The sequence below is a fragment of the Saccopteryx leptura genome, chromosome 3 (genome assembly GCF_036850995.1).
Source record: "Saccopteryx leptura isolate mSacLep1 chromosome 3, mSacLep1_pri_phased_curated, whole genome shotgun sequence".
In the NCBI taxonomy this organism is placed as follows: domain Eukaryota; kingdom Metazoa; phylum Chordata; class Mammalia; order Chiroptera; family Emballonuridae; genus Saccopteryx; species Saccopteryx leptura.
In genome coordinates this window covers 193,646,523-194,799,955 of record NC_089505.1, presented here as the reverse complement: position 1 = coordinate 194,799,955, position 1,153,433 = coordinate 193,646,523, and the positions used below count along the sequence as shown (strand labels likewise).

Genomic DNA, 1,153,433 nt, shown 5'->3' with positions numbered 1-1,153,433 from the left:
TTAGAGACCTGTGAACTAAAAAGAAAACTTATACACCATCTTAGTTCATTTTAGCTACTAAAACAAAATATTATAGACTGGGTGGCTTATAAATAACAGAAATTTATTTCTCACAGTTCTGGAGCTTAAGGTGCTAAGCATGGTCAGGTGAGGGCCCACTTATGGATTCAGACTTCTGATTGCTTCTTGCCATAGCAAAAGGGCCAAGGGGTCTGTCTGGTGTCTTTCTTATAAGGACACTGATCCCATTCATGAGAGTTCTGCCCTCCTCATAAGCCAATTACCATCCAAAGTCTCCACTTCCTAATACTATCACCTTGGGCATTAAGTTTTCAATATATTAATTTTGAGAGAAGGATACTAAACATAACAATGGTAAGATAGATCAGAATGATGACAATAAATACTGTCATTAAAAAGGAGGGAAAGAATGCACTTATCAGCCATTGGTTCATAGCAATTCTGAAATCCAGCTGCCTTAATATTGTCGTGTTGCTTTTGTCCTAAGGTGGGGAATACATCTTGATTAAGACCTAGAGCATTGTTCTCTTTAGCTCTGGGTGTTCTTGTTTTACCTTCAGGCATCTCTCATTTTTATAGAAAATGGCCCATGTTTGCATTTCAGCCTTCTTCTTTGTATAGGTAATTGGAGGCCTAGAGATTTCTTTCCTTTTTGAGCTAATTCTATTCTTTTTAGTCCAAGACAGCATAACTTCCTTAAGTAAACATATAGGTTTCTTGTAAGTCTGCATGGAATTTATTCCATGCTCCAAAAGCCATGAGGTCTTGAGAGGCCAAAACAGACTGCTCTCTACTTTAGGCTTATCAGGCTATTGTGAGATGCCACCCTTAATATTCTTAGAAGTGCTTTTGTCTACCTAGCAGAGTCTATTAAGTACTGCCTTAATCTTTCTGAAGTCTTAATAAACAAGTTCACTGCTACACTTTGCTTTAATCTTTATCTTAAGGTCATTTCTTACTCTGTAAATTTTGCTGGCTACAGGGACTGAGAAACAATTTTATTTTATGACCCAATAAGTGCTGGAAACTCTATATTTCCTTTTAATTCAACTTGCAAACTAAACAGTTCCTTCTAGTTCATTTCTCTTTTCATATATTTTATCATATGCTGCTAAAGGAAGCCAACTGTTACTTAACATTCCATGTGAACATCTTAGCCAAAGCTACAAGTTTATTTAGATACATACATTTCTTTTCCTTTTTCAAGTTACTGCAGGCAAAAATTTTGCCAGTGTTTCATGATAAAAAAACAATGATTACCTCTTAACAGCTTCCAATAAAAAATTTTTCTCTGTCTGCCTAGCCTTCACTAATAAATTGTTTGTCACATGTTCAAGCTTAATCAGTAGTTCCCTGGCCAGGTTTTTAGACTCCACTCACTGCCCAGTTCCAAAGCCAATGACAAACATTTTGGGTTTTCATGATGGCAACAATCCACTTCTAGGATGCAGTTTTTGTTTAAGTTATAGGTTGCTGTATAACTAAACATCCCAAAATTTAGTGACTTAAAACAACAATGATATACAATATTATTATTTTATTGTTGCTTTTATGGTTCTCCAGATTTGACAAAGGTTCTCGTACTCATCTCACCTGGGCTTACTTATTAGACTATTCAAGTGTGTTGGCTAGAAACTGGGCTTTACTCGAATTGAAACAGTGGGGGACTATCTCTCCATCTGGCAGGGATACCAGGACCTGTGATTTTTTGGGAGCCATTAGTATAACAATCCACCTCAATCTTTAAAGGACCAGAATAAATGATATCAGCTTTTTCAATAGTAACAGGGCAAGCCAAATAGTGATAGAATGATCTCTTCCATGTGTTTACAAAAACAAACAAGCAATACAAAACAAGATAACACAAACCAACAAATAATTTAGAATTTTATACCAAATGAAAGTATCTATCAAGAATGAAGACAGAGACCTGAAGATGGCAGCAGAGTAGGCAGAGACACAGACTTCCAGCTCACATCACCAAACTGGATTATAAACTAATTTATCAACAATCAGCGTGAAAAACCAAATCTGGACTACAAGAACAGCTCTCAAAAACCAAGGAGCAAAGAAGAAGCCACAACAAACCTTCTAGAGAGCACCTGAATCTCCCATGCTTATAGGAACAGAGGGGTGGGGTGAGGCTGAGAGCCCAGATGGGATCTCACTCCAAGAAAAAGAGCAGTAAATACTGCTCACAGCCACTTGCCTGGCGACCAGAAAAAGAGGGGTGTTGAAAGGGCCAGCTTGTCTTTCAAAAAGAAAGGGGAGAGAGAGAGACAGACGATGAGGGGCAGAGAAATGCAGGAGATGACCTGAAAAGCGACTCATTCAGTGCTGGAGGTGGCCATAGCTGGGGGAGGGGCTGATCCTTCCACAAAAGAGAATACAAACTGCTTCCAGGTCACAGATCTCCAGACAACTTTCCAGCTCCAACCAGCACAACAATACACAGTTGAAAACAAGAAGTGGGGATGAGGGGCAGTAACTCAGGTCTACATGGAGAACTGAGATACACCTCCCCCAACTGAAGCTGAGAAAGCAACCCGCCCCCAGAGAGATTAACTGGCAGAGCTCAGGAATGTACTCATGGCATTCCTGGATACAGTTTCAAATGAGCCCCCTGCTGAGATCAGCAAACAAGACAGTCACCTGTTAAGAAAACAAACAAATCAAGACTTCAAAGCGGCCCAAATCTGAAAGTGGATTACAAATAATAGCTGAAGCCAACCCAAGAAGACCTAGAAATAACAGAATTGAAAACTGGAGGCAGACAACACCCAGCCTAGACTCAACCAGCTCTACAAACAAAACATCCAAATACATAGATATGAGAAGACAGAGAAGTGAAATCCAAATGAAACCACAAGAGAAACCTTCAGGAAATGAACTGAGTGATATGGAAATAACCAAACTTCTGGACGTGGAGTTCAAAAATAATGATTGTAAGGATGCTTAGGGATCTTAGAACAACAATGGATGGTGATTACAAACACCTAAATAAAGAAATAACAAGTATAAAAAAAAGGATATTGAAATATTAAAAAAGAATCAGTCAGAGATGACAAATACAATATCAGAAATGAAGACCACAATGGAAGGAATTAAAAACAGGATAGATAGAGCTGAGGATCAAATCAGTGAGTTGGAGGATAACTGGAATGAAGGCATAAAAGCAGAGAAGAAAAAAAAAGAGAGACTCAAAAAGTCTGAGGAAACTCTTAGAGAGCTCTGTGACAACATGAAGAGAAATAACATCTGCATTATAGGGGTTCCTGATGAAGAAGAGAAAGAACAAGGGATAGAGACTTTGTTCAATCATATCATAGCTGAAAACTTCCCTAAATTAATGCAAGAGAAACTCTCACAAGTACAAGAAGCACAGAGGACTCCATTAAAGAGAAACCCAAAGAAACCTACACCAAGACACATCATAATTAAAATACTAAAACTAAGTGATAAAGAGAAAATACTAAAAGCTGCGAGAGAAAAAAAGGCTATCACCTACAAGGGAGCCCCCATAAGGATGACATCAGACTTCTCAACAGAAACACCTGAGGCTAGAAGAGAATGGCAAGAAATATTCAAAGTAATGCAGAACAAGAACCTACAACCAAGACTACTTTATCCAGAAAGGCTATCGTTTAAAATTGAAGGAGAAATAAAAAGCTTCCCAGACAAAAAACAACTCAAGGAATTCATTACAACCAAAGCAATGCTGCAGGAAATGTTAAGGGGCATGGTGTAAACAGATCAAAGTTGGAAAAGAATATAGGAAAAGAGGAATATACCTTTAAAAAAGAAAATGGCAATAAACAACTACATATCAATAATAACCTTAAATGTAAATGGATTAAATGATCCAATCAAAAGACATAGGGTAGCTGCATGGATTAGAAAACAGGACCTGTACATATGCTGTCTACAAGAGACATACCTTAAAACAAAAGATACATATAGACTGAAAAAAGAATGGAAAAAAACATTTCATGCAAATGGAAATGAAAAAAAAAAAAAGCTGGGGTAGCAATACTTATATCAGACAAAATGGACTTTAAAACAAAGAATATAGTAAGAGATAAAGAAGGCCACTACATAATGATAAAGGGAACAATCCAACAGGAAGTTATAACTATTATAAATATCTATGCACTTAACAGAGGAGCACTTAAATATATAAAGCAGACTTTGATGGATATAAAGGGCAAGATCAACAGCAATACAATCATAGTAGAGGATTTTAATACCCCACTAACATCACTAGATAGATCCTCAAGATGGAAAATTAACAAAGAAACAGCAGAGTTACAGGACACACTAGATCAACTCGATTTAATAAACATCTTCAGAACCTTTCACCCTCAAGCAGCAGAGTATACATTCTTTTCAAGTGCTCATGGTACATTCTCTAGAATAGACCACATGTTAGGGCACAAGAGTGGTCTCAAAAAATTTAAGAAAATTGAAATCATATCAAGCATTTTCTCTGATCACAATGGCATGAAACTAGAAATCAACCACAACAGAAAAGCTCAAAAATTCTCAAATACATGGAAACTAAATAGCAGGTTATTAAATAATGAATGGATTAAGAATGAGATCAAAGAAGAAATAAAAAAATTCCTAGAATGAATGATAATGAGCATACAACAACTCAAAATTTATGGAACACAGCGAAAGCAGTACTGAGAGGGAAGTTCATAGCACTACAGGCACACTTTAAGAAAAAGGCCCTGGCCGGTTGGCTCAGTGGTAGAGCGTCGGCCTGGTGTGTGGAAGTCCTGGGTTCAATTCCCGGTCAGGGCACACAGGAGAAGTGCCCATCTGCTTCTCCACCCCTCCCCCTCTCCTTCCTCTCTGTCTCTCTCTTCCCCTCCCACAGCCGAGGCTCCATTGGAACAAAGATGGCCCAGGCGCTGGGGATGGCTCCATGGCCTCTGTCTCAGGTGCTAGAGTGGTTCTGGTCACAGCAGAGTGACGCCCCGGATGGGCAGAGCATCGCCCCCTGGTGGGCATGCCAGGTGGATCCTGGTTGTGCACATGCAGGAGTCTGTCTGACTGCCACCCCGTTTCCAGCTTCAGAAAAATACAAAAAATAAAAAATAAAAAGGAAAGAAACTAGATAAGGCTCAAATAAACAACTTAACCCTGCATCTAAAAGAACTAGAAAAAGAACAGCAAGTAAAGACCAAATATAGTAGAAGGAAGGAAATAATTAAGATCGGAGCAGAAATAGACATAGAGGCTAAAGAAACAATACAGAGGATCAATGAAACTAGGAGCTGGTTCTTTGAAAATGTAAACAAGATCGATGAACCTTTAACTAGACTCACCAAGGAAAAAAGAGAGAAAACTCAAATAAATAAAATTAGAAATGAGAGTGGAGAAATAGCAACTGACACAACAGAAATACAAAATATTGTAAGAAAATACTATGAAGAACTATATGCCAAAAAACTAGACAACCTAGATGAAATGGACAAATTCCTTGAAACATACAATCTTCCAAAAATCAATCTGGAAGAATCAGAAAACCTAAACAGACTGATTATACCAAATGAGATCAAAACAGCTATCAAAAAACTCCCAACAAAGAAAAGTCCTGGGCCAGATGGCTTCACAAGTGAATTGTGCAAATATTCAAAGAAGAACTAACTCCTATCCTTCTCAAGCTATTTCAAAAAGTTCAAGAGGAAGGAAGACTTCCAAGCTGTTTTTATGAGGCGAGCATAATTCTGATTCCAAAACTAGGCAAAGACAACACAAAGAAAGAAAACTATAGGCCAATATCCCTGATGAATATAGATGTTAAAAATCTCAAAAAAAAAATCTCAACAAAATATTAGCAAACTGGATCCAACAATATATGGAAAAACTCGTACACCATGATCAAGTGGGATTTATTCTGGGGAGACAAGACTGGTAGAATATTCGCAAATCAATCAATGTGATTCATCACATAAACAAAAGGAAGGAGAAAACCACATGATAATTTCAATAGATGCAGAAAAAGCATTTGATAAAACCCAACAACCATTCATAATCAAAACTCTCAACAAAGTGGGAATACAGGGAACATACCTAAACATGATAAAAGCCATCTATGACAAACCCACAGCCAACATCATACTAAATGGGCAAAAATTAAAAGCAATCCCCTTAAGATCAGGAACAAAGCAGGGGTGCCCCCTTTCACCACTCTTATTCAACATAGTCCTGGAAGTCGTAGCCACAGCAATCAGACAAGAAGAAGAAATAAAAGGCATTCAAGTTGGAAAAGAAGAAGTAAAGCTATCATTATTTGCAGATGATATGATATTGTATATAGAAAACCCTAAAGTCTCAGTCAAAAACTACTGGACCTGATAAATGAATTCAGAAAAATGGTAGAATATAAAATTAATACTCAGAAATCAGAGGCATTTTTATACACCAACAATGAACAGTCAGAAAGAGAAATTAAGGAAACAATCCCCTTCACTATTACAACCAAAAAGATAAAGTACCTAGGAGTACATTTAACCAAGGAGACTAAAGACTTGTACTCAAAAAATTATAAAACATTGATAAAAGAAATCAAGGAAGATACAAACAAGTGGAAGCATATACCGGGCTCATGGCTAGGAAGCATAAACATCATTAAAATGTCTATATTACCCAAAGCAATCTATAAATTCAATGCAATACCAATTAAAATACCAATGACATACTTTAAAGATATAGATCACATATTCCAAAAATTTATATGGAACCAAAAGAGAACACGAATAGCCTCAGCAATCTTAAAAAAGAAGAATAAAGTGGGAGGTATCACACTTCCTGATATCAAGTTATACTACAAGGCCATTGTACTCAAAACAGCCTGGTACTGGCATAAGAACAGGCATATATCAATAGATCAATGGAACAGAACAGAGAACCCAGAAATAAACCCACAGCTCTATGGACAACTGATATTTGACAAAGGAGGTAAGGAAATACAATGGAGTAAAGACAGCCTCTTTAACAAATGGTGTTGGGAAAATTGGACAGCTACCTGCAAAAAAATGAAACTAGACCACCAACTTACACCATTCACAAAAATGAACTCAAAATGAATAAAAGACTTAAATGTAAGCCGTGAAACCATAAGCATCTTAGAAGAAAACATAGGCAGTAAGCTCTCCGACATCTCTCTCAGCGATATAGTTGCTGATTTATCTCCATGGGGAAGTGAAATAAAAGACAGGATAAACAAATGGGACTATATCAAACTAAAAAGCTTTTGCTCAGCCAAAGACAAGAAGAATAGAATAAAAAGACAAACTACACAATGGAAGAACATATTTGACAGTACGTCTGATAAGGGGTTAATAACCAAAATTTATAAAGAACCTGTAAATCTCAACACCAGAAAGACAAACAATCCAATCAAAAAATGGGAAAAAGAAATGAATAGACACTTCTTCAAAGAAGAGATACAGATGGTCAATAGGCATATGAAAAAATGCTCAACATCACTAATCATTAGAGAAATGCAAATTAAAATCACAATGAGATATCACCTCACACCGGTCAGAATGGCGCTCATCAACAAAACAACACAGAATAAGTGCTGGTGAGGATGTGGAGAAAAGGGAACCCTCCTGTACTGCTGGTGGGAATGCAGCCTGGTGCAGCCTCTGTGGAAAACAGTATGGAGATTCCTCAAAAAATTGAAAATCAAACTGCCTTTTGACCCAGCTATCCCACTTTTAGGAATATACCCCAAGAACACCATAGAACTTTTCCAGAAGGAAAAATGCATCCCCAAGTTTATGGCAGCATTGTTCACAATAAGAAATATCTGGAAGCAGCCCAAATGTTCATCAGAGGATGAGTGGATTAAAAAGCTTTGGTACATACATACTATGGAATACTACTCAGCCATAAGAAATGATGACATCGGATCATTTACAATAACATGGATGGACCTTGATAATATTATACGGAGTGAAATAAGTAAACCAGAGAAAACTAATAGCTATATGACCTCATACATAGATGGGACATAAAATGAGACTCAGAGACATAGACAAGAATGTGATGGTAATGAGGGTGGGGAGGGGGTGAGGAAGGAGAGAGAGGGAGTGGGGGGAGGGGGGGCACAAAGAAAACCAGATAGAAGGTGACGGAAGACAATTTGACTTTGGGTGAGGGGTATGCAGCATAATTAAATGTCAAAATAATCTGGAGATGCTTTCTCAGAACATATGTACCCTGATTTATCAATGTCACTGCATTAAAATTAATAAAAATAAGATAAAAAAAGAATGAGCACAAAATAAATGTATATTTAGAAGAGTAAAACTAAGACTGTTTGTCATAAACAGATGCTCATTAAAGAAAATTTTATATCAATAGAATGAACTTCAGAGAGAAGGAAAGTCATTCCTGATGGGAAGTTTTACATGCAAGAAGGACAAGAGCACATGAAACAATAAAACATTATTTTATGGGGTTAAAAAATAAGATAGATTTAATATGTGCTAATGAGACAGGAAAGTTAGAAGTGGGATAAATGGTATAAAAACGTGTTATAAATTTATCAGTTCACAGATTATCTAGAAGGAGGATAAGCATACTGATTAACTTTATTTAGGTTTTTTTAAGCAGGTATGTAAGGATTTTTCAAAACAGAAATATGGAATGGGTAGAAAAATATAAAGCACAAAATGATATGACTGATATACCACAATGTATCACTAGTGCATTAAGTATAAATGAAGTCAATACTGTACTTAAATTAAAATATAATACATTTTTGGTAGTATAACTTAATCTCAAAATACAGAAATCATATATTGACAAAAGTGTAAGAAAAAAAGAGACACATCCACAATCATAACAGGTTTTAACAGACACCTCTCAGTAATTGATAAATTTAGCACATAAGAATTTGATAAGCTCTATAAGATTTTAATAGCATTATTAACAAACTTGACCTAATGAATACATATAGAAAACTACGGCCATCAACTGCAGGACACACAATTTTTCTTAGCACATATAAAACATAGCATAAAAACAAATACAAGGTCATAAGGCATGTCCTAATAAATTTCCAAGAACTGAAATTTTACAGAGTTTGGTTCCAGTTGCAATGAATTGAGCTATAAATCAATGATTGAAATAATTAGAAAGGCTCATATATTTAGAAGTTAAAAAAATACACCTCAACATAACACGGGTCAGTGAAGGAACCTTAATAGAAATTAAATAATATTTTGAATTAACTTACTATAAAACTAGTACATGTTTTATCTGCTTGTAGAATGCAGCTAATGCACTTTATTTAAAAATTTTCTTAAATTGTGTCTTGGCCAGATGGCTCAGTGGATGAAGAGCTCTCCTGGCACACTGAGGTTGCAGGTTCAATTCCCATCGAGGCACATACAAGGAGCAACCAATGAGTACACAACTAAATGAAACAGTGAGTTGATGCTTCTCTCTATCTCCCCTTCTTCCTTCTCTTCTTTCTCTTCCCCTCTCTCTCTCTTTCTCTATCTGTCTCTCAAGTCAATGGAAAAAATATAGAAAAATATTTTAAATCTTAAATATATATTAAATTAGAAGAGTGGCTGAAAATTAATAAGTTAAGCATCTATTTCATGAAACAATCAGCAAAATAACTGCCCTTTAAAAAAGTAAAGAAAGAAAATAAAGTACAGAAATAAGTAAATAGACACTAAATGAAGAGAATCAATATTGGCAAAATATGGTTCTTTGAAAAAATAATGACAAATGTCCAGTGAAACCAAGAAGGCACCAATAACAGAAATGAAAATGAGTTTCTACTACTGATGCTGTAGTGATTTTATAAATAAGAGGATACTATGAGAAAGTTTGTGCTAAAAAATTTGAAAAAAAATTGAAACTACAGATCTTAAGCTGATGACCTCATGTCTTACTTCACTGAGAAACTAAAAATAATCAGAAGAGCATTTCCACAGACTTCCTCTATGCAACGTATTCCCCTATGAGCCCCTTATCTACACCCACATTTCCTGTCTGTATACACACAGTCCCTCCATGTGCATACTAGATCTCATTCTTCTCTACTTAAGGACATTGCGTTATCAGTTCTGCCTTCTATTTGTTATGTATTCAATTTTTTTACTCTATGTCAGATTATTTCCATCAGCATAAAAACATTTGTTTATTTCTCCATCCTAGAGGGAAAAAAATACCCTTTACCCATCCCTCTGCTTCTATTCACAACAAAAGGCTCACCATTTCTTCTCTCATTCTCTTTTCATTAACTTATGTTTTCTCCCCTACCACTCCACCAAACCTAGCATTTATCGAGGTCATCAAATAACCTTGCTAAATCTAATGGCCAACCTCTGCCTTTATCTATAGCATTTGACAGGGTAAAAGAGCGTTTTCCTTCTTAAAATACCTTTTTCTTTGGCACCCAACACAACACATTACCCTGTTCTTCACCTCCTACCTTACTCTCTATTCATTCCCTGTCTCTGTTGTAGATTTTTTTCCTTCTCTCTAAATTCTTAATGTTGAGGTTCACCAGAGTAAACACTTGATGACCCTTTTTATCTTTATGTACACTTGCTTCCTTGGTAATATTATCTAGACCAGTGGTAGTCAACTTGGTCCCTACCGCCCACTAGTGGGCATTCTAGCTTTCATGGTGGGCGGTAGCAGAGCAACCAAAGTATAAATAAAAAGATAGATTTAACTATAGTAAGTTGTTTTATAAAGATTTATTCTGCCAAACTTAGCAAAAATCCAACATAAAGTACTTGGTAAGTAATTATTATTATATGCTTTAACTTGCTGTAACTCTGCTTTATAAATTTTATAAAGTAAAGTTACTTCCCTACTTTATAAATCACCATTACTGTAGAACCGGTGGGCGGTTAGAAAATTTTACTACTAACAGAGATACAAAAGTGGGCGGTAGGTAGAAAAAGGTTGACTACCCCTGATCTAGACTATTTACTTTCAATACCATCTATCTGCTTATGCTCACAAATTTATATTTTTAGCCTGGACATTTCTCCCAATTTCAAGATCAATTATCTAGTTGACAATATCATTTGGCTATCTAATAGAAACATCAAACTCAGTATGTAATGAAATGAGCATGAGTTTTTATCCGCCAAAAATACATTAACCATTTTTCCAGCCACATATGTGAAAAATATTTGGAGCCATATTTAATTTATCTCCCTTTCTCATAACTCACATCTAATCAATCAGAAAATCCTGTAGTCTGAACTTTCCAAGTATATCCAGAATCTAACCATGGCTTACCACTCCCACTGCTATTATCCTTCCCTGAACCACCTCCACCTCACATCTGAGTTATTGTAATAGTTTCACAACTGGTCTCCCTGTCTTCATGCTTGCTGTTTCTTTTCATTCTTGCTATCTTATTCTCAATACAGCTGCCAGTTTTATTGAACATTAAAAGAGAACTAAATCAACAGAGTTATACTGTGTTCGTGGATTAGAAAATTTAGTGTTGAACATGCCAATTCTCTCTAAATTGAACTTTAGTTTTTTCAGTCCTAATAAAGATATAATCAGATTATTTATTGAAATTGAATTACTATTTCTAAAGTGTATGAAAATGCAAATGATAAAAAGAATCAAAACATACTTGAAGAAAAATTTAAGAGGTGAATTTATCTTCCCATATACTACAAAGCTTTAGTACTGATGCAGTAATGTTAAACAGATGATGGAATAGAGTAAGACTCTAGAAACAGAGAGATACTCTTATATGGAAAGTTATTGACCAAGGTGATTTTGTATATCAGTGGCAGAAAATAGACTTTTCAAATGGTACTGCTGGAACAAATAAAAGAGAAAAAAGTAAAAGTGGACCCTTACCTCAAATCATACACAAATATCAATTCCAGGTAGATAAGATACTTAAATGTAAAAGGCAAAATTATAAAGCTTATAGAAGATAAGAAGACTTCAATGACCCCCAAATAGTGAATAATTTCTTAATCATGAAATAAAAAGGTGATAAATTTAACTTTAATAAAATAATTCTGTTAATCAAAAGATATCATAAAGAGAGCAGAAAGGTAAATCACAGAATAAAAAAAAAATTATTGCAACATGTATTAGTGCCAAAAAATGTTAACTGTCTTTACAATATTAAAAATCTCTAAAAATCAGTAAGGGAAGAACTGAGAACACTGAAAAAAATAGAGAAAAATTACACATAAGCAGGCACTTCACAAAAAGGAAAATAACCAATAGACATATGAGAAGGTACCCAACCTAACTAGTGATCAAGGAAATGTACTTAAAAGTCACAAATAGAATCAACATTATAAACATGTTCCCTGGGAAATTTTTTACTCATTTTCAAATTTCAGAAATATCTTGTAGTCTATGAATAAATATAAAATCAATGCTGTATATATGTTTTTTTCCTTTTTTATGTTATTTACTTCAGAAGTAAAATTATTGCATCAAAGATACATAAATCAAATAAGAACTAAATAATATGAAGAGATATTCTATGCTGATGGATAGTAAGACTCAATACTGTCAAGATATCTGTCATTCCCAACTTGATCTATAGATTCAATGCAACCTCAAAGTTCCAGCAGGTTATTTTGTGAATATCAACAAACTGATTCTAAAATTTATATGAAGATTCAAAAAACTTCACAGAAATAAAAGAGAAAAACAAAGTTGGAAGACCAACATTATCTGACTTCAAGACTTTCTATACAGAAACAAAGAGATATGCTCACGTGGAAATTTACATACAGCTCCAATAATAATATAGCGAAGTACTGGAGAAAGAATAGACAAATAAACCAATGGGACATAACAGAGAACCAAAAAATAACCCCCCATAAATATAACAAACTTGTCCTTGACAAAGAAGCAAAGATAATACAATGGAGCAAAAATAGTCTTTTCAGCAAATGTAGCTGCAACAACTGAATATTTACATACAAAGAAAAAAATTAAATCCAGACATAAGCCTTACATCCCTCACAAAAATTAACTCAAAACTAATTATAGGTCTAAAAGTAAAACACAAACCTGTAAAACTTTTAGAAGGAGAAAAATCTAGATGACCTTGAGCTTGGCAGTAACATTTTAGATATTATGCCAAAGGCATGATCCATGAAAGAAAGAACTGATAAGCTTCATGTCATTAAATTTGTGATCTGCAAGTGACACTGTCAAGAGAATAAAAAGACAAGCCACAGACTGGGAGAAATATTTGCAAAAGACATATTTGAAAAAGAACTCGTCCAAAATATTCAAAAGAATATTTAAAACTCAATAATTAAACTAAAAACTTGATGAAACAATGAGCCAAAGATCTTAACAGACACCTCAGCAAAAAAGATATACAGCTGGAAAATAAGCACATGAAAAGATGCTTCATATCATATGTCATCTAGAAAATGCAAATTTAAAAAAATGGGATACAACTAGATACCTATTAGAATGACCTAAATCCAGAACACTGACAACACCTAATACTGGCAAGGATATAGAGCAATAGAAAATTTCATTCATTGTTGGTAGGAAAGCAAAATGGTAGTCACTTTGGAAGACAGTTTGACATTTTCTTTCCAAACCAAACATACTCTTACCATACAATCCAGCAATTACATTCCTTGGTATTTCCCCAAAGGAATTGAAAAATTATGTTCACACAAAAGCCTGCACACAGATGTTCATAGCAGCTTTATTCATGATTGCCAAAACTTGAAAACAATTAAGATGTCCTTCAGTAAGTGAATGGATAAATAAAGTGTGGTACATTTAGCCAATGGAACATTTTTCATGGCTAAAAACAATAAATAAATAAGCTATCAAGCCATGAAAAGATATGGGAGAAATTTGAATGCAAAATACCGAGTGAAAGAAGCCATCTGAAAAAGACTACAACACTGTATAGTTCCAACTCTGACATTCTGAAAAAGGCAAAACTATGCAGCCAGTGAAAAATCAGTGGATGCCATGGGTTAGTGGGCAGAGAGGTTTTCCTAGACAGAACACAGAGGATTTTTAGGGCAGTGAAGCTAGTCTATTGATACTATAATGGTGGATAGATGTCATTATACATTTATCCAAATCTATAGAAGGTGCAACACTGAGGATGAACTCCTAATATAAACTACAGTATGGGCTTTGGGTGGTAATGATATGTCAATATAGGTTAATTGATTGCAATAAATGTGGTGAGGCACATTGATAATGGGGGAGGTTAATGTATAAATGGGAACAGGGGCACATGAAAACTCTATCTTCTGCTCAGTGTTACTGTGAAACTCAAAGTGTTCTAAAAAACAAAACTTATTTTTTTTAAAGTTTTTTAAGAGATGAGTTTTTTAGGGGGGGTAAATCTTGATTCATTTCCCCATGTATGAGGTAAAGATAACTATACCGTAACCCATACCTGATGTTTGAATGTTAGAAAGTGGTGCTGGGATTACTGAGCATGGAGTGAGTGATAGAGGAACCTGGAGTTAGGGAGACTGATGGAAGTAAACAACAAGACAAAATTCAGCTGAATCTGAGAATATGTGGTTGTCTTGGGAAGCACAGTGTTCTTGCTCTGGTTGCCCTTTACCTCTGCTCCGGCTTGGTCATCTTGTATTTCTCAGATCTATATTCTGAAAGATGGCCCCACAAAGGAGACTTTAAACACAATAATTTGTACATCCCTAGTGAGATATATCCTAAGACAAACAACAGGGGAAAGAATTCTTAACATTTGTGACAGTATTTATTATTGGAGAGTGGTGGCATTTTTTTCCCTAAGACTATTGAGGATGTATTGTGGGATAAAGCAAATGAATAATGGTGTGATACTGAGATTCTATAATTTCTGATGTCATTGAAAACCAGTTTTATGGGTGAGGGGAAAGAACATATTTAAGATAGAAAAAGTAAAATAAACCTTCTACTGCTGAATTTGAATTGAACGAATCAATATGCTTTCATGATGTATTTTATCTTAAAACTTATTTATTTTATTTATAAAAATTGTCTAGTTCCATTTACAGAAATAGCTAAGAAGTAATAATTAACTTCACAGGAATGACTATCCCCAGCAACAGACTGTGATCTTGCAATACCACTTCCCACTAAAAGAAAGAGCTCCTTGGAGAAATGACTGATTCTAGGTCTGAGTCAGGTAATGTACAGGAAGGAATTGAAATATTTTAAGATTAGAAATCAAAGAAAAAAGAGGATGCCACAAATGATTTACTAAAGGCATGTCAAAAGGACATAAAAACCAAACTGAAGACACTCTCTCTTCCTAAAAATTGAACAACTTAATGTTATTAAAAATAATAACTATAATGGATTAAAGACAAATAAAATATATTAAAATTTACATTCATGTCACACAAACAAACATACAAACAAAAAAGAAAAGGCAATCAGGTTCATTTCTAGTTGGTCATCTTTGGAGAACACTGCTGAACTAATACATTCATTTGACACTAATAAACAGTAGGACATACTCAAGCATTTATCCTCATGTTTCTATATTAACTGTACTACTCTACAGTAGATGAGGGGAAGTTTCTCTTTGTAGAATTATTCCAGCTAATGAATGAACAAGTATTAATAAAGTACCATCATTTTGTATCCCTTAATGAATTAATGAATCTACATATTAATCATCAGTGGCTGCCAACATCACCCAAAGAAATATAATATGATATTATATTCCTCCTCATGCAAGAATACAGCACTACTTATGAAGCAGTCTTTTAGAAAATTCATAATGACTCTGATCAGGCCTCTAGATTGAACTAGCCATTCACAGAAAATTACACAAACAAGAGTAGCATGTTATCAGAATGTTGTTGTTGTTATTAGGTAATCTGTCCTTTAGTTTTTGTGTTTGGATTGTCATGGTGTTATCCAAATAGAAAAACTATGAGACAGATTACCTAATAACAGCAACAAAAACTTTAAGGAAATAAAATTATGAAAGAGAAATCTGTAGATTATAAGCAATTTAAGCAACATAGTAACCACTGCCATTGATGGGCCTTTTTGGACCATGATTCAGTTAAACAATTTGTAAAAAATAAAAACATACACAGTAAGAAGTTCTAGAGAACTCTTCCTCATAGATGTGCATGGCGGGTGGGCCGACTCTGGTGGCCCAGGCTGAAGCTTCCTGATCTGGTGATGCATTCCTCCACGGTTTGGTGAGATTGATACATACCATATTTTTCGCTCCATAAGACGCATCTGACCATAAGGCACACCTAGGGTTTTTTTTGTTTCTTGTTTTTTATTAATTTTAATGGGTGACATCAACAAATCAGGGTACATATATGTTCAATGAAAACATGTCCAGGTTATCTTGTCAATCAATTATGTTGCATACCCATCCCCCAAAGTCAGATTGTCCTCCATCACCTTCTATCTAGTCTTCTTTGGCCCCTTCCCCTCTCCCTCCCTCTCCTCCCCCCCAACCCCCCATAACCACCACACTCTCGTCCATGTCTCTTAGTCTTCTTTTTATGTCCCACCTATGTAGGGAGTAATGCAGTTCTTGTTTTTTTCTGATTTACTTATTTCACTCTGTATAATGTTATCAAGATCCCACCATTTTGTTGTAAATGACCCGATGTCATCATTTCTTATGGCTGAGTAGTATTCCATAGTGTATATGTGCCATATTTTCTTTATCCAGTCATCTATTGAAGGGCTATATGGTTGTTTCCATGTCCTGGCCACTGTGAATAATGCTGCAATGAACATGGGGCTGCATTTGTCTTTACGTATCAATATTTCTGAGTTTTGGGGATATATTCCCAGTAGAGGGATTGCTGGGTCATAAGGTAGTTCTATTTGCAGTTTTTTGAGGAACCACTATACTTTCTTCCATAATGGTTGTACTACTTTACATTACCACCAACAGTGTATGAGGATTACTTTTTCTCCACAGCCTCTCCAACATTTGCTATTACCTGTCTTGTTAATAATAGCTAATCTAATAGATATGAGGTGGTATCTCATTGCAGTTTTTGATTTGCATTTCTGTAATAACTAAAGAAGATGAGCATCTTTTCATATATCTGTTGGCCATTTGTATTTCTTCCTGGGAGAAGTGTCTGTTCATGTCCTCTTCCCATTTTTTTATTGGATTGTTTGTTTGTTTGTTGTTGAGTTTTATGAGTTCTTTGTATATTTTGGATATTAGGCCCTTATCTGAGCTTCTGTTTGAAAAGATCATTTCCCATTTAGTTGGCTGTCTGTTTATTTTGTTATCAGTTTCTCTTGCTGAGCAAAAACTTCTTAGTCTGATGTAGTCCCATTCATTAATTTTTGCCTTCACTTCTCTTGCCATTGGAGTCAAATTCATAAAATGCTCTTTAAAACCCAGGTCCATGAGTTTAGTACCTATGTCTTTTTCTATGTACTTTATTGTTTCAGGTCCTATGTTTAGATCTTTGATCCATTTTGAGTTAATTTTAGTACAGGGGGACAAACTGTAGTCCAGTTTCATTCTTTTGCATGTGGCTTTCCAGTTTTCCCAGCACCATTTATTGAAGAGGCTTTCTTTTCTCCATTGTGTGTTGTTGGCCCCTTTATCAAAAATTATTTGACTATATATATGTGGTTTTATTTCTGGGTTTTCTATTCTGTTCCATTGGTCTGAGTGTCTATTTTTCTGCCAATACCATGCTGCTTTGATTGTCGTGGCCCTATAATAGAGTTTGAAGTCAGGTATTGTAATGCCCCCAGCTTCATTCTTTTTCTTTAGGATTGCTTTGGCTATTCCGGGTTTCTTATACTTCCATATAAATCTGATGATTTTTTGTTCCATTTCTTTAAAAAATGTCATTGGAATTTTGATGGGAATTGCATTAAATTTGTATATTTCTTTGGGTAATATGGCCATCTTGATTATATTTATTCTTCCTAACCAAGAGCAAGGAATATTCTTCCATCTCATTATATCTTTTTCGATTTCCCTTAACAATGGTTTATAGTTTTCATTATATAAGTCCTTTACATTCTTTGTTATGTTTATTCCTAAGTATTTTATTTTTTTGTTGCAATCGTGAAGGGGATTATTCTTTTGAGTTCGTTCTCAAATGTTTCATTGTTGGCATATAGAAAGGCTATTGACTTCTGTATGTTAATTTTGTATCCTGTGACCTTACTGTATTGGCTTATTGTTTCTAGTAGTCTTTTTGTGGATTCTTTGGGGTTTCCGATGTATAGGATCATATCATCTGCAAAAAGTGATACCTTTACTTCTTCTTTTCCGATATGGATGCCTTTTATTTCTTTGTCTTGTCTGATTGCTCTGGCTAGAACCTCTAGTACCACATTAAATAAGAGTGGAAAGAGTGTACAACCCTGTCTTGTTCCTGATTTAAAGGGGAAAGCCTTCAGTTTTGTGCCATTTAATATGATGTTAGCTGATGGTTTATCATATATGGCCTTTATCATGTTGAGATATTTTCCTTCTATACCCATTTTGTTGAGAGTCTTAAACATAAAATTGTGTTGTATTTTATCGAAAGCCTTTTCTGCGTCTATTGATAAGATCATGTGGTTTTTGTTCTTTGTTTTGTTGATATAGTGTATTACGTTAACCGTTTTACATATGTTGAACCATCCTTGAGATTCTGGGATGAATCCCACTTGATCATGATGTATTATTTTTTTAATATGTTGTTGTATTCGATTTGCTAGTATTTTGTTTAGTATTTTAGCATCTGTATTCATTAGAGATATTGGTCTGTAGTTTTCTTTTTTTGTGCCATTTTCGCCTGGATTTGGTATGAGGGTTATGTTGGCCTCATAAAATGTGTTTGGTAGTGTTGCTTCTTCTTCAATTTTTTGGAGACTTAGAGTAGAATAGGAACCAAGTCTTCTTTGAATGTTTGATAGAATTCACTAGCATAACTGTCTGGGCCTGGACTTTTATTTTTAGGGAGGTTTTTAATGTTTTTTTCTATTTCTTCTCTACTAATAGGTCTGTTTAGGCTTTCTGCTTCTTCTTGACTCAGTCTAGGAAGGTTGTATTGTTCTAAGAATTTATCCATTTCTTCTAGGTTGTTGAATTTAGTGGCATAAAGTTTTTCATAGTATTCTACAATAATTTTTTTGTAAATCTACGGTGTCCGTGGTGATTTCTCCTCTTTCATTTTGGATTTTGTTTATATGAGTTCTCTCTCTCTTTTCCTTGGTGAGTCTTGCCAAGGGTTTGTCAATTTTGTTGATCTTTTCAAAGAACCAGCTCCTTGTTCTATTAATTTTTTCTATAGTTTTTCTGTTCTCTATTTCATTTATTTCTGCTCTGATTTTTATTATCTCCTTTCTTCGGCTGGTTTTGGGTTGTCTTTGTTCTTCTTTTTCTAGTTCCTTAAGTTGTGAAGTTAAATGGTTCACTTGGGCTCTCTCTTGTTTGTTCATATAGGCCTGAAGTGATATGAACTTCCTTCTATTACTGCTTTTGCTGAATCCCATAGATTCTGATATGTCGTATTTTCATTTTCATTAGTCTGTATATATCTTTTGATCTCTGCACTTATTTCTTCTTTGACCCATTCATTTTTTAAAAGTATGTTGTTTAGTTCCCACATTTTTGGGGATTTTTTTCCTCTTTTTTGCAGTTGAATTCTAGTTTCAAGGCTTTATGATCAGAAAATATGCTTTGATTTTTCTGAATTTGCTGATGTTGTTTTTGTAGCCCAACATATGGTCAATTCTTGAGAATGATCCATGTACACTGGAGAAAAATGTATACTCTGTCACTTTGGGATGAAATGTCCTATAGAAGTCTAGCATATCCATTTTCTCTAGTGTTTTGTTTAAGGCCACTATGTCTTTGTTGATTCTCTGTTTGTATGACCGATCCAGAGCCATCAGCGGTGTATTGAGGTCTCCAAGTATTATTGTATTTTTGTCAGTTTTTGTTTTAAGGTCAATAAGTAGCTGTCTTATATATTTTGGTGCTCCTTGGTTTGGTGCATATATATTAAGAATTGTTATGTCTTCTTGATTCAGTGTCCCCTTAGCCATTATGAAATGGCCATTTTTGTCTCTGAGTACTTTTGCTGTCTTGTAGTCAGCATTATCAGATATGAGTATTGCTACGCCTGCTTTTTTTTGGATGTTATTTGCTTTTAGTATTTTTTTCCAGCCTTTCACTTTGAATTTGTTTTTATCCTTGTTACTTACATGAGTTTCTTGTAGGCAGCATACAGTTGGATTTTCTTTTTTAATCCATTCTGCTGTTCTGTGCCTTTTTATTGGTGAGTTTAATCCGTTTACATTTAGTGTAATTATTGACACTTGTGAGTTCCCTATTGCCATTTTATAGATGGCTTTCTGTTAGTTTTGTGTCTTGTTTGATCTTTCTCTTTCGTTTTTCTATGTTTTGTTTTTATTTGGTTGTATTCCATACATCTTTCCTCTGTTGCTATCTTTTTTAAATCATGTGCTTCTGTGGTGGTTTTTCAATGGTGGTTACCTTTAAGTAATGAAAAGGGTTCCTAACCTGTTCATTGTAGTGCACTATTTTGTGAGTATTTTGCACTCTATTGTCCTTTGCTACTGTTAATCTCCATCCTCTCCCCCCCCCCCTTTCTTTTTGTTGTTGTCACATTTTAAATTTGGTTTTATTGTGTTCTTCTTGGAGCTTTTACTTGTGGCTTTGTTTTTTTTTTTGTTCTTTTTATCTGATTGGAGAACCCCCTTTAGTAATTCCTGGAGTGGGGGTTTTCTGATGATAAATTCCCTCATTTTTTCTGTATCTGTGAATGTTTTTATTTCTCCTTCATATTTGAAGGATAGCTTTGATGGGTATAGTATTCGTGGCTGAAAGTTCCTCTATTTCAGGACTTTAAATATTGGGGTCCACTGTCTTCCAGCTTGTAGAGTTTCTGTTGAGAAATCGGATGATAATCTAATGGGCCTTCCTTTATATGTTGTATTCTTCTTTTCCCTGGCTGCCTTGAGAATTTTTTCTTTGCCGTTGGTTTGTGCCAGTTTCATTATGAAAACTTGGAGTTCTGTTTGCTTCTTGAATTTGAGGCTTTAGTTCTTTCCACAGGCTTGGGAAGTTCTCATCTATTATTTGTTTGAGTGTGTTCTCCATTCCATTTTCTCTCTCTTCTCCCTCTGATATACCTATTATTCTTATTTTATTCTTTTTGATGGAGTCAGATATTTCCTGTAGGGCTATATCATTTTTTTATATTTTTTAGTCTCTTTCTTCTTTTCTCTGTTGTGCCTCAAGTTGCTTGTCTTCTATTTCACTAATCCTCTCTTCTATCTGGCCTGTTCTATTAGCTAAGCTTGTTACCTCGTTTTTCATCTCGTGTATTGAGTTTTTCATCTCTGTTTGATTTGTTTTTATAGTTTCAATTTCCTTGGAAATATATTCTTTGTGTTCATTGAGTTGTTTTCTGAGCTCCCTAAATTTCCTTTCTGTGTTTTCTTGTATATCTCTGAGTATTTTTAGGATTTTTATTTTAAGTTCTCTGTTGTTTAACTCCAAGGTTTCCAATATATTAAATTTTTTCTCCATAGATTTTTTTCCTCATCTATCAGTGTTACCTCTCTTTCTTTTGTATCCATAATATTTGATTTACTCTTCCTTAGTGGCATCTGAGGGTGGTTTTGTTGATAGTATTAATGAGATTTAATAAAGGATAAAAAGTTAAAAAAGTAAAAATAAAAAATTGAAGATTTTTTTAAAAAAAATAATTAAATAAAGAAAAATAAAATAAAATAAAAAATTTTTTTAAAAAAGGAAATTATTCCCCCCCACCTTTTTTCCTCTCCTCTCCTCTCCCCTCTTTCTTGAGAAAATCTTGTGGTGAACTGTGAGTTATATTGTACTAAATAGAATAAACAATACCTGTATTGGAGGGCCTGAATTGGGGAGAAGTAATAAAGGGGCAAAAAACCCCAAAACAAAACAAAAAAAACCCAAACAAAAAAAAAAAACTACAGAAAAAAAAGGGGTTATGGACCCACAAAAAGCAAATAAGGAAAAAATTTGGGTCAAGAATAAAATGATTTGCTTTTAGATGTTGGTTGACTAAGAGTTATGATGAGAGGAATAAGAAGAAATCAGGAAAATGGTGGGACAAATTAAAAAATTACTATTGTATTTAGTGGAACAAGAACTAGATAAAATGGTGAGCCAGGGATGGGAGCACTGCTTGTAGTTAAAAAGGTAAAGTAAAAACTCCCCAAAATGCCACAAACATAATTTTGAGTCCCAGATAAGATAATTTGTTCATTATTGAGGTTTGAATGAGAGGAGACGTAAAGGAGAAAGAAAGAAACTAATATAGAGGGAGAAAAGAAAGAGAGAGAGAAAAAAAAGAGGGAACCACTAAAAGAAGAAAAAAGAAAAAAGAGGAGAGAGAGAGAGTTAAGGGTTTTGGAGTGCAACCCTCATAGAGAGAAAGAAAGAGGAAAGAAAAGATAATGGGAGATGTAACACTTATGGGTAGTGTAGTTCAAGGAGAGGAGAGAGTAAGACTGGCAGAGAGTTAAATGACCAAATTGGAGGAGGAAAAAAAGAAAAAAAAATCAAGAATGAAGATAAGAGAAATAAACGAACAAATATAATAAAATGGGATAGGTTATAAAGTCTGCAGATTATTCTTGATTTTGAGAGGTTATCTTCTTGCTATTTCTATTCTTTCCCTCTTCCTGGTCGGTGATTCTGTACCCTGGGTTCTGCCCCTTTGGCACGCTCAGGTAGAGGTTTGCAGTTGATAAGTCTCTATGGTGATGTCATGTATTGTGCTTCAGTCTCGTTGGCAGTTGAGGCTCATTAGCATTTATAGGCTCCGACAGTGAGAGGGTCCGTGTTCCTGGAGCCTCTCTCCTAGTCTTTCCTTCCTCAATTAGTAGCCTGATAATCCAGATATGGGGTTGCTGCTGCCTCTGCCTGGATAGTAAGAGGCTCAAAGAGCTGGCCACTCCCCAATCTATTCCCACTCAGCACAGGGTTCTGGGTAAGGCTCAGTCAGTCAGAGCTGCTAGCATAATCACGCGGGGCTTTTGCCCACTCAAAGACCTCTGGCTCTGCCACTCTGTCCAGTAACACGGGCGGGCACCCACTCCCGGGGTTCTTGGAGGAAACTCTCACTCACTGTCTGCGCGCGCAGACCAGAATATCAGGCCAGAAGTCTCACCCTCTGAGTGAAACCCTCTCCCTCACGGAAAAGTTCCAGCGTTGGAATTGGCTCTCGCTCCCTCCCGGTGCATGGCTCTCTCAGGGCCCTGGGGCGGCTTGAGATTCTGCTTTTGGCCCACACAAAGGCCCCTGGCTCTGCCCCTCTGTGGGATAACACGGGCGAGCACTGCCGAGCACTCGGAGGAATCTCTCGCTCACTATCTGTGCACAGACCAGGATATTAGGCCAGCCGCTTCACCCTCTGAATGAAACCCCTCCCGCACGGAGAAGTTGCAGTGTTGGAATTGGCTCTCACTCCCTCCCTGTGCTCGCCTCCCTCAGGGCGCTGGGGCGGCCCGGAGATTTTGCTTTTGGCCCACACAAAGGCCTCTGACTCTGCCTCTCTGTGGGATAACACGAGCGCCCACTGCTGAGGCACTCAGAGGAATCTCTTGCCCACTATCTGCATGCACCGACCAGGAGATTGGGGAAAATGGCTGCCCCACTTGTCTTTCTTTGTCTGGATTTGACGCGAGTGTTAGCTTGTGTTGCCCGGGTTGCCACAGGAACAGTTTTTCCTCGGCTTGGATCTCCGTGCTACAGCCTGGTTTGGCCGTTTGTGCCGCGGCCTGGATCTATTCACCCCCTTTACCTGCCTCAGTTTCTATATTCTCAGTTCCCAGTGAAAGCCGCCCTGTTAAGGTTAGTGAGGAAAGCAGAGCATTTCTTACTCCCTATTTCCTTCAGGGTTTGATTATATATTTAGCCAATTTTTCGCTCGACCATACCTTCAGATGTATTGCGAAACATCTGGAGGCTCCAAGGATAGGTTTTTCTGTTTCTGGTTGAAGATCTTGTTGAGTTTTGGGGGAGATTTATTGGTATCGCTTCCTACCCCGCCATTACACTGACGTCCGAGAACCCATTCATTTTTTAAAAGTATGTTGTTTAGTTTCCACATTTTTGTGGGGTTTTTTCCCTTCTGTTTTGCAGTTGAATTCAGGTTTCAAGGCTTTATGATCAGAAAATATGCTTGGTACAATTTCAATTTTTCTGAATTTGCTGATGTCATTTTTGTGGCCAAACATATGGTCAATTCTTTTTTTTTTTTTTTTTAAATGAATTTTTATTAATGGTAATGGGATGACATTAATAAATCAGGGTACATATATTCAAAGAAAACATGTCTAGGTTATTTTGTCATTAGATTATGTTGCATACCCCTCGCCCAAAGTCAGATTGTCCTTCGCCATGCTCTATCTAGTTCTCTGTGCCCCTCCCCCTCCCCCTAACTCTCCCCCTGTCCTCCCTCCCCCCACCCCTGGTAACCACCACACTCTTGTCCATGTCTCTTAGTCTCATTTTTATGTTCCACCAATGTATGGAATCATGTAGTTCTTGTTTTTTTCTGATTTACTTATTTCACTCCTTATAATGTTATCAAGATCCCACCATTTTGCTGTAAATGATCTGATGTCATCATTTCTTATGGCTGAGTAGTATTCCATAGTGTATATGTGCCACATCTTCTTTATCCAGTCTTCTATTGAAGGGCTTCTTGGTTGTTTCCATGTCTTGGCCACTGTGAACAGTGCTGCAATGAACATGGGGCTACATGTGTCTTCACGTATCAATGTTTCTGAGGTTTTGGGGTATATACCCAGTAGAGGGATTGCTGGGTCATAAGGTAGTTCTATTTATAGTTTTTTGAGAAACCACCATACTTTCCTCCATAATGGTTGTACTACTTTACAGTCCCACCAACAGTGAATGAGGGTTCCTTTTTCTCCACAGCCCCTCCAACATTTGCTATTACCCGTCTTGTTGATCATAGCTAATCTAACAGGGGTGAGGTGGTATCTCATTGTAGTTTTGATTTGCATTTCCCTAATAACTAATGAAGCTGAGCATCTTTTCATATATCTGTTGGCCATTTGTATCTCTTCCTGGGAGAAGTGTCTATTCATGTCCTCTTCCCATTTTTTTATTGGATTGTTTGTTTGTTTGTTGTTGAGTTTTATGAGTTCTTTGTAAATTTTGGATATTAGGCCCTTATCTGAGCTGTTGTTTGAAAATATCATTTCCCATTTAGTTGGCTGTCTGTTTATTTTTATATCAGTTTCTCTTGCTGAGCAAAAAATTTTATTCTGATGTAGTCCCATTCATTTATCTTTGCCTTCACTTCTCTTGCCATTGGAGTCAAGTTCATAAAATGTTCTTTAAAACCCAGGTCCATGAGTTGAGTACCTATGTCTTCTTCTATGTACTTTATTGTTTCAGGTCTTATATTTAGGTCTTTGATCCATTTTGAATTAATTTTAGTACAGGGGGACAGGCTGTAGTCGAGTTTCATTCTTTTGCATGTGGCTTTCCAGTTTTCCCAACACCATTTGTTGAAGAGGCTTTCTTTTCTCCATTGTGTGTTGTTGGCCCCTTTATCAAAGATTATTTGACCATATATATGTGGTTTTATTTCTGGGTTTTCTATTCTGTTCCATTGGTCTGAGTGTCTATTTTTCTGCCAATACCATGCTGTTTTGATTATCGTGGCCCTATAATATAGTTTAAAGTCAGGTATTGTAATGCCCCAGCTTCATTCTTTTTCCTTAGGATTGTTTTGGCTATTTGGGGTTTTTTATAGTTCCATATAAATCTGATGATTTTTTGTTCCATTTCTTTAAAAAATCTCATAGGGATTTTGATGGGAATTGCATTAAATTTGTATATTGCTTTGGGTAATATGGCCATTTTGATTATATTTATTCTTCCTATCCAAGAACAAGGAATATTTTTCCATCTCATTGTATCTTTTTCGATTTCCCTTAACAATGCTTTGTAATTTTCATTATATAGGTCCTTTACATTCTTTGTTATGTTTATTCCTAGGTATTTTATTTTTTTTGTTGCAATCGTGAAGGGGATTATTTTTTTGAGTTTGTTTTCTAATATTTCATTGTTGGCATAGAGAAAGGCTATGGACTTCTGTATGTTAATTTTGTATCCTGCGACCTTACTGTATTGGTTTATTGTTTCTAATAATCTTTTTGTGGAGTCCTTCGGGTTTTCGATGTATAGGATCATATCATCAGCAAAAAGTGATACCTTTACTTCTTCTTTTCCGATATGGATGCCTTTTATTTCTTTGTCTTGTCTGATTGCTCTGGCCAGAACTTCTAGCACCACGTTAAATAAGAGTGGAGAGAGTGGACAACCCTGTCTTGTTCCTGATTTAAGGTAGAAAGTCCTCAGTTTTATGCCGTTTAAAATGATGTTGGCTGATGGTTTATCATATATGGCCTTTATCATGTTGAGATATTTTCCTTCTATACCCATTTTGTTGAGAGTCTTAAACATAAAATTGTGTTGTATTTTATCAAAAGCCTTTTCTGCATCTATTGATAAGATCATGTGGTTTTTGTTCTTTGTTTTGTTGATATGGTGTATTACGTTAACCGTTTTGCGTATGTTGAACCATCCTTGAGATTCTGGGATGAATTCCACTTGATCATGATGTATTATTTTTTTAATATGTTGTTGTATTCGGTTTGCCAGTATTTTGTTTAGTATTTTAGCATCTGTATTCATTAGAGATATTGGTCTGTAGTTTTCCTTCTTTGTGCCATCCTTGCCAGGTTTTGGTATGAGGGTTATGTTGGCCTCATAAAATGTGTTTGGAAGTATTGCTTCTTCTTCAATTTTTTGGAAGACTTTGAGTAGAATAGGAACCAAGTCTTCTTTGAATGTTTGATAGAATTCACTAGTATAACCGTCTGGGCCTGGGCTTTTATTTTGGGGGAGGTTTTTAATAGTTTTTTCTATTTCCTCCCTGCTGATTGGTCTGTTTAGGCTTTCTGCTTCTTCATGACTCAGTCTAGGAAGGTTGTATTGTTCTAGGAATTTATCCATTTCTTCTAGATTGTTGTATTTGGTGGCATATAATTTTTCATAGTATTCTACAATAATTCTTTGTATATCTATGATGTCTGTGGTGATCTCTCCTCTTTCATTTTGGATTTTATTTATTTGAGTCCTGTGCCTTTTTTCCTTGATGAGTCTTGCCAAGGGTTTGTCAATTTTGTTGATCTTTTCAAAGAACCAGCTCCTTGTTTTATTGATTTTTTCTATAGTTTTTCTGTTCTCTATTTCATTTATTTCTGCTCTGATTTTTATTATCTCCTTTCTTCGGCTGGTTTTGGGTTGTCTTTGTTCTTCTTTTTCTAGTTCCTTAAGTTGTGAAGTTAAGTGGTTTACTTCGGCTCTCTCTTGTTTGTTCATATAGGCCTGAAGTGATATGAACTTTCCTCTTATTACTGCTTTTGCTGCATCCCAGAGATTCTGATATGTCGTATTTTCATTTTCATTTGTCTGTATCTATCTTTTGATCTCTGCGCTTATTTCTTCTTTGACCCATTCATTTTTTAGAAGTATGTTGTTTAGTTTCCACATTTTTGTGGGTTTTTCCCCCTCTTTTTTGCAGTTGAATTCTAGTTTCAAGGCTTTATGATCAGAAAATATGCTTGGTACAATTTCAATTTTTCTAAATTTGCTGATATTGTCTTTGTGGCCCAACATATGGTCAATTCTTGAGAATGTTCCATGTACACTAGAGAAAAATGTATACTCTGTCACTTTGGGATGAAGTGTCCTGTAGATGTCTATCATATCCAGGTGTTCTAGTATTTCATTTAAGGCCACTATCTCTTTATTGATTCTCTGTTTGGATGACCGATCTAGAGCCGTCAGCGGAGTATTGAGGTCTCCAAGTATGATTGTATTTTTGTTAGTCTTTGTTTTAAGGTCAATAAGTAGCTGTCTTATATATTTTGGTGCTCCTTGGTTTGGTGCATATATATTAAGGATTGTTATGTCTTCTTGATTCAGTGTCCCCTTAGCCATTATGAAATGACCATTTTTGTCTCTGAGTACTTTTTCTGTCTTGTAGTCAGCATTATCAGATATGAGTATTGCTACACCTGCTTTTTTTTGGGTGTTGTTTGCTTGGAGTATTGTTTTCCAGCCTTTCACTTTGAATTTGTTTTTATCCTTGTTGCTTAGATGTGTTTCTTGTAGGCAGCATATAGTTGGATTTTCTTTTTTAATCCATTCTGCCACTCTGTGTCTTTTTATTGGTAAGTTTAATCCATTTACATTTAGTGTAATTATTGACACTTGTGGGTTCCCTACTGCCATTTTATAAATTGCTTTCTGTTAGTTTTGTATCTAGTTTGATTCTTCTCTTTTGTTTTTCTATCATTTGTTTTTGTTTGTTTGTGTTCCATACTTCTTTCCTTTGTTGCTACCTTTTTTAAGTCAAGTGTTTTTGTGGTGGTTTTTTCTAGGGTGGTTACCATTAAGTAATGAAAAGGGTACTTACCATATTCATTGTAGTACCCTATCTTATAAGTATTTCTGCACTTCATCGTCCTTTGCTACTGTTAATCTCCATCCTCTCCCCCCTTTTTTTCCTTTGTTGTCACAGTTTAAGTTTGGTTTTATTGTGTTCTTGGTGGAGCTGTTACTTGTGGTGTTGTTTTCTTTTGTTCTTTGAATCTGGTTGGAAAACCCCCTTTAGTATTTCCTGGAGTGGGGGCTTTCTGTTGATAAATTCTCTCATCTTTTCTGAATTTGTGAATGTTTTTATATCTCCTTCATACTTGAAGGATAGCTTTGATGGGTATAGTATTCGTGGCTGAAAGTTCCTCTCTTTCAGGGCTTTAAATATTGGAGTCCACTCTCTTCTAGCTTGTAGAGTTTTTGCTGAGAAATCTGATGATAATCTAATAGGCCTTCCTTTATATGTTGTACTCTTCTTTTCCCTGGCTGCCTTGAGAATTTTTTCTTTGTCATTGGTTTGTGTCATCTTTATTATGATGTGCCTTGGAGTGGGTTTGTTGGGGTTAAGAAAACTCGGTGTTCTGTTTGCTTCTTGAATTTGAGGCTTTAGTTCTTTCCACAGGCTTGGGAAGTTCTCGTCTATTATTTGTTTGAGTATATTCTCCATTCCATTTTCTTTCTCTTCTCCCTCTGATATACCTATTATTCTTATGTTATTCTTTCTGATGGAGTCAGACAATTCCTGTAGGGCTTTCTCGTTTTTTATTATTTTTGAGTCTGTTTCTTCTTCTCTCTGTTGTCCCTCAAGTTGTTTGTCTTCTATTTCACTAATCCTATCTTCAGTCTGGGCTGTTCTGCTAGCTAAGCTTGTTACCTCGTTTTTCAGCTCGTGAATTGAGTTTTTCATTTCTGTTTGATTTGTTTTTATAGTTTCAATTTCCTTGGTAATATATTCTTTGTGTTCATTGAGTTGTTTTCTGATCTCCCTATTTTGCCTTTCTGTGTTTTCTTGTATATCTCTGAGTATTTTTAAGATTTCTATTTTAAATTCTCTGTCATTTAGCTCCAAGGCTTCCAATATGTTATGTCTTTTCTCCATAGATTTTTCCACATCTATTTGTGTTACCTCTCTTTCTTTTGTATCCATAATATTCTATTTCCTCTTTCTTATTGGCATCTGAGGGTGGTCTTGTTGATAGCACTAATTAGAATTAATAAAGAGTAAAAAGTAAAAAAAAAAAAAAGGTAAAACACCCCACAAAAAAAAACAGTAATAATTTATTATTTCCCCCTTTTTTTCTTTCTTCTCTTTCCCTCCTCTCCCCTCCTCAGGGAAATATCATGCCTATAATGGAGGGCCTGATTTGGGGTGAAGAGTTCAAGGGGCAAAAAAAGGGGAGTAGGGACCTACTAAATGCAAAAAAAAAAAAAAAGTAAGAAAATCTTAGACAAGCATAAGATGATTTGCTTGTGAGTGATGGTCAACTAAGAGATATAATGAGAGGGATAAGAGGGAACCAGAAAAAAGGACAAAAAAAAGAATAATAAAGAAGAAAAAAATAAAAATGATAAGTAAAAATCTGTTGTATTAAGTGGAGCGAAGACTAAATACAATGGAGACCTTGTGTTGGGAGGACCCAAAATGCCACAAAAATAAAGAAACAAGAAAAAAACAAAAACAAAAGCGAAAAAGAAAAATAAAGCCAAAAAAAGCCTTGAGTCCCAAATTAACTAATTTGTTCGTGATTGAGGATTAAATGGGATGAAAGTAAAATGAGAAAAGAAAAAACGAATAGAAAGGAAAAAATAAGAAAAAGAGAAAAACGAAGGAAGAAATAAAAAAGGAAGAGAAAAAAACAAGATAAAGCAAAACAAAATAAAACAAAAGAGGAGAGAGTGAGAGTTAAGTGTTTTGGAGTATAACCTTAAAGGAGGGTGAGGATGAAGAAGAGAAATAAAATGTAACACTTATGGGTAGTGTAGTTCAAGAAAAGGGAAGCATAAGATGGGCAGAGAATAGAAGGACCGAGGTGGAGGAAATAAAGGCAATAAGATAGAAGAAACAAACAACAACAACAACAAAAAAATTAGTGGAACAAGTTGTAAAGTCTGTGGATTTTTCTTGATTTTGAGATGTTAACTTCTTCCTTTTTCTTTTCTCTCCCTCTTCCTGGTCGGTGACTCTACCCCAGGCTCTGCCCCTGTGTCACACTTAGGTAGGGATTTGCAGTTGATGGGATTCTATGGCAATGTCATATAATTGGCTTTAGTCTTGCTGGTAGTCAAGGCTTGTTGGCGTTTGCAGGGTCCAACGATGAGAGAGTTTGCTTTCCTGGATTCTCTCTCCTAGTCCCCCCTTCCTGAATTAGCAGCCTGGTGATCCAGCTATAAGGCTGCCACTGCTTCTGCCTGGGGAGTAAGAGGCTCAAAGAGCTGGGAAATCCCCACTCTATCCCCACTCAGTGCAAGGCTTTGGGAAAGGCTCTGGCAGTCAGGGCCTCCAGTGTAATCAGGCGGGGTGGGAGTCAATTGTTGTCAAGGTGACTGTTCAGCGCCTAGCATTCAGTTGGACCTCTCAACCCAGGCTTTCCACACTTTGTAGCCTGTTTCGGCTGGGAAGAAGAGGCACTAGTCTCTGCTTGCGACTAGTGTAGTATAGATCTTATTATCTGCCAAGTCCTTCTTGTTAGCGTTTATCCCTGAATATGGAGGCTCTATCAATCAGAAGTTGCCCCCGCCCCTTTAGCGAGAGGCACTAAAAAATATCACGCCTCTTGTCTTGGGTCACTGAACTGAGAGAGATCTTATCAATTAGAACCGAGGGTGTGCAGATTTCACGGGTTAAGCTAATTTCAGTGATTGGGTCGCAGCTGTGCTCCCGAAGGTATTTCAGGCTGCCTGCGCTCGCCCCTCCCCCAATGCTTGATTGTTAGCTTGAATGGCTGGGTGAGGTGCCCCGCCCGCGGAGAGAATCTCCCAAGTAGGGAATATCGCCCTGGGGCCTCTCCCGCTCCCCCCGCTGCTGGCAGCTGGGGCGCACCGGGCGCAGGATGATGGGGCACCCTGGGTGTGCGGGCCAGCAGGGCGCTCTGGGCGCGTGGAATGCCCAGGGTACACGCGCGAATGGGTGCTCCGGGCACCGGTGGCTGGCGACTCTCACTCGCAGTGCGCGGGCCGCTGGGAACGTTAGCGGTGCTCGCTCTGCAACCGGACCGGGCGCGCCAGCGGCTGCTCGCCGCTCCAGAGTGTGGGCGGTGCTTGCTCTACAATCGAACCGGGCGCGCGCCTGCGGCTGCTGCTCGCGGCGGCTGCTCGCAGCGGCTGCTCGTGGCTGCTGCTTGCCGCTCCCGAGTGTGGGCTGACTCACCACAGGCGCACTTCCTCGCGGCTTGAATGAACGTCCCTGCGGTAGCTTCCTCCACACCCTCGTCTCTCAGATTCAAATGATAACAGTCCTTTCGCTTTCAGTTTGTGTGGAACTCCAGAATGCTCCGAGGATAAATTTTCCTGTTTCTAGTTGATAAATTTGTTGTGATTTTGGGGAGATCTGTCGGTCGCGCTGCTCTCGGCGCCATTTCCGTATGGTCAATTCTTGAGAATGATCCATGTACACTGGAGAAAAATGTATACTCTGTCACTTTGGGATGAAATATCCTGTAGATGTCTATCATGTCCAGGTGCTGTAGTGTTTTGTTTAAGGCCAATATATCTTTATTGATTCTCTGTTTGGATGAATGATCTAGAGCTGTTAGCAATGTATTGAGGTCTTCAGGTATGATTGTATTTTTGTCAATTTTTGTTTTAAGGTCAATAAGTAGTTGTCTTATATATTTTGATGTTCCTTGGTCTGGTGCATATATATTAAGGATTGTTATGTCTTCTTGATTCAGTGTCCCCTTAATCATTATGAAATTACCATTTTTGTCTCTCAGTACTTTTGCTGTCTTGTAGTCAGCATTATTAGATATGAGTATTGCTATGCCTGCTTTTTTTTTGGATGTTATTTGCTTGGAGTATTGTTTTCCAGCCTTTCACTTGAATTTATTTTTATCCTTGTTGCTTAGATGTGTTTCTTGTAGGCAGTATATACTTGGATTTTCTTTTTTAATCCATTCTGCTACTCTATGTCTTTATATTGGTGAGTTTAATCCATTTACATTTAGTGTAATTATTGACACTTGTGGGTTCCTGATTGCCATTTTATAAATTGTTTTCTGTTAGTTTTGTATCCTGTTTGATTCTTCTCTTTTGTTTTTCTATCCTTTGTTTTTGTTTGGTTGTATTCCATACTTCTTTCCTCTGTTGCTATCTTTTTTAAGTCATGTGCTTCTGTGATGGTTTTTTCAAGGGTGCTTACCATTAAGTAATGAAAAGCGTTCCTACCCTGTTCATTGTAGTGCACTATTTTGTGAGTACTTCTGCACTCCATCATCCTTTGCTACTGTTATTGTCTGTCCTCTCCCCACCTTTTTTTGTTGTTGTTGTCACAGTTTAAATTTGGTTTTATTGTGTTCTTGGTGGAGCTTTTACTTGTCGTTTTGTTCTTTGTATCTGGTTGGAAAAGCCTCTTTAGTAATTCCTGGAGTGGGGCTTTTCTGATGATAAATTCCCTCATCTTTTCTGTATCTGTAAATGTTTTTATTTATTTCTCCTTTGTATTTTCTTTTCTTTTTTTTTGTATTTTTCTGAAGTTGGAAACAGGGAGGCAGTCAGACTCCTGCATGCGCCCGACTGGGATCCATCCGGCATGCCCACCAGGGGGCGATGCTCTGCCTATCTGAGGCATCGCTCTGCTGCAACCAGAGCCATTCTAATGCATGAGGCAGAGGCCACAGAGCCATCCTCAGCACCTTTGGTCAACTTTGCTCTAATGGAGCCTTGACTGTGGAAGGGGAAGACAGAGGCAGAGAGGAAGGAGAGGGTGAGGGGTGGAGATGCAGATGGGCACTTCTCCTGTGTGCCCTGGCCAGGAATCGAACCCAGGACTCCTGCACGCCAGGCTGACGCTCTACCACTGAGCCAACTGGCCAGGGCCTCTCCTTTGTATTTTAAGGATAGCTTTGATGGGTATAGTATTCGTGGCTGAAAGTTCCTCTCTTTCAGGACTTTAAATATTGGGGTCCACTCTCTTTTAGCTTGTAGAGTTTCTGTTGAGAAATGCGATGATAATCTAATAGGCCTTCCTTTATATGTTGTATTCTTCTTTTCCCTGGCTGCCTTGAGAATTTTTTCTTTGTTGTTGGTCTGTGCCAATTTCATTATGATGTGCCTTGGAGTAGGTTTGGTGGGGTTAAGAAAACTTGGTGTTCTGTTTGCTTCTTGAATTTGAGGCTTTAGTTCTTTCCACAGGTTTGGGAAGTTCTCATCTATTATTTGTTTGAATATGTTCTCCATTCCATTTTCTCTCTCTTCTCTCTCTGATATACCTATTATTCTTATGTTAGTCTTTTTGATGGAGTCAGACAATTCCTGTCGGGCTTTCTTATTTTTTTAAAGTTTTGAGTCTCTTCTTCTTTCTGTTGTGCCTCAAGTTGCTTGTCTTCTATTTCACTAATCCTACCTTCTTTCTGGCCTGTTCTATTAGCTAAGCTTGTTACCTCATTTTTCAGTTCGTGAATTGAGTTTTTCATCTTTGTTTGATATGTTTTTATAGTTTCAATTTCCTTGGTTAATATATTCTTTGTGTTTGTTGGGTTGTTTTCTGAGCTCCCTAAATTGCCTTTCTGTGTTTTCTTGTATATCTCTGAGTATTTTTAGGATTTCTAATTTAAAATCTCTGTCATTTAGCTCCAAGGTTTTCAATATATTAAATTTTTTCTCCATAGATTTTTCCTCATCTATCTGTGCTACCTCTCTGTCTTTTGTATCCATGATATTCAATTTCCTTTTTTTTAATGGCATCTGAGGGTGGTTTTGTTGATAGTACTAATGAGAATTAATAAAGAATAAAAAGTAAAAAAATTTATTATTTCCCTTTTCTTCTTTTTTTTTTTTTTTGCTCTCCTCTCCTCTTCCCTCCTTCTTGAGAAAAAATTGTGATGAACTGTGAATTATATTGTGCTAAATAGAACAAAAACTACCTATAATGGAGGGCCTCAGTTGGGGAGAAGTGATAAAGGAACAAAAAAAAGGGAGTATGGACCCACAAAATGCAAAAAAGGAAAAAATTTGGGTCAAGAAGAAAATGATTTGCTTTTAAGTGATGGTTGACTAAGAGATATAATGAGAGGGATAAGAGGGAAACAGGAAAAAGGGGAAAAATTAAAAAATTACTATTCTATTTAGTGGAGCAAAAACTAGATAAAGTGGAGAGCCAGGGTTGGGAGCACTGCTAATGAGTTAAGAAAGCAAAGTAAAAAACACCCAAAGTGCCACAAAGAAAAATTTCAGTCCCAAATAAAATAATTTGTTCGTGATTGAGGATTGAATGAGAGGAAAAGTAAAGGAGAAAAGAAGAAACTAATATAGAGGGAGAAAAAAAGAAAGTGGAAAAAACATAAAGAAGAAAAAAGAACAAAGAGAGAGAGAGAGAGAGAGAGAGAGAGAGTTAGGGTTTTGGAGTGCAACCCTCATAGAGAGAAAGGAAGAAGAAAGGAAAGAAAATGGGAGATGTAACACTTATGGGTAATGTAGTTCAAGAAGAGGAGAGAGTAAGACCGGCTGAGAATTAAACAACCAAAGTGGAAGAAGAAAATAATCAAGACAAGAAGATGAAAGGAACAAATGAACAAAATAAAATGGAAAAGGTTATAAAGTCTGTGGATTTTTCTTGATTTTGAGATGTTATCTTCTTGCTTTTTCTTTTCTCTCCCTCTTCCTGGTCAGTGACACTGTACCCCGGGTTCTGCCCCATGGCATGCTTAGGTAGAGGTTTGCAGTTGATAAATCTCTATGGTGATGTCGTATATTGGGCTTGCCTCGTTGGCAGTCGAGGTTTATTAGCATTTGCAGGCTCCGACAATGAGAGAGTCCATTTTCCCGGAGCCTGTGTCCTAGTCTTTCCTTCCTGGATTAGAAGCCTGATGATCCAGATATAGGGTTGCTGCTGCCTCTGCCGGGAGAGTAAGAGGCTCAAAGAGCTGGGAAATCCCCACTCTATCCCCACTCAGCGCAGGGCTCTGGGTAAGACTCTATCAGTTAGAGCCGCTAGCATATCAGGCAGAGCTGGGAGCCAATTGTTTTCAAGGTGCCTTTCTATGTGCCTTTAGGTGTGTTGAGAATGCCTCAGCTCTCTGTGGGACCACTTTCCCCAGGCTTTTGGCACTTTGTAACCTGTTTTGGCTGGGTAAAAGATGCCCTAGTTGCTGTTTGCAAAGCAGGAGGACTTACAAGCTGCCAAATCCCTCTTTTAAACATATAGCCCTGAGTATGAAAGCTCTGCCAATCAGAAGTTGCCCCCACCCCTATGTGCATAGCATAGCAAGAGGCACTAAAAAATATCACGCCTCTTGTCTTAGGTCACTGAACTGAGAGAGATCTTGTCAGTTAGGATCACATAGGTCAGTTGGGAGGTGAGCAGACTGTGGGTTTAGCTAATCCTTCCCAGACCTGTTAGCTTGTATGGCTGGGTGAGGCGCCCCACCCGCCCAGAGAAGTTCGAGCGTAGGGAATTTTGCTTTCGCGCACTCCCCGCGCGCCACTCTTCAGGGCGCAGGGACAGCACCAAGACTCTGATTACAGCCCATGCAAAGGCCTCTGACTCTACCCCTCTGTCCGGGAACACGGGAGCCCACTCCTGAGGTGTTAGGAGGAACCTCTAGCACAGTATCCACGCTCGCCGGCCTGGTTATCGGGGCAGCCGCCACTCGTCCGGGGTGAGGCGCCCCGCCCGTCCAGAGAAGTTCAAGCGTAGGGAAGTTCACTTTCGCGCACTCCCTGTGCGCTGTTCTTCAGGGTGCAGGGGTGACCCCAAGACTCTGATTACATCCCATGCAAAGGCCTCTGACTCTGCCCCTCTGTCTGGGAACATGGGCACCCACTCCCGGGGCGCTAGGAGGAACCTCTCTCTATCTGCTCTCGCGGACCAGGATATCGGGGCTAATGACTACTGCACTTGCCTTTCTTTGTCTGGGTTTGGTGCGAGTGTTAGCTTGTGTTGACTGGGTTACCACAAGCACAGTTTTTCCTCGGCTTGGATGTCCATGCCAAAGCCTGGCTCGGACGTTTGTGCCGCAGTCTAGCTCTATTCACCGACCCTTTGCCCGCCTTAGTTCCTATACTCTCAGTTCCAAGTGAAAGCAGCCCTTGTTTAGGTTAGTGAGGAAGGCAGAGTATTCCTTTCTCTGTCCTATTTCCTTCGGGGTTGATTATATAGTCAATTTTTTGCTTGATTATACCTTTGTGTTCAGTGTGGAACTTCTAGACACTCCAAGGATAGATTTTCTTTGTCTCTAGTTGAAGAACTTGTTGAAATTTTGGGGAGATTTATCAGTATCACTCCTTACGGCGCCATTTCTCTGACATCACTCCCACACCTAGGGTTTTAAGGAGGAAAATAAGAAAAAAATATTCTGACCCAAATAGTGTGTTAAAATATTTAATAAAATACCATATTTTTCATTCCATAATACACACAGGCATTTTCCCCTCCACTTTTGGGGGGGGGGGAGTGCAACTTATGGAGCGAAAAATATGGTACTCATACTTCTCTTTTTCTTAGTCTGTTGCTTTAACTAGCTATTACTCTAGAATCCAGTCTGGGGATGTTGTGTAGTTCTGCTACTATAGAGCCCAGGCTGATGTTTCTTCATCTGGTAATTTTGTGTAGCATATTGATTGTTGTGTTGAGTTTTTTCTTTCTTTATTCTTCTTTAGGTTACATAAGTTCAAAATTCTTTTGATTTTGCCTTGATTATTTTTAATTGTTATTAATCATAATAAATTTCCCCCCAAAATAAAAAAATGCACACATTAATGCACTTATGAAACAGCTGGAAATATAAAAACTAGATACTAAATAGCTGATGATATTGAGGAATTATTGTTAATTTTGAAGTATGTGATAATTATGGTTATTTTTAAGAATTCTTATCTCTTAGAGATTATATACTAAAAATTTTATGGGTAGAATTTAAAAATAAAGAAATCATCCTGTCCCTGGCCAGTGGCTCAATGAATTGAGCATCATCCGGCATGCCAAGGTCATCAGTTTGATCCCCCGTCAGGGCACATACAAGAAACAACCAATGAATGCACAGCTAAATTGGACAACTAAGTGGAAAAATGAGTTGATGCTTATCTCCCCCCACAAATCAGTGAAAAAATTTTAAAAAGAAAGAAAAAAGAAAGAAAACCATCCTAAATATAATAGAGAATTCACAGGTATGAGATATATGTCATTTTGTTTCAGGAAAGTCTCATTTCCTTCTGACCTGCCCCAGAAGCCAGAGTTTATTCTGTTGACTCATGGATGAACAAGCAGAGCCTACTGGGAGGTGAGACTTGAGCTCCAGGCTGGAAGCAAGCTGGATGGGAAAATGGTTTCATGTTGTTTTAGTCTTCTCTCATCCTTAGGTTCTGACTTTATGCCCCCTGTTTAGTCTTCTTGGGTTGCCATAACAAAATACCATGGTCTGGGTGGCTTAAACAACAGAAATTAATTTTTTTACAATTATAGCGTCTGGAAATCTCTACCAACCAAGATCAAAGTACTGACTGATTCAACTTGCAGACAGCTACCTTCTTGATACGACCTCACATGGTTAGGTGGGGGTAGAGAGAAAGAAAGAGAGACAAGAAAGAGAGAGCCTGTTTTTTTATAAAGCCTCTATTCTGTTAAATTAGGGCTCCCACCTTTATGACTTTGTTTAATCTTAATTGCTTTGTAAAAGCCCTATCTCCAAATATGGTTGTCTTGGGGATTAGGACTTTAATGTAGGAGATGTGGGAGACACAATTCAGCCTACCAAGCCTCTGCAGGACTCTCCTCCTCAGTGCTGGATCCCAGCCAGATCCCTGTATTGGTAGCCAAGTACCTGAGAGGATCCAGCTACAGGAATATTTGCTGGGCTTCACAACAACCCATATGGCTTTGCGCTGTCTGCCAGAGCTTGGCTGAATTAATTAGATCAAATCAAAGAAGAGAGCCTAAAGGATATTGCTTTTTGCTAGTTCTTTTCTTCACAAGACCAAATACTGAATATAATTAATCAGTTCTGTGACAGAAACAAGAGGAGGTTTTGTTTTGTTTTGTATTTATTTAGTTTAGTTTAATTTTATGAAAGCTTTTTCTGCAAGGGTGATGCCCAAACACTTAAGTTGCCTGCTTTTAAAAATAAGATTAATTAACAGGAAACAGACCTAAGGAAACAACAGATCCTACCAAGAATACTTCAGTATTAGGAGAAGTTGAAAGTCAGGGAGTAGCAAGGAAGACAAAAGAAATAGAGAAAAGGAACAATAAGAAAATAGAAGGGCAAGTCTGGAGGAAGGAAGAGGCAAAGATGAGGAGAGCTGGAGAGCTCCGAAGAGGAAGAGCAGACATGGCATTTTGGAAGAAAACCAGCAATAGAGTATGAAAGCGGATGGCTCCGGAGTCCGAGTGGCTGCTATTTCTTAAAATAAACAGCACTTGTTTCTCTCTGAGGTTACTTTGTGCTGAGAGCATAAATGATTATATCATAATCATTTCTAATTATAAGGTTATTTAAGTATTATTCACAGTCTTCTTTAACCTTAAATCATAAGGTAGTCTATTTTAAATGGAAAAGTCTCAGGTGAATGAAATTAAAGTTGGCATTTTAGTACAATGTCAACACGACTGTAAAATGAAATCAATTCAAGAATCAGAATGTCCTCATCCCACAGTGTGTGCTTGTTAATTGGTAGGGGATAGAGCATTGGATGTCCCTCAGAATAGCCATTTTCCTGCTTCCTTGCTAATGGCACAATGCTTTGACTAAGTGCCCAGCCCAGGAATAAGTGGCCATAGGCTCTGCCCGTTGTGGCAGTCTCACCTCCTCCTCTGTAGTGACTGAACTAGGGGTGAGCAGTGAGGTATAAAAGAAAAAGGAAATCTGCTTGTGGATTAATGGGAAGGATTTTCTACCTGGTAAAGGAGAAAGATCCTTCCTTCTCTCGATGAGCTGCTACAGCCGGACTGAATGGGAGTAGCAGGCAATGATCACCAGTGATTCCTCGTGTTGAACCATACCAGTGTTAAAAAAAAATTCAACTGAGTAAATCTAAGATCTCAATGGCTTAATAAGCTGTTCATGAATCAGGCAGCATCTTTTTCAGCAACTAGAAGGGGCTTCAAAAGGTTGTACAACAATGAAGGGTGGGGGAAGGGAGCTATTGACAAAGGAGAAGAGAATATTATTTTAGACTAGAATCTCTTGACAGATTTTCTTTGGAGGAAGAAAACAAAGTTGCTTTTTTTTTTTATCATGTAGGTTGCTTCTTCTTTCTATGGGGATGGAGAGAACCCACAGATTACCTTCCTGGTGCATAACCAGAAATTCTAGACTGTTTGATTAAAATTATGTTTCTAGGAGAGATTGAAACTGAAATTAGATCAGGTATTAAATCTAGGTTTGGTATTGTGGGCTTTTAGCAGAATGATACCATTTTGGGCCTGTGGTTTCCTCTTTAATAAAACAAACTATGAAACTCTCTACCTTATGACTTCTTATAATGGGTGACAAGTAAATATTTTATTGCTCAAATGCCTCTAGTGATATTCTGTCACTTACAACTAAGCACACTTAACAGAATATTAGGTACAAAGCTAAAGAATATTAGTAGAATTTGGTTTACCTATGAGGTATAAATATCAACATAACAATGGTTCAAAGGAGATAGAAATTTATTTCTCTTTGACATAAACATCTGGAAGCAAACAGTTCACCTGGTACAGTTTCCTACAGCATCAGAAACTTAGGATCATACTAGCTTAATAATGAGCAATCTATTACTTCATTTTCAGTCAGCTATAGTCTTTATTGGTTGCTTCAGAGCCACCAAGTCTGTTTTCAAATCAGCAAGAAGGAATAAAGGGTGAAAAAGTAGCACAGACATATGGCTTATATCCAAGTCCCCAAGAAATTAAGGTTTTCAGGTAATAACCCTGAATAACTGATCTATGTACATGAGTCTGTGTAATGCATTGAAGGAGATTGTCCTAATTCAGAGGCATCCACAGTATGATTGTTTTGGAAGTTGTTCACCAGAGGCAGTACCTGGCTGGCAGAGGTGGTGCCAGCACCTCTGGTAGTCAGTCATGGCAGGAGGTGCAGTCCCCTCACTTCTCATGCAAGCAAGAGCACCTGTGAGAGTGTATAAATAAACACAGTGAAACACCCTAATGTGGATATGGGAGAGGGAAGCAGGAGGCCCTGGGAAAAGGGAACTGTAGTACCAAAGAAATTTTTGTTGTTATTGTTAGCCAGCTGTTTGATATGATTTCAAGTTCACTTTTGCTATGACAAATATGAAGTTATTTTTAAGAGTAAAGTGGCTTTGTTATAAGGGAGATGTAATCTGTGTCAAGATGTCATCATTTTGCTGTCACAGGAAGCACTCAGTAGCTCATCAACAGGGACCCTGCTGGGGGCTTATTGAATAAAACACAGGAGAAGGAACTATGGCGAGAAGACAGTTAGACTATAAATACTGAAAATTTGTGAGGACTATCCAAGAGTGTTCTGTCTGGGCAAGGGTACACTTTGCTGGTCTAAATAGCTCTTTGAAAACATTTGGGGCATTTGCTCTTGCCATGGCAACTATTTTACCTGGAGTGGTGAAAACTGCTCAGTGACCCTTTAAAGAGATCAACTTGCCTGTCAACACCAGTGCTGTCCTTCCCTAGCAACGTGCACTAACAACAGGGAACTTTCACTTTTGTGCTAACAGCTAGACATCAGTTCTTGGTTGGCTAAACAATCTTCCCAGAGTAACAGCTCACAGAAAGGTATTGTTTGGGGGATTCTAAGATGGTGACAAAGTAGGTGGAAGTTATACTCACCTCCTTCTGGGATAAAATCAGAATTACAACTAAATTATAGAACAATCAACCTGAATAACCAACTGAACAGAAGTCTTACAACTAAGGACATACAAAAAAGCTGTGTAAAGACTGGTGGAAAAGGTGGAAATGTAAAAATGGCTGGCTCCACACCCACATGTAGCAATTGAGAATCTAGATGAATATCTCAGCAACAAAGCTCCTCCCCCAAGGAGCAAAGGGTATCAACCCCATGCCAGCTCCCTAACCTGGAGCACCAGAGCTGGGAAGGAGAGCCCACATAACAATTGGCCATGAAAATCAGTGGCAATTCCATCTGCCAGGGGAAAATGGGAGTTTGCTAGAGACCTAGGTGTACTCTTAAAAGGCCAGTGCACAAAATCTTGTTTGTGGGCACTCACCTGGGGCTCAGAGAAGGGATGGCAGGTCACAGAAAAATGGAGTTCTACTGGGAGAGATTGTGTTGTATGGCTTCAGAGAAATGCTAGAGGGATAGCTGCCATTGTCCTGTGCTGAATCCCTCTCCTATACCACCCATAGATGCCATCTTTCCTGGGTCAAGCACTCTTTTCCATAAGCCATCAGCCTGGGGAGATACATTAGATCCACCTTTCTAACTCATTGTGGTCCTACCCTGTTGAGCTCAAATCCTGCCAAGGATTCAGCTAGATACATTCATCCTATGCCCACTTCAGTCTTTCTAGAAAAGCACTTGAAGAGGTCTGGGAAAATGCAGAGAATGTTAGAGACTCACAGGGAGTGACTGAGTTGTGTGGTTCTGGAGTGAGGGCCATTTATCTACATTCCCCAACTGGCATCACCATTCTTATGCAGAGCCCTTCCTCCACACAGCCAAATCTTAATCTATTTTAGCCTGATGAGTTCTACTTGTTTCACTCTAATGACTTCCTGAGACCCTACCTTACCACAGAGGTCCTCAGAATGCAGGTGGGTATTGGTTGGCCTTGTTGTAACCTGAAATTTGTGCTGTATGGCTATAGACCCAGCACTGGCACTAAGCTTAAATATGTAATAAAATGATGACACCATTCACACCTTCTTGGTGATTTAGAACCTGCTTCATACAATTCAAGTACTGCTTGAGGCTCTTTCAGGAGCTAAACCTAACAGGCAACTGGCAGGCAGATCTAGATTTCAGGGTGCCTTCTGCCTTTTGTTGACCTGCCCTAGGCTCAGTATTAGTGGAAGCTGGCTTCCGTATGCAGTTTGGCCCTTCTTACATGCAGCCAGGCCTAGCAAAGGCAGCAACCCACCATAGATTGCTTTGTAGCTCTTAACAGGTAGCTCAGGGCCAATCACAGGCAGTGTATGACATTGATTTACATATGATTCTCTACCAAGAGGCCCTGGAACCAACACACCCAGTGACTAGCTTCAGCCTACATCAGAGCACAACCAATTAGTGCTACAAACAACACACCCAAGAGAGATCTTGGAAAACACCAGACCCTGCTGAGGCAAATTCTGCTTTGTGGGATCAACATCCACACAGCTCTCATACACTGTGATCAGGGCCAATCTTCACAGTCAGCTAACTCGAGGAACAACCCTACCACAAACAATCCAACAGCAATAAAGACTCAACTACAACAGGAGGGATCACATATCTCACAAAAAAACATCCCTGGAGCATCTGGGTCAAGTGATCAAAAACTGTGCCCCTGAGACCCATAGGACACCTACTACTATATACTATATAAGACTACCCAACCAAGACTGGTCTACCTAATACACAGAAAGAAATATGGAGAGGCAACCAAAATGAAAAAAGGAAGAAGCATTCCCCAAATGAAAGAACATGAGAAATCTCCAGAAAAAGACCTAAATAAAATAGAGGCAAGCTACCTAACAAATACAGAATCCAAAATAATGGTAATAAGAGTGCTTAAAAAACTTAGTGAGAACTTCAACATCATAAAAAATACATCAAAACCATGGAAAAGAACCAGTCAGAAATTGAGAATACAATATCTAAAATAAAGCATCCACTAAAAGGAATCAACAGCAGATTAGATGAAGCAGAAACTCAAATCAGTGATTTAGAAGACAAGGTAGCAGAAAGCCCCAATCAAAGCAGTAAAATGGAATAAGAATTTTAAAAATGAGGATAGTTTATTAGATCTCTGAGACAACACCAAGCATAACAATATCCACATTGTAGGACTAATAAAATAAAAAGAGAGAAAGCAAGGAATTTAAAACTTATTTGAAGAAATAATGACTGAAAACTTTCTTAACTTAGTGAAGGAAAAAAACACACAAGTCCAAGAAGCATAAAGAGTTCCAAACAATATGAACCCAGAGAGATCCACATCAATGAATATCATAATTAAAACAGCAAAGGTTAAAGACAAAGATAGAATCTTAAAAGCTGCAAGAAAAAAAAAGTTATTTATCTACAACAGTGGTAGTCAACCTGGCCCCTACTGCCCACTAGTGGGCATTCCAGCTTTCATGGTGGGCGGTAGCAGAGCAACCAAAGTATAAATTAAAAGATAGATTTAACTATAGTAAGTTGTTTTATAAAGATTTATTCTGCCAAACTGAGCAAAAATCCAACATAAAGTACTTGGTAAGTAATTATTATTATTATTATTTCCATCAGCATAAAAACATTTGTTTATTTCTCCATCCTAGAGGGAAAAAAATACCCTTTACCCATCCCTCTGCTTCTATTCACAACAAAAGGCTCACCATTTCTTCTCTCATTCTCTTCTCATTAACTTATGTTTTCTCCCCTACCACTCCACCAAACCTAGCATTTATCGAGGTCATCAAATAACCTTGCTAAATCTAATGGCCAACCTCTGCCTTTATCTATAGCATTTGACAGGGTAAAAGAGCATTTTCCTTCTTAAAATACCTTTTTCTTTGGCACCCAACACAACACATTACCCTGTTCTTCACCTCCTACCTTACTCTCTATTCATTCCCTGTCTCTGTTGTAGATTTTTTTCCTTCTCTCTAAATTCTTAATGTTGAGGTTCACCAGAGTAAACACTTGATGACCCTTTTTATCTTTATGTACACTTGCTTCCTTGGTAATATTATCTAGACCAGTGGTAGTCAACTTGGTCCCTACCGCCCACTAGTGGGCATTCTAGCTTTCATGGTGGGCGGTAGCGGAGCAACCAAAGTATAAATAAAAAGATAGATTTAACTATAGTAAGTTGTTTTATAAAGATTTATTCTGCCAAACTTAGCAAAAATCCAACATAAAGTACTTGGTAAGTAATTATTATTATATGCTTTAACTTGTTATAACTCTGCTTTATAAATTTTATAAAGTAAAGTTACTTCCCTACTTTATAAATCACCATTACTGTAGAACCGGTGGGCGGTTAGAAAATTTTATTACTAACAGAGATACAAAAGTGAGCGGTAGGTAGAAAAAGGTTGACTACCCCTGATCTACAACAAAGCTCTCATAAGATCGTTGGCTGATTTCTCAATGGAAACATTTCAGGCTAGAAGGGATTGGCACAAAATAGTCAAAGTGATGAAAAGCAAAGACCTACAATTAAGACTAGTGTAACCAGTAAAGCTATCATTTGAAAATTAAAGGAGAAATAAAATTATTCCCCACTCCCCACACACAAAGCTAAGGAGTTTATCACCACCAAACCAGTATTAAGAAAAATGTTAAAGAAACTATTTTAAGACAAAAAAAGAAAAAACAGAGGATAAATAAGTATCATAAAGTGGCATTAAATACATATTTATCTCTTTAAATCTAAGTGGATTAAATGTTCCAATCAAAAGTCACAGGGTAGCTAAATGAATAAGAAAATGAGCCCCATATACATGCTGTCTATAAGAGACCCACTTGAGATCGAAAGACACACAGACTGAAAGTAAAGGGGTGGAAATAAAATTTTACCTAAATAGAAATGTTAAAAGCTGGGGTAACAACACTTACATTTGACAAAATAGACTTTAAAACAAAGCCTAATGAGAGATAAAGAAAGACATTAAAAGGATCAATTCAACAAGAAGATATAAACCTAGTAAATATTTGTGCACCCAATATAAGAGGACCTAAATATATAAAGCACAGATTGATGGACATAAAGGGAGAAAGCAACAGTAATACAGTCATAGTAGGGCACTTTAACACCCCATTGACATTAATGAATAGATATTTCAGGCAAAAAGTCAATAAGGAAATAGTGCCCTTAAATGACATAATAAACCAAATAAATTTAATTGATATTTCCAGAGTATTTATCCCAACACAGAAGAATATACATTCTTTTCAAGTGCGCATAAAACAATTTCCAGTATAGACCACAAAACAAGTCTCAGTAAATTTAAGAAAATTAAAATCATATTAAGCATCTTCTTTGACCACAATGGTATGAAACTAGAAATCAATTAAAAGAAAAAAACTATAAAACACACAAATGCATGTAAGCTAAATAATATGCCACTAAACAATGAATGAGTTAACAATGAAATCAAAGAAAAAAAGAAGATACCTTGAGACAAATGAAAATAAAAACACAACAAGCCAAAATCTCTGTGACACAGCAAAAGCAGTCTTAAGAGGGAAATTCATATTCATAGAAGCTTACCTCAAGAAATAAGAAAAATGTTAAACAAAGAATATTACCTTAATCTGACCAGTGGTGGCATAGCGGATAAAATGTAGACCTGGGACGTTGAGGTCCCAGGTTTGAAACCCTAAGACTGCTGTTTTTCGTGTGGGTCATGGGGTCTCAGACTTGAGCATGGCATCACTGGCTTGAGCCCAAGGTTGCTGGTTTGAACCCAAGGTCACTGGCTTGAGCAAGGGGTCACTGGCTTGGCTGGAGTCCCCAGTCAAGACATGTATGAGAAGCAATCAATGAACAACTAAAGCAACACAACTACAAGTTGGTGCTTCTCATTATCTCTTTCCCTTCATGTCTATCTGCCTGTCTCCCTCTATCTCTCATTTAAAAAAAAATAATATTACCTTATACCTACAGGAGCTAGAAAAAATAACAACAACAAATAAAGCCCAAAGTGAATAGAAGAAAGAAAATAATAAGCAGACATGAACAAAATAAAGTAAAAAAAACAATATAAAATATCAATACAATAAACAGCCTGTTCTTTGAAAAGATAAACAAGACTGATAAATCTTTAATCAGATTCATTGAGAAAAAAAAAAGAGTGTTGTCAAATAAATAAAATAAAAAGTGAAAGAAAAGTAATAAATGACACCACAGAAATAGAAAAAATATATTAAAGTATTACAAATAACTACATGAGAACAAGTTGAAAAATCTGGAAGAAGTGGGTAAATTTCTAGAAACACACACTCTTCCAAAACTCAATCAAGAAGAAAAACAAAATCTGAACAGACCAATTACAACTAATGTAATCAAAGCAATAATAATAAAAAAACCTTTCAGCAAACAAAAGTCATGGACTGGGTCCTGGCCAGTTGGCTCAGTGGTAGAGCGTAGGCCTGGCGTGCAGAAGTCCCAGGTTCGATTCCGGCCGGGGCACACAGGAGAGGCTCCCATCTGCTTCTCCACCCCTCCCCCTCTCCTTCCTCTCTGTCTCTCTCTTCCCCTCCCGCAGCCGAGGCTCCATTGGAGCAAAGATGGCCCGGGTGCTGGGGATGGCTCCTTGGCCTCTGCCCCAGGCGCTGGAGTGGCTCTGGTCGCAATGGAGCGACGCCCCGGAGGGGCAGAGCATTGCCCCCTGGTGGGCAGAGCGTCGCCCCCTGGTGGGCGTGCCGGGTGGATCCCGGTTGGGCACATACAGGAGTCTGTCTGACTGTCTCTCCCCGTTTCCAGCTTCAGAAAAATACAAAATAAGTCATGGACTGGATTGCTTCACAAGTTAATTTTACCAAACTTTCAGAGAAGAATTAAAAACTATGCTTCTCAAACTATTCCAAAAAATTGAAAAACAAGATAAAAATTTTAAAAAATTTTAAAAAAATTGAAGAAAAAGGATGACTCCCATGCTGATTTTAGCATTGTCCAAGTTCCAAAGTGAGATAGAGGCACTACATAAAAAGAAAAGTATACACCAATAACTTTGATGAACATAGATGCAGAAATCATCAACAAAATATTAGCAAATTGAATTCAACAATACATTAAAACGATCATACACCATGATCAAATTAGATTTATTCCAGGGATGCAACATTGGTACAATATCCACAAGCCAAGTAATATGATATACCACATTAACAAAATAAAGAATAAAAATTATATGATCACATCGGTAGATTCAGAAACAGCCTTAGACAAAATCCAGCACTCATTCATGACAAAACTCTCATCAAGGTGGAAATAGAACATACCTTAATGTCATAAAGGCCATATATGACAAACCTTAGCTAACATCATACTCAATAGGAAAAACCTAAAAGTGTTTCCCTAGATCAGAGACAAGACAAGATGTCCACTTTCACTACTCTTATTCAATGTAGTACTGGAAGTCTTAGACACAGCAACCATATAAGAAGAAACAAAAGGCATCCAAATTGCAAAAGAGGAAGTAAAACTGTCATTATTTGCAGATGACATGATAATATGTATAGATAACTCTAAATATTCCACCAAAAAATACTAGAACTGATCAATGAATTCAGTAAATTATTAGGATACAAAATAAATATTCAGATATTGTTACATTTTTATACACTAATAATGAATTATCAGAAAGGGAAACTAAGACAACAATTTCATTTACAATTACCTCAAAAAAAAATCCAAGAAGGAAAAAGACCTGTATTTGATAAATATAAGACACTGAAGAAAGAAATTGAAGAAGATACAATAAATGAAAGCATATACCATGTCCATGGAGAGGAAGAATTAATATCATTAAAATGGCCATACTACCCTAAGCAATCTATAGATTCAATGCAATTCCTATCAAGTTACCAATGGCATATTTCACAGAACTAGAACAATTTATCCAAAAACTTATGTGAAACAACAAAAGACCCTGAATAGTGTCATCAACTTGAGCAAGAACAAAGTTGGATGTATCACACTACCTGATATTAAACTATATTATAGCTGTTGTAATCAAAACAGCATAAAAACAGATATATAAATCAATGGAATGGTATAGTGAGATCAGAAATAAACCCATGCCTATGTAAGCACAATAAATTAAAATCAATTAAAAAAAAGGAAATAAACCCAGGCATATATGGTCAATTAATATTTGACAAAAAAGGTAAGAACATATAATGTGGTAAAGATAGTCTATTCAATAAACGGTCCTTGGAAAATCGGCCAGATATGTGCAAGAAAGGAAGGAAGGAAGGAAGGAAGGAAGGAAGGAAGGAAGGAAGGAAGGAAGGAAGGAAGGAAGGAAGGAAGGAAGGAAGGAAGGAAGGAAGGAAGTTAAGAAGGAAGGAAGAGAAAGAAAAACTAGACCACTCCTTACACCATATACAAGAATAGACCACCTTTTACACTATATACAAGAATAAACTTAAAATGGATTAAAGCCTTAAATGTAAGACTTGAAACCATAAAACTTAGAAGAAAACATAGTAACATCTCTGACATTTTTCTTAGCAATGTTTTTTACTGCCATATCTCCTCTGGCAAGGATAAATAAACACATGAGACTACATCAAATTAAAAAGTTTTTGTACAGCAAAGGAAACCATCCACAAAATGAAAAGACAACCCACTGAATAGATATACATCAGATAAGGGGTTAATATCGAAAATTTATAGAGAACTCATACAACTTATCACCAAAAAACAAACAATCCAATTAAAAAATGGGCAGAGGACCTGAATAGACACTTCTCCAAAGAGGGCATACAGATGGCCAATAGACATATGAAAAGATACTCAACATCATTAATCATCAGAGAAATGTAAAATTAAATCACAATAAGATATCACCTCACACCTGCCGGAATGGCTGTCAATGAACCAACAAACAAAAATTTTGATGAGGATGTGGAAAACTGTTGGTGAGAATGCAAATTAGTGCAGCCATAATGTAAAGCAGTATAAAGACTCAAAAAAGATTAAAAGTGAAACTGCCCTATGATCCAGCAATTCCACTTCTTGTTATGTATATCTGAAGAAACTCAAAACACTAATTCACAAGAATATATGTACTCCTGCCTGGCCTGTGGTGGTACAGTGGATAAAGCGCCAATCTGGAGCACTGAAGTCGCTGGTTTGAAACCATGGGCTTGCCTGGTCAGGGCACATGTCACAAGTAACCAGTGAACAACTAGAGTGAAGCAAGTACTTCTCATGCCCTACCTCTCCTCTTTCTATAAAATCAGTAAGTAAAATCTTAAAAAAAAGAAAAAGAATATATGCATCCCTGTATTCTTTGCTACATTATTTACAATAGCTAAGATATGGAAGCAACTCAAATGCCCATCAATAGATAAGTAGATAATAAAGTTGTGGTACATATATAAAATAAAATATTAATAAAATAGAATAAAATATTAATAAAAAAGAATGAAAACTTACCATAGGTAGACCTTGAGGGTATTATGCTAAGTGAAATAAGTCAGACAGAGAGAGACAAATACCATATGGTTTCACTTAAATGTGGAATCTAAAGGACAAAATAAATGAATAAAATTGAAACAGAATCATAAGAGAACAAATTGGTGGTTGCCAGAAGGGACTGGTCTTGGAGGACTAACTGAAAGAGGTGACGGTATTAAGAAGTACACATTGTTACAAAACAGTCATGGAGTTGTAAAGTACTGCATAGGGAATATATCGTCAACAATGTTGAAATAACTGTGTGTGTTGCCAGGTGGGTACCTGAAACATTGGGGAACACTTTGTAAAGTATATGTTTGTCAAACCACTATGCTGTACACCTGAAACTAATACAAAATAATACTGAATGTAAACTAATTAAAATAAAATAAGAAGAAAGGTACCTTTCAAATTAAATTTACACTGTGTTCCCTTTATCCCTCCTTGCCTGGAACAATAGTGTAATTATTCTGTCATTGGTTTGGAGTGTGTTATTTCTTTATTAGCTTATTAAGAGACCAGCAGCCTGTATTCTATTGTCTTGTGAAATTATTATACTTCCTGCAGTGAACCTGTGTTAAATGAAATACTGGCAAAACAAACTCAGTCTCTGAGCACCATTTGCCACCCCAAACAAACACAGGCCTCATTTTCCCTCCAAGCCAGTGTGAACTGGGAAGTGTAAGCTACACAGTTGCACATCTGGGTTATACATGGAAAAGACCGAGCATTGCCAACAAGGGCATGGACCACACTTATACCATGTTGGGTATAAGCAGTGGTGACTGTAGATGCCAACGTTCACCGCCCTTCCAAGAGTAACCCTTATCCTTAAGTGAGTCCTGACAAGGACGTGTCAGAGGCTGAGGTGGCTTCTGCGGTCAGTGGAGAGAGCTAAGGGACCAGAGACCCAGAACCAAGTTCTCTGGAGAATTACAGTTTAATTCCACAGAGAACAAATGAGGCAGAGCAGATAAAAACAGATCTGGGTTTGAAGCTGGTCCCTTGACTTCCTATTTCTTGGCCAAGTTACTCACTTTGCACAACTTCAGACTTCTCCTCTTGTCTGTGGCAAGATGAAGCTTTCTTTTGTCCTCCCTGTTCTTGATCATCCTCAACTGGGTGCTGAATGGGTGGGAGTAAAGAAGGAAGAAAACCAAGGCTTTGTGTGGGTACCTGCACAGTCCTGGAGTTTTATTGTGAACAGGGTCATGTTGGCAAAAAGAGGGTTTCTTTTATAGATGTCCTACAATGAGGGTGCTCCTCTTTGGAACCACTGAAGGTCTTACATTTCCTTCCCAGGATAAACAGGACTGACATTCAGAACACTGAGGATCCCCAGCCCCCACCCCAGAAGGAACCACCCTGTGGGGCAGTATAGTGTGGGAGAGGCCAAAGGGATCCTGAGCGAAGGAGACCAGAGGTAGACAAGAAGGAGAAGGACCACCCAGATGCCTCTGAACCAGTGAGCTGAAAGGTTCTCAAATGGAAAAGAAAATATTTTACACCATCTTCTTGCCATCATTTTCCTGTTTGTTTTTTATTTTATTTTTCGAATGAACTGGTCCTGTACATGCATTGTGACTTTAACTGCATATTTCAGAGGGAATTAAATGCTCCAATCTATCCAAAGAACTGAGCACCATGCCTGGTGCATAGTAAGCACTCAACAGAAGTCAGTGCCTGTGTTAGAATAGAAGACACCTTGGCTCTTCTCTTAGTCCCACCACTAGGAAGCTGTAAGGTGACATCAGCACTGATTTGGGTTTGATCAGTAAAATGAAGACTTTGAAGGAGATCTCTAAGGTCTGTTTTAGCTCTCATGTCTTTATGGGATTGGGGTGCAGGGCTAAGAAGGTGGTGGTAGAATACATAAAGCCAAGATTAAGGAAGCATTTTTTATATTATCTTGGCTGATAGGAATCAATTAGGCAGGGAGAGGAAGGACTTAGTTGCTGCTCTAAGGTCCCTCTAAAAGCACCCAAATTCTGAACCTGGAGAACCCCAGGCATGAGCTTTTCTTCTTCAGTAAAAAACTGTGTCTAATCCTCAAATATTACCTGCCAATATAAGAAATTCTACCAATTAAAGATTGTTTTTAAGTATCATCTCTAAAAATGGAAATATTCTGGGCAAATTGTGATATTGTCTATTGTGATGAGAACTGACTCAATCAAATTGATTTTCTTTGATTTTTCACCTGACACAAGCCACATTTAGGAAACTTGGTCTCTGATATTGGGGTGGGAAAGTAGAGGGCAGAGGTGAGGTGTGGTAGGGGAGACGAGGAGAAAGGAGGTCTGCGTGAGTACTTTGGAACTTCGTATGGGGTATTTTTCCGAAGTTAGAAGCGGGGAGGCAGTCAGACAGACTCCAACATGCGCCCAACCGGGATCCACCCGGCATGCCCACCAGGGAGCGAAGCTCTGCCCATCTGGTTACTGCAATCAGAGCCATTCTAGCGCCTGAGGCAAAGGCCATAGAGTGGTCTTCAGTGCCTGGACCAACTTCGCTCCAATGGAGCCTCGGCAGCAGGAGGGGAAGAGAGAGATAGAGAGAAAGGAGGGGGGGGGAGTGGAGAAGCAGATGGTCACTTCTCCTGTGTGCCCTGGCCAGGAATCGAACTGGGACTTCCACACGCCGGGCTGACGCTCTACCACTGAGCCAACCGGACAGGGCTCATTTATAATATTAAAATGATATCACACAGGGTTGTTTTGAATATAAAGGAGGTTCTCCATGTAAAGTGAGTGCTTGGTGCATGATTAGTTGGCAAGATTCTTATTTGGTCCCAAATGTACTCTGACCTTATTTTCATTTCTGGGTCATCCAAGTCTTTCTTTTGGGTGCCTCACACAGGAGGGTAGATGGGTGTTTAGGAAGAGACACACCACAACCATGCCAGCCTTACTTCTAGTGGCATCATGTACCCACAGCTTCCCTTCCTCTCTGTTGTTCTTATATGCACATCTGGTCATTTCAGGGTGGCTGAACTCACATGGGGAAAGCACTCATCTGATAGGGAGGGGCAACTTGCCCTGATACCCCATTGGCTGAGAGCCGGTCTTGAGAAGCATATTGTTCTCTTTTAAAACTGATGACTTGGTAGGTGCTCCTGTTCTTTCTCTCACTTCCCACATTTGCTGTGTATTCATCCAGTGTACCTCATGTTCTCTGGAGAACATTGCTTACCAGGAGGAAGCAGTATTCATGTAAAAGCACCAGTACAGATTGAGGGGCACTGCCCTGCAAAGTGAGGGGACTGGCCAATCCTACCCATGGCTGGCTTGGTCCCTCAAGGGTGACAGGAAAGAGGATCAACTGGCAATTAGAAATAGCTCCACATAAATACTCAGCAACAATATCCTCATCCAAGAAATTGCTGTGAATGTCAAGTGCATCATATTTTCTGAGACAGGATCAGAGACCAGCCAAACTCTAGGCATGCCAAGAGAAGGATGAAATATTACTGTCGTCTTCCCTGCCCATTAATATCCAGTTTTCCTGAGGCAACACTTCTCCTAGTGCAAGAAGAAAGCAGACATATCTTTGGCTTTCTCTGGCTCTTACTGTCAAGATCAGTTTTATAAGAGAAGAGCCCAAACTTATTTCAATGGTCTATCTATATCAATATAGATGCCAGAAAGAATCCATTAGGTGGGACCTGGGTTAGAGGAGAATGAACACTGGATACGACATGGTGTTTGGTCCTCCTGGATGGTAAAGAATCTTGCCCTTTCCAGGGTAGCTGAAGGAATGGCAGTGACCAGCTGCCTCTGGAAATTCTGATCTAGCTTCCTGAGAATTTGCACAACTGCTATGGGCAGCCACTCTACCCTGAGTGACACTTCTGAGCCTGGCCTGTTATTTTCTAAACAGTATTTTATCCTAACCGTGGACTCAACCACTGGGCTCATGGCCAAGGACAATCCTGTTTCTGCTGGGAAGAGTCAGGAATGCTTTCCATTTAATCCTGTCTCAGATAACATTCAGATGATTTAGCTATAAAAATAAATCCAATTATTTGAGGTCTAATGTGTGTTTGGGTCTTTATATATAGATGATGAAAGCTGTATTTCATTACTGACTTCAATAGAAAAAGCAGGCACTAAATGTAAGACAAAGCCTGTGAAGCCATTTCAAAGTCTATAATTGCCTTGATAATTGGGGGGAAATGCAGCAGAATTCAATAAAATAAAAAGGTAGATCTTTAAAATTCTAAAAACAATATTTGAATTGATTATTGTAAACACTGTTTAAGTGGGCCTAACTTTATTTCTCAATTAGCAGAAGGTAAGACAACCATTACTGATTACTTCAGATCTAAACCGTGAATGAATAGCCATTTCTGCCACAGAATGAAACTTGTTTCTCAAGGGGACATTCACTGTGGCAAATCCAGCAGCTTATGAATTTGTCCAGAGCACCTCCTATTGAAAAGATAAGTACTGTTTACAGAAACCTGAGGGAGGGATATATATGAATTTAAATTTTTTGTTAGATGAAATAAAGTAAAAACTCTTTTTTGTCTCTAGTTTTCAAATGATTTTTCTAATATGTATTCTAACACATATTTTGCCCTAGTTAATATAGCATATTGACCATGGCCAACCATTTTCCAGGCAAATCAGACTCTGATAGTGCTTGTTGAATGATCAGTACCTTTTGGAGAGAATCAGGATTATAGGTTAGTAGTGACAAAGTTTAGAGATCGTCGCCGACTATCTCAGCCTTTGTTACATGTGTTCTTAACTCTTAACAAGTCTCTTTGTTTTTATAAAATTTTTCTCTTAAGGGCATAAACTATATATAAATGATGGGTGTGGAAAAGTTCCATTAATTTGATACCACTGGTCGATCAAGTTTTAGGTAATTGTTAATAAAGTGGCATGTGTGCATGTACGTGTACACACATAACATTAGAGTGTACTTTGCTACTGAAACTGGCCTAGCTGGGAGCTCCCTGTGGGCGCAAGCCACTGCAAGCCTATGTCTGTCCCGTAGGTGCCTGGCATGGTGCTCCTATGACTGTGGACGTAAAGCTGAGTTCTCAACCTTGGCTGAACTTTAGAGTCCTCAGGGGGGCTTTAACTGGTGTGTAGAATGTACTTGGTGCTGGAATTTTTTAAGTTCCATGGATGATTCTAATATGCAGCCAATGTTGGGAATGAACCATGGATTTTAGGAATAAATCCTCCAAGTGCAGAAATAGCAGTATCACTTCTTGTAGGAGGCAGAAGGCAGCAGGAAGAAGGTAACACAGAGGCCCCTGAGGATTTGCCTGGAACCACATGGCAATGTAGGTGTTTCTATCAAGATTTGCCTAGTGTAAGAGTAGAGCATTGTGGGAATTTTTCTGGCCTGCCATCACAGGTAGTTGAGATGAGTGAAGGAAAGAGTTTGAGAGCATTAGAAAGTTCCAGGAATAAACCTCACCTCTGCCATTGCTTTACAAACTATCACATACCCAATTCACAAAAAGGGAGGTAAACGAATAAAGAACATATGAAAAATGTTTAATTTCAGTAATAATCATATGAGTAAGAATGAACATTTCCTTCCTCTTAATAACAATAAGAATTATTTTAATGATACTCAGTGTTAACAGGGAGAAAGTGAGACTGGTCTTGACTAAAGTTATTTTGAATCTCAGTTGGGCAACATGGATCTAGGACAATAAACATGTTCTCACCCTTTGACCCCATAACTTCTTTTCTGAGAATCTGCTTTAAGGAAATAATTCACAATTTTGGAAAATGTACACTGACAAAGATGCTCATCATGGTTATATCCAACAGAGCAGAAACAGACAAAGCACTAATAACACAAGAAAGGTTCAAAAAGATATATAAGCTATGGACCATGTGGAATATTGTGCAGCCATTATAAAAATGGATAGAAGTGAAAAGGCTGCACCCAAAAATGTTTATGCTCTAATGCTAAATAAAATATGCTATAATGGTGTTTTTAAACTATATTTTCTTTTCTTTTTAAGATTTTATTTATTCATTTTAGAAAGGAGGAGAGAGAGAGAGAGAGAGAGAGAAAGAGAGAGAGAGAGAAAAGGGGAAGAGCAAGAAGCATCAACCCCATATGTGCCTTGACAGTCAAGCCCAGGGTTTCAAACCGGTGACCTCAGCATTTGAGGTCGATGCTTTATCCACTGCGCCACCACAGGTCAGGCAATAAACTATATTTTCAATTGGGTTTTTAAAAAAGGCACCTGAACAGCTTCAGTTCCAAAATATTCCTCTCCTGAGGAACTGTCAGTCTGACAAACCAGACGTGTATTCTCTCTATGTATTGGCCTATGATGGCTTTTCTTTTTAGCTTTTTGATTGTCTGTCTTTTGAAATAGCTCTTGGTCATTTTCATCAGAGGGTGTTATGACTACAGGCATACTTTTAGGTTTTAACAACCTATCTTGCTTCTCCTTACAAGAACCCGAGATCAATGAAAGAGGAGGCAATTAAATCCAGTGAAAATCTCCTCTTTGTATTGCACAGAGGAGAAATAAGAAACCCTTTCCATTCATCTTTCCTGTGATCTGTTTCTGGGGTCCCTCCCCCCTCAAATGGAAATTTCTGGAGGATTGAAAATGAAAGACTCTTGGCTGACTACCTTACAAAATAATATGGGGCTTGTTTCATTACAGGCAGGTCAGAATATCCAGTTTGAGTAATGATAAAAATAACCAAATAGGAAACTGCATGCTTGGAAGGAGAATTGCTAAAAAAATGAATAAGAATTATCTTGCAAATCCATCTGTGAGAATTCCAGAACTTATATGGATATTGGAGCTTTAGAGTTGACTTGAAACAATTTTGTATGAGAAAGCAAAGCTGTTGCTTAACACAGAGGCCACAGTTCATTTTCTGCTAATGAACCCAGCCAGAGCTCTTAGATTGTACAGAAAATGTGCCACAGCCAAACTACAACCAATTAATTAACACTCTCTGAAGTCAATGAAGATTGAGTTGTGGTAGAGTACTCATAAGCTATTATTAACTTATTATAAAAAGTTATTAACCCATTATATAAAAAATTATTTAGTCCAAGTTATTTCTTTTTTTTTTTTTTTTTTTTTTTTTTTTTTTTTTTTTTTTTACAGAGGCAGGGATAGACAGACAGGAACGGAGAGAGATGAGAAGCATCAATCATCAGTTTCTCGTTGTGCGTTGCGACTTCTTAGTTGTTCATTGATTGCTTTCTCACATGTGCCTTGACCGCGGGCCTTCAGCAGACCGAGTAACCCCCTGCTGGAGCCAGCGACCTTGGGTCTAAGCTGGTGAGCTCTTTGCTCAAGCCAGATGAGCCCGCGCTCAAGCTGGCGACCTCGGGGTCTCGAACCTGGGTTCTTCTGCATCCCAGTCCAACGCTCTATCCACTGCGCCACCACCTGGTCAGGCATCCAAGTTATTTCTTATATTGTGGTCTGAAAGATATAATTAAAGTTAGGCAGGATCTGATAGGATTTCTTTTATTTATTTTTTAAGGAAAAAAAAGGAGTTTTGTTGTCTTTCCTAACTGAAATTTCCAAAGATTGATTGTTTCTGGTATAACTTGACCAGAGGATGATGCTGCTAAATTCATCTTTCTCCGTCTTTTGGTTTTTCTCTCCTCTTTGCTGAATCAGGGTTCTTTTCCATTAGAGAGGATGGAAAGCATTCTAATCAAATGAGCAGAAACCTTCAGAGCCAGATGATAAAAGGTGGCAGTTTGGACCTTGAGATTATTTATTTATTATTACTTAATTAATAATTGTGGTAAGAACTACAACATAAAATTTACCATCCTAAGTGTACTGTAGTGTAAATATATTAACATTGTTGTACAACAGATCTCTAGAACTCTTTCATTTTGCAAAACTGAAGCTCTACACCCATAAACAACTCCCCCCCACCCCCACCCAAGCCCCTGGCAGCAACCATCCTGCTTTCAGATTCTGAGTCTGACTGTTCTAGGGACCTCATATAAGTGGAACCACACAGTGTTCATGTTTCTGTGACTGACTTGTTCCACTCAGCATAATGTCCTCCAGGCTCATCCATGTTGCAGCGTGTGTCAGGATCTCCTTCTCTTTTAACACTAAGTCTCTACATTTTTAATATTTTGTTACTAAGCACACAAATATGTTCAGTGATTCCAACTCATAATAAGAAAAAAATAACAAAAATAATAATGATTTTCTTTTTCTTCAGCTAAACCCTCACACTTCTGTTTTTTTCTTTTTTACCCAATTATCGTAATAAAGCCTACCTACCCTCGCTCAGTCCCTTACTCTTTGGGATCTGGTTTCTACCTCACCACAACTTTAAAACTATTTCCTTAAACAGTATTAGAATATTCTTGAATAAAAATTAAATATATAGCCTGACCAGGCGGTGGCACAGTGAATAGGACATTGGACTGGGATGTGGAGGACCCAGGTTCAAGACCCCGAGGTCACCAGCTTGAGCATGGGCTCATCTGGTTTGAGCAAAACTCACCAGCTTGGACCCAAGGTCACTGGCTCGAGCAAGGGGTTACTCGGTCTGCTGAAGGCCCGCGGTCAAGGCACATATGAGAAAGCAATTGATGAACAACTAAGGTGTCGCAACGAAAAACTGATGATTGATGCTTTTCATATCTCTCCGTTTCTGTCTGTCTGTCCCTATCTATCCCTCTCTCTGACTCTATCTCTGTAAAAAAAAAATTAAATATATATATATATTTTAAATGAAGTCTAATTTGGAAGACTTTTCTACAGTTTTCCCCCTGGATTCTAAGCCATACCCTTGGTTTACTTCTCTGCCAATCAACAGGCACTAAAGCAGTGGTTCTCAAACTTTTTGAAGTCTGGGCGCATTTAAAATCCTACAAATAATTGTAGGCACACTATATACACATTTCTGAGAAATATGTTATAATAATTAAGTCAAGTATTAAAGAAAAAAATATAAAGTCTGAGCATGCATTTATGGTAATTAAACAAAATAAATACAACAAAATTAAATTTATTCTGACATTAAAAACATTTTTATGTTACAATTTTTGAGTTATGCTTTTTAGAATTTATAAAAAAAGAGGGATTAAAAATAAAAAATGACAAAAAAGTTATCTTTTTATATATATAGATACATTCTTAGTAAGATTTAGTAAATTCGGCAGGTCCCGGTGTGAATGTGTTAAGTTTTTTCATTCTTGTGTTTATGAGAAACAGGAGCCTGATGTGTCCTAGTGATTTCTTCAATGTTTGGGAATATAATAGAAAGGCAAACTCTCATTTCCTCATCAATACATTGAAGAATTCCTCTCTTTTTACTCTTAATTGTGTTGAGTGCAGAAAACTCCCACCATACATATCATCTTAACTTTACACCAAGCAAAGGATAGAAGAAACTTGCCTCCAGTCTTTCTGAGGAACATGAGGGGTAGTGTAAACAATCCAGCACCACAGCTTAATAGCCTTTTGCAACTTAATGAGGCAAGTGAGGTGGGGGGTTGGGCAGACTGTCAGCTTACAGCCAATTCCCCACACCTCTGTCCCCAAAAAATCTAAACTCCAAAAGCCCTGTTGTTTTTTTGGTCCCAACAGGCACATATTTCTCTGGAATACCATAGGGTGCCTCTGGAAATCTTCTAGGGTGCACCAGTGTGCCCTGGCACACACTTTGAGAACCACTGCACTAAAGAGAAGACTCCAGATTCCTTGACTCACTCATCTTCCCTCAGTAGTGCCTCTGGGGAGCAGAGAGCATTCAGGAGTAACATCCAACAGTACCGCTCCAGAGTCACGTGTTCTTTTCCTTGTTGCCTCTTTTTCAAAGTATATGACATGAATTTGTTCCTTTTTTCTATTTTAATTATGCCTCGTAACTTCTTACTGCTTCCTTTTGGCTTTTATGTTTGTTTTCAATTTCTTGTTAGTCTCTCTAATCACTGGGGAGAGATTCTAATAGTTGGATTTGTTTGGCCATCTGTGCCTGAAGTCCCACAGTATTGTCCTCATTACTAAACATAATGATCTTTTCTCAGTACTCACCCCCTCCACCTTTTAAGCATTTTAACACAGTTGACTCTGCCCTAATTGGCCCAAGGGTCTTTCTTTTCCTGACCACTTCTCACTAAAATGAAGGTAATGGACTACCTTGCAGTTCTTAGTGCTGGTTGTATATTCAAATCACCTATCAACATTTTAGAAGTACTTCACTCTCCGGAATTCATTATTATTATTATTATTATTATTACTAATTATTATTTACTTGAGGTTGAGCCTGAGCATCAGTATTAAAAACAAACACTTCCCCTATAGCAGATTTAATGAATGACCGGAATTGAGAACTGAAGGCCTCTGGACAGTGGCAGCCCCTCCCAGCTCAGGTGTGGTAAGGCTGTCTTCCAATTAAAGAAGTCAGATAGGACTTACCAGAAATCCCTCAAAAATGCCAGTCATTGAAGAACCTCAGCAAGAGAGAAGATTCCATGAACAAAACCCACATAATACAATGAAGGCATAAGAACAGGATCCTGATTCTGTTTTGTTGGTAAGGAATGGGGCACCAATGTTATCGTTTTTTTAAAACCATCCAGATAATTGTGGTACTCCAAATATTCTTTGCTTGTCTACTGCCAAACATGAGGTGCTAGCAAGTTCTCCCCAATGCAGCCTGTCCTGCCCAGACCCTTGCCCCTGGATTTTTCTCTTTCTTTTTCTCCTTGGGGTTGAGCTATTTGGAACAATCTACAAAGCTTCAAGCTGCCTTTACCTGCTTCACTTTCCATGCTGTTACTAGAACAGAGATTCTCACACTTGAGGTGCCTCAGAACCCACTGGCCGCCTTGGTGGAACACGGAACCCAAGCCCCACAGCCAGTATTTCTGATTCTGAAATCTGGTTGTGGCTATAATTTGAATTTCCAGGTTTCCAGATGGAGCTGCTGTTGCTAGTCTGGAGCCATCTTCAAGAAGCCCTGTCACTGGGGAGAGATTCTAATAGTTGGATTTGTTTGGCCATCTGTGCCTGAAGTTCCACAGCATTTTCCTCATTACTAAACATAATGACTAAATATAATGATGGAGTAATCATCCTCAGACAGATGGTGCACTGGTCCATTGGCTGACACCCTTTCATGCTGAGAGGACGAAGCCCGCTGCTGAGCAGGGTACCCAGCACTTCCGCTTTTCTAGCGACGCCCCCTCCACTTTGTGTCTCTGGCTCAGATGCACCAAACATTTCCCTGTTCCATCATCGCACCATGCTCTTCACACTTTCAGTCTCTGCATTCACACTCCTCACCCTGTCTTTTCCTCCTCCTTCTATATTGGGGTGGACGCCCACTCATCAGTTCAGATTCTGCTCAAGTGTCACTTTCTCAATGAAACCATCACAGAGTCCTTCAGAAACGGGTCCTTTCTCCTTTTCCTCTATGCTCTAATTTGGGCTGCTTTGCACTGCATTTCGATGATCTGTTTGCATATCTCTCTAATGCCTGATGAGCCACTATAAATAAAGCTAAATTTTATTCTCTGTGTCCCTGAGACCTAGCATGGTGTCCAGTACAAAATATATGTTAAATTAACTCATGGTGCATGAAACACTAGATCAGGGGTCCCCAAACTACAGCCCGCGGGCCACATGTGGCCCCCTGAGGCCATTTATCCGCCCCCGCCGCACTTCTGGAAGGGTACCTCTTTCATTGGTGGTCAGTGAGAGGAGCATAGTTCCCACTGAAATATTGGTCAGTTTGTTGATTTAAATTTACTTGTTCTTTATTTTAAATATTGTATTTGTTCCCGTTTTGTTTTTTTACTTTAAAATAAGATATGTGCAGTGTGCATAGGAATTTGTTCATAGTTTTTTTTATAGTCTGGCCCTCCAATGGTCTGAGGGACAGTGAACTGGCCCCCTGTGTAAAAAGTTTGGGGATCCCTGCACTAGATAATCCAGGGCAAACTATATAGGCAAAATATTCTTAAAACATAAAATTCCTTAAGGTGAAGAGACAGAGTCACTCTTTAGATAGGGATTGGTCATATCCGTTAGCTGGACCTGAAAACTCTTTTTCTTAAACTATAGAAAATATGCAAAGTTCCAAAAAGAATTTCTTTAGAGCACCATATTCTCTACACGGGAATTAATACCTCATTCCCCATTTCTTATTCTACCCTCGCAAAAAAGCTTCAGTATTTTAGATCTGACTGGCACAAAAGAGATTTTGAGTGTGGTCTCACTTTTCTGAGCAAATAAACTGTAAATCTTTTATCTGAAAAAAAGCCAGAAAAATGACTTAATAATACCTTTCACATTTGCGATTTAGGACACACTGTAATTTGGAAGATGAAGACCTAAAGTCCTCTTTTTTTTTTTTTAATTGAAAATAATGCCAGTATCTTAGGGCTTACAGACACTTAAGTGGCCACAGGAGAAATTTAGTGTTGTTCAAAAACTAAATTACAATAATTCAATCTCAGGTTTCTAAAATATTGGCTAGGCTTGAAAACCTAAATTTTATAGATGATTCTATGAGTGAGGATGTTTTTCTGTCACTGACTGAATAGTATTTTTATAAAGTATGCCACTGTGTTCAGCCTTGTAGAATGTATGCCATTAGGAGTTGTACATTGAGTATACTACTGTAGTTGGATCGAGGAAAAGGGAATTATTGGTAGAGCACAAAAGCATGTGAGTTGCTTTGTTCTGAGTATTCATCTTTCCTTTTAATAATACCTTGGCCAAGGACTTGTAGATCTGCCTATGCTTGTAGTTCAGAAGGGCAAAGTACTGTACATCATGAGTGTTTGGCGGTATTTATATGCCAAGAAATGTTCTGGGATTCAACCACTAATTCAATGCAAAGTAATTATCCATTTATTCACCATTCAACAGTTGTATTGAGGGCCAAATCTGTGCTGGGCATTCTTTTTTTTTTTTTTTATAATAATTTTTTTTTTTTAATGGGGTGACATCAATAAATCAGGATACATATATTCAAAGATAACAAGTCCAGGTTATCTTGTCGTTCAATTATGTTGCATACCCACCACCCAAAGTCAGATTGTCCTCTGTCACCTTCTATCTTGTTTTCTTTGTGCCCCTCCCCACCCCCTTTCCCTCTCCCATTCCCCCCTCCCCCCCGTAACCACCACACTCTTATCAATGTCTCTTAGTTTCACTATTATGTCCCACCTACGTATGGAATAATACAGTTCCTGGTTTTTTCTGATTTACTTATTTCGCTTCGTATCATGTTATTAAGATCCCACCATTTTGCTGTAAATGTTCTGATGTCATCATTTCTTATGGCTGAGTAGTATTCCATAGTGTATATGTGCCACATCTTCTTTATCCAGTCATCTATTGATGGGCTTTTTGGTTGTTTCCATGTCCTGGCCACTGTGAACAATGCTGCAATAAACATGGGGCTGCATGTGTCTTTCCGTATCAATGTTTCTGAGTTTTTGGGATATATACCCAGTAGAGGGATTGCTGGGTCATAAGGTAGTTCTATTTTCAGTTTTTTGAGGAACCACCATACTTTCTTCCATAATGGTTGTACTACTTTACATTCCCACCAACAGTGTATGAGGGTTCCTTTTTCACCACAGCCTCTCCAACGTTTGCTATTACCTGTCTTGCTAATAATAGCTAATCGAACAGGTGTGAGGTGGTATCTCATTGCCGTTTTGATTTGCATTTCTTTAATAGCTAAAGAAGATGAGCATCTTTTCATATATCTGTTGGCCATTTGTATTTCTTCCTGGAAGAAGTGTCTATTCATATCCTCCTCCCATTTTTTTATTGGATTGTTTGTTTGTTTGTTGTTGAGTTTTATGAGTTCTTTGTATATTTTGGATATTAGGCCCTTATCTGAGCTGTTGTTTGAAAATATCATTTCCCATTTAGTTGGCTTTCTGTTTATTTTGTTATCAGTTTCTCTTGCTGAGCAAAAACTTCTTAGTCTGATGTAGTCCCATTCATTAATTTTTGCCTTCACTTCTCTTGCCTGTGGAGTCAAATTCATAAAATGCTCTTTAAAACCCAGGTCCATGAGTTCAGTACCTATGTCTTCTTCTATGTACTTAATTGTTTCAGGTCTTATGTTTAGATCTTTGATCCATTTTGAGTTAATTTTTGTACAGGGGGAGAGACTGTAGTCCAGTTTCATTCTTTTGCATGTGGCTTTCCAGTTTTCCCAGCACCATTTATTGAAGAGGCTTTCTTTTCTCCATTGTGTGTTGTTGGCCCCTTTATCAAAAATTATTTGACTATATATATGTGGTTTTATTTCTGGGTTTTCTATTCTGTTCCATTGGTCTGAGTGTCTATTTTTCTGCCAATACCATGCTGCTTTGATTGTCGTGGCCCTATAATAGAGTTTGAAGTCAGGTATTGTAATGCCCCCAGCTTCATTCTTTTTCTTTAGGATAGCTTTGGCTATTCGGGGTTTTTTATAGTTCCATATAAATCTGATGATTTTTTGCTCTATTTCTTTAAAAAATGTCATTGGAAGTTTGATGGGAATTGCATTAAATTTGTATATTGCTTTGGGTAATATAGCCATCTTGATTATATTTATTCTTCCTAGCCAAGAACAAGGTATATTCTTCCATCTCATTATATCTTTTTCGATTTCCCTTAACAATGGTTTATAGTTTTCATTATATAAGTCCTTTACATTCTTTGTTATGTTTATTCCTAAGTATTTTATTTTTTTTGTTGCCATCGTGAAGGGGATTATTCTTTTGAGTTCCTTCTCAGTTGTTTCATTGTTGGCATATAGAAAGGCTATTGACTTCTGTATGTTAATTTTGTATCCTGCGACCTTACTGTATTGGCTTATTGTTTCTAGTAGTCTTTTTGTGGATTCTTTGGGGTTTTCGATGTATAGGATCATATCATCTGCAAAAAGTGATACCTTTACTTCTTCTTTTCCGATATGGATGCCTTTTATTTCTTTGTCTTGTCTGATTGCTCTGGCTAGAACTTCTAGTACCACATTAAATAAGAGTGGAGAGAGTGGACAACCCTGTCTTGTTCCTGATTTAAGGGGGAAAGCCTTCAGTTTAGTGCCATTTAATATGATGTTAGCTGATGGTTTATTATATATGGCCTTTATCATGTTGAGATATTTTCCTTCTATACCCATTTTGTTGAGAGTCTTAAACATAAAATTGTGTTGTATTTTATCGAAAGCCTTTTCTGCGTCTATTGATAAGATCATGTGGTTTTTGTTCTTTGTTTTGTTGATATGGTGTATTACGTTAACCGTTTTACATATGTTGAACCATCCTTGAGATTCTGGATGAATCCCACTTGATCATGATGTATTATTTTTTTAATATGTTGTTGTATTCGATTTGCTAGTATTTTGTTTAGTATTTTAGCATCTGTATTCATTAGAGATATTGGTCTGTAGTTTTCTTTTTTTGTGCCATCCTTGCCTGGTTTTGGTATGAGGGTTATGTTGGCCTCATAAAATGTGTTTGGAAGTATTGCTTCTTCTTCAATTTTTTGGAAGATTTTGAGTAGAATAGGAACCAAGTCTTCTTTGAATGTTTGATAAAATTCGCTTGTATAGCCGTCAGGGCCTGGACTTTTATTTTTGGGGAGGTTTTTAATGTTTTTTTCTATTTCTTCTTTACTGATAGGTCTGTTTAGGCTTTCTGCTTCTTCTTGACTCAGTCTAGGAAGGTTGTATTGTTCTAGGAATTTATCCATTTCTTCTAGGTTGTTGAATTTAGTGGCATAAAGTTTTTCATAGTATTCTACAATAATTCTTTGTATATCTACGGTGTCCATGGTGATTTCTCCTCTTTCATTTTGGATTTTGTTTATATGAGTTCTTTCTCTTTTTTCCTTGGTAAGTCTTGCCAAGGGTTTGTCAATTTTGTTGATCTTTTCAAAGAACCAGCTCCTTGTTCTATTAATTTTTTCTATAGTTTTTCTGTTCTCTAATTCATTTATTTCTGCTCTGATTTTTATTATCTCCTTTCTTCGGCTGGTTTTGGGTTGTTTTTGTTCTTCTTTTTCTAGTTCCTAAGGTGGGAAGTTAAGTGGTTCACTTGGGCTCTCTCTTGTTTGTTCATATATGCCTGAAGTGATATGAACTTCCCTCTTATCACTGCTTTTGCTGCATCCCATAGATTCTGATATGTCGTATTGTCATTTTCATTAGTCTGTATATATCTTTTGATCTCTGCACTTATTTCTTCTTTGACCCATTCATTTTTTAAAAGTATGTTGTTTAGTTTCCACATTTTTGTGGGATTTTTTTCCTCCTTTTTGCAGTTGAATTCTAGTTTCAAGGCTTTATGATCAGAAAATATGCTTGGTACAACTTTGATTTTTCTGAATTTGCTGATGTTGTTTTTGTGGCCCAACATATGGTCAATTCTTGAGAATGATCCATGTACACTGGAGAAAAATGTATACTCAGTCACTTTGGGATGAAATGTCCTGTAGATGTCTATCATATCCAAGTGCTCTAGTGTTTTGTTTAAGGCCACTATGTCTTTGTTGATTCTCTGTTTGGATGACCGATCTAGAGCCGTCAGCGGTGTATTGAGGTCTCCAAGTATGATTGTGTTTTTGTCAGTTTTTGTTTTAAGATCAATAAGTAGCTGTCTTATATATTTTGGTGCTCCTTAGTTTGGTGCATATATATTAAGAATTGTTATGTCTTCTTGATTCAGTGTCCCCTTAGCCATTATGAAATGGCCATTTTTGTCTCTGAGTACTTTTCCTGTCTTGTAGTCAGCATTATCCGATATGAGTATTGCTACACCTGCTTTTTTTTGGATGTTATTTGCTTGGAGTATTGTTTTCCAGCCTTTCACTTTGAATTTGTTTTTATCCTTGTTACTTAGATGAGTTTCCTGTAGGCAGCATACAGTTGGATTTTCTTTTTTAATCCATTCTGCTACTCTGTGCCTTTTTATTGGTGAGTTTAATCCATTTACATTTAGTGTAATTATTGATACTTGTGAGTTCCCTGTTGCCATTTTATATCTTCTTTTCTGTTAGTTTTGTGTCTTGTTTGATCCTTCTCTTTTGTTTTTCTATCTTTTGTTTTTATTTGGTTGTATTCCATACATCTTTCCTCTGTTGCTATCTTTTTTATCTCATGTGCTTCTGTGGTGGTTTTTTCAATGGTGGTTACCTTTGAGTAATGAAAAGGGTCCCTACCCTGTTCATTGTAGTGAACTATTTTGTGAGTACTTTTGCACTCCATCGTCCTTTGCTACTGTTAATCTCCATCTTCTCCCCCTCTTTCTTTTCGTTGTTGTCACAGTTTAAAATTGGTTTTATTGGGTTCTTCTTGGAGCTTTTACTTGTGGCTCTATTTTTTTTTTTTTGTTCTTTGTATCTGATTGGAGAACCCCCTTTAGTAATTCCTGGAGTGGGGTTTTCTGATGATAAATTCCCTCATCTTTTCTGTATCTGTGAATGTTTTTATTTCTCCTTCATATTTGAAGGATAGCTTTGATGGGTATAGTATTCGTGGCTGAAAGTTCCTCTCTTTCAGGACTTTAAATATTGGGGTCCACTCTCTTCTAGCTTGTAGAGTTTCTGCTGAGAAATCTGATGATAATCTAATGGGCCTTCCTTTATATGTTGTATTCTTCTTTTCCCTGGCTGCCTTGAGATTTTTTTCTTTGCTGTTGGTTTGTGTCAATTTCATTATGATATGCCTTGGAGTAGGTTTGTTGGGGTTAAGAAAACTCGGAGTTCTGTTTGCTTCTTGAACTTGAGGCTTTAGTTCTTTCCACAGGCTTGGGAAGTTCTCATCTATTATTTGTTTGAGTATGTTCTCCATTCCATTTTCTCTCTCTTCTCCCTCTGTTATACCTATTATTCTTATGTTATTCTTTTTGATTGAGTCAGATAATTCTTGTAGGGCTATCTCATTTTTTTTAATTTTTGAGTCTCTTTCTTCTTCTCTCTGCTGTGCCTCAAGTTGCTTGTCTTCTATTTCTCTAATCCTCTCTTCTATCTGACCTGTTCTATTAGCTAAGCTTGTTACTTTGTTTTTCAGCTCGTGAATTGAGTTTTTCATCTCTGTTTGATTTGTTTTTATAGTTTCAATTTCCTTGGACATATATTCTTTGTGTTCATTGAGTTGTTTTCTGAGCTCCCTAAATTGTCTTTCTGTGTTTTCTTGTATATCTCGGAGGATTTTTAGGATTTCTATCTTGAATTCTCTGTCATTTAGCTCCAAGATTTCCAATATATTAAATTTTTTCTCCATAGATTTTTTCCTCATCTAGCTGTGTTACCTTTCTTTCTTTTGTATCCATGATATTCGATTTTCTCTTCCTTAATGGCATCTGAGGGTGGTTTTGTTGATAGTATTAATGAGATTTAATAAAGAATAAAAAGTTAAAAAAAATAATAAAAAAATTAAAAATTGAAAATAGTTGTTTTTTTTTAAAAAAAATTAATAATGAAATAAAGAAAAATAAAATAAAATAAAAATTTTTTAAAAAAGGAAATTATTCCCCCCCCCCTCCTTTTTTCCTCTCCTCTCCTCTCCCCTCTTTCTTGAGAAAATCTTGTGGTGACCTGTGAATTATAACAAACAATGCCTGTGATGGAGGGCCTGAATTGGGGAAAAGTAATAAAGGGGCAAAAGAAAAAAAAAAAAAAAGAAAAGAAAAGAAAAGAAAAAAAAAAAAAGAAAAACGAGAAAAAGAAAAAAGAAAAAGAAAAAGAAAAAAAAAAGAGTGTATGGACCCACAAAAAGCAAATAAGGAAAATATTTGGGTCAAGAATAAAATGATTTGCTTTTAGGTGTTGGTTGTCTAAGAGTTATGATGAGAGGAATAAGAGGAAAATGGAAAAATGGGGAGACAAATTAAAAAATTACTATTATATTTAGTGGAACAAGAACTAGATAAAATGGAGAGCCAGGGATGGGAGCACTGCTAGTGAGTTAAAAAGGTGAAGTAAAACCCCCCTAAAATGCCACAAACATAAGTTTGAGTCCCAGATAAGATAATTTGTTTGTTATTGAGGTTTGAATGAGAGGAGATGTAAAGGAGAAAGGAAGAAACTAATATAGAGGGAGAAAAGAAAGAGAGAGAGAGAAAAAAAAGAGGGAACCACTAATAGAAGAAAAAAGAAAGGAGAGAGAGAGAGAGAGAGTTAAGGGTTTTGGAGTGCAACCCTCATAGAGAGAAAGGAAGAGAAGAGAAAAGATAATGGGAGATGTAACACTTATGGGTAGTGTAGTTCAAGGAGAGGAGAGAGTAAGACCGGCAGAGAGTTAATCGGCCAAATTGGAGGAGGAAAAAAAGTATCAAGAATGAAGATAAGAGAAACAAACGAACAAATATAATAAAATGGGATAGGTTATAAAGTCAATTATTCTTGATTTTGAGAGGTTATCTTCTTGCTTTTTCTTTTCTCTCCCTCTTCCTGGTCGGTGACTCTGTACCCCGAGTTCTGCCCCTTTGGCACGCTCAGGTAGAGGTTTGCAGTTGATAAGTCTCTATGGCAATGTCATGTATTGTGCTTTAGTCTCGTTGGCAGTCGAGGCTATTAGCATTTATAGGCTCCGACAGTGAGAGAGTCCGTGTTCCTGGAGCCTTTCTCCTAGTCTTTCCTTCCTCAATTAGTAGCCTGATAATCCTGTGCTGGGCATTCTTGTTGGCCTTGGGAATATAGCAGTGAACAAAAGCAGACACAATTCTCTGCCCATGTGGATCTGCTACTTGGGGAGAAATAGGCAATAAATCAAATATGTTTGTGTGTATGTGTGTAAATCACTATGGAGAGGAATAAAACTAGAATCAGGTTGAAGAAGTATGGGAATGATGAGACTATACCTAAATCAGGTGGTCAGAGAAGAGCTCATTGGCCTGGAGGAGGTGGAAGAGTGAGGTGAGGCTGTGTGGGGGAAGGGCGTCCCAGGCAGAGGAAACAAAGCACAAGGGCTTTGCGGTGGGAACACATCTGACGAATCTGAGGCACAGGGTGGAACAGGTATGCCTGGGGCAGAGTAGGTGAGGGCATATTTCAGGAGATTAGGTCCTAGACAAGGAGGTGCGGGAGGGCGACTAGTCCTATAGGCCTGGTAGGCCATTGTAATTATTTGGCTTTTACTTGGTGTGAGGTGAGAAATTTTTGTCATGTTAATTAGAAAAGTAACAAGATGTTATTTATTTATTTATTTATTTCCTTCTTTTCCAAGTGAAAGGAGGGGAGACAGAGAGACAAACTCTCACATGTGCCCCTACTGCGACCCACCCGCCACCCCCATCACTCACCCCACCCCAACCCCCACTCTCCTATCCCTGTCTGGGGTGGAGGCTCTGCCCATCCCCCTTCATGCTAGCAATAGAACTATTTTTAGCACTTGAGGCGAGGCTCCATGGAGCCATCCTCAGTGCCCAGTGACAATGTGCTGGAATCTAGCCAGAGATGTGGAAGGCAAAGGGGTGGGGGGGGGGGCGACAGGGGTGGAGAAGCAGATGGTCACTTCTCCTGTGTGCCGTGACCGGGAATCAAACCTGGACATCCACACACAAGTAGCTAACGCTCTACTACTGAGCCAACCAGCCAGGGCCTTTTTTTTTTTTTTACGTTTTAACAAGGTTAATCTATTTGGTTGCTGTCTTCCAAGCTGCCTGAAAAGAGAGGGGGCAGAAGCAGGGATATGAATTAGAAGACTCTGACAATAATCCAGGTGAGAGATGGTTGTGACTTGGACAAAAATCTTAGTGTGCAAGTGGTGAGAAGTGGCTGGACTCTGTATGTATTGTGGAAAAGATCTGACAGCATCTGCTAAAGGACTGGGTAAATATAATGTGAAAGAGAGACATCAAGGATGACATCAGGTTTGGGACCTGCCCCATGGGAGGTGGAGGTGCCCTTCACTGAATGGGAGAGGTGTTGAGAGAGGAGGGTGCTCTGTGTGGACGGGTTCTCCTGAGATGCGGATGAGACATCCCAGGGGAGCCTAGAGCTGGGGAAGATGTCTGTGTTGTTGGATATATAGATTTGGTAGTTATCCGCAAATGGATGGCATTTGAAACAATCAGACTGGATAATGAGAATCTAAATAGAAAAGAGAAGAAAGAAGAAAAACATTCTGGGCTCTGTTGTGGGGAGAGATCAGGGTTATAAGGAAGTCAAGGAACAGAGAAGTAAGGATGTGGGATATTGAGATCACCAAGAATTAAGACAAGAAGAGTGTCAAAGAGTGCAATACTGACCCAGGAGCTAAAAAATTTAATGGATAAACCATCCAAAGCTTTGCTTATGCAATTAAGTAGACAAAATTTTTTCTACCATTGCGCCGCATATTAACTTCTATTAGCTATCCTTTAGCGCCACCTGCTGGACACAAACCAAATCAAATGACTAGAAGGATGAAATCTCCAAGGCAAGTAAGTCCTTGTGATTTTCATAAATTTCATGAAGGGTGGAAAAAAATAGAAAAATGTTTAGTGTTCCGTGATTAATTAGATAATTGCTTTAGAATGTCACCAGAGGTAATAAGTTTTACACATCTTGGCTTCTGAAATATCTAGGAAAGAAATAGAAGAAAAAAGGAAGATGTATAAAACAGAGGCAGAGTTTGGAGAAGACTAAAAATAGTCACACAAAGGGAAAAGAGAAAAGAAAGCAGGACTGAGACAATAATTGTCTATTCTATATCACTAGGGAACAAAATTGTTGTATCCACAAAAACACTTGTTCTTACCTAATTCGAGTGTACTGACCTCAAATCTGACATTAGTTTTTCTCTGTAAGCTACCGTTTTTTTTTTGCAATTCAAGATTTTAGGTTTACATCTTATTGTAAAATTTTCAACATTTAGTTTAACATAATGAAGTAGAATGTCTTCTTGGGCATTGTCTTTGTGAAAATATAATAATTTATATAATGCAGTAAATACACTAATACACTAAAAGATATGATTGCATCAGAATTTGTCTACCATTTCGAAACAGAACATATTAAAACACTTATTTTAATCATAAAATTTGCACAAAACTTATTTCAATTCTATTCAGGCAAAAATTTGTGCTTGTAGCTCTTGCGTTTGTGTACTTGTTGAGGACAGTCTCATTTGATGCTCCAGCAGTAGTCTGCTCATCACTAACAGCTCCAAGATTTTCGGGAAATTTATCAAGGTGACTGTTCAAGAAGTGAATCTTAACACTCATGGAAAGCCAACAGCATCTTTTGAACCAGAGTTCATAGTTTTCTGCTTTTTTGTTGCCAAGGAAGTTCTTTGTAACTGCCACAAAAGACTGCCATGTTGCTTTCTCCTCCTATTCATCTTCCTGGCAAATTCTTCATCACGTATGAGGGTTTGAATTTAAGGTCCATCGAATACACCTGCTTTTATCTTCTCGAAAGACAAGGCATGAAAAGCAGAAATAATATGTTGAAAGCATTCACTTTCTCTATTCAAAGCCTGAACAAACTGCTTCACTAAGCCAAGTTTGATGTGAAGTGGGGGAAAAATGATCCTGTCTTGATTAACTACAGGTTCATTCACAATATTTTGCATCCCTACTTCCAGAGCTTCATGTTTCGGCCACTCCTTCTGTGTCCAGTGTTTCTCCCGAGCTCGGCTGTCCCACAAATACAGAAAGCAAGGATACTTCATGAAACCTCTCTGTTGTCCTAGCAGGAAATTTTCCATTTTAAAATCCACACCAATGATCCAGTTTTGCTCCTCATACTTCAGAAAGTCGAGGACAATTTTTATGTCATTCTTACTAAGTCATTCAATTTGGGTTGGCTAAACTGCTGAGGGGTTAATGACTGCTTGGCATCAGAAGACCCTTCAGATTCTACAACCATTGCCTCATGCATCTTATCAAAATACACTTGATCACCATGTTCACTTTCTCTGTCCTTAGAAGAAATAAAACCATTGAAAACTGGAACCGGGAGTGTCTCAGAGTGTGGGATAGGTCGTATTGCTGAAGGAATATTAGGATATGGGATTATATGCCGTTTTTTCTTGCTGATGCCCTTTGTATGGATCAGACAGAAATAACAGTCACTGCTGTGGTCCTTAGGTTCACACCAAACCATGGGAATACTAAAACACATTCCTTTGCGTTTTCCTTTTGTCCAGTCACAAAACATTTCCTCACAATTATGACACACAATATAAGGAGACCAATTCTTGTCTTGATTGCCAGGGAAACTTGAAAATAGGCAATATATGCACGTGTCACAAATGATGAAATATTGCACCTTTGACGTTGAAGTGTGTAAAGGCTACATATATAACAGAAGGTGTCAGGACTATTCTTACATTTACGTCTACTCGAAGAAGCCATGCTTCAATCTTTTTATTTTTTTATTTTTTTATTTTTAGAGAGGAGAGAGAGGGAGAGAGAGGGGGGGAGAGAGAGAGAGAGAGAGAGAGAGAGAGAAGGAGGGAGGAGCTGGAAGCATCAACTCCCATATGTGCCTTGACCAGGCAAGCCCAGGGTTTCGAACCAGCGACCTCAGCATTTCCAGGTCGACACTTTATCCACTGCGCCACCACAGGTCAGGCCATGATTCAATCTTAAAACAAAATAAGAGGGTGTTTTTATCAGATAATAACTTTTTACATTTAAAACAACTATAATCATGTAAAAGTGATGTTTGTAAAACATTAATTGCCTTGTGGTTATGTTCAATCCAAGAGTCATTGCCCGTTAACGCCAATTTAAAAACCAATGCATGCCATGAACTGTAACAAAAGGAAATTAAAATTGCATAAAAACTAGAGCATGTAACAAAAAACGAATTTCATATTTGGAATCAGTGATGCAGAAATATCTAGAAACAGTTCTAAAACCTCATGCAACAGAAAATGGAAAAAAAAAATTGTTCCCCCCCTGAATTTGTCTTTTGGAGACTATACTATCTATTTTGTTACTTTGTCAAGTTTCCCCTCCCCCAGTGAGTTAAAGTTTTCTGTAATCAGGCATCCCATCTTAAACCCTGCTGTGGCATGCCCACCTTCCCTGTATCTAGCAGAAGGCCAGGCAAAAATAGATGTTTAATGTTTACCACAGGCTGGAGAATGAGCAAGAAGCAATAAAAAGTAAAGATAGTTATACAACAATGTGAGTATATTTAAAATAACTGAACTGTACAATTAAAAGCCAGTTCACTGTCCCTCAGACCTTTGAAGGGCCAGACTATAAAAAAAAAACTATGAACAAATCCCTATGCACACTGCACATATCTTATTTTAAAGTAAAAAAACAAAACGGGAACAAATACAATATTTAAAATAAAGAAGAAGTAAATTAGGAACTATGGGCCTGCTTTTGGCTAATGAGATGGTCAATGTGCTCCTCTCACTGATCACCAATGAAAGAGGTGCCCCTTCCAGAAGTGCGACAGGGGCCAGATAAATGGCCTCAGGGGGCCGTATGCGGCCCGTGGGCCGTAGTTTGAGACCCCTGTTCTAAAGCATAAGAACAAATCATCTCAACCAGCCTGTCATCCCATCCCGCCTTGCTTCCTCCCACCTTCATGTCATCGACTTTACATTCCCACTTTAATTTCAGAAGCATGAGAGAAACTACAGACCTGTTATTCTCCAGAGCGTTTCAGATCTTACTTCTCAGCATATGTTGTCAGTTTGGCTCAAATCAACTACTACAAAAATTCTCTACAGGCTTGGACATTTCTTACATCAATATTATATACGTCAATGTATTTCTTTATTGCTTAAATTGGTGTGAGTCGGGCTTTTTACTATTTTTAGGTGAAAGCATTCTAATTGATAAAATGACTCTGTTGGGGATTTAGTCCTGCAAATAAAAGAGTTGTTTATATTGGCAAAGATGCTGATACAGGTCATTCCATCAATAGGGCAGAGAAGAGAAACAGCGGGACTGAAAAAAAAAGAAACATTTGGGAAAATTCAAAATATATTTGCAAATAAGAAATTTTTCACTTATTAAGCAATGAATAGAAAAATACTTATAAGTGCTCTGAGAGGATACAGAAGCATTTGGAAATGTAGCCATCTGTTGCCATGTCTTTCTCTTTATTCCCAACTCCAATACATGGACCTCTTGAGCCAAACAAGGGCTGGGTCTACAGGAAGCTGGAGGAAAGCAAGGTCTCCAGCGGGACTCCAGCAGCGAGAACCAGCGTAAGGTTTTCTTTCCCAGGGGAAGGATGATTGCCTGGAGACCAGTTTCAGGGACCTCAGAATTGACAATGGTGAATCTAGGAATATAAAAGCTTTCAGAGATAAATGGAGCCCTTAGCAAAAATCACCATTCACCAGATAAAATGTGCCTGGTTACTGGGCTCCAAGACCTTAAGGCAGCGGTTCTCAAACTTTGTGAAGTCGGGTGCATTTAAAATCCTACAAATAATTGTAGGTGCACTAGATACACATTTCTGAGAAATGTGTTATAATAATTAAGTCAAATATTAAAGAAAAAATATAAAGTCCAAGCGTGCTTTTTTAATTAAATGAAATAAATACGACAAAATTAAATTTATTCTGACATTAAAAACATTTTTATGTTACATTTTTTGAGTTACACTTTTTAGATTTTGTAAAAAAGAGGGATTAAAAATAAAGAAACAACAAAAAAAGTTATCTTTTTATATATAGAGATACATTCTTAGTAAGATTTAGAAAATTCGGCAGGTCCCAGCACGAATGTGTTAAGTTTTTTCATTCTTGTGTTTATGAGAAACATGAGCTTGATGTGTCCTAATGATTTCTTCAATGTTTGAGCATATATTTGAAAGGAAAACTCTCATTTCCTTGTCAATACATTGAAGAATTCCTTTCTTTTCACTCTTAATTGTGTTGAGTGCAGAAAACACCCACCACACATATCATCTTAACTTTACATTAAACAAAGGATAGAAGAAACTTGCCACCAGTCTTTCCAGGGAACATGGGGGGCAGTGTAAACAATCCAGCACCACAGCTTAACAGCCTTTTGCAACATAATCAGGCAAGTGAGGTGGGGGGTTGGGCAGACTGTCAGCTTACAGCCAATTCTCCACACCTCTGTCCCCCAAAAATCTAAACACCAAAAACCCTGATGGTTTTTGGTCCCCAACAGGCACATATTTCTCTGGAATACCATAGGGCTCACCAGTGCGCCCTGGTGCACACTTTGAGAACCACTGCCTTAAGAAGTGGTTTGGCCCAGCCCTCCCTGCCTCTGGGATTTGTGAGGTTCTTGGAGACCAGGGTCAGGGAGCCTCTCCCCACACACTGAAGGAAGCGTGAGGCTGAAACCCCTTGTAGTAGAACTGATTTGCTTCTTTCTTCCTGTGACTGCTGCCTTTTAGGGCATTTAAACAATCTTACCTCTGTGTTCCAGATGTGCAGCAGCAACAACAGTAACAAGAACTCCCACCTAAAGAAGGCCATCAGTTAAAGACAGAATGACAAGTTGTAGCAAGTGGGAGATATGTCCAAGGAAATGAAGCGGCTGGAAGAGACAGACAATATTTTGGTGGGGGAAAAAATAAGATTGAATAAAGAGAGTCATTGGCAATGCAGAAAAGAATTCATGAAGCTAAAAGACAGAATTTACCATGTAGGCAGTTCCAAAGATAAATAGAGGGAATTTTTACTGTTAAGACCCACATTACTAGGCTTGGGAAAACAAATCCAAGAAATATCTGAATGACCAAGAGAAAAAAAAGTATATCAGAAAAGAAGATAAGAGATTTGGAGAATAGGCCTAAACACTTAATTCTATAATGAAGTTCTAAAAAGAGACAATATTACACACACACACACACACACAGAAAATTCCTATGAGTTAAAGTGATAATGGTGGCCTGCAGATTGAAAGGGTATACTGATTTTCAGACTGCGTGAATAAGAAAAGATACACGTTTCAGAAAATCCCAATAAAATTCCTGAATTCGAAAAGGAAAGAGAAGCACCCTGGCTGGTGTTGCAGTGGACGGAGTGTTGTCCTAAGATGCTCCTCAATCATATGAAATAGCAAGCTTTCATCAGGGTAAGGTACATAAAATTGCCAATAATTGGACCATATTTAACCTACAATTTTTATATTACAGAGACTGGAATGTAATAGTTTAGTCAAGCTAATACTCAAGACCTTCTGCCACAGACAGCACTTTCTTCCTTTGCTGTTCTGTATGTTAATGCGAGAGATGTTAGTCTTTCTAACAGTTGATCGGCAGGCCAGCAGTGGCTTAGCTTGAGCTGAGGACCACCGTCCAGATGGATTTGTCTACCTCAGCTGCTGCAGCTGGTGAGCACTTGTTTGTCTTCCTGTTGTGAATTTCTAGCATTTGAGCTATACAGATTTCAACAAGTTTAGAACAAGTAGTTCCTCCTTAGAGAATTAAACAAAGGGTTCTAAGTCATCAAGCAGTCACTCATTGTCACAATACTTCTGTGAAAATAACAATTTCCTGCATTGTCAAATTCTCACAATGGTAGACACAAGATAAAAAATGATATTTTCTGTTTTATGAAACTTATGAGATGAAATTTAGGACTAATTTATTAAACTAGAATTTGTATATCGATTGTAGAATTATTTATAATAACTTATATTGATAAATAGAAAATAATCAAAACTTCCAACAATAAGGGTTGGTTAAATAAATAATAGCATCTTTCAACTTTTTTAGAATTGCAAATCCTCTTAGTGGTTTTAAAGTATTTTCAGCAATTTTGAAATGCATGTGGAAAGCTCTGACTAAAATAAAAACTATTTTGAAATATTTGATCAATATAGTAAAGAATTTGTTATAAAATTTCTTTAATTACAATAGATGCAATCAAGTTTGGGAGATTATTAGTTAATTAAAAATAGTTAAGCAGAGGCCCTGGTCAGGTTGTTCAGTGGATAAAGCATTGTGCCTGCACACCAGGGTTGTGGCTTCAACCTCTGGACAGGGCACATTAGGAGAAGCAATCAGTGAGTGCACAGCTAAGTGGAACAACTAAATAGAACAGTGAGTTGATTCTTCTCTCCCTCTTCCTTCTTCACTTCCTCTCTCTTTCAATCAATGGAAAATAAAGTCAAATAGATAGGGAATTTTAAACAATGCATCTGTACACTAAATATTTTATTTTAACTTAAAACATTTACATATTCTTTCATTTGGAAATACTTTGATGTAATACCAAGGCATGATCAAAATTCTTACCTAAACTGTGTCCACGATGCATTATCAGCTGTTGAAGTTTTAGTTTTCTTAAATTGGAGGGTGAAATTTGTAGATTTTATGTGTAGAAACTTTAGAACTTTAAAAAATAATCTTGTTTATTCCTTTACAGATCATTTAAAAATAATTCAAAATTAAATACAATAGCTAGTGTAAATGGCATTAATGGTTTTTGGAATAAACATAACTGACTTCTAGTAAATATTCAACTGGATCCCTGGGGGCAGAGGAACTTGGGCCTGGGGGAAGATGGCTCTCTAAAAATTGGCAGCTTAATTGGGCATGCCTGCAGAATAAGGGCAGAGCATGAGACAGAACTAAGCATGCCTCAGAACCACCTGGAAGGGTTGGTAAAACCCAGGTCGGTGAGCCCCTCAACCTCATACAGAGGGTCTGGCGTGAAGCTTGAGAACATGCATTGATTACGAGTTCCCACCTGATGCTGATGTTGCTTGTGGATGGCCACATTCTGAAAACCAGCAGCATAGACCAATCCCACAAATTAGTAAATAAAGTTTGGTTACATGATAACCCTCTCTGCACAGTCTCTCTCCCATTTAGCAAATAAGCAATGCTGTTTATTTTAAGTTAAGCAGGAAAAGCATAAATTTTCATATGCATTTTAAGTGGTATATTGTGTTTGGCTTAAGGATGGAATTGTATTACATAGAGAGGAAATTTATGTATTAATTACTAGGAATTAAATTGCTGCTTCCACAACCCTGCTGTTTTAGAATGACGGCATTTTGTGCTTAAAATAGCTGATCACTTTATTGTTTTGCTTATAATTTCTTGTTTCTTTTTTTTTAATTTTTTTTATTTATTTAGTCATTTTAGAGAGGAGAGGGAGAGACAGAGACACAGAGAGAGAAGAGACAGAGAGAGAGAAGGGGAGGAGGAGCTGGAAGCAACAACTCCCATATGTGCCTTGACCAGGCAAGCCCAGGGTTTTGAACCGGTGACCTCAGCATTTCCAGGTCGATGCTTTATCCACTGCGCCACCACAGGTCAGGCTCTTGTTTCTTTTTTAAATAATGTTTTTAAATGACAAAAGTAAAGGTTTCAGACCCTCAACTGCAAACTCTTTTCTGTCAATTACACTTGCCAAATTTAGTTAGCCTTTATTTATTTCTGATCAGTAAGAAACTCCTTGAACATAAGATATAACTATCACTGTTAATTTCTTTTTATCACATGGGCTTTTGAAGCACACTTGAGATGTCACTGTAATGAGATCTCAGGTTTGATGAAATGAATTCTACTTCCTGAGCAGGAGGGGTGTCTGGAGGTGGATTTGCAAAACAGTTGCCTCTGACTATCAGTGTTCATTTGCACTAGCAGTCTATCAGGGTTTTAAAAACAGAAATGGAAACTGTTTTTACTGTCTCTAATTGTAGGAACTCCCTCAAAACACAACAGAGAAACTAAACAATGCTACATCACTATACTGAGCAAGTTAACTTATGTACATGGGAAGATACACTGTTGAATAAAAACGCTAGCTATAAAACAGCACATGCGGTATGAGTCTGTTTTTTGTGAGGAAAAAGTGTTGAAGTACACATAGCAAAATGTTCCCAGCAGATATCTTGGGTGGAAGGGGAAAATGTTGGATTCCTAGTGTTTTTTTGCTTATATTTTTCAATACTCCAATTAATTATGTACTTACAAAAAGGCAGCTATCATTTTTTTAAAAAAATACAATTGACACAGAAAGACCGTAACTGTTATCTCTCACAATAAATGCCCTTAGTGACCTGCCTGAGACATAAACTCCACCACCCTAATATAAGGCAGGGCACATGCTGGTTATGTGGGTGCTAACGTGATCTATCCACTGACACCCTAGCATTATACATCTTTAGATTGTGGCCTTTGTTGTGTAATTACTCCTTCAAATACTAGCTGTTTACTGATAACAGAATAATGAACACAGAAGTAAGCACAGTCATAAATTACTGCTAGTCACTATAGCAACACTTTATGATAAATTCTATTTTCGTCTCTGATTGCAAAATTACTTTAGCTAAAGTAAGAATTTTACAATGTGTATTATTTTTAGTATATGTGAAATATTTTCAATATATATTTTAAATATTATTGTGAATTATTGATAAGGTTGTCCCTTACCTTCTCCCCATGCCCCCCCCCAAAAAAAAAAACTGGAGGATTTTCTAGGTATCAAATTATCTTCTATTCTACACAGCAAGAAAATCTTTCATGAGGAAATTACAAGCATTTTTCAGTTGCCCTCAATTAAAATGATTATACAGACATTTACCAGACTTGCTTTCCTGACTCACAACTTCCTAAAGGTTGTGGTTTGATTTCGGTTGAAAATCACCAAAACAACCTTGGTGGTTTTCAAAACTTTACGTTTTAAGAATGAGAAAACTCATTATGTTATTTTAACACAAAATTAACATGATCCTAGAGCAGCGGTTCTCACCCTGTGGGTCGCAACCCACAGGTTGAGAACCGCTGTCCTAGAGGCTCTGTTTAAAAAAATCTCAATCTTTTCCATTACAATTAATATAAACCATCCTTTAAAAAAAAAGAAAGATGATCGTGAAAAGCAGTAACATTTATATTTGAAGGCTTTGTTTTTATTGTTGTTTTTTAATGTTGCAAGATTGTGTGATAGTCCATTGGAGGCAGAGTAGGTTCACACAAGTTTCATCCTCAGCTGATGCCAGCACTCTGTGAAGGTGGCTTAGAGTCTCTGAGCCTTGGTTTCTCTGTCCCTGGCCTTCAGATGGTTTTGCAGTATTATAGTTAGAGCTTTATAACAGTTTCCAGAATCCATGTGTTCTACATTTTCATTGTCTCACCTCCCATCCTGTTAAAGTGGATGGTCTCACTACGAAAATATAGTTGTCATTTAGGGTGTGCTACTCCTTAACATGTTTAATTCTATATGTGTACAAGGTTGTCAATAATGTTTACATCTATATTTAACTCAACAAACATGTCATCCAAGCCATGATAAATAAATAGGCAAGAGTATAAGATTTCAAGAGAAAATATTATTTGGATATTTATCAAATTTGGTGACTTAATTTAAAACAATTATTATAAATTTGAATTTAATGTATTTTGGTCACTTAAAATTGATTATTTTCAGTGATCTGAATAATAACCAAATCTTTTCCTGAGTATCCTAGTGCAATCATTTTAGCTACTCTAATATTTTATGAGATTGGCACTTACTGCTACAAGATAATCTTTATAGAAAAACCCTGGGACAGATGAAAAACATCATGTTGCTCACATAAAATTTTATATAAATAATATTTTATAAATATTATGGCATATTTTAGTTTGCACAGCACTTTTAAACATATTATTTGATTTGGTACATCTCCATGAAGGTGGCTATCTCCCAAATTAACATATAAGGTAATGGAGACACAGAGAGCTTATAGGTCTTTCCAGGTCACACGGCTAAAAGTAAACTCTGGGCTCTCAATTCTGTTCCATTGGCCTATGTGTCTGTTTTTCTGCCAGTAGCATTCTGCAATGGGACTAGAGCAAACTAAAAAGCTTCTGCCTAGCAAAAGCAACTGCCAACAAAACAAAAAGGCAACCAACTGAACGGGAGATGATATTTGCAAAGAATAGTTCTGATAAAGGGTTAATATCCAAAATATATAAAGCATTCATACAGCTCAACTCCAAACAAACAACCCAAGTAAAAAATGGGGAGAGGACCTGAACAGACACTTCTGCCAAGACATACAAATGGCCAACAGATATATGCAATGTGTTACCTCACAACCATGCTGTTTTCACAACAGTGCTATAGCACAATTTAGCTGTTTTGTGCTGAATAAAATTTCCTTCTTTGTCCAACCAGTGGTGGTGCAATGGATAGAATGTCGACCTGGGATGCTGAGGTCCGAGGTTGGAAACCCCCGAGGTCACTGGCCTGAACACAAGCTCACCAACTTGAGTGCAGGGTTGCTGGATTGAGCGTGAGATCATTGACATGATTTGTGGTCGCTGGCTTGAAGCCCAAGGTCACTTGGCTTGAGCAAGGGGTCACTGGCTTGGCTGGAGCACTGCTGCACCCCCCCCCCCAACAAGACCTGTATGAGAAGCAATCAATGAACAACTAAAACAAAAAAAAAGTGCCACAACTATGAGTTGATGCTTCTCATCTCTTTCCCTTTCGGTCTGTCAGTCGGTCTCCCTCTTTTGCTAAGAAAAAAAAAAGTTTCTTCTTCACTGCACCGCAGATTGGGGATTCCTGCTGGCATTGGATTGGCACCAATGATCATCAGTTGACACAATCCATGCAATTTGTCTTAAAGGACCCTCAGAGTGTGGACATAGCCAAGGGGCAGGAGAGAAAAAAAAAGAGTTCTGTTTGGCACAAACACAGTAATGTAATCTGGGAGGTACTTATAAATTAAAGACGTCTTTACAGAGTTTGAAGTCACAATGAAGGAGAATGCTAACTTGTAATATCAAAGATAGTCAAATCTTTTTTTTTTTAGCTAGCATAGCCATTATATATTTAATTCACTCAACTAACCTCCAGTCCATCTGGTCAGGCAGTCAAAGAAAAAGATGAGAAATGCTAAGAATGTCACCACTGGGGGAAATGGATGCTTTTTCACAGAATTCACATAAAGTGGCATATTAGAATATGTCCTCCTCTTGGTTGTAGGACATATCTGATTCCACGACAACAATACCTTCATAGCTGTAGTTTCCACCATTTGTGGTTGTGTCACTTTTGCTCTTCTTCCTTTTCAACGGCTTTCCTCCCTGAAGGATGGCTCAAACATGGCAGAAGTCACAGGGTTAAGTCCTTTGGCAAATGGAACCTCAGGCTCACCCAGTTCTGCTGAATCTGAGTTACTGGTTGGAGGCAAAAGTTGGTCACTTCGTAGCCTTTTTCTTATTTCTTCTTCTTCCATCTGAAAAGCAGTATTGAAGAATAAAAAAGAGTCCAAATCATGTTTTCCAAGTTTTCATTAATATTGCTTGAAGTTAATGTTTATGGCTTCTTGATTTCATTATTCAGTCACTTAATAAACCTAAATTGAGGAATTATTGTTGAAGAAGACAGACTTACTCCCTACCCTCGTGAGATGAGGCTCCTTATCTGGTCGGAAAGGCCCAGGAGAGAGGTGGTAATGCAAGCTGTCAGAGGGCCATAGGGACCCCTTGTGCAGGTGCTGTAGCACCTGTCTGACATCTGCTCTGCCACCTTCTCAGCCCCCATCCTCCACTCCTGCCACATTCCTACATCCCGGGCCCAACTAAATTTTCCTCAAATGAAGAAAATTTCGTACTTGACTTAGTTCTGAGAACTGGATATTGCCTCCTTAGGCTATATATACTGCTCACAAAAATTAGGGGATATTTCAAAATGCACTTTCAAGATCAGGGAATGTGTAGATAATCCAGTACTTTCAGCCTTTTGTATAGTGCATTTTCACCAATGGAATAAAAGTTGGTTTGCATCTCATTTGCATAATCAAACAACTTTCTTTGACTTGTCGTTTGCTTTCCTGATGTTCTTGTTTAATTAAAAAATTAAAATGCTTCTTTTTTTATCACTCCATATCATTTTGAAATATCCCTTAATTTTTATGAGCAGTAGATAAAACTAATTCAACCAATTTTAAGATGTTGTCTTATTTCTTCACTGCACACATTTTAAAATAAATAAACATACAGCATAAGAGGCATATAGATCATGAAAATAACTAATACAGATTTATCCAATTTGTCTAGAAGCTGCTGATAGGAACAGTGCGTCTCAATGGGCAGCCCCCGCCCCACCTCCACTTGGGTACCTTTCTGCGCTCGGACACTGCCTGTATCTTCTCCTCTATGTCCTTCATGGTGAAATCTTTTACTTCCTTTTTGAGCTGAAGTTTTTTCAGTCTGGCTGGTGGCTTTCTCAGGGGCTTCTCGGTCATATTCACCTGGTGGAAGACACTTTTTAAAATAGAGAAGCAAATATATTTATTGGCAAAGAAAGGCAGGAGGTAAAATAAACACAGTTTAAAATGTGAATCCTAAAAAATCCAAACTTTACAGTGTGAGATTTAAAACACAAAATGAAAACTGGTAACAGAACTGAGTCCTAAAGATCTAATTCCTGGTAACAACAGAATTAATTCTGAAAGAAATAAAATTTATTAGATGTTTAGAGGAGGAACAACAGGCTATTACCAAAAAACATTAAAGGATGCAAAGATATGCAGGCAAATACCCAAGAGAAGGAAAAACACTCAAGTACAAACACTCAAGAACAAACACACGATAGAAAAAGGTGGCATATTAGTGATTAATTTGTGATTCAAGGTAAAATGTTAAATTTGATGATGTTATGATATACCACAAGTTACAAATGACTTTCATTTGGGATCAAGATTAGTTTACAGTTTTTCTGGTCTTGTGCAGGGGAGAATTAACAATTACCTAGCAGCAACTCCATGCTGGGCTTTACTGTGAGTACTTTACAAATGTTTATATTGACAGCAGAAAAAAAAACGTTCTATTTCATATGATTGACAAATCTTGAAACAGTTCAAAACAGTAACAATGACTGATTATAATTTCTAGTTGCAAAAAAAAAAATTGTTGTAAGGGGTTTATAAAGTTTTCCCATATTTTTTCTTTTAAAAGTTAGGTCTTTAAAATAATATGTATTCATTCTGATAAATTAAAATGATACATAAATAATCTAATACTCTGTTTGGCTACCAGGCCCCCAATCATGATCCACTTTAAAGTTCATCTGTAATGTTTAATCAAACATAAACAGGATTATACCACAGACACTGCTCTGCAATTTGCATTCTTCACTTAATTTAATATGGACATCTTTCAAGCTCACTGTACATGGATTTATAATGGCTGGGGAAGGTCCTAATGAGCTCCAAAGTTTCATTATAAAATAGACTGAATACTGTTCTAGATAATTTCTCTAAAGACATTTAAAGACAAAAGAAAAATTTATGTCCATTGTAATATCTAAAAGACGATCTCGTCAGATGGCAATATTGTAAGTACCAAGAAAATAAATCAAAGAGAGACAATTTAGCATAGCAGAAAAAGGCACCAGACCTGCACTCAGAAAGATGTGGGTTTGAATCCTGACACAACCACAGTGTGGCTTTGCATTAAATTCTGTATCACTTGCCTTCCTCATTTGTAAAATAAGTTTAATAATATTTTTTCAGAAGAGTTTTTAAAAAGTTATATTTATTGATTTGTTTTAGAGAGGAAGGAAGGGAGAGAGAGATCAATCTGTTGTTCCACTTATTCATGCATTCACTGGTTGTTCTTGTATGTATCCTGACCGGGAATTGAACCCTCAACCTTGACATATCAAGATGAAGCTCTAACCAACTGAACTACCCTGCCAAGACCCAGGGGATTTATTTTTAAGGGGAGATAAATAGATTGTAGCTACTCAGCAAATGGTTATTACTTCTCATTTGGTGAGAGCATTGATTTTTTTCAATGAAAACACAAATAATCACAACAAAGATACAGGATTTGTCACAAAAGGGAGGAATGGGAGTTGGACTCACAGGGGCCAACAGGCAGGGGTCTAGGCTTTAACCTCTGACCTACTCCTAATACTCATGGTGTGACCTGAGACAAAGCACCTTTTGCACTTGGTTCTCTTAAACGCAGAAATAGTGAGGGGACTGATGATGACTGAGCTTCCTTCTAGCCTTATGCTCTGTGGTTCAATTGGAAAGCTTTTTAAAGAAAAAATATTTTTGAAGTTTTGGCTCAGGTACAGCCTTGAGGTAGTTTTCAGTGGTGAGTTGTTCACTACAGAAAACTGTGGGACAATTGGCTGGTAGACTTCCTACTGGCAGAGCCATCTGCTGAAAAAGGGACATATTTGCTATGGAGGCTCAACGAGAGATACTGTGAAGTCAGTATGAAAACAGCTTTTTAGGGCCGTTCACTCACATAGGGCAAAAAGAAAATAAAGTGGTAATCCCAGATCCTTTAAAGTAGGGTTCAGTTAGGTTTTACATAGGATCTGAACCTTGACTAAAATAATTATTATAGATGGTAGTTCTGAGAGAATTTGGGGTGTCTCGTTTGGGGCACTTTTCCTGTGGTGTAATCTCAAAATGCTGTCTATAAAATTTTGTACTTCCTCCCCGTTTTGGAAGTTAATCTTACCTGTGCTGCCCACATCCTTTTCTGAGTTTGACATTTTAAGTAAAAGTATTGTAAGACCTGAGGAATGATATGTGTTCTTTCCCGCTGGATTTTATGAGGTCAGGATTTATCAACTATTGGCACTTAAAAATGAGAATAAGGATGACATTATACCTAGACAGGTACTACCCATAAAAAACACTTAAAAAAATCAACTTTAAAACCTATAGAAGTCACTAGTTCCATTGTTTTAAGAACACCAGTGGAAGCCTGCCATGCCCTAAGATTCTGTGATAAGATTTGGGTCCCCCACCCCCGCCAACCTAACTGTATTTATTACTTCTTGCATCTACTGTGGTTCTTCAGAGCCTCCTTATAACTACTGACCTACTGATGAACCTACCTTGGCTGTGGCCCCTTGCTGGGGGCTTGTGCCTAGAATAGGCCAAAACATCTTCAAAGAGATCTGTCATCCTGCTCTGTCACTATGAGACCTTTTGGGGAAGTCAGTCTGAGAGTTCATTGTATTGGTCTTTACTCAGTAACCTCCTCCTCCTTAACAAACTCCCCATGAGCTTCAACAAATAATGTGAGAGATGCTAATGCAATGTGAACAAACTCCCTAACTGCACTAAGAGGTCACCAAGTACAGAAGTTGCTGGAGAAGGGAATACATTTTGATCAGAGCCAGGAAGAGTCAGTAGAGAATTCAGGGTCTTATGTAGGGAAACTCAGGATGCCCTGAGAGACAGGGAGAGATAAGTTCGGGATAAAAGACACCTGCAGTGGTTAATAACCACGTGGAAAAAATGAGAGCCAGGCACAGCTCTTTAAAGAGATCCGTCCTAATCCATACACATATTTACATGTGTGCATAAAGCCAATTCACATTTATAATACAGCCACTTAAGTCCCATTAGAATGTTTTAAAATACACTGATTCATTTAATCTGATATTTAGCTTCTTAATGCTATATTTCTTACATATCATTATATTCTCTCTGCGAACATGACATCTGTTAATATGAATGTGCCTGAAAGCAGGGACCCAGAGAGCTGTATGGAATTGCTGTAGTACTAGCCAACAAGCAAATGATAAAAGTTAAGAAAAAACAATGAAAGGGGGCCCTATGGTGGCCCAGATACTGCCTTGGACTTTCAGGGATAGACTGGCTCACAGAGGATCCCAATTCAGAAGAGGAATGAAGGACTCTTACTTTTCAGCATCCTTTATTATATGTCACTTTAAAGGGCAACTGAATTAAAGACAATGGCGTGGCTAGGAAAGGGGCGGAGCTCTGTCTAAAATGCCCTTGTATTTAAGTATACTTTGGTCTATATAAGGAGTTTTCTTAAAGCATTCTCATATCAATTCCTTTTTTTACCCATAATATATATATAAAAGGTTTTTTTTAAGCAATGAAGAAATAGTGTTTATATATGTAATTGGATTTATCACATTTTAGTAACATTGTATTAATGAAGACATTAACATCCTTTTAAATAATTTTTTATTTATTGAAATTTTTAGAGAGAGAGAAACATCGATTTGTTGTTCCACTTACTGATGCATTATTTGGCTGACTCTTGTATGTGCCCTCACCAGGAATTGAACCTGCAACCTTAGCGAATCAGACAATGCTCCAACCAACTGAGACACTTGGCCAAGGCAACATCCCTTTTGACCATCCTCTTTTTGTTTCCCTTTACTCTGTTTTTTTTTTAGATAATTAAAAGTATTAACTGTCTAATAAATTTCTTATGGTTCCCCTTTAGTCCTTCAATTTTAATTCTCATCTTTCCACAGTGGCCACTTTTCTTAAAATATGCAAGACACCTGGTGTCTGACACACTTATGTTCTCAAATACACCTGAATTGAAAAAGATTTTACATGTGACAATGAGCATTTATAGCTTTCCTTCATTTCGATGCGCTTCCTGGCTATAATCATAGTATTATATCTGACAATGTTGTATTTTCAGAAATACTTTAGAATTGTCTTTCACAACAAATGGGAGATTTCAATTTCAAAAGCTTTAACCCTTATGATGAATTTGAAGCAGTGGTGGGATTCAGCTGGTTTGCACCAGTTCGGCAGAACTGAAACCTAGTTTTTTGTTGAGTTCGGTGAACCGGTTGTTAAAATGGCACTTGTAATCAGGGTTCTTTCTAAGGTGAGCGCCTGGGCAGCCACCCAATGTAGAAATCACAAATTTATATTCTTTACTTTTTTTAATGCTCATTTGCACAACACTGTATTCTAAGCACTCATAGTAACATTCTGTTCATAGGTAAAAAAAAAAATTGCAAGTAAGGACACCAATCAAGAAGAAATATCGAACTATCTTAAATAACAGTTTTATTGTTTTTTGTCATGTATTATTTAATATTTTTTCATTCATATTTTTAAACTTTTTCTTATAACAATTTAGTTTGTGTATCTCTTTTATTGCTCTTGTTTAAGTATTAAATGCATAAAATAATAGACTACCTTTCAGTATATCGTTTTTTATACTTAAAATGGTCATTAGGGTAGAGAACCAGTTGTTAAATTTTTTGAATCCCACCCTTGATTTGAAGGCTTTGTGTACATGCTTGTTGATATTCAGGGCAGTGGCTGTCAGTCTGGGCTGCCCATGGAAATCATCGGGGAGCTTTCAAATGTACTACTATGGGGGCCCAGCCCCAGCCACTGGTCCCAGGTAGAGCATGGGCACTGAGTGTTTTGAAAGCTTCCTAGGTGATTCAAATGTGCAGCCAGGTTAAGGACCACTGCATTGGCAACAAAGGCACTGCTGTGTATTACTGCCAGCCTGTTGCAAATCTAGCTTATGTCAAGGCATCTTGGCCCTACACCAGAGCAAAAACAAAATAAAACAAAAAACCCTCATAAAACACAAAAGAGCTGTGTTATTCCTGCCTACCTCTGCAGCCCTGTCACATTTAAATCTTTTTGAGAACACTCCAGCTATGCTCCTGACAACTACTTCATCTCTGTAGAATATGAAAACAGCGTTCATCTTTGGCTTACTTAATGATGTTATTGAAAGTCTAACTCATAGTTTTCATTTATTTAAAAAGAGACATCTCTTTCATGATGTAGCTTATATTAATTAACCTTGTTAGTGCCCTTGCAAGGTCTGAGTCTGAACTCATTCATCTCTGGCATTTGAATCACTGGAAAATGTTTTATCGCTATTCCCCCTGGCATTAGCATCAAGGTTCCACAGCATTTCCCTTAATAAGGCATTGCTTAGCTACTCAATATTTCCAAAATCTATCTTCTTCCAGATTGTTCTCTTGTTTTTTTCTTTTGACACACTTTTTCTTTTTCTGATCACCCCTCACCCAGAGACTCACCCCTAGAAAAAAATCTCTCCCTTATTAAAGATACATTGTTTTTTAGTACTTTTAACAAAGTACTCCAAAATGCCTTGTATCATCCCACTGTTCAAAATGTCATTGTCTTTTCCATTATATGATCCATTTTTACCTTCCCTTTCCCCCCACTCCTCATATTACTGGCAGCCTGGTAATATCATTCATAAAGTTTAGCACTCTTCCCTCCCTCAAATACTTTCTGCAGGACTTTATTTTTCTTCTTCCAAAGAAAATGCCACTTTAGAATTTATTCATGAGTTCTCAGCATTTCCAACACAGAAGAAGAAATTACCTTTATTCAAACTCCAAGTAACTTGGTGTAGGTGACAAATTTGGTTTAAATAATGCAACTGTTTACTCCCAGCTGACTTTTTCCCCTACAACACAAGAGCCATTAATAGAATTTCTAGTCTCTACTTCCACCATTTTTGTCTCTTATTTCCTTTCCTGTCCATTTTCCCCTCGGGCTTCGTGTGTGTGTGTGTGTGTGTGTGTGTGTGTGTGTGTGTGTGTGTGTGTGTGTGTTGTGTGTGACAGAGATAGAGAGAGAGACAAAGAGAGGGACAAATAGAGACAGACAGGAAGGAGTGAGATGAGAAGTATCAATTCTTTATTGTGGCTCCTTAGTCTCCTTAGTTGTTCACTGATTGTTTTCTCATATGTGCTTTGACAGGGGGCTACAGTAGAGCGAGTGACCCCTGGCTCAAGCCAGCGACCATGGGCTTCAAGCCAGCGACCTTTGGGCTCAAACCAGCGACCATGGGGTCATGTCTATGATTCCACACTCAAGCCAGCGATCCTGTGCTCAAGCTGGTGAGCCCATGCTCAAGCCGAATGAGCCCGCACTCAAGCTGGCAACCTCATGGTTTTGACCCTGGGTCCTCTGCATCCCAGTCCAATGCTCTATCCACTGCATCACCACCTGGTCAGGCTTCTTCTTGTTGTTGTTGTTGTTTTTTTAATTTTTTCTTTTTTCTGCCTATGCTTTAGGACTACTAGTGCTGCCTTGGTACACTGGCTTAAAAAAATAAACAAGAAAACAAAAAAAAAATAACAAAACTTACCATCTTCTTCACAAGTTTACACAGAACTTATTAACAAATTAAGACCTCAAGATTTTGACCACATTAAGTTAAAATCAGAGTAAAAAATATTACTCACACGAAGGAAAAGCAGTAATGGATTAGTCAGGATGAATCAACAAAGAAAAGTAAGAGTAAAGTAATTTCTACAGCTATATTTATTTCCTCATATTTGACCTTAGAGGGTGTATTTAAATGTGTGATATTTAGGCCTGTTTTCTTATTGCATAAGTCAGAGTTCAGTTTTATATTCACGGTTCCTAGTACATAGGCAACACTTAATAAAAACTGCTGAAAAATTAGGCATGTTATTTAATGGGGTTTATTTGCATATCAAATTGAGTAAAACCAAAGATATGTTTTATTGGATTCATTAATCATTAATGACTAGGGCAACTGTGAATCCATAGAGAAGGATGGTGTGCAGAGAGGTAAAGACATTAATGGGAGACAAAACTGCCTTAAATAAATACAGTCTGTATTGTGACTCCAAGATGAATATACTGGAAATAACTCATGATCAATCATTTTAAACTGTAAATTAATGCTAATTACAAAATTACTTGCCATGACATTGTACGATTCTCCATTTCTAGATACTTTGCTGTGGCTCTGTATTATTCCTTGAACAATTAATTCCTCTAGGATGTCTGATGACTTTTGTCGCTCTCGAATTTCTAGAGGCTGGGGTTTATAGATTAATCCATTGGCTGCCAAGTCTTCCAAGATAAAAGAAAAAAGAAAGCGAAATTTAAGCTTGGAGATACTGTCAATCACATGTTGGATGGGTGCCGTATAAATCATGCTCCTTCATTAAATCTTATACTCCACAGTCTTACCTCAATATCTGTTTCTTTTATAAATGTTTGAATCCTTTGAAGTTCAAATTCTTAATGTTCTAACAGAGGATACACATCAACATGATATACTGTTTACTGAGCAGACCCCATATTAACATAACAAAAAGTCTTTCATATGCTGATGTGTACTACTTTTTTGTTGTAACAACACTTGTACACTTGGGTACAACTACATGGGCACTCCACACTAATTATGAAGCTAAAACCACAGCTCAGACTGAGATATTCTTTTGGTGATCTTCTGAGTTGCAGTTGGTTTCTATGCTTTGTATACAAAGGACAAACAGAGTGGTGTTGCCAAGAGACTTCTAGTTCTACAACCTTGCACTTGCAATTGCACCATCTGCTAAATCTACATAAGTAAAAATATGCCTTTTTGAAGAGTCTTTGAACCAAACTGAAACTGAAGTCAAGTGGTATCAGCTAATTTTTATTAGTGATTCTAAAAACGGCACTGAAACAGTCTATAGGAAGCCTTTATAAACTGCACTGAGACCCCCCCCCCATAAATCACTCAACTATATAAAAAAACAAGCAAGAATCCTTTTTTTTATACAACTCCACATTGTAAAATAAAAATGCAAAGGGAAGTCTTCAGAAATGAGCTATCTTCTATTCTGTAATCATCAGGAAGTCTGGATAGTAACCAGTCTACTCCAGCTAGTGGATGGAGTCTTTCCATGAAAATTTCTAACCTGGCACTACATTAATTACTTTATATATTTTATAACATTTAAAGCAAGCATTAACTCTGTAAGATAGGCATTATAATCCCTTTTAAATAAATAAACAAACTGATGGGAGATAGGCTAATTAACTTTCTCCAGGTGACAAGGGTAATAAGTTAACTAGGATTTAAACCTAAGTCTGTTTGACTTCAACAGCCATGTTCTTCACCACTTCACTGTGCTCTTCCCAAACATGCCAGGCACATGGCTCCCATGGGTCACGGTTCACTTCTCCATCAGGATGTTTTAAAAAGAATGTCATCGTGGACACCTGTCACTAACACAATAAAATGATTTTGACCATTTCGATCCACTCTTTCTGATTCCATTAAAGCATCTGGTTTGACATTTATAATAGCTAACCTACACAGAAATCCTTGGACTATGTCAACAATTTTGACTAATTTTCATAATTCCTTGGGACATTGAAGAATATTGGAGAAATTTTTGAAAATAACATTGTACTTCTTTCTGATTATAAAAGTAATACATCATAAACTTGGGAATATAGAAAAAAATAAAAAAATAATAAAAATGTCCATTCTCTTACCATTCAGAGATTACCATTGTTAGTATATAAAATTAAATTTTATTTTTAGAAATGTGCCATCACACTGAACATATAGGTTTGTTTCTTATTCAATGAAACATATACATTAACATATTCTCCTGCCATTAGAAATTCTTCATAAGCGTAAGAATAAAAAGTGAATCAGACAAGAAAATGTGGGTAAATTTGTCTTTAACCTTAGTGTAGGAAAAAGCTTTCTAAGTGACTCAAAATCCAGATTTAATAGAAGACTGATAAATTTTACTATATTAAACATATTTTGCAATCCCCCCAAAAAAACATACAATAAAAGTCCAATTTAGATATCACATACCTCCTGATTTGATGTACTAAGCAGAATACAATAGAATTTTTGGTATTCTTGCTAAAAAAGCATAACCTGGACCTAATCATGAGGAAATTTAAGACAAACCCAAACTGAGAACATTCTACAAAATAAATGGTCTATCTCTCCAAATACATCAAGGTTATAAAAGACAAAGAAAAGAAGAGGTATAGTTCCAAGATTAAAGGAGACTAATACCACTGATAACTATATTAAAGACATGATCCTGAATTAGCTCTTGAACCAGAAATGTGTTTTTAATGGACATCCGTGACAAAACCTGAATACGATTTGTACATGAGATTATAGCAATGCATCAATGGTCACTTCCTGATTCAGAGCCTTGTGCTGGGATTGTGTACAGAATGTCCTTGTTTATAGCAAATATGTGCTGGTATATTTAGGAATTAAGTATCATTATGTCTGTAACTTGTATATGAGAGGGGGAGAGAGGACTATGCAAATGAATATGGGGTTCAGTGTTCACATTTGGGGAAATGGATGAAAGAATATAGGCATTCTTTGCTTTTTGCAACTTTTCTTCCATCTGAAGTTATTCAAAATAGGAAGCTTTTTTTTCTCACAAGGAAATACTTGGGAAATGTTAATGTGAAGCTTGAAATGTTTAACAAATATACTATGTAGATGTGAAGAGCAGAGATGCAGACAGCAGACGGAGGGGAAATTTAGTGGAGAAAAAAATATAAAGTTCGAGGCATTCGCTCTTATTCCTTCTGTGGTAAAAGTTGTCTTGAAAACTAATTTTCAGAGCATTTGGGAAGCACCTGCTTTGGTAGCTCACTGCCTCCCCAAGTTGGTCTGTGAGAGCACTGCCTTGTTCACCTGCGGTCTTCCCTTCCTGCTATCAACAGTGCAGGCTGGCAGGGCTGAGTGTCCCAGGGCACACCGATCCCTGTCCACCCAGCAATCTCTAGTCTGTTTACCCTACAGCAGTGGTCCCCAACCCCCAGGCCGCAGACCAGTACCGGTCCGTGGGCCATTTGGTACCGGTACACAGAGAAAGAATAAATAACTTACATTATTTCCATTTTATTTATATTTAAGTCTGAATGATATTTTTAAAAAATGACCAGATTCCCTCTGTTACATCCATCTAAGACTCACTCTTGACGCTTGTCTCGGTTACATGATACATTTATCCGTCCCACCCTAAAGGCTGGTCTGTGAAAATATTTTCTGACATTAAACCGGTCCGTGGCCCAAAAAAGGTTGGGGACCACTGCCCTACAGATATTGAGCATTCATACTGCAGTGTAGGAGGGATTTCCACCAACAGAATTTTCAGAGAGAAAATAAAATCTATGTGCTGGTCCAACACACACAGAGAAGAGGGTGCTGCCATTGTGCTGCATCCTGTCTCGTACCTCATTCTCAGAGGTTCCATCTGCACCAATCAGAAGCACAAGTTGAGGATGAATAAGAAATTTATGACTACCTCAGTGTGCATATAAGTCCAAGAAAAAGAATCTCATTTTTATAACCTGTTTTCTATTTCTAACTTGTACTGAGGGGAAAATCTATAGTGATGAAGAATGAAATGAAAGCTTTTGCCCCAAATAAAAGAGAGTACTTTTCCTTGCACTCTGTTAAGTTCAATTTGTTTCAAAGGCTGATAAAATATAAATAAGAGCTCTTACAGTAACATCAGGAGGTAGCTGAAGTAAAGCAAAAACACAATATAAGAAAAATATTTGGAAATAGTTTCAAAGGGCACACTAGGTCATAATTCTGTTTTCGAAAGGTTCTTTCATTGTATGGTTGTTGATACTTTGGATGAGGAGAGACAAGAGAAACAGTTTGATGCAGGTTTTATTTATTTTTTCAAACGTAGAATTTTCCCTTGGAAAAATGCTAACATAAGGGAAGTTTAAAGGAATCTAACCAAATCCATGCAACTTCTATTCCTGAGGCCTATTACTAACCACCAACAAGGTTCTTAAAGGAGAAAAATATGATGGTTTAATTATTTCATGACCAGAAGATTAATAGTTAGCATTATTTACTCACATAATGAAAGCTTAAATTCTAATATCTCAGAGATAGGGACCTCGACATTTGGAGCACTCCCTGGCCCACAAAGCTGTGATAAAGGGGCCACCAAACACATATTATGAAATATGTTTAGAGAAATAGTATTTTATGGAGATTAACATGAATAGGGGTTTTTACCTAAATTTGTTCTTTTGTTTCTTCCATTAGGAGGCAGAGAACTTTCTGGAATAGTTCCAGGTAAGCTTTCCAGCTGGACCTGTTCTTCCAGGCCTTTGGGGCTATCTACAGTGTCCTTGTGTGGTGCAGCCTCAATTGGGGGTCTGCAGTTCTCCCCAAAATGAGTCACATATACTTCAGCCTGTGAAAACGGAAATGTTTTGTGAGTCAAGATTTCTTATACAATGGTTCCTTGGAAAATGAAAACAATGCCACAAGATTTGCTCAGTGAATGTTTAGCTTACTAGCATCTAGGCTCAGTATTCCCTGTGACCTGCAGACGCTCCCTTACAGGGCAGGAGGGACTTTGCAGGTGTGATTAAATTAAAGATCTTGAGATGGCGAGATTGTCCTGGATTGTCCAGGTGGACCTAAAATGTAATCACAAGGGTCCTAATAAGAGGAAGGCAGAGGGAGACTTGACCACAGAGGACAATGGAAGCAGAGAGCACATTATAAGATGCTACAGTCCTGGCAATGAAGGTGGGAAGGGTCACTAGCCAAGGAATGTGAGGAACGCAGCCCTAGAAGCTGCAAAAGGCAAGAACAAGTTCACTTTACAGTGTCTCTGAAAGAAACCAGGCCTGCTAACTAACCTCTTGACTTTAGCCCACTGGAACTGATTTTGTACTTCTGACCTCCTATACCGTGAGAATAAAATTATGTTGCTTTAATCCACTAAATTTATGTTAATTTGTTATAATGGCAATGGAAAGTAATATGCAGTTGAACCTTAAACAGCACAGGTTTGAACTAATGACCCACTTATACACAGAATTTTTTTCAATACAGTCAGCTCTCTCTATATATGCGGGTTTCGCAATGATGAATTCAACCAACCATGGATGAAAAACAGTATTTTCAATTCACAGTTGGAAATGCGCAGATTCAGAGGGCTGGGTCTATGCATTATTCTGCACCATTTTATATGAGACTAGAGTATATTCAGATTTTAGTGTCTGCGGGGCAGAGGAGGGTGGTTGTCCTGGAACTAATCCCTCATAGATACCAAGGGACGACTGTAATCAAGTTTTGGGAAAGTTAAAAATTATACACAGATTTTTTTACTGTGGGAGGTACTGGCTCCCTAACCCCCGTGTTATTCAAAAGTAAACTGTGATATCTACTATGAATCTATCAAATATAAGCATTTATACTCAGCGTTCTGAAAGATACAAAAATTAACAAGTTCATAAACATCGAATTGAAAAGTAAAGATAATGCCATGTAAAAAAATATTTTAAAAACAGAACTAGCTTCATTGTTTTTGCTGATTAAAAAAATAAGAGTTGTAAAAGTAATTAATCATGTTTAATGTTGGGGAATAGTTATTTCTCTTATTGCATTGTAACACATTATGTAACTATATCACAATTTATTGAATCAAATCCTACTGAAGGACATCGAGGTTGTTTCTAAGTTATCATTATAATCAACAGTTTTGGCATAATATCTGTGCATATGCATCAGCTTTAATTCACCCAGTCATCCCAAGAGGATAAATTCCTAGATGTAGACATGCCAGATCAAAGGATATGCACATTTTATATCAATACCTGTTTCCAGAGGGCCCTCCATAAATCCTGCACCAATTTACAGTCTCACCTTCTCCTTTTTAGGATGTCTATTTCCTCCTACCACACACAGTTTCACTGCTTGTAAATAGGTCAAAGCACAGTGTGAAAGGGGCTATATGTGATTTAGTAAACCACTGACTCCAAAATGCTGGCCGGTGCTAAATGTTTAACAGTTATACAGAGAAAGAAGGAAAAAAAATGCTTAATTAATTCAATTTAAAGGACTGGCACTTCTTTTTAGAAGAAGTTTATTTAAATACTAAATATGTTCAGGAAAACTTTTCTGGTATCTCCTCCAACATCTTTTTCCCAGTGCTGGTTTCTCTTTCACTGCTTGGTTTGCAATTTTCCCACTTCTCATTCAATAGAAGCTTCTAGATGTTATCAGCCAACTCCTCTTCTCTAAGAGGCATACCAGAGGAAGTCTTTTCAGTATCCTCAGAAGAGATAAGAACCTAAGAATGTTCTACAGCAGGGGTCTCAAACTCGCGGCCCCCAAACAATTTTGTGCGGCCCGCAGACTAATCCACGAAGTTCAAAATATTTTGGATAAAATTAAGTAAGCCTAGGGGCCTACTTGTATTTTTCATTTCTCTAGCATCCTAGCTAGATATTAGCTTAGTTAACAGCAGTTGTGATGCGAACTACAGTTTCTAGTCGTTTTGTGACACTGAGTAAACTGCATGTACGATTGTGCTTGTTGTACTGATTTTTTTTTGTTTTCAACTGCAGTGAGAAGTGTTGCGTAACAGTTGCCTTTTGTAGACCTAGTGCGGCCGCCGAATGGCTGTGATCTTGCTCTGCGGCCCACATGCTGAGTTGAGTTTGAGACCCCTGTTCTACAGAATACTGTCTTCTGGCTCTTCTTTCTGTCTGTGATTTTACTTTTTATGACCCTGGGAAGTGGGGTGCTTTTTTCCTTCAGTAGTTCACCTTCCAATTCCTGCCCTTTGTAGCACAGCCCTGTTACACTGATACAAGTTTGTATCTTTCTGGGTGTAGCAAAAGGTGTCTAAAAGGAGAAGGTTTGAATTGGGTCTTAATAAGTGAATTTCTAGTGAGCAAAGAGGAAAGGTCATTCTAGACACAAGAAAAAGCACACACAAGGAGTATGAAACAATAGTGTTGTTAGTCAAATAAGTTTGTAAATATGTTGTATATGTTTGCTCGCTTATAGTTTGCATTGGGTGTGGGGGACAGGCTGTAAGCAGGCAGGGTTGTTATAGCCTAAGGCGGTGTTTCCCAACGTGGGGCCCACGCCCCACAGGGGGGCAATTCGATAGTTAAGGGGGGCAATTTGAAAATGGACTTGACACAACTTTAACTCTTTAGCCCCGGGCCATTTAAATGCAATGCTAGATATCGGTGCCAAATTTAACAAAAAATGTAATTCTTAAATAATTGTGGTAAATAATTATTAAGTATAATTTAGTTTGATGAGACCAAAATATCAACTGGGTGATTGGCGTCGTCAAGTAAACTTCGTCCTGGGTTCACCGAGGAGCGTGCTGTCTGCCGTGGGGAACCCGGATGTTTTAAAACCTCGCTAAACAACGCAGTTATTCTCACCTAATTGGCCCATCGCAACTTCTGTAGTGTTTCACATCATTCAGTTGGTGTTAATTTGAAATAAGTGTCAGTCAAAACTATTGTAAAAGCTCGTTGATTTAATAAATATACATATATATATATTGTATAGATACATTTGGTAAGTATTTGATTTTATTTTTATCAATATTAAACTCTTTATTAAGTACTTCTTGCATCGGGTCTAGAAAGCAATAATATTTTATAAATATTATTGGGGCTATAATAGTGCATGCATGACAATTTTAATTTTAGAAGCATAACTTTCCAGAAAATTTTGTCAAGTGGAAAAAATATAGATACCTTTTGATTTGCGGTGGTAGTGTAGTAAATGTGTTATATACATTTAAATAAATATGAATTTTTAGTATATGTTTACTCTATGTCACATTGAATATATTTTAACACATTTTAATATTAGTTTTTAATTGATCTTATTTTTACTTCTTATAGCCCATAGTAAAATGAGTGGTGCAAGCAAGAAAAAAACTCGTCAATATTCGGAGGAATATTTAAAATTTGGGTTCATACCCGCTGTTCACGATGAGCAGATTCCTTTTTGTCTTTTATGCCAGAAATGCTTGACCAACGAATCAATGAAACGAGGTCATCTTGAGGCGCATTTGAAGGTGAAACATAGTGCTCATATTAATTCAGATTTGAGTTACTTTAAAACTTTAAAGAAAAATTTTGAAAAAAGAACAACATTAAAGTCTCTATTTACTGCTCATACTTCAACTAATAATCATGTTCTTGAGGCTAGTTATCAAATTTCTTTATTCATCACTAAAACTGGAGAAAATCACACTATAGGAGAGAATTTAATAAAACCGTCAATATCAGCATTTCTTAAAACGGTTCTTGAAAAAGATGACAAAGATGTAAAAGCTATGCCACTCAGTGACAATACTGTTAGCAGAAGAATAGACGAAATGAGTGAGGATATTGAAAAACAATTTATTGAAAAACTGAAAACAAGAAAATTCTCCTTGCAAATGGATGAATCAACTTTGAGAGACAGTGAGCCAATATTGATAACTTACGTAAGATATATTGATAAAGGACATTTTGCTGAAGAAATGTTGTTCTGTAAAAGATTAGAAAGCACCACTACCTCCAAAGATATATATAATAAGCTAAAAAACTACTTAGATGTCAATGATATACCAATGAAAAATATAACATCTTGTGCTGCAGATGGTGCTCCCAATATGATGGGCAAGAAAAATGGCTGCTTAAAATTGATGAAAGATGCGAATCCAGAAATGATTCTTGTGCATTGTGTTATTCATAGGGAAAACTTGGTAGCTAAAAACATCTCACCTGTTCTGAATGAAGTATTACATACAGTAATAAAGTGTGTTAATGCTATTAAAGCTAGTGCCAAATGTGAGCGTCTTTTCAAGCTATTTTGTGAAGAACAAAATGAAGACCATGTGAGACTTTTACTTCATACTGAAGTAAGATGGCTATCTAAAGGAAACTGTTTGAAAAGATTTATGGAACTGTTTGATACTCTTAGTGATTTTTTAAGCGACAAACCCGAAATGAAGTATCTGTTAACAATAGATGGTAAAGCATTTGTGAGTTATTTAGCCGATATCTTTGAAAAACTAAATATATTAAATAAGCAACTTCAAGGAACAAATAAAACTCTTGTCGATGCAAAAGCAAAGATATTTGGTTTCATTACCAATATTGAGTTATGTCAGAAACATATTAACAACAAAAACTTTAAACAGTTTCATTGGCTCCAAAAATGTGAAGTAACTGATACCGCTTTACTTGTTATTGTCAATCATTTGAATATTCTATCGGCTGATTTAAAAGAAAGATTTTCTGATTTAAAACAAATTGATTTCCCAACATGGATGATGCAGCCAATGTTAGTGGATTTGTCTGATATATCAAATATGCAGTATCAAGAAGAACTCGCAGAATTGCAAAATGATGAATCAGTTAAAGCTTTATTTAATATCAAAGGAGCGATGGCATGGCTTTGTGAGGAAACAGAAATCAAATACCCAAATTCAACCAAATGTGCAAGAAAACTATTGCTACCGTTTCCATCTTCATTTTTAGCTGAATGTGGATTTAGTGCTGTAAATGATTTACTGGTAAAAAAAAGAAATCGGCTGGATATAACACAACGTGGAGACTTGAGACTAAAGCTAATCAAATTGGAACCTAATATAAAATCTCTGTGCAGCAAGCATCAAGCGCAAGGATCACACTAAATTAAAATAATAAATTAATATAGAAAAATCTGTATTAAAATTATTTGGAATTTAAATTTTTGTTTTTCATTATATGTTTTGAAATTTTACTTACTGTGTTTTGTTAACAATTTCATAGTGATTTCTTCCTAGAACCTATCATTTATGTTTATTAAGTGACCAAATCAATTTTTTAATGTTAAAAATTATGTATGTTACATAGGGGGGGACATAAAAATTTTAGAAAGGTTAAGGTGGGGCATGGCACAAAAAAGGTTGGGAAACATTGGCCTAAGGGCTTAGTTTTAAAACTAAACCTTTATCATCCTAAGTGACTTTGTATCAAAGACTTCCTTGTTTGTATATTGGATTAAAGGTTTTAATTTCTACACTATAAAATGGGGCAGAGGAGCCCATGCTGGGGGAGAGCAGAGAAAGGCCATGTGGAGGAGAGTAAAAACAGCCAAGATGGTGGAGTGCTGAAGGAGAAGCCAGTTTGTGCAGAGAGGAGGAGATGGGAAATAGAGGTGAATAAGGCTGGTGAGCTAGAAACCTTTGATTCTAGGAAACCTGAATAAGTCAGTGGCTTTGGGAGCCCTGAATAGAAAGGAAAGTGTTTTCCCACTGTGTGTATTTCTTGCCCACTGGGTGCAAACTAGGATTAAAGCTGTTGGTCAAATAAATTTGTAAATAATGATATATATGTTTGCTCACTTATAGTTTGCATTGGATGTGGGGGGACAGGCTGTAAGCAGGCAGGATTCTTATAGCTTAAGGCTTAGTTTTAAAACTAAGCCTTTCCCACCTTTTTTGATGTGGGGTGGTGCACTCTCATGAGGAATCTTGTTATGCCTCAGATAAGTGACTTTGTATCAGAGACTTCCTTGTTTGTATATTGGATTAAAGGTTTTGATTTCTATACTATAAAGTGGGGCAGACCGGGAGCTTGCTCTCTCTCGGTTCCTGAGATTAGCATTAGAGGAGAGAGCAGAGAAAGGAGAGCAGAGAAAGACCACGTGGAGGAGAGGAGAAGCAGCCAAGATGGTGGAGTGCTGAGGGAGAAGCCAGTTTGTGCAGAGTTTGTGTAGAGAGAAGGAGATGGGAAATAGAGGTGAATAAGGCTAGTGAGCTAGAAATCTTTGATTCTGGGAAACCCAGATAAGTCAGTAGCTTTGTGAGCAAAGCTCACAAATGAATGAGTGGGTTTTGGAGCGCAGTGTGTGTTTTTACTTGGCTGCCGAGTGCAAGCTAGGATTAAAGGTAATGGCCCACCAGTTCTTGGTTCCGTTGTTTCATTACCATCTGTCTGAATCAAATGTGAACCTGCATGGGCCAGGCAGCTGTGATAGTGGCCATGGCTACTGGCCTTACAAGTGTGTGTCCATGAACTTGAATTATTCCATTGTAATAGAAGTGGTAGATGCTGAGGTGGGGGGAGGGAAGTCTATTGTGACAAGTGAAAGAGTTTGGTTTAATTGTGAATGCAACAGTTATCCTTTGTAGGAGTGTCATATATGGAAGTAAAATATCTGATCAATTGTGTTTTTTAGAAAGATCACTCTTGAGCTAGTTCAGTGGCAAGAACTGAAGGAAGGAGGGAACAAAACAAGGCAGCCAATTAAAATGATTATTGCCCAGGTGAAGTTTGATTAAACACTGGCTAGGACAGCATCAGTAAAAATGGTTAAATAGGTGGGCCCAGAAATATTAAAAAAGTAGACAACAGACCTCAAAGAGCTGCAGTTTGAAGGAGGGAGGTCCCTTTTGGCTCTAAATTAGGACTCCAGGAACTAAACAGAAAACATTCCTTTATGAAATAAGAAAATAGAATAAAAAGTAGGACACTGTATGAACTCTTGATATTTTTACAATAAAGGACATTTGACCACTTTCTAGGAGTGTTCCAACATTTGAAGCCCTTCAGAGGCTAGTAGAAATCACAATAGCTTACAATGGCCCCAGAGTGCTCATGTTCTGAGTTCAAACAGAGAGCCTCTCCTGTTCAAGGTGGCCTCACATAGTTCCTGCCACTGTGTTTACATAACACGATTACTCAGCTAAACCAACATCAGTTTGTTGTGTTGAGAATTAATTAATTCTGTGGCTCCAGACTACATGGGAAGGTAGGAAAAATCAACCAACTGAACAAACAAAATAAGCAAACAAAAACTCAATGGATCTGAAATATGAATCTGCACCAGGAGAAAGCCCTACAGCCACTGGGCTTTTCTCTTTCTCTCTCCATCTGTCCTTCCACAGTTACTGCCACATAGACCTATGGAGTGAGTCCACCCAGGAAAAGTCTTTACAAATAATGTATTATATTATTATATAATAATAATTCTAATATCAGACAGGGTCTCATTTGTTTTGTTTTGTTGTTGTTGTTACACATCCCAGAGGGAAAGGAGAACTTACTTGATGCTTATCTTTCAGGGATCACAGTTCCTATTGAAGTTAAAGACCATATTGGGCATTCTTTCCCCTCTTCCCAGATAAACTATCAAAAACCAGTATCTGTAGTGATCCTAAGACAGATATTTTCACCAGTCCACTCTGTTGTGCAAATCTATCTTTTATCGAACCTAGTGAAGTACTAAGCAACACACAGGGATTGATTTTGCCATTTCACATTTCCCAGTGGAGATCCTGAAAAATTTAACTGATTTAATAACAACAATAAACAAAATGCCCATGTTGCCCAAATTAGAGCTGAGAGCCACTCTGTATATTTTCTGTGTTTTTATGAGAGAAAGAAAAAGAAGACAGAGAGAAAGAGAGAGAGAAGCATCAGCTCATTGTTCCACTTAGTCATGCATCAACTGATTGCTTCTCATACATGCCCTGAGCAGTGCTCGAATCTGCAACCCTTGGCTCTCTAGGGCATTGCTCTATCCACTGTGCCATTAGCCGGGGCTAAATAGTGCCTTTTCATAAACATATTTTGTTAACTACAAATTGAAATAGATGTAAATACAACAACCCTGAATGGGCTTCCAATTGTTTCATCAAAGTGCCTAATCCAGGCCTTAGGAAAGAGCTTCACCCTTGTCTGAGTATTTCGATACAATCTGCCTTCAAACTCTGTTAGTGGCCAGAACTTAAATTATAGCAGATGAAACACAATCTTTCAGCATAATATAACATATACCAGCCTCCAGTTTCCAGAGCAGAAATTTAAGATATTTTCTCTTTCTTGAAAATAAGAATGTCTTTCAAATATCTTATCTATGTGCAACACACTCTGGAAATTTTAACCCAATTTTATAATCAAGATTTGGGAATAGACATAGTTCAAAGACCAGAGATATTTACAAATTAATTAGATCTGTGCCTCTCGGGGCATTTGTCAAACACTTTTCTTGTTCTATGACAGTCTTGGGGGAGGGACCAGGGAGGTGGATGCAAGGTTTCACTTTTTTCCTTGAGATGAAGTTGTAGTAGAAGCACAGACTCAGAGTGTTTCTGCATTTTGTATCAATTTTATTTTATAGTTTATTGTCTTGGTAATAAAATTTGATCAATTTTAGACAAAATTGAAAAGATGGGAATTCCAAGCTAACAGCTTCCATCAACATTCCAAAAAAAGTACTGACTTTAACTGTAGATAGGATTTTATTTTGCTTTGTTTGGTCTGCAAGAATTACATGTGTTCTAAAACTTTTGGGAAACAAATTTTCCAAACGATTTGAAGGTAGTCATTCGTCAAGGCTCCCTGGAGCTTAAACTTTCTTAAATCAAATAATTGGCAGAAAAAAAAATAATTGGCAGATACATTTTATAAATATAACTATCCACAAGCATATAAGAAGAGTTTGTTCTTTACAATTTATTCTTTTCTAGTTTACTTCTAATAAATTACATACAAATAGCAAACTCTCCAAAGAAAAATGTCAGAAATATGCTCTTCTAAAAATTTGACTTTAAGAAACATTTAGACCCTTTGACAATAAACAAGAATTTTCTCATCAACTATTAGGGGAAAACCATGAGAGGTCCTTGCAAACCATCTATTCCAATATAGTCTCGTAAGAAACTTTGAGCTAATCATATAGAAGGAAATTTCCCCAATGAAGAAAAGTTTCACATTGTTTTTTCTAATGCATTATTTTATCGCAGCAACTTCTAGCCATTTTAAGGGTACGTGACGAGAAGTCTATAGGCAAGTCTCAAAAAGTTTGACTCAGAATATTTTAAAGTTGTGCCACCAAGAAACACAAATATTTCATGCAAGCAAACATGCTTGTCTAATTTTAAGGACACTGCTGAGCTCTCAGACCTATATGGATGCAAAGAGGTAGTGGAAGCAGTGCTGTTGTCCTAGCTAGTGCTAAATTAATAATCATATCTTTCCCAGATCTGATTTCCAAAGCCAAGTGCTTGGGGTGGGGAAAGAGAAGTATATGTGTGAGTTGACTCTGAGCTTATTTTCAGACTATTTTATTATTGGATTTCCTCCTTGCAGGCTGTCTTTAGTCCAGTTATGCTACTAGGAGACAGGCAGACACTAAGGAATGGGAGGAACTGGGAAGGACATGCAGTCACTCAAGAAATATTCATTAGTGACTGCTTTGCACCAGGCACTGTGATAAGCACTGGGATACAAAGAAAAAACACAATTTCTGGACTCCAGCAGGTTATAGCTCAGGATGAGAGGCAAACATGGAAACAAATAAATACAACAAAATGTTTTGAAATGTGATAAGAGAAGGTGTAAGGTCAACTCTGCCAGCATGGTGGCAGGGAAAATGGAGAAGAATGTTCTCCAGTTGACTTGAAATACAGGTACATATTGTCATGTGGCCCATGCAAAACGAGAAGAAACAGTTTGAAAAGAGAGAAAACAGTGAGTATGAAGGCCTGCAGACAGAATGCCTTTGGGGAGTGATAAGTCACAAGCTATGATTGGAATACGAGTGTGGAGATTTTGACAAGAGTCAGCTTAAGGATGGCAAGAAAGGCATGCTAACAATTTTGGATGTGATCTTACATAAATAACTGTAGTAATAATAATAATTATTATTATAATTATAATGATAATAACTAACATTAAGCACTTTTTCTGTGCCAGGCATACATATAAGCACTTTAGATGAATCGAATTCATTTAATCTTCCCAACAAATCTATAAAATCATTTTTATTAATTATTCTCATTTTACAGATAAAGAAACTGAGACACAGTTAGGTTAAATACTTGACCAAAGCCAAACAACAAGTAGTGAATCCAGAAATCCAACCTAGGCAGTCACAATCTTGAACACTGGTTTGTGTGCTTACCTAATGGGCTGGTAACTTTTTTCAGCACAGGACGGCATGATCCAATTTTATTTTAGAACAAACACTCTATAGATCATGTGGAAGACCGAAGATGGAGGGCAGGTGAGTAGTGGAGGAAGAATCTAGAGAGATCCATTTGGATATCGTTCAAAAATCCAAGTAAGAGACGATGACAATCTCACCCAAAAAATTCACAAAGAAACTTGGAAACCCTATAGGCCTTGAGGAGGCTCAGCCCAGAGGGACTGGGATATCTGATAATCAGAGAGCTTGCCTTTTAGCGTGACATCTGCTCTGTACAAAAAAATTATTTTCAATTAAAAACCATGTAACATAATAAATGGCAATGGCCAAAAAAGAAACATAAATATTGAAAACCTACTGAAATTTTACATGTAATCATGCCAGTAAAATAAAAATAAATTTAAATAGATTTTTGTATATAAAAAAAGGGAAAACACAATGGGTTAATACTTTACATTGCATTAGTATATTTTTTGGAAAAGGATAAAAAATATTCCCTTTTGTGAGAATATAGTCCAAAGTAATACTGAGTAATAATAATGATGACCAAATTATTCCCAAGAAGCCCATGAATCTAAGAGGGAGAAGATGCTTTGAGCAAACATCTCTTTGGGCCCAGTACAGAAGGGTAAGAAGAGTTCATCAGGCAAACCTGGAATGGGACCAGGGAAGAGTTTTCCAGGAAGAAGGAATGGCTTGGGAGAAGACACACAGGGATGCGAGGCCTGGGAGAAAGGAGCTCTGCCAGTTGCAGGGTTGATGGCCAGGACAATCCGAGAGCGAGAAGGACTGGAGAGCAAAGGATGACATTAGAGAGATTGGTGGGACCAAATGTCAAGAGTATAAAACATTCCAGAAAATTTCTTTCTAGAAAGATAGGTGGCCTTGTGGGAGGTAGAATGGTTAGAGCAGTGACCGGAGAGGAAGACCCAGGCACAGGTAATAGAGCCCTAAATGCAATCAGTGTGTTGGGTGGAGATCGGATCTTTCCCCAGGGCAAGTCCCAGCCTTTACTAGACCTGGTTTGTTTCTTTGACACTAAGAGCCCCTAAAACGTGCCTCACACAGACAAGGTGCTGTCACTGGCACTGAATAGTGTCTTGAACATTTCCTGTGGATGGAAAGTGTGTGCTCTTTGGCCTTTAGGAAAGGCGACAGCACCAGCTTAAACCAGACTGTCTGAGCTTATTTATTAATGGTGTTCTCTTTCATACTTAGAAGTATCCTGCCTTTTTTTTTTTTTTTTTTTTTGTCTTTTTCTGAAGCTGGAAACGGGGAGAGACAGTCAGACAGACTCTCACATGCGCCCGACCGGGATCCACCCGGCACGCCCACCAGGGGCGACGCTCTACCCACCAGGGGGCGATGCTCTGCCCCTCCGGGGTGTCGCTCTGCCGCGACCAGAGCCACTCTAGCGCCTGGGGCAGATGCTAAGGAGCCATCCCCAGCGCCCAGCGCCCCGGCCATCTTTGCTCCAATGGAGCCTCGGCTGCGGGAGGGGAAGAGAGGGGAAGAGAGAGACAGAGAGGAAGGAGGGGGGGGCGGGTGGAGAAGCAAATGGGCACTTCTCCTATGTGCCCTGGCCGGGAATCGAACCCGGGTCCCCCGCACGCCAGGCCGACGCTCTACCGCTGAGCCAACCGGCCAAGGGCGAAGTATCCTGCTTTTGATGATAAGTTATATGGTAGCATTATCTTTGGGTAAACCCTCCGGAAGGGGCCCTGGTGGGTTCCTATTCTGTTTGTGGAATTTTGATGGTGTGAAGATGGGAAGAAATCATGAACCTCATTTCTGCCTAGACCAACCCATCCTTCCACTCCCCACCCTGGAAAAAAATCTCCCCTCATGTCTCCAGAAGAATTAAGGGGGATGCACCCTTGAGGGAGAGTGGAAGAGTACTGGAATGACGATTTTAAATATTAGCATCTATCTCCAGTTCTGCCCCCCCCCCCCCCCAACAAGCTGTGCAGGCTTGGGCAAGTTATCCACTGCTCTGGGCCTCAGGGCCCTGAAGAGGCAAGAGAGAGTTTTTCCAGCTCTAAGTAATTCCCCTAAGGCCCCCTTTTTGAAACCAGTAATATATGGCAGCTCCCAGGCTTTCCCACCTGCCTCTGAGAATCACCTCCAACTCTAGCTCTGTTCAGAACGCACGCACCACTCATCCTGTTACTCCTGCCTCTGCCTCTGCCTCTGCCTCTGCCTCTGCCTCTGACCTGGGATGTGGTCACCTTCGCTAGCTCCTGAAAAAAGACTCTTAAAACTAGTCCCATAGAACCAAGAATCCCGGTTAAGACAGCCGTTAAACATCAGCGGAAAGAAGTTGGTCCCAATCCGCCCACCACACTGAACCCCAAGAGACCCTGCTCCGGCGCAGTCCAGCCTGCCGCAAGCATGGCTAGGCTTTATGCCTGTTCTCTCTGCTTTACCTTAAATCCCTCTTCCCAGCCCTTCCTAGGCGCGGGGACAAGTCTCTGTTCTTCTGTAGACTGGGAAGGTCCACAGCCCATGCTGCGCACCGCGCGCTCCGCGGGCCGGGAGGGCTTAGCTATGCGCCCCGCGCTCCCCGCCGCGTCCCTGCGCCCCGGGGCCTCGCGCTCCGGAGGCCACCTCCAGCACTTAAAGGATCGGCAGGAAGCTCTCGACGCCTGGGCAGTTGCCAGGAACTGTGCCACAATAAACCGAAACACCCGAACCGGGGAACTGGGAAGCGATGGCACTTTTGAGAAGATCGGAGGCGGCTAAACCACAACTGGGATGCAAATTACAACCCTTTCAAAAGATAAGTGAAGGCAGTGCCCGCTGCTGGCCGAGTTAGTGTTTGAAGTACCGTAGTCGCAAGCGTCCTGCGTGGACTTCTTTTTTGCCTTTCTAAGGCACCGTGTCACACCCGCCCCCTGCCTCTGGTACCTGGGCCACGCACTCGAGTTGTTGGTTTGGGGGCTTCAGTCTTTGAGGGGGATGTGCCGGCGACTATGAGAAAGGCGATGTAGAAGTCCAAGCGGTGGAAACAGCTCTTGGGGACGGTGAGCACGCAGTGAAGGCGGCTTGGACCGCACCAGACAGCCATACCACAGGGGAAACATAGGCGAAGGTGGGTATACAAACAAAGATCCAGATTTTTAGGATCATAAAACAGCCCGGCAGCCGAGAAATGGGTCGTGCAGGTCATTTTTATGGAAGATGTATCTTATGAAAGGGCATGGATATGCCTATTTCTCTGAGAGAATTAAATTAAAAGTGTGTAATCCATCAAAAAGGGCAAACCAGGCAGACGGCTTAAATGAGCTAAAAGTTTTTCTTTCTTGGATTTTTTCTTTTTATACTATTTTCAATTAATTCTTATTTTTGAAAATTAAAACAAAAAGAAGCTAAAAGATTTTACAGCTCATGGAACAAGCTCGTATTTCTACAGGCTGCAAACTTGGACGGGGGTGAGGGAAGAGGACTAGTTAATGAGGGATCTAGGGGGAGGAACCAGGTGGCCTGACTCAGTCCTTCCAGGTGTCCACACAAAAAAATACGAGTAAGGATTTTTTTGAAATGTAAAATTGTTGGCTCCTTCCAAGGAAATTAGTGGTCAGCTTTGTTATAAGAAGCTGATTATTTACTTTACAGCATTTAAACTCATTTTACTCTCTTTACTGCTTGGATGATGTTGTCTGTCAGTTGTTTTTTTACTAAAATTGAAAAGAGGAAAGATGAAACTCAAGTCAAAGCATTATAAATAATTATTGAACCACAAGCATTAAAAATGTGTGAACGCAGAGTTGAAACAAGGCTAAGTGGTGTTTGGAGAACCATCTCTGAAAAAACTAATTCATGGTATATAATAAGTCACATGAAATGTTCCCACTAGAAACTGAAAATTTTTCAACTAGAATAATTCAACACAGAGGACACATGTAAAGTGTTCTTGAGAACATTTAACGAAAGTTTGTAGGGTGAACTATCTGAGTGAAATACTGCAGACAACCGTGTGTCCCCCTCCCCCTACACACACACCTTTAAGGATAGCTGTGAACGGAGGTTCGCCGAAACATCTATGTGACTAAGTGGGTCACATAGTCACATAGATTGTACAGATATGTTTGAAGCATCCTATGACTACAGCCTGAAGTTGAGAAAATTTTTTCTTCCAGGGATGGTCTAAAGCTTGCCCATACTCTCATGAAAACTGATCGTCATGAATATTGGACCTGGTCATTAAACACAACCACTATTAAAATTTAGATTATATAAATTTACAATGAAATTAGTTCTATTAAAAAAAGGTAACAAATATAACTCATAAGTTTCTAAGTATTTTGTTACAGTTTACTATTATCATGTTTTTTTTAGTTTATTTACATCTGTTGTATCTATAAAGTAGAACTGTCATGTAATGTGTTTATCCTCCTAGGTTCATCACATTGACAGTTTGAAATCATCCAGAATGGCAATATGTGCACTGTGACAATCAATAAATGCTAAAAATCAGGGCTTTTCTACTAGTCCCTATCCCTAAGCTAGTTATTAAACATCTACCTGCTCACACCTTCTTTTCCTTTATATTCCAGAATGCCAAGGAGTGACTCTGCTTCTGTTCACCTGCTCCTCTGCAGACCTCTCTCTGCATTGAAGTGGCCTCAGTCACCCCAACCCTCAACGCAGGATGAGTGTGTGTCATTTCCACATCTCAGTCCATGCTGGAGCTGGGACACTATACCAAGTCTCTGTGCTCTGGGTCCTTAACTGGCATGCTCTGATCCTGAATAACCTGTTTTCACTTTGAAGACTCTAGAGATGAAAGTTCTTGAATTCTCCTCAAAGCAGGTCCATCACTGGCTCATTTTAAAGTTTGTCTACTATCCTCAATTTTTCTGGGCAATTCCAAATAATCTTGGGAAGGTTCATTCTCTGCTTCCCTCCAGTGTATTTATTTAAGCCTGAAGTTTGTCTTAAACATTTTTTCTTTTGGAGTGATGAGAATATTATAAAGAAAAGTACCTCTCAAACTTTAATGTGCACACCAGGGGAATCACAAATATAAGAAGCTCCCAGTGATATCATCGGGGTTGGTACAGAATCACACTTGGAGCAGGAAAAGTATAGAACACGTGTGAACATTAAATTATTACTTCAAAAGGCAGAAAGTTAAAATGAAATATGGGAAGAAGAAAGAATTGAGGAAGAAAATGATTAGAGAGAATTAAAGTCTATTAGTCAATGAAGTATAGAAGGAAAGAGACACTGACTTCATTTTATCGAGGTGTTCTCAGTCGAGGGAGCACCATGATGCCTCAGATTACCTCTAGAAGTGTAATAAACCTGAGTGTCGCATCAGTTTCCTGTCCCTCTACCCTGGTGGAGAAGGGATCTTTGTGAGTTAGTGAGTCAGAGTAAAGAAGAAAAGAAAACCCTTTCTTGCCATCACCCAAGCTCTGGAGTCACCTTCCCCCTCCTCAGTCTGTTCTGAGAGTTCCCCCTCCCAGGGTGGCTGATGAACCTGAGAGCAGAGTGGCCTCCCAGCAGGCATTAGCATATCCAGGCAGGGGCGATACCACAGGACTCAAGAGTTTCAAACTGCACATTGAAACCTTTCCAGCTTCACTTCAGACCCTAAGCTTTTTTTAGGAAATGGGGAGTCACACAAAGAAATCAGTTCTGAACTTAACACCAAATTCAATGAGTTTATTAGCATTCTTCCTATGAATAGAAATAGTATATGCTGACCTGTAGTCACAAACATATTCAACTAATTGTTACAGCAGCAGCTGACATTTTTGATGCTTGCTAATGTTCAGGCAAATGAAAGTAGCTGATGGCTATTCATTTTAACAGGCAATTATTGGCTTAAGCAGGGATTGGAAAACTATGCTGCCTGTCCCCCTGCCAAACTCAGCCCACTGCCTGTCTTTGTGACACATGACCTAAGAATAGATTTTATACTTTTTAAATTGTTGGAAAAAAATAAAAGGAAAAACCTTATTTAGTGATTCATGAAAATGACAGGAAATTTAAATTTCAGCCGCCATAAATAAAGTTTTATTTGAACACAGACACCGGTTTACACATTATCTACGGCTGCCTTTGTGCTACAAGAGCAGAGCTGAGTTGCTGTGACAGAGGCCATATGGCCCGCAGAGACAAAAATATTTATTATCTAGCCTTTTACAAAAAATGTTTGCTGATCTCAGATTTAAAATGGTAAAGTAAATCCCACAAGGGCAGTAAATAATCATGAGGAATCCTAATGGGCTGAAAGAGCTTGTAAGGCTTCCAGAAGGGTGAGAAAACCCCCTGGGCCTAGCTGCCACACAGGGGAATTTATCTCGTTAACTAACTGAAGTCCAGGCCTGGAAAACATTTTAAGTGGCTTAGTTCAGTTGCTAAAACCCTCCGGCACTCTGCTGGGAGCACCCTGTCAACAGGAGTGCTGCAGAGAGGGAAACAAACCGTCCCTGAGTTGCTCTGCAGTTCCGCGTCTGCGTCCGGACTCGCTGTGCAGGTAGCCCTGCAGTTTTGGGGGGAAAATAAAAGAGAATGCCAGATTGTAAGAATCAGGGTGGCATTTTTAGAGTCATCTGGAATTCAAAGACCTTATTTTAAAACCCTATATTGTTCTGGTTCTTTGTCCCTTTGTCAGACACTTCAACTCAAACCTTGTGTTTCCGGAAAGCATCCTCTGCTCCCCACACACCTCACAAAGGGGCTCAGAGGTGCGGTGTCCCTGAAGTTTCTATTGCATAACCCACCAGGCAGGCTGCCACAGTACTAGCACCACGCACACTGAGGAAACCCACGCATCTATCTTTACGCAGTTGTATTATAAATCTTTCAAAAAAGGAACATTGTGCCAGGGCACACAGGAGAAGCGCCCATTTGCTTCTCCACCCCTCCGCCACGCTTTCCTCTCTGTCTCTCTCTTCCCCTCCCGCAGCCAAGGCTCCATTGGAGCAAGGATGGCCCGGGAGCTGGGGATGGCTCGGGAGCTGGGGATGGCTCCTTGGCCTCTGCCCCAGGCGCTAGAGTGGCTCTGGTCGCAGCATGGCGACGCCCAGGATGGGCAGAGCAACGCCCCCTGGTGGGCAGAGCGTCGCCCCTGGTGGGCGTGCCGGGTGGATCCCGGTCGGGCGCATGCGGGAGTCTGTCTGACTGTCTCTCCCTGTTTCCAGCTTCAGAAAAATGAAAAGAAAAAAAAAAAAAAAAAAAAAAAAAAAAAAAAAAAAAGGAACATTGTATTGGAATATTGTCATGAAAAACACACATACAACGATACATTTGCATAACCGAGAGTTTTGCAATTCACGCGTGGACGCTTGCCATAACACCAGCAAGGAATTAATGGAGTTGCCTCAAAATGTGGAGTGCCGGCACATTTTAGGTATCCCTTTAAGGGACTTGCTATGACAGCTTCTTGCAGAGAACAACCAGAAATAAATAAATGAGCCTACAAACGGGAACAATTGTTTGCCAAACCTTGGCGTCAAGCCAACAATCGAGATGTTTGCTCAATCAACACAAACTGGGTAACTACGGGGAGAAAACACTGACCCTGGGTAATAGCTCAGAGACTGGCAACTTAACAGCAAATTTAGCCATAATAATCTCATAGAATTATAAGACTTTCATTTACATTTACATCTACCCTTAAGAACTTGTTCTGAGCCATGTTTAGATATTACATGGGTCTAATTCTGTGCTAAGAGCTTAATGGGAATGTATAAAAGGGGAAACAATACTTGCTGAATGGCAGTTGTAAAGGCAAGCTTGCTTTTAGAAAGCTGTAACAACTCTTAAGGTTGCACATGGCAATTTGCACACACTGATATTCTCACAATTAAAGAAAAGTAATATTTAAGCGATTTTCACTGCTTCCAATTTTGGCAGTACACGGGCACAAAGATCTGAGACTTTTCAAATTAGCGGTCTGATTTTTCCATGCTGGCCTTGAACATATTGTTTGACGCTCCAGGGGAGTTTGGCTGCTTGCAGAGCTGGAAGAGGAGGGGAAGAACAAAGCTCTCTAAGAACAAAGCTCTTTAAGAGACTTGAATTTTTTCTCTACTGGAATGTGGTGGAAAGAAGGCTGGGCCAGCTGGCTCGATTCTGACTCCAGCCCTGCTCTGAGCCAGGGAACAAGCCTCCAGGAAGTAATTTACCTCAGGAGGCCAGCACTTCTCTCTTCTAATGAAGAGGCTGAACTGAGAGATGCTGAGTATGTAGTAGGCTCTGGAGCACTGATTCTTAAAGTGAGGTGCTATAGCATGTTTCAGAATAATCTCTGCTCCTTGTCATAAATGCAGGTTCCCAGCAATGTGAACAAACTTATTGGATCACAGTCTCTGAGACTGGTGTCCCAGCATCTGTGTTTTCAAGAACTGTCTCAAGTTATTCATATGCACAGGAATGCTTGCCACATTCCAGAGAGCAGAGAGACCTGGGCTTCAGAGGGAGACTGACCTCAGCTCACCTTTGACTTTGGGATATTACCTCACCTTCTTAAGTCTGTTTTCTTATCCTTAAAATAGGACATAGCTACACTTGAAACTAATACAAAATAATGTTGACTGTAAAAATTAAATATACTTTTGATTAAAAAATAAAACAATATAAATAAGACATAGCAATAGTACCTACTTATTTATAGTACCAAGGGTTATTGGGAGAGTTAAATTTCTGGCCCTGGCCGGTTGGCTCAGTGGTAGAGCGTCGGCCTGGTGTGCAGGAGTCCCGGGTTCGATTCCCGGCCAGGGCACACAGGAGAAGCGCCCATCTGCTTCTCCACCCCTCCCCCTCTCCTTCCTCTCTGTCTCTCTCTCCCCCTCCCGCAGCCAAGGCTCCATTGGAGCAAGGATGGCCCGGCCGCTGGGGATGGCTCCTTGGCCTCTGCCCCAGGCGCTGGAGTGGCTCTGGTCGTGACAGAGCAACGCCCTGGAGGGGCAGAGCATCGCCCCCTGGTGGGCAGAGCGTTGCCCCCTGGTGGGCGTGCCGGGTGGATCCCGGTCGGGCGCATGCAGGAGTCTGTCTGACTGTTTCTCCCCGTTTGCAGCTTCAGAAAAATACAAAAAAAAAAAAAAAAAGAAAGTAAATTTCTTTTAAAAAGGTATAGACAGTGCTTCACTCACTGTAATTATATAAGACATGGCTGCTAAGATGATTTTGACATCTAGAGGCAACCTACTTTTTATTGTAGGTAAAATTCTAAAAATCTTACTTATGGTTCACACCTATGTCAAATTAATAACACTGCAAGGGAAGAAAACAAATTTTGTTGAATAATCTGGCTTTTGAACAAGATTTAGGGTTGAAAAAGTTTTGTGGGTTTTTTTAACCATGAGCTTGATTACATCTCATTTTTATACCCACATCGGTTACCTTCCCTCCAGGATGATCTATCAGACCCCAAATCTCTAGGAAAATTTTTAAAAAAACGTCCAAGTCTCAAGTGTTGTGTCCCACCAACCAGACTTGAGCATCACCCTTTCACAGGGGATGCTGTTCTTCCTTCTCGAGATTCCCCTTCTGTCAACGGATGAGGTCCAGGGCCCCACAGGTCCCGGCTTCGCCCTTCATCCCTTTCTCTTTCATTTACAGCAGCGCCAGTGAGCTAGCTGCCTGTTGTCTTTCAGAAAAAGCTTCAGCGAGGGCCTGTCAGGATTGCTTGGAGGGAAATTATAGCTCTCCTCTCCTAGAGAGTCTCTGAGTCTTGCCGGGAGAATAAGCACAGTGAGGCTGCTACTTATGTCTCTGTGTGAAGACTGTGAAATTCAGCTGTAAGTACTGTTGTTGGGGGTTGGAAATGAGGGAGGTAGGGGAGGAGAGAGAGGGAGAGAGATTGAGATTGTTCACAAAGGGGAAGGGTTGGGAAACTTGCCCAAATAGATCAGGGGTGTCTGCTCTGGACCCGTCTCCACTGGAAAAGAGGAACTGGGTTCTCCCCTTTCTCTGTGTATCCACCCACCAAGGGCACTGGTGTCATTACTTGCAGAAATGGCCCAATTCTCTTTAATTTCCCAAACATGGACACCTGACATTTAGCGCCTACTAAATGTCAGGTGTTCGAATAGACCCAGAATTGGCCCCCTAATGCTGCTTCAGACTCATTGTGCAGCTGTGTTTTGGTGGGTGGGAACTCTCATAGTGATAGCCACTAAAAGAGTAAAGGAGTCAGGCAGACATTGTGGATTTAAAATGAGAAAATGTCTCTCATTCTTCAAAAAAGAAATAAGCCTGTGTCAGAGATGCCAGCTCAGGAGGAGAATTTATTGCTACAAAATACCAATTCAGTTTTGTAAATGGTCCTGATAGGTGTTGCTGGTTAGTGTTTTTTTGTTTGTTTTGTCTGTGATTCAGCTAGTATTAAGGAACTCTGGGGCAGAAAAAGCCCGTGTTATTCCACTTTTTGTGGCATGTACATCAGCTTGAGTGGGATGGTTTGAAGGACCTGTGGTCAAAGCCCTGTCCTTCCACGGGCTCTTCTTACTAATTCTTCCTTGGGGGAGTGCCTCAGGCTAACTGTCTCATTTTTCTCTTCAATCCTTCTTCATCACTTCCCAGATTGCTACTCAGGTATCCCAGGTGACCCTATGCCTACAGACGCCTTTAGAATCTCCAGTTACTTGCTGTATTAAATTTTACTTTATGGCCAGACATCATGTGTTACTTCCATCTAACCAAGTCAACTGTCTTATGATCCCCACACATTTATTCTGCCTGCCATTTGTTCCACAAACTTAGTTATTAACTCAGCAAATATTTATTCTGTTCCTACTGTGCAGAGGCACTGTCCCAGGTGCTGGGGGTACAGGAGAGACCGAAACAAAGCCCCTGATTTCATGAAGGTTATGGAAGAGTAACAGAACAGACATCTACCATGGGAGGAGGTGAAGATGCTATGCAGAAACATAAAACTTGGAAAGGAAAATAAAGTGATTAGAGAGGTGATGCCATTTAATATTGGGGAGTCAGGAGAGGTAGGGAGGAAATGACCCTAATGGATGTAAGTGGGGGTGTGTTCAAAACAGAGGGAACAGTAAGCAAAAATGTACTGTGCAGAAGCATGCTTGAGAAATGCACAGGAGGGTCTAGAGGCCAGTGTGACTACACAGGAGTTAGGAGAATACAGTGATGATGTCAGAGAAGTAGCTAATGTCAGTATCATTGCTCTGGGGACTAGGTGGGACCCTAAGAGAAGTAGTAGCATCTAGTTCTTGTTCTTGATGCGGTCATGTTTTCTTACACTCATCATAGGAGTTGCCTGAGGATCAGATAAAACATAATGTATCAAGCTATGGACCTAGGGTGTGGTTGCCCTAATGCTCTTAAGTCCACCTTGCCCACATAGGTCCTGCTAGTTCCTACTTACATAGTAGAGTTTCTCTAGATGCAGCAGAGAATAATACTGTATTTCAAAACAAAATTCCTCCATTTCCCCCCTAAATATCTTTTACTTTACAAACAGGTGCTATTAGTAGCAATGGGGAATGTGGCTCTTGCTCAGGCCATGATGTGCTCCAGCATGCATGGTGGAAGGATCATTCTTCTCCCAACAGGTTTTATAGCTGACAGCACCACCAACCCCTTTCTGCACAGTATTTGAACACTTAAAAGGAATAATTGAAGAACTGTCCATAGTGGGCTGGCCTAAAACTTTCCTGCTGAGTTTATTCTTTTTCTTTTTAATTGAATTAATTGAGATAACATTGGTTAATAAACCATATAGGTTTCAAGTGTACAGTTCTATAACACATCATCTGCTGAGTTTATTCTTATTTCCCTCTAGAGTTAATCCCAACTGACTATTAATTATACTATTTACCAGCTCAGTACTAAAAGAGAAACAGTGATAGATATTTGCAATAATATTAGCAGTGATATTCACCTAGCAAGGAGAGTATAACTTTCAAAGGACATTACACACTATAGTAAAATTGTGCTTTCAAATGTTCAGAGAAGATGTGATATCACTTAGAACTGCTGAAGGGAAATATTCAGCTTGTTATCCTCTTCTACATTTAGTTTGGGAAATATTCAGCTTGTTATCCTCTTCTACATTTAGTTTGGGTTGAATTAAATTTAGCAACAATTTTAAAACTCTTTTATTTCCCATTCGTTAGAAAAAAAATAAAGTATGCTTCAAAGTTGCCACAAGAGTAATATCACCTGTCCTCTTTCCTTAACGTGTTATATAAAAAGAAACAGAGAGTGTAACAGAAAACAATGTGAATTGTATGATTATCATGTATTTAAACAATTTTTAAGAAATCCAAAAGAATGATGCCTCTAACCTTCTTCCCTTTCCCCTGATGTTACATGGTTTGGATAGACTTCTGCTTCTAGTCAAGATGAAAAAATACAACCAGATTTACCCTCCCACTGAAAACAATTAAAAACAAAATATATGAAACCATGGTTGTCAGGACACTGGACATAAAACAATGAAAGGTAGTGATCTCTAAGAAGTGGAAAGCAAATATAACGAGCCTGATTTCCTCCATCCAATTGCCTTGAGCAAGTTTCCAGATGATACTACAGGGATGGAGAATCTCAGAAGAGCCCAGGAGAAGATGCTGAGAATCTAGGAAGGAAAAAGGTGACTATACTTTGCAGTGCAAAGTATCTGAAGGAGACAGAGAAAAGACTGGAGATCTCTGAGGGCCCTTTTTGTATTCAGCAGAGGACTGATCAGCACAGGCATATGAGAAAGCTACCCAGGCTGGGAAAGGAACTACCCAAAAGGATTAAAGGGAATGGTACTTAGAACTTTCACAGTGTCTGTTCTCACCAACCAGTGTAGAAAACCTCAAGAGGCACAGGTTAGAGTAGTCAGAAGGTACTAAATACTTGTCATCAGCATTGGGAAAATATTATCACTTCTCTAAGCAGTGCTGTGGTCTTACTAACAGTTCATAAAAACAACATCTGAAACTGTGTCCAAGTAATGGAACTGCATTCCAAAACAAAGTTCAGGAATATATTATTTATGGTAACAAAACTCTCCAGAACCCATCAAGGTAAAATTGATAATGTCAGACATTTAATAAAAAACGTACCAGGCATGCAAAAAAAAAAAAAAAAAAAAAAAGACACAAAACAGGAAAATTAGAAGGAAAATAAGTAGATAAAAACTGACCCTGGCCCTGGCTGGTTGGCTCAGTGGTAGAGTGTCGGCCTGGCGTGCGGAAGTCCCAGGTTCGATTCCCGGCCAGGGCACACAGGAGAGGCGCCATCTGCTTCTCCACCCCTCCCCCTCTCCTTCCTCTCTGTCTCTCTCTTCCCCTCCCGCAGCCGAGGCTCCATTGGAGCAAAAGATGGCCCGGGTGCTGGGGATGGCTCCTTGGCCTCTGCCCCAGGCACTAGAGTGGCTCTGGTCGCGACAGAGCAACACCCCGGATGGGCAGAGCATTGCCCTCTGGTGGGCGTGCTGGGTGGATCCCGGTCAGGCGCATGCAGGAGTCTGTCTGACTGCCTCCCCATTTCCAGCTTCAGAAAAATACAAAAAAAAAAAAAAAAAAAAAAACTGACCGCAAATTAACATGGATGTTAGAATTACCAGACAAAGGCATTAAAACTTATTACTGTATTTTATGTATTCAAAGAGCTAGAGGAAAGATTGAGCATGTTAAGTAGACCCATGAAAGATATGAGAAAGACCCAAACTGAACTTTTAGGGATATGATGTCTGAGATTTAAAAATATATACTGAATGATATTATGAGATTGATGATGGTCTTAGTTCAGTCAGACTGCTATAACAGAGTACCATAGACTGGTTGGCTTATACAATACATAGTAAATTTATATCTCACAGTTCTGGAGGTCCAAGATCAGGGGGACAGCATAATTGGAAACTGGTAGGACCCCCTCTTTTAGGTTGCAGATTTCTTGCTGTATTCTGACATCATGAAAAGAAGATGAGAGAGTTCTCTGGAGTTCCTTTTATAAGGAGGGCACAAATTCCATTTATGAAAGCTCCATGCTCATAACCTTAACACCTCCCAAGTTTCCACCTCCTAATACCATCCATTAAGGGAGTAGGATTTCAACATATGGATTTGAGGGGAACACAAGACACCCAGTTCACTGCAATAACCAATTAGACATTACAGAAGAAAAAAACTAGTGAACTGGAAGACAGAGCAATAAAAATGATCCCAAATGAAACATGACATGAAAAAAGACTAAAACCAAAATGAAGGGTGTTATCAGTGAATTGAAAGACAACTTTCCATAGCCTAAATACTTGTAATTGGAGTTCCCATAAAAGAGAACAGAAAAAGGTTGGGGAGAAGAAAGGAAAAATATCTGAAAAAATAATGACTGAAAAAATTCCAAATTTGATCTATAAACCCACAGATCTAAGATGCTCAAGGAACCAATGGCACAAGAAACAAAGAAAACTACACCAAAGTATGTGATAAGCAATTGCTCAAAGTCAGTGATAAAAAGAATACTTAAAAGCAGACAGAGAAAGAATACTTGTTATGTGTAAAGAAACTTTAAAGTACTGAGCATCTGAAAATACTGAATCCCTGGCCAGTTTGCTCAGTGGTAGAGCATCACCCTGGTGTGTGGAAGTCTTAGGTTTGATTCCCAGTCAGGGTACACAGGAGAAGTGACCATCTGCTTCTTCACCCTTCCTCCTCCCTTTCTTTCTCTTTCTCTTCCCTTCCTGCAGCCATGGCTCCAATGGTTTATGCATGTTGGCCAGGGCACTGAGGATGGTTCCATGGCCTCACCTCAGGTGCTAAAATAGCTCAGTTGCTGAGCAACAAAGTGAGCCCCAGATGGGCAGAACATGCCCTGTAGAGCAGTGGTCCCAACCCCGGGCTGCAGACCGGTAGCGGTCCATGGGCCATTTGGTACCAGTCTGCAGAGAAAGAATAAATAACTTATATTATTTCCATTTTATTTATATTTAAGTCTGAATGATGTTTTATTTTTTAAAAATGACCAGATTCCCTCTGTTACATACGTCTAAGACTCACTCTTGATGCTTGTCTCAGTCATTTGATACATTTATCCGTCCCACCCTAAAGGCCGGTCCGTGAAAATATTTTCTGACATTAAACCGGTCCGTGGCCCAAAATAGTTGGGGACCACTGCTGTAGAGGGCTTGCCGGGTGTGGATCCTGCTTGGGGCACTAGAGGGAGTCTGTCTGCCTCCCCTCCTTCCACTTAATAAAAAGAGAGAGAGAAATAAAATACTGAAAGAAAAGTATGGCAACCTATAATTTTATATTCTGTGAAAATACCTTTTAAAAACAAAGGCAAAATTCAGATATACAAAATTCGACCCATATCAATCTATAGATTCAGTGTAATTTCTATATATATATATTTTTAAAAAGCAATGGTAAATTTCATAGAGCTAGAACAAATAATCCAGAAATTTATATAGAACCACAAGACTCCAAATAGCCACAGCAATCTTGAGAAAAAAACCCCAACAAAGTTGGAGGTATCATGTTATCTGATATCAAACTATATTATAAAGCTACATTTGATCTTAGCCAAAAGGCCAAGCAGTGGTATATTACAAGGCTACAGTAATCAAAACATTATGATAGCTGGCACACACACACACACACACACACACACACAACATATAAATCTATGGAACAGAATAGAGAGCACAGAAATAAATCCATGCTTATACAGTCAATTAATATTTGACAGAGGAGGCAAGAACATACAGTGGGGTAAATACAGCTTATTTATTCCATAAGTGGTGTTGGAAAGATTGAACAAATACATGCAAAAAAATAAAAATAAAACTAGACCACCTTCTATATCATATATAAGAATAAACTAAAAACAGATTAAAACTTACTTGTAAATCCCCAAACCATAAAACTCCTAGAAAAAAATAAAGGCAGTAAAATCTAACATTTCTCTTACCATAATTTTTTCTGTTATATCTCTCAGACAGGGAAACAAGAGAAAAAATAAACAAATGAGACTACATCAAACTAAAAAGTTTGTGCACAGCAAAGAAAACCATCAATGAAATAAAAGGATAACCCACTGAATGAGAAAACATATTCATCAATGATGCATCTAATAAGGGATTAATATCCAAAATTTAGAAATAACTTAAACAACTCAACACCAAAAACAAAGCAAAACAAAACAAACAAACAAACAAACAAACAAAAACCTGTAGTGGCACAGTGGATAAAGTGTCAACCTGGAACGCTGAGGTCGCTGGTTCAAAACCCTGGGCTTGCCCGGTCAAGGCACATCTGGGAAGCAATTATTACAACTTGATGCTTCCTGCTTCTACCCCTCTCCCCTCTAAAAAAAAGAAAAGAAAAGAAACAACCAAACAATCCAATTAAAAAATGGACAATGGACCTGAATAGATACTTCTTTAAAAAGGACATACAGATAAAATAGCAAGAGGCAAGATGGTGCTGGAGTAGGCGGACGTACCAGCATCTACCTCCCAGAACCAAAGTGGATTACAAACTAATTTTATGAACTATCATCTGGAAAAACCAACTCTGGACTAAACTAAGAGGACTCTTCAACCAAGGAACACTGAAGAAGCCACACCGAGACTGGTAGGAAAAGCGGAAATGCGGAGACGGCTGCCCAGCTCCTCGGAATGAACGGCAGCAGGGAGAGACTCGCGTAGCGGGAAGTGAGTTTAGCAGAGAGGAAAGGGTCCTGAGCCCCAGGAACAAAGCCCCAGCCTGCAGCCCCAGAGCCCAGAAGAGGCGTAAGGACAATATTTAGCTGGAAACAAGTCAGGATACTGTTTGTGAGAGAGTCTGATTTCTCAGACCCAGGATCCCTCTTAAAGGGACTGCACAGAACATCTCTCTCAAAAACAATCACCTGGGGCTCCTGGGGGTGGGGGGAGAGAGGAGAGGACCACAGTAACAGGAAGAGAGTGTAATCTAGGAGGCATAGGGAGAAACATTTTGGGAGATAGCCACCCTAATCCCTGGGACGAGTCACTCCCCAAAGCTGAAGTGAATGTTTCCCCCAGAAACAGCAATACCAGCAAAGGGAAGCAGGAGAGCAGCCAAACAAGCTCTCCCGCGGCATTCAGAGCAGAGTCGCATAGAAGGAGGGAGCTTTCTGGTCTACAGTAGTGAGTCTTAGGGTCCGAGCTGCAATGCCCCCACCCACGCGGCTGAGGGCGCACCGGAGAGCAGGCAGCAACGGGAGACAAAAGCACAGTTCTGCTGGCAGGGGCGGAAGCCGGCTGGCCACCACTGGGCTCAGGTGTGAGCTCAATCTTGCCCAGCTGGGGAGAAGGGAGCATGCAAAAGCGGTCAAGCTCAGCTGCCGGCAGCCTGTAATTCAGCCTCCGGGAGAAGGGTGGAACCCCGGAAAGGGTGGAGACAAGCCACGGAGCAAGGGCAGAGGAGCACAGCCCTGCCCCACCCGTGCAACCCAGGCTTGCGGTCTGACTTGGTAACCGGCTCCTCCCGGGGGTGGAGCCAAAAGCCCAGAAGAGGCAGAGTTCCGCTATGGAGCTGAGCTTGAGCACACAGCCCTGCCCGGCAGTAGAGCCAAGGCTAGCAGCTGTTCCTTGAGTGGGATCCTCCTGCAACGGCAAGGCGAAAGCTTGGAAACAGGCAGAGACCCGCAGCTGAGCAAAGGTGCTTGCCAGTGCCCTCAGGACCGAGCATAACGTCACACATGGGGGTGGGGCAAAGGCCAAGGCCACCAACCCTTGTGCACCCGAGCACGTGATCACAGCCACTCCCGTGAAGAGAAAATGCGGAGGCAGAGAAATACAACACAAATAAACCAAGAGAAATCCCCAGAAAAGGACCTAAGTGAATCAGATATAACCAAATTACCAGATGCAGAGTTTAAAATAACGATTGTTAGGATGCTCAAAGATATTAGAACAACCATAGATGGCCATTACGAAAACCTAAATAAAGAGATAACAAATATAAAAAAGGACATTGAAATAATAAAAAAGAATCAGTCAGAAATGACAAATACAATATCTGAAATAAAGAATACAATGGAAGGAATTAAAAGCAGGATGGATGAAGCAGAGAATCGAATCAGTGAGTTAGAGGACACAATAAATAAAGGCACAGAAGCAGAGCAGAAAAAAGAAAAGAGACTCAAAAAGTCTGAGGAAACTCTAAGAGAGCTCTGTGACAACGTGAAGAGAAATAACATCCGCATCATAGGGGTTCCTGAAGAAGAAGAGAAAGAACAAGGGATAGAGACTTTGTTCAAACATATTATACCGGAAAACTTCCCCCAATTAAGGCAGGAAAACATTTCACATGTTCAGGAAGCACAGAGAACTCCATTAAGGAGAAACCCAAAGAAACCAACACCAAGACACATCATAATTAAAATACCAAAGCTAAATGATAAAGAGAAAATATTAAAAGCTGCTAGAGAAAAAAAGACTATCACCCACAAAGGAGCCCCCATAAGGATGACTTCTGACTTCTCAACAGAAACACTTGAGGCCAGAAGGGAATGGCAAGAAATATTCAAAATAATACAGAAGAAGAACCTACAACCAAGACTACTTTATCCAGCAAGGTTATCATTTAAAATTGAAGGAGAAATAAAAAGCTTCCCAGACAAAAAAAAAATTCAAGGATTTCACTGCAACCAAACCAAGGCTGCAAGAAATGCTAAGGGACCTGTTGTAAACAGATCAAAGGAAAAAAAGAATGTAGCAAGAGAGAAATACAGTTTTAAAGAAAAAAATGGCAATAAACAATTACATATCAGTAATAACCTTAAATGTTAATGGAGTAAATGGTCTGATCAAGAGACATAGGGTAGCTGCGTGGATAAGAAAACAGACCCATACATATGCTGTCTACAAGAGACACATCTTAAATCAAAAGATGCACACAGACTGAAGATAAAAGGATGGAAAAAATATTTCACGCAAATGGAAATGAAAAAAAAAGCTGGGGTAGCAATACTTATATCAGACAAAATGGACTTTAAAACAAAGACCATAGTTAGAGATAAAGAAGGTCACTACATAATGATAAAGGGAGCAATCCAAAAGGAAGATATAACCATTATAAATATCTACGCACCTAATATAGGAGCACCTAAATATATACAGCAGACTTTGATGGACTTAAAGGGCGAAATCAACAGCAATACTATAATAGTAGGGGATTTCAATACCCCATTAACATCATTAGATAGATCCTCAAGAAAGAAAATTAACAAAGAAACAGCAGACTTAAAGGACACACTAAATCAACTCAATTTAATAGATATCTTCAGAACCTTTCACCCTAAAACAGCAGAATATACATTCTTTTCAAGCGCTCATGGTACATGCTCTAGAATAGACCACATGTTAGGGCACAAAAGCGGGCTCAACAAATTTAAGAAGATTGAAATCATATTGAGCACTTTCTCTGATCACAATGGCATTAAACTATAAATCAACCACAATAGAAAAATTGAAAAACATTCAAACACTTGGAAACTAAATAGCACGTTATTAAACAATGAATGGGTTAACTTTGAGATCAAAGAAGAAATTAAAAAGTTCCTAGAAACAAATGATAATGAGCATACATCAACTCAAAATTTATGGGACACAGCAAAAGCAGTCCTGAGAGGGAAGTTTATAGCATTACAGGCATACCTCAAGAAGCTAGAAAAAGCTCAAATAAACAACTTAACCCTGCATCTAAAAGAACTGGAAAAAGAACAGCAAGTAAAGCCCAGAGCTAGTAGAAGGAAGGAAATAATAAAGATCAGAGCAGAAATAAATGACATAGAGGCTAAAGAAACAATACAGAGGATCAATGAAACCAGAAGCTGGTTCTTTGAAAAGGTAAACAAGATTGATGAACCTTTAACGAGACTCAGCAAGAAAAAAAGAGAGAGGACTCAAATAAATAAAATTAGAAACGAGTGGAGAAATAACAACTGACACAACAGAAATACAAAATATTGTAAGAAAATACTATGAAGAACTGTACGCCAAAAAACTAGACAACCTAGATGAAATGGACAAATTCCTTGAATCATATAATCTTCCAAAAATCAATCTGGAAGAATCAGAAAACCTAAACAGACCAATTACAACAAATGAGATCCAAACAGCTATCAAAAAACTCCCAAAAAAGAAAAGTCCTGGGCCTGATGGCTTCACAAGTGAATTATACCAAATATTCAAAGAAGAACTAACTCCTATCCTTCTCAAGCTATTTCAAAAAATTGAAGAGGAAGGAAGACTTCCAAACTCCTTTTATGAGGCGAGCATAATTCTGATTCCAAAACCAGGCAAAGACAACACACAAAAAGAAAATTATAGGCCAATATCCCTGATGAACTTAGATGCAAAAATCCTCAACAAAATATTAGCAAACCGGATCTAGCAACATATGGAAAAAATCATACACCATGATCAAGTAGGATTTATTCTTGGGAGGCAAGGCTGGTACAATATTCGCAAATCAATCAATGTGATTCATCACATAAACAAAAGAAAGGAGAAAAACCACATGATAATTTCAATAAATGCAGAAAAAGCATTTGATAAAGTCCAGCACCCATTCATGATCAAAACTCTCAGCAAAGTGGGAATACAGGGAACATACCTCAACATGATAAAGGCCATCTATGACAAACCCACAGCCAACATCATACTCAATGGGCAAAAAGTAAAAGCAATCCCCTTAAGATCAGGAACAAGGCAGGGGTGCCCCCTTTCACCACTCTTATTCAACATAGTCCTGGAAGTCCTAGCCACAGCAATCAGACAAGAAAAAGAAATAAAAGGCATCCAAATTGGAAAAGAAGAAGTAAAACTATCATTATTTGCAGATGACATGATATTGTATATAGAAAACCCTAAAGTCTCAGTCAAAAAACTACTAGACCTGATAAATGAATTTGGCAAGGTGGCAGGATATAAAATCAATACTCAGAAATCAGAGGCATTTTTATACACTAATAATGAACTGTCAGAAAGAGAAATCAAGGAATCAATCCCCTTTACCATTGCAACCAAAAAAATAAAGTACCTAGGAATAAATCTAACCAAGGAGATTAAAGACTTGTACTCGGAAAATTATAAAACATTGATAAAAGAAATCAGGAAAGATACGAATAAGTGGAGGCATATATCGTGCTCATGGTTAGGAAGAATAAACATCATTAAAATGTCTATATTACCCAAAGCAATTTATAAATTCAATGCAATACCAATTAAAATACCAATGACTTATTTCAAACACATAGAACACATATTCCAAAAATTTATATGGAACCAAAAATAACACGAATAGCCTCAGCAATCTTGAAAAGGAAGAAAAAAGCGGGAGGTATCACACTTCCAGATATCAAGTTATATTATAAGGCCATTGTACTCAAAACAGCATGGTACTGGCATAAGAACAGGCACATAGATCAATGGAACAGAACAGAGAACCCAGAAATAAACCCACAGCTCTATGGACAACTGATATTTGACAAAGGAGGTAAGACAATACAATGGAGTAAAGACAGCCTCTTCAACAAATGGTGTTGGGAAAACTGGACAGCTACATGCAAAAAAATGAAACTAGACCACCAACTTACACCACTCACAAAAATAAACTCAAAATGGATAAATGACTTGAATGTAAGCCGTGAAACCATGAGCATCTTAGAAGAAAACATAGGCAGTAAGCTCTCTGACATCTCTCGCAGCAATATATTTGCTGATTTGTCTCCACAGGCAAGTGAAATAAAAGACAGGATAAACAAATGGGACTTTATCAAACTAAAAAGCTTCTGCACAGCTAAAGACAATAAGAACAGAATAAAAAGACAAACTACACAATGGGAGAATATATTTGACATAGCATCTGATAAGGGGTTAATAACCAAAATTTATAAAGAACTTGTAAAACTTAATACCAGGAAGACAAACAATCCAATCCAAAAATGGGCAAAAGAAATGAATAGACACTTCTCCAAAGAGGACACACAGATGGCCAACAGGCATATGAAAAAATGTTCAACATCACTAATGATTAGAGAAATGCAAATTAAAACCACAATGAGATATCACCTCACACCAGTCAGAATGGCGCTCATCAATAAAACAACACAGAATAAGTGCTGGCAAGGATGTGGAGAAAAGGGAACCCTCCTGCACTGCTGGTGGGAATGCAGACTGGTGCAGCCACTGTGGAAAACAGTATGGAGATGCCTCAAGAAATTAAAAATTGAACTGCCTTTTGACACAGCTATACCACTGTTAGGAATATACCCCAAGAACACCATAGCACTGTTTCAAAAGAAGAAATGCACCCCCATGTTTATGGCAGCATTGTTCACAATAGCAAAGATTTGGAAACAGCCCAAGTGTCCATCAGAAGACGAGTGGATTAAAAAGCTTTGGTATATATATACTATGGAATACTACTCAGCCATAAGAAATGATGACATAGGATCTTTTACAACAATATGGATAGGCCTTGATAACATTATACTGAGTGAAAGAAGTAAATCAGAAAAAACTAAGAACTATATGATTCCATACATAGGTAGGACATAAAGATGAGACTCAGAGACATGTACAAGAGTGTTGGGGTTACAGGGTGGGGGGGATGAGAGGGAGGGGGTTGGGGGAGGGGAGTGGCACAAAGATCATGGCTTTTCAGCATTTGCCATATTCCCCCCTTAATCTATAGACAGACAGCAAATATTTACGTATGGTGTTCCCACTATAAAGCCTGCTGTCTTAGGGACAAATGCTGATAAACTATTTCAGCAGTTCCTCTTTCTTCAAAGACTTATATGTCAACATAGAGCTCCATGTTTCATAGGACATACTCAAGCTCACTCCATGCTCCCTGGAGCTTTAGCACAAGGGAATGCCCCCCCTTTTTTTTCTGTAGTATTTTTTCTTTTATTTATTTATTTATTGTATTTTTCTGAGGATGGAGATGGGGAGGCAGTCAGACAGACTCCTGCATGCGCCTGACTGGGATCCACCTGGCATGCCTACCAGGGGGGAATGCTCTGCCCACCTGGGGTGTTGCTCTGTTACAACCAGAGCCATTCTAGCGACTGGGGCGGAGGCCATGGGGCCATCCTTAGTGCCCGGGGTGGCTTTGCTCCGGTGGAGCCTTGGCTGCGGGCGGGAGGAGAGAGACAAAGAGGAAGGAGAGGGGGAGGGGTGGAGAGGTAGATGGGCGCTCCTCCTGTATGCTCTGGCCAGGAATCGAACCCAGGAATCCTGCACACCAGGCCAATGACTCCAATGGGTCTACCATATCATGCTTTTTACTTAAAAAAAAAATTACATTTCTTTTGAATGCTTATGAACAGGAGACACCAAATCTTTTTCACCTGCAAACTACTACCTTCTTTATTAGATCTAGCTAATAACACTGCTTTGTCTTTTTTCCAAATAGCTCCAGATATATGGAAAAGATTTATATAGGTGGATGGGGATCCTCAAACCCCTCAGCGAGATCTTCTGAGAATGGCTTTTAAGATACCTAGAGGAGAAAAAGCCCAATAGAGATCAGGGGAACTACCAGCTTTTAGGATACACCCTTAAAGGCTCCAACGCCCCAAAGGGGTCTCCTAGGATGCCATCTGGGTCCTGCTTCAATAGTGGAAAGGAAGGTCATTGAGCTAAAGCCTGCCAGGCTTACACGCCTCTGCTGTGAGGAAAAAGGGACACTGGAAGGTGGGCTTCCCCCTCGCTCCTCTAAGGGAGGGTTCAGTCTCTTCCAGCCCTGCTCCAGCCACCTATGACCTAACCTTGCCCAGAAAGCTGGGGTTTGCCACTGAAGGCCGAAGGTACCCAGGGCCGTCGTCCCCATCTACGACACTATGGACGAGCCTAGGGTATTTCTTCCAAGAAGCAGGTAAACTGATCTCATTTGCATAAGGGCCACTTAACTATGTTCTGCCTGAATAGTCAGGTTTTTTATTCTTCCCTCAAAGATCTCTGTTGTGGGTGTTGATAGTCCTATTTTCTGCTGCTTTGCTTAATATATAGTGTTTCCTTTATCCCTCCTACCTCAATGCCCCACTCATATTTCAGGCTGGGACCTACTCCTAATTTAGAGCTCTCTTTCCTCCTTTTGCCAACTTGTATTATGAATTTACCTTTGCCACCCAGCTTAGTGTATCCCAAGGTTCTCTTTACCATGCCACAGTCACAGAGCTCCAGGGAAAAGCAACCTGGTCTCAACTCTCCAGGCAGAGGAGAACAGAAGCTCCATATCCATGCATGCTGCAAATGGCTTTTTCCAGTCTACCTGAATCATTACCAGCTAGAAGCAGCAGTCATTGGGACTTGGACATGAGCTGCAAAGTATAGAATGGTGACAACAATTCCAGTGCCATGCGGACTTTTCCTGTGGGGAACTTTCCTGGACTCCTGCTCCCTGTGACAGCTCCTAACAGACTGAACTGTGGTTGGGTTGCATTTTTCAGGGATTTGGCATGGTGATGGGGCCAACTTGGACTTGGTGAACATGTTAAGGACACTACTCTTTTATGGATTCTTGCTGTATTGGCCAAGAGTTTGCTTAAAGGCTTTTAATCACTGTAAAAAAAATAGAGGACTGGATGAAGAAGATGGGGCACATATACACCATGGTATACTATTCAGCTAGGAGAAATGATGACATTGGCTCACTTACAGCGGAATGGTGGAGTCTTGGTAGCATTGTGCGGGGTGAAATAAGTGAATCAGAAAAAAACAGGAACTGCAGGATTCCATACATTGGTGGGACATAAAAGCGAGACTAAGAGGCAAGGACAGGAGTGTGGTGGTTACGGGGGGTGGCGGGAGGGAAGGAGGGAGAGGGGGAGGGGGAGGGGTACAGAGAGAACTGGATGGAGGGTGGCGGAGGACGAGCTCTCTTCGGGTGATGGGTATGCAACAGATCTAAATGACAAGATAACCTGGAAATGTTTTCTTTGAATGTATGTACCCTGATTTATTGATGTCACCCCATTAAAATAAAAATTTATTTATAAAAAAAAGGACAAACAGATGGTTAATAGACATATGAAAAAATACTCAATGTCACTAATCATCCGAGAAATACAAAAATACAAATTAAAACCACAATGAAATATCACCTCACACCTGTTATAATGTCTATCATCAATAAATCCACAAACAGTGAGTATGGTGAAGATGTGGAGAAAAGAGAACCCTTCTGCACTATTGGTAGAAATGCAGACTGGTGCAGTCACTGTGGAAAACAATATGTAGATTCCTCAAAAATTAAGAACCTTATGACACAGTGATCCCACTCCTAGATATATAGGTATATCCAAGGAAATCCAAAACACTACTTGAAAAGAATATATGCACCCCTGTGTTCATTGAAGCATTACTTAACTATAGCAACTCAAGTGCTAATTAATAGATGATTGGATTAAGAAGATGTGGTATATATATATACAGTGGATGGACCTAGAGCGTATTATGCTAAGTGAAATAAATCATTCAGATAAAAACAGACACTATATGATTTTATTTATATGTGGAATCTAAAGAACAAAAGAAACAAATAAACAACATAGAAACAGGCTCAGATACAGAGAAAAGACGATGGTTGCTGGTAGGGGATGGTTTGGAAGACTGGGTGAAAAAAATGAAGGAATTAAGAAGTACAAATTGGTAGTTACAAAAAGTCCTGGGGGTGTAAAGTACAGCATAAGGAATAGGTCGATAATATTGTAATAATTGTATGGTGTTAGGTGGGTACTGGAGATATGGTGAGAAACACTTGGTAAACCACTATGCTATAGATCTGAAACTAATATAAAATTATATTTAGTGTAAAGTGAAATGGAAAATTTATAGAAGGTTGAAAGAATTCACCACCAGCAGACACATATATAGAAATGTTAAAGGTAGTCCTGTAGGCAGAAGGAAAATGATACCAGATGGAAATACAGATCTACATAAAGAAATAAAGAGCATTGGAAATGGTAATTACATGCATAAATAAGCAAATAAGAATTTTCTTATTCTTTAAAACTCTAAGGGATGATTATTAAGCACAAATAATAACAATGCAGTATGTGATTTATGACATATATGGAGGTGTGATGTGTGGCAGCAACAACAGCACAAATGGATATATACTGGAAGTATAATGAAAAAGCCAATAACATCATCTCTGGATAAAACTCCAAATATTTGGAAACCAAGCAACATTCTTTTAAATAAACTATAGTCAAAGAAGTGATCACATAACTGAAAGAGTCTTGACTTCTGGTTTCTTTTTCCAGTTCTATGGGAAATTAAGATACCACTGAATATCATGGTAATATTTTGAGGGAGTAATTAATAATAGTAATTGGGGAGTATATTTGTTTTCTATAGCTGTGTAACAAATCTCCACAAATTTAGTGGCTTACAACACACATTATCTCACAGCTTCCTTGGGTGAGGAGTCCAGGTACAGCTTAGCTGGGTCTTTTGTTCAGGATTTCACAGAGTTAGCCCAGGTCTCATCTGGGATACAAAATCCTCTTCCAAGCTCATGTGGTTATTGGCAGAATTCATTGCCTTTTCGCTGTGAAACTCCTTGTGGCTTGCTTCTTCAAGGTTAGCAGAAGAGATTGCTGTTGCTTTTATCTTTGACCTCTAGATCCTTTTTTAAAGGACTCACCTGATTTGGTCCAGCCCACCAGGATAATACCACTTCTGATTAACTCAAAATCAACTAGTGTGAAACCTACATTATACCTGCAAACGCCTTGACCTTTGCCGTATTTATAACATAATCATGACTGTGACTGGGAAACCTCATCATAACCACAGGGTCTACTCAAATTTAAGAAGAAGGGACTACACTGGGGGCATACACCAGGGTCCTGGGATTTAGGGGCTTATCTTAGAATTCCATCTGCCCAGGTAGATAGAAAAAAATGAACATAAGTAAAGGATATTATTTGTCAATTATTTATATTCATAATCTCTTCTAGGTGACTAAATATTATTCCTAGATGCAAACAATTAGCTTTTATTGGCTTAATGTTATTTTCTTTCTCAAGACCATTTATAAAATTTTGAATAGCCTTAATAACAATTATGGCAATGCTAACAGCTACTGTTCCTTGAATGCTCAGTATGTGTCTGGCATTTTGCACAGTATTTTACAGATAATATTACATTTGATTTCCCATATACCCATCTTGAAGATGAAGAGAAGATCTTGCATCTTAGAAATCATAAGTAACTGGCCTAAAGTAACACAGCTAGTAAAAAAAAAGCCAGGATTTAGACTCAGAGCTGTTTGATTCTAAATCCAGGGATATAGAGGAAAAAATGGGAATGCAGGTAGCAGGGAAATGTTTCCACTGCTAGTTGTACTTTGTGAAAGCTAGTTTAGTCATTTTTTATTGACTAGATTTCCACTAAGGATAAATGCAACCAGCTTTTGGGAAACACTCTCTCAGTTGGAAAGAACATACAGAAAAGACTAATATATGTGCATATATAACATATATACATATTTATTTATTTATTTCATTTCTGCTAAAGCATTTTCTATCAATTAGAAACATTGTTCCCCACACCATCATTCTCCTACTTCAGCTCAAATGCTAGAACAAGGTATTACAATTGTGAGTAGTTGATTTGTGTCTCATTGGTAATTTTCTCATTTGGAGAGTTAAAATGCACTTGGAAACATGAAAACCTGTTTTCAGGTGACACTCTCTTAAAATTAAATTATGTTATGCAATTATTATACATAACTTTACATGTCTGATTGTTGGCAATGTTTCTATTATTGTATACATTTGAAAAGTTTTTGCTGCCTGAATGTCTTAAGTCGCATGGAAAAGTTAGCTCCTATCACACTGGCTATTGGCACAAATATTCTCTAAAATGGGAGTCCCCAAACAGTTGTTCTTTGAGACCAAATGTTTTCATCACTCTGGTGATTGCTTCCCTGGACAGTGCCTAAGAGGAGACAAATAAGTCTTCTGGGGTAAGGGAAGCAAAAGGAATAAAATGGTAACCCTTAAGGAAATGATGCAGGTGGGACCAACACAGAGGTTTTCATCAAGAAAACGCTCTCATGCCTTTGTCTCTAGTTTCACTTGGAGATAAGTGAATAAATACCACTATCTCCAGGGAAAATCTGTGGACTCCCTGCTTAAACAGCATCTTTAAATGTACAAGGCTAAGAAATCATCATCACCACCAGGGGGCAATAATACCACAGTGATGCTGGAATAGTAATAAACTGGCCTCCTTTATTGCCTCAGAATCATCTACAAGAATAATCTTAGGTGAACAAATTTTGTGCTACACATGGTCTATGTTACAATTAAGTAGTAATGCACTAATTACATTTCTGCTTTAAAGTAACAGTAATAATCAGCCTCTGCAGCCCCTACAGTTGGAAGGGCTTTGCAGGGAGAGCTTTTATTCCCCTCTGCTACCTTCCCCCTTAGAAGAAAATCAACTTAAAGAGATTCTGATAGGAATTATGGAGTGGGGATGGGCATGGACAGAAGCAGGGAACCACTCAGATAAGGAAAATAAGGTCAGAGACCTGAAGAGTGAATTTCCCCAAAATCCTTCTCCTAGACACATGATTGCAGCCCAGAGATCTTGAGTCCTGTCTACTAGGAATTCCACAAGACTATATGGACTTCTCAATAAGAAAAGGGGCATCACCTACAAATTGTGCCCTCAGTATTTAACATGAGCTTATTGAGTTTCTAATATGTAAAGGGCACTCTGCCAGTCTTGGGGTGTTCTAGGGGGAATAATAGTAATAACAATAATAGTTATAAAGGCATGATCCCTGCCCCCAGGAAGTTGAGGTACAGATAGTGAGTAATGGTCAATCAAACATGTAATCACAAACTGCCTTAGGTGATATAAAGGAAAGTCTAATTTAGTGTGAGATCATATATTGGGGCCAGGGTGAATTCAGAAACTGACCCTTAACCAGAGTCTTAAAGGAAGAGGCAAGCAAAAAATTTGGAGAAGAGTATTCCAGGCTGACCCTCAGGCATACTGGGTTATAGAAAGAGAGATCAGTGCCATTTAATGCAAAGTACCTTCTAAGTAATGTCAAGGGTTTGGCATTTCATCCTAAGTGCAAGAATAGTAGTAAAGGGTTTTGTCCAGGGGATTGACATCAATGATGTTTTTATGAGGTCAGTCTGTCTTGTATTTGTAGAAAAATATTGAAAGGGAACAAGAGTTAAAGCAGAAAGAATTATTGGGAGGCTGTTATAGTCATTAGGTAATAAATGATGAATGCTTAGTAGTAAAAATGGAGAGAAGTAAATAGATTCCAGATATATTTTGAGTGAGACTAGGTAAGACCTGCTGTTGTCTTGGATGTTAAGGTTAAGGGAAAAGCAGGGATCAAAGATGGCTTTCCAGATATTGGGCATATGACAGGGTGGGTGGATGACATTTACTGAAATGGGGAAGGCAAGAATATCAAGCATTCAGTTTTAGACATGATAATTTGAAATGTCAGGGAGACATCTAAATGGGGATGTATGGTTGGAGCTCAGGGAAGGTGTAGGCTAGAGAGATTCAATTTTAGGGATCATCAGCATAAAACCCTGAGTAGATGAGATTGCCTATGAAAATAGTGTAGAAAAAGAAGAGGGCCAAGAACTGACCCCAGGCGGATGCCAAGGTTTTGAAGTCAAACAGGAAATGGATACATGCAAAGGTGGAAGAAGGAGCCACTTGGAAATCTAGAAGATATGTTTAAGAAAAACTATCATGGAAGTGATATCATGGAAGCCAGGAAAAGATCTTCCAAGAAGGAGGGAGTAATTTATTGTATCAAGTGTTGCTGAATGGTTAAGCAAAATACAGCCTGAAAAGGAGAATTGGATTAAACAATAGAAAACCCATTGGTACCTTCCCTAGCGCACATTCAGTTAAGTGATGGAAAAGGAAGCCAGATTAGAAAGCTTCAAGAGGAAATGGTTACACAATACTCAAAAATAAATCATACATGACTTAAATGAGAAAGGAGAAACTACAACTTTTAGAAGAAAGTGTGGAAGAATATTTTCATGATTCTAGAATAAGAAGCAACTTATTCTAAACAATACACAAAAAAGGATAAATTGTAAAAGCTAAGGCTGATAAATTTGACTATATGAATATTAATTTAAGAGTAAGAACTTCTGTTTCATCAAGGTAAAAGAAGTTGAATACTCATAATCCTCCTGGTCCACATTTTAAAAGTAGAGAAGAATTTTACCCCTGTGCCCAGAGATTATGTATATGTATATATTTTTACAGCAACATTGTTTATAATAAGAAAAACTGGAAAAAGTTCAGATGACCAATATTAAATGAATAGATATATAAATGTGGTATATTTATTGAAAGAATGTTATACAACATAACATATAATGAAAATGATTGAGTGATAAGGGTACCTCTCACACACATAACACAGAGCACAAAATTTGATGTGCACAAGATTATGTATTGTGTTCAGTTATGTCAAGTTCAAGAATATTATTTAGAAACATGGCTATGACTACCCAAAGAAAAAGCTTAAAAAATTGAAAGTATTTGCTTTTTGTCAGCAGACTTGGTCACAGAGAGTAGGGGAAAGCTACATTTTCCATATATTTTGTAGTAATATTTGAATTTAAAACTACATATATGTCTTATTTTAATACAAATGTAAAAATTAATTTTAAAAGTGAAGGAGAGGCAGGGAAATGGAGACTATATGAAGGACAGTGCCGAACAACTTTTGTTCTGACTAGAAATGTGGAGAGGATGGTTAGCTGAAACAGGAGATGGGGTAAGGGGGGTTTGTTTTAACTTTTTTTTATGGGAAACATATTTGGTATCAATGGGAAGAATCAGGAAGGGGAGGTCAAGGGTGCAGAAGATTAGGGAGGTAAGCTAGAGTAAGGTCCCTGAGAAGGCAAGAGGAAGTAAGGACCATGGACGGCACCTTTGACTTGAGGACACTGTGTGTGACAAGGAGGAAGGAGAGGATGGATACAGATGCAGGAAGGGGGTGGGCAGTGTAGAAGGAATATGAGAAAGTTCTTACCTGATGGTCTTACCTTTCTCTTTTTGGGTGAGAAAGATCATTGTTTAGAAGGGTGGTCAGGGAGGGTGAGTCAGAACTTTGAGAATGAGGACATTATGAATTTGTCATTGTAGAGTTGGGCCAGTTTGGGTATCCACTTGAGGCTGGGGACCATGAGCTTATAGTGATATCAATTCTCTCACTTGTATATTCACTTTGGCCAGAACTTCTAAAACCAGGGTATATGTACACCCTCATTCCTGCCTTGAGATATATAGTAGTGCCCAAGTGGCTCCTCAAGGTGACAGGATAAGCATGGCACTGCTTCTGGAAGGTAAATTTTGCATGACAATAATAGTAATAATTTTTCTTTTATAGTGAGTGGAGGGGAGACAGAGACAGACTCCGCATGCACCCAACTGGGATCCACCCGGCAAGCCCACTAGGAGGCAATGCTCTGCCCATCTGGAGCCTTTGCTCCATTGCAACCAGAGCCATTTTAGCACCAGAGGCGGAAGCCATGGACCATTCTCAGCACCCCAACTCACTCTAATTGAGCCTTGGCTGCAGCGGGGGAACAGAAGAGAGAGAGAAGCGAGAAGGGGAGGGGTGGAGAAGCAGATGGGTTCTTCTCCTGTGTGCCCTGACCGGGAATGAAACCCCAGACATCCACATGCCTAGCCTATGCTCTACCATGGAGCCACTCAGCCAGGGGCAATAATTAATTTTTAAAATTTTCTTAAAAACTAAGAACTCATTAAATTTGAACACAAGTCCAAATATATTTTTACAGTAAATCAGAATATTTTAATTTATATATTGTTAAAGATTTTATCTATTGATTTTAGAGAGAAGAGAGAGGGAGAGAGTGGAGGTAGAGCTGTAGGAGCCATCCACTCATAATAATTGCTTTTCACATGTCCTTGACCAGGCAAGCCCCGGGTTTGGAATTGGCAACTTCAGCATTCTAGGTTGATGCTTTATCCACTGCTTCACCACAGGTCAGAATAAATCAGAATATTTTAAATGAGATGTTCTGCTTATAGGAGGTATTTTCAGGCTCTCCCTCAAATTCCTGGGCAGGTGACTTATTTGCTCCCTTTGCAGATAGCAGTACCTATGTGAAAAACTTTGACACGATTTCGTGGGTGTGGGAGTCACACAGAAATAAGCAGAGACTGGGAACCATATTTTTGGACTCCAAACTGTGTGCTTTTTCTACCTTCCCACATAACACCTAAATATTCTTCTTCAAGACTGTTCATTTCAGTGATAGAATATTCTGTTAAACTGTATTCTAAATGATGCTTACAATAATCATGCATTTCTGTAATTTAACAGACAATTGTAAATGTAGCTCCAGAATTCTGGCTATAAATAGAATTTTATTAAAACCCATGGCAATGTCTGCCTGCCATTTGGCTGGTGGACTACTGGACTATTTTGGAGCCTTTCTTTTGGTAAAATTCAGAGCTGTGCAAATTGGGCTCAAAATTGTACTAATTCTGGACTCTGTTTAGGAAAATACACTTGCCTCTCTGCCACCTTAGCTGCTTGACAGATGAGTAAAAGGAGTCACAGAGGTGTTGCTTGCCTGAGAGCCTAAAACTCTTCAGTAGAAGCTGCTAGTTTCCTATTCTGTCAGAGAAAATGGCGCTACTATTTTTGGTTCCGTGTTCTTTTCCATTTCTAGTTATCATGATCAGAGAGGCAAATTCTTTGTTTCTAAGATACTCTGTGATCTCTTTTAGGAACTCACAAGCTATGTATTGTCACAGAAACACTCCTGTAGTGTGGTCCTTGGCGTGCAGATGGCAGGTAGAAAGAGTATGAAATAAAGCCTATGTAACAAAATAAATATAAAATATTACCACAAACTTTGTGACAGGAATTACAATGAAGTCTACGAACTTAACCCTTTTTAAAATAACTTGTCAAAACCCATTATATCCTTAGTGCTGTGCCCTTTGAAAACAGCACTAAATCTCACCTGTAATGAGTAACATTCATTGAAGAAGTGTTTAAAGGGGTGAAAATTATTTTAAGCATTTAGGAAAACTAAAAATTATATCTACATGCTAAAAAGGGTAATGTAATAATGGGGTTTAATAATATAGTAGTAATCAGATTAGGGAGAATTTTGCCATTGACAGGAAATAGGAGACCAGGAGCCAGTGCCATTGTCACCCCAGGAAGGAGCATGGCTTCATGGGTACAGTAGATGTGCATGTATTCCTTACAATGACTGAGAAGATAGAAAAAAGAAGCAAACTGGGAGACTTGTAGATTCAGCCAGAATCTACAGCATGCTTTTCAATTGGGAGGGTATTGTGCAATATAGAACATATGGGTAAAGGGCTTCTAGTCTCCTCCTTTCCCCACCATCTACCGCTGACCTGTTGCCAACTATCTCTAAGTGGGAATTAAAGAACCTGATAGTAATGAGTAAGCTCTTATGAAAACCATCTTAGACCATTATGGGGGACTGTGGCAGGTAGTCCTAGAGGTGCCCTGCCCCCACATTTTCACCTTCTAGTGTACATGGCTTTGTGTAGTTTCTTTTTGAATGTGGGCTGAGCTAGTAACCCACTCTAATCAATGAAATATGGCAAGATGATGGGTGTCACTTCTGTGATTAAACTACTTAAGATTGTAATTTCCAAGTTGCTAGCAGACTCTGTCCTCTGCTGCTTTTGATGAAGCAAACTACTATGTTGGAAGGTCCACATGCAAACATCAGCAAGACATTGCTGGCCAATGGTCAGCAAGAAACTGAGACCCTCAGACCGACAGCCTGCAAGGAACTGAATTCTTCCAATAGCCTCATGAGCTTGGAAGTGGATCCTCCCCAGTCAAGCCTTGAAATCAACCCTATAGCAAGCCAACACTCTGTAGCCCTGGAAGAAACCCTGAAGCAGAGAACCTAATTAAACCATGCGCAGACTTGTGCTCCCCAGAAACTGAGATAATAAATGTGCTATTTCAGCTGGGGAGCTGCATCTTATGTGTGCATGAGTTCATCACGCTCTCTCTGACTTCCCTACTTCTTCCCAGCTGTCCCTTCTGCCAGGAATGTCACTCATTCCTCGTCTTCTTCCATCTGGCAGACCCCAGTTCTTACAATAGTCGGCCATGACAGTCTGTCCCTGAAACTTTCTTGAATAGTCAGCCTTTTCTCCTCTGTGCCTTTTTGGCACCTTCTATCCTCCTTTGTCACGCTTGCTGCATTGTCATGGACCACGTAATGTTCTGACTGCTCACTAGACTGTGGGATCCTGGAGTGCAGGGCTGTGCCTCTCCATCCATTTCCCCATCGTCTACCCGAATGTCTATCGCAAAGTGTTTATGGTATTAATATCTGCCAATGGATAAACAGCATCTAAAAGAAAAACACCAGACCGTGTCTTTATGAACATGTCAAGGATCCCCAACTCACCCTGGTCAAACTCCATTATCAGAAAAAGTTAAATAAGCACAAGATTTCCCAGTGTGTGTTGCTGGCCCACCAATTTTGAAAGCACACTCATTGCAGACCATTGCACAAACATTTGGACCTAGACAGAAGATCTGAGATGCTGAGACAATTTGTTGCCAGGAAATTTTGTTTCAGTGAAACAGAAAGAGCCCAGGACACCTAAGATACTGCCCTGGATTTCAACCCTTTCCAGACCATCAGCCCACTTTACATCCATTCCTGTTGTCTCACTTCCACATCCTGCCTCCCGCCATCATCATTGGCTTCTCTGGTGCCCAACACCCTCCAGCCATGACCTCCACACTAGACTATATTTGGGGCGTCTAGATGGTACAGGTGGCCTCTTACCTTCCCTAGTATGCTGCAGTCTGTGAACACCACCTGCACGATATCTCTTGCAGCACTTCTGTCTAGGAAGCCTCTTCTCTGGCTCTTTCTTTGCTTGGCAATACCAGCCAGCAGCAAAGCCTCACAGTGGTGTGCTGGGAGGATATATTGCTGTAAAGGTTGGAGGTTGGGTCTGTGGTTCGAGTTAGACTGTCTTGATTCAAATCTACTGCTCCCATTCACCAGCTGTGACACTGTGAGCCAGCTATGTCTCTCTCTGTGCTTCACTTTCCTTATCAGTAAAACGGGTGATAATAATAACACTTGCCACATAGAGTTGTTGCAAGAAGATGAACTGTTTTGTTGTGTGTCTAAAGCTCTTGAAGTAGGCCCTGGTCCTATATAACCACTTGCTCTTGTTGAAAATTTTAAAAGTTTGCCAAATAACAAAAATATGTGGAATGGGGATCCACATAAGTTTGGCCAGCAAAATGCTAGAAAAACACCATAAAGAAACATTTAATATTACACTGTTGGGCATGTCTAGGTTATATTAAAGATGCAATAGTCTAGATTTTGATGCCTCTCTCCCATTTCTTGCCATTTCTATTTGGTTAGTAGGATGATGCCCTTCCTTCAGATATCTCTGCATCCTGGCATCCTTATCCCAAGGATCTTACTAATTACAAGCTATGACAGGACAAGTGTTACTTCCATTTTTTTCAAATGTGAAAACTAAAGCATTAAAATATATAATATGAACTGATGGATACACTTTGGCCTACACTAATCTAAATCCCTGTAGGTGCAGGCTTTCCTGTCAAATTCTCATTAGTGGTAGTCCACATTAATTTATCTTTTATCTCAAACCTATAACATACTTATTGCTCAATTAGATACTTTTTTTTATTATTGTTCTCTCTCTCATGAATATTAGTTGTTTCAGCAAGGATACTGAAACTTACTAAGGCTGGGGACTGTATCTTACAAATTTATTTTCTTTCTTTATATAAAACACCTGATGTTGAGATCTGAGAAATACGTTATTAGGGTCATGAAAGGTAATGGTAGAAGAAAACGCAGCAGTCTGTGCCAGTCTCCAGGATAAGTGGGGTGCCTGTGTGTCATTAGGAGGGGGCTTTCCCTAGGATATGCTATCAACTAAATATACACAGCTTCAACATCTCTGGGCCCTGGTAAATTTTTGTGTGGAAGTCAATAGTGATCTCACCAAGAAACACACACTTTGATTAATCCTGGTCCTAATAATTATTGTTACTCTGTGGCCAATAGAAATCTGCTTTTTCCACCCAAGATTTCTTGGTATTCCATGCTACAAAATGTTTTATTGCTCTAATTGAGCACGGGTCAATAAGAGTTACAATCAATCTTTTTTAGAAGTTTGATCAATGAACATTCAAAGTAGTTGAAATGAAATATGCTTTTAAACAATGAGCATATTTTCTAACTTCTGATTGGTCCAGCAGCATATAGTTTTACCTACTGATGCCCACCTATGATTTATTTATTTATTTATTTATTTATTTATTTATTTATTTATTTATTTATTTATTTTTTCATTTTTCTGAAGCTGGAAACAGGGAGAGACAGTCAGACAGACTCCCGCATGCGCCCGACCGGGATCCACCCGGCACGCCCACCAGGGGCGACGCTCTGCCCACCAGGGGGCGATGATCTGCCCATCCTGGGCATCGCCATGTTGCGACCAGAGCCACTCTAGCGCCTGAGGCAGAGGCCACAGAGCCATCCCCAGCGCCCGGGCCATCTTTGCTCCAATGGAGCCTTGGCTGCGGGAGGGGAAGAGAGAGACAGAGAGGAAAGCGTGGCGGAGGGGTGGAGAAGCAAATGCGCACTTCTCCTGTGTGCCCTGGCCGGGAATCGAACCCGGGTCTTCCGCACGCTAGGCCGACGCTCTACTGCTGAGCCAACCGGCCAGGGCCCACCCATGATTTAGAAACATCTTTCCTCTTATGGAATGTAGTCTGTTTATTTGGCTAATTACAGAGATTAGTGGTAGACCCTCCTTGCCCTTACTTCTTCTAATAGCTTCTGCTTGTTTTGCAATGTGAGGTTAGACTTCGAAATTTTTTTTTCTCATATAGGTCACAATGAACTTAAGCCCATAATATATTAATATTCAACTGTACTTTTTCATAACTCATTTTTCCCTGTTGACCCTCACTTCAACTTTCCCTTCTCATACAAATGCCACATTTTTAGAACAGTTGATCTCTATAGATAATAACCTCTAATCTTTACATTGCCCTGAGGTCATGAAGTGTTGGAAGTAAGAATGAAACTTCAGGTGTCTAACATTGGTTTAAGATTATGGTTCCACTCTCCTTTGGTCAGGTGACTCATCTCCTATGTTTTACTTGACTCATTCGTGAAAAGGTAATTATATTTCTTTTGTATGGTCAGTGTGAGGACTAAAAGAGTCAAAACATTCAAACCTTAGTACAGAGCCTGGGACATTGCAAGTGTTCATTATGATTTTCCACCTTCCTCTTGTCATTGGCAGCTCTATCCTCTGCATGCTCCCTCAACAAGCTCGCCTAATAGCACCTCACCAAGTTAGCATACTGCTAGAACAAGTATAATGCTAATCAAAGACCCAGGGATTGATTGTCAGTGATGTTTGTGTCATAAATGACATTAGTCTATGTTGTGTCAAAGGGAGCAATTACAATTGCCTCAATATGTCCTATGCCAGCTCCTCAGGATGCTCTGAACTTGACTGTTAACCCTGCTAGTAAACTCATGACCCTGACCGGATATCAACTTCCCTTTGAAACCAATCTCTGGTTCCTGCAATCTTAAGCATCTTTAGACTTCCTCTTCACAAATGCTAGAACTCTGGAAGGCTTCCTAGGATTGCTAAATCATCAGCACCCTGCCCCTACCTTTTTCTGAAAACCTGGGCTCATTGCTGCAGCAGGGAGTCTACTATTTGTCCTCTCCAACTCTGTTCCTCCAGGGAGCCTATCAGGCTTGATCAGAGGAGACAGAGTTCCTGAGTATTGTTTAGGAACCCATTGTCTTAATTTTCAAATATTTAATGAATGAATGGTAACCACTTCAAAGTTTCTAACAATCAACTGAAATTCAAAAATGGGGTTAGTGATATTACTGTATTGGCACGGGAAGAGATAACCTATTACCCTCTCTAGTAAACCTAAAGTAGAAGCCCGCAAAATCCCTCTCACAGGCATTATCCTGCTGGCTCCAAAATTGGACAATCTCTCCCTCTATAGTTATGTACTACTTCTCTGTGCTCTTTTTTTTTTCTGGATTTTTAAAAAACATTATTTGTTCTAGTATTTTACTCTTTCTGATGCAATTGTAAATGAAATTATTTTCTTTTCAAATTGTTCATTGTTATTGTATAGAAATACCATTAATATTGATTGATCTTGTATAATGATTCCTGGGGAATTCATTATTAGTTTGGTTTAATTTTTATTGTTTATTTTAGATTTTATTTATTGATTTTTGGAGATGGGAGAGATAGAGAAGGAGAAAGAGAGAAAGAAAAAGAGGAGGGAGAAGCAGGAAGCATCCTCTCATAGTAGTTGCTTCCTGTATGTTCCTTGACCAGGCAAGCCCAAAGATTCAAACCAGCAACCTCAGCATTCCAGGTTGACACTTTATCTGCTGTGTCACCACAGGTCAGGATAGTTTGGTTTAATCTTATCACTTTATCTTAGACTTGATTTTGAAATTCATAAAATTTTTTTCTAAGATCTTATGAGGGCTTGATCAATCCATTTGTACATACATCAATCCATATGTATGTGTGTGTGTGCAGAATTTATATGCAACACAGTGCATTAATTGTAAGTATATAGCCTTATGGATTTTTACATATATATAAACCAACATAACCACTACCCAGATCAGGATATGAAACATGTCCATCACCTCAGTGAGTTTCCTAATGAATGCTCCTTTCCTGTTAACAGTCTACCTTCCACCAAATAAACAGTTCTTCTGCATTTCATTTTAAATTAATTTTTCCTGTTTTGAATTCCATATAAAATGGGCATATTCAGTTTGACTCTTTGGAATCCATTTTTATTAACTCAACATAATATTTCTGAGTATTATACGTATTGCATGCACCAGTTGTTTATCCCCTTTTTTGCAGAATAATACTCTATGTTATGAATATGCCACATCTGGTCTTTTTTAGTTTGGGGTTATATGATTATAAAAACTATGAACATTCATGTAGAAGACTTTTAAGAGATACATACTATATAGATATATACAATATATATAATATTGTATATATCTATACATATTGCTAAGTCACGTTCATTTTATTAACGGTGCTTCTTGATTTCAAAATATATTCTAATTTCCCTTTTGATTTCTTCTTTGGCTCATGGGTTATTTAATTGTGTAATTTTTTTTCCAAACATTTTGGAATTTGCAAGATATCTTTCTGTTATTGACTTTTAATTTAACTTCATTGCTATAGAATACTTTGGTTAATTTGAAACCCTTCAAATGTATTATGAATTTGGACCCAGAATATGGTCTATCTTGGTAAATATTCCATGTACACTTTAAAAGAATATATATTATGCTGTTATTGAATAAAGTGTTCTAAAATATTAGTTAGGCCAAGATGGTTGATAATGCTGTTCAAGTCTTTTCTGTCCTTACTGACTTTCAGTTTCTTTGTTGTACCGATGATTGAGAGGGTGGATAAAATCTCTGGCTGTAATTGTGGATTGTCTGTTCTCCTTAAAGTTCTATCAGTTTCTGCTTCATGCATTTTCAAATTCTGTTGTTATGTGCATAAATGTTTAGGATTTTTACATATTATTTATTAATTTATCTCTTTATCATTATGAAAATACTCTCTCTATCCCTAGTAATATTCTTTACTCTGAATTCTATTTTACTCTTTTGTAATATTAAGATAGCCATTTCAGCTTTATTTTTATTAGTGGTCTTAATTTTTTATTCAGACTGAGTATTTCTGCTTTGTAAATGGATTATATAGACCATTTATATTTAATATTAGTATTGCTATGGCTTGAATGTTTGTGTTCCCCCAAAGTTCATATGTTGAAATACTAATGCCCAATGTGATGGTATTATGAGGTGAAGACTTTGGAAGATTACAGCTCATGAATGAAGTTAATGCCTTATAAAAGAGGCCCACAAAGCCTCTCTTGCCCCCTTCCACTATGTGAGGACACAGCAAAAAAGTGCTGTCTGTGAACCAGAAAAAAGGCTTTCACCAGAACTTGACCATGCTAGTACCTTAATATTAGAATTCCAGCCTCCAGAATTGTGAGAAATAAATTTGTTGTTTTCAAGCCACCCAGTTAGTGACATTTTGTTAAAGCAGCCCAAATGGACTAAGACAGATTATTGATAAAGATGAATCTTGATCTATCATATTTCTATGTTTTCTTTTTGTCCTATCTGTTCTTATTCCTTTTTTCTTTTTCTTTTTTTTTTTAATGAGAGGAGGGAAGGCAGAGACAGACTCCCACATGCATCCCAACCGGGATTCACCCCACAAACCTACCAAGAAGTGATGCTCTGCCTATCTGGGGCCCTTACTCCATTGCAACCAGAGCCATTTTAGTTCCAGAAGCAGAGGCCATTAAGCCATACTCAACTTGTTCTGATTGAGCCATGGCTGTGGGAGGGGAAAAGAAGAGAGAGAGAGAGAGAGAGGGGAAAGCAAGAAGGGGAGGGATGGGGAAGTAGATGGGTGCTTCTCCTGTGCCCCCTGACCTGAACTCAAACCCAGGACTTCCACACACTGGGCCAATGCTCTACCACTGAGCCAATTGGCCAAAGCCCCTCAGTTCTTATTCTTAATTTTCTACTTTCTTTTAGATTTACTGAATGTTTTTTATTTTACTTTATCTCTTTTGTTAAGAGCTATAATTTTGTGTGTGTGTTTGTGTTTAAGTGGTTACTTTAAAGTTTATATTTTGTATTTTTAAATTACTATGGTCTATATTCAAACAATGTTATACCACTTCATGTATAGCAAACAAAGGTTAGAGCAGTTATTTCAATTTCCTTTCTCTTGGCCTTTGCACCATTACTGTCATACATTTTACATAACACTATCATGTTTTCACTGGATAATTATGTTTTTCAGACTTTGCTGGTGTTCTGCATCCCTCTGTGTAGATTCCTGTTTACATCTGGCACCACGTCCCCTCTTCTCGAGGCATTTCCTTTAGTATTTCTTGTAGTATAGTTGTGCTGGTGATGAATTCATTTGACTTCCCATTCTTACACCTTAGGATCAGAGGATGTGGAGAGTCTAAAATCCAATAAAGGAATGTCTTCATCATGGAAGAGAGTAATATTTCCATTAAATTGAATGCTTGAAACAGCTCCCTGATCATTTGAGGGTCCACATGACACTGGTGTAAAAATGAAAGTGATTCTATATAAATCACTGCTTTATATAGAATCATCAGTTTTAATTCCTAAAGGAAAACTGGGTTGCTGCCACACAATGTGGGCAAGAAACACTATGTCTAGAATGCAGGAGCTTTTCCAGAGTGCCCCGTAGACTACTCCATTGTGTAGTAGTCCTGCTCAGTGAAAAACTGGAGCAACCCAGTAAAGCTAGGACCACCAAGGACTCAACTTACAGGAATAAAGGCTTGAGTCATCTCACCATGTAAAGAACTCTAACTGGCTGGTATGCTGCTAGAGGGTTAAGGATATGTAAAATAAGTGGAGGAAGGAAGCTATGAATATCAACTTGGGCCTTGTGACTAGCTACTGAAACCAGGATTGTAGCAGCTATACTTAATGTTAATTACTTTCTAATTTTCTCCTGCTGCCTTACCTGAGGATCACTGATTATAGCCAATTATATATATGTAGCACTTGGATAGAATTGCTGATGGAATTTTGTGCATCTGTTGTCATTTTAAGACTCTTTTTTCTCATTTCTTCCTCCATCAAGTGTGATCTGGAAATCCCCATCTGTATATTTCTCCCAGATTTGACACCCCTTTATTAACAGCCATGTTTAGATTATGATTTATTTGCAGACAAATACTGTATCTTTTTCATTCTTATTATGTTGCTCTCAGCACCATACAATGCACAGATTAGTATATCAACATTTTAGATCAGTGGAACTATTTCCATTGTCCTTGCATTAACTTTCTCTCCTTTTTAGGCATTTACTTATCCTCTGCAAAACAAAGACTACAGAAGAAATAACTTTTACATATTATTATGCAAATGTAAATGTTTCTATGCACCCTACTCCAAAATGTACCTAGGTACTAGATAAAACATGAATACTCAAAATTTCTGAAGAGAATATCTTTTGTTGTGAATGTAATCCCTAAGAGTTTCCAAATATTTTTTATTAAGTCATTTCTATTTATTAATTGAAATCTATATCTCTCAAAAAAAAACTATCTGGAAGAGGTAGCAGAGCTGTGTCACCTTCTACCTATCTCACAGTACATCTTCACCTTCTTCTTTAATCAAGTTATCAACTCTCAAGCTCATTTTTTGTAACTTCTAACCTGGGTTTCAAATACGTTATTGATATTTACCAGCAAGTATGAAGTCAGAAAGAACACACTGGAGGCCTCAGGGAAGAAGGAAAAGAGGGAGGCACATATGTAGATTTTCCCTATCAGTCATAATTATTCTGCCTACTCCTACCAATATTTAAACTTTCTCAGTCTCTACAGTTTATTTTGTTTCATCATCTTCTCAAAAAACTGATATTTGATAGTGGGAACTCTGAGCATGGTTACATTTAACAAAACCTGGGTGTTACATGGCCAAAGGTAGAGCTATGCCCATCCCTCTTGAGGTTGCTTCAAGAAATAAATTAGTTAATACATGTAAAGATCTTTGAACCATTGCCTGACTGAACCCATGTTCAATAAATGTTCGCTTCTATCATTGTTATCATTATTGTTACTATTGTATTCATTGACTCTGCATCCTAAAGTAACAGATCAATATTAGGAAATGAGGAGTTGGACTGGGCCCTGAGGTGAAACTATTATTTCAGTATACATGTGATATTTTATCAGCCATTAGAATCACTTATAAATTCTATTTTTGAAGGACAAATTCAGTCTGTGCCCATAATATTAAGAATTATCTTGTCTACATGGTAGCTAGTGTTCTAGTGTTCTCTCTCTCTCTCTCTCTCTCTCTCTCTCTCACACACACACACACACACACACACACACACACAAATACTATAAATATTTATAAAGCTAATTTGCACAGAGCAGTCTTCTTTGGAGTTTCAAAAAACCCTTTCTATTTATAATTGCTGGTAAATTCTAACTACTAATTATTTCTTAACCACATTATTTATAAAAAACATGAGACTGAATTTCCCTTTAAATTACCTTCAGAAATAATTTTTCATTAGAAATTTTCTTTTTTATTTTGTTTTTGACCTAGAAGAAGAAATACATTGAAAAAATGATTTAAATGTAAGAAAAATTTTAAAGTTTGCAAAGGGATCCATGGTAAAAATTCCTTTCCTTTATGCATCAGAAATACAGGTTTGGTCTAAAAGAAGGCAATGTCTCAGTATTAATCAGACAAAGTCTCAGCTCAGTTTGGATATGAAAGATTAAGGTCACCATTGGGAAAACAGGAACTAATGTTCTAATTCACTGCAAAAACTGACTTTAAGTGGGATGCTATGATTTAATGAGACTTAAGGATAACCTTCATAGAGATGGGATAAGTGTTTTCTATAAATATATAAAAACATTGGCTAGGCAAAAGATTGTACTGTGCCATAGAGCAGTGGTGGCCTGCCCAATATTCATCCTCTCTTTTTCTCTTAATATCAGAATACAACTTTCTTTGAAATGGCATACCCTGCTAAAAATATACATTCCTCAGCCTCCCTCATAGTGAGAGATAGCCATGTGAAGCAGTTGGGGCCAATGACTTGTAAGTAGGAGTTCTAGGTGTATTCCAGGAAAGCTCTTAAAAAATGTGAAAGATTCAAATTGCAGATACTTGTTCCCTTATTTTGGCTGAGAACACAAACACTAGGCAGGAGATGAGTCAGCATCCTGTAACCATGACACAACAAGCATGAGGCTAGAAGTCATGTTTTAAGGATGATTGAGAGGAAAGATATTATTGTGGAGCTCCCTTCAAGCCCTGGACTTCTGCTTCTGAGAAAGTTGATATATTAGAGCATAAAATGATATAAGGTTAAGCCACTATAAATTTGACTTCTTTTCTTTTAAGCATAGGCAGAATATATTACTGTCTATATGAAATGATTTGAGGATGTATGAACAAATAATTTTGGATAAAACAAAATATTCATTTTTATTTCTTTGAAGATATCTGAAATAGCCCAATAAATAATTATTTTTCTTTTCTTTTCTTTTTTTTTTTTTTTACTTACAAAGTTTTGGAAATAACTGCATTAGTTAGAATATGTATTAACTATTATTCTTGTTATCTGTGTTCTTGATGCTTTGACATCAAAAACTACAATAAAGGTTTCTGCCTGTGGTCCTGTCCCTAGCGTCACCTGCCCACTCCCCTTGCCTCAGTGCTTCCCTGTATTGTGTGCTGGGCCTACTTCTTCCAGGGGATTGTGACTATAGTAAAAACTTCTTCCTTCATGGCAATAGTTTCAATGCTTTTGTGTCTTAATTTACCAGATTAAAACAAATCCTAGGTACCATTAAAATTGAATACCAACTCCGATGCCTGAAACATTAAGAAAATGTGTGACATAGCAAGAAGCCCTTGGGTAGAGTTGACCTAGAGTTTGGTTAGCTCAGTGGTAAAATTATGCCATTAAGGCCCAGACTCTTCCTGCCTTTGTGCTCTGATTTCCTCAGAGGGTCAACCTGGTCTTTGGTTTGCCTCTTTATGACCAAACAGTAGTTGCTTCTGTTCAAAATATTGATATCCAGATAATATTATAAAATGAATCAGAAGAGTGTCTGTTTCTTCATATTTAAGTAAATATTTCCCCAGAAGCCCCTTCCCCACTAGCAGATTTCTCCCCATGTCTCATTTAGCTAGAACTTTGTGAAATGCACACCTTAAACCAATCATTGACAGGATGGAATGGAGCTGCCATGATGGTCTGCAGCTAGTAAAAATCAACTGCTAAGTCACAAAAAAGAAGATAGATACCCCCCAAAACTAACAGTCTGCTGATAAGGGAGAAGATTCAATGGGCAAACAGCTGTGTCTGCAACAATATGCTTTCATAGCAATTTATCCTTTAATCTTAAAAAGATTCTCATTTGCATAAGAAGGAGTTCAAGAGCATAAAGTACAGAATAAGGAGTTACTATTTCTGAGTTAATATATTAAAGTACATTTTCTGAAACAATACCTTTTATTTTTAAATTTTGCTTGTATATGGATTGACTGATGTAGAGTTCCTTCTGGTGAGTGTTCATGGCTGCTAAACAGTCCTTAGCATATTCTGTTTAGGGCAGGCATGACCAACATCTGGCCTGCATAATGAGTTTATGCGGCCTGCGATTAAATTTTTAATATTCTCTTCTACTTTAAAATCTCAGCTACTCAGAAGCAGAAGCATCTTCGATTATTGGAAATCGAGATATTTAAGAAGATAGTGATATGTGGAAAAAAATTCCGCGTGTGACTAATCTAAGTCCAATAATTGGTCGAATGGGCTTTATTTTTTAAAAAATTCCATTATAAAGATTTACAACTTCTGTACTCATCTGTACTTGATATGAACTGTTTGACGTTTAGCGGCGATGTGAAACCCACATTCTTTAAGGCGGAGTTTGCCAGTGCGCACCCAAGGTCAAACAATTTGTTATTTTTGTGGTCAAGGGTGCTGAAACAAGTGGCATTGTAGCATAGACAATAACTGCAGTTGATAACTGAAAACGTGTCCAGGCAGTTTGTAAAACGAAATAATTGTTTTATTGGCTATATAACCTCTTCAAGCTTATTCTATTAATTAAATATTGTTTTGATTGCGATACAGTTTGGATATTTATACGGTATATAATTATAATTTTATTAAAATATATTTTTATTAAAATAATATTGTATATTAAAATGTTTTTCACTCACTTACATTTATTCATAAACAAATTACATAATAAAATTTTGCTTTCTTAAATGGATCATTTTTGTATTTAACATTTTTTAATTTTAATATTTCATCCAGCCCGTGAAAAAAGTTCTTTCTAATCTGGCCCAGGGGCAAAAACTGTTGGCCATGCCTGGTTTAGGGGCTTATCTGTTTTCCTCTCTGCCCTCTCTTATTTCAGTTTGATCTGCTAAAATTTACTAAAACACTTCTCTCTTCTTTTCCTATAGTTCCACTTTCCAAGGGAATTTCATGGCTGTCCTACCACATCTCTATTATATTGAGACAAGCATGATGAAGGTTTTGATTTACTTCAGAAACTGAGTTTTGAGCTTGTTGCCATGGTTTGATGAAACTTTGGGGTCATCTTCATGGGGATGGATGAATACACACTATGGAAATATAAAATACTGGTTAGCCAAAAAGATGGACTGTGGCAGGCAACTCTTATTGCTGTTGTTTAGGACCTCTTCTTAGTCTATTCTCCACCAAATATTCCAAGTGTTGGTCTCCTCAATCTTAACCCTACTACATCTGTTATTGAGTAGCAATTACAATAGAAGTGTTCGCCAATGTCTATGACCTAGTTATTTTCTCTAAGAGGCTTGAAATATTTGATTATCCAAATGAAATTCAGGGAAGTGCAGAGAGTTGCAATTACTTCAGTCTTATCCTCAACTAGAGACTTAAATTAGCTATGGTGTGAGAAAGTTACCTAGCTTCTTTCAGCCGTCTTGAAAGCAGACAGACTTCATGATGCCAAGTGTGTGTTATCATAATGTCAGATGGGAGGCAGACTCAGCATGGTAAGGGAGAAGCTGGAGCCAGGCTGACCTGGATTTGAAAGCTGTTCTTGCCAAAGCATTATGAGCAAGGTCTACAACTTCTTTCACCCCCATTTCCTCCTCCATTATTCAGATTACTGTGAAGGGCAGATGTATATAAAGCCCCTGCCTACTACAATGTCTGATACAGAATATGTATTTAATCAATGAAAGCTGCTACTCTTATCACAAAAGTCCATGCAACATAAGTTACCACTTCTCGGTCTTGATTGGGTAAATAAATGTTCCTTATTTCTAAGCTTCCTTATGCATCCCTAGGGTGAATCTGCTCAAGGGACAAAATGCCTCCATCAATACTTTTCCATTTTCAGATGGTTTATCAGGCTGTATCATTTTTCTTTGCATTCCTTGTGAACATGAAAAATTCCTAGCCACTTAAATGAAAACAGTAGCATCCATAAATTCATATATCATGACTTAAAGTATTAGATCTGACAGTTAAGTTAATGAGGCTCTGATTATATCTTAATGGTGTACAAAGAAAATATCAAAATGCTTGCTTTATCCCCAACCTCAGGCCATCAGAGTGGGCATGGGAAGGGTTTTTATGAATAATACATGGAAGTGGCCTGACCTATGGTGGCACAGTGGGTAAAAGTGTCAACCTAGAATGCTGAGGTCGCCAGTTCAAAACCTCGGGCTTGCCTAGTCAAAGCACATATGGGAGTTGATGCTTCCTATTTCTTTCCCTTTTCTCTCTCTGTTTCTCTCTCTCTAAAATGAATAAATAAAATCTAAAAAAAAGCACTTAAAAATAATACATGGAGGTGTGGGCTCATCTGGTTTGAGCAAGGCTCACCAGCTTGAGCCTAAGGTCGCTGGCTTGAGCAAGGGGTCACTCGGTCTGCTGTAGCCCCACGGTCAAGGCACACATGAGAAAGCAATCAATGAACAACTAAGGTGCCGCAATTAAAAATTGATGTTTCTCATCTCTCTCCCTTCCTGTCTTCTGTCCCTATCTGTCCCTCTCTCTTTCTATCTGTATCTGTCACACACACACACACACACACACACACACATACACACAAATAACAATAATACATGGGATATCATATCAGACAAACAGCAGTAAGCAGCTGCTTAAAATTCTTTTCAAAACAGCAAATATAAAGAAATCAACTAATGAAAATCATAACCAAGGAGACTTACTCCATGGGAATATGACCTCTGGTGGGAAATTTCTATACACCAGTTTAATAAACTATTTTTAAGTTAGTTCCTATGGCATAGAAGTGATTTTTGTATTCTTCTATATCTATATCACCTGTGCTGAGCATGGACCTCCTAAAAGAAGAAGATATTTTATCATTCTTCATAACATCTAGATGAAGCACTAATGAACATTCTAATAATTGGGACCTGGATAATTTTAGTTTGATTTCATTGTTTTTTTACACTTAAATGTGGTAAGATCACAATATGAGAGAGCATGTCATCTGAAAGATTATAGCCGCACAAATACTATGTGAAATTAGACCTTGGAAAACCCACTGCACAAGAACAAATGACCAGATCATACTCTCCTTCACATGCAGAGAATGAGGCTGCAATTTGGATTTTGGAGTGTTTTCTTTCTCATTTTAAAGCTGCTTAATATGTGTAAAAAAATTGTCAGGATTTTTGTGTATTTATAAGGATGCTTTATACTTACTGCAAATATGTGTTGTAAAGAGGTATAACTCTCTGCTAGAATCTCATGAAATCAAAGTGACTGAAATAACTCAGAAATATATGTAAAATGAAAGGGTTTATACATGAGTAAATAATGGTATATATTGAATGTTATATAAATATATATATATTTTTATAAATGTATTTTAAGAACTCTGTTTTAGTGTTATGGGTTTTTTTTGTCAAAAAAAAGCTCTTTAACGTCCATATTTAGAGGCTGTTTAAACATCATGTATCTGAATTAGAGGGTTACTTGTAGTGAAATGGGACCTTAATATGTGCTTTATTGTTGAAAAATGCCTTGTGGCATGTTAATTTCTTTCAGTAACTGCTATTTACTTGGAGCAAAGACTGTGGAAGAGCTGTGATAATGATTCTGAAAACAAGCAACGGAGGAGCAAAATAGAGCAATACAGCAGTTGCTCAGGTAACAGAGCATTGACCCCACACAGCACGGGTAACGGGCCATCCCCAGATGCCTTGCCCGCCCTCAACAGGAGAGTGTCAAACTGCTCCAGATCTCAGAGCTTGGGCCCAGCTACTCCAGGTCTCAGAGAGAGGAGGACATTTCTCTCACTCTAATTTAAGGCCTGCTTCTGAGTCCTCATTTCTTGCCTCATCTTTAACTCTTTGTAGTCTGATTCCTGTAGGAGAAAAGTCACTCCACCCAGAGTAAAAAATGGCACCAACTATAACTGGGTGGGAAGGAGTGCTATGGAGATCTAGGACTTGTGTCTTCTCCCCCTTTCTCCAAGCTTCCAGGTTTCCAAGGAGTCACAGAGGCATGCTGAGCCACAGGGATGCCAAGCAGATGAAGCTGGGCAGCTGAAACCCCTGTCTGGGTCCTGAGATCCAACTCTAGGATCCACTAAATGGTAACAGAGAGGTGTGACTGTCTTATCTTCCCCTTCACAACTGGCTCAGGAGCTGGGTCTACAGGAGGCACGTGGGACATCATTGGATAATAACCGAGAAGCTAGAGGGAGAGAAATAGAAAAAAATGGGGCCACGGAAATGGGCATCTACTTTGATTGACTCTCTTTCTCTCTCTCTCTCTGTTTACATATATACAGCTGGTCCTCAAATAACATCTTTTCATTATAATGTCGATGAGATGCAATAGACACTTAACTCTTTTTTTATATCAATTAGCCTATGGTAAATTGATTTCATCATACATCACTTCATTTAAAGTCACACAGAACCTATCAACAATATTATGTGAGGAATATTGCATGCATATAGGTTAATTTAGATTATGTATATACATATTGAATATTGTAGTCAGTTGAATATATATTTGAATATGTGTGTTGAATATATACAACTGAATATATATATTTGGATTAGTCTGAGTCCTCCAGAGAAACAATATAGATAGATAGATAGATAGATAGATAGATAGATAGATAGATAGATAGATAAGATATAAAAGGAGAATTTTTTGAGAGTTAGCTCATGTGCTTATGGAGGACCAAAAGTCTCACAGTCTGACATCTGCAAGCTGGAGAACCAGGAAAGCTGGTTCTGTAATTCAGCCCCAGTCTAAAGGCCTGAGAATCAGGGGGCCAATCAGTGAGTCCTGGTGTGACTGAACACCACAAAACTAAGAGTACTGATGTCCAAGGGCAGGAGAAGATGAATGTCTCAGCTCAGCTGAAATAACAAATTCTCCCTTCCCCCACCTTTGTTCTGTCAGGCCCTCAGCTGATTGGATCATGTCCTCTTGCACTGGTGAGGTGATCTTAGTCTACTGATTGCACTGCACATTTCTTCCCCAAGCACCGTTACAGACACGTGCTTTACCAGCTACTTGGGCATCCCTGTGATCTAGTCAAGTTTACACTAAAAATTAACCATTCCTTGTGATACCACTCCTGTGGTTATGTTACATTTTCTAAAATTCTGTTTCTAGCAGATTTGCTCTCGTCTCTCTTGTTCTATCTGTCTGTCTGTCTGTCTCTCTTCCTCTCTCACTTTGAAAAAGCAAGCTCCCATGAATCTGACAGTTGCAAAGAGATCATTTCTGCCAACATCCTAAGGTTGGCTTGGAAGCAGGTTTCCCGGTCAAGCCTCCACATGAGAGCTCAGCTCTAGTCAACAGCTTGCAGCCTTGCAGCAGACCAGCTCAGCTGTCCCTGGACTCCTCACCCAGAGAAACTTCAAAAAATTTTAAGCTTTTTAGTCAGGTGATTTGTTACATAGCATAGAAAACTAGCACAGTAAATATTTTTACAGAATATCTTTTTCTGTCCTTCAATTTCAACTTTTCTGGATCCTTATGTTTTGAATGTGTTTTTTATAAACAGCATATAAATAAATAATTAAATTAACCATCACAGTGTTCAACTGAATACATACGTATTTATGTATGCATGTGTATACATAGCTATAATACATACATGTATGTATGTATTCAATAGTTCTCTTTATTCCATCCATCAGTATCTCTTTTTAGATTTTCAACACTATTTTCTTCCTTCCTTTCATTTGTCTTTGAATCTCTCCTTTAAATAGAGCCATACTATACAACTTAATAATTTTTATTTGTTTTCCTGTTAATAATTTTTAATATGCAAAGTGGCTGAGCCTTACATTTGATATTAATCTGCTTTTTTACTTTTGTAGCCTCTAAGAAATTTTTTCCCATGGTTACTGACTTTCTACACAAAAATGTTTCCACCCTTGTTCTGAGAAAACACTGGAGCCGAATGCCAAGCAATACTGCCTGACTATGTAATGCTGGGTAGCAACTTTTGCAACCCAGCCAACCTGGCAGGAAAAGCATTCAAGAAGGTTCTCTGTGTTAGAGCAAAGCAGCAGGATAGGACTAAAGGCAAAAAAGCAACACAGGCAAAAGCTTGCTGGCATCTGTGAGATTGATTCCTACAGGTTTACTATAGTTTGATTTGATTGGGGACATGATGCTACAAAGTTAGTCACCACCAGAACTAACCAGTACAGAGGCTGGCAACAGGGAGCTGAAGGCAAGATGCTCAGAATGAATGTATGACTTTTCTCCAAGACAGGCTGGAAAAACATGCCCTGTCAGGATACTGCAGTTCTGATGCATGCCTAAAACTATGTAAAAGCTACTAAGTAGAGCAGAGAATTCTGTCATCAGAGTTAAAAAGTTTCGGACCCCAGCTGTGTATCTTGGCAAGATCATGGAGGAGATTTGACGTTGGGTCAGTCTAGTGAGAGATATGATGGAGCCAACACAATGTTCAGCACATCACATAGATTTAATCGATGCCAATTTCCAACTATATCTAAATAAGACCAGTCTTATGTGGAGCAATGAGGTAATGCATTTTACCCATAAAGACACTATTTTGTTTCAGATTTCTGGGGATTAATGCTAATTTACATGGGATTTCTGGCTTCAAAGCTCAAATATCACAGCACATCTGAACAGAGTCTTATTGACCACCTTGTTGCATGAATGGGGGACATTACCTCCTGACAGCCTGTGGTGGATATCACCACTTCACCTAACATCTTCTCCATCAAACAGTATATTCAGATTCTTAGCAATCTGAAGCTGATAATATTCCTTTATCTCTCCTGGGTGTGGGGGGAAGACATTCTGAATCTTAATATTTAAATTAGAGCTAATATTAATTGAGTGCAAATATATGTAAGGCAATGTGTTCAGTACCTTCCATCACAATTTCATTAACCCTCCTAAATCTTGAAATTGAAGATAACCTTTTTGAAATAAAATATTTGAAACTATATATTGAAAGGTCATAGTGTGTGTACCTGAGAATATCAACCTGGAATAACTTACACCAAGACTGATTCTAATAAAATTACTGAACCTTAAAGAAAAAATTAATTGGGAATTTAGCCAAAAAAACATGCAATTTATATAAGAAAACAATTGGATTATCACCAGATTTTCAAAAAACAGCAGATAAAAATTAATAATATAATATAATGAATTAAAAGAAAAATGTGGCCCAAAGACTTCATATTAAGAAAAACTGACTTTCAAGCTTAACTGGAACAAAGTAATTAACATACAAAAGCACAGGGAATATTGTTCATATGAGCTCCTCCTGAGGAATCTACTAAAGAATAATCTGCAGCAAACCTAAATAACTGGAGAGACATTGACATAAAAAAGAGTTGGTGAACATGAAGCATATTGTTACTTTTAGAACTAAGACTAAATTAGGCTCAGAAGGAAGCGAGTACTGTATATAATGGGTATATACTCTGACAGTGTAGATATTGAACAACTATTAAAATGAGGAGAGTGTGGGACGATTTTTAAAAGTGTTTTCAATAATAAAATGGATGGTGATAAAATTAGCTGGCCTTTCTGAGACTGTTGTATATGTTATGTGTCTGAAACAAATAATTATAGCACATATTTAATTTTATCATCCCCAGAATTCTTAGTGTGGAAGAGAGAAGATACAACTGAAAACAGAAAAATTTAAGTAAAAACTTGGTAGTCTTGAATTCAATTAAAAAGTATCATTGTGAACTTGTTAGGTATTTTATCTCAAATATATTTTTTCTGGCTTTATTTACTAAAAATGCCTTTAAAACAGTGATGAACCTGGTGACAATGGCATCTAGATGATGGTATTGAAACACCCCTTGATTTCTCACTGAAGGATATCAAGGCTTCTTGGAGAAATGGTGGATTCTAGGTTTTGAACAGAAAGTGCACAAAATGCTCCTGTAATATCTTGTCATATCAGAGAGTAAGTAAGTTATCAAAGACTACTAGAGTCACTTTAAAAGAATTCAGTAGCAAACTTGTAGACACTGTCAAAGATGGAACAATTTGAGCTTTTTTTTTGTTTGTTTTTTTGTTTTTTTCATTTTTCTGAAGCTGGAAACAGGGAGAGACAGTCAGACAGACTCCCGCATGCGCCCGACCGGGATCCACCCGGCACGCCCACCAGGGGCGACGCTCTGCCCCCCAGGGGTCGATGCTCTGCCCATCCTGGGCGTCGCCATGTTGCGACCAGAGCCACTCTAGCGCCTGAGGCAGAGGCCACAGAGCCATCCCCAGCGCTCAGGCCATCTTTGCTCCAATGGAGCCTTGGCTGCGGGAGGGGAAGAGAGAGACAGAGAGGAAAGCGCGGCGGAGGGGTGGAGAAGCAAATGGGTGCTTCTCCTGTGTGCCCTGGCCGGGAATCGAACCCGGGTCCTCCGCACGCTAGGCCGACACTCTACCGCTGAGCCAACCGGCCAGGGCCAATTTGAGCTTTAATAAAGATAATAATTGCAAAGGAAAGAAGCCTTTATCCTGACTTGCCAATAAGAACTATACCACTGAGTAATCAAATAATAGATGGAGGGGTGTATCTCTTTATAAAATTATTCCAATGAATAAATTAAAAAGTTACAGAAGTTAACTTTGTCATCTTGCAACTACCAATGAATTAAGGGATCTAAAGTTTTAATATAATGGTTATAAAGATTATAGAAAATAGACAACACAACATTATTTGCTTTCCATTAAAAGAGCACACTATCACCAATAGTCTTGCAAAAGTAATCAGTCCTAAAACCACAAAATCTAGAGTGTGAGAAATATACTATAGCTCAAATAGGTCCTGTTCTTTAAAAAATGAACATAAGAAAAGAAAAAGAGGTGGGGGAACAGTAGATTAAAAGAGACCTAATATACATATCAAATTTTATTTAAATGGGAAAGACTAGATTTCCTGTTCCAGTTGATGGAGTAAGTGCAATCTACTCTGTCTCTTCTACAAATTTCAACTAAAAACCTTCAACAGAATGTAGAAAGAACAGGGCCCTGTAAATAAATAATAGCAGGTGCATTAGAGAGAGGCAATAAAAAATGTGAGGAATAGCAAATATGGCATCAACTTTCTTTTTTTTCCTCCTCCTACTTCTCTGGGATTAGTCCCAGAGTAGTCTGAATTTTGACATTGTGCAACAAATGGGGGCAGAAAAAGCTCTAGGAGAAACCCCATCCTTCTAAGAGAGGAGGAGGATGGAAGAGGGGGCACTTCAGGATGGAGAGAGCTGGGGAAATTCCTGATTTCTTTCTCTACTGGCCATTGCACGAGGCAAGACCTAGCCTTGAAGATGGATTATTGCTGCCAACGCTGCTGCAGACATGCACAGGCACCTAAAACCCCAATGGAAAACATCCTTTCTCTGAGGAAAGAAATGGGCTAAAAGGGTCCTTGTTCCCTGAAAATAGAGGGAGAATCCTGACATTGTTATATCTTTCTCTTACTGCTTCACTCTGGTTGTGGACCCAGTCATGGGAAGTATGTAACAGAATGGGGAAGACAAAATCCAGGAAAGCTGGGAAAAGGATCCCTGGGATCTGGAAAGCATGGAAGAAATCATAAAGGTAGAGAGCTTGAGAGAAGAATCCCACAGAGTTCTACATGGCGCCCCAAGCTGAGCAGGCATGCGGCCAATCTGAAGCAGAAAATAGAAGAGGAGAAAGCACTTTCCCAATTCACTGTCAGACACAAACATTGCTGTAATCTTAAAATGGGACAATAATGAAAGTCAAACAAAAGAAAACTATAACTATCCTGCCTGAAAATAGATGCCAGAATTCTCAACAAAATATTAGCAATATTATCAATCAAATCCAACAATATAAAAAAAGAATCATGTATCACATCTACATGAATTTTATCTCAGAATGCAAATCTGGGTTAATATTTGAAAATTAATATAATCCACTATATTAACAAAACAAAGAACAAAATAAACAAACAAAAAACACATGATTGTCTCAACAGAAGTAGAAAAAACATTTGACAAAGTCTTAATTTTCATTATAAAACAAAACCTTTAGCAAACTCTTCATTAACCTGATCAAGGACATGAACAACCTATAGCTAACATCAGACTCGGTGGTGAAATATAGACAGACTATATGCTTCTGTCTTGGGGTCAGGAGGAAGACAAATGTATCCAGTTATACCACTTGCATTCCACCTCACAATGGAAAACTTGTTTTCTACAATTAAGCAAGGAAACTAGATAAAAGACATATATATTGGAGAAGAAAAAATAAAACTGTCTTCTTTCAAAGATTACATGATTATCCATTAGAAAATACCAAGGAATTTACAAAACAAACTTCTCCAACTAAAAGGATGAATTTAGCAAGTTTGCAAGATACCAGGTCACCATACAAAAGTTCATTTTATTTCTACATACTACCAATAAACAATTGAAAGCTGTAATTTTATAAAACAGTACCATTTATAATAGCTCCCAATATAAAATATTTATGTGTAAATATGACAAAAGATATGTAGAACTTATATTCTAATATGTGAAAAAGTATAAAATATCATCTAAAGAAGTTGAAGAAGGCCCACATAAATGTTAATATTATTTTTTATTTATTAAATTTAATGCAGTGACATTGATAAATCAGGGTACATATGTTGAGAGAAAATATCTCTAGATTATTTTGACATTTGATTGTGCTGTATACCCCTCCCCCAAAGTTAAATTGTCTTCTGTCACCTTCTATCTGGTTTTCTTTGTGCCCCTCCCCTCCCCTAACCCCTCTCTCCTTCTTCACCCCCTCCCTCCTCCCCCAACCTCCCGCCCCTGTTGCCATCACATTCTTGTTCATGTCTCTGAGTCTCATTTTTATGTCCCTTCTATGTATGGATTCATCTTAGTTTTTTTTTTTTTTTCTGATTTACTTATTTCACTCCGTATAATGTTGTCAAGGTCCATCCATGTTATTGTAAATGATCTGATGTCATCATTTCTTATGGCTGAGTAGTATTCCATAGTATATATGTACCAAAGCTTTTTAATCCACTCGTCCTCTGACGAACACTTGGGCTGTTTCCAGATCTTCGCTATTGTGAACAATGCTGCCACAAACATGCGGGTGCATTTCTCCTTTTGGAGCCGTTCTATGGTGTCCTTGGGGTATATTCCTAAAAGTGGGATAGCTGGGTCAAAAGGCAGTTCGATTTTCAGATTTTTGAGGAATCTCCATACTGTTTTCCACAGTGGCTGCACCAGTCTGCATTCCCACCAGCAGTGCAGGAGGGTTCCCTTTTCTCCACATCCTCGCCAGCACTTATTCTGTGTTGTTTTGTTGATAAGCGCCATTCTGACTGGTGTGAGGTGATATCTCATTGTGGTTTTAATTTGCATTTCTCTAATGATTAGTGATGTTGAGCATTTTTTCATATGCCTATTGGCCATCTGTATGTCCTCTTTGGAGAAGTGTCTATTCATCTCTTTTGCCCATTTTTGGATTGGGTTGTTTGTCTTCCTGGTGTTGAGTTTTACAAGTTCTTTATAAATTTTGGTTATTAACCCCTTATCAGACGTATTGTCAAATATGTTCTCCCATTGTGTAGTTTGTCTTTTTATTCTGTTCTTGTTGTCTTTAGCTGTGCAAAAGCTTTTTAGTTTGATATAGTCCCATTTGTTTATCCTGTCTTTTATTTCACTTCCCCGTGGAGATAAATCAGCAAATATATTGCTCCGAGAGATGTCAGAGAGCTTACTGCCTATGTTTTCTTCTAAGATGCTTATGGTTTCACGGCCTAGATTTAAGTCTTTTATCCATTTTGAGTTTATTTTTGTGAGTGGTGTAAGCTGGTGATCTAGTTTCATTTTTTTGCAGGTAGCTGTCCAATTTTCCCAACACCATTTGTTAAAGAGGCTGTCTTTACTCCATTGTATTTCCTTACCTCCTTTGTCAAATATCAGTTGTCCATAGAACTGTGGGTTTATTTCTGGGTTCTCAGTTCTGTTCCATTGATCTATATGCCTGTTCTTATGCCAGTACCAGGCTGTTTTGAGTACAACGGCCTTGTAGTATAACTTGATATCAGGAAGTGTGATACCTCCCACTTTATTCTTCTTTTTTAAGATTGCTGAGGCTATTCGTGTCCTCTTTTGGTTCCATATAAATTTTTGGAATATGTGTTCTATATTTTTGAAGTATGTCATTGGTATTTTAATTGGTATTACGTTGAATTTATAGATTGCTTTGGGTAATATAGACATTTTAATGATGTTTATTCTTCCTAAACATGAGCACGGTATATGCTTCCACTTGTTTGTATCTTCCTTGATTTCTTTTATCAATGCTTTGTAATTTTCCGAGTACAAGTCTTTAGTCTCCTTGGTTAAGTTTACTCCTAGGTACTTTATTTTTTTGGTTGTAATTGTGAAGGGGATTGTTTCCTTAATTTCTCTTTCTGACTGTTCATTGTTGGTATATAAAATGCTTCTGATTTCTGAGTATTGATTTTATATCCTGCCACTTTGCTGAATTTATTTATCAGGTCCAGTAGTTTTTTGACTGAGACTTTAGGGTTTTCTATATACAATATCATATCATCTGCAAATAATGATAGTTTTACTTCTTCTTTTTCAACTTGAATGCCTTTTATTTCTTCTTCTTGTCTGATTGCTGTGGCTACGACTTCCAGGACTATGTTGAATAAGAGTGGTGAAAGGGGGCACCCCTGCCTTGTTCCTGATCTTAAGGGTATTGCTTTTAATTTTTTCCCATTGAGTATGATGTTGGCTATGGGTTTCTCATAGATGGCTTTTATCATGTTGAGGTATGTTCCCTGTATTCCCACTTTGCTGAGAGTTTTGATCATGAATGGGTGCTGGATTTTATCAAATGCTTTTTCTGCATCTATTGAAATTATCATATGGTTTTTCTCCTTCTTTTTGTTTATGTGATGAATCACATTGATTGATTTACGAATATTGTACCAGCCTTGCCTCCCCAGAATAAATCCCACTTGATCATGGTGTATGATTTTTTCCATATATTGTTGAATCTGGTTTGCTAATATTTTGTTGAGGATTTTAGCATCTATATTCATCAGAGATATTGGCCTATAATTTTCTTTCTTTGTGTTGTCTTTGCCTGGTTTTGGAATCAGAATTATGCTCGCCTCATAAAAGGAGCTTGGAAGTCTTCCTTCCTCTTGAATTTTTTGAAATAGTTTGAGAAGGATAGGAGTGAGTTCTTCTTTGAATATTTGGTAGAATTCCGTTGTGAAGCCATCGGGCCCTGGACTTTTCTTTGTTGGGAGTTTTTTGATAACTGTTTCGATCTCATTTGGTGTAATTGGTCTGTTTAGGTTTTCTGATTCTTCCAGATTGATTTTTGGAAGATTGTATGATTCAAGGAATTTTTCCATTCCATCTAGGTTGTCTAGTTTTTTGGCATACAGTTCTTCATAGTATTTTCTTATAATATTTTGTATTTCTGTTGTGTCAGTTGTTATTTCTCCTTTCTCATTTCTAATTTTATTTATTTGAGTCCTCTCTCTCTTTTTCTTGGTGAGTCTACTTAAAGGTTCATCAATCTTGTTTACCTTTTCAAAGAACCAGCTCCTAGTTTCATTGATCCTCTGTATTGTTTCTTTAGCCTCTATGTCATTTATTTCTGCTCTGATCTTTATTATTTCCTTCCTTCTACTACATTTGGGCTTTACTTGCTGTTCTTTTTCTAATTCTTTTAGATGCAGGGTTAAGTTGTTTATTTGAGCTTTTTCTAGCTTCTGAAAGTGTGCCTGTAGTGCTATGAACTTCCCTCTCAGCACTGCTTTCGCTGTGTCCCATAAATTTTGAGTTGTTGTATGCTCATTGTCATTCGTTTCTAGGAATTTTTTAATTTCTTCTTTGATCTCATTCTTAATCCATTCATTATTTAACACCCTGCTATTTAGTTTCCATGTGTTTGAGAATTTTTTAGCTTTTCTGCTGTGATTCATTTCTAGTTTCATGCCGTTGTGATCGGAGAAAGTGCTTGATATGATTTCAGTTTTCTTAAATTTGTTGAGAGCACTTTTGTGCCCTAACATGTGGTCTATCCTAGAGAATGTACCATGAGCACTTGAAAAGAATGTATATTCTGTTGCTTTAGGGTGAAAGGATCTGAAGATATCTATTAAATCGAGTTGATCTAGTGTTTCCAATAAGTCTGCTATTTCTTTGTTAATTTTCTTTCTTGAGGATCTATCTAGTGATGTTAGTGGCGTATTGAAATCCCCTACTATTATAGTATTGCTGTTGATCTCGCCCTTTAAATCCATCAAAGTCTGTTTTATATATTTGGGTGCTCCTGTATTAGGTGCATAGATATTTATAATAGTTATATCTTCCTGTTGGATTACTCCCTTTATCATTATGTAGTGGCCTTCTTTATCTCTTACTATATCTTTTGTTTTAAAGTCCAATTTGTCTGATATAAGTATTGCTACCCCAGCTTTTTTTTCATTTCCGTTTGCATGAAATGTTTTTTTCCATCCTTTTACCTTCAATCTATGTGTGTCTTTTGTTCTAAGGTGTGTCTCTTGTAGACAACATATGTATGGGTCCTGTTTTCTTATCCACGCAGCTACCCTATGTCTTTTGATTGGATCATTTAATCCATTTACATTTAAGGTTATTATTGATATGTAGTTGTTTATTGCCATTTTCTTCTTTAAAGGTGTATTCCTTTTTTTGCTATATTCTTTTCCAACTTTGATCTGTTTACAACAGGCCCCTTAACATTTCTTGCAGCGTTGGTTTGGTTGTAATGAATTCCTTGAGTTGTTTTTTGTCTGGGAAGCTTTTTATTTCTCCTTCGATTTTAAACGATAGCCTTGCTGGATAAAGTAGTCTTGGTTGTAGGTTCTTGTTCTGCATTACTTTGAATATTTCTTGCCATTCCCTTCTGGCCTCAAGTGTTTCTGTTGAGAAGTCGGATGTCATCCTTATGGGGGCTCCTTTGTAGGTGATAACTTTTTTTTCTCTTGCAGCTTTTAATATTTTCTCTTTATCGCTTAGCTTTGGTATTTTAATTATGATGTGTCTTGGTGTAGGTTTCTTTGGGTTTCTCTTTAATGGAGTTCTCTGTGCTTCTTGGACTTGTGAGAGTTTCTCTTGCATTAATTTAGGGAAGTTTTCAGTTATGATATGATTGAACAAAGTCTCTATCCCTTGTTCTTTTTCTTCTTCTTCAGGAACCCCTATGATGAGGATGTTATTTCTCTTCATGTTGTCACAGAGCTCTCTAAGTGTTTCCTCTGACTTTTTGAGTCTGTTTTCTCTTTTCTTCTCTGCTTTCATGCCTTCATTCCAGTTGTCCTCCAACTCGCTGATTCGATCCTCAGCTGTATCCATCCTGTTTTTAATTCCTTCCACTGTGGTCTTCATTTCTGATATTGTATTTGTCATCTCTGACTGATTCTTTTTTAATATTTCAATATCCTTTTTTATACTTGCTATTTCTTTATTTAGGTTTTCAAACTGCCCCTCCATTGTTGTTCTAAGATCCCTAAGCATCCTTACAATCATTATTTTGAACTCCACATCTGGAAGTTTGATTTTTTCCATATCACTCAGCTCATCTCTCAAAGGTGTCTCTTGTGGTTTCATTTGGGTTGCACTCCTTTGTCTTCTCATAATGGTGTTTTATTTGTAGAGTTGGTTGAGTCTAGGCTTGGTGTTGTCTGCCTCCAGTTTTCACTTGTGTTATTTCTAGGTCTTCTTGGGTTGGTATCAGCTATTATTTGTAATCCACTTTCGGATTTGGGCAGCTTTGAAGTCTTGATTTGTTTGTTTTCTTAACAGGTGATAGTCTTGTTAACTGATCTCAGCAGGGGCTTCCTTGAAACTGTAACCCGGAATGCTGTGGGTGTAACCTGAGACGCTGAAGGTCTCTTCCACCAACTAATCTCACTGGGGGCAGGGTTTTTTCTCAGCTTCAGTAGGGGGAGGTGTATCTCAGATCTCCATGGAGACCTGAGTTACTGCCCCTCCTCCCCACTTCTTGTTTTCAGCTGTGTCTTGTTGCGCTGATTGGAGCTGGATAGATGTCCGGAGATCTCTGATCCGGAAGCACTTCAGCTCTGTTTTGTGAAAGGTTCAGTCCCTCCCCCAGCTATGGCCGCCTCCAGCACGAAAGAGTCAGCTTTTTTATTTCGTTTCTTGCATACCTTAGCCCCTCACAGTCTGTCCCTCTCCTTGTCCTTTCCACTTGGGAGATAAGCTGGTCTTTTCAACCCACCTTGCTCCCTGGTCACCAGGTAAGTGGCTGTGAGCAGTAGTTTCTGCTCTTTTTCCTCTGTAAAATCCTCTCTGGGCTCTCAGCCTCACCCCCCCCCCTTCCGTTCCTGTAAGCAGAGGAGATTCAGGCACTCCTTACCAGGATTATTGTGGCTTCCTCTTTGCTCCTTGGTTTTTGAGAGCTGTTCTTGCAGTTCAGTGTTGGTTTTTCATGCTGATTTTTCCTGAATTGATTTGTATTCCAGTTTGGTGTTGAGAGCTGGGCGTCTGTGCATCCGCCTACTCCGCTGCAATCTTCAAATGCGTTTCAGGCCCACATAAATGGACATGACTTGTTAACATACTGGAAGGATCAATATGGTTAATATTGAATATATGGGAAACATACCACAGTTCAAATGGCTCAGTAGTGTACAGTGTGAAAAGCTCGCCTTTGTGAAGGTAGGGAAGTCATTGTTCTGTTTTACGCTTGCAATGCAACCCTGGGACAGGGTCAGGGCATGAGATGGATGGACCAGAAGGGAAGCTGTAAACAAACGTCATATTTAACAGCAGTTAGCATATAATAAGAACTATTTTAAATACTTAGTAATAAAAAATAGATGGACTGATTTTTAAAATTTGCATGGAGCATAGAAGAAAAGACAAAAGCCAAAATAATTTTGTAAAAGAACCGCCAGAGAGCTCTCATTACCAGATTTTATGATTTACAGTTATCAAGGTAGTGTGATTTTTGCATAAGGCTATCCACATAGTTCAATGAAATATAAAATGTAATACAGAAATAGCCCCACACAATATATTTTTGACAAAAGTAATTCAACAGAGAAAAGATAATCATTTCAACAAATTGTTCTAGAACACTTGTACATCTAAATACCTCACACATTATACAAAATTTAACTTCGACTTTATATTAAAGTATACTTTTTAAAAAATTTTATTGATTTTAGAGAGAGAGAGAGAACAGGGTAGGTAGGTGGGAAGTATCAACTCATTGTTGCTTCTCAGATGTGTCTTGACCAGGTAAGCCCAGGGTTTTGAACTGGCAGTATCATTCCAGGTTGATTCTTTACCCACTGTGCCACCACTGGTCGGGTTAAAATATAAATTTTTTAAATTAGAAAACTTTTAGAAATAAACAGGAGAGTCTGACCTGTGGTGGTGCAGTGGGTAAAGCATTAAACCTGGAATGCTGAGATTACTGGTTTAGGACCTTGGGCTCACCCAGTCAAGGCACATCCGAGAAACAACTACTACAAGTTGATGCTTCCTACCCACCCCCATTTTTTTTCTCTCTCTCCCCCCTCCATTTCTAAAAATCAATAAATGAAATCTTTAAAAATAAAAAAGAAATAAACAAGAGAAAAATCGCTATGATCTTAATTTAGGTGAGTTCTTTGATATTGCAGCAAAAATATAATTCATAAAAAATGATAAAATAGACATCATCAAAATTTAAAAATTAAAAGTTTGCTCTCTGAAGGACAAGAGTAAGGAGCATGATAAAGCAGGCCATGGACCTCACCAGTTGGCTCAGTGGTAGAGAGTAGGTTCAGCGTGTGGAAGTCTCGGGTTCAATTCCCAGTCAGGGCACACAGGAGAAGCGTCCATCTGCTTCTCCATCCCTCCCTCTCTCGCGCTTCTTTCTCTTTCTCTCTTTTCCCCTACCACAGCCATGGCTTGATTGGAGCGAGTTGGCACCGGGCGCTGAGGATGGCTCCATGGCCTCCACCTAGGTGCTAAGAAGAGCTCGGTTGCTGAGCAACAGCCCACATGGACAGAACAGCAACACCTAGTGGGTTTCCCAGGTGTATCCTGGTTGCAGCATATACAGGAGTCTGTCTCTGCCACCCCTCCTCTCACTGAATTAAAAAAGAAGAAAGAAAGAAAGAAAGAAAGAAAGAAAGAAAGAAAGAAAGAAAGAAAGAAAGAAAGAAAAAAAGGAAGAAGGAAAAGAAAAAGCAGGCCACAGACTCAGATAAAATATTTGCAACTTTCATAGCATCAAAAGACTTGTATCCAGAACATGTAAAGAACTCTCAAAACTCAACAAATAACCTAATTTAAAAATAGGTTCTGACTAGACATGTCTCTGAGTAAGATATAACGATGCCAAATAAGTACATGAAAAAATGTTCAACACCATTACTCATTAAGGAAATACCAATTAAAACCACCAGTAAAATATTACTGCATGTCTATGAGAATGGCTAAAGCAAAAAATAAAAATATAAAACTTGCAATTATAAGTGTTGACAAAGAAACATACATTGCTAGTGGAAATGCAAAATGGTGCTGTCATTCTAGGACAGAGTTCGACAGTTTCTTATAAAGTAAAACATACCTTCACAATCTGATCCAACAATCCCACTCCTAAGCATTTAACCTAAGTAAGTGCAAACGTATGTTCACGCAAAAGCCTGCACATGAATGTTTATGAAAACATTCTTCATAATCACTCAAACCAGGAAAAGAACTGAATGTTTTTATATGGGTAAATGTATTAACAAAACTGTGGCAATCTATATGCTGAAATATTACTCAGCCATAGAAAGATACCAACTACATGATTTAATCTCAAGTGTATTATACTGAGTAAAAGAAGCCATTCTCAGGGTTACATGCTATATTATTCCATTTATATTACATTTCGGAAAAGGTAAAAGTATTGGGATGGAGAAGAGATTAGTACAGGGGTCGGGAACCTATGGCTCGCGAGCCAGATGTGGCTCTTTTGATGGCTGCATCTGGCTCGCTAACAAATTTTTAATAAAAATAATAATGTTAAAAATATAAAAAACATTCTCATGTATTACAATCCATTCATTTCCTACCACTCATGTTCATGGTTGCAGGTGGCTGGAGCCAATCACAGCTGTCCTCCGGGACAACACAAATTTTTATTGGATAATGCGTAATGTACACAGGTTGTTGTATGGCTCTCATGAAATTACATTTTAAAATATGTGGTGTTCATGGCTCTCTCAGCCAAAAAATTTCCCAACCCTTGGATTAGTGATTGACAAAGGTTAAAGGTGGGAAAAGGTTCCACTACAAAGGGGTAGCATGAGGGAATTTGGGAGGCAATGGAACTATTCTGAAACCTGACAGTTGTGGTGTTTACATAAACTTATGGATGCGTTGAAATTCAAAGAACTGTATACCCCAAATGTTAATTTTATAGTATATAAATTTTTTAAAAAATGGGCAAGACTATATTTGGATTATAGTAGTTCCCCTTATCCATAAGGGCTTGTTCAAAGACCCTAGTTGTTGCTGGAAATCACAGGTAGTACAGAACCCTATATGTACTACACTTTTTCTTATATACACATACCTATGATAAATTTTAATGTATAAATCAGGCACAGTAGGAAATTAACAACAATAACTACTAATAAAATAAGATAATTACAACAAAATATTGTAATAAAAGTTATGTAAATGTGGCATTATTAAGTAAAATAGGGATCCCTTGAACACAAGTACTGCAGTATCTCAACAGTTGATCTGATAACAGAGATGGCTACTAAGTGACTAACAGGTGGGTAGTGTCCACAGTGTGGGGGCTCTGGACAAAAGAATGATTCACGTCCTGGGAAGGAGGGAGCAGGATGGCACACGATTTATAAGGACCTCACTGGTGCACAGTGTAAAACATATGAATTATTTATCTCCGAAAATTTTTCTTTAATATTTTTGGAACACAGTTGACTGCAGGTAACTGAAACCACTGAAAGTGAAATTGAGGATAAGAAGGGACTACTGTATAAAGAACCTCAAGATTGTGATTATTATAAAATTTAAGATTGTGGTTCCTTTTGAGGCAATGGGCATTAGTGCTTGGAATAGAAGACATGGAGGAGGTGTTAGGGTGACTGGCCGAGTTTGGTTTCTTTACCTCATAGTTATTCATTAGGGCTGTATATTTGTGTAGTTTTCTGTATCTATATTTTATGTAATAATAAAATGGTATGTAGATATTGAGTCAATAGAATTTCAGTAAAAGTTCAATATGGCTTTATGTGGAACTTGTCAAGAGAGAAGTTATGAAGTACTAGAAATGTTCTGTCTCTTAGTATGAATGACAAGTGTTTGAGCATTTGTATTATTAGTATATTTTAAACTCTACACATATTACTAACATGATTTACACTCTGAACATATGTTTTATACACTTTTTTTTATGTTGTTCTGTTTCACAGTGACAGAAAACCTTTCAATTGAACATTACCCAGAACATTTTCAAATATGCTAAACAATTATATGTTATTTATTAAACTTATGTTTTCCTAAACACCTATTTCATGCCTAATGTGTGAAAGACCTTTTGAAGTACACAAATAGCATGAAATATTTGATATTTTACATTGAGAATGGATTCATGTATTATTCATGTAAAAAGATATGTTGAGTTAAAAGCAAAAAAAACTACAAAGCTTGCTTCCTGCTTCAAAGAATTAGAATTTTATTCAAGATACTAGAAGAGAAATGATAGGGCCTTGGAGGACATTAGCCTGATCTTCTGGACCTCCTACTAGAGCAGTGACTGTGTAAATACGCATGTATTGTGCCAAAGATGTACACTTTGGGAGAGGAATTGATGCATATTAGTTGTATTCCAAACTGCACAGATATTTACCCCAGTCACACTTACATGAAAGTTTACTAGATTTTTAATTCCATTTGTTCCAGAAGAATATATAAACACTGCACAACATATTTTAAATTAGAAATTCAACAGAAACATAAACCAACAGAAACAGAAAATGTTTTACAGGTACCCTTTCAGGGTTGCATTTATTCTAAATGGCAAAACACACCTACTTATATATTTAGCCTAAAGAAGCTGAAGGAAGTAAGACTCCAATCCTCCAATTTCTCTATTTTATTAAAGTATATTACATTCTATCATAGTTTATCTGCATTGCAACTTTGACCCATAAGCTTGATATCTTAACATTCTTCTCCCTCTTTGGCCTCTTTTTAGAAATGGAACAGCCTAAGATTATAATCTTACTGTTGATTTAGAAGACCCAGTGGTTTTTCAGGCACTCTTTTGAGGAGCCTAAAATGACTCCTAGTGGGATGTCTGCATCCACTGCCAAGCCTCACAGTTGAAGCTGAGCAGAGTTAGCAGATCATTTAACCTTTTTTTTTAATTTAGAAATTAAACTTAATGAGGTGACATTGGTCCATATGATTTAATGTCCAAACTGGTACACCTTTGAAAAGGGATGTCACGGATAATTACTTGAGGATAACATATGTAAACTGGAGCTGTCCTGGACAGACACAGACATACATCACTCTGAGCATAATCAAACTGTAATGTACAGAGGAGAACGGCCAGGAGGGCACTGGAAACTGAAATAGTGATGGGTGAGGACTGGATACAGGCACCATGGGTGTTTGGCCAAGTAATAAGATGGAGGCAAACATGCTATGACCACATGGTAGGGCTTCATGCACTGAATAAGTAATTGAATTGGACAACTTCTATGAACCAGTTCAGATTCTTATCACTAATGAAAAGACACAGTACCATCAAAGTTGTATGTGTTGCACGTGAGAGACTCTCTGTTCTGTGGTGTGAAAATGTGTATTTGGTGGGGCCGTGTGGCAGAAGAGGCTTTTGTCAGAACTCCTCCTTTTGGCTCACTTTCTGGATCCTGCTCTATTTTTAAAGTGATGTTGATTTGTTATAGAGTTGGTCTATGGGTCACCTGTGTTGAGTAGGCATAAAATTTGCTATTGTTTCTAAAGGGTTCAATCAAATCAGTTTATGAATTACGCCCATGGGTCATGAGCACATGTGTGGAGATGCTGGTTAGATAAGATCTTTGCTTGAGTGCGCAGAGACAGAATCAGAGAGGAACAGAGGATTTTAGAAGACACTGAAAGAACAAATGAGTAACACACAGTGCAGAGAAGCAGATAGTTCGAGAAGCTAGCTTACCTAAGTATATAGCAACTCTGTCCTCACATCTTTCTCAGCATACCTTTCTCCATCAGTCTCTAATGCACACACACCTCATAGTCTTTCATTCATTACCAATACATATTTCTCGAGTCCCTACTCTGTGCCATGCTAGATGCTGGGGATAGAGTGATGAACAAGACAGGCAGGCTCTATGCCTTCATTGCCATGGGGACAACAATTAACAAACACAAATTGTTAAGATGATGTCAGAGAGTGAGGTGGGCCATACAGGCTTAAACAACATGTATTGTTTACTCTGTGTAAAATGTTGATTTCTGCTCTCCATGTGTTGACTTAATCCCTCAGCACTTTCAGGCTGTCTGTGATTTCTTATCATCCTCATTTTATAGGTGAAGAAACTGAGACACAAAAAGATTAAGTAACTTTCCCGGATTACCCTATTGGTAAGTGGTAAAACTGAAATTTAAAAACAGACCATCTAATTCTAAGCCCACATTCTTAACCATTTTGTCACAAACTGAAATTTAAAAACAGACCATCTAATTCTAAGCCCACATTCTTAACCATTTTGTCACATGGCTTCCTGCACTGTTGGAAGAACCAGAGTTTAAGTGTATGGACACAAAGTGCCAGGGAGTCTAAGGCCTGGGACCAAGGGGCCTGTGTCAGGTGGTCAATAGAGTGGTCAAGGAAGAACCCTCTGATGATGGTGCATTTCAGTTGAAAACTAAACAATGAGAAGTAGTCAGTCATGTATAATCTGAGGATAGAATTTCCCAGGCCAAGAAATCAGGACAAAGATTCTAAGGCAGAAATAAGCTTAAATTGTTTGAGAGAACAGTGGCATAGCCATGATCTTCATGAAAAAATGAATCCAAATTTAAAGCAGGAAAATCTGGCTTATTATTTGATTATCACTTCCTTCATCTATAAAAAGGAAATGACAGAGCCATCCACTTGTTATAGTATAAAAGGAGATGATGGTAGCCATTATTATAATTATTGCTATTAATAATGTCCACAGTTTATGTAGCCTGGCTAGCTTGCCTTTTTCCATAACAACACGTCCGTGTTACTAGTTAACACTAAATTGATCAGGTACTCTATATTTAGTACAATGCACATGTAACTTGAACTCACCACATCTATCTTGTAAAGTACCTATTTACATTTTGCAGATGAAAAAACTGAGGCTTTTAGAGGGTAAGTAATAGTACCCAAGCCAAATATACACTGTATGTAGTAAGACTGGTTCTAACCCAGTTTTGACTTACTTCAAAGTACAAGGTGTTTCTTCTCCTTTGTAAATTGTAATTTCCTCAATAGCAGGCAGGGAGAACTGTCTTTTCTGTATTACAGTGTCACCTACAGATGCAGTCACTTTGTAATAAGTCCTCTTTAGATGGAGCTTATGAAGAAGATGATGATAATGTTGGGATAATGGTGAAGAGGTAGAATAAAGTGAATTGGAGAAAGGGATGGCTTCAGCCATGCCCCAGTCCTCAGGTGTCTAAATGCTTCCAACAAAAGCACTCTCTTTCACTGCTCTGAAGCTGAGCATGCCTGGCCAGAGAGAATCAAAAATAAAGCTGATTGCAAACTTAGTTCAGAACAGAGAAAATAAAGACATCATTTACTGACTGATCTGGACTAAGAAAAGATGTATTTACTTGCAGTTTATTATGTTGAATGTGACAGGCATACATTTGTGCTTTTTATTGAAAGATGACTTACTACATACAGGAATTGGTGCAATTTGTAATGCAGATGATGTTTTTAAACAAGAAAGGGTGCAAATACACTGATGACTGTCACGTGACTTGCTCTGCACTTCTCAGAAAGGGGTTTGAGCGTGGGCAGAACGACAAATATACCCTAGATGCACAAATGTAATTTCCTAAGAAGATGATTCTGGATAGCTTCCAATTCAGCCAGGCAGATTTAAACAGAAGAAATCCATGTCTAAGAAAAGCTAAGTATCTTAAAATAGCAGGAACTGGAGTAGGATCGTTGAACCATTCCCATTAACTGCTGAGATGACTCCAGACACAGAAGGAAGAGCCTCAATGAAAATCAGGACTGGGATGAAAGAGTGTGTGTAGCATCTTTCTTTACAAAAGTTAAAGACCTAAGGATGACCTTTTGCTTCTGATGATAGGAGAAAAGACCAAGGGATCCCCATTCTATAGTGAAATGCAATAGAATTAGCGCCTGGCCCGTCCCTGGCTCATTTTCTGAGTAATGAGTTTTGTGACCTCATCAGCTTCCAGGCACTGGGCCAGATCTTGTCTTGTGATACATTTGGGCAATTCCTCGAGGTTGCAGACTTGCGTTTTCCACTTGAAAAGTATTTGTGAATTTACCCCTGGGCAGGATTCGGCCTAGTTTTTCTGATAATCCACCACCATCTTTATTTCCCTCAACGCATAACTGCACAATCTAAGTTTCTTTTCAATGGAGGCAAATCCTATCAATTGCTTTTCTCCATCTGCCTGTTTTGGCTTTACAACTGACTTCACCCAGGACCTAGCCATTAACAAAGAGTGTCCATTCAAACTAATAACGGCCATTAAAGCTGCTCGTAATATTTGAGAGAATGTATGACTAAAGGTGCAACCCTTGCAGACGTTTGAAAATAAGTAGAAACATTTTTATTTGGAGACTTATTTGCCTTGGGGGAAGGCGAAGCAGAGCATGACATCATTTCAAATCACGTTTCACAGCTTTTTCATCATTTAAAACTGGAGCTTTTCTGGCTGTTGTTTAAGAGAGACGTGGCTGCGCAACAGGGCCTGACAAAATGGTTTCTTCTCTCAAGATCTGGAAGTTTCACCGTGAATTTTGGTATGGAGATTTTTTACTCCTATCTCTGCTACTTGTTAATTTTTCCTCCTCAAACTGTCAAACCCTGGAAGCCCAGCCTCCTGTGTGAGAGCAAACGCTACGCCCCAACCACACTTCAAAGAAGAGCTCAGCTTGCCAGTTCTTGTCAGAATTTACCACAGACAGTGATTCTACCGAAGGCCCAGGTGCAGCTGGGGGCTGGAACAAGTTGGGTCGACACTGCAAATCCCAGCTCCCAACAAATATGTGCATCAAAGGCCCGCGGCAGGGTGCTGGCCCCTTGTTTTTCTCGGTGGTGCGGTGGGGTGGTGTGGCCTCTGGTTTGTTCTTGAGGCAGCTGATCACGATTTCCTTGCCTTGCCTTCCACAGGCCTGCTTTTCTTTTCTGGAGCCTGTGTTTGTGCCAATGGAAATCACTGGGTGAGTGAAGGCGAGGGCACTCAGAGGTTTCGTTGTTCTTCAAAGACACCAAGCTACCTGAGCGTGGACTCAGTCTAGCCTCAGAAGCTATGTTGATGCAGAGGTAGTTTGATCAAAGGTATTTGGTCTTATTTCATTTGGTTTCAACTTCCTGCCAGGACGTGAAGTAGGAAAAAGTAGCACTAACCATTTTCCGCTTTCCCTCTCCCTTTCCCCAACTCACCTACTTCTACCATTCTGTAACCTTACTACATCCCTCAGATCCTTCTAGGATAAACTTTGGGGGCTAACTGGGTGGAGACAGTAGTGAGGAGAATGAGGTGGGGAAGAGAAGGTACCCTCTTGACCTCCTATAGAAATAAAGATGTGAAATTAAGACAAGTTACATTCTCCTCCTGCACAAATATCAGAACTTTGTGTTAGTTAGCTATAGCTGTGTAACAAAGTACTACAGAGGAGGTGGCTTAAAGTGCAGAACTGTATTGTTTCACAGTTTGGAAGCCTGGAAGTCCATGAGATGTCAGTAGAGTTTGTTTCTTCTGAGGGCTATGTGGGAGAATCTGTCCCATACTTCTCTCGTGGTTTCTGGTTGCTTGCTGCCAATCTTTGGTATTCTTTGGCTCATAGAAGCATCACACACCAATCTTTGATTTCATTTTCATATGGTATTGTTCTCCCTTGTGCAAAAGTCCATGTCCAAATTTTTCCTTTTTATAAGGACAGAAGTTGTATTGAATTGGGGCCTACCCTAATGACCTCATTTTAACTTGCTTACCTCTGTAAAGACCTTTCCAAATAAGGTCACATACTGAAGTACTGGGGGTTAGGACTTCCACATACATTTTGGGGGGCCACAAAAAACCTCATAACAGAACCTCTGTTTATTTTCTCTTAAAATTCTAGTATCTGTGTACATGCAAATTTTAGCACATTGGTCATGCTCTTCTCATTTGCTGCCATTGCTGGTATTCCTGGAGTGAGACTATGGATGCTTTTTGCATTCTTTGAATCCAGTGTTATACAGAACAGTGGTTTTCAACTGCTGCCAGAAATTTCATGCTGGTCCATGAAAGAGTTAACCACCCAGATGTTGTGCTGGCAGATTGGCACCAGTCTACAGACCAAGATTGAAAACCATGGTTATGAAAGAGTAAGAAGTTTTCCTTGCCCCTGACTTTGACTTTTTCCACACTTCCCTGACTATTTACTTGGCACTCATGTTGGAGGCCAGAACCCATGAGGGAAGGAGAGGATTTTTTAGCAAATTCTTGCTGAAGGGCCCACAGTGGCTCCTACTCAGACGGAAGCACATCATACCACAGCCTCCTTCCCTCCCTGGATCTGTCACACACACCTGTGTGACAATCAGCTAATCAGTGTCTGTCCTAGGATCAGAAGTCACTTCCTATGTCTTGGATTTGCAGGTGGCACTCTTACCTGTAACCTGCTACACTCTGGATCTGACCAGCCTGTCTTCAGGTGGAGCTAAGCTCTAGTCAAGTTCTCACATCTATCTGAGTCATCTGACCTTTACACATCTGTTTTCCTCAGGAATTTAATTACTTGCCTGCTGTGGTTTAGGTCCTACTTGGCATATGGGTTCTGAGCTCTGTCCCCACCTGTATTCAACACTCAATGATCCTTCCATAGTAATTCTAAATCTCAGAGAGCCAATAAGGAGTAGATGTGGAAAGGAATGTTTGTCTTGCTTTCCTCACAGGATCATCAGCTGGAACAAAGCTTCCTGTGAGCTATGAGATGTTTTAAAATGTCAGGTGCTAACTACAATTAGAGCTGATGAATTCACATGCCGTATAAGCAGAATGCTAAATATTCTTTTTTTTATGCTTTTAATTTGTGTTTACATAGATTCAAGTGTCCCACTGAATATATCTTGCCCCCCTGCATGCCCCCTCCCCCCAATGCCTTCCCCCCTTCCCTCCAGGACTTGCTGTCCTGTTCTCTATAATGCTGTGTTATGTATATATAATTTCATTAATCTCTTTCCTTCTCTGATCCCATCTTCTCTTCTACTTTCCCTCTGACCGCTTTCCCTCTGGTCCCTTTGATCCCGCCTCTGCCTCTGTTCCATTGCTCAGTTCACATTGTTCATTGGATTCCTCAAATGAGTGAGGTCATATGGTATTTTTCTTTCTCTGTCTGGCTTATTTCACTTAACATAATAGTTTCCAGGTCCATCCATGTTGTCGCAAAAGGTAAGATTCCCTTCTTCCTCATGGCCACGTATTATTCCATTGTGTATATGTACTCCAGCTTTCTTAGCCACTCGTCCACTGAAGGACACTTAGGCTGTTTCCAGATCTTTACTATTGTGAACAATGCTGCCATAAACATGGGGGTGCATTTCTTCTTTTAAATCAGTCAGTTGGTATTCATAGGATATATTACTAAAAGAAGAATAACTGGGTCAAAGGGCAGTTCAATTTTTAATTTTTTTTTTTTTAATTTTTCTGAAGCTAGAAACGGGGAGAGACAGTCAGACAGACTCCCGCATGCGCCCGACTGGGATCCACCCGGCACGCCCACCAGGGGGCGACGCTCTGCCCACCAGGGGGCGATGCTCTGCCCCTCCGGGGCATCGCTCTGCCGTGACCAGAGCCTCTCTAGCGCCTGGGGCAGAGGCCAAGAAGCCATCCCCAGCGCCCAGGCCATCTTTGCTCCAATGGAGCCTCGGCTGCGGGAGGGGAAGAGAGAGACAGAGAGGAAGGAGAGGGGGAGGGGTGGAGAAGCAGATGGGCGCTTCTCCTGTGTGCCTTGGCTGGGAATCGAACCTGGGACTCTTGCACGCCAGGCCGACGCTCTACCACTGAGCCAACCGGCCAGGGCCCGATTTTTAATTTTTTAAGGAATCTCCATACTGTTTTCCACAGTGGCTGCACTGGTCTGCATTGCCACCAGCAGTGCAGGAGGGTTCCCTTTTCTCCACACAATCTCCAGCACTTATTATGTGTTGTTTTGTTAATAAGCACCTTTCTGACAAGTGTAAGGTAGTATCTCATTGTGGTTTTAGTTTGCATTTCTCTAATGATTGGTGATGTTGAACATTTTTTCATATGCCTATTGGCCATCTGTATGTCCTCTTTGGAGAAGTGTCTATTTATTTCTTTTGCCCATTTTTTGATTGAATTGTTTATCTTCCTTTTGCTGAGTTTTACAAGTTCTTTATAAATTTTGATTATTAACACCTTCTCAGATGTATTGGCAAATATATTCTCCCATTGTGTGGGTCATCTTTTTTTGTTGTTGTTAATGGTGTCTTTTGCTGTGCAGAAGCTTTTTAGTTTGATATAGTCCCATTTGTTCATTCTGTCCTTTATTTCACTTGCCTGTGGAGATAAATCAGTAAAAATATTGCTACAAGAGATGTTGGAGAGTTTACTGCCTATGTTTTCTTCAAAGATGTTTATGGTTTCATGACCTACATTTAAGTCTTTTATCCATTTTGAGTAAATGGTGTAAGTTGGTGATCCAGTTTCATTTTTTGCAAATACCTGTCCAATTTTCCCAACACTATTTATTGAAGAGACTGTCTTTACTCCATTGTATACTCTTATCTCCTTTGTCAAATATCAATTGTCCATATAGGTGTGGGTTTATTTCTCAATTCTCTGTTCTGTTCCATTAATCCATATGCCTGTTCTTATGCCAGCACCAAGCTGTTTTGAGTACAATGGCCTTGTAGTATAACTTGATATCAGGAAGTGTGATACCACCCACTTTCTTCTTTTTCAGGATTTCTGAGGCTATTCATGTTCTTTTCGGCTTCCATATAAATTCTTGGAATATTTGTTCTATATCTTTGAACTATGTCATTGATATTTTAATAGGAACTGCATTGAATTTATAGATTGCTTTGGGCAATATAGACATTTTAAGGATGTTTAGTCTTCCTATCCATGAACATGGTATACGCTCCACTTGTTTGTATCTTCCTTGATTTCCTTCAACAATGTTTTGTAATTTTCCAAGTACAAGTCTTTAACCTCTTTGGTTAAATTTACTCCTAGGTACTTTATTTTCTTTGTTGCAATAGTGAAGGGGATTGTTTTCTTAATTTCTCTTTCAGACAGTTCATTGTTAGTATATAAAAATGCCACTGACTTCTGAACATTGATTTTATATCCTGCCAGATGCAGAGTTTAAAATAATGATTGCTGAATTCATTTATCAGGTCCAGTACTTTTTTGACTGAGACTTTAGGGTTTTCTATGTACAGTATCATATCATCAGCAAATAATGACAGTTTTACTTCTCCTTTCCCAATTTGTATGCCTTTTATTTCTTCTTCTTGTCTGATTACTGTGGCTAGGACTTCCAGAACTATGTTGAATAAGAGTGGTGAAAGGGGGCACCCCTGCCTTGTTCTTGATTTTAAGGAGATTCTGTTTAATTTTTGCCCATTGATTATGATGTTTGCTTTGGGTTTGTATAGATGGCCTTTATCATGTTGAGCTATGATCCCTGAATCCCCATTTTTTTCTTTATCTCTTAATTTTTGTATTTTAGTTATGATGTGTCTTGGTGTTGGCCTTTTTGGGTTCATCCTTAATGGAACTCTCTGTGCTTCTTGAACTTGTGTGACTTTTTCCTTCATCAATTTAGGCAAGCTTTCAGCTATGATTTCTTCAATGAAATTCTCTATCCCTTGTTCTTCCTCTTCATCTTCAGGAACCCTGAAGATGCAGATGTTATTTCTCTTTATGTTGTCACAGAGCTCTCTTAGAGTTTCCTCAGACTTTTTGAGTCTCTTTTCTTTTTGCTGCTCTGCTTCCATGCCTTCATTTATCTTGTCCTCTAAATTGCTGATTCGATCCTCAGCTTCATCCATCCTTCTTTTAAGGCATCTATGGCCATACCACCCTGAACGCGCCCGATCTCATCTCATCCTGCTTTTAATTCCTCCCATTGCGGTCTTCATTTCTGATATTTTATTTGTCATTTCTGATTGATTCTTTTTTATTATTTCAATGTTCTTTTTTATACTTGCTATCTCTTTATTTAAGTATTCATATGTCCATCTATTGTTGTTTTAAGATCTTTGAGCATCTTAACAATCATTATTTTAAACTCTGCATCTGGTTATTTGGTTATTTCCATCTCATTCAAATCTTTTTCTGGGGATTTCTTTTGATTCATTTGGGTTGCATTTCTCTGCCTTCCCATTTTGTCTGTGTATAAGAAGTGTGTGGCCACAGGAGCTCAATAGGTGTGGCCTCTGTGTTCCCTAGGTGTGATCTGTCTGCAGGTCCACCATTCCTTCTGCTACTGCCTCAGGTGTTCGGGCACAGGTATTGCCGGCACCAGCTCCCTGCAGTGGTCATTGCTGTTTCTGCCTCGCTTCCACGGGCAGGACTGTATCATTGTGCCTGGGCTGCAAGCCTTGGCTGGCCCCTGGCCTTTGCCCCATCCCCGCAGGTGGGACTGCACTCACTCGCTGGGGCTGCAAGCCTTTGACCCATGGGCAGGCTGCACTCCTCTCGCTTGCCTGGCCTGCAGCCACAGATCCGACTAGTTTTGTGTGGCTCTTCTACCTCTGCTGCCGCACTCAATCTCTACCCCCGCCAGGCAGGACTGCACTTGCACCAGGCCTCAGTCACAACTGGCCCTGGTTTCCACCCCTGCTGACAGGAATGTGCTCACACTGGGCCACAGCTGTGGCCAACTCCTGGCTTCCACCCCCACCAACAGGACTGTGCTCCCACGTCTGTGGCCTGCCCTCCAGCGAGCACTCAGCAATGTGGGGTAGCGATGCAGCTCAGACATCATCACTCAATACTGTATCCCTGATGGTTCCCTGCTTCTAAGCAGTTCTTTTCTCTGACTACCACAGAAGAGCTTCTGTTTGGCTGGTAACCTGCTTCCCTTTGCTGGTATTGCTGGTTCCAGGAAAAATATTCTCTTTAGATTTAAGGAGTGACTTAGCCCAGGGGTTTGGGTAGCTGTCCCTCAAAGTGTTTCTCCCTGTGCCTCCTAGATTACACTCTCTTCCTGCTACTCTGGTCATATCAACAATCCCCATCCCCCAGAAACCTGGGTGAGTGGTTGTGAAAGAGGTTTTTTGTACAGACCCTTTAAGACGAATTCTGGGTCTGAGAAATTTGTCTCTTTCTAGCAAATAGTATCCTGGCTTGTTTTGCAGCTAAATACTGTCCTACACCTCTTCTAGACTCTGGGACTGCAGGCTGGGGCTTCATTCCTGGGACCCAGGGCCCTCCCCTTTCCGCTAAACTCACTTCCCACCACACGAGTCCCTCTGGGCTACTGCTTGCTCCTGGGAGCTAGGCAGCCTTCTCCACATTTCTACTTTTCCTACCAGTCTCAGTTTGGCTTCTTCAGTGATCCTTGATTAAAGAGTCCTCCTAATTTAGTCCAAAGTTGGTTTTTCCAGATAATTGTTCTTAAATTAAGTTGTAATCTACTTTGCTTCTGGGAGGTGAAAGTTGGTATGTCCACCTTCTCCATCGTCATCTTGCTGCCCCCTGTTAGATAGTCTTTCTTTCTTTTTTTCTTTTTTGAGAGAGGGATTGGTTCAGGAAGGGGAGAAAGGAAGGGAGAGAGATGAGAAGCATCAACTTGTAGTTAAATCACTTTGGTTGTTCATTGATTGCTTCTCATATGTGCCTTGATGGGAAGGAGTGTGGTGGAGGTTCCAGCCAAGCCAGTGACTCCTTGCTCTAGCCAGCAACATTGGGTTTAAGCCAGTGACCTTGGGATCATATTGATGATCCTGCAAACAAGCTGACGACCCTGTGCTCAAGCTGGTGAGCCTGTGCTCGAGGTGGATGAATCCACTCTCAAGCCACTGACCTTGGGGTTTTGAACCTGAGACCTCAGCATTCCAGGTCTATGCTCTATCCCATGGGTTGGGAAACTATGGCTCATGAGCCAGATGTGGCTCTTTTGATGGCTGCATCTGGCTCGCAGACAAATCTTTAATAAAAATAATAGTAATGTTAAAAATATAAAACATTCTCATGTATCTCAATCCATTAATTTCCTACCACTCATGTTCATGGTTGCAGGTGGCTGAAGCCAATCACAGCTGTCCTCTGGGACAACACCAAATTTTTATTGGATAATGCGTAACGTACATGGGTCATTGTATGGCTCTCATGGAATTACATTTTAAAATATGTGGTATTCATGGCTTTCTCAGCCAAAAAAGTTTCCTGTCCCCTGCTCTATCCAATACACCACTACCCATCGGGCAAGAATGTTATATATTCTTGCCAACGTGTAGGTTTCACAGTAATGCATTAAACTATTAGTCTTTCCCATTTTTCAAATGAAGAGACAAAGATGAGTTTAAGTGAAAGCACAAAATCAGTGAGGGAAATCCTGGATGCAAAGATAGAATTTCTGATTCTGAATCCAGTGTTCTAGCCAATATTCCAGTAATGATGGCCACAAAAATGTGCTGCACAGATTTCCTGATGCAGGAACATAATTGCCTGATAATTACAATGGCTCTATGTTCATGCCCAGTTCACACTTCCTTTGAGCTGCTCCAGGCAATGACCTGGCTCAGCAGAGTCCTGATGCAACCAGCCAAGTCTGAGATTCTCCCTAGCTAACCTTTCTTCCTCTCCCTTCTCTTTCATAGGGGTCAACCCTTCATCATGTTCTAAAGACTGTCCCACCTCAGCTGGCTCTTCTCTCACAAATATTCAGCCCAATAAGTCTTTTGCATGTCTCATGCTGTCTTGTTTATTTCTCAGAGGACCTGAGTGAACACACTGGGCTTCCCAACTCTACTTATGAAATTATAAACTCTAGTCTTTTTTTTTTTTTACAGAGACAGAGAGAGAGAGAGAGAGAGAGAGAGAGAGAGAGACCAATAGGGACATACAGACAGGAAGGGAGAGAGATGAGAAGCATCAATTCTTCATTGCAGCACCTTAGTTGTTCTAGTATTGCTTTCTCATATATGCCTTGACCAGGGGGGCTACAGCAGAGTGAGTAACCCCTTGTTCAAGCCAGCAACCTTGGGCTCAAGCCAGCGACCTTGGGTTTTAAGCCAGCAATGTTTGGGCTCAAGCCAGCGACCTTGGGTTTCAAGCCAGCAATGTTTGGGCTCAAGCCAGCGACCATGGGGTCATGTCTATGATCCCATGCTCAAGCCAGCAACCCTGCGCTCAAGCTGGTGAGCCCATGCTCAAACTGGATTTGCCTATGCTCAAGCCGGCAACCTTGGAATTTTGAACCTGGATCCTCCATGTCCCAGTCTGACTGACACTCTATCCACTGTACCACTGCCTGATCAGGCATGAGCTCTAATCTTAATTCATTATTTCTGGGTATTTTTTATGTACTCATCATTTTCAAGGCTTGAATGAAGAGAGAGGAGGAGGAATACAAATGGCACAAAAGGAAAAAGATGAGGAAAAGGGAGGCAGACAATTACATGCTATGGTTCTTGCCTTCAAGATAGGACTATTGCACATGAAACATTAGGAAGATATAGGTCATCTATATCATTAAGTTCCAGCTGTGTGAGGAAGACCATGCATATTGTGGGAATCAAGGAGATAAAAAGAGACTGAAATTTCAAGAAAGATAAGTTGTCAAGAAAAGGGAAGAATGCTAGAAATTGGATTTTGAAGGATAAGTAGGATCTCTATAAGTAGCAAATAGATGGGTGGCTTCCAGGTGAGGAAAACATCACAGATGGAATAAGCATAAAATGGGAAATAATGAGACAAGCTACATACATTTGGGTATTATTTGGATTAATACACTTTTCTGTCCCTCAGTTTTCTCATTTGTAAAATAGAAGATAATAATATAATCTACTTCACAGAGTTTTTATGTGGGTTAAAGATGTACTATTTATTTATAAAGCATGTAGAACAGTTCTTGGATGATTAATTACAACTTAATTATTTGTTAAATAAGTTGGTGGTGATAAGTCTATATTTGGGGAAGTGGAGGGAAGGAGTTTGAAGTGGAGAGTGAAAAACAGCCAGAAAACAATGCAAGGAAATGCCTCATAGTAGGAAATGAGAGTTACTTGTTCAGCAGGAGAAATAGCATGATGAGAGATTATTTTAGGGAAGATTTTTTTTTTTTTTGAGCAGTGATATAAGTCAGAAATTGGAAATGGAGAACCTGGGACAGAAAAGACCATACCTCCACAAATATGTATTTTGTTGTGAGATATATGTACAAGCACATGGGAAATGAAGACGAGAATTACACAGAACCCAAACTTTAAACCATGAGTGATTGAATGGTGTTGGTGCAATTAATAAAGACAGACAAAGTATCAAATGAAGTTTTTTTTAATCTGATAAATAATTTACTGTGATTTGCCATTCATTTATCTCAAGCTACCTTTTAGGTAAAAATATACCCTGATGATTGACTTCTTCAGCTTTTCCCACATTGTGTCAGCAACAAAATCTAGTATTTTTCTCCTCTGCTTTCAGGTATTTTGAGAGGATTGAATATCCAAGTGCAAAGTCAGCAGCTGCTGGGGGGTGTGTGGCTGAGGCCACCTCTGTCACCCTGCCCCACCCAGTCACTGGTGAGGAGGCAGTGAGGCTGGCCAGGTCAGCCTGCCTTAGGGCTGCACAGTGAGGAGGGGTTAGAAGGGTAAGGAAGACTACTGACAAGATTGGATGAGGGAAAGAGATCTGAAGCACAACTATTTGTCAAGCAATTAAAGATGTAGATATGGAGACAAAGGAAGGTTTCAGGACCCAGATTTTAGGGTTATTGGCATTAGCTGTTGAATTAACAAAGAGGTGGAAACCCCATGACTCAGCCAAATAAGTGCACTACCATGTGGCCGAGGTAGGTCCTCAGAGCTGATTCTATTTCATAGACTCAGAAAGGCAGAACAGCCCAATGGATAAGTTAGTAGTCCATATGACAGCTTTGTTAACATATTAAGGTAACTGGCAGGTATGGAAACAATTAATATACTGCTCACAAAAATTAGGGAATATTTCAAAATGAATATGAAGTGATAAAAAAAAGCATTTGATTTTTTTTTATTAAACAAGAATGTCAGAAAAGCAAAGTACAAGTCTAAGAAAATTGTTTGATTATGAAAATGAGATGCAAAACCAATTTTTATTTCATTAAGAAAATGCACTATATAAAAGGCTGCAAGTACTGGAGTATCTGCACGTTCCCTGATCCTCTAATTTTTGTGAGCATTTAGCCTTAAAGGCTCTCCATCTTTATACCCTAAAACGAAGGAAGTTACAATCTTAATTCACTCATATTCAGCCACACCACTATCTGGATTACTTTATTATGTTAGCTCACAGTCATTTGGGGAGAGCAAAAATATTTCAAATGTCATAACTAACCTGGCTTCCTGCCCTATATCCTTCAGTTTTCAAATCAGGTGTTTTCAAACTTCTTTTAACTGTGATGTTAAGAAACATTTTACATTACAACACAAGACACATATACCAGTACCTAAAACTGAAACTCTTACAATATGGTATGCACTTTATTATCTTCTTTTCTCTTTTATTCCATTCCAGTCGATTTTATTTATTTTAAAGATTGTTCTTTATCACCCACTAAACTAATTTTATGACTACTTATGGGTCATAACCTGCAGTTTAAAAAACAGTGGCCCAGCCTATATGACCATCAGCTGCAAGCTGAGCCCTAGTATGCCAGGAGAAACAGTCTCAGATGAGTGGTTCAGGGTCAGGGCAAACTTGCTGCTCAGCTGACTTTTCACCTCAAGTCCTAACTCTAGTAATTAGGCTCTTGCTGTGTTTCTTACACTCCAATTTCATTATTGGAACACTGTTTTGGGACCCAGCATATTCTTTTTGTACTTTATTCCTTTTATATCATAGTTCTTTTTTTTGTTTTATTTTTTGTTTTTTTTTAGAGACAAAGGCAGGGTAAGGAGCAGGAAGCAACTCATAGTTGCTTCTTGCATGTGCCTTGACTGGGCAATTGCAGGGCCTCCTACCAGTGACTTCAGTGGCTCAGCATTTGTCCACTGCGCCACCACAGGACAGGCCTATATCATAGTCTTGTTTCTAAACTCCCAGCTATACACTTCTGTCTCCACGGCATGCTGTCAAATTTCTCCAAGTCTGATTGCAACTGTCTAGCACCTACCACAGTATTCTGAGGAGAGTAGGTCTTCATTGGCTGTAAAATAAATGTGCATAGGATAATGGCCTGATGCTTACCACTGAATCGAGGCAGTGCTAACTTTCTCTCTTTGGACTTCCTGTTAAGCCCATGTTAGTGTCAGGGGTCTCAGTTCTCTTTATAACCCATCTTGAGTTAAATCTCAGCTCTGCTACTGAGAGAAACAGAAGGAGAGGAGACTGAAGCCCATCAGAATGGGAGCTTTAAATGAGAGAACTTGAGCAACAGGTGTAGAACAGAGCACAGAACATCTGAGATAGAAAGTCAGGGCAGTATTGGAACTAGAGGCCACTGTCAAAGACAGATTGGTGGGAGAAATAGAGGCAATGTAATGAGTCCTACAGACCTGGCACTGCATCCTGACTCTCACGTGTAGCCCTAGCCCTCACTTCCTGAATCTGTAAATTTGGAATTATATTACCACCTAATAAACAGGGTTGTAGAAATAAGGGAAATAGCATTGAAGGCAGTTAGCAATTATTATTTGCAATTTTGCGTGCAGCTAAGTTTGGTAACAGTTTGAGTGCAGAGTTCTTAGACTGTGGCTATGGCCAGCCAGGCAGATTCTGGTGCCCACTTTCCTCTTCTTTTTACTGTTCCTTTCTATTTCCAACTCTCACTCCCCTAAAAAAACTGCATTAATTATTTCTGCTAAGATAGCTGTGGTAACCACCTGGAGAACTTCCTTACCCTGTGGATGCTGGCATCTTAAGAGAAGACTAAGATTAAAGGCCTTAGTAATGTAATTGGACAAACTGCTACTAACTGAATTTCAGACATTATGATGAAAGTGGAGAGTATTATTTCTGCTAGAAGGGTCTCATTAGTCCTTTCAAAACATTGTAATTGGAATAGAATTCAGGTTTAGAAGTTAGCACCACATCTCATGGTCTCTATTTATATACTTAACCTTGACCCTAGTGATACATAAAGCAGAATAGTTTTTTGGCTTTGCTCAAAGATCAAGATTCTTCATAATCTTAGAGATAACCAAGTTAAGTCAGTAGCTACTCCACGATGCAACACTGATAAATCATTGTATTATTTCATTTAACTAATTATAAAATTTACTTACTTCTCAAGAACTCTATTTCTCATGTATAAAATGTTTTCTCACAATGTTTTTTTTTTTTCTTTCTTAAGCTGGAAACGGGGAGAGACAGTCAGACAGACTCCCTCATGCGCCCGACCGGGATCCACCCGGCACGCCCACCAGGGGCGAAGCTCTGCCCACCAGGGGGCGATGCTCTGCCCCTCCGGGGCATCTCTCTGCCGCGACCAGAGCCACTCTAGCGCCTGGGGCAGAGGCCGAGGAGCCATCCCCAGCGCCCGGGCCATCTTTGCTCCAATGGAGCCTTGGCTGCAGGAGGGGAAGAGAGAGACAGAGAGGAAGGAGGGGGTGGGGGGTGGAGAAGCAAATGGGCTCTTCTCCTATGTGCCCTGGCCGGGAATCGAACCCGGGTCCCCCACACGCCAGGCTGACGCTCTACCGCTGAGCCAACCGGCCAGGGCCCACAATGTTATTTTTTCAAGTGAAGTACAATATTATAGGTGGAAAATCAGAGTAAGTTGTGTGTAATTTAAAAATGGGTTAGGTACTCATATCACACTCGTCTGTTTACACCTCTCTCAAGATGGTATATATGTGTGTATGATGTTTGTGAGTGTGTGTGTGTGTGTGTGTGTGTGTGTATCTGGATATGTTTATAATATTCAGACAGATGCTGATAAATATTCATAAGACAATTCATACATAAATGAATAATTCCAGTTTCTTAGCATCACCCAATCTGTTTATAGAATTCTTTCTGTCTTAGTTGAGCATCATATCATAAACTTTGCCTCAAACACCTTCTCTTAGCTAGCATTCTGAATATGCCTAATGCAACTAAGAAAGTTTATGGAACTGAATTGGTTTCCTATTGTTGTGTAATTATTGACCAAAAACTTAGTGGATTACAATTCTGGAGGTCAGAAGTCTTAAAATCATAACATCTGCAGGGCTGTGTTCCTTCTGGAAGTTGTAGGGGAGAATCCATTTTCTTAATTTTTTTCAGCATTTACCTGCTGCCTGCATTACTTGGTCCATGGCTTCTTCTTCTAGCTTGAAAACCAGCAATAGAGCATCTTCAAATCTCTCTTTATTTTCATCATTTTCTCTCTTCTAATTTCGACTCTCCTGTCTCTCTCTTATAAAGACTCCTGTGATTGTATTGAACTCACTTGGGGAATCCAAGGTCATCTCTTTGTTTTAAAATTCTGAACTTAATAAGGTAACAGATTTCAAGGATTAGGACATGGATATCTTTGGAGAGCCATTATTTACTCTACCACAAGTGCAAAAGAAAAAGTATAATATACTAATTTTCTGTATGTCAAACTGTTCTTTACAAATAGAAGGAGTGGTGTTTGCTCATGATGACAGTCATGCATGTTCTAACTCTCTAGGTGTTATGCTTCAATGACTTTCCCATTTGAAATACCAATATCTATGGGACCCCAAAGAATGAACACAAGAGACTGTAAACAGGCCTCTAAGGTTAGAATGTCTTAACTGAACAGAAAAAATTTAAATTACTTTAAAATTATTAATAGTTCCTCTCCTAAAGTGATAAGCCTCACATACTTAGGCTAAAAAAGCATTACTACCTTGATATTTAAAAATATCAATCAATATTTAAAGAAACCACTAAATCAATTAATTTAAAATCACTCATTTTTTTTTTTTATTTAACCAACCAAAGCCTATGAAGTTCCTACAACATATCAAGTACTACTTTGGACACTGGAGCCTTATGTTGACAAAGATTGACATGGTCTTTGTCTTCATAAGCTTATGGTCTAACAAAGGATAGGAAAAGTGAGATATTTATTGCAATAACTTATAGTAAGTGTGTAATAGTACTGTTTTTCACTTGTCCATTTATACCCAAATCTTAGGGCTGGGACCATCTCTTCCATACCACCATCTCATCTCTAAGTGTGAGGGCCCCATAACCCTCCTTTGGGAAAAGAATTTATGAGTATAATAAGCTCTTAATAAAGGGATGGGAGCAGCGACTACCCATATATTTTAGACGGGAAGCAACAAACAATTGAAATAGTAGAATCAAAGCTGTCAAGGACAAAATGAACGGCTGACATGACTTGCCCATTAGACCAGTGTGTGTGTGCTGATGGTTGGTAGGCTTTAGTTCAGTTTCAGCACACATTCCGGATACTGTTCACCGTGGCTAGCATTTTCCTGATGCTGACCCTGCTTCTCCATATTTATTTTCCCTGTAGGGTCAGACTTCTCATTTCTAGTCTCCATCTCCTCTAAGGCCATGCCCAGTCTCTACCCCTCACACTCCTGCCCTTCAACCCAAAGGACTCTCTATTTAGATGTAGTGGTGAGGAAGCAATGCTCCATTTTTCTTTTATTCTATTTCTATTTTTACAATCTAAACTCTGTTCTCTAATTCCCACAGGACTTCTATTCAGATATTCAAAAGCCTGTTTAGAGGTTTTTTAAAAAAAGAAATACCGAACACTCATTGCTTCCTGCTTTTTAAATTCCTGCTTTAACAATCTTACTTCTCCAGGCAAAGTAGATGCCTCTGACAAAAGGAAAAGTCATGCAAGCACAAGGATGCTGGGAAAAGAAAAGCACAAGGATTGAGATTTCATATTATCATACAATTAGTGTTATGACAAGGGGAAATGTAGGAGGCTGCAAGCCAATCACCAGTCAGTTCATGCAGGAATGTTAAGACAGTTGGACATCAGTGTGAGAGCGGTGCAGAGCCATCAAAAGGTCTTATGCAAGGGGATGTCATAAGAATTTGGTTTTAGAATACTAGTTGGGCAGTGGTATGAAGAAAAGATTAGAGGGACAACAGTTAGGACATGAGTGCAGAATCAGTGAGTATAGTGGATGGCTAGGATAATATAGTGGGGTTTTGTGAGATATTTAGAAGATCCAACTGGCAAAATTTAGTGACTGATTGAATGTAGGCTGTCGAGAGGAGTCAAAGATGACACCCAGGATTCAGATGTAAACAACTGAATTTCCCACTTTCTTAAGATAGGGAACACGGAGGGCAAGGTAAAGATGGGGAGCCCTATAATGAATCTAGTTTGAAGCATGTTGAGTTCTAACACTCAAGTGGTGAAATTAAATAAACAGTTGGATATACAATCTGGAGCTCAAGAACAAAGTATGGGCTGAAGATAGAGATTTGGACTTTATCAGGGTAAAGAAGATAATTCCAAGGGAATGTCTCAGGATATCTGGGAAAAACTTTTTGAAAACTAGGAAACAAAAGGTGACTAAGTCAGGATGTTGAAGAATATTGAAATTCCAGGGTTACAGAAGGTAACAAGAGCCTGCTAAGCAAACTGAAAAGCAATTGAGAGCATAGAACCAGGAGAGTAGCATGTCACAGACACTAAGAAAAAACATTTTAAAAATTGAGTGTGGTAAACAGCAACAAAAGCTGTGGGGAGGTCAGGAAGGTAAGAAGAGAAGAGGGTGTAGTGGCTTTAGACACAGACCACTGAGAGTTTCAGAAGCCTAAGGGGTCAGAAGCCAAATCTCAGTGATTCTAAAACTGAAGAGGAGTTAAGAGAATGGGTTAACTATGGACAATTATTTTCATAAGTGTAACTGGACAGGAGGTGAGAGGGCATGGTGTGCTGGAGGAGGGGTGTGGTTTAAAATGGGAGGAACAAATAATTTGATTTGAATTAATGTTTTTAGTTTTTAAAATTCTCAGATTATATTTTCCCTTTATTAAATATCCATAGTAATTTGATTAGTGGTAAATTATATGGATAAGTTAAATCAAAGTTCTCTTTTGCCTACAATAGTCAGAAAATACAGTGAAAGTAACTATTCAAGTTTAAATCTCTTCCATTGCTCCTCTCAAAACAATATCATCCTCCCCCTTTCTTTAAAAACAAGACAAAATCTCTCCTGTGAGGTTGATGCTAAGCAGCTGTGCCATGCTCTGGTCTTCTTTGTCTCTGCTGTCCATCTCTGTGTCACACAGCCCATGGTCTTTTATCTTTTTCTCTCAAGCTCTAGCAGTTGATACTCCATAAAACACCAGGTTGCCCTGCTGCTCTCATTCTTAGTCACAGTCTTGTGACTTGTCATCAGATTGGATTATGGTTTTTATTTCCTAAATTGTCTCTTAAAGAACTAGTTCTAGTTTTAGAAGCAGAGAAGTTGGTGTTTGGTTATTTTTATATCTTTATGTTCAATGCTTGGTTTCCTTGCAGAAATCCTTTTAAAGGACTGGTCCAAATTGCATAGACTTATTAGGCAAAACTGGTGATAAAATTTGTAAATCCCTTATGGGTCTAGATGAAACTGCCTTTCACCATAATCTGGGGCAACTGGAAGTGGTAATCCCTTGAATTCTGTCGGCATTCACTTTCAGGATATTTATCTTCTTTTACTTATGTGTCATGTGACTATCTGATATATGGTCCAAGAAAGGACAGAGCCTCCATCATTATCTTAAATATTAGTAAAGCATACTGTCTTTCTCAAAATGTTTAGATAAATAAGAATACAAATAGGAGTTTTCATTTGCATGATGGTAGAGTAGCTTATATTGAACTGATAACAACTAAAAACTGAACAAAACAAAAAAGCAACTTTTTCAAGTCAGTAAAAAGCAACCCAAATGGGCAGAAACAAGAGAGCATTTGGTTCTTAAAAGAAGGGAACCACCCTGAGTAAAATCTACATTTATATATCTTTTGCCCCAAAGGCAATACCCATTCTTCCTGGTGCAAAATAGCTAGAGCACGAATCAGAAAGTGTTTCTTCTCTCTTTTTTGAAAGTGTCTGTGTAGTATTTGTACATCTTCCTTCAATATTGATATAATTCAATAGTGAAACAATTTGGGCCTAGATGTGTCTGCATGCAGTTTTTAAAAAGAATTCAACTTCTTTAATAGATATGAAGTATTTTAAATTTCCCATTTCCTTTGGTTTTAATATTAATAATTTGTATTTATCAAAGAATTTGTCCACTTTATCTATATTGTTAAATATTAGTATTTATAATACTTTCTTATTAGCTTTTTAATGTCTATAAGATTTGCAGTGACATTCCCTCTTTTATTCCTGACATTTGTAATTTGGAGCTCTAGCCACAGCAATAAGATAAGTAGAATAAATAAAACACATTTAGATGAGAGGGATAAGAAGGAGGAAGTGTATAAAAGCATGAAGAAACTTGACTGCAATGAATATAAAGGATATATTTATTATATTCAATATTGATTGTGGCAGTGGTTTTTGGGTCCATGTATATATTAAATCATGTCAAATTGTACATACTAAATATTTTCAATTTCTTGTATATGATTATTATGCCTTAAAGCTGTAATAAAAAAGCATACAGAATAGAAATGAAGTAAAATGGTCTTCACTTGAAGATAACATGATGGTTTATATAAAAAATGTTAAATATTCTCCAAAACAACAACTAAAGCAGGTAAATTTATCAAGGTTATAATATGCATAAATCTGTTGCATTTTTTATAAACTACAAGTAAAGAAAAGGAAATGAAAAAAATGTAAATCCTTTTAAAACAAAATTTAAAAACCATAAAATATTAAAGAATGTATTGTACTTAATGAAAGACAAACAAGAACCTCATGCTGAGAAGTATAATACATTCCTGAGAGAAATTAAAGAATATCCAAAGTAAATGGGAGGATATACCATGTTCATGGATAAAAAGATTTAATGTTCTTAATATGTCAGTTTTCCTACATTTGTCTGTATGTTCAAGCACTTTTTATCAAAATCCTAACAGGCATCTTATATAAACTAAAGAGCTCATTTTAAAATTTATTTGGAAATGGCATAGGACCTAGAATAGTAAATGCAAAGTCTGAAAGAAGGAAAGAATGGAAGGAAGGGAGAAAGAAAGGAAGGAAGAACCAAGTTGAAAGGCCTGTAATACATAATTTAAAGACTCACTATGAATTTCAGTAATCACAACAGTGTGTTATTGGTGTTAGGATATACAAATAAATCAGTAGAATACAACAGAGTCTAGTCATAAACCCACATAAGTATGGTCAATTGGTTATTAACAAATGGATCAAGAAAATTCAATAAGAAAAGTAAAGGTTTTATTAACAAAATAGTCCTGGAACAATTAAACAAATGTATGGAGAAAAATCAACTTTGATCTTCCCTTATTCCTCATAAAAATTAATTCAATATAGATTATAGACCTATACTTAAAAACTAAAATTATAAAGATTTTATAAGAAAGCATAGAGGAGTATCTTTACGACCTTGGATAGGAAAATATTTTTTCAAATGGATATAAAAACACTAAATTAACAACAACAAAAACAAACTGGACTTCATAAAAAAAAGTAAAAGTCCTTGTTAAGAAAATATTTCTAATACATAGATCTGACAAATATAAGTATGCAGAAAACACAAATCAAAAGCAAGGTTCTGTGAAAGCCTTCTAAATTTAGATAGAAGTAGATACTTTAGACAGTCGCATGACACCCTGGAGCCAGCCCAGTACATGGGGGAGAGATAGGTTTCTTAGCAAGAGTAACTTTTCTTCCTTTCTTTCTTTTTATTTATTTATTTGTTTTTGAGAGAGGCAGGAAGAGAGAGAGAGAGAGAGAGAGAGAGAGAGAGAGAGAGAGAGACAGGAACATTGAGCCATTCCTGTCTGTGCCCTGACCAGGGAATTAAACTGACAACCTCTGTGCTCTGGGACAATGCTCTAACCAACCTAGCTATCCAGTCAGGGCTTAATTTTTTAATTTTAGAGAGGGGGGGAGTGGGTAGGGGGAAGGGAAACATTTGTTCTTCCACTTAGTCATGCATTTTTTGGTTGCTTCCCATGTGTGCCCTGATGGAAGGTCAAACCCACAACCTTGTTGTTTTGGGATGATACTATTAACTAACTGAGCTTACTGGCCTGGACAGACATCTCAGAAAGTGATTCCATCACTTTCCCAGTTCTATTAATTCACCAAACTATGATTATTAAAATCCTATCAGAAAACTTTGTAAGCCAACTTGTAACACTATATTTTCATGCAAAATCCAGTTTCAGTAAATCCTCTGAATTTTGTAACTACAGAAAACCCTGGGGGATTTGGAAGAAGCTGCTTCAAAAGGTTTCTGAAAGTCGTGTGTGGATGGAAAATCAGGGCTGTGTTATTTTAATTTAACAAGGATTAAATATAGAAAGTTATCAGAGAATCTAAGAATCCCAGAAAGAAACATTTATACAGTTTATTTTCTCACGGAGTTGAGTGTTTGCATTTCTGCCTTTAAGTCCACAGTTTTCTGAGGAACAAAGCAGAATGCATTATGGTGAACTATGAGGATTACTTTGGTGCAATAAATGAACATTTTATCCAACCAAGCTTTGTGCATTGAGAAGCGTTTAAATTCTGAGGTCTCAATCAAGTATTGGAAAACTTATCTCTCAGATTACAACCAAGAGAATATAATTTTTTTCCTGATTGTTAAAGCAATATTGGCATACTGCAGAGATTTTGTAAGGTCTTAAAAAGTCAAAAGGAAAGTATTACTTATCATTGCACATTCAGTTTTCTTTACTCACATGATTACAGTTTAAGTCATGTCATAGCTTGCTCTTTTTCTCTCAATAGTATTTTATTATAAGCATTTCTCTATATTTAAGATTCTTTGAAAACTATTCTTCTTTAAGGATTTCCCAAAAGGTGGATATTCAAATCGTTTTCAGTTTTTATTTTTTTATGCAATGGTGAATAATGCTGTATTGATCATCTTTGTGAATTAATTTTTTATCTATTTCAGAGTATATGCTTAGAATTCTACCCAGAGGTATATATTACTATGTGAATGGGTATGAAAAATTTTAAAGATCTTCACATCCTATCAGACTGCTTTGCAAAACTGTTGTATCCCTTTATGAGTACTCTAAGACTGCCTTTTTTCTACCATATTTTTAACAGCACTGGGTATTCTCGGTTTAGAATATATGCAATTTTGTAGGTGTAAACACTCTCTTTGTATCTACTTTTTATAAATGAGTAACTTTAGTTATTTTTCATTTATTTTAGTGGTCTATTTCCCAACTTGGGATATGTTTATTTCAAGTTTTAAAAAGTGTTTTCCTACAGTGTCATCGTCTACTCTATCTTCCCTTCTTCTTATTATTAACTCTCCACTTTCCTCTTCCAATTAAATTTGGTTATGATTCTATTCAGGGAACTGTCTCCATATTGCTCTGACCAAAGACAGCTGAGAGGAGCACACCAATGAGGCCCCCTTAAGCTGTAGCCAGGCATGCCAAAAGGATCTAATAATTTTGAACACCCTCTGACTTCTATAAGATAAAATTTATCGATATCTAGTCTGCTCTACTCTTTGAAGACAAGGACTATTCACCTCAAATATCTTCATTTCAGAACAGAATTTTTTTTTAAGAATGTATTGAGAAAGTGGGAAAATGACGACGGAGTTGGCGGACATTACAACTCTACCTCCCAGAACCAAAGTGGATTATAACTTAACTTAGAAACAATCATCTTGAAAAACCACCTTTAAACTAAATTAAGAAGAATATACAACCAAGAATCACTGAAGGAACCACACTGAGCTGGTAGGAAGGGCAGAGACGTGGAAAGGGCTGCCCCACTCCCAGGAGCAAGAGGTGGCCCAGAGGGTATCTCAAAGCGGGGTGGGTTGCCCAGAGAGTTGTGGGTCCTCAACTCCAGGACTGGAACCCCAGCCTAGAGACCCAGAGACTAGAGGAGGCATATGGACAGTATTTAGCTGAAAGAAGTGCCAGTTTACTGTTTGTGAGAGGGAGATAGAACTCTCAGACTCAGGCTCCATCTTAAAAGGACCACATAAAAAACCTTGTTCACAGCCAGTTGCCCGGGACTTCAGGAGCGGGGAGTGCTAAGAGGACTGGAGTACCAAGAGGAGAGTGTGGTCTCAGGGGCACAGGGAGAGACTGTGGGGGACAGTCACCCTAACCACTGTACCAAGTCACTCCCCAAATCTAAAGTGACCATTTTTCCTGGGAGAACCAAGCCAGCAAAGGGAAGAAATTACCAGTCAGTACATAGATAATCTTAGAAACAGAGAGCACATCAGGGACACAGGTTTTGAGTGCTGAGGTCTGGGCTATACAACCCCCCCAACCTGCTGAATTCCCTCCAAAGGGCGAGAAATCCTGGCTGTGGCAGCTACTGTAGCACTTGGCTCACATGGCAGAGGGGGGCAGAGCCCAGCGAGGCAACCCACGCAGCAGTGGCAGGGGGCGGAGCCTGGCCCCCCTCACCCCCACAGTGGGTGGCGACTGGTGAAACCCAGAGGTGGAGCCAGGAGAAGCAGCCCGCGCACTCATGGGGGGCAAAGCCTGTTGAGGTGAAGAGTCCCTTATGCCTAAGGAACAGCTAAACTTGTGGCCCGTGAGCCCATGCACCCAGCAGTGCCAGTGCCTGAGTGCCCCAGGAGACAGAGGCAGTGGGGAGCCGGCAAAAATAACCATACCTCAGGAATAGAGAGGCCACACTCACTGGCCAAGAGTAGATAAAAGCCAGCCTAGGAGTACAGCTGATAGTTACAATGGCATCAGGGCCCAGCAGAGGCAGCCACAAATTCTGGATCAACTGTAGCTCCAAGAAGGTTGCTAAGGGCCAGTTAAAAGCAGTGACCCTCCACTGGTCTGTGCCAGGTTCTGGCCAGGGAGGTCCAGAGCTGGTATATCTAGCAGCCAGATCCAGAGAGCATCAGCTCAGGACCTAACAACCCTAGTTAGAGAGGTATCTTAAGGAAAGGCTCCTCACACCTGACCCAGCTAAGGCATAGAAAACATTGTCACAACCAGCAAAAAGAGCAGTACCAGCAGACAAATAGCCCACAGCAGATTTAAAACAACAGCTGAAGCCAACCCAAGAAGATCTAGAAACAACACAACTGAAAGCTAGAGGCAGACAACACCAACCCTATACTCAGCTAGCTACACAAACAACACATCCAAAGGAACAGTCTAAACAGAGACAAAATAAGAAGACAGAGAAATGCAATTCAAGTGAATCAACAAGAGAAATCCTCAGAAAAAGAACAGAATGATGGAAATAACTAAGATACTGGATACAGAGTTTAGAATAATGATTGTTAGGATGCTCAAGGATCTTAGAGCAACAATAGATAGACATAATGAACACCTAAACAAAGAGATAGCAGGCATCAAAAAGGACATTGAAATCATAAAAAAGAATCAGACAGAAATGACAAACACATTATCAGAAATGAAGACTACACCAGAAGGAATTAAAAGCAGGCTGGATGAAGCAGAGGATTGAATCAGCAATTTAGAGGACAAGATAAGCAAAAGCACAGAAACAGAACAGCAAAAAGAAAAGAGGATCAAAAAGTCTTAGGAAACCCTAAGAGAGCTTTGAGACAACATAAAGAAAAACAACATCCGCATAATAAAGGTTCCTGAAGGAGAAGAGAAAGAACAAGGGATAGAAAACATGATTGAAGAAATCATAGCTGAAAACATTCCTAAACTGATGAAGGAAAAAGTCACACAATTGAAGAAGTAAAGAGAATCCCATTAAAGAGGAACCCAAAGAGACCTACACCAAGACACATCATAATAAAAGTGCCAAAGTTAAGAGACAAAGAAAGAATACTAAAAGCTGCAAGAGAAAAGCAGTCAATCACCTACAAAGGAGCCCCCATAAAGGTGACATCCGACTTCTCAACAGAAACACTAGAGGTCAGAAGGAAATGGCAAAAAATATTCAAAATAATGCAGAACAAGAGCCTACAACCAAGACTTCTTTAACCTGCAAGGCTATCATTTAGAATTGAAGAAGAAATAAAAAGCCTTCCAGAAAAAAAAAACTCAAGGAATTCATTTCAACCAAACCAATGCTACAAGAAATGTTAAGGGGCCTGTTGTAAACAGAACAAAGGAGAAAAATCTAAAAAAAGGAGAATGTAGAATTAAAGAAAATGGCAATAAACAACTACATATTAATAACAACCTTAAATGTAATTGGATTAAATGCTCCAATCAAAAGACATAGAGTTGCTGCACAAATAAGAAAACAGGACTCGTACATATGCTGTCTACAAGAGACCCACCTCAAAAAAAAAAGTGACAGACAGAACAAAAGTAAAGAGATGAAAAAAAGTATTCCATGCAAATGAAAATGAAATAAAAGCTTGGGTAGCAATACTTATATCTGACAAAATAGACTTTAAAACAAGAACCTGACCAAGGATAAAGAAGGAATAAAGAAGGTCACTACATACTGATAAAGGGAGCGATCCAACAGGAAGATATAATCATTATAAATATCTATACACCTAATATAGGAGCACCTAAATATATAAAGCAGATTTTGATGGACATAAAGGGAGAGATCAACAGCAATACGATAGTAGTAGGGGATTTCAATTCCCCACTAACATCAATGGATAGATCCTCAAGAAAAAAAATTAACAAAGAAACATCAGCTTTAAAGGACACACTAGATCAACTGGATTTAATTAATATCTCCAGAACCTTTCACCCAAAAAGAGTATACATTCTTTTCAAGTGCTCATGGTACATTCTCTAGGATAGTCCAATGTTAGGGCACAAAACGTGTCTCAAAAAATTTAAGAAGATTGAGATCATATCAAGCATCTTCTCTGATCACAATGGCATGAAACTAAAAATCAACTACAATAGAAAAACTAAAAAACACTCAATCTCTTGGAAACTAAACAGCATGTAATTAAAGAAGGAATGGGTTAACAATGACATCAAGAAAGAAATACAAAATTTCCTTGAAGCAAATGAAAACAAACATACAAGAACTCAAAATTTATGGGACACAGCAAAAGCAGTCCTGAGGGGGAAGTTCATAGCACTATAGGCATTCCTTAAGAAGGTAGAAAAAGCTCAATTCAAAAACTTAACCCTTCATCTAAAAGAACGAGAAAAAGAACAGCAAGTAAAGCCCAGAGGAAGTAGAAGGAAGAAAATAATAAACATCAGAGCAGAAATAAATGACAAGAGGCTAAGAAAACAATACAGAGGATCAATGAAACCAAGAGCTGGTTCTTTGAAAAGGTAAAGAAAATTGATGAACCTTTAACCAGACTCACCAAGAAAAAAGGAGGACTCAAATAAATAAAATTATAAATGAAGGTGGAGATGTAACAACTGACACAGCAGAAATACAAAACATTGTAAGAAAATATTATGAAGAACTGTATGCCAAAAAATTAGACAACCTACGTGAAATGGAAAAATTCCTTGAAACTTCAAATCTTTCAAAAATCAATCTGGAAAAATCAGAAAACCTAAACTGACCAATTACAACAAATGAGATCAAAACAGTTATCAAAAACTCCCAACAAACAAAAGTCCTGGGCCAGATGGTTTTACAGGCGAATTCCACCAAATATTCAAAGAAAAACTAACTCCTGTCCTTCTCAAGCTATTTCAAAAAATTCAAGAGAAAGGAAGACTTCCAAGCTACTTTTATGACGCTAGCATAATTCAGATTCCAAAACTATGCAAATATAATACAAAGAAAGAAAACTATAGGCCAATATCCCTGATGAACTTAGACGCTAATATTCTCACCAAAATATTAGCAAACTGGATCAGCAATACATGAGAAAAATCATACATCATGATCAAATGAGATTTATTCTGGGGAAACAAGGCTAGTACAATATTTGCAAATCAATCAATGTGCTTCATCATATAAACAAAAGGAAGGAGAAAAATCACATGATAATATCAATAGATGCAGAAAAAACATTTGATAAAATCCAATACCCACTTATGGTCAAAACTCTCAGCAAAGTGGGAATACAGGGAACATACCACAACATAATAAAGGCCATCTATGACAAACCTACAGCCAACATCATACTCAATGGGAAAGAATTAAAAGCAATTCCCTTAAGATCAGGAACAAGGCAGGGGTGCCCCCTTTCACCACTCTTATTCAACATAGTCCTGGAAGTCCTAGCCACAGCAATCAGACAAGAAAAAGAAATAAAGGGCATCCAAATTGGAAAAGAAGTAAAATTATCATTATTTACTGATGATATGATATTGTATATAGAAAACCCTAAAGTCACAGTAAAAAAACTACTAGACCTGATTAAATGAATTCAGCAATGTGGCAGGATATAAAATTACTATTCAAAAATCAGAGGTATTTTTATACACCAACAATGAGCTGTCTGAAAGAGAAATTAAGAAAAGAATCCTCTTCATTATTGCAACAAAAACAATAATGTACCTAGGAGTAAATTTAACAAAGGAGGTTAAACATTGTAAGAAAATATTATGAAGAACTGTATGCCAAAAAATTACTCAGAAAATTATAAAACATTGATAAAAAAAAAATCAAGGAAGATACAAATAAGTGGGAGCATATACTGTGTTCATGGATAGGAAGAGGAAACATAATTAAAATGTCTATATTACCCAAAGCAATTTATAAATTTAATGCAATTCCTATTAAAATATCAATGACATACTTCAAAGACATAGAAAAAATATTCTAAAAATTCATATGTAACCAAGAAAGAACACAAATAGCCTCTGCAATCTTGAAAAAGAAGAATAAAGTGGGTGGTATCACATTTCCTGATATCAAGTTATACTACAAGGCCATTGTACTCAAAATATCTTGGTACTGGCATATGAAAAGGCATAGAGATCAATGGGACAGAACAGAGAACCCAGAAATAAACCCACACTTTTATGGACAACTGATATTTGACAAAGGAGGTAAGAGCATACATTGGAGTAAAGACAGTCTCTTTAACAAATGGTGTTGGGAAAATTGGACAGCTACTCACAAAAAAATGAAACTAAAACACCAACTTACACCATTCATAAAAATAAACTCAAACTGGATAAAAGATTTAAATGTAAGTCATGAAACCATAAACATCTTAGAAGAAAACATAGGCAATAAGCTCTCTGACATCACTCGCAGCAATATATTTGCTGATTTATCTCCACAGGTAAGAGAAATAAAGGACAGGATAAACAAATGGGACTATATCAAATTAAAAAGCTTTTGCACAGCTAAAGACAATATGAACAAAGAAAAAAGAAAACCACACAATGGGAGAATATATTCGACAATACATCTGATAAAAGGTTAATAACCAAAATTTATAAAAACTTGTATAACTCAGCACCAGGAAGATAAACAATCCAATCAAAAAATGGGCAAAAGATGGCTCTGGCCAGTTGGCTCAGTGGTAGAGCATCGGCCCAGCATGTAGAAGTCCCAGGTTCGATTCCCAGCCAGGGCACCAGGAGAAGCACCCATCTGCTTCTCCACTCTTTACCTTCTCCTTTTTCTCTATCTCTCATTTTCCCTCCTGCAGTTAAGGCTTCATTGGAACAAAGTTGTCCTGGGTGCTGAGGATGGCTCCATGTCCTCCCCCTCAGGCACTAGAATGGCTCTGGTTGCAGTGGAGCAACTCCCCAGAGGGGCCAGGCATTGCCCCCTGGTGGGCATGGTGGGTGGACCATGGTCAGGCTCATGCAGGAGTCTGTCTGACTGCCTCCCCTCTTCTCACTTCAGAAAAAAAAAATGGGCAAAAAAATGAATAGACACTTCTCCAAAGAGGACATATGGATGGCCAATAGGCAGATGAAAAAACATTCAACATCACCAATCATTAGAGAAATGCAAATTAAAACCACAATGAGATACCACCTCACACCAGTCAGAATGGCACTCATTAACAAAACAACACAGAATAAGTGCTGGCAAGGGTGTGGAGAAAAGGGAACCCTCTTGCACTGCTGGTGGGAATGCAGACTGGTGCAGCCACTGTGAAAACAGTATGGAGATTCCTCAAAAAATTAAAAATTGAACTGCCTCTTGACCCACTTTTAGGAATATATCCTAAGAATACTAAATCACTGATTCAGTAGAAGAAATGCACCCTCATGTTCATGGCAGCATTGTTTACAATAGCCAAGATCTGGAAACAGCCCAAGTGTCCATCAGTGGACAAGTGGATTAAAAAGCAGTGGTACATATATACAATGGAATACTATGGGGCCATGAGGAAGAAGGAAATCTTACCTTTTGCGACAGAATGGATGGACCTGGAAACTATTATGTTAAGTGAAATAAGACAGGCAGAGAAAAAAAAATATCATATGACCTCACTCATATGAGGAATCCAATGAACAATGTAAACTGAGGAACAGAATAGAGGAAGAGACAGAATCAAAGGGACCAAAGGGAAAGTGGACAGAGGGAAAGGGGATAAGAGGATGGAATCAGAAAAGGAAAAGGGATTCGTAAAATTATATACACATAACACAGCGTTATAAAGAGCAGGAAAGCAAATCCTGGAGGGAAGGGGGAAGGGCATTGGGGAGAGGGAGGTAAGGGGAATAACGGGGATGTTGAGGGGAACACAGGGCTGGGGGGAATATATTCAGTGGGGCAGTTGAATCTATGTAAACACAATAAATTAAAATTAATTAAAAATTAATATTAGGTATACAACAGGCGGGCTATAAAAACTGAGACTCATGGACATAGATAACAGTGAAGTGGTTACCAGAGGGAGGGTGATGTGGGGAAGAGGGAGGGGAGGGGGGTGTGGGAAGGGTATAAGGAGGGACAAATATAGGTGGTGGAAAACGATTTGACTTGGGCTAATGGTTATACAATATAATCAACAGTTCAAATGCTATAGAAATGTTTACCTGAAACCTGTGTATTATTATTTTTTTAATAAATTTTTATTAATTTTAATGGGGTGACATCAATAAATCAGGGTACATATATTCAAAGAAAACATGTCCAGGTTATCTTGTCATTCAATTCTGTTGCATACCCATCACCCAAAGTCAGATTGTCCTCCGTCACCTTCTATCTAGTTTTCTTTGTGCCCCTCCCCCTCCCCCTCTACCTCTTGCTCCTTCCCTCCTTCCCTCCCCCTGCCCCCTGTAACCATCACACTCTTGTCCATGTCTCTTAGTCTTGTTTTTATGTCCCACCAATGTATGGAATCCTGCAGTTCTTGTTTTTTTCTGATTTACATATTTCACTCCATATAATGTTATCAAGATCCCACCATTTTGTTGTAAGTGATCCAATGTCATCATTTCTTATGGCTGAATAGTATACCATGGTGTATATGTGCCACATCTTCTTTATCCAGTCTTCTATTTTTTTTTTACAGTGATTAAAGCCTTTAAGCAAACTCTTGGCCAATACAGCAAGAATCCATAAAAGAGTAGTGTCCTTAACATGTACACCAAGTCCAAGTTGGCCCCAACACCTTGCCAAATCCCTGAGAAATGCAACCCAACCCCAGTTCAGTCTGTTAGGAGCTGTCACAAAAAGCAGGAGTCCAGGAAAAGTCCACATCCAGGAAAAGTCAGCATGGCATTGGAATTGTTGTCACAATTCTATACTTTGCAGCTCATGTCCAAGTCCCAGTGACCACTGCTACTAGCTGGTAATTATTCAGGTAGACTGGAAAAGCCATCTGCAGCATGTGTGGAGATAGAGCTTCTGTTCTTCTCTGCCTGGAGAGATTAGACCAGCTTGCTTTTCCCTGGAGCTCTGTGACTGTGGCTTGGTAAAGAGAACCTTGGGATACACTAAGCTGGGTGGCAAAGGTAGATTCATAATAGAAGTTGGCAAAAGGAGGGAAAGAGAGCTATAAATTAGGAGTAGGTCCCAGCCTGAAATATGAGTGGGGCATTGAGGTAGGAGGAATAAAAGAAACACTATATATTAAACAAAGCAGCAGAAAATAGGACTATCAACACCCACAACAGAGATCTTTGAGGGAAGAATAAAAAACCTGACTATTCAGGCAAGACATAGTTAAGTGGCCCTTGTGCAAATGAAATCAGTTTACCTGCTTCTTGGAATAAATACCCTAGGCTCATCCACAGTGTCATAGATGGGGCCAATGGCCCTGGGGACCTTCAGCCTTCAGTGGCAACTCCCAGCATTCTGGGCAAGGTTAGGTCATGGGTGGCTGGAGCAGGGCTGGAAGAGACTGAACCCTCCCTTAGAGGAGCGAGGGAGAAGCCTACCTTCCAGTGTCCCTGTTTCCTCACAGCAGAGGCATGTAAGTCTGGCAGGCTTTAGCTCAATGACAGTCACTTCCACTATTGAAGCAGGACCCAGATGGCATCCTAGGAGACCCCTTTGGGGCGTTGGAGCCTTTAAGGGCGTATCCTAAAAGCTGGTAGTTCTCCTGATCTCTATTGGGCTTTTTCTGCCTCTTGGTATCTTAAAAGGCATGCTCAGAAGATCTCGCTGAGGGGTTTGAGGATCCCTATCTGCCTATATAAATCTTTTCCATATATCTGGAGCTATTTGGAAAAAGACAAAACAGTGTTATTAGCTGGATCAAATAAAGAAGGTAGAAGTTTGCAGGAGAAAAAGATTTGGTGTCTCCTGTTCATCAGCATTCAAAAGAAATTAAATTTTTTTTTAAGTAAAAAGCATGATATGGTAGACCCGTAGGAGTTCCAGGATATGACTCTCCCCTTTTAAATTTTTTTAAATTGACCTTAAAATATTTGTGGGTACACTTTAATAATACCTTGACTTTAAAGATTGTAAGAAATACACATAATTCCAAAGGTTTGACAAAATACAGTAAAAGCTTTTGCTCCATATGCAGGAGCATTGTCAGTTTAACCAGTTTGGGAAATCCAATAATAGAACAATGCATACAGACTATGAGCTATAACATGCTTAGCAGCCTCTCCTATTCTGACAGAGGTTACTATAAATCCAGAATACGTATCCACTGTAACGTGAACATAGGACTGTTTGCTAAATGAAGGTATATGGGTAACATCAATTTGCCAAAGTTGTCCTGGTAGGGCTCCTTGAGGGTTAACTCCAAATGAAGGGGCAGATTGTAGTATAGGACCCCTTGGACAGGATTTCCAAATCTGCCATGCTGCTTCCCAAAAAAGTTGAAACTGTTTACACAGGCTGCAGCGTTCTGGTGATGAATAGTATGAGACTGAATTGCTCGATCTGTCATGGTTGCTCCAAATAATTCTCTTTTGGGTCTTGATCAACAAGGGCATCCCTAGGCTCTGGCTGGTTGGCTCAGTGGTAGAGTGTTGGCCTGGCATGCAGGAGTCCCGGGTTTGATTCCCGGCCAGGGTGCACAGGAGAAGTGCCCATCTGCTTCTCCACCCCTCCCCCTCTCCTTCCTCTCTGTCTCTCTCTTCCCCTCCCGCAGCCAAGGCTCCATTCGATCAAAGTTGGCCCAGGTGCTGAGGAAGGCTCTGTGGCCTCTGCCTCAGGCACTAGAATGGCTTTGTTGCAACAGAGCAACACCCCAGATGGGCAGAGCATCCCCCCCTGATAGGCGTGCCAGTTGGGCGCATGCGGGAGTCTGTCTGACTGCCTACTCATTTCCAACTTCAGAAAAATACAAAAAAAAAAAAAAAAAAAAAGGGCATTCCCTTGTGCTGAAGCTCCAGGGAGCATGGAGTGAGCTCGAGTATGTCCTATAAAACATGGAGCTCTATGTTGACATACAAGTATTTGAAGAAGGAGAAACTGCTGAAATAGTTCATTAGCATTTGTCCCTAAGACAGCAGTCTTTATAGTGGAAACACCATAAGTAAATATTCGCTGTCTGTGTATAGATTAAAGGGGGAATATGGCACATGCTTAAAAGCCATGATCATGGCATATAATTCTAGACTTTGAGCTGATTTTAAGTGACTGTTTCAGTATAAAGTTGTCCATTGATTTGCAAGAGCGATTTGCCATTTAGTGGAAGTTTCCCAGAGCCATTGTTGTTGATCCTTTGAAAAAAGAAACAACAATAATTTTGAGGCCTAAACCCTATAAGCTGTAAGTGTCGCCTATGCCCCTTGATAATCCAGGAGGCAACAAGATCAAAATATGGAAGTGGGCTATTAGATGGTTCAATGTGCCCAAGCTGTAGCTGCTCTTGTACCAACTGAGCAGCTGCCCTAAGTTTCTTCTGAGAAAGGGGCCATTGGTCTACCCATACAGGATTATCTGATTTCCAAGTAATTGGGTCTGCACAATACATTATTGAGGTAGCAGGAGCTACCAAGGCCCCTATGCTAAATTTTGATATCCTAATCCACACCTTCTGGTATTGGATGCCACTTCTATGGGGGTGAGAATTCCTTGCTGTTCTTTTCCTAGTCCCTTGGTGGGCAAAAATCCCTGATCAAGCATCTGAGTACTGACTAAACCATTAGGACTGACAAGCAATGCTCCCATATTTTTCAAAACATCTCTACCCCACAAATTAACTGGCCATCCAGGGAGCACATAAGGTTTAATAATCCAGAATGACCTTCCTAATTTTCTCAATGTAGAAAACTAGAACTTTGTTGAGGAGATTTACTCTGCCTGATACCTTGTAATTCTGTGGCTGCTGCATGAGTGGGCCAGGAAGGAGGCCAATGTAGCTTAGCAATAACAGATACATCAGCTCCAGTATCTAAAAGTCCTTTAAATTTATGCTCATGTATTGTTAGTTCCATTTCAGGGCGTTCCTGACCTATTTTTTTTTTAAATCCAATTGGCAAAATCAGAGGAGCCAAATCACCAAATTGCTTGGGACCCCTTTTGCAGGATGTGGCCTGAGAAGCAGAATTACCATCCTTATACTATTCTTCTAACTGCCTGAATTAGCCGTGAGACACATTCTTTTTTTTTTTTTTTTTTTTTTTTGACTAATTTTAATGGGGTGACATTGATAAAATTGTCTTCCGTCACCTTCTAACTGGTTTTCTTTGTGCCCCTCCCCTCCCCCAACCCCCTCCCTCACCTCCCCCCTCACCCTGTTACCCCAACACTGTTGTTCATGTCTCTGAGTCTCATTTTTATGTCCCACCTATGTATGGAATCATATAGTTCTTAGTTTTTCTGATTTACTTATTTTTCTCAGTATAATGTTATCAAGGTCCATCCATGTTGTTGTAAAAGATACGATGTCATCATTTCTTATGGCTGAGTAGTATGCCATAGTATATATATACCAAAGCTTTTTAATCCACTCGTCCACTTGGGCTGTTTCCAGATCTTTGCTATTGTGAACAATGCTGCCATAAACATGGGGGTGCATTTCTTCTTTTCAAACAGTGCTATGGTGTTCTTGGGGTATATTCCTAACAGTGGTATAGCAGGGTCAAAAGGCAGTTCGATTTTCAGTTTTTTGAGGAATCTCCATACTGTTTTCCACAGTGGCTGCACCAGTTTGCATTCCCACCAGCAGTGCAGGAGGGTTCCCTTTTCTCCACATCCTTGCCAGCACTTATTCTGTGTTGTTTTATTGATGAGCGCCATTCTGACTGGTTTGAGGTGATATCTCATTGTGGTTTTAATTTGCATTTCTCTAATAATTAGTGATGTTGAGCATTTTTTAATATGCCTATTGGCCATCTCTATGTCCTCTTTGGAGAAGTGTCTATTCATTTCTTTTGCCCATTTTTGGATTGGATTGTTTGTCTTCCTGGTATTAAGTTTTACATGTTCTTTATAAATTTTGGTTATTAACCCCTTATCAGATGCATTGTCAAATATATTCTTCCATTGTGTAGTTTGTCTTTTTATTCTGTTCTTATTGTCTTTAGCTGTGCAGAAGCTTTTTAGTTTGATAAAGTCCCATTTGTTTATTGTGTCTTTTATTCCACTTGCCTGTGGAGACAAATCGGCAAATATATTGCTGTGAGAGATGTCAGAGAACTTACTGCCTATGTTTTCTTCTAAGAGGCTTATGGTTTTAAGGCTTACATTTAAGTCTTTTATCCATTTTGAGTTTATATTTGTGAATGGTATAAGTTGGTGGTCTAGTTTCATTTTTTTGTGGGTAGCTGTCCAATTTTCCCAACACCATTTGTTGAAGAGGCTGTCTTTACTCCAATGTATGCTCTTACCTCCTTTGTCAAATATCAGTTGTCCATAAAAGTGTGGGTTTATTTCTGGGTTCTCAGTTCTGTTCCATTGATCTATATGCCTGTTCTTATGGCAGTACCAGGCTGTTTTGAGTACAATGGCCTTATAATATAACTTGATATCCGAAAGTGTGATACTTCCTGCTTTATTCTTCCTTTTCAAGATTGCTGAGGCTATTTGTGTTCTATTTTGGTTCTATATAAATTTTTGGAATATGTGTTCTATATTTTTTAAGTAAGTCATTGGTATTTTAATCAGTATTGCATTAAATTTATAAATTGCTTTGGGTAATATAGACATTTTAATGATGTTTATTCTTCCTAACCATGAGCACGGTATATGCCTCCACTTGTTTGTATCTTCCCTGATTTCGTTAATCCATGTTTTATAATTTTCCGAGTACAAGTCTTTAATCTCCCTGGTTAAATTTACTCCCAGGTACTTTATTTTTTTGGTTGCAATGGTAAAGGGGATTGCTTCCTTAATTTCTCTTTCTGACAGTTCATTGTTAGTGTATAAAAATGCCTCTGATTTCTGAGTATTAATTTTATATTCTGCCATCTTGCTGAATTCATTTATCAGGTCTAGTAGTTTTTTGACTGTGACTTTAGGGTTTTCTATATACAATGTCATATCATCTTCAAATAATGATAGCTTTACTTCTTCTTTTCTAATTTGGATGCCTTTTTTTTTCTTGTCTGATTGCTGTGGCTAGGACTTCCAGGACTATGTTGAATAAGAGTGGTGAAAGGGGGCACCCCTGCCTTGTTCCTGATCTTAAGGGGATTGCTTTTAATTTTTGCCCATTGAGTATGATGTTGGCTGTGGGTTTGTCATAGATGGCCTTTATCATGTTGAGGTATGTTCCCTGTATTCCCACTTTGTTGAGAGTTTTGATCATGAATGGTTGCTGAATTTTATCAAATGCTTTTTCTGCATCTATTGAAATTATCATGTGGTTTTTCTCCTTATTTTTGTTTATGTGATGAATCACATTGATTGATTTGCAAATATTGTACCAGCCTTGCCTCCCCAGAATAAATCCCACTTGATCATGGTGTATGATTTTTTTCATATATTGCTGGATCTGGTTTGCTAATATTTTGTTGAGAATTTTTGCATCTGAATTCATCAGGGATATTGGCCTATAATTTTCTTTCTTTGTGTTGTCTTTGCCTGGTTTTGGAATCAGAATTATGCTCGCCTCATAAAAGGAGTTTGGAAGTCTTCCTTCCTCTTGAATTTTTGAAATAGCTTGAGAAGGATAGGAGTAAATTCTTCTTTGAATATTTGGTAGAATTCACTTGTGAAGCCATCAGGCCCAGGACTTTTCTTTTTGGGAAGTTTTTTGAAAACTGTTTCAATCTCATTTGTTGTAATTGGTCAGTTTAGGTTTTCTGATTCTTCCAGATTGATTTTTGGAAGATTATATGTTTCAAGGAATTTGTCCATTTCATCTAGGTTGTCTAGTTTTTTGGCATACAGTTCTTCATAGTATTTTCCTACAATTTTCTGTATTTCTGTTGTGTCAGTTGTTATTCACTCTCATTTCTAATTTTATTTATTTGAGTCCTCTCTCTTTTTTTCTTGGTGAGTCTTGTTAAAGGTTCACCGATCTTGTTTACCTTTTCAAAGAACCAGCTCCTGGTTTCATTGATCCTCTGTATTGTTTCTTTAGCCTAGCAGTTCTCAACCTGTGGGTTGTTACCCTGGCGGGGTCACGTAAAGCCATCGGAAAATACATAATGCATATCAGGTATTTACATTCCAAATCATAACTGTAGCAAAATTACAGTTACGAAGTAGCCACCAAAATTATTTTTTGGTTTGGGATCACCACAACATGAGGAACTGTATTGCGGGGTCACGGCATTAGAAAGGTTGAGAACCACTGCTTTAGCCTCTATGTCATTTATTTCTGCTCTGATCTTTATTATTTCCTTCCTTCTACTAGCTCTGGGCTTTACTTGCTGTTCTTTTTCTAGTTCTTTTAGATGTAGGGTCATGTTGTTTATTTGAGCTTTTTCTAGCTTCTTGAGATATGCCTGTAATGCTATAAACTTCCCTCTCAGGACTGCTTTTGCTGTGTTCCATAAATTTTGAGTTGATATATGCTCATTATTGTTTGTTTCTAGGAACTTTTTAATTTCTTCTTTGATCTCATTGTTTACCCATTCATTATTTAATAACATGCTATTTAGTTTCCAAGTATTTGAGTATTTTTCAGTTTTTCTGTTGTGGTTGATTTCTAGTTTAATGCTATTGTGATCAGAGAAAGTGCTCAATATGATTTCAGTCTTCTTAAATTTGTTGAGACCACTTTTGGGCCCTAACATGTGGTGTATTCTAGAGAATGTACCATAAGCACTTGAAAAGAATGTATATTCTGCTGTTTTAGGGTGAAACGTTCTGAAGATATTTATTAAATCGAGTTGATCTAGTATGTCCTTTAAGTCTGCTGTTTCTTTGTTAATTTTCTTTCTTGAGAATCTATCTAATGATGTTAATGGGGTATTGAAATCCCCTACTATTATAGTATTGCTGTTGATGTCGCCCTTTAAATCCATCAAAATCTGCTGTATATATTTAGGTGCTCCTATATTAGTTGCGTAGATATTTATAACGGTTATATCTTCCAGTTGGATTGCTCCCTTTATCATTATGTAGTGACCTTCTTTATCTCTAATTATAGTTTTTGTTTTAAAGTCCATTTTGTCTGATATAAATATTGCTACCCAGCTTTTTTTTCATTTCCATTTGCATGAAATATTTTTTTTTCCATTCTTTTATCTTCAGTCTATGTGCATCTTTTGATTTAAGGTGTGTCTCTTGTAGACAGCATATGTATGGGTCTGTTTTCTTATCCATGCAGCTACCCTATGTCTTTTTATTGGATCATTTAATCCATTTACATTTAAGGTTATTATTGATATGTAATTGTTTATTGCCATTTTATTCTTTAAAACTGTGTTCCTCTTTTGCTATATTCTTTTTCTCCTTTGATTTGTTTACAACAGGTCCCTTAGCACTTTTTGCAGCCTTGGTTTGGTTTTAGTGAATTCCTTGAGGTTTTTTTTTTTTGTCTGGAAAGCTTTTTATTTCTCCTTCAATTTTAAATGATAACCTTGCTGGATAAAGTAGTCTTGGTTGTAGGCTCTTGTTCTGCATTACTTTGAATATTTCTTGCCATTCCCTTCTGGCCTCAAGTGTTTCTGTTGAGAAGTCAGAAGTCATCCTTATAGGGACTCCTTTGTAGGTGATAGTCTTTTTTTCTTTAGCAGCTTTTAATATTTTCTCTTTATCACTTAGCTTTGGTATTTTAATTATGATGTGTCTTGGTGTTGATTTCTTTGGGTTTCTCCTTAATGGAGTTCTCTGTGCTTCCTGAACATGTGAGACATTTTCCTGCCTTAATTGAGATAAGTTTTCAGCTATGATATGCTTGAACAAAGTCTCTATCCCTTGTTCTTTCTCTTCTTCTTCAGGAACCCCTATGATGCAGATGTTATTTCTCTTCATGTTGTCACAGAGCTCTCTTAGAGTTTCCTCATACTTTGTGAGTCTCTTTTCTTTTTTCTGCTTTGCTTCTGTGCCTTTATTTATCGTGTCCTCTAACTCACTGATTCGATTCTCCGCTTCATCCATCCTGCTTTTAATTCCTTACATTGTGTTCTTTATTTCAGATATTGTATTTCTCATTTCTGACTGATTCTTTTTTTATTATTTCAATGTCCTATTTTATATTTGCTATCTCTTTATTTAGGTGTTTGTAATGACCATCTAATATCTTTGAGCATCTTAACAATCATTATTTTAAACTCTGCATCTGGTAATTTGGTTATATCTGATTCATTTAGGCCCTTTTCTGGGGATTTCTCTTGGTTCATTTTTGTTGCATTTCTCTGCCTTCACATTTTCTCAGTCTCAGTGTGGCTTCTTCAGTGTTCCTTGTTTGAAGAGTCCTCTTAGTTTAGTGCAAAGTTGATTTTTCCAGATGATAGTTCTTAAAATTATTTTGTAATCCACTTTGGTTCTGGGAGGTGGATGTTGGTACGTCTGCCTATTCCAGCGCCATCTTCAGAAACCAACCTGTGTATTATTATTGATCAATATCACCATATTAAAGTTAATTTTCTAAATAAAATTTAAATATTAAAAAAAGTATGTATTGAAACAAAACAAAAAAAAGATTCTACTCAGAATGTACACTAGATACTGATGTGGCTGCTGGATAGGATTGTGGAGCAGGGATGGATACAAGATGTTGCTTTTACACATAGGTGGGAAATAAAAATGAGACTCATGGACATAGATAAATGTGAAGTGGTTTCCAGGGTAAGGGGGTTGGGGGAGTAGTGGAGGAGGGGAATAAAAAGAGACAAATATATGGTGACAGAAAATGATTTGACTGTGGGTGATGGGCACACAACACAATCAACTGTTCAAATGTTATGGAGATGTTTACCTAGAACCTATATACTCTTATTAATCAATGTCACCCTATTAAGTTTAATTTTCTAAATAAAATTTAAAATAAACAGAGGTTGCTTTTAGTTCTATGCATCAGAAACTTGGAGAAGGCAGATTTGACACATTCTTACAACAATTATCTAAAATTGTCAGAACAGCCTTAATCTGAATCTTAATGGCATATGCCCTGGGCCCCTGTTCCAAATCCCTTCCTGAGAAGGTATCACAGTCCTGATTATTCCCGAGGCATGATTAGGATATGGGACATCCATATTCCCAGAGACAGGCTTCTTCTCTATACATGTCTTTTGCCGAACTGCTAGACCATTCTTAACCATCCGAATTTGGAGAATACAAAAACATCAATTTCTTTTTCCTTAGAAAAATTCTTATTATCTAAACTCTTTAGAGTACTAGAAGAATAGCCCAAGAATGTAGTCACACTGACTCATGTGACTAATTAGTCATAGCCATTTGACAATACGATTTTTTTTGTTTGTTTTAATGAAAGGGATGCACTGGGGAAAGGAACATGGGAAAAATAGATGGATAAAGTGAGACACAGAGACAGGTTCACAGGGAGAAACAGAAAAAGAGAGTGGAAAGTCACAGAAAAAGGCAGAGTCCAATACAAAGAGGAACAGATTGTGTCTAGGTGTCTCAGTGAGAGAGAGAGACTAACTGGTGTGTAATGGGATTTAACTTTAAGTGTGCAGTGCTGCTGTCCCAAAACACACCTTTGCCTGCAAGGCTCCTCCAGGTTCATTTTAGCACTTGGAAAGGCTGGCCTGATTTGCATTGTCTCTCAGAGGCTTTCTGCAGTCTCTACCAGGAGTTTGTCCGGTTGTAGATGATTGGCTCCAGGCAGAGGACTGCTTCTGGGTGACAGAAGTCAGCTAAATGAAGCATCCAACTATTGGGCTGATGATTTCATTAGATTAGAGTTTTTCAATTGCTGGTTCATGGAAAGGCGCTGGTAAGACAGAAATTTTGTGTTGGTTTGCAAAAAAGTTAAGACTCTATAATCTTCATAAAATATCAGGGTGGTTAACTCTTTTGCAGAACAGCACAAAATTTCTGGCTGACTGGCCCTGGTCCTCCTCTGACTGGTAGTTGAAAAACATTGCATTAAATAATTCTAGAATAAGTTAGTAACCAGCAAAATAAAACTCACAATGATGGAGCGAAATAGATAAGATATAATAGAAAGATGTTTACATTTATTAGATAACTAAAAAGCCTTAGGAACCCGAGGAAGCATGTATAATTACTATTCAGAAAATAGGACCTTTCAGATAATGAGAGAAGCCAGAAGGTTTGAAAGTTGTTCTTTGGCAAAAAGTCTCCCCGAGAAGAAATCCTACTTGCCAGTCTTTTCAGCTTTCAAGATGAGAGGCACATGCTATATAAAAGGACCCTAAAGAAAAATAATGACTTCAAATATCATCACTGAGCTCATAGGTTGCTGTTTCTGGAAGAGCAAGTAGACAGAATACTTTGTGAAGTGCTTATGGTCCATTCTTTAGGGAAACACCTGGAAAATGTGGCAGCAGTTTTGGAACAGAGAGAGAAAGCAAGCACTTCTGGGATCTTTTCATCAGTTATTCACAGTTGGAGCTATTTGTGTTCCTTTGATACACGGTTAAGAGTTGAAGATCCCTAAGTAGAGCAGAAGGAAGAGAGGTAAGCTTGGGAATTGCCCTAAATCCTTCCAACCTCCTAATTATCCCCATAGGAATAGACTATACAAGGTAACAATAAAACCTTTGCTTGTTGATGTTTAATGAAGTTAAACAAGCTTGGCTGAAGGTTGGCATGGTCCTGGCTTCTGAAAAGGAGCTCTTGCAGAACTAAATATGTGATTGTTTCCTTGTCATTACAGGTTTAATCTAAACAAACCTTGAGATTTTCTCCCTTTACTCTGTGCTGTCCATGCCTTATTCAGCAGGTGGAGCTCTATATGCAGGAAATGACATGTCTAAGCTAGGAGATTTTTCTCTCTTGACTCAAAAAATATCAGAATTTTTGGAGATTGCTGAACCATGGAGTATGAAGATAGAATTGCTTTAGTGGTGTATTCTTAAAAGAAAGTGTGTCTCAAAGTGATGCTTATGATAGTATGCAACCACAGAAAGAGTTCATGGTAAGCATTTTTTCTTTGACGACAACTGATATTATTTGTAATTATTCCAAGTCAATTAAGTTTTGTGTGAGGATTGGATTTATTAATGTGATTGGCACACTTGGCAGTGGTAATTATTACAGTTTGCAAGTGAGTATTGGGAAATTCACTTTAACTTAGAACTAGATGATTACCTTTCTCTATTTGTTCATTAGGGCCTTGAAGCTCCAGCTCTATTAAAATCTCAGGACTTGCAGACAGAAAGAAAAACACCAAATAATTTCACTTATATGTGGAATCTAAAGGACAAAATAACAAAGAAACAAAATAGAAACAGACTGATAGATACAGAGAACTGACAGCTGTCAGAGGGGCAGGGTTGTGGGGCTGGGTAAAATGGTGAAATACAAATTGGTAGTTACAGAATAGCCACAAATTTGTAAATTACAGGATAGGGAATATAGTCAACAATATTATAAGGACCTGGCCGACTGGCTCAGTGGCAGAGCGTCGGCCCTACGTGTGGAAGTCCAGGGTTCGATTCCTGGCCAGGGCACACAGGAGATGCACCCATTTGCTTCTCCACCCTTCCCTATCTCCTTCCTCTCTATCTCTCTCTTCCCCTCCTGCAGCCCAGGCATTGAGATGGCTCCATGGCCTCCACCTCAGGTGCTAGAATGGCTCTGACTGCAGTGGAACAACAACCCAGATGGGCAGAGCATCGCCCCCTGGTGGGCATGCCGGGTGGATCCCGGTTGGGCACATGAGGGAGTCTGTCTGACTGCCTCCCCACTTCTGACTTTGGAAAAATACAAAAGAAATAATGTCAATAGCAAATGTGTTAAGGAGAAATTAGACATCCATATTATCTTCTCTTCTTTTAGCTGATAATTGTATAAGAAATACTAAGACTCACAAGACTTCAGTGCCTTGACATTATTCTAGTCCTTTCCTAGAGTTTAACTTAAATTTATATTAATTGCTGAATGACTAGGTGAATGGATGGATGGATGGATGGATGGATGGATGGATGGATGGATGGATGGAAGCATGGAGGCATGGAGGCATGGAGGCATGAATGGATAAAGGGAGTTGGGTAGATGATTTGAATTTTGGATAATCCATGCTGAAATTTGTCCACAGTACTGATTACTATTGAAGCTTCAGAGAAGCACACATGATTATTTTTATGGAGCCTAATAAGAAAAGTTAGCCAAAATAAATGTTTCCATCCATAACTTATAATATGCTACAGCATATTTTGTCTCTAAAGTTTGCAGGCTTTAAAATCATCAGATATAACAAACAGTACAGTAGCACTTTTATTTTCTTCAGCACAAAAGAAACAAGAAAGGAAATTTTATAACTGGTATGAATTGTTTTTTATGAATTAGAGACTTGCTTACAGAATATTTGCCAAGAGTTGTGTAAGATTGGAATGAATATATGTGGTGTTCATTCAGCCCAACAAATATTAATTGAGAACGTATTATGTGCTAAGAAATAAACTAGCACCGGGGAGGAGATCAATAGTGAATGCATCCATTTCTACCTCTGAGGACTACATAGTTCCATAGAGAAGGTGACATATAAACAGTTTTTATTGGTACATTATGATTTGATTACCGCTAGTGACATAAAAATAGGATTAAATTATGATGTTTTTGAAATTAGGGATTATCTTTTTCATCTTTATTTCTTAGTGTCTCTGGAAGACTGTAGGGTTTTAATAATATTATTTTAAAAATTTTAAAGCTACCTTTATTTCTTAGGGCATCTGGAAGACTGTAAGGATTTTAAAATATTATTGAATGAGTGAATAAAACCTAAAGGTTGAATAAAAATTTCTTGAAGGAGATAATGTCTAGAATATCAATAACTATAAGGATGCTAATGATGATAGCTAATATTCACTGGAAATTTATTATATGTACTCTTTTAAATACTCATTCATGATATCTTCACAAAAAAACCTCTGAGATAAATGCTATGGATGATTCCTATTGAAGATGATACCAAGACACACATTTAAAATTTGCAGAAGATCACCCAGCTAATTAAGTGTTAGAACCACAATCCAAACCCAGCATGCCATAAAAATATGGAGGGGCCTTCTAGGCACAGGAAACAGGAAGAGCAAAGATCAATGTTTGCAGAGATTTACTAAGGAGCTTGAATTTTATGCTGTAGGAGATCAGGAATCACTGAATTATTTAATCAAAGAAGTGGCCTGGTTAGATTTGTGTTTTAGCTAGGTCTTTCTCTTTTCCAGGTGAAAGTTAGTTGTAAGCCTTGGGGATAAGATCAAAGGGGTACTGAAGGACCAAGAAGAGTTCACCATGTGAAAGATGTGAGGGAGGCAAAGGGATTTAGGCACTGGGCAGAGCATGTGTAAAGGCTGCATATGACAGAAAACGGCATTTGCAGGTAACCTGAAGTAGGGCCATCAGCTATAGCCTAAATTTCAAGGGCAATAAAAGACAAGGGTAATGTGAGATGGTGTTGAAAAGGTAAATGGGGATCAGCTGGAGGGGCTTAAACTTCTCTTTAAAAAATGCCAAGCCATGGAAGAGTCTTTAAGCATGGGATAAGATGGTGAAGTGTGTGTTTCAAAAGGATCTCTCTGTAAGATAAAAAACAGATTGGAAATCTCTGCAAGATTGAGCAGGGAAGTGTTTTTGGAGGCTGTCACAAAAATCTAAGCAAGACATGAGGGAAAACTTAAATAGGGGCAAAGGGGTTTGAGAGATATTTAGGAGATAGAATTGATAGGATTTGATTATTGATTGATCATCAAGGAAGGAAGTGGTGAGAGAAAGTAAGAAGGTCCTGGCTTGTCCAGAGCAGTCTTAGGTGTGCCAGAGTAATTACTGTTAGCACCTTTGCTCATTCTGAAGAGTGCAACAGTTTGTATGCTCAATTTCATGGTTACTCTAGTTAGAAATAAAAGATGACTCAGAGGGCATTTTTTTTGTTTGTTTGTTTTTTGGGTTGTTTTTTGTTTTTGTTTTGTTTTTTGGCTTGAGCCATATAAAAGATGCCATTCACTGAGACAGGAAAGGAAGAAGAAAGAGAAGGTAGCAGGGTGAGGTGATGAGGATAAATTCTGTACATACTGAGGTTAAGTGATGGTGGTTAAGGAACCATGGGAGTCTTGAAGATCACATGACATGTTAAGGCTAGAGATATAGTTTTAAGACACTTTTGCATAAAATAGTGGAACTGGATCTAAGAATTTTTTAGAGCTGCTGTCACAAATGGGGCAATGCTTTGAGACATTTTGTCTTTAGGAACCAATGGTGATGAAAATTTGGAGAAAATCAATTAATCAGATAATTTCTATGTGCCTGCAATTGAGTGAATGGATGTTTCTAGTACATTGCTGGTTATTGGGAGGCTTCTAAGAAAGGTTATCACGTGACTGGTGTAACTGGAATGCTACTGGATCCCCAAGGCATAGAGTCATTCTCTTTATAGAATAGGAGAGTTGGTTCCTGTCTAGTGTTGCATCCACCAGGTACGAGAACAAACGTCAAAGACTTTCAGGAGCTTAGATCGTACTTTATTGGCCAAGTTTAACCTGTGCAGGGGCGAACTCCCAAGATGTCTGGAGACACCGCACTCACAAGGAGCTGCAAACAAGAGTTGTGCCTGGTGCTTACAACTAGGTCCTTATATATCCTAAGTGAGCAAGCATTACACAGAAGCAGATGTGGCAGTTAGCTATTTGCTAGGGAGGTTGCACGTAGCATAGCAACAGGGGCAGGGTTTAGCTTAGTGGCGAATTTCAAACATAAACTTCTGATAAGGATTTCTGACCAATAGAATGCAGGATGTTTGTCCTCCTTTGTGCTGATCTTCTTAGTTCTCAGCCTCACAGGGGCCCTATCAGCACCTCCCTGTTCCTGCTCCTTCAATAGTTACACTCTGGCAGCCACAGCACACCTCCCCAAATCTAACATCTAGTAAGTCAGATACAACTAGCTGTGCAGCTGTTGTCTAATTAGTAACACATAAGAAACAATAAAAATGATTAATTTATTTCTGAAATGGTACATTTACATATGTAAGTTGCCAGTACAAACTAAGAGGTCTTTTAGAATTTGAGGGCAAGGAGAGAACACTGTGGGCTAGAATGGTGGCAACCATTGGTTACCGTGGCATTACATTTTCCTGTGAAGTTTTGTGAACGGAGTAGAAGGAACTCAATGAGCCATTATTTTAAAAGTTTATAGTAGTCTTCATATTGCCATATACTGTCTGGTCTCATCCTCATATGTATTAGTATTATTATCATTTCTCCAACTAACTGTAGTTGGGAAGACCTCATGGAAAACTTCTAGGAGGTGCTGGGCCTTAGCATTTAGGAATTGGCATCCCAAGCTTGGCACATACAACACATAATGAGCATAAAGAGTGGGATGAAAATGATTCTGACATATCTGAGAAACATTAAGGAAACCAGAAAGTACTTGAAGGTCCATGTTGAGCGATAATAGGAGACAGAGTTTATAGAGACACTGTTTGCTTTGTTGAAGTGCTCCTTTGCCATACTTAGCAAGCACCTGCTTATCTTTAAGACCCAAATCAAATGTTACCATCTTGATGATGGTTTCTGTGGTTCCTCATTAGCATTGATCATATTGCTTCAAACTTATTTACAAGTCTGATTCCTCTGTTAGACTATGGAGTTATTTGAGGACACAAACTATGTCTTGTTTTTTTGTCATTGTTTTGTTTGTTTATTTTTTACTACCTCCCCAGGTTCTTATTACAGTTATCAGACTATAGAAGAAACTTGATTAACATTAGCAGATAAAAGATTTAAATGACAGATACGGTGCTTTCTCTTTCTGCCCCTGCTCAACATTGCCTTTAAGATTGCACTCTCTTCCTCTCCTTACCTCTAAATCCTGTGCCTTCTTTTAGGTACAGCTCACAGCCCATAGCCTCGTGCAGCCTTCCCTGGCCTGTACCCTACTCCCTTGTGAGCAAGCTGTGGTTCCATGGAACTCAAAGATTCATACTCTCTTAGATTTGAATTCTCTTATTTTATAGATGAGAAAATGGAAACCTGTGGGACTGGCTTCACTCCAAAGTTGGGCAACATGTATTCTATAGAATGACTGCACAGCTCAATGAAGCTCCTTCTATTGTCCAGGTAAAGATGAACACAGCTGAATAATCCAAATGAGACAACATGGACACCTCCTCTGTGAGATGGACACCTCTTTTTCCCTGGGCTGCAGTTGTTCTCAACGTAAGAATGCATCAAAAGCCTTCCAGATTAGTCCTGCGGCAGCCTTTGCTTTCTGTGTCCGACTTTGTGATTATAGTGGCCGAATCTCTGCTAAGGGAGACATACAAACATCTTCTTTCTAGATCTTGCTGACCTTTTTGCCTAGACTTCTCAGCACAGCCAAATGTTAATAACACCACTTTTTCATTAACAAGTTCTTAGCAGAGCACTATATCAGGTAAACCCAAATAAAAGTGCCAGGACAAATAGTTCAAATACTCCAGGTCTCTGAGTAGCTGTTTGACCTGTAGTTAAACTAAAAGGAATGATCATTGCTCTTCTCCCCTTGGAGAGGTTTTGCCAATTTCAAAGTGGGCCACTAACTCCCTAAACAGAAGAGAAAGCATACTATATTTAAAGTTAGTGCCTGCTTGTTTCTGTTTTAGCCATTTTGGAAAACTGCTTGAAAAATAAAATCTTTTGGCCTTAACTCATTTAAATCTCAGATGCATTACTATGCCAAGATAATTCCAATTTAGCATCACCTTACATTATTTAAAGCTGTGACTGAGGAAGAATCTATGGGGACCATTGAACATAACTGGCTTGAAATTTTGCACGTTATATATTGTTTATTTTGTTTGTTTGTTTGTTTTTCCTGCTTATTTAGTTGCAAAGAAGGAGGTTGGATATAAAAATACATAGTAAATGGGGGTGAGAAGCAAAGGTAATTCATTGGTTTATCCATTCAACAAATATATTTTTGAGCAATTTGTGCCAGATGCTAGAAATAAAAAGATAAATAAGATCCAGTCTCTGCTCTTGAGAGGCTCATGGGGGTTAAAATATTTATAAGTAAAATGAGAAGTCCTGGAAATTTAAAGCACTAAGTGCTGTATGTGGGGGCACTGAGAACGGAGTGCCTACACTTCATTTGAGCTGGAGCTTTAAAAACAAGTGAAGTTTGCCTGGGGAGAAGACTGTTCTAGACAGAGGGTAGAGCTTGTGAGAAGAAAAAGAGGCATGAAAAGACAGGGAATGTTCTAGAAGCAAGAAGTTGTTGTAGCAAATGGAATGCTAGAGAGAAGTGAGAGACATAAACTGAGACAAATTCAAAAGGGTCTGATACACCATAGTAACTCAAGATTGATTATGTAAGCACACAGTTATCAGTGATATTTAACAGGCAAGAAAGTCATCACTGTCTGGAAAGAAAATATCAGTATAGTTCCTATTAGACAGATCATGGTCTAACAGGATCATGGTCCCTGTTTTAAAAGAAGAACACTGACTGTAACATGAAAGATGCTTTGCATGTGGAGAGCATAGGCAAGTTCAGATGATTATTATAAATATCAGATGAGAGATGATGGAAGGCTGAACTCATGCAGTTGGTGGTGGAAAGGAGAGAAGGGGTTGTTTTGAGAGATATTTTGATGATAAAATGAACAAGACTCGGTCTGATTAAACTTAGTGGTGAGAGTGAAGGAGTAAAGAATGACTGATTTCCAACCTAAATGACTGAACTACCCGTGCCAGCAGTGGGTTACAAGAGGAGCCAGTTTGGAGAGGGGTAGGCACAGGAAGGCTGAGTGAGGGGAGGATGAGGAGTTTGGTTTTGAACATGTTGATCTTGATTCATTTACAGAGCATTTTGGTCAATGGTTCACTAAATGTGACTCCCAGCCTACCCTAGACCTGAAGAATCAGAACATCTAGTGAATAAGTGAGAAGCGAGAAGGCAGACAGACAGACTCCCACATGCACCTGACTAAGATCCACCCAGCATGCCCACCAGGGTGCGATGCTCTGCCCATCTGGGGCATTGCTCCACTGCTGTCAGAGCCATTCTAGTGCCTGAGGCAGAGGTCATGGGGCCATCCTCAGCGCCCCGGCCAACTTTGCTCCAATAGAGCCTTGGCTGTGGGAGGGGAAGAGAGAGATAGAGAGAAAGGAGAGGGGGAAGGGTGGAGAAGCAGATGGGCACTTCTCCTGTGTGGCTTGACCGGGAATCAAACCAGGGACTTCTACACACCAGGACGACGCTCTACCACTGACCAATGGGCCAGGGCCACAAGTGAGTCTTAAATTAGCTCCTTGGGTGCTTCTGGTAAGACCCTCCCACCTCATGCTGATTGAAAACCACTTATGTAGGTGACTTCTGACTGCTCTTAGAATAAAACCTACTTGCTTTACCATTGCCTAGAAAGCCCTGTGTTTCCTGGCCCCTACCCAGCTTTTTAATCTCATTTTGGCCCCTCCTTACTCATTACACCTGAGTCCCATTGACCTTGTTTCTGTTCCTGAAACTCCCCAAAGTTCTTCCTTGTCTTAGAACCTTTTCATGTGCTGTTGCCACTGACCTTCCAGCTCTTCCCATTTCCAGCTCTTTTGTGTTGCATCTACCTGATCTAAAGTAAATACCCTCCTTGGATCACTACACATAACCCTTTTTGTTGTCATCACAGAACTTTTATTGTCAAAAATTAGACTGCTTATAATTTGGGGTGGGTTTTGGAGGGAGGGGCTGTGCTTGTTCCCCACTCTGATGTCTTTCCATGTATGCTTCATGTACCTATATAGGTATAGCTTCAGTGCTTAGAGTAGTCATTGGGACATAGTATGTACTCAATAAATACTTGCTGAAGGATCTAGCATAGGAGTAAGTAGGAAGGAAGAAAGGAAAGAAAGAAGGAGAAAAGGAAAGGAAAGAAAAGGAAAGGAAAGGAAAAGAAAGGAAAGGAAAGGAAAGGAAAGGAAAGGAAAGGAAAGGAAAGGAAAGGAAAGGAAAGGAAAGGAAAGGAAAGGAAAGGAAAGGAAAGGGGGAAGGATGGAAAGGGCACTACAGGAGCCCAGGGCATTGGATCTGGCTCAGAACACAGGAATAGGAAAGTCTTCTGAAAGAGGTGAGTTTGAGCTGAGTCTTAAAAAATAAAGAGGTACTACCTAGGCTGAGAGAATGACTATTTGAGCTGGAGTGGTCAGAGATGAGACCAAGAGATATCCAAGGGCCAGAGGCTGGACCCTTCTATAGAAGACCACAGGTCATCCCTGAGTGGCTGAACTGCGAGGACACAGACCTTTCTTCTGGCAGATCTGCTTACTGGCACTTGCTTCAGTGATCTTCACAGAACTGACCTGACATGCCTATGGGTTACCTCTTTATTTCTCAGTGTAATTTCTTCTGCTAAATTTATAAACCACAACCATGCAATTAGAAAAGGTAATTTGAAAAACAAAGTTTTATAAAAAAAGGACTTCAAAAATTCTCTTTTAAATTTTTTTTTTTCATTTTTAAGAATGAATGAATAAATAAATTTATTTTTGACCAACACCCCTAGTAAGCTTTGTGTCTGCTAAGAGAGCTGGGCTCTGAATTTGCAGTATTGCTTGATTGAGTTACTGCTGTGTTCTTTTGTATGAGATACTGGCAAGAAGAATACTGAGTGAATGCTGTTTCCCTGGGCCCCTGCAGAAAATTAAATGTACGTCTCCTCAGGGCACTCAAGAGAGCCAAATTCTAAATAAAATACAGCTGCATCTTCATGAGGACTGTTTTGCACACTGTATTCAAAGGACTTATTTCTGCTAGTTTTCTTGAACTGGTTTTTATTTTTATTTTTTTTAATTTTTTATTTATTTATTCATTTTTAGAGAGGACAGAGAGAGGGAGAGAGAGAGAGACAGAGAGAGAGAGAAAGGGGGAGGAGCTGGAAGCATCAACTCCCATATGTACCTTGACCAGGCAAGCCCAGGGTTTCGAACCGGCGACCTCAGCATTTCCAGGTCGACGTTTTATCCACTGCGCCACCACAGGTCAGGCATGAACTGGTTTTTAGAACTTATGTGTAAAGCTTTCCCTACTCACTTCCCTTTTCTTCATATCATCCCCCCTTTTCCTTTTCCTTTAACTCCACATCAGAAATAAAATCCTCACAAATTTATGACCACTTTGTTATAGCCATGAGGATTAAACAGGCACAAATTTGAAATAACATGAGTGAGCATTGTTCTTCCTCAGTGCCTCCCAAAACTGCATGCATATATGACCATGGCGGCTGTTTCTACAGTCACGTGATGTCAGTACTATCGCTATTTTTCTTTGCATAGACTTACCTTTTATTTCACTCATATTAAGCATTATAAAATCATGAGCAAGATGCTATGTTTACTATTATAATTAAGAATATCTGCCTGACCTGTGGTGGCGCAGTGGATAAAGCGTCGACCTGGAAATGCTGAGGTCGCCGGTTCGAAACCCTGGGCTTGCCTGGTCAAGGCACATATGGGAGTTGATGCTTCCAGCTCCTCCCCCCTATCTCTCTCTCCTCTCTCTCTCTCTCTCTCTCTCTCTCTCTCTCTCTCTCCCCCCCTCTCTCTCCTCTCTAAAATGAATAAAAAAAAAAAAAGAATATCTGTTCTCAATAAAACTGGGGGGGGGGGAGGGATCTGTCCTTTACCAATTAAATTCATCTCATGAAGATGCCAGAATTTGAAACACACTGGCCCGAGGCTAAGACCTGAGCAATTCACCTCTGCAGTGACCAACCTCACTGCTCCCGGGGACTCCACCCCTGCCACAGGATTGGACGTGGTTTCTCCAGGTATGTTTGCTCTTCTTTAATTGGGATGCAGTATTACTGAATTCTAAAGAGGCTTTTGCAGGTCGATCAATTAGTAAATATTCACCACCATGCTTTGCAAATCAAGAGAGTCAAAGGCATGCTAAATATGATGATTTTGAAAACACTTTATAAGCAGCAGTTTCCCTTTATGTCTAAAAGAAGAAAAGTTCCCTTTCAGGCCTATAAACTCTGCCCCTCCCACAACTCCCTACCCTCTCCCCTTCTCCTGCTGAATGTTTTATGGTCCCCACAGTTTTGTAGCTTTTGTCCATCATCTTTCCAGTTTTTCCTTTGGGGTTCAATGGTGTTGACCATACCAGTGCATTTGTCATCTTGCCTTCGCTCTGAAGGTGTTGCTGCCTGTTATGTGACCTTTATATATACCCATTTATTTAGTTTCATAAGGCATTGGTGTGTTTTGTACCAATGAGTCTTTGGATAATTAAAGCTTCTCCTCTGTAAGTTCCAAAATATTTTTAAAAATCTGAACCATTTTGATAGAAATCTTTCCAAATATATTACTCACTTGATTGCCTTTTTATATAAATGTAATATAATTTCACCCAGGGAGACAGCAATGTTTGTATAGTAGAAGGAACCTCTCAAATCAGCTGGTATTTTGTTTATACTTGTGGTTTTCATTTTGACCCAAGTGACTCCATCAAATGCTAATTAGCTTGATTTATTTTTGTCCTGACCTCCAGGTCCTGTCTTCAAGGAGCCCTAATTTTACTGAAGAAGTAGATATGTAAATATGTTAAAAAGATAATTAGTGATATACATTGTTAGAGTCTAAGAGTACAAAGGGTCAAGGACAAGTCATTGCCTTGTTTGGTCAGAGAGGATGACTAGGAGAAAAAAGATGTCTGAACTGAATCTGGAAAGATGAGTAGAAGTTCATCTTGAGGACCAGCAAGTCAGTGGATTTCAGGAAAGGGAACAGTGTAACCAAAGATATGAAAGCCTGAAAGAATGATATGTCTGCTTTGTTTGCCAAGCCAATTTTTAATTTTTCTTTAATTGCAATGAGGAACCCTGAAGATTCGAAAAAAATAGAGTGGCATGATGATAAGATCTAGGTTTCAGAAATATCACTTTGGATATCTAAGTATACATAATAGAGAAGTGAACAAATTAAATGAAATCTTTGCTTTTGTGGAGGTAGAACTGGGGATGAAATGAAAGGTAAGCCAGTTAGGAGATAAACTGAACTGTCCAAGAGATATGTTTTGAGAGATTTTTGCATGTAGAACTGATAGGAATTGATCAGATGGTAGAAAATGACTCTAGAAAAATTCCTGAGATTCAGGCTCAGGTTGTGAATTGGTGGTGGTGGGCATTAACTGAGACAGACCAGTCACTCTTTGAGAAAAGAGACTCTCTCATCAATCTTTGGAAACATTCCCTGGTATTGTTGACTTAATCTCACACCTATTCTGATCCAGATAATCATCTTCTTTTCCATGCTACCTCTATACCTTGCATATACTTCTAGTTTTACTTCTGTTGTTAAACCATAATATATGTTGGACTCTCTTTCCTACTGTACTCCGAGCTTTCTTTTGCTCAGGACCAAGCACCTAGATACTTGGTACTTCAGGAAACCTGAGTTGAATTATCGGTAGTGAGTGGAAGCTAAAGAGGATTTGATTGGGGAGCTGGAAGGTGAGAGGCACAATTAGAACAGGGTGATTAGGTTAGCTTTGAACATGTTGAATTGGGAGAGCCTGTGGGATATGAATGTAAGGAGAAAGACCAGAGCTTGGGATTCATCATCATCAGAATGTATTAAGATATGTGTATCGGCGATATTCCTTAAGCAGATATTCCCAAGCATTCTCTTCTCAGAATAAAAAAAAAAAGGACACAACATTTGAAAGGGTGGTGGCAGGGGGTTAGCTATTGGATGACTCTGGAGTAACTCCAAAACAAAAGAAAAACAAGGGAAGTGGGAAAAGTTGAGTTTCTAGAGAAATAGGAGAAAAACAAGAAAATAATATAATTAAGTCACAGAAGAATAGAATTTCAAGGAGGTAACTGCCAAATACCACAAAGATAACAACTAATATAAAACTAGAAAGTGTATAATTCAGCAGCTGCCTTGTCCAGGATACTTTCAATGTAATGGTGGAGCCAAAATCCAAGCTTGCAGAGTATGGTAAAAAATGATCTGGTTGAATGTAGTGTGTTCTTCCAAAAAGCTTCAAGAAAAGAGTAGGAGAACTATCACTGAAGCCGAGGAGAGGTTTCCTAAATTGAGAAAGGTTGAGTATATTTTGTACCAAAGAGAACAAGAAAAGGCTGGGGTCATGAAAAAGGAGGTAGCTGATGGAGCAAGGTTTCTGAGAAAATTAGAAGATACAGAGAACAAGTGGAAGAGTTGTCTTTGAACATAATAGAGACACCTGTTCTTCCAAGTCAGGAAGAAGAGACATATGTATAATGAATATTTGTAGGAAAGGGGGCAGGAGGTTGAGGGAAAGCATAATGGATGGCCTGAACTTTCTCTGTGTAGGGAAATGCAAGAATGTACAAAAGACAAGAAAGAAGAAAACAGAAGAAAAAGGTTGGGACCTCATGGAAACTCCTAGGTTGGGACCACACATTGAGGAATGGAAGACGGAAATGGCCACGGGTATAGAGACAATACCCAAGAAGCAATTGCCCCACACTAATTCTCAGCCCCAGCTTGACTTTCATGGTGTGTTCCAAGTGCCTGAATCTTCTACTGTACTGATTCTAACAAATCCTCTGGTCTTTCCTTGCAACCTGTTGGGTGGAGCAATTTATCTTTCCCTTGTGCGTTGGGGTGGGAAGAAATAGTTTCCAGCAGAATATAGATAAAAACATAGCACCTCAGAAACAAAAGATGCTTTCTTTTCTACCCCTGCCCACTGTTCCTTTTGCAGTATCTGGCCAATGAGAATTTTAGTGTTACTTTCATGCACATCAAAATTGTCCAGAGACTCAATTTAAAAAATTTCCTCTGACTTTCCTTCCACCCTACTTGTGTATGTGGGCTACATGGTTATTTACTCCTTTTTTTCCGAATATCTGCCTGTGATTACCCATGTTCTACTTTCCTAGGACTGTCATAACAAACTACCACAATTTAGATGACTTAAAACAATAGAAATTTATTCTCTCATATTCTGGAGACTAGAAGCCCAAAATCAAGGTGTCAACAGGGACACACTCCCTCTGAAGGTACTAGGTAAGAATCCTTCTTGCCTCATCAGCTTTTGATGGTTGCCAGCAATCCTTGGCATCCTCGGCTTGTAGCTGCATCATTTCAATCTCTGATCCATCTTCACATGGTCATTGTGTGTGTATGTGTATGTGTGTGTGTGTGTGTGTGTGTGTGTGTGTGTTTATCCTATAAGGACATCAGTCATTTGATTTAGGACCCACTCAATTCAGTATGACTCATCTTAACTATCAAATCTCAACAGCCTTAAATTTTCAGATAAAGTCACATTTAAAGGTTTTAGATAGACATTCAGTTCAGGGGAACTCTATTCAACAGCCCTCTTCTAATTTCCCATTGTTAATGTACTATGTATGAGCTAAAACATTAGTGGAGCCAAACATAGCCTTTTCTTCCCCAGCCTTCCTCAGAATCTAAGAGTCAGCCTGTTGTCTTCAGTCTTCAAGCTGATTCTGTTTTCAGGGATTCATACTTCCCAGATTTCTTAGTGATAAAATGTTTTTATCTCCATTATAAAAGGCAGATGTGGCACAGTCTAGCTGTGTCTGCTCTCCTCCAAGGATAGCTCACACAAAAATGGTGGAGCAGACTAGGAATTCCTGACCTGCAGCCAGCTCCCAGTGGGATCTCTAGATGAGGGTCATAAGAGCTTGCCAATAAGTAGTAACAACAGGGTCTAGAAAATTTTTCCAGAGTCTTTGTACCATACAAAAGATACCCACTCAGCTGAGACCCCCAAACTCTCTTAAAATTAAATGTTAACACTCATGTGATTTTGGATTGCAGAGTATAGGTGCCTGCTGTTAAATGTATTTGACTTCCACAGGTCAGAGGATGCATTTTATTATTTTTTTCCTTTTTGCCATGATGAGTTGGAGTCATTCACTGGTAAGTCAGCCATGAGGTATGACTTTTGCCCCTTCTTGATTTCCATCTTTAATTTGTAGACTTCCACTTGACTTATTGATTAGGGAGTTAAGGCTTGAAAGCTGTAGGTCTCTCATGCCCTCCTCACCCTTGTGCAAAGCCACACAGACAGATGCCTGCCTTCTTCCCACTGAGGTCAGAGGAGTGTTGCTAAGGGAACAATGGGGCAGAGATGCTCACTTGTGCCTTCTTCAGTGACTGTGTTCCCTATGACAAGACCCTGGTCTACGCATCCAGTGCTGACATCTTCATGTGCTTCAGAAGCTGTTCCCTTACCTCTAGTTCTTGTGCTGAAGAAAGCATTCAGAGTCGCCATTGTTAACATCCTTAACATTTTCCCTGAGGTGGGCTCCCCGCCCTGCTCCAGACACACTGTCTCCCACCTTCAGTCAAGAACATATGGGAGTAAACATGATATGAATCAAGAGACAAGAAGTGGATGCCAGACAGGAAAGTACAAACAGAAGTATTTATAGGATGACAGAAACGGAACTGGGAGAAAATATATAGAGGAGTAAACAAGAGGTGTTTGTCCAACAAAAGAATTACTTTTTACTCATTACATTTATTAAATGCTTTTTAGCTAATCCTTAATTTCTTATACATCCACAAATCCTTATCATACAGTGTTTCTACTTCTCTCACTGATGAGTCTCACTTTTAATCCACCTTGGCTTTTTCTTTACTCTTTGGAATATTTATGACTGGTTAGCTTGTAGTGATTTTGGTCATGCATTAATTTATCTTCGAAAACTTTCTGTTTCCTTCGTGGCTTTCTCCTCAACAGCTTTATCCTGTTTCATTTCCCTTAATACTTTCCCTTTCTTCCAAAATTAGCTCTACTAAAATTTAATGTCTTTAGTTTCCCCTTCTGCTGTGGCTTCAATTCTCCCTGGTATAAACACAACTATTATTAGCCAATCCTTTTGCTCGTGGGCAAGTCTGTTGCTAACCCTTCCCACCGCCTCATTATGTCCTTGGTCCTAAACGCAGACAAACCCAGCTGATTGTGCTCCACCTGGTGCTGACGGTCAGCACGGGGAGCTGGCCTGTGTGAGGGACACATCGACTGTGTACTTCTGCTCTGCACTCAGTGTCCCAGTTTGTCACGGAGCACAGTGTGCCTGGCTCCCCCCGCCCCGCTCTGAAACTCCCAGCTCTGCCTAAACTGCTATGACAGTACATCCTACAGTTGAAATGCAAATTCCCTTTGCTCTGTTAAAAGGGAGTGTGCTGAAGAAATCCAGACTGATTTTTCAAATGTGCTGCCATTTTCTGACACCGCGGAAACATGCATGTGAAAGGTGCAGGCTCTCTCTTTCAGTTCACCACCTGGCAAGATGTTCCGTCTGGGCTTGCTCTCTGCTGTGTTTAGGGTGTTTTATTTAGCATTAAACTTAAAAGCCTAACTTGATGGACATGACTGAAAGAGTGAGGCAAAAAAAATATTGCTGTTTATGCTTGCAGCCTTCTGAAAGAGTGGAAAAATATTCGCCTCTCCAGAACACTCGCTCCACTGCAGTTGCCAGGTTATCTAACAGCCAGTCACTATCCAATTTGACAGCCTGGTATTTATTTTTTTTTAAATTATGCATTGTAGTGTCTGTTTCTGTCTCTGACAGGTTCTTTATAATAATAACGATAATGCTTTGCCTTTACACGGTGCCTTTTAATTCAAGAATCTCCCAGTACTTTGGATTCTCGACGCCTCTGTGGAACTTCAAAGATGAGGAGACAAGGACAGAGATTAAGTTAGAATAAGAGCAGAGCAGGCCGCCTCAACCAATAGGAAGGTCTTTAAATTCCAGTTTAGCAACCCATTTTGTCTTCTCTCTTCCCATCCCCACACTGAGCAACCCCTCTCTGCTTTCTTGTTAGTGGTTAAGATGCTTCTCAAACTCTTTTCTCTCTACCTTTCCCATCCCCTTTGTCCCCACCACTCACAGGCTTTCCAAGATCATGCTGGGGACAAAGGACAATCTTCACTCACAAGGCACCAGGATATCAAAAGTCTTATTTTTCTCTCTTGCTATTTCTTTTCCATTTACAGTTACACTCAGTATTATTCTGTTTTAGTTTCTGGTGTACAGCAGAGTGGTTAGACAATTATATACTTTACAAAGTGGTACCCCCTCCCGATATTTCCAGCACCCATCTGGCTCCATACATAGTTATTATAATATTATTGACTTTCTTCCCTGTGCTGTACTTTACAGCCTGCTATTTCTTAACCTCATTGGAATATATATAGTCTGGGAAGAAAGTCAACTACTTCTCCATTGACTCTTCTTATCTAACAGCTCAGTTCCTTAGCCCTATTTAATACCTAACATTTCATTGCTTGTTTATAAATAAATAAAAAATATTTTGATTCAGTTCCTCCCCAGAGATGTTCATTTTGGGCCAGGTGCTCTGCTGTAGGGCTGGGGCTGTGGTATAAGGTGGGATAATGAGGTGTTGCCCGCCCATGAGGAGCTCATAGTCTAACTGAAGGATAGATGGATATAAGTACACATGGTTCTAGGAAGAACACAGACCTGGTTAAGAGACATACAAGGCTCAGCTGCTATTGAAAGAGGGGAGGACCACATAACTAGGGGACTCAGAAAAAGTTTCACTAAAGAGACCAGATTTGGAAGTGGGTTTTAATGGGCAAGAAAGATGTTAAAAGATTGGGATTGGGGAAAGAACAATGTAAAGATATAAATTGAAGAGAAAGCAGTCCATTTTGGCTCAAGTGCAGAGTGTAAGTAAGGGTATTGGAAGGAAAAAAATGACTAAACCATTGGCTGGAATTTTATACCACAGATCTTGATTGTGGGTGAAAATCTTTATATCAGTCTATGGTGAAGAACAGCCTCTGAACAGGGCAGGGCTAAGGACAGAGCTATCATTAGGAAAATCAATCTGGCAATGCTGTGTAGAAGAAACAAGGGTATAGAGACATAAATGGAGTGAGAAATAATTTTATACATGAATCAACTGAGGCCCAAAAGAAACATTGCATCCTTGAGCTCAGTAGGCCCAATAACTTATTTTCAAGGCCCTTACTACTTGTTGTTTTTGCAATCAGAACAGAAGCATCCCTTACAAACTGTGAAAACTCAGCAGTAACATCCTTGACTTAGAGCAACGCATTTGTATTGCTGTGGGACAGATATAAATAAGTGTCAAAGAGCTGTTGTAAGGACATTTTCCATATTACTAAAGTCATATTAATGTCCTTTCCCTTGTATAAACTTACCTCCCTGTGTTTTAAATCTATTCTTAGGAAAACCTTTCTTACAAGATATTAAAGCTTGCATTTTTAAAAGTTCAAACAGAACAGATAAAGAGTGAGGTTGATCTAACATGTACACCAGGACAATGGATCCAAACATTTGTCTTTATACTTAGAGAGAAAAGAACTTGGGGTTGCAAATGTGTATTCATTGTCCTATTTGGGTGATCCTGTTCTTTAGGATGCCACTCAACATTGTTGGTGTGCTGCCTGTCAGAGGAGTAGGGCTCTGCCCACTGCTCAGATTTGCAAAGGCAAGCCCCAGATACACTACCTCTTTACAACTTCAGGTTTCAAGCAAGGGTGCTGGAAGATGGGAGGTTTCCTGATAAGGAACCCAGACCTTGAAGATGCATTTCCCTTTGGGGTGCTCAGTCATTTACTAAAATTTCTATTCCTGATTATTATTGTTGAGTTAATCTTATAAGCTGAATAGCTAACAAATGTTCCCATTGATGTTTGAATGCCATTTGGATTACGGTAACTGAAGCATGTAGCTTTGTTCATTTTCAATTTGTAGGAAATCTATGTGTCTTCTCTGAGGTTCAGTGATTGTAACCTCCATGTATGTGTGCACAGCATGTGTGTGTGTATGTACTGGAGTTTCATATTTGCTTTCACAGCCCTTTGCCAACCAAAACCAAACTTCTTACCAAATCAACAGCTGTAGAGTAACTAGCCAGAAGTGACTGTTTCCTAGGTTAGCTCATTCTACTGAATGGAACCTTCTTCCGCATTTGTTAAAAGCTCTTTTTTAATTGGCTTTATATCAAAAGCCCCCAGATATGTAAAGCATCTGTAACTAAGCCTTCTTGGAAAACTAAATGCCATACTACACCTCATTTATTCCAACCACCATGTAGTCACTATGACTTTGTAACTGGAGTGTGAGCCAAAGAAAAAAATGTAGCCAAATTTATGTTATTAATCCAAATTCATCTCAAAATTTGATTTTTAAAAAATAATATATTTTTCCATGTCTGATGGACACAGGTGGCTGAAAGCAGTCATCATGTTGGTCAAGGTTAACTGAGAAATCTTGCTATACTTTAATAGCCACTTTAGGTATCACTAATGATTTGGCCTATTGATATCCATTCAAGATTTGTTTGTTACCATTTTACAGTTGCTCTAACTAGAAATAAAGTCCACTGGTCTCATATTAGTGGGAAAATTTATAGATATTTATTATTTGCTCATTTAATCAGAACAATGAGAATTTAGATCATAATACAGTAGTATGATTCACTACTTCAAAAAACAAAATTATTAAGAGTATGTCAGAAGTTAAACCTGCCTTTTGTGTATGTGTATAAAAGAATTTTATTGAGACCTGTAGTGGTACAGTGGAAAAACCATCAACTTAGAATGCTGAGGTTGCTGGTTCAAATCCCTGGGCTTGCCTGGTCAGGGCACATATGAGAAGCAACTACTATGAGTTGATACTTCCTGCTCCTCTCTCACTTTCTTTCTCTCTCTCTCTAAAATCAATAAATAAAATATTTAAAAAAATTATTGCATATATACATACATATACATAGACACACATACATATAAATACATTGCCTACAAAATTTAAGGAATATTTTATAGCTTCACATTCATTTTGAAATGTCCCCTAATTTTATTAATTTATTTATTTTTAGAGAGGAGAGAGAGAGACAGAGAGGGAGAGAGAGGAGAGAGAGACAGAGAGAGAGAAGGGGGGAGGAGCTGGAAGCATCAACTCCCATATGTGCCTTGACCAGGCAAGCCCAGGGTTTCGAACCAGCAAACTCAGCATTTCCAGGTCGACACTTTATTCACTGGGCCACCACAGGTCAGGCAGAAATGTCCCCTAATTTTTGTGAGCAGTATATATATGTGTAAATGGGCTTATAAAAATGTATATTAGAAAACAAGTTAATTTGTTTGAATTTATTATTTAAATTCTGAATGTTCTTTGAAAAAATTAAAACAAGTTATATAAATTATATTCAGAAATTTATATTCATGTATCTTAAAGCCAAATGTGCTTTTTAAATTAAACCACTTCTTTACTCTTTCTTTATTGAGAGATAATTGACACAAAGTAGTATATTAGTTTCAGTTTGTCTTTTTTTAACTTTTCTAAATAAATTAGTAGTCACTTTGCTTTCATGATAGTTTGAGTTTGCTCCAGAATACTTGATTACAATGTTTTTTTTCCCAAAATATCTATAATGAACACTTTTGTAAATGTTCATAAAAATCTTGACAACTATTGTACAACCAGTTGTTTGTTTTTATTAAATTTATTGAGGTGACATTGGTTAATAGGATCATATATTAACCAAATGTGTATTTCTGTGTATTCTATTGTGTGCCCAGTTGTTTGTTTTTAAATGCTGATTTTATATTCTTGAATGTAGATACAAATGTAAGAAAGATGCTGAGGATTTATGCCTCCCATTCCACAATGAACAATTGAACCTAGAATGTACAGCAAAAGAACCCTCATATTAAAGTTACTGAAAGTAAAATGTTCATCTATTTGCAAGCAAGTTTGTTCTTTCCCTCTCTTTAAGTGAGAATATTTTTTCCTAAATACTATAATCCCTGTAGAGATCATATTGTTCAACCTTTCTAGTTTCAACATTTAAAATTTATTTATAGTTAGTGTCATAATATGTTGAATATTACCTATACATATTAAGGTAAGTTGAGCATTACTATGCTAGTTTTATATCAACAAAATTCTTTTGACCTTACCCTCAAATCTTCCATTTGATCATGTAAAATGTATTGAAAGTCATGTTCTTATGGGTTTAAGGTGGAAACCACCTGACTCATATGCTCCTATTTTACCTTTCTCTTCCATCGCTGTACTTTTTTCATCCACCCAAGAATCTCCATGAGTCTCACATCTTCATGGTCAGCTCAGCTCTCGTCCCTAAACTCCAGATTCATAACTCCAGCTATTTACTGGGAATCTCTCTCTTTTTCTCTCTCTCTTTCTTTATGCATGCATGTGCGAGAGAGAGCCAGTCAGGGACAGGGTCAGACAGACAGGAAGGGAGAGATAAGATGCATCAACTCATAGTTGCAGCACCTTAGTTGTTCATTGATTGCTTTCTCATATGTGCCTTGAACGGTGGGCTCCAGCCAAGCCAGTGACCCCTTGCTCAGCCAGCAACCTTGAGCTCAAGTCAGCAACCATGGGGTCAATGTCTACAATCCCACACTCAAGCCAGCAACCTTGGCATTTTGAACATGGATTCTCAGTGTCCTAGGCCAATTCTCTATCCACTGTGCCACCGCCTGGTCAGGTGTGGGAATCTCTTCTTGATGGTCCCATGGCTTCCTTAAGCACAGCTGAACTTCCATCTTACTATGTAGGAACACCAGCTAGAAACCTGGAGGGGGTCATCCTAGACCAAATTTAACCGATCTTTATATTATACTTTTTCTCTTTCCAAAATATATCTCTGGTTTGCCTCTTTTTCTCCATTCTCATATCCACTCCCCGTGACAAAGGCTAGGTCATCTCACATATGAATTCTTGGCAAAACCACCTGTCATCCATACACAGGAATGGGCTTCTGCTGACTGGGACCTGCTGTGTCCCTCTGCCTTGGACTCTTGCCCCTTTATCTTAGAATATATGTCTAAATACCTTAATAGAACATGCAACCATTGAATACTTAATGGTTGAACTGAGATTTGAAGTACAAAAAGGAGTTAATCAGGCAAGAGGGGAGGAAGATAATCAAAGCAAAGTAAGCATCACATGCAAAGTTCTTGTGGTGGATGCAACACAGATGATAGTATAGACTGGGAGAAGGCCAGTGGGGCTGGAGCAGAGATCAGAGGTCGGAGAGATAGAGAGTCTGATGAAGGTGGGACAGGCAAGAGAAACTCGTGCAAAGTTCCATTGACCTTGTTAAGAAACTTTGTCTTTAAAGCAATGGTGAGCTTCTGAATACTTTGGAGGGAGGGGTATGGAAAAAAAAATCTGAGTTTACAAAAATCACTCTGATGATAAATTGGAATAAAATCTGAATTGAGTGGCAGGGCTTTACCACCATGCTGAGGAGGATACATGTTCAGGGGATGGCAGCTAAGACTTAGATCCTCTTTGGGAGCTCTAGATATTCTCAGGTGTGGTTTCCTGGAAGAAGGCTGGGATTGCAATGAGGAGGCCACAGAGGGTGGAGACCTAAACTCCAGAGGCAATGGCCAGACCAAGAGTTATAAGCACTGGTGCCAGCTTGGTGCCCAAAAAGATAAGTGGGTCAGACAACACCACTGCAAATTCCAGAAAGACCCAAATTCCAGAGAATGGCCCCATGAACCAAGCAAGGGGAGAAATCCTAAAAGACTAGATAATTACCCCAAGGAGATGTCTTTAACTTAGAAAATATAACTAGTTCACTGTTGTGCTCCATCAGAATAAATGCAGGCTAAAGAGCAAAATAAAATGAATATAAACAGTAAAATATGTAAATCTAAAATCAATACAAAACCAATTGAGTCACCATGTGAAATAGCTCATTTCAGGTGCCTTCAAAATTGGCTAATCTTATACAATTTGATTTCTTTATAAATGCCAATTTCCATCACTTTTGAGAGCTTCACATTTGGAAACAACTGCTGATCTTGATAATGACTACTCCCTGTGGCTCTGAAGGAAGTGAGCTTTGTAAAATGTCATTTTTGATTCAGTTTGAATACAGGAGAATTGCAATTAGAATATTAAAATAAATATATAACATGTAAGCATATTAATTGATGATGGGAACTGTAACTCTGGATATCTTGGAAATTTGCCCTTGCCTGAACAATGTCTTCTCTCCCTTTTAGGCAAGCTCAAAAAGAGATTGTGAGCATGCATCAGAATTGGACTGGTATGTTTAATGGCAGGGAGTCTGATAGTTAGATACATCTCTCATTAAGACAGGAGCATAGCTCTCATAAACCTGGATACATATTTTCCTCCTAATGGTGCTTGGGTAGGCTTTGCCAAAGTTTAACTCTATGGCTTATTTTTTCTCTTTGGGCCATAAATTTTTCACTTTCTGCCCTTGATTTCTGATATATCTCTTCACCCAGATGAAGATCTACTGGTTAGGATTTGCTATTTCTTTATATTAAGAGCTTCTTACCAAGTTTAAAATAAGTGCAAATCCTGATACCTTTTTAGTATAAGAACCAAACTCAAGTACCCTTCAGACTTTATTATAGCAAGTCTTGTTATTTGGAAATTAACCAGTTGGAAATTCATTGCATAGCAGTGTCTGATGAATGAACATTTATCCTATCATAAATGTGTCCTTCTCCAAAAGTGACTAATTCCAATTTTTATGCCTTGGCTGCTGAGTCTGCAGTACTTGCTCTTGTAATCACACACTCTGCAGGGTAAATATAGAGGCAAAGTCAAGAAAGTGGAGAATCAAGGCAACTGTCAGCAGTCCTTCCCCTCTCCCTTTTTGTTCCTCTTATTTACATTTCCCTTCCTGCCCACAAAATCCAGCTTCTACCCCTCCCCACCTCATTATATAGTGTGTCCGTAAAGTCATGGTGCACTTTTGACCAGTCACAGGAAAGCAACAAAAGACGATAGAAATGTGAAATCTGCACCAAATAAAAAGAAAACTCTCTCAGTTTCATACCTATTCAGTGCAGTTTGATGTGGGCTCACGCACAGAATTTTTTAGGGCTCCTTAGGTAGCTATCCCATATAGCCTCTACAGACTCAGCACTGACTCATGGTCTACCAGAACAGGGTTTCTCCACCAAACTGTCAGTTTCCTTCAACTGCTTATCCCACTGAGTAATGTTATTCCTATGTGATGGTGCTTCGTTATAAACAAGCCAGTATTCATGTTGCACTTTGGTCACAGATTTGAATTTAGTGAGCCACAGAACACACTGAACATTCCTCTGTACCATCCACATCTCTACTGGCATGGCCATGGGCTGCTCTGCTGTATACATGGTGTTACGTCATCATCTGTGCATGCGCACATGCTGCCACATCATCCTACAGAAAGTGGGAGGGTTTTCCTTTTATTTGGTGCAGATTTCACATTTCTATTGTCTTTTGTTGCTTTCCTGTGACCAGTCAAAAGTGCACCATGACTTTATAGACACACTGTATATACATAAAGTATATACACAAAGTCTCACTCAGGGAGAAAAGCAAGATGGGGATGAGATGAGCCCACAGACTGGGCAGGTAAGATAACTTTGACATGCTTTTGTTCAGAAGTCACCCATGCTTTGCCAGTGCCAGCACTTCTCATATTCATCATTCCAAACCTTCTCCTTGCTCCCTGTCTGCTTCCTTTGCTAGCCTCTTAACCTCACTGTAGCTTCCACTCTCACCTCAGTCACTCTTACCTTTCTTCTCCATGTGAAGATGAAGACACGCATGTGTGTGTGTGTGTGCATGTGTGTGTGTGTGTGTGTGTGTGTGTGTGTGACAGAGAGAGAGATAATTAAATTGGATTAAAATAGACTCAAATGGAACTACTGAGAGGCGGCAAGATGGTGATGGAGTAGGCAGACATACCAACTTCCACCTCTCAGAACCAAAGTGGATTACAACTTAATTTTAAGAACCACCATCTGGAAAAACCAACTTTGGACTAAACTAAGAGGACTCTTCAACCAAGGAACACCAAAGAAGCCACACAGAGACTGGTAGAAAAAGCGGAAACACAGAGAGGGCTCCCCAGATCCCCAGAGTGAACAGCAGCCCAAAGAGACTCACGTGACAGGAAGTGACTTTAGCAGAGAGGGGAGGGCCCTGGGTCCCAGGAACAAAGCCCCAGCCTGCAGCCCCAGAGCCTAGAAGAGGCATATGGACAGTATTTAGCTGCCAAACAAGCCAGAATACTGTTTATGAGAAAGAGAGATTTCCCAACCCTGGACTCTTCTTAAAGGGATGATGCAGAAAACCTCTTTCACAACCATTCACCAAGGGCTCCAGGGCATGGAGAAGAGGAGAGGAAGAGAGGACCAGAGTAGCAGGAAGAGAGTATAATCTAGGAGGCACAGGGAGAAACACTTTGAGGGACAGCCACCCTAACCCCTGGGCTGAGTCACTCCACAAATCTGAAGTGAATATTTCCCCTGGAATAAGCAATACCAACAAAGGGAAGCAGGACACCAGCCAAACAAGCTCTTCCGTGGCACTCAGAGCAGAGTCGCTTAGAAGGAGGGAGCCTTAAGGAATACAGTATTGAGTGCTAGGGTCTGAGGTGCAGTGCCCCCAATCACACTGCTGAGGGCTAACCAGAGGGGAGGCAGCAGCAAGACATGGAATGTGGTATTGTTGGTGGGGGAAGAAGGCAGGCCGGCCACAACTGAGTCCTGGCATGAGCTCAGTCTCTCCCGGCAGGGGCAGAAGGGGTGCACAAAAGCAGTATGGCTGGCTGTGGGCCTTCCTTCCCTCCCACCCACAGGAGAAAGTCAAAAGCCTGGGAACAGCAGAGATCCATGACTGAGCACCGGCATGCAGACCTGCCCAGCCTGCAGCACCAGGTCTTGCAGCCCAATGCATGAGCGCAACTCTGCCAGTGGGAGTGGGGCAATAGCATGGGGACAGGTTGAGACCCACGGCTGAGTGCAGGCATGCAGCCCTGCCCGGCCTGCAGAACCCGGGGCTTGCCACCGGACTCATAAGTGAAGTTCCACCCATGAAAGTGGGGTGAAAGCCTGGAATACACGGAGACCCGCGGCTGAGCAAAGGTGCTCATCCCTGCCCATGGTGCTAAGGCTTGCAGCCCTGGGTGTGGTGCGCAGCCCCACCCACAAGGGTGGGGCAAAGGCCGAGGTTTATAGACCCAGGCACATGAACACAGCCCCTCCTGTGGAGGAGAGGTGGAAACCACAGCGACAGCCATGGCTGGCTGGTGCTGACAATCCCATACCCAAATGCCTGAGGCAGCAGCAGAGGGGGTGGTGGGCCTGCAGACAGACCACACCTAGGGAACATAGAGGCCACACCCATTGGACTAGAGTGGCCACACCCTTCTTATACACAGACAAAATGAGAAGGCAGAGAAATGCAACCCAATTGAATCAAGAGAAATCCCCAGAAAAGGACTTGAAAGAGTCAGATATAAACAAATTACCAGAGGCAGAGTTTAAAATAATAATTGTTAGGATGCTAAAAAATCTTAGGACAGGAGGATGACATCAGAGTAATGGCAGGGTAGGAAGCGATACCGATAAATCTCCCCCAAACCTCAACAAGATCTTCAACCAGAAACAGAAAAACCTATCCTTGGAGCCTCCAGATGTTTCGCAATACACCCAAAGGTATGATCGAGTGAAAAATTGGCTAAATATATAAACAAACCCCGAAGGAATTAGGGAGTAAGAAATGCTCCACCTTCCTCACTAACCTAAACAGGGCGGTTTTCACTGGAAACTGAGAATATAGAAACTAAGGCAAGCAAAGGGGGTGAATAGATACAGGCCACGGCACAAACGGCCAAACCAGGCTGTGGCACGGAGATCCAAGCCAAGGAAAAACTGTTCCTGTGACAACCCGGGCAATACAGCTAACACTCGTGCCAAACCCAGACAAAGAAAGACAAGCGGGGCAGCCATTTTACCTGATCCCCTGGTCAGCGCATAGTGGGCGAGAGATTCCTTCCAAAGCCCTGGGAGGGTGTGCCCGTGTTACTCCACAGAGAGGCAGAGTCAGAGGCCTTTGTGTGGGCTGAAAGCCTCCGGGCCGCCCCAGCACCCTGGGAGAGCCGCACACGGGGAGGGAGCGAGAGCTAATTCCAACACTGGAACTTTTCAGTGCGGGCGGGAGGTTTCACTCAGAGGGTAAGACTCCGGCCTCACATCCTGGTCTGCGTGCACGGAGAGTGGGCAGGAGACTCCTCCCAGCACCTCGGGAGTGGGAGCCCGTGTTGTCCCACGGAGGGGCAGAGTCGGGGGCCTTTGTGTGGGCTGAGGGCGGAGTCTCAAGCCACCCCAGCGCCTTGAAAAAGCCGCACACGGGGATGGAGCGAGAGCCAATTCCAACACTGGAACTTTTCAGTGCGGGCGGGGGGTTTCACTCAGAGGGCGAGACTTCCGATCTAACATCCTGGTCTGCGCGCGCAGATAGTGAACGAGAGTTTCCTCCAAGCACCCCGGGAGTGGGTGCCCGCCCGTGTTACTGGACAGAGTGGCAGAGCCAGAGGTCTTTGAGTAGGTGGAAGCCCCGGCTGATTATGCTAGCAGCTCTGACTGACTGAGCCTTACCCAGAGCCCTGTGCTGAGTGGGAATAGAGTGGGGAGTTGCCAGCTCTTTGAGCCTCTTACTATCCAGGCAGAGGCAGCAGCAACCCCATAGCTGGATTCTCAGGCTACTAATTGAGGAAGGAAAGACTAGGAGAGAGGCTCCAGGAACACGGACTCTCTCACTGTCGGAGCCTATAAATGCTAATGAGCCTCGACTGCCAACGAGACTGAAGCACAATACATGACATCGCCATAGAGACTTATCAACTGCAAACCTCTACCTGAGCATGCCAAAGGGGCAGAAGCCAGGGTACAGAGTCACCGACCAGGAAGAGGGAGAGAAAAGAAAAAGCAAGAAGATAACCTCTCAAAATCAGAATAATCCGCAGACTTCATAACCTATTCCATTTTATTATATTTGTTCGTTTGTTTCTCTTATCTTCATCCTTGATTTTTTTTTCTTTTTTTTTTTTCCTCCACCAATTTGATCGTTTAACTCTCTACCGGTCTTACTCTCTCCTCTCCTTGAACTACACTACCCATAAGTGTTACATCTCCCATTATCTTTTCTTTCCTCTTCCTTTCTCTCTATGAGGGTTGCACTCCAAAACCCTTAACTCTCTTTCTCTCTCTCTCTCCTCTTTTTTCTTTTTTCTTCTTTTAGTGGTTCCCTCTTTTTTCTCTCTCTCTCTTTCTTTTCTCCCTCTATATTAGTTTCTTTCTTTCTCCTTTATGTCTCCTCTCATTCAAACCTCATGGCATTTTGGGGGGTTTTTACTTCACCTTTTTAACTCAGTAGCAGTGCTCCCATCCCTGACTCTCCATTTTATCAAGCTCCTGTTCCACTAAATACAATAGTAATTTTTTAACTTGTCCCCCCATTTTCCTGTTTCCCTCTTACTCCTCTCATCATAACTCTTAGTCAACAAACACCTAAATGCAAATCATTTTATTCTTGATCAAAACTTTTTCATTATTTGCTTTTTGTGGGTCTATACCCCCCCTTTTTTTATTTATTTTTTTATTTTTTTTTCTTGCCCCTTTATTACTTTTCACCAATTCAGGCCCTCCATTACAGGCATTGTTTGTTCTATTAAATACAATATAATTCACAGTTCACCAAAAGATTTTCTCAATAAAGAGGGGAGAGGAGAGGAGAGTAAAAAAGGAGGGGAGTAATAATTTCTTTTTTTTTTAATTTTTATTTTATTTTATTTTTCTTTATTTCATTATTAATTTTTTTTAAAAAAAAACCACAACTTTTTTCGATTTTTAATTTTTTTAATTTTTTATTTTTTATTAAATCTCATTAATACTATCAACAAAACCACCCTCAGATGCCATTAAGGAAGAGAAAATCAAATATCATGGATACAAAAGAAAGAGAGGTAACACAGATAGATGAGGAAAAATCTATGGAGAAAAAATTTAATATATTGGAAACCTTGGAGTAAAATGACAGAAAATTCAAGGTAGAAATCCTAAAAATACTCAGAGATATACAAGAAAACACAGAAAGGCAATTTAGGGAGCTCAGAAAACAACTCAATAAACACAAAGAATATATGTCCAAGGAAATTGAAACTATAAAAACAAATCAAACAGAGATGAAAAACTCAATTCACGAGCTGAAAAACGAGGTAACAAGCTTAGCTAATAGAACAGGCCAGATAGAAGAGAGGATTAGTGAAATAGAAGACAAGCAACTTGAGGCACAACAGAGAGAGGAAGAAAGAGACTCAAAAATTTAAAAAAATGAGATAGCCCTACAAGAATTATATGACTCCATCAGAAAGAATAACATAAGAATAATAGGTATATCAGAGGGAGAAGAGAGAAAATGGAATGGAGAACATACTCAAACAAATAATAGATGAGAACTTCCCAAGCCTGTGGAAAGAACTAAAGCCTCAAATTCATGAAGCAAACAGAACTCCGAGTTTTCTTAACCCCAACAAACCTACTCCAAGGCACATCATAATGAAATTGGCACAAACCAATGGCAAAGAAAAAATTCTCAAGGCAGCCAGGGAAAAGAAGAATACAACATATAAAGAAAGGCCCATTAGATTATCATCAGATTTCTCAGCAGAAACTCTACAAGCTAGAAGAGAGTGGACCCCAATATTTAAAGTCCTGAAAGAGAGGAACTTTCAGCCACGAATACTATACCCATCAAAGCTATCCTTCAAATATGAAGGAGAAATAAAAACATTCACAGATACAGAAAAGATGAGGGAATTTATCATCAGAAAACCCGCACTCCAGGAATTACTAAAGGGGGTTCTCCAATCAGATACAAAGAAAAACAAAAAAAACAAAGCCACAAGTAAAAGCTCCAAGAAGAACACAATAAAACCAAATTTAAACTGTGACAACAACAAAAAGAAAGGGGGGGGGAGAGGATGGAGATTAACAGTGGCAAAGGACGATGGAGTGCAAAAGTACTCACAAAATAGTGCGCTACAATAAACAGGGTAGGAACCCTTTTCATTACTTAAAGGTAACCACCATTGAAAAAACCACCACAGAAGCACATGAGATAAAAAAGATAGCAACAGTGGAAAGATGTATGGAATACAACCAAATAAAAACAAAAGATAGAAAAACGAAAGAGAAGGATCAAACAAGACACAAAACTAACAGAAAGCAAGATATAAAATGGCAATAGGGAACTCACAAGTGTCAATAATTACACTAAATGTAAATGGATTAAACTCACCAATAAAAAGACACAGAGTAGCAGAATGGATTAAAAAAGAAAATCCAACTGTATGCTGCCTCCAGGAAACTCATCTAAGTAACAAGGATAAAAACAAATTTAAGGTGAAAGGCTGGAAAACAATGCTCCAAGCAAATAACATCCAAAAAAAGCAGGCGTAGCAATACTCATATCTGATAATGCTGACTACAAGACAACAAAAGTACTCAGAGACAAAAATGGCCATTTCATAATGGCTAAGGGGACACTGAATCAAGAAGACTAACAATTCTTAATATATATGCACCAAACCAAGGAGCACCAAAATATATAGGACAGCTACTTATTGACATTAAAACAAAAACTGACAAAAATACAATCATACTTGGAAACCTCAATACACCGCTGATGGCTCTAGATCGGTCATCCAAACAGAGAATCAACAAAGACATAGTGGCCTTAAACAAAACACTAGAGCACCTGGATATGATAGACATCTACAGGACATTTCATCCCAAAGTGACTGAGTATACATTTTTCTCCAGTGTACATGGATCATTCTCAAGAATTGACCATATGTTGGGCCACAAAAACAACATCAGCAAATTCAGAAAAATCGAAGTTGTACCAAGCATATTTTCTGATCATAAAGCCTTGAAACTAGAATTCAACTGCAAAAAGGAGGAAAAAAAATCCCACAAAAATGTGGAAACTAAACAACATACTTTTAAAAAATGAATGGGTCAAAGAAGAAATAAGTGCAGAGATCAAAAGATATATACAGACAAATGAAAATGAAAATACGACATATCAGAATCTATGGGATGCAGCAAAAGCAGTGATAAGAGGGAAGTTCATATCACTTCAGGCATATATGAACAAACAAGAGAGAGCCCAGGTGAACCACTTAACTTTACACCTTAAGGAACTAGAAAAAGAAGAACAAAGACAACCCAAAACCAGCCGAAGAAAGAAGATAATGAAAATCAGAGCAGAAATAAATGAAATAGAGAACAGTAAAACTATAGAAAAAATTAATAGAACAAAGAGCTGGTTCTTTGAAAAGATCAATAAAATTGACAAACCCTTGGCAAGACTTACCAAGGAAAAAAGAGAAAGAACTCATATAAACAAAATCCAAAATGAAAGGAGAAATCACCACGGACACCGTAAATATACAAAGAATTATTGTAGAATACTATGAAAAACTTTATGCCACTAAATTCAACAATCTAGAAGAAATGGATAAATTCCTAGAACAATACAACCTTCCTAGACTGAGTCAAGAAGAAGCAGAAAGCCTAAACAGACCTATTAGTAGAGAAGAAATAGAAAAAACCATTAAAAACCTCCCCAAAAATAAAAGTCCAGGCCCTGACGGCTATACCAGAGAATTTTATCAAACATTCAAAGAAGACTTGGTTCCTATTCTACTGAAAGTCTTCCAAAGAATTGAAGAAGAAGCAATACTTCCAAACACATTTTATGAGGCCAACATAACCCTCATATCAAAACCAGGCAAGGATGGCACAAAGAAAGAAAACTACAGACCAATATCTCTAATGAATACAGATGCTAAAATACTAAACAAAATACTAGCAAATCGAATACAACAACATATTAAAAAAATAATACATCATGATCAAGTGGGATTCATCCCAGAATCTCAAGGATGGTTCAACATACGCAAAACGGTTAACGTAATACACCATATCAACAAAACAAAGAACAAAAACCACATGATCTTATCAATAGACGCAGAAAAGGCTTTCGATAAAATACAACACAATTTTATGTTTAAGACTCTCAACAAAATGGGTATAGAAGGAAAATATCTCAACATGATAAAGGCCATATATGATAAACCATCAGGTAACATCATATTAAATGGCACAAAACTGAAGGCTTTCCCCCTTAAATCAGGAACAAGACAGGGTTGTCCACTCTCTCCACTCTTATTTAATGTGGTACTAGAGGTTCTAGCTAGAGCAATCAGACAAGACAAAGAAATAAAAGACATCCATATCGGAAAAGAAGAAGTAAAGGTATCACTTTTTGCAGATAATATGATCCTATACATCGAAAACCCCAAAGAATCCACAAAAAGACTACTAGAAACAATAAGCCAATACAGTAAGGTCGCAGGATAGAAAATTAACATACAGAAGTCCATTGCCTTTCTATATGCCAACAATGAAACACCTGAGAATGAACTCAAAAGAATAATCCCCTTCACAATTGCAACAAAAAAAAATAAAATACTTAGGAATAAACATAACAAAGAATGTAAAGGACTTATATAATGAAAACTATAAACCATTGTTAAGAGAAATCGAGAAAGATATAATGAGATGGAAGAATATTCCTTGTTCTTGGTTAGGAAGAATAAATATAATCAAGATGGCTATATTACCCAAAGCAATATACAAATTTAATGCAATTCCCATCAAAATTCCAATGACATTTTTTAAAGAAATAGAGCAAAAAATCATCAGATTTATATGGAACTATAAAAAACCCCAAATAGCCAAAGCAATCCTACAGAAAAAGAATGAAGCTGGGGCATTACAATACCTGACTTCAAACTCTATTATAGGGCCACGACAATCAAAACAGCATGGTATTGGCAGAAAAATAGACACTCAGACCAATGGAACAGAATTGAAAATCCAGAAATAAAACCACATATCTATAGTCAAATAATTTTTGATAAAGGGGCCATGAACATACAATGGAGAAAAGAAAGCCTCTTCAATAAATGGTGCTGGGAAAACTGGAAAGCCACATGCAAAAGAATGAATCTAGACTACAGTTTGTCCCCCTGTACTAAAATTAACTCAAAATGGATCAAAGATCTAAACATAAGACCTGAAACAATTAAGTGCATAGAAGAAGACATAGGTACTAAACTCACGGACCTGGGTTTTAAAGAGCATTTTATGAATTTGACTCCACAAGCAAGAGAAGTGAAGGCAAAAATTAATGAATGGGACTACATCAGACTAAGAAGTTTTTGCTCAGCAAGAGAAACTGATAACAAAATAAACAGAAAGCTAACTAAATGGGAAATGATATTTTCAAACAACAGCTCAGATAAGGGCCTAATATCCAAAATATACAAAGAACTCATAAAACTCAACCACAAACAAACAAACAATCCAATAAAAAAATGGGAAGAGAACATGAACAGACACTTCTCCCAGGAGGAAGTACAAATGGCCAACAGATATATGAAAAGATGCTCATCTTCGTTAGTTATTAGAGAAATGCAAATCAAAACTGCAATGAGATACCACCTCACACCTGTTAGATTAGCTATTCTTAACAAGAGAGGTAATAGCAAATGTTGGAGAGGCTGTGGAGAAAAGGAACCCTCATCCACTGTTGGTGGGAATGTAAAGTAGTGCAACCATTATGGAAGAAAGTATGGTGGTTCCTCCAAAAACTGAAAATAGAATTACCTTATGACCCAGCAATCCCTCTACTGGGTATATACCCCAAAATCTCAGAAACATTGATACGTAAAGACACATGCAGCCCCATGTTCATTGCAGCATTGTTCACAGTGGCCAGGACATGGAAACAACCAAAAAGCCCGTCAATAGACGACTGGACAAAGAAGATGTGGCACATATACACTATGGAATACTACTCAGCCATAAGAAATGATGACATCGGACCATTTACAGCAAAATGGTGGGATCTTGATAACATTATACGAAGTGAAATAAGTAAATTAGAGAAAACCAGGAACTGCATTATTCCATACGTAGGTGGGACATAAAAGTGAAACTAAGAGACATTGATAAGAGTGTGGTGGTTACGGGGGGAGTGGGTAAAGGGAGAGGGAAAGGGGGAGGGGGAGGGGCACAAAGAAAACTAGATAGAAGGTGACAGAGGACAATCTGAATTTGGGTGATGGGTATGCAACATAATTGAAAGACAAGATAACCTGGACTTGCTGATCCTTTAATATATGTAACCTGATTTATTGATGTCGCCCCATTAAGAAAATAAAATAATAAAAAAAAAGGCTAAAAAAAAAATCTTAGGACAACAAAACCTTATCATAATAAACAACTACATAAAGAGATAGCAAGTATAATAAAGGACATTGAAATAATAAAAAAGTATCTGTCAGAAATGACAAATACAATATCAGAAATGAAGACCACAATGGAAGAATTAAAAGCAGGATAGATGAAGCTGAGGATCAAATCAGCAAGTTCAAGGACAAGATAAATAAAGACATGGAAGCAGAGCAGCAAAAAAAAAAAAAAAAGACTTAAAAAGTCTGAGGAAACTCTAAGAGAGCTTGATGACAACATGAAGAGAAATAACATCTGCATCATAGGGGTTCCTGAAGAAGAAGAGAAAGAACAAGGGACAGAGACTTTGTTCAATCAAATCATAGCTGAAAACTTCCCTAAATTGATGCAGGAAAAAGTCACACAAGTTGAAGAAGCACAGAGAGTTCCATGAAAGAGAAACCCAAAGAAATCTACACCAGAACATATCAAAATTAAAATACTAAAGCTAAGTTATAAAGAGAAAATGTTAAAAACTGCTAGAGAAAAAATACTATCACCTACAAAGGAGCCCCCATAAGGATAACATCCAACTTCTCAACAGAAACACTTAAAGCCAGAGGGAATGGCAAGAAATATTCAAAATAATGCAGAACAAGAGCCTACAACCAAGACTACTTTATCCAGCAAGCCTATCATTTAAAATAGATGGAGATATAAAAAGCTTCCCAGACAAAAAACAACAACTCAAGGAATTCATTACAACCAAACCAATGCTACAAGAAATGTTAAGGGGCCTGTTATAAACAGATCAAAGGGGGAAAGAATATAGCAAAAGAGAAATACAACTTTAAAGAATAAAATGACAATAAACAACTACATATCAATAATAACCTTAAATGTAAATGGATTAAATGATCCAATCAAAAGACATAGGGTAGCTGCATGGATAAGAAAAAAGAACCCATACATATGCTGTTTATAAGAGACACACCTCAAAACAAAAGATGCACATAGACTGAAGGTAAAAGGATGAAAAAAATATTTTATGAAAATGGAATGAAAAAAAAGCTGAGGTAGCAATATTTATATCAGACAAAATGGACTTTAATACAAAGGCTGCAGTAAGAGATAAAGAAAGTCACTACATAATGATAAAGGAAGCAATCCAATAGGAAGATATAACCATTATAAATATCTATGCACCTAACATAGGAACGCCTAAATATATAAACCAGACATTGATGGATATAAAGGGTGAGGTCAACAGCAATACTATAATAGTAGGGGATTTCAATACCCCACCAACATCACTAGATAGATGCTCAAGAAAAAAAAATAACAAAGAAACAACAGACTTAAAAGATACACTAGATCAACTCAATTTAGTAGATATCTTCAGAACTTTTCACCCTAAAGCAGCAGAATATATATTCTTTTCAAGTGCTCATGGTACATTCTCTAGGATAGACCACATGTTACGGCACAAAAGCCGTCTCAACAAATTTAAAAAGATTGAAATCATATCAAGTATTTTCTCTAATCAAAATGGCATAAAACTAGAAATCAACACAACAGAAAAACTCAAAAATACTCAAACACTTGGAAACTAAATAGCATGTTATTAAATAACAAATGGGTTAACAATGAGATCAAAGAAGAAATAAAAAAATTCCTAGGAACAAGTGATAATGAGCATGCAACAATTCAAAATTTATGGGACACAGCAAAAGCAGTACTAAGACAGAAGTTCATATCATTACAGGCATACCTTAAAAAGTTAGAAAAAGCTAAAATAAACAACTTAACCCTGCATCTAAAAGAACTAGAAAAAGAACAGCAAGTAAAGCCCAGAGGTAGTAGAAGGAAGGAAATAATAAAGATTAGAGCAGAAATGAATGACATAGAGGCTAAAGAAACAATACAGAGGATAATGAAACAAGGAGTTGTTTCTTTGAAAAGGTAAACAAGATTGATGAACCTTTAACCAGACTCACCAAGAAAAAAGAGAGAGGACTCAAATAAATAAAATTAGAAGTGAGAGTGGAGAAATAACAACTGACACAACAGAAATACAAAGGATTGTAAGAAAATACTATGAAGAACTGGATGCCAAAAAATTAGGCGACCTAGATGAAATAAACAAATTCCTTGAAACATATATTTTAAAAATAAATTGGGAAGAATCAGAAAACCTAAACAGACTGATTACACAAATGAGATCGAAACAGTTACCAAAAAACTCCCAGGAAACAAAAGCCTGGGTCCCGATGGCTTCACAAGTGAATTCTACCAAATATTCAAAGAACTAAGTCCTATCCTTCTCTAGCTATTTCAAAAATTCAAGAGGAAAGAAGACTTCCAACTCCTTTAATGAGGCAAGCATAATTCTTACTCCAAAACCAGGCAAAGACAACACAGAAAAAGAAAACTATAGGCCAATATCCCTGAAGAATCTAGATGCTAAAATCCTCAACAAAATATTAGCAAACCGGATCCAGCAATATATGAAAAAAATTATACACCATGATCAAGTGGGATTTATTCTGAGAAGGCAAAACTGGTACAATATTCGCAAATCAATCAATGTGATTCATCACATAAACAAAAGGAAAGAGAAAAACCACAAGATAATTTCAATAGATGCAGAAAAAGCATTTGATAAAATTCATGATCAAAACTCTCAGCAAAGTGGGAATATAGGGAACATACCTCAACATGATAAAGGCCATCTATGACAAACCCACAGCCAACATCATACTCAATGGGCAAAAATTAAAAGCAATCCTTAAGATCAGGAACAAGGCAGGGGTGCCCCCTTTCACCACTCTTATTCAACATAGTCCTGGAAGTCCTAGCCACAGCAGTCAGACAAGAAGAAGAAATAAAAGGCATCCAAATTGGAAAAGAACAAGTAATACTATCATTATTTTCAGATGATATGACATTGTATATTTAAAACCCTAGTCTCAGTCAAAAATACTAGACCTGATAAATGAATTCAGCAAGGTGGTCCGATATAAAATTAATACTCAGAAATCATTGGCATTTTTATACACCAACAATAAAGTGTCAGAAAGAGAAATTAAGGAAACAATCCCCTTCATTATTGCAACCAAAAGAAAAATAAAGTACTTAGGAATAAATTTAACCAAAGAGGTTAAATACTTGTACTTGGAAAATTATAAAATATTAATTAAAAAAATCAAAGAAGATACAAAGAAGTGGAGGCATATACCGTGCTCATGGTTAGGAAGAATAAACATCATTAAATATCTATATTACCCAAAGCAATTTATAAATTCAATGCTATACCAATTAAAATACCAATGACATACTTCAAAGATATAGAACACATGTTCCAAAAATTTTTGTGGAACCAAAAATGAACACAAATAACCTCAGCAATCTTGAAAAGGAAGAATAAACTGGGAGGTATCAAACTTCCCAATATCAAGTTATACTACAAGGCCATTGTACTCAAAACAGCTTGGTACTGGCATAAGAACAGGTATACAGATCAATGGACCAGAACAGAGAACCCAGAAATAAACCCACACTTTTATGGACAGCTGATATTTGACAAAGGAGGTAAGAGCATACAATGGAGTAGAGAGTCTCTTTAACAAATGGTGCTTGTTAAATTAGACAGCTACCTGCAAAAAAATGAAACTAGACCACCAACTTACACCATTCATAAAAATAAACTCAAAATGGATAAAAGACTTAAATGTAAGTTGTGAAACCATGAGCATTTTAGAAGAAAACATAGGCAGTAAGCTCTCTGACATCACTCGCAGCAATATATTTGGTGATTTATCTCCAGGGGCAAGTGAAATAAAAGACAGGATAAACAAATGGGACTATATCTGCCTGACCAGGTGGTGGCGCAGTGGATAGTGCATTGGACTGGGATGCAGAGGGCCCGGGTTTGAGACCCCAAGGTCGCCAGCTTGAGTACAAACTCATCTGACTTGAGCAAAAAGCTCACCTGCTTGAACCCAAGGTCGCTGGCTTAAGCAAGGGGTTATTTGAACTGTGGAAGGCCCATGGTCAAGCACATATGAGAAAGCAATCAATGAACAACTAAGGTGTCGCAACAAAAAACTGATGATTGATGCTTCTCATCTCTCTCTGTTCCTGTCTGTCTGTCCCTGCATATCCCTCTCTCTGACTCTCTCTCTGTCCCTGTAAAAAACAAACAAAACAAACAAACAAACAAAAAACAAATGGAATATATCAAACTAAAAAGTTTTTGCACAGCTAAGGACAATAAGAACAGAATAAAAAGACAAACTACACAATGAGAGAACATATTCGACAATACATCTGATAAGGGGTTAATAACCAAAATTTATAAAGAACTTGTAAAACTCAACACCAGGAAGATAAGCAATCCAATCAAAAATGGGCAAAAGAAATGAATAGACACTTCTCCAAAGAGGACATACGGATGGCCAATAGGCATATGAAAAAATGCTCAACATCACTAATCATTAGAGAAATGCAAATTAAAACCACAATGAGATATCACCTCACACCAGTCAGAATGGCACTCATCAACAAAACAACACAGAATAAGTGCTGGTGAGGATGTGGAGGAAAGGGGACCCTCCTGCACTGCTGGTGGGAATGCAGACCATTGCAGCCACTGTGGAAAACAGTATGGAGATTCCTCAAAAAATTAAAAATCGAACTGCCTCTTGACCCAGCTATCTCACTTTTAGGAATATACCCCAAGAACACCATAGCACTGTTTCAAAAGGAGAAATGTAACCCCATGTTTATGGCAGCATTGTTCACAATAGTGAAGATCTGGAAACAGCCCAAGTGTCTGTCAGTGGACGAGTGGATTAAAAAGCAGTGGTACATGTATACAATGGAATACTATGGGGCCATGAAAAAGAAGGAAATCTTTACTTTTGCAACAACATGGATGCACATGGAAACTATTCTGTTAAGTGAAATAAGCCAGGCAGAAAAAGAAAATATCATGACCTCACTCATTTGAGGAAGCCAATGAACAATGTGAACTGAGGAACGGAATTGAGACAGAGGAGGGATCAAAGGGACCGAAGGGAAAGAGAACAGAGGGAAAGGGGATGATAGGATGGGATAAACCTGAAGGGAAGTGGGGAGGGTGCTCTGGGGAGGGGGGCAAGGGAGATGTTGAGGGGAATACAGGGGAGGGGGGTGCATTCAGGGCAACACTAGAATCTATGTAAACACAATAAATTAAAGTCAATAAAAATACTTAATTAGGAAAATAAATAGATAAGTAAATAAAATGGACTGGAATGAATGAAAGCTAGGGAGAAAGCCAGCTTCCCACTATTGCAGAAACAGCTTCCTAGAAAGGAGACAGAACTAATGAGAGTCTCAGGTAGAATCCCACGTCCCTACTATTTGACCAGCATTTTCTTGTCTCTACTGGACTTTCCACTCTACATGACTTCTCCCCTTAAAAAAAGTAGGGAGGCATGAGATGGCCTCATTGTGTGCCTACACACGCTGCTTCTTCTTACTCCAGGATCTAGAGAGACGAGCCCGGCTCTGGGCCCAAGACGTGCCTGCTAAAGTACACCATTGTATCTCCTAAGCCCCAAGCCCTTCCTTTTGCTTGTTTGTTGAAATAGCAGGTGGCATCCTGACCTAGCCCCCACCCCACCCCTGCAAAATGGAGACAAATAATAAAGATAAGATTCAGCAGGGACCCTTTGAGTGAATTACACTGGTTTCAGATCACTTTAATGCCACATCATTTCCATTGGAACAAGTAATTAGGTGAACACATTAAACAAAGAGAGCCAGTCGTGATGACCTTGACACTTGATAAAGATGGTCAATCTTGATAAAGCTGCTTTGACATTTGTTTTTTGCTGTACTTCTAGTTATACTGAAAGCCTTCATGTATTCTTTGTGGCCATGGATTTGGCTTGTTACACCTCCCTTCCAGGACGTTTTACAGGTGCATTATGGCAGTGCCTCAGTTCTCAGATATAAATGGCAACTAAAAACAGAAATGAGGGAAAAAGTTTCTGCTTTAGAATAATGACAGGTTGGCAGGTTGACTGGTGGGGTAACAGGAACAAGAAGAATGATCTGCTTCAGTGATACTCGTTCCACTGTCGTGTTCACATCAGCAGTACAGGCATGTCTGAGATGGAGTTTCCATTAACATGCCCATCCTAGTTCTTTGTGTTTCCACTGTTCTTCAATATTGGTCAGTTCTTTTAAAAAGTGTCCTCAGGCTCAAATTTTCCCTGCTTGACATCAATCTAAAGGTAAATTGCCTGAAAAGTTTGAGGCAAATTGTAATTGTGTTTCTGACTGCTTCACCAAGTGTACAAATCTACTTCCAGTCAATTTTCATTTTAGAGTCTTCTCTATAGCCTGCTTGAAGTCACTGACAATAATTTAATAACAGACTTTTACCTGCTGCATTGAACAAAGATAAGCTACTTTTAATTTTGCTAATTTAAAAAAAGAGACAGTAAACAATCATGGCATTATTATAACAAGTTAAATCGTGTAAATAAAGTATAAGTATTAGCAAAACATATTATTTGGAACTATATTTATATTACAATAGATAGATAATAGTCATAGAAAGGCAAAAAGAGTCATGTTCATTTAATCATATGTAGACAGATCCATTCGCCTCTTCATCAGTGATCAATCTAATTTTAAGTTTGACAAAGAAGATTTTGCTACTGGGCCTTTATATATTCTTTTTTTTTTCTGCCCCTTTAGATTAACTGACTTGTACTTTTCTTTGGAGGAACATAGACTCTACCTTTAGACTAGGAACTGCCCAATCTTCTTGGTCAGAAAATGTTCCAAACCACATTACTTGGGCTACAACTAAGGATGATGTCTTTAACCTGGCAGGCTTGTTATCTGAAAGATGTCTTTTAAGGTCATCCCAACATCAAATCCATTTTGTCTCAGGGTGGCAGAATCTCAGAGGTCTGGAACGCCAGTGTGTGAAAACAAACAGGGTGATAACAAGGCGAATCAGCACATGGGAGCTAGCCAACCAGCAGAGCACTGGAACTTTTGTCACAGTGTCGCTGAGGCTCACCAATCGCCAGAAATGCGTCTTTGAATGATTCCAGACCATGGCACTCTCCTCAGCTGCACTAACCACACACAGGGTCACCTTGCCAGGATGGAAATGTTATCCTATTGCTGTTTCTTCTTTATTTTCTTTTCCTATTGAATAGAAAGGTACTTTTGACTAGATTGTAGGCAGAGAGCCCTTTTTCTTTTTTTAAAGTCAACATGTTAACTAAAATTTATAACAAAGAAACAAACAAGCTCCTTAGCTTTCATCACTTGCCCCATTCTAGTCTATGCATTTCTTTTATCCTTCATTTTCTTGGATATAGAAAGAAAAGGAATGAAAGAAGACTGGATTTTTTTAAAAAGATGTGTCTGTTTCCATCTAATTGATTTATGTTATTATACCAAACATTAGAAATGTGTTAAGAGGAAATATTTGTTTACACCTTAAGCTGCATGAGAAGCAATATTGCTTCAGTCTTGTTAAATCAATTACTCTCTGGGCTTTCAGGAGTTGGCAAGCAACTCTGCATGCCCTGCAAAACAGCTGAAGTTGCAGAATTATTATTTAAAACCTATATGATTCATACCCTCCAAAAAATAACTATAATCCCTTCTGAAATCCAGATTGGACTATTTCAATAGCAAACACATTCACTTATTATTTCTTGCACTTCCTTTCGTGTTAGGGACTCCTTTGGCCATTCAGTCAGACCTAGCTTTCATAATGAAATTTGTCCCTCAGATAAAGGAAAATAATAAACAGACTTGGTACCTTAGGCTAACGTGATTTTCAGAGTTTTGGAGGGCAGCAGATTGTTGTTTTGTTTTTTTTCAACCTGATAAGTTTCCAAGGCAAAATGATTTATCTCTGTCCAGTCCTTCTTGGATATTCACTGGGCAGAAAGTAGATTAAGGAAGAAGTGGAGAATGGGCTGAAATATAAAGGGGAGGAACTCCAAGGGCAACACTGAGACGGTGATGGCCTAACGCAATTACTATGTATCCTCTAAAGAGAGCAAAAATCAAATTAAATTGGAGAAAAAGAAGGTGAAAAGAGAAGGAAATTGCAATATTTTGGTCTATGGGAGATTGTATTGTAGGGTTAATAGAATTTAGATGGCAACATCATTTTTAAAACTAGATTGGCTTGTGCCTGTGATTCCTGAATGTACTGTTCTTAGGCAAGGTTTGCGTGTGTCTTTCTCTAACATGACACAAGAAAAAAAAATGTTCACAAATAATAATTGCCTAGTGCCAGCAGTCACATAACTCCCTTTCAAAAGAGAGCAGAGAAAAGAGCTGTTGCCAAGTCAAGCTTGGAGGTTGTGAGGCCCCAGAGCTCTCCTTTGTCTGAAGTCCCACCCACAGCCTGTCATTTCTCTCCAAGGCCTCAGTTTGGCACCTGGGAAAGCTCCATTCTTGAGCCTGACTAGGAAGAGCTGCCCAGTTGGGATTTGCCTCTTCCCACACACATTCTCCATTCACCATGATCCTGTAGTTGGAGGATGCTCATCGTTCTCTGGAGGAAGTGCCCTGAAGTGTTACCAACGGTTCTTATTCTTCAGAGACAAGACACACATAGACATGTAATCAACCCCATAACAATCCAAGATGAATGTGAATAAATGTTGAATTAGTGCAAACTGGTTGTTCTCAACTTTGGTATCACATCACAGTAGACTGTCATGATCAGAATAGTGAAGTTAGGGCTATCAATACAACACAGCACCTGCCCTCATGACCTGCCTTATAATAATAACAGGTGACATCTACATAGGGCTGAGAGGGCACCTGGTGTGGGGTGAAGCTTTCACAAGTCTCCCAGCAATTCTGAGTGGTCAAATAAAGAGAAGGAAGAGTACCCACCTCTTAGATGATCTATCTGAGGCACTTCATGTCTGGTGCAAATACGAGCTGTCATTGGCATTATTTTCCCCAGTGGAGAGATGAGGAAAACAAAGTTGAGTGGTTGTAAGACCTGAATTCTCCCATTGATCTTACTCTAAGGCCATTCTCTCCTCTTTTATGCCTCAATGCTCTGTGGGAGTGGGCTAGTGTGCAGTGCCCAAGGGTCTCTATCAGCAGTGTCAAAGCAGACCCACATTCAGTGACGCAGGGGGGGACTACAGGAGTAAGTCTCAAGAGACAGCTTGGGGAGGAAAAGAAGTGTGGGAACATAGTTAGGTTTGAGTAGGCAGAAAGGAATGAGGTTTCGATGGTGGACAGGGACTGGGAGGGGGTGGAAGAGACAGCCCAACTGGGACTGATGGTTAAATGAAAAGTAGGACATTAAGGAAACTAAGCTCATTTCCTAGTCTCCAGTCTCACTCTGCATCCTGCCCAGCATGTGCTACAAATCCTTCTCCGCAGACACCCAATTCCCATTGAAGTCTTCTTCTCATCCTTCCACATGGCAGCTGTATGTGTAGTCAGTCACAGGACTCGAATTCATTGTGGGACCTTGACCTGGTACAGTCCTCTAGAGCAGGGGTCCCCAAACTTTTTACACAGGGGGCCAGTTCACTGTCCCTCAGACCCTTGGAGGGCCAGACTATAAAAAAAAACTATGAACAAATCCCTATGCACACTGCACATATCTTATTTTAAAGTAAAAAAAAAAAACAAAATGGGAAAAAATACAATATTTAAAATAAATAACAAGCAAATTTAAATCAACAAAGTGACCAGTATTTCAATGGGAAAATGGGCCTGCTTTTGGCTAATGAGATGGTCAATGTGCTCCTCTCACTGACCACCAATGAAAGAGGTGCCCCTTCCAGAAGTGCGGCGGGGGCCGGATAAATGGCCTCAGGGGGCCGCATGAGGTCCTTGGGCCGTAGTTTGGGGACCCCTGCTCTAGAGCAATGTCCTCTCCAGGAGAAACATTTTCAGGAGCAAGGAACTCACTACTCCTCAAGGGAAACAAGCTCATTGATGGACAGTTTGCATTTATAGAAAGCAGTTCCTTATCCAATCTCTAGGATAAGGGGCTTTGAGCCCCTCAGATATTTATAGATGGCTTCTATTCTGTGCTGAGTCTCTTATCCAAGCCAAATAACTCCACTTGCCTCCTTTCAAAACCTGTCCCCGTAACTTTGCTTTGATGCAACTACCTCTAGTTTGTAACTTCCTAGAAAGAGCATAGATTTGGGAGCCAGAAGTGAGTTTACATTAGCAGCAGCTCTTTGCATACATGGAGCAGTTAAAAAATGGCATTTAGAGGAAATGGAAGGTATATCACCCACACATGCATGAAAGTGAAACTAAAGTCAAAGGAAGCGTTACCTGTTACATGAGGAATTCCAGAAGTCTTAGTGAAAAGTAACTTCAAAAGTGTATTTGTGTCCCTTGTCGGGTACCTCAATTGATTAGAGCGTTATCTCCATACTTCAAGGTTGCAGGTTCAATCCCCGGTCAGGGCACATACAAGAATTAACCAATGATAGTATAAATAAGTGGAATAACAAATCGATGTTTCTCTCTCACTCTCCCTCTGCTTTTCCTCTGTCTCTAAAAAATCAATCAATAAGTTTTTAAAAATTTAAAAGCATACTTGTTATAATCTTATAAAATGTACCATTTGAAAGTTAAATATCTATTTATTTATTATAATTCATAAACTTTTAGTAATACTCATCTACTGTAATATTTGTTTCAGGCAATACTGGACTACCTCAGAGGAGATGAATGCTGACAAGGGTCAGGAGACAGATGGTTCCCCCTGCTCACTTGCACACCATAGGAATTCTCCACCAGCAGTTTGTGGCTGAATTAGAAGTAGGTGGTTATATTAGGAGCCAGGAAGCCAAGCTGCAGATAACCAAACTATGGGCAAGTTCTTCCTTTGCTAGCTCCAGTACTGCCTGCTTTCATCCTCAAAGTTACCCCATGCCCCATGATGGCTGCTGCAGTGCCTGCTATTTTAGCTATGCTCCATTAGAGCAGTGGGAAAAAGCAGAACAGCAAAAATGAGAACTCTTCTCCTTTCTTTTAAGAAAGCTCCCAGAATTTCTTCCTACACAGCAAGTTTTTACTTCTATCTCATCGACCCAAACCAAGCTGCAGCTAGAATCTGTCAACAACACAATCAGCTTAAAGAGTGATAGATTCCATGATCAAGAATGGACATTGAAAGACAACTAGAGTTTCTCTTCTCTTCAACCAGTGTTGTGTGAGCATGCCTGCTCTCCACATCATCACCATCTCTGAGTATTACCCTTTTTTCACCTTTGCCAGTCGGCGTGCTCTAAATCGTATCATGTTGCTTTTATTTACATTGCTCTAATAACTGAAAACAATGACCACATATGAATGTTTATTAACTACTGTACTTCTGTTCTTCTCTGAGAAGTTGCTATTTATGTCCACAGTTTATTTTTAATTCTTTTAAATTTTTTTCTTATTGACTATTGAGTCCTTTATTTATTAGAAATATAACCTATATGTCTTACAAACATTTTCATTAGTTTTTCATATGTTGTTAAAATTTCACTTATTTTTTTAAAATATTTTATGCCCCTCACACTCATTAGGATCATTAATGTAAAAAAGAAAAGAAAAAACAAAATAACAACTGCTGTTGAGGATGTAGAGAATTTGTAGTACTTATGCACTGCTGGTGGAAATGTAAAATGATACAGTGCTATGGAAAACAGTATGCTGGTTCCTCAAAAAATTTAAAGGAGAATTACCATATGATTCAGCAATTCCACTTCTTGATATATACCCAAAAGAATTAAAAGCAGGGTCTTAAAAAGATATTTTTGCAATCCTGCTTATAACAGCATTATTCACAATAGTATGGGACGAACCCATGTCCATCAGCAGATCAATGGGTAAACAAAATGTAGCATATACTTATAATGGAATATTATTCAGCCTTGAAAAGGAAGGAAATTCTAACATTTGTTACAACATGAGTGAAATTTGACAACATTATGCTAAATGAAATAAGCTACTCACAAAAGATCAAATACTGTATGATTCTACTTATATGAGGTACTTGGAGTAGAGACAGAAGGTAGAATGGTGGTTGCCAGGGCTGGGAAGAGAAGACAATGGGGAGTTTTGTGTCATGGGTACAGAGTTTTCATTTTGTAAGATGAAAAGGCTCATGGAGATTGATTGTAGAGAAATGTAATGTACTTAACTCTATTGAACTGCACACTTAAAAATAGTTAAAATGTTCAATTACCATGTATCTTTTACCACAATTTTAAAGTATTTTATGTCAACTTTATTATCCTATTCCTTTATAGCAGCGGTTCTCAACCTGTGGGTCGCGTCCCCGGCGGGCTCGCCTAAAGCCATCGGAAAATACGTAATGCATATCAGGTATTTACATTCCGAATCATAACTGTAGCAAAATTACAGTTATGAAGTAGCCACCAAAATTATTTTTTGGTTTGGGGTCACCGCAACATGAGTAACTGTATTGCGGGGTCACGGCATTAGAAAGGTTGAGAACCACTGCTTTATAGTTTTTGTCCTGAGTATCATGCTTAGAAAGTCTTTTCTTACCTTGAAATGATAAAAACATACATTTATATTTTCTCCTTCTGTATCTGAGTGTAGGATACTCAGGTGCAGTTGATTCAGTTAATTATATTCCACATTTCATAAGACATTATCAGTGGTTGATCCTTCCTGAGCTCCTCTCTTATTTATTTATTCCATTTAATCCCCATTTTCTACTCCAGTCACCCCACACACACAACCATTATTATGTGTTAAAGATGTATCTTTTCATTTGAATGTTTTGCTCAATACTTATTGCATAATGTTCACACAGTTTAATTGACACAAATTATATAGATATACAATTCTGTTCCGTACTTGCTTCACTTAATACTACAATTTTGAGGTCTATCCTTGATGTTCTGTGTCATTTGGTCCATTCTTTCTAATTTCTGCTCCATCCTCCTTGCTCCACCAATCCACTCTTCCAGCAATGCACACTTGGCTTGCTCCAGCTTTCCGTCACAAACAACAATGCATCCACTGTGCGAGATGGATTTCACTGCATCAAAATGAAGGACTCTTCAACAAAGACTGACATAGATAAAGTTAACAGATGACAAAGAGGAAAAGAATATTTGTGGTGCCTAAACTAACAAGGGATTAGTGTGTATAGGAACCTTCTCAAATCAAGAAAACAAATACAGAAAACCAACAGAAATTGGGCAAAAAATATAAACAGGCATTATATGAAAATGGGAACCCAGAAAACTAAGTATTTGAAGAGGGCTTCAGATTTATTAACAATCCAAGAAAAGCACTTTTAAAACAAATGTATACCTTATGAGAATAGCAGAAACCAGAGTGGATTTGCAGACATGGAACCCCTTTGTGCCAGCAGGAGAGAGTAAACTGTGGTCAAACCAAGTGCACACACACTCCTGACCCTGAAATTCCACTCTTCTACCAGCACTTTTATAGTTCGAGTTTTGTTTATTTTTAGCACATAAATATTTAATCCATCTGGGACTTATTTTGTTGCAGAGTATAAGTATTGAGCAATATTTATTTCCCCCAAATATTTGGCCAGTGGACATAACACTTTTGAATGATATCACTTTTCACCCCACTGTCACTATATCATTGACTAGCTTCTTATAGAGTCCTGGGTCTGTTTCGCAGTGTTAGGTTTCTAAAGAGTGTATTTCAGCGCTGCCAAGCAGTGACCCATTTGGAGAATGTTTAATCCCTCCTGTGTTTTGTGCTTTGATGTCAAGAGTCATGAACTAACTACAGATCCAAAGGGAAAAACATCACTAAAACTAAAGTCTGTGTTTCCTTGTACTTATAAATTCCTGTTGTATGGAGCTTTGGTTTCTGGCTGATGTTCTTAAATGAGCCCTTTCTCACATTCCTCCCTCCTTCCTGGTCTCTGACCTTCTGGTAGCATCTTTTCTATTTCTTTGACAAGAAGTTAAATTTTTATTTTTTCTCTCTCTCTGAGTGTCTAATTAACCCTGTTTCAAAAAGAAAGTTTAAAGTCTTCAATGAAGTTTTGAAATCAGAAAACCTCTCTGGAGAATGGCAATTTAGCAATTTGGAGATTTTACTCAGCCCCAAATAATAATTAAAAACAAAAAAGTCCTTTACAATTGAAGTGATTCTTTGTTTCACAATGGTGAGCCTGGTGGCACTCGTGAGTTTTAGCATGAGGCTCTCTGTGCACAGGCTCAGTGTATTTACCAGAAACAAGATGTCTGGCCACCAAGAGTTAAAAGCCTGAGGAGCAGACCAGAACCTGAAAACCATCTTCACATCAGGGAGATAAAGTCTAATTTCAAGGCTGTCAGAAAGTGTGTTCTTCTTGAGAGTGTCAGTCACTTTAGTTTCAAAAGTCACAGACAGCACTTAAAGGCTGTCAATCATTGCTTATAAAAGAAGACAAAAAACTTGTAACACATGAATTGCCAACATTTTTAAATAGAATTTTTAGGTGTAAAAAAATTATTATTTCCCAGATTTGGCCAGTTCTTTTTTATGAGAATATTTGGAATAGCATTATTGGTCAGGTTAAAAAAAAAGATTAAATAGCTCTACTAAAGCATAAAGGAAAATATCTAGTCTGACTTCCCTGAACTGTAATGCTCTGCAGACAACTTAAAGACTGACAATGTGCTAGACTAGGAAGCCGTCCTGCTAGAACAAGTGCCCAGCCAAGCTGTGCTAATGCAGCAGCCATAAGATACATGGGACTACTGAAATTTAAGTAAAATTCAATAAAACTTCAGTTTTAGTCACACTAGCCACATCCCAAGTGCTCAATAACTCCATATGGCTAAGTAGCTACTATATTGAACAGCACAGATATAGAATATTTTCATTATCACAATAAGTTCTATTGGGTACCACTGATTATATGCTTGCTATTCAAAGGATAGCAGTAGGCCAGCAACATAGACATCATCTAGAAGCAAGGTGCTTCATGGGCATGTGGTCTGTGGAATGGCCTAGGGCCCTCAGCTTAGAAGGGCCCTAAACTTGATTTAATGCTTTGTTGTCACCATCTTGAAACTGTTAATAGTTTTGAACAAGGGGTCCCATATTTTCATTTGCACCGAGCCCCACAAATTATTTAGCCAATCTTGCTTGGGAGCTTGTTACAAGTGCAAAACCTCCAATCCTACCCCACACCTACTAAATCAGAACCTGATTTTTTTTTTTCAGAACCTGATTTTTAACAAGATCCCCAGGTGAATTTTAAGAACATTAAACTTTGAGAAACAGGTTCTAGAAGAGTAGTCCTCAAACTTTTCAGAATATGGAACCCTTTCTTTAAATTAATTAAAATAAAATTTGCACAGAGCCAAATATATAAAATAGGTTAAAATAATTATACCCATCAGGACAATTTAAAAAGTCATTGTTAAGCTATAAATAAGATCTAGTTATTGTTGGATCCCTAGGACTCTATGGAAGAGCTTGAACACCTCTGCTCTAGAACCCCCTGGTTGGAGACAGATTGCAATATTGAAGCAACCCCAGTTCTATACCTAAGGAGAACTGGCAAACCTTAGGGAAGCCAAGTTTCTTGCAATAAGGAGACAGATTAGAACCATTGTAACTATAGTATTATGCAATCTCTGTAGGTAATATTGGCCAACCCATATTAGCACATATTAGAGAGCACCGCCCACTTTGTGCTAGGCCGTGCATTACATCAGTGATTTTCAACCTTTGTTTCTCACGCACTCATAAACTAATTACTAAAGAAAAAGGGGCCCTGACCTCTTCTTCTTTAGTAACTAATTTATTTGTGCCATGAGATGAAAATGGTTGTATTTAGTCAGGGGCACTGACCTTAGTAATTAGTGTGTGTTTGTGCCATGAAATAAAAAGGTTGAAAATCACTGCATTACATCACCTCACTTACACTTCACAGCACTATAAAGGAGGCACTAGCATTACCACATCTTACACATGAGTGAGGCTTAAATTAACTAAGTCACACACCTGAGCAGAGGTATGTTTTGAACCCAGGTTCAGAACTGGGATTAGAATGGTATGAGGGAAGCACTCTCCTGGGGTGCAAAATTTGAGGGAGTGGTGAAACTCAGTAATCAAGATAAATAATATTTGAATTCTACTTTTTTTTTAGATTATTAGGTGTTCCTTAATGCCCTTCTTTTTTTTTAATAAATAAATTTTTATTTTAATGGGGTGACATCAATAAATCAGGGTAGAATTCTACTTTTTTAAAAGGGAAAATTATTGCAAAAATATCCATGATGAACAAACCATCCTCATTTTAAATAATAAGGCAGACTATTGCTGGATTGTTTTATGACCCTGTGTTATTGTGCAATAGGAACAGTCATGGCCATTTAGGCCATGTTCCCAGCATGAGGCATTGCACAGCCCACCAAGGTGACGAAGGCTGACAATAGTTCATAAGCAGTCTGCTCAACTCAGACTTCATATATAGACATGATTTCTGATTTTAAAGATTTTATTAACTTTTCCCACTTCATCCAACCTAAGGGAGGATATTTTGATAAGTGGACATAGGGGCTACATTTTCCTATTGCCTCAGGCTCAAATGGGGATTGCCACTGCCCAGGTCTGTCAGATTTCAGATCCTGGGTTGAAAACCTACCTCTGCCTATACCATTGGTCTCAGTCCTGACTACAAATTAGAATCAAACATCCTCATGCTAGGATCAACCCCCAGAGTCCCTTTTCATTTGTCTGGGTGTTTCAGAATGAGGTCTGGCATTGGGTCTGTTGGAAAACTTTCCAGTTCATTCTAATGTATGGCGAAGGTTGACAATTACTTCACTACACTGCATTGCCTCCAGTGAAAGATGACAGGAGCCCAGTACACAAAATGACATTCTCTTTGAGCTTTCTGTGAGGTGAGGTCAGCTGGAAAACATATCCTCTTTCATATTGGAATAAAAGTCATAGAATTTTAGATCTAGATGTTGCCTTAGAAATCATAGATCGTTGCACTAAAAGGACCTCTAATTAGATTGCCAATTATACTGATGAAAATCAGGCTCAGAAAGGTAATAAAGGGCAGAGAGACAGGAGCAAAGGAATCCCAGAAATCAGCCCAAGCTCTTTTCAACGCACCCATCAGAGAAAAGAAAAACAATGCTTCTCTCTCTCACCAAAGAGAAATTAAAGCAGCCAACCCCCAAAGTCAATAGGTATCCCCCAACCCATAAGAATTATAGTAAAATTTGTATATTTAATTCAGCATCTTAAAATATTTTTCAGAATAAACTTGAATAATTTGAACATCAATTCATAAAGTGATAATGTTCAGGCCAAATGTTTTATCTGATCCATACACAATGCAATATACAGATCTTGTATTTTAGACCTGTATAATTTTATTGACCAATGTCATCCCTAATAAATTCAATTAAAAAAAAAAAAGTTGACTCAACTTCCAGGCAAGGTGGCAGCATAGTTTAATGTAGCATTCGCCTCTTCCCACAACCACATCAAAGTTACAACTAATCTACAAGACAACCATCATTCAGAATTGCCTAGAATCTGGCTGACTGGAAGTCCTACAACTAGGAAATTAATGAAGAAGCCACACTGAGATTGATAGGAAGGACAGGGAGGCAGAATGGGCTGGTCCCACGCCCACATATGGCAGATAAAAATAGGGAGAGAGATCTTTGTTGCAGAGGTCCCACCTGAAGAGCAAGGGGTCCCAGCCCCACTCCAGTCCCTCTAGCTAAGGGTTCTAGTGCCAGGAAAAGAACTCCTCATAACTTCTGGCTATAAAAACCAGCAGGGATTGAGGCTAAGGGAGACAGAGGGCTGCTGGAATCCTAGGCAGTTCCTTTTAAAGGGCCCACACATGAACTTATTCAGACATTCCCTCTGAGCTCCAGAGCTATGGCAGCAGCTTGAAAGGCACCAGAAATATACAGGGAGGAACTTAATTGTCTAGCATCAGTGCAAGAGCTGGGGAGAAGAAGTGGGAAGCAGCTTTCTCCTATGCAGAAGTGCAAAGAGAGGCCATTGTTCCTTTGATGAGCCCTCCCACCACAGAGCCAACAGGCAAGCGCCATACCTGGGACTCTATCAACCTATCTCACACTATTTGCCCTACCCTCCCTGGTGTTTCTCTGAGGCCCTGCCCCACCCAACTTTCAGGCCACCCAAGCTCTTTCTAGTGGCTTGGAATGGCCTGTTGTGGCTCATGCTTCAGATTTTCCTAAAATCTTTCAAACAAGAAGCATTTGGCCTCTGCACACCCCTACCACTTGCTAAGTGGTCCCAGCAGCAGCCAGCCCTGGTTCATAGCATGGCCTTGCCTGGGCCCTTTCAAGCCCAGCTCTAGTAGCAGTCATCTGCAGATTGCTTTGTAGCTCATGCTGGGTGGCCCCAGACAGAATACAAGCAATGGCTGACCTTGGCCTGAACCTTCCAGGAAGTCCCAGAATCAACACACAGTGGACAGCTTCAGACCACATTGAAGTACCACCACTCAACCACCTCCATAGGTAACACACTGAAAAGATGGACTCAGCAGGCACCAGAGCCCTGCTGAAGTAAGTCCTGCTCTATAGAGTGGTCCCCTTCACAGATGATCTTCCATGATGATCTGAGGTCAGTGGTTAATGGTTGCTGCCAGTCCTTGAAGCTGATAGGTCTTGGAATAAATCCCTCCTGTTGTCATGCCGATAGCAATCAAGGCCCAACTACATAAAGAGAGTGTACACAGCTCAGAGGAGTGAACCTTGAGTGCCCAGTTTGGGTGGATGAGGAGGCTGTGCTACTGAACCTTACAGGACACCTACTACCTTAAGCCACTCTACCAAGCCTGGGAGATCTAGCAGCTCTACCTAATTCACAGAAACAAACACAAGGAGGCTGTCAAAATGAGGAGACAAAAAAAGCATGTCCCAAATGAAAGAACAGAACAAATCTCCAGGAAGAAAAAAAGACTAAACAAAATGAAGACAAGGAATTTACTAAATGCAGAGTTCAAAACACTATTTATAAGGATGCTCAATGAACTTAGTGAAAACTTTAACAGCATAAAAAATGCCTAGTCAGAAATGAAGGATACACTAACTGAAATGAAGAATAATTTATAGCAAATCAACAGTAGAGTAGATGAAGCCAAGAATCAAATCAGTGATTTGGAATATAAGGAAGCAAAAAATACCCAATCAGAACAGCAAAAAGGAAAAAAAGAATCCAAAAAAAATTGAGAATAGTGTAAGGACCCTCTGGGACAACTTCCAGCAAACCAACACTCACATCATGGGGTGACAGAAGGAGAAAGAACAAAAAATTAAAAACTTACTTGAAAAAATAATGACAAAAAACTTTCTTAATTTTGTGCAGGAGATAGACATACAAGTCCAGGAAGCTCAGAGAGTCCCAAACAAGATGATCCCAAAAAGGCCCACACCAATACACATCATATTTAAACTGCCAATATTTAAAGACAAAGAGAGAATCTTAGAAGTAGTGAGAAAAAAGTTGTCTGTTACCTATAATGGTGTGCCCATAAGACTGTCAACTGATTTCTCAACAGAAACTTTGCAGGCCAGAAGGGAGTGACAAGAAATATTCAACATGATAAAAAGCGAGAACCATTTAGTTGGCTGTCTGTTTATTTTGTTATCAGTTTCTCTTGCTGAGCAAAAACTTCTTAGTCTGATGTAATCCCATTCATTAATTTTTGCCTTCACTTCTCTTGCCATTGGAGTCAAATTCATAAAATGCTCTTTAAAACCCAGGTCCATGAGTTTAGTACCTATGTCTTCTTCTATGCACTTAATTGTTTCAGGTCTTATGTTTAGATCTTTGATCCATTTTGAGTTAATTTTAGTACAGGGGGACAGACTGTAGTCCAGTTTCATTCTTTTGCATGTGGCTTTCCAGTTTTCCCAGCACCATTTATTGAAGAGGCTTTCTTTTCTTCATTGTGTGTTCTTGGCCCCTTTATCAAAAATTATTTGACTATATATATGTGGTTTTATTTCTGGGTTCAGAAAAAAACAGGAACTGCTTTATTCCATACGTAGGTGGGACATAAAAGTGAAACTAAGAGACATTGATAAGAGTGTGGTGGTTACGGGGGGAGGGGGGAGAGGGAGAGGGAAAGGGGGAGGGGGAGGGGCACAAAGAAAACTAGATAGAAGGTGACAGAGGACAATCTGACTTTGGGTGATGGGTATGCAACATAAGTGAATGACAAGATAACCTGGAGTTGTTATCTTTGAATATATGTATCCTGATTTATTGATGTTGCCCCATTAAAAATAAAATTATTAAAACCTAAAAAAAACAAAACAAAACAAAACAAAAAAAAAACAAGAACCTATAAACAAGATTATTCTACCCAGCAAAGCTTTCATTTAGAATCGAAAGACAGATAAAGATTTCACTGGAGAAGAAAAAGCTAAAGGAGTGCATCACCACCAAACCAGTATTATATGAAATATAATTCTATAAGAAGGATAAGGGGGAAAAAAATTAAACATCAACAATAAAATGGCAATAAATATATATCTATCAACAACTGAATCTAAAAAATAAAAGAAGTGAACAAGCAGAACAGAATCATACTCATAAATACAGAGAACATTTTGACAGTTGCCAGAGGGGAGGGGAGTTTGGGGAGATGAGTGAAGGGATTAAGTAGAAATTGGTTGTTACAGAATACTCACAGGAATGTAAAGTCCAACATAAGGAAAAGTCAGTTATGTTCTAGTAACTATGTATGGTGTCAGATTGGTGTGAGATTTATCAGGATGGTCACTTAGCTATGTAATCTCCAATCACTAGAGTTTTTCCTGAAATTAATGTATATCAACTTTAATTGAAAAAATATATATAATTTTTAAAAAGGAGAAAATGCACCAAGAAGCATAAAATATAGAAAACATAAACGGGGTCACAGAAATCAGAGATCAGAGCATTTGAGTTGACATCCTCTGACAAGTATGTCATGTTACCAATTAACAAGATAAGTTGAGGATAAAGTTCAAGTCCTTTTACAAGTCCTTTTATAAGAGATGAAGAGTCTCACCAATAAATGTGGGCAACCAACAACAACAAAAAGTTGATCCAACATTTAAACATTGAGAGAGTTCACATAAAATTTTACATAATGTGCTTCTCTTGGAAGCCTGAAATATTTGGCAAGTAGACCTGCATTCCTGACTGGAATGATTGGCTGGAGCTGCATCACTGTGGCCCATTGAAAGCAGATCCAAGCCCTCCCCTTTTTGTCACAGCCCTCACTACTTCCAGTTGCATTCATGACTCTAGGCTAGCTAAATGTCACTGCAAAATTTAAAACTAAAGTTGACATCTCTAAAATGCCAGAATCCTCCACCCAGTCTGTTTCATGGATGTACATTAACTACTTGGTCCCAGTAGCATTTGAATCTGCAACTACTGATTATGTTTTCACAGGCCCATAATTTACTATACATTGGGGCAGGAAGAGCAAATTCTTCTGTTCACCTCTGACTAAAGTAGCTGCCCAGGCTGGGAGGTGAGGTGGTTTTCTTCAGTGGAGACTGGAGGAGGGTCCTATACAAAGAGCCCACAAGAGCTGGATATACTATTCTTTTTTTTTTTTTTTTTTTTCTCTGAAGCTGGAAATGGGGAGAGACAGTCAGACAGACTCCCGCATGCGCCCGACCGGGATCCACCCAGCACGCCCACCAGCGGCGATGCTCTGCCCACCATGGGGCAATGCTCTGCCCCTCCCGGGCGTCGCTCTGCCACGACCAGAGCCACTCTAGCGCCTGGGGCAGAGGCCAAGGAGCCATCCCCAGCGCCCAGGCCATCTTTGCTCCAATGGAGCCTCGGCTGCGGGAGGGGAAGAGAGAGACAGAGAGGAAGGGGGGGTGGAGAAGCAGATGGGCGCTTCTCCTATGTGCCCTGGCCGGGAATCGAACCCAGGTCCCCCGCACGCCAGGCTGACACTCTACCGCTGAGCCAACCGGCCAGGGCCGGATATACTATTCTTAAGTTTCTGAGCACAAGCTTTGTTTTCAGTCATCCCAACACACCTCAGATCATCAGATTTTGTCATTAGAAATCTAGTCTGACAAGGAGGTGGTGCAGTGGATAGAGCATTGGCCTAGGACACAGAGGACTTTTATTTGAAACTCCGAGGTTGCCAGATTAAGTGTAGGCTCATCGGGCTTGAGCACAGGCTCACCAGTTTGAGCACCGGGTCGCTGACTTGAGTGTAGGATCATAGACATGATTCCATGTTCACTGGCTTGAAGCCCAAGATCGCTGGCTTGAGCAAGGGGTCACTTGCTCTGCTGTAGCCCCCCAAGCAAAGCACATATGAAAAAGTGATCAATGAAAAACAAAAGTGATCAATGAAAAACTAAGGTGCTGCAACAAAGAATTGATGCTTTTCATCTCTCTCCCTTCTTGTCTGTCTGTCCCTGTCCCTCTCTCTCTCCCTCTCTTGCAAAAAAAAAAAAAAAAAATCTCTAAATCTCCGTTTTATGTCATCTAGATTCTTCTTCCCGCCTACTTAATTCATGCTATTCTCCCACCTCAAAACGCCCTCTCTCTTACTCTAAAGTCTATCTGTCCTTCTAAGTTCAGTCTTCTGAATGACTTCGACTTTATGGTTCTCTCCCATCAAGTCAACAGAGAAAGTATATGCTCTTTTGATTCCTCCAGAACGAAGGATAAGCTCCTCAGTTTACCTACTTGTAATTTTTAAATCTTTCTGACACCTAGGACGGTGCTGGACAAACAGGATCTTCTCAACAGAGCCTGTGCTTGGACTCACGTCACCTCTGCCTATCAGAGCAGGCGATGCAGCTCCCACTTTTAGCCACTAGAGGTCGCTCGTTCACACACATCTTGCCCTGCCCAGATTCCCCGCTGCAACCAGATTACTAGAGCCTCTGGAAGTAGGGCAGGGTCATTTATTTCCTCTCCAACACAACCTCAGGCCATCAGAGCCTCTGATGTCAGGGTCCCTACTGTGCAAACAGCAAAATGAAAACACTGCATAGAAGAAAGTTCACTGCATCTGCTCTGAACATTTACTTCTCACCTGAAATCTCTGCTTCACTAGCAACACCCCAGCTCGGGCTCTGAATATTTTTCCATACTCAGTATTCCAGCAGGAGGAAAAAGAAATCTGTGACTACTGCGCGCGTGGTGTGTGTGTGTGTGTGTGTGTGTGTGTGTGTGTGTGTGTGTGTGTGTGTGTGTGTACAGATAACTACATCAGGCCCGTGGCCCAGGATTGTGTCAGGGAAGGTTTCCATCCACTTTCCCTGGGAAGTTTCTGACCAGAGCTTTGATGCTCCAACTCTGCTCTGCTTTGGCTACTGTTGTTTGTCACAAATAACAAGACTGACCTTTAAAACAGGTTCTATCATATTGCCGCAGCCCTACAGCAGAGACTGTGGTCAGGTTTTATTGGAGAGATTTGGTGAGCCCAAAGTAACAATGTGAAGGAAGCACTGAGGGTCTGGAAATGGGACAGATGCCGTAGAGGGTATGAAAGCACAGGGTAAGATCAATCATGTATGCCCAAATGCTCAGCAGGGTGTCATAGACAATGATGCTGACATTGGTCGAGTCACAGTGACAGAGAGGGCTTGGGAAGAGAATGTGTTTGCCACGGAGATTCATATGGATTTCTAGACACTGGGAAGAAAGTAAGCTTAGAGGTCAGCTTGGATTAGTGAAGACCTGGACTCACAAGCCATAAGCACAAGCTTTCTAGGCTGAGCTAACATGTTTCAAGGTCATCTCGTTGGCAAACTTCTAAGAAGCATTCAGATCTATTGGCAAACTTTATAGGAAAGACCAATTTATGTGTCTATTTTATCCATTACCAACATCACCATCAAAAGATACACTTATTAATAGAGACAGCATAGCTTCTCTGAAGGCAGCCTCCCTGAGTGGGAATCACAGTTCTGACATTTACTAGCTATAACTTAAACTCTCTAGCTAGGGTTAAGTACCTATCAGTGGGTTACTATGATAATTAAATATGTTAATATATGTAAAGTGCTTAGAACAATGCATAGCACGTAGTAAGCATATATGTAAATATGTTATTTATTATTTTCTTAATTATCTATTTTATTCAAAGCACACAATAAACTCCCTCTTTTCTAGGCTTAACTGTATCTGGAATACAGAATGCCAAAAAACTTTTTGTGGAATAGTGCCAATTTCATACCTAAACAGTGACAATATCACTTTCAATCCAACAAGTCTCACCTTTCCAACATAGCCAAGTTTATAATTATCTTAAAGGATTTTTTTTTATTCTCCTTTCCTTTCAATGACAGGTCTTAAAAAATGGATAAGAGCAACACCAAAAATTGTTTTTTTGGAAAAAACAACAAAATTGACAAATGTTTAGCTAAATTGACTAAGAAAAAAACAGGGAAGACCCAAATAATAAAAATAAAATATAAAAACAGTGTCATGGCTACTGATTTTACAATAATAAAAAATATTCTAAGAGAGTACTGTGACCAATCATATGCCAAGAAATTGAATAACTTGATGAAAGAGACAAGTTCCTAGAAAGAGAAAACCTATTAAGACTCAGTCATGAAGAAATAGAAAATCTGAACAGGCATATAACTAGTAAGATTTGATCAGTAATCAAAAATCTCCCAATAGGCTCTGGCCAGTTGGCTCAGCGGTAGAGTGTCGGCCTGGCATGCAGGGACCCGGGTTCGATTCCCGGCCCCGGCACATAGGAGAAGCGCCCATCTGCTTCTCCACCCCCACTCCTTCCTCTCTGTCTCTCTCTTCCCCTCCCGCATCCGAGGCTCCATTGGAGCAAAGATGGCCTGGGCGCTGGGGATGGCTCCTTGGCCTCTGCCCCAGGTGCTAGAGTGGCTCTGGTCTTGGCAGAGCGATGCCCGCAAGGGGCAGAGCATCGCCCCCTGGTGGGCAGAGCGTCGCCCCTGGTGGGCGTGCTGGGTGGATCCCGGTCGGGCGCATGTGGGAGTCTGTCTGACTGTCTCTCCCCGTTTCCAGCTTCAGAAAAATACAAAAATACAAAAAAAAAAAAAAAATCTCCCAATAAAGAAAAACTTAGGGCCAAATGGCTTCATTGGTAAATTCTATTAAATTTCTGAAGAAGAATTACACCAATCTTTCTCAAACTCTTCCAAAACTTAAAGAGAAGAGAACATTCTCAAACTAATTTTAGGAGGCCAGCATTGTCCTACTACTTACTAAAGCCAAAGATACTATAAGAAAAGAAAACTACAGACCAATATCCTTAATAAATATTGATGAAAAATTTTTTAACAAAATAGTATGACATAGAACTCAATAGTAGACTTAATATTGTGAAAATGTAATATTACCCAAAGTGGTTTACAAGTTTAAGGCAGAGCCTTATAAAATCCCAATGAGGGCCCTGGCCAGTTGGCTCAGTGGTAGAGCGCTGGCCCTGCATGTGGATGTCCCCGGTTCAGTTCCTGGTCAAGGCACACAGAAGAGGTAACCATCTGCTTCTCTGTCCCTCTAACTCCCCTTTCTCTCTCTCTCTCTCTCTCTCTCTCTCTCTTTCTCTCCCTCACTTCTCTTCCCCTCCAGCAGCCATGGCTTGGTTGGTTTGAGTACATCGGCCCAGGGAGCTGAGGTCAGCTTTGTGGAGCCTCCGTTTAACGTGCATGTGAGCATGTCCCAGATGGCAGTCAATAGGTGGATCCTGGTCCGGACACATGCTAGAGCATGTCTTTCTATCTTCCCTCCTCTCAATAATCAAAACACTATTTACTGGCATAAAGACAGACATATAGAGCATCAATGAAATAGCCCAGAAAAAACTCTCACCTCTATGTTCAAATGCTTTTTAACAAGATGGCAGGCCCGTTTAATAGGGAAAGGGCAGTCTTTTCAACAAATGGTGGTGGGAAAACTAGATATTCACATGCTAAAAAAACGAAGTTGGACCCTTATCTTATACCATATACCAAAATTAGTTCAAAATAGGTCAAAGAACTAAGCATAAGAGCTAAAACTTTTAAGGTCAAAGCTTTACAACATAGGATTTAGCATTGATTTCTTAGATGTGACACCAAAGGTCCAGACAACAAAAGATAACAAAAATAGAGGAATTGGATGACATCAAAATTTAAAACTGTGCATCTAAGGATACAATCCACAGAATTCAGAAAAGATTTCAAATCACATATATGATAAGGGTCTAATATCTAGAGTATATAAGGAATTTCTATAACTCAACAACAACAAACCTTATTTAAAAGTGGGCAACGAATTTGAATAGACATTTATTCAAAGAAGATACAGTAGTCAATAAGCACATGAGAAGATGCTCGACACCACTAATCATTAGGAAAATGTAAATCAAAACCACAATGATAACTCACCTCACGCCCAGTTAGGATGGCTACTGTGAAGAATAATAACAAGTGTTGGTGACAATGTGGAGAAAATGGGACCTTTGTGCACTGCAGATGGGAATGTAGAAATGATGCTGCCACTATGGAAAACAGTATGGCAGTTCCTCAAACAATTAAAAGGAAAATTACAGTATAATTCAGCAATTACATTTCTGGGTACATATACCCAAAAAAATTAAAAGCAGCTCTCAAAAGAATATTTGCACAGCCGTGTTCATAGTAACATTATTTACAATAGACAAAAGGAAGGAATTCAAGTATTCATAGATAAGTGGATAAACAAAATGTTGTATAAACATACATGGATTATTCATGCTTCAAAAAGAAGGAAATGCTGACATATGCTTCAATATGAACCTTAAGAACATTGTACAAAGTTAAATAAACCAGTCACAAAAGGACAAATACTGTATGACTATATGAGATTCCTAAAAAAGTCAAGTTTATAGAGAAAGAAAGTAGAATGGTGGTCGCCAGGGGTTGGAGGGAAGGAGGAACACAGAGTTGTCATTTAATGGGTAGAGTTTTCATTTTGCAAAATGAAGAGAATTCTGGAGATGGATGGTGGTGATGATTGCACAAGAATGTCAATGTGACTTACTGTCACTAACTGAGCACTTAAAAATGGCTAATATGGTAGGTTTTATGTTATATATATTTTACCACAATTTTAAAAACATGGAAAAGAACATATTTAACTATTCATTTATTCAACTATTTCCTGAAGGACTGCAATGTGCCAAGCACTGTTTCAGGTGCTGGGATGCAACAGTGAGAAAAAGAGATAGTCCTGCCCTAATGAGAATTATATGCTAGCAGGAACACAGGCAATAAAAAAGAAAACAGCGAAGTAGACAAGATAATTTAGATACTAATGAGTGCTAAGGGAGGTGAACAGGTGATATGATAGTGAATGACTTAAAAGGTGGGGTTGCCTGACCTGTGGTGGTGCAGTGGATAGAGCATCATCCTGGAACACTGAGGTTGCCAGTTCAAAACCCTGGGCTTGCCTGGTCAAGGCACATATGACAAGCAATCAATAACAACTAAAGTGAAGCAACAGAGTTGATACTTCTCGTTCCCCATCCCCTTCTCTCTCTCTCCTCTCTCTGTAAAATTAATAAAGAAAATCTTTTAAAAGGTGGGGTTTACTTAAGATGGAATGATCAAAGAAAATATGTGAAAGCTGACATGTGAGCTAAGATCTGAAAGATGAAAAGAAGGGACATGCAAAGAGCCAGAGTACAAGTGCAAAGGCCCTGAGATAGAAAAGAGCTTAGAAAATTCAGAAAGAGAACCTGTGGCTGGAGCATAAAGAATAAGGGGAGACTGGGATATGATGAGTGTGGAGAGACAGGCAATGGCTACATCATGTAAGTCTTTGTTCACTGCTTTAAGGGGTTTAGATTTTATTCTACACGATCCAATTTATGTTTTAAAATGTGGGAGAAAGTAAAAGCAGTGAAATCAGTGAGAGGTGATGGTGGCTTAAAGTAAAGTGGAAGCAGCAGAGATGGAGTGAAGTGGGTGGATTTTAGATTTTTTAAGTTAAAACACAGGATTGCTGATAGCCTGACAGTGGAGGTTTAGGGAAAGAAAGAACTTAATCATTATTTCTAGGATTTTTGACATGTGTGAATGGTGGTGGCATTTACTAAGAAGCAAAAGACAGTGAAAGAAGCAGACTGAGCTAGGAGAGGAGTTCAATTTTGTACATGTTACATTTAATGTGAACATTAGCAGTCCAAATGGAAATGTCAAATAGGCATTTGTATATACAAGTTTGGAGTTCAGTGGAGAGGTCAGGCCTAGAAACATGAACCTGGGAGTCATCAGCGAATACTTACCTAGAGCCAAAAGCCTGGTTGCTATTCTTGGGAGAGAGCATGTTCTGGATGTTTTACATGGCCATTTGCCTGGAATAAGAGTATGATGGAGCCCATTAGTAAGAAAGTCTCACAGCAGTTTCCCATTGGAGTAATTCCTCTCTCCCGGATCAGATGTGCACATCCAGATTCACTGAAGAGGAGGGAGAACTGGAGGGGGCAAGAGGGTCTCTCCACTTCTATTTCCAAGTTTTTCTTCATGAAGCAAGTTTTTAGTGAAGGCCAAACACACATCAATGGAATCGTTTTCCTGGTTCCCACTTGAAACAGCACTGGATGGAAATTATGGGAAGTAGACATAAAATGTAAATGTGATTTCTCTGTGTTAGAAACTTAACCACAGTGGTCCCCCTTGTCCACAGCGGCTATTCCAAGACCCCAGTGGAAGACTGAAACTTCAAGTAGTACTAAATCCTATATATACTATGTTTTTTTCCTATATATACATACCTACGATAAAGTTTAATTTCTAAATTAGACAATTTTGTGGATAAAAGATTCATTCTTAGCATAGATCTTAGTAGCTTCAGCATATGATTTTTTTTTCTTATTAAGTTGAGAACTTTCATCTTTTCACTTAAAGGAAGCAGTTTACGTTCTCTCTTTGGCATATTTAATTGCCAGCATCACTACTCTTGTGCTTTAATGTCATGCGTAAGGAAATTAAGGGTCACTTGAACACAGGTATTGTGATATGCCACAGTTGATCTCTGCTCACCAAGATGGCTGCTAAGTGACTAACCAGTGAGAAGAGCATCAGTGGGGAGATGCTGAACAGAGGGATGAGTCACATTCTAGGTGGAACAGAGTGGGATGGTGTGAGATTTCATCATGCTACTCAGAACAGCATGCAATTGAAAATTTATAAATTATTTCTGGAATTTTCCATTTAATGTTTTTGGACCACTGAGGGTAACTGAAACATCAGAAAGCAAAACAGTAGATAATGGTGGACTACTGTACTCAGAAAAAAAGAAAATTAATGAAAGAGTTAAGTAATCATAGGTAAAGCGTTGTATGGGTTCAGTGCAGGAAAGAGAAAACATTTTATTCAAAAAGAGAGCGAGTGCAATGAAGTGAACTAGGTACATAAAAAAATTGTGGAAGAATTCAAGAGTTTATTCTCAACAGGCTCTCCCGACTGACTCCTGTTACATTACAGAACTGACCACCAGGGGATTAGCAGTTCTGAAGGTACCACCAGATCTGTTGAGTTCAGGAACTCACCTTGACAATTGTCATCCAAGAATCAGGAAGCTGGAATCAGGCAGCTGCCAGCATTGTGCCATTATGGAAACTGCCTCTCAACATTCATGAAACAGTGGGATCAAGACACAGATCAACCATATTCGCCCCACCCCCGCCCCCTACACACACACAACACTCAACACTCAGGAGAATGGACATGGACTATTTTTTTTTCTGAACATATTATTTATTTTTTTTAAGTTTTAATTTATTATGTTTACATAGATTCTAGTGTTCCTCTGAATGCATCCTCCTCTCCCCGTGTTCCCCACAACATCCGCCTTTCCCTCCTCGCAACAACCTCCCCCTTTCCCTCCAGGATTAGCTTTCCTGCTCTCTATAACATTGTTATGTATATATCATTTCACCAAGCTCTTTCCCTTCTCTGACCCCATCCTATCATCCCCTTTCCCTCTGTCCACTTTCCCTCTGGTCCCTTTGATCCCACCTCAGTCTCTATTCCGTTCCTCAGTTCACATTGTTCATTGGATTCCTCAAATGAGTGAGGTCATATGATATTTTTCTTTCTCTGCCTGGTTTATTTCACTTAACATAATAGTTTCCAGGTCCATCCATTTGTTGCAAAAGGTAAGATCTTCATTTCCATGGCCCCATAGTATTCCATTGTGTATATGTACCACTGCTTTTTAATCCACTCGTCCACTGATGGGTATTTGGGCTGTTTTCAAATCTTGGCTATTGTAAAAAAACACTGCCATAAACATGGGGGTGCATTTCTTCTTTTGAATCAGTGATGTGGTGTTCTTAGGATATATTCCTAAAAGTGAGATGGTTGGGTCAAAAGGCAGTTCCATCCATTTATTTATTTATTTATTTATTTATTTATTTATTTATTTATTTATTTATTTTACAGAGAGAGAGAGAGAAAGAGAGAGGGATAGATAGGGACAGAAAAACAGGAACAAAGAGAGATGAGAAGCATCAATCATTAGTTTTTTGTTGTGACACTTTAGTTGTTCATTAATTGCTTTCTCATACGTGCCTTAACCATGGGGCTACAGCAGACTGAGTAACCCCTTGTTCAAGCCAGTGACCTTGAGTCTAAGCTGGTGAGCTTTTGCTCAAACCAGATGAGCCCGCGCTCAAGTTGGTGACCTCGGGGTTTCGAACCTGGATCCTCCACATCCCAGTCCAACGCTCTATCCATTGCACAACCACTTGGTCAGGCCATTTTTAATTTTTTGAGGAATCTCCAAACTGTTTTTCCACAGTGGCTGCACCAGTCTGCATTCTCAACAGCATTGCAGGAGGGTTCCCTTTTCTCCACATCCTCACCAGCACTTACTCTGTGTTGGTTTGTTGATGAGCGCCATTCTGACTGGTGTGAGGTGATATCTCATTGTGACATTAATTTGCATTTCTCTAATGATTAGTGATGTTGAGCATTTTATCATCTGTCTATTGGCCATCTGTATGTCCTCTTTGGAGAAGTGTCTATTCATTTCTTTTGCCCATTTTTTGATTGGATTGCTTATCTTCCTGTTGCTGAGTTTTACAAGTTCTTTATAAATTTTGGTTATTAACCCCATATCAGACGTATTGTTGAATATATTCTCCCACTGTGTGGTTTGTCTTTTTATTCTGTTCATATTGTCTTTAGTTGTGCAAAAGCTTTTTAGTTTGATATAGTCCCATTTGTTTATCCTGTCTTTTATTTCACTTGCCCGTGGAGATAAATCAGCAAATATATTGCTGCAAGAGATGTCAGAGACCTTATTGCCTATGTTTTCTTCTAGGATGCTTATGGTTTCACGACTTACACTTAAGTCTTTTATCCATTTTGAGTTTATGTTTGTGAATGGTGTAAGTTGGTGGTCTAGTTTCATTTTTTTTGCAGGTAGCTGTCCAATTTAACAAGCACCATTTGTTAAAGAGACTGTCTCTACTCCATTGTATGCTCTTACCTCCTTTGTCAAATATCAATTGTCCATAAAGGTGTGGGTTTATTTCTGGGTTCTCTGTTCTGTTCCATTGATTTCTATGCCTGTTCTTATGCCAGTACCAAGCTGTTTTGAGTACAATGGCCTTGTAGTATAACTTGATATCCGGAAGTATGATACTACCCACTTTATTCTTCCTTTTCAAGACTGCTGAGGCTATTTGTATTCTTTTTGGGTTACATATGGATTTTTGGAATATGTGTTCTATATCTTTGAAGTATGTCATTAGTATTTTAATAGGAATTGCATTGAATTTATAAATTGCTTTGGGTAATAAAGACATAATGATGTTTATTCTGCCTAACCATGAACACGGTATATGCTTCCACTTGTTTGTATCTTCCTTGATTTCTTTTATCAATGTTTTATAATTTTCTGAGTACAAGTCTTTTATGTCCTTGGTTAAATTTACTCCTAGATACTTTATTTTTTTGTTGTTGTTTCAATAGTGAAGGCAATTATTTTCTTAATTTCTCTTTCAGACAGATCATTGTTGGTGTATAAAAATGCCTCTGATTTCTGAGTATTAATTTTTTTATCCTGCCACCTTGCTGAATTCATTCATCAGGTCCATTAGTTTTTTTACTGCGACTTTAGTGTTTTGTATGTACAGTATCATATCATCAGCAAATAATGACAGTTTTACTTCTTCTTTTCCAATTTGGATGCCTTTTATTTCTTCTTCTTGTCTGATTGCTGTAGCTAGGACTTCCAGGACTATGTTGAATAAGAGTGGTGAAAGGGGGCACCCCTACCTTGTTCCTGATCTTAAGGGGATTGCTTTTAATTTTTGTCCATTAAGTATGATATTGGCGACATGTACTATTGCTGCTGAAACTTTTTGCATCTCCACAACTTTTTTTGCTATTTAAAGATAGCCAAGGTCAAGGAAAATGATCTCTACCTCACTGTAGCCTTACAAATCCAGCACAAGTTCACCAACATGTCAGAACCTGTTACCAGTCCTGAATCCTAGCTTCAGCAGAGCCAGAGAAATGTCATTTTCAGCTCTCTCACCTCTGAGGTTCAGCGAAGGACCTTAGGAGTGTTTCTTAACTGAGGGTGATTTTGCCGGAGACATTGTTGGTTGTTTAAAGTGTGGTGGTGAGTTTTACTGGCATCCAGTGAGTAAAGGCCAGGGATATTAAACATCCTACAATACACAAGACAGCTCCTAAGACAAAGAATGATCTGGCTTAAAATGGTAATAATGTGGAGGCCGAGAAACTGTGCTCTAGAGAGGGAAAGAGATTGACTACCAAAGCATTGTGTCCAACTACAGTGGAGCGCCCAGATTCATTATTACAAATTAGTCTCAAAGTGCTTTTTATGTTTTGCTTTTGAAATATTTTTAAGGAAGTCGATGAGAACCTGTAGTAGTTAAAGAATTTTTTATGAATCATGTGGGGCTGGAATTGCATTCTAGAGATAAATACGGAGTGTGCGTGTGGAGGCTGTAGGGAAGATGATGGGCCAAGGAGGGGAGAGTAGCATGAGGCTTGAAGTCAGGGATGAAAAGTCCTGTTTCTGAGGTAAAAGGAAGGTCAGCCTGACCACACCCGGAAACTGACGTAATGAAGTTTCAAAATAGGGGTTTAAACTAGTGGCATCAGATTGTGAAGAGTTTTGAACATCTGCCTAAAAAGTTTGAAACGTAGAGTGGTGGAACGGAAAGAATTAGAAACCAGGCAAAAGTAGTTGTGGGTCTGACTTCTCCATGTCCTACAGTTAGATTCATTTCTTAACTTTTCCCAGGTGCAGTCTTCTCTGCTAGAGATACTAGTACAGACTTCTGTGGTTTACAGAAGCACAGTATGTGCTTTTTGCCCCTTTGATAATAAGGACCTGTTGGGTCTTGTGTGCTCCCCAACTCAGGAAGATATCAGACATTTCTGCAGCCTACATGCCAATCTCTCAGTGCAACCACAGCTTCTCAGTCAAAAGTCAGGCAAAATAGTAAATGGAAGTTACATGGTATAATTTTTATGTTTGGCAACCACTTTTATTAATTTATTAAACACCACTCAAAATCATTTGTAAATATACGTAGCATCATACAAGTATTACACTCTATTTGAGACTAGAATATAGCAAGTATTATGCTATTTCTAGACAACATACGTACAAACTGAAGTAGTGACAAGATCATAGCATTCCAAATAACAGCTTCCAACACCTGTATCAATTTAGTAACTTATATTGTTTGTGCAGACATTTCTTGACTCTAGTCTGTTTGACAAGCTAATTTTTTTTAAATTGTGATAAAATAGACATAACAAAAATTCACAATTTTAATTGTTTTAAAGGGTAAAATTCAGTGATATTTAGCACATTCACAGTGCTGTGCAACCATCATCACTGTCAAGTTCCAGAACATTCTTATCACTCATCCCCCCCAAACCCATACTCATTAAAGCATCACTCCTCATGTTCCCTTATTCTATAGCTCCTGGCAACCACTAATCTGCTTTTTTTCTCTATGAATTTTCCCATTCTCTATATTTTATATAAATTGAATTATATACGTGTGGCCCTTTGTGTTTGGCTTTTTCACTTAGCATAATGTTTTCAATATTCATCCATGTGGTGGCATGTATCAGAACTCCATTCTTTTTATGGCTAAAAGAATTCCAATGTATACATACATCACACTTTGTTTATTCATTCATCAGCTGATGGACGTTTGGGTTGTTCCCACTTTTGGGCTATTGTGAATAGTACTGCTATGAATATTGACGTACAAGTTTTTGTTTAAGCAGCTGTTCTATGTTTAACTTATTGATGAGACACCAAATTTTTTTCACACACCAGCTGTACCATTTTATGTAACCATCTGTAATATATCAGGGGTTCTAAACCTTCCACATTCTTGCCAACAGTTGTTTTTTGTTGTTGTTGTTATCACCATCTTAGTGGGTGTGAAGTAGTATCTTTTGTGGCTTTATTTGAATTTCCATAGACTAACATATTGAACCTCTTCCCATGTGATTGTTGGCCTTAGTATACTATCTTTTCAGGAAAAATGTCTATTCAAGTTCCTTGCACATTATTTGAGTGTCCTGTTTGCATTTTAAGTGACCTGTACATATTCTAGATGTTAGACCCTGTGAGATATATGATTTGATAGAATTTTCTCCCATCCTGTAGGTTGTCTTCTCACTCTATCATTGGTATTTATTTATGCACTTAAGCTTTTCATTTTAACAAAGTCCAATATATCTATTTGTTGTTTCTGTTTGTACTTTTGGTGCCATAGCTAAGAAACCATTGCCAAATCCAAGGTCATAAAATTTTACACCTATATTATCTTCTAAGAGATTTATAGTTGTAGCTCTTATATTTAGGTCTTTAATCCATTTCAAGTCACATTCTCTTTTGAGCCATTGGCCTTCTGTGCAACTCTAGTTCACATGTTACCCTATCAACCTCCTCATCCCAGCCTCTTCAATCAAATGTTGCCAATTCACCATGTCCCTACAATAATATGGGTAGGCCTTTTTTCTCTGAAAAATGCTCCATTCTCCAGAGATACCTTTCTAAAAGTCTCCCCACCAAAATATTCTTCTAGCAAGGCCCCTTCAAATATCCAGCCCATTGCTATTGGCAGTAAGTATTGAACAAACTGATGGATAATTAGACCAGCTGAATAATGAAAGATTTTTCCCTGTTCAAGAAATACTACATTTTACTAGGAGACATTGTTAAAAATAGACTTTATTTTTTAGAGTTTTATATTCACAGAAAAATTGAAAGGAAGATACAGAGATTTCCCATATAGTTGCTGTCCCCCTCCACATATGTAGCCTCCTCCATTATCAATATCCCTCACCAGAGGGGTGTGTTTGTTACAATTGATGAACCTACATTAAAACATAACAATCATTCAAAGTCCATAGTATACTTTAGGGTTTACTCTCCACATTGTAGATTTTATGGTTTTGGACAAATGCATAATGTCATGTATCCACCATTAAAGTATAATACAGAGTAGTTTCACTAAATATCCTCCATGCTTGACCTATTCATTCATCCCCCACTCTGACCTCTGAAAACCTCTGATTTTTTTTTTTTACTGTTTTCATACTTTTGTTTTTTTCTAGAACGTCATATTGTTGATATCATATAGAATGTAGCCTGCTGGTGGACTTTTGAAATCAGTTTGATTTCAAAACAAAACAATTGCCATAGTTCAAACAATGAGTCCACAAATCTTTGAGGAGAGAATCTGGGATCTGTCTTCTCATGTTCTATGGGGCAGTCAATAACTATTTATGGAATGTATGAATAAATTATGAGTAATGATATGTTAATGTCAGCAGTAATAAATAGGCAATACCTTTGGGAAAGGGGGCCCTTTCTGAAGCATTAATTTATAATGAATATCTAATGGGAAATTAATCCAAAGTGAGAAAGAATCTAGAACCAGGGTTGAGAACATGAGTGTCCCTTTTCTTTTTAAATATTATATTAATTGATTTGAGAAAGAAAGAGAGACTAGTGAGGGAGGAGGATGAGGAGCAGGAAGCATCAGCTTGTAGTTGCTTCTCATATGTGCCTTGACTGGGCAAGCCTGGGGTTTTGAACCAGCGTCCTCAGCATTCCAGTCAAATGCTTTATCCACTGTGCCACCAATAGCCAGATAAGGGTGACTCTTTTCTAACAAAGGGTTGAACCATCCACCATTCTAAGACATGGTGACACTTTTAAAGACAGGGGACACAAGCAGTAACTACAGCTGAAATTAAGTAATAATTGTGTGATATAAAATTTCTACATAATTTTTTGTGATATTTCTTCATTCTTACAGTATTAGGGAGGATTAGAACAAGGGAATAAAGAACCATCCATACCTTTATAGGAAAATGAATACGTTTTTCAAATTACTTCAAAAATTTTTATACCATATTATAAGATACACACACTGTTCTTTCCCCTCAAAGAATTACCTGATTTTTCAAACATTCCTTCATAAAGTTGTTTTGCCAAATGTATGCTCAGTATTTGGGTAACTTTATGCTTTATCTTAGACTTGTTTATTATCGAAATCTTGAAAGACTTGAACATGTCTTTGGTTAGTCAAACACATTTTTCTTTGGTAATGTAAACACAACAAATTAGAAAAGGTCGTTAAGGTTGAAATTATGAGAAATCAACTATTTAATGTTCAACAGTCAAACAGAAGAGCAATTAATTTGCCAGGAATTTTTTACACGAGATACCTAACTTCCCAATACCTTCATTCATAACTAAAAACACCCGGAAAACAAAAACAAGAAAAACTACTATTTCTAATGTCAATTAGCTTGGCTAACAAGCTAATTATTGGAGTGAGTGTGTGTGTGTGTGTGTGTGTGTGTGTGTGTGTGTGTGTGTGTGAAGGGAGGTTTGTGTAAAATAGCCAACCATTCCTCCTCCCCAGAAAATTATAAAAAATCAATTATAATATTGAAACAACAAAGAAAGGATATTATTTTGCTTATACCTGAACAAATTTTTCTTAATCTCCTTTAGTTGACTTCTCTGTCTGTGTTTGTTTATTTATTTTGAAGAGTGTAAGTGAAGGAGGATAGTGCCTGTGTCATCTTAGTTTATTCCATTTCTTAGGTCCCACCAAAAGTTCATATGGACAGATACTCTCTGGAAGGTTAGACTGAGCAGGGAGTGAAACCGGGAAGGAGCAGAAGCAGGGGCGGGAGTTGCAGAGAATGGTAACTGGGTGGTGTGTTTGGTCATCATCTGTGCTCAGGCTTTCTCCCCTCTCTGTGCACTCTCGCTCCTTGTAGTTCCTTGCTCTTTCTCTTTTAGCCTCTTTTGCTTGTGCATAATCTCTTGAAGTATGTTAATATTTCTTTTGTATTTGTTAAAGTTGTATTATTTTTCTGAAAAAATTAAAGTAAACCCAAATCACCAATTAGCAAGAATATATGCACCCCTATGTTCATTGCAGCATCATTTACAATAACCAAGCTATAGAAGCAGACCAGGTGCCCATCAGTAAGTGAGTGGATAAAAATGCTGTGATACATTTACACAATTGAATACTACTCAGCAGTAAAAATGAAGGTGATCTTACCTTTTGTGACAGCATGGATAGATCTGGAGATCATTTTGCTAAGTGAAATAAGCCAGTAAGAGAAACACAACTACCATATGATCTCACTTATATGTGGAATCTAATGAACAAAATAAACTAACAAACAAAATAGAAACAGACTCATAAATACAGAAAACAGACTGACAGCTGTCAGAGTGGAGGGGATTTGAAGAACTGGGTAAAATAGTTGAAGGAATTAAGCCCCCCCCCCACAAACAAAAAATCTCATAGACACAGACAACAGTGTGGTGATTTCCAGAGGGAAAAAAAAGAGGAGGGAGGTAGAAGTGAGTAGAGGGAGGGTAGATGGTGTGGAAGGAGACTTGATTTTGGTTGGTGAACACATAACACAACATATAGATGATGTATCACAGAATTGTATACTCGAAACCTATATAATTTTATTAACCATGTCACCCCAATAAAGTCAATCAATTTTTTTTAAATAAAGTGAATCAAATGTCTTCTATTATTTTCCACTCTGGTCTTTCTCCCCATATCCTCCCCATATCCTCCATTAATTGGTTGGTTGTTAATAGTCTCTTATTTATTTGTAGTTTTACACACCAGGTTAGTGATTCTTAACAGAAAAAAAATTTCTTCATGCTGCACAAGAAACACTGGTAAGGAAAGTTAAAATATCAGAGAAATGTTACATCAGAATACTTCTCTTTGGGGACTGTCAGCCACATTTGATCTTAACCTGCAGCTCACCTTGTTGGGGAGAAATAAAATTTGAGTATTCAGCAGTGGCTGAAGGATTAGGCTCTGGAGCAGGAGCCATGTTCCCCCTACTGAGCTCCTGACCAAGAGACCCCTGAAGTAGGGGGTGCCACTAACATTGTATTCTCAACATAAGCAGCCTTAATAAACTAAGTGTGCAACCTGTAGAAGGGTTGGTTGGGTGAGGCCAGTCTGAGCCCACCCTACAGTTTTTCTACTGAAGACTGTGGGAATACCCAGACAGCTGCAAAAGGAGGTGGAGCAGCTAAAAAGTGGAGACAAATTTTACAGAGCTTGAGGCTTTTACAGAGTTACTGTCATCTTTAAGCAGGAGGAAGCTGACCCTTATACACAGATTGGCCCAACCACACTGCCCAGGCACAGAAAATGCAGACATAGAGAAAAGAGTAGTAGCTTCAGACAGGTAGTCCACAGCAGGTTACAAACAATAGATGGTGAAAACTCAAGAAGATCTAGAACTATCACAACTGGTAGTGTGTGGCAGACAGCACCAACCCTAAACTCAGGTAGCTACATAAGCAGCATGTACAAAGGTGGAGTCTAGCAGGCACCAGACACTGTGAAGAATAAATACGCCCAACAGGATGGACATTGCACAGTGTGTAATACACACGGTCAAGATTGATCCTTAGAGCCAGCTAGCCCGAAGGGACAACCATACCCATGAAAGGACCAACTACAAAAGGAGGGAAAATGTACCCTCAAGAAGCATTCCTAGAACAAGAAAAATAGGTGGCCCAGAAGTCAGTACCACTGAGCCTATCTTCCTCATAGAGACACCACAAAAATTTCAAAGTCAGACAGCACTACCTAATACACAGACAAACTGGGAAGAGAGAGAAATGCAACCCAAATGAAGCAACAAGAGAAATTCCCAGAAAAATAGTTGAAGAAATGAAAGTAACCAAGCTACTAGATGCAGAGTTTAAAAATAATGATTTATAGGATACTCAAGGAACTTAGAGCAACAATTGATGGATATAATGAGCACCTGAATCAAGAGATAGCAAGCATCAAAAAGGACACTGAAATCATAAAAAGAACCAGTGAGAAATGACAAATACAATATCAGAAATGAAGACTGCACTAGAAGGAATCAACAGCAGGCTGGATGAAGCAGAGGACCAAATTAGAAATTTAGAAGACAAGATAAACATAAGGACAGAAGTAGAGCAGCAAAATAAAAAGAGATGCAGAAAGACTGAGGAAACTCTAAGAGACCACTATGATGACATAAAAAGAAATAACATCCACATTATTGGGGTCCCTGAAAGAGAAGAAAACGAACAAAGGATAGAGAATTTGTTTAAAGAAATTATAGCTAAAAATTTTCTTAAATTGATGACAGAAAAAGTCACACAACTTCAAAAAGCACAGTGTCTCATTAAAGAGGAATTCAAGGAGGCTTACACCAAGACACATTATAATGAAAGTGCCAAAGTTAAGAGACAAAAAAAGAATACTAAAAGCTGCAATAGAAAAGCAGTTAATTACCTACAGAGGAGCCCCCATAAGTATAACAATCAACTTCTCAACAGAAACACTTGAGGCCAGAAGGGATTCGCAAGAAATATTTAAAGAAATGCAAAGCAAGAACCTACAACCAACACTTCTTTATCCAGCAAGGTTAACGTTTAAAATTAAAGGAGAAATAAAAAGCTTCTCAGACAAAAAGAAGCAAAACTCAAGAAATTCATTACAAACAAAACAGTACTGTAAGAAATATTGAGAGCTCTACTGAAAAAGACCAAAGAAGAAAGATGACGTCAGAGTACTGGCGCGGTAGGAAGCAATACCAATAAATCTCCCCCAAAACTCAACAAGATCTTCAACCAGAAACAGAAAAACCTATCCTTGGAGCCTCCAGATGTTTCGCAATACACCTGAAGGTATGGTCGAGTGAAAAATTGGCTAAATATATAATCAAACCCGGAAGGAAATAGGGAGTAAGAAATGCTCTGCCTTCCTCACTAACCTAAACAGGGCGGCTTTTACTGGGAACTGAGAATATAGAAACTGAGGCGGGCAAAGGGGGTGAGTAAATCCAGGCCGCGGCACAAATGGCTGAACCAGGCTGTGGAACAGAGATCCAAGCCGAGGAAAAACTGTTCCTGTGGCAACCCGGGCAACACAAGCTAACACTCACACCAAACCCAGACAAAGAAAGACAAGCGGGGCATCCATTTTCCCTGATCCCCTGGTTGGCGCATGCAGATAGTGGGTGAGAGACTCCTTCCAAAGCCCCGAGAGTGTGCGTCCATGTTGTCCAACAGAGGGGCAGAGTCAGGGGCCTTTGTGTGGGCCAAAAAGTGGAATCTCGAGCCGCCCCAGCACCTTGAAAAAGCCACGCACGGGACGGAGAGAGAGCCAATTCAAACGCTGGAACTTTTCCGTGTGGGTGGGGGTTTCACTCAGAGTGTGAGACTACTGGCCTGGTATGCTGATCTGCGCACGCAGATAGTGAGTGACAGATTCCTCCAAGTGCCTCGCAGTGCGCGCCCGTGTTATCCCACAGAGTGGCAGAGCCAGAGGTCTTTGAGTGGGCAGAAGCCCCGCCTGACTATGCTAGCAGCTCTGACTGACTGAGCCTTACCCAGAGCCCTGTGCTGAGTGGGAATAGAGTGGGGAGTTGCCAGCTCTTTGAGCCTCTTACTATCCAGGCAGAGGCAGCAGAAACCCCATAGCTGGATTATCAGGCTACTAATTGAGGAAGGAAAGACTAGGAGAAAGGCTCCAGGAACACGGACTCTCTCACTGGCGGAGCCTATAAATGCTAATGAGCCTCGACTACCAACGAGACTGAAGCACAATACACGACATCACCATAGAGACTTATCAACTGCAAACCTCTACCTGAGCATGCCAAAAGGGCAGAACCCGAGGTACAGAGTCACTGACCAGGAAGAGGGAGAGAAAAGAAAAAGCAAGAAGATAACCTCTCAAAATCAAGAATAATATGCAGATTTTATAGCCTATCCCATTTTATTATATTGTTCGTTCGTTTCTCTTATCTTCATTCTTGATATTTTTTATTCCTCCTCCAATTTGGTCATTTAACTCTCTGCCGGTCTTACTCTCTCCTCTCCTTGAACTACACTACCCATATGTGTTACATCTCCCATTATCTTTTCTTTCCTTTTCCTTTCTCTCTATGAGGGTTGTACTCCAAAACCCTTAACTCTCTCTCTCTCTCTCCTTTTTCTTTTTTCTTCTTTTAGTGGTTCCCTCTTTTTTTCTCTCTCTCTCTCTTTCTTTTCTCCCTCTATATTAGTTTCTTGCTTTCTCCTTTACGTCTCCTCTCATTCAAATCTCAATAACAAACAATATCTTATCTGGGACTCAAACTTATGTTTGTGGCATTTTAGGGGGTTTTTACTTCACCTTTATAACACACTAGCAGTGCTCCCATCCCTGGCTCTCCATTTTATCTAGTTCTTGTTCCACTAAATACAATAGTAATTTTTTACTTTGTCCCCCCATTTTCTTGTTTTCCTCTTATTCCTCTCATCATAACTCTTAGTCAACTAGCACCTAAAAGCAAATCATTTTATTCTTGACCCAATTTTTTTTCTTACTTGCTTTTTGTGGGTCCATACGCCCTTTTCTTTTCTTTTCTTTTCTTTTGCCCCTTTATTACTTCTCCCCAATTCAGGCCCTCCATTACAGGCATTGTTTGTTCTATTTAGTACAATATAATTCACAGTTCATCACAAGATTTTCTCAAGAAAGAGAGGAGAGAAGAGGAGAGAAAAAAAGGTGGGAGGGGAATAATGCCCTTTTTTTATTTTTCTTTTATTTTTCTTTATTTCATTATTAATTTTTTTAAAAAAAACAACTCTTTTTGATTTTTTATTTTTTTAACTTTTTATTCTTTATTAATCTCATTAATACTATCAACAAAATCACCCTCAGATGCCATTAAGGAAGAGAAAATCGAATATCATGGATACAAAAGAAAGAGAGGTAACACAGATAGATGAGAAAAAAATCTATGGAGAAAAAATTTAATATATTGGAAACCTTGGAGCTAAATGACAGAGAATTTAAGATAGAAATCCTAAAAATCCTCCGAGATATAAAAGAAAACACAGAAAGGCAATTTAGGGAGCTCAGAAAACAACTCAACGAACACAAAGAATATATTTCCAAGGAAATTGAAACTATAAAAACAAATCAAACAGAGATGAAAAACTCAATTCACGAGCTGAAAAATGAGGTAACAAGCTTAGCTAATAAAACAGGCCAGATAGAAGAGAGGATTAGTGAAATAGAAGACAAGCAACTTGAGGCACAACAGAGAGAAGAAGAAAGAGACTCAAAAATTAAAAAAAAATGAGATAGCCCTACAAGAATTATCTGACTCTATCAAGAAAAATAACATAGGAATAATAAGTATATCAGAGGAAGAAGAGAGAGAAAATGGAATGGAGAACATACTCAAAAAAATAATGGATGAGAACTTCCCAAGCCTGTGGAAAGAACTAAAGCCTCAAATTCAAGAAGCAAATAGAACTCCGAGTTTCCATAATAAACTGGCACAAACCAACGGCAAAGAAAAAATTTTCAAGGCAGCCAAGGAAAAAAAGAATACAACATATAAAGGAAGGCCCATTAGATTATCATCAGATTTTTCAGCAGAAACTCTACAAGCTAGAAGAGAGTGGACCCCAATATTTAAAGTCCTGAAAGAGAGGAACTTCCAGACACAAATACTATACCCATCAAAGCTATCCTTCAAATATGAAGGAGAAATAAAAAACATTCACAGATATAGAAAAGATGAGGAAATTTATCATCAAAAAACCCCCACTCCAGTAATTACTAAAGGGGATTCTCCAATCAGATACAAAGAACAAAAAAAAAAAAAAACCACAAGTAAAAGCTCCAAGAAGAACACAATAAAACCAAATTTAAACTGTGACAACAACAAAAAGAAAGGGGGGGGGAGAGGATGGAGATTAACAGTGGCAAAGGACGATGGAGTGCAAAAGTATTCACAAAATAGTGCGCTACAATGAACAGGGTAGGAACCCTTTTCATTACTTAAAGGTAACCACCATTGAAAAAACAACCACAGAAGCACATGAGATAAAGAAGATAGCAACAGAGGAAAGATGTATGGAATACAACCAAATAAAAATAAAAGATAGAAAAACGAAAGAGAAGGATCAAACAAGACACAAAACTAACAGAAAGCAATATATAAAATGGCAATAGGGAACTCACAGGTGTCAATAATTAAAATAAATGTAAACAGATTAAACTCACCACTAAAAAGGCACAGAGTAGCAGAATGGATTAAAAAAGAAAATCCAACTGTATTGCCTACAGGAAACTCATCTAAGTAACAAGGATAAAAACAAATTCAAAGTGAAAGGCTGGAAAACAATACTCCAAGTAAATAACATCCAAAAAAAAGTAGGTGTAGCAATATTCATATCTGATAATGCTGACTACAAGACAGCAAAAGTACTCAGAGACAAAAATGGCCATTTCATAATGGCCAAGGGGACACTGAATCAAGAAGACATAACAATTCTTAATATATATGCACCAAACCAAGGAGCACCAAAATATATAAGACAGCTACTTATTGACCTTAAAACAAAAACTGACAAAAATACAATCATACTTGGAGACCTCAATACACCGCTGACGGCTCTAGATCAGTCATCCAAACAGAGAATCAACAAAGACATAGTGGCCTTAAACAAAACACTAGAGCATCTGGATATGCTAGACATCTACAGGACATTTCATCCCAAAGTGACTGAGTATACTTTTTTCTCCAGTGTACATGGATCATTCTCAAGAACTGACCATATGTTGGGCCACAAAAACAACATCAGCAAATTCAGAAAAATCGAAGTTGTACCAAGCATATTTTCTGATCATAAAGCCTTGAAACTAGAATTCAACTGCAAAAAGGAGGAAAAAAATCCCACAAAAATGTGGAAACTAAACAGCATACTTTTAAAAAATGAATGGGTCAAAGAAGAAATAAGTGCAGAGATCAAAAGATATATACAGACTAATGAAAATGAAAATACAACATATCAGAATCTATGGGATGCAGCAAAAGCAGTGATAAGAAGGAAGTTCATATCACTTCAGGCATATATGAACAAACAAGAGAGAGCCCAAGTGAACCACTTAACTTCACACCTTAAGGAACTAGAAAAAGAAGAACAAAGACAACCCAAAACCAGTCGAAGAAAGGAGATAATAAAAATCAGAGCAGAAATAAATGAAATAGAGAACAGTAAAACTATAGAAAAAATTAATAAAACAAGGAGCTGGTTCTTTGAAAAGATCAACAAAATTGACAAACCCTTGGCAATACTTACCAAGGAAAAAAGAGAAAGAACTCATATAAACAAAATCCAAAATGAAAGAGGAGAAATCACCACAGACACCATTTATATACATAGAATTATTGTAGAATACTATGAAAAACTTTATGCCACTAAATTCAACAACCTAGAAGAAATGGATAAATTCCTAGAACAATACAACCTTCCTAGACTGTGTCAAGAAGAAGCACAAAGCCTAAGCAGGCCTATTAGTAGAGAAGAAATAGAAAAAACCATTAAAAACCTCCCCAAAAATAAAAGTCCAGGCCCTGATGGCTATACCAGCAAATTTTATCAAACATTCAAAGAAGACTTGGTTCCTATTCTACTGAAAGTCTTCCAAAGAATTGAAGAAGAAGCAATACTTCCAAACACATTTTATGAGGCCAACATAACCCTCATACCAAAACCAGGCAAGGACTGCACAAAAAAAGAAAACTATAGATCAATATCTCTAATGAATACAGATGCTAAAATACTAAACAAAATACTAGCAAATCGAATACAACAACATATTAAAAAGATAATACATCATGATCAAGTAGGATTCATCCCAGAATCTCAAGGATGGTTCAACATACGTAAAACGGTTAACGTAATACACCATATCAACAAAACAAAGAACAAAAACCACATGATCTTATCAATAGACGCAGAAAAGGCTTTTGATAAAATACAACACAATTTATGTTTAAGACTCTCAACAAAATGGGTATTCAAGGAAAATATCTCAACATGATAAAGGCCATATATGATAAACCATCAGCTAACATCATATTAAATGGCACTAAACTGAAGGCTTTCCCCTTAAATCAGGAATAAGACAGGGTTGTCCACTCTTTCTACTCTTATTTAATGTGGTACTAGAGGTTCTAGCCAGAGCAATCAGACAAGACAAAGAAATAAAAGGCATCCATATCGGAAAAGAAGAAGTCAAGGTATCACTTTTTGCAGATGATATGATTCTATACATCGAAAATTCCAAAGAATCCACAAAAAGACTACTAGAAACAATAAGCCAATACAGTAAGGTCTCAGGATACAAAATTAACATACAGAAGTCAATAGCCTTTCTATATACCAACAATGAAACATTTGAGAACGAACTCAAAAGAACAATCCCCTTCACGATTGCAACAAAAAAAATAAAATACTTAGGAATAAACATAAAAAAGAATGTAAAGGACTTATATAATGAAAACTATAAACCATTGTTAAGGGAAATCGAAAAAGATATAATGAGATGCAAGAATATACCTTGTTCTTGGTTAGGAAGAATAAATATAATCAAGATGGCCAAATTACCCAAAGAAATATACAAATTTAATGCAATTCCCATCAAAATTCCAATGACATTTTTTAAAGAAATGGAGCAAAAAATCATCAGATTTATATGTAAGTATAAAAAACCCCGAATAGCCAAAGCAATCCTAAAGAAAACAAATGATGCTGGGGGCATTACAATACCTGACTTCAAACTATATTATAGGGCCACGACAATCAAAACAGCATGGTATTGGCAGAAAAATAGACACTCAGACCAATGGAACAGAATAGAAAACCCAGAAATAAAACCACATATATATAGTCAAATAATTTTTGATAAAGGGGCCAACAACACACAATGGAGAAAAGAAAGCCTCTTCAATAAATGGTGCTGGGAAAACTGGAAAGCCACATGCAAAAGAATGAAACTGGACTACAGTCTGTCCCCTTGTACTAAAATTAACTCAAAATGGATCAAAGATCTAAACATAAGACCTGAAACAATTAAGTGCATAGAAGAAGACATAGGTACTAAACTCATGGACCTGGGTTTTAAAGGGCATTTTATGAATTTGACTCCAATGGCAAGAGAAGTGAAGGCAAAAATTAATGAATGGGACTACATCAGACTAAGAAGTTTTTGCTCAGCAAGAGAAACTGATAACAAAATAAACAGAAAGCCAACTAAATGGGAAATGATATTTTCAAACAACAGCTCAGATAAGGGCCTAATATCCAAAATATACAAAGAACTCATAAAACTCAACAACAAACAAACAAACAATCCAATAAAAAAATGGGAAGAGGACATGAACAGACACTTCTCCCAGGAAGAAATACAAATGGCCAACAGATATATGAAAAGTTGCTCATCTTTGTTAGTTATTAGAGAAATGCAAATCAAAACTACAATGAGATACCACCTCACACCTGTTAGATTAGCTATTATTAATAAGACAGGTAATAACAAATGTTGGAGAGGCTGTGGAGAAAAAGGAACCCTCATCCACTGTTGGTGGGAATGTCAACTAGTACAACCATTATGGAAGAAAGTATGGTGGTTCCTCAAAAAACTGAAAATAGAATTACCTTATGACCCGGCAATCCCTCTACTGGGTATATACCCCAAAAACTCAGAAACATTGATTCATAAAGACACATGCAGCCCCATGTTCACTGCAGCATTGTTCACAGTGGCCAGGACATGGAAACAACCAAAAAGCCCGTCAATAGATAACTGGATAAAGAAGATGTGGCACATATACACTATGGAATACTACTCAGCCATAAGAAATGATGACATCGGATCATTTACAGCAAAATGGTGGGATCTTGATAACATTATACGAAGTGAAATAAGTAAATCAGAAAAAACCAGGTACTGCATTATTCCATACGTAGGTGGGACATAAAAGCAAAACTAAGAGACATTAATAAGAGTGTGGTGGTTATGGGGGGAGGGGGGAGAGGGAGAGGGAAAGGGGGAGGGGGAGGGGCACAAAGAAAACTAGATAGAAGGTGACAGAGGACAATCTGACTTTGGGTGATGGGTATGCAACATAAGTGAACGACAAGATAACCTGGAGTTGTTATCTTTGAATATATGTATCCTGATTTATTGATGTCGCCCCATTAAAAATAAAATTATTTTAAAAATAAATATATAAAAAGAGCAAAGAAAAAAAAAGAAATCAAGAAAAATAAAATTATACATTTAAAGAATACAATGGCAATAAATAAGTACATATCTATAATAACCTTAAATATAAATGGACTAAATGTTCTAATCGAAAGACATAGGATAGCTGCATGGATAAAAAGACAGGACCCATACATATGCTGTCTAAAAGAGACCCACCTCGGAACAAAAGATACACATAGACTGAAAGTGAAGAGATGGATAAAAGTATTCCATGCAAATGGAAATGAAAAAAAAAAGCTGGAGTAGCAATACTTATATCTGACAAAATAAACTTTAAAATAAAGGCTATAGTAAGAAATTAATAAGGTCACTACATAATGATAAAGGGAGCAATCCAACAAGAGGATATAACCATTGTAAATATTTATGTGCCTAACATAGGAGTATCTAAATATATAAAAAAGATTTTGATGAACATAAAGGGTGAGATCAACAGCAATACTATAATAGCAGGAAATTTTAGTACCCAGCTAACATCAATGGATAGACCCTCCAGACAAAAAATTAACAAAGAAACGGTGGCCTTAAATGACAAAAAAGTTCAAACAGATTTAATTGATATCTTCAGAATCTTTCATCCCAAAGCAGCAGAATATACATTCTTTTCAAGTGCTTATGGTACATTCTATAGGACAGACCACATGTTAGGACACAAAACAAGTCTCAATAAATTTAAGAAGATTGAAATCATATCAAGTATCTTCTCTGATCACAATGGCATGAAACAAGAAATCAAACACAGTAGAAAAACTGAAAAGCATTCAAACACTTGGAGGCTAAATAGCATGTTATTAAATAATGAGTGGGTTAACAATGAGATCAAGGAAGAAATCAAAAATTTCCTTGAAACAAATGAAAATGAACATAGAACAACTCAAAATTTATGGGACACAGCAAAAGCAGTCCTGAGAGGGAAGTTCACAGTATTACAGCTGTAAGAAGCAAGAAAAAGCTCAAATAAACAACTTAATCCAGCACCTAAAAGAACAGCAAGTAAAGCCCTGAGAAAGTAGAAGGAAGGAAATAATAAAGATCAGAGAAGTAATAAATGACATAGAGGCTAAAAAAAAAATACAAAAATCAATGAAACCAAGAGCTGGTTCTGTGAAAAGGAAAACAAGACTGATGAACGTTTAACCAGACTCATCAAGAAAAGAAGAGAGAGGACTCAAATAAATAAAATTAGAAATGAAGGTGGAGAAGTAACAACTGACACTACAGAAATACAAAGGATTGTAAGAAAATATTATGAAGAATTTATATGCCAAAAACTTGGACAACCTAGGTGAAGTGGATAAATTCCTAGAAACATACAATCTTCCAAAATTCAAACTGAAAGAATCAGAAAACCTAAGCAGACTGATTACAACAAATGAAATTGAAACAGTTATCAAGATAATCCCAGCAAACAAAAGTCCTGGACTGGATGGCTTCACAGGAGAATTTCACTAAGCATTCAAAGAAGCACTAGCACTTATTCTGTCAAGCTATTTCAAAATATCCAAAAGGAGGGAAGACTTTCAAACTCCTTTTCTAAGGGAAGCATTATCCTCATGCCAACACCAGGTAAAGACACAACAAAGGAAGAAAACTATAGGCCAATATCCCTGATGAACATAGGTGCTAATATTCTCAACAAAATATTAGCAAACTGGATCCAGCAATATATTAAAAAACCATGATCCCACCATGATCAAGTGGGATTTATTCTGAGGAAGTAAGCCTGGTACAATATTCACAAATCAATCAATGTGCTTCATCATATAAACAAAAGGAAGGAGAAAAATCACATGATTATATCAATAAATGCAGGAAGAACATTTGATAAAATCTAGTACTCATTTATGATCAAAACTCTCAGCAAAGTGGGAATTAGGAACATACCGCAACATAATAAGGGCCATCTATGACAAACCCACAGCCAACATTATACTCAATGAGCAAAAATTAAAAGCAATTCCCTTAAGATCAGGAACAAGGTAGAGGTGTCCCCTTTCACCACTCTTATTCAATATAGTTCTGGAAGTCCTAGCCACAGCAATCAGACAAGAAGAAGAAATAAAAAGCATCCAAATTGGAAAAGAAGAAGTAAAACTATCATTATTTGTCAATGACATGATACTGTACATAGAAAACCCTAAAGTCTCAGTCTGAAAACTACTAGACCTGATAAATGAATTCAGCAAGGTGGCAGGATATAAAATTAATATTGGGAAATCAGTGGCATTTTTATACACCAACAATAAACTGTCTGAAAGAGAAATTAAGGAAACAATCCCCTTCACTATTGAAACAAAATAAATAAAGTATTTAGGAGTAAATTTAACCAAGGAGGTAAAAGACTTGTACTCAGAAAATTATAAGACATTGTAAAAAGAAATCAAGGAAGATACAAACAAGTAAAAGCATATACTGTGTTCATGGATAGGAAGAATAAACATCATTAAAATGTCTATAGTACTCAAAGCAATTTATAAATTCAATGCAATTTTATTAAAATACCAATAGCATACTTTAAAGATATAGAACAAATGTTCCAAAAATTTATATGGAACCAAAAAAGAACACGAATGTCCTCAGCAATCTTGAAGAATAAAGTATCACACTTCCTGATATCAAGTTATACTACAAGGCCATTGTACTCAAAAAAGGTTGGTAGTAAAATAGGAATCAGCATACTGATCAATGGAACAAAACAGAGAACCCAGAAATGAACACACCCCTTTATGTCAATTGATATTTGACAAAGGAGGTAAGAGCATACAATGGAGTAAAGACAGTCTGTTTAATAAATAGTGTTGGGATAATTGGACAGGTACATAAAAAAATGAAACTAGACCACCAACTTACCCCATTCACAAAAATAAACTTAAAATGGATAAAGACTTAAGTATAAGTCTCCAAACCATAAACATCTTAGAAGAAATGTGGGAGACTGCAAGCTGACAAATTTTCTCACAGTTTAAGGCTTAAACCAAAGGGCTAAGCTCTTCCTCACAATCTCTGATTGTTTGATTAAGTTGGTAAAGGCAATTCACATGCTCTTCCCTGCACCTCCATGTTAACTGTGATGCTAATGGTTTCTACTTGTCCCATCCCTCATGTTCCTCAAAGAGACTAGAGGCAGTTTTCTTTTTACCTTTTGTTTTATGAAGTTAAAATGTTATGCATGGTGGGGGTGTTTCTGCACTTGGGAGAATTCTTGGTTTGCCTTGGAAATGTGACTTTGTATCAGAGGTCTCTTTGTTTTGCAAATTGTTTTGCTCTCTGCACTATAAATAAAGCATTTTAGGGGTGCAGCCTTGCTCTTTCAGACCATTGGTCTTGGCAATGAGTCCTTCCAATTCTATCCTTTTTCTTTCTGTGTTTATTTTCTAATCCTCCACTGTTCCGACTCGAGACGTGCAAAATTACGAGTCGCACTGGCTTGCAACAAGAAAACATAGGCAGTAAACTCTCCTCTTATAGCAATATTTTTGCCGATTAATCTCCACAGGCAAGTGAAATAAAGGACAAGATAAACAAAAGGGACTATATCAAACTGAAAAGTTTTAGCACAGCAAAAAACACCATTAACGAAATAAAAAGACAATTTATACAATGGGAGAACATATTTGCCAATATGTCTGATAAGGGGTTGATAACCAAAATTTACAATGAACTTCTAAAACTCAATACCAGAAAGGTAAACAATCCAATTTAAAAATGGGCGAAAGAACTGAATAGACACTTCTCCAAAGAGGACATACAGATGGCCAATAGGCATATGTTATTAATCATCAGAGAAATGCAAATTAAAATCACAATGAGATATCACCTCATACCTGTCAGAATGGCACTCATTAACAAATCAACACACAATAAGTGCTGGCTGGGGTGTGGAGAAAAAGGAACCCTCCTGCACTGCTGGTGGGGATGAAGACTTGGCAGCCACTGTGGAAAACCGTATGGCATTTCCTCAAAAATTAAAAGTGGAACTGCCTTTTGACCCAGCTATCCCACTTTTAGGAATATATTCTAAGAATAGCAAATCACTGCTTTAAAAAAAGGTATGCATTCTCATGTTTATTGAAGCATTGTTTACAATAGCCAAGATCTGGAAACAGCCCAAGTGTCCGTCTGTGGATGAGTAGATTAAAAAGCAGTGGCACATATACACAATGGAATACTACACAGCCACGAAAAAAAAGAAAATCTTACCTTTTGCGATGGCATGGATGGACCCAGAGATTATTATGCTAAGTGAAATAAGCCAGGCAGAGAAAGACAAATATATGATCTCACTTACATGTGGAATCTAATGAACAAAGTGAACTGAGGAACAGAATAGAGGCAGAGGCGGGGCCACAGGAGGCAGAGGGACAGCTGTCAGAGGGGCATGAGGGGATGGGATCAGAGAATATGAAGGAATTAGTGAAATTGTATATATATATATAACACATAGATACAGATAACAGGACAGAAATCCCAGAGGGAAGAGGGGAAGAAAGTTACGTAGAGGGGACAAAAAAGGTATAATGGGGGACACAGGGGTGGGGGGTGAGGATGTTATATTGAGTGGGACACTTGAATCCATGTTAACACAATAAATTAAAATTAATGAAGAAATTTTTAAAAGAGCTAAAATAAAACAAAAAGGAGAGAAAAAAAGAATACTTCTCTTTGCTATTTAATTTATTGTTTATTCCCTGCCTTATGCCAGAAATTATTAAAGCTCTCTCAGAAAAAGCATAAATAATTTGGAAAGATAAAATTAATTAAAGGCAGAATAGAAATTGAGTAAAAAGAAAACTAAAGATGGAAAATTAAAAGGCACCAGGAACAAGTCATGTTTTAAACTTGCTGAGGTTGGCTCCTCTTCTCTGGAGAAAAGATTGCCGAGATTTCTCTGTTCTTCTATTTAGTTGTTGTATCATTGAAGGGAATGAAGCACAGTCATCTCTGCTGGGACAAGGCTACTCAAACAAAAAAGAAAGAATGAGAAACATGAAGGAATGATGTTAAAGGCCAAAATCTGAAGATGATGAAAGTCTGTAAACTCCTGATGTCTACATAGAATTTGCATGAAACAATATCTTCTGGGAGATAGTTCAGCACATGCTTTCATTTCTTCATCTATTTTATTCATTTACCTGAATCAGGATGTCTTAGCCTTAGCACTATTGACTTTTTGGGCCAGATTATTCTTTCTGCTAGAGGAATGTTTTATAGAATGTTTAACAGCATCCTTTGGCCTGTACCCACTAAATGCCAGTGGCAGGGATATGGTTGTGATCAGTTACGAGCATCTGTCTTTTCTTTTCTAGTCACAATTACTCCTAGTTCACTATATTATGCTGGTAGAAAATGAAAATCAAAAGCCCAACTTGACACAATTGTATTTTTTCCTAAAACAATCTAGTACTCATATAAACCCGTGTCTTAAAAGCCATCTGCCCTTTGTGTACACATAGTAAGCACACTTCAGAACCAAGGATGGCCCATCTTAATTCACAAACACCCATTTTCAAGAAAACTTTTGGCTCACTACAACTATGTCCTGGTTCTCTTCTATGACCCCCCATTCAGGTATTGCCATCTGTGTATGCTAGTTTCTGCACAAGAGGGAAATTTACTAGGCAATAGCACCAGCAATTCTTTGTTCTCATATACCATGACTTTGGACAAATGTGGTTGGTAATGTGAGACTCTTGTCTGCCAGGATTGAGAGTTACCAGGGACAGCTGACAAGGAAGCAAACGATGTTATTAGAAGGTTAAGATATAGACATTACAAAGTAAAGAACTTGTCATTGTTCTATGAAGATGTGACAGAAGTTAGATTTGTTTTGAATGTCAAATTTGGGTTTGGGAAAATATTGACCTTCACCATCAGAGAATCAGCAGAGTCATTTCCCCTCTACATTAAGTGGTTCTTCCTTGGACCCCCAACTTTATTACCACCACTCAGCCTTCCTCCACCTGCACATACCAACCAAGAAAACATTATGGCTTGTGAATATTTCAACAGTGTGGTTTTAAAAGGTGCATTAAATTTATTCTATACATTGTGTTTCTGAAGTGAGTAATGTTATGTGATGGACTAAAGATCTCCAAAGAGCTGTCCCTATATTAATAAGTAGCTATACCCAGCCACACATTGCTATGGTTCAGTCTGGATAAATGGAAAAGAAAGAAAAGAGAAAGACAATTCTAATATGTATAATTTCACAATGCTTGTGGGTATACAATATTTTTTGTTGTTCCATTGTCTGTACAGATATAGAGATGGTCTGGTTTGCCGAGTCTAGAACACACAACATATAATTGTCCATGTGAGAAGCAATCCGTGTGTAGATCTAAAGCACACAATTCTAAAGATTGGCCCTAAGCTTTGTTGATGGTGACTGCAAATGTCAATCGAATTGGAAATTGCAATCTTTTAAATTGAAATGGCATATCCGCTGGAATCATAGGAATGCAATGAATGAGGACATCTTCACCTTTGAAAGGTCCTGTCAAGATTGTTACTTCTACGACGTTGCTCATTAATTTTTTACAGCACACAGACCCAAGCACTTCCTGTTTTACCATGAAATCCATCAGCAATTTCAGCTTCTGTCTGAGAACACATGCTGTGATGTCATGCCTATCCACCGGCGATTGGCCAGGAAGTAAGAGCTGTTGTATATCGTCCCAAGCTGGACTGCATGTGAATGTAATGAATAGGGCTGGATGCCCATTGTGACAAACATACGCAATTGCATCTTGAGCATACTCATGCATATGACGTGGACTGCCTGTATATGAAGATGGTAAAATCGTTAGTCTTCCAACATTACTTGTATTACCATCACTTACAACTGCATCTTGCAAATGAACATATTCTTCAGAGCGAAGCTTGGTCTGATTCAAATGGATGACTATCAAACGTTCTGTTTTGATTTTTGCATACATATCTACAATGTATTGGTGAAACAATTGATGGCATTTCAAAATGTGATTGTCTTCATTCTCTTGAATCATTAATCGGTATGAATAATAGTTCATTCCACTGCATTTCATATTTGTTTCTTTGCCACTGACTGGATTTATCATCTTAATGTTGAAGTGACATCCATCGGCACCATCCCCAAAAATGATTGGATATTGCAGGGCATCGTAGCATCAATGAATTTCTGCAAGTTTTGTCAATTGATTGTTTCTCCAATGAAGAACAATATCTCTAGGTTGAAATTGATCTCCGACTATAACAATTGCCACTTTGTCTATAGTTGGAGCATTGAATCTTCACACATGTTCTCCAGCAGCCATTTTGTCAGCATGAATGACAATCTTGTATCAGATGGCATCATGTCAATTGCTGTTTTGAACAAACGCACGAAATTGTTTTTTTCGTGAAGAAGCTCTTGCGGTTGGGAAATGATGGACCTTTTCATGCCAGTAGAAATTCCACAGCGTGCATTCAATTCATCATTGCCATTACTGATAAAATACATTTGTAGGAATTTATGTTGACCATCTGGAAATGGAAGCAGGGAGCAGCTTTATGATAAATTTGTCCTTTCACTTTGAAAGTTGTCATGAATTGAGCTGTTATGATTTCTGCACTGAACAATGTCATTTGGAAGCATGAGTTCCATTTCCTGATGTTAGATAGGAAATGCTTTGATTCAGCGGTATATCCGGCAAGCAAAGTTTTTAATGGCTCTGGCAGTTCTCCAAGTTGAGGCAGTTTAATTTTTCTGGTGGCGCAACACATTCCTTTCATTTCTCCATTAAATTTCAGAGCCTTGCAATAAGGACACACTTCAGTCATAGTGCCGATGAGAACATGCCAGCTCAAACTATAATCATCAGCTGGGTTGTACCGGAATGCAAGGCGATTGTAATCACATGATTGCTGAGTATTGAGTCATGTTTGACACTGATCTTCTGCTTCTCGTTGATGTCTTTCAGCCACTCTCAGCCTGTTGAATTCATTCTGTTGAGAACAAAACAGATCTGAAGCTGCAGAACATGATCGTGGTGCTCGCAACTGTGCATCCTCAAGTCTGGCTGCATGTAAATGGATCGTGATTCAGAAACATTGAAATGGAACCATAAAATATTTAGTATAGCGTGTGTTGCTTTTAAGTCCAACAGATAGTGCTGTGTTTTTTTTTTTAAAAAGCATGTTTTTACCTGTCACAAGTGTGACATCTATATCTATATAATAGTATGTATATAAAAAAGAGCACATATTCGAATATAACATTGTATCAAAATTTCAAAGCAATTGGTAAAAAACTTTTGGAGATTTAAGATTTTGAACAAATATTTACATTTTTATTTATATAGATTGGCAGATAACCTGTGAGAGTAAGCTGTAACTCCTGACTCTCAAACAGGGAATCATATCACAATGATAGACTGTCTCTTGGGAGAGTACCAAGACTACTTCTGCTTAGAAGGAAAAGATAATTTTTTGTTTTAAGAATTATAATAAAGGAAGAACTAGAAAGAAAATTCAACATACATTTTGAGAAGCAAATAAATTGAAATATCACTTGATTTAGAAAACATGGAAGATGCATTGTGTTCATTTAAAATTTATTAATTAATAAAACTCTATAAGTTAATTACAAATATTATATCATACTATACACTATACATATCCATGAAGAAAATGTCTAACAATTATTTTCTTCATGCTCTTAACACAATTCTAAATTTGTGTGCATCCTGTCCCAGCACTTTAAAAAAAATCATTTTTTCTGAGCTCAAAGTGGCAAAAGGGGAAATTATAGGTCTGGGATTTCCTTGTCCTTGATCACCATCCAGTGCAAAAGACTTGTACATATGGAACTAAGAAGTCACTGAAGATTTTAGAAAAGCAATGTTCTCCACTTGTGATGCTTCCCACGTGTTATTATAACTTGGGCTTCCTAGAAAAAGCTACATCTTCTTAATTGTCACCCATGAACATTTTAGATGACTTGGACAGACTTCTTTTTCAAAAAGGCAAAACTATATCTGAACCATTTTAATCACTACAGAAGGCCCCAACACATACTTCCAGGTCTGGTTGATATAACCTTAAAACACTAGAAAGAAACTGAGTCACTTAATCTGAGTTTGAAATTTCTCACCTATAAAATGTGAGTGGTACTAGTAGCTAATAGGTAGTAAGTATTTGCTGTATTTCAGGCACTATGTTGTGTATTTTATATTCATTATCCCATTTAATCTTTCTAACAGTGTAGGTTTTATTATTATCCCCACTTCCCAAATGTAATACTGAGGCTTGGAGGTTCATCAGATTGCTGGACATCACACAAGTAATGAGTGTCCTAGTAGAAATTCAAGACCAGTACAACTTATTTCAGAATATGAACTCTTAAGCATATTTTATAAAGTTAATAACCCTTAAAATATCCAGCAGAGTGTCTGGCAGAGATAGTGATAAAATATAGCTATATTTTAAAATATAGTATAAATATTTTAAAATATAGTAAATTTTAAAATAAAATCTGCCCTTAAGGATCTTTGTTTATGAGGGAGTTACTCAACTTTGGTGTATATCTAAATCACAAGAACTACGTGAAAAACAAACAAATAAACAAAAGCTACCTTCTGCTTATATCCCTACCCATATAAATTAAGTCAGAATCTTTAGGGCAGAGATCTAGGTATCTATGTTATTTTGTAGTTTTAAAGCTCTTGGAGTTCTGATTCCCAGTAAGTTGGAGAAACACATTCCACCCTACCTCTCCCACTGAGTGGGGTCAGGAAACTTGAACTGATGGCATTGAGCAGCTATTTGGGGGCTCTGAGAAGTAGAAAGAAATAAGCAAAAAGGCAGGTAGACTGAGGAAGAACACAAGAATTCTCAGTCTTACTAAACCATCAATGAGTTTACTCTTTATTTTTTTATTTTTTTGGTGTGGACTCAAGGCATTCCTGAAATCCACAAGTGACCATTGGCACTGACAGAAAGATCTTCAAGAGAAGCTCTAGTTCTAGAACAGGGAGAAAGGGAGGGAGGGATGCTAATATATAGAAAGAGTGGTAAAATCCCTGTTTTTATAATTTTTTCAATTTTCTTGTTCCCAGGCCCCAGTGGCCGATAGGCATCTAAACATCTTTCTCTCATATGAGAAGAGCTGTGGTCTCAAATGGGTGAGGGGAACCTGTTACTAATTTTTCTCTCTCTCTCCTCTCACTTCTTGGACCTGAACTTGAATACATTGTAGGAAGCATGTGGCAGGGTGAACAAATAAAGCCCCAGTTTTCTAACTTCTATCACAGAAATAGCATAAAGAAAAAAGCTTGAGGAAGTGATCTCATAAAAGTGTGTATGGACTTCTGGTCCCCTTACTGTACAAGTATAGATTTGATCCTAACCAGCATCTGATAGGCTTTCAGAGCTGAATTTTGGGGTAGATACTGCCAAGTCCCAGAATAGCTATTGAATAGTGCAAATTGTGGAACTGGTCTAAAAGCAACACAAGGTTTTGAACATGGAATAGACATGGAAACTACAGAAGCTGTTTAGAACTGTAGTCTGAATTCAATCAGTTGGATTAGATGGTGAAATACACACTTCAAAATTCTCCATAGATTTAAATAAGACCCAGAGTCACATAACACAATTCAAAATGTCCAGCATAAAACCCAAAATAACTCAGTATATGAAGAACCAATAAAATCTCAACTTGCGTGGAAAAAAGCAATCAACAAATGTTAATACTGAGATGATATAGATTCTGGAATTATTTGACAAACACTTTAATCAGCTATCCCATCATGCTTCAAGATGTAAGAGTAAATCCTTTTGAAATGGCTGGAACAATAAAATAATGGATTTCCCATCAAAGAAACAAACTACAAGGAAGAACCAAATAAAAACTTTAGACCTAAAAATAGAATTACCAAAATAATTGAGCTCATTAGATGAGCTCAGTAACTGAATGGAAATGAGAGTCAGTAAATTGAAGATACATATGTCAACAGAAATTATCCAATTTGAACAAATGAGTGAAAGAAAATGCAAAAAACATAGTTTTAGGGACTTATGTGACAATCCCAAAACAGCTAATATTTATGTTATTGGAGTCTCACAAGGAGAGGAGAAAATGGAATGCCAAAAAAACTACATATGAGAGACAGCTGATGAAAATCTCCTAAATTTTATGTAAGACATAATCCTACAGATTTCAAGAAGCACAAGAAATCAAAACAGGTAAGGAAGAAATTCACAGAGAAGTTTATGCATGATGGCTAGAAAATAAAGACAAAGTAGTAAAAGCAGCCAAAGCAAAAAAGGCACATTATTATCGGGAACAATATTTTAACCCTTAGAGTAGTGAATTTTTTGTTAACCCTTTGAATGAGGATGTACATGAACATTTGTACTACTCAAAGGGTTAATTGTCTGTGGATCTCTCATAAGAAACCATGAAAGCAGAAGACAGTGGCATAACATTTTTAAATGGCTGTAAATTTCTCACCAAAAATTATGGAGGCCAGAGGAAGTGGCATGATATATTTTAAGTGTCAAAAGACATGGACTATCAATCCAGAATTTTATATTTAGCAAAAATAATCTTGAGGAATGAAGGAACACCAAAGGTTTTCTCAGAAGAAGAAAAACTAAGATAATTCTTAACCAGCAGACCAACCCAAAAGCAAACTTCTATAAGGAAGTTCAGACAAAAGAGAAATGATATCAGAAAGAAATTCATAATATTAAGAATGAAGAGGCCCTGGCCGGTTGGCTCAGTGGTAGAGCGTCGGCCTGGCATGCAAAAGTCCTGGTTCGATTCCTGGCCAGGGCACACAGGAGAAGCGCCCATTTGCTTCTCCATCCTCACCCCCTCCTTCCTCTCTGTCTCTCTCTTCCCCTCCCGCAGCCGAGGCTCCATTGGAGCAAAGATGGCCCGGGCGCTGGGGATGGCTCCTTGGCCTCTGCCCCAGGTGCTAGAGTGGCTCTGGTCGCGGCAGAGCGATGCCCCGGAGGGGCAGAGCATCACCCCCTGGTGGGCAGAGTGTCGCCCCTGGTGGGCGTGCCGGGTGGATCCCGGTCGGGCGCATGCGGGAGTCTGTCTGACTGTCTCTCCCCATTTCTAGCTTCAGAAAAATACAAAAAAAAAAAAAAATTAAAAAAAATACAATAAATAAATAAAACATTTAAAATATGTAGGATGATTGAAAACAAAATTTATGTGTCTGATTGGGTTTTCATAATATATAAGACAACTACAGCATTAATGGGAGAAGGCAAAGGAATCTATATAGCGGTAAGGTAGGTTTCTGCATTCCACTTGAAGTGGTAAAACATTGACCCTAAGTAGACTGTAAAAAGTTAACTGCGTTTTTGTAATCTCCAGAGAAATCACTAAAAAAAAGCTATACAAAGAGGTGTAGCCAGATACACAGTAGAAAAATTAAAATTGAATACTAAAAAACACTTTAAAAGGCAGGGATAGGGGAGCAGAGGGATAAAACAGAAAGTAAATAATGAAATGTGCACCTAAATTTAAATAAAGTAATAGTTATCTTAAATGTAAATAGTCGACTGTGGCCCATTTACTCAGTGGACAGAGTGTTTGCCCAGCATGAAGATGTCCCAGGTTTAACCCCGGTCAGGGCACACATGAGAAGTGACCATTTGCTTCTCTCTTCCTTCCTCTCCCCCTTCTCTCTGTTTTCCCCTCTCACAGCCAGTGGCTCAATTGGTTTGAGCATCAGCCTCAGGTGCTGAGGATAGCTCGATTGATGCAAGCATCAGCCCCAGAACAGGGTTGCTGGCTGGATCCAGGTGGGGTGTATGCGAGAATCTGTCTTTCTATTTCCCTTCCTTTCACTTAAAAAATAAAAAAAAATAAAATTTAAATGTAAATAGTCTAAGCACACCAATTAAAAGACAGAGTTTGTTAGATTTTTAAAAATTCCATGACCCAGCTATATGCTGTCTACAAGAAAGTCACTGTGAATATAATAAAAAAGGTAGGTTAAAAATAAGGGGATAATAAAAGATAAATTATGCAAATCCTAATCAAAAGAAAGCAGAGTAGCTACATTAATAATCAGGCAAATAGACTTTAGAGAAAAGAAAATTGTTAGGGATAAAAGAAGACAGTACATACATCATTACACCTATGTGATAGAAGGACACATTTATAAAGAAGACACAACAACCCTAAATCTGTGTGCACCTTACAACAGACTTCAAAATACCTTAAGAAAAAAAACTGGCAGAATTGGAATGAAAAATAGACAGACACATCCACAGTCATAAAGGGAGACTTCAACATACTCCCTCAGTAATTGACAGAATGAGTGAACCAAAAAATATCAACCAGGAGAACTTGAAACAAAGGCAACAAAGTAACATATAAAGGAGGAATGGAAGAAGAAAGGAGTTTGGCATAGTACAGGCAAATACCGCAAGTCATTGCATATACCGAGATTATAAACATGATAATCCATAAAGTGCTTTCACAACAGAAACTTTTATACAAACCAAAGGAAACCCTCTGAAAGCATTTCATTTGTTTTCCTAAACTATGATTGACCTTTGGCAAGTCATTCTTCCCTTCTGAGCCTCCTCTTCTTCATGGGCAAAGCGAGTAGGAGGGGCTGCCAACACTTACCCTGCCTCCCTTACACAGGACCAAACTCATCCAAGACTTCCAGCCCTGTGATTTTCCCTGTGCTTTTATTTCCAGTGATGTTGCTTTTTTTTTCTAGGTTGGTGTCTTCAAAGCATTCTGATGGAGCCAAAATTTCTTTATTGTTTAATTTGCAAAGAAAGTATTAAAGATAAGACAGGGTGGGGTCCTAACTCACTGTCACTCAACCAAAAGGCTTTGGTCTAGAAATCTCCCTCAGACACAATAATTTTGAAACAAAGGTAGAAACCAATGTGGAAAAAGCAAAAGTAGAACAAATTCCAACCAAACATATTGCTTTATTTTCTGCTGAAATCTTTGTCCCCCTGTCGCATAGACACAACTTAGGCAATATTTAACCAAATATTACTTCTGTGTAATGAGAAGTATGGTTATATTGCATTTGGAAAGTTATATGTTACAAACAAACCCTGACAAACTGTTCCAAGTTTGATTATGAGAAGAAACAGAATAAATTAAAAGGTAAACCACATTCTTCCTCAGCTTCCTGATGGGTTTTATCCAAACAGCTTGAACAATTGTAAAATATTATGCAGGTAATTTTTCAGCATTCTGCTATTATTATTTGAATCTTAGTAAAGTTATTGAACATTTACATGTTCTTTTAGACACTTTGGAAGACACAGAGATGTAAAAGATATGGTTCTTATTTTCTAGTTATTGTGAGAGCTTCTTACTGGACTGTAAATTTCAGGAAGGCAGGAAGTGTGGATGTTTTGCTTGTTACTGTGTAACCAACTCCTGGCACAATGCTACAAATAGGGAGCACTCCATACTAGTTCTCAGATGATACAAGAAATGAATTACAGAGTTAATCTTATTTAGCCCTGTGTTGCAGCTGTGTTAGATTGGCTTGCTGGTACTGGCTGTAAGTACTTTGCTTGACTGGCGCGTGGGTGCGTAGCAGCACCACATGTGTATAGCCTATTTAAGGCTATGGGTGCTTTCGCTTGCGAGTGATGAGAGATGGGGAATTGCGAATGTGCAAATTGCCTGCCTGCCACTGTGAGGAGCTATTCTTGCTGTTTGCATGCTGGAGAAGAGGTTTTCCCCTGCCTGTGTGCTTGTCCTCTGTTGTGAGACTTTATTACATGGAATGGTCTCTTTCTGGCTCCTCAGTTTCTCTACCATCTGCCCGAATCCAATGTGGACCTGCCTGGCCTTGGTCACCAGCATTATAAGCCCTTTACTGAGAGCATGCATTTACATATACACACATAAAATGTAACATATATACACACACACATATATAATTTGTTTGTTTGTTTGTTATGTGTATGTAACCAACAACAGATTTTCTAGTTTGTGTTTACCTACACAGAATTGGTAGAATTTTTTCATCTTACACTGTTTTTCTGAGAGTCCAAAGCAATGCTTCTAAGACCAATCACCTAGAGATCTTGTCAAAGCGCAGGTTCTGATTCAGTAAGTCTGGGACAGGGCTCGGGAGTTGCATTGATTCCAAACTTCCATTGATTGTGGTCCACAGACCACACTGTTAATAACAAGACAAAGCATGCAGTGCCAAATATAAATGGTGTTCAGGTCCAGGTGGAGGCAGTTGCAATGATTGCAGGGTAATAAACAGAATTTTACACTGGGAAATTAATACAGAGATATTTTGGAGTAGTGAACCCTTAAACATGAAGGGGATAATGATGTCTTTTCTAAGACCCTATAGTCAATTTGGTATTTTTTGCCACTGGGACTAGGCCTGATTTTAAACCTGTTCTTTTCACAAGTTGATCTGTATGTTGGTTAAAAAAGAAGTTTAAGAGCAGCCACTGGGATAATGTTGGGTAAATGAGTTTGTAAAATTTGTGTTTTTGAGTTTGTTCACTTTTGTTACAAAATGGTGGCGGGCAGCCACGTATGTGCTTGCCCTCAGAGCAGGGCAGTTGGTTGCAAATTGCAGATTGCATTCCTGCTTGGGAGGGGCCGTTGTTTTGCTAATGTTTGCTGGGGGGAGGGATTTTGATTGCCCCCAACCTGTTTCACAAAGAATAAAAGAGAAGAGGCAGAAAGAAGCCATGTTTTCAGAGAGAGAGAAGAAAAGAAGGTATGCAGATGGGGAAACAGAGCTGAGGGGCTTTGCGAGCTCTGCTGAAACTGGTGGGGCCTTTGATTCTAGGAGAATCCAAAGAAGATTCTCCTGGTTGTGGAACTGGAGAATGTGTCAGGGCTTTGAGAGTCTTGAATGAAAGGGAAGTGTTTCCCCTGCCTGTTTGCTTGTCGGCTGGTGTAAGACTTTAATAAAGAAATGGCCCACCATTTTGTGACTCCACTGTTTCTTTAACATCTAACCAAATTCAATGAGAACCTGCATGGCCATGACGGCAGTGGCCACTGGCCCTATGATAGCATGGAGGGAAGGAAGGGTATCCCACGTGAGACAAGAGCTGTGTTCTAGGCTAGTAGCCTAGGTAATGAGTAAGTCTTGGGTCTTGTTTAGTGTGGCTGAGTTACCTTCTTTTCTTGAACCACTGCCCCAGTGGCCTATGTCTAGTAGAGATGAAGCACAGTGCTCAGAGACACTGCCCTGGCCCCGCTCCCCAGCACTACTGTTTGCAGCCTGAATCAGGATACTGGCCTCCCCTCAGCAGCCTGGCTGGCAGCTGCAAGTATTTGGAGAAGGCTATTCCAAATCCATGCTGCTAGGTCCTGAGACGGAATTTTTAGGGCGAGGCTGTCCTAACCCTGACTTGAAAAATATCTGATTGCACATTCTGACTTGACAGCCCTGGAGAATGTCACTTCCTAAAGAACACCTGAGAAACACTTTTCACCTGGTTTTATCTTCTGCACAGAGACCCGTGTTGATAAGACCAAATGTGTATATGGGAGAGAGGGCGTCATTGAAAACACAAATGAGATCCACGATTCTAAGTTGCCTGGAAGTCACCAGTATTTTTCAGAAAGCATTCCTTTTGAGATTGCTTTCAGAAGAAAATTCTCCCACAACTAAGGGCGCCTACAAAATCTTAACCACGTTTGCAACATGTCCATTGTCATCAGATGATGAGCATTGTGTGTTGGCCCCCTGGGGGAGAGAAAGTTTGGGCAGGAAACACCAGGAACAGTTTCTGCTTTGAACTCAAGGAAGCCACTGGTCTGACATCATTGCTAAATATTGGAAGGTCTTAGGAGTCTCTAAATCCCCGGAGTCCTGTTAGAAGTGAGAGCTTTCCCTTCATCATGAGCTTTTTCCTAAGTAAGTGAAAATCTTATAATAAATTAGCATCACCATATTTATGCCATCCTCTTCTGAGAAACTGATAGCTTTTGGGGAGACCTTCTCTCTGCAAACTCCCCCCTTCTTCTCACACTCCACTACCTTCAACTCTTCAATTGAAAGAGGAAAAGCAAAGGTAGCAAGCAGGACAAGGACAGATCTTCATGGTACAAAAGAAAGGACTTAGAGAGGAAATACACACGTGTCTGAGTTTTGGCAGTAACCAGCTCTGTGACCTTTAGCAAGTTGCCTAACCTCTTTTATGTTTCAATTTCTGGTTATGAAATAAAACTGGACTAGATGATTTTAAAAGAAATTTTTTTAGCTTTAAATATCCAGGAGTCTACAAATTAATTTTTTTCTAGAGCTCATAAATTCATCCATGGGATTCTGACTTATGAGACAAAAACTCATTAATGAGAATAGTGTTCTATTTAGTTTGACATTGAAACTCACTTTAAAACATCAAGATTACCTGGGTAATTGAAACACATATTAAATCCCCACCAAAGTCAAGAGGAGATCATCTTTCGGCACATTATTAATTTTGAACTAATCAACTTGGCAGTTGGTGATTGATAGTCCATTTCCATGTCATTTTTTATCCTAAAGCATTCTTCTCCTTCCTTTGTCCTCAGCTTCATTGGAGACCACTGTAACTGACACTCTCGGTGAATCCTAGTTAGTACCTACCCTTCTGATGCCTGCCCCAGCTGGGGGACTCACATAGAAACGTAACACCCCATCCTTGAACAGCAAAACATTGATTCTCACAGGAAGTAGATCTGGCTTTGTTTTAATAAAAACAGTCTTAGAACTCACACACGCACACACAAACCACACATGGAAAAAATGTGTCATTTGTACCATCGACTAGAGGAAAATGTTGATACTGTACCATGGTTAATAGCAATTGAATCAAGATTAAATTTCTAAATGACTTTCCTCTGTAGTGGAAGACCACACTATTCAGTACCCAGAAGAGAAAGACGGAAGGAAACTGATTGGAAGTGACATGGCATTTTGGTTCACAAAGAATCAGAGTGCTGGGAGTCAGATTTCAGGAAATAGAAGGGAGGAATCTGAACTGCATGAAAGCAATTACAAGAGACAAAATGGACAATTACATCAGAAGTAACTCCAGCCTGCCATGAGGCTCAGTCGCTCTTCATTAATAATAATAATGCTGGCAGAAAATGAAATAGATGAGTGAGAGGCCTTGAGTGAACATTGCTTCAGTATACACTCTGCCAAACAAGTTCGCATGTGGCATGTTGTAACTTTACTACTCAGAATCATAAAAGGGCTGGGCATGATTCCCAGAACATTGCTAACTTCTTCTTTCATTTGTGGTCCACATATTATAATTGTATGATTTTTTTTTTCCAAAGCCATTTTCAATGCTAGAAAAGAAGAGAATATGCAATGCACATGTTATCCAGGTTTAGACCTAGTTCTTTCCCAACAAGCCCTGCCCCGACATTAGGCTCCCATAGAATAGTGACGGTTGAAAGGGTATAATAAGGATGAGCTGCTCCAGACAGAGATAAAATGGTGTTAGCACAGCAGCGGGATTCAAGCCCCTTAAACTTCCTGGGGTTTTGATAGGCAAAGGGCTTCTTCACAGTAGTCTCCATCTCTCTTGGCAGGTGATCTTGGTAGAGTGTAAGATACCAGCCAACTCAACTTCATTTCTCTTCGCCTTCAAAGGCCTGGTTATTAGCGTCTGTCCTCACCTCCCATCTTCCAGCTCAGAGAAAGAAGCATCCTCCCTGTCCTCCCACAGCCACCGCTGATATCCTGACGCCCCCCCTCCTGGACTCTGCGTTCTGACCCATGCATGCACTGTGTTCGTTCCTAAGCAGAATTATGGTTCCCCTTCTTTGCTCCCTCCTCTCCACACTCTCTGACCCACAAGGACCCCTATACGCAGCTCATCAGTTCATAAAAATGGGTTACTATTTGTGTTTGTAGCCTGTACCTCGGATCCTCCTGCCAACTCTGTTTGAGGTGGTTCAGAGGTCTATTCTGTGGGGAAGGGGGTAAAAATTTTGAGAAATTCGTTCCCTCACATGTCAGTTTCTCCAGATCCCCTCTCCCCAAGTCTGCCTGCGTGCACGTCATTGTCAGAGTCCTTTTGGCAGAGTTTTGTCTTCAAGGCAGGTCGTCCTTGTTTTACCTTTCCCCCGGGTCTTTGCTCGAGGGTAGCCTTCAAACCAATCTCTCGTTTAAAAACCATCCTTCTCTGCACCCTGACTCCCTACCAATGTTACATCTTGTTCTCTCTTTCTTCTTTTCTATCCAGAATCCTTGAAAATGTACTCTTCCAGGTAAATAAACTCCATTTCTGGCATAGCAGGGCAAGCCCCCCACAGCCTAACTCTTTCACTGATTGCAACTAAAAATTTTGGACAAAATACAAAAAGCAACTACCTGAGGACTCTGAAAATTAAGCCAAATAAGGCAAATTGGAGAGGAGAGTTGGAACTTAAAGAAGTGCAAAAGAATGAATTTCCCAAGCATTTTTTCCCTTTTCGTTCAGCTTTGCCCTGAGGGCAGCCCCAAGCACAGAGCTGGGAAGGGGTCAGAATTTATAGACTGCTAAAACTGAGACAATATTCCTAACTTTCCAGAGTAAGAGCTGGAAAAAGGGGTCTTTGTAGGCTGGAGAGTGTGGAGAGGAGAGACCTATCAAAGGGCAACAATGATTCTGTTTATGGACCCACACAAGTGTGCACATGGGCAGACCCAAACCAACACAGCAAGGGCTTTGAGAGCTGAACTGATATTTAAACCGCAGCTCAACTTTAATTAATCCTTGGATGGCACATGCATGGGACACACTCAAAGCAGCACTCTCAAGGTTTTATAAGCTAAACTGAGATTAGAACTGTCACCCACAGTAGGCAAAACAGAACTTTTCATCTGAACTTAGCTAGCTTGACTGCCTGGTGAATCAAACAAACCAAAAACACCCAACACTTTCTAGAGAATTATAACAAGGATCTAGATGGTATAATATTCATGGTGGCCAGGATATAAACCAAAATTGCTCAAACATACATAGAACTAGGAAAAGGTGACCAATTCTCAAAGGAAAAGATAAGTAACATATGACAACCTTGAGATGACCCAGATGTTGACATTTTTAGGCAGAGATTTTTAAGTCTATGAGATAAAGGTAAAAGTACTTGCAACAAATGGAAAAAAAAAAAAGTTCTCAGCAGAGAAATAGAAAACTACTATAGGAAGGAGCTAATCAGAAAGTATAGAATTGAAAAATACAAAATTGGCTTGCCCTTCCTTGCTGAGGGTCTAGGCTAAATATGATAGCCACTCCCACCTTACCTCTCAGTCATTCTAGTTCAAGTTTATAATCTCATCACTTAAAGTACCAGCAAGTTCAGAAGGAGTCAGGGATAAAAGGGGAAAGTGGATTTGGAAAGAAAAGCTGCATCTGGTCTCAATTCTATCAAACACTGAGTTGAGGACTCTGCAAAGCCTTTGTCTCCCCCGGTGCCTCAGTGTCCCTACTTGTGAAAGGATGATAAAGATGCCAGTAACTCTGAAAACAGAAGTGGAATGAACACAACTGGCCACCAAATAAAACAGATTTCTGAGGCAAACAGAAACAAAAAGTTGGAGAAGAATGAGGCGTCTTCAGAATAAAACCAACAAATCAACAAACAAAAAATAACTAAAAAGATAATCTCTTCAGAAACTGATATTTATTCCCTTAGAAATACCTAAAGTAAGGGGGCCAAGGTAATACTGCCAATGCTTAATTCCAAAATAGATTAAAAGATTTTTTTAAGAGGCAGTTCTGGTGAGCAAAAGAGGCCTGAAATAACCTGTCCCTGGTGTTCAGAAGTCACAAGGTCATCATTCATCTTTATAAAAAGAGACTCTGAACAAAGACAAACACAGTAAAGGGTTTACTTTTACATAACACCAGACAGGTAAAAGAAATTGCTGTAATTCTGCAGGCCTTGAGCATGACAGAGAAATTTAAAGCTTTAAGAAAAGAAATATCCTATGAAATACTATCCTTCTGTTTTCAATAAATGCTTAGAGACATCATGAAAGTTCTTTTGATATGGACAGAAAATTCTGTTAACCATTTCTTTTAAATTCCATATATATATATATATATATATATATATATATATATATATATATATATATTTAAAATCCTATAGTCTCTATCTGGACTTAAGATCAGTCAGGGTCAAACAACCAACAACTGCAGAAGTTTACATTTAATGTTACCACACTGGACCTTAACATTTCTTAACTTCAACATAGAACAATGCATTACTCTCATAATAGTGAGTGTTACATCCCAGGAGACAGGCCACAGCAGACACAAAGTAAATTTTATAAGTTTTATTGCAAATCTGCGCAGGGACTGCAGGCAACCCACGCCTCCAAAGAGACTGGAGCACTGCAGCCACGAGCTTCTAAAATGGCTCCTTTTTATAGGGTGGCTATCTAGGATGAGCAAGCAAGCAACGTTTACAAGGGCGGGAGAGGTCGCGCGCAGCATAGCAACGGCGGGGGGTGGGGTGGGGGGGGTATAGCTCAGTGGAGAATTTCAAACATAAACTTCTGATAAGGGTCTCTAACTCATAGACTGTTTTTCTAAGACTTAGACAGTACACTTCCTTGAACCTAACATTCCCCCATCTCTTTTGGGCATAAATCAAACCCTTGATTCTTCATTAGTGGGGAGAATGGTATTTATAGGCGAAACCTACAAGGTTACAATGTTTTCAGCATATTTGTACAATATTTTTGCAAAAGTACACAAACACACAATGTTTTAGATAATAAACTACTTTTCTGCAATATCTGCAGGGCTGATACATAAGGACATGTCCTGTCTTTTATTTTTCTTCTCTGTACTAACTTTTTACAACTTGCACAAACCTTTTGCAACTTACATAAATTTTTAATTTTTATGAACTTTTTTTACTATTTATATATAATTAGCTTTCACAATAACTTACTTTTTTCTTTTAAAAATATTTTTATATTTTATATTTTTTACTATTAAAATCATACAGTTCCTTTCCAATTTATTAGAATTTTTAATTCCTAAAAACCTTAACCTTCAGCAAGGACTAAGTTAGTAATAAGTAATCCTTTTTTAAAGATTGCTTTTTGGAGGTGTCCTTTTCCTAAGTAGCCTATTGGACACATAACCAATATTTATAGGTTATTCTATAGTGGTAGTTATGAGCACATATATAATTTTCATTTACCTTATAGCTTCTCTCTCAGCCAAGGGACCTACACCCCTTTCTGTATGACTTATAGCAGTACATGCATCAAATCTCTTAAGATGACTTACTTGGCTTTCCTTTACCTTAGTTTCCCTCCCTCCCCAAAGTCTAATTAAAAGGAGGTCCTTAGTGAGTTCCTCTAGGCATTAGCCATGTGTGGACCAGTTAACTTCTGGTTTGTGGCTGAAGCAGGGCATGCTGTCCTTCTCAGGGTCAGCTTACAAGGGTTGGCGGGGTCAGTCTTCGCTGTCCACAAAGGTGTCTCTGCTGGGACTGCAAGCTTCAGCCGGCTGTGGTGGACCCAGGCGGGTGTGCCTTCTACCTTGGCAGCAGTGGGAGTTGTCAGGATCATGGTGTCTGGACCCGTCTACGTGGGAGTCAGTCCTTGGGTGGTGTATTGCTAGAAGTGCCTCTTGGACAGTCTTTGAACAGTTTGCTGAGTAACCTATAAAACCTGTAAGTACTTAGGGAAAGGGTGTTACATTTCTACACTTTGAAGTTAGAGTTTAAGTCCTAGTGACTACTGCTTCTAGCTGGAATTAGCAGCAGGTCCCAGCCTATAATAGGCATGGGGCATTGAGATAAGAGAAATAAAGGATACACTAAACATAAAGCAATAAAACCAGACTGTCAATACCCACAGTAGAGATCTTTGAGGGATAAATAAAACTTAAATATTCAAGCAAGGCATAGTAGATGGCCCTTGTGTTTACAAGAAATGAGATTAGCTTATCTGCTACTTGGAAGAAATACCTTAGGCTCCTGAATGATGTCCTTAGGCCTTCAGTGGCAATTCCCAGCACGCTGGGCAAGGTCAGGTCACAGGTAGCTGGAGCAGGGCTAGAAGAGACTGAACCCTCCCTCCATGGAGCAAGGGGGCAGCTTACCTTCTCATGTCCCTCTTTCCACAGCACAGGTGTGTCAACCGGTGGGGCCGGGAAACCTGGCAGGCTTCAGTTCAATGACCTTTCTTTCCACTCTGGAGAAGGGCCTTGATGAAAGCTATGAAGCCCCTTAGGGTGCTGGAGCCAAAAGTTGGTATTTCCTGACTTCTTTTGGGTCTTTTTTTGCCTTTTCTGTTATTTCCTTGGTCATTATAGACCTTAAAAGCCATGCTCAGAAGATCTCACTGAGGGGCTTGACTAAGAGAACAAAATTGGGAATCTCTAGAGTTCTCCTTTCTACCTATTATGTTAAGAATTCTTCTATTAAGCCAATCAATAGTAATATTTATTACTCTGGGTTTTGTGACCTAACATTGAGCAATTAACAATTACTGAATTATTATATATTCCCTAATATTTAAACTAAAATTTTAACATCACAGGCTATGAAATAGCAAATGAAAAGGAGAATTAACAAAAGACTGTTGAAATAACAGATACATTTCTAACATAGAAAATGTTTTTTTGTTGTTGTTTTTTTTTTAACAACAACAGATCCTTGGTACAAAAAGGAAGTCTTTGTACTTGACAGACTATACAATTCTATTATGGTTAAAGCAGTGGGTTTAGAAGGGGCCGTATTCCCTAAATCTTCTCCTTGGGTCTAGCTCCAGATAGGAGGCGGGGATTCCCCGGAGCCAAAGCAGAGGAGGGCAGGGGGCTGTAGCAAGGTGATGATAACCTCTAGCTTACTGCACTGTTATCTTTTGCCTGACTAAGCAGTGGCTCAGCCCTTGAGCCAGTGCCCAAGGGGGAAGGGCAAGTGCCTGAAACTGAGGGGAGCCTGCCACTTCTCCTGCAGCCAGCTGCAGCCTGGCTGCCTTTTCTTTCTCTACCTCTGCTGCTATACTGGCTGCATACTGACCGTGCCACCTGCCTGCAGGTGGGTGCTGGCGATAGTACGCTAAACTCTCTATGTTTTCTATGGGTCTAGCAATCCTTGGTTTGGCCAGTCTGCTCTTAAGTTGGCCATTCTAGTTCACAAAGAGTCCGCAACGTGGCGGAATCAACAGGGGTCCCGTAGTCTCGTGCCCTGTGAGAGAAATTAGAAAAGTTATCAAGCAAGCACTGAAGAGGCGTTAGGACAGCAGATTGCCCCTGACACATGGCTCTTGACTCTCAAGGGAATCCTGTGAGGAAGCAATGGGTGAAGCAGACAAACAAACCAAATATGCACACAAAACAAACAAAACTTCTAAACCAAAACCAAAGGGAGAAGGCAGCGTCCTGCGTTCCCCGACTGACCAGGTGGGGAGAAATCAGGTGGCGTCCCACCTGCTCCACTACACCCTTTTCTAACCAGAGCTCTGTTTCCAAATATTCAAAGAGGAAGCTTCCTTACCAAACAGTCTCGAGACTCCAAATGTTTCGAATTAGCCAAATTCAGTTTCCAAATGGCAACTGCCGGAGGCTGGCCAGCTACCAACGTCTGCTGCAGCCCACTCCGTGAGGAGGGGTCTTACATGGCCTATCTCGCTGGGGCCTCCATTTGTTACATCCCAGGAGACAGGCCACAGCAGACACAAAGTAAATTTTATAAGTTTTATTGCAAATCTGCGCAGGGACTGCAGGCAACCCATGCCTCCAAAGAGACTGGAGCACTGCAGCCACGAGCTTCTAAAATGGCTCCTTTTTATAGGGTGGCTATCTAGGATGACCAAGCAAGCAACGTTTACAAGGGCGGGAGAGGTCGCGCACAGCATAGCAACGGGGGGTGGGGTATAGCTCAGTGGAGAATTTCAAACATAAACTTCTGATAAGGGTCTCTGACTCATAGACTGTTTTTCTAAGACTTAGACAGTACACTTCCTTGAACCTAACAGTGAGCATGATTCCCAATTCCACAATGCTCTCCATCTGGTACTCAAATACAACTGCCTTTGCAGTGTTCTTTTAAATCTGCCTGTGCACACACACAGGCACACTGTCTTATGAAATGAGGCCTGGAAGCAAGAATTAATGTGTTTCTCCAGGGAAACCTTGATGTGGATGGCCCCCTCAGTGCAGAGGCAAACTACTGGAAACTGCAGTCATAGACCAACCTGGAACAAGCATAAAATTTCTTCAAAATCCCCTGTGTATCTAAAAAAATAAAATAAAAAGACCACAACACTTTTGATTCAGTCTTCTGGCTATTTGGAGACAAAGTGTTTTCTTTTATTCTCTTTTTCAAAATGTTTATCTCTTTATAGCCAGTAATGCTCTGCACTTTGCAAAAGTGTAATACTCAGAAATCTTATAATTTTTTATTAACGTGTATATTTTTTTTTCTAGGGCAGGAATGTCATTTAAATGTTCTCTAAGAAGAAACCAAAGGAAAGGAATATTCCTCTGAGTTTTCAATTGGAGCTTGTAGTGAATGTGAAAATCAGCTCTCACTTAGATCTGGATGGCTATTTGTGTGTAGAAAATAGTTCTAATTATTCTGCCTATGCAACCAAGATTTTCTGGGACAATCCCAATTTTATTCTTTTCAGTAAATGTGAATTTTTATTACACGTGTAGGAAATTGTCCAAAACATACACTCACAAAGATGATTAAAGTCCATTGTGGAAAGCTGTTCACAGCAGCATTGTGAATAACAGTAAACAGCTGGAGGCCAGAGGAAGGCCTTTCAGAAGGGCAATTGTTTAAGAAATTTGAACACATTCATCTACTCTAACACCAAGAAGAATCAGGTAGCTCTTTGTGCTGGCATGGGAAAACCTCCAAGATATATAGTTTGCTGAAAAATATAAGGTCACAGAACAGTTGTTTCATATACTTCCATTTGTGTCGCACTTAGAAATTCTACCATATATGTTTGTAAAGGGTTAGAAAATTTCTAGCAGGATTAATTAAACCAAAAAAAAAATTGCCTCTGGGGTTGGGATGGAGGGTTAAGAAAAAAGGGAGATTTTTAGGTGCCACTCATGTTTCTAAGTCCCAGTATTTCTAGGTCACCTTCTATGAATTCAACTCTGATTCTACCAATCCTCATTGCTTCCACCATGATCGAGACCTGGTATTGTCATAACTCATACTGTCTGGCCACAAGATACAAGCTTTTATGAGATGGTTAGAAAAGAAAAGAAGGTAAGTGTAACAGAATTTAGCTGTGAGGTTGGCTGTTGAGGGCTGCAACCAACAGACCAATGTGCAGTGTCTATGTGGATAAAGTATTCTACTCACCAACAATATTGAGAAGGTTCTCTTCAGGGGTGGGTAGAGGAGTTGCAAGCTACAGTAGGCAATGATGCAGGAAGTCAAGTACTTAGGAGCATTGTCTTTCCAAGTTGTCCAACTTTTTCCTTAAACTTGGTTTGTGTTGGACATGGCTTATTCTCCAATATCTATTTCCTCTTCCTTATAGAAGAATTCAAATTTTGTTGGGGCAACAAAATACCTGGTCAACAATTACCCAGTCAACCCTATTCCCTTCCTCAGGCTCTTTTAATATAAAGGTGGCCATGATACTCAGTATTGACCAATAGGTTGCAAGCAAAAGTCTTTGGGGTGACACTTTCTGAAAATTATTCTTTTCTTAATAAAATAGAAAAAGACAGACTCAGGTGACATATGCCTTTAGCCCATCATCTTTTTTTTTCCATATTGCTTCTTTTTTTAACAAATTTTTTAAAGATTTTATTTATTTATTTTAGAGAGAATAGAGAATGAGAGAAGAGAGAGAGAAGGGGGGAGCAGGAAGCATCAACTCCCATATGTGCCTTGACCAGGCAAGCCCAGGGTTTTGAACCGGCAACCTCAGCATTTCAGGTCAATGCTTTATCCACTGCACCACCACAGGTCAGATCTATTTCCAGGAAATAGATCTGAGATCTGAAGGGTAGAAAAGCCATTTTGTAACTACAAAGATGAAAATCAAACAATGAGAATGGTCGTTCTTGATGACATGGGGCAGTTTCAGGGGACCTAGACTCCTGCATGCTCTTGAGATGCAGTTATACAAGATAAAGAGCCCTTCATTTGGCTAAACTGCTGTTACCAGCTTTCTATGGCCAAAGGTAATCCTAACCAATTCTGTACTCTCCAACAAATGCTTGGGATAAGGAAGCAAAGGGCTGCCAAGGTTCTAAATGGGTCAGGGAAGCTCTGGACAAGTGGGCTGGGGTCCTGCAGAGTGGGAGAATCTGACAAATGGACCAGGAAAGTCCAGGAGAACCCAGGCAATAACCTGGGAAAACATAGGAGGCTGTATATTGGCATGCACTGAAGTGCCCAGATGCACCTGAAATCATTGGTCTGTTTGTAGAGCAGGATCCTGCAGGAAACAAAAGTCGGGGTGGCTTCTGGCTGTGTTATAAAATAAGTTCCACACCCTTTCCAGAATCAGCTGGTTTTCGGTCCTTAGCCTCTGGGATTTATCCTGTTTCCCAGGTGCTCAGCCAGGCTATCGCCATGAAATCTGTGCATTATTGCCTTCATTTCTCTGCCAGGACTCTAACCCAGCTTCAGGTCTAGATTGCATCCAGTTGCCTGTGAGTGTCAGTGGCTATCAGGGCCTGAGCTGGGAACAGAGGGGAGGGGGAAGAGCTGCACTCCCATCACCGTGCTCCTAAGATGGCCCTCCAATGTCCTGTTTAATTCTATTACTTTTTTAATTAAAAAAAAAAAAAAAAGATCTCCACAGTCAAGGAAAGGTGAGTAAACAGGGTAAATAAATAAACAAACAAATAAGCATTGACTGGAAGAGTTTCTTTCTTTTTTTAAACTCACTTGGAAGAATACATTATCTGTTAGTAAGTAGTGTGATTATCTTTAGCATGGAACTGGTATATTTTAGGCAATACCACTGAAATGGTATAAACAACATTTCCTGTGTCAATGCAGAGATCCAAATCTGTTTTAGAATGGTCCTAATCTCCATCTATTATAATTTCCACCAATAACTTGTCTTTTTATACATGCTGGCATCTGTGTGAAAGACAGCATCCCACATTGACCAAGTCTCCCTCCATCTGGTGACAGGCGGGGGAACAGGAACGTAGACTGTCACTTTATGCAGATGGATTTCTATTAATACAAACAAGTGACCCTAAAAGAGAAATTGGCTAGCTCTAGCATAACTTTAAGAAGATTGTTCTGAATTTCCTGAAAGCAGGTTATTTCTAAATATGTGGTGTTGCCTTTTAAACACAGATTGGGCATTTTGTCCTTAAAGCTGATTTTCCAGTGGGCTTGCTGTGCTAAGCCTGTTTGCTTGGGGAGGGCTTGGAAGGGAGTGATGGCAATGAGAGAGAGAGGTCACTGGTGGGAAGAGCCCCACATTCCCATGATCACTGTTCAGAATACATCAGTCAGAAATCCTGGAGAGGGCAGGAGGGCACGGGGCAAGGAGAAGGGAAAGTATGCCCTTGTGGCTATTTGTATGTATATGTGTGTATGTGTGGAAAAGGTACATGTGTACTCCAATATGTTTATAGCAATTAGCTCTGTATTAATATGTAATATGGTCTCAGGTTGAATTATATTATTTTTTTTACAAGTAGCACCTTTATTTAAAAATGATGATGAACTTATTAGCATTTTTTGTTTTTGTTTTGCTTTGTTTTTTTAGTAGTCAAATTTACTTATCTTTTCCTGGCTTCTAAGAACATATGCTTATTAAATGATAAGTAAATGAAATAATAAACAAACACCTATAGCACTTGTTATTTGTACCATGTTGTAAAATTCACACACACCTTTTGTAATGTGTGGTAATATTACCTCCAAATCTATTATACATTGAAAGCAAGACTTGTGATTTACAATTCTGTGACCCCTACAGTACACAGTACACTGATACTAAGTTCTTGGGTTTTACTCAAGTACATCCATGCCTCAAGGCAGGCTCCCCTGTCTCTAAAGCCCTGAGAGTAGAGGCCTGCCCAGCACCAGCTCAGAACCCCTCTCTCTGCAATACGGGGTTGGGAGGGCGGTCCCTGAGTAAGAGGGGGCAGCTGAGCCCTGTCCTTAGCCCCCATCTGGGTCTTAGGCTGGAGGAATCTCAAAAACTGGACTCAATGCCCAGGACTGGGCATGTGGCAGGACTGTGACCCCACAGGGTAGACACATGGTGGTCCTTCTTGGACACCTCCTTCTCAAATCCATACAGGCTCTCAGCTGAGGGCTGGGAGTGAGGAAGGGCACCAAATTTCTACCTTCAGGTTGGGGTGACACTGTGGCCAAAGCAACCCATAGTGGGTCCCTGCCTGGGTCTGTTCCGCCTGCCTGCCGGCTCCAGGACAGGCTGCAGACCAAGTTCTCCTCTTTCCTGGGCCTTGGTGCTTCCCTGATGGCCTCCCTCCTGCTCTGGTTGGCTCCAGTCACTTCCCTTCTCATCTCCACAGGTGCTGCCATTCTGGTCTGAACCGTAGGGATGTGCACCTGGAGCCCCAGCATCTGCCAGCATCCTCCCTGCTCCTGCTCGCCAGACTTGCCCAAGTGACCTGTCAATGACAGCACTGTAGCGGGACCCTCCCCCAGCCTGTTGCCTAGTTGTTACATTTTGTTCATATGATTAAGTTACCATTCAATAAGCATCTGCCATATGCTGTACTCTGCTTGAAGCTCATGCATTTTACCTCCTTTTTTAGTCACCAACAAAGTTTTGAGAGTGATACTATATCCCCATGTGCAAATCATGAAGCTGAGAGAGTCAGGGAGATTAAGTCAGTTGTCTAAGATCTCACCACCTTGAAGGAGTGGGGTCAGGACTCCAATCCAGTCTCTCTGTACCTGAAATTTCTGAGGCTCCTCGGGCATTGAGCTCAGCCTGCCCAATGGAATTTCCTGCCAGGACCTGCTGTGAACCTGCCCCCAGGAGCCGGGAGTTCAGTCTAGCCTTTTCCAGCCCACCACTGAGCCATCCATGGTCACCCCAAGGTAGGAGACTTTCTTCACCTCTGTCGCTACAGGTTTTACAAATGTTTCATTTTTTTATTGAATTTATTGGGGTGACATTGGCTAATAAAGTTAAATAGGTTTCAGGTGTACCATTTTATAGTACAATACATCATCTCTATATTATATTGTGTGTTCACCACCCCAAGTCAAGTCTCCTTCTATCACCATTTATACCCTATACTCTCTTCCATCTCCCCCTCTCCCATTTCTCTCCGATCATTAACTTATTTTTTTAATAGCAACTTTATTAAGATAGAATTTACATACTAAAAAAATCACCCTTTTATTTTTTATTTTTTTTATTTTTTATTTTTGTATTTTTCTGAAGCTGGAAACGGGGAGAGACAGTCAGACAGACTCCCGCATGTGCCCGACTGGGATCCACCCGGCACGTCCACCAGGGGTGACGCTCTGCCCACCAGGGGGCGATGCTCTGCCCCTCGGGGGGGGGGGGTCACTCTGCCGCAACCAGAGCCACTCTAGCGCCTGGGGCAGAGGCCAAGGAGCCATCCCCAGCGCCCGGGCCATCTTTGCTCCAATGGAGCCTCGGCTGTGGGAGGGGAAGAGAGAGACAGAGAGGAAGGAGGGGGGGTGGAGAAGCAAATGGGCGCTTCTCCTATGTGCCCTGGCCAGGAATCGAACCCGGGTCCCCCGCACGCCAGGCCGACGCTCTACCGCTGAGCCAACCGGCCAGGGCCAAAATCACCCTTTTAAAGAATAAAATTCAGCCTGACCAGGTGGTGGCGCAGTGGATAGAGCGTCGGACTGGGATGCGGAACGACCCAGGTTCGAGACCCCGAGGTCGCCAGCTTGAGCGCAGGCTCATCTGGCTTGAGCAAAGAGCTCACCAGCTTGGACCCAAGGTCGCTGGCTCCAGCAGGGGGTTACTCGGTCTGCTGAAGGCCCACGGTCAAGGCACATGTGAGAAAGCAATCAATGAACAACTAAGAAGTCGCAACTCACAATGAGAAACTGATGATTGATGCTTCTCATCTCTCTTCGTTCCTGTCTGTCTGTCCCTGTCTATCTCTGCCTCTGTAAAAAAAAAAAAAAAAAGAATAAAATTCAATGGTTTTTAGTATGTTCACAGAGTTGTATACCATCAATGATACCTAATAAGAGGGCATTTTCATTGTCCCCACAAGTAACTCTGTACCCATTAAGGGTCACTCCCCAAGGTCCCACACACACAGTCCCTGGCAACCACTAATCTACTTGCTATCTCCATGGATTTGCCTGTTCTGGAAATCACCTATTAATGGAATGATACAATAGATGGCCTTTCCTTCCCGACTGGCTTCTTTCATCTAGTGTAATGTTTTCAAGGTCCTTCTATACTGTAGCATGTTCTAGTTATACTGTAGCACAGGGGTCCCCAAACTACGGCCCGCGGGCCGCATGCGGCCCCCTGAGGCCATTTATCCGTCCCCCACCGCACTTCTAGAAGGGACACCTCTTTCATTGGTGGTCAGTGAGAGGAGCATAGTTCCCATTGAAATACTGGTCAGTTTGTTGATTTAAGTTTACTCATTCTTTATTTTAAATATTGTATTTGTTCCCATTTTGTTTTGTTTTTTACTTTAAAATAAGATATGTACAATGTTCACAGGGATTTGTTCATATTTTTTTTATAGTCTGGCCCTCCAACAGTCTGAGGGACAGTGAACTGGCCCCCTGTGTAAAAAGTTTGGGGACCCCTGCTGTAGCATGTTCCAGTACTTCGATCCTTTTTATTGCCGTGCCACAGTAAAATCCACTACCTGGACATATATTTTGTTTATTCATTTACTAGTTTATAGACATTTCTGCTCTTTCTGTTTTTTGGCTATTATAAATAATTTGGCTATGAACAGTTGTGTACAAGTGTTATGTGGACATATGTTTTCAGTTTTCTTGGGTAACCCAGGAGTAAAATTGCTGTAATAACTTTATGGTTAATAGTTTAAGGAACTGTTTCTCAAGGTGGCTATACCATTTTATAATCCCACCAGCAATGTATTAGGCTTCCAATTCCTCCATATTCTCACCAACACCATTCCTGTCATTTTGATTTTAGTCATCCTAGGGAATGTGAAATGGTGCTTCACTGTGGTTTTGATTTACATTTCCCAGATAACTAAGAATGTTGAGCATATTTTTATATGTTTAATTTAGCGATTTGTATATCTTCTTAGGATAAACATTTATTCAAATCTGTTACCTATTTTTCAGTTGGGTTATTTGTCTTTCTTTTTATTGAGTTGTAGAAATCCTTTATATACAGCTCACAAAAATTAGGGGATCAAAGAACGTGCAGATACTCCAGTACTTTTAGCCTTTTGTATAGTGCATTTCCACCAATGAAATAAAAGTTGGTTTTGCATCTCATTTGCATAATTGAACAACTTTCTTTGACTTGTCATTTGCTTTTCTGATGTTCTTGTTTAATAAAAAAAAAGAATCAGCCTGACCAGGTGGTGGTGCAGTGGATAGAGCATCAGACTGAGATGCAGAGGACTCAGGTTCGAGACCCTGAGGTTGCCAGTTTGAGCACGGGCTCATCTGGTTTGAGCAAAAGCTCACCAGCTTGGACCCAAGGTCGCTGGCTTGAGCACGGGGTTACTCGGTCTGCTGAAGGCCCGCAGTCAAGGCACATATGAGAAAGCAATCAACGAACAACTAAGGTCTCGCAGCAAAAACTGATGATTGATGCTTCTCATCTCTCTCCATTCCTGTCTGTCTGTCCCTGTCTATCCCTCTCTGTGATTCTCTCTCTGTCCCTGTAAAAAAAAAAAAAATCAAATGCTTCTTTTTTTATCAGTTTATATTTATTTTGAAATATCCCCTAAGTTTTGTGAGCAGTATATATGATATATATTCTCTAATTTCAAATATTTTCTCCCATTCTTGGAGTTACCTTTTATTTTCTTGATACTGCCCTGTGAAACAAAGAAATTTTAAATTTTGATTAAGTTCACTTATATTTTCTTTTATTGTGATTTGGGTGTCATATCTAAGAATCCATTGTGTGGCCCTGGTGGGTTTGCTCAGTGGATAGACCATCAGCTTGGCCTATGAACATCCCAGGTTCAATTCCCAGTCAGGGTACATATGAGCAGCAATCATCTGCTTCTCTTCCTCTCACTCTTCCCCTTCTCTCCCTCTTCCCCTCCAAAAGCCAGTAGCTCAACTGGTTCCAGCATTGGCCCTGGGCACTGAGGATAATTCGGTTGGTCTGAGCATTCACCCCAGATGGGGGTTGCCGGGTGAATTCTGGTCAGTGTGCATGTGGGAGTCCATTTCCTCTACTCTCACCTAAAAAAAAAAAAAATCCATTGCATTGCTAATCTAATGTTACAAAGATTTATGTTTATGTTTCCTTCAAGACGCTTTAGTTTACATTCTTATATTTAAGTCTATGATCCATTTTTAATTACTTCTTATATATTGTTTGAGTAATGGATCCATTTTCACTTTTTTCATGTAGATATCCAGTTGTCCAAGTACCATTTGTTGAAAAGACCGTATTTTTCCCATTGAATCATCTTGGCAACCACATTGAAAATTAGTTGATCATTAATGGAAGCATTTAATTCTGTACTCTCAATTTTATTCCATTCACCTCTATGTACAGGCTTATATCAGTACTCCACTATCTTGATTATTGTAGCTTTGTGGTAAATATTGAAATACGGAAGTACAACTCTTTTAACTTTATTCTTTTTTCTCAATATTGTTTAGCTATTCTGAGTTCCTTGAATTTCCACATGAATTTTAGGATTCAATTACAGTTTCTGCCCAATAAAAAGTAAATAGGATTCTGATACATATTCTGATTTTTTGATGAGGGGGATCATTGCCACTTTTATAATACTAAGCCTTCTGAACCATGAACATGTGATGCTTTTTCATTTAGTTAGGTTTCCTTTAATTTCTTTCAATAATATTTTGTAGTTTTCAGTCCGTATGTCTTCTACTTCTTTTGTTAAATTTATTCTTAAGTATTTTATTGTTTTTGGTGCTATTGTAAATGAATTCAGACTGAGCTTTACTTTCTTCTTTTTACAAATTTTAAATTACAATGATGACATAATACCCTTATAATCAGAAAGAATATTAAAAAATAACAATTTTAACTTCATGAAGATTTGGGATTTCTTCTAGACATGAATTTTCCAAGGATTTTTTAAAATATATGAATTTGTTGTATAGTTTCACTTAATTTATGTAGCCTCTAATGGAGCTTGAGAAGTTGACTTCATTCTTAACCTCATGTTTAACACATTGTAAAGATGCAAAGTACAAGTTTATTACTTGTGACATAACAGTTGTGTCATATCATTTAATAAAAATGAAAGATATTTTGTTTGTTCTCTTGCTTATAACTCTATAAAGCAATTTAAAACAAAGCACTTCATGGTCCTATGGAGTAGAGAGGGGAAGGGGATGGGGATGAGGATCTCAGTGAGGAGGGGAAAAAAATGATAACTGTTTGCTTGGTCTGAAGTTTGAATGCCACTGGCCTGACAAGAGAATTAGCTGAATCAGCAGGCCATGCCCTGACCTCATGCTAGGTTTTAACTTTCCTTTCCCTTGTAGTTTTATTACAATCTAGTTTTTAATCAGAACCATCAGCTGAATCACCAAGCCCCCTGAAGATCTCCACTGGTAACCTTGGCCAAAGACTTCAGTTTATGGCTTAACCCATTTTTTAACAGTATTATTTGTTTGTTTGGTTTGCTTTTGGCTTTAAATCAAATGAAACTTGCTCACATTAGTGGAAGGGTCCATTTGTTATTAGCTCTTAGCTGTTTTAGTGAATATAGGACTTACTTGGCTGTTGTAGCAGCTCCAAAGAGTCAAATCATTCAGAATAGATCCAGAATATCTCCCTGATTATAGAGCTAGTCTCCCGGGGAAGCCTAATACCTCCACATCTAAAACCATGATCCTGAAAAGAAAAATTATAGGCCAAAAATGTTCTATAAGGAGAATAAAAGCCCAGCTGCAATGGTTGCTCAGGTGAGCTCTTGGAAAAATATAGAAGCTTTTGCTTCTATAATTTAGAAACTATCAGCCCACACCTGAAGAAAGTGCACTAACACTTAGAATGCTATGTTTATGTAGCATTGTTTTGGAAACAAACTTGAAGTCCTCAAACCTCAGAGAAACAATAGAAAACAATTCACAGTTCCATTAGGATCCTTTTAACAACTGCTTTTAAAACAAAAGCCTGGGTTAATTGAATCCCTTCTCCCATAACCTAGACTAAAAAGTCTTGTGTACTAATATCTCTACCCCTTCTTTGATCATAAAAAAGAAATAAGAAACTAACTAGAAATGCAGTCAGCCCCCACAGTGTCTTTAAGACAGAGGTAGACAAGGCCTGCTGACATACCCCTCTTTACAAAAGATCCATACATTTCTTTCATAACTAGATCCTGACCAGAATTTTGCAGCCTTTCAAGGGCTGAGACTCTTTGCACACCCAAAGCATGCCTAAGTTCACCCTCAAGAAAGGAAATTGAGTCAAGGAGGCCAGGTGAGAAAGGTCAAGGTCTTCTACATGTCTTCCTGAGGATGAACAAAAGGCCATCACATTGTTTGAAAGCAACCCAAGTAAAAGGCTCAAGGCTTGAACCAAAGTCCTCCTCATAGGTAGAATTTTGTGTGATAACATTTTCATCAGTACCAACTCTCGGGCAAATTGTTCTACTCATTTCTCCCCAGGAAGCTTAACCTTAATCCTCAGCCAATCCCTTTCTCAGCAGTCACAGAACAATATCCTGTTTGTATCAGCATGACTTCTTTGCAAGACCTCCCTCTGCAGATGAACTGATAGGCCCAAAGCCTTCCATTGACTGCTATGCTTGGCCCTGACAAGTTAGGTTTAGCCAACCACAGGTTAGCAGCTATAGAGACATTTAAGGTCAAATCCTCAAAGAAAAATTGCCTTTTTTTCCCCATTGAAACTTAGAGTGTCTAAGAAGTGTCTTCTGGTTACAATTCACCTTTTCCTTAAAATGAGGCAAAGTGGGAGAACAAAGACAAGTATTCTGACTTTATAACATTTCTTTTAGAGTTTATTATCACCCATTTGCAGAATGCCCCATGTTTCAGAAAATTCTTCCTTATCTGAATCTTCATTTCCTCCTTGGATTCTTTCCAAGCTTCAAGGCAAAGGAATTCTAGTAGAAGCAAGGGCTCTGGTTGCATTGATTTTTGCTATCATTAGAGGGTCAGCTTGTGAAATATCAGGTGAATGTAATTTATTTCATTCAGATACCAAGAATATACTCCTTCTAATTCTAGTCCAGCTTCCTGATGGGATCAGACTGGTCTATTTTCATATATCAGTCATATCTACTTGAAAGACATTAGTTGTCCCCTCTAACCTACCCTGACCACAGTATCAGGTATTATTTACTAATTAAAAATGTTAATTGAATGAATAAAAGATGAATAAATGAATCCATGGAACAAAACACTGAAAAATCCTTATAGTATAATGCTAAGTAAAAATTAATAATTTGAAATTATAGCTATAATATTGCTGTAAATATGTAAAAATAGAATATACATATTGACAGATTTAAAAGATAACTCAGGCAAATGAAAACATTGATTTTGTTCTGTAATCAAATCAAAGGAATTTTTTTAACTAACACCCTTATTGCAATAAAACAATACTCTAAAAATTATGAATCTGAACATACACAAAAGGTATATAGGATAATACAATAATAAAGCTAAGTCCCTGGCCGGCTGGCTCAGCGGTAGAGCGTCGGCCTGGCGTGCAGGAGTCCTGGGTTTGATTCCCGGCCAGGGCACACAGGAGAAGCGCCCATCTGCTTCTCCACCCCTCCCCCTCTCCTTCCTCTCTGTCTCTCTCTTCCCCTCCCGCAGCCGAGGCTCCATTGGAGCAAAGATGGCCCGGGCGCTGGGGATGGCTCTGTGGCCTCTGCCTCAGGCACTAGAATGGCTCTGGATGCAACAGAGCGACACCCCAGATGGGCAGAACATCGCCCCCTGGTGGGCATGCCTGGTGGATCCCAGTCAGGCACATGCGGGAGTCTGTCTGACTGCCTCCCCGTTTCCAACTTTAGAAAAATACAAACACACACACACACACACACACACACACACACACACACACACAAAACCAAAAGCTAATATTATCACAAAAGATTATTGAAAGATTTAAAGCACACTCTCAAGATACCTACCTCAATTGACCTAACCAAAAATTATAGATAAGCTGAAACCCATCTTGACTGCCTTTTTTGGATAAAGGAAACTGTCCTATCTTTCATTTAATAAAGACTTTTAATTAGGAAAAGGAAAAACCTGGCACAGTAAAAAGAAAATTATCATTTTTGCCTGACCTGCAGTGATGCAGCGAATAAAGCATTGACCTGGAAAGCTGAGATTGCCTGTTTGAAACCCTGGGCTTGCCCAATCAAGACACATATGAGAGTTGATGCTTTCTGCTCCTCCCCCCCTTTCTCTCTCTCTCTCTCTCTCTCTCTCTCTCTCTGTGTGTGTGTCCCCTCTCTCTAAAATGAATAAATAAAATCTAAAATAAATAAATGAAATAAAATTTTTAAAAAATTTTTTAAAAAAAGAAAATCATCATTTTATGAAACTGGGTTATACAGACCTCAGAAGTAAGTAATGAGTTTAACTGTCAGGGCCAACAATAATTGGAAATATGAAGAGGAGCTGCCTCTGGTGCAACTTCTGCAAAAAGGGTGCCAGGAGCCTCAGGCTTTCTTTTTTATTTTTATTTTTATTTTTTTAATGAGACAGAGAGAGGGAGGGCGGAAGGAAGAGTGATGAGAAGCACCAACTCATAGTTGCATTAGTTTAGTTGTTCATTGACTGGTTCTCACATGTACCTTGATGGGGGTGGGGGGAGGCTACAGCAGAGCAGGTGACATCGTGCTCAAACCAGCAACCTTGGGCTTCAAGACAATGACTCTGGGCTCAAGCCAGCGACCCCACACTCAAGCTGACAAGCCTGTGCTCAAGGCAGGTGAGCCCATGTTCAAGCTGGCAACCTTGGGATTTTGAACCTAGGTCCTCAGCATCCCAGGTTGATACTCTATTCACTGCGCCATCACTGGTCAGGCAACTTCAGACTTTCTTGACTTCACGAATTCTTTTCTTTGACTTTAAATCTCCCACAATCTCCTAATATTTTGTAGATCTTAGTTTTGACTGGAAAATATATATCCATTTTAAGCATTTGCTCCATTATCTAAAGCTGAGAAGGCTCCCAGAAGTATAATCAGAATTACTTTAATCTTATCTTAGTTTGATAGGTCCCAATTTTGGTGACCTTGACAGTTTTGATGAGCAGTCTCACAATTGTCTTAGTCTTGCTCTTTATTATTTGCTTTTATTAGAATTCTATTGAAATAATTGTAGGTTTGCATAAAGTTGCAAAAAGTGACATAAAGAGATTCTTTGTACACTTTTCCCAGTTCCCCTCAATGGTAACAGTTTACAAAACTATATTATAATACCGCAACCAGGATATTCATATAATCAAATGAATTTATCCAGATTCTGTGTGTATTAAGTACTATATCATTTTATGAAGGGCCTCCAGCTTTTGCCAAATTATTTGACCTAATTTTCACTGTAGATGTAGTTCACTTAGGATATTTTCAAAGCACAACTCATCCCATATTTAACCTGGAATGGTCTGTATCTGCCCCAAATTAGTGACTCACTGGTTTACTAGTCATCCCTTTAATGGTCTACTTCAGCTTTCTCTTTAACATTACAAAAGACAAATTTTCTTGCTCTTAGATGAATATGAGTCATCTCTGGGTTAATCTATTTCATTTGGGTATAGATTCCAGATTTTTATTGTTTATTTGTTCATTCAAAAAAATATTTACTGGTTGGTGACCGAGTCCTTAAAGTAGTATCCAAGGAGCTTGATGTGCAATGGGAAAAACAAACATGACCTCTGCTCTCAGAAGACTTACAGTCTACTAGACATTAAAGACTGTACCAACACTAAACTGTGGAATCAAGTAGGTAAGGATTAGCTGAAAAGGTGGTCATGTATTTTAAAAGTTCCTTTTTCCTCACTTGCTTTAATGAATGACTGACCTTCATCTAGCCTTCCTAGGAATCCATATACCTGAAGAAATAGGAATCTATCTTAAAAATGGAATTCAAAGAGAAATACTGTAGTAATATTTAGCTTCTGATATTAAAAGGGATTATGCAACAACGTATCAACCAAGCAATCCAAGATTTTTTGTAATCATTATCTTGTGCCTGTGTGGCATTGGCCATCCTTGAAAGATCAAGTTCATAGAGTTTTTCTAAGTGGAGAGAAGATACCCCTGCCATTCTTTTCAACCAGGCCAGAAGCTTAGTGATAGGATAGTACTACAGGTTGAGACTTGTGGAAGAAACAGAAAGAAACTAACAAAGAGAGGTGAATTTATACCACACATCTGAATTATTGTGAGTTAAATTTGCTGTCAAGCTCCTGCACATTAAACAAAAACTATAATAACTCTAGATATTAGATAGTACCCAAAGTTCAAATAGATGAAACCTTTAGCCTCACATTGACTTACTCAGACTCTTGGAATATATTTTGCAGCTATTTCTTTTTTTTAATTTTTATTAATTTTAATGCGGTGACATTGATAAATCAGGGTACATATGTTCAGAGAAAACATCTCCAGATTATTTTGACATTTGATTATGTTGCATACCCCTCACCCAAAGTCAAGTTGTCTTCCATCATCTTCTATCTGGTTTTCTTTGTGCTCCTCCCCTCCCCCCACCCCCTCTCTCTCCTTCCTCACCCCCTCCCACTGCCCCCATTACCATCACATTCTTGTCCATGTCTCTGAGTCTCATTTTTATGACCCATCTATGTATGGATTCATATAGTTCTTAGTTTTTTCTGATTTACTTATTTCACTTCGTATAATGTTATCAAGGTCCACCCATGTTATTGTAAATGATCTGATGTCATCATTTCTTATGGCTGAGTAGATTTCCATAGTATATATGTACCAAAGCTTTTTAATCCACTTGTCCACTGATAGACACTTGGGCTGTTTCCAGATCTTTGCTATTGTGATCAATGTTGCAGCTATTTCTTTAGGGTCCACACTTTTAAAATTCATTCTTTTACCCAGACTATGCTTAGGTTATTTTATGGTTTAAATTGCCAAATTATTCCATCCTGCTTTCTCCCAGTCCAAAACTCTCATTCATTTTTTGAGCAAAGGTTTTCAACTAAATTCTTGTTCAAGTGCTTGAAATGACTCAAAGCTCTTTTTTTTAAGTAAAATCTGGCTTTGCACAGATACCCTTTTATCAACTGTTATGCACAAATAGGGTAGCTCCCCATCTGGACTAGCATACAAGTCAGGATACTAAATTTGCACAACAGAATGTCAGCTTTGCCACCTGCACACCTGTTAGTAAAGCATATGACTTCCTCTTTTATCAACAACACAAAACATAGGCTCTTCAGGCACTCCTCAGACATTTCAGCCCTGCCTCTAACCCAGCCCTTGGAAAAAGCTTGCTTGAAACATCTGATATTTTAAGGAAAGGCTATAAGACATGCTAAGTACACATTTCTTTAGGTACCTAAGTTAAAACATTTCCCTCTTAAATGTAAATATTTCAAAAACAATATGAATGGACCCTCTCAATAAGCATCTCACAGCTCTTGCATTAAGATGTATTATAATGGAGGTAAATAGGCATTTGCGTGTAGGTATGTATTTGGCATAATCTGTCATTCTATATCTGATGAGCATATCTGAAAGCAAAGATGGGAGTGAAGAAGCTGAAGGATCCTATGTCTCTCATGAATTGGGGAGCCATCATACAACCCTCAGTTGTATAAGTTCAACCCTATCTCTGAACTTACTTTTCATGAGAAATAAACTTCTAAGTTATTCAAACCACTCTTATTTTGAGATTTTCCTGTTATATGCAGTGAGAGTTCTGACAAATAGCAATCCTAATAATCATTGTTTTATTCATTGCTTCATCAAAGACTGTCACCCAAAATATGTTAAGCGCAATGCTAACTATAGGTAAATAAATATGTAGATAAAATGCAGCCCATAAACTGAAGAAATAAGAAATCAATAAAAGTATAATGCAAGTCCCTGGCAGCTTGGCTCAGTGGTAGAGCGTTGGCCCTGCATGTGGATGTCTCAGGTTTGATTCCCAGTCAGGGCACACAGGAGAAGTGCCTATCTGCTTCTCCACCCCTCCCCCTCTTGCTTCTCTCTCTCTCTCTCTCTTTCTCTCTCACTCTCTTCCCCTCCTGGAGTTATGGCTTGATTTGAGTGAGTTGGCACCAGGCACTAAGGATGGCCCCATAGCCTCTGCCTCAGGCGCTAAGAAGAGCTTGGTTGCTGAGCAATGCCCCAGATGGGTAGAGCTTCACCCCCAGTGGGCTTGCTGGGTGGATCTCAGTTGGGGCACATGCAGAAGTCTGTCTCTGCCTCTCCTCCTCTCACTGAATAATATATATATATATCACTGGGGAACAAAATTTTTGTTACATCCACAAAAACACTTGTTCTTACTTAATTCGAGTGTGCTGATATCAAATCTGACATTAAGTTTTCTCTGTAAGCTACTGTTTTTTTTGCAATTCAAGATTTTAGGTTTTCATCTTATTGTAAAATTTTCAACATTTAGTTTAACAAAATGAAGTAGAATGTCTTCTTGGGCATCATCTTTGTGAAAATATAATAATTTATATAATGCATAAATACACTAATACACTAAAAGATATGATTGCATCAGAATTTGTCTACAATTTCAAAATAGAACATATTAAAACACTTATTTTAATCATAAAATTTACACAAAACTTATTTCAATTCTATTCAGGCAAAAATTTGTGCTTGTAACTCTTGTGTTTGTGTACTTGTTGAGGACAGTCTCGTTTGATGCTCCAGCAGTAGTCTGCTCATCACTAACAACTCCAAGATTTTGGGGAAACTTATCAAGGTGATTGTTCAGGAAGTGAATCTTAACGCTCATGTTACATCCAATGTCATGGAAAGTCAACAGCATCCTTTGAACCATAAGTTCATAGTTTTCTACTTTTTTGTTGCCAAGGAAGTTCTTTGTAACTGCCACAAAAGACTGCCGTGCTGCTTTCACCTCCCTATTCATCTTCCTGCAGATTCTTTGTCACGTATGAGGGTTCAAATTTAAGGTCCATCGAATACACCTGCTTTTATCTTCTTGAAAGACAAGGCAGGGAAAGCAAAACTAATATGTTGAAAGCATTCATTTTCTCTACTTAAAGCCTGAAAAAACTGCTTCATTAAGTCAACTTTGATGTGAAGTGGGGGTGGGAATGATCCTGTCTCGATTAACTACAGGTTCATTCACAATATTTTGCATCCCTACTTCCAGAGCTTCATGTTTCGGCCACTCCTTCCGTGTCCAGTGTTTCTCCCGAGCTCGGCTGTCCCACAAACACAGAAAACAAGAATACTTCATGAAACCTCTCTATTGTCCTAGCAAGAAATTTACCATTTTAAGATCCACACAAATGATCCAGTTATGCTCCTCATACTTCAGAAAGTCGAGGACAATTTTTATGTCATTATAATCTTCTCACAGATGAGTTGAATAACCAATTGGAACCACTGAAAATAGGCAAATACATGCACATTCACAAATGATAAAATATTGTGCCCTTGATGTTGAAGTGTGTAACAGTCACATATATAACAGAAGGTGTCAGGACTATTCTTGCATTTATGCCTACTCGAAGAATCCATGATTCAATCTTAAAACAAAATAAGAGGGTGTTTTTTATCAGATAATAATTTTTTACATTTAAAAACAACTACAATTATGTAAAAGTGATGTTTGTAAAACATTAATTGCCTTTTGGTTATGTTCAATCCAAGAGTTGTTGCCCTTTAACTCTAATTTAAAAACCAATGTATGCCATTAACTGTAACAAAAAGAAATTAAAATAGCATAAAAAGTAGAGCATGCCCCAAAAAACAGATTTCATATTTGGAATCAGCAATGCAGAAATATATAGAAACAGTTCTAAAACCTCATGCAACAGAAAATGAAAAGAATTGTTCCGCAGTGTAATGCAAGCCACATATGTAATTTCAAATTTTCTAGCAGCACATTTAACAAAAAGTAGCAAGTAACATAGATATTAATTGTTAATTTACTTAACTCTATATATACTGCTCACAAAAATTAGGAGATATTCCAAAATGAATATGAAGCAATAAAGTATCCCCTAATTTTTGTGAGCAGTGTATTATAATTACTATCATTAACATTAACTCAATATAAAAATATAGTATTGATATTGATGACCCCTGTTAGATATAGGTTTTACAAAAATGAAAGAACCATTCTATAGGTTATCTTTTCATTTTGTTGGTGGTTTCTGTTGTAGAAGTTTTTTAATTTGCTGTAGTGCCACTTGTCTATTTTTGCTTTTGTTGCTTTTACTTGGTATCATAGCTAAGGAATCCTTGCCAAGACCAATGTCAAAAGACTTCCCCCTATGTTTTTTTCTTCTAAGAGTTTTACAGATTATACTTTTATGTTTTAAGTCTTTAATCCATTTTGTATTGATTTTTGGGTATGGAGTAAGATAAGCATCCAAATTTATTCTTTGTTGTTTTTGTTGTTTTTTTTTTTAGAGAGAGAGAGAGAGAGACAGACAAGAAGGGAGAGAGATGAGAAGCAACAACTCATAGTTGTAGCACCTTTGTTTCTCGTTGATTACTTCTCATACACGCCTTAACCAGGGGGTTCCAGCCAAACCAGTGATGCTTTGCTCAAGCCAGTGACCTTGGGCTTCAAGCCAGCTATCATTGGGCTGAAGCCACTGACAATGGGATCATGTTGACGATCCCATACTCAAACTGGCAACCCCGTCCTCAAGTTGATGAGCCTGCACTCAAGCTGTGACCTCAGGGTTTCAAATCTGGGACCTCAACCTGCCAGGTCAATAGCTCTATCCACTGTGCCACCACTGGTCAGGCCCAATTTCATCCTTTTGCATGGGGATATCCAGTTTTTCCAACAACATTTGTTGAGAAGACCATCCTTTCCCCATTGTGTATTTTGGCTCCCTTGTCAAAGATCAGTTATGCTTAAATTTACTTCTAAGCTCTCTATTCTGTTCCATTGGTATATGTGTCTGTCTTAAAACCAATTTTTAAATTTTTAATTTTTATTTACCATACCATATTTTAATTACTGTAGGCTTTGTAATATATATTTTGAAATAAAGGAGTGTGATGCCTCCAGTTTTGTTCTTTTTCAAAATTTATTTGACTATTTTGGGTCTTTTGTGGTTTTATCCACTATTTAGAAATTTTGATGGGGATTGTACTGAATCTATAGATTGTTTTGGATAGTATGATAATTTTAACAATATTATATCTTTCAATTGATAAATATAGAATACCTTTCCATTTATTTGTGTCTTTTTAAATTATTTTCACCCTCATCCACTGTTGAGGGGTGGTGTAAAATGATGTAGCTGCTATGAAAAACAGTATAGAGGTTCTTCAAAAAATAAAAAAATAGAACTAACAAATGATCTAACAATCTCATTTCTGGGTATATAGCCAAAAGAACTGAAGTCAGAATCTCAAAGAGCCATCTGTATTTTCATGTTTATTGTAGCATTATTCACAATAGTCAAAATATGAACATAACCCAAATGTATGTCGATAGATGAATGGGTAAAGAAAAGGTGGTATATACATACAATGGAATATTATTGAGCCTTTAAAAAGAAGAAAATCTTGCCTAAAACTTGGAAGATATTATGCTAAATAAAATAAACCAGTAGCCCTGGCCATTTGGCTCAGTGGTAGAGCACTGTCCCGGTGTGTGGATGTCCCGCGTTTAATCCCCAGTCAGGGCACACAGGAAAAGTGCCCATCTGCTTCTCCACCCCTCACCCTCATGCTTCTCTCTCTCTCTCTCTCTCTCTCTATCTCTCTCTCTCTCTCTCTCTCACACACACACACACACACACTAACACACACACACACACACACACACACACACACACACACACACACCCTTTCTTCTCCTCCCCTCCTGCAGCCATGGCTTGATTAGAGCGAGTTGGCCCAGGTGCTGAGGATGGCTCCATGGCCTCTGCCTCAGGTGCTAAAAAATGGCCTCAGTTGCAACAGAGCAATGGCCCCAAATGGGCAGAACATCTCCCCCTTGTGGGCTTGCCAGGTGGATCCCGGTCAGGGTGCATGCAGGAGTTTGTTTCTACCACCCCTCCTCTCACTAAAAATTAAAAAAAAAGAAAAAAAATTGGCCAGTGAGAAGAAAATACTGCATGATTACGTTTATATGAGAAACCTAAAATAGTCAAACTTACAGAAGCAAAGAGTAGAATGTTGTTTGCTAGGGGCTAGGGAAAGGGGGAAAATGGGTTGTTGCTCAACAAGTATAAAGTTTCAGTTATGCAAGATGGATACCTTCTGGAGATCTGCTATAGTTCATAGTACTGTATTTTCCACTGGAAAATATGTTAAAATGCTAAATCTCATGTTAAGTATTCCTACAAAAATTTTTTTATGAAAAAAAAAGTATTGGGATATTTTACATCTTTATTTTATTTTATTTTATTTTGTACTAGGTCTTCAAAATCCAGCGTGTATTTGATATTTACAGCATATCCCAGTTTGGACTAGTACACTTCAAGTGCTCAAGAGTACATATGGCTAGTGCCTCTAATATTAAACAGTGCCTCTAATATAATATTATCCCCACACACAATCCAACATGTAAATAGTAACAATACATTGTGGTGTTTCTGTAAAGACATTTGACAGGTGGTTTGGGTAGCAAAAGAGTCAACATCTAACTCTGCCTGGAAGTAAAGAGGAAAGGGTGATAAAGAAAGGAAAATTGATCAGGACTGTAAATAAAGATTAGATTTTTGACAGCTAATGGAAAGAAGAATATAGGCAAGAGTAGTGCAGGCTGTTTTGAGAATTATCCTTTTTTTTTAAAGAAAAACAGAACATGAATACAAAAAATGGGTAAGACATGACTGTAGAGCATCATGACTAATTAGCAAGTGAACTGTAACCAAACTTTCAACAGGTCAAGAAATAGAACATGGTCACACAGCAGAAACCCACCACTCTTCCTGGTGATACTCCATCTCTCACCCCAGAAGTAGAAATTATCCTCATTTAAAAGTAGTTACTTCTTTGGTTTTCTTTATAATTTTACAATTTACATACACATCTCTAAATAACATAATTCACTTCTGCTTGTTTATGAACTTTTATAAATAGAATGATACTATATGATTTTTCTGCATTTTTCCTCATTCTAACACTGTTTTTGAGATCTGTATGTATTCCTTTGTATAGTCTATTTGTTCTTTTCCATTTATGTTCAATATCTTTTTATTGACTGTTTTTAGAGAGACAGAGAGAGAAAGGGGGAGACAGAGAGAAGCATTCATTTGTTGTCCCATTTAGTTGTGCATTCATTTGTTGCTCCCTGTATGTGCCCTGACCAGAGATCGAACCCGCCAAGTTGGTGTTTCCGGACAACACTCTATAATCAACTGAGCTAACTGGCCAGGGCCTTTGTGCAGTATTTTATTGTATAAATACACTGTAGTTTATTCATTTTGCTTTTTGATAGACATTTTTGTTGCTTCCAGTTTAAAACAATATAAACTGTGGAGTTATAAATGGTATTGTAAGTATAATATATACTAAGGCACAAATTTCACAAATTGTTTCAGGGTATTAAACCTAGACGTGAAATTGCTTGGCCATGGAGAACATCTTCAATTTTACCAGGTATTCCCAAACTGCTTTCTAAAGAGATTGTACCAAAGTGGATTATTAAATATGTCAAACAATTTTCCACCAATAATTGACAAGAATTACTGATGCTCTCTATATTCACTAGTACTTGCTCTTGTCAGACTTTTTAATTTTTGCCAGTCTGGTGATGCATAGAAGAATTGTATTGTGCATTGAATTTGCATTTCTCTTTTTCTAATGAGGCTGAGCATATTTTCATATTTTTGGCAATTTTTGTTCCTCTTTTGTGAAGTACTTTATCGAGTATCTTGACTATTTTTCTGATGGCATTTATATATTTTTCTTATTGATTAGAGGAATTCTTTCTATATTATAGAAACAAGTAATTTATCCATCATTGCAAACATCTCCTATTCTGTGACTTTTCTATGTCCTTACGGTATCTTTTTTTAAAAAGACAGAAATTCTTCATTTTAATATGGTTACTTTTATCAATATTTTCCTTTATTAATTATTCCTTTTGTGTCTTGTTTAAAATATATTTTCTATCCTGTGCTCAAAAAATATTTTATACTGTAATCTTTTATATTGTACTCTTAAAATCTAAGAGCAAAATTTTTGCTTTTTACTCTTAGATCTATAACTCTGGTGTTGATTTTTGTATAAGGTATGAAACATAGGTCCAATTCTGTATGATTAGCATTATATCAGGAACATATTTAAAGACCTTCCTTCTTCACCACTCTGCTGTATCATCCCTACCATAAAACAAGTACTCTTATGTGTGTCTGTTTATGGGATTTCTAGTTTGTTCCACTAGCCTTGCACCAATACTACACTGTTCAATTAACACAAATTCTTAAGTTTTAATATTTAGTGATCAAGGACCCACATATTTATCTTATCCAAGAGAGTTTTGTCATTGGTCTTTGTTGTTTGCATGGTTTTTTTTTTCTTATCTTGTCAAGTTTCACCCATAAAAAATAGTGTGGATAAAGGGAAAAGGTGGTCTTAAAATTCTTATTGGCATTATATTGCCTTCTAGATCAATGCTAGGAAAATTAACATTTTAACAATATACAGGTTTTCTATTGATGTACATTGTAAATGTTTTAATTTATTTGTCTTAAAGTATATCGATAATGTTTTGAAACTTTATTCACAGAAGTGTTTCATGAAGTATACTTAAAATTTTTAAATTTAGTTCTTGATTTTAGAGAGAGGGAAAAAGGAGAGAGAGAAAGAAGAGAGAGAGAAAGAGAGAGAACACATTGATTTGTTGTTCCACTTATTTATGCATTCATTGGTTGATGCTTGTATGTGCCCTGACCAGGGATCAAACCCATATACTTGGTATGGGGGGACAATACTCGAACCAACTGAACTAACTGGCCAGAACCTTATGAAGTATATTTTTAAGTAACAGATTTTTCTGATGAAGACATTGGTGGTATCTTTTCTATAATTTTTTTGTTCCTTATTCAGAGAAATACTGTTGAAGCTTGACGTTATATCCTCCACTCTTTTGTAAGTACTTATGAATTCCAATAATTTATTATAGATTCTGTTGAATATTCTACATGCAAAATTAATTATGTCATCTATTAAGAACAATACTTTGCTTCTCCCTTTCTTAACCTTATAGCAATTTTCCCTTACCCACTGGTTAGGATGTAACATTGAATAGTGTTGGTAATAGCAATCTTCCTTGTCTCATCCTCAATCTTATAAAGAAAGCTTTCAATCTGATACTATTAAGTATAATTTTTTTTCTATTTATATTTGTGATTTTTAATGTATAAATAAATATATATTTAAAATTATTACCCCTTCCTAATCAACTAAAGCTCTTTATTTCTTGTGATAATTTCTACAGTAAAGTCTACTCTAACATCATAAAACTAATGTTTCCATAACACATCTTCCATAATTTTGTATATAATATTACTTATATTTGGATTATATACTCAGATTTTGGGTTTTATCCTGTGTGACTATTTTAATGTTTTAATTGAAGCATTTAGTTCACTTACATTTAGTGTAATTACTCATATACATTGGGTTTACATTTAAATTTATCACTTATATGTGTAATCTAAAGGACAAATAGCCTGGCCTGTGGTGGCACAGTGGATAAAGTGTCGACCTGGAACGCTGAGGTCGCCAGTTCGAAACCTGCACTTGTCTGGTCAAGGCACATATGGGAGTTGATGCTTCCTGCTCCTCCCCCCTTTCTCTCTCTCTCTCTCTCTCTCTGTCTCTTTCTCTCTCTCTGTCTCTCTCTCTCTCTCTCTGTCTCTCCCTCTTTCTCTCCTCTCTAAAATGAATAAATAAATAAAAATTAATTAATTAATTTTAAAAAAATAAATAAATAAAGGACAAATAACAAAGAAACAAAACAGAAACAGACTGATAGATACAGAGAACTGACAGCTACCAGAGGGGTGGATTGTGGGGCTGGGTAAAATGGTGAAATGGTTAAGGAGTACAAATTGGTAGTTACAGAATAGCCACAAAGTTGTAAATTACAGCATAGAGAATATAGTAGATAATATAAGGACCTGGCCAGCTAGCTCAGTGGCAGAGCGTCGGCCCCACATGTGGAAGTCCAGGGTTTGATTCCTGGTCAGGGCACACAGGAAAAATTGCCCATCTGCTTCTCCACCCCTCCCCCTCTCCTTTCTCTCTGTCTCTCTCTACCCCTCCTACAGCCAAGGCTGTAGGAGCAAGGATGGCCCGGGTGCTGAGGATGGCTCCATGGACTCTGCCTCAGGTGCTAGAATGGCTCAGGTTGCAATGAAGCAAAGCCTCAGATGGGCAGAACATCGCCCCCTAGTGGGCTTGCTGGGTGATTCCCAGTTGCACGCATATGGGAGTCTGTCTCTCTGCCTCCCAGTTTCTCACTTCAGAAAAATAAAAAAATAAAAATAAATTTAAAAAGATGATAAGATGGGGTGATAAAAAATATTTTAAAAGATTAATGGACTGATTTAGTTTCCAAAGTTTTTGTGAAAGGTGTTTTTTCTGTAATGATTTATTCCTTACATACTTCCAAGACTTTAATGTCAGGAAAAATCTGTCTTCCTATCCTAATTTGTTTCTTTTCCTCAGGTTAAAATATATATATAATTTTCACTTTGTGTTAGTAGGTAGAAATACAATTTAATACTCAAGTATAGCACTTCATTTCTGTGTCTTACTTAGCTATTTTGTATTTCAAAATAGTTCTTTTTAGTTTAAACTTTCTCAGCAACTTTTGAAAATAAATAAGAAAAAATAATAAATAACAAATACATTTTAAAGTAAATTGATTAATAGAATTGAGATACTAGTTTTAAATATTTCTGTTGTTAAAAGTTGTAATTTATCAGTTGTTCAAACAGTATATATATGTATATATATATACATAATATAATATGAATATAATTGTATAAATTTAGGGGAATCATGATGTAATTTTAATTTAATTTTTATTTTATTTTCACCTCCACTATTCCTCACTTTTGAGTTCTGCTCACCTAAGGAGATAATTGCTTTCAACTCTTTTGTTTCTTTTTATATGCACCACTATACTTTAAAATAATAGGCTTATATTACTACAGTGTGTCCGTAAAGTCATGGTGCACTTTTGACCAGTCACAGGAAAGCAACAAAAGACAATAGAAATGTGAAATCTGCACCAAATAAAAGGAAAACCCTCCCAGTTTCTGTAGGATGATGTGGCAGCATGTGCGCATGCACAGATGATGATGTAACACCATGTATACAGCGGAGCAGCCCACAGCCATGCCAGTCGAGATGTGGACGGTGCAGAGGAAAGTTCAGTGTGTTCTGTGGCTTGCTAAATTCGAATCCGTGACCAAAGTGCAACATGAATATCGGCGTGTTTATAACAAAGTGCCACCAAATAGGAATAACATTACTCGGTGGGATAAGCAGTTGAAGGAAACCGACAGTTTGGTGGAGAAACCCCGTTCTGGTAGGCCATCAGTCAGTGACGAGTCTGTAAAGGCTATGCAGAGGTCTCAAACTCGCGGCCCGCGGGCCACATGCGGCCTGCCAAACAATTTTTTGTGGCCCGCAGACTAATCCACGAACTACAGTTTCTGGTCGTTTTGTGACACTGAAAAGTGTTGCGTAACAGTTGCCTTTTGTAGACCTAGTGCGGCCCGCCGAACGGCTGTGGTCTCTGCACGGGATAGCTACCTAAGGAGCCCTAAAAAATCTGTGTGTGAGCCCACATCGAACTGCACTGAATAGGTATGAAACTGGGAGAGTTTTCCTTTTATTTGGTGCAGATTTCTATCATCTTTTGTTGCTTTCCTGTGACCGGTCAAAAGTGCACCATGACTTTACGGACGCACTGTATTTTATGATTTTATATTTAACTAGTAATTTTTGTCTTTCTTTTATAGAGATGAAAATTTAGCTCTTTTACTCTCTTTTATACACATATACACACACATACTTTATCTTTCTTCTTGTTCCCAATAATACGTATTATGATTATGTTAAAATTATTTAAACTGAAGTACAATATGTGACAAGTATATTTACTTTCTTACACAAATTTTTGTTTTCTCTGGAGTTTATAATTGCCTTAGTCATTTTATATACTTTTCTATATACCATGACTTTCTCCCTTGAGTACTCCTATACAGATGAAAATAAATCATCTTAGCATGAGCAAATCATAAGAACTTTGTAACCATTCTATTTTTTTCCTTATTAATATTTCTCCTAGAACTCTCTGACTTCTTGATCTAATCTGAACTCTGGGTTCCTGGGCCTCATTGGTAGCTTTCGTCCAGGACCTTTCCTTCATCACAAAGACTGGGCAGCCACTTTGGTTCTGCCTTGATCGCCTGTTGCCTGGATCTACTGTCTTCCTCTTTGTTCGTTTACTGTCTTGTTAGGGTATAACACCTTTTCTCACTTCATGAGAAAGGATGTGGGAAGTAGATTTCTGAAAACTTGTATGCCCTCCAATTTTTTTCTTTCTTTTGATCCTTGATTTATAATAATAGCTTTGTTTTGTAGAATTCTATTTATTTATTTTTATTTATTCATTTTTAGAGAGGGAGAGACAGAGAGAGAGAGAGAGGAGAGACAGAGAGAGAGAAGGGGGGAGGAGCTGGAAGCATCAACTCCCATATGTGCCTTGACCAGGCAAGCCCAGGGTTTCGAACCGGCGACCTCAGCATTTCCAGGTCAATGCTTTATCCACTGCACCACCATGGGTCAGGCTGTTTTGTAGAATTCTAGGTTGGACTAATTTTTCCTCAGAATTTTCAAAGTACCATTTTATTGTTTTATAGCTACCTACTTTTCTGTTCAAAAACCCAGCTTTATATGATTACTGATCATTGGTCTTTTATCTTCCTTCTCTCTCTAGCAACCTTTAACCTTGTTCCTTATTCCAGGTTCTAAAATGTCACAATTATATATGAGTTGATGGGAGTTGTTTTTTCTTAATTCATTTTAGTGCTTTAAATATATAAATACCGTGGCCTGACCTGTGGTGGTGCAGTGGGTAAAAGCATCGACCTGGAATGCTGAGGTTGCCAGTTTGAAACCCCAGGCTTGCCTGGTCAAGGCACATATGGGAGTTGATGCTTCCTGCTCCTCCCTCTGTTCTTTCTATCTTTTTCCTCTCTCTGTCTCTTTCTCTCTCTGTGTCTCCTCTCTCTAAAAAAATGAATAAATAAAAATGTAAAAAAAAGTGTAAATATCTGTTTTTCTATTTTTGAAAGTATTCCTGTATAATTTATTTGATAATACTCTCTTTTTATTTTCTATTTATTTTTTATAGAACTTTTGTTAATCTATTTAGATTCCCTAATTTTCTTTTCTATTTTCCACATTAATGTCTTTTTATTGTACTTTGTGAGAGATTTTCTCAAATTTACTTTCCAAGTCTTCTTTTGAATATTTTATTTTCATTATTACATATTATCATTTTCAAAACACATATTGATTAAATTCCCAAAACATTTGGGGAGTATCTATTATATGTAAGTTACTGTATCTGGGGCTGGTTATGGGAAAGGGGAAAACAAATATAAAAATATTACTCAATTCAAATAGTTTATAATCTATAAACATATACACAAGTATCTATAACATAGAGCTATATTAATTTGAGTCAATAACTATGAGAGTAGAGAAGGAAGAAATGTCATCAATATTATTCTCATTTATAAACAATAAGTGCAAGTAGTGAGAATATTAACAAGTTAATTAAAAAATATTGCTAATGACCATATTAATAAATCTGATGAATTTTTCATTCAGATTGACACTACCCAAGGTAAAACTTTAATTAACATTAGTTCAGTAATTTTAAAACATGTCTCAGAGTCCATGATAGATATAATAAGCATAAAGTTAAAATCTGGAGAAAATATGTTTCATTCTGCTACATAATATTTTGAGATCAAATAATAGAGCTCTTTAAAAAGTATATGTAAGATATTCAACTACTTGCATACCCTACATGAGGGGATCACTGAATTGGATTTTGTCCTCGTTTAAGAGTCCTCTAACCAAGGTTACACATGGAATTATTTACAAATCTTAAATCCAGTAATAAAGTAGATAGTGGGAGGGGGGAGCAAGGAGAAATATTTCAGAATTTTGACTCAAAGTGTTTAAGCGGCACATAATAGAGAAACATGAAAGACTTGCTCTTTGACACAAACAGTAGGGGACTCTGATCCAGTTTCCCAGCATTTTGGAAAGAAGACAGAGCTCTGGAAAAGGAATTTGAAAACAGGGCAGTATTGCTCTGAGAGACCTTGTTCAAGTAGATGGTGGCTTTTCCCCTCCCTCGCCCTGCCCCAGTTTGTTGAGCTATAATTGACATATCACATTGTGTAAATTTAAGGTCTACAATATGTTGATTTAATATATTTATATATTATAAAATGATTACCACCATAAAGTTAGCTAACACCTCCATCATAGTACATAATTACCATTTCATCTTTTAAAAACATTTAAGATTTACTCTCTAAGCAAATTTCAAGTACATAATACAGTATTATTAACTATCATTATACTGTACATTAGATCCCCAGAATTTATTCATCTTATAACTGAAAGTTTATACTCTCCCTATTTCTCCCATAAGCCAGCCTCTGATAACCATCATTCTACTCTCTGGTTCTATGAGTTCAGCTTTATTAGATTCCACATATAAGTGATATCTTGCAGTATTCGCCTTTGTCTGACTTATTTCAATTGGCATAATGCCATTAAAGTCCACTCATGTTTCCACAAATGACATGGATTCCTTCATTCGCTGACTAATATTCCACTTATATATGTATCACAACTTCCTTATCCATTCATCCATTGATGTACACTTAGGTTGTTTCTAGATCTTATCTATTGTGAACAATGCTGCAAAGACATGCAGGTATCTCTTCAATATCCTGTTTTCATTTCCTTTAGACATATACCCAGAAGTGGGATTTCTGGATCATATTATACAGTAGTGCCCCCTTATTCATGTTTTGCTTTCCATGGTTTCAGTTACCTGCAGTAACCAGTTACCAAAGTCTGAAAACATTAAATGAAAATAAGTAAGTCATAAGTTTTCAATCATGTGCCATTTTGAATAGCATTACAAATCTTGCATTACTCCACTCCATCCCTTCTAAAAGGTAAATCATCCCTCTGTGAAGTGTCCATACTGTACACATGACCTACACTTTAGTCACTGAGATGTCGTCCTGGTTATCAGGTTTGTTATCAGTGACAGAGGCCACACTCACAAAACTTTATTATAGTGTATTGTTATAATAGTTCTGCTTTATTATTAGTTACCATTAAATTTTATTATTCACATATATGTATAGGAAAAAGCATTATATACACACACACATATGGTTTATTATTCTCCATGATTTAGGCTTATATTGAGGGTTTCGGAACATATCTCCAGTGAATAAAGGGAAACTACTATAGCTGTAGTTTCAACTTTTTTGAGGGACATCCATACTATTTTCCATGGTAGCTATACCAATCTACATTCCGACCAGCGGTGCACAGGGTTACCTTTTATTCACATCTTTTCTAGCACTTAATATCTCTTGTCTTTTTTATAATAGCCATTCTAACAGGTGTGAGGTGATATCTCATTGTGGTTTTGATTTGCATTTCCCTGATGAATAGTGACATTGAGCCCTTTTTCATTAATGTGTTGGTCATTTGTATATCTTTGCAAAATGTCTACTCAGGTCTTTTGCCCATTTTTTAATTGGATTATTATTGTTATTATGATTTTAAAATTAAGTTGCATGAGTTTATATATATGTGTGTGTGTATATATATGTATTGGATATTATACTGATATATATTAATATATATTAGATATTAAACTCTTATCAAATATATAATTTGAAAACATTTTCTCCCATTACATACATGGCTTTTTCTTTTTGTTGATTGTTTCTTTTTTGTTGTGTGGAAGTGTTTTTAGTTTGATGTGGTCCCATTAATTAATTTTCACTTTTGATTTTTTGTGCTTTTGATGTCATATCCAAAACACTGCCAAGGGCAGTGTCAAGGAACTTCTTTCCTATGTTTTCTTCTAGGAGTGTTACAGTTTTAATTCTTATGTTTAAGTCTTTCTAAAGTGTGTGTGTTTTTTCTCACTTCACCAAAAAATTCTATGAAACCAGCTGGGTGTCTTGCAATTCAACTCAATTCAATTCTGACACTATCTAGTTGGAGGTATTTGATATTTCAGGTAGATAGTGTCAGATCTCACAGGTTAAGGCAGTGGTTCTCAAAGAGTGTGCCAGGGCACACTGGTGTCCCCTAGATTTCCAGGTGCGCCCTATGGCATTCCAGAGAAATATGTACCTGTTGGGGACCAAAAAACCAACAGGAAGAGTTTAGATTTGGGGGGAACAGAGGTGTGGGGAATTGGCTGTAAGCTGACAGTCTGCCCAACCCCCCACCTCACTTGCCTGATTAGGTTGCAAAAGGCTGTAATCTGTGGTGCTAGATTATTTACACTACCCCCATGTTCCCTGGAAAGACTGGAGGCAAGTTTCTTCTATCCTTTGTTTAGTGTAAAGTTAAGATGATATATATGGTGGGGGTTTTCTGCACTTGGTAAAATTCTTGGGTTGCCTTGGAAACATGATCAGAGATATCATTGATTTGCTAATGGTCTCACTTTGCCCTATAAATAAAGCAAGATGCAGGTTTTGGGTGAGCTTTGTTCTTGCCAGCAGCAATTACAGGGCCCTCCTGACCTGTATTTTCTTAACTCTGCATATTTTCTTAATTCTATACTGTTCCCACTATGGACCTGAAATTACTAGCTGCGCTGGTTTGCAGCATGTGCCCAGATATAAAAATAAATATAGTTACTCTATTATACCATTTCATTATGGAAATACCACTCTTTTTGTTAACACATCATTATTATATTTATTATTAACACATCATTATATTATTTTTAGATAAATATACCCAAATAAAATGGATAGATTTCTCAAAAAGAAGCGTGATATTGAAGAATCCAATTCTGGAAGTGAGCAAAAGTTAAGTGTAAATAAAATAGGACTTGAAGGCTGATGGGCAAAATTTAATTTATAGCATTTTCCATCACTTAACACTGAACAATTGGACTAGATTGGATTAGAAACCCATTCATGGAAGCTTCAAGTGATTTGGGTTTAACATTAACAGAAGAAGAAGAACTGGTAGCTATATCCACTGATTGTGGATTGATGATTAAACATAAGGAACATTTTACTACAATTTTCAACATCCTATTTATGTGAGTTAGGATTTTCTACCCTCAACACAATTAAGAGTAAAAAGAGAGGAATTCTTCAATGTATTGATGAGAAAATGAGAGTTTGCCTTTCAAATATATACCCAAACATTGAAGAAATCACTAGGATACATCAGGATCATTTTTCTCATAAACACAAGAACGAAAAAACTTAACACACTCATGCCAGGACCTGCCAAATTACCAAATCTTACTAATTATGTATCTATATATATAAAAAGATAACTTTTTGTCGGGTTTTTTTTTTATTTTTTAACCCCTCTTTTTTATGAATTCTAAAAAGCAAAACTCAAAAAATGTAACATAAAAATGTTTTTTAATGTCAGAATAAATTTAATTTTGTCGTATTTGTTTAATTATCATAAAAGCACACTTGGACTTTATATTCTTTATTTAATATTAGATTTAATTATTATAACATATTTCTCAGAAATTTGTATATCGTGTGCCTATCATTATTTGTAGGATTTTAAATGCTCTCCAACTTCAAAAAGTTTGAGAACCACTGGGTTAAGGACTCAATTCTCCAAGACTCTACCCCCTAGCCCCACCCAACCCCACTCCACCCCACCCCACCCCCTTTAGATGTCAATTGCAAGTCCAGGTTGTCATTTGTGCTTCTGACCAAGTGGCTATATATCAGAGCTCCCAACGATTCCCCAATAGCTAATTTGATAGAGCAGTTTACAGAAGCCAGAGAAACATTTTACTTACTAGATTATTGGCTTATTATATAAAGATATACCTCAGAAACAGCCAGATGAAAGAGATGTATATGCAAAGTATGAGAAAGGGCTGAAGCTTCTAGGCCTTCTCCAGGCACACCCCTCTCCCAGCACTTCTCAGAGGTTCACCAACTTGGAAACTCCTTTTGAGCTTTTATGTAGGCTTGGTTACAGAGGTGTGATTGATTACATCATTGACTGATCCAGATTAAACTCAATCTACAACTCCTTCCCCCTTCCCTAAAGTCTGGGGTGGGACTAAAGGTTTCAACCCTCTAACCATAACCAGGCCCATCCTCAGGTTACTAAAAGTAACCTAGGGGCTTTTCTAAAGTGACCTAATTAACGTAACAAAAGATACCTTTGTAGTTCTTATCATCTAGGAAATTACAAGGGTTTTATGAGCTCTGTGGACAAAGACCAAATATATATATTTCTCATTGTAAATCACAATATCACAGTCTTTAGCCCATCTCAGGTTAATTTTTGTGAGTGGTGCAAGATAGAGGCCTAATTTCATTCTTCTCCATGTAATTATCCAGTTTTCCCAACACCATTTATTAAAAAGACTATCATTTCCTTATTGAGTATTCTTGGCTCCTAAACAATAGCTTTTCATGCCCCAGGGTCTAGAAGGGAAAGCCAGCTGAAATTGGTGGATAGGGAAATTGTTTTGTCTACAGCTATAAAAGATGCTCTCCCCCAAGGGAGGTGCTGGCATTTGATGTTACTAAAGAAAGCCTAACAGTCTGTGACTACAATTTTTACTTGGACTTTTCAATTTCAAAGACCCCTCATCACCAGGCCCAAGGTTAGGGAGTAGCTGAAAGTAAGCGGTGTAACATATTCCTTTATTCAGCTTGTCTGATCATGATCTATAGCACTGTGTCTGTGTTACACAAACACAAGTTCTTTTAAGGAACATATCTGCAGTTGGGCTGTGGACAGCAAGTGAAGGCTGTTTCTGTGTGCCTATAATCAATACTTAGTAGCAACCCATTTCATTGGCTTAACTGATTCAGACTTCCATAAGGTTGACCCAATCACCTGTGGGGCAATTAGCTGATTACATCCTATTTAAAAAAAAACAAAAACAAAAAAACAACTGAGTGGTTCATGTGTTTAATACATTTCTTCTTAAAAATATTACATGGGAGACTTTTCTTGTTTTCTTGATTTCATTTCATCAGTTCCTATTGGGTTCAAAAAAAGAAGTTGAAATAGTACCTTAGCAAATATTTATGGAACACCTACCACATTCAAGGCACTGTTGGGAAATAAGACTCTAAGGCAATCCTTTTCCTACAATAGCACAACCTCAAAGAGAAGAGAAGATATGTACACACAAATACATTCTCAGAATTACAGAACTCTAACTAATAAATGTATCCGTATGTAATCAGTATGCCACAAATATATATGGGGTACAAAATAAGTTCCTTTTTTGTTTAGTGCTACATGTTGTTTAAGGTTGAGACTAAATGACTCTAAGTCCTCTTTGGCCGTGAATGGCAATCATTTTTCCAGGATTTTCCTTACCAAGTACTTCCAAAACTTGTGTGTGGTTGCTGTTCTGGGCAGTCTCCACTTGCCTCTCCCCCAAATTATTCTCTTTTGTCTGCCTACTCTGAACCCCAGGAGCTGAGCTTTCCCCATACCACTGACTACATCACTCATGCATCATAGTCCACTGATTTTTGGTTGGGTCAGGGCAATGGGAGGTCCTGGCATGAGATGGGGGAGTAGAGAAAGAGAGAATAGAGTGTTTATTCACCTCTCTGCCTCCCTGTCTGGGAGCTGTTCTGACAGCAGCTGCATCTCTTGACCACAGATCCTTTCTCACTACTCTAGCTCACACAAGACTCCAACACTATTCATCCTTAGCCCCTATGATACGATGGTTGGTTTTGTGTTTCAACTTGATGTGGCCAACGGGTGCCCAAACATTTGGTAAAACATTATTTCTGAGGGTGTCTGTGAGGATGTTTATGGATAAGATTAACATTTAAATCAACAGACTGAGTAAAGTAGATTTCCCACCCCAGTGTGGGTGAGCCTTATCTAATCTGTTGAAGGCCTGAATCAAATAAAAGCCTGAATAAGAAAGAATTCTCTCTACCTGACTGTCTCCAACCTGGGACATCAAGTCTCCTCCTGTTTTTGGATTCAGACTAGAACCAGAACTTACACTATAGGCTGTCTTGTTTCTTGGGCCTCTCGGCTGATGCAACTCAGACCCATCAGCTCTCCTGGGTCTCCAGCTTGCCAATTGTGTATCTCGAGACTTCTTGGTCTCCATTGTTGCATGAGCCAATTCCTTATTTTACAAATATACACATGTACATACTCACAAACATATCCTGTTTATTCTTTTTCTCTGGAAAAGATTGACTAACACTCTCCTTCAGGCCTGGATATGTAACAGCTTCCCAGAGTTGTCAGCCTCAGTGCCTTCACAGTGCCTGTTGGTTCCCTCAGTCCTGCCCACCCCTTGGTAATCCCTTCAATAAACTTTCTCAAAATCCCATTGGAGTGTGCCACCCATTTCCTGAGTGGTTTGTATCAGTCTTCTCATTATTATACCGGCAGGGAGGACTGGAATTCAGATCCCCTAATCTCAGAGGTACGTCAACCTCCACTTCCAAAACTGCCAGCCTCCAGACACTCCCACCCAGTAATCCAAGTTCGCTAAAAGTCTCCTTCACTCACATAAAGGCTTGGTGTCACCACGAAAATGAAGATTTTGGAGAGCTCATGTAATACAATGGAGTTCTCCAGTATGGGAGTGCTGGAGAAGCAACTGATGTGTAAAGATTTTTCTTGATTTAAATACAGAATAATAACAGGTTACTCATACCCAGAACTGCCTAAACTATCTGAATCTTTTATGAAAATAAGACAGTAAGGTGAAAGATAGTAAGATGTACCTGAAATAATCCTTTTTTACTGTGTCCTATACACATTATGGATCAAACAGGCTTTGGTTCATTGGTTTTATATTCCAGCCATTGTTACAAACATTATTTACGAAAGAAAACATGTTCTTTGTTCCAAACAAATGACTTTTATATTTTTCTTATGAGATTTTTCTTTTTTCGTTTATTAATTTTTAATTTATTGTGTTTACATGGATTCAAGTGTCCCACTGCATATAACTCCCTCAGCCCCCCACCCCTGTGTCCCTTTTTATCCCCCTTTATCCCCATCCCCTTACTGCCTCCCCTCTTTCCTCCAGGATTTGCTGTCTTGTTATCTGTATCTCTGTGTTATGTACATATAGTTTCACTAATCCCTTCATCTACTCTGATTCCATCCCCTCATCCCCCTTCCCTCTGACTGCTGTCCCTCTGGTCCCTGTGACCCTGTCTCTGCTGCTATTCTGTTTTGCAGTTCACTTTATTATATTCCACATATATGTTAGATCATATAATGTTTTTCTTTTTCTGCCTGGCTTATTTCATTTAGCTTAATAATCTCCAGGTCCATCCATGCTGTCACAAAAGGTAAGATTTTCTTCTTTTTCATGGCCACGTAGTATTCCATTGTGTATATGTACCACTGCTTTTTAATTCACTCATCCACTGATGAACACTTTGGCTGTTTCCAGATCTTGGCTATGGTAAACAATGCTGCAATAAACATGGGGGTGCATATCTTCTTTTGAATCAATGATTTGGTATTCTTAGAATATATTCCTTAAAGTGGGGTAGCTAGGTCAAAAGGCAGTTTCATTTTTAATTTTTTGAGGAAACCTCATACAGTTCTCCACAGTGGCTGCACAAGTCTGCATTCCCACCAGCGGTGCAGGTGGGTTCCCTTTTCTCCACACCCTCACCAGCACTTATTGTGTGTTGTTTTGTTAATGAACACCAACCATTCTGACAGATGTGAGTTGATATCTCATTGTGGTTTTAATTTGCATTTCTCTAATGATTAGTGATATTGAACATTTTTTCATATGCCCGTTGGCCATTTGTATGTCCTCTTTGGAGAAGTGTCTATTCTGCTCTTTTGTCCATTTAATTGGATTGATGACCTTCCTGGTGTTGAGTTTTAGAAGTTCTTTATAAATTTTGGTTATTAACCCCTTATCAGACATATTGTCGAATATGTTCTCCCATTGTGTGGGTTCTCTTTTTATTTTGTTCATGGTGTTGGTTGCTGTGCAAAAGCTTTTCAGTTTGATACAGTCCCATTTGTTCATCCTGTTCTTTATTTCACTCGCCCATGGAGATAAATCAGCAAATATATTGCTACGAAAAATATCGGAGAGTATATTGCCTATGTTTTCTTCCAAGATGTTTATACTTTCATGACTTACATGTAAGTCTTTTATCCATTTTGAGTTTATTTTTGTGAATGTTGTAAATTGGTGGTCTACTTTAATTATTTTGCATGTACCTGTCCAATTTTTCCAACACCATTTATTAAAGAGACTGTCTTTACTCCATTGTATGCTCTTACCTCCTTTGTCAAATATCAATTGTTCATAAAGCTATGGGTTTATTTCTGGGTTCTCTGTTCTGTTCCATTGATCTGTATGCCTGTTCTTATTCCAGTACCAAGCTGTTTTGAGTACAATGGTCTTGTAGTATAACTTGATATTAGGAAGTGTGATACCTTGCACTTTATTCTTCATTTCAAGATAGCCGAGGCTATTTGTGTTCTTTATTGGTTCCATATAAATTTTTGGAATATTTGTTCTATATCTTTGAAATATGCTATTGGTATTTTAATAGGAATTGCATTGAATTTATAGATTGTTTTGGGTAATATAGATATTTTAATGATGTTTATTCTTCTATCATGAACACGGTATATACTTCCACTTGTTTGTATCTTTCTTGATTTCTATTATCAATGTCTTATAATTTTCTGAGTACAAGTCTTTAATCTCCTTGGTTAAATTTACTCCTAGATACTTTATTTTTTGTTGTTGCAATAGTGAAGGGGATTGTTTTCTTAATTTCTCTTTCAGACAGCTTATTGTTGGTGTATAAAAATGACACTGACTTCAGAATATTGTTTTTATATTCAGCCACCTTGCCAAATTCATTGATCAGGTCTAGTAGTTTTCAGACTGAGACTTTAGGGTTCTCTATATACAGTATCATATCATCAGCAAATAATGATAGTTTTACTTCTTCTTTTCCAATGTGAATGCTTTTATTTCTTTTTCTTGTCTGATTGCTGTGACTAAGACTTCCAGAACTATGTTGAAAAAGAGTGGTGAAATGGGGCACCCTTGCCTTGTTCCTGATCTTAACGGGATTGTTTTAAAGTTTTGCCCATTGAGTATGATGTTGGCCATGAGTTTGTCATAGATGACCTATATCATGTTTAGGAATGTTCCCTGTATTCCCACTTTGCAGAGAGTTTTGATCATTAATTGATATTATTATGGGAATTTTATCCTTCCTTTTTTTCATGTGATGAATCACATTGATTGATTTGCAAATATTATACCAGCCTTGCCTCCCCAAAATAAATCCCACTTGATCATGATGTATGATTTCTTTCATGTATTGCTGATTCAGTTTGCTAATATTTTGTTGAGAATTTTAGCATCTATGTTTATCAGGGATATTGGCCTATACTTTTCTTTCTTTGTAGTGTCTTTACCTGGTTTCAGAATGAGGATTTTGCTTGCTTCATAAAAGGAGCTTGGAAGTCTTCCCTCCTCTTGAATTTTTTGAAATAGCTTGAGAAGGATAGGTGTTAGTTCTTCTTTGAATATTTAGTAAAATTTGGCCATGAAGCCATCCATTCCCGGACTTTTGTTTGCTGGGAGTTTTTGATAACTGTTTCAATTTCACTTGTAATCAGTCTGCTTAGGTTTTCTGATTCTTCTAGATTGATTTTTGGAAGATTATGTTTCTAGGAATTTAACCATTTCGCGTAGGACCTAGGTTGTTCAATTATTTGACATACAAATCTTCATAGTATTTTCTTACAATCCTTTGTATATCCGTGGTGTCAGTTGTTACTTCTCCACTTTCATGTCTAATTTTATTTATTTGAGTCCTCTCTCTTTTTTCTTGATGAGTCTGGTTAAAGGTTCATCAATTTTGATTACCTTTTAAAAAAACAGCTCTTGGTTTCATTGATCTTCTGTATTCTTTTTTAGCCTCTATGTCACTTATTTCTGCTCTGATCTTTATTATATCCTTCCTTCTATTTCTTCTGGGCTTTATTTGTTGTTCTTTTTCTAGTTCTTTTAAATGCTGGGTTAAGTTGTTTATTTGAGCTTGCTTTTTTTTTTTTTTTTTTTTTTTTTTTTGCTTCTTAAGATATGCCTGTAATGCTATGAACTTCCCTCTCAGGACTGCTTTTGCTGTGTCCCATAAATTTTGAGTTGTTGTATGTTATTTTTATTTGTTTCAAGAAAATTTTTTATTTCTTCCTTGATCTCATTGTTAACCCATTGATTATTTAATAAGCTATTTAGTCTCCAATTGTTGAATGTTTTTCGGTTTTTCTATTGTGGTTGATTTCTAGTTTCATGCCATTGTGATCAGAGAAGATGCTTGATATGATTTCAATCTTCTTAAATTTATTAAGATTTGTTTTGTGTCCTCACATGTGGTCTATCCTAAAGAATGTACCATGAGCACTTGAGAAGAATGTATATTCTGCTTCTTTGGGGTGAAAGGTTCTGAAGACATCTATTAAATCCACTTGAGCTTGGTGTCATTTAAGGCCACTGTTTCTTTGTTAATTTTTTGTCTGGAGGATCTATCCATTGATGTTAGTGGAGTATTACAATGCCCTACTATTATAGTACTGCTGTTGATCTCACCCGTTATGTCCATCAATATCTTCTTTATATATTTAGGTGCTCCTATATTAGGCACATAGATATTTACAGTGATTATATCCTCCTGTTGGATTGCTCCCTTTATCACTATGTAGTGACCTTCTTTATCCCTTACTATAGCCTTTGTTTTAAAGTTTATTTTGTCAGATATAAGTATTGCTACCCCAGCTTTATTTCATTTCCATTTGTGTGGAATACTTTTTTCCATCCCTTCACTTTTAGTCTATGTGTATCTTTTGTTCTGAGGTGGGTCTCTTGTAGACAGCATATGTACGGATCCTGTTTTTTATCCATGCAGCTACTCTATGTCTTTTGATCAGAGCATTTAATCCATTTACATTTAAGGTTATTTATTATTGATATGTAGTTGTTCATTGCCATTTTATTCTTTAGATCTACAATCTTTTTTTTCTCAATTTTTTTTCTTTGCTCTTTTTACAACAGGCCCCTTAACATTTCTTGCAGTACTGGTTTGGTTATAATAAATTTCTTGAGTTTTTTATTTGTCTGGAAAGATTTTTATTCTCCTTTTATTTTAAAAGATAGCCTTGCTGGATAAAGAAGTCTTGGTTGTAGGTTCTTGCTTTGCATCACTTTGAATATTTCTTGCCAATCCCTTCTGGCCTCAAGTGTTTCTGTTTAGAAGTCGGATGCCATACTTATGGGGGTTCCTCTGTAGTTAATTAACTGCTTTTCTCTTGCAGCTTTTAGTATTCTTTCTTTGTCTCTTAACTTTGACACTTTCATTATGATGTGTCTTGGTGTAGTCTTCTTTGGGTTCCTCTTTAATGGAATTCTCTGTGCTTTTTGAACTTGTGTAGCTTTTTTATTCATCAATTTAGGGAAATTTTCAGCTATGATTTCTTCAAACAGGTTCTTTATTCCTTGTTCATTCTCTTCATCTTTAGTTCCCCTATGGTGCGGATGTCGTTTCTCATCATGTTGTCACAGAGCTCTCTTAGAGTTTCCTCAGACTTTTTGGGTCTCTTTTCTTTTTGCTGCTCTGCTTCCATGCTTTCATTTATCTTGTCCTTTAAATCTCTGGTTTTATTATCTGCTTCATCCAGCCTGCTTTTAATTCCTTCTAGTACAGTCTTCATTTCTGATATTGTATTTGTCATTCCTGACTGGTTCTTTTTTATGAGTTCAATGCCCTTTTTGATGCTTGCTATCTCTTGATTTAGGTGCTCATTATGTCCATCCATTGTTGCTCTAAGATCCTTGAGCATCCTAAAAATCATTGTTTTAAACTCTGCATCTGGTATTTTGGTTACTTCCATCTCATTCAGTTTTTTTTCTGGGGATTTCTCTTGTTGATTCATTTGGGTCGCATTTCTCTGTCTTCCCATTTTGTCTATGTATTAGGTAGCACTGTCTGACTTTGAAATTTTTGTGTGGTCTTTGTGAAGATGGGTGGGGTGGTACTGTCCTCTGGGCTACTTGTTTTTCTTGTTCTAGGAGTGCTTTTTGAGGGTACTATTTCCCTCCTGCTGTATGTGAGTACTAGATGCAGCTGGTCTTTTCATGGGTATGTTTATTCCTTTGGGCTGGCTGGCTCTAATAGTCAACCTTGATTACACTGTGCAATGTCTTCCCTGTTGGGCGTGTTTATTTTCCACAGTGTCTGGTGCCTGCTAGACTCCACCTTTGGGTGTGCTGCTTGTGTAGGTAGTTGAGTCTAGTGTTGGTACTGTCTGCCACCCACTACCAGTAGTTTTCACTCTAGTTCTTCTTGGGTTGGTGTCAGCTGTTGCTTGTAACCTGCTGTGGGCTACCAGTCTCCAGCTACTGCACTTTTTGCTTTTTGTGTCTGCGTTTTCTGTGTCCAGGTACTGTGGGAGGGGCCACCCTTTGTATAAGGATCAGCTTTCTCCTGCTTAGAGATGACAACAACTCCATAAAGCCCCAAGCTCTGTAAGATTTCTCAGCACTTTTCAGCAGCTCCTCCTCCTCTTGCAGCTGCCTGGTCTTCCCACAGAGTCTTCTGTAGTAAGACTGTAATGTGAGCTCAGATTGGCTTCACCTAACGAACATTTCTATAGTTTGCATGCTTGGTGGGTTAGGACAGCTGAGGTTGTGAATACAATGTTTGTAGGACCCCTACTTCAGGAGTCTCTTGGTCGAGAGCTCAGTAGAGGTAATGTGGCCTTTACTCCAGAGCTTGATTCCTCAACCACTGCTGGATAATCAAATTTTATTTCTCTCCAACAAGGTGAGCTGCAGGTTCAGACTGAGTGTGGCTGACAGTCCCTTAAGGAGAAGTTCTTTCAGCTGTTGAGAGTCCAGTCTCAGGGAAGAAGACTGAGACAGTCCTCTTTTGGGGTTGCCTGTGCCCCTCCCGAAGGTGGCTAAGCCCCTTGACCAGATCCAACAATAGACTCACAGGAACCCACAGTTTAAAACTCCATGTTCCAAGACTCTCTTCCTTCTTCTTGTGGAATGTAGCCTAGCAGGACAGAATATCCAGTGCCCAGGCTGGCTGACTGTGAAGCTCCACCCTATCCAATGCCCATGAGCTGCTGTGCTGGTGCTGATCAGAGAAAGTGGAACTTGCCTCAGCTGGGCCTTGTATGAGGAGCTTTTCCTTAGGATACCACTCTAGTAAGGGTTGTTAGGTCCTGAACCAATGGTTTTCACAGCTGGCCCCTGCATGTGCCAACCCTGGGCCTCCCAAGCAGAAACCCAGAGCAGACCAGTGAGAGACACTGCCTGTGACTGGCCCTCAGCAACCTTCTTGGAGCTACAAGCAATCCAGAGTTTGTGGCTGCCTCTGCTGGGCCCAGGTGTACATGGAAATACCACACTGCACTCCTAGTGGCTTTTACTCACTCTGGTCCTGGGGAAAGTCCAATCAAACTGCCAAGTTTTCCTGAGTCTCACCTCCTGCAGTCTGTCTGCTGGCTGTTTTTTGGGCTCAGCTGCTGAAAAAAACCTCTGCTAGAGCCTGCAGCAATTTAGTGATTAGGAAGAGTGGTGGGTGTGGCTCCACCCCTTGGCCCCAGGTGTCAGTCTGTCTAGACTTTTTTTATAGACCTCAGTAGGGTACAGCCCCAGGAGTCTGGTGGGTGTGGCCTCTGAGACCCAGAGGTGTGGTCTTCCCCCTCTCTGGACAGTTTCAGCTGAGTCTCTAGTGAGTTGGAAGCACCAGTCATAGAATCGGGAGTGTTGGGAGGGAGCTCCGGTCTCAGCACCAGAAAACTGATTCACTGATATACCACCTGCTTCCTGGCCTCAGAATGACCTGTCACCATCCCTGGGTTAGGAGAGACTCCTGAGGGCGGAGCAGCTGCTTTTCCCCAGGCTGATGCCACAAAAGGGTTGCCCCGCCCAAGAAAGATGGTGACTGCAGTACTGGAGAATGACTCAGCACAGGGGTTCTGGTGGCTGTCCCCCACAGTGTCTCTCCCTGGGCCTCCAAATTTACACTCACCTCCTGCAACTCCAGTCCTCTCAGCTCTCCCCCACCAGAGCCACAGGTAAGCAGCTGTGAACAAGGTTTTTTGTGCGGGCCCTTTAAAACAGAATCTGTCAGAGAGGTGTGTCTCTTACAGACAGAAACTCGGCTCTTTTCACAGCTAATTGCTGTCTGGGTGCTTCTTCTAGGCTCTGGGGCTCTAGGCTGGGGCTCCAGGCCTGGCGCTGAGGACCCACACCTCTCAGGGAAACCCACCCCAACGTGAGAGTTCCTCCGGGCTGTCACTCACTTTTGGGAGCGGGGCAGCCCTTTCCATGTTTCCGCCCTTCCTACCCATCTCGGTGTGGCTGCTTTGGTGATCGTTGGTTATAGATTCCTCTTCATTTAGTCCAAAGTTGGTTTTTCAAGATAATTGTTCTTAAATTAAGTTGTAATGCAATTTGGTCCTGGGAGGTAGCAGTTGGAATGTCCACCTACTCTGTCGCCATCTTTCTTCCCCCATTCACTGCTTTCCACTAATTGGCAGCCAGGTGCCCTCACAAGGGATGCAGGAAGAACTGGTTCTGGTAGGAGCGTCAGTTGAATTCTGTTGTCAGGAAAGTTCCACCTCACGTTGCCCTCATCTTGGCCTTGTTGAGATTTCTCTTATATCATAATTATTTGTGTGTATATTCAGAGTAGTATACTTGTTCTCACAGCAAGACCTTTATCTTACTTCTCATTTTATCTGCAGAGCTATAACCATGCCAGTGCTTAAGGCACTATATACATTTATTATAAATAAAAAGAATGACTAAATGACTATGAATCTTGAAAGATAACTCATTTATAATTGAGAACTACTGAAGGTACTGGTGCCCCTGGAGTGGCACAGAATAATGCCATTGGACTCCTGTCTCCTTACACTGAAGAGTTCTATTTCTCCCCTCCTTTCAGTCTCTTTCCCACCAACTGCCTGTTGCCCTCTTTGGAAATTGATTAGCAGGCTATGAAATTACCCAAAGAATCTGTAGTAAACTGTCCTTTCCCTTGATCTGGCTTGTAAGGTGCCTTTTACCAACATGAGTAAAAGTTTTTAGTTTTCAAATCCTCACCTAATGAGCACATGAATCACAATATATCCCCTTTATTCTTCAAACTTGCATATTTGCACAGGAGAATTAGCAGATCCTGCACAGAGAAATCTATTTTTCCCCTATATATTTACATAGAAAATTGATGACTCAGTGATAAACCTAAGAATTCTAGGCCCCAAGCAAATTAAATGGTTCTTATCCCTTGCAATGCAGTATTACTCTTTCTTTTTTTAACTCTATTTATTTTTTGAAGAAAAAAAATGGAGACAACTTCTTTCCTGACTTTTGTGTGTTTTTCCCAGGCAAAAGTGTCAGAATAATTAACCCCCTGCAGGCTGAACATATACACAATCACCTGCCATTCCTTGGGCTTATAAATTCAGCAGAAGTACATGTTTGCTAATTATTAGGTGGAGATGGAAATAATTCTTACAATTCTCTGGTATCCCTTGTTGAATTAAATTTTTTTTCAAGTATTAGTAGACATGAATAAATTTAAAATGTCAGTGGCTTAACAGAATAGGAGTTAATTTCTACTCATTTAACAGTTCAATGACGGTTTCTGGTGAGCAGGCAGATTTCCTCCAGTGGTGATTCAGGGACCCACGCTCTTTCTACATCATGGCTCCTCCACCTAGTATTTAGCTGTTGGTTTCTGCCTGAGCCCCGAGAAACCAACAGCCAATTGGAAAAGAGCACGAAGAGTGTCCCATGAGGGGTTCTAGTTGACCCAGCCTGCTCATACTTCATTGCAGAGAGCTCTGCAATGCTGCACCCAAATCCAGAGAAGCTCAGGCTCAGCAGTGACTTCCCAGTGACAACTCTTCACTGGGAAAGAAGAACACAATTTTTTCTGTGAGCAGTGAATTGACTTTGTCACAGGAAGTATGGGCACAGAAGACATAATCCCAAACAGCATTCCTGTAGAATGAGGAAGGAGGAAGGAGTTGAATCTGAAACTAGGAGTATGAGATATCTTCAGCACCCTGTCCTTTCAATCTGCATGTCCTGCTGTTGGCATTGTTGTCTCTCAGGTAAGTGGGAAGTCCAGATGTTCCTCCTCCCCAAACAGAGAAGGCCTATAAGGGAAATACCAGTCATTTCCTCTCTGCACCCACATTTCCTTAGAGAACTATCCACACCTTCCTACTAATAATGTCTCAGATGTGAGTAGCAATGGATCCCATATATTGTTTCTTCCATTCTTGGTCACAGGTGAACAGAACAAAGTTAGTCACCAATCCAGGCTAAGCCAATCAGACATTCTTTCCCAGGAATTAAGAATTAGGAGACTTATTTTGTCTATGATAAACTCCCAAGTGAGATAAAGCTGGGGCTGGCCATCTGTGTTGCAGAGACTCAGAAAGTTGACTCAGGGGTGAGGGCATAAAGAAGTAGACTCAGAGACAGTAGCATTGAGCCCTGAAATTCCAGCTCCTGATTCTGTCTCTTAGACTCAGCAGTTTCATATCTCGTCAAAAGCTATCCTTTTGTGTTGGAGCTAGCTTGGGTGAGTTTAGTTCCTCATAAGTCAGTTAGTTCCTAAAATTCATTTCTACTTGGTGGCAGAAGGCTATTTTTCTGAGGATGATAATGAAATGTAACTGTGAAGTAAAGCCCACCCATGGAATTTATTACTAAATCCAGAATTAGGGCCCATTCTATACCCAAGACTCCAAAAATTTCAGGGACAGCTGAAAAAGCTGAAACTCAGAGAAAAGCACAGTGCCAGTTGCAAGTGAATGCCAAGCTCTGAGAGCTTTCTTTGAACAGTGTGGAAACCCAGGTAAAGTGAAGTCATAGATTCCCTGAAAAGTGTTCTTCAAGGCCAGAGACTAAAGAGTCTAGTACAGGGGTCCCCAAACTTTTTACACAGGGGGCCAGTTCACTGTCCCTCAGACCATTGGAGGGCCGGACTATAAAAAAACCTATGAACAAATCCCTATGCACACTGCACATATCTTATTTTAAAGTAAAAAAACAAAACAGGAACAAATATAACATTTAAAATAAAGAACAAGTAAATTTAAATCAACAAACTGACTAGTATTTCAATGGGAACTATGCTCCTCTCACTGACCACCAATGAAAGAGGTGCCCCTTCTGGAAGTGCGGTGGGGGCCGGATAAATGGCCTCAGGGGGCCGCATGTGGCCCGCGGGCCATAGTTTGGGGACCCCTGGTCTAGAATATTCTTCATGACTACGTAGTCCAGGGGTCCCCAAACTACGGCCCGCGGGCCACATGCGGCCCCCTGAGGCCATTTATCCGGCCCCCGCCGCACTTCCGGAAGGGGCACCTCTTTCACTGGTAGTCAGTGAGACCACCTGGAGTACTGTATGTGGCGGTACTGCAAAGTGCAGCGTCGCTCATGTACAGTACTACTTCCGGTGACGCAGGACACATGAGTCAGGGCTCCTGAAGCGCGTCATATCACCTTACGGCTGGCAGTGACAAATATGGAACCGGACATTGACTATCTCATTACCCAAAAGCAGGCCCATAGTTCCCATTGAAATACTGGTCAGTTTGTTGATTTAAATTTACTTGTTCTTTATTTTAAATATTGTATTTGTTCCCGTTTTGTTTTTTTACTTTAAAATAAGATATATGCAGTGTGCATAGGGACTTGTTCATAGATTTTTTTATAGTCCAGCCCTCCAACAATCTGAGGGACAGTGAACTGGCCCCCTGTGTAAAAAGTTTGGGGACCCCTGATGAAGTCATTGCCAGTGTGGTAGGCAGAAAATGGCCCCCAAAGATGTCCACATCTCAGTCCTTTAACCTATAAAGCTTACTTTATATGGAAAAAGGCACTTTGCAGATGTAATTAAATTAAAGATTTCGAGATGAAGAGATTATAGATTATCTGGGTAGGCCTAATATATAATTACAAGAATTTTTATAAGAGGAAGGCAGAACGATCAAGAAAAAGAGAAATGGGACTTAGAATGCATTTCAGAGATGAAAGAGAATCGATTTGTGTTGTTTTAAGAAACTAAATCTATGATGATTTGTTACAGCAGCAATATAATAAAGTTAGTAAATGGTAAATAGCAGCTTTCTAACAACTCTTTGAATATCGTGTTAGAATGAGCTCAGCATGGATATGAAAAAATAGACCCTATTTCCCCTGGAATTTTTGCATCGGTTGGCAAACTCATTAGTCAACAGAGCCAAATATCAACAGTACAATGATTGAAATTTCTTTTAAGAGACAAATTTTTTTAACTTAAACTATATAGGTAGGTACGTTCCTTATTGAGGTAGCACCCGCATGTGGTATTTTGTGGAAGAGCCACACTCAAGGGGCCAAAGAGCATGTGGCTCACGAGCTGCGGTTTGCCAACCACAGAAGAAGAAGAAGCTACCTTACCAATGGTTCATTCCAAAACAGGTTGGGGTGGGGGTGGGGGGGTGGGGGTGGGTGGCAGGATTTGTGTAGGAGGATAGAGAGTAGGTCTCCTGCAATCCCTAAAACAGGAAGTTAAAAGAGAAGTAGGTCTTATACAGATTGTTCCTTTTTTAGAGACAAGAGGGTTAAAAGGCAAACATGACCTGTTAACCAAGTGTATCAACTATCTAGAATAAGCAAAGCTCTCTCCTTGAGCTATTTAACCAGTTTTGGAGAGCATATATGGATTACTAGTCTTGCTTTTATTTTCTTCTTTTTCTAATGAAAAAAATCCACTTCTTGACACCTTGTTAGTAGCAGCCCATGCTTGAAGATGGCAGAGTATTGCTATCTATTATTTTTTTTTCTTTTCTTTTTTTTTTTAAATAAATTTTTATTAATGGTAATGGGATGACATTAATAAATCAGGGTACATATATTCAAAGAAAACATGTCTAGGTTATTTTGTCATTAAATTATTTTGCATACCCCTCGCCCAAAGTAAGATTGTCCTTCGCCACCCTCTATCTAGTTCTCTGTGCCCCTCCCCCTCCCCCTAACTCTCCCCCTGTCCTCCCTCCCCCCACCCCTGGTAACCACCACACTCTTGTCCATGTCTCTTAGTCTCATTTTTATGTTCCACCAATGTATGGAATCATGTAGTTCTTGTTTTTTTCTGATTTACTTATTTCACTCCTTATAATGTTATCAAGATCCCACCATTTTGCTGTAAATGATCTGATGTCATCATTTCTTATGGCTGAGTAGTATTCCATAGTGTATATGTGCCACATCTTCTTTATCCAGTCTTCTATTGAAGGGCTTTTTGGTTGTTTCCATGTCTTGGCCACTGTGAACAGTGCTGCAATGAACATGGGGCTACATGTGTCTTCACGTATCAATGTCTCTGAGGTTTTGGGGTATATACCCAGTAGAGGGATTGCTGGGTCATAAGGTAGTTCTATTTGTAGTTTTTTGAGAAACCACCATACTTTCCTCCATAATGGTTGTACTACTTTACAGTCCCACCAACAGTGAATGAGGGTTCCTTTTTCTCCACAGCCCCGCCAACATTTGCTATTACCCGTCTTGTTGATAATGGCTAATCTAACAGGGGTGAGGTGGTATCTCATTGTAGTTTTGATTTGCATTTCCCTAATAACTAATGAAGCTGAGCATCTTTTCATATATCTGTTGGCCATTTGTATCTCTTCCTGGGAGAAGTGTCTATTCATGTCCTCTTCCCATTTTTTTATTGGATTGTTTGTTTGTTTGTTGTTGAGTTTTATGAGTTCTTTGTAAATTTTGGATATTAGGCCCTTATCTGAGCTGTTGTTTGAAAATATCATTTCCCATTTAGTTGGCTGTCTGTTTATTTTTATATCAGTTCTCTTGCTGAGCAAAAACTTTTTATTCTGATGTAGTCCCATTCATTTATCTTTGCCTTCACTTCTCTTGCCATTGGAGTCAAGTTCATAAAATGTTCTTTAAAACCCAGGTCCATGAGTTGAGTACCTATGTCTTCTTCTATGTACTTTATTGTTTCAGGTCTTATATTTAGGTCTTTGATCCATTTTGAATTAATTTTAGTACACGGGGACAGGCTGTAGTCGAGTTTCATTCTTTTGCATGTGGCTTTCCAGTTTTCCCAACACCATTTGTTGAAGAGGCTTTCTTTTCTCCATTGTGTGTTGTTGGCCCCTTTATCAAAGATTATTTGACCATATATATGTGGTTTTATTTCTGGGCTTTCTATTCTGTTCCATTGGTCTGAGTGTCTATTTTTCTGCCAATACCATGCTGTTTTGATTATCGTGGCCCTATAATATAGTTTAAAGTCAGGTATTGTAATGCCCCCAGCTTCATTCTTTTTCCTTAGGATTGTTTTGGCTATTCGGGGTTTTTTATAGTTCCATATAAATCTGATGATTTTTTGTTCCATTTCTTTAAAAAATGTCATAGGGATTTTGATGGGAATTGCATTAAATTTGTATATTGCTTTGGGTAATATGGCCATTTTGATTATATTTATTCTTCCTATCCAAGAACAAGGAATATTTTTCCATCTCATTGTATCTTTTTCGATTTCCCTTAACAATGCTTTGTAATTTTCATTATATAGGTCCTTTACATTCTTTGTTATGTTTATTCCTAGGTATTTTATTTTTTTTTGTTGCAATCGTGAAGGGGATTATTTTTTTGAGTTTGTTTTCTAATATTTCATTGTTGGCATAGAGAAAGGCTATGGACTTCTGTATGTTAATTTTGTATCCTGCGACCTTACTGTATTGGTTTATTGTTTCTAATAATCTTTTTGTGGAGTCCTTCGGGTTTTCGATGTATAGGATCATATCATCAGCAAAAAGTGATACCTTTACTTCTTCTTTTCTGATATGGATGCCTTTAATTTCTTTGTCTTGTCTGATTGCTCTGGCCAGAACTTCTAGCACCACGTTAAATAAGAGTGGAGAGAGTGGACAACCCTGTCTTGTTCCTGATTTAAGGTAGAAAGTCCTCAGTTTTATGCCGTTTAAAATGATGTTGGCTGATGGTTTATCATATATGGCCTTTATCATGTTGAGATATTTTCCTTCTATACCCATTTTGTTGAGAGTCTTAAACATAAAATTGTGTTGTATTTTATCAAAAGCCTTTTCTGCATCTATTGATAAGATCATGTGGTTTTTGTTCTTTGTTTTGTTGATATGGTGTATTACGTTAACCGTTTTGCGTATGTTGAACCATCCTTGAGATTCTGGGATGAATCCCACTTGATCATGATGTATCATTTTTTTTATATGTTGTTGTATTCGGTTTGCCAGTATTTTGTTTAGAATTTTAGCATCTGTATTCATTAGAGATATTGGTCTGTAGTTTTCTTTCTTTGTGCCATCCTTGCCAGGTTTTGGTATGAGGGTTATGTTGGCCTCATAAAATGTGTTTGGAAGTATTGCTTCTTCTTCAATTTTTTGGAAGACTTTGAGTAGAATAGGAACCAAGTCTTCTTTGAATGTTTGATAGAATTCACTAGTATAACCGTCTGGGCCTGGACTTTCATTTTTGAGGAGGTTTTTAATAGTTTTTTCTATTTCCTCCCTGCTGATTGGTCTGTTTAGGCTTTCTGCTTCTTCATGACTCAGTCTAGGAAGGTTGTATTGTTCTAGGAATTTATCCATTTCTTCTAGATTGTTGTATTTGGTGGCATATAATTTTTCATAGTATTCTACAATAATTCTTTGTATATCTATGATGTCTGTGGTGATCTCTCCTCTTTCATTTTGGATTTTATTTATTTGAGTCCTGTGCCTTTTTTCCTTGGTGAGTCTTGCCAAGGGTTTGTCAATTTTGTTGATCTTTTCAAAGAACCAGCTCCTTGTTTTATTGATTTTTTCTATAGTTTTTCTGTTCCCTATTTCATTTATTTCTGCTCTGATTTTTATTATCTCCTTTCTTCGGCTGGTTTTGGGTTGTCTTTGTTCTTCTTTTTCTAGTTCCTTAAGGTGTGAAGTTAAGTGGTTTACTTGGGCTCTCTCTTGTTTGTTCATATAGGCCTGAAGTGATATGAACTTTCCTCTTATTACTGCTTTTGCTGCATCCCAGAGATTCTGATATGTCGTATTTTCATTTTCATTTGTCTGTATCTATCTTTTGATCTCTGCGCTTATTTCTTCTTTGACCCATTCATTTTTTAGAAGTATGTTGTTTAGTTTCCACATTTTTGTGGGTTTTTCCCCCTCTTTTTTGCAGTTGAATTCTAGTTTCAAGGCTTTATGATCAGAAAATATGCTTGGTACAATTTCAATTTTTCTAAATTTGCTGATATTGTCTTTGTGGCCCAACATATGGTCAATTCTTGAGAATGTTCCATGTACACTAGAGAAAAATGTATACTCTGTCGCTTTGGGATGAAGTGTCCTGTAGATGTTTATCATATCCAGGTGTTCTAGTATTTCGTTTAAGGCCACTATCTCTTTATTGATTCTCTGTTTGGATGACCGATCTAGAGCCGTCAGCGGAGTATTGAGGTCTCCAAGTATGATTGTATTTTTGTTAGTTTTTGTTTTAAGGTCAATAAGTAGCTGTCTTATATATTTTGGTGCTCCTTGGTTTGGTGCATATATATTAAGGATTGTTATGTCTTCTTGATTCAGTGTCCCCTTAATCATTATGAAATGACCATTTTTGTCTCTGAGTACTTTTTCTGTCTTGTAGTCAGCATTATCAGATATGAGTATTGCTACACCTGCTTTTTTTGGGGTGTTGTTTGCTTGGAGTATTGTTTTCCAGCCTTTCACTTTGAATTTGTTTTTATCCTTGTTGCTTAGATGTGTTTCTTGTAGGCAGCATATAGTTGGATTTTCTTTTTTAATCCATTCTGCTACTCTGTGTCTTTTTATTGGTAAGTTTAATCCATTTACATTTAGTGTAATTATTGACTCTTGTGGGTTCCCTACTGCCATTTTATAAATTGCTTTCTGTTAGTTTTGTATCTAGTTTGATTCTTCTCTTTTGTTTTTCTATCATTTGTTTTTGTTTGTTTGTGTTCCATACTTCTTTCCTCTGTTGCTACCTTTTTTAAGTCAAGTGTTTTTGTGGTGGTTTTTTCTAGGGTGGTTACCATTAAGTAATGAAAAGGGTACCTACCATATTCATTGTAGTACCCTATCTTATAAGTATTTCTGCACTTCATCGTCCTTTGCTACTATTAATCTCCATCCTCTCCCCCCTTTTTTTCCTTTGTTGTCACAGTTTAAGTTTGGTTTTATTGTGTTCTTGGTGGAGCTGTTACTTGTGGTGTTGTTTTCTTTTGTTCTTTGAATCTGGTTGGAAAACCCCCTTTAGTATTTCCTGGAGTGGGGGCTTTCTGTTGATAAATTCTCTCATCTTTTCTGTATTTGTGAATGTTTTTATATCTCCTTCATACTTGAAGGATAGCTTTGATGGGTATAGTATTCTTGGCTGAAAGTTCCTCTCTTTCAGGGCTTTAAATATTGGGGTCCACTCTCTTCTAGCTTGTAGAGTTTCTGCTGAGAAATCTGATGATAATCTAATAGGCCTTCCTTTATATGTTGTACTCTTCTTTTCCCTGGCTGCCTTGAGAATTTTTTCTTTGTCATTGGTTTGTGTCCTCTTTATTATGATGTGCCTAGGAGTGGGTTTGTTGGGGTTAAGAAAACTCGGTGTTCTGTTTGCTTCTTGAATTTGAGGCTTTAGTTCTTTCCACAGGCTTGGGAAGTTCTCGTCTATTATTTGTTTGAGTATATTCTCCATTCCATTTTCTTTCTCTTCTCCCTCTGATATACCTATTATTCTTATGTTATTCTTTCTGATGGCGTCAGACAATTCCTGTAGGGCTTTCTTGTTTTTTATTATTTTTGAGTCTCTTTCTTCTTCTCTCTGTTGTGCCTCCAGTTGTTTGTCTTCTATTCCACTAATCCTATCTTCAATCTGGGCTGTTCTGCTAGCTAAGCTTGTTACCTCGTTTTTCAGCTCGTGAATTGAGTTTTTCATTTCTGTTTGATTTGTTTTATAGTTTCAATTTCCTTGGTAATATATTCTTTGTGTTCATTGAGTTGTTTTCTGATCTCCCTATATTGCCTTTCTGTGTTTTCTTGTATATCTCTGAGTATTTTTAAGATTTCTATTTTAAATTCTCTGTCATTTAGCTCCAAGGCTTCCAATATGTTAAGTCTTTTCTCCATAGATTTTTTCACATCTATTTGTGTTACCTCTCTTTCTTTTGTATCCATAATATTCGATTTCCTCTTTCTTATTGGCATCTGAGGGTGGTCTTGTTGATAGCACTAATTAGAATTAATAAAGAGTAAAAAGTAAAAAAAAAAAAAAAAAGGTAAAACACCCCACAAAAAAAAAAAAACAGTAATAATTTATTATTTCTCCCTTTTTTTCTTTCTTCTCTTTCCCTCCTCTCCCCTCCTCAGGGAAATATCGTGCCTATAATGGAGGGCCTGATTTGGGGTGAAGAGTTCAAGGGGCAAAAAAAGGGGAGTAGGGACCTACTAAATGCAAAAAAAAAAAAAAAAAGGAAGAAAATCTTAGACAAGCATAAGATGATTTGCTTGTGAGTGATGGTCAACTAAGAGATATAATGAGAGGGATAAGAGGGAACCAGAAAAAAGGACAAAAAAAGGAATCATAAAGAAGAAAAAAATAAAAATAATAAGTAAAAATCTGTTGTATTAAGTGGAGCGAAGACTAAATATAATGGAGACCTTGGGTTGGGAGGACCCAAAATGCCACAAAAATAAACAAACAAGAAAAAAACAAAAACAAAAGCGAAAAAGAAAAATAATGCCAAAAAAAGCCTTGAGTCCCAAATTAACTAATTTGTTCGTGATTGAGGATTAAATGGGAGGAAAGTAAAACGAGAAAAGAAAAAACAAATGGAAAGGAAAAAATAAGAAAAAGAGAAAAAACGAAGGAAGAAATAAAAAAGGAAGAGAAAAAAACAAGATAAAGCAAAACAAAAAAAAACAAAAGAGGAGAGAGTGAGAGTTAAGTGTTTTGGAGTATAACCTTAAAGGAGGGTGAGGATGAAGAAGAGAAATAAAATGTAACACTTATGGGTAGTGTAGTTCAAGAAAAGGGAAGCATAAGATGGGCAGAGAATAGAAGGACCGAGGTGGAGGAAATAAAGGCAATAAGATAGAAGAAACAAACAACAACAAAAAAAAAATTAGTGGAACAAGTTTGTAAAGTCTGTGGATTTTTCTTGATTTTGAGATGTTAACTTCTTCCTTTTTCTTTTCTCTCCCTCTTCCTGGTCGGTGACTCTGTACCCCAGGCTCTGCCTCTGTTTCACACTTAGGTAGGGATTTGCAGTTGATGGGATTCTATGGCAATGTCATATAATTGGCTTTAGTCTTGCTGGTAGTCAAGGCTTGTTGGCGTTTGCAGGGTCCAACGATGAGAGAGTTTGCTTTCCTGGAGTCTCTCTCCTAGTCCCCCCTTCCTGAATTAGCAGCCTGGTGATCCAGCTATAAGGCTGCAACTGCTTCTGCCTGGGGAGTAAGAGGCTCAAAGAGCTGGGAAATCCCCACTCTATCCCCACTCAGTGCAAGGCTTTGGGAAAGGCTCTAGCAGTCAGGGCCTCCAGTGTAATCAGGCGGGGGTGGGAGTCAATTGTTGTCAAGGTGACTGTTCAGCGCCTAGCATTCAGTTGGACCTCTCAACCCAGGCTTTCCACACTTTGTAGCCTGTTTTGGCTGGGAAGAAGAGGCACTAGTCTCTGCTTGCGACTAGTGTAGTATAGATCTTATTATCTGCCAAGTCCTTCTTGTTAGCGTTTATCCCTGAATATGGAGGCTCTATCAATCAGAAGTTTCCCCCGCCCCTTTAGCGAGAGGCACTAAAAAATATCATGCCTCTTGTCTTGGGTCGCTGAACTGAGAGAGATCTTATCAATTAGAACCGAGGGTGTGCAGATTTCACGGGTTAAGCTAATTTCAGTGATTGGGTCACAGCTGTGCTCCCGAAGGTATTTCAGGCTGCCTGTGTGCGCCCCTCCCCCAACGCTTGATTGTTAGCTTGAATGGCTGGGTGAGGTGCCCTGCCCACGGAGAGAATCTCCCAAGTAGGGGAGACCGCCTTGGCGCCCCGCCGCTGGTGGCTGGGACACACCAGCCGCAGGATAATGGGGCACCCTGGGTGTGTGGGCCAGCAGGGCGCTCTGGGCGCGTGGAATGCCCAGGGTACACGCGCGAATGGGGTGCTCCGGGCACCGGTGGCTGGCGACTCACTCGCAGTGCGCGGGCCACTGGGAACGTTAGCGGTGCTCGCTCTGCAACCGGACCGGGCGTGCGCCAGGGGCTGCTCGCCACTCCGGAGTGTGGGCGGTACTCGCTTTGCAACCAAACCGGGCGCGCGCCTGCGGCTGCTCGCGGCAGCTGCTCGCAACTGCTCGCGGCTGCTGCTCGCGGCTCCCGAGTGTGGGCTGACTCACCACAGGCGCACTCCCTCGCGGCTTGAATGAACGTCCCTGCGGTCGCTTCCTCCACACCCTCGTCTCTCAGATTCAAGTGATAACAGTCCTTTCGCTTTCAGTTTGTGTGGAACTCCGGAATGCTCCGAGGATAAATTTTCCTGTTTCTAGTTGATAAATTTGTTGTGATTTTGGGGAGATCTGTCGGACGCGCTGCTCACGGCGCCATTTCCGTCGACCTAGCTATCTATTATAATTCTGGTTTACCTACTGAAATATTTTCAGTCTCTGACCATCCCAGCTTTGTAAATTGGGTGGTGATGATCTTACCCACATTACAAATTTGAAAAAAAAAAGGAAAGGATAAAAGAAAGAAATAAAGAGAGAGAGAGAGAGAAAGAAAGGAAGGAAGGAAGGAAGGAAGGAAGGAAGGAAGGAAGGAAGGAAGGAAGGAAGGAAGGAAGGAAGGAAGGAAGGAAGGAAGGAAGGAAGGAAGGAAGGAAGGAAGGAAGGAAGGAAGGAAGGAAGGAAGGAAGGAAGGAAGGAAGGAAGGAAGGAAGACCCCAGCCCTATAACTCAGTTGGTTAGTGTCAACCCAATATGCCCAAGTTGCAGGTTCATTCCCAGGTCAGGGCACATTCAAGAATCAACCAACGAATGCATAAATAAGTGGAACAAAAAATTAATCTCTCTGTCTCTCTCTTTCCCCTTTTTTCTCTCTAAAAATAAAACCAATAAATAAATTTTAAAAAACTAAAAATACCATATTTCCCCATGTATAAGATGCAAAATTTGGGGACTAAAAACTGGGTGCATCTTATACAATAGTTGTAAATTTTTTATTTGCATTTCCCACTTTTTTGTGCTTGTTTTTGCACTCGTTGAAAACAGTGATTCATCATCAGACACAAATGAGGACAAGCTAATGCAGCGGTTCTCAACCTGTGGGTCACGACCCCTGCGGGGTCGCCTAAAGCCATTGGAAAATACATAATGCATATCAGGTATTTACATTCCGAATCATAACTGTAGCAAAATTACAGTTATGAAGTAGCCACCAAAATTATTTTTTGGTTTGGGGTCACCACAACATGAGGAACTGTATTGCGGGGTCACAGCATTAAAAAGGTTGAGAACCACTGAGCTAATGGATGGGAGTTTTGACAGTGATGAATAGTTGTATGAATTGTATGATGAATAAAACGAGTTCAAAAACTTTATGTAATATATTTTTTTAAAAATTTCTAGCCCCCAAATTAAGGTGTGTCTTATACATGGGAGCATCTTATACATGGGGAAATACAGTATATTCAGTTCAAATATAGCTCCTTTTTAAGATAACTCTCTATATATTAAACAATAACTATTGGTTTTTCATTTCCCAACAAAATTCCCCTCATCTTCTTGAAGCCTGCCTTCAGACCATAGGGCATGGTATGTGGTTTACCAAACTTGGCTAATTAGTCTTGCTAAGACTCACATGCTGACACTGGATTGCTAAAAGTGACAAAACCTTGGGTTGTCTTCCCACCATGTTGGTTCAGACTGTTCTTAGAATGACACCAAACAGATACCACTGTAAATAAGAGGAAAACAAAATGGGACAATATTGAGATATGGCATTGAGCCCCAAGTGTTAATCCTTATATCCCTGTTCTATAGATGTCTCTTCAATCTTGTCAGCTACCTCAAATTTCCATTTAGCTGTGTGGGCCAATTCATTCCCTTTCAGCCCCAGGTAGTTTGTACTGTGTTTCTGATTCTTTTGACAACCAAATAAGCACTTCTGGTTATATTTCAAAATATGTCTATATAAAGGTTAAATCCTATTCCAGTGAATTCCAGAGAACCTATTCTGTAGTCAGAGAATATATTTTGTATGATCCCAATCGTTTTAAAATTTATTAAGATGTCTGTGTTGGTTCAGGATATTATGTGTCTCAAATGTTCCATGAGCCCTTGAAAAGAATGTTGATTCTGCTGGTGTCATAACATGGCATGTTCTATAAATGTCAGGAAGTTCAAGATGGTTAATAATGTTGCTCGTCTTCTAAACTCTTGCAGATTTTCTGCCTACTTGTTCCAGCAACTGTTGAGAGAGAGGTCTTGGAATCACTAACTATAATTGTGGATTTGCCTATTTCTCTGCAATTTTATCAGTCTCATTTTGTGTGTTTTGCTTTATTAAGAAGTCTGTACACATTTAGCGTTCTACGTCTTTCTAGATGAAATGATCTCTTTGTCATGAAATAATTCTTTTTGTCCCTCATACAATTCTTTGATCTAAAGTCTACTGTGTTGGATGTTAATATACCCACAAACACACCTTTCTTTAACTAGTATTTTGCATGGTCTGTCTATCCCACACTTTCTCTTTTGATCTAAATGTATTTTTATTTTTACAATGAATTTCTTATAGATAGTGTATCTTAGGTCTTCTTTTGTGATTCTGTCTTACAATCTCTGCATTTTAATTGGAGTGGGTAGAATATTTAAATTTAGTGTAATTTTTATTTTATTGGGCTTAAATCTACTACTTTATTTATTTTTTTTACAGAGACAGAGAGTCAGAGAGAGGGATAGATAAGGACAGACAGGAATAGAGAGAGATGAGAAGCACCTTAGTTGTTCATTGATTGCTTTCTCATATGTGCCTTGACTGCGGGCCTTCAGCAGACCGAGTAAACCTCTGCTCGAGCCAACGACCTTGGGTCCAAGCTGGTGAGCTTTGCTCAAACCAGATGAGCCCTTGCTCAAGCTGAGAACCTCAGGGTCTCGAACCTGGGTCTTCCATGTCCCCGTCCCATGTTCTTTCCACTGCGCCACCACCTGGTCAGGATCTACTACTTTTAAAATTTTCTATTTGTCTCATATGTTCTTATTTACCTTTTTCCTTCTCCTACCTTCTTTTGGATTAACTAAGTATTTTGCAGGACTTTATTTTTACTATTGCTGTTCTCCTTTGTTTTAGTTTTTACTGCTTGCTCCTATGTGAGAGAATGCAAGCTGGCAAAGCCCTTGCAGTTTATGGCTTACGCTAAAGGCTAAAAACTCTTCCCCACAACTCCATATTGGCTATGAAGCTGAGTATTTATACTCGTTCCATCCCCCCACCTCACTTGCTTGATTAAATTGCTAGAGGCAATTTACATGCCCTTCCACTCACCCTTTGTTTGTTCTGATGTTGGTTGATTTCACTTATGCTTGGTGCAGGGATTCCTGTTTACTCCTTACATGGATTCCTGGCCTTAAGAGAATTCCTGTTTATGCCTCAGATGTGTGACTTTGTATAAGAGACTTCTTTATTTGCATATGGCTCTACACTGTGTAATAAAGCAAACCTGGGGCTTTGCTTTGCTCTTGCAAGCCATTGGTTGTGCAAAGATACCTCCTGATCCCATCCTTTTTCTCTCTGCGTTTATTTATTTATTTATTTATTTATTTATTTGGAATTTTTCTGAAGTGAGAAGCGGGGAGGCAGACAGTCTCCCACATGTACCTGACCGGGATCTTCCTGGCATGCCCACTAGGGGGCGATGCTCTGCCCATCTGGGCTGTTGCTCCGATGTGATTGGAGACATTCTAACATCTGAGGCAGAGGCTATGGAGCCATCCTCAGCACCTGAGCCAACTTTGTTCCAATGGAGCCTTGGCTGCGGGAGGGGAAGAAAGAGAAAGAGAGAAAGGAGAGGGGGAGGGGTAGAGAAGCAGATGGGCGCTTCTCCTATGATTCCTCCTTTGATTCCTGGCTGGGAATCAAACCCGGACTTCCACACACTGAGCCAATGCTCCACCACTGAACTAAACAGCCAGGGCCTGAGTTTATTTATTCATTCCGCATTGTTCTCACTCAGGACCTGGACAATTACTAGTCAAGCTGGTCTGCGGCACTCCTAGGTATCTTTAACTTATTGCAGTCTATATTCAAATAATTTCATGGCACTTCATGTATACTATAAGAGTCTCACAATAGTATACTTCTATTTCTACCCTCCAGTTCTTTATACTACTGTTGTCATACCTTTGACTTCTATATAAGCATGTGCAATAAAATGACATTTTGGTTAACAATGGACTGCAAATATGTCAATGGTTTCCTATGGTTATAATGGATTATTAGAAAAATGTTTGTTTGTGATGTTGAAAATGTTTGTATCTGACTAAGATGTTGAATTGACTACTAACTCTGAGTGGTTTAAATATGCAAGAAGACTTCACATGCTGATCACCTGCCCTGCACCTGCCCATAGATGAGGCTGGGACTTGATGAGGGAGCAGGGAGAGAGGGCTGGGAAGGAGGGGGTGGGGAGCCTTCCCTGCCCCCACTCATGCCAGCCCACACCCACCCCTGTACACACATGCTCGCATGCACACATATGCACACAATTACTTTCTTACCCTCAGTTTCTCTTTATCTCTTTTTCCTCCTAGTCACATATCCTTTTCTTTCTCTCTCTCTCTCTCTCTCTCTCTCTCCCTTTCTCCCTCTCTCCCTCTCCCATTCTCTGTTCCCATCTCTCTCTTTTTTTGCTTGTTTTTTTTTGTTTTTTTTTACAGGGACAGAGAGAGAGTCAGAGAGAGGGATAGATAGGGACAGACAGACAGGAATGGAGAGATGAGAAGCATGGATCATTAGTTTTTCGGTGCGACAACTTAGTTGTTCATTGATTGCTTTCTCATATGTGCCTTGACCGTGGGCCTTCAGCATACCGAGTAGCCCCTTGCTCAAGCCAGCGATCTTGGGTCCAAGCTGGTGATCTTTTTTGCTCAAGCCAGATGAACCCGTGCTCAAGCCGGCGACCTCGGGGTCTCAAACCTGGGTCCTCTGCATCCTAGTCCGATGCTCTGTCCACTGCGCCACTGCCTGGTCAGGCCCCATCTCTCTTTTATTATTTCTTCTCTCCAGCTTTATCTCTCTGAGTCTCTATCTATCTCTGCTCTCGGTTTCTCTCCCCTTCTCTTCCTTCCCTCTCTCCCTCCCTCCTTCCCTCCTCCAGACAACAGTACCTCCTTCTTTGTTCCCCCAACACATACACACACACACACACACACACACACATTTATACTATATTTCCTTTGTGTCTTTTTTATGGTTAGATATGTTTAGCTATACAAATGCTTATCATTGTGTTACAGTTGCCTACAGTATTCAGTACAATGACATGCTGTACAGGTCTGTAGCTTAGGAGCAATAGGTTGTGTACATAGCTTGAGTGTGCAGTAGGCTGTACCATCTACATTTGTATGGTACATTCTAAGAAGTTCACACAACAGTGAAATAGCCTAATGATGCATCTCTCAGAAGTATCCCATGCTTAAGTGACACCTGACTGTATCTATTATCAACCCCTAAATACTCTTTTTATTAAATTAGCTTTGAAAACCAATTACCTCTTAAAGATACTTTAAAGTAATAAGACATCATTCTTTATAATTACCCACATATTTTTCACTTCTCATACTCTTCATTCTTTATTTTTGTGTAAGATCCAAATCTACATCTAATGTTATTTTCCTTCTACTTAAAGAACATTCTTTAAAATCCTTGCAGTGCAGTTCTGCTGACAACAGAAGTCCCTCAGCATTTATTTATCTTAAAAGTCTTTATTTTGCCTTCATATCTGAAAGATGTTTTTCTGAGTATAGAATTCCAGGTTGACAGGTTTTTTAAAGTTCTTTAAAGATGTTGCTCCACTGTTCTCTACCTCACATTGCAGGAAGTCTGTCATCCTTATTTTGTTCTTCTGCACATAATGTAGCTTTCTTTTCTCCTTTCTAGCTGCTTTTAGGGTTTCTATCACTGGTGTTAAGCAATTTTTCTTACAATGTTCCTTAATATAGTTTTCTTCATGCTTGGGTTCATTAGGCTTCTTGGACCCTGTACATTTATACTTTTCATCAAGTTTGAAAACAAGTTAGTCAACATTTCTTCAAATTTTCTCTTATTTCTCTTTTCTTTTCTCTCTTCTGGGACTCCAATTATATGTATGTCAAATTTTCTGATATTTACCACAGGTCACTTATTTTCTGTTCGTTTATTTTTAGCTTAAAAAATCTCTCTTATTTTAGGAGTTTCTATCTGTTGTTAATCCTATTCATGATATTTTTTATTTCAAGCATAGTGTTTTTCATTTCTAGAACTTTCATTTAGTTCTTTTTTAATCTTTTCTTTCTCTCCTCACCATCGCTATATTTATTGACTATATTTATCAGATTTTTTAGCTGCTTTGATATCCTTGTCTGCTTATTCCATCAGCTCTGTTATTCGTGGGTTGGTTTCTGTTGATTAATTTTTTTTTTGTAGTGAGTCATATTTTCCTGCTACTTTGCATGCCTGTTAATATTTTTTATTGGCTGCTGGACATCGTGAACTTTACATTATTGGGTACTGGATTCTGTTGTATTCATTTACCATGGGACTTTGTGCAGTTAAATAACTTTAAATCAGTTTGATCTTTTTAAGGCTTACTTTCTCAGTACAAAACCAGAGAAGCCTTTAGTCTAGAGCAGTGGTAGTCAACCTGGTCCCTACCACCCACAAGTGGGAGTTCCAGCTTTCATGGTGAGCAGTAGCAGAGCAACCAAAGTATAAATAAAAAGATAGATTTAACTATAGTTAGTTGTTTTATAAAGATTTATTTGGCCAAACTTAGTGAAAATCTAACATAAAGTACTTGGTAAGTAATTATTATTATATGCTTTAACTTGCTGTAACTCTGCTTTATAAATTTCATAAAGTAAAGTTACTTCCCTACTTTATAAATCACCATTACTGTGGAACTGGTGGGCGGTTAGAAAATTTTACTCCTAACAGAGATACAAAAGTGGGCGATAGGTATAAAAAGGTTGACTACCCCTGCTCTAGAGCTAACCACTCCGTTGATAGCAGAGCACTTTCTGAGTTTTTTTCCAATGACCATTTATTATGACGTTTCTCCCTTCTGACTCAGAAATTTGGTCTATTTTCAGTCTTATATGAGCTTGGGATTTTCAGCATTCTTTCTAATTATTCTTTTCCAAACGTTTTTTTTGACATAAATTGAGGGGACCACCCTGCACATCTCTGGATCTCTCTCTCCCTCTCTCCCTCTCTCTCATTCTCTGTATATCTCTCTTTTTCCTTTTCCTCAGGTATCAGTGCCACACATTGCAGCTACCTTGCTCTCCCTGATTCTAACTCTGGCTTTCTTAACTCCAGACTTCAGGGTTGCTTTGGTTTTCCTGTTCTGTATGATGGCCTAGAAACTGCCTGTAGGTAAAATAAATTTAGTAATCATAGAACTTGTTAGTTTGGGTTTTTTTGTTTTGGGGGGGGGTTTTTGCCCTCCTCACAGATTACAGATTACAACTCTGCACTTCCTGTTGTCCAATGTCTGAAAACAGTTGTTTTATATAATCAATCTGGTTTTCTAGTTGTCACAGCAAAAGGGAATATTTTGTTAATCTTTCTTAAACAGAAATGAAGTTTTATTACTATGTTTTGGCTATGCTGTTTACTTAATTTTGTTATTGTGGTGATAGTTTTTCTTTGGCATGAAATATCTCACTATATTCAGAGGTGCAATGAAATTGGTCTGTAGTTCCTCTGATCTTACATGTGTTCAGGAGCGGGGGAAGATGGGAAGGATCAGGGACTACATTTCTGCCCAATTTGGATGAATGTCTTTATGTTTAACCCTTTTGTTGTCTTATATGCATTCCTTGAGGGCAGTATTCTTTTGGGGTTTTTGGGGTTTTTTTTACAAGCTTTGTCTTTCTATGAGCTTTTGCCCTGTATATATTGGCATAATTGTTATCCTTGCCATACTTATGTTGTTAATATTAAGTTTTCTAGTTTTAGGGCTCCTTGTTATGGTTACCTTAAAAACTTTTTCTATGATTATGAAATTTTTATTGGTTGTGATTTGTAAAGCATACATCATACCCTTAAACCTGCTACTTTTCCAAGGGTTCATGGGGTGTTGAGTTTTTATTTATAAGTAAAGAATTCTGTTGTTAAATAAGTTTGGGAAATTTAAGGTAAAATAAAGTTAAAAATTTTTCCTTACTGTAGTTCTGAAAACTTTTAATGTGCCCTAATATTTTAGATATGTTAACATTCAAAAGTAGAATACAGGATATGCCACCTTTATTTTCCATTTTTCTCCGAACTGCTTAAAGTCTCAGAGACTATCCTCTGTGGGCTTCTACCAGGTTCCCTCATCCTTAGTCTCTCAGTTGGGTTCAGCCAACAAAAGGCTCTGGCAGGAGGTGGGAGGCTGTGAGGAGAGTCCAAAGTGTTTACTCGCCTGGCTCCCTCCTTGCAGGGCTATGGATTGGCTGTGTTGTGCTCTTCTTGCTGGGCAGCCAATTCTACAGTTACTGCCACAGCTGCAGCTCTACGTTTCAGTAACATTCCTTTCCCTTACCTCTTCAAGACTAAGAATTTGTAACAGTTACCTGCTGCTCCCCTGCCAGGGCATTCCACCATCTCTTATTGGTCCACATAACCCTATAGGAGGGTTGTGATAAATCGCTTTGTCATTCAACTCTCTTCAATTATACCATTGGAATAAGTTATCTGTTTCCTGTCAGTGCCTTGATTCACATAATGTCCACTGTGTATGATATTGAAATTAACTCACACTATTGCATTCCCTTTCTTCCTTTCAACCACAATTTTTGTTAGTTAACATGAAATTTAGATGTGATGTCATAGTATTAAATTGTTATTATCATTTGTTTTATGTGGAACATTCTATCTGTATGAAATATCAATCACATTTGCATTCCATTTCTTCAGCCATACTCATTATTATTTAGGATAACTTCTGTTTAAGTGGTTTTGAGGCTCTCTTTTGGTGCCTTTATGCCAGCATATCTGTATTCTTAAATATTTTGCTTTGGTAAATCACTCACTTACCTAGAGTAGTTGTCAAAAAGAATATATGATCTATATATTTCAAAAGTCATTGCATAGCTTAAAATATCTTTCTGTTTCCTTCTCAGAACAATGATTTGGCTTGGTATACAATTCACAAATTTTCATCCCTTCAAATTTTCTAGACGTTGTTTCCAATATTTACTATATTTTAAGATTATGAAGTAGTATGGAGCCAACCTCTTTATTTGAGGCCCAGTATGACCAGCCTCCTTTCCATTGCTGCCAGCCAGAATTTTTGGAAAGAGTGCCTGTATTTCAGAAAAAACCCTCTTCTTTCCCCTTCTCTCTCTCTGTCTCTCTCTTTCACACACACACGCGCACACACACACACACACACACACACACACACACACACACACACACACCCTGTATCCAACCTTCTAACTATTCCCATTCTTGTGATAGTTGATTTTGTGCATCAACATGACTGGGTCACAAGGTGCCAACATAATTGGCCACACATTATTCTTGGCATTTCTGGGAGGGTGTTGCTGGATGAGAATAACATTTGAGTCAGGAGACTGAGTGAAGCAGACTGCTTTCCCTAATAGGGTGGACCTCATCCAGTCAGGTGGGAGCCTTTATAGGGCACAATGGGTCAGAGCGAACACCTACCAACTCACTGCCTTCAGCTAAGATATCAGTGTATACTGTTTCCATACATGAACTGAAGTATTAGCTCTTCTTGGGTCTTAAGCTTGATAGCCAATGGACCAGAAATTACATCATTGGCTTCCCTGGGTCTCCAGCTTGCTGACTGAAGATTTTGGGACTTCTCAGCTGCCACAATTACATGAGGCAATTTCTTATAATAAATCTATAGCTGATAGATAAATAGATGATAGATAGAGAAAGAAAGAAAGAAAGAAAGAAAGAAAGAAAGAAAGAAAGAAAGAAAGAAAGAAAGAAAGAAAGAAAGAAAGAAAGAAAAGGATTCTTGGAACTCTGACTAATAAAACCCTCTTAAGAGATTTTACAATTTTTATATTGAGTGGGAGAGGCTCTCACAGAAAATTCATATTTTTAGAGGAATCTCCAAAGACCAGAATAAGGACCCTAGGACATAGCATGAAGCAAACAAACAAACAAAAAAGACAATGGCACTTCCCTGCAGACTTGTGCAGCCACTGTGGAAAACAGTATAGAGTTTCCTCAAAAAATTAAAAATAGAAATGCCTTTTGACCCAGCCATCCCACTCTTAGGAATATATCCTAAGAATGCCAAATCACTGATTCAAAAGAAGATACACATTCCCATGTTTATTGCATCATTGTTTACAATAGCCAAGAACTGGAAACAGCCCAAGTGTCCATCAGTGGATGAGTGGTTTAAAAAGCAGTGGTACATATACACAATGGAATACTACACAGCTGTGAAAAAGAAGCAAATCTTACCCTTTGGGACAGCATGGATGGACCCAGAGATTATTATGTTAAGAGAAATAAGCCAGGCAGAGAAAGATAAATATCATATGATCTCACTTATATGTGGAATCTAATGAACAAAGTGAATCAAGGAATGGAATAGAGGCAGAGGTGGGGTCACAGGGAGCAGAGGGACAGCTGTCAGAGGAAAGGGGATGAGGGGATGGGATTAAAGAAGGTGAAGGGATTAGTGAAATTATATATACATAACACAGAGATACAGATAACAGGAGAGCAAATCCCAGAGGGAAGGGGGGAAGGAGTTAGGGGGAAAAGGGGGTGGGAGTGATGGAGTTATATTGAGTGGGACACTTGAATCCATGTTAACACAATAAATTAAAATTAATAATTTTTTTAAATAAAAAAACAATGGCACTTTTCTTTTTCCTCAAAAAATTAAAAATGGAAATGCCTTTTGACCCAGCCATCCCACTCTTAGGAATATATCCTAAGAATGCCAGCTGAGTGTTGCAGCTGAGTGTAGGCTGTCAGGATATTTTCTTGCATGTGTGCAGCATGTGAATGTCTTGGAAGGCTATGAGCCCACAAACTCATATTTTAACAACAACACCCCTCCCCCACCATTTAGCTTGTGACATGCAGCAGTCAGCTTGAGACAGCACCCAGAGTTCCACGGCTCTCCCTTCCCAATGAGGCTGCCACATGTCACCTAGCATTGCAGTTCTCTCTCCCACATTTTGTATAAGTTTCTATTCTGTCGTGTTCTCTCACACATGGTGTTTGGAGACTCTTCTGCAAAATAGAATATTTTTTAGTTCAGATGAGTAGCATGATTTTACGTTGTGCTCAGACTGTTGGGTAAATGAAGGCAATTACTCATATATCTGTCAGAGGAAGAGAAAGTCACAAGGATGAGTAGAACCTGTTTTCAGATCTGGAGACAACCACTTTGTCCCCTCCCCCTGAGAATTCAGCAATCCACATCATGGCCTGAGAGCTGATATTTGAATTCAGATCACTAATTTGAAGAAACCTTGGGCTTGCCTTGTCAAGGCACATGTGAGAAGTAATTACGAGTTGATGCTTCCTGCCCCCCCCTTTCTTTCTCTCCTCTCTCTAATATCAATAAATAAAATCTTTTTTTTAAAGGGGGAATCTACTGCATGGGTTTCTGCATTAGCTTCTAAATGTCCCCCCCCCCTTTTAATATAGTCTACATACCACAAGCTATTTCCTAATTGAACTTCTGAATGTACCATTTAGTATTTAACTTAAAGACCCTGTTTTATTATTGACTGGCTATCCCATCTAGTACCATCACCTCTTGTCTGAGCCTTACCTTCTTGAAAAGTAAACATGGGATAGTAATGTTGTATCTTCCCTGAAGGATTGTTAGGCTCACTCACTGAAAGACTGTACATGAAGGGCTTTATAAATTATAAAGTCTTAACAGGTACTCATTATTTCTCAAACTCTTCCTATGGCTTCTCATTACCTATATTCAAACTCTACCCTGACATTTAAATGACTCTAAGACCAAAATCCATCCCAATACCTTTTTGTTGTTGTTACTTTAATTATTTCCAGATATGAACCTTCTTTTCCAGCTAAACGTATACCTGAGTTCTCATTGGTTATGCCTACCGTGGAATAATAGAGTCCAGAGAGATTCAGTACATTAAGGATGCATGGCAGAAATACTAATGAGTTGGTAAAACTTAGATTTAAATAGACATTTTAGATATAGACTTTTTTTTTTTACCCAACTCAGAACAGTTGAGAGCACTAATTCAGCATCTTTATTTTGATAAAAATAACCAGGGTTTGATTTCTGGTTTTGATATTTTCCAAGTGTGTGACCATAGGATGCCCACTTTAACTTTGTAAGATTTCCTTTAACTGATTGCTGATAAGGCAATATATGTTGAAAGAAAAAGAAGGAAGGGAGGGAGGGAGGGAGGGAGGGAGAGAGGGAGGGAGGGAGGGAGGAAAAAAGGAAGGAAGGAGAGAGAGAGAAAGAAAGAGAAAGAGAGAGAAAGAAAGAAAGAAAGAAAGAAAGAAAGAAAGAAAGAAAGAAAGAAGGAAGGAAGGAAGGAAGGAAGGAAGGAAGGAAGGAAGGAAGGAAGGAAGGAAGGAAGGAAGGAAAGGAAAAAGAGGGAGGAAGAAAATTTTAAGATGTTAAAGGATTATTCGAATGTTGGTTTCCCAATAATGGGTAATTTTTGAGAACTAGTGAATTCAAAGTGCTTGACAGACATCTGCAAAGCAGTTCTTTTGATTAAGAAATCCTTGAGTAATCCTTATGGTAGGTAATTCCATTATTCTCTCAACAGATCCATTCTCAGCTTTCATAAGTAGTGCCATTCTAAGGGCAGAGGGCAAACAGTTAAAAAATCTCAGCTACTAATTCCCCCTAAATTAGAGAAATATTATCTATGCAAGCAGTCACCTTGCCTCAGATCACTCGTGAGCAATTCAAACCTCTATCCATCTACAACCAGCTTTTGATCATTCAGGAACAGTTCCCTCAGTTTGGGGCTCTGTTTTTCTTCCTCTTCCTGCCCACTGCTTCTTTTTCCATTATCCACAACCTATGTATTACCACACCCCCTCCACCCTCGTAAGAGAACCAGGAAAGAAATAATTGATTAACTCAAATGAGTCAAGATAAGTACTTTTAACAACTTCAGCTGGTGAGAGAGCAGGTGAAATGAATGTGGTCTGCGAGCACTCTGTGAACTTCATTCATCCATGACCATGATCATCCTTTCCCCTTTAATGTAACCACAAAAAAATTAGAAGTGGAGCCCATCTCATATAAATTCAGCTTCTTTGGCAAAGAACCACAAAGTGTAGGGTTGGTGTTTTGTTGTTTTCCCCCATTTTACATGTCATTAAATGCTATTCATCTAGTTAGAACCTTTTGAACTTTCAGGACCTCAGGCCAGGGAAGAGGAGCCACCCACAGTTGTTCCACCCTCATAACAGAAGCAAGCAGGAAATGAGGGAAAGGATAAATTACCTTCAACCAATCCTAATAGTGACAGGGTATTCTTTACCTAAATTTCATTCAGTGAACTTACTTCCAAGATATTCAATATACATTTGCTCCCCTGAAAACAAGCTGCCTAAACATCTGTGGGGAGACAAAGGAAACATGGGGAACGAACCAGAGTTGAATATTTCAGCAGAAACGTGGGAAGAAGTGCCCTGCAACTTGCAAACAGCCTTCTGTACAGCATGCCATAAATTAACACAATATAAATTTATACATATTTACACCACATAGTCTCTAACTATGTAAATCCTCAATACTCAGACTTGTTGGATAGGTGTAAGAGAACAGTCCATATGTTTATTCATGTTCTGTGAAGCTCTAGGGAACTCAGTGATTTTACACACGCAAACACACACACACACAGACTATAAGTAAAGGTGATTCTAAATGTTTAAATCAAATTATTATCTAAGAACAAACCTCTATTTTACAAAATGTATCTTTCAGAGATACAGCCAAAGAGAATTTAAATTCTATTTAGTAGGCACTTACCCAGTTGCCTTATGTATCCTAAAACTTCAGTAAGTAGTTACTGGTATATACATAATAGTTTAGTTGTGTGGAGTAAATTTTTACTGGTGGAAAAGACAATTTATAATAAATGACTTTTCTCTAGGTTCTCCTCTTGTATAAAAGAAAGGAGGATTAAAATACAAGATTTCATAACTTCTTTTAGGAAGCTTCTTAGCTGATGAGAGATACTGTGATATTGGGAGAGTGTGGGACTGGATCACTGAAATCAGTCAGTACTAGCAGAGTTTGGGTTCTGACTCTGTTGTTCACTGATGTGTTCTCAGAGAGCCATATCCTTGGGAAGATGCAATGACATAGAGTCAATGTGAAAGTCCTTGGCAACTGCAATATTTTTGCATGTATTGTCAAGTCATTGTTAAGGGTTCTTTCATTATCTGCTGCTAAGCAAACAAAATGCATTCAGTTTCTTTTACATCTTTCTTGAAAGAAATCTATTTGAATCACTGTTGACACCATTTGTTTCAGAAGAATGCCATCCACAGTGGTCAGAGAAGCATAGCACAGTGCCAATTGCCAACGTGCTTTGGCATGTGTACGTGTGTGTGGGCAGGGATTGTCGATGTGTCTGGGACATGTTCCAATACCCAGTGAGCATTTATTAAATATGGAATAACAGTAAGTATATTAGGGGGAAATAGCTGTCTGATATAAACAAGACAGCAATTTCCCCATGTCACTACTTAAAGGTGTGGCAGATTTAAAGTGGGTAAAGGCTTTATGTCCTGGCAGGCACCAAAGAATCACAATAAAATAGAATTACATCCCTCATAGCCAAAATAACAAATATTACACAATGAAGAGTAGGAGCTTCCTCTCTGCTATATTTTACGCTGACAGTAAAAGTATTATCCTCTTTAGATAATACCTTGTCTCTATTTCAGAATGACTTGTTCTTCCCACCTTGTGTATGAAATTATGTTAGTAATACATCATTTGAAGTCTAGACAGGAGAAACCCTTTCTTCTGCTACCTTCCCACATCCTCACAGGCATGGAAAAGGGCTACATATTACAGAGATGCCTTTAGACTTTGTGTATGTAATAGCTAACACATCAACCGAGATCACACAGAATAATTGAGTGATGATATGTCCATATTGATGCCCTTGTCCACATCACCACCATCACCACTGCCACCATGCCTAGCAGAGCAGTGAGGGGCACAGCAGAATCACCTTGCCAGAAGCTCAGTGAAGTCATTGATAACAAGGGCCTCTTTCTGAGGCTTTGGCATGTGTAAGAAACAAGAATGGCACCTGAAGGACACACAGAAGTACCATCTTAGAGCAAGACCCACCAACCTCATCCCTAGGAGTGGAGGAAGGACCACTTATGAGGAAACAAAGATATTAGAAAAGTTCTCTTTCTTACTCTTTTTCTTTTTCTTCACCCATAGCCTGCTGGGAGTTAAGATGTGAAGTTGGGAATGCCCAATCAAGAGCAACATTTTTAATTTTTAGATCATAGATTGCTTTGCCAATCAATAAAACCTATGGATTTCTTTTCCAGAAAAATGCATGTAACATAAAATTGTGCATATAATTTTAGGAAGGCCAATTGCCACTTCTAACCCAATATAAGAGCTTCACTCTGAGGAATCAAGGGAAAGAGAGCAGAAAACAACTTACAAGGTTTATTCTTTCTGTAGAGCTAAAATGGGAAAGAAATGTGTATTAATTTCCTATTGCTGCTGTAAGAAATTATCACAAACTTGGTGCATATAACAATGCAAATTATCTTATACATTTGCAGACCAGAAGCCTGCAGGGGCTCTGCAGGGCTGTCCTCCTTCTGGAGGCCCGGGAAGAATCCATTTCCTTGACTATTTCAGCTTTTAAAGCCGCTGAAGTTCTTTGAGTGACAGCCCCACTTCATTCCTACCTCTGCTTTCATCATTATGTCTCTTCTGACTCTGACCACTTCTACTCCCTCTTGTAAGGATTTAGGATCACAGTGGACCTACTGGATAATATAATCTCCTTACCTCAAGGTCCTTCACTGATTAATATCTGCGGAGTTCCTTTAATTGTGTGAGGAAACATATCCACAGGACCCAGCATTTAAGAGGTGGACATCTTTGGAGGCTGTTATTTAGCCTACCCCAGGGTGTTCAAAGTGTTTTTACTTTACACAGGACCATTTGATCAGATAGGGGTTCAAGGCAGAAGAGGTAGGCAGAAATTGAAACCGGGCATTTAATTGTCATGACCTCCAAGCTTCTACCCTCAGGAAAATTACTGGACAGTGGCCAAATCTGGACAATAGGAAGAAATTACTGTATTGCAGTGATTCAGAAAGCATGATTCTCTTTTAAGCCATAACTCCAGGAAAAGTCACTTGGGCTTACTATATCTTGAATAGAACTTTGCAAACTAGATTATTGATACCATACTTCCCCATGTATAAGATGCACCCTTTTAAAAAAATTTGGGGTCTACATGCTGGGTACATCTTATACAGTAGTTGTAGGGTTTTTTTACTTGCATTTCCCGCTTTTTCATGCTTGTTTCTCACTTGTTACTGGTATATTATGGTAGGTTACATTTTGCCATGTTCTGCCCAGAAATGGCTCAGAAAAGATTTTCATACAGTGCTGAATTTAAGTTAAAAGTGATCCAGTTTGCAAAAGTGAATGGAAATCATGCTGCTGAACATAAGTTTGGTCCTCCTCCAACTGAGAAGTCAACCTGAGACTGGTTACGGGAAGAGGAAACCCTACTGAAAATGCCATAGTGGAAGAAGGCCATGAGAGGCAAGTCAGCAAAATGGCCTGATTTAGAGAGGGAATTGAAGATAGGGATTGAAGAGCAAAGGGCAGTTGGAATTCCTGTGTCCACAAAGATGGTTCAGCATGAGGCAAGAAGAATTGCTGATGAAAAAGAAGTTGCTGATTTCAAAGGAGGACACAATTGGTGCTTCAGGTTCATGAAACGAGATGGACTAAGCATGCGTCCATACACCAGACTTGCCCAAAAGATGCCTGAAAACTATGAGCAGAAGGTTCTTAAATTTCATCGTTTTGTCATTCAATGTCAGAAGACACATACATCAGTTTGAGTTGGAACAGATTGCAAATATGGATGAAGTCCCCCTTCAATTTGATGTCCCAAGTAACAGAACCGTTGATAAGAAGGGGGTGAAAACTGTAACTGTGAAAACAAGTGGACATGAAAAGAGCCATTACACAGTTGTTCTAGCTTGTTGTGCTGACAGAACCAAGCTGCCTTCTATGCTGTTTTTCAAACACAAAACAATGCCGAAAGAAGACATTCCTTGATGGATGATTGTCCACATTGATGGCAAGGGTTGGATGGATCAGGATGGGATGAAGATCTGGTTTGAGAAAGTTTGGAGGAGACCAGGTGGGCTGTTATGTAAACCTGCCCTAGTGGTGCTTGATCAGTTCAGGACACACATAACAAAAAGCACAAAGAAGATTGTTGCAGAGCAAAAAACAAAACTTGCCTTCATACCTGGAGGCTTCACATCCCAGCTTCAACCACTTGATGTCAGCATTAACCAACCCTTCAAAGCTGCCATGAGAGATGAATGCAACCAATGGGTGAAGTCTTCTGGGGACAATCTGACACCAGCAGGAAGAGTGAAGAAAGTAACTATAGGAGAAGTTTGTAGCTGGATGAAAAGATCCTGGGATAATATCAAGATTGAGATGTTTGTCAAGTCATTTAAGAAGTGTGGCATTTCAAATGTCATAGATGGAACTGAGGACAAGACAATATATGAAGACAATGATTCATCATCAGACACAAATGAGGACAAGTTAATGGGAGTTTTGACAGTGATGAGGAGTTATATGAGTTTTATGATGAATAAAACTTGAATTCAATAACTTTATGTAATACTTTTTTTTTTTTTCAAATTTCGGGCCCCGATACATCTTATATATGGGGGAATACGGTAATTTTAAGTGCTAACAGTGAAATTGGAAACACCAGTGTTCATGCTGTCTGTCACCATTTTAGCCAAATAAGTAGAGACTGGGATTGAATCTTTTATGAGCACTTTATTCAGATGGCTGGCAATCTGAGGAGATGGGGGTTATGTTTCCAGAGCTGTCTTAATCCTCTATTCCCAGCCAATCTTTTTATAAGGGGAAGGAAAGGGTAGGTAAGGATTTTGGAATTTCAAGGGACAGTTAATCAGATCATAGTCAAAGTTAATTGGATCATAGGGGTCTTCTGTCCTTGGAGCATAAAGGTTTTGCTTGCAGTCTCCTGGGGCACAAAGGTAGCTCACTCACATATCTCCTGGGGTACAAAAGTGGACTCCTTGCAGATCTCGTTAAGTCAAGCAGGCTTGCTCAGGCATCCCAGATTCTGGAACAAAACCTCTGAGTCCCTGCTATCAACAACACAAAAAGAAAAGAGAATATTGAGAAGATATTTAAGGTAACTGAGAATGTGTGTTTAGTCAAAATAATTTACGTTACTCTCAATTATCTAAATCTTTGTCATTTTTCTTTAAGTTTCTAAAGTGCCTAATTTTTTCAACTATCCCCTTTATTTTGTCTAGATAGAGAAAGTAATACACAAGCTAGGATCTGAACATATAGAAAAAGAATTGTACATGAGCTATAATATGTTAGGACTTTACAATTACCTGGAGAAACTTGCAGATTTCAGATAATACTGAGTGCTATTCTTAGCAAAATTCACACTTGGTATACTCAATTTCAATATAAATTCAATATTTGAGGAAAAGGAAATTAAATCAGCATTTGGGTAGTTGTTTTCTTTTCTTATTTACACCAGACTGGTGTGTCTGGATCCTGTGATCAAGATAGAATGTCATTATCCTGGTTTTTGTCTGTGACCTGTCAGAGCGGACGATGGGGTTTGAGCTGAAAGGCAGCACATATGCTTCTGAAATGCTTAATTGCAGCAACACAGAAACATTAAATAAGCTTCACGTTGAAAATGTTGTCAGTTCTCTTCCTAAGCCTTTTAGTGCTAAAACTGGGCAAAAAAAATAGATGTTTGAACAAAGGCTTATTTCTCTAATGTTCTTAGAAGCCAGTTCCCAGTTCTTGGCTTAGCTGTGCTGTCGACTGCACTGAGGCTGGTGAGCAGATAAATGCCATACAATCTCCCACAGTGCAAATCAATTGTCGGCTTTGCATCTTTCCAGAGCATTACTCTAGAATATTGTTGATCTGGTTCTTGTGTTTTAAATGGAAAACCCTCCAGGGAAGTTTTGTGTACTCTAAACAAGATCTCTGTAGGATCAGATAATAGGACCTGTGTGAATAGGAGAGAGAGAGAGAGAGGGAGAGGGAGAGTCATGCTAATGCAGATTAGAAATTATTCAGCATAGACTTTCATTTAGAGAGGCACATAGTATAAAGATGCTACTTTCCTCAGCTGTCATTTTATTGTGATTTCTCAAAAGCTTTGGGGAAGATTTATTCTAAAAACAAAACCATTTAACTCTCAAGAAGTCAGGTTGAGAAACAAAATTTAATATGTGTTTCCCCAGAATATTTGTCTACACCATTTATATTTTTATACTGCACACACTTTGAAGTTTACACTTAAAATAAACAACAGTGGATATGATTATCACTGCTTTGACTAATCAAGGAGTAATTGACTTCTAAAGGGATCTTTAAAAAAAAGAAAAAGAAAATGTTTAGATAAACTAATTTTATGATTCAAAGGAGACAATGCATATAGTGTTGATGCTACTTTTAATTACTTTTAAAAATATTTCTATTGCCTAACCAGGCTGTGGCGCAGTGGATAGAGCATCGGACTGGGATGTGGATTGTGGAGGACCCAGGTTCGAGACCCTGAGGTTACCAGCTTGAGCATGGGCTCATCTGGTTTGAGCAAGGCTCACCAGGTTGAGCCCAAGGTCGCTGGCTCAAGCAAGGGGTCACTCAGTCTGCTGTAGCCCCCTGGTCAAGGCACATATGAGAAATCAATCAATGAACAACTAAGGAGCCGCAACGAAGAATTGATGTTTCTCATCTCCCTTCCTGTCTGTCTGTCCCTATCTGTCCCTTTCTCTGACTCTCTCTCTCTCTTTCTCTGTCTCTGCCACAAAAAATATATATTTCTATTGATTTAGAGAGAGAAAGGAAGAGGGGAAAGAAGAGAGAGGGAGAGAGAGAGAAATATCAATGCATTGTTCCACTTAGTTCCATTTAGTTGTGTACTCATTGATTATTGATTACTTCTCATATGTGTCCTGACTATGGTTTGATTCCACAACCTCAGTGAGCTGGGACAATGTTTCATTCACTGAGCCATCCAGCCAGGGTCAAGAATGCTACTTTCAGTACTATGATAACGAAAATAGGCTGTATCATGAAATACCATACATGCCAAGAACATTAATCTTGATATATCCAAATATGAAATATGTTAAAAATGTTAGTTCTTGGCATGTTTCTTCTTGTATTGATCAGCATTTTCCAGAAAAGTAGAACCAATAGGAGATAGATGATAGATAGCTAGATAGATAGATAGGCAGGTAAATAGATAGATAGATAGATAGATAGATAGATAGATAGATAATAAGAAATTAGCTAATGTAATTATTGAGGCTGACAAGTCCCAATATCTGAAGTCTACAAGCTGGAGACCCAGGAAAGCAAACAATGTACAGTAGTACCTTGAGATACGAGCAGACAAACATAAAAATTTTTTTTAAGATACGAGCTGTGACTTGGTCCATATTTTTGTTTGAGATCCGAGCGAAATTCTGAGATACGAGTCGTGATTTGGGAAGCTGCTGCTAGTTCGTGCATATGCACATGGGTCCAGTATTGGCAGCACAACACCAGCTTCTCGTTCTTTCTCACATGTTACCCACGGAATCAAGTCAAATCTCGTGCACTGTACTCATTCTTGCATCACTTTTGCATTTTTTACTAACTTTTTTGTGTGCTATCATGGGGCCGAAGAAAGTGAGTGTGAAGGACAGTGGTGAGAAGAAGAAGAGAATGATGTCGATAGAAGTAAAGCAAGAAATAATAGCAGCCCTGGCCGGTTGGCTCAGCGGTAGAGCGTCGGCCTAGCGTGCGGAGGACCCGGGTTCGATTCCCGGCCAGGGCACATAGGAGAAGCGCCCATTTGCTTCTCCACCCCTCCGCCGCGCTTTCCTCTCTGTCTCTCTCTTCCCCTCCCGCAGCCAAGGCTCCATTGGAGCAAAGATGGCCCGGGCGCTGGGCATGGCTCTGTGGCCTCTGCCTCAGGCGCTAGAGTGGCTCTGGTCGCAATATGGCGACGCCCAGGATGGGCAGAGCATCGCCCCCTGGGGGGCAGAGCACCGCCCCTGGTGGGCGTGCCGGGTGGATCCCGGTTGGGCGCATGCGGGAGTCTGTCTGACTGTCTCTCCCTGTTTCCAGCTTCAGAAAAATGGAAAAAAAAAAAAAAAAAAAAAAAAAAAAAAAAGAAATAATAGAAAAACATGAGCATGGTTTATGAGTGATTGAACTGGCAAGGCTGTACGACCACAATACATCTACAGTTTGTACCATCCTTAAACAAAAGGATGCCATCAAAAGCTCAAATCCAGTGAAAGGAACTACAATTCTGTCCAAATTAAGGACAAATATCTATGAAGAGATGGAGAAGCTTCTGCTGGTGTGGGTGAAATAGAAAGAGCTTGCAGGAGATACAGTGATGGAGACTGTAATATGTGAAAAGGCACGTATTATTTACAGCAACTTGAAGAAGAAAGAACCATCAACCTCAAAAGAGGCAGCGGAAGATACATTTAAGGCAAGTCATGGCTGGCTTGAAAATTTCAAGAAGAGATCTGGCATCTACTTGGTGGTGAGGCATGGTGAAGATGCGAGTGCTGATGTTAAGGCAGCTGAGGAGTACATTGCACGTTTTGCTGTGCTTATTGCAAAGGAAAGCTACATCCCCCAACAAGCATTCAACTATGATGAAACAGGATTATTTTGGGAAAAAATGCCCTGGAGGATTTTCGTCACTGCAGAGGAGAAGAAGCTGCCAGGCCATAAACCCATGAAGGATGGTCTGACCCTTGCATCATGTGCAAATGCTAGTGGTGACTGTAAAGTAAAGCCACTGCTAGTGTATCATTCCAAAAATACTCGAGCCTTTAAGATTCACAAGATTCTTAAAGAAAAACTGCAGGTTATGTGGCATGCCAATGCTAGGGCATGGGTTATATGGCAGTTTTTTATTGAATGGGTAAATCTCGTCTTTGGTCTTGCAATGAAGAAATATCTTCAAGAAAATAAACTCCCGATGAAAGCATTACTAATCCTTGAAAATGCTCCAGCCCACCCACCTGGTCTTGAAGATGACATTCTCAATGAGTGCAAATTCGTGAAAGTCTTCTACCTCCCACCCACACAACTTTAATCTTGCAACCTATGAATCAGCCGGTCATTTCCAACTTTAAAAAGCTTTACACAAAGCACTTGTTCCGCTGCTGCTTTGAGGTGACTGAGAATACAATTCTAACCCTTCGAGAGTTTTGGAAAAATCACTACAACATCGTGATATGTTTACGCATTATTGACTTGGCATGGCAAAATGTTACCAGAAGAACCTTGAACTCGGCATGGAAAAAGTTATGGCCTGATGTTGTTGCAGACAGAGACTTCGAAGGATTCGAACCAGAGACCAAGAGGAAGAGGAGCGGTCCTTGCGGACTTCTACTCCTCCCGGATTTTGGCACCAAAATGTAAGGTATTTTTTCCCCGCCAAGAAGGAAAGAAGAGGGCTCGGAGCCACCAAGTGTGGAATAATAAACGGCTTTATTGAGTACAGAGCGCATCCCGCCCAGCAATGTTCCCTGGCCCCGAAGACAGAAAGATGGAGGCCAAGGAAGTTGCACGGATTAAACTGCGTGGGAGATATTTAAAGGGGTTCCTTTAGGGAAGTGGAGCTACTATGACATGGTGAAATCTCACTGGCTGGCAGACGGTTGCTCTTTTCCAAACGGTTCCTGTGAAGCCTCCTTTGGTGCGCTTGGTTGTGGGCAGTCCTAGCCAAAGTTCGTGGGTCTGAGTTTCCCAAGTGACCATCCCCCATTATCCACCGACCTTACAATCATACTGTTAACACAGAATAATTTTTGACCAAGTGTCTGGGTGCCCTGACACCCAGGCAATATGACATACAAAATTAACCATCGTGTGATAATTATCACACATCCACCTACCATTTGTTTGTCTATTCATTTTCTCACTCTACATTATAAGAGGTGGTATGTGACAAATTTTGTTCTAGACTTAAGGACACAGAAACAAACAAGGGAGGTTCTGCTTCTGTCATGACAGCACAAGAGCTCCATGGACCTGCTCCCCAGAAAAACTGGTCAAAATTATTTTAAAATAACAAAACAAAACAAAAACCACCATTTAAAGTTTCTGATAATGGTTCTAAGAATGTACAGCATATCAAGAATCATTTATTCCAAAAAATTTCTAAATTCAGTAAGAACAGTGAGAATATGAGATACATAAACCAATAGTAATTACTCCTTTCTTCCTCACAGCTCTGTGAGATGTAAACTACACCCTAGATAGGTACAACCAAAACCACAAGGAGTCCTCCTCTCCAAGATCCCAATCAGATAGTGATGCCAGCTTTTTCATCCTGTTCCCAGTTACTTGTTGCTGAGGTGAGTAGAGTCAACGGGTAAGACCTTCCTTCTTTCACACAGCTTGCAATTGTGAACAAGGTTGTACTGTGTACCTTTGGTAGATTACATTTTTACCAACTCGCATAGTCATGTTTTTATGCCAAAAGAGGCACACTAAAAAAACTCGAGGCTACAGGCTCCTGCCTTCTCCATTGAACATTTAACTCCAAAAATGAGAAAGATGTCACTCAGAGAAAAACACAGCATTGTCCCCAGAGGTTTTGACCAGAAGGAGAAACAGTCCATAGATCAGAGAGTTCTAAATCTCTTTCTAAAGAAACTGACTTTATTTGCAACAGAGTGCAGAGAAGTTTAAGCCTAAAGACTCTCCCAAAAACAATGTATTTGTGGTGAAATATAATCGGGGGAAGATTGGCAGTTTTATCAGAAATATAAGGTAAACTCCAGGCAAGCTAGTTTGCTAGAGATATCCAGGGGGAAATATTGGAAAATTAATGAAGTTTAACAGCTGGCTATGGAAAGAGATAGCTAAAGAAAGACTGGCCATCCTGCCAAAACCACTGTCATTTCAGGGTGACTGTGGGCTTATCCAAGAATGCACCTTGTTAAAAACAACATCAGAATTTTAACACTGGGGGGAGGAGAAAAGAACCAACTTCACTAAAATAGTCTAGCAGTCACTAAATAAATATATAAGAAGTAACAAGCTGGGAGATGAGAAGGGCAATATCCAGAGTTACTACAATATATTGTCTAAAATATTCAGTTTCTAAAAAATATTAGATATGTAAAGAAATAGGAAAGTATAAACTATGCACTAGAAAAATAAGCAGGCAACAGAAACTGTTTATGAGAGCAACAAGATGCTAGATTCAACAAGGACTTCAGAATAACCATTATAAATATGTTCAAAGAACTAAAGGAAACCATAATTAAACAAGTAAAAGAAGGTATAATGACAATGTAACATCAAATAAGGAATATTACAAAGAGGTAGAAATATCAAGAAAGGACCAAACAGAAATCATGAAAGTTGAAAAGTACAATAACTGAAGTAAAAATTTACTAGAGGGACTCAAGAATAAATTTCAATTGGCAAGAGAAATACTTGGAAAACTTTAAGATAAATCAATAGAGAATATACAAATAAAGAAACAGAGAGGAAAAATAAAGAAAAATGAACAGAGCCTCTAAAAAAATATTGGACATCACTAAATGCACCAACATACATGCAACTGGAGTACTAGAGAGAGAGAGAAAGAAAATAAAAAGGAGAAGAAAAACTCCAAAGAAATAATGGCCAAAAACTTCCAAATTTATTGAAAAACATTACTCTGTACATCAAAAAGCTCAATGAACTCCAGGTAGTCTGAATGTGAAGAGATTAACAGGTACATTATAGTAAAAATGCTGAAAACCAAAGACAAAAAAAACTCTTGAGAGCAGCAAGAGAAAAATGACTTTCTATTTACAACAGAAACTTAGTAAGATTAATAACACATTTTTCTTCAGAAACAACAGAGGGTAGAGATAGTGAGATAATATATTCAAACTGCTCAAAAAAACAAATTGTCAACCAAGAATCCAATATCCAGCAAAGTGTTCTTTCAAAAATAATGTGGGAAATAAAGATATTTCTAGATAATCAAAAACTTGAGATAAATTTTTGCTAGAATACAAAACACTAGAAGAAATTTAGTATTTATTTAATATTAAATTAAAAATTCTAAAGCAAATTCTTTATGCTGAAAGCATGCAACCCTAGATGATAATCTGAATCACACAAAAACATCAGTAAAGGTAATTATGTAATTATAAAATAATATAAATGTAATTGTCTTCTCCTTTCTTATCTTTACTGATTTACTAATTTAAAAAGCAACTGTTTAGTTTATATATAATATGTATATAATTTATTGTTGTATGATTGGCCCCAAAACATATAGAAAATTAATATCTTGGCAAATAGAAGCATAGAGATGGGTAGAAACAAATTCCTGAAAAGATGGAAAGTATCAAATCTGACTCAAGAAGAAATAATCAGAATAGACCTATAAAAAGTAAAAATATTTGAATTAGTAATTTAAAATACTACTAACAAAGAAGAGCCCAGGCTTAGATGGCTTCCCTGCTGAATTCTACACACATTTAAAGAAGAGTTAACACCAATTCTTTCTGAACACTAAAAGAGGAGGAAACACTTTCCAATTTATTCTGTGAGGACAGAATTATCCTTACACAAAAACCAGACAAAGATATAAGAACACTAGAAGTGAAAATGTCTTATGTCTATGGACTCAGAAATTTTCAACCAAATGCCAGCAAATAGAATGCAGTAAAATCCAGTAAAAATATAAAAAGCAAAGATGGCAACAGAGTAGGCAGACATTTGAACTGCCTCCTCCCAGGACCAAATTGAATTACAACTTATTTTAAGAACAATCATCTTAAAAAAACTAACTTTGGACTAAACAAAGAGAAGTGTATAACCAAGGATCATAGAAGAAGCCACATCGAGACTGGTAGGAAGGGCAGAGTTGTGGAAAGGGCTACCCTGCTCCCAGGAGGAGCAGCACTGGAGGGTCCAGAGGGACTCTCACTGTGGGGAGGGTTGCCTGAGAGGTGTGGGTCCTCAGCCTCAAGCCCGGAGCCCAACCTAGAGCCCCAAAGCCTAGAAGAGATATGCGCACAGCATTTGGAGGCAAAAAGAGCCGGGTTTCTGTCTGCAAGAAAGAGACAGAGCTCTTGGAGACACAAGCTCCATCTTAAAGGGCCCACACAGTAAATCTTGTTCACAGCGACTTCTCCAGGGCTCCCCTGGAAGGTGGGCTAAGAGTACTAGAAATGCATGGGAAGAGTGTAAAGTTGGAGGCCCAGGGAGAGAACTGTGGGGGACAGCCACCAGAACCACTGTGTTGAGTCATTCTCCTATACTGCAGTCACCATAGTTCTTGGGTGGAGCAGTCTTGTCTGAGTGGCAACAGCCTAGGGAAAAGCAACTGCTCTGACCTCGGGAGTCTCTCCCGCCCACTCCATGGCGACTTGGCCATTCTGAGAAGTCAGCCAGGAAACAGGGGTCATATCAGTGGCTCAGTTTTCTGGCATTGAGGCCAGAGCTTTCCCACACACACTCCTGAGTCTAAAACTAGTGCTCCTGCCCCACAGGAGACTCAGCAGAAACTGTCCAGTCTGCAGGCAGACCACAACTCTGGGTCTCAGAGGCCACAATCCACCAGACTCCTGGGGCCACACCCTACTGAGGTCTGTAAAAGAAGTCTGAACAGACTGATAACTGGATCCAAGGGGCAGAGCCACACCTACCATCCTTCTTAATCCCTGAATTGCCACAGGCTCTAGACACTACCAGAGGTTTTTTTTCAGTGGCTGAGCCCAACAAGCAGCCAGCAGACAGAAGATGCAGGAAGCAGGGCTCGGGGAATCTTGGCCTTTTAAGCGGACTTTCCCCCCAGGCCCAATATGGGTAAAAGCCAACCTAGGTGCACAGCAGGTATTTCCTTGTATACCTGGGCCTAGCAGAGGCAGCCACAAACTGTGGATTGCTTGTAGCTCAAAGAAGGTTGCTGTGGGCCAGTCACGGGCAGTGTCTCCCACTGGTCTGTGTCAAGACCCTGCTACGGAGGCCCAGGTCTGGCACATCCAGTGGCTAGCTGTGAAGAATGTCAGTTCAGGACCTAACAACCTTTGCTAGAGTGGTATCCTAAGAAAGGGTTCCTTGCACCTGGCCTAGCTGAGGCAAGTTTTGCTCTCTCTGATCAGCACTGGCACAGTGGTTCACATACATTGGATAGGGTGGAGCTTAAAAATCATGCAGCCTGGGTGCTGGAAATCCTGCCCTGCTGGGCTACATACCACAGGAGGAAGGGTGAGAGGCATGGAGCATAGATATTTCCCTTGTGGGTCTCTGTGAACCTACTGTTGGATCTGGTCAAGGGGCTTAGCTATCCTCTAAAGAGGCACAGTCAGCCCCAGGACAAGAGTTTCTCAGTCTTCTTCCCTAAGACCAGAGACTCACCATCTGAAAGAACTTCTGCAGAGGGGACTGTTGGCCCCACTTGATCTGAACTTGTTGCTCATCCTGTTAGGGAAAATAAAATTTGAATATCCAACAGTGGCTAAGGGATTAGACTCTGGAGTAATGGCCACATTGCCCGTACTGAGCTCTTGACCAAGAGACCCCTGAAGCAGGGGGTCCTACTAATGTTGCATTCCCAAACTCAACTACCCTAACCCACCAATATTGCAACCAGTAAAGGGGGTTCATGGGGTGAGGCCAGTTTGAGCCCACACTACCAGTCTTTCTACAGAACACTCTCTGGGAAGACAAGTCAGCTGCAAGAGGAGGTGGAGCAGCTAAAAATTGGAGACAAATCTCACAAAGCTTGGGGCTTTTATGAAGCTGCTGTCATCTCTAAGCAGGTGGAAGCTGATTCTTATACACAAGTTGGCTCTTGCTACACTAAACAGGCACAGAAAAGAAAACACCAACACAAACAGCAAAAAGAACATTAGCTGCAGACAGGTAGCCCACAGTAGGTTACAAAAAACAGCTAATGCCAACCCAAGACAATCTAGAACCAACACAACTGGTAGTGGGTGGCAGACAGCATCAACCCTAGATGCAACTAGCTACGCAAGCAGCATGTGCAAAGGAGAAGTCTAGCAGACACCAGACACTGTGGAGAATAAATATTCCCAGCAGGAAAGACATTGCACAGTGTTTAATACACATGATCAAAATTGAACCTTCGAGCAAGCCACCCTGATGGGAAAACAGTACCTTAGAAAAAACCAACTATACTCAATACTCACATAAAACAGGAGGGAAAATTGTACCCTCAAGAAGCATTCCTAGAACAAGAAAACAAGAAGCCTGAAGGTCAGTACCACCAAGCCCAACTTCTTCATAAAGACACCACAAAAATTTCAAAGTCAGACAGCACTACCTAATACACAGACAAAATGGGAAGACAGAGAAATGCAACCCAAATGAATCAACAAGAGAAATCCCCAGAAAAATAATTTAATGAGATGGAAGTAACCAAATTACCAGATGCAGAGTTTAAAGTAATGAGTTTCAGGATGCTCAAGAATCTTAGAGGAACAATGAATGGACATAAAGAGCACCTAAATCAAGAGATAGCAAGCATCGAAAAGGGCATTGAAATCATAAAAAAGAACCAGTCAGAAGTGACAAATACAATATCAGAAATGAATACTGCACTAGAAGGAATCAACAGCAAGCTGGATGAAGCAGAGGATTGAATCAGTGATTTAGAAAACATGATAAACATAAGCACAGAAGTAGGACAGCAAAATGAAAAGAGGTGCAAAAGGACTGAGGAAACTTTAAGAGAGCTCTGTGACAACATGAAGAGAAACAACATCTGCATCATAGGGTTTCCTGAAGAAAAAGAGAACGAGAAAAGGATAGAGTACCTGTTTATAAAGAAATCATAGCTGAAAATTTCCCTAAATTGGTGAAGGAAAAAGTCACACAAGTTCAAGAAGCATGGAGAGTCCAATTGAAGAGGAATTCAAAGAGGCCTACACAAAGACACATCATAATTAAAATGCCAAAGTTAAGAGACAAAGAAAGAATACTAAAAGCTGCAAGAGAAAAGCAGTTAATTACCTACAGAAGAGCCCCCATAAGGATGACATTCTACTTCTCAACAGAAACACTTGAGGCCAGAAGGGATTGGCAAGAAATATTCAAAGTGATGCAAAGCAAGAACCTACAACCAATACTTCTTTATTTAGCGAGGCAATCATTTATATTTGAAGGAGAATAAAAATATTCCCAGACAAAAAAAAAGAAAACTCAAGGAATTTATTACAACCAAACCAGTACAGCAAGAAATGTTAAGGGGCCTACCATAAAAAGAGCAAAGGAAAAAAAGAAATAGAGAAATAGAGCATTGTAGATTTAAAGAATAAAATGGCAATAAATAAGTACTTATCAATAATAACCTTAAATGTAAATGGATTAAATGCTCCAAACAAAAGACATAGGGCAGCTGCATGGATAAGAAAACAAGACCCATACATATGCTGTCTACAAGAGACCCACCTCAGAAAAAAAAGATAGATACACATAGACTGAAAACAAAGGGATAGAAAATGTATTTCATGCAAATGGAAGTGAAAAAAAAAGCTGGGTAGCAATACTTATATCTGAAAAAATATATTTTAAACAAAAGCAATAGTAAGGGATAAAGAAGGTCACTACATAATGATAAAGGGAGCAATCCAACAGGAGAATATAATCACTGTATATATTTATGCACCTAATATAGGAGCACCTAAATATCTAAAGCAGATTTTGATGGACACAAAGGGTGAGATCAACAGCAATACTATAATAGTAGGGGATTTCAATACCCCACTAACATCACTGGATAGATCCTCAAGGAAAAAAAATTAACAAAGAAACAGCAGCCTTAAAGGACACACTAGATCAACTGGATTTAATAGATATCTTCAGAACCTTTCACCCTAAAGCAGCAGAATATACATTCTTTTTAAGTGCTCATGATACATTCTCTAGGATAGACCACATGTTAGGACACAAAACATGTCTCAATAAATTTAAGAAGATTGAAGTCATATCGAGCACCTTCTCTGATCATAACAGTATGAAACTAGAGATCAACTACAGTAGAAAAACGGAAAAACATTCAAACACTTGGAGGCTGGATAGCATGTTATTAAATAACAAATGGGTTAACAATGAGATCAAGAAAGAAATAAAAAATTTCCTTGAAACAAATGAAAATAACATAAAACAACTCAAAATTTATGGGATACAGAAAAAGCAGTCCTGAGAGGGATGTTCATAGCATTGCAGGCATACCTTAATAAGCAAGAAAAAGTTCAAATAAACAACTAAACCCTGCATCTAAAAAAACTAGAAAAAGAACAACAAATAAAACCCAGAGGAAGTAGAAGGGAAGAAATAATAAAAATTAGAGCAGAAATAAATGACATAGAGGCTAAAAAAAAAAATAAAAAAGATCAATGAAACCAAGTTCTTTGAAAGGTAAACAAGATTGATGAACTTTAACCACTCATTAAGAAAAAAAGAGAGATGACTCAAATAAATAAAATTAGAAATGAAAGTGGAGAAGTTACAACTGACACTGCAGAAATACAAAGGATTGTAAGAAAATACTATGAAGATTTATATGCCAAAAATTTTTATGCCAAAAAACCTAGGCGAAATGGAGAAATTTCTAGAAACATACAATTTTCCAAAACTCAATCTGGAAGAATCAGAAAAACTAACAGACCAATCACAACAAATGAAATTGAAACAGTTATCAAAAAAAAACTCCCAGCAAACAAAAGTCCTGGACCAGATGGCTTCACAGGTGAATTTTATGAAATATTCAAAGAATAACTAAACCTATTTTTCTCAAGCTGTTTAAAAAAATTCAAGAGGAGGAAAAGTATTTTATGAGGCAAGCATAATCCTCATTCCAAAACCAGGTAAAGACACTACAAAGAAAGAAAACTATAGGCCAATATCCCTGATGAACATAGATGCTAAAATTTTCAACAACATATTAGCACACCTGATCCAGCAATACGTGAAAAAAAATCACACATCATGATCAAGTGAGATTATTTCTAGGAGTCAAGGCTGGTGCAACATTTGCAAATCAATCAATGTAATTCATCACATAAACAAAAGGAATGATAAAAATCACATCATTATAGCAATAGATGCAGAAAAAGCATTTGATAAAATCCAGCACCCATTTATTATCAAAATTCTCAGCAAAGTGGGGATACAAGAAACATTCCTCAACATGATAAAGGCCGTCTCTGACAAACCCACAGCCAACATCATACTCAATTGGCAAAAATTAAAAGCAATCCCTTTAAGATCAGGAACAAGGCAGAGATATCCCCTTTCACCACTCTTATTCAACATAGTTCTGGAAGTTCTAGCCACAGCAATCAAACAAGAAAAAAAAATAAAAGAAATCTAAATTGGAAAATTATTATTTGCTGATGACATGATACTGTACATAGAAAACCCTAAAGTTGCAGTAAAAAAAACACTACTAGACATGATAAATGAATTTGGCAAGGTAGCAGAATATAAAATTAATATTCAGAAATCAATGGCATCTTTATACACTGACAGTAAAGTGTCTGAAAGAGAAATTAAGAAAACAACCCCCTTTGTTATTGCAAATAAATAAATAAAGTACCTAGGAGTAAATATAACCAAGGAGGTGAAAAACTTGTACTCAGAAAATTATAAAACATTGAAAAAAGAAATCAAGGAATATATAAATATGTGGAAGCATTTTTTGTGTTCATGGATAGGAAGAATAAACATCATTAAAATGTCTTTATTACTCAAAGCAATCTATAAATTTGATGCAATTCCTATTAAAATACCAATGGTATACTTTGAAGATATAGAACAAATATTCCAAAAATGTATATGGAACCAAAAAAGTACATGAATAGCCTCAGCAATTTTGAAAATGAAGAATAAAGTGGGTGGTATCACACTTCCTGATATCACGTTATACTACAAGGCTATTGTAATAATAAAAGCTCAGTACTTGCATAAGAATGGGCATTCAGATCAATGAAACAGAACAGAAAACCCAGAAATAAATTCACGCTTTTATGGTCAATTGATATTTGACAAAGGAGGTAAGAGTAAAAACAGTCTCTTTAATAAATGGTGTTGGGAAAATTGGACAGGTACATGCAAAAAAATGAAACTAGGCCACCAACTTACACTATTCACAGAAATAAACTCAAAATGGATAAGACTTAAATGTAAGTTGTGAAACCATAAACATCTTAAAAGAAAACATAGGCAGTAAACTTTCTGATATCTCTCATAGCAATATTTTTCCCAATTTATCTCCACGGGGAAGTGAAATAAAAGATAAGATAAACAAATGGTACTGTATCAAACTGAAAAGCTTTAGCATATGTTCTCCCCCACTGTAAGGGAGAACATATTAGCCAATATGTCTGATAAGGGGTTAATATCCAAAATTTATTTAAAAAAAAACTCCTAAAACTTAACACCAGGAAGGTAAACAATCTAATTAAAACATGGGCAAAAGAACTGAATTGACACTTCTCCAAAAAGGACATACAGATGGTCAATAGACATATGAAAAAATGTTCAACATCACTAATCACCAGAGAAAAGCAAATTAAAACTACAATGAGATATGACCTCATTACCTGTCAAAATGGCACTCATTAACAAATCAACACAGAATAAGTGCTGGAGAGGGTGCGGAGAAAAGGGAACCCTCCTGCACTGCTGGTGGGAATGCAGACTTGTGCAACCACTGTGGAAAACAGTATGGCATTTCCTCAAAAATTAAAAATGGAATTGCCTTTCAACCCAGCTATCCCACTGTTAGGAATATCCTAAGAATACCAAATCACTGATTCAAAACCAGGTTTATTGCAAAATTATTTACAATAGCCAAGATCTGGAAACAGCCCAAGTGTCTGTCAGTGGACGAGTGGATTAAAAAGATATGGTACATATACACAATGGAATACTATGTGGCCATGGAAAAGAAGGAAATCTTACCTTTTGCAATGGCATGAACAGTCCCAGATATTATTATGCTAAGTGAAATAAGCCAGGCAGAGAAAGACAAATATTATTTAATCTCACTTATATGTGAAATCTAATGAACAAAATAAACTGAGGAATGGAATAGAAGCAGAGACGGTGTCACAGGGAGCAGAGGGACAGCTGTCAGATGGAAGAGGTTGAGGGGATGGGATCAGAGAAGGTGAAGGGATTAGTGATATTATATATTCATAACACAAAGATACAGATAACAGGACAGAAAATCCCAGAGGGAAAGGAGGGAGGAAGTTAGGGGTAGGGGGGCAAAAGTGGTGTATTTGGGGACACATGGGTAGGCATGAGGGTGTTATATTGAGTGGAACACTTGAATCCATGTTAACACAATAAATTAAAAGTAATAAAAATTTAAATGTTATATATATATATATATATATATATATATATATATATATATATATATATATATACATATATATGTAAAGCGTTACACACCATGACCAAGTGGAATTTATCCCTGGAATGCAACATTAGCTAAACATAAAAGAATCAGTAATGCAATGCACCATGTTACTAGAATAAAAAACCAAAACCGCATGATCATCTCAACAGATGTAGGAAAATTCAATACATTTTCATGATAAGAACACTCAACAGGAATTCTGGTTTCTGATCCATCACATAAGGAACTTTGATGTCATCACTGTCCTCAAAACAAATAAAAAGTTGAACAAACTGAAGAATCCACAACTCTTTATAGTTCTGTCAGATAACTAAAATCACAGGGAAAAATCAATGCCCCTATGATTAGAGAGACATACAGGTAGATACAGATATTCAAAACTTACCAAAGCAGAAACTTTGTAGGATATAAGATTAATATACAATAATCAATTTTATTTTTATATACTTGCAGTGAACAATCCAAAACTGAAATTAAGAGTACAATGTAATTTATAATAGCATAAAAATAAACTACTTAGTAAAAATTTTAACAAAAGAAGTGCTAAACTTAAACTTTGAAAATTATAAAACATTGTTGATAGAAATTGAAGATAAGAATAAATGGAAAAACTACACCATGTTCATGGTTAGAAAATTGTAATATTGTTAAGATGATGGCAGTGCTACCCAAATTGACCTATAATATTCAATGCAATCTTTATCAGAATCTCAGCTGGTTTCTATGTAGGATTTGACAAGTTGATTCTAAAATTCATATAGAATTTCAAGTGACTCAGAATAGCCAAGGTAATATTGATAAAGAACAAAGTTAGAGGACTTACACTTCATGATTGCAAAATTTATTTCAAAGCAACAGTTTGAAGATTGAAATATTGCCATAATGACAGACATATGGATTAATGAAATAGAATTGAGAGTACAGAATTAAACTAGCATGCATGCAGTCAAGTGATTTCCAACTAGAGTGCCAAGATAATTTAAAAAGGAAAGAATAGCTTTTGAGAAATTGGTGCTGTGGCAATGAGATATCAACATGTAAAAGAATAAAGCCAGACCCTTACTTCACATCATACACATCTGTGAATTCAAGGTGAGTCAAAAACTAACTGTAAGGGCTGAAATTACAAAAGTCTTAGAAGAAAACATAGTGGTAAATCTTCATGACCTTGGATATAACATTGGTTTCTTAGATATGACACCTCCACCACCAACAACAATAGATATTGTAATTCCTAAAAATTCAGAATTTTGTGCTTCATAGGCTACTGTCCAAAAAAGGAAAGGAAAAAGACAACCCACAGAATGGGAAAAATTACTTGCAAATCATCTCTCATAAGAGACTTGTATGGAGAAATTTTTTTAATTGAATTTTTAGTGAAACAGGAAGGGAAAGAGAGAGAAACATCAATTTGTTGTTCCACTTATTCACGACATCATTGGTTGATTTCTGTGTGTGCCCTCATGGGGGATGGAACCTGCAACCTCGGCATGTTGGGATAATGCTCTAATGAACTGAGCTACCCAGCCAGGGCCCGTGGAGAAATTTTTAAGAACTCTTACAATTCAATAATAAAAAGACAAATGACTCAATTAAAAATGAGCAAAGTAGCCCTGGCTGGTTGGCTCAGTGGTGGAGCATCAGCCTGACTTGTGGAATACCCAGGTTTGATTCCTGGTCAGGGCACACAGAAGCATCCATCTGCTTCTCCACCCTTCCCCCTCTCCTTCTTCTCTCTCTCTTCCCCTCCCACAACCAAGGCTCCACTGGAGCAAAGTTGGCCCAGACACTGAGGACAGCTCCTTGGCCTCCGTCTCAGGTGCTAGAATGTCTCTGGCTGCAACTGAGCAACACCCCAGATGGGCCAAGTATCGCCCCCTGGTGGGCATGCCGGGTGGATCCTGGTCAGGCGTATACGGGAGTCTGTCTGACTGACTCCCCACTTCTAATTTTGTAAAAATACAAAACTAAATAAATAAATAAAATAAAAATGAGCAAAGTGTCTTGAATAGACATTTTTCAAAAGATGACCAACAAGCTCATGAAAAACTGCTCAACATGATTAGTCATCAAAAAAGTACAAATCATTTTACACTTACTAAGATGGCTAGAATCTAAGAGTAAGAGTAACATGTAGTAGGAAGAATGTGAAGAAATCAGAACTCTCATACTCTGCTGATGGTCTAGACCAGTGGTTCTCAAACTTTTTGAAATCGGGGCACATTTAAAATCCTACAAATAATTGTAGGCACACTATATACAAATTTCTGAGAAATATGTTATAATAATTAAGTCAAATATTAGAGAAAAAATGTAAAGTCCAAGCATGCTTTTTTTAATTAAATAAAATAAATATGACACAATTAAATTTATTCTGATATTAAAAAACATTTTTATGTTACATTTTTTGAGTTATGCTTTTTAGAATTCGTAAAAAAGGGTTAAAAAATAAAATGACGAAAAAGTTATCTTTTTATATACAGTATTCAGCAGGTCCTGGCACGAATGTGTTAAGTTTTTTCATTCTTGTGTTTATGAGAAACATGAGCCTGATGTGTCCTAGTGATTTCTTCAATGTTTGGGCATATATTTGAAAGGCAAACTCTCATTTCCTCGTCAATACATTGAAGAATTCCTCTTCTTTTACTCTTAATTGTGTTGAGTGCAGAAAACCCCCCCCATACATATTATCTTAACTTGACACCAAACAAAGGATAGAAGAAACTTGCCTCCAGTTTTTCTGGGGAACATGGGGGGTAGTGTCAACAATCCAGCACCACAACTTAACAACCTTTTGCAACCTAATCAGGCAAGTGAGGTGGGGGGTTGGGCAGACTGTCAGCTTACAGCCAATTCCCCACACCTCTGTCCCCCAAAAATCTAAAGCCCTGTTGGTTTTTTGGTCCCCAACAGGCACACATTTCTCTGGAATACCATAGGGTGCACCTGGAAATCTTCTAGGGTGCACCAGAGCACCCTGGCTCACACTTTGAGAACCACTGGTCTAGACTCTGGAAAACAGTCTTGCAGTTTCTCAAATGGTCAAGGATAGTTACTGTATGTCTTAGCAATTCTACTCCCAAGACAATTAAAAAATATGGCCCTGGCTGGTTGGCTTAGTGGATAGAGCGTCAGCCCAGCATGTGGCCATGCCATGTTCAGTCCCCAGTCAGGGCACACATGAGAAGTGATCATCTGCTTCTCTTCCTCATCAGTCTCAGGTGCTAAAGATTGCTCAGTTGATTTGAGCATCAGCCCTAGATGGGGGTTGCTGGGTGTATCCTTGTCAGGGTGCATGCTGGAGTCTGTCTATCTCCCCTCTTTCATTTAAAAAAAGAAAAGAAAAGAAAAAGCATTGAAAAATATGTCAACACAAAATGTATGAATTTATACAGCAGCATTATACATAATAGTGAAAAAGTAAAAACAACCTAAATGTCTATTAATTGATGAATGGATAAATGAAATACTGTATATCCATACAAAGGAGTACTATTCAGCAATAAAAAGTAATAAAATATGGATATATGATATAACATGGTTGAACCTTGAAAACATTATACACTAAGTGAAAGAAGCCATTCATAATATTATTTACAAGAAATGTCCACAGGAGGCAAATCCATTGAGACAGAAAAGAGACCAGTGTTCTTATGGCTGGAGGATTAGGATGGAAAAATAGGGGGGATAATGGCTGAAGGGTAGGGAGTTTCTTCTTGAGCTGAACAAAGTGGTCTAAAATTGATGATGGTAATGGGTGCACATGTCCTTGAATACTAAAAAGTATTAAATTATACTTGGATACTTGCTACGTTAGATATTAATACAAGATGCTCTGGGAGCTGATGAGAAAGTTGGTGAAAGCTTTATAGACGTGAGATGACCTGGATCCTAAAATATTTGTAGAAATTGGTTGTTAAAGAGAGAGGAGAATAGACCATGTAAAAGGCCAAAAGGAAAAGGGTATTAACATTAAGGGGAACAACATGAGATGATTTGGGGGAAAATAATAATAATGGAAGTATGGATTTCTGAGCAAGACAATGTGGGGACTGGAGAGTCTGAGAAAGTTTGGAATAAAAGCATGATGTGGCATATGGACATCGCACCATAGGTGAGTAGCAGACTGGGACAGCACAAACACTGTTAAACTCATTCTTATGCAACATCCAAGTGTGTTTTAAACAAAAACATATGCCATTATAGACAAAATATCAAATTGACCAGGTCTTGGGCATAGCATAGATCCTTGTATAATTGGCTGCAGTAAGGATTAAGAGGTATTGCTCTTAGAAATCCCATATATATATAGTACACCTTAAATTCATGAATAAGCCACCCCCTTCCATTACTCCCTTCCAGAAATCTTCTTCCCACTTGTCCCATCTTGCTTATCTCACCTGGTAGCCCTAAATCAGAAAGGTAGAAATTAATTGGGGGGGGGACTAAAAGAGGTATAGCATAATATATATTAAGCTGGTACAAAGAATATTTTCCATGTTTACTGAAACATGCAAAACTTGCCCCATAAGTCAAAAGGAAAACTTGGCCAGACAACAAACAATTCTCAAACAAGAACAATGGCAAAGGCACCAGAGAGAAGTGCAGTGACTGTGGATGCAGCTGCAGAAGTGACGACATAATTATGCTGCTGCCGTGGCTCTGCACGGGCTTTACATTTTAAAAATTCTTTAGATGTGTTTCCAAAAAAACACCATAAAACAATATTTTAAAATAAGTTTTGAAACACATGAAGGCTTTCACATACTGGGATTTATTAGAATGATTAAAGCTAACTGCAACAACAGACAAATCTATATTTCAGAAACTGAATACAATAAAGACTTATTTCTTGCTTGTGTAAAATCAGATATAATTTCCTCTTGAAGCAACGTCATCTAGAGTAGGCATCCTCTAATGAAAGAGAGGGATAAAAGAAACATAGAGCCTTAGCTCAGAAGTTTCACCTATTCTGTCCTCTGTCTATTGGTCAGAACTAGTCATGTGGCCCTAAGAGACTCAAAAGGAGGCTGGTATTAGAGAGATCACATGGATTGTTTAGTGAGCACTAACTGTCCCTGTTACATGTGTGTAATAAAGGACATGAGGCTAAAGCCTGGGAGAACTCTGCCTAGATTGACAGTAGGTCAGTAACATTGTGGGAGTGTGGCACGCACAAGATGGGTGAATTGGGGTGATAGAAGAGAGGAAGCAAGAAAAGCCAAGACACCTAGCTGATAATTTTAGCTCTAAATGTTCATCTTAGAAATTATCCCAGCCACTTAATTTTTCTCTTTAAGCCTACTAGAGAGTGGGCTGGGTAAAATCAAGCAATAAAACTATGAAAAAAACAGAGAAATTTTGTTTGTAAAAAGCCTGGTAGAGAAGATAGAAACTCCTAATGTAATGAAGGTGGAATTCACTTACCCAGATTCCTCCTTCCTTTTATTTTTACAAATACTTGAATGAATAAATAAATAAATGTACTATATTTAAATATATGCAAATTCTTTCTGTCCCACAATTCTCTGTGGGACAGAAAGGCCATCTATGTAGATTCATAGTATAGAAGTGTTGGATGACCACTATGACATTTCATAACTGATACAAGATGACTCTTTTGAGGAAACCAGACTGTCCCATCCTCCTACAGAACTTCTCCAGGTCATCTCACCACTGAGGTCTCCTCCTTTCCCCTTCAAAAAGTACAAAGCAATACATCAAACCAGCAACAACAGCAGCATTGGAAAGCCAGCTGTGAGAGAGGAAAAGAGAAAGTGCAATCTGTCCATTCTGCTTCCTTTAGAGCACAGGTTGCCTCTAATAATTTGGCCATTACAAAAATTGTCCTCAGGCCATTGTCTTTACCCATCCAGTGGCTAATGCTTTAGTAAATAGCCAACATCTTGTTTTCTGTAGCTTCAGTAAGACCCAAGTGAACCTAGGGGTTTATCTTCCTAATCATAAACCTATAACATGTGTGGTAATATAATTTTACTTGAGCTTAACTGAAAGTTTAGAATCCTTTGAGTTCTTTAAAACATTCTAGTAATATGAATGGAGTCATCAGCTAGAATTCAGACCAGTTCTCTTTATACCCAATGGATTATATGAGAGACTGACAAGAGTGACAAGTGATTATGTGGCCCACTGGGCCCTTTTTACAACTGGGACACATACATTCTAAATCCTAATGTGAAGGAAATAACTCCCTATTTCTGGCCCTGCAATTACCAATTTCCTCCATAAGTCTGTGTCTCTCAAGAAAAAGGATGTGTGTTACACAATTTTGCATCTCTAGTATCCATCTCTGTTAGAAGCACAGAGCAGATTATACTTCTGATCCTGGTTTGTCAGATTCAAAGTAAATTTTGTTAAATGAATGCATGAATGGTGTCACAGGTCAAAAGTCCATGAGTAGTCCCTGTACGTCAGAAGATTAAAATTTTGTCAATGAAACAAAACTACCACACAAATCATAAAACAATAATATAGGAGAGTATAAATAACTGTGCATGTCATAGCTAATTAAATATTAAAATGCAAAAGGAAATTCATCAGAGGAGGTGATTATGGGCGGGAATGACAGGAAAGTTATATGGATTATATGAAATTTAACTAGAACATGAGTAGTGCCTGGGGAAAAAGAAAGATGCTCTAACAGGTAAAGGAATAACACCACCCAAGGAGTATCAGAGGAAAGGTAATGGAAGTTCACATGAGAAATGCAGGAAGATGGAGGGACAGTGAGAAATAAAGTTGGAGGAATAAAGTTATATCAAGATATGGAAGGACCTTTAGAGTATATTATCATAAATTAGAATCTCTTGAGGCTGTAAAACACAGAAATGATAAAACTCAAGTTAAGTACTAAAGGTTTTTGAAGAAGAGGAGCAGAAAGCTGGCTCCTCACTATACTTCTAGCACTATCAACAACCAGTCCTTAACTCATACATTATTATCTAATACAGGTAAGTGTCTGTACACATTACAGAAGGCCCTTCTTTCCCTCTCCACACCCCTGTCCCCATACCCAAGCATTCCCCCGTGTTCTTCTCTGTCCATGTTCTTATCTGTCCAGACTCTGCTCATTCATACATTTGTTAATTCACTCAGTGGTTTTTAACTCACTACCTACTATACATCAAATACTTTGCTAAGAACTGAGATAGAGCATTATAGTAAGCAGGCAAAATCCCTATCTTCACAAAATTCAGATTTTGGTGGAGGGAGCCAATATAACAACAAAGTAAATCAATAAACAAGATGACAGCAAGTCTGTAATAAGTGCCACAAAGGGACTAAGTAGAATGATGTTAGGTAGGTTAATGAGAAGGGGGGTGTGACAGAATCAACACAAATGCACTAGCAGATCTTTAAATATCTCTTTCCTCCTTTTTTTAACCCATAACTGCTTTTCTCAGACTCCTTTTTGCATCTAGGTATGGCTATTCTAACCAATGGAATGTGAGTGGAAGTGATATGTGCCATTTCTGGGTCAATATTTATTTGTTTGCTTGTTTGTTTGTTTTTAAAGTGAGAGGAGGGGAGATAATGAGACAGACTCCTGCATGTGCCCTGACCAGGATCCATCCAGCAACCCCCGTCTGGGGCCTATGCTTGAACTAACTGAGCCACTGGCTGTGAGAGCGGAAGAGAGAGAGAAGGGGGAGAGGGAGGGAAAGAAAAGCAGATGGTCGCTTCTCCTGTGTGCCCTGAGTGAGGATCAAACCTGGGAGGTCTGCATGCCAGGTGACACTCTGTCCGCTGAGCAAATCAGCCAGGGACTGGGTCAAAGTTTATAAGATGTAAGTATGTCTCCTCCATTCTTCCAGCTGGTGATAGGCAGAAAGTCCCAAGTGGATGGCCACAAGATGGATATTTGAATTCTTGCATCAAGAGAGCCACTTACCATTTAGGAACACTCTCCTTGGACTATTCCATGAGTGACAAATAAACTTCCTTATACTTAAGCCACTACACACATTGGAGTTTATCTGTGATCCTGGCCTAATCTATCTGAACTAACACAGAACATTTTAGCTGGTGTGGTTAGGAAAGACCTCTCTAAGGAGATTCTGATAGATGTGAATAAAGGATGAGAAGGAACCAGCCAAGCCAAGAGCAGGAACACTCCTGGCAGAAGAAACAGCAAGAGTAAAGCCAGGAGCATAACATGTTAGAAAAACAAAACAGAAAACATCTAGAGAGGCTATATATGAATAGGGGAAGAGTGGAATTAGATGAGGTTGAGTGGAATTAGATGACATTTACCATGATCACTCCCATCTCAGTTCAGTGACCATTTTTGGAGCTTCCATAATGACCTGAATCTGCACCTATCACTACCGTTTTTTGTTTTTTTTTATCACCTTATAATTATCTTTGTATGTGTTGGTTTCCTTCCAGACGATAGCCTTTCTGAAAAAAAAAATCCATTCATCTTTGTATCTCCAACATGCATGTCAATACATACAGGTGGTCAATCAAAATTTCCAGTATAAATGGATGAAATAAGTGGTGATGCTGCAGTTCTTTCTGTGCCAATGGCTCGGACTAGCATGATGACAATTGTGTTAGGGAAAAAAGAAGGATTCTAAGGAACAACTCACCTCATAAACATTCCAACTTTTACCAGTGTGATTTGACCTCCTTTTAAGATGCCCCCCTCCTCCCACCCACCTCTCCTTGAAGTTCTTTCTAAGGATGACCCATTTCTAAGATTTCTTCTAGATAACAGGTTTTTGGGAGCCTTCATTAAAGAGGAAGATTTCCCCTTCCATGAAAATGACTAGAAACAGTGAAAAGACACAATTTGAAGCTGAAGGCCCCCTGCCAATACAATGACCCAGTTAGGAGCCAAAACAAAGAACAGACAAATCAGGGGAATAAAAGTCTCTCTATCTCCCCTCTCCATCTTCTACTCACTGCAGTGGTTTCTATGAAGTTTTAAAATTGAGGAGCTAATTTAATTCCCTAAAATTGGAAAATATGAGTGCTTACCTCAACAGTTCTTCCCAGGGAAGTGCATATGTAATTTTATTCCATTTAATGATGTGAATATTGGAGTGGGTTGGGTGTTGAAAGGTACAACAGAATACTGGTGCGGTGGGGGAAAGAAAATTATATTATTTAGGGAAGTGGTTTCCAAATATTTTTACAGTATTTTCCCAAATGGCAAAAAAGTAAACGAATACATCTCAGGTTCTGGGGTCAGAGCTTAAAGTAGGCACAGGCAAGCTTGAACATTTTCTTAAGTTTCTAGTTTTATCTTTAAGACTGCTGCAAAAAAATTTTATTACACACACATTTATGTTTGTATTAAAATTTAATATTCTGGCCCTGACCAGTTGGCTCAGTGGATAGAACATCAGCCTGGCATGCAGATGTATCTGGGTTTGATCACCACTCAGAGAGCACAAGAGAAGTGACCATCTGCTTCTCTTCCTGTCCCTCTCCTCCTTCTCTCCTTCTTCCCCTCCCGCTGTCAGTGGCTCAGTTTTTCTGAGCATCAGCCCTGGGCTCTAAGAATAACTCAGTTGATTCGAGCATTGGCCCCAGATGGGGGGTTGCTTGGTGGATCTTGGTCGGGATGCATGCAGGAGTCTGTCTCACTATCTCTACTCTCTCACTTAAAAAAATGTTTTAAATTTAATATTCTGTCTACCAAATCTTTCAATAAAATTAACAAGACAAACACCATGAAGCCTATTAATGTTTTCAGGTACTAATAGCACCTCACCCAAGATTATTATTACCTCTAAAAGCATGATTACCCTTACTGTAGAGTCTTGTTTCAGGATATCTGTCCTTGCATAGTCCAAATAGGCCTGTGTAAGGGTTCAAATCACCTTCCATTAGTTTCTATGAGACAGTTGAAGAGCAGATGTCCAATTATCTATGTTTTAGCACAATCTCAATTGAGCTTTAGAAGTCTATTAGGAAAGATGCTGGAGACAGGAGAGGATAGAATTTACCATTATGCCACTGTTTATGGCCATTGATAGCTAAGCAGAAATTTACAGAAGTGTTATGGCTTATTTCGTCCATGGGTAAGACCTCCTGAGGGCAGGGCGTTTGAAAAGATTGGCAAGAAGGTATTCACAGTGGCTCAGAGCTCATGAGGCTTCAGTTTCTTTGGGATTTTTTCATTTCCTCTGTCTTACTGCCTTATTTGTTTTACCCTTCTGGCCCCAGGACTTCAGAATGAGGCATGACTAGTTCCTCTTACCTCACCTGAAATTTCTGGGTGTGACAAATCACAAGATAATTGTAGGTTCTGGTATTTTTTTTTAATAATTTTATTTTTAATGGGGCGACATCAATAAATCAGGATACATATATTGAAAGATAACAACTCCCGGTTATCTTGACGTTCACCTATGTTGCATACCCATCACCCAAAGTCAGATTGTCCTCTGTCACCTTCTATCTAGTTTTCTTTGTGCCCCTCCCCCTCCCCCTTTCCCTCTCCCTCTCCCCCCTCCCCCCATAACCACCACACTCTTATCAATGTCTCTTAGTTTCACTTTTATGTCCCACCTACGTATGGAATAATGCAGTTCCTGGTTTTTTCTGATTTACTTATTTCGCTTCCTATAATGTTATCAAGATCCCACCATTTTGCTGTAAATGATCCGATGCCATCATTTCTTATGGCTGAGTAAGTATTCCATAGTGTATATGTGCCACATCTTCTTTATCCAGTCATCTATTGATGGGATTTTTGGTTGTTTCCATGTCCCGGCCACTGTGAACACTGCTGCAATGAACATGGGGCTGCACGTGTCTTTACGTATCAATGTTTCTGAGTTTTGGGGGTATATACTCAGTAGAGGGATTGCTGGGTCATAAGGTAATTCTATTTTCAGTTTTTGGAGGAACCACCATACTTTCTTCCATAATGGTTGCACTACTTTACATTCCCACCAACAGTGTATGAGGGTTCCTTTTTCTCCACAGCCTCTCCAACATTTGCTATTACCCGTCTTGTTAATAATAGCTAATCTAACAGGTGTGAGGTGGTATCTCATTGCAGTTTTAATTTGCATTTCTCTAATAACTAACGAAGATGAGCATCTTTTCATATATCTGTTGGCCATTTGTATTTCTTCCTGGGAGAAGTGTCTGTTCATGTCCTCTTTCCATTTTTTATTGGATTATTTATTTGTTTGTTGTTGAGTTTTATGAGTTCTTTGTATATTTTGGATATTAGGCCCTTATCTGAGCTGTTGTTTGAAAAGATCATTTCCCATTTAGTTGGCTGTCTGCTTATTTTGTTACCAGTTTCTCTTGCTGAGCAAAAACTTCTTAGTCTGATGTAGTCCCATTCATTAATTTTTGCCTTCACTTCTCTTGCCATTGGAGTCAAATTCATAAAATGCTCTTTAAAACCCAGGTCCATGAGTTTAGTACCTATGTCTTCTTCTATGTACTTAATTGTTTCAGGTCTTATGTTTAGATCTTTGATCCATTTTGAGTTAATTTTAGTACAGGGGGATAGACTGTAGTCCAGTTTCATTCTTTTGCATGTGGCATTCCAGTTTTCCCAGCACCATTTATTGAAGAGGCTTTCTTTTCTCCATTGTGTGTTTTTGGCCCCTTTATCAAAAATTATTTGACTATATATATGTGGTTTTATTTCTGGGTTTTCTATTCTGTTCCATTGGTCTGAGTGTCTATTTTTTTGCCAATACCATGTTGTTTTGATTGTCGTGGCCCTATAATATAGTTTAAAGTCAAGTATTGTAATGCCCCCAGCTTCATTCTTTTTCTTTCGGATTGCTTTGGCTATTTGGGGTTTTTTATAGTTCCATATAAGTCTGATGATTTTTTGCTCCATTTCTTTAAAAAATGTCATTGGAATTTTGACGGGAATTGCATTAAATTTGTATATTGCTTTGGGTAATATGGCCATCTTGATTATATTTATTCTTCCTAACCAAGAACAAGGAATATTCTTCCATTTCATTGTATCTTTTTCAATTTCCCATAAGAATGGTTTGTAGTTTTCATTATATAAGTCCTTTACATTCTTTGTTATGTTTATTCCTAGGTATTTTATTTTTTTTGTTGCAATCGTGAAGGGGATTATTTTTTTGAGTTTGTTCTCAAATGTTTCATTGTTGGCATATAGAATGGCTATTGACTTCTGTATGTTAATTTTGTATCCTGCGACCTTACTGTATTGGCTTATTGTTTCTAGCAGTCTTCTTGTGGCCGTCTGGGCCTGGACTTTTATTTTTCGGGTTTTCGATGTATAGGATCATTTCATCTGCAAAAGTGATACCTTTACTTCTTCTTTTCCGATATGGATGCCTTTTATTTCTTTGTCTTGTCTGATTGCTCTGGCTAGAACCTCTAGTACCACATTAAATAAGGTTGGAGAGAGTGAACAACCCTGTCTTATTCCTGATTTAAGGGAGAAAGCCTTCAGCTTAGTGCCATTTAATATGATGTTAGCTAATGGTTTATCATATATGGCCTTTATCATGTTGAGATATTTTCCTTCTATACCCATTTTGTTGAGAGTCTTAAACATAAACTGTGTTATATTTTATCGAAAGCCTTTTCTGCGTCTATTGATAAGATCATGTGGGTTTTTTTCTTTGTTTTGTTGACATGGTGTATTACGTTAACCGTTTTACGTATGTTGAACCATCCTTGAGATTCTGGGATGAATCCCACTTGATCATGATGTATTATCTTTTTAATATGTTGTTGTATTCGATTTGCTAGTATTTTGTTTAGTATTTTAGCGTCTGTATTCATTAGAGATATCGGTCTGTAGTTTTCTTTTTTTGTGCCATCCTTGCCTGGTTTTGGTATGAGGGTTATGTTGGCCTCATAAAATGTGTTTGGAAGTATTGCTTCTTCTTCAATTTTTTAGAAGACTTTGAGTAGAATAGGAACCAAGTCTTCTTTGAATGTTTGATAAAATTCACTGGTATAGCCGTCTGGGCCTGGACTTTTATTTTTGGGGAGGTTTTTAATGTTTTTTTTCTATTTCTTCTCTACTAATAGGCCTGTTCAGGCTTTCTACTTTTTCTTGACTCAGTCTAGGAAGGTTGTATTGTTCTAGGAATTTATCCATTCCTTCTAGGTTGTTGAATTTAGTGGCATAAAGCTTTTCATAGTATTCTACAATAATTCTTTGTATATCTACAGTGTCCATGGTGATTTCTCCTCTTTCATTTTGGATTTTGTTTATATGAGTTCTTTCTCTTTTTTCCTTGGTAAGTATTGCCAAGGGTTTGTCAATTTTGTTGATCTTTTCAAAGAACCAGCTCCTTGTTCTATTAATTTTTTCTATAGTTTTTCTGTTCTCTATTTCATTTATTTCTGCTCTGATTTTTATTATCTCCTTTCTTCGGCTGGTTTTGGGTTGTCTTTGTTCTTCTTTTTCTAGTTCCTTAAGGTGTAAAGTTAAGTGGTTCACTTGGGCTATCTCTTGTTTGTTCATATATGCACGAAGTGATATGAACTTCCCTCTAATCACTGCTTTTGCTGTATCCCATAGATTCTGATATGTCGTATTGTCATTTTCATTTGTCTGTATATATCTTTTGATCTCTGCACTTATTTCTTCTTTGACCCATTCATTTTTTAAAAGTATGTTGTTTAGATTCCACCTTTCTGTGGGATTTTTTTCCTCCTTTTTGCAGTTGAATTCTAGTTTCAAGGCTTTATGATCAGAAAATATGCTTGGTACAACTTCGATTTTTCTGAATTTGCTGATGTTGTTTTTGTGGCCCAACATATGGTCAATTCTTGAGAATGATCCATGTACACAGGAGAAAAAAGTATACTCAGTCACTTTGGGATAAAATGTCCTGTAGATGTCTAGCATATCCAGGTGCTCTAGTGTTTTGTTTAAGGCCACTATATCTTTGTTGATTCTCTGTTTGGATGACCGATCTAGAGCCGTCAGCGGTGTATTGAGGTCTCCAAGTATGATTGTATTTTTGTCAGTTTTTGTTTTAAGGTCAATAAGTAGCTGTCTTATATATTTTGGTGCTCCTTAGTTTGGTGCATATATATTAAGAATTGTTATGTCTTCTTGATTCAGTGTCTCCTTAGCCATTATGAAATGGCCATTTTTGTCTCTGAGTACTTTTGCTGTCGTGTAGTCAGCATTATCAGATATGAGTATTGCTACGCCTGCTTTTTTTTGGATGTTATTTGCTTGGAGTATTGTTTTCCAGCCTTTCACTTTGAATTTGTTTTTATCCTTGTTACTTACATGAGTTTCCTGTAGGCAACATACAGTTGGATTTTCTTTTTTAATCCATTCTGCTACTCTGTGCCTTTTTAGTGATGAGTTTAATCTGTTTACATTTAGTGTAATTATTGACACTTGAGAGTTCCCTATTGCCATTTTATAGATTTCTTTCTGTTAGTTTTGTGTCTTGTTTGATCCTTCTCTTTCGTTTTTCTAACTTTTGTTTTTATTTGGTTGTATTCCATACATCTTTCCTCTGTTGCTATCTTTTTTATCTCATGTGCTTCTGTGGTGGTTTTTTCAATGGTGGTTACCATTAAGTAATGAAAAGGGTTCCTACCCTGTTCATTGTAGCGCACTATTTTGTGAGTACTTTTGCACTCCATCATCCTTTGCTACTGTTAAACTCCATCCTCTTCCCCCCCTTTCTTTTTGTTGTTGTCACAGTTTAAATTTGGTTTTATTGTGTTCTTTTTGGAGCTTTTACTTGTGGCTTTGTTTTTTTTGTTGTTGTTGTTCTTTGTATCTGATTGAAGAACCCCCTTTAGTAATTCCTAGAGTGGGGGTTTTCTGATGATAAATTCCCTCATCTTTTCTGTCACTGTGAATGTTTTTATTTCTCCTTCATATTTGAAGGATAGCTTTGATGGGTATAGTATTTGTGGCTGAAAGTTCCTCTCTTTCAGGACTTTAAATATTGGGGTCCACTCTCTTCTAGCTGTAGAGTTTCTGCTGAGAAATCTGATGATAATCTAATAGGCCTTCCTTTATATGTTGTATTCTTCTTTTCCCTGGCTGCCTTGAGAATTTTTTCTTTGCCATTGGTTTGTGCCAATTTCATTATGATGTGTCTAGGAGTAGTTTTGTTGGGGTTAAGAAAACTCGGAGTTCTGTTTGCTTCTTGAATTTGAGGTTTTAGGTCTTTCCACAGGCTTGAGAAGTTCTCATCTATTTTTTGTTTGAGTATGTTCTCCATTCCATTTTCTTTCGCTTCTCCCTCTGATATACCTATTATTCTTATGTTATTCTTTTTGATGGAATCAGATAATTCTTGTAGGGCTATCTCATTTTTTTTTTTTTCTGATGCTTGAAACGGGGAGAGACAGTCAGACAGACTCCCACATGCGCCTGACCGGGATCCACCTGGTACGCCAACCAGGGGCAACGCTCTGCCCACCAGGGGGCGATGCTCTGCTCCTCCGGGGTGTTGCTCTGCCGCGACCAGAGCCACTCTAGCGCCTGTGGCATAGGCCAAGGAGCCATCCCCAGCGCCCGGGCCATCTTTGCTCCAATGGAGCCTTGGCTGCGGGAGGGGAAGAGAGAGACACAGAGGAAGGAGGGGGGGTGGAGAAGCAAATGGGCGCTTCTCCTATGTGCCCTGGCCGGGAATCAAACCCGGGTCCCCTGCACGCCAGGCCGACGCTCTACCACTGAGCCAACCGGCCAGGACCTATCTCATTTTTTTTAATTTTTGAGTCTCTTTCTTCTTCTCTCTGTTGTGCCTCAAGTTGCTTGTCTTCTATTTCACTAATCCTCTCTTCTATCTGGCCTGTTCTATTAGCTAAGCTTGTTACCTCATTTTTCAGCTCGTGAATTGAGTTTTTCATCTCTGTTTGATTTGTTTTTATAGTTTCAATTTCCTTGGAAATATATTCTTTGTGTTCGTCGAGTTGTTTTCTGAGCTCCCTAAATTGCCTGTGTTTTCTTGTATGTCTCGGAGGATTTTTAGGATTTCTATCTTAAATTCTCTGTCATTTAGCTCCAAGGCTTCCAATATATTAAATTTTTTCTCCATAGATTTTTCCTCATCTATCTGTGTTACCTCTCTTTCTTTTGTATCCATGATATTTGATTTTCTCTTCCTTAATGGCATCTGAGGGTGGTTTTGTTGATAGTATTAATGAGATTTAATAAAGAATAAAAAGTTAAAAAAAATAAAAAATCGAAAAAAGTTGTAGTTTTAAAAAATATTAATAATAAAATTAAAAAAATTTTTTTAAAAAAGGAAATTATTTCCCACCTTTCCTTTTTTCCTCTCCTCTCCTCTCCCCTCTTACTTGAGAAAATCTTATGGTGAACTGTGAATTATATTATACTAAATAGAACAAACAATGCCTGTAATGGAGGACCTGAATTGGGGAGAAGTAATAAAGGGGCAAAAAAAAAAAAAAAGAAAAAAGAAAAAGAAAAGGGTGTATGTACCAACAAAAAGCAAATAAGGAAAAAATTTGGGTCAAGAATAAAATGATTTGCTTTTAGGTATCGGTTGACTAAGAGTTATGATGAGAGGAATAAGAGGGAAACAGGAAAATGCAGGGACAAATTAAAAAATTACTATTGTATTTAGTGGAACAAGAACTAGATAAAATGGAAAGCTAGGGATGGGAGTACTACTAGTGTGTTAAAAAGGTGAAGTAAAAACCCCCCAAAATGCCACAAATATAAGTTTGAGTCCCAGATAAGATATTGTTCATTATTGAGGTTTGAATGAGAGGAGACGTAAAGGAGAAAGGAAGAAACTAATATAGAGGGAGAAAAGAAAGAGAGAGAGAGAGAGAAAAAGAGGGAACCACTAAAAGAAGAAAAAAGAAAAAAGAGGACAGAGAGAGAGAGAGAGAGAGAGAGAGTTAAGGGTTTTGGAGTGCAACTCTCATAGAGAGAAAGGAAGAGGAAAGAAAAGATAATGGGAGATGTAACACTTATGGGTAGTGTAGTTCAAGGAGAGGAGAGAGTAAGACTGGCAGAGAGTTAAACGACCAAATTGGAGGAGGAAAAAAAAATCAAGAATGAAGATAAGAGAAACAAATGAACAAATATAATAAAATGGGATAGGTTATAAAGTCTGCAGATTATTGTTGATTTTGAGAGGTTATCTTCTTGCTTTTTCTTTTCTCTCCTTCTTCCTGGCCGGTGACTCTGTACCGCGGGTTCTTCCCCTTTGGCACACTCAGGTAGAGGTTTGCAGTTGATAAGTCTCTATGGTGATGTCGTGTATTGTGCTTCAGTCTCGTTGGCAGTCGAGTCTCATTAGCATTTATAGGCTCCGCCAGTGAGAGTCCGTGTTCCTGGAGCCTTACTCCTAGTCTTTCCTTCCTCAATTAGTAGCCTAATAATCCAGCTATGGGTTTGCTGCTGCTTCTGCCTGGATAGTAAGAGGCTCAAAGAGCTGGCAACTCCCTACTCTATTCCCACTCAGCACAGGGCTCTGGGTGAGGCACAGTCAGAGCTGCTAGCATAATCAGGCGGGGCTTCTGCCCACTCAAAGACCTCTAGCTCTGCCACTCTGTGGGATAACATGGGCACACACTGCCAAGGCACTTGGCGGAATCTCTCGCCCACTATCTGTGCACGCAGACCAGGATATCAGGCCGGCGCCTCACCCTCTGAGTGAAACCCCCGCCTGCACAGAAAAGTTCCAGCATTGGAATTGGCTCTCGCTCCGTCCCCAGACACGGCTTTTTCAAGGCGCTGGGGCGGCCCGAGATTCCGCTTTTGGCCCACACAAAGGCCCCTGACTCTGCCCCTCTGTGTGATAATACGGGTGGGCACTGCCTAGGCACTCGGAGGAATCTCTCGTTCACTCTCCATTCATGCAGACCAGGATATCAGGCTGGCCGCCTCACCCTCTGAGTGAAACCCCTCCCGCACAGAAAAGTTCCAGTGTTGGAATTGGCTCTTGCTCCCTCCCCATGCGTGGCTTTCGCAGGGCGCTGGGGCAGCCTGGAGATTCCGCTTTTGGCCCACACAAAGGCCTCTGACTCTGTCTCTCTGTGGGATAACACGGCCCCCTCTCCCAGGGCTTTGGAAGGAATCTCTTGCCCACTATCTGCGTGCTCCAACCCAGAGATCGGGGAAAATGGCTGCCCCACTTGTCTTTCTTTGTCTGGGTTTGGCACAAGTGTTAGCTTGTATTGCCCGGGTTGCAACAGGAACAGTTTTTCCTCAGCTTGGATCTCTGTGCCACAGCCTGGTTCGGCCGTTTGTGCCGCAGCCTGGATCTATTCACCTTCTTTGCCCGCCTTAGTTTCTATATTCCCAGTTCCCAGTGAAAGCCGCCCTGTTTAGGTTAGTGAGGAAGGCGGAGCATTTCTTACTCCCTATTTCCTTCGGGGTTTGATTATATATTTAGCCAATTTTTCGCTCGACCATACCTTCGGGTGTATTGCGAAACATCTGGATGCTCCAAGGATAGGTTTTTCTGTTTCTGGTTGAAGATCTTGTTGAGTTTTGGGGGAGATTTATTGGTATCGCTTCCTACTCCGCCATTTCTCTGACATCATCTCAGTTCTTGTATTTTTTATTCAACTAAGATGTTATTTTGTCTTTCTATTGCTCTAGCAGATTATCATTTTCACTGCAGACAAGCACTGCTCAACAAATATTTTTGCTGTCTTGTTAGTGCATTAAGGAAAAAAAAAAACTTATAGCACTGTAGTATTGCACACTATAGAAAAGCATTTTATAATTTCCATATTTCTTTTGTTTTAATTTTTTTTTCAGTATTTTTACCTGAAGACCTGACAACCTGGTGACATTCAGCTCCAAATTCAATGATTTTTCTTTGCTAGGAAAGACCATGGAGGCTTCCCTCTATGTCTCATATAATGATGGGTGCCAAAGGCAATGCCCCTGCCCAAGAAATGCATGCCTTTATGTTATTAAATAACAGCAAACTTCTTTTATTTCTCAGTAGTATCACATAAATTTTATTCTGAAAATCACCACTTAACAGCTCTACTTTCTTTTTACTTTCTATGTGGAAAGACTGAAGTTCTTTCAGATTAGAGACTTATAGTGAACCAAAGAACACAATTATTGGTCCATATCTTATCCACAAAAAGGTTGCCAAAAGACCTGACCAAATGCCAATGTTTCAAAATTATTTGCTTTGAAATTTTTTAACAACATTATCCATTTCTGATTCATCTTTATGTCTTCTTAGCAGAAGGTGGTAAGTTAGGTAATCTAGTTTTGATGAATGCAAAAATAAAAATCAGTCAGTACAGGAAAATATTAGCTTTGTCATATTGTCACAAAATGATGGTGACATCACAGAGATAGCATTGTGAGGAAATTGTGAGAAAAAAATTATTACTCTATTTTTAACCTCCAAGGTTGATGCTTCTCAAAACACTCCTTAGTAACCTATTAAGTTTTATTCTTCAGTGAATTCAGCTAAATCTTTTATAGTCATATTTTTTCAGTATTTTCTCTTGAATGAAACTCTTACCATAATTGTAGCATTTCATATGTAAATGTAACCCAAGTCAAGATCAGTTTGTATCTCTCTCGGGTACTATGGCTGTTCCCAAGGCACTATGAAGAAGACTTGGAAAGAATACCTCAGTACATTAGGATTACAAAAATAAAAACATGTTGCAGAAGGAATGGAACAGCCCGAGGTGCTACCCAAGTTTTCTTTCCCACTGCAGCTTTCCAGGTGTTTCAATGGGTTCTTCAAGAGATCTATTTCCTAAAAGAGGTGAGGAACATTAGACTAGCCATCAGAGTGGTCACTGGGCAGCCTGCTATTAGCATCCTCTCCTGACTCCCAGTGGCAGTCAGTGATTTCTGTTTAATGAGGAACTCTGGGAAGGAGAAAGTGAGATGGCATTCTTTAACATTTTCTTTGCCAAGCACCTTACTGGATATTTTGCATCTGATCTTGAAGTTAAGACTCACAACAGTATAAAGTATTATTACCAATTTGTCTGTATAGAAATGGAGGCTCAAAGAGGCAACTGCCCAAGAAGGTACAAACAAAGGTTAAGAATTTCTCACCGGGAAACCTATAACCAAAAAATCCAGAAGCGCTCGTTTTAAGATGAAGCAAATTACAAGGTCCCCATAAATACCCTAGCCCTCAGCATCACAGAGCTCAGAGAGACCTTACAAAATGGCTTAGTTCAAGCTTCTTAACTCCCATAGTGCTTAGTTTCACCACTCTGTGTTCTACTTTTGTATGTCTTCTCCCTCCCTCATACTCTAGTGACTATAAGTTCAAGAGAACTGGGGCTCTATCTTACATATCTATGCAGAATCATGCCTTGAGCATCCCACTAAAAATGTTGGTTGACTAAACGAGCCACGTGAACAGACTCAAGTCCAAAGTCATACAGCTAGTCAGTGGGAGAGTAGCAACCAGAAATCAGAATTTCTGATTCCTTGAGTTTTCTGTATTACAAAAGCAATATATACATATACATATCCACATTCCAGTGAAAAGAAATTGTCATTTTTTTAAAAGAGCTTCCTGAAGAATTCACTGAGGTGAAGCATAGTGAAGTTACCCTATCATGCCACTGTATTCCATTTTATACGCTCCTCTCATTTGCTTTTCAAACCAAGAGTTAAACTTTCTTATTCCCACTCCAAGGCAAAGCAAATGCTGCTGGCTTGTCAACAGCAAATACAACACGGCAGCTACTTTGCAGGCAGTTCATGTATTCATCTTTCAGCATCTATTATGAATCTATTATGAATCGAGCTGTACTTGGCATATCTGTGAAAGAGCGTGTGATGCTTTCTTGCAGAACAAAAAAACAATAACACTCATATTCATGGATTGTGATATTCTGGGATAGCCATATGTGACGAGTGTGTCTTCAAAATATTTTATTCTATTGATACATAAAAGGCTTGAAAATGCTGTTTTCTCGGCCTCTGATGTTCAGGGAGGCTAAAGAGCTGGCAGCCTGGATTTGTATTTTATTCATATGCAAAAGTTATATCAGAAACACCCTTCAGACATAACAAGTTAATCATGTTTCCCACAGCAAAAACATGTGCCCTGCTTTTTGAAGCCACAAAAGGTGCTGATCTTTAACAGAAAATGACTGTTCGTACATTATAAACCCAATAGGGCATCACCAGCACCCAGCCAGTGAATATTTTTAATGGTACCATAGAACTGAATAAGGTTCTCCTGTCTCTGAACTAGGTCTAGCATACCAACATAGGCTATATTGTGTTAGAGAAGAAATATAAATAAATACATTTTATTTATTAATGCCTATCTAGTTACAGAAAGGAAGTAAGGCACCTTACATAGAGCCTTATAAGAAGAAGAAAAATTAAACAAATAAAATAAACAAGAGACCCAATACACTAAGAGGAGGGTGCAATCCCTGGTCAGGATACATACAAGAATCAACCAATGAATGCATAAACAAGTGAAACAACAAATCTCTTTCACTCTCTAACTCTTTCTCTTCTCAAATCAATAAATTTAAAAAAAGAATTTTCCCTAGCTGGATAATTGGTCAGAGCATCATCCCAATATGCAAAGGTTGTGGGTTTGATCCCCAGAGAAGCCACATACAGGAACAGAGAAACAGTCAATGTTTCTGTTTCTTTCCTTTCCTCTCTCTCTAAATCAATAAATAAAATTTAAAAAAATAAAAAAGAAGTGAGCTGAATGAAATTGAGAGTCATATATAAAATTTATATGGAATTCAAGATGCAAGTTTTAAGTCAACGTGAGGATATATAAGCTAATATTTATATTTTATAAGTATTTTTCAGTTTACAAAGCAATTCATCACTATATTCCTTTAAATAGCTAGGTCTTTGCATTTAAAATACATTCAAGTCATTGCAGATAAAACTTCAGTTTATCTAAATATGGCATCTTCAATTTTTTCTACTGTGAAAGGCATCAACAAATCATTTCTATTGCATAAATGTGAGTGCACAATCATCATTGCAGGATATGGTACTAGGAACTACCTTCGAAACATTTCCTCAAAAACATAAATGAGAGGGTGTGAAACCAACAGCAACAACGTATACCTCTCCAGTTAGTCCAGGATTCCACGGACCTCTTTAGCTTCAAAGAATATGTTGCCTTGCTACATCTTATACCTGTAAGTTCTTATCCTAACTCCATGCTCATTCTCATCCTCTAAAATATTCTCCTTATGGTGTTTACTAAATTGGAACCTCCTTGAGAACAGGCCTATTTCCCCTGATAGTGCCTAGCTCAGCACTTTGAATACAGGAGGCACCCACAATATTTTCTGAATTTTGCATGAAGAAAGAAAGAAACACATTCCTTATTGATTTCTGAATTCGTAGTTCTGGCAGGTCAGAATAAGTTCTGGATTCTTTCACGCATTTTAGCTCAACAGTAAATTTATTCCGGGGTCATTCTGGTGCTGCGGACTGAGACCTCTGGCAGCTCAACAGTGGCTTACCAGGGCAGGCAGAGGATGAAAGGATGAGGAGATGGGGCTTGAGGAAGAGGTAGTTGCTGGGTGAGAAAGAGGCGACAAAGCTGGTTCTGAGATGAAATACATATGAGAGTTAGGTATGCACAATAAATCAGAGTCACAGCCATGTATGCTCTTGAGGCAAGTGGGAGGGGTTGGCCATTGACCTGTCCATATTTATGTCTCAAGAAGCAATACTCGCCCTGGCCGGTTGGCTCAGCGGTAGAGCGTCGGCCTAGCGTGCGGAGGACCCGGGTTCGATTCCCGGCCAGGGCACACAGGAGAAGCGCCCATTTGCTTCTCCACCCCTCCGCCGCACCTTCCTCTCTGTCTCTCTCTTCCCCTCCCGCAGCCAAGGTTCCATTGGAGCAAAGATGGCCTGGGCGCTGGGGATGGCTCTGTGGCCTCTGCCTCAGGCGCTAGAGTGGCTCTGGTCGCGACATGGCGACGCCCAGCATGGGCAGAGCATCGCCCCCTGGTGGGTGTGCCGGGTGGATCCCGGTCGGGCGCATGCGGGAGTCTGTCTGACTGTCTCTCCCTGTTTCCAGCTTCAGAAAAATGCAAAAAAAAAAAAAAAAAAAAAAAATTAAAAAAAAAAAAATAGATAAATAAAGAAGCAATACTCTGTGGGTGTTTTTTTCCCTTTGCAACACTGCTTTTGACATTCATTGTAAGCATGAATGTTAGAATTGTTGCCAAAATGTGACTAAGCAACCCCCCTCCCAGAAGTTCCCAGGACAGTCCAGGATACTGGGCAGTTTTACTGTACATTCTCTTTATGCTATTTTTCTTCATCTGATGTGCCACTTATCTCTTTGACGTGTGTGTGTGTGTGTCTGTGTGTGTGTGTTTAGGGAAAGATAACTTATTTCAACTAAAAGAAAGCTTTCTTCTTGAGTTTTTACAAAATCAAAACAAATTCTGAATTTGAGAGCTGTATCTTTGAAAATGCTCTGGGCTATTCTTAAAAGGTAGTTCTTATAATATTTTTAAAATAATACGATCAAGTTAAAAGGAAAATAGTAATGTTTTGCTTTTAAAATAACCAGTATGGTATGAATCCACCTCTCAGTGTTCACATAATATCCTTGAACAGCTAAATCACTCCCAAAAATCTGTGCCTTTAAATTTTTTCCTGCCTGAAGTTTGTTTTTTATAATTTCCTTTTGCATTTATTGTTGTATAATGATGTTCTAGAGAAATATATAAAACACAAGCTGTCTCTTATTTTGTTTGGTGATAAAATGCTCAATTAACAACAGGTTACATTGCATGCCCTTGGCATCCTGAGCTGATATCATATTGTTCAGAATAGTACATGTCACCCTAAATAATTTCACATGCATCTGTTTTATTAGTAGGTGCTAATTAAACATTCATCTTGTGAAGTGACTTTATATAAGATCATTTTGCAGTTTCTCATATTATTTATGTAACACTTTGGGATCTGTGGGTCACAAATCCTACTATAAACCTTTTTCTTAAAATTATTAATGGAAAATAAATATCTTTCTAAAAGTATTTTTTCAGTCTGCCTGGAAAACTATTCCATGGTGAACTTAAACATAAACCAAAGAACATATTACTAATATATTCTGTGTTATCTATCTCCCAGAAGATTTATAGGCTAACACAAATGCTCATTATTAGAAACTAGTGTCATCTTTTAATTGGTGGTCCACACACTTCCCCTGGAAATCCATCCAGTCCTACTCTTGGGGGCAAAATATCCATGCAGATGACAGTTAATATGAAGATGATTGATGGGGAGTTTCTCTAGTGGCCATACCTGAGGGCTCTGTGTGGCCCAGTGGCCCAGGTACACTGATCCAGTCTGTAGGTCAGTGCAGGGCTGCTTTCTCTGTCCCCCTGCCTCTTTGCCAAATGCAACTTAAATCTCTAGCCATTAATTGTCTTAAAAATGGCTACCATTCTTTCCTTCTCCTATTTTTCTCATGCAGTGCCACCATCGTGGTCTGTCATTCAAGTAAGTCATGCTATAGCTATATATTTGTAGGTAAGTAGTTTCATAACTTTAGGTAAAGCCCTTGACCACTCAGTTTTGCTCTCTTTTCTGAAAAGAAAATAAATTAACATTTCTCAGAGCACCATGTCCACAAAATGAAAAGTGTCTCAGTCAAATAAGTTTGGGACCCTCTTGATTCATAATGCATATTAGCCTATGAAAGGTTCTAGTAAGTCTTACAGCAAAGAAACTGATTTGACTTTGCTTAACTTGATGTCCCATAAATTATTTGACCTTAAGGCACTTCTAGTAATACGTTTCTACCCCTCCAAACTAGGGAGAAACATTTCGAGAGTGCTACAGTAGACAATTTTAAAAGACCATTCCAATGTAATGGACCCTAAGATTCCCTTCTGTTATTCCTCCCCAAAAGGATTTGACGCTTAGGTCTTACTCAGCTCACTTAAACCAAATGACTCCCTATAAACAATAGTAAAAAAAGTAAAAATTCAAAATTGCTTGAGCTTGAATCTGGGAGATGGACTGACATAGTTCATGGTATTTAACATACTCACACACCAGAGTACAGTACGCTAAATCTTTTAAAGAGTGACTAATATGCCACTGTGATAGGACAGATGCTTGGGGTTTTAGCCAAATCTGGTAAATTTAGCATAGAATATCAGAGCAATTCCTTCTGTTACCCTAAATGTCAGGGGTTCTTGCATTTTCATGAAGAACACACAGGTCTTGGTTTTTAAAAGTCTTACACGAGCAACAGGAACTCCTGTATAAAGTGCTCGGGCATGTGGGAGATGCCTGGGGTGCTCAGATGTTCTAAGTTTTCATGTGAGTGCTGATTACATAGATGTGTTTAATGTGTGGAAAGACATCAAGCCGGACACTTAGGATCGGTGCATAAAACCGAACACTTACAAGTTATGCGTGGAATAAAATCTCACTGCAAGATAAAAAAATGAAATAAAATAAAATAAAAAAGTCTTACACGAGCACTTTCATTGAAAATCATAAGGTTTGCCTACGTTGAGAAGATGAATGTTGCCGTTAACCATATGTGAAAAACTGACCTGGAAAACCCAGTAGGCAAGTGGTGTTTCTGGACTGTGCATTAGATCAAACCTCAGCATTCTGAGAGCTTCTGTTAGCATATTTCAGGACCAATATGACTACTTTCCCCCATAACCAGTTTTTCAATACATCAAACAATTTCTTGCTCTACTATCTAGAATTGAGCTGAGTAAACTATATACTAGTCGAGATCCCCAAAAGCACATTGAGTATGAAGATTAGCATTTATGTTTTTCCCATATACTTTACTATATAAATATAGTCTAATTACCTCCCCTCCTAAGTAATTACTCCTTATTTTGAGTCTAGCCTATCCAATTCTTGCTATAGTTCTCTTCCAGCAAAGAGTCCATGTGACAGTCTGTGGAAGGCAAGTTTAGTTTTGAGGTGTCCATATGCCCATCTCATCTCTACATCATTGCTGATGCCCCTATCCACCAGTTTTATATAACTACAATTATAGCACAATACTATATAAATGGTCCAATTGCATGTGCTGAGGCATAGAGGAGTAACAGAGAATGTTGAATACGCACCCAAAAACTAGGCACATAACAGTTGGGCTGAGTCATTTTGCAACTAACAACACCACATTTGAGTATCACTTGTATTCAGGCGGCTCAGGTATAAGGTCATAAACTTGCCTTCTGTATGAACTTGAGCCACCATGAATTGCTCAACTCAGTTCTCATCTTCAAGAAGCCTTTCCTCACTGCCTGAGCCCAAAGAGCCTCTTTTTTTCTGAGCGTATACATTTAGCTCCAATTTTCTAAACCAAGGGTGAAAATTCACCATTGTCTGGCTTGAAATTTTCTGATTGTCTCTTTGGCTCTATTATTACACAGATATTGTCTTCCCAACTAGAGGAGAACTTTTTCCAATGAATTTGATATTTCCCACAACATATAGTATAAAGTAACGAGGAAATATTCTCATGGATTCTATCAATTAAACAATGTGATATGGGGCAATGAGATACATGTTTGAGTAAATTAAAAGTTGAGATGGAACATGACCCATTGGGTAAGACTGATGGAAAGAAAAGAGAGAGGAGATTTAGAGGCAGGGTGAAGAAAATAAACAAGGGAAGTTCAATGTACTATTCTGAGAGTCTGCTTTAAATTAAACACCATTGTTTCCTTTGTCCCACAAGATTTTAGAAACTACCTTCTTCATTACATATATACCCACACTAAACAAATTAGACAAGAGTCTCCTAAGAAGTCCAAATTTTCCTATAAATAATCACAACAAAGTTCCCTCCTTATATGCCTCTTTACTCTGACATCTCATAATAATGTTCAACTGTGGAGAGAAGGAAGCTCTGCCCCAAAATTCTTTCCTCATTCTCCTAATTCAATACAAACCTCAGCAGTCTTTGGAAGCTAAGACTTGTGTTCCAAAGCATGGTGCCCTACTTACCAATTTGTAAAGCCAAAGATACAATTCTCATTATCATAAACAGTAATTTTGGTTCTCTTTGAAATAATTTATGCCTAGGAGTGATTAGTTTGCCCTCTTTACATATTCATAGCTTCTTATTAATCTATTATATATAGCAATGTCTTTACTCATGCTTTTAAAAAAATGTTTTTAAAAGGAAAGTAGTAGTTTCTTAGTGATAATATTTGATTATCACCAACAAATAATTCAGCAAGCCATTTGCTTTTGAAGATGTAAATGTAAATGTGAGGGAGTTTTCTCTCCAGAATAATTACAGCACTGCCCAGGTAGGTTAGTAAGCCAAAACATTCCTAAACACTTGGGCCCAGCCTCCACTTTGGGCTCTCACTGCAGACTAATAAAAAACTTATCATCTTACTTTTAGGCTGATAGCTCTAAAATGTCTAATTGCAAATGAGTAGTCACAAGTGCTCAAAGGTCAGGACAATTTTTTTTAGTCAGTTATATAATCAGGGGGAAATGAATATCCACCTAGTATAATTTTGAGATAGAGTCCAAAAACAGATTGGATGAACTCTACCTCAAAGCCATATGATATAGGCAGGCCTACAAGTGGATCCATGGGGAAATTCACAAGGTTTTACAGTTATCTACAGCATCAGGGCAAGAGGATACCAGAGTGGCAAGATATATTTACCTCTACTAACTATTGATCTGCTATCTGAGTTTGTAGCATGACGTTATCCATAGAAGTTAGAAGAACTATGTTGTTTGCCTGGCTCTGCATTATGCTTGCTATGGGCCTTTGGAAATTTTATTCTATCTTTCTGAATCCCAGATTCCAATTCTGAAAAATGGACTTTGCTTCTGGTGAGGTCTTTGATGCTCTGCTACCTCCCCTTTCAAAGCAATCTTTTCCAAAATACGTTGGAGACTCCCAAGATGCCTTTTATTCAAAATGTAGTACTCAGCTCATTTCTAATCCATACCCAGGAGCCCTGGACCAGACCAGTTCAATGTGTGCTCAACCCCTTCTCCCAAAACTATTTGGGCCAGAGCCTCAGGCCTCAGCTTGCCTGGAAGGGACTTAAGACAAAGAGATAGGTGATGGTGATGCAAGCTGTATAATTTAAAGGTCATTTGAGTTGATTATCCATCTGGCCCTTAAATTTTCTTTATGGCTTGTGCAGTAGATAATGGGTAGGTAATGAACCTTCGAAGGCAACTTGTTCCATCTTTGTATGGCTCTGATGGTTGAATTAGATCAGGGGTCTCAAACTTGTGGCCCACGGGCCGCATGCGGCCCGCCGAACAATTTTGTGTGGCCCGCAGACTAATCCACGAAGTTCAAAATATTTTGGATAAAATTAAGTAAGCCTAGAGGCCTACTTGTATTTTTCATTTCTCTAGCATCCTAGCTAGATATTAGCTTAGTTAACAGCAGTTGTGATGCGAACTACAGTTTCTGGTCGTTTTGTGACACTGAAAAGTGTTGCGTAATAGTTGCCTTTTGTAGACCTAGTGCGGCCCGCCGAACAGCTGTGATCTTGCTCTGCGGCCCACATGCTGAGTTGAGTTTGAGACCCCTGAATTAGATCCTAGGTCCCCATCACTCTTCTCATTGTGGTCCAAGTGCTACTCATTGGTTCCATACAGAAGTCCACTCATTCTTCCACATAATGATTATATACATATGTATTTAAAGACTTTTTTTTGGCTGAAATTTTTTTTTTTGTTTTTTTCTATTGTTTCTCATAGATATATTGCCTAATTATTCCCTGGCATGTTTTCTTCTCTCTAAACACCTCTAGTTTTTCTAACTTAATTATATATTTTATTATATAATTATATATGATTGTATATAATTATATAACTAATAATAATGGCTAGTACTAATATTTAGCTAATCATCTGCCAACTCTTTAATAAGATTATTATGAGTGATTTTGTGAGAACCTTAATGAAGGTCTAAATACAGACTAAGAATGATGGCCCAAAGTCTAGCCATTTCCTTATCTGCAAGTTTGATACACTGTCAATGAAAGAAATCAATTTTGTTTGACATGGTTTGTTCTTAGTGAATCAGTGCAGGTTCCTGCTTTCCTCATCTTGAAAAGCCAGAATCCACACCCTCTTGGTTCACCCATGGCCCCAAAAAGCAAGAGCTCTTTACTTGTAGATTGGGCCCAGACCATGTGTAGAAGAGATAAATCATGACCAAAATCAGGGCAGACAGGAAAGTAAGTGAGGAATGAAACAGGTGAAAATTAGAATCTGTCTTTGAAAACTTCTCTATGTGCATCGCTCTTAGTAAAAAACAGAGAATTCTATTTGTCTCCGTATTTCTCCACTTAGGTTTGGCTTCACCGGTGGTATCTCTTTTCTGGGGAAGAGGACAGCTGTTTGATGGTCTAGATTAAGGCACATTAACAAGGAAAGCATATGGTCATTCACACAGTGCTCATCCCAACACTGAACCAAGCAAGGTCAATAAATTAATGAAAAAAAAAAAAAACCCAACCACCATGCCACATAAATGTTGACCCTTACTGTAAGATATTTTCCGCTGAGGAAGAAAGAAGGATGTAGCCACCAAGTGTGGACAAGCAAAAGCTTTATTTAGAGCATTCCTGGGCGAGGTTCACTGGTCCTCAAGACAGGGGCCAGGGAAGTAGTGAAGCTTCTCCCACCCGGGGAGTAATTTATAGTGTTGGTAGGGTGGTGGTGGGTGGTAAAATTTCATTGGCTGACAGACAGTTGTTCTTTTTCAAAATGCTCCTGGGCCATTTCTTTAGGTGGGCATGGGTGTGGCCATTTCTTTTGGCAGTCATGGGTGGGTGTGGTTCCTCATGTGACCTTCCCCCATTGCCAACTGACCTCACATTTCGACCTTTTATGTTAGATAGGGGTGCCGCTATTCATCTGGCTACTTCCTGCTGGTTAGGGGCATCGTCGGGAAGGGAGGTTGGAAGGTGGTGACAAATTTCATGTGGGAGGGACAGGAGTAAAAGGAGGATCTGTGGGGCCAAACTTTTTAGTGAGCTGAAGATGGGTGGGCCCAGTGGTTCCAATTGCCAGAAGTCCTGTATGGGGGCAAGCTTGAGGCGGGAAACATGGTACCAAGGTGTTTGGCCTAGGAACTTGGCTGCAGTAGAAGTAATCAATATTACCGTATGGAGTCCCATCCACCTGGGCTGTAGGGAGCCGGGTTAGAGTTCCCTTAGAAGAACTTTGTCCCTTGATTGGAGGGGGACTGCTGGATGAGCTTCACTTGGACCCCGTATGGGAGGGAGACTCCAGTCTGCATGTTCCCTAAGGAGATGGTGGAATAAAGACAGAAAGGGGAGGTATGTGGCAAGAGGAGGGGGATTGACAGGTAAGTTGTGATTGATTAGGAATGGTCTACCGTAAACCAGCTCAAAGGGGCTAAGTCCAGTGGGGTTTTGTGGGGTTGCTCTGATTTTGATGAGTGCCAGGAAGAGGAGGTTCAGCCAGGAGAGTCTGGTCTCAATGGAAAGTTTAGTTAGTTGACCCTTCAGGATGCCATGGGCCCTGTCCACCTTACCCAACAATTGAGGGTAATAGGGTATGTGGAGCTTTCAGGTGATGTTAAGAGAGGTGGCAACCTGCTGGACTATTTGGGCAGTGAAGGCTGGGCCATTGTCTGACTGGATGGGAGTCAGCAGTCCAAACTGCAAGATGATATGTTCAACAAGAATGGAGGCAACGATGTCTGCCATCTCTCGAGAGGTGGGAAAGGCTTCTATCTACCCTGAAAAGGTATCAACAAAAGTTAGGAGATAGCAAAGATTTTGTGAGGGAGCATGTGAGTGAAGTCGATTTGCCAATCTTGGCCGAGTAAGTGCCCTCTCAGCTGATGAGTAGGGAAGCAGGGATGAAGACCCCCTTTATGTAGAGGCTTTGAAACAGATAGTGCATGCCGCGTGTACCTTTTAGATAGTCAGCTAGAAGCCTGGGAAGAAAAAGAGTGGTTTCAAAAATTGAATTGAGGGGAGTGCAGAAGATGGCAGCAGAGTAGGCGGGCGAACAGACACCCAGCTCTCACCACCAAACTGGAATACAAATCAATTTAGGAAAAATCAGCATGAAAAACCAACTCTGAACTGCAAGAACAGCTCTCAAAAACCAAGGAGCAAAGAAGAAGCCACAATAATCCTGGTAGGGAGCACCTGAATCTCCTCTGCTTACAGGAATGGAGGGGGGGTGAGGCTGAGAGCCCAGAGGGGATCTCACATAGGGAAAAGAGCAGAAACTATTGCTCACAGCCACTTACCTGGCGACCAGGGAGCGAGGTGTGTTGAAAAGACCAGCTTATCTCCCAAGTGGAAAGGACAGGGAGAGGGACAGACTGTGAGGGGCTAAGGAATGCAGGAAACAAACTAAAAAAGCTGACTCATCTGTGCTGGAGGCGGCCATAGCTGGGGGAGGGATTGAACCTTTCACAAAACAGAGCTGAATTGCTTCCGGATCAGAGATCTCCGGACATCTATCCAGCTCCAATCAGCGCAACAAGACACAGCTGAAAACAAGAAGTGGGGAGGAGGGGCAGTAACTCAGGTTTCCATGGAGATCTGAGATACACCTCCCTCTACTGAAGCTGAGAAAACACCCTGCCCCCAGTGAGATTAGCTGGCTAAAGAGGCCTTCAGAGTCTCAGGTTACACCCATCGCATTCCTGGATACAGTTTCAAGGAAGCCCCCTGCTGAGATCAGTAAACAAGACTATCACCTGTTAAGAAAACAAACAAATCAAGACTTCAAAGCTGCCCAAATCCAAAAGTGGATTACGGATAACAGCTGATACCAACCAAGAAGACCTAGAAATAACACAACTGAAAACTGGAGGCAGACAACACCAAGCCTAGACTCAACCAACTCTACAAATAAAACACCCAAACACCATGAGAAGACAAAAAAACACCACTTGTGTCCAAATGAAACCACAAGTGACACCTTCAGGAGATGAACTGAGTGATATGGAAATAATCAAACTTCCAGATGCGGAGTTCAAAATAATGATTGTAAGGATGCTTAGGGATCTTAGAACAACAATGGATGGTCACTATGAACACCTAAATAAGGAAATAGCAAGTATAAAAAAGAATCAATCGGAGATAACAAATACAATATCAGCAATAAAGACCACAATGGAAGGAATTAAAAACAGGATAGATAGAGCAGAGGATTGAATCAACGAGTTAGAGGACAACTGGAATGAAGGCATGAAAGCAGAGAAGAAAAGAGAAAACAGACTCAAAAAGTCAGAGGAAACTCTTAGAGAGCTCTGTGACAACATGAAGAGAAATAACATCCACATCATAGGGGTTCCTGAAGAAGAAGAAAAAGAACAAGGAATAGAGATGTTGTTCAATCATATCATAGCTGAAAACTTCCCTAAATTAATGCAAGAGAAACGCTCACAAGTCCAAGAAGCACAGAGGACTCCATTAAAGAGAAACCCAAAGAAACCTACACCAAGACACATCATAATTAAAATACCAAAGCTAAGCGATAAAGAGAAAATATTAAAAGCTGCTAGAGAAAAAAAAGTTATCACCTACAAAGGAGCCCCCATAAAGATGACATCCGACTTCTCAACAGAAACACTTGAGGCCAGAAGGGAATGGCAAGAAATATTCAAAGTAATGCAGAACAAGAACCTACGACCAAGACTACTTTATCCAGCAAGGCTATCGTTTAAAATCGAAGGAGAAATAAAAAGCTTCCCAGACAAAAAACAACTCAAGGAATTCATTACAACCAAACCAATGCTGCAGGAAATGTTAAGGGGCCTGTTGTAAACAGATCAAAGTGGGAAAAGAATATAGCAAAAAAGGAATACACCTTTAAAGAAGAAAATGGCAATAAACAACTACATATCAATAATAACCTTAAATATAAATGTATTAAATGATCCAATCAAAAGACATAAGGTAGCTGCGTGAATAAGAAAACAGGACCCATACATATGTTGTGACACCTTAGAACAAAAGATACACATAGATTGAAGGTAAAAGGATGGAAAAAAACATTTCATGCAAACGGAAATGAAAAAAAAGCTGGGGTAGCAATACTTATATCAGACAAATTGGGCTTTAAAACAAAGGATATAGTAAGAGATAAAGAAGGCCACTACATAATGATAAAGGGAGTAATCCAACAGGAAGATATAACTATTATAAATATCTATGCACCTAATATAGGAGCACCCAAATATATAAAGCAGACTTTGATGGATTTAAAGGGCGAGATCAACAGCAATACTATAATAGTAGGGGATTTCAATACCCCACTAACATCACTAGATAGATCCTCAAGAAAGAAAATTAACAAAGAAACAGCAGACTTATTGGAAACACTAGATCAACTCGATTTAATAGATATCTTCAGAAACTTTTACCCTAAAGCAGCAGAATATACATTCTTTTCAAGTGCTCATGGTACATTCTCTAGGATGGACCACATGCTCTCAACAAATTTAAGAAGACTGAAATCATATCAAGCACTTTCTCCGATCAAAACGCATGAAACTAGAAATGAATCACAACAGAAAAGCTCAAAAATTCTCAAACACATGGAAACTAAATAGCAGGGTGTTAAATAATGAATGGATTAAGAATGAGATCAAAGAAGAAATAAAAAAATTCCTAGAAACGAATGATAATGAGCATACAACAACTCAAAATTTATGGGACACAGCGAAAGCAGTGCTGAGAGGGAAGTTCATAGCACTACAGGCATACCTTAAGAAGCTAGAAAAAGCTCAAATAAACAACTTGACCTTGCATCTAAAAGAATTAGAAAAAGAACAGCAAGTAAAGTCCAAATGTAGTAGAAGGAAGGAAATAATAAAAATCAGAGCAGAAATAAATGACATAGAGGCTAAAGAAACAATACAGAGGATAAATGAAACTAGGAGCTGGTTCTTTGAAAAGGTAAACAAGATTGATGAACCTTTAAGTAGACTCACCAAGAAAAAGAGAGAGAGGACTCAAATAAATAAAATTAGAAATGAGAGAGGAGAAATAACAACTGACACAACAGAAATACAAAATATTGTAAGAAAATACTATGAAGAACTGTATGCCAAAAAACTAGACAACCTAGATGAAATGGACAAATTCCTTGAAACATACAATCTTCCAAAATTCAATCTGGAAGAATCAGAAAACTTAAACAGACCGATTCCAACAAATGAGATCGAAACAGTTATCAAAAAACTCCCAACAAAGAAAAGTCCGGGGCGTGATGGCTTCAAAACAAAATACTACCAAATATTCAAAAAAGAAATAACTCCTATCCTACACAAACTATTTCAAAAAATTCAAGAGGAAGGAAGACTTCCAAGCTCCTTTTATGAGGCGAGCATAATTCTGATTCCAAAACCAGGCAAAGACAACACAAAGAAAGAAAATTATAGGCCAATATCTCTGATGAATATAGATGCTAAAATCCTCAACAAAATATTAGCAAACTGGATCCAACAATATATGGAAAAAATCATACACTATGATCAAGTGGGATTTATTCTGGGGAGGCAAGGATGGTACAATATTCATAAATCAATCAATGTGATTCATCACATAAACAAAAAGAAGGAGAAAAACCATATGATAATTTCAATAGATGCAGAAAAAGCATTTGATAAAATCCAGCACCCATTCATGATCAAAACTCTCAGCAAAGTGGGAATACAGGGAACATACCTCAATATAATAAAAGCCATCTATGAGAAACCCACAGCCAACATCATACTCAATGGGCAAAAATTAAAAGCAATACCCTTAAGATCAGGAACAAGGCAGGGGTGCCCCCTTTCACCACTCTTATTTAACATGGTCCTGGAAGCCCTAGCAACAGCAATCAGACAAGAAGAAGAAATAAAAGGCATTCAAGTTGGAAAAGAAGAAGTAAAACTATCATTATTTGCAGATGATATGATATTGTATATAGAAAAACCTAAAGTCTCAGTCAAAAAGCTACTGGACCTGATAAATGAATTTAGCAAAGTGGCAGGATATAAAATCAATACTCAGAAATCAGAGGCATTTTTATACACCAACAATGAACAGTCAGAGAGAGAAATTAAGGAAACAATCCCCTTCACAATTACAACGAAAAAAATAAAGTACCTAGGAATAAACTTAACCAAGGAGACTAAAGACTTGTACTCGGAAAATTACAAAGCATTGATAAAAGAAATCAAGGAAGATACAAACAAGTGGAAGCATATACTGTGCTCATGGTTAGGAAGAAAAAACATCATTAAAATGTCTATATTACCCAAAGCAATCTATAAATTCAATGCAATACCAATTAAAATACCAATGACATACTTCAAAGATATAGACCACATATTCCAAAAGTTTATATGGAACCAAAAGAGAACACGAATAGCCTCAGCAATCTTAAAAAAGAAGAATAAAGTGGGAGGTATCACACTTCCTGATATCAAGTTATACTACAAGGCCGTTGTACTCAAAACAGCCTGGTACTGGCATAAGAACAGGCATATAGATCAATGGAACAGATCAGAGAACCCAGAAATAAACCCACAGTTCTATGGACAACTGATATTTGACAAAGGAGGTAAGGAAATACAATGGAGTAAAGACAGCCTCTTTAACAAATGGTGTTGGGAAAATTGGACAGCTACCTGCAAAAAAATGAAACTAGATCACCAGCTTACACCACTCACAAAAATAAACTCAAAATGGATAAAAGACTTAAATCTAGGCCGTGAAACCATAAGCATCTTAGAAGAAAACATAGGCAGTAAGCTCCCGGACATCTCTTACAGCAATATATTTGCTGATTTATCTCCACGGGGAAGTGAAATAAAAGACAGGATAAACAAATGGGACTATATCAAACTAAAAAGCTTTTGCACAGCTAAAGACAACAAGAACAGAATAAAAAGACAAACTACACAATGGGAGAACATATTTGACAATACGTCTGATAAGGGGTTAATAACCAAAATTTATAAAGAACTTGTAAAACTCAACATCAGGAAGACAAACAACCCAATCAAAAAATGGGCAAAAGAGATGAATAGACACTTCTCCAAAGAGGACATACAGATGGCCAATAGGCATATGAAAAAATGCTCAACATCACTAATCATTAGAGAAATGCAAATTAAAACCACAATGAGATATCACCTCACACCAGTCAGAATGGCGCTCATCAACATAACAACACAGAATAAGTGCTGGCAAGGATGTGGAGAAAAGGGAACCCTCCTGCACTGCTGGTGGGAATGCAGACTGATGCAGCCACTGTGGAAAACAGTATGGAGATTCCTCAAAAAACTGAAAATCGAACTGCCTTTTGACCCAGCTATCCCACTTTTAGGAATATACCCCAAGGACACCATAGAACGGCTCCAAAAGAAGAAATGCACCCCCATGTTTGTGGCAGCATTGTTTACAATAGCGAAGATCTGGAAACAGCCCAAGTGTCCGTCAGAGGACGAGTGGATTAAAAAGCTTTGGTACATATATACTATGGAATACTACTCAGCCATAAGAAATGATGACATCGGATCATTTACAATAACATGGATGGACCTTGATAACATTATACGGAGTGAAATAATAAGTAAATCAGAAAAAAAACTAAGAACTATATGAATCCATACATAAGAAGGGACATAAAAATGAGACTCAGAGACATGAACAAGAATGTGATGGCAACAGGGGTGGGGGGTGGGGGGAGGGGAGATGGGGTGAAGAAGGAGACAGGTGTTGGGGGAGGGGAGGGGCACAAAGAAAACCAGATAGAAGGTGACAGAAGACAATTTAACTTTGGGGGAGAGGTATACAGCACAACCAAATGTCAAAATAATCTAGAGATGTTTTCTCTCAACATATGTACCCTGATTTATCAATGTCACTGCATTAAATTTAATAAATAATTTTTTTAAAAAAAAGCAATACGGAATTATGTTTAAAAAAAATTGAATCGATAGAGAGCTTTTTGGTCCTTTGTGTAAGAAACAGTGGATATCAGTAAGGAGAGTTTCAGCCTGTCCTTTTGGTAAGGCAATTCTATCTCCGAGAAATATCCATCCCGGTTGCATATGTCTCTAACTTTTCTGAGAAGGGTCTGTTCTTCCTCAGGAGTGTAGGAAGGTTTCAAGGAGGTGGAAATAAACATGAGAGGAGTGGGGGAGGCTCCCAGGGTGAGGTTTCGAGCTGCCGCATCAGCCCGAGCATTTCCCAAGGCCACCAGGTCTTGAGAGGTTTGATGGCCCCTACAATGTACCACAGCCACCTCAGCGGGAAGCTGTAATGCCTGCAAAAGTTTAGAAATAAGGGTAGCATTGATTAGGGGGGATCCCTTGATAGTGAGAAAGCCCCTTTCCTTCCAGAGGGCAGAGTGGCTGTGGGTGATAAGAAAAGCATATTTAGAGTCAGTATATATGGTTATGCATTTTCCCTGGGCCAGAGTGAGTGCCCGCGTGAGGGCAATTAGCTATGCTTTCTGGGAGGTGGTGCCCTCTGGCAGCTGTTGGGCTCTAGGGTGAAGAAAGTTGTGACCACAGTGTAGGCTACCCATCATCGTCTGTCAGGTCCCTGTACAGAGCTCCCATCTACAAAGAGTATGAGATCTGGATCTTTTAAAGGAGAATCTGATAATCCATCTCAAGGTCTGTTGAGGAAATCTATTAGCTCCGTACAAGAGTGGATGGGAAGTGTCATTAGAGCTGGCAGTAAAGTGGCTGGGTTGAGTCAGGGAGAAGGCAAAAGAGTGACTGAAGGGTTTTCTATGAACAGGAGGTGAAATTCTTGTAAGTGAGAAGGACCTAACAGAGAGAAAAACTTATGTGAAAGGAGGTCGGTGAGCCTGTGGGAGGAGAAGACAGTGATGGGTTGGGAAAGGGTCAGCTTAGTAGCCTCCTTGGTGAGTTCAGCTGCCTTGCCCAGTACCCAGAGGCAGGACTGCCAGCCTTTGATGGTGGTGTCTAATTGTTTAGAAAGGTATGCTATAGGAAGGTATGTAGGCCTCACAGGTTGAGTCAGTACTCCAATTGCATTACCATGCTTTTCATCAGTGAGAAGGTGGAAGGGATGTCTGGGGTCAGGTAAAGCGAGAGGGGGAGAGGAGATGAGGGCATCTCGAAGGGTAGAGAAAACTCTTTTAACAGCATTGGGGGATGTGAGAGGTCCCGTGGGAGTCTCTTTTGCAGCCTCGTAGAGGGGTTTGGCTAAGAGAGCAAAATTGGGAATCCAGTGTTGAAAGAATCCTATTAGACCGAGGAAAGAATTTGATCTGCAGTGGTAGGTGGTTGGAAACTGTGGAGGGTCTGAGTTTGATCTAGAATGAGACCTTGGGTAGTGGAAGTTAAGGTGATGCCCAGATAGACTATGGACTGAGAACGGAGTTGAGCCTTAGTAGAGGAGACACGATACCCCTTCATGGCGAGGAAGTTAAGGGTGGCGATGTGTTTCCTTGAGGTAGACAGTGAGGGGCTGCAGAGGAGTAGGTTATCTACATATTGTAAGAGAGTACTTGTCTCGAGATTGCATGTAGCTAGATCCCAAGCTAGCACCTGATCAAACAGGTGTGGGCTGTCCCTAAATCCCTGAGGTAGGACAGTCCACGTAAGTTGTTCGGCTGCATTAGTGTCCAGGTCCGTCCAGGTGAAGGCAAACAGAAAGTAAGAATCAGGGTGTAGTAGAGGAATGGTAAAGAAGGCACCCTTGAGGTCTAAGACCATGAAGTGAGTGGTGTCAGAGGGAATGTGTGAAAGTAATATGTATGGATTAGGGACCACCAGATGGAGGGGGACAAGCACCTTGTTAATTAGGCATAAGTCTTGTACGAGGCGGTAGGCCCCTGAGGGTTTTCAAACAGGAAGGACGGGGGTATTGCAGGGATAGTCTCTAGGGATGAGTAGGCTTGATTTAAGAGGCGGGTAATTATGGGTTTAAGGCCCTGTCGATGATTCACCAAAATGGGGAATTGGGGACTAGATGGGAATTGGGAGGGATTCTTCAAGCGGATGTGAACAGGTGGGTGGTGGGTCGCTACCACTGGGGTCGAGGTGCCCCAAATTTGAGGGTTGATGACGTCTGGTGGAATAGGGGGTGTGATCGGGTTAGGGTGATCTGTGGTAGTGGGAGAGCCTTCAGTCAGGGGTGGTAAGAGTAGGTGGGAAGATGCTCTCAGGGATGTTGTCAGTTGGATAGTGGCTCTGAGACTTTGTAGAATGTCCTGACCCAGGAGGGGTACAGGGCATGAGGGCATACTTAAGAAGGAGTGTGAAAAGGGGAGAAGGTAGCCCCCATGTCCACAAGAAATGAGATGGACTTACCCGCTACCTGTAGCATTACCCTGGGCTCGGTGAGGGTGATGGGAGTCTTCGAGTCCAGGCCATGTCAGTCATCCATGAGACCGAGAAGTTTGAGCCATGAGCCTGCCTGGCTGGCTTGGCCTCCCATTTGGGTGGCTTGTCCTCTGCATGGAGGCACCAAAGAAGAGCCTGTTACCCAAGGGAGGCATCCCTTTGCCATGGCCAGGCTGCTTGCAGTCAGGGCAGGGTTTAGTAGGCGGCCTCAGGCAGGGGCACTGCCGGGCCCAGTGACCCTCTTTGCCACATTTAAAGCAAACTCCTGGTGGGGTTTCTCTTTGTGACCCAGATTTGGGTCGGGCACCTCCTATGCCTTGCCCCTGTTGATCTGCCGGCCTCAGGGCTGCCACAAGAGCCTGGGTTTGGAGAGTTACCTTTTGCTGCATGTGGGCCTGGCAAGCAGCCTCGACCTTTTCCTCCTGACCATTAAAAACTTTAAATACCATGTTCATCAGGTCTCGGACAGGGGTTTGGGAGCCCTCTTTCACCTTTTTAAGTTTCTTTTGAATGTCCGGGGTTGATTGGGAAATAAAATGAGTAGCTAATATAGTAGCTCCAGCATTGGAGGCAGGGTCTAAATGAGTGTGGAGGACCATAGCATCAGTGAGGAGGTTCAAAAAGAGGGCCTGGTTTTCCTCAGGTCCTTGAGTAATTTCTCTTGATTTGTCATAGTTAACTACCTTTTGGGCTGCGCTCTGCATGCCAGCTATAAGGCATTCAACCATTTGGTCTCATCGTCTCCTCCTATTTGTCCAGTCTGGCAATCCCAGTTGGGGTCCATGTCAGGGACCGCCTGTTCCCCAACTGGCATTTGGTCATTTGTGAGGTGGACCTGATTGGCATGAGTCCATGGCACCATCTGAATCTGGTCTCACTTGTGGGAGTAAGGGTAGAAGACATATAACATAGAGATCATGCCAAGTGAGGTCATATGCCTGAGTGAGATATTAGAATTCCTTGGTATAGATGGTAGGATTAGAAGAGTAGGAACCTAAATGCTTTTCGATTGCAGACAGATCAAAGAGGGAAAAATGAACATGAACCTGAACAACTCCTTCTGCTCCAGCCACCTTGCGGAGAGGGAAAAGAAAGTTGTCTCCCTCTTGTGGCTTGGAGTGAGATCTGGTGTGGGTACTGACAGAGGAGGAGACAGAGGGACTGGTATTTGCAGGCAAATGAGAAAGAGGATCCGGCTAAGGGAGAGGAGGACCATGACAGAGGGGGTCGTGCAGGAGGTAGAGAGAATTCTTCAAGGGGGTCAGCAAAGGAGGAAAGATCAGGAGCAGAGAGTTTAGCTGAGGTTTCTCTGGCTAAAAGCACCTGTGCCGTAGAGCTGGCAGCACAGAGATTAGGACTGGAGTGCAAATACCTGAAGCCCTGAATGTAAGGGATCTCCAACCATTTTTATAGTTCTCTGGCAATAGTTCCGTAAATCAGTGAGGGTGTTAAAGTCGAAAGTCCCTTCAGGAGGCCACCTGGTCTAGTTATCCAGTGGGTATCATGGACAGGCCACAGTGGAGAAGATCAGTTTCTTCTTCTTTAGAGAGGGATCTATGTTTGAGAGATTCTGGATAAAGCACCCTAGGGGTGTTTTTGAGCCAGGTTTAGATTCCTGTGCCCCCCATGGCTGCCCTCAGCCTTGGGGTGATCAGAGATGAGAATTGGTGTCCCACAACTCAATCTCTGGCCACCAGAGAGTCAGGCAGAGTGGGAGTGTCCGGTATGTCTCCATGGGCACACATGCACTCAGAAAGGGTAGGAGGTCCCTGACACAGCTGTAATTATGGACAGAGAGTCTCAGAGTCGGAAAGAACTGAAGGGAGGCCAGAGGTAGGGGACTTACCGCACTATGTGTCAAAGTGGGTGGGAGGTTGGAGGTCTTGATCTTCCTCAGAAGAGAAAGGGAGAGGAATAGCCTTGTGGACTCAAGCTCCTCCTGGGTTTTAGCACCAAATGTAAGGTATTTTCTGCCAAGGAAGAAAGAATAACATAGCCACCAAGTGTGGACAAGCAAAAGCTTTATTTAGATCGTTCCCAGGCAAGGTTCACTGGTCCACAAGACAGGGGCCAGGGAAGTCACGCAGCTTCTCCCGCCCGAGGGTAATTTATAGTGTTGGTAGGGTGGTGGTGGGTGGTGAAATTTCATTGACTGATAGACAGTTGTTCTTTCTCAAAATGCTCCTGGGCCATTTTTTTTTGGCGGGCATGGGTGAGGGTGGTTCCTCATATGACCTTCCCCCATTGCCAACTGACCTCACATGTACTAAGTGTGAGATCATCACTCCTAGTTATCGTTTATTTTACAGGAATCTAAATTAAAGAAATCCAGCTGCCACTTCCATAAACACTGAAAATTATTCTTATAATAATTTAAAATAATTCTTATAATAATTCTGGTCATACTTTTGCAGACAAACAATGGCAGTTTTTAACTGTAAGATTATATGGACAGATTTGGGTCTGAAAGAGTTTTATTGAGGGAAAGACAAGATGGCAAAGGAGTAGGCGGACACACCAACTTCCACCTCCCAGAACCAAAGTGGATTACAAACTAATTATAAGAACCATCATCTGCAAAAACCAACTTTGGACTAAACTAAGAGGACTCTTCAATAAAGGAACACTGAAGAAGACACACTGAGAATGGTAGGAAAAGCGGAAATGCAAAGAGTGCTGCCCAGCTCACCGGAGTGAACAGCAGCCGGGAGAGACCTGCGTGGAGGGAAGTAAGTTTAGCAGAGAGGGGAGAGTCCTGAGTCCCAGGAACAAAGCCCCAGCCTGCAGCCCCAGAGCCTAGAAGAGGCATATGGACAGTATTTAGCTGGAAACAAGACAGGATACTGTTTGTGAGAAAGAGACTGATTTCTCATACCCAGGATTCTTTTTAAAGGGACTACACAGAAAATGTCTCTCACAACCACTCACCTGGGGTTCCAGGGGAGGGGGAGAGAGGAGAGGACCGAAGTAACAGGAAGAGAGTGTAATCTAGGAGGCACAGGGAGAAACATTTTGAAAGACAGCCATCCTAACCCCTGGGACAAGTCACTCCCCAAATCTTAAGTGAATATTTCCCCTGGAAACAGCAATACCAGCAAAGGGAAGCAGAACACCAGCCAAACAAGCTCTCCTGCAGCACTCAGAGCAGAGTCGCTTAGAAGGAGGGAGATTTCAGGACTACAGTAGTGAGTCTTACGGTCTGAGCTGCAGCGCCCCCACGCACACAGCTGAGGGCTTGCCCAAGGGCGGGTGGCAGCCAGATGTGGAAGCGTGGTTCTGTCGGCAAGGGCAGAAGCCGGCTGGCCACCACTGAGGCCCAAGTGTGAGCTCAATCTTGCCCAAATGGGGAGGAGGGGACATGCAAAAGTGGTCAAGCCCAGCTGGGGGCTGCCTGGAATCCTGCCTGTGCGGAAAGGGCAAGAGCCCCAAAAGGGGTGGAGACAGGCCCTTGAGTAAGGGTGCAGGAACACAGCTTTGCCCCGCCCACAGAACGGAGGATTGTGGCCTGACTTGGGAGATGGCTTCTCCCACGGGGTGGAGCCAAAAGCCCAGAACAGGCAGAGTCCTGCTACTGAGCATGGGCACGCAGTCCTGCCCAGCCTGTGGAGCCAAAGCTTGCAGCCATCCCACAAGTGGGCTCCTCCTGCAGGGGTGGGGCAAAAGCCCAGGATCAGGCAGAGACCCACAGCCAAGCAAAGGTGCTCACCCCTGCCCTCAGGGCTGAGCATAATGCCACCTGTGGGGGCGGGGCAAAGGCCAAGGCCACTGAGGCTTGTACACCCAAGCACATGATCACAGCCACTCCCATGAAGGAGAGGCAGAAAACACAGCAATAGCCCCAGTGGGCGGGCACCAGCAATGCCCATATCAAAATGCCCTAGGCAGTAACAGCAGAGGGTGTGGCAGGCCTGCAGACAGATCACACCTAGGGAACACAGAGGCCACACCCAGTAGACTCCAGTGGCCAAAACCTTATTTTACACAGACAAAATGAGAAGGCAGAGAAATGCAACACAAATGAATCAAGAGAAATCCCCAGAAAAGGACCTGAATGAGTCAGATATAACCAAATTACCAGATGCAGAGTTTAAAATAACAATTGTTAGGATGCTCAAAGATATTAGAACAACAATAGATGGTCATTAGGAACACCTAAATAAAGAGATAGCAGATAGCAAATATAAAAAAGGACATTGAAATAATAAAAAACGAATCAGTCAGAAATGACAAATACAATATCAGAAATGAAGAACACAATGTAAGAAATTAAAAGCAAGATAGATGAAGCTGAGAGTCAAATCAGTAAGTTAGAGGACAAGATAAATGAAGGCATGGAAGCAAAGAAGAAAAAGGAAAAAAGGCTCAAAAAGTCTGAGGAAACTCTAAGAGAGCTCTGTGACAATATGAAGAGAAATAACAACTGCATCATAGGGGTTCCTGAAGAAGAAGAGAAAGAACAAGGGATTGAGACTTTGTTCAAACATATCATAGCTGAAAACTTCCATCAATTAAGGCAGGAAAATGTCTCACAAGTTCAAGAAGCACAGAGAACTCCAGTAAAGAGAAACCCAAAGAAATCTACACCAAGACACATCACAATTAAAATACCAAAGCTAAGTGATAAAGAGAAAATATTAAAAGCTGCTAGAGAAAAAGACTATCACCTACAAAGGAGCCCCCATAAGGATTACTTCTGACTTCTCAACAGAAACACTTGAGGCCAGAAGGAAATGGTAAGAAATATTAAAAGTAATGTAGAACAAGAGCCTACAACCAAGACTACTTTATCCAACAAGGCTATCATTTAAAATTGAAGGAGAAATAAAAAGCTTTCCAGACAAAAAAAACTCAAGGAATTCACTACAACTAAACCAATGCTGCAAGAAATGCTAAGGGGCCTGTTGTAAACAAATCAAAGGAGAAAAAGAATATAGCAAAACATAAATACAGTTTTAAAGAATAAAATGGTAATTAACAACTACATATCAATAATAACCTTAAATGTAAATGTATTAAGTGATCCAATCAAAAGACATAGGGTAGCTATGTGGATAAGAAAACAGGACCCATACATATGTTGTCTACAAGAGACACACCTTAGAACAAAAGATGCACATAGACCGAAGATAAAAGGATGGAAAAAAATATTTCATGCAAATAGAAATGAAAAAAAAGCAGAGGTAGCAATACTTATATCAGACAAAATGGACATTAAAACAAAGAATATAGTAAGAGATAAAGAAGGTCACTACATAATGATAAAGGGAGCAATCCAACTGGAAGATACAACCGTTATAAATATCTATGCACCTATATAGGAGCACCTAAATATATACAGCAGACTTTGATGGATTTAAAGGGCAAGATCAACAGCAATACTATAGTAGTAGGGGATTTCAATACCTCACTAACATCACTAGATAAATCCTCAAGAAAGAAAATTAACAAAGAAACAGCAGACTTAAAGGAAACACTAGATCAACTCGATTTAATAGATATCTTCAGAACCTTTCACCCTAAAACAGCAGAATATACATTCTTTTCAAGTGCTCATGGTACATTCTCTAGAATAGACCACATGTTAGGGCCCAAAAGTGGTCTCAACAAATTTAAGAAGATTGAAATTATATCGAGCACTTTCTCTGATCACAGTGGCATGAAACTAGAAATGAACCACAACAGAAAAACTGAAAAATACTCAAACACTTGGAAACTAAATAGCATGTTATTAAATAATGAATGAGTTAACAATGAGATCAAAGAAGAAATAAAAAAAAAATTCCTAGAAATGAACAATTACAAGCATACATCAACTCAAAATTTATGGGACACAGCAAAGCAGTCCTGAGAGGGAAGTTCATAGCATTACAGGCATACCTTAAGAAGCTAGAAAAAGCTCAAATAAACAACTTGACCCTGCATCTAAAAGAACTAGAAAAAGAATAGCAAGTAAAGCCCAGAGGTAATAGAAGGAAAAAAGTAATAAAGATCAGAGCAGAAATAAATGACATAGAGGCTAAAGACACAGTACAGAGGATCAATGAAACCAGTAGCTGGTTCTTTGAAAAGGTAAACAAGATTGATGAACCTTTAACCAACTCACCAAGAAAAAAAAGAGAGGACTCAAATAAATAAAATTAGAAATGAGAGTGGAGAAATAACAACTGACGCTACAGAAATACAAAATATTGTAAGAAAATACTATGAAGAATTGTATGCCAAAAAACTAGACAACCTAGATGAAATGGACAAATTACTTGAAACACATAATCTTCCAAAAATTAATCTGGAAGAATCAGAAAACCTAAACAGACCAATTACAACAAATGAGATTGAAACAGTTATCAAAAAACTCCCAAAAAAGAAAAGTCCTGGGCCTGATGGCTTCACAAGTGAATTCTACCAAATATTCAAAGAAGAACTAACTCCTATCCCTCTCAAGCTATTTCAAAAAATTCAAGAAGAAGGAAGACTTCCAAGCTCCTTTTATGAGGTGAGTATTATTCTGATTACAAAACCAGGCAAAGATAACACAAAGAAAAATATCCCTGATGAATTTAGATGCTAAAATCCTCAACAAAATATTTGCAAACCAGATCCAGCAATATATAAAAAAAAATCATACACCATGATCAAGTGGGATTTATTCTTGGGAGGCAAGGCTGGTACAATATTCGTAAAACAATCAATGTGATTCATCACATAAACAAAAGGAAGAGAAAAACCACATGATAATTTCAATAGATGCAGAAAATGCATTTGATAAAATCCAGCACCCATTCATGATCAAAACTCTCAGCAATGTGGGAATACAGGGAATATACCTCAACACGATAAAGGCCATCTATGACAAACCCACAGCCAACATCATACTCAATGGGCAAAAATTAAAAGCAATACCCTTAAGATCAGGAACAAGGCAGGGGTGCCCCCTTTCACCACTTTTATTCAACATAGTCCTAGAAGTCCTAGACACAGCAATCAGACAAGAAGAAGAAATAAAAGGCATTTAAGTTGGAAAAGAAGAAGTAAAACTATCATTATTTGCAGATGATATGGCATTGTATATAGAAAACCGTAAAGCAGGGGTCCCCAAACTATGGCCCGCAGGCCATATGCAGCCCCCTGAGGCCATTTATCCAGCCCCCAACCACATTTCTGGAAGGGACACCTCTTTCATTGGTGGTCAGTGAGAGGAGCATAGTTCCCATTGAAATACTGGTCAGTTCGTTGATTTAAATTTACTTGTTCTTTATTTTAAATATTGTATTTGTTCCCGTTTTGTTTTTTTTACTTTAAAATAAGATATGTGCAGTGTGCATAGGGATTTGCTCATAGTTTTTTTTATAGTCCAGCCCTCCAACAGTCTGAGGGACAGTGAACTGGCCCCTGTATAAAAAGTTTGGGGACCCTTGCCTTAAAGTCTCAGTCAAAAAACCACTAGACCTGATAAATGAATTCAGCAAGGTGGCAGGATATAAGATTGATACTCAGAAATCAGAGGCATTTTTATACACTAACAATTAACTGTCAGAAAGAGAAATTAAGGAAGCAATCTCTTTCACCATTGAAACCAAAAAAATAAAGTACCTAGGAATAAAGTTAACCAGGGAGATTAAAGACTTGTACTCGGAAAATTAAAAAACATTGATAAAAGAAATCAGGGAAGATACAAACAAGTGGAAGCATATACCATGCTCATGGTTAGGAAAAATAAACATCATTAAAATGTCTATATTACCCAAAGCAATTTATAAATTCAATGCAATACCGATTAAAATACCAATGACGCCCTGGCCGGTTGGCTCAGCGGTAGAGCGTTGGCCTAGCATGCGGAGGACCCGGGTTTGATTCCCGGCCAGGGCACACAGGAGAAGCACCCATTTGCTTCTCCACCCCTCCGGTGCGCTTTCCTCTCTGTCTCTCTCTTCCCCTCCCGCAGCCAAGGCTCCATTGGAGCAAAGATGGCCCGGGGGCTGGGGATGGCTCTGTGGCCTCTGCCTCAGGCGCTAGAGTGGCTCTGGTCACAACATGGCGATGCCCAGGATGGGCATAGCATCGCCCCCTGGTGTGCAGAGCATCGCCCCTGGTGGGTGTGCCGGGTGGACCCCAGTCGGGAGCATGCGGGAGTCTGTCTGACTGTCTCTCCCTGTTTCCAGCTTCAGAAAAATGAAAAAAAAAATACCAATGACTTACTTCAAAGATATAGAACACAAATTCCAAAAATTTATATGGAACCAAAAGAGACAGGAATAGCCTCAGCAATCTTGAAAAGGAAGAATAAAGTGGGAGGTATCACACTTCCAGATATCAAGTTATACTACAAGGCCATTGTACTCAAAACAGCCTGGTACTGACATAAGAACAGGCATATAGATCAATGGAACAGAACAGAGAACCCAGAAATAAATCCACACTTTTATGAACAACTGATATTTGACAAAGGAGGTAAGAGCATACTATGGAGTAAAGACAGCCTCTTCAACAAATGGTGTTGGGAAAATTGGACAGCTACCTGCAAAAAAATGAAACTAGATCACCAGCTTACACCACTCACAAAAATAAACTCAAAATGGATAAAAGACTTAAATCTAGGCCGTGAAACCATAAGCATCTTAGAAGAAAACATAGGCAGTAAGCTCTCGGACATCTCTTGCAGCAATATATTTGCTGATTTATCTCCACGGGGAAGTGAAATAAAAGACAGGATAAACAAATGGGACTATATCAAACTAAAAAGCTTTTGCATAGCGAAAGACAATAAGAACAGAATAAAAAGACAAACTACACAATGGGAGAACATATTTGACAATATGTCTGATAAGGGGTTAATAACAAAATTTATAAAGAACTTGTAAAACTCAATACTAGGAAGACAAACAATCCAATCAAAAAATGGGCAAAAGAAATGAATAGACACTTCTCCAAAGAGGATATACGGATGGCCAAAAGGCATATGAAAAAATGTTCAACGTCACTAATGATTAGAGAAATGCAAATTAAAACCACAATGAGATATCATCTCACACCAGTCAGAATGGCGCTCATCAAAAAAACAACACAGAATAAGTGCTGGCAAGGATGTGGAGGAAGGGGAACCCTCCTGCACTGCTGGTGGGAATGCAGACTGATGCAGCCACTGTGGAAAACAGTATGGAGATTCTTCAAAAAATTAAACATCGAACTGCCTTTTGACCCAGCTATACCACTTTTAGGAATATACCCCAAGAACACCATAGCACTGTTTGAAAAGAAGAAATGCACCCCCATGTTTATGGCAGCATTGTTCACAATAGTGAAGATCTGGAAACAACCCAAGTGTCTGTCAGTGGACGAGTGGATTAAAAAGCTTTGGTAAATATATACTATGGAATACTACTCAGCTATAAGAAATGATGACATCGGATCATTTACAACAATATGGATGGACCTTGATAACATTATACTGAGTGAAATAAGTAAATCAGAAAAAACTAAGAACTATATGATTCTATACATACGTGGGACATAAAAATGAGACTCCGAGACATGGACAAGAGTGTGGGGGTTATGGGGTGGGGAGGAGGGGAGGGAGGGGGTTGGGGGAGGGGAGGGGCACAAAGAAAACCAGATAGAAGGTGACAGAAGACATTTGGACTTTGGGTGATGGAATGCAGCATAATCAAATGTCAAAATAAGCTAGAGATGTTTTCTCTGAACATATGTACCCTGATTTATCAATGTCACCTCATTAAAATTAATCTTAAGAAAAGAAATGAACAGAAAAAATAATAAAACATCGTTCAGACTTAAATATAAATAAAACAGAAAAAAAAAGTTTTATTGAGATGGTACTGGAAGAAACTACAATTTATTGAAGTCCTACATTGTATTTTCCTTTATTCTTCAACAGGTTAGTAATTAAAAAGTAGTAATTGGCCTTGACAGAGAGTACACAAAATGATAAATGGGATACTGAGTACAGAGGAGGGGTTTGGTGGTGCCAAGCTTTTTATTTCTAGTTGGAGCTAATTATCCTTATTATACTGCATGACTCTTTTTTCTTGAATTATGAGTGGAAAAATTCTGAATAGAAACTTTTTTTCCAAAGTGCCCTGAACTGTGGAGGGAAATGAAATCCACAAACAATGAAAGCTTGTTAGACAATAAGAGTGATCATCTATCTATAAAGGGATTCTGCAGGAACTTTCCTATCCCTGGTCTATAGAAATGTAAAGTGCTTATCAGAAAATGGCATGGGGTTTTTGTTTTGGTTTTGTTTACTCACAGGAATAACAGGAAAAAGGCAGACTCAGCCCCACCCTCAAGCAAAGCTGCAGAAAGATGGAAAGTCTGGAACCTTTGCACAGGACCAATACCGTGGGACGGAGAGGACTCTGTTTAGACTCAGAAGTGCAATGAATTTGAAATAAACTATTCATGCAGACCAGACCTCTCAGAATGAGGAAAGGTATTTGGTATCTTGCCTGACCCAAATGCCACCTATGAACTGATCTGAGAAGAGAAACTTCAATTTTAAATCCAGTTACTCTGCAATCCTTTATCTCTCTTTTATTTCTTCTCCATTGCCCCCCCCCCATTATAGTGATGCATATGAGCAAAATTCCACAGATGGCGCATGCTTTTATGAGCTCAGTCCTAAAATTTGGTTTGAAATTTCCCTAGTGTCCTCTGTGCTTCTGTCTTTGCAACAGATGCACTTAAATGTTAGCAATTTATTTGCAGCCTGTGCTACAACCAGAGCTAAGGAGGGGAGAGCCAGGACTATCATAGGAGAAGCCCAGCAGCAACACAGCAGGATCGTCCCTGATCACAATGGCGACAGGAGCTAGAGGAGAGCTTGGCTCCTGTGGGCACAGCCAGTGAGCCACATAAAAATCAATTCTGTCTCTTCTCCAGTTCAAGTCTGTTCCATGAATAAGACATTAAATCCAATTATTCTCAAGGAACTTCTTTGCTTTCTTTAGCTTATCACGCTTAGTATTCCCACAGGACAACATCCATCCTTTGGTTGTTAGCATTTAGCAGGGCTCTAGATTTTGGAGGGACAGGATGTAGACATTCAGGAGAGTCCAGGAAAAGGCGAGTTATCTTTAAGAACACTCGAGTTTTGTAAGGTGACAGCATCTAAGAATATAGAATTGGTTCCAGGGTAACATGAGTCAACCCTTTTAATTTAGTATGTCAACAATTATATGCTCATTTAGCTACTCTAAAATATTCTTGAACAGAAAGTTTTGGGCTTTCTGTATGGGGTTAGAAATGTCAGCAAAATCAGCAGAAAATTAACAAGAGCACAATGTTTCCTTCCTCTGATGCAACCATCACACATGAGTTTAGGAGATGATAGCAATTTCCCGAATAGAGGCATGCACTGGAAACAGAATGAAGGCTGGTAACATGTACTAGAGAAGCAACTTCTGAGATGATGTCAGAGTAATGGCGGGGTAGGAAGTGATACCGATAAATCTCCCCCAAAACTCAACAAGATCTTCAACCAGAAACAGAAAAACCTATCCTTGGAGCCTCCAGATGTTTCGCAATACACCAGAAGGTATGGTCGAGCGAAAAATTGGCTAAATATATAATAAAACCCTGAAGGAAATAGGGAGTAAGAAATGCTCCACCTTCCTCACTAACCTAAACAGGGCGGCTTTCACTGGGAACTGAGAATATAGAAACTGAGGTGGGCAAAGGGGGTGAATAGATCTAGGCTGCGGCACAAACGGCCAAACCAGGCTGTGGAACGGAGATCCAAGCCAAGGAAAAACTGTTCCTGTGGCAACTGGGCAATACAAGCTAACACTCGCACCAAACCCAGACAAAGAAAGACAAGTGGGGCAGCCATTTTCCCCGATCCCCTGGTCGGCGCACGCAGATAATGGGTGAGAGATTCCTTCCAAAGCCCTGGGAGTGGGCACCCGTGTTATCCCACAGAGCGGCAGAATCAGAGGCCTTTGTGTGGGCTGAAAGCGGAATCTCCGGGCCGCCCCAGTGCCCTGGGAAAGCCGCACATGGGGAGGGAGCAAGAACTAATTCTAATGCTGGAACTTTTCCGTGCGGGTGGGGGTTTCACTCAGAGGGTGAGGCGGCCGGCCTGATATCCTGGTCTGCGAGTGCAGATAGTGAGTGAGAGATTCCTCCGAGTGCCTTAGCAGTGCGTGCCCATGTTATCCCACAGAGGGGCAGAGTCAGGGGCCTTTGTGTGGGCCAAAAGCGGAATCTCAGCCACCCCAGCGCCTTGCAAAAGCCACACACGGGGATGTAGCAAGAGCCAATTCCAACGCTGGAACTTTTCCATGCGGGTGGGGGTTTCACTCAGAGTGTGAGACTGCTGGCCTGATATCCTGGTCTGCGCGTGCAGATAGTGAGCGAGAGTTTCCTCCAAGCGCCCCGGGAGTGGGCGCCCGCCCGTGTTACTGGACAGAGTGGCAGAGCCAAAGGTCTTTGAGTGGGCGGAAGCCCCGCCTGATTATGCTAGCAGCTCTGACTGACTGAGCCTTACCCAGAGCCCTGTGCTCAGTGGAAATAGATTGGGGAGTTGCCAGCTCTTTGAGCCTCTTACTATCCAGGCAGAGGCAGCAGCAACCCCATAGCTGGATTATCAGGCTACTAATTGAGGAAGGAAAGACTAGGAGAGAGGCTCCAGGAACACGGACTCTCTCACTGGTGGAGCCTATAAATGCTAATGAGCCTCGACTGCCAACGAGACTAAAGCACAATACATGACATCGCCATAGAGACTTATCAACTGCAAACCTCTACCTGAGTGTGCCAAAGGGGCAGAACCCGGATACAGAGTCACCAACCAGGAAGAGGGAGATAAAAGAAAAAGCAAGAAGATAACCTCTCAAAATCAAGAATAATTTGCAGACTTTATAGCCTATCCCATTTTATTGTATTTGTTCATTTGTTTCTCTTATCTTCATTCTTGATATTTTTTTTCCTCCTCCAATTTGGTCGATTAACTCTCTGCCAGTCTTACTCTATCCTCTCCTTGAACTACAATACCCATAAGTGTTACATCTCCCATTATCTTTTCTTTCCTCTTCCTTTCTCTCTATGAGAGTTGCACTACAAAACCCTTAACTCTCTCTCTCTCTCTCTCTCTCTCTCTCTCCTCTTTTTTCTTTTTTCTTCTTTTAGTGGTTCCCTCTTTTCTCTCTCTCTCTCTCTCTTTCTTTTCTCCCTCTATATTAGTTTCTTCCTTTCTCCTTTACATCTCTTCTCATTCAAACCTCAATAATGAACAAATTATCTTATCTGGGACTAAAACTTATGTTTGTGGCATTTTCGGGGGTTTTTACTTCACCTTTTTAACTCACTAGCAGTGCTCCCATCCCTGGCTCTCCATTTTATCTAGTTCTTGTTCCACTAAATACAATAGTAATTTTTTAATTTGTCCACCCATTTTCCTGTTTCCCTCTTATTCCTCTCATCATAACTCTTAGTCAACCAACACCTAAAAGCAAATCATTTTATTCTTGACCCAAATTTTTTCCTTATTTGCTTTTTGTGGGTGCATACCCCCTTCTTTTTTCTTTCTTTCTTTTTTTTTTTTTTTTTTTTTTTTTTGCCCCTTTATTACTTTTCCCCAATTCAGGCCCTCCATTACAGGCATTGTTTGTTATAATTCACAGTTCACCACAAGATTTTCTCAAGAAAGAGGGGAGAGGAGAGGAGAGGAAAAAAGAAGGGGGGGGGGGAATAATGTCCTTTTTTTATTTCTATTTTATTTTATTTTTCTTTATTTCATTATTAATTTTTTTTAAAAAAAACAACTCTTTGATTTTTTTTAACTTTTTATTCTTTATTAAATCTCATTAATACTATCAACAAAACCACCCTCAGATGCCATTAAGGAAGAGAAAATCAAATATCATGGATACAAAAGAAAGAGAGGTAACACAGCTAGATGAGGAAAAATCTATGGAGAAAAAATTTAATATATTGGAAACCTTGAAGCTAAATGACAGAGAATTCAAGATAGAAATCCTAAAAATCCTCCGAGATATACAAGAAAACACAGTTAGGCAATTTAGGGAGCTCAGAAAACAACTCAATGAACACAAAGAATATATTTCCAAGGAAATTGAAACTATAAAAACAAATCAAACAGAGATGAAAAACTCTATTCACGAGCTGAAAAACGAGGTAACAAGCTTAGCTAATAGAACAGGCCAGAGAGAAGAGAGGATTAGTGAAATAGAAGACAAGCAACTTGAGGCACAACAGAGAGAAGAAGAAAGAGACTCAAAAATTTAAAAAAATGAGATAGTCCTACAAGAATTATCTGACTCCATCAAAAAGAATAACATAAGAATAATAGGTATATCAGAGGGAGAAGAGAGAGAAAATGGAATGGAGAACATATTCAAACAAATAATAGATGAGAACTTCCCAAGCCTGTGGAAAGAACTAAATCCTCAAATTCAAGAAGCAAACAGAACTCCCAAGTTTTCTTAACCCCAACAATCCTACTCCAAGGCATATCATAATGAAATTGACACAAACCAATGGCAAAGAAAAAATTCTCAAGGCAGCCAGGGAAAAGAAGACTACAACATATAAAGGAAGGCCCATTAGATTATCATCAGATTTCTCAGCAGAAACTCTACAAGCTAGAAGAGAGTGGACCCCAATATTTAAAGTCCTGAAAGAGAGGAACTTTCAGCCACGAATACTATATCCATCAAAGCTATCCTTCAAATATGAAGGAGAAATAAAAACATTCACAGATACAGAAAAGATGAGGGAATTTATCATCAGAAAACCCCCACTCCAGGAATTACTAAAGGGGGTTCTCCAATCAGATACAAAGAACAACAAAAAAAACAAAGCCACAAGTAAAAGCTCAAAAAAGAACACAATAAAACCAAACTTAAACTGTGACAACAACAAAAAGAAAGGGGGGGGGGAGGATGGAGATTAACAGTAGCAAAGGACGATGGAGTGCAAAAGTACTCACAAAATAGTGCGCTACAATGAACAGGGTAGGAACCCTTTTCATTACTTAAAGGTAACCACCATTGAAAAAACTACCACAGAAGCACATGAGATAAAAAAGATAGCATCAGAGGAAAGATGTATGGAATACAACCAAATAAAAACAAAAGTTAGAAAAACGAAAGAGAAGGATCAAACAAGACACAAAACTAACAGAAAGCAATATATAAAATGGCAATAGGGAACTCACAAGTGTCAGTAATTACACTAAATGTAAACGGATTAAACTCACCACTAAAAAGGCACAGAGTAGCAGAATGGATTAAAAAAGAAAATCCAACTGTATGCTGCCTACAGGAAACTCATGTAAGTAACAAGGATAAAAACAAATTCAAAGTGAAAGGCTGGAAAACAATACTCCAAGCAAATAACATCCAAAAAAAAGCAGGCGTAGCAATACTCATATCTGATAATGCTGACTACACGACAGCAAAAGTACTCAGAGACAAAAATGGCCATTTCATAATGGCTAAGGGGACACTGAATCAAGAAGACATAACAATTCTTAATATATATGCACCAAACTAAGGAGCACCAAAATATATAAGACAGCTACTTATTGACCTTAAAACAAAAACTGACAAAAATACAATCATACTTGGAGACCTCAATACACTGCTGACGGCTCTAGATCGGTCATCCAAACAGAGAATCAACAAAGATATAGTGGCCTTAAACAAAACACTAGAGCACCTGGATATGCTAGACATCTACAGGACATTTCATCCCAAAGTGACTGAGTATACTTTTTTCTCCAGTGTACATGGATCATTCTCAAGAATTGACCATATGTTGGGCCACAAAAACAACATCAGCAAATTCAGAAAAATCGAAGTTGTACCAAGCATATTTTCTGATCATAAAGCCTTGAAACTAGAATTCAACTGCAAAAAAGAGGAAAAAAATCCCACAAAAATGTGGAAACTAAACAACATACTTTTAAAAAATGAATGGGTCAAAGAGAAGCAACTTCTGTTGTGCATCTTAAGATAAAATCCCATGTATACTGGTATTTATTACATAGGTCAGTTATGCCACTGGCCAAATTGCCCAGATCCTATCTCCAGCCCTACAGTACTGGGCAATTCATAACTTCATCTCCATAGTTCACACAGTCTTCCATCCTTGATACAAAACTAACCTTATCACCTTCTTAATAGTTTCAGTTCACCTTTCTCACAAGGCACTGCATTAAAATGAAGACATGCTAATGTCACTAAGTCTAAGTTTTTAAATATCATTATCCCTGACTAATGTGGTTGAATTTGAAATTCTTTTAGTAGCAGGCACTGCAATTCACACCATCAGTTGCTACCTCTACAACCCAGGCAAGTGATTCAAATCCAATCCTCAATCTCTCAATAAAACTGATTTCAAAGTTTCTTAAACCAATGCACTAGAATATGAAAATAATCCTTCAACAAGAGACAAAATGATACCCAGTTTCTATACCCACTCAAACTAGGTCATGATGTCTATATGACATGTTTGGTCTCTAATGGCTGGATTGGTGATTACAAGGTTTTAGGGAAATCAATCAATCATCCTGTTGAAAATGACTTTTAAAAAGGCATTAAATTGGATAATTTACAAAAATTTAGCACTATTTCTGGCATTCTGTAAGCTTATAATAAATGTTTATTGTTATTTATGATGATAACAATTAGTTATTATTATTTTATATACATCACAGTTATTTAAAACACAACAACATGGCCTGACCAGGCAGTGGCGCAGTGGATAGAGCAATGGACAGGGACGCAGAAGACCCAGGTTTGAAATTCCGAGGTCACTGGCTTGAGAACGGGCTTATCTGGCTTGAGCACAGGATCTCTGGCTCGAACATGAGATCATAGACATGACCCCATGGTCGCTGGCTTGAGCCCAATGGTCACTAGCTTGAAGCCCAAGGTCCTGGCTTGAGCAAGGGGTTACTTGCTCTGCTGTAGCCCCCTGTTCAAGGCACATATGAGACACAACAAAGAATTGATGCTTCTCATCTCTTTCCCTTCTTGTCTGTCTGTCCCTATCTGTCCCTCTCTCTGTCTCTCTGTTACACAAAAAAATTAAAATTTTAAAAAATTTTAAAATAAAAAATACAACAACATGTATGACATAATATCATATGGGGGGAATATTATATTCCCATATTATATAAAGACAATAATGCATCCAGTTACAATCATCATCATTGGCAAAACATTAAGTAGAACGTATCGATGTGAAATAGCTACAAACAGAGAATGAGTTTTCTAAAATCCAGATATGATCATATCACTGATCTGCTTGCTCTTAGGATAAAACCCAAATGTCATAAGACTTTGCAAGGCCTTACGTGACTGATCATTCCTTGCCTCAGCACCAACCTCCAAGTGTGGGCTCTCTTCCGCCTGCATGGTCTTCCCTCCCCTCCAATCCTCCCTTAGCAAACACCTACACAACCTGTAGGATCCCCCTGCATCAGCACTTCCTCCTGAGCTGGGTGTCTCTCTGGTCTGATCCTACAGCATTGTGGAAGGTTTTCTTTTTCTTTCCTGACAAAGAATTTTTTTTTTTAGAATTGCATCTTTCTTCTGCCTCACTAGCCTAAAAGCTCTGTGAGAGACTGTGAGATCTGAATTCACCCCTACTGCATACAGCATTTATGTACTCATGATTCATTTACATAACAAATTTATTGAGTCTCTTTATATGCAATGTTCAGTCCTCCATCCTCCATAATGTGAACTGCATAGTTCAAGTTTATTAGTAATTTAAAATTAGATTTAGCCTAATACACACACATAACATATTATTACTCAGACTGGCTTATTCTATTACTACATATTATTAGGAAATTCTAGGTGGAGGTCAAGGTTTGGAACATCTGCCAATAACTTTATACACATCAGCATTTACTATTAACCACAAATGTCTTTCTGGGTGGAACTAGTGAGAGACAATCTGGTGAGAGGGGTGGCAGACTTACCCTAACGTTGTATTTGCAGGGCAAGCACACTGCTTGTTTATTCATTTGCAGTGGATCAGGGTGACAACAATGCCTCTTCACCAAGTCACCTTGGGTGTTCCCACCAGGCTGTGCTTCTGCCCTGGCCCTCTTTGCCCTGGTGAAATCATTGGCTGGCTTTGAGGTTTGGCAGTGTCAGCTTGAAGGTTCCACGCTAGAACTTCCCACCCTCACTTCCCAGTTCAGTGTGGGAAGCCGGCTTCCTGGAAATTCCAAAACACGAGGACAAAGAGAGCTGGACCTCTGTACAGATTTTGCAAGTCTGCCAATCCTTAGAGTGGGTTCTAGGTTATCAGGCAATCCTGGCAGATGGAGCAGCTTCTGGCTAAACTTCAACACCTGAAATTCAGATGTTCTGATTAAGGGAATAAGGCTTTGTGTTACTTGTTGACAGTTATGAGCTATCCTCATGTTTAAATCTCCCTGCAAATTGTATCTGTTATGCCAAAATAACTCTGCTTAGGTTTACAGCCTGCTCAGAAGAATAATTCCTGATGTTATTAGATTTTCAAACAGCTGAAATGTAGTGCTCAGAGATTTATATCTGTGGAAATTTTGAGATTCTGTTAAATATATTTCTCAACTATAAAAGTGAGAGAGAGCAGTTTTGTTTATGCTCTTAGTTTATTGTTTGCTTGGCTAAAAGTCAGGTTGCCATCAACCAAAAGGGTAAAACATGAGTCAATGACTAAGAAAACTTAAAAAGGCTTAGATACAGCTGCTTTTAGCTTTCTGAATTGCTGGTGCCCACTTAAAATAACAGATGCACTAATATTTCTCTGGTGTTACACAAATGCTAAGGGCAGTGGAAAACTGACCTTCCAATCCTTCAGAACAATATTAGCTCAATTATAACTCTACACTGTAAATCTACTGGCAGCTTTTTAACTATAATTATTTTGCTACTGTGGTCAAAGCTGAAATGAAATCAGTGAATGGAGGATGTAGACACTCCCTAAAAATATGAGGAATCTGTTAATTTCTCCAATAGGAAAGATTAATTATATTAATGTGTTGATACAGTTATGATAAGGATATGAATAGAATGAATGCATAGGAATGAAATGTATTTTCCTATGTCACTATTGAATACTGTCTGAGAAAGAGGCTGGGTTTCTGTGTTTTCTAATTTTTTTATCTCTAGTCTGTCATCGGCAACGATCACATTGTTACAGTTAAAATGCTATTCTCCTTCAGACAGACTAGCAGAAAACCATGTGTGTCCCCAAATACCTCTATCAGGTACACTCATGCTGGCAAGAAAGGTGCACTCATGCTGGCAAGAAAGGTAGGAAAAGGCATTAAGAAGAAAGGTCAAGGAGATGGTGTTGATGTCACTAGCAGGGTACAAGGACACAAGCTTCTATTGATCTTTATTATCTTACTCCAAGTCAACGAACAACCTGTCCTTGGGCCCCCACAGGACTTGATGAGTGTGTCTAGCCTATAAGGGTGGCCATTTCTAGGTATTAACACAGGGTGCCCTTTTTCTTGCCAGGCACTATAAGCAAACGCAAGCAAAGGTCCACGTGCTGGAGGAGAATACCATCACCTTGGGGACTTGAGTCAAATGCTTTAACTCTCTGAATGGAGTCACTAAAGTTCAGGCAATGCCCAGTAGTATGTACTACCTAGCCTCTTTCCTTACCTCCACAAAAGGTATTTTATATTCCTTTAATTATTTTTCTTCCTGACATTCTTGCTCTTGGTCCGCTTTCCTCTTTTTTTTTTCTATTTTAAATTAATTCTATTGTGATAAGAATACTCAACATGAGATCTGCCCTCTTAATAGATTTTTAAGTGTACAATATTCAAGTGTTAACTATAGACACAATGTTGTAGAGTACATCCCCAGAATCTATTTATCGTGATTACTAGAACTTTATACTGTCAGGGCAGGCTACCCCAAAAAGTTCCATAATGGCATACTGATTACTTTGAATTAAAGTTACTTGACAAGCAGCCAGTAGGCATGTTGACCCTCCCTTGACCCTCTGAATGCAGAAAGTAAATCCTGCCTATGAAAGATGCCCTCTTTGCTTCAGGGTTGCTGAAAAGATACCCTTATCACTAGAGTTAGGGAATCCTGGGCTGAGAAGCTTGTATAAACAAACTGGTACTTCTTTACTAATTTACTACCCAAACCCAAACTTCGGTTCAACTCCTCACTAATAAACACCCAAATGTGTTTCTTTGTCCTTTGTCAAATCTTCACAAATTGATTGTTTCCTTGTCTAAAAAGTATAAAAGGCTGGGCTAGTTCATCATTTCTCTGAGTATTATTTATGATCTTCTATGTGCATGTATTAGATTGGTTTTTCTTTTGTTAATCTGGTTTTATGTTACCTTTTTTTTTTTTTTATTCATTTTTAGAAAGGAGAGAGAGAGGAGAGAGAGAGAGAAGGGGAGAGGAGCAGGAAGCATCAACTCCCATATGTGCCTTGACCAGGCGAGCCCAGGGTTTTGAACCAGCGACCTCAGCATTTCCAGGTCGACGCTTTATCCACTGTGCCACCACAGGTCAGGCCTGGTTTTATGTTACTTTTATCATTAGTGTAACAACTAGAAGAACTCAAAAGAAGTGGAAATTACCCCATCCCTGATAATACCCATTGATAATCAGCGCCCTCTGTTAAACTCCTTACCCTTTGGCCACCACTGTTCTGCTCTCTGCTTCTCTGAGTCTGACTATTGCAGATTCCTCATTTAAATGGAATCACTCAGTATTTGTTCTTCTGTGACTAGCTCCTGTTCCTCTTTGTTTGGACGTAACAGTAATCTTAAGACCACGGATTAGCGAAGTCATAGCAGATAGTTGAGTTCAAAAGTATAAGAAGCATTTGGACAGTGATTTAAATGGGGTGTTGGGGTTTACATTACTCTTGGGGACATGCACCTCCACCTCCTGAAGCAGTGATGCCAGCACTCAACACTGGTTCTCGCTCACTGACCCATTATTCAGTCATGACCGAAGAGTCTTTGGGCCTTAAACCATGGTTGACTGTAGAATTATTAAAGACTTCCCTTACCTTCTAAATGACTCAATTTTATTAACTCTGAAACAGCTGTGTGCTGCATATGATGGCTGAGTCGAGCACAGGCCTCTTCCTAGCACAGTAAAAACACTGGTTCCATCATATGGGGACTTCATTATTTATCTTCATATCCTAAAGAACAGAGGATATATTTCTGTTTGTATTGTTTTGTTTTAATTGAGCAATGGTGTTTTACATGAAGTTCCAGATTTGTTTTAAGATTTTGAAGTAAAATAAAATAAATCCACTTGAGATTTTTGGTTTTGTTTTGTAATTCTTTTTCCAGTAGAAATTTTTTTTTAATTGACATGACCAATAGCCTCAGTTAATTATAGCTGTTGACATGTGGTGTTGAACGGGAGAGGGTGGGGGATCATTTTGACTTTTACTCTACATGCAGCTCACTAACATCATGACAAGTTAATTTGAAGTTAAGTTATAAACATTTTAAACTGCAATAATGCAAAATTTTTAAAAATAATTTTACAAAAATCAAATTTTCTTTTTTTAATAGCACCATAGAGTTAACTTTAAAAAATCACTGTGCTTTTTTATTGAGATATAGTTGACATATAACATTATATTAGTTTTAGACATACAGCATAATGATTCAATATTTTCATATATTTCAAAATGATCACCAGAGTAAGTCTAGTTAACATCTGTCCCTATACATAATTACAAAAACATAGTTTTCTTGTAATGATGACTTTTAAGATCTACTCTTTTAGCAACTTTAACAAATGCAATATAGTGTTGGTAACTATAGTCACCATGCATGCTGAACAATATTACATCCCCATGATTTTATTTACTGAAACTTTGTATCTTTTGATCCCCTTTGCCCATTTCACCCAAATTATCTTTTTAAAGCATATTTTTTCTAGAATCTGGGTAAAATGTTAGCTATTACAAAATAATCTTAATTGAAGAAATAGACTAAGTAAATGTGATACTGTTTATCTTGTAATAATACTAACATAGTACTTATGTGCATTTTAAGCACTGAGTAAAATAATCTTATGGTCTCTCATCATCACAGAAAATTATCTAAGTCCTTGAGCGGAAGGTTATTATAATTTCCTCCCCCACGTGGTGTGCATCCTTGGACATTATCCTAAAGTCATCTCTAAAGATACTTAGTACTAATTAGCATTTCTGTAAAGATCTTCATTTGTGGAATTGCATACAGAGAGTCGGGTATCTCTTGAAAGGGCACTGAGTATTCTTTAGTAGCTCATAGAAGAAAAACAATACTGCCTTTTAAAGATAAGTTCCATTTTTAAAAAATCAACAGTGGGAATATTTACAAAAATTTCTGAGGAATAAGTGTACATTCCAGAAAATTCATTGTGTAAGTTTATTAACAAGAGTGGCAAAAGAACTGGACTCAGGTCCAAAAGACCTATATTCTGATCCTTGAGGGTTGACACAAAGCCCTTTGAAATGCTGAAATCATCAAGTAAATGCAATACCTCATTGTAGAAATAATTCAGACTCTGAAATGTCTGAGGTCACTGAAAAATAAATACTTGATTAGTTGTAAAAATAATATGCCTAGAAAGGTCAGGCAATAAGTTCTATGGCTGTACATGTTCTCCTTTTAAAGTATAGGTTCTCTATTTGTTATTTTTTGATACCTGAGCAACACTCTAATTCCCCATGACCTCTTGAAGAAAAAGTTTGGTGTTTCTGTGGTTAACTTTAGGTAATTCCTCAAATCATATAGGTCTAAAAATTAAAACACAAACTTTTTCTAGAAATTCAACTTTATGGGACTTGGCTTTTTTTCAAATTACATAAGCAATATATTATTTTAGAAATTTGAAAAATAGGAAAAAGCAGCTATAATTACCATCGTGTCCCCTCTCATGCCACCAGTCCCAGTCCCCAGAGACAATCGCTGTTTTCCCCAAGAGTATCTGTATCCTTTCAGACTCATCCAGATGTTGTCAACCCATCAACAGGGCACCATCTATGAACGATGATAATTAAATCCAATTGCTTGATAGTCTTCCAACTTCCTATTATGGTATATGAAACCATAGCTTTACAAATTATTTTGTTTTGTTCATCTGAAATTATATTTCAGTTACCAGCTTATTATTTTGATATACGACTTTTATGTGTTCCCACAGATGGTAAGTAGCCACCATTTGTGCTCTGGCCCCAGGCTCCACAAATGTTGGGGGTGGGGTCTATGTCAGAGAGCTTTTTGCAACCTGTGCTCCCTAGTCCCCTCGCCTAACAGAACCACTGAGCTACCATCTCACACTCCATGTTGACTCCCAGTCTAAGTCCTTCCTGAAAATTACTGGTGTAGGGGAGGGGAGAGGAAGTGGGTGGAAGACTCCAAAAAAGTAGAACAAAGGGGAGAAAGAAGAAAAGAGATCCAGTAGTACATTTTATCCTTGTCCTAATAGTTATGACACTGTATTGTAAGTTTTTTGTTCTTCTTTTTTTTATGATCCATTTCTGCATAAAAGTCTGTTTTTTTGGGGGGGGTTGTTGTTTTTTTGTATTTTTCTGAAGCTGGAAACGGGGAGAGACAGTCAGACAGACTCCCGCATGCGCCCGACCGGGATCCACCTGGCACACCCACCAGGGGGCAATGCTCTGCCCACCAGGGGGCGATTCTCTGCCCTTCCGGGGCGTCGCTCTGTCGCAACCAGAGCCACTCCAGTGCCTGGGGCAGAGGCCAAGGAGCCATCCCCAGCGCCTGGGCCATCTTTGCTCCAATGGAGCCTTGGCTGCGGGAGGGGAAGAGAGAGACAGAGAGGAAGGAGGGGGGGTAGAGAAGCAGATGGGCGCTTCTCCTGTGTGTCCTGGCCGGGAATCGAACCCGGGACCTCTGCATGCCAGGCCGACACTCTACCACTGAGCCAACCGGCCAGGGCCAAAGTCTGTGTTTTTGAGGACATCAGTTTGGTCATATTCAAGGTACAGGAAAGACACTCCAACTTGCTGTTGCCCTTTTGGCTCTCTGAGCAGTACTATGGCGACAGCAAAAACAAGCAACTTACGAAATGCGACCAAAAGGGAGCCAAGAAGAAAATCGTTCATCCACTTTCTAGGGAAGGCTGGTGTGGTGTGAAAGCTGTGGAAGCCCCAGCTCTGTCTAATATAAGAAACACTGGGAAAACACTAGTCACGAGAACTCAAGGAACCCAATTGCATCTGATGGTCATAAGGGTCGTGTTTTTTGAAGTGAGTCTAGCTGATCAGCAGAATGATGAAGTTACATTTAGAAAAGTCAGGCTAATTACTGAGGATATTGAGAGCAAACACTATCTGACTAATTACCTGTGACAAAATGTGGTCCATGGTCAAAAAATAGCAGACCATGATTGAAGCTCACATTAAAGTCAAGACTACAGATGGTTGTTTGCTTCATCTATTCTGCGTTGTTTCACAAAAAATGCAACAATCAGATTTGGAAGACCTTTTATGCTCAGCATTAACAAGTCCCCCAAACCCAGAAGAACATGGAAATCATGACCCAAGTGGCGCAGGAAAATGATTTGAAAGAAGTGGTCAATACATTGACTCCAAATAGCATTGGAAAAGACATAGAAGAGGCTTGCCAATCTATTTATCTACTCATGATATGTCTGCTAGAAAAGTCAAAATGCCAGAGAAACCCAAGTTTGAAGTGGGAAAACTCATGGAGCTTCATGGTGAAGGTAGCAGCTCTAGAAAAGCTACTAGGCATGAGACAGGGGCTGAAGTTGAATGAGCTGATGGATAATGAGCACCCAGTCCAAGAATCTGTTTAAAAATCACTTTTAATGGTGACAAAAATCCTATTTGTGATACTTAAACAAACAAATAAACAAAAAACCCAACAGCTAATGAAGGTCTATGTGAGTGACTAAACAAATACATGAGCAAATGAGAAACCCTAAAGTGGAAATACACAATTATTGAAGATTTTATACATTGACAATTATACCTCTAAAACATTGTGAATAAGATACCTTTGGCCACCTTATTTCAAGTGTATATTTTTCAGTATGTTTGTGAAAATATCAATGTCCTTAACTGCTAGTCAAATGATGTTATCACCCTAAATATAACCACTACCATGCGTGCTCTAGTGGAAGTTGTAACCACTTTTTAAAATTAATACATTGTATGTATAGCTGAGATAAAACTTTTTTTTGAAACTGTGTATATATTATTAAACTCACTGTTTGCCCTTGAGCTTGATCACATATCAGCTAGGATTATGATTTTTGACCCTGTGAAATAGTGATATAGTAAGGAATCCAAAGACAGCAAAAGTTAAAGTGTCTGTTCATGTATTTTAAAGGCAGGTGAAACAAGTTGTGTCAGCCAAATTCAGAGTAAAGTTACTAGTGTTGCTAAAATGACAGTCAAAATCTAGGAAAGCTTTCTGCTAGCAGACTCTAAAAGACCATTTTTATCTCTAGGATCAACGTTTACACAATATAAAGGAACCATAAAACAAAAACAAAAACATAGCTGAAATACATGTCAATTTCTCATCTTGCCTGTTTTGTAAGTGCATCCTCCATGCTCCTGGGCTTGGATTTCCTTACCTATAATCTGGCAACTCTACTTCTAGGAATTTATCCTTAGGAATTAATCAGCAAGATTCACAGATACTTATATACAAAGATGCTCATCAAAGCATTGTTTGTATTAATGAAACACTATAAACTATTCTAGGAGACTGGCTAAATAACATGTAGTATGTCCATAGGACAAGACATTATACAAAATCTTTAAAAATCACATTGTAGAGGTACATAAAATCTTGTGGGAAAATAGTCACAGTCTATTTCAAAGCATATTGTTAAATGAAAGGAACAGTTCGTAACGTAATATGCAATGTTGTTTTAAAATGCCTAATGCCTTAAAAAATGATTAGAATGTTATTTACAGCAGCATTTTACAGTAGTTATCATTGGTGACATTAAGCGTGGTTTTTTACTTTTATCTTTATGTCTTTCTCTGTTTTATAAATTTCCTTCAATGAACATGCAATCAAAAAATATTATTTTAAGAAATGATTGCCTGATATCAGTGTTCTCATTTATAATGGTGAAGGTTATCACTTCTGTACTCAATTCCCATTCTATAGAGTTCCCCATCTAGTGTCCTCGTCCCCACTTGGTATTATTTGGGTATCTTTTTGCCTTACCTGTTGGATTGTATGCTCTTTTGATGGCTGAGACTGTGTTTAATTCATTTTCATATTTCTACCAGGAAATAAATATGAAGTCATGAAGAATTCCTAGGTTTTCTCAAAGATCCAGACAAAATTAACCTGTAAAAATCCTGAATTCTAAGCCACTAGTACAGACATCATTCCAACCTCTCACCTGGTATGGTATACAAAGCAGTCACTTAGGTTAAAGCACTATAGTAAATACAACGTGATGGGTTCCAAGAGTATCTAATTTATGCACACTTTCATAAGCATTCTCCTATTCATAGTGTAGTCATATTACCCAGGTTTAAATAAATATGGTAATGGCGACCATTTCAATAAAACCTTGAGTATTAGTCCCTTGTTCCAAACATAATCCTCATCATTACATTATTTCAAAGGTGAATCAAGTCTTTTTTATCTTTTTCTGGGAAAGTTTTCCACTCAGTTAATGAGAAAATTGCTCTCACATGGGGAATCCCTGTGTTCTTCACTGGGGTAGGGGGCGGGAAGAAATGAGCACCACTTCACCCGAGCCCTTGAGTGCCCTGGTGGTAAAGCTGCCATTGATGTACACCTGAGATTTATGAGATCCGATTAGAGTCATGGTGACAGAGGGCATTCCCTGGAATGTCTGCTGCAGCCTTAGATACCAGTGCACATAACCCTCAGGCAGATAATTGGGGACAATGCAACTAGTCTAGACTTTAGAATGTTTCTGGTTCCAGCACACCAGCCAATCAATATGCATTAATCATCACATGCTATTGTTAACAGGATTCAGCCTTCGTGACTCATCACACACAGAGCGGGTTCTGTTGTGACTGGAAATGGACAGAAGAGTTAAAGAAATTAAGGTACTATTTTTTGCCTAAAGGTGCAAAATATGCCAGTGATGAGTGATGAGAGCCCATTGGTGAGGTTGAGAGCAAATGCAAGCTAATAAGGGATTTTGTGAAACATGTGGACGGCTTCTTCCTAGCATTGTCTGCGTGGCTAAGTTAGCACTCAGCATATGCCGCTTAGCATTATAATTATTTTTCATTTATAGATAACTTATCCTTCCAACTTTGTTATATGTTCCAGAAGGGTATGGGCCACGTTGCTTATGTCTGCATCTCCAGCACCTGACACCCAGCCTCAGGGAGGGTTCCGCTCAGGCAAGACAATGAAGAATAGTTGTGTCTGTGATTGTGGTGATGCTTCTGGCAAAATCTGCTACCCTGACCAAATAAAGGTAAAACTTTTAGAGATGTTGTCAAGCTTGATTGCCCAGTGAAACTTCTTTGGCCTGCTAATCATGAAAAACAGGCTCTCTCACTCATAGGAGAGTTCCCCTCCTTCCTGTTCTCAGCTAGAAATACCATGAGAACAGACTGTCTCACAGTGTTTTCAGATTTCCACTTCTAGTCTCTGCCAAAAGCAGGAAGTGCAGTAGTGGGCGATAATTCTTTTTTTTTCTTTCTTTTTAGAACACTTTATTAAAGAGTTTTGGTTGTTACTTGTTTTTCCCCAACCTCATTAGAATTATTTGAGCAATACTTTGAATTTACATAATGATTTTCTTACAAGGTACACGAAGAGTTTTATTGATCAGAGCCGTTTCCCAGTAAGGCAAGGTAGGACAAGGCACATAGGTACGGAAGCATAGAGCTGAAAGGTACCTTGGGGATTTTCTACCCCAGCATTTTCTTTTTTTATATATGATGGTAAAATTGAGACCCAGAGTTATCCCTTGGGGTGATTCGTGCTCTGTTTTGGCACCTACCACTTTGTTTTCGCACTCATCCCTCTTTCCTCCCCGCCGTGGGGTAACATCGTCTTACTTGTTCCTCGTGTCTTAAACTAACACTACCCCCACCATTCCCTTATCTGTTCTGCCCTCTCTGCTCACCTGCCCCTCACCCATAAGTTAACCATTTCATTCTTGGAAACTCAGATGTTAAATTACCATCATTCAAAGGGCCAAGGATCACTGTGTCTCACTATACTATTGAAAATGAGGGGAGAAAAGAAAACAGGAAGGAAGGAATTGAAAAGAGCAGTAAACTATGAAAGAGAAAGAACAAGAAAGAGAAAGAAGCACAGCTTTTTCAGGGGCCAAGGCTTTGACTTGCTGGTCTCTCCTCTCAACACCCTGCAGTGTCTCCACATGCCTGCTCCAGGAGCTGCCCCACACAGGGTGCCATTGTGCTTCTGCTTCCTGGAAATAATTATTCTACCTCACCTTGCTCGAATACACCGACTTTCAACGTTTTTCACACATAAGCTAATTACTAAAATTCTACAGCACACCAAAAAGTACACTTTTTGCCTATCTGATTTAAAAAGAAAAAAGGTATAATTTTGATTCATTCACTCCATATGGCTATTGTTGTGTTGGCTGTTGTCATTTTTTTTATTTGACAGTCTAACAGGAAAGATGTCATTGGCCCTGACTAAATAATAAGGTATTGCATGTTTTAAAAAGTCTAGCAACACTCTGATTGAAAATTGCTACTCTAATATCATCCCCATATCTGCTAACTTTAAGCCTAAAGAGGTAAGCGAGAGCCCAAGGTGAAGCCAAAAACAGTCTTCATAGTTGTTACAGACTTAATTGTGTCCCTTTCCCAAAAATTCATACATTGAAGCCCTGACCTCTAATGTAATTATTTTTGGAGTGATGAAGGTTAAGTGAGGACATAAGGGTCAGATGGGATTGGCCATATTAAAAAAAAAAAAAAAAGATACTGCTTTCTCTCTCTCTCTCACTCTCTCCCACTCTCCATCCTTCTTTTCTTTTCTCCTTTTTTCTCTGTCATTGTCTTTCTGTCTTTCTCTCTCTGAGAATTCAAAGAAGGAAGGACGTGTGAGGACAGAGTGAGAAGGCCACCATCTACAAACCAGGAATCATCCACAAATTAAATTGGCCAACACCTTGATCTTGGATTTCCCAGCCTTTAGAACCGTAAGAAAAAAATATCTGTTGTTTGAGCCACCCAGTCTGTGAAAGTTTTGTTATGGCAGCTCTTGCAAATAAATTCATAGGTATTGATAAAAGCCAGATTGTGGCCCGACCAGGTGGTGGCGCAGTGGATAAAGCGTCGGACTGGGATGCGGAAGAACCCAGGTTCGAGACCCCGAGGTCGCCAGCTTGAGCACAGGCTCATCTGGCTTGAGCAAAGAGCTCACCAGCTTAGACCCAAGGTCGCTGGCTCCAGCAGGGGGTTACTCTGTCTGCTGAAGGCCCACGGTCAAGGCACATGTGAGAAAGCAATCAATGAACAACTAAGAAGTCGCAACGCGCAATGGGAAACTGATGATTGATGCTTCTCATCTCTCTCCGTTCCTGTCTGTCTGTCCCTGTCTATCTCTGCCTCTGTAAAAAAAAAAAAAAAAAAAAAAAAATTTAAAAGCCAGATTGTGAATTTTTCCTATGATACTCTATGGGGTCATGGCTGTCCATCCCACACCACCTGCACATACCTTGTGAGTAACATGGCTTTTCATCATGAGCCTGCCTCAGAAGTGACAGATCTAAACTGAACTGTCATAGGACCAAACAAGGTGACAACATGGTACAAATTTATAAAAAGGCAGATGATCATTCATTAGCAGTTCTTATAATCATGTTCATTTGTTTAGACAAAGGTAGATTTACTGTGAAGCTCATAAAACATAAGCATCAGGGCACCACACTTGTATGGGCCTTCTTAATCTCTGAGCCTAATTTTGTTTTCTTTTTTTTTTAATTTTTAAAGATAGAGCTGGCTACCCCCGCCCCAAATTACATATGTCCTATACCCCCACACCTCACTCTTACATCCAACAAGTAAGTATTCGTTATGCCAAACCTAGTTATGCCAGGCCTTTTGTTCTGGTTCCAGCGGAGATGGATGAGGATACAGCAAAGAACAAGACAAGGCCATCAAAGCGCAAGTAAATGAGCTTCAGAGTAAGTAGATTATTTAGGTAAAAACAATCAAAACACGTAATGGGAGGTGGGTGGAAAGAAAAGAAGAGTTTATCTCCACTTCACAAGAACTCCACAGATACAACGTGAATGAATTTCCTTCTTCAGACCCCCAAAGGCACTGACAATGCACACTTTTTCAACTAGGAGAAAGCATTATTTACTGAGGGCTTGCTGGGCTTCAGGTATAGTACTCAGTATTTTGCATATATAGTATTATCACAATCACCTTATCACATCCATGTGACATAGGCATTATTATTTCCATTTAGTGAGAACACCAAAACCCAGGGAAGTTAAATATATAATATGCCTCATGGTGGAGGTAGTAAATACACACAGGCTTGAGGCGTCACCACGCCTCCGAGTGCTGGGCTCTGGGGCTTTTCTCTCTGCACAGGGCTTTGAGCTCTGTCAAATTTGGAGTTTTACATCCATGAACCCCCTGGCTATTGATTCATACTTTGGATATCTAATTTCATTTTTTTTTTTTTTTGTATTTTTCTGAAGCTGGAAACGGGGAGAGACAGTCAGACAGACTCCCGCATGCGCCCGACCGAGATCCACCCGGCACGCCCACCAGGGGGCTATGGGGGCGTCGCTCTGCCGCGACCAGAGCCACTCTAGCGCCTGCGGCAGAGGCCAAGGAGCCATCCCCAGCGCCCGGGCCATCTTTGCTCCAATGAAGCCTTGGCTGAGGGAGGGGAAGAGAGAGACAGAGAGGAAGGGGGGGGAGTGGAGAAGCAAATGGGCGCTTCTCCTATGTGCCCTGGACGGGAATCGAACCCAGGTCCCCTGCACGCCAGGCCGACGCTCTACCGCTGAGCCAACCGGTCAGGGCCTAATTTCATTTTAAAAAAAAAAAAAAAGAAAGAAAGAAAATCATTCAAATTTTAAAAATTTTGGAACTCAATCACATTTGACTATAAAATCTTTACCCTTCAAAGTCCTGATGTAAGGTCTTTTGTGGAGGTTTTCCTTGTGCAGACAAAATAAATGTATCAAATGATCATAAACCTTCTCCTCTGGCTATGAGTGTAACAAGAGGTACTAGTATGATATGTAGTTTTTCTCCTTTTATCTTCTTAAAAGGCCAACCAGAAATCTAATGTGAAAAAGCTAATGTGATACTAAGTTTGCAAATTTAAACTAAGAGTTCTGCAGTCAAGACATGTAAAAGTTTCCATAGCAACATTAGCTCTCATCTTCAGGATTTTCAGTTCTATTAAAGCCATTAAAATTATACTTTCATATATACAAGTGTACATACAATGTGATCAGATTTAAGGTTGAGGCTTATTTTCCATATTTTAATTATAAATGATTCTTGATAGGGGTTTGCATACCTGTCTCATGAGTGTACCTTCTGTAAATGGATAGTATGAAGCAGCAGGTTAATTTCTTGTATTCTTCCCCCAATTTTTTTCCTCTTTTGTGTTCTCTGTCTCAATACCCAGAATGCTGAGAAGGGGGAAGGTAAGTGTCAGACTGCTATCAACCACACAAGGAACCCATTTTGCTAGAACCATAATGCTACCTCCATACACAATGCAAAACCATTGTGTGGAAACAATGATGGCAAAACTTTGGGGAAACAAGATGAGGAAGGGCAGGTACCAAGTAAACATGCTCCCAGATTCCCATAGACTCACTTACTCATACCAGAAACAACCACAGTGGGTTTCCAGATCATTTTTAGAACTGGAAAGGAAACTGGCTTTGCCAGTGACCACGGAGTCAGCCAGCTGCAGAGGGGGAAATAACAATAACATCTCCTCAAATTAAGTCTGAGTAGGGAATCTAGTAAAATCCTGCCTCCCCTGCAAAGGGTAGTTTTACTCAATAGTTCATGAGTTATCCATAGAAAATCACACACGAAAGGAAAATTTCCTTGAAAAAAAAATAAACCCTAATAATTGCAGATTCTTGCTCACAATGTGGATGGTGTTTATTTTTCCAAAAATTAGTGAAGCATATGGGAAGCAAGGATACTGAAAGATTTCTGTGAGTTCCCCTAATAAGAAACAGTGTTGGCCAGTTGACATCTGGAGTGAACATGGAGGAGGGAAAGGAAGCATTTCTTCAATGCACTTTTCCTCTGAGATAGTACTGCCGTGTCACAGCCATGCAGAAAGCCTGAATGAAACAGACAACTGGATGTGGCAGAAGGCTTGAAGTGAAACCAGCCTACAAGGATCCGGCTATTTTTAGCTCCCTACTGAAAAAAGTAGCTGTATTCAGAAAGGCTGCCACTCACTGCCTGTGAGACCAATTTGTTCTGTTCCAGGGTTCCAGCATTCATCACCAGCGAACCTCCCCTGGGATCCTCAGAAAGGGACCTGGGACAGCCATTACCATGGGTTTGGGGTTTTTTAAGGAATTTAGAGAAGATTCTTCAGGATCTTAGTTTATAGACCTATTAGAACCAGAAAATAATAAGTTAAATATGACGCTATTCCTACACCTTTCTGGTACAAACCTGGTCCCATACAAACCAGTTTCAATGTCTTAAGAAGCAAAGCACACAGCTTACTCTTTTGACAATCTATCTGCGAGTCTCTGTCCCATTCATTCTCTTTGGCCTGGGCTGCTAAACAAGAAGATAGACAACAGTAGACATTTCCCAGAAGCTGAAAGGCAAGGACTGAAGTGACCCACTTTTAGGAACAAGAGGGAGCAAGAGAGTTATTCACTGTTGCAGAAAAGAAACATTCAAGGCATCTAGGTATCCTGAGTGAGGAAGTTATCAGAACTCCTGACAAAGTCAGTTTCCAGCACAGGTCCTGCCATTCACTGTGGGGGTCATAGCATTCTGTGTGCTCAAGTCCCTCAACACTATGATATTGATGCCTCAACTATACACAAAATTTTGTCCAGCACATCAGACCCCAACTATAACTTTCATTAAAACTGCTCTGATTGAGCAGCAGAATGCGTCTTCCCTATTTCTAAATATTTAACTTGCTTTGTGAAATTTCCCATTATGTTAGCAGGAATTTGTAAAAATGCAATGGTCTTGCAAAAGTCAGTCATAAATCACACCCACAGGTCCAAAGCCTTCTCTGCCTGAGAAAAGTGGGGAAGAGGATGGCAAACAGGTAATGGACAGAGATCCACCACCAGTAATAAGGATGAGGGCCTTGTTGAAACCACAGTGTCCTTGACCCAGGTACCCAGTGGCACCATCCAATGCGAAGGTACCTGGGTTTGAACTCTGAGAAGACACCAGGCCACTCAGAACTGGGTGGGCCGCTGCCAGTCAGCACATACCTCCAAGTTAAATTCAGATGGAAATAAGTATGAAAATCTCTTCTAGGTTAAAAAAAAAGGGAGGGGGGGTATTGAGAATGTAAACAAATAAACAAGCAAACAAAATCATCAATAAACATGAAACAATAATGCCCAATGCTGGCCTTCCATTACCTATAAAACGAGAGTTCAACTCCATGATACTGTTTCCTTCCAGTTCTTACAACTGAACACGAGAGAACATGGAGCCTTCCTAAAACTGTCACTGTAAAGGGTAGCTGTTCTCATTTTGTGAAAAGTCCTCCTCTGACCCAGTGGATCTCAGCCCTGGCCACTTTAGAGGCACCTGGAAAGCTTTTTAAAATTAGCCCATCAATGCCCAGGCCCAACCTCAGACCAAGTACGTAAGTCAGAAGCTCTAAGCTGGAAATGCCCTGACCTCTGTATTTTTTTTTAATTTTATTTATTTATTCATTTTAGAGAGGATGGGGGGAGATAGAGAGAGAGAAAGGGGAGGAGCTGGAAGCATCAACTCCCATATGTGCCTTGACTAGGCAAGCCAGGGTTTTGAACCAGCAACCTCAGTGTTTCCAGGTTTACGCTTTATCCACTGCGCCACCACAGGTCAGGCCTGACCTCTGTATTTTATAGCTGCCTCAGCTGCTCCACTTCAGTTCCTTCCTGTTTCTTCCCCATGAATATTCAGAAGTGCCACTCAGATGCTTACCAGTAACCTTATTCCAGGTTTAGATCTGCACAGCACTCTACATAACATAGGTTCTTGGCCCCATGTGACCCCTGAACCCAGAAAATGTGGCTTGTCCAAACTGAAATGGTCTATTATAAAATAAACACTAGGTCTGTAACACTTAGTGTAAAGAATATAAAATACTTCATTAAAATAACTATATTGGCCCTGGCCGGTTGGCTTAGTGGTAGAGTGTCGGCCCAGCGTGTGGAAGTCCCAGGTTCGATTCCCAGTTATGGCACAAAGGAGAAGCGCATTTCAGATACATTGAGCTAAATAAAATGTTATTAAAATTATTTTTCATGAGGGAGTCTGTCACTCAATCTCCCATCTTCTCATTTAGAAAAAAAGCAAAAACATTTTTTATCCGTTTTTCTTTTACTCTGTTTCATGTGATTACTAGGAAATTCAAAATCCATTGTCATTAGACAGTATTGCGCTAGACATATTTTAAGCCAGTGGTCCCTAAACTTTTTTGTGCCATGGACTGGTTTAATGTCAGAAAATACTTTCATAGACTGGCCTTTAGGGTGGGATGGATAAATGTATCGTGTGACCAAGACAAGCGTCAAGAGTGAGTCTTAGATGGATGTAACAGAGGGAATCTGGTCATTTTTTAAAAATAAAACATCATTCAGACTTAAATATAAATAAAATGGAAATAATGTAAGTTATTTATTCTTATTCTTTCTCTGTGGACCGGTACCAAATGGCCCATGGACAGGTACTGGTCCGTGGCCCGGGGGTTGGAGACCACTGCTTTAAGTGACTATTAATATTTCTCTCTAGCATTCTCCTCCCTGACATGAAAAGTCCAAATCTTTTTAACTCTTTCTCCTAATTTTTTTTTTCAGTACAGAAAACTATTATTGTTGCCTTTCTTTGAACCTCTTTCATGGTGAAACTTACTCTTATGCAGTATGGAGAGCTATTGGATGGGGTGTTTGAGGATTATTAAAAAGCCTCCTAAACCAAAGATTCTTCCTCCAATTCCATAAGACCATTAGAAATATTCTGTTGGGTTAAGACCTTCACCAAAAGTTCCCCTAAGTCAGAATGTCTATCATCACAACAAATAGCTAGTAAGTGTTGGCAAGGGTGTGGAGAATAAGGAACCCTCATGAACTATTGGTGGAATTCAGATTTTTTTTAATTAATTTTAATGGGGTGACATTAATAAATCAGGGTACATATGTTTAGAAAAAACATCTCCAGGTTATTTTGACATTTAATTATGTTGCATACCCATCACCCAAAGTCAAATTGTCTTCTGTCACCTTCTATCTGGTTTTCTTTGTGCCCCTCCCCTCCCCCTTCTCCTTCCCTCTCCCCCCCCCATAACCACCACACTCTTGTCCATGTCTCTTAGTCTCATTTTTTATGTTCCACCTATGTATGGAATCATGCAGTTCTTAGTTTTTTCTGATTTACTTATTTCACTCCGTATAATGTTATCAAGATCCATCCATGTTGTTGTAAATGATCCGATGTCATCTTATGGCTGAGTAGTATTCCATAGTATATATGTAGCACATCTTCTTTATTCAGTCATCTATTGAAGGGCTTTTTGGTTGTTTCCATGTCTTGGCCACTGAGAACAATGCTGCAATGAACATGGGGCTGCATGTGTCTTTACATACCAACGTTTCTGAGTTTTGAGAGTATAGATCCAGTAGAGGGATTGCTGGGTCATAAGGTAGTTCTATTTTCAGTTTTTTGAGGAACCACTATACTTTCTTCCATAATGGTTGTACTACTTTACATTCCCACCAACAGTAAATAAGGGTTCCTTTTTCTCCACAGCCTCTCCAACATTTGCTATTACCTGTCTTGTTGATAATAGCTAATCTAACAGGTGTGAGGTGGTATCATCGTAGTTTTGATTTGCATCTCTCTCATAACTAATGAAGATGAGCATCTTTCCATATATCTGTTGGCCATTTGTATTTCTTCCTGGAGAAGTGTCTGTTCATGTCCTCTTTCCATTTTTTTATTGAATTGTTTGTTTATTGTAGAGTTTTATGAGTTCTTTGTATATTTTGGATATTAGGCCCTTATCTGAGCTGTTGTTTGAAAATATCATCTCCCATTTAGTAATTCAGATTTCTATTTGCACTATGGAGCAGTATAGATTTACCTCAAAAAATTAAAAATAGGACTGCCTTTTGACCCAGTGATCCCACTTCTGGAAATATATTCTAATAATTCTAAAACACTAATTCAAAAGAATTTATTCACCTCTATGTTCACTGCAGGGCTGTTTACAATAGCCAAGAGCTGGTAACAGCCCAAGTGTTCACCCGTAGATGAGTAGATTTTAAAAAATGGTGGTACATCTATACAATGGAATAATAAGCAGTCATAAAAAAGAAGGAAATCCTACCTTTTGCCACAGCATGGATGGACATGAAGATTATGTTAAGTAAAATTAGTCAGTCAAAGAAAGACAAGTACCACTTTCACTCATATGTGAAATCTAATAAACAAAATGAACTAACAAGCAAAATAGAGACAAACCCATACACAGAGAGCAGGCCAACAGCTGTCATAGGGGGTGGATAGGAAGGGGATGGGATAGAGCCAAAAAGGACAAAGAAAAAAGAAAAGACTCAGTGTGCTAATTGTGGGGTAGGGGGATGTGGTGGATGGTACAGGGGGAATAAATGTGATAGACAAAGGCTTGGCTTGGGGGGTGAACACACAATATGGTGCACAGAGATGTGTTGTAGAATTGGGCTCCTGAAATCTGTATAATTATGTTAACCAGTGTGACTCCAATAAATTCAATAAAAATATATATTCCCCTAAGGCTTCAATGCACTAACAATCATCATATTTGCAAACAGCAGACTGAAGAATGGGATGCAGAACTCAAGAAATAGTTTACCCACTGAACAAGTTTGCTGAAAGATTGTGCCACTCTTTAAAAAAATTTTTTAATTCGGCCTTTAGAAACAGGTAAACTAGGACATGATTAGTCATGCTGCCAGAGAATTCCTCCTTTTAGATAGAGATTGGCTATCTTCTTTGCCTTTAAATAGCAACTCCCCTAGACATATTTTTAAAGGCTTCTATTTACAAAAATTCTACTTAATCACATTCACAGCACAGAATGAAGCACCTTGTATCCCAGAAAGAATCATCAAATTGTTGAAAGTAATGAAAGGATTGCTTTGTGAGTCATTCTCATCCCTCTGCATCAATCTGATACATCTGAGAATGTTGCTCAATTTTCAGCAGTCAGTGAGCACCGAGCACCATACCTTTAGGGGTCTCAACATCCACCTCTTGGTCCAGGGCACTGAGCATTTCTTCCTGAGGTGACCCTTTAAAGGGCTGGATTTTGTTTGATTCCTGGCAGATTCTTCAATTGACCAAGGCACTTTGAAATGCTTGGGCCCCCTTCTGAGGAGCTGGTGGTTGCACTGAGGGTTATTTTCCCAGGTGGCCAGCTGTAGGACTCTTGAGCACTATAGTTTCTCATGCAAATTACAGTGGAAACTGCTTAGCACTCCAGGAGAAAACCACATAGTGGGCACCAACCCCCAGCAAAGTTAGGGCAATTCCAATTTATGGTTTCCGGGCTCTTCCCTTACTCAAGAGAAGCTCCTGTCAGCAGTAAGCATTCCCTCTCCAGTGGGATCTCTCCACTTCCACTTCCTAACCCCGCTCTGTGAGCGTGCCGCTTAACCTTGAGATCCTCCATTCCTTTCACAGTTAGCGTCGGAACCCTCCCCTTCTCACTTAATACTTTACATTTCATTTGAAACTCCTCCCAACGTGCAGACTCTCTATTACCCCACCCAGCATACCAGTGTGACAGAATAAGTCTCTGTCTTCTTGTCTGTGCTATCCGTCCTATATTTATAAATCCATCTTGTGCTGTCAAACAGTAATGATTAGATACCTGAAAGCCTAAGTCCTCGGGAAGTGCAGGACTTGACCTCAGCCAGGACTCAGATTAATAGCACTGTCCCACCTGATGTTGTATCACTGTATCTGTCACATAGTTCTGTTTCAGCACTCATCACACTACCTCCCCCACTACTACTTGAAGGAAGGACATGTGTCTTCTTTGTCTCCTTATCTTTAAATCGAGGATAGTATTAGTCACATATTAGTTATCCAATAAATGTTTCACAAGTGGGTAAATGAATTAAATATGTTAATCAGCTCTGCTCAGCAAACAGACTAAAAAAGAGATCGTTCTCAGACCAAAATCAGAAACCCAGTTAATAAGCCTCTAGGAATGCGGATGTTTGAAGAAGAAATGATCAGTTTCTCAGTCTGGTCCTCATGAGGAAGGACACAGGAGGCATAAAGGCCTAGCAACCAGCCAGTGAATATTTTCAACAAACAGTCCAGGGCAAGAAGAAGCCAACGGACAGGGCCGAGAGACTGGCATGCCTCTGGCACCAGAGGCACCAGCCATGGGCATCTGAGGGGTGGTTCTACATCTGAGCAGGACAGCCCAAGGAAAGACTTATTTGGGTCAGAGGGAGGGCCTTGGACACACAGTGACTCATAAGTCAGAAGTCCAGCAGGCCCTGGATGAAGTGGATGAGATGAGGGGTGGTGCTGCAGAGACCCAGACAAGGAAGAAGGTGCTCAAGAAGGCAGAATCCTCTAGCCCAGCTCACTTCCTGTTTATTAAATTGCTGGTCTTCATATTAGCCAGAGTCCCTGGGTCACTGACCAGGCACAGCCTGGCATGCTGTGAAGTGGGCAGGAATCAGGGACTCGCCACTGAGCCAGTATATTCTTCGCTGACCCATCCCTCCATAAAGATGCTTCCCGCGTTCCCGCGACGGGTGCTTCTCACAGTGGGGTCTCCATGCGTGGCACCACTGTCACCTCACCCGGGAACTGGTTATACGTGCACTTTCTCGGGCTGCCTCGACCCCCTGATCAGAAACTCTGGGGAGGCCCAGAAATCTGTTTTTAAACCAACACTCAGGTCAGTCTGATGCAGGCTAGGCTTGAGAAACGTCGTCTGCCGAGGTTCGAATCTAATTGCTATGGAAGCTTGGTCCTCAGATGATCTTAACTCACAGCCAAAGCTGAGACACTTACTTGTGGCCTCTATGAATTTGTGTGACTTGAAGTCACTTTCTTCCTTTGCCTGCACTTGTTAACACTTCTGTAAAATGAGGATAAAACTCTTATTTGCCTTAATGCAAGTCTCTGAATTAGGTGATTTCTTGAGGTCCCTTTTAGCTCTAGAGAAATAATCCCCTGAGTCCTTGAAAAAGAAAAGAGAGGGGAGAGAAGGAAAAAGGAAAGAACCAGAAAAGGTCAGTGTGCTAAAAAGCCAGCAGTCCCCCACAAGACAAGGTGAGGCTTCCAGAAGTGGCCCTGGAATATTTTTAGCAGAATCAAATATGTGGGACAAGCAGCACTTGGTATCTCTCTGTGACTGATGGAAACATGCTTTCTTAAGATGTTCTGAGGAAGATATTAATGGGTTTTAATGAAAGGATCATTCAAACAGTTTTATATAAGAAAAAAAGACTCAGTAATTGTCTGCAGGTTCCATAATGCAAATCATGCTAAGGGCAAGCCTGGTACCTGACAAGATGTAGCAGAATGGAACAGATATGGGTCATTTAGACATAACTTTAGTATCCCCTTCTTCTTCCCTCTCCCCTCCCCCAACCCATCCTCTACCTCCCAAATAAGGTAGTATTCTCAGGAGCGTCTCCCTGATTCCAGACATACCTGAGACAAAGTAGGACTAGGAAGTGGAAAAGTCTGGGGTCTGCAGTCAGAGGCATAAATGGAAAATATGAGCAATGGATTCCTTGATGACCCAGGAAGCAGAACCCTGGTCGGGAGCCAGGGCAGCACTGAGAGGTCACCAGACATTGCTAGGAGCAGAGCAGGTGTCCAAGTTTCTGTCTTCAGAACAGGTGAAAGAGTTGACTGTGTGGAAAGACCCTCAGGAAGCTGGCAGACTGGGATGACAGCTAGAATAGCTAAAAAAGGACCTGGTTGGAGGTCTGAGTACAGATCACAGCTAAGGAGGGAAGGTAGGGAGCCAGGGTTCAGTGCCAGAGAAAAAGTATCTGTGGTCAGGTCCGTACACATAGATGACAATAGGAAAGGTACTCCTTGAGCTGTACAGTGCTCAGGCGAACAGCTGTGCAAGGCAGTCGAGCGTTATAGCCACGACATCAGGAGATAAACTGGGAGTGGCTCTCTGTTTCTCCCAAGTAATGCCCTTGTTTTCAGAGATGAATATAAAATGACTGGTATATTAAAAACACCAAAAAAGGGGGCATGGATCTAATCTATTTCCTAATTCTTTTTTCTTTCTTCTTTTTACCTCTTACCTTCTTATTAACTGGTTCCTTAACTTCTCAAAGGCTGACAGAGTAGCTGGGCTCACATACAGGGCTCAGCATTAGCAAGAGCCATTTGAAATTTTATTAAATAACCTTTTCAAAACTATGTTAACTCTAAATTGATTTGGCACAAATTTAAACTAGAAAGTTGAATCTTTTCTACTTATTAATATCATTATTGTGAGCTTTAAAAAAAAGAAAAGAAAAGCAGATGACAAGATCATTAGGTTTGCAGAATTTCTTTTCAAAGAAGTTATGCATGAGCCCCAAAGTGTGTCCCAAATAGAATGTGGAAGGTACAGGAAATCTATATTTTTATTGTAATTGGTACTAGTCAGCTCTGAGAGAATAAAGTCATTTCATGAAAGAAAGAAGCATAAGCAAAAGTGTGGTTTGGAATGTGCCTTGGAGTGAGATGGCCAAGATACAAAGAAAAAGGAAAACATACCTAGCATCTTGGCACATTCCCTCCTTAGATCAGAACTTCATTTTATGGAAGACATAATTATCTCTTAACTTCTCCAGTACTGGCTGTCTAGCTAATTCTATAGAGACAGGCTATTTAAAAGTTCTAGGAATGCCATGCTCATAGTGCTTGCATGTGAAATGCAAGGCCTCCCAAAGATTTTACAGAGCAGTGGGAACTGTGGTGCATAATTCTATGGAGTGAATATCTTGTCAGACCTAAAAGTAGGTACCTTTTACTTTTTTACAATTCCATGCATATTTTAAGAGACTGTATACATTTGCTTGTTAAACTTATGGTTATATCTGTTTAAGACAAAACTCAGGCCGATGTCTGAAATAAGGAATAACTTAGAAAACTCAATTGGCCAGCATCCCATTGTATAAACCCGGTGCGAGAGCTGGTGGGTGCAAATACTCTTGTTTAAAAGGAACTATGGAGCTATGGCAACATAAACTCCCACAACTGAGGAAGATGTACATGGGGGTGGTTCTGATTGCCCCTATCTGTCGAGGCTACATCCCATTTTCCAGTTGTCCCCATGCATGGGAGACACAGAAAAGATCCTCTACATATGGCAAGCTACATCTTTACACGGTCCTGTAGATAGTACTGATGGTTCTCTATGGAAACCGCAACATAAACAAAAGTTCCCAGACAGACATCAGCTAATGTCATGTTCACAAAGAAAGTTTGGGTAACCTGAAAGTCATGACTTCATGATGCTTGTGAAGATACAAAAGACATATAGACTTCTCTACTCTGTTATGAATGCTTCCTGAACTCAGTAAACTACCTTCCCCTACATGGGACTTACCCTGCAATGATTTTTTTTTTTTTTTTTTTTTTTTTTTTTTTTGTATTTTTCTGAAGCTAGAAACGGGGAGAGACAGACAGACTCCCGCATGCGCCCGACCGGGATCCACCCGGCTCGCCCACCAGGGGGCAATGCTCTGCCCCTCCGGGGCGTCGCTCTGCAGCGACCAGAGCCACTCTAGCGCCTGGGGCAGAGGCCAAACAGCCATCCCCAGCACCCAGGGCCATCTTTGCTCCAATGGAGCCTTGGCTGCAGGAGGGGAAGAGAGAGACAGAGAGGAAGGAGAGGGGGAGGGGTGGAGAAGCAGATGGGCGCTTCTCCTGTGTGCCCTGGCCAGGAATCGAACCCGGGACTTCTACACGCCAGGCCGACGCTCTACCACTGAGCCAACCGGCCAGGGCCCTGCAATGATTTTTGTGGTCTTGATATTATGTATCAAGAATCCCAGGAGGAAGAATGTAGGGGTTGAGAGTCAAGAGGTAAGAAGAAGGAATTCAGAAGATATCAGAGAAAAAGGAAGAGCACAACAGGTCTTGGGAATCCCCCAGAATGTGACACAGGAATACACTGTAAAGGGGCTCCTTGCTCCTTGTTCTATCTTTGTAATGAAGTGAATCAATGCTTCTATTTTCAAAGCATCCTCCACAGATCAGCATAGCAAAGGCATGAGACACATCCACATCTGAGAAGCACTTTAATTACAGTGAAGCTCTGAGTGTGGTAAAGCAGTTCCATTCTCCCCAGTCAGAGAGTGTACCTTAGTATAGAAAGCAAGAGAGATTTATCATCTCTTGGATGAGGATTTTCTTAGGGCTAAAAATAGGCCTAGCAGTCACCAGGCCAGCACTGTCCTGCCACTTCCCAGGGATGGGGGGGGGGGTGGCTTTCCTCCTCTTCTCCAACCTGTTTGTGAGTAACCCCACACCCTGCTGCCTCATCCAATTTAAACTAGTGGAGAAGAGTGAGTGGTAGTTTGCCAGTGCTTACAACCCAACTCTGCTCCTTCTAGCCCTGGGTTTTGGCCATGTTACTTAACCAGTTTTCATCTGTAAAATGAGGATAATGGCAGTGCTTCCTGCATAGAGTGATTGCGGGAACTAATTGAGGTAGTATATGTGCAATGCTTACAATGCTGCCTGGCAAGTAACACTTGGTAAATGTTGACAGTTACATTTTTATTATAATTTTGTGTGATTTTGCAGTATTGCTGAGTTCCCTGGTCATTTTTCTCCATAGGAAGCAGATTTGCTAGTAAAAAACCCTAATGGATGATCAGTTTGGAGATAAATACATGTTCTATATAAAATAAAGATGTGCAGGCTTGAAAAATAAATGGTTCCTAGGACAGGAGTTTGCAAATCTATTCTGTAAGGGCCAGATGTAAATATTTTAAACTTTGCCAATCAGCTAGTCTCTGTGGCAACTACCCCACTCTACTGTTGTGCAAAAGCAGCCACTGATAATATGCAAATTAAGAAGCATGACTGTGTTGCTATAAAACTTTATTTACAAAAACAGATTTGGCCCACAGCTAAAATTCCTCAACCCCGGTCCCAGACTAAATGATCCCCCAGAGAAGGATCAAACCCATCACGTCCGCCTCTATCTCCCTCTGCCCAGCACTGTGCCTCGCACAAACTTGCTGCTTGTGTTCTGATTATTTCTGAGTACATGAATAAAAACTCCAGACAGATGGGTTTTTTATTCCTTTAAATGTTGGACTTTGGCACACCTATTCAGACCATGAAATGTGCATTTTGAGTTCTGCCAACAGACATGACAAAAGAGTTTCTGGGAACGATACACCATGTCCATCCGAGGGGTTCAGGTTCACTGGCAAATAAGTGTTATGTCCAAAAAAAAGAAAGAAACAAGAGTAATAAGTGATAGAGACTCCAACAATCCACAGAGCAACATTCATAAAACATTGTCTATCGTTCATCGTGGACTCAGACGTGTCAAAAGTGGTTGAGCAGCTCCTATGATTGAGCAACCCCAAATTTGAGGAGTGTGAGACCCAAACTTTAGTCACATCATTGCTATCCCCCCACCCAGGCTCTCAGGAGAGGTCAATTCAGAGGTGAGGTGGCTCTCAGGTCAGACAGACTGATGGACATTGTGAGCTGAAGGAAGTGGCTCCCCCTCTTTATGCTTTGGGTTCCTTGTTTACAAAATGGAGATCAGAATATCACTGATTTCCATGGTTGACATTAAGACGGACAGGATGATACTCAGCATGTGGTCTATTTAACAAGCACTCACAAAATATTAGCTTTATTGTTCCTGGACCAGCATCTAGCTCCTATTGAAGCCTTGCCCTGGTTCTGAATGGACAGTTGATGCCTAGGAAAGAAGGGCCAGCAAAGCAGTGCTTTCTGTTCGCCCCTTCCCCACCCCAGCTTTATTTAACTTCCTTCCTTTGCCTTCCCCTCTCCTGCTTGTGGTTCGCATATTTGCAGGAGGTAAAGGGTCTGGATACTTCAGGAACCAGGGCATCCTCTGGATGCTAGAGAACATACCTCCAAGTGTTCAAACAGGAACAAAGAGGCACTCTCTGAAGCTGACTAGGAGAGGCGATTAAGACTCGGGAAATTTGTTGTCACTTTTCACAATGGACTGGAAACAAGAGGCAAAAGTTCTATTCCTAGCCTACAACAAGCAGGATCTGAGGCAAGAAGCCAACCAGAGCTCCTCAGTGTGCCTCAGCCTCCCATCTTGAGAGCAGGAAGTAATCATTTTAAGACTGTCTTGGATATAATTAATATTAGGGTTAAAGAACTTTGCAAAAAATAAAACATGATCTCTGTAAGTTGGCATCATTCTATAGCAATGATTATATAGATAGCAAGATAACAGCATAAGCCTCCGTAGGTCTAAAATAGTTTTAGGAACATCTCTGCCTAGAGGCTAAATGACCTCAAAGCACCTCCTAACTGAGTCTCTGTGACTACAGTATAATCTCATCAATTTCAGAATAATGATGCAGTGATTGAGGGGTGGGGGAGGGGAAGAAGCCCATTTGAATAATGAAGAGCTGGACTTTATTAGCCATCAAATCCAGCTCTTTTAGAAACAAAACGTGAACCTAAAATAACCAAATGTGCCTATGAGATGTTTGCTTCAAGACATAAAACTTTTTGGGTGTTTCTGGAGAGTTCTAGGGTATTCAAAAACTATCTAGTCTCTCAATCAATGTAAACTTTGTCTGCAGTCTCTGGCCCCTGATCTGGAGGATTTTCTTGTTTTGTTTCTAGCTAGGTATAAAGAGAAGGTAGGGATTCATTTAATTTACTTAGCAAATCCTATCTCTATAGATATTTCAAATATAAACTTCAGACCTAATCTACCATAATTTCAAATTTATAAAATCTGAGTCTCAACAGCTATGGTCCCCCAGACTGCAATTAAAATCCACAGGAATACTGAAGACTTGGTTTATGGTCTTTTGGGAACAAGTGTTGGTAAGTTCATAAGGACTTGTCACTTGCCACTCCTTTACCCTGACCACACTGCAGTTGGCACCTGGGCTGGGTATGAATGCCTGCAATCTCTAACCGGCTAGGAGAAAAAACAAAAACAAAAAACAAGTAAAGTTGAATGATCTACTAGCCTGTGTATGGATCCAAGTCCTCATGAACTTTAGTCAAGGTCCAGATCTTTCGCTCCTGGGTAGACAGCCGGGGACTGTGGGCGAGCTCACGTAGTAACTCATCAGGTAGATTGAGGTTGTCCTCAGTGACTCCTGTGTTGACTGGACTGGGATTTGTAGGGAGCGAGGGCAAATTCAGGGCAGAAGATCAAATTCCACCTAGCAACTCCCACTTTCCCAGAGCTGTATGTCGAGGAAAGGGATCACGGAGGGTATTGCCAATGTACACTTAATTAAAAGAAGTTCAGCCAAGAATCAGAACAAGAAAAGTGCCTGGCCAGTGACAGGATGATGTGGGCTCAACCAGAAATTGCTTACCTTCACCATCCTATGTCCCCAACTCCAAGCCCAAAGCCTGTCATATAATAGGCCTTCAATAAAATGAGCAAACAAATGAATGAATATATTTGTTTCTTTGCTGAATGACTAGAAATTTCCAGGATACACAAGGGCACATGCTGGAGAGTCTGATGCAAAGAGCATTTATGAGAGTAGCAACCAAGATGAATTAAGCAGTGCATGTCCTTCTTGAAACTGCTTGCTAAGGGGTTCAGGTACCAAATATTCAGTGTCCTCATTCCTTTTTCAAAGAAGTACCTACTACCTTCTGAGACACAACACAGTGGCTTTTATTAGGGTCACTCATCTTGCAAGTGAAAATGAACATTTTTTAACTTGATGCTACACTAAAGACAGTTTAGGTTTGCTGAAAGTGTTTTTTAGGATCAGCTAATGGCACTTTGACAACCAAGGCCCTCGAACTGCATGAGGAATTTGATAATGACTTTTTAAATCCACCTAAACTTGAAGCCACAATTGATAACTGTGCTTATGGATAGTCAGTATTTGGTTATAAATAACACCATAACTCTCCAAAGATCTGTAATTTTAGTCTGAGATTCAAGAAGAGGAAAAATTTGCTGTGAAAATCTAAGGCAAATTCACTTTGAGTCCTGAAGAATCCTGAATGAAATAAGGTCAGTAGGCCGTCCCGGTGCTGTGATATTTATGCTTGGTGATTTTTCCTACCAAACATAGCATCTAGAAGCAAGCTCATCATCTAAAAGAACACTAAGTGGGTCCCAGATGAATCTCCTTTTGATCTCATGTTATGGACAAGAGAACACCAGGAACTAACTCTATCCCACATCTTGAGTTGGCTACTAGAACACAGATATTTCAGAACACAAACTAAAACCAAACCCTGCACTGATTAGTTAGGAGTAGGCTCTGCAAGTAGAAAGGGCAAGTCACAGGAAAGGAAGACAGACACCTGTTGAGAAAGGTTAGGTGAGATAAGACAGAATTCGAGAGCACCCAAAGTACTTATAAGGTCCCTGCCTTGGAGGACTGTGTCATCATTGCAGGTTTCACTTTGTTTTAACAGAAGGTCACAGTCTATTTTCATTGTTTGGCACATTTTAGAATAGTGGAATAAAAAGTTAAAGATTAGCTCAACTTTTTTAGCCTGTGGCTGTGCCAAGCTGCTCCCTGCACAATGCTACAGAGTAGGGGAGATAAAGTCAAGTACAAGATGCCTGGTGTTTCTTCACAGCAACCCCAGCATCCCCAGAGCCGAGCTGTAATTACTGAGACTGGATTATCAAGATAGGAAGTCAAAGAACGGCTTGGGAAATATAAGTGACAGCTCTGTCCTTCTATGTGTTGTTGTGAGGAACAAAAGTATGCAGAGCACCTGGTACAATGACACTTAGTAAATGCTCAATAAATAGTACAGTGGGTTTTTTAATTTTTTTAATTTTTATTGATTGATTTGAGAGAGAGGGAGAAGAAAGGAAGAAGAGAGAGGGAGAGAAAACGAGAGAAAAGCATTGATCTGTTCTTCTACTTATTTATAAATTCATTGGTTGATTCTTGTATGTACCCTAACCAGGGATTGAACCCATAATCTTGGCACACTGGGAAAACACTCTAACCAATTGAGCTACCTAGCCAGGGCAGTACACTATTTTTTTTTTCTTAAGTTTAATAAATGCCTTTCTGTCATGGTTTAAAAGTACTTTTTTAACATTCATATATTTGAGTGTTCCAATAACTTACTGAAGTAGGAAAGAACCATTATCTCAATACTGCATTGCTCATGATGAAATGGTACTTGGAGATCTTTAATGAATTGTCCAAAGTCACACGTTCGATATATGGAGACCTTGGATTTGAAAGTGACAAGAATGAACTCTAGCTTCAAGTGGTCTTTCCACCATGCCAACTGCCACATCCTTTTAATAACTTCAATGCTTTTTCTTCCTTTTTTCCCTGAATTTACTGCATCTATGAGCCTAGGAACGTGGTAAAAATACTGACACTTTGTAGTCTTAGTTCAGGGGCGCCTCCTTTCAGATGGTTCTCAATAATTATATATATATTATTGAGCAAACCCTTCTGATAATTTGGAGATAAGGTTATCTGTGTGAGAATGGATATGTTTCTACTCTGAGTTAAAATAGTGAAGGTAGCAAGAGGCATCTAACTTTGATACGATTCAAAAAGAAAATCATTGATGTGATTCTATGCACACATAAAATTTTGTACACTATACCTTTGGTAAGTTGCATATAAAATAAAATATGTATAGTATTTAGTATAGATAGATAATGTTGATACCTAATTCAAAGTAGAAAATGGTAAAATAAAATTTTCTAAAAAATAAGTGAAGATATCCTTTTCATGTTTTATGGTTATCCAATGTTAGGTGATATGGTTCTAAATTATCCCTGTTATTTCACTGAAGGCTTCTGGAAATTTCCTCATCGGGGTCTATTTATAGAGAGCTAAAAAAAAAATTTAAGAGTGACACATTTTCAAGGGAGAATTTTCTATGTGGTTGGTCATAGTCTAATGTTTGCCCCAAATGTGGCTTTTTTCCAGGCCTGTTTAGCAGTTGTAACAAACCTGGATCCTTCAGCCACAGGCATTTATTCTGTCTAATAAAAACATTGTGAAATTTGCATAACACATTCCAATACCCAGGAGGTTTTCATTTATTTATTTAATCAATCTTATTTTTGAGAAATGTAATAAAATGACAGAAGATATCAACCTTAGAGGCATACTGTGAAATCATTTTGTCTAGTGGTCTTCGATACGTGTGCCAATGAGGAAATATGCCTAGTCTCTCTTTGCATGTGATGCACCACAGGCCCTTTGCAAACTTGAAAGACTCGGAGAACTGTGGTTCCTGGTGGGAAAAATACAATTTGGCTCCTGTTGCTTTTTCTTCCCTGGGAGGAGTGGTTTAATTAATGATGTTGGAAAACTAAGCTAAACACAGACACTATTACAGCAGGAGAAATTTTGGGCAGTGGGCCAGTAGGAATTCAAGAGAAAAGCAGTGCCATCTGGCCAGCTCCTTCAGAAATTGCTGTGGCCGGGCGACAAGCTGTGGGAAGTCGGTGCTTCTCCTTCATCTGTGAGTTAAGATTGATTACCAGCATTTCTCCACTTTTTGTTACATCACAAGACATTGCAAACAATATTTGTGTAAGGCCACTGGGGAGCAGAGATGCAGTCTTCAGCCCAGAGGTGCTAGTTCAAAGAGCTCGGTCCTCCCCCTCCCTATTGAAAGTGGCTGAAGAGATCCATTTTTTTGGTGCTCCTGTGACCCATTCATGGTACTATAAGATACAACTAATTCATAAAAAAATATATTAATTTTTAAAGTTTGTAATAGAAACTGTTTCTATCTTGTGGCTGAAAATTTAAAGTTTAATGTCAAGATCACCTATTCCCAATATCAGAAAAGTCAATTTGGAACCAGAAGTTTGTTTGGGGAGCACAGAAACAGAGCATAAAGGCAGGGAGTGAACCTCACAAAAAATACTTTATATAGACCATGGGAAAGCCCAATGAAGGAACCATCTTTATTTTCCTATAGAATACCTCTCTGTAGTCATCATGATGCTCATGAATCTCAGATTGTGTGTCAGTCCTTGGATAATACTGCATAAACACAATTCCTAACCCCTAATTTTTACTTTTAAAGATCCTAAGCAAACCATGCTTTATGGTACAACTGATTAGCTTAGTAAAAATCACATACTAGTCATATGTCCCTGAAATTATAAACACGTTACTTCAAATTGTCTTGATGGTTTTTCAGAGTCTCTTTCTTAAATGACTCTTACAGTTGGCCCCACTGGTTATGTATGGATTCTCTGTGTTGTCAAACTGATATTTTCAAGGTAAAGGGCACCTTATTTCATTTTACTTTACCAGCATCCTCAGATGATAGCTGGTGAAAAAAATAACAGTAAGATCCATAATTACCTTAACACTTGTAGGTCAATACTTTCTAATAAAAATTGAAGAAGTTTTTAAAAATCAGCTAGTACTATAGGTTCTTAATTCAGTTTAACTGAAGAAAAGATTAATTTTAATAAGCCAAATCTCAATTTCAAATAAAAATTTCTAAAAGCAAAATACAAAGAGAAAAAAATGAAAAAGACAGAATAGACTATTCAAGAACTGAGGAACAATTATAAAAAGGTATAACATGCATGTTAAGGGAATACCAGAAGAAGAAAGAAAGTAACAAGGGAAAGATTTGAAGTAATAATAGCTGAGAATTTTCCAAAATTAATAACAAACCACAAATCAAAAGAACTTTGAGAATACCAAGCAAGATAAACACCCAAAAATCTACATCTATGCATATCATAGTCAAATTACAAAACACTGAAATAAAAGGGAAAACTTGAAAGAAGCCAGAGATTTCAAAAACCCACCTCACTTACAGAAGAACAAGGACAAGAATCACATTAGTCTTCCCTTCAGAAATCATGCAAGCAAGAGAAGAATGAAGTGAAGTATTTAGGGGGTTTTAAAAAAAAAACCACTAGCCTAGAATTCTGTATTCCTACTTGGTGAAACACTCCTTCAAAAGTGAAATAAAGACTTTCTCAGACAAACAACAATTAAGAAAACGTGTCACAAGTAGATATGCCTTGCAAAAAAATGTTTAAAAAAATTCTTCAGCAAAAAAAGAAATGATATAGGTCAGAAACTCAGATCTACATAGAGAAAGGAAGAGTGTTAGAAAAATAATAAATGAAGTCAGCCAAGAGCCCACACTGACACTAAAGATGCAGGAGACCAGGAGCCCAAAGTCAGGTACCATCATCACTGCCACTGTCAAAGTCAGAACTCCATGCTGCAGCAGTTGCTGGAACTGCTCTGCCTGAGTAGGAACCCAGAAGCTTCCAGGAGCTCCATTAGAAGCAGGAAACAAACAAAAATGACTTCTTCTCTCTTCAGTCAATTTTCCATCAGTCTCCTACAAATAATCATTTATTTTTAGCCATTCAGCACTATTCTCACCACTACCATACTTAAACTTCCATAATAACAAGATTAGTAGCAATATATGGGTCTGCCAAAGAGCATGCAACTATTGCAGTTAAGATGAAGATGCTCTAACCTTTTGACAGAGAAAGCTCAAAATCCTCTCTATTACCGTATCCACATCTGAGAGATGTTAATTCCTCTCTGGTTCAACCACAGTCCCACCTAGATATTCTGTAATCTCAAAACTAAATTACAAAGTTAACAACCATGAACAAAATTGACAGACCTATAGCTAGATTAAACAACTAAAAAGAGAGCGAGAGGGAGAGCCTTGGCTGTGTAGCTCAGTTGGTTAGAGCATTGTCCCAATATCTCACACTTGTGGATTTAATCCCTGATGAGGGCACATACAAGAATCAATCAATGAATGTGTAAATAAGTAGAACAACAAATCAATGTTTCTCTCTCTCTACCTTCCTCACTCTCTAAAGTCAATAAATAATTTTAAATAAAAATTAAATTAAAAAAGAGAAAAAAGAAAAAGAGACAAGAGAAATAACCACCAGCATTTCTTATATAAAATAAGAGAAAGGAGAAAAATCATTGGTTTTATACACATAAGTGTTGTGGCTTGAACTGCACCCCCCAAAAGATATGATTAAGTCCTAACCCCCAATATTTATGCAAATATTATTATTCCCGAATAAAGTTTGTGCAGATGCAATTCAATTAAAATGAGATCATGCTAGATTAGTATTAGTAAATCCAGTGATGGGTGTCTTTACAAGAAGTGAGAGATTAAGAGAACCACAAACTCACACAGAGGGAGAGGCCATGTGACAGTGGAGGCCAGATTGAAGCAAGGTAGCTAAAGCCAAGGAAGTAAGGATCGCTGGCAACACCAGAAGCTGGAAGAGACAAGGAAGGACCCTCCCCTGGTGCCTTGGAGGGCACCTGGCCCAGTGAACACCTCAATTTCAGATTTTGAGCCTCTTAGAACTGTGAAAGAATTTCTGTCTTAAGAAAAAATAGTTGTATTTACTTTGTAATTTTTAAAGCCCACCTGTTGATCCCCAGGCACACCTCAATAGAAGCCAGGATGCATTTGGGTATCTGATCCCTTCCCCTGGTTTACCTTAACTGGTAGCTTGTTTTATAAGAACTGAATTGTGCTTTTCATTCCCCAATATGCTATAACCTAACTTGGTATCAGTTCACTTTTCAAATATATGTTTAATATATAGGTAAATATTTAGGCCACTTTGATAGAGAAAAATTTAGATAAAATTATTTTTTTTTATAATAAATTTTTATTAATGGTAATGGGATGACATTAATAAATCAGGGTACATATATTCAAAGAAAATATGTCTAGGTTATTTCGTCATTAAATTATGTTGCAAACCCCTCGCCCAAAGTCAGACTGTCCTCCGCCACCCTCTATCTAGTTCTCTGTGCCCCTCCCCCTCCCCCTAACTCTCTCCCTTCCTCCCTCCCATGTCCTCCCTCCCCCCACCCTTGGTAACCACCACACTCTTGTCCATGTCTCTTAGTCTCATTTTTATGTTCCACCAATGTATGGAATCATGTAGTTCTTGTTTTTTTCTGATTTACTTATTTCACTCCTTATAATGTTATAAAGATCCCACCATTTTGCTGTAAATGATCTGATGTCATCATTTTAGATAAAATTATTTTTAAAAAAATTTTTGGTATTCTATTTATGCATTTAGCTGAATCACTAATTATTATTTTCTTTTTGGCCCATCTAATCTTACCTATGTAACTCAGTATTTCAGCAAGAAACAAGTGACACAGTAACATTAGGATAATCTGAGGAGGTGTGAACAGGGTGTGGCAGAGAACAAGAAATAGAGCAGAACCCTGGGACCATCCCCACCCCAGGGACCAAAGGGGCAGATGACATTTAAATGGAAGAATATAAATGAAAACAAATATTTGGGCTCTAACATGTGGTGGAATTCAGGGTGTAGATGCAGGGAATAAACTAATACACACTCCCCTCCCTCCTCGTGGAACTTTACAAGCAGGTTGGAGACAGAGACACTCACCAAATGATTACACAAACAAATACTGTATTACAGTTGGTGGTTAAATTCCATGAATGAAAAAGAGGATAAGAGATTTCAGCAGAGGGCTGGGAGCTGGCCCCTGCTGGTCAGGGAAGGCTTTCCTGAAAAAAGGATGTATGAATTGAGATTTGCAGGATATAGTGGGATTTCCAGCTGCAGGAATAGACAGGGAGGGAAGGGTATGTGAAATGGTGGAAACAGTACATATAGAACCACTGACCTTGGAAAGACTACGGGGCTTTTAAGGCTCCAAGAGAAACTCAATGGGGTTGAAATTCACCTGCTTGTGGGAGAGGGGAGGACATGGAGCTGGAAGATGAGGAAGGGCCAGTTTATGCCAGGCCTCTAGGCTGGGTTGGGGATTTGGAACCCATATAAAACGAGAAAAGTGATAGGAATTCAAATGGGGATGCCAGGATCTGTCTGCATTTCTAAAAGATTCTTGAAGACAAAGGCTGCATTTTCCTCATTTTCTAATCTTGCATGGTAACCTTAAACAAAATTGGTACTTAACATATTTGTTGAACGGCATTTCAATGTTGTGCTAAAGGTGTTCTAGAAATTGTGTTTAGTAGTAGAAACTAAGGGAAGGGGTGTGAAATTAAATTTGGGACGAAACAATGGTTGCTTTCCCTCCGGAAATCTGTTTTCTCTGATTACCATATGTCAGGGTCACATAAAATAAAAAAAATTTGCAATTGCTTCAAATAACAATATAACATCGGCATAAAGAAAATATTTCTCCTGTATACTGGTTAAAACCATCAGTGATGGAATCGGTATGCCTGAATTTGAATCTGGGTTTACTCATCACTTACTAGCTATGGGTCTTTGGGCAACTTACTTAACTCTTCCGTGCCTCAAGTTCTCCTATTTGTAAAAGGAAATAATAATAATACCTATTTCATTTTTTTGTTTTGAAGATGAAATGTGAATACATAATGAAAAGCATGTCAAGGACTGACTGAGTTAAGTGCTCAATAAATGTCACCTATTATTAATCACATATAAAATTCATAGTGCATCATATAAAAAGTTGTCTTTCCCAACTGTAAAATGATCTGCTCTTTAAACTGTTCCCATTCCTTGATTCTTAACAGTGGCTGTTGTTTATAGGCTCATAATAATTACCTAATGCAATGTGACTTTTATAGAAATTTTTTTTATTTTGTTTTGTTTTGTTTTTTGTGTGAGAGAGAGACAGAGTAACAGGAAGAGAGAGAGAGATAAGAAGCATCAACTCATAGTTGTGGCAGCTTAGTTGTTCATTGATGACTTTCTCATATGTGCCTTGACCGGGGGTCTCCAGCCACCCCTTGTTCAAGCCAGAAACCTTGGACTCAAGCCAATGACTATAGGGTCATGTCTATGATCCCATGCTCAAGCCAGTGACCTCAGGGTTTTGAACTTGAGTCCTCAGCGTCCCAGGCCAATGCTCTATCCATTGCACCACTGCCTGGTCAGGCTTATAGAAATGTTTAATGCATCAGGTTTGGTTGGACTTATATCAAGTAATAATATGTCTTCCCAATATTAAATTGTTTTCCGATACGTCCTGGATAATGTACTTTAAGAATTGTTTAAAGCTAACGACAGCTAAACCTATAGCACTGAATCTTCCTTGATTTCCAGATTATTAGAGGCACATGTGTGGGGTCCACATGCAGGCATGGTATTTTTTCTTTTTCTTACACATTTCTCAATTTTCAGAAAGCTCTATAGCTTAATATTTTCCCCTACCTCCCCCCTCATATGTTCATAAATGATATTATGTACATCAGTGCATGAACATTTCCACAAATTTATTACTGAAGCTTATGCAGGTTAAAAGTTATCCCTTAACTTAGTAGACAAGATAGTCATTCTTTTTCTTTTAGCTGCAGGACCAGACAGTTAATCTGTCAGTTTCATAAATCATTCACCAACTAGTCCATGACAGACAAAAATCAAAGGACAAGTTAATACTGAACCAGTTACAGGTTAGAAATCAGATGACAGCAGGTTCCATTGTTCCTTCCATAATGCACCTCAAACGGGCACAGTGTTTGCCCATACTTGTTGACAGTTATTTTTAGAAAGTAATGCTTCTCCCTTTGTAAAACCCAGAGAGAGGCAGCATGAAATGTAGGCGGTAGTGCTAAGTCCTAGCAGCAAAGCCAAATTACCTGTGGAGCTTTTTAAAATGTGCAGATGCCCTGACCTCACTCTAGACCAATCGTTCTCAGCCTGGGCTGCACAAGTGAATTGCCAGGGGGCGGGAGGGGGGTATTGAAAACTAGGAGGCCTGCCAGGCAGCCCCAACCCAGACCAATTGCATCAGAATCTCGATGTACTGCTTAATCAGCTCTCCAGGTAGTTTAGCATATAGCCAGGCCTAAGAACTATTGATGTAGATAACTTAATACACTTAATCATTTAACAAAGATGCACTGACTGCTACTATATGCAAGGCATTTCTGGTAACATAGCAGTTAAGTAAATAAACACCCCTTGTTCTCCTGGACTTAAAAATCTGAATCAAGATCTTCAGGGTTGGGGCCTGGGCATCTAAAATCATCTAAAAGCTGATCATCCAAGAATAAGAATCAGGGAACAGTAGAAAGAGCAGAGAGTGAAATAGCTGTGTTTGAATCTTGGTTCCTCTGCCCTTTGGATGTTTGATCTTGGCCAAGTTATATAACTGTTCCAAGCTTCTGTTTCCTCATCTTTAAAATGGTAGAAAGCAAAGCTTCCACTTTAGAGCTGGAATGAGTTTTTAAAAAGTCAATAAAAATCTTTGTGCAGCAGCTAGTACCTACTGAGCACTTAATAAATGTGAGTTTTCTTTTTTCCACCCTCCCTTCATTTCTCCCATTGTCTTTAAAGCAATATGTGCACTAAGTACAAGGGAGGTGCAATTGCAATACGAGACACTGGCACTGGCTTTCCAGGAGTTATGGTATAATAAACAACTAGAGAGCAGCCACGTCATACAGAAGCTATTCCTAGGTGTGTGCTATCGGCTACTTTTATTTCTGTCGTGATTCCAAATGGAGAGAAATAATCACTGAGAATCAGGAGCCAGATGTTTCTGAAAGGGGAAGAATTTAAAAGGAGGCTTCAAGGTGGTCAGGTTTTGCAAAGGAAAGGGAGGGTATTGCCAGCTGAGGACACAGCTTAGAAAAGGTAACTTCCTAGGGTTACTTGAAGGTAGGTCATGGTTAAAGACAACACACATGTTCCGAACAATATCTGACACGTGTTTATGCATATCAGTAACGGAGAAAGTGGAGTTTGCCTTTTTATCAGTGTGAGTGAATAATTATGTATGAGTTCTAGGTGTTTAAGCATATGTATGAAGTTTCTGTTTTTAATGTTTAAGAACATTTATATGGCCTGACCAGGCGGTGGTACAGTGGATAGAGTATCGGCCTGGGATGCGGAGGACTTGGGTTCGAGACCCTGAGGTCACCAGCTTGAGCGCGGGCTCATCTGGTTTGAGCAAAAGCTCACCAGCTTGGACCCAAGGTCGCTGGCTCCAGCAAGGGGTTACTCAATCTGCTGAAGGCCTACGGTCAAGGCACATATGAGAAAGCAATCAATGAACAACTAAGGTGTTGCAAGGAAAAACTGATGATTGATGCTTCTCATCTCTCTCTGTTCCTGTCTGTTCCTATCTATCCCTCTCTCTGACTCTCTCTCTGTAAAAAAAAAAAAAAAACAAAAACATTTATATGAGGTTAATGTTTAATGTTTTATATGCATTTCCTCAATAAGTTAAAAAATTTGCATGCATTTATGCATTTTTACTTGCATTCTCCTTGGGGTGTATGAACATTTCTTCTTAGAAATAACTTACTAGCCTCATAAATAACAATGGATTTCCTCAACACGAAGAACACATTTGACTCAAGATGACAGCATCCTCTGATAGTCGATTTTCATTCAGGTCCACATTTAAGTCCTGCTGAATATTTGTCCAGACTAGCCCCTGACCAATTGTAAACAGCCAAGAGAATGGATTTGCTTAAAAGGAAACCTTGTCGACAGAGAGCAGCACTTTGCAGTAGCCACCTCCAGTCCACTGCAAAGTCTGGGTCTCCTCACAGGCTCCAAAAACTGTTGCTGAAAGTGCATCCGTCCTCTGAGATTACTTGGAATGACCTACTTTGATAACGGTCTGAACTCAGCCAAGCACCAAAGAACTGGGGTTCAATCAGGCCTATGTAGAGGGCTTCTGGCAGAGGAGAGCAGGCTCTCTCGGGGCCCTCCAGAAGCTGTGTGTACGGTTTTGTTTTGGGGGTGAGGGCTCTTTTCTTTCTTTCTTTCTTTCTTTCTTTCTTTCTTTCTTTCTTTCTTTCTTTCTTTCTTTCTTTCTTTCTTTCTTTCTTTCTTTCTTTCTTCTTTCTTTCTTTCTTTCTTTCTTTCTTTCTCTCTCTCTCTCTCTCTCTCTCTCTCTCTCTCTCTCGTTGTTACAATTCACCTTCATGATCTTGGAGTGCAGGCTATTGATTGGCTGGGCCGGCTGTTACATCACAGAGAGGCAGCCAATCAGAGCAGAACTCTGCCTGTCTCCCTGCTGCAAACAGCTGAAGTAGTAATAAACAGGGCCTGGAGGTTCAGTCAATGCTCTCAGCTGCAGCCTGGGAATTCTCAGGCTGAGTCATAAATTAGGGGCTTTACCTTGGTCTGCACCTTGGTCCCCAGGTGGAGCCTTGGATACACCTCCCTCCCACCCAGGTTCTTGTTTGTTTGTTTGTTTGTTGTATCTGGCTTTTAAAAACAACATGGATGTTGCTGGGGCATGGGAAAGAGAGAAACCAGGGTTGAGGGGTGAGAAATGTTGGGGATTACACTAGCTCCACCACTTTAAGTGATAACTCTAGATAATCCCTTTTTGTCCTACCTGCAGAACTGCCTACAAAAAGGAGGAGGAGGAGGAGGAGGAGGAGGAGGAGGAGGGAGGAGAAGGAGGAGGAGGAGGAGGAAGCTTTGAATCTAGGAAAATTATCTGCACTTGTAAATCCGTTTTAAAATAACTTTATTTTCCAAAGTAGCTGCCCTGAATTCGGGGTAGGTAAATTCCAGAGTTCACCATCTTTGATTGTTCTTCTTTTTATTTATTTTTATTTTTTATTTTTTATTAATTTTACTAGGGTGACATCAATAAATCAGGGTACATATGTTCTAAGAAAACATGTCCAGGTTATCTTGTCTATCAATTATGTTGCTTACCCATCACCCAAAGTCAGATTGTCCTCTGTCACCTCTATCTAGTTTTCTTTGTGTCCCTCCTCCTTTCCCTCTCCCTCTCCCCCCACCCCCCGAAACCACCACACTCTTATCAATGTCTCTTAGTTTCACTTTTATATCCCACCTACGTATGGAATAATGCAGTTGCTGGTTTTCTCTAATTTACTTATTTCACTTCGTATCATGTTATCAAGATCCCACCATTTTGCTGTAAATGATCTGATGTCATCATTTCTTATGGCTGAGTAGTATTCCATAGTGTATATGTGCCACATCTTCTTTATCCAGTCATCTACTGAAGGGCTTTTTGGTTGTTTTCATGTCCTGGCCACTGTGAACAATGCTGCAATGAACATGGGGCTGCATGTGTCTTTACAAGTCAATGTTTCTGAGTTTTGGGGGTATATACCCAGTAGAGGGATTGCTGGGTCATAAGGTAGTTCTATTTTCAGTTTTTTGAGGAACCACCATACTTTCTTCCATAATGGTAGTACTACTTTACATTCCCACCAACAGTGAATGAGGGTTCCGTTTTCTCCACAGCCTATCTAACATTTGCTATTACCTGTCTTGTTAATAATAGCTAATCTAACAGGTGTGAGGTGGTATCTCACTGCAGTTTTGATTTGCATTTCTCTAATAACTAAAGAAGAAAAGCATCTTTTCATATATCTGTTGGCCATTTGTATTTCTTCCTGGGAGAAGTGTCTGTTCATGTCCTCTTCCCATTTTTTTATTGGATTGTTTGTTTGTTTATTGTAGAGTTTTATGAGTTCTTTGTATATTTTGGATATTAGGCCCTTATCTGAGCAGTTGTTTGAAAATATCATTTCCCATTTAGTTGGCTGTCTATTTATTTTGTTACCAGTTTCTCTTGCTGAGCAAAAACTTCTTAGTCTGATGTAGTCCCATTCATTAATTTTTGCCTTCACTTCTCTTGCCTGTGGAGTCAAATTCATAAAATGCTCTTTAAAACCAAGGTCCATAAGTTTAGAACCTATGTCTTCTTCCATGTACTTTATTGTTTCAGGTCTTATATTTAGATCTTTGATCCATTTTGAATTAATTTTAGTACAAGGGAACAAACTGTAGTCCAGTTTCATTCTTCTGCATGTGGCTTATCAGTTTTCCCAGCACCATTTGTTGAAGAGGCTTTCTTTTCTCCTTTTTGTGTGTTGTTGGCCCCTTTATCAAAAATTATTTGACCATATATATGTGGTTTTATTTCTGGGCTTTCTATTCTGTTCCATTGGTCTGAGTGTCTATTTTTCTGCCAATACCATGCTGTTTCGATTGTCATGGCCCTATAATATAGTTTGAAGTCAGGTATTGTAATGCCCCCAGCTTCATTCTCTTTCTTTAGGATTGCTTTGGCTATTCGGAGTTTTTTATAGTTCCATATAAATCTGATGATTTTTTGTTCCCTTTCTTTAAAGAATGTCATTGGAATTTTGATGGGAATTGCATTAAATTTGTATATTGCTTTGGGTAATATGGCCATCTTGATTATATTTATTCTTCCTAACCAAGAACAAGGAATATTCTTCCATTTCATTGTATCTTTTTCAATTTCCCTTAAGAATGGTTTGTAGTTTTCATTATATAAGTCCTTTACATTCTTTGTTATGTTTATTCCTAGGTATTTTATTTTTTTTGTTGCAATCATGAAGGGGATTATTTTTTTGAGTTCGTTCTCAAATGTTTCATTGTTGGCATATAGAAAGGCTATTGACTTCTGTATGTTAATTTTGTATCCTGCAACCTTACTGTATTGGCTTATTGTTTCTAGTAGTCTTTTTGTGGATTCTTTGGGGTTTTCGATGTATAGGATCATATCATCTGCAAAAAGTGATACCTTTACTTCTTCTTTTCCGATATGGATGCCTTTTATTTCTTTGTCTTGTCTGATTGCTCTGGCTAGAACCTCTAGTACCACATTAAATAAGTGGAGTGGAAAGAGTGGACAACCCTGTCGTGTTCCTGATTTAAGGGAGAAAGCCTTCAGTTTTGTGCCATTTAATATGATGTTAGCTGATGGTTTATCATATATGCCTTTATCATGTTGAGATGTTTTCCTTCTATACCCATTTTGTTGAGAGTCTTAAACATAAAATTGTGTTGTATTTTATCAAATGCCTTTTCTGCATCTATTGATAAGATCATGTGGTTTTTGTTCTTTGTTTTATTGATATGGTGTATTACGTTAACCGTTTTACGTATGTTGAACCATCCTTGAGATTCTGGGATGAATCCCACTTGATCATGATGTATTATTTTTTTAATATGTTGTTGTATTTGATTTGCTAGTATTTTGTTTAGTATTTTACATCTGTATTCATTAGAGATATTGGTCTGTAGTTTTCTTTTTTTGTGCCATCCTTGCCTGGTTTTGGTATGAGGGTTATGTTGGCCTCATAAAATGTGTTTGGAAGTATTGCTTCTTCTTCAATTTTTTAGAAGGCTTTCAGTAGAACAGGAACCAAGTCTTCTTTGAATGTTTGATAAAATTTGCTAGTATAGCCATCTGGGCCTGGACTTCTATTTTTGGGGAGGTTTTTAATGGTTTTTTCTATTTCTTCTCTACTGATAGGTCTGTTTAGGATTTCTGCTTCTTCTTGACTCAGTCTAGGAAGGTTGTATTGTTCTAGGAATTTATCCATTTCTTCTAGGTTGTTGAATTTAGTGGAATAAAGTTTTTCATAGTATTCTATAATAATTCTTTGTATATCTACGCTGCCCATGGTGATTTCTCCTCTTTCATTTTGGATTTTGTTTATATGAGTTCTTTCTCTTTTTTCCTTGGTAAGTCTTGCCAAGGGTTTTTCAATTTTGTTGATCTTTTCAAAGAACCAGATCCTTGTTCTATTAATTTTTCTATAGTTTTTCTGTTTTCTATTTCATTTATTTCTGCTCTGATTTGTATTATCTCCTTTCTTCCGCTGGTTTTGGGTTATCTTTGTTCTTCTTTTTCTAGTTCCTTAAGGTGTGAAGTTAAGTGGTTCACTTGGGCTCTCTCTTGTTTCTTCATATAAGCCAGAAGTGGTATGAACTTTCCTCTTATCACTACTTTTGCTGCATCCCATAGATTCTGATATGTCGTATTGTCATTTTCATTTGTCTGTGTATATCTTTTGATCTCTGCGCTTATTTCTTCTTTGACCCATTCATTTTTTTAAGTATGTTGTTTAGTTTCCACATTTTTGTGGGGTTTTTTTTCCTCCTTTTTGCAGTTCAATTCTAGTTTCAAGGCTTTATGATTAGAAAATATACTTGGTACAACTTTGATTTTTTTGAATTTGCTGATGTTGTTTTTGTGGCCCAACATATGGAAAGTTCTTGAGAATTATCCATGTACACTGGAGAAAAATGTATACTCTGTCACTTTGGGATGAAATGTCCCGTAGATGTCTAGCATATCCAGGTGCTCTAGTGTTTTGTTTAAGGCCACTATATCTTTGTTGATTCTCTGTTTGGATGACTGATCTAGAGCCGTCAGCAGTGTATTGAGGTCTCCAAGTATGATTGTATTTTTGTCAGTTTTTGTTTTAAGATCAATAAGTAGCTGTCTTATATATTTTGGTGCTCCTTGGTTTGGTGCATATATATTAAGAGTTGTTATGTCTTCTTGATTCAGTGTCCCCTTAGCCATTATGAAATGGCCATTTTTGTCTCTGAGTACTTGTGCTGTCTTGTAGTCAGCATTATCAGATATGAGTATTGCTATGCCTGCTTTTTTTTGGATGTTATTTGCTTGGAGTATTGTTTTCCAGCCTTTCAAAAAAAAGGGGGTATGGACCCACAAAATGCAAATAAGGAAAAAATTTGGGTCAAGAATAAAATGATTTGCTTTTAGGTGTTGGTTGACTAAGAGATATGATGAGAGGAATAAGAGGGAAACAGGAAAATGGGGGGGGGGAATTAATAAATTACTATTGTATTTAGTGGAACAAGAACTAGATAAAATGGAGAGCCAGGGTTGGGAGCACTGCTAGTGAGTTAAAAAAGCCAAGTAAAAACCCCCAATATGCCACAAACATAAGTTTGAGTCCCAGATAAGATAATTTGTTTGTTATTGAGGATTGAATGAGAGGAGACATAAAGGAGAAAGGAAGAAACTAATATAGAGGGAGAAAAGAAAGACAGAGAAAAATAAAGCGGGAACCACTAAAAAAAAGCAAAAAAAAAGGAGAGAGAGAGAGAGTTAAGGGTTTTTGGAGTGCAACCCTCATAAAGAGAAAAGAAGAAGAAAGAAAAGATAATGGGAGATGTAACACTTACGGGTAGTGTAGCTCAAGGAGAGAGTAAGACCGGCAGAGAATTAAACAACCAAACTGGAAGAGGAAAAAAATAATCAAGACATGAAGATAAGAGAAACAAACAAACAAATATAATAAAATGAGATAGGTTATAAAGTCTGTGGATTATTCTTGATTTTGAGAGGTTATCTTCTTGCATTTTCTTTTCTCTCCCTCTTTCTGGTCAGTGACTCTGTACCCCAGGTTCTGCCCCTGTGGCACACTTAGGTAGAGGTTTGCAGTTGATAAATCTCTATGGCAATGTCATATATTGGGTTTCAGTCTCTTTGGCAGTTGAGGCTCATTAGCATTTGTAGGCTCTGACAGTGAGAGAGTACATATTCCCGGAGCCTCTCTCCTAGTCTTTCCTTCCTGAATTAGTCGCCTGATAATCCAGCTATGGGGTTGCTGCTGCCTCAGCCTGGAGAGCAAGAGGCTCAAAGAGTTGGCAAATCCCCACTCTATTCCCACTCAGCACAGGGCTCTGGGTAAGGCTCAATCAGTCAGAGCTGCTAGCATAATCAGGCGGGGCTTCCACCCACACAAAGACCTCTGACTCTGTCCCTCTGTCCGGTAACATGGGCGGGCGCCCACTCCCGGGGTGCTCAGCGGAATCTCTCACTCACTATCTGTGCACACAGACCAGGATATGGAGCAGGCCGCCTCTCACTTCGAATGAGACCCCGCCTGCACAGGAAAGTTCCAGCATCGGAATTAGCTCTCGCTCCCTCCCCATGCGCGGCTTTTTCAGGGCACTGGGGCGGTCCCAAGATTCTGCTTTCAGCCCACACAAAGGCCTCTGACTCTGCCTCTCTGTCGAGTAACACGGGCTCCTGCTCCCGGGGCTCTAGGAGGAATCTCTCGCCCACTATCTGCGTGCGCTGACCAGGAGATCGGGGCAGATGGCTGCCCCACTTGTCTGTCTTTGTGTGGATTTGGTGTGAGCGTTAGCTTGTGTTGACTGGGTTGCCACAAGCACAGTTTTTCCTCAGCTTGGATCTCTGTGCCACAGCCTGGTTTGGCCGCCTGAGCCACAGCCTGGATCTATTCACCCCCTTTGCCCACCTTAGTTCCTATACTCTCAGTTCCCAGTGAAAGCAGCCCTATTTAGGTTAGTGAGGAAGGTGGAGTGTTTCCTCCTCCTTATTTCCTTTGGGGTTTGATTATATATTTAGCCAATTTTTTGCTCAACCATACCTTCGCGTGTATTGTGGAACATCTAGAGGCTTCAAGGATAGATTTTCTGTTTCTGGTTGAAGATCTTGTTGAGTTTTTGGGGAGATTTTTCGGTATCGCTTTCTACAGCGCCATTACTCTGACGTCATCTCCTGATTCTTCTTAAGGCAAAGTATCCATTTATACACATATGAAAAGAATAGGAGCTGGCTTATCATCTTTTCCCTCAGGAGACTTAGAGAATAATTTATCTTTGTCGAATCAGCTTGGGTTGTCATCAAATAGGAAGAGAGAAATTTCACTTTAACTCATATATTTATCTGAAAACTCCACTTAAAATTATATACATATAACAAGTCCGACCTGCTTGGAGTGCTTCTCTTCTTGATCATTTGGGTTTTTAAAGCTGTGAAAACATTTTTTCCACAATTTTCCACCCTGAAATCTTCTCAATTTACAAGGACTCCTGTAAAACCCACCACTTTCATTTTTGCCTCAGGCTTCTGGTCTTTGTCAGAACTTATGAATGCAATTATTTGAGGACAAGAGAAACTCTTCTGAAAGTAAGACCTAGCAAAATGTTAAATATAGAATTATCATCCTGAAATGCAATGCATGAGTCTTCACATAAATTCACAGTTGTAAATGTTGGCAAAAGTGTGCTATCAGGCTATGTAAATACGGAAAGATGAGCACATTTGTAACCTACCCTGAAGTGTAAGGAATTTTTCCCATGCAATATAGACTCGGTGTTGTGGGCACTGCCCCTCTCCCACTTGTTCAGTGGACAAATTGCACGGGGAAATGAGAAGGAAGAGGGGAAAAGTGATATAATTAGAACATGAGTTTGACACAATAGTTGCTGGCTGTACTCATGATATGGACCAGTTCAGATTCTTACATCATCTTTGGCAAAGTATGCATCTCTTTCTTCAATCTGACTCCTTGGGCCTTCTGGCTGGCAGATGTAAAAAGAGGCTACAATGGAGGACACAGTTTTATATCAGTGGGATCACTCACATAGCCTCACTCTGGCAATGAGTTTTAATTTAAAAAGCTGAATGAAGGTGGTTGTGCTCAAGATTAACGGTCACCAGGCAAAAAAAATCCAGAATCCTCTGGTGGAACTATAGGTGTGCAGGCAGGGGGAAACCCCTAGGATGAGAATGGCTTTTTGGATGCAGGAGTAGAGTCAAATACTAAAAAGAGAAGGACCCACAGTGGAAGACAAAGTAAGAGGCCGTGTGTCTGTTAGTGTCCTAACCTGGAGAACTGTCATAATAATGGACACAGAGCTCTGTTGGCAGCTTATCCAGAAAATTAACGTGGTTGAGTAGACATGTCCATAGTTTGTCCACAAAGAGTTTGAAGTGGCTCCTATATCAATTTTATAGGCCAAGTAAAATGTTTCAGGCTTTGTAAAGTTATCTCTCATTGTTAACTAATATTCATTAACGTATTAAATACCTTAGATACATGTGATGCTGTGTGATGTGTCACTCAAAAGAGTTTGGCAGCTTTAAATGGAGCAAGTGAAGAGAAGACCTCTTCATGCTGTTCATGGTAGTGCCCCATCTTCCTCCTCCTCCTCCTCCTTTCCCCAGTGACGCTTTGTAATGTTTCTATTTAGAAGAGCTGTTTTAATTTTCATTAACCACAGGAGTAATGAATACAGAGAGGAAGAGAAGAAGGGTAAGGAAGGGATGAATTTTTGGACCCCTGTCCAAGCCATAAAATACTTGAGCATTTCACATGATGTGCCTTTTCTCAGCCTGATGAAGAGACCCCCATGTACTGCTGAAAATCTCCTAAAAAGGGTTCAGTGCAGTAGACTATGCAAGGCAGATATACAAATAAGTATAATAAATCAGGGAAGTTGGGTCAGTGTCTTACCAAAGTTGGTAAAAACATGGAGCACTGAGTAGATACATACAGAAGATCGTGAAGGGGAAAGGGTATGTAAGTCAGATGTCAGCTGGCTCTCTCTTCTTTCATGGTCTAAGTCAGACTGGTCTGGCCCCTACTCCAGAGCCCCTGGAAAATCCAGGGCTCTTCTCACCAGGTTCTCATCAGTTCCTCTGCTCCAGTCTGTACATTTCACCATTCATTTACTCCTTCTGCTAAAACTCCTCCTCCTTCTTTGACTTCCACTAAAAATCATGTACACTTGGTGGAACATAAAAATGAGACTAAGAGACATGGACAAGTGTGTGGTGGTTACCAGGGGTGGGGGGAGGGAGGACAGGGGGAGAGTTAGGGGGAGGGGGAGGGGCACAGAGAACTAGATAGAGGGTGGCGAAGGACAATCTGACTTTGGGCGAGGGGTATGCAACATAATTTAATGACAAGGTAACCTAGACATGTTTTCTTTGAATATATGTACCCTGATTTATTAATGTCATCCCATTACCATTAATAAAAATTTATTTTAAAAAAAAAATCATGTACACAAAGCCTTTCTGAGATGCAGTGATTAGTGAAGGTGTTGAAGAGACAGGGATTAGAGCCCAGTAATGTACATATCTCACAGTTAAACATTAGTCATCTCTGTTCTTAAAAATCCTTCAGGTGCTCCACCTTGTTGCTCACATTTTCCTTTTCTGCTGCCTCTCTTCCTCTTCTCTTCTTGGGGAGAGGGGTGATGGGGCAAAAAAAAAAAAATCCAAATTCCCTTCATTTTCTTAAACATTGTGATTGATCCTATTTTAGTCTGTGCTGTTCCTTTAGACTGTGCATTGGGGCCTACTTTTCCCAACAAAATGACCCATTGATATAAGATTTCCTTAAATAAAGACACTTTTGCTGCCTCTAAGATGACTTTTGGTTGATATACTTTTATTTTTAACTTGCTACAGTGGCGGGCTGTTTGGGTTTTTTGTTTGTTTGTTTTTTAAATGAGAGGAAGGGAGATACTAAGACAGACTCTCTCATGTGCCCTGACCAGGATCCACCTGGCAACTCTCCGGCAACCCCTGTCTGGAGATAGGCTGATGCTTGAATCAACAGAGCTATCCTCAGCCCTAGAGGCTGATGCCTGAGACCACTGGCTGTGAGAGAGGAAGAGAGAGAGGGGGAGAAGGAAAGACAAGAAGTAGATGGTCGTTTCTCATGTGAACCCAGGACTTCCACACACCGGGCCAATACTCTATCCACTGAGCCAACCAGCCAGAGCCTACAATGCCATTTTTGCAAGGCAGCATTGGAAAATAAGGATGTTTGTAGGGACATGAGTTACAAGATCTAGAAGAATTCTTAGAGATTTTTTGAATATCTATCTCTTGTTTTACAAATAAGAAAACTGAGGCTCAGGCATGCTCAAGGGAATGGATTAATGGTGAAAAAACTGCCACTTCAGTGCTTTTTCCCCTGATTTTGGGGATGTCATGATGAATGTAGAATAGAGAAAAACAAGGTGTTCATTATAGTATCTGTGGTTAGGAATGTCGTGGCGTGGCATAGGTACTCACTCATCACTAAGGTGTGCTTAGTAAAAGAAGCTTCTTTAATTTCTTGTAAATGAAAGCCACCTCTCTACTCCACTGGATAATAGGAGCAACCTAAACTTTTCAAATAACAATATTTGAGTCTCTTTTGGTTTAGTTGCCCTGCATTTTAAGCACTATCTATTCAAATTTTAACTCCCTATTGGTGTTGACTGACTTAGACTCTACAGGTAAACATTCAGTCTTATGGAAGGAATATCAGATTCTTAGGGCAGAAGAAATGGGTCCTTTGGACTTCAGAAGAGTTGGACCTCTTCTGAAACATGGTAAAACTGGGCTAGTACTGCCCAGACTGATGACCAAATAGATGTATCTAGTCTAGTTAGGCCTCTTGAGGGTGATGTGCTGCCATCAACTCCTAGATCACATGGCCCTTGGCTGAAATCTTCAACCATAATGGCCTTGTTGTCCCACACCTAGGCTATTGGGGCCTTTGGGACATCCAGATAATACGAGGAATACAAAAAAACCTTAGGAGATATTTCCCTGGTTTACATTAGTACTTGAAAAGAATGTTATTGTTGGAGAGAGTGTTCTATAAATCCAATTAGATCTCTTTGGCTGATGGTATTGTTGAGTTCTTCCATATCCTTGCTGATTTTTCTTCCTTGTTCTATCAATTGTTAAGAGAGTGGTTTGAAGTCTCCATATATAATTGTGAAAATGTCTATTTCTTTTTTCATCCATCCATTTTTGCTTCATATGTTTTTCAGCTCTATTGTTTGGTACATAGGCATTTAGAATTGCTATATAATGTTTCTCTGTGTCTCAGGTGGTTTTCTTTGTTCTCAAGTCTACATTATCTGCTGTTAATGGAGCCTCCTCTGTATTCTTTTGATTAGCATTTCCATGATATATCTTTTCACTCACTCGTTTTACTTTCAACCTGCCTGTATTTATATTTGAATTCAGTTTCTTATAGACAGCATGTAGTCAGGTTGTGTTTTTTAATCTTTTCTTTCCATCTCTATTGAGACCATTTACATTAATATAATTACTAATGTATTCAGGCTGAAGTCTATCATTTTATTTTTTGTTTTCTATCTGTTTTCTTTATCTCTTGTATTCCTTTTCCTGCCTTCCTGGTGGTTAACATTCTTTTAGAATTTCATTTTGATTTATTTATAGTTGTTTTGAGTATTTCTCTGTACAGCTCTTTTAGTGGTTGTTCTAGGTACTATGCTATACTTAACATACTTTTCACAGTCCATTGGTGTCATCATTTCTCAGTTCAAGTAAAGTATAAAAACCTTACCTCCCTTTATATCCCTTTACTCTCCTCTTATAAAAATATAATTGTATTATTTCCTTTATACATTTTAACAACCATATTTGACAATGTTATAATTGTTGCTTTTCCAATCAAGCATAATTTAGAAAACTCAAGAAAAAAAGGAAATTTATTATGTTTTCCCATATTTTTGCTTATTGGACTTCACGGCCCTTCTTGATGTTTAGAGAACTATCTTTAGCCATTCTTTTAGGGTTGGCCTGCTGGTGACAAATTCTCTCAGTTCTCCTTTACTTGAGAATATCTTGATTTCACCCTTATGCCCGAAGGATATTTCCTCTGGATATAGGAGTTTGGGTTGATAATTTGTTCTTTCAGCACTAAAAAAAAAAAGTGCTACGTCATTTCTGATGAGAAATCCACTGCCATTCTAGTTGTCTTTCCCCTATAGGCAAGGTATTGTTTCTCTGTTGCTGTTTTCAAGAATTTTTATTTGTCTTTACTTTTCAGAAGTTTGACTGTCATGTGCCATAGGGTAAATTTCTTTGGGTTTATCCAGTTTGGGGTTTGCTTAGCTTCTGAAATCTCTGGTCTATGTCTTTTGTCACTTTGGGGAAGTTTTTAGCTTTTGAGTACTTTTTTCAACCCTACACTCTTTCTTATCTTCTCCCCTTCCAGAGACATTCTCTTGACATGAATATTAGACCTTTTGGTATAGTCCCACAGGTCCCTGCAGCTGTTATTGTTTTGTTTTTTAGTGTATCTTATCTCTATTGTTTAGATTGGTAACTTCTATCTTTCAGTTTACCAATTCTTTCCTCTGTACTCTGTACTCTACTGTTCAGTTTAATTGCCAGTCCTTTCATTGTTTATTCAGTTATTGTATCTTTCTGTTCTAAAATTTCCATTTGTTTCATCCTGTATTTTCTTTTTCTTTCCTGAGATTGTTTTTCATTTTTTCTTGTGTTTTTAAATTGCTTATTGAAGCATTTTTATTATGCTTTAAAATCTTCATCAAATAATTCTTAACATATCTGTCACCTAGTGGTTGCTATCTCCTGATTGTCTTCTTTCATTCAGTTTGAGACCTTCTTAGTTCTTGGTATGATGGTATACTGATTTTAATAGGGTTCCTTATGTTCACTTGTAACCTCAGAATGTAACCTTATTTAGAAATAAGGTCTCTGAAGATGTAATTAGTTAACATGAAGTCATTCTATACTAGAATGGGCCCTAAATCCAATGACTGGTGTTCTAGAAAGAGCGAAACATAGAGAGACACACATAAAGAAGACACTTATGTGATGACACAGGCAGAGACTGGAGTGACCCAGCTATGAAGAATGGCAGGAACCACTAGAAGCTAGGAAGAGGCAAAAAAGAATTCTTCTCTAGAGACTTCAGAGAAAACGTGGCTCTGCTGACACCTTGACTTCTCACTTTCAGCCTCCGGAATTGTGTGTGAATAAATTTCTGTTGTTTAAGTTTAAATTTGTGGTACTTTGTTGTGGCAGCCTCAGGAAACCAATACAGATAATGTGGCAAGTGATTTTTTTTCACTGAAACCTGGAAATTTGGGGTATGCTATGAGACTTTAGATCTTTTTAAATCTTCTGTTTTAGCTGGCTTCCTCTGACATTGTTTTTCTAATGGACAGGTTAGGAATACTCCCTCATTAGTGCCAGGTAATGTTATCAGTCCAGGCTCTCACTCAGCCTCCAATGCAATCAAGGAAGAATGCTCTTCATTAATCTTAGGCCTCCTCCTCTGATAACAACCCAGTTGGGAGAGGAACCCCTTGTTACTTCAGGCTAATAGTATTAGTCTGTGTTCCCTATGTAGTCTCAACTGATACTCAAGGGTTAGGGGGATTCAGAGGACAAGCAAAAATGAAAGTCCTGGTGGGGAGTTGAGATGCCTTATTACAGTCTGGGGATTGTGAAAGTCTAGGTTTCTTATCAGCTTTCACTGGTAGAGGTGGGGCCATAATTTTTCTGTGATGTTTGACTCTAGTAGAGCTGTTATTGGCTAGCTCTTTTCTTTCTTGCTAGATGGTCTTATTCCTGGTCTTGTGACTGGAAAGAGCTGACTGTTGTTGGGGCTTTTTATGTCTCTGCCCATTGGTGCTTCTGGGTAGCCAGCTTCTTCCCCTCTGGGCCACAATGTATGAGACAGAAAAAGCCCAGAGAGCTCACTAGCAGGTCATTTCTCCATCTCAAGATCCTAAACTGGCCTGCTTTCTTCATTTCCCCTTTTAGTCTTCTGACATTGGTTTCACATATAACACCCAGGATTTTTAGTTGTACTTAGCAAAAAGAGCAGGGAAACTATGTCTACTCCATCTTCCCAAAGGCAGAAATCCTCCATGCACCTAACTTTTTAATTACTGAGCTCCTCAACTGTAATGATTCTTCTTTCACACCATTTTAGCCATCCACCACGAAGGCCCACCCAGAACTGCAGCCCCTTGCACTCTTTAATTCACACATCTTTCAAATCCTTTGATTGTGTGTGTGTGTGTGTGTGTGTGTGTGTGTGTGTGTGTGTGTGAGAGAGAGAGAGAGAGAGAGAGAGAGAGAGAGGGAGAGGGGGGTGGGAGGAGATATAGAAGCATCAAGTCATAGTTTCTTCACTTTAGTTATTTATTGATTGCTTCTCATATGTGCCTTGTCCAGGGGGCTCTAGCCAAGTCAGAGACCTCTTGCTCAAGCCATCAACCTTTGGTCTCAAGCCAGCAATTTTGCGATCATGTCAATGATCCCGCACTCACGCTGCCAAGACTGTACTCAAGCTGATGAGCCCATACTCTAGCCAGTAACCTTGGGGTTATGAATTGGGACCCTCAGCATCCTGAGTCGATAATCTATTCACTTCACCACTACCAGTCAAACCATCCCTCAATTCTTTTTTTTTTTTTTTTTTTTTTTTCGTAAGAGGATGGGGAGGCATAGATAGTCTCTGGCATGCGCCCAGACAGGGATCCACCTGGCAAGATCACTAGGGGGCAATGCTCTGCCCATCTGGGGCCCTTGCTCTGTTGCAACCAAAGCCATTTTTTTAGCACCTGAGGTGGAGGCCATGGAGCTATCCTCAGTGCCTGGGGCCAACTCGCTCCAATAAAGCAATGGCTGCAGGAGGGGAGGAGGAGGAGAGAGAGAGAGAAGCAAGAGGGGGAGGGTGAAGAAGCATATGGATGCTTTTCCTGTGTGCCCTGACCAAAAATTGAACCTGGGGAATCGAACCCAGGACATCCACATGCTGGGCCAATGCTCTACGACTGAGCTATCTGGCCAGGGCCAGTCCCTCAGTTCTTGATGTCATTTTTCTTTTGCTTCTTGTTCCCTGTTTTTTATTCAATATACCTCATTTTTCTGCCTCATTAAGGTGTATACTCTCTCAATTTTGCTATTTTCTTTTAATCTATGACCCTGTTCCCACATTCAATTCCATTACTAGATAGACCCCATGGTCTATCATTTCAACCACTTTTTTGCCACAGTCTTCAATTTTTTTCAATCGTCCTTCATTCTTATCCACTAGCAAAATCCAAACTTTGTAACAACCTAATTCTCTGCCTTCTTCTACATTTATGTAGCTGAATATAAAGGAGAATATTGCACAGTGGTAGGTCCATAGTACACAATTTCTAATTACCCACATGCTGCTGGCCATTACTACTGTGTTTATGGTCAGAACTCTGTCTCTCCCATTTATTTTTTTTATTTTTTTTTCTTTTTTTGTGACAGAGACAGAGAGAGAGAGACAGAGAGAGGGAAAGATAGGGACAGGCAGACAAAAAGAGAGAGATGAGAAGCATCGATTCTTTATTGCAGCACCTTAGTTGTTCATTGATTGCTTTCTCATATGTGCTTTGATGGGGGAGGGGCTATAGCAGACCGAGTGACCCCTTGCTCAAGGCAGCAACCTTGGGTTCAAACTGGTGAGCCCACACTCAAGCCTGCACTCAAGCCGGCAACCTTGGGGTTTCAAACCTGAGTCCTCCGTGTCCCAGTCTGACATTCTATCCAATGTGCCACCACCTGGCCAGGCTTTCTCTCATTCCTTATGACAATATTGAAGCCACCTCCTCCAATCCCCTATCCTACCATCTCTCCACCTACTTCGCTCTCACCTGCCACTTCACAGAGAAAACAGAAGCCATCAAGTAGAACTGACTCTACATCTGCAATCTTACACACATCTGTATTCATTCTTACTTACCTACCATGATCAAGGATGACATCCCTCCTTTTAAAGCCAATACCTGAGCCTGAGCTACATAGCCTATCATGACCTGCACACTCAGTAACCTTACTCATCAATTGTGACCTCTCTTCTAGTTCTTCATTAACACCAGCCCTTCTAAAAGCTTGTCTTTCATTATTAAAAAAATCCCTCTCGGCCTGACCTGTGGTGGCACAGTGGATAAAGCATTGACCTGGAATGCTGAGGTCACTGGTTCAAAACCCCGGGCTTGCCTGGTCAAGGTACATATGGATGTTGATGCATCCTGCTCCTCCCCCCCTTTTCTCTCTCTCTTTCTCTCCTTTCTCTCTAAAAATGAGTAAATAAAATCTAAAAAACAAAATAGTTTAAAATTTTTTTCTTTTGTGCTTGACCAGTGGTGGCAAGTGGATAGAGTGTCCCCATGGGATGCCAAGGTCCCAGGTTCAAAACCTCGAAGTTTCCAGCTTGAGCACAAGCTCATCTGCCTTGAGCACAGGCTCACCGGCTTGAGCTCAGGGTCACCAGCTTGAGTGTGAATAATCAACATTATCTCATGGTTGCTGGCTAAGCCCAAAGGTTGCTGGCTTAAGCCCAAAGGTTGCTGGCTTGAGCTCAAGGTCACTGGTTTGAGCAAGGGGTCATTGGCTCGGCTAGAGCCCCCCCCCCCCCAGTCAAGGAACATATAAGAAGCAATCAATGAACAAAGTGATGAGTTGATGCTTCTGATTTCTTTCCCTTCCTGTGTCTTTCTCTCTAAGAAAAAAAAAAAAGTTCCCTCTTACTTATCTACTCATTACTTTTCCCCTTCTGGTTTTCTTTGTTCTGAAGTCTATCTGATGTTAATAGAGCCACCTTTTTTCCCCACTTCAAAGCTAGGACTTGTAAATGTGCTTTCTACACTAGCTGTCTATGGTTCTGGATACCTTATTCCCACCTCAAACAACTGCAGTCTCATTTCTGCCTGCACAATGTTTAAACAATTCTTGCCAAAAGCTCCAAAGTTATTTATTGCTAAAGCTAGCAGACACCTTTCAACCTTATCTTACTTGACATCTTTATAGATTTTGCACAATTGAACATGTCCTCTTTTTGAAAAGTCTCTTCTCTTGGGCTCTTCTGCTTTCCCTTAACTTCTCTTGCTACACTATTGGAACTCTATTAGGTTTTCCCTCTCTCTGTTCCTTGTTTTAGTCCCACTTCTCTCTCTACAAACATGGACACTCACACAACTATTGACTCCTCTCTTTCCTTATTGCCTATATCTAATATATGACCACATCTTAAATTCTAGTTCCACCATGTATTAGTCAGCTCAAGCTGCCATAACAAAATACCACACACTGGGTGGCTTAAAACATTTATTTTCTTATAGTTCTGAAGGCTAGAAGTCCAAAATTAAGTTGTTAGTATGATCAGTTTCTGCTAAGGACTCTCTGGCAGGCTTGTAGAGGACTGCCTTCTGTTTAGGTCCTCACATGGTAGAGGGAGAGTGCAAGGTCTCTGGTGTCTCTTCTTCCATTGTCACTAATCCCATCGTGAGGCCCCCATCATCAAACATCATCACAGTGGGCCTCAGGCCTTCAGTGTTTGAATCGGGGAGTGGGGTGGTACACAATGCTCTCTACATAGCATATTGCTCTAAAATCCTTCTGCCTTTTCCATCTCTACTGAAATTTTTTTTCTTACCTAGATTATTTCAATAGTTTTCCAACAGGTTTCTTTGCCTACATTATTCCCCTCAAAGCCATTCCTGACACTGTAGCTAGCCTGACATATCTGAGGCAGAAATCGGGTCTTACCACTTCCTTGCAAGAGATACTTCAGCAGTTTCTGATAGACTTTCTGTGAAGCCTACACACTTTAATACAGCATGGAAACCCCTCCATGTCTGGGATCCTCCTTATCTCTCTGCCTCAATCTCTTCCCTTCCCCCTTGCACTCATTGATACCTCCACGGTATAGTACTTAGGTTTGCTGAACACACTATACTTATTAAATTTTCCTCATTCTCAGAACTCAACTTAGATGTCAACTCTTCTAACAAGCCCTCTATGACCCTTAGGCTGAATTGGGTGCTTTTCTCAAATGTTTCCACAGCTCACTGTCTTCACTTCTATAATTGCACTCAGCACACTTTCTCATAGTTGTTTTTCACTTGTCTGTCTCCCCATTTGTCTATAAGCTCCTTTCAGGCAGTTACTGGTCCTTTAGTCCTCTCTTTGTTTCGTGTCTATGGTATAGTTTACAGCACAAGTAGATACTTTATGCTTGTTTATTAAGTGGAAGTCAGTTTCAAGCAACTTTTCTTTTTACTGATGAGAAAGCTAATAAAGAAAGTATAAGCTATTATTACTCAAAGCCAAGCTAGCTAGATGCCCAGAAACCAAAGAATGTCACTATCAATAAGTCAACTCAGTGTTTTCAGGCCTAGCATTGACACTATTGAAAAAGTTAAACACAGTCAAGTTATTCTACTTCTTGGGGCCTGCATTGGTAAAATGGAGAGGTTGGACTAAATTACCTCCTAAGTTTCCCTCTAATGCTAAGGTTCTATAATCCCATGTAAGGAGACCATAAATTCTTTGGTCAGAATTTCTTAGAAATCAAAAACTTGAAATATTCTGACTCTACTAGAAAGGATTTGAGGATAGCCTGCTTTTATAAAGAGCCTAGGCAATCAGGGTTTCTGTTTTCTGCCCTGTTATTTCTTTAGTAAGTCAACATTTATTGAGCAGCTAATGTGTACCAAACATATAATGCTTTTCAGTTTAGACATTTCATAAGTGCTGACAAGCAATAAATTAAAAAGATAAAATTCTCTGTGAGGACAATTTGAAATGTAATTTTCCAAAGTTCAGACAGAAATGGGGACTTCATAGTGGAAGACTATATAGAAGGCACTAAGAATTGCTCTGTTCAATTGCATTTGGAAATGGTTATGTAACTAATGCATAGAACAGACATGACTCATAGGAGCTAATCAATCATAAAGCACCACTTTAAACTTATTCCACAACCTAGCACTTTCTCTGTGCTCCTGGGTGACACTTAGAGCAGTTTTTTCTTCTTCTCATCACTTGCAGGTAATGTATTCTTTGGTCAATAACTAACATGTAACTAGATTCACGTCATGGTAAAAACATCAACAATTAAATTTTCCCATCCTCAGCTCAGTTCCCACAAACACCTATATTTGGTTAGGAGAGTAGCCTGTGGCTTCTCTCTTTCCCCACACCTGCCCTTTTCAGCTTTCTGACAATGATTTCATACTTCTCTCAGATTGGAATCCTGGGAGGTAGATGAGGAAAGTTCTAACTTGTCTAGTAGTCTTGTGAAGATCTAGTATCACAGTTCTTTGGTCTTGATAGCTACTCAGACGTTGCCTCTCTTGTTAGTGTCGTATGCATTCTTTGGAGACCCTCCAGGGTAGGACTTCTCTCACCTGCATTTCCCTGTAGACAGATGTAAAGCCAGTTGCCAGGGCTACCATCACAGCCACCTGGCCCATGCAGGTTTGCATTGGATTCGGACAGTTGGTAAAGAAACAATGGAGCCAAAAACTGGTGGGCCATCCTCTTTAATCCTAGCTTGCACCCAGTGGGCAAGTAAAAACACACACTGGGCTCCAAAACCCACTCACATTCAGTGCTCACAAAGCTACTGACTTATCCAAGTTTCCTAGAATCAAAGGTTTCTAGCTCACCAGACTTATTCACCTCTGTTCCCCATCTCCTTCCTTCTCCCTGCACAAACTCTGCACAAACTGGCTTCTCACTCAACACTCTGCCATCTTGGCTGCTTCTCCAGGCCTCCTCCACGTGGCCTTTCTCTACTCTCTTCTCTAATGATAATCTCAGGAACCAAGAGCAAGCTCCCATTCTGCTCCGTTTTATAGTGTAGAAATCAAAACCTTTAATCCAATATACAAAATAGGGAAGTCTCTAATACAAGTCACTTATCTGGGGCATGATGGGATTGCACCACCCCACATCAAAAAGGGTGGGAAAGGCTTAGTCCTAAAACCAAGCCCCAGGCTACAAGCATCTTGCCTGCCCACAGCCCGCCCCCAACACACATTAATATCACCTGGGCGACGGGCCTCCATGTGGGCAGCACCATCTTTAACAAAGTGAGCATAATATATTTTATCTGCCCAACAACAGAGTACATTTTAATATGGCTGACTACTTCCTTTTTCTTAGATCCCAAAAATCTAGTACCAACTCCAGCTTTTTTTGTTCATCTGGTCACCAGTCCAGATGACCCTCTTAGGACACAAGATGATTCCTGCCTGCTTTCTCTTGTGGATGGTAGTCTGATCCAAGGAGACCATTCACACTTTCTTGGCCCAGATAGACTCAGGAATGGGGTGGGGACACGCTGTACTCAGACTACTCTTTACAAAATGCCCCTCACCTTGCATTTGTATTATGATTTTTAATGTGACTTTAATTGATCTAAGAGGTGGAAAAGCCATGTAATCAAGATTTTGACAACCTCCTCTATAAATTTTGCAAAGTGGGGATTTCATTTCTCACTTTGAAATATGATATCTGTGTCTTGTGCTTTGGCTGAAACTTTCATTCTTTTGTTATACCTGCCTTGTGATACTAGAATGACCAATTTATGACCACATCTTTGGCTTATGTATGCCATGTCACTGCAACAAGTAGTCTTTTCCTTTTCTAGTTTCATCATGTAAAGGCAAGCTAATATCAAGTCTGTGTATAATTTAAAAGTACTTATTTTCATAATCAGTAGACTGGGCATAGCATTTGTTTCCAATAACAAAGTACCACAAACTGGGTGGATTAAACAATAGTCGTTTATATCTCATAGTTCTAGAGACCCGAAGCTCAACATCAACGTGTCCACAGGGACACTGCCCTCACAGGCTCTGAGACAGACTCTATTCTAAGTCTGTTTCCCAGCTTCTGGTGGTTACTGACAGTCCTTGGCTTGTAGTTGTGTCCCATCAATTCTTATCTCTGTCTTCATGAGATAATCTCCCTGTGTCTCTGCATGACCTTCTTATAAGGACATCAGTCATTGGATTCAGGGCCCGCCCTAATCTGGTATAACATCATCTTAACTTGATTACCTCTGCAAGGACCCTATTTCTAAATAAGGTGATATTCGCAGGTGCTCAGTGGACGTAGACTGGCAGAACACATGGCACAATCCAGTATGGATACTGTGAAATTTTCTGTCGAAAGGTTCGGTGTCAGTGCAAATATGATGTTATCTGTTTTTTTAAGAAAAATAAAGAGATTACATCCATTTTGGAAAGGCCTATGGAAACAGGGACACCTGGGTTTCACTGGAGCGTACTGCATAGCCATAGTTATATTCATCGAGCAATATGACAAAGAGGCACACAAACAGCTTAATAAGCATGAGAATGTTCTGTGTGAAAGAATCAAAGAAAGCTAATAATAGTTGCCCCTAGATGAGTGAGCGGATGCTTCTCCACAGCCGAATCCTCAGCGGGATGATGTAGTCTTTGTTAATTTTGCCATGTGACTGGTGAAAACAAAAGAGATACAAGGAAGACAAATGACATAATTTTGAGTGGCTTGACTAGAACTACACATACTAAAGTTATAATAGCACTAGTAGTGATCCATTTGTATGCTTCTGCAACATTTCAGGAAATTTTCCTGGGAGTATTCTCCCCCTGTACCGGGTTTCCCTTTTTCCAAAACTGCAAACGGTGGGTTAGAACTTTGTTCAAATAATGACATAACAGCAGGCATAAAACCGAAAGAAACTAAAGGATAACCTTCATGAGAGTCATCAAAATTGGGTCTTATATATAAACTACAAGTACAGTTTTTGTTCATAAATTATCAACTAAAGTCTATCTTGAGAAAATGGAGGACTTTAGAAAAATGCAACGAATAGTGAATGCTTACATATGTTCTTTTTCCTATCCATCTTTTCTTCCTAGTTTTGAATAACATTTTCCTAGAGCCTTTGATTTTGCTTGGGCAAGTCTGACTTTTGGAAAACCATGTATTTATCCATCCTTGCGAATTTGATGAGATTGCCATGCAACTTGAGAAACATGGACTGACTTCATTAAATAACATGTATTTCTTATTCAAAAGGATTGTTGACATTTTTCATTGCTGTTGTTAACTCTTTTTACATGGAATTTCTTTTCTGAATGTGGCAAACAACAGTATGTGCCTTCCTCTGCATGTGCAAATAGAGTCAGTGGATACTGATGTTCTTCCTGTGCTATTTATGCCAAATTTAAATATTCCTTTGGATAATTGTTTTCTTTATGTGTTAGCATGTCTTTGCTGCAACTTGTATTTTCTTTTGTAAGACATTTGGATTCTTGTGAAAGTGTTATGTATGTAAATAATGAAACAACACCCACACCATTACTTAGCTACTGTGGGTACTGCCACACTGCTTTCTTTCTGTTTTATTCTTTTTCTTCTCCTTTTTTTTTAAATCAGCATAAGAATAGTTCTTAGGAACAGAAATGATACAGCAATCTTAAAGATATAGTCAGTGCTTATAATTAATTAATGAATCTAATTTTTATTTCAAAATGGATTTCCACAACTGATTGTTTTGAACTTCATGCCATTTTGTGCTGGCTTCAAACACAGTCATAGCAGTTGTGATACACTTTGTGTGATGCTCTACCATAAAATGAGCCAGGTGGAAGGGATCATATCATTAGTTAAAATGAAATGGTTGTATGATAACCAGAGAAGTGATTGATTGTTTTATGGATTGGCTTGTTTTTATAAAACAAATCAGGCAACAAAAAAGATTTTTCTCTACCTTAGAAAAGAGGCCCAAAGTACAAGATATGTAAAACCACTAACCTATTTATACTCAGTAGTCTTCCAGGACTTTCAGGGTCTGAGGTCTGCTTCTCTCAGTCTCTGCTGGCCTCCTTCTCCTTTGCAGGAGACATTTGGGTACAGGGCAGGCTGGGACCACATCAGCAGAGGCCATGGGAAGGGGGAGTGTAAAGCCAGTAGCCGCGGCCATCATCACAGCTGCCTGGCCCATGCAGGTTCGCATTGGATTTGGACAGTTAGTAAAGAAACAATGGAGCCAAAAACTGATGGGCCATTGTTGGGCAGATAAAATGTATTATGCTCACTTTGTTAAAGAGGCCATCGCCCAGGTGATATTAATGTGTGTTGGAGATCGTTGTAACCTGGGACTTGGTTTTGGGATTAAGCCTTTCCCACCCTTTTTGCTATAGGGCGGTACAATCCAATCATGCCTCAGAGAAGTGACTTTGTATTAGAGACTACCCTATTTTGTATATTGGATTAAAGGTTGTGAAGCTACACTATAAAATGGGGGCAGAACGGGACTTGGCGCTTGGTTCCTGAGATCATCATTAGAAGAGAGAGCAGAGGAGAGCAGAGAAAGGCCACGTGGAGGAGGCCAGGAGAAGCAGCCAAGATGGTGGAGTGCTGAGTGAGATGCCAGTTTGTGTAGAGTTTGTATCTGGGATAAGGAAGGAGATGGGGAACTGAGGAGAATAAGGTTGGTGAGCTAGAAACCTTTGATTCTAGGAAACTCGGATAAGTCAGTGGCTTTGTGAGCACTGAGTGTGACTGGGTTTTGGAGCCCAGTGTATGTTTTTACTTGCCCGCCGGGTGCAAGGTAGGATTAAAGGTTATGGCCCACCAGTTTTTGGCTCCATGGTTTCTTTACCGACTGTCCGAATCCAATGCGAACCTGCAAGGGCCGGGCTGCTGTGATAGTGGCCCTGGCCCTGATTACTGGCTTTACAGCCATCATCTTTAATCCTAGCTTGCACCCGGCAGGCAAGTAAAAACACACTCTGGGCTCCAAAACCCACTCATGTTCAGTGCTCACAAAGCCACTGACTTATCCGAGTTTTCTAGAATCAAAGGTTTCTAGCTCACCAGACTTATTCACCTCTGTTCCCCATTTCCTTCCTTCTCCCAGATACAAACTCTGCACAAACTGGCCTCTCACTCAACACTCCACCATCTTGGCTGCTTTTCCTGGCCTCTTCCACATGGCCTTTCTCTGCTCTCCTCTGCTCTCTCCTCTAATAATAATCTCAGGAACCAAGAGCAAGCTCCCATTCTGCCCCCATTTTATAGTGTAGAAATCAAAACTTTTAATCCAATATACAAAATAGGGAAGTCTCTAATACAAAGTCACTTATCTGAGGCATGATGGGATTGCACCACCCACATCAAAAAGGGTGGGAAAGGCTTAATCCCAAAACCAAGCCCCAGGCTACAAGGATCCTGCCTGCCCACAGCCCACAGAGACACACATTAATATCACCTGGGCAACGGCCTCCACGTGGGCAGCGCCATCCTCAACAAAGTGAGCATAATACATTTTATCCGCCCAACAGGGAGGAAACAACAACCCAGAGGGGACAGAGCCTGTGTTCAGAAGCCAGCCCATCCCCAAGAGATAGCCAGGCAGGCCCGTGTGCAGTGGTCAAAGGGCATGGCTTGCTCAGATTGGGCCAGGCTCTTTGGGGCTATTTGGATATCTGAATGAGTCCTATCAGCCAGCAGAACACAGTTCTGGAAGACGTCCAGGTGACAATACTAAAAATCAGGCATGGTTCCAGGTGATAGGTTCGGTCACAGCAGGCCCCCAGCCAGAAGATGAGAAGGGAGCAGGAAATCACATCTGACTTCCCCAGGGAAGGGGAGAACAAGAGTTTGGCAGAGCAACAGGACCCGCACTGAGGAAGCTGGGGTTCGTGGCAAGTACCAAGCCCATCAGAGAGCTGAAGTGCTTAGCAGAGAAACCGAGGCCGGCTGGAGTCATAGCCTTTGGCCAAAGTTTTAAGAGAACACTGAGATGGAGAGGCTTCAGGAAGAACCAGATTCCCAGGTCTCTAGGCAACTAAACCAGTTGCATCTATTAATAGGTCTAAGCTGATGACAGGATCAGGACCGGAACAGACTGGTTGGGAGCAACTAAGAACTCCTGGAACTTTAATGTGCCTAAGGATTACCCGGGGATCTAGTTAAAATGCAGGTTCTGATTGGTAGGTCTGAGCTAGGGCCAAGATTCTAAATCTCTAACAAGCTCCTGAGCCATGCTGCTGGCTTTCTAGAGTAGCCAAACTCAGAGAATCCAAACTTGCTGTCATTCCCTTTTCTCCACCTCACTCTCTAGACCTATTTCGCCTGCCCAAGCATCACAGCCTTCCTCCCAACCCTCCTCGTCCACAGGTCTAACCACCTTCTTCTCTTTTCCTTTTCCTATCCTCCCAACCCCTTTGTCCTACTGCATTTCTTCCGTCAAGACCGTCAACAGAAAAAGAGCTACTACTGTTCAGATAATAGAAGGGGCAAGAGAGCAAAAGCCAGAACCATTTTCCCCATTGTCAGTTATACAACTAAATCCTTTCATGTTTGATAGATACAATTAGTCCAGATTAATGTCTTTTTCAATATTTGTCTCACAGAGAGAACATGTGACCTCTTACCTTTCCATCCTGATAGACTCCAACAGTTAAGAAAAAACATCTGTGTGCTGGCTTCAGCAGCACATATACAAAATAGGGACAATACAGAGAAAATTATCCTAGTCCTTGCACAAAAATGATACACAAATTCCTGAAGCATTCTGTATTTTTAAAAAGACATTAGAATAGGCATAAATTAATGTTGAAATAGACTGTGTTGATGAAAGGAAAAAACTAATATAATAAAACTTTAAATTTTACTTAAATTAACCTATGACAATCCATGCAAATCCAATAAAAATCTCAACAAGATTTTAGTGAAACCTAATTCTAAAATTGGAATAAAAGAGCAAATGTCCAAAAATAAGTATGAAAATTTTAGAGAGAAAAAATGGAGTAGAAATAAGAAAAAGAATAGAGTGTGGGAGGGGAGCTCTCACTCCACAAGAGCACAAGATTTACTATGTAGTTAAAATTATTAAAATGATGTAACAATGAGTAGTTCCACTTAATGTGATCATAAGCAATTTTTCTTTTATATGTGCTTTTTTTATTTTCTATACTAAATATGTACTAGTTTTGTGATGAAAGCTAAAGCTAAAAAGTAAATGCTTTCAAAGAGAAAATATCTATTAAAAATTTTTTTTTACTTATTTATTTTTTTAATTTTTTGAGAGAGGTGGAAAGAGAGAGACAAGAGTATGAGCCCTGACCGGGGAATTGAACTGGCAACCTCCATGCTCCAGGATGATGCTCCAATGAACCAAGGTATCTGTCCAGGGGTTAACTTTCTTTATTTTAGACAAAGAGAGGAAGAGAAAGAGAGAGAGGAGGGGGAAAGGAAGCATCCATTCCTTGTTCCCCTCAGTTGTGCATTCATTGGCTGCTTCCTGTGTGCGCCCTGACCAGGCATCAAACCTACAAACTTATTGTTTTGGAATGACGCTCATAACCAGCTAAGCCAACTGGTCAAGGCCTCTATTAAAATATTTTTAAAAATCAGAATGGTGTCACATGTTTATTTTCTGTTTCTGTGTGTTGGGCAAATGAGTTTGTAAAATTTGTATTTTCTGAGTTTGCTCACTTTTAGTGTTAAAAATGGCGCTGGGCAGCACCAGGTATGTGATCTGTGAAATTGTAAATTACCTTCCTGCTTGGGAAGGGCTATTGTCTTGCTAATGTTTGCTGGAGGAGAGGTTTTTGTGTCAGAAAGTTGTGAAAAGAAGGAGAGAAGCCATTAGGAGGAGAGTGAGAACAGAGAGAGAGAAGGTGTGCAGATGGGGAACCAGAGGTGAGGCGCTTTGCAAGCTCTGCTGAGACTGGTGGGGCCTTTGATTCTAGGAGAAACCAGAGAAGATTCTCCTGGTTGTGGAACTGGAGAATGCGTCAGTGGCTTTGGGAGCTCTGAATGTTTACTCGTCGGCCAGTGTGAGACTTTAATAAAGGAATGGCCTACCACTTTTTGGCTCCACCATTTCTTTATTGTCTGTCAGAATCTAATGGGAACCTGCATGTGAATGGTCACAACAGCCACAACTACTGGCCATACACTATGCCCTGAAAATATATCTGTAGTAGTTTACATTGAATGTGCTTCCACTTCGTGCACTAAAGGGTCACTAGTTCCTGGCTTACACTGAAAGCTAATTATATAATGTGGGGCCAGTTAATTAAGATGTCTCAGACAGTTTTCCAATCTACAACATGATGATATTAATAGCTTCCCAGTTTATCTTGGAAGACTTGTTGTTGGAATTATACAAGATAATATGTGAAACTGCTTAACAAAATGAAACACTAAACAAATGCAAATTGCTATTACTAGGAAGTATTTGAAACAGAGTGCTTGCGGATTGTAAAATGTTGTACCAGCCTGTGTTGGTGTGACTGACCTGTATGAGTCAAGGGGGTTTGGAAAGTATAGTTTAAATCACAGTCCCCCACCCCATGTCCCATCTCATTTCACAACTGTTCTTCATTCACTCAATGACTATATTTATTGAGTGCCAATGTGTACTAGGCCATGTGGGCTGGGGCCTGGAGTTCTGATGATGAAATAGACACTGTCCTTGAATGTAGAAAACTTATGGATTAGCAGAGTGTTTGTGAACAAGAAAATAAGCAATTGCAAAATAGAATGACAAATGCTGTGATGTGGTACGTGGGGTGCCATGAAGTCCCTGCAGGGTGGCCACCCAGGCTCAGATGGCCATAAGAGAGCTCCTATACTGTATACTAGTTAGAATGATGACAAGGGTGAGGGAGAACAGCAGAGGTTGCCTGGACAAGGAGAGGGAAAGTGTTCCAGGCACAAAGAGAACACTTGGACTACTCCAGAGACAAGAGAAAGTGATGGAACGTCTTTGATGTTTTTTGTGTTTTTTTTTTTAATCTAGATCATAATGTTGCCTAAACCAGGCTCAGCACGGGCTCAGCAGGACGGCTATTGTAATGAGTTTTAGGATGACCCCTTGCCCCCACCTCAAGCCTCCTGACCACTTTCCAGCCTGCCTTTCCTTTTGAAAAGACAGAACTCTGAAGAGGTAGAAAAAGGCTTTTCTCTTTTGAAGCAGCAGCATTATTAACAGAGAAGGAAAGTCTCCCATGAGCTATGACAAAATCCTGAAGATTGGTTTATGAATCAATGTAGCTTAGGTTAAAGCAACCTCATTTCCTGAAAGCCACTCTATGACTTTAGGCTTCCAGAGGGGCATAAAGCTTCTATGATATTTACTCTTAGTTGAAATTAAATGGAAATGGGAAAAAAAATGAATTCTTTTGGGAGATCCTGTCATTAAAGAAAATAAAATTAAAGGCTACAAAGCACTGTGGACAAAATATACATACATTAAAGAAAGTCTGGCATTGTATATATCAATGTGTTGATTAATGGCTATCTCTAAATAATTAGGTTTCATGCAATTTTTTTAACCTTTTTTTTGTGAAATATACACTTGGAAAAGTGCATGATATAAAAGTATAATTTAATAAATGTATAAAGTGAGCACTTACAAAACTACACTCAGGTCAGGAAAGAAAATAAGGCCCTGGCTGTTTAGCTCAGTTGGTTAAAGCATCATCCGGAAGTGCAGAAGTTAATTGGTCTGATCCCCAGTCAGGGCTCATACAGGAACAAATATATGTTCCTCTCTCTCTCTCTCTCTCTCTCTTTCTCTCTCTCTGCTCCCTTCCTTCTTCTCTCATTACAGTCAATAAACAAAACAAAACAAACAACAAGAAATAAAATAGGGCCAAGAAGCCCTCCATCTACCTGTTCCCAATCACAACCCAACCTCTCTCCAAGAGGTTACCACTGCCCTTACTTTTAGGATAATCTTTTTTTTTTCCTTTAGTTTCACCAATGAATTATATATCACTACATACCACATCTTTTCCTGATTTTTAAACTGTAAGTAAATGGGAGCATATGACATTCTGTCATTGGTGTCTAGCTCTTAATATTAGATTTCTTAATGTCATCCATGTTGCTGTGAGTACCATGGTTCATTCATTTTCAGTACTGTATAGAATTCCAAGTCTGAATGTACCACACTTTATTTATTGACCCTGCCATGAAGAACAGTTTGGCTTGTTTCTGGTTTGCAGCTGTTAAGAATAGAGTTGCTAGTCTTCTCATGCTCTTATTCACATGTTTCTACTGGATACATACTCAGTGGTGGAGATCTGGGTCGCCAGATATGCCTATCTTTAACTTCAATAGATAATACCAAACAAGTACCCAAGGACAGCAGTAGCAATCAACACTCCTGTAGCAACATATGAGAATTCCGTTGCCTTACCTGGAGTTTTATATAACTTTTTTTCTTTAGCTTATCTGAATTTTCTATTTTTCTCTATAATATCTGTTGGTTTAATTAGGCAAAATGCTATTCTAATATTTCTTGAAATTGTCTTTCTCAGTGGGGTATTATTTTTAAACTTTTTAATTGAAGTAAATAATTCTTATAGAAAAAGCACACAGATAACAGCTATATATTATCACAAGGTGAACACACCTCTGTATCCACCATCCAGGTCAGGAAATAGAACCCTCCAGCACTCTATCCATCTTCGTTCCTCATTCTAATCATAATCCTCTTTTTCGTCATCAAAGGCAAACTATTGTACTTAGTTCTAACACATCAAGTACTTTTATGTGTTTTGAATGTTACACAGATGGAACAATACAGTATACATTATTTTGTGTCTAACTTCTTTTACATTTTCAAACATTGTGAGATTCATCTATATGCATAGTAGTAATTTGTTCATTTTTTCTTTTCTTGCCACAGGAAGAAATATTGACCTAAGGGAGCTGACCTGCCCAATGTTTTTTTAACTTACAAAATATATTGACCTATGCTACATATGGGTGAGAATCTTTTCCAGCCATATGTACTTTTGATATTTCCACACAAATAATAAGGTTTTGAGTGAGAGAGGCTGTAGGAAGAATGAAGGTGGTGTCCCCAAACTGCCCCTGATTTCTGTAGTAAAGGCTCCAGTTGGAATTGTTTCTTGATGGTAACAGTAGTTTTCATTCCCTCCTTGTCCACCTAAAATGCTAAATAGTGTCACATCCCCAGGCTGCACACTCTTATGTAAAACACAGACATCACAGGATTTTATTGGAAAGTTGATTTATATCTGAGGATCATGAGAGGCCAAGGATGAAACTGGCATCTGGCTACCAGGAGAGCCCTTAACTTAGAAGCAGGGACAGTTCCAAAGCTGTGTTGGTAAATAATGGAACAGGGAACTTCTAGCATGAATCATAGCTTCAAAACTTTCTAGGAAAAAATTCCTAAAATTTTTCCAGAAGGAAAAATAAAATCAATACTATATATTTTTAAATCTTTCAAATAAGCAATGCTAAAACTTTTCTAAACACAACATTTGCTGACATCTAGGTTTTGAATCTTTTTAAAGGATAAAGTGTCAACTGAGCTTGAACTCTTAAATGGAATTTTGTTATCAATTGATTTTTTTAAAGCAGCCAAACAAGCTCTTAGATAGTAACTCTCTGAAAAGCTATATAGGAACGTGTAGTAAACATAATTTTTTTCCTTTAGAGCTTGAGATGTAATTATTAAAGCTTCAAATGTCCCTATAGTAGCTTGATAAACAAATTTGGATCACAGAAATGAAATAAAGTTTGCCTTCATTACTGCTCTACTCAAAATAATTCACTTCAGGTAATCCTACCTTCTCCCACACACAGATCTGTAACTAGACCATGGAGATAACCAGTTAATTTATCAAAAGTATTCAAAATAGTCGATCCTCAAGACAAAGAATGCCATGTTTAAACACAACAGGTGAAATTTTTTTCCACCACAAAAATAGTTTAAACCATTGCTGAAATCACATGCAAATATGACAAATCAAAATAATAAACAGAATTGCAAAAATGTAGGAGACCTTATCGCTGAACTAGCTATTTAGGAGCTTAAGAATTGATAAGAAAGGAAGGAAGGAAGGAAGGAAGGAAGGAAGGAAGGAAGGAAGGAAGGAAGGAAGGAAAAGAAGAAAGAAAGAAAGAAAGAAAGAAAGAAAGAAAGAAAGAAAGAAAGAAAGAAAGAAAGAAAGAAAGAAAGAAAGAAAGAAAGAAGAAAAGAAAAGAAAGGAGGGAGGGAAGAAGGAAGGAAGGAAATTTCTTAAACAGCAATTAAGAATACTTTTTATGGGAGGTGACGTCAGAGTAATGGCGGGGTAGGAAGCAATATCAATAAATCTCCCCCAAACTCAACAAGATCTTCAACCAGAAACAGAAAAACCTATACTTGGAGCCTCCAGATGCTTTGCCATACACCCGAAGGTATGGTCGAGTGAAAAATTGGCTAAATATATAACTAAACCCCGAAGGAAATAAGGAGTAAGAAATGCTCCGCCTTCCTCACTAACCTAAACAGGGCGGCTTTCTCTGGTAACTGTGAATATAGAAACTGAGGCGGGCAAAGGGGGTGAATAGATCTAGGCCGCGGCACAAACGGCCGAACCAGGCTGTGGCACGGAGATCCAAGCCGAGGAAAAACTGATCCTGTGGCAACCTGGGCAATACAAGCTAACACTCGCGCCAAACCCAAACAAAGAAAGACAAGCGGGGCAGCCATTTTACCCGATCTCCTGGTCGGTGCGCAGTTAGTGGGCGAGAGATTTCTTCCTAAGCCCCGGGAGTGGGTGCCCGTGTTACCCCACAGAGAGGCAGAGTAAGAGGCCTTTCTGTGGGCTGAAAGCAGAATCTCTGGGAAGCCCCAGCGCCCTGGGAAAGCCGCGCATGGGAGGGAGCGAGAACTAATTCCAACGGTAGAAATTTTCCGTGCTGGTGGGGGTTTCACTCAGAGGGAAACGCGGCTGGCCTCATATCCTGGTCTGCGCACGCAGATAAGGAGTGAGAGATTCCTCCGGGTGACTCGGCAGTGCGCGCCCGTGTTATCGCACAAAGGGGCAGAGTCAGGGGCCTTTGTGTGGGTCAAAGTGGAATCTCGGGCTGCCCCAGCACCTTGCAAAAGCTGTGCACGGGGACGGAGCAAGAGCCAATTCCAACGATGCAACTTTTCCATGCGGTTGGGGGTTTCACTCAGAGCATGAGACTGCTGGCCAGATATCCTGGTCTGCGCGTGCAGATAGTGAGCGAGAGTTTCCTCCAAGCGCCTCGGAAGTGGGCGCCCGCCTGTGTTACCGGACAGAGTGGCAGAGCCAGAGGTCTTTGAGTGGGCGGAAACCCCGCCTGATTATGCTAGCAGCTCTGACTGACTGAGCCTTACCCAGAGCCCTGTGCTGAGTGGGAATAGAGTGGGGAGTTGCCAGCTCTTTGAGCCCCTTACTATCCAGGCAGAGGCAGCAGCAACCCCATAGCTGGATTATCAGGCTACTAATTGAGGAAGGAAAGACTAGGAGAAAGGCTCCAGGAACACGGACTCTCTCACTGTTGGAGCCTATAAATGCTAATGAGCCTCGACTGCCAACGAGACTAAAGCACAATACATGACATTGCCATAGAGACTTATCAACTGCAAACCTCTACCTGAGCGTGCCAAAGGGGCAGAACCCGGGGTACAGAGTCACCGACCAGGAAGAGGGAGAGAAAAGAAAAAGCAAGAAGATAACCTCTCAAAATCAAGAATAATCTGCAGACTTTATAACCTATCCCATTTTATTATATTTGTTCGTTTGTTTCTCTTATCTTCATTCTTGATACTTTTTTTCCTCCTCCAATTTGGTCGATTAACTCTCTGCCAGTCTTACTCTATCCTCTCCTTGAACTACACTACCCATAAGTGTTACATCTCCCATTATCTTTTCTCTCCTCTTCCTTTCTCTCTATGAGGGTTGCACTCCAAAACCCTTAACTCTCTCTCTCTCTCTTTCTCTCTCTCCTTTCTTTTTTCTTCTTTTAGTGGTTCCCTCTTTTTTTCTCTCTCTCTCTTTCTTTTCTCCCTCTATATTAGTTTCTTCCTTTCTCCTTTACATCACCTCCCATTCAAACCTCAATAACAAACAAATTATCTTATCTGGGACTCAAACTTATGTTTGTGACATTTGGGGGGGGTTTTTACTTCACCTTTTTAACTCACTAGCAGTGCTCCCATCCCTGGCTCTCCATTTTATCTAGTTCTTGTTCCACTAAATACAATAGTAATTTTTTAATTTTTCCCCCCATTTTTCTGTTTTCCTCTTATTCCTCTCATCATAACTCTTAGACAACCAACACCTAAAAGCAAATCATTTTATTCTTGAACCAAATTTTTTCCTTATTTGCTTTTTGTGGGTCCATACCCCCCTTTTTTTTTCTTTTTTTTTTTTGCCCCTTTATTACTTTTCCCCAATTCAGGCCCTCCATCACAGGTATTGTTTGTTATAATTCACAGTTCACCTCAAGATTTTCTCAAGAAAGAGGGGAGAGGAGAAGAGAGGAAAAAAGGAGGGGGGGAATAATTTCCTTTTTTTTAATTTTTATTTTATTTTATTTTTCTTTATTTCATTATTAATTTTTTTTTAAAAAAAACAACTCTTTTCGATTTTTTATTTTTTTATTTTTTTTAACTTTTTATTCTTTATTAAATCTCATTAATACTATCAACAAAACCACCCTCAGATGCCATTAAGGAAGAGAAAATCAAATATCATGGATACAAAAGAAAGAGAGGTAACACAGCTAGATGAGGAAAAATCTATGGAGAAAAAATTTAATATATTGGAAACCTTGGAGCTAAATGACAGAGAATTCAAGATAGAAATCCTAAAAGTCCTCCGAGATATATAAGAAAACACAGAAAGGCAATTTAGGGAGCTCAGAAAACAACTCAATGAACACAAAGAATATATGTCCAAGGAAATTGAAACTATAAAAACAAATCAAACAGAGATGAAAAACTCAATTCACGAGCTGAAAAATGAAGTAACAAGCTTAGCTAATAGAACAGGTCAGATAGAAGAGAGGATTAGTGAAATAGAAGACAAGCAACTTGAGGCACAACAGAGAGAAGAAGAAAGAGACTCAAAAATTTTAAAAAATGAGATAGCCCTACAAGAATTATCTGACTCCATCAAAAAGAATAACATAAGAATAATAGGTATATCAGAGGGAGAAGAGAGAGAAAATGGAATGGAGAATATACTCAAACAAATAATAGATGAGAACTTCCCAAGCCTGTGGAAAGAACTAAAGCCTCAAGTTCAAGAAGCAAACAGAACTCCGAGTTTTCTTAACCCCAACAAACCTACTCCAAGGCATATCATAATGAAATTGACACAAACCAACAGCGAAAAAAAAATTCTCAAGGCAGCCAGAGAAAAGAAGAATACAACATATAAAGGAAGGCCCATTAGATTATCATCAGATTTCTCAGCAGAAACTCTACAAGCTAGAAGAGAGTGGACCCCAATATTTAAGGTCCTGAAAGAGAGGAACTTTCAGCCACGAATACTATACCCATCAAAGCTATCCTTCAAATATGAAGGAGAAACAAAAACATTCACAGATACAGAAAAGATGAGGGAATTTATCATCAGAAAACCCCCACTTCAGGAATTACTAAAGGGGGTTCTCCAATCAGATACAAAGAACAAAAAAAAACCAGAGCCACTAGTAAAAGCTCCAAGAAGAACACAATAAAACCAAATTTAAACTGTGACAACAACAAAAAGAAAGGGGGAGAGAAGATGGAGATTAACAGTAGCAAAGGACAATGGAGTGCAAAAGTACTCACAAAATAGTTCGCTACAATGAACAGGGTAGGGACCCTTTTCATTACTCAAAGGTAACCACCATTGAAAAAACCACCACAGAAGCACATGAGATAAAAGAGATAGCAACAGAGGAAAGATGTATGGAATACAACCAAATAAAAACAAAAGATAGAAAAATGAAAGAGAAGGATCAAACAAGACACAAAACTAACAGCAAGCAAGATATAAAATGGCAATAGGGAACTCAAAAGTGTCAATAATTACACTAAATGTAAACGGATTAAACTCACCAATAAAAAGGCACAGAGTAGCAGAATGGATTAAAAAAGAAAATCCAACTGTATGCTGCCTACAGGAAACTCATCTAAGTAACAAGGATAAAACAAATTCAAAGTGAAAGGCTGGAAAACAATACTCCAAGCAAATAACATCCAAAAAAAAGCAGGTGTAGCAATACTCATATCGGATAATGCTGACTACAAGACAGGAAAAGTACTCAGAGACAAAAATGGCCATTTCATAATGGCTAAGGGGACACTGAATCAAGAAGACATAACAATTCTTAATATATATGCACCAAACCAAGGAGCACCAAAATATATAAGACAGCTACTTATTGATCTTAAAACAAAAACTGACAAAAATACAATTATACTTGGAGACCTCAATACACCACTGACGGCTCTGGATCGGTCATCCAAACAGAGAATCAACAAAGACATAGTGGCCTTAAACAAAACACTAGAGCACCTGGATATGCTAGACATCTACGGGACATTTCATCCCAAAGTGACAGAGTATACATTTTTCTCCAGTGTACATGGATCATTCTCAAGAATTGACCATATGTTGGGCCACAAAAACAACATCAGCAAATTCAGAAAAATTTAAGTTGTACCAAGAATATTTTCTGATCATAAAGCCTTGAAACTAGAATTCAACTGCAAAAAAGAGGAAAAAAATCCCACAAAAATATGGAAACTAAACAACATACTTTTAAAAAATGAATGGGTCAAAGAAGAAATAAGTGCAGAGATCAAAAGATATATACAGACTAATGAAAATGACAATATGACATATCAGAATCTATGGGATGCAGCAAAAGCAGTGATAAGAGGGAAGTTCATATCACTTCAGGCATATATGAACAAACAAGAGAGAGCCCAAGTGAACCACTTAACTTCACACCTTAAGGAACTAGAAAAAGAAGAACAAAGAAAACACAAAACCGAAGAAAGGAGATAATAAAAATCAGAGCAGAAATAAATGAATTAGAGAACAGAAAAAGTATAGAAAAAATTCATAGAACAAGGAGCACGTTCTTTGAAAAGATCAACAAAATTGACAAACCCTTGGCAAGACTTACCAAGGAAAAAAGAGAAAGAACTCATATAAACAAAATCAAAAATGAGAAAGGAGAAATCACCACGGACACCGTAGATATACAAAGAATTATTGTAGAATACTATGAAAAACTTTATGCCACTAAATTCAACAATCTAGAAGAAATGGATAAATTCCTAGAACAATACAACCTTCCTAGACTGAGTCAAGAAGAAGCAGAAATCCTAAACAGACCTATCAGTAGAGAAGAAATAGAAAAAACCATTAAAAACCTCCCCCCAAATAAAAGTCCAGGCCCTGACGGCTATACCAGTGAATTTTATCAAACATTCAAAGAAGACTTGGTTCCTATTCTACTCAGTCTTCCAAAACATTGAAGAAGAAGCAATACTTCCAAACACACTTTATGAGGCCAACATAACCCTCATACCAAAACCAGGCAAGGATGGCACAAAAAAAGAAAACTACAGACCAATATCTCTAATGAATACAGATGCTAAAATACTAAACAAAATACTAACAAATCGAATACAACAACATATTAAAAAAATAATACATCATGATCAAGTGGGATTCATCCCAGAATCTCAAGGATGGTTCAACATACGTAAAACGGTTAACGTAATACACCATATCAACAAAACAAAGAACAAAAACCACATGATCTTATCAATAGACGCAGAAAAGGCTTTTGATAAAACACAACACAATTTTATGTTTAAGACTCTCAACAAAATGGGTATAGAAGGAAAATATCTCAATATGATAAAGGCCATATATGATAAACCATTAGCTAACATCATATTAAATGGCACTAAACTGAATGCTTTCCCCCTTAAATCAGGAACAAGACAGGGTTGTCCACTCTCTCCACTCTTATTTAATGTGGTACTAGAGGTTCTAGCCAGAGCAATCAGACAAGACAAAGAAATAAAAGGCATCCATATTGGAAAAGAAGAAGTAAAGGTATCACTTTTTGCAGATGATATGATCCTATACATCGAAAACCCCAAAGAATCCACAAGAAGACTACTAGAAACAATAAGCCAATACAATAAGGTCACAGGATACAAAATTAACATACAGAAGTCAATAGCCTTTCTATATGCCAACAATGAAACAATTGAGAACGAACTCAAAAGAATAATCCCCTTCACGATTGCAACAAAAAAAATAAAATAGTTAGGAATAAACATAACAAGGAATCTAAAGGACTTATATAATGAAAACTATAAACCATTGTTAAGGGAAATCGAAAAAGATATAATGAGATGGAAGAATATACCTTGTTCTTGGCTAGGAAGAATAAATATAATCAAGATGGCTATATTACCCAAAGCAAATACAAATTTAATGCAATTCCCATCAAACTTCCAATGACGTTTTTTAAAGAAATAGAGCAAAAAATCATCAGATTTATATGGAACTAAAAAAAAAACCCGAATAGCCAAAGCAATCCTAAAGAAAAAGAATGAAGCTGGGGGCATTACAATACCTGACTTCAAACTATATTATAGGGCCACGACAATCAAAACAGCATGGTATTGGCAGAAAAATAGACACTCAGACCAATGGAACAGAATAGAAAGCCCAGAAATAAAACCACATATATATAGTCAAATAATTTTTGATAAAGGGGCCAACAACACACAATGGAGAAAAGAAAGCCTCTTCAATAAATGGTGCTGGGAAAACTGGAAAGCCACATGCAAAAGAATGAAAGTGGACTACAGTCTCTCCCCCTGTACAAAAATTAACTCAAAATGGATCAAAGATCTAAACATAAGACCTGAAACAATTAAGTACATAGAAGAAGACATAGGTACTCAACTCATGGACCTGGGTTTTAAAGAGCATTTTATGAATTTGACTCCACAGGCAAGAGAAGTGAAGGCAAAAATTAATGAATGGGACTACATCAGACTAAGAAGTTTTTGCTCAGCAAGAGAAACTGATAACAAAATAAACAGAAAGCCAACTAAATGGGAAATGATATTTTCAAACAACAGCTCAGATAAGGGCCTAATATCCAAAATATACAAAGAACTCATAAAACTCAACAACAAACAAACAAACAATCCAATAAAAAAATGGGAAGAGGACATGAACAGACACTTCTCCCAGGAAGAAATACAAATGGCCAACAGATATATGAAAAGACGCTCATCTTCTTTAGCTATTAGAGAAATGCATATCAAAACTGCAATGAGATACCACCTCACACCTGTTGGATTAGCTATTATTAACAAGACAGGTAATAACAAATGTTGGAGAGGCTGTGGAGAAAAAGGAACCCTCATACACTGTTGGTGGGAATGTAAAGTAGTACAACCATTATGGAAGAAAGTATGGTGGTTCCTCAAAAAACTGAAAAGAGAACTACCTTATGACCCAGCAATCCCTCTACTGGGTATATATCCCAAAAACTCAGAAACATTGATACGGAAAGACACATGTAGCCCCATGTTTATTGCAGCATTGTTCACAGTGGCCAGGACATGGAAACAACCAAAAAGCCCGTCAATAGATGACTGGATAAAGAAGATGTGGCACATATACACTATGGAATACTACTCAGCCATAAGAAATAATGACATCGGAACATTTACAGCAAAATGGTGGGATCTTGATAACATGATACGAAGTGAAATAAGTAAATCAGAAAAAAACGGGAACTGCATTATTCCATACGTAGGTGGGACATAAAAGTGAAACTAAGAGACATTGATAAGAGTGTGGTGGTTACGGGGGAGGGGGGAATGGGAGAGGGAAAGGGGGAGGGGGAGGGGCACAAAGAAAACAAGATAGAAGGTGACAGAGGACAATCTGACTTTGGGTGATGGGTATGCAACATAATTGAACGACAAGATAACCTGGACTTGTTATCTTTGAATATATGTATCCTGATTTATTGATGTCACCCCTTAAAAAAATAAAATTAAAATATTAAAAAAAAAAGAATAGTTTTTATTAGTGAACTATATATGTACCCATTGGAAAAATTAACTGTGAATATATAAGTCATTTTGAATGAGAAAATATTTAGTCTTATAGAAACTTAAATTATGCAAAATCAAGATTTCATTAAATTGAGCAATGCTAAAGTGTTTTTGTATTCATTCTTTTACCAAGAAGAAAAAATCCCCTTTCCTCCCATTCACCCCTCTCTCCAATTGAGGCTAGGAGAAATTTTTAGACCAAGAAGGCACAGGATGGGAAGTTATTGTGTAACGCCCCCTCTTCTCTTCTGCCAATGCTTTTAAATCTTTATCTACCAATCTTTCCTGAAAAGAGGAAAAAAGGATCCCAGCTGTGCTAACATAAGTGATAGCTATATAATCTAGATTCAGCCAATAGCGTTTTAAAAACAGAAATTAACAAACATATTTTAGCTTGAAACCTTGCCTATAAAAAATATCAACTAGGCCCTGGCTGGCTTGCTCAGTGGATAGAGCATCAGCCTGACATAAGGACATCCTGGGTTCTATTCCCAGTCAAGGCACACAAGAGAAGTGACCATCTGCTTATCTTTCCATCCCTCTTTGCCTTCTCTCCCTCGTCGCCAGTGACTAAGTTGATTCGAGCATTGACTGTGGGCTCTGAGGATAGCTCAGTTGATTCAAGCGTGAGCCCTAGATGGGGGTTGCTGGATAGATCCTGGATGAGGCACATGTGAGAGGCTGTCTCACTATCTCTTCTTCTCTCACTTAAAAAAATATATATATAGCCCTGGCCGGTTGGCTCAGCGGTAGAGCGTCGGCCTAGCGTGCGGAGGACCCGGGTTCGATTCCCGGCCAGGGCACATAGGAGAAGCGCCCATTTGCTTCTCCACCCCTCCGCCGCGCTTTCCTCTCTGTCTCTCTCTTCCCCTCCCACAGCCAAGGCTCCATTGGAGCAAAGATGGCCCGGGCGCTGGGGATGGCTCTGTGGCCTCTGCCTCAGGCGCTAGAGTGGCTCTGGTCGCAATATGGCGGCGCCCAGGATGGGCAGAGCATCGCCCCCTGGTGGGCAGAGCGTCGCCCCTGGTGGGCATGCCGGGTGGATCCCGGTCGGGCGCATGCGGGAGTCTGTCTGACTGTCTCTCCCTGTTTCCAGCTTCAGAAAAATGAAAAGAAAAGAAAAAAAAAATAAAATATATATATATATATATATATATCTCAACTAGTTTCTCAAACTATTCACAGACCTGTCAGAGATTCCATTATGTTGCTTTAAAAACCCAAGGATGAGAATGACCGTAAGAAATGTTTTTTAGAATGGGATTTTGCTTGTCACAGAAATGTCCACCTTCTGTGGGAACTAAAATAGAACAAACATTGAGAAATCAATATCTTGGGTCCTGGTACTGAATTTGCCACCAAATAGTTGTATAATCTTTGCCAAATTCTTATAACTCTTTGGCCCAGATTCCTGTCTAGAAAATAAAAATTGAACTTGATTTTGTAAGGATCTTTCTAGTTCTAGTTATATTTTCAGACTATGAATAAGTGATAGACCACCCTCTCTTTATTATTCCACATCCACTAGGTTCATCAACCTTTTTTTTCTTTTTGAGAGACAGAAAGGGACAGGAATGGAGAGAGAGGGTGAGAAGCCTAAACTCTTACTTGCTTTCACTTTAGTTGTACATTGAGCTTCTCATACATGCCTTGACCAGGGCTGTATCAATGTCCACTTGCTCAAACCAATGACCTTGGGCTATTCATGCCAATGAACTTAGGGCTGAAGCTGGCCAGCGTTGGGGTCATGTGGACAACTCCCCTGCTCAAGCAGCAACCTCACATTGATGAGCCGCAGCTCAGAGTCAGTGACTTGGGGTTTTAAACTGGTGACCTCAGCACTCTGGATCCATGCTTTATCCACTGCACAATCACTGGTCAGGCAACACTTTTTCTTTCTTGCTGAGAACTAAGAGATGGTGTTAGGACTGGGAGCCTAACTCATTCTTGGTACCACTCTCAGGTCATATCTCAGATACAGAGTCATCTGAATGTGCTTCAGCATTCTATCTCCTTAGCTTCCTTTTATAGAAATCCATGATCATATTTGGTCCTTTTTCTGGCATTGGAATTCCCACAATGTGCTATAGGAACATTATGCCAAATACAAAGTACTTCTAGTCAAGATAGCAGTGTAGGTAAACACAGTACTCAAATCCTTCCACAACCACAGCAAAAATACAACTAACCTACAGAACAACCATCATTCAGAACTGCCTGAAATCTAGCTAAATAGAAGTCCTACAACTAGGGATTTAAGGAAGAAGCCACATAGAGACTAGTAGGAGGGGCTGAGCCATGGACAGACTCATCCCACACCCACATGTGGTGGTGTGGCAGTTTAAAATCAGAAGGAATATCTTGGTGGAGGTCCCCTTGAGGAGCAGGTATACCCAGCCCTGCACCAAGTCCCCCATCCTGAGATTCCAGAGCCAAGAAGAGAAGTCCCCATAACTTCTGGCTATGAAACCATCAGGGATTGAGGCTGAGGCAGAGGGACAGTTGCTGGAGTCCCAGGAAGTTCCTCTTAAAGGGCCCATACTCAGACTTACTCAGACTGACTCTCTATGAGCCCCTGTGCTGGGGCAGCAGCTTAAAGAGAACCAGGGACATACAGGGAGAAACTGAATTGTCTGGCATCAGGATAAGAGCGAGTTAAAGGGTGGGCAGGCCATTGTTTCTTTTCTGAGAACCCCCTTTTCCCCTACAGAGTCAGCAGGCAGGCACCATATCTGAGTCTCTATCACCTGACTCATGCTGTTTGCCCTGCCCTGGTGATTTCCTGAGACCCTGTTCCACCCAACTCGTGGGCCCATCCAAGCTGTTTCCAGTGGCTTTTCCATACAATTGGCTTCTCTTGCTTCATGCTTCAGCTGTTCCTAAAATTTCTCAAACAAGCAGCATCTGGCCTGTGCATACCCCATAGATTTTGCTAAGTGGCTCCAGGCTCAGCATTAGCATCAACTAGCCTTGGTTCACAGCTTGACCTCTGCTGGGCCCTGGGCCCTTCAAGCCCAGCACAAGTAGCAGCCATTTACAGATCACTCTGTAGATCATGCCGGGTGGCTTGCACCTTCTGGGAGATCCTAGAGTCAATGTGCCCAGTGGACAGCTAAAGACCATGCCAGATTACAACCCTATCACCTCCACAAGTGATATACTCAAGGGGTGAACTCAATGAGTACCAAAACTCCGCTGAAGTAAGCCCTGCTTTGTAAGGTCTACTCCTGCACAACAGCTCCTACACTGTAGTCACAGCTGGTCCTTTTTGCCAATCAACCTGGGGGGTCAATACTTCTATGTAATGCCTATAGCAAACAAGTCTCAACTACAACAGGATAGGGCACACAGCCCACACAAGGGCACACCTGGAGTGCCCAGTTCAAGTGATGGGGGAGGCTATGCCACTGGGCACTACTGGACATCTACTACACAAGGCCACTCTACCAAGTCCAGGAGACACAACAGCTGTACATAATACATAGAAACAAACATAAGAAAGCAACCAAAATGTGAAAGCAAAGAAACAAGTCCCAAATTAAAGAACAGAAGAAATCTCTAGAAAAAGAACTATAAGAAATGTAGGTAAGCAAACTTCCAGATACAGAGTTCAAAACAATGGTTATAAGGATGTTCAAGGAACTTAGTGAGAAATTCAACAGCATGAAAAAGAACATTGACACCATAAAAAAGAACCAATCAGAAATTAAGAATATACTAACTGAAATGAAGGATAACTTACAGGGAATCAGTAGTAGAGTAGATGAAGCTGAGAATCAAATGAGTGATTTGGAATATAGAAAAGCAAAAATACTCACAATCAGAAGAGCAAAAAGAAAAGCATCCAAAAAATAAAAAATAAAGATAGTTTAAGGAGCCTCTGGGACAACTTCAAGTGCACCAACATTTGCATCATGGAGGTACCAGAAGGAGAAGAGAGAGAGCAAGGAATTGAGAACCTATATGAAAAAATAATGACAGAAAACTTTCCTAACTTGGTGAAGGAAGTAAACATACAAGTCTAGGGTGCACAGAGAGTCTCAAACAAGATGAATTCAAAGAGGCCAATACCAAGACACATCATAATTAAAATGCCAAATTTTAAAGACAAAGAGAAAATCTTAAAAGCAGCAAGAAAAACACAGTCAGTTACCTAAAAGGGAGATCCCATAAGACTGTCAGCTGAATTCTCAAGAGAAACTTGGCAGGCCAGAAATATTCAAAGTGATGAAAAGTAGGGATCTACAACCAAGATTATTCTACTCAGCAAAGCTATCATTTAGATGAGGGGTAGTCAACATTTTTATACCTACCGCCCACTTTTGTATCTCTGTTAGTAGTAAAATTTTCTAACCGCCCACTGGTTCTACAGTAATGGTGATTTATAAAATAGGGAAGTAACCTTACTTTATAAAATTTATAAAGCAGAGTTACAGCAAGTTAAAGCATATAATAATAATTACTTACCAAGTACTTTATGTCGGATTTTCGCTAAGTTTGGCAGAATAAATCTTTATAAAACAACTTACTATAGTTAAATCTACCCTTTTATTTATACTTTGGTTGCTCCGCTACTGCCCACCATGAAAGCTGGAATGCCCACTAGTGGGCACTAGGGACCAGGTTGACTACCACTGATTTAGATTCAAAGGACATATAAGAAGCTTCCAGACAAGAAAAAGCTAAAGGAGTTTACCACCAAACCTACATTACATGAAATGTTCAAAGCTCTTCTTTAGGAAGGGGAAAAAATATATAAACAATAAAATAGCCATAAATACATATCTATCAATGATTGAACCTAAAAAACAAAATAAACAAACAAGTAGAACAAAAACAGACTCATAGATACAGAGAACAATTTGACAGTTGCCAGATGGGAGAGGGGGTGGGGAGATGAGTGAGAAAGGTGAAGGAGTTAAGAAGTATAAATTGGTTTCTACAGAATAGTCATGGGGATGTAAAGTACAGCATAAGGAATATAGTCAATAATGTTCTAATAATTATGTATAATGTTAGATGCATATAAGAGTTATTGAGATGCTCATTTTGTAGGCTATATAATGTCTAATCACTGGGTTGTACCCTTGAAACCAACATAATATTGTATGTCAACTGTAATTAAAAAATAAAAAATAATATTAAAAAATTAGGAGAAAGAAGCCAGTCACAAAAAACCACATACTATATGATTCCATTTTTATAAAATGTCTAGATTAGGCAAATCTAGAGTTAGAAAGTAGATTAGTGGTTGACTAGGGCTGGGCATGCTAGTAAGTATGGATTTCTTTTTGAAATGATAAAAATGTTTGAAAATCGATCACGGTGATGTTTGTACAATTCATAGAACACATTAAACCTATTGAATTGTACACTTAAAAAAACAAAGTCCAAGCCCTGGCCGGTTGGCTCAATGGTAGAGCATCGGCCTGGCGTGCAGAAGTCCCGGGTTCAATTCCCGGCCAGGGCACACAGGAGAAGTGCCCATCTGCTTCTCCACCCCTCCCCCTCTCCTTCCTCTCTGTCTCTCTTCCCCTCCGGCAGCCAAGGCTCCATTGGAGCAAAGTTGGCCTGGGCGCTGAGGGTGGCTCCATGGCCTCTGCCTCAGGCACTAGAATGGCTCTGGTCGCTACAGAGCAATGCCCAGATAGGCAGAGCATCGCCCCATGGTGGGCATGCCGGGTGGATCCCGGTCAGGCGCATGCGGGAGTCTGTCTGACTGCCTCCCTGTTTCCAACTTCAGAAAAATAAAAAAACAAAAAAACCCCACAAAGTCCAGGAAAGACTTGATGTAGAACTCTGAGCTGCCATATACAATATGTTTGTGAGGTTCCAGGACTTAGGATTCATAAGTAAATGGAATGCACTCCTTTTTACCTTTGAGAGGTGTCATATGGATAGTGTCAACATTTAATATTTCTAACTAGAGCTCAGAAATTATTTGCAGTAGTGTTTCAAAATGTTATCAATGAGAGCTGACATGTGAGTGAATTTTCCTGCACTAAGAATTATAGCTAATGTCACATCGAGGAACTGTAAACTGGGAGCAAATCCACTCCATCCTACCATGAGCCCTTTCTGTTTTGTCAGCCAGCATGATTTCCTAAATCTCAAATTGCAGCAGAACTGTTCTGCAATTCCATGGCTAGCTATTTCGGGAGCCTAACACAGCAGGACAAATGTGCACAAGTCCACACAGTATGACAGAAGAATTAAAAATGTATTTACCATCTGTTGGTAGTTTCCTTGTGGGCTCTTTTCTTTTCCTCTCCTGCAGCCACAAATAGGGTCTTCTTACTTCCTTCTTCCTTCCGTCTCAGAGAGCAGTGTTCTCTCTTTGCATCTTTGGAAATGCAGCCTTTTGTTTGTTTCTTTGTTTTCCCTCCTTCAAATTTCTTAGGCTGTTTGATTCTGAAACTATTTTAGCTTCAAGGATCCTTTTCTTCAAAGAAAAATGGGAATGAGTCTGTGAAGAAGTTGTAGTGTTTCATACTTTTTGGGGGGCCAGGTTACTTTCAGATCTTATACTTCAGATGTGGTCACAGTGCACTCGGAAGTTCTAGGGTGGGACAAGAGAAGTCAGGCACAAGCTAACTGAAAGGCAGTTCAATCCTTATATTAGGCATGGGAATTTATGTTGGCCCTTTAACATCTACTTAGTTCTTTCTGTGTTGGGAATGTGCCAGGTGGGAGCCAAAATTTCAAATAAGAAAGGGTCCTTGGAATGTGGCCATGGACTTCAAGTGAGAGTCATTTTCATCCATGTAGTAGCATGGGTAAAAAAAAATCCTAAGCAGGAGTATAGTTTTGTTGGGTTGATCTGAAGTAATTCAGTTTATATAGGAATATTTAATTCTCAATAAGAATCACTACCTTTAATTATTGGGCTATATTTGTTAGTCACTCAAAAATAAAATCTAATAGAGATTGGTATTAAAAATGATGCCTTACCAAAATATCGTGATGCAGTGTTATGACTCTAGCCTATTTCATTCAAGTAAGAGCTTCTTAAAAATTCTCAGGCTGCAAAGGTAAATAACTTTAGTTTTAGGTAATCTTGAACCTTTGGCTGGTCCTTTAAACACCAATTCTCAGCTTAATCACCTAATAAATAGAGATCATGATCTTTTAATCTACTATATCATTATGGGGGTTAGATGAGATGATGTGCAAAAACTTTTTTTTTTTTTTTTAAAGAAAGAGACTGACAGGAAGGGAGAGAGATGAGAAGCATCAACTCATAGTTGTGGCACTTTGGTTGTTCATTGATTGTTTCATAAATGTGCTTGATGGGAGTGGGGGCTCCAGCCGAGCCAGTGACTTGCTTGAGCTCAAGCCAGTGAGTGGCCTTTGGGCTCAAGCCAGCAACTATACAATCATGTCTATGATTCCACACTCAAGCTGGTGAGCCCATATTCAGGCCAGCGACATGGGAGTTTCAAACCTGGATGCTCAGCATCCCAGGTCAACATTCTGTTCACTCCGCCACCACCTGGTCAGGCCATGTACAAAACTCTTATCATGTCACCTGGCATAGAATATAAGCTTGATAAATGGTACTTTTAAAAAATTATGATTATTAATAGCTGTACTACTTTTTATTTTTCTCAAAACTCTTTCATACATTTTCTTCAATTCTGATATTGAATTGGATTTTCTTCTAATGAGATAATCACTGTGTTGGGGCTGATAAGTCTTTGCACACAGTAGACCTTGAAAAACATTATTGATTCATTAATTCATTTAACAGTCGATAAATCTTTAGTGAGTGTCCATCATGTGCCAAGGACTGTTCTGGGGCTTGGGGTTTATCAGTCAATAAGAAAGACAAAAATCAGCCTTGGCCAGTTGGCTCAGTGGATACAGGGTCAGCTCAGCGTGCAGACATTCCAGGTTTGATCCTGGTCAGGGCACACATGAGAAGCAACCATCTGCTTCTCTTCCCTCCCTCTCTCCTTTCTCTCTCTCTTCCTCTCTTACAACCAGTGGTCTCAAGCATCAGCCTCAGATGCTGAGGGTAGCTTGGTTATTTTGAGCATCAGCCCCAGATGAGGGTTGCCAGGTGGATCCTGGTTGGGGCACATGCAGGAGTCGGCCCATCTCCCTTCCTCTCACTTGAAGAAAACACACACAGACACACACACACACACACAACAACAACAACAACAAAGACAAAAATCTCTGCCCTCTTGACAATAAATAAACAAACAGAGAGAGAAATAGCACATTTATGAAATAATAGAGCAGAGCAAGATGGATCAGGAAAGCTGGGGGTACAATTGTAAGTAGGGTAATCACAGCAGTCTTCACTGGGAGGATTTTTTTTTACTGAAAAAGCTGAGGGAATGAGCCATGGAGCTATTCAGTGAAAAGCACTCCGAGCAGAGGAACCAGCAAGCAGAAAGGCCCTGAGGCAGGAGTTTGCCTGGCATGTTCAGGGAACGGCTAAGAGGACAGGGGGGCTGGGCAGTGGGAGCAGGAAGAAGAGTGCTATGGGAGCTGGGAAGCTGAAACACTGAGGATATCCTGATTGTGTGGGGTTTTTAGGCCTGAGGAGGACCTTGACTTTGACTCTAAGTGTCATTGGATGCTCTAAGCAGAGTGTGGCATCACCTGACACAGACAATAGGTAATGGTATGGGCTGCTAATGGTGGATGCAGAGAGACAATATCGTGGTGAAGGATGATGGTGATTTAGCTCCAAGAGTAGAAGCCCAAGTGGTGAGACATGATCAGATTCTGGATATATTTTGAATGTAGAGCCAGCTGAATTTTTGGAAAGCTTGGATGCGGGATGTGAAAGGAGAGGAGTCAAGATGCTTTCTGGCCTAAATAGTCAGAAGGTTGGAGTAGCCATTTAATAAGATTTGGGTGCAAGAACTGTATTATACATCTCGTGGTGCCTTTGAGAAAATAGCTACCTGGGGACTCTGGGCTGGAGGGCAAGACCTCCTTCTACCTGCTGGGGAAAACCTGAAACAAATGAGCTTCTAGTGTTTTTTGTAGCATGGGAGTCAGAAAGACTGAGGTTTCAATGAATGCTTTTATAATACTCCAATGAACAGTATTTCCAAAAAGCAGCTTTTTGGCTATATTTCTTCAATGCCAAACAATTAATTCAGTTTTTTAGTCTTTTCCTCATCTCTATCAGACAAACTGGAAAGCAAGTTAGAGGAAAGCTGCTGATGCCATCTGGCAACCAACAGAGGGAGCTGAGGAGGCTGGAGCAAGACCTTTGGTTGAGGCCCATGTGGGAGTCTAAACTCAGACCTGTAGTAACTAACCTCTGTACCTAATGCATCTAAGGTGATGGGAGGTGGTTCTAGAACTCTCTTGATAACTTTCCAATTCCACTGGCCCTTTTGTTTATTGGTATTGTTATGGGTAAAAGGCCAAACATACACCCAGAACTGATGACCCTATGAGTGTCTGTGAAAGAAAGAGATAGGGCCATCTATATAAATAAAGAGAAGAAATAATACAACAGCCCTATAATCACAGATCTCATAAAGAGGATATAATCGTCTCTTAGGAATGCTGTGTAACCTCAAACCAAGAGGCTTACCATGAGAAATTTATGCTCTCACAGTTCTGAAGGCTAGGAGTCCAAAACCAAGGGGTCAGCAAGGCCTTGCTCTCTGAATGCATTATAGGGAGACTGATTCTTTGTCTCTTCTAGATTCTGGTGGCTTCTGGCAATTCTTGGTTCTCTTAGGCTGTGGCAGCATAATACCAATCTCTGTTCCCGTCTTCACAGGGCTTTCTTACCTGTGTTTCCTCTGTGTCTCTGTGTCTTTTCCTCATCCTATGAGGACAGCAGTCATACTGGATTTAGAGCCCACTCTAGTCCAGTAAGACCTCCTCTTCACTAATTACACCTTCAAAGACCCTATTTCGCAGACACTGGTGTTAACATTTCGAGATATCTTTTATGCGGAACATAATTCAAAGAACTGACCGGCGTGGGGAGTCACATATGTAGAACAATAAACAATTGTAAACTGAAGTCAAATGGGTTTGGGAGTAACAGGAAGTGTTCAGATAAGATACACCCACACTCAGGATACTCTCCATCTGTGCTTATGGCCCTGAATTTTTTTCTGTCAGACTTTCAAAAAAATATTGTATAAATAAAAAGAAAAAGAAAATAGCACTTGTCTGACTCATACATTGGGCAGAGCCACAAACTCTTGTGATAATCAGGAAAGCCTTCACAGAAGTGTTGATGCTTGAGCTAGATCTCAGATGATGAGCGTAAAATAGTCATGCAAAGAAAAGGTGGGGCAGGGAGGAGAAAGAGCCTCCCCTTTAGAAAGAAAGCATATACAAAAGTATGTGCACCCTTCACCTCCTTAAGTAGGCTGACAAGTCATTAAAGGCAAAGCCAATATTATCGACTTAGTCTATGTTATTCAGACACAGTATTAAAATAATGAAGGGACAAAATGTTTCTGGTTTTAATTAATGCACAAATAAACACACGATAACCTGGAAGAACACTAGGATACACAGGGAAGAGTTAATTATTGCACAGATTTGCCAAAGTACAAATATGGAAACCCTACCCTCAGCCAGATCCAGAGAAATCAAAGGGCTGAATGTGGTATAAATTCCTCTGCCCTGATTGCACAAGGAGACCTGCCAACATTTTTTCACTGATAGATTTCTTTGTGTACACTGAACTGAGTTCTTGAAAACCTGATCATGAACTGAGATATGCAATTCTGAATCACCACGGTGATCTAGGAAAATTAACTCCTTGCTGATCTTCCCGATAAGCACCCAAGTGTGTTGCCTGTGAGATCTGCATCAGGATCTGGCTATCATAGAGTAACTCCCCTTTTTTGGCATAAGAATGTACAGGATGCCAGTAAATTTCGCACTGGGTCATCTAAGTCTCTTTAAATGTATGATGATTCATTGCTGGGGGTGGGGAAGAGAGGACAGTGAAGGGGAAGGAAGTGCAGAGCAGAGAGGCGGAGAGTAGTAATTATGAAATTGACTGTGTGAAAACCTAGCTCTGGAAGTAACAGGGTCACATGTTCTTACTATTGGTATTTAAGCTACAACTTTTAAACCAAAGGTAGGGGGAGGGGGGAAACAGATTATGCAACTTGATTGGCTTTCAGAGAAGCATCAGATGCCTCCCACGTTTATTAGAATCACAATGTATTAATTTCTTTTTATAGCTGACAAAAAAAGAGAAAAAACTCTCCATTGACAGTAAACAGAATAAAAAAGTGGTATAAGTGAACAATTTGTCTTCTTCTATTTAATTTACTAGCATTCTGGCTGACAGGATCTTCCATTCTATACATTCATTTTGTACTTAAAAAGGGATTGTTTGTAATTCACTGTTGAAGTCTGAGCGCTACTATTCTGCTCTGTCAGAAAGCATCTGTGGCAGCAGTTACCCTTCCACAGCCCCGTACCTCGGCACAAAGCAAGTCAGTCTTGAGGGCCCCCAAGTCCCACAGCAGTTACATTTGGAAGGGACTGATGAAAAGGGGTTCTGCAAATATCAAACGCCTGACAGCCCTCACTGAAATCATGACACGGGCAGTTTCCTTGGTTATCTATGTCAAAAAGCAAAGTTTGCCAATGTAGTTTTCACTAACTCTTCTTTAGAGTAAATAATAGTTTTCTTAAACCCTGACCCTCACTTGGGTCAGGCTCTCCAGGCTGATATTGGCTCAAGAAAAATAAAGTGAGAGCTTATAGCTATGTGTACTCATGGTTCAATGTCATGAAGTTAGAATAACAAAGACCTTCACTTTCCTCCTTCCGTAACAATGTGATATTTATTTTCTTAGCCTGTTGCTGCCAGTGATCTTATTTGAAGGTATCTTAAGCTTTATGTATAACCCATCAATTGCCACTATCTTAAGTTCAAACAGTGGTGGCTTTGGGCTTTGATGTTAATTTGGAAAACGTATTTCTTCTGAGGAAACCAAATGCCAAGTTGTTAATAAAACGCTTTTAATAGATTTCCAAATGCTCTTGGCCAATGCCATGCAAAATTCATCTCACTCATTCTAAGCCTTAAAATGTCCATTTTCTTTTCATGTAAGAAAAGTTATGTTCTTTAGATAATTAAAACCATAAATTCTAATATTTCATAGGTCATTGCATTACATTCAATTTTGGTCACAGTTACATTGATGAAAATTTATCTAGGTCTTGCTTGTGAAATAAATAATAGTTAAAAATTATCTCATTTCCTTTTGGCGTGTCCTATTGTACTAAATATATTGGAAAGTGTTTAAAAAAAAAACAGATTTCCTTTGGTGGCCTTGATTTGTTTTCTACTTAAACAGCAATTATAAAATTTTTATTATTAACGCCCAAAGCCATCTGTCACAAGAAGGTATCAACCCCAAACCATTCAGCCTCAAGCAGCAAAGCCAGCTGTTAGTCTAGAGTGCTTGTGCTTTCTAAAACAGAGCATACGTTTTCCATCAGCTTCCCAGGATGGCAAAGTACCTGAGATCCCTGTAAAAGACTGAGTCACAGAAGAACCTAACCAATGTTCATTTTGCTGGCCCATTTTAGTTCTACCAGTGAGATGATGCTTCACTGACAGATACTTCCCTCCTAGGGACTGTTTTAACAAAGACCAAGGTCCATGCCACACACTGCAAGGGGGAAACCTGAGAAAGCTAAAAAAGTAACTAAGTTACTTACTATACTATAGCAGAGAGCTGCACTAGGATCTCCAGTTGTGGGTTATTAGGACTAATTCCTGTACCTCCCAAGCCTCATTGTCTACACCAGTGATGTCTATTATATTAGAAGTATAATATGCAACTCTTCCATATATGGGATGTTAAAGTTTATAGTAGCCACATTAAGAGGTAAAAAGAGCCTGACCAGTGGTGGCACAGTGGATAGAGAGTTGACTTGGGATGCTGAGGTCCCAGGTTCGAAACTCTGAGGTTGCCAGCTTGAGCACAGGCTCATCTGGCTTAGATGCAGGCTCTCTTGCTTGAGTGTGGGGTCATCAACATGACCCTATGGTTGCTGGCTTGAGCCCAGGTGGCTGGTTGAGCACGGGGTCACTGGCTTGGCTGGAGCGGCCTGATCAAGGCACGTATGAGAAGCAATCAATGAGCAACTAAAGTGCCACAAGTGTCTTGTAAAAAAAAAAAAAGTAAAAGGAAACAGGTAAAATTAATTTTAACAATTTATTTTATTGAACCTACTATATGCAGAATATTTTCATCCCAATATACAATCAATATAAAAATTATTGAGGTACATATACATGTGTATATGTGTCTGTATGCATAAGTATTTTAAAATCTGAAGTATGTTTTACACTTACAACTCATCTTAATTTGGACTAACTGCATTTCAAGTGCTTAACAGCTACAGTGGGCAGAGCAGGCCTACACTAAGGCATTGTTTTTATTTTTAATTGTAGACAGACTTGTACTTAATATTTCCCAGCCTGACCTGAGGTGGTGTATGGGATAAAGCGTCAACCTGGAACGCTGAGGTCACCGGTTTGAAATCCTGGGCTTGCCCAGTCAGGGCATATAGGAGAAGCAACTACTACAAGTTGATGCTTCCCACTCCTACACACACCCCATTTCTCTCTCTCTCCTGTTTCTAAAATCAATAAATAAAATCTTAAAAATAAAATAAAATAAAATTGCCCAATGTGTACTGTTCAATCATAAACTGTTGGCAGATATTTTAATATAGCAATTTAAAATTCACTCTGTTTTATTAGGTATGTCATTTCCATTACCCAGAAGCCTGTCCTGCTACAGTTTGGTGGAAGGTCAAGAAAGATGATTCAGAAGCATGCCCTTTAAGAGTCCTTGTGCCATGCACGGAGCCCAGTTACTTACTTTGGGTGTGGTGAGCTGACCTCACAGTCTATTGTGTGAGTGGTTTTCACTTTTGTTTTTAGTTTATTTTACTTTTTTGGTCTCCCCAGCTTCATTTTAGAGTGCAGTCTAAGGAAAGTACATTTGTTTTGCAAGCATGCTATGATTTGCTCAGACTTTTAAATGACATATGTAGGATAACACCCTCCTTATTATAGCATAGTTAAAGGTCTGTCAGTATTTCCATTAAAAATTCAAGCCTTCCGGGATTTATTACACAGCCATAACAAATTGCTGCAGACAGAAACTTGGCAAATCCTACTTTCACATAGAAGGAAATTCTTTTCAACAATTTTTATAAAAGATAATAAATAAATGTTTACCACTAAACTTACGCATGAGAACTTTTTCTTTTTGGATAGGAAAGGCATTCAAATCAAATACGTCATAGCTTTACATCCTGTTTGTTTTATAAATTTGAAATATTGATATTAGTTTGTAAGTCAAGTTTCTAATAGTCAAGAAAGATGATTCAGATAATTGTCTTCCCACCTCCCCACATTTTAATGATTCTAGTATTTGATTCTCATATTCAGAAATCTGATTGATATTATGATTTGGAGAGGTGTTGGGTCAAGTAACAGTGAACCTTTCCCTTTTTATCATGGTAAAAATAAATGTTTTTCAAAAGATAAGATTTATTTTGCTATAAATTTTTTTTAGACCAGGGGTAGTCAACCTTTTTATACCTACCGCCCACTTTTGTATCTCTGTTAGTAGTAAAATTTTCTAACTGCCCACTGGTTCCACAGTAATGGTGATTTATAAAGTAGGGAAGTAACTTTACTTTATAAAATTTATAAAGTAGAGATATAGCAAGTTAAAGCATATGATAATAATTACCAAGTACTTTATGTCGGATTTTTGCTGTTTGGCAGAATAAATCTTTATAAAACAACTTACTATAGTTAAATCAATCTTTTTATTTATATAATATACTTTGGTTGCTTCACTACCACCCACCATGAAAGCTGGAACACCCACTAGTGGGCAGTAGGGACCAGGTTGACTACTACTGTTTTAGACAAAGATGTCTTACTCATCTTTATATTCTCAAGACCTAGTTATTGTAGATGCATAATAAATGCTGCAAATAAGTAAAAAATATGTACATGAAGTTATAAAGGTTGTTGATTAAATGATAAATACATAAATAGAAAGTTGAAAATTAAGACATAGTCTCTATTCATAAGACTCTTACGTAAATACTCACTTATTAAATATTCACCATCTAGTAACTCTGAAAAACCTTTAAAACTGTAAAGAGCATGCTGCCAGCTCTTTAACCTCTATGATTTCCCTCCTCTCTGAACACCTCTTTGGAATATTCTAACAATTAAATGACCCACTGCTATGAAAGCGTAAGCCAGTTCCAAACTTTTCTTAAGGCTTAGCTTTCCCATGACTTATCCACCTCATAGGAGTGTTTGAAGAGTGTTTGAAGATGTCATACAGAAGGCTGTGAAAAGTGTAAATTGCTACATAGATATAATTGAAATGTAAGTCCTCACCACTGCAAATATTAAAGGCAAAACCCTAAAATTACCGTGAAATTAAATGATAAAAAATGTACTCTTTCACCAACATATTTAAATCCAAATAAATTTATCAGACATAGTGTCAAATTAATTGACCCCAACATTTTAAAATAAATAGGAGTTATTTTTAGAGTTGCCTTTTTTTGTATGTTATCTTTGTTTTTTCCCAATTTGAGAAATAATTGACACACATCACTCTATCAATTTAAATCAAACAGCACAATAGTTTGATTTACATAAACTATGAGGTGATTGTGCTATTTTTATTTTTGACTGGAGAAAAGTTAGGGCATCTTTTCCAAGTATGATGTTTGAGGTTCATTTTCTTTCAAGAATTCAAGCCTAAAACTTCAAATAAGTCATTTATATTTTATATAACTTCCAATCTGTTCAATATTTAGTTGATATAACCTGGTAAGCTATTTGTGTTTGCTTGCTTCTGAACTATATAAGAGGCTACTTCCAGCGAAAACATATGCTACAATTTAAAATCCCGTATGATTTGGATGGCCTGCACACTTGTTTTATTAAGTACTCTTGTGCTCCCTCTGCTGCCATGAAGAAAATCTTCACATTCAAGACCCCAGTACATTTCTGAGTGTTCTATTAGTAATGATGATGTAGATTAGTACACAAATCACAGCTCTCCTGAAATGCAGTACTAGTTAACCAAAGCATAAAATGTAACAATTTTTCATTCAAAAGTACAAATTAATAAAAGAGGAGGGGATAAAAAAGGAATAAATAAAGGAATTAAGTTCTGCATCAGTGGCCAAATTCATGTAGACAGAGCCCTTATAGTATAGACAGCATTCTTTACATCAGTTTGCTTAGGAATTACCCAGGGGCTGTTTAAGAGATAGATTCTGATTCAGTAGGTCTGGGCTGGAACGTTCATTCTGATTGTTTAAGAAGCACCCAATTGCTGCTCCTGTTCTGCAGCCACTTTTAGAAGCAAGATGTAATGATACAATATATACTTGATAGCCCATTTTCAACCTTGGAAAATGGATACTACCAAAACAGTGAAATAGCTTATGTCTATGTCCCTTATGTGGATGAAATTATTTTTTCCTGGTGTTTGTTTACTCATGGAGTAAGGCTCAGCAGGCCTCCTTTCTCAATTTCCTATATTTCAATGTTTGACTTATGCTTGTACCGATACAGTTTCAGGTTTATGAATAAGACTACATATTTGCCTACTGACTTGACAGCTCTGCTCTTCTTTCATTGAGCTTTTATTTGCATGAGTGCTGTTTTAAAGAATTAGTATCAGTCATTTGTGATTCTAAGTTTACTATTTTGCCATCTGAAAATAAAACATTTCAGTGCTAAAAGTAATGAAACTGTATCACAAGTATTATTATGTTTATGTTGTTTGGACCTGCAGGAAGAAATAGTTACATATTTTAATGGCAGTTTATAGCTTTAATCTTAATGGCTAAGAACAAAAATGGCACATTTTATTGTTTATACTGCTTGGTAATATACATATTTAGCTTCCATGAGGAAATATAAAAATTAATTGACTAACTAATCTGAATTATTTTAATTTGTGCCAATGCAATAATTAAAATATTAGTTCTTTTGTTTTTTTTTACCCAAAATTTTCTAAATGTAAAATGTCTAAAAATAGAGTGAAGGTGGATTGGACAGTCTGCAGATTAGGAGTTGGAATAAAAACATCTCAGTTAAGCCAAAAACATGGCAACCAATATTTTGTTATAAAAATATTTTTAGATGAGTTCAGTTTTCATGAAAACTGTCTGAAATGGAAATGAATAGCAGAAGCTCTCTGTTTATTCACAGGCCAGTAATAATAATACCTGCAGCACAAAACATACTTTTCCGTGCAGAGGCAACAGCTTCTGCTCCTTTCAGAAGCCTGCTCTGCAAAGTTGGGGGAAGAAAGATTACCCGGTTATATCGGAGGTATTAACCTTCACCTTGATAATGCTTGTCAAGCAACACAACTCCAGAAGGAGCCTTTTCAGAAAACTGATTTTAACTGTCCACTAGAGGTTGTAATGAGATCAACAATGTCACTTTGGACCAACCCTGGTTTTAAACTGTAACAATCACGGATTTTTAAATGAAAAAAAAAAAAAGTGTAGAACCGAGTAAGCATAAACAGTAGTAGTTCTATTTAAATAGCCATGTATGTAAATAGTATTTCAAAATGTGAGAGAAAATATTTCCGGGGCTCTACACCTTCCTAGTTAGTATGCTTATTTTTATTTCTGCATCACGTTGGTTCTACAAAACACTTGTTTAAAAGCTGACACATTTCTCTTGGTGGTTCTGTATCCTGCTTCGGTTGGTGACTAACCGTTAAGTCATAAGTAAACTCAGCCAAAAGGTTTCTCAAATACAGCTACAGTCAATAGTGGTGGCTTCCAGAGAGAAACTTACTTGGAGGGATTTTTTCTAGACACTTGGTTCTAAGCACCTGATGGAGGTCAAATGCTGCCCCGACACCTACTGGTCTTCCAGACTTATCTGCAGCAAGGGGAACGCCACGCTAAGCTTCCTTTAGCACGGATGTGCCTTCTTCCTCCAGGTGCCACAAAAGCGAGCAAGGTGCACCCCTGGGAAGAAGGTTCATTCCCACGGAGGTAACACCAGGCGCCGATACATGCGGAGGGGCGGGTGGTGAGTAGAGAACTGCACTTAAAAATTGAGTCCAGAGGAAGTTCTTCAGCGTGGATTCACCGAGAACTGCCATTTGATGCTCGGTTTGCTTTCTCTATCTCCTACAGTGGTTACCTCATTTCCGATTAAATTAATGATCCCGAATTAGCTGCAGGAGGAGTACGCGGATCGTCTGCCAGGGCTAAAGCTAGGTAGTTCCATACCCACAGCAGATTTCCGGACCTGCAGAAGAGAAACGAAGGCAGGGAGGTCACCAGCTTTCCCAGGCAGTAGAGGTAAGGGTGCACGTGCAGTCGTGGGGGCCCTTAAAACTTTCTAGACTTTCACGCAAAGGCACTTCCCACAGCCCGGCAGTCTGGGTTCCGGAACGGCAAAGCTAAACCGGTGTAAGGGTGACCGTGTATGACGATCGTAGTCAGCTCTCTCGAACACTTCTCAGCACGCCCGGAACCGAAGGCACGTAGGGATCAGCATTGGCCCGCCTACCCTCCTAGGATACTTCACTGGCTCTGAGCCGGAGAGTGCTCCAGGGTGCCCTGGTTGCACCCCGCTGTCGCTCTGTCCCCTCCAACTAGGTGCAGGGACCTGGGGAGGCGCGCGAGGACCGGCCGGTCACCGCTACAATTACCTCATCGCCTCAGCTCCCCGCCCCTTTCCCAAACCTGGAAGAACTGTCCCCTCCAGCCCGTCTCTCCCCTCCCGCAATCCGCCCCACGATTCCTAGTCAGTCTTGGGGGAACGCGCCCGCTTCCCCGAGGGCCGCGCGCACAGAAGGGTTAAGGGCGCCGGCCCGCCGCTCGCCCTGCGCTCGCGGTGCTCCAAGCCGCTCTCCCCGCCGCCCGCCGGAGGGTGCCCCCTCCCTCCCCTCGGATCCTTGAGCTGCCGCGGCTGCAGCCAACTGCTCCATATTTGGCTTCTATTACACATTTACATACTGGAGCTAGCGAGCGCGAGAGAGCGCGAGGGAGGGAGGGCGAAGGGAGGAGGGAGGGGGGAGGGGGGAGGAGGGAGGGGAGGGGAAGAGAGTGGGGGGGGAGGTGGAGGAGGAGGAGGAGGAGGAGGAGGAGGAGGAGGAGGAGGAGGAGGAGGAGGAGAGAGCAGAGTATACCGCAGACATCATTTCTACTACAGTGGCGGAGCCGTACAGGACCTGTTTCACTGCAGGGGGATCCAAAACAAGCCCCTTGGAGCAGCAGCCAGAGCTACAGCCGCCGCAAGACACTGTTTCTCTCCTTCTGCCCCCCCTTCCCCACGCCACCCCAGATCCATTTACACTTTACAGTAAGTGGCAATTTTTTTTCTCCTCTGATCTGTCTCTCCCCTCCCCCATTCCCTTTTCCCCTGATTTAGATTAAGATTCCCCCTACCCCCGCTCTCTTTAGTGGGCCAAAACAACAACCAGGAAACAAACCCCAAACCCCAATCGGCAGCACGGAAAACAGCTTGAAGAGGAGCGAAGGAAATCGACGCGGCGTGATGTGTTGTTTGTGTTGTGTGTGTGTGTGTGTGTGTGTGTGTGTGTGTGTGTACATACAATTTTCCCCGGCTTCAGCTTTCTGGGCCGACACTCCACTCTGAGCGCTGGGATGGCCGGCAGGGGGAATGCGGGGGATCGGGTGGGCGTCCGCCGGCGAGGGGGCGCGCCCGGGCTAGGGGCGCGGGCGGGGAGAGCGGCGGCAGCGCCCGACTCGGGCGGCTGCTAGTCTGGCCCCGAATACGGAAAGTCATGTCCTCCTCCCTGGAGGTGGAGTAAAGGGAGGTGGCAGCGGCCGGGGTCGCGCTAACCCCCTCCTCCTGCCGCCCCCTTCTCACCCTTCTTCCCAATGAGGGTGGTGGGAGCGAGCGGGTCTGGAGAAGGGGTAGGCTGTCCTGCGGGTGCCGCTCGGCCTTGGCGCCCCAGGGCGAGGGTTTCCCCGCGGAGGCCGGCTTCGCCGGGGGTGCGGTTGTGGACCGGGAGGGGTCAGCGCCGGCGGCGGAGCAGGGACTCTGCGCGCGACCTGGCTCAAGCGGTGGAGCGCGGGGGGCGCGGAGGGATGGGCGCGGGGTTGCGGGTGCTGGGAGCGCGGCCGGAGTGGCGGCGGCGGCCCTGCCGATACAGTCGCTTCCTGATCCTGTACAGTCGCCGCGTCGCCTGGAGCTGGGAGCCTGTGAGCGCCCCATCCCGGGCCAGCGCCTCCGCCTGCGCCGGCGGCAGGAGCAGTGGAGCGGCGGCAGGCGCTGCCCTGCCCGCGCCGGGAGTGAAAGGCTGCGCGGCTGCAGGGAGGGTGAATGAAGCCAGGAAGAGGGGAAGGAAGAGGAGGCGGCGGTGGAGGCGCTGCGGGGATTGGGATGAGCCTTGGCTCCCCGCGGCTAGTTCTCCCCGGGCCCAGCCGGAGACACTGCCACTCCCGCGGCCGCTGCCGCCACCTACGTGGTCCCCGCGCAGCAGGCAGGGCGGCCCCGCAGGGGGCAGGGAAGGGGCCGGACGGGCGGAGCAAGAGGTGAGGCGGCGGTGGCGGAGCGCGGCGAGAGTGTGAGTGAGTGAGCGCGCGTGTGAGTGCATGTGTGCGCGCGCGCGGGGGCTGGGGGTTGACAGGGGCCGTCGCGGTGGGGAGGGGGTCCTCTGAGGCCAGTTGGCTGAGTCTGCAGCGCCGGATCCCTTCTTGGTCCCCCGCCCTCAGGCCACCAGCCTAAACTCCGTGGCTTGTGCTTTCATTTTATTTCAGACCACGTAGGGGGCTGACTGGAAGCGCTGAAACAATCCAGGTTTTCTAGGGAGATTGAGCAAGAACCTTGGTTGGGGGTGGAAGTAGGGTGGTAGTGGAGATCCTGCCAGAAAACAAAACAAAACACAAATATTTCTGAAGTCTGGGGTTCTGTTCAGTCCCGTGGTGGCTCTGTTTTGTTTTGCTTTCTTGGTATATAATCCTACAGATAAGAGGGTAATATAAGTACTTGGGAAGATTGGGAAATTGCTAACGAGTAGTAAGGGGAAAAAAAAAAAAAAAAAATCGGAAGCTGGTTATATAATGCGCGATGTGGCTAACGAGAACAGCAAGCTATTTTTATTTTGTTTACCGTATGCTATGCTGTAGGGACTCCTCCAAACTGGTTCTGTCTTCGAAGAGATTCTTAGTTTCCCTGTGAGATCCACAGGATACAATTAGCAAAATTAGAAGACCCTATTACACCCACAGAATCAAAACTAATGCCTTAGAGTGGCATATTCCCTGCTCATCCTGTCTTGCATGCACGGGAATGTGTGTATGCAAATAAGTTCTTCTTTGGCAACCGAGTAGTCACAGCTCAATGACATTTGTGTTTTATAATGCAGGCTGTTCTTAATATTTAAACATCATCGTTACATATCGCACACAGCAGAGGGTAGTTACTTGGTGGTTATTTTTAGACGCAGCTAGTTACTTTTCAACACTGTTAGCTAAGCCATTTCTGTTTGGTTTTCCGAGGGGCCCTGCATGCAGTTCCTAGAAGCCCCTGTTACAAATCCCACCTTGTAGTTTATTTGGTGGGGGAAGGAAGTTTGATACTTGAGCTTTTTTTTTTTGGACTGAAGAGTATGCCTAGGGAAACCACCAGAGGAGGATGAGAAAATCCTGCCCATGAACTCTTGGAAAGGGATTGCACCATAATGGCTAATGTTGTGGCATTAAATCTTCTCTGACTGCCCTCTAACTGTACATGCATCAGTCAGTATTTTAACAGTTCCACAAGACAAATGGGCTTAAACACCCCCCTCTACATAAAGCAGAGGTTGAAGTCTCCCTGAATCTCCTGCCTGCCTATCTTTCTCCTCTTATAGATAAGGTCAGTGGTGTAGGTTTTCGGTGCACTTACTCCAAGCCTGATCACTCATGTAATTAGATCAGGCTGCCATGGCAACAGGCAGTGTTCCTTGTCCATTCAGGTGGGTTTGTTTGTGCCTGGACTGCTCCAAGTGTTTTATGCACAGTATTTGTGCTGCCCAAGCCAGACTAGAGACTACGCTATTTCAATTCCCTCTTCTTTCAGTTATTTGGCGGGGAGATACTGAATGAGGCTTCTCCATACTCTTATAAAGGAGACCAACAAGCTGTTCTTATTGGGTGCAGTATGTAAGTGCCTCTCCCCAGACAGTGAAAGGAGCCTGACAATCCTGCTGGTGTTTATTGTGAACAGATCAACGAGTATTTGGTACTTGTTAGAAACCTTTCAGAGCAGACTAAAGCAACATTTCTTTTGCTGTCTGGTGCCATTGGCCTTGCAGGCACTTAACCCCTTCAAGTATGAAAGGGCTCATCCTTTGTAACCTAACTCGCCAGTAGTCATGGCTGGTTTTCTACAGGGTTTATTCTCTGGAAGTAATTTATTTGGGAAGGATATCCCCATTTTCACATTTTAAAACTTTATAGCTATCATAATAGCAAAACAAGTAGGAATCCATTCTGAATGCATTCCTGCTTCATTGGATCTTTTGGTCATGATCTTTGCATGTGTGGTATTAAGTTAAAAGGTTTTGCCTCAGGAAAGAGATGATATGGGCCTGTAGCTCATAGACTTAAAATGTGTGGCGCTTTTGCACTATAAAAAACTTCTGCTCTGGCCCTGGCCGGTTGGTTCAGTGGTAGAGCGTCGGCCTGGCGTGCAGAAGTACCGGGTTCGAGTCCCCGCCAGGGCACACAGGAGAAGGGCCCATCTGCTTCTCCACCCCTGCCCCTCTCCTCCCTCTCTGTCTCTTCCCCTCCCGCAGCCGAGGCTCCATTGGAGCAAAGATGGCCCGGGTGCTGGGGATGGCTCCTTGGCCTCTGCCCCAGGCGCTAGAATGGCTCTGGTCTCAACAGAGCTAGGCCCGGAGGGGCAGAGCGTCGCCCCCTGGTGGGCGTGCCGGGTGGATCCCGGTCGGGCGCATGTGGGAGTCTGTCTCTCCCCGTTTCCAGCTTCAGAAAAATACAAAAATAATAATAATAAAAAAAAACTTCTGCTCTATTTTTGGGATATAATTTAATGAGCATTTAATAATTTAGAGAGCAGCAGTCTACTCTTTGCATTAGGGCACCACCTTACTAAGCCTGTTAAGAAAAGAAAAACACTGTTACAAAAAAAGTAGCTTTAGTTGTGGAAGCTCTTATTTGCTTTATCCAAATAAAGGGAAGTATTTTAGTATCCCTGATATTTGAAAGTAAAAATAATTGAGAATAATCATGCCTTGATTTAATTGTGACCCTGCGAGTGTACAGTTTTACAACCCCCTAGCTATATTGGTAAATCCTTTTTTTCCCTTGGGGCTAGGATTGAAAGAGCTACTTACTTGGGGGTGGGAGGTGAGGTTAAAAGTTTCTTCTAGTAAGTTTATGTGGTTGGTAACTGGATTGTGCCCTGCTCAGAACAAGCATTGCTGTGGTTAAAACAAGCTATTATTATGATTCCTAAGAGTTAAACAGATGGAAAATAAGGATATAAAGTAAGGTACAGAAGTGTACATTTTACACAGCACCTAGGAGGGCCTGGATGATATATTGCATCTTACAGAAAATAATTTTTACTTACACTAAAACGTGAACATGTATTGTTGATGTTGAGTGCAAATTCACGCTAAAATAAGGATGAAAAACATACTTGGTTGGGAAATGTGAAAGTTAATATTTTCGTCTCTGGATTTTGTTTTAAGAGGGTTTGGTAAACAGAAATGATACCTTAACAGCAATATTATAAATTGGCATTAGGGCTTTTGAATTCTTTTACTCTTAGGGGAAAGGTTCAAGAAGAACTCCTAGCTATAAGATTATAGGCCAGATGCCTGTAGATGGCTCTGCGTTGCAACATACCTTAGTTTTCTGGGAGTCCTAGGAAAGTTCATCCTTAAGAGATTATTAAAATGTTAGTGAACACATTTCTGTGACTCCTGTTGTTGTCATTACAGAATTTAAGGACTCACATTCCTTTTGTATAATGTGCCTTTATTTTTTTTTTCCGTTCTGAAATGTCAAGTGGATTTTCCTTTGGCGCTTACCTTCAATGACCATTTCTGATGACTAACACATTGTGAGACCAGCTCCTTTTGTTTCCTCTTAGACGTTGGTCAATAAACATATTTTACTAAGACCCTGAAATTAGGCAAATGTAGAAGTGGATGTTAATTCTTCAAACTGTAGTTGCCTGAAAGTAATACATAGGTACTGAAGAGCTTAAATACTTGGATATGTAACATGACTAGTGCAGCAAGACAGAATATCAGTTTTAGGGGGGAGATAGATAATTTTATTTCCAGTCCTTTATGTTTTCAGAAAAACTCAATAATTTGAATGCCTGGCTTCTGTAAGAGATTTAGATGTGTGTAGTTTAGTTGTTTTAAAGAACAGACTTAGTACTGGTCATACTTCCAAAGTTATCAGGAGCAGGCCCTCCTTATTTTGTTAAAAACATTGACAAAACAAATTATCAAAATCCCAATAGAATAATTACTGTTCTAGGGCATTACATAAAGGACTACCTTTTTAATTTTTTTTTATTTTAAGAATGAGGCTAGAATTGGAAAGCAATTGAAATTATGCTGCTCAAATTTTAGATTCATTAAATTCAGTTTAATAAAATACTCATTCAAAAAAATTTTAAGAGATGATATTATAATGAGTATACCGAGTGCTAGTTCGAAAGACTATTTTTAAATGTTGGCTGAAAGAGTTGTAATTGGATCAAGGTTTTAAAAATAAATATAAATGCTTAAAATTACAGGAGTAATAAAAAGATGTGTGTAGCCCTGGTCCGTTGCTTAGCTGGTTAGAGCATTGTCCCAGTACAACAGGTTGTGGGTTTGATCTTTGCTCCTGGCACATACAAGAATCAACCAATGGGCCCTGGCAATTTAGCTCAGTACATTAAAGCATCCTCTTGAAACAATATTGCAGGTTTGATCCCAAGTCAGGGCACATAACGGGAAGCACAATGAACGCACGACTAAGTGGAACAACAAATGAGTGCTTTTCTCTCTCTCTCTTCCCCCTTTCCTTTCTCTATTTCTCTAAAATCAGTCAATAAAAAAAAAAAAATCAACCAATGAATGTATAAGTAGAACAACTAATTAATGTTTTTCTCTCTCTCCCTTTCTAAAATGAATTTAAAAAGAACAAGGTAAATAATCTTTATTTGTGAAGACAATTAAAATTTTCTATTTCATAATTTATATATTTTTGTCTTTGTCAGTGTATATGTTTTTTTTTATTTTTTTATTTTTTTGTATTTTTCTGAAGCTGGAAAAGGGGATAGACAGACAGACTCCCGCATGCGCCCGACCGAGATCCACCCGGCACAACCACCAGGGGGCGACGCTCTGCCCACCAGGGGGCGATGCTCTGCCCCTCCGGGGCGTCGCTCTGTCGAGACCAGAGCCACTCTAGCGCCTGGGGCAGAGGCCAAGGAGCCATCCCCAGCGCCCGAGCCATCTTTGCTCCAATGGAGCCTTGGCTGCCGGAGGGGAAGAGAGAGACAGAGACGAAGGAGAGGGGGAGGGGTGGAGAAGCAGATGGGCGCTTCTCCTGTGTGCCCTGGCCGGGAATAGAACCCGGGACTTCTGCACGCCAGGCCGACACTCTACCACTGAGCCAACCGGCCAGGGCCTCTCTGACATATTTGATGTTAGCAGAAATGTTCCATTGATTTTTCTGTGACGTTTAATGCATCCCATTGTGGAGTAATGAAAATGCAATGATAATTGCCATAACATAAGCAAAAATTGTTTTCAACCTGAAAATTACTTCTCAGAAAATTCATTGTCGTGTAATCAGAATTTGAGACATAAAGGGGCAGAGGCTCTTCTGATTATGGTGTTTTGATTCAGGCTTAAAGGAACTCTTTTTTTTCCACCAAGGTGCTCTTTAACATGACATGTTTCAAGGGGGAGCCAATTAGCAGAAGTTTTAATGATAATTGTCATTGCTGCTGACCTAAGAGCATTTATGCTTGTAGAATTCAAAGAAAGTGTATTTTTTTTTGTCACTGTGGCTGGTAAATTTTCTTTTTTTGCACCTTAGCTTTGGCTTGAACTATTTATATTATCTTCTGTTTATATTATATACATATATCTCCTCTTTGTTGACTAGAACATCAGCATTATTTAAGCCATCCTTCTTAGTAATCTTCCACTATTAATGGTATTGTGTTATGCTACTCTGCTGTGCTTTTTAAATATTAAATATTGCATTTGTAATGTGTATATTATATAAAACAGCCCATAGGTTATTTTCTTTTATATTGTTTGTATTATTTTACAGCCACTCCGTTCTTCCTTGTTCTTATTCCTGTGTTTCTTGTCTCTGATGGAATACAGCACATTATGTGAACTCTCTTAATTACTGTAACTGGTGTAGCAACACAAATACTTTTGAAATAAGAAGGCATGCCAACAAGAGAGTAAATTAATATTTTATAGCATTTGCATCATGTTTGACTATTCTGTGCACTTCAGCAGAGTAGGAGGAGACTGTAATTTGGACTCTATAAAACCTTATCTGCCAGGTGATATGTAAATAGGATTATGTGCACACACATTGATATACAGGCAAACACCCTCTCAATTGTGAGCTCATACAAGTGCTGCCTGCACATCCATGGTACCTGCACCTTGTTCGGAAATGACTGGCCACTATACCGATGCTTCATTTGATGTGACTAGATAAAATCAAGACTCCTCCCCATAAAACAAGTGCTAAGAATTTTGTGAGCATCTACTTAACTTGGCTGCAGTTTAAATTTGTGACTCAACAGGCTTTTTAGTGGGAGGATAGAGTCTTCAAAGACACTATAGTTTCTAACAGTTTACCTTCTCTTTCTGTACTCATAGATTACACATGGTTAAAACCAAGGACCAGAAAACTAACTTCTTTTGATTATCAGTCCCAGGCTTGCAACAATAGATGCTTAAATAAATACTTGTTGAATGGATTAATTAGAAGTAAGAATACTTTGGCCACTATTCATTACTTTGAAAAGTGTTGGAAAGCAATTGAAATTATTTTCCTTTCCAGCTGGGTTGTGCTCTTAAAAATAGTGAGCGTGTGTGTGTGGATGAAAATAATCATGATTACTGAAATGTGTTGCCATGTACCCAAGGATAATTGGCTCACTCACCTGTTTACAGATTATTCACATTGGAGATCATATTCATAGCTCCAGAATAGTTTCTTTCTGACACCCAATATAATCCTGGGCCTTCTCCTTCCTACTGTTACCTGGCGTACCCTGAGAAAGCCCAAACTAAATTTAAACTCAGCCTAAACAATTCTAGTAATCAAAGACTGGAAATCAGTCCAGTGATGACTAGTTTGGGCATATTTTATAATAACCGTGCTACTGATTCTGTTTAATGTAGACAATTGGTAATTACCAGTATTTAAAAATATTGTTTTAATAGATGGGCTGAAAACTATGTTAGCATATCAAGTCTTCAACTTCTTCCATTTCTATACATAGGTCTTTACCCCACAAAAACTACAAGCACCAAGCTCCCTCATGGAAAGGTATATGGAAAATTCATTCATTCTCTCTTTCATTCATCCATTCACAGATTCATTCACTCATTCATCATACAGTGGATAGTTTTCACTTAACCATGTGCAGGGCATTGTAGCAAAATGAAAAAGAAATAGACATACATTTAATAAATAATTTAAAGTTTGTTGGGAAGACTAGTAACTGTGTACACTTTAAAATTTTTTTTCTGCATTTGTTACTTTTTTTTCATTAGACTGGTATGCTAATTAATAACTGCTTTTTCATGGTTGTCCCTCAAGTTGCATGTTGATAATAACATACGCCACAATAAAATTAGTCTTTGGCTCAATTACTATTCAGTCCATGTTCATTTTCACCTGATATTTTTGTGATTACCAGCATGTGTTGATCAGATGATTGGTTAGACTCATCAAGAGAAAAGAATGACAGTAGCTTGCTCATATGGGGAGACCAAGCTCTTGGTTTGGTTGAAGGGATGACCATTTTGTGTGTTGGCCTCCCTCCGAGCCCTGCTGAGTAAAACCAGACCTGCTTTTTGAGCTGACTGGTATCTGGGTAATTCTCATGAAACAAAATGCAAAATTTGATGTTCTAAAGAGTGATGATTTCAGTGCATAGACATTTTAAGTGGAATCGTTTTTAAAGCAGTTTGTTCTATTTTTCATTTTGATTTCTTTTCCTACACTTTCTGGACCACTGCAGGAGCATCGTGCAGCAAGTCACCAGGGTGGTCCATTCAAACTGCAGATTTGTTTGTCATCCTTGTTCAGCAGTCTCCTCCTCCAGGGCCACCACAGGGAAGTGCATCATGTATCAGGTGAGAGTTTTGCGATGTTCTTTAGTTCTCATAGGAGGGTAAAGTCTGACCTGGAAAAATCAGCTACTAGCCATGCACTTCGTGGACTGTTTAATTATCTTTGCAAACCATATTGTGTTGGAAATTGAGAAATTGCTAAGAGAGTTTGTGTAAAACTTGGGTTAAAGTATGTCTCTTTTTGTTTTCATTTAATTGGTTAATAAAGAAGTCAACATTTGACTTGGTGATGATCGGTTATTACGTGTTGGGCTTGAGCCTGATCATTTTAATTTGTCACCTTTACTTAATGCAATGAGAATGTTTTCCTACCAAACCCTTATGTTAAGGCACAGTTTTCATGTTTTAGGTTTCTTTGTTGTGGAGGGGCACATAAAAGGAGACAGAGGCCTGTTTGTTCAGTGGGAACAAGTATTTGTTAAATCTTGAATCTTTCTGTGTCTGTTTGGATTTTACAACTTCCTGATTTCCTCATATACAGTAAATTTTTCTGGCCTGGAAAGTCATGCAGACACAGGGTGTATACAGGGTCGATGACTCATGGTTCTCTGTTGAAGAGAGGACAAAAGGATACTGCCTAGAGGAAGTCAGGAGAGATGGAAGTTAGACACAAGTTGAGCAGTGAGGGTTTGGGAACACTGGTGTACACAACCAAAGGCTATTGTGAAATAAGAGTCTCTCTATCTATTTGCCTTGGGAGCAGTGCTGCTGGAAGCTGTAGAAATAGACTAGTTCAGAGGTTTCCAAGCCTGGCTGGGCAACAGAATCACCTGGAGCTAAATAAAATAGAATTTGGGACTCAGTCTTAGACCTGTTGAATCAAAATGAACCTTAATGGTCTTCTGTAATCCTGCTGTTGCTCCACAGTGTGGGAACTTCTGGGCTGGGTGGTCTCCGGGGCTCTTCTCGAGTCATATTCTATTTCCTCACTTGGTAAGATGCAAAGTCCACTTTTCACATATAAAGATACAGATTTTCAACTAATTTGTTAAGAGGTAGATATTTACTTTACCAAAATGTTCATCTTGAAAACGATTCACCAGTTTTTTTGTTTTGTTTAGTTTGTTTTAAGAAAGTGCTCCTTCTCTTTACCTAAGATCCAGCTTTTAAGGTACATATAAGTTCTGTGATATCTAAGATAAGAGCATGGAGCTCTAGGACCATCTGTCTAGAGCTGCCATTGTGACATTAGGCCTTCCTATAACCTTTCAATACCTCACCGTCTTTGTGTTGAAAGTATTACAACCTTCTCCTAGGGCTGCTGTGAGGCTGGAATGGAATAATATACATGTACTGGGTAGGGTATTGCCTGGCTTGTATGGTTTGTGATCCATGAATATAAGCTACCATTCTGACCAAGTAACTTATATCTTGACAGAGTAATTTTAATATTCTTATATTGTGATGGTTGCTCCAGGACCATATAGGGCTAGGAACAAGTAAATATACCTGTACCTTGGTCTTTGGACTAACACTGTAGACATTTGCAGCTGTGCAAAACAAATGAGACTTTTATTTGTTTTTCTGAATTTTGTGTTTGCACACCTCTCTTCCTGGGCTAGGATACATGTGCACTGTTTTTTTATTGGTGTAAGATGAACTGATGAGTTGTATACATAATATACAGTATTTGTGATCTGAGTAAAAACAAACAAAAACTTGAGTGAAGTTTTTGCGCCAGAAAGGAGAGTCAGAGAAGTCTTTGTTGGGTGGGCAGGGTAGAGGTGGGAGGAAGTTATCACAAACATATCCTTGTGGAATTTGGAACTGGATACTTTACATTTTATTGGCTGTGGGTTAGGGAGATGGTCTGTGAAAAGACATAAAATAACTCCGGAGTTACGTGCAAAAGTAAGCTTCTTAAGGTCTGTGTCAGTTGAATGATGAACGGTAAGATGCCTTACTGCTACTTTTATCTTTTGGGGTTTCCAATTTTAATAATTATATGCCAGGCAGAAAATTTCCATTTAAGTTTTTTTGGGAAGTACTTTAATTGCATGTGTGGTTAATATATACTCAATTTGTAGAAAAGCTGGTGGTGTTTAAAAGAGAATTTTATTGTGAAAATACATCAGAAAGTCTTATCTCTTGATCAGTATGTGCAAGCTGACTGAGATGAGACTGAGGTTTTTATAGTATAGTAAGCAAGTCTAAGTGTTGTCTGAATACTTGTATTATATTACAACAAAGTAGTACAGAGTCACCTTGGATTTTAAGCCGCTGACATTTTCTGATTACATTTAAAGGAAGCTTGTAAGCATTATTTAAACATTTTGCATAAACAATGGCCTTGTTAGAGTTCTCACAATTGATGGCAAACTGGGCAGGGAAATAGTGTCATTCAAATTTGTACTCTGTTATTATTATTTTTTAAAGACATTAAAACCTAGATTACAATTATTCCTGATTTTAGTTATTTTGTGAATAAAATATGGTTATAGCAGAGTTATGACCTAACTTTTTCATGGGCACTCCCTATGTAAAGAAATGATTCATTCACTTATTCACTGTGCATTTTTAAAACTAGTACATGGTCCTGTGGGAATGAAAGTTCAGAGCCACCCGAAAGAGCTTATACTATCTGTATTCTTCATGGTCGGGTAGGGGAAAGAAAAATGTTCAGAAATGACCGAGACAAAGCAGAGTGTGGTGGGTGTACTTCCTGGGATACGTTCTAACCCAGAAGGAATTCAGAAAAGTGATATTGAGTAGGATGAAATGAGAAGAGCCTGAGGAGAAGGGGTCATTGGAGTTCAACTCTGAAGGCTAGTTAGCATTTATGTGGGTAGAGATGCAGAGAGCAGGAGGAAGACCACTGACGTGGCTGGGACATGACAAGGAAGTACATGGTGTATAACTGACAAGGCTGTTGTGGCTGAAGCACAGGTGCTGTGGACATCTGAGTTGCTGGAGTCCGGCAGACAGTAGGGGATGTGGGAATAAAATTGCTGAGAGGTCAGGTCTGGAGATAAAATTGGAAGAGTCATTGGCGTAAAAGTGATCTTTGAAACTGGACTTTGGGGTTTTGTGATTGGCAGAAAGTTTGACAGGCAGGATGGGGTGACTGTATTTCAGGGATTATGTCATCTGGTGTAGAATAGGTAGAGAGAAGGTAAGAGGCAGTGGAGAGGAGCTGGAGCATTGGCGAGACACAGACTCTGTATGTTTCCTCTGTAAGACCTTGAGTGGCCTGACCAGGTGGTGGCGCAGTGGATAGAGCATTGGACTGGGATGCGGAAGACCCAGGTTCGAGACCCCGAGGTCGCCAGCTTGAGCGCGGGCTCATCTGGTTTGAGCAAAGCTCACCTTGAGCCCAAGGTCACTGGCTTGAGCAAGGGGTTACTTGGTCTGCTGAAGGCCCACAGTCAAGGCACATATGAGAAAGCAATCAATGAACAACTAAGGTGTCACAATGCGCAACGAAAAACTAATGATTGATGCTTCCCATCTCTCCGTTCCTGTCTGTCTGTCCTTGTCTATCCCTCTCTCTGTCTCTGTAAAAAAAAAAAAAAAAAAAAGACCTTGAGTGGAGGGAGGCCCTGGAGAAGTGGGGCTGGTACCTGGGCAGGGACTACGGGGCTGCCCTGCAAGTCCAGGCACCTTGCAACTCAGCTCAAGGAGATCTTGCTGAAACTTTTATTACTGTTAGACCTTAAAAAAAGAGGAACTTGAGCTAATTTTAGCTAAACCTAATATATGTGTGTTGAAAATGAATGCTGCTTTTGAAATTCAGTGCGTGCAGTGTCTCTTTTCATTTAAACAAACAATTCTTCTATTTTCCTCTAAACAGTTTTATTAAGAAGGTTTTCAGTCAAGCTCTGTCATAGTAACAATTCCAGCATTTCCTTTCATCTCTCCCACCACTGATTTATTCATCTCATGTGATGTGCGTAAATCACATTATGCCATCTACTTGACTCTGGAGCAATTGTTAATTTTTGTGGCAATTAATTTATTGTACTTTGATAAATCACATTAATATGGATGTGTTTGATACTTTAGAAGCTCTATATGGACTCTTTTAAATGTGACACACACACACACACAGAGCATAGTTTTCTGAACAATTTGGCTTCCCATTTATACTTTATAGAAAAGAAGAAATATAAAATTATTGAGCCTTGACTCTAGGGTGGGTGAAAGATCCTAAAAGTACTTGGCTCAAAAAGAAGGAGAAGGCTGAAAATTATCTGGTTACATTGCTGTTAGTAGGCAATATTTTAATATGCTTAGAGACAGTTGAGGCAGTGACTTACCTAACTTTTGTGAAAGACAGAAAAGCTAGGGCAGGAGTGAGAGGGATGGGGAAAGTAACTCCAGGGGCCGATCTCTCTGTCTGTCTGCAAATATTTAATAAGCATCTATTATGTGAGAAGTTTATGCCAGCGAGGCCCTAAAAGAAATTGAGAGATGATGAATAATTCTTACTTACTGTGTATTAACTCATTTAATCCTTGTTGTGATCTTCTGAGGTAGGCACTGTTATCTGCATTTTACAGATGAGGAAACTGAAGCACAGAGAGAACAAGTGACTAGCCAAGATTGACCAGTTCTTACATGGTAAGGCCATGCTTGGATCCCAGCCTGTACTCCCTAACTGCTGCCAGGCACTGTCTCTCAAGGCCTAAGCCCGCTCTGTATGAAGCTTATCATTGAGTCCAGAAGGCAAAGTATGTCTAAGAGTAATATCTAAAGAACCATAACAGAGAGGTACATTATACTCTCAGAGGTCAGGATCAAGGAAGGTCTCATGGGCCATGAGCCTTCCTTTTTGATGCTTGCCTGTCTGTTCAGAGTCCCATACAGGCTGTCTTTGTGGTGTTTTCTTTCACTCTTTCTCATATTCCTATGTATTTTCAATAATTAACTGTTGAAAATGATGACAGTGGCAATATGCTTATCTGTGTTTGGGCTCCAAATGTTTGGCATCAGGAGTCCCGGTGAGACGCTGAACTTTTGACTCTTCAAAGAACTTCACTGGGTCATTGCTCAGCTTGCAAGATTTGGCAGATAGGAACTATTTATCTCTCCAGTTTGATAGGCGGTGGGGTGGTGCTAAATGCGAACTCTGAGAACAAAACGTGCGGTGAAAGGAGGTCACGCTTCAGTGTGGGTAGCTGTCAGGCAGCTTAGATCTTCTATAGCCTCGTCCCTGTCCTGCCCAGTCTCATCTTGTCTCCTTCTCTGGACCACTGGACTGACTCATGTCAGAATGATAGAGAAGAAAGATCACTTTGCTTCTTAGAAGAAGGCCAGTTCATCTTTCTTATGATGAATGAAAATTTCTAAGGATTAAAACAAAGTCTTTAGAGCAACATCTCTTGCTTTATGGACACACAGAACGGAAGAGGATTTGGGATTTTCCCTCTGTGCTGTAGCCTGGCAGCCCCAGCCTCCATCCCAGCTGTAATCATATGTGATGCCTTTTTATTTACAGATTAGGAGGCTCTGACTGTGGCATATGACTAACTGGGAAGCTCCTCCCTACAACAGTTGTCTGTCATCTGCTTCAGAGAACTAATTGCTTGGCAATTCCCCTTTGGTAATTCCCTCTTTATTTTCTGATGAGTTACTTAACAGTGATGGGCTTGTTGAGCAGAGCAGAGCGTTGAGTTTAATGTGTGCTCCAGAAACTCCTGTAGGCCTAGGGGGCGGGGGGGGGGGGGATATGGTTTTTGAATACTGTTGAGCTTTACTGAAGGAACACTGAAACCATTATATGACCTGTTAATATTTCACTCAATACTAGGTTAAACACTGAGCCATTTTCCAAAAGAAATCAAAACCAGGCTTCTTTTTTTTAATGTGCCCCTGTGCATTTGAAAATTGTTAAGAAGGAATTTAATATTTATAGCATGTTTAATGCTCATTTAAAAATAAGTCTTTGAATGGAGTAGCTTTTCAGTATCCTGCAGAGTGTGTGTGGTATGCTGGGAAGCATGTGGACTGGTGATTTGAGGATGGAGTTTCTGCTCCTGCTCTGCTGCAGGGTGACTTGGGCCACTCAACTCCACCTTGCTGGGCCTCAGTTTCCCCACCTGCAGAAATAAAAAGGTAGTTGAAAGAAAGGATCTGCTCGGCTCCTCTGTCTTTGCAGTGTGCGATTTCATGAATAGATTGTATTGTAATTCATCCTCCTGGCTTGCTCAAGACCTTTGCTCTGTCAAACATCATTTGCTGTTGTTTGACTTTGTTAGGTTTCATATTTAATTAGAATTTACATTTTGGCTATTATTGTGCCATTATTTATAGAGTGAGTCGTAAGCGGTGCCTAATATCATTTATCACCCCATCTATATTAGTTTCATACCTTAATGGTTCCTCTGCTCCTTTTTACTGCTCTTGCTACCATGCCCCAACCAACATCCATTTCTAGGGCGGATGCATTGTAACTGGAGAGAATCAGCCAATTGTGGAGTGATTTTCTGCAAGAAGAGTGCACAATCTCTGCCCTCCTTTGCAGTAGTATCAAGGGTGATAGCCTGCATTTAATTGGCAAGTAGAAATACTTTTGACATCATTTGGTGTCACCTGCAGGTGCAAATTCGAGTCTTGAAGTAATTTCCTTCAGCTTCAACTTTTGCAGTTGGTGTGTGCAGCATTACCTTGTCTTGCTGCCTGATTCCTAAGCAGTCTGTACTGGTATCCCTCAGTGCCTTGCCATCTGAATAGTTCCTTTTGTCAGTTAGTGTAAACAAGAAGAGGTGACATTTAAGAGTGTTCTGTTTTATTTGTTTCATAGGGAGAGAGAAAAGGAGGGAAGAGGCAGTATTTATTGTGGTTAAACTGAAAGCTATGAAGAAGGAGAGATTGAGGTTTGAGTTGTGGCCCCGGCTCCACAGTTGTGTGACCCAGGCCCGACATTTTCTAAATCTGTGATCCTTAATTTCCTCATCCGTAGGGGATGCCATCTCATCCCACTGGATTGTTAGAAGGGTCAGATGAACATGTATATATTCCATATGGTTGGATATCAATACATTATTTTAAAAAAAAGAAAGAAGAGGAAGACATAGAATTTAAGAGCTGGAAAAAAAAACAAGATCAAAGGAAAGAGCTGTGTTTTGGGGTTATTTCAGTTATGGGAGCCCCTCAGATCCCTTCCAGGGCAGGGTCTGAATCCCAAATGGACCTTTGAAACTTGGGAAGGTCTAGACACCCTCCACTGGTCTGGCCGTGACCTTCTCTGCAGGTCAGTCTACTCCATAGAAGAGTTTGCTCCCAGCTACATGATTGATAGAAATATTATATTTTAAACATCTGTTGTCTGTATGTTACAGTAATAAAAGAAAGGCAGTAAAGGTAAAAGTTCCCTTTGATTCCATCCCGGTCCTTAAATCATATTCACTTTTATGTGATGTCTTCTAGTTCTTCACAAATTTTAACACATATCTTTTTTCCTTTTTGCTTTTCCACTTAACATAAACATTCTTATTTGTAACCTAGATTTTACAGTTATCATTTGCAAGGATTATATAATATTCTGTAAAGTTTTATGTTAATATTAAGTTTTGTATTTGTGGACATTTGAGTTGTTTCTGATTGTTTACTATTATGCTGTAGTGAATATCTTCATATATTTTAGTATTTACTTTGGACACAATCACATAAAAAGGCTATTACTACAATAGAGGGGGCTTGCTCTGAATTGCTTTCTATAAGGCTGGTACCAGTTTACATTTTTACTAATGATTTATGAATGTGTCTTCAACCTGATTAATTATGAGACATACTATTTTTAGTTAATTGAATGGGCTTCTTGGTTTTAAAATTTGCATTCCTTTGATTCTCCTCAGATAGAACATTTCCATATATGTTTATTTACTATTTTTCTATTACACAATTAGCAAATGGGAGTCTTGATATTTTCTCTTCTATGCATATGAGCTCTTTATACACACACACACATTTAGCAAGAGGGAGAGACAGGAAGGGGAGAGAGATGAGAAGCATCAACTTGTAATTGCGTCATTTGAGTTGTTCATTGACTGGTTCTCATATGTGCCTTGACTGGGGGGCTCAAGCAAAGCCCGTGAACCTTTGCCTAAGCCAGGGGTCCCCAAACTACAGCCCGCCCGCGGGCCGCATGCGGCCCCCTGAGGCCATTTATCCGGCCCCTGCCGCACTTCCGGAAGGGGCACCTCTTTCATTGGTGGTCAGTGAGAGGAGCATAGTTCCCATTGAAATACTGGTCAGTTTGTTGATTTAAATTTACTTGTTCTTTATTTTAAATATTGTATTTGTTCTCATTTTGTTTTTTTACTTTAAAATAAGATATGTGCAGTGTGCATAGGGATTTGTTCATAGTTTTTTTTTTATAGTCCGGCCCTCCAACGGTCTGAGGGACAGTGAACTGGCCCCCTGTGTAAAAAGTTTGGGGACCCCTGGCCTAAGCCATGAACCTGCCCTCAAACTGGATGAGCCTATGCTCAAGCCAGTAACCTCGAGGTTTCAAACTGGGACCTCAAGAGTCCCGGATTGACACTGTATCCACTGCGCCACCACTGGTCAGGCCAGATTTTTTTTTTTTTTTTTTTTTTTTTCTGAAGCTGGAAATGGGGAGAGACAGTCAGACAGACTCCCGCATGCGCCCGACCGGGATCCACCCGGCACGCTCACCAGGGGCGACGCTCTGCCCACCAGGGGGCGATGCTCTGCCCCTCCGGGGCGTCGCTTTGCCGCGACCAGAGCCACTCTAGCGCCTGGGGCAGAGGCCAAGGAGCCATCCCCAGCGCCCGGGCCATCTTTGCTCCAATGGAGCCTTGGCTGCGGGAGGGGAAGAGAGAGACAGAGAGGAAGGAGGGGGAGGGGGTGGAGAAGCAAATGGGCACTTCTCCTATGTGCCCTGGCCGGGAATCGAACCCGGGTCCCCCGCACACCAGGCCGACGCTCTACCGCTGAGCCAACCGGCCAGGGCCCAGATATATTTTTTAAATCAGTGGTCCCCAACCTTTTTTGGGCCACGGACTGGTTTAATGTCAGAAAATATTTTCACAGACCGGCCTTTAGGGTGGGATGGATAAATGTATCACGTGACCGAGACAAGCGTCAAGAGGAAGTCTTAGACGGATGTAACAGAGGGAATCTGGTCATTTTTTAAAAATAAAACATCGTTCAAACTTAAATATAAATAAAACGGAAATAATGTAAGTTATTTATTCTTTCTCTGCGGACCAGTACCAAATGGCCCATGGACCGGTACCAGTCTGTGGCCCAGGGGTTGGGGACCACTGTTTTAAATCATATTTGCTGCAGCTGTCCCCAGTTCTATTTTCTTGTGTTTTGATTATCTCTTTTTTTTTGTTCTGTGATTGTACCCAGAGCCAACCTGGAAGGAAGACATGAAATTAGGGCAGCTCACATTCTGCATCAGGCTGGCCAACAGCTGGGCTTTGCTGAGAATAGTTCTCATTCTCATCTGCCCACTTCAACCCTTGGGAACTGTTGAGACCCTAGTGCTTTCTGCTGTTAGGGGCTCTCTCTCCTCTTTCCCTCCAACCTGCTGTCCACGCCTTCTCCTTAACCTTTGCCCACCCTGGGGTAGTTTCCTAGCTGTCCAGTGCTCTGCCCACTTTCGGATTCTCTGCCCCTCTGTTGCTAACCCATGTTTTTCATAGGAAGTCCGGCAAAGGGAATGTGTTGGAAGTCTGGAAGTCTTCCTCTTTTGGACCTGAAGAGATCAGTCAGGAATTCCATGTCTGGCAAAGTCATACTGCTATCCAAGAGTCTTCTCACTTTCTACTCAGTTAGTACCCAGGCTGCCCTGATGAAGAATGGGCTCCTTGGGTTTGACTCTCATCCATGTTATACTAGAGAGGACCCTGCTACCCCACTTCCTTCCTGCTGCAGCTGTCCCTGAGGGAGTTCTTCAGGTGGGAGATTGGGAGCAGTTTTCTAGTTACTGAGCTTTGGAGAAGTCTGGTCTCAAGATCTGAACTTGGGCTGGTGGCTTAGCTGGGCTGGATGGTTTGATACGTGCTCCTCCTCCTAAATCACCTTTTGAGATGTTCTGGTCCAACTTATTTTCATCCAGGAAGCCAAAATGATCATTTCTTCCTATTAGACAGCTGATTTTCTTCACCCTCCCGATTTTTCATGACCCTCAAGAGAAAGCCCAGAATCTTCAACTTTGCTCAGGAGGTTTGGGGACCTTGCTTTCTTTTCTGTTGCTTCTTACTTCCTCCACTTCAGTCACATAGCATTTCTTCCATAGAAGCGTCTTGCTTTCTCTTGTGTTCCAGCTTTTTTGTCATGATGTTCCCCTTTATTGCCATCTAACTCCCCTGTCCCAACTCTGGCTAACTTTCCTTCATTCTTAAAATCCTAGCATAGAGCCCTTTCCTCGGGGAGCCCTGGGACTCCATGTGTCCTCCCTGTCTGGAATCCCAGAGCATCTTCCTCTTCCCCTTTTGTAACATTTCATAGCCCCCTTTTCCAGCTCAGGGACAGAAGAGCCCTCAATCCCCTAATTATTTTTCATTTTGGCGTTTGATATCTAGTAGGCCAGCAATAAATAAAATTATTTCCCCAACAATATGAATTTTTATGATACAAATTGGATGTGATTTCATCTAATGATAGACCATGACTTGTGTAATTATTGTGTCTGGAACCCCATATGCCCGGTGGACCACAGTGGTAGGAAAAGCTGTGGCATCTATTTGAGTAGCATAGGTAGGTGACAAACATGTGCCAGAAGGCTGGGCTAAGGAGAGAGAAATAAAGAAAGGTCTAATGATGACTTTTCCAGAACAAAAGATACATAGAATAGAACTCTGGATTTGCCCAGGGATATTTAAATTTTATAATAGTATACTTACAACCACACAGAACTCTATTATTTATTATTATTGAAATTCTTTTTTTTTTAAGGGTTTTTTAAAAATTTTTTTTTCTTTTTATTAATTTTTTAGAGAGGAGAGAGAGTGAGAGAGAGAGAGAAGGGGGAGGGAGGAGCAGGAATCATCAACTCCCATATGTGCTTTGACCAGGCAAGCCCAGGGTTTTGAACCAGCGACCTCAGTGTTCCAGGTCGACGCTTTATCCACTGGGCCACCACAGGTCAGGCACTATTATTGAAATTTAATGCAGGAAATAGTCCTTGCTGTTTGAATGTCTAAAACTATCTTTGTATTGAAAAAATTCCTGTTGAATTTCAGTTACATGGGGATTCTTAGAAACACAGCTGTCCTGTTGAATGAAATGAATGAGTTTGAGGCTCACCTCCCTTACGTCTGCTCTCTGGCCTCCAGCAGTCTCCCTCAAGCTTGCTGGTGACCCACTCTCCCACTCAGGTGAAAGTTCCCCCTGAGATCATTGTTCCAAGGAGACCATTTTATCTGGTAGAGAGTAGTAGTTCTGGAGTTAAGCAAGGCTGGTCAGGTTGAGATAAAGCAGCACATGGACAGGGGAACCATTCAGAGGGGACAAGGGAACTCTGAAACCCTCTGTGCATAACCTCAGGCATGAGGGATGAGACTGAAGGGCTGGAAGGGCAATCTGACCATGGTATCTGTCCCTTGAAGTAAGCTGGCCATTTGACCATTCATCTTCTCTCTCTTGCATAGGAGTTCGTCTAGAAGTTGCCCTGTTAGTGGGAGGTGAGGATATCTTTTCCAGGTAGAGGGTGTTCATCTGTGTTCATTAATGTGGGGGACTGGGTCCTTCCTGATAGAAGTTTTGACAACTATGGAAAAGGGAGCCGGACATTAGAAACTGAAGCCTTGGGCCCTTTGTCTGTCACAGTGCCCTGCAGGGAAGTGCCCCAGAGTCCTTTCTGCCTTGCTCTGTTCCATGGAGTTCCAGGTGGGAGGAAGAAAAGACTCCGGATGAATTTTGTTTTAATTGCTCTTCCCCTTTCCAAGGCTCTGTTTCTAGTTCAACTCTGGCATCCCCTTGAGCTCTGCAGCCCAGACCACTGAGAAGGGTGACCCCAAGTTGTAGCTTTTTGGGGGAGAGAGCCTTTTTATAAGGATCTGAAGAAAAAAGTGTTTCCCTCTGGCCACTGATCTGAAATTATTATTTTTTCTTTTGTAAGTGGTCCTAGGCCCATAAGGCATATTTATTGTTTTATTGACAGGAGAAAAGATGATCTGGTGGTTTTAAAATCTCTTTCCATATAAAACCTTGCTTTCTGTCAGGTTTGAAGGAAATATGGTGATACCATCTAAGCCCAAATTTGGGTGTTTTATTTTGGCTTCCTTACTCTTTCAAAGCCTCTGTAACCCTTTGGACCTCTCCTTCTCTTCAGAAGGAGCAGGTTGTCTCTTTTGCCATCTCAGTTTTATCTGATGAACAGTACTATTTTAAAATCTGTGTAACCAGCTGCAAAAGGCTGGTAGACTTTTATTTTTCCCCCTCCCAAAAAGCCTTAGGTCCATCTCAGTCATCTTAGAGACTAAAATAGGCCGAATTGCTTAAGAAGCAACATTAAAGGAAGAAAAATATTTTTGCATGTGACCTTGAAAGATGAGTCTTACCACTAGTATATGAGCCTCTCGAAACAAAATCTGCAAATCACAGTTCATATCATTCTTAAGTCCTGGAAAGAGGGTTGTTAATCTATGGAAATAAGCAAACTCTACCTGTTTACCTGTTTGTTGTTTTGCTGTGCAGAGAACATTCGATGACTTGACTTGACTAATCTCAGAGTTTCTATCTCTAAACTGTATACTTTTTACTCTTTGCCCTGAAGTCTCAAGCAATGATTTCTTTAAAATTTAAAAAAAAATTTTTTTTTAACTTTTCCCTTTTAAATGTTCAGAGTTTTCAAAGACTCACTGAGCTGAAAGTCGTGTTTTTCTGTTTTTCTGTGGGCCTAGTCAAAACTACCCTTTTCTCTTGTGGGTGTTTTTCAGCCTGATTTAGTAAATACAGTTTTAAAACCACAGTCATTGGACCATGTGCAGTGGCTAGTGTGTCATGGGTCTACCTCAGCCGATACAGTTCTTAACAGAATTCAGAGTGCCTTGGGTACATTGTTTCATGGAGTAGTCATGACTCCTTGACCGGAGAGTATCCTTTTCAGTTTTGAAACCCTAAGAGGTTGAGGGGTTTGTTGAGTACATGTGGCCTCTGCTGTACCCCTGGCTTTCTGACCCACAGCTCATCTCCCCTCTCCATCACCTGTAGGGCCAGATACCCCAGGAATTGTGCACTTATGTTTCTGAATTTGTAGATTGAAAAGATATAACTTTGCTTAATTAAGTTGGCCCACTGGAGCAAGTCTGAGATGAAGCCGAAAGGTGAAGAAGTACAGTAGTGCTAGAATCCTTAGTTATCCCTGAAAACTTTTCATTATAAATTTAGACATTAGATGGTTTTGTCATGCCTAGGCTTCCACTTGATGGATGGGCAGAGAGTGTTTTCCATTTTGCAGCCACTGCACCTTTAAAATTGAGCTTCTAGAATGGTCTTTCCTTTAATGCACCTGTGTCAGCAAGGTTAAAAACGTCAGAAATCAATTGATCTTGTATATGCAATCTTGAAATCTGATGCCATCTCTGAGAAGTCCTTCCCTATGTGGATGGGAATGTGTTCAGTCATCATTTCTGTATCTGTAGGTCCCTGCTGTCTTTCTGTCGGATGTTGCAGAAGAGGGTAGGGGGCGCTCCCTCAGCTGCCTGTGGGTTAGATTTATGCCTCCTGAACTGGAGAGAGACAGTGCAGGACCCTGAGTGGCTTCCATGAGAATCTACTGTCTCATGACATCTAGCTGTTAATCTTTTAGTAAAAACATTGTTCTCTTGATGCCAGAATCATGTATAATAATCATGAAGCCTTTTCTTTCTTTGCAGAAGTAATTTGTTGGCTGACGACCCTGCTGTTAGTTTCAGAAATACTTAGCATCGGATTCGCTTTTAGACTTGACTGAATTTAGATTTTCTATGTGGAAGCCTATTAGTGACACTACAAATGTGACGAAGGCCATCTCTCTTTTAGGCATCTCCCCCACCCCTTCCCAGTCTCTCCCTGCCTTCTCCCTAGGAGTCAAGGTGATACAGCCTGGCGGGGTAGTTTTGCTTGGTGATGGAGTAGCTAAGAATGTTTCTCTCTAACAGGTCACAGAGTGCTGGTGGACATCTCTTCTTGCCCCAAGATCTTCGTTGGAAGTCCACGGGACTTGGTGTCTTTGCCGTTCAAAGTATATGTGAACTCGCCAGGAGGCATAATGCATCACCATTTTATTCTGGGCCACCCTAGAGGAGGACACCCAGCTTCAGAGACCTCCTCTTGGACATCATCCCTGAGAACCAGTGTTTTAGCTCTTCCATTGTCTGAAATCTGCTTCCAACTGCTTTTGGACTGTTTCAGGCTTAGTCATTAAGTGGCCAGTGTTTTACCCGGCAGGACAATGTTGAATGTTCTACTCGATCACCTTGCAGTCACACACCTTTTGTCCCTTGCAGAGTAGCAACTCCCTCTTGGGCTCTTGTTGAGTCTTTACAAAGATATACTAGAAAATAGGCACCAATCTGTTTTTTCCATCTTGGCATTTTCCCATAGGCATAGTCCTGGGATGACCTGGAGCGGAGGCAGTGGAGGATAAATTAATCTTGCTCAGACTTGTTCAATCTAGCTCTACCCTGTCTCTCGCCACAGATCTAGCTTTTAAATACTCAAGTGATGGCTTTTGGGTAGGAATGTGTGGATTGCTGAATTGGAATAATTTTCTCCCTGGATTTCTTGTGTTTACATAAGTAGTTACAAAAAATGTTCTGTCATTGATTTAAATAGCAGGGCTTATTTTAAAAAGTTACAAGTGCTTGGCAATGGTACAGAAAAAAGTGTAGTGTTTTGTATTTTTAAATTACAAGTTGTAATGCAACCAAAAGGTGTCTATGAATTTTTGTCAGGAAAGGGTCAAAACTGAAAATTTGCAACAAAGACAAACTAGAATAGAACAAGTGCAAACAGAAGCTGACAAGTATATACCCCTTGTTGGGAGTTCAGCCCATGGAATGTTATGTAGGACAAAAGGAATGGGAGAGATATTTCAGTAACATTTTGTCCTCTTTCAAAAACCTTCTGAAATATAAATCTGCTGTGTATTGGAGAATGGATACAGCAATTGATTCAAGTTGAATAGCTTTCATTGAACTAGAATATCCCACAGAAAGTAATTCTTGTTCTGACAACCAGATTTTTGCTTTCTTTGACTTAAAGAAAATTGAATTCTTGTTTACATATCTTATGGGATTGTTTTTTTTTATATAACTTTTTTTTAAGGACTTTATTAATTTTTCAGAGAGGAGAGAGAGAGAGAGGGAAAGGGGAATAGAGAGTGAGAGAGAGAAGGGGGGAGGAGCAGGAAGCATCAACTCCCATATGTGCCTTGACCAGGCAAACCCAGGGTTTCGAACCGGCGACCTCAGTGTTCCAGGTTGACGCTTTATCCACTGTGCCACCACAGGTCAGGCCACGGGATTGTTTTATGGACAAAGACACAGGTCAGATCCCATCCCAGCACAGTGGCTATTGTTATAGAAAATTGAAACATTTATAAATGAAATAAAAACATTTCTAAGCCATGGCTGTGGCCCATAGTAACAATACCAGGTTGATATTATGAAACTATTTATAACTTGAAGTAATTCATACATAGATAAGTTTTTTTCTTTTTAATCTGTTTTTTTTTAATTTTGCTCTTTTATAATAAACACACATACCCTTACATATATATACTTTACCTACTTGTGTAGTAGAGAAGGAAGAATATGAATATATACAATAAGAATTAGCTTTATTTTGGGTTTTCTGGAACTGATCAATCCTTTTTTTCTCCTTTGATGTCTCCTTGGATTGCTTCCAATTATTGAAATTTTATAATTGCCCACAAATAGGGATATGTGCTTCACAGGTCTTGCCATGTTAATTAACCCAGTTAAAAGCCAGTGTTAGTGGTTTAAAGAGTTTGTTTTCAGAATTATGACCCAAATGTAAAGAGTGTTCTGTTTTTCTCTTTTTTCACTTCTCAAGGAGAACTTAGGTGCTTTCTTTTTTTTCCAATTCCCAGATCATTCTGGCTTTGATCCTGGAGTCACTGCAAATGTACTTTTTAGCAATAACTGTTACTCCTGAAACGTTTTGGCTCTCCGTGGCCCATGGTTCAGTAGAATCCACGGTTTTCCAGGTATATTGAGAGCTTAAGACCAGAACATCTTAAAATTTTAAGGGTATTGATAGAAAAAAAAAAAAAAGCTTCTCTAGGACTACATGTCTGTTGGGTTATAGCTCTGTTCTTCCTTTAGAGTTTTTAATTGGATATCTTATATTTGATTTCTTTTCTGTTCTTATACTAACTTTTTATTTGGATTTATTGTTTCTATTTGGAAACAGCTTTAAAAAAAACCATACACAGGTCTTAAAAATATAAAATTGTTTGAGCCTGCTCTTTTTTTTTTTAATTTTCCAAAGTTAGAAGGGAGAGGTAGTCAGACAAACTCCCGCATGTGCCCAACCGGGATCCACCCAGCATGCCCACTAGGCGGTGATGCTCTGCCCATCTGGGGTGTTGCTCCATTGCTACCAAAGCTATTCTAGCACCTGAGATGGAGGCCATGGAGTCGTCCTCAGCACCCGGGCCAACTTTGCTCCAATGGAGCCTTGGCTGCAGAAGGGGAAGAGAGATAGAGAGAAAGGAGAGGAGAAAGGGTAGAGAAGCAGATGGGCACTTCTCCTGTGTGCCCTGACCAGGATCGAACCTGGGACTTCCACATGCTGGCTGACACTCTACCACTGAGCCAACCGGCCAGGGCCCAGCCTGCTCATTCTACCATGATCATATTTTCTGTCTTAGTGCTAGACCATTGTTTCTCTTTCTTCTCTTCTGGGATTTTATCTTGCTCAGCAGTTCTGATGTGTGATTCTGAATTCTATGGTTTGAGTTTTCTGACCAACTTCTTCTTGTATTTGAGTCTATTTCCTGTGCTTAAAGTATTGGCATTCCAGTCCCCGATGCTAGTCAAAACTGAAACTTCAAGTGCTAATAAATTAGTCCTTACAGCAGTATTAATTTCTTCCTCTCCATTTCTTACTCTTGTTATTTCGCAGAGATGAAAATTTATTTGCCATTAAGAACCTCATTTTGGTGTCACTTCCTTGAAGATCTCTGGATTTTTCTGATTTACTGATATATTATTCTACAGCCTTAAATGGCAGCAGCTGTCAACAGGTCTTTGATAACATAGTTGTCCCTATGTGTGGCTTAAAATATCACACTAGCTCTTTAAAAATAATTAAGCTTCTCTCAGTGTTCTTTTGCTTTGGGGTTAGGATTTTACTTGCTCTACCATCCAACACGAAAGTTAATCACAAACGGGTCCTCTGAACCAGATCATTAAAAATAGAGCAAAGTTTCTGAACCAAGCAGTTGGCAGAAAAGTCTGTACTTCCATCTGTGCACGGTTAAGAAAATATTTCATGATATTTAGATAGCATCCGTTTTGCTCTCTTTTGTGTATAAGTGTATCTGTGTGACTAAGTGTAAGTCACTGCTCTGAAGGTTGGTTTGACTGTTAGCTACTTTTCTACTTTAAAAAAGTCACCGGCATAGAGACAGGAAAGCCAATCCAGGTGTTTTGTGCATATATTCTTTATCTGCCAGTTTCTGTGGAGAATAGTTTTGCTTTTGCTTTTATCTCCAATGAAAGTCTTTCTCTTAGTGTGTGCCTCAGAAAATTAAAGAGCATAATGTTTTGACTTTGAAATCTTTGTCTTTTGATCCTCTCCCGTTGCTCACAGCTTTTACTCAACTGGCCTTTGCTCATAACTTTTAGGATCTGTTCTTAGATACGTGAAATGATGGTGAATCTATTTCAGTTTAGAATTAGGAGTTTCTGCTCTCGGAGAGGGGCTGTTTGCTTGGACAACACATCTAACTATGACCTAGGTACAGACCTGTGAGTAACTGATTTTAACAGAATATTAATCCTTCAATGTGGATTTTCTTTTTTTCTTCCCAGTACTCCATAGCTTATGAAATATATTCACTTTTGGCCAGTTCTACAGCTATGACCTGACTTTAAAAATACATTTTTTTTTTGTTTATAAGGTTTTAATTGCTATGTAATAGAAAGATTATTTCCCTCTGGTATTTTTCTATTACAACTCTCTCTTTTTATCCCAGGAAAACTCTTTATTTTTAGGTTGATTTTCTTTACTAGGAGAGCCATTGTATTGAATAACAACTAATGTTCAATGAATACACCAAAGGAAGGCAAAGAATTATTAAGTGGGAGAAAAAAGGACATTTTATTTTTAGCTCTAAAACATATTTTTCACAGTTTCCAGGGTTTTTTTTTTTTTTTTTTTTTTTAATGCTTCTAGAAACTTAGAGTTTAGGCATATTCTTAATATTGGGATAATAGAATTAAACACTGAAATTAAGATTGGATTGACCTATTCACATTAATTGAAATTAAGGAAGGAGTAATATCTTTAGTAAGTTTTATTATTAATGGAGCAGCGAGCCTTTGAGTTTAGCTAAGGAGATCAAATAGTGATCATATAGGCAGTTTGTCTCTCATGATGTTTAAGGGCCCATACACATCTTTTTGTCCAGTCTCATTTTACATTCAGTTTGATTTTGTTCACTTCTTGTAAACCTACTCAAGACACTATGCTATGTGAGAACAATAAAGTTGAATAATTTGTTATCTATGGTTTCAAACAAATCTTTGATTTCTTTCTCAGTTTTACTTGGAGTGGGGGAGCTTTTAAAAAGATCTAAGTGGATTTGGCTAAATGTTATTCTTCCTCAGTGTAAGATACTAGGATTTAACATATTTTGTGAACCCCCAAATACACATAAAGGTAGTGTCTTTAAACTTTAAAGTTAATGCTGGTTTGATCTTCTCTTATGTGAGACAGCTAACACATTGCTAATATTAATTAGACTTTTCTAAAAGGGTACTGGGTACTCAAGTTCTTCACACTTTTCTTGTCGGACTGTTAAATTTGTTTCTCTCATTCACTTGGGCTTCTTCTAGACGGTGATGTCGAATTTTAGTGAAAAAAGCCCTGTATTTGTGATATTTTTATTCCATAAATCAGTCAGTTAACAAATATTTATTTACCAGATTCATAATTTAAAACACAAGGAACAGTGTACACACTCAAGAAAAGTTACTGTGCAAAGAACCTATTCTTTTAATAACAATAGCTGGCTGGCATATCGAGGAATTAGAATGTGTTGTGCTAATCACTTAATCCTGATGGTAAGTCTAGATAGATAGTTATTATCTCCACTTCACAGACAAAGTAACTGGGTTAGTAGCTTGCCCAAGGTCACAGAACTAGTAAGTGGCAGGACTGGGATTCAGTTCATACTGTTTTAGCTTCAGACCCTTTCCTCTTCACTAATTATACTTTATTGCTTGCCACCCATGCCATTGTGGGACTTACAAAATTGTTTTCATAAATATTAAGTATATACAAAAGCATAGTCACATAACTAAAGTAAATTATAAAGAGTAAGGACTCAGTGAGCACTCAAGTAACTCTCTGCCCAGATTTAAAAATGACCACAAATTTGATGTCCTCCCAACCTTGTCACCTTGCTTCCCACCCCAGAAGTAACCACTAAAGAAAATGAGGTTTTAAAATATTTTTAACAGAAGTGCATAAAAGTGCACCCCAGCCTGATGATTATTTTGTTTTCCTTCCTTTTTCTCGTCTCCCCTCTCTGCTCCAGCATCTCTCGTACTTCTTTCCCCACCTTTTTTTTTGTTGCCATCACAGAACATAAAAAGGAACTGAGTCAGACCTGTGTAAAAAGGTCCAGGAGAATGTTCCCTGCTGTGATGTTCAGGCTTAAGTGCCGTGACCCATGTTGGGAATGCTTGTTGAGGCCCTAGTTTGGTGCACTCAAATCACCCATCCCCTCCCAAACAAGGCTGCTGTGGAGGGGCTGTGCTGAGCAGACCCCCCGAGGGGGTGATTTAATATGACTGTGTTGACAGATCTCTAGGACACTTGGCAGGTTATAATTCACAAATATTAAGGGCCATAGACACATGGTTCTTTAATAGTGTGACTCTTAAAATAGTGATACAGTTTTTGTAACCAATGTGAGGGCACTTCACAGCCCAGTACAAAACCATTGACAGGAACATGTGTTAAGATAATAGAACCTGGCCTGACCTGTGGTGGCACAGTGGATAAAGCATCAACCTGGAAACGCTGAGGTTGCCGGTTCAAAACCCTGGGTTTGCCTGATCAAGGCACATATGGGAGTTGATGCTTTCTGCTCCTCCCCCCTTCTCTCTCTCTCTCCCCCCTCTCTAAAATGAATAAATAAAATCTAAAAAAAAAAAAAAAAAGAAAAGAAAAAAAATGCAAGTTCTTAGGAAAAAAAAAAGATAATAGAACCTGTTGTCCCTTAATGCCTTAGTGCAGTCTTTCAGTAGTAATAAAACCTGGTACAGTATGTAGAAACCTCTTTCTTCAGCTGGAAAATATATTCTAATCACTAGCCATATATATCTATATATATCTATATATACATATATTGTTTAAAGCAGGCAAGGAGGTTTTTGTTTTTTGTTTGTAAATTATACTCTGTTGCATGAAAATTTTTCTAAAGACCATACAGTTCAGGAGGAGGTTGCAATTTAATGCAGTCTTAGCTATTAAGGATTTAGAACTGTGTTACTTTAAGTAACTCCCATGGAATTACAATTTATATAATGAATTTTAAAAATTAAAAAAGAACCAGAAACCTAAAAGTGCTTATAAAAGCATTTGCATATATCTGTATGCAGTCATTTGCCCATATATATTTACATATGCATGTGTTTTTTTATATTTTTCTAGTGCTGCATGGATTTGTATGTGTAAATGTAGTGTATGTCCTTTATAGACCTAATGTTAGGGGACCCTTTTATGAACCAACTATATAATTTGGAGCTTTATTCAATGTAGTGATATTTTTAAAATAAATTATTTTGGCCTGTAAAAATAAGCAGTCTAATAATGAGGTTGAAGTATATATATCTTTCTACCTATATCTGCTGTTTCTTTTTGCTTAGAGGAAAATCTATGTTGAAAAATGCCACTGCACCTATAAATAAGCTTCAGATATGAAAAAAAGAGCGACATGTGACATGTTGTTACAATTTTGTACATTGTCTCAGAAACATGCTGTAAAAATATGGAACTAAAAGAATCTTGGCAAATGTAACCTAAGAGTGCAGCTGATTTAAAAGCTGCATTTGAATATTCTTAAGTATTGCTCTGTGACATCTATTACTATAGGAATTGGCATCAACTAAGAAAATTTATAGTTTAATACTTTAGAGCAAATAATTGCTCAGGATGCTTTAAATAGCACAGGAAATGTATTGAATGTTTACTTGACATTTGTTGTATCGAACACTAATACTGAAACAGATCCTTTGACCACAGAGAATGCCAGTGTAGGTGGGTGGGGGCAGACAGGAGAAAGAGACAGACAAAAAACAGCCAGCACAATTAGATAGAAATTATATGACAAGTGAGATTTTTCATGATACAAGGATACCAGGGGGGAAAAAATGCCTATTTTTTCAATCAAGTAGTCTTCGATTATGGTAGCAAAAGCAAACTAAAACAATTCCCTGGATGTGGTTACTCCTGGTTCCAAGGCACTGAATTAGATTCAAATCTGTCTTCATCAAGGGTCAGAACCTCTCAACCTTGGCTGCTCTGTTTTTTTCTTTTAAGGCCTTGAAGGCAAGAGGAATGACCTCCCTTTTTATTAAAACAACAACAAAAAACAACTTTCTTGTTATCTGTTTAATCTGCACGTTTGTGAATGTCTTTTTTTTTTTTTAATGATAGCTCAGGCACCCTCATTTCTCACTGCAGCTCCGTACTTGTGATGTTTTTCCCCTTGAATGCATCTTGCACGCCGAGTCCTCCCTGCACCCCGTCCAGCACTGTTCATGTGGGTCTTATCTTACAGTGGGGTCTAGCGCCTTTTAGTGCCGCTCTTAAACACAGAGCATTTATTTATTTATTTATTTATTTTGCACAAACTGCTTACCCTGCATAGTGATTCAGCAGCGTTTAATGAAGAAAACATAGGGTATATTTTAGGCTACTATACCCTCTCCCATTCATATATGTATTGGAGTCATTTTTATAGTGTATTTAAGGGTCTTTTAATGCATATGTTAAAAACCAATTGGCATGGATTAGATAGGTCCAGGGATGTGAAATTGTGCAATGTTAATGAAATTTGTTAAAAGCTGCTTCCTTCTGTCCTATCAACATGAGCTGCTTTAAAATAGCCAAGGGAATTTTGAAAACAGCAATCAAAAGTTAAAACTACCCTGCCGTATGGCCTTGCACCCTAAGCACCCAGCTCTGAGAGGCTCTTTTAATGGCTTTCCCACTGTCTTGAGATTTGACCTTGAATAAATCATGTTAATTTCTCTGTGCTTCAGTTAGGTTTTGAAAGATATGTGTAGTTATGTGTAGCCAGTGGGAAGGGAATAACTAAAGTTCTCGAGGAAAGGAGAACTTGAAGGAAAATGTTACCAGGGAAACACAGTGGGCAGAAGTGCAAGCAAGCCTCCTGTAGGGTACTATGAATACAGATCTTCCCAGGAAGGTGGGGGTTTCCTTTGTAATACTCTTACTATATATTTTAGAATTAAAAAAAAATGTATCCATTGTTTTACCCTTTGACTCATCCTTTTATGTAAGTTTTGGCTGTAAAGGGATTTTTATTCAGAATGTTATAATTTAAATTGCAAGCAAAGAATAACAAATTGAAATTAATCATTTAATATACACAAACATTTAATTTTATTGTATAAAGGAGATTCCAAGTTGTTACTCATTTAATTTTTTTCCTTTTTATTGATAATATTGGGGTGACACTGGTTAACAAAATTACACAGGTTCCAGGTGCCCAGTTCCACAACACATCACCTAGACACTGCTGTGTGTTCACCACCTCAGATCCCGTCTCTGTCCCTTCCGTCCATCCCTTCCGTCCCCCTCCCCCCCCCCCGTACCCTTCTCCACCTCCCCACACCCTCCCTCTTTCCCAGGCGATCCCCACACTCTTTGTCCATGCATTTAAAGTTTCTTTTTAGCCTCTTGGTATCCCTGAGATGTACTAAATGTTTTTTTTATTCATTTTGAAGAGAAAAGAAGAAAAGTAATCAATGTTTATTGAGCCCCTACCATGTGCCAAACATACTGCTAAGCTCTTAGTCCTTTAGTAACTCATGTGACTTATGTTCAGAGGTCTTTCTCCTTCCTAGTGTGTCAGGGCTCAGTTGGAAGCACCAGAATCCACAGGGGAAAATAAAATCTAACCAATGCTTGGATCAGTAATCAAAAGATGGGGCTTTTTAGTTGGGGACACTCAGAGCTCCACATGGTTGCACAAGGCTGTGGGATCTCAGTAAACCAGCAATATTTCAACCGGTGTGCCACTGTATATCTATATAAAGTGAGAGGAGGCAAGGTAGAGAGACAGACTCCCGCATGCACCCCAACTGGGATCCACCTGGCAACCCTCTCTGGGGCGGATGCTCAAATCAACTGAGCTATCAGCACCTGGGGCCTATGCTCGGACCAGTTGAGCTACTGGCTGTGAGAGGGGAAAAGAAGGAAAAGAGAGGGGGAGAGGGAGGAAGGGAGAGGAAGATGGTTGCTTTTATGTATGCCTTTACTGGGGATCAAACTGGGGATGTCCACATGCTGGGCCGATGCTTCATCCACTGAGCCAACTAACCAGGGAAGAATTCTTAAAACATGTAATAATACCTGACTATTGAGTCAGAGCACTGACCTCTTTTTCCTTAGGTTGTCAAATAAAAAAATGACAACAGCCAACACAACAATAGCTATAAATTATGCCTACTTTTTTTGCCAAAAAATATATTTCTTTGGTGTACCATAGAATTTCAGTGATTAGTTTATGTGCCATGAGATAAAAAAAGGTAGAAAATTGCTGCAGTAAACCAATTGCTGGTTGGTCCTCCAATTCAAAGACCTCCCCTCGGTCGCTGGATTGTAAAATGTCACCAAACCACTTCTTTCTGGTCAAGCTATTGCAATTATTGCTTCATTGAAGTTACATTATTGTATAAAGGATATAGGTACTACTAGTTGAAATGCCTAAAATTTGAATGAAAGATTATACTCTTTCAGTGTTATTGAGGGTCTCAGATGGAGTTTTGGAGTTGATAGGTAGAAAGGCAACAAACAGCCCCAAGTTTAGAGGAGAAAACATGTCGGAGCAAGCTTATAGATTTAACACACCATTCATGACTCACTTTCTTTGTTATCTCTGTCCAGACATTAAGTTCACTCAATGCTAACCCCATAAGAAGGCGCTTTTGATGTTTCCTTTGGCTGTTTTGCAAAAAATATACAAATTGGAGAGGGAGGGGAGAAGACGTGGTATGAGAAAGAAAAGGCAGAAGTCACCGTTTTTAATCCTGGTTCTGCTGCTGATGAACTCTGTGACCAGATACTGTGTGCAGCAAGGGAGGATGTTTTTGAAGTCTGTTCTCAGTAGCCAGGTGGCAACCATCACTTTGTGGAAGGGTTGCCCAGAGGTCTGCTGTGTTTGGATTGCAGCGGTACCTAAAGAACCGTCTGTTTGCATCAGCTCTCAGAGGCTTTTAGAAGTATCCCTGGAGGTGTGACATCAACCTTAAGAATCCTAAGAGTTAGGACTGAACTGTCAGAAGGAGAACCAGAAGGAATAAAAGCTGGGTGATGAGGAAGGTGGTGCAAAGCTATTCTGAAGCTATCCAGACTTGTTGGAAGGCTAGACCCTGTGGTCAGTTACCATCATTCTGGTATCTCTTGTAATTTAAATAAGAGCTCTGTCATCATGTCTCTTAGCCAGGTCTCTTACCCTCTCGGTGCTTCAGGTTCTTCATCATGTCATTTGTTGCTTCATTTTGTTCTTTGGATGTCTTAGCTCCCGTCATCCTGCAGGTGAGTGAGGCCCTTTACTTTTCAGCATCCAGGACAGTGAGGCAGGAGTGGGGCAGGAAGGGACCTGCTCTCCTCTCTAATAAACTCTTTGTGCTCAAGGTATTTGCTCTATCTAATCATCAGTGCTTCTTGGGTAAAATGAGGGTCTAGACCAGGGGTCTCAAACTCAACTCAGCATGTGGGCCGCAGAGCAAGATCACAGCCGTTCGGCAGGCCGCACTAGGTCTACAATAGGCAACTGTTACGCAACACTTTTCTCACTGCAGTTGAAAACAAAAAAAAATCAGTACAACAAGCACAATCGTACATGCAGTTTACTCAGTGTCACAAAACGACCAGAAACTGTAGTTCGCATCACAACTGCTGTTAACTAAGCTAATATCTAGCTAGGATGCTAGAGAAATGAAAAATACAAGTAGGCCCCTAGGCTTACTTAATTTTATCCAAAATATTTTGAACTTCGTGGATTAGTCTGCGGGCCGCACAAATTGTTCGGCCCGTGGGCCGCGAGTTTGAGACCCCTGGTCTAGACTAAGTGACCTCTACATGTTCCCTTGCAGCTCCATCCTTGTAGAGTAGTACATGGTGAATAAATGGGTGTGCAGTGAGTGAACAAATGTAGTCTGAAGTTGCTCAGATGTGGCTGAAGTTCTTTTGTGCCTGGTAGTATCCCAGCTCAGTAAATGGAAGAGACAGTCTATAAGATGAATTTTTTTCTTTTACCGGACAAAAAAATTGATCCTTTCATACATAGTCTGAATTGTATTCATTTCTGGGTTTATATTAAAAAATTTGACTCTTAAAAATGATTTTCTATGCTAAAAAGTAATACAGATCCTGTCACAGACTAGTCAGTGTTAAAAGTACCTAGGAAAGGAAAAGTATATAAAAAGCACTTTAGAGGTTCCTATTTGAGTGCATTATATTTTATGCATAATTATATAATTCAAGTACATAAACTTCTATAGTCTATTAAGTAGTTTATTATTTTGAAGTTTTTCTGTGAGTACTTAAGAGACTTAAAACTATGTTTCTTTTTAGAAGTTTGCAGTTTGGACTTGTTTTCATATTTATATTAGGTGTCTTGCCTAATTTACTGAACCCAGTATACTGAGCACACACATATATACATATTTTGGTAAGTTGGGAGAATTGATATATATGGTGGTTGAAATTTCAACAAGTTTCACTTTGGAATTATTTGTAAATTTCACTTATTCTTCTTTCTTAATATCTATATTTGGATCCAGAATTGATTGCTCCTTTATCATATTGCAGGCATCTATTTATGATTTGACTGATATTTGAAAACTTTAAATAATTAAGATTTCAAACTCACTGATCTTAATTTACTAGGGAAAGAGAGAGAGAGGGGGAGGGAAAGAAAGATATGAAATAAAATCTGGCCACTTATTTATCCTTATTTTTTTATTTTTTTGTGACAGAGAGAGGGACAGATAGGGACAAACAGGAAGGAAGAGAGATGAGAAGCCTCAATTCTTTGGTGCGGCTCCTTAGTTGTTCATTGATTGCTTTCTCAGATGTGCCTTGACTGTGGGGCTACAGCAGAGCCAGTGACCCCTTGCTCAGGCCAGCAACCTTGGGCTCAAGCCAGCGACCTTGGGCTTCAAACCAGTGATGTTGGGCTCGAGCCAGTAACCATGGGGTCATGTCTATGATCTCATGCTCAAGCCGATAACACTGCACTCAAGCTGGTGAGCCCGCACTCAAGCTGGCGACCTCGGGGTTTTGATCCTGGGTTCTCTGTGTCCTAGTCTGATGCTCTATCCACTGTGCCACTGCCTGGTCAAGGCTGCCCACTTATTTATGTTTGTAACCATCTTTGTACATATTATCACACCACAGCAGTGACTTCAAAAGGTACAAGAAGTTTTGGTAATGAGCTAGTATTTTTTTTCAAACTGATAACACATTCTGAAAAACTTGCTTTTGAAATATTATTTGTCATACTACCTGTAGTTGAGACTTAGGACAGAGTATGTTCACTGTTTAATTAGGCTCCATATGCCTTGAACTCTTGGGAAATACACTGAAATAGAACTCTGTTAAGAAATGATTCTGTGTCATACATAATCAGGTTCAAGAGGTCTTAGTAAATTTGCATTTAAAATGGTAATTGGCATCATCTTTAAAGAATTCTACAAAATTGGATGCTTTCTGATTCAGTTTAGCAATGACACCAAGATATACATTAAAATCTCTTAATATTAGTGGGAACACTTCTAACTTTTTCTAGTTTACGGAGTGTAAGAAGCTCCTTCTTAGTGTTTCATCTTAGTCCAGTGACTTGAGTTCTATGTTATGACCAAAGGAAAATGTATGTGTGTATTGTGGGGAGGGGGACTTGGAGGACAAGAGGTCAACAGGGTAGAGAAATATCAGCTGCCTTTATTTATTTAGTAAATATTTACTCATCTTTCTGCCCATGTGGATTTGCTCATTGTGTACTTGGATCTGACTTGATCGAAAAGGTCTGTATTTATTGAGTATTTTTTCTTAGAAATGTTAGGCTTCAGTTTGATACTTCCTCCCCTCTTTTTAAAAGGTGCAGAACTATGTTGGATTAAATGTAGCCAGTTTGTACAGAGATGATTCTCTTCCTTATCTGGGTATAAATATTATTGGAGGAGAGAATGTGGGAGTTGGTACCAGCCAAAATATGTACACTTGAGTGCAAATGACAGTTGACCTCACTGTCTAGAGAAGGAAGAACAATAGTTCAAAGATGTTTTTCATAGGATACTTTGAGCAGTTTTCTGAATTTGGTTTCTGACTTAAAAACTGTTTTGTTGTTGTTTTATCTGAACATATTTACCGTATCTTTAGGCAGTGAGTCACTTCCATGTTATTGAGACATTTTCTAGCCTTTACTGCTGTGTGTAGTTCATGCTTTTCTCTGGATGTTTTGACTCCTTAAGAAACTAGCAATAACAAATTAACAATCACTCGCTTCTGGAATGAAAACATGCGGTAGTGGAGTAATAAAGAGCAATTCTGGGAACCTTAATAAACAGAGAACTGATCTTTAATACTTAAGAAGGCTCTAGACAAGGAGACCAATGTCTGGCAGATACAAGCAAGATACACCATTCAAAGCAAGAAGAAATAAATGCGCTTTCCATTTTGATTATCCGAGGGATTGTGGTGTGAAAACCTACAGTCAGTTTCACTCTTTAAAATGTTAATGTCATTATATTTGGTCACCTGACCTTTCTTTTCTGAAATGGACCATAATTTAGTCAGCAGGTTTGCCTTTGTTAAAATGAATTGTGTGTGTTTGGGAACCTGACATTGGTCTGAACTTTTACAATTCTTGTCTTTCCCTGGTAGGACTGGGAATAGTACCTGGGCCCAGACCTTGGTGGGAAAGACCTGAGTCAGCACGGCCCTGAGATAAAGTGCTGCCTGACTACGGCACATCTGTGTACAACCCTGGTCTGCCCCAGAAGTTGCCCCCTTGGAATTTTTCTATCAGAGTGACATTGTAAATAGTCAGCCCCAATGACTACTTTTACCTTGTTCATGGGTGGCTTGCTCTGACTGTGGTGAACTAAACTGGATCATCTCCTAGCAGTGAACACTTGATTTGGTTAGAGGCCATTGTCATGAAGGATCTTACAGCTCCTCTGTTACCATACATGCTTGAAAGAAACTGATTCCCACAGAAGCAGAAAGCCTTGGGGTTTTGGGTTTTCCATTAATCAAAAAGACATCTAAAGAACTTGCTGAGATCTCATGAATTTTCTATAGATTCTTACTGAGGAATTGAGGCTAGTAATTTTTTTCCTCTTCACCTGTGTCAGTTTACATGAAATCTGTCCACATTTATCCTGCCCAGTAGAAAGGGACTGACCTTTCACTGTATACTCAGGACACAGGTTCTTTCCTCACCGGGCTGGACTAGCTGATTTGGCTACACTTCCAGTCTGAAGCATGTGAGTCAGACAGAGGCAAAGATTTAAATGTTATTACCATGAGAAGAATCTTTTGAACGTGAAGTCATCATGCTTGAGGTTACTTTGAACTTTCCTCATAGTCTTTTTTATGATTTGTACCAGAATCAACATGCTTTAAGTATTATGCGAAAAGACACAGTAGAGTAAAACTGGACATGAATATGAAACTATATGATGGCCAAGAACTTTCATATTTTAGAAATCTTATACTGTGATACATATTTAGTGAAGCTACTTGGCACATGGGCTATATTTTAATGACTTTTGGGTTCAGGAATTTTGAAAGCAGAGCCTTTGTAATTTAAATTCCTTCTATGCAAGGAAGTACACTATGTTATTAATTTTTAAAAAATATATACTTAGAAGTTAAAATTGTATAATTATCTTAATGCTCTAGAGCCTCTTTACTGACTAAACATTGGAACTTATTCCGTTGAATGCAGGGAATTTGTCCAGAAAAGCTTAAGGAAATTTAGCCTATGCAGAGAAATTTGCTAGATTTAAAAATAAAAAGGTTTAGCTAAAAGGATAATACATAATACAATTTTATTTTATGTATAAAAGATTGTATATGAGTTTTATCTCTCGGTCCTTCTTTTAGGATTAAGTAATAATTGTAGATTACTTTTTGTAGTTGATTTGTAGTAATAAATTATGTGTAAGTTGACTGTAGCTAATTGAACTCATTTTAACTGCATAGATTGCCTTTTAAAGGATCACAAAAAGGTAAATTTTTTATAAAGTTAAAATGTCTCCAGAGATGGCACACCTGAGATCTTCAAGTAGGAAAGATCATATAGTATTCCTTCTTTTCTCTTGAAGGAATGCCCTCTTGTATTGAAAAATAACTTTAAAGAATTCAAAGTTTAAAATTTTTAGTTGAAGTAATTTATAAATCATGGCACTGACTTTTTTAATACTTAGTAGAATTATCTTTTATTTCTAAGAAGTTTGCATAAATGTTTATATGAACATAGCTTAAATATTTTAAATTTAGCATACCAACATTACTTAAATAACAAGTTTATGCATAACTATGCACATTCAGAATTTTTAAGTAAAAATGCCTTATATCTTCTTTGGAAGAAAAATCTTATTATAGTTGGTGTGTATGTGGGCTTTTTTAAACTCCTAAATATAAGAGACCTTTGGAACCGAGTAGAAAACCAGTATTGTTACAGTGCATACACAAAGCGAGACAGGAAACAATGTATGTTCAACTTTTGCAAGTTAGATGCATTAACGAACTTGACAAGGCTTAATTTTTATTGTTGAAAATATTAATGGTATTTAGTAAAGCTGATATAGAGTCAGGTTTGGTTCCTGTAATGACTCAGAGGCTTTGTAATATGACATATTTTCTCTATAATTTTAGACTTTTCTGTTATTTTGGATTTTTTTCATTATTTACTGTGGATTTAGCACTCATATACACATAGCCAAGAATGCAAGAGTTCAATGGCTCAATGTATGGAATCAGTTTTGTTGAACAAAATTGGAAAAAAGCTTTAAAGTTAGACTATCTTTCACTGGCCTATATCCATTTATTAGATACATATCTTTCCTTATCACTTCGCACATACCAACCATATAAATACAGTTTGAATTTTAAAAAAGAACAGGACATTTCAGTAAATTAAAAGTTCAATGTTCATGGCCCTGGTGGGTTGGCCCAGTGGTAGAGCATCGGCCTGGCGTGTGGATGTCCCAGGTTTGATTTCCAGTCAGGGCACACAGGAGAGGTGACCATCTGCTTCTCCCTTCCCCTTCTTGCTTCTCTCTCTCTTTCTCTTTCTCTCTTCTCCCTTCCTGCAGCCAAGGCTTGATTGGAGCGAGTTGACCCTGGGAGCTGAGGATGGCTCCCTGGCCTCTGCCTCAGGTGCTAAAAAATGGCTCCGGTTGCAATGGAGCAACACCCCAGATGGGCAGAGCATCACCCCCAGTGGGCTTGCCAGGTGGATCCCAGTCGAGGTACATGCAGGAGTCTGTCTCTCTGCCTCCCTGCTTCTCATTAAATAAAAAAATAAAAGTAAAAAAGTTCAACAGTCATTTTGCCATATAATTTTCAATCATTCCTATTTATTGAGCTCTGGGCCCTTGGAGCCTCGGGAGGCCCTGGCTGAGAACTGCACCTCCTGTGTCAGGCTCACACACACCATGCTCCAGTAACAGTCAGAAACCTGCATAACACATGCTTAGAGTCCTTCCCTCTGGCTCTTGTTTTCACCACCTCAGCTAATGCTGCAGAGTTTGTGAGATGACAGAATGGACCGTGGCCCATAATTTGTAGGTTGGCCAGAGGAGTGGGGAAGTGCCATTGGGTGATCAGGTGATCAGATAGTGCTGACACTACAACAAGCTGGTTGGGAATTCTCATTTCTGATCACTGAACTTTTTCAGAATGTCCCATGGTTCCCCAGTTACCATATTATACTCTGACATTATAGGTATATGTATTTTTCTGGGGAGAGGGCTGTAGTTTTCACCAGATCCTCAAAGAATTTTCTGTTCCTCAAAAAGTCAATAAGAACCCACTAATTTAGAATTTAAAAATATGGATATCTTTGAGGATAAGATGTTAAGGCTGAGTTACAGAAAACAAGCCATAGGCTACCTTTCTTACTTGATTAAAAATGACCATGTCATGGCCACATATGAACTTGGTAAGTTGGCAGTGCAAACATACTTGGTACATATTTGAAACACAGTTTATTTATTGTGATAATGAAAGAAATAATGTCTCTAGGTTTGCAGCATCTATGTTTGGAGATGACTAGATGCTGTCGCCTTGTTTGTGGTATCTTCTGTTTTTTGTTTGTTTTATATGTTTGTTTTTTTATTGGTTTTAGAGAGAGAGAGAAGCATTAACTCATGGTTGCTTCACTTTAGTTGTTCACTGATTGCTTCTTGTATATGCCAAGCTGGGGTTTCAAACCAGTGACCTTAGCATCCCAAGTGGATGCTCTGTCCGCTGCGCCACCACAAGTTGGATGTCTATATGAGGAAGTGTTTAGCATGAGACAAATGAGCATTTGAGACATGTGTCACTGATTGAGTGAAGAGTCGCATAACTATCTTTAGAGAACTGTCTTTTTCTTTACGCTTGTATCAAGAATCATGCAGAGCAGCACAACTTGAATGGTTTGGAAATGGGGAGCTAGATATATTGTTGTTTCAATGACAAACCTCGTGTGTTTTTACATTTGCATAATGATTTACAGTTTGCAAAACTGTCCACTTACACGTATGCTTAACAAGAGCAGACATTTCTTGTCTGTGTTCTAACTGTGTCACAATGCTGGCATAGTATCTGGCCTGCACAATATTTGAGAAAATACTTTGTAGACTGCATTACCTCAGTTAGTTCTTGGAGCAGTCCTGCGGGTGTAGACATAGCGGGTTTTAGCATTCCCTTCGCAGGCTCAATGAGGGCGGCTCTTGACCAAAGTTCATGTGGCTGGTTGATAGATAATTTGGGCCTTGCCTTTACACTGTGCTTTTTTATCTTGACTGAAATAACTGAAGTGAAAAGCCACATTTGATCAACTGAATTTTAACAGAAGAGAGTGGGAGAGTGGTTATAACCCTCAGATATTCTCAAGGATAATAGTAGCATGCTTGCTTGTAACAGAGGGAAAGCCTCAAGCAAGTATCCCTAGGTGGTGCTACAAGGGAGACTTTTAAAACTATGAAGAGAGAGTCATGTTGGCAGCAAGAGGGATTATTTATCTGGGGGTATCAGAGAAAACCTTTCACAGGATGTGCCTTGTGCATAGATTCTTGTAATGTGAAGGAGCCAGCCCTGGAAGTTTGGAGTGGTGAGGGTGAGATGAGAGGGATGAAAATTAGGGGAGACGGGCTGAGCAAAGGCCCTGCGGTCAGAAACAGCCTTTGGGTCTGGAACTAGAGGCAGGATGACATGAATTTGTTCTTAATGTGATAGGAGACTGCATTAGTTTCCTAAGGCTGCCCTATCAAATGAGCACAGCTTGGTGGCTGAAAGCAACAAGAATTTGTTCCATGGTTCTGGAGGGCAGAAGTCTGAAATCGACATGTCAGCAGGGCCACATTGTCCCCAAAGGCTGCAGGGGAGAATCTTTCCTCACCCCTACCAGCTTCTGGTGACTCCAGATGTCCTTTGGCTTGTGGAAGCAACACTCCAATTGCTGGATAACTTCTCTCCTTCAAAAGTTTGAAAAAGCTGTACTGTGACATGTGGAGGCATGAGTTAACAGTTCTGGCCTTCTTCTCTGTGTCTGTATCTTATCCTCTTTTGTCTCTTATAAGGGCACTGGTTATTGGGTTTAGGGCCAACGTGGGCAATTCTAGATGATCATGTCCACAGGGCCACACTGTCTCCACAGGCACCAGGGGACTTGCTGATGGATTAGAAGTAAGGAGAAAGGGAAAGAGAAAACCCAGGTGCCTACAGACAAATCGAGGGTGGTGGTGCCCTTCCCTTAGAAGGGTAAGACTGGTTTAGGAGGCCAGGGCAGCGCTGGTGACATCCAGAGTTCTGTTTTGGACATGTGACCTGTTGGAAATGGTGATGTTGGCATTAATTTAGTTGTATGAAATCTATAACTCAATGTCTATGTAAACTTGAGCTTTGTCAGCTTAGAGGTGGGAGTATAAATGCAGCTCTATCTGGGAAGGGGGACTTTTCATGGAATGTAGACTGTGGTTCGGTTCCTTAGTATGAAGATCACAGAGCTGATGACTCCCAGTTTCAGTTTCTCACAGCAGTTCCTGACATTTATGTTAGGGTCCAAAGCAGGGAGGACAAGTGGGATGTGGGCTGTCAGGAGAGCCTGGCTCAGTTACCATGGTCTATCACTAAGGCAGCTGTGTGGTTAATTTTTATTCAATTATTATCATTATTTCCTTTGAAATCTTTCATTCTGAGCCCGACAGGCCTGATTGGCAGATTCAATGTCTGATTTTTCTAGTTTCAGATTATATGCTTGTTCTTAAAGCCATCTTCATGTATTAACCTACATTCATTTTCTAATTTTGATGCTCCAATCAATAATTATTTCACTTGACAGTTTTTGACAGTCTGCTGCTACATTTAGCTGTTTAGCTTGAATTCAAAAGGTGATTTCTCCATTTTGCACAAATGAAGTAAGTTGCTCTTTCATCCTTTGCTTTGGGGGATATAGGAAAATGTGCATGTTTACTGTGCCTTGGAGAGTTTTTAGTGTAGACATGCGTGATAGTTTTCTATATAAGAAGAGAGAGGACTACAAAGCATTACAATTTCCTGTGATGTAGCATTTTGCTTAGGTCATAAACTAACTCGAAAAAGGTTGATTGGTCTTAACTGGAATTGATATTGTGAGGTCACCCACTCAACAAGTGTTTACTAAGTATTCATTGTGTGCAAGGCACTGTGCTAACTGTGATGGAAAATTAATACAGTCTCTAAGAAGTATAGTGCCCACAGAAAAACCAACCCACATCCAAAATCATGATGGGTAGAAATACATAAAAAATTATCATTTTATCTTGTTGCGTATCTGCCCTTATGCTCATCTTACTTGGACATTCCAAGCGAAAAAGTAGGAACAAAGTACAGGATCGTCTTTGTGTATGCATTATACATACACATATGTGAGCATATTATCAGCATGAACAAACCTAGCTGAAGACTAAACAGCAGGGGGAAGAGTTCTTTTTTACTAAAAATCACAGTGTTAAAATTCTTGGCAGTTCAGATAGTCTCTGCTATAGCTGTTGGTTTACATTTTAATAATTTACCAAAAGCATATAATATTTAATTTTTAGTTGGATTGTGCAACCGAACACAGTATTTCCAGCGAAAAACGCTGCAAATGTGAAAGTGCTTTCCTGGGAAACTGGGGGCTCACTTACTCCATGGTTCCTCTGTGGGTCTGAGTGTGACCTGCAGGCTAGAAGTTCTGGAACTGAAGGAGGAAAACAGATCCCATCACAGTTAACAGGAAAGGAGGTGCACAGTTCTCCTCCTTTGCAGTTAGCTCTGCTTTTACTCGGTTGAGGGGCATTTGGCCATGCATGTCCTGTGAGAATTAGGGATGTAGGCACTGACCTTCTGGTGGCCTCGCTTCCATTTTACTCCAGGCACATTCATAGGCAAAATTCATTGTCGTATTATTGTGGCTGAAACTTTTCTCACCTAAGTACTGAGCCTTTGCTTTTTAGCTTGGTAAGGCAAAGGAACTGGCATTTTCTGGATATCATTGACTCCTCACCACATTTTAGCGTTTTGGTTTTTTTTAAACCATATCTAATCTTTATTGTACCTTGTGTGGGAGCCATGCCAGTCACTAATTGATACTTTTGGGTCATTGTCTATGCTTTTAGCTACTGGCTGTGCTTATGGTGTTGGCTCTGAGTTTTAGATTACTTATTTAATCCTGGTGCATTTTGTACATTCTATACATGCATAGGGATGCAGACAAACTTTGTCCTGAAGCTTCGGGTTCCTTGGCTTCTTTGAAAGTGAGCAGAGCTGGAAGTGGTGTGCAAGCCATGCTGGTAGAGAGGGTTTGCTGGATCTGCACAGCCTTACCACCCCTCAGTCCCTCTGACCAGAAATGGCTTCAGGTCTGTGTCCAGCACTTGCCATGCTGACTCAGAGAAATATGTAACATATGAGCCTGAGCTGGTACTGTTATGCCAACATGTTAATTCACCGTGAAAACATCACTAACACATTCTCAGGCCCACATGCTGAGCACGTTCTCTGTTTGTCAAGCCATGTGGAGATGTAAATCATGATTGGAAGCTACTGTATGGATTTACCTGGAGAAATCGCTGTTCTCTGACTGCAGATAACACCAGTAGTCACAACACATGTATTTCCTAAAGAAACATCTCTCAAGGAGTCATGTGGTTGCCCGGTGAGCAAGGAATCAGAACAAGGAAGTGGGATGAGTTACTGTTAGGTAGTAGCAAGCTAATGTTGCCCACCGTTCTCTTCATCTCGGGAGAAGCGTGGTTTTCTAACGGGACCAGAAATACTTTAGTTATTAGCAGTAGTCATCTCAGTAGGATGGCCTGTCAGTGAAGCTATTCCCTTCCCCTCTGATAGCTTGACACTACCCACGTTATCTTTAGTGACTCTACTTAGCCTGCCCATGCCTCCATTAGGCAATAGTCTTTTCTTAAATATATGAACACAATTCATCAGGTGCTGGCCAGGGCAGGCGCAGCTCTGTGGCGGTAGAGGTACTTTGCTTTCTTCAGTTGACTTTGTATGTGCATGTTCTAATCCATTAAATCTTGTTCTTTCCATAGACCTCTGGCTAGGCAATCACTTTCTCCATTTCCAAGTTCCAGGTAGGGGAGTAATGGTGTGTATCTCCTACTCCTCACTGTATTCTTTCTTAGTCCCTTGGAGATTTTGGGATAGACATACCATGAATTATACCTTCAGATCAAGTACTGTGAATTATGTACCAACATAGAGGCATTTTTCCAGACCACAAGTAGCCAAAGTATGGCCTAGGGCCAAATCTAGCCTGTTGCCTGTTTTTGGTAAATAAAGCTTTATTGGAACACGGTGATGTTCATTCATTTGCCTAATGTCTGTGATGCTTTTGTACTACAACCACAAAATTTAATAGTTACAAAAGGGACTGTAGGCCAACAAAGCCTGAAATATTTTCTATTGGGTCCTTTTCAGAAAATGTATGTCAACCCTGATCTATGGAATTTGCAAGTCACAGAATTGCAGCAAGTAAGAACTAAACACACCCCATTCTCCCTCCAATTCAGTGAGCAAATAGAAAACAGAGAAAGAATATGACTTGCCTAAAGGTCACAGAGCTGGTTAGTGGGAGAGCCAGGACCTGAACTCAGATCTTCTCATTCCTGGTGTGAGTACTTGCCTCCTACATTGTGAGCTTTATGGGTTACAGATGATCAGCCATTACAACATACTGAAATAAAGCTTCATTAGTGGTAGGAGTTGTTTTTCAAACTGATTTCTCCAAGTCAAATCACCAGCCAAACTGGCACTGACACTCATTTATTAATCTTACTGACATCACCTCCCATACACCAGGAATGAGTCTAAGGCAAACTACGGCCCACAGGCCACATGTGGCCCCCTGAGGCCATTTATCCGGCCCCCACTGCCCTTCTGGAAGGGGCAGCTCTTTCATTGCTGGTCAGTGAGAGGAGCACTGTATGTTGCAGCACTGCAAAGCGCGGCATTGCTCATGTACAGTACTACTTCTGGTGATGCAGGACGCACGCGTCACGGCTCTGGAAGCGCATCATATCACTTGTTGCGGCTAGCAGTGACAAATATGGAACTAGACATTGACCATCTCATTAGCCAAAAGCAGGCCCATAGTTCCCATTGAAATACTGGTCAGTTTGTTGATTTAAATTTACTTGTTCTTTATTTTAAATATTGTATTTGTTCCCATTTTGTTTTTTTACTTTAAAATAAGATATGTGCGGTGTGCATAGAAATTTGTTCATAGTTTTTTTTTATAGTCCAGCCCTCCAATGGTCTGAGGGACAGTGAACTGGCCCCCTGTGTAAAAAGTTTGGGGACCCCTGGTCTAAGGGCTAGAGACACTGATAAATAAATGCCACCCTTCCCTTTGGAGGTTTGGGATAGAGGAGGAGTCAGACTTTTGCATATCTTTTATTTTGTAGCATGTTAAGTGCCATATTGGGCTTTTTACAGAAGGCTGTGATCAGGTTAAGGAAAGATGTGCCTTGGGGTGGGGGATGGAGGTGTTATCAGGAATGGCTCCACAGAGTTGGAGATATTTGACTTGTGTCTCAAAGGGGGTAGAATTCTTCAGGCAGTTCTCTGGAAGTGGCTTGGGGTCTCTAAGGCACAAAGTCCAGTATTTAGGGCAGTATTTGTTTACCATAATAGAGGTGGAGCATATGGTGTGTGGTAAGGGAACAATAGGAAACACAGTTGGAAAGGTAGGTTGCGACCAAATTGTGGAGCCCATGACATTTCATACTAAGGACTTTAGGTTAAGTGTTAGGGTTTTCTAACTGGCAGATTCCAGAATACATACAAGAACACAGTTGTTATATGGGAGGGCCTTACACAACCACATGCATATGTGAGCATTGTCTGTGGACTCAATAATTAATATCACTAACACAGAAATAGGAACTTTCTGCCCAGGATATAGGGTGGGTAAAAGTAGATTCACAGCTGTGAGTACACAACATGGAGTTTATTCTTGTATTGTTTATTAATTATTTTATATTTTCCCTATGAATAACTGCAAGCCTACTTTTGCCCCAACCTATATGTAGCTGTCTGATATTTTGATTCATCCACCAAAAATTCATTTAAGGTGTTACTAAATTAATAGTATCTTTTATTTTCTTGGTCAGTAGATATTAATAGTAAAATATCTATTGTCCTAAGTCTGCAAAAGTTTTGATTAAAAAATAATATTAGGGGCCCTGGCTGGTTGGCTCAGCGATAGAGTGTCGGCCTAGCGTGCGGAGGACCTGGGTTCGATTCCCGGCCAGGGCACACAGGAGAAGCGCCCATTTGCTTCTCCACCCGTCCGCCGCGCTTTCCTCTCTGTCTCTCTCTTCCCCTCCCGCAGCTGAGGCTCCATTGGAGCAAAGATGGCCCGGGCGTTGGGGATGGCTCTGTGGCCTCTGCCTCAGGCGCTAGAGTGGCTCTGGTCGCAACATGGCGATGCCCAGGATGGGCAGAGCATTGCCCCCTGGTGGGCAGAGCATCGCCCCATGGTGGGCATGCCGGGTGGATCCCGGTCGGGCGCATGCGGGAGTCTGTCTGACTGTCTCTCCCTGTTTCCAGCTTCAGAAAAGATAAAATAATAATAATAATAATAATAATAATAATAATAATAATATTAGGAACTACTACTGTTGATGGCAGATAGTCATGAAATTTTTGAGTTAATAACCAATAGTGTAAGGTTCCAGAGTCAGGCTGCTTCAAATCATGTGGTTGTGTGGCTTTGAGCAAGTTATTTAACCTCTGTAAGCCAGAGTCCTTATCTCTGTCGTTACTCTTATTAGTAAAATAACATTTGTCTCTTCAGATTGTTCTTAAGACATAAAATAAATGAAAAGCATGCAAGTATCAGGGCACTAAGCACATGGGATGTGCTCAGTAGTGTATATAAGCTATTTTCTTCATTTTTGGTTGCACATTTTTGGTTGCAGGTGTATCAGACATCTGACCCAGTGTGCAGGATGAATTCAAAAGGGAGAGTTGTGAAACCTTTTGTTATCCAAGTGAAAAGTAATGGGGGCCTGGATTAGGGTGCAGCTGTCAGGTCTGCAGAGGCTGAGGAAGTGTGTGTCTGCTGTAGGTAATGGTGTGAGACTTGAAAGGACTCTCCTGTTCATGCCCATTGCTGCAGACCAGGCAGAGGCAAAGTTTAGAGAGATCTTGTTCTTTGATTTCTTGGCACTGGATGGTGTTAATTATCTGGCAAGTTCCATGATTCTTAATTGCTAAAATTTATCTATATAAGAATTTACCTAGGGTAGAAAATTTTTTATTATTTTAATGAATTAATAACCCCTTTTTAGGGGTTATTAAAACTAGAATTAGAACATAAGTCTCTTGTTTCACTAGGATTTAATACCCATAACTTAAGTGTATATGAGATAATATATAACATAGTCCAAATTTGAAAAAACTAAATAATGTTTAGATAGTATTAAATATTTACATAGCTAGGCTTAGACAGGATAAATGTTAAGTGTCATCTGAGAGAGTTTTATTTCCTTCACTGTCATTTCTGCATTTTCCAAAATGAGTCTATGTGTTTTTAAAAAGAGCTAAAGAGGGCCCTGGCCGGTTGGCTCAGTGGTAGAGCATCGGCCTGGCGTGCAGAAGTCCCGGGTTCTATTCCTGGCCAGGGAACACAGGAGAAGCGCCCATCTGCTTCTCCACCCCTCCCCCTCTCCTTCCTCTCTGTCTCTCTCTTCCCCTCCCACAGGGAGGCTCCATTGGAGCAAAGATGGCCCGGGCGCTGGGGATGGCTCCTTGGCCTCTGCCCCAGGCGCTGGAGTGGCTCTGGTCGCAGCACAGCGACGCCCCGGAGGGGCAGAGCATCGCCCCCTGGTGGGCAGAGCGTCGCCCCCTGGTGGGCGTGCCTGGTGGATCCAGGTTGGGCGCATGCGGGAGTCTGTCTGACTGTCTCTCCCCGTTTCTAGCTTCAGAAAAATACAAAAAAATAAAATAAAATAAAAAATAAAAATAAAAAAATAAAAAGAGCTAAAGAGGACATCAAAAGGAACAGGAACGGCTCATAAAGACCTGAGGGACTGTGCCATCCCTGTGTCTTTGAGCAGCTCTTTACAATGCTGCTGGTGGTGAAGGCTCTCCCCACTGTGTTTCACTGCAGTCAGATGATGTTTTTCTAAATCTAGCTATATAGGGGCTAGCTCAGAAAGGTAGGTGGACGTGAGAGGTTAGAGGAGGAGTAGTACGTGATGATGGGACCAGTCAAAATTTGGCTGTCACATTTGATTGACTTCTTTTTAATGTTAGAGTCTGGGCAGAGACATATGATTCCTGTTATTTACCATCATTTCTCAATCTGCAAGTTCTCACACATGTGGGTGCTTGCACACCTGCATGGGCCTGCACTGTGTAGGTGCCAGGCCCTCACCGTGAGCAGCAAGAACACCGATTCAGAAATCAGGAAATGGGGGTCTGGTCTCAGCTCTGTGACTTAGTTTTGTAAGAGACAGAGTCATTGACCTCTCTGAGCCCAGCAAATGTTCATCTGCAAATGAGGGTTGGTCCGACAACCTCATAGGGTTATTTTGGAAGTCCATTTTGAACGGATTATAAAATGCCATACGTATGAGAGCTGTTTTTAATGATGTCTTGGCCACTCTTTAACATCGTGGTTATGGGCAAGTGACATAAGCTCTCTGAACTCCAGCACTGTAAATCTAAGGCAGTTGAGTCTTAACTTTCATCCACCCATTACACCTGAGAGATTTGGGGTTCAGAAACAGTGGGTCACTTTGTAAGTTATATAAATGGCTAACCATTACACTATACACTTGAAACTAATATAATATTGAATTTCAACTGTAATTGGAAAAAGAAACAGTGGGGCAGAGGAGCATGGCCTAGGGCAGCAGGCTCTGAAAATGAGCAGGCTTTAGAATCTCCTGGAGGCTTGTGAGACCTGATTTCTGGACCCCAGCTCCAGGCTTTCTGATTGATTAGGATGGGGCCTGAGAACATGCATTTCTAACAAATCTCCCCCATGATACTGATGTTGATGTCCCAGGGACCACACTTTATGGGTGAGAGCGGGTAGGAAGCAGGAGGGGGAACAGTATGCAGTATGAAAAAGCATACAATTGAATTTAAAATTAAGCTCCCTCCACCATAAATATACACCAGAATCACCCGAACTAGATGTTTTCTGAGGTCTTTCCTTCTCCTGAATATTTGGTTCTCTCTTGATATCTCAGTAGAAGCAAGAAGTTACTTCTGGATTAAGCAGTCTCTCACAAGTAGCCTAAATTGAGAAATCGTTACTACACGAAATCAGCTTGAATGCAGAGATGCGTATTCACACATGTATGCACCAGGGGCCAGTGATGTCTTTTGGCTCTGTTCTCCTTTTAAAAAATTTAGTGAGTAAGCTAATTTTATAGGAATGTCTCAGAAAGCTATTCCTGTAAACGCAGCATTGGTGAATTGAAATAGAGGAAGCAGTGCTGGTTAGCACAATCTTACTGAAACTTCATCATAGCTGTCCCTCTGGATTCAAAGAGTTTGGACAGGAACCCCCCCTCTCATCTCCTATGGCTCCAGTGTATGGTAAAGTTTAATTTGCTGACATGGTATCGACTCTTCCACTGGGATTAATACTTCTACGAGATTCTTTCACTGAAGGGGATAAGTAAGAAACGGAGAGTTGGCATCAATTGCTTCATCAACTGTTCATGTGAGTCATCTCGTGCTTGTCTTATTAATTCAACTGGAAGGATGAGAAATGTTATCTCTGGTTCCTGAGGCCAGCTTGGGCTTCAGTTAACTAGGATACTCCCTCAGAGGGACGTGTCATCGTAGTTTCATTCACTTAATAAGGGAATGAACAGTTTGTGAATTTCATTCCCCTAGCATGTGTGCATAAATATGTAAAATGGCAAACTGCTCTTACCTTGGGATGTTTATCAGTGATCTGATGCCACCGATGGGGAGTTAGCCCTGGAAGGGCATTCTATTGAAGGTGTTTGCTTAAAAAAAAAAAAAAAAAACAGAAAGAAAGAAAGGGCTGTGTTCAGGTTCATACCTCCACTGAATTCCCCTTTCCTCACTTTTAATTTGATTAACAGTGGTGTTGAGAGAAGAGAGGACAATTTCTCCCATCCAAGTACTAACCAGGCCCAACCCTGCTTAGCTTCCGAGATCAGATGAGATTGGGCGTGTTCAGGGTGGTATGGCCGTAGACAAGAGGACAATTTCAAAATGAAACCTGCCTTCAGTTCTTTTGGGGTTTAATGTGGTAGCTAGATTACTTTGAAACACAATTTTATGTCTTCTTATTTTCTTCTTTTTACGTTCAGTTCACTGTGTCTTCCTGTTTGGCTTATACCTTCCCCTTCTGACTCAATCTTCTCTATTTCTCTTCTCACTCTGACAGACCACTGTTCTTCCTCTGCCTTTGGCTTTTCTCACTTACTGTTGCCTTGCATGGCCTTTTCCACTGAAGCATGTCTCTGTTCACTGTTTCTTTACAAAGAATATGGGTTATCCCCAGGCAGAACATCCAGATGGAAAGTACATCTTTCTTTTAACTAATAAATTCATTTTTATTCAGGAAGAATACACATATAGTGAATACATCATCTTAAACGTACAGTTCAGTGAGTTGTAGTAAGTGGGTACATCTGTGTACCAGCACCCTAATTAGGATGTTGGTTATTTTCGTTATCTTAAGGAGAGTCTTCATTCCTAGTTCCTGTCAATACCTATCCCCCCCATATTCAACCAGTGCTCTGATTTATTTCACAATAAATTAGTTTTATCTGTTTTTGAACTTTATACAAATGGAATCGTTTACTATGTAGTTTCTTGTGTCTGCCTTCTTTTGTTCAACCTATCATTTTTGAGATTCATCCATATTGTTGCACGTGTTAATAATTCATTATTTTTTAAAATGATGGCCAGTATTTTACTGTATAGTACAGCTTATACAGTCACCTATTCATGAACATTTGATTTGTTTCCATGTTTTGAACCTATGGACATTGTTGTATGTCTTTTTGTGGACATATATTTTTATTTCTCTTTGAAGTGAAACCACTAAGACACAGGGTAGTCGTATAACTTTAATAGAAACTGTTGAAACTGTTTGTTTTCTAAAGTGATTGAAGGATTTTATGCTTCCTCTCTGAGTGTATGAAACTTCTAGTCACTCTCCATCCTCACCAGCATTTGGCCTTCTCATTCTTTTTTAATCTTAGATATTCTAGTGGTTAAATGAAGTACTATCACATGGTTTTAATTGCATTGCCTGATGACTAATGATTTTGAGCATCTTTTTTATGTGCTTACAGGCCATTTGTATATCTTCTTTTATGTAGTGTCTGTTCAAGTTCTTTGACCATTTAAAAAATTGGACTGCTACCTTTTTTGATGTATAAGTGCTTTTTCTATGTTCTGAATATAAGGTCTTTGTCAGTTATATGTATTACAGCATTTCCCCTGGTGTTTGGCTTACATTTTCACTTTTGTAACTGTGTTTTTGGATAACAGCTTTAAATTTTAACGCAGTCTAATTTGTCATTTTTTAAGATCAATATTTTTGTGTTTTTATAAAACTTTTGTCTACCCTGTGGTTACTAAGATATTCTTCTATGTTTTCTACCAGAAGTGTTTTAGTTTAGCCTAAACATTTAAGTCTGGTGTGAAGTAAGGGTCAAGGTTCAACATTTTATCATATTTTTTTGAAGCTGGAAATGGGGAGAGACAGTCAGACAGACTCCCGCATGCGCCCGACCGGGATCCACCCGGCACGCCCACCAGGGGCGATGCTCTGCCCCTCCGGGACGTCGCTCTGCAGTGACCAGAGCCACTCTAGCGCCTGGGGCAGAGGCCAAGGAGCCATCCCCAGCGCCTGGGCCATCTTTGCTCCAATGGAGCCTCGGCTACGGGAGGGGAAGAGAGAGACAGAGAGGAAGGTGGGGGGGGGGGAAGCAAATGGGCGCTTTTCCTATGTGCCCTGGCCGGGAATCGAACCCGGGTTTCCCGCACGCCAGGCCGAAGCTGTACCGCTGAGCCAACTGGCCAGGGCCTTTATCATATATTTTTTGAAATGTGTGAAACAATTATTGAAAAGATTTTCTCAACAAATTGCCTTAATGTCAGTTGACTGTATTAGTTCTGTTTTATTTATTTATTTTTTTTAATAATTTTATTTTTTTAATGGGGTGACATCAATAAATCAGGATACATATATTCAAAGATAACAAGTCCAGGTTATCTTGTCGTTCAATTATGTTGCATACCCACCACCCAAAGTCAGATTGTCCTCTGTCACCTTCTATCTTGTTTTCTTTGTGCCCCTCCCCACCCCCTATCCCTCTCCCATTCCCCCCTCCCCCCCGTAGTTCTGTTTTAATACGATCCTATTTCATTGATCTTCATGCTATAAGTACCTTTGTCAATGCCATACTGACGTGATTAAAGTATCTATGGTAAATCAGGAAGTATGAGTCCTCTGGCTTTGTTTTTTTTTTTTTTTTCAAGATTGTTTTGGGTGTTCTAGCACCCTTAAAGTTCCATATAAATTTTAGAATTGACTTGTAATAAAAAAAAAAACATTTTTGAGAAGTTTGTTGGGATTGCATTATGAGAGCTCAACATAAGTGTAAAGCCAGGAGCCAAGGCCAGGGCCACTATCACAGCAGCCTTCTGGCCTGTGCAGGTTCGCATTGGATTCGGACAGTTGGTAAAGAAACAACGGAGCCACAAACTGGTGGGCCATAGTCTTTAATCCTAGCTTGCACCCGGCGGGCAAGTAAAAATACACACTGGGCTCCAAAAGCCACTCACATTCAGTGCTCACAAAGCCACTGACTTATCCGAGTTTCCTAGAATCAAAGGTTTCTAGCTCACCAGACTTATTCTCCTCAGTTCCCCATCTCCTTCCTTATCCCAGATACAAACTCTACACAAACTGGCATCTCACTCAGCACTCCGCCATCTTGGCTGCTTCTCCTGGCCTCCTTCACGTGGCCTCCTTCTGCTCTCTGCTTTGCTTTCTCTGCTCTCTCATGCTAGTCATCCCAGGAACCAAGAGGGCAAACTCTCGTTTTGCCCCCATTTTATATTGTAGCTTCACAACCTCTAATCCAATATACAAAACAGGGAAGTCCCTAATACAAAGTCACTTCTCTGAGGCATGATTGGATTGTACCACCCCACATCAAAAAGGGTGGGAAAGGCTTAATCCCAAAACCAAGCCCCAGGCTACAAGGATTCTCAATATACATTAATATCACCTGGGTGACGGCCTCCTCGTGGGCAGCGTAATCTTTAACAAAGTGAGCATAATACATTTTATCTGCCCAACAATAAGGAAATTGATATATCAACAACATTGGGACTTTCAATCCAAAAGGATAGTATATCTCTTTGCTCTGTTATTTATTCATTTCTCTCAGTACTGTTTCCCTGTTTTGGTGTGGAGACATTACATGAAAATTTAACTGTATTTTGTGTTTTTTGATACTATAAGAATTTTAACTTTTCAGAATCTAATTTTAAAATTGTTTAATATTTAGATAAGGAAATACAGTTGATTTTTGTATATTGACCTTGTATCTTGTGGACTTTTTTTTTTTTTTCTTACTGGTGAGGGTAGATAACTGCCTTGTTCCTTATCTTCAGGGGAAAGATTTTATTCTTTCACCATTAAGTATGATAACAACTATAAGCTTTTCATAGTTTCCCTTTATTGGATTGAGAACGTTTCCTTCTAATTTTTTGAGAGATGCTTATCTGTGTGTTTTTATCAGCAATGGAATATTGAATTTTATGTAGTTCTTTTTCTTCCTCTAGTTTTTTCCTCTATCTGGTAAATTAGATTAATAGATTTTAAATGTTAAACCCACCTTGAGTTTCTGGGATGAGAAAAAATTATCATTATATATTATTTTCTTCATTGACCGTTGATTTTTTTTGGCTGCTATTTTATTTAGTAGTTTTACAACTATGTCTATTAAGAATATTTGTCTATTATTTTCTTTTATTGTACAGTACTTACTGTGTTTTGGTATTTGTGTTGTACTGGTCTCACAAATATTGTGGTGTAATGTTTCTATCTTCACAATTTTCTGAAAGAATGTTTATAAGATTTTATTTCTTTTTAAAATAGCTGGGAAAATGCAGTAGTGAAATCATGTCAGACTGGAGTTTTCTTTATACAAAAGCTGTAAAAATAGTTTAATCTAAAAAGTATCACACAGTAAATGTCCTCTTTTTTTGTGTTGTCCAGTACTATGAGTTTAGCACGTGTGGGGTTGCATAAGTACCACCACAGTCAGGAGACACAACAGTTGTAAGCACAGGTATGTCCAAGATTTTGATAATGAATTCAGTTTCTCAACAGATTGTTGACTATTCAGGATTTTTTTTGTTTAGTCTTGGTGGGGTTTTTTTTTTTGTGTGTGTGTGTGTGGCAGAGACAGGGAGAATCAGAGAGAGGGACAGATAGGTACAGACAGACAGGAAGGGAGAGAGATGAGAAACATCAATTCTTTGTTGTGGCTCCTTAGTTGTTCATTGATTGATTTCTCATATGTGCCTTGACTGGGGGGCTACAGCTGACCGAGTGACCCCTTGCTCGAGCCAGCAACCTTCGGCTCAAGCTGGTGAATCTTGCTCAAATCAGATGAGACTGCACTCAAGCTGGCAACCTCAGGATCTCGAACCTGGGTCCTCCACATCCCAGTCCGACACTCTATCTGCTGCGCCACTGCCTGGTCAGGCTTGGTTATGCTTTAAGTAAGTTATGTTTTCTAGAAATATAGAAAGAACTTGTTCATTTAATCTACATTTGTCAAATTTATTGGCATAAAGTTGTTAATATTTTCTTATTATCTGTTTAGTGTCGATAGGATCTTTAGTGATCTTCCCTTTTGTATTTTTAGTATTGGCTATTTTGTTTTCTTGTTTTTGTGATTAGTCTTGCTAGGAGTTTTATTAATTTTATTAATCTTTTCAAAGAATGAACTGTTGTTTGTTTTCTGTTTCATTGGTTTATATTCTTTATTATTTCATTCTTTGTCCTTATCTTGGATTTAATTTGCTCACCTTTTTCTAGATCATTGAATTGAAACTTTTTTTTCCTGTTATTAGGCTATCATGTGTTCCTAATGAGTATACCCTTTAATTATTATGCACTGGTTCCTTAACTGTGGTGATTCCCCTCATCTACAGTCTGCTGATATGGATATGGCCACAACAGCTGTGGGCTGTTTAGCCAAGGACTTGAGGTGAACCCTCATGTTTGAGCTGCACCACACAAATTTTGATATATAATACTTTTATTATTATTTATCTCAGTATTTTGTAATTTCCATTTTATTTACTTCATGGGTTGTTTAATAGTATTTTAATTCCTGGAAACATGAGGAATTTTCAGTTTCCTTTTTTTTTCTTGTTTGTTAACTACATTTTTGATTTATCTAATTTTCTTTATAGTTATTGATTTAAATATTTTGAGGCTATTTTGTTAGCTGCATATATGTTGACAATCATAAAATCTACTTTATTGATTACTCCTTTTCCTGGTATGTAATGTCTCTCATGGTCATTTTTAATGCCTTTTCTCTTATATTCCATTGTCTGATTTGAAAAATGCGATCTTGCCTTTTGTTTTTATTTTTCTTTACATCTTTTTTTAATCCTTGATTTTCAGCCATGTTGTACATTTTAATTTTAAATGGGCCAGTTTTTTCCCCTCTAATATTGTATGATGTTTAAATGTAGTACTTGTTTCTGTTATTTGATTAATGACTTCACATCCATTTATACTTATTATGATTATTTTCATTATGACTCTTTAGTCTAGTTTAATTTCTTCCACTGCCATTTCTTTAATTAATTAATTAATTTTTTGTACTTTTCCGAAGCCAGAAACGGGGAGGCAGTCAGAAAGACTCCCGCTTGCACCTGACTGGGATCCACCCGGCATGCCCACCAGGGGCGATGCTCTGCCCATCCTGGGCGTCGCTCTGTAGCAAGCAGAGGCATTCTAGTGCCCGAGGCAGAGGCCACAGAGCCATCCTCAGCGCCCGGGCCAACTTTGCTCCAATGGAGCCTTGGCCGCGGGAGGGGAAGAGAAAGACAGAGAGGAAGGAGAGGGGGAGGAGTGGAGAAGTAGTTGGGTGCTTCTCCTGTGTGCCCTGGCCGGGAATCGAACCCAGGACTCCTGCACGCCAGGCCAATGCTCTACCACGGAGCCAACCGGCCAAGGCCTCTTTTTGCTCCTTTTTAAAAAGTAACCCATTTCCTTCCTTTGTATGGGTTGAATTTTCTTTTTCTGGTCTAAAAATAATACATTTTATTTTATTCTTTTTTTTTTTTTTTTTTTTTTTTTTGTATTTTTCTGAAGCTAGAAACGGGGAGAGACAGTCAGACAGACTCCTGCATGCGCCCGACCGGGATCCACCTGGCACGCCCACCAGGGGGCGACGCTCTGCCCACCAGGGGGAAATGCTCTGCTGTTACGACCAGAGCCACTCTAGCACCTGGGGCAGAGGCCACAGAGCCATCCCCAGCGCCCGGGCCATCTTTTTGCTCCAATGGAGCCTCGACTGCGGGAGGAGAAGAGAGAGACAGAGAGGAAGGAGAGGGGGAGGGGTGGAGAAGCAGATGGGTGCTTCTCCTGTGTGCCCTGGCTGGGAATCGAACCCGGAACTTCTGCACTCCAGGCTGATGCTCTACCACTGAGCCAACCGGCCAGGGCCTATTTTATTCTTTTAGTGTTTGCCTTTATCTTAAAATAAACATAGTTTTCTCTATCCCAGACTTACCAATAACTTCATTGCTTTCCAAATCACTCCTACCTCATAAGCATCAGACCTTTCCTGTCTCAGTCTGCTATTTCCCTCATTTTCCCCTGTTGAGACTTAACCACTTCCATGAAGAATTTCCTTGAATACTTACATTAGTTAGTGGACATAACTCTGAGATGCATCAGCTTCAAGCCTGTGCAACCTCCCCATCTTGTTTGGAATCGGAAGTTACTTTTACTTTTGGGAAGTCTTTCTTCTGGCAAAGTGGAGGATAGAGTTAATTGGGGTGATATTTGAGACAATACCACCTAGGGCTCTAAAGCAGCAGTCCAGGGGAGTGTAGAAGGGTCCAAGTCAGGCTGTTGGCAGTCGGTGGAAGGCTGGCTCGGACAGTCAGTAGGTCCTGGTGTGTTTGTACTTGAGTAGTGCGAGGGGAGAGGAGTAGATGGTGCCAGGTAAACACAACAAGCAAATATATTCAATTTCTTTATTTTTTTTTCCCCCCTTACTCTCTTCTAGGTTCCAGTTGCATGATTTCTTAACAGGGTTTTGTTGGCAGGATACACGACATAAATCCTGGTATAGAAAGGATAATTAAAAAAAAAAATTGAATACTAACTACTTCCACATTACTGCCTCAGGTGACTATATGAATGGGCACAGGGAGGCTACAGGTGACCTAGGAGGTTGGTCTTTTCTTTTTTCCTTTCTTTATGGTTGGGCAAGGAAAAATATTATTTTATTTCTTGTTATTTGAAATTCACATTGCCAATGGGACATCTAGATAGCAGATAATTGTATATAAAGTCTAGAGCTGATAGAAAGTAGGGATTTGAGAATAGTTAGTAATTGACTAGAGGGGATCTTCTAGCAGGAGATGATAGAGGGAGCAAGAGGAAAAATCCTTAAAAAAGCTCTATAGAATAGATTTGAAAGAAGAAGCTCCAGCCGAGAATTGGAAGGCCTGAACAGCTCATCCCAGTTCTGATGGTTTATTTAAAAATTTGAAAAGTATTTAATCTTTTCAGGGACTTCTTTTTCTTTTGTTCTCTCTCTGCCTCTCCCTCTCCTTTTTCTTCCTTTTTCTTTCTCTCCCTCTCTTAATCTTCATTAATTTAATAAATATTTCTTGACACTATATATTATTACATTCTGCTCTAGGACTGAGGTTAAAGCGTCAATAAGGTATGTATGGTCTTTGTCCTCTAGTGCTGAACAGGCAGCAAATTCAACCACTACTTGGTGTTAAGCTTTATGGTACTGTGTGTTATAGAACCACAGAGAAGAGCATGTAAATGAGATTGATTGGGAGAATGGCAGCCAGAGAGAATTTTAAGAATGTGTCCTTCAAAGTAAGCTTTTCAGAATGAGGGATAGTTTAGACAAGGGTACAGTGTTATCTAGACAGCATGTGCAAAGAAAGGCAAAAAGAAGTGTGAAATAGTCTATGTGTGGGCTGGAAGGGCAACAGGCAGGTCAGCAGGACCCAGGACCCAAGAGAGGCAGGCCTGACAGCGCTGGAGATGGTCAGGTACTAATCAGGAGGGACCTGTGTGCCAAAGCCAGGAATTTGAATTTTATCTGGAGTGTAATGCAGATTTATTGAAGGACTGCACGCAGGAATGTGAAAAATCAGGCATATGTTTTTAGAAATCTCATTTTTCTAGTGCTCTGCAATTGTCATGGTAAGGGGCCAGCTGGTGGGCAGGGGTCCAGAGAGGAAACAGTTACAGAAATTCAGGTGACAGAGGAATATCATTCAATAACCATGGAGCACCTGCTCAGGGCTAATCACCGGTCTGTGTGCTGGGGATGCTGCAGGCACCAGAACCAACTGGCCCCTTGTTCTCGGGGAGCTTGGTGTGTCTGTGGAAGTGTCAGAATGGAAAGAGTGGGCAGACTGGAGAGATGTGAATGAGGCAGGATCTCCAGGAAGTGATAATTGGACATTAGAAGTGAGTGAGAGGAAGTAGTTCTGGTGTGGGTAGCTTAGTGACACCACTCACTAAGTTGGGGAACCCGGCAGGAAAACTGAATAGGACCTCCAGGCAGAGGTGTCCTGCATGATCTTGGATAAAGAAGAGAGGCCTTTGCGCTTGCTTGTTTACTAATAAAAGAACCGAACTGGATGTTTAAGTTACTTGATTTTTATTCTGTACCATATTCAACTTTTGTCTTTGCCTATTACAGTTGCCTCACTGAAGACCAGACTTACTTATTTCCCTAGAATGTAGTATGGGGCCAGGCAAAACAGTAGGGTTAATCATTGTTTTAGGTAGATCTGGAATCCAGAAACACTGATCTCATTACTCACCTGCTGATCTCTACTTTCCCTTGACCCCTCCAGCCCCAGTGTGAGCTCACTACTTGGATTTTGGTTTGCTCTGTAAATTGCTGTGGGCAGTTGTGTCATAGTCATATCACATAGACTCACAGAGTGCTCCCGTGTGGAGAGAGTTTAGGATTTAGTTTTACATATGCATTTTACAGAGGAGCGAAGAGACCTGGGGACCTTGTGAGGGTTGCAGAGTACAGTAGGGCTAAGATTAGGTTTCTCCATTCACTTGTCTCTCCTGAACTGGCCCCTCTCTCTCCCCCTTACTTAGTTCATACTGGAGTGCTTAGAGAGCAAGGCAGAAATGCTTTTAGGTATATATTTATGCAGAAGTTTGGAATGGGCTAAGCCTGTGTGTGTAACTTTGAGACTTTGTGTAAAGATTGAATTACTTTAGCTCTGACGTAGGGAGATAGTATCCTCAGGTGTCACGCTTGGATTCAAGCAGCTCTCCTTGCCTGCACGCCCTTGTTTGGAGCACCGTCAGAAGGTTCACCCTAAGGAGTCATTTTAACTCAGGTGTAGAATCAGATTGCACTGCAACTTCAAAGAAAAAGTAAAAAGGGCAGGAACTACTGAACTGAGTGTGGGAAGCACTTCTGGTTGTTAAGAGTTTCAAGTGCTAGAGAAGAGATGTGTTGAAAGGACATTTACTTTCATCAGCTTAGAGCATCTGGTTTTTATTCTTTAAAAAGAAGCAACACCTCACATTATGGCAGTCCCTAGGCAAGTAAGCACTTGAGATTTTGATCTGTACAGATTCTTAGAGGGAATGCCTTACAGGAGCTTTTAGTAGTGATTTGTAGCACTTGACTGATTCTGTAGAGTGACAGCCAATTTTTGTGAAGAAGGGGAGAAAGAGGCAAAGAGAGTTATTAAGGAACTGCTCTGTGAAACGGCAAATAAGCCATTTCTCTCCAACCAGGATGGAAGTGGGGATGTGCTCAGCAGACCCTGGAGAACAAATTGAAGTAGATAAGGAATGAAAACTAAATTACGTAGCGTTTTTTTTTTTTTTTTAAACTTTTCCATTGATTGTGAGAAAGAGACAGAGAAAGAGAGAGAGAGAAAGAGGCATCAAATCATTGTTCCACTTAGATGTTCCATTTAGTTGTGCACTGATTGATTGCTTTTCATATGTGCCCTGACCGAGGATTGAACCTGCGACCTCAGTGTACCAGCATGACGCTCTATCCACTGAGCAACCAGGCCAGGGCTTCCATATTTTTTATTGTTAACTCAGTGCCCACCTCCAGAACATTCATACAATGTGGGCTCTATTTCAGTGCCCCCCTTTATATAGATTTAATTTTTTTATTGTGGTAAAATTTAGATAGCATAAAACTTGCCATTTTAATCATTTTTTAATGTGTGATTCAGTGATATTAAGTACATTTATAATATTATATGCCACCACCATCCTATAGCTGTAATTTTTATGTTTGGTATGAGTTTCCCAAATGAAGCAAATTTAGAAGAGAGGCATCACCTTTAACCCCAAGGCCCAGCATAACCACTGTTGGAATTAAGTTGTTAACCTCCATGTCTTTTTTTTTTTTAATTCATGATTTTGCTCAAACCTAGTTATTACAGTACTGTACACAGAGACTATAAAGAGAATTTTAAAGTTGTAAGGGAATTCAAAGACAGCTCACTCCACACCTCCCTCTTCCACCTTTCAGATTAAGGAACAAGCAACTGAAGGGGACAATGGCTTGCTCAGCGGGACAACGGCCAAGCGGGTCTGGGGTCCAGGTGCCATCCCCTGAGCCCCTTGCACAGGGCTACTCTGTCTTTTGTTTCAAAATGTATTACAAAAATTCATTAGTGGTTTATTTTTAGGGTAATCTGTTTTTCTCTCTCTCTTCGTGTGGTTTCTGTGTCTGGATTTTTTTAAGGGCATCTTCAAGCAGGAATTTGTTTTAAATAAGAAAAATCACAACATTTATGCTACTCCTGGGGCTTATCACTCATGACCTAGACATTGACATTTACTCCTGTCTTACCTGTATTCAGATATTACTATATCCAGGATGTTGCTGCCTTTTTCCCCCCTACTTGTTTTGCTGATTGTAGTGAAAGCAAAGTTTAAAGGTGATTAGTTATTTTCCCAAGTTGGGGTTTAGCTTTTTTTTCCCTTCCTTCTGAAGATCTGTTTTCCCTTCCTTCTGAAGATCTGTGGAAACTCAGGGAAGCAGAGCCTTGCAGCTAAAAACAGAATGTCTACAGCACCACTTTACAGCCTTCTGGGCTGATCTGCCTGTTAGATCCCCTTTCAATCCTTTCCAGCTACTCAATTCCCATCAGCAAGCAGTTTTCACCTCCTCCTGCCCACGTTGGAGTCTGTGGGGAGGTGGTTAGGAAGCTGGAAGACTGCGGGGTGGGGGTATATATTGTTTGGGTCGGCCATGGCAACCACAGCATTAAAGGGAACAGGGCTAGTTTTGTGCTGCTCTGTAAATGGCCAGGATTCAGCTGGTATGTCGGGACTTCTGCTGGGCAGGCACCAGTCAATCTGATCTCCTGGTAAGGTTAAACTTGGCCCTCTTCTCCCGCCCTCCTTTGTTCACTCTGTCAGCCAGGAATGAACGTGGGGAGGCAGTCCAGAACACAGCAGAGTGTGCACCCAGCAGAAATGTAATAACCACAGAGGCAGAACAAGAGTGTTTTCTCGTCTGTACCCCAGATATAGAGAAGTACATTCCCAGCACTTGCCAGCACTCATTCTTAAAGTGTTGAGCATCTCGCTCCAAGGAGCTTGTCCACATTACCAGCTTTCCTAACAGGAAGGAACAGCCACAGGAAAGTCAAGGGAAGACCCCAGAATGTGTGTAGTTGGGGAAGCTGAAATGCATGGATTGCTTGCCACCTATGCTTCATAGAAATTTAACTGAAGAAAAGAGTGAGAAAACAGTAAGCCCCCATTGCTTAATAATAACATTTTTAACTCTAAATCACTTTGCTTTTCATTCAGCAGATCATTTTGGGTGTCATTTGTTTTATTTTAAGTGCTGTGTTTTATCCTAAGTGGATCAAGAATTTTATTTTTTAAACTCTGTGTTGTGTTGCTGTCTAGTGGGCACTTTACCTTTTTTTTTTTAATGTTGAACAAAATTTATGTGGTCACATATGAAATTCTGAATGTTTGTCTTCTAAGAGTCAAAGTTGATTCTTACACAAAATCATGAGAGGCTGACCTTTCATTTGGGGAAATCTAAGGAAGTTGGTGAGGTCTTAATAAAAACACTTGTTAATAAAAACAAGTGCCTCTTTTTCTTCTTATCAGCTTTCAGTATCAGCCCTGCTGGCTCAGGCAGTGTGATCTGGCTTAGCTCTCCCTGGAAGTCACGTTGTGCTTTAGAACTCTTTACTATGACCTACAAACAGTTTTCAGACTTCAGACCAAGGAGCCAAGGGTAAAACCATAAATAAACAGGCCGGGAAACAACATCTCCAACTTTTCTGACTTCGCCCTCCCAGAAGCCCACTTGGAATCTGCCTCTGACTTCTGTTTGACACCCTCTCCTTCCCCTTTTCTCATCCTCATCTGCTCCTAAGTTACAGTGTCCCCCTCCCCATTTAGTTTCATTTTTGTCATGTGAGTAGTAACTGGCAGGGAAATAGTTACTCAATTTGTTCAACATTGGGTAGTGAGGTCACAGAGTCTGAGATTAACCTGGAACTTGTAAAAGTCTCAAACAGATGACAGCAAGATTTTGCTCGCTTATTTCTGAGCTGTTCTGTTGGTCCTTTAATTGCAGTGTAACAGTGAGTAGTGATAGAGAAGTTTCATTCTTCTGTGGAGGTACCAAACCCTGCACACAGCAGGTCAACGGGCACGATGAACTTCAACGGGCTCAGAATTTCTGCCTAGTTGGTGAACTGAACAATCCACAACAAAACCAAAATGGGACATTTTTTGGAAGTAATGATCAGATATTAATTTCTGGACAGATTTTTGTGTTACACAAAGTTAAATTTTTGAAAATGTTTTTCTGGTTATATTTTCTTGACATATTTGAACTTTTCTGCCTTTAAGAAAACTAGCTTAGTTGAAAAAGCAGGCACTATTAAACAGTGTATTTTATTTATTGAATTGGAAGGACAATCCCAGAATCAGAATTTTAGAGCTGAAAGGGCTTAAGTCTAACATAGTGTTCTGATTTTACAGATGAGAAATCTGAGGCGTAGTAGAGTGACCAGCTCTTCAATGCAAAGCTTGTTTGTACAAGGGCTGAGGTTGAAAAAAAAACCCAGTTCTCTGGAGACTACTGGTTTTACATTTTCTTCACTGGGCACAGCTTTTTAGCTTCAGCTAGGATCTTTTTCTATTATTGAAGTTATTTTAAATTGGGTTGGTTTTGAAATATTTATTATTTCAACTTAATTGTCCTCATACTTCCAGAAGACCAAAAACTTCCTAAACTAAATATCATTACCACATACTGTGGAAAGTGTGTGTTTATCTGCTGACCAGTTTTTGAAGACTGCAAGCTTGACATGGCTATTTAGGTGTTTTAATTAGAAAAGGTATGTTTGGTGAACAAAAGCCCAGTGTTATGTTAAGTATAGACTCAGAAAAAGGAAGCATCACCTCCTAGGCATGGCAGTGAGAGTGGGAGAGGGAGGGAGTGGCTGGTCCTGTGGGCAGCTCAACAGATTTTTGTTCCGGCCTCCTCACATGTTAATACAGTGGAGGCCTTCAATGAGAGTCACTCATGAGAGCGATGTGTTGTTTTGACTTGAACATTCTAGGTGCTGCTCAAACAAGTAGTGAACATAGTCAATTTGCAATTCAGGAAGTGCAGTTAATCACTTAGAGGCGGAACTGGTTGCCAGTTGTTTTCTCCTTGTCACCTCAATGGCATTATCACTTGCATTGCCTTGAGAAGGGATGATTGGAATGGACAAACCCTCTCCCCTGGTGCTCCCAGCAGACGGAGGCTGTTGGGGGTGAGCCGTGTCTGCGGAGTGGAGTGGCAATGCAGACTCAGGAAGGGACCTCCTTCTGTCCCTTAGGTGAAGCTTACCGTGGCCTGGTGGCTCTCTGCCTTGTTGTCAGTGGGGTCAAGGGGCAGTGTAGCTGTTTATTGGTGAGAACAGTGCCCATTGGCTATTAGTACTTGGTTATTTATTTGTACTTAGGTGTTGCGAAGAGACTTACTTTGTGTTTGTTTAATCCATGTTTGGCTTTGTTAGAAGTGTTTTAAAAATTCAAAAGGAAGAAATGTTTGGTCCCTTTGGGAAGGCAGGTTAGTCTCTCAGAGAGAACAGCTCCACATAAGTAACAAACACATGAGAGGATTAGAGCTAGTGAGAGATTTGTCTCCTCGATGAGAGATCTGGGGGATGGAGGGCAACTCCAGGGAAACACAACGTAGTAGAAACAGAATTTTAAAACAGGAAAAATCAGCTTAGCACTTCAGACTCCACACAAAAAATGATTTAAGTACAAAGAAGCTAAAAGACGCTCAAAAGAGCTTCTAATACCAAAAAGGAATGGAAAAAGTACTGTTAAAAGAGATGTGGAAAGAGCTCTATTCTAAATTGCGTCTCAGTCACTGAGCTTTGAAAGGAAGAGGAGGCCTGAGAAGGATCTAGGGAAGTCCAAGGGCGAAAAAGTCAACAGGTATTTAAAGAACTGAAGATTTTAACAGTTCAGTAACAATGGACTTACTTGTTCTTAGAATTATTTTGTCTGTAATACTTGATAATATGCTAATAATATGCTGAGGAATTTTCCTGATTTATAATCCAAAACAAATTGACTTAATGTATGTGCTTGTTGCTGAAAGTCACTTAAAATAAACTGCCTGGGTGGGTGCATTAGCCTCCCTGTTCCCCGCCCCGCGGTCCTGGTGCCCGTTCAGAGGCAGTGCAGTATCCCAGCAGTCAGTGTGCCTCGCGAACCCATGGAAGTGTCCTATCCCTGTGGCAAGGTTGTTTAAGGGAGAGAAGAGTTGAGAAAGTATTGCACTAAAACTGTCGTCTTTTTCTTGATTAACTTTTAGGGTCAAAACTACCGTTTTCTTGAGAGTGAGAAGGGGAGAAAACCCCTTTTACACCATTCCTTTGAGAGAGGTTTCAAAACCCTCTTGGTCTATCTAAGTATAGGTACTTCACGAGCATGACCTCTGACCAGTAGGGTCAGAAAGAAAACTTATTTCCTTACTTTGAAAGTTCCTCCACAAATCCTGGCTGGGTAGCTCAGCTGGTTAGAGCAGCTTACTGATACACCAAGATTGAAAGTTTGATCCCCACTCAGGACACATGAAAAAATCAACCAGTGAATGCATACATAAATCAATGGAACAACAAATCGATGTTTTTTTTCCCATTTTCTCTTCCTCCTCTGTTCCTAGCCCTTCCCCCCCCAAGTCAAAAAAATAAAAAGTTCCTCCACAGGAGAATGTAAAACCGTAATTCGAGTTCCTTAATGATTTCTCACTTTTGTTCTTACTTTTTAGTTCTCTAGTAAAGATTTAGATATTTAATTTTGTATACTCCTGAAATTAACTGCTTTCAGGTAGTATATTTTCTCAGAACATTTAAATACCTGTACATCAAATGCTGACATTGTTAGAAAAGAAAAAACCAAAAAACACCTCAACATTTTTAAGCAGAAATCATTGTAAAATACAGTATGTTTCCTAAATAGAATAAGAGTATTGTAAACATAATTTAATTTTTTCTCAGTGATTTATTGTTATTTCTCTGAGGTTAATACACTGATATAGTAGAGTCATGATGCCGCAGAAGGTCATAACCCTTCTTCATGCGTGGCCTCTGTCTTATTCGCTTTTCTCATCTTCCGTGTTGAAGCTCCTCTGATTTGCCTGGATCTGGCTTGTTGTAAATGTAAGGGAGACCAGATAACCAAGCTTATAAAATCTCTAGGCTAAATTGTACATCTTTATTTGAACCTCTTGCTCTCCCCACCTACCCAGTTTGGCCCAAGGCAGTTATGGCCACATTCTGGGTGGTAGAAGGGAAAAGGTTGGGGGAGGGGGCTGCACAAGATTAGATAGGACATTATATAAGTAAGGGCTGTCAGTATGCGTTACAGTCGAAAAGCTTAACAGTCTAAATGGGCATTGGATAAAATAATAAAAACAAACACAGTCGCTTCTCTGCTTAAACCAGTCATGATTCAAGACAAAACTGCTAATAAGAAGACATTTTATAGGATTTTGTTGTTTGCTCGAACACCTGTTAGGTGTAGACCGGGAGCTTCAGAAGCAGTCTCAGTCCCAGACTAATTCCAGTGCTCTGCAGTTGTCTCACATGCCTGGCTGGCATGCTGGGGTACTTAGGTGGAGACACCTAGGAGACCTGTGACTTACATAGAAGTCTCAGGGAGCAGAGGAGACATGGCCATCTGAATGGGAGGGGTTTGCTAGCCCTGCCACTTCTGCTTCTAAGCAGCTCCTTTTAGTGGAGGGAGGAGGACTTGGGGGAGGTTCTTACACATGCCTCAAAATACTAGGCTCATAGATAAGTAAGAAGACAGAGTGATGAATTATACCTTGTGGTTTTTATTTTTTTTATGTGAACATATTTTCCCCACAAGTATAAGCAGTGATTTATGAACAGATTCTTTCCAGATAGATCCTAAGTCCAACCTTTGGAACTCAGAATATATTTTTCATAGGAGCAATAGTGTGTTCTCGCTGGGTCCCAAGGAAGTCCAGAGTCCCTCCTGTAGTGTCCTTAGGACTGTGGCAGTCATAGGTTCCGTGGAGCCTTAGTGCCCAAGAGCCCCCTCAGCTGGCAGTATGAATGGCCATCATGGTTTATAAGAAGACAGTGAAAAAATGTGAGTAGAAACAGGCCATTATTTAATTGATAAAATGAGTGAGACTAGCAGAGGGCCTGATGGGATGTGAAATCTCTGGCTGGATTGGCTCCTGAGGGCCCAGCTAAGGATAAGAGGGACATTACTGGTAAAGAGAGTTAGGCTTCACTTCATGTTTTAATATGAAGACTGCCTAAAATTAGAAAAAGCTGACTAATGAAGTAATGAAACCTCTGTCACCCAAGATGTTCAAGCAGAGGTTGGAAGGACCCCCTTCTCAGGAATTCTCCCAGGGGGAGCCATATATTCAATAGAGGCTTATAATAGACAACTACTCCTTTTTCTCCTAACATTGAACTGTAATACTTAGAACTCACATTTGTGTCCCAGTTTCTCATTGGAAAAGATAATAGCATTGAAATAATTTTATTTAAATAAATTTTTATTAATGTTAATGGGATGACATTAATAAATCAGGGTACATATATTCAAAGAAAACATGTCTAGGTTATCTTGTCATTAAATTATGTTGAATACCCCTCGCCCATAGTCAGATTGTCCTCCGTCACCCTCTATCTAGTTCTCTGTGCCCCTCCCCCTCCCCCTAACTCTCTCCCTCCCTCCCTCCTATGTCCTCCCTCCCCCCACCCCTGGTAACCACCACACTCTTGTCCATGTCTCTTAGTCTCGTTTTTATGTTCCACCAATGTATGGAATCATGTAGTTCTTGTTTTTTTCTGATTTACTTATTTCACTCCGTATAATGTTATCAAGATCCCACCATTTTGCTGTAAATGATCTGATGTCATCATTTCTTATGGCTGAGTAGTATTCCATAGTGTATATGTGCCACATCTTCTTTATCCAGTCTTCTATTGAAGGGCTTTTTGGTTGTTTCCATGTCTTGGCCACTGTGAACAGTGCTGCAATGAACATGGGGCTACATGTGTCTTTACGTATCAATGTTTCTGAGGTTTTGGGGTATATACCCAGTAGAGGGATTGCTGGGTCATAAGGTAGTTAGTTCTATTTGCAGTTTTTTGAGGAACCACCATACTTTCCTCCATAATGGTTGTACTACTTTACAGTCCCACCAACAGTGGATGAGAGTTCCCTTTTCTCCGCAGCCTATCCAACATTTGCTATTACCCGTCTTGTTGATAATAGCTAATCTAACAGGGGTAAGGTGGTATCTCATTGTAGTTTTGATTTGCATTTCTCTAATAACTAATGAAGCTGAGCATCTTTTCATATATCTGTTGGCCATTTGTATTTCTTCCTGGGAGAAGTGTCTGTTCATGTCCTCTTCCCATTTTTTTATTGGATTGTTTGTTTGTTTGTTTGTTGTGGAGTTTTATGAGTTCTTTGTAAATTTTGGATACTAGGCCCTTATCTGAGCTGTTGTTTGAAAATATCATTTCCCATTTAGTTGGCTTTCTGTTTATTTTGTTATCAGTTTCTCTTGCTGAGCAAAAACTTTTTATTCTGATGTAGTCCCATTCATTTATTTTTGCCTTCACTTCTCTTGCCATTGGAGTCAAGTTCATAAAATGTTCTTTAAAACCCAGGTCCATGAGTTTAGTACCTATGTCTTCTTCTATGTACTTTATTGTTTCAGGTCTTATATTTAGGTCTTTGATCCATTTTGAATTAATTTTAGTACACGGGGACAGGCTGTAGTCGAGTTTCATTCTTTTGCATGTGGCTTTCCAGTTTTCCCAACACCATTTGTTGAAGAGGCTTTCTTTTCTCCATTGTGTGTTGTTGGCCCCTTTGTCAAAGATTATTTGACCATATATATGTGGATTTATTTCTGGGCTTTCTATTCTTTTCCATTGGTCTGAGTGTCTATTTTTCTGCCAATACCATGCTGTTTTGATTATCATGGCTCTATAATATAGTTTAAAGTCAGGTATTGTAATGCCCTCAGCTTCATTCTTTTTCCTTAGGATTGCTTTGGCTATTCGGGGTTTTTTATAGTTCCATATAAATCTGATGATTTTTTTGTTCCATTTCTTTAAAAAATGTCATAGGAATTTTGATGGGAATTTCATTAAATTTATATATTGCTTTAGGTAATATGGCCATTTTAATTATATTTATTCTTCCTATCCAAGAACAAGGAATATTTTTCCATCTCATTGTGTCTTTTTCTATTTCTCTTAATAATGCTTGTAGTTTTCCTTATATAGGTCCTTTACATTCTTTGTTATGTTTATTCCTAGGTATTTATTTTTTTTGTTGCAATCGTGAAGGAGATTATTTTTTTGAGTTCGTTTTCTAATATTTCATTGTTGGCATATAGAAAGGCTATGGACTTTTGTATGTTAATTTTGTATCCTGCGACCTTACTCTATTGGTTGATTGTTTCTAATAATCTTTTTGTGGAGTCCTTCGGGTTTTCGATGTATAGGATCATATCATCAGCAAAAAGTGATACCTTTACTTCTTCTTTTCCGATATGGATGCCTTTTATTTCTTTGTTTTGTCTGATGGCTCTGGCCAGAACTTCTAGAACCACATTAAAATAAGAGTGGAGAGAGTGGACAACCCTGACTTGTTCCTGATTTAAGGTGGAAAGTCCTCAGTTTTATGTCATTTAATATGATGTTGGCTGATGGTTTATCATATATGGCCTTTATCATGTTGAGATATTTTCCTTCTATACCCATTTTGTTGAGAGTCTTAAACATAAAATTGTGCTGTATTTTATCAAAAGCCTTTTCTGCATCTATTGATAAGATCATGTGGTTTTTGTTCTTTGTTTTGTTGATATGGTGTATTACGCTAACCGTTTTACGTATGTTGAACCATCCTTGAGATTCTGGGATGAATCCCACTTGATCATGATGTATTATTTTTTTAATATGTTGTTGTATTTGGTTTGCCAGTATTTTGTTTAGAATTTTAGCATCTGTATTCATTAGAGATATTGGTCTCTAGTTTTCTTTTTTTGTGCCATCCTTGCCTGGTTTTGGTATGAGGGTTATGTTGGCCTCATAAAGTGTGTTTGGAAGTATTGCTTCTTCTTCAATTTTTTGGAAGACTTTGTGTAGAATAGGAACCAGGTCTTCTTTGAATGTTTGATAGAATTCATTAGTATAACCATCTGGGCCTGGACTTATTTTTGGGGAGGTTTTTAATAGTTTTTTCTATTTCCTCCCTGCTGATTGGTCTGTTTAGGCTTTCTGCTTCTTCATGACTCAGTCTAGGAAGGTTGTATTGTTCTAGGAATTTATCAATTTCTTCAAGATTGTTGTAGTTGGTGGAATATAGTTTTTCATAGTATTCTACAATAATTCTTTGTATATCTATGATGTCTGTGGTGATCTCTCCTCTTTCATTTTGGATTTTATTTATTTGAGTCCTGTGCCTTTTTTCCTTGGTGAGTCTTGCCAAGGGTTTGTCAATTTTGTTGATCTTTTCAAAGAACCAGCTCCTTGTTTTATTGATTTTTTCTATAGTTTTTCTGTTCTCTATTTCATTTATTTCTGCTCTGATTTTTATTATCTCCTTTCTTCGGCTGGTTTTGGGTTGTCTTTGTTCTTCTTTTTCTAGTTCCTTAAGGTGTGAAGTTAAGTGGTTTACTTGGGCTCTCTCTTGTTTGTTCATATAGGCCTGAAGTGATATGAACTTTCCTCTTATTACTGCTTTTGCTGCAACCCAGAGATTCAGATATGTCGTATTTTCATTTTCATTTGTCTGTATATATCTTTTGATCTCTGCGCTTATTTCTTCTTTGACCTATTCATTTTTTAGAAGTATGTTTTTTAGTTTCCACATTTTTGTGGGTTTTTCCCCCTCTTTTTTGCAGTTGAATTCTAGTTTCAAGGCTTTATGATCAGAGAATATGCTTGGTACAATTTCAGTTTTTCTAAATTTGCTGATATTGTCTTTGTGGCCCAACATATGGTCAATTCTTGAGAATGTTCCATGTACACTAGAGAAAAATGTATACTCTGTCGCTTTGGGATGAAGTGTCCTATAGATGTCTATCATATCCAGGTGTTCTAGTATTTCGTTTAAGGCCACTATGTCTTTGTTGATTCTCTGTTTGGATTACCAATCTAGAGCCGTCAGCGGTGTATTGAGGTCTCCAAGTATGATTGTATTTTTGTTAGTTTTTGTTTTAAGGTCAATAAGTAGCTGTCTTATATATTTTGGTGCTCCTTGGTTTGGTGCATATATATTAAGGATTGTTATGTCTTGTTGATTCAGCTTCTCCTTAATCATTATGAAATGACCATTTTTGTCTCTGAGTACTTTTTCTGTCTTGTAGTCAGCATTATTAGATATGAGTATTGCTACACCTGCTTTTTTTTGGGTGTTGTTTGCTTGGAGTATTGTTTTCCAGCCTTTCACTTTGAATTTGTTTTTATCCTTGTTGCTTAGATGTGTTTCTTGTAGGCAGCATATAGTTGGATTTTCTTTTTTAATCCATTCTGCTACTCTGTGTCTTTTTATTGGTAAGTTTAATCCATTTACATTTAGTGTAATTATTGACACTTGTGGGTTCCCTATTGCCATTTTATAAATTGCTTTCTGTTAGTTTTGTATCTTGTTTGATTCTTCTCTTTTGTTTTTCTATCGTTTGTTTTTGTTTGTTTGTATTCCATTCTTCTTTCCTCTGTTGCTACCTTTTATAAGTCAAGTGTTTTTGTGGTGGTTTTTTCAAGGGTGGTTACCATTAAGTAATGAAAAGGGTACCTACCATATTCATTGTAGTACCCTATCTTATGAGTATTTCTGCACTTCATCGTCCTTTGCTACTGTTAATCTCTATCCTCTCCCCCCTTTTTTTTCTTTTGTTGTCACAGTTTACGTTTGGTTTTATTGTGTTCTTGGTGGAGCTGTTACTTGTGGTGTTGTTTTCTTTTGTTCTTTGAATCTGGTTGGAAAACCCCCTTTAGTATTTCCTGGAGTGGGGGCTTTCTGCTGATAAATTCTCTCATCTTTTCTGTATTTGTGAATGTTTTTATATCTCCTTCGTACTTGAAGGATAGCTTTGATGGGTATAGTATTCTTGGCTGAAAGTTCCTCTCTTTCAGGGATTTAAATATTGGGGTCCACTCTCTTCTAGCTTGTAGAGTTTCTGCTGAGAAATCTGATGATAATCTAATAGGCCTTCCTTTATATGTTGTACTCTTCTTTTCCCTGGCTGCCTTGAGAATTTTTTCTTTGTCATTGGTTTGTGTCATCTTCATTATGATGTGCCTTGGAGTGGGTTTGTTGGGGTTAAGAAAACTCGGTGTTCTGTTTGCTTCTTGAATTTGAGGCTTTAGTTCTTTCCACAGGCTTGGGAAGTTCTCGTCTATTATTTGTTTGAGTATATTCTCCATTCCATTTTCTTTCTCTTCTCCCTCTGATATACCTATTATTCTTATGTTATTCTTTCTGATGGAGTCAGACAATTCCTGTAGGGTTTTCTCGTTTTTTATTATTTTTGAGTCTCTTTCTTCTTCTCTCTGTTGTGCCTCAAGTTGCTTGTCTTCTATTTCACTAATCCTATCTTCTATCTGGGCTGTTCTGTTAGCTAAGCTTGTTACCTCGTTTTTCAGCTCGTGAATTGAGTTTTTCATTTCTGTTTGATTTGTTTTTATAGTTTCAATTTCCTTGGTAATATATTCTTTGTGTTCATTGAGTTGTTTTCTGATCTCCCTAAATTGCCTTTCTGTGTTTTCTTGTATATCTCTGAGTATTTTTAAGATTTCTATTTTAAATTCTCTGTCATTTAGCTCCAAGGCTTCCAATATGTTAAATCTTTTCTCCATAGATTTTTCCACATCTATTTGTGTTACCTCTCTATCTTTTGTATCCATAATATTCGATTTCCTCTTTCTTATTGGCATCTGAGGGTGGTCTTGTTGATAGCACACAGGCGCACTCCCTCCGCGGCTTGAATGAACGTCCCTGCGGTAGTTAGCTTCCTCCACACCCTCGTCTCTCAGATTCAAGTGATAACAGTCCTTTCACTTTCAGTTTGTGTGGAACTCCGGAATGCTCCGAGGATAAATTTTTCTGTTTCTAGTTGATAAATTTGTTGAGATTTTGGGGAGATCTGTCGGACGCGCTGCTCACGGCACCATTTCCGTGATGTCACCGAAATAATTTTAAGATAGGCAAATAGATAAACTTTTACAACTTTAATACAGTATAACTTCTATTTTTTATATTCCTCATTAGCATACACATAATTTCTTTAAAACAGGACAAAACTAATAAACAAAGTGTTATGTTTATAGAGCATAATATTCACTATTACTCTTCTGTTTCTCTATCTCTAAGTATGTGTAATAAATGATATTTAATAGTATATTATTTGTTATGCCTTGTTCAAATGTTTAAATTACTTATTAGCAAGCCAAAATCATATTTGAAACATATAGCAATTTTAAATAATTTAAATTTTCGACTTTAATAATTTTGTGCATTAATGGTCCTTGGGGGTTATGCAATGCAAAGTTCTTTTGACTTTTATCTTTAGCTTGCTGGATCACTGGCTTTTCCTACCCCTGGGTGGGCTGTATTGTACAATAAACTCAGGTTAAAGGTGATGAGGGGTAGGACAGTGAGGAGAGCTTTCCAGTTACCAGAAAACCTGTGACTCACTCTCTGAGCTTTTCCTAGGTCACCAATTTTCAAACAATCTAAGTATAATTAAATACACCTCATAATAAACTAGGCTGAACATAATTTAATCTTTCCCTGAAGGTACTTCAGAGTCTCATAGAGCTTTGGGGTCACGATGAACATCAATTACTCTTTTATGGCGGGTGTGCAGGAGGAGGTAGTTAATAGAGTTCTGTTTGATCAAGCCATGAATGCCTAGAGATTTGTTCTATTATTATAGGGAGTCCAGGATCAAGACTTTGGAACTGAAGCTTAATGTTAAATTCTCAGGCAGGAGAGACTGTAATAAAGATGACCTCTTTAGTTTTGAGAGGCTGAAAGTTGATGATAATAATCCACGCAGACATGGTAGCATTCAGCACTTTTTAGTTTCCAAAGCCTTGTCACATACTTTATCGTCCATTGCTTGTTTCTTATGACTGTCCTGGGAAGGAACCATGGCAGTTGGCGCCCCATTTTTGCAGATGAGGTAGATGAAGCTCAGAAAGTTTAAGCGACTTAGATCAGGTCATGGATTATATAAGAGGCTGAGGCTGCTTGACTTCAAATTTAATGTTCTTTTTAGCATTCCAAAGGATACTAAACATTTGCATGTATACTATTTTTGAGTGCATACTGTATTTTTCTGTGTTGATTAGTTCATTTAATCCTCACAGCAGCCCTGTGGATCAGTAGGTATTGGTCCTTTTGGTCCTGCTGTGATTCCCATGTTTAGGGATGTGGACACAGAGGCCAGAATGCCTAGGGCCTGCAAACTGGTCAGTAGCAGAGTTGAAATGTGAACCTGGGTACAGAGGCTCCAAAGCCTAGGCTTCCACCATTACGCCACACGACTGCTCAGTTTACAGAAATACCGATGTGAAATAAGTAAAAAAAGATGTGTCTGTAGTTCTTGTGATAGCAGTAAAGATCTCTGCCTGTATGCCAAGTCTGGGATCATTCTGACTGAGGTAGGCTTTGAACTCAGACCTACCAATTTGAGATCTTGGGCACCGTTCTTAGCCTCTTAGCCCAGTTTCCTCATCTCTAAAGCAAAAATACACAGCACCTATGTCCTTATTGAGATGGGATGCATGTGAAGCACCAAAGTACTTAATCTGGAGTCTTTATTTTTAAAGTGGTTGTTGCTGTTATTTTTTTTTATTATGCATTCACAACGGACAAGACCATATTAAACGTTTTAAAAGAATAAGCTGTTTGTGTTTACTTCCTATTCTGTGAATACCTGTGTATTAATTGGACCTAATTGTCTTTCTTGAGTCTTTACCCTAGGCATATTTTATAATTACATTTGTTAATACTATTCTACCTATTGATACTTGACTTGATTTGCAAGTTTATTTCATTAGAGAGCTAGCAAGTTGTCTGAGAACCTAAAGTCATTGCCCAAATTATTAGTCATATAACTTGTGACTGTAATATAACTGCTAAGATAAAAATTCACATTTAAAAGCAGAAAGAGAAATGTTTGTTTCAATGGTTTTAAAGAGGTCAGTTATCTAAACTCAGGAAAAATAGGGGCAACTTTTATTCTTTCTGAACACATGTTGCCTAGAGCTTGCATTTATACTCAATTCCAACTACATTTGCCTGTTTATTTATTTGTTCAGGGTATCTTCTCAGTGACTATTTACCACCTATTATGTTTTCTTGACATTGGACTTCAGATGATAAATTCTTTATAACTCATGAAACTTGTTGACTTGACTAATGGTAGCTACTTAATGGGTGTAATTGATGATAGCTGCTTAATAAGTGCTTTACATTTTTAACGTACTTTACCTTTTTATAAATACAAAAAGAACCCCTCTCTTTTAATATTCTGTTAAATTTTAAATAGGTAGTTTTTCATTTTCCCTTAAGAAAAATGATAATACTGTATATGCGTTTCAAACTGTGTATTTTGTCTCCATCCCTCACAGGAATTTATATTCATTCTTTTCAGTAAATTTTATGGAGTACTCACTTTCTGTAGTGTAGTCCCTAGGTTTAGGGATATAACAGTGAGCAAGATGCTCTAGCTTCCTACCCTCAGGGAGCTTTGCCACTATACATGACAGCAATAAAAGAGCAGATAATGGTGTGGGACCTGGTTCTGAAGGAATATTTCTGTGACACCTGCAATGAAACTCTGACCAGAAATCATCCTTATCTACAGAATATGTGAAGCTGTGTCACATAATTTTGTCATGCATTTAAATGCAACAAAAGACACAAGTGGTGTTTGCAAGAGCTAAAATAGATCATCTTTGACCCTTCTCTTTATCTCCCTTCTTATCTCCCCTTTTTCCTTTTGTCTCATTCTCATTCTCAGTTTAGGGATTTTAGCCATTATTTCCTTGTCCTTTCCTAGAATATAATTGGGTGACCCAAGGGCAGGAGGCATGGGTTGTTTGAACTAACTGCACCAGCATGATTTACAAAGGGGACTGGATAGAAAAGAGTGTGCCATGCCGTGCTGTGTAATCAGGTCCTTAGGTGGCACTAACAGAATTTGTGTTGAGTTGAATATGTCCAGGAAGGTCACCCTCCCTCTTTTTATCTCCATTTTCTTACTAATTAGTATCAGAAGTTGAAATAGAATGAGTTTTCTAAAGCCCCTGTCAGGGCTGAAATTCTGTGATTCATACGTTCCTGGAAAGTTTAGTGTACTTTTTCTCAGTAAGTGCAAATATATTTTCCAATGAGCCTGGAAATCTATTTTCCAATTATTCTCTCCCCTAGTTTATAATTTATCATCAATGTGTTGTGGCTTCTAACACTGTTGCTGTACTACGTCCATCAAGAGGTTAATTACCTGTGAAGAATGAGGAACTGCTGGAGAGCTGTAAAATATTCAGTAGAACTCTGGAGTTCATTGGTAATGTGAGTAGATACATGTCCTTCATGGATCTAGTATTCCAGTGGAGGCATAACAGTACTAGGCTATGTGGACTGGAGAAAGTCAAGTTGCTGATAGAGTTGAGTACTGAAGTTTATGATCAAGCTCAGAGGTCCTCTTTCTCCTGCTAAGAGCTTATCCAATCAGAGCACAGACAATATTTAAAAAATAGCTGGATTCCTCCGTGTCTCCTTAGGAATCCTGAATAATCCTATCTTTGTTTGTTTGTTTCATCTCTCTTTTCTTTTCTTTCTTCTTCCTTTTTCTTCCCTATTGAGTTGTAGGTATATAAGCAAAACATTCTGGAACTAAGATTGTTCAACCTTAGTGTATCTGAAAATATCTAGGTTGCCCTTGGCCATTTATTATATGTAATTAGCTAGTTGATTGTTTTCTTTTTTTAACGTTTATTAATTTTATTTTATTTATTTTTATTTAGAAATTAAATTTAGTGGGTGACATTGACCAGTAAGAGTACATAGGTTTCAGGTAAACATTTCTATAACATTTGGACTGTTGATTGCGTTGTGTGCCCATCACCCAAAGTCAAATTGTTTCTGTCATCTCACTCTTTTGTAGTGAATAAAAACTCCAAAATGAGGCAACACACGAGGAATTTGTCAAATAGAAATTTAAATTCTCACACGAGTTTCTTTCTTTTCCATTATTTTTACATCTGGAAGAGAATAGCTCCAGGCCCTAAATGTGTTGTCCTGTGACTTAAGCAGACTCCAGCATCACAGTTCCATTGTAATAAGGTACCAAAAAGCTGCAAAATTAATATTGATATTCTAGGAGGAAAAGTCAGACTTTCCTGTCCCATCCTTCCTTTAGGGAGAGGAGGGAGAAGAATGTAGAAGTTACTGGCTTGCGAGGACAATGAGTCATTTAGTTTTAAAACTAAAATAAATGTTAACTGAGAAACTTCTTCTCTTTCAATGAGAGACAGAATTTGCATACCACTTTGCATTGATTGTAGTTCCTCCCGCTTCCTGGAATCCTGAGAGTAACATACCTCTAGTCAAAGGAAGGAAGATGAACCCTGAAAAATTGTAAATATCTTTGATCCTGTTACCTTGAAAGTCTTAATGTTTTTGTGTATCCCCTAAACAAATGTTGTAAGCTTGTGCCGTGATGTTATGCTCTCCCCAGCCTGTGTGTGATCAAGGGTATATAACCAGCCCCTGAGATGTATTTGGTGCACACGATTTGGGTCTGCAAATGCCCCATGTCAGCCTTATGTGGCTGGCATATTTAATAAATCTCCTTCTTTAATAAAACCCTTCAAAATTCATCTGGACTTGGTGTCTCTATGTAAACCTGCGGAAGTGAGGTTGTAAAGCCAGTAGCCACAGCTACCATCACAGCCACCTGGCCTGTGCTGGTTCAAATTTGATTCGAGCAGACGATAATGAAACAATGGAGCCAAGAACTGATGGGCCATTACCTTTAATCCTAGCTTGCACCCAGTGGGAAAGAAATACACACAGTGGGAAAACACTTCCCTTTCCATTCAGGGCTCCCAAAGCCACTGACTTATCCAAATTTCCTAGAATCTAAGGTTTCTACCTCACCAGCCTTATTCACCTCTGTTCCCCATCTCCTTCTCTCTGCACAAACTCTGCACAAATTGGCTTCTCCTTCAGCACTTTGCCATCTTGGCTGCTTCTCTTCTCCTCCATGTGGCCTTTCTCTGCTCTCCTTCACGTGGGCTCCTCTGCACCATTTTATAGTGTAGAAGTCAAAACCTTTAATCCAATATACAAACAAGGAAGTCTCTGATACAAAGTCACTTATCTGAGGCATAATAGGATTCCTCATCAAAGTGCACCACCCCACATCATGCAACAGTCAAGGGTGTGGGGAAAAGCTTAGTTTTGAAACTAAACCTTAGGCTGTAACGACCCTGCCTGCTTATAGCCTGTTCCTCACACCCAATGCAAACTATAAGCGAGCAAACATATATATCATATTTACAAACTTATTTGACCAACAGAGATACAGTACTTTTCAGCATCTGGAGTATGATACTTTACAACACCATAACACTGATTCACAAGCTCTGTTCCAAGGAGTAAGTATTGTCTTGATTTACACTAAAATATGCCAGACAGAAAATTCCTGCTGCATATAGAAAGGGGAGTGTGTTTGAACTCCTCTCTCTTTCTCTTATCACCAAGCACATCTATCTCCATGTTTGCGTTCAGTGAAGTACCTCGAAAAGTGAGAATTGTATAACCAGTGTTTTGGTGGTTGTCGGGAATAGCATTTGTGGGAATCTCAAGATATTAAATTTGACTTTATGAAATAGTTCATTGGTAGTTTTAGAATGGCACTGCCTTTTAGGTATCCCATTTGTCACTGAGCCAAAGGAAAGCTGATGGGTATAAAAAAATTAAGCCCTGGCCAGATAGCTCGGTTGGTTGGAGCATCATCCGGAGCACGGAGGTAGCCAGTGTAATTCCTCAGTCAGGGCACATACAGGAGCAGCTCGATGTTTCTGTCTCTGTCTCACCCTGCTTCTCTCAACAACAACAACAACAACAAAATCAGCCTTTGGCGTTAAGCAGGTACTTATTTAACTGTTTCTGAATTGAAATGGCGCTATGAGGAGGAAGCCAAAGGTAGGCATTTTGCCTGTTACTGAGATAGAGGCCCTCAAGCAGGGAAACTGAACTGTTAACTTAGTCGGTATTCTAGTACCAACTTGCCTTTGGAGTGGAGCTTAAAACCCTATCTCCACTTATTTTTTCTGTGACTTAACAGTTATTTAAAAAATTATTTCCTTTTTGACTTGTACTAAGTGTGCTTTCTCAAGTTAACAGGGAGAGATGAACTCCAAGCAGGCGTTGCATTACTTCTTTTTTTTTTTAAAAGCAAGAAGGTTTTTTAAGTAAAGCTGTTAAATGACATGTCTCATATTCATGAAAATTCATCAATATTGCTTTTGGCTATTGTCTCTTATCTTTACTTTAGGGAACCACTGTGATTCAATATATACAAATTCTTGGAGCTTGGAAATAAACTTAGGAGCTAATGTTATTACTAAATGCTGAACTCAGTGACAGGAATCCAATGATACATAATCCATAAGAGGTCCTTGGATGAACAGGGTTTTCATGGGAATGTCATATACCTTTGTTGTTAGGAGCATGATGGTGTTAAAAGTAGTGGTATGAAAGTACAATTTCTTTATACCTTATGTTTTGTGTGGTGAGGATTTCTGGCAGAGGATTTTTTTTTAGCCTCCTGGTTGCCATGGCAGTACTGATTTTACAGAGCTTTGGTGACCTCTCCAAGTACCAAGTAAGTTAGGTAAGATAAAGGCATGAAAAGATCAAGAAATCAATGTGTGTCCTAAATATAAATATATAGATTAAATTTGTATATATCTTTGTCTTTATTCTTCATGCTGCTTGTTATCGTGTGTATGGGTGTGTGTTTGTGTGTGTTTCTTTTTTACAGGCAGCTTGGAAAAAATGCTAATTCATAGTATCATCATCTTTTGTTTTCCTGGGAAAATTCTGGGTTTGTTCCAAACTTTGTTTTTCTACAACCCTGAGTTTAATCTTTCTAGATAAATCTTTATTTTCTTTCCCTCTTACAGACACAAGGCACTTTGCTTTATGTTAGTGTCAGTCTAGTCTCCAAGAATTAGAAGAAATGCCAGTGATTTTGTAGAGCTCTTGTGCATGATTTTTTTCCTGTTTCTTAATATATTATATGTTTTTTGGAGTTTATATTTTTAGGTGTCTGGATGTGAATTTAAAAGATTCTAAGATTTTATTGGTAGCATCCAGTCTGGTCATCACAGATATATAACTCATCTATGAAGTAAACTCTTGTGGATATTTTCTCATCACAAAAGTAGAAAGTTCAATTTTGGAGAGGAAGAGGTTTTTCAGATATATAAAATAGATTTTGCTCTGGGGAGGTGAGTGATAGTTTCAGTTGAACATTTCTCATGTATTAGCCAGCAGATAGTTTGGCCTTCTGGTTGTAATTACATGCCAATGGCTTGGTAGTTATTATTTTAGAAATTGAATTCATCATGGATTGCCCTAGCATATGAAGTAGCACACCCTGATTGTTCACTTTAGATTGTAATTCCATCCAAGGTTTATAGTGTCATCATAGAATCTAGATGGAATTACAGCCCCATGCACATTTTGGAAGACTACATTGTCTATTGAAAGACTTTATAAAGTTTAATAATTTTTTAAATATCCTAAAAGTTTGTGGAACTTAGATAGAAAACATAATCCTGGCCGCATAGAAGGTTTTCAGTAAATATTTGTTTTTCATATGATTGACTTTATTTACATTGTTAAATAACCTGTGTTTAAAAAAGGGTCTGTAGAGGTTGTACTTACCGGTAAGTATATGTAGGGCTTAAACAAAAAGTCTTGCCTTAAAATGCTCATATAGTTTCCTGCTTGTTATCGATGGAAAAATTGACTCCTCATATGAATACAGGGTTGAGCAAAGTAGATTTACAGTTGCTTGTATGGAAAATAATAATAACAATAATACAAAAATAAATGTTCACATGCTCACCACCATAAACCTACTTTTGCCCACCCATGTACACTATTTACTGTTTTCTGTTTTCAGTTTATAGTATGCTCCTGAATGGTTCTATTGGCCAAGAATCTTTATTTTGGGGAAGTATACTGATCCTAAGTAATTCCTCCTATTAACATCTCTTTTCAATGTAACCCTCCTAAACCTTTGTGTCCCGGTTCCTTTTTTTTTTTTTTTTTTTTTGTATTTCTCTGAAGCCGGAAATGGGGAGAGACAGTCAGACAGACTCCCGCATGCGCCTGACCGGGATCCACCCGGCATGCCCACCAGGGGCGATGCTCTGCCCCCTCCAGGGCGTCGCTCTGCCGCGACCAGAGCCACTCTAGCGCCTGGGGCAGAGGCCAAGGAGCCATCCCCAGCGCCCGGGCCATCCCTGCTCCAATGGAGCCCTGGCTGTGGGAGGGGAAGAGAGAGACAGAGAGGAAGGAGGGGTGGGTGGAGAAGCAAATGGGTGCTTCTCCTATGTGCCCTGGTCGGGAATCGAACCCGGGTCCCCCGCATGCCAGGCCGACGCTCTACCGCTGAGCCAACCGGCCAGGACCTGTGTCCCGTGCCTTTAAGGGAGACCCCTACGAAGTGATTAAACAACTAGAAACTTTGGCTATTTGCTGGAATATTGGATGAATTCCTTTCTTATTGCATTTAATTAGGACAAGAACTGTTAAGATAATTTACTAATTCATGGTGTGTTACCAGGTTTGAAATGGCCTGGTTTTCATGCCCTTGGACATACTCACCTTGGAAGAATATACAATAGGAAGTTCAGAAGGACACATTATATATTTCAGACTCTGTTATCGTCTTTAAAGTTTATACTGTGTGTTACATATTTTAGAATGATTCTATATAATCTGCGTAATGAGGTGTTACTGATACTTTATTGCCTGTGCCACCATCAAGAAGCAAAAAGTTAATATAGTGGGGGACCCGGGTTCGATTCCCGGCCAGGGCACATAGGAGAGGCGCCCATTTGCTTCTCCACCCCTCCCCCTCTCCTTCCTCTCTGTCTCTCTCTTCCCCTCCCACAGCCAAGACTCCATTGGAGCAAAGATGGCCTGGGCGCTGGGGATGGCTCCTTGGCCTCTGCCCCAGGCGCTGGAGTGGCTCTGGTGGCGGCAGAGCGAACCCCCCCCCCCCCCCCCCGAGGGGCAGAGCATCGCCCCCTGGCGGGCAGAGCATCGCCCCTGGTGGACGTGTCGGGTGGATCCCGGTCGGGCGCATGCGGGAGTCTGTCTGACTGTCTCTCCCCGTTTCCAGCTTCAGAAAAATACAAAAAAAAAAAAAAAGTTAATATATTTTAAGTAATTTTTTTTGAATTTGCATGAATGAAGGTATGGACGATTCTTCAAAAACACAGAAACCTCAATTAAGGAAAGTCTGTATTATGATATTCTTTAAATTATCAGAAATATTTAAAATTTAAAAAAATTGTATTAATCACCTATAACTTATAATTTTTGTCCCTGGAAATATTTCATTTTTAGAAATTTGTATATAGAACAGAGATAAAGCAAATAAATATATTAGCACAGCAAAAGGCAATACTTTCTGCTCTTAAAAGAATTTTTTGGAAAAGAAAAATATTTTTACTTGTGAAATTGCATTTTTATTTAAGGGTGTGCTAGCACGTGGAGAATGTTTCAGCTTTTAACAGTTGAAAGATTGAGCAACACTGGCTCTCTGTTTTCTGATTGGTTTTGATATGAATTCATACTTTCTTTTTATCACCTGTAAGCATTTTATGTTGTCTATATAAATTAGACTCAGATTTAGTGAAGTATAACTTCTTGGTACACCTTACCATTAACAAAAAGCAGTATTCTCTTTTTCAGCTTCTAACAGGGAGTACTGCTGGATTTTATGTAAGAAGCTGACTTAAAAATTGGTAGTTTTGTGCGTGGTGTGGGTGTAGCAGAGCAACATTGTGCATTCCCTTCAAACTGTGCACGATGCCTCTGGGTCTGTGGGCGGGGGAACTGCCTGTGGTGCCCTCGCTCATTACTCACTCAGCGGCTCCTCACCAGAAGAGGGAAAACCCAGTGCTGGGCCTGCTCATTCTGAATAATGGGGATGGGAGAGGGTGGGCTGGGGGTGTCACTGCCATTCCGAAAAGGCCTTCTTTTTAGAACAGTTTAGAGAAATGCAGCTTTATTGTTTTGCTATCAGTCTATATTACAAGCTAATATATATATAAATGGCACTAGTGATCAAAATGGAGTACTGTAGTGACTAAAATTTACAATACACTTATACATTTACGTGACATAATAGTAAAAGCATTGAAATTTTTTTCCCACATTGTAAGTAATCCCTGGAGCCAGAAGTTGAAGGTTGTGTGTGTGTGTGTTGTTTGTAGAAGTTAAGAAATATGTTAGTTTACTGACTAGTTTCTTGTTGTTTTTTTTAAAGAAAATTTCATTCTGTGTGCCTTGGATTTGTATCTCATGGGTTCTCTGTCACCTTTAGAATATGAAAGTACATTCATGAGGAATCCTTAATTCTTTTCAAAAATACTCCTAATTTAAGAAAGTTGACACTTAACTTGCATGTAAGACTCTAAAAAATTATAGGTAATATAATAAATTCAAAGAAATTGAATCATATATTCATTAAGAATGCATTATCTTTATTAGTAGAGACTAAATGATTGAGGTTTGACTGAATATTAAATACTTAGGAAGGGCGAGTCAAGAATGCCTCTGGTCTGGCACACTAGGAACTGAAGTTTTAGGCCTGTCATTAACTGTTGTGTGGCCTTTGGCAAATCACCTCATTTGTCTGAGCTTTAGGAAAGTGAGGAAGTTGGATTACATCAGTGGTTTTCCAGTGTGGCTTCACAAACCCCTGGAGAGCTGTCGATCTCCCTCCGGCCTCTACTGAGTGAGCCAAGGATTTACGTAGTGGGTAGGTTGGTGCCCAAGGGTCTCTTCATTGTAATAGTAATGGTTTCAGTTCATGGCACCACTAGATCGAATAATCTTTACAATCACTTACACTGTTATGTTTAATCCCTGTGAAAAGTAGACCTTGGTGTCGGTAGGAAGCTGTTCAGTAAGGAAATGAACCTCTAATACGGAAAACTACAGTATATGCGAAGGGAAGACTTCAGGCCTTGGTCATCCCTGAGGGCTGCTGCTGGCCCATACCAGGCAAGTCTGAGATCGTTCCCAGGGAATAGGGAGGGGAGCTGAGAAGGGCTGTTTCTCTGCCCCATCTCCCAGGGGAAGAAACTAGGAGATAAGAGGGAAAGAAACTTTCCTGGATTTGAGGAGGACTTCTAGATGGCCCTGTGCCTTCTGCTATCAATTGTGGGCTGGGTTTGTTATCCCTGGGGTCTGTGTTTGAGTAACAGATGAATGATGACAAAAGTGGCAATTTTCTATAATCATGCCGGACCAGAAAGGGCCAGGAGAAGTGTGGTGTGAACCATGACCCTGTCAGAGGTGCCTATAGCTCTTTGCCACCCAGATGCACAGCCTCCACCTATGCAGCCTGGGCGCAGATAATTCCTCCGGGGGAAGGGAACAGGGACCCAGGGAAGAAAGTAAAGTCACAGGGACCCCAAGTGGTATGGTCCATAGTGGTGGCAGAAGAGTTTGCCCAGAAGAAAACTCTCTGGCACTAGATGCTGAGCATGTTTGTACTAGAATGGAGTTCAAAAATTCAAACAGAACACTGTCTGTTTTTAAGGACTGTTGTGTAAGGTTTGTTTGGCCCAAGCCTAAATCCAAGAGTCTATCTGTCATAAATACTCTTAGGTTGTCCCCAAACCCCTTGAATATAATCTCCAAAACACAGAAGACAAAGGACTGGGGTCTTCAGCTCCCTAATGAGGAGTGAAGAAATTTTTCTTCTGAACAACTCTGCCTTATGAATATTAAGGAGGGCTCTATGTCAAAAGTTCCTGCAGGATAGCTAATAGAGATGGAAAGTTGAAATAACCTTAAAGGCACTGAAGCTGAGAAACTGCCCTCTTTATCCTAACAGCCACAATTAGTTTTGGAAGGCTGTCAGTGGAGAAACTCCGGGCTGTTAATTTAGAAAGCAGCTGTGTTGGATGGCTCCAGTGTGCTAGCCCATTGGGCACTGTGTCTCTCCTGTACCGCGGCCCAGTCCCAGGTGAAGAAAGCTGCATCTGGCTTGCAGCTAGACTGACATATAGAATCTGGATTTGCACTCTGAACACAAGGAAGTGGTTGGTTGCATTATAAATGGAGTCCTTTTTGGTAAATAACCTTTTTTTTTTTTTTTTTTTTGGAAAGGCCATATGGAAAAAAGTAAAGGATGCCTTTTCCCTAGTGTTTTGGAAACCTGGATCTCATCAACTTTCTGGTTGGTTTTGGCTGTCAAGCCTTCTTATGCCCGAGCCACTGTGAGCCAGCTTTCTGAGGTTCCTCCTGATCCGTGCTGGCAGCCTCTTAAAAATAACTGTCATTCCAAGTTCAGCTAAAATCTATAATTCAACAAATAAATACATATAAAGTATATGAATAGAAGTAGGAAAATGAGGATTAACAGACCAGAGAGTAACTGTCTTGCCATGAAAAATACTATAAAACACCTCAGGAGGGTTCTTGCTTATGTTATTACCTGTAGGGTGAATGCAGACGCTTTGACCCATTTCTCATAGTCCTTCATTTCCCATTTCTCTGCTAGGAGGTTTCATATAACTGATACCTTGCAAATTTTCTTGGGGGAGAAAAAAAAAAGCTTCACTCATATCTGTCATTGGTTTATCCTAGGCAATGCATGGAACGTGGTTCAGTGTCCTGACAAATGACATTAAATGTTAGGTTCACGTGTCTTTTCTTTTCTATAAATGTTCTCTATTACTTTGAGTGGGAAATCCTCAAATAGTATATAATTACATATATTTATACTGATCTTGAATATGAAAAATGAGAACAAATAGCAGAAAGGAGAAAAGCAGTTCTGCATGTTGGACCCAATATTCACAATGTTCAGATACTGATGTTGACAGGTGTGTGCAATGCTCTGAAGGAGAAGAAGTTGCTTGCCGAAGATAATTGCTGTCTTATGTCAAGTTTCTTATGGACATTACTGTAAAGGGTGGAAAGATGACACTAAACACTGTTTAATGGGGAGTTCTTTGTTGAACAGGGTAGCTTTCATTTTTAGGATTTTACTACAGTCCAAAGAGTAGATGTTGCTATTTTCATTATTTATCTTTTTTCACCCCAACTTCTGTTATCTGCCATGCATATATTTCTTTTGGCATTTATGTGCACGGTTCCTAAAATGGCTGACAAATAATCTCCATTGCACATTTTGCTGGCACTGTGGTCTCACTGTAAATGTTCTCTGTATGTTCCTGGGAAGTTGCATAATTGCAGTTGCTCTAGTTTACTCTGCAATATGCTCAGTGACTAATAGCTTAATCAGGACTTGAAAAATATATAAACAGTTCAACAGAAGCAATTGATTCACTGAGCCCTTTTCATCCAGACAAGGGTGAGCTAATGGGATTTAAAAAGACAGAGGTGTGCAGCAGCATCTTGGATGCATTGATGATAGAGTGTTCCCACAAATCCCATGCACTGTTGCTCATTGATGGCGGGTCTGTTTTCATATGCATGAACTTGGAGGGCCAAATGGTTGTCCTAATTGGCTCTGACTTGGTATTCTTTAATGTGGATATTCCATGTGTTACAACATTTTCCTCTCCTCTAACTGCTACTGACTGACAAGCTTTGGAGAGGCAGCCTGTCTCATGTGTCCCCTGTGGCATCACCCTAGCCCTGGTTGCTTAGGAAAGAATCACAGTGGAGACTGTGCAAGCAGGACTGCAGGGCTTACCTCCGTGCATTGTTGATTGACACAGATTCTTGTTCTCTTGTCCTCAGGGACACCTTTCCTTCCAGAATGTCCAGCTGAGACGCACAGACCTAGAGACTTTCAACAGGGTCTAAATATCTCCACCAAAAACCCAGATGTCTACTTAGCATACAATTGAATCAAGGAAGAGTAATAACAGTTGTCACTGGTCATGTGTCCTTTCCATCGACATTTATTAGTAGCCCCTAAATTCTACATCTCTTCCCCCCATTCAACTTTTTTGTCTGCTAGCTTGACCACTAATTTAAGTTTTAATTTTTGATGATATCATTTAATCTCTAGAAGCTAGCCTCTCATTGATGTAATATTTCAAGTGATTCCTGAAGAAATAATTAGTGATGGCACACTGTGTTTTCTAAAATAATGAAATAGATTATTTCCTTAGGTACATACCGCTTCATTCACAAAAAGGGGAAAAAGAGTCCTTGCTTGTACTGCTTTCTAGCTTTTTAAGGATTATATGGCTGACAGACTCGTCATATATAACAGAATAATACCCATCAGTTTTATTTGTTTTAAATTTTAAGCTTTTGAAGCATAGGAGAGTAACCAGTTTTCCATGCCTTCCAGGACCCCATTGTCTCTCACTTCCTTTTTTGGGTGACACTCTACCCTTATCCCCGTGTTGGAGCTGCACTGGAACCCTCTTTTCTTGAAGGACCTAATGGATATACTTCACATTGTGATATTTGTATATTAATTTGTCAAACCTTCCAGAAGAATGCATGTTTTAGGAAAAGAAGATGGAAAGGACAATGGATGAGAATTTATTTTGGAACCCAGGACTTTGTGAATTAGGGAGGAAGACACAACAAGGAAATGGAGTAGAAGGGGATGTGTGGAGGCAGAGGGACCTTTCTGGGGCTCCTTAAAGCAGTAGGTATTAAGGTCAACAAGGTATTAAGCTTTGTTCCAAGGCTGCCTACAGCTCTGTACCCTGACCGTCCACACATGCCAGTTATACCCGGTTTCCCTGAAAATAAGACCTAGCACGTCTTTAGGAGCAAAAATTAATATAAGACATTGTCTTATTTTCGAGGAAACAGGGTAGATTGTGTACATGGAAATAGAGTCACAAGAAATTCTTGATGGAATTCAGAATTTGGCTGGTTATGCTGATGATTGTGATGATATGACTACAGTATATTAATAAACGTTGATTTTTTGTTCAACAATAAATGTGAATTCTTGTTCATGGAAAAATAAGACATCCCCTGAAAATAAGACCTAGTATGTCTTTAGGAGCAAAAATTAATATAAAACACTGTCTTATTTTCAGGGAAACACAGTAGAGTTGCTCTCACCAGAAAGACAGAGACAGAGCAGGAAATCAGGGCAGTTTTTCCCAAATTTATTTAAAATTTATGCTTTTTGTTAAAGTTTTATTATCTATATTGGATGTAGGAGATCGTGGGCAAAAGACTCCCAAACAGTGGAAACCAAGGAAATAAAGAGCTATGTGGGCTTTGAAAATTTTATGGCACTTATTTGCTTACGTGCTTTAATTTTTAAAATATTAACCAGATTAAATATTTTAAAAAACAGTTATTTTTAAAGTGATTTGTAATTCCACCGTATTAGGAACTCAAGATGTAAGCCACAGTTTCTTTAATTACAACAATACATTTATTAAGATGCATTAAAGTTAAAGATGCTTAATATGACAACAGAATGAAGTAAAGCCTGCTGGAAAGTACTAATGCTTCATCTAATTCCTCCATTTAATTTTGGGGACATGATATTTACTGTGAGAGAGGAATGGTTTGAATGTTCAGACATTTATGTGTGGACCTGCAGTGAGTTCTTCCTGTAATCTAACTCAGTACCTCCAGACTTCAGTGTACATGAAAGTTGCTCTAAAGAATTGTGTACACAAAGTCACATTTGCAGTGTCTTACGGAAAGTTAAGGATTTTCAAAGTTAATTTAGATTATACATCACTGTCACTTAACATTCAAATTTAACTCCCTCATAAAAACCACCACTCTTTTTTCCTCCCCACTTCCCTCCTTCCTGGACCTCCCTGCCTCCCTCCATTCTTGTATACATTTCTACTTTTCTTCCTTTTCTTTTCTCCTTCCTCCTTTCCTTTGGGTAGATTAACTCCCACAGATTATTTTTTGTAAAATTCAAATAATGGTCTTTATTTATATTCAAATCAGAAAATCACTAGGCTGCCGAATATCTAGATTTCTTAGGAAAAAAGGAATAATAATACTGTTTCATAAAGGTCTACCTGAATTCCCCAGCCTGTGCTCCTATTCAGTTTTCTGTCTTTAGTTTCTCATTTTTAGCTGGAAAAGTAGACCAGCCAAAAGACAGCCAGGTCCTCTGTGCAGAAAAGCATATTAAACCATCTATAGATAAGAAAGTAACATTTGATTTTAAAAGCCACCTTCTAATATACTGCTCACAAAAATTAGGGGATATTTCAAAATGAATATGAAGCAATAAAAAAGCATTTGATTTTTAAAAAAATTAAACAATAACATCAGAAAAGCAAACGACAAGTCAGAGAAAGTTGTTTAATTATGCAAATGAAATGCAAAATCAACTTTTATTTCATTGGTGAAAATGCACTATACAAAAGGCTGAAAGTACTGGAGTATCTATCTGCACATTCCCTGATCCCTAATTTTTGTGAGCAGATAGAATGAAAATGATAATGATTGATAGAGTATGTAACATTGTTAGTAAGCTTTGAAAATAAGATTTACCTCAACTGAAGATACTCAGTAGTTGGTTAAAATCTTATGTGATATAAACATGAACATTTTGTCAAATCAGAAGATAGATATCCAAGAAGTCAGCTTATGAAGAATAAGGCCAATAAAAATCCTAAAAGTAATTTAAGCATTGGCATTAGACATATTTCATTTGTATCTCTGTTATAGAAGAGTAGTTTAACCTGCATTGTTGTCATGTGACATCAACCCCTTAACTTTCTTCCTACCATTTCTGACCTGCAAAATTAAAATGATTCAGTCCAATAAAGAAGGCTTTTAAAGTTTTACCATTGTTAAAATTAAGTGTCAAATGAAAGATATATCCAAAGTTATTGCCAGAAATTGAAAACAAACAAGCAAGCACATAGCATTTTGGTTCTAGCTGCGGGTCTTTTTAGGGCAATATCCATGGATAATAGTTCTTTGAAAGCAGATCATTTATGTTCATCATGCACCACTTTCAACAACCATTTAATTATTTTTAATTTCACAGTTTTAGAGTGCACTGTAAATACAGAAGGTAGGGCACGCTGATCAATGGAAACAATGAAATAAGACTAGTAAAAGAAAACTGTAAACAGTTGTATCTGAATTTCATCAGTTGCCTTTCACTTACATTCACAATCAGTCGTTGGGTGAAAGAAATGTAGGTGAACATATAACTGCTTAAAAAGGGATGAGCTGCTTGAGAGGACAAACATTTAAGTTGAATTGACCTGAAAAGTAACCCTTAACAAACTGCTACATGAAGCAGGTCAAACTTCCCTGGTGTGAATGGAGCAGGATACAAATGAAATGGGAAAATGAACAGAACTTGGAGAAAAATACAGGTGTTTTTTTTTTTAATCTTTAGCTCTTCATGGAAAAGCTACTAGAAATGACTTCAGAACTAATGAAGAGAGAGTATGGAGAGAAAATAAGTCAAGGGCCGAAAAATAATTTCATCTAAGTATTGCAGATCAAACCTGGTAGTGTATTTGACTTTTAAAAATAACATGGCTAAGCTTTACGTGCCTCCCTGTCCCCTTATCTAAGAAGGATTTTCAAATAGCACTCATTCTGGGGAGGGGAATTTAAAAATAGAGCCCCCCTCCCCCATGCATCCATAATAGTACCTGTGTTATCCTGGAGCCCTCTGTCTGGGAGCTTGTTGCTTGTCATCTCCTAGCACTCATCCACATTCCCCTGATTCACACTGCATTGTTTGTTTACATGTTTGTCTCCCAGACTAAGGTTGGGAAACTTTAAGGGCAAGGACAAACTCTTGTTCCTCTTTCCATTTTCCATGGCGCTGTTCTGACTGTGGCCACTCAGACATTATTCTTTGATCTTAAAAAAAAAAAAAAGAGGTGTTAGCTAGTAAGTGAAAATAAAATAAACTATAGCAAAATCAGATAAAAATCTCAGATCCAAAATGTTACAAAGTAATTGTAAAGGTTGCAGTGAATGTAGGAGAAAATGAACATGCCCTTCCAGATCTCTTGATAGAATAGAAGAAAATCAATTATTGATGCTGGTGTAAAACTTTTCTTTGTCAGCTGAATGTTCTAGAGTGGAGGCCAATTTTGTAGTTAAACCTATTAGGGGGATGTTTCCAACCCAGAAGAACCATACTGAAATTCTTTGGTCACCACTAGCAATCCACAACAGGAAAGATAATTTGTGAGTTAGGAATCAGGGTAGGAAATCCAACTTTATATTTTGTTTTTATAGGAAAAAAAATCCATTCTGCCATTGTACTTCTTTCCTCTTTTATAGACCAGACACGCTTTGCCATTGTCTGCTTATTATCCTCCCTAATAGAGGGAGAGTGCTGGGACCATATTTATTTCATATGTATCTTCAGGGCCTAGCACAAAGTAGGCACTCAGGAAATGTTGAATGAAGAAATAAAATGTTTCAGTTTCCCTAATAGCTAAAAGGATGCATAAAACCAGTGCTAAGACCAACACGAGTTGTTTTCATATGCAGGTAATTGCAGAATTGAAAACAAGGACCTACTTTATACATTATTTTTATATAAGTGTGTTGTATATTTGAGTAACTTTCAAAGTAAAAAAAGTTATAGTCATGGTATATTAAATCTGGCAGGGACTTAAAACCTGTAACTCAATCCATTTAAGAACATTCCTCTCCTCTTCTTAGCTAGCCATATGGAAGGATGAGTGTAGCTTAGGAAATAATCCTTCAAAAACTTCACTTGTGCGTATTTCCATCAGATTGCAAACTCACCCACCCTTGCTACTTTACTGCTATGGAGTTGTCAGAATTAGCCTGATGAGAGTAGCCAGGTTGGAACACAGGCTCAGTGCTGTCCCCTGTCTTGATGTTTTCATTCATAATGCAACACTTCTGAACTCAGTATTTTCACATATTGAGGTCAATACGGAATGATGTCCAAGTTTCTTTTCTCTCCACCCCTACCCTGCAATCTCTCCTAGCCGTGCCCTGCTCTCTAGTTTTAAATAGTATCATAAGGTTTATCTCCACCTCACCCTGAAAACCCTTTCCTGCCCCTTCCCTCCTCATATGTGCTACGTGTCATGAATGCTTGAATTTCAGATCTTCAAGACAAGTTGAAATGTGTAACACCTTTCTAAAAGTAAAAGAGAAAATCTGTGTCTATGGCTGTCAGCGCTGACTACTATAGGGCTGATGTCATTCCAGTGACTCCTTCCCCTGATGTGATTGTAATGTATCTGAAAGCATTAAAGTCAGTAGAATCCAGAGTGAGTACGATGGACCTTGGCCCTTAGATCTTTGGAGTTATGTGATGTTATTTTCAGACTTTATGAGAATATCGTACACATGGAAAATGGCCTTTAAGAGAAAATGTAAAATTTGAATGTCTTAGTGTTAATTAATATGGCAGTAGTTGATGAAGGATTAATCTACTAAGGTTGCAGTTCAGTTAAGCTGTTGAAAGGCCAGGGGTTGCTTCTAGTTACCGAGGATGTGTATGCTAACATTCCTGGAAGAACGTTTCTGTAAAATCACCACTCTCTATTTCAGACAACCACCTTCTCCTCGACTACCTAGGGCTCAGTTTGGCCGTAGCTTTTGGTTAGATGAATTGTGATTCTATGAATTTAACATCCAGTCTTGGAAACTGTAGTTTTAAGATTTCAGTAAAAACAGGAACTGTGTTACTATTTACTGTTTTATTATTTTGATATTGAAATAGAAAGTCTGAGCATGATTCAGAACTACATAAAACAGGATCCTTTAACATCTTTGTTAAAGTCATTTTCTTAGTGATAACTTGTTGAGGAAATGATCTATTTAGGAGACTGATTTCTTATTCCAGGACAGTGGTTCTGTCCCTGTATCTGATTCTAAAACATCTGTTCTATTATCAGACTCAGGCTTTCAGTTGGTCACCTGCGAATTTGATCTACACTGTATTTCCTTTATAGTTGATTTTAACTTTATACTTTTTCTTTTTAAAATTTTTTATTTAATTTATTGGGGTGACATTGGTTAATAAGATTATACAGGTATCAGTGTACAATTCTATAATATATCATCTGTATATTGCACTGTGTATTCACCACCCCAAGTCAAGTCTCCCTCCTTTATTTTTCTTTTTTTGGTATAAGTTTCTGGAATAAAATCTTATTCTTTTCTTATTGATGATTTCTAGGTAATAAGGTTGCAGAGAGCTTTAGAAAGTTCTCAATAGCAGTCAAAAAGCAAGCTTTGGCCTCTTTAACCTTTATAGCACAGATGGAATGCGAGCTCATTGGCAGGGGTGGGTTATGGGTCATTGTGGGAAGGCCACGTTTCCGTTGCCTGTGGCTGGGAGTAAGTGTAGTGAGGCCATTAAAAAAACCCTGTGGTTGAGTTTTGCCTTACAGCTGTTTGAAAAAAAAAAGGACTAATTCATGGGCACCTAGTTTCAATGAGACCAGATGCAGCGTAAGAGCATATTTATGCATGTATTCGAGGGTTCTCCTCCTATGGGAGGAACTCATGGAAAGAGCAACAGATTACTGGGTAAACTGACACATGACGGACCAGAGGATCTCAGCCTGGGGCCATATTGCCCCCCTGAAGAGATATTTGGCAATGCCTAGAGATATCATTGGTTGTCACAACTGGGAGAGAGAGTTAATGCTAAGGTAGAGACCAAGAGTGTGCTAAATGACCTACAATGCACAAAACAGCCTCCACACAAAAGAATTATACTGTCCAGCATGTTCATAGTGCTGTTGTTGGGAAACCATCTCTTTTTGTAGTTTCCAAAGTGATAGAAGAGTCTGTCATGGTGGAAGGTGAGAAGGTAAGCTGCAGGTCTGACTGGAATGAGCAGGATAAGGAGAGCAATAGATAAAAGAAGTGTTCTCATTATTTGGAAGTTAATTGTTTGGGCCATGTCGTATTTGTATCCAAATGCATATTTGCGATTCTGTCTTTATGTGTTTGAGAAGACTGAAAAGTATGTGGGCCATGGCTTTTGTGTTAAAGGTGAGCTGGGTATTTTTTTCCGCATAGAATCTGTATTAGTTTCTTATTGCTGCTGTAACAAATGACCACAACTAGGTGGCTTAAAATAACTCAATTTATTATCTTACAGGCTTACAAGTCAGAAATCCAACACAGGTCTCACCATGCTGAAATCAGGGCTTCAGCAGGGCTGAATTCCTTATGGGGACTCCAGGGGAAAATCTGTAACATTTCCTCTTCCAGTTCCTAGAAGCCACTTGTACTCCTTGGCTTGTGGCCCCTTCCTCTGTCTTCATAGCCAGCAACATTGTAGCTTCCTGTACATTTCTCCCATGATCATGTTTCCCTTTGACTCTGTTCTTGTGTCTCCTTCTTCTACTCTTAAGGGCCCTTTGATTACATGGGGCTCACCTGTACAATCTCCCCATCTCAAGTCTCTTACATGAATCATGTCTGTGAAATCCTTTTTTCCATGGAAGGTAACATTCACAGGTTATGAGCATTAGGATGTGGACATCTTTGGGGTGGAGAAGTATTCTGCCTACCACAGAACCCAAAGGATTTAACAGCACCACATTTCACTGATTTGAGCTAGACAGTATAGAAAAAGGAGGGTTGTAAAACTGGTTTGAAATAATCCTGTTTTCAGTGGCACAAGTGTTTTAGAAGCAATTTTTTTTTTTTTTTTTAGTTAATGTAGTGTGACACCAAAAAAGTTGGAAGATGTTGAAAGTAATTGTTAAAATTGACAAAGACACATTCCAATAAAATAGAAAACAAGGGGGAGGAAACTCTAGACAAGGGGTTCAGAAAACTTGAATGTACAACTAGTATTCACTTGGAGATAATGGGAAAGCTTCTTAAAAATTCATATTCCTGGGCCCTGGCCGGTTGGCTCAGTGGTAGAGCGTCGGCCTGGCGTGCAGGAGTCCCGGGTTCGATTCCCGGCCAGGGCACACAGGAGAAGCGCCCATCTGCTTCTCCACCCCTCCCCCTCTCCTTCCTCTCTGTCTCTCTCTTCCCCTCCCGCAGCCAAGGCTCCACTGGAGCAAAGTTTGCCCGGGCGCTGAGGGTGGCTCTGTGGCCTCTGCCTCAGGCGCTAGAGTGGCTCTAGTTGCGGCAGAGCGACGCCCCAGGATGGGCAGAGCATCGCCCCCTGGTGGGCGTGCCGGGTGGATCCCGGTCGGGTGCATGCAGGAGTCTGTCTGACTGCCTCCTTGTTTCCAGCTTTAGAAAAAAAAAAAAAAAAAAACATTCCTGGACTCTAAGAGCCTAAGTAGTGTGGGGCCCAGGGGTTTCATTATTATTGAGCACTTTCCTGTGATGCATTCAATATAAAGGGTTCTTGGATCACGCTTTGAGAAATAAAACAAATAACTATTGTAAAATAAATATATATTTTAATAATTTAGTGTAAAATTAAACCATTGCATCATACTGATGCTAGAGGACAGAATAAATAAGCTTATTAAGTTTTTGACAATCTTGTCATTTCAATTAAATTTGGGGGAAGTGATTGGTTTTGGCATATTCTAATTCTTGTTCTATTAAGCCATACTCATTCAAATTACAATGTGTCTGTAAAGTCATGGTGCACTTTTGACCAGTCACAGGAAAGCAACAAAAGAAGATAGAAATGTGAAATCTGCAACAAATAAAAGGAAAACTCTCCCAGTTTCATACCTATTCAGTGCAGTTCCATGTGGGCTCACGCACAGATTTTTTAGGGCTCCTTAGGTAGCTATCCCATATAGCCTCTACAGACTCGTCACTGACTGATGGCCTACCAGAACGGGGTTTCTCCACCAAACTGCCGGTTTCCTTCAACTGCTTATCCCACCGAATAATGTTATTCCTATGTGGTGGCGCTTCGTTATAAACACGCCGATATTCACGTTGCACTTTGGTCACAGATTCAAATTTAGCGGGCCACAGAACACACTGAACTTTCCTCTGTATCGTCCACATCTTGACTGGCATGGCGGTGGGCTGCTCCGCTGTATACACGGTGTTACATCATCATCTGCGCATGCGCACATGCTGCCACATCATCCTACAGAAACTGGGAGGGTTTTCCTTTTATTTGGTGCAGATTTCACATTTCTATTGTCTTTTGTTGCTTTCCTGTGACCAGTCAAAAGTGCACCATGACTTTACGGACACACTGTATGTAAAGATTTTGATCCTTGATTGTTCTTGATAAGACTGTCACCTTCTTGGTCCTGGCCAGGGAACTCAATTAGAGTTTTGTCCTAATAAGCCAATACCCAGGTTTGATCCCTGGTCAGGACACATAGAAGAATCAACCAATGAATGCATAAATAAGTGGAACAACAAATCAATGTTTCTCCCTCTCCCTCTCTTTCTCTAAAATCAATAAATATAAAAATTTTAAAAAAGACTCATTTTCTCTGTGTGATTGTTGTGTTGATATAGATACAATTTTGTGTTCAGCAAAACCTAATGACTCTTGGAAACAGTAACTTCTCTGAGTCCTTTTAAAATCAGCTATAAACAGGCTATCATTACAGGGTTTTTTGGAAGCTTAGCGATAAATTGATGAATTTCTTAACACGTTATTTGATGAATGCCAATTCTAGAAACAGATTGACTAGTTTGAGCTTTTTCCTGGGACTTTTATTTTAGGAATAGAAATGCAGAGTTCAGAATTCCCACCCATCTTTTTCTTAAGACCCCTCTTTTCTGTGGAATCTCCCCGATCCCCTCTCCTGCGTAAAATAGTTCCCTCTCCTGTGTAAAACAGTTCCCTTTCCTGACATTCTGTAGCTCTTCTCTCAGTCTCTTACTCGGGTGCAATAAAGTTGTCATTGTATCCATGCCCTCTTCCTAGATGCAGAATTACCTTCCTGAGGGCATGATCCATATCGGATATATTTCACTCCAGACAAATGCCTGGCAAAATTTCTTTCCAAAGTGTATATTCAGTTAGTGTGGTGGTAATTTGAATACCATTTAGACAATTAGCTTATTAGCTTACAATTTTTCAGATATTATTCCTCACTTGTTTAGAAATTTTAAATTTTGCAATGACTTTTATAAAACCAAATTTAAAAATAGTATTTCCTAAGCTTTTTATGATGTAATATCAAAAACTAGCCTGAATAAAGCTACTTGAAGGAGGATGGTTTGTAGTCTAGATGACATGTTCCACATGCAACGTCCAGATGAAATACAACATTGAGTTGTTGGTATGTGGTTGTGGTGAACAGAAGCAGTTATTATACATTACTTGGTAAAATTCATATTCATATCTTGTCAGTTTACAATGAGGCAGAGATTAAAAATAACATTTGTTTCTGTTTTAGTAACTTTTAAAAAATATCCAAAATCATTTTATTTCCTTTAGCTTGACTTCTAGTGGTGTTTTTAATACGTGGCCTTTCAAGCATTAATGAAATGCATCAATGTAACTTGGCAATGCGTAACAGAACATGCTTCTAGGATTATTTTTAATGATTAAAAGTCATGTTGAGTTTTTTGGGTTTTTTTTTTTTTTTTTGAAAGAAGCTGACCCAAAATACAGATGAACCAAGTAAACTCAGAAAAAAATCCATGAATGAAAAGTTGGTTCTTGGCCCTTTGCATACCCTCTACATCTATTTTCTCCAGCTGTCTTCTTTCTTGCCCATTCACAACCAAAGGGGAAGGCTAATTGGATCTCAAAGCATAATTTTTTTTTAAAACATTTTCTTTTCTTTTTTTTTTTAAGATTTTATTTATTCATTTTAGAGAGGGGAGGGAGGGAGAGAGAGAGAGAGAGAGAGAGAGAGAGAAAGAGAGAGAAGGGGGAGGAGCAAGAAGCATCAACTCCCATATGTGCCTTGACCAGGCAAGCCCAGGGTTTTGAACCGGCAACCTCAGCGTTTCCAGGTTGACGCTTTATCACTGTGCCACCACAGGTCAGGCCTCAAAGCATAATTTACTGATGTTTTTCCCATTCCCACTTCCTCTTCAGTGATCGTTTGAAGAGTGTACTGAGGTTGTCCATGGTTGTCCGTTTGGGTAATACAGTTGTCAGGTCTGTGCTTTCTGGATGCAGCTTTGGTGATAATCTGGAGAGCTGACTGAAGGACCACGAGAGCAGGCGGAAATCTAGGTGAGAAGGCAGGAGGAGTGACTGAGTGTAGAGGCAGTAATGCTAGAAGGTGTAAAGGGAAGGATTCAAGTGGGATAACCAGGAAGTAGAATTGGTAGGATTTGGATCCAGCTTACTCGTGGAATAAGGGGGGGATGGAGAGGTATTGATTCTGATGTTTGCCATTTGGGCAGCTCAGTGGTGCCTGAGTACCAGGAACAGTCTTCATGGATCTAGAAAAGCAATGGGACCCCAGAGTCTCTGAACACCCAACGTTGCTCTGTTGCTCCCTTTGCTCCCTTAGCTTACCTTTTCTTTGTTGTGTGTGTGTGTGTGGGGGGGGGGTGTCTTAGATCGTGGCACCTTCAGCTTCACTTGGGTGGTCTGGGGTCTCAGGTACTCACAAGTGAGAACAGGTGGGTGTGGGCAACAGCAGTGTGAAAGTGGATGGAGGCACAAGGGAAGTGTTAATCTAGAATGGTTTTAGTGTGTAATATGAAAGGCAGTTTTAACAGTGTTGTCAGCCCAAGATTGCTCCCTTCAGATTTTAAGAGAAATGAGAGAAGTTTGATGTTCACTAGATGAGTACACCAGCCTATCCCTAAGTCATGACAGTGATTCAGAGAACTTTCTTTTGTGATGCAGTGTACTGAGGGGTCTACCAAGGTAGAAAAAGAGAACAGTGCTTCATAAACTATAACTACTTAAATGTTGCCATAAGTAAATATTTAAAATATACTAAAATGGCAACATCAGAAAATATGACTAAGAAGTCAATATGTGACACACCCTTTTCCCCACCTTTGTGGTTGTTGAAAATTTCCACTGAGAATGATATGTATAGAGGGTTAAGGTCAGGCTGGTAAATTTCAGAGGAAGGCCAGAATTTGCATGGCTCTGCAAACCCAATGATGGAGCTTATAAGTAGAATCCAACATTTTAGAGAGTCTGTCACAGTAATTAGATTTGAGCCATCATAGTGGCTCTGCTTTCTTAACTTGTGTACAGAAGTTTGGTGTGCTAAAAAGCAGATTTGCTCCTAACCATGACTCTTGCAAATACGTAGCCTCCAATTTATTTGGTTTATATGAGAAAAAAGGGCGTTTCTTAGGAGACTGAAATGCCTTATGAGTTTGACAAAATATAGGAGTGTTGTTATTATCACTTGATATTAGATTGTTCCATTTTATGCAAAGTATATAGCATAATTTTTCAAAGAGTAATTATGATGCCAATAGAATGGCCTGGATTCCCCTGTATCCTGTAGTCAGTGGACCACACACTTTTTAATATTCATTAAAAAGCTCCATGCCAGTTTGTGGCATTCATGATGAAACAGTGATATACAGGACATTTCAGTGGACACGGTACTAAATGTCATTAAAAATGTCTGAGCATAGTGAATGGTTTTTTTGTGTACCCCAGACACACTTTTTAAAATTTTTTGGTCAAGAGCTCTTCTAAAATCCGTGCATATTAGGATGGACTGAGTTCTTTCTGCTCTGAGAATATCCCAAATACACCAGACTGGCACCCCCTTCCCAGTGAACACCATTGATTGCAGTATAGACCACTGTTCTTAAAAATATCTAAACCTTTCGATTGAAATGCACTGCTAATTTTGTTTAATCTAGGACTGAAGGGAAAGATGTTTAAAAATAAAGTTGACATAAAAATACATGCCTGTGTTTTTTGGTCTCCACCTAATTGGAGAAAAATAGAAACTGGCATGATATTTTGTATTCTGCAAGATGGAAGGGCCATGAGACACTCTCCAGGTCTCGAGAACACTCACCATCTCCTAACAGTTGTGAATGACGAGGGGCGATAGCAACGCAGTGTTACCCACCACTGCAGAGGGCTCAAGGAAGCCCCTGTTGTCAGGGGTCCTTCCCAGAGGTTCTTTGAGGACAGGGAGAACTGAAGTGGTTCTGGAAGGACAAACATCTTGAGCTGCGTATTGGAAACTGATGTCAATACATCTAGAAAGGTTCTCAATCTATTTTGAATGATTCAGGGTTAACAAGGAAAGTCATCGAGATGAGAAAAATGATAGGCAGGAGACGAGGTGTAGCGCAAACATCCTGACCTGAGGGAGCTCAGGGTGTGGGAAGCACATAGAAAGGTAATTAATACTGCCTCCCTGCCATGCTGTGGTGCCTCACAGATTACAGACGTTTCTCACTGCCCTCGTTGCAGACATGTGCTTTTAGAGAAATAAAAGAGGAAATGCAGGCTGAGGGGACCTTGGACTTTGTTTATAGAATGTGATTAACAGTGCTCTTACCTCATGACCTTTTAAGAATCAAAAGATTGAACTTCATAGCATCCAGCATGGGAAGCTTTTGAATGAGACTCCTTTATCAGTCTGCTTTCGGGAGGGAAATAATCTTCCTATGTGTACATATATTAGGGTGGGCTATGAGCTAGTTCACTAAGCAGCTCCTCACTTTGAAACAAGAAAGTAAAGAGGACATTTCATGATTTTGAAGGACTACAATCCTTCCCCCTTATCACGGTTTTGATTTCTGTAGTATCAATTACTTGAGGTCAGCTGTGGTTGGAAAATATTACATTGAAAATTCCAGAAATGAACAATTCATAAATTTTAAGTTGCATGCCACTCTGAGTAGGGTGATGAAATCTCGTTGTCTTTTCCCATCCTGTCCTTGATGTGATTCAGCCTTTTGTCCAGCTGATCTATAAAGTCCCCACTACCTGATTAGTCACTCAGTAGCTGACTAGATTATCAGATTAAGTGTCAAGGTAACCAGTGCATTCCTTCAAGTAGCCCTTAATTTACTTAACAATGGCTCTAAAGCACAAGAGTAGTGATGCAGCAATTCAGATACACCAGAGAGAAGGCATAAAATACTTCAAGTGAAAAGGGGAAAATTCTAGACTTAAGAAAAAAAATAAAATTATATGCCAAGGTTGCTAAAGTCTATGATAAGAACGAGTCTTCTATTCGTGAAATTGTGAAGAAGGAAAAACATATTCCTGCTAGTTTGCTGTCGCACCTCAAACTACAAAAGTCACAGCCACAATGTATTAGTACTTAGTTAAGATAGAAAAGGCATTAAATTTGTGGGTGGAAGACTTCAGCAAGGGATTCCTGAAATGAGTAACACCAAACCATTTACTGCAAGTAAGGGAGGATTACACAGATTTGACAGTTTGGCATTGTATCATCTCACAGCATCAAAGAAGAGATGTGAATGCACTATTAGATATTTGGAGAGAAAGAGACCACAGTCATATAACTTTTATTGCAGCATATTGTTATAATTGTTCTATTCATTGGTTATTGTTAATCTCTCTTTTTTATATTTACATATATATTATGTGGGAGGTGGGAAGTCAGAGAGACTCCTGCTAGCACCCCGACCGGAATCCAGCCAATAAGCCCTCTATGGTGCAGTGCTCTTCCCATCTGGGGCTTGCTCCATTGCTCAGCAACTGAGCTATTTTAGCACCTGAGGTGAGGCCGTGGAGCCATCCCCAGTGTCTGGGGCCAACTTGCTTGAGCCATTTTAGCCATGGCTATGGGAGAGGAAGAGAGAGAAAGAGAGAGAAGGGGAGGAGGAGGGTGAAGAAGCAGATGGTTGCTTCTCCTGTGTGCCCTGACTGGTAATCGAACCTGGGATTTCCACACACTGGACTGATGCTCTTCTACTGAACCAACCAGCCAGGGCCTGTTAATCTCTTATTTTGCCTAATTTATAAATTAAACTATAATAGTTCTGTATATATAGGAAAAAACATGATGTACATAGGCTTTGGCACAGTCAGTGGTTTTGGGCATCCTCTAGGGCAGGCATGGCCAACATAGGGCCCACGGGCCGTGTCTGGCCCACGTAATGAGTTTATATGGCCCGCGTAATGAGTCTGAATGGCCCGTGATTAATTTTTTTTTTTTTTTTTTTTTTACAGGGATGGAGAGAGTCAGAGAGAGGGATAGATAGGGACAGACAGACAGGAACGGAGAGAGATGAGAAGCATCAATCCTCAGTTTTTCGTTGCGACACCTTAGTTGTTCATTGATTGCTTTCTCATATGTGCCTTAACCACGGGCCTTCAGCAGACCGAGTAACCCCTTGCTCGAGCCAACGACCTTGGGTCCAAGCTGGTGAGCTTTTGCTCAAGCCAGATGAGCCCGCGCTCAAGCTGGTGACCTCGGGGTCTCGAACCTGGGTCCTTCCGCATCCCAGTCTGACACTCTATCCACTGCACCACCGCCTGGTCAGGTGGCCCATGATTAAATTTTTAATATTCTCTGCTACTTTAAAATCTCAGCTACTCAGAAGCAGAAACCTCTTTGATTATTGGAAATCGAGATATTTAAGAAGATAGTGATATGCGGAAAAGAATTCCGTGTGTGACTAATCTAGGGTTAACTTCCAATAATTGGTCAAATGGATTCGCGATACTTCTTTATTTTTTAAAAAAATTCCATTATAAAGATTTACAACTTTTGTACTTGATATGAACTGTTTGATGTTTAGCAGCAATGTGAAACCCACATTATTTTAGGTGGAGTTTGCCAGTGCGCACCCAGGATCAAACAATTTGATATTTTTGTGGTCAAGTGTGCTGAATCAAGTGGCGTTGTAGCTGCAGTTGATAACTGAAAACGTGTCCTGGCTGTTTGTAAAATGAAATAATTGTTTTATTTGCGATATAACCCCTTCAAGCTCATTCTATTAATTAAATATTGTTTTGATTGATTGTGATAAAGTTTGGATATTTATATGGTATGTAATTATATTTTTATTAAAATAATATTGTATATTAAAATTTTTTTCACTCACATTTATTCATAAACAAATTACATAATAAAATTGTTTACTTAAATTGTTTTTGTATTTAACATTTTTTAATTTTAATATTTCATCCGGCCTGTGAAAAAAGTTTTCTTTCTAATCTGGCCTGGTGGCAGAAACTTTGTTGGCCACGCCTGGCCTAGGGTCTTGGAATGTATCCCCTGTAGATAGAGGGGGACTGCTGTAAATGCCAGAGGAAGAAGCAGGGTCAGTGAACTTCAGTAAGTTGGAAACAAGGCAGCATAGTGAGTTTTTAAGAGAGAATCTTTGGTGTCAGACAGAAGTTAGCATTCTGAATGTCAGTTATTTAGCCACTTGAGTGTGTTATTTAGTTTCATCCACGTCCATTTCTTCATTTATTAAAAATAGTATCAGTATCTACTGCCTGGGATGATGGTTTTAAGGCTTAAGGAGATAATATAATTTGAAGGATTAAATCTCAAATATTAACAATTATTATTGTTATTGTTGTTGCATGTGTGGATTAACAACCAAAGTTAACTAGTGTTGCTTAGTAGTTCTCTTTGGTTCTTAAACAGTGGTTTATAACTACATAGTTACTTCATTAACTAATTTTATGCAATAAGTTCTTTTGAATCTCAGCGTACTTAAAAAATTCATTGTCTTAAAGCAAATCCTTACTAGATTATTGAAGTCTTGTTTGGGAACAAGTATTTGTCTAGACATGCACCTTTACAGATTTTGACCTGGTAGAATCCAAGTAAAAAAATGTTTTTTCACAGCTAAGCCTGTCCTACTGTCCCCTCATGGCTATGCCATGGCATGTCCAGCCTGGGTAAACAGCCCTTGTTGGGTTGAACCCAAAGGTCACTAGAGCGCTAGAGCTAGCTATCTGTGCATAAGCCAAGGGCAAGAAGGAAACGCAGTTCTGGGAGGGATCTGCAGAATTTAGAGGGTCTGCTTACTCAGCATTCTCTCTTTGAGAACCTCCAAAACATTTTGGCTAGGTAAGGGGAAGTGGTCTGCAAGGTCAAAACTATTTTTGTGACAGTAGTAAGACACCATTTACCTATTTTATTCTCATTCTCTCACAAGTGTATTGTGCAGTTTTTCAGAGGCTGACTGATGGGTGATGTGTATAATGAAATGTGTCTTCATTTAGAAGATCTGCATAACTCAGTGAACTAGTATTATTTTCCAGATGATCATGTCTGGTGTTACAAAATCATGCATGATAAAAAAAAACTCGTCCAAAGTACAAGACAAACCAATGAATTTTTATATAAAAGATTACAAAGAGTTTATTGATATGTTTCAAAATCCACATTGCCCTATCCTTTAAGAAATTACCACTTGTCAAGTTTTGGTGCAATATGAAAGAATTTCCACAATTAGCTGAATGAAGTACACATTTTCTCCCTATACTTCAAAGAGCATATCACAGAAAATTGAATTTAGAGACACATTTGAGAATTCAAATGTTTTCTATTAAGCCAGACATGAAACAGATTTGCAGAAATTTAAATCAGTGTCATTCTTTCCACTAACCTTTTTGTTTTGAAAAATGGAGCCTATTTTCCCATTTTGTATAACATGCCATAAGTAAAATTAGTATTTTGTACTACATGAATTAATAAATATTTTTAAATTATTGGTTTTAATTTCTAATACAATATATAGTGAAATATAGTCTATCCAATTAAATAAGCTTTTTGGGATCCTCAGTACATTTTAGGAGGGCAAAGAGGACCTGGGACGAATTCATTTGAGAGCCATTGGCCTAATGTGCTCTTTACAAGGATGCCTTCTGGTCAATGCATGTTGACTGGTTGCTTCTTTCTTTGGAAAAATGTTCTGTGGTCAAACATATATATTTTTGGCCAAATCTCTTTCCTTTTGGAGAGTTACAATACATATTAATACATCAAAGGCCCTCAAAAGTGTTTGCCAAATTCATTTTGTATTTTTCTGAAGCTGGAAACGGGGAGAGACAGTCAGACAGACTCCCGCACGCGCCCGACCGGGATCCACCTGGCACACCCACCAGGGGTGACGCTCTGCCCACCAGGGGGCGATGCTCTGCCCCTCTGGGGCGTCGCTCTGCCACGACTAGAGCCACCCTAGCGCCTGGGGCAGAGGCCAAGGAGCCATCCCCAGCGCCTGGGCCATCTTTGCTCCAATGGAGCCTTGGCTGCGGGAGGAGAAGAGAGAGACAGAGAGGAAGGAGGGGGGGTGGAGAAGCAAATGGGCGCTTCTCCTATGTGCCCTGGCTGGGAATCAAACCTGGGTCCCCCGCACACCAGGCCAATGCTCTACCACTGAGCCAACCGGCCAGGGCCATTTCAACCTTTTTAATCCTCCTTTTATTTTTAGCATAACGTAATATTCCACAATGACTAAAGCATCCCGTGGAACACATTGGCTAACATATGATATATGCTGCTCTCCCCCTATTTTTCGAAAACCAAAAGTATGGTTTAGCAGGTACTTTTCTTCAAATCCATGCTGCATTTACAGTATGGCCATGAAAGTTGGCCAGCAAACCTCACTCTCTTTTTTAAAAAGAAAACCACTCATATTTCATCATATTATACTACAGTGTGTCCGTAAAGTCATGGTGCACTTTTGACTAGTCACAGGAAAGCAACAAAAGATGATAGAAATGTGAAATCTGCACCAAATAAAAGGAAAACTCTCCCAGTTTCATACCTATTTAGTGCAATTCGATGTGGGCTCACGCACAGATTTTTAGGGCTCCTTAGGTAGCTATCCCGTATAGCCTCTACAGACTCATCACTGACTGATGGCCTACCACAGGTGTCCCCAAACTATGGCCCGCGGGCCGCATGCGGCCCCCTGAGGCCATTTATCCGGCCCTTGCCGAACTTCCAGAAGGGGGACCTCTTTCATTGGTGGTCAGTGAGAGGAGCACATTGACCATCTTATTAGCCAAAAGCAGGCCCATAGTTCCCATTTGAAATACTGGTCAGTTTGTGGATTTAAATTTACTTGTTCTTTATTTTAAATATTGTATTTGTTCCCATTTTGTTTTTTTACTTTAAAATAAGATATGTGCAGTGTGCATAGGGATTTGTTCATAGTTTTTTTTACAGTCTGGCCCTCCAACGGTCTGAGGGACAGTGAACTGGCCCCCTGTGTAAAAAGTTTGGGGACCCCTGGCCTACCAGAACAGGGTTTCTCCACCAAACTGCCGGTTTCCTTCAACTGCTTATCCCACCAAGTAATGTTATTCCTATGTGGTGGTGCTTCATTATAAACGCGCCGATATTCACTTGCACTTTGGTCATGGATTTGAATTTAGCAAGACACAGAACAAAGTTCAGATGTGAACTTTCCTCTGTACCGTCCACATCTTGAATGGCATGGCCATGGGCTGCTTTGCTGTATTCATGGTGTTACATCATCATCTGCGCATGTGCACATGCTGCCACATCATCCTACAGAAACTGGGAGGGTTTTCCTTTTATTTGGTGCAGATTTCACATTTCTATCTTTTGTTGCTTTCCTGTGACTGGTCAAAAGTGCACCATGACTTTATGGACACACTGTATTTAGCTTATAATCTTCAATGCTGTTTTTACTTATGTTTCCAAACTCATATGTTTTTTTTAATCTTATTTTTATTAATTTTAATGCAGTGACATTGATAAATCAGGGTACATATGTTCTGAGAAAACATCTCCAGATTATTTTGACATTTGATTATGGTGCATACCCCTCACCCAAAGTCAAATTGTCTTCCATCACCTTCTATCTGGTTTTCTTTGTGCCCCTACCCTGCCCCCAACCCTACTCTCTCCTTCCTCACCCCCTCCCCACCCCCCACCCCACCCCCTGTTACCATCACATTCTTGTTTTAAAAACCCTGTTTTGGACAATTTTGTGTGTTAATGAGTAGCATCTGCTCCTTGTGTCATAAAACAAAGCGACCCCATCCCCACACTAATTGCCCAAATTGCAGGTTAAATCGTGGCAGCCTCGTGGTGGAGCTATTACTACTATTTGGTATTTTTAAATGGCAAAAAATATACCTTTGGGCTGACCTGTGGTGGCGCAGTGGATAAAGCGTCGACCTGGAAATGCTGAGGTTGCCGGTTCGAAACCCTGGGCTTGCCTGGTCAAGGCACATATGGGAGTTGATGCTTCCTGCTCCTCCCCTCTTCTCTCTCTCTGTTTCTCTTTCTCCCTCTCTCTCTCCTCTCTAAAAATGAATAAATAAAATTAAAAAAAAACTTTAAAAAAAATACAGTCCTCTAATTTAAAAAAAAACAAAAAAACAAAAAAACAAAAAAATACCTTTGGTGACGTATCATATGCCTTTATAAAATACAGTTGCTTTTTGTACTGTGGATTTTTTTCCCCCCTCATTTTTCCGAAGCTGGAAACGGGGAGGTAGACAGACTCCCACATGCGCCCGACCAGGATCCACCTGGCATGCCCACCAGGGGGCGATGCTCTGCCCCTCTGGGGCGTCGCTCTGTTGCATCCAGAGCCATTCTAGCCCCTGAGGCAGAGGCCACAGAGCCATCCTCAGTGCCCGGGCCATCTTTGCTCCAATGGAGCTTTGGCTGCGGGAGGGGAAGAGAGAGACAGAGAGGAAGGAGATGGGGAGGGGTGGAGAAGCAGATGGGCGCTTCTCCTGTGTGCCCTGGCTGGGAATTGAATCCGGGACTCCTGCACGCCAGGCTGACGCTCTACCGCTGAGCCAACTGGCCAGGGCTTGTGTTTTTTTTTTTTTTTTTTTAATGATGCTTTCCAGTCCTTTGGTTTCCATGGTGTGGGTATAATCCTAGCAATTAAAGCAAAAGTATTCCAGGGAATAAATGGAGAATATGTTTCTGACTGCTACTTGCTGGGCATTCCCCTCTCACAAAATAAAATGATAAAATAACCAGCAGCAGTCTCTTTCCGACAACAATGCCATTCTAAATTTTTATCAAGGTGGAAGTGCAGAGATCATTTCTTTCGCTCTCTGTGTTCATATGTGCCTGTGTCAGGGAAAAAATGGGAAAGTCTTAATTTGTTATAAGAATTAAAGGGTCAATAGTCATTGTATTTTTACATTGTTCAAAAGCTCTTGTTTTGTAATGGTTTGGTTTTGCCTGTACTACTTAGAAACTTGTAACTGTTGAATCCTTAGTGACTTTTTGTTGCCAACTGAAAATTGATGTTCCTTTATCATTTAAAAAATTCAGGCAGAAATTACTATAGTTATCTTCTTCAATATCTTGTTTGTTTAATTGATTGCTTTTAGAGAGACAGAGCATGGAAGGGAGAGAGTGAGAGAGAGAAGCATTTGTTGTTCTACTTAGTTGTACATTCATTGGTTGCTTCCCTTATGTGTCCTCACTGGAGATTGGACCTGCAGCCCCGGTGTTTTGGGATGATGCGCTAACCAACTGAACTCATTGGCCAGGGCCTTCTCTTCTCTTCTCTTCTCTTCTCTTCTCTTCTCTTCTCTTCTCTTCTCTTCTCTTCTCTTCTCTTCTCTTCTCTTCATCTCTCTCTCTCTCTCTCTCTCTCTCTCTCTCTCTCTCTTTCTTTCTTTTTAAACCACTGAATAATTTTAGGGAGAACTCTTCAAATGTGCAAAAGAACATTCAGTATTAGAGCATAGTTCAATCAGCCAGATTAACCAGACCTAAGTTAAAGAACCAGACTGAGTTGACTGTTCAAACCGTAAGAGGCCACCTTTCCAACTTCTTTGACAGTTGAGTGTAGATTGTAGTATATTTAGGATACACAAATAGAAGAATTGTAGAGTTATGTGGCAAGTTAAGAAGTTTGGTGAAGATGCACATGTTTGCATGAACTATGTGACATGAGCACTTTCCTCAATGGAAAGTCAGATTTCAGGTATGCACATCTGAAGTAGTAGAAGAGGTTATTCTAGAGGGCTCTTGCCATGGAGTCATTAAGAGCCTAGCCTCTGGGCCTTGGCCGGTTGGCTCAGTGGTAGAGCGTCAGCCTGGCGTGCGGGGGTCCCGGGTTCGGTTCCCGGCCGGGGCACACAGGAGTGGCGCCCATCTGCTTCTCCACCCCTCCCCTTCTCCTTTCTCTTTGTCTCTCTCTTCCCCTCCCGCAGCCGAGGCTCCATTGGAGCAGGGATGGCCTAGGCGCTGAGGATGGCTCTGTGGCCTCTGCCTCAGGCGCTAGGATGCCTCTGGATGCAACAGAGCGACCAGAGCATCGCCCCCTGGTGGGCATGCCAGGTGGATCCTGGTCGGGAGCATGAGGGAGTCTGTCTGGCTGCCTTCCGGTTTCCAGCTTCAGAAAGGTGGGGGGAAAAAAAAAAGAGCCTAGGCTCTGGAGTCAGGCAGCCTGAGTTTGATTCCCACCTTTACCACACATGTGTCGTATCAGGCAGTGATGTAACTTCTTTGTGACTCAGTTTCTTCAACTGTTAAAAGTCACATAAAATTCCTAGAACAGTGCCTTTCACTTTGTAACTGTATTGGTTATCTATTGATGTGTAACAATACTTGGTGACTTGAAAGAACAAATATTTATTATCTCACAGTTTCAGTGAGTAGGAATCAAGGTACATCTTGGATGGGTGTCTCTGGCTCCAGGCCTTTTGAAAGATTGCAGTTAAACTCGTCTGCAGGATTGCCAAGCTCCCTTCCATGAAAGCTAGCAGGCCACATGAGCCCTATACAGGATGGCCTCTCAACCTGGCATTCAGAGAAAATACAAGAGAGACCCCAAGATAGAAGCAACAGTTCTTTTGTAACCCAATATTGACAATGGATGACATCTTATTACCTTTGCTGAACTCTGTTTGCTAGTTGCCAGTCATGAAATCCAGTCTTTACTCAAGGGGAGAAGACCATACAAGGGCATGGATACCAAGAGGTGGGATCACTAGGGATGAACTTGGAAGTTGCCCATGACAACTCATGCTTTAACTTACATCTACTATCTGTGAATTGCAAACTTACCTATACAACCATCTATTTGATATCTCACTGGGATGTGTAACAGGCATCTTAAACCTAACATGGGAAAATGGAGCTCCCTGATACCTGTTTTTCCCATAGTCTTCCATCTCAGTGAATGGCAACTCAATTTCTAGAGATTCAGAAACTCAGAGGGATTCTTCTTAATGCTTTCTTTCTCTTTACTTCTTGTCAACTTGACTTTCAAATGCATCTTACCAGTTCTCATGACCGCCTGCCCCAGTGTCACCACATTTGCCCATGTATTAAGTGTTTCACCTGAATTTTTGCAGTAGCGTAATGGGCTTTGTGTTCAAACTTGTCCACACAATTCTTCACACAACAAGCAAAATGAATCCTTAAAACAAGGCAGGTTATTATATAACTCCATTCAAAATTCTCTAGTCTACCTGTTTTACGTAGAGTAAAAAGCCAAAGTCTTTACAATGGCCTACAAGAGCTTTTGTGATTATAAAGTTATTTTTCTGTGTTTTGTATAAAATGATGTATATGTGCAGTTTAACAAGAATCATATATATGTATATCAGTATAAATATGTTTTAATATGTTTAGTTATTTAATTTATCTAGAAGTAATTTTTTGAATGGTCTGAGATAGAGATGTGACACTTTTTTGCAAATAAAGAGCTAGTTTTCCCAACACTGTGTATTGAATAGAACACCTGTTTCCCACTGAAGTGATACTCTACCACAAATCTCTTTTCTGTGTAACCTATACATAATTGTTTAATTTTACAATGAAGATATACCTAATGGACCATATATGATACAATGGTGTTTTTACAGATTTTATTTGATATGGCATACTCAAATACACCTAAAACAACTTGAATTATAATTGTGAATTAATTCTGGAAATATTTACCATGTCCCTTTATTTGATAGATAAGGAACTAATTCTTCTTAGGAGTTTGCCATTTAAATTTAAAAGTCCAGTTAGATGTAAAAAGTAAAAAAATTTTAAAAATCTCATGGTTTATAGGCCACTGTTTCTGACTTGTGTTGATATATCAGATTTTGCTGCTGCTGCTTGTAACTGTTCAGAAAATTATCACAGAAATGCTCATAAAATTTTAAAGCCCTATAAGGTTATCACCTGGAGTGAAGTCCTTGTTTACATAGTAACTTTCAGTGTTCAGGCATATCTATGAATGCTCTAGGCCCATGGTGTTTTTTTCTCCTTTCTGGACTTTTGGTCTTATTTCAACTTATAACTTCAACTAGCAAACAAGAATGGGTTAGGCAAAGGAGAGTAAATTCAAGCCAGTTTGTTTTGTGAGTTATAAGCAGCACTGCTGAAAAGTTTGCTGAGGAAGGGAAGAATTAATAAAATTTCTTGCTTGAAATGAGGTGTGTAGAATTTTCAGTGGTTTTCTTTTGATAAGAATTGTCTCATTCTCATGGAGCTCTGTTTAACTGGGAGTCAGCTATAAATCACTAAATAGATCATTTCCAACTTTTTCACATCTATAAGGATAAGATTGGAAAATCTAGTCGTTTAGATGAATCCTTTTTTCCCCTCCTCTACAACTAGTCTAAGCCTTGCTCCTCTAGGCATCAGCCTTTGGCAGCCTGTAAAGGGCCCTGAGCTAATAATGGAGCCATTCTGCCTTCCCAGATAGATTTTGCTCCACTTGGTGACAAGACTATAATCCAAAAATGAATTCCTTTCCTTAGCGCAAGCACAAAACAGAAGAAGAGAGTTTTAAATACTATGAAAAAGTATTGTGCTTCTGGTAAATTTTCAAACCAACACCACATTCCATTCTGTTCAACAATATTATGTCCAGAAAGAGTCAATGGGCAGAAGCGGTTAAACCTAGAGTCTAGTCAATGCACAAATTCACTTGCTGTGTGACTTAATAGGAGGTCTGACACCCTCTCTGGGCCAGCAGCGTTATCTGCAGAAGAATTTTGAACTAGATGACAAAGATCTTTTTTATTCTGGAATACCAAGATACAGAACTGGTACCATATAAAGGACATGCAGCAGTTTATTTTCAGTGAAACAAGATTGATACCAGCCAGTCACTAACAGTGGGCTTGCTTAAACACCCCCTCCTCTCTCCAAAGTCTGTTTTTACCAAAAGGATAAACTAAAGACAATTTGTCATGTTTTGAACTTCCTGGCTTATGTTGATTCTATCAATCTGTTACTGTTGCACATTTGAGTGGGAACTGAGTTAAATTTCATGATAAGTGCCCAGAAAACTAATAAATCGTTACTACCCCACTCTAGGTGGGTATTGATAGCATCAGGAAAAGAAAAAAGCCTGCCATTCTGCTGGAAGGCGCTCTTCCAGCTAGACTGAAAACGTCATGGTCTTAATGTCAACTCCTTTAAACATTAACCAAGAGCAGCTTTCTCTTCCTCCTCAGAAGTTTTAAATGCCTACATGCATTTAACCACAAATATATACACCCCCGTCCCCAAGTCCTTTTGAAACATGTTGAGTCTTCTACAAAGTAGTAGCTTCAGAAGTCTTTCAAGAAATTGATTATTCACACAACAACCTAGTGAGGATTAAAGTGTACCTTCTCTTACAAGGAAGTCATTTGATGATGAGATCTTAGGTGATTGCCTTAGGACCTGTGAAGATGCGCATATAGTGTAGAGTTACAAGTAGGAAGCAGTCAAGTGGGGAACTGGGCAACAGCACTCCAATGGGCTGTCAGAATAGATGAGGAAGAACTCATAAAAGGCTAAAAAAGGATGCAAACATCATTTGAAGACTGTTTCCAAACTCTCAAATGCCATTGTTAGAAAACAAACAGCGGGGTGGATTTGACTAAGCGTCAGAAGATAGAACAACACCCTGTGACAAGTGAGCGTTTTTTAAACTCACAAGGCAGAAGAGAACTTTTCAGAGCGACCCTGTCACACAGTTCTAATGTGTAGGCTTTATCAGCTGCTTTGAGTGGGGGCATAGAGGCATGCATATTTTAACCATTCATTTCATATTCAGTGTGTTAAGTAAATGCTGCTTTCCAGCTTGGGTGGAGAAGGTCTGTATCAAGATTTATCAAGAGTCAGAACGAAAACCCATCAATTACTTGTAGTGCAAAATGGAAAATTCCTCCTCTCTCATACTTTGTTTTGTTCAATCCCAATAGTACTTTATTTAAAAAATATCCATAATAGTTTAATCAGTCTGAGTTTTAATGGGCAGAATCAGATGGACTTTAATTTGAAATAAAGCTTTTTCAACTTCCTACCCTTGATAAAACTGCATTTTAGTATCTTTAATTATCTAAACATAATGAGTCTTTCTTTACTTATTTCAATTAGTAAACTTGAAATTTTGCAAGCACATTCCCATGGGTGTATATTATATTGCATTCAAGATGCAATAGCTGCCCATAAGGTGCTTTTGTTCACCCGCCCCATCTCCATCCCGTATTTTAGGGTGCTATATGTAGATCAGTTGTGCGATAGCTTCGTTCTGGTAATTAACACACTTGTTTGAGGTTAGAAAAATATACATCTAACAAAAGCCAGGGATTTCCCCCTGAATACCAACTAACTGCTTAGAGTGGCATTTTCATTCTGACTTGGTGTTTTGTTTTGTCTTGTTGCAGAATACTGGAGCAAAATGAAAGAGTTTATTTTGAGGCCTCCAGAGTAGCTGCAACAGACCATGAGCAAGAGAGAAAGCGTGGACTTTAGCCTGCACGAAAGGATCTTGAAACACAAATGGTTTTGGGTAAGTCTTCCGAAGTACTTGGCATTCATTAGCCTTAGATTTCATTTATTTGGTGTCCCAGGACCTTTGATTCAAGTGCATGGCTATTTCTGTACAACTCAAGCAACAGGATGTTTCAGAAAGCTTTGTTCGTGTCATGGAGAGCAGCTCAATTTACTTAGTTGTGTTTGTTTCTGAAATGTGAAAAAGAATGGGGTCTAAGTAGAATGCATTTGTCATTAGAAATAAAAATCAAAAAAGAGAAAAAGGAAACCCAAACAACTGAACGCACAAACAGCTAACAAACTATGTTTCCAGATAGTTTATCTTAGCCAAGAGCCTAAAGTATTCATCATACAAGAGATCGTAGATTCAGTTTGATGGCAGGTTTGTGACCCTGTAGTGAACTATGGAGACGGGCAAAGGTGAGAGGCATTGGGAGTTTTCAAATCCTGTTCAGCAACTGTTTACTGAGTACCTTTCAACCAAATATGGTGACTGAATGACATTCTTGTTTTGGGGTGAAATTTAAATGCTCCAAACTATAAAGAAACAATTCCAAACCACACACCAAAATAATGTGGATTTCCAAGAAAGCTTTCTCAGCCCAGCTCATTGAATTTTTTTGAAATGAGTCCTCAGACCGGAGCCCAATTCTGCCTACCTATTTTGGTGACCTCTGCCAATGTACTCATCCTTTTGGAATGAGTCACCTTTGAAAGCACAGAGCCATGCCTCGATGATCTCTATGGTCTTATGCAAATTTAAAATTCAACAGTCCACTCAGTGAAATTAATTAAATAATTATACCCTTCAATTTTTGCTCAACAGAATTAACTGTGTGCTCCTGCCAAGTTGTCACTGGCAGAGGGGCTTATTAGATCAACCTGAGTGGAGCAAAGTGTCAGGCACCTAAAGTCCCTTCTGTCTGCCGGCACCGATCTTGTGGACCAGCTCTTTGGTAAAGCAGGCCCTGCACTGTCTGCAGTTAATAGTTTATTGCTTTTAGCACAGTGCTGTATTCGAGTATGTGAGCTAGGCTTTTTCTGTGTGATTGTCCTTTCTTCTTCTGTTGGGGACCTAACGTTTTTGTTTCGTGTTTGCTCTCACTGCTGTTGGTTACCTGCCAGTCCTTGAACCCTGTAGAGCCCCCAGACCTAGTTTTACATTGATCAGAATTTATTTTCCTTTTTTACTAAACATCCCTTTTCTGAAGCAGAACTATGAATGACACTTTAAATGCTCAGATGTCACTGTTGTTAGCAGCTGGCTGCCTGCCTCAGAGTGGTGAATTATTTGGGTTTTACAACAGCATTTTTTTCCTCTTACAAATGTTAAATTATGAAGTGCAGGAAACCACATGAATGTGGCAGAATGAAAATGCAAATAGTGTTATCTGGAAATGCCAGTTTTATGGTTCTGGTGACACTATTCTCCCTGCAATCAACATGTGAAGCCTCTCTCCCTGTTCAGTACGGCCTGCTGTCCCAAGTCTTCATCTTCATTTATGTCATATGGTGTAGCCACCTTTGAGTCAGGAGGTTTGGTTAAAATGATGGTGGAGTGTCTCCTCCTAGCCAAGTTCTGCCTGGACACCGAGCCCAGCTCTTATTCACAGAGTCTTCCTGAATGCCCACCTCTCTTTATGAATTCCTGTAACATGGAAAGCCAGCATCATACAAGAATATATGGCTCTGCATCGCTTTATGGGTGGTTGCCATTACTCCATCTGGATGGCAGACTGCTGGAAGGCAGGACTCAGATCACAGCCCAGTGTTCCTCAGCGGTGCTCTAGCCCCAGGACCTCCTGGTCAGAATCACTCCCAGGACTCCTGGTCAGAATCACCTGGACGTATGGATTAAAGGTGTAGATTCAGCAACCCCAGGCTTGATGAGTCAGAATTGCTGGGGATGTTGAGCACGAGAAACTCACCACAGATGTGTCCTTTGCACACTGAGGTTTGCTAACTGCCTGTGTCTACTCCTCCATCCTCTTCGCCTCCTCACTCACAGTGTAGGGCCTAGGTCTCAGCACATTGTAGGTGCCCAGGAAGTACTCGCTTGTTCATCTGAGCAGCATCAAACCATGATGGTTGCGTTCACTCTTCAGTAGCCTCGCCTTTCAGGATGTGCAATCAGTATATTCTCTGGACGCTTAAAAACACCATTTTGTCTAAATGTGCAGTGTCCTCCTACTCCCAGGTCCAAGGCTCTTTTATATCTCTTTCTCTTCAGCCACTGATCCGATTGTCCTTAGTAATGGCGTTGCCCCTGCCTAAGGCTAGCACAGCAGGAAAAGCCCATGTAGGAGCCCATGGAGCTGCAAGACTGGAGGAATATCTGAGGATGGAAGCAGGCTGTGCTAACCTAGAAGCTCTGTCCTTGGCTGCCAAAGCCACACCCGCTGCCCTTGGCAGTTTAATTTGAATGGTATTCCTTTCAGCTGTTAGGGCTCACAGGTTGTCAGTTTTGGTGGCAGGAGAGCAGTCCCATTACTGAAAGGGATAAAGTTAAGCTGCAGTGGACATACATCAAAGCACCCACAGTGGCAGTGGCAGAGTCAGGGTTTGGATCTGATGTTAGCACACTGCAGTGAGGACACTTGGCCCCTTCCGTCCCTCCCCAGCTTGCTCCAGCAAGGGCAAGCCTGGCCATGGATGATGCAGACGAGGTTTTCAGGGTGTCACTCCTGGTGCAGCTCCGGAATGCCCTTGAAGCCCTGGAAGTAGACATGACTGTTGGTTCAAGTTAGAAGCCAAACAGAAGAAGTCACAGATGCCCAGCCAGCCTATAAAGGAGCAAGTCGGGTAATCTGGGAATTTATTACCAGTAAGGTAATTACGACCAAATGCTTCCAACCTTTCTATTTTTTTTTCTTTTTTTCTTTTTTAACGGTTGCTTCTTCACAGTTTTACTTAGAGAAGTCATGCCCATTCTGAATTCAGGTTTTGTGAAAAAACACATTCATGCAGTGACAGGGAAGCATCTCCTTCTGGGTCTGTCTCAGGTTTTGATGAAAGGAGGTAGCGGGAAGGTGCAGCCGAGGGGCTTGGGAGCAGTCTTTTTCTTGTGCCCTCAGCTAAGCGAAGGAAAAACGGCATGGTTCTCAAAGCAGGGTTAAAGGCAAAAGAGGCTTTGTAGTATGTGCTTCACGGAGACCTGACCAGATTTTCCTCTGCGTGTGACCTTCCAGTCGGGTGGGTGGGAAGAGGGCTGCCCCTGTGATGCCGGAGGCAGGCATACAGGCTGTGAGCTATGGAAGAGAAAGGTAGAGTTGTTGATCTGTGACTGAGCCTTTGTTAAAGGCTTTAAGGTAGAGGAATAACAAGGGATGAAATTAAAGAAATTATATAAAGCACATGATTTTAGCAAAATACCAGATGCTGGCATTTTGGAGGTCTTTATTCGTGCCTGGAGTATTTCCTTAGAAGTAGCCATCCGCGGTTGGCAAAGAGACGAAGGCGTTCTAAAAGAGCATTTGTTTGGTTAGAAACTATGTCACTTATACTGTTTACTGTGAGGCATCCTTGAGAATTGAAAGATTTCTAAATGGTTACCTAAATCTTAGGCACTGCTTTTGAAAGGCAGATGTAAGTAAGAAAAGAGCCAGTCCTGTCTCTTTCCTGAGAACCATTATTAGAAAGCTCTTAAAATGCTTTCTAACTTGGAGGGGTCAGATGCCTATCATGTACCTAAACCTATGTTCCATAGAGTAGTACCAGTCATGCCTTCTGTGAAATGTGTTATAACTTCGCTCTTCTTGCTGATACTATCACGGGCTAATAATTGCATCAGTCCTTCAGAGGGGCCGTGTGGTTTGGTATAACTGTGAGTAAAACCACACGGGTTCAGGAAATGCAGCACATTGTCTTATAATAGGCATCATCGAAAACAGATGTCGATTTACATGGAAGGTACCTTTCCTTGGTGACAATTTGAGAGCTTTGAAGTGGGAGGTGTTTGCTGTGCATCAAAATAAATTAGAATGAAACTGCCACATTTGCACTGTTGTAGTGAAAACTGAAAGAAACTTACCCATGTTCCTTATGAACCTGGTCTCCCGAAGGCGTCAGTCACATCAAGGCATCATTATCAGCCTGCTCTAATGACTAACGCTCTCTCTCTCTTTTTTCTGAGTTGAGGCCATTGGCTCCCAACATCCTCCCAGATGGCTTCAATTGGGTATCACATAGGTGCCTCCAACTTGTGGCTAAACTTACACTGCCACTATCCTGTCTCTCTTTATAGGTTCCTTGTTTAGAGAAATAGGATCAGCCAGTCATGGATGCTGGACACCATCTTCTCTTCCTAGATAGTTCATCCCTTGACCAGGTGCTGTAATTCTACCTGATAAATACTATATTCTGTTCACTCTTCTTCCACCCCCTTGCTCTCATCCTGTTTTAGGCCATTAGCATCACTTGCCTGGACTGCCACAACCATGTCTAAAAAAAAGCTACTTGCTTTGAGTCTTTACTTCCTGAGTTCCATTCATCCTATTAGGTTGAGAATTATTTTCCTAAAGAAAGGATGTGGTTGAATTATTCCCATTCCTGAAAAACTTTGATGTAATGTGGAAGTATGGGACAATGTTTCTAACACAAATATCAAGTATAAAACTCATACTTCAAAATTGTATATATATATATATATATATATATATATATACACACATATATTAATTACAAAGGAACAATGAAAATGGCAGCTGTCAACAAAGACTAGAAATACATAAAGCAAAATTGAAGATGTAAGCCATATTAGAGTGATTAGCACCTCTTTTTAAAAAAAAATAATACTTCTTGGTATTTTCCATAGTAACTAATGAATATGATGAAGTGAAAGGAAAAGTTGATGTTACATTTACTTTCTCTATAAAATAAAATGTGATCTTTGATCCATGACATTCAAGACCCCGAGGAGTTCATTAACTTACCTTTGAAATCTCATCTCTGATCCCCCTGCCCATCTCTCCTTTCTAAACATGTTCATTTTAACAATTGTGCCTTTCTTCATATTGATTCTGCTGTATGAAACTTTGTTTCTCTACAAGGTGACTTTCTCATTGGATGGAAGTGTCCTTTCTCCCTGGGTTAGCACTATCTACTGATATTTTTTTTGTTTATGTAGATATTTTTGTGATGGTTCACAAGGGCAGATATTGGTTTATTTTAAACCTTGTGTTGCTGGTATTAAGCCCATTTCTGCACCTAATATAGCTTAAAATATATTTATGGATGATAGGAAGGAAAGAAGGAACTCATTGGAAATATATAAGTAATTCTTCAGGTAAGATTTAATTTTTTTTTCAGATAAGCTCAGTGCTAATTACTGTGTCATAAAAAATTACAAAAAGTAGATGTTTTTCGATTAAGCAGTTTTTATACAAGTAATTGGATTCAGCATCAGGCCATTTTCACTAAGCTTCAAGAGTGATTCTTTAGTATTTGGAAATTCTATCAGGTAGAATCACTTCAGCTTCTTAGGAGTCACCTTTTTGAAGTTATTTAGAAATTGCTATTTAAACTGTTTTATGACATGAAAAATCACATCAGCTGAATCAGAAATCCAACATAATCTCAATATGTGGGGGGGGGGGGGTTTCCCTAAAAGAATGTAAAAACCAAGACTGGATAACGTTAAAGGATTGATGTAACATTTTCAATTCTGAAAGGTTTTTCTACTCTAGGAATATACTTATTATATTTTTCATTTCTAAGAATTCTATTTAGTTAAAATAGCAAAGGAGAAAAAATATCTTGGCTTAAATAAAAAGAAAAGTCATCTCTAAAATTAATTTGGCACCCTCAAAAGTTTCTTTTCAAGAGGAGGAGTAGGATGTTTTTTAATATCACATTATAAGAATGCCACCAAAAAAAAATCATCATTTGCACTTGTGAGCTAGGAATTCAGAATGGGGTTATGTGGTGATCAGTGTGTGACACATGTTATATATTTTTTAGACAATATTTTGACATTAAGTAAATACAGTTTAGTATCACATATCATCTTATGTATTATATATATATATATATATATATATATATATATATAAAATGTATATTTTTCCCATTGATGTTTTAGTTAGAATCAGTAAGTTGGAAAAGAGAATTTCAATTTGAGATTTGCCAATTTTTTTCATGATATTCTTACCCAACCTTCAGTTTTCTTGCCTATAAAATCACGAGAATTACATGATTGATTTCTGTCTTGGAAACAGTATATACACACCACATCACTTTTCAGCATTTCTGATAAGTTGGTCTTTGTCTGTTTTGCACATTAAAGAACTTTTGCTGAGTTTCTTATTTTTCTGTCCTGAGTATTGCATTCATTTAAAAGCCTGACCCTTAGGCTGTTTGGAAGATCTGACAAGAATTCCACCATGGCTCCAGTGAATGAGCACAGACTCATAGTTCACCTTTAGTTATTCTCTGCAGCACCATCGATGGGGCTGCAGACTTTTCTGGTATTGCTGAAGTTCATTTACCAGGAAGTACCGGCTGTCAAATTGCTCTTTTGTGAAAGCTAGCACTTGAAAGCATCCTAAATACCTAGTGACAAAAACCCAATAGACTACTGCTGTTTTCATTACAGCTGCAGGTGCTTCTCGATACAGTAGTTGCTTATCTTCAATTACCCTCTACAGACCGTGAATATGGGTCTGTGTAGTGATGTTGTGGCGACACCCAGCTAAGGCTGTCTGGCATTGGTTAGCCCAAGCAGAAATGTCTGAAGCGTAGGAACCTCAATTAGGAAAGCTGCAAAGGAGAAGACAACTCTTCGTGAGACTTGAAAGATCTAAATTCAGAACAGAATACCTTGGTGGATTTCAAACTTTTTAAATCCAGCCCTGAGAAAACTGATGACAGTCATCATAATTTTTTTAAGTAACAATTAATTGCTATATAATGCTTTTGAGAAATAACATAATGCCGTGTTTAAGAGCGTAGGTTCTTGAGGCCAACTTCCTGGGTTTGATTACAAGTTTGTCACTAAATAGTACCTGATACTTAATAGTTGTGCAATATTAAGCAAGTTACTTAACTTCTTTGAGTCTTAGTTTATGCACACATGAAATTGGAGAAATAAAATAACACCTATCCGAGTTGTAAAAACTAAATGATTTAATGCATCTGAAGCTTTTAAAAAAATGTTAGTTGTTATCATCAGGTCATGTTCATGGTATTCACTTAGATAGTAAGTTCCTAATAAAAAATTTCCAGCCTTTACTTTATTCTTAGTGGCTTAATTCATATTAAATTTATTATTTTATACATAGGGAAGGTGAAACGTGAGTGAGTTCAACTAGGAAGGTGAGAAAATGCTCTGGGACCACAAAGGAGTGAGCCCTTCGGTCTAGTCAGGGAGGTTGAGGACATGGAGGAGGTATTTTGAGCTAGACCTTAAACTGTGGCTAGGATCCCAATGGACAGAGATGGGAGCAAGGTATTCCAGATGCAGGAGTGCTTGAACAAAGATGAGGGCAGTGTGTGTTTGAGGGATGCTGTGGACTGGTTTGGGACCAGCATAAGGTTTGAGAAGTGGAGTTATGGGAGATTGGGAGAAAAGATAGGTCAGTTTACTAATAATAATGATAATGATAATTAATATGAACTATTGCCTGTGGTGGCGCAGTGGGGTGAGCATTGGGCCAGGACACTGAGGGCCCCAGTTCAAAGCCCTGAGGTCGCCCTAGAGCGTGGGTGCGTTGGCTTGAGCACAGGCTTTCCAGCTTGAGTGTGGGGTTGCTGGCTTGAGTGCGGGATCATTGATATGCTTCCAGTGTCACTGGCTTCAGCCCAAAGGTTGCTGGCTTGAAGACCACGGTCACTGGCTTGCAGCCCAAGGTTTCTGGCTTGAACCCAATGTCACTGGCTTGAGCAAGGGCTCACTGGCTTGGTTTGAGCCCCCTTCCCCCAACATGTATGAGAAGCAATCAATAAAAAAACAACTAAAGTGAAGCAACTATAAATTGATGCATCTCATCTCTTTTGTCTCCCTCCCCCTCTCTCTTCTCCCTCTCTCTGCTTCTCTCTCTCTCTCTCTCTATACACACACACACACACACACACACACACACACACACACACACACACTGTAATTAAGTAGCTACCTTGTACCAGCATCAGGTTCTATGATTGGTGCTTTACATAAATTAGCTCTGATCACAACTCCCTGTAACATTTAGCTCCATTTTACAGATGAAAACAATTGAACTAATTCTATACTGAGGGTTGGAAATTTGTCATAAGTGGTAAAGAGCCACTGAAGTTTTCAGAACGGGAGAAGTTATGATCAGACTTAGCAGTCATTTACTGACCTGCTCTGTCAGACTCTGAGTTCCCTGAAATTGAAGACATGTCTTACACCAACCAACTGTGTTCCCCGCCACGAACAGCACTGGACCTTCATCATGTTTGGTACTCCGTAAATACAAGGAGAGTCTATTTTTAAAACTTCTTTTAACACAACTTAGGAGATACTTTTTGTACATTTTTCCTTTTAAAGAGGAAACTAATTAATTCATCTAATAATAGTCAAACTAATTCCTTTGTGCCTGTGTATGTTTCATCTTATCTGATCCTCCCAAAAAATCTTACAGCGTATGACTTCTGTATTTTTATTATATGTTATTACAATGGATGAGGTTATTGGAGCTGAAGAATATAACCCAATTTGTAGGAGTAAAGCTAGGATTCAAACCCTGGACTCCCTGACCCCTTGCCTCTATGATGCCGTCACCCCCGACGTCTTATCGAACTCTCAAACCACTTCTGATTTCCAATCTCCGCTAGGATGGTTATTGCCCGCTGGTTTAAGACCACTTTGCTAGCAAGCACTCTGTTGCTTTCACAGAAACTGAAGCTCCACAAGGACCTAATCTACTTTGTAGAGGTTGATGGGAAAGAAATTATTTTCAACTGTCCTCAGGACCAGTAACCTTCTAAATGACAGTGCTGGCAGGTGGCCATTTCTAGGAGGCCATCAAATTAGCCACTTAGCAGAGCCTGGCATCCTGTGTTAGGTGGGCATGCAGAGTGAACTTGCTCCTTTCAGTAAAATAGAGTTTGGGAGTGAGTACGTTGCAAGAACCCTAGATATGTAAGGTAAGCACTTTGCGCTCCCACCTGATTGAAACCAAGTCTGTTCTACTAAAACCACTTAGCAACAGGCAGACGGCTTCTGCCTCCAAGTGCTGCCTGAGATTTGGAGTGACATTAGTGAAAGGGGACGTTCAATTCCAGCCACCAAAGGTCATGACCAGCAAACCTGAAAACAGATATTATGTAAATTCGACCCAAATCTGTATTTATTAACTTGACGAATTTTGGAGTGGTTATCTGCTCTATGACATTGATCCACAGTAAGATTCTCCAAAATATCAGATCCGTTTAATGCATTTAAATCAGGATTCGCAAGTATCTGGCAGCTATGCTGGTGCCAATTTTCAGAGGCTTAGCTCCCCTGCAGCTGTGCCCACTTTGCAGGAAGGGACGTGGTGTGCTCTATTTTCCTGGTGAGCGTCCACATGGGTCTCACTCCTTCCCTTACCCGGCACTGCCGTCATCCTCTTGGGAGAGTCACTGAGCCAACAACATTCTGTGTTGGGGACCCAGCCATCAGTCCAGCACCTCACTTTGAAAGTGTCTTTAACATGATTTACAAATGTATATATTCAGTTGTAGTAAATATACATAACGCAAAACTTACCACTTTACCCATTTTTAAGTGTATAACTCAGTGGCATTAAGTACGGTCAAAATATCGTATAACTGCCATCACTATCCTTTTCCATGGCTTTATCATCTTCACAAGCAGAAACTCTGCCCCCATTAAACACTGACTCCTCATTCTTCCCACTCCCCGGCTCCTGGGACTCTGTCGCCCTCTCTGAGTTTCTCTTTTTTAGGTAGCACATATACCTGGAATAATACAGTATCTGTCTTTTTGTGTCTGGCCCTTCATTTTAACACAGTATTTCAAGTATCCTTTTTTTGTGTGTAAAGTATTTATTTTCAATACATTATTGTTTCAATATTATCAGTAAGATAAAATATGCATTCTAATTTAAGAAACCAGGCCCTACAAGAATATGAGCACACAGAAGGTATAGAAAATTTTCCTCATAATAACTGAAGAAAATAAGACAAAGCCCAGACTCCTTGAGTAGTTTCACATTTCCCCTAGGAGCTGATTCTGCCTCAGTTTGGTTTCAGCCTGTATTTGTCCTGAATTCTTTGCAGAAATTCTGCAAGCAGCCTTGCATTTAATGCCTCCTGGAAGAGTTCAGAACTTTTTAGCTACCAGCTTTTGACTGACTTGTGTTTTACTCTTCTCTCCAATGCTTTTAAAATTAATCACTCTGTCTACCTACCCATCCTACAATGGACAGAAACGTGCTGACTGCTGTTGGAAAATGAGTGACTCACAGCTTTCCACTTGTGACGGTACCACACAGGCGGTACCTGCCTAGAAGCAGGAGCATTGTAATTTTAACTGCAGTGATGGAATTGTAGTAGAGGTGAACACAATTCTTCTGTTTACGTCTTAAATGAGCCACATTGAAAAGTCGTGAATTGGTGTATCAGAGTGAATGCGTTATTTTCAGATTTCTGTTCTAGCAGTTACTGCTGCGGATCTACACTGCACTTCCCTGGTCCCTGGAGGTCCAGGAGCCTTAACAGAAAACCCAGAAGGGTCTAATCTACTTCCTGAAAGTTAATAGGACAGTAAATGACTTTCTGTGGTGGTAAGGCAGAGATTTGCCTCAAATCCCAGAAGCCTGTGATTCTTGAGTCTTCTTTTTCTTCTGGCAGAGGGCTCCATGGATTGATTTACAGTTGAGATACATAGAGATTTTCCTCTCTTCTCATTTTCTCTCACCATAATTAAGATGTATTGGAGTGCTTTCCCTGCGCTGGGTCTCTGCTGTTGGGCAGAAGTAGGACGTTATGTTGTAAATGTCCCCAGCTTTGAACCCAAACGGAGCTCATTGATTTCAGGGACTCTGTGCTGGACCACTCAGCGCTGTCCCTCTGCGCCTCATTCACATTTAATTATAACCACTGAGTTTAGTCACATGGTGACACTGATCTGAGATACTTTCTTAGGAACCTTAGATGGGTTTCTACAGGTTAGACATCTCTGTCTAATAAATTACTGTGGACGGTAGGTTTTCCTGACAAGGTAGTAAAGCCACATACAGGAATAGCTTATCTAAAACATAACATGGAAACTTTTCTATTTAGCCATTTGAACTCAGCAAAACTATGTGCGACAGTATTTATGATATATATATTTATATTGAAGAAGACTGTGTGGAAATAGGTAGAGCTTGGTTCTTTACAGATGCCCCCCCACCCCCACCCCGCCCCGTGGTGCATGCATGCACGTGAATGCATTATTATGGACCAGGCATCCTTGTCTCAAAGCTAGTGACAGTTCAGGTTCAAAGCCTCTCACTTGTACAGGCCCCTTCTCAGGCCTGGTATCTAATTTTGTGAACTCTATTTTAAAAAGCCACCCTTGTACTCACTGGACTGGATTCGCCCTTGTGAGGAATATCTGTGCCCAGGTTAATTAAATGTATTCATTTCTCCTTCATACTAGTATGTGAAATTCCCCAAAGCCTGCCAGCCCACAAAATGGGACAAGGAAGGCCTGTGCAGAACTGTTAGCATCTCCACCAGTTGTTTCTAAGGAAGTGTATATCTTGGACATTTAGCAAATAACAATATGTTTGACTGATAGTTACGTTGTCCTAAAGTTCCCAAACCAATGACTAACAGTCATGATTCATGTGTTCCTGGGAACCCCCTTCCCTTCTTTGCCGTTTGCCTGGAGCAGTGGATGGTGTAGCAGAATTTCTTAGGAGTTGAGTGAAATGAACTACATATATCCCTTCTTATCTTGTCCTCACGCCACCTCAGGAAAAAATTAATTTAATGACTATTTTGTAAAACATTTTTTTCCTAGCTTGACATAGTTATTTGTAGGTAAATAATTTTCCTCTACCAGGAAGTCACTTGTGATAGATAACTTTGAGTTGAGAAGTAGCTGTTGGTTTCTAGTGTGCTAAATTAATTTATTTCTTCCTTTTCCAAAGAGTCCTTTTTATTATTCCCAGCCTGTAGTTAGGTATAAAAGCTAATTTATCAATAGTTTAGATTATTTTTTTTCCCATGCACCTGGTATGGTATTCAAGCCATGACATTTCCTGCTGAAATAGCACTGCTGGGGTCTGAAGGGAAGAGACTTCAAGAAAATATAACCCATTAAAAAAGAAAGGAATAAACTATCTATAAAAATGTTATAAAATAATTGACAGTGTATGTTAGCCTTTCATATTTCTTACTAGTGAGAAATCTTAGGGAGGTATGATGTCAGAGACCATTAAGAGAGAGTGACAGTTGTGAGCAGAAGGTCCGTCTGTACGATGCAGAGCATAGTAACCGCAGAGTAGAAAACAGCCCGATGTATTTTGTCCTAACCTGAAACAAGGAAACCTGTTCCAGTGGCCTGCTTGATGACAAAACTTATCCTGATGACTTAACACCACAGTCAAGGGCTGGGAGGGGCCGGGTCTGCAGGCAGGAGGATGTGGAGTCAGAAACTAGATGACTTGGGAGGAGAAGAAGGGTGGTCTTACAATCTAGGTTTCAGTTTCTGGTATTCCCCTAACTCGGTGACTTTTGGAAAGTTACTAACCTTTCTGAAACAGTTTCCTCCTCTACAGGAGGAGGGCAGTAGCCTGGATAATCCTTGGAGGTTCCCTTCCCCTGGGACATGCTGAATCTGAGGGAACAGACATCAGCGTTAGGAGAGAACATACAGGGTAAGAGGAGAAGCGGAACCGGTGGAAGGGAGGCAGCTATGCAGATGGTGGTCTGGAAAACAAGGGGAAAATACCTGCAGTGTAAATAAAGTTTATGTCTCTCTCCATAGGCAAGTAATTTTTATCGGGGGAACTGAGCACTGTTAGAGGTTAGGGTTGAGCTCCGGGGTAACTAGCTTGCACCTGGAAGACACTGTTCAAAGAGCTGTACTTCCCTTGCAAGGCCTGTGCTCCTTGACCTTCCCTAGCACAGAAGACTCAGCCTTGTGTTTGTGCTCAGAACTGCGCTGGCTTCGCTGCCTCCTCACTGCCCCCTCCCCCCATGCTTTTGAAAGGGGCCACAGTAGCTTTTCTTTCTGGTTCTGAAGCCCTGTGGACAGTCATTTCTCTGCAGTCAGATGATTTATTTATCTTGTCATTGCCCTACTTAAAGAATCAGATACTTTTGTCTTTGTTTTTGCCAGAACTCACACATGTAAATGAGCTTTTGTAATCAGCAAGATAGGCTGAGTCTGAAATGCGGAGTCCTTGGCAATTTGCTACTTAGTTGCTCAGTTAACATTGATGGAACTTCTGTTACTCCTTTAGTTTCTGGGCAGGGTGTAAGATTAGCTTTTTCTCTCAAGAGTTTAGTAATCAAGTGGGGGAGACCAGTGCAAATGGAAGCCCAAGGAACAGAGTAATAGTAATAATTGTAATGCTAATAAAAGCAACAACAGTGATGGCGCGGTAGGAAGCGATACCGAAAATCTCCCCATAAACTCAACAAGTTCTTCAACCAGAAACAGAAAAACCTATCCTTGGAGTCTTCAGATGCTTCACAACACACCCGAAGGTAGGATCGAGCGAAAGATTGGCTAAATATATGGTCAAACCCCGGGGGAAATAAGGAGTAAGAAATGCTCCGCCTTCCTCTCTAATCCAAACAGGATGGCTTTCACTGAGAACTGAGAATATAGAAACTAAGGCGGGCATAGGGAGTGAATAGATCCAGACCACGGTACAAACAGCCAAACCAGGCTGTGGCACGGAGATCCAAGCCATGGAAAAACCTGGGCAATTCAAGCTAACACGCGCGCCAAACCCAGACAAAGAAAGACAAGTGGGACAGCCATTTTCCGCATCTCCTGGCTGGCGCGCGCGGGGTTAGTGGGCAAGAGATTCCTACGAACACTTCAGGGGTGGGCGCAGCCCGTGCTAACCCACAGAGAAGCAGAGTCAGAGGCCTCTGTGAGGGCAAAAAGCAGCATCTCCTAGGAGCCCCAGCGCCCTGAGGGGACCGGGCACGGGGAGGGAGCTGGAGCCAACTCCAAAGGCGGAACTTTTCTCTGTGGGAGGAGGGCTTTCTCGGAGTGAGAGGCCGTTCCGCCTGAGACTCAGAATCTGGTCAGTGCCCACGCACGGAGAGTGTGCAGGAGATTCCTCCGAACTCCTCAGGGGTGGGCACCCGTGTTTTCCCTCAGAGGAGCAGAGTCAGAGGCCTGTGAGCGGGCCAGGAGCGGAAGCCCCAGCGCCTTGGGAAAGCCGCACGGGGACAGAGCCAAAGCCAATTCCAACCCAGTAACTTTTCTGTGTGGGAGGAGGGCTTTCTCGGAGTGAGAGGCCGTCCCGCCTGAGACTCAGAATCTGGTCAGCGCCCACGCACGGAGAGTGTGCAGGAGATTCCTCCGAACTCCTCAGGGGTGGGCGCCCGTGTTTTCCCTCAGAGGAGCAGAGTCAGAGGCCTGTGAGCGGGCCAGGAGCGGAAGCCCCAGCGCCTTGGGAAAGCCGCACGGGGACAGAGCCAAAGCCAATTCCAACCCAGTAACTTTTCTGTGTGGGAGGAGGGCTTTCTCGGAGTGAGAGGCCGTCCCGCCTGAGACTCAGAATCTGGTCAGCACCCACGCACGGAGAGTGTGCAGGAGATTCCTCCGAACTCCTCAGGGGTGGGCGCCCGTGTTTTCCCTCAGAGGAGCAGAGTCAGAGGCCTGTGAGCGGGCCAGGAGCGGAAGCCCCAGCGCCTTGGGAAAGCCGCATGGGGACAGAGCGAAAGCCAATTCCAACCCAGTAACTTTTCCGTGTGGGCAGAGGGCTTTCTCGGAGTGAGAGGCGTCCCGCCTGAGACTCAGAATCTGGTCAGCGCCCACGCACGGAGAGTGTGCAGGAGATTCCTCCGAACTCCTCAGGGGTGGGCGCCCGTGTTTTCCCACAGAAGAGCAGAGTCAGAGGTCTGTGAGCGGGCCAGGAACGGAATCTCAGGCAGCCCTAGCCCTTTGGGAAAGCCGCACGAGGATAGAGCGAAAGCCAATTCCAAAGCTCGATCTTCTCCGTGTGGGTAGGGATTTCACTCGAAGTGTGACCTGTCTGGTCTGACATCCTGGTGGGTGCGCACGGAGAGTGGGCAAGAGATTCCACCGAACGCCTCAGGAGTGGGCACTTGAGTTATCCCACAGAGGGGCAGAGCCAGAGGTCTTTGAGTGGGAGGAAGCCACGCCTGATTATGCTAGCAGCTCTGACTGACTGAGCCTTACTCAGAGCCCTGTGCTGAGTGGGAATAGAGTGGGGAGTTGCCCGCTCTTTGAGACTCTTACTATCCAGGCAGAGGCAGCAGCAACCCCATAGCTGGATTATCAGGCTTCTAATTGTGGAAGGAAAAGACTAGGAGAGAGGCTCCAGGAACACTCTCACAGTGAGAGATCCTCTCACTGTTGGAGCCTATAAACACTAATAAGCCTCGACTGCCAACGAGACTGAAGCCCAATACATGACATCACCATAGAGAATTATCAACTGCAAACCTCTTCCAGAGTGTGCCACAGTGGCAGAATCCGGGGTACAAAGTCACCGACCAGAAAGACAGAAAAGAAAAAGCAAGACGACAACCTCTCAAAATCAAGAATAATCTGCAGACTTTATAACCTATCCCATTTTATTATATTTGTTCGTCTGTGTCTCTTTTCTTTATACTTGATTTCTTTTTTTATTCCAATTTGGTCATTTAATTCTCTTTCAGTCTTACTCTCGCCTCTCTTTGAACTACACTACCCATAAGTGTTACATCTCCCATTATCTTTTCTTTCCTTCTCCTTTCTCTCTATGAGGGTTGCAATCCAAAACCCCTAACTCTCTCTCTTTCTCTCTCCTCCTTTTTCTTTTTTCTTCTTTAAGTGGTTCCATCTTTTCTCTCTCTCTCTCTCTCTCTTTCTCTCTCTCTCTCTTTTCTTCCTCTATATTAGTCTCTTCCTCTCTCCTTTACGTCTTCTCTCATTCAAACCTCAATAACGAACAAATTATCTTATCTGGGACTCAAACTTAAGTTTGTGGCATTTTGGACGGTTTTTACTTCACCTTTTTAACACATTAGCAGTGCTCCCATCCCTGGCTCTCCATTTTATCTAATACAATAGTAATTTTTTAATTTTCCACCCCTTTTTCCTGTTTCCCTCTTATTCCTCTCATCATAACTCTGAGTCAGCCAACACCTAAGAGCAAATCATTTTATTCTTGACCCAAATTTTTTCCTAATTTGCTTTTTGTGGGTCTATACTGCTCCCCCCCTTTTTTATATATAAATATTTTTTTCTTTTATTTTTTTTTCTTTTTTGTCTTTTTCCTTTACCCCTATATTACTTCTCCCCAATTCAGGCCCTCCGCCACAGGTATTGTTTGTTCTATCTAGTACAATATAATTCACAGTTCATCACAAGATTTTCTCAAAAAAGAGGGGAGAGGAGAGGAGAGGAAAAAAGGAGGGGAAAGAATTATTCCTTTTTTTTCCTCAAATTTTTATCTTATTTTATTTTTCTTTATTTAATGATTAATTTAAAAAAAAAACACGCAATTTTTTATTTTTATTTTTATTTTTTTATCCTTTTATTCCTTATAAAATCTCATTAATACTATCAAGAAAACCACCCTCAGATGCCATTAAAGAAGAGAAAATCGAATATCATGGATACAAAAGAAAGAGAGGTAACACAGAGAGATGAGGAAAAATCTATGGAGAAAAAATTTAAGATATTGGAAACCTTGGAGTTAAACGAAAGAGAATTTAAAATAGAAATCCTAAAAATACTCAGAGATATACAAGAAAACACAGAAAGGCAATTTAGGGAGCTCAGAAAACAACTCGATGAACACAAAGAGTATATCTCCAAGGAAATTGAAACTATAAAAACAAATCAGTCAGAGATGAAAAACTCAATTCATGAGCTGAAAAATGAGGTAACAAGCTTAGCTAATAGAACAGGCCAGATAGAAGAGAGGATTAGCGAAATAGAAGACAAGCAACTTGAGGCTCAACAAAGAGAAGAAGAAAGAGATTTAAAAATTAAAAAAAATGAGATAGCCCTACAGGAATTATCTGACTCCATCAAAAAGAATAACATAAGAATAATAGGTATATCAGAGGGAGAAGAGAGAGAAAATGGAATGGAGAACATACTCAAACAAATAATAGATGAGAACTTCCCAAGCCTGTGGAAAGAACTAAAACCTCATATTCTAGAAGCAAACAGAACTCCAAGTTTTCTTAACCCCAACAAGGGACTTCAAGGCACATCATAATAAAATTGGCACAAACCAACTGCAAAGAAAAAATTCTCAAGGCAGCCAGGGAAAAGAATACAACATATAAAGGAAGGCCCATTAGATTATCATCAGATTTCTCAACAGAAACTCTACAAGCTAGAAGAGAGTGGACCCCAATATTTAAAGTCCTGAAAGAGAGGAACTTTCAGCCACGAATACTATACCCATCAAAGCTATCCTTCAAATATGAAGGAGAAATAAAAACATTCACAGATACAGAAAAGATGAGAGAATTTATCACCAGAAAACCCCCACTCCAGGAAATACTAAAGGGGGTTCTCCAATCAGATACAAAGAATAAAAAAACAACAACAACAAAGCCACAAGTAAAAGCTCCAAGAAGAACATAACAAAACCAACTTTAAACTGTGACAACAATAAGAAAGGGGGGAGAGGATGAAGATTAACAGTAGCAAAGGGCGATGGAGGGCAAAAGTACTCACAAAATAGTGCACTACAATGAACAGGGTAGGAACCCTTTTCAGTACTTAATGGTAACCATCATTGAAAAAACCACCACAGAAGCACATGATTTAAAAAAGATAGCAACAGAGGAAAGATGTATGGAACACAACCAAATAAAAACAAAAGATAAAAAAACGAAAGAGAAGAATCAAACAAGGCACAAAACTAACAGAAAGCAATCTATAAAATGGCAATGAGGAACTCACAAGTGTCAATAATTACACTAAATGTAAACGGATTAAACTCACCAATAAAAAGGCACAGAGTAGCCGAATGGATCAAAAAAGAAAATCCAACTGTATGCTGCCTACAAGAAACTCATCTAAGTAACAAGGATAAAAAAAAATTCAAAGTGAAAGGCTGGAAAACAATACTCCAAGCAAATAACATCCACAAAAAAGCAGGCGTAGCAATACTCATATCTGATGATGCTGACTACAAGACAGCAAAAGTACTCAGAGACAAAAATGGCCATTTCATAATGGCTAAGGGGACACTGAATCAAGAAGACATAACAATTCTTAATATATATGCACCAAACCAAGGAGCACCAAAATATATAAGACAGCTACTTATTGACCTTAAAACAAAAACTGACAAAAATACAATCATACTTGGAGACCTCAATACACCGCTGATGGCTCTAGATCGGTCATCCAAACAGAGAATCAACAAAGACATAGTGGCCTTAAACAAAACACTAGAGCACCTGGATATGATAGACATCTATAGGACATTTCATCCCAAAGTGACTGAGTATACATTTTTCTCCAGTGTACATGGATTATTCTCAAGAATTGACCATATGTTGGGCCACAAAAACAACATCAGCAAATTCAGAAAAATTGAAGTTGTACCAAGCATATTTTCTGATCATAAAGCCTTGAAACTAGAATTCAACAGCAAAAAAGAGGGAAAAAATCCCACAAAAATGTGGAAACTAAACAACATACTTTTAAAGAATGAATGGGTCAAAGAAGAAATAAGTGCAGAGATCAAAAGATATATACAGACAAATGAAAATGATAATACGACATATCAGAATCTATGGGATGCAGCAAAAGCTGTGATAAGAGGGAAGTTCATATCACTTCAAGCATATATGAACAAACAAGAGAGAGCCCAAGTGAACCACTTAACTTCACACCTTAAGGAACTAGAAAATGAAGAACAAAGACAACCCAAAACCAGCCGAAGAAAGGAGATAATAAAAATCAGAGAAGAAATAAATGAAATAGAGAACAGAAAAACTATACAAAAAATTAATAGAACAAGGAGCTGGTTCTTTGAAAAAATCAACAAAATTGACAAACCCTTGGCAAGACTTACCAAGGAAAAAAGAGAAAGAACTCATATAAACAAAATCCAAAATGAAAGAGGAGAAATCACCACAGACATCGTAGATATACAAAGAATTATTGTAGAATACTATGAAAAACTTTATGCCACTAAATTCAACAACCTAGAAGAAATGGATAAATTCCTAGAACAATACAACCTTCCTAGACTGAGTCATGAAGAAGCAGAAAGCCTAAACAGACCTATTAGTAGAGAAGAAATAGAAAAAACCATTAAAAACCTCCCCAAAAATAAAAGTCCAGGCCCAGACGGCTATACCAGCGAATTTTATCAAACCTTCAAAGAAGACTTGGTTCCTATTCTACAGAAAGTCTTCCAAAAAATTGAAGAAGAAGCAATACTTCCAAACACATTTTATGAGGCAAACATAACCCTCATACCGAAACCAGGCAAGGATGGCACAAAAAAAGAAAACTACAGACCAATATCTCTAATGAATACAGATGCTAAAATACTAAACAAAATACTAGCAAATCGAATACAACAACATATTAAAAAAATAATACATCATGATCAAGTGGGATTCATCCCAGAATCTCAAGGATGGTTCAACATACGTAAAACGGTCAACATAATACACCATATCAACAAAACAAAGAACAAGAATCACATGATATTATCAATAGATGCAGAAAAGGCTTTCAATAAAATACAACACAATTTTATGTTTAAGACTCTCAACAAAATGGGTATAGAAGGAAAATATCTCAACATGATAAAGGCCATATATGATAAACCATCAGCTAACATCATACTAAATGGCACAAAACTGAAGGCTTTCCCCCTTAAATCAGGAACAAGACAGGGTTGTCCACTCTCTCCACTCTTATTTAATGTGGTACTAGAGGTTCTTGCCACAGCAATCAGAGAAGACAAAGAAATAAAAGGCATCCATATCGGAAAAGAAGAAGTAAAGGTATCACTTTTTGCAGATGATATGATCCTATACATCGAAAACCCCAAAGAAGCCACAAAAAGACTTCTAGAAAAAATAAGCCAATACAGTAAGGTCGCAGGATACAAAATTAACATACAGAAGTCAATAGCCTTTCTATATGCCAACAATGAAACATTTGAGAATGAACTCAAAAGAATAATCCCCTTCACGATTGCAACAAAAAAAATAAAATACCTAGGAATAAACATAACAAAGAATGTAAAGGACTTATACAATGAAAACTATAAACCATTGTTAAGGGAAATCAAAAAAGACATTATGAGATGGAAGAATATTCCTTGTTCTTGGTTAGGTAGAATAAATATAATCAAGATGGCCATATTACCCAAAGCTATATAGAAATTTAATGCAATTCCCATCAAAATTCCAATGACATTTTTTAAAGAAATGGAGCAAAAAATCATCAGATTTATATGGAACTATAAAAAGCCCCGAATAGCCAAAGCAATCCTAAAGAAAAGGAATGAAGCTGGAGGCATTACAATACCTGACTTCAAACTCTATTATAGGGCCACGACAATCAAAACAGCATAGTATTGGCAGAAAAATAGACACTCAGACCAATGGAACAGAATAGAAAGCCCATAAATAAAATCACATATATATAGTCAAATAATTTTTGATAAAGGGCCCAACAACACACAATGGAGAAAAGAAAGCCTCTTCAACAAATGGTGCTGGGAAAACTGGAAAGCCACATGCAAAAGAATGAAGCTGGACTACAGTTTGTCCCCCTGTACTAAAATTAACTCAAAATGGATCAAAGATCTAAACATAAGACCTGAAACAATAAAGTACATAGAAGAAGACATAGGTACCAAACTCATGGACCTGGGCTTTAAAGAGCATTTTATGAATTTGACTCCACAGGCAAGAGAAGTGAAAGCAAAAATTAATGAATGGGACTACATCAGACTAAGAAGTTTTTGTTCAGCAAGAGAAATTTATAACAAAATAAACAGACAGCCAACTAATTGGGAAATGATATTTTTAAGCACCTGCTCAGATAAGGGCCTAATATCCAAAATATACAAAGAACTCATAAAACTCAACGACAAACAAACAAACAATCCAATAAAAAAATGGGAAGAGGATATGAACAGACACTTCTCCCAGGAAGAAATACAGATGGCCAACAGATATATGAAAAGATGCTCATCTTCTTTAGTTATTAGAGAAATGCAAATCAAAACTGCAATGAGATACCACCTCACACCTGTTAGATTAGCTATTATTAACAAGACAGGTAATAGCAAATGTTGGAGAGGTTGTGGAGAAAAAGGAACCCTCATCCACTGTTGGTGGGAATGTAAAGTAGTACAACCATTATGGAAGAAAGTATGGTGGTTCCTCAAAAAACTGAAAATAGAACTACCTTATGACCCAGCAATCCCTTTACTGGGTATATACCCCAAAAACTCAGAAACATTGACTTGTAAAGACACATGCAGCCCCATGTTCATTGCAGCATTGTTCACAGTGGCCAGGACATGGAAACAACCAAAAAGCCCATCAATAGATGACTGGATAAAGAAGATGTGGCACATATACACCATGGAATACTACTCAGCCATAAGAAATGATGACATCGGATCATTTATAGCAAAATGGTGGGACCTTGACAACATTATACGGAGTGAAATAAGTAAATCAGAAAAAACCAGGTACTGCATTTTTCCATACATAGATGGGACATATAAAAGTGAGACCAAGAGACATTGATAAGAGTGTGGTGGTTACGGGGGGAGGGAGGAGAGGGAGACGGAAGGGGGAGGGGGAGGGGCACAAAGAGAACTAGATAGAGGGTGACAGGACAATCTGACTTTGGGTGATGGGTATGCAACATAATTGAACTTTAAGATAACCTGGACATGTTATCTTTGAATATATGTATCTTGATTTACTGATGTCACCCCATTAAAAATAAATACAATAAAAATAAATAAATAAATAAATAAAAAGCAACAGACATTTTCTGGTGCCTATGTGCCAGGACTATGCTAATAAGCACTAAATGTGTGTGTCCAATACAACACATAAAGTCACACACACATTAAAAATGTTTAATTTTAACAAATCTATGAGATGGGGATTATTATTATCCACCTTCTTCAGATGACGAAACTGAGGCTCAGAAAGGAGAGGTATTTTATCAAAAGTTACACATTATGCATGAGTAGGACTAACTTTTTAACTGCAGTAAAACCTATGTTAGTGCTAAATAAGCACTAAGTCTACTATTGTGTGGATGCCAGAACTAGACAGGGTTAGTTTTGGTGGGATTAAGGGGAAAAGTGGTTTAAATTGTGTTTTGTAGGAAGAAAGGGCCATTATTGTGTTATGTGGGGGACAAAGGGGCATTTCAAGCTGGAGATGATGGCTTGTTAGGATTCAACTTAAAAAAGTTGGACAAGTAGATTTGTTCAGTTGAAGCGCAGAACATCCCTTTGTGTGATGGCAGCTAGGTAGTCAGAATCAAGTGAATGAAGAGTTGTTTTGTTAGATGGAGTGTAGGCATTGTTGTAATTAATAGTAGGTCAAGACCTTATAAAATTAGTCCGCAGTTCAGAGACGTGTTCCTAACAGAAATGTGCTAGCTTGCAAAGCAGGTAAGGTGCAAGCATCGATGCCCTGTCCGTAGGAGATTTCTCCTTGGGTTCTCGCTACTGAATGATGTGAGCTTCACACCCTGGCTTTGAGCTGTCACCGTCTTTGCTTCGCTTTCCATTAATTAGCTCTGAGTCTTAGGTCTGTAGTCACTTGAAGCAGCTCAGAACTTACTTGCTCCAATCCTCCTGGACAGCTTGGAATAGCTGCCGATCCCGACACGTCTGCCTTGCCCTGCAGACACATTCTGCACTTTGTGGAGGCAGGTGCGTCTCCAGAAGGGAAATGTAGTAGCATCTGTTGGCAAACACACATCTGCCGTGGCAGCCCCTAAAGGGCTACAGATGGTAGACATTGGGTAAGAGGTTAAAACTTCAATAAGAACAAGAAGCAAACTGGGGTGACCTGGATTTGTGGGTGCTTGAGAAAAGGACATTAACTGTGTAGTAGGTATATTTGTTTCAAGGGTTTGTATTCCCCCTCCAAAATTGGAAAAGAGAAAAAACAAAACAAAAACAAACAAAACAGAAGAAAACATTGGGAGGAATTTCCTCAGGCTTGTCAATGGCTGGCTTGTTTGTCTAATTAATTAGTTAATTAATTATTTTATTTATAACCCTCCTTGTTTGGAAAAGATTTGTAGCCATGCCTTAAATCTCTAAACTATCAAACAAGAAAATCTTGTGAAGTAAGCAAGTTAGAAAGCTGTATGTGCCTCTTTTTAAATATTTCTTTATAACAAGATGACTATATAATCAATGAGATTCTTAAAATGAGTAATATAGTTATGTTTCTCATCTATGTTACACTTTTTAGAAAGTGTGCTTTTTTTAAAACTTCAGATTGCTTAGCGTTTTTTGTTTTTCCTAAAGCTCCTCCTGCTTTAAGAAAAGCTTTGGAGCACTGTGAACACAACACTGGTAGGGTCATCTCTGACTGTGGGACCCCTACTGCCTCTCCAGGCCCTCATGATCTGGTCTTGCTCTGCTTTGTGCGTGGCTCTCTGGAAAGTTAAGTGGTTCTGGTCATTAATACAAATCTTGCCTGTAGGAGTTCAGATCTGAACTTTGGAGAGCAAAGACTTAGTATTTTCCTTCTGCCCACCAATCTTGTGGAAATCCTAGTGTTAGCTGGCATTTCCCTGTATCTTAATCTGTCCAGCTCTCCTGCACATTGCCACATGGAATCTTCATAGCTCATTGTGGCAGTATTGATAGATGAGCAGATGTTGCAGGGTGCTCAGGGGCTGAAAAGATGGACTCAGTGCCTTTTCCACTGCTCCATCATATGGGGGATGGGCCATTGGCTGGGGGTCCTGTGGCAGGCAGCAAGGGAAGGAACAGTGAATGGGGGAAGGAGGCCATGCACATGCTCCCCCACCCCCATCCATAGACAGAATGAAAAAGGGAGGAACCTTACCCTCTACTTAAACCTCATAACTCCAGGAGAAGGGCATTATTCCTTTCCATTTTACATGTGAGGAAGAAAATGGTTAAGCAATAACACTAATGGCTACCATGTCATAGAACATGGATTCTAAACCAGCTGTGTCTGATAGTAAATGCACATGTTTTCAAGAATGAATGAGTTATATTTGAGCTTTTCTTCTCTTCCTCTGTTATTCTTGAGTTTTAGTTATTCCAATGAAAAATCCTGAAAAGCTATATAAAGGAAATAAGTAGAGGTATATGAAACAGAGCTGTTATCACCTAGCCATTCTAATGAAGATTTATGGCAATCACTTTGGGGTTTTAGAACACTGGTTTTAATAATTGACTACTAAAGCAGGGGAAGTCCTATGGGAATGTGGATCATGAAACCAAAAACCTGAATGAAGAGTGGTGAGGAGGTATCCATTCAACTTTGAAATTGATAGAATGCCTAGTGAGATCTCTGGGATAGATGTGGGACTGATGAGAAGATGGATGATTTAGCTTTGGGGTGATAAATGGCATTTTGACCTGTGACACGTGTCTGATTTTAGTGCTTGGCATTATGACAATAGCTGACCAGAATGTGGCACCAATATTCAATGGTCTCATATGGCAAATACAGGTGCCATTGAGTGGGAGCAGATAGTGAGCTTTACTAACCAGATGACCAGACTTGCCCGTTAGAAAGATTTCTACTTATAAGTATTAAAGACAGTACTACTTTTCTGTTTGTTTTCTGTGCACCTTCTGGAGCATTATGGTCATGATAATGCCAGAGTTTGGACCATTTGGTGTTCACAACAGTGGGAAGATGTATGAGCTAGGGTCAGAGAGGCAAGAATTCAAATCCAGCCTTCATCACTTGTTAACTGTAAGATCCTGAGCAAGTTGCATCCTCTGAATGATTAATGAGGATAATTAATTATGCCTGATAGGACCACTGAACATCAAAACAGTCAGCACAGTGCCTGGCACAAAAAGTGCCTAATTGTTATCATTTCTTATCTAAGAGCAACTAAGAGCATAGGTGGTCTTTTTTTTACTGTGATTGTAAAAGCTTTGGTATACCAATTTTGTAGGAGAAATCCTGGAAATTTCTGCTATAGCAAAAATGGAAATTATTATTGGATACATTTCTGGCAGACATATAAACCATTTACATAATTAAAGCTCCCTAATATTATTTCTATTAATAGCCACAATTCTAAGTATCAGTCTGACCATTTTGTATTTAGAGTCCCTTCTATGAACAGATTCCATTTACTGCCATGTTTTCTTAATTTCTCCTGACAAGTATCATTACCTCTTTACTTTGTATTGTAGTGTTTATGATTTTATGGACTCTTCAAATGTTAGTTTACTACCTGAGCTCATTGTTAACAATGCTCAAGTAAGCATGGTACTTGGAGAATAGGTTCTCTATACCTGTTTTGCACCTGTATCATCATTTGCATTGAAGTGATTGCTTCTAATAGCATTTCCCTAAGTGAACTCCTGTTGATCAGCCTACTGAATTCTTCGGCATATGCTTGTTCAGCCCTTTGGCCCACTGTCATCCACCTGCCCAGGCCCTTGGACCTCTTTATCTGTATGTGGTTCAGGGATAAAACCGGTTCTATAAATTGGCCTCATACCTTTCACTTTGCAAAATATAGCTGTGTACTCCATTAGGAGGAACTCTTCTTGAGGGCATATACGGTTTTCTCCTGTTTTCCTCTGTTCTCTATCAAGGGAGCCACAAAACACAGAGGTGCTCAGGCATCACTGAAGAAATGAATGAATGTGAACATGGGGAAATGCCCATGCTGGAGGGCGGTGGCCCAGGCAGGAGGATTTCTAAGACCATTATGGCTCTGTGATTCTGTCAACATGGACTGGACTTATGCGACAGGAAAGGCATGGCAGGCCCTCTCTCAGGAAGCCTTTTTATCTTAATTTTTGTAAGATGTAATAAATTGTCAGCATTTTTTAAAATTACTCTTTTCTCTAGGATGTTATATATAAAAGCTCTAAGCAGCTGACCTGTGGTGGCACAATGGATAAAGCGTCGACCTGGAAATGCTGAGGTCGCCGGTTCGAAACCCTGGGCTTGCCTGGTCAAGGCACATATGGGAGTTGATGCTTCCAGCTCCTCCCCCCTTCTCTCTCTCTGTCTCTCCTCTCTCTCTCTCCCTGTCTCTCTCTCCTCTCTCTCTCTGTCTCTCTCTCTGCCTCTCTCTCTCCTCTCTAAAAATGAATAAATAAAAAAAAATTAAAAAAAAAAGCTCTAAGCAGACAACATTGATACATTTTTTAAAGATTAGATTTTTATTTTAAAGACAATACCACTTTTCTGTTTGTTTTTAAAATATTATTTTACTAATTAATACTTTTTTTTAAACACTGGTAAGGGAAACTCATCAAGCGGCAGCATCAAAGAAGTGAGGCTTTTGATAAGGACCTGAGGCTATCTGTCGGATTTTAGGGAGGGAAGGCAGCCGGGCCTTAGGTGCTGAAAAAAAAACAGACAAACCCCCAACCAACAACCCACAGAGCATGTGGGGTTTGGGTCATAGAGCATGAACAGGACTGTTCCCACCTTTGTGGATAAAGCAATTTCCAGAAAAACAGCTGCCCTACAGTCTAGTATGTGTCTCTACAGAGGTTGTACCAACGGCATGTGATCCTTCCTTCCTTCCTTCCTTCCTTCCTTCCTTCCTTCCTTCCTTCCTTCCTTCCTTCCTTCCTTCCTTCCTTCCTTCCTTCCTTCCTTCCTTCCTTCCTTCCTTCCTTCCTTCCTTCCTTCCTTCCTTCCTTCCTTCCTTCCTTCCTTCCTTCCTTCCTTCCTTCCTTCCTTCCTTCCTTCCTTCCTTCCTTCCTTCCTTCCTTCCTTCCTTCCTTCCTTCCTTCCTTCCTTCCTTCCTTCCTTCCTTCCTTCCTTCCTTCCTTCCTTCCTTCCTTCCTTCCTTCCTTCCTTCCTTCCTTCCTTCCTTCCTTCCTTCCTTCCTTCCTTCCTTCCTTCCTTCCTTCCTTCCTTCCTTCCTTCCTCATATGCTTGTTCGAGAAAGAGAGAGACACAGGAAGGGGAGAAATGAGAAGCATCAACTCATAGTTGTGGCACTTTAGTTGTTCATTGATTGTTTCTCATATCGCTTTGATGGGGGGCTCCAGCCTAGCCAGCAACCCCTTGTTTAAACCAGCAACGAAGGGGAGAAATGAGAAGCATCAACTCATAGTTGTGGCACTTTAGTTGTTCATTGATTGTTTCTCATATCGCTTTGATGGGGGGCTCCAGCCTAGCCAGCAACCCCTTGTTTAAACCAGCAACCGTGGGCTTCAAGCCAGTGACCTTTGGGCTCAAGCCAGCGACCATGGCATCATGTCTATGATCCCATGCTCAAGCCAGCAACCCTGTGCTCAAGCTGCTGAACCTGCATTCATTCTGGTGATCGAGTTTTGAACCTGGAACCACAGCATGCAGGTTGACGATCTGTTGAAAATATTGTTAACATTAGTGTTAATACTGCTGGAGTAAAAAGTTGATTAAGATTTCTATTGTTCTGTTAAGGTAATTTCTTGCAGGGCTCATTAACATTTTTGATCAGAAGGAACAGCTCTTTTCTGATTGAGGTACACTAAGAGTACCCAATGTGGGGGTCATGCTTCTGCATGCTCTGGTTTTTTCCTCATTTCACTTCAACCCACTGCCCACAGGTTGATCTCCCCCAGGTCCTGGGGTGGTGCAGCACTGCTGAGGTGCTGTGGTTATTTCTCTGTCACAGGAGACTTGCTGAGAGAGGATCTCATACTCTGAGTAATGTTGGATTATATTGAGAAAATTGTTCAAAAAGCAGGTGGACCTGACCAGGCAGTGGTGCAGTGGATAGACCTTTTGACCTGGGACACTGAGGACCCAGGTTTGAGGCCCCGAGGTTGCTGGCTTGAGCTTGGAATCATAGACATGAACTCATGGTCATGGGCTTGAAGCCCAATGTTGCTGGCTTGAGCAAGGGGTCACTGGGTCAGCTGGAGCCCTCCAGCCAAGGAACATATGAGAAAGCAATCAATGAACAACTAAGGTGCTGTAACTATGAGTTGATGTTTCTCATCTTTCTCCCTTTATGTCCCTATCTGTCTCTCTCTCTCTCTCTCTTTCCCCGCCTCCGCTAAAAAAAAAAAAAGGCAGGTGGAGAGTGATTGAGAAGCCTCCTACAATGGCTGAATATAGTGAAAAAATAACAGACATACCCACTGTCACTTCTGTTCTATCCTAGAAGGCAACATTAAGTTCTCTGCATGATGTCATACAGTTCTGGGTCACCTGAAACTCAATGTTCATATAATCTAAACTTCTATCTTCTAAGGGGGAAACAGACCTAAAGAAGTAAAAATGGCTTGGCCAAGAAGAGGTCTGACTGGAACCAGAAGTGGATTCTTGGGCTCCTGATTCTATTACTCTTTCTGTGGCTTCACTATTTTTCCAAAATAGGGCCAAAGCCCTGTCCTTAGCAAGGGCTTAGTATCTGTAATCTTCTGCCAGGGCTGCCATAATGAAGTACCATAGCCTGGGTGGCTTAAACCAGTGGTCCTCAACCCCCCGGCTGCGGTCTGGTACCAGTCCATGGGCCATTTGGTACTGGTCCGCAAAGATAGAATAAATAACTTACATTATTTCCATTTTATTTATATTTAAGTCTGAACAATGTTTTATTTTAAAAAAATGACCAGGTTCCCTCTGTTACATCTGTCTAAGACTCACTCTTGACACTTATCTCAGTCACATGATACATTTATCCGTCCCACCCTAAATGCCGGTCTATGAAAATATTTTCTGACAGTAAACCAGTCTGTGGCCCAAAAAAGGTTGGAGACCACTGGCTTAAACAACAGAAATTTATTTCCTCACAGCTATGGAAGCTAGATGTCTGTGATCAAGATGTCTGCAGGGCTGGTTTCTTCTGAGGCCCCTCTCCTTAGCTTACAGATGGCCGTCTTCTTTCTCCCTGTGACCTCACATGGTCTTCCATCAGTACATGTCTGTGCTCTAATCTCATCTTCTTATCTGGACACCAACTGTACTGGATTAGGACCCTACCCATATGAACTCATTTTCCTTTAATCACTTCTTTAAAGGTTCTATCGCAAATATGGTCACATTCCAAGGAACTGAAAGTTGGGACTTCATCATATAAAATGGGGTGGTGGGTAGGACACAATTCAACTTATAACAGTATCTATAAATTACTTTGATTCATTAATCAAAGTCCATAATTGATTGATTAGGGATGATAACTCATTACGCAGTCTTTAAATGACCGTTTCAACAGGCTTTTCAGATGTCTATTTTACTAAAATATGTATATACTAGAAAGCCCGGCGGTCATACGAAATGACCGCTGTTCTAGATATTATAAATTGTAATTAAAATGATTTATGCAAAGGTGTCTGCTAATTCAAACTGAATTACCCAGGGCAGGCGGCGAGGATGCCCCTTTGTTTACTGCCCCACGGGGTTTCCCCCTTCTACTTGCTTAATTGCTTAGAGTGCAATGAAGGAAACCACTGGCGGTACATTTCTTAAGAGCCACCGCTAGCTCAATAAATAAAGGTGATTTAAATAATAAAATGTTAATTCACATGTCAAAGATCTCTTTGTGCACAACATTTCTTATGTAGATCTTTCTATCAGTTTTAAGCTCGCCTTGCAGAGGACCATCAATTATTTTTAATTTTACGTCCGTTCTTTCATGAACTCTTGAACAGGCAACATAAAGTTGACCATGTCCAAATGCAGGCTCAGGTAAAAAAATGCCAACACGCTTAAGCGTTTAACCCTGAGACTTATTGATAGTCATAGCAAAGGCAAGTTTTACAGGAAATTGTCTACGTCTCAATTGAAACGGCAACCCTGTTTGAGATGGAGCCAAATCAATTCTTGGAATGACATGTATTTTACCTTTAGAGGAGCCAGTCAAAGACTAGCTATTATGACATTATTTTTCAATTGGAGAACCTTTAGTCTTGTACCATTGCAAAGACCCCTTCTGTTGTTAAGATTTCTTAACAGCATAATAATTGCTCCAATCTTTAACCTCAATTTGTGAGGTGGCATGCCAGAAGGCGGGACTATTTGAATGCTGTGGCAACTTCACCCCATTGGCTAGTACAGTTACGCAAGCAACCAATAAGCTATCGGTGACAAACAGACACTTAAGCCACATATAATAAAGATAATACAAGATAATTGCATATTGTAGTAAATTAAAAACGCTAATAACATAATTTTCTTTTTTACTCTAAGGGTCCCCATGAGACTTGCAACCAGGGAGCAGTGGGCAGTGGCAGCTCGTCCTGGGCTAGCCCCTGAACCTGTCTCCAAGACTCCTTTTCTGACTCTCCAGTGAGCTGACAGCAGCCCCGCTCGGCTCATGTATGTCACTGTGACTTTCACTTATCAGTGAGTTCATGCAGCACATTTTGTCTTACTTCTTTTGTTTGTTTATTGACTTTTATTGGGGTGACACTGATTAACATAATTATACAAGTTTCAAGAGCCCAATTCTATAACACATCTCTGTGCACCATATTGTGTGTTTGCTGTTCACCCCCCAAGCCAAGTCTCCATCCATCACTGTTTATCCCCCATCCCCTCCTCCGCCTCCTCCCCTCCTCCCCCTGGCAGCCACTGCACCATTGGCCATGCCCATGAGGTTTTTGTTTGTTGTTGCTGTTGTTTTGCTTTTTTTTTATACCATGAATGTTTTTAATTGCTCACTGTGTGCCAGGCATTGTGCAAGTCATTGGGGGGAAATGTGCATCAGAAGGAATGACTCCTGCCTTTTCTAAGGTGAGCGTCTGTCAGCAAAGGTAGGTATTTTCAAAAGAGGAATTTGTGAAAGTGTCAGGAAAGGGGACATATAGATACCATCTCTGGATCTGACAGTAAATATTTCCTTTTTGTTCAAATCTTCCTTGGTGGCAAGTTCACATTAGGGTCCGCTGGTCGTTTGCCTTTGGGAGGCTGTTGGAGCATTCATTCATGTGTCTGGAATGCTGTAGCTCTGAAGAGGAAAGCAGATCACTGAGTTCATGCCAGATAGGTTCTTTTATGGCCAGAATGTTCACTCTGTTACTGGATTATTTATGTGTGTTCAGTGCAGCGTTTTCCTGGAGAGGGGAAGCTGCTGTCTTTACCATCTATTTACCAGTATTCTGATGGCCCCACGACAAAGAGGTTCTATACTGAAACCCGTCTCTCTCTCTTCTAGGACCATATCTTAGTCATATTTTGTCTCTAATGTCTGGCTTATTGCCTGACATTTAGTAGGTCTTCAGTAAATATTTGCTGAGTAAGTGTGTGCTGATTGAAAAATTGCCTGCTATTACTAGCTTTCTGCACAAGGTAAATGCCCTGCCTCTCCAGAAAGACTGTGAGCTCTGAGCAGGAATATCACGAGTCACATGTTGTCTTCCTGACTCAGCACCTTGTAAAGGAGAAGTAATGCCATCCCTACCTATGCTGGCCTCCAGAGAGAGGCCAATCTTCCCTGTATCAGGGAGCATGGGGAGTCTGAGAGTAAAGATGGAAAAACAGATATAGGTTATTGCACAGACAGACATTTAAAAAATGTAATTTGTGCAACTTCCCTGTTTTGGACCTATGGACATATATTAACACTCATTCCTTGTCTCCAGGATAGATAGACTCCCTTTTGTGGTAATCATAGCTGCCTTCATTATAGAATCATAGATAAGTGAATTAAGGTAAACTTTGAAAGAAAATGAGATAGCTCGTTTGAGCGATTGGGAGTGGGAGTGGGAAGGTTGTTCTAGACATAGCCAGCATCAAAAAAGAGACTTGGCTATTTTTCCATTTCCAGTAATTGTTGACAGTTTATTGTTTAACATTTTTAAAAGTGTCCTTTGAACCTGAGAATGTTCAAAACAAGCATTTCATGTTGAGATTATGTCAAATGATAAGAGATGCATTATATCATCAGTGGTAGAAACAAAGGTTAAAGCTGCTGTGTGATGAGAATTTAAACATACAGAAGAAAAATATTCAGGAGTTAAACTGCAATGTGACTCAGTCCCCTTGGGCATATGGTAGTAACATTTTCTGAATTATGGCATATTCTGTTAAATTTAAGCCCTTGTTTTTGTTTGTTTGTTTGTTTTTTTTTCTTTTTTCATTTTTCTGAAGCTTGGAAACAGGGAGAGACAGTCAGACAGACTCCCGCATGCGCCTGACCGGGATCCACCCGGCACGCCCACCAGGGGCGACGCTCTGCCCACCAGGGTGCGATGCTCTGCCCATCCTGGGCGTCGCCATGTTGCGACCAGAGCCACTCTAGCGCCTGAGGCAGAGGCCACAGAGCCATCCCCAGCGCCCGGGCCATCTTTGCTCCAATGGAGCCTTGGCTGCGGGAGGGGAAGAGAGAGACAGAGAGGAAAGCGCGGCGGAGGGGTGGAGAAGCAAATGGGCGCTTCTCCTGTGTGCCCTGGCCGGGAATCGAACCCGGGTCCTCCGCACGCTAGGCCGACGCTCTACCGCTGAGCCAACCGGCCAGGGCTAAGCCCTTGTTTTTGCAAAGTCGTCGTGTCAAGGTTGTAATGTGAGCAGTAACTTTAGACTTTCAGGATTCATTATCTTCCCACCCACAGTATATGCTGTTGTAGCATTTGTACACTGAAATTCAGTATTCCTTATAAAAATAAAAAGCGCTGCAGTGCTCAGTCAGTGGTGCACAATCTATGTGACTTTATGAGAAAGAACTGTTTGCTTGAACATGACCTAATACTGGGACAAAACATAGCTATAGTTCTACTTTAGATTTATATATATATGTATACACACATACATCTTATTTTAGTAAAGTCCACAAAATGTAAAACTCACCACCTTAACCCTTTTTTCAATATATACTTCATTGTTAAGTACATTCACCTTGTTGTGCAACCATCACCATCATCCATCTCTAGAACTCGTTGCTTTGCAAAACTGAAACTCTGTACCCATTAAACAATAACTTCCTATTTCCTCCTTTCCTCAGTCCCTGGCAACCACCATTTACTTTCTGTTATCTGTGAATTTGACCATACTAGGTACTTCATGTAAGTAGAAGCATACTGTTTGTCCATTTAGGACTGGCTTAATTCACTTACCTGATACACTGTTCTTTTTTCTTCTTTTCCAAGTGAGAGGAGGGGCAATAGACAGACTCTTGCATGCGCCCTGACTGGGATCCACCCGGCAACCCCCATCTGGTCCCAATGCTTTTCCCATCTGGGGCCATGCTTGCAACTGACCAATTTTAGCACCTGAGGCTGAGGCTCCAAGAAGCCATCCTCAGCCCCTGGGACCCATGTGCTTGAAACAAATCCAGCCATGGATGCAGGAGGGGAAGAGAGAAAGAAAGGGGAAAGGGGAGGGGTGGAGAAGCAGATGGTCTCTTCTCCTGTGTGTCCTGACCAGGAATTGAACCTGGGACTTCCACATTCCAGGCCAACACTCTACCACTGAGCCAACAGGTCAGGGCCACTGACACACTTTTAATATAGCTTTCCTGAGATAAAATTTATAAACAATAAACTTCATTCTTTTAAAAAGTATACAATTTTATGATTTTTGGTTGAAGAGCAAATAAATTCAATACTTTTTCTTAGTTCTCAAAAATGCACACTTGCTTTTTATCTGGCAAGTCTAGTTATCAAAATGTCATGAAATAAAGGGAACAGAAGGTTAAAGGCATTTATCTAAATCAGTGGTCCCCAACCCCCCGGGCCGTGGACCGGTACCAGTCTGTGGACCATTTGGTACCAGTCTGCAGAGAAAGAATAAATAACTTACATTATTTCCGTTTTATTTATATTTAAGTCTGAACAATGTTTTATTTTTAAAAAATGACCAGATTCCCTCTGTTACATCCATCTAAGACTTACTCTTGACGCTTGTCTTGGTCACGTGATACATTTATCTGTCCCACCCTAAAGGCCGGTCTGTGAAAATATTTTCTGACATTAAACCGGTCCGTGGCCCAAAAAAGGTTGGGGACCACTGTTCTAGATTATGTTTGTTTTGGTGCAGATGCATTCAGATAACCAAAATATTTTTGTAGGTATGTTTGCTTTAATTAAAACATCTTTTTGCATCCTGGCGTCAGCAGTTTGTGATTGTTTTAGTGTTCTTGTGAGGATATTAATTGTTTGCAAAGTAGATTGTGACAAGTTAGCCAGAAATTCAACAGAACTGAAATTTATTGAAAGTCCGAATTTGTTCAAAGACCAGTTTTGAATTGGCTGAGGCTATAGATGGAACTGGCACTTGAGTTATTTGAGATCTAGAATTCCAGTGCCAAAGAGAATATTTTGATCTAAGTTTGAAAAATGGCATTTCATGCTTACATACTGCTGGTGGGAGTGTTACTTGGTACAAACATTTAATAAAACAGGCATTATCCAGTAAAAATGAATGTGTATACCTGTGACTTGGCAATTTTCCTTCTAAGTTTGTCCCTTAGAAAAATTTCTGTGTGTGTGTACCAGAAAGCATGTATGCTCTCTAAAACAGCTTTATTTATATTGAGAATGGTTTTAAAAATAAACCCAAACCGGCCCTGGCCGGTTGGCTCAGTGGTAGAGCGTTAGCCTGGTGTGCAGAAGTCCCGGGTTCAATTCCCGGCCAGGGCACACAGGAGAAGCGCCCATCTGCTTCTCCACCCCTCCCCCTCTCCTTTCTCTCTGTCTCTCTCTTCCCCTTCCGCAGCGAGGCTCCATTGGAGCAAAGATGGCCCGGGCACTGGGGATGGCTCCTTGGCCTCTGCCCCAGGCGCTAGAGTGGCTGTGGTTGCAACAGAGTGATGCCCGGGAGGGGCAGAGCATCGCCCCCTGGTGGGCGTGCCGGGTGGATCCCGGTCGGGCGCATGCAGGAGTTCGTCTGACTGTCTCTCCCGGTTTCCAGCTTCAGAAAAATACAAAAAAAAAAACAAAAACAAACAACCCCCCCCCCCCAAACCACAGATATCTATCAAAGTAGATAGATAAACAAATTGTGATATAATCCAGTGTTTTTCAACCACTGGTCCACAAACCAGCCCCCAGAAATTTCGTTCTAGTCAATGAAAGAGTTAACTACCCTGATGTTGTATGAAGATTATAGACCCAGTGATCTTAGTTGAATTTGCTTACGCTTAAGGAGATTTCTGCCTTAGTGATCCCTAGAGTCAGATTAAGGTAGTTTGAAGCCGCGGGAGCAGAAGAATATATTGGGCCCCTTACAGTAGAAAAAAATGTCAAGTTGGGATTTTGTGGGGCCTTTCAAAAGTCGGGGGCCAGCGTGCGCGCCCAGTGTGCCTGCCGTTAAGTCTGCCTCTGGTGGTCCCCAAAATAACGCTCCTATTTTCACCAGTCCCAAGTGTAAAAAGTTTGAAAACCACTGATATAAATAGTACAATAGAATACTGTGCAACAATAACTATGTGAACTACAACTATGTAGAGCAATACAGGTAAATCTTGACAACCTGATATTAAGCAAAAAAATGTAGTTTGCTGAAAAAGTAATATAATATGAATGATTCTGTTCATAAAATTCCAAAAATATGTATAATTAAAAGAAATTAGAATTTCATCCTGAGACAGTTAAGTGTCTATTAAACACTTTTTCCTCTGTTCTAAAAGTATGCGTGGAAATGAAAGCTACTAGCTCTTTCTGCCACTTAAATGCTCCTATGAAATTTCTAAGTATCCTGCATAGTAACTCTTATAAATACCACTTGCACACTACTAACAGGCTCTAAACATACAGTAAGATGGCTAGCTAAAAACAAATTACAGGTGCAGAATATTTTTATTTAAAAATTTTACATTTCTGAAATAGAATTTTCAAAGAGAAGGTTTTTTTTGAGTGATATTAGATTGAAGGTTATAACCAAAAATAAGTCTATAATATTTAATAAATGAAAACTAGACAGGATCCTAATCAGTAAGTACTTTCTGTGTTGAATGCTAATTTTGTCACTTTATTTAAAATTTTTTTTTCCATTGTTTAAGGAGACAGAGAGAGAGAGAGAGAGAGAGAGAGAGAGAAGCATTAATTCATTGTTCCACTGAGTTGCTCCATTTAGTTGTAGTCTTATTTATTGTATGTGCCCTGACTGGGTGCTAGCTACCTCAGCATGCCAGGAAAATGCTCTATCCACTGAGCAACTCGGTCAGGGCTAATTGTATAGTTTTATTACTTTAGTTAACATGGGATATACCTATTCTCACATCTCTGTACTCTGCTTATTTATTATTATGAGATGACCATCACCATCATCATCATCATCACCGTCATCATCTGGGCACGTGTTCCTGCCCATGCCTGAATTAACAATAGGCTCCTTAGAAGTATCCCATTGAGTGCAAGCCTGTTCCTGTTGCATGGGCTTTGCCTTACTAGTGCCTTTACTTGATTTCTTGCCGCAGTGTAGCCTCATAACTCACTTCCTCACTTGATTCAAGTATCTGCTTAAGTGTTGCCTTGACTGAGACTTAACTCTATAATAAAACCCCCTCACTTTCCACCCTTTTAACCAGCTTACTTTTTTCCCTCTTTCTTTTGTATCCATGATATTTGATTTTCTCTTCCTTAATGGCATCTGAGGGTGGTTTTGTTGATAGTATTAATGAGATTTAATAAAGAATAAAAAGTTAAAAAAAATCGAAAAGTTTTTTTTTTAAAAATAATGAAATAAAGAAAAAAAAAAAAAAGGAAATTATTCCCCCCCCTCCTTTTTTTCTCTCCTCTCCTCTCCCCTCTTTCTTGAGAAAATCTTGTGGTGAACTGTGAATTATATTGTACTAAATAGAACAAACAATGCCTGTAATGGAGGGCCTGAATTGGGGAGAAGTAATAAAGGGGCAAAAAAAAAAAAAAAAAAAAAAGGGCGTATGGACCCACAAAAAGCAAATAAGAAAAAAATTGGGTCAAGAATAAAATGATTTGCTTTTAGGTGTTGGTTGACTAAGAATTATGATGAGAGGAATAAGAGGGAAACAGGAAAATGGGGGGACAAATTAAAAAATTACTATTGTATTTAATGGAACAAGAACTAGATAAAATGGAGAGCCAGGGATGGGAGCACTGCTAGTGTGTTAAAAAGGTGAAGTAAAAACCCCCCAAAATGCCACAAACATAAGTTTGAGTCCCAGATAAGATATTGTTCGTTATTAAGGTTTGAATGAGAAGAGACGTAAAGGAGAAAGGAAGAAACTAATATAGAGGGCGAAAAGAAAGAGAGAGAGAAAGAAAAAAGAGGGAACCACTAAAAGAAGAAAAAAGAAAAAAGAGGAGAGAGAGAGAGAGAGAGTTAAGGGTTTTGGAGTACAACCCTCATAGAGAGAAAGGAAGAGGAAAGAAAAGATAATGGGAGATGTAACACTTATGGGTAGTGTAGTTCAAGGAGAGGAAAGAGTAAGACTGGGAGAGAGTTAAATGACCAAATTGGAGGAGGATTAAAAAATATCAAGAATGAAGATAAGAGAAACAAACGAACAAATATAATAAAATGGGATAGGCTATAAAGTCTGCGGATTATTCTTGATTTTGAGAGGTTATCTTCTTGCTTTTTCTTTTCTCTCCCTCTTCCTGGTCAGTGACTCTGTACCTCGGGTTCTGCCCCTTTGGCACGCTCAGGTAGAGGTTTGCAGTTGATAAGTCTCTATGGCGATGTCGTGTATTGTGCTTCCATCTTGTTGGCAGTCGAGGCTCATTAGCATTTATAGGCTCCGCCAGTGAGAGAGTCCGTGTTCCTGGAGCCTTTCTCCTAGTCTTTCCTTCCTCAATTAGTAGCCTGATAATCCAGCTATGGGGTTGCTGCTGCCTCTGCCTGGATAGTAAGAGGCTCAAAGAGCTGGCAACTCCCCACTCTATTCCCACTCAGCACAGGGCTCTGGGTAAGGCTCAGTCAGTCAGAGCTGCTAGCATAATCAGGCAGGGCTTCTGCCCACTCAAAGACCTCTGGCTCTGCCACTCTGTGGGATAACACGGGCGCGCACTGCCGAGGCACTTGGAGGAACCTCTTGCCCACTATCTGCGCGTGCAGATCAGGATATCAGGCCAGCAGTCTCACACTCTGAGTGAAACCCCCACCTGCACGGAAAAGTTCCAGCGTTGGAATTGGCTCTCGCTCCGTCCCCGGGTGCGGCTTTTTCAAGGCGCTGGGGCGGCCCAAGATTCCGCTTTTTGGCCCACACAAAGGCCCTTGACTCTGCCCCTCTGTGGGGTAACACGGGCGGGCACTGCCGAGGCATTTGGAGGAATCTCTCACTCACTCTCCATGCGCGCCGACCAGGATATCAGGCCAGCCGCCTCACCCTCTGAATGAATCCCCCTCCCGCAGGGAAAAGTTCCAGCGTTGGAATTATTTCTCTCTCCCTCTCCATGCGTGGCTTTCCCAGGGTGCTGGGGCGGCCCGGAGATTCCGCTTTCGGCCCACACAAAGGCCTCTGACTCTGTCTCTCTGTGGGACAACACGGGCGCACACTCTCGGGGCTTTGGAAGGAATCTCTCGCCCACTGTCTGCGCGCGCCGACCAGGAGATCGGGGAAAATGGCTGCCTCTCTTGTCTTTCTTTGTCTGGGTTTGGCGCGAGTGTTAGCTTGTATTGCCCAGGTTGCCACAGGAACAGTTTTTCCTCGGCCTGGATCTCTGTGCTACAGCCTGGTTTGGCCATTTGTGTCGCGGCCTGGATCTATTCACCCCCTTTGCCCGCCTCAGTTTCTATATTCTCAGTTCCCAGTGAAAGCCGCCCTGTTTAGGTTAGTGAGGAAGGCGGAGCATTTCTTACTCTCTATTTCCTTCGGGGTTTGATTATATATTTAGCCAATTTTTCGCTCAACCATACCTTCGGGTGTATTGCGAAACATCTGGATGCTCCAAGGATAGGTTTTTCTGTTTCTGGTTGAAGATCTTGTTGAGTTTTGGGGGAGATTTATCGGTATCGCTTCCTACCGTGCCATTACTCTGACATCATCCAGGACTATTCTTCACCAGCTTACTTTTTTCATATTGCACTTACATATATTTGTTTGTCTTTCTACTTCCACTAAGATCTAAGAGACTTAGAGTCCATAGGACCGGAGGCCATGTCTGCTTCTCTTGCTCTTGTATCTTAGTGTTTGGCACTGGCCTGATACATCTAGAAGGTCAGATTACACATTGAGTAAAAGAATGGCTTAATTATCCTAGTAACGCTTTGAAATAGATATTACTAGTACCATTCTACATATGGAAAAAAATGGAGGATGAGATAGCTTTAAACTACTTGTCCATACTCACGCAGCTGGTGAGTGGCAGGGGCTAGGGTTCAGTGCAGGCGTGCCTGCCCCCAAAGCCTGTTCTGACTGCTCTGCTTTTCTGCCTTATATCTGTCACTGAGTCTGATGTGACTTTTCTTTTTTTTTGCATAAAGCATCTTTTCTTCTTTTCAGATGATGAAATCAGTTGTTCAGTTCCATGAATGCAACCTTTTTTTTTCTTTTCTTTTTTACAGAGACAGAGAGTCAGAGAGAGGGATAGATAGGGACAGACAAACAGGAATGGAGAGAGATGAGAAGCATCAATCATCAGTTTTTCGTTGCAACACCTTAGTTGTTCATTGATTGCTTTCTCATATGTGCCTTGACTGTGGGCCTTCAGCAGACCGAGTAACCCCTTGCTCAAGCCAGCAACCATGGGTCCAAGCTGGTGAGCTTTGCTCAAACCAGATGAGCCCACGCTCAAGCTGGTGACCTCGGGGTCTCGAACCTGGGTCCTCTGCATCCCAGTCTGATGCTCTATCCACTGTGCCACCGCCTGGTCAGACTCCATGAATGCAACTTTATAACAAATAATTATGTCCACTTTCAGGACTATTTTGTTCTGCATGTGCAAAGACTTCCCCCATATCTCAGATTCAGCGATTTTTTCTTTTTCAGCCATATTGTCTTCTCCAGCTAACAACCCACGCCATGTTCAGTGTAGTTGCCTAGGCTTGAAGTCCACAGCGGGTGTGACAGACCAGCAGATGAGACTTCAATTGGGAAGGATTTATAGATAACCCACTGAGCTGCCTTGTCACCTAAATGCATGTGTCATTGTACCATTTCTGATGGCATTTTGTGACCTTGTCCTGGACGTGTAATCTGCACTCATTTGTCAGTTTTTACATTGCTGGGTTCACTGAAATAGCATAGATAGGAAAAGTGAAATGACTATATAGATGCCTGGAATGCTTTATTTATTATTTTAGTTTTCTTTGGCTTGTTTTGGGATACAGGAGCTAGCTTTGAAGTTGAAGATAAAACAATGGTTAGAAGCTGAGATTGTCACCCTTTTTAATAGAACCTCAGAGACTAATGGGGTCCCAGAGAGTTCTCATTTGGTGAGGAGTGTATAGTCTTGACTACATGTACCCCTGGTGAGTGGAGTGTTTGGGGGTCCTAGAACCTGGGACCTCCTTTCTGGGGCTTCTTCCACAGCCCCCATGCCTTTCCTACCCACTTTGCTTTCCCAGCAGTAAAGCCATACATCTTGTTGAAGGTAAAAGTTTTTTCTTGGAACACATGTTGGCCAACTGATTATCAGCAGCTTCTCTTCTCCTAGTACCCTGGCCGCCAAACTGTAGCTCACGAGCCACATGCGGCTCTTTGGCCTCTTGAGTGTGGCTCTTCCACAAAATACCACATGCGGGCACTACCTGGATACGAAATGTACCTACCTATATAGTTTAAGTTTAAAAAATTTGGCTCTCAAAAGAAATTTCAATCGTTGTACTGTTGGTATTTGGCTCTGTTGACTAATGAGTTTGCTGACCACTGGCCTAGTACATCTGGCTTCTGTATGAAAGCCATCTCTTTGAACTTGCTTTACCATGGTGGATTGCTGACAGAGCTCAAATGATCATTGTTAAGATTACATATTAAATATTGCTGACTTTCCAGGATCCTATGACATCTTGTGGGCAGGGGAGGGAAGAATGAGAGAATGAGAGAGAGAGAGAATAGATATGAATGTTTAACATCTTAGATCTGCAACCCTTGAAAATGTCTACTTTCCCTCTGGCATAGGAACAAGCTCAAAGATTCTTCTATTCTAAAAGTTTTTTTTAAGAGGATATTGTTTTAAAGCCAAAATAATACTAATATTTATTGAGCACTTACTGTGGTCCAGATACTATACTAAGTACTTTACATACATTGTAAAATTCTATTGTGATAGCAACCTAATGAGGTACATATTGTTATTAGTCCCATTTCATGGATGAGGAAGTCAAGGCTCAAAGGGGATAAACACTTTGCCCAGGGTTACAGAGCAGAGCTTAAAGTGACATAGCTATGATTAGAGTCTGAGCAGCCTGTCTGCAGAGCCTGCTCCGTTATCCATTTTTTCTGTGATGACAGAAACGGTGTCCATACATTTAGAGAACTGGAAATACAGAATAGAACAAAGAGCAAATCACTTATAACTGTGAACACTTTTAATGTTTCTAGTCATACATTTTTTAACTGGGATCATGCTGATTGTACTGTTTGCGAGCTGCCTTTCTCACTGGTCCATATATTGTGAACATGTTGCCATTGCCATTTTCAGTCCCACATAGCATGATTTTATTGTCTATATAGTATTCCAGCTCTTATACTGTAATTTATATAAGTAACATAAGGTTTCAAACATTTAATTCTCTAGATTATTGCTATTGTTAATAATGCTGTGCTGGATTTCCTTGAACATACATCTTTTTTGGCTATCTCTGATTCTTTCCTTATAAGTTTCTAGAACCAGAATTGTTGGCTCGAATAGTAAGAGCCTTTATGAGATATTTGATAGGCATTAGGAAAGTACTATATTTTATCACTCTCCAGCCATGAGAAAAATGTCCATGTGTTTTAACTCTTGGACAACACTAAGTACTATAATTAAAAGACAGAAATAAACAAAAACTTTGCCAGTTTGATGAGTTAAAAATTTTATCTTATTTTAATTTGGGGGGAGTATATGAATGAGGCTGGGTTGTTGTTTTTTTAATATTTCTTTTAAAATTGGCTGTTGATGTTTGCTTATTTTTGTTTTAGGTCATGTATCTTTTACTCGTGTAATTTTTATATGTTCATTTTGAATTAAGGATATTGACTCTTTGTCACTGATGTTAGAAATATTTTTCCCACTTTATTTTCCTTTCAATTCATGGTAATTTTGATGTGCAAATATTTAAGAGGTGTTGTCAAACATATTAATAATATATATATTTTGTTTGTTTTTATACCTATAAAAACCTTCCCATTCACTAGAATGAGACATTCACCTATATTTTTTTTTAGTTCTTTTATTATCTCATAGTCTATATTTAGAGTTTATTTTTTTTTAATTTTTATTATTTTTTTACAGAGACAGAGAGTCAGAAAGACGGATAGATAGGGGCAGACAGACAGGAACGGAGAGAGATGAGAAGCATCAATCATTAGTTTTTCGTTGCTATACCTTAGTTGTTCATTGATTGCTTTCACATATGTGTCTTAACCGCGGGCGTTCAGCAGACCGAGTAACCCCTTGCTGAAGCCAACGACCTTGGGTCCAAGCTGGTGAGTTTTGCTCAAACCAGATGAGCCCATGCTCAAACTGGCAACCTCGGGGTCTCGAACCTGGGTCCTCTGCATCCTAGTCCGACGCTCTGTCCACTGCGCCACAGCCTGGTCAGGCTAGAGTTTATTTTGATATATGATCTTAGTCATGAAAATCAGATATACTCTTGCCAAATAGTACATCAGTTGTTCTCACATCATTTATTTAATACTCTTTTCTCTCATCAACCTTTATCATGTACTAAATATTTTTATGAACATGGGTATACTTCTGAATTTTATATTTTGTTCTTTTATCTTTGTCATTTTGCATTTAGTTTGGATTCTACAGTTTTAATAGTTTTTAACATAAGCATTCTGAGATTCTTCCATATAAGTTTCTTTTTTCAAAATTTCTTGGCCTGATCTGTGGTGGCCAAGTGGATAAGGCGTTAACCTGGGACGCTGAGGTCGCTGGTTCAAAACCCTGGTCAAAGCACATATGGGAGTTGCTTCCTACTCCTCCTACCACCCCTTTCTTTTTTGTATTTTTCTGAAGTTGGAAACGGGGAGGCAGTCAGACAGACTCCCGCATGCACCCGACCGGGATCCACCCGGCATGCCCACCAGGGGGTGATGCTCTGCCCATCTGGGATGTTGCTCTGTTGCAACCAGAGGCATTCTAGCGCCTGAGGCAGAGGCCATGGAGCCATCCTCAGCACCCGGGCCAACTTTGCTCCAACGGAGCCTTGGCTGCGGGAGGGCTGAAGAGAGAGACAGAGAGGAAGGAGAGGGGGAGGGGTGGAGAAGCAGATGGGTGCTTCTCCTGCATGCCCTGGCTGGGAATCGAACCCGGGACTCCTGCATGCCAGGCTGACGCTCTACCACTGAGCCAACCAGCCAGGGCCCCACCCCTTTCTTTATCTCCTCTCTCTAAGAAGATCAATAAAATTTCTTAGCAATTTTTAGCCTATTATTCTTCTGTGTGAATGTAGACTCATTTGGTCAGATTTTAAACATTTTTTCAAAATAAATTTGGGAGGGGCTTAAAGAGTAACAAAATATAGGGTGATGGAGGACAATTTGACTTTGGGTGATAGGTATACGGCATGATTGACTGTCCAAATGATGTGGAGATGTTTTCTCTAAATCTGTGCACTCTGGTTGACCAATGTCACCATGTTAAATTTAATTGTCTAAATAAAAATAATAAAATAAGTTTTAATTGTCATAGATTACATATCAATGTGGAGAGAACTGAATTCATTACTCTTGCAACTTTTGACCCATGTACATAGTCTTACTCAAGACTTTCACTGTCCTTTAGTAAAGCATTGTTTATTTTCATAGTATTCTAGTAGTTCTTGCTAAGTTTTCCTTAGAGATTTTACAATGTGGTCATAATTGTACATTTGATCTTTATTTTCTTTATATTTTCATCTTATTGCTGGTTTATAGAAAAACTATATAATATGTTTCTAAATAGGCAATAATAGCATTTCTAATAATGAATGTACTGTGTCCTACATTTTAATGTTTTGACTTTCATTTCTTCCAGAACATCTCAATGCCATGTTAGATGAAAACAGTAGAGCAGGTGTACTTGACCTCATTCTTGAATTTCATTATTAACTCTTGTTTTTAACTTTTAATCTGATGTTGGTTGGTGGCAGAAATTCTTTACTGTGGCAAATAAGTAGTATTCTAATTTTCCATATCCTTTCCCACAGCATTTTTTATAAAATGTTTTTTCAGCATCTTTAATAATGATTTTTTTCCCTGATGGAACCAGTGATGCTGTGGAGTGATAATGTAATTTATGTATTATGTCCATGCCTGGAAGATTTGAAATGATCGATTCCCCAGTTATTTGGCTTAGATCTTTTTTTTGTTGTTGTTGTTTTATTATTAAAGCCCCCTCCACACATGTTTTTCTACAGTAATAATTTTCATCCAAATTTTTACTTCTTAATGTTACAGAATTTTATTTTTCTAGAAAAATTTCCATTTCTGTATTTTATATTTTATTAACATAGTATAGATTAACATAGAATATTGCATGTTAACAAAATTTAAAATACCCTTCATATTTTTCATTTTCTCTTATTTCTCATTTTTAGTTTGATTTAATAGTTCTTTCTTTGAAACGTCAGATTAGCTATCAGTAAATCTATTTTGTTTTGGAGTATTTTTAAGGCTATGTTTTAAAATCTTTCTATTTAAAATTTTGAATTTGTTTCTGTCATTATTTATGTGTGCTCTACCTACTTTACTTTATTGGGGTTTATATCCCTTTTCTCATTTCTTGAGTTGAATCCTTTTTAAAAAGTTTTTCTTGGCCCTGGCTGGTTGGCTCAATGGTGGAGCGTCGGCCTGGTGTGCGGGAGTCCCAGGTTTGATTCCCGGCCAGGGCACACAGGAGAGGTGCCCATCTGCTTCTCCACCCCTCCCCCTTTCCTTCCTCTCTGTCTCTCTCCTCCCCTCCCGCAGCCGAGGCTCCATTGGAGCAAAAGATGGCCTAGGTGCTGGGGTTGGCTCCTTGGCCTCTGCCCCACGCGCTAGAGTGGCTCTGGTCGCGACGGAGCGACGCCCCTTGGTGGGCGTGCTGGGTGGATCCCGGTCGGGCTTGTGCAGGAGCCTGTCTGACTGCCTCCCCGTTTCCAGCTTCAAAGAAAAAAAAAAAATGTTTTTCTTAATGATGAAAATATTGAAGGTGTTTGCCTCTGAGTGTAAGTTGCCTATATTGATACACAATGTTCTCTTTATCTTTGTTTCAATCTGCAATTGCATAACTTAGTTTCTTTTAGACTCAATACCGAGTTAGAATGTTTTTAAAATGTATAAGTTTATTTAAATTGCTTGTGCCTTTATTAATGTGGAGTTTTGTTGTACCATGGTCACATAATACTGAGAAGTCAAGTTTCTTTGATGTCTCAATACATGATTAGTTTATGTTAATGTCCCATGAGCCCTGTATAGAAATGCGTGCTCTAATTATGTTTTTTGTATCTAGTCCTCAGCTCAGCATTATTTATTATTTTATGCTACTTTTCTATGTGTTTATTAAATTTTTATCTCCTTTTTTTAAGGACTAAAAGCAAAACCTATTGTATGCCTCTCAGCATCTGCTTATTTTCCTTTACTCATTTCTGGTAGATGACCATTTCATTAATTTGTGTGTGTGTGTGTGTGTGTGTGTGTGTGTGTGTGTGTGTATTCCCATTTTCATTAATTTTTTCTTGTGCAGTGAGCTCTTTTGTAAATTTTTTTTTTATTTTGGCCTAGGAATCAGGTGTTTCTTCAATTCAGAAAAGTTTTCTTACATAATATCTGTAATAACTTCTGTGTGGTATTTGTTCTGATCACTTCAGGATTCACAAATACCTTGGCTTCCTATTCTGTCTTCAATATCCATTATGATCTGTCTCTTTGCTCTCCCATTTTTGAATAGTTCTTTTAACTTTGTTCTTCACATCACTGATTTGATTTTACAGGGTGTTGTCTTTCCTTTTCTTTGGTCCTAACATCGCTTTCAATTATACTTTTGAAAAGTGATAATTGAAACATTTCCAATTTTTTGTTTTGTTTTGTAATTCAGTCAAGTTCTTCCTGGTTTCATTCACCTGTCATGTGTTATCTTTCATGTCTTGTTTCAGTCGGGATTTTTTCTTCATTTTTTTTTCTTGGAGAGAGAGGGTGGGGGAGAGGAAGGGGGAAGGTGCAGAAAGCATCAACTCCCATGTGTGCCTTGAACAGGCAAGCCCAGGTTTCAAACTGGTGACCTCAGCATTGACTTTTTTCTTCTTTTCTCTTTGTAAGACAAATCATATTTTGTCTTAAATGTATTTCTATTTCTAATAGTAAATCGTTTTCAAAATTATCTTTTTTCATTTCTGGAATGTCTTTTGTTGTTTTGCCACCATGTCACCTATGTTGTATAGTTTTGATTCACGCATCCTTAAATAGTGAAAGGCTTAGCCTGGCCTGGAATTTGTCCTCAAATGGCCCCTGTACCTTCTGGAAAAGATTAGATTCCTTCTGTCAGTCTGAAGCTAGAAGCGCAGTTGTTAAAAATGTACCAATCCAGGTATGTGTCCCATCAGCCGGGCAGACGGGCGGGAGCTGGAGCTGTACGCAGCCTCTGCTGGTGTTCTCCACATGGTTTCTGCTTTCTGTTGGGTAAGCCACTGTACATGAGACTGTTTTCTAACCCTGATTACTCCCTCACCTGAGCTTCACTCCAAGCCCTCTGAGCCTGTAACAGTGATGGAATTCTGGTGTCAGGGCTCTGCTGAGTGAGGAGCTGTCACAACTGGCTGGATAACCACCGGCATGGCAGTGCTTGTGCTTAGTTCTCCTCCTGTGCCTTCTGAATGCCTAACCAGCGCCTACCTCCAGCTTTTACTCCTCCAGTTTAGGGCTGTTACTTTCTAGTTTTCTGTCAGGATCTCTTCTTCTTTTCTTCTCACAGTGCTGCACCACTTTTTCAAGAAGGAGAATTGTGAGTGACATCTCTGGGTCAGCCTTTGTTGTTACGTTTCCTATGGTTCATCTAGAAAGATATGTTGATGATGGCCTATGTCTGATGCCCTCTCTGTTCTCCAGCGCTGGTCCATATTTCCCCCTATATGACATTCTTCTGTTACTGATGTTCAGATTGAAGATACGCTCTCAGGGCAGAGAGTGTAGGAGTTGCAGAGAGACTTCTTGAAGAAAATATGACACTCTAAGATCCAAATTTCCAAAACACAAACAGAAATGGCTGAATTTTACAGAATATTTATGGAGTTCTCTGAAATAATAAACTCTCCCAGGACACTCAGCATATAAAGTAATTTCTCAAAGTTAGGCTTGCACATAAATTGTCAGACACACAGCCTTTGTATGTGGTAAGCTACAACTGCATCTCTGTAACGGTCCCCAGGAGTGTCATGCTGCATGGTCCAATTAGGTACAGAGGGACACCCACATAGCAGCCAGTCACTTCACCTGTAATAATGTTTATGATCCAGAGCGGTGCCCGTTTCACCCTTTGCACTTTTCCCAGTGGCGTTGGCTGCTAGGCTCTGGGTTTTCAGCCTAGCAGCTGATTGCTTCACCCCACAAACTTCAGTGATCTTTGCAGGCCCTCTCTTACTAGGGAGAGCAAGAATGCCAACTTATTTTGAGGAAACAGAACAGTGAAGAAAATAGTCCTCTCTGCAGCTGAACACAGAGTAGTTAGAAGCAACAAAGTAGAAATAAAGTTCCTAGCTAGAGGGTGGGCCAGGGGCATAATGGATCTAGAGGAGCTTTATTTATTGACTAGCATTTCCCCCCCTTTTGCTGGTCTAGCTTCAATTACTGTCAACAAAGGAGACTCAGAAAAAATGATTTTGGAGTGAGTGATTTTGGAGAGTGTGTGTGTGTGTGTGTGTGTGTGTGTGTGTGTGTGTTTATGTGTATGTTTGTGTGTTGCCTGCCATGACATCCAAGTTACAGAGAGCTCTAGAATGAAAAAAGAGCAGTATTGCTGGGGCTTGCGAGCCAAGTCGGTGGCTCTTGCTGGTCAGGGCATACAGAATTGGGCAGTTTCTATAACTTGGCCTAGGGCCACATCACCAGTAAGCTTTGAGAGTCATTCTTGGGTCTCTGACTCAATAACCTACATTTTTTTTTGTACTGTACCACATTGACTCTCCTATTGATTTTCTTACTGGGAGTCTGTAAATTTTCCTAACGATCCTATCACCCGAAAGTTCCTTAACCTAAAGCGCCAGTATCTCTATCCCTGAGCCTACCCTTTCCCCTGAGCATTAGACCTGTTTCTGAAGGGTGAGCAAATGGTCTTACAACCCGAGGGAGAAGGGACTGTGTCCCTGCAGCCTTGTCTAAGTGCACAGAGTGTTAAGGATAGCCCTAGAGCAGTGCAGGGATCATGAGCAGCCTGTTATATCCCCAGCTTTGTTCTAAACTGTTTTCTTGTGGCCTTAGGAAAGGCATACCCTCTCTGCATGTGTGAAATGAAACAGAGTAAAGAATCTCTCTAAGATCCAGTCTGGCTCCCAAATTCTGCAGTTCCATGCATCACCAGTAAGAAGCCTGAACATGTAACACAGAACTTACTGTTGTCACAAAGTGGAACTTACATGATTGATATTGTGCTGCATGGCAATTGGGCATTAGTGGAGGAGAGGCATGGGTAGGGCTTAGATGCTTTCAGGCAGGAAGAGAGCCAGGAAAAAGGAGAAAGGTAACTGGGAGAAAGACTAACCTCAGATCTGCCTTTAGGGGGCGCCTGGCGCCATGGTCAGAGACCACAAGCTCCAAGAAACTGGTAAGAACTGGGCTCTTCCAGTTCCCAGTGAATGCAGGCAACTTTAGCCTAGCTGGCTGGGTCAACCCGAGTTGCACTTAACCTACTCTAGAATCACTGAGTTCTTTCTGAGGGTAGTGTAATCTTTAAGACAGCAATGTGTCTGCAACTTTATATGAATCTTCTCATATTATGTTACATTATATTATTTTAGAATAGTTCCTACTTTACAAATGCATAAGGAGGGCTTAGCAGGGGTCTCCAAACTTTTTACACAGGGGGCCAGTTCACTGTCCCTCAGACCATTGGAGGGCTGCCAAATACAGTGGTCCTCTCACTGACCACCAATGAAAGAGGTGCTCCTTCCAGAAGTACAGTGGGGGCTGGATAAATGGCCTCAGGGGGCTGCATTGTGGCTCGCGGGCCGTAGTTTGGGGACGCCTGGTAGAGTTTGGCCATGGTCACAGCGGAGTATGAACCGATCGTACGATTTCAGCGTATTTCCATCCTTATGGCAAACCTTAAGGTGAAGCAAAAGAAGATTTTAAAATTAAGGGGCCTTGCCTTACCCTGTGTCCCAGTTCAGAATGTTGGCTGCTGGCTGATACTGGAATTTAAAGGCAAGTAAAGCTTTCCATTCCTCAATTTAAAAATTGAAAAGTTTAAAGGACAGAAATAGTTTGGGTGCAAAACAAAGACCACAGTATATTCATACTGAAACAATGTAACGTTTCAACTGTTGCTCATGTTGACAGGGTCAGGGTGGAAAAGAATTACAGAGCAGAAACCCCTGGAGCCGAAAGGGAGGCACCTTTGGGGGACAAAAGGGAAAGGATTTTGTAGCCAGACTTTACCTGCCTTACAATTTGGGTCAAGACAACTCTGCTTCACCTTACTCTGGCGTCAGAAAATTTAGATGTTGGGGCAGGTACTTCTCAGCTCACAAAAGACAGTGTAATGTGGGGGTAATATTAATTCCTTTAATTCCCTTGGCATGGCTTTTGAAAACTAAGATTTCTGTTTTGAGAACTTTCACTCTGAAATGCATGAGAATTTCCTACTTGCAAAATAGATTCCACTTGCTCAAAGAAATCTTTTAGTTGTATTTCTTCTCTGTGTTATTGAACATTGTAAGTATCTGGTAGGTTCTTGGATTGTATTCCTATTAGAACGTCTGAGTGGAAAAAGGTGTTAGCAGTGCTGCTGGAAGAATCAGCTCCAAGCCCTGTGGGGAGCCTTGGGCTTCACCTCTCATCCAATATCCTGTAGGCCTTTTTTTCCCCTAGTCTTGGGATAGTGTCAGTTCTAGCACGGACTTGCTCTTTGCGCCTCATTAGAGTGAAGATGTTCCTATTAATAATTGTATTTTCAGTTTTTGCATTTTGATGGGGGTTTTGTTTTGCTTTGCTTTGCTTTTTTGGACTACCTGTATAGTTTCAGGAACAAACCCGACTTTGATATGCTTCCTTAATCATACCTCACCTGGCCTAGATAACATGCATTCCAAATTGTATTGAGAGTTTGCAGCAAGGCAGCTAAGCAACAGGCTCTAACAGCTGGATCATTTTCTAAGAATCAAAGGACATGACTTCAGTTTCCAGGTCTGGCTTTGGCCTGCTTGGGGAGAGCTGACATTTGGCTCGTCTCAGCCTGTGCACTTGGGGATAATTAAAGTTACTGCCTGATTCATAGCTTATAGGTGATTAAGCTTGTAAAATATTTGAGGCCTTTTCTTTCATTTATTTATTCAAACAAACATTTGTTTTTGAATGAATGGTGACTTTGATTTAAAAACACCATGCAAACATAAAACATTGGCAGCTTGTAGATAACAATTTTTTTATTTGCTCTCCTAAAGGAATTTTATTACCAAATCTTTGTGAATTTTGAACCTCAAGAAGAATAATCCTTTCCTTTGTCGGAGTTTTAAATTTAGAATAATCAGACAGTAGTGAAGCATTCTGTTCAAAGCATTCCTTAGGTGACCCATTTATTATATGCTGCTCTTAAGCGATGAATTTGATTAGCATTGAACATTCATTCGGTGTTTTTGCATAGCTAATACCAGGGAGAAATTTTCAAAAAGTTGTGCCTGCTGTTTAAGATTATTATATAGTCAAATTTTAATTATTGTACTGATGGAATATAATCAGTGATGTGTAGCCTCTAAAATAAGTCTCTAGCTTTGGGAAGCATTGTATGACACTTTTATTTACTTTTCATTGTGGTTTTGCTCAAACTTATATTAAAAATGTTCCGCATTCTTTGTGCACACAACTCACTGTAGGAAGGAAGGAGGGAATGACTCAAATGTATACCAGGGAGTTAGGGAAAGGTCAACTAGAATTTTGAAATTACAGATAACACACAGAAAGAATGATGGCAAAATTATCAATCTTGAATGTTAAATAGAAAATCATAGCCAGTAATTCACTCAATTGCATAAGAAAAATAAAAACAGTAAACTTCGGAAAGATTTCCATGTGTGGATATTATTGCTTCCCAGTTCTGCATTTTGAAAATTCCATGAGGCAATACTGCTTATGTCATACTCCAGTTAACACTGCAACAGTAAACTCAGTCGGATTAGTGATCTCCAAAATGTGTCCTGCACACTGCTGGTGCTCCAAGTAGTCTGTCTGGGGGAACAGAAGGACTGGTGTCTTGACCTATTAATGTGTCTAAATAATGTCTGTTACTTGTGTTGGCTGTTACTGCTTATTAAAAATACCTTTCTCCTTCCTATTTGTTCAGGTTAAGCTTGTTTTTATGGGCAGCAATTATAGAAGGAAATATTTGGAGGGTTTATTTCCTAGGTAGTGGCTTTTTAGATTCTGAAAGTCTTCTCAGCCTAAAAATATATTTCTGCATCAGCCTGCTCTAAAGCCCCTCCCTTCCTGCCATTTTTAGCCCTCCCTGTTTGGTCTGTTAGCCTGAACGACTGGTGCGATTGCTTGGTACATGCTTTAGGAGATGGTGATGACTGGCTCTCCAGGGTGAGAAAAGGGGTGATTCCTAAGTGTGGAGGTACTGATGCAAGGTAAGGAAAACCATCTTTGGCTACACACTTTGGTGTGGGGCACTCCTTGGTAAGTCAGTAGAAAGGTTACCAGTTCCACCCACCTGAACTGTGGGTCAGTGGGCTCTGACTAACCTCACGAGGCTTCTTCAAGTTAGAAGCTGAACTTAGTTTCTTCTGCTGGCTTGCTAGCCTGCCACCTGGTCACAGCTTCACTGCTCCCACTCCCTTGCAGGCGACTCTGTAGTATAGCTGTTCAGATGCATCCCAACACTTCATCCCTCTAGCTGAAGCAAGCCAGGAAGAGCCTTGGGCAGAGGTAAGGCCTGGCTGTTTGGTGCAGGTCAGTTTCTAAGATCATAGGTTTGCCAGCCAGTCCACATTACATATAAATGTCAAGCTGCAGCAACCATGTGCCCTGAAGCAGAGATGACCTTACCACATTTGTGAAAGATTCTGTTGCCAGGCTCTAGGTCCCCTGTTCTCCTACAAACCCCTTCCCCATCTTTGCTGATCTTCTCATTGTTTCCACATAAGGAAGCTAGCATTCTTATTGTTGTCCTCACTTGTTGTCTTATCATGACCTGCTCTCTAGAAAAGAAAATAAAAAACTATACAAATATCTACGATGTGTGTGGTCTGGGCCCCACGTAGTTACATGTATGTAATTGAACTTCAGCTTTGTACCAACCTTCTAAGACAGGTGTTTGTGTCATTTCACAGATGATGAACTTCAAGAGTCAAACCAGTAAATAACCCCTCCAAAGTTAGAGCTGGATGACGCTACGATTAATACTCAGCTTAGATTTAAAACTTGTTCTCTTTCCATATGTGTGTGTATGTGTATTTATTTTTTCTCTCCCCTCCCCTCTCCTCCCCTCCCCTCCCCTTCTCCCTCCCTCCCTCCCTCCTTCTGTCCCTCCCTCTTTCCCTCTCCTTCCCTCCCTCCCTTCCTTCCCTTTTCTCTTTCCTTCTCTCTCTTTCTTTTTTATTTGTTTTTCTTTCATTTCTTCTTTTTTTGATATCTAGATGTTCCAGTTTCAAGAGAGCATAATTATTCTGATATTTAAAGAGAGAAAGAATCTTTAAACCAAAAGTAAGAGTTTCAGGTCTCAGTGAGTTGTTGGAGGGTTGTGATCTTAAAGCCAGTCCCCTCAAGGTGTGAGAGCTACCTAACACACATCAAAGTATCATTCTTAATTGACTTTGCTGCTTTTGCTCAATTCTAGACCCCTGGCTTCTCTTTTCAACACAATTTAGAACGTAGCTGCTTTTCTTTGCTGTCCCTGGCCAGAGGTGTATGCTTTCCTGATTTCCTAATAAAACTTTAACTCATGTTAGGAGCCCCAATATTTTACTTAAGCCTTGTCTCACATTGGATTTGGCAGCACTACATTTAGGAATATGCTTTCCTTTACATTGAAAATAGCTTTATGCTACTTATCAGGGGCCAGCAATGATCTCAAACGTAAGAGATATTCTCAAAGAAACCTTTTCCTGCACCGCTACCATAATGCCATAATTGTGACCAGCTTTTAAAGGTGAGGTCCATACATGCCCGGCAGGTCTAAGGGGCGTGGGTTAGCACATTCTCTTATACCTTGGAGACAGTCTCCGCTGAGACGAAGTTCCCTTACAAAGCCCAAAGGAATTTTCCTCCTTCTACCGGAGGTGTTTATAACCTCTAATTTGCTCACCCTGCCTCTTGAAGAAAGGAGTAGGAACTCAGCCCCTGGCAGGCTGCCACGGAGCCGCTGCGGGCTCCTGTTCCAGAGCGGTGGCGCTCCCCGGTGGGTGTTGGGATGCTGATACTTTAGCAGGAGGATGCCGGTCAGAGCAGCAGCCAGCGGGCGCCCTGGGGGTGTGGCCATAGGCTGCAGGACAGCCAATCATGGAGCGGGAAGGCGGGCTTGTACAGGAAGGGCTGGAGAGGAGGGGCTGAGATGAACGTGTGGGTGGGTGGTCCAACTCCAGCTTGTTGGAACAGCTCCCATGCAAGATCTTATAAAAAATGTTAACCTTTTTTGTACTCTGTGCATAACCGTGGAGAGCGGAGCCCTGCCTGACGATTTGTCTTTGTTCCTGTTTTACCTTGGGAAAGGACTCACCTTTGTGCTGCTATAGTATTTCATGCAACCTCCACCTGGTGCTTTGGGCATGAAAGTACGTTCTGATTTCCCATAGGAGTTTAGAGATAGGGGGAGGACTAAGTAGTCCTCCATGCATCACTTAAAATGAAATACAGTATTCTGAAAAGATAATCAAGTTCCTGAATAAAAAGCCAGACATACATTTAATATAGCATTGGAATACAAAATCATTTTAAATAAAAGTTTTTTGTAGTTATGGAAAGTGAATATATTTTAATATGATCTTTACATATCAGTGTTATAAAGGGATCCTTTAAAATACGATGATTTTATTAATTTTCTGATCTTGAAAGCTGTTTTATAATCTGGAACTTCACCTAAGGTTACAGACACATTTTCCCCCCATCATATTTTTGGGCACCTAGCAGGAGATACTAAATATACAAATAGGGTTGCTTTGTTTACTACAGTCTTAGTAAACAAACAAGATAAGGATATCTTTCTTGACCAACAAGGACAGGCTTGCTCTCCTTAACTCTGGCTGGCTAGATTCTAGCTTACTGAATTGGAAAGAAAAGGTACCATTAGTGTGATTAAAATAAGGTACCTTAGCCCTACTTAATTAAAAGTGTGAGAATGTAGTAAGAAGGATAAGACTGCATTAATAGACACCAAAAAAAAAAAAAAAAAAAAAATCCCAGATAGGTACCTAACAGGCACTATAGCATATACTTGTTTGTTTTACTTTTTAATCATACCCAGTTTTTCGGAGACATTCTTTGTGTTGGGGAAGGCCTTGAATTCTTCCTTCTCCCCCTCACTGGCTGCCTTTCAGACACAGGCCCTACTTGTTGGGGTTCACCAGTAAGAAAGAGATCAGAATGGAGAAAAAAATCTAAGAACGTGGTGAGGATAATCTAAACTTTAGAGAGTGGTTACTAAACTACTAGTAAATGGCTCTGGAGAAAAAAAGTCCAAACTGTTAACAGTATCAGCCAAACTGACTGTGTGTTTTGCAGACCATTGCCCTAGCCTTAATTCATGTCAGTTAAAGAAGGTAGACTAACTGCTCTGCCAATATCCTTCAGTGTCTGCTATGGTGTTCTTCTGCCACTAGTTCATTGTAACTTTGCTCCCCTAACCCCTAGCGCCCCATCTCTTTATTTGCTAACTACACTCAGACCCTTAGATGCACATGAAGAAAAGATGCACTGGCTGATCTGCAGTTCAGACTCTGAAGGGTGATGTAGTCTCCAGCTCTGATCTAAGACTTTTTGGAGGGGACAGAAGCCTTTTTCTCTAAGTCTGAGCCTGTCAGAACCTCATTACAAAGGTTTTTATATTTTGTTCTTCTAAAATAAAAGCTAATAATGTTTTTCTTTATTTCAGTTATCTATCCTTCTGTTTCTAATACTGAAAGAAGTAAAGAATTATCTTGATTTGCTATATAGTTTTGTGCATTTTAAGTTTATACATGACTTTCTGTTTCAAGTGGGCAGTTTTGGTCCATGGGACTTAATGTATTTTAGAGCACTCTTTGACACCTTTGGCAGCCACTTTGCTTGATGAATGATTAGAAAATAAAGCCATATGGAGCCTTCAAATTATTTATCCTGAGTCCAATCTAATTTATTAGTTAATGCCATATTTGAAGGTGGAAAAATAAGCATATCTTAGGAAGTAGCTTTCATTTGTTTAGTGAGGAACAAAGTATAAACTCAGCCATGTGTGAGAGAGGTACAGTGGTACCTGAGATATGAGATTAATTTGTTCTGTAACCAAGCTCGTAAGTCACTCAACTCATATATCAAACAAATTTCTCCCATTTAAAATAACTGAAATAGATTTAATCCGTTCCAGCCCTGTGAAACATCCCCAGACCATCCTAAATTATGAAAAAAACCATGTTTTTAATTAAGAAACACACATGTATACTTTACCAATGCATAACAAAATATACGAAATAAAAGAAAAAAGTGTTATTTATTCTTACCTTCGAGACAAATGAGTGTGGCTAACGGAGATGAATGGCGGAGGAGGAGGGAGGGAGGAAGGGATGCAGGCACTGTAGACACATAAACTAAAACTGCACTTTCTTAACACTAAACGTAAACTAAAACTTCACCTTCTTTACTTAAAATGAAACCACAAAAACTTAATTGTAAAAAAGTGCACTTTCTTAACTTTAAACTTAAGCTAAGCTTAACGTTACGTATTTTTCATTTAATCATCACCTGCTTTTGCCTTTTTTGCTGCACTTTTGGCACTTTCACTTGCAGGACTTTTGAATAAAAATCTATCCAAAGAGGTTTGCTTTTGCCTGCCTTTTAAAATGTTATAGAAATGTGACAAACAAGTGTCATTAAAAAGTGCTGAAGCACGACCAGTTGAAACTTTTTCTGGGTGTTTCTTTTCAACGAAACTTGAAAGTTTCTCCCACATTGCCAACATGTCTTTAATTTCACTTGTTGAAATCACTTCCTCCGACTCTACCTCCTCCTCATTACTAATCTCTTGCAGAAGCTCTGTATGTTGCATCATCTGTAGCTCCTTCAACTCCTCAGTTGAGAGTTCCTCCTCATGTTCCTCGACAAGCTCATTTACAGCACCCTCATCTAACTCCAGCCCCATCGACTTTCTGAGGGACACAACCTCCTCCAACGCTTCTACCTTAGTCTCGGTCTCCAGTTTGAATCCTTCGAAGTCCCTGTCTGCAACAACATCAGGCCATAACTTTTTCTATGCCGAGTTCAAGGTTCGTTCTTCTTGTAACCTCTTGCCATGCCAAGTCAATAATGCGTATAAACATATCACGATGTTATAGCGATCTTTCCAAAACTCTTGAAGGGTTAGAATTGTATTCTCAGTCACCTCAAAGCAGCGGCAGAACAAGTGTAAAGCTTTTTAAAGTTGGAAATGACCTGCTGATCCATAGGTTGCAAGATTGAAGTCGTGTTGGGTGGGAGGTAGAGGACTTTCACAAATTTGAACTCATCGAGAATGTCATCTTCAATACCAGGTGGATGGGCTGGAGCATTTTCAAGGATTAAAAATGCTTTCATTGGAAGTTTATTTTTTTGAAGATATTTCTTCACAGGACCAAAGATGAGATTTACCCATTCCATAAAATCTGGTGGGTAACCCATGCCCTAGCATTGGCATGCCACATAACCTGCAGTTTTTCTTTAAGAATTTTGTGAGTCTTAAAGGCTCAGGGATTTTCGGAATGATACACTAGCAGTGGCTTTACTTTACAGTCACCCCTAGCATCTGCACACAATGCAAGGGTCAGATGGTCCTTCATGGGTTTATGGCCTGGCAGCTTCTTCTCCTCTGAGGTGATGAAAGTCCTCCAGGGCATTTTTTTACAATCCTGTTCTGTGACATTTGAACACTTGTTGGGGATGTAGCCTTTCTTTGTGATAAGCGCAACAAAACATATGATGTACTCCTCAGCTGCCTTAACGTCAGCACTCACAGCTTCACCATGCCTCACCACCGAGTGGATGCCAGATCTCTTGAAATTTTCAAACCAGCTGTGACTTGTCTTAAACGTATCTTCTGCTGCCTCTTTTGAGGTTGATGGTTCTTTCTTCTTCAAGTTGCTGTAAATAATATGTGCCTTTTTGCATATTACAGTCTCTGTCACTTTATCTCCTGCCAGCTTTTTCTCTTTCACCCACACCGCAGAAGCTTCTCCATTTCTTCATGGATATTTGTCCTTAATTGGGACAGAATTGTAGTTCCTTTCACTGGATTTGCGCTTTTGATGGCATCCTTTTGTTTAAGGATGGTACAAATTGTAGATATATTGCAGTCATACAGCCTTGCCAGTTCAATCACACATATACCACGCTCATGTTTTTCTATTATTTCTTGCTTTACTTCTATTGACATCATTCTCTTCTTCTTCTCCTCACCACTGTCCTTTATACTCAGTTTCTTCGGCCCCATGATAGCACACAAAAAAAGTTAGTAAAAAAATGCAAAAATGATGCAAGAACGAGTACAACGCACAAGATTCGACTTGATTTTGTGGGTAACACATGAGAAAGAATGAGATGCTGGTGTTGTACTGCCGATTCTGGACGCATGCGCCAACGTGCCAACTAGCGGCAGCTTCCCGAATCACGACTTGTATCTCTGAATTTCACTTGGATCTCGAACAAAAATATGGACTGAGTTGCAGCTCGTATCTTAAAAAGTATGTTGGTCTGCTCGTATCTCAAGGCACCACTGTATAAGACAGTTATTTCTTTATGGATTATTCTTAACTTGAGCCGATACAACAAAAACACCTCCTTTAGGTCAATCAGAACTCCTTCTAGATTTTAAAATGATGTAACAGTTTCAAAAAAAATGATTGGGTGCACTGCTGGTAGGAGTGTAGGTTGGTATAGACACTTTGGAAAACAATTTGGCATAGCCTGACCAGGCAGTGGTGCAGTGGATAGAGCGTCGGACTGGTATGCAGAGGACCCAGGTTCAAGACCCCGAGGTCGCCAGCTTGAGCGCAGGCTTATCTGGCTTGAGCAAAAAGGTCATGAGCTTGGACCCAAGGTCGCTGGCTCCAGCAAGGGGTTACTCGGTCTGCTGAAGGCCCGCGGTCAAGGCACATATGAGAAAGCAATCAATGAACAACTAAGGTGTCACAACGAAAAACTGATGATTGATGCTTCTCATCTCTCTCCATTTGTCTGTCTGTCCCTATCTATTCCTCATCCCTCTCTCTGACTCTCTCTCTGTCCCTGTAAAACAAAAAAACAAAAAAAACAAAACAAAAAAAAACCAATTTGGCATATGATGTCAGAGTGGATATTCATGTAATTTGTGACCCAGCCAGTTTGTTCTTAGGCAGCACCCCAGAGAAACCTTGCTTATCTCTATTATTTCTAATGGAAACACATTGTTTCTAATAGAAAAAAATAAAATTATAAGGTAAAAAATTTAATCCATCAGTAGAACAATATTGAAAAATTCATACAAGAGAACATTATATAGCAGTGAAAATGAGTGAACTGCCGCCACTTACAACAACATAATCAAATTTATTAATAGCACTGTGTGAAAAACGATAACAACCAGCCATGGAAGACAAGATACAGTATGATAGGAATATTTATAAAGTTCAAAATCAAGCCAAATTACATTGTTTATTAAGGGAATAATACATTCAAATTTTAGGTTGTGGTTACCTCTGGAGCAGAGCAAGGGGAGAAGTTAGAAAGCAGCACATAGGTAGATGCAGCCATTCTGGTCACGTCTTCAAAAGGCAGGTTTGTGGGTATTCATATTGATTGTTGTGCCTCATAGATTACATGTATTATATATGTGTTGTATGTATTCTTTTGGAGGTCTCAATTTTCACATAATACAATTTTTGGATTTAAAAAAATTGCCATTTTATTGAGATATATGTCACGTAGCACTGTATAAAGTTAGGGAGTTCAGCATAATGATTTGACTTACATATGTCATGAAATGATTAGCACATCTATCACCTCAGTAGATACGAAAAAGTAATAAGAAAGAAAAACACAATTTTTCTTGTAATGAGAACTCTTAGGATTTGCACTCTTAACTTTCATATAGCAATGTTCACTGAAGTCATCATCTTGTGAGTTACTATTTAAAAATATAAGTTGTGGGGTTTTTTTTGTATTTTTCTTAAGTGAGAAGCCGGAGGGTAGGGAGGCAGACAGACAGACAGACTCCTGCATGTGCCTGACCAAGATCCAACTGGCACGCCCACCAGGGGGTGATGCTCTGCCCCTCTGGGGCGTTGCTTCCCTGCAATCAGAGCCATTCTAGTGCCTGAGGCAGAGGCCATGGAGCCATACTCAGCGCCCGAGCCAACTTTGCTCCAATGGAGCTTGGCTGTGGGAGGGGAAGAGAGAGTTAGAGAAAAAAAAGAGGGGGAAGGGTGGAGAAGCAGATGGGTGCTTCTCCTGTGTGCCCTGGGAATTGAATCCGGAACTTCCACACGCCAGGCCAACACTCTACCACTGAGCCAACCGGCCACAGCCTAAAAATTTAAGTATTTTAAAGATGATAATGTAAGCTAGATTTTTCCCTTGTTGCTCTCACATTCTACCTATTTCATGTCACAATCCCTTTCATAGTCCCAAATGTCTTGACATCACACAGGAGTGGTCAGAAGGTGTGGTCTAATAGGGAAACCCTGGGGGTCTTTTGGGTGGCTGAGGGTACTGGGTGAGGCTGACTACTGCTAAGTGGGATGAGACAGAAGACACAGAAGTCCTTTGTTTCCTCTTCCTACTGAATACCTAGAAAATCATGGGGGCACAGAGGAAAGAGAACCATGAAGTAAGACTTGAGGACCTCTTGGAAACTTGATATTTATTGTCCCAACAGGGACTCACAGTTTTGAAGGTAGATGATCAGCTTGGATAGGTTATGATGAGAAACTTGTTATTTTGCTGCCTGCTGTTCTTTCCGGCCTTTTGAGTGAGGTAGGATTTGGCATGTGTGTGATGATGTAATATGTTACTCAGCCAGGCAAGTTGTCACAGGTTCAAAGGTTTGGTTTAGAAAAATGAAAAGCAGATATGTGAGAAATTGGTCCATGTGGAAATAAGAATTACAGTAGAAGTGGAAAACGTCATCTGGCACCGGCGAGTGTTTCTTTGAGTACTAAGTTCTCTGCTGTTAAGATTCATCATTACAGAAGTTCTGGGCAGTATGGGGAGGGGCACTCCTCTCCTGGAGACCATCAGCTTATTCTTAAGCAGCTGAATCGAAAAACATGTGATGTGCTGGTGTTGAGGAGGTTGAGTCTTGGTCTGAATTTCCATTAAATGAGTGTGGGATTAATACCTAGCTGAATGTTTGTCATGAGAACACCAAGAGGCCCTGTGTAGCTGGTATTTTTCAGACTAATTCTCAGACAGGAAAATGTGCAGCATGTCTATTTTCTGAAATAGTTTCAACATCTTTTATGTAATGCTGATGCATCTGGAGGTGAAAATGCTAAGAGTTTCATTTCACTAAAAATTGAATTTTTATTTTATTTTAACCTTTAACTGTAGATTGTAATTAGTAGCATTTTCACCTTAATCTAAAGAGCATCAAAGTATATGTATTCGTTGACACATCCAACCAGTATTTACTGAGAAAATTTTATGGGCAAAGAACTGTATAGGTTGTTATGAAAAATGCAGAGACTTGGTCAGTAACTCTGAGGAGCTCACAGTCTAGAGAGGGAAATGAATCATTACACAGCAGGACAAATACAATATATGTGGGAGCATGTCAGAGGAAATGACATCTGAGCTGAATCTTAAAGGAAGAGTAACATTTTTTTTTTTTTGTATTTTTCTGGAGCTGGAAACGGGGAGAGACAGACAGACTCCCGCATGCGCCCGACCGGGATCCACCCTGCACGCCCACCAGGGGCGATGCTCTGCCCCTCCGGGGCATCGCTCTACCGCGACCAGAGCCACCCTAGCGCCTGGGGCAGAGGCCAAGGAGCCATCCCCAGCGCCCGGGCCATCTTTGCTCCAATGGAGCCTTGGCTGCGGGAGGGGAAGAGAGAGACAGAGAGGAGGGTGGGGGGTGGAGAAGCAAATGGGCGCTTCTCCTATGTGCCCTGGCCGGGAATCGAACCCGGGTCCCCTGCACGCCAGGCCGACGCTCTACCGCTGAGCCAACCGGCCAGGGCCAGGAAGAGTAACATTTAAATGAATAGGAAGGACATGGCAGATTGAGGGATCAGTGTAAATAAAGAGGAATATTGTCTTATATTTGTAAGATTTTACCAGATTTTATGACACAAACACAAGCATCATGATAATGAGGTTAATAGTAAATTCAGATAAAAAATTATCTAAATAAATTGTTTTTTGGGCTAAATTTGTCCTACCTTAATTTTATTGCAGAGAACAATATATTTGCAATAAAGGGGGCAATGATTGAGACCAATGAATAGAATTATAATTCAGTTTAAAAGTAGTGTAATATTCTAGTGGTAAAACAATTAAAAGTTAAGAATTTAGCATTTTTATATTTTCCCTCTGTAAATCAATACTTCTTAGGAACTGGTTAAGCTCTGATTAGAAACATAACTTGCTTTGTGTTTTATCATTTGTTGGGCAGATAAAATATATTATGATCACTTTGTTAAAGATGGCACTGCCCACATGGAGGCTCGTCGCCCAGGTGATGTTAATGTGTGTTGGGGGCAAGCTGTGGGCAGGCAGGATCCTTGTAGCCTGGGGCTTGGTTTTGGGATTAAGCCTTTCCCACCCTTTTTGATGTGGGTGGTATAATCCCATCATGCATCAGATAAGTGACTTGTATTAGAGACTTCCCTATTTTTTATATTGGATTAAAGGTTTTGATTTCTACACTATAAAATGGGGGCAGAACGGGAGCTTGCTCTCGTGGTTCCTGAGATTAGCATTAGAGGAGAGAGCAGAGAGAGGCCACGTGGAGGAGGCCAGGAGAAGTAGCCAAGATGGCGGAGTGTTGAGTGAGAAGCCAGTTTGTGCAGAGTTTGTACAGGAAGAAGGAAGGAGATGGGAACAGAGGTGAATAAGGCTGGTGAGCTAGAAACCTTTGATTCTAGGAAACTCGGATAAGTCAGTAGCTTTGTGAGCACTGAATGTGAGTGGGTTTTGGAGCTCAGTGTGTGTTTTACTTGCCCGCCAGGTGCAAGCTAGGATTAAAGATGATAGCCCACCAGTTTTTGGCTCTGTTGTTTCTTTACCGACTGTCCAAATCCAATGCGAACCTGCATGGGTCAGGCAGCTGTGATGGTAGCTCTGGCTACTGGCTTTACATCACTTATCAGAGAGATAAAGATGAATTGAAAATAGAAATCTCAAAATGCAGTGATGATAGTACCTTATATTTCAGTGGCACATGGTATATGAAATACTTTTGTAGTCATTATTTAAATTTAGCCTTGTAGGACCAAATTATAAATTTGCTTTGTAGAATAAGTTACTTCCAGTTCATTCTGCTCAACCATGCACTGAGAACATTTGTAAACATTTCACACTTACATTGTTTTTTCCAGAAAAATAATATGGTTGCAGAATGGTCTAACCTCTTTTTTCCTCTTTGCATAAGTTTGTTTCATTAAATTTCAGTAAATCTAAATCAGAATAGCATCTAATAGACAACATGTGAAATGTGTTTGCTATTCAAATATTTTATGGCATAGTAATTAGACAAATATAATAGTTATTTATAAAGTTATATTACTTTGTACAGTAATTTTAAGAAATGAATATATATATTTCTATCTTATTTTTGTTCTTTTTTTAGCAAAAGAAATCATTTACACTAAGCATTTCTAATTATTTAAGCTAAATGTTTATAGCATTTGAGTGATAGATAGTATTTGGTGTTCCTATCATTTAGAGTTTTTTTCTATTATTTTTTACAGAGACAGAGAGAGAGTCAGAGAGAGGGATAGGCAGGGACAGACAGACAAGAACGGAGAGATGAGAAGCATCAATCATTGTTTTTTTGTTGCGTGTTGCGACACCTTAGTTGTTCATTGATTGCTTTCTCATATGTACCTTGACCGTGGGACTTCAGCAGACTGAGTAACCCCTTACTCGAGCAAGTGACCTTGGGTCCAAGCTGGTGAGTTTTGCTCAAACCAGATGAGCCCGTGCTAAGCTGGCCACCTTGAGTTCTCGAACCGGGGTCCTCTGCATCCCAGTCTGATGCTCTATCCACTGTACCACCACTTGGTCAGGCTCATTTAGGTTTTATAGATAATTTTTTAAACTGAAGTATATCTTCTCTGTTGATGCTTTTGTACCACTACACATATATTGAAGATACTGAAATAATAATTTGTCCTTCAGCTGCAGTGAATAAGACTCTCCTTCCTTGATTTGCTGAGTGCCTCTTTAACCATTTCTATGGCTTTACCGAGATGCTAATGCTAGTTAATGTTTTAATAAGGAAAAATGCAGTCAAATAAAACTATTAAATTTGAGGTATTATAAATTCAACATTGTTGTCCTAATAATAATGTTGACAGTAATAATGACTCTACAATTAATATTTATAGGTGCTTCCAGTGTGGTGGACTTGTGTTAAACATTTTACTTAATTTTTTTTTTTTTGTATTTTTTCTGAAGTTGTAAATGGGGAGGCAGTCAGACAGACTCCCGCATGCGCCTGACCGGGATCCACCCATCATGCCCACCAGGGGGCGATGCTCTGCCCATCTGGGGCGTTGCTCTGTTGCGACCAGAGGCATTCTAGCACCTGAGGCAGAGGCCATCCTCAGCACCTGGGCCAACTTTTTGCTCCATTGGAGCCTTGGCTGCGGGAGGGGAAGAGAGAGACAGAGAGGAAAGAGAGGGGGAGGGGTGGAGAAGCAGGTGGGCGCTTCTCCTGCGTGCCCTGGCCGGGAATCAAACCTGGGACTCCTGCACGCCAGGCTGACGCTCTATCACTGAGCCAACTGGCCAGGGCCATTTTACTTAAATATTATTTAATTTTCCCAACTACTCTGTGAGGTAGGTGTTATCTCCATTTTACAGATGAATTTATAATCGTTATGCCTTATAAAATTTAATAATATTTAAAATATACTATCTTGATAACATATTTTAAATATTCAACTATGGAGCTTTGCACATATGAAATATGTATGTATGATAGATACATATACATATTCTTTTTTGTTTATTCAACAAATATTTATTTATTGACTGTATTCTAAGCTATGATGCTAAATTCTGAGGATAGTATGATGAAGCATACTCCTGCTTTGCCTTTATGGGACTTATGATGCATTTGGAGAGATAAACTTGCTTAAAACAAGTACCAGAAAATGATAGTTGCTTTTATAGGGATAAATACAGCGTGTTGCAGAAAAATGGGAAAAGAGGACCTCAGCTTCCCAGAAGGTATCAGAGAGGTGTTTGCAGAAAAGCAGCCCTCACTCTGAGACTTGCAGAGAGAGTCTGAGTTTGAAGAGATGGTGTGCAGAAGAAATGGAATAGACCAGGGTGTGGAGATGAGCAGGAGCAAGGCCAGGTTGGTTGGGAAGCTACAGTGAGACAGAGGTGTGAGCGCCAGGCCAGCTGGAGGAGTGATATGGCTGGCCGGGGTCAGGTCACGGGGAGCCTTGCATGCTGTTGAAAGGAATGCAGCCCTTATACTCAGTGTTGAAAAGCCATCAGCAGATTAATTAATTAAACACTAATTAAATTATAATAGGGATTATTCTTCTGTCCTTTCTTCCCTCCCTCATTTATTCATTCAGCAGATTTTTATTGAGTGCCTTCAATGTGTAGAGCATCACGCTGAATTTGAGGATAGAGGGTAGACAAGAGCACACACATTCTTCCCTCCTAGGGCTTGCTAATTAGTAGAGGAGACAATAACAATCAATGAATCTAACTGGAAATATAAGCTCACAGAGGTGACCAATAAAACACAGAAAAAGATTCTATAAAAGCATGTACAGGTAGTAGGAGGTAATGACCTGGCCAAGGAGGGCAGGGAAGGCTCCCCTGAGGGGAACAGGACTGAGATTAGAGCTGAGGGAGAGAATGATACAGGGTCATTAGATGAAGAAGGTGGATGACTTGGGTTGAAGGCTTAGCAAAGAGGCCTGGGAGAACAAGGTGCTTTTAAGGATAAACATAAGGCAGAAAAGCTGTAGTGCAGGCTGAGAAAGAACATGAGAGCTGCACTGTACTGGGTGGGGGACCTTGCTGAGAACCTAATCTCAGTAGAAAATGATGCTATCAAAGGCACAAAGGAATAATCAGAATAGCGCACATAAATACCTACATATGTATTACAGGTGTACAAAAGGGAAATCAGTATGTGACTCATAAATAACTTTGTTGGGCCTGACCAGGCAGTGGTATAGTGGATAGAACATTGGACTGGGACACGGAGGTCCCAGGTTCGAAACTCCGAGGTCCCCGACTTGAGCACAGGTTCAACAACTTGAGCACGGGGTCGCTGACTTGAGCGTGGGATCATAGACATGATTCCATGGTCACTGGCTTGAGCCCGAAGATCACTGGCTTGAAGCCCAAGGTCGCCGGATTGAGCAAGGGGTCACTTGCTCTGCTGTAGAACACCCCCCACCCCCCACCGTCAAGGCACATATGGAAAAGCAATCAAGGAACAACTAATGCTTCTTATTTCTCTCCTTCCTGTCTGTCTGTCCCTATCGGTCTTTCTTTCTGACTCTCTCTGTGTCTCTGTCAAAAAAAAAACTTTGTCGGTTTTTTGATGTGCTCATACCTAATTTGTGTTGCAGTGATTCTAAGACCTATGGTATTTAGAATTTACCAAGTATTTTTTATACCATCGATATACTATAATATTTAGAAATTTTGCTCTTTATTTTTGTATCTTAAATAGGGATTCACATATGACTTTTGATTTTTTTATCTGCCTCTTCCTAATAAAATTTAGCCATTTAGGTGGAACTTGGATTTTGTGTTGTTCCTTAGTGTATTGGTACCCGGATTTGGGATTATTTGGCATTTTTAATTTACTAAAGTAACTATAAACTTACTCTTATTTGTAATATGAACATGTTGATTTCAATTTGGTCTAGGAATTAAAATCAAAGGACAATCAAATCCAAAAAAAGCAATGCAAAGACTTAGGTGACATATCAACTCTGGGGAAAAATAAGATGATGTTGATTTGATATTTAACTTTTTTTATAATAAGAACAGGAGTGTTGATAGCAAGATCAATTTTGGAGAGAATTATGAGCTACTAGAATTATGAGCATGGCCTCTGAACAATATTGGCTTAAATACTGGCTTTAATATCTACTAGCTGTCTGACTGGTTTTTGTCAATAGTAGAGTGATGGAGTGGGGTAATGTGTGTAAAGTATTAGCACAGTGTCAAATACAAAGTAAGTGTTCGATGAATGTTAGTGATGACCCTGAATATCAACAATAACCACGCTTCACCTGAGTCATCAACAGAGAGGCACGTACAGCTTTGAAAGTGAAAGCTAGATGGCTGTGGTAAATACATGTACTGAATTTGCTTAGCTGTGTGGCTAGAAGGAATCTCAGAGAGCATCAAATTTAGTAATGTTCTTGAAATTTCCTGGAGAAGAACTATTTTTTATTTCTCTGATGTTTTGGAATCATTAGGCAGGAAAGGAAGGGAAGGAACAGAATTATTTTGATGGTGATGTCCCTAAGTTCAGGAGGTGGGAGGGGAGACAAGTCCTGGCTGGAAGCTTCTCATCCCTGGGTGGATGAGGGAGAGAGAGAATTATGCAATATTTCTTTTTTCTCTGACTTAAGTTAATGTGAGCGAAGGCCACTGCCAGCGGACTCAGTGGGAATTTTGTTTTTGTACTTACAGGTCTAGGCATCTTACGGTGAGGTTTCTACTGCCATCCTTATTATTCAAGCGAAATCTGTGTGGAGAGATCTGCTGGCAACGAACTGACTGCTAATGTTTCTCCATTGTGATGAAAGCACATGATACAGGTAAATATCTCTAAGATGTTTAACCAAAAGTGACTCTCATTTAATTGTAAAGTCCCCAAGGTAGTGGTATAGTGATGAGGAATATATCTATCCTCCTACACACACACACCCTAAACATACACCTATAGATTCACATATTCTCCATCCATTTATTCTTTATGTCTTTTTTAAAAAAATGGAACCCTTGCTTTCTTATGGGAAAGAAAATAATTTCTATTTCTGCTGAGATCCCTGATTAAGGTAAATGAGAAGCCATTGATAAGAAAGGGATGATTCTGATGACGGTGTTTATAAATTCAGCTGGAGAGACTCCCATCAGATGGTGGTAGGGAACAATATAATATGAACTGTTACCTTTCATCTAACGATTTTGTTCCATTTAATGTAATAGTGGACATCGTTTCATAGCAACAGATGTTTAGCTGCTGCATTATTTTTACTGATTATATAGTATGCCATTGAATGCATATCCTAAAATACATTTAATGATCCCCTCTAGCTAGACATTTAATTTGCTTCTAATATTTTTTTTTTTTTGCTTTTATGCTATCATGAATATTCTTATAGCTTTATATTAGTTACCATTATTTATGGCTTTGTTAGGATGCTTCCTTAGCAGTAAATTGCTGAATTTAGGGTTTTTAAGTTTTAAAGCTTTTGCTACTTGTTGCAAAATTACTTTCTAATAAAGTCATACCAGTTTATATTTCCAGAGGCAGTGTATGAGAGCAGCTACTTCATACAATTTTACCAGTGCTGAGAATTTTGAAAATGAAATAAGTTTCTTTGCCAATTGATTATAAGACTGGTGGTGTAGTGGATGAGCATTGGCCTGGGACACTGAGGGCCCCGGTTTGAGACCCCAAGGTTGCTGGCTACAGCACAGGCTCATCTGGCTTGAGTGTGGGTTTGCCAGCTTGAATGTGAGATTGCCAGCTTGAGAACTGAGCACAGGATCACTGAATTGATTGCTAGGATCACAGGCTTGAACCCAAAGGTCGCTGGCTTGAAGCCCAAATTTGCTGGCTTGAGCCCAAGGTCACTGGCTTGAGCAAAGGTTCACTGACTTGGCTTGAGCCCCCTGGTCAAGGTACATCTGAAAGAAATTAATAAACAACTTGGCCCTGACCAGTTGGCTCAGTAGTATAGCATCGGCCTGGCGTGTGGATATCCCAGGTTTGATTCCAAGTCAGAGCACAAAGGAAAAGTAACCATGTGCTTATCTACCCCTCTTCTTTCCCTTGCTCTCTCTAGCTCTCTCTTCCCCTCATGCAGCCATGGCTTGGTTGGAGCAAATTGACCCTTGACACTGAGGATGGCTCCATGGTCTCCATCTCAGGCACTAACATAGTTCGGTTGCTGAGCAACAGAGGAACGGCCCAAGATGGGCAGAGCATCGCCCCATAAGGAGCTTGCTGGGTGGATCTAAGTCGGGGCACATGCGGGAGTCTCTCTGCCTACCCACTTTTCACTTAAGAAAAAAAAAACTGAAGTGAAGCAACTAGGAGTAGATGCTTCTCTCTCATCTCTTTCCTCCCCCTCCCCCCGCCTTGTTCCTGTCTCTCTCTCCAAAAAAAGGACTTTCATATTGGTTATTTTTTGGAGGGGCTGGGAGGGGATGAGAATTATTTCTAAATCATACTGTTTTTAAGAATCTTCTTGCTGTTGCTAGTTGCATGTATAAAACTTATCCATTTTTGACATTGGAGAAAATACTAAATCAAGAAGGTATGGAAGAGTCCTAGGGAATTTTAAGTTAAGTTTTTCCTCCTTTATCCCCTTATGACCAAGTATATTTAGACAACCATGAGATCACTGGGCACCAATCGCTTTTCCCTAGAAAGCATAGTTTTTCTTCCTTGAATAAGAATAAAAAGGTATTTAATAAACAAATCTCATTAAACATGGATCTGAAGTTGTACTACACATTAGTTAAAATACATGTATATGGGTATGTATATACATACATTCATGTGTTTATATATCGCTATACATACATACAGGGTGAGGCAAAAGTAGGTTTACAGTTCGTATAGAAAACAATGCAACAATTAATAAATAACAATACAAGAATAAACCGTGTTTTGTGTACTCACAACTGTAACTCTGTTTTTGCTTCACCCTGTATGTGTGTGTACACAGACACACACGTGCACGTATCTGTCCAACATTGGGAATATAGATATAATGTGGCAGCATCATATTCATCAGAGGCTGTAGACAGCAGTAGTAAAATGGCAGGCTCCAGACTGCCCTGGTTCAAATTCCAGCTCTGCTATTTGTTTGAGCTGTGATGTCAGGCAAGTTAACTTTCCATCTTGATGTCTAAGTCCATAAAATTTAGATAATAATAGTACACATTTCAAAGGGTGTTATTGCAAGCAAATATATGTGAAATCTTGAAACAATATAAATCCTGTTTATTTATTTATTTATTTATTTATTTATTTTTAATATAAATTTTTATTAATGTTAATGGGATGACATTAATAATTCAGGGTACATATATTCAAAGAAAACATGTCTAGGTTATCTTGTCATTAAATTATGTTGCATACCCCTCACCCAGAGTCAGATTTTCCTCTGTCACCCTCTAACTAGTTTTCTCTGTGCCCCTCCCCCTCCCCCTAACTCTCTCCCTCCCTCCCTCCTGCGTCCTCCCTCCCCCCACCCCTGGTAACCACCACTCTCTTGTCCATGTCTCTTAGTCTCGTTTTTTTATGTTCCACCAGTGTATGGAATCATGTAGTTCTTGTTTTTTTCTGATTTACTTATTTCACTCCGTATAATGTTATCAAGATCCCACCATTTTGCTGTAAATGATCTGATGTCATCATTTCTTATGGCTGAGTAGTATTCCATAGTGTATATGTGCCACATCTTCTTTATCCAGTCTTCTATTGAAGGGCTTTTTGGTTGTTTCCATGTCTTGGCCACTGTGAACAGTGCTGCAATGAACATGGGGCTACATGTGTCTTTACATATCAATGATTCTGAGGTTTTGAGGTATATACCCAGTATAGGGATTGCTGGGTCATAAGGTAGTTCTATTTGCAGTTTTTTGAGGAACCACCATACTTTCCTCCATAATGGTTGTACTACTTTACATTCCCACCAACAGTGTATGAGGGTTCCTTTTTCTCCACAGCCTCTCCAACATTTGCTATTACCCGTCTTGTTGATAATAGCTAATCTAACAGGGGTGAGGTGGTATCTCATTGTAGTTTTGATTTGCATTTCTCTAATAACTAATGAAGCTGAGCATCTTTTCATATATCTGTTGGCCATTTGTATTTCTTCCTGGGAGAAGTGTCTGTTCATGTCCTCTTCCCATTTTTTTATTGGATTGTTTGTTTGTTTGTTTGTTGTGGAGTTTTATGAGTTCTTTGTAAATTTTGGATACTAGGCCCTTATCTGAGCTGTTGTTTGAAAAATATCAGTTCCCATTTAGTTGGCTGTCTGTTTATTTTGATATCAGTTTCTCTTGCTGAGCAAAAACTTTTTATTCTGATGTAGTCCCATTCATTTATCTTTGCCTTCACTTCTCTTGCCATTGGAGTCAAGTTCATAAAATGTTCTTTAAAACCCAGGTCCATGAGTTTACTACCTATGTCTTCTTCTATGTACTTTATTGTTTCAGATCTTATATTTAGGTCTTTGATCCATTTTGAATTAATTTTAGTACAGGGGGACAGGCTGTAGTCGAGTTTCATTCTTTTGCATGTGGCTTTCCAGTTTTCCCAACACCATTTGTTGAAGAGGCTTTCTTTTCTCCATTTTGTGTTGTTGGCCCCTTTATCAAAGATTATTTGACCATATATATGTGGTTTTATTTCTGGGCTTTCTATTCTGTTCCATTGGTCTGAGTGTCTATTTTTCTGCCAATACCATGCAGTTTTAATTATTGTGGCCCTATAATATAGTTTAAAGTCAGGTATTGTAATGCCCCCAGCTTCATTCTTTTTCCTTAGGATTGCTTTGGCTATTCGGGGTTTTTTATAGTTCCATATAAATCTTATGATTTTTTGTTCCATTTCTTTAAAAAATGTCATAGGAATTTTGATGGGAATTGCATTAAATTTATATATTACTTTGGGTAATATGGCCATCTTGATTATATTTATTCTTCCTATCCAAGAACAAGGAATATTTTTCCATCTCATTGTGTCTTTTTCTATTTCTCTTAGCAATGCCTTGTAGTTTTCTTTATATAGGTCCTTTACATTCTTTGTTATGTTTATTCCTAGGTATTTTATTTTTTTTGTTGCAATCGTGAAGGGGATTATTTTTTTGAGTTCGTTTTCTAATATTTCACTGGTGGCATATAGAAAGGCTATGGACTTTTGTATGTTAATTTTGTATCCTGAGACCTTACTGTATTGGTTTATTGTTTCTAGTAATCTTTTTGTGGAGTCCTTTGGGTTTTCGAAGTATAGGATCATATCATCAGCAAAAAGTGATACCTTTACTTCCTCTTTTCCGATATGGATGCCTTTTATTTCTTTGTCTTGTTTGATTGCTCTGGCCAGAACTTCTAGCACCACGTTAAATAAGAGTGGAGAGAGTGGACAACCCAGTCGTGTTCCTGATTTAAGGTGGAAAGTCCTCAGTTTTACGACATTTAATGTGATGTTGGCTGATGGTTTATCATATATGGCCTTTATCATGTTGAGATATTTTCCTTCTATACCCATTTTGTTGAGAGTCTTAAACATAAAATTGTGTTGTATTTTATTGAAAGCCTTTTTTGCGTCTATTGATAAGATCATGTGGTTTTTGTTCTTTGTTTTGTTGATATGGTGTATTACATTAACTGTTTTACGTATGTTGAACCATCCTTGAGATTCTGGGATGAATCCCACTTGATCATGATGTATTATTTTTTTAATATGTTGTTGTATTCGATTTACCAGTATTTTGTTTAGTATTTTAGCATCTGTATTCATTAGAGATATTGGTCTGTAGTTTTCTTTCTTTGTGCCATCCTTGCCAGGTTTTGGTATGAGGGTTATATTGGCCTCATAAAATGTGTTTGGAAGTATTACTTCTTCTTCAATTTTTTGGAAGACTTTGAGTAGAATAGGAACCAAGTCTTCTTTGAATGTTTGATAGAATTCACTAGTATAACCGCCTGGGCCTGGACTTTTATTTTTGGGGAGGTTTTTAATAGTTTTTTCTATTTCCTCCCTGCTGATTGGTCTGTTTAGGCTTTCTGCTTCTTCATGACTCAGTTTAGGAAGGTTGTATTGTTCTAGGAATTTATCCATTTCTTCTAGATTGTTGTATTTGGTGGAATATAGTTTTTCATAGTATTCTACAATAATTCTTTGTATATCTATGATGTCTGTGGTGATCTCTCCTCTTTCATTTTGGATTTATTTATTTGAGTCCTGTGTCTTTTTTCCTTGGTGAGTCTTGCCAAGGGTTTGTTGATTTTGTTGATCTTTTCAAAGAACCAGCTCCTTGTTTTATTGATTTTTTCTATAGTTTTTCTCTTCTCTATTTCGTTTATTTCTGCTCTGATTTTTATTATCTCCTTTCTTCGGCTGGTTTTGGGTTGTCTTTGTTCTTCTTTTTCTAGTTCCTTAAGGTGTGAAGTTAAGTGGTTTACTTGGGCTCTCTCTTGTTTGTTCATATAGGCCTGAAGTGATATGAACTTTCCTCTTATTACTGCTTTTGCTGCATCCCAGAGATTCTGATATGTCTATTTTCATTTTCATTTGTATATATCTTTTGATTTCTGCGCTTATTTCTTCTTTGACCCATTCATTTTTTAGAAGTATGTTGTTTAGTTTCCACAATTTTCTGGGTTTTTCCCCCTCTTTTTTACAGTTGAATTCTAGTTTCAAGGCTTTATGATCAGAGAATATGCTTGGTACAATTTCAATTTTTCTAAATTTGCTGATATTGTCTTTGTGGCCCAACATATGGTCAATTCTTGAGAATGTTCCATGTACACTAGAGAAAAATGTATACTCTGTCGCTTTGGGATGAAGTGTCCTGTAGATGTCTATCATATCCAGGTGTTCTAGTATTTCATTTAAGGCCACTATATCTTTATTGATTCTCTGTTTGGATGACCGATCTAGAGCCGTCAGTGGTGTATTGAGGTCTCCACGTATGATTGTATTTTTGTCAGTTTTTGTTTTAAGGTCAATAAGTAGCTGTCTTATATATTTTAGTGCTCCTTGGTTTGGTGCATATATATTAAGGATTGTTATGTCTTCTTGATTCAGTGTCCTCTTAATCATTATGAAATGACCATTTTTGTCTCTGAGTACTTGTGCTGTCTTGTAGTCAGCATTATCAGATATGAGTATTGCTACACCTGCTTTTTTTTGGGTGTTGTTTGCTTGGAGTATTGTTTTCCAGCCTTTCACTTTGAATTTGTTTTTATCCTTGTTGCTTAGATGAGTTTCTTGTAGACAGCATACAGTTGGATTTTCTTTTTTTTTTTTTTTTCATTTTTTCTGAAGCTGGAAACAGAGAGAGACAGTCAGACAGAGTCCCGCATGCGCCCGACCGGGATCCACCCGGCACGCCCACCATGGGGCGACGCTCTGCCCACCAGGGGGCGATGCTCTGCCCATCCTGGGCGTCGCCATGTTGCGACCAGAGCCACTCTAGCGCCTGGGGCAGAGGCCACAGAGCCATCCCCAGTGCCTGGGCCATCTTTGCTCCAATGGAGCCTTGGCTGCGGGAGGGGAAGAGAGAGACAGAGAGGAAAACACGGCGGAGGGGTGGAGAAGCAAATGGGCGCTTCTCCTGTGTGCCCTGGCCGGAATCGAACCCAGGTCCTCCGCACGCTAGGCCGGATTTTCTTTTTTAATCCATTCTGCTACTCTGTGTCTTTTTATTGGTAAGTTTAATCCATTTACATTTAGTGTAATTATTGACACTTGTGGGTTCCCTATTTCCATTTTATAAATTGCTTTCTGTTAGTTTTGTATCTTGTTTGATTCTTCTCTTTTGTTTTTCTATCGTTTGTTTTTGTTTGTTTGTATTCCATACTTCTTTCCTCTGTTGCTACCTTTTTTAAGTCAAGTGTTTTTGTGGTGGTTTTTTCAATGGTGGTTACCATTAAGTAATGAAAAGGGTACCTACCATATTAATTGTAGTACCCTTTCTTATGAGTATTTCTGCGCTTCATCGTCCTTTGCTAATGTTAATCTTCATCTTTTCTCCCCTTTTTTTTCTTTTGTTGTCACAGTTTAAGTTTGGTTTTATTGTTTTCTTGGTGGAGCTGTTACTTGTGGTTTTGTTTTCTTTTGTTCTTTGAATCTGGTTGGAAAACCCCCTTTAGTATTTCCTGGAGTGGGGGTTTTCTGATGATAAATTCTCTCATCTTTTCTGTATTTGTGAATGTTTTTATATCTCCTTCGTACTTGATGGATAGCTTTGATGGGTATAGTATTCTTGGCTGAAAGTTCCTCTCTTTCAGGGATTTAAATATTGGGGTCCACTCTTCTAGCTTATAGAGTTTCTGCTGAGAAATCTGATGATAATCTAATAGGCCTTCCTTTATATGTTGTCTTCTTCTTTTCCCTGGCTGCCTTGAGAATTTTTTCTTTGTCATTGGTTTGTGTCATCTTCATTATGATGTGCCTTGGAGTGGGTTTGTTGGGCTTAAGAAAACTTGGTGTTCTGTTTGCTTCTTGAATTTGAGGCTTTAGTTCTTTCCACAGGCTTGGGAAGTTCTCATCTATTATTTGTTTGAGTATATTCTCCATTCCATTTTCTTTCTCTTCTCCCTCTGATATACCTATTATTCTTATGTTATTGTTTCTGATGGAGTCAGACAATTCCTGTAGGGCTTTCTTGTTTTTTATTATTTTTGAGTCTCTTTCTTCTTCTCTCTGTCGTGCCTCAAGTTGCTTGTCTTCTATTTCACTAATCCTATCTTCTATCTGGGCTGTTCTATTAGCTAAGCTTGTTACCTCGTTTTTCAGCTCGTGAATTGAGTTTTTCATTTCTGTTTGATTTGTTTTTATAGTTTCAATTTCCTTGGTAATATATTCTTTGTGATCATTGAGTTGTTTTCTGATTTCTCTAAATTGCCTTTCTGTGTTTTCTTGTATATCTCTGAGTATTTTTAAGATTTCTATTTTAAATTCTCTGTCATTTGGCTCCAAGGCTTCCAATATGTTAAATCTTTTCTCCATAGATTTTTCCACATCTATTTGTGTTACCTCTCTATCTTTTGTATTCATAATATTTGATTCCCTTTTTCTTATTGGCATCTGAAGGTGGTCTTGTTGATAGTGTTAATTAGAATTAATAAAGAATAAAAAGGGGGAAAAAAAAGGAAAACACTCCACACACAAAAAAAGTAATAATTTATTATTTCCCCCTTTTTTCTTTCTTCTCTTCCCCTCCTCTCACCTCCTTAGGGAAATATCGTGATGACCTGTGAATTATATTATGCTAAATGGAACAAAAACTGCCTATAACGGAGGGCCTGATTTGGGGTGAAGAGTTCAAGGGGCAAAAAAGGGAGTAGGGACCTACTAAATGCAAAAAAAAAAAAAAAAAAAAAGAGAAAATCTTAGACAAGCATAAAATGATTTGCTTGTAAGTGATGGTCGACTAAGAGATATAACGAGAGGGATAAGAGGGAGAGAGAAAAAATAATAATATTTAAATAAGAAAAAAATAAAAATAATAAGTAAAAATCTGTTGTATTAAGTGGAGCGAAGACTAAATACAATGGAGACTTTGGGTTGGGAGGAATGCTAGTGAGTTAAAAAGCAATGTAAAAAGTACTCAAAATGCCACAAAAACAAACAAATAAAGGAAAACCAAGAACAAAAGCAGAAAAAAAATAAGAACAAAAAAACAAAAACAAAAAAACTTGAGTCCCAAATTAAATAATTTGTTCGTGATTGAGGATTAAATGGGATGAAAAGTAAAAGGAGAAAAGAAGAAACAAATAGAAAGGAAAAAATAAGAAAAAGAGAGAAACGAAGGAAGAAAAAAAGGAAAGGAAAAAAAAAAGGGGGAGAGAGTGAGAATTAAGGGCTTTGGAGTGTAACCCTAAAGGAGAGTAAGGATGAAGAAAAGAAATAAAATGTAACACTCATGGGTAGTGTAGTTCAAGAAAAGGATAGCATAAGATGGGCAGAGAATAAAAGGACCGAGGTGGAGGAAATACAAATAATAATAAAGGCAATAAGAAAGAAGAAAGAAACAACAACAACAAAGAATTAGTGGAACAAGTTATAAAGTCTGTGGATTTTTCTTGATTTTGAGAGGTTAACTTCTTCCTTTTTCTTTTCTCTCCCTCTTCCTGGTCGGTGACTCTGTACCCTAGGTTCTGCCCCTGTGTCACGCTTAGGTAGGGATTTGTGGTTGATGGGATTCTATGGCAATGTCATATAATTGGCTTTAGTCTCGCTGGTAGTCAAGGCTTGTTGGTGTTTGCAGAGTCCAACAATGAGAGAGTCCTAGTCTCCCCTTCCTGAATTAGCAGCCTGGTGATCCAGCTATGAGGCTGCCACTGCTTCTGTCTGGGGAGTAAGAGGCTCAAAGAGCTGGGAAATCCCCACTCTATCCTCACTCAGCGCAAGGCTCTGGGTAAGGCTTTGGCAGTCAGAGCCTCCAGCGTAATCAGGTGGGGCTGGGAGTCAATTGTTGTCAAGGTGACTGTTCAGCATCTACCATTCAGTTGGTCCACTCAACCCAGGCTTTCCACACTTTGTAGCCTGTTTTGGCTGGGAAGAAGATGCACTATTCGCTGCTTGCTGTATAGATCTTAATATCTGCCAAGTCCCTCTTGTTAGGTATATCCCTGAATATGGAGGCTCTGTCAATCAGAAGTTGCCCCCGCCCCTTTAGCGAAAGGCACTGAAAAATATCATGCCTCTTGTCTTGGATCGCTGAACTGGGAGAGATCTTATCAATTAGAGCCCCGTGGGTGCGCAGATTTTGTGGGTTAAGCTAATTTCAGTGATTGGATCCGCAGCTGTGCTCCAGAAAGTATTTCAGGCTGCCTGCGCGCCCCTGCCCCAACGCTTGATTGTTAGCTTGAATGGCTGGGTGAGGTGCCCCGCCCACGGACAGAATCTCCCAACTAGGAAAGACAGGCTTGGCGCCCCTCCCGGACTGTGGCACGGCGCGTGCGCGCGCACGGTTTCTCAGTGTACGCCGGTGGCCGGGACTCTCCAGAACGGCACGGGGGGCGCGCGCGCGGTTTCTCAGTGCACGCCGGTAGCCGGTGACTCTCCGGACCGCGGCATGGGGCGCGCACGCGCGGTTTCTCAGGGCACGCCGGCTGCCGCCAGTGCCCAGGCTGCCGCTCCCCGAGTGTGGGCGGGCAGTTGCACGTGTGCGTTGACTCACCACAGGCGTATTCCCTCCTCTGCAACAGTCCTTTTGCTTTCAGTGTGTGTGTGGAACTCCGGAATGCTCCGAGGATAAATTTTTCTGTTTCTAGTTGATAAATTTGTTGAGATTTTGGGGAGATCTGTCGGACGTGCTGCTCATGGCGCTATTTCCGTGACGTCACTCTATAAATCCTATTTTTAAAGAGTATCTAATGATTGGAGAAAATGGCATGATAGAAGCAAAAACAAACAAACAAACGAACAAATAAATGTGGAGTATGACCCTGACTATAGTATAATCGCAATCAAAAAAACTTTTTTCTCTCTTCTTTCTTGTTTTCATCCTCCTCTGGTATCCAAAAAAATTTAGTACCTTTTTGAATAACTTTAATTTCAACTAATGGAGTAATCTTAGTCCTGGAAAAACTGCCTGACTGAAGTCTGCAAGTCAGAGACCCATTTATCAGAGGTGTCTTGTCATCTGGCCACTGGGACCCTTGGAGCATCCCTCATGTGGGAGTAGAGCCTCATTTCAACCTGCTGCCTTTCTCCTGAGCTCAGCCAGTGCTGGGGTCAGGCCAGCCTCCTGGCCTCTGAGCTACACATGGAACTGGCCAGCTCTATATGGAAGCTGTCCTCCCAAGCTCATTTCTCTTCCTCTCTAGAAAATTTGCTTCTTTTCACTAAACTAAGTAAGTGAAAGAGGAGAGAGAATGAGAGACACCAGCTCTGAAGAAACATGCTTCATCCTATATAAATAGAAGGGAAAATGGTGGGGCTGTAAGTCCCTCCACCTGCAGCTGCATTGTCAGGTTGGAAAGGAAAGGGAAAAAGGGTCAAAGACTTATTTGGCACTCAGGAAACAACACACAAGACCCCTTGTTTGGCTTCAGCTAATGCTTTTCACTGGACACTCTTCAACTCTGTTGTATGTAGATGCTGTACTCGTTTTTGGCCCACATTTTCAGTTGAATTTGAACAGCTCCTTATTTTCAGTAAAAGAGGAACATCTGAATTCCTTATTAAGACAGTTTGGCTTAAGAATTTTTCTTTAATGGGTCATAAGTATTGACCCACTGAATTGATTACTAGGATGTATAAGGAAGTAAAACTTGCATTTATCCACATACATATGTTATTGCAACAAAATTAATAATTTCACAAAGGGAGAGATGACAACAATGTGTCGGCAAATCCAGGTCAGGAAAGGAGTTCATAATGTTCTGCCAAACTCCGGGTAGGCGAACCTCATGAGTGTAGGTAGAAGGGCTGGACGGTGCTGTAGTGAGAATGGTAATAACACTACCATATGGAACATTTGGTATTTGGAAAGCACTTAGATTCCTCCTCAACTACAGAATCAATAGGGATTCAAACAGAGAGGAAGAAACGGTACTCTTGTTGTGAACCACTGGCTGTTGTACAGAAGTGCAGACACGCTGATTAGCAAGGGCTTACCAGAATGAATTTCTCTGGGAGGCTGAAGAGTGGGGGTAGTTCAGCTATTTTACTGTGCTGTCACCTTGGGCCAGGGGTCCAGCAGTTTTTGGTTTTCTTCATAACCAAACTTTTTTTTTTTTTTTTGCAATTTTGTAGGAAACCTCTCTGCAAGGCCAGGCCAAATCAGTGTTGAAAATTCAATTCATAGATTCCCCACAAGGCCTTCAGGGTGCCTCAGGGCTTTGACAGTACCGTATAAACGCACAACTTTCAAACTGTAAGAAACTGAAAAAATGCCTTTAACTTCTAACCTTATTTAGTCATTCATCATTCATTTATTTATTTGGCAAATACCTTTTGGGGGCAACTATGTACTGGTCAAGTTGTGGGCTTTGGAGAGGTGCAGTGGAACAAGACAGATATGAGGCCTGTCCTGATGGAGCCCACGTTGCTAAAGGAGATATAATTGGCAGCATTACAGCCTGGTTTATGTGAACAAGGGAGCTGACCTGGACCATTCTAAAAGAAGACAAGGTGGAAGGGGAGGGGCATAAAGGAAACCAAGTGAAGGGTCACGGAGGACGATTTGACTTTGAGTGATGGGTATACAACATAATTGAATGTCAAAATGATCTGGAGATGTTTTCTCTAAATCTATGTGCTCTAGTTGACCAATGTTACCCCATTAAAATTAATTGTCTAAATAAACTATTAAATAAATAAATAAAAGAAAGCAAGAGTGCATCTGAAATGAGAAGTTGGAGACACCAATGGAGAAAGCCCTGCTGAACTAGAAGGCATGCGGCAGAAAGCCGGGGAGTAGCCAGGGCCAGGCAGCGAAGCTGTGACTGTTGACAGCAGAACCACACAGGGAAATGAAGAAGGTGAGGGGAGAAGACATCTATAAAACTTTGCTTGAATGCACAATTGTCAGGGCCAGTAACAGTCGTGCAGCTATTGTTCTCTCAATTTAGGTCATCTAAATTATGTACACTATTGACAATCTGTATTTTAAGAAATTGTGACATGAATGTGTTTTATTCAATGACCATATAAACATGTTAGATAAAACAGTGGATGGCTCATGATATATGATGCTGCTTTCCTTTTCTTTTGTATTTTCAGGAGAGAGGAGGGGAAATAGAGAGATAGACTCCTCCTGCATGCGTCCTGACCAGGTTTGAATCAACTGAACTATCCTCAGTGCCCAGGGCCTATGCTCAAACCAGTGGAGCCTCTGGCTGTGGGAGGGGAAGAGGGGAAGTAGGGAGAGAGGGAGGTAGAGAGAAGCAGATGGTTGCTTCTCATTGCCCTTACTGGGAATTGAAGCCAGGACATCCATTCACTGGGCTGATGCTCTAACCATTGAGCAAACTGGCCAGAGCCACTACTTTATTTATTTTTTATTTTTTTGTATTTTTCTTAAGTAAGAAGCAGGGAGGCAGAGAGACAGACTCCCATATGCACCCGACTGGGATCCATCCAGCAAGCCCACTATGGGGAGATGCTCTACCCATCTGGGGCCATTGCTCCATTGCAACCGAAGCCATTCTAGCAGCTGAGGTGGAGGCCATGGAGCCATCCTCAGTGCCTGGCCAATTTTGCTCCATGGAGCCTTGGCTGTGGGAGGAGAAGAGAGAGATAGAAAGGAGAGAGGGAAAAGGTGGAGAAGCAGATGGATGCTTCTCCTGTGTGCTCTTGGGAATTGAACCCATGGCATCCAAACACCGAGCCCATGCTCTACCACTGAGACAACTGGCCAGGGCCAGAGCCGCTACGTTTTCAACCACTGCCCAATGGAAGAATTGGGGTGGTGGCTTCACCACAGCATTTTTACTTGACGCCAACTTTGACTTACTATATCCTGTTTCTTACCTTATTCACCATCTTCACATTAGAGAGTGAGATTAATTATATAATTAATCCCACTTTCTGTATGCAGCATAAGTAACATTATTTAGTTTACTTTAAACAAATGTAAATTCCAGATCAAAATAGTCTGTCTACTTGTCACATCTTGGCTTCTTTAGTATGTGGTACCTTTTCACTCAGCTTGTTTGTGAGATTGTGGTTGTTTTTACCTTCCTCCATCCATTCTTGGGTGCTTTTAGTGGTCTCTTAAATATTAAAATCCACTCAGAGATTTCTTTTATCTCCTTCGATCTTCAACATGGGTTTGTAAAGGCTACATTTTTGGCTTTGGGTTTACTATCATTTCCCTTTTCCTCTATTTTGTCTCTCCCTGCTCAACTGCTTTCTTCTGGGGCTCAACCCTCTATTGTATGCTTTACCCTAATGCTTTTCCTGTCTGACGAGCCCAGTGTACTTGTCCATCCACTCCCCAAGCCAACCCCCCCAACCACACGCACACTCTGTATTCTGGAATTTGTAATGCACACTTCCACGGTGAAGAAAATGCTATTGATACACCTTATATTTAAAATAGAGACCTCCTCAAATGTTACCTTTTCCACTCCAGTACCCTCGATCTGAAGGTAGCTTCCAGAATTCACAGCCAGTTTGGGGTATTATTATTTTGAGATACTTACTGATGTTTTACATGGCTCAATGAAAAAGGTGGAGATGGAGACTCAGGGATACATAGTGTTTTAGATGTAGACATGGCTTTTCCAATCTGTTTTGGTATATATTTGTTTTTAAAAAAATTTACCAGACTTCTGTGTAGAGCATTTTATTGTTTGAAAGTCTGGTAAATAATGATTTTCTGTGTCACTGCAAACATTCACACACTTGTTTTACCTTTCCTGAAGTAAGGTAGAATATTTTGGCATCTGAAAGTAAAACACATTAGAAAATGGTTGATACCAAAGCCTGCCATATTGCCTTTTTGTGTTGGGACCCTATAGCAGAATACTGCAGCGAGTCCCTCCCGTCTAATGCACAGATGCTGCTCTGGGGTTGGAAAACTGTGCTATTCAAAGCGTGAGCAGTCACTAGAAGGGGAAATATCAACCTGGGTATATTGGAACAATGTTCTATCCCACTGAGCTACCTAGCCAAGGCTCTGGATCACTTATCAAATGACTGTCTTTTTTTCTCTTAAAGTTTATGAAATGAGATAAAGCATCTAAATGTTTTCTAAATTCTAGAATGTTATATATTATAACTTATAATTTTATACTCTTTAAAGGAAAGTTTATTTTAATTTTTATTTTTTATTTATTCATTTTAGAGAGGAGAGGGAGAGACAGAGAGAGAGAGAGAGGAGAGACAGAGAGAGAGAAGGGGGGGAGGAGCTGGAAGCATCAACTCCCATATGTGCCTTGACCAGGCAAGCCCAGGGTTTCGAACTAGCAACCTCAGCATTTTCAGGTCGATGCTTTATCCACTGCGCCACCACAGGTCAGGCCTAATTTTATACTCTTTAGAGATAGAAGGAAACATGAATATAATTTTCAAGACCTATCTCAGTATCATTAGTGCCTTTTATTTCATCAGTGTTCAAATAATGAATCCTTATTTGATTCATTACTGAAAGACCCATTTTTATTGTAAGATCTAGAAATAACATACAGAACTTCTTGGGAATAATGCACTTTTTTATTGAGTTAGCAAGCAACAACAGACTTATATCCCTGTGTGCCAAGAAAGGGTATCTCTTTAGACTAAATGAGAAATACATCCTTAATATTTAAATTTTCACTAAATGTTTTAGTAAAATTTGGGAAGGTAGTTTCTGTGATGGCAGGTATAGTCTGTCCCTCCTGTTTTCAGAAATATTCTTTCTTCTCTGTTCCTCATTTCTTTTTTCTTTAAAGTGAGGACAACAGGTCCCTGTGACGTTGTAAATACAACCCTTTAGAACATTACCTGGGCTGGCACATAGTTAATACTCAGTGTGTATTTGCTGCCATTACATCTGAGTTTTTTTTTTTTCTGTTAGAGATTTCCTTGAGTATATAAAATAAAATAATATAACCAAACAGAACAAGAAATTTTGTGCTGATATTGTCTGCTTTAGAAGCTGGGGCTGTATTTGGTTCCTCTGGCAGAGATGCAGCGATCCTCCCAGTGGTGTGTGGGTGAACCCAAAGGTCTAAAGCAGTGGTAGTCAACCTGGTCCCTACCACACCCTAGTGGGCGTTCCAGCTTTCATGGTGGGCGGTAGTGGAGCAACCAAAGTATAAATAAAAAGGTAGATTTAACTATAGTAAGTTGTTTTATAAAGATTTATTCTGCCAAACTTAGCAAAAATCCAACATAAAGTACTTGGTAAGTAATTATTATATGCTTTAACTTGCTGTAACTCTGCTTTATAAATTTTATAAAGTAAAGTTACTTTCCTACTTTATAAATCACCATTACTGTGGAACTGGTAGGTGGTTAGAAAATGTTACTACTAACAGAGATACAAAAGTGGGCGGTAGGTATAAAAAGGTTGACTACTCCTGGTCTAGTGGAACGCCCTTGGTCTGGGGATAAGGAGGTTTTTGAACAAGGTATACTCACTCTGTGCCTTCAAGTTTTGTTTCTAAAACATGAGTGGATTACTCTCTGGGACTTCTTTTACTTCTAAAAACGATCATCATCTTACATCCTTGATGTGTTAAGCCTTTGAAATCCCTGAAGAAAAGAACCTATGATAGTCCCAGTCACTGTTTCTATTCTCTCCGCGCATTTGAGTGTATGCATAGAAGTGTTCTGGTTTTGTTTTGCCCTTGTACTCAGGTGGACCTGGTCGTCCAATGGTGATGATAAAACAAAATAAAGGTCTCCTTTCCTGCACACAGGCACCCCCTTCCAGATGCTTAACCCTTAAGGCACAGAGGGAGCATCACTTCACTGCACTGAAGTGCTGCCATCTCTGGAGTGAAGTTTGGCAGCTGTGTAATAGTCAAGCTGCAGCACTCATATGACAGTTTGAGGAAGGGAGTAAGACAGAAATAGCATATCCCAAAATAATCTAATTAAAACAGTGGGGGAAGTAGGATCGGGCAATAAGAAGGGAGGATGGTATAGCCCAAAGTCTGATTATCTCTACTGTTTAGACAGTGTGGACTTCAGCTCCTAATCCTCTATGGCAGGGGTCCCCAAAACTTTTTACACGGGGGCCAATTCACTGTCCCTCAGACTGTTGGAGGGCCGCCACATACAGTGCTCCTCTCACTGGCCACCAATGAAAGAGGTGCCCCTTCTGGAAGTGTGGCGGGGGGGCCGGATAAATGGCCTCAGGGGGCCGCAGTTTGGGGACTCCTGCTCTATGATGACCATAGTGAGAATCTCCTACACACACCCAAATGGGTGCAGGGGGACTTGTCTGATATCCCATTAAATTATAATTTTGTGATTTGTTTTCCTCTCTCGTTTCCCAGTAGTCACATTATCTGGCTGTGTTGGCACTTAAATAGATCTGTCATTTTTAGAGATGCCTCCTCCTTTTGCCCCCTGCATAGGATAGATATCATGGCTCATTATGTATGACATCAGAGTGTGCTGTACTGAGAAATTATTATGTTAAGACACTTTTGTATGGCTCAGGAAGGGTGAGCTAGCAGACCAGACAACCTTTCTGTTTAATTCAAGGATTCTGGTAAATAGAAATGACCAGGAGGGAAGATATAAGAAATGTACCTTGTAGGCAAATGCAGTTTGATAAAAATACATAGTTTTTTTCAATTTTTCTGGAGTGGAAGTAACCATTGTGATAAATAAGAACACGGAAGTAGTAATGGATAAAATTTAAAAACACTGAACTATGCGTACAATTTTGAAAAAAAGGGAAAGGAAAGATTTGCCAGCACAGATATAATCAGATCATCAGATAATAGGACAGGGGTCCCCAAAGTTTTTACACAGGGGGCCAGTTCACTGTCCCTCAGACCGTTGGAGGCCGGACTATAAAAAAAACTATGAACAAGGCCCTGGCCGGTTGGCTCAGCAGTAGAGCGTCGGCCTGGCGTGTGGGGGACCCGGGTTCGGTTCCCGGCCAGGGCACATAGGAGAAGCACCCATTTGCTTCTCCACCCCCTCTCCTTCCTCTCTGTCTCTCTCTTCCCCTCCCGCAGCCAAGGCTCCATTGGAGCAAAGATGGCCTGGGCGCTGGGGATGGCTCCTTGGCCTCTGCTCCAGGCGCTAGAGTGGCTCTGGTCGCGGCAGAGCGAAGCCCCGGAGGGGCAGAGCAACACCCCCTGGTGGACAGAGCTTCGCCCCTGGTGGGCGTGCCGGGTGGATCCTGGTCGGGCGCATGCGGGAGTCTGTCTGACTGTCTCTCCCCGTTTCCAGCTTCAGAAAAATACAAAAAAAAAAAAACAAAAAAAAACTATGAACAAATCCCTATGCACACTGCACATATCTTATTTTAAAGTAAAAAAACAAAACGGGAAAAAATACAATATTTAAAATAAAGAACATGTAAATTTAAATCAACAAACTGACCAGTATTTCAATGGGAACTATGGGTTTGCTTTTGGCTAATGAGATGGTCAATGTGCTCCTCTCAATGACCACCAATGAAAGAGGTGCTTCTTCCAGAAGTGCGGCAGGGGCCGGATAAATGGCCTCAGGGGGCCGCATGCGGTCCGCGGGCCGTAGTTTGGGGACCCCGTAATAGGACATCAGATGTCTCAAAAGGGAGATTCTAGTGAATAAAGGATGCAGATGTTAAAAGAACCTGGGCATTCTGTTCTCGGATACTAACATGGGATGAATACAAACATTTTCATGTGTGCATTCATGACTGTGTGCATTTGTGCTGAGATCCACAGACACAGTACATGTGTGTCTGTTATATACACCCGAACATGGACAGGACACGTTGCCATGAATTAAAAATGGTGATATGAAACAGTGAAAGTAAAATTCCAGTAAAATTTTTTCAGCAGCATTTACTAATGTAATTAACAGGCATGATGTAACATTGTGTATGCAGTAGAATTTGCTTATTCATTGTTAGAACAATAGTAGGAGTTAAATATTAACAGGTTTAAGTGTCAATAAGTGTTTAAAAATGCAAATTCCCTATTGTCAGCAGTTCTTGCAGTATAGCTTAGATGTGTCTCTGCTTGTTTGGGATTCACAATGCTTTGGGTCAGGAATGTTGCAGAGTATAATTTGTGTCAGAAAATGCCCCTCCACCCTTGATTGTTTGTACGCTATTCCTGAGGACATTTGCAGGGCTGATCTATCACCTGGAGAAAAGAACAGCTTTGTTTGGAACATGCAGCAGGAGCAGTACAAGAAGACTGCATTAAGTCAAGAAACTTAGAGAGTCTATCTTTGATGGATGATGCTCCTTATTTGCTCTTCATTATTCCCTGTGAAGGAATAAAAACTATGAAATTGGGTGTGGAAACTGGATTAAGACAAGTTCTTCTCAGTGTTTTTTTTTTGTTTTGTTTTGTTTTGTTTTTTTTTTTTTACCTTAGCTGTTTCTAGTTTTCCTAGTAAAGCACATCGCCATTATACAGGGTGGGGCAAAAGTAGGCTTGCAGTTGCTGGTATGGAAAAAAGTACAGTAATTAGTAAATAATAATACAAAAATAAACTCTGGTCTGTGCATTTCCATCTGTAAACCTACTTTTGCTCCACCCTGTATAAGGAGTTTATATTTACTATATTAAATCTTCCTAAAAACTGTACACTGGAGATTTTACTTTAGAGATTAGTTTAGAAGCTGCAGAGGCAGTTTGTACCAGCCAACTGTGTGCTAGTGTTTATCTCTAGATATTTCGTGTACTTACTTATTTTTATAGAGTGAGTGGTGCCATAAAAGGGGGACAGAACAGTGTATTTCTTGAGAAGGTGTTCTGTGCCTACCTGTCTCCTTCTCCCCTTTCTCCAGGTAGAGTTTGCTGTATTCACATTTAGGCCATCACTGTACTCTCCAAATGCTTTTACCAGGGACTTGTAGGCAAACATGAGTTTCTATTAACTAGGCTATAAACTACTTGGGGAAAAAAAGGAATTTTTAAAGTCAGTAAATGTTTTAGTAATTATATTTAGTAAAAATATTATAGCTGTAGCACCTAAGACAATGCCCTAAACATAATTTGTTGAATGAATGAATCAGTTGATCAGACATCTACTGTGTACATATCATTGTCTTTGACATGAGGGGCAAAGTTTAAGAAGTATAAGACATGGCCATAGCTACTCTGAAGTGGTATGTAACCTAGCTAAGGACTAGAATAACTTGAGTAATGAAATAAATATGAATTATAACCCAAAGAATAAAATAAATATTCATGAGTCCATAGTATATATACAAATAAGAATGAATAAGTAATGGGGCAAAAGAGACACCTTCCTTACAGAGGACTTGCAGTTAATTAATAAATAAACCCGAGAAAAAGAGAAAAGCATCATTAACACCCATAGTGATAATTACCACAGGAAAGTCTCACTGATGAATGCTGGAATTAGTGGGCATAAGTTTTAAACAGGAACAGGATACTTGTAGAATTTTAAAGTATCTTCCATGAAAATATTTTGTAATTAAATAGAAAAATATATAACTCTAACTGGAGAATCCTGGCAGATATAACCTTAACTGATTGGTCACGGTTAGCATCACCAGTAATACATATTGACTTGTGCTCCTTTCTGTGAAGCACTTCTGTGGTAGCTTTTCCAGTAATGTATAATCTCACTCTCATCAAGAGAAAATATCAGGCCCTGACGGGGTAGCTCAGTTGGTTAGAGTGTTGTCTTGATACACCAAGGTTGCAGGTTTGATCCCTGGTCAGGGCACATACAAGAGTCAACCAGTGAATGCATAAATAAGTGGAACAACAAATCAGTGGTTTCTCTCTCACTCTCTCTCTCTGTTTCTCTTTTTCTAAAATTAATTAAAGCCTGACCTGTGGTGGCGCAGTGGATAAAGCGTCGACCTGGAATGCTGAGGTGGCTGGTTCAAAACCTTGGGCTTGCCTGGTCAAGGCACATATGGGAGTTGATGCTTCCTGCTCCTCCCCCCTTCTCTCTTTCTGTCTCTCTCTCTCCTCTCTCTCTCTCTCTCCTCTTTCAAATAAATAAATAAAATCTTTAAAAAAATAAAATCAATTAAAAAAGAGAGAGAGAAACTATCAGACAATCCCAAATTAAGAACATTGTATAAAACAGAAGACCACTACTCTTCAAAAGTACCAAGGTCTTTAAAGATAAGACAGGACAGATTGGGGTATAAACTAAAGAGACATGCCTGCTACCTGCAACACGGAATTCTAGACTGGGTCCTGAAGCAAAAAAAGGACGTGAGTGGAAAACTTGTTGAAATCCCAATAACTTTTATAGTTTAGTTAGTAGTATTGGCCAAAGTTACTTTTCTAGTTCTGATCATTGTTCTTTGGTCATGTAATATGTTAACATAAGGGGAAGCTGGGTGAAGGTACAAGGAAACTCTATACTATTTTTGAAAACTCTCTGTAAATCTAAAATTATCTCTGAAAATCTAGTTGAAAGTGCAATGCCAGCTCACAAGAAGCTGTGACAGAACAACACATGACAGTACACAACTAAGAATTGTAGTGGTGGGGGGCAAGTCTGGGCCGGGTGGGCATTGAGGGGAATGAGAGATGGCTGGTGGTTGGAGCGGTCAGGAATAGTTTATAGGAGAAGAAAAACCTGACTTGTATCATGAATGCAGGTGGAGAGATGATGGGTGGGCAGAATGAGGAGCTAGCTGTACTAGGTGCAGGGACAGCAGCAACAAAGGCATGAGGAAGGGATGCAGGTGGCCCATGTGGGATATATTACAGATGCTGGCTGCGTAATGTGTGCATTTTTGCTGGAGATGAGTATGAAAGGACATTGGACAATTGTGTGGAAGACAGAGAGCAAAGGACCATTAACACCGCACAGAGGAGTTTAAAGGTAATGTGACGAGTGATACAGAGTTACAAGTACTTGTTCAAGGAAGTGACTCAGTGACATGAATATATGTGAAATTGGTGACAGGGAATCCAAGGTGGCTGGAGTTGGGAGAGATGGAGGTAGGTGAGTTAGGAGTTAGAAATAAGTAATAAGAGCCTGTTTATTTGGGGTCTGGGGTAGGAGGGGTAGCAAGTCAGAAAAGGAAGAAGAGGCAACATATCCCAAAGCATTTCGAAGAGGTAGAATCATAGGAGTTAGTGACTGATGGGTGCAGGGCATGGAGAGGAGTGAGGTGATTCCTGGGTCCAGCTTACAAGAGAGCTGATGCTGGTGTTCATAATTGAAATAATGTATTCAGTAGATGTGAGTGCCTATGTTGGAGAAGTATATACATTGAGGAATTATGTATTCTAGGTAAAGAAAGAGAATTAAAGAGAGAATAAACACAATGTTTGCCTACAATAAAGCATGGAGCAGAAAAGCCAATGGTGTGAGCTGGACTGCAGAGATTTGTAGACCACCAGGTCAGATCCACCTAAGTGGTCTCTGTCCTTCAAATAAAAAGAAAGGAGGGGTTGTTCTCTTCTTTTTTTTTTTTTTTTTTTTTTTAATTTTTTTTTTAGTTTATTCATTTTTAGAGAGAAGAGAGAGAGGAGAGAGAGAGACTGGGGGGAGGAGCTGGAAGCATCAACTCCCATATGTGCCTTGACCAGGCAAGCCCAGGGTTTCGAACCGGTGACCTCAGCATTTCCAGGTCGATGCTTTATCCACTGCGCCACCACAGGTCAGGCAAAATGACATTTTGCTTTTTTTTTTATTCATTTTAGAGAGGAGAGAGAAAGGGAGAGAGAGAGACAGAGAGACAGGGAGAGAGAGAGGAGAAAGAGACAGAGAGAGAGAAGGTGGGGAGGAGCTGGAAGCATCAACTCCCATATGTGCCTTGACCAGGCAAGCCCAGGGTTTCGAACCGGCGACCTCAGCATTTCCAGGTCGACACTTTATCCACTGCACCACCACAGGTCAGGCTTGTTCTCTTCTTAATAGCAGCTACAAACAGTGTTAGAGTATTTTTCAAGTTGGAATTATCTCTGCTTGATAAAGATGTTAGGCCTACTGTTTGGACTCTACTCACCAAAAAAATCTTTGTTAAATCACCATTATACTTATCAAAAGCCCACACATAACCCTTTAACTCTGTCAAGCTAGAGGCCCCTGGGTTCCAAAGATCTCAAAAATGAAAGTTATGGCCCTGGCCAGTTGGCTCAGCGGTGGGGCGTCAGCCTGGCGTGCGGGGGACCCGGGATCGATTCCCGGCCAGGGCACATAGGAGAGGCACCCATTTGCTTCTCCACCCCTCCCTCCTTCCTCTCTGTCTCTCTCTTCCCCTCCCGCAGCCAGGGCTCCATTGGAGCAAAGATGGCCCGGGCGCTGGGGATGGCTCCTTGGCCTCTGACCCAGGCGCTGGAGTGGCTCTGGTCAAGGCAGAGCGACTCCCCAGAGGGGCAGAGCACCCCCCCTGGTGGGCAGAGCGTCGCCCCTGGTGGGCGTGCCAGGTGGATCCCGGTCAGGCGCATGCGGGGGTCTGTCTGACTGTCTCTCCCCGTTTCCAGCTTCAGAAAAATACAAAAAAAAAAAAAAATGAAAGTTATAATGCATGGCCCTGGCCGGTTGGCTCAGTGGTAGAGCATCGGCCTGGCGTGCAGAAGTCCCGGGTTCGATTCCCGGCCAGGGCACACAGGAGAAGCACCCATCTGCTTCTCCACCCCTCCCCCTCTCCTTCCTCTCTGTCTCTCTCTTCTCCTCCTGCAGCCAAGGCTCCATTGGAGCAAAAGACGCCCGGGCGCTGGGGATGGCTCCTTGGCCTCTGCCTCAGGCGCTAGAGTGGCTCTGGTCGCGACAGAGCGACGCCCCGGATGGGCAGAACATCGCCCCCTGGTGGGCGTGCCGGATGGATCCCGGTCGGGCGCATGCGGGAGTCTGTCTGACTGCCTCCCCGTTTCCAGCTTCAGAAAAATACAAAAAAAAAGAAAAAGAAAAAAAAGAAAGTTATAATGCATAACAGCACAATGAACTTTATAGAAAAATAAATAGAAAAAATAAGTATGCATTGAGCAGACCCTTAATTCCCTTCTGGACAGGCTTTGCTATGTTATTATTCTCAGATCTTGGGCTGCTCCTTTACTCTGTTATTTAGCAAAGAGTTCCTGTAGCCTTTGTTCCTTTTTTTTATCAGTTATTTCACAGATTTCCACATATAGGTCAAGGTGACATTTTATCTGTCCAACAGGCTGGTAGCTCCTCAACAGCAATGGTGACCATAGAGATGGAGTTTATTTTGGGGCTTGGGTAACATCAGGGTAGAGGCAAAAGAGTGGGTGTATTCACCTTGTGCTCACTTGGACGTACATGTTTGGTTATTGCTGACAGTAGTTGGATTTACATAGTAAAGGTCTTTGAAGATCTCCATTTCTCACTGTCATTATCTTGAATTTTGTTTCTTAACAATTGAGTTTTTACCTCTTCTTTCTTTTTAGGTGAGGTAAAATTGGTAACATCAGTTTCAGGTATGCAACATTGTGATTGGGTGTCTGTACACACTGCAAAGTGATCACCATCAAAAGTCTAGTCACCATCCTTCACCATATAGTTGACTCCCTTGACCCAGTTTGCAACCCCCAACAAACACTGTTTCCATCTGGGAACCACCAATTCCTTCCATGGGTTTGTTTTTTATTCTGTTTGTATGTTTTGTTTTTAGATTCTATATGTGAGGGAAATCGTGTGGTATTTGTCTTCCTCCATCTAACTATTTCACTTATCATAATATGTTCAAGCTCCATCCATGTTGTGGCAAATTGTAAGATTGTATTATTTTTAATGACTGAGTAGTATTCCATTGTATAGATGTAATAAATGGACACCTATGTTGTTTTCACATCTTGGCTATTGTTAAGAATGCTGCAGTGAACATTGGGTTTATATATTTTTTCAAATTACTCTTTTCATATTCTTTGGGTAAATACCTAGAATTGGACTAGCTGGATCACATGGTACTTCTTCATCTTTGAGTACTCTCCATAGTACTTGTACCAGTCTGCATTCCCACCAACTGTGCACGAGGGTTCCCTTTTCTCCATATCCTCTCTAGCACCTGTTTCATGTCTTTTTGTTAATATCCAGTCGAACAGGTGTGAGGTGATACCTCATTGTGGTTTTGATTTGCATTTCTCTAATGATTAGTGATGAACATTTTTTCATGTGCCAGTTGGCCATCTGTATGTCTTCTTTGGAAAAATGGCTGTTCAGTTCCTCTGCCTACTTTTTAATTGGGTTGTTTCATTTGTTTTTGATTGTAACACTTCTTTGATGTCAATCGATGATTAGGCTAAATAAATATTTTATTGATGATAGGCAACTGAAGAGAAAGTTAACTCCTTTTATGGTTAAGTGTAAATGGAAATCCTTGATATTCCAAAAACGTAAAATTGTGGTGGCTCTGATTCTATTCCAGTATTGAGCATTGAGTATAGCTTCTGCAGCATGTAAATGTAACATTCAAGTATCTTTTTTATTTTTATTTATTTATTCATTTTTTTAAGGAGGAGAGAGAGAGGGATAGAGAGAGACAGAGAGAGAGAAGGGGGAGGAGCTGGAAGCATCAACTCCCATATGTGCCTTGACCAGGCAAGCCCAGGGTTTTGAACCAGCCACCTCAGCATTTCCAGGTCGACGCTTTATCCACTGCACCACCACAGGTCAGGCTCAAGTATCTTTTTAATGATGAGAATGTTCCATGAAATGTGAATTTCCTATGGTATATTTAAAATGTGGTTTAAATGACAGTGTGTTTCATAATGAATAGATGTTTTGTATAGAATGTAAAAAAAATGACATCTTTTGTAGAGTGGACATTGGCAATGGAAGAATATGAAGTGACCCTTAGGTCCCTTTATGGATAAACTGGCTGGATAAAGAAACTTTTTATTTTTATTTTTTATTATTTTTATTTTTTATTTTTCTGAAGCTGGAAACGGGGAGGCAGTCAGACAGACTCCCGCATGCGCCCAACCGGGATCCACCCGGCACGCCCACCAGGGGGCGATGCTCTGCCCATCCGGGGCGTCGCTCTGTCACGACCAGAGCCACTCTAGCGCCTGGGGCAGAGGCCAAGGAGCCATCCCCAGTGCCTGGGCCATCTTTTTGCTTCAGTGGAGCCTTGGCTGCGGGAGGGGAAGAGAGAGTCAGAGAGGAAGGAGAGGGGGAGGGGTGGAGAAGCAGATGGGCGCCTCTCCTGTGTGCCCTGGCCGGGAATCGAACCCGGGACTTCTGCACGCCAGGCCGATGCTCTACCACTGAGCCAATTGGCCAGGGCTTTGGATAAAGAAACTTTTTATGCCCTTTATAACTAATATATTGACTTCAGTGTTTTTTTCATAGGGAACATATTTCAAAATTATAATTGTAGTCAGTGGTTCATTCCATATAAAATACTTTGCCCAGCAGTTCTTTCTATAGCCCCATATATGCCAATCAGTTTTTCTTCCTTATCAGAATGCCTAATGCTCTTGAGAATAAAGCAATTACTAAAATGCGTGCCTTGTTTTCTGGTGGCGCAAGTAGAAGTCACGTGCCAAACTGAAGGAACCACTGAACTTATTCTCAAGAGAGTTGGAAGGTGAAAGCAGGCTAGCATCCCTGCTCTGTGACCCTCAGCAGAGCACCATCAGGATTGGGAAGCCCATCAGGCTATGATTTGTCAAAGAGATGGTACATGTGTGTCAAACAGGTTAATTTTTAAATTTCTTATGAAGTCATGTAGGAAGTGCATGATCATTTATTTAACCTAGTGAACCTATCAAAGATGCAACAATGAGATGAGGATGGAAAATGCCAGAAAACTGCTGTGGAAGGAACAAGGATAGAAAGCCAACTTTTAGGAATAGATTCATCAAAATCTGTTTAAAGTTATATATTCATTTTATAGAGTTTTTCTTGTACCCTGCAACTCAATAATGAAATAAGGGAGATATTTATAGAGCAAGAGGTGGGGAGTGGTTACCAGTTCCCTTCTTCACTCTCATCTTGCCTTGTTTAGTTACTCTTCTCCTCTTTTCCATGAAAAGTAAATAGAATGAGTGAGAGAAGGAAGTGAGCAAGCTGCTTTTAACAAAATTCAAGTGATGGCATAAAAATGATATGATCCTAGTTTTCTTATCCAGAACACATACTCCTGTGACACTTAACCTAGTCAACACAATCTGGAAATAATAGGAAAAAGCCTTCTCAGGAAGGAGAAAAATGAGCAACAAAAGATCTTACACTTGACTCATAGATGATGTCCCAAGATACCCAGAGCCCTGTTGGCTTAGAATAGCACTCAAAGTAAGGTTAATGATTTTACAACTTTACTTACCCAGCTCCTCAAATACATTAAAAGGAATAAGAGGGCTCTCGAGTGTTAAATACTGACCACAATGATGGAAGGGGGGAAAAACTGGAAAAACTAGAACAGTATAAAATCGCAGTGGTATGAGCCATTTGGTTTGAAGACAAACCAAGCTTGTGGATTAATCAGAATAGGTGAATATTAGGGCCCTGAAAATGAGCAAGGGAGTGTTGGTGCAGAGGGCAAGAATGTTGTAGTAAGAAACAGCCCCAGCTCTCGGGTGGACTGCAATAGACATTGCTTTTTCACTCATGTTATAGTTAACTTTGGGTGTTCTTCAGTGGGGGTGGAGGTATCCACATGGTGGTGACACCCAGCCTGAGCGTCCTTTCGTCCTTTCCTTTCATGGCTCAGCCATTCTCTAAGGTCACTGGGAGACCTTAAGGGTCTTCCGCAGCAATTTGACAAGCAGTTGGAGGGAAGAGAGGGAGTGGTTGTGGTGGAGATTATTTGTTCATGGAAGTGGCATACCTCACCCTCTTTCATGTTCCTTTTGCCTGAACTGAGTCATGTGGGCGTACCTACTGTAGATAAAGCTGGGAAACATCAACCTGTTTGTCACAAATGAGGGAAGCTGGTTTGTAGAACACTCACCAGCCCCTCTCACAACTGGCTATCTTCATGAGCCTAATGTCATCCTTTACACTCTGTGTGCACCTGAATGGGTACTCAGTTATTGCAGGACACCACACCTCACCCCTAGAAAATCAGGGCCCCACTGAGTCAGTGTGTCAGGACTCTTCATCCTTCAACCATCTCAGTGTGAACTGACATTAGCTTCAGTGGGAAGAAGAGCAAGCAGTTATGTGCAGCTCTGCATGAAAAGCAACTTATGTTGTGAATACTGCCCCTGGGAAATGCCCATCCCCCCGGGCTTTATATATGCCAGTTGGTCAGGACACTGCTTCTACCTTAGTTCTTCCAACTGTACGTCCTAGGTGCTGGGTCCTGTTTTCGTTAACATTACTAAATTCCTGAAACTAACCTAGTCTTTCCAGAAATTTTAGCATCTGTGTTCTATACTCAAAACTTGGTTGTATCCCCATACCACTCTCCTAAAACTGGATCTACCTTAAAACAAGTGTTTACTGAACTGAATTATTTATTAGCTTTTGATTGTCAGACAACTGGGCACAAGAGGGAACATTGAAGCTGGGGAGAGAGTCAAGTGTTAGTTATATAAAATTATTTTGTTGCTGTGTTGTATAGGCTGGGAGGCAACATTTAGACAGGGGTAGGATGGGGGAAGCATATAAAGAGAGGTAGGCAGATGCCAGACAAACTTTGGAAGTTGCAGGTAAGGAAGAAGAAACATTCTTCTCCCCCTACCTCCTGATTTCTGCGTCTATTGTTGCCTACTCAACACAGATAACTTGTTTAAGAGCTGCCAGCACTAGAATTTGTCTACATTATGTCTACTATTAGCCCTTGTTTGGGTTGCTACAAAACCAAGCACTATTTATAACATTGTTTCTCTGAGAAAATGAGTTTGGAGTTCTAAACAACTGACTTAGAATGAACTGTCTGTACACAGCTCATTTGTAAACTGAGTACTGCTTGTCCTGGGTATGTCACCCAGAGATAACATTTATCTGTGCTTTATCAGTATGGGCTTGTCAAGTTAACTTATGTTTAGTTTTCTCTGCCTTCATTTTGATGATAGCCTCGCTCTTAAAATTTAATGCTCTCTTTATGTTTGGAGAAACATTTCCTTTGGAGGTGCCTCAAATATTCTTGTGCATAAGAAAAGTGATTTTATTTTATCTCCCAATTTATCTTTAGTAGGATTCATGACTATGAAAATCCTTTGAGCAGGCAGTCTATAAATTGTAGGAAAACAGAACTATTTAAAGGAAGTGGGGGGAAATAATTCTTTTCTCATATTACCCTGATTATCAGATATCTTGCCATGTAATTATTGTGTTGGTTTGTAAAGGTTAAAACTCTGAGGTTTATCATTCTCTTTTGTGTGTGTGGTCCAACACATTGCAGCAAAATGCCTTGTTAACATAAAAGTTCTCAGTATTTTATACTTTGTTGATACAGATATAATTCATGGAGTTTATATTTGTTTTTACAAATATCTGATAAATCTGTTATTTGCTCCATGGAGCCAATTTACAGATTACATACCTTGTTTATTTTAAATCTGTATGTATATATAATGTGTGCAGAACTGTTCTTGCTGGCATCATATTTTTAAAGCAAAATGGTGAAACCCTGGTCTTAGAGACACTCCCTCTTTGGGAGCTAACTATCCATATACAAGTAAAAATTTCAGCTGTTAGCAGAGCAGCTGACAGAATATGATCACAAATGTTCCTTTAGGAGGTAGAAATAGAATGCTTAGGACTATGCAGGCTTGTCATAGTTAAATTGTCAGAGTGATGTGCTTCCATATGAAAAGGAATACTTTGTTCCCCTTGCACATGTGCCCTGCAATGGTAGAAAACTGATTTGGTTCAACTATTCTCATTTATAATTGCAGGCTCAGATTTTGATGCTAGTGTATTTAAAATTAAGTGAATAATAATCATACTTAATTATCTTTCCCTTCTTTTAAAGCGGTACTGCAGCCTATGCAAGAAGTTCTTAGTTTTAATTTTATGTTCTTCTCTTGGTGGTTTCTTTTACCTAAAAACATTAAGAATTGTGACTTCGTGATCTTTCTGCCATCCCTGGCTGTAATCGCTTTCCCCAGATTGTTTTCATTGATTCCAGATCGCCTTTATGTGAAATACTCATTAATTAACTAATACCTTTGAAAGGGTTTTACAGAAACTGAACTGCGAAACTGTGGTTTAATACAGAGAAGCCTATCTTGAGTGTGAAAGAAAACACTTGGTGAACTGTAGAGGACTATAGAAAACTAAGGCATTATTATTAAAATACTCTCAGATTCTTACTGAGTGTTCACTGTCAAAGCATACGAAAGACACTTTTTATATTTTTCATTGCAACACCTTAGTTGTTTATTGATTGCTTTCTCATATGTGCCTTGACCGGAGGGCTGCAGCAGAGTGAGTGACCCCTTGCTCGATCCAGTGACCTTGGGTCTAAGCTGGTGAGCTTTGCTCAAACCAGATGAGCCCATGCTCAAGCTGGCGACCTCAGGGTCTCGAACCTAGGTCCTCTGCATCCCAGTCCGAAGCTCTATCCACTGTACCACCGCCTGGTCCAATTTATATATTTTTAATAAGTACATTGCTTAAAATGTCATAAGAGTAGCTAGAACTTATTCCAGTACTACAAGAGCATATTTAGGGGGAACCCAGAGTTCTTTTTTTCTTTTTCTTTTTTTGTTTTTATTCAGTGAGAGGAGGGGAGGCAAAGAGACAGACTCCCACCCAGCAAGCCCACTAGGGGATGGTGCTCTGCCCATCTGGGGTGTTGCTTTGTTGCTCAGCAACCGAGCTCTTATTAGCACCTAAGGCAGAGGCAATGGAGTCATCCTCGGGCCAACTCGCTCCAATCGAGCCATGGCTGCAGGAGGGGAAGAAAGAGAAAGAGAGAGAGAGAGAGAGAAGCAAGACAGGGAGGGGTAGAGAAGCAGATAGGTGCTTCTCCTCTGTGCCCTGCCCAGGAATCTAACCTGGGACATCCACACGCCGGGTTGACTCTCTACCTCTGAGCCAACTGACCAGGGCAAATCCAGAGTTCTAAAACACTGAATCATTACTCAAGTGGGGGCTCTTGGAGCCACCTCTGAATTTTTCAACCTTACCCAGGCAAAAGCAGAATAGAGCCTTATCTCTGGACGCAAAAACATGGAAGCTGCATGCAGAATGTAAGTCATTGTTCAGTAGATTTGTGTTCTATGACTGACTCAGGTTTACAGATTTCTAGATACCTGGATATCCATAAAAGCTTTATTCTTGTTATTCAACTTAAATCTTGTATCATATACTCTTACCTTCCAGTGTTATGAAAAATCCTTTTTCTTTCTTTCTAGACCCATGCCAGCTAGAGTCATGCAGTTTTCAGCTCTGATAGTGCTTAGATTCATTTGTAGATTATACACAGCAAATGGGGTTGGCACCTCTTCATGGAAATTGGGCCCAGTGGGCTGCTTTACTGTCTTGAATGTGCTTGCCTCAGTACAAGTGTATGTTTTATAGCTGACATACCATTGACTAGAGTAACCTGTTATAAAACATGATGCTTTATCATTTGTTTTGTGTCTTCTGGGCTGAACATTTGAGCTGAAACATGTGAAGAGACTTTAACACTTGAAGAGACTTTATTAACCCTATGAATTAAAGCAGTTTACATGGAAAATCTTTGAAAAATTCTTTTATATTTAAGTCCTAGATTGTTCAAATAGTAAAGGCAGCTTTACCCAGAGCTCTTTAGAGTCATATGGAAATAATAATTGTAATAATAATTATTATGTAATTATTATTATCTTTGCAAATGAATAAATTGACATTCTGATTTTTAACTTTAGTATTCCCTTAAAAACACTGATGATTTTTATAAAAATGGTTGATTTCCTGAGACCAATAATATTATGAGATTGCTTTTTTTTTTTTTTTGTAATTTTCTGTAGTTGGAAACAGGTAGGCAGTCAGACTCCCGCATGCGCCTGACTGGGATCCACCTGGCATGCCCACCAGGGGGCGATGCTCTGCCCATCTGGGGCATTGCTCTGCTGCATCCAGAGCCATCCTAGTGCCTGAGGCAGAGGCCATAGAGCCATCCTCAGCGCCCGGGCCAACTTTGCTCCAGTGGAGCCTTGGCTGCGAGAGGGGAAGAGAGAGACAGAGAGGAAGAAGAGGGGGAGGGGTGGAGAAGCAGATGGGCGCTTCTCCTGTGTGCCCTGGCCGGAAATCGAACCCGGGACTCCGGCACGCCAGGCCAGCGCTCTACCACTGAGCCAACTGGCCAGGGCGAGATTACTTTTAAAGCAATTATTGGCATGTGTGTCAGATAATCAAACGTCGAGTAGGCCACAGGGGATGTTTATTTTTCATTCATTCCTCCTGGCAATTTGTTCCCTAAAGAAAATGCTGTTGCCCATTAAATGGAAGAACTTAGGAGGAAGTATTGCTTTTAGGGAGCCTGTCCTCATGGTGTCAAGAAGCCAAAAAGCAGTGCTCCCAGGCACCCCTGCAGTCCTTTTCAGAAGCTTTAAACTGGGCCGGAAAGTCCAGTCCACTTGAAAACTTTTGCCTGTGAAGATCAAGCAGAGATTGTTTTTTAACCACTGTGTGCAGAGGAGACAATGCGGAAGCTAAGATAGAAGGAAGTGGCTAGAATAGAGAAGAGCCATAACCTCCCGGACACCCAGCTGAGGATGACTCCAGAGGAAGAGGATTGATACTGTTTGATATTCATAAGTGAAGAACTAACTGTGCTGGAATTCTACCTTCCGTATGCTCTGCCCATCAAGACCTTTCGTCCTGAGAGGATAAATAGTCTTTATTCAGGAGATGGGAGGAAGGACGTGTTAAGAACTATGCAGATTTTTTTAAAAGATATACAATCAATGCTTTTTATATTTACAGAGTTGTGGTAATATATTACCACAGTAAATTTTAGAACATTTTCACCACTCCAGAAAGAAACCCTATACCCACAGCAGTGGCTTCCCATTTTCTCCCAACATTTCACCCTCAGCTGTTGGCAACCGTTAATCTGTTTTTTCTGTATATATATAGATTTGACTATTCTGGACATTTCGTATGGATGGAAGCATACAATGTGTGGGCTTTTGTGATGGGTTTCTTTAGCTTAGCATTGTTTTTCTGGGGTTCATCCACATTGTAGCATGTCTTCCATGTTGTGTCCGATCTATATTCCATTGTCTGGACACACCACATTTTGTTTATGCATTTGTGAGTTGATAGACATTTTAGTTGTTTCTCCTTTTTTAGCTATCATGAATAGTGCTGCTTTGAACATTCCTGTACAAACTGGGTATGGACATGTTTGTATTTCTCTGTGTAGCTTACTTTTTTTTTTAATTAAGTGAGGAGCAGGGAGGCAGAGACAGACTCCGCATGCATCCTCTACCAGGATTCACCAGGCAAGCCCACTAGGGGGTGATGCTCCCCCTGTCCGGGGCCACCGTTCCATTGCTTCAAATGGAGCCATTTTAGTGCCTGAGGTGAGGCCATGGAGCCATCCTCAGTGCCTGGTGTTAGATTGTTCTACCATTTGAGCCATGACTGTGGAAGGGGAAGGGAAGAAAGAGAGAGAGAGAGAGAGAGGGAGGGAGGAAAGGGGGATAAAGAAGCAGATGGTCGCTTCTCCTGTGTGCTGGGCCAACGCTCTACCTCTGAGCCAACTGGCCAGGGCCGGTGTAGCTTACTGTTTAAGCAGTTAAAGATAGTAAATGGTTTTTCTTTTTCATACATTTATTTGCTTCACTACTGTCTTTCCTCTCTCCTAAAAGTAATTTCCCTGGAGAATGTAGCTGTAGCAAGTAACAACATGGAGTAACTTTCACTAATCACTAACTAGCAGGCTCCCCTCTCAGCTCACGGCTGTGGGGTGCAGTGGTTCTCTGGTAACCCCCACTTTGTGGATGCGGTGGCTGAGGTTCCGAGAGGCTCCACCGCGCCGGAAGTCACTCATCTGGGAAGCTGGAGGAGCGGGGCTGTGGACCCACAGCTGCTGTGCTTTTAATCACAGTGCTCTGTTCCCTCCCACATAATAGTATTAAGCTGGGTCATGCACCTGTTCACTTCTCAGCCCTTTTTATTCATGAGCTCACTCTGATTTGATTGTGAAAAGTAAGGACCATGGTTTAAAGACTCTTCATCATATGCCCTTGAACCTGGAGCAGACATTTTTGTCCCTTCGACAAATTGATTATGAAACAGTTCCATCTGTGTTTGAGCGAGGTGGCGTCATCGAGCCTGGTGCTGGCCACTGTTCAGTCCAACACTACTCCTCTAGCTCCCTGCCCTCTGGCTGCTCGGTCTCCTTACCTTAAGACGACATTGCTTCTCCACATCTGTTGCACACAAAAAACAGCTGGAACAACATCCTTTGGACATTTCTATATCTTAAAATTTTTTCTGTTCCCCTTTCTGGTCACATGCCCCCCCCCCCCTGCTTTTTCTTTCTTCCTCTGAACTCCATTGTCACCTTCCTATGAGCCCTGACCCCATCCAGACTCCTTAGTCACTATTTCAGCCTCCTGGAGGCTCACTGTCTCCATAACCAGTCAGGTCTCATAGACTTGAAGTTTCATTGTGCTCTCCTGTTAGTTGAATGTCATACAGACCTTTCCAGATACCAGCCCTGGGTTATCTTCACCATTTATGCAGCTGCTCAGAGGTCCCCAAGCCCAATTTATTGGCCCTGATGTGAATTTTTTCTATTCATTTGGAGACGGGTCCTCGTTACTTCTGCTCTAGTAGACGTACTGTCACATGTCCCATGGGACCTATGGCGAACTTTTCTAACCTGCTCAAAACTTACCATCTCTGCCACTTGCAGCCAAGGAGCATTTATTCCACTTGCTTTTGGAAACCTCAAGGAACCCGAGACATGAACATTCAGCTCTCTTTTCCCCTTCAGATCTGTGTGTTGCCTGTCCAACAGTTTCCAGGCGTACAATAAGTCTGGCATCTAGTACCAGACGTATTACATACCTGATACCCGAGGCGTCAGAATTCACAGGAATTTTTTTGAAGCCTAGTTGGGTAGGAGGTCTGAGTTTTGTAGAGTGTTTCATCAAATTCTTTTGCTTTTTTTTTTTTTTGGCAGTTATCTCTAAATTTTGTACAAGTCTACACAAATTGCTCATTCCCGTTCTGTCCTTGTGAACATAGAATACAGGAACATAAAGGTGTTATTTTCTCATCTGCAAGAGAGAAGGCTGAAATTTTTGACTAAAATGAGGTTGGGGATTACCTGTGCATTCCAGCCACCTGTCAGGTGGACAGTGGAAAGTTGGTTGTAATGGCTAGGAAGGTCATAAAGGGAGAAAGAAAGACTTGTTTGCTCTTCTGTAATGAAAGATACCATATCTCCCCATGACTAAGATGCACCCTTTTATTTTTGGAAAAATTTGGGGTCTTAAAACTTGAATTCAATAATTTTATGTAATACATTTTTTTTTTCAAATTTCTAGCCCCTAAATTAAGGTGCGTCTTGTACATGGGATCGTCATATACCCAGGGAAATACAGTATGTGTCTTGTTGGGAATCTAAAAAGTTCCATTTGATGGAGGAGGTGGCAAACACATGCTGTAATCTCTGTGAGGGTTAAAATGAAGTTTTATTAGTGTCTGGGGTCCTTCACTGTTGGTGACCCATCTCTGCTGACCAGTCTGATAACCCAGGACTCCTTCGAAGGGGTGTTGGAGAGGAGCCTGGCAGTGCAAATAGGTCTTGCTTTTATTTTTATGACTTCTCACTGCCCCTCCCCCACCTAGCTTAGACTAAAATCTCTTAAGGGAAAGTCTGATAAATTCACTACAGTAATCGGAGCATTTTTTTTTTTTCCTTTTTTTTTTTTTTTTCCTTTTTCTGAAGCTGGAAACGGGGAGAGACAGTCAGACAGACTCCCGCATGCGCCCGACCGGGATCCACCCGGCACGCCCACCATGGGGCGACGCTCTGCCCACCAGGGGGCGATGCTCTGCCCATCCTGGGCGTCGCCATATTGCGACCAGAGCCACTCTAGCGCCTGGGGCAGAGGCCACAGAGCCATCCCCAGCACCCGGGCCATCTTTGCTCCAATGGAGCCTTGGCTGCGGGAGGGGAAGAGAGAGACAGAGAGGAAAGTGCGGCGGAGGGGTGGAGAAGCAAATGGGCGCTTCTCCTGTGTGCCCTGGCCAGGAATCGAACCGGGTCCTCCGCACGCTAGGCCGACGCTCTACCGCTGAGCCAACCGGCCAGGGCTCGGAGCATTTTAATAGCTATTTTGTTCCAAATTTAACTGATGACCAATGGGGGACATAACAGTTCAGGATAGTAAAAATAGGCAAAATTAGTTTTTTTCATTGTGTCCTGAGGATAAATCTAAACAAACCTGGCTAGTTGGCACACCTCCAGAATTACGAAGACTGAAGTATCCACTTGGTCTCAGAGGTAGTCCTGCTCACTCCAGAGGGGTGTGTGGTGGGAAGGACACTCTTACCAGAGGTCCATGTCCAGGAAGTTTAGCTGAATGCATCTGTTTTACACAAGTTGAATCAGTCCCCTGGGTGGTCACCTTTGTGGTGTTTTACAATATTATTAATTTCTCTTAAATGTACTTGTATTAAAAGTATTGCCAAAAAAACTATCCAAAATTAGACTATACATTTGTTCATTTCATATTTTAGTGTCCCTGCCATATTTTTTTAACTATAAAAATTAACTAATTTGTTTTAAGTCACTAAAAGTACAAAAGGTACAATAGATGTACAGGGAAAGTAAGTATCTTATTTATTTCCCATAGTACCTCCTAGAGGCAAGCTCCATTATCATTTTCCTGTGTGTCTGTTTAGGAAAATTTACAACTATATAAGCAAAAATATGCATATTTTTTTAGACCTAGCTTTTACACCATGCACACTGTTCTGCCTTTGCCACTTTTAACTTAACCATATATCCTGGCTTGTGTAAAGTAGCCTTATTCTTCTTAGAATCTATAGACAGGTAGTTCCCAGGTTATGAATGAGATAGGTTCTCTAGGTTTGAAAATGTTTAAGTATTTATATGCACAGAAAGGTAAAAATAAATACTATATTAAGAATAACATCTGTCTAAAATTGCATTTAATAGGTAAATAAATGTACCTGTTCCAACTTACATATGAATTCAACTTAAGAACAAACCTACAGAAACTATCTCATTCGTAACCGGGGGACTGCCTGTAGTATTACATTGTATGGTTTTGCCACAGTAATGGACTTTTGGTTGTTTCCAATCCTTTACTTCTATGAACAATGCTTCAGTGAATTTTTTTTTTTTTTTTACCTGAAGCTGGAAACGGGGAGAGACAGTCAGACAGACTCCCGCATGCGCCCGACCGGGATCCACCCGGCACGCCCACCAGGGGCGATGCTCTGCCCACCAGGGGGCGATGCTCTGCCCACCAGGGGGCGATGCTCTGCCCCTCCGGGGCGTCACTCTGCCGTGACCAGAGCCACTCTAGCGCCTGGGGCAGAGGCCAAGGAGCCATCCCCAGCGCCCGGGCCATCTTTGCTCCAATGGAGCCTTGGCTGCAGGAGGGGAAGAGAGAGACAGAGAGGAAGGACGGGGTGGGGGGGGGGGTGGAGAAGCAAATGGGCGCTTCTCCTATGTGCCCTGGCCGGGAATCAAACCCGGCTCCCCCGCACGCCAGGCCGACGCTCTACCGCTGAGCCAATCGGCCAGGGCCGTGAATTTTAATAGCATTTTATATGTCAGTAAGGATCTCTGGAGGAGAAATTACTAAAGTGGAATTGTTGGATCAAAAGGAATGCGCAGCTTTAATTTTGGTAAAACTTGCCAAATCACTCTCCGTTTGGCATTTGGCATTTGTATTGATGTATGCTCCCACGAGCATTGTGAGTGCCTTTATTCTACAGATAGTTATTAAACTCCATGATATTGGCCAGCCTTAGAGGTGAAAGCTACTATCTGTTAGTAGCTTTATTAATTTGAGTTTTGCTTATTGTAATGATGATTATCTTTTCACATAATAAAAGCCATTTCTCTTTTCTTTTCTGAGCAGTATATACTCATCCAATTCCCCTCCACCCCCCACCCGCCCTTTTTACTAACTTTTTAGTCCTTCTAGTGAATTGAATTTAGGAGCACCTAATAGGTAAAGAAAATTAGTCCTTTTGTCTTGTATTTTTCTTAATTGTTTATTTATTTTTTAACTTTTTATGTTTCCTTCATGCAGGATTTGTTTTTAAAATCATGTAGTCTTATTCATCAGACTTTTTTTGGCTTTTAACTTTTTGACATGCTTATGTCTTCTTCACTCAAACTCAAATATTTGAAAAGTTGTTTCATATTTTTTCTTAGTACTTTTTAAATCATAGCATTATTGAGATGTAATTCACATGCCACAGGATTCACCCTCTTAGTGTATACAATTTAGTGGTTTTTGTATTTTATTTTACAGAGTTGTGCAACCATCTAATTTCAGAATATTTTCATCACCCCGAAAAGAAACTCTATATCCATAACAGACACTCTCCATTCCCTCCACCCCTCAGCCCATGGTAATCACTAATCTGCTTTCTTTCTCTATGGATTTGCCTAGTCTGGACATTGCACATAAGTGGAATCATACATACAATGTGTGATGTGATTGGCTTCTTCCACTTAGCATCATGTTTTCAAGGTTCTTCTTAGTATATTTGTTTTCATTTTTTAGACTTAAATATTTGGTCACTCTGTAATTTATTTTAGTGTGAAATGTGAACTAGAGATCTAACCTAATTTCTTCCAGGTTGCCATCCTGTTACGGAAATTCCCCCTTTCTTCCACTAAAATCAAGTGTCAACTTTATCACACACTGAATTCAGTTTGTATTGGGGTTTGTTTCTTTTCTGTTGATCTTACTTTCTATTCATATTTCATATTGATTTAATTTCTAGAGCTTTATAATACTTGGGATATCTTATATGATAGTCTTTCCTTCTTTTTGTATCATTTTATGGCTATTTTTTTCCTATTTATTTTTTCATATGAACTTCAAAATTAACTTTATGATAGCGTTTTTGGATACTGTCCCAGGTTTATAGGTTAATTTGGGAAGAATGCTTCTCTTTCTCAACAGTGACTTCTTGTTTAAGGATAAGACAACGTAGAGCTTTTTAGTTGTTCGTATCTGCTTCTCTGTCCTTCAGTAGTACTAAAAATATTTCTTTTTCTAGATCTTGTATATTTCTCATTAAATTTATCTTTAGGTATTTTATATTTTTGTTGTTCTTTTGTTTGTCTTTTTACTAATTGTCCTTTAGGAAGTCTGTTGATTTGTTGCCTATTACTTTTATTAAAACTCACCTTATAGAATTCTCTGATTGCAACAATTGTTGAACTGACTTGCTCAGATTTGCAGTCAGATCATATGCAAATAATAATTTTTTTTTTTTTTTTTTTTTTCATTTTCTGAAGCTGGAAACGGGGAGAGACAGTCAGACAGACTCCCGCATGCGCCCGACCGGGATCCACCCGGCACGCCCACCATGGGGCGACGCTCTGCCCACCAGGGGGCGATGCTCTGCCCATCCTGGGCGTCTCCATGTTGCGACCAGAGCCACTCTAGCGCCTGAGGCAGAGGCCACAGAGCCATCCCCAGCGCCCGGGCCATCTTTGCTCCAATGGAGCCTTGGCTGCGGGAGGGGAAGAGAGAGACAGAGAGGAAAGTGCGGCGGAGGGGTGGAGAAGCAAATGGGCGCTTCTCCTGTGTGCCCTGGCCGGGAATCGAACCGGGGTCCTCCGCACGCTAGGCCGACGCTCTACCGCTGAGCCAACCGGCCAGGGCGCAAATAATAATTTTGTTACTTTGTTTCTTACAATTTTTACACCCCTCATTTCTTTCTCTTATATAATTAAATCGGCTAATCCATCAGAACACTGTTAAATAACAGTGATGATGGTGGAGAGCCCTGTGCAGTTTTAAACTTTAATGGAATAGTTTTTATGTTCCCTCTTTTATAGTGAGGCTGCCTTTGGGGTCATGCGTGTTTGATGTCCGTTTGCTTTTACAGGGCTTTATACTGAGCAAAAAGCTTTCTGGAAATACTGGCTGTGGCAGAGTCATGTAGACAGGTCAAGTGCCCACCAGCTCTCCTTCAGTGATGACTAGTGGACTGTTTCCCCAGGAGCAGTGACAGAGTGTGTGAATGTGAAGTCCATGCTGTAAAGGAAGAAGGCAGCAATCACCTTGTAATTTTATGCTGGTTTTTTTTTTTTTTTTTGCCAATCAAGTGTAAACACTAAGAAACTATAGGAATATATTGCACTGTGAGGATTAAATAAAGGCTTTTGCTAAAGGAGGAAAGGAAGGCAAGTGGGAGAAAGGGATGGAAAGAAAGAGGTAAAATACATCTTGTTTTTCCTTACTGTCCCCCAAATCAAGGCTTATGATAATTATTTCTAGGACATTTCCCCCCCAAATATTATTACTAAAAGAATGGCATAAAATACTACTTGTCAGCAAATATGATAAGGGAGTCTCAAAAAAGGCTTAGAAGAAATACTGAAATATTTTACTATTTGTAAGCAAAACAGACTAATGAAGAGTGCCAAATATTGAGAAATCACTGAAGGGAAAAAGAATGCCTATTGAAACATGTTTACGTGTTGATTCTTTTTGATGTTGCCATAAAAAATGTTTTGATCTCTTGCAAAGCAACCAGAGAGGTATTTTGTGTACTAACCTGGAACCTGACATCACTCTAGTAATAAATCCTAGGACAGACTGTCCCTTGCCTTAGCAGAACTAGAAAACAAAACAAAAGACAGTAACAATTGAAGCTTTGATGATTGTTGGAAACATATAACATACAGAGTTGGTACAGTTGTGGTTAAAAACAAAAGGAATTTAGGCTGACTCCAAAACTGGGAGAAACGGATGGCTAGTCTTTGGGACTCACTACATAGTCCTATCTGTGAATCACAGAAAGGAGAAAGCTCTAGGAAGCAAACAGTCTGCTTGGGTGTGCCCACCCAGTTGATTCTGGACACACATATCTCTCTGGCTTATGCCATCTGATCTTATATCAAAACTCTGTATGTGGTTTTCAAATTGTAGGCACTACTGGGCTCAGAGAAGCATCTAGTTCTGCCACTTGCTGGCCATGTGAACTTGGCCAAGTTATTGAACCTTTCTGAAATTAGTTTTTTATTTGTAAGTCATGCCAGCAATTCAGAGGTTTTGTGTGGATTTATTAGAGATGTAATACACACAGCATTCAGCCTTATAGAGAGCACTTGCTCAATGTGCTATTAGATGAACCAGAGGAAGGGAGGAAGGTGGGAAAGAAGAATTCCATGTGTTGAGTGCCATGACTCCAATAACAGAGGGGGCTGGGGAAACTCATAAAGAGTGTTAGGTCAGAACTGGGGAGGAAGGCGTGTTTATAGGAAAGGCGTCTCCTAGAGATGAGTTATGAAGAATAAGAGCGCAAAATGTTCTAGGGAAGTGTTTCTGTACAAATACAGCATTTTCAAAGTCATGGGGGAAAATTAAGAAAAGAGAAAGAAAAAGAAAAACAGGAAGAAAGAGAGGGAGAGAGAGGTAGAGGGAAGGAAGGAAGGGAGGGAGGAAGAGAGAGAGAGAAAGAAAGAAAGAGAAAGAGAAAGAAAGAAAAAAAGAGTCATGGGTTTGAAGGAGTCAGTGGAGTCAAGGAATCTTAAACGCAGGGAGGTGTGAATAGGAGAGTATGGCTGAGTCCCAGTTTATGATATGGGGAGTTGTGAGCAGAGAGATAAGAGAGGATATCAGATCTGGCAGTGAGCAGGGGCTTGTTTGTCTTGCTTGGACTGTGGTCACAGTGGTGGCAGCTGTAGACATGAGTTGTATTTGCATTTTGGAAGTGTGACAGTAGTACCTGTGGGGTGGGGCTTAGAGACTGTTGGGAAGGGGGAACTCTGACCTGGAGCAAAGGCTTCTTCCACATTCCCCACAAATCCTGGTTCAGTGCTGAGCTTAGTAGGTCTGGGGATCATCTTCTCCATGATTTGCTTGTTTTACCATGAATAGATTATTCTCCTGTGGATTGGACCATTTCCTCCCCAAATTATTTTTTAACTTCACTTAAATTAAATTACTGTGCGTCATGGCATAATTGTACCCTAATCTATTTATAATTTATTGTGCAAGCATTAATGTCATAAAACTTACCTTCTTATTTAAAGGGTAGTAGCCTAAAACTCCATGAAAATTTTGACCTGCTGCTGCCTTTTCCCCAGGAAAATGGTTCATGTGCTCAAGGATCATTGTTCCCAGCCCTCGGCGCTTTAGGTTTTGCCCACACCCCCTTTTAAAGCTTTCTCTGTTTTAAGATCTTTTGAGTTTCCTTGCTTTCTCAAAGGAGGAAACTATGAAAGCTTTTAGCTCCTGATGACTTCAAGCAGGGAAAGCTCACTGTCTCATTTTGGGGCCATGATACCCTCTGAGTTAGGACAGCCACCAGCAGAACTGTGGTTGTGGGCCCTTGAGGGCCATGGTTGGTACCAAATGGAGTAAGGGACAGTTGTGCCTATTGGGGTTGGGATGAGTGAACGGCAGTTATTCAGAACTGTGGGTTTTATTTCCAGTCAGTCAATTAATATTTTTTGAAGCTCCATTATGTGCTAGGTGGGTGCAGACACTAATGTGGACAAAAGGGGAATGTTTGCTGCTGCATGGTCTGCTTTATAGTTATTACAGTATGGTGGGTAAGAAGTAACTGGTCGATTTGAGTACAAGTAGGATGGGATAAGTAGTATTGGAAGGAAATATCTAGATGTCCTGGAATCATCAGAAGGGTATCTGACTCTCACTTGGGATCCAGAGAGTTTGCTGAACAAGAAGAGGCGGAAAAGATGCCTGAGAGAGTTTGAGGCTTGTAGTCTCTATCTATAAGGAAAACATTGGAGTGTTGGGGATTTTGTTACAGATTTACTATGATTTTTAATAAGTTCATCAAAATAGCCTTTGAGTCATACATTATTTAGAATGTATGCTTGGCTACTATAATGTAAGCCAGGAAGGTATCTTATCAGACCCAAGCCGTAGTTTTCTTTACTGTGTGTCTGGACACTGTCAATTTTCCAGAAAGCACTAGTAAATGGCCTGAGAGAACATGGAATCTGAATATGTCTGAAGTGATCTATAAGTCATGGTATATCTGCAGTTAGTTCCTGAAGGCGAGACCATTTTGCCCTCTGTGGTTTTAATGATTTAATATGAGTTAATATTGTATCATCTGGAGTGCCCAAAGCAGCCTCACCTTTACACATAAGAGTCCGGGCCAAGTTGCTCTCGATGAGAAATCAGTTTATGATCAAGGTACTCTGCTGAGCACAAGTGGAAGTTTAATAGATGTGGGAGCTTAGAGTGCGGTTAAACAGTGCTGCTGTGGCTCAGCACATACAGAGACATAAAGGGACATTTCCCCAATGAGGGACATTTTGACCAGATCCTCTAGTCAAAGCTAAATAGTGGATAGCAATGGTTTCAGTCCCAGTCAAGATGAATGTTGGATGTGGGTCAAAGGGATTAGACTTATAAAAGGGGTGTATCTTTTATAAATACCCTGAGTGGCTTGGTAACCCACCTACACTCTTAATTTTGCTTTCAGAAGCTGTGTCCAGGAAAAAGAAGATAAATTTTTCTACTTGATGAACTACACCTATTCAAAACACACTATGTGAATTAATGCTGCTCTTCTCTCTGCTCAAGGTTTTTAACAACATGGTTTCTTTTGAAGAAGCAGAAGGGAAGTTTAACAGGAAAACACACTTACGTAGTTCTGTTAAAGCAGGGGTAGTCAACCTTTTTATATCTACCGCCCACTTTTGTATCTCTGTTAGTAGTAAAATTTTCTAACAACCCACCCGTTCCACAGTAATGGTGATTTATAAAGTAGGGAAGTAACTTTACTTTATAAAATTTATAAAGCAGAGTTACAGCAAGTTAAAGCATATAATAATAATTACTTACCAAGTACTTTATGTCGGATTTTCGCTGTTTGCCAGAATAAATCTTTGTAAAACAACTTACTATAGTTAAATCTATCTTTTTATTTATACTTTGGTTGCTCTGCTACTGCCCACCATGAAAGCTGGAGCGCCCACTAGGGGGCAGTAGGGACCAGGTTGACTGTTAAAGGGTATCTTGGAGGTTCTTCACCTGTCCTTAGGGAAAACTCCTATTCTACAGCCTCATAAGAATTCAGGGGCTACTTGCTTGTTAAGAATAGAGTGAATTGGTTACATAGGTGATCATGAGTTGTTTTTGGTCCAGGGGTATAGAATGCTTAAAATGTTTAGCAATTCAGGGTTCTTACTCTCTAATTGCTGTTTCTAGAGCTAGTCTCTATAGGTGCAAGGTAGATGCTCTGAGTGGCAAGAAAGCCATTCTGGCTTGTTGAGAGCATGTATCCTTGGAGAGTGTTCGGAATATTCCTCAGTACCCCCACCGGATATGCACATGTGCACATTCCTACACACACTCAGTTATGTTGTGTTGTTAAGGACAATTAGAGAAAAATGACTAAAATAGTTTTTTTCCCATTTGAAAGACATCGCTCTTTTTGCTCTGTCTCTTGAATATGACTTATCTGTTCCTTGTTTATTTTCAGTCTCCCCAAGGGAAATGTCAGTTTTTCAGACCTACCACTTTTGCTAGAATCACAGACTGTTAGATCTATCAGGGAATCTAGAGATCTAACAAGCCCATTTGGAAGTGCCAGCAGGACAACCATGTAGAGATTCCCAGCTGGCATTCTGAAGACACATTTGAATCCTGAAAGACAAGTCAGGGCTAGACTTGTTGATTTGAGAGTTACTCTGTTAGTGGAAATAGACAAAGTACATCTGATGAGGTCACTTCTCTGCTCAAAATCTTCTCAAAAGCCCCTTCAGATTCTGAAAAATCATCTCAATTCCTCAGCAAGGTCTCGAGATCCTCCATCACATGACCTCGGTTTTCCTAACCCACCTGGTCATCCCTCACCATCACCTCCCCACATACGTACCTTTAACCACAGTGCTCTGTGGAGCATATTGTTGGAGTACATGTTACCTTTCTTTCAAAGCTGGTGATCTTTTAAAGATAGCTTAGATCTTACTTCTGGAATCCTCTCTCATGAATTTGGATTAGAAAACACCAAAGGGAATCTTGGGACATGTAATAAACTAGAGAAGTCTGTGCTCCACCTTCAGCAGTCATGAGTCTTGTGTGACTTGATTAGAATAACAGCCTTTTATGCATTCTAAGGGACATCAGCAGTCATCTAGACTGGCTCCTCTCATAGGGAAGGGACCCATTCTATGACATCCATGACACATACATGTGCTGCTTCTTCCCACAGTAAAATATATGGGACTTAAACCAATTTTCTTCTTTTTGTCCTTCATTTACATTACTTTCCATTTTTACATGTCTGCAAGGATGTTGTCTTGAATTACCAATGCTTTGGAATAGAATGTGAAGACTCTTGTTCTAGCTCTACTATCAACTCATTGCTTTGTTCAGGCAGATTACATAACCTCTATCTTAATTTATCATCTGTAAAATGGGCCTATGAATAATTCACCCAGGTTTTTTTTTTTTTTTTTTTTTTTTTTTCCTGAAGCTGGAAATGGGGAGAGACAGTCAGACAGACTCCCGCATGCGCCCGACCGGGATCCACCCAGCACGCCCACCAGGGGTGACGCTCTGCCCACCAGGGGGCGATGCTCTGCCCCTCTGGGGCGTCGCTTTGCCGTGACCAGAGCCACTCTAGCGCCTGGGGCAGAGGCCAAGGAGCCATCCCCAGCGCCCAGGCCATCCTTGCTCCAATGGAGCCTCGGCTGCGGGAGGGGAAGAGAGAGACAGAGAGGAAGGAGAGAGGGAGGGGTGGAGAAGCAGATGGGCGCTTCTCCTGTGTGCCCTAGCCGGGAATCGAACCCGGGACTTCTGCACGCCAGGTCGACACTCTACCACTGAGCCAACCGGCCAGGGCCATTCACCCAGGTTTTAAAAAGACAAAACCTAAAGTTGAAACATTAAAAAACATGTTTTAAAATGTGGACTATAAGCATAAGGTTTTCTTATTACTACTGCACTGCTTACAGTCAAGAAAAAATACTTTGAATCCTTCTTCATAATGTAATATGTGCTATGGTACATTATGTGCTACGTAAAAATATAGAACGTGGCATCAGAGGAGATGGTTCCATATTCTGCTCTGTGATTCACTAGCTGTGTGTCCATGGCTGAATTAATTTTTTTTTTTTTGTATTTTTCCAAAATTAGAAGTGGGGAGGCAGTCAGACTCCCGCATGCGCCCAACCAGGATCCACCCGGCATGCCCACCAGGGGTGATGTTCTGCCCATCTGGGGCGTCGCTCTGTTGTGGCCGGAGCCATTCTAGCACCTGAGGCGGAAGCATGGAGCCATCCTCAGCACCTGGGCCAACTTTGCTCCAATGGAGCCTTGACTGCAGGAGAGGAAGAGAGAGACAGAGAGGAAGGAGAGGGGGAAGGGTGGAGAAGCAGATGGGCACTTTTTCTGTGTGCCCTGGCTGGGAATCGAACCCAGGACTTCCACAGGCCAGGCCAATGCTCTACCACTGAGCCAACTGGCCAGGGCTGAATTAATCTTTTTGAGCTTCAGTTTCCCCCTTTATAAATAGAGAATAATTATGTTGTGCTGTTAGTCATCAAATAAGTACGTTCTGCAGCTACCATGCTTGAAAGAAACCTTTAAAACTGCAAAAGAGTGTATTCAATAATAACCATCATGATTTCTCTCATGGCCTAATAATTATGTCAGCCATAGAAATAGTTAAAAATATATTTTCATTCCATATTGGTACAACTTGGTTTGCCCTAAATGTATGAGAAAGAAGAGGAGGAGGAACAAAGGTGTACTAAATATGTAGAAGAGGATGCAAAGTTGGCAGAAGGTTGTGATTGACTTCTTTTCTACCCTGAGGTTAAAAGGGGCCAAGTTGACATATATATTGCATGGTAACCCCATGGCCAAAGCAGAGAATGGCTGCAGGAGGGAAGGCGGTGTAAGTGGGTTCTGATATCACGATAAAGCCAAGGGACAGTTTGCTAGGGTGTGTCCCTAGGCACGGTGTGCCTGGTCTTGTGTGCTCCCTGTAAGTCAGGGGTCGGGAACCTATGGCTCGCAAGCCAGGTGTGGCTCTTTTGATGGCTGCATTTGGCTCGCAGGCAGATCTTTAATAAAAATAATAATAACGTAAAAAATATAAAACATTTTTATGTATTACAATCCATTCATTTCCTACTGCTCATGTTCATGGTTGTGTGTGGCTGGAGCCAATCACAGCTGTCCTCCGGGATAACACCAAATTTTTATTGGATAATGCATAACATACATGGGTCATTGTATGGCTCTCATGGAATTACATTTTAAAATATGTGGCGTTCATGGCTCTCTCAGCCAAAAATGTTCCTGACCCCTGCTGTAAGTGCTGGTGAAGAGCCAAGGCCACTAGTGGTGCACACTGACAGAAAACAACTCCATGGGAGCTGGCTCAGCTTCCTCCACTTACCTCTCTTAGGTTAGGTGCTATGGGGTGGTGGTATATATTGAATTATATTCACACAAGATGTTGAAGTCCTAACCTCCAGCATCTATGAATGTGGCCTTATTTAGAAATTGGGTCTTTTAAGATGATCGTTAAGACGAGGTCATCAGGGTGGGCCTCCATCCAATATGACTGGTGTCCTCATTAAAAAGGACATTTGGACACCATGACAGAGATGCTGGGCAAATGTCACACTAAGATTGGAGTTAGGCTGTCACAAGCCAACGACTGCTGGCAAGCCACCAGAGCTGGGGGCACAGAGCAGATCTTTCCCTTTGGAAAGAGCCAGCCCTGCTAACACCTCGACCTCAGACCTCTAACCTCCAGAACTGGAAGATGATGGATTTCTATTTTTAAGCCACCTGGTCCATGGGATTTGTTGTGGCAGCCCCAGGAGACCAACACAGGCAGGTGGCCATGTCCTCATGGCAGCTGTCTGTGCCACTGCCCACAGTTTGAGTTTTATGGTGAGGTTACACATGGTATGTGTTTGTTGCCAGTATGTATTAAAAATGACAAGATTTCCTGTGGTTTGGCTTTTTTTTTTTTTTTTTTTTGCATTTTCCCGAAGCTGGAAATGGGGAGGCAGTCAGACAGACTCCCGCATGCGCCCGACCGGGATCCACCTGGCATGCCCACCAGGGGGCGATGCTTTGCCCATCTGGGGCATTGCTCTGTTGCATCCAGAGCCATGCCAGCACCTGAGGCAGAGGCCATAGAGCCACCCCCAGCGCCCAGGCCAACTTTGCTCCAATGGAGCCTCGGCTGTGGGAGGGGAAGAGAGAGAGAGGAAGGAGAGGGGGAGGGGTGGAGACGCAGATGAGCGCTTCTCCTGTGTGCCCTGGCTGGGAATCGAACCCGGGACTCCTGTACGCCAGGCCGACGCTCTACCACTGAGCCAACCGGCCAGGGCCTCCTGTGGTTTGGCTTTTGAAAGCAAGTATATTTAAAGCCTAATCTCAAGGTTTGGGGTTGACTTAGAATAGGGTTTCTTAAATGTTACAATTATCTCAGTACTACAATCTCCCCTAATACTGGGCCATTAGGTGTATTTGAGAAGGAAAAAGGGTGCCATTGAGCAGCGTGTTTTAGCCACTTACACAAGACCCGGCATTTGGCTGTTAGGTTTTCAGGCTCGGACACTTTTTTTGAAAATATTTGGTATTGCATTGTGAGTCCACTTTGGTTAAGGGCTTGGCAGGATCATGACAAAGAGAGCAAATGTTTCCTCCTTGGGATTGCCTGTTCTTTGTCTGAAACATGCTTAACTTTCCCAGGAAGAGGGCCCGCCTCTTTCCTCTTTGGGAAATGTTGATTTATATTATATGAAACATTTGTTTTTTGTAGAAACTTCCATTTCAGCATGTTGAAATTGTTGGTTCTTCTTTATATGTGAGAAGTAAATAAACTTATCATGGGCATGCTCTCAGGACACAGTTACACAATAGCTGTGTACCCTCCCTCTCATTACCATATGGGACATCAGCTCAGAGTAGTTTTATGAGCTTTATAATGTCTAGCAACTTTCCCCAAACTTCATGAAAATACACTAAAAATAACTGTTGCAAGTTGAAAGTCAACTATTTTTATAAGTATGTCATAAGTAATTGTATTTCAGGGTGGCAATCTCCTATCTCTATTTAATAGTTGAGACGAAAATTCAGGATTTTCTGATTTCCAACCAGTGTAATGCTTGTTTTCTGTGCGAATACTATTCTGGAACAGGGGGCTTGGGGATGGGAATCCTTGCTTGTCCTCAAGTTAGAGGACCAGGGTTCCATTCTCATTGTCTGACAGCACAGCCTGAGGGAATGTGCCTTCTCAGGACCTTGAGAAAATGAAGGAGCTTCATACTGAAATATTTAGAGATCAAATGATATTTCTGGGATTTGCTTGAAGACAAGATGAGCCACAAGTTGATCATTATTGATGCTGGGTAATGAATAGCTGGTGCTCTATTGCAAGTCTTTTGTGCGTGTTTAAAATTTTCCATAAAAAAGTTATGAAAAAAATTTTTATGCTTCTAAAATGTGTTCCTTTTATTCCCATATCCTTTCCTACTAGACACTATCATTTCGCTTACTTATTTCTCCCCAACAACAACAAGCTCATTCCCCTGAAAGCAAACAAGCCCTTTCTTTTGGTCTGATTTTGTGTGTGTATACACACACACTATTAGAGACTTTCTGACACCTTCCCCATATTTTATTTTTTTAACAGATAATGCGATGGCTGTGCTTTCATAATACATTCAAAAGCTTCTCTCTGTTCCTCGGCAGTTTGAATTGTAGAAAAGAGCACAAAAGATTAGAGTACTTTAAATAAATCTCAGCTAATTATACATACAACTGCATTCACTAAATGTGAATATTTTCAGGGCTAGCTTTGCTACCAAGTGCCACCTGCTCATGATTTAAATGGGCACAAATTTAATTCCATTAAACAAAACACAGCAAGTTTTCTCCTATAGCACAAACTCCTTGAGGTCCTATTTTGGAATTGAGAAACTAATTCAAGTGTTCGTTTGTTAGCTTTGGGCCTGTGTCAATCATGCCACAAGGTTGATTACTTGAATATTTTGCAACCTTGCTTCAAAAATTCTAGCAGGCAAATAGGTTGTATGGTTGGTGTTTCATAAGTATCCTTATGAACTAAGTAGCATTTGAATTTGTGGTTCCAGCAATTACCAGGCTCCCAAATTGAAGAATACATGCCTTGGTTTTTGCAGCTCATTAAGGAGACTTTTTACTATCTCTGCCAAAAATTAAAAAAAAAAAGGAAGTAGAAAAAGAAAAGAAATTCTTCCTCAAAATGTTATGTTTTTGGCTCATACAATGGTCTCCCCAGAGGCTGCTGGACTCCACCTTGCTGGTTTAAAATTGTAGGGTCATTTAAGAGGAATTCATTCATATAATAATCTGGAACATTCATGATTCATATAGACCCAAAGAGGGTGTTTCTTCAGGGTCTATGAAAGTTAAAGCAGCATCAAATCCAACATGAATTACCAAACTCTTATCCAAGAAAACTTCAAAGAGAGACCTCACCTGCTGTGTTTGGAAGGTCAGAAATCCCCAGTATGAAATGCATATTTTCTATGCTCATAGAAAAATGATTTCCTTCCAGCAGCTTCTTTGTCTTTGAATATCTGGATCTGAAGTCCTTGATGTTGTTTGGGCTGTAGCCATCTATCAGGAAAGGAGGAGGAAGCTGCTTATCTGGCCTTATTTTTCCTAATCCTCTCTCCTCCCTCTATCTACCACACACACCCTTGCCCTAAATTCCTCTCCATTTTGCCCTTTCAGAAACTTCTCCCTCCCTAGAAGAGCTAAAAATAATGGTGATACTTTCCAGTGATTCTCCCTTATTAGTAGTATCTCAGATGAAAGCTACAAGAAAAAAGGAAACCCTTGCTGTTGACCCTGCTCAGAACTTCGTGTTTACAAACCTTGGTTCACCCCAAGATTTTCAGGTGAAGATCTCATCTTAAGATTTTCACTTTCACTTGACTCCTGTTATCTTTTCCTTAGTGTCAGAACATGCCAACATACTTGGAAAATACCCACTGGCTCTAGGTGACACGGACCCATAGCTCCCCAGAGGTAGATTCATAGATCCATAGAAGTGAAGACATACCTCGAACTTCCAGCTGTGATTAGGAGGGGAGTCTCAAGTGACGGTGGCTACACTCCAGATTTTTAAACCCTCAAATATTATTTATTAAAAAGATTGTAGACCGACTGACCAGGTGGTAGCACAGTGGACAGAGCGTTGGACTGGGATGCGGAGGACCCAGGTTCGAGACCCTGAGGTTGCCAGCTTGAGCACAGGCTCATCTGGTTTGAGCAAAGCTCACCAGCTTGGACCCAAGGTCGTTGGCTCGAGCAAGGGGTTACTTGGTCTGCTGTAGCCCCACGGTCAAGGCATGTATAAGAAAGCAATCAATGAACAACTAAGGTGCTGCAACAAGAAACTAATGATTGATGCTTCTCATCTCTCTCCATTCCTGTCTGTCTGTCCCTGTTATCCCTCTCTCTGACTCTCTGTCTCTGTAAAGAAAAACAAACAAAAAACTGTTAAAAAAAAAAAGACTGTAGACCTGTTCTTATGTCCCCAGGAGTATGTTGACCTGCAGATGAGGTCCCTAGGAAGTGGGGAAGCCTGGAAGTGGGGTCCTCTCTCTAACCAGACACCCCAGTTGTGTGTGATCATGCACCATAACTTGGCCAGCCTGCCTGGAGAGCTGGCTCTGGTTACTGTGGGAACAGTGCAAGGAAGGCCGTTGTCACATTCCTTCAGGGTCAAAGGCACAACCCTCTAACACACTCAGTCCCTGCTAGCAGAGAGAAAGCTGAGGAGCTTGATAGCAGAGGCTTGATAATGCCAAGGACTTTGGAAATCCATTAACTCCCTTGGTTTGATTAAGAAATGGAGGCCAGAGAAGTTCGGGGACCTCCTCAGGCCCATCAGTAATTTGATGGCAGACCCAGGACTAGAATTTTCTAACTTATGGCCCAATACCCTCATGTGTCTCTAAAAATATTGAATGTTTCAGACTCACAGTGAGAAGGAATTGTTGGTAAAGACATTGTATTTTGTTTTCACATGCTCTAACTGAGTCAGGTTTAGCAATGGCAACTCTGTTACTTTGGGCCCAAGACCTTTAAACAACACCAAGAAAAGTCTGCCCAGCAAACAGCATCTTCAGTGACTCTGTGGGAAGTCATTGGTTGCTGGCCCCAAACCCAGAAGTTAGAGTTAATTTTTAAGTGTACACCTTTAATGCAAGCAGGGAGCTTTAAAAGCACTCAAATAGTAATGCTTGAAAACATTGAAATTCCTCTGAGCTCTGACTATGCATGAACTCTTCCTCTAGAAAATGGCTGAAATCATAGTGATTAGGACACATGAAAACAGAATTGCTGGATAAAATGTCACATATTTGTCACATATTTAGGAGTTCAATTTACAGATAATTTATTTTTCTTTTATCACCATGTTTTCTTGTAAAGACTCTTATGTGACCTTCTTTAGCATATGTGCAAGCCTTAAAAGATTTTCATTTAAGATTTTTGCTGTCGACTCGGTAGTTCGCTCAGTTGATTTGAGCATCATCAGTTGGATAGATCATTGTCCTGAAACACCAAGGTTGCAAGTTTGATCCTCAGTCAGGGCACATTGGGGAGGCAACCAATTAAGGCACAACTAAGAGGAAGAACAAAGGAATTCTCTCACTTTCTTTCTCCTCACCTTCTGTCTTTTTAAATTAGTCAATCAAAGTGACTCCGTGGCACAATGGATAGTGCATTGGACTTCTAAATTAATCAATCAATAATAAATAAAAATATTTTTACTATTTTAAAAATATATACAGAGGAGGAGACCTGAAGATGGCAGCGGAGTAGGCAGATGCACAGACTCCCAGCTCTCACCACCAAACTGGAATACAAATCAATTTAGGAACAATCAGCATGATAAATCAACTCTGGACTACAAAAACAGCTCTCAAAAACCAAGGAGCAAAGAAGAAGCCACAACAAACCTGGTAGGGAGTGCCTGAATCTTCCCTGCTAACAGGAACGGAGGGGGCAGGTGAGGCTGAGAGCCCAGAATGAATCTCACTCCAAGGAAAAGAGCAAAAAATACTGCTCACAGCCACTTGCCTGGTGACCAGGGAGCGAGTTGTGTTGAAAGGGCTGGCTTGTCTTCCAAGAGGAAAGGGGAGAGAGAGGGACAGATGGTGAGGGGCAGAAGAATGCAGGGGATGACCTGAGAAGCTGACTCATTGAGTGCTGGAGGTGGCCATAGCTGGAAGAGGGGCTGATCCTTCCACAAAATAAAAGACTAAATTGCTTCCGGGTCACAGATCTCCAGATATCTCTCCAGTTCGAATCAGTGCAACAAGACACAGCTGAAAACAAGAAATGGGGAGGAGGTGCAGTAATTCAGGTCTCCATGGAGATCTGAGATATACCTCCCCCTACTGAAGCTGAGAAAACACCCTGCCCCCAGAGAGACTAACTGGTAGAAGAGGCCTTCAGAGTCTCAGGTTACACCCACCGCATTCCTGGATACAGTTTCAAATAAACCCCCTACTGAGATCAGTAAACAAGACTATCACCTGTTAAGAAAACACACAAATAAAGACTTCAAAGTGGCCCAAATCCGAAAGTGGATTACAAATAATAGTTGATGCCAACCCAAGAAGACATAGAAATAACACAATTGAAAACCGGACGCAGACAACACCAAGCCTAGACTCAACCAGCTATACAAACAAAGCACACAGACATAATGAGAAGACAGAGAAGTGCAATCCAAATAAAACTACAAGAGAAACCCTCAGGAGATGAAATGAGTGATATGGAAATAATTAATCTTCCAGATGCAAAGTTCAAAATAATGATTGTAAGGATGCTTAGGGATCTTAGAACAACAATGGATGGTCATTACGAACACCTAAATAAAGAAATAGCAAGTATAAAAAAGGACATTGAAATATTAAAAAAGAATGATAAATACAATATCAGAAATGAAGACCACAATGGAAGGAATAAAAAACAGGTTGGATAGAGCTGAGGATCAAATCAGCGAGTTGGAGGACAACTTTAATGAAGGCAAGAAAACAGAGAAGAAAAAAGAAAAGAGACTCAAAAAGTCTGAGGAAAATCTTAGAGAGCTCTGTGACAACATGAAGAGAAATAATATCCACATCATAGGGGTTTCTGAAGAAGAAGAGAAAGAACAAGGGATAGAGACTTTGTTCAATCATATCATAGCTGAAAAATTCCGTAAATTAATGTAGTCAAAACTCTCACAAGTTCAAGAAGCACAGAGAACTCCATTAAAGAGAAACCCAAAGAAACTTACACTAAGACACATCATAATTAAAACACCAAAGCTAAGTGATAAAGAGAAAATATTAAAAGCTGCAAGAGAAAAAAAAAAGCTCTCACCTAAAAAGGAGCCCCCATAAGGATGACATCTGACTTCTCAACAGAAACACTTGAGGCCAGAAGGGAATGGCAAGAAATATTCAAAGTAATGCAGAACAAGAACCTACAACCAAGACTACTTTATCCAGCAAGGCTATCATTTAAAATTGAAGGAGTAATAAAAAGCTTCCCAGACAAAAAAAAAAAAAACCTCAAGGAATTCATTACAAACAAACCAGTGCTGCAGGAAATGTTAAGGGGCCTGTTGTAAATAGATCAAAGTGGGAAAAGAATATAGCAAAAGAGGAATACAGCAGCAGACGAAATAGCTCAGTTGGGAGAGCATTAGACTGAAAAAGGAATACAGCTTTGGAGAATAAAATGGCAGTAAACAACTACATATCAATAATAACCTTAAATGTAAATGAATTAAATAATCCAATCAAAAGACATAGGGTAGCTGCATGAATAAGAAAACAGGACCCGTACATATGCTGTCTACAAGAAACACACTTTAAAGCAAAAGATGCACATAGATTGAAGGTAAAAGGATAGAAAAAAACATTTCATGCAAATGGAAATGAAAAAAAGCTGGGGTAGCAATACTTATATCAGACAAAATGGACTTTAAAACAAAGGATATAGTAAGAGATAAAGAAGGCCACTACATAATGATAAAGGGAGTAATCCAACAGGAAGATAAAACTATTATAAATATCTATGCACCTAATATGGGAGCACCTAAATATATGAAGCAGATTTTGATGGATATAAAGGGTGAGATCAACAGCAATACTATAATAGTAGGGGATTTCAATACCCCACTAACATCACTAGATAGATCCTCAAGAAAGAAAATTAACAAAGAAACAGCAGACTTAAAGGACACACTAGATCAACTCATTTAATAGATATCTTCAGAACCTTTCACCCTAAAGCAGCAGAATATACATTCTTTTCAAGTGCTCATGGTACATTCTCTAGGATAGACCACATGTTAGGGCACAAAAGTGGTCTCAACAAATTTAAGAAAATTGAAATCGTATCAAGCACTTTCTCTGATCACAACGGCATGAAACTAGAAATGAACCACAACAGAAAAGCTCAAAAATTCTCAAACATATGGAAACTAAATAGCAGATTGTTAAATAACAAATGGATTAAGAATGAGATCAAAGAAGAAATAAAAAAATTTCAAGAAACGAATGATAATGAGCATACAACAACTCAAAATTTATGGGACACAGCAAAAGCAGTACAGAAAGGGAAGTTCATAGCACTACAGGCACAGTTTAAGAAGCTAGAAAAAGCTCGAATAAACAACTTAACCCTTCATCTAAAATAACTAGAATAAGAACAGCAAGTAAAGCCCAAATGTAGTAGAAGGAAGGAAATAATAAAGATCAGAGCAGAAATAAATGACATAGAGGCTAAAGAAACAAGACAGAGGATCAATGAAACTAGGAGCTGGTTCTTTGAAAAGGTAAGCAAGATTGATGAACCTTTAACTAGACTCACCAAGAAAAAAAGAGAGAGGACTCAAATAAATAAAATTAGAAAAAGGAGTGGAGAACTAACAACTGACACAACAAAAATACAAAATATTGTAAGAAAATACTATGAAGAACTGTATGCCAAAAAACTAGACAACCTAGATGAAATGGACAAATTCCTTGAAACATGCAATCTTCCAAAAATCAATCTGGAAGAATCAGAAAACCTAAACAGACCAATTACACCAACATAGGCACTAAGCTCTCCAACATCTCTCGGAGCAATATATTTGCTGATTTATCTCCACGGGCAAGTGAAATAAAAGACAGGATAAACAAATGGGACTATATCAAACTAAAAAACTTTTGCACAGCTAAAGACAAGAAGAACAGAATAAAAAGACAAACTACAGAATGGGAGAACATATTTGACAATACATCTGATAAGGGGTTAATAACCAAAATTTATAAAGAACTTCTAAATCTCAGCCCTGGCCGGTTAGCTCAGTGGCAGAGCGTCGGCCTGGCATGCAGGAGTCCCGGGTTTGATTCCCGGCCCGGGCACACAGGAGAAGCACCCATCTGCTTCTCCACCCCTCCCCCTCTCCTTCCCCTCTGTCTCTCTCTTCCCCTCCCGCAGCCAAGGCTCCATTCGAGCAAAAGTTTGCTCTGGCGCTGAGGATGGCTCTGTGGCCTCTGCCTCAGGCGCTAGAATGGCTCTGATTGCGGCAGAGCAACGCCCCGGATGGGCAGAGCATCGCCCCCTGGTGGGCGTGCCGGGTGGTTCCTGGTCGGGCGCATGCGGGAGTCTGTCTGACTGCCTCCCCGTTTCCAACTTCAGAAAAATGCAAGAAAAAAAAAAGAGCTTCTAAATCTCAACACCAGGAAGACAAACAATCCAATCTAAAAATGGACAAAAGAGCCTGACCTCTGGTGGCACAGTGGATAAAGCGTCCACCTGGAAACACTGAGGTTGCCGGTTCAAAACCCTGGCTTGCCTGGTCAAGGCACATATGGGAGTTGATCCTTCCTGCTCCTCCCCCTTCCCTCTCTCTCTCCCCCTCTCCTCTCTAAAATGAATAAATAAAAAAAAAAATTTTAAAAAATGGGCAAAAGAAATGAATAGACACTTTTCCAAAGAGAACATACAGATGGCCAATAGACGTATGAAAAAATGCTCAACATCACTAATCATTAGAGAAATGCAAATTAAAAACACAATGAGATATCACCTCACACCAGTTAGAATGGTGCTCATCAACAAAACAACACAGAATAAGTGCTGGAGAGGATGTGGAGAAAAGGGAACCCTCCTGCACTGCTGGTGGGAATGCAGACTGGTGCAGCCACTGTGGAAAACAGTATGGAGATTCCTCAAAAAATTGAAAATTGAACTGCCTTTTGACCCAGCTATCCCACTTTTATTAATATATCCCAAGAACACCATAGAACTGTTCCAAAAGGAGAAATGCACCCCCATGTTTATGGCAGCGTTGTTCACAGTAGCAAAGATCTGGAAACAGCCCAAGTGTCCGTCAGAGGACAGATGGATTAAAAAGCTTTAGTACATATACACTATGGAATACTCCTCAGCCATAAGAAGTGATGGCATCGGATCATTTACAATAACATGGATGGACCTTGATAACATTATACGGAGTGAAATAAGTAAATCAGAAAAAACTAAGAACTATATGAATCCATACATAGATGGGACATAAAAATGAGACTCAGAGACATGGACAAGAATGTGATGGTAACGGGGTGGGGGGGGGAGGTAACGGGGAGGAAAAAAGAGGGGGTGCGGGGAGGGGAGGGGCACAAAGAAAACCAGATAGAAGGTGACGGAAGACAATTTGACTTTGGATGAGGGGCATGCAGCATAATCAAATGTCAAAATAATCTGGAGATGTTTTCTCTCAACATATGTACCCTGATTTATCAATGTCATTGCATTAAATTTATAATAATAATAAAAAGAAATATACACACACACACACAGAGGAGAAAAAAACCTTTTATCCCACAGTGAAAAGAATTAGAAACAGTACTGTTTCATGATATCAATTTTTTTTTCCCACAGGAAAAGGCACCGTAAGTTACTTTTCAGCAGAAAAGTGGTGCTTGGGTGACATGCTGCTACCCCTAGGGAGTGAGGTGTGGCCATATGGGAAGGAGGGGCAGAGCTTGCTTGGGCAGGTGGGCTTGGCTGCCCCAGGCTCTAAACTCCAGGGCTGGTCATTCTCAAGGACCATTTGTGGACATGCCACGTTTTAGAGCTTCACTATCTGTAAAGAATTTGTTCTTTATTTCCTAGTGAACTTTACCAGGTTCAGACACAAGGTTGTAGCTTTTTAAAAAAAGATCATCTTTTTCCTACTTGTGAGTTGTATCTGGCTGCCGTGAAGGCACGTGGGCTCTCTGAAAACACGGTTTACTAGGGGCACCTGCTACACTTGGGAGTATTGGAGGGCTACCGGATTTTCCCTCCACCTGGAGCTTTGCCCTAAAAACGTGCTTCTGAGTCCTGGGCGGAGCAGGGAAAGGCTCAATGCAGGGGAGGGGGAGAAGTTGACAATGCTGTACATCCCTTACCATAATCATCTCTTCCCTTACAGAGGCACAGTGCTCTTTGCTATTTGAAGAGAGCAATTTAGGTTTATATTAAGGAATGAATAAATATGATACATCTCATCTGGAGTGCATGCAAATTGGGAATGCTGATGATTGTGTGGCTGTGTCTCAAATCTGAACAGAAGCAGGAGCCCAGTGGAAGCCTGGGGTGCTTCGCATGTCCCTCCCCCATCACGTGCCTGATGATCTGGAGCACCTTGGACAGTGGGGTAAAGATTATCCTTTTTTAAAATGTCTCTCGGTGTTGTGCCCTACATTTTAGGGCCTTAATGCACTTCATAAACCTTCAAGTAATTCCAGGTAGTAGATTTTTCCCCTGGAAGGTCTTAAGAGATAATTTTACATGGAGGTGCATGTGTGTTCAGTCTGAACTGGAGTGTTGTCCTGTTCGCATCATTTAGCATGGTGAGAAACTCTTTGTGGTTCATTCTGCAGTTCACATCCCACTTCTCCTTAGAGGATTGGGTGCTCAAGACCAGAAGGTCATCAGTACTTAGTTTCAGTCATGCCAGTGTGTGAGTTGTGTTTGGCTTTGTGTGCCTTTGACCAGGTCACCTTGTGGGGATGAAACTTCCCTGGGCTTTGAATGGGGAAACTAGACTGAGGCTCTCGGAGAAGCCCCCAGCTCTGATGTTCTGTTCTAAAATACCTATCTGCCTGCTGAGACCTGCATGGCTGGACACAGGTCAGCCTCAGGACCATTCTGGCAGTTGTTCCCTCTCCCTGACTGACTTTTCCACTGCTATGGAGGGAAGCCTGCCACTTTGACGAAGCCCAGATTGGGCTGTACGTGCTCAGCCCTCAGGAGCAGCTTGCAAGGCCCCTGAGCACACTTTGCCCTCTGCTGCTCCGCTTGGCAATGAAAAAGTAGGGCACTAGAGGTTGCCCCCTTTCCATTATCAGTAGGGGAAATCCCTGGGGCTGAAGAAGGAACAGATACAGAACAGCTCCAAAGGAAGAAACGGAAAGAGATGCCTGAGAAAGGAGGCTGAGAACAGGTGTCTCTGAGCCCTGCCTCTACCGAGAGGAAGAGAAACCAGAGCTCTGATGGTTACAAGGAGAAGGAATACTGTGGGACTTGAAGGAGGTGCTCGGTTGCCCTGTCTTGCAGTTTCAGGGGGCTTTGGGCAGAGACCCGTTAGCGCTCATGCTTTGCTCTGGGTCGGGGGTCCTGGCAGCGCCATGTGCTGCTGTGTGGGGTTCTCCACCTGTGGTTCGCAGAGCCCCTTGGCTTTGGGGAAATCAGGGGCCCTGTGCCGAATTCCACCTCTCTCCGCCAGGCAGCTCCCCTTTTATTGCCGTTCTATTTTGAGGTTATGTAAAAGATTTTTTTTGTTTTATTGAAAGCATTTCCTGGTTTTAAAAAATGTAGAAAACATTGGTAAGTTGTGGAAGAGCTGATAGTCAAAGCAATATGACCTTAGACAGGTAATTTGCATTCCTCGAGTCTCATTTTTCTTACTTGGAAGCAAGAGTAATCATATATTCTTAGTCTGTCTCACAGAATGATTGAAGGATTCATGCCTTCATTCCACACACATGTATTGAACAACATCCTTCGGCAACCTCTGCTGGGAGAGAAATTTGTAAGTAAATATGTGGGCAAGTTATTCCAAGGAGAGGGATAGAGCCTGTGTAAAATCCACAAGGGTAAATTGTTGCTGCTGCTGTTGTTGTTAGCTAGACAGTTTGATCGAATGATTGTGGAGCCTAACTGTTGGTTTAAATCCCCAATCAAAATGACCAGTGTAACTTCAAGCACCTTACTTAACCTCCTTCCTGCCTCAGTGTTCCCGCATGTACAATGGGGATAATAATAAGTTGTAGTTCATTTCGTTGCTGGGAGGGCTAAATGAGTTAGCATGTCTAATTAATTGAAACAATGACTAGTATCTAGTAACCACTCTCCTCCAGTCTTTATTATTGTTATTATTTTACCAGCGCATTGTGAAATTGGTGCAGTGTAGCAAGTTCTTGATGCAAGTGTCAGGTGTACTGTTTTTGGTCCTCCGCACTGCAGTCCCTTGTCACTGTACTTTTAATTTTGTCTTCTCTCCTGCCTTGCAAGTCCCGGGAGACGCATCCTGTGTCTGAGAGGGAAGGCCAGGGAAACATCATGTCACAGAAGAGTGCTCTATTTTTCGTTGCATGGGTTTTCTTCTCTCTCTCTTCTTTTTCCAAACAAAGGCTGTGCTTTGCAGAAAGGATTCTTCTGAGTTCCGTGTATCATCTGCCTTTAAGGGTGTAATTTGTTTCTGATGTATGCAGGATGGTCCCCTGAGATGGCCTTGTGGGTGGTGGGCAGAGGCCTCCTGCATTGATCGACGATGTAACGGTTCTATAGTAGGCGAATGAGGTCATTCTCATCGTGTTACTTGAGCCCGTGACCTTGAGGCCAATCAGATGACTAAGCTCCATAGGTGGATCCCTGGTTAGAGAATGTCCTTGTTTAAAGGTAAATTGGTGTGAGGGTGACTCATAGTTTTAAAGAAATGACTGAAAGCGAATTGCTTGCCCCTTGGTGAGAGGCTGTCTATATTAATAAGCTTTAACACCCTCCCTCCTCCAAGCCTTGGGTAGACTGTTGGGGCTGATTTTCAAGAGTCCCTTTATCTGTGCTTTTCTCTTATCTTCCTCATTAGATTCCAATTCTCTCTTAAACTGACATGACAGTGTATAATATCGTCAGTGTGAGTTCAGAGCAAAATACTCAGGCCTCTGAGCTAGTTGGCTGAGTTGCTAATTTTTCCTTTTTAAAAATTCATCAGTGGGGTGGGACGAAGCTGAAGAGGAAAAGATTTTTTTTTTTTTTACAGGGACAGAGAGAGTCAGAGTAAGGGATAGATAGGGACAGACAGACAGGAATGGAGATGAGAAGCATCAATCATTAGATTTTCGTTGCGCATTGCAACACCTTAGTTGTTCATTGATTGCTTTCTCATATGTGCCTTGACCATGGGCCTTCAGCAGACTGAGTAACTCCTTGCTCGAGCCAGCGAGCTTGGGTCCAAGCTGGTGAGCTTTGCTCAAACCAGATGAGCCCGCACTCAAGCTGGCGACCTTGGGATCTTGAACCTGGGCCCTCCGTATCCCAGTCCAACACTTTATCCACTGCGCCACTGCCTGGTCAGGCGGAAAAGATTTTTAATATAAGAAAAGAGAGGAAATAAGTATGATGATAAAATCCGCATGCAAAACACCCTGTTGGAAAAGAAGTGGACTGTACAGTTAGCTTTACATTTAATTTGGATATACACTTTAGCCTTCAAAGTATGAGGTTCTGTCTGCTAGCAGCCTTGCTGTTGCTGATCAGGCTTTATCACCTTGGAATAGGTACAGGTCTGAAGTGAACAGACTGAGTGGCTGGACCAATGAAAGGTAGTGGGTAGAGGGGCGGTTGGTTGAATAGGTATTTGGAAATCATTGAGTAGTAATCAGCTGTTTTGGTGTTTGGTCATAATAACAAATGCTTACATAGTTTCATGTGCCAATACTGTCTTCAGTGCTTTTTTTACATGTTAACCCTTTAATACTTTATGGCCATTGTTAGGAATTTTGTTTCCGAAGGCAGAGAAGTTATTAAGTCCTTTGTTCAGGTTCACTTGGATCCAAGTTTTGGCTCCAGAGTTGGTGCCCTGATCACTTACAGTCTCTCTCACTGTCAGAGAAAACCAGCGTCTTGGGGGAACAGAGAAAAAAAGGGATTCTTGTCCCCAGTGGGCATATTTCTTGGGCAGGTAGAAACATTTAATTATTTCAAAGGGTTTCACCAAATGTACTCATCTGGCAAGTTGCCATCAAGCCCACCATGATCAGTTTGGGAGATAGCACATGTCATTCCTGAAAAGTGAGACTTTCCTTCCTAGTCAGAAGTCTCTTTTTGCCTGTACCATGGTTGTTTTCTGATTGTGATGTCATTTCCAATAATCTGCAGCTACTCACCCAGCAGAGCCCTTCTCTGAGGGCAAGCAGAGAGCTGGCACTCTTCTGTAGTGGCATCACTCGGCAGAATAAGAACACTTTTCCTGTGGCAGTTGGTGAGGCTGTTGATTTGCAGGGTAGGATAGCAAGGAAATGCTCTAGACAGCTTTAATAATGGCTGGTACTAATGAATTTGTCAAGCATCTAAACTCAGAATAATGTACACCTAAAATGATCTGCAGGCCCTGGCCTGTTGGCTTAAAGGTAGAGCGTCGGCCCAGTGTGTAGAAGTCCCAGGTTCAATTCCCAGCCAAGGCACACAGGAGAAGCGCCCACCTGTTTCTCCACCCCTCCCCCTCTCCTTCCTCTCTGTCTCTCTCTTCCCCTCCCTCAGCCAAGGCTCCATTGCAGCAAAGTTGGCCCAGGTGCTGAGGATGGTTCCATGGCCTCTGCCTCAGGTGCTAGAATGGCTCAGGCCACAACAGAGCAACGCCCCAGATGGGCAAAGCATCACCCCCTGGTAGGCATGCTGGATCCCCGTTGGGTGCATGCGGGAGTCTGTCTGACTGCCTCCCGGCTTCTAACTTCTGAAAAATACAAAAAAAAGAAATCAGCAGTAGATTTTAACTTTTATAAAAGATAACAATCTGATACCGGAATTAGAAGAAGTGTATTTTTCCTAAATCTTTTTATGAACTTCTGTCTCAGGAAAAACTTCATATTAAACAAATAAACACAATGTCCTAAAAGAAATAAGTGCCTTATACACTATTTAACTAAAATATTTATTGACAATCATGATAGATTTTTGAACTGTGGAAGTACATCTGTTAAAATTCATCCAAGCCACAAAGATGATTGGTGGGCCCATGTGTAGTATGAAGGTCTACAAAGTCTATAGCTTGTATACTATCTGGCTTTTTGCTGATGAACGAACACTGGCTTCATGTCTATTACTTAACAGCCTAATTGCAGCACATTGGCAAAAGTGCTGTCTTTCTTTCACTCCTCAGGGGAGATGTGTTCTGTAAAAGAGGTTAAAAGGAGAAATCAGGAAATTATTTTTTAAAAACAAGTTGCCAAAAAAATAGTCAGATACTTGGGTCAAATAAAATATTCCTGAGAAACTTTTTTATTATGACCATGCAGAGGTGTTCACAAGAGACTTTTCCCCAGAATTTTATTGTGAAAAATGTCAAATATACAGAAAAGTTGAAAGTGTTGTACAGTTAACACTCATATACCCACCTGTATAAAACTTTCTTGTGCCTCAGTGTTCTGTCCAATGGGGATAATAATAGAACCTATCTCACTGGGTTGTTAGGACTAAATGAGTTAATATTTGTAGATTAACTGACACATAGTAAGCACTCTACACGGTTTATTATTGTTACTATTCTCAATTATCTCACCAGCTGTGCAACCTTCAGTAAATTACCTAGCTTCTCTGTGCTTCAGTTTTCTCACCTGGAAGGGAAATAATAATAGTGCTACTTGCTTTATTGAGTTGCTGTGAGGAGTAATGAGTTAAAACTTCTAAAGCTCTTAGAACAGTTCAACATAGCTTCAACTTGAATTTAACCAATTACTAATTCTGTTATCTTTGCAAAATAGTTCTATCTTTATTGTTCTCCTCTGTAAAACGTGAATAAAACTAATTTTCTTAGGAATGGGAGCATTAAGCAAAATAGTACATGTAAGTCATGTAATAGAGTATCTAGCAGAATTTCTTTATTATTATTTACTGAAGTTCTTACTTTATTCAGATTTCCTTAGTTTTTACCTGATATCCTTTTTCTGTTCCAGGGATTCTTCCAGGATACCACATTATATATAGTCATCCTGTCTCCTTAACCTCCTCTAGAATGTGACAATTGTTTTTGATGACCTTGACAATTCTGAGGAGTGCTACTCAGTCATTTTGTGGAATGTCCCTCAGTTGGGGCTTTTCCTTTGTTTTTGAAAAACACCAATTGAAGGACATGCTTCAAAATGACTGAGCAGTACTCCTCAAAATTGGTAAATTGCCATTTTTCATCACATAATATATATCAAAGATACATGCTATCAGTGTGACTTATCCCTGTTGATGGCAGCCTTGATCCCCTGGCTGAGGCTGTGCCTGTCAGGCTTCTGCAGTGTGAAGTGACTCCTTCCCTACTCATGCTGCCCTCCTCCCGCCGCCGCCCCCCTCCTCCCGCCGCCGCCCCCCTCCCGCCGCTGCCCCCTCCTGCTGCTGCCCTCGGCAGAGGAAACTCACGCCTAAGGGATAGGGAGCTGTGTCTGTGTCCTGGAGGGTGGTGTGTCTATGTGAATTATTTAGAATTCTGCACAGAACATTTGTCTCTTTTCCTCCCTTTATTTATTTATTCAATCATTTCTTTATATCAGTATGATCTCATGGATATTTATTTTATACTTTGGGTTATAATCCAATAGTACTATGTTATTTGTTTTGTTTCTCAGATGTTTCCAGTCTGGACCATTGGCTGCTCTTTCAGAAATGTTAAGAATATTGTCCTTGTTTTCCTTTGCTGTGCCCTATCATTGTGTTGTTGTTTTGTATTGTTTTTGAGCATTTCCTTCATGCTCATCTTGACTATTTCCTGCCCCAATCTTAGCATAAGCTGTTTCTCCAGGGAGCTTCCCTTCCTTTTTGGGGGGAATGGTATTAGAAGCCAAGATCTGGGCACTGAGGCTTACAGAAATTTTATGCTCAGCCAATACTATATAGTTCTCTGCCTTCCTTTTGTGGACATGTGGCAGGTTCGGTAGTGAGCTCCCCTGCGCACACTCCGTACCGCACACCCTTGTCGGTCACCACTCTGGTCTCGCTGATGAGCCTGGCTCCCTGGAGCTGACTGGACAGAAGTCAGCTCAGCCGGTCAAGTCAGCAGATTAAGTATGCTCAGCTCAGGTAGAACTCTGTGCTGTGAGGACTTCCTCTCCTGGAACCCACCCCTCGGGAACATTAACATAGAAGTGCTGTAGATATTCAGACTAAAGGAAGGACAGTGTGACCGAAGAGCATTTGGAGAAAGCTACTTATGTAAGATTGGACTGGAGCCCACTCCATTCCAGATAAGCACACAAGAAGCCAAGGTGTAGAAACATGAACAGATATGCTTTAGTAGGTAAGAAGAGGCCTGAAATTAATGAAGGACTTTAGCTTTTTGGGGTTTATTTTAAAGGTGAAACTGGGTTTATTGATCTTGGTGGGATGAGGGAAATGGGCTTCTGCCAGCTTGCACCAGCTCTCATGAGCCAGTTGTTAACTTTTCAGGAATTTTGAGAACAAGTTGGCATCATATTGCTAGCTTGAAATCGGCCATGGTGGGAGTGTTTACCCTACGGAAATCTGCACGTGCTCCAAATTGGGGCTCCTCTCCCCTCCAGCTGCTTGTTGAACATTTCCTTGCACACCACTGGCTTTAGATATCTAAACATCTACTATATATCCTGACTCTGAATTTATTTTTTTTCTTTACCAGTTTTTTTCATATACATTTCTTTCATGCTTTGAATTGTCTGACAAAAACTGTTTAAAAAAAAGTTACAGTGAAATGTGTGCCCTTACACAAAAAATGCATTTTACTGCACATTGGTTAAAACTCTGACAGCCAGAAAATATAGTGAAGTAGGGTATTTGGGACCCTTTTATGGACATTTTGTATAACTCGGTTGGAAATGTATGACCCAGCCCTCTACCCTGTTTCGACAGTATGAGAAGATACGTCATCACCGAGGGTGGTAATGACTGTCATAAGCAACAAGACCATAGGCTTTTCCTTCACTGCTATGGTTGGGTTGGGTTGGAGGTATCTTTCTCTTTCTTATCAAGAATATAGGATGGACCTTGATAACATTATACGGAGTGAAATAAGTAAATCAGAAAAAAAACTAAGAACTATATGAATCCGTACATAGAAGGGACATAAAAATGAAACTCAGAGACATGAACAAGAATGTGATGGCAACAGGGGTAGGGGGTAGGGGGAGGGGGGATGGGGTGAAGAAGGAGAGAGGGGTTGGGGGAGGGGAGGGGCACAAAGAAAACCAGATAGAAGGTGACAGAAGACAATTTAACTTTGGGGGAGGGGTATACAGCACAATCAAATGTCAAAATAATCTAGAGATGTTTTCTCTCAACATATGTACCCTGATTTATCAATGTCACTGCATTAAATTTAATAAATAAAAAAAAAAGAATATAGGAAAAAATGGTGTAATTTTCCTTCAGTTAAGAGACCATGACTCAGCATCATTCTGCTTGTAGTAGGGAATGAAGCCCTATATTAGCTTGACTTTTGTAAGGGTGATACCTGAGTAATCCACAGACTACTGCTATGCAAATAGGGACAGTTTTCATGAGGTCACCTCTTGTACATGGTATTTGGTCATTCAGAGTCATTCAGAGTTAGTCAACTCAGAGAGTTATGTTTCAAGAGAGTCAACTAAAAGTAACTACATGTGTGAGCAAGGAGAGAGGGTTAGAGAGAGGAAGAGGCTTCTCTTACCCAGGTTGTGGGTTTTCACTGTCATTCTATGCTCTTTCCTCTGTTCCCCCATCAGAAATGGTAAACTTTCCTAACTACTGTCATTGGCTTTACTCTTGATCCACTGTCCAGTGGAACCTCTGAGGTTGTAGCACTCGGAAAAGAATATGACTGACATCCTGGCCATCTCACGAACCGTAGGTGCAGAGTTCACCCTGAATCACAGGAGCCTCAGATTCTCTTTTGGTCTGAAAGATTGCTAGTTGTGGAGGCTCTCAGATTTTAGCTGATTTCCTGAGAGCCTCAGACCAGGTTGCAGTTCCTCAGTTGCCTCCCGTAGACCAGTCCTCTCAAGTGTAACTGCCTGGAACCTTCTTGGGACATCCTGGTCTAAAGAGATCACCTAAACAGCTCCTTTAGAGAGCCAAGTGATCATAAATTTCCTTTTCATATATATATATATGAAACATATATATATATGTATAAAACATATATATATGAAACATATATATATAACAAAATTTACTATTTTAAGTGTATACAGTTCACTGACATTAAGTACATTCACATAGTTGTATAATCATCACCGCCATCCATCTCCAGAATGCTTTTCATCTTTCAAACTGAAACTTCATAAATATTAAATAAGGACTTTCCATTTCCCCATCCCTCAGCCCCTAGCAACTCCCATTCTACTTTTTGTCTCTGCGTTTGACTACTTCTAGGTAACTCTTATGAGTGGAATCTTATATTTGTCCTTTTGTGGCTAGTGTATTTCATTCAGCATAATGCCCTCAAGGTTCATCCATGTGTAGCATATGTTAGAATCTCCTTCCTTTTTATGACTAAATAATATTCCATTGTATGTTTATATCACATTTTGTTTATTCACACTTGGGTTGCTCCCACCTGTTAGTTTTTGTTAATAATGCCTCTGTGAACTTGGGTTTACAAATATCTGTTCAAGTCTCTGCTTTCAATTCTTTCAGGTATGTACCTAGAAGTAGAATTGCTGGATCATATACTATTCTATATTTTTAAATTTTTGAGGGACTATCATACTGTTTTGCATAGTAGTTGCACCATTTTATAGTCTTAGCAACAATGCACACGGATTGCATTTTCTCCACGTCCTGGCCAACCCATGTTGTTTTCTTTTTTTTTCTTTTTGTGAGAGACACAAAAAGACATGAAGGGAGAGAGATGAAAAGCAGCAACTTGTAGTTGTGGCACTTCAGTTGTTCATTGATTGCTTCTCATATGTGCCTTGACTGGAGGGGGGGGGGAGGAGCTCCAACCAAGCCAGTGACCCCTTGCTTAAGCCAGCAATATTGGGCTTCAAGTCAGCAACCTTTGAGCTCAAGCCAGTGACCATGGGGTCATATCTATGATCCCACACTCAAGCCAGCGACCCCGTATTCAAGCTGATGAGTTTGTGCTGAAGTGGGATGTGCCTATGCTCACGCTCTCAACCTCCAGGTTTCAAACCTGGGACCTCAGCATCCCAGGTCAGCACTATTCACTTGCACCATCACTGGTTAGTCTATTTTAATTTTGTTTGTTTTGTTATTTATAATAACTATCCTTAAGGGGTCTGGTTTGGGTTTTCATTTCCCTAATGATTAGTGACGTTAAGCATTTTCTCATGTGCTGTTTGGCCACTTGTATATCTTTGGAGAAATTTCAGTTCTGGCCCTTTGTCCGTGTTTAATCAGGTGGTGTGTTTTTGTTGCACAGTGGTCTTCTTGCTCATCAAAATAACGTACTATTCAGGAGGATATTAAGCATTTATCTGGAGTTCTGTGGGGCAGTTTTTGCACGTATGTCATGTAGATGAATGTCCAGGGATGTATCACTGTAGAAGGCTCCACCTGCCATCAAAGGATTTGCCCTTGCTGCTTGTTTGAGGAAGCTCAGTGGTGGATGGGTACTGCAGAAATAAGCCATCTACTGCTTTCAGATACTGTGTGATATTGTGATCCAACATTTTACTAACCAAATTCCCCCTCTCTGGGGGAATGTGGGAAGCAGAGAATGTGTCTTAAAATTTCCCAGTCTAGTTGACCCCTGAACAACACAGGAGTCGGGTGCTGATCCCCTGCCCAGCTAAAAATCTGCATGTAACTTTTGACTCCTTGACAACTTACCAGCCTATGTTGACCAAAAGCTTTACCAGTAACATAAACAGTCGATTAACACATATTTTTTATGTTATATATATTATATACTGTGTTCTTACAATAAATAAGCTAGAAAAAGAAAATATTATTAAGAAAATCATAAGGGAAATACATTTATACTGAAAAAAAAATGTGCATATAAGTGGACGCATGCAGTCAAACTCATGTTGTTCAAGGGTCAACTATATAATGATATTCTAGATCAAAGACTGACCCAGGACCCATATTCTGCCACACTGTTTTTGTAAATAAAGGTTTATTGGCACACTACCATGTCCATTTGTGTAGTGTTGCCATGGCTGCTTTTGTGCTGCAATGGGACAGCTGAGTAAAAAAGCCTAAAATATTTGCTCTCTGGCCCTTTACTGAAAAAGTCTGCCAGCCCCTGGCTGTTCTAGACATTTAGGAGATGCCATTTTTAGAACTATATATAGTAGAGTGATGTGGACTACTGACTGTTCACTGTATACTTGAGCACTTTGAAAACTATGAAGCTCACACAGATACAAGATATTATAGCTTTTAAGTATTTACTGAACTCTGTCTTTGTGTCCAGGACTGTGTTCTTAACGCCTCTGCTATTCGATTGGGGCAATGGCTTTCGTATCCAGATCACCAGGCTGCTGCCAGATGTGACTGAAATGTTTCTAACACAGGCAGCACTTTTTAAAGTCACAGTATCTCATCTCTTCTTTCCCCTGTGATATTTCCTATTTAACTGAACTTTGGTGAAGCAGCTCTGATCTTTAGCTGTACAGAGAGGAGTTATACTGCAGGGACATGGCCCTAAAGTGTAGGGCACAGAGAGCTTTCTGCCTTCACGCTAAAAATAGCATCCTGCTTCTCCCCCCACCTCCTCCAAGTTGGAGGTGCAGCTTTGCTAAGGCGGTGATTGCCTATTTTGAAATTTTTAAATACTGTTAGTTTGTTGATTTTGCTCCTCCTTCTGTTCATTCTTTTGACCATTCATACAATACAAATGCTAACTGCTAGAAGAATTGCTAAGGTATATAGACACTGTCTTTGAGGAGTTTATATGGTGTGTTCAACAATTCAAGAATATTAAACATTGGCCTGACCAGGAGATGGTGCAGTGGATAGAACATCGGACTGGAATGTGGAGGACCCAGGTTCGAGACCCCAAGGTTGCCAGCTTGAGCGTGGGCTCATCTGGTTTGAGCAAGGCTCACCAGCTTGAGCCCAAGGTCGCTGGCTTGAGCAAGGGGTAACTCGATCTGCTGTAGCCCCCTGGTTAAGGCACATATGAGAAATCAATCAATGAACAATTAAGGAACGGCAACAAAGAATTGATGTTTCTCATCTCCCTCCCTTCCTGTCTGTCTGTCGCTATCTGTCCCTCTCTCTGACTTTCTCTCTGTGTATGCCACACAAAAAAGAATATTAAACATTGATTTAAAAATATTATATTTAATGCCTTTTGATATCGTTGGAAATCTTACACACACACACACACACACACACACACACACACACACACACACACACACACACACCCAGGAAATTATAAAACCAGGAGTGGCATCTACCTGAAGATATACTGCTCACAAAAATTAGAGGATATTTCAAAATGAATATGAAACGATTAAAAAAAGAAGCATTTGATTTTTTTTATTTAACAAGAACATCAGAAAACGACAATTATTTTACATCTCAATTATGCAAATGAGATGTAAAACCAACTTTTATTTCATTGGTGGAAATGCACTATACAAAAGACTGAAAGTACTCGAGTATCTGCACATTTCCTGATTCGCTAATTTTTGTGAGCAGTGTATTTTCTTCCATAGAGTGGTAGGGTAGTCATTTTGTACAATGTAAGTAGAATCCTAATCATGGATGAATCTGGTAAGTTGTCACATTTTGCTACAGATATACTATTTATCTAAAAGACAAATAGAGTTCTTGTCCCATTACATAGACTCTTACTGCCTGAACTGAAATTTGTTAGTTGAAGTGATAGGCATTGATTTTAAGAGTGCTAATGTATTAAAAACTTCATAGTTTTCCTTTACTTTTTGAGAAGGAAAGTTGACCTTTTTTTTTCTATAATCTAATAATTAGTATTTCTCTTCCAGATCAGGCTCTCCAACCGGTAGTGATTTTAATTCCTTTCCTTGGAAACCACTCCCAGAATACTATCTCAGACCCTTTCAGTCATAGGCTTTCATGTTGAAAACAGAGGCTGATAAGAGTCCCTTTGCAAGTGGCTTTCAGTTGACATAGGAGGGCCGTATTTCCTTATTTTTATATTTGTATATTTTTACTCTCCCTAGGAACAGATTTCTACTGAATTTCATGGTCAGTATTTACAACCAGCACTTCTATTTGTAGACAGGCATTAGAATTCAGATATTGCCGTTGGAAGTACAAGTGACCTCTCAGAACAGCTTGGGGTCATTTGTGCACTTAGTAAGCATGCCTTCTTATTGGTAGTCCAATGAGAAGTCACTCATGGATGCATATCTTGCATGTCTACTACAGATCCAGGCACTGTACTAGGTGTTGGGAATACAAAGATAAATGATATAAATTTCAGGCTTTTGGAGCTGGGCCACAATTTAGTGAAAGAGATGCACCCACAAAAATTTGTAATGGAATATGAAAATTGCTTCTTGTAGAGAATTGCAAAACATGCAGTATTAATTTGTGAACTTACTTAAACCTTTAAATTGAGTTAGACTGTGGATAAATATGTCAGATGAGACACATGTAACTATTACTACTTACTCTGAGGTAATCAGTAGAAAGTTGATGGAATACAATGCATCTGTTGTAACCAGTGGCCCTCAGGAATGCCCATCTCTTGTGCCATTTGTGTTCCTGCACATTCTTTATGTTTGGGCCACTAACATTGTATTCAGGTCAGATGAGAATGTGTTCCATCTGCCATGCTTTGATAACGGAAGTAAAATGCTGATGGAGATCATTTAAGATCGTCTCTGTGCTATTGATTGCATGCTTGTGGCTCATAATCAGAATGATGCAAAGTAATTGTTAGACCATCTTACCATTTTGTGTCGCTGCAACTGTCAGCATCTTGCTCCTGCTGTTCTGCCCAAAGAACGCTTGTCTAGCACCTGTTGAGCAGCTAAAGCACAACTTATCACTGAGTGTCATGGGTAACTTTCCTTCTAGTATCCTCACTTGCTACTCCCGAAAAATAACCTGAAAAAGTAATATCTGATTATTGAGAGAAAGTGAGTGCTTATTTTTGTGTGTGTTTGACAGAATCCTACATTCTATGGCTTTCATATACAGTCCACATGTATGTTGCCATGTTGCTTATCTCTTTTCTCTGTGGCCATGAAACCCAGACAAAACTAGCATTGAATTCTTGCTTTGCCACTTATTGGGTAGGTGACCTGAAGATAGATTACTTGTCTTGAACCTGGTTTTTGTCATCTGTACCAATGGGACTAATAGAACCTATTTTATAAAAAATTTTTGAGGATCAGAGATAATAGATAAAAACTTGGCACAATATAGCCCCTCAGTAAATGGTGTCAGTTAATATTAAGGAATTTATTGCCTACTCAGGATGACACTGTACAATGACAAGACAAAATATTCCAATGTCTATAGTTCAAAAATGTATTTTAAGTGTGGAATACGGTATCGGCACAGTTTTTCCTGGCTAGGTCATATTTACGAGAGACACACAATTGGATGATGACGTTAGAGTCTAAAACCACAATTTTTGATAACCAGGTCTGCTGTGTAGAATGTGTCTAGGCCATCCCATATACACTGTCAAAGGGTATGAAGGTCCCTTGGAAAGCAAATTGAAGAATGTGCATAATTTAGCTTTTACTGCATAACAGAGTCATTCTATAGCACACAGCACAGCTTGACCATCTGGTTCTGTCTCATGGGGGAAGCAGTGACTGCAAGAGAGAGTTGAGGAAAGCAAAAACTCTGTTCTTATAGAAGTTCATTGTTAGATCCATTAAGAGTAAAGAGTGGCTCTGTCCATATTCCCTGTGAAGTGAAGTCCCTAGTATGAGTTTTTAAAGGGATGCTTTCTCTGATTCCATCTGGTGCTAAGACTTAAGGTCCATGGTCTTATCTCCTAATATTGATTGCATTTTATAAGAAGCCTATCTAAGAGCATGAATCCCACCAAAAATTGTCACAATTGCATAAACTGAACAAGAAATGAACGTTTAGGGAACTTTTGTTGAGAGATAGCATGCAAAGAGGTTATTTCACCTGTTTGTTCATTGTAGATTCTGGTTTCAAAAATCAGACTAGAAAAGAATGGGCGGGATGACGTCAGAGTAATGGCGGGGTAGGAAGCGATACCTATAAATCTCCCCCAAAACTCAACAAGATCTTCAACCAGAAACAGAAAAACCTATCCTTGGAGCCTCCAGATGTTTCGCAATACACCCGAAGGTATGGTCGAGCGAAAAATTGGGTAAATATGTAACCAAACCCCGAAGGAAATAGGGAGTAAGAAATGCTCCGTCTTCCTCACTAACCTAAACAGGGCAGCTTTCACTGGGAACTGAGAATATAGAAACTAAGGCGGGCAAAGGGGGTGAATAGATCCAGGCCGCTGCACAAACAGCCGAACCAGGCTGTGGCATGGAGATCCAAGCCGAGGAAAAACTGTTCCTGTGGCAACCCAGTCAATACAAGCTAACACTCACGCCAAACCTAGACAAAGAAAGACAAGTGGGGCAGCCATTTTCCCCGATCCCCTGGTCGGCGTGCGCAGATAGTGGGCGAGAGATTCCTTCCAAAGCCCCGGGAGTGGGCTCCCGAGTTATCCCACAGAGAGGCAGAATCAGAGGCCTTTGCGTGGGCCGAAAGCGGAATCTCAAGGCCACCCCAGCACCCTGAAAAAGCCGTGCACGGGGAGGGAGCGAGAGCCAATTCCAACGCTGGAACTTTTCTGTGCAGGTGGGGGTTTCACTCAGAGGGTGAGGCGAACAGCCTGATATCCTGGTCAGCGCGCGCAGATAGTGAGCAAGAGATTCCTCCGAGTGTCTCGGCAGTGTGCGCCTGTGTTATCCCACGGAGGAGCAGAGTCAGGGGCCTTTGTGTGGGCCAAAAGTGGAATCTCGGGCTGCCCCAGCGTCTTGAAAAAGCCACGCACGGGGACGGAGCGAGAGCCAATGCCAATGCTGGAACTTTTCCGTGCGGACGGGGGTTTCACACAGAGTGTGAGACTTCCGGCCTGACATCCTGGTCTGCACGCGTAGATAGTGAGCGAGAGTTTCCTCCAAGCGCCCCAGGAGTGGGCGCCCTCCCGTGTTACCGGACAGAGGGACAGAGCCAGAGGTCTTTGAGTGGGCGGAAGCCCCGCCTGATTATGCTAGCAGCTCTGGCTGACTGAGCCTTACCCAGAGCCCTGTGCTGAGTGGGAATAGAGTGAGGAGTTGCCAGCTCTTTGAGCCTCTTACTATCCAGGCAGAGGCAGCAGCAACCCCATAGCTGGATTATCAGGCTACTAATTGAGGAAGGAAAGACTAGGAGAAAGGCTCCAGGAACACGGACTCTCTCACTGGCGGAGCCTATAAATGCTAATGAGCCTCGACTGCCAACAAGACGGAAGCACAATACACAACATCGCCATAGAGACTTATTAACTGCAAACCTCTACCTGAGCGTGCCAAAGGGGCAGAACCCGGGGTACAGAGTCACCGACCAGGAAGAAGGAGAGAAAAGAAAAAGCAAGAAGATAACCTCTCAAAATCAAGAATAATCCGCAGACTTTATAACCTATCCCATTTTATTATATTTGTTCATTTGTTTCTCTTATCTTCATTCTTGATATTTTTTTTTCCTCCTCCAATTTGGTCGATTAACTCTATGTCGGTCTTACTCTCTCCTCTCCTTGAACTACACTACCCATAAGTGTTACATCTCCCATTATCTTTTCTTTCCTCTTCCTTTCTCTCTATGAGGGTTGCACTCCAAAACCCTTAACTCTCTCTCTCTCTCTCTCTCTCTCTCCTCTTTTTTCTTTTTTCTTCTTTAAGTGGTTCCCTTTTTTTCTCTCTCTCTCTTTCTTTTCTCCCTCTATATTAGTTTCTTCCTTTCTCCTTTACGTCTCCTCTCATTCAAACCTCAATAACGAACAAATTATCTTATCTGGGACTCAAACTTATATTTGTGGCATTTTGGGGTTTTTTTACTTCACCTTTTTGACTCACTAGCACTGCTTCCATCCTTGGCTCTCCATTTTACCTAGTTCTTGTTCCACTAAATACAATAGTAATTTTTTAATTTGTCCCCCCATTTTCCTATTTCCCTCTTATTCCTCTCATCATAACTCTTAGTCAACCAACACCTAAAAGCAAATCATTTTATTCTTGACCCAAATTTTTTCCTTATTTGCTTTTTGTGTGTCCATACCCCCTTCTTTTTTTTTTTTTTTTGCCCCTTTATTACCTTTCCCCAATTCAGGTTCTCCATTACAGGCATTGTTTGTTCTATTTAATACAATATAATTCACAGTTCACCACAAGATTTTCTCAAGAAATAGGGGAGAGGAGAGGAGAGGAAAAAAGGAGGGGGGCAATAATTTCCTTTTTTAAAAATTTTTATTTTATTTTATTTTTCTTTATTTCATTATTAATTTTTTTAAAAAACAACTGTTTTTGATTGTTTATTTTTTTAACTTTTTATTCTTTATTAAATCTCATTAATCCTATCAACAAAACCACCCTCAGATGCCATTAAGGAAGAGAAAATTGAATATCGTGGATAAAAAAGAAAGAGAGGTAACATGGCTAGATGAGGAAAAATCTATGGAGAAAAAATTTATTATATTGGAAACCTTGGAGCTAAATGACAGAGAATTCAAGATAGAAATCCTAAAAATCCTCCGAGATATACAAGAAAACACAGAAAGGCAATTTAGGGAGCTCAGAATACAACTCAATGAACACAAAGAATATATTTCCAAGGAAATTGAAACTATAAAAACAAATCAAACAGAGATGAAAAACTCAATTCACGAGCTGAAAAACGAGGTAACAAGCTTAGCTAATAGAACAGGCCAAATAGAAGAGAGGATTAGTGAAATAGAAGACAAGCAACTTGAGGCACAACAGAGAGAAGAAGAAAGAGACTCAAAAATTAGAAAAAATGAGATAGCCCTACAAGAATTATCTGACTCCATCAAAAAGAATAACATAAGAATAATAGGTATATCAGAGGGAGAAGAGAGAGAAAATGGAATGGAGAACATACTCAAACAAATAATAGATGAGAACTTCCCAAGCCTGTGGAAAGAACTAAAGCCTCAAATTCAAGAAGCAAACAGAACTCCGCATTTTCTTAACCCCAACAAACCTACTCCAAGGCATATCATAATGAAATTGACACAAACCAACAGCAAAGAAAAAATTCTCAAGGCAGCCAGGGAAAAGAAGAATACAACATATAAAGGAAGCCCATTAGATTATCATAAGATTTCTCAGCAGAAACTCTACAAGCTAGAAGAGAGTGGACCCCAATATTTAAAGTCCTGAAAGAGAGGAACTTCCATCCACGAATACTATACCCATCAAAGCTATCCTTCAAATGTGAAGGAGAAATAAAAACATTCACAGATACAGAAAAGATGAGGGAATTTATCATCAGAAAATCCCCACTCTAGGAATTACTAAAGGGGGTTCTCCAATCAGATACAAAGAACAAAAAAAAACCAGAGCCACTAGTAAAAGCTCCAAGAAGAACACAATAAACCCAAATTTAAACTGTGACAACAACAAAAAGAGAGTGGGGGAAGAGGATGGAGATTAACAGTAGCAAAGGACGATGGAGTGCAAAAGTACTCACAAAATAGTGCGCTACAATGAACAGGGTAGGAACCCTTTTCAATACTTAAAGGTAACCACCATTGAAAAAACCACCACAGAAGCACATGAGATAAAAAAGATAGCAACAGAGGAAAGATGTATAGAATACAACCAAATAAAAACAAAACATAGAAAAACGAAAGAGAAGGATCAAACAAGACACAAAACTAACAGAAAGCAATATATAAAATGGCAATAGGGAACTCACAAGTGTCAATAATTACACTAAATGTGAACGGATTAAATTCACCAATAAAAAGGCACAGAGTAGCAGAATGGATTAAAAAAGAAAATCCAACTGTATGCTGCCTACAGGAAACTCATCTAAATAACAAGGATAAAAACAAATTCAAAGTGAAAGGCTGGAAAACAATACTCCAAGTAAATAATATCCACAAAAAAGCAGGCATAGCAATACTCATATATGATAATGCTGACTACAAGACAGCAAAAGTACTCAGAGACAAAAATGGCCATTTCATAATGGCTAAGGGGACACTGAATCAAGAAGACATAACAATTCTTAATATATATGCACCAAACCAAGGAGCACCAAAATATATTAGACAGCTACTTATTGACCTAAAAACAAAAACTGACAAAAATACAATCATACGTGGAGACCTCAATACACCTCTGACGGCTCTAGATTGGTCATCCAAACAGAGAATCTACAAAGACATAGTGGCCTTAAACAAAACACTAGAGCACCTGGATATGATAGACATCTACAGGACATTTCATCCTAAAGTGACTGAGTATACTTTTTTCTCCAGTGTACATGGATCATTCTCAAGAATTGACAATATGTTGGGCCACAAAAACAACATCAGCAAATTCAGAAAAATCGAAGTTGTACCAAGCATATTTTCTGATCATAAAGCCTTGAAACTAGAATTCAACTGCAAAAAAGAGGAAAAAAATCCCACAAAAATGTGGAAACTAAACAACATACTTTTAAAAAAATGAATGGGTCAAAGAAGAAATAAGTGCAGAGATCAAAAGATATATACAGACTAATGAAAATGATAATACGACATATCAGAATCTATGGGATGCAGCAAAAGCAGTGATAAGAGGGAAGTTCGTATCACTTCAGGCATATATGAACAAACAAGAGAGAGCCCAAGTGAACCACTTAACTTCACACCTTAAGGAACTAGAAAAAGAAGAACAAAGACAACCCAAAACCAGCGGAAGAAAGGAGATAATACAAATCAGAGCAGAAATAAATGAAATAGAAAACAGAAAAACTATAGAAAAATTAATAGAACAAGGAGCTGGTTCTTTGAAAAGATCAACAAAATTGACAAACCCATGGCAAGACTTACCAAGGAAAAAAGAGAAAGAACTCATATAAACAAAATCCAAAATGAAAGAGGAGAAATCACCACAGACAGCGTAGATATACAAAGAATTATTGTAGAATACTGTGAAAAACTTTATGCCACTAGATTCAACAATCTAGAAGAAATGGATAAATTCCTAGAACAATACAACCTTCCTAGACTGAGTCAAGAAGAAGCAGAAAGCCTAAACAGACCTATTAGTAGAGAAGAAATAGAAAAAACCATTAAAAACCTCCGCAAAAAGAAAAGTCCAGGCCCTGACGGCTATACCAGTGAATTTTATCAAACATTCAAAGAAGACTTGGTTCCTATTCTACTGAAAGTCTTCCAAAAAATTGAAGAAGAAGCAATACTTCCAAACACACTTTATGAGGCCAACATAACCCTCATACCAAAACCAGGCAAGGATGGCACAAAAAAAGAAAACTACAGACCAATATCTCTAATGAACACAGATGCTAAAATACTAAACAAAATACTAGCAAATCAAATACAACAACATATTAAAAAAATAATACATCATGATCAAGTGGGATTCATCCCAGAATCTCAAGGATGGTTCAACATACGTAATACAGTTAACGTAATACACCATATCAACAAAACAAAGAACAAAAACCACATGATCTTATCAATAGACGCAGAAAAGGCTTTCGATAAAATACAACACAATTTTATGTTTAAGACTCTCAACAAAATGGGTATAGAAGGAAAATATCTCAACATGATAAAGGCCATATATGATAAACCATCAGCTAACATCATATTAAATGGCACTAAACTGAAGGCTTTCCCCCTTAAATCAGGAACAAGACAGGGTTGTCCACTCTCTCCACTCTTATTTAATGTGGTACTAGAGGTTCTAGCCAGAGCAATCAGACAAGACAAAGAAATAAAAGGCATCTATATCGGAAAAGAAGAAGTAAAGGTATCACTTTTTGCAGATGATATGATCCTATACATCGAAAACCCCAAAGAATCCACAAAAAGACTACTAGAAACAGTAAGCCAATACAGTAAGGTCGCAGGATACAAAATTATCATACAGAAGTCAATAGCCTTTCTATATGCCAACAATGAAACAATTGAGAACGAACTCAAAAGAATAATCCCCTTCACGATTGCAACAAAAAAAATAAAATACTTAGGAATAAACATAACAAAGAATCTAAAGGACTTATATAATGAAAACTATAAACCATTGTTAAGGGAAATCGAAAAAGATATAATGAGATGGAAGAATATACCTTGTTCTTGGCTAGGAAGAATAAATATAATCAAGATGGCTATAGTACCCAAAGCAATATACAAATTTAATGCAATTCCCATCAAACTTCCAATGACATTTTTTAAGGAAATAGAGCAAAAAATCATCAGATTTATATGGAACTATAAAAAACCCCAAATAGCCAAAGCAATCCTAAAGAAAAAGAATGAAGCTGGGGGCATTACAATACCTGACTTCAAACTCTATTATAGGGCCACGACAATCAAAACAGCATGGTATTGGCAGAAAAATAGACACTCAGACCAATGGAACAGAATAGAAAGCCCAGAAATAAAACCACATATATATAGTCAAATAATTTTTGATAAAGGGGCCAACAACACACAATGGAGAAAAGAAAGCCTCTTCAATAAATGGTGCTGGGAAAACTGGAAAGCTACATGCAAAAGAATAAAACTGGACTACAGTTTGTCCCCCTGTATTACAATTAACTCAAAATGGATCAAAGATCTAAACATAAGACCTGAAACAATTAAGTACATAGAAGAAGACATAGGTACTCAACTCATGGACCTGGGTTTTAAAGAGCATTTTATGAATTTGACTCCAAAGGCAAGAGAAGTGAAGGCAAAAATTAATGAATGGAACTACATCAGACTAAGAAGGTTTTGCTCAGCAAGAGAAACTGATAACAAAATAAACAGAAAGCCAACTAAATGGGAAATGATATTTTCAAACAACAGCTCAGATAAGGGCCTAATATCCAAAATATACAAAGAACTCATAAATCTCAACAACAAACAAACAAACAATCTAATAAAAAAATGGGAAGAGGACATGAACAGACACTTCTCCCAGGAAGAAATACAAATGGCCAACAGATATATGAGAAGATGCTCATCTTCTTTAGTTATCAGAGAAATGCAAATCAAAACTGCAATGAGATACCACCTCACACCTGTTAGATTAGCTATTATTAACAAGATATTAATAGCAAATGTTGGAGAGAGGCTGTGGAGAAAAAGAAACCCTCATACACTGTTGGTGGGAATGTAAAGTAGTATAACCATTATGGAAGAAAGTATGTTGGTTCCTAAAAAACTGAAAATAGAACTACCTTATGACCCAGCAATCCCTCTACTGGGTATATACCCCCAAAATTCAGAAACATTGATACATAAAGACACATGCAGCCCCATGTTCATTGCAGCATTGTTCACAGTGGCCAGGACATGGAAACAACCAAAAAGCCCGTCAACAGATGACTGGATAAAGAGGATGTGGCACATATACACTATGGAATACTACTCAGCCATAAGAAATGATGACATCGGATCATTTACAGCAAAATGGTGGGATCTTGATAACATTATACAAAGTGAAATAAGTAAATCAGAAAAAACCAGGAACTGCATTATTCCATACGTAGGTGGGACATAAAAGTGAAACTAAGAGACATTGATAAGAGTGTGGTGGTTACGGGGGGAGAGGGAGGGGCACAAAGAAAACTAGATAGAAGGTGACAGAGGACAATCTGACTTTGGGTGATGGGTATGCAACATAATTGAACGACAAGATAACCTGGACTTGTTATCTTTGAATATATGTATCCTGATTTATTGATGTCGCCCCATTAAAAAAATAAAATTATTTAAAAAAAATCAGACTATATTTCTCTACTTTGTTTCTCCATTTTTGATCTCTCTAGGATTTTCTGGCTGGTGTCTGATTTGACATTTTCCTGCTTTCTTTCCCTGCTGCTTCCTGCCTGTCCCCCACCTACTGCTGCCTGCTTTTAGGAGCAGTGTTGGCAATACTTAGAGAGGGTTTGTTACATTCATAACTGGAGGAGGAATTAGCTCCAGTCGCTGCTGATTTTGAGGAGACACTCACTCTCCCAGCCTCCCCCCAGAAGTGTTTTTTTTCTGAAATGTTGCTAGTCAGTCACATTTGTAGGTATAGCACAGTTTTCTCAATCGAAGACAAGGATGTGTCATGCAACTCAAGCATGACACATATGCCTGATCACATGTGTTGTATCAAACCAGCCATTTTCTTAGAGAAAGAGATTAGAAGTATTGAAATTACACAAACATTCCAACTTTTGATATCTTCTAAATATGGTATATTCTGGGGTGTTCTCTTTTTTAGGTTTTGAAGTTCTTATAATGGGACTATAATTTTTGGAGTCGCTCAAGAATTCATAGTTTTTAGTTTAACTCTCTCTGTATCTTTTAGTAAATGCACCAGGATCAGACTGAAAACAGGGACACTGCTTTAACTTCAGTCTTGGGATTTCATGCTTGAAAATAGATATCTCTATCCATCGTGAACCCTAGTAAAGTTTTGTCCCCTGAGTATTGTAATTTGTGACATTATACCCTGTGTATAAGTAAATTTAGTATTCTACCAGGATACTCCTATTTAAACCAAACCAAATCTTTGTTGATAACACTTCTAATATTTATACAATCTGCTTTTTGCAATCTTGATGAAAATGTAGAAAAAAAGAACCACATGCTACCTCACATATAGTCATTTCTTTCTTTCCTTTTTTTTTTTACAGAGTCAGAGTCAGAGAGAGGGATAGACAGACAGGAACGGAGAGAGATGAGAAGCATCAATCATTAGTTTTTTGTTGCGACACCTTAGTTGTTCATTGATTGCTTTCTCATATGTGCCTTGATCATGGGCCTTCAGCAGACCGAGTAACCCCTTGCTCTAGCCAGAGACCTTGGGTCCAAGCTGGTGAGCTTTTTTCTCAAGCCAGATGAACCCACGCTCAAGCTGGCAACCTTGGGGTCTCAAACCTGAGTCCTTCTGCATCCCAGTCCGATGCTCTATCCACTGCGCCACCACCTGGTTAGGCCATATAGTCATTTCTTATAAGCATAGGACACTTTGGTAGATTCTATAAATTCAACAAATACGGCCCTGGCCGGTTGGCTCAGCGGTAGAGCGTGGGCCTGGCATGCGGGTGACCCGGGTTCGATTCCCGGCCAGGGCACATAGGAGAAGCACCCATTTGCTTCTCCACCCCCGCCCCCCCCTCCTTCTTCTCTGTCTCTCTCTTCCCCTCCCGCAGCCAAGGCTCCATTGGAGCAAAGATGGCCTGGGCGCTGGGGATGGCTCCTTGGCCTCTGCCCCAGGCGCTATAGTGGCTCTGGTCGCAGCAGAGCGACGCCCCGGAGGGGCAGAGCATCGCCCCCTGGTGGGCAGAGTGTCGCCCCTGGTGGGCGTGCCGGGTGGATCCCGGTTGGGCGCATGCGGGAGTCTGTCTGACTGTCTCTCCCCGTTTCCAGCTTCAGAAAAATACAAAAAAAAAAAAAAATTCAACAAATACGTATTTGATGTTACTTCTTTCAGTGTGGTACTCTTGTAGGTCCTTAAAAATTATTATGGAGATGGATGTATTGGTATTAAAAGAGGCTTACACTATATCAAAAAATGTTTTCAGACTGCAAAACGAGATAAATACCATGGTAATATTGGGTTGGGGAATAAGTTCGTAGCGTTTTTACCGAAGACTTTTATTTAAACAAAAAACAATAATTATATCAATAAGTTAATCAATTATATATTTGCCATTGCTGTTTACAACCTCTTCCCACCTCTCGACCAATTTGTTGATGCAGTTCCACCAAAAATCGCCTGATCTGGTGTCAAAGAAGTTGTTGAGCCAGTTTTTAAGGACCTCTTTGTTATCGAAGGTAACGCCCTTCATATGGTTTGACAGGGAGCGGAAAAGATGGTAATCAGTTGGTGCAAGGTCCAGAGAATACAGCGGATGCTGAAGGACCTCCCCTTCGAGCTCTTGGAGTGCGGCGTTGACGACTTGTGCAACATGGGGCCTGGCGTTGTCCTGAAGGAGTATGGTTTGACCATGTCGATCAGGTCTTTTCAGTCGAATAGCCTCATTCATGCAGTGTAGCTGGGCAATGTAGAGCTCCTTGTTGACCGTGGCATTCTTTTCGAGCATTTCCCAGTTCTTCATTGAATTCAGAAGGCCTTCTGCTGCGGCACGTGTCATCGACGTCAAAGTCGCCATTTTTGAACTTTGCAAACCATTTCCGTGCTGTAGACTCGCCTATGACACCTTCTCCATACACGTCGCAAATGTCCCAGGCTGCTTAGGCAGCTTTTTGACCTCGATGAAAAGCAAAGAAGAGCAGGTGTCGAAAATGTTGATTTTTGCCTCCTGGGTATTCCATTTCTAAGCCTCAAAACTAATAAAAAATTAAATAACTCAAAAATACAATTAACATAGATTTGTAGAGCAGAAAGAGTTTTATCGAATGAATACTTACCCTTTGCCAAACAGCAAACAAATCGTTGTAAAATAAAAGAAAATATAAAAACGCTACGAACTTATTCCCCAACCCAATATGTTACGAATGAATTGTATGTGTGTATATCATTTCACTTATTTTCTATATGTCTGATATGTATGTGCTTGAGCATAGGAGAGAGGCTGGAATTATATGAACCAAAATGTTCATTGTAATTATTAGAGAGACTTCTGTTGATTTCTATCATTTGAGTGTTTTCCCCCTTATCTGTATTATCTAATTGTTCAGAGTAAACAATTTTACTTGGTTCTTATTTGTCTTAACTAATTTGCGGGAGGGTGAGGAAAAAGAATAGAAGCACTGACATTTTGATAAATGATGAATTATAAAAATCTCTCCTGTGTCTTTTATTTCTAGAATTAAAGATATATCGACATGTTGTGCCACATGGCATTAAAGCTTTTTCTTTTTAAGTCTTTTCTACATGCTAAGCATGGCACTAGGAGACTGGAACATTATACGAAGTGGATATTATTATTACCATTATGCTAATGAGGGAAGGGTGCCGAGAGTTTATGTAACTTGCAATGCACAGCTGTTATGTGGTTGAGCTGAGATTCCAAGTTGGGTCTGACTCTGAAATCAGTTCTGTGGTCTTTATGATTCTTGTTATAGACATCTTGTCTGCCATTAGGATGAAAAGGTTAATGTATGTGAGTGGAGGAGAAAGCGTTGCTTTAAAAAGAAGATGCTCAGAGATTTTACCAGCGTGTACTATCCTTCACTGCTTGTGTTGCTTCCCTGGCATGTTTTCAATTAGAGTATCAACTTCTCAAGAGGCAGAATGTCATCCTTTCAGTGGCCCCCACCTCTCCTCGCTCAGACTGACAGTGTAGCCCGTGACTTCTCACTGGGACCTGCGGCATGCCTTTCAGTCTGAGAATCTGCCGCCAGAGGACGGACTGAGGAGGGGACTCCTCAGGCGGTCCCATTGGCTGGACCTCTCTCTTTCTTTTAGGGAAAGGGAGGAGAGGCAGTGGCCTTCATACAGCTCATAGCCTTAATCCCACACGCTCTTGGATCCTGTGAAAAGTACAGCCTGTCTGAGGAACTAGACTATGTTTGCCTCACATCCCTTCCTAAACCTGCAAAAGCATCTTCAGATCAGTCTCTGGACATTTTTAAAACTCAGACCTTGAGTTTAGTTCCTTGTGTGATGTAGATTACACACAATCTGTTGCTGTCACTTCTTATCTCCCGGTGTCTTTTAGCCTTCCTCTCCCAGCCTGCATGCCATCCTGGTTCTTCCCCACACTGCGCCTCAGATACGCAGCTTCCTCATGGGATTACTGAGTCGGCCTGATACGTGGCCCCCAGCGCCTCTCTGTCAAGTCCACATTCCCATCTGAGCCCAATTATGGATCTCTGTGGGGTCACTGACTTCAGTGGGGGCTGCGTGGAGTTGTGGGTCTGCCATTTGGGAAAGATAAAGTGCAGTCATGGGGTTCTCTGGTTACTTCTGGATATGTCTTCAATTAGCCACATGGTGGGGGTGCAGATATAATGTCTTGAAATGTCCACCTAAAACTCATTTCTCAACCATCACAATATACATTCCTTCGTCATAAGGTTCACATTTCTTGTGATAAAGTAATCACACATATGACTGCCTTCTGCATATTAATTGTTCAAAGCTCTTTTAAAAAAATTCATGTAGGCAGTCACTCCATTAAACGTTCAGTACTCTTTAGACATTTACCACTTACTATGCACCTAGCAAGTGCCTGTGCACTGGGGCCAGGTTCCTCACAGTCTCTAGACCTGCATACCTGTGCTGAGGTACAGAACAGACTTAACATTCTTTAAATCTTTTTCTCTTCCAGTTTTCCAAAGAAGTTAGTTCGTTTTCTGGGTGCAGAGAAACCAATCTGCTGTTTCCATAGGGTGAGTGATCCTTTGACTCTTTTATATGTTTTTTACCCACATAAAAATTTTATCTAGTTACTGCAGTGCTCTAAGGGAAAGTGCCTGATAGCACACATTCTACAGAAGTTTTCTCCCGCTTAGAACCAAGGCATTCTTTCTGTTCGTCGTGTCTCCCCCTCCCTTCAGAGGGGAAGGTTTCCCTCTTGTGTTTTTCCACTGTTCCCCCCCCCTCATTGTTCACATGTGTTGTTGCTACCATTGTTGCTATTACCTTGTCCATGTGGCCAAGAGGGTGGCAGAGGAAGTTTCTTTTTTTGCAGTGACTGATGCACAGAAACATGGCCGTGGGCAAGTAGAAACCATTTGTTTTGTTCATATGACATACTGTTTCATGATTGCTCTGACAGAGAGAGCATTTGATGGGACCTTACAGCTCACCTGGCAAAGCTCCTGTGTATAGACGGCTGCTGAGGCTCAGAGTTTTTCACGTCCCTGGTCTGAGGGCTTTGCAATCAGCAGCAGAGCTGGGATGATGAGAGACACATTTGACTCCCATCTGCATGGCCTCCCCACCCCCCTGCACCCTCATTCCTTCCCACAGAACTGTCTTGAATCCCAGTTCCTTCTGAAAATACAATTATAGGTGTTTGGACCTGAAGTAATACTGATAAACTGATGATAACATTTCTCTAAGGCAGGTGTCAGGAGTGATGCTGTTTAGCTGTTTACTTTCTAGAAATAATACTTGGCTGCTACCAAGAGAAGTGGGTGGCACAGATAGACCCCAAGCACTTCTGTGATGGACCATATCTGAGAGGGCATTATTTTCCTTTGCACCCTTTCCAAACCACTGCATTTGCAATACAACATCACATGTGGGGAGCTCAGGGCTAAATCTGTGTTGCTGCTAGAAGCCGTGGTGCAGGTGTGCACCGGCCAGCTGCAGACCGGACGCCCCCGCTCAGGACTGCCTGCACCTGCAGAAGAACACTCACAAGGTTTCCGAGAGTACCGTGTGCTCTTGGCCTGCCATCAGACTCTTTCAGAGGAGCATTTCTTCATTTAAAAAAAAGCTATAATATTTTTAACATGAGAATTCAGTTGTGGGGTGTGATAGAAAGAAGTGTGAGGATATGGTTCTCCACTGGAATCCTGCATGGTGGACTTGCTGTGGTTCTTTAGGGGGTGACCTGTGCTAGATCTGGCTCTGGATTGTGGTCATGTAGGTGGATGAGCTAACCTTATTTCCAAAACATATTGCCTTATCTAGGGATTGGTGTAAGTGTAGTACCAAGAGCCTATGTCCATTATTTGATCCCACTGGTCAGATTAATCATTTTACCTCAATAAATGAGATGTCTTTTCTGCTCTAACCGCAGTCATTTTTAAGGAACTTAATGTGCCTCCTCCTTAGTGTACAGAGATGGTCTGCAGTCTACCTGTGTCCTGAATAGAATGAGAATAGGGATTGCTGAGTCATGGAGGGATGGCCTGCGTCTGACCCTGGCATCATCTCACCTGCCCCCACATGTAGGATATGCATGAATGTGCATCCATTAGAAGTGTGAATTTGGGGGGTTCCCATTTCCTCATCTTATCCAGGAAGAGCACACAGCACAGTGTGACATGGGATGCCAAGATCTGCTGCTCTCTGGGGAAGCTACGGGTCTCTTTGGCATCAAGAGGTCAATAATACTGAAACAGAGGCTAACGAAGGGCCTTGGGAGAGTGGGGAAGTGTGGATTCTAGGCCGACTAAGTGCTATTCTTTCAATAACAAGTAAATTGGTAGAGAGAGGTCTGACATAAGAAATGGCAAAGGAATAAAGCGAGAGCACCCGAACTGATGTTGGGGTCATAAGTTACTTGAAGTTAACAGTCAGGAGGTATCAAGTTATTTCCCCAAATATTACCAGCTCTTTGCTTCTTCCAGTTGCAGCGGGGTGGGGTTGGGGTGCGGAGGGACCAAATACAGATCGAGGCCATGAGTTTCTTACTTAAAGAGCAGCTTCAAGGCTGGTCCCCACACTTTGGGTTTGTACCGTGTAAATCCACAAGCCACATGCATGTACATCTTGTAAAACACGACTCATTTGGCTCCATTTTCTGGTATGCAGCCTGTCTGGACCCTGGAACAATACCACTGTTGTTCCTAAGCTTGACTGCGCTCACCTCAGTGGTATCTCTTTAGGGAAATCTAGGGAAATGCTCTTGCCAGTGCTGAGATTTTATTTGCTGGAGGCCAAGTAATGGTAGCATGTATTGGTTCCATAGCAACATGTCTGTGCAGCCAGAGAAATATAATGATTCTGGCAGCCAGTGTGTCCTGGGCAGGACAAACATAGCCCTGATGCTCCCTTCTGTTTTCCACCTCGTCCTGGCCCACCTTTCCCTCCTATGGAGCATGTGGACTTTATAATTGTTATTATCTATCCCCGTTATTGACACTTGCCTCCCTTCCCCACCAAGCTTGGGACTTGATTAGGGAGAAGGCACTGTCTGTAGTAAATTTCTGCAGGCCCCTGAGTGTGCCAGCAGAGCTGGCAGAACCTCCCTGCCTTTGTGAGCGAAAGGAGGCTGAGAGTCTGTGCTTTTCATCACCCCTGCAGTGGAGCAGCTTCGTGAGAATGGCACAGTGGGCGCAGCATTTCCTGTCTGGGGCAGTCAGCTGCTCCTGGCTTGGGTGTGGGCAGTGAACCAGGGCAATGGGCAATCTAGGGAAACAGTGCCCATTAAATATGCTACACAGGTTCAGGAGATACCTTCCAGTGGAGAGGGCAATGCCAGGCACCACAGGGCTGCACCAGGAAATACAACACACACTGCATGTCTTCTAGGAGCGTCTGTCTCTCCAGGGAGCAGTTTCTAATTGCAGTTGCTCTAGTGTGTGTGGTTGGGGTTTTACCATTCTTCTCGCCTGTAAAATCCTCCATGAAACGACTGTAATCACTCTTGATTTCAACAGATGCTTTTTTCCCCTGAACTCCTGAAGCACTTTAAAAAATCTTTGCCATCTATTTGACACTTGGCTTGGATTTCCTTTTTTGATACAGAAAGCACTGAAGGTGAGAAGTCTTTCTAGGCAGAGCATAAGGCTTTCAAGGTCAGCAACTATCTTATTCTTCATCATTTAAAAAAGAAATTCTCTAATGCTCAGAACTGAGCTCTGTAGATTAGCAACCATGCCATCAGTATTTCTTCACGATAACAATATAGCCCCATCCCAGCTCATAAGGAAGTTGTGAAACAAGTAGGTAAATATATCAAAGATGCTTTTAAATTTTTCAGAGAAAAGATAAATTTGAAAAAAATTCTTTTTCTGGTGTGGTTTTTAAAAACATATAGATACAAAATCATGAAGTAGGAATATCTAAAGACTTCACATTTCCTTATCTTCCTTTTTGTGGCTCCCAACTGTGAACTGTGTAGCCTAGTTTGATGCTAGCACTGAAATCACACCCCTCCCTTGCCCTGCCTGCAATATTCACTACTCTATTCAACTTGCCTTATTATATATTATTTGGGCCAGACTTTTCAATCAAACATCTACCAATGTCTTTGGGGCTATTAAGTAAGAGATTTGAAGGATTTTTCATTAAGGTGACAGGTTTGATAGATTGAGATAGTGGTTCCTAATTTAGTTTTGAGGTGTCTTTTGGGAGAGGAAAGGCTTTTATTGTATAAAAACTTTAATCTTAAGAGTTCTCTTCCCTTCCCAAGTTCTAAGCCAACTGAGAAATAAGACAAGTGTAATAAGGCAGATAGAGGCCAAAATGCACCTTTTTGACTGATAACAGTTAACTGCATTGGAAATTATGTCTTGGGTTGAAAGCCATAAATGGGCTTCTACCTCTCTCTATTCCCAGCCCAGGCCTAGTAACAAACAGTTCACCTGCAGGAAAGCTCTGAATGTTCGAGTGGGTCACTGTTTGAAGACGGGAGGAGAAAGACACTCAAATCCACCTCATCCCCTACCCCTGTACTCAAAATTCCAACTGCACCCAACCATAGATTAGCTGTATCCAGTGGAACTGACATTACTCAAGGGGGGATGGACCACCATGCTGGCTTTAGCCTCGAGCCCGGTAACTCACTCCACATCCTTGGGAAAGAAAAGAGGCTGGACGGAAAGGCCAAGAGAATGAAGGGAAAGTCCTTTGCACAGAAAACAGTGGGTGTGGAATGTGGTTTCCCTCTGGCTCTGCTCGGGTCTCTTGCTCTCTACCCTTTAGTCGAGCAAACTACCCCCTGCCCTCCAATCTCACTCTAGCCATCTTACCCACTGTGCTTTCTTCATAGCTCTTTGCTTTATATATTTGTTTACTAGTTTATGATTAATCTCCTCTGTTAAAATATTAACTTGGCCTGACCAGGCAGTGGTGCAGTGGATAGAGCCTTGGACTGGGATGTGGAAGGACCCAGGTTCAAGACCCCGAGGTCACCAGCTTGAGCGTGGGCTCATTTGGTTTGAGCAAAGCTCACCAGCTTGGACCCAAGGTCGCTGGCTTGAGCAAGGGGTTACTTGGTCTGCTGAAGGCCTGCGGTCAAGGCACATATGAGAAAGCAATCAATGAACAACTAAGGTGTCGCAATGTGCAATGAAAAAACTAATGATTGATGCTTCTCATCTCTCTGTTCCTGTCTGTCAGTCCCTGTCTGTCCCTCTCTCTGACTCTCTCTGTCTCTGTAAAAAAAAAAAAAATTTAATTCAGTGGAGGTGAAAACCTTGTCAATATTTTTAACTGCTGTATCCTGGTACCTAAAACTGTGCCAAGCACATAGAAGATGTTTGATTAACATCCATTGAATGAATGAACGAATGAATGAATATGTATTGTCTGATGCCTCCTTACACGCTCTCATTTTCTGGACATCCTGGTACCGTCCTGCCTGGCAGACATCTATTTGTTTCAGCTGTCAGGTTTGCTATGGAACCTTTCTGCCTTTTCTTTTTCCACTGGGGTGGAACTGCTTCTTGTTTGTAACTTACCAGTTACATTTTTTGTGTGTGTGTTTGCATCTGCTGCTTCTTGTTTGTAACTCACCAGTTGCCATTTTTTGTGTGTGTGTTTGCATCTGCTGTGTGTGTGTTAATTAGTGCATTATCTCTCTGTTTCGGGCTCTGGATTTGCAAAATTTCAGTTTACTTATTTGCTGATATATAATCCTTACTAGATTGTAAACTCCTTGGAAACTTGGCGCTTCTTATTTGTCCTTGTTTCTTTAATATCTGCCATATAGTACCTCAGTTAAAAATTGTACGTATTAGCATTCTAAGTACTTACAAAATGCCGGGTACTACTGTATCTTACTTAGTACAGTTGACCCCCAAACCATGCAGGGTTACGGATGCCAACTCCCCCATGCCATTGAAAATTTGCAAATAACTTTTTACTGACTCCTCAAATATATCACCACTAGTAGCCAATTGTTGATTGGAAGCCTTACCAATAACAGTAATAGTCCATGTCACATATATTGTAAGCTATATGTATTACATACTATATTTTTAGAATAAAGTAAGCTAGAGAAAATAAAATGTTATTAAAGTCATAAGAGAGAGAAGATGTATTTACAGTATTTATTAGAAAATAATTGTGTATAAGTGGACCACTGCAGTTTAACCTGTTTTAAGAGTCACCTAAATTAACTTTATGAGTATCTTAAATATATTAACTTGCTTAATTCGTACAACAACCTTACAGGATGCATTTTAACTCTCCCTTTACAGGTAAGGAAACTGGGGGTCTGTGGTCTCATGGCTTCTCTTAGTCTATCACTGTTACTCTCTGCTAACTCTCGGAGAATTACTATAAAATGAACAAATGAATAAATGATAACCCTAGAAGCCCAGACTTCTATCCCTAAATAGGGCCACAGACATTGGGATCAACTTAAATGAATAAGAAATGATCACTAAACCAACCTCTGATTGCCCATGGTTGACATATACTCCTGAGGCCATGACTGAAGTTTCACCCACAGACAAACCACCACAGACTTATTGTAGCACTTGCACTTAATTCCTAAGTATCCATGCCAGCAGAGTGCTATTGGTTAATGATAATAAGTAATTATCATTCTATTTGGGGAATTATTTTCTAATGGGAATATATTAAATCATCAGTTATGACTCAAACAGTTGCTGTGTTCAAGGTTCACCCCTACATTTTTTGGGGGAAATAGGAGGTAGGGGTGTGAGTTAGAGGGTGAGGAGGAAAGCCCTGAGAGTTTAAGCCAAGGCTGCTATATTCAAGAACCTTTAGTCCAGTTGAAGGGGCAAGGCAAGATTACAGGTAAAGTTAAAAAAGTTAAAAGAAATAAATAGCAGTAAACAGGAGCACTTTCAGAAAACATTAGTATAAGTTAGGGGTTGGGAACCTTTTTGGCTGAGAGAGCCATGAACGCCACATATTTTAAAATGTAATTCTATGAGAGCCATACAACGACCCGTGTACTTTACACATTATCCAATAAAAATTTGATGTTGTCCCGGAGGACAGCTGTGATTGGCTCCAGCCACCCGCAACCATGAACATGAGTGGTAGGAAATGAATGGATTGTAATACATGAGAATGTTTTATATTTTTAACATTATTATTTTTTTATTAAAGATTTGTCTGTGAGCCAGATGCAGCCATCAAAAGAGCCACATCTGGCTTGCGAGCCATAGGTTCCCGACCCCTGATATACGTGTTTAATTGCCACAGTGCTATTTGAGAAAGTGAAAGTTATTGTATTTGTCAGGATAGGACGGGCTTATGTGATAGACAGAGTCAACCCTAAATGCTCATTGAGCTAAATAAAATCAACATTCACATCTCACTCACACAGTATCCGCTGTCTGTCCGATGTCTCTGCAGAACAGCTATCCTGCATGCAGAGCCCCTGCCGGGATGCAAGCTGCTCTGATTTTTCTCTCCTACCATCTAGAGGCCTCTTTCATGGTCACAGGGGAGAAGAGAAAAACTGAAGAATTATACTAGCAATTAAATGCTTCAAAGCTTTGTCCTGAGAGGGACATGAACCCCCGGTCTGTTCTAGACAGTGCATGCAGCTTTTTGTACAGCTCAGACCATTCCAGTCCTCGCTTTCGTCTTTGTTCTTCTCCCACACTGTACACAGGAATGCTCAGTGACTATCTGTAGGGTGAAGGAGTGAGTGAACATAAGAATGAGTTGTCACTTACACCCAACAGTGTTTATAGCAGCCATGCACGTGACAGCCCCCAAAGCCTAGACATGGACAAGTGAAGTCCCCCTCAAAAATATTTACTAAAATGATAGGAACATTAATAAGAAATAACAGTATAGCTCACACTAATCAGCCACAGTAAATGGAAAAGTTTTAAAGCTATGGACACATTTATTAGGTCTAGGTTAGTTGCTGATTGAACTTGTGCTAAAACCCCAGCCTTCTAGACTTCAGCTTTGCCTTAGCCACTTCACATGATCTCCCAGTTTGTGTATTATCTGGGGCTAGTCTGCCTTTCTAGCCTTATTCCTCCTGAACAAGGTAGAGATCACTGTCCTCGTTTAAAAATTAAGAACCTTAATAAAGAAAAGGTTCACCTGTCCAATATTGCCATGATTCCAAGCCCGGTACCTCCGGTTCCCTCACACTTCCACTTGTTGTCTCACATTCTGGGGTCCTGGTGAACAGACAGCATCCACTCCAGATCCATGGAGAGGGAGCTCCAGACAGGAGCAAAACAGATGCTGAGCAGAGCATAGCAGCTGAATGTGAAAGATTAGCTGGAAGCTGTTTGTATGCATCAATGTGGAGAGCGGAGAGTTCATAGAGAGAAAGTGGCAGATTGTCATTGGAAAGACAGGTTGGGGTCGCTCTCCTTGTGTCAGACCAGAGTCTGGGGCCTCTCAACCACATCCTGCCATGTAATATTTGGTCAAAAGAAACCTGAGGGCAAGGAGGACCTGTGATCACGGCCCTAACAAGTCCTAGAAAATGGTACTTGTTTATTTCTGGTTCGGGGTGGTATTGGTGGAGAGGGAGGAGTCTGAGATCTCCGCCTGTCACTACTTATATGTAGGCAGGGCAGTGCACGGAGAGGGGCCCAAACTGGAGATTGGTAATTACTGGAGATTTTTCAGCAAGTTGGTGATGTGACCAACTGTGTTTCAGTGAGATTAGCTATACAACTGTGTTCATAGCCCATGAGATGGTGGGGTCGAAAACCAGAGACAGGGCCCCTGCTTAGGAAGTTACTGCAGAGGTAAGGAGATACGACTTTGAAAACTGCTGTGGGAGCATTATAAAGGGACACGTGGAAAACACTACAAAGGAAGGGTTGATCAAAACAAAGTGTGACTATTTTGACTTAAGAGGGAAGAAGTCTGAGATAAGTGACTTTTTGAGCCCAGTTGGCAGTTGATGGTGTCCTATGGTTTATATTTTTTGAACTTATCATAGTAAGAGTGTCTTTCTGAGTTGAAGCTTCTCAGGTAGAATGGGGAGATAGCATTAGTCCAAGGTAAGCTGTCTTTGAGTAACAGTATTGTCTTGACCATGACCTTTTCACCTGTCCCTTCCTTCCCCTGTCCCTCCCTCCCCAAGATTCAAGATCAAATCTTAAACCAGCAGCAAAATCATCCGGCTGAAATTTCATCTCCATCCTCCCGGCCCTCTAGTAGAGATAAAATGGTTTAACCGTGGGTAAGAGTAAAATTAAATGTGCTTACAGTGTCTAGCCCCTGATAAGAGGACTCCCCTTCCACTGCTTCTCCTGCCGGTTCTCATGGCTGTTGGACACAACGCCCAACCCCCACACACCCATGGCTCTGGGAAATGAGTGGTAATGTTTGGATGGTTGGTCAAATTTTTGCAAGGAAACATTTTGTGTGAACTTCTCAAGGCCACTGCTCTGCTTTCTCAGTCCTTTTGGTCAGACAGGAGAGAGCAGGTTTTGCTTTGAGAGAAAGGAGGAAGAATGCTGTTTGGTGGGAGACAGGAAGTGTGTATTGCATTCCCATTTTTACTTTCTTTGACTGGTCATGTCACTTGTCATAGATGTCAGTCTCTAGAGACAGAGGACAGCTCCAAGGGACTCACAGTGAGTGCCTGAGCTCCTAGGTTCAGGAGTCCATCAGCCCCAGACCACATTTTCCTGAATATAGGCTGGAGCTGGAGAGATGCCACCAGGGGAGGGAGAACTGCGAATATCCCACTTTTCTCCTCTGGGAGAGTGGGAGGGCTGTGACGGCACTGTCAGATCGACCTCTCTGATTCTCCTTGCTGGCATCCCATCGGCAAATGCTGCTCGCTCCAAGCTGCTCTGTCTCTCTGTGAACTCTCTACTCTCCATGTTGATTCACACATAGAGCTTCCAACTTATTTTTCACATTCAGCTGCTACACTCTGCTCAGCATATGCTTTACCTTTTCACCCCTTCTTCAGACCAGTCAAGGCAGAGAACCCCAGTGGGTGTGGAGGATGCTTGGCATTCCTGATCATTTCATGTCCTTAGAATCGCCACTGTTTGTTAGATTGATTGGCCAGTTAGTGTCCTTTGAAAGAGCAAGATGATTAGAAGCCTCTATCCTTTCTGAGTGGGGGAGGGGTAGGTATTTCAACAGAAAGCCTAAACTATTTATAGATTGGTTGTGTTGTGTTTCAGGGAGAAGGTTGACTTTAATGTTTTGTTCGCCCGTCTTATGTAGTTTTGAGTGGTTTCTCACTAGTACTGTAGAGACTTTAAACATTTTGAGTCTCCAGTGATATCTATATTCTTTTATGTATTTTGCGTAGAATCTAAAGGAGGAACAAGCTTCTGAGTAAGCTAGCCCAAAGCATCTTGGGTTTTTGATCACTCTCCATCAGAATGAACAGTAATCTCTGTCCTGTCATATTTTGTTTGAAAGGATGTTTGCTCTTTAACGGAGATAAACATGGAACTGGGTATTTCACGTCTTCTCAACTCAGAAACAGAAAAAATCATACATGAGATTAGCTTAGTTGGCACAGAGGGGATTTTGAATGTCCCAAACATTTCCCTAGCCACTGGCTGAACTTTTGAAATGTGTTGGCACAAAACAGACAGACACCCAGCACACGCTTTGCTTACAAAACCTCTGTTTCATTGGTGAGCCCCAAAGGCCTCTCAGTCACATCTTTTTTTTTTTTTTTTTTTTACAGAGGCAGAGATAGACAGGGACAGACAGACAGGAATGGAGAGAGATGAGAAGCATCAATCATCAGTTTCTCGTTGCGCATTGCGACTTCTTAGTTGTTCATTGATTGCTTTCTCACATGTGCCTTGACCGTGGACCTTCAGCAGACCGAGTAACCCCCTGCTGGAGCCAGCGACCTTGGGTCCAAGCTGGTGAGCTCTTTGCTCAAGCCAGATGAGCCCGCGCTCAAGCTGGTGAGCTCGGGGTCTCGAACCTGGGTCCTTCCGCATCCCAGTCCGACGCTCTATCCACTTCGCCACCACCTGGTCAGGCTCACATCTTGCTCTATAATAATTGGTCAAAAGAAAGCTGAGTACAAGGCAGACATGTGATCACAGCCACAAATAAATTCCTAGAAAGCCATTCTTTTTGTTTGTTTCCGGTTAGGTAGTGATGGCAGTGGTGGTAGGCAAAGGGTCTAAGCCACTTTCCTGTCACCGTTTTAATGTGTACTCCACTGTTGCTGCTGCCCCTGGCTCCGGTTCTCCCCCCAGCAGCAGGAGGGAAGGCATGCCTGTGGCTGTTGGTATGGGCAGAACTGTTTGAGACAGCAGCTGGCAAGGACCAGCTAGATGCTCTCCTCCGTCCATTCTCTTCCTCTTTGCTTTTTGACATATTGTCAGACAAAAAATGATTTGCATTCTTAAGTTGTTTTTATCTTTAAAAAGAGTGCTTTTAAATGTTTGCTACTTGGAAATACTGGTGTGTTTATTTTTAACTTAGTATTTGAAAAACTTATGTGCTGACATTGTCCTTGGAGTGCAGCTTCCTACTACTTAAGAGTGAACACGAAACCAAGTGATTATTATACTTTTATTTAAAATATGTTTCTTTTCTTAAGAGTTGAGAGGTTGAGATGTTCCTGTTTTTCACATTGAGCTATTTACTGGTCCTGTGATCTTACTTAATTTCATAGCTCCAATAAATTTCAGAGCAAACTGGGTCTTCTGCCAGAGTTGTTTACAGATACTCAAACAAATGGTGCTTTCTGAAGAAGAACTGTGTATGAAAACTCTGTGGTAAACCTCTGGCATCAGGCCTGGCCGCAGGACCTCTGAGGAGCTGGCTGTCAGCATAATCACACCCCATGGCAGTGGGGCTGAGTGCAGGGGAGGCCTGCCTGTGTTCTGCTGCCAGCTGACACCTGGCTGCCTCGGGGCGGCCTGCCTGGTGATTAAACTCAGAGTCTACGCAGAGGAGCAAGATTGGGAGCAAGGTCGGCCTTACCCTTCTAAGCTTAGGTGTAGAAGGAAGCCTGCCGCCTGGGAGGCTCGTCTGGTTGTGAGGCAACCACTAAGGCAGTGAGGTGGCCTGAGGCTGACCATTCTCAGTACCCCCCCCCATTCCTCCCAGAGGGAACACTGTTTTCTCCAGTCCTCCTCGAACTCCATTCTCTTTGTCCTGCCCTCTGAAGGACACTTTTATAGAGACTAGATTATATATTACCAATTTAAACTTCTGAGAATATTAGTAAGCATTCTGGACAAGGAGGTCAGAGTATCAGGCTTCTGTTGTGTCCTGGATGGTCCTGAAGGAGAAAGAATGGTGGGAGGTATAGACATCTAAACAATGGAAAGCAGGCATCCCGAGGGCAGTGTTGTTTGTTCCCCCTGCTATGCTAGTCCTGCAGTATGCCAGGGCAAGTTTATTCACATCAATGACTGTGTGTTACAAGACCAGGGGGTTAGGTGTAATTCCAGACCACTGAAGTTGTTGGCTCCCTGGCTATTGATTAAGGTGAGTGGAAGACTGAAGTAGTTTCCCTATTAATTCACACATACTGTCACTTTTGAAGGGTTGAGGTCACAATAACTGTATTCACATGTTAATGCCCTCTAGTGGCCTGCAGGGTGCCCTTTAAGGCAGGGGTCCCCAAACTACTGCCCGGGGGCCACATGCGGCCCCCTGAGGCCATTTATCTGGCCCCCCCTCCGCACTTCTGGAAGGGGCACCTCTTTCATAGGTGGTCAGTGGAGGAGCATAGTTCCCATTGAAATACTGGTCAGTTTGTTGATTTAAATTTACTTGTTTGTTATTTTAAATATTGTATTTCTTCCCGTTTTGTTTTTTTACTTTAAAATAAGATATGCGCAGTGTGCATAGCGATTTGTTCATAGTTGTTTTTCTAGTCCGGCCCTCCAACAGTCTGAGGGACGGTGAACTGGCCCCCTGTGTAAAAAGTTTGGGGACCCCTGCTTTAAGGACTTCTGGGTTCCCACTGCTTCCACAAGTGAGGCTCCTGTTTCACAGTAGTTGAGTACAAATGTTTCCTTACTAGAATTTGTCTATCATGTAGGAAAAAATCAAGAGTTTTGTTACAGAATACATGAGGCAGTGCTACTGCTACATCATATTAGGGTAAATCTTACATCTATAGCACATCTGTAGTGTAAAGTGTACTGGATGCAACAGAAGAATGTTTAAAACTTTGATGTATTTTCACTGCTGGTCAACTCATTAAATGAGATTTATACTATCGGCAATAGTGGACATGACCCCTGCAGGCTTTTTACTCATAAATATACAAGTTCCATAAAACTAGGAAATCTCGGTTAGTGTTAGTAGGCCAAGGCAACATTTGTTTTCCTCACCCAGAAGGTTGATAAACAGTTAATTTTCTTCTGTCTGTATAGTTTTAATATAGTTTTGTAGAGTAAAGCATTATGCACTCACAATTATCTTTACAGGAATTATGTAAAGTATGTTTTGTTTTTGATAACTTTGTTTTCCTAGTCAGTTCAACCAGTTAGATATTAAATGTGCTTGATTAAATACATAGGAATCCCCTGGGGCTCTTGTTAAAGTGCAGACTCTGACTTTAGGTTGGAGGTGAGACCCAACATTTTGCATTTCTAAGAAGCTCCTACTGGGTGTCAGGGCTGCTGGTCCCAGGACCACATTTTGTTGAGTATAAAGCAACAGGTGATACAATCTGGGTCTTCAAGTATCTCATGATCTGAAAAGGAACTGGTAAAACAATATAAGTAATTACGGCATAAAACAGAATGTGATAAATGTATCATAGAAGTAAAAACATGCTTCAGGGTGTTAAGATAGAAGTGATCACTTCTGATTGGAAAGGTCTGGAAAATGTTGATGGAGAAGATTATTTTGAAATTGGACTGAAGGTCTGGGTCAATATGCAACGGGGATGGTGAGCTGAGGTGAAAGCAGATGAGCCAGGAAGCACAGATTCTGGAAAACAAAGAGTCTGTGCTGGAACCAGAGCAGCCTGTTTGCCTGTGATGGGAAAAGTGTGAGGTAGAGTTGGAAAGGTAAGTTGAAGTCATACTGTGGACTGTTGGAAAGTCTAAGGCAGGGGTCTCAAACTCACGGCCCGCCGAACAAACTTGAACTTCGTGGATTAGTCTGTGGGCTGCACAAAATTGTTTGGCGGGCCGCATGCGGCCCGTGGGCCGCGAGTTTGAGACCCCTGGTCTAAGGTGATTGAAACTGCAGTTTAGGAAGATTAATCTAGCACACACATAAAGGATGGATTGGAGTGGGGAGTGATGTAACGTTACAGAGGAGAAGTGATAGAACAGCGACTCCTTAGCACAAGGAGAAGAGAGAATAGAAAGGCAATGTAGAGAGAAGGACCAGAAGGCTTCCAGGAGGACATCCAGATTCCAGTTCTAGATGGTTTGAAGCATGGTTGGTTTGTACAATAGCCATAAATATAAGGTCTACCGGAAAGTTCTGTCTGTTTCTATCACAACAAGTTTTGACACATAAGCACATGTTTATTTGGCATATATGTGCCTCTCTATTTTTATCACTTAATGTATACATACTGATGTAGCAAATTAACTAAAACAACGTTGATTCACATTAGTCTTATGTGTGAAGCAATAGTGTACCCATGGCTACTGATAAAGTTCATTTACGCCACTGTAATTTTTACGAATTTCAACAAGGAAGAAATGCTACAGAAGCATGTCTTGTCGCATCCACCATATTCCCCGGACTTAGCACCCTCCAACTATCACTTGTTTTTGTCCTTACAAATTTTTTTTTTTTTTTTTTTTTTTAACTTGGTGATTTTCTGTTCCTTATTGCTGCTCTGTCAGTAGAACTGTGCTCAGTGGTCAAATACATAGTTAACTTCTTTTCTTCTTGGGTATCTTCTTTTTTTTTTTTTTTTTTTTTTCTTTTTTTTTAATTTATTCATTTTAGAGAGGAGAGGGAGAGACAGAGAGAGAGGAGAGACAGAGAGAAAGAAGGGGGGAGGAGCTGGAAACATCAACTCCCATATGTGCCTTGACCAGGCAAGCCCAGGGTTTCGAACCGGCGACCTCAGCATTTCCAGGTCGACGCTTTATCCACTGCGCCACCACAGGTCAGGCCTTACAAAATTTTTTGACGGGTAAAAAATTCAAAAATGAAGAAGATATCAAACAAGCACTGGTTCAATTTTTTGCATCAAAAGATAAAACATTTTTCAAAAATGGGATATACAAATTGCACTCATGCTTGCAAGAAATCATTAATAATAATGGCAATTATATTATTTAATAAAGTTTATTGATGGTAAGAAAAATTTGTATTTTGTTTTATTCCAAAAACGGACAGAACTTTCCGGTAGACCTTAAATCAAAGTCAGATGATTTATTGACCTGGATGAATATTCAAAAGTCACATCCAAGAGTCTTTCCATATCCATCCCATGTACACATTATCCCAGTCTTCTTAATCTGCTTTAATATTTTGATAACACTTTGTACCATCAGGCATTATTATTTTTAATTTATTTGTACCCTGTATTAACACCCTTGCCCTCATGGAGCTTATAAGAAACGGCCAATAAACATGTAAGCAAATGAATATAATTAGAGATGAAGTAAAGAAAACAATGACACATGAGAAAAAATAACAGGTGGGAGCAAGGATCCATTTTAGATTGGGCAGGTAAGAAAAGGCTCTCTTAGGACATACCATTAAACTGAGTACAAGAAGGGGCATAGAATGGCAGCTAGAGTGGGGGAAATAGGACAGACACAGAGCATGACATAGGCAAGGGTCTTGACGGGAGAAATGCTTGGCACATTCAAAGAACTTGAACTTGAACCAGTATGGACTTGGGGGAAAGTTAGGAGAAGAGTAAGAAGACATGAAATTAAGAGTTGGCAAGCCACAGATCGTGAAGAGCCTTGCATTTGATGAGGTGGTTCAATTTTATTTAGTGCCGGGAAAGTCATGTAAGGGGCTAAACATGCAGGGTGGATGGGAGGATGACAAGAGAAAACAGGGAAGTGGGACGGAAAAACTGTAGTTGACCAGATAGGAAATGATAATGGTTTGGCATTGAATGGTGACGGTAGCATCAGAGAGAAGCAGATGGGTTCAAGACACAGTACATTCTCAATGTCAGCCATGCAGAACTTGTAGATTTTTGATGTATATGAAGAATAGGGAGGTGATTACCAGGATAATTCACAGATTTCTGGCTTGAGTGTAAGGTATTTTTCCCCACCGAGAAAGAAGGAAGGGGCCGGAGCCACGAAGTGTGGAATAATAAAAGGCTTTATTGAGTACAGAGTGCGCATCCCGCCCGACGAGGTTCTCTGGCCTCGAGGAAAGATGGAGGCCAGGGAAGTCGCCAGTGGTGACCCACGTGGGGGATATTTAAAGGGTCCCTAGGGTGGTCAAGCTAATATGACGTAGTGAAATCTCACCGGCTGGCAGATGGTTGCTTTTTTTCAAAGGGCTCCTGGGAAGTTTCTTTTGGTGCTCTTGGTTGTGGGCGGTCCTAGCCAAAGTTCGCGGGTCTGGCCTTTCCCCATTATCCACCGACCTTACATTCTGACCTTCTGTGTTAAATAGAATAGGGGCACCATTTATTCGTCTGGCTTCCTGCTGATGAGGGGCTTCCTGGGGAGGGGGAGATTGGAAGGTGGTGGCTTTGAGGGGTGTCAGGAGGAACATCTGTTTTGCCGTGAGTTGAGAAACTTCGCAGATGCGGTCCTGTAAGAATTTTTAAACAAAGAGGACTAATAGGGGATTTGTAGGGTCCAGCCTTTTGGTGAGCCAGAGATAGATGGAGTCCAGTGGTTCCAACTGCCAGTGGTCCTGTAAGGAGGCAAGCTTGAGGCAAAACTGCATGTCAGGAGTGGCGTAAAAAAGGGAAATGAAGGGGTCCCATCCATTCTCATAACCGAGACCTGTGAGGGAATTAGAGGTCCAGAGTGTGATGGCAAAACAGAGAAGGTAGCCCCCGCATCCACAAGAAATGAGATGGACTTACCCACTAGTTGCAGCATACCCTGGGTTCTCTGAGTCCAGGCCGTGTCCTAGGAGTTTGAGTGATGCACCCACCTGGCTGGATTGGCCTCCCATTCAGGCGGCTTGTCCTCCACGTAGAGGTGCTGAGGAAAAACCTGTTGCCCAAAGGGGCATTCGTTCTGCCAGTGACCGGGCTGCTTGCAGTCAGGGCAGGGCTCAGTGGGCAGCTGCGGGCAGGGGCCCTGCTGGTACCAATGACCCTGCTTGCCACACTTAAAGCAAGCTGCTGTTGGGATTTCTCTTTGCAGCTTGGACTTGGGTCGGGCACTTCCTGTGCCTTGCCGCTGTTGCCATAAGAGTTTGGGTTTGGAGCATTACCTTCTGCTGCATGCGGGCCTGGCAAGGGCCCCTGGCCAGCAGGGGAGGAGAAAGAGAGATGGAGAGATGGTAGTGGTGAATAAGAAACAGGATTTTGTGAAGAGGAGGAGGGGGCTCTCAGAGGGAAGAGACCTGAGTGAAAGAGGTCCGCAGAGGGACGAGAGAGAAGTCCTGAGAGATGGGGGTGCCCCCGGGGGTCAGGCAGGAAGGAAAGAGAGTTGAGTCCGAGGAGAAGGAAAAATTAGGAGTGGAGGTTTTAGGTGAGGTTTCTCTGGCCGGAAAAAGGCCTGCACGGTGGAACAGGTGGCACAGAGATTAAAGATGGGCGCGCGAATAATTAGAAGCCGTGAATGTAAGACATCTCTAACCAGCTCCCAGCTTTTTTGGCGATAAATTGGTGAGGGTGTTAAAACCAAAAATCCCTTCAGGAGGCTAATTCATAGCCTGGCCACAGCATAGAACAGTTTCTTCTTCTTTAGGGAGGGAGATTCCTGTGCCCCCACGGCCGCCCTCCGTCCTTGGAGTGGTCAGATTTGAGCATCAGCATCCCAAAACTCAAGCTCTGGCCATGGACGGAAAAGGTAAAGTGGATGTGCTCGGGACGTCTCCACGGGCACATGCACTCGGAACGGAAAGACTTCCCTGACGTAGCTACAGTTTCGGACAGGGAGTCTCGGCGGGAAGAACTCAAGGGTGGCTGCAGGCTGGGGACTTACCACACCGTGCGCTGAGGTGGGTGGAAGGTTGGAGATCCTGTTTCTTTCTCGGAGGGGACGGGGAGAGGAGAGGTCCTTGCGGACTTCAAACTCCTCCCAGGTTTTCGGCACCAAAATGTATGGTATTTTTCCCCCACCGAGAAGGAAGGAAGGGGGCCGGAGCCACAAAGTGTGGAATAATAAAAGGCTTTATTGAGTACAGAGCATGCATCCTGCCTGGCAAGGTTCCCTGGCCCCAAGGAAAGATGGAGGCCAGGGAAGTTGCCAGTGGTGACCCACGAGGGAGATATTTAAAGGGTCCCTAGGGTGGTCAAACTAATATGACGTAGTGAAATCTCACTGGCTGGCAGATGGTCGCTTTTTTTCAAAGGGCTCCTGGGAAGTTTCTTTTGGCGCGCTTGGTTGTGGGCGGTCTTAGCCAAAGTTTCCGGGCCTGAGCTTTCCCCATTATCCACAGACCTTACATTGAGCAACTGAGGAAATGGATTTCTCATTCACAGAGATGGGGAGGGCAGGCACATACCAGTGTTTCAAAAATGTGTAGTTTAACCTGACCAGGCAGTAGCACAGTAGATAGGGCATTGGACTGGGATGCGGAGGACCCAGGTTTGAGACCTCGAGGTTGCCAGCTTGAGTGTGGGCTCATCTGGTTTGAGCAAAACTCGCCAGCTTGGGCTCAAGTTCGCTGGCTTGAGTAAAGGGGTCACTTGGTCTGCTGTAGCCTCCCCTTCCTCCCTTCAAGGCACATATGAGAAAGCAATCAATGAACAACTAAGGTGCCGCAATGAAGAATTGATGCTTCTCATCTCTCTCCCTTCCTGTCTCTCTGATTCTCTCTGTCTCTGTCACAAAACAAAACAAAAAAAAATGTGAAGTTTAATGTGCACATGAGACACTCTTTTTTAAAAAATTGTGGTGAAATACTCATAAAATTTGTCATCTTCATCAATTTTAGATATATACTTTTGTACTGGGAAGCACATTCATGTTGTGCATCCATCTCCAGAATTCTTTTTGTCTTGAAAAACTGAAAATCCACACTCAGTAAACAACTCCCGACTCCACTTACCTCAGCCCCTGGCAGCCGCCCTTCTACTTCCTGTCTCTATGAATTCAACTACTCTAAGCTCCTCATCATATAAGTGGGATTTAAATACCTCTTGTAAGTATTTGTCCTTTCATTACTGACTTATTTCACTTAGCATAGTGTCCTCAGAGTTCATCCATAATGTAGCATGTGTCAGAATTTTCTTCCTTTTTAAGGCTGAATAATATTCTATTGTATGTATATACTGAATTTTATTTATCCATTTATCTTTTGAAGGACACTTGGGTTGCTTCTACTTTTGACTATTGCTTTCACTTCTTTTGGGTATTTACCTAGAAGTGTAGTTGTTAGGTTGTATACATTCCCACCAACAATGCATTAGGGTTCAAATTTCTTCATATCCTTAACAACATTCATGATTTTCTGGTTTATTTCTTTTTCTTTTTTTTTTTATAATATCCATCCTAAGGGGTGTGAGGTGGTGAGACATTTTTTTAGTGGATATTTCAGGTAGGCTGTTGAGTCTTCAGGTCCACAGATCAAGAAGAGATGTGGGCCTCAGATATACTGCTTTCCACAGTGGCTGCACCAATCTGCAGTCCCACCAACAGTGCAGGAGTGTTCTTCTTTTTCCGCATCCTGGCCAACACTTGTTTGTTGATTTATGGATGACAGCCATTCTGACAGGTGTGAGGTGATACCTCATTGTGGTTTTAATTTGCATTTCTCTGAGGATTAGTAACATTAGCATCTTTTCATATGTCTATAGGCCATCTGTATGTCTTTTTGGAGAACTGTCTATTCAGATCCTTTGCTTATTTCTTAATTAGGTTATTTATTTATTTATTTATTTATTTTGGCATTGCGTTTTGTAAATTTCTTGTAAATTTTGGATATTATGCCCTTATCAGATATATCATTGGCAAATATGTTCTCTTATTCATTGGGTTGTCTTTTCATTTGTTGATTGTTTCCTTTGTGGTGTAAACTTTTTAGTTTGACAGAGTTCCATTTGTTTATTTTTACTTTTGTTTTCTTGCCCAAGATGATATATCAGAAAAAATATTGCTATGAGAAATGTCCAAGATTTTACTGCCTTTGTTTTCTTCTAGGATTTTTATGGTTTCGAGTCTAACATTTAAGTCTCTAATCCATTGTTTATGGTATAAGAAATTGGTCTAGTTTTATTTTCTTGCACGTATCTGTCCAATTTCCCCAACACCATTTATTGAAGAGATGCAATATGTTTTGAGTCTGTTCATGACGCTATCACCAGAATTTTATCCCAAGTCACAAATACCCATTCTTGTATCTATTGATTATATTTTTAATAACTTCATGGCCCAAATAAATCACATAGCCAAGCTCATAGTTAAAGTAAGCATGATATGTTGGAGACCATTACTGTAACAATATGGGTACTAAACAATATTAAGAGATTTTTTTCCTCTGTTCTTCAGTGACTCTGTGTTTGTAAACTGTACAACTTAACCACTTACTGTGTTGCTTTTGAAAGCAACCTTTAAAATGTTTTTTTAAAATATTATAATGACATCTAGTGTTTGCAACTATACAGTCAGAATCTCAAGAATAATTATTAGTTATACTTCTTTTCTTCCTTAAAAAGAAAAATCAATTCTGTTAGGTGAATTTTTTAAGCATGCGAAGCTAGCATTGTTTGAGGTATTTTCAAGAGAATATATTTCCCATAAAGACTAATTTGTTGTATAAAATAAAATATTTAAGAAAGCAACATGTAGGCCCTGGCTGGTTAGCTCAGTGGCAGAGCATCGACCTGGCGTGCAGGAGTCCCGGGTTCAATTCCTGGCCAGGGTACACAGGAGAAGCGCCCATCTGCTTCTCCACCCCTCCCCCTCTCCTTCCTCTCTGTCTCTCTCTTCCCTTCCGCAGCCAAGGCTCCATTGGAGCAAAGTTGGCCCGGGCACTGAGGATGGCTCTGTGGCCTCTGCCACAGGCGCTAGAATGGCTCTGGATGCAACAGAGCGATGCCCCAGATGGGCAGAGCATAGCCCCCTGGTGAGCGTGCCGGGTGGATCCCGGTCGGGTGCATGCGGGAGTCTGTCTTACTGCCTCCCCGTTTCCAACTTCAGAAAAATACAAAAAAAAAAAAAAAAGAAAAGAAAGAAAGCAACATATAATATGGTAAGCTTTATAAGGACTCAGAAATTAAGAAACCAAGTCTTTTCTGAGTGTGCATTTGGGAAAAACCTCACCTTGTATCAGGCATACATCATAAATTATAAACTTGGCTTTGGAGACAAGTGTAAGAAAGCATTTCCATACAGTGAAAGTTTTTAACCACTAAAATAGTGATTGAGCCCATTTCTCATAAATATTTATTAAGAAAAATACTTGTCCTGCATGTGTGAAATTCAGTCTTTCCTAGAGATCTGAGAAATATTTCAGGGTTCCTCCTGACCTTGCAAAGCTATGAATGGTTAATACCTCTTACCCATCCATCTACCATTCTATTCCATCTAATCTACTAATGAAATTTATTAATTACAAGCAACTTCTATAGTTGAGGATTTCTATATAAATATAATAAGAAAATCTTTATCAGTTTGGCAACAAAAGGAAGTAACAGATATTAAGCCAAAAAGATTTTCATTATCTTAAAAATTAGACAAACTCATATTGAAAGTTCCTAACCAACGTCCTCAGACTTCGGATTCAGTAATGAAGTCCATTATATTCGGAGACTCAAAGCATGATGATTTGTTTCTACAGAGATGATTTGAGTAGGGAAGACAAGGTTCTAAGAAGCAACCTTAATATGTAACATGGAAGAGTATATGTATTTGTTTGGGGGCTGACCATTTGGCTAGCCATTCATCCATCCATATAGTCCTATATCCATAAATTCTTTGGGTTTTTTTACCTGTATCAACTTAGTACGTGGTGTTGAGTTATGTTGTCAAAAATTATGGATATGACCTTTACTCACTCAGCATAGAAGAGAATTTAAGGATTCAACCAATGAATGAATAAATAAGTGGAACAACTAATTGATCTTTCTCAATTTCTCTCCCTCTTCCTCTCTCTCTCGCTTTAAAAAAATCAGTAAAAAATTTTTTTAAAAGGTAATGCAAAATTTTTTTCTCTTGTCTCAAAGTTACAAGCTTTTGTATTCTAAGTAGGTATCACTGGACCACAGCTCATCATTGAAATTCCACTGAAACCAATAATGATAATGTTTATTTCACATTTTTGACCTGAGAATCACAAAGTGATTTACCAACGTTAACTCATCAATCCTCCTAACATTTCTGAACAAGACATTCATAGTTTTGAACTCAGAATATAAATGGATTCTGTGTTTTCTAGAGAATTTAAATGTCTTGGCTACCATTAAATATGGAATGAGATGATTCCTAAAAAGCTAAAAATACTTCTTTTCTGCACTACTGCTTGGTGGCCTGACTTACAAAAAAAGTCTTATTTTCTTAAAATGAAAACATGGGGAGGAAATGAGGTACATAAGCTTTACTCATGTAAAAGTATTTAATAAAAGCATACTAGAGAGAAATTATTAGAACTCCACATGATCATTTTATTATTTATTTATTTGTTTGTTTATTTATTTATTTATTTATATAACTTAAATATAATGGGTTGACATTGGTCCATAAGAAAAAATAGATTTCAGGTAAACATCTCTATAGCATTTAAATTGTTGATTGCATTGTGTGCCCATTACCCAAAGTCAAGTCTTTTTTTTTTTTGTATTTTTCTGAAGTTGGAAACGGGAAGGCAGTCAGACAGACTCCCGCATGCGCTCGACCGGGATCCACCCGGCATGCCCACCAGGAGGCGATGTTCTGCCCATCTGGGGCGTTGCTCTGTCGCAACCAGAGCCATTCTAGCGCCTTAGGCAGAGGCCATGGAGCCATCCTCAGTGCCCGGGCCAACTTTGCTCCAGTGGAGCCTTGGCTGCGGGAGGGGAAGAGAGAGACAGAGAGGAAGGAGAAGGGGAGGGGTGGAGAAGCAGATGGGTGCTTCTCCTGTGTGCCCTGACTGGGAATTGAACCCAGGACCCCTGCACACCAGACCAATGCTCTACCACTGAGCCAACTGTCCAGGGCCAAAGTCAAATCATTTTTTATCACCGTACATTTGTCCCTCTTTACTCCCCTTTTCCCTATCCTCCTTCCTCTAGTAACCACTTTACTTTTGTCTGTCCATGAGTTTCAGTTTTATATCTCACCTATGTGTAAAATCATATAGTTCTTAGCTGTTTCTGATTTACGGTACTTATTTCAGTTAGCATAATATTCTCAAGTCCATCCATGTTGTCATAAATGGCAATATGTCATCATTTCTTACTGCTGAGTAGTATTCCATTGTATATCTGTACCACATCTTCTTTATCAGGTCCTCTATTAAGGGATGCTTTGGTTGTTTCCATGGCTACCATGAATAAAGCTTTGCTTATGTAAAAGTATTTAATAAAATTATACTGGTGAAAAATTATTAGAACTCCATATGATTTTTTTTTTGAGACACACACACACACACACACACACACACACACACAGGATCATCAAACTGCTTCTGTATGTGCCCTGACTGGGGAGTCAAACCAGCAGTCTCTGTGCTCTGGGATGACACTCCAGACATCTGGCCAAGGCTTAATTTTTATTGATGTTAGAGAGACAGAGAGGATGGGAGAGACAGGGGAGAGAGAAGGGAAGCACTTGTTTCACTCAGTTGTGCATTTATTGGTTGCTTCTCATGTGTGCTTTGATTGGGGATTGAACCACAATATTGTTGTTTCGGGATGATGTTCTTAACCTACTGAGCAACCAGCCAGGGCCCACATGATCATTTAAAAAAAATACCTTCTTTTATCTGATTCAGTGCTTCATAAAGTGATGAACTTAAGTGATACTGCTTGCTCTGTGCTGGCCAAATGGTGAATCGCAGCATATGAACCAATGAAAACAAATCACCAGCTGAAAGGCCAAACTTCCGTGTTGCTCTAGAAATATTCTCATTTTTTCAGGGCTTCTGATGTTCTACCATTCTTGTGTAACTCAGCTTATAGTAAACCCTGATGCCAAGATTGTCAGTCAGTTTCCTGCCAACACTGTGATGCTGCCAGCCTGGGAGTGGGCACTGTCCTGCAGATGAAGTAAAAAAGGGAATCAGAAAAAGAGAGTAATTTCTTCCAGGAGGAAAAGGGGACAGCGTTTTGTTTATTGTAACATCATTCACCATTCCTGGGTACGGGAGGCATTTATGAGAAAGCAGAGATTTTTATAACTTATAACGTATATAGTCTGACAACACTAAAATGACTAAAATGTTTAAAAGACAGAAGCCTATGTGTGTTCTTAAGTTATCACGGGGACCCTAATTTGCTTTCTTTACACTGTCAGTTCTTCCCAAGCATTCTTTTCCAAAAGAGACCTTTGACAATGTCTGTGGGTCAATTGTTTTACAATATTCCAGGACATTTAGGAACTCTTTATGTAAAGAGTTCACTGCAGTTTTGTTAAGGAACAAAGAATGATTTTTCAGCATATCTGACTGCTACTCACGTGAACCCCGCCCCTTTTATTTTGTAAGGAACAAAGAATGATTTTTCAGCATATCTGACTGCTACTCACGTGAACCCCGCCCCTTTTATTTTGTAAGGGAAATTTCAAGATCTCATTGCTGCATTTAAATTTCTATCTTAGTAGCTGCCAGTACGTGTGTCCTCTCATATGAAGCCTACATGCACTCTTCCCCTTATTCACTTCTTTAAGGTTTGGGATGTCCAGCCTGACCTCATGATAAAATACTCAAAAACAACACCTGATGCCAGCAGCCTAGGCACATCTGATGGGGACCTCTCCATGCCGTTTACTTATTTCTTGCTAAAACAAAGACTGGTGCTATGGTGCTGGCAGATTAAATTTGACATGATATATTGATTCATAAGGAGGGTTGACATCTGGGCTACCAGTGTGGTGCCTTCTTTCAGGCAAGGACTGATTGGCTGCCTCCTGTGTCTTTTAAGGATCCAGGCTGGCCACAGCTGAGAGGGAGAACTTTAGATTGCATCCAGCCAGGTTTTGGCCCCTGGCTTGGGGGTCTAGGTTTCCCAGAGGGAGTGCATAATTAGCGGCTGTGAAGTAGGAAGCAGTCACAGAGCTCTAAGTTGGAAACTAGAACTAGAGCTACAGCAGTGGAAGTAGGAGCACTGAACACAGGAGGTGACCACTTCCTGGTTTCCAGGGCCTGCCCTTCAAAGTAGGCTAGCTGGTGCTGCAGCTCTCTTCCCATGAAGACTCTTGTTCAAGGTCAGACAGCTGTTGAATGTTGGTGCAGGAAGAAGCTCAGGAGTAGCATAACCCTGTTTCAGTTTTAACTTACCCTCTGTAATTTCCATATAGGGGCCCTGAGGCCAGAGCACTGGAGAGACATTCTCAGGTAGCCGTTGGCATGGATCCCGGCCTGGCACTCAGATCGCCTGGTGCCCACTGCCACCCTCCTTTTAAGTGTAAGATTGAAGATGTGACCGTGATATGAAAACATTTTTGAAATCTTTCTGTACAGATATGAAATGTACCAGCTTTCTCCAATTTCTTTGATCCACTGATTGATTATAAGGTGCACCATAGATTTAATGATGGCTTTCCTGGGGAGAAAATATAAATTCTACAACTTTTAAAAGTGTACTCATTATATATAAAACAAATCCTACTTTCAGAAATGTTAAAATATAAAAAAGAAAGCCACGTGGATATTCCAGATGAGCTATGTGTGTTCTGTGTAGGTTTTCCTACACCCTGCATTGGCTCCTTAGCGGCATGCTTTCAAGGAAACCCAAAACAGTCTTGGGGGAAAGCTGACTCCTAAGAATCCATGTTAAGAGGAACCAGTGAAGGCTAAGGAAAACAATCCCGAAAATTCATTTTGAGCAACCTAAACTGCTAAGCTAGTAGCTAAGCTGAATAGCTAGCTCCGCGTTTCATTGACCACGTCTCAACCACATCGACCACAGTCTTACTGAGGAACGTCCTGAGTGTGGATGAGAAGACATGAGGTACACAGCGGGTGGGGCAAAAGGGAAGGGAATAAGCTGGGTGTCCACACTCTAGGCCATCCAGCTACATTATTAATGGTGTTTTAAATGTATGTATGTGCAAGAATTTTAGTTTTGCAAACTGGAAAGAGTTCTGGACATGGATGGTGGTGATGGTTGCCATGAATTATATATCTACCTAAAAAAGGTTAAGATGGTAAATTTTATGTTATGTGTATTTTACCATGATTTTTCAAAATTATGTATGTGTGTATATATATTTATATTTATATAGATGTTTTCCACTGATTTGATGAAAATATGTTAGCCTTGTCATCCATCCATCCATCCATCTTTATTCATTCACTGAACAAACATTATTATTAAGTCCCTATTATGTGCCAAAAGCTGGATGGAGTACAACTGTAATTACGCTTATAAATATACTCTGTATCCTTGAGTTACCCACAGATAGTTTAGGGGAATGCCACATGAACAATAATTACAACCCAGCATAGTGGGGCAAGAATGAACATACATAGATACATAGATGATAGATAGATAGATAGATAGATAGATAGATAGATAGATAGATAGATAGATAGATAGATGGAATCCAATACTGCAGAGTAGTAAGGTGCTGTGGAACTTGTCAAGTAGGAGAGTAACATGAAGGGATCACCTGCTTAGGGAAAGCATGGACAAAGCATTATAGGGTCCTGTATACTGTGTTAAGGAGTACAGACTCCTCAAACAAATGGAGCTCAGAACACATTCTACAGTGGCCTAAAGATTCCTCAAAGCCCTCCTTCTTCCGTGAGCTCCATGGGTCTACTTCAGAAGTTTTTGGTGGTGATGGTAGGAGAGGCAGAAGACCCAATAGGTCAACAGGAATAGCTTTTGTTTTATTTATTTTATATACACTGCTCACAAAAATTAGGGGATATTTTATAGCTTCATATTCATTTTGAAATATCCTCTAATTTTTCTGAGCAGTATATTAGGTGTCTGTATAGGGTTTTGTTTGAAGTAATGGTTCTGGTTTAGAAAAACACACACATTTGAAAATGACTACTAATGATTAGGACTCAAGAAAAATTAAAGTTGGTGACAATTAGTTTTGTGTTTTAAAAAAACCAATATTCTGCATTTAAAGAGATGAAGATGTTCTATTCATATCTGAGCCCTGTATTTTATCCAGCAGCAATTTGCACATGATCAACATTCAATGTAATTAATATTCAGTAGGAATTATTTTTAACGATATGACTTGTATACTGTTGCCATAAACATCAATTTAAATAGCATATTATCCAGTAACTCAAAAGGAATTTATAAAAATATAAATTTACCCTTATTTTCTTTTTCTTATTTTTAAATTCTTATTTTTCAATTATTTTGTTTTAGTTTCAGGTGTATGCATAGTGGTTAGACTGGCATATACTTTACAAAGTGACCCTCTGATATTTGCAGTACCTACCTAGCATCATACATAGTTATTGCAGTATTGACTATATTCCCTATGCTGTACTTTACATCCCTGGGACTATTCTGTAACTGCCAATTTGTACTTCTCAATCCCTTCAATTTTTTTTATCTAGCCCTTCCAATGCCCCCCCCCCTTTGGCAGCCATCAATCTGTTCTCTGTATCTATGAGTCTGTTTCTATTTTGTTTGTTCATTTATTTTGTTCTTTAGAGGCCATGTAAAAGTGAAACAATATGGTATTTGCCTTTTTCTGACTGGCTTATTTGACTTATCATAATATTCTCTAGGTCCATTCATGCTGTAGCAAAAGGTAAAATTACCTTCTTTATGTCTACGTAGTATTCCATTGTGTAAATGTACCACAGCTTTTTTTATCCACTCATTTACTGATGGGCACTTGAGCTGTTTCCAAATCTTGGCTATTGTTAAATAATTTGGCAGTGAAAATAAGGGTAGAGCCTGACCAGGCAGTGGCACAGTGGATAGAGCATTGGACTGGGACGTGGAGGACCCACGTTCAAGACCCCGAGGTCACCAGCTTGAGTGTGGGTTCATCCGGCTAGAATGTGGGCTCACCAGCTTGAGTGCAGGGCCATGGGCTGAGCATGGGATCATGGTTGCTGGCTTGAACCCAAAGGTTGTTGGTTTGAAGCCCAAGGTTGCTGGTTTGAGCAAGGGTCACTGGCTTGATTGGATCCCCTGAGTCAAGGCACATATGAGAAAGCAATCAACAAACAACTGAGGTGTCACAACAAAGAATTGATACTTCTCATCTCTCTTCTATTTATCCCTGTCTCTCTCACTTAAAAAAAAAAGAGGTACATATGCTCTTGCAAATTAGTGTTTTGGTTTTCTTAGGATACATACCCAGAAGTAGAATTACTGGGTCATAAGACAATTCCATTTAAAATTTTTACAAGAAGCTCCATTATAGTTTTTGTAGTGGCTGCACATGTCTGCATTCTCACTAGCAGTACAAAAGTTCCCTTTTCTCCACATCCTCACCAACACTGTTGTTTGTTGATTTTCTGATGATAGCCATACTGACAGGTGTGAGGTGGTGTCTCATTGTGGTTTTAATTTGCATTTCTCTGATGTTTAGTAATTTTGAGCATTTTTTCATGTGTCTGTTGGCCATCTGTATATCCTCTTTGTAGAAGTATCTATTCAGGTTCTCTACCTAATTTTTATTGGCTTTTTTTGTTGTTATAGAGATGTCTGAGTTCTATATAAATATTGGATATTAACCCCTTATGGAATGTATCTTTAGTGAATTCTTTTTCTGTTTAATAGGTTGTCTTTGTTTTGTTGATGATTTCCTTTGCTGTGCAAAAACTTTTTAGTTTGATGTAATCTCATTAAAAATTTTTTTTGTTTCCCTTTCCTGAAGAGATATATTAGAAAAAATATTGTTACAAGAAATGTCTGAGAGTTTACTCTCTGTTTTCTTTTACGAGTTTTATGGTTTTGATTTAAGTCTTTAATCCATTTTGAGTTTATTCTTATGTATAGTGTATGAAGTTGGTCTAGTTTCATTCCTTTTCCATGTATCTGTCCAATTTTTCCAACACCACTTATTGAATAGACTGCCTTTACTTCATTACCTGTTCTTGCCTCCTTTGGCCTATATTAATTGAGCACACACATGTAGGCTTATTTCTGGCTATCTGTCCTGTTCCATTAACCTGTGTGTTTGTTTGTGTTTTTGTTTGTTTGTATTTGGTGGGTTTTTTTGTATTTTTCCAAAGCTGGAAACGGGGAGGCAGTCAGACTCCCACATGCGCCTGACCGGGACCCACCCAGCATGCCCACCAGGGGACGATGCTCTGCCCATCTGGGGCGTCGCTCTGCTGCAACCAGAGCCATTCTAGCGCCTGAGGCAGAGGCCACAGAGCCATCCTCAGCGCCCGGGCCAATTTTGCTCCAATGGAGCTTTGGCTCCGGGAGGGGAAGAGAGAGACAGAGAGGAAGGAGAGGGGGTGGGGTGGAGAAGCAGATGGGTGCTTCTCCTGTGTGCCCTGGCCGGGAATCGAACCCGGGACTCCCGCACGCCAGGCCGACACTCCACCACTGAGCCAACAGGCCAGGGCAACCTGTGTGTTTGTTTTTATACCACTAGCGTAAATTTTTTTCCTTCATTAAATTCTGTTTCCTTGAAAAGCAAAAGTAATATGTATATGAAAGATATAAAAGGTATATATATAGTACAAGATTTGTAAATAACATACCAAGGCATGGAGATACGATACAGTCTCCTACAAATTTATTTTCATCAAGATCTCCTTTTATTTCATTCATTTTCAATAATGTTTTGAAGTGAAAATGAAGAGGCACATCTGATAGCAATGATAAAACAGAATGGAAAGAAGAATCTAACTCTGCTACATGTTCTCTTAATATTTGAGACCCTGAATGGTGGTCACAGCCATTCCAAGTTGAAGTAATAAGCTGGTTTGATTACTATACTATTATAGTATAGTTGGATTTCAAGTAGTATGATACATTTAACTTTGTTGTTTATTATTATTATTATGATAGCTGTGGCTGTTCTTTTCTGGTTCTATATAAATTTTGGATTACTTTTTTTTAGTTCTGTGAAAAATGCCATTGATATTTTGATAGGGATTGTGTTGAGTCTATAGGTTGCTTTGGGTAGAAGGAATATTTTAAAAATGTTCATTCTTTCTGTCTATGAGCACAGTACATGCATCCATTTATTTGTATCTTCTTCAATTTCTTTCTTTAATGTCTTATAATTTTCTGAGTAAACATCTTTTAATCTTTTGTTTAATTTATTCTAGGTATTTTTTGATACAATTGTAAATTGGATGTTTTTTTTAGTTCCTATTTCTAATGGGTCATTATTGGTTTATAAAAATGCAACTGACTTCTGAATACTTATTTTATATATTGCTACTTGACTGACTTTATTGATTTTAATAGATTTTTGGTAGACTCTTTTAGGGTTCGCTATATGCAGTACCATGTCATCTGCAAATCATAATTTTATTTCTCCCTTTCTAGTTTAGATTCCTTTTATTTATTTATTTTTCTTGTTCCATTGCTGTGGCTAGGACTTGCAGTACTATGTTGAATAAGATTGGTGAAAGAGGACATTCTTGTCTTGTTCTTGATCTTAAGTGATCTAAACACTTTTAGTTTTTGCCCATTGAATATGATGTTGGTTGTGGGTTTGTTTGTCATATATGGCCTTTATTATGTTGAGATATATATCCCCTATTCCTATTTTGCTGAGATTTTTAAATTATAAATGAGTGTTGGATTTTATATCATACTTTTTTGGCATCTATTGATAAGATCATATGATTTTCGACCTCCATTTTGTCTGTATGTATCTGTCTGGAAGATCTATCCATTGCTCTCAATGGAGTGTTAAAGTTTCCTTCTGCCTGACCTGTGGTAGCGCAGTGGATAAAGCATCAACCTGGAATGCTGAGGTTGCCGGTTCAAAACCCCGGGCTTCCCTGGTCAAGGCACATACAGGAGTTGATGCTTCCTGCTCCTCCCCTTCTTCTCTCTCTCTCTCTCTAAAAATGAATTAATAAAAAATAATAAAATAAAGTTTCCTTCTATGACAATATTACTGTCACTCTTTTCCTTCATGTTCATCAACATTTTCTTTATATAGTTAGGTTCTCCTGTGTTGGGTACATAAATGTTTACAAATGTTATATCTTTCTCTTGGATTAATCTTTTTGTCATTCTGTAATGTCCTTATTGTCTCTTATTATATAGCCTTTGTTTTAAAGTTTGTTTTATCTGATATGAATATTGCTACCCCAATTTATTTTCATACATTTTTATTTTCATGAAATATCTTTCCCCATCCTTTTACTTTAACTCTGTATGTATCTTTGGATCTGGAGTGGTCTCTTGTAAACAGAATATATATAAGAATATATAACAGAATATATTGTTTGCTTATGCATTCAGCTAACCTTTTGATTGGGGCATTTAACCCACTTACATTTAAAGTAATTATAGGTATGAATTTATTGCCATTTTATTATCCATATTTGTTTCTTTCTCTTCTTTTTTAAAAATATATGTATGTTTAATTATTTATATAATTATATATTAACTCCATAAGGGCAGTTCTTTTTTTTTTTAATTTTATTTAGAAAATTAAATTGAACAGGGTGACATTGATCCATAATAGTACATAGGTTTCAGGTGAACGTTTCTATAGCATTTGAACTGTTGATTATGTTGTGTATCCATCACCCAAAGTCAAATCATCTTCTGTCACAATTTAATTATCCCTCTTTACTCCCTTCCCCCCACCCCACATTTCTCTCTGCCTGGTAACCACTTCACTTTTATCTATGTCCATGAGTCTCAGTTTTATATTCCACCATATGTGAAATCATATTGTTCTTAGCTTTTTCTGATTTACTTATTTCACTCAGTGTAATGTTCTCAAAAGAAGAAAAGAAAGACAAATTCTTTTCTTTCTCTCTCTCTCTCTCTCTCTCTCTCTCTCTCTCTCTCTCTCAAAGAAATGCCCTTTAACATTTCTTATAATAGTCATTTGGTAGTGGTGAACTCCTTTAGTTTTTTCTTATCTGACAAGCTCTTTATTTCTTTTTCAAATTTAAATGATAGCCATGCTTTGCAAAGTAATTTTGATTTTAGGTGTTTGCTTTTTTTCCCCATCACTTTGAATATTTCATGCCAGTCCCTTCTGACTTGAAAAGTTTCTGTTGAGAAATTTGCTGGCATTCTTATGAGAGGTCTCTCCTATATAACTGTTTTTCTCTTGCTGTTTTAAAGAGTCTCTCTTTGTCTTTTTTGTTTGCTATTTTAATTATGATGTGTCTTGGTGTGGGCCTCTTTTGGTTTATTTTGTTTGAGACTCTCTACACTTTCTGTACTTGTATCTTTTTCTTTCACCAGATTAGAGAAATTTTCAGTCATTATATCTTCAATATTTGTTCTCAAGCCCTTTATTTGTCTTTTCTCCTTCTGGTACCCCTATGATGTGATGTTGTGATGTTTGATGTTGTTTCAGAGATCCTTTAAACTATTCTTATTTATTTACATTCTTTTATTTTTGTTACTTTGATTGGGTGTTTTCTGCTACTGTGTATTCCAAATAACTGTTTGGTCCTCTTTAGCTAATCTTCTTTTGAGTTCTTCTAGTATATTCTTCATTTCAGAGATTGTATTCCTCATTTCTGACTGGTTGTTTTTTATGGTTTCTGTGTCCTTTTTATACCTACTCTTCCTCTGTTGAAGTTCTCAGAGTTCATCCATTCTTTCCCTAAGTTCCTTGAGTATCTTTATAACTATTCTTTTAACTCTGTGTTGGGTAGATTACTTGCCTCCATTTCATTTTTTTTCCTGGAGATATGTTTTTGTTCTTTCATTTAGGACATATCTCTTTGTCTCCCCATTTTGGCTGCCTCTCTGTATTTGCTTCTGTGTATTAGGTAGATTTACTATGTCTCCCTGTCTTAGAAGGATGGCTTTATGTAGTTGATATCCTGTGGGGTTCACTGGCATAGTCTCCCTGATCACCTGAGCTGGGTCCTCCAGGAATTTCTCTTGTGTGGGTATCTCAGTCATCCTGTTGTATTTCAGTCTTGATTGCTGTTGGCTTGTCCATGGGGGGCATTGACCATCAGGCTGGTTGACTGTGAGGATCGACAGTAACCACAGTATACAAACTGCTGTGCTGACCTCATGAAACAGAATTTACCCCAGGAGAGTCTGTTGTCTGCTGAGACCTCCCTTTGGGTGTGCCACTTACTGAGCTAATTGGGTCATGTTCTGATATTGTTTGAAGCCAGACACTGGGCGTGTTGGTACTGGGGCCTCTTTGGAGGAACTCTGGTGAATATCAATATCAGACACTGCCTGTGACTGGCCCTTGGCTCTCTGTTGGGAGCCACAAAGTAATCTACAGTTGGTAGCTGCTTTTGCTGGGACTAGGTATGCATGGGAGAGACCAATCTGCATATCAAGTTTACCTGCCACCAGTACCAGGACTGGGGCAGGTCAGCATAAGGCACATGGCACCACAAGATCCACTGCCACCTGCCAGCTTCCCATTAGCCTCAGCCACTGAAAGAGCCTCAGAGAGTATGTGAGTTGCATGAGGCAGGTTCTCAGTGAGTCACCAGGAGGGATGAGTGGTGTTCACCCAGTTAATACAGATTCAACTGAGCATTAGAGCTAGGTCTGAGTTCACTCAGCAAAAGTCTCAGGGTACACCAAGGCCAGCCACCACCAGCTTGTGACCTGTAGACCTTTGCAGTTGGGCTGGGATTCAGGAAGTCATTAGTGTAAAACCAATGAGTTCATCTGGCTAGAAAAGATGAAGATTTGACCATGTGGGAGGAGAGGTCACCACAGGAATGTTTGCACCTGACAGGCATGCGGGAAGACATCTTTCACTCTAAAGCCAAACTCAGCCCTCTTCCTGAGTGTCTCTGGTATGCTCACCAAGCTTGCCCAGAATCCCTTCCTTTTCAAGGAAGACTGCAACCAAAGCTGAGGCTAACAATGACACAAGGATACCACAGCTGTATGTGAGCTTGGTAAGGCAAGGCCACAGGTTGTCAGTGGAGTGGGGACAGGCACTAGTGCAACTCTTCAGGCGTAGGCCATTGGGAGTTGTGTGCCCAACACAAGAATGGTAATACTGGTCAGGTATGGTGAAAATGACTCTTGCCTTAAAGCCACACAACTCAGTCTCACCCTGTTTGTCTCTGGAACCCCTGAGATTGCCCAGAATTCCTCAAGGGTTTTTCAAAAAACACTGCAACACATCCCCAGGCTGATCACCACTGAAAGAGCCCACAAGAGATGCAAGCTTGATGGGGTGGGGCCTTATGTAGTCAGCAGGATAGGTCTAGTGTAGCTCCCCAGGCTGATGTTGTATAGAGGAGAGTGCTTAATCCAGGAGAGATGGCCTCTGTGGGTGGCATTAGAGAGGGACTCAACAAAAGGACATTGGTGGCTATTCCTCCAGCCCTCTACCCAAAGCTGTACAACTCAGTTTCTTCCTGTATGACTCCCAACCCCTCCAAGCATGCTATTCCTTTTCTGGAGCTCAGCCTGATTGCCTGAGAGGCAGATTTTGTGTATTAGCCCTTTAAGAGGGCACCTGGGTTTCTAGCAATCTCCTGTCTCACCTGAGTGGATGAAATCCTCATTGATTTTCATAGCCAGATGTTATATGGACTCCTCTTTCCAGCAATGGTGCCTAGGACTAGGAAGGTAAGCGTGAGGTGAGACCACTTGCTCCTTGGGGGGACCTCTGCAGTGAGATATCCCTCCAGAGTCTCAACCACTGCAGGTGGTTGCAAAGCAACCCTTTCTGCATCTCCGCCACTCCTACCAGTCTCAGTGTGGCTGCTTCTGTAAATCCTTCTTAGAAGACTTCTGCTCAGCTAGTCTTCAGATGGTTATTCAGGTTAATTGTTCTATAATTTAGTTGTAATTTTGATGTGGTCCTGGGAGGAAGTGAGTGTGACTTCTGCCTATTCTGCCATCTTGGATCCTCTCCTAAGGTTCATATATCTCAAGTATTCTCTTTTTCTTTAGTGAAACTTGGCTGCCATAATAATTTTTTTTCTGAGCTTCCTATCTGTTTTTTAGATATTAACTTATATAATTTGATGCCTTGGACCTGGTTGACAACTCTGATTCTATATGTAAGATTGAACTTTGTGGAAATTGTATTGTTTGTGTAATTGTATTTTTTAATACTTAAAATGATATTCTGGGCAATTTTTGTTTCTTTATGGACTATAGCCAGAATCCTACTGTTTTTCAATTTGTTTAAATGCAGTAGCTTAGACAACATATGTACATGTTTTGTTGAAGATAAAGGATATCATTATTTTTAGCCTTTTACAAAGGGAACCACATTTTCTCTTAAATATCTTGATGTAAAGTAATTTGAACACAATTTCTGCACAAATCACTTTCAAGAGATTGGCTGTCAAGTGTATTTTTTTAAAGTAGCACTCTCATAAGAACCAATAAGACTTTGCAAATTTAGCTATATTCTAAGCCTGAAATGTGCTTGAAGATGTCAGTTTTTAAACAACACTTTGAGAAGTAGTTAGTTTAAAAGTAGAACAATTCAGAGCACACTGAGAATTGTAAAGTCTTGATATAGTTGAAAGTTGTCAGATTCACTACAATTAGAAGACAGACAGGTATGCCCCACTTGTGAAAATTTTTCTCCTCTAACCAAATTATAATACATAGGAAAACCTCTAGCAAATCCTTACTCCTTTCCAACTCCCAAATCTAATGCACAAAAATTCTCCCAATTTTCTTATGTAGTAATACACAGACACAGAATAATAGCACGGTAACCTATCTCCCCTTGTCTTGAGGATGAATAAAGCAGGCCTATGAAAAACGCCGGGACTAATATATATTTTTCCTTCAAAACACACATGCATGCACAGATGTGCACGTTTGTTTGAATGCACCAGTTAGAAAGAAGAAAAAATTATTTGAAACTCACTTCCCAGAGTCTTTTGGTCTTGCTGTTGCAAAGCATTGAGCTTTGTAATCATATATATGCATCAGATTAAATTCACAAATGAATGAAGTGTTAGTTTCCTTAGTGTTTATTATTTTTGTACCACAGTAAAGGTATTTCATGGTTTATTGCCAGTCTTAGCACATACTGGATAGAATACTGCTCCCCCACAATCTCTGAAAACTCTATTCAGCTGCATTTTTCATCTTCCTGAATTTAGTTGTATCCTTGAGGCCTGCTCCCCTTATGTTGACATGCACTCTCATACACACAAAATATACATGTACACACACACTAGAAAGAACAGTAATGGCATGAGCAGTGCTCACCATCCTCTTTAGTGAGTATATATCCCCTAGCCCCTCCAGTTGCTGGATGGAAGATGTAAAATTACTGTTCCCTTTATTGGTCTTGGTACCAAATTAAACAACCACACTTACAATGGTTGGCCCTTTTAAAATTAGAAAGACAACATAAATGATACAGACTTTGGGTTAGGATTGTATTCAAATCCATTCTCTGCTGTTGTCGAGTTTGGTGGTCCTGGGCTGCTGTTTAATCACTCAGAATTTGCTTCTTCATTGGTAAACCTCCTCTCACAGGATAGTTGGGAAGATTAAATGAGAGCTACTGCAAGAAATTCAGCTTTTATATTTTAAATTGAAATTATAGTATTTTTGAAAAATGGATAAAAGTACATCTCTGACTGTCAGTAGGTGATGCAAGGTGGCAGAAAGAGCTGCTTCAAGGGTAGGGGGAGTGAATAGCAACCTCTGATTTCTGACTTCAAGGCTCTGGCTCTCCACCAGGGCTGCATGCTAGAATCCCATTACCTAGACTACACCCCAGAACAATTAAGTTTGTGTCTCTGTAGGTGGGTCCCAGGCATTAGGATATTTGAAAGCTCCCCAGGTGATTACAATGTGCAGTGAAGTCTGAAAACTGCTGCTTTAGGGGGATTTGAAAGTTCCTCCAATGGCTGCATGGATGATCCCTGGTATTCTACAATCTGTACTTCATTCTTTTTGCTTAAACAAAACAGGGACTAAGGCATCATGCTAAAATATGCTATCTCTGCCTTAGTAGGAATTAGATCATTAAGTTCTCTCCAAAGAGCCTATTTTAATAGGTGCTTATTGGAGTGGGACAGGGGAACAAATGGAACTAAAATAATAGAAAACCCAGCAATTTCAAGCTACACGTTGCTTTTGGAAATTAGTCCTGGCAAAAACATGACCCCAGAGCTGGTTGACTTCCTGAAAGCTCAGGATTAGGACTCTAATTGGTCATGATTCTTGAAAACTTGCTCCATCTTCAAAATGTGGAATGAGGAATACAAGTTCATTCACTTGTACTCACTGTAACCAAAATTCAGTTAATTACATTAATTTCCAAAATGATGTGTGGCATGCAAAAAGAGACCGGGCTAAAATCACTCCATATTCAGAACTCTCTGACCTCTTTTCAACAAATGGTGCTGGACAGCTAGAAAAAGACACATGCAGAAGAAGTAAGGTGGACCCTTCACACCATACACAAAAAGTAGACTGGATCAACAAATTAAATGTAAGAGCTAAACTATAATACTCTTAGAAGAATTCTAAAACATAGAAGTAAATCTTCATGACTTTGGATTTGACAGTGGACTTTTAGATATGACACTACAAGCACAAGCAACAAAAGAAAAAATAGATATTGTGCTGCATCAAAATAAAAAAAATCTTTTGTGAATCAAAGACACTATCAAGAAAGTCAAAAGACAATCCACATAATGGAAGAAAATATTTGTAAATCATGAAACTGATAATCAGAGTCTAGTTTCTGGAATATTTAAAGGACCTTTAGAACTGAACAACCAAAGGGCAACCAACCCAGTATTAAAATGGACAGATGACCTGAATAGACTTCTCCAAAGAGGATATACAAATGTCCCATAAGCACATTGTAACAATGTTCAACATCATTAATGGTAGAAAAATGTAAGTGAAAACCACAATAAGGTGCCACTTTATATTCAGTAGGATGGTCATATTAATTTAAAAAAAAAGGAAAATAACAAGTGTTGACAAAAATGTAGAGAAATTGGAACCATCGTAAACTACTGTAAAATGGTACAGCCACTATGGAAAGTAGATTGGCAGTTCCTCAAAAAGTTACACATAGAATTACTATATGACCCAGAAATTCCACTCCTGGGTTTATAACCAAAAGAATTGACAACTGTTGCATCCACCAGGTACGAGAACAAACTTCGGAGACTTTCAGGAGCTTAGATCGTACTTTATTGACCAACTTTAACCTGCGCAGGGGTGAACTCCCAAGATGTCCGGAGACACCGTATTCACAAGGAGCTGCAAATGAGAGTCGTGCCTGGCACTTACAACTAGGTCCTTCCTTATATATCCTAAGTGAGCAAGCATTACACAGAAGCAGATGTGGCAGTTAGCTATTCGCTAAGAAGGTCGCACGTAGCATAGCAACAGGGGCAGGGTTTAGCTTAGTGGCGAATTTCAAACATAAACTTCTGATAAGGGTTTCTGACCAATAGAATGCAGGATGTTTGTCCTCCTTTGTGCTGATCTTCTTAGTTCTCAGCCTCACAGGGGCCCTATCAGCATCTCCCTGTTCCTGCTCTTTCAATAGTTACACTTTGGCATCCACAGCACACCTCCCTGAATCTAACAACAACAGCTATTCAAACAAAAATATGTACAAAATGTTCATAGCAGCATTCTTCATATAGCCAAAATGTGGAACATAAATGTCCATCAACTGATGAATGGTTAAACACAATGCGATGTATTTGTGCAATGGAGTATTATTCAGCCAAAACAGGAGTGAAGTACTGGTACATGCTACAACATAGATGAATTCTGAAAACATTGTGCTAAGTCAGGGGTTTTCAACCTTTTTCATCTCATGGCACACATAAACTATTAATATTACTAAAATTCTGTGGCGCACCAAAAACTATACTATATATTTTGCCAATCTGACAAAAAATGTAATTTTGATTGCTTTATAAAAAAATAAAAAGTAATTACCTGTCCTTTTTGCTCTAAAGTGACTTTTTAAAAAATCAGGTTTTTTTACTTGTACATAAGGATTTCTGGTACCAAGACTTAACCTATCAGAAGTAACTTTATTATGCAACGTGACTAATGTGGTATAACTCTGTTGTGTGACCTATATGTTTATGGTTCAAGATAAGGCATTCACATTGGACAGTTATCACTCTGGCTATTGTCTTTTCTTTTTATTTGACAATATAAGGCAAAAGAGGTCAGCACTCCAGACTAAATAGTCAGGTATTACATGTTTTAAAAATTCTTGTGGCACACCAGTGTTCTGTTTAGGGCACACTGGTTCAAATGTATGCTAAGTGAAAGAAGCCAGTCACCAAAGCCTACATATTGCATGATTCATTCCATTTCCATGTAACATGTAGAGTAGGGAAATGCATAGAGGTAGATTTCAGATGAGTGGTTGCCAGGGGCTGAGAGTGGGAAGGATAGGAAATTGGCCATGGGCTTTCTTTTGGGATGATGAAAATCTTCTGGGATGAGATAATGGTAATGGTGGCACAACATTGGGAATGTAGTAAAAGCCCCTGATTGTACACTTCAAAATTTCTTAAAGTGATGAATTTTAGGTTATGTGAAGTTTACCTCAGTTAAAATATATCTCTCTGATCCTCTCCTCTCATTCTCTTTGACTGATCTTAAACCAATCACTTAGCCATTGCTAGGGGATCTTGTTCCATCAGTTATCTTTTATACTAATTCCACTCTCATCCTATACCCTTCCTCTCCAATGTTATACTTCTGCAGAGAGCCATCTACACTGATCTTCACTTCCTTCCCAGCACTTCCATTCATCACTCCTCCTCAGGCTTTGAGCCAAGGGAAGCACGGTAGACATGAAAAGCTTTCATCTACAGATTTTACACCTGATTTGGAAAGTTCTGCATTTGCCCAAACAAGCTCGGTGCCTCTTGCTCACTCGAGGGGCCTTTTTGAAATTAGAAATTGGTTTGCAGTGTGGTCCTGCCACACAGCTGGACTCATCCATCACAGCTTCATGAGGAGTGTAAACTTTTGGAGCAGGTGGAAGGGTTCTCATAGTGTTTCCTGGCAGGCGCAGGCGATTCTAGCAAACTCAGTAGAGTGAATGTCACAAGTACAAAAATGTAAATGCGTGTGAGAAGATGTAATGCTGCTACTCGCAAAGCTTAAGTGCTTTTAGTTCTGGATGATCGGTAGTCAGCTCTGATAGCTTTAGAGGTTGATTTCTGAGCCCACTGAGTGGTCCAAAAGTAAAAGGAAGCTCTATTCATCATTCTATTCATTGTCTTTGTTTTCCCTCCTTTTTTCTGCTGGGGTCAGCAGAAATAGGTTGGGTTTTTTTTTTTTCTGTTTAGATCAGTATTATTATGATTATGATTATACAGAAAGACTTGTATAGGAAGGATGCTGCAATCTGAATTAAAAATAGCATTTTATGTCCTCCCACACACAGCACTTGACTGTTCTGAATGCCTTTTATACATGCAGACTTTCTGCCTGGCTGGATAAAGGAGGCTGTCACTTCATTTCCATAACGAAGTCATTCCCAGGAGAATTCCATTGTTTTAACAATAGAATTTTTGTAAAAGGCCTCTTATTTTGCCTGAAAAAAAAAGGTAACAAAAATGAACATTTGAGAGCTTATTCGACAAAACAATTAAGGAGCTAAGCTAGAATTTTTCTTTTTTGATATGTTAGGAGTTGTAAGTATGAGCTCCTGAGCCATGATATTGAGATGAACCCCTAAACCTGGAAGATGAAGGGGGGGAGAAAGCCTGTGATTCTTTCATCTAATAGAAATGGGGGCATACTTTTCCCTGAGGTTGTGTGTTCTAGAGTCTTGTGATAAATAGATGTTGCCAATTCTAAGAGTTTTAAATATTTATTTTCAAAGAGATGTAGTAAACTTTTAGAATGCTCTTTTTGTAAAGAAATCCTTGAGATTTTTAATAAAATACCATCATCAGGCATTTTAATTGAGTTTCGGGACTCAGCATATTGTCATTGTATCTTACTGGGGTCCTTTGCTCTAAAAGGTTGATATTTTCCTTTACTTGAGTTGAAAACGTTGTAGCAAATGGAGCTGTTTCCTTAGACACTGTTATTTGTCACTGGCTCAGGTTGGCATGTGTTCTTTGTTCTCAGCACTGGTGCCCAGTGCGCCCCCCACACACATATGCAATGGATCTTTGCTCAAATCTTCCACTCCATGTTCATAGAAAAAGAATAATTGTATTTCTTGCTACTTCCCTGGCACCAGGTAACCCACATCAAAGTATACCTGCCTTTGGTGTTTTTCAAACAGGTAATCCCCGGATTTACTGCTAAGTAGCATTTCTGTTACTTGTTCACAGCTGAGACCATTGAAATCTCTGTTTTAAGCTAGGATAGTTTTATTAAGCCTCCTCCAAAAGGAAAAAGTTTTCAATAGTGCCTTTGTTTTGAAATATTTTTTTTCTGATTGCATCAGAAAGTTGTAATATTTAAGCAAGGAGGCAGCTACCTGGAACGGTATCAAACAGAGAGGTTAAAAGATAAAGTTTTTAATATAGTTTTGGCTTTTAATTTAATACAACAAACAAAAAGAAGACAAGCAAAGTTGAAACAATATAATTATGGAAAAGTCTTGCTGGTCCAAACATATGGAAAAGTCAGGTAGTTAGAACTTTCTGATTTTTGAATTTTGAAAAATAATTCTATTTTTAAAGATCTTTGAATAATCTTTATTGATGTAATGATACTATGACTTTTAAAGCATGATCAGGACCTGTGGTGGCGCAGTGGGTAAAGTGTTGACCTGGAATGCTGAGGTCACTGGTTCAAAACCCCAGGCTTGCCTGGTCAAGGCACATATGGGAGTTGATGCTTTCTGCTCCTCCCCCTTTATCTCTCTCTCTCTCCCTCTCTGTCTCTCTCTCTAAAATGAATAAATAAAATCTTAAACAAGCAAACAAACAAAAAACATTAAAAAAGTTAAAACAAAAGGCCCTGGCCGGTTGGCTCAGTGGTAGAGCATCAGCCTGGCGTGCGGAAGTCTCGGGTTCGATTCCCGGCCAGGGCACACAGGAGAAGCACCCATCTGCTTCTCCATCCCTCCCCCTCTCCTTCCTCTCTGTCTCTCTCTTCCCCTCCCACAGCCAAGGCTCCATTGGAGCAAAGATGGCCTGGGCACTGAGGATGGCTCCATGGCCTCTGCCTCAGGCACTAGACTGGCTCTGGTCGCAACAGAGCGACACCCCGGATGGGCAGAGCATTGCCCCCTGGTGGGCGTGCCGGGTGGATCCCGGTCGGGCCCATGCGGGAGTCTGTCTGACTGCCTCCCCGTTTCCAGCTTCAGAAAAATACAAAAAAAAAAAAAATTAAAACAAAATACAAAATAAAGCATGATCGGGGTCCTGTTGTATCAATAGCTACGCTTTTACATAACCGTATTTCATTGAATGAAAAGGTACTGTGGCTTTGATAAGATGTTTCCAAAGTACCGCTTTGAATACCTTTGAAGTCTGTTGCTTATATTTGTCCAAAAGAACAGTCTAGGGGTCTAAGGGGATTCTATCTGGTCCTCTTACTTTGACTCACCATTTGGTATTTTGTGAAGTCGGGCCAAATAAAATACTTGAGAATATTCTCATATAACTTCTAATATGTTCACAAAAAAAAAAGAATAAGAAAACATTTAAGTTTCTTAGGATTTTTACTAATATTATTGAAACAGGAAATAGAGCAGAAATGGAAAGAAATGTAAAGTTATGGGACTCCCCACAATGTTTACTCAGGGACCATAACAGCTCATGATTTATATATACTGTGTGTGTGTGTGTGTGTGTGTGTGTGTGTGTGTGTGTGTGTGTGTTAGTGAAGATGTCATTCTATGGCTGTTGAGTACAGATGAAATATTTCTCATGTATATTTTCATCTTATTCTTGATATGCAGATGCACTTTTCTCTGGATGCATGCATAATTATATTTCTTAGCAAACTTTGCTTTGTAACCTGCATAAAAGTATAGATACCTGCCAAGTCTGTGTGTGTGGATAAAGCCATACCTTTATATAATAAGCATGCTAATAACACAAAACAGTGGCATGGATCAACTTGAATTATAATTTTTTAAAAGTTTGATTACAGCGTTTTTTTCCAGCATATTTATTTCTCTGATTATGTGTTCTTTAAGCAGATACTGATAGTATAAAATGTCCCAAATGCATGCTTGATACCCAAGGGTTGCCAGTTTGGAAAAAGATTTTACACACCATCACATATTGATTGGAGAGGGACTGCACTGTAGGATGAATAAATCATATTTTTCAGAATACTTTAGGTTTGGGCTTCATCTCACCCTTTGCGTTCCTCCAGTTCTTCTTGAAATCTGATTGGATACCTCTGCTCTCAGGAAGGTTCTGCATTGCCATTGCCTGCCCTAGGGGTAATTCTGGTTCTCATGATTGACATCCACGCTCCTCTGCGAGCTGGTGCAGGGCTCTGCGCCCTGCTGGGCTGCACGGCTCATCCAGAGGGAGCCTTTCTGAACTCCACTGTTGCCAGCAGCCCTGGCTGCTTCTCCTGCTCAGAGAATATGAGTCAGCTTTAGTCCTGGGTTGGAAAAAGAGACTCTTGCAGAATATTTCAGTGATTGACTGTGCAGTTTCTATATTGGCTTATGTAATGATTTTACTCCCAAATCACCAGAAAGGGACTCTCCTCTTTGATAACCACAGAGTAAGAAGACTTTGAGGACATGTCAGAGTGAAAGTAAAATACCACATTCTCAGTCATTTAATCAAACACTGTTTATCAAGGGGTTACCTTAGCCAAAGCCCTCTGAAGCTTACACAAAGCAGACAGACACAAACCCTGTCTTCACAAAGTTCACTTCAGTCTGCCTGGGGAGATGGTGCCTATTTTAGGATAAGCAATAAAATGATTAGTACCCTAAGTAAAAGAAATAAAAAATATGGGAACTCACATCTAAAAACAAAATATTTGTGATTGAGAAAGTCGTAGCATAGGAGGAAGAAGGAACGAGGATGGCAGAAGTAAGATCTGACTGAGCAGGTCTCAGTGGGCCTGGCTTGAATTGTCATATGTGGAAGAGAGATGTGAGCTTCCTGAGGTGTAGAGAGAAGCTCAGTTTGGCTGGGACAACATACATAAAGGGAGAATTCGAAAGTGAAGTGGGAAAAGCATGTTGGGGACAGATTTTGAAGGTCTGAAGCATCAGATTTTAGAACACATTCAGCAAGCTGTAGGAACCAGTGCCATGGCACGGCACAAGAAGGGATGTTATATAATCTCCTTTAGGAAGTCTGGTTCAGGAAAAATGACTCAGATGGTTTGGAGGGAGAAGGTCGAAGGCTAGGAGACAAATCAGCAGGCTGCTATGAGAGGGGTGGAGTCTGCCCCCCGGTGCTGAGGTGGAAATGGAGGTCAGGCTGATAGGACTTGACAATGGATGGATGGTGGGAGAAGGAGTAGAAGACGATGATCTTGTTAGCATGAATTGGAAATAAAAGAGGACTGGTTTTTTGGGAGGGAGATGGGAAATTTTGAAACAGACATAATTTATTCTTACTGCCTATATGCAGCTTGTTAGGGAAGAAACCAGGACCCAGGATGCAGATTTAAGAACTATATGCAATAAAAGTAAATTGTTATAGAAAGACAAGAGAAAGAGCAGAGCATGAAACCTTGGGGAATCCATACCCTAGGGTTAGAAAGAATAACAGGAAAGGATAAAAAGCCAAGGAGCTAGCAGCACAATGATGTAAGGAGCACTACAATAGTACAATCTCAGAGAAAGCGAGAGCATTATGATATTTTGGTGCAGGAAAAAAACTCCAAGCGATGTAAGCAAAAATATGGAACCGATTGTATCATAAATTTAGGGGCTTAAAACCATAGCCATGTTATCTCACAGTTTCTGCACAGGGGTCAAGAGTCTAGCCTCAGCTTAGCTGGATTCTCCACTCAGGATTTCACAGGGCTGAACTCAAAGTGTTAGCTGAGCTGCGTTCTCATCTGGGGCTCATGGTCATGTTTTGAGTTCACATGCTTAGTGGCAGAATTAATTTCCATGTGGTTGTAGGACTGAGGCCGCTGTTCTGTTGCTGGCTGTGGGCTAAGCACCACTCTCAGCTCCTGCCATCTCCATTTCCTTGACACGTGGTATGACCCCCCCCCCCCATACGTCTTCTCATGCCTTGAACCTGATCCCTGTAAGAGCCTGTCCCCCTGAAGGCTCACCTGATTAGAGCAGGCCCACCACAGATAATCGTTCTATTTAGGAGCTTAATTTGATCTGCAAAATCTCTTCACAGTAGCAACACCAAGATTAGTGTTTGAATGAATAACTAGGATAAGGTATATGTGCACTAAGGCAGTGGTCCCCAACCTTTTTTGGGCCACGGACTGGTTTAATGTCAGAAAATATTTTCATGGACCGGCCTTTAGGGTAGGATGGATAAATGCACAAAATAAAATTATGCGACCGGCGTAAAAACTGGTATTTTTAAATATAGTTGTCGAATTTACGAGACAAGTGTCAAGAGTGAGTCTTAGACAGATGTAACAGAGGGAATCTGGTCGTTTTTAAAAAAATAAAACATTGTTCAGACTTAAATATAAATAAAATGGAAATAATGTAAGTTATTTATTCTTTCTCTGCGGACCGGTACTGGTCTGCGGCCCGGGGGTTGGGAACCACTGCACTAAGGGACAGAGAAATTTGGGGGCACTTTAGAATTTTGTTTATTACAACCTAACTAACCATCCAGGGATAAACCTAACTTTCAGTATGGCTGGATCCAAGGGACCTCACTGTTGTCAGGACTCAGACTTTCTGTCTTTCAGCTTTGCTCCCTACTGAAGAGCTTCATTCTCAAGTGGGCTTTCCACACAAAATGGTAAAAACAGTTCCTTGTAGACCTTGCTTTCATGTTCTCACTAGGAGAGGGTGCCTTATTCCTCTTAGTTCCAGCCAGTCTAAGTGAGGCTTTGATTGACATGGCTTTGGTTACATGCCTATCCCTAAAACCAGACATCATGGTGAGAGGGATATGAGCATTCTGATTCTCCAGACTGAGGTCACATGCCTATTTGGAGCCAAGGCCTGAAGTCCTATGAGAGTGGGGGAGAGGTCGCTCCCAAAAGATGCTGTGTAGGCAAAATGCTAATGTAATAAATAAAAGGAAAAGAGAATTGAAGGAACTACTCTTATCAAATATTATAAAAGAAGTCAGTCTGGAATGAACCACTGCATTTAGAAGGCAGGAAGTCATTCTGAAAGAAAGAAAAGGAAGTTTACTTTAAAAATATGGTGAAAGTCAAACTCCAAGAGTTTAAGATGTACCTGTAAAATACTGGCATTGAATTTAAACTATACATGACTGTGTTTGTTGGTGAACAGGAGAATGGTGACAGCCCTTTGGGAATGCATCAGGTATGTGGGGAAGGTCTTTTAGGAATAGCAGTGACTGATCCATTTGTAAGAAGTTTCTAGCAAAGAAAAAAGATTGAACGAGATACAAAGGGCTGAATTTGACCCCATTAGGACCTGAAACCAGTAAGAAAATAGACTAAGACCCAAGACTGAGAGTCACCAAAAGATTTCCCAGATTATAAAATGAGTGAGCTTTTTTTTTTAAGCTTTTTTTGTCATCAGTTGCATCTTTGAAATAGACAGGTATCAGTCCTTCCAATGTAGCCATTTTATTGTGAGTGATTAAATACACTCAAAAGATCTTAAGCATCTCTCTGACAGAAAGACTTACCCTTAGAGCAGAGGTTCTCAAAGGGTTGTCCCTGGACCCTCAACGTCATTATTCCCTGAGAATTGGTTAGAAATGCAGATTCTCTGGTCCCATCCCCCACTCACTGAATCTGAAAGTCTGGGGGTGGGCCCCAGCAATATGGTTGAACAAGACCTCCAGGTTTGTGGTTCACCTTTGAGAGGCACTGCATTTACATCTCCCCTCCACGTTACCACAATGGTTTCTTCAATACTGGCTTTGAAAAGTCACTGTGAGGATCAAAGATACAGGTTCCTGGTGACCTGGGCGGAGGTAGGGGTCATGAATCTTAAAAGCAGAAGGCAACTGTTCAAAAGCCACTTGTGACTAAAAATAAAACAGACTGGAAGAACAGAGGAGTGAAAGCTACATTATAACTTCATTGTCTACAGTTCATGGAGGGCTTTCATTAGTTCATTCAGATGGTAGGCATCCTAGGAGCTCCAGGTCCCCGGAGGACAGAAAAAAATGACAAGGGCTTACATTATAGCTGTGGAATAGTGATTCCTCTGGCATGCAGGTTAAGTTGTAGAACAGGTTTTGGATATGGGTCGTTTAATTTAAATTCAGGCTCTTCTCATAGTTACTCTTAGGAGGCTGCGAAAAAGGGCATGACAGGGTTTCTTTCATCGAGGAACTTAAAAGCTTTTCAAGTCTTCACGACTTAAATAAATCCAGTGGAATAAAAAAAGACAATATAACGAAGTAGTGAATTGGAAGGAAAATGTGTGATAGAGGCTGTAAGTGTTGTGGGCAGTCAAGGGAAGGAGAAATTGACACTGTGTCATTCTCTTCTCTGGTCAGGGCAAGAAACCATCAGTTTGGCATGGTTTCCCAGGTCTAGTGGCGGGGTGTGGGACAAGTTGGCTTTAAGAGGTCCTTTTTCTTGGCTTCTCCTTTTTTTCTGAGTTTTCTAGTTTGTCAATATCACTAAGTCAAAGCGAGGGTGTGTATTTCACAACTGAACATGAAGTGTTATTAATATTTTTGGTTTATGAGGAACTTGGAGAAATTACATTGTATCCTGGTGTCTTTAATGAAAAGAGACTCCAGATAAAAGTTTGGCTTAACTCATTTTAGATTTTCAAACTTACTCTATTCTCGAGGAGAACATGAGAGAGTCTGTCAGAGGAAGGCTTCATTTTGTAGTATGAGGAAAGCGAATTAACTAATTTTCCTTAGTGTCAGAATTAAATGGTACCTGATCCATGATGTAGGGAACGAGAAAACACTTCAGAGGAACACAACATTTCCATTGCTTCTATTTCTGCCGTGTGATATGTACGTGGGTAAGTAAACAGGCAACTAAACTCAGAACCAAGATAGGTTTCCAAGACACTCTTCTTTTAAAACAATTTTTACTTTTCAAGTACAGTTGACATATTATATTAGTTTAGGACACTTGTAGGTGTGCAAAATGCCACTTAAGCTCGTGAGAGAAATTTTAAAAAATATATCTGATAGTCCAGAGGAAGTCAGCAAATTTGAAACCTAATGCAAAGCACTAAGAAAATTGTTTTTTCAGACATTTACATGTAGTGGGATCTGTTGTTAGCTCTTTTGGGACGGGTTTTTTTAAGTCCAGCTGTGGCATGCAGGTGTTAACAGAGAGCTTCTTTTTCTTATGATAATGCAGTGACTTGAGATGCATTAGGAAGCCAGTCGCCTTTGCTGTCACATCAAGTTTAACACCAGCACTGAGTGGCGTTCCTCCAGCAGAAATCACTTATGGTTTGCTGCTCTGATGGCCCTGGCGGTCGGAAGGAAGAATCAGCTTTTATTTCAAGATGTTAACAACAGTTCTGTTGCTTATTTCTTTTTTTTTAATTGAAATATAATTGACATATAACATTACAGTAGTTTCAAGTGTACAGCAATGATTTGATATATCTACATATTGTGAAGTGATCACCACAAGAGCTCTCGTTAATGCCATCAAGTCTGCTGCTCATTGCTTGGTTTTGACCAAAGAGACTGGGTTGAAAGGACCAGGAAAAGAAGCAAAGGTGAACTAGAAGCTAACTGTCCATCTCTAGATCATGTCTCAAAATAACAAACTATTTTCCTCTCCCTAGAAACTCAATGCCCGGCTAACTTCTACTCATCTTACACTTCTCTGCTTAAATGTTACTTTTTAAAGAAATACCTTGTGAGACCCTCCTTCTAAATGGGGTACCCCATTATGATTGCATATCACAGTGCTTATTTTTCCTTCATAATACCTCTCCAGTGTTCAAATTTTATACCTACACTGAAAATAGTATACTAAAATTTTTTAATATCTGTCCCTCTTGAGGCAATGAGCTCCTTAAAGGCGTGGTTCTTATCTATTTTGTGAACAAAACATGGAACTGGAGGATGTACTAAGGGCTAAGGAAAAATTGGGTGAGTGAATGCATTAATTAATAAGAGAGCCCTTTGTAAACTGTATTCACTATCAAAGCTATGGTTAATTACATCAGTGGCAGATACCTCCTTTCTCTCTTTTATCCTACTTTTTTTTTCTCTCTCCATTTTTTAGTCCATTATTTTGAGGCAGATTTGTCAGTGTTTTACCAATTCCAAATCTAAGACTGGACATTACTCATTTTTATGAGATAAGGGACCACTTTGTTTTCTCTCAAAAATATCACATCCTCAGTATTAATGCGGTGACTCCCACCTTTGTTGAGCAGGTGCTTGTAACTTTGAAAGGCCCTTGGGGAGGCTTGTTTGGGAAGCAAGCAAGATTGCAGCGTAGCACTTGAGTCCTGTTTTCTGTTGTCCCTAAAGCCACTCCTGTATATTCCTATACCTCAAGTATGCTCCTCAAGAACTCCCTAGTCAATCTCACTTGATAATATTGAACCAGGAAAAGCCATTTCTGGCTCTGTCATCAAGAAGGGAGAAAATGTAAAAATCCATGTGTGGAAAATATTAACGATCAGAATATGAAAAGGTCTTTTCTTTAAAAGCAACAAACAAAAATTATTCAGCCCTGGCCGGTTGGCTCAGCGGTAGAGCGTCGGCCTAGCGTGCGGAGGACCCGGGTTTGATTCCTGGCCAGGGCACACAGGAGAAGCGCCCATTTGCTTCTCCACCCCTCCGCCGCGCCTTCCTCTCTGTCTCTGTCTTCCCCTCCTGCAGCCGAGGCTCCATTGGAGCAAAGATGGCCCGGGTGCTGGGGATGGCTCTGTGGCCTCTGCCTCAGGCGCTAGAGTGGCTCTGGTCGCAACATGGCGACGCCCAGGATGGGCAGAGCATCGCCCCCTGGTGGGCGTGCCGGGTGGATCCCGGTCGGGCGCATGCGGGAGTCTGTCTGACTGTCTCTTCCTGTTTCCAGCTTCAGAAAAATGCAAAAAAAAAAAAAAAAAAAAAATTAAAAAAAAAAATTATTCAGTCCTTCTCCAGCAGGTCCTCGGCACACCATTTGTGTGTGTGTTATCATTGGTGGGCAGAAATGGCAAACCGCCAGTGTAAAATTTCACAGCCCCACAAACCTCCAGTGCTCTAGGCACTGCAGGCCAGCAACCTGAGGGGGCCTGTGGCCTGGACCCAGTCCTGATGCTGATCCCCCTTCCTCTTCCTTTCCTGCTCCAAGCCCTCGATTTCTTTCTCCCTGAGATTCCAGACACCTGCATTTCCCATCCTCTTTCCTTTCAACCCTTCCCTGGAAGGAGGAATCTTAGTATGGTGGCCCTTTCAGATGATTAGATGGTCGATGCCCCAGGGATGGTTGATTGTTGGTGGCTGGCCAAGGCTGGCTTTTATATTCTGGCTCAGAGCTCAGTAACAGGCTTATGACCACTAATAATACTTTGCGTCTACATAGTGCCTTTCTTCTCAGGAACTCTGAGTGCTTTGCAAGAGAGTGATCTTATTGATCTTCCCAACAGCCCACTGAGGTATGAAAATGGCAAAAGGTCTAGCTCCCTCCGTTGAACAGAGAGTAAAAGCCAAGTGGCCTATTTTGAGGCTGTGTTGCAAGTTTGCATGTCAGCTGGGATTGCATCTGAAGTCTCACAGAATTGGCTTTGACTTTATGGGGGGCAGAGGGGAGGGGGGGATGCTGGCTGAACTGTGCTGCTGTGTCCTCTGGGGCAAGAGCAAAACTACTGAATTTCTTTTTCTCGAAAAGGTACCGGAGAATGGTCTTTGGTGAATGATCAAATAGTCTAATTGATTGCACACTTCACTTGTTGAGATAACAAATGACTTGATGATGCATTTACCTTTTTCTTTCTCTTCTGTTTTGTTCCCACGCTAGGTTCTCACTTCTGTGTAAAAAGAAGAGAGAGCCCGCCTGAGCCCAGGAGCACCCCAGCTTCTTGTGGGCAGTCTCCATGGTGAAGGAAGGCTGGGGCACCCGGTGAGCAGTGCACAGTGAATGTTGTAAGTTAACAAGAGCAACATCTGCGGTGGCTTGCCTTGCAAGGAGTTGTGAATCACTGCGTGTAACTGAGCCAGGGTAATGAAAGGGTGTTTGTGTCAGTGCTAGGTGATCATCCAATTAATTTCTTTTTTTATGTTTTTATTTGTGGCAAACTTGCCTTTTCTTGGCTTCTGTGGGGCACTTCTCATTTTCTCCTCTGGAATAAAAGAGTGTAATACACTGGTTCTTTCACTGTAGAAATGCCCTTTCTCCGGGTACAGTTAAACAGTATCAAGTTTAGAGCAGCCCGGCAACTCTTTTCGGGTGGTGGGTAGGGGTCACGTTCTCCAAGCTAAGAATCAGCAACCAGAATTGCCACCAGCAGTTAGTTTTATTTATGAAAAGTTTTTGATTGGAATTAATTTTTCTGACTTTCAAAAATTGGTGGTAGGCAAATACAGTTAGTTGTTTTGGGTGCTTATCTTCTTCAAAACTGGCTGGTTTACTGGTTTTTACGAGGCTACTGTGTTGGGATTGTGAGATTAGCCAAGAAGTTCTTGTAGCTCAGTTGGTGAGCTTTCATGAGGCATTTTAGGACCAAATAGCTGAACAGACACAACATGATAGTCTTGGAAGGGCTAATCCGCCACGACACGGAGGGGTTTGACCAGCTGTTTCCTCTGGAGATTTTACCTCATACGGTGTCACCAAAATGTTTAGAAGAGTTTGACCAGGAGAGAATACAGTGAGCTACAGGAAACCCAGGACGGCCTAAGAACATACTATCTTCAAATTTTAGAAAAGAAAGAGCCAACTTTGACTAGGGTTTTATATATACACACACACACACACACACACACACACACACACACACACACATATTCATATATATACACTTAATATATATGTATGTATATATACACACATACTTAGTATATATTACATATTTGTATATATATTACTATGCATAAATATATTTGCATATATCCACATACATATGTATATATGTGTATATATGTAAATAACTTAAATATATTAAGTTTTCAGCTTCTTAATAATTCAGTCAGAAAACTTTTCCAGTGTTTATTACCTATATTTTTTCCAGTTTTATAAAAGATTTTGAAAAGCAAGTTGCAGTAATGTGAGGGTATATATCAGGGAGGCAAAAGCATTAATGTTGAAAGAATAAAATTCCACTGAATTTTTTTATTTCATCATTTTCTAAATACTTGTATTAACATATGCATATTTATCCATATAAATGGGTTAAATAATCATATCAAAATAAGTTTATTAAATTCAAAATATCCCGTACATCATAATGAATGGACTGTGACTGATGCTGGTGTTGTCATGTGTTTTCGTTTTATACGCTTGAGCACATTGGTTCCAGTGGAAAGTACACAACTCCTGGAATTAGTGACATGAATTCTAATAAGTCACTAATTCTCATAAAGTATTATTGTGTCTCTCTAGGTTGCTTAATGATACTTGCTTATTGATTAGTTGATATCTTGATTTGGGGTCCCCATAAGGGGCAAGAGCATCATGTAAGGCACTTTGATAGTTAATAAAAAGTATCTCTTACTGTGAAAGTTTCTGTCACAATTAAGGAATAATTTTGGGCCTGTTAGATTTGGGTGCGACAGTAACAGTGTGTTTTACTAGAAATTATAAATATTTTCTCAATCAGGAAGCTGTTAGGATGTACTTCTGGTGATGTTTTTAAAAGCATTTTTATTCTAGGAAACAAATGCCTTATGGAAACATGGTTTAGATTTCAGATTACATCTAAATGAGCACTGCAGTTACTATAATCAAGGTAGTTTTTGTTTTCAATCTTGTGGGTTTTGTTTTTAATCCATTACTTTGAACTGCTCATGGGATACCATGTCGAGCCTCAAATATTAAAGGGAGGTTCTCAAAGAAGTTTTGAAGGTAAACGTTTTTAAAAATACCACATAATCAACTTCAATTCATTTAAAAATCTTTCTATAAACAAGTTAGTTTGAGAGGAAAGAAGAAAATAACTAAATCCTAATGAACTATTTTAGAACTAAGAACTTTGTCTTCCAAATTACGTTTGCTTGGACAGTGGCAAGGACAGAGATGGAGGATGTTCCAGTTTTCTTAGAAACTTTAAAACATAGTTTTTTATAATCTTGGCGCATTTTTACAACCTTGAGTTTATATTTCCCACTTACTTTGGTGTCCTGGGTACCCCCAAGGCTTGTGCCATTAGAATAGGGAAGGCTGGAGATTTTCCAAGCATATGTACTCGCACATAGATGGGGTGGATACATGCACATCTGAGTAATGCTCATAGTAGCCTCTGCATTGGTGGTGGCCTCCTTAGCAGTTCTTGCGGACTGGACCCCAGACTCATTCCCTCTGCAGTACTCCTCTTCTTGTCCCTACGAACCACCTCTCAATCAGCCACCATTATTCTAGCAGGTGACCTTTGCTCCTCAAAGCGTCTCAAACTGGTACTAAAATATAATATCTTGTATGAAAAAGGAATGGCAATGAAAACCAACGTCAGAGTCAAGAGACCTGGGTTTTTACACATGATGCTGCAGTTAACTGTTTAACTCTAAAGCCCTGAGGGCCTGTTTTATGAAGAGTAAGCTGAGAAAGTTGAGTTAGATGTGCTCGGTGATGCTTCTGGCTCCTAGCAGCTGGCATCGCACGGAGTATCAGTCTAGGATGAAGCAGAATGGACGTCCATTTCCCCCCGTTTGGCTTCTGAAGGTCAATGATTTGACAGAACTTTAATTTACAACTGTTTTGAAAACACTGAGCACAGTCTCATGTGTAATAAGAAAAAAAGAATTGTGATTTCTGTCACCGTCACAATACCCTTTCCCCAGGACCCTGCCAGGCACCAGGTGACAGTTCAGAGGTGCTCGTTTGCATGCTAAGAGTATAGTTTTAGTCATTTATGTTTAGGGCCCACAGCCTCTGGTGATTTTGAAAACTAAATATGAGCCACTTTTGAAATTAACTTTTTAAAAATGGTCCGCCTTCATATTCAAACATTGCTCAGTCTATACGCAAGGAGGTGGTGATCTATATTTCATTCCTATGCTTCTCTGCTTCTGTAAGTGGCATCTTTCAAGTTACCTTTTCAAAGTAGCGTTCCCTGACCTGGATCAACGTGCACGCACCCTCTCTCTCTGTCCTCTAGATAACTTTATTTTTTTAGCCACCTTATGTAATATATATATTTAATGGTTTATCTTCTTAACTGGACTGTAAGTTCCCTGAGAGCAAAGATTATTATATATTATTATTATTAACATTATTATCATTATTATTTTCTGGTGAACCTATGAGACAAAAAATTTTCCTTGGCCCGCAGTGGCTGCTCAGTAAATATTTGAGTGACTGTCTAAGGGCAGAGTAAATATTGCCTGGGTTTCGCATGTGTGAGCCTAAGCCATTAGTGAAAGGACTATAAACGGAGTTCTGATGGGGACTGGGGAGAGGGTAGCAGGAAGAGACCGGGCTATTTTTTGTAATCCTTAAAAGTAGATGCTCAATGTCTATGATGTGTTTAAGTAACTGGGAATGGACACAATGTGTGTTTTAAAACAGCATATAGAACTATCAATAGAGTTTGGGGACTTTCTGATACCTTTTAAAAAAATTCTGTGCTGTGTGTGTTTTTCTTCTGCTTTTCCATCTGAGTGGTCGGTCTGCCTTATGGCTGCTCTGTGGGCAGCCCGCCCTGATGTTCTGTGGAAGTTGGTGGTTTTGTTGGTTTCACATTGTATAATGACATCGTTTTAGGAACAATTATATTGCTATTTACTCCCAAAGTAGGAACTGGGCTTGCTGTGCTGGATGAACCTAAAAACTCACCGTTTTCTGAACAGCATTTCATTTTGTTCATGTTTAGGGGTACGCCATTGGAAATGAAGAAATAGCAGGCTCATACAGGTCAAGTCAACCTGTGTCTGTGTGGTATGTGAGGGCACGTTCACAGAAGTTAGGGAGGCATCCTTCTACGTGGCTTTTGTGGGTCACAGTAATAAAGGTTTCTTACATTTTGTGCATCAATCAGCCCCCTTTGCAGAGTAACTGCTCTGAGGCAGGAGTTATATATTCCCAGGAAGAAATGGAAAGACTAAAATAAACACCTCAGTGCCTATTTGCACAGTATTATGCTGTCTTCCTAAGCTTTGAAAAATAGAAGCTGAATTTCTAGTCTCCAGGGTAAGAAAATTACACACACACCCTCTAATAAGAGTGATTAGGGAATTTCCCTGTGGCTGTCAATTTTTACCTTTTAAATTTGTCGTCTGTGAAACTAGATCCTCTAACACGATCATAAAAAAAAATGAGGTAGAGAGGGGGTCAGGAGAGGAGATTTTACTGTGAGATAAATGAAGAAAAATAGTCTTATTGTTTTTCAGCTCATGCTGGTAATGGGCTTGTGATCAGCCTGAATATTGTAAAGGCTCTGACCGAGCACGCTCCCCATGAGTCCTCAGCCATTGCTGGGCGGCCTGGTTCCCAGACTTCTTCCAGTTGCTTCTTTCTGACAGCCGCACTAACTCCTGGCCGTTGCCCCTTTGGCGGGGCCTTTGCATGAGCTGCTGCTTCTGAGAGTGGATGTCAGAGTGTCTTCCTGAGTCTGTTGGCAATGTCTAGCACGGCCCAAGCACACCCTTTCCCCTCAGCGTCCTCAGCCCTGATGCTCGGCCTCCTTCAGGAGGAGGGACACACATGCAACACGGGAGTGGTGGGTGGAAAGTGCTCACGGACCTTCTACATGCTCGGGTTCTGTGGGGCAGAGGCACTCCAAACAGCCTGGTCAGACTGCTCTCCAACTGAATAGTGCTGAGGTGTGAAAGGTTTTTTTGTCTATGTAAGTTTAGAATTCACACACACACAAAAAAACACATTTATTAAAAGACTGCATGTGTCAAGGTGTGCTGAAGTGTGTTAGGGATATGGTGGTGAGTAGTCAGTATTACTGTCCTCTGAGACTCTCCTGTGACAGAGCACATGGAGGTGTGCCCTGGTGCTCGAGCGGGATGATGGCAGATCCTGGGGAGGGTGTGCAGGGACGGCTGCGAGGACTGCGGGCAGCTCTGGCCGGCCTTGGAGCAGAGGCAGGATTTCAGCCCCAGGTACGTGTGTGCTCTGAGCTGACCAAGGAGGGAGAGAGGTTAAAACGAGTCTTGTAGTATCTGGGCAGATGAGAGCTCAGTCAGACACATCTTGGACTACCGACAAGGACATAGAATGGGGATTTGTAGACCCTGGTAACCATTCTCCTTTGGGGTTATTTTATAGATTTATCTTCAAAAGCTGAAGTAAGAACTTGGGCCACTTGAAATGATGCCTCTCTACTCCAATGAGTACAGTGTTTTCAACTTGAACTGCGGACAGAAACCACACCCTAGACTGAAAATGTATTTTTCAAGAGGTGTGTCTTTGCAGGGCTCCCTGTTCAGGAGTCAGTGTGCCCACGAGAAGGAAAACAAGGGTAATGGGCTGGTGGCGATGCCTTGGAGGGGAAGGATTAGGCCACTGAAAGTTCTTCCAGGTAGAGATCAATTGATTCCCACACTTTTTGACCCCTTAGAGGTTGGGTGGCTCCATCATCTTTGTTAAAATATTACTGATATAGGTCATTTCTCACAAAGTATGGCATGCCATAAGATCTGACTTATTTTCATTATTTTTTATAAAATTCTTGTCTCTCTTTTGCCATCTTACAGAACAGTGAGGCACACATAGGAACTAAATAACATGGTTTTGTCCTAAAGCCAAAACAAAAGCTTTTGGTTCTTACCAGCAAATAAATTTGTCCTTGGGATTGATGTAAAAAGACAGAAAAATAATTTCATTCTTTTAATTCCCCAATTTTTTTTTTTTGTATTTTTCTGAAGCTGGAAACGGGGAGGCAGTCAGACAGACTCTCGCATGCGCCCAACTGGGATCCACCCGGCACGCCCACCAGGGGACGATGCTCTGCCCATCTGGGGCGTCACTCTGTCGCGACCAGAGCCACTCTAGCGCCTGGGGCAGAGGCCAAGGAGCCATCCCCAGCACCCGGGCCATCTTTTGCTCCAATGGAGCCTTGGCTGCGGGAGGGGAAGAGAGAGACAGAGAGGAAGGAGAGGGGGAGGGGTGGAGAAGCAGATGGGTGCCTCTCCTGTGTGCCCTGGCTGGGAATCGAACCCGGGACTTCCGCACGCCAGGCCGATGCTCTACCACTGAGCCAACCGGCCAGGGCCTCCCCAAATTTTTTTACTTTAATAAAATGATCAGTTTTTAATACCAGAAAGTCATTTAATCACTCTCCCAACATATATTTATATTAAATTTTAAGTGGTGGTAGCTATGTAATACATCATGCTAGGTGGAATATTAGGTTGAAAGAATTAATCCATTTTGTATATGTCCTGAGTATTATGTCCTGAGTTAACCTTTTTTTTTTTCCAATTTTTTAAAGACTTTATTTACTCCATTTTTAGAGAGAAGAGAGATAGAGAGAGAGAGAGAGAGAAAGAGAGAGAGGAGGAGGAGCAGGAAGCATCAACTCCCATATGTGCCTTGACCATGCAAGCCCAGGGTTTTGAACTGGCAACCTCAGCATTCCAGGTTGATGCTTTATCCCATTGTGCCACCACAGGTCAGGCTACGCTAACCTTTTGCAGACACCTGAATAAGTATATGATTCAGAAAAAAAAAAAATTTTTTTTTCAACAAGTGTTAAGTGCTTTTTGGAGAGATAGTATAATTAGCTGTTTGTAACATATGTATGTTGGAGGAAGTTAGTTTTTTCAAGTAATTTATTTTCCTGCTTCTTTTGTTCTGAAACAGTTTCCTTAAGTAGAGCCCCCAAAATGGAAGTGCTAATGAAATACCAACAGCAATCTTCTTTAGAATGTTTTATTTCCAAAACTCTGGAAAGTTCTTGTCATCATGCTCTTTGGGCTCTTACCTTTTTCTTCGGCCTCCAAATCCCACTTTTTTTCCAGTTTTGCCACTATACATCTTGGGATATCTCTCCTCCAACTTCAAGTGTCTGGCCCTGGTAGAGGACCTGCCCTGGTGCCAGCAGGATTCACTGTTGAGGACACTTGCCTGGGGCCTGGGCTGGGTTATGGCTTTCCTTCTGCATTTAGGACCTCTTCTGGACATCAGGACACTGTGCTTTGCACATCTAGAAATGAAAACATGTTTGCTAAAATTGTTTTCTAAAATTTCCAGTTGGTTGCTCTTCATTTTGTTTTTGCTTTTTTTTTCTTCACAAACCTTTGTAGTTTTCATAGAACTGAAAAAATTGTAATTTCTCCAGGTCCAAAATCCAATACTTGAACGGACAGTCTCAATGCTTTGGGCTCCAATGCATTGCTACTTGTTGTAAGCATTGTACACTTATCCTGAAGAACAAAGAAAACTGGGCAGGAACTATTCCCTTTTTCTACCATGGCAAGCCCTAGTTTGCCAGGCTTCTATGCCCTTTCTTCTTTGTTCTTCAAGAAAAGGGGTATTGATGAGATTAGGGTGCTATTGTTCAGAAAAGGGACAGCTATTGCCTATACAAGCAGATTTTTTTTTCCTTTTCCTTTGGCAACCTCAGTTGTTCTACCTGTTTCTGGCTTTCCAGCTTCTGCTCTGAACAGTCTCCCTCCCCCCACATTTAGGAGACTAATAAATTAAATATACAAATGTCACTTGGTTCCTGCATGCCTACCAGCCCCCTAATTCAGAAAAGAGCCTTTCAGCCTTTATCTTAAGTGAGTTTCACCCCTTCTTTGTCACCAGTACAAGCACAAGTGTAGATTAAAGGATAGTATGGCAAAGTGAGAGCTAGCCACTGGGTCATGTTAGTCTGTCACTCCCCTCTAGCAGAGCAGATTAGCTGCCAATTGGTATCTTGTTGCTGTCATCGGAGTTTACAATCCAGGCTCCCAGCTATGCCGGTGATCTATTTCTGTGCCCCAGCAATGCTGCCAGTTTTCCTAGCAACCTGCTGGCTGACACTTTCCTAAAGGCAAGTGAGGAAGTGGTGGTGAAAGAGGGGACCTCTAAAGGATCAGAAGAGAGTTGGCAGTCACCTTGCTCAAAGAGGATTTTCCATTTCCTTCATCTGGGCAGGCCTCCAGAAAAGGGATGTAAGTATCATGGCAGTGTCATTTACTAAGGATCATGGACCACATGGTCCTTCTGGTACAGATAGCATCCTATGGAGAATAGCAAGCTGATTAATGGATAGTCCAGGCAGAATGTGGAGTCTGCCAGGCCAGGATGTTAGGCGATCTCAGAACATTAGATGGTATCAGTTTTTCTTGTGAATTGAGTTAATGTTCTCGTTGTTTATCAGAATTGGCATTCAGCGTTGGGTATATGGGTAGATGTTTGGGAGGGATTAGAGGTCAATAAGGGGAGGATGAAGAGAAACACTACTACACTTGATCTTGGCTCCTTTTTCTGTTGACAAGTCTAGCTGGAAATCAGTCTGGTGTAACTAGAACTTTCTTACTGGGATCCAGTAATTTATCCATGCACTCAACATTGAAAAGGAACACTTTTCACCTTGTCCTCTTCTTCTTAATTACTCTCCTCCTCCTTTTATGTCAAATTGAATTGGCACTAAATGACTTTTCCTCTTTTTTTTCTGATTTAGATCCAAAAGAACATAGAAGTCCTAAGGATTACTATATCTCAAAGTCCCTAACCTCGTTGGCCTTTCCTAGATTAATTATAAAATTGGGCAGTCACTTGACGTTGGATGTCTTAGGGACTTTGTTCTGTAGCCACTTTATTATGGAAGCCCCTGGCTAGTGACTTAGGCTGACATTTTCATCTAGGAGTATTTTGGTCTGTGTTTGTTGGCATGGTGCTGTCGGGACAGTTTCCATAGAGAAAGAACTAGAGGAAAATCTACCTGCAAGTCCTGTTGGGAGATGAGGAGAAAGGGGCTGATGATGGGGATGTTTCCAGAACATTTGCAACCTACAAACAGCATAAAATATTATTAGTACCTTAAGTTTCATTATTCAAATGATTTTTGTGCTCTCAGAGACCTATGAGCATTTGCTCCACTGAATGACCATACTTAGCAGAGAGAATCATGTCTGGCTTCCCGATGGGAAATCCAGTCAGGATGTGACCAAACCTTTCTAGCACACCATTATCAGCCACTATCAATTCCCTCTTCCATACCTGGGAGAAGGAGAGGTGTTGAAGATCTGGACTGGCCTGAAGAGAAATGGTATTTGAACAAGGTAGTTTTTGTACTTTCAAAGCACTCAATGTTTTTAAGACGTTTCTTCACAAATAGAATTCTAAAAATCAGTTTTGTTTCAGAGGTGTGAAGGATACCCAACGGGTCATTACTTTAAGTTGTTGAAATGGCTTAAATTGTAGAAGACAATGTGTGTTCCTAGAACAATAAATGTCTATTAGGTGCATCTTGATATTGTAGAGAAATACAGTTGTTTTGTCAAAGATTGTTATGTAACTCTTATTCAATGTGTAGTGGTGAATATTTCTCATTCCTCATGGTGCCCAGTAAAGAAGACAGTTCTCTCATACTGATGTGAATAATAAATGCGACTAATGTGAAGTATTTTGAAATTGGAAGATTAAAATCCTTCTCTAGATGTGATGGTTCCTCTTTTAAAAGCCATTTGATAAAGCAGATGATAACCCAAGCAGGTCCCATAAACTTCATGTTTCACACTTTTCTTCCTACAGTCAATCTAGATATACAGTAATTGGAAGCACACCTAGAATAGAAAGAACCTGTTCTCTCTCCCTCTTGAATTTTTTATTGTCAGTCACAGAGGTAGGTTTTGAATCTAAATATTAATTACTTAGGAGATAATAGAGACACCTTGGGCTTGGTTCAGGAGCAGGGATTTCAGGTTAAGAATGGACACCTGGATTCTCATCCCATCCCTGCCCCTCTGAAGCCACCAGCAAGCTATGTGCATTCTCTGTGCCTTTACCTCTTTGCCTTCCAAAGGAAGACAATTATCACTTTCACATAACAATATCAGATTAAAATATACAGGGTGGGGCAAAAGTAGGTTTATAGTTGTTCATATTATAGTATTTAATAAATGATGTTTAATAAATTATTTATAATATATGATAAATAATACATTTAATAATTAATATCTAACAAATAATAATACAAGAACAGTCTCTCTGTTTCTCATCCTCATAGCTGTAAGCCTACTTTTGTCAAACCCTGTCTTAATCCAAATAGGAGCCTTCTGAAATCACATCTGGGGTCAAATCCCAGCCCTGCCACTCATTAACTGTGTATCCTTGGGGAACTTGCCCTACTTCTCTGAGTCTTATTTATCTCATCTGTGAAATAGGGCTGATTTTACCTCCCCTGCAAGGTTGTGGAGAGAATTACATGAGATGTGTGTTAAGTTTTAACGCAGTGATTTTTCTCTACTAACTGTGGCAGCTGTAATGCTGTTAGCATGAGACATTTCATGAAACAAAATTTATCGTGATGTGTTGCTGAAATCAACAGGTGAACAATAGCAACTTGCTAATCTCTTTATAGTGACATTTCTTCTGTAATATGAATTGTGATTAACTGTCAGTTGCAACTTGCTAGTCTCTTTGTGGAGATATTTCCTCTGTAATCTGATTGTCATTAACTGTCAATGTCATTACATTGACAGTGCAGTCAGTAATGTATTGTTAAAGCCTTCTGCTTCTCTGACATGTATAGTAGAATAGTTATGATGGCGAAGGTGACAACATTTGTCAGAATTATCCATGTGCATATGCTGAGGGCCCTGGAATTTTAGGTGAAATTTTTTTGTATTAGTCAAACTGAAAGGCTCAATCAATTTGGAAGATATGATAGTCTCATCTATAAAAAGAAGAGGGAGATTCCCAAAGGCTGTTGGTATTAGTGGAATGCTATAAAAAAAGCAACATTAGAATATATTTTGATGTGGTTAACATGTATATAGATGGTGATAGGTCAAAGTGCTCTAGTCTGATTCCTTGAAGTAAGGGTAGAAAAACTGGAAGATAGGTATATATATGTTCTTGTATCTTATTTCAGAAAATATTTTCTGAATGTGTGCTATAAGTAAGGCACCCACAACAGCCGGGATCTTTCAGCCACTGGAGATCAAGGGTCCTTTAATGGACCCCAAGGGATGCCCTGGATGCAAACCAGTGTGGCATTTTCTGGGGTCAGGGAAGCCTTCATCTTGAGACTGGAAGCTTTTAACCAGGAAATAAAGTGAGCATCTTAGTTGGAAAATACTGTGTCACAAGCAACCCTGACATTTAATGGCTTCAAACAACAAGCAAATTATTTCTTGTGATTTGGTAGTTTAGCTGGGCTATTCTAGCCTGGCCAGCTTGGCTGGGACTGATTGGTTTAAGTTAGCCTCCCTCACATGTCTAGCTGTCATGAGGCTGGTTGGCCTGAGGAAGAGGGGAGCTTCAGCTGGGACATCTCATCCTGATCCACGCAGTGTCTCATCCTCTAGTAGGCTAGTCTGAGCTTCTTCATATTGCAGTCTCAGGGCTCCCAAGGGGCAGCAAAAGAGGACACACCAGCACACCCATGCTTTTCAACCTCCACTCACAAGATGTTTGCTAATTTCCCTTTGGCCAAAGTCACAGGTTCAAGGGATGGGGAAACACCAGCTTTAGTTCTTTGGTGGACAATGTGTTCTGAGCTCGGAGATAAGAGAGAACATGGCAGGTTGGAAAATTGCAGGTAGTTCAGAGTGGCCGGAGGAGAACAAGTAAGAAGTGTCAGGAAGGGCCAGATACCGAAGTGTCTTTTCAGTAAGCTCTGCTGAGGAGTTTGGAGTTTATCCTGAAGACAGGAGAAGACACATTGAAAGATCTTAAGAAGAGTGTTGACATGATCAATAAGATATGTAGAAACATGGTTAGGTGGCCAATGCCTAAACACATGTCTTAGGCTAGAGAGTTCCAGAGTGTTCCAGATTGGCCTGTGCTTTCTAAACAGTGTGTACCAGAAAAGGGGGTAGAGGCCCTGAAGGTCTGTCTGGAGAGACAGAGGCTCTGGGCATGAGTACTCTCCATATGGAATCCGCTAGGAGAACTCGGGACACGTTGAGGAAGGTGGACCTTGCCTGCAGCAGTTACGTCACTGCTCGCTGGGGTCCTGCCTGACTCCCATGTCCTGGGGGTTGTAAATAAATACCTGCTGATAGGCTGATTGAAAGACAGTCTCTGAAAGTATAGTCTCCAAGTAGGAAATATTATAGTATCAACTCAGCTGAAGACCCTTTTCTTTCCCTATGACCCCAAAACAAACAGTGTGTTACGGGACTCTTGCGCCCCCTAAAAAATCCTTCTCTACCCTGGCATGAGATCTGTGCTTGCCCATTAATTTCAAGAACTGACCTTTTACCTGGTTATGAAGTTAAAGTATAACTCTTTAAAAATACTAAAATAGAAATTACTTTCATTTCACTAAATTCAAGTCACTGGAGAGTGAGAACTTGTGGTTTGCCCCGGGATATTTGGGAGCCCGTCTGTTGTCACTGAAACTGCAGTGTCGAGTGGGAGTGGCAGGGTACTTTTCAAGCCTCACTCACATGCTGAAAATGCTATCTTTTAAAGATACAGAGTGGGGGAGGGGACACCTAAATGTGCATTAAGCAGATAATTTGTCATGTTTTCTTTGTAATTTTTCTGTTAGAGTGTGGACAGGGTAGTGCAGGCTGCTGGGGATAGCCTTTGGCTTCTGCCCTCCCTGCCTTGAAGGACACCTCCCCAGCCATGTAATTGCAAATAAGTAGAAAGCGAGGGGATAGAGGAAGACAAGGAAAATGAAAAACCCCAGGACGTAGTCCCAGGGGGACAGGTAGGACACTGTTGTGGTTCAGAGTTCTACATTTTGCCACCTAAACAGTTTGAACTGCATTTTATAAGCCAGCTTCTTGTAAGACACTAGGCCAGGTTAGCGCTTCCTTTTCTGCTCATTGAGAGGAGTGTAATGTCAGCATTGAATTCAGTTGGGGTACCACTCTGCATGTCTGTGGCTGGTGGCTCAGTTCCCATGTTAGCCAGGTGGCATCTATCACCAGGCACCCCTACCTGAGTGAGATGCATTTTGAAAGACAGAGGAGGGTTTGAGAAACCCCAGTTGTGTGTCAGAAGCTAAAGACATTTGTTTGCTGCTGAGAAACAACAAGCATATTAGACACTTTTATCAGAGTCTTAGTTAACAATTATGTAGAAGACTGATAAAGAAATGTGATAGGCAACCTGATAATTTACAGCACCCTAATTTGGCAAGCTTCGTCATCATGTGAGATGGAAATGAAAACATGGCATGTTTTTGGAAGTACTGATTCTGCTTATTTGCTTTAATAGCAGATCGGTGCATAAACACTGACTCACTGCATTTGATACTGAAAGGAAGATATGGTTTGCTGTGCTCAGTTTGGTCTGGCTTCCAGCTCGAAGTCTAGAACAAGCACCAGGAGGAGTCCCAGCAGTGAAGGTGACTGAAGGAATGTCTAGCTGCCATGGGTTTTGTCATACAAACCCATGACCTTCCATGCCTTATTGATAAAAATAATATATTTCTTTATAAATACTTATTCAATCTATGCTTTAATGTATGGAATATAGAGGAAGAAAATAGAATCTTCTTATTTTTAGAAGCGGGGTGAAGATGCAGGTGTGTGTGTTCTGCCACCTGTGTATTATTTCACTAGGTTTTGTCGGCTGATTTTCTTACCCACCTGTGCTTTCTATGGCATCTTAAGCCATGGAGTCGTGATAATCCACAGGGGATGTGGGTACACAATTAAAGTCAACACTGTGGTTGAAACCACCTGCTGTTATTTGCCTTTTTAGAAGTGTCAATAATACAGTGAAGTCTGAATGAGTGGACCTTTATTGGGAGCTACACTTGATTGCCTCCTGATTAATATATGGAGGCAGTCATTGTAATTTAAGATGTGGTGGTGACGGGTGACGTAATGCCTGTAGAGTACTCTGAGTATCTTATAAAGAAAGATAGGCTATCCCAAGCCAGAATAGTGTGGCACATGTGCGCACATGCACGCACGCACACACACACACATATCATGTCCTGCTGAAAGCAGCCCAGCTCCTGGGAGCATGGTAGCCTCACATGGATGGCTTTCCAGTCTTATTCTATGGTAAGAACACAAGGTCATAGCAGGGGCTATAATGTTTACTTATCTTGACACTCAAACCTCTCTGATTCCATCTGTTCTCTATATTACAATACATCATTCACAGATCTGAATTCTCCAAACTCAACCTACTCATGGTCGCCAACCAGAAACACAGAGCTCCAAGGCATCTATATTTACCTACTACACCTCAATCTTAAATTCATGAACCATATTTCAGTCTATGAAACTGAAAACTCAAATTTGTTTCCATGATTGAATATGTAGCCATGGTTGGACACTGCTTTAGCAGGAGCTGTGTTTATCTTCTGATAAAACTCTTGTTTTTAAATTTCACGGTGTGAATATTTTTCCATTGCTGGGACTCTTTCACTTAGAAAGGAGAGTGTCAGCATGGGAAGGCAGAGTGAGGCTTGTATGAAAACTCGTGGTGAAAGGTTATCTGTGGTGTGGGGAAAATACCCAGCGAGGCACAGTTTGATTTCAGCAGCTCTGCCTGTCCCTTTGCTGTCTCGTCTCCCTCTGCTGCCTTTTGGATCTAATCTTTCCCCTTTCCCAATGCCTCAAATCACTTCATGAACTTGGGTTGACCTGTGAAGAAACACAGTTTGATAAAGACACATTAAGCTGATAGCGACCTTGGCCAGGATAATTGCATTTTACAAGGGCTTGGAGACCCAAGGAGTGAATGTTTTTAATGGTAAAATTTCAGCTACTCCTTGTTGGGGACATCTTTCAGGTGTCATGTTTTCAAGCACATGAGGAACCAAGCTGCTGCCCACCTAATCAATGAAGACTACCCCTCCTGCCTTCTATCCAGTAGTGTTCCATATAAAATAACCATTAACTTAATCTATATAATAATCTAACTTTCCATATAAACTTCCAAACATGTACTTTACCAATTTTCTTTTTTTCCCCAACTTTTATTGTGACAAAGTACATATAAAGTAAAATTTATCATCTTAATCATTTTTATTTTCACTGTAATACTGTGCTGGAGCACATACAGTTCAGTGGTATTAAGTACACTCACATTGTTGTAAAACCATTACCACCATCCATTTCCAGGATGCTTCTCATCTTCCATACTGACAGTCTGTACCCATCAAATCCTAGTGCCTCACCCACCTCTCCCCCAGCCCCGGTGAGCACCGTTCTACTTTCTGTCTCTAGGAATCTAACGACTCAAGGGACTTCATATAAGTGGAATTATAGAGTATTTGTCTTATTGTGACTGGTTTATTTCATTTAGCATAGTGTCCTCCAGGCTCATCCATGTTGTGTCAGAAGTTCCTTCCTATCTAAGGCTGGATAATATCCTGTTGTATGGATGCGGCACATTTTGTTTATCCATTCATCCGTCAGTGAACACTTGGGTTGCTTCCATTCTTTGCTATTATGAGTGATGCTGCAATGAACATGTGTGTGCAAAGACCCTTCCTTCGTGAACTTTCTTATATGTTCTTGCTACTTATACTTACAGTTAGTTGCTTGAGGAAGACATGCAGCTACCCTCTTTGAACCCTTTTTATGATAGAAATAGGAAGACTGTGCTCAGTGGTGTTATTTGAAGTATCTTTTCTGAAAAAAATCTCTTACCTAATATGTGAAATGCAGTAATAGCAGTTCAGTCCTCAAATATTAAGCAAAACTTCCCCTATTTTCTATTAAAATGCAAATGATCCTGAGACCAAGCCACAGATATTAGCACCTTGTTGTGAATTAGTTTAATCAGATCCTATATTAGAAATTGTTTCTGCCCCCTTCCCTAGTCTTTCACAGTTTGCTCCCTATTATATCTGTTCCTTATTCATAGACTTGCATTATTCCTCTATCATACCATCTTAAAATTACTTCTTTATATTTGTTTCTCCTGATACAATAGAAATTTATTCTTCTTTTTGTTTGTTTTGTTTTGTTTTGAGAGAGGGAGAGAAGGAGAGAGATGAGAAGCATCAACTTGTAGTTTCTTCATTTTAGTTATTCATTGATTATTTCTCTTACCTGATTGAACAGGGGGCTCAAGCAAGCCAGTGAGTCCTTGCCCAAGCTAGTGACCTTGGGCTTCAAGCCAGTGACCTTCGTGCTCAAGCCAGGACCTTGGGATAATGTCAATGATCCTTTGCTCAACCTGGCAACCCTATGCCTCAAACTGACGAGCCTGCTCTCAAGCTGGTGACCTCGGGGTTTTGAAGCAGGGACCTCAACATTCCAGGTCAACACTCTATCTGCTGCGCCACCACCAGTCAGGCTAGATAGAAACTCTTTAAGAACAAGATCCTTATATAATTTCTGTTGGTTTTTCAGGCCCTAGTAAAACGCCACACACAGACAACTCTAAATAAACCATTGATTGATGGATTCATTTATTCACTTATTCATTCATCAGGCATTTAATGAGTATTCATTTTGTCTGCAGGTGAATCTTACAGATTTGCCTTTTTAAATGTTTTTGGTGTCCAGAAAGCTTCACTGTCCACTGCACAGTTTGGGGAGATTTTCTGAAACCTTTAAAACCTTTCTATATTTTTAGGTGCACAGACTTGGTCCAGATGAGTGGATCAGCCTCTTAGTTTCTTATCACAAATCCTCCCTCCTTTTATCCCTCTACTGTTCAGCCGAAACATCAGTCCAAGTAAGTTTATATTGTTCTGGTCAAAAGTAAGACAATGAAATGGCCATCTATATCCCTGCTTCTAGAATTGATGTCTGAAGTACTGTTTCTTGCCCTCGCTGCTGAAGAACAAGTCAGTGAACCTTCTTCAGCAGCATTAAGAACTTCTGGTCGCTCCAGTCTCAGTGTTTCCGGTGTCAGGCATGTACATTTTGTAAATGCAGGCATTCACTTAACACATTGTTAACAACAGTCCCTTTAAAGTGGGGACTGATGTTTGACTCCTTTGGTTAATACCATATTTCCCCATGTATAAGGTGCTCCCATGTATAAGACGCACCTTAATTTTGGGGCCTGAAATTTGAAAAAAATATTACATAAAGTTATTGAGCTCAAATTTTATTCATCATAAAATTCGTACAACTCCTCATTATTGTCAAAACTCCCATCCATTAGCTTGTCCTCATCTGTGTCTGATGATGAATCACTGTCTTCATATATTGCCTCGTTCTCAGTTCCATCTATGGCATTTGAAATGCCACACTTTTTAAATGACTTGACAAACATCTCAATCTTGATATCCCAGGATCTTTTCATCCAGCTACAAACTTCTATAGTTGGCTTCTTCACTCTTCCTGCTGGTGTCAAATTGTCCCCAGAAGACTTCATCCATTGGTTCCATTGGTCTCTCATGGCAGCTTTGAAGGGTTTGTTAATGCTGACATCAAGTGGTTAGAACTGGGATGTGAAAGACCCAGTCCATTCTGTTTCACAAACCTGAAGCACCAATTGTGTCCTTTGAAATCAGTAACTGGGATGTGAAGCCTCCCGGTATGACGGCAAGTTTTGTTTTTTGCTCTGCAGCAATCTTCTTTGTGTTTTTTGTTATGTGTGCCCTGAACTGATCAAGCACCAATAGAGCAGGTTTGTGTAAGAGCCCACCTGGTCTCCTCCAAAATTTCTCAAACCAGATCTTCATCCGATCCTGATCCATTCAACCCTTATCATGAACGTGGACAATCACTCCTCAAGGAATGTCTTCTTTTGGCATTATATTGCGTTTGAAAATCAGCATAGAAGGCAGCTTGGTTCTGTCAGCACAACAAGCTAGAACAACTGTATAATGACTCTTTTCATGTCCACTTATCTTCACAGTTACAGTTTTTACCCCCTTCTTATCAATGGTTCTGTTACTTGGGACATCAAATTGAAGGGGGACTTCATCCATATTTGCGATCTGTCCCAACTCAAACTGATGTGTCTTCCGACATTGAATGAAAAAACGATGAAATTCAAGGATCTTCTGCTCATAGCTTTCAGGCATCTCTTGGACAAGTCTGGTGCATGGACGCCATTTCATGAACCTGAAGCAAGCATCTCTTTGAAATCAGTAACTTCTTTTTCATCAGCAATTCTTACCTTATGTTGAACCATCTTTGTGGACACAGGAATTCTAATTGCTCTTTGCTCTTCAATCCCTATCTTCAATTCCCTCTCTAAATCAGGCCATTTTGCTGAGTTGCCTCTCATGGCCTTCTTCTGCTGTGGCGTTTTCAGTAGGGTTTCTTCTTCCCGTAACCAGTCTCAGATTGACTTCTCAGTTGGAGGAGGACCAAACTTATGTTCAGCAGCATAATTTCCATTCACTTTTGCAAACTAGATCACTTTTAACTTGAATTTAGCACTGTATGAAAATCTTTTCTGAGCCATTTCTGGGCAGAACATAGCAAAACGTAACCTACCGTAATATATCGGTAACAAGTGCGAAACAATGAGCGCAAAGACAAGTGTGAAAAAGCGGGAAATGCAAGTAAAAAAATCTACAGCACTGTATAAGACACACCCCAGTTTTTAGACTCTAATTTTTTTTAAAAGGGTGCTTCGTATACATGGGGAAATATAGTATGTTCTTCCTTGATTTGTAACTGTGTACCTCAGTGTGTATACTAGCAACTCAGAGCCCAGGGTAACATGCACTCATGTACTGGTTTCAGTGGCTATTTATTAATCCCACAGCAACTCCCTGAGAAACAAAAGTTACTCTGAAAACAGTTTGATGGTATTTCCCTTTATATAACGTAGTGCTTATGACCTTATAAATGACTAATAGGAGACAAACTTTTATTATGATTTATATTGTTATTGCCGCTGTTATTCTATGATTATTGCTGCAATTTCCTATTTGGTAGGTAAACAAACTTAAAATATTTAGTGGTCACTAGATTGAAACAGAAATTGAATGTCATGCCCTGGCCTGTTAGCTCGGTAGGTTAAAAGCATCACCCCAAAACGGCAAGGTTGTGGGTTTGATCCCTGATCAGGGCACACACAGGAAGCAACCAATGAATGCACGACTGAGTGGAACAACAAATGAATGCTTCCCTCCCCCCTCCCCTGTCTCCCCATTCCTTCTAAAAGAAAATTAAGCCCTCCCTGGATAGCTTGGTTGGTTGGAGCATCGTCCTGGAGCATGGAGCACAGAGGTTTGCTGGTTGGATTCCCGGGTCAGGGCACATACAGGAGCAGCTTGATGTTCCTGTCTCTCTCTCCTTGCCTCTCTCAAAAAAAGAAAATAAGAAATTGAATATCTTTGCCATGAGAATATCCTTGTTTTATAAGGAAAGAAAGCAACATGTGAATAAATAGAATCTTCAGACAATCTTTTAGTCTTTTAAGCAACAGTTCAGCTTCTTTGTTTATTAAACTTTTGGATAGAGTTGTTAGCAGGTAATAAAATTTAAAGGCAACTGTTCTAACTTCTGCTTTCTGACTTTCTCATACTCCTACTTGAATGCAATAGAAATGAAATTACAGGAAAGATAGCAATGTGTCTGCCTGATGAACTGCAGAAAATAGCTGTTGTGAATATATGCCCATAGAAAGGGAAAATTCCAAGCAGATGGCTTTGATTAAAGGTACTTTCCACTACAGATTTCAAGATGACATTGTTAGTTTAGGAAAGATGATAGATATAATCTAGCTTTAAAAGCATTGCTGCTGGTGTGCCTGTTTTTCTATTCTGCTCCTCCCCACCCCAAGGACCATCACCACCACTCCCTCCTCTCTCTGGAAAGCAATGGTTTTGATGGATGAGAACAAACATTAAAATCTGATATTGGCAATTGGACCATGCTTCCCTTTGATTGTGCAGTAACTGAGATTTATACTAATTTCTGGCCACACTGTTACATTATCTTCATAAAAAATTTGTACCTTGGGACTTTTTTGCCTATCTTGTATGTTTCAATGTTATTTTTAGCTAAGATTTTTTTTAAGTTTTTTTCAATAACAATTTTTAAAATAAACTAATCAAGAAACCTCCTCCAGAGACAGAAAAACAAGTACTAGGAATATGTGGAGGGCTGTCCCCTCTCTTCCCAGGGCTTTTTCCTTTGCTGCTGTTCTTGCTGCTCCCACTATTATTTATTTATTTATTTGTGTGTGTTTTTTGGTCATTTTAGTTTAGTTCTTTGGAATTCCCATTTATTTTTTCCCTGTGGCTGTTGAAGTAATTTGTGTAATGAGGAGCTGCACTGCACTGGTCTGCAGGGAGCTTTGGTCTTTGTGTATGGCACTGGCTTTTCTACACTTAACGAAGAGAACATTATTGGAAACTTGAATTATGAGATGGAAAGAGTGTTAACTCTTTTGAAACAATGAGTTATTTACAGGTAGTCTCTGCTTTTGCTTGAAGAGGAGGTAGGAAAATACAGAGTTGGAATAAAAAAGCCTGCCAAATGGTTGTTGCTCAGAGGTGTCCACCACTGTTAGCATCTGAGTGTGTTTTCTTCCAGAACAGTTCCTAGGCATGTACATGTAAACAAGTACAAGTAGCTTTACAAAAATCTAATCATGTTGATATACTTCTCTGAACATTTGCAACATATTGTGAACATCTTTCCTTGTTAATAAATACAGATTATTTTTTTTTTTGTATTTTTCCGAAGCTGGAAATGGGGAGGCAGTCAGACAGACTCCCGCATGCGCCCGACTGGGATCCACCTGGCATGCCCATCAGGGGGCAATGCTCTGCCCATCTGTCGTGACCAGAGCCACTCTAGCGCCTGGGGCAGAGGCCAAAGAGCCATCCCCAGCGCCCGGGCCATCTTTTGCTCCAATGGAGCCTTGGCTGCGGGAGGGGAAGAGAGAGACAGAAAGGAAGGAGAGGGGGGAGGGGTGGAGAAGCCGATGGGCGCTTCTCCTGTGTGCCCTGGCCGGGAATCGAACCCGGGACTTCCGCACGCCAGGCCGACGCTCTACCACTGAGCCAACTGGCCAGGGCCAATCCAGATTTTTTAATCTTTTTTTTTTGAGAGAGAGAGAGAGAGAAAAGAGAGATGACAAACATCAACTCATAGTTGTATCTCTTTTACTTGTTCATTGATTGCTTCTTCTACGTACCTTGACCTGGGAGGCTTCAGCCAAGCCAGTGATGCTTTGCTTAAGCCAATGACCTTAGGCTCAAGCCATAGACCTTGGGGTTTAAGCTAATGACCATGGGGTCATGTTGATGATCCCACACTCAAGACAGACAGAGACCTCAGGATTTTGAAACTGGGACCTCAGCATCCCAAGTCAGTGCTTTATCCACTGTGCCACCACTGGCCAGGCAATAAATACAGATTCTTAAAATGCATTTTGGCTACTGAGTTTTCCAATGCATGTATGTAATGGTGAAAATGTTCTGCCTTCAATTGTGCATGCCTATGCTCTTCCTCTTTTCCCCTTTTCTGCTAGGATCCATTGCAGACCTCTTACTCTGCTTCTAACTTTGTTCAGATGAGAAACTTGAATAAGAGGAAATGTAGGAATCCAACTTGATAGTTATACTCTTGGGTTTCTCCTTCACAGTCAGGACTTTTGAGAAAGTATTATTCTTGCATCTTGGATTCCTTAACACAGCTCACCATGTCTTTTCCTGGAAAGTTTACTCCCCCTTAGATTCCCAGTATCTTCTGTTTGCCTCCCGTCAGAGCCAATGGCTCATAGCCTCACCTGTAGTAGGGTCCCTCCCTGTCTCTTGTGTCTCAAGCGTGGCCGGGACCCAGCTGAGACTTTTCCTTGTACATCATTTGGATTCCATCATGTCCCTACCCATTTGTCCAAAGTGACCCCACACACCTTTCAGGTTGCGTTCTAAACTCCCAATCACAGGTCAATACCTCCAGTCTTCATCTTGTTTGTTACCTTTGTCTGCATGCAAGCACAGTATTCTGCTGCCCACTCTTCCCAGGGCATTGCATCTCTACACCTTGCCCATGCCCTCACCTCCGTGTGAAACACTGTATCCTCACAGGTCTCAACCCATAAACCAATCACCTCTCATCTTTTAAACCCTGGCTGGGAGTCATTATGATGGCATCTTTTCTGATTGCGTCCACTTGGCTCTAGCCAATATCTGCAAAGACATTGGAGGGAAACCTTAAACAGCTGGCAGTGCAGTTTTTTGTGTTTTAATTAACAGGTTTTGATTTTTTTAGAGCAGTTCTAGATCCACAGGAAAAATTGATTGGAAAGCACAGAGAGTTCCCACATTCCCTGCCTCCCTCCTCCCCAACACAGTGTCCCTTGTTATTAACATCTTGTGTTAAGAGTGGTACATTTGTTATAATTGAGAAACTAATATTGATATACTATTGTTAACTGAAACCCATAGTTTAGAGTAGGGTTTATTCTTTCTGATGGATATTCTATGAGTTTTGACAAATGCATGATGATGTGTTCACCTTTACAGTACTGTACAGAATAGTTCCTACTGCCTGACATCTCCTGTGCTCCCTCTGTTCGTTCCCTCCCCTTCGGACCCAAACCCCTGATCTTCTTTTACTGTCACCATAGTTTTGCCTTTTCCAGAATGTCATATACTTGGACTCCTACAGTATGGAACCTTTTTCTATTGGTTTCTCTCACTTAGTAATGTACATTTTAGGATCTTCCATGGCTTTTCATGGCTTGATAGTTCTTTTATACTACTGAATATAATATTTCATTGCAAAGATATACTACAATTTATGTATCCACTCACCTATTGAAGGATATCTTGGTTGCTTCTAAATTTTGTCAATTATAAAAAAGCCACTATAAATATAAACATCCATGTGCAGGTTTTCATGTGAACATGTTTTCACTTCTTTTGGATAAATACCAAGGAATGTGCTTCTTAGATCATAGGGTAAGAGTGTTTCATTTTGTAAATAACTACCAAATTGTCCTCCAAAATGGTTGTACCATTTTGCATTCCAATCAGCAATGAGTGAGAATTCTTTTGCTCCACATCCTCACCAGCATTTGTTGTTGTCAGTGTTCTGGATTTTAGCTGTTCTGATAGGTGTGTAGTGGTATCTCATTTAAATATATATATTTAGAGATTAAATTTAATGGGGTGACAACATTGGTCAAAAAGAATACATAAGATTCAGGTACATCTCTATAACATTTAAACTGTTGATTGAGTTGTATGCCCATCACCCAAAAGTCAAATCATTTTCCATCACCATGTATTTGTCCCTCTTTACTTTCCTCCCAACCTCCTGTCCCAATAATCACTTTGCTTTTGCCCATGTCCATGAGACTCAGTTTTTTTTTATCCCACTTATGTGTGCAATCATACAGTTCTTAGTTTTTTCTGATTTATTTACTTCACTTAGCATAATGTTCTCAAGGTCCATCCATATTGTTGTGAATGGCAATAGAACATTATTGTTATTTTTATTTGAAATTTCTTAATAACATGATGTGGAGCATCTTTTTATATGTTCATTTTCTATCTGTAAATCTTCTTTGGTGAGGTGTCTGTTTAGGCCTTTTGCACAATTTTTAATTGAATTGTTTGTTTTCCAATAGTGCTGTTTTCCTACAGCTCTACTGTTGCTGTTCTTTTCCACATCAGGCTGGCTTTTACTGCTCCGATAGATTGTGTACTACTTAAAGGCACGCTTTCCTTCCTTGACAAACCCATCCACCTTCCAGAGGATTTGCCATGCAATGCCCACCTAATTAAGTGTAGTCTTCCTGACCCAGTGCCTGGCACATGTTTTCCTGACCTCTCGTTGTTCAGCATGTTAGGACCATTTCATATATTCCCTCCTGCCGCCTTTGATGGCCATACATATTTTTTCCCATATGTAACAGTCATGTTCACTTCTGAGCCTGGCTGAATGTGAGCCTGTCTACCCCTTTCTGTACCCAGGCTGCTTATTCATTATAATATCCAGGTGAAACCAAGAACCAAGAATGTAGAAGACAGTAGTTTATGTAACATACATCTCTGTGTTTACATCCATTTCTGAGCCTAAACTGATGTTAAGCTTAAGAAATTTCTTGGTTACTTTGCATTAATTCTTAAGTTTTAGTCTCTGCTATTTTTAAAATGTTGTTTCTGATGCCTGTGTAGTTTTACATGCCGACTACCAAAGTTGTTTTAACTTTACTAAAAGCACCAAGTCTACAGCAATCAGAGATAGAATGTAAAAGCAGATCTGCACATAATACTAGGAATTGTATGCTCTGTTTCTGCAGTATTAATTAACATGGGAGGGAGTCAATAAAAGTAGGGAACTTTTTGAATCATTGATTACACTATAGATAATTTAGAGCCTCCCAACCCAGTGTGTTACAGATGAGCTACAGGCATGGCAGGGTATGGATCATCTCAGCCCTTGGACAGCCTGGAACCAGGAGGCTTCAGAGCTCCTGGCATGGGGCTTGAACAGTTATGCTTGTATGCTGCTACCCAGGTATTACTTTCTATGTAAGTTGTGCCACTGGAGAGAGAGGGGACAGAGTAGAGACCTCAAGCACACACTGGCAGATGGAGTGCAGAAAACAATGATTTAGAATTCAAATGAATCCAGTTCGTTGCCAGATCTCTGGTAGCAGAGTTGTTGTCACTTCTCTGTCATCACACCTAAAATGGTGTGTAGTCCCTAATAGGTGATCAATGGATATTAATCAAGTTAATTCACATATTTTACCAAATAATAAATTCATCATCTGTTTCACAGTTTCCAGAGTTAGAAATATATTGTATTTCTATATGACAGATAAACATTTATATGTAGATAATAGGGCTCTTGTGACCTCAAGTGGCAAAACACATGCACAGTCTATAATATGATGTGAGGTACTGAGTAGGGGATTTGTTTGGTTCTTCTTACTTCCTCATTTGAATTATTTTAAGTGCAGATGATGATGATAAAAATAATATAATACACTGACATAATCCTCAGAGCTGTTCTGAGACAAATATTTCTTTTAAACCTTACTGTAATAAATTATGAAACTGATGCTGGTGAAAATTAAATGGTTGTGTAAGTTGTGCACATAGTATGTGACATAAACAGAACTGGAACCCAAATATTTTATTATTTTTTAATGTTTATTTTATTGATTTGAGAGAGAGAAGAAGGGAGAGAGAAACAGAAAGGAACGTTAAACTGTTTCATTATGTGTCCTGACCAGGGATTGAACTGGCAATCTCTGTGTTTTGGGATGATGCTCTAGCCAACTGAGCTATTGGCCAGGGCAAACCCACATATTTTAATTTTTTTACGTCAGAGCTCAAGGATTTTCATCAATACCTAGCATAATAAAGTTTAATCTAAATTCTCTCTGAAGACTAAATCACTTTCAAGAATGCTTAAAAGAAGTAAGCATTCCTATACCTTTTTAAAATATACGGTATATAAGCTAAACACTAGTGAGAATCTTTAAGTTCTAACTTTGGAGGTGTTGAATTAGTTGTAGGATTTTAATGTGAATTAATTGTCCATAATATTTTTAAAAGATAAAATGCTAAAAATATAAACCTATATGCCGTTATAAAACTTGGTCAGGTGAAATGAGATGAGATAAGATGTTGTTGTATGAGAACAAGAAGGATATGAAGAAGCAGGTTTATGTAGAAACTTTAAATGCATTTGATGGCACCCTCTTGACAGGAAGGAATGTCTGTAAAATCTCACACAAGTAAGGGTGGTGGCAGGGAGAAAAAAGCCACATCTCTTCTTTTTTCACTCTTTCATTTGGATGCTCAGTCACTTGGTCTTCTTTGGTTTTATTCACAAAAAGAGTTTTTAGAAACACCTCCTGTCTTTTTTTTTTAATGATAATTTTCATTTTTCCTCTGAGACTGACATGTTGTCATTGGACATGAAATGGCTACCCCTAAATCTTCTTGTTTTTGTTAGCTGGATTTAATTTTTTATTCTTCTTTTTCAATTGAGAGGAGGGGAGATAGATTACCACATGTGCCCTGACTAGGATCCACCAGGAAACCTCCATCTGGGGCTAATGATCTACCCATCTGGGTCCATGCTCTCAACTGAGCTATTTTTAGTGCCTGAGACAGAGGCTTCATGGAGCCATCCTTAGTACCTGGGGCCAATGTTCTCGAACCAATCGAGACATGGCTGCAGGAGGGGACAAGAGAGGGAGAAAGAGAGAGAGAAAGGAAGGGGGAGGGGTGGAGAAGCAGATGGTTGCATTTCCTGTGTGCCCTGACCAGCAATCAAACCTAAAACATCCACACACCAGGCCAATGCTCTACCACTGAGCCAACTGGCCAAGGCCAGCTGGATTTAATTTTATATGAGCTACAAAACCTAGAAAGTTTATTTTCTTATAAAGTATAGTTCACTAGCTATTACGGGGATCACATATTTATCCTGACATTTGTTAATTCTCCAAATACTTACTGACTGCCAGTAGCAGGCACTGCACTGGGAGAAGAAAACATACTCTTTGTCCCCAAGAAGCTCACAGTCTTAACTCTGGTGCTTGATTCACCAAACATCTAGTTCAACTGAATTCAAAAGCTTCTCTCTGTGGATACAATTGAATGTTGGTTGCAGAATTCTCTTTGCTGTAGTCATAAGCATCCATCTTGCTCATTGGCCACATTATAAGCTCATGGGTTGTAGGAAAAGGGAAAAGGAATTTGAGTGACTTGAGGTCTGGTCCCCAAGGCAGAAGACTGCTGTCTGTATGTGCTCAAAATGTTTTCCATACGAAGAGGAACATCTCTTCAGCATTTTAGAAAGATAAAGAAAGCAGTACTAAAGATAGAACATAGGGGATGACAACCTTAGCCTTTTAAACAATCACATTTCAGTTCAGTTAGTTCCTGTTTGCTTTGAGAAAGGGGGGAGAAAAGAGAACTCTAATTACAAACTCCACGTTTCTTTCAGCTATACTATTTTCAATCCTATATAATTTGTAAAGCTGAAGTGGCAAATGCTTGCTGTTAAATATGAAGAGAAGGAGCCCCTTTTAATTCTAAGAAAAGATTGACTTCAATTTAAACCGAATTCTCCAGGGCCTGAGGAGCCATGGTTTGTGGGCATCAAGGAGCAGCCATTTTGTTCTCCACAGCGTTGACCCTGGAAGGAGACTGTCTTCCTTTCGGCCGTTGCTCCCGCACCTCCTGTGTCCTTTCTCCTCTGGGATCGGGTGAATTCACAGACCACCACTGGAGTGGGGCTTAGATGGTTAGGTTGAGGACACATGGCTGGATTTCTGGAAGGCCCCCTCCATAATGCTGGGGCCGGCCCGGCTGCATTCCTCCCCCGGAAAGCCCATTCCCAAGGTAGAGCTTTGATCCCTGTGGCTGAAGCAGGCTGGTCAGCACTTCTACAAGCTCCCAAAGAAGAGACTGGAAGCTATTTATGGAACACTTAGTAATAGCTAGGTGACTTTTATATGTTACTTTTCATGAGACATAAAGTCATCTTGACAAACTGTCAGGTGGATATTGCTGTCTCTGTGTTGCAGATAAGAGATGCTTGATGAAACGGAAGTGAGTCAGCTCGGAGTAACCCTGCTGATAATAAACATATGGGCTTTGACCCAGCATCTCTCTGAGCAATAAACCCATTCCCTGTCTACTGCCATGCATTCCTCCACTGGAATCAGAGAGCACTTGATGGGAAAGGTGTGATCACTGGCAGATGCCAGTTTCTGCCCACAGCCTTCTATTCCCTAAGAACCTGTTCACATGTGCAAACACACCATCAGTGATTGCTTCCACCTTTTTCCCACTTGACTCCAAATATGAAAAAAGAAAAAGATTAAGTAGATCATCATTGCGTTATTTATATCCAAGTGTTTGCTCTCATGTGTGAGAAAAGTTCCACAAGAACACATTTTCTTTTCTTTTTCCTTTCTCTTCTGTCTTATTTTTTTTAGGTGAGAGGAGGAGATAATGAGGCAGACTCCCACATGCACCCCAACCAGGAGACATCCAGCAACCCCTACCTGGGGCCAATGCTTGAGTGCCGAACTATTTTTAGTGCCTGAGGCCAACCAGAGCTATCCTCAGTGTTTGGGGCCGTGCTCAAACCAATTGAGCTGCTGGCTACAGGAAGGGAAGAGGGAGAAAAAGGGAGAGGGAGAGGGAGAGAAGAAGATCATTGCTTCTTCTATGTGCCCTGACTGGGGATTGAGCCAGGGACTTCCTACACTGGGCCCATACTCTATCCACTGAGCCACCAACCAGGGCCTGTCTTCTGTCTTTAGGCATTACATAGGTATCGTAGTAATCACCCACAGTTACAAATATCACTAATTGCCTTTACTTGATGGTATATAATTATTTTTAGTATCAACTCCTTTTTCAAACACAATCTTATGTGAAACCTCAATATGTAAAACTGATAAAGGAAAATTTTGTTAATGTAGTGTTTGTTAGACTTCAGTGTATAATGCTGACGTACAAAACCAAGAAAAAAGAACAGCGAGGCTTTGTGATGAACACAGAAATTGGAAATCCGTGTTACGGATGACAGCTGCAGCCTTCTATAACTTCAGTTTCCAATTTATTCCCTTTTGTTGCTGTTGATTTTTCCTATATTGTTGCACAGTATTGAGAAAAGCCTGGTTCCATAAAATAAGGAGTTGCAAACAAGAACAGGGTATTTTATTTTTTCTAAACAGATATTTTTTTCACTTAAATGTATCCTCTTAAAATGTATTCTCTTAAGACAAAAGAGTGGAAATAACTTCTTTCAAAGTTGACATCATTAACAGTATGAGACAGTGTGCAGTTTTTAATTCGTTAGGTTGCAATTTAAGGAATCAGTGACCGCTTCCTCAGCTAATCAAAACCTTCCATTCCAAGTAGAAAACACTTCAAATTGTAACATTAATGAGATGATCATTGATGTCCTTAGGGAAAAAAAAAGAAGAAACTTATAAGCCTGAGGGCCTGTCTCTGTCTATTCACTTTCAGAAAGCACAGGGTACACCTTGTTGTACAGGTTGAGTCCAATCTGTGACTTTGAATTTCAGACTGACATTTTTTTACCATAAGCACAATTACGCATGCCACTTCAATCAAAGCCAATACCATTTTGGTGAGATGTTTGAGCTGAGACCTAAATGAAAGAAACACATTTTATGATTTGCCAGAAGAAAAACATTCTAGGTAGGAATAGGATTGAGTCTCGCATGTGAAAAAGATCATGGAGGCAGGCAAGGAATAAAGGGATGTCACATGGTTGGGACCAATCATGTAGGCCCTTTTAAGCCTTAATGAGGACCAGGATTTCACCTGGTAGATTTCACCATAAATTTGATAGGTAGCCTTTGAAAGGTTTGATGGAAATGTACTAGGATCTGATTTACTCCTTAAAACCTCAGGGATCACTTTGACTCCACATATGTTTTGGGGATGGGAACTTTAGAGCCTCACGCCTGTTTTAAGTACTATTATTCTACTGTATGATGCATGGAATGCTTTTTCAAAATTATATTTACTAAATAGTGAGAAATTTAATTTAAAAGTAAAATGCAGATAATCTGAAACCTTTTGGTAGAATGCTGGCATGTTTTTTGTTTGTTTTCTGTTTTGTTTTTAAATTTATTGGGGTTACAGTGGTCAACGACATTATACAAGTTTCAGGTATCCAGTTTTATAATATATTATACGTATATTCCTTTGTGTGCTCACCACCCAACTTGCTTCCTTCTGTCACCATATATTTGACCCCCTTTAACCTCTTCATCATCCCCTCTGGTAACCACCAAGTTATTTTCTCTGTTTATGAGTTTGTTAGTTTTGTTTTTTCATCTGTTGCTTTTTGTTTTATATACCACATGTGTGAAATCATACAGTTTTTGCCCTTTTCTGTCTGACTTATTTTACCTAGCATGATACTTTCAAGATCCATCCATGTTATCACAAAAAGCAATATTTCATCTTTTTTAATGGCTAGTTAGTATTCTGTTGTATATATATTCCACATCTTCTTTGTCAATCATCAGGTGAAGGGCACTTGGGTTGTTCCATGTCTTGGCTATTGTAAATAATGTTGCAATGATCATATATCTTTACGAATAAGTGTTTTCAATTTTAGGGGGCTAGTATTTTTTAAACAAGTATGAAACCTACCTGCTTCAATAAAGATTAAATTAGGAATCCTATACAAAGTTTCTAAGATTGTAACTAGTACCTTAGTAATGCTTACTAAGTGCTGACTCTAGCCCTTTCTGCTGCCCTGTTTATTTTGTGTGTATTTCTTTTTATGAAAATCTTTTCTATTAATGTCTGGTTTTGATTGTTCATCCTCCTCGTAAACTATTCACTTACCAAACAAACTGAGTCATTCAACAAACTGCTGGCATCTAATTATAAGTACCACTGTCAGAAAGAAGTATGTCCTTTGTATCAAGAATAATGGATCATCTTTTTGTAAAATAGCTCTTGTGACTGGAAATTGTTGAACTGATACTGCAACTGGATTTGGGATCACATTCTTTTCTTCCTCCCTCCCTCCCTCTATCCCTCCCTCCCTCCTTCACTTTCTTCTTTTCTTTCTATTTTTAAAGATTTTGTTTATGTTTTGTGTCACTAAGGTTGACTTTCATAAAAGAGGCAAATCTCTGAAACTTCATCCATGCTACATTAGGTTCTTTCTTATAGTTTCTTTCATTTTTAATTAAATTTAGTGGGGTGACATGATCGATAAGAGTACATAGGTTTCAGATAAACATCTCTAGAGCATTGGAATTGTTGATTGTGTTGTGTGCCCATCACTCAGAGTCAAATCATATTCCGTTATTGTTCCTCTTTACTCCCCCACCCCCAGCTAACCACTTCTATAAGTCTATGTCCATGAATCTCAGTTTTATATCCCTCCTATGTGGGATATATCATATATTTGTCTCTCTTTACTCCCGTCCTCCCTGCCCCCCTCTCCTTGTTAAGCACTTAAGTTTCTTAACCATGTGTCAGCAAACCTTAGAAGGTATTATTTGATGTCCTCTTTCCATAATATATTATTAGATTCACTTGCTCATTGATATATGACATGAAAAAGAAACATTTTATCGAAATTGTTGAATTTGCAACAAATATTTTAATAAATTATTTTAATTTAAAAAAAGGAAATTAGGGCCTGACCTGTGGTGGCGCAGTGGATAAAACGTTGACCTGGAAATGCTGAGGTCACCGGTTCGAAACCCTGGGCTTGCCTGGTCAAGGCACATATGGGAGTTGATGCTTCCGGCTCCTCCCCGCTTCTCTCTCTCTCTCTCTGTCTCTTCCTCCTCTCTCTCCCTCTCTCTCTCTCTCTCTGTCTCTCTCTCTCCTCTCTAAAAATGAATAAATAAGGCCCTGGCCGGTTGGCTCAGCGGTAGAGCGTCGGCCTGGTGTGCGGGGGACCTGGGTTCGATTCCTGGCCAGGGCACACAGGAGAAGCGCCCATTTGCTTCTTCACCCCCCCCCTTCCTCTCTGTCTCTCTCTTCCCCTCCCGCAGCCAAGGCTCCATTGGAGCAAAGATGGCCCGGGCGCTGGGGATGGCTCCTTGGCCTCTGCCCGAGGCGCTAGAGTGGCTCTGGTCACGGCAGAGCGACGCTCCAGAGGGGCAGAGCACCCCCTGGTGGGCAGAGCTTCGCCCCTGGTGGGCGTGCTGGGTGGATCCCGGTTGGGCGCATGCGGGAGTCTGTCTGACTGTCTCTCCCCGTTTCCAGCTTCAGAAAAAAAAAAAAAAATGAATAAATAAAATTAAAAAATTTTTTTAAAAAAACATGGAATCATACATACACTTTAAAAAAAAGGAAATTAAAAAACTGTGTGTGAAGGATAATTTAGGTTACTGTATGGTTCTTCTAGTAGCAAAAATAGTTTTAGATTGAACTGTTTAAAACCCTTTGAAAATTGAAAAAGTCATTTCTTGCAAATAATTAAAACAAAATGGAGTGTATGGAAGATCCACCATCATAGTGTATTTAACATGCAGTTTTTTGGGCTTTACTCCCAGGAATTCTGATTCAGAAATCTAGGGGTAGACAGACTTTTAACTTAAATACCCTAAGTAGACTGACAGAGGGCATGTGAATTTTAATAAGTACCCCAAATTATGACACTTGAGAAACACTGCTGACTTCCTGAAGGAACATTAACTTTATTTTAGAAAAAACTCAAACATGTCCAAAAGTAGAGATAGTAAAATCAACTCCCATGCCCCATCACCCCACCTCAACTTCTATCAGTATAGCTTCTTTTTTAAAATTGATTTTGGAGAGAAAGAGAGAGAGAGATTTGTTGTTTCACTTATTTGTACATTCATTAGTTGTTTCCTGCATGTGCCCTGACCAGGGATCAAACCCACAACCTTGGCATATGGGACTGATGCTCTAATCAACTGAGCTACCCAACCAGAGCTACCCCTACCCCTGCACCCAGATTATTTTGAGATAAATTCCAAACATTATATCATCTATAAATATTTTAGTGATTATATACACAAGTGGAATCCTTCTGATACAAAAACCACAGTTGAATCAGCACACCTGAAAAATAATTAATAATCATTCCTTAATATCATTGAATATCCAGTTAGTATTTATATTTTTCTAATTGTTCCATAAATAATATTTTGTTGTATTGTAGGATTTTTTTATGGTTTATCTGACCCAGATGCAAATAAAATCAATTTATGTTTCTTAAGTCTCTTTTATCTTTTAAGCTATTGGTTCCATCTTCATCTTTTTTGTTTCACAATTTTTTCTATTGAAGAAACCAGGCTGTATGCCTAGTGGAATTTCCAGCTAGCTGGATGCTGATGACTGTATCCCTGTGGTGTTGTGAAGCATGTTCCTCTGTCTTCTGTACTTCCTAGGAATGGCAGGGAAGTTCTACAGGAATTATGTACTTTGCCTGACAACCTCATCATGGGTATTGTGCTGTGTATACCCATCAGTAGGTAATGGCTAGTAGTATCTCCTTTTGCAATGAGATTTTCATCTAAATTCATAAGTATGTTAAGGATTGCAAAATGGCAGTAGTCTGTTTCTATTCTTTGCTCATTTATTAGCAGGAGTGGTTCATGAAGAAAACTTCCCCTCATCTACTATTTGTTTACTCAGTGCTACAGATCTTTTTTTTTTTTAATTTTTTTTAAATCTTTATTTATTTATTTTAGAGAAGAGAGAGAGAGAAAGGAGGGAGGAGCAGGAAGCATCAACTCCCATATATGCCTTAACCGGGCAGGCCCAGGGTTTTGAACCAGTGACCTCAGTGTTTCAGGTTGATGCTTTATCCACTGCACCACCACAGGTCAGGCTGCTACAGATCTTATACAAAAGAAGGATAAATACTTTATTCTTTCCACTTATTCACCAGTTCTCAAAATAAGGATGTTTCATAATATCCTCCCAAGTCATCACCATTTCTTAAAAGCATTACCATGAACTCACAGATTAAATATATCTGGTGTGTATCAATCAGTATAAGTGATTGCCCTTACTGAGGCTCTGATGGCCTTCTCTTTTGACCATTTATTGGGAAACTACCCAGCTGGCCGCTGCGTCCTTTGAATGAAATACTACTTGACCTTGATAGCTTCCTTGCTCTGTAACATGATGGTACGTTCCAAGCTCATTTGTACATTTCCTGTCTTAGACCTGGAATCAGCTCTTGTCCAAGCAAACCTGGTTCCTTTTAGTGAGAAATGGTTTTTGAAGACCACAGGGGTATTTGGGCTCCAGAGATATTCATTACGGCTGGGATTGTCATTTTTTTCTTGGCCTTTTCAGTGTGTACAAACAGAGCTAGGAAACCTCTCTTTCATATATATGACATGTGTATGACCTGTGTGTATTTTTTTTATTTTTTTTTATTTTTTTTACTTTTATTTATTCATTTTAGAGAGGACAGAGAGAGACAGAGAGGAGAGAGAGACAGAGGGGAGGAGCTGGAAGCATCAACTCCCATATGTGCCTTGACCAGGCAAGCCCAGGGTTTTGAACCGGCGACCTCAGCATTTCCAGGTCGACGCTTTATCCACTGCGCCACCACAGGTCACCTGTGTGTATTTTTAAGGTATCATACATCATTAGTTTATACTAATGCAGCCCCACAAGGCTCTTCTTAACCTTAGCATTTTCTCTCTCTCAAGCTAAAAACAGCAGCTCTCAGTCACATCAGCACAATTTACTCATTTAATTTATCCCATACTACACTCACCGTCACTTCTAAATAAAAATGCTAAGGACACCACAACAATATATATACTTACAAAAACTTTTAACTTTTCTTTTGGTTTGGTTTTTAGTCCATTGGACAAGAGATACACATTATGATGTGCTAGGTGCACTTTGTGTGTTTATGCCAATAACTGGATATACATTTAAGGGTATTTTTTATTTGAGGGTTTTAGAAAATTATTTTTTTCAATATTATGTAAAAATATTTAAATGTTCCTACACTTCAACCTATAAGACAGGATGAAGTCATTGAAATCTATCTTTTATCTTTGTACCTTTATTTGGTTTTCTTCTTTTTCTATGCATAACCGTTTTTATATGTATCCTTCATTTTTCAACATAAGCAATTATATTATTTAGGTACCTATTATTAGGTGGGTTTTTATATTTTTGCTGTGATAAATATATTTATATTAATTATTTAATATAATACCCTTAATGCCCCATCTTTTTTTTTTTAGATGTTGTCTGTTGATTCCCTACTCTGAGCAATACTGAAATCCCAATAACCCTTCCTTTCTTATTCCCTCCTCTCCCCATCATTTGATTTAAAGATCTAAGTGAGGGTAACCATATCACTTTTAGTTAGATCTTTATCACTGACTTATTATTCTCTTATTCTCTTTTGTTTCATATTCTCCCATATTTTATCATCATACCGTCTCTACATTTTCATAGTATATAACCATTATATATACTGTCCACCTTATAAACATCTTTGACCTACATCTGATTATGTGTTTAATGCTTACTTACCCCAATCCTCATTTTAGCACCTCTCTGGTCATTCTGGTTGCCTGAACTTTCTTCTCCTGTAGATTACTGAGAGAAGGGCTTGTAGGAATGATATGTATTCCCTGGGTCTTTGCATATTCATAACAGATTGTTGTTGGCTTGAAGATCATTTTGGCTGGATGTAAAATCCTTGGCTTAGTTGCCTTTCCCAGGTGTCACTCTTTTGATCTCTAGCACGCAGCCCAGCTCTTGAAAAGTCTGATGGTTTTAATTTTCTGTCTTTTTTAAGTGACTTGGTCGTTTTGCCTGAATTTCCAAAGGCAGTATTATTTTACTTCTTGTCTTTTTTCTAGGTCAGTTTTCCCAGGAACATAGTGTTCTTTAAATATATAGTTGTGGGGTTTTTTTTCTACTTCTGAAACGTGTGCTTGAGAAATGATTTTAAGTATGTGTTCTGCTTCCCGGTGGTGGTCTTCCTTTTAAAGATGCTTATTGTGATATCATGTTTGATTTCCTTTGCCTTTCTTCTCTTTCAGAAACTTCCTCTTGAATTCTTTCTCTCTCTTCATTTCTTTTAGGTGTTTAGAACTTTCTTCCTTTCCATGTTCTATTACTCTCCAGGCATTCTCTGCTGTATGTGTTACCTCTTGTGTTCTCTGTTTAATCTTTATTTCTAAATTTTCTTTCCCTTTTACTTCAAATTTCTTTCTTAGTTCTGTTTCCTCTCTATCTAAATATTTATTTCCCCACTTTATTTGAGTTTTTCAACTAGATTTGTGTTGCTTGTATTTTATTTTCTTTAACTCTCTTTTGAAGTAGTAATTTAAAGTTTTTACCTGTTTTGTGGTCATGTCTTTGTGATAAGGATGTTATTTTGATTTTTATTCCATTTTTTTTCTTACAGTAATTGCACATTGGGTTTGGCGATGATCCTATTTTGTTCCTTATTTTTAGGCTAAATGAATTCTTCTGTATTTTTAGGTGCAAAGGGAGACTCTTCTAGCTTCTAAGCTCTAGAACTCCCTCTTCTGTTGTTTCCATGAAATGATAAAATAAGATCCCTGCTTTCTTAGTTCTTTATCCTCTGTTTCTGGTTTTATCTGCCCCTTTCCTTCTCTTTGATTTTTTTAATTGATTTTAGAGAGACAGAGAAAGAAGGGGGAGGAGAGAGAAGCATTTATTCATTGTTCCACTGTTGTGCATTCATTGGTTGCCCTGACCAGGGAATGAACCTGCAAACTTGGTGTTTCAGGACAACGATGCTCTTAGCTACTGAGCTAACCCCCTTCTCTTTGATTTTGTTATTATTGCTATGCTCAGTGTGGAATTTACTTTCAAGTGGCTTCTCAGGGTAGTTTAGTTGTGGAAGGAAGCTTTGTTTTATTGGTTTTGAGGTTTTATGGACTCTTTACCACTTCGTGTTTCCTGTGTTCCTTGCTGTCACCCTACAGATTGATTGTTGCAGGACTCCTGGCCACTTATACTGCTGTGCTCAAAAACAGCTCACCAACCTGCTCGCTTCCAGTGAGGACCTTTTGGAGATTTGAGTGTTCCTTGTCACAAAACCTTCAGATGCTCATTGCCTTTCCTCCGATGTTCTCCTGCACAAACATTGCTTACACCTGGCTTTGTAGCTGTAGACAAACGTTCTTTGGCCACATCTGTTAGTATTTGCAGGTTCATGGGCTACATGGCCATCTAATACTGTTTTGGTATTTTCCATGGATTATAGGTTTTGTGATCTTCTCTGTTTTTGTTATTTTTGTTGTTGAGGGGGAGGAAGATAAAGACAGGGATTCTGGGAGATTAAAAGTGTTCTGTCTTTGACATTGGCACTGCCATCTTTCTGAATCCTCACTCTAACTTCTTCATAGTGTTATCAGTTCTCAAGATGTTTATGCTAAATGTCATTCTTTTTTTTTTTTTATAATAATTTTATTTTTTTAATGGGGTGACATCAATAAATCAGGATACATATATTCAAAGATAACAAGTCCAGGTTATCTTGTCATTCAATTATGTTGCATACCCACCACCCAAAGTCAGACTGTCCTCTGTCACCTTCTATCTAGTTTTCTTTGTGCCCCTCCCCCTCCCCCTCCCCCTTTCCCTCTCCCTTTCTCCCCTCCCCCCGTAACCACCACACTCTTGTCAATGTCTCTTAGTTTCACTTTTATGTCCCACCTACGTATGGAATAATGCAGTTCCTGTTTTTTTCTGATTTACTTATTTCGCTTCGTATCATATTATCAAGATCCCACCATTTTGCTGTAAATGATCCGATGTCATCATTTCTTATGGCTGAGTAGTATTCCATAGTGTATATGTGCCACATCTTCTTTATCCAGTCATCTATTGACGGGCTTTTTGGTTGTTTCCATGTCCTGGCCACTGTGAACAATGCTGCAATAAACATGGGGCTGCATGTGTCTTTACGTATCAATGTTTCTGAGTTTTTGGGGTATATACCCAGTAAAGGGATTGCTGGGTCATAAGGTAGTTCTATTTTCAGTTTTTTGAGGAACCACCATACTTTCTTCCATAATGGTTGTACTACTTTACATTCCCACCAACAGTGGATGAGGGTTCCTTTTTCTCCACAGCCACAAATAACATTTGCTATTGCCTGTCTTGCTAATAATAGCTAATCGAACAGGTGTGAGGCGGTATCTCATTGCAGTTTTGATTTGCATTTCTCTAATAGCTAAAGATGATGAGCATCTTTTCATATATCTGTTGGCCATTTGTATTTCTTCCTGGGAGAAGTGTCTGTTCATATCCTCTTCCCATTTTTTTATTGGATTGTTTGTTTGTTTGTTGTTGAGTTTTATGAGTTCTTTGTATATTTTGGATATTAGGCCCTTATCTGAGCTGTTGTTTGAAAATATCATTTCCCATTTAGTTGGCTTTCTGTTTATTTTGTTATCAGTTTCTCTTGCTGAGCAAAAACTTCTTAGTCTGATGTAGTCCCATTCATTAATTTTTGCCTTCACTTCTCTTGCCTGTGGAGTCAAATTCATAAAATGCTCTTTAAAACCCAGGTCCATGAGTTGAGTACCTATGTCTTCTTCTATGTACTTAATTGTTTCAGGTCTTATGTTTAGATCTTTGATCCATTTTGAATTAATTTTTGTACAGGGGGAGAGACTGTAGTCCACTTTCATTCTTTTGCATGTGGCTTTCCAGTTTTCCCAGCACCATTTATTGAAGAGGCTTTCTTTTCTCCATTGTGTGTTGTTGGCCCCTTTATCAAAAATTATTTGACTATATATATGTGGTTTTATTTCTGGACTTTCTATTCTGTTCCATTGGTCTGAGTGTCTATTTTTCTGCCAATACCATGCTGTTTTGATTGTCGTGGCCCTATAATAGAGTTTGAAGTCAGGTATTGTAATGCCCCCAGCTTCATTCTTTTTCTTTAGGATTGCTTTGGCTATTTGGGGTTTTTTATAGTTCCATATAAATCTGATGATTTTTTGCTCTATTTCTTTAAAAAATGTCATTGGAAATTTGATGGGAATTGCATTAAATTTGTATATTGCTTTGGGTAATATAGCCATCTTGATTATATTTATTCTTCCTAGCCAAGAACAAGGTATATTCTTCCATCTCATTATATCTTTTTCGATTTCCCTTAACAATGGTTTATAGTTTTCATTATATAAGTCCTTTAGATTCTTTGTTATGTTTATTCCTAAGTATTTTATTTTTTTTGTTGCAATCGTGAAGGGGATTATTCTTTTGAGTTCGTTCTCAATTGTTTCATTGTTGGCATATAGAAAGGCTATTGACTTCTGAATGATAATTTTGTATCCTGCAACCTTACTGTATTGGCTTATTGTTTCTAGTAGTCTTTTTGTGGATTCTTTGGGGTTTTCGATGTATAGGATCATATCATCAGCAAAAAGTGATACCTTTACTTCTTCTTTTCCGATATGGATGCCTTTTATTTCTTTGTCTTGTCTGATTGCTCTGGCTAGAACCTCTAGTACCACATTAAATAAGAGTGGAGAGAGTGGACAACCCTGTCTTGTTCCTGATTTAAGGGGGAAAGCCTTCAGTTTAGTGCCATTTAATATGATGTTAGCTGATGGTTTATCATATATGGCCTTTATCATGTTGAGATATTTTCCTTCTATACCCATTTTGTTGAGAGTCTTAAACACAAAATTGTGTTGTATTTTATCGAAAGCCTTTTCCGCGTCTATTGATAAGATCATGTGGTTTTTGTTCTTTGTTTTGTTGATATGGTGTATTACGTTAACCGTTTTATGTATGTTGAACCATCCTTGAGATCCTGGGATGAATCCCACTTGATCATGATGTATTATTTTTTTAATATGTTGTTGTATTCGATTTGCTAGTATTTTGTTTAGTATTTTAGCATCTGTATTCATTAGAGATATTGGTCTGTAGTTTTCTTTTTTTGTGCCATCCTTGCCTGGTTTTGGTATGAAGGTTATGTTGGCCTCATAAAATGTGTTTGGAAGTATCGCTTCTTCTTCAATTTTTTGGAAGACTTTGAGTAGAATAGGAACCAAGTCTTCTTTGAATGTTTGGTAAAATTCGCTGGTATAGCCGTCTGGGCCTGGACTTTTATTTTTGGGGAGGTTTTTAATGGTTTTTTCTATTTCTTCTCTACTGATTGGTCTGTTTAAGCTTTCTGCTTCTTCTTGACTCAGTCTAGGAAGGTTGTATTGTTCTAGGAATTTATCCATTTCTTCTAGGTTGTTGAATTTAGTGGCATATAGTTTTTCATAGTATTCTACAATAATTCTTTGTATATCTACGGTGTCCGTGGTGATTTCTCCTCTTTCATTTTGGATTTTGTTTATATGAGTTCTTTCTCTTTTTTCCTTGGTAAGTCTTGCCAAGGGTTTGTCAATTTTGTTGATCTTTTCAAAGAACCAGCTCCTTGTTCTATTAATTTTTTCTATAGTTTTTCTGTTCTCTAATTCATTTATTTCTGCTCTGATTTTTATTATCTCCTTTCTTTGGCTGGTTTTGCGTTTTCTTTGTTCTTCTTTTTCTAATTCCTTAAGGTGTGAAGTTAAGTGGTTCTGTTTTTTTTTGTTCTTTGTATCTGATTGGAAAACCCCCTTTAGTAATTCCTAGAGTGGGGGTTTTCTGATGATAAATTCCCTCATCTTTTCTGTATCTGTGAATGTTTTTATTTCTCCTTCATATTTGAAGGATAGCTTTGATGGTTATAGTATTCGTGGCTGAAAGTTCCTCTCTTTCAGGACTTTAAATATTGGGGTCCACTCTCTTCTAGCTTGTAGAGTTTCTGCTGAGAAATCTGATGATAATCTAATGGGCCTTCCTTTATATGTTGTATTCTTCTTTTCCCTGGCTGCCTTGAGAATTTTTTCTTTGCTGTTGGTTTGTGTCAATTTCATTATGATATGCCTTGGAGTAGGTTTGTTGTTGTTAAGAAAACTTGGAGTTCTGTTTGCTTCTTGAACTTGAGGCTTTAGTTCTTTCCACAGGCTTGGGAAGTTCTCATCTATTATTTGTTTGAGTATGTTCTCCATTCCATTTTCTCTCTCTTCTCCCTCTGATATACCTATTATTCTTATGTTATTCTTTTTGATGGAGTCAGATAATTCTTGTAGGGCTATCTCATTTTTTTTAATTTTTGAGTCTCTTTCTTCTTCTCTCTGTTGTGCCTCAAGTTGCTTGTCTTCTATTTCACTAATCCTCTCTTCTATCTGACCTGTTCTATTAGCTAAGCTTGTTACTTCGTTTTTCAGCTCGTGAATTGAGTTTTTCATCTCTGTTTGATTTGTTTTTATAGTTTCAATTTCCTTGGACATATATTCTTTGTGTTCATTGAGTTGTTTTCTGAGCTCCCTAAATTGCCTTTCTGTGTTTTCTTGTATATCTCTGAGTATTTTTAGGATTTCTATCTTGAAATCTCTGTCATTTAGCTCCAAGGTTTCCAATATATTAAATTTTTTCTCCATAGATTTTTCCTCATCTAGCTGTGTTACCTCTCTTTCTTTTGTATCCATGATATTCGATTTTCTCTTCCTTAATGGCATCTGAGGGTGGTTTTGTTGATAGTATTAATGAGATTTAATAAAGAATAAAAAGTTAAAAAATCAAAAAGATAATAAAAAAAGAAAAAATAAAAAGGAGTTGTTTTTTTAAAAAAAAAATTAATAATGAAATAAAGAAAAATAAAATAAAAATTTTTAAAAAAGGAAATTATTCCCCCCCTCCTTTTTTCCTCTCCTTTCCTCTCCCCTCTTTCCTGAGAAAATCTTGTGGTGAACTGTGAATTATAACAAACAATGCCTGTGATGGAGGGCCTGAATTGGGGAAAAGTAATAAGGGGGCAAAAAAAAAGAAAAAAGAAAAAAAAGAGGGTATGTACCCACAAAAAGCAAATAAGGAAAAAATTTGGGTCAAGAATAAAATGATTTGCTTTTAGGTTTTGGTTGTCTACGAGTTATGATGAGAGGAATAAGAGGAAAACAGAAAAATGGGGGAACAAATAAAAAAATTACTATTGTATTTAGTGGAACAAGAACTAGATAAAATGGAGGGCCAGGGATGGGAGCACTGCTAGTGAGTTAAACAGGTGAAGTAAAAAACCCCCAAAATGCCACAAACATAAGTTTGAGTCCCAGATAAGATACTTTGTTTGTTATTGAGGTTTGAATGAGAGGAGATGTAAAGGAGAAAGGAAGAAACTAATATAGAGGGAGAAAAGAAAGAGAGAGAGAGAAAAAAAAGAGGGAACCAGTAAAAGAAGAAAAAAGAAAGGAGAGAGAGAGAGAGAGAGAGAGAGAGAGTTAAGGGTTTTGGAGTGCAACCCTCATAGAGAGAAAGGAAGAGGAGAGAAAAGATAATGGGAGATGTAACACTTATGGGTAATGTAGTTCAAGGAGAGGAGAGAGTAATACCGGCAGAGAGTTAATCGGCCAAATTGGAGGAGGAAAAAAAGTATCAAGAATGAAGATAAGAGAAACAAACGAACAAATATAATAAAATGGGATAGGTTATAAAGTCTGCAGATTATTGATTTTGAGAGGTTATCTTCTTGCTTTTTCTTTTCTCTCCCTCTTCCTGGTCAGTGACTCTGTACCCCGGGTTCTGCCCCTTTGGCACGCTCAGGTAGAGGTTTGCAGTTGATAAGTCTCTATGGCAATGTCATGTATTGTGCTTTAGTCTCGTTGGCAGTCGAGGCTCATTAGCATTTATAGGCTCTGACAGTGAGAGAGTCCGTGTTCCTGGAGCCTTTCTCCTAGTCTTTCCTTCCTCAATTAGTACCTGATAATCCAGCTATGGGGTTGCTGCTGCCTCTGCCTGGATAGTAAGAGGCTCAAAGAGCTGGCAACTCCCCACTCTATTTCCACTCAGCACAGGGCTCTGGGTAAGGCTCAGTCAGTCAGAGCTGCTAGCATAATCAGGCGGGCTTTCCGCCCACTCAAAGACCTCTGGCTCTGTCTGCCACTCTGTCCGGTAACACAGGCGGGCGCCCACTTCCGGGGCGTTTGGAGGAAACACTCATTCACTATCTGCGTGCGCAGACCAGGATATCTGGCCAGCAGTCTCACGCTCTGAGTGAAACCCCCAACCGCATGGAAAAATTGCAGCGTTGGAATTGAGTCTCGCTCCGTCCCCGTGCGCGGCTTTTGCGAGGTGCTGGGGCAGCCCGAGATTCCGCTTTGGCCCACACAAAGGCCCCTGACTCTGCCCCTCTGTGTGATAACACAGGCACGCACTGCCGAGGTACTTGGAGGAATCTCTCACTCACTATCTGCGTGTGCGCGCAGACCAGGATATGAGGCCGGCCGCGTTTCCCTCTGAGTGAATCCCCCACCAGCACGGAAAATTTCCACCGTTGGAATTAGTTCTCGCTCCCTCCCGTGCGCGGCTTTCCCAGGGCACTGGGGCTGCCCAGAGATTCTGCTTTCAGCCCACAGAAAGGCTTCTGACTCTGCCTCTCTGTGGGGTAACACGGGCACCCACTTCCGGGGCTTAGGAAGAAATCTCTCGCCCACTAACTGCGCACTGACCAGGAGACTGGGTAAAATGGCTGCCCCGCTTGTCTTTCTTTGTTTGGGTTTGGCGCGAGTGTTAGCTTGTATTGCCCGGGTTGCCACAGGATCAGTTTTTCCTCGGCTTGCATCTCCGTGCCACAGCCTGGTTCGGCCGTTTGTGCCGTGGCCTGGATCGATTCACCCCCTTTGCCCGTCTCAGTTTCTATATTCACAGTTACCAGAGAAAGCCGCCCTGTTTAGGTTAGTGAGGAAGGCGGAGCATTTCTTACTCCCTATTTCCTTCGGGGTTTGGTTATATATTTAGCCAATTTTTCACTCGACCATACCTTTGAGTGTATTGCGAAGCATTTGGAGGCTCCAAGTATAGGTTTTTCTGTTTCTGGTTGAAGATCTTGTTGAGTTTTGGGGGAGATTTATCGGTATCGCTTCCTACCCCGCCATTACTCTGACGTCATCTCGCTAAATGTCATTCTACCAGATTCCAACTAAAGTACTTCCAAATATGAAAAGTTTGGTTTCAATTATATATTTAGTTGTTTATTAAAAACTATAAAGTACCTTGAAAAATGAAACACTACCACTAATTATTAGTTCTTAGAGAAAAAACTTGCTATATTTGTTTATTTTTTAAAGCACATAGGTAAGAAATGAAACTGTTGCACGTATCATTTGTAAATTAATACCCTATAAAGTCAGTAGCTCCTAATTCATCCAAACATACAATGTATTCCAAGTTTAGGATGGGTTAGAAGAGTGATTTTCTACCTGTGTGCTGCAAGAATTTTTAAAACTTGCACTACCTATTTAGTCAGAACTGACTTCTTTCCTCTTAGATTATCAAATTAAAAAAATGACAACAGCCCACACAACAATAGCCATACAGTATGAATGAATCAAAATAATACCTATTTTTTTTGTCAGATTAGCAAAATGTATAATTTTTGGTGTGCCAAAGAATTTTAGTAATTAGTTACTGTGTGCCATGAGATGAAAAAGGTTGGAAATCACTGAGTTAGAACTGTGGACTTGCATGGTAGCTCTAGAGTTGAAAAGGCCCCCAGGGTTTCTGACATGCATTCTGATGACCTGGATAAGTCACCCTTTCCCCTCACCCCAGGAAGTCTCTAGTTCTGAGAATTGATTTGTTCTAACTTTTAAAAATGTGGTTGCCAAATTGCCATTGACAGAAAAGAAAAAATCTTTTTCTTCTTGGCCTTTAATAGTTAGATAGAAGTACGCAAAAGGAACTGTTTGCTTGTGTTATTTTGTCCTTTTCATATTCTTTCAAGGCTCTCAGAGCATGGAAGGCAGGGTCAGCAAAGATTCTATGTTACATTTGGCACCTTTCCGCAAAGGGTCCTGTTTCCTGTAGAGTTTAAACTTAGATTCGCTGAGAATCTGAGAAATACAGTACTAAAGAGGGGACTGGAGTTTCCTCTAATAAGCGTCCCTTATTAGATTCCATTAGTGACTGTTAGACTTGATTCCCATCTTACATTAGAAGCTTGAGAGTAGCAAGCAGTATTGCCTCTTCCTTCCTCTCACAGATTCATTTCTTCATTCAGCTTTGATTTAGTGCCTCCCAAGGACCAGACTAAAGGGGTTTTATACGTAACTACCAACCTCCTTTCTTCATTCTATTATTTTAAGCGTTCCTTGGTAGTCCACTTACCTAAGTGCTGTTATTAAATTTCAGTCGATTTCATAAAGATTTTTTGGCATCCTCCTTGCTATGTTTCAGTGTAAATCACTCTTGGATAAAACAATCAGTATACACAGTAAGTAGACTAGTGGTATGATCGTACGTACTCGGAGTAGGAGAGTCTCAGATGGAATATGTTGGCGTTCTTCAGTTGGCTTCTCCAGGTGAGTGGGCTTCTCATTTCTAACTAGAATTGACCATGTGCAGGGGAGGTAGATAGAACATTGCCTCTACCTTCCTCTCTGTACATCTGTGAAACCTGTCTCAGCAGCTGGCACTTTCTGTGTTAGGGTTCAGTATCAGTACCACACAGTGTGTCAACACCTATAATGTTTTAGATAGGAAAAACAAACAAGAAATTTTTATTTTGCCAAAGGCCTTTTGGCATCATCCATGGTTTCTCTCTTCACTCTGCAGATAGATTTCAGGTCCTCCAAGCATGACCTCTGAGGAGGCCTTGGCCAGAGATGCCACCTCTCCTGCTGGCAGGGCTGAGTTAGCGTGGCCCTCTCCCCAGAGTAGGCTCTATGGGGAATGCACTCCCTGACACAGGAAGCCCCTTTCACACTCTCTGCCACCAGCTTCTTTGGTTATGGTCGAATTCTGCTCCGTTTTGAGCCCATTTAATCTACTTAAGGAAAAATGAACAGAAATCCTATCTTCATATAGACTAGAACAAAAGGGAATACTGACATTTTGTAACTTAATTAACTTATAATAAGAACAGGAAGAAACCCAACGAATTTTGATTATCTTTTCTCTTTTAGAAAGTAGTACAACAAAATGAGTCAGGGAGCCCCATTAGTTCTGTAGGGATTTGGCAGAAGTGTAGTGAATAGATTATCAGTTGTCCCTTCGATCTCCAGCTGTCTCTGGGCTCTCTGCTTCCTGTGGCTCCGCTGACTTGCCGTCTGCTCAGCTACGTAGTGCCTGACACATGCCAAGAGCATAGTGATCACGTAAAGGAGACTGAAGTCTTCCATGCACATTTGCCATGCGGCTCATCACATGCACACAGATGTAACACTGGGATCTGTCATTTGTTGTCATTTGGCCATGGCTAAATAGGCTCCCACAGTGGTGGCACCAGTTGGCAGTCCCACCAGCAGCCAGTACACCTATTAACAGGTGGATCAATTAGAGGAATATAGTACATATAGTTTCTAAATAGCATTAAACAGCACTAGGGTTCAGTTGTCAAGAGTTCTTTTAATCCTTTGTTGAGCTCTTAAAACTCTCGAAGCCAATAGCTTCTACAGCCTGGGCCTCTCCTCTGAAGGTCAGACTGGGATTGTTTCCTGCCTCTTACCTGTCTTCAGTTAGATGAACTCTTGACCTTCTCCCCAACCTGCTCCCCCCATCTTAGGAAGTAGCAGCTCCTTCTTTACTCAGGCCAAAAGCTTCGAGGTTGTTCTTGACTCTTTTTCTCTCCTGCGCAACCCCTCTGGGCCATATCAGTTGCTTGAAGTGTTTCAGTGGCCTCCTAACTGGTCTCTCTGCTTCCACCTTTGCTTCCAGAAAATATATCTGCAACACAACTTCCAGAATGAATTTGTTAAAACATGGTTCAGACCTTGTCATTACTCTGATCAGACCTCTCCTTGGTCTCACAATTCATTCAGAAGAAGAACCTCCAGGGGGCTGCAGGGGTTTCTTTTCTCCTCAGCCAGGGTTGGAGGCCAAGATCAGGCTTTGAGGATCATTGTCGGGGCTGCCATGAGCTGGGCAGTCCTGTTTTCCTACCACAAATATTTGGGGGGGAAAAAAAAGAAGAACCATAGACTTTATCATGGCCTAAAGTTTGCAATATAATCACCTATACCCCACCTCTGACTCCATTCCTACTATCTTCCCCGTACTGAGCCCAGCACACTAGCCCCCTCCTCCAACATGCCAGGCAGGATCCCACCCCAGGACCTTTGCACCTTCACTTTCTCAACCTGAAATAGGCTTCCCCAAGTCACCACATTGCTTTCTTCTTCACTCTCTTGAGGCTTTTGCCCAAATGTCACTGTCTCTGTGAGATCTCTCTTGACAAACTTTTAAAAATTGTATTCTAAACCATTTCCCTAGCCTCTTTTTCTCCTTAACATTTATCATCATTTAATAGAAAATATTTTGTTATAAACTTTTTGTTTATCTCCATAAGGACAGATAATTTTTTGTTGTTGATTGTTGTCCCCGAGTCAACTACAGTTCCTGACAGACAGATACGCAATAACTATCTATTTAATTAATCGGCTGAGACAGTATCACAATAATAAAAGACTAGCATTTATTTAACAACTACTATGTGTCAGGCACTGTGCTCAGTGCTTTAAATGTATTTGGTCTCCAAATAAATAATTGGGCCAGTCAATAGGTAGACATTATTACTTTCCTTTCACGTGAGGAAATTGAGCCCTAGACAAATTGAGTAGCATTCTTTAGGTCTCACAGCTAAGTAGAGGTGCCAGAAGGGGAACCCTGACCATCTGTTTCCAGAACCTGCATCCTCAACTGCTCTGCTCCACTGCCTCTGGTGGGAGACAGCCCAGATCACCCTCACCTGGCTTTGCTCCCTGCAGTCCACACTCCTGTCTCTTGCTGGGGTCATCTGTGATTTCCATGTGATTTGTGTCACTGGATCTTTTGTATGTTTCTTTCTTTCTTTCTTTTTTTTTTCATAGAGACAGAGAGAGAGAGAGAGTCAGAGATAGGGACAGACAGTCAGGAACGGAGAGAGATGAGAAACATCAATCATCAGTTTTTCGTTACGACACCTTAGTGTTCATTGATTGCTTTCTCATATATGCCTTGACCACGGGCCTTCAGCAGACCGAGTAACCCCTTGCTCGAGCCAGCGGCCTTGGGTCCAAGCTGGTGAGCTTTGCTCAAACCAGATGAGCCCGCACTCAAGCTGGTGATCTCGGGGTCTCAAACCTGGGTCCTCTGCATCCCAGTCCAAGGCTCTATCCACTGCGCCACTGCCTGGTCAGGCTGTGTGTGTTTCTTAATGATAGTTGTTGTCTTAGTTGATTTTTTAACAGCTTTGCCAGTGCTGCTCATTCCCTCCTTTCTAAAACCCCTTCTTCCCTGGGCTTCCTCCTGGTTTCCCCCCTACCCTTCTGGTTCATCCTTCCCGATGCAGTTCTCAGGAGTTCCTCGTCTGCATGCTCGCGGCACCTCTAAATGTTGGCGCTCCTCATGGCTTAGTCCTTGGTCTACTTTTCTCCTCAAGTTGTGCTTTTTCCTAGATGATCTAATCCCAACTCACAGCACTTTGGTGGACACAAAGCTCCTGCATCTGCAACTTCAGGCCAGGTGTCTCCACAACCTTCGACCTATATGTGCAGCTGCCTGTTGAGCAGCTCCATTTGGAGATTACAAAGGCACCTTAACTCGGAATGTTCAAAGCTTAAGTTATAACCCTTTGCGTTACACCAAGTCTCCCCTTACTCTAGTGTTCTCCATCACAGTCATCAGCCCCATCTGGTTTTGAAGGCAAATGCCTAAAAATTATCCTTGAATCTCTTTCTACCTGTACATCTGTCACCAAGTCCTCCTGACCTCATTTGTTAAATATCTTTTGAATCTACCCCCTTCCCTCCATCTGCACTGCCACCACTCTAGTCCCACCATCTCTGTCTAGGAGCCCAGCATCCCTGACCTTCTCACACCACGTTTAGCTCTTCCCCACCACCTTGTGCTTTCCTCTGAGAGCTCTGTTCACGTATACGCCTGTGCATTTGTGCGGCATGTCATTAATGTCTTCTCTCCCCCACTGGAATATAAGCTCTTTGAGAATGGAGACTGTGCCTGGTTTCATTCGGTCTTCACAGAGGGCCTAGCATGAGAAAATAAGTGTGATGTATCAGATGATGGGCCCTTGAGATCAAGGGAGAATAAAGAATATTGAAAACCAGATAGGAAACTGTGCTGTTTAGCATAGCACTGTAATGAATAAATGGTTATTGCTGATACCTTAGTCATCAAAGAAAGGTTAAAATTTACTATTCTCTGATTTAACAGGCAGGTACATAGATGTAGAACTATGAAAGGAACAGATCTTAGAAAAATTCCCATTCAGTAAGTGAAGTATTAGAAGGTAAAGAGAGATTAAGTTAATTTATGTGAATACTTCATTGCTTGACAATGCAGACAAATATTTACATCCAACTGTGAGTACAAATAGCACATTCTCACTTACCCATGCCAAATGCAGGCTGAGGGACACAGATCATAGAAATGACAGTGAGTGAGGAAAGTGAGTCATTGATTTGCATGCCATCTCCTTCGCTTGATCATGGAGGACTTGACAGAGAGGCTAAAAAAAATGGCCAACAGGAAAAGGGAGAAACAGGAAGAACCCTGGCTAATCCTCTACCAGATAATTAAGATTTAACTGGGTTTTGATGTCTGCACATGTTTCTGTATGTGGGAAAGGATTAACTCACAAATATTATAAATGCAAATTTTTGAAGGTTTTTGGAAAATGCATCTCATAGCATATGGTATCAAATTAATTTGGGGTTTCACTTGTCTCCATCTGACTTAGGCACGTTGAATTATGAGATAATAGTTTGGCATCTGTGTTCACGGTGCTTTTTGTAAGGTTCTCAATTTGACAAAATTTGTCTGAGGTTAGAGGATGTGTGGTGAGCCTTGTTGAGGAGATGAGGAAGTAGAGGCATAGGGTCGATTAGTGGCTTGGAAATAGATTGTCGATAGAGCTGTCAAGACCTAGGTCTGCAGACTATGGCTCTAGCATCATTTCTGCCTTTGTGTAGAGTACTTTCCGTACTTTCATTCTCTGTCGTGCTGCTTAATACAACCTGTTTCATCCTGCTGCCCATCAGGGTTAGAAGAAATTTAAGACAGGATAGATTCTGTTTGACAGTAAGGAGCTGTACAGATGGATTCCATTGGGACAGAATGTGCCTATAGCCTCAGTAGTATTAAAACTTCCCAGTGATGTGTTATCACAGCTTCACCTGGGCTCCGTGTGGCGAGAAGACGCGGAATCTGGAAGGACATCTCTCTGTTTGAAGTGGTTGGTTGCTCTTGTTTGCTATCCTCTGGTGTCTCCTAAGAGCATTTGATTTTCCTTTTCTTCCTCAAAGCCAACTATAACATCTAATTTAATATTTATCAGCTGTTTCTCCTGCAGTCCATGTAAATTTGGAGTTATCAACTAATTGTGTTACAGTTGCTAGCGAGAAGTATTCCAAAGGTGTGGGTCACCAGTTGCCTCTCAGCAGAGCTGTTGCGCTCGTGACTCATAGCAGTAGTTTCTGTACTGAGCGGCCCCACAACTTGCAAACGATTCTGAGCTTTATTCCATAAAGTATGTCTATAAAATAGTGACTCCTATTTAGGTTGTTACTTTTGAAATATTGCTCTACACTTGCCTTTATCACCCAGTTCCTAAATCTGATGCACAAAGGAAAATAATTGGGATTCAAAACCTACCGTGGATTTGTTGTATTGATGCTGTAGGTGAATTAACTGCTGCTCAATGGAGAGCCTTCTTTACACTTCTCCAAACCAGAATATTATTGCTATATGTTACTCTGCCCTGAGCGGTGAGGACTGAGCTCTGCGGTGCTTCAGAAAATATTGAAAGAGTTTTAAAGAGGTTGGAATACATAGAAACTCAGAATATTTGAATGTCAGCCCAGATGTTGGCAGACTTCCATTCAGATTTCATCGTGATAAAATGTATACTCAGCATCTAGGTTCAAGCCCTCGGTAGTTTATAAGCAAATCTCTCTGCTTTTTCTAGAATTGTTACAAAAAATAATAGGTTAAGCAAATTTTCTGGTGATGCCTATGCGTGCACAGACATGCATGAAGCCTCCGTGTCTTCCAAACTTGGAAAACATATTTTAACAGCACAAGTATTTCTGCACATTTGATCTACATCAAAACCTCTTTTTTCTCTCCCTCATATGCTTTTTAATTATATAGTTTAAATGTTTTACCTAGTCAATCTCTTTGGTCCTGGAGCTGTAAACATCACACACGGCTAATAAGCTTTAGGAAAGAAAAGAAAATGACATTTAGTATAGAGATTCTACAAAACCAATGAAAAAACTCATGCAAATGAGCTAGAGAACAGACAGATTTTCATATCCTTGTTAGTTTCATGATGATATTCTCAGCATGAGCCTGGCAGACTTGCCTTTTTACCTCTTGGTATGATGCATGTACTAGTGGTAGGGCCCTGCAGGGTCAATTTAACAAATGTAACATTGTGATTTTCCCAGGCCGTTGTCTCAGAAACACTAAGCAAGATGTGGCAATAAATAGTGACAGAGAAAATTGATTTTTGAAATAAATACTTTTAGAGGTCGGGGCTATGGAGGGACATTCAGGGTAAGCTAAACAAATTTTGGTACAGGTGTCATTGGCATTTCAAAATAAATAGATCCCACCAATTCTGCCACTGTCTTTACACCCTCATGCCTACCATCAAAACTTCTGCCTACAGACTGGGCAAATTTTAAAAGTCACCTTTGGCTGCATCAGGATATCAGGATCGCTCTGTCATCAGAAAGCACACAAAGGCCCTGGCCGGTTGGCTCAGCGGTAGAGCGTTGGCCTGGCGTGCGGGGGACCCGGGTTCGATTCCCGGCCAGGGCACATAGGAGAAGCGCCCATTTGCTTCTCCACTCCCCCCCTCCTTCCTCTCTGTCTCTCTCTTCCCCTCCCGCAGCCAAGGCTCCATTGGAGCAAAGATGGCCCAGGCGCTGGGGATGGCTCCTTGGCCTCTGCCCCAGGCGCTAGAGTGGCTCTGGTCGCGGCAGAGCGTTGCCCCTGGTGGGCATGCCGGGTGGATCCCGGTCGGGCACATGCGGGAGTCTGTCTGACTGTCTCTCCCCGTTTCCAGCTTCAGAAAAATACAAAAAAAAAAAAAAAAAGCACACAAAGGAAGCTGCTTTTTCCACCAATCTGTTAGAGTAATAAATAGAAGCCTAATGGCCAAGTTGCATATTTATTTAATTAGTAGTATATATGGTCAGATTTTGATACATGGAAGCATCATTGAATAGTGTTTAAGAAGGATTTTGATATTTTCAAGACTTAGATTTGAGCTCAGCCCTGGTATCCTCCCTACCTTGGTTTCTCATCCATACGTGAGCACAATAAATAATTGTAAGGGTTAAATTAGAGAATACAAATTGTTATCAGACTGCCTGGCTTGCAGTAAATACCCAATAGGTGGTATTATTACTTTGAAATGCTTTCAAAACTATAATCAAGTTATACTTGTAATAAACAATTTAAAAAAGCAGGTAGCTTTCTTAAGAGGAAATGAAAATTTACCCATGAAATGTACTTGGAGACTTTTAGAGGGTCTTTTCCAAATTGTTATAAAATACCTCTGAAGTAAATTTGCCCATTTCTGCCCGCACCAATCCTGTAACATTCCAGGAATAAAACTGCACTTGGGTTTAAAAATAAAACGGGTAGAACACACTGACTTAGAAGTCCTTGGCAGACATCCCCCCCCAGCAGAATGTTCTCTCAATTGGTGGGATCGTAATAAAAGAGATGTATATTTTTTTAATCTGCTCTGGCTCCCCCATCCCTCAGCCATTTGTATTTCTCTATTGGGAAAGCTCAGGATTCTTGGATTTCACCTCACCTGCCCCCTCTGATATCTGCACCCCCCCCAAAATAAACCACATCCGCATAGAACCTCCTTCCTGAGGAAGCACAGAGCAGAGCCGCTCTCTGATACCGTATGTGTGCATACTGGACTGGCAGAGGAAGGTCACGGAAACAGGAGAGGACTCTGCTGTTTTCAGTTGTAAAGACTGCCAGAAAAAAAAGGGGGAAAAACCCCACTTAAATGTATTCACATCTCTTGCCTGTTTTCTATTCTGTAAATATTCAAACCCTTTTTAAAAAGGCTTTTGATAATGTGTTATTCTAGAAAATGCCATGAACCTTGGGTATACAGAGGACTCCCAAATCCCATAGGAATGACTCAGTAAAGAGAGTTAGCTAAAATGGTATTGGCAGGATCGGGTAGAGAATCTTGTTACTACACACACACACACACACACACACACACACACACACACCAGCCACCTCCACCCCTATCATCACCATAGAAATTATGTAAAAACTAGACATTCTCCTCTCCCTCAAATAGGCAGTTGCATCTTTCCCAAAAATGGAAGGGGAGAAAGCTTTCTTTGGCTGAGCCATATGCAAAAAATTATGGAACATCTGTGGAAGTAACAACATACAACAAGACAAGTTATTGGTGGTAAAAGGCAAAGCCCTTGTTTCAAAAACATGTCTGGAGATAGTGTGTACACAGAACCTTGCTTTGTGCTAATTACACCTAGTAACTGTCAGCTTTGTGGGCCACAGGCTGGGCTTTAATAATTCCTGGTTGCAGTAGGGTGTTTTTTCTTTTTTCTTTTCTTTTTTTGTTCTATGCTTTCTTTTTTGTTGTTGTTCGTTCAATAAACTGTTAGCTTTATTTCAATAGCTGCTGTCATCTGGAAAACTAAATCAGAAATATCGGAGATTTGTGACTTGCAACTCACGTCTGGAAATGGAGTCGTGGGCACCTGTCCCCCTTCACCCTGGGCTGCTTTTCTCCAAGCGAGGGAACAGGGGGTCCAAGCAACTCATCTGTGAGCTTCAGAAATATATTTTCCTTTCCACATTTAATTCTGTTCTCTGCCTCATCACCCATCACAAAAATAATATCATTCCAGGCAAATTTAGTTGCTTTACTTATTCTGAAACTCGCTGTAATTTAGTCTGTGTGTCAAGCCTTCCAGGGATGCATGGTTGAATGCGTGCTCTGACATACTTAGTCTCCACTGGGAATCCGAAGACCTGTGTTTGGGCCCCGTTCCCACACCCTTCCACCCTGTGATCTCGGGAAAGGAATCGCTTAGTTGTCCATCCTACATTTCTCCTTTTGGTGGGGTGGGGGCATTTGTACCTGCTCAAATGAGATTAAAACTGCAGAAACACACGGCCTGTTTGTTATTAAAAGAGAAACTCTGATGCTATTGTTTTTTATGCTAAAAGAGCTCTAAACATCGCATTATCACCTGCGTCAGATTTCTTTGCATATTTGGCAGTGCCAGTGAGAAACCTCCCAGTAGTAAAGAGAAAAACTGCATGAAAAACCGAGGACATCTATCGACGAGGAAGAAGCAGTAGGACAGGGTTTAATCTCTGGTTCACATGCCCAAGCCACGTGTCCCTCCTGTCCCCGGAACCTCTCAGCTCATAGTGAGGAGGAAACAAGTGCAGTGACAGGTAGCCAAGGTGACCTCTGTCAGCCTCCCAGTCTTTCCTCCCTCCACTTCCCATCAGTAGGCTTTTTCCAACCAATTGCAACTTGCTCTGTAATTCAACTCTTCCCTGCACATTTCCACATGTCCCTCTCATTCTGACCCAGCCCGTCAAAATCCTCCCCATATTTCAAGACCCAGCATACACCCATCTTCTCCACAAACCCTCTAACTGCAAAGCCATCTACCCTCTCCCTCCTTTGGGCTCCCAGATCCCTTTGTTATTTGTACTTCTTTGCTGTTTATAAGACTCATCACAGTCTGCTTGTTAGTGTGATTAGCTTCGTAACTGTTTCAGTAGAAAAGGGCAGCCCTGTGTGCTGTTGAGGTGCAGGAGCTGGAGTGAACCTGTCTGGCTTCAGATGCCCCCCCCTCTGTCTTCTCCTACCACTGTTTGGGGTCCTTTTTTGTGGTAGAGATAGAGTCAGAGAGAGGGACAGATAGGGACAGACAGACAGGAAGGGAGAGAGATGAGAAACATCAGTTCTTCGTTGCGGTTCCTTAGTTGTTCATTGATTGATTTCTCATATGTGCCTTGACCGGGGGGCTACAGCTGACCAAGTGACCCCTTGCTCAAGCCAGCAACCTTGGGCTCAAGCTGGTGAGCTTTGCTCAAACCAGAGGGGCCCGTGCTCAAGCTGGCGACCTCAGAGTCTCGAACCTGGGTCCTCTGCATCCCAGTCCGATGTTCTATCCACTGCGCCACTGCTTGGTCAGGCTAGGGTCAATTCTTAATCTCTCTGTGTCTAGTTCCCTCATTTGCAGACCTGGCCTAGTAGTAAAAGCTACCACACAAAGTGGCTGTGAGGGTTAAGTCAATGTAAAGCTCTTACAACAGTGTGTAAGCACCTAATATTGACTATTAAGTAGTAACTGCATACTGGAGAAGAGAGGCCACGGCTTGTTTGTGCTTTTATGCCCCTATACTTGACATGTAGAAAAGACCCAGTCCATGAACATTAAAGTCCATATCAGGTACATTTAGCAACATAAAACTGTTTGTTTGATTCAGCTAAATAATTCAGAGTGCAGCAAGCCTCCCCGCCCACAGCCGGTCCCTCCTCCAGTCACTGACTACGTGTGAGGAATCAGAGTATTTCAAAACAACCGCAGAGCCCTGTGGGTACATTTGCAATGTCTTTATGTGCCTGCTTTCTCTTTTGGGTGCAGACAGTTAGCAGAACCCGGTTACAAGGCATGCATATGTATGCAGCATTATTTTGCAGAAGCTGAATGAAAGAACAGGAGTTGTATCCTGCCTGAGTGCCTCAATCCAGGCTTCCAGAGGCTCCATGCCCTAAACACTGCAGGCTATTGAAGTCACTTTTAAAAGCGGAAACTTGATGTTCTCTGCTCAAGTTTTAGAAGCATTTATAACAAATCAGGTGAATGAAAGTATGAAAAATCAGAAATGAGGACCACCACCATTTCTGAGAGTCTTTGTAATAATATTGTGTGTAAGGGAGTGTGTTTATGAGTGTGTGTGTGTGTGTGTGTGTGCGCGCGCACGTGCACGCATGTTTAACCTTCATGCAAGAAGCAGAGGGTAGGCCCTGGCCGGATAGCTCAGTTGGTTGGAGCGTCATCACAATATACTAAAGTTGTGGGTTCTATCCGCCATCAGGGCACATACAGGAAGCAACCAACAAATGTATAGATGAATGAAACAAGTCTATCTTTCTCTCCCTACCCTTTTCTCTCTCTTCCTTCTTCTTTCTCTAAAACCTATCAATAAATAAAGAAGCAGGAGTGTAGTTTTCCACTTGGAACCGGGTAACCCTGTATAAAGTTTATCTCAGTGGTTCTGATTTCCCCACTCAGAGAACGTTTTGCAATGTCTGGAGACATTATTGGATGTTACAACTGGGAAGGTGCTACCAGCATGACCTGGGTAGAGATCTGGAATGCTATTAAACATCTATAATGTACAGACAACCCCTTTGTCACACACCCCAAAGAGTTATCCAGTACAAGATGGCAATGGTACTGAAGTTGAGAAGCCTGGTTTACCTTAACCTAAAAAAGAAGGATGAGAATTCTGGTGAGGAATGTTGCCACATCTGTGCTGGAGCCATGGCACACATTGAAGGCCATGTGGGGCTCACCGCTGGACCTAGACAGACCACGTGCTTTCACAGAAATTCCTCCAGCTCTTCCTCCCCAATAAATTCAGTCCATGAGGATGCACTTGACAGGGGGTTTTAGGTGGGAATGTAGAGGGGCTTGTTCTGAATTTGTCCTTTGCTGGCAGATTATTTCTGATAACTTAATCCCGACCTTACCTTTTGTGAGTTTCTACCTACTTTCAGTTTTTCAATTCTATGGTTCCATGAGGCAAGATGCATGTAGGAGGTGGAGAAGGGTTAAAGCAGCAAGGGGATGCTGGGTGGAGAGAGGGAAACAAAAAGGAAAAGAGAGAGAGAGAGATAAATGGAGCCCCTCTTGGTTTAATGGTCCTGGCATTTTGCTGCCAATATCTTACACACACACACACACACACACACACACACACACACACACACACACACATACGCACGTGCATATACATTGGCCTACCACCACATGCAGGCCAGGTGGTTCCTGCTTACATACATGGCTTGGCGCTTTTACTCTTTGGCTAATTCTGTTTCACACATGAACAACACAGCCTCCTCCCAGAGACTTGTCATCCATCTGCTTGCAGAAAGGCTGTCTGTTTCCCTCCGAAAACTGGTCCAATCAACATTTTGCTTTGGCCAGGGTAGCTTACCAGCAGTTCCTCCATAAGGTCTGTAATTACACTTTCTCATTCTCATTTTCCTGGCTGTCTTCACCCTCTGTCCCCTCTGTGTCTCCTACTCCCATCAACCCCCACTCTCAGCCTTCTCCATTTCTGGTAAGAGGCCCTGTCAGAATGAATGACAGAATCATCTTCCTTCCCCTGAAATGGCTCATTACTCATAACTTTGAAGCAGTGTTGCCTTCTGTCCTCTCAAGGTTTGCAGATTCCCCACCCCACCCCAAATGATCCAGAGAGAAATAGTGGACACGTGCCTTGCCTCGCACTCCCTGTAAGCTGTGCCACTGTAGCAGTCTTGTGGGCAAATATGCCACTGAGTCTTCACTTGTGATCTGCTCCAGCCTGTCTTCCCCATATGCTTGCAACAGACAGAGGTTAATTCCAGCAGCACCCTGAGGCTAGCCTTGAAACCTCCCTCTGATGTCATCATGCTGATGTGCTGCGCACTTTTTCTTCATTTAGGAACACAGGTCATGTCCAAGTGGCAGACAAGTTATGGGGTATGGAGCACTATATATTGCAGCCATGCTGGTCCTTGAGTGAGGGAGCTGTGAAGAGCTCGGAGGGGCCAAGGGCTGAGCCACATTTCAAGGTTCTCAATCCCACCAACTTTCTCCCAAGTGACTTCTAGTTCTTAAACATGTGAAGAGTAGCACAAACAGAAGGGATGTCGTGAGAACTAGGAAGTAAATCTAATAATAAACTCTTTTGGCAAATGTCCAAAATGTCCCGGCAAATGTCCATGTTGAAGCTTTAGAGACCCAGATGACAATGAGAATGTTTTATAAAAACATCTGAAATCTGCTGTTTTGAAGGAAAAGAAAAATCTGAAGAATGATGAAAAAAGTCTGAAGACTCTGCAGAGTCTAAGGGGTGAAAGTATGCTTTTCTGTGGTTCACTGCTGGGTAATCTGGACCTAGAACTAGACTTCTGTTCCAGTGTAATATATTTGGAGCATTCCTAGACAATAAGTTAAGAGGTAAACACTGTTTAAATGCTGCTCTACAATAAGGTATTTTAAGCTAATCCACTGGAGGGAGGAATGCAAGTGTGTGGTAGGCCACTGAGATCAAGCATGCTCTTCTTTTTCTGAATGTGAAGCTTGTGGGTACAGAGGGCTCTGGAAACAGAAAGCACATGTGCATATTTGGTTTTGCTCTGGTCTGTGGGACTCTGAGTCAAGCACTTGAGCACTTTAAAATATGAAATATTTAGGAGATCTAGTACATAATAGCATTTTAGAGGGAAGAACAGCAATAGCTTGGATGGTACTCTGCTTTGGGCCAACTGAGTCTATACATGATGGGCATGTTATAGAAGAGCCTTCCAGGGCATCAGAAGCAACCATTCCTAGAAGACCCTGAGTACAGACTGCACTAGGCCAGACCCGGCACCATCAGATGTTTCCAGAAGGTCCGTAGAGGAGATGCAGCAGCAGCCGTGGGGTGGCTTCCAGCCCAGTCGAAGCAGCTGACACTCGTGGGCTTCTGAGTGGCTCAGCCCACCCGCTCCTGAAGAGAACTGTGGAGCACGCACATCCCTTCTCCCCTCGAACACTTCTCTCTTCTCTTCACCTGCACTCCTGGTCAGGCAGAGCCCAGATGATCCTCTCTGAAAGCCATGTCCAGCCAGATCTTGAGGCTCCCTCAAACATTCCTCCAGCCACCATTCTGAATGGGAGAATGGATGAGGACAGCATGGAGAATTCCAGTTTATTCTCCTCCATGAAATGGCCACTTCGCTGTGGGACGTAAGGTGCTGCATGCCTGTTCCTGGATCATTGGGCAAGTCCTGGAAGTGAGTCAACTCAATACTAATACTGAATAGCCACGGTTTGCCAGTTCAGCCAGAGTCAGGTAGAGAGAGGGAGAGTTAGTAAAGTCAGGCTCTGACAGGGCTGGAAAGTCACCTGCAGGGGAACCTCTCTTACTGTGATTTTCCAGATGAGCTGTGTGGATAGCTTCCAATCACTGAATGGTTGCATGCTCAGGCTTCTCTTACACGCTGCTTCTGTGCTTCTTTCCTGCCTCCCTTTGAACCCATAGTTTGGATTTGGCTTGTAGGAGCAATTCTATTGTAGCAACATTTAATTACAAAAGAAACTGAGAATCAGAAATCCTGAGTTCTGGGCTTAGCTGGGCTGCCTGTTTTTTGTCTACATTAGACAAACCGCTTCACCTCTCTGGTCTTGGTTTTATGTGGATTATCACACCTGCTCACCCAATAATATAGGATTCCGAGGAGACTCATATGAGGCCAAGGATGTAGAAGTGCTTTGAGAAGTTAAAAAGTTTTCTTTATATAATGGGTTCTTACAAAGCTCTGTAGGCACCGTGCTTGGTCCCAGGAATTAGCATTCTCGTAGGCCAGTCCAAACAAGCTTCATTTGTTTTGAGCAGCTCAGGTGCACATTCTGTTAAAAAAAAAACTACCCAAACTCTTTAAAACGTCATTATTTATTATCGTAATAACCAGGTGGTATTGAATGGACTCATATGTGGATGCTTTACTTATTTGGAAACCTCTTTATTTAACTTCTATACACTCATAAAACAAAACTTCACCTTCTCTCATCTGCTACCCTGTTCTCAAGTTTAGCCCTTGGGAGCTGTGGACAAGGTTAGGCCTTGTGTACCCTGAATGCTCTCTGGGCCTCTGCTTCACCAATCAACAGCGCCATAGCCAGCAACAAGTAGCTACAAATTCTCTTGTACCCTGAGAGAACACCTTAAACCCCAACCCCAGACAAAGGAAATCATGCTATTCTAATGTCACACTTAGAAAGTCTTGGAACCGATGACATTTGGGATGTTGGGAGCTAGAAGTCCTTGTAGTGAGATCATGAGAACATCATGGCCCAGAAATCATTGCTCAAGAGTGAGGACCCGAATTACAGCCCAGCCTTGAGTGAGGGCCCGGTTCAATTGATTGCTTGTTTGATTAACGACTGGATCTAAGTTCTTTAGGAGATTTTGTCTAAGAGTGACTGAAGAGTAAGAGAATATACCTTCATTTATAACATTTGCATCATCAGAATAATGAGAGCTTGTAACTGATAGGTAATGAGATCTTTTTCTTTAAAAGAAAGTGAAGGTGGGCTGAATTGAGGTTGTTAAAATAGCCTGATGCAAAATCACTAGAAGAATTTCAGGATGGTTGAGATCATACCTGAACAATAAAAGATCAAGAGGCAATTTTTAGACATGTTTAACAAGTGAAATATTATTCGAAGATTGGAACATGTTTAGAAGGATTACTTCCCTTTTCCCAGCCTTATCACTAATTATCACCAACAGTTTATAATTATCACTAATAGTTCAATGAATTATTATTATTCATTAAAAATAAATTCTAGAATTCCTACTTCAAATTTTGTTATCTGAATCAGATCAGATATCATATAAAAGTACTGTTAATTTTATTGAGATATAGTTGACATACAAGGTTTTATAAGCTGAAGATGTACAAGATGTTGATTTGATACACTTACATATTGCAATATAATTTACCACCTTAACAAAGATCTACAGAACCTTGTGGTGTGTAAAGGGATTGAGAGATGTTAAGGGTACAAACTTGCAACTGGATAAGTAAGTCCTGGAAATCGAATGCACAGCATAACAATTATCATCAATAATCATAATCTGTATTATAGCCTGACCAGGCAGTGGTGCAGTGGATAGTGTTGGACGGAGATGCAGAGGACCCAAGTTCGCCAGCTTGAGCACAGGCTCACCAGCTTGAGTGTGGGGTCACTGGCTTGAGTGTGGGATCATAAACATGACCCCATGGTCACTGGTTTGAGCCCAAAAGTTGCTGGCTTGAAACCCAAGTTCGCTGGCTTGAGCCCAAGGTCACTGGCTTGAGCAAGGCGTCACTCGCTCTACTGTAGCCCCCCCCCCAGTCAAGGCATATGTGAGAAAGCAATCAATGAACAACTAAAGAGCTGCAATGAAGAATTGATGCTTCTCATCTCTCTCCCTTCCTGTCTGTCTGTCCCTATCTGTCCCTCTCTCTGTCACTGTCTCACACACACACACACACACACACACACACACACACACACACATACACACAAATACTGTATTAAAAACTGCAAGGCCCTGGCCGGTTGGCTCAGCGGTAGAGCGTCAGCCTGGCGTGCGGGGGACCTGGGTTCGATTCCCGGCCAGGGCACATAGGAGAAGCGCCCATTTGCTTCTCCACCCCTCCCCCCTCCTTCCTCTCTGTCTCTCTCTTCCCCTCCCGCAGCCAAGGCTCCATTGGAGCAAAGATGGCCCGGGTGCTGGGGATGGCTCCTTGGCCTCTGCCCCAGGCGCTAGAGTGGCTCTGGTCACGGCAGAGCGATGCCCCGGAGGGGCAGAGCATCGCCCCCTGGTGGGCAGAGCGTAGCCCCTGGTGGGCGTGCCGGGTGGATCCCGGTCGGGCGCATGCGGGAGTCTATCTGACTGTTTCTCCCCGTTTCCAGCTTCAGAAAAAAAATACAAAACAAAACAAAACCAAAAAAACCCTGCAAATTTGCTAAGACAAGTACTTTTTTTAAAAGCTCCTTACTGAAAGTAAAGTCTTTTTCAGTAGTGAACCTTTAACATTCTGGTTTCTCTCTGACTTGATATAGACTAAAATTAGACCGCATTGGCCCAGATCAGAAAAATGGAGAGGACAGAACTAATACAGATGAAACAAATGTCTGCATGAATAATGGGGCCCCCTAGTCATTGTATGTCTGTTGTGTTTAGTGTTTCCCCACCTGAGGCGGCTTTCCTGAAAGAAAGGATTTGCAGCAGGGTCTTTATAATGAGAGCTGAGGGAGTGCCTACTTGGTTGGGTCCGGGGTTCTGGGTGCTTTGCTTGGCAATGGGCAGGACCTCTTACTCTTGCTGCCCCTCTATTTGTTAGGGCGATTTCCCTGTAGGGGTAGGAGCATGATTCCCCAACACTGAATTGCCCCCTCTCTGTTCAGTTTCTCTAGCTGTCTCACAGCTCCCACTCATTTAAAGCAAAGGTTCAGGAAGGTATCAGAAGAGGAGAAAGAACAGGAGCTTTTGTAACATCAGGTAGGTGGAGAAGAGAAAGTGTGACCTGTGCTTTGGGGTAAACAATGTCGCATGTGCTCACTTCCTGTGCATAGGCCCCTCTCGCTTCCCACGCTGTGTGTGAGCCCACTGATGCCCCTTGCTTGGCAGAAACACTTGCGCACTGTGTCACCAAAGGGCTCAGGTGTCCGGTATTTCTTGATGCAAAGGCTTCCCCTGTCTCTGAAACATCCAAGTGTATATCCCTCTAAGGATAACTGTTGGCACAAGCCCAGGTGGTTCTGCTCCAACGGGGAAGGAACAGGGTGTGACTCAGCCATTCTTTTTCACACACGTAGGCAAAACAAACAAACAAAAACAAAACAAAGCCCTTATGTAGTTCAGAAGATGGCTGTCCTATTTCAGCACTTTACAACCGGTATGAGATTGGAATATTAGAAGGAACACATATGTAGCAGCCATGAAATGGGTGCAAAAGTCAATCTGGGCAAAATTGCGTGTTTTCTCTTTTTATTTCCAGAGAAAATCATCCATTTGGGACTTTACTGGGATTGGCTTTACTTTGTCATAGTTGTGGTTGTCCTGATTATACTCAGTCACTACCCACGTGTGTGCCCCCCCGCATGTGAGTGTGCCGTTGCCCTCACTGGTGGACCTGTGTACAACCTTAGATAGGAGGGGGTAGCACCGTGTTTAACTCTGCAGCTCTTTTTTTTGAAAAGCCCATTTAGAGGAAAAGGAAATATTGATTCAAACTCAAAAAGTCTGAGCATTTACATTGCTTCCTCCCTCCTAACCTCAGAACCAGACAGATCTATTATTTAAAAATTTGATATTTTCATCATTGTATATTCAAGGGGACGTGTGGGCAAATGTAACTGTTCATGCAGTAAATGGTTTTGCTCTTTTTTATCTTCTATGGCCTTGCCATCGTTAAAATGACACCACTGATTGCTACATGATGTAGTCATTTTCATTTGCATAATCCTCTCCTTAGATGCATGTGAATATATGTCTTCTCACCCCTTATTAGACAAAAACCTAAAACAGGAAGGCCAGAAACAACTGTTGTTACAAAAATCATGCTTCCCCGACAACTTGAGTTCAATGAACCTAATCAATACAGAGCCGTTTCTGTCCGAATGGGCTTCTCCTGAAATACAGCGGGGAACCTTGTGCTTTCACATGTGACTCAGAGAGAGGCACATGGGTACCCAGCCAGAGCGCGGTGTGTGCCAGAAGCCGGAGCACATGCACATATCACATGTAAATCAGGGTCAGGCAGGGTAGCAATCAGCTGTGTAACTAATGAGAAATTATGCAAAATTAGATGGATTATGTACAGGTTTTCAGTTTTTGTCTCTTAGCAGTTTAAATCTTTAATTAAAATACACATGAGAGAGGCACAGTCTGTAACCGTTAGATTTTATATGCGCTCGTTGTAAGGAAATAGCCTCCAGAGTTATTTTTATGGGTCATCTGTCTAGAGGCAACTTAGAGTCTAAAGCCATCTTCCAGCTTCCCAAAAGGAATGTCTGTTTTTTCACTTTCTAATAATTATTTCAGGTCTGAAGGTAAGGTCTGTCACAGTGCATACAAATTAGTCAGCTTCAGGGTTACTACTAAATATGGATTGTTTGGACGAGTTTCATCCATGTGGGACAGAATAATAAGCTTCTTTATGGATGTCTGACTCCATGCACTCTTGGTAGTTATTCTCAGAACACCAGTATAACTTCTAAGACAGCCTTCATAATACTCTATAGTGTCTAATAGCTGAGCTCTTGTTACCTAAGAGCAGGCAGATGTTTGGACTCATGTCTCCCCACCCCTGTCCTCAACCTCTTAAGTTATACAGCTAGGAGAAGCATTTTAATATTTATTTATAAAGTTGGCATCCCGGGACTGTTTCACAAGACAGCTCATTTGTTTAAAGGTCCCTGGAGACAGGGAAAGTCGTACCACCTTATCTCTAGACACCTTGATGCCACAGGAGTAAAATGCAACATGGAACATTCCAGCTCACCTTTGTGGAGAGCATTGGTGCTGTTTTCCTTTCCATTTGGTTCAAGTTATTCAGTGAGGATTTGCATAGTTTATATCACATGCAATGTTCTATCATTTTAAGAGTACATTTATTTTGCAGCCGAGTATTTGTGGGCTGTGTCCTCCACGGCAGTAATTGTTGTGTGTATGTGTGCAGTATAAAAGGTCATTGTCCTCCCAAGACATCCTTGGTCCTTCTATCTCTCTGCACCAGAACTCAGTTCCCTCTGATCAGGCCAAATGGGCTGAGGAATGAGAGCTTGCCCTTGAAAACCTCTGGAGACAATAGGATGAGCAGTTACTCCTCTGTCACCACATGCACACATTCCTGCTGCCCTCTGCTGAGAGTGGGGTGGTTAGAGCAGAGGGGGGACTTTGCCCAGTGCTGACAGAATGCCCAAGATACCTTTGATGTGTCACTGGCTCTTGTTCCCTGCAGCCAAACCTATTTGCTCTGGTATCTCAAGGGCAGACATGGACAGCTGCCCACCACACGCAGCCAGCTGTTTCCCTCGTATGCCTTCCCCCTCAAGGCTCCCCTTGCACCCATGGTGGTCATATTTGCTGATTTTTCTAAAGGGAAATATAGAATGTGGGCAACCCAGGCCTCATATCTTTTGAGAATGTCATCACTGAAGCCCAGGTCCTCTCTCCCGTGCACATCAGCAACACCCAACATTGGAGAATATATATATATATATATTTTTTATTACAAGGTCCTTGGACATTTGCAATCATTCATTCCAAATATTGTTTCTAAATTTATAAAATATACTTACAAAAATTAGTTAATTGCTAGGGAGGTGGGTAGATAGTAATAGAACTATCATAGGAATAGGCTTGATTAATTACAGCAATAATGATTATAATAGGGAACATTTATTGAGCATTTATTATGTACCAACCACTGCACTAAAACTTCTACATGCAACAGCTCCTCAAAAGCTCGTGACAATTATAAGGTGTTTGTTCTCTTGTTGTACTCAGTCAGCAGAAGAGGAGCCGTAGTTCCTTAGGGACTGTAGTTATGTAACTGGAACACAATTGCAGCTAGTAAATGGAAGGTTGGTTCAGTGAAGGCTGACCAGTGACGCCTCTGGGCAGAGGAAGGGTGATGGCCCAGGCTGGGGACAATTGGGAAGTTCCCACTAGATGACATGTGGTAAATTCCATCCCTCTAAATGTCCTCAAGTTGGAAACTGACCAAATTTCAGATCCTGACTGATGTCCACATCAAGCTAATACTCCATAGCTAAGGAACAAATAGAAATGTATCAATAGTACTTGATTACAATAAATTGTTACCATGAACGCCTACATTTATCATATTCTGAGTATTGATTGCATGGTCAGACTGCCCAGATCTCATGAATGGTCTAGGCGTCTCTGTCTCTTCTTTGATTTGATAGATGCCATGCCATGTATATGTCAGTTATGGCACTTTCTACTTTATTACAAAGTCTAAGAATTTCTGGAAGCCACAGGGCTCTACTGGGGGTAAGAGAGGGGGAGTTAAGAAGTACTACTAGTATAGCCAAAGACTTTTTTATTTCTTAAGTACTAGAGATGTAGTGTACAACATAACTGTAGTTCACAGCTGTATGATATACAATAGGTAGGAGGTTAAGAGAGTAGATCCTAAGAGTTCTTATCACAAGGAGAAATTTTTTTCTTTATTCTTTTCTTCCTTCTTCTCTTTTTAGAGTATTTGTATGAGAAGATGGATGTTAGCTGAACTTATTGGGGTACTCCACAACACATGTAAATCAAACCATCACTGTACACCTTAAACTCATACAGTGATGTATGTCAATTATTTCTGAATAAAATTGGGGAAAAATTATTGCTTTACAACCACAAGAAGTTTTCAGAGGGAACCAGAGATCCATAGCTTATTTGATCATCATTGCTAGTTCACTCCTCGGTAACATTGTATAGAGTTTGACTGTATTGTTCTCCTAAACATATACTTATCATTTGTCTTAGAGAAAGAAAACAATACCACAAGGAAGCAGTATCTACTTTGAGAAAAAGAAAACTTAAGAAATTATATGTTCTAGGCATAAACAGTTTTACAGGAAGGATTATTGATTAATTCTTTCATTAATGAACAATTTAAGCACCTGTTGTATGCCAAATATCTTTTTGTAGCTCTAGGACAGCGTTCACTTCTCAGTCTTGCTAGACCAGAGTGATTTGACCCACAATCCCATTAATCACCCTACGTCACTACTTCATTCATTCATTCATATAGTTTTTAACCTCCACAACTCTGAGGTTAAAGATAGAATTAATATGAAGGGCTTCTGAGAAGTTGACTTTTGAACCACATCTTAAAGGGTGAATTAGGGTACTGGCCGGTGAAAAACTAGAGAATCACAGTCCAAATATAAAAGTTCCATTTTGCTCAGGTTGGTCTCTTCTTAATAATAAGCTTAAACTTAGAAGCTCCAAACCAGTTGCTACCAATCATTATCTCATGCTAGACTTATGTGGTCCTGACCTTCTATAATAGAGTCTGTAAATTGTCAAAAGGTACACATGAATATAAATCAGTTACTGAATACAATTTGACTTGAATTGATCATCATTTGCTAGTTTGCCATTTGGTAACATTGTATAGAGTTTGTGTTGTTCTACTGAACATATATGTATGGTTTAGCTTAGATCTCAGCACACAGAGTATGTTGCATAGGATGGCAGTATCTTTTAAGTAGGAGTGTTGATAATTTATGATTCCCCTTCTTGGGGACAGAGTCATGGATTTGTTCTTTAAACCAAAATGGCATCATTTGTTTGGTAGCTAGGTATATATAGTATTTATAAATTGAAAAGCAGGGAAGGCCACTTAAGAAAGTTGTAATTCCCTCTGTTAAAAGTAGACATATAATCAAATGCTTTTTTCTTTTTTTTTTTTTAATAAATAAATTTTTATTTAAATGGGGTGACATCAATAAATCAGGGTACATATATTCAAAGAAAACATTTCCAGGTTATTTTGTCATTTAGTTCTGTTGCATACCCATCACCCAAAGAGAGATCGTCCTCCGTCACCCTCTATCCAGTTCTCTTTGTACCCCTCCCCCTCCCGCCTCCCTCCGTCCCTCCCCCCACCCCCGCAACCACCACACTCCTGTCCATGTCTCTTAGTCTCACTTTTATGTCCCACCAATGTATGGAATCCTGCAGTTCTTGTTTTTTTCTGATTCGTTTATTTCACTCCGCATAATGTTATCAAGATTCCACCAATCTGCTGTAAGTGATCCGATGTCATCGTTTCTTCTAGCTGAATAGTATACCATGGTGTATATGTGCCCCATCTTCTTCATCCAGCCTTCTATTTTTTTTACAGTGATTAAAAGCCTTTAAGCAAACTCTTGGCCCATACAGCAAGAATCCATAAAAGAGTAGTGTCCTTAACATGTTCACCAAGTCCAAGTTGGCCCCATCACCATGTCAAATCCCTGAGAAATGCAACCCAACCACCGTTCAGTCTGTTAGGAGCTGTCACAGGGAGCAGGAGTCCAGGAAAAGTCCACATCCAGGAAAAGTCCGCATGGCACTGGAATTTTTGTCACCATTCTATACTTTGCAGCTCATGTCCAAGTCCCAGTGACTGCTGCTTCTAGCTGGTAATGATTCAGGTAGACTAGAGAAGCCATTTGCAACATGCGTGGATATGGAGCTTCTGTTCTCCTCTGCCTGGAGAGATGAGACCAGGTAGCTTTTCCCTGGAGCTCTGCGACTGTGGCATGGTAAAGAGAACCTTGGGATACACTAAGCTGGGTGGCAAAGGTAGATTCATAATAGAAGTTGGCAAAAGGGGGAAAGAGAGCTCTAAATTAGGAGTAGGTCCCAGCCTGAAATATGAGTGGGGCATTGAGATAGGAGGAAAAGAGTGATAAAGGAAACACTATATATTAAGCAAAGCAGCAGGACATAGGACTATCAACACCCACAACAGAGATCTTTGAGGGAAGAATAAAGAACCTGACTATTCAGGCAAAACATAGGTAAGTGGCCCTTGTGCAATTGAGATCAGTTTACCTGCTTCTTGGAAGAAATACCCTGGGCTCGTCCACAGTGTTGTAGATGGGGCCGATGGCCCTGGGCACCTTCAGCCTTCAGTGGCAAACCCCAGCATTCTGGGCAAGGTTAGGTCATAGGTGGCTGGAGCAGGGCTGGAAGAGACTGAACCCTCCCTTAGAGGAGCGAGGGGGAAGCCCACCTTCCAGTGTCCCTGTTTCCTCACAGTAGAGGCATGTGAGCCTGGCAGGCTTTAGCTCAATGACCTTCCTTTCCACTATTGAAGCAGGACCCAGATGGCATCCTAGGAGACCCCTTTGGGGCGTTGGAGCCTTTAAGGGTGTATCCTAAAAGCTGGTAGTTCCCCTGATCTCTATTGGGCTTTTTCTGCCTCTAGGTATCTTAAAAGCCATGCTCAGAAGATCTCGCTGAGGGGTTTGAGGATCCCCATCTGCCTATATAAATCTTTTCCATATATCTGGAGCTATTTGGAAAAAGACAAAAACAGTGTATTAGCTGGATCTAATAAAGAAGGTAGTAGTTTGCAGGAAAAAAAGATTTGGTGTCTCCTGTTCATCAGCATTCAAAAGAAATGTAAAAAAAAAAAAATTTTTTTTTTTTTTTTTTTTAGTAAAAAGCACGATATGGTAGACCCGTAGGAGTTCCAAGATATGCCTACCCCCTTTAAATTGTTTTTTTTTTAATTGACCTTAAAATGTTTGCTGAGTACACTTTAATAATACCTTAACTTTAAATATTGTAAGCATGACAAAATACAGTAAATGCTTTTGCTCCATATGCAGGAGCATTTTCAGTTACGCCAGTTTAGGAAATCCAATAATAGAAAAATGCATACAGACCATGAGCTATAGCATGCTTAGCAGCCTCTCCTGTTCTGACAGAGGTTACTATAGATTCAGAATATGAAGCCACTGTAATGTGGACATACGACTATTTGCCAAATGAAGGTATATGAGTAACATCCATCTGCCAAAGTTGTCCTGGTAGGGGTCCTTGAGAGTTAACTCCAAATGAGGGGGCAGTATAGGACCCCTTGGACAGGATTTCCCAATCTGCCGTGCTGCTTCCCGAGAAAGTTGAGACTGTTTACACCAGGCTGCAGCATTCTGGTGATGAATAGTATGAGACTGACTTGCTCAGTCTGTCATGGTTGCTCCATATAATTTTCTTTTGGGTAGCTTGATCAACAAGGGCATTCCCAGGCCCTGGCCGGTTGGCTCAGTGGCAGAGCATTGGCCTGGTGTGCAGGATTCCTGGGCTAGAGCACACAGGAGAAGCGCCCATCTACCTCTCCACCCCTCCCCCTCTCCCTCCTCTCCGTCTCTCTCCTCCTCTCCCACAGCCAAGGCTCCACCGGAGCAAAGCCACCCCGGGCACTAAGGATGGCCCCATGGCCTCCGCCTCAGTTATCAGAATGGCTCTGGTTGCAACAGAGCAACACCCCAGATGGGCAGAGCCTTCCCCCCTGGTAGGCATGCCAGGTGGATCCCGGTCAGGTGCATGCGGGAGTCTGTCCGACTGCCTCCCCATTTCCATCTTCAGAAAAATACAAAAAATAAATAAATAAAAGAAAAAATACAACAAAAAGAAAAGAAAAGAAAAAAAAGGGCATTCCCTTGTGCTAAAGCTCCAGGGAGCATGGAGTGAGCTTGAGTATATCCTATGAAACATGGAGCTCTATGTTGACATATAAGTCTTTGAAGAAGGAGGAACTGCTGAAATAGTTCATCAGCATTTGTCCCTAAGACAGCAGTCTTTATAGTGGAAACACCATTAAAGGGGGAATATGGCAAATGCTGAAAAGCCATGATCTTTGTGCCCCTACCCTCCCCCAACCCCCTCCCTCTCCTCCCCCCACCCTGTAACCCCAACCCTGTTGTCCATGTCTTTGGGAAAATTGGACAGCTACCTGCAAAAAAATGAAAGTAGACCACCAACTTACACCACTCACAAAAATAAACTCAAAATGGATAAAAGACTTAAATGTAAGCCGTGAAACCATAAGCATCTTAGAAAAAAACATAGGCAGTAAGCTCTCTGACATCTGTCGCAGCAATATATTTGCTGATTTGTCTCCACAGGCAAGTGAAATAAAAGACAGGATAAACAAATGGGACTTTATCAAACTAAAAAGCTTCTGCACAGCTAAAGACAATAAGAACAGAATAAAAAGACAAACTACACAATGGGAGAATATATTTGACATTGCGTCTGATAAGGGGTTAATAACCAAAATTTATAAAGAACTTGTAAAACTTAATACCAGAAAGACAAACATGGGCAATCCAATCCAAAAATGGGCAAAAGAAATGAATAGACACTTCTCCAAAGAGGACACACAGATGGCCAAAAGGCATATGAAAAAATGTTCAACGTTACTAATGATTAGAGAAATGCAAATTAAAACCACAATGAGATATCATCTCACACAAGTCAGAATGGCGCTCATCAATAAAACAACACAGAATAAGTGCTGGCGAGGATGTGGAGAAAAGGGAACCCTCCTGCACTGCTGGTGGGAATGGAATGCAGACTGGTGCAGCCACTGTGGAAAACAGTATGGAGATTCCTCAAGAAATTAAAAATCGAACTGCCTTTTGACCCAGCTATACCGCTGTTAGGAATATACCCCAAGAACACCATAGCACTGTATGAAAAGAAGAAATGCACCCCCATGTTTATGGCAGCATTGTTCACAATAGCAAAGATCTGGAAACAGCCCAAGTGTCCGTCAGAGGACGAGTGGATTAAAAAGCTTTGGTATATATATACTATGGAATACATCTCAGCCATAAGAAATGATGACATAGGATCTTTTACAACAACATGGATGGGCCTTGATAACATTATACTGAGCGAAAGAAGTAAATCAGAAAAAACTAAGAACTATATGATTCCATACATAGGTGGGACATAAAGATGAGACTCAAAGACATAGTCAAATGCTTTTTTATTCTGATTCCCCTTAAGGACCATGGCCTATAGATTATTATTGGTGTTTACCTTGCCTTCATAACAAAAACCTTCCAAAAGTCCCAGAAATGTTATCCAGGACCAAACTGTGGGTGGGACCACTAATATTAGTAACACATCAATCTGGGTGCAATGGGCCGTTTTCTTTTGACAGTCACCCTTTTTTTTAATGTATATTCTAGAGAAGCAAGAATTTGGGGTTTGTGAAAGAACCACTAAACCAGGGGTCCCCGTACTTTTTACACAGGGGGCCAGTTCACTGTCCCTCAGACTGTTGGAGGACCAGACTATAAAAAAAATATGAACAAATCCCTGTGCACATTGCACATACCTTGTTTTAAAGTAAAAAAACAAAACGGGAACAAATACAATATTTAAAATAAAGAACGAGTAAATTTAAATCAACAAACTGACCAGTATTTCAATGGGAACTATGTTCCTCTCACTGACCACCAATGAAAGAGGTGCCCCTTCTGGAAGTGCGGTGGGGGCCGGATAAATGGCCTTAGGGGGCCGCATGCGGCCCGCGGGCCGTAGTTTGGGGACCCCTGCACTAAACTGTTCATTTCAGGAGAAGTTGACAAAAAGATTAAAATATTGGTAAAGAAGGTGCCTCTTAGGCCCCAGGATTTATTTCCTCATATATTTATTTATTCACTCAAGTTTTTATTTATTCATTTAAAGCCTATCCTGTGCAGGGTGCTAAGCCACAGTCTACTAAGATACTATCATGGGTGAAGGAGGGCTTCCGCTTTCCAGAAACTGGGAGTCCAGCACATGCATGCTTAGTCACCACTCGAAGAGAAAGAGCTAGAAACCACAAAAAGAGTGTGTTGAAAACAGGATGGAATTTAGAGGTGTCTGAGGCATTGTATGTAGTGAAATTATTTTACAGTTTAAGGTGTTCAAGATAAAGAGGTTTATGTGCTGAGAGGAATAATAGAGTTGGCATTTATGGAATATTTCATTTGTACCAGGCACTATACTAAGTGCTTTTCATGTCTTATCTCATTAAGTACCCACAGCATTCCTATGAGGTGTAGGTATTATTCTTTCTTATATTTTACAAACTGCTCAATTATCTGCTCCATAGTTATAGCAAAAGCTTTGTCTTTAAAAGGCCATGCAGCTAAAGGGGACAAAGGGAAGTAGATGTGTAATACAGTATTAACTATTGGACCAGTAAAATTTTGGGGGAATAAGTCATTTTATATTGTCTATCTAAATTATAAGATCCTTCTAAGAAAATAAGTTGTGTTGCTTCAAGTACTCAAAGACATATAAATTACCAACAAAATATTATATTTTCATTCATAAACTCCTTTACAACTAGGCAATGACCATTTATTATTGGCACACTGAATGTGAAATGGATGACCAAGAAAGCCTGATTGTTTTCTCATGAATAAATTAAACATGTTACCTACAGTCCTGTTCACATTATTGACTTACGCATTCTTCTTTAGCCCCATTATTGTACATAATTCTCACGCATTTGGGGGGTGAAAAAATGATTGAAAATTTTCCTCCATTTTTTCCCCACCTGAGATAATTCTTGCTTCCAGAAGAAATTCTCTTCAAACCTTGTTTTGTTCCGTCTTTGGAGCAGGAAGGCTCTAAATTACAGAACAAATGAGGTTTGAGCTTTTATGTGGACTATAACTAAGGCTTATCCCATTAATAAAAGTTACTTAATTTACCTTGTTTTCACCAGACCAGCAGAAGGTACAGTGGCCACATGTAGGGTCCCAGCTCTTTCCTAAGGCAGGGGTGGCAGGAGTCCAGGACTGGCGGAGAACTACTCAAGGCATAGGCAGTTTGTTGGAGGACACACTGGTATCATAGATTGGAAAATGAGGACCTTAGAAAGGCCCCCCTCCCATTATAACATGAAATGAGGCCATGTTCTAGGCTCCAGGTATAATGCCTGAGGTGTAATATGCTCAACCAATTACAGCTGAAATTATTCAAGAAGCCCAATAGCCGTCCTTCTTATCCATTGTGCTGAACACAAGTCTACAGATCCTTAAATTGTACAATCATATGAATTTAATTTTAAGGACCCAGAAAAGGGGACTTATTAGGAATATTCTAGTCTATAAATTATTTAGTCAAAAAGAGGACAAAGGGCATCATCTCTTTCAGAGGCTTCAAATTGCATATTATTTTCAATAAGCTGGTGTTTAGATAGATAGAGAAACAAAATAACTCAAATAAAGAGGCCCACTGGAAGAGGTTCTACTGGGTTTAGCTCTTTGCTGTTCAGTGTGTGTTCTAAACCAGTTTATGGTGCATAAGCTGATGAAGCAGTAAGTACAAGTCTGAACTACAAGAAACGGGTTTGACTAAGTCTAGACATTTGGTTATCTTTTGTCTAGCATTCACTTGTGTCGTGGGCGTCACACTCTGGAGATTGGTGTTTCATTATGCAGAAGCTGTTTTATCTTTGGCTTCCTTATAATAGCAGAAAGTGAATTCTGAGTGGAGAGAGCGTGAAGACCCAGAGCTTAGTTTCTACAGGGATCATTCCAAAATAAGTTTACATGGATTTTAACAGTGACTGATAAGCATGTGCTGATTGCACTCTGATCGTTTAGTTGGTCAGATGTGTCTCATCGCCTCCTTTAGTGCACAGTATACCAAGGAATTGAGTGGGATTCCCTGAACAGTGAGATGTGGAGAAGGGTAGAAACCCATTTCTGTATGTAGTACCTGACCCCTGGTGTAAGTGAGAGCCAAAGTGAGAGTATCTGTGCTGTGGAAGTCACAAGGCCTTTAGGGCACCTCTGAGCATCTGATCACTGCCGGGTCACAATATAATTAGCATTATATTTATATAATTATAGCATTATGTAATTTTGGGGGGCAACAGAAAGCAGTTCAATTTTTATGGCCCAAGTTAAGCATCTCTTCTGTAAACAACATTTCATTTTCAAAACTCAAAGTAGAACAATGATTTTTCTTGCTTTCTGGCTTTGAGAACGTCTTTTGCTTTCAGGATGCATAAAGAAATGTAAAGGATCTCTTGTTTGCCCAAATTACTACCTTTCCAATTTCTGTTTCCCTAAGCTGGATACTTCCAAAGGAAGTCGGCTTCAGGCTGAGTGGAGTGGCTCACCACAATCATCATGAAATCAAGTGGGCAGCTGCGTCAGTGAAAAAGCCCAGGCCACCATCGCACACACAGGCCTTTTCTCCAGACACCAAAATGTCACGTCACACAGATTAAGGGGAAAAAAAGTGATTAAGATGCACTGCTTTAATAAAAACAGGATTCCTGATTCAATCCTGATATGGACTTCTTGGTTTCATTCATTCATTGATTTTTCTGACCCACTGACTCAAATGCAGTCATCCACTTATTAATCACTTGTTGCATATGATATAACTTCTAGACAGACTTTCATTACCTGCTTCCCACTTCATGAGCCTGTGGCAGAAAAGGGTTACACTAAGAATAAGTGGATGTGATAGCCCACATCTGTAACAAATGAGTCAGGAGTCTCTACAAAAAGGACAAGCTCTATTTTGCACCTAAAAAACACTTTTTCCTTTAGAAGGGCAACATGGTGTGTGGGGTGAACATGGATTGAAGAACCAGAGAGGCCTGGTTTTGAATCCTGCACCCATAAAGTACTGTCTGTGTCATGTGGAGAAAGTTCTTCTGAGTTTCGGTTTGTCTTTAAGTGGGATAATCATTTCGACTTTGTACGGTTGTGGGAGTCTGAACTGGAAGACACGTGGCAAAATGAGTGGCGTGTTTAAACAAAGCATTGAGCACACGCTGTTGCCTTCCCCTTTTGTTTCCACGCTGAGTTGGGTAGGGGTTGAGATAGCTCTTTTTCTCTCGTGAGTAGACAGAAACCTCATCACACTAAGACTTGAAAATAGTAGGCCTTTCCACCGCAGGCAGTCCCCATGGGGCAGCACCCCAATGCCAGGTGGTCAGGGGCAGTGCCTCCCCACCTGGGTTGCAGGTGTCCAGTGGTCCGCCATCACCTCAGCACCCAAGTTCCCTCAGTGATCAGTGCTCATCTACTTTGAAGATGCCTGAAGCTCCCAAGAGGGATGACAGCCCCATAGCAGGGCTAGCGAGGCACCGACTCCTTCACTCGGGACACCGTTGTCCGACTGCCAAACTCATGACCTTTGAGGAATTTGGAACCTTACTGCTCTGTGGGGGGAAAGAGACAAAGAAATTCAAGATGAAGCTTTATGTAAGTAAAGGGCTCTTGTTATAATGGGGTTGAATTGCGTTTGGATTTTGCACACCCTTCAAATTTCTTAGGGTGTGGGTGAGGGAGTCCTAGGAGATTTAATTAGTTCCTTGAGAAGTGCTGAAGTGTGTGACATTGGGGCTCATTTTCTTCCCTTGTCCACTGAGAGGGGGAACCCTGGAAGTTAAATTTCTGTAAGATTGAGAGGCTGTTCCCATGGTTAGAATTGTGTGCATATTTGAATATAGTTTAGCTACTTGGTGGAGTGTTTTGTTGTTCTGTTTTGGGCAAGGCAAAATTAAAGTAGTATAAATCTGAGGAGAGAGGAGTGTAGGCAGTCTAGTTATAATGCTTTTAATGGGCTTCTGAGATAAGGAAGGATTGGTTACGATATTAATAAACCCTTAGAAGACGAGGATGCACAGGGGATTGCCTAAGGCAGTATTCATCTTAATAGTTTCTAATGGTTAAGACCTGATATGTTTCAAACAAAATTTCTTATCTTTGATTATTTTGGATGCAAGCTCTGGACTGGGTGCCTGGGCACATGCACAGCCAAACAGGAGACTTTTAAGAAAATTTTCTGCTATTGGCAGAGTTCCCATTCTACAGTTCACAGTTCAAGGCATCAACTTTACATTCATCAGATGATAAAGTCGCAGAATTTGCTCCAGAAACATTTCTTCTGCCTTGGTTTAGCAAACCTGTATTTCATGCATTTAGTCATGTATTCAACTAATGTTTATTGAGTGCCTCCCCAGAGCAAGATACAGAGAATTAGAGAAACGAATCAGAATGTAAAGGTTAACCTCAAGAAGCTGCCTGTCTGTGAAGGGAACCATATAAATGAACACCTTAAGCACAGGGACAAAATTGTGTTATACCTATGACTCAAGTGATACTAGACTTTGGTGGGTGAAGAAATTACTTCCTTTTGATGGAATCAGAGAAGGGCATGATATCTATCTTATCCAGGACTTTGAATGACTGGAAACTCTGGTCTACTCCCTGAGCCAGCACCGTCCATGCTAAGATGACATTCATTTCTCTCCTAGGTCAATTCTGGGTAGGAGTTTTGTCATCCTTGAACCTTATCAGTGATCTGCATCTGCACTCTGATTTCCTCCTATCGTTACGTTCTCCTGGATTTCTTAAATCCTGACATAGCCAGCAAGATAACCTGAAGCATCTGGGTGAGGGCTCACAGATTGATTCCTGCTTAACTTCGTAAGAAAATACCAGTTCAGTGTTGCTATGACCATGTATAAGCTTTGCCTGGGTTGCAATAAGAACCACATTATTAAGGGCTTTCACTGAGCATTACTCTATGAATAGGGCCCAGATTTTTCCATTTTTGCATAATTATTTATTACAGATCTATTATTGAGTGTAATTGAATATGAATGTTGAAGTAATGCAGTATTAGTAAGATTAATGGAGCTGGCCATGCCCTAGAGTCAATAAGACATGAAAATTAGTCATAAATAATTGTTATTGATTATACACAATATAGTTCATTTTCCTCAAGAGTATAGATGTAGCTAATATCAGTGAGCATCCTGACATAGCCTCGTGCTCAAGTCAGCATGTCTATGGCTGACATCTCCTCAGGCCTGCCCCTACGTCATCCTATATTTCACAGCTGCGTTCAGTTAAAGCTCTTTATGTATTTTTGGTGACTTGATGCCCATCCTTTGCAACCAGTGGACATTGTAAGGCCAGTAGCCACGGCCACCATCACAGCCGCCTGGCCCGTGCAGGTTCGCATTTGATTCAGACAGACGGTAATGAAACAACGGAGCCACGAACTGGTGGGCCATCACCTTTAAACCCTTTAGGTTTCTGTTTTCAAAGTTATTTTACATCCTTAGCATTGGCCATTTTCATTCAAAAGAAACACTGCTATACTAATAAAAAACAAATCAAATGCACTCTATTCCATAGATATTATGTATGACCTGATTCTGATGTACTTGCAGTTCATTGGTCGTTCCCAATTTAAAGGAAATGCATGATGAAGACTTTAGAAAGTAAAGAATAATTTAGTAAAAGAGCCTGACCAGATGGTGGTGCAGTGGATAGAGCATTGACCTGGGATGCTGAGGACTCAGGTTCAAAACCCCAAGATTGCCAGCTTGAGCGTGGGCTCATTCATCCAGCTTGAGTGCAGGGTCACCAGCTTGAGCATGAGATCATAGACATGCTGACTTGAGCCCAAAGGTTGTTGGCTTGAAGCCCAAGATCTCTCTGTCTTAAGCCCAAGGTTGCTAGCTTGAGCAAGGGGTCACTGGCTCAGCTGGAGCCCCCAGTCAAGGCACATATAAGAAAGCAATCAATGAACAACTAAAGCAGGGGTCGGGAACCTATGGCTCACGAGCCAGATGTGGCTCTTTTGATGGCTGCACGTGGCTCGCAGACAAATCTTTAATAAAAAAATAATAACGTTAAAAATATAAAACATTCTCATGTATTACAATTCATTCATTTCCTACCACTCATGTTCATGGTTGTGGGTGGCTGGAGCCAATCACAGCTGCCCTCCAGGACAACACCAAATTTTTATTGGATAATGAGTAACATACACGGGTTGTTGTATGGCTCTCACAAAATTGCATTTTTAAAATATGTGGTGTTCATGGCTCCCTCAGCCAAAACGGTTCCCGACCCCTGAACTAAAGTAACACAACTCCGGTTGATGCTTCTCATCTCTCTTCCTTCCTGTCTGTCTCGCAAAAACAAACAAAAAAGAGAATACTTTAGCAAAGCAAAGGATGGTGCTGTTTTATATATATACTTGAATTTTGAGCATATTAACGTTGCTTAAACCAGGGAGCAGTATATTAGAAAGCATCACCTTATACAATTTTAGACAAACCACTGGTGAAATCATAATCTCCAAAATATTGTTACATCAGAAAAAGCCCAATAGAGCCTATGAAATGAGTTAGAAATCCCAATGCAAACCTTAGAGATGTGTGTCCTCCCATGCCGCACCTTGATTTATTCCTCAAACGTCACTTCAGGTTCTCCTCCATGAAAGCCTTCAGCACTTGTTTGATTCTCTAATTAGTTTATGATAGTAGGTCTTATAGCACCAATTAGATTATCAATTCCTTCAGGGAAGGGATCTTAAGGATACAGCAGAGTCGCAGTATTTCAAAATCGAAAGTAATAATAAGGGAAAAGAAAGGTGGCTAGAGGTTGTGGCACAGGTCACAGAAAGTTAGAAGGGGAAGCTGTGCTAGAACCCAGGTCTCCTCAGGCCTGCCCCTACATCATCCTGTATTTCACAGCTGCATTCAGTTAAAGCTCTTTATGTATTTTTGGTGACTTGATGCCCATCCTTTGCAACCAGTGGACATTGTAAGGCCAGTAGCCATGGCCACCATCACAGCCGCTTGGCCCATGCAGGTTCGCATTTGATTCAGACAGACGGTAATGAAACAACGGAGCCACGAACTGGTGGGCCATCACCTTTAAACCCTAGCTTGCACCCGGCGGGCAAGAAATACACACAGTGGGAAAACACTTCTCTTTCCATTCAGGGCTCCTAAAGCCACTGACTTATCCGAGTTTCCTAGAATCAAAAGTTTCTACCTCACCAGCCTTATTCACCTCTGCTCCCCATCTCCTTCTCCCTGCACAAACTCTGCACAAACTGGCTTCTCCTTCAGCACTCTGCCATCTTGGCTGCTTCTCCTCTCCTCCATGTGGCCTTTCTCTGCTCTTCTCCAGCATGGGCTCCTCTGCCCCATTTTATAGTGTAGAAATCAAAACCTTTAATCCAATATACAAACAAAGAAGTCTCTGATACAAAGTCATTTATCTGAGGCATAATAGGATTCCTCATGAGAGTGCACCACCCCACACCATGCAACAGTCAAGGGTGTGGGGAAAAGCTTAGTCTTAAAACTAAGCCATAGCCTATAACGACCCTGCCTGCTTACAGCCTGTCTCCCACACCCAATGCAAACTATAAGCGAGCAAACATATACATCATATTTACAAACTTATTTGACCAACAGACATGAACCCAAGCTCATTTTTCAAAGGGTTAATTTTTTTTTTTTTTTTTTCATTTTTCTGAAGCTGGAAACGGGGAGAGACAGTCGGACAGACTCCCGCATGGGCCCGACCGGGATCCACCCGGCACGCCCACCAGGGGCGATGCTCTGCCCACCAGGGGGCGATGCTCTGCCCATCCTGGGCGTCACCATATTGCGACCAGAGCCACTCTAGCGCCCGAGGAGAGGCCACAGAGCCATGCCCAGCGCCCGGGCCATCTTTGCTCCAATGGAGCCTTGGCTGCGGGAGGGGAAGAGAGAGACAGAGAGGAAAGCGCGGCGGAGGGGTGGAGAAGCAAATGGGCGCTTCTCCTGTGTGCCCTGGCCGGGAATCAAACCCGGGTCCTCCGCACGCTAGGCCGACGCTCTACCGCTGAGCCAACCGGCCAGGGCCAAAGGGTTAATTTTTAAATGTCAAATGCATTTGGAGTTTTTGTTCTAAAGTTGTTCCTTGCTTTAACTTAACTTTAACCCTTCTCATTGAGCATCAGTGCAAGCCCAGAAACAGTTTCCACAAAAGGCCAGCAGGGGGAGTACAGTTGTGTGGAACTTGTATAAAACTAGCAGTTAGAAAATCACAGACCAAGATAGGTATTGTGGAGTGGCTGAGTAGGGCCAGGTTCAGCAGGTCTAAGAGCTTTTAAAGTAGTCTCATAACAACCTTTGGCTTCTTAAACCAGCTTCTTAAATTATATAAGCTGAAAGTCCAATTCTTAGTTAGGATAAGAAGTAGGTACACCAGTAACAACTACGATTACCATGTTCTTTTGTTTTCAGTTTGCTTCTTTTTTTTGTCGTGCTTTGCATAGAAAAGACAAAAGCAAAGGCAGTTCTGTAGAAAGAACAGCTTCACAGGTGACGGTCTCTTGCTGATTTGTAAATGATGGGGCAAAGCTGAGTTTGTTTTGGAAAACAGATGTCAAAGCAAGTCAGAGTCATTTATTCCTTAGCAGGAAATACTGATTCAGTGACATTGTTCAATTATAATGACTGTTTCTGTCGTTAGTATATTTAAGCAATTTAGGTGAAAAACAAAATTCATTGTATCATTTGATTGGCTAAACATTCAAACCCATGTATGTGTTAGCTGGTTCATTTGTTCAGTCACGAGTATTTATTAAGCACCTACTGTGAGACAGACACTCTCCTGGGTGCCAGGCGCTAAGAACCGGATTTTGGAATTAGACACACCTGGTTACTGCAGCCATGTACTAGCTGTGAGAATTTGGACAAATTATTTAACCATATTACACTCATTTTCCTTACTTTAAAGTCATAAAGATTGTTTTGAAAATTAAATGGCAAAATGCATGTCATGAACTTAGTGCCTATCAGATGATAAGGCCTAAATTATCATTGACTTTTATTACCATCGTCATCATATTCCTCATTCTCATCTTCTTCAGGGTACCCATTTGGTAAAGGAAAATGTTTACGAGAACATCTTTTTTTTTAATATGTTTAATAGTGAACAGGATTGAGAAATGGGAGAGATCAAAATAGGAAAGCAGGCTTTGGTGAAGCCATTATTTAAAGTAACTATAATATATTTAAATGAGAAACTAACTAAGATTTCAGCAGGCCATACCATACCATACCAAGGAAACATTTGAGGAATACTGATTAAGATACTTGTAATTTAATACTTTTCTTCTCAAACTCTTATCCTCCCCCCTCCCCCCACCTTTTTGTCCTGGCTGTTCCTTCACCATCACCTTCACCTTCACCTTCACCAAGGTTCTCCTAAGCTCCTTCCAGTCTCTCCTCCCTGGCCCCTGGTGCCTCCCTTCTTCCCTCCTTCCATCACTCTCTGGCCCTAGACAGCCTTCTAGAATGCTGATGTAGCCTTCTATATCAGCTCCGGTATCTGCCTTTTGATGTCAAAAGTGTTGGGGATTGGTCATTCTTTTTTTAATTTTTAAGCGAGAGAGAAACAGAGAGAAAGAGACAGGAAGGGAGAGAGATGAGAAGCATCAATTCTTTGTTGCGGCTTAGTTGTTATTGATTGCTTTCTTATATGTGCCTTGACTGGGGGGCTCTAGCCAAGCCAGTGACTTCTTGCTCAAGCCAGTGACCATGGGGTCATGTCTATGATCCCACCCTCAAGCTAGAGACCCAGCGCTCAAGCTGGTGACCTTGGAGTTTGGAACCTGGGTCCTCAGCATCCCAGGCCGACACTCTATCCACTGTGCCACTGCCTGGTCAGGCTTGGTCATTCTTTTTTTTCTGCCAAGTAGAAATAAGAAAAAGCATCCCCTCCCCCTCTGCAAATCATGGCAGACTCATGTTCTTTATGACCCACAATCCCTTTCCAACCCTGCCCCAAGGGGCCGTGTGGTAAATGCTCCCAATGTTCTGTCCCTGCGTCTTGATGCCACTCTGCCCTGTTGCTGCATCCCTCGCAATTTCACCTTGACCCCTCTTATCGAGGTCAGTTCCTTCTTAAACTGCAAACTTCTGAGAAGTTTCAGGAGTTACTGAACTCCAGACACTCTCTGGTAGTCTTTGCCTTGGAAGGCCCCTGGCAGCCACTATTTCTTTTTCTCCCATGAGGCTCTCATCTACCTGACAGGCCACCCAGACTTACCTGGACTTGGCCAGACTCACGTGGGTGTGCAACTTAAACCCCCACCCCCACCCCCTGCTCAGCTTCTGGTGACACTTGATCCAGTGGTGCAAAGCTGCGGACTTGCGATTTCAGAGCCTAATACTAGCTCACAGTATTGTGTCCCTGAGTCTTGTAGTCATATCCTTGCAACTATGGTATGGTTTTTACTGAGCACCTTTCAATAGCTAATTGAAATAACATGTGGGTCAACAAGATATTATAAATGGAACCATCTCTAGCATCCAAAGGGTGGTATACATACTTTAAAAGAACATATGTTGACATACTCCTTAGGACAGACTGACCATGAGGAGGTCATCTCTTAGTGATCTCAGTGCGCCATAGGGAGAGCTGTTACTTCCATTCAGATGTCCACATAGGCACTGGCTTGCACAGGAAAATTCTCCTTTATTCATTTCATCCATATTATTTTGAATAATATGGGCATAGCCTTAAAGGAGAACATATTTCAAAACCTTTTCATAAGGTACTGATTTTATTAACTTGAAGTCAAAACTTTGGGGTATGGGTAGTGCCTTACATCATGATCTTTTATTAATCAACTTTTTTTAAATTCATTTTAGAGAAGGGGGAGAAAGAGAGAGAGAGAGAAGGGAGAGAGAGAAGGGGGGAGGAACAGGAAGCATCAACTCCCATATGTGCCTTGACTGGGCAAGCCCAGGGTTTCGAACTGGTGACCTCAGCAGTCCAGGTCGACGCTTTATCCACTGCACCACCACAGGTCAGGCTCATGATCTTTTAAACTTAAGGCAAGTAACAGACATTATTACTACACTAGTTCCTCCTTATCTGTAGGGGCTGTTCCAAGACCCCCAGTGGATTTCTGAAACAACAGATAGTACCAAACTCTAAATGTACTATGTTTTCTTCTATACATAACATACCTGCCTATGATAAAGTTGAATTTATAAAATAGGCATAGTAAGAGATTAACAGTAAATAATAAAATAGAACAATTATAACAATAGACTTGATAAAGTTCTGTGAAGAGCATCTCGCTCTTTTCTCTCTCTCTCTCTCTCTCTCTCTCAAAATTTCTAGAATTTTTCATTAAACGTTTTTGAACCTGGTTTATTTAGTATGGGTAAATGAAACCACGGAAAGAAAACTACAGATAACGGGGGACAACTGTGCTTCCTCCGTGACCTTGGGCTCATCACATTATCTGTTTGAACCCTGACTTATTACTGATGATCTCTGACCTCCTCCTGCTGGGAACTTATATCAGTCTGATTCAAATACTACAGATATGACAGAAGTAGAATATGTAGTAATACCTTCAAGTATAAATGTGGAATATTTGTTTACACTAATTGATCTTTGCATTACCTTAAACTAGAGATGGCTCGTTAGTAGTTGACTGGGTGTGAATCAAAATAGAGCTTGCTAAAAGTTTCCTTTGGATTCTTGAAAAAGTATTTAACTTGGTTTTTTGATGGATGATTAATTTAGAGGGAGAAGGAATTCAAGGATTCTATTTACTTCATCATTCCTTCAAGTAATCTATCTACTTCCTTAGTCTCTTGTTTTAATTTAATGGAGGAAAACTGGAGAGAGAGAAAAGAAAGGGAAGAGATAAGGCTCTGAGGACCAGGGGTAGTTTTAACTTCAACTGCATTTAAAGCAAAGGAAGACATATCCCAAGCACAGGTTCATAGTCTTTCCCTTCCAGAAACAGCCAGCACATGATAACAGCTCATTCTGCGTGCTTGTCAGCACACTGTCATTTCACGAAGAAGTGAGGCAGAGTTGAAGCCTGACGCACAGCCTCCCTTCCCAGCCCCCAGTCCCAGTGCCTCCCCCACCTCTGCCTCTCCTTTTGCCCCCAGTAAACTTCATGTCTCCATTTGAACACTGAATTCAAGAGTGTTCTGTAAAGGCCATTAGCAGGACTTTGCACGTGGTCTGCATAAATGCGAGGACAGGATGTGCTGCAAGCCATCTATGGTAAGAGCAGAAAGCAGGAATTGTGCTTGGGACCAGCTGTCTCTGGTATGTCATGGCAAGCAGGAACCCTGGCTGCTGCAGCCGTCAAAAAGAGCTCTTGGCCCTGGCCGGTTGGCTCAGCGGTAGAGCGTCGGCCTAGCGTGCGGAGGACCCGGGTTCGATTCCCGGCCAGGGCACACAGGAGAAGCGCCCATTTGGTTCTCCACCCCTCCGCCGCGCTTTCCTCTCTGTCTCTCTCTTCCCCTCCCGCAGCCGGGGCTCCATTGGAGCAAAGATGGCCCGGGCGCTGGGGATGGCTCTGTGGCCTCTGCCTCAGGCGCTAGAGTGGCTCTGGTCGCAACATGGCGACGCCCAGGATGGGCAGAGCATCGCCCCCTGGTGGGCAGAGCGTCGCCCCTGGTGGGCGTGCTGGGTGGATCCCGGTCGGGCGCATGCGGGAGTCTGTCTGACTGTCTCTCCCTGTTTCCAAGCTTCAGAAAAATGAAAAAAGAAAAGAAAAGAAAAAAAAAAAAAGAGCTCTTGAACTAGTTCACCTTTGCGATCTCTCCTCTCCCAGCACCAGCACTCTAGGAAGCCCAGGCTTCATGAGCAGGTTGTCTTACTGCTTCCTGCACTAACAATCGGTTTGATCTCCTTGCCCTGCTCCCAGAGAGCAGTGGGGACCACAGCATGGATAATTTCCATCAACAAGATGTGTGACCTCATAGTGGGCTTCAGGGAAGCAGCATCAAACCAGTATTAACTGGAGTCAAAAGGAGGTCTAGTGACAAATTAAAGTAAAGGTGTTCTGGGATAAAAGCAAACTATCGTGTAGTTTCTAACTCGCTCTCTGTAGTCATTGAAGCATGCAGCTAGGACTTTTGGCTTTTATTGATATGCTACAAATAGACAGCTTCTTAAGAGACTGTTTTTATTTAAAAGCTGAGTGTTAAGTTTTGTGTGCCTATGATATACTTATTAACTCAGAGCAGGTTCCCGTCGGTCCTGTGTGCTGAGGAGCACGGCTGTGAGTGTGCATCACGTCTGATCAGTCTTGCCCCAGGGTGGGCAGGCAGGGGGGGTGGAATGTGGAGTCTTACTGACTGCTCACGTTGGTGTTCTGAGATCCCAAACGAGAAAGGCTTGCTTCTGAGAAATTAAACAACTATAAGGACATTTTCCAAAGCTAGTGCAGTGGCATGAACGATTTAGGTGCTCAGTAAATATCACTGAAGGAAGGAAGGAAATTCCCTAGAATAAAGCCAGGTGACTGGAAAAGTGGTTATTATTAATACAAAATATAGTGTGTCTCTAGGCTGGACACTCTTCCCAGACTGCACTGTCAGTCCCTTGCTGGTGGTCAGACCCCGAGGGCTAAAGGCCACACTTCTAGAACGGGAACACTGGCAGTTCACAGAAAAAATATGAGAACACTGCCCTCTGGGAGGTGTGAACGTGCGCACATGGGTTGGGTGTTGGGGGCATGGCTTGCACAGAACCCGAGGCTGTGGACCTGAGGAAAGGACCGCACAGGCAGGCTCTGCCCACCCCCGCTCCAGTGCGCTCGCACCTGCAAGTCAGACAGGGTGTTCGTGGAAGTGTCCCCTAACCCAACATTTCGCATGGCCTGGCAGGTCAGAGGTCCTCATGTCTAGCTGGGTTCGGGACCAGTGGGCAGATGTGAGCTGGGCACCCTCTCGTCACAGGGGTTTTGGGGGAGACGGGTGTGACTAGAGCTCACACTGCACCACAACACCTTTGAGTGTAGAATGTGCCCAGTCCCAGCAGATTCACTTTCTCTGATCCTTCTTTTATTTTTCTCATTTCTTAAATACTCTGCTTAAAAGAACTCTCCAAGAAAACATTTCCAGGGTATGTTTCTCAGAGGTCATGGGGAAGCCAAGAATCACCGGCCTCCTTTCCTGGCTGAGGCATCATTAAGGACAGCTTCATTTGCTCCCCGCCTCTCCGGCCCTGCACACACTTGTGTTGATACCGTTACTGTCTGCTGCTCTGCACCTGTGGCATGGATGGACACACTGACCAGCAAAAGCCAATTCAGCATGTATTCCCCAAACAGTAACTGCTCTTTTTAATTTCAGAGTACATAATTCCAGCACTTTTTAAATGACTAGATATTTAGAGCTCCCTTCAGTATTACTATGTTGTCATATTCATTTTATGGGTTTTTTTTTAAGATTATTATTTCTTTAACCATAGTAGGGAGGGTATTTGTTTTCTTTACACTTCCTTCAGGAGCTGCAAAGAAGCCCTGATGTGTTGTGTGCATCCTTAGAATCTAGGGACCGGTCATTCCTGGTGTCTGTACTTCTTTTAGGACCAGGAGAGTTTTGGTGACAGAGGAGGAGGATGTGGTGAGAGGATGGCACTGAGGAGGACAGTGTAGTAAGTGAGCAGTGTGATTAAACTGTAGCTTGAAGAGCTTGTCCACTCGCCCTCTTAGGAAAGGGAAGGTGCCTGGCGTTTCACCTGGAAAGCCAAGGCCCTGGGACTCCATCCTCTTGCCTGCCATCATGAGGCAGGACTCAATGCCTTACATCAGGGGTCTCAAACTCGCGGCCCGCATGCGGCTCGCCGAACAATTTTGTGCGGCCCGCAGACTAATCCACGAAGTTCAAAATATTTTGGATAAAATTAAGTAAGCCTAGGGGCCTACTTGTATTTTTCATTTCTCTAGCATCCTAGCTAGATATTAGCTTAGTTAACAGCAGTTGTGATGCGAACTACAGTTTCTGGTCGTTTTGTGACACTGAGTAAACTGCATGTACGATTGTGCTTGTTGTACTGATTTTTTTTTGTTTTCAACTGCAGTGAGAAAAGTGTTGCATAACAGTTGCCTTTTGTAGACCTAGTGCGGCCCGCCAAACAGCTGTGATCTTGCTCTGCGGCCCACATGCTGAGTTGAGTTTGAGACCCCTGCCTTACATGTTCATGATTCTTCTGGGAAGGCGGTGGTGCATGTCCGGAGCTGAATGTGTTCTGCTCGCTTTGTAATCTGGCCGAGTGCTAGTTCACGCTAAAGTGTTTCTCAGTGTAGGTTTGGGTGCATTTATATGTATTTGCTTATAAATACACACACATATAATATATAAAATCAACAAGATGTTCAAAATCCAAAAGTTTGTTTTAATAGAGTTATTAACAATTATTGATTTACAAATTTGAATTCAAACTGGTTTCCAACCACCTCCCTCATTTGATTGACAAGACAGAGGTTTTGAATCTTGCAAAACTTTTCTGCAGAGGGAAGATATTGTTTGATGTGGGGGAGCAAAAGCCCCTATCATACATAAATCCATAATAAGTCTGGACACTCAACGGCCACAGCTTTCCCTGTGCAGCTCTGTCCGCAGTGACAAGACTACGCAGGCAGGAGCCGGACTGACATCAGATGATGTCTGCTCCTGCTTAACGTCAGTAAGAAATGAGAGTTGGATAAATGAGAACAGGAGAGGTCTGGGCTCATGTAAATGATTCTCACTTGAAAGGAGAAACAGCTTTTGTAATTTGTTCCAGCTAAGCCTTGCATTCATTGTGGACCTGACCCTCGGCAGTGGGAAGGCCCTCAGAAGTAATGGTTTATGTTCTATTTGTCTTTTCTTTTCTGTTGTTCTTAGCTTGTCTGCTTGTGTTCTGCTTGGTTTATGATCAAACCAGAAGTTTGCTATAAGCTAGTTGTCTCTGGTTTTTAAAAACAAGTTAGAAAACCATAACATTTTACTGGCTGGTATACACTGTCCCTGTTTTTCGAAACTACAATAAAGCGTGAAGCATAAAAAGAAAATCAGTAATGAGCATGGAGAATACCTTACATTCTAGGGAAATAGTGACCAGCAAATATTTGACCAAAAAGCAATAACTGGCAATATAGGGAGGTCTTGTTTCTTTTACCTTGGGGGTCAACTGGTCAACAGGGAAATGTGGCAACCTGAGATTCTAGAATCAAGGGATCCCTGGGCAGAGCTGCTGGCTCCAAGGGGAGAACGATACTCACGACACTCGTGAGATGTAAACCTGGTACTTTGGTTGCAGCTGTTGAAAATCGAGCAGTTAGTTAAAAGTCACCACTGATTATTTTCCTCTTTAACTGACAATTCAGAATGTTTCCACCAGTGGGGACTCCTCCACTGGAGGCAAAATCCACGGACATGGTTTTTCTCGATGATCTAACCTTTCTTCAGACCATCTTACCAGCCCAGCTAAATGTCTTGGCCACGGCTGTTCATTTCTACTTTGAGAAGCTTTGCGGCCAGCCTCACGGCCTCGAGCAGCCTTGCTGGGCGGGAAGTAGTTTATGCTGGCACGTACAGGGTTAAACGCTCCTCCTTGGGGTGATCTCCACATCCTCACCAGCTGCTTGGCCTGCGGAGATGGTAACTGTCCAAGTAATGACAACATGTTTCACGTGCCCAGTAAAAGAATAAAACATGACCCCCTGTTCACCAAATACACTGTTAGTGAAATCAGCTTTCTGTTTAGCGAACCAAATATATTGTCCTGCTAACTGAGCAGTTCTTTCCCAGTGCTTTTAACCCCAGTTTCTATGCTTTGATGAGCATCTGGCAAAGGCAGTTGAGGGAGAGGGCGCGGGCGCCCACGCTGACCTCAGAGCTTCAGCAAGCATTTTCTTTCCTCGGTCCTTCTCTGATCAGTAAGTATCTTGTTCCCAGTGAAACTCCGGGATAAGATGCTCTTTGGGAATATCTTCCAAAATCAGATTATAGTTAGAAAATCAAGTTTCTATAAAGTGAGTGTTCACTAGAAATAAAACTGCATTCATGTATCTAACAATATTGATCATCAATAAAGACATAGATAGTTGATAAATATTGATCACCTTGACTTTTCAATTTTTTTTTTCAAAAATTACCTTTTTTGCTTACTTGGTTTCTTTTTAAATTTAATTAGTTTCTGTCATTTTTCTACAAATGATACACTGCTTGACTAGTAGAAACAGAAAGTAGAGGAGATGAGGTGTGCTTGGAGAGGGAGAGGGAGGCTGACTTCCATTTGGGGCACTTCTGGGTTTTATTGAGACAGACAGCAGGTGAGTGTATGAAGCTAAGGACGTGGACCTGGAGTCGGCGCCGGGGCAGCCTTGGTGCAGAGATGAGGAGTCCGGCTCCAAGCGGTTGAGGTCTCACAGATAATGTGAACAAGGAGCGAGATGGGCTGAGGGCAGAATTCGTGGGGGTAGAGGAGGAAACAGCAAGAGCGATGAAGGAAGAGTGGACAGTGAATTAGAAAACTTAACAGTCTCTCTCACCAGAATAGAAGGGGACCCGGTAACAAAAGGTGACCTGCAGGGACTCCTTTGGCCCTTGGGACAGAAGGCCCTCACTAAAATCCAGCCCCCTCTGCTGCCTTTGCCACGGGCTCACCATCCCATTGACCCCCCAATGCAGAACCACCCCTATCAGGAGAAGAGGTGCAAAAATAACCCCAAGCCAGAGTGGCCACGGAAACTTTCCCTCCAGGGCCAAGCTGACTGTCCCCGGGCCTCCATGGGACGGAGACCCCTTTCCTGCAGGGGCAGTCGCACACTGTCAGGCAGTTTCCAAACAGAAGGAACATTCCAAAGATGAAAAGCACTCCTTGCAGAAAAGAAAAAACAATTTTTTAAAGCCACATGATTTCAAGGACTTGTAACCCAGCATGTTAAAACTTCTACCACTGTCCCCAGAGGCCGGGCCCCACCTCCTCCAGGAAGGAGGGTGAGAACAACTCCTCGAACCCCTGGATAGGCACAAACAGTTGTTCTCAGACATATTTCACTAGTGGTGGTAACCAAGGGATGGCTTAGGGGGTTTAAACACTCATAATTCCATCAGTTCCTTCATTTTTATTAAGAATAATTGGTGATTTCTTCCCCTGCTGTAAAGAGCTATACAAATGTGACTTAAAGGGATATCTAAGTAGTCCCCACTATACCTGGATGGTACCACCCACCCAGGCATATCCTCTTAGGCAGACCTTGAGAGCCAATGCTATGTTTCAAGGATGAGTTTTTAAAAATTAATAGAATACTAATATATGCATATCAAGTCTTTGTTTTAATATAAGGACACTTTATAATAATTTTTCTGGAGCCCTGTCCCAGTAGCCCAGTTGGTTAGAGCATCGTCCTGACATGCCAAGGTTGTGGCTTCAATCCCCAGTTGGGGCACATACAAGAATCAACCAATGACAGCATAAGTAAGTGGAACAATAAATTGATCTCTTTCTCTCACCCTCCCCTCCTCCCCTCCCTTTCTTTTTCTCTCTAAAAATTAATTTATAAAAGAAAATAACTTTTCCAGTCTTTTTAAAAAAGAAAGATCATTTTAATATTCCCAAAGTAAAAATAATATAATATCAATATAAATCATAGAAATGTTATGATAAATTCACCATATTGTCTTTATTGTTCTTTTTTTTAATGGGTTGGCCCTGGTTCTCAGATCAGCATGTGGGAACTACTGTGTCAGAGTATTAGCCAACAAAATGGTCAAAATATCCCACCCCAGCAAGAATAGACTATGACCTTCTTTCTCTGACCAGAGCCCTTCTCTGGCTTACAATTCTCAGAGCTTTATAGTGTCAAATGAAGACTTCTTTCTTCTCCTTCTCTAGACTGTAAGCTCTCTGAGAACCGGGGCACTGTGGTGTTCATGTCTGTGGCACAGTCAGGTGTGAAAGCGGTGGGTGCCCGTAAATGCTGGCGAAAGGACGAATGGTCTGCAGTAGAGTTAAAGTACTGATGTGATGTGTAGAAAAGGTTAAGGAAGCAGGAGCTCTTGTGTAAGATGTCCACCCATGTGATCACTCAAGAAATCCACAGTTAAAGTAGGTTGAACAGGAGTGCCATTAACTGGGTGCCCAGAACATCTGTATAGGCTGAAAGTGACTTTAGTGATACTTTGAAGCAATAAATATGAGCCAATGGCCATGTCATCTGATCCTAGTCATGTAGCCAGAAGAGAAGGGATTTTGAATGAGAGCAGAAGAAGCCCTGCATGGGGCTGTAAGGGACGTGCTACATTCACCTGGAGGGCCCAAAGATGAGCAGTGGACCCTGCAGTGTGCTGAGGTGGAATTCTGGACCTGGGGGAATGCTTGCAGGAAAGGCGGAAGGGAGACCCAGCTACTTTGTACTTGATCTGCTTAATGGGAAAGCAGAGTGGAAAGAACTAATGCTGAGTGAGCAGGAAAAGGACAAACAGACCTACAAGAAGGACTGGAGGATAGATGAGAGGGAGCTTAAATGGTGCTTCCCAAACTTTAAGTGTAGGTAAGTCACTTGCCTTCTTGTTGAAATGCACATTCTGTTCCCATTGGCTTGAATAGGGCCTGAGATTCTGCATCTCTAGCAAGCTCTCTGGTGATGATGATACCACAGGTCTCTGGACCACACTGTGAGTAGCAAGAAATTAGGTCATGGGAGGGAAGGTATTGAGAGGGTCCAGAAAGCCTAGGAATCAGTGGTAGTCAACCTGGTCCCTACCGCCCACTAGTGGGCGTTCCAGCTTTCATGGTGGGCTGTAGTGGAGCAACCAAAGTATAAATAAAAAGATAGATTTAACTATAGTAAGTTGTTTTACAAAGATTTATTCTGCCAAACTTAGCGAAAATCCGACATAAAGTACTTGGTAAGTAATTATTATTATATGCTTTAACTTGCTGTAATTCTGCTTTATAAGTTTTATAAAGTAAAGTTACTTCCCTATTTTATAAATCACCATTACTGTGGAACCGGTGGGCGGTTAGAAAATGTTACTACTAACAGAGATACAGAAGTGGGCGGTCGCTATAAAAAGGCTGACTACCCCTGGACTGGACTGTGGATGGAAAATTGTTGTAGCTGTTTATTTCTGCCTCCCACTAGAGCAGGGAATCTCAACAACACTGTTAACATTTGGGGCCAGTCATGTCTTTGTTGGGGGTGGAAGGCAGGAGGAGGGGGAGCTGTCCTGTGCACCATTGGATGTTTAGCAGCATCTCTGGCCTCTATGCACTGGATGATAGCATGCCCTCCTCCCCCCATTTATGACAACTAGAAATGTTTCCAGATAGGCCCAGATGTCCCCTGGGGACAAAATTGCTCCTGGTTGAGACCCGTGGGTTAGAGGGAGAATTAAGTCACCTCTCATACACATCTACGTCTTCTCTTAGTTGGAACCATAGGACAGAAATGACTTGTCTCTGATACCTTTAGAAGATAACACACTCTTTACTCTCTCAGCCTTTAGAAATGCTGAGAAAGTGTTTGCTTTTAATTTGACAGCCTGATTACTTTACGGTGTCCTCAGCACAGACCAGTGCCTTGGCCCCATTTACTTAGAGTTCTTGTAGAACAGTAGGGAAATTTATTTCCAAGAAAATGTTGGCTAAGTACCCTAACATCATTTTTAAGTCATCACTGCACACCCACCCGGACTGTGAAATAAAATGGAAACTCCATAGTCTGTTCTCAGGATACCAGTGTTAGTATTTCACTAATGATCTAAGAATTTTTTTGTATCCATCTGCTGCCACACTTAACGATTCATACACAACCTCTAAAATGCTTTCTGGCTACAAGGTCATTTGATTGACAGTCTCAGAAATCCTGACGGGGGACAGATAGGTTTGCATTTTGCTGTTGTTATAGCTATTTCTACTTAAAGTGTTGAGAAAACATCTCAAGGTTTTAACCCTGGCTTGGGTCTCGGGCCCGAGGCAGTTTCATGGAGTGGCACTTCATCTGTCCTGTGGCGGTAATTGTGCACTGGGGGCCCCAAGGCCCATGCTGTCCGACTAGTTCAACTTTCTCTGAAAGCCAAAGAAAACTTAGATCCAAACAGGACTTAGTCTCAAGCTAAAACAGAAATGTACATCATGTCGAAAAGTCTTCTCCAAGTACTCCAGTTAATAAGCACTGTTGTGTTTTTACTGGAAAAGCATATATCTAGCCCAGCATTCTTCACATTTTTCCCAGGATTTAGTCATAAAATCATTTTTGAACATATTGTAAGGGTGAAATATGTAAACATCTGATAAAGGACAGCAGTATTTTTTTTTTCTTTTCTGTGGTATAGCTCCTTGAAGTGGGGAAAACAAACAATACACAAACACACACACATCTGTATACTGTATGTTGTATATACACATGTGTGCACATGTGTGTGTATAGTTTGTTTTCCCCACTCATGGAGTGTGTATGTGTGTGTATAAAACAAAGAATAGACACATAAACACAGATATGAGTATAGATCTATATTCATCACTGAGTGCAAGAGCCTGGCTCTTTATTCACTATTCAACTTTGATTTAAATTTTATACCACAGACCTTTATCCTGGACTTCAATAACTTAGATCCAAAGTATAGAACACTTCCTAATCATGCCTACATGTCTACATCATGTTTAGGAATTCAAGCTGAAGTGGATTGGATCTGACCTAAGACATTGCAGCAGTGTGGACTTGTTCTGTGTGTGGTCAGGAAGGGAGCAGGTCTATTAGGGTCATTATTCATAAATGCAGATATGGGGGCATTGTCATTGACTGCATTGCTACCCAAAGGAAGGAGATAGTATACCCAAATGTCAGTTGTTTACAGAAGTTCCATTTTCAGAACAGATCGATATAAAAGCAGTAATCAGTGGTGACGTTTCAAGGGCACTAGACTTGGATTTGAGTTTTGGCTCTGCAGTTTACTGGGTATGTGATCATGGACAGGTCACCTAACATCCTGTTTCCCATCTGTTACATGGGGATAAAGAAACTCAACATAGTGGTGGTCATGAGGACTTAATGAGATAAATCCTCAAAATATGTGAACATTGTAAAGGATTGTACAAATGCCAAGTGGTATTTTTTTCCCCTGCAGATATTATTCTGTATGAGTTCTTTCTAACACACCCAATTACATTCCTGAGTCAAACTAACTTCGGTAACAGATGATGGAAGCACTAAATCAAGGAGAGATTACTTGGAAGCTGCGGGCCAGCAGTGACTTGGTGCTGGGTGCCTGCACAAACAGTGCTAGGAAGTTCAGTAGTCCTGCGAGTCTTCCTTTTGGAGTTCTAGTTCTAGTCTCCTTAAGAAAAAGCGGGAATGAATGCCAATAAAAGTTTAACTACTGGCTTGGGGAAGCAGAAATTCTGGTTTATAGCATTTGCTGATTTCTGTGATACAAATACTCCCACAGTGATGACCAGTTTCACACTGCCAACATGATATACATCACCGAATGTGAAGCTGGAAGGGGGTGTGCAACAGCTCACCATTGCATAGTATTTCCACGGTACAAGTGTATGTAATTAATTTCAACTGTACAGAAAAATAGTAAAATAGAGGAAAATTACTAGGGAGTGGTGTGTTTTTAAAATAACTTGTTTAATTGTAAGTATGTATAATTTAGGGGTTTTTTTGGTTTTTTTTTTGTTTGTTTGTTTGTTTTGGGGGTTTTTTGTATTTTTTTGAAGCTGGAAACGGGGATAGACAGTCAGACAGACTCCCGCATGCGCCCGACCGGGATCCACCTGGCACGCCCACCAGGGGGCGACGCTCTGCCCACCAGGGGGCGATACTCTGCCCCTCCGGGGCGTCGCTCTGCCGCGACCAGAGCCACTCTAGTGCCTGGGGCAGAGGCTAAGGAGCCATCCCCAGCGCCCGGGCCATCTTTGCTCCAGTGGAGCCTCGGCTGCGGGAGGGGAAGAGAGAGACAGAGAAGAAGGAGAGGGGGAGGGGTGGAGAAGCAGATGGGCGCTTCTCCTGTGTGCCCTGGCCGGGAATTGAACCCGGGACTTCTGCACACCAGGCCGACGCTCTACCACTGAGCCAACCAGCCAGGGCTTATAATTTAGTTTTTATTAATGGCTGTGTTTAACACTTGGCTCACAAATTTAACAATCAACTCTCGCTGGCCGGTACACATGAACTCTAACATGCCACTGTTTCTCTTTGGCTATGTTAAAGCACAGGACTGCACCATGAATCAGCAAGTTCAGGACCATCCTGGAAAACCAGCATGCAAAATGTGGCCATACATGGATTTTTATTTCTGCGGACTTTGGATGACCTGCCTATTCTTGGTCCCACACTTTCTGCTGCTTTTCTCTTTGGCTAACAAAATGAGTATTGGTGTATAGAAATGGTTTATGAATCTAGTTATTAGGGTTAGTGTTTGAAATAGTTTCAACTTTTTAATTATTTTAAAGACAGTGAAGAGTTAAATGGAGAAACAATTTATAGGATCTCTTTGTGGTCATTAGGAAGGAATCTAGAAAATATTCCCAAAGAGAGAAGAGTAACTCTTTTTTTCTTTTAGCTATCCTAAATGGTCTAGGAGGCTGTTGGGGAATGAAGGTTAAGATTTTAGCCCATTCATGGCCCTGGTCAGTTGGCTCAGTGGTAGAGCGTCGGCCTGGCATATGGATATCCTGGGTTCGATTTCCGTTTAGGACACACAGGAGAAGCACCCATCTGCTTCTCCACCCTTTCACCCCCCTCTTTCTCTCTCTTTCCCTCCTGTAGCCATGGCTTGAATGAGCACATTGGCCCTGGGCAGTGAGGATGGTTCCATGGCCTCGCCTCAGGTGCTAGAATAGCTTCATTGCCAAGCAATGGAGCAGCAGCCCCAGATGGGCAGAACATCGGCCCCAGATGGGGCTGCTAGGTGAATCCCGGTCAGGGCGCACATGGGAATCTGTCTCTCTACCTCCCTGACTCTCACTTGATTAAAAAAAAAAATAGCTCATTCATGATATATATGCTTGGGAAAGGGACCTTCACATAAGCTACACTCCCCTTTTTAGTCAGAAGGTGATATGATAGATGTCTCATGTCTGACAAGCCACACTGCAGCTGAGGAGAATGTGAGAAATCTAGTTGGGAATACAGACAAAAAAAATATTTAAAGGCTGCCTCTATAATAAAAATTATCAAAAGACCAAAAAGTCAGTGAGACCAGTATTTCAAATACTGAATCATTAACTTACTCCTAGATATGTTTCAGACATTGGACTTATCTTGAAGTTTATAAGAAAACTGCAAAACTTATAGATCTATGACATTTGGGCCATGTGTAGGTTAAGGAAAGGGTAGATGGAGAAGGAATGATTCTGTGTCAGAATCCCACACTGAAAATATATTATACTTCATTTTAGATTAATTGCCAAAACACAAATTTTAAAATTTAGCCCCATATGTAACCCAAGTGTTGCATTTTGTTTTCCTGAGCAGGACTTAAAACATTAATGCCACACTGGTCATCTGTCATGGATCAGGTAGACATATCTTTAGGCAAATAATGTGATGTTCATGTCAAGCACTTAGAAATAAAACAACTTAAAATAATTCTCCTATCTGATAATTTGTAAGTAATATAGTTCTTTTTGTGTTGGGGAAATATATGATCTTTTGGTAGTTCTAAAAATGAGATAGTCTTCAAGCAAAAAAAAATATCAATATGGTATTGTTTTATTTATGAATTCACTCAGGTAAAAATTTTAAGATTTTATAGATTCTTGAAAAAAATAGTTCTTTTTTCTTTGTGTGTTTACATTTAAGGGAGCCACATGAATGCTTGTGGTAGTGACTCTCAGATTTCTAGAAGGCCAGCACCACCTGGGGGTGGGTTGAGCACTGGGTTCTAGGACCCCATGCTGAGTTTCCCATTCGGTAAGCCTGAGGTGAGACCTGAGAGTTTGCTCGCTAACACGTTTCCAGGGGATCGTGATTCTCAAGGCCCTGCGCACCACTCACTGAGAACCACTGACTGGTGATTATATAGATAAAGAGTGGGTCAGGAAAAGCATTAAATGGCCATTCATAAATAGCAAGTCAGGCACTCTGAATCCTAAAAAGAGAGGAAATTAAGTCATTTTAAAAGCACTTAATTGATGACTGACAGTTTCTGTTTACAACTGTTCCTAAGCTCAATTCTAGGAGACTTTTAAGACTAAACTAGGGAGGTCAAGTTCTGTCTTTGTTCTTAGCAACCTCCCTTCATGTCACGTCTCTGCTGTTTACATCGGCATGCTCCCCACACTGAGTGGCTGATAGCAGCCACAGAGCAGAAGGCAGCAGGTTATCGATGATTGCTAGCTGGTGTTGTGTCTCCTGCCAGCCAGGCAGACAAAGCCTCCCAGCGTGTTCTTGATCAGCTCTGCAAAGAATCCCATGTTTCCTTCGGGGAAGCAGTTTTCTGCCACTGAGCTCTGCGTCTCCCCTCCCTGCCCCTCTCACTGAAGTCATCCCATAGCCCCTCCCTGCCCCTCTCACTGAAGTCATCCCATAGTTGTCACACGGATTCTGATAACTGGCTGCTGAGTTTCACTCCAGGGATTGATCCCTGTTCTTCTGGGCGGACGAGACACTAGGCCAGCAGAGGCTCCAGTGAGGGGCCCTGACATCTCCTCTCGGGGCTGCTGGGCCTTGAGGATAGAGAAGGAAAGAATCTGGAAGGGAGAAGACGCAGGAAAGCTCCTGCTGTCAGCACTGTACACCTTCCTCCCAGCGTACAGGCACGTTACGGTCTGGTTCCTAGGACACTTTGCTTTTCCAGAACCTTCCAGAGTCTTCCAGAGCCTGCTTACTTCCTGAAAACTCTCTTTTGACAGTGAAATTGTAGGACTCCAGAGTGACAGTTAGAAAACCTACACTTGAACTGATATCCTCCACAGGAAGGAACAGATAACAAATTCACAAACCATAGTTATACTTAAGTTTCTCTTGTTGCAGACCGACATGTTATCTTTAAAATATGGATCCCAAACCTAGTTGATCGGAATCCTTTGTGGAATTCTTTTCATACCATTTCCTTTGCACCAACCAGAAAAGTCCAGCTGCACAGGTGATTGGAGCAGTCTGAGCAGCTGCGTACACCACACGGTGCGGCGGTGACCCCGACAGGCCGCCATGCTGCACAGCTTCTGATGAAACAGTGCCCGGTTTCACGGTGATGGTTCTGCTGCTGCTGCATTACAGGGTATTTAAAGAAAAGCTTCTTTTATTTTTTTAAAGAAAGACAGTAATTCATAACCATAATAGTTTTGATCTGAATAGTGTTCTCCTGTTTTCAAAAGACCTTTATAGAAAGTATTTTATGTTTCTCACAAAGTTCCCGGGTGGTAGGTGACAGGACACGCATTGTGAGCACCACGAACAGCTATGAGGCTGCCACAGAGCAGAGCCAGAATGAGAGCCAACCCCTCCTGCTGCCTGTCCAGGGTGCTTTCCCCATGCCATTGTCATCACTTACTTTTGCACATGTGGGTTTGTTTTATTGGTACCTTGAATCTGTCATCCTGGGTAGCATGAATAGATTACTGCCACTAACATGGGTAATAGGGCATACGTGCAGGTGGAAGCACCAAACTGAGGACAGATAGCAGCTAAGGTAACCCGAGGGCCTAACAGCCCAGGTTCTAAACCAGGGAGCGAGGCCAGAGTTCAGCTGGTGCAGGGCTGGGCATTTTGGATATCATATAAAATCAAGAATATAAAAAACAGTTCAGTCCATAAGAGGACTGCATTTATACAAAGAAATGTACCAAAAAAATGTATGCATGATTACAGAGGTCCCAGTGGAGTCCAAGATCCAGGCCATGGAGGGTAGTAATGATTAGGTAGGAAGGTGATAGGGCAACAACAGATACTTAAGACATGGTAATGAGAGCACCAGAGCTCAAAGGTAAGAATTTCCATGGCCAGAAGTTTTTGGGAAGTAGACAAGAGTTTGAGGTTATGGGTCAAGGATCTCATAATTATTTAGAACTGGCATAAGGGTGAACTTGAGTCTACAGGTTGTGACCAGCTGCTAATTTAAAGTCCAGAAAGCTCAGGGTAGTGAGACATTATGTATACTTCTTTACATCACCTTAAGCAAGCCTCTCTTATATGTAACATAAGGAGTTGACAGAATAGCATGTATACATTTCTTGCAGCAGGGAAATCTGTCAGCAAGTAAATAACAAGGACATGGTTTAGTGCAGTGAGTTGATGACAGAAGGTGAGTGTACTCAGGACTCTAACACTGATCCTGGGTCAGTGACATTGCAGGTGGCACCTCCTTTAGTGGGGAACAAATTGAGCAATTAGTTGCAGGACAGTGGACACCCACCCATGAGCCCTGTGAACTGGTTGCGGTCATTTGGAGTAGCGCAGATGCAGTGGCTATGTTAGTTATGGGACTCCTGAGTGTTAGTTAATGCCTCCCATGGACCTTCTTCTCTTGGCTGCTACTGTTCTCCAGAAGAAAAATGAACAGAAGTTGTGTCACAGTGTAGCTTATTATCTGCTGTGTGCTTCTTGTAGTGGACAGATTGCCAATAAGCTCAGCTACCAAGACTACTGCCTCCCCTGTATTCATTCAGTGTTTTTACAACCTGGAGGAAACAAGAAAAATACAGGCTGCAAGACAGGAGGAGGTCAAATAAAACTGGAAAGCAGGTCGACAGGAAACGCTGTATGCAATGCCTGCCATTTAGTTTCTTTTGTCATTGCTTCTAGAAATACATGCCTATCTGGAAATTTTCTATATACAGTATTTGCTACTAAGGGATGCGAATGGATGCTAACATCTGTTTAATTCAGGTACATGGGGCTCAGGACAAGAGAAGGATGATAAATGGTAATTAAATAAATGAAAGCAGCATTAGTCCAGTGGGCAATATAAACAAAGGAGAACAGAAATTCTCTTGTCCTGTGTTTTAAAAACAATGATGGTAATAGTGTCTTTCTCACAATCATGTATTCAGAGTTTACTTGCATATGCACTGTTATTTCATTTTATCTTTGTAAAAAAACCTATGAAATAGCTATAGATGCTATGGATTACAGGTAATCTTGGATTAGAAAGTTTAGTAACTGTAAGCAGAGGCATGAGAACGCTACACCAAATTACTTGAGGTCACATGGCGTTCCACTTTGCTGGGCTTTGGTGGCCTTCTGATGCCTCATCTTTTCCTAATTCCATCGAATCATGCCAGCTTTCTGCTGTGGTTCATAAAATGCCAATAAAAATCATCTGTGAAATTTCCAGTGGTTAACAACATCAGACTTCCTTTAAAAGATACACACTAGACCCGATCTAATATATTTAAAGTAGCAGAATTTCCTAGAACTCAAATTCAAAAGTCCACCTCCCTGTGGTCTTGGGTCTTGGGAGAGCTCACACATCTTATGTAAACTTCTGTAAAGTTTTTAAAGTTGAGGGCTCAGTCTGAGATAAAAGGGAATGTTTAAGTACTCAGCGTAACTCTCTTGTGCCTTTGCAGAAATGTTAAAATTACCTAGTGCTACTCAAAAGAAAAAACAAAAACACTGGATCCTCCATTATTTCTGGGAATTTGTGGTTTTATGTAAAGACTTGCCCTCAGTGAAGTTCTGTATTTTGGTGGCAGACACCTTGGCAAGAAGTCGGTCAAATGCACACACTGAGTTGTCACCATTGCTGCTGAGGGGATGCTTCCCGCACTGCCCCGGATAGCAACCGCGGGCACTCTCACCTTGGCTGTAGGGTCTTCAGTTTGGAGATTCCATCAGTGGTCCTGACAGAGGATATGAGAACCTGATTACATATTTTATGCTGAGAGAAGAGTTAAATACCAAAGGACCCTAAGACAATGCTATCTGTTCTAGAGGATGTTTGAACTGCACTGTTTCGTGATGAGACAGGCGGGTCAGTCCTTGGCTAAGAACAGTCTCTTGTTCATTACACTACAGTTAGCCCCCCTGCTCTGTCCCACCCACTACATTCTAGTCTTGTCCACAAATTATTGTAGTGACCCAGAATACCCCCGTTCCTTTTCAGGTGTCCACGGGAGGGTAGCATCCTCCTTGTTTGAGAATCACTGGCACACATAGTCTGAGCTTGACTCTGACTCCAAGTAGCACGGCACTTCCTCTGCCTCAGCAGCCAGTAGAGAGGTCTTATACTCTGAGCCTATGCGGGAAGAAGTTCTGGTCTCTCTCCCTTGTCTCTTTACTCAGATGTGCTTGGTGGCTCCATAAGGGCTGTAGCCATGCCTTCTGATGACTCTGTAGGAAGCAGCATTTACTGAGGGAGGGAGGACTTGGTTCAGCTTCAACTTGACGCATGTACTGTGAGCAGGACTCTGGGTTGAGTGTTGGTCTGTGACTACCGTGGAGCTATTGATCTTCCTAATCAATCTGTAATTCAGGGATTTGCTTGATCCGTTATTCTCTATGCATGTATTTAACAAACTAACATTGATTAAGCTTTATTCTATGTCGGGGGCTGTTAAATATATCATGCTATAACAAATGAGACATGGCTCTTGTCCTCAAAGACATACACGGAAAACCGACCTGTGTAAAGTGATGTGAGAGGTGGTTCTGTTCTTGTACAGAGGCATTCAGTCTCAGTCTGAGGAGTGAGGCTGACTGCTCTGTATATACATCTCAGACCCAAAGTGCGTTTCTTTATTTCTTTTATTTTTGCCCCTATTGTACTCCTTAGAAAGAGTATTTCTCCTTCACCAGGGAGTTGTGGCCAGTGTCAGAGACTCAGCCCCATGGCGGGGGCAGCAGGGCAGAAGATCTCAGGAAGTGCTCACGTTTGCTCTCTTGACCATGCACGTGGGCTGTTTTGATACAGATTTCATTTCTTCTATGTAGAAGTTTTAAGTTGAGGGCTCAGTCTGATCTGAAAGGGAACGTTTTAAGTTCTCCGCATAACTATTCTCTCTTGTGCCTTTGTAAGTATGTTAAAATGTTCTGAGCCACCTCCAGTCCTGAACTCCCATTCTTCATGGTTAATGGCTGTCACCACTTCCCAGGAGTCTGCAAAGCAGCAGCAGGAGTGATGTGAGGAACTCGGATGTAGATATCCTTTCTAGCAGCTGAATGTTGTCATCTCGGGAAGGGCGGAGTGGCAAAGAGGAGTGATTGATGAAAGAACCTTCACTTAATTATTTTTGCACAGATTTCTGTAGCTTCTTTTCCAGGAAAAAATAAATAGCAATGCAATAGTACAGACTGCAGTAGAGGCTGGAATGTGTCATTGCATGTGAGGGTTCCTGTTCATTATCTCAGAACTCCAGGCATCTGTCTGTACCTAGAAATTCTTTATCTTGTGGAAGATGAACAGCCTTCAGGGTGAAGGAGAGGACAGAGACCCACCCAAGAGTGTGATAGGGATGGTTGCTGGTGATAATCAGATGAAGGGACTGGTGCCCGTATCAGGAGGGAGAATGTATCTGAAATTAGCATGTTATCAGGGAAATGTTTGCCCTTATCTTCTTCGAATAAGTTACAAGCTATTTTTTCTTTTCATGAAGGCAGAGGAGTAACTGAGAAAATGTTGATATGTTGTCAGATGGAAAAACTTGTTTATTTGTGTCTGTTCAAGTTGCCAGATCAGCTGATGTGTACTGAGTACCTCTTCTGTGTAGGGGATTGGATAGAGCCTTCAATGCCAACTGATAGAATTTTAATTCTGCCTTGGAGCTAAAATGGGAAGTTAGAACACTGGATTAGAAAGAAGCTGTTATTTCTCTAGTATCCCTTCTATGAATGACATACCCCCGCAATGCCAGGAGCCCCCCATCTTGCTCCTCCAGGTATGCCATCCAGCCATACATGGACCAGAGTGTGCATTCTGCCTGTGTAGTTTCTCCATCCTCACTGCCCACGTGCCAGGCTGGACCTCATGATGTCACAGTGGCACCAGAGCAAGATCCTCTCAACTGCTCTTCTATGTGGAAAACTTGGTCCCTTCCCATTATCCTCTACCCTGAGACCAGAGTGACCTCTTTAGTATGAAAATTACTCTGCTTAACCCTTCATCGGTTGGACATGGGTCTCAGGAGATGTCTTGGATAGGGAGGCTCACTGTTTCCCTCCTTCTTTGACTCCTGACACTCCATACTTGTGCTCCCCCGAATGTGGCATGTTCCCTATATGACTCCACATGCTCCTTCTTCTGTCTAGAGCTGTTGTTTTCCTTGGTTCCATATATAGTAATTCCTTGTATTCTTTACAACTCAACATTGCTGTCACCTCCAGAGTGTCCACGCCGACTTCTCCCTCCTGGTAGGACAGTTAACTGTTCTCCTGACTGTGTCTGCACACTAGGTACTGAGCTCCTTGGCAACATGTGATTTAGACCTTCAGTTTCATGTGTCTGGTGCAGAGTAGGCAGTCACTTATCAGTGAAAGGATAAAGTAAGTCTCAAGGTTAAACAGAAGTGGGAATGGATAAGAAGAGATGTCACACACCTGTACTCCTTGCTGTCTATGCATTTTTTTTCTCTCATAGTCACACCATTCCAAGGAAGGCCACACACTGTTTCCTAGGGACTCACCCCATGATCACATTTTCTTAATCATGATTCTCTTAATGGGTTTCATGTCTTAAACAATCAATGGAAGAGGGTTTTTGAAAGCTTTGCCTGTTGTGGATATGTGGGAAAGTCAGAAAAGGCAGATATGTCTGAAGAAGCACAGATACAGCTTTGTGATAGTGAAGGAGATGGAGTCATCTTGTCATTCAAACTGCAGTCTCCAAGTATTATTATGTAAATTACAGTAGAGTACATGAATCCTTTGAATTATCTGAAATGCACAAAATAGAACTTAAGACATAGAGCAGAGAGAACACAGTCTATAGACCTCAGGTAACCTTGGCAAGACCATTTGAAAATCACTGGTATGAATGGGCATTCACTAATTTTTTGTTCACAGATTAGCAAAGTTGCCCCAGGTTTTTTCTTCAAATGGAGGATTTCTTTATTGACCCAAGTCATAATAGTAAAGTGAAGTATTCTGTACTTCACTTTGCATTTATAACCTTCTGAAGACAGATTAACATTGTGTTTATGTGCTAGCACACTGGCCAAAAAAGTGCCCCAAGTCAAACTAACTTCCCTGGGTCTCAACCCCATAGTCCACTTGGGACAGGAATGGCAGCGTCTACCTATCTCTGTTTCCAGCTGAGTGCCTGGCATTTAGATGTTAAATGAGTAAATTGTTTAGGCAAAGCTATTAGCGGAATGTTCTAATGACCTTAAACAGGGAAGTGTGTGTGTAGGCAACTTATATTTTAAGAGTTATGTTTTAATAGGTGGTGAATTATTTGAGTTTAAATCTAGTATTGATTATCATCAATAATGAATGAAATATTTTGGGCATTTACTATGAGCACCAAACTCTACTGCCTCTCCCATTAAATGAAAAACTAAATGTTATAGGTTGAAAAAAAGAGGAAATATAATTAAAAGTGCACTTAGTAGCATAAAGAGCTCAAGGAGAATGAGTCTAGTAGGAAGAAGTATTCCTAAGTAGAAATTCTCCCAGTTCTGTTTACATTAAGATGAAATGGGCTGTGAATAAAAGAAAAAAACTACAAATCAGAAATATTTGCAGTCCTCTCCTTCCCTCCCCCTCTTGAGAGGACTAAGTCTCTGCTTATTTAGCCTACTGTTTATTGTGAGGTCAGAAAGGGGAATGATTATGGTTTGATTAGGCCAACTTGCCCCTCAAGAGAAAAGATGGTAGGGGGACCCAAGAGCCCAGTGTGCAGGCCTGTAGGAGAGAGCAGGTGAGGTGGGGCAAGCTAAGGGGCAGTTATCATGGGAAGTGAAGTTGGAGAAGAGAAGTGTAAAAAAGCCTTTAGTTGACCCTGGCCGGTGGCTCAGTGGATAGAACGTCAGCCTGGCATATGGACATCCCGGGTTCGATTTCCAGTCAGGACACACAGGAGAAGCAACCATGCTTCTTCCCCCTCCCCCTTTTCTCCCTCTTCTTCTCTTGTCGCCAGTGGCTTGATTGGTTTGAGCATGGCCCCAGACACTGAAGATACCTCTGTTGAAATGCATTACCCTCGGGTGCTAAAAATAGCTCAGTACTCAAGCATCTGCCTAGACCGGGGTTGCCAGGTAGATCTTGTTCAGAGCATATGGGAGGGAGGGAGGGAGAAAGGAAAGAAGGAAGAAAGGAAGGAAAAGGCCTTCAGGAAGCCTTTCTCTTTATAGTGCCACAGGGTGGTTCCACATCCTACCCCTGCCCTCCACAACTCTTTAGAAACCTTCAACCAGGACCTAAATTTATGTTTGTTCTAGATGGCACCCACATTATAGAATACCCACATCCACCTGTACATGGGTCCCAGTCACAGACATTGAAAGCCAGTACCTTCCCTGGAAATTGTAGAATGACCTTAAAAACATTTTGGGTTTTAAAAATATATAGTGTATTTATTAGTTTAAAAATCCCTGTTCTCGCACCTTACCCTACCCCTAGCTTCTTTTCATTATTAATTTTCTTATTTAACCCTATTTCCAGAAAAAGCAGAAATTGTCAAGGGATTTCTTAGTCCCTCACTGGGTAAAGTTACTAGTAAAAGCCAACTGCCAATTAGTGGAACCTGAATTCCATTCTGTATAACTCAGCAAGTAATTTTGAATAACCTTCCAATCTGTATAACTCAATATTTTCAAGCTCTAAGTGTAGATATGTCTATATAGAAATGTCAGTGGCTCTTGGATCAAATGCTTTAATAATAATACTCCATATCCATCTGACCATTGGGAACTTCTCAAACCAGTAGGAGGATTGATGCATACCTGAGAAATAATGGAGTGTGTTGTAATGCCCAGTGTGGATCACCCGACTGACAGAATTGTCCATTCTAGAAGACAGGCAGCTCAAGCCACTGTGTAATGCACCTGTCAATAAGAATTCTTTAGTTTGGAGGACTGGGCACCATATATGCTGGGAGGAATTCAGTGTTATTGCTATAATTCCATGATAATGGAATTCCAGTCGATAGATGATGAAGCCATTCCTTCACCCACAAAGCGCATTGCATGCCTTCATTAGTTTCTTAGGGCTACTGTAACAAAGCACCACAGACTGAGTGGTGGAGATAACCGAATGTGTCCTCACACAGCTGTGGTGCCTGAGTGTTCAAAATCAAGGTGTCAGCAGTGAAGGATCTGCTCCAGGCTGCTTTGCTAGCTGCTGGCAATTCCTTGCCAGCTAAGCTCAAATCATGCCTGTATGTGTCTGTATCCAAATTTTCCCTTTTTATAAGCATGCCAGCTGTATTGAATTCAGGCCCACCCTACTCTGATGTGACCTCCTTTTAATTAATCATATCTGCAAAAACCCTAATTCCAAATGCAGTCCCATTCTGAGGCACTAGGAGTTAGGACTTCAGCATATGAATTTTGACGGTACAGGCAATTCAACACATAACAGTGCCTACCAAGTTAGGGTTTGGGAGATCAGGCCGAGTCTAGCAGCCCTTTATTCAACAGGGTGCCCTTTTGGGGAGATGAATGTCAACATTCATGGATTACAGGTAACAAGGCCCTCTCAAGTCTGTGATGTAACCTCACACTCCCCTAAGAGCTATTTATGGCCTACAAGCCTGTGAACATTTGAGAGCTCATGTACAGAGACAATAATCAGGCAGACAGATTTCTACACCCACTTCAGAGCCCTCACATGGATCAGTCACCCACCCTGAGCACATCATTAGATTTGACACCTGAAATGTGTCTGGCATTTTCAGGTAGCGAAGTCTTTAAAAAATATCGTGTGAATGCCAATTTCTTATTCTCTCCCTGAAAGAGCCCAAACACAGAGATCCATACATAGATTCCTTTTACTGCCTGACCCTCAGTTTACTGATCTGAAACAATGGGCCTAATGCCAGTCTTTACAAATGTCTGTGAATATGAAAAGGAGTGATGTGTGTGAGCATTGTGGGTAATAAAGGGAGGTGTAGGTATAAGGTATGTTGTTGTTATGACACAAGCACTGTATGAGTTAGGGCAGGCCAGCAAAGAGGCAGTGTGGGCAGTGAATGTTCTGCATTTCCTTCTAGCCAGGAGTGGGCAAGTGAGGCATATGCAGGAGGTAGAACCTGACATGAACTCTGAGGATGAAGGCCATCTTAGATAAGCAGAGGGATCAGGAGAGCAGCCTGAGTAACTGCACTCACTTTGAGGTGGGCAGGGAGCGTATGTATGAGGGGCACAGTGGGCAAGCCCTGTAGCTAGAACAGAGGGCTAATGGTGCCTGAGATTGCTCTACTTGTTGTGCAATAGGCAGAAGGTACTTAGATCTTAGATTTCTCAGATTGAGTTGAATTGCTTGTCTTTTGCATATATGCGCTGTGATTTATGATGATGCTTCGCTGTAACAAAGCAGCATCTGATCAGCCACAGGAAGCCACTTGCCATTCCCCAAGCACACTGCTTCCTCTGTGCTATCATTACATACGGTTCTCACCGGTTATTGAAATGCTGTCCTTCTCTCTGATGACTGCTCGTCTTTCAAGAGTCAACTTGATTGTGTCCTCTGTGCACACTCTCACCGCTCGCTTCTGCACAGACATGGGCTTCTCCTCTCCACACTCAGAGTGCTGTTCTCCTGCCTCCGCTGGGGTGGCATTCATGGCAGTGTGCTGTGATGGTTGGTTTGGTTCTGTCTTCCCCACGTGACCAGAGGCTCCTGGAGAATAGGGAATGTCGCCTGTTCATCTGGGACCTCCCAGTGCCTCACATAGCTAATCTGACCCTAGTTGGTGCTCAGTGATTGGAAGGCCAGAGGGAAGAAAGACCTGTTCTTAATTGCACAGAAAGGCAGGTTCTTCGCCTTTAGGTTTTTGCCAATAGGAAGAGCAGTATCCTGGATTTCCATCGGGAAATGAACTTGAGGATTGATGAGAACTGACTGTGATCTTATGATCTGTCAGCTGACTTGTCTATGAAAGCCTTTTGAGAGTGTGTCTTGCTTAATTCAGTGGAATGGGTTCATGCTCACTTCCTGTGGGGTTGACATGATTTTGGCTTTTGTCAGAAACAGTAGATTGCTCTTTATTTGTAATCATAAATATGTTTTGTTTTTATCTGATTTAAATATGCGGGGGTTCTGTGGTGTAATCCTTGGGGATACTGGAAATAAGTTGATGCGAACGCTTGTATGAATGAATGAATGTATGAAGGAAGGAAGGAATGAAACAGTTTGAAACTGGTCTGCTAGTTCCCTGAACATACCTCTTTGTGCTTTCCTGGCCTCTCCAGATGCCTGCAGTTTCTCTGAGTGCAGCAACTTCCTTGGGCAAATATGATAACACTTTCAAATTGAACAGTTCTAAAGACAAGTTATTTTGAGACCAAAATGTAGAATTTGGTGTCAACATTTGATTCTTTAAAAGAAATGAATTCAGAATTTGCCAACTATTATTCAAGTGTCGGGAAAAAATAATGTAAATTGCATTCTTAAGAAATTTATTTTTGTTGTCTTGGTTTTTGTGAAATGAAGGTAAACCGTGTCTTGAAAGCTATAGTTTTTACATTAAAAGGACAGTAATAAGCCAGTGTGATTTATTTTTACCTTTGAAGAAACTCAGTGTGTGCACAGTCCCTCCGATCCTCTGCCCTCTCCGCCAGCCCTTCCGACCTCCACCTGCCCCCCAGCTGTTTCCTTCACATCTTTGCAGTGTTTAGGGTGGGGGAAGCTGTGGGCGTTTTAACTAACCTATAGTCCATTAAAATTACTGAAAAGTAAAAATACACCAACAGATAATGACTTTTGCTGGGCTAAGTGAAATTCTGTGGGTACACAGACTAGTCAAAATATCAATATAATCCCAATAGACCCAAAGTGAACATTTCATTTCTGATGTGCTGTGAGTATGAAGGATTTAGTCCAAAGTACTTTGGGTTTTGTTCAGTCCAGAGTGTAATTTTTTCCCCTTTTTCCCATAGCCATTTCCTTAACATTACTGAAAGGATATTTTTCCTAATGAAGCATGAAAATTGATCGTAGCTTGCCGGGAGGGTTCTTCCTAAATCTTAAGATATTAAAGATTTCATGAGAACCGCATGAAGAATATCTTTCTGAATCATTTACATTTTCCCCTTTTATAGGCTTATGTAACCATGCAGAAAAATCTAATAATAAGTGTGCTATTAGTGTACCATGTGCCATCCTGCAGGCTGCCGTGCTGTGTGGGTAAGAAAACACTAGTGCCCAGGGTTTTACCACATTAAATTGCACAAGTGTCTGACTTAAAGCCCTGTTGGAAAATCTATAGCTAATTGGACAGAGTCCATTTTTATCAGACCTCTTTTTTTCTAAGCCTGTTCAGTCTTTTTTCTGTTTTGGCGGCAGAAGGAAAGACAGAAACCAGATTTCAGGGTGGAGTGCAGCAGCTTGAATTATTTTGATTCCCAAAGCAATGTTTGTCTAACACAGGTGACACCAATTCATATGAGAACAGGGCACAGACAGAGAAATTGGGATTAGAGAGAGGCCTTAAGTGATTATCATAGGTGGGCAACAAATAGGTAAAAACCATTATTACCAGTGGAATTTCCCTAGCATCCATTCACAAATCACAGGGAGGTCACACTGCCCAGCCTTTCTCAGGTTCCAAAATTTAATAACTGTGGTCATCAGGGTGAGAAAACAAGGAATGAATAATTATTTTAATTCCCTTATTTTTGTAACCCAGCTCAGAGGGACGCATGGTGGGCTAGCGAGACGCACTTTGCAGCTGTAGTTGGTGAAGGGATCGCACGGCTGTCAGCAGCTGTTTCCTCAGACAGACGTTTCCTGTAGATCTTTGCTTTGTACCCTAAGTCACAAAGGTTGTCATTCTTGAGTTTAACTATTTGTGCTTGAAGAAGAGTTTTCTGCTTAGGCGGCTTAGTTATGGGAATCGGCGAAGTGGAACCTGGGCAGTGATGTGTCCCTTCCAAGTCCTGGCGCCTTCCTGGTCACCCCAGAGCTTTCCTAGGCCTTCTCCTTGGTGTCCTTTTGATGTGGTGCGGGGTTCTGAGCATGTCTTGGCTCTTTTTGCTAGAGGTGCGGAAACTGTCAGCTTCATCAGCAGTTGTCTTCATCAGTATGGGGTGGAGGGCGGCACCTCTGCTTGGCCAGCCCAAGGACGGTCCTTCATGATGTAGGTTGGCAGGGCTTGCACTTGCCACAAAGCCAGTTGGGCTTTTTGAATTTATGTGAAATTAAACATTTTCAGGGGCTCAGGCTAATACCAGGCTCTCCTCTTTTCCTTGGAAATTTTTAAGAAAACACATAGGTTTCACCAAAGGTATCATATACTGAACAGAGGCATTTCTCCTCTTTTAGTATTTCTCCTGTGAAAGTGCTCCATAATCCTTGTGTGCCAGGATCCCCCCTTTCGTCCTAGGCCCCAGCTTGTCTCCCTGTCAGGTGGAGGTGGGAGCTGCTGCTCTTTGGGGTACACTTAACCCTGCAGACCTCACAGGTGTTCTTTCTGTGTTGCCAACCTGGAGTGTCATACCATTGGTGGTACATCACCATTTATACCTTTTGAGACATTTTCTCTTTAATTGATGCTCACTTGCACCTGTGATATTTCATTACAGTCCAAAGGATCTCATTAAAAAGAGCAGTGGAGGGTGGGCTGGACCTGCCTCATCACAGAGTCCAGGGAGGCACTCTGTGGAACTTAGTCCAGAGGCATTCATAGATTGTTAAATGTTACAGAGGCATTTGTAGATTGTTAAATTAAACGCTTAGTGTCATGCTCAGGCTAATGCCCCAGTTAGTCAGTTATGGGAAATCAGATCTGATCTTGAAGCAGGTTTTGAACTATGGTTTTATAGTAAGAAAAGTTGTTAAGCTACTGTTACTTCTAATAAACCCTCTAGCTTGCTAATTGACCTTACTCTGCAGTGTTGAACCTAACTAAATATGGTCTTTTTTCTAGTTTTGTTATATGTAAACATTGTCTTTTTCCAACTGGAGTGTGAGCTCTTTATCTTCTTTTTAATAGGGACAATGCCTTTTCTTTCCCTGCCTCTGTTCTAAAAGCTTCTGGTGCAGTTCTAGGAACATGACAGATGCTAAGAAATTGGTTTATTGAATGATAGGTAAATTTTTAGAACATCATTCAGTGTGTTATCACATTGTTTATGTCATAGTGATTGATGTACAATATTGTACCTAATTATAGAAAGACACTGGTATTACAAGTTACTCTGTAACCAGGTTATAATCAGCAATAAGAAAGGCATTACAAAGTTCATATGGACAGAGAGAGGATAAGCAGTTCTAATCTGGGAGTGATGTCATTCACCTGACAGAGAAATGGCTTTCCAGGCTGCCCTGTGGAATGGCCAGAATTCCTTTACCAAGAACTGCAGGTGGAGCCGATCAAAAGGCCTTTTTGCTATTTACCTTTCCCTTAGCAATTGCTAAAAATTGCCTTTTGCCTGTGCACATTAACATGTCCATTAAGCAGACAGGAAATAAGTAAAAATTGTATAAATGGAAAAACTGAGGCACAAACAAGAAATGTCAGAGCATTTTTCATCAGTGAACTGGTCATTTATAAGTAGAAACTATACTATCACGCCATAATCGACATAAAAATACAGCTGATGGTTGCAGACCTCTAGGAATAGAATGAGCCTTAAACAGAAATGAGCTCAGGCAGAATGACCAGGACATCTCTTGAACCTCCTTGAGGAAGGAGCTACAAGAGCACACACAAAGGCCTGCACCCCTCTGCACTTCAGCCTCTCGTTCAGCTTCTTGTCCACACTCCCTTCATGCCACAGAAAACTCTTATCCCTGAATTCTCCCCCCTATTACAGACACATTCTCAGAGTATGTAAGCTATCAATACGACCATAAAGGAATCAATTGATTGTGTACCTGGACCATCAGCATTTCAGAAATGGCAGTTACTGCCAGCCATTACCAGATGGAATCCACTCTATCTGAGTTAACAGGTTTGGGGCTAGATTATGATGGACTAAATGGAATCACATTGCATTTCTGTGTTGGAGAAGTGCAGACAGTTCAAGTCCTCCCTGCGCATCCATCTATTCCATCTGTAAGCTTCTCCCCTCTTCTCTCTCAACTTCTTTTTCATTCTCTTTATTTCTCTTTTGTGTCTCTCCATAGCTACTGCATCTTTTAATTGCCTTCCCTTTTCTTTCTCATTGGTCTGGAGGGGCCAGGGAGGTGGGCGGATACAGTTTCTATGCCAACCTTTCTTCCAAAACACAGTCCTCTTCTTGGCATTCATTTAGATGTCCAGCTTTCTGTTTTTCTAAGGTTTCTTCCAGTTTTATAAAAGAAAAGTAGGTAGGATTTACAAAATACCTTGACTGGTTAATATTTTTAAATGTGACTTTTAAAAAATTTATATCAACAACATTAATAAATGGCTTATTGACTCTGGTTTCTCCTGAATTTAATCAAGTAGTAATTATGTTCCAGCAATTTTGCAGTATCACATGACCCAGTAGAGAAAGAAATAAAAAGAAATGTGTAAATTTCTGTGACCTCTTTAGACACTTGGAATTAAGTCAAATTAAACACTTCTGTCAATTCAACTTAAATATTGGGGTTTTAAGAACAAATTAGCATATTGCATATCTTTTACTATCATGTTGCCTCTTACCTGACCAGCTAAAATGGGACTAGTGTTAATTAGAAATATTAACATGCAAAGATCATAAGTTTTTATTTGGAACAATAAATTCTCATTCATTTACATGCTTACAGAAAATTAAAAGCATAAAAGGTTCATAACTACATCATTTTTAGTTTCTTATTACCTCATATTTAGCACATATAGGTGTTTGAATATTCATTTTAAATTAACAACATATTTGTGTGAAGTTGGATGTTTTTTAAGTGATTAGAATAGTTCCTCCTTAAAAGAAAATTAAATGCTGTTCTCCGAATATGGTTTACACCATTAATTTGCTTTGTATAACCGCTCTTTCTAGTTAAAAAGCAGCCTGAGCACAGCTCTACTCAAATTTATGGCATTTCCCCTATAAAAGTATAAGCTTCCCACATCGGGGGCTCTGACTTTCCCACCACCACATCTGTCAGCCTGGCTCCTCGAATGGTTCCAGCTGTGTTGGGACTCAATCAGAGTTTGCTGATGAATTCAGATTTAGCTCCATTAATTAATATGCCAAAATGACTTACCATTTGCCAAATGTTTTTTAATTTGACAGTTACAAAACTGTACTACAAGGGGTTTTTTCCATTTTATTTTATCCTTCTTTAGTTAAAAATATAGTTGATTTCATCCTGTGATTTTTTTTTTTTAGGTGAGAGGAGGGGAGATAGAGAGACAGACTATCCCACATGTGCTCTGACTGGTATCCACCTGGCACCCCTGCCTGGGGCTGATGCTCAGACCAACCGAGCTATCCTCAGTGCCAGAGACAACACTCAAACCAGTTGAGCCATTGGCTGTGGGAGAAGGAGGAGGAGAGAAGCAGATGGTTGCTTCTCTTGTGTTCCCTGACTGGGAATCAAACTCAAGATGTCTATTTGCTGGGCTGATGCTCTATCCACTGAGCAAAACTTCCAGGGCTCATCCTATAATTCTAATTACAACAGTGTTAGTGAAAGGAAGTAGAGTTTAAAACAATACTTAGAATTATTCCAATTCTATAAATGTCTATAGATAAGAGCTTTAAATATTTATACATAATACATATTACATGTGAATTATATATTTTACATATGCATAGCAAAAATAATTAAAATGTAATAGTGACATATCAGGTTAGTGGGATTGTGAGCTCTTTCTATATTTTTGAAGTTTTTTATACTTCTAGTTATGAGCCATTCTATTTTTATATTAGAAAAAAACAAAAAATATTTAAGTTCTAATTAGATATATTTATTTTGATGATAACCTAGACATAGGGGCAGGGAGATTTCCATCATAGTTGTTCTAACTTTTCTAAAGTCCCTGTTTGATTACCAGTTTCTTTCATTACATTACTTAGTTTTTAATGTGTGCTCTTGAAATGGAAAGCAGTTTTAGTAGCTTTTGTCCTTTAATAGATCTATACCTTTCAGATCTTTGATTGTTATTAGTGAAGAAAAGAGTGGACCCGGAAGAAAAACAGTTAGTTGCACTTTTAAAATCTATCCAGGGGGGTAATGTGCAGGCAGAGCTCCTCGTGAGCTTGACACCACAACACAGCAGCCATGCCGTTCTCTGTCTGCATGGCCTGAAGATGAAGCTTATCCTCAAAACTTCTCCATCAGTTCCCTCTTCTGAACCCAGTAATATTCATAATTCCCACCTCACGCAGGATCCCTGGCTGGAGCACATCAGATAATAGTGTGTGTGAAAGTGCTTTGAATGACAATCAGGACATTATTATCACCCATAGCATTATTTCCCCACCTGAAAAAAGGCAGCAGAGGTAAGATGCTGATAGTCCCTTTATCTTGACACAGGAGCCAGAAAATCAGATTTTTCCTGCTGTGCCCTGCAGCATGATGATCAGAAAGTAAATATCAATATTGCTCTTTATAACTAATAGCCTCATGGTTTATGACAGGCGATTTCTTGGTTTCCATTAGCATTTCAGAGACCATTATACACGGCAGTCATCCCTTGCAGAGGTAAAAGTAAACTCATTTTCCAAGGCAAATAGTCTCAAATCAAGGAATTAGTCCTGGTGGAATGAAATCAAGAAAGGAAGTTTATCTTGAAGGTTAAATAGCATTTAAGCAGATGTTGGAGATTATCAGTGATGCCTGTGGAGGGCAGGGAGTTTTGAAGACATGTGCCCTTTTGCACATCTTTAAATGCCTGCAATTGCCCAGAAGCCAACAGAGAAACAGTAGATGCTAGCAAATGTTAGAGGTTAACTCCATCCACAGGCATTCACCAAATAAGTAAAATTGATCACATAAGAGTATAGATTGTGATTCCACTTTTCCATGGCTCATTCCTTTCGTTTGAAAAGATGGACATTGTCCTTTCAAACTTTCAGACCATAACTCAGGGACAATAGATTCTGTGTTAGATTATCTGGTTTATTTGTTCGCATGAGTGAGCAGAGATATTACTGGAGGTGGAGCAGGGTAGCAGAAACCACGTGTTGTCCATACCTCTGTGACCATTTTCATTCTGATTATTAAAAAGCAACGACATAGGAGTTTGGGACTTAGGTAGACAATTTAGCTACTATAACACGGAAGGGGAAAGCTTCCTCCTATTTTAATGGCCACAGAGTGGTTTGTGGGTGAAGAATATAGGGTGGTAGCATGGCACAGGGACACAGGGAAGAGACTGTTTATTTTTCCCCATTCATTGAATTTAATAATTGAGTTTTATCAGTTTAGTAATGCCTGTGAGTTTTTTTAGGGTTATTCTGTAAAAGGGTTTAAGGGGTAGGTTTTGTGACTGCACCATGTTGGCTATATTGCGTACATACTGAAGTAAAGATGCCTTTAACGTTTTAGATACTGACTCATCCTCCAAATTTGAAAATCTCCTTTTAGCACTTTCTAAAACAGCAAATTAAGATAGTTTTATAGATTTATGGAATCAGATGGTGCCAGCTAATGAACATAGCAGGAGAGAAAATGTTCTCTATTCATTACTATATCTCTTCACTTTTTTTATTGTTTAATATCTTATTCCTTGAATATGTGTGAGATGGGATTAGATGCATCATTTGGAAGACTTCAGAGGTTCAGAAATTCACAGACATGTGAAACATAAAACTATAATCATTTAACAGATACTGATGGGCATATAAAATGGAATCTCTATTGTCTATCTTTAGAAGTAGAAAATTAAACAGAAGTGTAGGCCTGGCCTGTGGCGGCACAGTGGATAAAGTGTCGACCTGGAAATGCTGAGGTTGCCAGTTCAAAACCCTGGGCTTGCCTGGTCAAGGCACATATGGGAGTTGATGCTTCCTGATCCTCCCCCTGTTCTCTATCTATCCCTCTCTATCTCTCTCCCCCCTCTCTCTAATAAAAATGAATAAATAAAATCTAAAAAATTAAAAAAAAATTTAAACAGAAGTGTAATTAATTTGCCATCTCTGCTTCCCTGATTGAGACATTTATCAAAGTTGATCTTGAATCATTACTTTCCTTATCTGTAAAATGAAATCTGTTACGACCTCTAAGATCCATGTGTTATAATATGAGAGACAGTTCCATGTTACCAAAAAGAAATAATAATATTAAAGACTAAATAAAACAGACCTTTATTTTTCCCTCACATAACAGAGGCTGGGAAGTGGGATCCAGGGCAGATGTGGCAGCTACACAAGTTCAGGGACCTGATCCTGTCTTTCTCTTCTGTCATCATTAGCATATATATCTCTTATGTACAGAATGGCTGCTTAAGCTCCAGCCTTTACATTAGAATTTCATAAAGCAGGATGAAAGAAGGGAGAAGGGCCAAGCCCTTTCACAATGATACTTGCAAGAAGTACTGTACTGCATTTTTGTATATATCACGTCAGCCAGAATTCAGTTTCAGTACGCCTTGCTGCAGGGGAGGAGGAAGAATGAGGCTTTTAGCTGTGCAGCAGGGTGTCCAGTTCCAAATCAAGGTTTCTACTTCTAAGGAAAAGGGGAGAGTTATAATCCCATATTTCTGGGAAATTTTGACCTATGCAGTCAAATCCAAATGTATGTCGAGTATGTACAAATCAGGCAACTTGAACTCTATGCCTTTATTAGCTCAAACTCTTATATAGACCCACGATTATATTTTTAGCCCTAGGTTAGAATCCTCAGGTTGGTGTGTGTGTGTGTGTGTGTGTGTGTGTGTGTGAGAGAGAGAGAGAGAGAGAGAGAGAGAGAGAGAGAGAGAAAGAGAGAGAATGAATTGAAATCTCTCTTCTGTCAAATGTGATGAATATATCAGTCATTCAGCGATTTATAGCTGCCCACCCCTCCCCAGTTCCCACATGTGTACAGGGTTACCCCAACTATCAATACTTTGTATGACTAATAGTGACCAGGAAAGGGGCGTGTTTTCCATAAGAGTTGTATGCACCTGCTCAGGTTACTTGGAGTCACAAAGGCTAATAATTTCAGTGCTGTTGGTTGTGATATTATTGTTAAGGCAGGTCTGGATGTAGGAGAGTGGAGGACGGTACCCAGGATAACTGAGGCAGAAAGCCAGTAAAAGTTACAGATCTCTGGTTTGGGCTCTACACATAGGATCATTCTGAAAGTCAAAGAGGAAAAAAAGAAAATCTCACATTTGTGTTTTTTTAAGTCCCCCATTTTAGTAACTAATTGAAACCAGAACTTTTCTATTCTGGGCCAAAATCTCCCTGGGATATTTGTGACTATGTAGCACATGGGTCGCTTGGAGATTTGGGTCTGTTTTATTTGATGCATTTTTAAGTGTCTCTGAGATTTTTGACCAACCAACAAAATCCAAGGGTCCCTTTTGTTATAAGTCCATTTCTGGTCTTGATTGTAGCAAAGAGGTCAATTGATGGGGTGCCAGAGTCAGAATTCAGCTAGGTATTCTATATGATATAATGTTGTTTCCTAGGAAACTGCCAGCATCTGGCTAACCTCCAGGAGGACAAGTGGTCAGGAAGGTGGAAGTGGTGTTAGAACTCGTATTATTGGTTTGTTTGTTTTTTAACCGGCAGACATGTCATGAAAACTTGTCATCATAGAGATCCCCTTTCCATATACACAGGCCTCGTGAGTAATAAAAGGGAGACAGCTCAGATTGTTTCTTTAAATGTTGCCGTGGGTGTGATTTAGATTTAGCCACAGAAAAAAAACATAATCCCTGATATTGAGAAGAGGTCAGAATGAGGGGAAAAAACAAGTAAGCAGAAAATAGCCTTTTTTACATTGGTACAGACAGGGGTTGTACATATGGGAGACTTTGAATGGACCCCCCACAGGCAGGTACAGAAGTGGATATGATTAATATCCAGACACAGACAGAAGTAATTCTGCATAAACGCAGCAGGTTCCATACAGTGGGAGCAAGGGGAAGGGAGAGAAAATGTAATTGTTAAATATGAGGTCATTCCAAGTGGTTTGGGCCTGGTAGGATTCCCATTGCCCTACTGAGACACTGCTTATTAAACAGTTTGCAAGTTTGAATGCACTCTTTGACTCTGGCCTGTGTTGAGAATGGACTAGGATGAAAAACTATCAATAGATGAAAAGTAAAATAGGTTTTTTAAGAGATTGTTTCTACATATTTGGTTATGTTGTAATTTTCTTCAACTAGCAGATCTGGTTAAGGCCTAGGGACATTAGGCCCTGAATGCCACTTAGATGTTTTTGTAGAATAAAGCAAAAGGAAGAAGAAATACTTTGAAAAACAATTGTACATTTTTAGTCCTCCTTCCTATACTATTTTTTAAAAAACCAATGCTAAGATGACATCCCTCTGTTTTCACCCCACTGTGTACCCACCTTGCCTTAGCACCATCATGCTGGAAGGACAGGCAGACCCCCATTTAAACTGTGATCACTCGTCTCTCCTTCTGCCCCTTTCTGATCAGAAGCTCTTGATGGAGAAAGGCACCAGGTCATTCCTACATTGTATCTCACAGCCTTGATGTTCGGCCCAGTCTGTACAATGTTTGTTGAAGAATCTGAATGAAGGGGTCACTTTTTGGTTTCATATGTGGATGTAAGTAACAACCAGTGGGGTGTCCATGCTTACAGCATATCTACCTGTTGTGCTGAAAACCTAGGTCCCTGGAATGCTGGAGCTCTCCTTGAGCAGTATGGGGAAACCCTGCTTTTTATTCTTACAACCCCAAAACCCTAGAACTTAGGCATGAAATTGTTTCAGAAACAGTGCCTCACACTTAGTCAAATACAGGAAACTCAGTTTGGGGAATTATTTATTGTAAATGAGGTGCTCTGTATCGTCTGACTTTAGTTTCATCAGCTGCCCACATGCCACTGTTTGGTGTAATTAAAATGCCGAGGAGGTCTCTGGTCATCTTTCAGGTCCACCTTTAAGAGACTGCAGCTAGCAAGCTTAGAAAATTGGACACTTTTAAGTTCTGAGTTTGGAAATTAAAGCCAGCACATTCTGCCAGAATGCAGTATCCTATGATCAAAATAATGTCTAGGGCCTGCTTGCTGTGGGTGCCCTGAGATATCCCCACCAACTTGGCTGTCTCCGGCCCGGGCTGGGTTTCAGAATCACTTAACAAACAGATTTCACCAGATGTCAAGGCTCAATAATTCTGCTTCTGGTGGTTATCACAGTAAGCCTGCCTACCAGTTAAATCATAGCACCCTTTCCTGGGGCAAATGCAATGCTTGCTGACTCCTTCCTAACTCCACTCCCACCCGGAGTCAAGAAACAAAACAAAATGAAGAGAAGGCTGGCTGAGAGAGAAAAGAAATATGAGTGAAATTTGAGGATATAGTGAAATCAGCTTGCTTTAAATGCTGGAGGTGGAAACACGCCCCCACAGTGTTGACCCACTTAATTAATCTCAGAAGGAACTCTCTGTGGAGAAAAACTTTGCCTTCCCCCATGGTTAGATGGACCGTGCTGAATAGATCAATTCGGGTCAAAGAGCATCAACTTCTGCGTGTTTACCCCTGGTTTTAGCCCATGGCACACTTGACTTACCTCTGGGGGAGCTTCGAATTGACCTCTGGTTTGATTTTGTGTCCTCCCGTGGAGCATTAGGTACCAGAACAAACCCTATCCACAAATATTGTTAAGCACTTAGGATTATTATAACATATGATGCTTAGCATATCATGGAGTTCATTTGCATTACAAGTATTTAGTGTGTGCCTGTCAAACCTGTGTAAGGCACTGGGCCAAGATCCATGGGTCGGGAAAGAAAACAGACATCTGCTTGCCCTCAGGGAGCTGAGAGTCTAGAGGTTCATAGAGTCCGTTTCCCATGTCTCTCCACTTGTATTTCTGGAACTGTGAACAGCCAGCCGACATCTAGAAAACATACATTTTCCAGAAAAACTCTGGGGTGAAATAACTTGGTAAGGGAGATGAGAAAAGGAGAAAGGAGTAGGGATAGAAATGAGGAGATGTGAGTACAAGGACTCTACATATATATTTAATATAGCGCTATATTTGTACCTATGAATCATCTTATTTAATCAGATAGTATAATGGCAACTAGAAGCATGCTTAATTAAATGAGATGTTCCGCATAAAGTGCTAGCATTTAGAATGGGCTATATAGGTACTAGCTATTATTATTCCTCGTCATAAATACAAAGAGGGCACCCAATGAAAGTTTGTTAAGTGAGTGAACAGGGTATTAAATTAGGTGCTGGGATTAAGGCTCTGTGTAAGCTGAGTATACAATAATATGTGTGTAACTAGAGAACCAATGTGAGAGCAGGATTTTCATATTATGTTCTGACAAAAATGATCTGAATTCTTAGCTTATCCCCATGGACTTCAGAAGTGTTTCTCACTCTCCATTTAGAAAGAAACGACAACAGCCTCTTCGTGGTTCTGCCATTAGGAAGAGCCACGGGAACGTGCCCTTTGGTTCCCCTGGGGAGAGGGAGGTGAGAGTAGGAAAGGGAACCGAGGGGTGAAGGGATGATGGTGATAATGGAGGTCAAGGTAGTGCGAGGTTTGGGACCAGGTCTGGGATGAAAGTCTGAGTGTGTGAAGGCAGTGTTAACAGCGGACAGGCAGTGACTTCCCCAAATGTCTCCTGATGCCCACCCTGTCCTTTTTCTGAAGTGCCGAGACTAGAACCAGCTTCAAGCTCCAGACAGTTACACATGGCTCTTCAGATCTGAGTCACCAGTGCCGTCCACGCGGCACTCATTGGCCATTACGTTTCTCCATGATGCTGAGCTGGTTGAGTGTGACCTCTGTTGTCTCAGATTTGGGTGTTGGTCTGAAGCAGGCTCCAGCAATTCCACAGGGCACTGGGTGCTGAATGTCTGCAGACGTGGCTACACCAATTTATCAAAGGGAATTAAGGCCACAAATCGGACCAGGCAATTCAGGTACAAGAATCCATGGAATCTTCTAGAGACACCCAAGTTCATCAGGTAACTATGCAGCTTGATACTACTTTCTTGTGGTAGGGTGCACACAGTCTTGAGAAGGTAAAACATGTTACGTGAATGAGTCCTGAGAATATAGGAACATTGATCATTTAGGATCAGAAGGTCCTCACTCCAGGATGGCCTCAGAAAAATCAAATAGAATGATTCATGCAGTCAGTGCAAAGCAGACAACTGAACTGTGGGCCTGACATTTAGACAACTGGGGGAATGAAGGAGGAGGAGAAGTTTGGGAAGAGAGAGGACAGAGTAATCTTCTGGGAGTAAAATTTATTACTGAACAAGAAAAAAAATCTGCAAGTTCAACTCGAGAGTCATTTTGTTTATACCCTAAGTGCTGCAATGTCCTTTTTGTTAATTTGTTTATACAGATTTTAGGGGCCAGCCACATTTTTAGCATACAATCTACTTTTACTCCCAGAGTGCTGCCTCCAAGACATTCCATCAAATATTTCCACTAGACTCTGGGAAAGGGGATAAAGGCATATTTTTAAAGGTGGGTGTATATGAGCAAAACTTGTTTGTTTTAGAGAGATCTTAAATGCTGTAGAGATAAAGAATCACATCCATGGACCAATATAATTAATACCAAATGGTACAATATCTTTTTTTAATCCTCTCTCAAAACAGAACTTGAATGAAACATTAATTTCTGTCTCCTTTCTCTTTTTCCCCCTTGTTACTCCTGATTTAATCATAGTCACTATAACTCCCTTGGCTGTGAATGCAATGTCCCAGTATAGACCACCACCTCCTAAACACTCTTCTTGCCTCTCAGGTGTGTCATGTCTTTGGGTACTACACTACTTGCTTTCTATAAGGACTCGTAAATATTAACATTTGAGCCTTTTAATTACCTAAAATGAATTAAATGCATGGTTGTAAATGTGCAACAACATTGAAACAGCTGCTAGCTACACGCCACCTTATCACTGGGGTCCTTTATCTGGAATAGGTAAAGAAACACATTCTCACTTGCTGGATCCAAACCTCTTACCTTGTCTTGTTCCCTTGTAAATTGACAGAGCTATTTTAACATTCAATTTTTGAATTTAGGGAAGGACTCAGAAGACATGTTAGGATGATTGGGAAGGCATCTACGTGTGTGTAGGAGGGGGTATTGTCTGTGTTTGTGGTCTCCCCTGCATATCTTCACATGTAAACTTCCTACATCATGTTACTGGTAACGATCTGCATTACCTTGCCTTACCTCTCACCGAGTGTATCACCATCAAATTGAGATTGGCTTGAGATTGATTAAAGGGCTCCCATGAATGAGCCCTAGGCTTAAACACCAGTTGAAGAGGACGCAAACCACAGGAACAGTATTTTTGAGAGGTTTACTTTCCTTAAATTGAAACAGAATCGTGTTCCCTTTCGGGGCACTTGTCCAAAGCCCAGCTGCTTGTTCAAGCATTTGCTGATGGTATGGGAGCCTCAGCCAGTGCGATATTAGGCGTGAGTGTCTCAAATGCAGAATATGTCATTCAAGTACATTATTTCCCATAATATAGGTAAATGTAAAATATGGTCATCAATAATGCAAATGGATCCACTGAATCCAGTGGCTAAAAAACGTATTTGAGATGTCCCCTGGTAGCTCCATTTCCCAGCTTTAAAGTAGGACTATAGCCTGACCTGCGGTGGCACAGTGGGTAAAAGCATGGACCTAGAACACTGAGGTCGCTGGTTCGAAACCCCGAGCTTTCCTGGTCAAGGCACATATGGGAGTTGATGCTTTCTGCTCCTCCCTCCCTTCTCTCTCTGTCTCTCTCTCTCTCTGTCTCCTCTCTCTAAAATGAATAAATAAAAGTCTAAAAATAAAGTAGGACTATAGAACTTCTCTTTGAAGTTACCTGTGCCAATACGTTTTAATCCAGTGGCCATTGAATTAGATTCTAGGCTCATATCTTTTAGAAACTCTCCAGTGCTTCTCATGTTCAGCATGGATTGAGAACCACTGGTCTAATACAATGTCTTTTCTTAGTTCTCTGAGTTCTTCTGCTACATTTCATGTAATTGGAGGTCTTTGTTTCCCTCTGCCTTCTTAACTACTTTTCCTGTCTTTAACCAAGGTTAGGTGTTTGCTCCTTTTCCTTTTTACTGCCCTCATTGGGCATCTCTCCCAGCCTCAGTTTCCCTCCTTGGGATAATGGAACTGCTTTCGAAGTCCTGGTTCCCTCAGCTGCTCTCCATCCTCTCAGATGAGTGCCACATAAAACAGAATAAGTCTTAAACGTGCCTATCCTCTCCTCCTCCAGAATGGCACCCTTTCTACTTTATTCATCTTGTAACAGTGGTATACCCACTTGAACACTCTGATTCCTTTCACCTGGTTCATCTTACCTCGGTCATTCACCAACCTCTCTTCCACCCTCACCACCACTACTTTAATCTAGAGTCTAGGAGCCTGAGCTCATTTGACTGAAGCCTTAGGAGGGAGATGGGCATAGTGTGGGAGGTGTAATGGGGAGACTGAATTCTAGTCCTGATTCTGCATTTAATTAAAGCACACTACCAAAGCCGTATGACGTCCATGATACCCATTTCTTTGGGCCTCAGTTTCTCCACCAATAAAGTAAGAAGTTGTTTTTTTTAAAAATGGAATAACTGTAAATAAATAGAAACCTGTGTGTAAATTTGTAAAATATATGTAAATTCCAGAAGGAATTGAGTTTCTTGGCCTTAGGCTGAAACCAGCATTGGAAAGTGCTGATAGAAAGATAAAAAGAGCCAGTATTGTACCCCTTGTCACTGTCACACACCATCCTCAGGACTGACCTTTGCTCCCAGTCTGGACCTCCGGAACAGCAACACCAAACCCATGAAGAGTTTTGTTTTTTTCAGTGTTGGCTGAATACAATCAAAAAAAATTTTTTTTCATTTTTCCAAAGCTGGAAACAGGGAGACAGTCAGACAGACTCCCGCATGCACCCGACCGGGATCCACCCGGCATACCCACCAGGGGGCGATGCTTTGCCCCTCTGAGGCGTCGCTCTGTTGCGTCCAGAGCCATTCTAGCGCCTGAGGCAGAGGCCACAGAGCCATCCCCAGCGCCAGGGCCATCTTGGCTCCAGTGGAGCCTCGCTGCGGGAGGGGAAGAGAGAGAGAGGAAGGAGAGGGGGAGGGGTGGAGAAGCAGATGGGTGCCTCTCCTGTGTGCCCTGGCGGGGAATCAAACCCGGGACTCCTGCACGCCAGGCCATGCTCTACCGCTGAGCCAACCGGCCAGGGCTTACAATCAAAATTTTGTTTGCTCAAGATTTATCTTCCTAAAAATGTTTGACCAATGCCGACTTTGAAAATGAGCTCGCTGTCTTTGAGCTGCTGTCAGAACAGAAACCTGGTCCGAAAGATGTTTGCACGCAGTTAGGATGCTGGGATGTAAAAATAATCAGATAATTCAGGGTGGTCTGCCTAAGTTACATGTTTTCCCCTAAGAAATTTCAAGCAGCTTTCTTGGTGTCATCTCATCTGTCCTTTATGATTCTTTAGATTCAGGATGGTTCACACTGTTTCTGGTGTTTTTAAAAATGAGAAACTGAGGTATTATAACTGTACCCATCCGTCTGCTAAAGAAAATTGAGAAACATATTGGGGAAAATAGTAGAAATTCTTTGGGCCTTGACTGTCAGTTCTGAAACATTTATTCATTGAAGGGCAAAAACATTACTATTCCCGGAGCACAGGGATTATGCTTGGAATTAAAGACGGTCCTGTTTCATTTCGCCTTTGCTTTAAATTCAACAGGGAAGAACAGCAGAAACTTTTTTTCCACCAAAGGCAAAATTAAGTCAGAAAAAATGTTTACCTCGAAACTTCTAAGTCATAGGATGCTCAGGGAGGGGATAGAAAATCTATGATCTGAGCAACTGTTTCGCTCCTGATTCTTTTGTCCAAAGTGTGCGCAATGTGTTTTGCTTACTAATATGATAGGCAGGAAACAGGAGGAAGAGTCACTGCTTGGATGGTTCTCACGTCTCCAGAGGTAAGAAATCCCGGGCACTGGCTTTGTGTGCTGTGGCTAAGTCACAGAGATATTGTAAGCCAGAGGAATTTTTGAGGCAGCGTGCCTAGATTACTTAAGTTGGTATATTAACAACTTTCATGCTCAGGAGAAGTAGAAAATGATCACAAGGCAGGAATGGGCCCAGTCAGCACCAGACCCAGAGTCAGCCCTTCATCTGGTATTTTTAAGAAGTGGTGGTTGGAGCCAGAGATGTTTGAGGTTGCAGGAGAGGGCAGGAGGGGGCAGCTCAGGGTGCCACTGTAAGGGACAGGGAAGGATTCACGGAGCAGCAAGGAGAAAGTCATGCCTTTCCTGTGGACGAGGCTTGTATTCCCTGCCATGCTCATCCATCAGGGACAAAACTGCTCTTTTTTTGTTTCTTAACTTAGAAGAGCCTGCCAGGAAAGCGGCAGCTGAGTCAACTGTCACTCAGAGTAGGTGTTCTTAGCACTGAGGAAAATGGAAGGTGGCAGTGAGTTATCCCTGCCATTTCCATGCAGTTGAATTGCCATTATGTAGTGCCCCTGATGCACAAGGCTGTGTAAGTGCGGGACCATCATGGGCACCAGAGTTGACTGCGTTCCAGAAACTGGAGCAAGCCCAGGTCCATCCATGAGAAGAGACTACGGACCTTCCTGCAGTCTGTGCAGCGAGGAAGTGATTCAACACCATACATGCCAGAGGTCTTCTTAATTAGAATACCTCTCCACTAAAAGAGGCCAAGAAGTGAAGGACACATGCTGTGGGATATGTAGATGCGGGGGGTGCTAAAGTCAGAAGTGTTACAGGACACATGAGCGTGTGGCTGGCAGGGCCTGGCAGCAGAATCTCCAATCATGTCTCCGCTTAGCTTTCTGCCTCTTGGAGCTGGCGTCTCACGTTTACTGGGAGTAGTTCTTGTCCCTGTCACATATGGGGGACATCACACACAAGACAATCTTTTCTCTTGATCTGAATGCTTCCTTCTGAACAACTCAGGGCTTCTCCCAGAGCTCTGACCCCTAAAATCATAAGAAATCAAACTGACCTCTAAATATGTCAAAAAATATGAAATAAGATATGTGTTCTGGGTAAAGAACAGCTCAGTGAAAGCAAATTCCTTGGGTGTCCAACAAATAAAATTGGAGCTTAGTACATTTACAGATTGGCCTGGAACTTCTGTAGGCTTTAGAAAGAAATGCCCTTGGCTTTATGGTGGAGCATAGGCTCTAGGTCAGGCACTGTCCTAGGTCCTAGGGTGTGGGGCACACAAATGAGCATGCCCTCCCTCAGGGACTGGGGTCTAGTGTGATGATTCTCAACACCAGCTGTAGTTCTGAGTGCCTGCTCCCACCCTAAGCTTTATGACATGATTGGTTCAGGGTGTGGCAGGATTTTTAAAAATCTCTGCAGGTGATTCTAACTCACTGCCAAGCTTAAGAGACATGAGTCTGGTGTGATAGGTTCCCAAACTTAGCTGCCAATCAGAATTGCCAGAGGAGTTTCTTAAAAATATAGGTTCCTGGACCCCAGCACAGATTGACTAAATTTTGGAAAATTACAGGGAAATTGTATTTTCACAGGGGCACAAGTGTTTCTGATGGATGACTCAGGGAACCCGCACTATAATGCACTCATGCCCAATTGTGATCTAGGTACACAAGATCATAATAGTTTAATTTCTTTAGTCTCATAGACAAAGCTCTTTTCATTTTTTCAGGTAATAGCCAGGTGCATTTGTAGTTGCTTTAAGTGAAAATGTCACAATGTTCCAAAGCTACCAGCCCACCAACAGTATTCTCCATTCTCTGAGAACTTTCCCTGCCACATTTCTGTAAGGGAGAGAACTTATTCTCTACCTGCTAACTAATATTCTGTGTGTCATATTTTCATAGACTCTCCATGCCTAGGCATGACTGCTGTTCCCCTCTGTGACTGAAATCTGATCATAACTTGTGCAGAAGCTCAAAGCAAGCCTCCAGGGTGTGCCTCACTCCAGTCATTTCCTGTGAGGCTAGTTCACCATGAAGTGGGGCCCATGTTCTGCTGTCCCCTGATCCTGGCAGTAAACGTGAGGGAACTTTTATGTCCATGTGTTGAATTAAAATAATCTTCCATGTTGTCCTTGAGGAAAGTTTCAAATCAGCTGTGACATGGAAAACAAAACCCACCCGTCAAAAGCATTTCTCATGCCTAACTGTCCACGCTTGTGTGAGCCTTCCTGGTTGGTCCTTCTGACCCCCAGTTGAAAACTTTCTGTTAAGTTCCCAGTAGCTAACACTTGGTATACTTTACTAGAGGAGCTAACATTTTATATATTTGTATATTTTATTGTTTACTTGGAAATGTTATTGATTGATTCAGTCTATGCTTTGTTGCTTTTTTCCACTACCCCATCCACCATCCTACTTTAATCAGAGCAAAATGGAAGTGAACTAGATTTTTTTTCAAAACCGTAGGGCTGAGACAGATGCCCAGTGTTGGATACATGCTTATGGGGGGAAAAAGGAGTGTATCAGACATGGAGATACAATTTCTCAGTATTGAAGGGAAGCATTTTTTCTACTTACAATTAAGCCATTTTCCTAATGGAAGCCTCCTTTTATTTATATTGTTGTTTATTCAAGAAAAAGCCTAACTAGCCTGTTTTAAGAAATTATCTCATACTAAAATAAAGGCTTTTTAGCCCATTTTCCAATTAAAGTGTAGTTGTAAAAGACCAGGAATGTAGTGGCCCTCGGCCCACATCTGGGACTCTGTTTGTACATCATGAAATTAGGGGACGCTGATGGATACCAGCTGAACACTGAAATGAAGCCCAGTTCTTTTCACTGTGCTGGAATTATATTATAAGGAATGGTTATTGATCCTACAGGCTGAAGAGTGAAGCAGAATTTTTAAAAAAATCATACCAGGAAAATACTAGCATTCTTAGAAAAAGAACGTTGACAGAACTCTTGGAGTATTCTGACCATTTTCTTCACCTTCTCATAATTGCGAAGGAAAAAGAGATGAATGCTGAGACAGTTCCTACTGAATAAGAGAAGCATTCTTTTAGTTAATGTGTTGCATGCATACTCTGTGCTTAGGCACTGTGCTAAATGCTGACTATACATTATCATTTAATGGTCCCCTAACCCGCAGGGTAGATATTTTCCCCATTTTAACATGAGGAAGTAGAGACTTGATTAACTGATGTGACACAGAGCCCTGACCCTAAACAGTGTACTTCTATCATGTATAACATAGATTACCTAACTCCTTCTTTGCACAAGACCAAACTTCTTATTCCATAGTATATTTTTTGGGGGGGGATGGGACAGATGTTAGGCTTATGTCCCCAGTGGTTGAAACATTTTGAAGGAAAAAATGACACTACTAAGGAAGTAACTATGTGGGTGTTCCCTAAGTGGTAAGGAGGCATCAAATATGATTATCTGGGCCCTGGCCAGTTGGCTCAGTGGTAGAGCGTCAGCCCAGCATGTAGATGTTCTGGGTTCAATTCCCAGTCAGGGCACACAGGAGAAATGACCATCTGCTTCTCCAGCCCTTCCCCTCCTCCTTTCTCTCTTTCTCTCCCTCTCCTGCAGCCATGGCTTGATTGGTTCTAGCACATTGGCCCCAGGCTGTGAGGATGGCTCCTGTGGAGCCTTCACCTCAGGTGCTAAAAATAGCTCGGTTATGAGTATGGCCCCAGATGGGCAGAGCATCAGCCCAAACAGAGGTTACTGGGTGGATCCTGTCTCTCTCTCCCCTCTTCTCACTTGGAAAAGAAGAAAAAAAAATGATGTGCTGCTCTTATGCCTGGGAAAACGGTGCAATACCATTGGCACCAGACCAGGTGCAGCCAAAGCAGATGCTGGTTCACCATGGTGATAGGGAAAGTTGGGGTGTCTGTATAGAAATTCCCAAAAGGCAGTTGGAGATAGGAGACTAAAGTTCAGGCAAGAATAGTCGGATCCTTTTGTGATAGATCAGACATTGATTTCCTTTACCCACATACATCGTCTTACTGCATCTCACAGCGATCTTTTGAAAACATTGTTATTATCGTGCACACATGACAGATGAGGAAACTGAGACTCAGAGAGGTTAACTGTCTCCCAGGCCACAGTGCTAGTAAAGGAATTGAGCTTTGCTGCCAACAGGGCACTGACTTATGTTGTTGCATTTCCATTTGACCATTTAGCATTTTATTGCCTGTTTAGCCTGTGGCAGCACTATTTGTTGTCTTTCATTTGCTATTAGGGCCTTAAGTAAAATAGCTGGACGATTTTTGTGCATTTGTTGTGTTGTGGAGATTCTTGTTAGGGCACGGTGTTCTAAAGAGATTAAATAGGAAAGAAATTGATTTAATTTGTAATGAGTAACTGTCTGAAGAGTGTACTGGGCCCCGTGTTCACAGAAGTAAAAAAGCTTCCATTTATACCACAGGAATAAACAGCAAATAATACAAACACACCCAGATTAGAACATGAGCGCATTTGGATGTAGATGTAATTGACCATTTGTTCTGCAAACATAGCTTTAGCCCAGTTGAGGAGAAGCAAATGTTAGTGCACTAGTGTGGATTATCTTCTCGAAGAAGACAGTTTTGGACTTGGTAAACTCTCTGAACTGTTAAGACTTGAAATCCCTCATTAACGGAGGTGAAGCAGGGAAATCTCAACTTTTTAATTAGAGATTGTGCCATCTAGTGTCTTTGCTGGAGTTGGCTGGTGCATGTGATGCATGAAGTAACCTGGGAAAGAGCAATGGGAAGGGAAGCAAGTTGTTTTTTTTAATATACAGTTGAAAATATGACCTAAGTCAGGGAGGTTTGGGAGGAGGGCCCTCCTCAAAAGATAGTCATAACAGCAGCATCCAGCATTTTTAGGTCTAGAAGTATGCCAGACCCTGGACTACGTTCTTTGAATGTGTAAACTCACAACAAGCCTTTGGGGTAAGTACTATTATTCCCACTTTAGAAATAAGGAGGGCGAGGCACAGCTGCTGGGCAAAGGAGCCAGAATTGCAACTCGGGGAGTTAGGATCCCAAGCCTGTGCCCTCCATCCCACAAGAGGAAGTCATTTCAGGCTTGAAAGCTGCTCATTGCCAGCTGTGGCTTTTTTGAGGCTCTCCAGCCCTTGTGCTCAGCTCTGACTACGCTGTCCCACATGGTGCCATCGTGGCCCCGTGAGGTACGGCTTATGACCATCTCTGTTTTCTTAAAGAGGAAATCAAAGCTTAGAAAGTTGAGTAACTTCCCCTGAACTCACCAGTTGTCAAATGCCAAAAGCTAAAAGTCTAGCCCAGGTCTGTGTGACACCCACGCCAACCACATGCTGACCGTCCCATGGGAAGAACTCTGGTAGAAAGTGGGGTAGGTTTCTAATGCAAAGGACAGGTGAAGCCTTTCTTCTCCTTGACCAGCTTTTCGTTATAACCTGTCTTCCATTGCATGTCCAAGAAGTACTGCATGGAGGAGGATTTCCTTTTTGACAGACCCTAAATTAAATAAAAGATTTTAAAACGGCCCTGACATTTCCCACTGAATGCAGTTGATTTGACAGTGAGCCTTGTTCAGAGCCCATTGGCATTCTTCCAGGGAGAGTGTAAAATTTATTTATTGAAGGAATACCTGATTAAATTAGTGATGCTGAGAGCCGGGGGGAGGAGAGATTGGCATCCAGATTCTGTGGTGTTCTGGTAGCTCATTCACCGTCTCCATGGCTCCACTGGCTTCGGGCTGGGCCTCCTGTGAACCCCGGGAAAGGCTGCAGAAGGTGCTCAGCTTTTTGATTGAAAATAGCTGCAGGTAGCGAGTCATCCCATTGTCCGTTTTGCTGGTGATTGGAAACAGCACAGGGGCATCTTGGGTCCCACGAAGCAGGCTCCCTGTGAAATAAATGGAGGTAGGAAGTAGGTTTCCCACTTGTTCTGCTTTTCAAAATGAACCATTCATCGTTTGAGGGTCAGAACTCAGCCACTCATTCACAGAATATGAGTCATACCCCTAATTTTAAAACAAACATTTATTTCAGAGAGAATTTTTATCTTGGCTGATTTTTACAGCTGGTCTTCCTGTCCTTTCTATGCTTGATTTAGGCTGGTTTCAGTAAGATTTTATCTTGGCTGATTTTTACAGCTGGTCTTCCTGTCCTTTCTATGCTTGATTTAGGCTGGTTTCAGTAAGATTGTTATCCTTGTAAATACGTATTCCTTCCAGTCAGTCCAAAGACTACCAGAAGTGTTTCCTTGGGATGAGGTAAGGACAGTTTGGGCATGGTTTTGGATAACTGCATGTGGATTCTTAGAGTCCTCCCATTCAGCACATGTCTTACCAACAGCTCACATGGTGTGCTTGGACTTTCTGCTACAGGAAGCATCGAGATGAACAATCTCACATGAGAATTTCTGTTAGAAAGGGAATCTCTAAGTGCAGATGCTTTGCAAATACACAGTATTTTATGTCCCTCTATCATGACTTCCGTTTTTGATCCAATGCTGTATCATTCCATCCAAAAAGTCCAGAAGATCCAGAAACACTTTGCCTTTTGGTAGCCAACTTCTGAGAAAAACAAAACTGTCATAATAGACTAACATAGGAGGAGAACAGCACACCAACAAATAAAGGACAGCAGCCCTAGAATCACATGGAATTATGAAATTTCAGTCTATGCTCATCACAGTGAGTTTACAACATAATGAAGAAGACACATGAAAACAAGGAAAATGTACAACAATCGAAATGAAGTAATAGATTGTAGTTGTGATGTATGCTTCAGAAGAGGAAGGGATGAGTAAGACTGCAGTGGTCTTGGCCCTGGCCGGGTAGCTCAGTTGGTTAGAACATTGTCCCAACATGACAGGGTTGTGGCTGGAACACTGGTCAGGACACATATAAGAATCAACTGAGGCATGCAAAAAAAATGTAGGACAATAAACTGATGTCTCTCTCTAAAGTTAATGTATAAAAATAAAATAAAGATTGCAGTGGTGTTAAGTGGCTTAGCCAAGATTTCAGGAATGATCAGTGTCACCCCATTAAATTTAATTTTCTAAATAAAATTTAAAAAAAATAAAGGAAGTAGCCATCAGGGAGCCCCAGGCATGGGGGAGTGTCCAGCATCCACCAAGGTGGGGACTGGCAGGACCATCGAGCTATAGGACAGTGTGTGGATGATGGGATAGGAAAGGATGTTAAGGGGCACAAAAGAGGCACAGGGTGTATGGGTGGGGGTGGGGAGAACCTAAAGTAAGTGACATCTAAGGGAGACCTGAAAGATAGCTTAGAACAGTGGTGCCCAAGCATGGTCCCTCAGCAGCAATGGCGGCATCATCTGGGAGCTCTGGTTATGAGCACCACTGGATTAGAAAGCAGGCACCAAAGTGTGGAGGTGAGGGTGGCAGCTGGAGGAGAAAGTGCTCAGATAGAGCAGAGCGTGTGCACATACCCAGAGGCCTTGAGCCAAGCATCTGTGAGGGCTGGAACAAGACAGCTACACCCACTTGTTTATGTCTCATCAACACTGCTTTCGCACACTATGCTGGCGGCATTGAGGAGTAATGGCAGCCACTGCATGGCCTGGGAAGCTGAAAACATTTATACGGTGGTCCTTCTGCAGAGTTTTTTGGCCCCTGATATAGGTGGCGGGACTGACATACCCTGGTGGTCTAGTCCAGGGGAGAAGACTAGCACAGGGACACCAGCCTCTGTCTTGAGCAAGTGACATACCTTTATGTGACATACCCATTGTGAATGTGAGAAAGAGCAGACCATTTTAAGGTCTTACCAATGCCCTGAAGTCCCTTTGCAGAGAGCAGGCTCATTCTAGCAGGTATGTGGGGGATCCATGGAGCCCCAAGTAAAACTGGGTGTGGAGAGGCTCTGTAAGGTTTAAAAACATAATTGCAGTTGATTTTTGCAAACTTTTTAAATCATGACTTGTAATTTTTAAAGTTCTTTTTTATTGTGATAAAACATTCTTAACATAAAATTTTAACCATTTTTTAAAATTTTTATTGAATTTATTGGCATGACATTGGTTAATAAAACTATACAGGCTTCAGATGCACAATTCTATAATGCATCATCTTGTGCACATTTGGATGGCATTGGGGAGATTCATTGTTGTGCGATCATCGTCCCATTCATCCCCAGAACTTCTTCATCATTTCAAACTGTAATTCTTGTATACACAGTATACTGACAATGACTCCCCATTTGCCCCTCCCCCAGCCCCTAGGAATCTCTGTTCTGTTTTCTATCTCTGAATTTGCCTATTCAGAGTACCCCCTGTAAGTGGAATCATACAGTACATGGTATTGGTTTTTCTGCTTCTGGCTTCTTTCACTTAGCATGATGTTTCAAGATTCATCCTTCTGGTAGAATGTATCTGAATTGCATTCCTTTTTTTTTTTTTTTTTTTTTTTTTTTACAGAGACAGAGAGTGAGTCAGAGAGAGGGATAGACAGGGACAGACAGACAGGAACGGAGAGAGATGAGAAGCATCAATCATTAGTTTTTCATTGCGCGTTGCAACACCTTAGTTGTTCATTGATTGCTTTCTCATACGTGCCTTGAGCGTGGGCCTTCAGCAGACCGAGTAACCCCTTGCTGGAGCCAGCGACCTTGGGTTCAAGCTGATGGGCTTTTTTTTTGCTCAAACCAGATGAGCCCGCGCTCAAGCTGGCGACCTCGGGGTCTCGAACCTGGGTCCTCTGCATCCCAGTCCAACGCTCTATCCACTGCGCCACCGCCTGGTCAGGCTGAATTGCATTCCTTTTTAAGTCTGGGTATTAGTCCCTTGTATGGACATACCACATGTTATCTATTCCTCTGTTGATGAACTTCAGGTTGTTCCCACCCTTTGGCTGTTGTGAATCATGCTGCTGTGAACACTGGTATACCGTGTCTGTGTGGGTCCTTGCTTTGAGTTCCTTCGGGTATAAAGCTAGAAGTGGAATCGCATGACCATATGCTAATTCTACGTTTAACTTTGTGAGGAACCACCAAACAGTTCTTCATGGCAGTTGTACCATTTCACATCTCTATCAGCAATGCACAGAGGTTCCAGTTTCTCCACATCCTCACAGATATTGGTTATTTTTCTTGTTTTATGTACGTATTTATTTATTTTTAAGTAATGGCCATCCCATGGGTGTGTTGTGGTATCTCATTGTGAACATGTAATTTATTCTTAAAGTGCAGTTAAAGGAGGTAAGAACACCATTTTATTATTGTTGTTGATTTTAGAGAGAAGAGAGAGAAAAGAAGGGATATTAACAGGAAGCATCAACTGACAGTTGCTGCTTCTCGTATGTGCATTGACCAGGCAAGCCCGGGGTTTTGAACTGGCTTCGTCTACTGCACCATGATGGGACAGGCAAGAACCCCATTTTATGTTGTCAGGGCTAGGGTAAAGAATTGGAAGCTGTAGTTAAACAACAATGAGACATTCTGCCAGGGAATGGAAGTGTTAACAAAGAACTTAATGAGCCTTATACCAGGGTGCTCACCTCCAGCTGCTCATTAGAATCTCCTAGTGCAGTGGTCCCCAACCTTTTTTGGGCCACGGACCAGTTTAATGTCAGAAAATATTTTCACAGACCGGCCTTTATGGTGGGATGGATAAATGTATCACGTGACCAAGACAAGCATTAAGAGTGAGTCTTCAACGGATGTAACAGAGGGAATCTGGTCATCTTTTAAAAAATAAAACATCATTCAGACTTAAACATAAATAAAATGGAAATAATGTAAGTTATTTATTCTTCCTCTCTTTTTTTCTTATTTGTATTTTATTTATTCATTTTAGAGAGGAGAGAGAGAGGGAAGGGGAGAAAGAGAGAGAGAGAGAGAGAGAGAGAGAGAGAGGAGAGAGGAGAGAGATACAGGGGGGAGGAGCAGGAAGCATCAACTCCCATATGTGCCTTGACCAGGCAAGCCCAGGGTTTCGAACCGGTGACCTCAGCATTTCCAGGTCGACCCTTTATCCACTGCGCCACCACAGGTCAGGCTATTTATTCTTTCTCTGCGGACCGGTACCGGTCCGTGGCCCGGGGTTGGGGACCACTGCCCTAGTGTATTTTTTTTAATGCCAATGCTGGCCCCTCCCTTCTGGAATTCTGATTCAGTTGGTCTGCATGAGTCTGGACATTGGTATTGTTTCTAAAAGCTCCCTGGATTCTTCTGATGTACAATGAGGATGAAATTCTTAGTCTGCAAGTGAGAAGAATAACAAAGGCCCTGAGACCAGTGCTTCGAGCTCTCGTTTCTCAGCCCCAGAGCCGCCACCGCCCCTGAGACACCCATTGTTCAGCTTAACCACAAACACAGTGAAAGCAGTCCTGTCCTAGGGCTGTAGGCAGCTTCCTCTGTGCCCTGAAGGAAGTACTTCCTCCAGAATCTGAAGAGCCAGGTGATAGAGCCCCACCTCTATTTGGTCTGTACGGTTAGTCAGCATCCAGTGGCCATGGGAGATTTCTCATATATCAGTTCCACTCAGTAGACTGAGAATATTCAAACACTGGCATGTTAGTTGGTGGGCTTCTCCCATGGCTCCAGCACTTTGTACCCAGAAGATTGAACCACTAGTGCTTCCTACACATGTGTGACATTGGATAATTGTCCTGGGCAGGCTTTCTGTCCAGGGCCTGGCCCAGATCAAGTTGTACCAGGTAGCATGTCTTCCTCCCCCTTTGTGGTCCATTCACCTGCCTGTCCACTGTTTAGGGGTATATAAGTTTGGATTGACATAATCTTTGCTTTGTGATACCCTGAACCCTGATAAATTTTGTTTATTATGTTTATTACTTTATCTATTTAAGTAGTCAGTGCAGGCTATAAAGACTTTATGAGCCAACTGCAGAGTTAGAGAGAACTGTCTCCATAAGACTGCCCTCAATTTCTGACACCAATTACAGGTATATACATTCAGGTTGTATAATTCCCTGAAAGGACTCACAGAACTCACTGAAAGCTCTCATGCTCGTGGTGACAGTTTCCGTCAGAGAAAAGATACAGATGAAAATTAGCCACTGGAAGAGGCTTGGAGGGCAGAGGTCGGGCGGGGCCCGGAGGCACGGGCAGCATCGCCTCCCCCAGCCACAGCGTGTAACAGTATTCATGGAGTGTTACCATAAGAGAAGCTCACCTGAGCTTTGGTGTGTAGCATTTTTGCTAGTGCTCAGTCATAGACTGCCCACGCAGCTGATCTTTTTGTCCCAGAGGTCTGGCAAATATCTTTAGTCATTTAGTTCCTCCAGAGATTGAAACTGATACCACACGGCCCAAAGCTCCCATCATAAATCACATTGTTAGACTGTCTGGTGGCCAAACAGACATGCTCATATCAGGCAGGAACATTCCAGAAGCCTAGACATCACCTCCCAATAGCCCAGGGCAAAGGTTAATTCTTCACCATGCACCAGCAGGTTCACTGCATAATCTAAGATCCTGAACCCAGGTTGTGTAATCAGAGGAATCAAGATTTTCATTTTATTTCTACCACTTATTAGCCGTGTAATCTTAGGCAAGTCACTTACAGCCTGGCCTCGGCATTCTTGTCTTTACAATAGGATGGTCAGATACTGATGTTGTATGTAAGACATCCCTACAGCTGCACAAAGAAAGGCTCAGTGACTCTGTCACAGCCCCTTTGCTTTGGGGAGGCTGGGTCTCAGGAGGTCTCAGGGCTTTTGTGGTCAAGAGGATGAAAAAGGTGCACAGCGTCCTGGAGACCATAAGACTACCACAGAGGGCAAGCCAGCGAGACACACCCCCTGGAGCAAGAACTTGTTAGTTTACAGGTCACCTGTGGGCCTCTGCTTTTGCTGCATCCAGCCACATTAGGGCAATGGATACTTTAAGACCCTCTCAAAATCCCTCAGTTTCAGAAAAGCATTTTTCTAACTGGATGGAGATTCTTCACATTCTCTGTTCATAAACGTGGGCCTTCCAGGCTCTCAGAGACCCAGCCCCCTGGTGGCCGTAGTATCTCATTACGCCTCCTCTAGCTGCTGCTGGGCCCTTACTTTGTGGTGGTGTGTAGCCGAGCATCTGAGAGTGTGCATGAGCGGACAGCTGGCGGCCTTCCCCAGGGGATGTGGAGAGAAGATGCTACATTTCCCCACCATGCCTTTGGGAATTACTCATCCAAGAAGTATTGTGGAAAAGTAGGCAGAGTGGAATGAGGAACCCTTACACTTAACCCTGACCAAGAAGTGCCAAGCTTGAATTTACATCTGACCTTCCTGTTCATTCTGTTGGTCTATGTTGAATTGCGTTCATGCTTTTTGCTGTAAATGGGGCCTATGCCCTGGAAACGATTATAAACATAATTCCATCTATGGGCTGAAAAAAGAAAATAAATTCTCAAATATCTATAACTTTCCTTTTTTTGTGTAAATCACAGGTATGAGGGTGGGGGATGAGAGGGCAGATGCTTAAAAAGATTGGTGGTTTGGATGTATGCATTGAATTGATCACAGAACCAGGAGAGAGGGGCAACAGATAAGTGTGGATGGCAACTGAGGACTCACCAAGAAGCCTTTGCTGAAGTGGAATTGTGATAGCACCATTTACTAAGTATGCACATTATTCTAGGCACTGTGCATATTTATTCCTTATCTTAAAAGCAGTGATATTCATTACAAGATTATACACTGTTGAAACAGTTGCCTCGCAAAACTGGGTACATGTTTAATTATGAATAAAATAAAAGTTACATTAAAAAAGTACATATGCAGCTTGGGTAAAGCCAGGTTTCAATCCATACTCTAACTACTCCATAGCGTATTCCTACTACTCTTGTGTCCTCCTTATCAGTTGTAGTAATATGTTACATTGCTATCAGGATGAATGATAATAATATTTTATCTTGCTATTTCAAATATGCCAATGGATGTGAGTGCTCACTGAATTCTGTAGTGAGATATAGCACTAGAGTGCTAAGAACATTAAATTGAGAGTCAGAAGTAACAGATTCTTGTCCTCCCGACCCCAATTCTGACTGCTCCTGTGGCCAGTTCTTTGTCCTTTGTCATAACAGACTGAGGAAGGAGGCCATTGAGGGGGCTGACTACCTCTGTAGATCAATTCGCCCTAGAGTGGGTGAGACCCACTAACCACGGGTGGAGGAGGGCGCCCAAGTCACTGTTAACGCCCTCAGCCGAGCGGCGGGGAGGCAGAGATCTGGGTGTCCCAGGCTGCCCATCTGGCACGCCTCATGGTTTAGAGCAGGAAGGTATTTGCAATTGTATTGAACCAGGGAAGGTCTTGACAGAAAGGCATTTCCAGCTTTTCTGAAAAACTCAAGCTCAGCCTCTGTTGACAATTCATTTGGGACCAGTTTCAATTCAGATGGTTGTCCCTCCAAGTGATTATTCTTCTGTCCCAAGCCTTTCCAGGAACTCTAGTGCAGGCAGGCTGCCAGAGGACGCTGGCCACCCAGATGTGCAGTGACCTTCCCCGGCCGGCTGGCTTCCAGGACATCGCCACAGCTGCTGGCCTCGCTGCTGGCCTGCCCTCCTCTTCTGTGCCTGGACACGCCCCCCTGTCTGTGTACACGGACATGTGCCATGTCCCCATGCAGTGGACCCGCCCACATGACCCATATCTCTTTGTGCCTAGGGGTGGCACAACTCCCTCAAAACACCCCCAGCATCCTGTCACCATGTTGACTTGGAATGATAATGGCAGAAGCCGAGAACCTAAGAAAAGCTTCGCCCAAGGCTTGACGGAGGCGGTCTCCATCAGGCTGATAGGCAAAGCAAACACCGGAGCTGAGCATTTCGGGAGGAGGGAGGAAGTATTAGGTTCCGTTTGGTGGCCAGAGGAGGAGCTGAGTTCATGGTCTGGTCAGCTGTGGTCTGGAGGAGTCCGTGCAGCGTGTCCTTGGGGCTTCTCCTTTGCGTAGTGACTCCCGGTTGGTCTGTTCACTGGACTTGGACCTACACTAAGTCAGGGGGCACCCAAGTAGGACTGTGTTCTTTCAAGTGGATTTAAATTTTTTAGCTATTATATTAAGTTTAGTTGTCTTATTCATCGCAGAAAATGTCGATAGATGAACAGAGCTGGGAAAAAAATATTATTTGTGATGCTAATAACATAAAAAGTGGAATATGTGTCCTCTTGCCTTTCCTCTTCCCACTAAAGCCCCAGCTGTCCATGGTCATGTCCACCTAGGCCTCCCCAGCAAAGCCCTGCTTCTAAGAAAGCCCTAGGTGGCGTGCATCGCTGCCCCTGACTGAGGGGCCCTGCACCTTGATGCACACTTGAACTTGCTTTTTGTGATGCTAGCGGGAGAGAGGGTTTGTTTAGACGGCATGTTATTGTCCACAGTCTCCATGTCTGACCCAAGCAGGATATCCTCTCTGAGGTATCAGTTCTACCATGACCTGGATCATAATAGGGTAGGTGGCATTGCGCTGGGGGGTGGGGGGGGGACTGGTGGTCCTGGCTCACTTGCCAGGGAAGTCAGGAGATCCTGATCTTCCTCCCTGAGCCAGCCCAGCCTGTAACACTGAAGGCATGCCCACTTCTAGCCAGCATTAGTGCTACGAGGGGCGCTGGGGTTTCCTGGACACCTTCAACCGCTCTTATCCCTAGCATCCTGTCCCTGTACACATGGAAAAGAAAGGATATTTGCTCTCAAGCTGCCTTCACTATAGTGCATCCCATGTATCAGTCTACCCTGCATTGTGTTTGGTAAAACAAAAAAATTATTTCCAATCTAGTCATCCCTCTGACTCACTGTCCCCATCTGAAGAGTGGAGGTAAAAATATAAACCTCACAAGTTTGTTATAAGGAGTAAATGACATGTTTGAATAGAGTTATTGGCATATAGTAGATGATCAATGTATGGAAGCTATTTGTGTTCATCTCCTAGGACTGCCATAACAATTACCACAGCTTTGTTGGTTTAAAACAACAGAAACTTGAACATCATGCTGCGTGAGATAAATTGGACAGAGAAGGACAAATAATGTATGATATCATTTATACATGGAATCAAAACAACTGAACTTGTAAAAACAGAGAGTAGAAAGGTAGTTACCTGGGGTGGGGGTGGAGGAGTTGGGGAGGTGTTTAAGGGAACCGACTTGCAAATAGTACATAAATAAGTTCTGGAGATCTAGCGCACAGCATAGATTTGGACAACACAGAGTATTCTAAACTTCAAAGTTGCTAAGAGACTAGTCTTAATTGTGCCCGACACACAAAAAGAAATTATAATTCTGTGATGTGATCAAAGTGTTAGCTGATGCTGTGGTAGTAATCATATTATAGTATATAAATGTATCACACCAACAGCACATTGTACCCATCAGACTTACACAGTGTCATATGTCAATTATTTCTCAGTTTAAAAAAAACAACACAGAAATGTATTCTCTTACAGTTCTGGCATCAGAAGTCTGAAACCAGGGTGTGGGCAGGGCTGCACTCCCTCAGAGACTGCAGGGAGACTCTCCCCTTGACTCTTCCTACTTCTGGCAGCTCCCAGTGTTCTTGACTTAGGGCCACCTGACTCCATTCCCTCTGCCTCCGTCTTCACAAGGTGTTATTTATTACTTTATTTTTAAATGTTATTTATTGATTTTAAGGAGATGGAGACAGAGACAGAAATGTTGATCTGTTCCTGTGTGTGCCCTGACCAGGGATCAAACCTGCAACCTCTGCGTATCAGGGCAATGCTCTAACCAGTTCATAGGGTGTTTCCGACTGTGTGTCTCAAATCTTTCTTTGCCTTTCTCTCATACGGACACTTGTTATTGGATTTAGAGCCTCCCTGGATAATTCAGGACGATCTTGTCTCGAAATCCTTAATTCCATTCCCTTTTCCCAAATAAAGCCCCTTCCCAGGATTCAGATGGACAGATCTTTTAAGGGTCAACCGTGCAGTCCACTACTCTATCTGATTAGTGCTACAAATTAAGGTTGATATGTGTCTGTTCTTTGTGTCCGTGGGCACTTGTGTGAACTTCCTTCTAGCATGGAATATAAGCTGTCGTTTCTTTTCCCTCCCGCTTTCCACCCTTCTCTGAAGAGCAAATTCCCGGGGTCAGGGGTGCCGAGGAGAGAGTGGGAGCCTGAGTGTGTTGGGGTGTGTCAGACAGCCCACTCTGCACAGTTTGGCCAGGGGCTCAGCTCACCACCCAGATGGTTTCTGGCCTGAATGGACTTGGAGGGAGCCTGCCCAGTGAGGCTCCATGCTGGACACAGCAGAAGGAGCAAGTACTCAGTTCTTATTGAGGACACAGTCAGAAAGGTCATTGGAAAGTAGGCCAGGCTTAGATTCAAGCCACCCTGACAAAGATTGACGCCACTGTCTCAAAATATTAATGATGGAGGAAACTGTAAAAGCAAGTAGCGTGAACACCAGCCAGGGCAAGGGTCCTGGCCAGTTATCTTAGACCACCAGCTCAAAGCTCCAAATGCTACCTCGACACCTGGGATGACACAGGGATCCCTACCTCAGTAGGTGGCCCAGCCCACTCTTAACAGTTTTGGTTATCTGCTAATGTCCACTAACATTAATGTCGTTTGGAGCTCAGTTCTGTTTTCCTGCCTTGCAGACAGACAGCCCTTTATAGACCCGAGCCTGCACTGGGCCTCAGCTTGCCTGCACCTCCCCAGGCCACACATCCTCAGTTGCCTCCACTCTGACTTGCCTGCCTTGTGTCCAGACCTCTTGTTAACATGATCACTCCACCCTGGACGTGTCCCATTCTGCCAGTGAAACCTTGTGTCGGTATTCTGACTGTGACTTTACCAATGCCATATACTGTTGCAGTATTGGTTCCTTTATTCTGAACACTCTTTTTTTTTAATGAAGCTTATAATTACTCTAACTCTTTAGTCACCATACCAAACTGTCAGTTCATATTGAATGTGTAGGCCAACAAAGATTCCTAGGCTCTTTCATTCGAACCATTCTTAGGCCAACTATTCTCTCCAGTTTCGCTGCTAAACTAATCGAGCTATTGAAACCAAGGACCAGTATTTGCATTTATTCTCAGTAATCTTAAATTTATTGGTTTTGTGCCATCACTTTCAGGTTCTGAGGATATATTTGAATATTAATTGCAATAATATATTAAGTGTCCCTTCCAACCTCTGAATATGATAGCCAGAACACTACTAACATGTTGAACAGAATAGACCTTGGACAGAGTTCTGGCATATCATTTGCTCCATGCTGATGTTGAACAATTAAGGTCCACTGTACACACTAGAAACAAAGTAAATGATGAATGAATATGCGGTCCACTTCCTTTGAGATGTGCCTGTTAAGACAGCCATGAAGGTATCTAATTATGCTATCATCCACCCCACCTTGCTCCGACTCAGAACCCCAAGGACATCAGGGTTGAGCCTGTTTTTAATATTTAACCTAAATGAGGTGCCTTCTGCAGACAGAAGGGAGTCTTCTGGTTTAATAATATCATACAACAGAAAGGAGATTGGCATGTCAGGATGCAGAGTCCTTGCCATGTCTGGTGACCCCTCCCATCAGGTCCAGGTGTGCTGTCTCCTAAATGGTCAGATGATTTCCCCAGAACTGACACAAGCTCCTCAGTCTGTGTTCCTTCCTCTCTATAATTGTACCTGTGCCTCTGTTCTGCACAGACATACATGACAGACGGTCACGGATTTCACTCACACTGAGAAACTCTCAGGGCTGGGTGAGCTAGGCACAGCAGCCCCGCTTATTGCCGTGACCTCAGAATGCATTCTGAGGACTATATGTATCCAGTTTAGGAGTGTCTTCCATTCAGAGTGGTTAGTTGCTCTTTATAGGACTTGGAGTCGATGGGGATACATTCCCACATCGCTCAGTATAGAGGTGTCTTATTTTTTTATCACTTCTGAAACAGTCTACATTTATGGTATTGGGAGAAACAGTTTTGTATTACAGCAGAGATGTGTGTGGCTTCCTTTGTTAAAGTCTGTTTTTCTTCCTGGAGAGGATTGAGCCCATATAAAATGTATAATAGCTTTTTGAAAGTGTGTTTTTCTACACTTCTTGACGATAGAAAGAACCAGAAGAAAAGGAGCATCTATTATTTAGAACTGTATTGGCCTAGGGGACACCGAAGGAGGCAGCTGAGTTTGACCTCAGTCTTAGCTGCTTATCTCTGAGCTCCCTCAGTCCCATTTATGTGTAGCGCCTGCTCCGTGGGAAAGAGGCTAGAGAGTTCACAGTGCTTAGGAACTTAGGGCTAGAAAACTTTAGCTTATACCTGAGTGTCTGAAACCTTGCTGTGCCTGTGAATCATCCGGAGATCTTGTTAAAATACAGACTCTGAATCAATCAGGAGGCCTGGGTGGGGCCTGACGTTCTGTATTTCTAAACCTGCTGGGGGGTGCTGGTGTTGCTGGGCTGAGGACCACCTGGAATGGCACGGCCTTGGGCCACTGAGCTACATTTTAAAATACTGAGAGAGAGATAAATATAAGTGTAGATATAAAGATGCTGAAGATGATGTATTCAGAACAGTGATTATCAAACTGTGTAGTAAACCCTAAATGAATCTGTCTCGATTCATCTATCAACTCTCCCTCTACTTTCACTTTTCTGACAATAACGTTTAAGCAGTGTGATCTGCATTTGTGTTTCTTTTGTAACTTCGTGTTTATGTACCCTGTGTGGCTCCACAAGGTGTCGAAGAAATCTTTCTGCTGTGGCAGCAACATCCAGAGATGAACGCTTTGGGGCCCAGCTGAACCACTGGTGCTCTCAGCCCTGAGAAGGCAGCTGGGGGACACAGAGGCCATTTGCAGAAATCCCACTTATTTTCTTCTCATCCTTGTCCCTTTCTTGCTCCCTGCCTTTTCCCTGCTGTGCTCTTTTGCACCTTCATAATTTACCTCTTACTTCCTTTCATTCCTGTGACTAGTCAGTCTCCCAGTATATCAGGGACATGGTGGCGTACTGTGGTGCCCACTAGTGGTTCACTGAAAAGACTGCAAGACACAGTACTCTCCCTCACAGTGTTTCTCACTGGTGGGAGGAGGTAATGGAGAAAAGTAATGGAGCCCAGGGAAAGGGCACATGCCATAGAATTAAGAGTCATATCTCCTCCAAGCTGCACTGGTAATAGGAGGCATGGTCCTTCTAAATGTGGGAGGAGGATGGGTTGAAATTTTTATCAGTCTGGCCCTTTTCGCTCCAGTTCAGTGTTCATTTTTGTATCCTTGATTTGTCATTATTATTATCTGGAAAAGATGTTTATCAATGGATGACATTTTAAACAATACAAGGAGTCCTCAAGTTACAACAGTCTTGACATACGACATTTCGAGTTTACGATGCTCACTGCCATAAAAACTTAAAAAAAATTGAGATGTGAGTGTTTCAGCTTATGCCATTAGCATCATATTTTTTTTTACTCATTTTTTTCTGCTACTTCAGTACAGTGTATTTATGTCCTTTTCCTTTTTCTGTGTCTTAGTTGTGTGTTTATGTTCTAGATTATGATTTTACAACTGTATTAGAATAGGTAAGTGACTTAGGCTAGGGTGTGTTTCGACTTACACCAAAATTCAGATTATGTCACTATCATAGGAACGGAACTGGTGTCGTAACCCACCAGTAACCCGAGGACCCCCTGGGTATGTGAAACTTGTCAATGCGAAGTCTTTTTGGTCCATTGGCAGAAGACCAGCCATAGACGCTATACAGAGGTCTTTAGAGCCAACTAGGCCAGTGTCTCTAAATAAGCAATGTAAATAAACCAAGGTACCACTGAGAATCAAGTCAATGTTCTTTTTCAAACTAGGGTTTTTAAAAAGTACCTTCAAAGGGGTTTTCTAGTTTTGTATGTTGTGCATTCAGTTGTATGGGCAATTTTACATTTGCATTGCTAATGGACCTCTTTCTGAATGTGTTTGACATTTTGCTTGGCTTTGAAAGGACTTTACTGCTGCTGCTTTTTCTTTCCTGAAGCTATCTTGGACTAATTAACCTATTCCCTTACTGGTTGGGCCTACTATATGCAAATATTCTCATTTCAGATTCTGACATACCACTCTTACGTGAACATCCTTGATGAAATCCTGTGGGGTTTTATTGGCTCAGTGCTACTGTGGAGCCAGCAGGGGGCGTATGGAATGGTTGGCTTTGAGTACATCTCCCGTAACTTTTCTTTGCTAGTTGGTATGAATGTGGGAGCTCATTCAATTCCCTTTCTTAAGGATGACTCTTGAAATCTATAGATAAAAGATCATTCATTATCAGTACTTTTTAAGCAGCCCAAAAAGGGGAACTGTTTTTGATGCTTTATAGTTTAATTTTATTTTTTCAGTTTTTTTAAAATAGCTTGGTCATTTTAATTGGTTTGCAAGTATTGGGTGTAAATTATGTGGTACACTCTTTATGCAGAACACAGTTACCTAGGACTTTAAAAAGCTGTAGGTCAGGCCCTGGCCAGGTATCTCAGTTGGTTGGATTGTTGTCGTGATACACCAAGGTTGTGGGTCACATACAAGACTTGAACCATTGAATGCATAAATAGGAGGTACTACAAATTGATGCTCTCTCTCTCTCTCTCTCTCTCTCTCCTTCTTCCTCTCTCTCTAAAATCAATTTTTTAAAAATTTTAATAACTTTAGGTCAGAAAGGTAAATAATTGACATTACTCTTTTTTTTCTGTGACAGACAGAGTCAGAGAGAGGGACAGATAGGGACAGACGGACAGAAATAAAGAGAGATGAGAGGCATCAGTTCTTTGTTGCGGCTCCTTAGTTGTCCATGACATTACTCCTTTGCACAGATGTTACTTCAGCATTAACATTTTAGGTCTTTAATTTTTGTTTCTGTTTCAGTCTCTGAATTGCCTCTCATCATATGAGAAACCCTATTATTATTGAAATGTCCTTTGATGTTGAGGCACCAAATTTCTAAACCTCCAACTTCAGTATATAGCTGATCACAATCATTGTGGCGGGGAAGCTTTCTCTTGTGTCATTTGTACTGTTTTTCATGATGTTAGTTAGTGATATCAAGCAAAACCAACAAGGACTACTAAATCATTGGTCAAAAAAGAATTACAGATTCGGGTGGGGAGTGATAACAGTATAGGAGAGGTGGGGAATAGGCTGGTGTTGGGAGGGGAGCAGCGATGGGAAGAAAAGTGCCTGTTGAATAAGGATAGGGCTGTGGCTTCAGCTAGACAGCAATCAGATGCTGAAGGCTGCTGCTTTACTGTTTTAAAATCAGATTGTAGAAACAAGGGTCTGGGTAGGGGGACTGCCAAACCCTGAGGGCCTAGAATTCCCACCACAGGATCTCACAGCTTCCCAGGATCACAGCATGTAACATTGGTCCCTGTAGGTTCCATTGATTTTCTGCCTCTTGCTAGGTGGGCTTCTGTTTGCCCACATGGCTGTGGTGACTCGGAATTCAGTGGTTACTGAGAGACTGATGTATGTGCCTATGAGAAATAGCTCACAACTCACTGTGTGTTCGGGTTTAAACACACAGTTCTGATAGGTCTGAAAGAAGTTTCATCTCGAAGGTTAATGGTAGGCTGGCTCTTTCCAAGGGGAAAAGGAGAGGGGTGTGTGAAGAGGAAACACAAAGGCCTCTTGGAACATCAGGGATGAAGCAAGTGTGTGACTGTCATTAAAAAAAACGTTTCATATATCTGCCCAAGATTTTTAAAAAATGGTATTCATATTCTTTTTTTAACTGTCTCAAAGATTTCTTTTGGTTTTCTGTTACTGTAGGAGTGGCTGTACTGGGAATTCTTTGGAAACTTGTAGAGAACGGGATTATTTCTGGCCTCCTTGGCTGAGTTGGCGTGTGTGTGTGTGTGTGTGTGTGTGTGTGTGTGTGTGTGTGTGTGTGTGTGAAGAGAGAATTGCTGTAAAGTTAGGATGGACCCAGACTCAGGTGAAATCTTTGAGTAGTGCTTTGAGAGATGGGGACTCAGCGATAAGGTGCAGAGTTCAGGGCTCTCCCTCCTCTCTTGCTCCGCCCCAGGGCCCAGCTCTGAGGGCACAGGTGATGTTCACTGATGTCATCATCCCTATGGATTTCATTCGGTTTTCCAGCAAGGAACAGAAGAGGTGAGAAATGGGACCAATGTTTCTGCAAAGGAAACGTAAGAAACACATTGTCTAGAACTAGAAAAACAGGAGAGAAGGTATTGAGAAATGTGGCTTAGAGAATTTGCTAACTTCATAAAATGGTGTCCACTTTAAGTTTGTTTTGTTTTTTGTTTTGTTTTGTTTTTGTGACAGAGACAGAGAGAGAGTCAAAAAGAGGGACAGATAGGGACAGACAGACAGGAAGGGAGTGAGATGAGAAGCGTCAGTTCTTCATTGTGGCTCCTTAGTTGTTCATTGATTGCTTTCTCATATGTGCCTTGACCGGGGGGCTGCAGCAGAGCAAGTGACCCCCTTGTTCAAGCCAGTGACCTTGGGCTTCAAGCCAGTGACCTTTGGGCTCAAGCCAGTGACCATGGGGTCATGTCTACGATCCCACGCTCAAGCCAAGGACCCTGCACTCAAGATGGTGAGCCCGCACTCAAGCTGGTGAGCCCGCACTCAAGCTGGATGAGCCTGCACTCAAGCTGGATGAGCCTGCACTCAAGCTGGCGACCTCTGGGTTTCAAACCTGGGTCCTTTGCATCCCAGTCCAACGTGCTATCTACTGCACCACCACCTGGTCAGGCCCACTTTAAGTTTGACACTCTCTATGTCTTAACAGTCTTCCTGATGTGTTATCCATCATGACCAGCGTTTTATCTGTTTTAATGCTGGGACTAGAATCGGATTTTCAGGATTCATGTTGAAGCCAAAGCATAGTCTTAGTCTTGCCAATGATGTCCTTTTCCAGTGCTGATATCGTGATTTCTTTTTTTCTTCTTTTTTCTAGAGAGAGGTTGGAAGATAGAGAGAGGCTCCCATATGCACCCTAACCAGGATCCACCAGGCAACCCCATCTGGGGCTGATGCTCTGCCCATCTTGAGCCATGCTCACAACTGAGCTTTTCTTAGTGCCTGAGGCAGAGGCTCCAAGAGCCATCCTCAGTGCCTGGGGCCAGTACAATCAAACCAATCAAGTTATGGCTATGGGAGAGAAGGAGGAGAGAGAGAGAGAGAGAGAGAGAGAGAGAGAGAGAGAGAGAGAGAGAGAGAAAGGAGGGTAGGGGTGAAGAAACAGATGGTTGTTTCTCCTGTGTGCCCTGATCAAAAATCAAACCCGGACATCCACATGCCAGGCCACACTCTACCACTGAGCAAACCAGCCAGGGCCAATATCATGATTTATTTTCCCTCCTTCTCTTCCCTTCCCTTTCTCTTCCCCTTGTCACAACCCTCTCTCTTCCTTTTCCCAGATTCCAGAGCCTCTGCTGGTGGACCGCACCCACGGGGAGATGATTCCTCATGAAGAGCCTGGATCCCCGACCAAAATCCCATGTGATTTTCCATTCATTAGACTAAAATCAGAGCCAGCCAGACAGTGAAACAGTCACCGTGGAGGGGGGACGGCGAAAAATGAAATCCAACCAAGAGCGGAGCAACGAATGCCTGCCTCCCAAGAAGCGCGAGATCCCCGCCACCAGCCGGCCCTCGGAGGAGAAGGCCACAGCCCTGCCCAGTGACAACCACCGGGCAGAGGGCGTGGCATGGCTCCCAGGCAACCCTGGTGGCCGAGGTCATGGGGGTGGGAGGCATGGCCCAGCTGGGACTTCAGTGGAGCTTGGTTTACAACAGGGAATAGGTTTACACAAAGCGCTGTCCACGGGGCTGGACTACTCCCCACCTAGCGCACCCAGGTCTGTCCCGGCAACTACCACGCTGCCCACGGTGTACCCTCCCCCACAGTCAGGGACTCCGGTGTCGCCCGTGCAGTACACTCACCTGCCACACACCTTCCAGTTCATTGGGTCCTCCCAATACAGTGGGCCCTACACAGGGTTTATCCCCTCACAGCTGATCTCCCCAACGGCCAGCCCCGTCACCAGTGCAGTGGCCTCTGCTGTGGGGGCCACCACTCCATCCCAGCGTTCCCAGCTGGAGGCCTATTCCACTCTGCTGGCCAATATGGGCAGTCTGAGCCAAGCCTCAGGACACAAGGCTGAGCAGCAGCAGCAACACTTAGGCAGGACTCCAGGGCTCATTGCACCAGGGTCCCCGCCACCCCCCCAGCAGAACCAGTATGTCCACATTGCCAGCTCTCCACAGAACGCTGGGCGCACGGCTTCTCCTCCGGCTGTCCCCGTTCACCTCCACTCCCACCAGACGATGATCCCACACACGATCACTCTGGGGCCCTCCCCCCAGGTCGTAGTGCAATACACCGACTCCGGCAGCCACTTCATTACTCGGGAGGCCAGCAAGAAGGCTGAGAGCAGCAGGCTGCAGCAGGCCATGCAGGCCAAGGAGCTCTTGAACGGGGAGATGGAGAAGGGCCGGAGGTATGGGGCGCCCACCGTGGTGGACCTGGGCCTGGTAAAGGCTGGCAGCAAGTCAGCCCCTCACCCTTACGAGTCCAGGCACGTGGTTGTCCACCCCAGCCCCGCAGACTACAACAATCGGGACTGCTCTGGGCTCCGGGCCTCTGTGATGGTCCTACCCAACAGCAACACCCCCGTGTCCGACCTGGAAGTGCAGCAGGTCACACACCGCGAGGCCTCCCCCTCCACCCTCAACGACAAAAGCGGCCTGCATTTAGGGAAGCCCGGGCACCGATCCTACGCACTCTCACCCCAACAGGCTCTGGGCCCTGAAGGCGTGAAGGCCGTCGCTGCGCTGTCACCCCACACGGTCATTCAGACGACACATAGTGCTTCGGAGCCACTCCCCGTTGGACTGCCAGCCACAGCCTTCTACGCAGGCACTCAGCCGCCTGTCATCGGCTACCTGAGCAGCCAGCAGCAAGCGATCACATATGCCGGCAGCCTGCCCCAGCACCTGGTCATTCCCGGCACCCAGCCCCTGCTCATCCCGGTGGGCAGTGCGGACGTGGAGGGGTCGGGGGCCACCCCCGCAATAGTCACGTCGTCACCCAAGTTTGCAGCAGTGCCTCACACGTTCGTCACCACCGCCCTCCCCAAGAGTGAGAACTTCAGCCCAGAGGCCCTGGCCACCCCGGCCACCTACCCGGCCATGGTACAGGCCCAGATCCACCTGCCTGTGGTGCAGTCCATGGCCTCCCCAGCAGCTGCACCCCCGACGCTGCCCCCCTACTTCATGAAAGGCTCCATCATCCAGCTGGCCAACGGGGAGTTGAAGAAGGTGGAGGATTTGAAAACGGAGGACTTCATCCAGAGCGCAGAGATCAGCAGCGACCTGAAGATCGACTCCAGCACCGTGGAGAGGATTGAGGACAGCCACAGCCCGGGCATTGCTGTGATCCAGTTCGCCGTCGGGGAGCACCGGGCACAGGTAATGTTCTCCTGGCTCACACGGATGGGGGGACACCCTGCTTCAGGCCCTTGTTTCCTGGCAAGGTGAACTTCCTCCAGGACGCGAGCCATCTCTGCGCTGGGGGAAATGAAAGATTTTTATTTATACCTAGACTTTAAATTCTGAATCTAAGATCCTCAAGAGAATTAAGCGTCAATGCCCCAAAACGTCCGCTGTTTTTAAAGGAAAGAGCTTCTCTATATCTAGAGGGAGACTATCAAGTACCATCCTCAAGACAATTTAAGAAAATCACCACTTAAGTTATGTTTTTGTCCTGGGATCAGATGGGACCCTGATTGAGAAAGGCTGCCTGGTTTAAGGCCCATCTAGACGACATTCTGCTCTCTCTTTTTTGCCCCCATCAGGGAAAGATGTTGCTGGGCAGGTAAGGGCTTCCGATGCCCAGAGTCACCATATCTCATTATCAACACCTATGTTTTAAAATGTGAGTTTTATTATTGTTCAGGTATAATAAGGCCAGTAGATGAGGAGATGATGGCCATTGAAAACATAGACTTTTATATCACAGATCCCAAGAGGGAACGTGCCATGTGGGACAACATGGGGCAGCATCAGGCCGATCGGGGGCAGAGGGAGTGGGGAGCAGAAGGTGGGCAGGAGCCTTTATGGTGGTTCCCGTGAGCAAGCATGCGTGAGACAGGGTAAGCAGGTTAGGACTGGCTAGTTGGAATAATTTCAGTGAGTTCTCTCTCTAGTTGCCTGAGCAGTGGCCTGGAGTGTGGAAGCCTGGTGGAAGGGGGTAGCTGGGGGTGTGGGTGGGTGTTTTACCCGTGAAGGGCACTCTCCTGGGAGAGTTGGTTGCTCTCTAGGATTTAGCTAACCCTGAGGGCCACCTCCCTCCAGACCAGCAAGGCTCCCAGATGTCAGAGCGTCAGAACACGGGAAACAAAAGGCATGGTTGATACAATCCGAGAAGTCTGGGCTGTCCCCGGTGTTGCCCTGGGTTTGTGGTGAACAGGAACCCCAAGGGTCATATGCAGTTCACCTGAGTCATGTTAAAAACCAGAACTATGATTAAACTCTCTTATAATTTCCCTGGGCTCCTTCAGCCCACCCTTTTCCAGTCTCTTAAGTCTCTTGAATGTACTTATTCCACAGCCCATTATGTGAAATAGCAACTTCACTGCCCAGGTGGCATGAGTCAGACAGGTCAGACCTGCAGGAACTTTCCTGGCTGTGGAGCCCCCCTCTCTGGGAGTGTTTCCATCAGGGACTTTGAAATTCTCGGGTATGACAGTGCCCCCTTCAGGTTTGAGCTGAAAAGGGTCCAAGGCTTAGTCGAGAGTTGGGACATTCACAGAAAATAAAAAAACAAAAAATAAAGACAAACTCGTTAACGTTTTCAGTTGTTTTAAGTATATTTTTAAAAGATCAAGTGAGGTGGGGGAGGCCAATTTTCTAAGGGTTTTCTGGATCAGCCTGTGAATGACCAGATGCGGTATCTTGCACAAGGTCAGGGGACCTGCCTTGCCAAGAGCCTTTAGCCCCAAATACTTCCCCTGTTTATGATACGATGTCACTGTAGGCTTAGACTCTTTGGTAAGGCTCAAGAAAGATTTCTCAAAGTTCTGATTCGAAGAAAGAGCAAAAGTCAAGATTTTTTTTTAACTGCATTCTTATTTACAACTCACTACCCATCTGTAGTTGCTGCTCACTCTGACCTTCCTACATGGATTGAGGTGGATCCTAGTAGGGGGAAAAATGAGTTCTTTTTAGCAAAGCTGCCTTTTAACAGACCCCAGCTGAAACGTGGGAAAGAAACCAGAAGGAAAAGTAAACATGTTTTGCATGGTATCTTTTTTTAAAACCCTTGAAGCGTTAGTGCGCACAAAGGTAGGAGTGAAAAGAGGTGTGATATTTTTTGAAACACGGCTGGTTCCTGACCGATATCTCTTTCAACCTGAGAATAAACAGCAGCTGTGGCTGTGGGCTGGTCTCCAAGGCCCTGGCAGCCCCAGGCCGGAGCTCACAGGCCTCTTTAGGTTTGAAATGGGCCTGGCAGGTCTGAGAGAGGAAGCAGGCATCTCTCTGCATTTCCCCTGCTTGATACTTCACAGAAGGAATGCTTAAACGATAGAGAAATTGGCTTCCAGGCCCAGTCTCATTTCCTTCCCGTAGCCAGACCACTAGTCTCTTTGCTGAGAGTCAAGGTGCAAATTAGAAGGTAACGAGTTTGTCACAGCCTGTTGGCAGGTCTGTCAGGATGGCCCCGTGCAGTCGGGCTGCATGCTGGGAAGGGCTTCTGCAGAGCATGGTGAGAGGACTGTTGTGGAAACAGAGTGCAGAGCCCCGGCGCAACCAATGACTGTCAGTTTCCCCAGAAGCCTATCAGAAACAGGCTGACATCATCACAGTCAAAGTACTCCACTAGCTGCCTGTGCTGCAAGTGACAAGAGCAGGAGCAGTGGAGAGTCCGAGAGTACTAAGGCGTGGATGTCATTCACATTCCAAGAACAAAGCACCCCCTCCGTGATCAGTGTCACCGTGAGAGCTTCTTCCCCAGGCCTGAAGAAGAATCAGTCCCCGTCTTCCCAACTGGTTAGAAATTGCTAACACTTGCACCCACAGGGAGGTTAGACATGTGCAAATTATTTAACTTAATTAGCAAAATCACAGATTCGATTGGGGAAGTTGTGGGAGCAGGGCTGGTTTTCCCACAGGAGATGGCTAATAGCCTGGGCATAAATCATACACAGTGCGAGATCTCTGGGGAAGCTTGACCTTGTGAAAGGTCCAGTCGCCCTCCAGCGAAGGACGTGTGGTGTGCAGAGCCATGAACCTGGGTGCCGGTCGGCTGCGACACAGGTTGGTGCACCTCTCAGAGCTGCTGTTCCTCTCATCTCAGAACAGGCAGGTGACTTCTACCTGGTGGTACCTTGGACCTCCTTGTATTGTAACCCTTTGCTTTCCCTCTTGCCGAGCAGGACAGTCCTGGTGAAACTTAACAAGCATCAACTACCAAAGCTCCGGGCCATAAAGGGAACCTCTACTGACCTTATGCTAGTGATCCACAGGTCAACCTAGTGGGAACTAAAGCCAGTCCATGTACAACCGGGGGGTTTGCACTTTAGCTGTTATTTTTAAGGAGCTGAATTTTTTTATTATTACTGTGGAAAGATGCCTCCAATGTTGTTTCCAGCTGAAGCCCCAGACAAGGCAGTGGTCAAATACTTTCACACACTCGTCACCATTCCTACAGCTTTTCCATAGCCAACGCAGCATTTCTGTGCCCCAGCTGCCCCACCCCCAGGAGCCGTGAGGAATGGAGGGGAAATTCCAGGCCTTGTCCCTCAGTGGCCACTCTGCATGCAGTCTTCTTCCTCTGCCGGTGAGGGTCAGATAACAGATTCCACCCCAGGTGAGAGAGTCCTGCTTCCATCATGTTTTCCTCTCAGCCTTGGTGATTCTTCTGGTCGAGAGCCCCAAGGGACAGTAGAATCACTTCCCTTGGGACCTCACTTCCAAATAGAATCCACTTAATATTCTCCAAGTTTGAGTCCATAAGTCTGTGGCGACTCCCAGAAGGGATCGCAGGCAATAGCGTGGATGTGAGAACCAGTGTGACTCAATAGGAGTGTGGAGCATTGCCCGCGTGGGTGGGGAGCGAGCTGGCTGCTAGGGAAATGTGGGACCTGCAGCCAGAAAGACTTCAGTCGGAAGCTGTCTTCCCCCACTCTGTAGCCTGAGGAAGTCATTTACAAATTACTGCACAAATAATTTACTGTGCTAATTATAGCTAAGCCTTCCATTCTTGGTTACATAGTGGGAATAATGGGGGTTGTAAGAATGAAAGAAAATCAATTCAAAGGAACAAGCACAATATGTAGCACGTAGTAGGCCCTCGACACTGCTAGTTTAAACCCATTCCCTTCTTCAGTGAGGTGACTTTGGCCCTGAGAAGGGGCCCAGTGCTGGGAAGGCCCCAAGCTCTAATAAGAGTTTATGGAAGAGGAAACAGTTTAGAAAAGCCTAGAAAGGAGGATGAACTTTCTCAGTGAGCCCAGTGAGCTGTTTTCACCATCTGTATTCCTGCGCGTGTTCACATGAATGGCCCAGGAGCGTGCACACAGCTCCCATGTGTGTGAATATATACATGCTGTGTTTTTCTGAGCATGTGCTGGACTGGAGTGGCAGGTTGGTGGTCCAGCCCTTCACCTCAGTAAGAGGGCCCAGGTAGAGACGGGCTCCTGGGCCTCTCCTGCAGGGGCCTGCAAGGGGAGACCCACCCAGGAAGGCCCCACATAGAGGGCCTCAGCTTCCACCTGGCAGTGTTCTGCGAGCAGCCACCTCACCCCTCTGACGTGTGCTCCCCAGGCCTCAACTTCTCTCAAGAGCACACAATATTTGCTCGGAAGAGCACTGTAGTAAACTGTATTTGTAAAGGACTCTGGGGCGACACCTTTCTTGGGCGACTTCTTTCCTAACTGCTGAGCTCCTTATGTTAGTTAGTAGGCCTGTCTGTCGCTTCCCAGATCCTGCTGGGGTGATTGTTTCCCTTTACCGCCACTGTGCTGATTGCTTAGCGTTCAGTGCCATGTCCTTCTCCCGACTGTCCGCGTGCGCGCGCGTGTGTGTGTGTGTGTGTGTCTGCACGTTCACTCATATGGCATCTTATAATGATGTGCTTACTGCCCCTTTTCTTTCATTCCACTATTTTTTAATTTGACTGCCATGTTCTCTGAGTCATCGGTGGCAGTGTTATGCAGTTAATGGATTAGTTGGTGCCTAAAAATAGCCAAAGCCATCATGCAAGCAGCACATAAGCCCATAGAGTCCCTTAGCAGCCAAGGCAAACTGATGTGCCAATGTTGCACATGCGGAGCCTGGTGGAAATGCATCTTAATGTATCAAAAAACAGATAATGACTGCCCTGTGCACAAAGCCCAGTGCTGGGCCTGTGGGCCAGTTCTTGGTGATAATCCTCCTCTTAGTGCTAAGGCTGAAAAGGCTGCAGCAAAGACACAGTAGCAAACCTTTAGCCTTTGTGCGATATAAGGCCCCCAACTAGGCGATCTCCCTTGTATTATAGAAGCACATTCTCTTGAACCACTGTTGTCAATAGCTTTTTTTTTTTTTTTTTTTTTTTGTATTTTTCCAAAGCCAGAAACGGGGAGGCAATCAGACTCCCGCATGCGCCCTATCGGGATCCACCTGGCACGCCCACCAGGGGGCAATGCTCTGCCCATCCGGGGCATCGCTCTGTTGTGACTAGAGCCATTCTAGCGCCTGAGGCAGAGGCCATAGAACCATCCTCAGTGCCTGGGCCAACTTTGCTCCAATGGAGCCTTGGCTGCGGGAGGGGAAGAGAGAGTCAGAGAGGAAGGAGAGGGGGAGGGGTGGAGAAGCAGATGGGTGCTTCTCCTGTGTGCCCTGGCCTGGAATCGAACCCAAGATTCCTGCACACCAGGCCGACACTCTACCACTGAGCCAACCCGCCAGGGCCTGTTGTCAATAGCTTTTAAAAAAAAACTTTAATTGTTCAAAGTAGTTCTAGGTTTGCAAAAAAAAATTTTTTTTGAGCAGAAAATACACAGAGATCCAGACACAACAGTTTCTCCTATAAAATATTGCATTTGTATAGTATATTTATTACAATTGATGAGCCAATATCGATACATTGTTATTAACTAAAGCTATTAACCGTAGCTTATATAAGGGTTGACTCTGTGTGCTGTGCATTCTGTGGGTTTTGGCAAATGTGTAGTGTCATGTATTCAGCATTACGGTATCACCACCCTAATTAATAATCCCTTATGCTTCACCTACTCCTCACCCCACAGCCCCTGCCCTGAAGCCCTGGCAACTACTGAGTTTATACATCTCTATAGTCTGCCTTTTCCAGAGAGACATATAGCTAACTCCTACAGGTTGTAGCTTTTTCAGACTGTCCTCTTTCACTTGGCAATATTCATTTAACCCTTTGAGTAGTACCAACATTCATGTACGTCCTCGTGCCTCCCGACCACCCAGACTACGACGTACAAAAATTTTTATTTTAAAAATGTGTACGGCAACATTTAAAAAAGGCAAATGTATGTTCTTCTTGTTTCCATAAATTGGTTATCAAACAAACATAATTTTAAGTTAATAAAACTGGAACTAATTTCATTTTTTGAAAAAAACTCACTCCCGGGGGTCAGTGAGCATGGAAAAAACTCAGTACTCAAAGGGTTAAGTTTCCTCCATATCTTTCTGTGGCTTTGACAGCTCTTTTTTATTTTTATTTTTTATCATTGAATAATGTTGTTTTTTAATGCACTCATTTTTAAAACCCCAAAAGAGGAGCACAGGTGAGAGAGCATCTGTGTGCCCGAGAGCTGTCCTGGTCGCTTGTTGAGCAGGTCCTGATGGGGCCTTGGAAGCCATGTAACAATGGAGGAACTGGAGGCTCTGGAAGCCATGTAACAATGTGGGAGAGAAACCCAGCTTGTCACTTGGGTTATGTGTTTGGAGGCCCCTCTCTGCTACTCTGGGGGTTTGAGCAAGCCCGACGGGCCTCCACTGAGGACTGAGTAAGGCTTAGCACCAGCATGGTCAAATATCTCAAACAGAACTCTCACATATATCCTCACACTCGAGTGAAGGGTTGTGACTGTTTTTATTAATGATTTTTAAACACTGACATTAATAGTCTCTTGCTTAGCTTTTAAACATTGTTCCAGGGTTTTCTGCTGTTCTTGATGTGAGAATGTAGTCCTGCAAACTAGCCTTCCAGGAAAGCAGGCTGGCTTTCCTTGTCAGGTAAAACAGGATCCAGAACTTGACTTGCAGATGAAGTTAGGAATTCCCATGTTAATACTTTTACTGAAAGCAGGACATATTTACTGAAACCCAGCTCCTGAGAGATGTCATTGCTCCCAGGCACAAGCCAAATTGGTACATTTTGGGTAGTATCAAGCAAAAATATCTTGTAAAAGAGATGCCCTCCACATTCACAAAAACAAAGATTCTTGTTAAGAAAATAGGAAAGAAATTTAAGCAACAGATGTTTTGTTTTCATTATATCTTGTTTTCGGTGGTGTGTACATACTATATGTGTGTAAACAGATAATACCCCTCTAAGATTGAAATGTACAATCAAACAGCATAAATATGTGTGTGTGCATACTATGTTTAGGTACAATAGGTATTGACTAAGTGGTTCAGGGAAATTTATTGATCCTGCACACAGAAGAGCAAAGACTGGTCATAAAAGCTGGTCATTAGCCAGACCAGGAATATGACATTGAATAAATCATTAGCAGCCCAGAAGCCATGCCTTCTTGTCCTGGCTCCTCTGTCCTGAATAGAAGGTGGAGGGGGTCATCTTAGAGGGTTGGGTTAGGGGGCTGGAGAGAGGGAGGGGTAGACAGATTTCTGGTAGGAGAAGGAGGGGTGAGCAGATGGGTGTGCCTGCAGCAGCAGGAGGTGGGAGAAAGCAATGGAGAAGGCTGAGAAGTGATCTGCCCCTGAAAAAGAGAAGTGCTGGCTACCAGGCTTCCAGAGATGAAGACAGAGGGCCTCAAGCTGACATAAGGACAGCAGCTATTCATGCTCACATTTTATCCTACAAACTACCTAATGTATTTGGGAAAAGATGCATTTATGAGATGAAAAAAAATGGACTGTATTGAGCTGCCAGAATTTATGTAACATGCTTTGGTTTTATAAGGTACTGCCCCCAGGAATATGTGTTCATTGGGGTTTAATCAGAGACCATTTGAAACCCCCTCCAAGGTCATAAAATGAATTAATGATTATTAGCACAGCTGAAACAGCAAAAAGGCACCTCAAAAGTAGAGAGAAAGGAACTGAATATGATTTTATGAAGTCATGATGAGCTCAGCATCTGACGGGACTGCTGAGTAAGGCTGCTGTGCCTCAGCCCAGAAAGCTGCCTGTTAGGGATGGCCAGCCTTGGGAAGGCACTGCCCCTCTCCCTGGAGAGGACTGTGTGTGGAGTTTAGTGCTAGCAGCCGAAAAGAAACAAGGACAGCCAGAGCCTCTCAGCGTCTAAACATTGACCTCTGTTGGCCAGTTGTGCCATTGCAACGCCTGTACAGATGGAAGGCAAACACGGAACTCCATATTCAGATTTGTACTGAGCACCCGTTGCATGCCAGAAAGTGTCCTGGACTCTGGGGATAGGAGGGTACACAAAACAGACAGTAGCTTAGCCCTTGTGGAGCGTAGGCTTGTGGGAGTATGGGGAAAGAAGTGAAACAGACAAATATGAGGGTGCCTAAAAAATAATGCATCAAAAGATAATTGATATGGGAGAAAAAACAAAGCAGCAGAGAGAGGGCAGGAAAACTAAGGATGGGGGTGTTATTTTAAATAGGGTGGTCAGCAAAGCTCTTCCTGAGGAGGGGAATGGGGAGTGACAGTGCACAGGCAAAATGGATTCCAAGTGCAGAGACTGGCATGTGTGCAGACCCAGAGGTACAGGTGGGGTTAAAGGACCAATAGGAGACAAGGCACTTACAGTGCAGTGAGTACTGAGCATGCCAGCCACATTGGGCTTGTTCATGGAGACCCATTCTCCCAGAGAAGAAGCTGGCTTTGCTGGGACTGTCGCAGTACAGGCAGTGAGAGATGGTCCATTCTTGATATATTTAGGAGAGAGGACAGGTAGGATTTGCTTTGTGACTTGAATGAGAGAAAGAGCTGAGTCAAGCGTTGACTCCCAGGCCCCTGACCTGAACTACTGGAAGAATGCAGGTGCCATTCATGGAGATGAGAAGAACATAGGCGGCACCAATGGCAGGGGCATATCAGGAGGTCTGTTTGGGACATGTTCCATTTGAATTACCAGTAGCTATCCAAGTAGTCTTCATCAGATAACATGGTGGCCAGTATCCAGATACACCCTTGTGAAGTTACTTGCTGTGCATGCACATTCTGTTTCCCCCAATTGAAGCGAAAACTAGGTCTTAAACAATAGGTACTCTTCTGCAATCCCTAACATTTAACAGGTACTCTGTGTCGTTATTGAACTTTATTACGACTGCAAAACCTGGATTGGGAACACTCGATCAATAAACTTCTAAAGCTATCAGCACCATAGGGGAGATCTGCATGGGTCTCAAATTCAAGGAAGTCATAGACTCATTGTTCTAGTTTAAAGTAACAGCATGTCACAAAATCCCACCAACTCAGTTTCATGTCCAACACAGTGCTCATCAGCAGTGACAGCGTGTTCTGAGGTAGATAAGGCTTCTCTCCAAGGGAATTTCAAGCAGACAGACCTACCCATGTACCTTCTCACTGAAAAATCCCTCGGTATGATTTCTTCTTTAACTGTTAATGATCAGTTAACCTTTAAGAATGTTTATGTCCTTCTGACAAACCTAGTTATGAAATAAAAAGATTTGTTATGAATACTTTAGTGTGCTTATCTGAGATGTGCAGTGAGAGTTTAACTTTCACCAAAGAAAGGGAGAAAACTTTAGTTTGCATATGTGCCACCCCAAAACTAAAAAAGTACATTATCTAGATAATTCAGGCTACATAATTAGGAGGAAAATGTCTGAGGATACATATTAGCAAGGATGAATAATTAGTGGGGAGAAAAATAACATTTGGTTTGAGCTACCCAATCTACTGCTTACAATGACAATATTATCTGAATAATCTTTTGCTCCTAATTTGTGTAGATACAACCCGAGGCATGTGGTGTGGCATTCTTCCAGAAGGGCAGAGCCTCCATGGAAGGAGACAGAGCCAGAATTTAGGAGGAAGGGACCAAAGGCAAGCCTTTGAGGGGGTGGAATATGTTTGCCCAAAACTATCCAAGTATAAATAAATTCCATTAACATTGGCTCTTTTTAGTGCACATCTTAAATATTCTTCTCTCCCCTAATTACTTTTCTTTCATGAATTTTTAGGTAGGCTGTTCAAGACGGACCACCTCTAAGACCTGTCTTTGGAGCTTTGAGATAAGGGAGTAATGGAGGGCTTTCATAATGCCCCCAAACCTTATTATGTATATATGTGGGTATATAAAACGGAAAGTATATACATCTACAACATAGCCTTTGGAATAATCATTAGTGTTATCTGCTGTAAAGGCCTTGAAGACATTTCTTCTTAATTAGTCTACAGATATTTGGTAACATGTAAAAGCCTCAGATAGAGTTGTCTATGAATGTACAGTAGATATTATTTTCAGAACATGGAATATTGGCTGCTCTGAGAAATGTGTATGATATGGCTCACACACCAAGACACTGTGAGCTGGAAGGTATTAGGCTATCAGCAAAAAGACAGACTGCCCAAATCAGGAGATCATCTAGGAACATGCAGAGCCAAAAAAGAGGCCAGTATGTTTGTAAATAGTGCTTCTAGCATTAGGAACATCATGTGACCTCTGACAGTTGTTCAGCAGGAATAAGCAAACAATAAGTGTATTAGAGATTCTTAGGAGATATTTACACTCGAGAACTTTGTTTTTATGACTTGGAAATACAGTTAAACAACCCTCACTTGAAACAGCATTTGTTCCTCTGCTCAGTTTGTGATGTTAATGGCTCCAGAGGTTATGGACAGGATTTATGGAGACAGCTCCAGGTTGGTCCTCCCGCTTGTAACTCAGTGGGCCATTCTGATACTGTAACTTGTAAGTATGATTGTATGTATGTATGTGTGTATATATATATATATATATTGTATATATATGTATACAATATATATATGCAAATATTCATGTGTGTGATATAAATGTAGTTCTGTAATTTAATATCAGCCTCGGTACACACTTAAATGGGGAGACTAGAATTGTATGATATAAGTGGGTGTAAGGCATACACTATCTCTCAATTTTCTGCATCATGAAACAAATCCATTAGCTCATGCTGTTGGGATCATATTTATTTCAAGTGACATTCACCACTGCTGGGGGTAGTAGGAATGCCAAGTTCATCTTTTTTGGTGGTATTATATAATATCTTTGTTCACAGAGGCAGAGATCATGAGAATAGGAAAAGAAAATGGGTTTGGGGACCCAAGAGATGAGGATTAAATCCCAATTTCATTAATTTATAGCTACGGCATTAGATAAGTAATTTAATATCTCTTAAGACTATAATATAGTTCCTTATTTGTAAATTGGAACGACAGTTCTTTTTTTTCCCACCAGTATACTGTTAGCAGTAAACAAAATGCTTTTTGTAAAGTTTGTACCTGAATGTTTGACGGATGGTAGGTACTTAAAAAATCTTAGCTTTCTTGACATTATTAAAATAGCCCAGAACTATGAAATTTTCTCCAGGTAATATTCACATTTAGATGGGTTCATGCTCATACACTGTAGTAATAGGCTTCCATATAACTTCATTCTAGTTGCTTCTTCTAAAAACACATGTCTTCTATGAAGCAAGTAAAGTATGTCATTTGAGAAATGTGTCTAGAATTAGATCAGTCATAGTTATCAAGAAAAGATAAAGGTTAAGTAGAAAAAAAATACAATCTATGTAAATTACATGGAAACATACTACTTTTAAAGTTTTAGAGGGTATTTTAATTAATTTATGTGTTTGTGTGCCTGTCTATAAAATTCAACAGAATATTTTTATTATTATTGTATGTAATCAGTATTATTTGGTTTACTCACATATCTACCATTCTCATTACTTTTTTTTTCTGTGTATCTACAAGTTTCCATCTAGATTTATTTTTCCTCTACCTAAAGAATACTCTTTAATGTATTCTTTAGTAGATCTTTTGGTGGTGAATTCTCTCAATTTCTGTTTGTCTAAAAGATGCCTTTATTTTGCCTTCATTCTTTTTTTCTTTTGACAGAGACAGAGAAAGTCAGAGAGAAGAATAGACAGGGACAGACAAGAAAGGAGAGAGATGAGAAGCATCAATTCTTCGCTGTGGCACCCTAGTTGTTCATTGATTGCTTTCTCATATGTGCCTTAACTGAGGGACTACAGCAGACTGAGTAACCTCTTGCTCAAGGCAGCAACCTTGGGTCCAAGCTGGTGAGCTTTGCTCAAACCAGATGAGCCCACGCTCAAGCTGGCGACCTCGGGGTCTCGAACCTGGGTCCTCCCATCCCAGTCCGACGCTCTATCTACTGCGCCATCACCTGGTCAGGCCCAGTTATTAGTTTTCAAAACCAGCCAATGACAATGTATCCTCGTTTAAGAATAATTCCGTTCTTCCCTTTCCTCCAAACTGGTCTGTGCCTTTCTTCTGTTTTCCTATAGCTTAATACTGTGCAAAGAGTTATAACCCCACTTGCCACATTGATGGGCGGTTATTGTTCATATGCCTGCTTTGCCTACTTATTTGTGAATACCTTTTGAGACCAGGACTGTCCTTCCCAATTTATTTCCTTAGCATGATACACAATGGCATGGAGAAAACGGCAGCTTTTGAAAGCTACTGGGCCTCTCCTGCTTTCAGTATCTGTTTCCAAACAAATGCAGAAACCGATTTGAGTATCTGGGCTTGGCCTTGTGGATAGACCACGTACTTGAGCTCTGTGTATCAATGTTACCCTCTCCCGGCAGTGCTCTCCTCTCACTCAGACCTCTCCCTGTCTTGCCTGACCTCCAAGTCCTGGTTGAAAGCCCTGCCTACTCACTCGAGCCCTCACTGATTCTGCTTCCCCTAAATTTCTAGGGTACACATTCATTTATCCAATAAATATTAAGCCTCAGGTCTGTACCAGATACCCTGCTAGCAGCTAGGAACACAGAGATAAACACAAGGGCCTGCCTTATGGAGTTCACATACAGTCTAGCTCTGACCTGTATTCACCCTGTCAGACATGAGAAGAGCACTTGCCCCCTGAGCTAATACAGCACAGGACCCTGTCTAGGGCATGAGTCACCCTTAGAGCCTTGCTCAGTGCTGATCACTAGACTTCTCTGCCTTGGGGGGTCAACTGACTTATTTTAATGGAGCCCAAATGGATTTTTACACTGGCTTCTGCCCAACATTGGTCTATGGTAAGTACAGGTACAGCACAGAATTAAGAGCCTCATTTGTGTGTTGTTAGTAGAAGAAGTTTGTGGGACTGTCATATATTTTTCTTTTCTATTCAGCTTCTATACGTGTGTGTGTAAAATAAAACCGTAATAAACTGTTTTCATTTATTCCTTCCTTTCCTCTCTCTCTGTCTCTTCACTGTTTTCACAGGTCAGCGTGGAAGTTTTGGTAGAGTACCCTTTTTTTGTGTTTGGACAGGGCTGGTCGTCCTGCTGTCCAGAGAGAACCAGCCAGCTCTTTGATTTGCCGTGTTCCAAACTCTCTGTTGGGGACGTCTGCATCTCGCTGACCCTCAAGAACCTGAAGAATGGCTCTGTTAAAAAGGGCCAGTCCGTGGATCCGGCCAGCGTCCTGCTGAAGCACTCAAAGGCCGAGGGCCTCGCGGGCAGCAGGCACAGGTACGCCGAACAGGAGAACGGACTCAATCAGGGAAGTGCCCAGATGCTCTCTGAAAACGGTGAACTGAAGTTCCCAGAAAAAACAGGATTGCCTGCAGCGCCCTTGCTCACCAAAATAGAATCCAGCAAGCCCGCAACAGTGAGGAAGAGGAGGTGGTCTGCACCGGAGACCCGCAAATTGGAGAGGTCAGAAGATGAGCCGCCTTTGACTCTTCCCAAGCCTTCTCTAATTCCTCAGGAGGTTAAGATTTGCATTGAAGGCCGGTCTAACGTAGGCAAGTAGCAGCAGTGGGGAAAGGAAGTGCGGTTCTCCCTTCTCGTTTGTACCCAGATTACTGTACTGTAGGCTAAATAACAGTATTTACATGTTATCCTCTTCTTTTAGGTTTCTGTTATAACCTTGTCCTTAGACTTACAGCTGGTGTTGCGCAGGAAACCGGTGCATATGCTTTGTCCACGAGTGTCTGTCCGTGGGCGAGCGGGCGGCCAGAGCGGGGCCAGGCCGTGCACCAAGCGTCCCCGTGGATGTGAGTGTGGCTTTAGAGCGCCTGCGCTGTAGCGCGCCTGCCTTCTTGAGCAGCGCAGGCGCGCCCGCTGGGCGCTGGCCACTGGCCACCGCTGGTTTCAGGAGGAAGTTCTGCGGGAGGGGAATTGCTGGGGGGGGGGGGGGAGTACTGCTGGGGGGGGGGTGCGTGCGTGTGGTGCTTGCAGTGGTGCCACAGCAAAGGAGGGTCTTTTTCTCTCTGCCTCCCCCGTCTCACTTTCCGCTCTTGGCACGGGATTGGAGGTCCAGAGCTATGTCCTCAGGAGGTCTCACGTGCAAAATAAGAATCAGGAACCCCACTTCAGGGCATCCTAGAAAGGCATCGACAGCAAATGGAAAGCTAACCGTGTAAAAGAACATTTTCCCCCCTCCAACATATTTTACAATAAAAGCAACTTTTAATCATATAGATATATATTTCCCCCTATGGGGCCTGACTGCACTGATTCTTTTCTTTAAAGAGCAACTGCCACATGTGGGATTTTGTTTCTGCTTCACTAGTGCAGTGATGTCTCTCTCCAGGGTGTCTGGTGGGCAGGGCAGCCCCTGCTGCATCACTCCACTCCGAATGGGGGTGGTGGGCAGTGCCGGTGGCGAGCAAGCACCCACTCTGATTTCTGTGCAGTGTTAGGAAAACCAATCAGGTTATTGCATTGACTCTGCTCCCAAGAGGTAGACGCGAACTGCCTGCCCTTCAGAGTGCAGTGGAAGCTCTTCGGTTGGGTTTGCAAATCTTTTGTCTTTTAACTCTAGTACTGTTTATAGTTCATGACTATGGACAACTCGGGTGCCACTTTTTTCAGATTCCAGTGTGACGTGAGGAATTAGATTTTGAAGATGAGCATATATATTACTATCTCTAAGCACTTAAAATGCTGTTCACACTTTATTACCAAGCATCTTGGTCTATCATTTAACAAGTACTGTATCTCACTTTAAAGTCTTTGGGAAGGAAAAACAAACTAAGTTGCTTTCTTTTTTCAACACTGTAACTACATTTCAGCTCTGCAGAGATTCTCACGTACGTCAAGATACTGAAAGTTTCAATGTGGTTTAAAAGGATAAATGTGAATTACAAACTAGTATGTGACAATGAATGACCACCAGTACAGCCTAACAGAAGGCACTTTTCACTTTGATGTTTGAGAAGGAATTAAAGACATATGCAGAGCTGGCAGAGAAACTGAGAGAAAAAGGGATAGAAAAAAGAATACTCATTTTTGTCCAGTGTTTTCCTTTTTAAGATGAACTTTTAAAAACCTTGCGATTTGCACATCTTAAGTTTATAATTTGTGTGATATTCCTGCAGTTTTTATCCAATGACATTGTGGGAAAAGGTTTGGGGGACTGAACGAGCATAAATAAATGTAGCAAAATTACTTCCTAACCTGCCTAAACATTAGGCCGTTTTATAAGGTTATGTTCCTTTCAAAATTCATTTTGGTCTTTCTGCCACATCTGTCACAAAAACCAGGTCTTAGCAGGACAGCTCTGAGAATTTTCTTCAGATTCATTGAGAGAGTTTTCCATAAAGACATTTATATATGTGAGCAAGTTTTGTTTTTTTTTAAAAACAACAACACACAATTACTTCATTATTGTTATTACTGTTATTTCCAGAATGACATTTTTCCATCTGAAATCAAATCTAGATTTAATGTTTGGTACAAAACCAGAAAGGGTATTTTATAGTTTAAACCATTCATTCCCAGAGATCTGAAATATTGTTTGTGGGTTTTGAGTTTGCATCTCAAAGTGCTTTAAAAAAAAGTTTTATAAGTAGGGAGAAATTTTTTAATATACTTACTTGGAATGGCTGCAACTAATCCGAACAAATACATAATCTGATTTTCCTTTTACCATTGAAAATAGTATTTTTTTCCATTTTACAACCTTAAAAAGAAATTCTAACATCAACCCACATTTGGGCTATCTAGTATTCCTTCACATTCTGTTCTCACCAGGACTAATGATTTTTTTATAAACCATTTTCTGGGATGTACCAAAAGCATTTGAATAGAGACAGAATAACTAGAGCCAGTCCTTGACTTTCTTCGAGTTTCATTACCCCCTCAGCATGCTAGCAAAGAGCTGGGTGGGTCCATTCTCAGTCATTATGCTTATTTAGTGCTGTGTTTTTTAAGCATTTCTGTTCAGAGAACTTGCTTAATCTTCCATATATTCTGCTCAGGGCACTTGCAATCATTAGGTTTTGTTTTTCCTTTTGTTTTATAACTTTTGATGGTAAGAGGAGTATGGGGCTGCCACATCAACTTTGTCCTCATTGGTACCACTATCTACAGCTACTCGTGTGGACTCAGAAAAACACCCACCACCTTTTGGCTTACTTAAGAGTATTGAACAAACTGGATCCACAACACAGACACCAAAATTGGAAAACATACATACATAGTTTGGAGCAATAGAAACATCACCATCGTTTTTGTGCTTCTATTTCAGGTATAGGAATTATAAGAGAATTGGTTCTTTCTAAACGTTCCATTTTATTCTCCTGCTTTTTTTAGCATGTGCAATACTTTCCATGCCAACGGTCTGATTAGTGTGCTCTAGTGAAAGCTCATACCCTCTTGGCTTTTCCCTTGTTCCGAGGGAAGGAGCCAGGAAGGGGAGGGCCTCCCTCTGCAAGCTCCTCCTGCGTCTGTGGATGCTGTGTGCTGGGCGGGAGCCTTCCGGAGCCCAGGTATCTGTCACCGTGTTGAAGAAAAAGCAAGCAGAGGAGATCTAGGGGACCAGCTGCAGTGCCCCTGTCCCCAGGAGGAAAGTGAATGTGGAGTGTGGAGAGGAAGGAGGCAGTCATTTCTAAGGTGCACTCTGGAGCAATATAGCCTGGATCAACCCATTTTCCACGCTGTTTTCCATAAGTGGGCAGGCCTCTCCTCAGGTCTGGGTCCTTGAGACTTTGAGCTCTGCCTCTGAGCCCGGGCAGGAAGTGTGACCTGCTGTGTGTGCATGCACTGTTAGCATGCAGGCCCATGGCTGTGGAGGGGGCCACCTGCAAACACTGCTCACCACTCTGTAGAAGCTCTCTCTTCACATAAGAATATCCAGGGGACAGGGGACTTCCTCTTGTTTGCAGACCTTGGTGACCAGAGCAGTCTTTGTCCCCACTCCGTGTAGCAAACCTAACAATGACAGGCATAGAAATTCTTTGGTGCCCTGCAGCCTACAAGGATCAGCCGTGTGCCTCTCTGTACTGTGTCCACTTTGCAATACTTACCAACAGCCGTCTTTAGTTCTTTCTTTCCTGTTTCCCATTTTTAAACCAGTAACAGCAGGCCTCTTGCGTTTACAATGGAACACAATCACCAAGAAATTAGTCAGGGTGTAAAGAAAAAAATATAAGGAACCAACAAATAAGAACCTTTCTTTATAAGGATTTCCAAATATAGAAAATGACTGTTCTTTAGAATGTTTAACTTAAGAATTATTTCACTTTGTCTGGGCCACACTGGGGTGGAGATGAAGAGATGGGTGCCACTTACCTCAAATCTTTTGAAATGGAAATCCAATTTGCATTTTCATTTGGACTTTCAGAATAATTTTCTATGTCAGTCAATTTTTCATTTTCCCCAACTCGCCCTGTTTGGTTTGGGATTTTTTTTTTTTTTCATTGCTGTTGTTAATCCCATTTCTAACTCTGAATTGTAACCGTGTGTTTTTTGTTAGGTGAGTGTGTTGGGTTTTACCCCCCAGCAGGAAGTGGCAGCATCTTCCTTCTCCCCTACAAGGAACTCTGCGGAACCTTTCACACCTCTTACTCAGGGACAGGCTGGCGTGTGTGTGGTACACTGACGTGTCCAGGAGCAGCACTTTGACTGCTCTGGAGTAGGGTTGTACAACTTCAAGGAATGTTTGGATTTCCTGCACCTTGTGGATTACTCCTTAGATCCTGCATAGATTGCAATATAATGCTGCATGTTCATGATGAACAGTAGCTCCTAGTAATCATAAAATCCACTCTTTGCACATAGTTTTGATCTTTACTGAAATATGTTGCCAAAATTTTTTTGTTGTTGTAGCTTTGGAAATTTTGTTTTGTTTTAAAGAAACAACTGACAATACCCTTTAACATCTGTGACTACTAAGAAAACCTTTTTCTTTCATAGAGAGAAAAATCTCCAATGCTTTTGAAGACACTAATGCCACACTAGTTCGGATTTGGGTGAAGCAGAGCTCTTGGAACAGGAGGCCAGGCTTTCTGAGCTGTGTTGGTTGTCATGGCTACTATTTCATGAACCACGAGCAGCTCAACAAGCCTTGGTCTGTTCTCTCCCAAAACACTCTGCCCTTCCTATTTCCTGGTCACCCATATGATTCCAGCTTCTTTGGTGGTGATATGAAAGAAAAGGGAATTATGCTTTTTTTTATTCTTTAAAGTGGAGTGGAAGCCTTTGCCTCTGCTTTTGTTTTCAACCCATAATTTCTGAAATAGAGAATTTAAGACAACATCAAGTAGTAAATATACAGAGAATATACTTGTTTATAAAGCACATGCATATGCTATTGTGTTGGGTTGGTTTCCTCTCTTTTCTACGGACAGTGTTGTGTTTCTGTTGATAGGGAAACTCCAAACAATTTGCACACCTCTGCTCTGGAGCTGAGATTTCTTCTACATAGATGACCTCGCTTCAAATATGTTACCTTACTGATAGTATCTTTTCTTGTAGCATTAGATCTTGTGGGACTTTTCCTTTTTTTAATGTACACCTAATTTGAGAAGCTGAAGAAAAAAAATTTTTTTGAAGCACTCACTTTGAGAAGTACAGGTAATGTTTTAAAAAAAAATATTGCACAGAAGAAAAATGAATGTCAAAATGATTCATTCAATGTTTGAAAGATATGGATCTGTTGAAACAATGAGTTTCATACCTTGTTTATAAAAAAAAGAAGCATAAAGGTTGAGAGTTACATGTTTTTGTTTTTGTATATAGAAATTTATCATGTCTAAATGATCAGATTTGTATGGTTATGGCCTGGAAGAATTATTGCATAAAAGGCTCTTAAACTATACCTATACTTCCTTCACATTGTTGTTACATAGAACCCTCTTCTGGAGAGGGGACTCTGTCTTCTGCAGTTTGAAGATACTGTTCATTCCTACGCTGAAAGTACTTCTCTGAGCTCCCTTCTTAAACTCTTAAGCCATTGCAACTCCTTTTGCTTCATAAATGTTTCACATTTTCAGCACTTCCTGTTCCAGTAAACCCAAAGAAAATAATCCTGAACAAGAAGTGTTTGTAACAAGGGATCCTAGCTACCAATAAAACAGAACTCTTGATGAGGACAAAAAAAATGTCCAGCCCCCCCCCACACACACACACATACACCTCATTGAAATGGGGGGGGGGGTAAAATATGAAATTCAATTTAAATGTCTCATTTTACTTCAGTTAACTTTTTCTTTGGTATTGAGGCCAAAATAAATGTGGGACAACTTCTCAGAAGAGTCACATTTTGTCCAAAAATCAAGCCAGCCAGTGGACACTGGACAGTTGTGGGGATATTGAGCAAACCCACCTACAATTCTTAAATTCAGAATCTCAGCTTCTCCCTTAACGTTAAATGCAACGTTCCCGGTAGCTTCCATTCACCTGTACAATGGCGAGAGGGAATAGTGGCTTCGGTTTCTCATGTCCTCTTGACTTGCACACCAACAGTTCAGCTGTATTAAAATTAAGTGCATTTGGCCAATAGGTAGTATCTATACAATAACTGTCTCTTAAGAATTTCTATAACTTTTATCTGAAAGGACTCAAGTCTTCCACTGCAGATAATCGGAGACTTTGCCCAAGTTTTCTTTCCCTTTAGTTTGTTCGTTTACTGTCTAGATGGCCGATGAGCCTGTCTCCTTTTCCATGGCCAGTCTGAAGGCCTCTGTTGGAAGTGATGTTTACAGTAACCTTTGCTGAGGTAACATACTGTCCTCTGGAATATCAGGTCTGAGGTGACATTGGCCGAGAGCCGCTGTCTTTGGAGAACAGTTACCAGGAAGTCGGGAGTGTAGGCTCCCTCCGGCTCTCACATGAACCACCTACTCTTATCTGGCCCGGGAGTGGGGTACATTCTTCAGTCAGTAGACACTAAACTTGACACCTGTGCATTCAGTTGTGACTGTGGCCCTCACTGCTCGCCTATCAATCCAAATTAGTGTCAGCTGAAGGGAGGTTTCAGTACAGCCCTAGTATCCGTGGTGGCCTTCGGTGAAGACAGTGGGATCCTGGCCCCAGAACCATCTCTTGAGATTCGTCCCTATGGATGTTTTAATATCATCATTACTCACCAAATTTCCAACTGTATGTCTCCCACCGGCAAAGGGGAAAATAGACAGCAGAACTGTGAGGACACTATCAGACTGAAATGGCCAGTACAGAGGAAAACTAGGGAAGGAGTGATGTTTTGCACCTTACTAAAAGAAAATATTAAATGCATACATAGTTAAGAGCTTTTATTGTGACAGAACTTTTTTCCATATGCGTGCATACTCTCTGTAATTCCAGTGTAAAATATTGTACTTGCACTAGCTTTTTTAAAACAAATATTAAAAAAATGGAAGAATTCATATTCTATTTTCTAATCGTGGTGTGTCTATTTGTAGGATACACTCGAGTCTGTTTATTGAATTTTATGGTCCCTTTCTTTGATGGTGCTTGCAGGTTTTCTAGGTAGAAATTATTTCATTATTATAATAAAACAATGTTTGATTCAAAATTTGAACAAAATTGTTTTAAATAAATTGTCTGTATACCAGTACAAGTTTATTGTTTCAGTATACTCGTACTAATAAAAATAACAGTGCCAATTGCAAACGTGTCCTTGCCTGTGTCAGGTCCTCAAAAACAGCCAAGGCTGAGAAGGAGGGTGGAATGCCTCCTTATTTGCCCCCATCATCACTCGGTAGGTGTGTGGTGGTGGGGTCACAGGCTTTGCTTTTACTGAGTTTTTGGAGGGGGTGGAGAGTAGGTTGTTTCTGACATTAAGGCACATTTCAGCTTCTGCTGTCTTGTTCAGTTTGTTTTTATTTCTCCTATCTGAACTCTACTGTTTACCGAAGATAATATTTCTAAACAGCCTGGGGCAGTGTGCTGGGCTCAGGAAGCATTATTGTTACTTTCTGTACAGTTTTGCTTTAGCAGTCTGAAGGCAGGAAGTTCACGCACGTTTCTGTGCACAGGGGGTCCCCCAACACATGGAGGGACCTGTGTGTATCACGAGTGTGCAACCCAGGTTCGCATGGTGCTGTCTCAGAAACACGTGGCTTAGCAGTTGCCTCAGTAACTCCCCAAGGACCTATAACTTTCAGTGACCTTTGCCATCACACGTGTGGCCATCAAATCCTTCCAGTGAGGTCCTGCAGAAGTAGAACACTCAGTGCTCAGTCCCCCAGGGAAGAAAGGGGAACTTCCCATCTTGGTTAGGTGTTTGGGGACATCTCATCCAGACTCTGCACTCAGGACTTAAGAGCGGAGGCCCTGACGCATTGTGAATGTCGGTGTGCAGAAGAGCGTGCAACACACCAGCAAGGGTGAGGTGAGCCTAGCAGCCCAGATAGGAGAGGCTGCCCGTGTCCCTTCCTCCTCCAGAGCAGTTTGGATGGTCTTGCTGCTAGCTGGGGGCAAGTCTGGGGCAGCAGTCTGAATCGCTGCCTTCCTTGTTTCCATATGACACAATGGCTCTCACAAGTATGGGATCAAATGGCTGTGAGATTTACTCCAGCTGGTCACACTGATTAGGGGAAAACCTTTGCTTCACCTGCTGCAGTGGGGCCTGCCTTGAACCATTACGGACATAGCAGGAGGCCCCAGGTGAATGACATCTGGTTCACAGGCTCTCCTCCCCTCCCCACCTGCCCACAGCTTCCACCTCCCCAGAAGTCCGCAAAGGGGCAGCAGGGCTCCATCTGTGTCCTGTACGACATACACCTGGCCCAAGGGCTGTGCTCCCTGCGTCCTATAGGACACACACCTGGCCTGAGCGCTGCTCCTCTGCAGGCTCCCCAGACCCCCCCAGCCCATTCTCATGGGAGTCAGAGAGGAAATCGGCTACGGACCGGGGTGTTGGAGCCTCAGAAGGGCTGCTCTTTGTGAAGCTTCAGCTTCAACATGATCCAGAAGAGTTTGTGGCTTTTTCAGTAACTCAGTTATCACCTCCCTAAAAGACGGATGAGCAAGGGGTATGTGTCTTTGGTGATTTGTGAAACCAGAGAGTGCAAAGCCTTTCCACAACACAGGTAATGCAGGGAGACAGCACTGCAGAGGACCGCCCAAAGGAGCCACTGTGGCTGCGTGTCCCCTTCCCTGAACACTGAGTGTAGTACAGGAGCCAAGGCTAAGCGGGGACACTGTCTACAGTCCCTTACTACTGACTAGTCAGTGCATTCAAACGGATTCCTTTACGTCTTCCTTTCCTTGCCTCTCTCCCTTATTTTGCAATAAAGAAACTTTAAAAATGTAAGGGCTTAAGTCAAACACGCCTCCCACAGGAACAGCATGGGGACAGATCTCACGCCAGCCACAGAGAGAAGATGCGGGGTGCCTGCAGAACCGCCCCTCATCTTGCTCTGTATCAAACATTCTCTTGGCCCTCAGAACTCAAAGGTGTAGCCTTCATGTTTCTACACATATGAGAATTATTCTTAGTGGATTTCAGAGGAAAAGTGCTACAATGGAGTTCAAGTTTCTGGATCTTTAAAGGTTTTCTTATAAGACTAAGGCTAGACCTCTAATTCCCAGCAGTATGTGATGGTTTGGCTGGAGTCTTCATATAGTGTCCTCAGGCAGTTAATTCGCCCTCATACAGCAGGACCATGTGGCCCTTCCTTATTCCAGGACCGTCGCTTGCCTTTTTAGAGAAAAACTTATTCCTGTGCCTGCTTCCTTAGAAGTAATCAAGTAAAACATCCTGAACTGCATACACTTTCCAGCCCTATTACTCAATAAATGCTTCAAAGAGTGGCCAGCTGTCATTCATCCATCCATGTTCACTGTTTAAGCAGGAGCCACAGTGGACTGCTACAGGGATCTTGCCAAAGCCACGGTCCTTCTCCAAGAAGACACCAATGTTACCAGTGAGTTCACCATTATCCAGGAGTACTGTGTGGTCCTTCCTTCAAAGGGTTCATCACCGCAAGGGAACGGTTCTCACTCCTATTTTGAACCAATGCTTTCAGGAAGTCACTTTTCAAAGTTTTTGTGCTTTCTCAGTGGGACTTTGCCTGCTAGTTTTTTTGGTGGATAACCTTTCCATAAAACATCCTGTGGTATTTCAAACTAATGTGTAATGTCTTTGAGAGAGAGGCCAGCCTGGCATGGTCAGGGCTTAGGAAGGAAGGGGAAGAGATGGAAGAAACAAAACTAAGTGAAAAACCAGGACAGTGATGGGGATAGCTCCCGGAAGGAGCAGCAGCCTGGCAGGGACAGACGACCCTCCCGTTCCTAAAAGGCACCTGCAACAAAGATGGTGCAAACACACCTCCACACCTGGAAGGTAGCTGCGGGAAATCAATTCAAGTCTGTCCTTTTGTGCCTTTGTTCTTTTCCAGCCAACACCAGCCGGAGGGAGGTGATACCAGTTACTCTGAGGAACCCCCATGCTCCCCCCAGTCAAAGTGCCTGGACCTAGAGCCACGAGCATGGAGGAGGTTGAAAACCACTAGCTTTCCCCACAACTTGGTTCCTAAAAATGCAAACTCCAGGACTCAAGTAAATCTTAAGGTAACAGCACTATATTAAAGTGAAACCATTTTCTTTTTAAAAAGAAAGAAAAAGATACGAGTGTTAGTTTCAACAATGAGGTTATGAGTTCCGGGCAGCTGGGCTCTGACCACTGCCCCTTAGTGCTCTACTTCCGGGCACCCCAAAAGGCAAGAGGGGGCACCCCAGAGCCTCCAGGCAGCCAGAGGGGTGAAGGGGGAATCATGCCACCATTCAGGAGCAGCTGAAAGTACTGACTAACAGGAGGAAGATGTGAAAGCAGCTGTGTGTGGAAGCTTCCACGAGCAGGACTGGCACCCCCGCCCCAGTTAGCTGAACACCGTGTTCTGCTGCTGGGTCACCCGGATGAACGTCGTCCTCTTGCTGAGCTCTTTGAGCTTGGTGGCCCCCACATAGGTGCAGGTCGACCTCAGTCCACCAAGAATATCCCGGATCGTGTTTTCTACGTCCCCTTTGTAAGGCACTTCCACAGTCTTGCCCTCAGAGGCTCTGGAAGAGAAAGAAAGTGCTCCTTCTAACTGGGTTGTCTTTAAGGATAATTTCCAGCCAGAACTATCCCCAGCTTTAGCACCTTAACCAGCCTCAGATCCCTCAGGGAGCTAAATACCAGCCTGACCCCACTCCAACACTGCTACAAATGCCAAGCTGACCACGCCAGCAACTCAAATGAACTCAGTCCTCCTGCCCAGAACGCATGATCTCACTGCTGGCTACTCAAGAGCAGCAGGGCAAGGAGTGTCCAGTAGCGCAGGAGGTAGACCCACACTCCCTGCAGAGTGGCACCCTCTCAGCAGCTGCCTCTGCTCTGCCACTACAGAAACTAACTTCCTCTCCACTCCACCTGTGTACACCAGCCTCCAACCTCCCACCGACCCAGAGCCCAACAGCCCAGAGATCGGAGAGCAGACCTGGAGGGTCCCCTGTAGAACAAGCCCTGCCACTGTCCCTCTGCCTGCCCTCCCTGGCCCACAACAGAAAAAGCCTGGAGCTGTGCCCTCCTGCATGCCAGGTCAGACGCCAAGTGTCTTCAAAGGGGACAATTAAGAGGAGGAGGAGGATACCAATAAAATGAACTCAAGCCCTACCAGGTTACATAGGAACCTCCCCCAGCAAATCCCCTCTAACAACCTGTCTTTTGGGGGGGCCTTTTGCTGGGTACATTCACCCAGCTCACTCCCTGCACTCACACCAGTCACTATACCTGTCTTCCTGGCTGTGGGTAAGGTCCCAGCCATGTGGAACCAGAGGAGCACTAAGGACTGTTAGCACCTGAGACAATCTTTGGTCAGCATTCTTCCTGTTTCCAGGAACATTTAGAAATTACGGTCTAGCATATGGTACAAACACTAAACAATATCTAACTGGCCTTGCTGAGTCTTCACAAGGCCACCAAGTGACACTGATGCCACAAGTCAGGTCTCCTTACTGCACAAGGGAGTCACAGTGCAGACCTGCTTTTAGAGAAACATCACAGGGAAATCTCAAGTCTGTGTAAAACTGAGCCTTGATCTAAGGGCCAATCTGGAAATTGTGACAATTAACCAAACTGTTACTGGAACCTTCTCTAGCTGGTCTCTTCAACAGGTTAAAAAGTATCTCTTGATTAGAAATTTATTACCTAGTGTTTCAAAAGGTATTAACTCTTGTACACTGAAATCTACACATGCAAGACTCCCCCTGGGTGAAATCCACCAGACCAAGGGCCAGCCTGGCAGCTGGCTTAGAGCACCAAGATCATGAAGCAAGTCACCGGTCACACACAAGATGACCCATGTCACCACACTCTGTGACCAGAGACCACATCTGTGCACATGTGCCTGCCATGACTGCCATTTCGTTTTCTCAAGGCCGAGGTTAGCGCCTCCCTGGGGCTTACTGGAAATTATCCAGATTCTCATCATTGCTTCTCTAACTGGTGACCACACACCTCTTGCAAGTCATTTACTGTTGATGCTCAAGTCTTCTCATCTGTAAAACAAAGGTACTTTGATCTATCTCCCAAGGACAGCGTGAGAAGTAAATAAATAGTTAATGACTGGGTAGGAACTAGCAAGCATAAATAACTCTATCTTAATTAAACGTAATGTCATATAGGAGAACTATTTCTGTGAGGAGATAATGTTGATGAGGCTGCAAACAGCCAGGGAAAGGGAAGAAAGGAATGAGGGAGGGAGAGAGAGAACAGATACAGCCTGCAGGTCTCAGTCTGCCTTTGGATTAAGGTTCTGATGATTTCTCTTTTGACCCCTTGGCTTCTGTCTGTGCCAGAGCCTGGTCTGGACTTCCCTATCTGCTTGTCTCAGGACAGATAGGACAGGTAGAGGGCAAAAAAATGTACTCAGGAAAAGCAGCTACTGCCACTAGAGTGATCACAGCGGTGCCACTTACCCACCAGTACCTAACACCCTGTACCACACTGGGATGGTGACAATGGTTGCTGTTAAAACACGGGGCTTTTTTTAAAAATTGACTTTAATAAAGGAAGGGAGTAAAAGAGAGAGAGGAATATCGATCTGTACCTGTATGTGCCCTGACTGGGGATCGAACCAATAACCTCTATGCTTCTGGTCGATATTCTAACTAACCAAGCCATCCGGCCAGGGCAAGCATGGGGCTTTTTGGCCAGAGGTCCAGGTTTGCACTGAAGCAATAATTACCCAGCTCCTCCTCCCCCGACAAACCTGGCGACCTCCTCCATCAGTTACCCTGGAGAAAGACGTCCTTCTTAGGCTTCATGGGAAGGAATGCTCTCTTGGTCTGAATGTCTGAAGTTGCCGGGGTGATGGTATAAATGTACTCCCCTTCCTCCCCCCGCCTTCCCCATACTATAACATCATCTTTATTGAGGTCCCCCCAAAAGAAAAGACTAAGGAGAATGAGGACAGAAGTCCCCCAGTGCTGCACTCAAGAACAACTCTGGGAGAGTGCCCCACACCACCCTCCTGCCTGTTAAGTCTCAGGAGTACTGATTGTTTACCTCTACATTGGTTTGAACCTTATAGAATGCATCTGAATCTTATGTCCTTACAATAAGCTATTAGGCATGAAAAAAATGATGAAATGGGGATTCAGCCATGGAGGGTTTGGGTTTCCATCCCAGTGCCTGAGGCTTCCTGGAGAAAGGCAATCAGCCCTCTCACAGAGGACTTCCTTCTGAAGACAGATACAAGACCTTCCATCCTGTCCCCTTTGTTAGCACTAATGCCAATGAGAAGTAATAGCAGACTCTGGAGCAGGGGAAGATAGAGGATATATTCTGCCATAAGGTTCTTAAAACACATGCAGACAGGCCCTGGTCGGTTGGCTCAGTGGTAGAGCATCGGCCTGGCGTGCAGAGGTCCTGGGTTCGATTCCCGGCCAGGGCACACAGGAGAAGCGCCCATCTGCTTCTCCACTCCTCCCCCTCTCCTTCCTCTCTGTCTCTCTCTTCCCCTCCTGCAGCGAGGCTCCATTGGAGCAAAGATGGCTCGGGCGCTGGGGATGGCTCCTTGGCCTCTGCCCCAGGCGCTAGAGTGGCTCTGGTCGCCACGGCAGAGCGACGCCACAGAGGGGCAGAGCATCGCCCCCTGGTGGGCAGAGCGTCGCCTCCTGGTGGGCGTGCCGGGTGGATCCCGGTCGGGCACATGCGGAAGTCTGTCTGACTGTCTCTCCCCGTTTCCAGCTTCAGAAAAATATACAAAAAAAACAAACAAACAAAAAAAACCACATGCAGACAATTAAAATGAAAGTGATTTGTACAGTTGAAACCTCTATAATTTTATTAACCAATGTCACCCCAATAAATTTAATTAAAAATAAAATGGAAGTGAAATAAAGGCCAGGTAATCTTTTGGGATCATGGATTTTAAAAAAGAAAAAAAGAAAGGAAAAGGAAAGGAAAGTAAGGAGAAAAAAAAGAGAAAAGAAAAAAAGGAAAGCAAAACTGGAGTGAGTATCCCTTTTGCAATGAGTGACAGTTTAATTGCTAAAAATGCTGCCTGTTCTGTCAGGGCCTGGAAGCAAGTGAGAGTACTGAGCGAGCTTCCGTAGGTGAACCCATTTTCTTCAAGAAAGGCCTACTTCCATGGGATCATCGCGACCACACCTGTTTCATATGCAATGAGAGACCCATTCTTCAGCCCAACTCTTGCAGCCTGAATTCACACCAGGCCAGACATCAGTGGTCGCTGGGATAGTTCAGCAAAGGCTCTATCCGAAGGACAAGGCAGTAATCTTACTGCCTACCCTTTGGCAGTCTGGAGTGTCACCTCCAGGACTTGGCTGCGCAGGAGTCATACCTACTCACACGTACCCCTAGTCATATGTCCAACCATTCCCAAACATTTCCAACCATCCCAAAACATTTCCACTCTCACTGCCTTTGGAAGACCCCAAACACTACAAATACTAGTTGGGTAAAAAAATATAGTGATTTGGCCCTGGCCGGTTGGCTCAGCAGTAGAGCATCAGCCTGGCGTGCGGGGGACCCTGGTTCGATTCCCAGCCAGGGCACATAGGAGAAGCGCCCATTTACTTCTCCACCCCCCTCCCTCCTTCCTCTCTGTCTCTCTCTTCCCCTCCTGCAGCCAAGGCTCCATTGGAGCAAAGATGGCCCGAGCGCTGGGGATGGCTCCTTGGCCTCTGCCCCAGGGGCTAGAGTGACTCTGGTGGCGGCAGAGCATCGCCCCCTGGTGGGCAGAGCGTCGCCCCCTGGTGGGCGTGCCGGGTGGATCCCGGTAGGGCACATGCGGGAGTCTGACTGTCTCTCCCCGTTTCCAGCTTCAGAAAAATACAAAAAATATATATATATAATATATATATATAGTGATTTAAAAAGACCAAAATAGGTTTTCTAGCCCCTTCCCATGATGCTTTACTATAAACAGAACTGGTGTTCTCTGAGACCAGTTTCTACCCCATTTCTGTAAGCAGCGGGGAAATGTGAGTCCACCAATGAAAAGCTGCGACTCCGCCCCTCACCGGTACTCGGCCACGCCTCCCGCGTGCTTCTTCATCGCTGTTTCGGAGCTCATCCCGTAGAAGAGCTTGAGCTTCTGCCCGTTCCTCTCAATCACCTCACCAGCACACTCGGTGTGGCCCGAAAACATGCCTCCCAGCATGACGAAATCTGCTCCAGCTCCTAAACGCCAGTCGGGGGACAAAGGGAAGCAGCAAAGGAAAGAGCTCAGAGAAATCTGGCTCTGGAAAGACCTAAGTGCTATCACAACCTACTCCTTAGTAATTAATAATGACTACCTTCCCAAGGTCTAACTTTTTTAAAATCAGAGACACATTAACAACAGAACTGAACTTTACACTGCATGCTGTCCAATCTAATACTTAATGCGAGTAACTCTTCTACAATGTCCACACCAGGCATCTGGTTTACCTTAAGTTACTCTCACCCTGTTTGTGTAGATCATGAAAAGACCTCAGAACAGACAGACCTTCCTATACTAGAGACTGGGCATAAAGGAGATAATAGAGGGGTGTGTGTGTGTGTAAAACTCTACCCCACCTCTGTTCTGAAAAACATTTGACTTCCAGATTAAATAATATCCCACACTAATGAGCATATGACATGAAACTTCCAGACAAGGCACAGAGGAGACTGGGGTATTGAAGTTGCCTTTGTAGGCTATGTTGGAATAGGACCAGGAGCAGCTGGAACAGCAGGGCTGGCTCGCTGCTGTGTCCCCAGGGTTTGTCACAGTACATGGAACATGAGAGATGCAGAATGACTAGCTGTCAAGAAAGAAAAAGGTGTATGTGGAAGAAATAGAAACAGTCCCCATTCCCCACCCTGTCCATGGATAATTGTACCTAGAAGCTCTCCACTGACTGCTACAAAGTGTAATAAACTGCTACAACCGCTCCTCCTGGGTAAGCCTCATTGAGGGTTTACACTGAGGACAGAAGATACCAGGGTACAGATGTATTAAGTAATCAGGATGAAGGACAAGGAGGAGCAAGCATAGGAATCCCTGACAAGTGGCTTTGACCTCTTCCATCTAGTTGTTTTAAGAGGACTTTGGGGTGAGGTCGGGGTTGGGAGGTGAGGCGGCACAGTCTCTCTGCTCAGCATCACAGAAAGGCAGGCTGTGCACCAAGCAGGCACCACAGGACTTTTCCACTTGGCCACAAGCTTTGAAAGCCGTTCCTTGCAGGGTCCGTAACACAAATGCTGGCTCCCTGGCCCTCATGCCATGATTATAAGGGGCAAAGAAAACCGGTGTCCAGCCAGCCTCCTGATGACCACCACCCTGGGGGCAGATGTAATCAGCAGGAACACAGAGCACAGAGCCACTCAAAGGATGCCTTGAATTGGCTTCTATTTATTTTCATTTCTGAACACTCTCATGTCCTTTCTTAACCAGCTTTTTCCCCGACACGGTCCCTCTCTCTCACGCTCACTCATTTCTTGTGACACTGGAAGGAGTGTGGACGAGGAAAAGACACCAGGGACATCACCCAGATCCGTTATCTACGAGGCTCCTTCTTTAGGACCAATCACTTTAAAGTGAACTCAGCTCCCACTCTGAGCAGGGAGCCCAAGGTGGAACACCTCACCTGTTAGTATTAAGACGCAGCTCAAAAATCAACAGTGCCTGACCTGTGGTGGCGCAGAGGATAAAGCGTCGACCTGGAAATGCTGAGGTCGCCGGTTCGAAACCCTGGGCTTGCCTGGTCAAGGCACATATGGGAGTTGATGCTTCCAGCTCCTCCCCCCCTTCTCTCTCTTTGTCTCTCCTCTCTGTCTCTCCCTCTCCTCTCTAAAAATGAATAAAAAAAAAAAAGAAAAGAAAAAGAACCCAAAAGACTTCTAAAAAAATAAAATAAAAAAAAATCAACAGTAAAAATGTCCTTCGCCACCGCCCTATCATCAGGGTCTGAGTGCACGGGAACAGGAGTCCCACCTTCTCCGTGCTCTGCCTGAGTGGAGGACCCTGACTTTGTCATTTATCTCTTGGAGCCTGGTCCCCTGGCCATTCTCCAGGGCTGCCACAGACCCTGCTGCTGAGAATACTGCCCTATGTTTCCCTTTGTCACTACCAGTGTCACTATCACTGAACTATCGGTGTTTTAAAAGAGGGAGGCACTGCCAGCCTAAGACAATCTATGGGATGAACTCTGACCAGTGCTGAAGGAACTCACAGAAGAATCACAGAATACAGAGGAGGGGAGGAGCCTCTGGCATTCCTAAGACAGAAAGTTTTCCTTCACAGAAAAAAAAAATCAACAGCAAATGTGGCCCTGGGGTCAGGAAAAGAAGGCGGGGACATGGAAGTCTCGGTCTGCCTCCTGCCAATACCAGCTCCCACTTCTCCCTTTGGAGGGTCCAGCTGTGCAGTCAGCTCTGACTTCTGAATGAAATTTACAAAGGTTAACTGGCAGACACAGCTTGTTGAGATGCTGGACTTCCAAGTGCTTTTCCAAGAAAAACCCAGAACCACCTCCTTCCCGGAACCACCCTCCTTCACCCCAGGTGCCAGCCCCACTTGCTCACAGATGGACACTGCTGCTCTCTAGTAGGGAGAGGGCTCCTCAGCCTCCAGAAAGAAACTGCTGCTGAGAAGCCAGCCCTCCGATGGGTTTCCCCAAAAACCCTCCTTGAAGTTCCCACGTATTCGAACTTGGTACTGTCCTATTCCACAGGTGCCCTGGGCCTGCTCAGCCTTGACTTCTGAGCCATGACTTCACCCGCTTGCAGAATGTCATTCTTGCATCTATCCCTGGGTACTTGGCCTGCTTTCCACAAGCCAGAATGAAATTGATGCCGCAATGTGGTCCAGCTGGGTGCGAAATCCAGGGAGAGGACATTCAGGACTGGCCCAGAGCATCCCTACCAGTTTCACTCCCTCGTTCAGATCCCACCCCATTCCCAACCCCACCGCACAGCCAGCGCACAGCCGCAGGGAGCTCCCTCTCCCTCCATTCTCCTTACCAAAGGCTTTGGCGACATCTCCTGGACATGTGCAGCCTCCATCCTTCAAAGAGAAACAGCACAGAGGATGTCAGTGGGAGCTCATCCAGACTGTCCCTCTCCCCTGGGGTGATTGGGAGTTGATTCTCCCTGATCCCCACCCCCCAGTCAAGTACACAACCCTCAAAGCCCAAGATCAACACTTCTCTCAACAGGACACCTTCCACCCCAGCCCCACCCACTGCCTGGAAAGCTGCTGAGCATGTGAGGGGCTCTGACCTCATCCTCCTCGGGCCCTTACACCATCCGCCTAGCCAGTTGCCCTCCAAGTTCATTGGCATTTAGTAGCACCTCTCCCTGCTGCCTGGTGAGCAGTGAGATTTATTTAGTACAAGGCCTGAATTATTTTAAGAGCCAGAAAGGACACTCAGTCCATTCTTTTTTATTTCCAGCCACTCCATGTGTTTCTAATTCACCTTCATGTAATGTACCCAGTTACCTTGGTCAAACCTGCATACCTGACACCACTCTACCCACCTGGGCTGCCTACGTGCCTAGCAGGCCAGTCTGTTCTCTTGGGCTGCCCAATACAGCTCCACTGTGGGGGTCATGTTTAAACACCAGCAACACAGTACCCGGTTTCCAGGAGACAAAGCCCCCGCCCCATGCTGCGTTACAAACACAGAGGCACAAAGGAGCCAGGCTCCCTGTGCTTCGCAGTGTGGCCTGGGTGAGGTCCAAAAAGGCAATGGGATGGGAGGAAGGGGCACGGAGGGAGGCCTGGAGCAGCACCCAGACCCCACAGGGTGAGGCATGGAAGCAAAGACACTGGGCAGTCAGGGCCGGCACTCAGGGTTGGCAAGATGTGACACAGCCCAAACTCAGTCTGGGAGAAGCACCAAGGTCTCAGAAGGAAGTGCCTGTTCCTAGCAGGTGAGACCCAGCTTTGGAGCAGCCAGACAAGCACTGGGCAGAACATGGAAAACACAGGCCACCCAGACCACCTTGTGGCAGGAAGGTGTGCACCTTTGGAGTTGGAAGGTGTCTATGCAGAACTGGAACCACTTTCCAAATAGTGTCTCCAACTGAGGACATGGGGTCTCTATGACTCAATCCTTCTTTTCTGTTCGCTATTTAGGTCTGTCACTCCAGGATCTAGAACTAAACTGTGTCATGACTTCTTTGCAGTTCTGAGCAAAAGGGAGGAATGAAGACTTGATCTTTTCCATCTCTGAGTATTTACTGACTGGAAGTATTTCCTCAGTCAAGTGTGTTCTTCACATGTGGCTTCTCTGACCCGCAGAGGACCACAGGCTAGTGAGGGATGCTTATTTCAGAGGCAGCCTCTCTATTGAAGGTGTGTGGCCAAAGCCCTCCCCATGAAGACATATAAGGGCCTGTGTTTTCCATGGTCTGGGTGGCCTGTGTTTTCCATGTTCTGCCCAGTGCTTGTCTGGCTGCTCCAAAGCTGGGTCTCACCTGCTGGGAACAGGCACTTCCTTCTGAGACCGTGGTGTTTCTCCAAGACCCAGACTGAGTTTGGGCTGTGTCACATCTTGCCAACCCCGAGCGCCACAGGCCCTATATGTTTTCATGGGGACTAACTGACAAGTTAGTGCTGCAAAGCTCCAGAATGTTCAGTTTCTCTTTCAAAAGGTGCAACCCATGTTCCCTTCACATCTCCTGAAAATTATTTTTAAATTGATTTACATCCTTTATCTAAACCAGCTCTATACAATAGGGTTTTTCAAACTTATAACCTCAAAAGATTACATAGGCCCTGGCCAGTTGGCTCAGTGGATAGAGCACTAGCCTGGCGTACAGACATCCCAGGTTCTATCTAGACTCAGTCAGGGTACAGGAGAAGTGACCATCCACTTCTCTCCTCCTCCATCTCCCTCTTCTCCTCCTGCAGCCAGTAGCTTGATTGGTTCGAGCATCGGCCCTGGGCAATGGGGACAGCTCAGTTGGAAGCATCAGCCTCAGGCACTGAGGACAGCTCAGTTGATTAGAGCATCAGCCCAGAATGGAGTTGCAGGTGGATCCCAGTTGAGTTGCATGTGGGAGTCTATCTCCCTTCTTCTCACTTAAAAAAAATAAATAGGCCCTAGCGGGTTGGTTCAGTGGTAGAGCGTCGGCCTGGCATGCAGGAGTCCCGGGTTCGATTCCCGGCCAGGGCACACAGGAGAGGCGTCCATCTGCTTCTCCCCCCCCCCCTCTCCTTCCTCTCTGTCTCTCTCTTCCCCTCCCGCAGCCGAGGCTCCATTGGAGCAAAGTTGGCCTGGGCACTGAGGATGGCTCCGTGGCCTCTGCCTCGGGCGCTGGAATGGCTCTGGTTGCAACAGAGCGACGCCCCAGACGGGCAGAGCATCGCCCCCTGGTGGGCATGCCAAGTGGATCCCGTTCGGGCGCATGCGGGAGTCTGTCTGACTGCCTCATTTCCAACTTCAGAAAAATACAATAAATAAATAAATAAATAAATAAATAAAATAAACTCATGCTCCTATTAAAAGAACTCCCCGATACATCTGACTTTAAACACCCACGTGCACACATACAGACACCTCACGTTTTTTGCTCCCACTTGCCTGTGAGTCGGTAGCCTGTGACTCCTAGGGTGCCTTGTGTATGGTCCTGAAGTTCCACATTACTGTGGTCAGTAAGGAGGCCTGACTCAAAAGACCTGTGCTGCTGGGACCCTGAGACACTGAGCTCTTCTCCCAGGATGGACTGAGATGTTCAGTTAAGAAGACCTTGTGATGTGATGTGGAGAAGAAGTCATACTCACAGACTCATTTGCTCACCTGGTCTGGGCGTGCACTAGGAAACAGACAATGCCGACCAAACAAGCCAGACTGCTTGTTTAACCCGGTGCAACACAACCTTACATCATGCTTTAGGGCGCAGGAGTCAACCCCTTGCTCCCACTTACAGGGAATTTCCAAAAATTGTTCAAAGCATGATTTCATGTTTCCAGGAAACAGAGCAGTAGGGGCAACCCCCTGCAACCGAAAAAAGACACTGACTTTCATATGTAACCATTCAAAACTGCCGGAAACTTGTTTTTTAAAAAAATGTGCAGTGCTAGCTAGCTTCCATGGCAAAAGTACTAAAAACAGGGTGCAAATATTCAAAGGGATACTTGTTTAGTTTTTCAAGAGTGTTAACATATTTTAGTAGAAAAGACATCACATCACACAAGTGGTAATCTGATCTGTGAACTGTTAGCATAGCTCGCTCCTCTGCTTAAAAAAAATCATTGCTCACCCCTAAATAAGGGGTAGTAAAAAGCAAGCATGGAGCAGGCAGGGAAATTTGACTCAAGCACCTACTATAAGCCAGCACTGCTAAAAACTTAACTGTTAAAACACCACAAGAACCTGAAGTTGATATTTTGGAGGGGGGGGGGACAGAAAGGTTGAGTAACCAGCCCAAGGTCACACAGCTGTAGTAACTGAACAAGATTAGAACCCTGGTTAAAAGTCAACTCTAAAAATGTCTAGAAGCATACTTATCAAAACATCATCTTAAGATGATGGTAGTTCTCGTCATATTTATTTTCTTTACCTTTATTTGTATTTTCTAGCTTTTTCTAGGCTAAATCTTTTTTTGCTGGGGAATTTTTCAAGCCTCAAAAAATTATTTGAAAGAATTAACTTAGGCAGTTTGACCCCTGGCTTGAGCAAGGGGTCACTTGCTCTGCTGTAGCCCCTGGTCAAGGAACATAGGAGAAAGCAATCAATGAACAACTAAGGTGTTGCAACGAAGAATTGATGCTTCTCATCTCTCTACCTTCCTGTCTGTCCGTCTCTGTCTCCCTTTGTCTCTGTCACAAAAAAAAAAAAAGAAAAAAAAAAGAAAAAAAACAATTAACTTGGGTCTTTCTAAATAAAGGTTGAGGTATTCCTAACGTACTACATTAAATCAGTAAAATTATAGGTACTTTGCTGATCAGCCTTTCCTCCTTTGCTGAAGGTCAGTGAGGGGACGAGGGTACTGATAGTGTCGGGAAGGAGGGGTTGGGGGCCGCACTGAATGAGCCCCATCCTCTCTCATTATAGCCCCTCACAACGTCAGGCTCCCTCAAACTTGATAAGCATGTTCTCCAGATCTTTACAAAATGCACTGAGTAAAGAACAGACGATAGTAATCCCAGACAACCTAGTCATAGAACTTTTTTTAGGTCCTGTGAAGCACTACTAAGTCCAAGCCATTTTGCTTGTTGGTTTAAGTCCCTCCCCTTCCAGTGGTTCAGCAAGTGCCGATTCTTGACTCTCCACTGGAAGACGTGTGTGAGGACTCTGGGGGGAAGGGGCTTGGCACAGAGCAGGTTAAGCTGAAGCCTCCCAGAGCAATGTGGTGGGAAAACGAGCAGACCTGGAATCCTGTGGAAACCTGCCTTCTTTGTGACTTCAGCAAGCCCCTCACCCTCTTTGAATCTCCTCATTTTTTAATGAGAGCGGTCAAGGAAGGAAGTGGACTGCTGGAGAAGAACAGATTGTGGTGAGTGCTGGCTCTGCCCCATTCCAGCAGTGTGGTGTGAACAAGCTACTTAAGAACTCCAAGCCTCAGTGTTATCACCTGGTATGACTGATAACTGTATGTGTCAACTTCTCTGGGCCACGGAGTACCTGGTTATCTGGTTAAAAATCATTCTGGATGTTTCTGTGGGGGTGTCTGTGGACAAGCTTAACATTTGAATCAATAGACTGAGTAACGCAGACTGCCCTCCCTAATGTGGGTGGGCCCCATCTAATCAGTTGAAGGCTTGATTGGAACAAAAATGCTGACCCTCTGGGAGTGAGAGAATTTTTCCTAACTGACTGCCTCTGAATTGGGAAATGGGCTTTTCCCTGCCTCCTAATTCCAACTGAAACATTGGCTCTTCCTGGTCTCAGGTCTGCAGACTTAGACTAGAACCCTACCATCAGCCGTCTCTAGTTTATCAAGTCATCTTGCAGATCTTGGGATTTCTCACCCTCCATAATAATGTGAACCAACACCTTATAATAAAACTTTTTCTCTCTCTTTCTCTCTCTCAAAACACACACACACACACACACATACACACACACACAACTGTTTCTCTATAGCAGTGGTCCCCAACCCCTGGGCCGCGGACCAGTACCAGTCCGTGGGCCATTTGGTACCAGTCCGCAAAGAAAGAATAAATAACTTACATTATTTCCATCTTATTTATATTTAAGTCTGAATGATGTTTTATTTTTAAAAAATGACCAGATTCCCTCTGTTACATCCGTCTAAGACTCACTCTTGATGCTTGTCTTGGTCACATGATACAGTTATCCATTCCACCTTAAAGGCTGGTCCGTGAAAATATTTTCTGACATTAAACTGGTCCGTGGCCCAAAAAAGGTTGGGGACCACTGCTCTAGAGTGGTCCTATCAAATAAAGGTAACAGCTACCCTGTTGGTTTGTTCCAAGGAATAAAGATTATATGGATGGCCTGACCAGGTGGTGGAGCAGTGGATAGAGCATCAGACTGGGACCCGGAGGACCCAGGTTCAAAACCCCTAGGTCTCTGGCTTGAGCGTGGGCTCATCAGCTTGAACAGGGGCTCATCAGCTTGAGCACGGGGTCGCTGGCTTGAGCGTGGGATCATAGACATGACTGCATGGTCTCTGGCTTGAGCCCAAAGGTCGCTGGCTTGAAGTCCAAGGTTTCTGGGTTGAGCAAGGGGTCACTCGATATGCTATAGCCCCCCTGCCTATCCCCCACAGTCAAGGCACATATGAGAAAGCTATCAATGAACTAAGGTGCCACAATGAGGAACTGATGCTTCTCATCTCTCTCCCTTCCTGTCTGTCTGTCCCTATCTGTCCCTCTCTCTGACTCTGTCAAAAATAAATAAAAAATATTATAGGTACGTTAATGACTGGCAGATAGTAGATGTTCAATAAATGACAGCCATTACTTCCTCCAAAGCTGTTTCCAACCTTAAAATTCTCTCCTTTGTGTGATGTCCCTAGCAGATGACAAAATTAACCGTTCACACCTTCATCTTCACCTACACAGGGGGCATCCTGAATTTTTCAGCCCTCTGCCTCTCAGAGGCCCACATAGCCCACAATATACAGAAACCTGATTCAAGCCCAGCCCCTTGGGCATAAGCACCTGCTGAACAGGCTCAATGCTGTGGCTTCCTTCTGAACTTCACTGGCATGGACATGCTAATTCAGCAACTTAAGTGTACAATGAGACAGCTGGAAGGAAACTGAACAAAGTGGCAGGATCCAAAACATACCACAGGTTTCCAGCGGGTTTAGGACTGCTGGGGGGAGGGGGGGCTGCTTGTGAAATTCCGTTAGTCAAAGGGAAAACGGCTGCTTTGAACCCAAGACACCCAGCTGGTTAGAAGGAATGAGCTGAAGTCAGAGCACAGACCCCATATTAGTCTGTGAATGTCATCTGATCTTTTGGCTACAAATTAAACTTCTAACCTCATCTAGGAAATTTGTCACCATGAATGGAAAATTAAGAACCTCAGAGCACCAGCATCACAAGCCTGAGCTGTCATTGTCCCTAAATGACAAATTCAGATGCTCCCTGGTGTTAGCAGATGAGACCTGACCCTGGAACAATGACCTGGCATGACCTGTAGAAGCCAGTAGTTCCTTTCTAAAACTTTTATTTTTCTTTTTCATTTTTCCGAAGCTGGAAACGGGGAGGCAGTCAGACTCCCACATGCGCCCGACCGGGATCCACCCCGCACACCCATCAGGGGGTGATGCTCTGCCCCTCTGGGGCATCGCTCTGTTACATCCAAAGCCATTCTAGCGCCTGAGGCAGAGGCCACAGAGCCATCCTCAGCACCGGGGCCATCTTTGCTCCAATGGAGCCTTGGCTGCGGGAGAGGAAGAGAGAGACAGAGAGGAAGGAGTGGGGGGGTGGAGAAGCAGATGGGCGCTTCTCCTGTGTGCCCTGGCCGGGAATCGAACCTGGGACTCTTGCACGCCAGGCCGATGCTCTACCACTGAGCCAACCGACCAGGGCCTAAAACTTTTTAAATTTATTAGAGAGAGAAAAAGAAAGAAAAATCAATTTGTCGTTTCACTTATTTTGCATTCATTGGTTCCTTCTTGCATGTGCCCTGCCTGGGTATAAAATCTCAAACTTGGCTTATTGGGCTAGCTAACCACTGAGCCACTCGGCCCAGGCCAGGTTCTTAGTCTTGACAGCACATAAGGATTACTTGAAGGACTTGTTAAAACAGATTCCTGCCTGGGTCTCACCTCCTCAGTTTCTTTCTTTTTTTTGATTGATTGATTTTGAGAGACAGAAACACTGATTTGTTGTTCTACTTATTTATTTATGCTTTCCTTGGTTGATTTTTGTATGTGCCTGCAGCTCGGCATAGCAGGATGACTCTTTAACTAAGCCCCCAACCCGGGCCCTGAGCGTCTGATTCAGGCATGGATGGGATCTCAAACTTTCTAACATGTTCTCAGTTGATACTAATGCTGCTGGTCTGGGCACCACACTTAGGGAACCGAAATAAGCTACAAACTAGTGTGCTGTGTCAAGTAAGATCCCAAACTGATTTCCAGTCAGTCCACCCCTCCCACAAATGGTCCCCTAACTGTGAAATTTCTCGAAAGGCACAGTATGGGATCTTAGAATGTGTTCATAGAAAAACTATTAATTTGGCCCCCAATGATTTGGAAATGGCAGCCATTCAAGGTATATAATATAGGGCTCTCATTACAAGGAGAAGAGCAGAGAATATTGCTCACAGCCACTTGCCTGGGGACCTGGGAACGAGGTGAGCTGAGAGGGCTGGCTTGTCTTCCAAAAGGAAAGTGGGGAGAGAGAGACAGATGGTGACAGGCAGAGGAATGCATGGGATGACCTGAGAAGCTGACTCATCCAGTGTGGAGGCAGCCATAGCTGGGGGAGGGGTTGAACCCTCAACAAAGCACAAGCCTAAAGTGGTTCAGAGTGACCCACCTCCTGAAAGCTCTGCAGCTCCAATCAGAGCAACAAGACACAGCTGAAAACAGGAAGTGGGGAGGAGGGGCAGTAACTCAGGTGTCCATGGAGATCTGAGATACACCTCCCCCTACTAAAAGGGAAAACACCGTGCACCCCCTCCCACAGAAGCTGGCAGATTGGGCCTTCAGAGTTTCAGGTTACACCCACCACATTCCTGGATACAGCTTCAAATAAGCCCCCAGCTGAGATCGGTAAACAAGACTACCACTGAGTTAAGAAATCTGAGAAGAAAACAAACAAATCAAGACTTCAAAGAGACTCTACTAGGTAAGGAGATCACAGCTGGAAGAAGCCTACAAGTCATAGAGAATAATGGGTAGGCAGAGAAGCATAAGTCATATGCTTCAACAAGATAAATCCTCTGAGGGAGGTGGGGAGAAGGCGAGGAAGGAGAAAGAGGGGGTGGGGGGAGGGAAGGGGCACAAAGAAAACCAGATAGAAGGTGACAGAAGACAATTTGACTTTGGGTGAGGGGTATGCAACATAATCAAATGTCAAAATAACCTGGAGATGTTTTCTTGGAACATATGTACCCTGATTTAATCAATGTCACTGCATTAAAATTAATAAAAATAAGATAAAAAAAGATAAATCCTCTGATAAGTTTTGGACGAATCAGAAGTAATCAACATACCAGATACAGAGTCTAAAATAATGATTTTTAGAATGCTTAAAGATCTCAAATCTACAATGGATGGACTTAATGAACATTTCAGTAAAGAAATTGAAAGCATCAAAAAGGACACAGAAATTATGAAGAAGAACCAGATAGAAATGACAAACACAATATCAGAAATGAAGACTACATTGGAAGGAATTAAAAGTAGGCTGGATGAAGCAGAGGATCGAATCAGTGACTTGGAGGACAAGATAAGTGAAAGCACGGAAGCAGAGCAGCAAAAAGAAAAGAGACAGAAAAAACTGAGGAAACTCTAAGAGAGCTCTGTGACAACCTAAAAAGAAACAACATCCGCATCATAGGGGTTCCTGAAGAAGAGAAAGAACAAGGGTTAGAGACCTTGTTGAATGAACTCATAGCTCAGCGGTTCTCACCTTGTGGGTTGCGACCCCGGCAGGGTCGCCTAAAGCCATCGGCAGGTATTTACATTCCGAATCATAACTGTAGCAAGATTACAGTTATGAAGTAGCCACCAAAATTATTTTTTGGTTTGGGGTCACTGCAACATGAGGAACTGTATTAAAGGGTCACGGCATTAGAAAGGTTGAGAATCACTGTCATAGCTGAAAACTTCCCTAAACTGATGCAGGAAAAAGTCACATAAGTTCAAGAAGCAAAGAGAATCCATTAAAAAGAAACCCAGGCCCTGGCCGGTTGGCTCAGCGGTAGAGCGTCGGCCTGGCGTGCGGGGGACCCGGGTTCGATTCCCAGCCAGGGCACATAGGAGAAGCGCCCATTTGCTTCTCCACCTCCCCCTCCTTCCTCTCTGTCTCTCTCTTCCCCTCCCGCAGCCGAGGCTCCATTGGAGCAAAGATGGCCCGGGCGCTGGGGATGGCTCCTTGGCCTCTGCCCCAGGCGCTAGAGTGGCTCTGGTCGCGGCAGAGCGACGCCCCGGACGGGCAGAGCATCGCCCCCTGGTGGGCAGAGCGTCGCCCCTGGTGTGCATGCCGGGTGGATCCCGGTCAGGCGCATGCGGGAGTCTGTCTGACTGTCTCTCCCCGTTTCCAGCTTCAGAAAAATACAAAAAAAAAAAAAAAAAAAAAAAAAGAAACCCAAAAAAATCTACACCAAAACACATCATAATTAAAATACCAAAGATAAGAGATAAAGAGTAAATATTAAAAGCTGCTAGACAAAAAAAGGCTATCACCTACAAAGGAACCCCCATAAGGATGACATCCGACTTCTCAACAGAAACACTTGAGGCCAGAAGAGAATGGCAAGACATATTCAAAGTAATGCAGAACAGGAGCCTACAACCAAGACTTCATTATCTAGCAAGGCTGTCGTTTACAATTGAAGGAAAAATAAGAAGCTTCCCAGACAAAAAAATACCTCAAGAAATTCATTAAAACCAATGCTGAAAGAAATGTTAAGGGGCCTGTAGTAAACAGAACAAAGGGGGAAAAGAATATAGTAAAAGAGGAATATAACTTTAAAGAATAAAATGGCAATAAACAACTACATATCAATAACCTTAAATGTAAATGGATTAAATGATCCAATCAAAAAACATAGGGTAGCTGAATGGAAAAGAAAACAGGACCTGTACATATGCTGTCTATAGGAGACACACCTCAAAACAAAAGATACACATAGACTGAAAGTAAAAGGATGGAAAAAAATATTTCATGCAAATGGAAATGAAAAAAAAGCTGGGGTAGCAATACTTATATCTGACAAAATAGACTTTAAAACAAAAACTATAGTAAGGGATAAAGAAGGTCACTACATAATGATGAAAGGAACAATCCAACAAGAAGAGATAACCATTATAAATATATATGCACTTAATATAGGAGCAACTAAATATATAAAGCAGATTTTGATGGACATAAAGGAAGGGATCAACAGCAATATTATAATAGTAGGGGATTTCAATTTTCGACTAACATAAATGGATAGATCCTCAAGAAATAAAATTAACAAAGAAACAACAGAATTACGGGATACACTACATCAACTGCATTTAATGGATATCTTCAGAACCTTCTACCCTAAAGCAGCAGAATATACATTCTTTTCAAGTGCTCATGGCACATTTTCTAGCAAACCACATATTAGGGTATAAAACGAGTCTCAACAAATTTAAGAAGATTGAAACCATATCAAGCATCTTCTCTGACCACAATGGCATGAAACTAGAAATCAACTACAATAGGAAAACTAAAAAACACTCCAACACTTGGAAACTAAACAGCATGTTATTAAACAATGACTGGGTCAACACTGAGATCAAGGAATAAATAAAAAACTTCCTTGAAACATAAAAATGTGCATACAACAACTCAAAATCTGTGGGATACAGCAAAAGCAGTCCTGAGAGGGAAGTTCATAGCATTACAGGCATACCTTAAAAAGCTAGAAAAAGCTCAAATAAACAACTTAATCCTGCAACTAAAAGAACTAGAACAAGAACAGCAAGTAAAGCCTAGAGGAAGTAGAAAGAAGGAAATAATAAAGATCAGAGCAGAAATAAATGACATAGAGACTAAAAAAATACAAATGATCAATGTAACCAAGAGCTGGTTTTTTGAAAAAGTAAACAAGATCGATGAACCCTTAGCCAGACTCACCAAAAAAAAAAAAGAGAGAAAGGACTCAAATAAATAAAGTTATAATAGAAATGAGAGTGGAAAAGTAACAACGGACACAGCAGAAATACAGAGGATTATAAGAAAATACTATGAAGAACTGTATGCCAAAAAATTAGACAACCTAGGTGAAATGGACAAATTCCTTGAAAAATGTCATCTTTCAAAAATCAATCTGGTTTATTAGGAACTATAAAAAACCCCGAATAGCCAAAGCAATCCTAAGGAAAAAGAATGAAGCTGGGGGCATTACAATACCTGACTTCAAACTATATTATAGGACCACGACAATCAAAACAGCATGGTATTGGCAGAAAAATAGACATTCAGACCAATGGAACAGAATAGAAAGCCCAGAAATAAAACCACATATATATGGTCAAATAATTTTTGATAAAGGGGCCAACAACACACAATGGAGAAAAGAAAGCCTCTTCAACAAATGGTGCTGGGAAAACTGGAAAGCCACATGCAAAAGAATGAAACTCGACTACAGCTTGTCCCTGTGTACTAAAGTTAATTCAAAATGGATCAAAGACCTAAATATAAGACCTGAAACAATAAAGTACATAGAAGAAGACATAGGTACTAAACTCATGGACCTGGGTTTTAAAGAGCATTTTATGAATTTGACTCCAAAGGCAAGAGAAGTGAAGGCAAAGATAAATGAATGGGACTACATCAGACTAAAAAGTTTTTGCTCAGCAAGAGAAACTGATAACAAAATAAACAGACAGCCAACTAAATGGGAAATTTATTTTCAAACAACAGCTCAGATAAGGGCCTAATATCCAAAATTTACAAAGAACTCATAAAACTCAACAACAAACAAACAATCCAATAAAAAAGTGGGAAGAGGACATGAACAGACACTTTTCCCAGGAAGAAATACAAATGGCCAACAGATATATGAAAAGATGCTCATCTTCATTAGTTATTAGAGAAATGCAAATCAAAACTACAATAAGATACCACCTCACACCTGTTACATTAGCTATTATCAACAAGACAGGTAATAGCAAGTGTTGGAGAGGCTGTGGAGAAAAAGGAACTCTCATTCACTGTTGGTGGGACTGTAAAGTAGTACAACATTATGGAAGAAAGTATGGTGGTTCCTAAAGAAACTGAAAATAGAACTACCGTATGACCCAGCAATCCCTCTACTGGGTATATACCCCCAAAACTCAGAAACATTGATACGTAAAGACACATGTAGCCCCATGTTCATTGCAGCATTGTTCACAGTGGCCAAGACATGGAAACAACCAAAGAGCCCTTCAATAGAAGACTGGATAAAGAAGATGTGGCACATATACACTATGGAATACTACTCAGCCATAAGAAATGATGACACTGGATCATTTACAACAAAATGGTGGGAACTTGATAACATTATATGGACTGAAATAAGTAAATCAGAAAAAACCAAGAACTACATGATTTCATACATTGCTGGGACATAAAAACGAGACTAAGAGACATGGACAAGAGTGTGGTGGTTACCAGGGGTGGGGGGAGGGAGGACGTGGGAGGGAAGGAGGGAGAGGGGATGGGGAAGGGTGAGGGGCACAAAGAAAACTATTGATAGATAGAGGGTGATGGAGGACAATCTGACTCTGGGCGACAGGTATGCAACGTAATTGAATGACAAGATAACCTGGACATGTTTTCTTTGAATATATGTACCCTGATTTATTAATGTCACCCCATTAACATTAATAAAAAATTATTTTAAAATAATCAATCTGGAAGAATCAGAAAACCTAAACAGACCGATTACAACAAATGAGATCGAAACAGTTATCAAAATACTCCCAACAAACAAAAGCCCTGGGCCAGATGGCTTCACAGGCGAATTCTACCAAACATTCAAAGAAGAACTAACTCCTATCCTTCTCAAGCTATTTCAAAAAATTCAAGAGGAAGGAAGACTTCCAAGCTGCTGTTATGAGGCGAGCATAATTCTGATTGCAAAAGCAGGCAAAGACAACACAAAGAAAGAAAATTATAGGCCAATATCCCTGATGAATTTAGATGCTAAAATTCTCAACAAAATATTAGCAAACCGGATCCAGCAATATATGAAAAAAATCATACACCAGGATCAAGTGGGATTTATTCTGGGGAGGCAAGGCTGGTACAATATTCGCAAATCAATCAATGTGATTCATCACATAAACAAAAGGAAGAACAAAAACTACATGATAATATCAATAGATGCAGAAAAAGCATTTGATAAAATCCAGCACCCATTTATGATCAAAACTCTCAGCAAAGTGGAAATACAGGGAACATACCTCAACATGATAAAGGCCATCTATGACAGGCCCACAGCCAACATCATACTCAATGGGCAAAAGTTAAAAGCAATCCCCTTAAGATCAGGAACAAGGCAGGGGTGCCCCCTTTCAACACTCTTATTCGATATAGTTCTGGAAGTCCTAGCCACAGCAATCAGACAAGAAGAAGAAATAAAGGCATCCAAATCGGAAAAGAAGAAGTAAAACTATCATTATTTGCTGATAATATGATACTGTACCTAGAAAACCCTGAAGTCTCAGTCAAAAAACTACTGGACCTGATAAATTAATTGAGCAAGGTGGCAGGATATAAAATTAATACTAAGAAATCAGAGGCATTTGTATACACCAACAATGATCTGTCTGAAAGAGAAATTAAAAAAACAATCCCCTTCACTATTGCAACAAAAAAAATAAAATACCTAGAGAGTAAATTTAGCCAAGGAGATTAAAGACTTGTACTCAGAAAATTATAAAACACTGATAAAAGAAATCAAGAAAGATACAAACAAGTATCTGGTTCATGGTTAGAAAGAATAAACATCATTAAAATGTCCATATTACCCAAAGAAATTTACAAATTCGATGCAATACCAATTAAAATACCAAGAACATACTTCAAAGATATAAAACAAATATTACAAAAATTCATATGGAACCAAAAAAGAACACGAATAGCCTCAGCAATCTTGAAAAGGAAGAATAAAGTGGGAGGTATCACACTTCCTGATATCAAGTTATACTACAAGGCCATTGTACTCAAAACAGCCTGGTACTGGCATAAGAACAGGCATATAGATCAATGGAACAGAACCCAGAACCCAGAAATAAACCCACACCTTTATGAACAATTGATATTTGACAAAGATGGTGACAGCATACAATGGGGTAAGGATAGCCTCTTTAACAAATGGTGTTGGAAAAATTGGACAGCTACCTGCAAAAAAATGACACTAGACCACCAACTCACACCACTCACAAAAAAAAACCCTCAAAATGGATAAAAGACTTAAATGTAAATCATGAAACCATAAGCATCCTAGAGAAAAACATAGGCAGTAAGCTCTCCGACATCTCTCACAGCAATATATTTGCTGATTTATCTCCATGCACAAGAGAAATAAAGGACAGGATGAACAAATGGGACTATATCCAACTAAAAAGCTTTTGCACAGCTAAAGACAATATGAACAAAATAAAAAGGCAAACCACACAATGGGAGAACATATTCGACAATACATCTGATAAGGGATTAATAACCAAAATTTATAAAGAACTTGTAAAACTCAACACTAGCAAGATAAACAGTCCAATCAAAAAATGGGCAGAAGAAATGAATAGACACTTCTCCAAAGAGGACACACAGATGGCCAATAGGCATATGAAAAAATGCTCAACATCACTAATCATTAGAAAAATGCAAATTAAAACCACAATGAGATATCACCTCATACCAGTCAGAATGGTGCTCATCAACAAAACAACTCAGAGTAAGTGCTGGCGAGGATGTGGAGAAAAGGGAACCCTCCTGCACTGCTGGTGGGAATGCAGACTGGTGCAGTCACTGTGGAAAACAGTATGGAGATTCCTCAAGAAATTAAAAATCGAACTGCCTTTTGACCCAGCCATCCCACTTTTAGGAATATATCCCTAGAACACCATAGCACAGTTTGAAAAGAAGAAATGCACCCCCATGTTTATGGCAGCATTGTTCACAATAGCAAAGATCTGGAAACAGCCCACGTGTATATCAGTGGACAAGTGGATTAAAAAGCAGTGGTAAAGCCTGACCTGTGGTGGCGCAGTGGATAAAGCGTCAACTTGGAAATGCTGAGGTCTCCGGTTTGAAACCCTGGGCTTGCCTAGTCAAGGCACATATGGGAGTTGATGCTTCCAGCTCCTCTCCCCTGTCTCTCTGTCTCTCTGTCTCTATCTCTCTCTCTCTCTCTCCTCTCTAAAATGAATAAATAAAATAAAAATTAAAAAAAAAAAAAAGCAGTGGTACATATACACAGTGGAATACTATGGGGCCACGAAAAAGAAGGAAATATTCTTTGCGACAACATGGATGGAACTGGAAACTATTATGTTGAGTGAAATAAGCCAGGCAGAGAAAAAAAAATAACATATAACCTCACTCAAATGAGGAATCCGACGAACATGAGGAGCGGAATAGAGACAGAGGCGAGATCAAAGGATCCAGAAGGAAAGCGGACAGAGGGAAAGGGGATGAGAGGGTGATAGGATGGGATGAGAGCAGAAAAGCAAATCCTGGAGGGAAGGGGGGAGGGCTTTACAGGAAGGGGAACAGGGGGGATGAACACGGTGACATTAGAATCTATGTAAACACAATAAATTAATAAGAAAAATTTAAAAAGTGTTGTTCAATCCTGTCTCTGACTCTCCTCACCTTTTTCCCCACATAAGTCTCAACCTTCAAAACCCTAACTTCAGCCAACATGCCGCTGAATCTGCTCTCCGACGGTAACTAGAGACCCTTTGGTAGCATCTGACAGCGCTGCAGATGTGACTACCTAAGATGAGATCATCCTCTAATCCAATATGACTGATATTCTTATAAAAAGGAGACATGTGGATGCGAGACAGACATGCACACAGGGAGGACAGCATATGAAAATTGGAAGAACGGTGCCAAAAGCCAGGGACTGTTAGAAGCTCCAGTGGCCAGGGACAGAGCCTTCCCCGGAGCATTCATGACCCTGCTGACACCTTGATCTTGGACTTCTGGCCTCCGATACTGCCAGACAATATATCTCTCTAGTTTAAGACTCCAGTTGGGGTGATCCTCTCATTTTCTCAACGTTCCTTCCATGTCCCCCATCACGCTCCCTAGCACTCAGAGTTGTCACTGCCTAGAGTTCTTATTGACTGATGTGCCCGTCTCACTCACTGCAGAGTACGTGGGCAACAGGGCCTGCATCCCTGCTGTGACCCCAGTGCCCGCTCATTTCCAAGCCCAGAGGCTGCCACTGGCTGAATGGCAACTGAAAGCAGGGCCCTCCAACCCTGAAACCCCCCACAACCCTCCCCCAGAGACTCTGCCTGGAGACTCACAGAGATGATGTGCCCCTTCAGGCCATGGGCAGAGTCCGCGCACTCGATCACGGCGCTCAGCTGGGGGTAGCCCACCCCTGTCTTGGTGCGGGTCATGCACACAGAACCTGGAAGGAGGAGGGGGAGAGATGGTTAATGAATGGGCAGAATGGGACAGAAAATAAGTCTCCATCACTGTCACACAGCCCTGCCCCAACCACTGTGGGTGAACCACGCATGGCAGAGGAGAGGTGCGAGGGATGGGTGGGGCTTCCCAGCGGCTCCATGGGGGTGGTTATAACCACACCAGCAAGCCAGCCAGCCAGTCAGGTCCTCCTCACCGTCACCTGCTCACGTCTAAAACATGTTCCACCATATAACCTGCCACCATCACACTCCCGCTCCCATATAGGCTCCCCCTAATGGTCGAGCACTGACCCTCCACATTTAAACTCCCATCCATTCCTTTCCACCTTCCTTCACTGTCCCACACAATCACACTGTACTTCCAGGGACAGCCTCCAGTCTTCCTGACCTTCAGCTTTTGTCAAATTACTAACTTCTCTATGCCTCAGGGTCTCACCTCTGAAATGACCTCACAGGGATGAGGTGGAAACTCAATGCCACAATCCCTTGGCCCGGGACCCAGCACTAACCCTATTCCTGTACCTCCACTCTCACTCACCTTTGTCCTCACAATGCTTCAGCCTGTTGTTTGTGATCTCACAGGCCACTTCCAACCCTGCCCAGAGTCCCCGTCCAGCCTGGACTCAGAGGTGAGCCTCTATCTCAGGACCCACACCAGCAAATGAGATGCCTCCATCTTGACCTCTGTCTTCCCCACAGTCAACTCCAGTCCTGGCTGGCCACCTGCACTATCCCAGTTAGGTCCTAGCCAAGTCATGTCAGAGCACCAGTATCGCCAGCACATCTCCTTGCTCAAGACCTGCTGTCACTCCCAGCAAGTGGGCAGCCCTGCTCCAAGATCACCCAAAACATGTCCACCCTCCTCTCCCATCCGCTCCCCCTGCCGCTAACCACACTCCAGCCACGCCGACCTCCCAGTGCCTCCTGCACAGCGAGTTTCTTCCCACCTCTGGGAATCTGTACACGATGTTCTCTCTATCCAAACACTGCCCTCTGTGCCAAGCCCTGCTCCTGCCAACCCTTTCTCATCTTTCAGGCTTCCTCTTAACTGGCACTGCCTCAGGAAAGTTGTTCTTCACAGCACCCACTTCAAAGAGAGGCATTTAAATCATTATTTGTGCAAGAACCAAGGACCTGTTTTCTCTGCTGGATAGTAAGCGCCATGGGTGTTCCTGGCTGAGAAAAGAGGCCTGTACATAGGATGCTAGAAATAGTCACTGAGAGAACAAATGAGTCACCCCCATCCCTGTCTCTACTGCTTCACCACTCAATCAGTCCCTCCTGGTTGTCCTGTGGTGTCAATAATGGGGCACTCAGAAGCCCCATTATTGGAAACTGGGCCTGAACTCATCTTGTGCTCACCAGAACTGGGGTTAAGGTGCTCAAAGCCCCAGCCTCCTCTCCTGCTCCCCACCACCGCCAGTGGCTTCACAGCTTCCCACACGTCTCCTAGGTGTCTTTAGGGACAGGTTAAACAGACCATGTCTATATGCCCAGGCCTGGCTTCCCCAGGAACACAGGATGGGGGACCGCCTTCTCCTGCATCCATCCCATTGCAGGGCAGGATCCACCTCTATGTCCATCCTGACATGTCACTCACAGTCCTGGAGCCAACAGATGTCTCTCCCCACCCTCTGTTCCACACATGCACTGTGTGTGAGGCAGATTCAGAACTTGAGAAGTTCTGGTTCTGGGTCAGAAGTGGCGCTCCCTGCCTCCCACTCAATTGCTAGATCCTCAGGGGAAGGCAGGAGCTCAGCTGCAGTGGCTGGAGGTCAGCACAGGTGAGGGACAGGTATGGGAATGGTTTTAAAAATATATTACAATCTTTACCATGAATTTTTTTTAATTTAGTTAAGGTTAGAGTTGTACATTTTGATGTAGACACTCCATGCACCTCCTCGGAGACCTCAGTCTTTTACTCAATCAGAGCAGTGAAAACCTCCTAAATCAGTTTCCCCTCTACACCTCTAGCTTCCAAGTCTGCTCTGAGGACGGCATCTACATGGGGGTCTGAGTTGGCAGGCCACAGGTGCACTCCGGACAGCGCCCCAGGAGGGCTCCTTCCCTGACCGTCATCGTGGGAGTGTTCTTGATTAACCCCCAGGCTGAAAGGAGAAACTGGGTACATATTTTCACCCATTAATGGGGGCATGGTACCCCCTTATTTATGCTTTTTTCCAGTTCCTGGGAGTTGCTCAATAATGAACCTTTTTTTAATGCTGTCATTTAGATATACAATATTCAGTATTTTTACTCTGAAGAATTTGTTAACGTCAACATACTCTCCAATCAGTTCCAAGAAGCGGCTCTAATATATCAGGCTCCAAGGGAGCCTCTTCCTCTCTTCAGTCATGTCTGTTCTAAACAGACAGCCTTGGGGTCACACAGGGACAGTGGGAGGACAGTCAGTTCTCAGGGAAAACAGAATCTATACACACATACACACAGGGCTGTGCATGACAAATCTGACCACAGCTGCGTGCTCAGGTTCCATGCAGAGCAGCTCCTGGAGGGCCTAGATGATGGCTCCCACCCGTGTCCTCTACCCCCCACCCTGCACCGTGGCCGCCAGAGACACGAGCACATATTTCTGATGAAACAGGGAAGTGGTGAGTGCCCCTGCCTTTGGAAAAGAGAGTCAGTCCTCCTAGTCTATTACTAGCCTGTTTGTTCGGCCTTATCCTTTCTTCGACTTTTCAACCACAGTGAAACCAGACCCTCAGTGAAAACCAGAGCTGTCTTTCCTGTTGCTCTGAGTGTGTTACAAATTGGCTTAGGTGAAAGGCAATATAAAAGCCCCATCTTGACAGTCTCCCTGTGTGTTAAAAGCTCAGGTGCTTGGACGCGCCCACAGGGCTCCTCTCTGCCAGGCAGGCGTCCCTCTCCCTCAGAGTGACCAGCGCACAGCACAGCAGTGTCTCCTCCCAGCAGCGCTTCCCTTCACTCTTCTGATAATTTACAATTTGCTTTCTTTCTGGTGATGTCTTTCAGGTAAGCAATATTTCTTTATGTCTTTGCTGTGTTTTATTTCCAACTGAAAATGTGTATATTTTTTCCTTTCTCCCATTTCAGTGTCTGGTTAGTACTGAATGTGAAGGAAGAATTAAAGCACATGGAGGCTCGTGGGCAGGTGCGGCCAAAGGAATGGCAAACACCAACTGGCCCAGGACAAAACAGAGACACGAGGAGAGGGACAGAAAGGCTACGCCTAGTCCCCTCTCTCAAGATGCCAATGAGCTATCCTAGGAGAGAATGCCCAAGAGCAGCGGTTCTCAACCTGTGGGTCGCGACCCCAGCAGGGTCGCCTAAAGCCATAGGAAAATACATAATGCATATCAGGTATTTACATTCCGAATCATAACTGTAGCAAAATTACAGTTATGTAGTAGCCACCAAAATTATTTTTTGGTTTGAGGTCACCGCAACATGAGGAACTGTATTGCGGGGTCACGGCATTAGAAAGGTTGAGAACCACTGCCCAAGAGGATGTGGGCAAAACCTAAGACGGGTGTGCATCAGGTGAGGAGCCAAAGGTGATAACCATCTGGGCCATGGGTCAAGTTCAAATGCAGACTCAAGGCTGCACGCCTGTCTGCAATGTTTGGGGTCCTTCAAATACTCACAGAAACTGTCCCATGGATTCTTCACCCCTCATCTTCCTCTTCAAGGTATACATGGTCATTAATGAAGTCTGCATTTCTCTCTTCCACAGTTACTTCTGAAACCTGGACCTCACTTTCTATCTATGTCCAAGTTCATTTACAAGTTCCCTGGGGGCATCAGATAGCAACTCAATGGCATTACTGATAAGAAGCTCAGTGAGAATTTCAAAAGAAATGGCCTTTGAACCTGTGGATGGGTCACTTGTGGGCTCCTTTCTGGCCATCTCCAGTGCCCATAAGCTCCAGACCCCATTCCTCTCCACACACACCCTCTGCTGTTCTCCCTGCCAGTCTTACCTGGTCCAACTCCCACTTTGATTATGTCTGCTCCAGAAAGAATCAGTTCTTCCACCATCTCTCCCGTCACCACATTCCCTGCCTGAGACAGAAAGAATACAGCTCTCGATCATGAACGAACCCTGGTGGTACAAAGATGAATAAGAAATGCCATACCTGGACACCAAGATGAGCATGTCCTGAAGCCACCAGGCAGCTGGGGAACCACAGAAGCTGACCCCTGGAGACTAAATTTAGGTAAGGTACAGAACTCCATGATTTTAGAACTCTAGGACCTTTACAACTCTAGGACTTTAGGTCAGAACTTTTTGAATAGTTCAGCAATGGACAAAATAAAATCTTACAGAGAACCCACACACATAAACTAAGTAAGCAACACTTTTTCAGCTGATTAAAATCTTTACTGTTGGGCGTGAAATGCTTCACACATTGTAAAACCTTGAAGAACCTTTTTAGAGCCCCAGGGGCCAGAATTAAGAAACAACTGGTCATCTCACAGTCAGGAAGATACCTGGGTATCCTGCCCCAGGGTCAGAAGTTCCCATCTAGCCATAAAGTGTAGATGAGTCCTCATGAACCAACAGCACTGAACCCTGCTCTGTTTGCAGAATGCAAAGCTGTGACCCTAAGGAAATACACCTAAGCCAGAAAGTGGCAGAATCTAACCACCAGGATGCCTCTGGGTTGGAAATAGCACAAGTTCTTTCACTATAGGAGCCTGGGAGCTTAAAAATAGCCCTTTTTATTACAACTTACTGCCCTGTGGATTCTCCAGCTGGTGCACAGGAGACTTGGCGAGATGCCAGCCTGGATTTTCACAACTGTGCAAAGCCTTATGTTGGGAAATGCATCCCTACTTATTCTTTTTTATTTTATTTTTCATTGAAGCCCACTGTCTTTTAACTGAATTGATTCCCAGAGGGAATTTTTATTTTTTAATCTAGACAAAATGACTTTTAACTTCGTATAAAAGGATCTTGGGAAAGGGCGAAAAGGAGAGCTCAAAGCTGCTTTAATTCAAATAGCATCTGACAATCAAAACTGAGAGATGGTCCAGAAAGAAGGCGAGAACGTATCAAAACATAGTACATGATAAAGGTGGCCTTACAGGTCAGTGAGGAAAGGAAAAATATTTCAACAAACCAAGCTGGGAAAGGTATCTTGAGGGAACAGGTATCGATTACTCATACTTTGCACTAAAATAACCTTTAGGTGGATTAGAGTTAAACTGAAAGTTTTATCCTCCCAGACTTAGAAGAAACCTTGAATACTTGTAATAAGCATAAAGGGGGGGGGGGGGGGCAAACACAAATCTATCTACCCGAAAATAAAAAGTTTGTGTACATGTAAAACACACAAACTCATACATACAATCAACAAAACTAAGAGGCAAAACAGACTGGAAGAAAAAATGCCTGCAATTTTTACAATGAGTCCCTAACATTATAGAAGCTCTCCTCCCAAATTTATAAGAGAAATGCAAACACCTCATTGAGTAACTTAACTACCAAAAGCCATGAACAACCTAATGAAAGAAATAAAATTGGCCAATAAACAGTAAACTATTGAACCTCACTAAAAATCAATTTTAAATTATGATACCAGTGAGGTACTACTTTCATTGAATAAATAACCAGTGATTATACATATAAAATACGAAAGAGAAAACAGAAACTCTTTCTGCTGGTAGAATGTCTATTTTAGTACAAGCTGTCTCAAAAAGCAATATATCCACCTAGGAATATACCCAGCAAGTTTACTTTTGGAATTCTCTCCCAAGGAAATAAACAGAGATGAGGTCAAAGGGTTAACTACAAGGATGTTATTTATAATGATGCAAACTGCAAATATATTCCCCAAAATGGGAAGGGCTCAACAATCTCACGCCCATCCAAGTAATGCTTTTAAGCTTGGTTTTAATGGCCCAGGAAAATCCTTAAATGCTTTCCGTATAATTTAGGGGAGACGAAAGAAATTGTAAAATCTCCATTTTGTTAAAAAACACACACACACAAGTATATATGTATATAAAAATACACACTAAAATGCTAACAGATTATGTGTAGGTGAAGGAATAATCTAATTTTTTATTTTATTTCCCCTTAAAATGTCCTGGATTTTATAGTAGAAACTGTATTACTTTTATTAAATGATTTTTTTGGTTTTTGGTGTTTTGTTTGTCTGTTTGTTTTAGCACAAGGACCAGCATGAACTCTATTCCCAAGAAAGAACTGAATAGGAACTTGGTTGTTCTTCCTCATTGGTTGACCTGCTAAAAAAATAAATTTTTAAAGTTTTAAAAATAAGACAAAAATAAATTCAGAAAAGAAAATAAATAAATAAATAAAAAAAAAGAAACTACTTGCCCTGGCCGGTTGGCTCAGCGGTAGAGCGTCAGCCTAGCGTGCGGAGGACCCGGGTTCGATTCCCGGCCAGGGCACACAGGAGAAGCGCCCATTTGCTTCTCCACCCCTCCGCCGCGCTTTCCTCTCTGTCTCTCTCTTCCCCTCCCGCAGCCAAGGCTCCATTGGAGCAAAGATGGCCCGGGCGCTGGGGATGGCTCTGTGGATGGCTCTGTGGCCTTTGCCTCAGGCGCTAGAGTGGCTCTGGTCGCAACATGGCGTCGCCCAGGATGGGCAGAGCATCGCCCCTGGTGGGCATGCCGGGTGGATCCCGGTCAGGCGCATGCGGGAGTCTGTCTGACTATCTCTCCCTGTTTCCTGCTTCAGAAAAATGGAAAAAAAAAAAAAAAAAGAAACTACTTTAAGCTCCCCACAAAGTTTCAATTTCAGTGTGGATTCCCCCCCTGCCCCAAGTTTGGTGCTGCCTACAAATCATTTTATTTCAAAGAGCCAACTTTCCATTAAAAAAAAGAATTCAAGTCAGCTCAGGCTGGATGAGCCAGGTACAACCACACACAGTCAGAGTTTAAAAGCAGGGAGCACAAAGAAAACTAGATAGAAGGTGACAGAGGACAATCTGACTTTGGGTGATGGGTATGCAACATAAGTGAACGACAAGATAACCTGGAGTTGTTATCTTTGAATATATGTATCCTGATTTATTGATGTCGCCCCATTAAAAATAAAATTATTTTTTAAAAAAATTAAAATAAATAAATAAATAAAAGCAGGGAGGACGGTGATCCTGTTTCGGCAACCCACTGAGGCTGGCACAGGTGTGCCCGTCCCCCTCGGCTACCTGCGCGGCTCCCTCACAGAGGTTAGGACGCGGTCACCAGAGAACACTGCTGGGCAGGAAACCCAACTGCTTCTGACATGCCTCAAATATGGGAACAGCACAACGGGAACACTGGTGACGGGGGGGAGGATGAGTGAGTTTCTACTTGAAGAAACAAAAAGCTGTTTATTCAAGTTTGAAATCAAGGGAAGAAATAACACGTAAGAAAGAGTTCCCGGCAGGCTGAGGACACCCCTGCCTGGGCTGTGGTGGGCTGGGAGGGGGCGTGGACCAGGCCGGTTAGTGAGGAGCCTGCTTATCTTGGCCTGAAGCACCGTGTGTGAGCAGTGGATATGGACTGTCAGGATGGGTTCCCACACAGCAGCACCCAGCAGCACGTCCGGCTGTCCCTCCAGTAGCTCACAAACAATCATTTTTGGGGCAGCCACCACAAAACGGAATGGAATCTACAGACCTTTATCTGGCACCAAAGCCAGCCAGGGCTCTGGGGTCCTCTGGGGCCCTCTAGGGCTCTGCGGGTTCAGGGCGAGGATTAAGGTTTTGGTTAATGCTAGGGCTAAGACAGGGCTAGGACTTGGGTTAGAATTCCGGTTAGGGCTAGGGATTAATTCAGGGTTAGGGTTAAGGTTAGGCTTAAGTTTAGTGTCAGGTGTAGGGCCAGGGCTAGTGCCAGGTGTCAGTTTAGGTTTAGGAATTGGGCTAGAGCTAGATTTGTGTCAGGGTCAGGATCAGGGTTAGGATAGAGCTAGGGCTTAGGTTAGTATCAGGGTGAGGGCTGGAGGGCAACCTTCTCCCAGGGAGGCTGTGCCCTGTCAGCAAGGACTGCTGCTCCATTTAAGAAGGGTGAGGACCTCAGGAAGAGACATAAAAGCAACAACACTAACTTTTCATGTACATTTATACCATTTAAAACAAGTCCTCTGGGCAAAATCCAAAACGCAAACTGTTTTGCCCCAATTTTCCCGTTTTTTCCTTAGACCTGGGTATCTAGGGCAAAATAGTTCAGTAAAGACTGAGGTCAAACGATGGAACCTAATGCCAAGTGCCGTGCCAAGCACATAGAAAACAACACCTGCTTGTAGGAACCAGGGAAGAGGAAAGGCTAGCAAGGCGACGACCACCGTTTATGGCACATTAACCTATTTACTATGTGACTCTCGGAAACAAACATCACCTGAATCTCTGAGGCCCTCATGGCTTCTACCCCAGTCCCAGTTCACGGCAGAGGATGACAACAAAAACCAGGGAGCTCAGCCTGAGACGCGCTGTCAGCCATGACAAATCCCTTAACTTCCATGAGACACACCTATGTTAAGGCCTCCCTCAGCTGATACCTGCAAGGACCACGGGAGAGTGTGCACCCCTCTGGGAGAAGGTGCAGAGCAGAGCTTTCTCCTGTGGCTCAGAGCATGGTGCTGGAGAGAGAATGCAGACAGGCCACTGAGCCAATGGCTACAGATGGAAAGGCCAAGGTCATGCCCACGGCTACCTGGGACCGCCTAGCAGTGACTGACCTGAACAGTGTAGGTGTCACAGATGCACGTCCTTACAGGACCAGGCCAGAGAGAGGCACCAGCACAAAAGCATTTCTCAGAACTAATGTGGGGACTTCTGTGTCCCAACAAGCCCAAGCTGGCACACGGGCTGGCTGCAATGTGTATAATGGGAAGATCACAGGGCCTGGGGGCAGGCTGCCTGGCTCCAAACCCCTGGCTCTGTGATCCTTTAAATGTCCCTTGACCGAAGACTAAGTTTCACACTATTACATGTTGGTGCTATAATCCTTACTCAAGGATCTGTTATTATTAGGAAAAAAGTGTCTCATCTGTGCTCGTGCCTTTTTCTATAGCACCCAGAATGTAATCACTTATTTCATCCCTCCAATAGCCAGAGCCCCTATGGGACCCTTCTCTGCCAAAAATGTCATCTAAGACTCCCTGCTTCCTCTTTACATTGGCAAGGCTCGCCCAAGGTGAAAAACAAGAAAAGGCTGCATATAGCTCCGGGGCGCACTGGGCAAAGGGAGACAAGCCCTGGATGCCGACCAGACACTGGAATCGCCAGCTTCTGCTAAGAACATTTCAGAGCACCCCTTCTGTTACCTGATTGTACAATCACAACGCTCAGCACCACATTATATACCTTTCAGTTCCGAAACATTGGACAAATGGTAATGCATCCTTGCAATGCCTCCAAAAGCCATAAGAGAAATTGTATTTCCATAAACCGAGGATGCTAAGAGCACTGGAGGTTTCTAAATGAATCACAGATTTCAAGGGTTAGTGCAGGCAAAGAATGGCTTAGGAATAAACACCTACCTTGCCAAATTCTCCTGTTTATTGCTGGGGAACCAACAAGAAAAATGACAACAGAACCTGGGCCAGCGAGCAGGCGCTTGAGAGGCACTCACTGCTGGTGGCTGCCCAGAGGAACCCCGCCCGGCCTCACTCCCCAGAGCAACCCCCAGGCTCTGCACTGGCAACAATCCCCCCTTTCCCTTATGCTACCAGCCTGCTCCCTTCCTTCCTGCACCCCCTGTCCCTGGTGTTTGCCCGAGGGGTGGAACACAGGCTCTCTGGGCCCCACGACATGCAGCTTGCCCCAGCCCCAGCAGGGCCAGCGGTGAGTTACAGCTTGTGGCCAACTGTTCAGAGCACACAAATGGAAGTTCTGGAGCTCCAGTGGATTGCTAATACCTGCTTTTTAAAAGAGCGGTGTGTATGTTTTCTCCCTCTTCTTAAAACAAAAACAAATGCCTCGCATCCCATCCCCAATTATCAACATACAGCTGTGAACACTGCACTGTTTACAAAACATCTGACCCCACAGTAATTCCCTAGCCATTACCATCCTGACCTTCTTTCTAGAGGTGAGAAAAATAAAATTCAGAAACCTTGTGACTTGTCCAATGTGGCTCAGCTTCACTCAGCCACACCTCAGGGGCATGAAGTTAGTGCAGTGCTGGTCAAATGGCGTGCGAGCTGCAGCAGCAGGCACACTGGTGTGCTGCAGAATTTTTAAAGCATGCAATACCTGACTGTTTAGTCAGGAGCACTGACCTCTTTCCCCTGAGATTGTCAAACAGAAAAAAATGATACCAGCAAACACAACAATAGCTGTCCAGTGTGAATGAATCAAAATCACACATATGGTTTTTGTTCGGTCAGACAGGCAACAGGCAGCACAGCAGAGGCAGGGATGAGGGCTGGTCTGGGAAACAGTAGTAAAGATTTGTTCCAGGGTCAATGGGGCACTGTACAGCACACACAAAACTACGCGCGTGCTTCACAACACGCTCCTGAGCAGAGGAAGATACAAGAGAGGCATAGGATCACCGTTTATATGCGGTTCAAATACAGGCAACATTAAATGGCACTTTTTAGGAACGCCTCAATAGACCGTGGATCCAGAGACACATAGGAAGGGAATGAGCCGAAGTCAGGGCGTGGCTCCTGAGCACAGGGACACTGAAGGACTGCCATTTTATGACCATTAAATACCCATGTTTTATACGCTTTGCTGTGCGCAGGTCATAGCGCACAATTTAATACAAGAATTACTAAATAAAAAAGCAAGTGGAGCTACTAAGTTGATTCTTTAAATCCATGTAATTTCTGATTCCTAAACTTTCCTTGCTAAAACTCTTACATCCATCTCCAGGGCCATTAAAACACTGGAGGTAAAATGGAAATCTCTGGAAAGCTCTAGATCCCACCACCCCAGATGTCAACAGCCACCCTGGGGCTGCCTTATTTCCTAAACAAAAGACTCAAACAAATGGCTTTTCTCCTAGTCAACAAATATGATATCTGTCATGCTCTTTCTACCATTCAGCTGTTGTTTCACAGAATTCATGTTTAGTATCAAATGCTATTCAGGGCTACCAGGTCCCAGCTGGGGAGAGGGGCCTTCTGCTCTCCCTGCAGTCCAGCTTTCTGTTCCCTTTTTCCTGAGAAAATGTTACCACAGACAGTTGGGGGGTCTAAGAGCCAGTTGGGGCCTCACGACTACCCACTCTTGGGTCTTGATAGAGGGTCATGTCATCACCCTCCCATCACCCTTCAGTGCAAGCATAAACAAGGTCAACCTCCTCAGAACCGGGAAGGAGAAAACTGGTCACAGGTATGCCTGGTGGAAGAAAGGAGCTTTATCATGAAAGTTAAAAAGGATAGGGCACATTAACAAGCCTCAAGAGTAGACCTTGGCCTTTAAATTCAGAACAACCTAACTTCAAATCCCAGCTTTACTGCTTAATGTTGCTGTGGCCTTGTAAAAATCCCAGAGTGTAAGAATAAAATAAGAACTGAAGATTCCTCATCTGTGGTAAGTTTGGAACAACAGTTTTTACTCTTTACAGAGAGCTGTGAAGAAGAAGAAGAAAAAAAGACAAAACCAGACGTAAACCTTCTGGAACACAGCAGGCACTCAGTAAATGGAATCTGTTATCAAAAAGCAAAACAAAACGACAACATCGGCAACACTCTTATGGAGGGTCAAGTGCATTTAGCCATTTCCCACCCAAGTTCTGACACGGTACAGCTGGCTGACCTTAAGACAATTCTTGACCCTTTCTTGTCATGTAATTGGAAAACACAGAGATATTTATTTTAAAACTTCTTGGAAATCCTTAACAGAAGAGTTAACTCCATCAACAAAAATATTCCTGTCTCCCAACTTCCTGACAATGATAAAATGTGAGGATACATAAAATTTAAAAAGGAGAGTTAGCCCTGGCCGGTTGGCTCAGCGGTAGAGCGTCGGCCTAGCGTGCGGAGGACCCGGGTTCGATTCCCGGCCAGGGCACACAGGAGAAGCGCCCATTTGCTTCTCCACCCCTCCGCCGCGCTTTCCTCTCTGTCTCTCTCTTCCCCTCCCGCAGCCAAGGCTCCATTGGAGCAAAGATGGCCCGGGCGCTGGGGATGGCTCCTCGGCCTCTGCCCCAGGCGCTAGAGTGGCTCTGGTCGCAATATGGCGACGCCCAGGATGGGCAGAGCATCGCCCCCTGGTGGGCAGAGCGCCGCCCCATGGTGGGCGTGCCGGGTGGATCCCAGTCGGGCGCATGCGGGAGTCTGTCTGACTGTCTCTCCCTGTTTCCAGCTTCAGAAAAATGAAAAAAAAAAAAAAAAAAAAAAAAAAAAAAAAAAAGGAGAGTTAGGTAGCTTATCTAGTGGTCAATCAATAATTGCCATGTTAATTAAGACCAGTAAAAACACATAATTACAAGAGATTTCCCAAAAGCCCAAATTTAACCTTAAAGTTTCTAGTTCCTCTTTCTGAAAATCCATGCTTCCCACCAATAACAAAAGTATATTCTAACTAGTAATTAGGAAACTACAAAAAAAAAAAAAAAGGCAGGAAAAGGTCAAGAATAAAGATCCTAGATAAAACAAGCACCAAATAATTTGCAATAGTTGACTACTGTGAAATGTTTACATCGCGATTCTAGTCTCACAGCAGAGGGGGACTGGGGCGTAGATGGCATAAGCATGTTACACTAAAACCCAGTTACAGTGGGTTTTTCATTTTTAAAACTTTGCTCCTTGGCTCTCCCTCCATGGGGCACACCTTTGCCTTCCCTCTTTCTCCACCTCTGCCTTTCCCTCTCCTAAGCTCCAAGGGCCCTTCTTTTGCCTCTGTAACTTGTTTCCCAACACTGGCCCACTTCTACCTCCTTTGTAACTTTCTAAATAAACTCTCTTATAATTTGAAAAAAAAGTTTGCTCTTTGTTAAGCAGTGACTCAGACCTCTTTGTTTAATATCACCTGGTAAGAAACTGAAGATACTAAACAAAGATAAGGAGCCAACACTATGATGTTGATCTGGATTCTGTTTTTCACAGAGGACTAGCTCTCAGGTCTTCCATAGCTGCCTCTGCTTGTTCCAGTGATTTTTCAACCAGACTTCGAATAGGAAGGCACCAGAAGCTCTGAGGACTCTACAGAGCTCCCAACTCACTGAACAACTGTCTCTCTGCTTCCCCAACTACAGAAAGTTCCCCATACCTACCATAATGGTGTGTTCTGGAAATTTGGCACGGACAAGTTTCACGAATTCCACAAAATGCTCCGAATAGCCGTTGGCCACATCCAGGCAAATAAACTTAACCTGCGGCACAGCCTCCAGGATGCTGCTCATTTTTTCCAGATCATTCTTCCCACTGCCAGAACTCACGGCTATATGCTGTACCAAAAATAAACCACAAGGTGCAAGACAGGAGCAGTGAGTTTTCAGAAGTCAGATCTGCCTCCATCCAATCTGCCTGTTCTGGGGACAGTGCCATGTCCCTCTGAGGTTACCCTGATCACATGTCCACACAGCAGTGCTGCTCAAGAAATATCCAGCAGCAGAGATGAAGGAAATGTTTAACTAAGGTTCTTTTCTTCAACTAACTTCCCAACCCCCTTTTATTCAGATTCCTCTGACCAGGAAATAGACTGAGAAATAGCTAACTTGTTTACCAATCTCCCAGACCCCTTCGTCCGGTCACCAATCATTCCTTACCTAATTAATGATATCCCCTTCCACCTTGGTGCAGCTATTTAAACTAGCCAATCGGGAAAAAATAAGATTATACGGTCAACACTCCAGCCACTGGAGCAAGACCCAGCATCCTAGGGCCTGCGATGGAGATAGAAACAGAACTTGCCCTCTGCCCGTGCATTGGCTGGCTGGCTTTGAAAAGCAGCAGCACACCCTTCTGCAGAAGTTATTAAAGTTGCCTTGCCGAGGTATTTTGTCTCCATGAGGCTTGCTTAATTTCATTTCTAACAAGAGATAAAGAACATTCATTCGCCCTGGCCGGTTGGCTCAGCGGTAGAGCGTTGGCCTAGCGTGCAGAGGACCCGGGTTCCATTCCCGGCCAGGGCACACAGGAGAAGCGCCCATTTGCTTCTCCACCCCTCCGCCGCGCTTTCCTCTCTGTCTCTCTCTTCCCCTCCCGCAGCCAAGGCTCCATTGGAGCAAAGATGGCCCGGGCGCTGGGGATGGCTCTGTGGCCTCTGCCTCAGGCGCTAGAGTGGCTCTGGTCGCAACATGGCAACGCCCAGGATGGGCAGATTATCGCCCCCTGGTGGGCAGAGCGTCGCCCCATGGTGGGCGTGCCGGGTGGATCCCGGTCGGGCGCATGCGGGAGTCGTCTGTCTGACTGTCTCTCCCCGTTTCCAGCTTCAGAAAAATGAAAAAAAAAAAAAAAAAAAAAAGAAGAACATTCATTCATTAAATTAGCTAAACTTCACCTCTGCTATCCTTCTTGCCCTTAAATTACATATATCCTTAACCCTAGCCCTCAGCCACAGAATCTTTCTAGTAAACAGTTTATTAAGTATTTCAGGAAACCCTGTCCTTGGCATTGTTTACTTTTCTCAAGCTTTCTATATGGAATTCTGAATCACAGAACTGCTGGTGCGAACTCTCCTCTTCCTAGCATAGAAGAGAGGCAGGTAAATGAAGGCAAAGCCAGTCAACTTGGGCCTCCTTATGCCAATGCTGCGGCCATCACCCCAAGCATCTCACTTAGGGGATCAGGAGGAAGGAGGGAAAGAAGTCTCAACTCCCCTTATAAAAATTCTATTTTCATTTTTACTCCCAATGCAACATGGAAATCATAACCTAAAGAGCTGCAGATCGCCGTGTTCCTATATTAAAAGGGTCAAGTGTCCCAAGGTACAAGAACAAAGGAGCCTGAAATGACCTTTCCAAATGCACTCAATTGTGTTTACAGCTGAAGCCACTGTATCTTGCTCTCTGGCACCCTCTCCCCCAACCTCCAGACCACCAGTGCCCTCCAACCCACCTGTCAGCAACTCTAAAAAGTGTTCTTTTGGGAAAAGACTTTGTTTTTAGAAATTTATGCCCTAGTGAAACCAAGCCACAGAATTGTGCCCATGGCATCTCACCTTTAAAAGATTATTATATGAACATTTGAACTTGTGTCTCTAAACCATAAGCCACAGAGGAGGGACATATTTCAATATCCTCCTTATTCTCAAAAAACATCTCAACAATGCAGCTACCACCCAGATACTGAGTGTAAGCTGCATGGTAACAGGATCCATGTTTATTCCAGTCTCCTGGATTTACTCCAGTTCCACTCCTCATGTTGACAGTCTGACCTGTGCAGCCCAATCCACACATTCTTTCCCCTCCCACAAGAGCTTTGCTATCTTTTCCCCTTCCCCCTTCATGTCTGTTTCAAGTTTGGCTTGTGGAAGCCAAGACTAGTTTTTATCAGTGCTACTGAGCTTTTAACATTTTCCCTTTCCAGAAAAATCAGTCTTTAATTTGGCAGTTAGTCAAATGATCAGACTTGGTCATGAGCACCAAAGTTCCAACTAACCATACATTGCCCCAGGTTCACTGCCTTCCCAGCTCCTCACAGACGGGGGGAAGACGGTGAAAAGAGTCTAGTTTGTTTAAACACAATGTGGCAAAAATGATGGATTTGCTATTGAGCCAGACTTGATCCCCAAACTACCTTCTCACTAATCAAACTCCACGTATAATTAAAAACAAACAAACAAACAAACAAACAGTGCAACCTCACAACCAGTGCAGCATGAAGCCACTTTGCAGTCGCACGCAGGGACCTGATCCCAGAGGAGCGCGTCTAATGCAGAGTCCCCGGCTGGCACCAATACAGAACCACCCAACGTGCCAGGAAGAAAGTAAGGTGTGTTATATGGGACTTTTATTGATTTGCAAACTGCCCTTTTTGAAAAAAAAAAAAAGATAACAGCTCTACTGAGATATCACATACCTTATAACTCATCCACTTAAAGTCCACAATTCAATGGTTTTTGGTCTATTCAGAGTGGTGCAACCATCATCACAAGCAATCTTAGAACATTTCATCACCCCAAAAAGAAACTCTCATACCTTTCAGGCCTTACCCTCCAAACCTTCCAACCCCTCAAGCCTTAGGCAATCTCTAATCTACCTTCTGTCTCTACAGGTGAGCCTGTTCTTGATGTTTGATATATACAATCACGTGTGTGGCCTTTTTGTTGTCTGGCTTTTTCACTTAGAAATATGTTTTCTTTTTTTTTTTTTTTAAGATTTTATTTATCCATTTTTATTGGAGAGAGAGAGAGAGAGGAAAGAGATAGAACAGGGGAAGGAGCAGGAAGCATCAACTCCCATATGCGCCCTGACCAGGCAAGCCCAGGGCTCCGAACAGGCGACCTCAGCATTCCAGGTCGACGCTTCATTCACTGCGCCACCATAGGTCAGGCAGAAATATGTTTTCAAGGTTCATCCCATTGTAACATATATCAGGACTTCATTCCTTTTTATAGTTGAATAATATTCCACTGTGTGGATAGACCAGTTTTCATGCATCTGTTGATGGATATCTGGCTTGTTTCTACCTTCTGGCTATTATGAATAATGCTGCTATGAACATCTCTGTACAGGTTGTTGTGTGGACGTGTTTTTATTTCTCTTGGGCCTCTACCTAGGACTGGAACTGATGAGTCATATGGTCAGCCTTACGTTTAACCTATTCGAGAAACTGCCAAACCATTTACCAAAGCAGCTGCACCATTCTACATTCCCAGCAGTAACACAGGAGGGTTATGATCTCTCCACAGCCATGCCAACATTTGTTACTTTCTGCCTTTTGATTACAGCCACCTCAGCGGGCATATTGTTTATTCAACTCCAAAACAACTTGCTATAATTCGATGATTTTTTTCTACATCCAAGAGGAAGGTTCAGACTGGATTTACCCCTCGTAAGAAACAGAGGTCTTCCCCAAGCTCTCATAATATAACTTCCCCTTTCAAGGGAAAGCAGATTCTCTGTGCAAGTAAACCCTAATATTATTAAAACAGGATGCAGAACAGGTATCCTGGCAAATCCCAGGCAACAATGAAGGGCTGGGGGACCACTACGACATTTCCCCAAGTCTCTCTCAGGTATGTGTGTCTACCTGCTCCTGATTCAAATCCTTTTGACAACCCCAAAGATTTTCTAATATCTGCAACAAATGTAGTAGACATACCTGCAAGCAGTCTGGGTGATTAGTGGCAAAGAGCTTCCAGTCATCCAGGCTGTAATGCTTATGAATTGCTGTAAACATGGAGTGCTAGGAAAGGAAACAGCACCATTAGGATGAGAAGTCAAGCGAGCCTCCTTCCTCTGTAAGGCCGGGGGTGAGCTAACAATACAAAAGCATTGGACATTCCTGCCAGTCACGTTTATTTAGCTCTGAATATGCTCCTAGAAGCCAAAACCAGACAAAGTAAAACCGGTGAAATCACAAAAGGGGTTTTCCATTCTAGCCTGACCAGACAACATTGCATTCAGGACTTAGAAAGTTCTGTCAGGAGGCCGGAGAGGGGAAAGGGGGCCTTCTGAGCCCTGCCCCCTGCGACCAACTGCATTAGGCCAAGAGCAGGTCTCCTGCCCACAAGAAGAGCCTCCTTAAGGCAAATGCTGCTTAGTCAGGCAAAAAGAACCTCAACTGATATACAGTTAATGCTCAACTTACGACCACGATTGGGTCTGACAGACTGGTCATAACACGATTTGGTCGTAAGTTGAGTAGGCTACATGTACAGTACTGTGAAATGATGTTATAAAAAACCTTTTAAGTCATATTTTACCATAATTTTCTCTCGTTACTGTTATATATCATAATTTTCTTTGTTCATTTTATGCCATTTGTATCATCCTACACCATTTTGTTTCTTATTTTTACATTCGTCAGGTTTAAGTAAAACACTGCATTACAAGTACAACTGGTTTAATATTTGCAAAGACAATTTCCTCTTGGTAGACATCTTGGGAAGGATTTGATGAAAAATATCCAAGACACAAAACACAAATTGCTGTACCAAGTCTGGGATAACAGTTAAAATGGTGCAAGCAGAGATGGTAGTGTTGCCGGAAGCTGGTCCACACTGTCGTATGCCCAGCTGGGCAACGCTTGTGCTACCAGACGCAGAACAGTGTGGCTAGTGATTGTGGTCGTAAAGTCGAATGGTCATAAGTTGCATAGGTCGTAAGTCGATCAATATTTGTACCTGAAAGCTTTTCCTTGTGCTCCCAACCTAAACATTTCTTGCTAAAAGCTAAACCCGGAGTGCGAGCTATGGCTAAACATCACCCAGACTTGATCTTTTGCCGCAAGCAGGCTGGTGTTGCCATCGGAAGATTGTGTGAAAAATGTGATGGCAAGTGTGTGATCTGTGACTCTTATGTGCGTCCCTGCACCCTGGTACGCATATGTGATGAGTGTAACTACAGCTCCTATCAGGGTCGCTGTGTGATCTGTGGAGGCCCCAGAGTCTCTGATGCCTATTATTGTAAGGACTGCACCACCCAAGAGAAGGATAGAGATGGCTGCCCAAAGATTGTCAATTTGGGGAGCTCTAAGACAAATCTCTTCTATGAACGCAAAAAATACGGCTTTAAGAAGAGGTGATTGGTGGGTGGCTTCTTCCTCCCCTCATCAAGCTGCTGTAGCTGCCAGAAAAGAGGCCCACTACTGCCAACAGAAAGGGAATGAAGCACAGAACATCGCCAAACCGCCTGTCAGTACACCAGCTCCTTTCCACCCTTTCCTTTCCTCTCACCCAGATAAGGTGGTAGGAATGGAAAAGGATTCTTTAGAGTATTCTGGTAGACTGTATCAAAGAATAAATGATTAGTTCAAGGTTTTTCTTGAATTCAAGAAAAAAATAAAAATAAAAAATAAAAAAATAAAAGCTAAACCCACCAAGCAGTTGTATCCCTATGGAAAGAAATTATATAAATCATAATATTAAATCTATGACTATCAACCTGGCATTTACTGAGTACCCACTTTGCGCAAGCAGTTTGCATACATTATTTCATTTATTTTTCAGAACGCTGTACCCTAATATTAGCTTTGTGAGCAAAAAGGGAACTTAAAAAGTTTGAAATTAAGAAATTTAACAACTGCTTGGCCAGTAAGGGGCACAGGCCAGACTCAGAGTCAGCTGTGGCTACAGAGCTCAGGCTCCATCCCCTGTCGCGGGGCCTCTCTCCTAAGTCCTCTGGTCCAGCCCTCCAGCCGCAGCTTCCCATTCTAAAAGTCTATGGCTTGATCAGCTTGCACTGACTCAGTGGCTCCTAGAAATAGAAGGTTCATGGTTATTCATGGTTAACTATTTCAGTGTACACTGTCTCATTAACGGAGAGTCTACCCCATGAAAATGAGAAGAGCGTTACAAGTCGTACATTTCTCATGGACTAATAACCTGATATGTGAATTAATCAGGCTATTTATTGCTTCCTGATTCCACCCACTCTTACATGAATACATAATTCATTAGTAGCAACAGCTGATCACAGAGCAGAACACGGAGAAGACGGAGAGAAAAAATACAAATTCCTTCAGCAATGAATTTATTAGCCTCAAGCCCAAAGCTGGGGCAGAGAGGGGTTGAGGACTGACAGGTAATACAACTGACCATGGAGTCAGTCCTATGCCATTTTTTGAGTATATAATTTATTTGAAGCTTTTCCTTCTAATCACTGGCTAATAATGACTTCCAGCACCTCCTGAGGTTAGCCTTGCGGCCCACAGCAAGCAGCTCTTTCAACTATATAATTGGGTTTATTTTTTCACTCAGCAGGATTATCAGTAGAAACAGGTAACACACACCCTGTGCACATCACAAGCAAATGCTGGCTTCTACAGTAGAGTGTGCTGCACATAGGACAAAGTTGTGTGAGATAAAGGTCCTGCATACAAAAGGCTTTTCTTCTATTTTTCCCAAGGCTGTGATACTAGCTACTCCATTTATAGGAAATTAGAATAGGAATTGGCTGAAAGGGACCTTGAACCTACACTGTAACCTGTCAGTGTAAACAGAGAGAAAAATCCCTTATTCTAGAGTCAGTTTGGGTTTGAATGTTGATTGTCTCTACTTGTCTGAACACCATGGGCCAAATTACGTCTCCTCTCCCTCTCTGCCTCAGTTTCCTCATCTATAAAAGGAACCTGCTCCATACATGTTTTCTCCATATGATGTAATAAATGCTATAGCACAGACTGCAGATGAAGCATTCTGCTTTCATATAAAAGTATTCTCCCTCTTCTGTACTATGGCACTCGACTAACTTTACAATATGGCACAATGTCCAACTTCTTTCTGTATCTCCAAATTTCCAAAACTCTCGTAGGCACCTTCAAGGCAGAAATGGGTGTGGCTCTACCATCTCACTGAATGCAAAGTCCAGCCTTTACCCATCTTTTCTGATGGAAAAGGAAAGAAGAAAAAAGTGCCTCCAGCAACAATCAGACTCAGGACTCAACAGCTAGGCCACAGCCCAGGACCTAAGTGTCTCATTTTTCTCCTCCTCCCTGTGTCTGCACAAGTCCAAGGTGGGCTCTGGACAACCCATCCAGTGCAAGCAGCAGAGAAATAAAGCCCACCATCCTACCTGTGACATCACCACTGCCATCTCAAATGTCCCCACGGTGTCCATGTTGGCCACAATGATGGGAATCCCTGAGTAGGTCTGCTTCGAGTTTCGAAATGTGAAGGTACGTTCGAGATCCACCTGTTGGCAAAAAGAGAAAAGTGCTTTGCTCTCTGCAGAATGTGTGTGGAATTTCTGGAGTCTGAAGCAAGTGGGAAGGACACAGAGGAAGTCTATGTTCCTTAGTCCCTAGATTATCTTAGTTTGGGCCAGATGTCCCAAAGATAGGAGAGTCCCTGAGGAAATCAAGTAATGGGCTGCTCTCCAAGTACAAAAGCTGAACCCAGCTCCTTAGCATCCTCAGATACCAGCAGAGGGCATTCCATGTTCTGCCATCAAGCCTAGCCTCCGAATCGTAACTTCACTCCTTTGGTAGCCTCTCCCATCCCACTGTCACCTCCTGCCCCAGCCTGGTTCCTCCTAGCCCTGCACACCCCCATTCATGTTCTCTTTCCCCACTTCCAAGCACTGGAGAAGCAGTTCCCCTTCTGAGAAAATCCACTCCATTCTTCCTGCCAACCATGACCTTCCCTTTAATTCTCACCCTCCAGTCCAAATTCACCCTGCAGTGAGCTGCAAGCCATTAATCCCTCAACCTTCAACCTTCTCAATTGTTCTGTAATTAGGAGCATCATTCAAAGAGCTGAGGGGAGGAGACTGCAACCATTTGTCTATGCATATAAACACTTGTTCTTTTTACTTGCAAACCGCTGGAGGGAGGGCCCTCCAATTCTATTGTAACTCCATCTCCAGGGCATTTATGGCTAACTCCACTATCAGGAGAGCAAGGCCATTATGGTGGGTTTAGCAAAAGCAGCATGCTAGGTGCTCATCTGGAGTTAGCAGTCCAAATTACTTCTTTGATCCGGGGCAGATTCCAGGCCTGTCCGCTAGCAGGTCACTCCTCACCCTTCTGCTACATTCTGATCCCTGGGAGGCCACCCCTGCAGCTCCATATCCCATGCTGGCTGCTAGCTGGGTTCAGCCAATGGGGTCACTGGTAGGAAACTGGGGGGCAGGGAGGAAGATGGGGAGAGAGAGCCTAGGTGTAGTCAAGGCAGCTCTCCCAGCTCTCACAGAGTGATCCCAGTCCCGGAGCCTCAGTAAGATCACCTTTCCCCTTTGGAAGTGGTTTCTCATTCCTGCCGATTCCTGGGATGCCTCAGTACCCATCTGGCATCTCAGCAATGTCAGGGTGTCTTGCATTCAATTCCTTGTTCTAAACATTCAGCACTGTTTGTTTTTGCAGCTGGACCCTGGTGGAGACAGCCCATACGAGAAGTGGGTGCTTCCTTAAGGACAGCTAGCCAGAGAAACCCAGGTGTGGATCTTAAGCTTCTGAAATAAGCTGGACCTTCTTACATTAATCCTGGCTTCATGAGTACACCAGCAATAATCATTTCCTACCTGCATTTATCTAGTTCCTTCTTTTATTCTTTTTATTTGAGACGAGTTTCACATTGCAATCAAAGTGTGAAAAAAACATCATGGGATGTGCCAGGCCTCCTAGCCTTTTCCCATCTTGCCTCTCCACACAGGGCTCCCTGCCCACCGGGCTTCCAGGTGAATGATGTCATACGTACGTCCACACTGGCCTTAAACAGCAATCAGTGAGGGAAATGAGATGCCCTCACTTCCTGAGCACATGGGGCAGGGCATCCCTTTTTCTACTTCCTCATTATGGTTTCTGGTTCTATTTCAGTGAAGCAAGTTATATTTAAATTCTGAAAGATGAGGGTGACGTCACGGAAATGGCGCCATGAGCAGCACGTCCAACAGATCTCCCCCAAATCACAACAAACTTATCAACTAGAAACAGAAAAATTTATCCTCGGAGCATTCCGGAGTTCCACACAAACTGAAAGCGAAAGGACTGTTATCACTTGAATCTGAGAGAGGAGGGTGTGGAGAAAGCTAACTACCGCAGGGACGTTCATTCAAGCCCCGGAGGGAGTTCGCCTGTGTGCTATCAACAAGACCACCGTCAGATACCAATAAGAAAGAGGAAATCGAATATTATGGATACAAAAGAAAGAGAGGTAACACAAATAGATGTGGAAAAATCTATGGAGAAAAGACTTAACATATTGGAAGCCTTGGAGCTAAATGACAGAGAATTTAAAATAGAAATCTTAAAAATACTCAGAGATATACAAGAAAACACAGAAAGGCAATTTAGGGAGATCAGAAAACAACTCAATGAACACTGTTGGGCAGATAAAATGTATTATGCTCACTTTGTTAAAGATAACACGAGGAGGCCGTCACCCAGGTGATATTAATGTGTGTTGGGGTGGGCTAAAGAATCCTTGTAGCCTGGGGCTTGGTTTTGGGATTAAGCCTTTCCTACCCTTTTTGATGTGGGGCGGTACAATCCAATCATGCCTCAGAAAGTGACTTTGTATTAGAGACTTCCCTATTTTGTATATTGGATTAAGGGTTTTGAATCTACACTATAAAATAGGGGTAGAACGGGAGCTTGGGCTTGGTTCCTGAGATTAGCATGAGAGAGCAGAGAAAGTAGAGCCAGCAGCGGAAGGCGGCCACGTGGAGGAGGCCAGGAAAAGCAGCCAAGATGGTGGAGTGCTGAGTGAGATGCCAGTTTGTACAGAGTTTGTATCTGGGATAAGGAAGGAGATGGGGAACTGAGGAAAATAAGGCTGGTGAGCTAGAAACCTTTGATTCTAGGAAACTCGGATAAGTCAGTGGCTTTGTGAGCACTGAGTGTGACTGGGTTTTGGAGCCCAGTGTGTATTTTTACTTGCCCGCCGGGTGCAAGCTAGGATTAAAGGCTATGGCCCACCAGTTTTTGGCTCCATGGTTTCTTTACCGACTGTCCGAATCCAATGCGAACCTGCAAGGGCCGGGCTGCTGTGATTGTGGCCCTGGCCATGCCTGCTGGCTTTACATTTGGCGTAGTCTGTGGCAGGATTCGATACAGATTGGCAAGGAGCCTTTGAGTGGTGGAATAGAGGACTGGCTAGTGTTAGGGTTCCCCATGGCTGTCCTCTTGGGGATCGTAGGCTGGCTGACCTTTACAGCCATGCGTGAGGAAACCGAGAGCTCTGTGGAAGAGGCCGCCCGGGACCTGCAAACCGAGCAGCGGAAGGAGATGGAGCAAACGCAGGAGAAACCGATGCTGACCCTGGAGCTGGAGAAAATGCTGGAGGAGGCCGACCAGGTGTTCGAGATTCGCCTGGAAATGGAGCAAACGCTGGAGGGTTCAGAGGTTCGTGAGTTGCAGCTTACCCTGGATGTTGCGGAGAGCCAGCAGCGGCAGGAGGCCAGGGCTGAGGCTGAGACGGAGGCTGAAGCCAAGTCCGGAGCTGCAAGGTCTGCAGAGCAGAAGGCGGCAGCAGACGGAGGCTCGAGCCTGGCAGCGGGAGCTGGTGTTTTCAGTTCATCTTTGGAGGATGAGGAGAATCAGACTGGAGTTGCAATCCGCAGTCTTCATAAAATGGGAGCCCAGCTGCAAGGAGCACCTACTACGGCCCCGGTAGGTCTGCGATTTTGGGACACAGGGCTGGACATGCTTTCCAGAGCAGAGATGGAAATGCTGACTGCCATTGCCATGTGCTCCTCTTTGGGACAGTGTAAGACCTGCGAGGATGGCAGGGATGAGGGGGGTGGCTGACGCCCTATGTGCGTGGACTGATTTCCTGGACTACGACCGGAGTGGGCACTGACTCCGTTGTTGTATGGATTTACGGATTACGGATTTTGGACAATGTAAAATACCCTGATGGGGGTGAGGGGTGGCTTTGCTGGAAGCACTCCCCTGCCCTGGGAAGCTTTTCCCATGGCTAGAAAGAAGACCGAGGACATTTTGCGCTTTGGGCTAAGTGCTCAGAGACTGGTGAAATGTACCTTTGAAATTGTTGAAACTGTATGATTTTTGCTGTTGTAATCTGTGTAATGTTCTAATTTCCTTGCACAGGAATGCTGGTGATGTAAATTGTGGGTAGTAAAGTGAGCATAGGGGTGGATTGTTGGGCAGATAAAATGTATTATGCTCACTTTGTTAAAGATAACACGAGGAGGCCGTCACCCAGGTGATATTAATGTGTGTTGGGGTGGGCTAAAGAATCCTTGTAGCCTGGGGCTTGGTTTTGGGATTAAGCCTTTCCTACCCTTTTTGATGTGGGGCGGTACAATCCAATCATGCCTCAGAAAGTGACTTTGTATTAGAGACTTCCCTATTTTGTATATTGGATTAAGGGTTTTGAATCTACACTATAAAATAGGGGTAGAACGGGAGCTTGGGCTTGGTTCCTGAGATTAGCATGAGAGAGCAGAGAAAGTAGAGCCAGCAGCGGAAGGCGGCCACGTGGAGGAGGCCAGGAAAAGCAGCCAAGATGGTGGAGTGCTGAGTGAGATGCCAGTTTGTACAGAGTTTGTATCTGGGATAAGGAAGGAGATGGGGAACTGAGGAAAATAAGGCTGGTGAGCTAGAAACCTTTGATTCTAGGAAACTCGGATAAGTCAGTGGCTTTGTGAGCACTGAGTGTGACTGGGTTTTGGAGCCCAGTGTGTATTTTTACTTGCCCGCCGGGTGCAAGCTAGGATTAAAGGCTATGGCCCACCAGTTTTTGGCTCCATGGTTTCTTTACCGACTGTCCGAATCCAATGCGAACCTGCAAGGGCCGGGCTGCTGTGATAGTGGCCCTGGCCCTGATTACTGGCTTTACAAACACAAAGAGTATAAACCAAGGAAATTGAAACTATAAAAACAAATCAAACAGAAATGAAAAACTCAATTCATGAGCTGAAAAACGAGGTAACAAGCTTAGCTAACAGAACAGCCCAGATAGAATATAGGATTAGTGAAATAGAAGACAAACAACTTGAGGCACAACAGAGAGAAGAAGAAAGAGACTCAAAAATAATAAAAACCGAGAAAGCCCTACAGGAATTGTCTGACTCCATCAGAAAGAAAAACACAAGAATAATAGGTATATCAGAGGGAGAACAGAAAGAAAATGGAATGGAGAATATACTCAAACAAATAATAGACGAGAACTTCCCAAGCCTGTGGAAAGAACTAAAACCTCAAATTCAAGAAGCAAACAGAACACCAAGTTTTCTTAACCCCAACAAACCCACTCCAAGGCACATCATAATAAAGATGACACAAACCAATGACAAAGAAAAAATTCTCAAGGCAGCCAGGGAAAAGAAGAGTACAACATATAAAGGAAGGCCTATTAGATTATCATCAGATTTCTCAGCAGAAACTCTACAAGCTAGAAGAGAGTGGACCCCAATATTTAAAGCCCTGAAAGAGAGGAACTTTCAGCCAAGAATACTATACCCATCAAAGCTATCCTTCAAGTACGAAGGAGATATAAAAACATTCACAAATACAGAAAAGATGAGAGAATTTATCAGCAGAAAGCCCCCACTCCAGGAAATACTAAAGGGGGTTTTCCAACCAGATTCAAAGAACAAAAGAAAACAACACCACAAGTAACAGCTCCACCAAGAACACAATAAAACCAAACTTAAACTGTGACAACAAAGGAAAAAAAGGGGGGAGAGGATGGAGATTAACAGTAGCAAAGGACGATGAAGTGCAGAAATACTCATAAGATAGGGTACTACAATGAATATGGTAGGTACCCTTTTCATTACTTAATGGTAACCACCCTTGAAAAAACCACCACAAAAACACTTGACTTAAAAAAGGTAGCAACAGAGGAAAGAAGTATGGAACACAAACAAACAAAAACAAATGATAGAAAAACAAAAGAGAAGAATCAAACAAGATACAAAACTAACAGAAAGCAATTTATAAAATGGAAGTAGGGAACCCACAAGTGTCAATAATTACACTAAATGTAAATGGATTAAACTTACCAATAAAAAGACACAGAGTAGCAGAATGGATTAAAAAAGAAAATCCAACTGTATGCTGCCTACAAGAAACACATCTAAGCAACAAGGATAAAAACAAATTCAAAGTGAAAGGCTGGAAAACAATACTCCAAGCAAACAACACCCAAAACAAAGCAGGTGTAGCAATACTCATATCTAATAATGCTGACTACAAGACAGAAAATGTACTCAGAGACAAAAATGGTCATTTCATAATGATTAAGGGGAAGTTGAATCAAGAAGACATAACAATCCTTAATATATATGCACCAAACCAAGGAGCACCAAAATATATAAGACAGCTACTCATTGACCTTAAAACAAAAACTGACAAAAATACAATCATACTTGGAGACCTCAATACACCGCTGACGGCTCTAGATCGGTCATCCAAACAGAGAATCAATAAAGATATAGTGGCCTTAAACGAAATACTAGAACATCTGGATATGATAGACATCTACAGGACACTTCATCCCAAAGCGACAGAGTATACATTTTTCTCTAGTGTACATGGAACATTCTCAAGAATTGACCATATGTTGGGACACAAAGACAATATCAGCAAATTTAGAAAAACTGAAATTGTACCAAGCATATTTTCTGATCATAAAGCCTTGAAACTAGAATTCAACTGCAAAAAAGAGGGGGGAAAACCCACAAAAATGTGGAAACTAAACAACATACTTCTAAAAAATGAATGGGTCAAAGAAGAAATAAGCGCAGAGATCAAAAGATACATACAGACAAATGAAAATGAAAATACGACATATCAGAATCTATGGGATGCAGAAAAAGCAGTAATAAGAGGAAAGTTCATATCACTTCAGGCCTATATGAAGAAACAAGAGAGAGCCGAAGTAAACCACTTAACTTCACACCTTAAGGAACTAGAAAAAGAAGAACAAAGACAACCCAAAACCAGCCGAAGAAAGGAGATAATAAAAATCAGAGCAGAAATAAATGAAATAGAGAACAGAAAAACTATAGAAAAAATCAAAACAAGGAGCTGGTTCTTTGAAAAGATCAACAAAATTGACAAACCCTTGGCAAGACTCACCAAGGAAAAAAGGCACAGGACTCAAATAAATAAAATCCAAAACGAAAGAGGAGAGATCACCACAGACATCATAGATATACAAAGAATTATTGTAGAATACTATGAAAAATTATATGCCACCAAATACAACAATCTAGAAGAAATGGATAAATTCCTAGAACAAAACAACCTTCCTAGACTGAGTCATGAAGAAGCGGAAAGCCTAAACAGACCAATCAGCAGGGAGGAAATAGAAAAAACTATTAAAAACCTCCCCAAAAATAAAAGTCCAGGCCCAGACGGTTATACTAGTGAATTCTATCAAACATTCAAAGAAGACTTGGTTCCTATTCTACTCAAAGTCTTCCAAAAAATTGAAGAAGAAGCAATACTTCCAAACACATTTTATGAGGCCAACATAACCCTCATACCAAAACCTGGCAAGGATGGCACAAAAAAAGAAAACTACAGACCAATATCTCTAATGAATACAGATGCTAAAATACTAAACAAAATACTGGCAAACCGAATACAACAACATATTAAAAAAATAATACATCATGATCAAGTGGGATTAATCCCAGAATCTCAAGGATGGTTCAACATACGCAAAACGGTTAACGTAATACACCATATCAACAAAACAAAGAACAAAAACCACATGATCTTATCAATAGATGCAGAAAAGGCTTTTGATAAAATACAACACAATTTTATGTTTAAGACTCTCAACAAAATGGGTATAGAAGGAAAATATCTCAACATGATAAAGGCCATATATGATAAACCATCAGCCAACATCATATTAAACGGCATAAAACTGAGGACTTTTCCCCTTAAATCAGGAACAAGACAGGGTTGCCCACTCTCTCCACTCTTATTTAACGTGGTGCTAGAAGTTCTGGCCAGAGCAATCAGACAAGACAAAGAAATAAAAGGCATCCATATCGGAAAAGAAGAAGTAAAGGTATCACTTTTTGCTGATGATATGATCCTATACATCGAAAACCCCAAAGACTCCACAAAAAGATTACTAGGAACAATAAACCAATACAGTAAGGTCGCAGGATACAAAATTAACATACAAAAGTCCATAGCCTTTCTATATGCCAACAATGAAATATTAGAAAACGAACTCAAAAAAATAATCCCCTTCACGATTGCAACAAAAAAAATAAAATACCTAGGAATAAACATAACAAAGAATGTAAAGGACCTATATAACGAAAACTACAAGGCATTATTAAGAGAAATAGAAAAAGACACAATGAGATGGAAAAATATTCCTTGTTCTTGGACAGGAAGAATAAATATAATTAAAATGGCCATATTACCCAAAGCAATATATAAATTTAATGCAATTCCCATCAAAATTCCTATGACATTTTTTAAAGAAATGGAACAAAAAATCATCAGATTTATATGGAACTATAAAAAACCCCGAATAGCCAAAACAATCCTAAGGAAAAAGAATGAAGCTGGGGGCATTACAATACCTGACTTTAAACTATATTATAGGGCCACGATAATCAAAACAGCATGGTATTGGCAGAAAAATAGACACTCAGACCAATGGAACAGAATAGAAAGCCCAGAAATAAAACCACATATATATGGTCAAATAATCTTTGATAAAGGGGCCAACAACACACAATGGAGAAAAGAAAGCCTCTTCAACAAATGGTGTTGGGAAAACTGGCAAGCCACATGCAAAAGAATGAAACTCGACTACAGCCTGTCCCCCTGTACTAAAATTAATTCAAAATGGATCAAAGACCTAAATATAAGACCTGAAACAATAAAGTACATAGAAGAAGACATAGGTACTCAACTCATGGACCTGGGTTTTAAAGAACATTTTATGAACTTGACTCCAATGGCAAGAGAAGTGAAGGCAAAGATAAATGAATAGGACTACATCAGAATAAAAAGTTTTTGCTCAGCAAGAGAAACTGATAACAAAATAAACAGACAGCCAACTAAATGGGAAATGATATTTTCAAACAACAGCTCAGATAAGGGCCTAATATCCAAAATTTACAAAGAACTCATAAAACTCAACAACAAACAAACAAACAATCCAATAAAAAAATGGGAAGAGGACATGAACAGACACTTCTCCCAGGAAGAAATACAAATGGCCAACAGATATATGAAAAGATGCTCAGCTTCATTAGTTATTAGAGAAATGCAAATCAAAACTACAATGAGATACCACCTCACCCCTGTTAGATTAGCTATTATCAACAAGACGGGTAATAGCAAATGTTGGAGAGGCTGCGGAGAAAAGAGAACTCTCATCCATTGTTGGTGGGACTGTAAAGTAGTACAACCATTATGGAGGAAAGTATGGTGGTTCCTCAAAAAACTGCAAATAGAACTACCTTATGACCCAGCAATCCCTCTACTGGGTATATACCCCAAAACCTCAGAAACATTGATACGTAAAGACACATGTAGCCCCATGTTCATTGCAGCACTGTTCACAGTGGCCAAGACATGGAAACAACCAAAAAGCCCTTCAATAGAAGACTGGATAAAGAAGATGTGGCACATATACACTATGGAATACTACTCAGCCATAAGAAATGATGACATCAGATCATTTACAGCAAAATGGTGGGATCTTGATAACATTATACGGAGTGAAATAAGTAAATCAGAAAAAAACAAGAACTACATGATTCCATACATTGGTGGAACATAAAAACGAGACTAAGAGACATGGACAAGAGTGTGGTGGTTACCAGGGGTGGGGGGAGGGAGGACATGGGAGGGAGGGAGGGAGAGAGTTAGAGGGAGGGGGAGGGGCACAGAGAACTAGATAGAGGGAGGCGGAGGACAATCTGACTTTGGGCGAGGGGTATGCAACATAATTTAATGACAAAATAACCTAGACATGTTTTCTTTGAATATATGTACCCTGATTTATTAATGTCATCCCATTATCATTAATAAAAATTTATTTAAAAAAATAAAAATAAAAATAAATTCTGAAAGATAACTGAATGAGGTCTATTTGTTGCAACTTTCTGTGCTACTAATGACCCTAGCATTTTGACTTCCCGGGCTTAAAATAATCAGAATTCACTGGTCTCGAAATGCTGACACTCCTCCTAAGACGCCTGGGGAGAGAGGCCACCCTGCACCCACCTGAGCACTCTGAAACCTGTTGGCAGTGCACAAGAAACAGCTCTCTCTGGGAAAGGTTGGCCTTGGCAATGAACTCTTCCCCTCATTTCTAGTCTTCACATGGTAGATTCTACATAACTCTTAATTCTAAAAATGATAAATAAAATTATCTTTCCAACCTATTAACAGATACACACACACACACAAATAGCCCAGCTGTTCACTGACAGAGGCATCTTAAATATTCCAACCTCCCAGGAAGAAAATTTGGCATTTAATCTACCACAACTGGTCAACACTCCAAATATAGTACCTCCAGATTCTCACTCTGCTAAACTGATTTGAAAGGGAAGATAAATAAACTGCCCCTCTCCACCTCAAAAATACATGTTTCTGCAGCTCTTTCAACACACCTTCATTAAAATCAGCCAACATTAGAAGGTCCGAGAGTTCAGATGGAGGCCCACCTACCACATTTCTAAATACTTCAGTGTTGTAAGTCAAGCTAACAAGCTGCTACATTCTCTGTTCTATCCTCCCACCTTAACACACACAACTTGACTAATGGCCTGCAAGTACCAGACCACAGTGTCACAGGGAGCCAGCCAGGGCCTGCAGTCCCGAGCCCCCTCCCTTCCCACCCAAATATGTGTGCACACACATGGACACCCCGTCCACACTTTAGGTTCCATGCACACACAGCTCCACTTCCACAAACACCTGCCACTCGGCCACTCTCTGAGGGTAGAGGCAAGCATACCAGCAGCACGATGGCCCTGGAGAAAACACACCTGGGGAACAGGCCCTTGAAGGCCTTAGAACCAGCTCCAAGCCACCAGGGCAAGCAAATCCTGAGAACCTGGAGGAGGGCTTAGAAGGAACAGCACAGCCCATAGGCCCTGTCTAGTGAGGAGGGGTCAAGGGATCCTTTTCCCTAGATCTGTGGATGGTACTGATTACAGCAATTCAGTTATTAACTAAATTGGTCATTATCGGTGTAAACCCATAAGCCTAAGCATAGGGGACAGTGCCTTTCATCAAGTCTAGTCAGACCCTCCAGTTTTACAGAGCAAGCTGTTACAGTCTGTGTCTCCCCACAAGGATGGTTAAGCCCTAACCACCAATCTATAGGGTTTTGGGGAATGATCGAGGTAAAATGAGGTCATTAGGGTAGGCCCGTTCCAATGTCTGGTGTCTTCTCAAAGGGGTAGTTTGGACACAGACACACAGAAAGGGAGCTGTCCTGTGAGGATGAAAGCAGAGATCAGGGTGACGCATCTACAAGCCAAGGAGCACCTAAAAATGCCTGTAAATCACCATAGAGGGGACCGGACAGCCTCTTCCTACAGCCCTCAGGAGGGACCAAGCCTGCCCACACCTTGATCTGGGACTTTCAGCCCCCAGAACTGAGAGAATAAATGTGTGTTGTGTGAGACCCCCACCAGGTGAAGCTTTGTTACAGCAACCCCAGGAAACTGATCCAGAAGTAAACATAATAAAATACTTTGTGACAGAGCATGGACTGCAACCCAGACTTCCTTTTCTCAAGCCCACCTGCCATGCTTTCCCCTCTGGCTGAGGATGGTTCAGGCTTGATCAGAACTCTTCTCACTGGACCACTGGTAAAAAATGACGACAGTTTTCAAGAGACTGAACACTCATCGTGTCATGTTTTCTCTGTCCTAGAAAAAAATGGCAAATTTTCTGATGCAAATTCTCTTCAATATCTGACTTCCAAAGTTAGAGTTGCAGTAAGTGTTTGTTTTGATATTTTTAAAAAAAATCTGACTAGCATAGGACTAGGCTGGGGCATTTGAGCCAGGAATGACTCCAAGATCTCAGGGAGTCAGGGGCAGGCAAACTCCTGCCTAGGAGACAAAAGACAAAGACGAGGTGTTGCCTCAGTCAACAAACATGTCAATTCCTCTGAAGAGACTACCCAAATGCCCCCCACCACAGCCTTGGAGCACTTCATTCTTCTATGTCAAGGGTTTGTGAAGTTGTGGGTAAAGGTGGTGAATGGATGGCCAGTTGAGAGATGACTGCCCATCTAGTACAACCATTATAAGGCCAGCTGGGCCATCTCCACCTATACCCCTGGCGTCTGGAAGGTGACTTCAAATTCATTTTATGTGACACTTGTGGAAATGCCCTAGCAGGAGCACTCAAGCTTCCAGGCAGGAGATCATTCTGCCTTTCTCTCCATGTCTAGCCACTGCCTGATGGCCAGCCCCCCAGCCCAGCTCATAGCAAAACTATTGCAGTTATCAATCCCATCAACTGTCAAACCTCTCCCTCCTTAGCCAGACTCTGTCCTCCTGGTGTATGTTGTCTGTCCTGGCTCCACTCTGGGTCAGCTCAAAGTCAGTCATTTACCAGTCATTTACCAGTCAGCTTTGAATTTGCGTTCAGGTATGACTTCTGCCAAGAGACATACGTTTGGCTTCTATCTGGTTGTGCAAGGAAAAGCTCTTAACCTGCCTATGAAAAATTTCAGGCATTCACACGCAAACTGAGAAAACATTGAGAAGAGATTAGGAGTCTAACTGATGCAGGCCTGACTACATCCTTCACCACCACTGAAGCAGGCAGTCAGATCATGAGGGGCAACCTGCCAGTCACCTGCCTCGGGCACCAGGGAGCTAAACTATTACAAGAACCAACTGGAAAGGCAATGCCAGCTCAATCATGTTCCAGGCACAGAGCTAGCAAACTCCCACCAAAGTGGAAATATGAAAACCTTTCCCAAAGACACAGTCTTTTTTTTTTTTTTTTTTAAGAATATAGACTACAGAGAGAAATTTATTTATTTTTAATGAGTTGGCAGAGACTTGAGTGTGTTTGTAGGCTGATGGAGGAAGCCAACAGGGAAAGAGATTTTATTTTATTTTTTTAGTTTTCTTTTATTAATTTTTAGAGAGGAGAGAGAATGAGAGAGAGAGAGAAGAGGGAGGGAGGAGCAGGAAGCATCAACTCCCATATGTGCCTTGACCAAGCAAGCCCAGGGTTTTGAACCGGCAACCTCAGCGTTCCAGGTCGACGCTTTATCCACTGCGCCACCACAGGTCAGGCAAGACACAGAGTCTTCATTGCAGTGTGTACCTGTAGCTTGTAAGGTACCATCAGAGGCTAGCACTTAAATATAATAGTTTCAATCAGCCCAAACGATGAACCAAATGATGCATGATATATTATTTTCTGGGAAAGAGCAAATCATTCTAGCACATCAATTCTAAATGTTTTACCTTCTCAAGATGTTGCCTGCTGCAAAAAATACCTGTAATATATACTTGTTTTAAACATATAATTTTTCTTAAATGTTTGTAAGTGAATTCAGAACAAATATTTAAAGAATATTGAGGCCACCAAATTAGTCTGCCTAGAAACCCAACATTTCATCTTAGTCTGGCCTGAGGTACTGACCACAGCTTATACTTGGGGAAGCCCAGAACAGCCATGCAAACTGTTTATTTTTCTTTCAAGAGTCTGCCCTGCTCTTTAGTGCCTGAAAGAATATGGTGAAGGACAGGCACAGAGTGGCCTCAACTAGGCTAGCATGTTAAGGGTTAACCATTACCATTGCCATTGCCTATTCCTTCCTGTCCTGTCCCATGCTCTCTGGCTGCAGCCCACCAATCCTGACTGAGGTGACTTGGTTCTGGTCACAGACTAAAGCAGGAAATGTCCCTAATCCAAACAGGCCCTTAGCTGGCAGCACCAGACCCTGCAGTTGGGCCTGGGCATGGGTGAGCAGCCAGCCGATTTATTTATGGTCTATGGAGTCCTGGCTCAGCCTCCTTCTGTTTACTCCTGTGGCCCCAGCCTCCAGACCTTCCTCCCTTCTTCTCTGGCTGTCAGCAGACCAGGCCAAGCCATGATCACCAGCACACACCATTCCACACGACTCTGCCTTCCTGTGTAGCTAGCTTACCCTTCAGGGTTTGACCTTCCTCCTCACCAGTAGGGGCATCCCTACCCCAGCCCAAGGCTATTTCCAGTCCAGTCTTCACCTGTTCTTCAGGCTTTGATCCAGTTTGCCCCTCAGACCTCATGCCTGCACCCCAGTGCTTCAGATTTTCTAGGACTAGGCTGGACTGCAACTGTCCAGTAAATAGGATGCCCCCAGTGAAGGGTCGCCAGCCTCACTCCCAGCAAGGCCACTGAAATTCGTCAAGTAAACCCTGAACTTTACCGGGAAGTTTCCCTGTCTTTCAGACCTTTTAAAGAAATTGCACTGCTGGACTGATAAGAAACCAGCAGCAGTTTTCCGCACTAACAAAACCACAGGGATCTTTTGTTACTTTTCCTCTCCTTTTATGATCTGGCTCCAGTGAGTCCTTTCTCCCTAAATGCACCCGTCCAGCCTCTCCATTCCTTTCTTTCTCAGCCCCTGGCCACTGGGTCTTTGCTCCTCCGTAGTCTAATCCCAACGCGTGCTTCCTGTGGACCACCCAACCCGACGGGTTTAGAATTTTAGGCCCCAGCTGGGTCCCTTGAAGACACCTCCTGTCCTGGCAGGAAACCAGCTGGCTTTCCTCGTTCTCAGGTGGTGACGAGGGGGTGGGCAACCGGCGCGGCAGCCGTCCTCAGACACAGAAACGCGCACAGTATTAGCACAACGCACCGCCTGCCGCCCACCGCCCCCGCGCCAGCCCGTGAAATATCCCATCGCCACTGAGGCTTTCCAAGGGTCCCACCTCTGCTCGGCTCTTGAGGCTGCTTCGTTTGGGTCGGAGCAGAACATCCTTGAAGTCCAGCTTGAGGTCCGCATCGATGCGGGGCATGGCGCAGGGCGACCAGCCTGGAGCCTGCAGCTTCTTCCTGCGGCGCCCGCGCGCGGGGCGGAGACGGCGGGGGCGGGCGCGGGCGGCAGGAGGGCGTGGGGACCCGACGCCAGGCGGCGGGCGGTGCGGAAGCCCGTGCTCGCGGGCGGCCCGGCGCGCACACTACGCTTTAAGGCCACCGGCACCCCCAGCAGCGCTCCGCCTGGGGACTCCGCGGCCGGGACTGCCCCCGCCCGGTGAAGGCCTGAAAAGGGGAAGAGTTGGTGGGCTGGCGGGTTAGGGACAGGCCGGTGACTTAGAAGTCCGCATGTGTGACATTTTTAATAAGCCCCTCTCTCCCTGCTTCCCAGCCCTCCGTTTACAGCCTTGCTTGTTGCGGTGCCGGAATTGGCGGCGGGGGACGCAGGGGGCATGCACATACAATTTCTGAATGACTACACAGACAAAGCCATGAGAGATAATCTAGAATCCAGTCTGTTAACTTTGTATTGTCTAATGGTAGAGTGGTACCAAAAATTACATGAGAATATAACCTCCAAAATATGTAAGATAAAACCTTCTTGGTTATGGTAGTTAATTATTTTATGTACTCATGAATTAAGTTTGCTCATTTTTTTTAAGTATTTCTGCATCTCAGTTCATGAGAGACATTATTCTGTAGTTTTCTTTTGATGTCTTTATCGTGAAAATAGTGGCCTCATAGAATGAGTTGGAAAATGTTCTTCACTCTTTTCTAAAAGGGTGTATATATTCAATAGGATAGGGATCAGTTCTTTAAATATTTAATAAAATTAATCAGTGAGCTAAAATTATGTGGGATGATATAGTTGTTTATTTTTAGTAGATAAGGTTTTCTCAAATCCAGAAATAATTAAAATTAAGTATTTAGAACTTGGAAATATCAACCCTGGCCAGTTGGCTCAGTGGTAGAACATCAACCCAGCATGTGGAAGTCCCGGGTTTGATTCTGGTCAGGGCACACAGAAGAAGCAACCACCTGCTTCTCCTCTTCTCCCTTCCTTTTCTATCTTTCTTCCCCTACCCCAGCCATGTCTTGATTGATTCGAGGGCATTGGTGTTGGTCCAGGGTGCTAAGGATAGCTTGGGGAGCCTCCACCTATGGTGCTAAAAATATCTCGGTTGCAAGCATGGGGCCCCAGATGGGCAGAGCATTGGCCACAGACAGGGGTCACCAGGGCCACCAGGTGGATTCTGGTCAGGGCGCGTGTCGGAGTCTATTTCTCCTCCTCTCATTTAAGGGAAAAAAAAGGAAATATTTCAAAATTATTATATTTAATATAGGAATAAGAAAGAATTAGTACATATTTTATATTTTGTTTATTTGTCATATTTGAGAAAATTTGTACCATTGATTAACTGAACAGCCTTTTAATGCCAAATCAAAATGTAAACTTGAGTAATTGATTTAAACATGAGTAGAAAATAAAGGGAGAGGGTGGGGAGAGGCTTAAAGAAGGACAAATATATATCTCACATAGGTAAGATATAAAAGTGAGACTCAGGACATAGATAAAAGTGAAGTGGTTACGGGGTGAGGGGAGGAACAAAGAGGGACAAATATTTGGTGAGGGATAATGATTTGACTGTGGGTGATGGGCACACAACTCAATCAACAGTTCAAAAACTTTTTAAAGAAAACCAAAAAGAATAAAAGAGGAAAAAAAAAAAGTAGAATGTATTAATGTAGATTGTTGTATTATTTAAGAGAAAAAAGTTTTATATACAATATTTTTAAAAGTCAGTAAATTTGGAAAGCTCAGCTAGCTGGTGAGTTCACTGCTTTACCCTGCATGGTGATTGCTGGGGATTTGGTGAGATGAAGATAATGCCTTGGGGGTGTGGGTGGGGGGTTTGCCTTCTTTAGCATGCATAATGATCACTGGGGACTTTACAAAACCACAGCTTTGCTGCAGTAGGTCTTCCGTGAGGCTAGAAGGTTTGCATTTCTAGCAAATGCCTAGATGAAGAAACTAAGGTTCCAGGGACCACACTCTAGTAAAGTGGGGGTCCAGAACGAGTCACCTCAAGATGTGCCTCTGTGGTATTCAAATTATTTTGAGCTAAAGGCAACTTTCACTGCAGGCTCAAGAGAAACTTCCAACTGAGGGACACCTGTGTGTCTGTTGTTTGTTTATTTATTTTCATAATGGTTTTATTGAGATATAGTTAGTCTATTCACAGAGTTGTGCAACCATCATCACAATCCATTTTAGAACATTCTCATCACCCCCAAAGGAAACCTAGTGCTCGTTAGCATCTACTCTACATTTGTACACTTGACCTCCATCCACCTCCCCATCTCAGGCAACGACTAATATATTTTCTTTTTCTTTTCTCTTTTTCTTTTCCAAATTTGTGGAGAGAAGATAGAGAGATAGACTCCCGCATGCACTGCAACCAGGATCCACCCAGCAACCTCCACCTGGAGCTGAACTTCTGCCCATCTGGGGCCATGCATGCAACCGAGCTATTTTTGATGCCTAAGGGGGAAGATCCCCAGAGCCATCCTCACCTTCCAGGCCCGTGCATTTGAACCAGTCAAGCCATGTCTGCAGGAGAGGAAGAGAGAAAGAAAGAGAGAAAATGAAGGGGGAAGGGTGGAGAATCAGATGGTTGCTTCTCCTGTGTCCTCTGACCGGGAATTGAATGCAGGACATCCAAACACTGGGATGATGCTCTACCACTGAACTAAATGGCTAGGGCCACTAATTTACTTTCTATCTGTATGGGTTTTCCTATTCTAGATATTTCACATAAATGGAATCATACACTATGTGGTCTTTAGTGACTGGCTTCTTTCAGTTAGCGTAATGTTTTCAAGGTTCATCGACTTTGTAGCATGCATCAGTATTTCATTTTTTTCAATGACCAAAGAATAGTCTAGTCTCCTTAAATGTTGTACCTTAAATGATCTGCTTGCTTCACCCTAGTCCTAGCCCTGTAATTCAAGTTATTAAGTACTGATAAAAGGCTTTTCTGATTTCCCAGGGAAAGAGAATTTTGACTAGACAAGGATGACATACCTACATAACAATATCTAGAGTTTCCTGAGCTAAGATTATGAAATGGTATGTTTCTTATGAAGAGCTTTAGATAATGGTATCAAATGGTATCAAATTGAAAGGTCACTGATCCACATTCCACAGGGCCAGGCAAGAGGTCACATCCAACCCTGCATTCCAAATAACATTTATGATCTGGGCTTCTCAGGGGAACTCTGATTTACAACCAAGCAGAAATAGAGCAGGGGTGAATATAAAATCTGAAAGGTTTAGGGTATGAGAGCAAAACCACCTGTATCTGTCTTCCCTTCTGTATTTCTTCACCCTTATAAACACTACACTCTTCCTTTTTACACATGTGCATGTACACATGCTCTTAAATCACACTGCATCTAAATTTTGAATTGTCAGTAGCACTGATACAATGAAATCCATAGCAGAGGACATAAGATGCCAGACCATGGAAGATATGCTTGCTTTGATCAACAGGGTGCTTTTTAATTTGAACTGTTTGTCAACATTGAAAAATTGAGGATTTGCACATTGAAATTATAAATGGCTAGGTCTCTTTTAAAATTTGAGAGGTCCATCCTGATTGGGCCATCATGCTCTCAGAAGAATGCCATCTTGGATGGGACGGATGGTCTCTAATGCACAAACCATTGACCCAACCCTCCTAGCACATGCACAGTCAGTTAAGTTCTCAAGCACTGATCAATAACAAGCTGAAAATAATGCCTCACTTTTCTAGCTTAGTCTGTGCAAAATAAACAGATACAAATTTAGTTTGCTTGTCTTTGGGGGTAGGGAAATTTGTGTATACATGTGTTCATGTTTAGTTAGCTTATTTAATTAGACAACTCAATATCGTCATAATAGAATTTAAACTACTAAATACAACACCAAAATGAGGGAATTTGCCTTCAGGATATGATTCTATCCTTTAAAGAACACGAGAGATTAAAACTTATGATAGTATTATTAAAGTTACTATTATGAGTCAAAATTAGTCTGGTATAATCACCTTATTACCATCTTGGTAACCTTATAAAACCTTCAGTGTTGACAGAAAAGAAGAAGTAAAACTCATTATTGGCAGATAAGATGATACTATATATAGAAAACCATAAACTTCATCAAAAAAGGATAGAACTGCCTGACCAGGCATAGAGCGTCAGACTGGGACACAGAGGACCCAGGTTCAAAACGCCTAGGTCACCAGCTTGAGTGTGGGCTCACCAGCTTGAGCGTGGGTTCACTGGCTTGAAGCCCAGGGTCGCTGGCTTAAGTCTAAGGTTGCTGGCTTGAGCAAGGGGTCACTCACTCTGCTATAGCCCCCCAGTCAAGGCATATATGAGAAAGCAATCAATGAACAACTAAGGTGCTGCAACGAAGAATTGATGCTTCTCATCTCTCTCCCTTTCTGTCTGTCTGTCCCTATTTGTCCCTCTCTCTGTCTCTGTCACACACACACACACACACACACATACACATACACACACACAAAGATAGAACTAATAAGTGAATTCAGTTAAGTTTCTGTAAACAAAAATCAATATACAAAAATCTATTGCTTTTTAATACACCAATAATAAATAATTAGAAGGAAAAATTAAGAAAGCAATCCCATTTACAACTGCATCAAAAAGCATAAAACACCTAGGAATAAATTTAACCAAAGAGGTGAAAGACCTGTACTCTGAAAAGTATAAGACATTGAAGAAAGAAATTGAAGAGGATATAATTAAATGGAAGGATATATCATGCTGACTGACTGCAAGGATTAATATTATTAAAATATCTTTACTACCTAAAAAACCAATGACATTCTCCTCAGCACTAGAAAAACTAATCCTAATATATATATATATATATATATATATATATATATATATATATATAAAACCACAAAAAATCCAAATAGCTAAAGACAACTTGAGAAAGAACAAAGTGAAAGGTATTATGTGCCCTGATATCAAACTATACTACAAAGCTACAATAATAAAAACCATATGGTACTGACTGGCATAAAAACAGATACATAAATCAATGAAATAGCATAGAGAGCCCAGAAATAAATCATCATGTATATGTTCAATTAATCTACAAAAAAGGAGGCAAAAATATCCAATGAAGTCTCTTCAATAATTGGTATTGGAAAAACTGAACAGATACATGCAAAACAAAAATGAAATTAGACCACTTTCTTACATCATATGCAAAAATAAGCTCAAAATTGATTAAAGACTTAAATGTAAGACCTGTAACCATAAAACTCGTAGAAGAAAATAGAAGCCATAAACACTTTGATATAGATTGTAACAATATCTTTTTATACATGTTTTCTCAGACAAGGACATCAAAAGCAAAAAATAAACAACTGGGACTACATCAAACTAAAAAGTTTTTGCACAACAAAGGAAATCATCAACAAAATAAAAGGACAACTGATTGAATGGGAGAAGATTTTTGCAAAAGATACATCCTATAAATGGTTAATATCCAAAATATATAAAAAAACGTATATAACTTAACACCAAAACAACAACAAACCAAAATGGTCTGTTTAAAAAATGGGCAGAGGGCCTGGATTGACATTTCTCTAAAGAGACCATACAGATGACCAACAGATATATGAAAAGATGCTCAGCATCACTAATCATTAGGGAAACACAGAAAACAAGCAAACAGAAAACCCACTATGAGATACTATCTCACACCTGTCAGAATGGCTACTATTAAAAAAAATCTATAAATAACAAGTGTTGGTGAGGATTTGGAGAAAGTGTTAAACATGTTTGGTGGGATCATTCATTGGTACAGCCATTATCAAAAAAAGTATGGAGATGCTAAAAAAATTAAAAATAAATCTGTCACATGACCCAGTAATTCCACTTCTGGGTATTTATTCAAAGAAAAGGAAAATACTTATTTTAATAGACTTATACACCCCAATGTTTATTACATCATTATTTACAATAGCTAAGATATGGAAGAAACCTAGGTGTCCATCAACAATAAATGGATAAAGAAGATGTAGTATATAAATACAGTGGAATATTCCTGAGCCATTAAAAAAAAATGAATGAAATCTTGCCATTTGCAAAAACATGGATGGAACTAGAGGATATTGGGCTAAATGAAATAAGTCAGAGGAAGAAAGGCAAATGGCATATGATTTTATATGTAAAATTTAAAATAAACAAAGCAAGTTAATAAACGAAACAAAAAAACTATACCCATAAATATAAAGAACAAGCTGATGGCTGCAAGAGAGAAAGGGAATGGGGGATAGGTGGAATGAAAGAAAGAAGAAAGAGCCTGACCAGGCGGTGGCACAGTGGATAGAGCGTCAGACTGGGATATGGAAGACCCAGGTTTGAGACCCCGAGGTCACCAGCTTGAGCGCGGGCTCATCTGGTTTGAGCAAAAGCCCACCAGCTTGAACCCAAGGTCACTGGCTCCAGCAAGGGGTTACTTGGTCTGCTGAAGGCCCACTGTCAAGGCACATATGAGAAAGCAATCAATGAACAACTAAGGTGTTGCAACACGCAATGAAAAACTAATGATTGATGCTTCTCATCTCTCCGTTCCTGTCTGTCTGTCCCTGTCTATCCCTCTCTCTGACTCACTCTCTCTCTGTAAAAAAAAAAAGAAAAAAAGAAGAAAGAGAAAAGAGAGGGAGGAAGTGAGTGAGGGAGAGAGGAAGAAAGAAAGAAAGGAGATTGGCTTAAATATAATTTGAATGACAGTATAAAAGTTTAACAGGAACTATTACTATGAGGGATATTATGAATGATGAAACACATACACCCAAAAGGAAAAATAAAATAACATTGTCAGTATCAGAAATAATGCAGAAGGGAAGGAAATAGTCTCCAAATTAACATTTCCTGTAGGTGTTCCTGTAAGTGTTAACTTGGTGTTGGGTAGTTTGATGGGAATGTTTTCTTGAACATTTTTCACTGAGGTGGAGCCTCCATGTCTGTGTGTGTGTGTGTGTGACAGAGACAGAGAGAGGGAAAAATAGGGACAGACAGACAGAAAGGGAGAGAGATGAGAAGCATCAATTCTTCCCCACAGCACATTAGTTGTTCATTGATTGTTTTCTAATATGTACCTTGACCCTGGGGGGGGGGGGGTGTTACAGCAGAGCAAGTGACCCCTTGCTCAAGCCAGTGACCTTGGGATCAAGCTAGCTACCATGGGATCATATCTATGATCCTACACTCAAGCCAGCGACCCCGTGCTCAAGCTGGTGAACACGTGCTCAAGCCAGCGACCTTGGGGTTTCGAATCTGGGTCCTTTGCATCCTAGTCTGATGCTCTATCTACTGCACTACCGCCTGGTTGCAAACCTCCACTTCTTAACTAAATTTTGTCTCCAGCCTATACAATAAATTACACCAGACAGATTAACTTGTTTTTTCATGATTTTAGCATAATTCTTACTTCTGAAGACCATTTTATTTTACTTTATTTGAGAGAGAGAGAGAGAGAGAGAGAGAGAGAGAGAGAGAGAGAGAGAGAAAGGAAGAGAGGGTGAGAAGCATTAACTCGTAGTTGCTTTCACTTTAGCTGTACATTGAGCTTCTCATACGTGCCCGGCCAGGGCCGTGGTGGTATCCCCTTGCTCAAGCCAGCGACATTGGACTTTCCATGCCAGCAAACTTTAGGCTCAAGCTGGCAAGCTTTTGGGATTGTGTGGATGATTTCCCCACTCAAGCTGCTGCTCTGTGCTGATGAGCCCGTGCTCAGAGCCAGTGACCTTGGGGTTTCCAGCTGGCGACCTTAGCAATCCTGGTTGATGCTTTAGCCACTGTGCCACCACAGATCAAGCTGAAGACCATTTTGGAAAAAAATCAAACACCTTGAAATATTTGATAACACTTAGGCCAAAATAATTCTTTTCAAATAATGATAAACTCATGCCATAGGCAATAATTTCTCTCTTTCCTATTTTTACTGTGTGATCCTTATAAATCTTAGGCCACAAACTTCATGTGTAGGGAATCTGTTCTTTTTTATTTCTTTCGAATAACTTGGTGTTGGTTTCTAGCCTCTCCTCTTGGTCAAATGAAGGCAGGGATTTATTTCCAGTCATGACTGGGCTTTCCCTATACCAGATATGTGCAGGCAGTGGTGGAATTCAGCCAATTAACACTGATTTGGCAGAACTGATACCTAATTTTTTGTTGAGTTCAGCTAACTGGTTGTTAAAATGGCGTTTGTAATCAGGGTTCTCTCTAAGGTGGACAGCTGGGCAGCCGCCCAATGTGGGAATCACAAATTTACTTTCCTTACTCTTTTTTAATGTTCATGTGCACAACAGCATATTCTAAGCACCTGTAGTAACATCCACTCTGTCCATAGGTGAAAAAAATTTGATGGAACTATGCTTGTAATATTTATTTATTCATTTCATAAAACTCATTATACCTTTAGTGAAATACCACATTTTAATTCCCTCGTGTTTGTTACTTCAGTAAACAAACATACAATGTAAAGAGAAAAAGTGCCAAACAACCAAGGGGCGACAAGCTGTCACTGGAAATACCTTAAATAACTGTTTTATTGTTTTCTGTCAGGTATTATTTAGTATTTTTTATTAATATTTTAAAACTTTCTTATAATCTAGTTTTGTGTACCTCTTTTATTATTCTTATTTAAGTATTAAATGCATGAAATAATAAACTACCTTTTGCATGTCATTTTTTTATACTTAAAACAGTCATGAGGGCAGAGAACTGCTTGTTAAATTATAGTATTTGAACTCCACCATTGTGTGTATATCTTTCAGTGACAAAGAATGAGAAGCTTTCTCTGTGTCCGTCACCTGCCACACCAGTAGTCCCATTGTCCCAGCTCACAAGATCCCTCATGGGCCTTTAACTGTGATACTTCTTTGCCAATTGTGGACAAAGGAACTTCACTACACTGGGATTTCTGTGTCCAGGGTTCCCTCCTGGGTCTCCGTCCATGTCTTCCAGGTGCTGATACAGGAAAGACAGACAGGTTTACAGGAAGCACTCTCTCCTGAGTCCTGAGAATATCCCCTTCTTCACCTCACCCAGACTTTCTCTAAGGTGCTGCTCCCCATTTCCCTGGGACACAAAACATTATCTCTTCATTGTATTTAGCCTTTAACAAAACACACACACACACACACACACACATAAAACAAACCCAGGAAGAGCTGTGGGCTTTTGCTTTCAGCTCCGCAAAACATTTTCTAGGTAAGAAAATACTAAAGGCTCTGCTATGTGCTTAAAACAGGAGAATTAAAATATACAGAAACGAAAATTACAAATTAGCAATTCAAGAAAGGTACCTTGTTATAAAGTATCAGGTTACCAAACTAGAACAAAAAGAGGTCACATTTAAGTATGCATTGCTTGAAAGAAAAAAGGAGATAAAAGAAAGTCACTCATCCCATTTCTTTGGAAATCTCTTTGACCAACATTAAGCCTGTTGACCATTTTATTTAGCTTATTTGATCAAATCTAAGCAAATGAACACAGTTTTGGTTTTAGCAGAGCTATTGTCTAAAAAGTTCTTTAAATGTAAATAGCTGCTGTACACAGACAGGTCAGATATATTTTTGAATGAGAAAGTCAGTGACAGTTATAAAAACTTATTATAATATTAAGTAGCACTTACTGAATAATTACTATATACAAGGCATTCTATTAAGTGTTTGGAGTATAATATTTAATTTAATTCTCAATCTTATGCATTAAATATTATTATTAAAATTAACTTACAAATGTGGAAACTGAGGCTTATAGGTGAAGTATGCAATTTGCTTAAAGTTGGACTGCAAAGATCTCTTAGTTCCCAGGACCTAACTCTTAACCAGGGTGCCATTCTGTCTCTGCGCTGAGAGTTGCTGTATTAAACTGAGATGGAGGTAAAAGAAAAAATAGGTAGACAATAGCACTTAGCATTTATCAAGCATCCACTCTGGGCCAGCGCTTGTGCTCTCACTCAGAATTGCTAGAGACAATTTTCATAAATATATAGATGAACATGGTATTGGGTGCTTAAATGTTTATTTATATTATTATTTTGAAATATTTTTTCTTTCCTTGAGAAACTATGAATTAAAAAAATGTCAACTGGGGATGCTATTTACATCCAGGCTTATTTTGAGGACATCGTCATCCTTGAACCAAAAGTTGGCTCAGAACAGCATGTTGTCAATGAAGCTCATGGCTGACTGCACGGTCTTTTGTTTTTCACACCAAATTAAGGTCCTGCAAATGAGAAATCCAAGTCCTACTCCATACTATGTCACATCTATTATGAGTCTTGCATAAGAACTCTATGAGGATGCCCTGGCTGGTGACACAGTGGATAGAATGTTGGTCTGGTGTGTGGACTTCCCTGGTTCGATCCCTGATAAGGGCACACATAAGAAGTGACCATCTGCTTCACTTCCCCTCTGTCTCCCCCGTTCTCTCTCTTTTCCCCTCTTGTAGCCAGTGGCTCGATTGGTTTGAGTGTAGAGTTGAATAATTGAATTTTGAAGGGTAGCAGAACATGCCACACCAAAATATAACTGTGGGAATTCAGAACAAGACCCTCCCCCCAAATGTGCCGCTTTGGTATGTCAATGATTTTGAATTATAGGCACTTGAAAACAACAAATGCAGGGAAAGGCTTTCTCTGAACTCCCTTATCTGCCTAAAGGCAGATCCTCCGAATAAAATTAATTGACGTAAGCCCTCATTCCTCCCCTTTCCAGGAGTTTCATCAACCAGAAAAATTGACTGTTATCACAGGAGAAGAGACTAGTGTCAACATCATACCCAAACAAACTGTCACAAGCTACCATACCTATTTTTCTAAGAGTCCATTCATCTTTCCTAAAAATCATTTTCTCTCCCCTAAGAGGCCTGTATCCCTTCTCCCCTTTCCCTATTTAGATGGCATTTAGCCTGAATTCTAAGCCTTTCAGAGAGTTACTCACTTTTCCCTCGGTATTTCCCATGTTTACATGAGGTATCTGTGTTAATAAACTTCTGTTGGTTTTTGTCTTGTTAATCTGTCTTCTATTACAGGGATCCCAGCTAAGAACTCAGAGTGTTGAGGGAAAATTACTTTTTATCCTTTACAATTTGTTATTAAATTACAATCTTACCAAGTTTTTCATGGACTTAGGTTATTCACAGGAACATAAGGTTCAGTTCAGCATATTTATAATTTTTATGTATTAGATTTACAGGTTATTTAAATACACAAGAATATTTTACTTGTTAAGTCAAACAATTGAAGTTACTAAAGAAAATTGAATAATTAAATTGAATATATTAAATTTAAATATGTGATATAACAAGTTTATAGAAATTTAATTAAATTTATGAATAAAACTAAATATTTACAAAGGCTCCTTTATGTTAAAATTTGCTAAACTTCTAAATAGAATAATATTATTAAGAACCTAAATTTGAAAGCTTAAACAATTTAAGATTTTTTTTGTGTGTGTGACAGAGACAGAGAGAGGAACAGGTAGGGACGGACAAACAGGAAGGGAGAGAGATGAGAAGCGTCAGTTCTTCATTGCAGAACCTTAGTTGTTCATTGATTGCTTTCTCATTTGTGCCTTGACCGGAGGGCTACAGCAGACTGAGTGACCCCTTGCTCAAGCCAGCAACATTGGGCTCAAGCTGGTGAGTCTTGCTCAAACTATATGAGCCCACACTCACGCTGACGACCTTGGGGTTTCAAACCTGGGTCCTCTGTGTCTCAGTCCGACGCTCTATCCACTATGCCACTGCCTGGTCAGGCCAATTTAAGATTTTTTTTTTTTCTGTATTTTTCTGAAGCCGGAAACGGGGAGAGAGAGTCAGACAGACTCCCTCATGCGCCCGACCGGGATCCACCCGGCACGCCCACCAGGGGCGATGCTCTGCCCACCAGGGGGCAATGCTCTGCCCCTCCGGGGCGTCGCTCTGTTGCGACCAGAGCCACTCTAGCGCCTGGGGCAGAGGCCAAGGAGCCATCCCCAGCACCCGGGCCATCTTTGCTCCAGTGGAGCCTTCGCTGTGGGAGGGGAAGAGAGAGACAGAGAGGAAGGTGAGGGGGAGGGGTAGAGAAGCAGATGGGCGCTTCTCCTGTGTGCCCTGGCCAAAATCGAACCCGGGACTTCTGCACGCCAGGCCAACGCTCTACCACTGAGCCAACCGGAGGGCCCAATTTAAGATTTTTAAAAATATTATAACTTGAATAAATTATATATTAATTGTAAAATCAGTATAATTATTTGAAGATTTATTTTTCCTATACACAAAAACTACCCTCAAGGGCACAAAAGAGCCCTCACTTTTAATGTCAATTATCTTTTGATAAAGAAGTAATTGTATTTTATAGATAAAGAAATTGAGGCTCATTAAGGGGAAGGAATGAATGTTGTAGCAGGATTTGAACTCCCCAACTCAGGTTTCTGGAACTAAAGGCTAAATAGTCCTTCACCACACTATATTGGATGGGATCCATAAGATTCAGTTTAACCTGAAATGATCATACGTGGATAAGATTCAGAAATGGACTGAAATTATCACCTGTTCTGCTTTCTTTTATGTTCCAACTAGAAAACAATAATATGTTGTCATCACTGTGCAATTTCACTCCCAAATAAGAGTTGAAACAATGCAAGAAGTTGTAAGGTTAAGTAAATTGAAGATAAGTGAAATCAATGGTTATTTATTGTGGCATTTATTCCGAAAAGTACTCAAAACATGTTTGCAGCTTACAACAGCATAAAATACACACCTATATAAACAATACCCAGGCCAAGAAATAGAATATTTATAGTAACTCAGAAACTCCCACTTCCAATCCTTACCATGTATTCTTACATTATTCCTAGATATAAATATTATCCTGAGATTTTATGACAAATTATTTCCTTTCTTTTCTTTTTATTCATCATTATATATTTATAAACAATTCAGTTTAGCTTTGCTTGTTTTTAAATTTATTTTTTAATTGTTGCTGATTATAGAGATACAATTAATTTTTGTATCCAGCAAACTTACTAAATAAAATTTATAATTTTAATAGTTGTTTTGTAGATGATTTTGAGTTTACAGTCATGTGATCTTTAAATCTTGACAGTTTTATCTTTTCTGTTTCATCCTTACACCTTACCTTTTATTTTTCCTCCATCCCTCCCTTCCTCTCTTCCTTCCTTTCTTCTTTCCTTCCTCCCACCCTTCTTGCACTATGACTCAGTTGGACCTTGGGTTTCCTGAGAACAGCCTCTGAGCTGGAGATCAGCGTGCAAGAGGATTATTAGGGAGTTCATGAGCAAGACTGAGGGATGGAGCTGTGGTGCAGTCTCAGCAGAGGCTCTATCCAATGTTTCGGAAAGTTCTCAAGCAAGGATACATCCTGCTTGCAAGGGGGACTTCAGATATGTCCCAACTTGAGAGGGGGCAGATCTTTATACCTCCATTTTGATCAATCATTGAATGTAAACTTCCCTAAAAGGATCGTGGCTCTTTAGCAAGGCAATTTTCCAAGGGAGTTGAAGATTGTCTTCTAACTGCACTCCCTGGAGCAGGGGAATAAGTCTTTATTCCTGAAAAGAATCTGGGCCAAGAAGTCCAAGGTAATGCTGGAAAAAAATGGTGAAAGTGGATATACTTATCTTACTTTTGATCTCAGGAGGAAACTTCAATAAATCACCAGGTACACTTTCAGATTAAGAAGATTTTATTCTTGTGTGCTAGAGCTTTTATCTTGAATAGATATAGTTTTATCAAATGCTTTTTATCCTTTTATTAAGATGATTATATGATTTTTTCTTCTTTTTATTTAAGGTGGTGAGTTATATTAATTTGATTTTTAAATATTAAGCCAAACTTAAATTCTTGAACTAAACTGAATTTGTAGTAATATATATTTATAATTGCTGGATTCATTTATTTTTACATTGCCAGATAATGCCACGCTATCTTTAAAGTGCTAATGCCAGTTGACACTTCTACCAGCAATGTAGGAAGGTTCCCATTGATCCATATCTCAATCAACACTTATTATCATGAAAATTAGATTTTAAAAAATAATTTGAAATATATATAGTAAAATATCATTGTATTTTTATTGTGCATTTCCCAGGCAACCTTCTGCTACTGTACGCTAGGGGACTGCAAGTAAGTGCCTTTACTAACAGCTCTGAGGGACCAGAAAGTGTCAGTGTCTTCTACAAATTAGAGTTGTTTTTTTGTTGTTGTTGTTTTGTATTTTTCTGAAGTTGGAAACGGGGAGGCAGTCAGACAGACTCCTGCATGTGCCCGAACGGGATCCACCCGGCACGCCCACCAGGGGACGATGCTCTGCCCATCTGGGGCGTTGCTTTCCTGCAACCAGAGTCATTCTATCTAGCACCTGAAGCAGAGGCCACAGAGCCATCCTCAGCTCCCGGGCCAACCTCGCTCCAATGGAGCCTTGGCTGCGGGAGGGGAAGAGAGAGACAGAGAGGAAGGAGAGGGGGAGGGGTGGAGAAGCAGATGGGCACCTCTCCTGTGTGCCCTGGCTGGGGTCGAACCCGGGACTCCTGCACACCAGGCCAATGCTCTACCACTGAGCCAACCGGCCAGGGCCTACAAATTAGAGTTTTAAGAGGTGTCATGATATAAAAGGTCTTTGGGTTTATTTTGTTCCTTTTCTGACTTCTTGTGATTTTAAGTCTTTCTTTTTTTTTTCTTCCATAAACACCTTTAAAGTTTAAAATTTCCCACCAAATCCTGCTTTATCTACTTGCCACAAACTTTGAGTTACAGTATTTTACTAATGCCTAGTTCAAAATTTCTAATTTTCATTACGTTTTCTTCATTGACCCATGAGTTTTTGAGAAACATGTTTCTTGACTTCTAATATACAGGGACTTTAAATTTTTTTCTTTTTTTACTTATCTGGAACTCTGTTACTTTGTGTTAAAAAAATACACTATGTATGATTTCAACATTTTAAAATTTGTTGAAATTTACTTTAGGCCCAGAAAATAATCAATTTTTGAATTTTTATCAATGCTAAAATATTTTTAATTCTGGAGCTTTTAAGTACAATGTTTTAAATATGCTGATTAGAAAAAAATTAAAAATGGAACTACCTTATGACCCATCAATTTCACTTCTGGGAAAATATCAAAGAACCCAAAATACTGATTTAAAAGAATATATGCATCCTTATGTTCATTGCAGAAATATTTACAATAGTCAAGATTTAGAAGCAGCTCCAGTACCCATGAGAAGATGAGTAGATAGAAAAGCTGTGGTACATTTACACAAAAGACTATTACTTGGCTGTAAAAAGAAGGAAATCTTATGTTTTGTGACAGCATGGATGGACTTGGAGAGTATTGTGCTAAGTTAAATAAGCCAGTCAGAGAAAAACAAATATCACATGATTTCACATATATGTGGAATCTATTCAACAAAAACAAAATGGAGACAGACTTACAGATACAGAGAACAGACTGACAGCTGTTAGAAGGAAGGTTTGGAGAGCTCAGTGAAAGAGCTGGTTATTGTGATAACCAGAAGAAAAGGGGGGTGGGGGCAGTAGAGTGTAAAGAGATGATAAATGGTGACCAGAGATTTGAGTTTGGGTGGTGAACACACAATACAGATGATGTATTATAGAATTGTACACCTAAAACCTGTATAATTTTGTTAACCAATGTCACCCTAATAAATTCAATAAAAATTAAAATAAATAAATAAGCATACTGATTGGTTTAAGATTATTTGTTTTATTCAAAGATTCCATATTCTTGCTGATTTTTAAAAAAAATCACTAAGCTGTTTTCATAAATGGGACAAATTCTCAACCTGTCCTCAAAGATTTCATTCAGGGACCAATTTAGGGTAGAAATCTCTAGTGACTAAGAAAGAGCCAGTATTACATACATGGATTATAAACTGGCTTCCTGACCTGCCTTGCTTAACTGGCATAGTGCTTTGTTCTTTGGTTGGGTAGGTTCCACAAGTGCCTACTGTATCACCCCCAGCCTGATTTACACATTTATTTCACTTTCCTGGCCTCGGCAGACATTGATTTACCACTTCTGAGTGATTCCTTCCCTGCTGATTATTGCTGCGTGACAAATGTACACCCAACTTTCATTATTACTGCTCGGCTGATTCAGGTTATTCCATACCACTACTTTGACACTTGGTTTATGATTTTTATTCAAGTGTTATAGACTGTGGGATCTTCTCATGTGAGATACACTTTTCTTTTTCCTCAGCCCTCATTGGCCATTACCCATACAAGTTTGGCAGAAGTCAAAGGGTCCTCCTGTTTGTCCTCTGTAGGACTCTGTCCTCATTCGACATTTATGATAATGATGACAATCTCATTCCACATTGATTGATTCATTTGATGCATAAAGCATCATTTTCCAATGCCTCTAAAGAAGCTTCACTGGGGACATTACAATACCTGACTTTAAACTATATTATAGGGCCACAATAATCAAAACTGTATGGTATTGGCAGAAAAATAGACACTCAGACCAATGGAACAGAATAGAAAGCCCAGAAATAAAACCACATATATATGCTAAAATAATCTTTGATAAGGGGGCCAACAACACAAAATGGAGAAAAGAAAGCCTCTTCAACAAATGGTGTTGGGAAAACTGGAAAGCCACATGCAAAAGAATGAAACTTGACTACAGCCTGTCCCCATGTACTAAAATTAATTCAAAATGGATCAAAGACCTAAATATAAGACCTGAAACAATAAAGTATATAGAAGAAGACATAGGTACTAAAATCATGGACCTGGGTTTTAAAGAACATTTTATGAACTTGACTCCAATGGCAAGAGAAGTGAAGGCAAAGATAAATGAATGGGACTACATCAGAAAAAAAAGTTTTTGCTCAGCAAGAGAAACTGATATCAAAATAAACAGCCAACTAAATGGGAACTGATATTTTCAAACAATAGCTCAGATAAGGGCCTAATATCCAAAATTTACAAAGAACTCATAAAACTCAACAACAAGCAAACAAACAATCCAATAAAAAAATGGGAAGAGGACATGAACAGACACTTCTCCCAGGAAGAAATACAAATGGCCAACAGATATATGAAAAGATGCTCAGCTTCATTAGTTATTAGAGAAATGCAAATCAAAACTACAATGAGATACCACCTCACCCCTGTTAGATTAGCTATTATCAACAAGACGGGTAATAGCAAATGTTGGAGAGGCTGTGGAGAAAAAGGAACCCTCATACACTGTTGGTGGGAATGTAAAGTAGTACAACCATTATGGAGGAAAGTATGGTGGTTCCTCAAAAAACTGCAAATAGAACTACCTTATGACCCAGCAATCCCTCTACTGGGTATATACCCCAAAACCTCAGAATCATTGATACGTAAAGACACATGTAGCCCCATGTTCATTGCAGCACTGTTCACAGTGGCCAAGACATGGAAACAACCAAAAAGCCCTTCAATAGAAGACTGGATAAAGAAGATGTGGCACATATACACTATGGAATACTACTCAGCCATAAGAAATGATGACATCAGATCATTTACAGCAAAATGGTGGGATCTTGATAACATTATACGGAGTGAAATAAGTAAATCAGAAAAAAACAAGAACTACATGATTCCATACATTGGTGGAACATAAAAACGAGACTAAGAGACATGGACAAGAGAGTGGTGGTTACCAGGGGTGGGGGGAGGGAGGACGCAGGAGGGAGGAAGGGAGAGAGTTAGGGGGAGGGGGAGGGGCACAGAGAAAACTAGACAGAAGGTGACCGAGGACAATCTGACTCTGGGTGAGGGGTATGCAACATAATTTAATGACAAGATAACCTAGACATGTTTTCTTTGAATATATGTACCCTGATTTATTAATGTCATCCCATTATCATTAATAAAAATTTATTAAAAAAAAATAAAGAAGCTTCAAACAAAAAGCAATCCAGTTTGATTTCTATTTCTAGAATGAGTCTCTGGGATTTGTAACAAAACCCAGGAGCACTAAAGAGCTATTTTAGGCCGAAATATGTCTTAGAGAGAGAGCAAACAGAATAACAAAGATTCTGAGTATGTAGGCACAAGTTTGGTAAACTCTGTATACATATTTTAGAATCTTTTCAAATAGAAGGTGCTGCCAAGTCTCTCGGTGCTTGCTCTCGGCTGAGTGGCAGGGAGAGTGGTTGACTCTATTAGCTTGGTGTTCTTCTGTGCTGTGTGCCATGATTTATCAGACTCTCCACATTCAAAAGTGTTGTGTTCTTGATAGCTTTGATGGAAAGAGTATCACCTGCTCTGGTTTTCAATGTCCGCTATCAGCTGGATCCCAGGCTACATTCCTGCCTTCTCGAACAAGGTGACCAGTAGAAAGAGTTAAGCTTTTCATACAGCTATTGTGAAGCTGATAAGTAAATGGCTTTTTATTCCTTGGAGGCTATAAAAATTTGGAGGGGAAAAAAAAGATAAAGCAAGCAAGACAGCGCATTTCAACACTTTGTTCTCCTCTCCCCTGTCCTGCCTTTGAGTTATTGTCATTTTTAAGGAAAGGGATCCCCTCCTGAAAACCGGGGGAGGAAGAAAGTGAACACTGAACTGTGTGAGCTGCGCAGGCAGCAGACTTGTTTTCCTTTAGTACAAGCAGGGCAAACTCAGATTAAATCTAAGCTCCTGGCTCTTCACATAACCCTGTGGGAATCTAAATAATTAGCTTCTTGAGGCTTTCCAAACCAAGAACATGCTTTCTTCCCTGTGTTCTTGACTTTATAGGGCTGCAATTATTAAACAAGGCTGCAAGAAAAACAGCCCCAGACAAAGCCCAAAAAGCAGCTAAATATCTGTATGGTGTCTGCTTTCTGCAGACCTTTGATGAGACTATGATGTTCCCCCTCCTGCGTTAATGAATGAAGACCTCACCACTCAGATCGAGCAGTTTACCTGCAGCTTGAGGATTGCAAAATAAAATGGCTGCCATTCTTTTTCTACCAGCCTCCATCATGGGTGTTCTCAGGCAGGTCCGTTTTAAAAAAGAGAGTGACTATGGAAGTTGAATGTAAAAACAAAAATTGATTCCCTTTTTAAACCACCAATGCTTGCGTTCACCTAGAAATACCTGTGTACAACCCAGGAGCATAAGCACCCCATGTGAAGTATTCTGAATTAAAATTCACTGCTTGAGCCCATGAGAGAATAAATTTCCTCCCACTCTTTCATGCACTATCCTAAACATATTTTTAAATGTATTATTTATTCGTTCATTCATTCAACATGTATTGCTCAGAAGGACTAGAAATTTAATAGTGGTATGTGGTTTAGGAAATCTAAATTCTTTTTTTAAAATTAATTTTTATTTATTTATTTTTAAAATTTAATTTATTGTATTTACATAGATGCTAGTGTTTCCCCGAATGCATCCCCCCTCCCTCGTGTCCCCCTCAGCATCTCCTTGCCCCTCTCCCAACAGCTCCCTTCCCCTTTCCCTTCAGGTTTAATTCCATTCCTCAGTTCACATTGTTCATTGGATTCCTCAAATGAGTGAGGTCATATGATATTTTTCTTTCTCTGCCTGGCTTATTTCACTTAACATAATAGTTTCCAGGTCCATCCATATTGTTGCAAAGGGTAATATTTCCTTCTTTTTCATGGCCCCATAGTATTCCATAGTATATATGTACCACCACTTTTTAATTCACTCGTCTACTGATGGACACTTGGGCTGTTTCCAGATCTTTGCTATTGTGAACAATGCTGCCATAAACATGGGGGTGCATTTCTTTTTTTGAGTCAGTGATATGGTGTTCTTGGAATATATTCCTAAAAGTGGGATGGCTGGGTCAAAAGGCAGTTCGATTTTTAATTTTTTGAGGAATCTCCATACTGATTTCCATAGTGGCTGCACCAGTCTGCATTCCCACCAGCAGTGCAGGAGGGTTCTCTTTTCTCCACATCCTAGCCAGCACCTAGCATGCATTGTTTTGTTAATGAGCACCATTCTGACTGGTGTGAGGTGATATCTCTTGTGGTTTTAAGTTGCATTTCTCTAATAATTAGTAATGTTGAATGTTGCATCCACCGGGTACGAGAACAAAGGTCGGAGATTTTCAGGAGTTTAGATGTTACTTTATTGGCCAGTTTAACCTGCGCAGGGGCGAACTCCCAAGATGTCTGGAGACACTGTGCTCACAAGGAGCTGCAAACAGAAGCTTACAGCCAGGTCCTTATATATCCTAAGTGAGCAAGCATAGTACAGAAGCAGATGTGGCAGTTTAGCTATTGGCTAGGGAGGTTGCGCGCAGCATAGCAACAGGGGCCGGTTTTAGCTTAGTGGCGGAATTCAAACATAAACTTCTGATAAGGGTCTCTGACCTTCTTTGTTCTCAGCCTCACAGGGGCCATATCGGCACTCCCTGTTCCTTCAATAGTTACACTCTTGGCAGCCCCAGCATATCAGTACTCCCTGAATCTAACATTGAACATTTTTTCATGTGTCTATTGACCATCTGTATGTCCTCTTTGGAGCAGTGTCTATTCATTTCTTTTGCCCATTTTTTGATTGGATTGTTTGTCTTCCTGGTGTTGAGTTTGACAAGTTCTTTATAAATTTTGGTTACTAACCCCTTATCAGATATATTGTCGAATATGTTCTCCCATTGTGTGAATTGTCCTTTTATTCTGTTCATCTTGTCTTTAGCTGAACAAAAGCTTTTTAGTTCGATATAGTCCCACTTGTTTATCCTGTCTTTTATTTCACTTGCCCATGGAGATAAATCAGCAAATATATTGCTGCAAGAGATGTCGGAGAGCTTACTACCTAGGTTTTCTTCTAAGATGCTTATGGTTTCATGACTTACATTTATGTCTTTTATCCATTTTATGTTTATTTTTGTGAATGGTGTAAGTTGGTGGTCTAGGTTAATTTTTTCTGCAGGTAGCTGTCCAATTTTCTCAACACCAATTGTTAAAAAGACTGTCTTTACTCCATTGTATGCTCTTACCTCCTTTGTCAAATATCAGTTGACCATAAAGGTGTGGGTTTATTTCTGGGTTCTGGGTTCTGTTCCATTGATCTATATGCCTGTTCTTATGCCAGTACCAAGCTGTTTTGAGTACAATGGCCTTGTAGTATAACTTGATATCAGGAAGTGTGATACCTCCCACTTTATTCTTCCTTTTCAAGATTGCTGAGGCTATTGGTGTTCTTTTTTGGTTTCATATAAATTTCTGGAATATGTGTTCTATATCTTTGAAGTATGTCCTTGGTATTTTAATTGGTATTGCATTGAATTTATAAATTGTTTTGGGTAATATAGACATTTTAATAATGTTTATTTTTCCTAATCATGAACACAGTATATGCTTCCACTTGTTTGTATCTTTCTTGATTTCTTTTATCAATGTTTTATAATTTTCTGAGTACAAGTCTTTAACCTCCTTGGTACTAAATTCACTCCTAGGTACTTGATTTTTTTTGTTGCAATAGTGAAGTGAATTGTTTCCTTAATTTCTTTTTCTGACAGTTCATTATTGCTGTATAAAAATGCCTCTGATTTCTGTGTATTAATTTTATATCCTGCCACCATGCTCAATTAAGTTATCAGGTCCAGTAGTTTTTTGACTAAGACTTTAAGATTTTCTATATACAGTATCATATCATCTGCAAATAATGATAGTTTTACTTCTTCTTTTCCAATTTGGTTGCCTTTTATTTCTTCTTCTTTTCTGATTGCTGTAGCTAAGACTTTCAGTACTATGTTGAATAAGAGTTGTGAAAGGGGGCGCCCTGCCTTGTTCTTGATCTTAAGGGGATTGCTTTTAATTTTTGCCCATTAATTATTATGTTGGCTGTAGGTTTGTCATAGATGTCCTTTATCTTGATGAGGTATGATCCCTGTATTCTTACTTTGCTGAGAGTTTTGATCATGAATGGGTGCTAGATTTTTATCAAATGCTTTTTCTGCATCTATTGAAATTATCATGTGGTTTTTGTTCTTCTTTTTGTTTATGTGATGAATCACATTGATTGATTTATGAATATTGTACCATCCTTGCCTCCCCAGAATAAATCCCACTTGATCATGAGGTATGTTGTTTTTCTATGTATTGCTGCATCTGGTTTGCTAATATTTTGTTGAGAATTTTAGCATCTAGATTCATCAGGGATATTGGCCTATAATTTTCTTTCTTTGTGTTGTCTTTGCCTGGTTTTGGAATCAGAATTATGCTCGCCTCATAAAAGGAGCTTGGAAGTCTTCCCTCCTCTTGAATTTTTTAAAATAGCTTGAGAAGGATAGGAGTTAGTTCTTCTTTGAATATTTGGTAGAATTCACCAGTGAAGCCTCTGGCCCAGGGCTTTTGTTTGTTGGGAGTTTATTGATAACTGTTTCGATCTCATTTGTTGTAATCGGTCTGTTTAGGTTTTCTGATTCTTCCAGATTGATTTTTGAAAGATTATATTTTTCAAGTAATTTGTCCATTTCACCTAGGTTGTCCAATTTTTTGGCATACAGTTCTTCATAGTATTTTCTTACAATATTTTGTATTTCTGTTGTGTCATTGTTATTTCTCCACACTCATTTCTAATTTTATTTATTTGAGTCCTTTCTCTTTTTTTCTTGGTGAGTCTAGTTAAAGGTTTATTGATCTTGTTTACTCTTTCAAAGAACCAGCTCTTTGTTTCATTGATCTTCTGTATTGTTTCTTTAGCCTCTATGTCATTTATTTCCACTCTGATATTTATTATTTTCTTCCTTCTACTACCTCTGGGCTTTACTTGCTGTTCTTTTCCTAGTTCTTTTAGATGCAGGGTTAGGTTGTTTATTTGATCTTTTTCTAGCTTCTTAAGGTATGCCTGTAGTGCTATGAACTTCCCTCTCAGTATTGCTTTTGCTGTGTCCCATAAATTATGAGTTGTTGTATGCTCATTATCATTCATTTCTAAGAATCTTTTTATTTCTTCTTTGATCTCATTGTTAACCCATTTGTTACTTAATAACATGGTATTTAGTTTCCATGTGTTTGAGTATTTTTCAGTTTTTCTGTTGTGGTGGATTTCTAGTTTCATACCATTGTGATCAGAGAAAATGCTTGATATGATTTCAATCTTCTTAAATTTGTTGAGACTGCTTTTGTGCCCTAACATGTGGTCTATCCTAGAGAATGTACCATTAGCACTTGAAAAGAATGTACATTCTGCTGTTTTAGGATGAAAGGTTCTGAAGATATCTATTAAATCCAGTTGATCTCGTGTGTCCTTTAATTCTGCTGTTTCTTTGTTAATTTTCTTTCTTGAGGATCTATCTAATGATGTTAATGGGGTATTGAAATCTCCTACTATTATAGTACTGCTGTTGATCTCATCCTTTATATCCATCAAAGTCTGCTTTATATATTTAGGTGCTCCTATATTAGGTGCGTAGATATTTATAATGGTTATATCTTCCTGTTGGATTGCTCCCTTTATCATTATATAGTGATCTTCTATATCTCTTACTATAGCCTTTGTTTTAAAGTCTATTTTGTCTGATATGAGTATTGCTACCCCAGCTTTTTTTTCATTGCATGAAATATTTTCCCCCTCCGCTGACACTCAGGCCTGTGCCCTGGCCAAGGGTGGGCCACTCAGGGAGCAGCACTGTGTGTGAGCCCGGACTTCCGCAGTGGCTGGGCAGTTTCTGGCTCTGTGCACTGGCTAGCGCGTGCTCACTTGAACTTCCACAGCCGCGCCCTGCTGCCTCTGGCCTGCCTGCCCCATGCAAGCACTGAACAACTCAATATTGGGGGGGATGTAGCTTAGCCCTCTGCACTCTCTATTTGTGTCCCTTACATGGCACCTGGCTCTAAGCGCCTTTGATCTAGTGAGGGTAGGGGAGCTTCTGGTGGACTGGGCTCTTTCTCTCCTTTGCTGGTGATGCTGTTCCCAGGAAAAAAGTTTACTTTAAATTTGCGGAGTGACTCACCCCAGGGGTTAGGGTATCCTCCTAGAGCTCCGGAAAAGTGATTGTGAGCGAGGATCTCTGTGCAGTTCCTTTAATACAGAGCCTGGGTCTGAGAGATCTGCCTCCTTTTCTCAAACCATGTCTAGGCTTTTTTCTCAGCCAAATATAGTCCATCAGCCCCTTCCAGGCTCAAGGGCTCTAGGCTGGGATTACGGTTTTGAGGATAAGGACCTACGCCTTGCTGGACAGCCCTCCTATTGCAAAAAACCCTCCCAGCTGCTGCTCTCTGCTGGGAGCGGGGCAGCCTTTTCTGCATTTCCGCTTTTCCTACAAGTCTCAGTGTGGGTTCTTTGGTGATCCTTGGCTGTAGAGTCCTCTTAGTTTAGTCCAAAGTTTGTCTTTCACGATGAGTGTTTTCAGATTTAAGTTGTAATCCACCTTGGTTCTGGGAAGTGGGAGTTGGAGTGTCTGCCTACTCTGTGACCATCTTGGAACCCCCAGGAAATCTAGATTCTTATGTGGCCTTTCTTTTAACATGCTTTTCAACCGTGTAACCATGATAAAAACACTTTATTTGGGGGGAACTCAAATTTTCTGTAACTTAAGGGCTAGAATAAATAGTCTCTAAGGTTCCTTATTTTTTTTTTTTAATTTATTTTTCTGAAGCTGGAAACGGGGAGAGACAGTCAGACAGACTCCCGCATGCACCCGACTGGGATCCACCCGGCATGCCCACCAGGGGGCGATGCTCTGCCCCTCCGGGGTGTCGCTCTATTGTGACCAGAGCCACTCTAGCGCCTGGGACAGAGGCCAAGGAGCCATCCCCAGCACCCGGGCCATCTTTGCTCCGATGGAGCCTCGCTGCAGGAGGGGAAGAGAGAGACAGAGAGAAAGGAGAGGGGGGAGGGGTGGAGAAGCAAATGGGCACTTCTCCTGTGTGCCCTGGCTGGGAATCGAACCTGGGACTTCTGCACGCCAGGCCGACGCTCTACCACTGAGCCAACCGGCCAGGGCCCTAAGGTTCCTTCTTGTTTTAACATTGAATCCTTTATTCTTTTACAATCTGTCTTAGTTTGCTCAAACTCTTATAACAAAACACCCCAGACCATGGGATTTAAACAATAGACATTTATTTCTTACAGTCTGGAAGCTGGAAGTCCAAAATCAAGGTGCTGGTAGATTCAGTTCTTAATAAGGGCTCTCTTTCTGGCTTGTAGACTGTCTTCTCATTGTATTCTTGCATGGCAGAAAGAGAGAGCGCTGGGATCTCCCTCTCCTTATAAGGGGACTAATCCAATCACCAGGGTCCCACCTAATAACCTCTTCTAAAGCTAATCACTTCCCAAAGGCCCCATCTCCACAGACTATCACATTGGGAGGTAGGGGATTCAACCAGTGGTGGGATTCAGTCAGTTCACACTGGTTCAGCTGAACCAATACCTAATTTTTTGTTGAATTCAAGGAACTGGTTGTTAAAATGGCACTTGTAATTAAGGCTCTCTCCAGAGGCAGATTTAACAGAGGTCACACCCTGGGCCCCAACTTCTGAAGGGCTCTGCAATACCCCAACTTTACACTTTTTCTTAATAACATCAAGTTTGGTTTTATGTACAATTTTAACATTAATAGTACATAATATTTTTTATTTATTTAAAAATATGGTTAACATGTATTTTTATTTTCCTTATCTCTCCCCCCCTTTTTTAAAGGGCCCAATACTTTCTCCTGTGGCTGGGGCTTCAACTGACCTTAATCTGCCTCTGGTTCTCTCTAAGGTAGGTGCCTGGGCAGCCGCCCAATGTGGAAATCACAAATTTACGTTCTTTACTCTTTTTTAACATTCATCTACTCAACAGCATATTCTAAGCTCCATATAGTAATGTTCTTTCTGTCCATAGGTGAAAAAATTGCAAGTGAGGACCCCAATCAAGAATCAATATGGAAATATCTTAATAGTTTTACTGTATTTCTTGTCAGGTATTATGTAATATTTTTTATTATTATTTTAAAATTTTCTTATAATCTAGTTTTGTGTACCTCTTTTATTGTTCTTAAGTATTAAATGTATAAAATAATAAATTATCTTTTGATATATAGTTCTTTTATACCTAAAATGGTCATTCGGGCAGAGAGCCGGTTGTTAAATTATTTGACTCCCACCACTGGATTCAATATATGAATTTGAGGGGAAGAGGACACAAAAACTTGGTCCATAATATTCTTTAACAATTTTTCATGATAACAGAATGTAAGAAATTCACCAAAACTACATCTATTTCAAATTCAATGATTTCACTCCATTTGATCCCTGAGCACCTGGAGAGAAATGCTGTGATGGTGATGGCAGAACTGCTCTCTATAAGCAGAATCTGACAGTCCTAAATGCAGGGGAAGGTCTTCTATAGTTCACTCACCAGATAATTAGCTTTTAAGGAATCTAAAATTAAAATTAACTATTTAAAAGATTTTAGCACCAAAGCACCATAACACCACTGCTTTTTAGGTTATTGTTGTCACTTCTTTGCATGGGAATGTTCTGATTTTATAGGTGATTCTGTGTTGCCAGGCTGCTGATGCTAGACAGAAGCTCATTTTCATAGTTATTATAACACACAAGACACAGCTAGTACAAGAGTAATACTGAATACAATTTTAAAAGAAAAAAGTCTTTCACAATTTTTTCACAAAGATAAAATTTTAAAAAACTTTTGACCTTTGTAATTTATATTTTTCATACATAGATATAATAATTTCATGATGACCGATTTCTACACTCATTACCATTTATTGGGTATATACTATATGTTAGCTAGTATGCTTTGTGCATTTTATCAGTAATCTAATTTTTCCTGTGAAATCCTTTGAACTAATAGTAACCTTCTTTGGAGAGTGTGATGGGTTGAATTATGTCTCCCAAGAATTCATATGCTGAAACACTGACCCCCAGTACCTCAGAATGTGACCTTATTTGGGGATAGGCTCACTGCAGATGTAGTTTGTTAAGGTGAGGTCATACTGGTGTAGGGCAGGCCCCAATCCAGTAGCACTCAAGTCCTTATAAGACTTTCATGTGAAGACAGAGACAACAAGGAGATTGCCAAGTGAAGTCGGAGGGTGATAGTGATGCATCTACGAGCCAAGGAATGCCGAAGATTGCCAGCAGACTACCAGAATCTGAGAAGTGACAGGAAGAATTTCTCCGCAGGTTTTAGAGCAAGCACGGCCCTGTTGATATCTTCATTTGGAGCTTCTAGCTTCCATTATTGTAAGACAATAAATTTTTATTTTTGTAAGCCACCTGGTTTGTGATGTTTTGTTATGGTAACTCTAGCAACTAATACAGAAATCTTCAGTGATTTATCCAATGCCAGTCAATAATGAGTTAAGGCTTGAATGGCAGTAGCTGACTCTAAAGTCCAAGTTTTTTTGTTTTTTTTTTTGTATTTTTCCGAAGTTGGAAACGGGAAGGCAGTCAGACAGACTCCCGCATGCGCCCGACCGGGATCCACCTGGCATGCCCACCAGGGGGCGATGCTCTGCCCATCTTGAGGCATCACTCTGCCGCAACCAGAGCCATTCTAGCGCCTGAGGCAGAGGCCACAGAGCCATCCCTCAGTGCCCGGGCAAACTTTGCTCCAATGGAGCCTTGGCTGCGGGAGGGGAAGAGAGAGACAGAGAGGAAGGAGAGGGGGAGGGGTGGAGAAGCAAATGGGCGCTTCTCCTGTGTGCCCTGGCCGAGAATCGAACCCGGGACTCCTGCACACCAGGCCAACACTCTACCACTGAGCCAACCAGCCAGGGCTAAAGTCCAAGTTTTAAACAACATACCACATTGTCTCCTAGTGAATGGTTTCCACTTTATAGTATATAAAAGAACATTCCCACTTTTATACATCCTTCATAATTGCTGCTTTTTACTCATGTCTGGTGAGTAGCTGTAGAACAATTTACCAAGGTATCACTTTAAGAATAGTGGACCAGGGGAAGTAATATATATTAAGTATAAATATAAAAATTTTGGCACTTTTCTGAGTGTTTTTGTGCAGAGAGAATAGTCAGAGATTTACTTTTTTTTTTTTTGACAGAGACAGAATCAGAGAGAGGGACAGATAAGGACAGACAGGAAGGGAGAGAGATGAAAAGCATCAGTTCTTTGTTGCAGCACCTTTGTTGTTTACTGATTGCTTTCTCATGTGCCTTCACCGGAGGTCAGTGGGGGTGGGGGCTACAGCAGAGCGAGTGACCCCTTTGCTCAAACCAGCGACCTTGGGCTCAAGCCAGCAACCTTGAGCTTCAAACCAGCAACCTTTGGGCTCAAGCTAGTGACCATAGGGTCACATCTATGATTCCATGTTTAAGCCAGTGACCCTGCACTCAAGCTGGTGAGCCCATGCTCAAGCCAGTGACCTCGGGGTTTCGAACCTGGGTCCTCCACATCCCAGTTTGACGCTCTATCCACTGCGCCACTGCCTAGTCAGGCTATTTTTGTCTTTAAAGTTAATATTAAGGTTGCAGATTATAAAAAATAATCTTTTCTTGACATTTTAAATTTAGTTTATTAATCTCATATTCTGTTTATAAGTATAGAAAATAAATTATTTTTGTGGACACTTATCAAAATAAAAAGACCTCAAACTCAGAATTTTAAAATTGTCATTTCTAGAAATCATATTATAGAAAGGAGGAGAGTGTGTACCAGCCAGGAGCTGAGGATCCTCATTGCCCCAGTTCCTTAATCATCCAAATTACAGGCTTTCTCCTGTATCTAGGCACACCTATGAGCAATTTCAAGCTCGGCCTGTGGTCAGGGAAGATAAGACATGATGTCTCTCAGCAGATGTGGGCAGAGTGGAGCTTTTAGATGCAATGTAGCAAATTTTTAAAAGGCTGTGTGAAAAGAGTGCTAATAACACAAATCTGAAAGAGGTCACCGTATTTGTCTAGCAAGATATTTTTGCTACATAAAAGGATCTGACATTTTCCCCTGAAGAGGAAAGCACTAAGGAGCTCTCTGTTAGCTGAACTTCCAAATTTTGGACTGTATAATGTGGAGACTGATGATTAGGAAGAAGGGGGGTAAGCTTCTCATCATATATCCCCCTTCTATGGATGTGTAAGTGCAAACATTTATACCTATGTTTTATGGGCTGTGATAGGCTCTTCCACTGGTGTCCTCAAATAACTCCCTCCTGTTATAATCATGCCTTTGTGTTTCCCTTTCTCCTGAACTTGGGTTTGTCCTGGATATTGCTTTCACTTCTATAATGCTACAGAAATTTCAATGGCAGATCTGAGCTTTAACAAAGCTTGGAAGCTTCTGTTTTGTCTTCTTGCGAACCATGAGCCTATTAAAATGTCAAGCCACCCTGTTGAAGAATCATATGAAGAAAGAAAGTTTCTGAGATTTAATGGAGGAAAAAAAGCCCAGCTGAGCCCAGCTCTCATCTGACCCACCTGCTGAATGTGGTCACGTGAATGACGGAGGAGGGGGGGCAACACGGCAAAGAACCGCCCTGCTGAGCCCAGTTTGGATTGCAGAATCATGACCAAATAAAATGGTTGCTATTTGAAACCACTGACTCTTGAGGTGGTTTGTTGTGCAGCAATAGATCATTGAAACTGGTTATAAATTTACCTTTTCAAGGATTAGAATTGTTCACTAGGAACAGACTGTTATGGGTTGAATTGTGTCCCCCAAAAAGATAAATTGACATCTCAATTCCCAGACCAGTGAATGTGACCTATTTTTTTTTTTTTTTTTTTTTTTTTTTTTTTTTTTTTTGAGAAACAAGGTCTTTACAGATGCAATCAGGTTAGGATGAGTTCATTAGGGTGGACCCTAATCTAACATGGCTGGTGAACTTGTGAGAAGAAGAGACAGAGACCCAGAAGAATGTCAGGGGAAGATGGAGCAAAGGTTCAAGTGACACATTTATAAGCCAAAGGACACGAAGCATGTGAACTGTTTTCAGAAGCTAGAAGAAAAGGATGGGACAGAGTCTCCCTCAGAGCCTAGAAGGAACCAGCCCTGACAACACAGTGATTTTGGACTTCCCAGCCTCGAAGGCTGTGAGACAATGCATTTCTGTTGTTTCTAGGCATGCAGTCTGTGAACCCATGTATAGAAAACTATTACAGAGACCCTTGAAGGCAAAAGATATGAATAGAAGTGGGGATGGGGGACATTTCTAGTGGTCAGCATGCAGGACCTTAAGAGTGAGTGCCTCCTTAAATTTTGCACCCTAAGCACCTTGCTTGCCTCATCCTAGTTCCTAGCAGCAAATTACAAGTAAAGATGATATGACTCCTAACCAGTGTTAGGTCAGACGTTTTCCAGTTCATGCTAGTTGTCCTGAAGTTATTTGTTCTGTATCTCCATGCAGTTCTTTCGATGTTCACTGTAGGTTTTCCTCAGTCAATCAAGGAAACAACAGGATTCTCCTTTTCTATCTCTAGGTGAAAGCTGCCCAGGGTGATGAAACCTACCTCCTTTAAGTGATTTGCAGAGCAGTCAGACCCACCTTTTCACAGTGGTGGTTATGACATGGCTGGGGTTTATGGTCTGTGTCTCTCCATTTTGCATCATGGGGCAGACTTACAGTGAGGTGCCTCTATCCCCGAGAGTAGAGAGGTGAACATGGCCATGACAGGTAATTAAGAAAAATTTATAAGCCTCAGCTAATCTGGGTGACAGGCAGTTACTTTTCCCCTGGAAATTCCTTTACATAGAATCCGTGTCCTGGCTAGCACAAACATTCACGCCCCTACTTTGAAGGAACTCAGAGAGAAGTGAACTTTTGATAATGACAGCAATGTGTCCTTCAGGTGCTCAGTGTACAGTTGCACCATGAACTGAAGTCATTACAGGCCATGTCATGACAATTGCATGTATTCTGAGTCCTTTAGTCAGAAGAACCATGGCTCCCTGTTCATTCTGATCATTGGGAGGGACTCAGGCCTCTTAAAACAAATATACTTAATCTTTGCTTTGGGGTTTTAGTTTTCTCCTTCTACCTTGCCAGAGTTCTCAGTCTGGTATAGGTTACATGGTTAATGTTTGCATACATGTTGGAAAATACTTCCCTTAGAATGAGGATCTTGAGCTGAGTCTATGTAAATTTCCTAATAAGGAAATTATGTATTGAGAAGATTATTTCTGGAGCAATTTTTGAAGTAATAATAACATTGCTTTCCTGCAGGGGAAAGTCTTGGGCCATCCAGACACAGACACTAGAGATATTACAACGAAGACATGGGGATATCCTTTAGATCAAGGAGGGTTAAGAGAGTCCATTTGCAAGGTGGGGGTGGGTGGGTATGATAACCTCACAGTTGGGTGCTATGTGGTAGTTGGACTGCTTCCCAGAATGACATCAGCCCCAAATAGAGCAGTCCATACAATGAGAAGCTGCTAGATTGGAAAACCAAACATAAGCAGACATTTTTGATGTGTCCCTTGTCGCCTCTTTGTCCACCCATGCCACTGAGTACCTGCATTGTCCTGAGCAGGGAAGAGGACATAGGGATCATGGAAACCCATTGTCATGGTTGTAATGACAATGTGTGAAAAGATGGAAGAGACAGCCTGCAGGAGCTCAGACAGCCTTTTCATGAACTGATCCTATTTCATGAACTGGACTTAAGGACTGAATTAGGAAATAACAAAGGGGTGATCATTTTGGGAGAAATATCTTTAATAGATGCTTCAACCTTAAGCTTTTCTCTTTTAAGTCATCGTTGACTTGGTTCACCAAATAAAAGCCTTCCTGAGTACTAAGTAATTGTTACAAATCTAATAAACTAAAGTAAACCTAAAGTTTCTTAATTGTTTCAATACAGAGAATGACTTAGGAAGATTTCACCTTAAAACTATATGCCTAAATTGATTGCACTAATGTATGCTTCAAACGGCAGGGAAAAGGCTATCGAAAAGGCAAATACCAAATATACAGACACTTTCTTAACATAGAGGTAGTGACACTAGTGTTTTGATTCTCTCAAGCATTTTTATATTTAATTGTAAGTTTCCCCATGTCAAAAACACTTACTCGTTTAAGAAAGATGATTACCTACCAGTTAAGCAATGCTTTCTTTTGCGGAAGATTTACGTCAGAAGTCTGCCTACATTCTCATGTGACCCTGATGAAACACGCTGGTTCTTGTGAAAGAAAAAGGGCTATATGATAAACCTGACAAGCTTGGGGGTAGAGGGGGGAGCACACAGCAGGCCTGACAAGTTCAGTGACCAAAAGTAACCACACAGAATAGTCTGATCACACACGTCTAACTGGGCAGGTCATGGTGAGTACTCGTCCCAGGCTCATAGCTTCCTTAGCAAAGGTCAGTCTTCACTTTAAGTGAGCTCTGTCTGTTGTTCTTATGCATCTAGGATAACATACCTTTGAAATGTCTGAGTGGTTTTCTTTTTCTACTTCTTGAAGGCACAACTGTCGGCATCAGGGCACAAGACCATCAGAGCAGGAGACCACAGAACCCTCACTGCTATCTTGTTCCCTGCTACCTTCTCTACGTTCTATAAATGTCAATTATTTTGTCTTCACCAATGTAAAAGAAGTATGTGTGCCTTCTTTTTGCTTTTTATCCAATCCCAGAGATTTCTCCACTTTGCTTTCTCCCACCCCTTTAATCTATTGCCAATGGATTTCATGTAACCCTCCTTATGTTTCTTTTTATTGTAATGTATAAAATAAGCTGCCAAACTTCTATTCTCAGGAGCACTTTCCCAATCCATTGAGATTTTGCTTCCTGGCAATTGTTGTCAGTTAGGCTCAAATGAACTCATAAAAATTCTCTACAGGTTTGAACATTTCTTATGTTGACTTTCCTGTTATTATTTTTTGATTCTGTAACAAGAGGGTAGTGGTCACTTGCTCCCATCCCTGGACTTAAATTATGCACAAGACCCAATGTTTTCTCTCTACCCCAGGTAGAGCAGGCAGGAAGCTCTAGCTCCCACCTCAATGATAAACTTGAGAGAAATGAGTGTTTTTTCTTCTATAACCCTGGAGACCTTTGAACTTAATGAGCTATACCATGTTAAAGACGACCACACCTCATGGAACTTTCCATTCTTTCATACTTAAAAAGGAGATGACAGAATTCTTTTAGACATTGACTATTATATACAATTAACTTTTGCATTTTCATGTAATTTTCATGACTTCAGGTTACAAATTATGAGGCTGACCAACTGATACTCTCTTTCAGTCAGAAAACACTTTAATTACAGTGTTCATATTTTTTACATTCTGTACTCATCATTGATATAATATATAGGTCAATAATAGCAATCACAAGGCTCAATAAAAAAGTATTTTTTTCTATGTACCTGCTTTTACAAATTTAGAACATTTCTATTAATTCTTACTTATTGCACATCATTCTGGAATCTATAAAATTAAAAATTTTCAAAAATTATATTTATGAATTGATTTTAGAATGAGAGAAAGAGAGAGAGAGAGAAACATTGATTAGTTTTTCCACTCATTTACACATTCATTGGTTGATTCTTGTATGTGCCTTCACTGGGGATTGAACCCACAACCTTGGCATATGGTGAAGACACTCTAATGAAGACACTCTAACCAACTGAGTGACCTGGCCAGGGAAAATTTCAAATTTAATATATGTCAGAGGGCATAGTCATTCTCATTTTGAAGCTTAAATTGTGTCAATTTTGGCAAGCAAGACCATTTTATATGATTGATTCCATTAATCTCTGAAAACTTCCTTGCTACTGACACGAGATGGTTCAGGCCCATTTGTACATTTTTGCCACAGATAGGGAATCAACCATTTCTCCAAAGAGCCCTTTTTAGTAGAACAGAAATGTTGCTGTTGAGTGACATTTTTGTGGAATTACATTTTTATGGACTATTTTGATAACAGCTAGAAAAAAACATATTAATAATGTATTATATTAATATTATACATTATATAAAATTATATATTATTAACAATAAAATTAGCCTGACCAGGCTGTGGCGCAATGGATAGATATCGGACTGGGATGTGGAAGACCCAGGTTCGAGACCCTGAGGTCTCCAGCTTGAGTGTGGGCTCATCTGGTTTGAGCAAAAGCTCACCAGCTTGGATCCAAGGTCACTGGCTTAAGCAAGGGGTTACTCGGTCTGCTGAAGGCCCATGGTCAAGGCACATATGAGAAAGAAATCAGTGAACAACTAAGGTGTCGCAATGAAAAACTGATGATTGATTCTTCTCATCTCTCTCCGTTCTGTCTGTCTGTCCCTATCTATCCCTCTCTCTGACTCTCTCTATCTCTGTAAAAAATAAATAAATAAAAAAAATTATGTACTAGACACATTCATTTAAATTCTAAATTTTAAAATATTTTATTCTTTTCTTTTATACTAAAAATCTTTATTCCTAAAGTTATAAAGATAATCTTTTGTTTTCTAAACAATACAAGATATAGTTTCAAATAACAATACTACACAAAGAATGAAGAGACTGACTAAAAAGTTCAAGAATTTTTCTGTAGTTTGTTTTTAGACTAAATCCCACAAAAGATGTTCAAACAAATTATTTTGTTTCTGAGTCATCTATAATCACCCAGTTCAGATGGCTCTATAATTACTTAGCTGGTAGACAGTTTAGTCTAATTGTTTCACTTCCTTTCCAATGTGAGGACATTGGCATTCCAACAGCTGACTGTTCTATTTCTTATGGAGGCTTTTGGATACTAGACCACTAACCTTTCCTTGTTGGAGATAAACAGCTCCTGGCTGAGAGACAGGACTCCACTCTACCAGTCCATTTGGAGAGACATACAAAGGTTACATTTCACCATCATTTGTTTGTTCTACACTTACAGAATATAATTACAAATACAAGATTTACATTATACATTGTATGACTTCTGTTTCAACAAACCAAATATGACTATATAAAACTTTTCTAGTAACTTTATTTTTATTTACTTATTTTAGAGAGTGAGGAAAAGAGAGAGAAATATTGATCATGCCCTGACTGGGGATTAAACTGGCATCCTTTGAGTATTAGGACAATGTTCTAACAAACCAAGCTACCTGGCCAGGGTAAGTTTAGAACATAGCATTTTTATGTAGTCAATATTATTTTGTAAATTCTAGTAGTCATTTCCATTCATAAATATTTAAAATCATCCTGCTCTCTCTCCCAAGCTACTGGGTCAACCTTATTTTATAAAATAACATTTCCCTACTAAGTTAATCTATCATGTTATACTAAGGTTTGCAGTAGATATTGAAATGTAGAAACACCATACCCTGACCATAGAACAAGTTTTGCAAGTTTTGCAGATGAGTAAATGAAAAGAGTTGTGTAAAGCCATAATGTTAATTCTGTAAAGGCCATAAATGTTCCCTAATGTCTAGATCAGGGATCCCCAAACTTTTTACACAGGGGGCCAGTTCACTGTCCCTCAGACCATTGGAGGGCCGGACTTTAAAAAAAACTATGAACAAATTCCTATGCACACTGCACATATCTTATTTTAAAGTAAAAAAACAAAATGGCAACAAATACAATATTTAAAATAAAGGACAAGTAAATTTAAATCAACAAACTGACCAGTATTTCAATGGGAACTATGCTCCTCTCACTGACCACCAATGAAAGAGGTGCCCCTTCCGGAAGTTCAGTGGGGGCCGGATAAATGGCCTCAGGGGGCTGCATGCGGCCCACGGGCTGTAGTTTGGGGACCCCTGGTCTAGATTCTGGAGAAGCCCTCAGGATGCC

At 40.3% G+C, this 1,153,433-nt stretch overlaps 4 protein-coding genes, 2 non-coding genes and 2 pseudogenes across 12 annotated transcripts; 5 read left to right on the top strand and 3 right to left on the bottom strand.

Moving 5' to 3' along the window:
- Positions 1 to 82,281: 82,281 nt before the first annotated feature.
- On the bottom strand, positions 82,282 to 108,752 carry STMND1 (stathmin domain containing 1). Its single transcript, XM_066372249.1, is given in 6 exon segments — positions 82,282 to 82,921; positions 82,924 to 83,065; positions 83,951 to 84,082; positions 91,323 to 91,474; positions 95,430 to 95,610; positions 108,578 to 108,752. Coding segments are annotated over 6 exon segments (825 nt in total). The 5' UTR covers positions 108,659 to 108,752; the 3' UTR covers positions 82,282 to 82,784.
- A 358,329-nt stretch (positions 108,753 to 467,081) lies between these two features.
- LOC136398395 (small ribosomal subunit protein eS1-like) lies at positions 467,082 to 475,116 on the top strand (annotated as a pseudogene).
- ATXN1 (ataxin 1) lies at positions 470,839 to 1,047,937 on the top strand. Of its 6 annotated transcripts, XM_066377106.1 has the most exons (9): positions 564,127 to 564,186; positions 565,043 to 565,192; positions 574,097 to 574,211; positions 679,841 to 679,965; positions 747,487 to 747,614; positions 833,095 to 833,155; positions 883,837 to 883,961; positions 1,031,827 to 1,033,879; positions 1,047,050 to 1,047,937. In XM_066377106.1, the coding sequence occupies exons 8-9, from the start codon at positions 1,031,987 to 1,031,989 to the stop codon at positions 1,047,578 to 1,047,580; spliced, it is 2,424 nt and encodes an 807-aa protein (XP_066233203.1). In that variant the 5' UTR covers positions 564,127 to 564,186; positions 565,043 to 565,192; positions 574,097 to 574,211; positions 679,841 to 679,965; positions 747,487 to 747,614; positions 833,095 to 833,155; positions 883,837 to 883,961; positions 1,031,827 to 1,031,986; the 3' UTR covers positions 1,047,581 to 1,047,937. The 6 variants fall into 6 exon arrangements, with proteins under 6 accessions (XP_066233208.1, XP_066233203.1, XP_066233205.1 ...); XM_066377108.1 differs by lacking the exon at positions 564,127 to 564,186 and having other exon boundaries at positions 564,996 to 565,192; positions 883,837 to 883,938; XM_066377109.1 differs by lacking the exons at positions 564,127 to 564,186; positions 565,043 to 565,192 and adding an exon at positions 565,973 to 566,391.
- LOC136402003 (U6 spliceosomal RNA) lies at positions 532,357 to 532,462 on the top strand. The gene has a single exon (XR_010750913.1). It is a non-coding gene; the product is annotated as a U6 spliceosomal RNA (small nuclear RNA).
- On the bottom strand, positions 563,476 to 566,249 carry LOC136400441 (uncharacterized). Its single transcript, XM_066377115.1, has 2 exons — positions 565,446 to 566,249; positions 563,476 to 564,133 (listed from the first exon to the last, which is right to left on the bottom strand). Exon 1 carries the CDS (start codon positions 566,069 to 566,071, stop codon positions 565,460 to 565,462), a length of 612 nt encoding a protein of 203 aa, XP_066233212.1. The 5' UTR covers positions 566,072 to 566,249; the 3' UTR covers positions 563,476 to 564,133; positions 565,446 to 565,459.
- Positions 930,283 to 930,408, top strand: LOC136401666 (small Cajal body-specific RNA 20). The gene has a single exon (XR_010750680.1). It is a non-coding gene; the product is annotated as a small Cajal body-specific RNA 20 (non-coding RNA).
- Positions 1,047,938 to 1,057,567: 9,630 nt separating the features above from the next.
- On the bottom strand, positions 1,057,568 to 1,117,845 carry GMPR (guanosine monophosphate reductase). Of its 2 annotated transcripts, XM_066377112.1 has the most exons (9): positions 1,117,622 to 1,117,841; positions 1,102,841 to 1,102,960; positions 1,099,428 to 1,099,511; positions 1,095,434 to 1,095,607; positions 1,086,226 to 1,086,307; positions 1,082,138 to 1,082,244; positions 1,065,497 to 1,065,539; positions 1,062,532 to 1,062,691; positions 1,057,568 to 1,058,061 (listed from the first exon to the last, which is right to left on the bottom strand). In XM_066377112.1, exons 1-9 carry the CDS (start codon positions 1,117,706 to 1,117,708, stop codon positions 1,057,881 to 1,057,883), a joined length of 1,038 nt encoding a protein of 345 aa, XP_066233209.1. In that variant the 5' UTR covers positions 1,117,709 to 1,117,841; the 3' UTR covers positions 1,057,568 to 1,057,880. The 2 variants fall into 2 exon arrangements, with proteins under 2 accessions (XP_066233209.1, XP_066233210.1); XM_066377113.1 differs by lacking the exon at positions 1,095,434 to 1,095,607 and having other exon boundaries at positions 1,117,622 to 1,117,845.
- Positions 1,100,514 to 1,101,098, top strand: LOC136397770 (PHD finger-like domain-containing protein 5A pseudogene; annotated as a pseudogene).
- Positions 1,117,846 to 1,153,433: the final 35,588 nt, after the last annotated feature.

Excerpts from the sequence above, each read along its gene's own strand:
- LOC136400441 (XM_066377115.1), bottom strand. The coding sequence starts at position 566,071 with ATGGGGCGCTCACAGGCTCCCAGCTCCAGGCGACGCGGCGACTGTACA.
- ATXN1 (XM_066377111.1), top strand. The coding sequence starts at position 1,031,987 with ATGAAATCCAACCAAGAGCGGAGCAACGAATGCCTGCCTCCCAAGAAG. Across the intron at positions 1,033,880-1,047,049 it reads TCGGGGAGCACCGGGCACAG|GTCAGCGTGGAAGTTTTGGT; the intron begins GTAATGTTCTCC and ends CTGTTTTCACAG.
- GMPR (XM_066377112.1), bottom strand. The coding sequence starts at position 1,117,708 with ATGCCCCGCATCGATGCGGACCTCAAGCTGGACTTCAAGGATGTTCTG. Across the intron at positions 1,095,608-1,099,427 it reads ATCACCCAGACTGCTTGCAG|CATATAGCCGTGAGTTCTGG; the intron begins GTATGTCTACTA and ends TTTTTGGTACAG. Across the intron at positions 1,058,062-1,062,531 it reads GGAGGCGTGGCCGAGTACCG|AGCCTCTGAGGGCAAGACTG; the intron begins GTGAGGGGCGGA and ends TTTCTCTTCCAG.